The 994,551-nt window shown below is 42.0% G+C and overlaps 39 protein-coding genes, 2 long non-coding RNA genes and 2 other non-coding genes across 114 annotated transcripts; 16 read left to right on the plus strand and 27 right to left on the minus strand.

The window, feature by feature from the left end:
* Positions 1–1,698: 1,698 nt before the first annotated feature.
* On the minus strand, positions 1,699–6,699 carry LOC143207876 (uncharacterized). 5 transcript variants are annotated; one of them, XM_076421737.1, is made up of 6 exons: positions 5,774–6,428; positions 5,574–5,686; positions 5,348–5,465; positions 5,145–5,226; positions 4,865–5,051; positions 1,703–4,185 (listed from the first exon to the last, which is right to left on the minus strand). In XM_076421737.1, exons 3-6 carry the CDS (start codon positions 5,414–5,416, stop codon positions 3,972–3,974), a joined length of 552 nt encoding a protein of 183 aa, XP_076277852.1. In that variant the 5' UTR covers positions 5,417–5,465; positions 5,574–5,686; positions 5,774–6,428; the 3' UTR covers positions 1,703–3,971. The 5 variants fall into 5 exon arrangements, with proteins under 5 accessions (XP_076277856.1, XP_076277853.1, XP_076277855.1 ...); XM_076421741.1 differs by lacking the exons at positions 5,574–5,686; positions 5,774–6,428 and adding an exon at positions 6,625–6,699 and having other exon boundaries at positions 1,699–4,185; XM_076421738.1 differs by lacking the exons at positions 5,574–5,686; positions 5,774–6,428 and adding an exon at positions 6,483–6,579 and having other exon boundaries at positions 1,699–4,185.
* Positions 5,218–10,815, plus strand: LOC143207873 (dynein intermediate chain 2, ciliary). Of its 2 annotated transcripts, XM_076421733.1 has the most exons (15): positions 5,218–6,251; positions 6,479–6,547; positions 6,629–6,736; positions 6,832–7,033; positions 7,119–7,226; positions 7,285–7,436; positions 7,506–7,589; positions 7,667–7,853; positions 7,915–8,076; positions 8,145–8,288; positions 8,355–8,461; positions 8,537–8,714; positions 9,075–9,306; positions 9,382–9,615; positions 9,679–10,815. In XM_076421733.1, exons 2-15 carry the CDS (start codon positions 6,503–6,505, stop codon positions 9,854–9,856), a joined length of 2,121 nt encoding a protein of 706 aa, XP_076277848.1. In that variant the 5' UTR covers positions 5,218–6,251; positions 6,479–6,502; the 3' UTR covers positions 9,857–10,815. The 2 variants fall into 2 exon arrangements, with proteins under 2 accessions (XP_076277848.1, XP_076277849.1); XM_076421734.1 differs by having other exon boundaries at positions 5,218–6,547.
* LOC143207875 (ribitol 5-phosphate transferase FKRP) lies at positions 8,893–13,897 on the minus strand. Its single transcript, XM_076421735.1, has 3 exons — positions 13,276–13,897; positions 12,616–12,873; positions 8,893–12,549 (listed from the first exon to the last, which is right to left on the minus strand). Exons 1-3 carry the CDS (start codon positions 13,744–13,746, stop codon positions 11,782–11,784), a joined length of 1,497 nt encoding a protein of 498 aa, XP_076277850.1. The 5' UTR covers positions 13,747–13,897; the 3' UTR covers positions 8,893–11,781.
* Positions 13,898–16,913: 3,016 nt separating this feature from the next.
* LOC143207871 (uncharacterized) lies at positions 16,914–437,086 on the minus strand. Of its 4 annotated transcripts, none has more exons than XM_076421726.1 (13): positions 436,523–437,086; positions 435,452–435,903; positions 360,085–360,172; positions 131,081–131,194; positions 22,585–26,625; positions 21,864–22,178; positions 21,695–21,767; positions 21,054–21,466; positions 18,919–20,889; positions 18,710–18,832; positions 18,402–18,568; positions 18,105–18,319; positions 16,914–17,975 (listed from the first exon to the last, which is right to left on the minus strand). In XM_076421726.1, the coding sequence occupies exons 5-13, from the start codon at positions 26,605–26,607 to the stop codon at positions 17,554–17,556; spliced, it is 7,722 nt and encodes a 2,573-aa protein (XP_076277841.1). In that variant the 5' UTR covers positions 26,608–26,625; positions 131,081–131,194; positions 360,085–360,172; positions 435,452–435,903; positions 436,523–437,086; the 3' UTR covers positions 16,914–17,553. The 4 variants fall into 4 exon arrangements, with proteins under 4 accessions (XP_076277841.1, XP_076277843.1, XP_076277840.1 ...); XM_076421728.1 differs by having other exon boundaries at positions 436,519–437,086; XM_076421725.1 differs by adding an exon at positions 198,241–198,335 and having other exon boundaries at positions 435,452–437,086.
* A 28,046-nt stretch (positions 437,087–465,132) lies between these two features.
* LOC143207857 (DCN1-like protein 4) lies at positions 465,133–469,285 on the minus strand. Of its 3 annotated transcripts, XM_076421707.1 has the most exons (7): positions 469,128–469,284; positions 468,957–469,049; positions 468,524–468,730; positions 467,856–467,994; positions 466,900–467,266; positions 466,616–466,823; positions 465,133–466,537 (listed from the first exon to the last, which is right to left on the minus strand). In XM_076421707.1, exons 4-7 carry the CDS (start codon positions 467,981–467,983, stop codon positions 466,455–466,457), a joined length of 786 nt encoding a protein of 261 aa, XP_076277822.1. In that variant the 5' UTR covers positions 467,984–467,994; positions 468,524–468,730; positions 468,957–469,049; positions 469,128–469,284; the 3' UTR covers positions 465,133–466,454. The 3 variants fall into 3 exon arrangements, with proteins under 3 accessions (XP_076277822.1, XP_076277824.1, XP_076277823.1); XM_076421709.1 differs by lacking the exon at positions 468,524–468,730 and having other exon boundaries at positions 469,128–469,285; XM_076421708.1 differs by lacking the exons at positions 468,957–469,049; positions 469,128–469,284 and having other exon boundaries at positions 468,524–468,950.
* Positions 469,286–470,335: 1,050 nt separating this feature from the next.
* On the plus strand, positions 470,336–472,691 carry Rcd-1 (Required for cell differentiation 1). Its single transcript, XM_076422431.1, has 3 exons — positions 470,336–471,156; positions 471,243–471,637; positions 471,899–472,691. The coding sequence occupies exons 1-3, from the start codon at positions 470,830–470,832 to the stop codon at positions 472,101–472,103; spliced, it is 927 nt and encodes a 308-aa protein (XP_076278546.1). The 5' UTR covers positions 470,336–470,829; the 3' UTR covers positions 472,104–472,691.
* Positions 472,625–476,132, minus strand: LOC143208221 (sodium-coupled monocarboxylate transporter 2). 6 transcript variants are annotated; one of them, XM_076422421.1, is made up of 13 exons: positions 475,418–476,100; positions 475,141–475,300; positions 475,005–475,070; positions 474,825–474,944; positions 474,587–474,741; positions 474,374–474,514; positions 474,155–474,263; positions 473,976–474,085; positions 473,710–473,893; positions 473,553–473,639; positions 473,233–473,414; positions 472,941–473,139; positions 472,625–472,876 (listed from the first exon to the last, which is right to left on the minus strand). In XM_076422421.1, exons 1-13 carry the CDS (start codon positions 475,615–475,617, stop codon positions 472,808–472,810), a joined length of 1,782 nt encoding a protein of 593 aa, XP_076278536.1. In that variant the 5' UTR covers positions 475,618–476,100; the 3' UTR covers positions 472,625–472,807. The 6 variants fall into 6 exon arrangements, with proteins under 6 accessions (XP_076278536.1, XP_076278535.1, XP_076278534.1 ...); XM_076422420.1 differs by having other exon boundaries at positions 473,233–473,639; positions 475,418–476,112; XM_076422419.1 differs by having other exon boundaries at positions 473,233–473,639; positions 474,825–475,070; positions 475,418–476,119.
* Positions 475,167–491,389, plus strand: LOC143208217 (metabotropic glutamate receptor 6). Its single transcript, XM_076422405.1, has 11 exons — positions 475,167–476,686; positions 476,746–476,905; positions 476,972–477,108; positions 478,109–478,257; positions 478,348–478,544; positions 478,955–479,506; positions 479,580–479,702; positions 479,783–480,100; positions 480,816–481,098; positions 481,175–481,374; positions 481,442–491,389. The coding sequence occupies exons 1-11, from the start codon at positions 476,435–476,437 to the stop codon at positions 481,831–481,833; spliced, it is 2,763 nt and encodes a 920-aa protein (XP_076278520.1). The 5' UTR covers positions 475,167–476,434; the 3' UTR covers positions 481,834–491,389.
* Positions 482,089–486,569, minus strand: LOC143208230 (uncharacterized). The gene is made up of 4 exons (XM_076422437.1): positions 486,371–486,569; positions 485,685–485,729; positions 483,738–483,892; positions 482,089–483,667 (listed from the first exon to the last, which is right to left on the minus strand). The coding sequence occupies exons 1-4, from the start codon at positions 486,567–486,569 to the stop codon at positions 483,251–483,253; spliced, it is 816 nt and encodes a 271-aa protein (XP_076278552.1). The 3' UTR covers positions 482,089–483,250.
* On the minus strand, positions 488,435–516,985 carry LOC143208220 (growth factor receptor-bound protein 14). Of its 6 annotated transcripts, none has more exons than XM_076422410.1 (13): positions 516,595–516,985; positions 506,989–507,497; positions 506,400–506,629; positions 505,671–505,836; positions 503,785–503,915; positions 501,641–501,739; positions 501,453–501,584; positions 499,212–499,241; positions 492,660–492,887; positions 492,403–492,507; positions 490,899–491,167; positions 490,698–490,791; positions 488,435–489,742 (listed from the first exon to the last, which is right to left on the minus strand). In XM_076422410.1, the coding sequence occupies exons 2-13, from the start codon at positions 507,485–507,487 to the stop codon at positions 489,440–489,442; spliced, it is 2,286 nt and encodes a 761-aa protein (XP_076278525.1). In that variant the 5' UTR covers positions 507,488–507,497; positions 516,595–516,985; the 3' UTR covers positions 488,435–489,439. The 6 variants fall into 6 exon arrangements, with proteins under 6 accessions (XP_076278525.1, XP_076278526.1, XP_076278524.1 ...); XM_076422411.1 differs by lacking the exon at positions 516,595–516,985 and adding an exon at positions 511,520–511,655 and having other exon boundaries at positions 501,453–501,548; XM_076422409.1 differs by lacking the exon at positions 516,595–516,985 and adding an exon at positions 511,520–511,655.
* On the minus strand, positions 492,843–496,779 carry LOC143208231 (uncharacterized). The gene is made up of 2 exons (XM_076422438.1): positions 496,175–496,779; positions 492,843–494,635 (listed from the first exon to the last, which is right to left on the minus strand). Exons 1-2 carry the CDS (start codon positions 496,467–496,469, stop codon positions 494,514–494,516), a joined length of 417 nt encoding a protein of 138 aa, XP_076278553.1. The 5' UTR covers positions 496,470–496,779; the 3' UTR covers positions 492,843–494,513.
* On the plus strand, positions 507,695–518,739 carry LOC143208218 (protein-lysine N-methyltransferase SMYD4). 3 transcript variants are annotated; one of them, XM_076422408.1, is made up of 9 exons: positions 507,695–511,100; positions 513,349–513,623; positions 513,749–513,899; positions 513,947–514,306; positions 514,392–514,513; positions 514,594–515,055; positions 515,369–515,585; positions 515,669–515,884; positions 516,260–518,739. In XM_076422408.1, exons 1-9 carry the CDS (start codon positions 511,012–511,014, stop codon positions 516,555–516,557), a joined length of 2,190 nt encoding a protein of 729 aa, XP_076278523.1. In that variant the 5' UTR covers positions 507,695–511,011; the 3' UTR covers positions 516,558–518,739. The 3 variants fall into 3 exon arrangements, with proteins under 3 accessions (XP_076278523.1, XP_076278521.1, XP_076278522.1); XM_076422406.1 differs by lacking the exon at positions 507,695–511,100 and adding an exon at positions 512,382–512,668; XM_076422407.1 differs by lacking the exon at positions 507,695–511,100 and adding an exon at positions 512,382–512,668 and having other exon boundaries at positions 513,965–514,306.
* Positions 517,136–525,031, minus strand: Yps (Y-box binding protein ypsilon schachtel). Of its 2 annotated transcripts, XM_076422435.1 has the most exons (7): positions 524,871–525,031; positions 523,241–523,304; positions 522,278–522,311; positions 521,929–522,190; positions 521,515–521,834; positions 520,628–520,690; positions 517,136–520,274 (listed from the first exon to the last, which is right to left on the minus strand). In XM_076422435.1, the coding sequence occupies exons 1-7, from the start codon at positions 524,929–524,931 to the stop codon at positions 520,230–520,232; spliced, it is 849 nt and encodes a 282-aa protein (XP_076278550.1). In that variant the 5' UTR covers positions 524,932–525,031; the 3' UTR covers positions 517,136–520,229. The 2 variants fall into 2 exon arrangements, with proteins under 2 accessions (XP_076278550.1, XP_076278551.1); XM_076422436.1 differs by lacking the exon at positions 520,628–520,690.
* Positions 525,032–526,258: 1,227 nt separating this feature from the next.
* Positions 526,259–532,538, minus strand: LOC143208214 (uncharacterized). Its single transcript, XM_076422402.1, has 5 exons — positions 531,440–532,538; positions 530,775–531,355; positions 530,153–530,680; positions 527,502–530,078; positions 526,259–527,397 (listed from the first exon to the last, which is right to left on the minus strand). The coding sequence occupies exons 1-5, from the start codon at positions 532,171–532,173 to the stop codon at positions 527,234–527,236; spliced, it is 4,584 nt and encodes a 1,527-aa protein (XP_076278517.1). The 5' UTR covers positions 532,174–532,538; the 3' UTR covers positions 526,259–527,233.
* A 596-nt stretch (positions 532,539–533,134) lies between these two features.
* Mppe (Metallophosphoesterase) lies at positions 533,135–536,295 on the plus strand. Its single transcript, XM_076422429.1, has 7 exons — positions 533,135–533,538; positions 533,882–534,091; positions 534,316–534,478; positions 534,554–534,685; positions 534,759–534,893; positions 535,051–535,282; positions 535,363–536,295. The coding sequence occupies exons 1-7, from the start codon at positions 533,516–533,518 to the stop codon at positions 535,533–535,535; spliced, it is 1,068 nt and encodes a 355-aa protein (XP_076278544.1). The 5' UTR covers positions 533,135–533,515; the 3' UTR covers positions 535,536–536,295.
* A 181-nt stretch (positions 536,296–536,476) lies between these two features.
* LOC143208225 (DNA polymerase beta) lies at positions 536,477–538,497 on the plus strand. Its single transcript, XM_076422430.1, has 6 exons — positions 536,477–536,815; positions 536,968–537,167; positions 537,239–537,399; positions 537,515–537,809; positions 538,060–538,255; positions 538,358–538,497. Exons 1-6 carry the CDS (start codon positions 536,749–536,751, stop codon positions 538,450–538,452), a joined length of 1,014 nt encoding a protein of 337 aa, XP_076278545.1. The 5' UTR covers positions 536,477–536,748; the 3' UTR covers positions 538,453–538,497.
* Positions 538,498–538,531: 34 nt separating this feature from the next.
* On the minus strand, positions 538,532–542,582 carry LOC143208222 (heparan-alpha-glucosaminide N-acetyltransferase). Of its 5 annotated transcripts, none has more exons than XM_076422423.1 (12): positions 542,423–542,582; positions 541,375–541,621; positions 541,131–541,258; positions 540,952–541,058; positions 540,753–540,868; positions 540,593–540,690; positions 540,420–540,527; positions 540,088–540,340; positions 539,711–540,008; positions 539,364–539,488; positions 539,077–539,260; positions 538,532–538,999 (listed from the first exon to the last, which is right to left on the minus strand). In XM_076422423.1, the coding sequence occupies exons 2-12, from the start codon at positions 541,510–541,512 to the stop codon at positions 538,821–538,823; spliced, it is 1,734 nt and encodes a 577-aa protein (XP_076278538.1). In that variant the 5' UTR covers positions 541,513–541,621; positions 542,423–542,582; the 3' UTR covers positions 538,532–538,820. The 5 variants fall into 5 exon arrangements, with proteins under 5 accessions (XP_076278538.1, XP_076278540.1, XP_076278541.1 ...); XM_076422425.1 differs by lacking the exon at positions 542,423–542,582 and adding an exon at positions 542,146–542,319; XM_076422426.1 differs by lacking the exon at positions 542,423–542,582 and adding an exon at positions 542,121–542,319.
* Positions 542,583–542,599: 17 nt separating this feature from the next.
* Positions 542,600–545,758, plus strand: LOC143208223 (ubiquitin-like protein 7). 2 transcript variants are annotated; one of them, XM_076422428.1, is made up of 4 exons: positions 542,600–542,739; positions 543,846–544,051; positions 544,354–544,490; positions 544,561–545,758. In XM_076422428.1, the coding sequence occupies exons 1-4, from the start codon at positions 542,724–542,726 to the stop codon at positions 545,339–545,341; spliced, it is 1,140 nt and encodes a 379-aa protein (XP_076278543.1). In that variant the 5' UTR covers positions 542,600–542,723; the 3' UTR covers positions 545,342–545,758. The 2 variants fall into 2 exon arrangements, with proteins under 2 accessions (XP_076278543.1, XP_076278542.1); XM_076422427.1 differs by lacking the exon at positions 542,600–542,739 and adding an exon at positions 543,208–543,658.
* A 128-nt stretch (positions 545,759–545,886) lies between these two features.
* Ncc69 (sodium chloride cotransporter 69) lies at positions 545,887–563,916 on the plus strand. Of its 2 annotated transcripts, none has more exons than XM_076422403.1 (18): positions 545,887–546,937; positions 549,649–550,106; positions 556,153–556,312; positions 556,388–556,483; positions 557,095–557,286; positions 557,374–557,550; positions 557,629–557,768; positions 558,230–558,532; positions 558,610–558,835; positions 559,733–559,854; positions 559,942–560,077; positions 560,558–560,769; positions 560,845–561,086; positions 561,942–562,090; positions 562,165–562,492; positions 562,575–562,729; positions 562,810–562,918; positions 563,008–563,916. In XM_076422403.1, exons 2-18 carry the CDS (start codon positions 549,843–549,845, stop codon positions 563,141–563,143), a joined length of 3,147 nt encoding a protein of 1,048 aa, XP_076278518.1. In that variant the 5' UTR covers positions 545,887–546,937; positions 549,649–549,842; the 3' UTR covers positions 563,144–563,916. The 2 variants fall into 2 exon arrangements, with proteins under 2 accessions (XP_076278518.1, XP_076278519.1); XM_076422404.1 differs by lacking the exon at positions 545,887–546,937 and adding an exon at positions 546,952–547,671.
* Positions 563,917–564,005: 89 nt separating this feature from the next.
* On the minus strand, positions 564,006–569,323 carry LOC143208228 (N(G),N(G)-dimethylarginine dimethylaminohydrolase 1). 2 transcript variants are annotated; one of them, XM_076422432.1, is made up of 6 exons: positions 568,895–569,323; positions 568,622–568,724; positions 568,430–568,527; positions 567,667–567,723; positions 566,359–566,454; positions 564,006–565,707 (listed from the first exon to the last, which is right to left on the minus strand). In XM_076422432.1, the coding sequence occupies exons 1-6, from the start codon at positions 569,150–569,152 to the stop codon at positions 565,453–565,455; spliced, it is 867 nt and encodes a 288-aa protein (XP_076278547.1). In that variant the 5' UTR covers positions 569,153–569,323; the 3' UTR covers positions 564,006–565,452. The 2 variants fall into 2 exon arrangements, with proteins under 2 accessions (XP_076278547.1, XP_076278548.1); XM_076422433.1 differs by lacking the exon at positions 567,667–567,723 and having other exon boundaries at positions 568,895–569,322.
* Positions 569,324–570,491: 1,168 nt separating this feature from the next.
* LOC143207834 (putative helicase mov-10-B.1) lies at positions 570,492–574,906 on the plus strand. 2 transcript variants are annotated; one of them, XM_076421673.1, is made up of 11 exons: positions 570,492–570,651; positions 570,837–570,938; positions 571,080–571,511; positions 571,597–571,761; positions 571,872–572,028; positions 572,091–572,230; positions 572,292–572,414; positions 572,479–572,693; positions 573,918–574,038; positions 574,109–574,403; positions 574,485–574,906. In XM_076421673.1, the coding sequence occupies exons 2-11, from the start codon at positions 570,886–570,888 to the stop codon at positions 574,617–574,619; spliced, it is 1,836 nt and encodes a 611-aa protein (XP_076277788.1). In that variant the 5' UTR covers positions 570,492–570,651; positions 570,837–570,885; the 3' UTR covers positions 574,620–574,906. The 2 variants fall into 2 exon arrangements, with proteins under 2 accessions (XP_076277788.1, XP_076277786.1); XM_076421671.1 differs by having other exon boundaries at positions 573,762–574,038; positions 574,485–574,904.
* Positions 574,907–575,005: 99 nt separating this feature from the next.
* Pig-u (phosphatidylinositol glycan anchor biosynthesis class U) lies at positions 575,006–577,116 on the minus strand. Its single transcript, XM_076421687.1, has 4 exons — positions 576,531–577,116; positions 576,138–576,340; positions 575,349–576,054; positions 575,006–575,281 (listed from the first exon to the last, which is right to left on the minus strand). Exons 1-4 carry the CDS (start codon positions 576,658–576,660, stop codon positions 575,028–575,030), a joined length of 1,293 nt encoding a protein of 430 aa, XP_076277802.1. The 5' UTR covers positions 576,661–577,116; the 3' UTR covers positions 575,006–575,027.
* Positions 577,117–577,495: 379 nt separating this feature from the next.
* Positions 577,496–577,602, minus strand: LOC143208499 (U6 spliceosomal RNA). Its single transcript, XR_013008924.1, has one exon. It is a non-coding gene; the product is annotated as a U6 spliceosomal RNA (small nuclear RNA).
* Positions 577,603–578,427: 825 nt separating this feature from the next.
* LOC143208500 (U6 spliceosomal RNA) lies at positions 578,428–578,534 on the minus strand. The gene has a single exon (XR_013008925.1). It is a non-coding gene; the product is annotated as a U6 spliceosomal RNA (small nuclear RNA).
* Positions 578,535–579,540: 1,006 nt separating this feature from the next.
* On the minus strand, positions 579,541–582,344 carry LOC143207841 (WD repeat domain phosphoinositide-interacting protein 4). The gene is made up of 7 exons (XM_076421688.1): positions 581,905–582,344; positions 580,962–581,229; positions 580,636–580,876; positions 580,397–580,545; positions 579,967–580,068; positions 579,773–579,891; positions 579,541–579,680 (listed from the first exon to the last, which is right to left on the minus strand). Exons 1-7 carry the CDS (start codon positions 581,951–581,953, stop codon positions 579,571–579,573), a joined length of 1,038 nt encoding a protein of 345 aa, XP_076277803.1. The 5' UTR covers positions 581,954–582,344; the 3' UTR covers positions 579,541–579,570.
* A 233-nt stretch (positions 582,345–582,577) lies between these two features.
* LOC143207833 (vesicle-fusing ATPase 1) lies at positions 582,578–589,095 on the plus strand. Its single transcript, XM_076421670.1, has 10 exons — positions 582,578–582,715; positions 582,939–583,027; positions 584,413–584,637; positions 584,876–585,503; positions 585,589–585,813; positions 585,982–586,281; positions 586,362–586,652; positions 586,741–586,925; positions 587,023–587,181; positions 587,266–589,095. Exons 1-10 carry the CDS (start codon positions 582,704–582,706, stop codon positions 587,381–587,383), a joined length of 2,232 nt encoding a protein of 743 aa, XP_076277785.1. The 5' UTR covers positions 582,578–582,703; the 3' UTR covers positions 587,384–589,095.
* Positions 589,096–589,238: 143 nt separating this feature from the next.
* On the minus strand, positions 589,239–597,321 carry Lkb1 (Lkb1/serine/threonine kinase 11). 2 transcript variants are annotated; one of them, XM_076421686.1, is made up of 7 exons: positions 596,762–597,321; positions 595,788–595,908; positions 594,904–595,089; positions 594,680–594,816; positions 593,667–594,010; positions 592,946–593,071; positions 592,336–592,449 (listed from the first exon to the last, which is right to left on the minus strand). In XM_076421686.1, the coding sequence occupies exons 1-6, from the start codon at positions 597,103–597,105 to the stop codon at positions 592,995–592,997; spliced, it is 1,209 nt and encodes a 402-aa protein (XP_076277801.1). In that variant the 5' UTR covers positions 597,106–597,321; the 3' UTR covers positions 592,336–592,449; positions 592,946–592,994. The 2 variants fall into 2 exon arrangements, with proteins under 2 accessions (XP_076277800.1, XP_076277801.1); XM_076421685.1 differs by lacking the exon at positions 592,946–593,071 and having other exon boundaries at positions 589,239–592,449; positions 596,762–597,316.
* A 438-nt stretch (positions 597,322–597,759) lies between these two features.
* Positions 597,760–600,883, minus strand: Zip102b (Zinc/iron regulated transporter-related protein 102B). Its single transcript, XM_076421693.1, has 5 exons — positions 599,759–600,883; positions 599,480–599,606; positions 598,948–599,174; positions 598,708–598,842; positions 597,760–598,634 (listed from the first exon to the last, which is right to left on the minus strand). The coding sequence occupies exons 1-5, from the start codon at positions 599,852–599,854 to the stop codon at positions 598,386–598,388; spliced, it is 834 nt and encodes a 277-aa protein (XP_076277808.1). The 5' UTR covers positions 599,855–600,883; the 3' UTR covers positions 597,760–598,385.
* A 318-nt stretch (positions 600,884–601,201) lies between these two features.
* LOC143207832 (serine/threonine-protein kinase SIK3) lies at positions 601,202–611,681 on the plus strand. Of its 6 annotated transcripts, none has more exons than XM_076421666.1 (13): positions 601,202–601,426; positions 602,220–602,516; positions 602,623–602,793; positions 602,871–602,994; positions 603,075–603,195; positions 603,272–603,509; positions 603,788–604,112; positions 604,188–604,321; positions 605,209–605,368; positions 605,999–606,136; positions 606,977–607,150; positions 607,244–607,440; positions 608,193–611,681. In XM_076421666.1, exons 1-13 carry the CDS (start codon positions 601,274–601,276, stop codon positions 608,694–608,696), a joined length of 2,736 nt encoding a protein of 911 aa, XP_076277781.1. In that variant the 5' UTR covers positions 601,202–601,273; the 3' UTR covers positions 608,697–611,681. The 6 variants fall into 6 exon arrangements, with proteins under 6 accessions (XP_076277781.1, XP_076277780.1, XP_076277779.1 ...); XM_076421665.1 differs by having other exon boundaries at positions 606,932–607,150; positions 608,193–611,680; XM_076421664.1 differs by having other exon boundaries at positions 606,929–607,150; positions 608,193–611,678.
* A 455-nt stretch (positions 611,682–612,136) lies between these two features.
* Egg (SET domain bifurcated histone lysine methyltransferase eggless) lies at positions 612,137–620,839 on the plus strand. The gene is made up of 14 exons (XM_076421649.1): positions 612,137–612,360; positions 612,862–613,093; positions 613,166–613,295; positions 613,366–613,509; positions 613,605–613,966; positions 614,059–614,288; positions 614,362–614,770; positions 614,968–615,204; positions 615,285–615,629; positions 615,732–615,899; positions 617,087–617,395; positions 617,479–617,747; positions 617,830–618,148; positions 618,307–620,839. Exons 2-14 carry the CDS (start codon positions 612,863–612,865, stop codon positions 618,511–618,513), a joined length of 3,360 nt encoding a protein of 1,119 aa, XP_076277764.1. The 5' UTR covers positions 612,137–612,360; position 612,862; the 3' UTR covers positions 618,514–620,839.
* LOC143207847 (myotrophin) lies at positions 619,061–620,801 on the minus strand. Its single transcript, XM_076421697.1, has 3 exons — positions 620,659–620,801; positions 620,304–620,414; positions 619,061–619,942 (listed from the first exon to the last, which is right to left on the minus strand). The coding sequence occupies exons 1-3, from the start codon at positions 620,725–620,727 to the stop codon at positions 619,766–619,768; spliced, it is 357 nt and encodes a 118-aa protein (XP_076277812.1). The 5' UTR covers positions 620,728–620,801; the 3' UTR covers positions 619,061–619,765.
* A 902-nt stretch (positions 620,840–621,741) lies between the features above and the next one.
* LOC143207846 (uncharacterized) lies at positions 621,742–630,364 on the minus strand. Its single transcript, XM_076421696.1, has 2 exons — positions 629,982–630,364; positions 621,742–623,036 (listed from the first exon to the last, which is right to left on the minus strand). Exons 1-2 carry the CDS (start codon positions 630,097–630,099, stop codon positions 622,693–622,695), a joined length of 462 nt encoding a protein of 153 aa, XP_076277811.1. The 5' UTR covers positions 630,100–630,364; the 3' UTR covers positions 621,742–622,692.
* A 426-nt stretch (positions 630,365–630,790) lies between these two features.
* On the minus strand, positions 630,791–643,993 carry Ppp1r15 (Protein phosphatase 1 regulatory subunit 15). Of its 8 annotated transcripts, none has more exons than XR_013008769.1 (5): positions 643,852–643,993; positions 643,211–643,278; positions 641,677–643,129; positions 639,077–641,603; positions 630,791–638,992 (listed from the first exon to the last, which is right to left on the minus strand). XR_013008769.1 is itself a non-coding variant. In XM_076421679.1 (4 exons), exons 3-4 carry the CDS (start codon positions 643,117–643,119, stop codon positions 641,394–641,396), a joined length of 1,653 nt encoding a protein of 550 aa, XP_076277794.1. In that variant the 5' UTR covers positions 643,120–643,129; positions 643,211–643,278; positions 643,852–643,993; the 3' UTR covers positions 630,791–641,393. The 8 variants fall into 8 exon arrangements, 1 of the variants encoding a protein (XP_076277794.1); XR_013008774.1 differs by having other exon boundaries at positions 630,791–630,966; positions 638,864–641,603; XR_013008771.1 differs by having other exon boundaries at positions 630,791–638,194; positions 638,864–641,603.
* An 85-nt stretch (positions 643,994–644,078) lies between these two features.
* Positions 644,079–645,484, plus strand: LOC143207850 (uncharacterized). Its single transcript, XR_013008776.1, has 2 exons — positions 644,079–644,343; positions 644,412–645,484. It is a non-coding gene; the product is annotated as an uncharacterized LOC143207850 (long non-coding RNA).
* LOC143207838 (sorting and assembly machinery component 50 homolog B) lies at positions 644,537–647,839 on the minus strand. 4 transcript variants are annotated; one of them, XM_076421681.1, is made up of 8 exons: positions 647,756–647,839; positions 647,192–647,278; positions 647,003–647,083; positions 646,696–646,914; positions 646,343–646,557; positions 645,898–646,276; positions 645,518–645,800; positions 644,537–644,911 (listed from the first exon to the last, which is right to left on the minus strand). In XM_076421681.1, exons 1-8 carry the CDS (start codon positions 647,768–647,770, stop codon positions 644,706–644,708), a joined length of 1,485 nt encoding a protein of 494 aa, XP_076277796.1. In that variant the 5' UTR covers positions 647,771–647,839; the 3' UTR covers positions 644,537–644,705. The 4 variants fall into 4 exon arrangements, with proteins under 4 accessions (XP_076277796.1, XP_076277797.1, XP_076277795.1 ...); XM_076421682.1 differs by lacking the exon at positions 647,756–647,839 and adding an exon at positions 647,568–647,725; XM_076421680.1 differs by lacking the exon at positions 647,756–647,839 and adding an exon at positions 647,506–647,725.
* Positions 647,840–647,958: 119 nt separating this feature from the next.
* Positions 647,959–654,011, minus strand: LOC143207831 (anoctamin-1-like). 9 transcript variants are annotated; one of them, XM_076421655.1, is made up of 11 exons: positions 653,923–654,011; positions 653,114–653,853; positions 652,915–653,040; positions 652,373–652,852; positions 651,094–651,487; positions 650,771–651,003; positions 650,485–650,682; positions 649,976–650,405; positions 649,691–649,896; positions 649,325–649,612; positions 647,959–649,177 (listed from the first exon to the last, which is right to left on the minus strand). In XM_076421655.1, the coding sequence occupies exons 2-11, from the start codon at positions 653,300–653,302 to the stop codon at positions 648,893–648,895; spliced, it is 2,829 nt and encodes a 942-aa protein (XP_076277770.1). In that variant the 5' UTR covers positions 653,303–653,853; positions 653,923–654,011; the 3' UTR covers positions 647,959–648,892. The 9 variants fall into 9 exon arrangements, with proteins under 9 accessions (XP_076277770.1, XP_076277778.1, XP_076277774.1 ...); XM_076421663.1 differs by having other exon boundaries at positions 652,915–653,026; positions 653,114–653,295; positions 653,703–653,970; XM_076421659.1 differs by having other exon boundaries at positions 653,114–653,295; positions 653,703–653,970.
* Positions 654,012–654,335: 324 nt separating this feature from the next.
* Positions 654,336–655,969, minus strand: LOC143207845 (prenylated Rab acceptor protein 1-like). Its single transcript, XM_076421694.1, has 5 exons — positions 655,788–655,969; positions 655,618–655,699; positions 655,090–655,323; positions 654,816–655,015; positions 654,336–654,736 (listed from the first exon to the last, which is right to left on the minus strand). The coding sequence occupies exons 2-5, from the start codon at positions 655,686–655,688 to the stop codon at positions 654,630–654,632; spliced, it is 612 nt and encodes a 203-aa protein (XP_076277809.1). The 5' UTR covers positions 655,689–655,699; positions 655,788–655,969; the 3' UTR covers positions 654,336–654,629.
* Positions 655,414–662,436, plus strand: LOC143207835 (wee1-like protein kinase 1-A). 5 transcript variants are annotated; one of them, XM_076421676.1, is made up of 6 exons: positions 655,849–656,049; positions 656,540–656,897; positions 656,964–657,299; positions 659,207–659,525; positions 660,364–661,246; positions 662,103–662,436. In XM_076421676.1, exons 3-6 carry the CDS (start codon positions 657,044–657,046, stop codon positions 662,418–662,420), a joined length of 1,776 nt encoding a protein of 591 aa, XP_076277791.1. In that variant the 5' UTR covers positions 655,849–656,049; positions 656,540–656,897; positions 656,964–657,043; the 3' UTR covers positions 662,421–662,436. The 5 variants fall into 5 exon arrangements, with proteins under 5 accessions (XP_076277790.1, XP_076277791.1, XP_076277792.1 ...); XM_076421677.1 differs by having other exon boundaries at positions 656,976–657,299; XM_076421678.1 differs by having other exon boundaries at positions 656,981–657,299.
* A 2,822-nt stretch (positions 662,437–665,258) lies between these two features.
* Positions 665,259–672,099, plus strand: LOC143207842 (sodium/bile acid cotransporter 7). Of its 4 annotated transcripts, none has more exons than XM_076421691.1 (7): positions 665,259–665,390; positions 666,254–666,411; positions 666,476–666,702; positions 666,788–666,931; positions 667,019–667,268; positions 668,430–668,681; positions 668,867–672,099. In XM_076421691.1, the coding sequence occupies exons 2-6, from the start codon at positions 666,276–666,278 to the stop codon at positions 668,672–668,674; spliced, it is 1,002 nt and encodes a 333-aa protein (XP_076277806.1). In that variant the 5' UTR covers positions 665,259–665,390; positions 666,254–666,275; the 3' UTR covers positions 668,675–668,681; positions 668,867–672,099. The 4 variants fall into 4 exon arrangements, with proteins under 4 accessions (XP_076277806.1, XP_076277805.1, XP_076277804.1 ...); XM_076421690.1 differs by having other exon boundaries at positions 665,361–665,500; XM_076421689.1 differs by lacking the exon at positions 665,259–665,390 and adding an exon at positions 665,979–666,117.
* Positions 669,869–675,506, minus strand: Swm (Zinc finger protein swm). Of its 3 annotated transcripts, none has more exons than XM_076421653.1 (10): positions 675,298–675,506; positions 674,283–674,401; positions 673,904–674,201; positions 673,458–673,616; positions 672,914–673,272; positions 672,591–672,839; positions 671,848–672,363; positions 670,944–671,731; positions 670,559–670,813; positions 669,869–670,323 (listed from the first exon to the last, which is right to left on the minus strand). In XM_076421653.1, the coding sequence occupies exons 1-10, from the start codon at positions 675,354–675,356 to the stop codon at positions 670,246–670,248; spliced, it is 2,880 nt and encodes a 959-aa protein (XP_076277768.1). In that variant the 5' UTR covers positions 675,357–675,506; the 3' UTR covers positions 669,869–670,245. The 3 variants fall into 3 exon arrangements, with proteins under 3 accessions (XP_076277768.1, XP_076277765.1, XP_076277766.1); XM_076421650.1 differs by having other exon boundaries at positions 673,458–673,631; XM_076421651.1 differs by having other exon boundaries at positions 673,458–673,619; positions 675,298–675,505.
* A 268-nt stretch (positions 675,507–675,774) lies between these two features.
* LOC143207848 (excitatory amino acid transporter 3) lies at positions 675,775–678,680 on the minus strand. The gene is made up of 9 exons (XM_076421698.1): positions 678,201–678,680; positions 677,946–678,123; positions 677,831–677,873; positions 677,724–677,760; positions 677,441–677,624; positions 677,132–677,365; positions 676,873–677,064; positions 676,649–676,783; positions 675,775–676,571 (listed from the first exon to the last, which is right to left on the minus strand). The coding sequence occupies exons 1-9, from the start codon at positions 678,436–678,438 to the stop codon at positions 676,445–676,447; spliced, it is 1,368 nt and encodes a 455-aa protein (XP_076277813.1). The 5' UTR covers positions 678,439–678,680; the 3' UTR covers positions 675,775–676,444.
* Positions 678,681–678,988: 308 nt separating this feature from the next.
* On the minus strand, positions 678,989–907,508 carry LOC143207827 (uncharacterized). 8 transcript variants are annotated; one of them, XM_076421643.1, is made up of 19 exons: positions 906,924–907,508; positions 870,725–870,809; positions 815,109–815,153; positions 771,944–771,982; positions 687,491–688,333; positions 686,819–687,364; positions 685,689–686,463; positions 685,266–685,439; positions 684,968–685,138; positions 684,051–684,362; positions 683,539–683,860; positions 683,178–683,424; positions 682,403–682,586; positions 682,085–682,301; positions 681,812–682,003; positions 681,480–681,727; positions 680,575–681,116; positions 680,290–680,467; positions 679,385–679,527 (listed from the first exon to the last, which is right to left on the minus strand). In XM_076421643.1, exons 5-18 carry the CDS (start codon positions 687,814–687,816, stop codon positions 680,296–680,298), a joined length of 4,428 nt encoding a protein of 1,475 aa, XP_076277758.1. In that variant the 5' UTR covers positions 687,817–688,333; positions 771,944–771,982; positions 815,109–815,153; positions 870,725–870,809; positions 906,924–907,508; the 3' UTR covers positions 679,385–679,527; positions 680,290–680,295. The 8 variants fall into 8 exon arrangements, with proteins under 8 accessions (XP_076277763.1, XP_076277762.1, XP_076277758.1 ...); XM_076421644.1 differs by lacking the exon at positions 870,725–870,809; XM_076421642.1 differs by lacking the exons at positions 771,944–771,982; positions 870,725–870,809; positions 906,924–907,508 and adding exons at positions 696,702–699,070; positions 741,491–741,607 and having other exon boundaries at positions 815,109–815,123.
* Positions 855,410–856,950, plus strand: LOC143207849 (uncharacterized). The gene is made up of 2 exons (XR_013008775.1): positions 855,410–856,283; positions 856,368–856,950. It is a non-coding gene; the product is annotated as an uncharacterized LOC143207849 (long non-coding RNA).
* Positions 907,509–994,551: the final 87,043 nt, after the last annotated feature.

The following is a 994,551-nucleotide window of genomic DNA, read 5'->3' on the forward strand; positions in this document are numbered from 1 at the left end:
AATTTCACAGTATGTTTATATTACAAAATCATCGTTACTGAAGTTGATAGAGGTAGAAGAAGAAGAAGAGCATATGTAACCATTACTTTTCGTCTTCGTCCTTAACAAGGTAAAATCGCAGTTACGATCACGTAAGCGCAGCCCTCCACGAAGAGGATGCGGATGCCTTCGTCCATCGGTATTTAATTAAGCCTGGCCGGCCGAGAAAAAAGTCGTTGGTACGGGAAGCGATGGGTTTCGAGTAAGTAAGCAGCGGACCGTGGTTCAAGCCCCGTTATGGGACAAACTCATTGGCGTAGCCATAATTGAACAACACTTGGCCTTTTCTTGAACCCTTACAGAAACGAAATCGTAATGTGGCGCCATTGCTGAATGCCAGTCCGGATTCCCACTGGTCTTCTCGGAGACCGCTATGTCCCCTTAAAAATTGCGATCCCGCAAACGATCATGTGATTTTCAAGGAACACGGAAGTAAACGATGCTCGCTTGATCGTAAACGTGTCATTACACAATGCGTAATATCAATTACTATCACTCCTTACTATTAGATCCTTGGACGTAGGGGTCGTCTGTTTTGGTTCGCAAATTAAGTATCCTGAAAATCAGGACTCTCGGAGAATCGGATTCCTATACTGCTTAGCGCAATATTTTGATTTATCATAGTGCATTTTAGTATAATGCAGTTTTATTCTCCGTATTGTGTCGGTATAACGTCTAAATACTGTATTGCGTATTAACGAAATTCTCCTATGCTTCTTCGGTTTTATCGATCCTTTTTTCAAGCCTTGGGCGACATACAGGTAGGTATTCTCACGAAATCCGGTTCTACTGGTTTTGGGTTAGATTCAAAGGTGGTGTCCAGCTACGGAGACTCAAAAATTAGTACTTCTACTAATTAATAAACCACGTTACACGTGTTAGATCGGTTTCTTCAACAGGCTAGCGAATAGAACTCGCGTAGCGCGACCAGAGAGTTGCGGAGTAATAATTTTCTGAAAATGAAGAAATGCCAGAATTCGTCATTATCCAAAGCATCAACTGATGCGTGGACTGTTTCAAAAAATGAAAATAGTATTTCAGAAAACAAGTTTACTGTTAATGTGTGAACGAAAGGGGAATAAACTCGGTGTACATCTCTCTATACGCTCCTTCCCGTGGTATCTGACAGGAATTAGTGGTTGATCGGTCGTTGGAATCTCAGGACCTCCTTCTCTCTTCCTCATTTTTGCTTGGAGCGTGCGAATAAATGAAGGAATATTAGCGGCGCTCACATTACAGATTGTCACGGTCGCCGAGGGGGGGAAATTTATTACTTCAAATTGGTTACAAAATACGCCATAATTTTCATTCAATTTATGACCGTACCGGCGAGTGTTGACGATGGCGGCTCTAGCGAATACATCTCCTTCGACGATATTATGTTTATGTACGAGGGCAGTTAATCCCGATGCATTTAAATATTCATACAGTGAGTGTAAAAAGTATTCGTACACCCTTTTTTTATAATTGTACCGAACGATCTGATTTTTTATAATCAATTAGAAACATTGGTTTACGAAATGATAATTTAAAAAAAAATTTTCCAAAAATTATAATTTACAAGGTTACATGCAAAAATAAAAAAGGAATTTTTTAAAACTTTTTTATATGTTTTGTAGATCTATGTTAGTTATACACGTACTGAAAATTTCATCGAAATTGGTTGACGCAGGAGAAAACTACACGCATCGAAAGATGTACGATTTTTAGGATTCTAAGCTGATCAAAAGTCGTGTAAAACTACCATTTTCAACCGTTTGTAGCTCGTGTGTATGTTAATCGATTTCGATGAAATTTTCAGCACGTGTGTGACTATTACAGATCTACAAATCATATATTTTAAATTTTCATTAAGGACTCGAATAAAAAAGTTTTAAAAAAGGTTCCATTTTTATTTTTGCATGTAACCTTGCAAATTATAATTTTTGGAAAATTTTTTGCATATTATTTCGTAAACCATTGCTTCTTATATTCTTAATGGTATTAAGAAGTCGAACTTACATTAAGGAAAAGACACACTTGTATTATTTTCATATAATCGCTTTTACTATTTGAAGACAAAATTATTTTTAGATGCAGTATTTATTAAACTTTTCCTCCTTTATTCTTTTTGTTGCAGATTTTGACTATAACTATTTAATATTTTTCTACAAATTGAATAACTATAAAATTGTTGTGGTATTTAAAAGTTTCACCCTATATGTGAATATTACATGTAACAAACATTTTCTCCCTCCCAGCAGGTTGTTACTTTCTCTCCGCGCGCCCCTTTCCTGCAGGTTTAATTAAAAATCGAGCTTGTCGGAGTATCGGAGGGAAGAATAAATTTACCGCGTACGAACGATTAATTAGCATCCCATTCGCCGACATTCTTGTTGTACAACACGGGCGTTCACGTAAGGTTCGCTTCGACGAAAAAAAAGAGCAAAATGATTTTATAAGTGAGACAATTTGTTCGTACCTCGGTAGCTTGCATGGAGTACGAAAAATAACAAGAACAGTAGGCGAAATACGTTTAACATATTTTTATTTGAACCAAAGAACTTGATTATATGTCTCCGCAAAAATTTCCATTATTCATGTACGCGAAAAAAAAAATCTTCGAGATATACAACCCCGTATTCCATGAAATATAATATCCTCCATTTCATAGACACTTCAATTTTTTAATTTTTTTATTCAAATTGGTAAAGATAAAAAGACAAATTGCTTCCAATAAGTATATTTTCAAAATTACAGCAAACGCTTCAACTATGGGCAGAATAAGACTATAATATATAAGTTATATAAGGTTTACAAATATCTACAATAAAAAACATTATTTTCTAGAAATTTAAATATAATTGCTACAAATAAATGTTTATAGAATCAAGGAAATAAAATAATATATAACATGCAGAACACAATTATTCGTTCGAAAAATATTTGTAATTTGCTGGTATTCTATTGGTAGATTTCTAACTAATAGAAAAGTATAAAAAATCAACATCTCTTGAATCACATGATGTAAATACTTAATATATTTGGCTTGCGTCAAGAGCGAAATCGAAGACGACGTTGTCAGGGAGATTCACGATGATGATGATGATCAAGGCGTAGCTCCTGGATCGCATCAATGCGATTAACTCTCATAAAGCGGACAATGTTTGCCGATTGCACAGACAGTAATAATTACATCCATTTGGGCAGTTGTTTAACAATTTTGTTAAACATATTTTTAAAGGTGCTTTATCTGGATCTTCTTATCTGGATTTTCAAAATATTTGGTCAAAATGAACTCGAGCACCGCTATCCAAGAGTTAAATGATATAAATGATCCCAAGGAAGTAAGGAATCCTGTCATCTAAGTTATTGGTAATTATTGTTAATCTAACTGGTACATTCAGAGTCCTTCAACTTTTTCTAGTCGTCTCAGGCTTCTTAAAGATCTGCGAGGTCATATTTTCACATCCTGCAAATGACATTCGTCCTCGAATGTTCATCACAGTGTCTTTTCTTGCATTTATAACGCACCCATCTTCATGTATTTTTATCTTAACGCACGCGTCATACATCATACTTCATCAGCACATACATCATCATACTTCTTATCAGTGCTCTCCCATCCTCCATCCCAATTCTGACAACTTTGTAAATTGGTAACAAAAAGAGGAACCGGACAAACGGGACACAAATCTGTGTTCTCGAGATTAGGATTGACTAAGAGTCCTAATTTAAGACTGGTCAGTCAACACGCCTTAACAACCATTGCCTTGGTGCTGTACAACATTTCCTCCTTGTCTCACAGGTCTAGGGGTCCTCATTCCACATATATATAAAATTTTCGATCGTATAATTATATAAACTTTGAAAATAATAAATTAATATTCAACAACACATAAAAAATAATTAATCTTCCATATACTTAAAGCATATATGTATATAACAATAAATTACAATATGTGGCACTGACAACGAAGGCAATCCTCAGTACATCCATGATACTGCATAAACTTTAAATCTGGAGATGGTTGAGTTGGTCCTAAATTCAGAGAATCTTCACTTTCTTCGCTTAGTTCTTCGATACTAAAAGTATCAGTCAAATCTTGTTTGTGCTTAGACGAATCTTTCGACTTCGATGCTGGGAATAGGGTCATTTCACCTTCGCTACAAAATTGAAACATAAATTATGCAATACTTCACAATTATTACATTTCTATACATTCACAGTTATACCAAAGAGATATACATACGAGGGTAGTCCCAGAAGTACCCGACCTAACAAAGTAAACACAAAAAATTTGGGGAAAAAATAACTTTAATTCTCAACGTAGTCTCCTTTTAGCTCGATACACTTTTCCCAGCGATGTTCAATAGCTTCGATACCCTGTTTATAGTGAGATCCGTCGAGCTCCTCAAAATAGCCATCAACCACAAACTCTACCTCTTCATTGTTGGCAAATCTTTTACCAACGAGCCATTTTTTCAAGTTTGGAAAGAGAAAATAGTCTGAGGGGGCTAAATCTGGCGAATGGGGTGCGTGAGGAAGCAATTCGAACTTTAACTCATTGATTTTGGCCACTGCGATACCGGATATGTGAACTAGTGCATTGTCCTGATGGAACAACACTTTCTTTCTCGCTAAATGCTATTGGTGGCTGTCAAACAAATACTAAACAACGTAGCGTCTTCAGACTTCAAACTTAAGCTTCATAAAGATTGTACTTTTGGCTATAGTAAGTTTTCAAATAACAACCGCCAGCTATATGTCAAGGTCGGGTACTTCTGGGACTACCCTCGTAGTTGAATTCTCCAAAAATTCATATTTATCGAGATTTTTCTTTACCTTTCACTGTCGCTATGCCAATATTCAACAAGAGGAAGATGCTCTTTATTTTTAGTTGGTATGGGAAGTCTTTGAATCGAGATCAAACCAGCAGTACTGCTGCCACTATTACCTCCTTTATCGTATTTGGGTAGCTTTATGTAGTCTGAACTTCGCTGAATACGTTTTGCTTGTTCGATCCGTGCCTCTATGCGATATGCAAAATATAGAAATAAATGCTCAACACAGGATATTAATATTATTACACAAACATGATATAAGATAATAAATTAACAAGTACCTAGCTTCTTTTGTAACTGCTTAGTACTAGAGTTGTGTTGAGACGTTTGTGTCTGATTGCTGCTAGAGCTACTATCGCTTCCCTAAAAAGTATTCAATGTTATGTTATAGGCTGATATAGTACTTTCATTTAACGTTACATTCATTTAATGTTACATTTATTGAATATTGTGTAATGTAAAATATGGTATATTATATACTTACCACGAAAAGTCTTTCATCTTCTACGCGTCCAGTGTTTTTCGGGTCACTGTCAATTCCACTATCTTCCATGACAAAATAAAATGTTATACTACATCAAACATTTATATTCTTACCTCATCTGTAAGAAAACATAACAGTTTTTCAGTCTATAAACCAAACATCTTTCTTACCTAACCATACATACGCATATGTAAGAATTTCTCGTGAAATGACTAAGAAAATATACCTCTTTTTATTTAAACATCTAATAGTAATGCAGAAAATCCATTTATAATATGCACACAGTCATTGTTTGTATACAGGTACTTTGAACAGGTACTCGAAAAATAATGATGTATTCTTGAATGTAACATAATGCACAAATAATATATGTCGAGTTGCACGAAAATATGCTTAGAAGCGTACGATTTTTGAATATTTACTCACAAGTATTTTTGTATGAGTCTGACTTATCTATAAGTACCAAGCATGCTTGCATTATCATGGTATGTTCTGTTATTGATTTTCTTTCATGTATATAACCACAGGGATATTTTAACATTATTACCAGTTATTTGAATGAAATAGGCATAAACTCTTTTACACAAATATATATGCTGTACACTTTATGCATATACACATCATATGCATTCTACAATTTTAAATACAAATAAAATATATTAAACTATGTGTGTATTTATTATGCATGTATATATTTTTGATACCAGTATTGTAATATTGCAGACGTAATAAATTGATATCAAATATGGTATAACAATTCTTGAGGTGTACATGGAATATTATTTGAATTTGAATGCATTTGAATGATACTACATATATATATGTATACAACAATATAACATGTTTCCTAAGCAACTACGACTTTCTGATTTAATGAAGGCAGATTTCAGATCGTTTTTCTAATGTATGTCTATTACAATAAAATAGTGTCTCCAATTTATAGAATATATTCAGCAATTTAATTTATATAAAACGAACAAAAATTTTATACGTCGCTTATATAGACAAAGATTTTAACGTTCTTTGAAATGTTGTAACAATTTTGGTGAATACTTCTCCCGTGAATTTTGTAATTAGAGTGTAAAATAAATTAGAATACACAATTACTGTAATATATTTTTATATGCATAGTTACATAATTGGGAAGCTGACGCAATGGCAAGGAGATCAGTGTCGAAGCTGTCAGATCGAGATATAAGAGTTAGTACTTCATAATTAGAACATAATATTGAATTGTATAAATATTTTGTTTAGTGAAATTTATTATACGTACTTACATAGCACATGAGTATTGCACGGAGTCGTGTAGATTTTGCTGGAGGTGACATGGATTGGATGCGTGGAAAAACTCTTCTCAAACCAGACGATCAGCTGCAATTGACAGAAGAAGTACATGCCTTCTTTCATTGCTAAAAAAACATTGATACGCTACATATTTTAATTGTATATTTCTATTTGCATCACAATGTGTGTCAAATTTGTAGGAACTGCAAGAAGAGATCGCAAGAGTCCTCACTATTCACAATACAAGAGTTCCGGATTCTTTAGTGCAATGGTCATGGAAATTGAAAGAATTCATAAAATTGCCTCCTCCTCCACATTTAGTAACACTCTTAAATGTACAGGGAACTATATTACACAAGGATTCTGAAGAAGCGAAAGTACAACTAGCCGGTGGACTTATCGGTAAGACTCCATAAAGGCAAATTTATTTATCATGTTTATAATCATTGTAATATTTAAAGGAAATGATACAGCTCTCTTTTTATAGTGGAAAGTTTCCACGATATGCCTCAAATGTTAGCTGATGATGAAGAGGACGAAGAAGAAGATGAAGAAGAAGAAGAAGAAAAGGAAGACAAGGGGGAAGAAGAAGAAGGTATAATGACTAGTTGTAGTAATATTAAAAACTTGTATCACTATCCATATTTTTGTAGATCATGCAGAAGATGTTGAGGAGGAACAAAAAGAACCTGAGGTTGATGTTGAACCAGATGAAGAAGAAGCAGAAACAACAAAACATAAAAAGATTCCAAACCAATTTAATTTTTGTGAACGGGCTGCTCTAACATACACAAATCCTTTACGAGTAAGATAACATAACATTGAATTTGAATTTAACATGTTTTATTTATCTGATTTTATAATAATTTTCTAGGAAATGAGTACACAAACAGTACCGCCTCCAACAGGAATATTCAATACACACGTTTTTCAATGGACAATCTTTGACGAGTATCAAGTATATATACATATATTATTTTTTTATGAATTAATTGACTTAAAAGTAGATAAGTGATTCGTATACTTTCATTTTAGGAAGATTTCGCGCAACAACAACGTGAGAAAGAAAAAGAAAAGAGAGTTCCAATGTTACAACTAAAAAAGGAAGACATGAAAAAGAATGCACACACACAATCCATGGCATTGTCATGTCGAATGTTACAAGCAGCAAAAACGTTGGAACGAATGGTGAATCAAAATATTTTCGATGATATAGCACAAGGTGACTACTATTTAAAATAATAATAGTGTACTCGATGAAATATATAGATAAATACTTTTAGATTACAGATATTGGGATGATCCAAGTGATGAATTTAAGGATGGAGAAGGATCGTTACTACCTTTATGGAAATTCAGTTATGAAAAAACTAAAAAACACGATGTTACCCAGTTATGCTTTAATGGCAGATATTATGACTTATTTGCAGTAGCTTATGGAACAAGTTAATACAAAATGTTCAATTTTTTATATCTCGTGTTTATACATATACTTATATATGTATAATTGCAGTGTCATTTAATAGTCCAATAACAAATGGAATAGTCTGCTTATTTAGTTTAAAAAATCCATCGTATCCAGAATGGATCTGTCCGATAGAAACTCCAGTAATGTCTTTGGCCTTCAGTGAACAACATCCACATCTTTTAGTCATTGGTAAAAAAGTAAAAAATTATGTAACAGTATGAGACAATAATATCGATCTCTATCTTTATAATTAAGGTACTATGGATGGTTCTGTTGCTGTTTATAATGTCATGTTGCCACCGACAGCTCCGCAATATAAGAGTAACGATGTTGGTCAAAAGCATGGAGGAATAGTTTGGGAGGTTCGTTAAATTTTAAGATCATGCTAATCACACAAATCAGCAAGTTCATGAGTAATTCGAGGTTTATTTATTAAGGTATGTTGGGCACCAGATACAGAAGAAGGTAATTTGGCATTCTACAGTGTCAGTATTGATGGAAAAATAAATTACTGGATATTACTTCAAAATGATCTTGCACTGACAACTGTGATGACACTTGTCCTAGACCGACCTCCAATACCTGGACCAGATGGTACTATGATCACCCTTAAAGGTAATCAATCTTAATGCATAATAAATTTTTAAATGTTTTCGGCGCAACGGTTCGATCGTTTATTACGAATTATAAAGCAACTTTGCTAATTGTCAAACAAAATCAACGTTTCGATCCCAGTTTGGATCTTTTTCAAGATTTATTTGACAATTAGCAAAGTTGTTTTATAATTCGTAATAACCGATCGAACCGTTGCGCCGAAAACATTTAAAAATTGATTATCAGCAAATACGATCGATAGAAGAAACATATTTAATGCATAATATTTGGAATTGGTTCTCGAAAATTTCGGAAATCGCACACCTCTAATAGTATCGAACTCATTTTGCATATTAAAAAACAATGTTTCCACTTTCTTAGGATGTGGTACCTGTTTAGCATTTCATCCTGCAGATCCAAATGTATTCTTAGTAGGAACAGAAGAAGGAACAATTTACAAATGTAACACAGCATATAGTAGTGTTTACATGAAAACTTATAACGAAGCACACAATATGCCTGTGTACCGAATAGTATTCAATAAATTTAATTCTAGCATTTTTGCAAGTTGTTCAGGTGACTGGAGAATAAAAATATGGGAAGATAATAGAATGTAAGATTCATGTAACCAGTACCATATATAACTAGCTAATATTGCAACACTGGTTACATATTTAATTCTTTATAGGGAACCTTTGTTTATGTTCGATCTTGGTGTTCCAATTGGAGACGTTCAATGGGCACCATACAGTTCAACAGTATTGGCTTGTGTTTCAAACGATGGGAAAGTCACGGTGTTTGATTTAAATGTAAACAAATATAGACCAATATGTAGTCAAGCAGTTGTTAGTAAAAAGAAGAATAAATTAACTCGTCTAGCATTTAACAACGAACTGCCGTTTATTATTGTTGGTGATGATAAGTAAGTATTAAACAAACATGTGAGACTCCCATTTCATTAATCTGATCTTTGAATTTTCTATAGAGGTACAGTCACTACTTTAAAACTCTCGCCAAATCTTAGAATAAAAGTGAAACCAACGAAAAGACAAATGCATTTAACGCACAGAGACTTAGAAATTATGAAATTAGAGAAACTACTAAGCTTTGTACGTGAACCGTCCGTATTAACACCACCGGAGGATGTACGGGTAGTAACATAGTAAAATTATATTTTTATCAAATAAAAAGATCTCATTGCTTACAAACGCGTGTTCGTATTTTTCCCTTAACCCTTTGCTCTCGAATGGCGAGTCTGAGGTGCCATTAAAACTTGCCATGCCATTATTCAAAAGTTTTAACATTATTAAATTTGTCTGTATTCTATAAATTGTAAAAAGCTCAACTGTTATATATAAAAAAGCAGGTTCAATTTGATGTGCACAGTGTAAAATAGATTGCATAGAACAAAACTGATCTGGGTTGAAACATATATCTTTATATTGGAATTGAAATTGCTTTGAGTGCAAAGGGTTAATAAAACTTTTGTGTGTAAATACGATAAGGAATCGATTTTATAAATGACACTCTTTTTATGGAGTTCCTAAATATTTAATTATAAGCTCGTTCATGTATCTACATTAAGTTGTAGCAAAAAGGTATGACATTTTGTTTTATAAACAGTAACATTTTATTAGTACTTGCTATAACAGAAAATACATATTAATATTGTAGGGAGTAATAGATTCTTACATTGTGCGTGTTTAAAAATAAACGTTATTAAAAATCCTACAATATCTATGTCTTTATAAATGAATTGGCACTAAATTTAGAATACATTAAAAATATTATTATAACTTACAAAGATAATGTTGGTATACAGACTTGCTACAACATGTGTGTCCTAGACTACAAGCAAATATTAACGATTATGAAACTACTTTAATATACTGTTCTATAAATAGCATTATTTATGTTAAACTTTTTGCAATTCCATACACATAACAGCACTGATTTTTTTTGCAACATAAGATTATTCATAAAGTGCCTTAAAGAATAATGGAGTAATTTCATAAAATTGGTTTACACAAGTAAGTTTTACATGTAAAATGTTTTGTATATTGCAAAAGCAGAAAAAAGGAAACTGCAAAATTGGAATAATAACAGTAGACTTAATTAATTACTGGTATATCGAGTAACACAGTAAACACTGGTTATCACAGTGTCGTTTGTCTTCTTTTAATTTTTAAAATAAATAGTACTGAAGTAACCTACAATAGTTTATAATAAAATCTTAAATATTAAAGTATTTGATATACAATTTTTAGATATGTCTTTAAATCAAATGTTTTGTAAACACACATATAGAAAGATTACATATCACAGTAACATTAGTCAATGAGATTAATAAAAAATAATACTGACGAAATTGTAAATGATAATTTGTACTACAGGTTTAACCAAATGGTATAGAATGATACAGAAAGCAAAGAAAACGATTGAAACGGAAACTGCTTCAAATCTTTGGCACATCAATTCATCTTCGGAGTTAAATGAAAACTCATCATTTTTATCATCCGACTTAACAACGCTCGAAAATTCATTTTCAAAAATTGTAAATACACAAAATGTAACAAGTTTCAAAATATCAATTTTGAAATAATCTAAAATTTGTTTTAGGAACTTGCGAACATACATATATACGACAATTTATTAGTAATAAATTATAAATATGTCAAAGTACATAAAGCATAATTAAATTACGTTCATAACTTTTTATGAAACTAAGAAAATATTTAAGATCTACATTTTTAAGTATATTTTGTATAACGTTTCTTTTATTCTTATACTGATGAACTGTCGAAATCAGCAATCATTCTTATTTTACGACACCATTTATTTAACTTTTATAAATCGTCGGAAAATAATATATCTCAAGTGGAAATTCTACGATGCAAGACCTAACTTACATTCTTATTAGAAGATATTAGTTCCAATATTTAAGATGGTAATAAAAAATGTAAAATCTGATTAAGTATAGAAATAGTTATTGAATATGTAATTTAAATTATACCTTAACACAGAAATATTATCTGTTTCTAACTGCATGTAGCTTCTCCTAGAAAGTGAATTTATTTAAGTGTACAGTCTAAAAAGAAATTTTTCCAGGAAGTTCTGGATTTTCTATCACACCTTTAAAATATTTCAACTCTAAAAAATCCCTAATATTGTTGGGACATGGCACTTGCCTACCAGCGAATTCAATACTTGACATTGGATGAAGAAACTGTTCCGGAAAATTTCTTTGGTTTAAAAACCACGCTGCTTTGACCATAGAACCATTTTTCGCAAAAAATGGAAGAATGTTCACGTTCAAATGATTAATCTTTGAATACTGCACTTTAAAAAACTCCCCTTCTGTTGCTTTTTCCCAGACAAAACCGTCATTGTCAACAGTAGATTTACTCATGGCCTTGATTAACCATGGTGATCGTTCAAGGTCATCGCGATTTACACCTATTTGTACTTCATAATCCCATGGCAAGATATCACCATTTTTCATAGCACCGAGTAAAGACCCTCCCTCTAACCAAAATCTGACACCAACTTCTTCTAATTTATCAAACACATGGTGAGCAACTTTTCTTAATCCTGAGAGGCAACAAGGTGGTGTATATCGTTTTTGATAAAGATATGATGGTACACCGTTTATAATTGATCCAAAACATCTACTGCTTTCCCTTGAACAACCATACCATTCTATAGTATCAGACTCCCTTACAACTTTTTTAATCCCCAACTTCTCAAACATTATTCGCTCACGATTTAGATGTAACTGCTGTAACTTCCATTGCGACTGTTGATTTCTGTATAATATCTTTCCTTCGCTCAGCTGATAATTAGACAGTATATGAACCTAGTGACAAGAAATAATTTTCTTTGTCATCTCAGAAATTAGGGTTCTAAAACAAAAATTACATACCTTTGCACTAATCGCAGTTGTCTGAATGTATAATGCATCCGTGAAAGGTAACAGGAAAGGATCGGTTAATTTCCTCAGTAATCTTGTCTCAATAATAGTAGCATGTTTTCCAGTTACACTGTTGCAAACATTGCCGTCAATTCGTGAAAACTTGAGGCTCCATTCTCTTACTTTTAAATCTATACTAATGCAATTCAAAGTTGCTTTTCCTATTGGTACAATTACTATACCTAGTTTCGCTGCATGCGATACAGTCTCCTGTAACAAAATAATTATGTTCGAATGTAAATCAAGCTGATTAAAATTATGTGTCTTAACAACGGGTCCCATGGTAATCACCGACTCAGTTTTCTCCGACACAGTTTTCGCCGACAACATTTCTCCGACTCCAGATTTGTCCGACAATAGCTTTGGCCGACAACGCCTTTAATCGACAATGAATTTGATCGACAACGAATTTGATCCACAACAATTTAAGACGACCACAGTATGTATTATCATACAATATTGTCATACTGTGTCTCAAGTCATTGTGGATCAAATTCGTTGTCAGTCAAAATCGTTGTCGGACAAATCTGGAGTCGGAGAAATGTTGTCGGCAAAAACTGTGTCGGTGATTTCCATGGGACCCCTTAACAACATAGACACTAAGATCCTTACCTGCACGACTTGTTTATTAGTAAGTCGGCTTGCGTCAGGTAAAAATAATGCGTATTTCGTACGCACATAGAAAAGTGGATTTCTTTCATCGTAAGATGTATTGAAATCCGGTTGTAAATTTATTAGTTTCACATTTTGCATACTGTCATTGGCAAAATCCAATTCTAATGGAGGGTATGGTAATTCGTTAGACACTATTAAAATTGGAATAGTAGGAAAAAACTCTAAAACAGATTCCACTGTGGAGGCTACATCGTTCTCAAAGTTTTCGAACTGTCGTATAACCACGGTAACAAGACGAGCTAAACGGCGATGAAGTTTTTGCGGAGGATCAGATGTCACATTTGGTGTCAACAATCTCAATGTGTTTTGCGCTGCGAATAACCTCCATATTCTGTGCCATATAATAATATTACCTAATAGTGCAAGCACTAACAGTGTTTTGACAAACTTAAGACGCATCGTTATCATGTGTTCTGTAATATCATCGTATGTCTAATTTTCTATCACTCACTCATATCACAACACTTTCTAATATCGTTTTCAATATTACTTCACGGCACGATATTTCGTGCACTTCCATTTATTGTTCCCAAGTAATACCAACATCAGCGAGGGAATTTCCTCTTTGCCCGTCAACAGGGTCAACAAGGGTCAACAGCGCTCTGCGGTTCAAAAAACTCTATGAATATTGTGGCGGTTGATTCAAATCAATTAGGTGCTACATATATAGGGGCAGAATATATTTATTAGAATTCTTGAAACAAAAGATTTATCTTTTTATAAAAAAAAAATGGATGCATACAGGCAAGGAAATGAAACAAGGGCATATCGGTAAAAATACTTGTTTTTATTACATCGATAGGATAACTCGTTACTGTTATTAGCGAAAAGAAAAGATCACGAGTCAAGTTCATTACGAAAACTGTGTTTGTCGGTTCATTGTGGCTTGTTCGATATAACCTGACGGTACGGAGCAATGATAATGAGACGATGACAATAATAATACTTAATTAATTAATAATTGTAACTCTTCAATTGATTTCATTTTTTTTTCTATCATCTTTCCTCAGTTCCATTTTTCTTTTAGACGAATCACAGAGAGAGAGAATTTAATTTGTTATCTTCCTCGGGTTTTTTTTAACATTATATATCCATTAAACTAAACTTCTGAAATAAAATATATATATATGTACGTGTATATACATATATATTTATATTTATATATATATAATATATATATAATATATTTGTTCTTTTTCTCACATATAATTCTTCTTTCTTTCTCGTAAAGCAGCAGCAGTTTAACACATTTAGAAGTATCTTGAATATATATAAATTACAAGAGGGGATCGGGGGGAGAGGAGAATTGTCGTGGTGGTTGTGTTGGTGATGGAGGAGACGTTTTACAGCTAAGAAAATGTACATTAATAGTTCGCTATTATGTATATATCGTACAATAAAAAAAGCGGATACTCGGTGACAGTAGTGGCGATAGTTGTTGGTGGCGATAGTAATAGTCATCAGCGGTAGTTTGTAGTACTCGTAGTTATTGTGACGGTAGTGTTAAATAGTAATAATAATAATAATAATAATAATAGCAATAATAATAATAATAATAATAATATAATAATAATTATATAATTATAATAATAATCATCATAACAATAATAATAATTATAATAATAATAGTAATCAGTAGCGGTAATAATTGCGATAGCCCCTAGATTGCGAGAAGTATGTACATACTACATACGTATCTCCACGTGTCTATTGTTCAATCGGTTTCACTGAAAATTACAATGTCCTTCAAGTCCTTCTAAACGCGGTTTCCCTTCCGTACGCCATATATTATAATTACACAGGAGTGTGTACGTGTTCTTCATACGCTATTATGAACTAGTGTTGCAGTGCGTTCTTTCCGCTACTTACATCGTATATGCAATCTACTTTACATTTCGAGAAAGGTACAATTACGCACAGTACGCACAAGTTAGTCCCTTTCGCAAAGTCTCCGAATGATCTGGCCAATCCTCGCGCGAGAGAGAATTGCACAGAAGCGACGAGCTACAACGAGAACCGGGTTTGGGCGTAGAGTTACACACGTTCGCGGAATCGTTTCGTTCGAAAATAGGTATATGTACATGTAAACTGCACTGTCCACGTCAAGATTCCCTCGTATCGTCAGCTAAATAAAATTAAACAGTCAGAGTAAGCGGCCAGGCATCGATGTCTCCCTCCGAGCTCGAGTTGATTCGTTCTCCAGTTAGGGATGTTACAGTGGATGTTTTGTTTTCACTCTAGCCATATAACGTTGCATCGAGAATTGTATCGTTCATGTATTTTTCCATCAGCGAACGTTCATCGTCGCGTGACAAAAATTGATCGAGAGGATGAACGCGTCGTTGTTGATCGACGATGCCTGGTCGCGTCTCTGTCCAATTTCTACAACGCACAGAATATCGAAAATACGCATAGAGATAGTTCCCTGAGACTGATCATAACAATTGAAATCTGTATACAGAGTGAAATGAAACGCGCAAGCCTGCCTTTTCACCGAACAACAATCATAGAAGCTTGCGGCACTCGGAGCTGTCGTTCCCCCTCGATTTTGACGCGCCGTTCCGTCGAGACACGAACGTCTAAGTACGCTGATATAATTTGTTCATCCACATCGAGATGAAGTGTGTCACCGAAACAGGAAGTCAATGTTTTGCGAAAATTTCCTAAATCGTTCTTCCTGTCGATGATCCACTCAACGCGTTCACTGCTCGACGTGCTCGCCCCATTCCGCCACATTTAAACAACATATTCGCTATTATCCCGAAATTACGTTTAAAAAAGTAACCGATTAATAAAATTGAACTAGATAACGAAATTCGCTAACTCCTGTGAGAAATTTTCGAAGGAACAGAAACACGCTTGCTATTTCGCGAGCCATCGATTAACAACGCGGTGGTGCCAATTAGCAAACTCAAGCAACAGTGAACGCGTTCCGAACCGCATCTGTCAGTTCCAAAACGATTTCAACCGAACGGAAATTGCCGATTCGAGAGTCAATCGCGAGTTGAACGAAAGTTATTGCACACAATGGACACGTTGCCGTGACCAAATCGGTCCGATATTATAGATCTCCCTAATCCTTTCGCGTTCTCTATCCAGCCCGGGATTGACCATCGATCGCGTTCGTAGGATCGCCTAACAAGATTGCACATCCCAAAGATACAACAAGAAAAAAGTAGGATAAAGAAAGGTAAACGGAAAACAGGAAAATAAATGCTCCACTTTCGCGAACGACTAATCAACACTTACTTAAGCCTAGATCAACGTAAAGATTTCATTGATAACCGGATTTACTCGCTAATCAACTCGCTTGACTACCCAGTACAAAAAGGGACAGAGAAGGAGGAGAGGAAGAAACAAAAAATAAACCTAACAAAGTGGTAACACGTGAAAGCCGATGACAAGTCGACGTTTGCGTTCCGACGGTCGTCGTCCTTTTTCCTGCTGGCCTAACAACGAATCGCGCGATCCTCCATCGATCAGGTGGATCGTGCTTGGTAAAAGAAGCGTGTGGACATGTACACACACACGCACACACATACATACACACTGGATCCGTGTTGCGATAAAAAATATTTCTAGACGACGTCGTCTCTTTACTCGCGACCGGCCCCGGGTTACTTCCGGGTCTGACTCCTCGCGAGGACTGTTCACGGTCTCTTAACTCGAGATTAAACGCTTAAATATTCAATAGTATCGTACAATCTTCGGACAGGAACGATATATCGTGCTTCTATCTCTGTGGCGACAGCGAAAATCCTCAACTCTAGAAGCGTTACAATTACAGACCCGATCGCGCTTGGCTCTAGTTAATAAAATATCACTGTTCTTGCGAATAGACACGAATAGAATATTCTCCAATAAATACTGCTAATAATAGTGCGTCACAGTTCGCTGTTAGTCGATCGCATTGTTCGATCTCGGCTACGTATGTCCACCCCGTGCCCCTTCACACCGTGATACGTGTCCGTCGGCTGTCTCAAGTGTGTGTTCCGGTTGACCACGAGAGGGGAAACAATCGACGAAACTCGTTCGAATCTCTACGCCTGTACAGGTCCGTTCAACGATTGTTCAATCGGACGTCTTATTACCCTGACGCGTTCTACCTTGCTTCTTTGAGGAGCAGCTCGAGGTCTTCGCCTTCTTCGGGACATCCTTCGCAGCGGAGGTTGACGGTTTTGCCTGGGGTGACGACTGCCCCAGCGTGGTCTCCTGTCACCTAAGGCTAATCACCACCTTCTCGACGTTCAACAGGGACCTCACTTTGTCGTTGTACTTGATCAGCGTCACCTTCGAGGCTCGCACGTTGATCCTCTCGCCGCCGCTTAGCAGGTGACAGCACCTTGACTGCTCCAGAAAGTCTTGGAGCTTTAACTCCCTCATCACGTCACGGTGCGCGATCGTCGGCGGTCCCGCGTGAGCTTTAGGGTTCACCTGACGCAATAAAGCGTCCCTGCTCTTTATCTTTAGAGCCGTCATCAGATCCTGCAGCAGCACCCATTTGTCGGGATCGTTGATCAACGAGAACAGAACCGGCAAGTTCACGTCGCTCATTTCCATCTCGATCTCGTCTACTTCGGGTTCCGGACTGTCCATTGGAGGATTGTCGACGGGGTTGTAACCGGTTTCTTCGGGGTCTGAAATAAAATTATTCATATCGTATTTATTAGTGTTTATTCAAACTGATTCTTTCAAACTATTCGCGGTTCTAATTGAATACTTTCTGTGAGAGATAGTTATGAGGATATTCCAAGTCGGATAATTACCGAAAATAGAAGACGGTCCACCGAAGGACCATGGCGTGCTCGTTCGACCCTGAATGTCATCCAAATGTTGCTCCAGAATCGAATAAGCATCCGTCTCTGCAGCCAACATCAGAGGAGTCTGACCCGAATACGTAGCCAATAGGGGATCAGCGCCATATGAAAGTAATAGCCGTACTAATTCGGTAGCACCATTCTCCGCCGCCTCGTGAAGTGGCCTGTAACCAGATAAGACGTTATAATTTGGTTACAATCACGAAACTCGACAAATATCAATGGAAACATTAATCAATAATTTACCTTATTCCTCCATTTGCACTTTCGCTGGCGTTTGCTCCGTACGCGAGCAATAATTTCGCGATCTCAAGATGACCCTTCGAGCATGCTTCGTGAAGAGGCGTGTACCCTGCATTGTCCTTGGGACTCGGTGCATTATTGAGCTTCTCCAAGCAGTAGGCTGTGACATCCTACAAGCAAAATGAGTATTCAGTTTTTAGATGTACTTCCGTATTGTGTATAATTTTTTACAGAAAGTCTTCATTTTCACAGAGCATCCACGCTCTTATAAAACAATAATTAAGGGGACTAGACTCAAAAGGACGTCTTACCGTATAGCCGAGTCTGGCAGCTCTGTGTAACAGCGTTTCACCGACGCCCTTCTTGATCACCCAAGTTCTGATCTCCGACTGGATGTCTGCGACACATTCTGGATTGGGCCTCGTCAATACTTGCTGCAATACAAATATCTCATGAAACATCAGTACCTCGTACAGACGGAAAAGACTTACACTGAATCATCACAATGATAAATACGTACCCTTTTTCTTTCTTTAGGCAGTGTCTCATCCTTCTTCAACGGTTTCTTCTTCTTACGAACGTAGTCGAATCCGGAGCGGAACTTTCGTCGACTGGTCCGCAGTTTGTGCTTCTTTTTGTTAGAAACTTCCGATTCGTTGGTCTCGTCGTCCAACTCGTTGTTCTCCGTCTCTTTCGCGTCGTTGGTCTCCTCCTGCGCCGTTTCGTCTTCCGCTTCCGTCTTCAGACTCTGCAGCTTCTTCTCCGCCAACGACTTGAGCAGATCCTTCCTCCTCTTCGCGATCAACAGATGTCGCTTCGAGTTCAGGATCGCCTTGTGACTCCTCAGGATCCCGGCGCTCTTCAGCCGCGAGACCACCTTCTGCTTCAACGTCCTCGCCTTGCTCAACGTGTTATCCACCGTTTCTGTCTGCGAGTCATCATCTTGCGACGTATCGTCGTGGTTCTGCATTGGCGGTGCCGAGGCGGGTCTTTCTTCGCCGAACACTTCCCTGATGGTCGCCTGTTTCTTTAGCACCCGCGTCTCCGTCCTCGTTCTGCTCTTCAATACCAGCGTGGAGAACTCGTTCGGCAAGGCGTGGTTGTTCTTGAACGTGTCCCGGAAGTTGTTCACCGTTTCTTTGCGGAAGTAACCCAAGAGGAACGAGTCACTCACCTTGATGGGTGAAGATTTCAGAGATTTCAAGTCCTTCTTCGGAGACTTGCCTTTCGGCAACTTTGTCGACTCCAGCAACGGCGTCAGACTCGGAGTCGGAAGAAGTTCCGGTTCGTTGCTACCTTTCGGCAACAGCTTGTTGCTTCCTTTCTCCGCCTTCTCCTTCTGCTTCTTCTTCTGCTCTTTCCTACTGGTACCGACTTTCTGAGCGAGGACATCGACGATAGAGCTGGCCTCCGACTTGTTGCACTTTGTAGTCTTCGCAGGACACGAGATCGTCGTAGAAGAGGTAGCCTCCTCATCGTCGATCTTGCTTCCCGGGCCAAGCCCTGTGGTGCTGAAGCTGTAGTTTGATTCCAGGTCGCTGTCCACGATCTTCTTCCTGTCGAGACACACGTCGGTGCTGTCCATGGACACGGACAAAGCAGGGGAGTCGGGATCCAAGTCCGGTAACGAGGTGGATAACCTGTGAAACCTCGGCGGCTTTGATACTGTGATCAACCTAGGTGGCATCCTCAACGACTTTTTGTACACGTAAACCTCCTCTTCCCAGCCGGGCCTGAAGTCGCTGCCGTCTCCAAACAGAGGCTTCGGTTTGCTCTTCTTAGACCCGGAGCTGGTCTTCGAACTGGACGATTTTGATTCCTTTTCCCCCTTAGCCTTGTGCGGTGTCGTGTCCCTCGATCGCAGTTTCATTCCTTCGGACTCTGTACCGTTGATGGACGACCGCTTCCTCGCTCGCAGCCTGTCGGCAACCGAGGAACCATGACCAAACTCCGTGCTAGCGTCGCTCTCTTCGCTGGACGAATCGCTACCGCTGGACGATTGCAACTTTATCCTGCTGCCGCGACCGACTCTCCTCTTCCTGCATATTATCTCGTCCTCGCAATCGCTGTCCTCCTTCTTCATCTTCTTCGTCCTTCGAATCAGCGGCACTTCATCGGAGTCGTCGCTCAAGTTTTTATCGAAATCCTTGCTGACATCCGGCTCTTCTTCCTTCACCTCTACCTTGATGTCCTTCGATTCCAAGGTTTCATCTTCTTTACTGGTTTCCGGAAACTCTTCTTTGACGTCCGAGGACAACTCGATGTCCTGCAGCTCCTGTTTGATGTCCTCGGGCTTGATCTGCGAGGACGTGTTAGAGTCGGCCTCTTTGTCGTTGTCGGTCTCTGCCTCGTCCAGCTTCGAGGTCACCGTGCAGCTGGTCTTCTTCTTGCGACCACGTTTCTTCATGGCGTCACCGGTACGCAGCTGTTCCATAAACTTGTCGCAAGCACTGGACCACATGTTGTCCACCTCCGTGATCTTTTCGTTCTCCTGGGGGCAGGTTTTGGGGACATTAGTGCGCTGTAAGAACTGGGCGGCTTGAGTTGACAAAGTTCGAAAAAAGCACATTGCATACACACAATATGTGTCAATTTCAATTTCATTCTTCGACGTAGGACTCCAGTCTCTAGATTGAAAGCTAAACGTCCACTTACCCTCAACTCTATCTTCACTAGATCCGACGAGGACGTCATGCCCATGCACATAGCGTCGTTCAGAGGTACAGGTGGTTGTACTTTGGACAGCTGTTTCCTGTCCCTCCTCATCTCCTCGAGCGTTTGCCGCTCGAGGACCGGCATCTCGCCCTCGGAATCGCTCTCCCTGAAATCGAACACCGACGTCTCGGAGGAACTTCTGAAACCGCTGGCTCGTGCTGGCACCGTGGACGCAATCGCTGGTGCAGAAGCTTGCACAGGTACCGTCGGAGCCACCGGCGTATTCTCATCTTCGGTCCTCGAGAATAATCGTCTTCGAGGTGGTAAACAGGCTACTTTCTCGCGTGTCAACTTCGGAGGACTGCCCGCTGATGACTGGGGACCGGACGTTGAAGCGGAGCTATCTAATGTTTCTGCGAATGAAAACACAGAAAGTCTAAGAAACGTGTACATATAATTTTACACTACTACAAGAACTTCGCGTAAGAGTTCGTAGAACTCGAGCAAGAAGGATGTTCCAGTATAAAGTGAAGAAGAAAAAGAGGTAAATCGTAAACTAGAAAATACAAGGTATTGAGAACGCGCGAGAGAAGGTACTCTCGAGTTTAAAGAAAGTGAATTTACGATAAAGTGTTATGTACCTTTAGGTGTGGTCGACGGTTCCTGAGCTGCGGGTACAGCGGTCGGCTTGCTCGCGAATTGGCCGGTTCCCACCTGGAACAGACGAAAGCAGGTTGTCAGACGACGAAGAAGCGCCGGTGTGTGTCAAGTATTGAGTCACAGGTGGGAGAACGTGTCAGTCCTATTCACCTGCTTAAGTTCCGCTTTGGTTCTGATCTTCGCGGCTAATATGGCGGCAAGCCCGTCGTCTTTGTCACGGTGAATCTGATTCTCAGCTCCCCGAGGTCCCAGGAGTGCTTCCTTGCCAGGCAGCGTCGCGGATGAATTTACTCTCGAAGCGTATAAGCTGCGGGGCGCCTCCTGAGTGATCGAGTCTACGGCTCTCGGCACATGGAACTTGTAATGGGGCGGCGTATTGCTATTCCGTTCCAGCAGGCTCGCCGCCGTGAACGGTGACAGGTTGTGTCGTCCGATGTTTGTTTTCGGCTCGACCGGCGCGACCACCTTCGGGAATAGAGAACCCAACTGTTAGTCCGATAGCTATCGGTCTTTTCGACGTCTCTGATATCTTCCGCCGAAACACTGTCAAATTCGTTCATGGTGTACGTCGCGCGTATTCAACATTTGCAACAGGATGCACAGAAATTTGCAACAGATGCTAGACAACTTAATTTCTCTAACTCTTTTTTCCTAACTCCGTTTTCATATTTCTTGTTCCTCAATAAAACTAACTAAAATACTCTGCATAACTGTATATTTTCTAGGAGAAGACATCAGAGTTCAGTCTACTTCAGACACAAGGAGTCAAAATTAGCAAAATATGTTTTAATTAAGGTGTTCCACCATATTCTAAAAGTGATAAAAGTAGATCGTTGCTAGTAATAAATCGTAGACAATAGACGAAGCGTACCTTATTCTGAAAACTCTGTTGACTATGATTCGCCAGGATAGGCTGCTGACTATTCATCTGTTCCTCCCTTTGCTGTTTGTTCTCCAGACTGTTTCTCAGCAAGCTGAGCACCCGTTTGTCGGCTCCGGTGTTGCTCGGCGGCTCGGCGGGTTGTCCGGTGGAGGTTCCTCCCGGGGGCGGACCCATTTTCTGGGCCTGTCGGTAGCTGGAGTACGCGGATTGGCTGGCGTTCAGTTGTTGCGGCAAAGAATGCACGTTGACAGGTTTCGCGACGGAGGGATGACTGTACGATAGCGAACTATGGGTGACCTTAGGCTCGGCGTAGCTTCTCTTATCACAGTAGGCTTGCTGGTATCGCGAGGACTCGGACGACGAGTACCCGTTGTCCGACCTTTGCTCGTAGGTGTTAGGCGCGACCAGAGTTCCGTTGGGCAGGGGAACCGACAGGTTCATCTCTTGCCTCTTTTGTTGCTCGTGCATCGCCTTCGCGGTGGACAGTCTCTTGTGAAACCAATCGTCGAGTCTGGGTTGTTTGTGCGGCACCGCGGCTGCGTAGATCGCGTCCCCGGATCTCTTTGTCGGCGTCCGGTCCCTCTGAGGAGGCGGCAGTTGTCCGAATTTGTTCCTGCTGTCCATGTAGTACTTGGCCTCGGCTGGGTAGTCGTGGATCGGCAGGCCGGTGTGTCCCATCCTGGCCGGGTCCACCATCGGCGGAGGATACCTCGAGGACCTGGACTCGTTGGTCACCAGATATGAGGATGACGGTACCGGCGGTGGTGGTGCTGTCGCTGTCACGGCATCGTACACCTGCGCGGTGGGCAGTGAAGACTTCTTGAACGAGGACATGTGGGGCAGTGGAGCGGTATTATTAGGATGCTGCGAGGAGAGAGACTGCGGGGGCGGAGCGTACAGCTGTTGTGCCGAGCTCCTTCGCTGAAAAGTATTCTCGTGCGATTGCCCGTGGTGGTGACGCAGCGGCGCGGAATTGAAGTCCGGCAGGAAGTCGACCTTCGGCGCGCAAACCGTTTGCGGCGTGGACGCGCGGATCTGCCCGCTAGTCGTTTGAATACCCCTGCCGCTGTTGCTCGACAACCGATTGTCGAACGTGGGATACGAGGCCGGTTGCGGCGTGGTTTGGACAGGCGGCGGTAGCATGCTTCTGGATCCGTTACTCCTCGACGAGATCACCGTGGAGCTGCTCACGTGCTTCTCCGTGGCCGTCTCGATGTCGTCTTGAGCGGTAGAATCGGCGGACGTCTTCACGGTCTTCACGGACAAGTCCAACGGTGACTCCCTCTTCCGGACACCGTTCGTTTGCGGCGACGGAGTGACTATGTTCGAGGCTACGCTGGACTGGGCCGTCGACGTGGAGGAGTTCTGATAGGAATACTCCTTGTACCCGTAGTCGTCGGTAGCCCTGACGGGCTGGTGGTGGTAGGAGGATCCCGTGCGACTCGCGTCCGCCGTTTGATAGGCGTGCATCGTGCTGACCGGCGGAACGGAAGATCTCGCGGCGACCCCGATCGAGGTGACCGTGGTGCTCGAGGAATTGCTGCCCTGGTGACTGGGCGCCGTCGTGGTGGCGTAGGTCGGGTAGCCGTGTTGGCTCGCGTACCTGCTGTACGAGGAATTCGTGGCCGTGGTGGTTCGTCCGTTCACCGGGATCGCGTGATTCATGCTGGGCATCGTCGTCGGATATTCGGCGACTCGTTGAGGCGTGGCCATCGAGGAAGTGAGATTCGTGACCACCGCAACTTTGATCGGCCCGCCCGGTTGGTATCCACGTGGTCTTTGCATTGGTTGAGCTTTGCTCGCGGTCGGCTCCCTTCTGTTGGAATGATAGGACGAGACTGCGGCGATCGGAGGAAGATTATGCGTATTGGTCCTTTGAACGGACGGCAACGGGGATCGATACGAGGCATACGGCACCTCCATCGAGCTCCTCTTCGGATCGACGCCGTTGTACGTCACCGGTTTGCTCTGATGGTAGCCGGGGCCATTGGTGTTTCCGGTTCCGGAGCAGATCGATTGAGCCGGGCCGGGTATCGGCATCGGTTGTACGTACGGTTGTCCTTGAGATCGACTCGATTGCGGGTAATAGCTTGCCTGCGAGTGCGGCGGCGGCGGCGGTTGCGGTTGGGGATTCTTTTGGAAGGAATGATACGAAGACTGTGGCGGCAGCGCGTACAGGTTACCGGCGTAACTGGTGTTCGGTTGGTAGTGTTGCGACGTAATTGGAAGGCTGTACGAGTGAGGAGTGGACGTGGCTGGGGGTGGCGGCGGCGGTGGATACGTCGGCGAATGGGGCTGGAAGCTGCTGTGGGGAGATGGAGCGTGATGAGGAGAGGCGTGAGGATTGTGCAGGGTGGACACGTGAGGAGATTGTCTGTGCGGTGACGGAGCGGCGTGATGAGGAGCGTCATGGGGAGAAGCAACAGGATGATAACCGCTTAACGCTGGCGGCGGTGGCATTTGATTAGAGGACGAGGAGGCAGAGGAGGAGGACGAGGACGCTGGTGTCCCGTGAACGACCATACGGTATGCGCTGGCGCCGATCGAATGCGGGGACGCGTTTATTCGACTAGAAAGCTGTTGCTGTTGTTGGTGTTGCTGGAGCTGTTGTTGGTGTTGCATCTGGGTGGACGATTGCTGCGGTTGTTGCTGTTGAGTACGATGGGCCGCTGCGTTGCCAGCCGCGGACGGCAGATGCGACGATGGAATGTGCGCCGGAAGATTCTGCGACGACGACGACGCCGACGACGGCGAAGGAATGTGACTCAAGCTGCCGCCGTGCCGCGGGCTGCACGGGTTCACCGACGAGCAGGACGGAGACGAGGACACGCGGGACGAGTGCGATCTCTCCGCGTGCAACGGCCTGTCTGTCGGATTGCTCGACGAACTCGATCGATTCTGCGGTTGATGCTGCAACGGACGATAGCTCTGGGTCGAGGGCGATCCGTAGATCGAGGCTGCGCTCGTCGGAGCCGCGGGGTTGCCGTACGAGCTCGGCACCCTTTGCTCCAGACCGTGTCCTTGGCCGGTGACGCTGGAGACATGGGGTTGCTCCATCGGCGTTGGCCTCGTGGCTGGCTGGACGTTCCCCAAGGACGTCACCGCGGGCACGCTGGCCGACTGGTAGATCGAGTTCTGGCTGAACGGGACCGGCGCGCTCTTCGTGATGTCCGGATGATGGTAGCGGGGGTAGTACTGAGTTCTCTGCGCTACAACGGACGCATTCGGCGGCGGTTGTCGCTCGTTGGCAGTCTGGTAGCTCGTCTGATGCGACGAGGCGAGTATTTCCGCGGTGGAGAAGGACGTTCTAGAGACGGTGTTCAGCTGCTGGTACACCGGACCGGGGGACGTCGGTTGCTGTGGCGGTTGCATCTGGTGCAGGTGCGGCGAACTCGTGTCGGTACTCGTCGTCGTCGTCGGTTGCGGATGTTCCTTCGACAACGACGACGACGACGATAACGAGGACGACTGTTTCGGGGGGAAGTTCGACGCGGAGGCTCGGTTGCTTGACGGCTGCATCTCGGTTAACGTGATCGTGTTCGAGGACGACGAGCTGGCCTCCATGGACGATCCATCGTCGCCCGGCCTCGTGTCTGGGACTTCGACTCTCGTTGGTTGCGGGGGATACGGCTCCACCGATGGACTCCAAAAACTGTTGGAACTGGACGCGCCGCCGGTCTCCGCGGAGGACGGCCGGACATCGCTGTTGGGGTATCGACTCGTTTCCGGGTCGTTGGTAGCGTTGCTGCTACTGTTGCTATTGCTGTTGCTACTGCCCGAAGCCGATTGCGACGGTAACGATAGTGGCGGTGGTGCTGGCGGGGCTGGCGGTGCTGCTGGCGACGGAGAAGCGGTGCCATGGTCGTGCGACGCCGACGTGGACGAGGCGGTACTCGTTGATGTCGCGAGATTGTGATCCGCTGATGCGGCCGCACCACCTGTACTCGGTACGGGCAGTCCCTGGAAGAACTGGCGAGCCCCCTCTAATACGTTCGTGAAGCTCACATCCATGTCACGCCGACTGCTGATCTGCAATTAGAAACGTCCCTTGTCAACGAATGCGATCCACATATATTACCAACGCTTAAACATAAATATAAACCGCCAAAAGGTCTGGAATCCGGTCCCAAAGGTACACCGAAAACCAGACCTGCGGAAGTCCGTCACATTATATACTTTTTCTACGGGACAACGTAAGATTGTTTATAGAAAACGGAGACAAAGTCGATGAAACTGTTCAAACGCGAGAATCCCCGACGAAACCGCAGGAACATGGACAAGCGTCGGTGTAGAGTACCGAAAACCCGGTTCACACGGTGCTGTTGGCTACCACGTCGGCCATGGAACCGGGGCGAAACATTAATCTTCATTGTCTTGTATTTGTCTGGTGCTAGCCGTGCTTCCCTCGCTCTCTACCTCTCTATCTCTCTCCGTTTCTCCTCCCCGCTCGCCCCTCCACCCTCTTATTGCCCCTATTTTCTCGAGCGAGCGACTTGAACTGCGAGGCAGCGCGATCTCGCGTTATTAATCTCGTTGGGCCACGATGCACCGTGAAAGATAAGATCATCCCGAGAAGCGGCGGAGCAACCTGCCGAGAGGAACAAAGCGGAATTGTTCAGCGACTCCGATGACGTCCAGTTACGGCTCTAAATGGCCGAGATTGATAGAGAAACCCCCTCCTCGTAGCTCAATTAAACGCAACTTCCTGAGGACCTTCGGGGACCACCAGCGAAATATTACGAATTACGGTGATTGCGCCGATGTTTATGCGAATTCCGCTGACTAATTCGAAGAAGCACGGACTAAACGGTAGCAGTATTTCAGTAATGAATCAATCTATAGACCAGAAATGACATTCCCCGGATTAGCGCATGGTAGAGCCCCATCGCCGCGTTGCTAAACCTAGGAACGTCGGTAAAACCGACGTTGAACCGTATAAATCACTCAAGGATCGATCGTTAACAGAGTTCGAGACCGGAGCATCGCTTTATACGAATCCGGAGTAAGGTGGATCGTCAGTTATCGAGATTCACCGTTGTCACGGGGATCTCGACGTCGATTCCCTATCAAATGGTTTGCCGGTCGGTGTCCGGATATCGAAAGGCGCCGGAGATGCTTATCCTCGCGGCGAGCAGCCACTCGAGCGGCGATCGTTATCGGTTATCACGGGCGGATAAGGAAGAGGAGAGACAGCGGCGGTTCCTGAGCCGCGTCGCGATGGCTCGATCGTGTCGTGGCTCATTGAGACGTGCAACGAGCCACCGTCTGCGTGTGCACCGTGGTAAAACGACGCGCGGTAGACAACCAGGCTCCATGGTGGCACACAGGTAGATGGTAGACGACGACGACGATGGAGACGACGACGAGCGTCGTCGGTGTCGAGCGCCAGGCGAGAATCAATATCGCGCACCCTTGTAGACCGAGGCTAAGGGGTTGCTTCGGTCCCCTTCGTGAGCGAGTCAAAGGCCCTTCCTTCTCGAACCAGCCCCTCTTTCCTCCGTCCTTCTTCCACGATCCACCAGTCCTTCTTCTCTCCCGTTCGTTTCGTTCCCGAACTATTCCATTCCCTTTCACGCTCTCCACCCCCTTTCGCACGCACGTATTAGGAAGTTGCATTAATTCGCGCCGCCGGGAATAGGTGGCTCGAAATTTTGCTTTAATTCGTACCGTGGGTTTCGGAGAATGTATCGTATACCTAACTTTTACCAGATAGATGGCAAAGAGCAGTTGGAAGCAATGAGAAAACATAAACACCCCGCGCGCACACACCGACACAGAGACGGAGAGTCGACGGAATCATGGTGTGTCGTACGATCGAGTGAAACGGTTAACTGGAGTTCTCACGGTTTCGGGCATGGCCAGCCATTCGATAACGCTCCCGGTAATAAATATCCGGGCTAAAGCAGTGGCCGATGTGTTTCTGGATTAAAGGGACCCGGGATCCGATCGGATAGAAACGCGAGGAATCACGTTTTATGGCTGGATTCGGGACGGCGAAATGCGAAAGGGCACGCCGATAAGATTCGCGATAAATATTGCTATTTTAGTGGCCGCGACCGAGAGCGCCGGGGCTGATTCGACGGGCTGGGCTCGTGGATCGCGAGGTATTCGACCGTGGAAACTGTAATGCCTTTAAGGATGACCAGGCGACTTCCTCGTGGAATTGCTCCTGGAAAATGCTGTGTTCTCGTTCCTGATCTACGAGGACGAAGGATATAAAACAAAATATTGTTCTGGAAGAAATTGTGGCTTGTGATGTACCTTTGAAAGCGTAAATGTCGCTCTGAAGAGGCATTTGCTAGCAAAAGTGATTGATTTTTGCAATGCAAGGATCTAAGATCGGGACGAACGTGCTCCGCATGTTGATATTATTGCCAGGAAGATTCGGTTTGCTTCGGACGGTTCCGTGCTCGATGGAAGAAGGTATTGACCGGTAATTGGACAAGTCCACGACAATTAAAGGAGGGTGCTCAAAAGTGAGGGTATCAGACCCTCCCAATTCTCGGACGATCTCCTCGGTCAATCTGATCTCCTCTTTCCTCGGCTAGTCTCCGGAGAAATCAGATCTTTCGGGAATTCTCGCTTGTTGAATTCGATAAAGGGTCTCTGGAAATCCATCAGCCCTGCAATATACCTATTCATTCTTCGGCCTGGAATATCGAAAGATAGGAGATTCCATTATAACTCGATCTGCAAGTGTTTCGACCTAACCGAATACCCAATTAAGATAATTATACCGAAATTATGAAATTGAAGTTCTACAAGATTTATTTTTTATTTATGAATCGGGACAGGGCACCGCGAAGTCTCAACCTGTCTGGTTTCTCCTCGATTTTGGTACGACTTCTGCGGGAAAATAAATGAAAAAAGTTTGAAAGTTTATTTGCGTTCAGCACCCAAGTTATTTAATCATTCCGTAATGAATATTTTTCTAGTTTCCTTCGAGTCTTTTATCGCAAAGACACTTCCAAACAATTTTATTTATAATAAATTACTTTCATGAAGTATATGTTCAACATTTCGGTCACAGTATAATGCTCGCATTGTTCACAATGTGGCGCGACAATAAACTTGGCTGGTCGAAATTAGTTCGGAGATCGTCAAATTTGTTAATCGTGACCTCAAAAACAGCGAAATGCTTGGAGCACAGGCTGAATTCCCGGAGTTCCCAGGAACTTGGAGGATATCGCGAGTGCCGAAACTTCGTGGGAAGTTCAAAATCTTTGGAACCGGGAAGTCTGGGAAGCCAAATATTATGTCGAGTAAGTTAAACAGGAAATCTTCCAGCTAACCAAATCTTCGGAGCGCGTGTGGTTCCCCGGGAACCTCGGGCGGTTCGAATGCTCGTAGCCAAAGACGGTCCAGGATCTCGACAGTAATACGAAAAATTCTGAAAACGTCGGTTTCGATCCAGGAATGTTCGCGTTGAGCAAGTCCCGGTCATCAAATATTGCTCGAAGACATTTCCAATTTTTCCCAACACGCTAAACAAAGGAGAGGTGTTTCAAAAGTTCCTTATTGTCGCGGAAGACATTCAAGAAATAAACGGACCTAAAAGTACACACGTTGTTTGCACCTTCTATCCTGTCGTGTAATTTTGATGTTCCACAATCACACATGATTGTGTGCTGCGCGAGTGCGCTCTTTTACAACAAAGCTAATGAAACTTTCGCCGCAGACGCTCTCCTGTTTTCCATTTGAACGGGAGGCAGAAATATGTGTACAAACACTGTCTCGAATCGTGCTCGGGACTCGTTTAAACAAGCAGTGTTTCTCGCCATTAGTTCTAATTTGAGTGTAGATAGTGCGTAACTTTTTACGCGCGTTTAATTTCACTGCTTCTTCAGTGTGTTCGTCGCGTGGGTAATTATTCTAGTTCATCTTGCTTGAAAGGGAGCAGGTTTGCGGAACTTTCCACAGCTATTTTGCCTTCATCAACCACTTTTATGAGGCACGAAACAGGCTACAGTGAATTGTTATTACTGGGTTCTATTATTAGAACCCGTCGGTTACTTGTACAACTACGAATGTACGAAATTCCACAGTTTAAATATTTCTACAATTTTTGATAACTGAAATTCCTCGAGAACTGGAGGAACGTAATAAGTTTAGAGAACCGACGTGAGTCGCGAGTACAGTGTTCCTGCAGGATCACGGTGTTTCAAGGATCAGGAAAGAAGGGTCTCCCCGACGCGTATCGTTCGAACGCGGAATATAAATGTCGAGTGCTTTGGACGGTGATCCGAGGATCGCGAGTCGAGATAATCCGGTAGGGCTCGATTAAAAGCCGCGCTGCAACGGTCAGGCAACGGAACGTCGCGGAAGTATGAGACGAGGGCCCAGGCAACGCTTTAAGCCAGGTTAAGCCGCGGCTTAAATGGCTGCTGGGGAACTGGTTCAACCGGGGAGAGCCGGTAGACGCCTAGTCGCGCGACGAACATACGTCTTCGGGTAAACTTTTTGCCCAGGCTGCATGCCCCGAATCCAATGAACAGCCGCCGCCACCGCCAGTTCGAACCGAAATACATTTCCTTCACGTCGCCGCTCTCGTATTCTCCTCCGATACCGTCGTTCGGGAAACCGAGAAGAGGGAAATTTCTTTTTCCACTTTCTCGTCTGCCGCGGCTTTTGAAGCCCAAAGCTGATAATCGATGATGGCGCTTTTCTGGCGTTAGAGCGGAACGGGCTGGATCTAATGAACTTGTATTTTCAAGGAAATTTGAATTTGGATCTCCATATTGTGAGGGTTCTCTTGGGGATTTGGTACACTGAGAAAGAAATCCTGTCGAAACAAAAAAAATATATGTTGATTCAATAAGATGTACTATTGAATAGTGCCAATATCATATGAACTTATTTTAATATTTAATACTATTGAATTTCAATAGCAAAACTCATTTCCGCCAATCATATAAGCGAATAGCTTGACATCAATGTTTTCAAAAAAATAAGATATGGCCTCAAAGCAATTCCAGTATAAATCAATACATTTCTCAAATTTTTTTACCAACATATCTGATTGAAGGAAAAAGAGAAATATTACGAATAATAATGTACGGTATTGAATCGAATAATATTTTCAATCATTTCATGATAGACAATTCAAATACATCACGATTTGCTTCTAAATTTCATACTATTGAAAAGAATACATTGATATTCATCGAAGTAAAAAAATTACAATAACACGCGTGTTATTGAAGTAACTACTTTTTTTCTCAGTGTACTACTGGTGTTTGAGCGAAGTAGTCAGAGGTTTACATAAAGTTATAATAGTTTTAATCTATTTCATAACACGAACATTTTTGAATTCCATCTGTTTTGTAGAAAAGGCCCATTAGTGACTGTATCACAAGTTTCGACTAGATGGATCTCTATGCCGAAGATTTTACATACACATTCGATTCAGTTTCATCTGTCTCGATCCCCCCCGTGTATGGCAAACAAGGGATATCCGCGACGTCGCCAGAGCAAAGAGTTAATCCGATCTGCATTTCGTCGGAAAAGAGGAACGAGTCTTGCGAGAATTTCGCCGGGTATCTGGCGTCGAACACGCGCCGCGTCGCGTCGAGCCCTCGATAAAAATCGCAAATCCCCGGGAACCATCGACTGGGCTCTCTTCCCGGGCACACGAAGACAGTTCGAGGATTAACATTTCGCCGACGAGGGTTGTCGGCGGTTCCATAAAAGCGTGGGATCGAACCGGGCCCGGGGTGGTTAGGCGACAGGAAAGGGGGATGGTTGGGTTGTCAGTCGATGGAAGATGTGAGAGACAGAGAGTGCGGTGCGAACGACCGTGAAGTGGCGGAGAGGGTGTCGTCGTCGGCCATGGTGGCCGCTTGTTTGAGGTACGGATGCGTTTGTTGCGAGAACGGATGAGAGTGGATGCCAAGGTGGAGTGGGTCAGTCGTGCTCGTCCCTCTATCTTCTCGCCCCTCATCCTCCCACATCCTCTCTCGCCACCTCTTTGTCGCACTTCGTCCCCTTCCTTTCCTCTTTCCCCTCGAACAGGGTTCAGCCCTTTCTACACTTCGGTATACACATGCACACGCGAGCTACTGGTGCACGCTAGTCCTCGCCCGCATTAGTTTTATTGCTAGTGAGGGGGCGGGCAGAGGTTTGAACTACGAATAGTCTGAAAAAGCGTTGTTAGCATGATCAAAGATCCAAAGCTTCTTTAGAGTCTCCTTTGACGACGACGCGCGCCGCACCGCGCGAACTGCTTTGATTGCTGGACTGCCAAAACGGACTCGATTGGGCTAATGCTGATCTTGTATCAGGAAATTCCATCTGCTCCTGGTTTTACACACTAGACGCGTTCGAAGTGTTTTCACCCGGATCCGATTGAATTCCAGCGAAATGTGATTGGTACCGGAAACGTTACGGGTCACCAGTCGCCGCTGTAATTGTCACGCAGTTAGCGACAGTGTGTCGGTCTTCGATATGTCGTTTATAGCAGAAATGTAGTACCGCGGGGATCATCTCACGGGTGAACGAGTAGTTCGTGACTCTAATTTATCGTAAAATGAATTATCGGATTCGCTGGTACAGTGCCGGTACGGTTTTGTTCGACGGTCCCGCAGGGTCCACCTGGTTGCTACATTTATATTGCTTTTGTAGAACTACATCTCAAATGGAAAACAATTTTTATCACGCTTATATTAGCTTGCCGAGTTGTCGTTGTTGTTGTTGTATGCGTCAAACCTTGTGATCGAATTTTAAACCACTCGCCGATGAGCTAGAGACTTGAAACTTTAAACATAGCTCAGAACTGGATGACAACGCAATATTAAAAAACAAATTTTTTTACAAAACTGTGCGTTCAGGAGAAAAAAATTTTAATGTTAACCGTCACACCTCGTCGAGCGACTCTCGGTAGTACGTGATCGCGTTCAGCGATCCCCACTCCGCGCGCCAGCGCTCCCTACTCCGCTACGCGTTCCCACTCCGACTCATCCCCACTACTATTTCATACCAGTATTACTATATCTTGCGTTCCATTTAAAAAAGACTAAAAAGTAAAAAATAAAGAACTTTTTAAAAACCACGCTTATATTAAAATGCATTAAAAAGGAGAAAATAATTTTTCTAGACATTAGTGACTATAAATAAAAGCGTGGAGCGCCCACGAAGATTACGTCAACATAATTTAGCGCTCCACGCTTTTATTTATAGTCACTAATGTCTAAAAAAATTATTTTCTTCTTTATAGTGCATTTTAATATAAGCGTGGTTTTTAAAAAGTTTCTTTTTATATATTTCTTTTTCAATCTGGAGTTGTATGATTATATAACAGAAGGAACCTTATCTTAAGATCATCTTATTTGGCTTGATAAAAATGATAATTTGGCCTGCCTGGTAGAATCTAAGTTGTTCATAATGCTGATGAATCGACATCTGTTTCTTTAGTTTCCGGTTACGAGACTTTGTCGCGGTCTCGAAATGATGAAAAATAGAGCGAGAATGAACCCGCATTTAGTATCGCCGTCAAAGTTTGAAAGCAGTAAGTTAATAATGGGTTACCTTGTAAGGTACACGTGGCTGTAACAAAGGCCGAGGGGGTAAGAATCGATCGGAAAGCGCTCGCGGCAAAGCCATAATAGAGTTTGACCTACAGCGGCTAGAAGAACCGGAAGGCGCGCGGGTAGAAGATGCGGCGAAAAATGAAGAACGGATTCTCTTGGGCATTTAATTTGATAAATCTCGATCCTTGGAAGCTTAAGGAAGTACGAAGGAAAAAGCGCGCCGGTAGAGAATCTGGTCTGAACGCGGCAAACTCGTCAGATTTATGCCCATCGATCTCGCGCATTCGTGTCACTCGTAGTTTGTATGAGATTATATTTCTTGGTTATACGATCTTCGATCATAATTCTTCTCGTGTTTTCCTCGGATCCTTCGCGGGTGGGTTATTCGCCAAAATTTATCACGCACTGGCGGCATTCGCCGGTCGAGTTTTTAATCGTTCCTCGAAGTTGTTCATAGCGGAACATAACGGGACAAACGAAAAGAGGTTGGCTTATAGAAATAGAGCCTCGACAGTTGCCGAAGAAAGTTTCGAATCGCGACGAGTTCCAAAATCGAAATTCTAGAAAGTAGAACCTAAACTTGAAAAGAGATCAGCTTGCACGGTATTGCCTCGGTGGTTGTCGAAGAAAGTTTCTGCTCGACTTCGAGTCCATTGTAGTTTCAAATACGAGTAGTGAAAGTACTCGGAGCTCGGCGTGTCGGAGATTTTGAATTATTACGTACTAACAACCGTGTAACACACGCTAAGTATGACTTGGTTCGCGAGTAATGAACCGAAACCGCGACAGCCGGACGAACGTAACGCGCATTTTGGTTGCCGGGCAGACCACGAGGCGACGAAGATAAAAATGGCGGTCTGGCTCATGAAAGGTTAAGACAAATGAGTTTCGCCGTGTTCTAAGCGAGAGTGATCGCTCACCATCGACGACTAGTTAACTTGTCAATCCTATCGCGGAAGTCGCTTTCGAGACACTGGCGTGGAGAAGTTGAGGATCGATTGACTGGAATAAAAAATGAGTTTGCGATCGAGGAAACAACGTTGTTTCCAATTTGAGGAGAAAATTTGCTCGCGAGATAGACCGTGTTGCATGGGAAACGAGGTGAACATCTTCGATCGGTGCTCGAACCTCGGCTATGGAAAGCGGACAGACCGAAGTATCGCAATCATTATTCAAGATCACTCATTGTCCATTAAACCCGAGCCGGTAGTGTTTCGTAATGGGCTTTCGCAACGACTTTCCTAGCTCCACGACAACGGTAATATTTCATAATCCGGCCAGTTGTAAACAATTTTCCCGGGGGCGGTAAAAACGAGGTGCAAGCGAGCAGATAGATAGATATCGCCAGTCTGTTCAACCGGCAAGCCGGAATAAGGTCAGGGAAGCCAAACACGGGAAAAAAGCCGGTGATCAAAGCGAGCAAACCACTGGGAACTTCGCCGGTCGAGGAAGGGACCAATCGAATCATGGGAAATGGAATTTGAAGAACAGAAATGTCTTATGAACGCGACCGAGCTTCCCCGAGTGATACTCTCTGATGCGCAAGAACTTTAACCGTCTTCAACTTCCAAGACCTGTCTTCAATAAACTTCGAAACTCGTATTAGGTGAAAAAACTTCAATGCGTTTTGCACAACATTTTAAATGCATAAAATCTGGCAAAATGACAAAGTTGTAATGTATGTACGTACAATGCTGAAACTGCACAAACAGCTTTAAACGTGTTTATCTTCGAAACGGTATTTTTCGGATCGATCGCCTTGACATTTCCAAAGTATGTAAACCAAACGACCTTTGGCTCTTCGCTTTAAAATTACGCTAATAAGATAATTCTCGCTTTATCGCTTGGCGTTTTCTCAAAATATACTTCGCTGTGCGTCATTTTAGAATGAGCGATAACTGCAGTCGCATAAATTAAGACAGTCTGAATGGCGAATGTCCTTGGCGATACGATTCACAATTGAAGAAGAAATTTACTGAATATTTCTCGTCGCGAATTTTCGGAGAAATGACGGGGACGCGTCGGTTTTTGAGGAATGCGAGGGACTTGCGAAAATCATTGAATCCTTTCGCGCAAAGCCGCGAGCGCAGATGGTATCGGTAAAATATCTTCGCCGATAATTCTCCGCATATGTCACGGACGTTAAATGTCGACTCGGTTTCAGAGCCAGTCGATCGTGGCTAATCGAGCCCCAACTAATTTACGCGTACGCGCGTAGGAAGCTCTATCGGCCGCCGATATCATGGGAATCGATGCGTGGGCAGCAACCTGGAAACAGGAATCCGTTAAATGGATTATTTTGTTGCATGCTGGTCGTGAGAAAAACGATACATCCGACGCCATGTTTCCGTGGACAAATATACCGGCCGGCTCTGCCAGGGGAAAATCAGTTTTCCTCAGACGCTGCGTGGGCGGTGATATCGTTGTTCGAAAATATTATGGAAGGACCGAGGATGGAGAAAATGGGACAAAATCTGCAGACTATGGAACCAGAGTATGGATTGAACATGTCGATTCAGATGAACGACTGTTCACGGTTACATTTCGGTGCCGTCGACGCTGATTATTAAACTTTATCTTGTTCAGTTTGGTTTTCGTGTACATTTCGTCCCTTAATCTTTTACAATGCCTCAGAACAGTCAGTAAGTTAAACTTAATCTCAACGCTGATTATTAATAGACGACATTAAAAGAATTTAAGAATATTATAGTAATATATTAGGAGTAGCAAATCAATTTTTATGTAACTTCTGTTTGTTGTAGTCGATGCACAAGACTTTATTTTGCATAAAGATCTGTAGTCTGCTGATTAATATTCGACGAGCGATCAGGTCGCGAATCATAATCACGTCTTTTTAAAAAAACTCGTACGACAGGTCGAATCCGGAATGTTCGGGAAGTATCAAAGTATAATGCGGCTCTTAATACACGTCCAAACGAATAATGTAATCTCGATAATTTGATTTCCTACGCGAAAACCTGGTCGAAAGTATTTTACTTAATTTCAGCTTCCACTTCGGTGGTGGAGCGAAGTGTGAAACGTTCTTCTATTCATATAAATGTTATTTAATTTTATTCGAAAGATTGAAAGCATTCGTTAAAAACAGCGCGGTAATCGAATAATAAACGCACGAGGCTGACATTCTTCAGTTCCACTTTTCACGAATTGATTAATTTACAGTATTTTTATTCAACCTTTTCGTAACTGGTAAAACATACATGTGTCTACTCGAGTTTCCGAAAATATCCATGGCACTTCAGTGCTTTTAATATAATATATTACATCATGAATCATATATGAGCGTCCTCTGTGGGTGAAATATTAAACTGAAAAATCGGAGAACGTTTTTTCAAAAAACAGAATACCGCAAACATTGATTACATTGTTTAAATATTACGCGCATTATCGTTTAATGTTTTAAACGTGTGTAATCTACCATCTCATCAAAAATAAACGGCACACGAGGCATTCTGTCGATCGTATTGTTACGAATATTGTACGCGCTGCATAAATACGAGAGTGACAGAATAAATGATTTCAGTACATTTTTCGGGCAACACAAACATTTTCAATCGATAATGGAAAAGTTGAAGCGGCATGATTTTTCGATAAAGATGACAGTTTCACTAATGTGAATAGAAAATCGACGCTCTGTTGCAGAGTTGGGCATTAATCGATTAAAATTTTAATCATGATTGATTGATTGATTAATGTATACGATTAAAGAAAGAAATCGTCGAGAAATCGGCGATTGATTCAATCGATTGATGAAGTTAATCGTCAATCGTTGATTAAATGAAGAAATCGTCAAAAAATCGGCGATTGATTCAATCAATCGTCAATCGTTGATTAAAAAAAGGAATCATCGAAAAAAAACATAAGAGCACGTAAACAGAATTTGTATTATGGACCAAACGACAATACACCTAAACTCAGTTTACATTTTTTTCCGTATTCATACAGTTCTGATTACGTATTTCATTTCGAAATTTCAGCAGTTAATCATTAATCAATTATCAGATTGACGATTAATAATCGTTAATCGCAATTAACGATTGATAAGTATTTAATCGTTAACCACAATTTTAACGACTGAACGAGGAGATTAATTGTTAATTGCGATTAACGATTGAAGTAGAAATTTAGTCGTCAATCGTTGATTAAATTTTTGCCCAACTCTGTGCTGTTGGGACTGCGCGTTCGGCGGTATCGGTTCGGAAGAGAGAGAAAGAGGGAAATTGTAGCGATCGATGATCATTTTTCAATGGGTGGAGAGCGTGATCGTAACACATGTAAAAGCAGGACCGACAAAAATCGTACGGATCCAGTGGACAGCCGAAAAGGAATGGATGTATCAGGGAGGGCCGTGACGGCATTCGACAGCGTCGGCATTCTCGTTTCCATCGTCGCGCAATTGGCCTGGAAGGGTTTACATGCAATTTACCGGCATGGGAGCACCTGCAGAAACGGCTTTAAACTCCGAACAAATGCGAACCGCTCGCATAAAACTCCCTTTTATGGAGGTCACGTTTCTCCTCCCGCGTTTCTCTGTCCCGCAAACGGGCTCGCTCGCTCGCTCGCGCGCTACCACCGTATAAGGAGCATTTTCGAGTGCTTTGTGAGCGCCCGGAATCAAACAGCAACACGCTCGAAGCTTTTTCGACGCGTTCGCGGGGGACTTTTAATTACGTACGAGCCCCGACGGAGTTTTCGTTTTCGCGACTCTTCTTTTTTTATACACCGTCACCCGCTCCTCCCTCGCCCCTTCTCCTTTCTCCGCTGCCTCTTTTGTTTCTCACGCTATGTTCCTTCCTCTTTTTTACCCCCCATCCTCCCTCGGTAAAGCCATTTCGTCCGGATCAAGAACAAAAGCGGAGCTCGCGAGAGAGAACGCCCGGGAACATTTTCGGATCCGTTTTGCAGCTCGCGAGCGGGCTCTTCGTACACAGGAATCGCGCCTTGTTGAATGCTTGAACGTTATTCGATACGCCGCTCGATGCTTCCGTCGACGTCGAGGAATGCTTTCGAATCACTCCGGAATTTTTTCCCGATCTCATAATACTCTGCGGGACGCGCGCTCTTTAATTTTGACGGATGTGGAATAGCCGCCATCCGATTCGTTCTGCTTGCTCTTATGCGCACGAATTTATCGATGCCGTTTGTTCACGTCTCTATGCGCGAATTTCTCGTACTGGCTAATGACGTTTCTGTTCTAAATAATTAGTATTAACTACCCTTCAGGAAACTACTTCCACACTTATTTAACCAAAAGTGTGAGATATCTTCATGTTTGAAAAGAATCCTCCGAGCACCGTCCAACGTTTGCAAAAGTATTACACGGAAACACCGCCACCCGCGCAAAGACTGCTTAAGATAAACGCACCATTGGATTACTAAGAGTACATGAAATGCCTTACAAAGAAATATTACTGCTGGCTTCGTTGTTATTGTTGTCCCCATTGCGCATCGCGGAACGGAAGTCGCAATCGTAGGCAAACGTTTCCCGAGGAAGCGAGTTCCTTAAAGGCTGAAGTACGCTCGAAGCTTATGAACGCGGCCGTATTTCGCTTTCGTATAATACACGGCGAAACGATATCGGGGCTTGGCAAAAAGAGGACGGTGGGTAAATAACGCTAGAAAATCTACGCTTTAACTTCGGCGATCCCGATGAAAGAGGCTTTCAGAGGGAAAGATGGTCCGATCCATCTCGACTGAACCGGCGGGACAGAACTTTCGCGGCGACCTCAATATTCATCCCCGTAATTGCCGTTATTGCGGCCATTAATAATGCCTTTATTGTCGTCGCTTTTTATTCGACGATCGCGGGCAAACTGCGAGCAAGAGGATCGAGTTCTACCGCCCTCGCAACTGGAAACGGGACCTCGCACACCCGGAACCGTAAAAACACGAACGAAATTCGTATATTACTTTAAATTATACTTTATTCATTACAAACGGAATGGTTTTCGCGGTTTTTCTAGCTGATTTTAGTATTATTCTTTTAGCGGGATGAGAAACTACCCCTATATGAATATCTTTCCTGAAGCTTTTTTCATATTTTTACGGCATAAACGTCTCTATGCGTTGCGCGGCTAAATGCTGAAACGGTTTCACATATTTTAACGCACATCCCGGGGCGACTTCTTCATGTCTCGATTAAAAATGATTTAAATTAAAAGACTTGCGTGTGTAGCGCTTTTAAAGGAATCGAGTTTCTGTGTTTCGCTTAAAATGCTTCCAATCTATGACTACATTTTGACAAGACGTCATTTTAAGGCATGGTTTCGGACTCCGCAAAATTTTATGTATTGTCGAGGACGTCAAAAATTTGGATTCAGTTCAGGTTTTTACGGTTTCGAGCAACTACCCGACCGTTCTCTCGGCATTTCCTGTAACGGTACACTGCGCCCGATGATCGCAGCAAGAAACCAACCTCTTCTCTCAGCATCCTCATCCCTCTCGCCGGGAGGAACCGCCGATCCAGGAGAATTCCACGGCGAAAACATCGCGACCCAGTCATCGGGCCCGGGGACAGATTTAATTATTCATCCGCGTCGGGCCGCTACTTACGAGCGCGTTCGCCTCCTCTTGCCGACAAGATTAATTGGCTCGTTTCGCGTTCCTCGCGGCGGAGATTAACGACGCTCGTAATGAGAGCCGCGGGATTATTTCGGAGAGCGCCGTCGCGTCACTGACCTTCGCGAGCAGAATCGCTCCGAGCAACGGTTCCCGAATCGCTATGGGCAGTGCTGGAATTGCTGTGCTGCTCAAACTCGCTTTCCTCACTCTGCTTCACTCGCGTGTGTGCCACCATTCTTCCATTCACTCTGCTCGTTTCTCAATTCTTTTTAGAAAAATGCAAAACTTCGTAGCCAGGCTTGTCTACACTGAGCAACATCGAGTTTTTGTCGCGGTTGCCGATGGTTTTTGCCTGTCTGCTTGAGAAAATTTGTTCACTGGATCAAAGTCTAATGGGTTAAAAAGCAGATTTAAATAGCTGCTCGTTTACATCATCGACAGCTGGCTGCGTTCGCGATGTGCCGAAGACTCGGTTAGTTTGTGTAAAACCGTTTATTCCGCCGGTTTTTATCAGCCGCGTTCGTTACAAATGTAGAAATATACAGAATAATATTTTCACTTTCGCCGGTTGTTTCTTCTGCTCCGGAATAAATGAATGGAAATGGACAATGCAGCAATGAAAAATGGAGATACCTTTACATTATGAACCACCTGTTAACCGAGCGATGACGAATTAACTCGTTCTTTGAATTCGCCCTTCCCGATCTTCCTTCATTATTGTAATTTACCGGCTGCATGTAAAAACGAAGGCCCGTGAATCAACATTTTCCACCTCGGCCGTAATTCCATTCCGACGAGGAGCATTTAATTATATTTGCACGCGAAACAGAAAAATAATTTCAACGGAATATTTCCGCGTATTTTGTATCGTTCCACGAGTTTCGTTTTCTAGTATAGCAATTGAATTGGCATTGCGCGAATTAGAAGGTCCGCAGCCGGTATAGTGACGATTCAACGATCTAATTTAAGAGATTATTGATCGAGACCGTAAGGTAACAGGTTAATTTCAAGCTTTATCGAATTCATCGCCGTGATGAATTAATTCGGGCCACTGCTTGTCGTTAGTCGTCGTTCATCTCTCGCATAAACATCGCGAAATATGATTTATCTCGAGGAATTATTCTCGTTTGAACGAGAGGACGTTCGAGGCACGCACACACTTGTTAACGGAGTCGCCGATGCGGACTTTAATCATTTTTAATTTAATTTGTAGCGTAACAGGTTCATTGGAGATTATCTCGAGTCCGTCGTCGTGATAAATTGTTGCAGGCACGAGCTCACCGTAAATCGTTCCACCGTATCCGGAACATTTTTCGCGCGGCCCTAATTGCTTTCGTTTTCTTCTCCCGTTCCTCCTACTCCCGTTCTCTGCCGAAAAATGCATCACGGCAGTATCCTCCCACAATTTTTCACATGCGTAAGCATAAATCGTCTCGCGCGTTATTTTCACCGTAAATATACAACCTCCCGTTTCGCCGTTGAAAAGATCAATCAAGTTAATCAACCGGTCGAATTTATATTCGACGACAGAGTCCGAATCACGATGAATCAATTATGGCGGAAGGGATCGCGCGGTGCGCGACTTAAATCACCGACGCGATAGAAATTGAGAAAAGACTGGCTCGGTATCGAATCGATTTTCGGTTGGAATCGTAAAAATGCAAGCTACGAGGCTCCTGCAGGTAGTAAACTCGGAGATTCCGGGTTTAAATCGGATCCATGGGGAAGATAAGGTCCAACGGAGTTTGTTCTATGCCATGCTGTTAACGTACGGCGAAATCGATCGTGCCACATGTTTCGCGGAATAGTTCCGTTGGATTGTTCGACAAAAATAATTAGTAACACTGTTTGGACTTGTGGTGAACACACTGATAACTAGACTGCGAATCTTTATGTCAAATGAAACATTTTTTCGTCACTTATAAGATGCAGGAACCATATGAAAATTTCGTCCTATCTTTAACAATTGTAATAAATTGAAAATAACATATGAATGTCCTTAGATCGTCTTAGTGTTTTTACTGTATTAACACTTTACCTACCGAAAGCCTATTAATAGGATTTTCAATACTTTTGCTGTACCAAAAGAAAGCATAGAAATCTTAAATGAAACTATTAGATGAAAATTGCTGTTACTATTGAAGGTTCCATTAAAAAGTGTTTAGCCATGAACCATAGATTTTTCAAAATTAAGCAACAATCACCGGTCGGTAATGTGTTAAATTACATCCGCCCATTTTCGTCATAAATGCATAAAATCCGCAGTCTACTAATAACTGAATTTTTTAGAAGGTTCAGAGTTCTTGATAAAAATTAAGTCAGCTCCTTCGCAAAGAGAAATTGAACAATTCACCTCTGATGTTTCCCTACAGCGCGCATTTTCAAAGTGAAGATCCCATAAACTGGCCGTGTGCAATATTAATGTAGCCTTGATCGGATCAGAGGCCATTAGCGTAGACGTCGCGCAAGAACATCTTTGCATTGCGAGTGTCCCTAAATACAAAGAGACACGAATAAGTAAACACGGTCCCTTCGAAGAAGGCGCAACGAAAGCTCTCCCCTAAAACATCAGCGGGGCACTCTGCCATCACAGATCCGTTTACCAGCGTTTAGATCGTGGCAAAGGTTCGCTTCTCTGAGTACCTCGAACAATTTTTCTATCAGTTTGTCGTTCGACTGCCGCCAGGGGTGGAGAGAAAATGAATAAGTAGAGGAGAGAGAGGAAGGGTAAACAGAAGCTCGTTAATGTTCGTTCGATCCGCTTATAGAGCTAACAGACTCACGGGTCGAGGAGCAGTTGTTTTTTCGAGGATATCACCGGCGCGAGACCGGGACGTTTAAATTGATTCGATAGAAACGAAAAACAGGACCAAGGACATCGGAAGTGCCAGCCAGCTTCTTCTCGTTCTGTTTTCCCGATGTTTTCGTGCCGGGGAACTCGAGGAGAAATAAGAGGACACGAACGGTGTTTAGACCCGGAATTGAAAAATGGTTCTTCCTTCGGAAAATTCGGAATGTTAGTCCGTTGCAGAATATGGGATAATTATGGAGATTGTGGTGCGAACGTTTTTTAACCTTGAAAGAATTCGTTAAACTTGCACAACTTCAAGAAAATTGTGGTTTTTCCAATACCAGGAGCGGAAAAAATTTTTTTTGAACATGCTGGTACTTCATTTCATCGCTCTACCTCATTTCTATCGAAAGTTCTTTGATTTTAACACAGATTTCGTCGATTTGACCCACTGTGGCGGCGTACGGAACGATTGAAACAGTCACTTTGATGTTCGCAACATTTGTGTTCCCGTGCTTTCAAGTAATAAAGTGATGCGTAAACTCGTACAAAATCGCTTTGAAATTCCAGGTTCAATGCCGACGTAACTGCATTTTTCTTTGAAAGATAATTTCGTCTCCAAAGAATTTCTTTTATCATTTTAATGGTACGATAGAAATATTGAAACAATTGGTTGTTTGCGTCAATCTAATCGAAAACGGTAAATGAGGATGGGAAATGGGGGCTGAACGAGTATTAAACAAGTACTACCGCATTTTGTATTTTCCGACGCCGAAGCGAGTGTGCAAATACTCGCGACCGCGTGCTCGGAAGAGTGCTCGTGATTTCCGATAATCGGAGTGCGATCTCTGTTGTCCGAGCGATAAGAGCACTCCGCCGATTGTTCCGACGTTAGACACTCGCCCCGGCAATCTTATCGGTCCTCGATGGCGATCATTATATCGTTTTATTGGGGCGTTTCCGCGCAAGAAGCGGAGACGGTGTGTCTTGGGGAGGAAAGTGGAACGGGCGAGCGGCAAATGGACGGGTCGCGTAAACGGGCGAATGAAGTTTGAACGCACAGGTGGCCGTACAAGCGGGTTTGTCAAACTGGCAAATTTTCTGTGCACGGACGCCTCTCCGAGCGTCGCGTGAAAACGCGAGGGAGCCTGGAGGACGGATTCGAGATGGGACGAAAGGGGGTCGGCCAAATGGAATTAAAGCGGAACGCGGGAACATTGCCGTCCGCAAAACTTGGACACCCGGGCTGAATAGAAACGGTCGCGGCGAGGGAAAATTACGTCGCGCTTCCGACCGCACGCGGATGATATCGTAATGAAAACTCCCTAACTACGGTAACTTCTTGGTTTTAAAGTTGCTTGCCACGCCGAGCAAATCTTTCCTAAGGGTTACTTAGTGCGACGCGACGACGCGGACCGCTGGGGACTTAGGCGTCCGGGGAAAATGGGTTTTCGGGGTTCTGCAGGCTTTTGTTTCCTACACGAACCACTATGGTTTAGCATCAGACATTCGGCGTTTCAAGTTTGCTCCTTGGGATTCGTTGAAAAAATTAAATTGGGACAACGAGGAGCGGATGTGAACACTGAGAAATAATGTGATCACTTTCACGATGAGTAAATTGCAAAATGGGAGTCCGCGCTGTGCATGCAAAAAATTCGGCAGCTATGAATATGTACATAAATGTGACAAGCTGGAAGTGATAATAAATAAACACACGCGAAAATGGATAAATAAATTTATACGCAAACGAATGTGACGATAAAACCATTGACGAACGCGTGGCGTCAGCGGCCACTCAGCGCTGAAATTCATATTTCCCTGTCTACTACCCTGTCGCTTTATATTTCCCCCGTTTTTTTAAATTAACTCTGCCACAGATAACATTACAGTTTGGTGTTTTTTCTTTCTTTTCTACAAGTTCGGTAATTGTGAAATAATTATATGTGAACAGTAATTTTTACCCGGGAATGTACGTGAATCGTCATAATTAGACTGCGGATCTTTATGCAAAATAAAAAATGTTTGCATTGTTTGCAAGACACACGAGCCAAATAGAAATTTCTTTCTTCTTTTAATTGTCTTATTCGGCTGAAATTAATACACTGATGTCCTTAAATCTTCTTAATTCGTCCACTGCTTTAAATTGTACGTGTCCATTTTTGTCATAAATGCATAAAATCCGCAGTCTGGTTATAATTTATGTATTGGGGTCTCGTGACATCCTGCAGTATAATCTAGAACAACTAAATTAGAAGTGTATTCAGATCAACGATGAAACCTCCATACGGAATTAAAAAGGATACACGGTGAAAGTAGGCCACTGTTATAAAAGACTTGTTTATGGTCGCTGGCTACTTGGGAACCATAAGGCGCATAATAATAATCTGTCCATGAATCTTTATGTAAACTCCGAGTTTCTAAAGACGTATTTATAACGGCTGATGTTAAACTGAAATTCATTCACTGCATCGCGGATTTGGTAAACATAAAAGCAAAGAAGAAAAATGTGTTAAACTCTCTTGAAGATTTTGCTGCAGCGCGTTTTTCACTCGTGGTGCTGCAGCTGCATAAAATTTCCATAAGCTGCAGACTGCACTTGCTCCCCAACAAATGTTACAACATTGCATGCTCGACAAATTAAATTTCAATCACGTTCTAATCGACCGATCCTGCAGAGATTATACATCCCCTTGCTTCGTTAAAAATCAATCGCAATTTATGCAATTTATACGAATACTTTCACTCGTTCTAAGAATAAATTACTGGACTGCGGATTCTATGCAGGGGGCGCGATCGAAATAAATTTCTCTCATTGATAACTGTTACGAGTAGACTGCGGCTTTTATGCATTTATGACAAAAATGAGTAGGTGTAATTCAAAACAGGAAAAAGATTAAAACAGTGTAACAATGCCGATATACTATTTTTAACATATAAAAATCATTAATGAGGAAAACAAATTTTTATTTAGCTCCTATAGCTTGCATTTGATGTATAAAAATTCTATTTTGCATAAAGATCCGCAGTCCAGTTATGAGTGATCGAAATGAACTTCTCTTATCCATAACTGCTTTGACCAATCGAAACAGTTTTTCTCAACCGATAACAGTTATCGAGGAGAATCCAATTGTTTTTATAATAATAACTGTAACTGGTTACAACCAAAAAGTATGAAAATCGATATTTTTTAATCATTTCGTTCTTCGAATTTTGTTTCTTCATATTTAGTGTACATCATCTTAAATTTCAATTAATGATTTTTATCGGTATTTTTTATTTAAGCTGCAGAAGAAAGTTATACAAATAAGAATATGTTATTCCCTCGTGTCGTCGAAGTTCAATTTCCAGAAATTGACGGGGAGTTTTTATTTTGCATGCAGATCGGCAGTCCGATATATTATTATTCTATTCATCGTCGATACCAATCTCACTGTGTTCCGCCTAATAAACAATTCCCGGCGAGCAGTGGATTAATAACGCCGCGTGTCTATCGCAATATGAAATTCCCCAGCTCCCCGAAGAATCGCCTTTGTTCGATTCGCGGAATATTTCAAAATTTGCTGTCGGATGCTATCCGCGGTCGTGAATCTGCAGAATTTGAAGGCCAGGCGGGACGTAGCGGTAAAAGTATTGCGACTTTCTCGTCGTCGGTAAGTCGATAATAAATTCCGCCGGCTGACGTACTATTACTTAAGAGCTTGCATTTCGCATGCTCGATTCGCACGAGCGGCGTTCGTTGCTGACTGCGCAAACCCCGCGGAGAGCCCGGCCCCCGTTATGGAGATCCCGACCGCGCCGGCTTCTCCCAAGAATGAGGGAAAATTTACGGTTATTACGAGCGGACAAATAAACGTAATCGCGGGAAGAATTACGGGCCGCCGCGGCGCTTACAGATTTCGCAAAATTCGAAACCCACCGTGCCAAAAACGATGATCCCTCCAATCTAATCCTCCTCCACTCTCTTTCCCCGACCGCAATGTGAACTCCACAGTTTTTCATTAACCCTAGATTCGCTAGTTTAAATCTCGTTTGACCCTTCAGTCAATTCGACAGCATTTTCTTTTCTTATTTTACAAATAGCGTTCACACAGGGTGACAAGAAATAACGGAGTTAAGCATTTCTTATTATAATTCTGTCAAATCGACGAATTTTGAAAAACCAAATGATAACAACCATAACTTAGACCTTTAGTATTCATATATTTAAGAAGTTTCGAAGTGGCCACCCTTTGAGTCGATTCAGAGGCTCAAACGTGTTTTGAAATTTTCGGCTATGGGCCGCAGCTCTTCTGGCGTCATTCGGTCCCACACCCGGCGCAGAGATTTTTTCAGCGCCTCGAAACTTTTATGGGGCTGAGCACAGGCCCTGGCCTCCAAAATTGACCAAACGCTGGAGTTCATAGAGTTGAGATCCGGTGAATACGGCGGCCATTCCGCAGATGTGATGAAACCTGGAAAATGGGATTTGCTACGGTTTTCGAGGATCAAGGGGTCAAAATCAAGCAAGAAGTGTATCGACGGGACATTCTCGAAGTCGTCGTACTACTGTGGGCCCAACAGCACCTCGGCGATCCGGAATGGACGTTACAGCAGGATTCCACGCCGGCCCACAGTGCGAAAACGACTCGGGAGTGGTGCAAAGCCCATTTTCCAGGTTTCATCACATCTGTGGAATGGCCGTCGTACTCAGCGAATCTCAACCCGATGGACTACAGCGTGTGGTCGATTTTGGAGGCCAGGGCCTGTGCTCGACCCCATAAAAATTTGGAGTCATTGAAAAAATCTCTGTACCAGCAGTGGGACCGAATGACGCCAGAAGAGCTGCGGCCCATAGCCGAAAATTTCAAGACACGTTTGAGCCTCTGTATCGGCGCAAAGGGTGGCCATTTCGAAACTTCTTAAATATATGAATACTAAAGGTCCATGTTATGGTTGTTATTATTTGGTTTTTCAAAATTCAAAAAAGAAATGATTAACTCCGTTATCTCTTGTCACCCTGTAATATCATACCAAACATTGCAATTTCGTAGACGTCACACACGTGAAAACTTCGAGACCAATATGTCTCTTCTATCGAGAAATCGAGGAGATTTGAAAACCGGAAAAATGAAGGAGAACCTTATGAAAACTTTAAGTGCGACGCGAATTAAATTTAAGTAGCGTGATCCCGCGATTGTCGAGGTGTTAAAGAGAATACTCGTGAGAGCATTCCAGGCGAACGAAAGTGTTCTCAGAAGCACCGAAAGCGCCGGGAACAATAGAAACAAATACATTGGCGGTGTAACTTTCGCCCGGGCATTCGAGCGCTGGCGAAATTAATGCGGGCGGAGCGTTCCATTCATTTTATTCATTCGCGGACGAAATTCGCGATAAATAATGAGGTCTCCGGCGGGAGCGATTCTCGAAGCTCCCTTGATAAATGTCCCGTTTCTGAAAAGGGGGGAATCTCATTGTAGCAGCGGCGGCCTTCGAGGTCGTTTACTGCGGCCGGCTGTCGTAAAATGTGGATCGTGAAACACCGTGTAAATCTTACTGAGAACGACGAACGTCGTCAGCATCGGATGCGCCTCTTACGACTCGTTGTTAAGACTGTGTGTATCGGAAACTTTTCCGGCGGTAAACTCGCAATCAGATCATCGGAGGTAATAAAATAGTTATCATTGCGTCGTTAAAACGTTAACGAACAGCGCCTCCGTAATGAAAACTTAAGTCCAGCACTAAACACCACCTGATTCCTCGTCGAAATTCTCCGAAATATATTTCTAGTTTGCCCCGGAATTCTTTCTATTTAATATAAGTTTATATCTGTGAGGAAAGTATTCGCATTGACGCGACGTTGAGTCATCCGTCTTTAAAGCGTCAACATCGAAAGTTGCCCTCGTGAAAACGTGGTGGGAGTTATGAGAAAAGTTATTCGAGGTCTGAGCAAAGTTTTTAAACGAGTTTATAAAAAGTACGGGCAAAAAGTAGGAAGGTAACTATCGCAGATTTAACCACCATCTGGTAAGATGGGGCATCCCAGATTCTGTGCAACTTTCTAAACGAGAAATCATTTATTTTTATTTATCGCACACAAAGTTTCAGCGATCTTAATTGTTTCAATTCTGTAGCTGAACTTCGAGGCTTTGTTCGAACGTACCACAGCATTGGGATGACCAAAATAAATTGATACTATTCGAAAACGTTCTATGATTCTTGCAAATAATATTATCAGTAGAATGAAAAGAAGCAGCGCCAATCTACCATGATTGTCTGAAAATAGGAACAGATAAAATCCCGCTTTATGAACTAAAATTTCAAAGGAGTAAGTAAATTTATTCGGAAAATAAACGAGAATCCAAGAGATAAATTTCATTTGGAAAAAAGCTTCCACAGTGATGTTCAGAGCAATAAAAGATTCGCGAGAGACCGACTGAATTTTCTATCGTTCAAAGGAAGAATTTTTATTACATCCCCAAACGTTCTGATAAAACTCGCTGCCGTAGTTTAATCCTTTGAGAACGAATTATTTATTTAATCATGTAAATATAAAATTGACGAACAATTTTCATTTCTCCCAGTGCGTTATGTTTTACTCTATCGAGAGTGGCAGATATGACGTTCGAAGAACTATGACGTCAAACGATGGACGCCAGAGCGGAGCCGCGGGGTAATCCTGAAATTCTCATGACGCCGAGGTGGCGTCAGCGGTCGTGACAGCATTAACAAGAGGTAGGGTTTAGACGAACGATAATACGTCGGACATTGTTCCGCAGTTGGCTCGATCCGAAAGTCTCCGACCACCCCCGTGCGCTTTTGTGTACACGTTCGTTCAATTTCCTGCGAACGCGGCCGACAACTCGTACTCCCACGCAAACGCGCAGAGCCGACGCGACGCGAGAGTAACAGCAGATATCGCGAGAACCGTTTCCACCGGAATAATTAGATTCAAGGCCGCGCGGAACAATGCCTCGCCCACTTAACACCGCCGCGAGTTTTGCCCCGGTGCGTTGCAAGCGCGCGCTGTTTTACTTTATGCATCACCGACCTCGCGCCCAGATGCTACACACCCCGGCTCTCTGTCTTCCATTCTTTACGGAAAACGCGGAATAATCGGCGGAATCGTGTTACCTCTTCTGACCTTCTAATTCAGCACTGGCGAATTAGAAGCCCTCTCGACACCCTGCCATCCTCTCGCCCTTTTCGCAATTACGCGGCGACGTCTTTGTCATGTTTCTGTGCAATTTACACTGCAATTGCGTAACCAATTAATTTCGAAGCTCTGCAACGGGTAAGTGTTACGTCGGAAATATTGGTTTGCTATACAGCATTGAATGTGATTGATTCTTGGATGCAACGGCGCCTCAAAAAGAAAAATTCTTTAGGATCATTGTCTATTAACCCTTTGCACTCGGTTGTCCCCTCTGGGGCACCACTAAAAATTGCTGTACCATTATTGAAAATATTGTTTACACTATTAAATATATCGGTATCTAATCAATTATTAATCATTTAGTTATTGTATGAGGTACTATACCAATTTCATATCTACAAAATGTTAAAAATCACAAGGAATGGATATATTCTAGATCGTTATTTGAACGGTATTTGTAATCATAATGCAGTACATACATAATAGAAGAAGTAAGTCCCAACCGTAGGGCTATTGTAAAACGTAATTCTACGCATTTCGAAAAGTTTGAACAGGTTCGAAGGACCATCGAACTCGGGGAAGCTTGCGAGTTTGTGGAAAAGTTTGGACGCTTCAAGATGTTCACATTCCGCCGGGAGAGCAACACCTATAATACTAAATGCACTCTACCTACAACGTTTATAACCGTCTGACAACGGTGGCTGGATCCATTTTAATCCTGCTTTAGACATTTATGATGATCAAATTACAGTTTATCTTTGTCAAATTTAAAAACGAACTCACTTCTTTAGGAGCAGAATGACGATATAATATTGTGCGAGTGAAACGAATAATACAAGAGATTTCATAATTGATTGAGACTCCAATTCTCTGCCTTATTAATCAATGAAAACGAATTTATGTTACTATCCAGTACATTTTACATAAATTAGGGAGACAGGTATCGTGAAAGCCAGCTACGCTGCCACCGCGTTTTGCCTGTCAAATGTGCACCCTCGGTGTTCGGTATTTAAAAAAAAGATGAAGAGCGAACCCGGGGGAGGTACGAGCACGAAATCACTCGGTAACGCGAAATCTTTCCAGCTTAATTTGCCCGTCGCTATTTAAAACAGTCTCCGCCATCCCTCGTGTCTCGTTTCCCCTGACTCCGTCTATTCTTTTCCGGTGACGGTGCTGTGTACGCGAAATTCCGGCCGGCTGGCGAACACAATTGTAGCAAACAGCTCGGAACAGGGACGAGGAGAGGATGCGGGAGAGACACAGCCGGAGCAAAGGCAAGCAAGCATGGCAGAGAGAACAGAGGAGAATCCGATCGAATCACCGACAAATATGAGTGTGCCCCGAGCGCTCCGATGGGAGTCATCGACCGTCTAGGATTTCGCAAGTTTCGTCTCCGAGTCCTAGCTGGGTCCAACTGCGTAATACCTCCCAAGACAATTTTTAAGGGAATAATAGAAAAGCCCGGACACCCTGCTACACCCTGGCATCCGCGGAGCACAGCAGACAATTTATCGTCGTGATTCCTGGTGCTCGTAATTCCCAGCGAAATTGAGGCTCTCCGAGAACGTTTCTTGTTCTCTCTGCCACTCGCAGATTCATTCGACCGTAGTCTCTGTCGCTCACTTGCATTCATGCCTTCGCAAACACTTTCTTCCACGTTTACTGACCTGCTCAAACCTCGGAACCTCTCCATTCGATTGAAGCTCTAGCTTCGATCATGCAATTGCGACGCGAACAGAGATGCTATCAACGCTTCTTGCGTGTAAATGAGTCTTCAATTAGCAAGCACTAATACTTGCGACATTTTTCAAGTCTTTGTCAAACGAAGTCCAAGTGCTCGTGTTCTATGTACATTTTTCTTCATTTTCTACAATCCACAGAAATATGTAATTCATGATTATTATTTCTGTTTCCACGATATGGTTTTTTGAGCATCGTGTCGATTTCACGCCAAGCAATTAAATTAAAAATTGATCGTCGTAAAATCGTTAAATTAATTGCACACAGTCCGAAGAATAATACTCGAAAGAATCCAATGCACTTCGAAGTAATCGATTTCGGTGGAAACATCGTCGAGTTCCAGAAACGGAGGAGGTTTCACCACCGAGTGCAATTACGCACACGTCACAGTCGCCGGAGAGCGTTATCAGAACTACCGATAAATTTCTTCGCTGATAACAGCTCCGCCGCGTCACCGGCGAGTATGCGAGCGCGTCTGTTATCGTATCTTCGCGATTGCCGCGTTGATGTATCGACTTGTCCCGCTGACAGTCGTACAGTCACAGTACACTGCCGTGCGCCTACTGAATGCATTTCTGCTCGCGAGCTTCGGATACCTCAATGATAAACAAATCGTTAAAACATGCGTAAATAACGAGTTCGATTCTCTGTCGTATCAGCGGGCAAAAAGCTAAATAAAACGGACGAAAATCAGATTCAGATTACCAGTAATGCCTTGTAAGCCTGCTGGCACACCGGTATCAATCGTATAATGCGCTATTAACCTTCTGTCGGTCGTGAAATGTGTAAATATGTATCGGTACGCATCGCTCGATTTTGTTTCGCTTGCTGCGAGCGCTGTGTTTGATGTTGCTGCTCGTTAATTACACTTATTTTCCTGTTCTTGATGAAATACTGTTAAAAAATATTATATAAATGACCATTTAGTCGGCCTCCAAAATGTGCTTTAACAATGCAACGATTCAATTAAATTCTATTTAATATTCTAGCGAAATTTACAAATTGTTCTATTATTAATAGTGACACATTAAATAATGATTAACGTGAATTTCAGTGGGGCTGCATCGGCTACAACAGTTCGGTGAAGGGATAAAGAGGCTTGGATCATTTTCGCTACATTTTGATAGATTTCAATATTGCAATCGACGGAGGGTTAAATAAAAGAGGGTGAGTCCCTGAATTGGTCGGTAATGAGCACCGTAGTGCGACCATCTTCGACTTATCGGTATTCGAGGATTGAACGGTAACAAAGCGCGAGAAGGGTTGTAGAGGAGCGGTCGACTGGAACGAGGCTGTAACAAGGCAGATATATATTTCTCCGGGCACGATACACACCTCTCAAAAGGCAATTTGTGCCGGTTATCGAGGCATCTACGTGTTCCCCGGGCATTAGGAATATCGAGGTGTATCCGCGGCGCGAACGTGATGTACGATCGAACTCCAGTTTTCTCGTTGCGAGACAAACGAGTCGGCCCCCGGTGGAAGAAAGCCAGGAAGCTATGCAAATCGAGAAAACGACCGTGAGATAGATTAGCCAGACGTCGAGTGGACTAATGGATATTAGAATCCTACCAGGGATTACCGGAGAAACGTACCTGCCCTCGGTCTGTCGGAAGTCGATCGATGAGCTCGTGAAAGTATTATATTATTCGCCAGGGATATTGATTTCCCGTCGATCCATCTCGTTTCGGAGATTTATCGCGGTCGAACCGTGAATCTTAAATAACATTCGCCCGAACATTTCGGCCGGCGATGCTGACCTATTCTTAATTTTGTTATTCCCGATCGATTTGCGGCGATCGGTAACGAGACATTCTATTTTCGAAGAATATGGGGAATTGTTAATCGAAACACAGGAAAATATAGTAATGAAAACGTTTAAGCAACGTTTCAATAAAAATCCATCCACAGTGACACTGTTGAATAAATAATCGAACTACAGGATGGATCCACTGCTGATATTTTACCACGTTTTTATTAACACGCTTACTTGTCTGTCTGTTTGTTTGGCCGTTCGGTACAAATTTTGCAATTGATTTTAAACTGACTTTCCGATGAGCTAGAGTCTTGAAACTTTAAACATAGCTCAGAACTGGATGACAATGCAATATTTTATCGGTTCCTCGATCGAACGTTCTAGATCTATTTAGTTCGTCTGAATTTTCGTACGCTGAGGTAAACGGTCTCAACGCCGGCTGTTCGTTCTCGCAATCGCTCGCGTTTGTTTTCGATATGCCGCGGTCGGAATACCGTCGGCATTCACGCATACACATACGCTTGATCGCACGCAGGAGAGTTAAAAAGCCTCGAGCAGGTGTTTTTCTGCATTATTGAACTCTCCTTTTCTACGCCTGCCTCCTACATTTCTAATGTTTATTTACCAAAATCTAACAAGTTCTTCCCATCCCAATCCCATTCAAACTTGATGAAGTGGTTCTCGATGTGTCGCACTCACAGACGAACAGACACAAAATAAAAAGCAGAAAATAATTATTTAAATAGAAAGAAAGTTTTAATATACCACGTTCTTAAAACAGACTAGAAAGTAGAAAATAATTTTTCCCAGCCCCATACAGACAGTCCGGAAAATTTGTGATTGTGAATTTTTAATAGCTGTGAAAATACTTGTACGATTTAAAACGAAAAACGTGGGGCGCATGCAATACATAATTATAATTGATGCATGAACAGTTCACCTAGGTCACTAACAATTTTATTCCACTGCAAATGATATTTTAAAAACATGGTATATTAAATATTCTTTTTTGTTCAAATATTTTTAAATGGAGGTTTATGTGGATAATTGTTGAGTACGAATAGACTGTAACCTAGTCCACGAGTGTGCAGCATGAAGCATTCTCTCTCCAAGTTCAGGGTTGATCGAGTCATTACGTAAAATTCGTACGTGCTTCTATAATTATGTGTGGTTGAGCTCTCACGTTAAGGACAATTGCAGGAACAACGCGGGGTAATGCGGATTTTATGCATTCGGAGCGTAAAACAACCAAGCACGTATCCAACGGAGTTTAACGAGATTCTAGTAAATATTAGTATTAACGTATTCTCTTTGAGATATGCAAATTAATACGAGCATGAAGATCCTAACCGTCGTTCCCAGAATACCAGAGCATCAAAGTAATCATGTGTTTGACGAGAATCCGGCGACATAAACAGATTCTTGGAACGGTCTGAAAACGATCCGGGCACTTCCGGGGACGCAAGACAATACGTTCCCGACAGGAAAATATCTCTGTCATCTGTTGACGACCGTCAAACGGCGCTCCTTAAGCAATCTAACTTTCAAATTGCACGAGCCGCCGAACGTCCACGGGGCGGGCTGATTTAAAAGCGGCGATTTCACCCCCGGATGGCGGAAACTTCTCCGTGGCCGATGCTCGCCCGGAAAGTTCACCGGCACTTCGGCCATTCTGGTTACAGACAGAAGATTCGAGCGTGCTCTACTCGAATCGAGTAGATTCTACTCGTGTCTTTCACAGAGCCGCCTACTTTGAAGATCCGGCTGCGAGAGGAAATTTCTACGTGGCTGCGCGCCTGTGCCAGTTATAATCTCTCCTCCCACTATGTACCTCGCTTTATTCCGCAACGCGGTCGACCATAAAAGAAACAGGAATAATCACGGACAAAGACGTGACTCCGTCGGACGCTCTAAATATTGGATTTAAACTCTTGGCTCCTAGATTGTGCGCAGCGTCGCGTCGCAAAAATTTCTGCACACCGTAGAACCTCGATTATCCGATCCTCTGACGTCTGAATACTTTCCGCAAAGAAATAGTTCAATCTAAAACGATTTATTGTACAACTCAGAAAGAATTTACGCGGTGTCCATATTATTCGGATCACATTTTTCCATTTTCCGTCTGCGATTTCTATTTTCGTTTTTGTCCTAAAATATTCTGAAATGTCCAAAGTTTTTATCAATGTGTAACAGAAATTTTAATTCGACTGGCGAATGCATTGAAATTGCATACAACATAAAAAATTTTCTCTTTTAACGATGCTTCTGATTTTTTGACTGGTGTAATAATTCAAGGGGAACACGGCTGGAATAATCGGGGGGGTCGAGTAAGAATGGCCGCGGGGTTTCTTCTTACGCACTCTCGATTGCCACGAAAGCAGCCCGGGCGCGTACGCAGCGGCTGCACCGAGGCGCATCCACTTTCACCGCGAGTCTCGGGAAGAAATTGCAGCGACGCCGGCAAACTGCCACCGGCGGGCATGCGCGCTCGTCGGATTTAATTAAATATTTGCACTCGGTTTAATCTCGCTCCCATCGTTCCTTCTTCTTCACCGCCTTCCTGTTTTGCCTGCGCTCTCCTCCTCCCCCACGGAACTTCTCTTTCCGTGGGGGATAAGCAATTTCAGACAATTTGCATCGAAATCATTAGCGACACGTATTCTGTCAACTTCTACATTCATACGAAACAAGAAACCGGAAATCGAGTTCCCCGAACAAGTTGTGTGACCGACGAATAGAGTTCCGAGTAACGGCAAGATTTCCGAGGAACTGTCCTGTTGTTCCACCTGTTTGCGTTGCTCGTTCATCGAACAGCAGAATTAATTACATCGATGAATACGGGCGCGTCTTGATGTCTAACGCTGTTAATAGTATTAATTATACCAATCAATTGACTACATGCGCTGGATTTCTGGTATAATTCTATCAATCAGATTAATTGTATCAATCAGTGTGGCAAGCGTTTGGACTATTGACGCAACTAAACGCACGCGAACGTGTTTAATGCGCGAATATGGCGTTCGGGAATTTTGTAGCTCCGATGTGCTTGAATTATTTCTTAGTGTTCTATTTTTTATTGTTTAGTTCTATGGAGTTTATACTTTCGATGCTGTTTAGAGCAAGGAGCTTGTTTCTTTCTGTGCGATCCTCTTCTGGCGATTCTGATAAATAAGTCATTTGAACATTCGTACGTCAAACTAGATTATTTTTAACATTCCATCATAAATTAATAGTGATCTAAAATGACACACGGGATGTTCCAAAAATGTATTCCCTTGAACGAGATGATTCCTGAGGTAATTTGACTTTCAAGGAAGTAAAAAATTTTTCGGACACCTTGTATGTAATAAGTCTTAAAGCTTGAAATTAAATTGCACCTGAGGCAAGAGCCTTAAATAGTTTAAACAGCATAGAAAGTTTCAATCATCGTCTAACCTGCGTTTGTATCCCGTAAGGAACCGCTCATAATCCTGAATAAATTTACCTGAAACATAAAAAATGTTCTCCGTTAGAATACAGTTGTTTTTCAAGATGTAGTACGAGTATTTATTTTTCGACGAGATATATATCAACGACATCAAAATTAGTCGGATGAAATTGAACTGTTTAGCCGAAGGGAAAATTTTTGCAAACCCAGTAGACCGGGATAAAGTATCCCGTGAGAAAATAATTATACTCGAGGGTGAGGAAAAATTGTAGGAGGCGTTCTTTCGTCGGCTCGTTAAAAAGATTTTCCGGTACAGCTGTTCGATTTAGCAGAATCGATCGTGTCCCGGGAAAATGAAGAAAAGAAAGTTCGATTCGCTGCAAGGCAGGCGCATTTCCTTCGAACACGATTTCACCGACGGCAGCGAGAAAGGGAAACAGAGAGAAAGAGAAAGAGAGAGAGAGAGATAGATTTAAACTAATCCGCGCGGCGGGCTCTGGATATACAACTTCTCGCTAGATTAACCCGGATGCGGCGGCTTAATGTAATCTATTATGACGGAATAATAGCGCGCGAACCGCAGAGAAGTTCAATTACCAGATTGCCGATATTGTTTTACAACGGTCGACTCGCCTCGCCCGCGGAACGGCTTAAAAGAGCACGACCGTAGGGTAATTAGAAGCGATTCGGGCTCGATAATGCCGGTCAAGCGAACGGTGAAACGAATGCAACGAAATTTCGAGAGCCATTAATTAACTCGATTCAGTCTTCACCCTCCACCGTAAAGTGTTTTTAATAGAATACGGTATATCGCCGATATCGACCGGCGGCCGCAGAATTAACAAAGATATTAATTTGTTAATTAATTGATAGTCGTGCTTCGTGAACGAAAATTAACGGAATTACCGTGGCGATGGTCTCTGCAGAGACGTGTATGAATAGACACGGGGCCTTTTGTGCCCTCGAAATGTATGGCTGCGTGTAATTGGATTCAGAAACAGAAACTGCTACTCCGCAAAGCGAATTCGGACAGAAGGGGTTCGATATTTTCTTCCGCGACGCAAAGGGAGACCAATTAATTTTTTATCAGAGACAAAACGCTTTGCAGAATTATTTGATCGCTGCTGGTGACACGATCAACTGAGTTTCCTGTTTGACCAGTCTACTTTGGAACAGTTCGGAAACAAATCTCGTATTTTGTAAAATGAATTCGGACAAAGGGAACGTCCAGTTAATTCAATTTTCTGTTTGCGAAGTCTTTACAGTGGCAAATAAAGTTTAATTCATCTTTTTCGAAGACGAAACGATTTGTAGAATTTCTTGATGCCGTCACCGGCACAACAAACCGAATTTCCTGTCCCGTGGAGTCTGTCCTGGGACAGCACGTCAGCACGAAGGTGTGGAGAACATGAAATCCTGTTTTAGGATTCGATCCTGCATCTGCAACTAGTCCGCAATGACACAGCCTGGCCCGGATCCATAGACCACCCTGTACATGTCATTTATTCTCGTCAAGAAATCATAAATAATGAATGCAAAAGCGGAGCTGAAGACGCTGGCTTGTGAAGCTCTTTGCCAGGAATATCCCGGCCTTCGACCACAAAAGGTTAACACATTGCGGTCGGTGTACCGCATGCATAAGCTATCTACTTTTAGTTTGTGTAAGAATCGTAACGCGCGATTGATTCCTCTCTTCGGCGCATACGCGCCACTACTGCCTCCTTCACTACCCCTTTTTCACTAAATAATTTTCATACGAATGTAATTCAAGTTACTAGTCTCTTCTCACTTAAATCAGACACCAAATTTCCCATTCTCGGAAGATTATGGACGTTTAAACGACAATAATTTTGACTCGTTCTTGATTCCTCTGTTTTTTCAATGCATTATTCATTTTCAATAGAATTTCGCAGTTCCGTTCGAACATCTCGAACGAAGAGAAAGAGAATGTATAGCCGTTGTATTAATCAATTTAGACTTAATTTTGACTTTTATGTAGATGTCAGTGCGGAACAATGTGCAACAGAATTTCGCAGTCCCGTTCGAACATCTCGCACGAAGAGAAAGAGAACGCATAGCCATTGTATTAATTAATTTAGACTTAATTTTGACTTTTATATAGATGTCAGAGCGAAACAATGTGCAACAGAATTTCGCAGTTCCGTTCGAACATCTCGCACGAAGAGAAAGAGAACGCATAGCGATTGTATTAATTAATTTACACACTGCTCGTTTTTTAAGCAGACGATTTCCAACGAGGATAGCTATTAAGGTGATAATAGACGGTAATTGGTTGCAACGAATTCAATGGCGGCTGATGTAGAGAAGGTCTGGGGGCACTCTCGCGTCTCGCCGCGAATGAAAACGTTGAAACGTAATTTGGCACGAGGAAAGTTGTCGTAATGAGAAACGGTCGCGGGTGTTTCGCGTGCCGTCAGCGTGGTCCAAAAACCGGGGAAAGATAACGACGTTGATATGCATGCAACATTGGCCTCCAGCGCGAGCACCGTGAAAGAACGCTCGCCAAGTGACTGCGTTAGTGCCCGGAGTAATTAGGATTCCGGTCGTTGGAAATTTAGATTGTGCACGGCGAACGCGTACACGGGAAAAAAGAAAAGATGATCATAAAGTCGCCTCGCTCTGACGTTTTCAAAACGTTCCCGAAACCCATGAACTTTGTCCGACGCTCATAAAAAAATGTTCTGCAGCAAATGTGAACGTGACACGTTCCAGACGAGCAGTTCCACGATCCAGTCGATCTTAAAATATCCTCGAGCCGAAATCAAATTTGCCATGCCTGTTCTATTTTCGAACGAGTACGTAGAAATTTCGATCCCGTAAATAAATCGTCTATTTATGCGCTTAAATCACCTGACAAACAGCCGGACCGCCATTCGCGAAGAACAGACAGCTTTGACAACATGAAACCGGTTCGATGTCAATATTGATTTTAGCGAACTCCGCGAAGCCGTCTCAGCGCGAACACTCTTGCGCATTCGTGTAACGCTAATTTATTACCGAAGTGAGACGTAAGTACTTCTTCGCGGTGGGATTAAGATCGGTTCGCGTAGCGCTACGAACTCGATACATACAGTGTTATTGTAGTTGTGCTATCGCAAAAATCGATTTGCTCCACCTGTTCCAGCGTCTCCGCGTTCTGGATTGATCCGAACAATTTTTAATAACCTTTAATGAATGTATTATACTTCTTTGCGAGGAGTTTCAGAACACTTATTAACCTCAAGGGAATTTCGACGCTGATCGCCGAATAGAGTCAAGCTTAAGCGTCTCGCGAACGAGATCGCCAGATCCGCGATGATCGCAGAAAGTCGGCCGAACGCGTAACAGCGAGAAGGCGAACCCTAAGGAAATCATCCGGGGCGCGTCGTCGACTGTGAAACCGCTTCGCGCGTAGGAAATAAGGAACGATGCGCCCGTTACGGGCAACGCCTAAGATAAACTCTGCATAGCAATTTCGTTCGCGGAGATGTTTGGTATTCCGTTGGAACCGTTGAAACGTAGCGTCGCGACGCCGCATACGTTACCCGACGAGTTTACACGGACAGTTCCAGATAAGAAAGCCTGGGAACGTGTAACATTGTTACGAGGCTGCGCCAGCTCGAAAATAACCGCGCCACGCGACTATCACGCGTCAGCGGTTCTCAAACAAGTGTGGCGGCAATTAGTTCGTGGTTCGAAAGTGGTTGCTTGCCACTTTCATCGCTATTTTCTGCTCACTTATATTTCGCCTTTTTCTTTTTCCCATTCTGCAAAAGGGAACCTTCACTGCGATCGCTCTTGGGACCTTTTTTTCTTTCTCGCGTGACGCGGTGTAATGTGGGTCACTGGGGTTTAACCCCCGTCGCTTTTGTTTTTCAACGCGATAAGGGCTCGGCAAGGAATCTGGCCTCGCTGCCAGCGAATAGCCTATTTTGGAGGGAATGAGAGTTCTGATGGGTCTCCGGATGGCAGCGTGCAATTACTAGGGCGCCTCTACTTCTTTAATGTACGACCGCTTCTTGGGAAACCGGCGGATTTGTAAGATTGCCGGAGATTAGTGTCGCGGACTTTTTATACTCGAGCGATACCGGGGAACATTACTCGTGAACGTTCTCGACAAATTTTCATATCGCTGAAATTCTAATTTTCTACGTAGATGAAATTACGTTGATTTTCTGAGCGGAGACTCTGACGATATTATCACCGATCAATAGATCGTGGTTCATTTACATTTCTCATTACAATGAGAAAAATTTCTCTTGTCTACTGGAATATTTCTTCAGATCAAAGTGAAATAAAGAAGTGTTCTGTAAGAATGCACGACACGTTCCACGAGACAAGTGTCCACAAGGACAAGATTCGTGTAAAATCAAGGCTCGCTACAATGAACGTCTTTCAAATACATTTTCGTAAATGTTTCTACAAAATTAAACTTTGCCGTTGTTCGTAGTGAACAAAAACGTGGTCCTTAATCAAGACGTGAAATGAGACAAAGAAACTGACGCACCTCTCGCCGCCACTAATTTGAAGTCGGCCGCGTCTCAGGAAATTCCGGACACAATGCCGCGTCTTAAATCAAACTTCCCAGAAACTCCGAGGTTGGAAGGAGCCAAAGTTTCGAGCACCGAAAGCTACACAAACCGTGCGATTTAAAGTCACCGAGGCGCGAAAAAACGCGGCGGCAACTGTGCCGAATTTGCGAAACTGAAGTACGTATATTCCACCGCAGCGGGCCGCGCGCGACTTCATCAACAAAACGCTCGCGCATTCGAGCGAATCACGAGGTCAACAGTCCATTGATGTTTCAGCGAAGGCAGCGAGGTTGCCAAAATTCGGAGTGTCTTCGAGAACGGAAGACGGGTGCAGAGAGCGGAGGATCGTTTTCGAGGATAGGTCGCGGAATAAAATTCAAAGGGATTCACCGTTGAGAGACGGTGAAAGGAGGTGAAGTACGATTCCGTAGGACCAAGGAAGCGGCAGGAGAACCCGAAGCTGAAAACGGGCTAAGATAGAGACGACTGCGAAATTTTCTTCGAGCGTATCGCAGATTCCGTTCCACGGGAATCGTCGTAAAGCGGGTTACTCGTTTCGCGAGTGAACAAGACGGGGCAGAAAACGAGGCTGGAATGGGTTCGTCTCGTTCTTTTTTCTTCTTCCGACGGAACACCGGGTTTACACCCCCTCCAGACAAGACGACCCTTCCACCCCCCAACCAGGATCTACCGGTGGAGAATCGTCGACGAGAAGAGGGATCGTATTGACAGAGCTTTGGTCGATGTTCGGTCGGATTGTTTCGCTGGATCTCGAGTGCCGTCATGAATCCGGCGAGTTTTAATTACTTCTCGGATGAACATTGTTCCTCGAGGAACTTCCGCGGTTCTTCCGCGGGCGCATATAATTAATTGAAGCGCGCGGCTTCGATGGGCCCTTGATGCTTGCCAACCAGTTCATTGAAATCGCTGATTTATGACGGTAACACTGTCGCTTCTATTTCATTAGCACTCTCGTATTCTGACTTATACGTTGGTCCTCTCGGGAAAATATTGGCTGGCTTGAGGGAACCATTTTGTCTCTGGTGGAAGAGCGAAAACGAACATGGAAGAAATTTTTAAACGAAATATATACCAACACAAATGTTTAGATTGCATTTTAAATGAGTTTTCTTTCTAGAGGTAAATTTTGTAAAATGTTTGTAGGACTAATGATCAAGTTTTATTGGGGAAATGAACGTCCACCTGCCCAGCCTACTCGGCAGTCGTTCACGGGAATACATAGTGGGGGGTTCTTTGTTTACCGACGCCGCGCATCAATTTTCGTGGAAATTCATGGGCCGGAGGAGCGACGACAGCAATGAATATTCTGGACAGCATGCCGGCGAGCCGGAAAGACGGGTTGAAGATCGCAAGGTCGGTCAGTGCACTCTAGCCGTACGTAGAAACACAGACGAAAATGCAGCGCCTGTGCACGCGTGTGCATTTCCTACCATCGTGGTCGCCATTCCTACGCGACCGGTGAATACTTTTTGCGTCACAACTCGGTCGCTCTTTAATCGCCGGTGTTAACGGTACGGCTTTCTTTGTCCCGCTTTTGCTGTTCATCATTCGCCACTTTCAACTTCACACACTTTATTAGTCTCTCGTAAACTATTTTTATTGTGTTAATGCACACGGAATCAACAGAAGTCTTTCATTCTTGAAAAATCAACCCCTAAACGTCAACAAATTTCAAATCAACGTTTTCGTAATTAAATCTAACTGATCCGGATGAGCCGAAAAGATCGTTTCGCTCTCTGTATCCGAGAAGATCGTAAATCTGGAAATTCGAGAGCAACAGACGAAATCCGCGCAGTTCCGCAAATGGGAGAAGATACCGTCAGTAAAATCCGGGCTCGTTTATCGGAATCGCGGTGGTGGAGATGCGTGCACCGGTTGGAACGTGTGTGCGAGAGGGATGATAAACGATTTCGGGGTGTTGTTTAATCCCTGAGTCCCCCGATTTCCGGCTACAAGCGAGGCCGGTTCACAAAAGCCGTCGTTAGTAACTTCAACTCCTCCCGCCGCCCTCATCCACGGAACTTTTCTCCCCCGCCTTCGGTTTTTAACTCTGGCCGGCGACGATGGTAACGTATCGTTCCAATTAATTGTGCGAGGGGCAGGATTACCAAGTCTAGAAATTTACAACGTTAAAATTCATAAGCCTCGCCGCGGAGGATGATTAGCCGGCTGCAGCCTCGGGAGAAGATTAGCAGTCTATTACAATAATAGAAATTTCTCCGCGTACGATGTAGAAAATGCACAAAATGTTTACCTCCGCGGATGGTTGACGTGTAACACGAATTCTCGACAGTGGTGAACAGCAAAGAATGTTGCTGCTAATCTAATCAGATCAATTATTCCGAAGTCTTCGAAAACCCGTTCGATAATCTCGGACAGGAATGAAAAAAATGGGGCATTTCGAAACGGGATCATTAACCGGTTCGATATCAAATCGGAAGCGTGTATTCATTTCGATCGGACCGGACTCCGGCAATTTTCTCGCGCTTCCTCCGAATGGATCGATCGGAATTCCTGAATGGGCTTTCACGATCGAACGGGACGACTACTTCTGCTCTTAGCCCCGTCACGGGCGAACGGTGTTACACCGTAAAGAAGAACAGCCCCGGACGAGAAGAACGAGGGTACGATTAGTCGAGATCCGATTAAACGAGCAGCCACCATTGGAAAATAATTAAGCGCGATAGGGTTCTTCGGGTTCGGCTTCTTCTGCCGGGTCCTCGACGCTTCTGCGCGTCCACCGAATGGAGCATTAACGCTTCCCGAGAACCGGAGGCAATCTGTAGGTGCTGCGACGAGCACCCGTTGATCGCGGCGATCATTATAGACCCACTGACAACGATAAATTTCATTGCACCTCGACTCGGTTCCTCGCGCTCGAGAGCCGATCGTTTCTCCACCCGGTTCTCGTTTCTTCTTGTTCGTTTTCGCGACGAATTAAATACCGATGATTGAGCTGATGAATCTATCGGAAGCCGAACAGATTATTCCTGCTGCGGTGTTCGGCGAGCGAAACTCCTCGGCTGCCATCGAGAACGATATCAACTTGATTAGCGTGCTACCAATAAACTGTTATTTACTCTGAGAAGATTACTTCTCAAGATTTAAAGACTAATCCTTTGCGGACGTTTCTAAATATTTTAACTAATTGTAAGATATATAATTTAAATCTCACTGATGTCTTTGTTTATAAATTTATGTCTATTTCTTGACATTTATTCCTTATGTTATGAATATTTAGGATATGCTATCTGTCCTGCAAACAGATTTGTAAGTGCCACCCCGTTCGCGTTCGTGGCACCGTTCGTCGAAATGTTCGCCGAAATGTTCGTCGAAATGTCATAAAATCTCCAAAAATTCAAGTCATTTAATCTCGAATCTGATGCTTCGTACAGACCTGAACATTACAACTAAATAAAGTGCCAACATTTTCTGTATGTCTTTGTGTAGTATACGCCGCTGCAGCTCCCATAGTTGTTCGCTAGAAAATCTGGAAATAACACAAATCCGTTCCGATCGCCATTCGTCGAAACGTTCGTCGAAATGTTCGTCGAAATGCGCGGTTTGCAATGTTCTAGTCTGTACGAGGCATAAGGGAACGCGCACAGTGGACCCGTTTTCGTCCGATTTGGCCGATGTTCGACGCATCTGTCTCTTTTTTCAAGCGTGCGAGAAAGAGACACAACGTCGGACGTCGCGTCGGTCGAAACGGGTCCACTGTGCGCGTTCCCTAATAGGATGAAGCTGGTTTTATAATGATGATCGTCCACCTTGGTTGCTAGTGCTTGGGCGTTCGGCGAAGTGTATTGAGGTGCCTTTCATTAGCCGTAGAGTATCGGTAGCCGAAAATCGGATCGTGTGAGCTCGTGGGTGTAATTAGCTGCGAGTGAGTGAGAGAGAGAGAGAGAGACAGAGAGAGAGAGAGAGAGGCCGTTTCTTCGGTGGCACCTTCGGCAGCAGAGCGTCGTGCACGCGCGCGCCGCTCCGGTGCTTGTAAACGTATTTACATCGGGCCAGCATTTCCTGGCAAAGGACCGAGAACGATAAATCTCGGCAGGCCTGTTTATCGGCCTCGTTCCATTGTGCCTGGTGGCGAAGGCTGCGTTCGGAGCCACCGAACATCGGGGCGTGAAGTGTTTGCGTGCGTCCACGGACACGCCACCACCGTGGCAAATAAGCCTCGTGATACGTTCCGGCATTATCCGCCACACCCGTTATCCCGCATTATCGTCCGTTCGACCTAACGATCCACGTGCATGCGTTTATCGAGTCGGCTATTTTCGAGGGATAGCTCTCTGCCGTCAGCCTTCCGAAGCGACGACCACTTTCACCCTGCGATTTTTATTATCGGCTCGATATTACACCGCGCCATCGCGATACCGTTCGATTCTTTACGAGCGCAAATAGCCGGTGCGCGCCCGCGTTTCTGCAACGGGTGGTTCCGAGCGATTTCTCGAAACTCGACCTGTCCACTGATTCCGATCGATTTCCTCGAAGAAAACTAAACGCGCTGAAAGAACCGATCGGTTCCGGTGCGTCCAATTAACTGTCGAATCAATCGAGCAAGCTCAACCAGTTACTCGAGCTGCACGACCAATATACCAATCGGTTTTGAAATATTAAATTTCCTATTTCTCGTTTAATGATTCTTTACAGACTCCTATCTCCAGTAGAATATCAACTATGCTTCCTTTTGGAATTGTCGGTGGTTTTGGCGCAGACTTCCGCAGAATAAGAAGAACAGGAATTTAATTATCGGTTTATGACACCTGTTCGAAATATTTATTGAAAATGAATATTCAGAGACGAAGATAAGGCTACTAATTTATAAGTAGGAAAGTTGAATCTCCACAGGTGGGTCTATTCGTTAACACTGACGCGGGTTGATGCGAGCACTAAAGGATTGATGTTGAGACCCACAGTGATTTTGACGAAGTTCCACTCGACGGAGCATGACGCGAATAGTTCGGGGACACCTTGTACACGCACATAGATGGAAAGGTCGAAATAATCGGAGGATTTGCGGGCAATTGCGATTAAGGGATCGGCGACCGTATCCGGAGCTTTCCCTGCGAACGCGGCGGCAGGAACGGGGATAACTCTTGGGGAAGCAGTTGGAAGCACTTGAACCGACTACAATGCAGTTCGCAGGTAGTTAAAACTAACTAGAGATTCCCCTCTGCATCTGGCTCTCTTGCGCATAGTTTACGGTATTGGCCGACTTCCAGTTCTTCCGGCTCCGGATTCAATATCACCCCAAGAGCTGTTTGGGGGATGGGAGGGGGTGATGTTTATAGGGAGAGGATGTGCGTGGCATTGATTTCAGAACGTTATCTCGAGACTCGGCGTTCCCGAGCGAAAAAATGATTGCGCGGTCGCGACATCTGCTCTTGGCGTCCACGATTTATGAATCTTCGCGGGACGCGACCCCGTCGAGCAATCTCCTGCTTCATTTGCCGTTGCTCGATCGTTTCCCCGATTCATAGAACGCGTGTTCTTCCGGTTTGATCGGGACACTCGTTTGTAGCATACGAATATACTCGGGTAACATAAAATGTCGTACGTGGCGCGTGGTGGGGATCTGATCCGGCCACTCTCCTCATTTCATATAAAAGTTATGTGCGTTCCATTATAGATTATGGGTCTTCCGTGTACTCCCCTAAAAGACGAACTGTCTCCGACAAACTTGAAAAACTGCAATTCTCTGCTATAAGATTGGCTTTGCGATATCGTAGAAGCACCCCTACCAATATTATGTTCGCTGAATCTAAGCTCCCGCTGATGAAAGAACGGTCCATGTTTCTTTGTAACAATTTTCTTGCAAAACTTCACTCAAATGAAAGCTCACTTTGTCTCCAAGCTGTTAAAGGTTATTATAACAGAGTTAAAAACAGAGCAATTAGGTCTAATGACATATCGAGTTTCTGCATAATTTCTTTTTGTAAATTTTCTAACTTAATTGAATCTGAAAATAATTTCAATATTTTTTGTTATGATTTCAAAACGATTACTACTTCAATTCTCTTTGATTTTGAATTTGGATACAATCTCAAAAAATGTGATGTCCGCGATCAGAGAATCGAGAGGATCATTCTGCTTTCGCTATATTTACTGACGGTAGTAAAATTTTAAATGCAGAATTCGTTAAATTATCACACAACTAAGAGTGTCGACTCTTATTAATGTCTTATTAATGAGTGTCGACCTAATATTAATGCGTGCGTATATATGATAGCCTTTCTAAATACATGTAATCTACGTGCCTAAGGGTCTTCGTTTCTTTTTATATTGTTACTAACGTTCTCGTTATACCACACAAAATACTCTGTAATACTCTGTACTAAGCATTATTAGATTTCCTAGATTAAAAAAAAGAAAAAAAAACATAAAATGTCGGATGTCGAACGATTGGCAATCTCACCGCGCGAATCGTTCCTTGATGAAATGTTATGCAAGTTACGTCCATTCTATCTCACTATACAGTTCTAGAAAATATGCACGACTCCAACTCCGTTGGAGTAGGACAACTTTGAAGAACTACGTCGTGAGAGTTTCACATGACCGAACTTGTTCCTCGTTTCTATCCCATCAAACAATCGTGTATTAAGTTCTGTGGAGTCGTTGTAAAGGGGATAAACTTCGATATCTCGGACGTCCGTTAGAAAAATTCAATTTCGAGAACATCGCCGAGGGTTTAGGTATCGTTGCTCTGCACTCTAACGTTTCCGAAATAAAGATGCCGTCTTTCTTTATGCGTGGAGTTATCCGAAAAATGCGAGGGGATGGCGGAGCCGAGTCGGAAGTGGTCTGATTCAAAGTTATTTCGGTGCAGAAGGAATAAACTCGGTCCGTATCGGTCGGTATCCCATAATAGATAATGGCGACGGGTATCGGCGGGCTTATTTACCGTATCGCATTCACAGTATTCACAGGCACGCTGCGCAACCGGAGAGCGACGGGGTTGAAGGTTCGTTCGGACCGTGGGCTTCGCGTTCGAGAGAGGCCACGGGACACAATGGAACGGGACCCGATAAACCGGCCGCGGGATTTATCGGCGCCATATTTAGCCAGGAAATCGCACGCGGAAATATACGAGCGGGCGTCCAGCGGCTGTAGCAACCTCGGCCTGGTTCCGCACACGTGGATACCGTGTGGAACGCTCGTAGACGAGGAGGAGGCCACCCCCGGGACCGACTAACACGCTTTCCCGATAAATCACCGCCACTTTATTCAATCGACGTATTAAAACTGTCTGCCCAGTCGCGTTCTTCTTCCTGCGACAGCGAAACGCGCCCCCGCTCACCCGTGCGGTTCGTCCATGTTAATTCTGCGCCATTGTAACACTGCGTTTCAGGCTAATGATCAGTTGATTATGGTCGTCAACAGACATTATTCAATGAGATTTATTCAGATTTACTAGGTGGGTTCATATTTCTGTCGAGGTTGCAATTGTCGTCTTGCAATTGGAGACTTTATCGTTGAAATATCTGCGTTCGTTACGATTATGAAACCGCAGCAAATTCAGCTCGGGCTCGGGGCAGGTCGGAGGTGGGGCTGTCTCTTTTTCACCTGGCCCGATTAATTGCCACTTGGGGCTACCAGAGGCGAGTCCGCGTTTCTTCGAAGACGCGCGATTATTCTCCGGCAGCCTCCCGAGGCCGTTGAATAAACGGTCGCCATGAATCTTGAATTTTATTCAGATTCCACGAAGTCGATTATCGCCGATTCTGGTTTTCCTCGGTTCGCGACTCGCCCTCGACTCGATCGAAATTGATTAAGGAAAGCAATTAATTATACTTATCATTCTAATACGATTAGCTCCAGGTCTAACACGATCTCTAAACGTTATTCCTTAAATTTGAGGATACGCGAGACGACAGGTACGTGTCAAAACCAGTATAACGACAGCTTAATTCGTACTAGGCTCGCGTGGCGACCATTTGCCATTCTGGCGGGACACGGTCTCGCCAAGGACACGTTCGTGCCCTGGAGGGAAACTGATTTTTCCGACGTCACCGGCCCGTTCCGTCGTCGCGGGCCATTTGCCTTCTGTTACTCGCGACACCCAGTCTGAAATAACTAGCCACGACTGCCTCGGCATCGATCGGAGCATAATAATAGCCGCGGCATCGTTCCCGCCGACTATTTTTAGCGTCACCCAGTCATCGCGACCTACAGCAGCGCTAAAGCGACGAGCGATTTTCAATGGCAATCGCTCGAACGCCGAGGGACGCGGCGACGCCATCGTTTCTACGGCCGACTTCACGGTTATCGCGGAGCAATTTGTTTCACGATTAACCCAACTGGCTTATTGGCTCCTCCGTATGGATGAAAGATACAATTGTTGGACAACTCTTCCATTTTCCGGCCCGTTCTTAAAGGGTGGCGTTTGAACCTTTATTTTCAGCCACTTCTCCAGCATACACTTACAATTCTTCTTTTTTGAAAAAGGTATTTTGGCGGATGTTGCAATTACTCTAGCTATTGCAGATTGATTGGAATAATTCGGTTTAAATTTAACGTGGAGGATTAGCACTTCGCGATAGAGTCACTCGGGCTTAAAAAACTGTTACCATTGAATAAAAATTTGCCGGCTCGTTCGCGCGGTGGCCGAGGATTATTTTCGGGGCGAAATCGCGAGCGGCGAGGCAGGTATGGCCGATAAATAAAATCGAGGCTTGAATTATTTTTATATCGGGTTCTCGAGGCCACGAATTCCCGCCACGTTGAAACGTACGGGACGATCTTTTCGCAGGTGAGTGCATGCGACGCAACGGGGGCTCTAGCAAAACGAGCAAAAGTCGTGGCACCCCCGAAGCACGTCGCGTCGGAGTAACGTCGAACGGCGCGAGGTTGTCGAAGGAGATTGTGGTCGATAAAAATCGAAGGCCTGCGTCGTAACCGACCAGTCTCCCTGGAAGATCCGCGTTAATAAGCATTCCGTGGCGTGATCGTTAACCGCAACAAGCTCGCGTTTATCGTTTCCGGAAGTGTTCTCGAGTTTGCAGATTAATTTCCTCGCCAGTTTCATGTTTTACTACATTGTAAACGAAACTCTGCGCCACTAATAACACCGTGCACGTGAGACCGTCCCGTGCGGATTATTTTAAGTACACCGACTCTTTTTGGCGATGGATAGAAAGGGTTGGGGAGCCGAGGATGAGGACGGCGCTTAAAGTCGAGCTGCTGTTAGGAAGAAGTAAAGAACAGACGACGGGAACGTAAGCTAAATGGATCGATGTGGACGACACTTTAAATTTAATTCAATCAAGAACCAAGGAACTGCAGAACACGATCTACCAGATAAATGCATTTATGTACATTTATTAACAGCAAATACGATCGATAGAAGAAACATATTTATCAGTGATTGACTTACTTTGTAAAATTTGGGGAATATTAATAGCGTCGGAAAAAAATAAAGCAAAAGGTACAGTGACCTGTAGGTTTTATGCATTTGTAACAAAAATGGATAAATTGATTTTACAACAGTAGAAGGTTAAAAGAATTTAAGGATATCGAGGTATTATTTTCATCGTACTGAAATTATTAAAGAAAGAATGACAGTGTGATTTGGTTCCCGTTTCTTACAATTGATGCAGACAATTTTTATTTTGCATAAAGATCCGCTGTCTAGCAATCAGCCTATAATAAACGGATGCCAGTAACCGGAACCCAGTTAAATGGAACGAACTCCAGGCCAACTCGAATTTTGAAGACGAGGTCGCAGTAAAAACGAGCCCCGGCTGCGAACAATATTTCAAGTTCCCCCAACAAGTAGCCCAAATCGAAGTCACATCAACCCCTATAGAGGGCTCTCCCCTTCCAACGAGAGCAGTCAATGAACCTATCCGTCGCCGTGGCGTGGGTCGGCAACAGACGAAGAAGGGTCGCTCTCCTACAGAGAAACTTGAGCGTCCACGTGCGTCTCGCACAGGTCTCGACCGGGAAAGCATGAGGATCGTTGACCCTCGACCTTACCCCCGGCTGACCTTGAGATCGCTCGCAAAGATTCTGTCCCAGGTCTGAACTGCGGGACTGTATCGCTGCGTGTCCGCATGGAGGCACGATGCGGACGGATCGCAGAATCATCAAATTATTCTGCATCGATAGAACCTTTCAAGAAGAGTCACAATGGGGTCTGATAGGAAATATCAATAAAAAAATGGAACTTAGGTCTTAATTCCGAAATATTTATGCTTTTGGGTAGGTACTTTGCTTTAAAGTCCTTTAAATCACGGCCTTTCCTTGCTTTAAAGTACGTACTTTAAAGTCCTATCTTTAAAAGTAGTTCACAAATCACTAATTTGAGTCATAAATAATTTCCGCTTACATCAATTTTATTCGGCAATAAAATAAATAACAATTGTATGTTCGCCGTTACTTGCGATGATTTGATGTCGCTGATCAGGCAGCTCGAGCACGATGATAAATGTATTATTACAATTTATTCTCAGAAACGGATGCCCTTTATAACTCGACCCAATAAAACGCTTTCACTCTTCATCATCTTTAAGTTCATCACTTTTAACTCTCGTGCACTGCTCGGATCAATTACAGAGAAGCAAACCTTTCTTTGAAATTGTAATTTGTCTTGCCGAAATATATAAATTAATCTAACACGAACAGTGCAGAAGGCTTAATTAAACTAAATGTCTATAGTGCATTGGCATTAAGTTTAACCCTGCCTCTAAGCATTTAAGCCCTGAAGACCACGTTGAGAAACGCTAAATGCCTTCATCAGTTCTGAAAGTGTACACAGATCCTCAAGATCAATGATTCTCGGATCGCGATTGTTGATCTGAAAATCTCTGATTGCTCAGGTGCACGGCCATTAGCGTCCCGAGTAGCGCTTTCAACTCGACAGGTAGCACAAGGAGCAGGTAGCATAAGGAGCGAGCAGCATAATCTCGACGACCGACAATTGCCAGCCTTGCGGCCCGTTAAAGTAACGCGAGCTCTCGAGCACTGCTGCACGCGGTGCAACAGGCCGAATTGCACCATACGTTCCGCGAGTGCGTTCACCCCGTTGCACGCCGTATGCAGTTGCATCCCGTCGCTCTTCCACCGTTCGACCCGATCCCGGTCGGGATCGATATATAACGGCGACCCCAACGACCAGAGCTTTATCGAAAGTTCGTCCCGACGAGATTCCGCGATCATACGAACCGCCTGGAGAGTGGGATCGATCACGCGAATAATCGGAACACTTGAAACTTCGATCACGCGCACCCGAGGTGCATTAACACTTCCGGATTCTTAACTCGACGATCGGCACTTCGTCCGATCGTTGGTTTAATACCTGACCCCGATTTTGCTACTTCCCAGACGGTGATCCTTAACCTTCGTTTTACGATCCTGATCCTTTTATTGAAACCGAGCTCCGTTGGTGACAATTTGTGAAAGGAGACAAATACGGTTCGCCAGAGAATCACATTTAGTTCAATAAAATGGTAACAAGGTAAGGTAAGATGGGGTAAGTGCATATACATACTGGTTATTTTAATTATAATATGAGCGAAATTTCTTTTATACAGTAAGGAGCATAACTGATTCCAAACACTTTAAATCAGAATAACTTTTATATGAATGCACCAAACGACTTCAATTTCTCTGTAAGGCTAGAAGAATTAGTTTAGTAAATGACGTCTAATAAATAAGTTGAAAAAATGCATTTGGTCGGAATTGCGACAACAATACTAAAAATTGTTTTTTACAACTTTTTTACCTGGCTCAATAATGAAAATTTAAAAAATGTGCTTTGTCAACTGGTATAAATTATCTCCGACATTTTCATTGAAATTGGTTAATTGGTTTACGAATTATAAACGATCAAAAGTGGTAAAAAGACCGAAAATCTTGAAGAATTGCAATTTTTACCACTTTTGATCGTTTATAATTCGTAAACCAATTAACTAATTTCAATGAAATTTTCAGAGCGTATATATAACCAGTAATAATAACCATATACTGGTTATTTTTATTATAATATGAGCGAAATTTCTCTAGCTTGTATTTATTAATGTACTATAATTAATGTACTTAAATCAACCAGTGCTTAAAAATGGATAAATGGGTTTGTTTAAAAATGGATAACTATAAAACTAAACAATATAATTTAATGCAATAAAAAGCATTTTATAGAAGGCTTTTTAATAATTCTGCTCTTGCCCCGTTGCACATGAAACAAGCTTTGAAAGAGATTTAAAACTCTAAGTTACGCTCTTGCCCCATTTTCGGGGGAAAGTGCAGGGTAGTTGACATTTTGTACAACATCCTATCAAAATGAAAATTTTCAAGCAAAATTAAAATCCTACGTAATATTAATTCACCAGTGATAACTGTGCAAAGCGTTTGACACCGACAGCATTAAGTATTTACATAACAGACTGAAAAGACATAAGTTTAAAATCCAACTTTACAAAAACCAGTCTGCACTTACCCCACTTCACCTTACCTTCCTTAGCTGCGAACAGACTCGTGCTTACCGAACGTTAGCTTATCAAGATTATTAAGATTCATAACAAAGATGACATTTTGTAAATCGCTTAGTAAAAAATGGAGTTGTTCGATGCAAGTCCGCAGACAGACCGTGATAAATGATTTTCTAAAACAGTCTAGACCAGCGCTATATTTATGAAGCCCGAAGAACGTGTCCATTAATTTTTCTAGAGTAAGCCGTTTGGCAAGGTGCATAGAGCAGAAACTAGACAAACTTCCTGAACACTGCATAATTCTTAAACGTTCGCGGGAGTGTTTCGGAACGAGGCAACGTGAGAAACGGAGTACATACATAGCTCGACAGGCATAAATCATGTCGGTCTAATACGAGCTCTGAACTTCAGCGACGCGTTTCATCCGGTCGGCGTGGCGCGGCAGCATCAGAGAGGAATCAAGAGGAACGCTTTGAGAGTCTACAGGAGAGATGAAACGACACGGATGATCCGCGAAGGCGTCGGCGGGTAGAAAAGGGGTCGTGGTAAATGTTGCACCGTGTAATCGAGGGAGAAGAAAAGGGCGGCGACGACTCCGAGCCTCTCGGACATCGTCGAGACAAAAGAGCCGGGTAGATAAGACCGCAAGAAATCGTTGTTCTCCGCGGCAGATCTGTGTCACGGGTAGCTCGAACGTAACGCGGAGGCGGTTTGACGGGAAAGCCAAGGCGCGAGAAAAGTGGGGAACCGAGGCGTAATCGCTTTATCTATCCACTCGTTCCTGCGAACGGCTGTCGCCTGTTCTTTCTCTATCTCTGTCTCAGAAGCAGAGGGGCCACCGGCTACGTAAACCTCGTGTGCACAGCTCGCTGGAAAACGCCATCGGAAGCACGGTAACTGCGCTTCCGTGCAACACTTCACGAGCACACCCTCATTACCCGTGCCGCCTCCCAGCGAGCACGTAAACGGAAGAAAGACAGTAGGACGGAAAGAACACGAACAGCTTCCTGCCCGGGGAGATTGCTACTCGAATTCGAAGTTACCACCGTGAACGACTCGCATGGGAATTCACCGCGCGCGGCGCCTCCTCGCCGTCGATCCGAGTTTGTCTGGGGAACGCCCGGCGAAATTGATTCTCGCGCCGTGTAATTGCTTCTATGAAAATTCATTTGGAAATTGTACTATGTATCCTACCCGTCAAATTACCTGAAGTCGACGGGATTGATTCTCGAATGCTGATGGGTCTCGTTCTGTACATACGTAATGAACAATTTAAGATACGCCCGTCCTCTCGCAGAGAAACGCAAGCCCAAAATTCAAAGATTACAATCAGTGGTCTGGAAAAGCCTTTCCTAGTTTTGTTGATTTTCTACAAGGTTATGAAATAAAGTAATGCCAAAGATTCGTAGTACAGGAATATGAAAACTCGATATAGAGAGTTTATTCAGTAAATGAGAGTACAGAGAAGAAGCTTCTCGCTCAAGCGCGCTTCGGTTCAACTAACTTAGGTAGGTAAACGTGTTCAAAGTCTACCTTCGACAAGACCGTTTTTTTTATTGATGGTCTAAGGGTAGGAGGACCCAGGTATAAGGGATAGCGGCGCAGAGGGGACTTATGTTATTGTTAGCTAAATCCTAAATACCAAATTTAACAAGTTTATACTACAATTAATGTTATCGGCGCACTGGTTCGATCAATTGGAAAATTAGCAAATTTGCAAAAATATCACATGAAATTTAATTCAACGTTTCGGTCTCAATTTAGACCATTTTCAAGAATAGAAAGACCGAAACGTTGAATTAAATTTCATGTGATATTCTTGCAAATTTGCTTATTTTCCAATTGATCGAACCAGTGCGCCGATAACATTAATTGTAGTTTAAACAATTGCCGATCGAGATTCAGAGAACTGTTAACAAGTTTATCTTTCATTTAAGGTTCTCAACGAACTGTCGATTCAAGCTGCATGTTTCAATTCCGTTTGTACCAACAATAGCGAACCGTCGTACAAGCTCGCGCCGCGCCGTCGTAAAAGATGCCCAATCAGATCGGAACCCCATTACGCCGAGACTCGAAGATCCAAGGGGAACGATTGATGATCGATCAACGATGAAATTGCCTTGTATTCCCGGCGATTACGTTTGAACTCGCGCAAACCGATGACGGGGTAGGCGGCGGGAAGGAACGAGGAAGGGTAGGAAACACGAAGTTTTGATGGGCGACAGCGGTCGGGAACGCGTGTGCGTATGCTCGAAGAAACGATAGGATAGGCCAAAGGGGTTAGATGACGGCTCGCGTGGAACTGTATAATTAGATTAGGTACAAGTCGCATTAGCATGTCATGCATATTCTATGAAGAGCGGACTCGACGTCGAGGTGGGAATCATATTGCATTCGGTAGTCTCCCGATGCGGTTCCCTCGCTTTCTCTGCGTTCTCGTCTCCGCGAACCCCCTTCGCAACCCCCGTCGCGTTATGCGCCACGTTTCTGGTCTTATTCTTTTGTTTTTCGCGGTTCTCGTGCCCCATGCCAGGCCGCCTGTTATTCGTCCGTTGGCCCGCGACCCGAACACGAATTACCGAAAGAGAATGGACAAGCGGACGATAATCGATTCCACGCCCTGTCTGCTGGCCGACCGAGAACGGGATTCTATGTTTCTATTTCACAATTATGCGCCTTTACCGCCCACTGTCGTTTTGGATGGTCAACAACAGTGTAATAGACTTTTTGTACGTACGAAATAAATTATTGTCTTTTTCTGCTTCGAAACAATCCATAAACCTGAGGATTTGTATAAGTACACAGTATGTGGTAACAACGTATTCTGTTATCTAAAGCGAAACAGAACAAATTAATCCAGATACGTATATCGAAACTCTTAATCAAGGAAAACGGAACACATTCGGATAGAAATGCAAATACGCGGTCCTATAAAATTGAAAACGGAATGCAGCGCAGAGCGACTTGCTGCGAAATGTAGAGCAGACAGGTGAGTAACTAATCTGAGCACAGATAACGCTTTAAGGAAGCAGCAGAGACTGGCGGAGCGATGATATGGAAATGACCTGGAAAAGATACAGCGTTGAGCTGACGAATGAACAAGCTAGCCAAAGAAAGAGAAAAGGCAGCAGACACGAAGCTGCAGACAATGGGATAATGATTAAGAGTTTCGATTCGTCTCGGCGAAGTAGAAAGAGCTTCGCGAGCAACGAAACATTCCTCTGCCTCGATCGGGCTGTCCCGCGGAAAAATTCGCGTCGGGAACGATCGGAATCTGAAAGAATAGAAATGGACGAGAAATCGGAATCGACACGACGCGCTGTTGAAGCGTGAAATGAGAACGTGCTCGAGTGTCTGCAAAGGAGCGAGCTTTGAAAGCACGAGTTACAATCAGGGCAAGGTCGTAACCGGCGCGGCGTGCCGAAGGCGCCTCCGTCTCTTTCCGCGAATCATTCCGCCGTGCAATCGTTGCACCGAAACATAAACAGAATTCCCAATGGACTTGTCCCTTCGAATTCACGACGTAAGTTATGCCGCACGTGAAACGATTCCCCGAGGAAAATCGACAAATTAGACCCCGGGCTAACCTCTTATCGGGAGAAACATTACAGATTTCCTTCGAGCGAACGAAGAGGAGCGATTACTTTCGCAATTATTGACGATTTAGTCGAAATTGGTCTTGGCTGAACTTTACGAATTGAACTCTTCTAAACCTAAGAAGTGAGCAGTTTTAATCGCTTTAAATCAAGGAAGCTTCGCTCTTGGAATCCGAAGTTTCCAGAGCTGGGACCATCGGTGCAGAAAACTTTAGGCTCGGTCTTAGGTCTCGAGGTGTTTAAAGATAGTCCAACGATAAATATCGAAATACGTTTAACCGCTCGTTTAGCAAGAGAATGATCAGTGGATAGGAATTCTGGCCAATCTTCCGGATTTATAAGGCAGTTCTCCGGGAATGGAAGTCCTCCGGGGAGCGGAAGCGAATGTTTCTAGAAGATCGGAGATGAAAATATCAATAGTTTCAGGGGCTCGGCGGAACGGTATCGCTACGAGCGAAAAGGGATGAAATAAAGTCGTATACCGTCATCGCAGTATTTTTCTTCGGTGGTTCGCGAGCTTACACATCCGGCGTCTTGGCACCGGCAATATCTCGTCCAACCCCCCGTCTCTCTGCCATCCTCTCTCACCCTTATTCTCCACCCCTCCGTGTCTCCTTTGTCCACGGATCCCGGAGCACGGCGGAACGACTCGAGCAATACGACGTTTCGAAAAACGTATTACAGGCTTATCCCCTTCTAGCTCGTCGAAGAAGAAAACAACGTCTGTGACAGAGGATCTGTGTTTATGTGCTCGTTACTACTCGTCCGCCGGAGAGTATCTCTGCTTTTCAATTAGCTGGATGCTTCACGGTTCTTGCGCTTTTGCTCGCCGGAGGATCGCGTTTTCGTAGATCGTCCTCCTTACTCAATACGACCCACAAACTCCACCAACCGATGCGACGCGTCAAACAAACGAGAATCTCGGATTTTCAGCTCGAAACCACGTAAAGTGGTTATATTAATAATAAAGTTTTGATTTTTCATTGTTGTGACATGTAAAAAATCTGCAAAAATTCTGAGGTACTTATTATAGTGTCTAATTTGACGTCCAACTGTTGGTTTGGCTAGATATTTAAACCTGTTAGCGATAAAGATAATAATTCTAAGGAAAGTTATGAAGGTTTAAATACGATCGATGAGATTTTTTTACAGCGAAGATTTTGTTACTCGATTTTCGCTACACCGATCGGAAAGGATTGAAGAGACGCATCGGCGAGCACAGGGTTTTCCACGGAAATTTTCTTTTCAGCCCCGGTGCCGTTTTAATTGATTTCGCCGATTAAATTTCGTTCGCCGCCGCTTCCCGATCCAATCCGGGCTAAATTTAGGGGCGAGCTGAATAATCTCGATCCGGAACTGTCTGCCGTTCTTAATTAGACCCAGTCAGATAGTTTAATTGCTCCATGCTATCCGGGGGGAAACCGGCGTTAAAGGAATCTCTATTTACGATACTTTCGGGCCACCTGTTACCAAGAAACGAAACGTCCCTTGTTAACGCGACGGGAATTTCTACCGTTCACTGTGTCGCCGATTAAGAGCAATCGCTGGTTTAACGACACGAGACTGCCACCTCGGATTGGACCTCGTGAAGCCAAAAAATTTTACGACTGACCGTTTACGAGAATGATTTCCTCTCTCTCTCTCTCTCCTTCACGCAACTGTTTTGTTTGAAACTACGCTCGAGAAAACACGTACCTCAGGATAAAGCGTGTTTCATTCTTCGGTCTGTTACGTTCTGAATAGCAACAGATACGCCGTAAATCGTGGAACGTTGAAACGATCAGAATCACTCGGTCGTTTTCCACGATCATTCCCACTTTAAAGACAACAATCGAAGTCGGTCATGGCTCCGGATTCCAATCCCGCCTATCGATGAGTCAATGCGGATCGATCATGTCAACAGCTCCTAAGCTGAATCTTACTCGCATTTTCTCGGCGCGTTGGTTTGCGAGAATGTAATGGCAGGATTAGGTAGCAACGTTCCAACTGTTTTGGCTTTTATACAGGGTCATCCGTTTTTAAACGTCCAAACGTTAACCAGTTGTAGAGGACCCCAAATGGAACCACTTTTACCCCTATCACTTTTTTTGTTTCGGCCTTGATTTCCAGATAATTGCAAAAAACCATCATTTTTTTGAGTTTACATAAAATTAAATATCTCAGGACTCCAATGATGAATCTTGATGGTTTTTCCTTTGTTTAGTTTAAAATAAGTAGGGGCATCTTTTTTATTGAATAAACTTTTTTGTATGACCTTCGGATCATGGTTTTTTTTGGCGTGGGGCACACCGCCACTTCCCAACTTATTGCTTTCAGGCTCCACGGTGTGCCCCACGCCAAAAAAACCATGATCCGAAGGTCATACAAAAAAGTTTATTCAATAAAAAAGATGCCCCTACTTATTTTAAACTAAACAAAGGAAAAACCATCAAGATTCACCATTGGAGTCCTGAGATATTTAATTTTATGTAAACTCAAAAATGATGGTTTTTTGCAATTGTCTGGAAATCAAGGCCGAAACAAAAAAGTGATAGGGGTAAAACTTGTTCCATTTGGGGTCCCCTACAGCTGGTTAACGTTTGGCCGTTTAAAAACGGATGACCCTGTAGATTGGAGCTCGCTTTAGTTTCGGTGAGATAAGGAGAAAAATTGTTTGGCATCTTAATCGGTGTTTACAGCGAAGAATTTGCAAACGAGCGGGAGTTGTCGTGCACCGTGCTCATCAAATCGGAACGAGCCGAGGGCGAATGAAGACGGATCGGGCCATCGAAAGGCGATTAATCTCTGTTAGAAAACAAACTCGAGTTAGCTCGCTAGTGCCGCGGCAACTCGCGGAGCATGATCTATCGAGCTGATACACGCTCGTGATTAAATCTGGACACCGAGAGCGCGGCCAATATTTCACCGGAAGATGAACTCCCGGCCGACTGATACCAGAGAGGGGGTGGGCCGATCGTAAATGCAAGAAGTAATACGGGCGGCGCGCGCGAATGCAATTCTTGGGGCGGACGGGGAAGATGGTCTTATCTCGAAAACGGGGATGGCAAGGATCGATGCTCGAGCTTCCATCCAGCCGGCACTTTCCTCGCCGCTGGAACCAGACCATCCTTATTTTCTTGCCTCAGGGAAACAGCGGGACCTTTTGCTTTCAGCCGGATGCAGCGGCAGCACCGCTAGCCGCCCCCGCGTTACGCCCCCGGGAACTTCCAAACTACAGATCCGAGATACGGGGTCGCGCCACTTCGTGTAGCCGATAAATCACGACGCCTCACCTGAATTGCTTCTTTGAATTTCATTTCGAACCCTGGGACCTCGCTGCTGTCTGATTCATTCGAAATCGAGCACTGAGGATTCGGCTCTACGGAGACTCTGCTCCCATCGGAGTCGCTAAATGGGGATTTAGATTCGATAACATATTCTGAATTACTGCGATCTCGGGTGGAATTTTTCGACACACCAATGTTCCATTGTAAATACCATGGAATAAAGAATGACAACTTTCGAAATCGAGCACCGAGGATTCGGCTCTACAGAGACTCCGCTCCCATCGCAGTCGCTAAATGGGGATTTAGATTCGAGAACATATTCTGAATTACTGCGATCTCGGGTGGAATTTTTCGACGCACAAATGTTCCATTGTAAATACAATGGAATAAAGAATGACAAGTGAAAATATAATGTGAATTGATAATCTAAGTTCCAGGATGAATATCTACACTGCAGAATACGCTTCTTAACTTCACTTAATAGCGGCTTCCAACTTTCACCTCTTTCCAGATACAGTTATCCACTGTTAGACGTAGACGTTTTCACATCCCTTAACTGTAGAGTGACTTCAAACTGTCGCCCGGTGGTATATAATCTTCAGCAACTAGCTGCATTAAACGCAGTCATTACTTGGAGGATGCATTAGAAGTTCGAAGAGTAATTGACCTTGGCTGTCCGCGATAGCACGGGAGTTCCATATTGATCGTCGTCTATATGATCACAGCAATTTACCTCGATTATCATTCCGCTCTAAGGCTATTCACGTGTTTGAGCATACAAAGGATACAATGAAATAGCAAACCTAATGGAAGTTAACGAGTTTGTACAGATTGATCCGTGAAGGTGTAAATGGGTGCAAATTACCGTAATTTCTCGTACACGTATCGGCAATATTAGCTCCCTGTTTTGTAATAATAATTGACGTTTGTAGCAAGGATTTCGAATTGCGAAATTCCTTCAAAGTCGAAACGAAATAACGAAATAACGTTACTGATATTTATACTTTACAGTAAACTTGCGCATAAAATAAACATAGAATATCAGTTTCTTCTATCGATATTAATAATAGCAGTTAACCATTGTACGCTGATTAATCACTGCACTCAAATTTGAAAGGTTACATTGAATCAAGCTCGCTGTTCGTAGAAGAAAAATGCTTGTAACGTATACATAGGGTAAAGTACCCAAATATGGTATAGTCGCGTATTATGGCACTACCTTATATCTTGTAAAGGAGAAGTCGCAGTCTAGTGAGAAAATCCTCAAACATTAGTTTACCATGTGTACTCAACAATGTGCAGTGCAATCGCACCATTCTATAGATTTTAATATCAATCCTCGATTCGAGGTGTACCATATTAAGAACCCCCGAATCTTATAGGGAGGAAATGCATCTACATCTGGTAATTTTTTGGACGGAAAAGAGCATTCTAAAATAATCAAAAAATGACATCAACAAAAAGTGGTTCATTAGGGACTCGAGGTGTACCATATTAAGAGCCCCGTTCGCTGGAACCTGCAAATGACACACCACAAAAAGAAATATTTTTCCCAAGCTGTATTAATTTTTAACGAACTTGACCCCAGAATTTTGTAGGGAGGAAATGCATCTACAACTGGTAATTTTTTGGACGAAAAAGAGTACAATAATACAAAATTAAACAAATAATACAAAATTACTACAATAATAAAAAAATGATCAACAAAAAGTGGTTCATATTTGGGCACTTTACTCTATAAATTGTTGTTACTAAATTAACACTAAATCTAACGACAGAGTTGGGCATTAATCGATTAAAATTTTTTATCATGATTGATTGATTAATGTATACGATTAAAAAAAGAAATCGTCGAAAAATCGGCGATCGATTTCATTCGTTTGATGAAGTTAATCGTCAATCGTTGATTAAAAAAAGGAATCATCCGAAAAAAAACATAAAAGCACGTAAATAGAATTTGTATTATGGACCAAATGACAATACACCTAAACTCAGTTTACCTTTTTTTCAGTATTCGTACAGTTCTGATTACGTATTTCATTTCGAAATTTCAGCAGTTAATCATTAATCAACTATCCGATTGACGATTAATAATCGTTAATCGCAATTACCAGTAATAAGTATTTAATCGTTAACCACAATTTTTTAACGACTAAACGAGGAGATTAATTGTTAATTGCGATTAACGATTGAAGTAGAAATTTAGTCGTCAATCGTTGATTAAATTTTTGCCCAACCCTGCCTAACGAGTATTAAAATTGATTGACATACAGAGATTAACGACGTTTAAGTAGCTCGAACGAGCGCGTTATCCGAAGAAAAATCATAAAGAGTTAGGATTAATAATATATCTAATCCCGTGGTTCGATTGAGAAGGCTCGAGTCATCGATAGACATAACTACGATCGCCGATTAGATAGTCGCCGGTGGAGTCGCATGGTCGATGACAGTGAACGATCCCCCGATCGATGATCCTCAGGGATTACCGAAGACGCTTCCGGCGTGTCCTCTCGATCGTGCTGGATCGATAGTTGCGTCACTGTCCAGCACCTTCGAGCGGGCACTGATAACCGTTGCCTGACGGTTAATTAATTCGCCGGCTAACGTAATTACTTAGAGCTTCCAGCGTGTACGAGCGATACTGACGCGAGCGTGTGCATTTGCATGCATTTGTGTATATGTATGTGGATGTGTGCGTTTGCGTGCGGGTGCAGTGCACACGCGCGTCAGGACGCTGCGATCGGACACTCGCGCGCGACGGTTGTTCACGGATTTATGGCCGGGCGAGGATGATCTTGTTAATTTGAACGCGGTCTACGCGTCACGAGCCATGTATTAGTTCTTGAAAAGGATTATTAGTAACGCTATCCACGCGAACGGTTTAAGTGCCGGATAAATAGCGCCGGGTATCGATCGCCGGCAATTCGGCTACCGAGACTCTCAGATAAATAGCTTAGCAGCGCGTCAAAAGAAAACTATGTTTCCCCATTTTTTTTTTAAATTGCACCTACAAAATAATTATGTATTAATTACTAGACTGTGCATTTTGCGCATTTATGAGAAAAACAGGTTTTGTTAATTTATTTAAAAGCCTCATTGCAGGACGTTCTGAAAATGATCGATGTACTGAACAGAGAGCACGAGATCGATTTAAATCTGACACACGTAAGCAGAGAAACATTTATTTTTAACGTAGCTACATATAAAGTTACCGTGCGTAAATCATTGTACCGCAAAATGTATTTTTGATTGTTTACTAAAAAGCTTTCCAACAGAGGCTACGGAACATATCACCAGAGTAATTCGATATACAAATTGTTTGCAGTACAGATTTAAAATTACCGTGTACAATCGTGTCGGGGAATAAGTGTAAAATGCAAACATAATTTTTGATCATTTTTCGAAACGTTTCCCAGCGAGAGAAAAATCGTCGACGTTCGGGAATTCATGAAACCGATTTAAATGTTAAACACGCGGAAAGATAAATACTGTGGAGTAATTTGTTCGCAGTACAGGTTTAAAGTTGCCGCGTGTGTAAATTATTCAGCAGCGAGTGTAGAACGTACGTAGAGCGAGCGTAAAAAATTGATAAACAGCGACGTCGACGAGTAGCTCGATGAAAAAGGCGAAAGACGTTGCGCGCGCGTCCGTACGTCTGCGAAATGTGCTACATCCTGTCCGGGTTACAATTTCAGCGACCCTTTTACTTCTTTAGCATAACATTTACCGTACCGTGTAATATCCCCCCGCTGTACATCCAGGGAACGATGATTGCTGAACTTTATTTCGCCGGACGTGTAAAAATAAAACAATTACGGGCCAAGGCTTACTTGTATCCCCGTGAAACCGGTGATAATCGTTAAAAATACTTACCCGCGGCGAAATTAAATTTTGTGTATTTTTAGCATTGGCGGAATTAATTTAATGACTGTAATTTCGGGGTCGGGTGTACATTGTGTGGCGGTGTCGACGATTCACCGGGATACCATAAATTTACATTTAAACGTCCATAAACCCATTAACGCGCGGCATTACTTTCTGTACGACGTGAAATTACGCTTAATGCCGGGGCGTCCTTGATTTCACGCAATTTCGTGAAATTCAGACGTACCGAAAATATTTCAACGTTGCCACCGACGTTCTCGCCACTGCCGCGCCGGCCCCTGTCACGAGCAAAACCGTGCCGATAAAAAAAGCTGCCGCTCTTAATTAATAGCCCCGCGCGGAGTTTAAATTGCCCGCTGAAACCGGGATCTATTAAAATTATCTCGCTGCGCCATTGACCGCGGTAACGTTGCAATTTGTGGGACACGGAGCCACCTTCCGATGCGACTCCGTCGATTTTCTACAAAAATCCTGCGCCCTTGACGAACGACAACTTCTACATAATTGTTGTTATATTTAATCCCTACAAAAACATCCTGTAAACAGGAGCCAATTTTCTATGGCCGTAAAAAGTAGTGAGATCGAACAAAATACGGCCAAGTTCGTTAGCTTAGAAATACCTCTTGCAATACTGAAAAACGCGTTTGTAAAAATTAGTTTAGAAGAACGCTATTTAATTTTTAAAGAGTTACATGGAGGGCTAAATTATTCAAACTTGGCCGCTATCTAACACCTTTTATGGCTATTGGTTTAAAAAGTAACGGCCAAGTTTGAATAATTTAGCCCTCCATGTAACTCTTTGAAAATTAAGTAGCGTTCTTTTAAACTAACTTTTACAAACGCTTTTTTCAGTATTGCAAGAGGTATTTCTAAGCTAACGAACTTGGCCGTATTTTGTTTGATCTCATAACTTCTTATATAGTTATAAGCCTCTAAAAAACGGCTAACAATAAGTTCTTTCGTGTAAAAGGAGGCAGTGCGAGAACTTGGCTGGTGCACTAAGACTTTTGAGACAACCTAATAAGTTCGGAAAACAAATTCCATCATAAAGCGAGTACGGGGACTGTTCCGACCGAAGGTGCGTCCTCGTAGAAGAGGATCGCGTTGATTTAAAGAAAAGTATCTTTCAATCTCGGTCGGCTAATTAAGAAACACGGGCCGGCGCCGAATTATTTCGCGGCGGTGGTGGCAGGCGCCGGAAGTTTCGCGGAATTGCGGGCATATTCCTCTGTGGTTCGTTTCCACGAATGGAATCCGAGGGCGTCTCGGCGCTGCTGGGCCGGGCCGGCCGCGTCGTTTCGGGACAATGTAATCGTCCCTAATCTATGCACGATAATCTCCGCGGAATATACAAGCTCCTGAATTGCTGCGGCGCTTCTTCCCCCCTGGTTGCCTTAATCTTCCCCTCGTAGCATGCTCCCGGCATCGAATCTCGTGGTATCGCGACGCGATTCGAGCACCTGACCCCATCCAGTAACTTCTCCTTGTAATTTGCCATCGATTACGGTGCAGCGCGATCGTCCGGGACCGAGAGCCGCACTGGAACACGGCCGACGAACGCTCCGGCCAATCTCAGATCTCGCTGACCGGCGAATTTAAATCGCGATCACGATCCCCGGGGCTCGTTCTTGCTGACATAACAGTGCAAACAGCGCGGGAAGGAATTAATATTTCCGACTGTGTCTTCGGGCTGCGGAATTCCCGAAGTTGCATCTTGAACGGCTCATGACCAACGCGCGAACTTCTTATACGTGACCTAGATTATTATACAGTCTTGTACTTTTCTTTTGTGGTACGCTTTGATCTCCTTATTAAAAGGTAACAAAAGTTTGATGGCTGCTTAAGCTGGCTTACAGGGGCTCGGAGATTAGAGTCTTTGAGGAACCGAGCGAAAAGAGCTAACAAACTTGTTGATTTTTAGGCTGATACCGCACGTATTTCTGTGTATCCATTTGCGGATGGTCAAGGCGAATGGAGATCTAGGTCTTCTGTTAGGCTTGCTATTAAAACCGATGTGAAATAACAACCACGTTCAACTGTGTTAAACACGGTTAGGTATGGAGATGTAATCTCGCGTCATAGTTCGAAGGTGCGGCACGATATACAAGATTTCACGATGTAAACCACGATCTGGTGCCTTAACACTCGGTTGAGTGCGTTAGGTTAGGTTTAACCATCGCACAGTGGCCGCCTATGGACAAAAGTCGAAAATGCAACTATTCTCCGCTTTACTAGTCCCTTCAGAGGTACCTCCGGTGTATGGAAGAGGTGCTGGGAATATAATATTATCACAACAAAAGGCAGAAATCATGTTTGAAATTGAACAATTGGCAGACAGCCACGCGAGACCTGGTCCAATCAGTTACCGACTTTCTTTTAATCAAGAACGTTATTTTGTGTCCTTTCTTCAAATTTTGAATATGGAAGGTATCGAAGAAGCTAAGGAATATCCACTTTGCCTGTTTCATTAACCGTTCAATTAGTTTTGTAGAAATAATAGAACACTAAGTTAGAATCACGTTTTATAGACTATCTTCAGATAAACTTTTCTCAATTTCGACCTAAAACATTCAGGGGCTCTGATATATTTCGATTTCACAATGATTATACTTCACAAATATGTAAAAATTTCCTGCTTCAAACTGCTTTGAACGACTCTGTGTTCTTTTTTCTGTTTGGAGTAAAAATGTATTTTTTGTTATATTTTTTGTGATCAGACATAATTAGTGACTTAGATTTTATAAATATCTACTTCACAGGTATAGCACCTTTATAATTGTGAAGTTACCTAAATATTCCATCCATTATTATTGTTATATACATAGGTGATTCATTTAATATTTCGTTAAAACGTGATATTTCTTTTTCTGTGATCAAACGTTCAAACTCGTTTTATTGTGATCGGATTTGGTGATAAAACTTGAAAGCAATTTTTGTGATTAATGTTATAATGTTTATAAAATATTATATGAAATTCAATGTAATTTTTGTTCACGTTTCCTCATTTTTGTAGATGATGCATTGAATTTTTTTTTAAATGACCCCTGTTTCCATCACTTAGAATATACAGGGTGATCCCAAACGAAAGAAAGATACTTCGAGGTCTTATAGGAAATTTCACGCTGATCACGAATACCTATATAGTTTTTTCACGCAAAAATACACAAAAGACGTCGAAAAAAACGGTTTTTAGCGGGAAAAAACTATTACACTCTACTTAGGGACCCTTAATATGTATATGGAATATTCGTGATCAGCGTGAAAATTCCTATAAGAACCGGTCAGAATGACCAGTTCCAGATTTGTATTTTACAATTATTGCATAGGAAATGATTATTTAGGTACCAAAGTCTAAATAAAATTAATCTTGTCATTTTTATAAGATTAATGCACATACTTTTAAGGCTCGGTAGGTTTAGCATTAAAGTACATCAAGAAAAACTGAATGCAGCATTACCCTGGGGTCTTCCGCGCACCTGTTTCTACGAACCGTATGTGGACAGTTAAATGTAACCCTGTGTGACAGCTCGAAGGTGCCACGGAGCATCGTAATCGAATGAAAGTTTCCCGTGTAAAGTGCCGGGAGTATCGGGGCATCGTTGATTACGGTTTTTCCAGGGCCGGAGAGGTTATTCGGTATTCAAGACAGCATTTTACATCGGTCCTCGTCGAACAGAATCAAACGTAGTCCGCCCAGCGGCTCCGTAATGCTCTGCTTTACATAATTACCGGCTGATTCTGAAATATGTAAATGCAACGAGTCGTTATCGCGCTGCGTCGCGATGAATGCATCCCAGTGAGCAGGCGGTGCATCCGCGGACGGTTACAGGGCCGCTTGCACAACGTTACACGCCACGCTCGCAGTTGAATCCGAAACGCTATTTAATATTTAGCAGCCCATTATGAATCAATCCGTCGCCGGGTATCCCGCGCGTAATCCTGTATTCTATCCGGCGGATATACACCGTGATACGCAGCTTGATTAGGGGGCCGCCGATTACGACGTTCGCCCGTTCGCGATACTTCGGATTTCTATCGGCATTCCTACGCGGAATTGCTTTCGATCCTCAATTTCGAGCTGCGAAATCGCCTCGCGAATACCCAACCGTTCTCGGACACCGATGTTGTTCCTTGGATCGACGGGAATTACGATGCTCGATTTCTTCCGCGCCGTTATGTCATCGACTCGCGGCAGGCTCGTTCGAAATCCCTGCGACGCACAGTGGGCCAAACCGACGAAATCTGTGTCAAAATCAAAGAACTTTCGATACAACTGAGATAGAGCGATGAAATTTTTTTCAAATGAAAGCTGACACTTTCGGAAAAAATTTCTTTTTAACATGCGACATATCATTTCCCGTAGATTCTTTCACGCTGATTTCAAATCTGATTGCAAAATTTGTCTACGACCTGAGGATTTTGCAAGAAATCGATTTTTGTGAACACAACTTATGAAATTTTTCGTTGAAATGAATTGGTAACCCACTACAAGTTTGAAGGAATATTGTATTCTCATATATAAAACACATTAAAAATAATCATAATGAAGTATTTGAACGTTTACTTAAAATAAGCGTGAAAAAATCTACGGGAAATGATGTGTCGCATGTTAAAAAAAAATTTTTTCCGCGCGTGGTATTGAAAAAACCACAATTTTCTTGAAATCGTGCAAGTTTAACGAATTCTTTCAAGGTTAAAAAGCGTTCGTACCACAATGTCCATAATTATCCCATATTCCGCAAAGTTTCAGCTTTCATTTGAAAAAAATTTCATCGCTCTATCTCAGTTGTATCGAAAGTTCTTTGATTTTGACACAGATTTCGTCGGTTTGGCCCATAGTGCGATGCATCGTTTACAGCGATGCAAATATGTATTGACATGTCTCGAAACGACGGAATTCAACTTGAGGCTTGTCATTAGTAGACTGCGGATCTTTACGTGAAGTAAAAATTATTTGATCAATTGTAAGAAGCAGAAGACAGATTAAAATTTCTTTCTTGAATGATTTTAATGAATTGACAATAATACATCGACGTACTTACACTGTTTCAAATTGCACGTTATAGACCTTCTTGGCCCCCTGAAGATTAAAATAGTCGCGTAAAGAACTTCTGAAGGAGTCTTGGGGAGACAGGTTGTTCATCTCTGGTCGACAATGGGGTAGGAAAGGCGATCGGCAGGCGGGGTAGCTAGACAGCTCCCACGGGAGAGCGGTCCGGGTAACGGTTAAAGGGAAATCTGATCGATAGACGATGCATAAAGGATTACAGGACGATAAACGCTAATTAAGTCGTCGAGTCGACGGCGGAACATCTGGTCGCAGTCGATCGGTGCAACGATCAATCGTAAACGGCGTCGGCGTGGAGAGGCGGCCGGACGTGAGTCACGATCGATGTGGAAAGCTCGCTCGCTCGCTCGCTTTCGGCTCTCTCGAAGGTCTCGAGCGGGACGATAATAATTCCGCCGTCACGTTTCCTCGTGTCACGAGCGGGCGAGCGAGCGAGCAAGCAAGCGAACCAGCGAGTGAACAAGCCAGCGAGAACGGCGAGCCGCGAGCGAATTCTGCGTCTCGCATTCGGAATTCGCTTTCTCGGTCGACCTGGATTTTCCCACGGACAGGTTTACCAGGAATCTGGGTCTCCAGCCGATAAACTCGTTATTCGCGGTCGACGTGTCTCGTCCTCGGTGAATATCGATCGCATTACCGTGGAAGGGCCCACCCCGGTTATCGGTAATTCGGTGACCCGCTCGAAAACCACCCACTCTCGAACAACCGTAAACCCGCGCGGCGAAACGCGTCCTCCGCCGTCGCCGCTGCGCTGTCGCGCTCGCGTTTTGCCGCTACGACACGGTAATAAATAGACTCATCCTCACGTGGAATGAAAATTTTGCGCGTTTTTACACGATCTTTAAATAACACGCTCCGAAAAATAAAGATACGTAAAGCGACTCCCACTAATATTCGGACACTCTTAAAAACACCGTAACTTTTCAAATATTGGACTTATGCGATTTGAACTGTTTTGGAAAGCTAGGAAGAAAATTAGTTTACTACAGGATGTGAGAAGAAATTTTTTCAAAAATTGCATTTGACCGGAATTGTAGAGGAAATACTAAATGTTGCATTTTACAACTTTTTTATTCGGGCCTATATTCAAGTTTTGAAAAATATGTTTTGTAGATCTGTGTGGGTTATACGCATTGTGAAAGTTTCATCGAAATCGGTTGATGCGGGGAAAAATGGCAGTCATTGAAAGATGTAAGAATTCTTGGATTTACTGCTGTTATAGGCCGAAAATCGTGAAAATCTGCCATTTTTACCATCTTTAAATGCTTGCAGCTCATTGCAACGACGACCGATTTTGACGAAATTTTCAGGATATGTTTAATTGAAACAGATCTACAAAACGTATTTTTTAAATTTTCAACATAGGCCCACATAAAAAAGTTGTAAAATGGATCTTTTAGTATTTTCTCTACAATTCCGACCAATTGCAATTTTCGAAAAAATTTCTTTTCACATCCTGTAGTGAACTAAGTGCTCTAGCTTCCGAAAAAAGTTTGAATCGTATAGTCCAATATTAAAAAGATTATCGCGGTTTTTAGAGCGTCTGAATATTAATGGGAGTCGCTGTATATACAGTGGATCCAATAATATTCGGCCATTAAACTCTCCAGACTGGAGAAGTGTCTTGGATAACCCGCCATCAACACCTCTATCATTGTCCCCAATGAGGCAATTGTTCCCGAACACTAGGATCATTTTGCAATCGCGTTAGTTTGAAGTTGCAGTTCCGAGTCAAAAATCTTCCCAAGTGCCGATCTAGTCTGAAGGAAATCTGATGAATCGATACAAGAGCAGGTTCGCAAATGGGCCATCTGCTTTAGCAAGACGAAGTTCTTACGTGATTGGTTCCGCAAACTAAACCAATCGATCCTGCCTTCCTAACCCACTTCATTAGGAAACTAATGCTTGGCCTTGAGGCAGTTTATAAACCACAGGCACGATCCTTGATTCTACCTGCTACGGATGGAAAATATTTGTTGTCCCGGGTATAAACGGTCAACTTCTCCCACGGTATACATTTGATTAACCGATTCGTGGGGCCAATGTCAAGAAACCAATGCAAACTCGAGGCTCAGAGATGTCTAAAAGAATTTTAACGTCGGACACGGCTTAAACTTGTGCGCAATTGTTTGGGACATCCGCGGGATAGTGGAGAAGTAAACCGCAGCGTGGCATTTCGAGAGGAGAGGCTGAGACCGCAGATCTCAGACGCCGGAAATCCAGGAGCTCGAGTACGGGCGCCGAAAATCCCGGTGTCTCGGTCGGGCGGGCGGGCGCCTGGAGAATTCCAGGAACGCGGTGTAATCTGGCTAACGCAAAAGAACGATATTCATTATGTAGGGGTATGGTGGGATGAAAAAGCGCGGCGGTGGCGTTTCATAAAGGGCGGCTAAACGTGGATTCGGTGACTCGTGGCGCATGCAAATCGCGCTTGGACCGCGCGTCGTTGCTGAAGACACGGTCTCCGCGGGGCGACGGGATATTACAGGGAGAAGAAGAGCCCCGGCGCCTTCCGCAGACTCTAAACGGACAAAAGAGGAACCGGCGTTAAGGCGGGCAACCGGTGCGGCGTAAAAATAAACAGGCGTGACCGGGAGGCGGGGGTGTAGCGAGTGTAAAGACGGGAAAAGACGGAGGGACGGAGGAGTGGACACGCAAAAGCAGAGAGAAAAGAGAGAAAGAGAGTTCTCCTCTACCTGGCAATTTCATTACGAACCACAAACGGTACCGTGGCGGAGGGTCCCGGGACGGAGTGGAGCCAAGATGGAAGGAAGTGAACGAAGGAGGAACAAGAGGGAGAAGGAAAACGACGCTGAACGTAAAATGTCAGCTTGCTTCCTCGACAAGAAAGGGAGCCAGAAGTCTAAATATTTAGAAGGGCGTCCCACCATATTTAAATATTAAACATCGGCTCCAACGGTTTCCCTATTTTTCATCCCCGTTGAAACCCTAGTCGGGTAGAAATGGGGTGTCTCCACGTGATCTGCCGCGACGAATGAAGATATCGAGCGGAAGCACAAACTAATATTTTCAACGGGCGATGCGTACGCAATGACTTTCTGTCTCCTTGTTTAAGCCTCTGCTCGTTTCAGCGAAAGAGAATCGTCTGGGTTATACAGCGAGTCGAATCTCGTGACCCATTTTCGCGAAGACTGCTGAAGCGATTTCAATCAAATATCGTCTGAGAACTCTGCCAATAGCGTACTAAATAAATAGAATGTACATACCAGTTTTCGCAAACCCTTCGGCAGACAAGTTACGCAATCCTTACACAGTTTGAAAGCGATGGATTATGACTGTTGTTGCGGATCGCGCGAGCTCCGCGACGGCACGCGACTTACCTTGTATAGAACAGGGGAGAGAGAGGTGACGGGGTTGCCAAAACCATAACAATGATTCGCTATAGAGGTTCGCTCCTCCTCTCTTCACCTCACCGTTCTGACTCTTCGGGCACAGCTGATTACCCGAAGAGTCGGTTGCTCTTCTAACTCCCGCTTCGCTTGAGCGGTTAGCAATTTTCTATTAAAACTATAGCTTCGCTTGAGCTAGATACTTTATACTCCCGCTTTGCTTGAGCGGTTAATTGTTGCTTAACGCTATAGCTTTGCTCGAGCTAAAACGGCGTTCCTCACAAATCAAAGAAAGGGTCTTGCGCTTCTCGGCCTTCTTTTTGTGCTTTCTTAATCTAAATCTTTAATTCGATCTTGTTTCCTTTGCGTTCTTTCATAGTTAAGTGGTGTCGGGTTCTTTAGTTCAATAAGTTAGATTCTTAAGTTTCTAAATAAAGTGGACGTACTGACTTGTGCTTTAGACACTAAACTAACAGTGCTAGTGCCGTTAATTTTCACATCCTTCCTACTATTTCTTTACAACTGTATTTCTTAAATGTGGGTATTGTTTGGAAAATTGCATTATCAAAAGAATATATATAAGTGCTACAATAAGAAATCTGATGCGTCCTGGCTGAACGACTTCACGCGAGAGCAAATGTAGTAGCATAATCGTGTCGGAGCCCATTCCACCGATTCAATTTAAAGAACGTGCTCGTCGGGAAGAGGCTTGCGAAGAGTAGCGTTCGCGGCTTGTTCCGCGGCGGGGGTTAAAAGCGATTTAAATCACGGTCGACGTGCTTTCACGGCGACAGGGCGCGTCGGAAGCGGGAGATTCATGGGGAGAGCGAGAAATATGAAAGGAGGGAGGGAAAACAAACGGAACAACGGAGTTAGAGAAGGTCGAAGGGATGGCGGGGGCGCGAGAGCTGCGGGAATCCCGGTCGTTCCTGAATCGGAACTGTAACCCGTTAAAGAGCGTTTCCGCGATGCTGCGCCCGATCCTCGACTTCCGGGCTGGCGAGCTTGCAGTTTCGAAGTTCAATCAAAGCCGGCAAACATCGTTAGCCCAACGATCGGCTTACCGATACGTAATTAAGCCCTTAGGAAACTAAATCTGCAAGGAATTGCCGTGGTAATCGGCTCGATGCCAGACACCGCCTAGAAGAATCGCTGCTAACCCTCCCCGCTCTTCTGCGCCGCCTTCCGCACCCATCAGAAGCCTTGAAGAACTTTCAAACTCGATTATAATTATTGATAGAAAGAGTGAAAAGGAAACTCGAAGCGCGCCCGGCCCCCGGCTGTCGGCAGGACGGAGTCGGAGAATTAATTGGCCGATCCGGATTTAAATCGACCGATTGAAATTTTATAATCGCGTCCCGGAGAGTCCCGGGTCTTGACCCGTGATAACGGCGTCTTAAATAATAAGCCATTATGAATGAATAATAAAATGGGATCGCTGCGCCGAGGAACCAGCTGCCGGGCGGGCGCGCGCGCACTCTAGACTCGATAAAGAACAAATTACATTCGAGTATTAATGCGCGTTCGCTCTTTTCCTCCCTTCGCGCTTCCTTTTTTCCTTTATTCGACTCGCTGGATAGATTCGAGGGGATGAAGGACAGGAGAGCGTGGCGGTGGAAAGTTGCATCGGAACGAGCCCTTTTAAACGCGAGAACCAACTTGGAAGAATTCGTTGCTCGATTACCGCTTCGCCAGAAATGGAATCATAAAGAATCCAGAAACGGAAAGGCGGAACGAACAAAGAGTGGGGGAGCGAGTGAGAAATAAAAGGAGGAAGGAGAGATAAAGGGGGAAAGAGAGAGGGTGGTAACCATGGAAATTCGTTATCCAGAATGACCCCGGTTATAAAGTTCGCCGAGAAGTTCGTGCCGTTCGATAACAGGCTAGACGGAAGGTCGACAACGACAAAAGGGGGCCGGGCCGGGGGGGAAACGGAGACGAAAGTTTGTTCAAGATCGCGCATAAGAACCACGAAACGGAACAGAGGTGCCGGAAGCGTGAAAAATCGACCGGGAGTCTGGGCGCCCGCATTTAACTGTCTCAAACGAAACTGGAATTTTAATAAAACGTTTTATTTCAATCTCGGCCGGCCTCCTCGCGGCCAGCAAACTCTAATTTCTTTTTTACTGAACGCCACGTTCCATTACGTCCGACACAGTTTCTTACCAAACCAGAGTGTAGAAAGATTTGTCTGGGCTCTCTTGACTGTTAGATCAATTAGTATCGGGCAGACTCGTGATCTCCTTATAAAGAACCAGTGAAACTTTAAAAATACATTTTTTTTTTTACTATAAGCATTCTGAATTTCAAATAAAATCGATCTTTGCTGCACTAACAATAAGATCTAGTACATTATTTATATGTTCTTTTTCCTCTTTTCCACATCCTCTCATTTACCGGGAGGTTTTTGTAGAATTCCGTGCAATGTTTCACTGTTTCTAGAAAGGATTTGGACGGTATGAACGGACAAAGGTTCGTAGTCCAATAACGTTGGAGCGAGCCCCAAAATGGTTTAGTCGATCACCGTGTTCGTATCTCGGCCATCCGTTCCTCGCCGAATTCCCGTTCAATTCCGCGTCTACGTCGCGCACGACGAAGGAACAATGGCCGATCCCGGGGCACAAAGAACATATCGGGGGATAAAATCCGGCCGCTCAGAAATTCCCTCGAATTTCCTCGCGCTACGCTCCCTTCCAATTCTTCCCGGCTCTGCGCGGGCGTTATGCATCTTTAAAGGAGCGCCCCGACGTCGGCCGACGTCGCAGTCGGTTTAATAATTCGCAAGTCAAAGAAACTGGCGGCTTGCTGCGTCCTCCGCGACAGGGCCGTAGAAGAATGCGATCCTTCAAGAGAGCATGATTGAAATCGCCCTGGAATTAGGCTGACACGGAAACCGGGGATTCAAACTTTCCGTTTTCGCCGACCTGTCCCGTTATCCGTCTACCCTCGTCACGTTGTCGCTGACGGCGATGATATTCTCGACAATTTTTACCTCCGGATAATTTGTTATATCCCCCAACGATAATAGAATAAGCTTCGCTCGCTTTGTTAGTGTACAATCCATTTTTTATTCTTCATTTGTATCGATGTCTATCGATGGTTGTTTACGTCGATTTGTAATGGTAGTATTCGATCTTGATTACTATTATCACGAATACACAGGACTCGAAAACGATGTGTACGATTGCAACCCGGAAATATTTGTATATCAGAGATTGCATCTTCATGAAGTTTACGTCAGATGAATTGGCGTGTTTGAGTAGCGATAACGAGTTGATGCAAAGTGATGAGATGTTGAAATCGTTGCTCCCCCAATATTTCAGTCAAGAAGATCGAGCTGCCTGATCCTGGAGTTGTCGTATGCTTGGGTTGCTTGACATATCAGTTGTCTTAAGCTTGAACTGTTCGATGCACGAGCTGCCCTGCGTTTAAGCTGCTTTGTGTACGAGTTGCTTACATGTTTGACTTGCTTGACGTTTGGACAAGCCTTCAAGCTCGAGTTGTTTGATACTTGAGCTGTTTGACGCTTGAGCTGTCTTATGATTTAGCTACACTGTGCATGTGTTGCTTGATGCTTGAGTTGCTTCATGTTTGGACTACTTTAAGTTTGAGCTGATATTTGAACTGCTTAATGTTTGATCTGCCTTATACTTGAGTGGCTCGATGTTTGAGCTTTATCTACCTGGCGCATCTTTCAACCGAATCTGCTCGAGCGAACGCAAGTCTGGAGTGGTCGGGGCAGTTCGAAACAGACTGGAGCAGCTCGATTACCCATCGCTGGCCGATTCCACGCCGTGAATCGATCGCGGGAAACTGTTCCGCAAACAACGGGTCGACGGTTCTAGGACGGGAAACGTTGCTTTACGAGCCTTTTACGGCAACTTCGAAGGACGATAATATGCAAAAACAGGATGATTGATTTACCGTGGAGCATTACGTCGACCCCGTTCCGAGTTCGCGATTTGAGAGATGGCGAACACACGGCACGGCAAGAAATTAATGACGCAAGGGGCAAGAGGCGACCGTGTTTACCGCGACGCGACGCAGGGCGTTTCGTGTTTATTTAACAGGCACCGGGGAAACCTGCACTCTTGACCGAATTCCCGAAGAGATAGTTCGTAATGAGTTTTTCGTACAGAGAGCCGGCGGAACATCGTTGATCGGCATGTAGCGTCAACATTCTCCCGCGGAAGGAAAGAAGATCGTAGAAGATAAATTTAAATCGTAGATCGCGAGAGACGATCTCGGAGAAGCGGCTCGGATGTAATCCCGTTACTTTCTAGCCGCGCTGTACATTACCATCTTGAACGGGGATAACTTTCCCACGGAAATGGAATTTTATTGGAATCGGTGACTAAGAACCGCGCGCCGCGACCGGGAGGGATCGTGCATTTTGAGAACGAGGCAAATGTTTGCACGGCGAATCCCTGGACGAGCTTTAAATCTATATGAATAGAAGTTTAAGAGATCCAACTTCCGCAGCAATCTTTAATGAAGTTCGCATCGAGGACGGTTCGAGGAACTGGGTAAGCTACCCGCGGCTGCAGGACCGTTCGCCGTCTTATTTTACTTCGAGAGGGAAACCTTGCGAGTAATGGAGAGAGACAGAGAGAGAGAGAGAGAGAGAGAGAGAGAGAGAGAGAGAAGAGGGAGGAAGACAGTCGGTCGCATTTCCAAACTTCGCTATTCGTCGCGAGCCACTCGCCAGGAGAAACTTTCCGTAAACTTCCGGTCTTTCTCGCCGTGTTCTTAGGTTTTTAATGAATCGCCTCGCCGAAGAATACTCTGTTTACTCCGAAGTTGTCGACTCGCGCGACGACAGTCATTGATGATTCCATTCGCTTCCTATCAAAGCTGTTCACGGAGCTACGAACACGAGTTGCTATTTTCCTCTTAGACGTGATAGAAGCCGCTCGATCGATCTACAAACTTGGAGGATGCTTTAATTAATGGCTCCGGAACGTGGAGGAGCGTTGGAAGACGAGAAGACTCCCCAATTTTTCTGAAAATTCTATGCACCAGCGAGAAATATCGAAAAAATAATCGTCGCACATTGTTACTTCACTTTTTAAAATTCTATTGCTGACACTGGCACGTAATATTTAAAAGTTATACGGATCTCCAACTTTTATGCGTTTAAGTGAACAGAATCGTACAAAATATTTTATTTAGTGGTACTTTAAGTTTGGGAATATCTGTCGGTGTTTTATACGAGTTTACGAACGCGCGAACAGATTAAATCGGTGAACGCGGAAAATGCACCGCATCGGATTCTCGATATTGGAAATCGGTGACAGAAAGTTCGCGGGGAATCGAAAGAAATTATATTGTGCGCGATTATCTCCCGTTTGAACAGTAAATATATTTTAAGGATGCAATTCATGCATCGACGTGGCGGGGGTTAACGTTCCGATGGAATTCGATTACGCGTCATATTGGCCGAGCTCGCGTCGATATCCGCTCGATAATTCGAGCGCGAACACGGCCGCGCGTTGCCGCTTTTGTATTCGATTGAACGCGCGTCGCCGGCGAGTATTAATTTGTTTTACGTCACTCACAGGACTTATTGACAAATATTGCGTCTCGCGCAACGATTTCGCATGAAAACTCGCAAGGAGTGTGGGTACCGCATTCGCGCGAAAGCGATGCAGAGAGAGAGAGAGAGAGAAGCACCGTGCAACATTTGTACTTCATCAATTCGCGATTTTCATCGCTCGGCAAAGTGATCGACGATGGGCGATTGCGACAAACGTCGCGGTACCGCGACCATACGGGCCCGTTAATACCGTGACGCGAGCCTGTTTGCCAATTTTACGGAAGTACGAGCCGATTCCGGCGGAATTGTTGCAATTCCGACGTCCGCGGATTGCTTTCCCCGGGCAGCACGGTGTAATTTTACGTTCGACCGACGCGACGGCGCTCGGGAAACATTCGCCACTGGGAAACACGATCGGCCATCAATTTGCTACGATACCGGGCACGCGCGCGCCCGAGAACCACCGAAGTTTTGAGTGTTCGTTGTCAAAGCTATCCGGCTCCGCTGGCAGAACGTTGTAATCGAGATTTTAATCGCGAGCTTGGTGACGCGTCGTGTCGGTCAACAATCAGCCCCGTGGTTTCAACCCGCTGCTGAACAGAACCCACGCGTTGCACGTCGGCTTCGAAAACGGAACCTTTCAATTTCAAACCCTGTTCACATCCGTTTTGTTAGCAATTTTTAATTTAGAATTAGACTAGCACGCTCGACGCTATTTTAAAAAATAACACACAATTTTTACGTAATTTCACATAGAAACACTACAAAAGAATAAAACAACATCTGTTAGCGTGTACGTAAAAACTTTAACTGGATCTCTGATTGGATTCGCACACTGGTTGTCAAAAGACCATGGCAGCCGATTTGGAAAGTATCTCTGAATCTACAGAGCTTTAATGTAAAATGGACGGACCAGATTTTCCGAATGATTTGTTTAAGGAATTGAAATTTGGAAAAATTGAGCTTGCGATCTTCCTCGACGGGAACGGCCTCGTTACTCCGGAATCTCGACGAAACGGCGAACAGGAACGAAAAGGAGAATGAGAATTGTAGGAGGGACGGGGATCCCGACCGCTCGCGATGAAATTATTCGTCGCGCTCACGGTCGCGTGCGTATCGAATTTCTGGCGCTGGCCGCGTACATAATTAACCACGAATTTAGTGGGCGCCGAGGACCTCTGACGGTACACGCAAATAGAATCGCCGATCGTGGACGTTCGAATTCATGAAGACTGCGCGCACGCACGAGACCGTGGGACGGAACGATCAATTACGTCGCTGACGGCCAGACGGGCTGTCGGCCCTTTCCTTTTTTCTCTTCTTCTTTCCCTGCACGGAGATCCTATCTGGATGTTTTTATTTAAAAAACGATCTTTCTTCTCGCGTTACTTGCGCCAACTGCACTAAAATCCTCGGACTGTTTTCCGGAAACGGAGAAGCACGGTGGTCCAAAGTTCCTACTGTTTTCATTTTGCACCTAGTCATTTTTGTCGTGAACACATCAAATTGTACAGTCCAGTTATTATGTGATTGTCTTGCCTAAGTATTGTCTTGCCAAAGTATACTTCATATAAAAAGAAGAGAGACACAACGGAGCATGTACACGAATTGTTGTGCATGTACACGTTGACATTAATTCGACGAAAGCCAGGAATTGTTTGCAACAGTAATTAAAGTGGAAGACTCACAACTACAGTGCAGATTTTATACATTTATGATGCGCTGCTGAAATAAAGAATTTCAAAGTAGCAATTCATTATTTTCAGCTTGTGCAAATTATTCAAGAAACGAAGCAAATTTGGATGCAGTCAGTTTTCATTATGCATAAAAATCGACCTAACTATCAATTAAATAAAAATTACCGCCTAATCTTTTAACTGAATACTACTCTATTCCAGTCCAGTTCGTTTATTTTCCGACCTTCCAATCTTTGCAACGTTTAAGGTTCATCTTCTAATAATAGCAGCAGTACACCATTTACAAAGGACATCCGGACGGCGTCAAATGTCCAGGAAGCATACAGACGTCGTCAAGAGTTGAAAGGTTAAAGGGTATCGTTCGTGATCCTTTCGAAGGTATAAATACAACAACTCGTGCCTAACATCGCCATTCTATGGTCGACAGAGTTTCCTTTAGCGGAGTCCCTGGAGTCCCTTTGGCTGTTCTTGCTCCCTTGGCCGACTTCGACCATTGGACATATCCTTGGGAAGCATATCCGAGGCCTTTGCGGATACTTAAAGGGCTTTACAAGGACCTTGGGAATTCTTGTAAGTCTTCCGACCAAGGATGTTGCCAATCGTTGGATGTTTTTAAAGGACCTTCCGGCTGTGTAGGTGGGAGCGTCTACGTTGACACAGATGTTCCTTGGAGGACCTTCGCAAGAACTTCGAGGATCCTTTGAGGACCTTTGCGCGAACTTCAGCTAACATGTGGGGACCTTCATTTTGGACTTGCGAGGACTTTCACAACGGCGAGCTGATCGAGAGGTCTATGGAGAATGTCTCTGGGATTTCTAGACCCTTCTAGGATGTTTCAATCTTGGAAATTATTAAATAGTTTCAAAGGTCCTTTAATGGTGCCTACGAGGACTTTAGGCGACTTCTCTGAAATTCGTAGATTCCTCAAGGATTCCTCTAATAAATTTCTTAAAAATTTTCGCAAAGTACTGATTGACATGCAAGAAATGACTCGTGAAAAAGATCCCTTTTTCGAAAAGAGAGTGTTTATGAATGGCCAGAAATTTTGAGCGATGCGTCGCTTTCATTTCCATTTTTCTGGCGTCGCTATCGGCCGCAGATATGTCGGCTGCCATCGGCGGCAGGTCACGGGCCACGAATATAATGTGGCCTCCGTGCGAAATAATTTATCGAGTTTCGAGGGAGGGGGCGGGGCACACCGTGGAAACGAACTGGCCAGTGCCTCGACCCGTATGTATTTATGTCGGTCGATCGTGACGAAACGGCCGGCGAGCTCGTAAATCTATCGAATAAGTAATAACGAGAGGGCCGAACTGCACGTAAAACCGGTGATGGCCGCTCCACATCTGTCCGGGCCGACTGACCGAAACGCGTAATTGACTATGGGTTTTTTCCTGGCCTCGTTTACCGGTGCCGGACCTCTTTCGTTCCTGTTTTACCACGGCCCGCGGACGATAAAGAAGACGAATTGTTTTCCCCTCGTCGAATTTCGTTCTCCTCTCTCTTTCCCGCTCGCCGGTCGAACGCGATTTTAATGTTCATGATTCCCCGGGTTGAATTTTACTTTCGCGTAAAACAGATTCAATCGGCCGACAGATTTCTGCTGCTCGCTTCGCTCTCTTTCCGGTGATCTCTGGCCTGTCATTCGGCCATTAAATTTCGTTAAACACGCCCCCCCCGATCGTTGCGCGTTTTCACGGATTATCGCGACGTACCTCGCGAATTTCAAACGGATTCTTTAATGGGAACGGATATGTAATTATCGTTCGCGCTCACGGATTGAAATTAATCCGATAGCTTGCGCCGTCAGTGGTTAGGTAAGTATGTAACTATACGGACGAAATTACTGGTGAATATTCGTAACACGATAATAATTTACAATAATAAGTTAATTGTAAGCTCCGCCCGGAATGCGGATACCGATGCGCATACCGAGCATCGATTACGGTAAATCCCATAACGAGGGGATGAAAGCCGACCCAACTGTTCGTCGATCCTAACGATAACGGCCCCTTTCAACTAATTAAGCAACGCTCGAGGGTGGCTAATGCGGAAGGCAAACTCTCGCAAAAATCAGGGCTGAATCGCTGTTAGGGACCTCTTAATACAGCGACGATACAACAAGGATACCAATCCTGTCTTCTAAAACGTTCTAATCAGCACGTTTATACATGATTTCATCTAAACACTTTAACACAAGATATAAGGTGAGCTGGGGTAAGTGCAGACTGGTTTTTGTAAAGTTGGATTTTAAACTTATGTATTTTCAGTCTGCTATGTAAATACTTAACGCTGTCGGTGTCAAACGCTTTGATAATGAATTGATATTACGTAGGATCCTAATTTTTCTTGAAAATTTTCATTTTGATAGGATATTGCACAAAATGTCAACTACTCTGCACTTTCCCCCGAAAATGGGGCAATTGCGTAACTAAGGGTGGATTTATAGTGGAGCAGCGAGGTGAGCTGTGCGGTGAAAAAAAAGAAAAACAAAGAAAATACATATGTACTTTTTCATTGATATGTGTCGAAATATTGTCACGAATATTGGTTTCTTTTCACCGCGCCGGTATCATCGATACTCGCAGCTCCACTATAAATCCACCCATAGAGATTAAAATTTCTTTCAAACCTTGTTTCATGTGCTACGGGGCAAGAGCAGAATTATTAACAAGCCTTCTATAAAATGCTTTTTATTGCATTAAATTATATTGTTTAGTTTTATAGTTCTCCAATTTTTAACAAACCTCAAAGTTGTATATGTACTTCTCACGTGACTGTTTGGCACTGGTTGATTTAAGCGAGGAAAACACCATTATTCTTGGGCGACATCTATGTCGAATAGTTCATATCAACTTATAGTACATTAATAAATACAAGGCAGAGAAATTTCGCTCATATTATAATAAAAATAACCAGTATATGCACTTGCCCCGTTTACGAACTTTCCCCACCTTATCTTAATATCTTATTGGGATAAGAAAAGCACCTTCTCTAATTTACGAAATGAAAAAGAAACTCCAACACTACAATGAAAGATCACTTTATAATCGTTCTCCTACACAATTCTTTCTGTAACATCCGAGCAACCATTCACGGTTCGCTTTCGCAACGATCGTGCTCGAAGAAACAGCTGTTCATTCTCCGGCGTCGCAGGTTGCTCTAACGGAACTCATTCATCGCAGGCTTGTTTGAGATCAGGTTCATTTGACCGAGTAGCATTAGGATCGTCTCGCCGACACGTTTCGCAACCGGACCTTTTTCGAACGGGAGAGCGTTCAAAGCGTCGCGTCGCGTCGCGCTCACGCAGCTTAATGAATTTCCGGCGTAAAACCGATGATCGAATTAAACGTCGCTCGTAGTTCGTTAGCAACGAGAGGTTAATCGAGGGTATTAACAGGCGGGCAGCGGCGGCAACCGCACGAACGCGCTTCGCGCACTCGCGAGCGTAGAATCCCGGTAAATGGGACGCACGTGTTTGCGCCGGTCTCGTGCCAATTCTCAAGTAGGCGGCTACGCTCCCTTCTCTCCTCACCTCTCCATCGAATCGCGATCCTAACTCCCCCGCCACGAACTTTCATAGACTTCCGTTCGCGCGGCGAACACGCAAAGTGGTCTGCGTAGCGGGAAAACCGGTTTACTTCGTACCAACTATGTGCAAACTGCTCCATTCTGAAATGCGCGATGTGCGAATATGTTAGACACGATTTTCAGCCAGATCGGACTAATTTTATTATGTGCGAATAAAGTCTATATATTCTAATCGAATCGGTTTGCCAATCGTAACATTGAAAGTCATAAGTTTGCGTATTTTCACTTTTTCACAACTTGCGCATATAATCAGATATGCTGGATAATGTTATTCAAACTGTAACACATCACTCACAAAGTCTCCGGTCTAACTAAGAAAAACAAATTTTTTTTTAGAAATTCCACTTTATAACATACTCTCCTTCAAGAGTGATGCATTCATTCCAACGCTCCTCTAACTTTTCGATGCCCTTTATGTAAAACAATTTGTCTTTGCTCTCAAAATAAGCCTCTGTTTCGGCAATCACTTCTTCATTTGAGCCAAATTTCTTTCCCTGGAGCATCTTTTTCATGTCTGCAAAAAGCCAGTAGTCGCTGTGGGCCAAATCTGGAGAGTACGGTGGGTGGGGAAGCAATTCAAAGCGTAATTCGTCCAATTTAACCATTACTTTCGTGTGAGTAAACGCGGCACCCACTTCGAAAGCAACTTGCGCATGCCCAAATTTTCATGTAAAACTGTAAAGACACTGCCTTCTGATATCATCAAGGTGTCAGTTATCTCACGCAACTTCATTTTACGGTCTTTTAAAACTATTTTGTGGACATTTTTTATGTTTTCCGGAACAACTGCCGATTTTGGGCGACCAGAGCGTTCAGCATCATCGGTGCTTGTACGACCGCGTTTAAATTCAGCATACCAGTCGATAATAGTTGATTTCCCTGGTGCAGGGTCCCCGTAATGCTTATCAAGCCACTGTTTGGCTTGAACAGTATTTTTCCCCATCAGAAAACAGTGTTTCATCAACACACGAAATTCCTTTCTATCCATTGTCTTGAAAATTACAAAACTGGGGTCACTAAAACGACTGTAACCTCTAAACTAACGGTCAGAATGCTATACTATCCGGAAATCACGTGGGTCTGTGAACGATGTTGCCATATATGTGTCAGACCGGGGACTTATTGAGTGATGTGTTATCCTATAACACAATGTAAATTACGTACAGCTGTATAGACCCCACTTACAAGTCCGGGTAAGCTTAAATAAAAAAAGTGTTAACTTTTCCCAGATTTCTTGATCGTGCATCTACACCTGCTACAGAGAATGAGGGGAGAGCCGGATATTAGAGCCGCTTATTTGCCACTTTGAAAGCTGCAGACGGTGCGTTCGCCGGCAATAGGCGAATAAAACAGTCTCGTCGATTCAATTATAAAATCTCCTACGGCCGCCGGTGGATCAAAAAGCTCTACGGCAATTAGCGAGCTAAAAGGGGAAGGAAACGTATCGTTTTTGTTCGAGAAATTTTTCCAAGCGCGGCATACGGCCGGAGAGTGCTCTCCGGGTCGGCCAATTAAACCCGATCCCCGCGTATTAATTCCGCTGATCAATAACCGGGGGACCAGTAAGCTCGAGAACCGGACGATCATGGACGCGGTGTATTCGTTATTAAATTCCCCCGCCCCCTCCCCGTTTCGCGTGCCAGGTTACTCATCCTCCAATGCAGCAGCGAGCAGTGTTGATTTTCCTCGTTAGTTCGTCGGAGCTTTTCTCGAGGTCCGGAGCACACGTTCGCGTGCTCCTCTTCGCTCTCCCGGCAAGCCAAGGCGAAATGGAAGGAAATTTAATACGTATCTCGGCGGAAGCGGAAGCTGCTTGCGGTGGAAACAATGAAATTTTAACTCCGCGGGCTACTTCGGGCGAATTCCATCCGGTGCGGGAACGTTCGCGCGGCCGCATGCTCCCGCAAGCCCCGCGTGTTCGACCGATCCGCGCGCACACCCTCGAGACTTTTCGATGCACAAACAATATTTGCGAGGCCGGTTTCGAGGTCGTGTGCATTAGCGAACTCGCTCGCCGGAAAATTAATTATCAAACACGCCGCGAGACTCCGCGCCCCGCATATTTCTCGTGACAGCGTCAAACTACCGACGCTAATTTCGCTCCGTTTTGAACGGTGAAATCGAGCTTTTAACCTGCCCGCCTCCGCTCCTGCCCGAACACCGGCCTGTATTATGCCGCGCTCAATTATCCAGCCGTTTCAAAGGAATTCCACCGACAAGCCGCGCGCTACTGTCGCCAATTCCGCGAACTTTTGTCACGCTCGAGCCTCCGGACTAAGCAGAACGCGCTCGAATCCGGTCAATTTTTATCTGCATTAAATTCCCACATCGACCTGCTCGCCTGGCTTTGTTTTATTTGCACGGTCTCGTCGAGGACGCTTCAGAAATAAAAGGTCCACCGGTCGACAACTTTGCTCTATTTACCCGGAGAATGAAAACAGGCAAACATATGTATGCTCGGGATAACCTCCTTCCGTTTCGACGTTGTTTTCATTCGGCAGTGGGTGCGCAACGGGTCGCTAGTTTAATGGGAAATCGTACTTTCGGCTTTCTTCGGATTGTTCAGATACGTTCGATTAGATTCTACGTCTCGGTAACTGTCCAAATACTACGGTATAGTGCACAATAACGTACATATGTTATTGTATGTGGGTGTTAATGAATGCACACTGGTACTTTTGAAATACATAAAACGTTTCTTTATTTCACGACGCGGGAGGAAGCTCTTTACTAATCGAAATCTTATATATTGTTAGCTTCGACTGACGCTGAGAGGAAAACCGTTCGAAACCAGGGTCCCTCGTACATATCTTCAGACTGTTTAGGTTAGGCCCCACAGTCCGGCTCTTGAAACAAAGTATCAAATAGGATACTAAGAAATCTCTGTCTATAATACGAATCTAAGATAGTTGGTTCATAGTTCATTGTGCTGGTAACTTATTGATAATCCAACATATGTATTTTACTAATTTTTAAACCGCAATAAAATTCAATTTTGTTGTTGTCATTATATGTACATACATATATCCATTGTAGAATGCACAGGCGTGCAATAAATACTTCTTCTTCTTCTAAGAAATTATGAACGGCGAATCACTGTAACCGTACAATAAATTGCAGAGCAAGGGGATGACATGGACAACGTGATTCTTGTTCCACAGAATGTAGCAAACACAAAAGCAATGTTTTTTCATTTCCACAGTGATATACGTATTCATTTTTACTCGAGTTCGTTCGGTCGAATTTTGAACATTCAACTAGCGGCACAATTGTGAAGGATGGTGTCTAAAAAAAATTGTTTTTGACATCCCGCTGGAACAAATAAAGCGGACTGAATGGAGTATCGTTTAACATGAAGCGAACACGTCGTTCAAAAGTCATAAGAGATTCATCGAGTAATACGCCAGTTGAACGCAAACAGTTTGCACGCGGTAGAACGTATCCAATTTAAACTAAAATCAAACAGGCGTGCGCGCGCGCGAGCTCATGTACGGACTCCCGCGTGCGCGGGTCGACGGGAACACGATACACCGCGCACAATTAAACGCGGAGGGTTTCAATTCGAGCGATAAATATTGCCCACCTAATTCCGTGTAACATTAAATCCCAATTAAGGCGATTAACGTTTGAGCAGCGGCGCTCATAATTATTTATTGTAACCGGTGGCCGCCGGCTAATTTCAATGCCCGCCAATTAAATCCTTTTTCGGCGATCGGCCCGCCCCGCAAAGAGTTCGAAAGTCAAGATATGTATCTCTACAAGCGACAGAGTAAAGCCCGTGGACCCGGCGCGGCGCGGTTCCCTCGTTTTCTACGTGTGTCCCCCTCGAAGCGGAGAGAACGAGTGTGTCCGAAGGGCTGTGGGGAGGCCATGCCAAGGCCAATGAATATTCACGGCTCGCTTTACACCGCGACCAGTCATTTGAATTTATGCGCGGCCAGGATTACACGTACTTTTCCTAAACGGTTTGTTTCGAAATTCGGCCGGAATTTGGTTACGAACCCATCACGTCTACATCGACGATACGCCGGACGCGTACTTTCCCAAGCAGTTTCCACTGGGAAACGATTTCTGTTTAAAACTTTTCACTTTTCATCAACTTTAACATAGGGTAATGCACCAGTTTTTATTGTGGCAATACTGGCCTATTTTTAACTGTTTTTCGCGTGTCATTTACATCATATTTTAAGTGTTGTGCCAACGATGCACTTCAGTTACTATCATTTCTAAATTTCAATAATTAATGTAAAGAATTTTTTTTCACATAGCAAACGCAATTTCTCTTGAAAAGAGAATCCGGATCGAAACGTTGAGCATAATTTAAAAATTTGCAAAATTGTGCTTGTTGGTTAAAATTGGATGGAACCTATGCGCCGAAAACATTAACAATGTATATAAAAAAAGAATAGAAGTAGGGAGAAGAGGCTATAAATGAAGAAGTGCGTTTATCTCCAATTAGGAATGCATCTCACCCCAGGCCCTAGGGAGAGATGCACTTTTTCGACCTTTTTAATCAATCTATTAATATATTAATATAAAAGTTTTACTGTATTACTACTGTATTCCATATTATTGAATGTTATTTTATGTTTAGAATGCTTACAAATAAAAGAAAATAAAAGTTTTACTCATGTAACGTTATATTTTATTAAACAGACTTAAACAAAGAATTCAATTCTTTTTAATAAAATGTTTATGGTGCATCTCTCCCCAAATTACCCTCCTCCGATTTATGAAATACCGCAACAACTTGTGAACAACGCGGAACGATCGAACCGAGCTTCACGCGAATAGAAATTCTCCGCGTACGTTCCCATTGAATTATTAAAACCGACCGTGATCGCTGGCAGTCTTACGTCACGACCAGCGTCACCTTTCAAACGACGTTGTTCCGCGTCATCGTCCAGGGAAGTGCGAAGCCGACAACGTCTCTTAAACTAATCGCGTCAATTTATATGACGCGGAGTGCGCTCTCAGCCGGTGCCCGCGGAATCCGGTTTCGGAGCGCAACGCGAGACCGTGAATCCTCGGGAAGTTGATCCGGTCGAGCAGCTCCTATCATCGATCTGGGTCTGCATTCAGCCGGGAGGAGGGTTGTCTCTGGCCGTATGAATTTTTCACGGGGAAAAAATTCTGTTTGCCGTGGCGGTGGTGGACGCACGCGCGCATATAAATACGGAGAGAGCGCGGCCGACGGAATTCGTTTGTCATATCTGTTGTTTGCTGAGCGGCACACGCCGAGTTACCTGGCCCGGACGAGTCTCGCTTTAAACAACGCGCGCGGCGCCGCGTCGCAATTTCCGCGTATCGTCGAAATTCCGATTGCAAATTCGCGAGCCGCCGGCGTTATTGCGAGGGGCCGAGGGATAATAAATTTTCTAGGCAAGCCGGATCGGCCTCGGCCCGCTTCGACCCGCTTCGGCCCGCTAACGAGCCGTGCCGCGTCGCGAGCGCACGCGAACGGTTAATGGACATTCGCTGCTAATCCAGCGACGAATCGATGGACGCACGATAACTCCGGACACGTTCGGCGCACGAGAGCACAGGTGGTCTATCGCGGTTAGAACCGGCCCTGTCACGGTTATCGATGATGCATTTGCCACGGGCAAATACGGCTACGCGTCGTTGACACGCGGTAATTATTTACGCCGTCGAATCCCCTGTAAACGGCTCCCCCCTACCCCCGACTTCATAATTTCTCCGAACGGTTTTCATCGTAACTCGTCGTCCACCCCTCTATAGCCGTCCACCCCCGCCCCGTCTATCCTACAATTCGATCTAGCGATACGCTGCCGGGACACGTTCGTTGACGGTGACTGGGTCAGCCGGAACGCGCTCGACAGCGGATATTGATGTGTTTCGATGGATGATAATTGGATATTATTAGACCGCGGGTACACGTACAGTCAATCAGAGAAACATCCGTACCGCTCTTTAACCCGCGTCGGAGTTTCGTCTCAGTTTAACATAGTTTTTACCACGTTTTTATTTGCTCGCTTTCTTGTCTGTCTGTTTGTTTGTTTGTTTGTTCGGTACAAATTTTGAAATTGATTTTAAACTAACTTCTCGATGAGCTAGAGACTTGAAATTTTAAACATAGCTCAGAACTGGATGACAATGCAATATTTAAAAGAAAAAATTTTTAAAAGCCTATGCGTTTAGGAGAAATAAACTATTAAATTTAACCGTTACACCTCCTACGTATCGCGTTCAAGGCTCCCCACCCCGCGCGACAGCACTCCTTACTCCATTATGCGTTCCCACTCTGACTCATCCCCACTCCACTGACCCCACGTTTTTCGTTTTGAATCTTACAAATATTTTCATAGCTATTCAAAATTCACAATCACAAATTTTCAGGACTATCCGCACGGGGTTAGGAATCTGTACGGGGCTAGAAAAAATTATTTTATACTGTTTAGTCCATTTTTTAAACGTGGTGTTATTTAAAAATTTATTTTATACTTTTTAGTCCGTTTTAAAAACGTGGTGTTTCCTAAAAATTTATTTTTATTTACATAATTTCCGAATATTGATTAAATGGTATCCGATGCACATGATTTTATCCTGTTGAGAAAGACGTGAATAATATCGTTTTAATAAACGCATAAAACCCGCGCAGTGTCCGTAGCAATGACTGTTTTCGAGGCGACGGGGAAACTATAAAATGAATGTCCGTCGTAAAATTCATTGCTGGAGATTTATGTTCTTATTTGACTTCTCGTTCCATCGATTAACCTTCGAGAATGCAATTCTGCATGAGCTTCATAAAGAATTTACTTTGTAGTAAAAATATTCAAAAAGCCTAAAAATGAGTTTGCAATTTCGCTATTGTAACAGTTCAAAGTTCCCCGGTTACACGTTCCACAGTGATTCCCGCTGCTGTCCGAGTTCGCCGAGCGTGAATATAATTAATAAAAACGCGGTAAAAACAGATAGTGAGCGAGTTATATTACCAAGTTATGAGGCGTTCAACAACCAGCAAAAAAGTGCGTGTAACACGGTTGGCTGCGTAAAGCTGCACTTCCAACGAGACAATCATCGAATTTAAATAAACGTACACGAATTCTAATTAGCAGCGACCTCTATCCATTACCATTTCGAACGAAGAATAATTCTGCATCGTTTGATTATCTTTAAAACTCGAATCGTGTCCCTCTGATTTGTATTACTGACCCCGGTTGACGCGATTTCACGCTCGACAAAATCAAGCAGGAGCTCATTAGCGTGTCGCGCGGAGGATTGAACGGTCGCGGTGAAAAATTGAATATTGTATTACACATATCCAGGTGGCTGGAGCGCCGGAGATAATAGCGCGAGGCAAGCGCTTCATTGAATCCGCTGGAAAAGCGTATCTCTCTAATCTTTCCGGCGCGTAAATTTTCGCGATAACGACGGCTGCCGGAAGTCAAAGTGGAAAATACGCAGCCGTGGGCAACATCGTTCACCATTTTCCTCGCCGCGGCCGTTGTCCCGATAATTAAACATGTAACACGGGCGCGCAGACCTAGACTAGCGCGGGGTGGGGTTTTACATGCACGCCGGAAAGAGTAATTTAAATCACGCGCGCGTGCACCGGCTGCATTATTTCATTATTTCGTCGAAAACTGTTTCATTAGCGCGATACGCTCGCTGCATCGTTTAACGGCCGTTTATCGTCACCGTTATCGCCGACTGTTATTGTCAATATCGGGCACGCGCTCCGCGCCAAACACGGAACGGGCCCGTCCATTCCACCCGCCGGCAACCAAACCCACCCCGGCAGCGGCAACCTCTCGATCGACCACCCCCGCTTATAAATCGCATCCTCGCCGCGAGCGATTGGCACGTACCTTATTACCATGCAGTTTCCGGTAAAAAAAAAACAGCGCAGCTGCAGCTGACGCGGCCACGGACCCGCGCGAAGATGTGCAAAAAACTTCCCGGAGTTTCCGATGGGATTCAAATTTGCCAAACTGGCTTTCCGCGACCCATGAATAATTTTCGCCCTGCGCGCCGCCTCGCCGCCACTGGGAAACGAATGGCCTCCTCGATTTTTCGATATCATCGGCCCGAAGGAAACACACAGTCGATCGGAACTGGACGCCAGCAAATTCCGCGAAATACCGCCTGCAAATGGCCGGTAATTTCAGATTCTATTGTAATTAAAACTGGTAAGCTGTACCAAATTTGTTTAGGATCTTAAAAATACAAGAAGCTTACAAGAATTTTTCAGTGTGACGCATCTTAACTTTTCCTCCCAAGGAGTCGTTAGATTTTACTGCTCAAGGTACCCCTGAATGAGTTCTCCAGAACTCCTCGATTATTTATGAGCTTATTTATCATTATTTCAAAAGACTGTACAACAGCCGATAGGTGAAGTGTGAATCGAATAACCTACGCCGAACCAATTGGCCGCAAGCGCCGCGTCGAAGACCTTCTATCAAAGCCATAATAAAAACGGCATTAGCAACTCGATAAAACGTTCGGCGCGGCGGTCGCAGTGTATTGGTTACAGGGGAATAATAACTCTCGCTGGGGCACAATCTCGTAATTCGTGTTATCGGATACACAGACGGAGGCTGGAGGGGGGAGGCCAGCCGCGACGATATAAAAAGAAAACGAGGGAAAAAAAGGTACACGAGGCTGCAAGAAAATACGAACAGAAAAGCGGCATTTAGCGTGACGTTAAATACCATACGACACTCCGTGGGCGTGGTTAAACGATTACCGACTGGTTTTCTGTCGGGGAGGGACGTGTTTCCTATCGTTCGTGAAATTGCACGACGCACACGAAGCTCGTCGTTACCAGCCACGCCAGAAACTATTCTTTCGCAAATGGTTATCAACGATGTCGGGCTCGTTGAGAAAGTCCCAGCTACGAGTGGAACGGTCGCCGTTGCGAAATCAAACTGGAAGGCGATTGAATATTCATGCGGAGAGGAGTATTTCCTTCGCCTTTCCTCCGCCCCCTCTCCCACTACCTTCTCCACTGTTCGCCCCCTCTTTTCCCTCAGCCCCGTTTCCAACAGTCTGCTCGACACGGAGCTCGCTTGAATCCTGACGTTGGCACCTGATACGGGCTCCGCGTTGCGCCTCGTGGAACGCTTTATCAAGGATCTTTCTCTCTCTCTCTCTCTCTCCCTCTTCTAGAACGGGACGTGTCCCGACGTTCACCCACCCCGAGGGTGTCGATCATCCTGAACGCTGATCCTCTCAGCATTCTGTTTACAAAGTATAACAACATCTCCGAGCGATCTTCACCGCGATAGTCGAACGACTCCGGAAACTCATCTTCGCGGCTAACGCCACTTTTCTAACCAGCTTTCACCCGAGGGGTGTGACTATCGATTATCGGTAAATCATCGATATCTTATTGACACTTAAAGATACATCGACAATATCCTTCAGATGTCGTTAACGCTTTCCCCTCCGTGACACCGACACGCCCGGCCAGTTCAAGAACGGCAATTGCTCATGATACTATCAGGTTGTTGCAATTGAAATGACCGTTTTTCACATTTGAAACTTCCCGCCTTTGTAGTTTAGTTTTTCCACGACAGATGGGGTTGAAGTTGTACAATTTGAAAAGTACATATCTCGTACATGAATTTGCGTGTGTAAGATTATTAATATTGTATAGTATACATGATTCAAAATCGATTTTCGTTCATCATGGAAAAAGAGGAAATCCGTATAATTTACTTGTACGAGTTCAAACTTGGACATACTGCGTCTGAAGCAGCGAAAAACAGAAAGTGAAGGTATAGCAAGTGATCGGACCATAAGTATGGATTTATAGTGGAGCAGCGAGGTGAGCTGTGCGGTGAAAAAAAGAGAAAAACAAAGAAAATACATATATACTTATTCATTAGTTTGTGTCGAAATGTTGTCACGTATGTTGGTTTCTTTTCACCGCGCCGCTAACATCGATGCTCGCAGCTCCACTATAAATCCACCCTAAGGCGTTGGTTTGAAATGAGCCTCGTGGTCATAAGCCAGCAACTACTAAAGATTTACATTTAAAACAGATAGTTGAAAGGGATTCACGTGAAACCATAATCGCTAATAAATACTGTCAGGAAATTGATATAATGGAAGAAAAACACACACACTGTGTGATCAACAGTCGGCATTAGTCAATAGACGTGGTATAATATTGCTTCACGATAATGCTCGGCCACATGTTGCGAAAGAAACAGTAAAAAAATTAGCAGAGTTGAAGTGTGAAGTTCTTCCTCACCCTCATTATTCGCCTGACCTGTCACCCTACTGGTTACCATTTCTTCAAGCAGTAGATGGCTTTTTGAATGGAAAAATATTCAAAGAAGAACGTGCTGTAAAAACTGCATTTGATGAATTGATTGGAGTATTGAAGGCATTGAGGCACTTGTATCACGATGGAAGAAGTGCATTGATGTCGAATAAAAGTTTATGTTAAAGATTCAAAATGATCATTTCATTTGCAACAACCTAATAAATATTCTTCAATGTTACTACTTGAACACTTTTATATATTTTATTAAAGCTATTAAAGAGAGAAGTGGATTTCTATTCGGTCCAATACCTTGTTACTGATAAAGGAAACTCCACAGTTATATTTATCACAAACAATTTGCTGGTGTACTTTATTTGTACAGAGTAGTCCTGACACTACTGATCCTGAAAAGACGGTGCTTGTGGTTGCTCCAGCTAAAATTCGTAATTAAATACTATGCACCTGTCGGGCAGGATGCCCCGCGATTGGATTCTGCGCGGGAAAGCAGACAGCAGGGAAAAACATTCTGTTAAAAGTATAACACGTTGTTTGGACACGGCCTTCGTTTTCGAGAAAATTGATATTGGAAATTAATCCGATGCGGGCGGTTCGTATAATAAACGAAAACGACGTGTAACAGATGGATCTATTGGTCAACGTTGCGCACGCGGTCGCAAATTCAATTTGGTTGAAAACGAAACGAGCTACGAAAGCAATTCGATTCTACAATTTTTAGTTGGCTCTTCGTGGACAATTTACATGGTGTCGATGGTTTCGGTGGCTGGAGGGTACATGGCCCCGAACAGGAATCACTGTATTCGTACAACTGGTATGTCACGCTGACACAAGTCGCAATAACAAGAGCGTAGTGCGGGCTTCGGTTCAATGAAGAGAATTAGACCGGTGCTCCAAATCGTTTATCAACGAAAGACAGGTTTGTTGTTAATTAGCCTGCGGATCGTTGTAAGAAATTGTATATTAATTGCTAAAATTTCTTTCTTCTACTGACTTTATTAACTCGCGAAAGATACACTAGCTTCTGTCAATTCTTCTGAAGTATTATTTCCAACTCATTAAAATTATTCGGCAAAAGAAGACATGTCTATGTAGCTGTTATATCTGACGATTAATGCGGACAATTTTTGGCTTGCCGAGTTGTTGTTGTTCTATGCGTCAAATCTTGTAATCGAATTTTAAATCACTTCCCGATGAGCTAGAGACTTGAAACTTTAAACATAGCTCAGAACTGGATGACAATGCAATATTAAAAAACAAATTTAACAAAAAAACTATGCGTCCAGGAGAAAAAAAATGTTTATATTAACCGTCACACCTCGCCGCGCGACGCTCGGTAGTACGTGATCGCGTTCAGCGATCCCCACTCCGCACGCCTGCGCTCCCTACTCCACTACGCGTTCCCACTCCACTGGGAAACCGCGCTCATGCCCACTAAACTGGAGAAAATAATTTTTTTTAGACATTAGTCACTATAAATAAAAGCGTGGAGCGCCCGCGAAGATTACGTCAATATAGTTCAGCTCTCCACGCTTTTATTTATAGTGCCCAATGTCTAAAAAAATTATTTTCTCCTTTTTAGTGCATTTTAATCATAATTTTTGTGTAAAAAGCCGCAGTCCAGTTATAAGAATGGTCCGTGTCGCGGGAGGGTTAAGAATGGGAACAGCGAAAGGACAGTCACGTGGTAGCAAATTGAAGGAGCCCCGAGCACGTTGAATCTGGCCGGATTTCCATTTGAACGGGACATCGCGGCAGGAGGAGCAATGAATCCGAACCGATCGAGCAGCCGGGCGTTTTCACGCGATCTCCGACATTCATATTTCGATGGGAAGGAAGGGCTGGAAGGGGGTTGGAAGACGGCGCGACGGCGCCTCGCGGGACGTCCCATTAAAATATTTCTCGGCTCCTTCGAGTCCGCTTTAAATCCAGCCGTAAAACGCGCGCTCGCTCGGCCTCGTATTTTCGCGGGACCGTGCGAGAATTTCAGCCGGTGGCGGGGCTAGCTCTCCGCCGCTTTTCGTGCCACGAATTCGGAAGTGGGAGTGCGGGCTCGACCCCGGGGGATTCGCGTCGTCTTTCTGGATACGAGCGGGAGAGGACTCGTTTCGTCGTTTAAGCCCCGCCGGGAGACCCGGAATTCCGGCTTGAAAGGTCGCCAAGTTTCGTTCCACGGCCTCGCGCTCATGCCCGCGCGACCCGACCGCGCCGCTCTTCTTCGCCACTTCTCACATCCGAGGAACAACGGCTCTTCCGGCTCGACCTACGCACGGTGGATTGGAAACCCGGTTCTCCTGGCCAAAATTCAATTCTCTAAGTTTCGTATGTTCACACAATTTTTGTATACATCAATCGCTCACCCTTCGGACTCGGTCGATGTTGCTTCAGTGTGTACATAGCTTTATGTAGCCAACCAAAAAATGTATAGATTACACTGTCCAACACCAAATTTGTTCCACAACTACTGTTGCGTGGTTCTATAGAGTTTTTCGCGCTGCGAAAAGCAAAGTGTTTGAGAAACATGACTTTGAAAAAGTAACATATTTCACAACTTTAAACAAATATTGTGATGTTATTATAAAAGATATAAAGATTCTACAGACTTTCCCGAATCCAGTAATACCCGATACTAATACATTATGATTGTTTAAACATATTTAAACAAGCATTAAAGACGGAGAGACGCCACTTTCGCACCAATTTTTGGGGATATTTTAAGGGCAGATTCGGAATCAGCGCAAAAAACTATAAGATCCACGCAACAGTATATTGGAAACGTAAAAAAAGTTGAAATTTGTTGGAAACTGTTATTTAAAACCTCTAGTATTAAGACTGTAAATTAATATATCAGCGAGCAAAGAATGGTTGAGTGAACGAATTGTTGAATGAAATGCAGTAAATGAGTACCCGGTTGGCTACACAAGGGCTAAGAAGTAATCATGCGTTGTTTACGTACGCTACGAATAAAATAGTCCGGTATCAATGAACGTTCACACACGTTTATCATTATTTTGTTTAAACTTTGACTGGGATTGTCTGGCTCGTTTCTGGCCTGAGGTGACCGTGCAAATTTCAGTAACGAATCGCAGAATGCTTCATCGTGAAGACAAACTCGCGGCTAATATAGCAGTCCTGTTTAAACGGTTTTCGATTATCGTCTCTGACTCATGCTCGTTCCGTTTACTACGGAATCGAAAACTCCCCGAGGAGCTGACGACGCTTCCACGGAGTAATTCTTTCCAAGGGAGGCGTTGGAACGATTTCACGCTGGAAATTGTCCCGCCGCGTGAGCAAGGTACGAAAACGCGCGACAGTACGACGAGGGTGGCACACGAATGTGAACCGCCTTAATCCTTTGGCTCTGATGTGTTCTAGCTCGACAACATCTGTATTCCGGGCCCGCGATGTCGCGTGACAATCGTTAACGCTAAGATAATTCGTGATCGGATTGTGGGTGTGGCAGAAGCAATAATTGCATTGTCAAGTATAAACGGAGAGGCTCAATATTTACAATTAAACTCATTTAATATTAAAAGCGAATACGGATTACGTGATAAAAGTTACAAAATTATTAAATTCGCTTAAACAGGATTGCTACCGGCCATTTGATTGCTTTCTTTAAATTAATGTACCGCATTTATGACAGGTTGGATTTTACGTTTCGCTTTGTAGAAAAGTGTGTGCAGACTGTTGAATACAAGTTCCATGGTTTTACGGTAAATGATCCAAAGTTTACCTAAAATAAAGCGGCTGCAGTGAAGCGGCCAGATCACTGTAGCAGATTGCCCGGCAGTTTGTAGACACCGTAGGATTTTATAGACGCGAAATTAAGATTTTTAAATTAACGCTGAAACGACCAGTCGTTTAGCGCGCCGTTCACGGCCGCCGGCATTCCGCCGCGCTTAAATGCAAATACAAGGAAACGCTGGCGTTAAATTTTACACTTTCCGACTTTGTTACGGGAAATTGTAATGTACGCTATCTCTCGGCGTTATTTGATCACCCGGCTCAAAAATATGTTAAATAAAATTGATATGTATGTATTTAATAGATCTAGCTATGGCATTCATAAAGGCCAAGAACAGAAGTGGCACCAGCCCGAATTATAACATAGTTTAGAAGAAATGCAAAAAGCGGGGCCCTAAACTATGCTCTCTCGGGCACGAAAGGATAGAGAGGAAAGGGCAAAGGTCCTAGACGTGCGGTCTTTTCTCCCCCTCCTGGGGTAAACGTAAAAGTATTTTTTCCGCACGTTTTTAAAAAAAAAGCTATAACATTCATAAGTAATTAATAGACTGCGGATTTTATGCATTTACGACTTGTAATTTAAAGTACTGGACATTTAAAAAATTTTTAAAGACATCAATGTATTAGTTACAGCTTAATAGGATAATTAAAAGAAGAATACAATTTTTATTTGGCTCCTGTGTCCTGCAATCAACGCAAACATTGTTTATTTTGCATAAAGATCCGCAGTCTAGTAATCAAACACTAATTCTCTGTCGAAGGATTAAGGCTCTTTCCGCTCAGCCCTGATATAAAAAGAAGTGTATCAATTTAAGGATTCACGATATCGGACGAAGTTAGATTATAGAATATTTATCTCGCTCGCCAAAGTTTCCGTACCAACAAGCAGCGTTACGTTCGACGGTTCTTCGTAGAGTTTAACTCGGCCGTTTCATCGCGCAGTCTTTAATAAAAACGGACTCGGCAGCGCAGCTCGGACCGTCCCATAAACGCATTAGCATTTGAAGGCAACCGCGCCGGCGGACGTCAGGTATTCGCTAAGTAAATTCGCGCAGGCAGCAGGAAAACTGCGGACCGACCGTTCCGCGAGAGGTTTACGCAACACGCGGTACGAATGCGACGAATAAATTTCGCGCATCGCTGTATCGTCCGTCTGCTGTTCCGTCTGTCGGCTTTCATTAAGAAAGAATTCCCGAAATTCGCCGCGATCCTCGTAAACACGAACACCTGGTTCGCGGCGGTCTCGCGGCAGCAATATCGCCCCGCGATATCATAAACATCGCGTCTGGGAATGCGGTGTTACACGGTAACAGTCCTTATGTAATGTTGTAATGACATTAGTCCTTATGGCACCGGCCAACTTGAATTCGAAGTCTCCTTTACAGCCCCTGCCAGAAAATGTTCCATCAAAATTAATCCTCAGCAGTCGAGGGGTGCATCAGAGTCACCACTAAAAATTGCTGTGCCATTATTCACAATATTGTTTATGTTATTAACACTTTACCTACCGGAAGCCTATTAATAGGATTTCCAATAATTGTGCTGCACCAAAAGAAAGCATAGAAATTGTCTTATACATTGAAATCTTAAATGAAACTATTAGATGACGTTATTGAGGGTGACTTGTTAGTTCACAATTAAAATTGCTGTTGCTATTGAAGGATCCATTGATAAGTGTTTAGTCATGTACCATAGATCTTTCAAAATTATGCAATAATCACCGGTCGGTAAATTGTTAAATATGTTGACATCTAATCAATTACTACACATTTAAGTGTTGTATGTTTGATAGGATTAATCACCCTTCACACTGTTATCAACCCTCCAGGAAGAACTGACCCTTATAACAAGAAATCGCCTAAAATAATTGCTATCACCATACACATCTTAAAAATCCTGGCAGATAAAGAAACTGATTAGAACGAAATTAGTCTGTAGTTCATGATGAAAGTGTGCAATTAGATTTGAAAAATGGCAATATGTAGCGTACTTGTTGGAAACAGGGCTCAGGGAGATCCGCGGTGAGTAAATGGGAGGTCGGTGCAAGCACGAGAACAAAGTTTAACAAGGCGGATACGTGGTTTTATTAATTTCTGGCGCGATAAAGCGCGAAGGCGGCCGAGGTTGAGGGAATCTCAGTTTCGGGGTCTAATCCCCTGTGATCGTCGCTACGCTGACGAGAAGCAGCCAGCCGCGTGCTAGGCGAGAAAGAAGTCCGCCGGCTGCGCGATCTCGAAAAGGGGAGTAGCGCTTTCATCAAACAAGCCACCGCGAGTCAAAAGTCTGCGAGAGACAAGAGGGTGAAAAAGGGCAGAGATGAAACGGCGGATGGGCTACGCTGGCTTCGTTCTACCGGCTGTCCTCGCAGAAACTGCAGCCTTTGCTCGCCTAGCAAGACTCTGCTTTTCCCAAACTGTTTCGACCGATACTCCCCCGACTTCGTAATTTCACGTTCGACTTCCCCTCTGCTGCGAATATCGTTCCTTTGAAACGAACAAGTAACTTGAAAAATAATGGCACGACTGATACTCCGAAATTATTGCAATATTCCGTTTCAAGATCTTTCGCTAACTATACATAATTTAGAAATTTTTTGCATCTCTCCTGAAATTCAATTGAATATCATCAGTTGTAGAAATTCATTCAATTCTGTCAAAGCGGTAGAAAAATTATTTGGTCGACACAAGTTTAAAAAAAAAGAAAAAAAATAAGCCATCGAAATCAACGCTGAATGTTTTAAAGGTTTAAAGATGTTTAATTTTTGTGAATATTACATTTAGCTTGTCCTAAAGCAGAAAATTCAGTGCAGATTTTCTTCTGCGCCGGTTTAGAATTGTAGAAACTGTCGTTGCAGCGCGACATTCGTTCCGTTTTATCGCCACGAGATGCAAACAACCGTGTCCGCGAGTGTATTAGCGGGAAAGTAAGAGTTTGTTGTTTCAAAGTCAAATGGCACATAACACGTTTACGCGGTTCGTAGAGGGAACGCTGCGAAAGAGTTGGAAAGGCCGGAAAGAGGAGAAAAAGAAGCTTTAAAGAGAGCTGCCGCCACGCTCGGGACATCGTTTGGAACCGAGTTCTCGTTCGCGGAAGAAAACCGTGTTATCTTGTCAGATATTTACGTTCCTCGTAACCTTCAAACTCGCAAATAACAGCAAGTAGACCTGATAAATATAAAAAAAGAACCCTATCGAAGGCTGAACAGTTTTCGACACCGATCTCTCCGTAACTTCTTCCAGAAAATCTTGCACCTGCATTACTTTTCAATTATCCTATGTCAAAATCGAAGAAAAGAAGCGAAACTATTATATTATTTTTATTTTGCCCAAATTATGTGCAAATTATGTCATTATAATACATGAATGACACTAATCATTTAATCTGAATGAATCGAATTTTGTTAGAACTTTTAGAATGCAAATATAATAAATTATAAATTTTCTAGTTACACACTGTTTAATGAATTTAATTGCTTTGATTTTGTGACGAATTGTAGGGTTGACGTTTGGTACTTAACGTGTCAGAGGATTCGCACCAGTGACATATGAAGGGTTTCCGAGGATTCAACTTGAAGCGGCGACCACAATTAACAGCTTCGACGAAACTCGTTGTTCCCGCGGCCCATTCTTTTCCCCGAAAAGCGTGTGGCCGCAATAATAAACCCTGGCCGACGCCGCGCCGGTCGGGCCGTGACGCTTTTCATTAAGCTTGAACGTAGCGTAATTGCGTTAGCGTTCCGTGTGCCGCATTCGCTCAATGCCGCTGAACCAACACATCATCATGGTCCCTGGTAAACCGCCGCGAAACGGAAAGAACTCGCTCGCTTCGGTCTCGAAAAGCGCGCGCGACGTTTTCCTGTACGCTCAGCGAGTCGTATTCTTGATGGCACAAACATAATAACTTCCTTGTTTCGCCATAAAACGCTCCGGTGGGTGACAACTCTGTTACAAAACGAGAGGCGAACGTTCTCGTTGCAAACAGGCACGTTGCACCTCGTGATTAGCGAATTCCTTCTGTACGAACTTCTTTTTCTCGATAACGGGACGTTAACATTAAAACTGCCCGTCAAATAACCGGTCTTATATTTTTAATTTTATAATTATTGAAATTATGACGTTGCTTGCATGGAAAACGATTCGATAAATTTCTTTACCCATGCACGTATTGCAATAAAAATTGCACGAAATCTAAATAAATACAGCCTTGCCATTTTTATCAGCTAAAACATTTTAATCGCGAATAGAGAATTATTCTACTTGTAAAAATAGTTACAAAATGAAAGAATGAGCGTGCATTAGCGTAACATGAACTGCACGATTAAATGAAACAGCAATGACAATGTTGCGTGTGCCTGAACGCTGTTATTAAATCTAATCCAGGTGTAGTACAAATCATAGCGTGCAACGTTGATACTTGTAGATAAGTTTGATTAATTGTATTATGTCAAGCAACGGTGCAGTCGCTTGTTCAACTAGTGGAAGAAAGAAAGTGTCGAAGATAGAACAAGGAGATCTCGGTTTCAAAGGAGCTGCTGTGATGAAACTCTGGTAAAAAAGAGTATTTACACACTTGAGTGGTTATGTTGACAGCTCCGATCTATTTAATGCTACCTTTCGACGATCAAAGTTCTAACACTTTGCATTTTATATCATAGTATCTCAATTGCTGTAAAAACCAGGTAAAAATATTAAAAGGGTTGAGAACGCTAATCGCTGGCGTGCGTTTGACGCCATAATGGTGTCAGCGATCGTTACAGCGTTAAGATCCGAGAGGAATTCGGGTTCGCACGTCGATATTTTATTCTGATGCTCGAGGTTTCGAATTTTGATCGAGAAATACTGCTCCGGTCCACACAGGTAAGAGGATCACGGGATTGTCGTTGTTTTCGCGGACTTTCAAAGCCACCTATCCAACTGCTACACGGGTCATCCGCAGGTTACGCGTCCATCTTATTCAAAGTCGGAAGCGTGGCAAGGAAGGACCACCTCGAAGGGACTCGAGTGTCTTTTTACGATCCCGTTTTACCGGATCCGTGCGACCATCGCACCCTCAAATAGGGCGTACACATAAATTCAAGAGTGTCGCCATGTCGACTTTTATGCCGGTTTTCAAGACGAATTAAATATCACGTTAAATTTCGTTCAGGATCGTATTTATGAGGCTACAACAAAATAAAAAAGTTGTGCATCAATTTCAGACACACGTCTGATTCTTTCTTGAATAATTGAACACGTTGAAAATAGTGTCTTCGATTTGTCTTAATTGTTCTTCCTGTTTTAAAAAGCACCTACCAATTATGATGCATTTTATTACGATGCTTCCGTGCGATGTTATTCGATAAGAGCACGGAAACATCGGAGCGAAGTCGTATGAACACGGGTGAAGTCGTCACTAGCAATCTGTAAACTACTGACACAGAAAGCCACACAGCGAACCGTTGCCTCACGAGTCACCGCAGTATAAATACCAACGCGTCGCTAATAAAGACTCGACGCCGTTAGATAGCGTGCAACAATCCGCCACTCCCATGGAATAACGCGACATTTTCCATTCACGGATCGGGCTGATCGTTGTCGGTAGATGCGCATCGCCTATGTTAGTATATCTACGGGTGCAGTCCTGCTAATGGATTTTCTCATATCCTTGCAGCTAATAATAAGCAAACTTTGCAGTCGGACGAGTCTGTTTTTATAACACCTTAACAGGAAACCTCGGTTTCTCAGGTCAACTCGTTGCAATCTAGCATTCGCTTTACTATCGACGGTGTAATTTATCTGACTGATCTGCTTCTACTATCGTACAGTCTATTTCCAAGAATAAGGCAAAGGATTAAGGTGCCCCATGGACTATTATATCCTGAACCGATACTAAACGTATCGGCGTCCTGGCGCGCGTCGATATCGGAACTAAGAAAGCGTTGCGATGCTGCATCGAATCGATTTCTCGATCGGCGGAGAAGACTATGGTCGGTCTCGGAAATCGATGATCTACGCGAATAAATTTCTTGGTCCGAGCCGACGACGCGACGACCCGCCTTGTCGGGTAACGGTGTGAAAAATAGCACCGGCGGACGCTGTTACTCCACCCGCGACCGGTGAAACTTTATCGCTTATTGTCGCGACACAACGGAGGTCTCAAATGGAATCCCTTCGGCGATCCTCCGTTATGGAAGGGAGCGAGCATATTTCAGATTCAAATCGTCGGATCTACGGTTCGGAAATGGTATTAAGTACGTGGCACGGTCGAGATCGTAAAGACTGCTTAACGAAAGTGCGTCGCGAACGTTTCACTGCTTCAATAATTAATGGATCGTCGTAAATCGCGGTTAACGCGGACCGTAATTGGGACAAATTTCGTGGGAAAATTCGAATTACGCCTTTCTCTCGGCCAAAGAATAATATTATGATAACGTTGTTTAGTATATTCATCTATCTTGATTTCAGCGAGGACTCGAGCGAACGAAAATTGCATCAGACAGAGTACGGTGCACACATTCACCGCAAATACCAGTTTAGCTTCTTAAATGAATCAGATTAAGGACGAACGGCATCGAATACAGATTGCCGCGTGCGGAACGGTGAGGTTGCAAGTATGCATTGCGGCTAATTGTCCCCGCGAACGCAGGGCGCAGCGCGAGCCATTACTTTGACTGTCAATTAAGTTGTTCCTGGCAGCCGCGGCCGTTTATTACTTCAGAAACAATTACATGTCCCCCGACAGGCGTGCATTCAAAACGATCCGCCCGCGACGCTCGCGACAATGGCTTGGGAACACGAATCCGCGTGTATCCGACGCTCGCGTAAATACTTTCGCGCTGTTCGCTCGAGCCCTTTCCGAGAGCCGATTCGCCGAGAGAATGCGCTTTTCGCGGCCGTTCCCGCTTTTTTCCCCCTCCCCGGACGGTTCCCATCGTTGCCTTATAAACGAGGCATTCGCGTAATCCCAGTCTTTCTGTATTATTTAATTTTCCCCGGCGTCCTCTCCTCCTTCTCTCGCGCGAGGAGTTTACATTTTGCTCGACGCCACAGAGCGCCACGCTGCTCTCGGCCTCTCTCCACTCGGTTACCGCGTATTTGCGTTTCGAATAATCCGTTATGCGCCCAGGCTACCCGCGATGCTCTCTTCCCGGCCCCGGAATAAAGACTTTATTCTATTTCGCTTCATTTTATTCCGTTTACTATACCACGCCGGGAATCCGCATCGACGGACCGAAACGCACTCACCGGATTACACTTGTCCAACCAAGTCTCACAGTTTTCCGACGTGTTCCTCGTGTACACCAAAGGGAACCTGCTTAATTGGCCGACTTGCGATTTTAAAATTGTCTGCTTCGGTTGCGAGACACGTCGGTGTCTCTGCATCAGCTGAATGAACACAGTTATTTCGTCGCGAAACACTGGAATTAATAAGAGCTAAACGCGACTGGTGTATATTCTTCTATCGTAATAACTGGACTGCGGATTTTATGCATTTATGACAAAAATGTTTAGGTGAAACACAAAACAGTAAAAATCTCTGACGATTTGAAAAATACGATTATGTTGCCTGTGGCTCAATAAAATTATTAAGACTAGAAATAAATGTTTGTGCTGCTCCTATTTCTTGTAATCGACTTGGAAAACTTTTATTTTGCATACAGATCCGCAGCCTAATAATAACTAAATAGATTAATTTATTCAAATTTTTACCTAGTCCACAAGCTTATAAAAAGATACACCGTTTTCATGTGCAAAAGTTTCTAGAATCGTTCTCTCTAAGAAAACGTTTTTATAGATCGCACAGTAAACGCTCAAAAGATTTTACGAAACGCTCAATTTCACGAAAATAGAATGAGGAAAATGGATTCAAGATTCGTGGACAGCATGGCTGATCCAAGAGAATAGCGGATCAGTTGTTTGTACACAAAATATGTGTTGGCTGATCAGACCGGTCGCGGAACGCGTGCAGTTGAACGGACGGACGAGCCGGACCTCGATCGGAATTGCTAATTAGGCGCGTGTAAAATTACTGTAAATCGACGGGTCGACTATTATCGTAAACAGCCTATCCCGGCCGGGAATAATTCACCAGGCACGGCTCATTCGCGTTTATCTGTCGCGGCCGCGGGGCCAAATACGGAGCCCGCGATCCCAGACGATCCACCGTTTTCGGAATTAACGTGCGATCGGATCGAACGCGATCTCCAATGCAGTTTCTTCGTGAATGTTAAATATATTAAAACTTCGGCGAGGTTCACGATGCCTTCGTAATATTTTAATGGCTCCGAAAAGCCACGGTTAACCTAATTCCAGCCAATTAACCCCGTGATCGTCAACCAAAGTGCGCGTTCAGAGGATAGGATTGTGCAAAAACTTCTTTCACTCTGGAAATGTTGTTCTGTTGCGAAAATGTTCTAATTACACTCTTGTACACCGAGACTAATTATTAGGCTGTGGATTTTTAAGCGAATCACCATTTTCGTAGGTTGTTTAACAATTTTTAGTGATGTGTATGTGCGTAGACATACTAATGAATAGACTGTAGATGTACATAATGGATCGAAGAATCTTGAAGAATTATTTTCGACTCATTAAAAATATGAGAAATTGCAAGAAATGTCTACGTACCTGCTATGTCCCACAATTTATACTTTGCATAGAAATCCACGGTGTACAGATGAATTCTGTCGCAACAATTTTCACGTTTGCGTGATCATGGGTTAATGTAAAAAGTGTTTCCAAGTTCCCACGGGTTTCTCGAACGTACTGCTAACAAGATTTCGAACTTGGTCGGCGCTCGTAGATTCGACAGTCCCGTTCCACTTACAAATTCCATCTCGACAGAGTAATTATAATATTATTCCGTCGAGAGAGGGCGCATCGTTCGCGGCGTAGTCGAGGTGGAACGACGTTTAGCGCGTGTCTTCGATTTCTTTGCCGGCCGCGTAATTACGGGAACGTGATTCGACCGAGACGAGGTTCGTCTCGGGGCGGTCACATGAAATATTCGAAGCGCTCGGAATGTCGGGATTCATGAATATCGCACGGCGTGTATGAATTAGTCGGGAACGTCGGTGGAAGTTTAATCGGAACGGGACACGGGCTTCTATCCTCGGTATCGGTCGTCATTGGAACGCAGGCGCCGCCCGGATCGGAGAATTCGCCGACATTTTGCCAAAAAGTCGACTCCCCATTGACATCCAATACATTTCTAATCCCACTCGAATGCCCATCCCGCCACTGTGAACGAATTAATACTTTTACAAACACTGAATCAGATTGCATTAAATTCCGTCGGTGTAAGACTTGAATTACTTGAAAAAAATATTAAATAAACGAGACAAGTTTAACTTTTAAAACGCTTAAGAGGAGAGAATTAAAACACAAACATAACCTTACCGTCTTAATGACTGTATTCTCTCCTCAATAACAGAAGTTAAAGACTTAGGAATTCACTTCTCCTCTATCTTGGACTTTTTCAACCATCTTTATCACATTGTCAACTCCGCTTCAAGAATGCTCGGTTTCATACTTCGTTTTTCCACAGATTTTCATTCAATCCATACACTCAGGTTGCCATATATTACCCTTGTCCGTCCCCAGTTAGAATATGCTTCAACTATATGGTCTCCGAAAAGCGTTAAATAGGAAATCATGCTAGAGAGAGTGCAGCATAAATTCCTCAGGTTTTGTGCATATAAGACAAACAACCTAATGTCAATCTTTGATCATAATTACTCTATAAGATTAAACACAGTCTCAACCTTGAAACATTATGCGATCGAAGAACAGTTTCCGCGACCAGAGCTTTATCTTCAATTTGATTAATAATAATATACATAGATTGTCCCGCAATTGCCTCAGGAGGCAAATCAATTTCTACGTACCTGAACGTGTTTTGAGAACGAGAGCAGGATTCCAAACAATGAAATCCAAATCCTCATATGGGGTAATAAATCCATTGAATCGCATTATTGCTAGCTCTAATATATTTTATAACAATATTGATCTTTTTAATGGCACGTTACAGGCATTCAAAACAAAATTGCGCAATACTATTTGTAAATCGTACCTGTGTTTGGTTAGTTTCGCGCGGTCCATTATTATGTAAATTTTAGGTTAAGACTTTGTTTTTTTCGTTATGTCATCTTTTTGTTTTTATCAGTTATACTGTAAAAACTGTATACATTTGTATAAAAGGACCTCGGTCCGTATATAATAATAATAATATATTGCATTACGGATCTTTGGAAAATGACCATTTTTAATTATTTTTAAATTTTCAGGGAAAATCTGGCACCGAATCAGAAAGTCCAGCAACGTTTTCTAAAACACAAACATAAAATATATTGCATTATGCATCTTTGGGAAACGGACATTTTTAATTATTTTTAATTTCCCCTGAAAAATGGTCATTTTCCAAAGATGCGTAATGCAATGTATTTTATGTTTGTGTTTTAGAAGACGTTGCTGGACGTTCTGATTCGGTGCGAGACAGGATTGCACGTGCCGCTGCTCGAAATTATACTGCGGTTTTCGCCCCGTTCCCCGCGAGCCTACAAATTGTTCAAGGATCTAGATCTTCTCTAGAGCAGTCCTTGCTCCGTTTCTCCGGTACACGCGTTTCAATTACCGCAGATTCCCGACGTATCTTCTTCGTACCGTTTCCTCGTGGAAACGTTTTATCATACGAACGAAACCAGTAACTCGATAGCCGGCGCGCGCTTTCGCTCTTCCCGATTCGAACGCGGAGAGAAAACAGAGCCTTTTAAAGACTGCGAACGACTCTCGAACACGGTAATTCAGTTCCACGGGGGCTTCTGCTCCGATTTCTGTCCTCGAGGCTCCCCTTCAACCTCTATGCATAAATTGCCCGCTTTCAGAGGAGCCTTCAACCCTCCACACACATTGTACGGGTCAAACGTGTCTATTCTTTCATTGATATTCCGTGTGAAAACTCGTAGCTTTCCTCACATAATTTATTATTGCTATGTCACATAGTAGATAAACAATTTATCGAGGATTTCAAAGGTGATTTAAAGAAAATCGAAACAGTACTGTGGTTTGCAAGAGCAATTATTTTCAGCGGAAATCGTTCCATAAAATATTTGTTCTGGATATGTGATTACTGCATACAATTTGAAAAATTCACGACGAATATTCAATTCAGCTTTCAATGGAAACCGTAGAAGGTGTTTGTTATTTAAATCACCACTTTGTTGAAAGCACTAGAGTCGAAGAATTTTAATCATCTCCGTCGGTAAACACGTTTTAATGCGTGTGTCTATACCTGCACGCGAAGGTCTACAACAATGTCTCATAAAATATTGAACGATAGGAAATTTAAATTATTCACGAACAGTGTAAGTATAGACACAATGATAAAACGTTCCTACGATACAAAAATGTATAAAAAGAACTTTTTAAAAACAACGTTTATATTAAAATGCACTAAAAAGAAGAAGCCAGTTAAATGATTAATAATATTTCTCCCCAAAATTTCAAGCAATTAGTTCAACATTTCTTCCGTTATAAAATTAGTGTCGGGATAGATAGAAAAATTTAATATAAATTTAAATAAAATCACGACATTAGTGACTATAACTAAACTATATTGACGTAATCTTCGTGGGCGCGCTCCACGCTTTTATTTTTATAGTCACTAACGTCATGATTTTATTTAAATTTATATTGAATTATTCTATCTATTCCGCCACTAATTTTATAACAGAAAAAACATCGAACTAATTGCTTAAAATTTTGGGGAGAAATATTATTAATCATTGAACTGGATTCGATACTTTATGGAGAACCAGGGAAAAAAATGATTTTCTCCTTCTCAGTGCATGTTAATGTAAGCGTGGTTTTTAAAAAGATTTCTTTTATATATTTTATTTTCTACTTTTATCGTCGTCGGAAAATTCTATTACAAGATTTGACGCATACAACAACAACAACAACCCGGCAAGTTAATATAAGCGTGGTAAAAAGAAATGGCTTCCCTCTTCGCAGCAAACGTTCCATTTGACTGGGGGCAACTCAAATTGGAGGCCATACGAGTGTTTACTATTTAAATGGACAGTCTACGTATTTACAAATATCACAGGCGTACGTAGCTTCGACGACCTCATCAAGAGCACGAGAAACTCTCCGAGTCCTCGGTGGTAAACATGTTTTAGCATCCTCGAATAGTCTCCTGCATCCCCGAACGTTGCAGTCCGCGCCTCGGTTAATGAAACTTTGAAACGACGCCGCGAAGGATCGTAAAACACGCGATTCGCCCCGATTTCATCCTCCCGCGCACGCGATTGTGCACTACGGGTCACCGGTTCGGCCGTTTCGCGTCGAAATAGCCGAACTGCCGCGTCCCAAGATAGAGGAACACGTTGTCGAGCCCTTGGTCGGCCTGGCCAAAAAGTAGAGACGCGGAACAGAAATATAACGGGGCGATTTCGGCTTTGTCCGCGGTCAAAGGATCGGCCGTATAACATTCGTCGTAAAAACGGCGCGCGGGCGGCCGCGTAAAATGACGCATGGAACGGCGGATGCATAAAAGACAGACATAAAGAGGTGTATCCTACCTGGTGTGGCTGCAGGGTGTCGGGGATGGGCCGTGGTGCTATTAGCCAGCGGTGCTTACGGGGCGCATAAGCGCAACCTCCACCTCCGAGCTACTCCGGCTTTGTCTCTGCATCCTGAAAAACCGAGAAATAAGCGGAATGAGTTTTACGCCGTCGAGAGTGTCGCTTAAGTAAACGCGGCGTGGGGCAACGTGCACCCTTTCACCCCCTCCCCCGTCCTGTCCCTGTTAATACTCGGTAATAGCGGCGAAAATACGGTGTAATTTTCATTGAATTCAAAACACCGCCGGAAAAGAACCGATGATATTTACCGCGGGTAAATTCGATTCTTTTTCAATCCAGCGCTGGACCGCTGGCAAGTATGCAGTTTAATTTCATTAATATGGTCAAATTTGATTCGGCAACGAGAAAATTTTTGTTATACGAGTCATATTTGATACACGAGAGATCGTATAGTTAACAGTTGTTTCGAAATTGTCGGTGAACCTCATCGTTTGATTGAAACAACTTTTTTTTTTGACAGCGGGAACGTTATCGTTGAAATCAAAATAATATCTGTTTCGAGTGTCGATGTCGGAGTTGCCTGTCGGTTTGAAATTCGTAATAATATTGACTTTACATTGGTTTGTTAGTTACACACTTCAATCATTTTCCGCGAAAACAACGTCGAAATTGTACGAATTGGCACGCTCGAAAGAGGGTAACTTTTAAAACGGTTTTTAATTTACTTTTCATCCCATTTCGAAAGAAGCAGTTTTAAAACAGAACAAGTTTGAAGTTTGCAATTCTGTTACAAGCATTGCTGAAGTAAGTGATCGCTTCTTCACAACTTCGTTAATTTCCTCAATTTTTAAATCAAATTTTCAGGGAACGTAGTGTGGGTTATCCTCGGTTGATCGACAACTCATTTCGCCGACACTGTTTTCATCGACGATTTGACCGACAGAAACTTTCGTCGACACTATGTTTTTATCCACACGGTCAAGTCGTCGACAAATGTCTTCATCGACACGGTTTGGCCGACACTAACTCGGTCAAATCGTCGATGAAAGCCGTGTCGGCGAAATGAATTGTCGACCAACCGAGGGTAACCCACGTAGTGTAGGGGTGTGAGCGGTTAGAGTGCCCGTGGACGCGACATCGTGGTTCCAACGTGTTTGGGTCTTGTGACAAAGGAAGTCTGTCTGGGCCGAGGTGTGGAGTAAGAATGTTTGGGTCTTACAATAGTGACAAGTGTCAAGTACCTAAGGGTGCCAAACGCAGGGCGTACGTCAGCGACTGAATTTTCCGAATGAATGCGAGACTGATGGAGACAAAATGAGAATGCGAACGATGAATGAAAATAGATAAAAGGAACGAAAAAAGTGTGAAAGTCGAGAGCAAGTGAAGTTGCGAAGAGTTAATAAAGAGAAAATGTTAGAAGTATTAGAGCTAAATTATTTAACCCGATACGCCACATTCAAGGCGTAGGAGTTCCTTGAGAATATTCCTACATAGTTCGAGTGTCGACGCGAAACACTTTTAAAGCGCCGAGGTCGAATGAAACTCTTGAGGCAGCCATTTTACACAAGTTTCTGTACTAGGTGGTATGTAGCAGTTTAAAAAAGCGATGGAGTCTCTCAGAATTTTGATTCTTCAACCAGTTGAACTATTAGTCCACTTATTCGAATAGACTTGGATTGCTTGATTAACCGACGGGCGAACTCTTTAAGCGAAATCTTTAAAAGACTAATTCGGTCAGCGGATTAAAGGAGAATTACCTTCTTCCTCGAGATTTCCATTGTTTTGGGAACTGTTACGGTGCACGAGTGGTGGGTCTTTTCAGGCCTAATCGAAGCATTGTTCCGCACAGACGATAGGAACGGCCACGGTGTAGGTTGAACTACTTGGCCTCGGCTGGGATCTCTGTTGACTCGACCCTTTTCCGAGGCATTGGGGTCGCGGCGAAAATCGGGGCACACATATTGCATCTTGTAAAGCTTATTTCGTCCGCATTGTCGGTGAAATTCTCGCGAAATCTTGCTCCTCTAATTCTTCCGGAGACGTGTTCGGGAAAACCTGGGTGCGCGCACGGTTGTTTCAATAACCGTTAACAGCGATGAAAAATTTCGCGAGCAGCGCGGATCCTCGGTCGCTTCGCTTTGAAATTCTGTCGAACAGACTTCCCCTCTGTTACGATATCGCTTTTGGATACAAGGTGAAAGTTTGATATTAAAAAAATACCTAAAATGAACGCAGTTGACCGAGGATTGATGGAAACGTGGCAACCGGCGCAGCCTGCACCCATGGGGGTTCGGCGATGCTGCATCGATATTCGACCAGCGTGTACGATTGAACGTCGATGCACGCTTTACTCCCGTCTGCTACCCGTTACGTTGAAGAACCACGACCAGTATATGCAGTTATTGACGTAGGTTTCGGCAGCCACCGATGCGCCACCAACGGAAAAGTATTTTCTATAACGGCCCCGTTACCCTCTTTCAACGAAAACATTTACTTACCACCAAGTTCAGCGTACGCACGATCGATCAGATTAGCCGATACACCGATGCTCACATATCTTTGCCAGACTGCAAATTTGATGCGTTCATAGAAATTCTATGCGCTTCAGAATTTTAATACAGTTTCGATGGACTTTCTGTTTTACTCGAAGTGAAATTGCGTGGAATTAATCTTCATTCCTCCATTAACGCCATTCATCGAATATACAGGGTCTGTCCGGAAAGTAATGCGACCACATTTTTTTTTTTAAATCTATTGAATATATCAGCACAAACCTTTAAAATTCTTCAAAGTAGGATCCTTGGGCGTCGACACATTTTTTCCAGCGCGATTTCCATGCTTCGTATGCTCCCTGGAAGGCGTTATCTGGAGCCACTCGTAGCACCCTCGTCGAGCACTTCCAACCAAAACTTTTCCGTAGATTACGGGAAAACAGTTCTTAGTTGGATCACAACACTTCTTCAACCCCCGTACAGTCCTGACTTGTCTTCCGCCGACTTCTTCTTGTTTCCAAAAATTAAAAATGTGCTAGAAGGATGCAATTTTGAAAGCGTGGAACGCGTTAAAGAGGCTGTGACGAGGGTACTACGAGAGGTTCCAAAAAACGCCTTCCAGGGAGCATACGAAGCATGGAAATCGCGTTTGAAAAATGTGTCGACGCCCAAGGATTCTACTTTGAAGAAATTTAAAGGTTTGTACCCATATGTTTAATAGATTTTACAGACAGACCCTGTATACATCCAGGTTTATCTTCGTTTTTCACTATTACATTCCCAATGATCGATCTTACGGAAAAACAGTTCCGTAACTGTATAGTATACAAGCAAGAAGAAAATGAAATACCCCACGGTCTATAAAACCCACTGCATCAAAGCGAGGGTCCATTCAAAGTTCATATAAGCATCTTAATGAAATATTATCATACCTCACATCGCGCCGCGGTATATAGTATTCCGAACCCGTAATTAGCTAATGAATTGTAGATCGCTTTACAGTAGCTACGCGAGCTTTCATCACCGGTAACAAGCATCCGAACAATAAGAATGGTACAATCGCATAATTTTCTTCGCTGTGTAATAAACGAACACGGTATGTATTCACTCGGACGAGGAATTCTTTAAATTCTTTATGCGGCTGCAACACATTAGCTTTCCCCCGATAGCGAATAAAATGATTTCCCATTCGAAATACTTTGAAATATCGAGGGAAAACGGTAATATGAAACTGCGGGCGTTTAATTGTTTCGCGAACGAATTCTCTGGCGCTGAACAAATCAAACTGCTATGCCAGCGCCGCGAGGGACTCCCAGCGGCTGATAATATAAAATTATCACGATTAAACACATTTCTACCGAAACCATCAGCCGTTGTATCGGCGCGCGAAGATTGCGATTAATTGCTAACGACACTTGTGCCGGTAATTATGAAAGCGGCGCAAGTTTCACACTGGGTGGTTCCGAAATCGTGATACAACCGGTCGGGTGGTAAACCAATAACATTTTTTTGTTTAATGCCATTATACAATTTCTAGAATCAGAATTGGGCACTCAGAAATAACTCATTCATTTTCGTTAAATAAAAAAGAGAACACGATCTGCGATATATGTAAAGTACCAGTTAACATGAATCATCTAATAATAGAATGCAAAAAATATGAGAATGGAAGGTTAGGTTCTGAGGAGTATTGAGAAAATTGCGGATTATTGAGAAAACACGTTAAAAACGATTTACTTACCTCTATCTTATATGTGTATTTTAATAACTATAATTGTTATAATACTATAATTGTTGTAACTATAATAATTATAATTGATTATTAATGATCTTGAGCTGCGGTAATAAAATTTTCTGCTTCGGGCGCTCTGGAAGTTCTAAAATATTCACGGTGACTCGATAGAATGTAAACTAGTGGATCCATTATGTCGTTACACTGTGTAACCAGCGGCTCACTTGCATGTAATGGAGATAATCGAAAATTACATAATTTTGATCTCCCTTTCTCGATTAAGGTATGCAACACAAAATTTCGCTCCGGAATCCATGAACGTTTGATAAAGCATTTTTTGTAGATGTGTTACATTACATTGCATTACAATATAAAACCCTGGACTTTTTGGTTTTCCGATTTGTAGCATAACTAACGGTTTGTTCGTACGCGGAGCGTTTCACGCGCGTAAACTTCCGTGTAGGATCCGTGTAATGGGTTCAGGAAGGGCGGGAGCTGCTCTTCGCGCGGAACTTTATATTGGATTTCATATTTAATGCAACATACACCGTTGCCGCCGCGATGCCTGCCTTCTCTCGGATAAATTATTTATGTCGGGACCCTTTGTCTCTGTCTTCCGAACGCAGTCGAGAGGGAAAGGAAGAGAGAGAAGCGGGGAGAGAGAGAGAGAGATAAAGAAAAAAGGATGAGAGAAGAGAAAACCGGGGGATGACCGTTGAGAGGTTCTGATAAGCCCTGAAGCGAGCGAACGCGTCGATCCTCGGGGGCGTTTACGGTGAAATCTTGCTGACTCGATAGGACCCATGGAATGACGTTAAACGACACGGATCAAACCCGGTCCCTTTTACCGCCGCGACGGTCGCGTCCGATACCGTGTCCGCGAAAATTGTTTCACTCGCGAACTTCCAGGTGAAGCGATAGCGGAAGGAAACCTCGGGCGACAGTTCCGTTGAAAAAGACAACGTCATAACAGCTAACAGGTGCGATATGCTCGAAAGGTACGCTTGAACGAATTAATTAGTTTCAGAATCCCATTCGTAGCACGGCACCAGCTCGCTCTAGCATTCAACTGTTTGCCGTTAGAGGTTTCGAGCTTTGGTCTAGAGCGGAATCATCACACAAAGTTGATTCTCAGCCCACCCCCACTCCTCCACGATATTTGTCTTTGCGAGTACACCTTTGTGCGAATTTTGATTTTCACGGATTTGCTTGAAATTCTGAATGAAAGCAAATAGTTGTTTTGGTAACTGCGAGGTTGCTTGTAGCATTGGCGAAGGAGAAATATCGTCAATCATTGTTAACTCGGTTCGTTCCTCAAATACCAAATTAATTACTGTCTACTAAATTGATACAGCGCAGCGTGGCGAAGAAACAGTAGAGTACAATAAATTGCGCGACTGAATTTTATCACTGAGTTTAAAAGAAGTTTCATTTGAATCCCATCCCGCTCGGCGAAACGATTAGCAAGCTCCAATTACAATCGACTTGGAATTTCCGAAGAATTCATATTCATTTCGCCGCGCCCGGAGCTCTCCGATCGACCTTGAGTCCGTGAATCATAAAACGTTGGAGCATTTAAACGATCGTTCTTTCATCGGGAGATTCATCCGCGAAATTGATGGAACAAGTCCCTCCGTTTTCCGTGGTGAAAAACGTTTCATGGTAATTTAACGAGCCAGTCGCCCTCTTCTGGAGCGTAATAACGCATCGGCCATTCTGTCGGGCAGGCGTCTGACGTAATAGAACCCGCATCCCCTGACGCAGATGCCCGCTGACGCTGAATATACGATCCCCGATGACGCCAAGTGCTCCTCCGCGCGCTGTACCAAGTTTCTGGGATGTTAACTCGTCCGCGGCGCAGGATCTCCGATATCGTGCTGAACGGGAACTTTTAAGGGTCCATAATATGCAGAACCAGAGATCCGCGCCCGGTGAACGCTCGTAAAAACCGCGGTGCCGTTGGTAAATACTTCGAGCGCCGATAAAACTGCTTAACGCTAAATCCACCATCGTCGAATCAGCCAGTTCCTATTTTACAATTACCGTGATGCCTCGATAGTCGTCAGAAAAATTTCCACGCTGCTATTAGCAACATAAATAAACATGTACCACCCTGACAGTAATTGCAGCTTTGGCAAGTGAATCTCCTTTGTCCAAAGAATAAACTAAAACTTGGGGAAAAACGATGCGCGTCCAGAGGAAACAACTGCGATCCGGCTGAGAGGATTCGACACGACGTTAAACGTGTTTACGACTTCATCCTGGCGTCGTGGAAGAGGTGATCGATGTCTTCGTTCGTCCGTTGATAGTAATAGGAGGTTGATACTCTGTGTAAGCACTGGAAATTGACCAGCGCCGTATCATTAGTGGTTTCGTGAGCGCCATTCGTCGCGTAACAAGCAGCTAGACATTGGAATTCCTGACATTATCCCGTGTCCCGTTCGTCTCTCTAGGTTATACTTTTAATCGTGCCTCGAAATCACAGTACGGACAGACACGCTAATTGTTCGGTATGCTTAACGGCTCGAAGGATTCCTGGAGATGGACCATCCAATACAGAGCAATCCGGTCGTTCCGTGATGAAACCAGCTCGATCGTTCAAGTACTTACACGTCTGCGGACATTTATCGCGTTCTCAATCTGCAGTCTTCCCATCTGACGCAGTGATTGACTTGGATAAACGTGAGAATCGAAAGCCGGTCGTTAAATCGCTTCTGAATGAGTAACACGGGTGTTACTGCTCTTCGATGCGTTTTTTTCTTTTGCTGCAAGGCCTGGGAACGATTCTCACGAGCATTACGCGAAACTGTTAACAATCTGGTAACCGCTTACTTATTAATTCGTTATGAATCGGTCGGACAGGATCGTAGCAGTTTGCTGAGGTTAATAGAAGCTGAAGGAGCAATGTGGAGAGCTCGTCGAGGACTGTAGACGCATTCAGCCTTCGAACGAGTTCGATACTCCAGCTACCGATACAGTAGACGTGAACATTGAACTCCTGGGAGTTAATTCAACACTACCTGGCTCTTGAGATTAAATCTACGTACCTGGAGCTGCAGGATTTTACACAAACAGTGTCTCAGAGTGCTGTTCGTGTGAGAAGACTTGTGGGATAATCAATCCTTGATAGTCCTCAGCAGCTTTCACCACTGTTTCAAAAGGGCCTAGCAGACTAAGATTGGTTCAGCGACCCCACCCACAATTTTTATTGATATTATGTGGAAAACAATGGTTTTAGATTAGTTTTAGGTTGAAAGATAACCCCCTAAAATTTTAAGTCGCTAACCCTTCGTATAAGAATGATATGAGGGTAAATACCCTTAACTGTATCATTTTTTTTCTTGGTTGTTAATTAAGATATTCGGATAAAAAAAAAACGAAAATACTCGAACTTCTTACCTCCTTCATATCATACATTTTTTTCACCATCGTGATCAAATTATTAAGGGTAGATAAAAAACATTTAATTTTTTAGGGGTGGGAATTGCAAGCAACCCTTCGCAGCAGCCATTTGTTATATCCTCCTAGCATCGTCAAACTACTCGCGCCATTACGTCGTCCTCGATTTCCTCTGGTATCCTCGACTCTCGTGATACACTCGACTGTCCTCGATACCATCAGGTCTCCAAGACCTCACTGATGGCATTGGTAGCAATTCTTCAGAGCTGGCGCTATCAATATTCCTGATATTCCTGGATCAGCGAGTAGCAAAGTGCGTCCCCGACTCGATGAACACTCTCTCGCCCCTCGGACCTCGGGACTCCGATGACCCGGCGAACAACTTATTTGCGGGGGCCGAGGAAGAAAAAATCGCCGCCGGTGATTTATAGTTAAACGGCGGTGCAACTGTAAATCTTCATTTCCAATTCCGAGTTTGTCTCGCGGAAAGGAAGGAGCGCTCGAGCCGGCGAACTTCGCGCAATTTATCTTCGTCCGCGGGAACTTTTGTCATGCCGCTGAAAATATATTTCAATCCGCTATGGGGCGACGTAAACGATTCCAGGGAATCGGTTCTCGGGCGAGCGGCGAGCGGCCAGCAACGAGGACGCTTACAGGCGAGGAAACTCGTTTCCCTGGAAACTTTGATCGAGATCTAGATTCCACCGGTTAGCGGGAACCAGTCGCGTCGCGTTCGGCAAAGCGACGCGTGTTTGCTCGACGAGCGTGACGCTATGACGAGGTAATCAACCGTGCCAGTGACAGAGATAATGCTTGTTGTTTTCGGAAACGGGAACAAACGCCGCCGACTACGTTTAACCGTGCAGCCCCGCCGCCGGTTTAGTAGCCGAGCGCGTGTTCCCATCGAGAAATAGATGCTCCGTGCACGCGGATTAATGTACTGTTACCGCAACAGAATCGCTGCAATTACTTCTGTCGGATCGTTATGCGTTTTTTCGATTTTCCGAGAAACACCCGATCTGCCGTTTTGATGCATCGAAACGGTCGCGATGATTTAGGAACCGCGCGTTCTCGTTGCGGGATTTTTCCAATTACGAATGTGGTTGGATCACTGGATGCGTTGTAATTCATCTTTCTGCACGATCATTTTTACACGCTTCTCTCTACCGTTGTTCTTTTATCCGCCGTTGAATGCGAAACTGATGTTTGGTTTAACAACATATTTGAAGGGTTGAATCGTCGTTAAATAAAATAATTGTAAATCATTTCGAGAGCTGCGCGCGCGCTACGCTGAAACATTCTTCACGTTCCGAGTATGTTATTACTTAAAACAACCGCTTCTTTAATTAAATAGTCGGGGGTATCTCTTAATCACACTTTGTGGTAATGTTTTAACCATGCCGCATTCCTTGAATCTACTCGACCCATTTACATTTTTATTTCCTTAATACTGTTATGACTGCATAATACTGTTTGACCTCATCAAATCATACAACAATCGTAACAGGAAGATGCTATTAAATGTCTAAAACAGTGTATGTTATTTCAAAACAATGTCTACAATCTCTAATAATCGTAAGATTGAAAAATTTGGTGATGAAAGACATGATAACAGTGAAAATGCGTGATGATATGTGTGCAATGGCAAAGGGCATAGCATCGGGAGCAATGTAAATCCAGCTGCATGAACGATTCGGTCGGTAATCGCAGGCCATAAAATGTCACGCGATCCTTCGGCCAACAGTGCAAGCTAAATCAGGAGGAAACGCGGTGTGTATAGATCCGTCTCGAATAACGTCAGGATTATGGGCATATTTCACGGTAATTACTAATGACCGGTTTCCCATCGGTATTTCTGATTACTAACACCGGTTCGCCGAGCATTCCACGTCAAAGATTCCCGTAACAGAGTTCCTCTCTCGGCAACTGGTTGACCGAGGTCGATTATCAAGTAGTCCCGGGCATTCCGAGCGGTCCGAGGCCGGACAATAAACGACCGCAACTACTTTCTCCCCGAGAACCGACCCGGGGACGATGCTGATTACCGTCGGGGGCCAACGAGCGACCGAGGATTATTACGGCAGCGTAATCTCCATTGTCTTTACGCGAGGAATTATCTGAACAGGCCGCCGCAAAACGTACCGCTGCCACCACACTTCGCGGTCGGCGAAGGAAAAAATGAAAGTTCATCCTTATTTTACGGGGGAGTATCAGCTGGCTGCACCGTTAACGGTAACGCGCCGCCATTACATTCCATTTTGCGAGAGAAATTCGCCGACCGGAACGATCCGCTCTTAAATAAAAACTTTTATTATAAGGAAAATATGACAGTTCGCTGCGTCTAGAAAGAAATTGGTATTTACCCCGAAGAACGTACGAGAATTAATTAAAGCCATATAGAAACCTGGAACTGCAACGAAGTATTTACCAAAAAATGTATAAGAAAAAACTTTTTAAAAACCACGCTTATATTAAAATGCACTAAGAAGGAGAAAATAATTTTTTTAGACATTAGTCGCTATAAATAAAAACGTGGAGCGCTAAACTATATTGACTTCATCATTTTAATCTTCGTAATCTTTGTGGACTCTCCACGCTTTTATTTATAGTCACTAATGTCTAAAAAAATTATTTTCTCCTTCTAAGAGTTTTTTAAAATTATTTTCTCCTTCTTTTAGTCTTTTTTTAAATGGAATGCAAGATACAGTAATACTGGTATGAAATAGTAAGATATATATATATATATATATAGAAACGCAAGATAGGGAAATACGCGAGATAGAATAAGGGGATGACTCCGAGAGACGATATCTCTTGATGCATATTAAATTTGTAGATGCTTTAGGCGCTACCGTTTCGATCAATTACTAATATAGCAATTTTGCAAAATTATGTTTCAAACCAGCAACTGGCACACATCAATTCTCAATGTTAATTTTTACATTATAAAGTTATTATAGCAAAAGCAAATTACCACCTTTGATAAAGGTTCAAAACGGAGTCGAAACGTCAGGAAAGAAGTAAAATTTTTTGCAAAATTGCTATATTAGTAATTGATCGAAACGGTAGCGCCGAAAGCATCTATAAATTTGATGGTCAACATTTACGATTGATAATTGGAATTAGTTTCTCTTGATGGAGTCCGAAATGGAACTGAATGAACGGAACACCACACTGACAGAGCTCCTTCGGTGCGAAATGAGTCAGTGGAGTGGGGATGAGTCGGAGTGGGAACGCGTAGTGGAGTAGGGAACGCTGGCGCGCGGAGTGGGGATCGCTGAACGCGATCACGTTCTACCGAGCGTCGCGCGACGAGGTGTGACGGTTACTATTATAATTATTTTTTCTCCTGAACGCACAGTTTTTTAAAAGTTTGTTTTTGAATATTGCATTGTGTGTAATAGCACTTCTGAGCTATGTTTAAAGTTTCAAGTCTCCAGCTCATCGGGAAGTGGTTTGAAATTCGATTACATGAATTGACGCATACGACAACAACCACACGGCAAGCTAATATAAGCTTGGTAAAAATTAAAATCCCTCCTCTCGAATATTTTGATTATTCCCTACGTACACTATCTGTTCTCGTGACTTTCGATAACATCAGGTTCGAGGTAAACAGTTCCGGAGCATTCAACCTGCAAAAATAAGAGAACAAGGGTTCATGTAAACACATGTTCGATACGACCCTGTTTCCAAATAACAGGCATTTCTGTGCCGTACTCGTTCTACATTTTACAACAATAGCGTATTACACGTTCATATCTCGGAGCAGAATTCGACGAATGCGAAAGATCAAATGAAAATCCGACGTTTCCAGATTCGAGGAAAACATTTCAAAAAGCTGTGCTGTAAAATAGCAGACCTGTATGGTGGAAATGAAATTCGAAGACCGAAGTGGAACGATATCGGATGCGAGGAGGGCGGTATATCGAATGTATTCCTTATCAATGTTTCTAGTTTATATTCTTTCGACGCGATCCTTATTTAGTTTGCCTCCAGGGTGCCTAGCAAGGGTATACGACACGTTCTTCCAGGAACGTGGTCGCCAATCACGGTGTTCCTGTTTTTTAACCAGCGGCGAAAACAAAGTTCGTTGTCCTCGCGCGGAATCGCATTGACGTGATTCATCGAGCGAGCCCAGGATATTTAAAGAAGATAGGAGAAGGCTTGCTCCCGCGTGGAGAGAAAACTATATACTTTTTAAACCAATAAAAATTGGGTGTATTCACAATATTGTTTACATAATTAAATATGTTGGTGTCTAATCAATTACTACACATTTAAGTGTTGTATGAGGAATTATACAATCGAGTTATTCTACGTCGAAAACAGTTTATTTTTCGAATTAAACTAGCCCCGACTGCAAGGGGTTAAACTTTGATTCCTCGGGCGTTTCTTCGTGAAGTTGTGTAGGAATTTTTCGTCGCAACGGGGGAACAAAGGTGGTCAGTTTCTAGTGTTCTCCTTCAGGCTTGGGTCTGGTGACCACAGGCAAAACAACGAGAAATAAACAGACGCAGGCCACTCTTGTCCAGAGTTAATTCCTTAAACGAATCACCGGACGCGATCCAATACCCGAGACGGCGGGGTAGCGGTCGCTTTATCGTTGTCGAGCGGGATCGAGCCTGGATCCGTTGGATCGTAACCGGCGAAACTGCTCCGGTGAGTCTTCGTTCGGCCGGATCGCGTTTTCCGGTTCGCGGTTGCGGTCAAACGAGGGTTTACGAGCGACGGAAGGGCGAAGAATCGAATCGATTGGCGAGAAACAAGGAAACTAAAAGCGGGAAAAGAACGGGCGACAGACGGACCGATCCGGGTCCCGACCTGGCGAACGAATACAATTTGTCCCGAGCTTTTAACGCGACCGTCGGGGAAACAATTGGTTGCAGACGCGACGGGGAGAAGTCAACCGGTGACAAAGCGCGAGAAAAGAAAGCGAATCCGAGCGGAGATCACGCGATACCGAAGAGAGGAGAGTCTCGCGTCGTCGATAGGCGACTCCTCGGGATATTAAAGGGCGAGGGGAAGGGCAGGAAGACCGGGGAAATAGGTCAGGGGGCAGAGGTCAGGCGCAACGAAAGAAAACGGTCATGGCTGCCTTCGGACTGGCTCTCCTTTTCTAGGGTACGCGTTCCTCGTTTCGCGTACGATCGATCACCAGGCCGCGCGCGCGGTTCTCCCTTTCGTCTTGCCTTTCGCGCTCGATTTATCACCCGAGACTCTTACGCTGCCGGAGAACGCTCGCCGAAACGACGATCGTCGATCAAAATACGGATCACGTTGACTAATCGAAGCACACTATACGCTGAAACGCGAAATGAACTTTGTTGACGCGCCCAACGACCGATCAGCGGACAATTTGTTTCCTCAATGTTTCCCTGTAGAGAAAACAACATGTTTTTCCAGATCAAAGTGTCTCTTTAATAACGAACCATGTCGGACCTTGTACATTCCTATGCCGTAGTCAGCGTTAGACCAGTTGTTCTCGAGCCATACTAAGCGGCTGCTCTATATAGACAAAAAACGACAGAGCAGTTCTTCGCGTATGACGGAAAATCCTTAAATCATTCCTAACAGTTTCAATCTCGCCAGACCTTGGAAGTTTCACGCCATACCGAGTTGTACTTACCTCGAAAGTTCCCTCGAAGTTACAAATTAACTCTGAAGTAGTTGAGAATTTCGAGGACTTCTAGAAATCATGCGCGCGAACGAGAACGACATCTGAAAACGCTTTTTCTTCACGCAACGGAAGTTTAAATGAAATTGTTAACTAGAAAACTGTGCTGAACGTGAACGCATCGGGAAACTTATGATCGAGTACTTCGAATTGTAACGTTACTGTCGCCTTGATCGGGATCCAGAGAAGTTTCTTTGCGACATGGCATTTCCTAAATTATTTGATACTATATAGAGATCCTGGTAGAAAATCCTTTCCTTTTTCTTCCTTGAACTTGTTCGACAATATTCTCAGCTAAAAGATCGAGATATCTCTCGAAAAGTGTGCCGACCGCGGTTAACATTAGAAACAAATTCCGGCTCGACAATATCGAGTAATTTACGAATCTCGGAGTCCCCGTGTCACTGTTTATGCAACCGAAGTGGGACAACACCGGTTGCGGGTTAATTAGCGGGCGAAATAGATGAAAGGCACTATTCAAGATACCTAAGCAAACTTCACTAATTACGAGAGTACACGGCGAACGTACGGTATTGAAAGGGAAAAAAAGGAGAAAGAAGCACGCTTGACGGTTTCTATGAAACAAGAGTATCGCTTAGCAAGTCTCCGGGGAGGTCCTCAAGAAAGTCGCTATATTTGCTCCGCGGAGAATACAAAACCGCCTTGCCGGGGAGTTTACCGTGGCCAGCTCGTTTCAGCAAACCTTTTTAGATTCAAACTCGGCAACTTCCCGTTTGTTTCGAGTGGCCGGCCTCATCAGAAAGCAATACTTCCCCGTGTTTCCGGTAGCCGGGGCGTCGAAGTTCGTGGCTCGCGGGGAAACCGTTGTCGTCCGCCGGCTCGACCGAAACGAACGCGAAAAACTTTCCCGTAAATAGTCTCGGGGTTCGCAGTGCCACGCCGAGTTTTCATTAATTATCGAGCTGACGTTACGTTGTTTAACGTCTGGATCCTCTCGCTAATTGGCGTCGGCGCAGCTTTTCTTCGGCGCAGCACAGCCGCTGTCCACTTGCCGAGCCGTCATCTCGCTCTTTAGCTCGGAGGACTTTACGCGGACTTAACTCGACGATAACGAACTGCTCCGCTTAAGTTCGGCGTTAATTGGTTCTGCCGAAAGACCGGCTCGAGCGCCGTTTCGTCCTTGATTTACATTCATCGTCATCGCGACGAATTCGCGACTCGCGCGGAATTTTCGGAGATTTTCGGAGAAAGAGGGAGCAGCTGACCAGTAGACTGCGGATTTGAAGATGTTTTGTTACATCATTTCTAACTTCTTACGATGATTAAAAGAGAAACTATATTTTCATTTCACTTCAGTTTCCGAAAATCGACTCGGACAATTCAGATTATCCTTGAGCAAAATTCTAAACCCCCTGCGCTACAAAAATCAGCGCACACAAGCCTTGCAGCTCAAACAACGAAGACCAAACACAGCCGAGACGGTTAAACAAGGTTGTACATTAATGATCCGATGCTCATTAGCCAGCTCGTAGGAATCCATTGACATTTGGTAATGGTTCCGGCAAGACAGAGGAGACCGCACCGTCGAATCCCTAGAAATATGTACACGATGGCGCAGTGTTGACTGAAGGATGGCTCGCCATTAATTCATCGTCGAGCAGAACAACCATGCAGGGACACCGAACTCCGTCGCTCCGACGTGTAACGTCGACGAGAATTTATCTGCGACTCGCGCGGAAGGTGAAAACGTTTCTGTCATTGCGTGAGGTCCGCTATCGGGGACGATACCTCGAGCAACAACTTGTCCGTCGATCGGGACACTCGATAAATCTTCGCGGCAGCCTTGAAAATTCTTCTCCGCTGCGTTTCCTCCTCGTATGGAGCGGAGGCGTTCTACCCTCGATTTGCATAGCTCGTTTCCCCGTGCATAATCGCGCACCGTGATCCGGCACGTAATTCTAATTGAGAAATCGTCGGAATAAGGACGAACTAGCCCTACGAGTCTTTGAAACAGCCTCCGACGTTCGATCCTTCTAGATCTGGGAGGAGACATCGTGGCAAGAAAAATGTCCCGGTAATCTCAAGACGATCAAGCTATTACGAGGAGGTTAATAATACAATGTCTAATTAATCGTTTATACGACAGGTATCTAACAAGTGTCCAAACTGTAATAATATGCTGCGTGAATAATGCAAATTGAGTCGTCCTTCTCGCGTGTATAATATAGCAACTGACGTCCCTCATTATAAGGATCGGTGGACGAAGTATGAGGACATTTTATTTTATCTTCGGCAAAGTGGTAAAGCAGGTTCCCTTCGTACAGCAATTTAATTCCCTCGAAGATAGCAATCAACCGGTCATAAACTAATGTGATGTGTTTCTCGAGAGGTCCCATTATCAAAACGAATACAAAAGTTAGTGTTTAATAATCCCCGGGAGTGTCTCAACGTCTAGGCGACGTGATTACACAGCAAGGGGTTAACGTCGGGGTTAACGATAACTACTACCCTATAATGCAGCTGGTTAGCCCATACGGGAACTCCAATAGCCACTCGTCTGACCGTTTGCTGCGCCATTACCGAGTTTTACGGAAATCTGGAACGACCGTGCTCGCTATTCTTTCGACGGTCAAACGGGGTACCTTAAACGAACTACTATTAAATTTTACTCTGCGACTACTTTCGGTCGAATTATAAATAAAACTTTGCATCTTACTCCATCCGTCTGCATAAATCACAAACACCCTGCGATAATTTCGTAAAAATCATCATGTAAAAATTTCTTGGAGGAAAATGAATACTACTTTGTGAAAGTAGAGACCTCAAGCTTCAAAATTAGAGGTATACGGGACCGATCTTCGAGATCCGGACGGGATCTTGAACCTTCCGGGTATTCCCAAAAATTTTCGGGATTTCTTAAAATGCTGTGATTCGAAAACGTGTCTTGTTTTTCTGAATATGACCATAGTGTTCGATTTATCTAAATAAAACATCAAGTTTCATTTAACTTGATAATTTTCAACTAGACAGCGGATGTTGAAGAAAATGCATATTTTTATAGAAAGTAGGTAAAGTTATGGGACCTGGACGGAAATTCACGTTTTCTGTAGAGGATTTTGAAAGTATAGTTTGTAATAAATAACCATTAACATTATGTTCACTGTTTTTGCGATGGCAACTGTACGCGTGACTTCTCTTGCGCGATATTTCGAAAAACGAAATTATATAGAAGACTCTTGTAGCATAGATAAGGACTAAAAACAATATTGAAAGATTCGATGACCCCCGGGAATCTCGAATATTCTCGGTGATCCCGTCCTGACGTGATACGAGGGTTCCCATCCCGTTCCCGGCATTGGGATTCGGGAATTCCCGGGTTCCCGCACACCTCTATTTAAGGATGTTCTGGAGGTATATAAAAACGCAACAAAAGTCTTGAAAATTTGACAAGATATAATTCTTACTAAATTAATGCAATTACCATAGTTTGGGTTCGATTCACTGCACCGTTTAAGAATTATAGCAAGTTTGCACATTTTAACACGTCTTCTTACGGAGAATTCATAAAATTCCACTTCAAACCCTACCTAAACCTTGAAAAAAGGGCAAATAGAAACTCCAGTTTTTTTATACATATGTAGTAAAAATTATGTTCAAAATTTGTTAGGGTTCACTAAACAGTTATAGAGCAAAAAAATTGTAAACTGTTACAAAACGTCAAATTTATCGTGTTGTCATCTCACTAGCATGGAAACGCGACAACAGTGTAAAAAAAGTATACAAAAGTATGCAAAATATACTCGTGAATGGCTTTCATTGCCAATATATTGATGGATTTCGAATTTCTTGTACCTCCAGAACATCCTTAAAATACGTCCAGGCTTAATAATTTAAATATGGACAATTTACCGAGGATCGAAAATGTAAACTCCTTTTGGATCCAAAAATAATTGTAGAGCTTAGACTAATTTTAAACGGTGAATAAAAATTCGAACAAATTCGTCGCACTATTCTTTCCACGGGTGGCTGTATAAAAAGAGTAGGGTGTGCTCGTTTGATCCACCGCGGGAACAGGAGAGGGAACCGGTAAAAAAGGGAATTAAGCTGTTGGGGATAACCGACGGGCGAGCAAAACGACGTCGAGTCGAGTTCACCGGTGCGATCTATCGGCGAATCGACGGTCGGTCTAATTACGCGTAATGCGGAATTAACGGGACGCGGGCGTATATCCACGAGCGACGTCGTTCTCTCGTTGGGACGGACGATAGGCGCGCGGGCCTGGCCTGTGAAACGGTGTTCGACGTTAATGTTGAATACGATTTGGCCAGGTCATATATCAAAATGCCCGTCGATGGAACCGCGCCGGAGCCAATCCACGCCAGAAACCACGCGATCGGTGCTCAACGATGCTCCAAAATTATACTGGAAATTATCATCCGGCCGAGCGCGTTAGAAGACCCGCTAAGCTCGCTGTCTGCCGTCCACCCAACTAAAAATCATTTTATTAATGGTATGTTAACAGTTATTTATCGGCCGTGTTCCTGATCCCCGTGCCGCGAGTTCGACTACAACGCGGGTTTTATCACGCGATAACCTGAATACACTAATCATCCGATCTTTCCGGAAATTGGGGCAAAAGAAACTTCTGCTTCAACGTACAATCTGTCAATCTGACGTGAAACATTTTTATTTTTGAAAAGATCGCAATTGCTCGGAATAACTGTCTATTTGGTAAACAAGTCTGTCACCGAGTAGGATTTGTTTACGTTCCTATTGATGCGATTCAGTCGAACTGACTATACGAAGTTCGACGTGGAATGCGCGAATCCCCGATTCAATTGGTCCAATTGTCGCCATCGTGCCGTTCATACGAGAATTGTGCACAATTTCATTGGAATTCATAATTGAATTTTTCTATTGCCATGACTGTGTCATGGTCGAGGTCACTTCAAGGTCACAGACATTTTTCATAATCTATCTCGACATCTTGACAATATTTCTATGCATGAAAGAATGGAATCTAGGCTCCGGCGATCCGATATCATGTTTGTTCGGATTAAACGGCTCTTTACGACTCGACCGTAATTCGTTACCGCGACGGTGCAGCATTTCGTCGGATATTATCGATTGCGGAGGCGTTGAATAATTAGTACCGGTATTGTTATTATTATCTCGCGGTCTGAAACGTGGGGAGGGGGCGCAGGATTAAAAATCGACGTTTCCGACCGATTGAGTGCGGGCAATGTTCGATTCGCCGTTCCCGCAGCCGGTAAAACAAACGGAATTCAATTACAATGGTAAAAGTGACTTTACAAAAGCACTTACGCGTTTCTCGCCGCGGGCATCGCGTATCAAAGCCCGCGCGCGCGGTCGGCGATCGGCTTTTAATCGGTAATTTCCAACGCTTAATTAACGCTCGATGTATAACGTCTGGACTTCGTCGATAAATAAAGCGTGGCCGACGGCGTTGCACTCCCGTTGAGGGGATGAGAGGGAACGAGAAAGAGACAGAGAGAGAGAGAGAGAGAGAGAGAGAAGAAAATGGACGATGAGAGGGAGATCGAGGTCGCGGCGCATTTCAATAAATTTATATTCGTCTCGACCCGTCGAGTGCGCGACGATAACGTGATTTCCAGCGGAGCTCGTTAAATCATCGATAGAAAACAGGTTTTCATCGTGTCGACGAAATTTCTTTGGTTTATCGAGCCTCTCTACTGTACCCCCGAACCCATTGTGACACACGCTGCCGTCGCTACACTGCGGATTTTTATCCGTTTAGCGCCTTTGCCAATTTATAAAGCGCGGTCGAACGCCTGTGTATACGGAACAGTTAGTGGTACATACATATTTGTAGTTTATTTTCTGTGTGAGGATTTCTTTTTTTTCTTTTATTATTGAGAAAATCTCAGAAGAGATTTATTACAACGTTAGGTGTAAACATAAATGGATCAGCACATAGGGCTGTCAATGATGCCAATCCGTTCGAGAGAACCAGCAAGATGATAATGCTCTGCTTCTGTTTATTGAGACAATGAAATGACGGGATAAATTTATACCGTTGAACCAAGGAAGACGGTTATCCCTATAATAATGGAGAAAGTAAAATTTGCCTTTATATAACCCTTGGTTTTTAATTATCATTCTTCTATAATTATCTAATTATCGTTCGTACAGATCAGTATAAGGAATTCTTCAGATACCTAAGGAACAGAAAGTGGTAGCACTTTTAGCTAAGTCATCAGCAACTTCGTTGCCCCAGATCCCGGAATGAGACGGAACCCAGTAAAATTTTATGAAATATTTATTAAAATTGTTCCGAATAAGTTGATTATATTTCTTTTTGATGTCCAAAATATAAGAGTTAATTTCAGCGTTAACCTTAACCGATTCAAGACTTTGAAGAGCGCTAAGAGAATCCGAAAAGAGCTCTGCTTAAAGCAGCACATTCAGCCGTAAAAACTGACGCATTTTTCTCAATGCTCAGGTTTGTGTGAACATCGAGTTCCGAACAAAAGCAAGCACAGCCCACAAAATCACCGTTCGGAGTCTTACTGCCATCCGTGAATATAGAAAAAGCAGAAGAATACTTAAGTTCCAAACCAAACTTGCGGTTAAAAGGAATAGAGGTGAACACGGTTGCAAAGTCATGGCAGAAAATATTAAAGTGAACATTAGAATCTATCATGTTGAACCAATTCTTTAAAGGACAAACCACTTGCTAATAATATGCAGTTGGGACTGACATGTTTATTTTTAATTATGTCGCAGTAACTTTGAATAGCTTGAAGACAAAAAGAGCTGTTATTAGATGAGATATTTGCAAGAAAGCTGAGACATAGATACTTAGCTTGTTCCTTCAGGAAAATAAGCTTAGATTCGGCCATTAAGATGTTAGTGGGGGTACTTCTTCGATGTGTGAGGATTTGTTCTAACTTTTACGACACGATACATGAATCATTTTTTAGATCTTGGAAAGGTTTCTAGAAGATTGAAGTCTCAACTAGATTTTTATGCAAAATAAAAATGTTTTTACTGATCTTCATTTGATGCACACATTTTTGTCATAAACGCATAAACTTGTGCATCCACGTCGATCAAGTGGTTACTCGATCGCAGAATGAGTGTCGCGTCGTTTGTAAGCAATTCGGGAAGCAAGAGAAATGGCGTGAACGTGTTCCTTCCACTTTCTCTTTCCCCCGCGAATCGACGTCGTCACCCTTGCTACACGAAACGCTAATCGCTAGTTGCTATTACATATTACCTAACCGCGTGGGCGTGCAGTCGAGAATAGAGCGGTAGGTGCGAGGTCGAGTGACGTCACGCGTTTGATGTTCCATCAAGTTCGTGGGCACGCGGCTGTATTCTTTCCTCGAGACTTGTGCAACAAGAACATTCAGCCACGGAAATGCTAACGACACACCGGTGCTTAGCTGCGTTCGGTCTTATCGCTTGCGAATACATAATTGTTTCTCTCCGACGCATCCTAACGGAGTTCCTACCGCGTGGGCGTTCAATCTTGGAAAACCTACGCTCGCCACTTGTTGGAAATAAAGAAGCCTCGGTCGAAAGTTTCTCGTTTAGAATTCTTCGAGTTATCGTTGCGAATTTCACAGCTGGTTTCATTAACGCGCTGGATACTGACGTACATTATCTTGTTCTTTCGCAATAATTATCACACTTTGAATTTACAATGTTCATCATTGACCACGATACACGGGAATCGTATCTTCAATTTTGCGGATTTTAATTACTCGAAAAATGAGACACTTTATTTTATGGATCTCCTAATTGAGATAGCTCGAATCAATTACGGAGGCAAATGAATTGCATTTGTCTTCGTGTTCCCAGAGTTGACGGGCGCCGGTTAACAAGTGAACCATAAAACGTTCCCTAGCTCACGACTGCATTTGGTATTCCGCCCGCCTCTCGGCGTCGATAATAATCAGTTATATCAATTCCGAATGCGATGTGTGACGGACACACGGCAGTAAACGCGTTAAGAACCGTAGGGGATACACGATTCAGACTAGCAATCTTCGGAGCAGGGAAAAATTTCAATAACGATCAGGAACTTGTTCGAAACTTATGTAAACTCCCTCTGTCTCTCTTTGTGCTTTCACCCTTTAGCTATAATCGAGAAGGTTCGCAGAAGTTTCGAGTCCGGGTACGGCAACTTGAAGAAAACCGGAAGAGAGAGAGAGAGAGAGAAAGAGACACACACGCAAGTAATTACTTGGCTAACCGGAACGTAATAGGAGAGACGGAGCATTATCGATTTGTTGAAGACACTTATGTCGGCCGCGAGCGACCGCCATGAATTACAGAGCCAACGAAACAACCCTGTAGAACATGGCAATAGCCGTAAAGCCAAGGATTTCAGCAACTGTGCTCGTTAATCATGGTCCATTAGGGGTTCGTTGAACGGGTCCAGCATTCGAACAACGACGCAGTCGAAATAATCGTAGTTCGGCCATCAAAGTAAATGACACTGTTCCGCGTTCGTCATGATTTCGCGCTTATGCTTGGTTTACGTTTGACGTTTATCGCACGATATTTCTCCGCCCCGCCGGACTTTGTATTGCCCGGGCATTTTCGTGACGCTTTAATTTCCCCGGGAATTTTCACGGTCGGCTTTTCACTCGGTTCATGAAAAATCTGTATGATATTCTGTCCGACGGGGGCAACGTGCGCCGCGACGACGCTCGGAAAATTTGCTTCCGAGCCGGATCGTCCAGAATTCAGCGAGGTACGTTCCAGGGGGAGCAGTTTTTGACGTTAAAAATTGATAGATAGCACTGCAAACGGATACAGAATGCTGCAACTTCTAAACGCCTTTTGTAACCGTGTAACGCGCTTTTTACAACGTGCTTTTTTTTTGTCGGATCGAAACCAAAAACGAAATTCTATTCGCGAATACTTTATGTCGCGACGGAAGCGTTAGTTTGCGAACGGTAAACCATTTGGTCTATGCGTTTCGGATGGTTCGAGTAAATTCACTGTTGTGCACGCTACACAAATGTATTTCAGTCTTTTTATTTTCATTTTAACGAAATAGAAAAGTGATCTATCGAGGTGAGAGCAAACACGGTTCTACTTAACCCTTATAACCGGGGACTCTCATGACTCCAACAAAATTTCTATACACTAATATTCTTCTAACAGGTTTCTCCAATTTGTTTAGAAGATTTGGATTGGAAAAAATTTTCCTCTTACTCCGGCGTCCATTAAAATGCTAATTCGCGTAAAGATACAGTGGGAAGTAAAGCGGAAACGGTGTTCCATCAGCGAGCAATCAGCCCGGCGGCAATAACGGGGTCTAATCTGGCGGATTTCGCGTGTCCACGGTTGACACGGTAAAGCCATCGGAAGAATGAAACAACGAGGTGAAGCTGCGACGACGGTTCCCCGGTCGGGACGGTTGGAATTTCGGAAATCGTTTCTCCGGGTACGAGCTCGTAAAACAGTTTCATGGCGAAGTGGAACGTCTTGGGTCGGTCTGGCTGAAATACGAAAATAAATTCCGACAGGCGCGATAAGATAGACACCGGCTCACAGGCAGACGGAACTCCTATTCGAGGGAAGTCAAATATAATAAGCGTCAAACCGTCCTCTCCCGGGCGCTTTCCCGTTTTTCGCGAAGCAAAAGTCTCTTGCCCCCGGGCGAGGAATGTTCTTTCGGCGAGAGCTGTACTGTACAACACCTGGCACGTCGCGAAATCGATCGGCGGGCGCTTGCACCGCGTCGGCTTTAATGGCGGAACGCGGAAAATCACGACAGCAGCGAAGTATAAGCCGGAAAAAGTTCGCTGTGAAATTGTTTGACGTCAGACGTCCTCCCTTCTGAGCAACGGCGACCGAATCATTGCGCCCCCGCTGATGGTCGAAGTAATTTCGTCTCTTCGCGGAACGGCCATCGATCGGCTGTCCCGCTCCCTCGACCTGCAGAATCGCCTCCATTCAACTCGCTGGTTATTCGGGAGCTTCTGCAGTTTGCAATTTTGACGATTGTATTGTCTTCGACGTGGCTCGACGCCGATTCCATGCTGGTGGATCGCGTGGGAAACTCCTCGGCTTTGAGGAACTTTCTTCTGTGTTGATCTATGAGGTTATTCTCGTTGTCTCATTGATAGCATGGACTCTGTGTTATTGTATTATATGAAGTAACTCTCGGATGGCGGAGAACACATTCCACAATTTATGGAAGTCTGTGGCTGATGGCTGACGATTTTTTTGAGATTGTTGTACGAAAAACACATTTGGTACAACATAAAGTATATACTGCACGGACTGCAAGTACAACTAAATTTATCATAAGGGTGACGGAGAATTCCGATAACAAGCAGGTATTCCGAAAGTAAAGGTTGTAATGTGTTCGACTGCGCTTACGTCAGAGATGATGCCGCGCGTGTTCGCATTAATGTATTCGCTTGCGCTTACGTCAGAGATGGTGCTGCGCGCGTTCGTGTAACAGATTTTCGTACATTTTTGATGCAGCAATGATTAATATAATTGGATATTGAATTGTAGATTTTGAAATTCACGAGAATTTACATTTTAATGGCTATCAGTGCTAAAAGTGGAATTAAACGGCGATTTATATTGTTCAGTAACGGATTTGTAGGATAAACGGAGTGAGCGGGTTTTATTAAAACGTATTGACCTTTTCGTTTCGAGAGTTATATTTGCGTACATCAAAATTGTTTGTCCGGTTCGTTTAAGTTAAGAAGAACCAACAAAATCGACACCGAAGAACAGTTGGATCATAATTTCTGTTGGATCGAGGCAGGAAGTCTAATTTCCTAAACCAGGTTAACGATGCAGGCCGTTTAAGGGACCGTCTTACTCACCGGGTAGCGCGTAAATACGTTAATTGAGCAGTAAAAGTGAACTTGGAACTCTCCTCGGTGTTCATTCGTCGATGTCCTCTCCCAAAATCGCTCGGAGTCGAGACTTTAGTTTTATTACGGAATAAAACTCAGTCGAACGCCCGTATAATCAACCGAAATTCAATTTCCGAATAGTCAGCCAACGAACCACAAAGGTACGTGTGCGTTTCATTAAAATCTGCCCGGATCTACTAACTAACTCAAAATTTAGACTCGTAAATTCATTGTTAAGCTTACACAAATAACGAGTCGAAAAATAAATAGTGACATTGGTGACATCGAATTTCATTTGATTCGTAGAACAAGTAATTAAATGTTTTTAAGTTTTCAAATTAATTTAAAAGCTGTGCGTATGTTACAGATGGATATTTTTTCTTGGTGACAGTATCACAGAGAAGAAGATTTGACGATTTCGACAGTTGGGATGGTTTTAGGGAGCGAGACGAGTCGAGTGACGGGTCTTTCACCGAAAAAACAGGAATCGATGGAAGAAGCCTGGGGACGAAAGACAGAGAAGAATCCTGTCTAGTATGTGTCAGCCGGGGGATAATCCACGACTGGTTCCGCGAGTAAACGACCGCCGGTATAAAGAGCCGGGCCCCGAGCCACCCACGTCGACTCGTTGACTCTTGTTCCGCGTGGATTATGGTTTTTACCTTCGATCCCACGGACGACAATGCGTTTCTCGTTGAACAGTGTTGCTGGCCTGGAAATTCACGAGCGACGGTTCTTATATCGTCTCTCCCGCGGAGGGATTACGGCCGGGAAGAAATCACGAACGGCGCGCGCGGCGCGGCGCACGAATTCTCATGTAAACACCTTTAGAATCGTGGGACGGTTTTTGTTCGGCCACATCGATCACTCCGCACCCGGCACCGCGCGCTCCTTGATGAACCACTTCGTACCGACGAACATGCGAGGAAGAAATTCCACGGCTGAATATAATGATATTAACGGTTTTTTGGTGTTTAGGGCTGACGAATGTCCCGACGCCTGCTGCTACTTTAAATTGCTAATGCCCGAGGAAAAACTGCTCGACTAATTTTTACGCTGGATCCACCGGATCCCATAAATGACAGGCTTCTTGTCTTACAGGAAGGTGCAGAATGCTCGGAGCTATGTTTATTTGATTTTCAAGGTAGAAATAACGTCCGAACTACGGGATTTAATTTCGCAACGAAGAGAAAATAAACCCCGGTAACAAAAATTCGAACAAACGGATCTCCACCGTGCTAACTGTTCGCATTTCCCTCTTCCTCGTGAATTTTAGGTAGCCTTGAGAAGAAATATCTCGCAGTTCGAAATTAGAGCCGCAAAGCGGAAAAAAGATCTCGTGGTCCGAAGCAAATGTTAGTTCTCGGTCGCGCACGATAAAAAACATCAGAAGCGAAATGGCTCCGTCATATTTCAAACCGAGAACTATTTAGATTCAACAAAAAAAGGCAACGAAACAATTCGTACGCTTGTATAATATATATAAAATCAGAATAGAAATTGATTCGACTAAATAAAGCGACGCGACGTCTTTTTTTAACTTTCATGCGATTAATCTGTCTGATCAATTGCGCCCGGCCGAGAGTTAAATGTAAAAGAGGAAGCGATTCGTCAGCCGAGGTGAACGCGTTCAAATTTTCATGGAATACCGAATGAGTTTATAAGCAGGGTTAGCTACGCGAAGCTCGCGCTCGAAATACAACAACGTGATCACTTAGCGCTGCTCGCATCAACCGGACCACAATGAAAATCACGGAAAGCCGTGCAGGAGCAGATCACAAAAATTTCGAGAGCTTTTGTGTAACCGAGCAGATTTCCCTGTCGAATTCATTTTCGTGAAAATTTTCATTTTTGCAACGAGGATATGTTCTGCGACGCTCTTTAATAGACAGAGAGGATAACTGTTTCCTCCAATTCGAGTCAATTCTGCGCGATAAAGTCTGGAAAAATACATTTCGAATCCGACGCGCGTCTGAAACGAACGGTCGCGCGTTCCCCGTTCGACGAAGGTGTAAATATTGCGAGCTAAGCGCTAAAAACGAGAGGCAAACGAAGATGTAAATTACGTGGAAAGCTCCGGGACCCGCGTTGCATCGCGTTGCATCGCGCGGCGTTGCGTCGAGTTGCGTTGAGCGCTTAATAACCCACGGATCGATGCCGATCCCTCCTTTCAATCGAGCAAAAAGAACAGGTAATTAACGATCGGCCAGATAACGCCGAGCCGGTGGATTAAAGGTTAAAGAGATGGCGGACCGATTGCGAACGATCTCCTCGCCAATAGATCGGATACGATCCGGTTCTGCAAAAATGGTGCTCGTGACGGAGAAACAGGACGATCCACGATCGTCGATAAACTGGATCGTTTAACACGATCATGGGATAGGCTACAAGAACGACGGAATACGTTTTCCTGCTCGCGAACATAGTCGCGATGCTAACGGGAATTTTGTTTACCTACCTGCTGGCTACTTATTTTTCGATGAGGAGATTTGTATCCGAACTGATCTCTATCTGCTGTGTTCGGGTAATAACTTTTTGTATTTTTCTTTCTTGCTGTGATTAATAAATGGACTGAGCATCGGTGGAATCTGTATTGAGATTAAATTGTATTTCCTTTGCGTGTGGTTTGAGTAAATTGAATTTTATTTACTTAAATCATTCTATGGATTCTTGACAATTATGCTTGTGATCTCGAATTTTGAGAATCAAGGTTCGAGAAGGAGTACCGACGTAATATTTCGTCGGAGCGGTTCGATCTCCTGCGAAGGGAGAATGGGAATCCGCGAGGCAGCAATTGCGGGCGAGTATTTTGTCGTGTGTTGCGGGAACGGCGCAAAACGTGCGTGCCGACTCAAAGAGCGACGCCGATAGAAACTGTTTGCAATCGATGACCAGTGGCCGCGCGTCGTCGTGAAACTTCGTCGAGGACCGAGCGGGAGGGATGGTTGAGGGAAAAAAACATCGAACGCGTACAAAGCGGCACAAAAATTCCGCGCTTGCTCCGATAATAGAGCTACCGAGCGTACGCTTCGCTTTGCCGCTTTTACCGTACCCGCGTTGAAACCCCTTTTGCGCTCGTGGCTCGCGGAAGCGGGTCCCGTCGCGTTTTAACAACGAGCAGACTCGCTCGCGTTTGTTGCTTTCTTTTTTCTCCTTTCTCTTGCACAGGCTCTCTCTCTCTCTCTCTCTATCCCCATTTCTCTCCCTCTCGTTTTTTCGCCCCGGCGCCGATTTTATCAAACCTGTCCCGGGAAAGGGAAAAAATGACTTTCGACCATTTTAGTAATTGGGATCGGTCGCGAAAGGGCCGGCGCCGAGTCAAAATCAACTGCGCGGCGGAAGATAAATTGTGAAACGGTCGCGCTCGATGCACGTCAACCGGACAAAGGATCGGATCGATCGCCTCCGGTCTTATTTTTTTCCAGCCTCGCTCCGGTATTTTTTCGTATCACGCTGATTTTATTACCACTGGTATCATTCCTCTCTGCTTTATTTCCAAATGCTTCACAAATAGAAGTACAAACTTGCTTTTACTCCATTTACCATTTGTCTAACTCTTCTGTTGATCTTTTAGTTGTATTTTCACGAGTGAATGCAAGTTTCCTTTACGTACGACAAGGTTGATGCTGGAACGTTGTCCTTTGTCAATTGCCATTGCTGTTGGATAATTTTTTGAGAAATTCTCGGCGTTGCTTCATAATCGTTTGAAATCTGTTAAATAGCCGCAGGTAAGTTAATCATTACAATATCGCACGGATATCTTAGAAATACAGGGTTTGTCCAATAAGTGTCGGGACTGATTTTTTCCATTCAGCAGCAAAGGGTGAAGGCCGGTTTCAAGGGGCTAAATTGATGGGGGATGATGTCAGGTATGCTAGGATGACAAGTTCATTTGTTTCCGAGCCTTTGGAGTGTGAAGGTCGGAACAGAAATGGAAGCGTGGTTGGTCGAGCAGTGTTGTGCCATCAAATTTTGCGTTAAACTTAACAAATCTGCTACGGAGACTCTTGATATGATCCGTGCGGCTTATAAGGGCGAAGCCATGTCCAGAACGCGTGTTTTTGAGTGGCATAAAAAATTCAAAGACGGCCGGGAAGACGTCGAAGCGGGTTCGACCGAATGCCTGAACAGCCTTATAGTTACCGATTTCCAGGAAGCGTATAAACAATGGGAAAAGCGCTGGCAACGGTGTATCGATTCAGAAGGGTCTTATTATTAAATCCATGTACAGATATTTTCAATAAATTTTTTTTTACGACTTCAGTCCCGATACTTATCGGACAAACCCTGTGGAACGCAACAGTCTGCCGAGTTGGAATTGCGAAAACAAACAGTCACTTATTAGCGAATTGACTGTATCAGAACAGATAGCGGCGAAATAATGGGAAAAAGTTCACAATCTCGCATTCCGAGGCGTGTCCGCACTTTGGTCACCGAAGGAGATTAACATCGCCGCCGTTTCACCCTCGACATTCTTCCCTCCGAGCGAACTGGGTCAGATTACATTCCGGCCCGTTGGATTTAAACTGTCTTCCCGTTGTCCAACAATTTTAGCAACTCATCCATGCATCGAGCAACGGGTAGGTAACAGAATGGACGATTCAGTGTCAATCCCCCGTCCCGACAGCAATTGTATCGAACAGCGAGGAGGAAATCGGCCAGAAAACGACCTCGCGACCGACACGGCTGCGAGTTCTCCGCGAAATTGGAAAGTTGTTGCAACCAATTTGGCTGCTCGAGGCGCTCACACTCCGCCGCGATGCACAATATCGAATTTCAATTAAGGAATTAGCTTGCCCGATTCGTGTGAACGAGTCTTGCCGAGGGGATTGCCTGGTGCGACGTCATCGATGACGATCGTCGTTGAAAAAAGGTCGTCAAAATATTATTAACGAGCCGCGCGGCCGCGACGCTTGTTTCCCTCGCCGACCGCTGGAAGTTTCGCCCAAGAAAGTTGGTAACGGCATCGCGGTAGCAAGTTTAATGCCGCCATAAACGTATTATCGTCCCGTCGTTCATGCTCCGCACGGCTATTGCGGTAATAAAGGCAACTTGTTCACAGATAGATCGCTGCCGTGCATCTTGCCGGGGCGAAACTTGCGCGAATACTTGTTAAACTGCTTTTGATTCCTTCCCCCCCCCCCCCATCCGGCACCATCGCTTTACTCTGCTTTCGAAACTTGTCAACACGTACCGCGCGCCGCAATTCCTCAACGTTAGTCTTCGTCCGAGATTTTCTAATCCTTAATCCTCGGTCACTTTCGAAAAATTATTGATTAAATTCCATTCACCTCGTTCTCGAGATAATGGATGTAGTCCCCCTTATTTACACTCCGCTACATCACTCCCCTTTCAGTAACTCAGTTACGATACAAGTCACCTTTCAATTTAACAATATTTCTTTGACGTTTACAATTACTTGTTTCGTATAAACAAAAACCCCGGCCGCTCGCTGCATTTTCATTGCATACGGCCGTCGTTCCAGTTGTGTATATTGTTTTATATTGTATATATATAAATACATATACATACTTAAATCTATTGTAAAGTTTTAAAATTGCTCCAATATAAGAGGGTAGAGAATTATTTCGTATTATTGGGTAGGAGATAATCTCTTCGAACGAGGCTATTCATAATAATTACGATCGAACTTCACGTACAGGAAAGTTCGTTTGATCGTTTAATTATTCGAAATAATTCAATTGAAAAAGCGTCTTCAAAATATCTCCGCCAGTTTTACTTACTCTTGGACGCGTGGGATAAAGTCTCGCGAACATCAATGAAGAACGTACCTGAAACAGAAAAGAGGAGAAACATTACAAACGATGATTTCCCAAAACTTCTGCTTCGTAACAATTGTATATGCCACAGTAAAAATAAGCAGTTTATCGATGAACCAATGAAGCGACGCTCTTTTTCCTCCATTTTCGCCCGATCAATGGACATCTCGCTGTACAGTCGACCTTGCAGGGAAGAAGTATGAATTCCGAATGCCGTGGCTTTGCCGTTTCGTTTTCCCCTCGGTTCCGTGACTGCGAGCGTTATTCCGTCGCTCGCGACTGGATTCCGCGGGGGTTGGAAATTAATGAGCTCGGGCGGGCCGCGTGTTTCCCAATTTTCGAGCGAAGCAGAATATTCCCGTCTTCGGAATCCCTAGAATTCCCCCGCGTTTCTTACGGATATCGCGCTCCGTATCTCCGTTTCCGCGCAACCAATCCAATTTTCCCCCGACGGTACTCCGCCCTAGCGTCTTCCGGTTTATTTGCCTCGTTATCTGTTTGCGCAGTTTGCACCGATGCGCCGGTTATTAACCGCCGACCCTTTGTTCCGTCGCCGTGACGCCGACCGACCGAGAGAATCGACTCCGAAAGCGACCCGAAAAACGATCGCGATAAACGCGACACCAGAATTGCGCAAAAATGTCGGAGCTTTGATTCTCGGTCGAAAGCGACCGGCGTCGAAAACGATCGCTGACGCACGCCACCGTCTTAGTTAACTTCTTACAGAAATGAGGGCTCGAGGGCTGGCGCGCCGGAAGTGGGACGCTCGAACAATGAACCCATTTTTTCGTGATTCGGGAACGGATGTTCGACGGCGTCTACTGGAACGGGGTTCTTGCTCGCGGGTGGTTTGCCTTTGTTGAGTGGCCTCGTATACGGTGTCCAGCGGAGCGATTGATGTTCCGACCATTCTATTATGGCTCTCCGCTTTTTTGTTTTTCGGTGAACCCCTTGGAGGGACAGCTGCCTTTGTGATCGGCCGGGTTTAATACAAGTGTGAAATTAGTAGTCGAGACTTACTTTATTATTGCATAGACTGCGGGTTTCATGAGAAAAGTTGAGAAGAGGATATCGATATCTAGATGCATCTAGTTCTCGCACTGCCTCCTTTTACACGAAACAACTTAGCCGTTCTTTAGAGGCTTATAACTCGGCACTGGAGGCAGATGGAGAGATGTAATTTCGTACACTTGTTAAATACTAGCATGTCTCAATATTGACAAAACATTAATCTTCCAACAGTAGTAGGTTCCGAGATATAGGACCACAAAAATCGCTAAATTTGTCACTGACTGACTGACTGACAGATCATCAAAACCTTTTGGGTACTTCTCATTGACCTACAAGCTTGAAATTTGGTACATAGGAAATTTATTTCGGTCGCTCATAACAGTTATCAATGATCTTCTTTTCACTTATTCATAATAATGGAGCAAGCCTGTGAAATTCATTGAGAAGGTTTCGTACAACAAGACGAATCAACAGACCACAAGAACAGCACAAAATCTGTTTGTTTGTCACATTAAATTTTGATAGTAGCAATTAATTTTACGAATAAAAAGTCCCAACAAAAACATCCTGTAAACAGGAGCCAAGTTCCTATGGCCGTAAAAAGTTGTGAGATCAAACAAAATACGAATAATTTAGCCCTCCATGTAACTCTTTAAAAATTAAATAGCGTTCTTTTAAACTAATTTTTACAAACGCTTTTTTCAGTATAGCAAGAAGTATTTCTAAGCCAACGAACTTGGCCGTATTTCGTTTGATCTCACAACTTTTTACAGCCATAGGAACTTGGCTCCTATTTACAGGATGTTTTTGTTAGGATTAAATTTTCAGCTTCCTGAAGTTATTGAAGAAAGAATTACTGTTTAGTTACCATGACTTGCAATTGACGGAGACAATTTTATTTAACAAAGAGGAATGAAGTAGAGCGTCTATAAAACACAATAGTATCGAAAGAGTTTGTGTTTTGCGAGGCAATCGAATAGCGAGGCTCTTCCGTAATTTCCTAAATGGAGTCCCTAACAAATTGTATCAACGATGGTCGGAGGAGATCGAGAACTCGGTAGAATTTCGATCGATCGCGCCCCGGTAGAACAGTGCGGAAGGCTAATTTTCAGGAGCAGCAGCAGCTTTGTTGGAGCGGGCTTCGCCGGGTTTACTGGCTCAGCAACCCGGGTAGCAACGCCGCGCCGGGAAGGCGGATCACCAATACGATCGAGCAATATCCTGCCTCGATATTGGTGTCGCGAGAGTGGAGAGTATCCTTGTCGCTCTTGCAGCTGATAATTCGGAACCGCGGAACGTCCGCAACGACTCGGCTGCAAGCTGCGTCCCCGGAACTTGTGCGTTCCATCGATTCGGTACGGGGCCCGCGTACGTGCTTGTACTCGCGGCTGTGCCGATCTCGCGTGCAACTTCTCCGCATAAATCTTCCTGTTCGAACCAGCCTCGCAAGGGAACAGGAGAAGAGCCCGGAGACACAGAGAGGAACACACCGGGCATCCAGGCAGAGCGAGAGAAACGGACGGATACTTCGAGCGCCGCTGGAATACGAATTACACTTTGAGCGATATTTTCGCACTTGAATTTCCTGACAATATTTATGACGCGCCGAGATCTGCATCGGGATTTCACGGGAATAAGAGACACGGCCACGGGATGCCACCTGACGCGGATAACCTAATTCGACTTGTCGTAGATCATACTTCGCCGATCCATCGATCTTTTTATGCGAGCAACCCTCTGCATGCAGCTGCATCGGAAGTTATTCGAAACGAAATGTGCTTGAATGAATCGTCAAGTGATCCAGCAACAAATATACTCGTTGCTCCGAAGCAAATATAACTACATTTGCTGTCTGAGGAATAAAATTGTAGAACATTTAGAATTATCTTTACATACGTGTCTGTGTTTTCGAAAATACCTGTCGGCTAGAAAACGATTGCAAACAAAGAATGAGAAATAAAGTGTTTGAAGTTATCTTTTAGGAAGACATGAAGTTGTGAACATTGACTGAACTTTATACTTCCATATAAAACACTGACAAACTTGGATGTTAATTTCAACTTCGAAATATTGACTGTCAACTGAGCTCCTGATGAGGAGCCATCCCTTTTATAGATTAGCCAATCCATTGTTGTAGGCTTGATCTTCATGAGGTGGCTGCATCATCACCAATTCCTCTTAATCGCTTTCTTCTTAATCTTCTACATTTCATCTTTTATCATCCCCTTGGCTGGATCTTATTACTCTACACATCTCATAGATCGAGGAACCATCCATTGCTCATCGATTACTCTGAGAAATCTTCACATTCTTCAGTGACGAATAGGTTTCAACGAATATTCGCTCACGATTCATATTTGAAATTGTCTCAATTATTTAATGAAATAGATTTCGCTGTATTCTTAATTTGTTCAATGAAGATTTAAATTCAAAATGAGTTTTCTCAATCCTATCGCACGCAATGTGGTATAATATACGATAGTTCGATATTAATTATAATATTTGATATTTTATTTCTCGTACAACATTATTAGAGCAAGTATAAAAAGAAATTCAGAAAATGTATATCATGAATTATACATGATTGATTTTATCAATTGACACTTTATATACGTGTTTGTGTTTATAAGAATACCTGTCGGCTAGAAAACGATTGCAAACAGCGAGTAAGGAACAAAGTGTTTGAAGTTATCTTTCGGGAGAACATAACAATAGGAACAAGAGGATACAAATCTTGCTCGCACGTTTTCTTTCGCGAAGCGTTGTTCGAATAGAATCTGCCTCGAGCGATCTATCAAATGCTTGTAACGTAACAGACATACAATATTGTGTCTCGCTTTCTCCTAAAAAGAATCGTCACGTCGTGCGTGCCAAACCGGCACACGCAAGAGAGAACAGGCAAAAGCAGACGGGTTGGCAAAAGAACGCGCGCAGGTGTGCAAGAAAATCTGCTCGTCAAAGCGACACGGGGAGTTTGTAGACGCGCGAACCGTATCGGAGTACAAAATACTTGAGAACTCGGTGTCCGCGATATTGGGACCGGAGTTTCCCGGTTAAACTTCACAGGCGACAAAGAGGAAGACAGAGAGCGGAATGCTGAGAGGCTGAGGAAGTTACAGGTCGAGAGCAAGAGGAAAAGAGTCAGTGAGAAACTGCGAAAATTTGAAAGAATACACTGAGAAGAAGTAGGAGACTGGAAGTTTCCAAGAGGAAGAGAAAGAGAGCAAGAAATTAAGAGGACTAAAGGTGCCAGAGCGAGATAGAAGAAGAGGAAGAGAGTGAGCCAGTGGGAAAAGGTGAAATAATAGGAGACGCAGCAACAGATGGGCAGAAAGGGCAAGAAAAATGGGAAAATAATAGAGAAGAACACTAAAAAAGGGGAAGACAGTGCAACAGATTGAAGAGCAAAGAAATGAAAAATCAAAAGAAACTATGAGAGTGAGAGGACGGGAGAAAAACGGTAAGAAAAAGAGAATCCGCAAAAATGAGGATGAACAAAGAAAACCGTGAAAATACGAACGGAAAAAGGTAGGAGGAAAAAACGGGAAGGTTGAAGTTGTGTTTCCGCGAGCGCAGACTTCGCGGAAAACACGAAACTGATCGTCCACCGGGTGCTCCGACGTCATACACAGTTATTTGCGAACGGGCTCGTGGCAAAAATATTCATCCGCGCGCAGTATTTCCCTTGCCATGTAACGGGATTCCGGCCACGAAACCCAGCGCCGGAAAAAGTCGAGGATATTTAAGCTGCCGACCTCGTAAACACCGCGTGAACTTTAAAACCCTATCGTCGCGGCCGACCGCGAAAACTTTTACGCCGTCTTTTTCGCGGGCCGTGGCCGTTTGTTTTTCTCGCGGAAAAAAACATTTCCACGACCGCGGTCTGTCCGTTTCGCTTCGGAATAGCACCGCCGCGGGATCGTGAACCGTTTTATACCTCTTTCGCCGAAACGCGGGAATTCTTCGATCCCGCTGGATGCGCTAAACTCCGATACTTTTCGTCGGTGTGATTGCAAGTTCTTTCGAAAAACTTGTGGATAGTATACAGGGTGTGTCCGTTAAGTTATGTCACCATTTTTAGGCATTTCCAGTAGTGCAATTAAAAAATGTTTTAGACAAAGTTTCTCAGTAGTTGGTGAGCTACATGTTCGCATATTCTTAAATCTAGAAAAATGCTTTTTACGTAAAAAAGTAAAGGTCACCTTGACTTTTTTAAATGGCACCATGTTTTGGACGTCACAGGATTGTTGCTGACGTCGAGACGAATTTTTAACAGTGTATTAACTTAACGGACACACCCTGTATAGAAAGAATTCGAACAGGATGACGCGTTTCAATGCCGATTGTTTCTCCGAAGCCGCTTGACAACAAGCGTCGCCGATAAAGAAGTCACCGAAATGTCACGAGTTGGTGCGCGCAAAGTACCAATTAATTTGATAAGGCAATTCACCGGGCGATACAATACCGACGAGCATGGACATGTAATCCAGCCGCGTGACTTTTCGATTAATTTATCCGGGGCCGGGGCTATTTATCTTCGGCCGAAAACTCCCGGAGAACAAGCGGCCACGTAAGATTTCAGCGGAAAGTTCCTCCGAGAGTGTGGGACTCCGCTCGCAGAACTTCCAGCGGAAACTAAGTTCCTTCGAGGCCGCGTTCCGTGACGAGGCAATGAACCTGTCTGTCGTGCGACGGGATAATTTCCCGTCGGGTCTGACTAATACCAGACACTACCACTGATAACGCGAATATCAATGAACAAAGCTCTGTGGTTCCCAGCGTTTTTCTCGAGCGCTGGACAAATTGATTCCATATATTACTCCGCGTCAAACTAGTCTTTATCCACCTGTCTTCTTCGCATTTCCATTATTAACTGTTCTTCTGTCGTTGTAATAGTGTAACATTTTATTACCATCTCTGAAAGATAGATGCCACGTGTTATACCGTGTTACAATTACTCGGTTAATCGTTTACAAATATATTTCAATCTAAAATCATCGACTACATTATACTTGATATCATTATTTAAGATATAAGAAGCGCAGCTTCATTTTTCAGAGCATACCGAATAAATGGAAAGTTATTTCCTTTCTTAAAAAGAATGGATAATCTCTGCATACAAAGACAATTTCCACAAGAATTTCAATTATTAACTGTTCTTCAGTCGTTGTAATAGTGTAACATTTTATTGCCATTTCTGAAGGATAGATGCCACGTGTTACACCGTGTTACAATTACTCGGGTAATCGTTTACAAATATATTTCAATCTAAAATCATCGACTACATTATACTTGATATAATTATTTAAGATATAAGAAGGGCAGCTTCATTTTTCAGAGCATACCGAATAAATGGAAAGTTATTTCCTTTCTTAAAAAGAATGGACAATCTCTGCATACAAAGACAATTTCCACAAGAAGTTCCATTATTAACTGTCGTTGTAATAGTGTAACATTTTATTACCATTTCTGAAGGATAGATGCCACGTGTTATACCGTGTTACAATTACTCGGCTAATCGTTTACAAATATATTTCAATCTAAAATCATCGACTACATTATACTTGATATCATTATTTAAGATATAAGAAGGGCAGCTTCATTTTTCAGAGCATACCGAATAAATGGAAAGTTATTTCCATTCTTAAAAGGAATGGACAATCTCTGCATACAAAGACAATTTCCACAAGAAAGCTTGCCACTAAATCCAATCATAAACGCGATTAAAACAAGTTTCTCACGACACGCATGTACAGAATGCCACGTAGATGCAGTGGTAGTTTCTACAAACCCGAGAGTAAGGGAAGAAAACCGATACTACGTTCCGGGACAGCGTGCACTAACTTAAATGACGGCAAACCAGACGTGTAACACGGCACAGTTTTAAGACGAGAGAGGTACGGCGAACTATAAAACGACGGAGGGACTCGTAAAACCGAAGTTCCAGTATAACTGTTAAAAAGAAGAAACACTGGCCGGAGAGCGCGCGCTTCATATTCCCGGCTCAATTCTATCGCGGAACTCTTTCAGCAAGTTTGATCGACTCTTTTATTCAGCGCTCGCTCAATAATATCGAAAACGTATAAACATACTTTTGCTCTTCGTCCGTCTCCCTCGCTCTCTGTCGCCCTCTTTCTAACTACCGCGGGAAACTCTATACTGTATGAATAGGTATCTCTGGCACACCATGAATCTTTATAAACGAATGGCATTGCGGTTAGATTTATCGCGAATAAAATTCTGCCGTCGTTACTTGTTTCGCCGTACCTATTAAATCAGTTTGAACGTTTCGTTCCGACCGAAATAAAATGTTGTGCCGTGAAAAAAGAATTCCAGAACGAATTTCCTCTGAACTCTACCACATTGACTGTCACGTGAATTATACGTGTCGGCGTTCAGCATGCATTTGATTAGTGCATACCGGTAAGCTATAAGAGTGTTCGAAACTCAATTTTTGTTTCATTCCACAAGAAGCTTTGTTTTCCTGAAATTTTTATCGACTCAGTTATTTATTCAACACACTGAAAATTATTTATTCAACGCAACCGCAATGAAAAATTCATTCCGAGTATTACAAGAATCAAACAGTAGTATTCAACTTCGTGTACAGCTTTTAAAAGATTGCGTTTCTCGTCCAGCAGACGCGGGATAGAAACGGAACAAAGTGAAAAGAAAAATTTGCAAAATTGATTTCAAGTTCCAGGAGAGTGGACGCGGCGAGAAGCATTTAAAAATTTATTAAATACTATTGTTGATGATTAATATTGAACTGTCGTATATTATATCATATTGCGAGCGGCAGAATCAATACAATTAAGGAAAATCTATAAGATATATTTCGCAGCTGATTACATACATGGAATTGTTAACTGATGTGATTTATTTTAAACTCGACTTGAATTTGGAATATCATCGAATAAATTAAGAACACAGCGAAATGTATTTTATTAAATAAAAAGCGATGATTTGAAATATAAATTGCGAGTGAATATCCGTTGGAAACTGTTCATTGTGTTCATCGCTGAAGAATGTGAAGATAGATACTTCTAAATGAATAAAAGATTGATAAATAATGAGCTGGTGACTAATTACCTGGCAGGATGTGTAGGGCAACATGATCTAGCCAAGAGAACGATAAAAGGGAATCAAAGACTCTTCATCCGGTCAAGAGGTATTAGTTCATAGGAAAACTGATTTCGAAGAACGCTTGAAGATGCACTCGCCCCATGGAGATTAGGCTTGGAACAATGGATTGATGAATCTATAAAAGGATGGCTCCTCATCAGGACAGTCAGTCCTCAATGAGTTCAGTCAGTAACAGTTAATAGTACACAGTACACAGTCAGCAGTCATCAATAAGTCAATAGTTTGTCAAAATCAGAGTCAGAGTTCAAAAGTTCGTTCATTCGTTCAGTGGAGTTAAAAGTTCGAAAAGCGTGTTAACCCGCTGGATTTTGTTTATTTTTCAACATCATTTTCGACATCATCAACCCCAACCACATCAACTTCAAAAACATCATTTTCATCAACATCAATACCGACAATTAAATAAGATCATAATAACTCTATATATCCGGAATTTGGTGCTTACAATATACTTTTGTTAATTTTTTACTCAAATCAAAACTTCAAATCATTTTTAAAGAGTTTACCCAACTTCGATTTCAACTATCCAAATCCTCAAACAAGGTCACTAAATTTTACGAAAATCAGGTTTTACGAAAGCAGGTAGGTTAAAAACTGCGTTTTATCTCGAATTCAAATCATTCAATTAAACTATACAATCTCTAATACGTCCACCTCAGGACATAACAGTATCAAGGAGTGAACGAACTCGATCATTAACAGAAACACTGTGCACCGAGCGGGAACAAACATAGATCCACGAGGCTCGTAAGAAAGCGAAAAGAGAGAGCGGTACAGGAAGATCAGCTAGAGTAGAAGTTCTTAAATCGTTCTTAACGAGATCGTAACTCGCAAATAAGTCGATCGTCGTCCGGTCCATTATCCCGTTCATCCCGCGAAACCGTGAATATCGATCTCGCCACGGCGTTTAGCTCGAAGCTGCATTTATCGTAGGCGCGCGTTCGCCTGGCTCGACCTCCGCAAAGCGCGGTGGAGAGGGATAGGCAGAGAGAGAGAGAGAGAGAGAGAGAAAGCATGGGAGCGAGGGTGGAAGAGGGAGATAGAGAACACGGTCGGACACGATATCGATTGTGCTTCTCCGCGAGAGAGAGAGAGCGGCTACGCTATACGCAATAAACTCACGCAATCTGCAGATCCGCGGGCAAACATTTCCTACTCCTATCCGGCGCGTGACGCGTTGCAGTTTGAATTCGCTCGCCTGCCAGCCCCGTTTTCACCGTCCCGTGCACAGATCCGACACATTCCACTAATATATATGCATGTATACGTGACATGTATATCCGAGTGTGCGCGTTGTTTTCCCGTGTGCGGGTGCATGTGCGTGAGCGTACGACGACGCACGTGTAAACGGGGAAAACACGCGGCGGAACGTGCTGCGCGCGGAGTATGTATACGCGTTTGATCGACGCGTTTTCCGCTTCGATAAACACGCCTAACGACGCGCTGCGTTACGTCGTGTAAGCAGAATGTTCTTCCGTGGAATCTGTAATGTAGGCGGCAGCCATTCCCGTGTATTAGCCGGGGCCCGAGGAACACGGGGATCGCGCTCTTGAGAGCCAGGATCACCGGCCGAGAATTATGGATCGGCTATAGTTGTTAACGAGCTTTGCGAGTCGAGGCTTCTTCTGTCGATAATGCGAGCCGTTCGGACTCCCGAGGTAATTGCTTGGCGTTTCGACGAGGCCATAGATCACGGGCCCCCCAAACCAAGCGGATTTCGGAGCGAGGACGTCCGATGATGCGAAACGTCGTTCGGTTTGCTTCGAGTCCGTTGGCAATCCTTGTCGGGACCTAATGTCTTCGTCAAACGACCGTAAACTGGAGTTCTTGATTACCCAACTTTCGAGTTGTTATTATGTAGTTGGTGGACCTGTACCATTCGAAGTATTTAGCTCTCCTTTCGAGCAAGTTTCGACACGCTCCGCGAGAGTCTACGAGGCGGATACTGCGAAGATAAACTTTCTAATAATGCAATTCACGGTCTCTTGTAATAGAGACTCATCTGCCATTCTTTCCCGTTGACCTTTGCTCCAGAACCTTGACTTACATCTGCAAGTCGCCGGCACGAACTCAGGACTGACATTTAGAACATCGATTTTGCATTCACCGTGAATCTACTCTCAATGAACTTCAAGATTCTCGCGAATAAAGCTTTTCTCGAATGATTCAATCGATGCTGACCTGAAACGTGTGGGTCGTGATCGTGACGTTTGAATTCGATCCGTTGTTCGTGACAGGCAACCGATAGCTCAATATCGTGAGCTCAGCGAGTCGGTGTTACGAATGATTCAATTAATTTGACGAATTGAACAAACTGTGGCGCACGCGGATGAACAAGTAATCGGTGTGTTTATTCATTTGATGAACCTTGCGATTCTCTTCTGCCTTGATAACTTCCTGGTTAGATGGAGATTCGTAGAATGTGTCTGGGTTGGAACGAATCGGGAAGAACGAGGGATCGATATCGACGAGGCGAAGAACACTCGTGAAAACGGGCTGCACTCCGGGTGCAGAGTGGCTCCGATCGTCGCTCGACGACGATCGCCGAACGATTAAGCTTGGAATTCACGGAGCGGGCCGCTGTTAACCGCGTTAATTGCGATCCAGACGCGCTTTCCAGTCGGCGATTTCAATTTGTTCGACACGGCTAACCAGCGTACCGAACCGTCGGGAGGAAACGAGAGGCTGAACGGCCACGGGGGACAAGGACGCGACGGAACACGGACACGCGCCAATCTATACAAACGCGCGCTTGAAACTGCATCCTTGCTATTTATGCAGCGCGACGCGGCAGCCGTACCGTGAGCTGACCCAAGTGTTACAGCCGACGGTTTCATCGTTTTACGTGGATAGTCGTTTCGACGCTCCACTGCATTAGCGGATGAGTTCTATCAGCTTGAACCCCAACTATCCAGCCTACGGTCTATTAATCCCGGAAGGTTGGGTCTCTTTAATTGCCATTAATACTTTCATCGCTCACTTGTATCTTCGAACTGACGATCTTTTAAATTGGAAATGCCAGTTCTAAACGCAGAGTGGTAGAAAGAAACAAATGGACGATTTCCTACTGACCCAGTTACGCATTAATTAAATTACAGGTATCAAGAGTGTTACTTTCCCGAACGAATTTAGCAGGAGAAACGGGCAGTAGATTCTGGTTAACTATATTTTACGCGATTTAAATATGCACGGATTAAACTCGCGAGAGAAGGATAGAAACCCATTTATATGTCATTCAAGAGTTATCGACATCTTTAATCTAACTAAGAGCTGTGAAAATGAAGACTGTGTAAAAGAGGATTTTATAAATTTGTTTTATGAGGCTCAAAAATTAATTCTATTAAAAAGTGATGCTGTACAGATACATGACCGGTTTTAATGTGCCGAATTTATTGACGAGATAGAAATTAAACGTCTAAAGGTTGAGCAAGTTCTTCGGTGCCAGTATAGTTAATACAGCCTTTCTCTTTAATTAAGGCTGGCTCTGACATGACAGCGAACTAATGAATAGTACAATTTGTATTTATACCCTTCTGTGAAAGTTCTCGAACGGCAACGCCTCATTACAAGTTGCCCATTCGAGTGCACGACGTAACCCGGGTTCTTATAAAGGCGAGCGGGACGCGCTTTTGTTCCCGGAATCGATAGTTTTCTTTGACGCGGCTGTCGTTCGGGTGATTCGCTCAGAACGGAGAGTGAAAGGCGTTCCGATTAAACAGCGGTAACGTTTAACGAGAAATGGCCGGGTAAAAAGAATTGCTCGCCGGTATCGCGCTCGAGAAACTCTACAAAGTTACCGCGTCGATCTCGCGAGAAGTCGCGGGAAAGATAGACAATACTTTTGAAAAACAATTGGAAAAACATCGAGCGCAACGGTGTCCCTTGAAACGGCCTCGCGTCTCGAGTATCCCCGGCGAGCATTCGCGGAATCGTGTTTCGCTTCCGAGATAAAATATTTTTACTTGCGCCGTAGCAAATTAATTGCTACGAGTATCCGAGAAGAAAAGGGCTTTCAAACAACGTTAACGAAGAAGGGAAAAGCTGGCAGAAACGCCAGCAGGTACTGTCAATTAAACGCTCCTCCACTTTGGTCTGGCGTTCGCCCTATAAACTTCTATAACGGCACCGGCGCATTTTTCTCCGACTTTTCCCATGGGGAAACAATGGCAATTAATGAGCCCGCCGGTAAATGTCAGATGATTATCGGGCCGGGCGGTATATCGGGAGAGGCAGTGTTGAAAGCCCCCCGATCGGCCGGGAAGACGTCGAAACGCCGAATCAGCGATGTTTTATTCAGCTCGCGGAAGGAAAACCGGCCGTAATTGCCGGCAGGAGCCCGATGGAAACGCGACACAAAATAATGCCACGGTGTCCCGTATTTCACAGGTGGAAGCGTCGCGGCCGACACGCGATGTGTCAATAATGAGAGTCATTAACGTTCGCGCGTGACGTCGCACGCGATGCCTGGAACGATCGGGTCGACGATCGGCAGTGAGTAATGAACGAAAACTGCTCGGCCGTCATTGTCCACGCGAACGAATTCACCAGCACGTTCGAAAATTTCTATACCCCTAGTCCACAGTCTCAATCATTCTCTGGTCTCCCTTCGCCGATGCTAGCGAGGTGCACCATTGAATAAAGCAAATCCTTCTACTTTTAAAGTTCGCTTTAAACAAACAATACATAAATAAACTGTCCACAATCCATCCACAGCGTATTTCATCATTCAAAAATGATAAAAGCGACAGCCTAAACGAAATTCCCACAGGAACGAAATATTTCAAGAGTGTCGCGGTAATTAATCATCGACGAGGATTGGCTGCGCCATGCGCAACGCGTCATAAATTCAACGACTGCTCCATCAACTTCCTTCGATTCGGTCGATCGACCGATACGGAGTTCCGGAATGTATTCGTGCTCCGGAGATGCTTTATCGGCCCCCGACGGAACGCTATCCAGAATTTCCACGATGTAAACGCTCCATTCGAACGGGTTCCTTCGTCTCTTTCTCTCAGTCCCACTCTGTCTTACTCTGTCTTACTCCTCTCTTTTTTCCTCAGCTTTCCCGGGCTGTTTTCACCGCGGCGACGAGACCACCTCCGTGTCGAAGCGAAAGTGCAATCCTGCCCCCTCGCTCCTCTCCGTCCTGGTGCAGTTTTCGCGCGACGGAAACTGCGACTTACGAGTTTTCCACGTCCCCGGGAAAACGCGGCGCTTTAGTTACAAACACTTGTTCCGAGCGAGCGCGCGCAAACAGCTCGAGCGGTCGAAGATGAAATGGCCCCGACCGTTTCCGGATCAACGTAAACGGTCTCCGAGAAGTTGCGAGAGCACTGCAAGCAATTGTCAAAGCGAATCAGGCTTGGCCAACAAGCGATAGGCAGCGAGCGTTGCCGGAGGTATCTTGTGAATCGCGAGAAAAGTATTATCTTATCTTATCTGTTTGTTGCTTGCACACGTCTTGCCCGTGTCTCCTACAATCGGGCATTCGGAGCTCTCATTGATGCAGGGTCACCGAAAATGTCAGGGTTTTCCTCGGAAAGAAATATACCAAACTGCGGTTATAATTTTTTTATTATACATTGGGTTGGCAAGATAGTAATTTCGGTATTTTAAGGTGAAATAGAGAGCCCAATTTTCTTATTCAAACAATGAATTTTAATGAACAAGATGTTTTCCCTTTTGTTCAATGATCTTTTGCCAAAAAGAATAAATAAGAAAATATTTTATTGATTAAAGTTCATCGTTTGAATAAAGGCATTCGGTTTTATTTCACTTTAAAATACCGAAATTACTTTCTTGCCAACCCAATAATTATATGTACAATTATATAATTTATAATTTTAATGATTTTTTTAATGGCACGTTGCAGGAATTCAAAAGAAAATTACGCAAGACTATTTGTTAATATCGTGCCTGTATTTGTTTAGTTTCGCGCTTGTCCCTTTTTATGTAAATTTTAGGTTAAGACTTTCTTTTTCGTTATGTTTCTTTTTGTGTTTATCAGTTCTACTGTAAACAACTGTAAACATTTGTGTAAAAGGACCTCGGTCCGTATATAATAATATGTAATAGTAATTTTCCATCTTGGAAACTGTTTGTCGGATCGAGTTGACTATTTATAGCATAATCTAGAAGGTCTGACACATTCTAATAAATGTTTTCTCTGACTGCTACGATATGTCAACTGGAATTACATACTTTACCTGGAACAGATTACATACCAGCTACCCGGAACCAATGCGTTATTCATTAAGATCATTGCGTAAAGCGAAGTCATCCCCGAGCTCCATAAAAACTTTCTTCTCGATTCCAATTATTCAATTGACCGAAGGTTAATTGCCCGAGTATCCTTTAGCCGGAGGTTCGTCTTTGTGCGCGTAAGTTTTAATCGTTTCCCTTTTACTCGGATTTACTTGGTTCGACATATAAATTGGCGCTAAGGTATTACAAGCGCAAACACTTTCGAACACAGGCGCAAAAGGCGCTTTTATTACCAAGAATTTCTCATTAACTCTTTGCATGTTCTATTCATGCCTCAGTCTACTGATTCACTGTTAACCAGTTTCCCATCCGCGGACGTAAAATTAGAATTGGTAATGCGCCGGGCGCTTTTGTTCAACTCGCGTCCGTTTTCCGAGTGTAACCAGTCTGGCGCGAGTCCCACGTAAGAACGACCACAATGTTGCGAAGTTTATCGCAAAGGGACGATGCGACGCGACGCTAAGGGAAAAAGCGAAAACGATATGGGGGGAGGGAGGTGCGACCGGGAACTCTTGAACGCGATAAAATACCCTGTCGGAATGCGAGAAACCAGGACTTCGCGTTCGGTTCGCTCGGTTACCGGTAACGCTCGCCGCAAAACGACCACCACGGAATGAAAATCTCGCCCGTTATTTGATTGGTTGTCGCGTGTTCCGCGAGATTACAAGCCCGGCTCGTTCCCGGTTACGCGTGTTCGACGCAGATTCGTGATCGAAACTGTGCCGACGCGATATCTTCCTGGTTTGCTTTAATCGCCGATGAACCGTAAAACGAAACACTGGCGAAAGAAGCAGTGGTTTTTGCTCGGTGCAGTTAGTAGAGTAGAAACTGGAGTATCCGGTCTGCAAGCTGAGAGCTATTTTAATCATTTGCTAATCGCGCTTTTGACCCCATACTTTTTATTCTCTAATGAAATGTGAATAAGTGATACATTAATTATACACCCTGTATATTTTTGACAACGATATCATTAATACCGCAGAGTGAACACGCCGGTGGATTATTATTTTGCATCCCGTTGATTCCGGCCAATTTAAACAACTCGAGCTCGCGATCGTTGGAGGACTCTACAGAACGCTCTCCGAAGGATTCTCGAAACTTTACCGCACGGCGATGAAAAAATACTACACGGAGCGGCCATTTAAATTTCATTGTGGGAGATTTATTCAGGCGATCCGAACGAAAAATTCTCTTTTGAAGAATGCGTTGAACAGAAACGGAGGTAGCTATTTGCGGGCCATAAAGCAGACGTAACAAGGAGAGCAACAAGGAGAGGCCGATTGCTCGCCGCTCGGATCGCAGTTAATGTCGTTGCTGGCCATTGGAGGTACGCGGCTGGTAGCTAGCCGGTGCTACAAATCGACATTATTTCGAGAATTGGCCGGCGGCCAGCTGTGTTTCCGCGCGCGGATCGGTATTTTAATAAGCTCGTCACCGTCGTTACCCAGCGTTTCCGCGCGGTAAACCGTATTTCCTCTAAACGGTCATGTCTAGTTGACAATCTGACAAAAAAAACCTTCGGAGAATTTTTCTCTGAAGAAAATTAATTGGAAAAATGTTTAAACTCGTCCGAACAACAACGTCTCGTGCAGCGACATTAGGGAAACCACTTTTGGAAAGGAGATTTGTCACTCTTTAAGCATGTCTGCTTAATAAAGGTATGTATGTCTCACGACTACTTTATTAAGGGGTATAAATCACTCTCGAATGAAGTCGTGGAGAAGCGAAGTCGTTCGGGTTCTTCCTTGAGCGAGTTCTGATTGTAATTTGAGCGCGAACGATCGTGCCTCGGTAACCGGGCCCGTTCATTAGTCGGCCGTTTACGGCTCTGCAAACGTAATTCCGTTTACGGCTCTGCAAAGGTAACTATGGCGATTAAAGAAACAATAAGTGCGCACATATGTACGCGCAAGATTATATTGTGGAGGTGGGCCGCGTCGGTTAACGGGTTGCCCCGGACATTATTCTTAGCGATTGGATCCGTTTCCATGGGAAACGAAGCTGAAGGACTGTGGCATGTGCCGTCTACAAGGGGACCGAATTGTCGAACCACACGCGAGGAGGATTTATTTCCTATGGACTCTTACAGACAGCATGTGAAATAAAATCGAAGATTGTAGTCCGTACTCAAGCTACACTCGGTAAAATAAGACCTGATGTTTTGTAAGCATTTAGAAGCATTGGTTTACTGAATGACGTGCAAAAAATATTTTCTAGAAATTACAATTTACAAGGTTGCATGCAAAAATAAAACAGGCACTTCTTGAAACTTTTTTATTTGGGCCCTTAATAAAAATTTGAAATATATGTTGCTGATGAACTGTGTGTTCCGATGAAATTCATCGATTTTGATGAATTTTCAGCAGGTGTATAACTAACATAGATCTACAAAATATATATATTAAATTTTTATTAAGGGCCCAAATAAAAAAGTTTTAAAAAGTGCCTGTTTTATGTTTGCAGGCAAGATTGTAAATTGTAATTTTTAGAAAATATTTTTTGCACATCATTCAGTAAACCTTTTAATTGCTTACAAAATATCAGGTCATTTGGTATAATTTTAGAAAAGTTATTCTGCTGAGTGTATTTCTAGTTAGTTCTTACTGAGTGTATACGCGAATGTCTTTTCCTGATTGATTTTACCGTCACAAGTAAAAACTTCTTCTGTGGATCTGCCACTTTTACTCACAAAACTTGAAACTAAATGCAGGTTCTTCTATCGATAGAATTTTAGAAAGGTCCCAGCGTGATGCTTGGTATAATCCAAGTAAACAATGTACCTCTTAATGGTTAAGAAATAAAATGAAAACCTCGTACAACCATGTTGTTTCCGCTGCACCCTCGGCGAGCTTGCAAATATTATGATAAGTGGAAAGAGCCGTCAACGGTCAGACACAAAGGACCATAATTTGAAGCAGCGATTGTCAAATGGAACGACGCGGCGAGTCGAGTCGCCGACATGAAAATTGCACGCCTCGTTCGAGTTGACACGTTAAATTTCCCGAGAAATAATTAAGCGATAGTGCCACTAGAACATACGTAATTAATCGGGCCAATTAACGGTGGACGAAACGTGTTCACGGTGATGTGAAACGTTAAAAGGCTTCCACAGCCGTCGTATATCAGGTTTACAGTGCTTCGAGGTTCAGATGTCTCCGACGAAGCAGAAGTTGGAACTTTTCCCTTCTGTGTACGTTGCCCGTTTCTTTTCAGGAAGCACGGAAAATCAACCCCGGATTCCGGGGATGTCCTCTCTCCACCCTCCCGGCTCTTTTCGCTTGCTCGAACAGATCCGTGGGGGAACTCAGGGGTGAAAAATATAGATTCACGAGAGCTGGCACGCGGCTCGAATAGAGCCAATCTGTTTTATCGCGGACGTTAACAATTCTGCCACGGGTCCGCGCACGGTTCCCTCGAAGAATTTGTCTCGTTTGATGCGTTCATTAATCTGCCCGCTGCGTATCCTTATGCAGCTCCGACGCGGAAATGTTTGAAAAGAAAATGGTCGTATGTAAGATTTACTTTTAAGATATTTTTGTGTGCAAACAGGGATTTGTGTGGGCATCCTTTACGCATCTTTCGCATGGTGTATTGAAGAGTTTTCTCCAAAATCTAAGCGTTATTTGCAGTTCCAGCGTTCAGGGTGGTTTCCATCCCATGCCTATGAGAGTGATGGCTACTGGAATAATGTGGGCAATGAAAAATCGGTCTGTTGGATTTCGAGCGAACTCTAAACGCCGAATTCTGACCGTTCCGGGAATCTCGGCGAGTTTTCAAAGCCCCGTTTAAATTAGACGGAACCTCGGATAAGTCTGCAGTTAATTTTCTTGGGGCCACCGGGGCAGGACGAAAGCGCGGGAAAATCCGATATTTCGGTATGAGCCGTCGTAACGTTCGGGGTTTATACGCCGAGCGGAGGCGCTCGTAGAAAGCGGCGGCGCTTGCATCAGGCAGTTCCGCCGTTCTTGAAATTTATGGATAACCTCGATCGTCACGATCGCCGAGATGGATATTTTCCAATATTAATAAACGTTCGCCCCGGCGAAGTGCTCGACGTAATATAGCGCTCATTCGGTACATTATTAGCCGGGCCGCGTGTGTACGAACGGCACGGGGCCATCTGTGCGCACGCATACCCGAGCAACACGGCCGAAAGAGGCTTCCGGGTTGCCATTATGCATACTCACGACTCCTTCAGTAATTTTGCAACCAGCCACTTGCCCACGAAATCGACGAGCCATTCGGATCAAAGCTCGGCGGACGTCGAATTAGCCGACACGAATTGATGAACTGTAAAGCCGTCGCTCGTGCGTCGTTACAGAGCTTTCAATCATTCTTATTAGCAGATGAAGCATTTCGATGTTTACTGTCGACATTCATTTACGAGATCCGACGCGATGAAATCCCGAGTGATAAACGTGCCATCATTGTACTTTAATAAGACAGTGTATTGTCTGCTTGAAAGAGAACGTCGCTAATTGACAAGTCCCGAATCAAAGGATAGTGATTTTTCTGTCTGATACAATTTTTACAAACCTTAGTAGTCACACATTCTATGCTTCATTAAACTTATTGAAATACAAATGAATAATCCCAGCTGTATCAAAATGAGAATCGACAGAAAAGGCTTCGTTAAAACAACAAAATTACACTTGAATCGTTCTCATCACGAGTTCCCGTCAGTAAATCGCACAACGCCGATCTGTTTCGAGTGACCCTCGCCCTTTGCTCGAAATAACGCTCATAAAATGATTCCGCTAATATGGTGCAACGAGGCGGAAGGCGAACCGCGGAGGCCGCAACTCCCGGAGACGTTTGAAATAAAAAAGAATAAAAGAAGAGAATCCCGACCCCGTTGATTACGTTTCGATTAGCGGGGTTATTTATTGGCTATTCATAAAATTCACGAGACCGCGCGGACTGCAAGCGGACGGGAAGAGACGGCGCATCGAATTGACGAGCCGACGATAATGGAATTGCTGCAGCAATGTCACCGCGCGATTTTCCACGTGATTCCACTTCCCCGTGATTCGCATTCTCGCCCTATAATACTCTTCGCTCCCTGCCAGACGTACACGCTACCGCGCGCCGTCCCTGTGTCGAGCTTGCAAAAGGAAAAAGGATAAAAAAAAAGGGTATGAAATAGCCCGGTGAATTCGATCAGCGGTTTTGATCCTCGGAACTTTCCGCCGACATGGAAATTCCGGGAGAGGGACGGGTCGCGCGTTAATTGAAGTTTCAACGGGAGACTGTCGGATGAGTTATCGTCGAGTGCGACGGAATTCATGGGAGTTTATGTCCAGGTAAAGACAGTATAGACTGAAGTGTCTATAAAAGTTAATTGATACGCATGAAGCGAAGTTCGCGCGATCATCGACGAGAATGAAGGCTGTAATAGTCCGTAAACTGGTTATAGAGTTCTCTGCCTCGATAATTGTCTGTAGTCATCCCCACTGCTCTGCGAAGCTTGTAGAAAAGTAGTATACATCAGGCGCGACCTCGGATTGGTTAGGTTAGTTACGCTTGTTGAATTTTATCTGTTGTAATAACAGTATTACTTTTACTGGGTATGAGCAGAGTAGGAATATATGTATAGACTGGTTTTAATATAACACTTTAATCTGATACTTGTATATAAGACCTTCTGGTTGTGCGGTCGTACAGAGACTGTATTAGATACATTGTTCAGAGTATACACAACACGCAGTAGTACACAACAGGTGTCACTACAACTATCTGTTCAGATGATAATTGTTTGCACCTACTTTATCGACAGACTTGCCGTTATTACAATCAACACTTCCTCTTAACGGTAAGTTTGTCTAAGAGATTTATTAATTTTTTATTTCTATAATTACAACATAGATTGAATATTATTTCTTTTAGAAACCAAAAAATATTACTGAATTGCCTTGTCTATAGCTTTTAACATATGTAGTCACAAGAACAATAAACCAAACTGAGTAATACACATCATTGATTCATGAGCGCTGTTAATTAATGCTTGTTTCTACATAGTATATTGTAAACTATTCTTAAATTCTTTAAATTTTACATTGCTTAAGGGTTTAGTTAGTAGATCAGCTAACTGTTTTTCAGATGGACAGTATTCTATGTCAATAGTCCCTTCATTATATTTTTCGCTGATAAATTGAAATCGTACATCAATATGCTTGCTTCTTTTATGAATTATTCCGTTTTTAATTAGGCTCAAAGCGCTCTGATTGTCTATTAATAGTGTAGCCTTTACCTTTGAATTAGTTAAAGTTTCTAACACAGTTTTTAGGTATGTAAGTTCTCTACAACATTCTGCAGCAGCGATGTATTCGGATTCGGTGGTTGACAGTGCAACTATGGATTGTTTGTGGGAGCACCAGCTGATAGGTCCATTTCCATAAAATATGACAAAGCCAGTAGTACTCTTTCTTGTGGATACGTCACCAGCAAAGTCCGAATCGCTGTAGCCAATTAATTCATTTTCTCGTTGAGCGTTTTGTTTTGAAAACTGAATACCAATGTTTTTAGTTCCCTGTAAATATAGAATTTGTTTGTGTTTCCGAATCCTTCTGGTAACTTTATATAGACTTCCTCATCTAAGTGTCCATACAGGAACGCAGTTTTTATATCAAATTTCAGAATTTTGTAATTTCCTAAAACAGATAAGGCCATTAACAGTCTGAAAAGATTTGCATGTAGCACAGGACTATAGGTTTCGTTGAAGTCAACTCCTTTTTGTTGTTCACATCCTCTGACTACTAAACGTGCCCTGTGTCTTCCATCATCCTTTATTTTGAATATCCATCTTGCACTCAAAATCTTTTTGTCTGATATGTGATTAGGATCTACCTCAATCCATGTTTTATTTTTTTTTAAGGATGTCTTTTCCTCTTCGATTGCAGCTTTCCATTTTTCTGCATCTTCTCCATAGATTGCTTCCTTGTACGTTAGATGTACATAGTATTCTCCAAGTCTTTCTGGTAGATTTCTTTGTCTTTCACTTCTTCTTGGCATTTCTTGTCGATCTTGATCAGTATTTTGTATATCTTCATCCTCATTTGCAGATGTTTCGTTTTCTTCCGAGTTTTCTAATCTGCCTGTCTCTTTAGAGTTTTCTGATCTGTCTGTCTCTTCCGAGTTTTCTTCTTCTTGATTTTCTTCTGTATTTTCTGTTTGATGTTCGTCTGTTTTACTGTCTTCTATTCTAATCATTACCTTTGATATTTTACTTTCATTGTTTTCTTGTTCTTCTTTATTCTCATTGTTAAAGATTACATCTCGTGCTAGTGTTATTTTTCTATTTTGTTCATCCCATAAGCGATATCCGCAAGTGGAGTAGCCAACCATAACATATTTAGTACTCCTTTCATCTAATTTTTTTAGTCGTCCAAGCTTTTTTGCATAGGCGTTACATCCGAAGATTTGTAAATTATCCAGGTTAGGAATTGTTCCATGCCAATTTTCCGCTGGCGTTTTATCACTCGTGGTGGTAGGACTTCTGTTTAACAAATAAACTGCTGTTCTTACAGCTTCTCCCCACATCTCTTTGTTTAATCCGGAATCCAGCAAAAGAGCTCTTGCTTTTTCCATAATTGTCCGGTTCAACCTTTCGGCTTTGCCGTTTAGCTGTGGAGAATAAGGTATCGTAAAATCTAATACGGTTCCATTGTTTTTACACCATTGTTCTAGATCTTTATTTGCAAATTCTCTACCATTGTCACACCGCAGCTTTGTTACTTGTTTTCCCCATTTAGTTTTACATTGATTTAAATAGTATTTAATTGTTTCTGTTACCTCATATTTTCCTTTGATGGGAAATACAGCTGTGAAATGCGTGAAGTCATCGAGAATTGTTACAAAATATCTCATCCCGTCCCAGGTAGGTGGTTCTATCGGTCCACACACGTCGGAATGTATGATTTCCAATGGTTTTGAGGCTCTGTTTCTCTCCGTATTAAACGGTTTTCGCGTTTGTTTCGCTCTCATGCATATGTCACATGTTTCTAGGTTATTAGTAGATATAGACATTGAGTTCATACCTTTACTTAATTTTTCCAATTTCTTCATGTTTGCTCCGCTCAAATGCCCAAGTTTTCGGTGCCATAGTAAGGTCTCGTTTTGCAATGTTAGCAAACTTGTAGTTTTGTTTGTTTTATTGAAATCGATTGCATATAGTCCATTCTGTCCTCGAGATCCTTCAAGTACCGTTGTATTATTTTTTGAAATCTCTACTTTGTCCTTGGTGAACACAACCTTTCCATTGTTTTGAGTGATTGCATTTACAGACAATAAATTTTTCGTGAGTTCTGGAATCAGTATTACATTGTTTAGTGTGCAATTTTCAGTTATTACTTGCCCTGTTGCTTTGGCCTTCATAGTTACCGACTTTTTTGCAGTAGATATTTCGGACTCTACAGTTTTTACATCACTTAGAAGATTAATGTTGTTAATCATGTGGTTCGATGCACCTGAGTCAACTACCCATTTATTTTCACAGTCATTGTTTTTATTAACGTAGAAACATACCTTGTCTTGAGTACGTCTAGCAGTTGATACATTTTTATTCTTTCTAAAGTAACAGTCTCTCTCTAAGTGGTTAGATTTCTTACAGATTCCGCATCTTTGTGATGATTGGTCACTCGCCGATTCGAAAGATTTCTCCTTATATCCTCTTTCGTTGCGATTACGTTCTGTTGACCTGCAATACTTAGCCAAATGGTTAAAACCATTGCATTTGAAACACCTTCTAACAGAAGCTTTAAAGGCAACATTGTCGGGCGAATCGTCCTTTTGTTTGTTTCTGTTTTCTTCTAGCTGTAACCTTGTTATTAAATTCGTCAAGGTCCTTTCGGCCAATGGCGTCGAATCCCACGCGCTTGCGAAATGTTTGAACTGAACAGGAAGAGTAGCTAATATTTTTGTTATTAACATTGTATCGTCTATTGTTTGATCCAATGAATTTAATCGATGAGCTAAGTTTTCAAGAGTACTCACGTGAGTCGATATATCGCTTCCTTTTTCGAAAGTACAGTTAAAGAATTCTTGCAGCAATGTACATTTCATTTGTTCCGTATCTTTTCCGTATATGGCCGTTAATTTCTTGAACATTTCCATTGAGGTTTTACAATGCAGGAGATGCATTTGCGGTTTTTTCTCACTTGAAAGTATGATAACTTTTTGCGCTTTTGCATCCTTAAGTTCCCAGTCTAGCTTCTTTTGCTCGTTCCAATCGTTTGCTGGCACAATTTTCCCAGTCGCTACATCGAGTATGTTTTGCGACTTAAACAGAATCGTCACTTGGAATTTCCAGAACTGAAAGTTGGTTTCGTCCTTCAGTTTTTCTATATGATCTGCTTCATTATAACCGTTTCTGGCAGCCATTTTCACTTTTGTTTCACGACCACGTGTATTTGAATTTCGAACAGAACACTTATGGTTTAACTTGTTAGCCTTATTAATTTTTTCACTTTCCTACAGTTTTACTTATTACTGCTCTTTATTTTTTCTTACTTGATTTTAATTTTGCTTAGACTTTTCGACAGCTCTTAGTATTAGGTTAGTTTTTAGTTTTTACCTTTTTTACTTTTCTTTGGACCTGGGCCCATAACCTGTTGAGTTTTGTCTGTTGTAATAACAGTATTACTTTTACTGGGTATGAGCAGAGTAGGAATATATGTATAGACTGGTTTTAATATAACACTTTAATCTGATACTTGTATATAAGACCTTCTGGTTGTGCGGTCGTACAGAGACTGTATTAGATACATTGTTCAGAGTATACACAACACGCAGTAGTACACAACAGGTGTCACTACAACTATCTGTTCAGATGATAATTGTTTGCACCTACTTTATCGACAGACTTGCCGTTATTACAATCAACAACGCTCAGTGCTCGGCAAATTTTATTTTAAATAATAAATAAACGTGTGATTTTAATTGCAAATTATAACAAAACTTTCTATTTAAATAAAAGCAATTTAAATCATTCCAAAAGTGATCTATTTATTATTTCTTATTTGCAAATAGTTTTTGGTCTTCTGTTATTTCTTGTATTTTGTACATATAATGAACACGTGCGCGTTTTTTATCTACTATAGCAACCTTTTCAGGTATACCGCCACTGGTCGGGCTGGAGGGCCTAGCTGCCTATAAAAAATACAATTTAATTTATTATTTGTCAATACAAATAATAATCTAAACTGTATTTGTAAATAACAATTAACTTTATTATTTTAAATAATTCATTTAGAGACTTGCTCAAATAATAAATAATTATTTTTGCTTTTTATTTGAATATCCAAATAACAAATGACTTGTTATTTAAATAAATTTCTTTATTGCCCAACACTGGTTACCCTTGTTACGAAAATTAAACAGTTGTTTTAATAGGATGTACAGTCGAGTCGGAAAGTAATTTAACGATTGGTGACATATTCATACATGAATATGTATGATGAATGGAATCAAACTGTTGTTTTTATTTAGAAGGTGTAAGTAAATAAACAAATATCTATTACATGTGTTACATTCATTGGGCTGCATAGACCAATCGTTAACTAACAATAAGTTTCTGAATCGACTGTAGATACTTCGCTGATAATGATTTCAATCAGACTATATTTTCCGCAGTTAATTAATTTCCAGCTCGCGAATGAATTCTTTCTTTTTGCCGCGGCGGCACGTCGGAAACACGCGATCCGCTGGAAACGTAATTATTTGACGATAAATTATTGATCAGTGTCAGCAACGTATCCAATTTTAACAGTATTTATACGGCAACTTCTGCCTGCCGACCACGCCGCGTAATTATTTTCAACCGAATTTAATTCATCGACGCTCACGCGTCCCACGTAAAACACTGTTAACTATGTTTAATGAACGCCGCGCGGCGAACAACGTTGACGGCTTATTACTCGGTCACAGAGAGTCAGGTGTAATTTAACGTCGACGGAACGCTGTCAATACACCGCGCCGTGCTGGTGTAAAATTACTCTGTGCCGCGAATTATAATACGTAAATATTGTGTTTGCGATGTAATTGCAGTCGAACCGGCGGACAATTATACACGGGCGCACAGGTCCGTCTAAATAAGCAATCGAGGTAGCTGGAAAAATAGAAACCGCCCGCAAAACTGTTTACCGGGCCGGGGAAGAAGCGTTTCAAAATTTTTGCACAGTTACGACAATTTAACACTGATAAACGAAACATTTCTCCGATTGGACAAACATAAATAAATTCTTGATTTCTCGCAGTTCCTTCATGCAACACGGTATTCATGTTCTGAACAATTTTCTGCGTCACGAAGCAATATTTTTCTTTCTGTAATTATTTTGACAATATATAATCCTATCAATCCTCCTGTTTTAGGAGAGTTTTACAAAAGAGTTACCCTCACTACGAGGGTGGATCAATAAGTACCTGCGTTAGGAATGAAAACGCAAGTTTTTCAGAAATATTTTGTTATATTTCAACATGATCTTCTTTCAGGAGGATACACTTTTCCCAACGTCCGCGTCCTTGCCATTCTTTTAAACCCTCTGCTTCTGTTTCGAAGATGACCTCCTCATTTGAGCCGAATTTTTAACCCGCGAACCACGTTTTCATGTCGGGGAACAGGAAAAAGTCGCAGGGAGCCGGTCGGGCGAGTACGGTGAATGCGGCAGCAATTCGAAGCGCAATTCTTGCAACTTGCGATTCGGGATGAGTGAGATGGTGCTGATACGTAAGTATGGATTTATAGTGGAGCAGCGAGGTGAGCTGTGCGGTGAAAAAAAAAAGAAAAACAAAGAAAATACATATGTACTTTTTCATTAGTATGTGTCGAAATGTTGTCACGAATGTTGGTCCAGCAGCTCCACTATAAATCCACCCTAATTGTATCGAAAAACACGAAACACGTTTAATACAAATGGCTGTCAAATCAAACTAACCTATCAATCAGTCTAAAATTTTGTATGGCGTTGTTTAATCCATGACAGTATACTATAATAATGTCAACTTCCCTCAGCAACGCAACCTGTCTTCAAACTCGGGTAATTATCGATCTACCCTCGTACATACACACATGATGCACACGTACATATTATGTATACAGTATATATTATGCACTTGCTAAAGGGATGAATAGTTGGCAAAACTTTTAAAGCGATACAAATTAAGAAGACCACCATTTTCTCGTTATTCTCGAGTGACTCGGAGACGCCGGAAAGTAGAAGCAAACGGCTAAGTCGATCGCAGAAAGAAGTGAATTGCACGGATCTCTTAAAGATGAAGGCAAATGAAAAACTTATACTACAGCCTGGATAATCCTTCCCCGACGTTCCCATCGGTTCGCCGTGAAAGAGTCGATCGATTCGCCGTGGGAGATTAGCCAATAAGACGCCGAGCGCCAAATAAACAATTAAACGAAGTGCGAAGCGGAATCTTTGGCGGAGAAAACAGGGCTTAAGGGAGTGACTGAAGGCTGTCCGTCCGCGCGAGGGGAACGGAAAATTTATACAGAAATTTCATCGTCCGTATAATCCGCGGTCTCTCCGTCATCTCTCTTCCGAGAGGGGAGGTTGCGAGAAGAGAAGAGGCCCGTCCAGTTCGATAGAAGAGATTATCCGATAAAATCGCTGACTCGGCCGAGCAAATAGGAACACAGAGAGCAAGAGAGAGAGAGGAGGAAAGGAAGGGGAGAGCGCGAGAGAGGCCAGCAGACGGCTTCTATAAGCAGTTCGGCGTCGGGCACGCTCGTTCAGGCTTCGAGGAGGTGGTAAGAGGCTGTGTGTAAGATCGATGAAGCCACTTTGACGCCGACACGGATGACACGCTTCTACACGGGATATTGCAAATACCCGTGCACTCTCTCTCGCGCACTCTCAGCCGTCGACAAACTTTTACGAGCGTCACCGAGCCGAGCCGAGCCGAGAGGGTGTATCGAGTTAATCGGTACAGTCTACCGTCTACGCGCGTAAAATAAAGATCCCCGGTCGTACGATTTGTATTAAACTTGTAAGAGGATATAAATATGCCGCGAACGCGGGGATAAAATTGTTGACGGAAACGCTCCATCGATCGTACGACGACGACGGGATCTGTCCGGAACGTGAACCGAGCGATCAACCCCCGACGTTCCGCGCACCGATGTTTACGACTGCAAAGATTCCATCGGCTACGTGAAACGAATTCCTAATGGACGATTACACGGTCTACGTTACGTTATAAAATTTATAGATATTGCATCGCTGCGGAAGATCCTGATTTTTCAAAATTAAACAATTAAATATATTGATTCTAAATGTGGAATAAAAGATGTAATCATGCTCTCGGCGCACTGGTTCGATCCAATTTTTGCTTCAAAGCAATTTTGCAATTTGAATTAAATTTTCGACGTTCCGATCTATGTTTAGATAATTTTCAATATCCTCTGATTTAAATTAACTTCTTTATCAATGCTTGCGTAACGGCATGGGAACAGCACGTGTTCTGTTGTTCCAAATTAGTGAAAATAATTTCATTAAGCAAGTGAGCAACAAAGTGCATACACAATTTTGACATTCAATGTTTAATTTACTGATAGTAATAGTCGATACTAGTTTTTAGATCAAAACATAGATCGGAACGTCGAAAATTTAATTCATCTGAAAAAATTGCTTTGAAGTAAAATTGGATGGAACCAGTGCGCCGAGAGCATCATTACATCTCTTATCAACAATTATACGATCGATAAAAAGAGAAAGGAACATTTAAATGTGGAATGTTGAGCACAAATGAGGAAACATTTGGAACGATAGTTAATAATTGCACGGAGTAACACAGACGCGAGAATCGCGCTGGTTGTTTGCATGAAATATGCAGAAGATCGTAACGAAACGATGGGAAAATTTAATCTCTGCCGGGCACGATAGCGGAAGTCGAAGGTCTGGGTGCGTGCGCTATTAATTGCAGGCGAGCGCTTAATGATCCACGAACTGCAAACGTTTCCGCGCGTTCCGGAGCAAACGGTGGAAAGGCGAGGTCCCTCGACGTTGCCTCGATCTCGGTTTCGGGAAATTTCAGTCGGGGCAAACAGGAAGCGTTTGTATACGGCTGGTTCGTTTCGAGACGCCTGCGAAGGTCGGAGCTAATTGGTCCGCCAACCTTGCCGGTGTTTGCAGTTTGCTTGGTTTCTGGGACACCGACCATGATGGAAAACCGTACAGATCGAATTAAGCCCGAAATCGCACCCAACTATTACTCGGGACCGCGCGGGCGATACTCCAGTTAATTTAACTTATTTATAGGCGAGTCGCTCGCCCGGCCCGAAACCGGCGCGCCGATTTTCAACACGACCGAACGCCGAGTTTCACAAACTCGTGATTTAATCGTTCCCCATTATCTCGCTTGTTCGGAGAATCATTTTGCCGTGTCCGATCATCGAAGCTGTCTCTGCGCGAGCGCCGATCGAGCAGAACAGATTACGACCGAACGGAATAAACCGCGCACCAAGTTAACGCTAGGTGGATTTTTTGAAAGGCGATAAACATCATCGGAGATTCCGAGCTTTTACGGTCGGATTTTCAAATAACCTATTTAAATCTCCGGTCGGCGACCGCGACACGAATAGAGTAGTCTCTCACAGTGGAATGCCACGCGATAGTATCAATTCGCTGCTCGATATCGAAAATCTGTTATTTTTTGTCCGAGCGCGTGAACAGTACCACACTTTTTATCAGTTCGTATTATGTGAATATGCGTGGTGAGAATAGGGTTGCCAGATCTTCTATATTTTATGAGTCTTCTATATTTGAACTTGATCTCCTGTATCATATTAAAAATCTTTGTTTGAATAAAAAAGTTTAAAATGTGCTGTGTACCTCTTTTGCTTGAACTCCTATATTTTGAGCCTATCTCATATATGTATACATAATTGCAGTCTTCACTACTTCTTCTATATTTGGATAAAACATTTCTGGCAACCGCAGGTGAGAATGAGATAGAAACATAATGAGTGATTAGCAAAAATGTATGAAGTGAATTTCGGAGGGTTAAAATCGCTGATAAATTCAGCGAGGATTAGAGTGAAGAAAAACCGAGAGAAGGGTCTGGTGGAGGACCAAGTAATTGGCCGAGTGATATTTTGCCAGCGAGCATCGACGCCGGAAGGGAAACTTTGCGCGGCAGTTTCGCGGGCGAAGTTCCCGCGAATTCCGGCCGGGTATGTTCCGGGGCGTACGACTTTTTCGTCGCCGGGAAGGAGAAGGAAGGATGATCCTAAGGTTCATCCTTTCCACTTCGCGTAACCTGTCGGGGACCCCGTTTCGTGCCTCTCACCGACAGATTCACGTACAACTTTTATTGCCCCGCCGAATTTATGGAGTGTTTGGCTTGCCTCCGGAAACTCGCGGGAACTATAAATTCGTTCCGTGCACGGCCGAGATTTCTGTCTCGAGTTTTATTCGCGAAATTTATCTCGCCCGCGAACCATCACACCGGGAATTAGTTGCACCTTGCCGAAAACAGTAATTACACTTTCGGTTCTGAAACTTTCATTTGGCCAAGAGAGACATCTGTATCTAATCTTTCAGGGGCAGACGTTAGCATTACGAACGAAACTTTGAATTTCGCTGTAGACATTAATTTTGAACGCTAAAAATTAATTAAGCACGAAATATTTTCTTGCACAACTTGATGAAACTAACCCGGATTAACGTTAAACTACTACTGTAAAATTTCTGCGAGTTTCGAAGAATTTAAACGTGCACTTCGTATCAGATTAACGCAAACGGCAAATCTTTTTTACTCCGTTTAAAATTCCGTGATCGCGGAAGAAGTGAGACATATTTTCATTCAGCTCGGAAACCCTCTTTTGTGAAGCTTGACGCTCGCTCGAGCCGGAAAATGTTTCAACGTTGGCGGAAAGCAGTGACTAACGAGATTCGCGGGAAAACTGGTATCTGGTAAAAGGTCGGCGCGTAATTATTTTCTGCAAACGGCCGAGAACGTAAATCCGACGTAGAGGAAGGGAATAGGAGGGCGTGATCGAAACCCGAGTTGCTCCACAGGTGGCGAGACGCATGCGATCGTAAATTTGGGAAAATAAAAAATTCAACGTATCGCGTCGAGAGAGGCGAGACCGATGAAAATTCTTTTCACTATCTCTGTTCGAACGGTGCGCGCGCGCACGCTCACGATCGAATATATTCAGAAAATTGGTTCCGACTCGATAAAACTATCCTCCTATTGGTTTTATCGACAAACGCGAATTGCCGATTCAAATATTACGTTTTTTCCCGGCTGCGAAATGTGTGCTCTGCGGCCCGCGGACTAAGCATTGTGTTCTGGTCCGTAAACAGTCGTGTTTGTACTCTTCGCTCGAAACGTGGACGGTACACTCGGCTACAATCAGATCTATTCGATGCTCTAATGCATTTAAAATTTGAACGTAACATGCCCAAGCTGATTCGAGGAATATACGAGTCTATTATTTATATTTCGACTTTCTAATAATATATATTTTTTCTTTTTTATCAGAAATCTCATACGAGAGTTTCGAGTTTTAATACATTTGATGATGACTTATTCGTAGACTGCGGATTTTATGCATTTATGACAAAAATGAGTAGGTGCAATTTAAAATGGCAAAAATATTAGGGAAATTTAGATATTCTATTATATTATTTTCAACCTACTGAACACAATAGGAAAGAAAATAAAGTTCTATTTCATTCCAGTTTGTTGGAATTCAGGTAAAAAACTTTTATTTTGCATAAAGATCCGCAATCTACTTATTAGTCGATCGTTCTTCATTGTCACTCACATTTTTGGAAAATTCTTCGACCAATTCAAACCAGTTTTGTAGTTGTATACATTTTCTACTGACTTTCTTTTAACAATTTTTAGAAATGCGTACTTCTTGTCAATGTCAGAGACAATGAAGAGAAATTTTTTTTTTAAATTATTTATTTACAGGTCGCATCAACATCAAGATCATTAGCGATCACAGGAATTGTAACATGTAAATTACAAATTTAGGTCCTTATACTTAGAACTAATTGCAAGTACATTGTGGAAAGATCAATTAGCAGCTATTATATACAGGGTGTCCCAAAATTCCTTCAACAGCCGGAAATGTGAGCTTCCTGAGATCATTTGAAGCAATATTTTCCTTTGCAAAAATGTTATCCGCGGCTTTGTTTAGGAGTTATTAACGAAAAATACGGACCAATCGGGGGCATTCATTATCTAGGGGGTCTTGCCTTACCAAGGATAGATTAGAGGGAGGGGAAAACTAGTCCATCTTGCATTCCATTCAACTCTAATTTCTCTTTTGATTTGTTTTATCATATCTCTGTGCGAAAAAGAGCATTCTGTAGGAATTTCTTTAGAGGCCTCTTTGGCCGTGGCATCAGCTGTTTCGTTGCCTACATGAGAGTGTATCCAAGAAAAGATGATTTCTTTGTTGTTGATTTGAGCTTCGATTAAGGCATGGAAGATGTGAATGATAAGTGGGTCTTGCTTTTCTGAATAGGATATACTCAATAAAGAGAAATGTTATCTGGTAAACGATGAAATACGTCCGAGTGATGGTTCGGTTGTTGAGAATGAGTCGCGACACTTGTAAATATTACGGCTGCAAATATTAATGAGGGGACAGGAGGATGATAGGCCGACGAGGGTCGAGATCGAACATCGATAATCTCGGCTGGCATTGAAATAAATGGGACGACGCGTGGGAGCGTCAGCTTTTCAAAGTTTGCGGCTGGAATTGGCCGAGGCCGGTGGCACGAGTAGCGGCTTAATGGAGCGCGCGATGAATATGGAATTCCCAATGAATTGGCTCGTCTCCAGAAAGCAGTTTGCCCTTCGATCGCCCCCGGCCGGTTGTTAATTAAACCGCTTTTAATTATCAAAAGCGTCACGCGAGTATCATCGCGGTCCGCGCGCGTGCACTTACGAGTGTTGTAAACCACGACGAAAATCGCCTCGCCGAAGCTTTCACCCGGTTTTAAATCATCGCATCCGATAAACGCGCCTCGTTCAAACATTCGATCGACCGAAAAAAAGAAATGGAAAGAGGAGGAAACATTCGGGAAGGGGAGAGCGTAGGGGAAAAAAAGGAAAAGCGACGTGGGTATTCAATTAAACGTTCCCGATCCGATAACGCGTTTGCCTTTCGTTACACCGCGGCCAGCTTTGTGTACACGTCTTATCGCGGCCGGGCTTCAATGCTCATTGAAAACGTTGCTTTTCCAACGTGCTCGGTGTATCCGAGCGGATTCCCGCGAATAACCGTCGCACCCAGCCGGAAAATCGCGAAATCGGCGACGAGGATCGTGCAGGACGTTGCAGATCCAGCCGAGGTGACGTTCCGCCGCTAAAAAACTGATTTCAGGACGATCTACGTAGATTCTATGAATTGTAGAACGTTGATCGTGCAGTTTCAGAATTATATTTTCCTTAGAAGTTTTTCATTTGTTACATAAGCTACATGATTTAATATTAGTTCAAATCTTCTCAGAATTTTTCCATTAAATTTCACTGTTTCTCCTGTTTCCACCATCATTCTTTCCAAATCAACATGTTTCCAACGCGGTTAATGAAGCAAACATAGGAACTGTTAAAGAATGCCTGACAATTCGGTGTAAAATCGATGGACAGGTGGATGGATCACGCGATACAGCGAATTTCCAGGCGACTCGGTAACGCAACTGGTCCCAGATTCGCGAGAGGCTCGCCCGTTAATTGACTTTCGTCCGGAACCGAATTGCGGCGCCAGGGTTCGATGACTTGCAGCCTTACACCGATAATTTAATAAACTGTTCCCAGTTTTACCGCGACCGCCTCGTGGAAAACGCGGTCTCCGATCTAATAGCCGGGCTCAGGCGTATTCGAATTTCTGCTTCTCGTTCCTTGTTGCCCGATGCACACCCTTTCGAAGACTTTCGAAGCGGGCATTTAATTCTGATTCGGTGAATTACACGAACGCGATTCATTTTTAGAGCTCGCTCCGCGCCGAGGATAAACCGTGGATGAGGAAATTGATGGAATTAGAAAACAAATAACTGACCGTTGACTCGTGGAAGCGATTTGGAAAGGGTACGGTGGCAAGGGGATAATTGTCGTAGACGTTGATGTAGCCGGAGCTTGAGAAACCAGATCACACTTCGGAATTGAAAAGATTTTTTTATGCTAATTCAAGCAGTTCGACTCGAGTTAAAGATGATAGAGAAAGATTCGAGGAAAGGGTTTACATTTGTTGACCAGTGGGCAGATAATGTGTAAGCCTGAGGCTTGAAGTGAAAAAAAGAAAAAAGTGGGAATATAAATTTCCGAGTCGATAACCGAAAACGAAAGAGAAGAGGTTGCGCGAGATCAGTTCGAAAAAGGATTTTCTCCCGCACGAGTTTGAAGCGGGTGGCCCGAAGCGATCCGGTGGAAACAGTAATTTCTTAAAACCCTCGTTTTAGCTGGGCGCGCGTTCCTGGCTCCCTATAATTTCGCTCTATTCGCCTCCCTATAATTGTGCAACTAAGCAACGTGCGCGCGACCGCCCGTGCAAGACCGTATAAAACGCGGGGCCGACGTGATTCGGCCAAATCGCATGCAAATCGCACGGCATAAAGCTGATTTACGCGACGGCCGAGTCCGAGTCTCGGCGTGGATCGAACGTAAAACACATACGTAATAAAATCGCGAGGTTAACGGCGAAACGCACTCACGAATTAGCCGAACGAATAATCGGTTCCCGCGGATTCGGCTGCCATGCCGGTTCGTTTCGTTCCTGTCCTGGGTGTTCCGCCGCCGCTGTGAAATTCAATTAAAGAAAGGGCTTCCTTAAATGCTCTTAGATCAAAGTTGAGCTCGTTGGAACTTCGAAGAATTCTTTAATAGAGTCGCCGAGATCGTCGGGATTCATTACCTCGCTGGAAATGGCAAGTTTTTGCTAATACAAGAGTCTTTCCGTCTAATCCCCCTCGGCCATTTGTAAAGTGAATTAAGATGGTTAGTTGAAAAGCTTCTGTCTTAAGTTGTCGCGCTCGTAAAAATGCGAGAGCGGAATGTGGAAACTTCTGCAATGAAATTGTGTTTAATAGTCGGGATAAGAAAGACTGGGCACGCGTAACATCGAAAGATGATGCCTGAAGATCTCATTGTTTCAGAAAGCTCATGTAAATGGACAATGCTATTGTCATTGGATTTCAAGGGCCGAACAGCTGTTTCTGAAGGATCAACGGGTGTTGAACCCGGCGTCGAAACAAGAAAACCACGATAAACGCCGCCGCTTCAATATTCACGTGTAATCTTGCCGTGCAGAAATTGTCCATGGATAACCGCGATAAAGAGTATTCAATAATGCAGGTAAACCGGTAGAACCTCTCTGCGGGGCTCGAACGGTTGACTCCGTTTATAGCAGCTCCTCGAAGCCGGGGACCACGAGGTCGAGGGAACCGGAACGACCAAGGGTAACCTGCGATCGATGTCGCGTTAACTCCCGTTACCGTTCCCAGACAAACTTCGCCAATGTTCCGCGGTGGTGCCGTGGAAACATTTCGACAGGATCGACGATGCGATCCAAAGACGAGTTTTTCTTTTAATCACGTCGATAACAGAGCCAGCCTCACCGGCAAAGTTAAGGGACCTCGCGAAATTATGAAACTTTCCGCGCCGACAACTCCGATTGCGAACCTATTTTCTGTTCGTAGTACAGAGATCGTGTGCTTGATTCAATTTCATTCGGCACTTGATTCATAACCGAACGAAAATATAGAATACAACCGAACTTAGTAACGTTATGACTAGGGATGGGATCAAGTAACTCGCAAACAGGTTCGAACCTTGATTGATGAAATTCGAATCCTCTATAAGCAAAATAATTCCAATTATCGATCGTAAATGTTATCAAATTTGAAAATTTTTTCGGCGCTACCGTTTCGATCAATTAATATAATATAGCAATTTTGCAAAAGATTTACTCCTTTCCTGACGTTTCGGTTCTGTTTTGAACCTTTATCACAAAGGTGGAAATTTATATTTTTTGTTTAGAAGCAGTTCACAGACGCAGATGTCCGAAAATCGGCAGAATAACGAATTATCAATTTGGTCATCCTTTGACAATGAAATAGCAATTGCTAGACTGCGGATGTTTATGCAAAATAAAAAATGTCTGCATCGATTCCAAGACACAGAAGCTAAATAAAAATTTCTTTCTTCTTTTAATTATTTTATTAAACTGGAATTAATACGCTGATGTTCGTAAATGTTTAAAATATACGTCTACTGCTTTAAATTGTACATACTAATTTTTGTTCTAAATGCATAAAATCCGCAGTCCAGCAATTACAAATAATACGATACCTATCTCATCGTCTGCTGTGTTGGAAGTGGAAAATTATCTAAAATCACAATATTTAGAACTCAAAGAAGACCAGTTATTATTTTGGCGTGAAAATTCTACAAGTACCCCATTTTAACAAAAATTGCACGTGACTATCTTTGTATAATGGCAAAGGAAGGCAAGATAGTTCTTAAAACCTACTGTGCAGTTTTGATTTCCAAAATTCGAGTACTTGTGAAAGTTTCGATTACTTTCAACATCGAAGTACTTAGAAGTATCTTTTCGAAACTTGTAAGTACTCATTCCGAGGTTCGATATCAGTTTGTATAAAATGAATACTTGTCAAGTATAATCATTGAAACATTATTGCTTTTAAGTAGTAATAAAACCCATTGAAATGAAACTTGGTTATTGAACATGACTCGGATTCGTGAGTACATATTGAACTTGATCCCATCCCTAGTTATGACCTATAAAGTTCCAGACAGTTGGTATTTTAAAAATCCACTGTCTGGAATTTCATAGATGGTAACGTAAATAAGTTCGGTTGCATCCTGTGCTCAATACGCTCTTTCCATGTGTTCGAATGATTGATGTGTTGGTAGTTCCAGCAGATGGATAGACGGATTGTCCCGAATTGCACGTGATTTATCCACGTATTTAAAGTGATCGTGCACGGGACAGAAGACGAACGTCTCAATCGAATAGTTTGCCAACATCTCGACTACAAAATTCGCAGGCTTTATTCTCGAATGAACACGCGTTAGCTCGGTCGTGTTGAAATCCGAAAACCACAGGTCCCAGCACTCGTCCCCTTATTATCCGGAGCGCAGCACGTTCCCTTCGGCAGGGAGTTCTTGAAGAGAAGCTTGCCAAGGTCTCGTTAAATGCTCGTCGCCGTTAACAGCGAGCATTCAACGAGTCTGCTCCGTATTTTCATTCGTGATCAGCGCTGACGCTTCACGCCGTTATTCAGTCGTTCGCAGAATTCGGTTATTATCGCGAGCAGAATTCGTGCCAAATTCGCTTTTCCAATTTTCTGCGTCTCGGCGCTCGAATACAGAGTCTCGCGTAAGCTTCGCGGAAAAAGGATGAGCTTCGTTGTATGTAGCAGGAAAAGCAGCAACAGCGGAGAAGGTGTACGGTGCCGAGAAATCTGCGGGATATATTTATCCGGGACAGTGATGCACGGCGCGGTAAGTGGAAAAATAAAGTTGCGACGATGTCATCGATTCCGCGTTAACGACGCGCGCTTCCGATGTATTTTTTCGTTCTGAAAAATGGGATCGGCTGTTCCACTGTCGTCCCGCAGTTTATCATCGACGATGTCCCGAACAAAAAACACGCTCCACTTGTTCCGCGCGCGGGATCGAGACCGACAGGACCGACAAGAGTCGAATAATCTTTCACCGGTCGTTGGAAACACTCGTAACACCCACACGGCAAGCTGTAACTCCGCGCACATGAATCTTCCAACGAACCATCAACACCTATCTTTCGCAAATTGCGTTTACCTTGTTTTCCAAAGCACTCGTTTTCTCCGTTGGTATCTATTTGCTCTTGTTTCACTTTCTCGGAATTTCTTTAAGCTTGACCCATTTAGACCTACCTGTAACACAAAAGGTACAGTTCATTAGCAAAAATATTCATTAGACAAAGAGTTTTAAACGTCATTAGTGATATTTATAACGAGAATTGGCTGCATTAGTTTCAGGGCAACATGAAGTCTGGATTAAATGAAGTTTCCTTATTCGTCGTAGCTTAATACGATAAAGCGAAAGACTTTCTTCGTAATTGGATAACAGATGACAGCTTGAGTCCAAACGTGGAATCTAGAATGAAATATTACGAGAGGATGCTCGTATGTAGACTGATTCGATTATTTCCTGTTTGAAAATAAAGGGACGCTAAAAGTCTGAGAGATTAAACGCTACCCGATTATTTTGAGAACAAGAAAATCGAAGAAAATCCTGGCGCCTATCTCTGACAAATATAGTTCGTTCGAAGATACGAGAATCAGGTTCCAGGTCACTTGTAAATCACCAGACGGAAAAAGAAAAACTAGGTGTCCACGAAAAGACGTCAGAACGCACGAACCATCCCCGGCGGCGTCCCAGATCGACACGTTTCCCTACAAACCAAGCCGAACGTAAATTCCTCCCGCGTTTATAGTCCATTCGTGCGTCCGCGCGAGTTATTAGGAACGTCTCCGTGATATACAGGCTGCATCATAAACGATGCCCGTAAAGCCGTTGGAAGATATTTCCACGCCAACAGAATAAACAAAACACGTTTGACCCATTTGTCCCCGATCCTGTTACCCTATCCTGTATCGGGCCAACTTTAAAGCTGCGGCCAGGCCTATTCCCATCGGAAAATATTTCCGGTCAAGGTCAATATTTGTAGCCACTCCCCCATCGTGCCGCCCACTTGGCTCGCCTCTTCACTCCGGCTATTACGCTGAGAGATCCCGGGCCAAACTAGCGTAACGTGCTGGCGGAGGCGTGCCTCGAATGATTGGTAGAGGGAGGTCGACCTTGAACGGCCAATTTTCCCTGTATCGCGCAAAGTTCCCAAGCTACTTGTTCTTCGGAGATGAATGTCGTCTGGTTGAGCGAGCATTATGCCGGCTGTAGAGCATTTCGCGGGTTGTGGAAACTCGGGGATGAAGGTGGAAGATGAGAATATGTGAACTTGTGTGGCGATGTAATTGGATTCAGTTCCAAGCCAGGAAATTCAGCTATGCAAGAAATGGGTCCGTGGAAATCAACGACACGGTTTTCACCGACTCTAACAGAAAACGATTTCGACCGACAACGATTTTAATCGACAACGCATTTGATCCACAACGACTTGAGACGACCACAGTATGATAATACTGTATGATAATTGATAATACATATAATACATATGATAATACATACTGTGGTCGTCTCAAGTCGTTGTGGATCAAATGCGTTGTCGGTCAAAATCGTTGTCAATCAAATTCGTTCTCGGTCAAACTCGTTTTTGGTTAAAGGCGTTGTCGGCCAAAGTTATTGTCGCTCAAATCTGGAGTCATTAGTATTCGCTAGATCCGTCCGTACAACCATTTTCGAGGAGCACGTCGAAGTTAATCACGATACGAGTAACCGATGACAGTTCGCTCTTTACGGATCCCGTGGTCGAGCCAGAAGAGCGAGCCGTTTTCACAAGGTCTCGATTTTATGTCCGGAGACTCTACTCCAGAGACCAGCTCTCGAGGAGCACCGTGAACGGACGATCCGCTTCCAGATTTGCTCATCTCGCATCAAAGATTCAGCAGCAAGCGTCCGGTGCCCGTTCCGACCAATCGATTCTTTTCACGATGCCGATACCCTTGCAATCGGATAAACCACAGAGGGAAAGAGAGAGAGAGAGAGAGAGAGAGAGAGAGAGAGAGAGAGAGAGAGAGATAGCAAGAGTGGAGTCCCGTCTGAAATATCCGCACTGCGCAATGCGGAAACGGGCGGTCTCATTGCACGCGACAGCGATCCTCCTTCCGGGGCGTCGCGTTCTTAACCACAGCTCGGCAAGAGCTTGTTGTCGAAGCGGTTCAACAAGGCATGTGTCCTTCAGGACGATCGTCGCGAACGGGCCCGGCTATGATCGAAAGCCTTGTGATCCTCGGGATTGCTTCTTCTTGGTGGGCGGCACTCTCGGTCGGGCACGGGCCCAAGACATGGGCGAGCGTGTCGGGACGATTCCGCGTGCGAACAGACGCGTTCACGCTTCCGGGATGGCTCGGCGTGTAGCTGCGGTCTACCACGAGACGTCGCGCCCAGTTACATTGTAATTTGGTACCGGTTTGCGGGTCGATCAACGATTCGCTCCGTGCGCTTCGCGAGAATCCGCTCGGCGTCCACCGACTCTCGTTTCGGCAGACCTTAGAGACTTATATTAGGAAGTTATCGGAGCTAAAAGTTCTCTGATTTATAATGGAACATGACGTAGGTACTCCGGAACACTTGCCGAGACCGAAATAATTCAGTGAACTTTTAGCTTCGATGTTAGTACTTTTATGTAGAGCACAACAAACTACATCGATTGGTGCAGTCAAAAATGTAGGTTTCCATTTTTAAAAAAAGTGCAGTTGCAGGTGCATAAAATTAGTTGCGTAGTATGCACCGTCTGATGCCATTCAACTTTTTCTTATAACATTTTCCTCTATTTCCGACCGTTTAGGAGGTACAGCCTGTTCCGGTTGCGTGGGACACCCTGTATAAATTTCATATCCATAAAATGAAAACAATCGTATACAATGGAATTATTCTAGATCGGAAGAAATGTTTAATTTCCAAGTTGAAGCATTAGCAGGAGAAAGTAAATATTGGAAAGAAAGAAATTCAAGAATGAAATTTCGCTCCGAACATGAACACGACCCAGGATATCCCAGGAGGTTAAAACGTTGCCGATTCTGTGGCAAAAGTGTATAGAACGTAGTGGAATATGCATAGGCAAATAACGGATTCGTATTTTTGGAAACTGTCAGCAGCGATTCCATTAAGCGTGCAGCGGGACCGGCCCGCATCGAGCGGAACCGGTGTTTTAATGGGCAACTACTCCGTCTGTAAACGCGGTTCCACCGTCTGTTTGCGGATACGGTGTAATTGCGGGTAATAAGAGAACAGCCGGCCGATTTGGCCGCGCGCATCCTCCAGTAAATTTGCGAACGTGCATCGACTCCGAGATCAATCGTGCCCCCCGGACGCCCGATCGATTGGTTTACAAAGTTAGTCCGGTGTGATGTAACGTTGCTCGTCGGTATCCTAAACATCAGCATACTCTGGCAACGCCAGAAGTACCGAGTTGTGTATCTGCCTGGTTCGCAATGCCATGCAAATTACCTGACCGTGTTATTCGAGATTTCGCACCGTTTTAATTGCGACACGCGCGCGTACAAATTTCATTTCATGTTAAATGCAACCGTATAATTTTAAGTAGCCATCGGAAACAGGTTATTTTTACATAACGATGCTCTATCGTTAATTATATATCGCATAAATAATTGCGAACAAATAATTTAAATTTATGATTCAATGAAAGACACTGTATTAATTCCAACATCCGAAATATTATTTGGAGAAGAACGCTTTCTATTTTGTCTGCATATCCTTGTAAAATTGTCGAATGTATAGGGTTAAAGTACGAACGATGTATGTGTGTATTGTACGTATGTACGTGTGTGTATTAACAGACAACCCTATGTATAGGTAAATTTATAAAATAGAGAATCGCAAAGAACAGAAGAATTGTAAAATTACAATCGCCAACGAATTCTAAAAAGAATGGTCATCAGTGTGCCCTTACTACTTTAATAAATAAATACGGCGTGTGTCCTTTAATAAATTAATACGGCTGTTCCTTACAAATGTACGGATACTGTTTCTGAATCGTCCTGTAGGCTCCGAGCCGGCGAAACGAACCAGAACAGTTTCGTTTGGACGCGTGTTTGTTGCTCGTGCTCGAGAGCTAGTCGGTAAATAATCGACCTCGTAAAAGATACGATGAAATGTCGATAAATCGGGACAGGTATAATTCATTCGAGTAGCGAGACAGATCGTTCTTTCGGCGGGTGAGTGATAGTTGGCGAACTGCAGAATTTCATCACCGCGCTAACAGAGCCTCGAAGTTGCCTCAGATTTACTTAGAGGAATGTGGCAGAGAGAGAGAGAGAGATTTCATGACAATTTCATTTTGTAATGAACGAAACTTATGACAGTTTACGACTCTCTTAGTCACGGCGAAAACGATCTACGTGTATGGTGAGCGCGGCTGTCAGCCGGTGACAAGGCATATTTTTGCACACGAAAATTGATAGCCTCGTGCTTCAGAAACAGTTACACGACAAATTCTTTCGATCTTCGTTTACTCAATTTTTATTTCCACTTTAACCGAACAGTTATATTCACGTGACTCAATCATCTTATAATACCAATTGTAATTCTTGCGAACTAAATTTCGCAATCAACTTATAGTTCTCGAACATTTTGTTTCACAACGATAAATTTCCTTATGAAGCATTTTCTACCTAGCTGAAAACTCGTTTGGAAATTTCAACTTTCCGGAGCAGAAAAATCAGTATTTTATGTGCCGAAGTATCTCCGTTTTAAAAGATTACAAAAATCCCAGTCGGCGGTATATGGTCGGACCGTAAAAGATCGTTATAAAGTTTCGTACGATCGATCGCCGGAACCGTAAACCGAGGAACGGTGCACACGGTTTCCAGAGAAAGTGCATCCTCCCACTTGGCAAACGACGCTAGGTCACTGGGGCGAATTCAGCGTCTGAACAAGGTGAATATATCGATCGTAGACTGGCGACCCACTAAGGAGGCACGCTGGTCTAGTGCAGCACGCAGGTGCAACGCACGAAAGCCGATGCACCGGCGATTGCAACGTTGCAGCTGCGCCGCAACAATCGTGATTCGTTTTGATCGTAATTGAAGGTAATGACGGGACCTTGGCTTCCTTCTGCTGCTCCATTCATCGCGAAAGTAGAACGAATTCTACGATTCGATCCGTTGGACATCGCCGCGCAGTCGAACAACGCTGCGATCGCTTTTCCCAGATCATTACGATTTATGACGAAAAGGAGTAAGTGCAATGTAATGCAATGGGCAGATAAAAAGAATTTAGAAATATCAATATGCTTAAAATCGTTCAGGAAAGAATGAAATTTCTATTCGGCTGCTGTTCTGCACAATTTGTACAGGTATAAATCGATCTAATAAATGTTTTAATTGTTTCAATGATCTCTTTTCGTTCGAGTAACGAGATTTGAATGCCCAGGCTAACACAGCCCCAGAAACTTCATCATAAATATTTGATCGCTTTGAGCTACCGGGCGGTAGCTCGATATCAAGAAGCAACCCGTCAAACGACCTTTTCGCATTCATCGCGAAGAGCTCGCAGACGTCCATAATCCTCTCGAAAGTTCCGCGGACGACGCTTTTGAAAACAAGCTGGCCCTGGTGATAGGCGGTCCGGTCCGGACACGGGCGTAAAGGTCAGGGAACAAAGATCGGTAACTGGAAAGCTTTCATGCCGCGCCCAGCGAGATTCCTATCAAGGTGTTCCTGGTAGGAAGCGCATTCGACTGGCGAGTCTCGAGAGCAGAAACCAATTAAGCGCCGCTGCGTTTCCCGGAAAGCTAGGAGCCAGAGTTCCCGGTTATCCTCGAGTTCCCACAGATATCCTCTCTCCCCTCGCGCCTCTTCCACCATCTTTCTCCCGTTCCTCTTTCCTCCCCGGGCATTCTCCTGCTCTTCCCTCCTCTTCTATCCGCAGATCCTTGCTCGTTCCTCCTCCATACCATTCGCTTTCGCTCTCCCTTTCCGTCTGGCCGTGGTTGGAGCGGATCACTGGCCGCGCGTCGTAGCGAGGCGAGTTAACCAGCGGGAAGAGCTCGTTTGAATATAATGCTCGTCGTTACCGCGCCAAGGACGACTCTATGCTTCTACACCCCACCTTCCTTCGGCCGACACAGGCCCCTCAACAGTTTGCCACTTGCGACACATTCCCTCGATTCACCGTCTCTCATTAACGTCCGCCGTTTCAAGCTCGATTTCGCCGATCGACCGACATCCACCCGCCATCGATCCGCAACCTGCAACCTGCTCCCGACGGCCATGTCGAAGGTCAGGCTGACGTCTCACCTGCTGCCGGTCCTTGGGCGCTCGCGATGTACCGACAGGTGGACAGAAACGAGACGCTTGCGACATTTTCCTTACAGAACTTGCACACCTTTTAATCTTTAGGGCGCCTATTGAATATGGGTGTAAATGAATGAACACTGGTACTTTTAAAGTAAAAGTTAGCCTTTATTTCACGGCGCGGAAGGAAGCTCTTTACCATGAGATGTCTTAGCTTCAACTGACTTTTAAGAAGGAAAGAATCTTTGGGACCCCCAGAGTCCCTTCGTATCTCCAAACTGTTTAGGTTAGCCCCTCCTCCCCCACAGTTCGGCACTTGTAAGAAAGTATACTTCTGAGAACGTTCCATCGATACTTCGTAATCTCTATTTAATAATACGACTCTGAGATCGTTGATTCATTTTTGTAACTTGTTGATAATCCAACAGCGCCGCACAGTGTGACGAATGGCCTTTTCAGCTGGACAAAATTAACTTTCAAATAAACAGAAGCTAACTGTGCCAATGTAATCGAAAATAACCACGTATTAAAACTTAAAATTCTTTTGTTATATTGTTGTCGACAAACTTGAACAAGCTCAAAGAAAATGAGTTCTTCACAATTTCGGATCGAACACCCCTCCATCGGCTTGCCGCAGAACGAGAAAGTTTGGAAAGTCATTCAGGAGAAGTTTTTCAAGGGAACTTCATTCGATGGAATTTCTAAAGTCTACCCGAGCCTGACTTCCTTTCAAGATGCATCCGAAACACGATATTCTACCTAGAATGTGCGTCGGATGAATGACAACGTGCCGCTGAAGCGGTTCTTATTACGGACTACATAGTAGATGAAAGTTTACTTTTTAAGCGCCAGGCTGAACTCTGATTAACATTCAACGGTTTAGGTTTAGTCTAGGATTTAGTAGCCGCCCGAGTGATTGCTCTTTCGAGCTTCTACACAGCATGAAAGTCTAAACGGTTTGATGCACGCTTCCCCCGTGTGAATGGCTCCGTGTGTTTGTGTGTTCGGCGAAGTTTTATCTGTGTCTTTGAAACCGGTGAATTGACGTGAATATGTAACGTTGCTCTCTGTCTTACGTAGAGGAGAAATTCTATTAAGGAGCGTTTAAATATGATCTACTAATTAGCAGCCTGCTCACTGCAAACTACAAACTGGGGTGTTCACGAGAGATTGCAATTAGAATCAGTATAAAATATTGTTGATTTCTAATTTCTGAACTTTGTTACTCGCGATAATTTCCATTCTAGATTTCTCAAACATGATGAAACAGCTTCAAGCGAATAAAGAGCCACGCAATAAACATCTCGATCGTGAGAAGCACCGCGATATTACAATTTCCCGAAACAGGAGAACGAAAATGGGAACGGCAAGGGGAATTTACAGTGCAGCAAAGCTAAGACAAAAATCGTAAACCGTCTTCAAACGCGTTTACCACCTTCCAGTCCAGCAAACAGTACTTTTACGAGGGTTTTACGCGTTGCGCCGGAACGTCGCGTTCCCATAGCCGTACCCGGCCATTGCGGCGGAAGAATTAACGCGTTAAGTGCCACGTCGGTCGCACGTGAGTGACGTCAAGTTGCGACCTGATCCGAAAATTCATTTCCATTGCATGTTCGGATAAACCAAAATTAGGAGTTCTGGAATGGGAAAGTTTAGTTTGAATAATTTAATTTCGTGTCAACTGTCGGTCTAATCACTCCAGATGGCGGATCGCGAGTGTTTCTCGCGGACGATGACATCAGGAACTTCCCTTGGCGCTATCGATCACTCGCAGCGGCACTAAGGTTGAATTTTTATGGGCGAAAGAGTTGACGACGTGGCTCGAGGCAGCCGACACGATCGTGCTTCCCCTCGCGGTTTCACCTTCCACGTATTGTGCGGGAGGGAGTATCGACTATTCGAGCGGAAATATCTTCACGCGGAACGCGGCCCGAGAGCCTCCACGCGGCGGGAAAGGTTAAACGCATTGCGTTCCGTAACGTCGCGACGAAAAATCGCCCGGTGGATTTGCAAGGATTCGCGTTTACGAGCTCCGTTCCCATTTCCGTGTTGCGAGCCAACCAACACGCCGCGCCGTCGGGGAAGGTTTCGTCGGCCCGTTCAATTTCCGCGCGACGCACAGTGCGCCGAACCATTGACAAGAATCGAAAAGTCACTGCTTCATATCGATTTAAAACTATGTTCATACTGTGTCAAAATGTTCAAATAAATCATTTTTTGAACAAAAAATTGAAAAAATTCAGTAGGGAATTAGTTACTACCGAATTTTAAGAAGATCAAATAGTATATCAGTTCATAGCGTAACTTGTTTCCGTTGTGCTATGAACAAAAGACGTTTGTAAGAAATAATCTTTTTAGAAAATGATGGCTAAGGGTTGGCTAATTGTAATTTATCTTCAAAAATTTCGTAATACTTATATGCGATATAAGAAGAAATGAAACTATTCAGTTTTATTGGTTTCCCTAATCTTTAGAAGAGGATAAAAAGAAGTGACTCCAAGTAACTCTGGGATTTTGATTGCGTTGTTTTAGTAAGATAGTATATTTTGATATTATATAAGTTAGAATGGCTACTACTTGCAAACATCAGAGTTATTTAACAAAATATGTAGCAAGAACTGGTCAGCAAGCGAGTACGCGGATATCCACTTGTAGAAATATGAGATTTGACTGTGTTTATTGAATAGATAAAAGAATTTTGAAATTACATTAATTACAGATACGATTAAATAAATAAAAATTAATGTCGTAATAATCATTGATAATCATTGACAAGAAGGTAACACCCTTCGATCTCGCTGATTTTTTAATTTGTTGTTCAGGTCATCACTTCGAATAATGTTGTAAATAAATGACTATATTTATAATAATATCATATCGAGATTACTCTTTCAATATAAATAAAAAACCTCACTTTTTAAACAAAGTTATTGAATTTTGTCCAAGAAACAGGCATTTCGGCGCACTGTGCGCCGGTTCAATTTCTATCGTCCACAACGCGCCCCCGAAACACCTGCACGAACACTCTACACCTACGCGACCAACATTTTCGGGATCGAAGAACAGTTTGGTCGAGTCCCACTGTAAACAATGTGTTCGGACAACTTCGCCGGGCGCAAAACGTGTAAGACAAACAGTACCGGCGAATCTTCCCAATAAAAACGTCCAGTAAAAAGCAAACCTATTGCTCTAACTGCGCGTTGATGTAAATATCTGCTGTCTCCTCTCTTTCAGATTGGTCGAGCTCCCTTTCCATCTTATAACAGCTCCCACATTTGGATCTACTATAATTTAGTAAATGTATTTGCACTTTGAAAGCAAAAGATTGTCTGTGTACAGAAGAATTCGCAATAAATGAATGTGAACAAGTCATATAAAATGAGAATCACTTTGAAAATTCACTGTGTGCCGTACCGATCAGCTGATTGTCAGATAGAGAGAGAGCTAACCGTCGCTTGTCTCTCTTTTATTCTGGGAAGTTCGACACGCGCCGATGTTTCCAGTTAAGTTCCGCGCAAAGTTCGGCTACGCTGATTGATCAGCTGTTTTGGCGGGATCGCGGTGTGCCGGCGAGATAACATGGCGCGTGCGAGCTTGAACAACGGGTAACTTTGCAGAGCAGCGTCCAGCTCGTTAATTTGAACGATCTTGAAATATTTCGTAGACTACAATTTTATTCTCTGAACGGAATGGATTAAAATTGTGGACTTGCCAACGGAACAGACTCGCACGCGACTGACGGATTTTACAGTTTCGTGACAAATTCTGCAAGTTTGTGGAGAGCAGCTGTCAAATAAAGGTGCCGGGTGATAAACGGTGATAAAGTAGCGATCTCGTGGGTTATAAAATGAATCATCGAACGATTTTATGCAAGGAACCGAGTGCCAAGTGTGTGATATCGGCCGAAGACATCTGGGTTGATTCTGATGGCCAGAATCGAGACGTCTCGGGCCCGTCAGGGACAATGGGCTCGCAGATTGTCGTCGCGTTCGTAACGTCGCCACGATCCCGTTTGCGGTTCGTTAGCATAGATGCGCGCATAAATAGCTTCTACGCGCGGGCCGAGTGACGCGTGCACGTCGCGTCGGACAGATCTACATGTACGCGCCAAGTGCATCGCGCTCACCGTCGAATCCGAGGATGTGATTGTGTGCGCGCAGGTTGCTCGCGTCACTGGAGTACACGGGGAATTATACTATGCCCCGGAGGTACACGGAATCTCGTGTAGGAAGAGATTAGAACCGTGTAGGAAATGTTCCGGGGAAAATCTGAAGGCAACTGGCGCGATCCGATGATACCGGCCCCGACTGAATAATTCGCCCTTTGTTCGGCGAAAACGATAGTTCGCGACGCTATATTTAGAATACAATGAGACACTAAATATTCGACGATTTCGCCCGGGACTCTCTGAACCGCGTCATCCGGAATTCCATTAACGTTGAAACGGATCTATGAATTATCTTTCGGCGTCAAACAGCCGGCTCCGAGATTTCTTTTGAATGGGTTTACAGAACCTTCTTTATCTTGTAAACCTTCACTTCTAGCGAGTGTTCATGACGTGACTCCGATTTTCACTTTATCCCGGATAGTCTTCTGTAACATGTTTTCAGCGAGAAGCGGAAAATTGCTTGGCTAAACAAAGCTGCTTCAACGTTGTTCCGATTACCCGATAGGTAGAAGGTATTATAATTTTGCCCGGCTTGACTGTGACTTGTTTACTAATACAGAGATATTGTGATCGTATAGTTTGTAGTCGAATACTGTTTTATTTTTGTTTCCCGAGGATTATAGAACACGCTTTGTCTACTATCACATCCTCCGAGATCAACGAACAGCTAATTGGCGACCCTAACCCGGGATTCTGCTTAAGCCACAATCAAATCCTCCTAATCTTAACTCCGCTATCGCCCACGCCGCAGCTAGTTAGCGCAAGTATGTTTAACATAATGCTCGGGGACGAGAAATCAATATGTAAACGACAGCTCTGTTATAATCGCTCGCAATTTACACAAATCCTTGGAGAAACGAGGTCGCGCTACAGGAAGGAAAAGAACTGAAGATATCAGTTTGTTTAAATATCAGACACGATCAACAATTATCATTATCATATAAATGTACGTACTTAGTCATTACTACAAGTTGAATACTACAAAAATCAAAACGTCACTGTTGAAAGAGAATTTGAGATGTCGGCAGAGCTTGCGAACAATTCGTTTCGCCGGTTACTAAAAGACAAGTTCACACAAGTGCTGACAAAGACGCGACCGATACAACTGGCGATTGGCCTTCAACAAGGCAGCAAGTCGGGAGGACAACGTGTTAGCAGATCTCCGATGCACCGTTCCTTTCATCCACAATGGGCAAGTCGATACCGTTAAGTGAAGCAGCCGGTACGGTAGGCGGCGTGCAAACGCGGCGCGATGCACTTAAATAGAACGGGAAAATTGTACGCGTGTGTTCGGCGAGCAGGTCGGGTTACCGTCCGGCAAAAAAACACGCGGTAAAACTGGATCGAAGACGAGCAGCCATTCAGCCACGATGAAAATCCGCCGAGCGGCAGGCAAATAAACGACCAAGCCCGGACTATAATTGATCGGTTGCCGGCCGAGGCTTCTGGCTTCGCGTAAAAATGTGGTTTGTCTCGCCCCGCTCGAGTGCAACCTCTCGATCGTGTCGTCTGTGTGCGCGCAACCGTGCGAAACTGTCGATACATTCGTGTGGACGGTATCGCATAATGTGCACGATTTTCCCTGGCAGAATTTTCACTGGAACGTTCTGTTGAGACGTACCTAGTGTGTGGCAGACTCGAGTGTCGATTGGGGTCTACACTCTGTGTTCGATTTTGTATGATGCCATTCTTAAGAGTCCAATCCGTATCTCTTTGATGAGTTGATTGATTTGTGACGCGGCTACAGCTACAAGGTGTTGGTTGAAACCCTTGGGCCGCACCGCTCTCAATGGCACTTGATGCAGCAAACTCATTAACAAACCTCCTAGTCTGCTATTGGCTAAGGCCCCACTTTTCAATATTAAATGGAGGGAATTTTCACCCCCACGATGTTTCCTTGTTCACAGACCTTCGAAGGAAGGTCAGTCGCAACGTAGAGTCTGAGTCAATGAAGTCTAGATGCTACCTCCTTTTACACGAAACAACTTTTGTTAGCTGTTTTTTAGAGGCTTATAACTCGGCACTGGAGACAGATGGAGAGATGTAATTTCGTACACTTGTTAAATGCTATCGTGTCTCAATATTGACAAAACATTAATCTTCCAACATTAGTAGGTTCCGAGATATAGGACCTCAAAAATCGCTAAAGTCACTGACTGACTGACAGATCATAAAAAAACCCTTTGGGTACTTCCCATTGACCTACAAGCTTGAAATTTGGTACATAGGTCCACCATAACAAACACTCAAAGGAATAATTATCAAAGTTTGAAATTTTACACCTTAAAGGGGTTGTATTGAAAAAAGAAACATCACGAAATAGGTACGTAGGATTGAACATAGCAGCATAACATACATACAGTAGCGGACAAAAGTTTAAGACCGCTCTAAAGAAGACGATAACTTTTTTAATATTGTACTATACGATTTGAACTTTTTTTGGGAAGCTAGAGCAATTAGTTTACTAAAGGATGTGAAAAGAAATTTTTTCAGAAATTGCAATTGATCGGAATTGTTGAAAAAATACTAAAAGTTGAATTTTTAACTTTTTTATGGGGGCCAATATTGAAAATTTAAAAAATACGTTTTGTAGATCTGTGTTAATTAAACATATGTATTCTGAAAATTTCGTCAAAATCGGCCGACGTTGCAATGAGCTAAAAACGTTTAAAGATGGTAAAAATTGCAGATTTTCACGATTTTCGGCAATAAATCTTCGATAAATGTTCCGGGGACGATCGACTGGCCGAGCAGTTGCCGAAGTGCGTCTGCATTGAGGAATCCACGATTGCATCCCGAGTGGAAAACGGACAAGAAACGCAAATACGGTGGAGAGCCGCAGTTGTTGGTGATTTACATGGCTCCGGGCTCGCGAATAAAATATGCATCGAGCTCGCGACGGGAAATTATCCGTGGATGAGAGAAAGCGAACCGAGCCGAGGCATTCGACGGCCGAGTAACCGGAGCCAGGCTTCTCGAATTGTGCCTCGATAACGCGACGCTCGGATCGAATCGAATCGAACGAAACGAGGTCTGTAACCGGAAAGCTGGTGAAATAAGCGTCCGCGCGACAAGGGCGGAAATAATGCCAGGAGAACGGCAGGGGTGAAACGCAGATTTCTCTTTCTCTTTTTCTCCTCGAACGATCCTCGATAAGGGAATAACGACCGGTCGTAATGAGTAATAATTTGACACGCAAGAGGAAATCCACGAGCCAGCACTCGGCTATGAAAAAAAAGGAACGCTTTATGCAATATCTGTTTCCTTCGGACAGCGCCGTTAGACCGCTGCGACGGTCAAAGACCCGGTGTACCACATTTTTCCTCGGTGGCTTATTAAGCTCTAAATCACCAACGCGACACGTTCGCTCCCGTGAACTCGCGAAAAATTACACCGCCGGGTTAAGACGATTTTAATTGCGCGGATCGTTATCGCGCGACTTAAACTCCGCACCCCCTATATCAATCCGAGAAATTGCCGGCGTAAAGGAACACATCGGTTCTCAAGTACCGACTTAAACCTCGAATCAAGAACGAGACTTAACTGTTCGGGGAGATTGCAAGAAGCGAACGGCGAGTTTTAAGCTGATTTTAATTGTACGCATTGTTGTATTTCTGCTTTTCAAAGCCTGCGCTTTTTGCACCGATCTCTAGAAATCGTCGTCGGAAAAAAGAATACGCGAGCTTTCTTGCACGGTTCGAATCAGCAACGAGGCACATTCGTTCCGCGCGAGCCAGCGAAAACTGTACGAGCAAGTTAAGCCGATTTTAATTGCTCGAATTGTTACTGCTCTTAATCTCCACGCGAATCTATGCGATTAATATTTCATGATATTCTGGGTTTTCTTATTTAATCAGAAATTCTTGTATCACAATATCCGCACAGCGGTGTAAATTACGATCGAGTCGTTTCATCGGATAGTGGAGAATTTATGATTTTACGATAGCTTCCCCGCCTCTTAGAAGCTACTCCGCTTGAGGAGAATCGAAAGAACATACGCCCTCAATTTCTCTATTTCGGAATCAATCGAGCGCGGGAGAACCGTCGTTCTCGAAAGCATCGGAAAGATTCAAGATGCTGGAACCGGTGCGCAACGCGCAATAATGGCGGGGTACTGCACGGAAGACGTAACTTTCTCTTTTTTCCGTGATCGCTCGTTTACGTTCGAATGGAAATGATCGTGGCTCCGTTATCCGTGGCATCGGGCCGCGCGCGCGCGCGCGTGTACGATTTAACGTTGCCGCAAGACCGAATTGCTTCCCTCGCGTGAATGGTTTCATGCGCAATCGGCCATGTACTCCGCGCACATGGTGTACAGTATAGTGTACATACCGCGTGTAGGATACCGGCCGACGCAACACACCCACGCCGAAGATACGGCATCGTTACTTAACGGAGACGCGCACGGTAACGATCTACCCTGGATCGCGGTAACGCGATCCGTCCCGAGGTCAATTTCCGTCTCTCTCATCCTCTCTCGCTCTCCCTCTCTCCCTTTGCGAAAACTCTACGGCTACAACCGGAATCGCTGATCATTAAACCCCATCCGTCCCTCGTTTTCCCTGATTCAATCCGTTCCTCCCTATCAACGCCCTGTGATGACCAAAAATCTGTACAACACGTTCGCTGGAAATCAAAAATACTTTCACACTTGGAAATAATGTCATCTACAGTTCGTATAGGTACATTGACATAAAATAATGTCTGGAGTCTGGATACATTTAGGAACTATGTGTGTTTTCTTTAGAAACTTTTATCATCGCGATGACTACCCACAGCACAACTACAAACACAGCAGAATAAAATCCAAAATGTACAGCAAGAGAGGTCGCGATCGTTTCGAATGGATCAGTTTCATGTAAACGCTATAGTCCAATCAATGAATGCTAAATAAACATACTAAAAGTCCCTACTCTTAGAAGGTGAGCGAGGTGCAGGGGGGCACGTAGAAGGTCCCTTTTTCGGTTTTCCGGTTATATCTCGGAAACCATGCGTCCTAGCGATAAGACCATTCTATACAAAATTAAAGCTGACAAAATGTGCCACAAGATTGATTCGATTCAATTTTTCGCTATCTCGCATAGTTCCCGAGATATCCGCGCTGAAAGTTCACTAATTGTGCTGAAGAGTTAGCTAGTCAAATAAGGCAAAAATTCATTTTTCACAATTAGAGAACTTTGAGCGCGGATATCTCGGGAACTATGCGGGATAGCGAAAAACTGAATGGAATCAATCTTATGGCACATATAGTCAGCTTTAATTTTGGATAGAATGGTCTTATCGCTAGGACGTATAGTTTCCGAGATATCCGCGCTCAAAGTTCACTAATTGTGAAAAAGAACTCTTCAGCACAATTAGTGAACATTGAGCGCGGATATCTCGGTAACTATGCGTCCTAGCGAAAAACTGAATCGAATCAATCTTGTGGTACATTTTGTCAGCTTTAATTTTGTATAGAACGGTCTTATCGGTAGGACGCATAGTTTCCGAGATAGAAGCGAAAAACCGAAAAACTTTTGGATCGGGGACTTTTAGTATGTTTACCTCCTGACTAGTCCAAATAAAGTCCCAAAGTTAAAAATTGTATTCCTTCCATTTCCCTCTACAACTTTTCGTTGACTGGACTACTAGTTGAACAACAACGACACATTTTCATCGACCCAGAAAATCTTGAAATTATTATACGGTATGATACATAACATTTTACTGTAATGAACACGTTTCATTCTCGTATGAAGCTAATACATAATTTCAATTTGTAACGAGAAGCGACGAGGCGAAAGAAGAATTTCGTTCGGAGACAACTGTGCCGGTAATTGTTAAGAAATTAATTTATGCAAGGAGCGGGATTCGCGGGATTGCACCGCGCGAAATATCGTGGCAACGAGCTAACGGCGCCGTGTCTTTGACAACGCGTGCATAATGCGCGCAGGATCCCTCGCGTTCGTTGCCGTGCGTGCAACCGTACACGGCCGAGAAGCAATTACGTGCCACGGCAATGATAATCCCCGCTTGTAACTACGCAGGTAACTATATCGCGCTGCAGTATATACCGTGACAACTACACCGCTAAGTCTACGGGTGCAGTTTATATGGGAGTCGCTCGTATAACGTTTACGTCATACAAGAGGCGGCCGGCTGCACCTCGGAGCCCTATCAAAAGCGCTCGTAATTCGCCCCCCCCCCCTCTCGTGTTCGAGCTCGATTCTACCTCAACGCCGCGGTATTCTGTTTTCAACGGGAGAACACCATAAGAAAATCGTCGTTCGATCGATCCGCTTCGAAAATTATCTCGTGGCTCCTCATGGCAACCCAGGAGATCACGGTTTCCTATCTACAGTTTGCTTCGGATGGACAACCTCGATTACGATTGTTATGGTTTCCTTTGTGAATGTCGCGCGTGACTCTTCGAGATCGTGATTCTCTGTTTTCAGTTTGGCAAAGTGTAAGGGTGCAGTTATAGTGGAGCGGCGAGCATCGATGATAGCGGCGCGGTGAAAAGAAACCAACATTCGTGACAACATTTCGACACATATTAAAGAAAAAGTACATATGTCTTTTCTTTGTTTTTCTTTTTTTTCACCGCACAGCTCACCTCTCTGCTCCGCTATAACTTTACACTAAGATCGCGTCGGGAAATAATTTTATGGCTTCGCTAATTGCCACGCACGAAACATTGAAGATCGCGATCTGCAGGTAGTAATTACATTCTCGTAACAAGCGGACAATCCTGAAAAAAGCGATTGTTTATTTTCTGTTGGTGAAACAGTTCCATGGCAATTTCGATCGATTCGATCGACTTATTTTTCGACTTCCCGAAATTATTAAAAGAGGAAATTAATTTTTATTCAACTTCTGTTTCTTACTATCAACTTGAACTACAGGTGTCGCATGTAAGAACCGCAAATACAATTATTTAAAATGCTCGGAATCGACTTGCAGGTCTTGAGAAAACGGACAATAAGTTTTTGAACAGTACGCCAGAGTTGGGCATTAATCGATTAAAATTTTAATCATGATTGATTGATTAATGTGTACGATTAAAAAATGAAATCATCGAAGAATCGACGATTGATCCAATCGATTGATGAAATTAATCGTCAATCGTTGATTAAAAAAAGAACATAAACAGAGTTTGTATTATACATATTGGATCGTTCGGGAAGTCACTTCGTTTTTCGTGTAGAAATGACATTGCTTCCATTTGTTATTATTAACCTTATTTTAAATCGCAAAATCGTGGTGTATCTTGTGCTTTCTAATCTTACAAGTATGTTTTTATCATCGCATCAAATATGCAAGATCAAAAGTCAAAGTAGGCATTTCCATCACCTTTTGCTTTTTTATTACCGCAGGGATAAACATGCAGTGCACGAAAGAAAAATTTGTGCGCTGCTTAAGGAGAGGAAGTACCATCGATTACTATTTTTTTCGCTTCTTTTCAACATTTTTTTATCTTTAAGTTGTCCAAAAAATCGCAAGAGATCATAGAACAAAATGTCATAAAACTTATTCTAAATGGTAAAAAATTGGCTTTCATTTTCCCTTTAATGACTTTCCGAACGACCCAATATACAAGGTGTCCCAAAATTCCTGAAAATCCCAGAAATGGGAGGTTGCTGAGCCCATTTAAAGCGATATTTTCCTTTGCAAAAATGTTTAGCAGTTATTAACGAAAAAACACGGACCAATCAGAGCGCGACCTAGTCGCGCCAACTGTCGATTGGCCGACTGTGCCAACTCACGTCTAGGTCGCGCTCTGATTGGTCCGTGTTTTTCGTTAATAACTCCTTTTTGCAAAGGAAAATATCGCTTCAAATGGTCTCAGGAACCTCGCATTCCCGGGATTTTCAGGGATTTTGGGACACCCTGTATAGACCAAATGACAATATGTACACCTAAATTCAGTTTACATTTTTTTCAGTATTCCTACAGTTTCGACACGCAGATCCGCAGTCTTATTAAACACCTGGTCGATAATGTGCTGTATTCGCCGAGTCCGTTTCGCGTCTCGAATCAGTTCCCTCGTTAATCTCGTGTGTATCAGAATTCGCGAGTGCAATAAAGTCGGCGTGTCGCGGGGGCCGGGTAGGAGTTCCAGCAATATTTCTCTATTTTCCGTGCGACAGGTTGAATCGTGACTTTTATCGTCGGCGAAGTAAAAAATAACGCAGCCTGTGAAAAGGAGGTGTTTCACCTTGTCGTGGTGAAAGTTTCGAATACTGGAACTGAACACGCAACGCGACCAATTAGATTTTGCCCGGCCAGATTAAATATTATCAGTGCGCCGGGTTACCCGCGATAAGTCGACTCAGAAACGCGTGCGGTGTACGGGACGGGTTTTATCGCTGCGCGAAAAAAAAAAACACCGTCTCGTTTGGCGAACCGTACTTCGACCGTGGAGAACGCGGACTTCTTTTTTGTTCTGCGAAACGAGGCAAGAGATCGGCATCAGGAACTGCGAACTCACTGCCGATACCTCGTCGCGATACACTGCAGCGTACCGTAAATCTTGTCCGCTCCCTACTTAAATATCTTCCTGATTAACAACGGATAAAAAGTCTCGGCTTAAACATACATTTGCAGTACATCGTAGTTGCCCGACATTTTCTAAATCACATTCTGTTCAACGTTTTGTTCAGTAGACGTCCTCTGCGAGTGAACTCGGAGGTTGTTCAAAAAGTTTCTCTCGCAACGCGTACATTTTTGAATATTTGATTATTTTGCAACCTGAAAAGATTGAAATAATCACATTGTCAGGAGCTATGTATTTGATTAAAGTGCAATTACGATCGAATAGAACGTCTCTCCGCGCGTGGATGGAGTGACTGACTTCCCTCGCATGCGTCAAGTGCGACGGAATTAATTAAAATCTCGTCGGAAAGATCAAAGAAAACTGAGTGATTAAAACGCCTCTCAACTTGTTGTGTTCGCGTAAATTAATTGTACTCGGTGAAGTGTATAAATGAGGACAAACATCTTCTCTCGAAGAACACGCATGTTTTCTTTGAAGAAAATATTGCGGACATTACGATCTTATTCCAAGATGAAACTCGCCGGATCACCGAATTCCGAGCCAGCAAAACGATGACTTAACTTCCCCTTAATTTCACGTGTACGCGAACACACTCCTTGGCATCGACCTCGCAACGTGATCGATTCGGCGCGGAATGATTTATGACCTGAAAACTTTGAAAGTTGGCGTCGCCTTTCAAGAGTGCATACATAAAGTTGCATTCATTACGAGCAATTGTGGCTTTTCGACGGGACGATTTCTTTAAACCGGTTGCGATCGAACGGGACAATTTCGATTGAACCGTCAAGCCGAATTGACACGTCGACGAGTATTAGAATCGACATTGCTTCTCTCGCGAATTATTCTGGTCGACCGAGGCGATCCGCGGAACGATTGTCGAATTTTCGGTTTTTCTCTCTCGCGCGTTCGCGTATTTTCGGGGACGTTCGATCCGAATATCCGATAACGCAATTTCGACGGAGGCGCGCGGGCATTTTACGGCTGGGACACGGCTGTTTCAGGCTAGTTTTCATTACCGTCGGTTTTCGACGCGGGACAATCTTGTTGGTTCTCATCGGACAACCAGTCACGTTTTACATTTCTCCGCGGAAGCTTTCGAGAAGCCGTGCCCAGGCACCGGCACCGGTCCGAACGACTGTGACGCGAATGATGCAACGACATCGCTATACTCTGGTAAACGACAATGGTGGAGAGAGCCGCAACGCTGTTCCACGGTAATCGACGCTAGAATATTCATGAATCGCGGCGGAGCCACGAGGAAACGGTGAAAAACAGAGACGAGGAGGAGGGACCGCCGAAGAAAATCCGATAAAAGGTATCAAACGGTTCCATCGTTCGTACCATCGCGGTCGTCGCTCCACGAAACCGTGTACACGATGGCTTAAAAAAAAAAATAGTGAGAGAGAAGTTCCTTTGACCGAGCGGAAATGCACGGCCCATTAATATTCATAAGCATTGAGTTTCCGTGACAAATGTCGGCCGGAGATACAGTCGAAAATGAAATACCTCTTGCTACTGGCTCCATCGGGTCTAGAGAAAATTTCACTCGGGAGTATACTATTTTAAGATGGCAATCGCGGGTATTTCGTGGACTGATTGCTTCACGGTCGTGCATAAAGAACACTCGAATTTATAGGGGGACGTGTCTCGGCGCGACAATTAAGGCCGAATAAGTCCTAAGGTAGCAATTAAGTGTGCGCTCGTTATACAGAAAATATTTGTTCCTTGGATTCGTTGGACGCCGCAGAAGGAATTATACAAACATTTTATGTGCCAATTGAAAATATCTCTTACTCTATTACCATTTATTTGTGATGAAGAAGTGAAAATGCAGAAACAAGTGCTTTCCTACTCTAAATAATATAAATCCATGAATAAAAATACGAGCGAAGTTTCGACCAGTGTGAAAACTGTTTCTTTTTAATGGCGTAGCTTCGAGTCAAGAATCCAGCTGAACAAAAAATGAAAAAATGATGAACAAGGTCAACAGCGAACAAAACAGATCGTCGACCGGTTGGTTCCCTTTAAAATCGCGTCGTCGCGCTGCGTCGAGCCGGTCCGGAGCGCAGCGACACTAAAGAGGCAGCGGGTATAATTTATTCAGCGAAAGCAACGTGCGATGATAAATGCAAGCGCTCCTTCGAGCAGAGTTATGTCCTTGGTCCAACACGATTCCATTCGTATTCCATCCGATTCATTCGTATTCGCGGCTCCGCGCGAGTGCGCCATCCACCGCAGGAGCCCGCGGAATTCTGAAAAACGGGGCTAGGCCAGACGGAACAAGAATTACATGTTATTTCTCATGGTGGTAACGCGTGCTCCGCTCGCGGCGCGGAAAGTCGCGAGATCCCCGAAAGAAAATTGCAATAATCGAGTGGCTCGACGACGGAAAAGAAGCCGAGGAGGAAGAGAGAAGGGTCGCGGATCAAAGACGGTCTTCCCTGAAGAACCGGAGTCTCTCACGGAAATATAACGGTAAACTACGGCAGCCGGTGCTCGTTCCGTGCATACCACAGTCAACATTCGGCTTCTCTTCTGCTTCTTATGCCTGGATTCCGCTCGAGCCTGCGCGGCGACGACGCACGTCAACTACATTCGCGTCCCTACTAACGAGGATTTCCGGCCTCCATGGCCAAAAAAATTCATCTCTTTCTGCACCGTTTCGATCGTGATAGTCTCTGAAACGTCCCATAAAAATTCGGCTGGTGTACATTCATCAAGATTAAACGAGTTAAGAGAGTCAGAATGAGCAATTGCTCAGGAAGCTGAAGAAAAGGAATTCCTCGTATTACCTGCTTGAAGAACACGTGGAAACGACATTCGAAAGATTACAAATCAAGTTTAATTTTCAATTTCAAGATCAGCGTAGTTTGTCGATAGAAAATGTGCATGATCCCAGTCTAAAAGAAAGACTGTCAAATTAATATCGGATCCAGCGTCTAATTGGCCCAGTTAATTAGCGAATGGAAGTTTTCTGCCGATTAAATTGCCTCGGTGTTCCTTTTTGAGGAGCCGGTGTCCGATAACGTTCCCGCGCGGGGGACTCCGGGCGAAGTTTCTAGGTAAACATCGTTAGCAGCTGAAAATCTGAGAGTTTCCGGTGGAAGGCGCAAACAAGATTCGCGGGCGGAAGTGCAAAGCACAGATTCGGGGGTCCGACGCTTCACGGTTCATCGTCCCGGGGGACACTCGCTCCGTGAAATTAGAGCGAACGGTCTCTCTAGGAGACCGGAGCACCATCGGGCGGACATCTTCGAGCGCAGGGGTATGAATCCAATTACGTCGACTCTTATTTACAGGCGGGATACAATCAACGCTCGACCTCCGGCCAACTGTCCGCCTACCCTCGATCGACTTCTATCGTTTCCAGCCCCTTTGATATCTCCACGGAATCTTTTTGTTCAATTTCCTTCGCGACGCGACTGGAATTTCGTCTCCGGTTTCGAAACTCGCGCTGATTCTCCCGAGAAACTTTCCCGTCTACCGGATTTCAAGATTTTTTCCCCAGGCAACCGGAAACGTTGCCATAATGTTACTCTGTTACGTTGAAGTTCTCGACTCGCGTCTGCCCGTGTCGAATAATTGAACATATTCCCTCGATACGTTTCTATTTTCGAGATGTGTACTCTGTTATACAATTCCTATAATTTATCCCGCAGCGAGCGTACGTTTTATGGCGTCCTCATATTTCCTGCGGGCCGGGTCGGGCCGAAATTGGGCGCTCGATTCAGCCCAACGCAGCGGCGGCGCGCGCTGAATTATAAATAAAATTCTACAGACCATCCCGTTCCGGGCAGACACATTTTTCAAACAAACACGTCCGGCCCGCGAACGAGTGAAATTCGAACGGAAACCGTCGGGCCCCCCGTCCACCCACGCGACAGACCAGCCGTTTTCCCCCGTTCAACGACAAAAATGCCGGGACCCGTGCAATTTTAACGAACCACCTTTTTCTAGTAGAACGCTCGAGAGCAATACTCGTAGAAAGTCCGACCGCGAACCCGTCGACGAAGGCACGATTTCACGTGTATGTACGTGCACGCTCATCGACCCCATTCCATCGAGATATACCTCCAGGCTCGCTTCAGACCTTCTTTCGGAGCCGCTCCAAGGTTGCTGCATTCGATTAGGCGATTATAATACTCGCGCCGGCACAATGGCTCGGTAACTAGCCCGAACAGGAAACGGGAAGCTCTTTGTTCCTTCATTTTGCTTTCGAGATAGTTTTCCGACTACCCAGGCTGCTTGCAGATCAATTTATACCTAGGTACCGGGTTCATTTAACAAGTTAATAATTTCGTCCGAATTCCCACGTTTTGATTGATATTTAACTGTTTTGCGTCCTCAAAACGAATATCATAAATATTGAAGCTGCGGTGGACGATTTAAAAGATCCTTACACAGTTTTGAAATAATCATTTTTTAATGTTTCTAATTGATTATAAAAAATCAGGTCGTTTGGTACAATTATAAAAAAGTTTTTAGATTTTGAAAGGTGTACGAATACTTTGTACACCCACTGTAGTTTTGAAATAATAACTTTTTATCCACGTATCCGAAGTGGAAAATGTCTACCACGTACTTTCTTAAAATTTACATAATTGTGCACAGTTTTATCGGTGATTAAAGAACTGAGAATGGTACTAAAAGTTCTCTGTCAGCCGAACACAAGCTGATCATTCGATTCGCGTTTCCAATGACCGATTCGACTGAATGGATTGGATATCAAGCGTGAAATTCGACGCAAACACGATCGACTCCACCGCGAAAAATAGTCAAAACACTATGTCAGTAGTAGTTCGTTTCGTTTTAAATCGTGGCACCGCTTTGATAGTAAAATATTTTTCGTTTGCTGTAGAATGGGTTTAAAATAGCGTTTTATTTGAAGAATGCAGAAAATACTGTTTTATTTTAAGTATACTGAACATGCTATTTTGACTATACGACCTATTTTCAATCGCCGTTTCACGTATTTCCGGTTTCACGTGTCCGCGGAAGCGATAAAAAGTCAATAAACAATAAATTGTCTACGTAGGCCCCCGGGTTCAACTCCAGACGACTCACTATAACAACATGGCAGCCACTTCAAGGAATATTTATAGAGGCAATCGGCGAGCGGTGCTATCCACCCTCGCCAGTACACCGCGACGTCGAAAGTGAGGCGCGGGCAATCCATTAGGGGGCCATTTAAAAGTGGTTCCTTTGTCCTGGCAAATACTCGTTACCCTGTGTATTGCCCTTCATTATTCGTCAGGAATTAACGCTCGTTACGCGCTAGCTTGCCGTTCCCGCGGCTAGGGGAACGAGAAAAGGGTTCCGAATTCGTTTTCGACTGAATCCCGACTGGCTTCGGAATTATTCGGTCGCGTTGCTTTCTTGACGTTGATTGCGAACAATAAAACACGTTCTTTTTAGACCCGCAAAAAGAATGTAAGGGGGAATTGAAAAAAGCGATCGAGTCTAGGGTCTCCGTGTTAACCATAAATGTGGTTTGAGATGGGGTTTTGCTTGTGCCAATCATGCTCGTGTGCATATATCAATAACAAATAATAATATTAGCTAAAAGTTCATATCTTTATATCCCCAATGAATGCAATCTATAAGGAAAGTGTTATCAGCCGGAAAGTGCATTATGAACGATAATTGTGCTTTGTATTTGCATTATAATGTTGTCCACGAAGGTAAGAGACACCGAAGCAAACAGCACGTAAGATAAATACTATAATAGTTTGCTAAGTGGCGATGGCATAATGGTACTTTGTTAAATGGCATCGAGGAACGAATAAATCACCCACTGAGTAGAGAATAATTTATAGTAGCGATGACGTTCGCTGCTCTATGTAAGTGTCTCTGGCAACAGAATTCCTCGCACTGTCCTGTCGTCGGTTTTAGCTACTGTTAATGGATGATGCTTGCTAATTAAAATATGTTATATAGCAGAGAAACAATTTTGACATTAACTTTACATCCACCAACCATTCGCTTTTATTCAAACGACTCATTTAATAAAAATCCTACATGGTCTAGACTTTTTGTGTTTGTTGTTACTTAACTAGTTATTAAAATAACTAAACAATAATTAGTAAAAATTTAATTGTTCTTATTCAACTCCAAATACATAGTTACCAATATTTATTATAACGTAGTGCCTATGAGATTATTGAGCCAGAAATTAAGTCTCAAGAACGACGTAAAAAAATGTTGTTCAAGGGAGCCTCTCGGAGTACGTAAGTAAGAACCCCTGTTATATAAGGTTCAAAGACAGAAATGAAACGAAAGGGAAACTGCAAAACATTGTCACAGAATTGCGAAGACAAGCAGTGATCAAAAGGATTGTCCGATCGAATGTCTAATTGAGTTTCGTATTCTATTTACGTAGCCAGGTATCAACGTTGATACGAAGCGGTACAATTAACTTTAGTCAAAGTCAAAGACTCGCATTCTCTCGACAACGTATCCGGCCACGGAAACAGCACGGAGCTGATCGTCCCGAATGGGATACCTCTCGCGAGTTTCACGCATACCTAACCGATGTACCATCTAATTCGCGCTATAAACTGCACATCGCCAATCATCTGTGTGGGTTCACGTGGAGGCCGAGTGTATCTAGTGAGAGTCGACCACTAAAACCGGTTTCTCCCGGTATCAGGCTGAGTAATTTCGTTAGTTCTCGCGTCGTCCTCGTCTATCCCCAACGGAAAGACGAGAAAGCTATCGTATTCGCCTATGGCCTATGCAATAGCCTCAATCGCTCTCTCGGAGTCCTCGGAGAATTTTCGGAAGTGGTGCTCGCCAATCCACCTCATTGCCTCAAATTGATTGGAAGTATTAAAATACTCCATTTTCGAAAACAATTTTCTACATTTATAATCTTGATAGAAATGAGTAATTTTTATTAAGGGCTTTAATGAGCCGAAAGATAAACAGAAGTATAAACGAAGTAACAAAAAATACATAAAAAGAACTTTTTAAAAACCACGCTTATATTAAAATGCACTAACAAGGAGAAAATCATTTTTTTCCTGGTTGTCCATAAAATACCGAATCCAGTGAAATGATTAATAATATTTTTTCCCAAAATTTTAAGCAATTGGTTCCAAATTTTGGGAAAAAATATTATCAGCCATTTAACTGGATTCGGTATTTTATGGAAAACCAGGAAGAAAATTATATCTCTCCTTTTTAATGCATTTTAATATAATAATTTTATTTTCTACTTTTATCGTTATCGGAAGCAAGTGTGTATACAAAACTTCAGCAAGATTGGGCTATGGGAAGAGGTTTAAAATTCGATTACAAGATTTGACGCATACAATAACAACACGGCAAGTTAATATAAGCATGGTAAAATGGTAACGTATTTGCTTACCTAGAAAAAATGTCTGAAATCAGCTAAACAATCGAGCGATTTCAAGCTTTCAAATAGTATGAGAAGAATATTCTTTGGCAGCGATCAATTGCATCTCAGCAATCCGCTAGTCATCGAATTAACATGACTCGATCTCGGTAATTAGATCGTTGGGCGATTAGCAAATTTAATAAGGCAGCAGGGTTCAAATTTCCTGGCAGAATCGGCCACGAATCGATAGACCTGTCGCTATTGTTGCTGGGCCCGAAGAAGACGAGCAGGTTCCATTGACGGCCGTTTGAGCGTCGTCAAAATTTCAAAGTTTATCGGTCCGTGAACATCGGCTCGAGCGGAACGCGAAGACACGCTCCCGCTTTGTCATCGGCATCTAATTAATCTTGCTTCTCCGCTCGTGGCCCTCCAGGTTTCAGTTCTCTTTCCATCCAACGAGACGACACGACGCGACGTCGAGTTTCGAGCTACTTGCAAAGTACTCGAGGGCTTCCCGAGACGCGGACACCGCCATGTCGACGGTGACGAGAGGCCGGTTACGCGTCTATTCAACGATGCTCCCTCTCTTCAACGACCTCGGCTTCCCACGTCGTCGTGCGATCGATTATTACAGTTTTCTTTTCAACTGTAAGTAGCCTGCTTATCTTTACACAAATTGATCTTTTCGCAAACGACGGCACGAAAGTCTCATCCTTTGCCACACTGTTTAATAAACTTGCTTCCAGTAAAGCTGTTTTCAAGGACTCAAGCTTCCGACGTCGTTGTACGCCTTCACTCAATCGATTATTAGTTTTCAGCTGTAAGTAGCTTTCTCAGCGGCGACAGTTGCTATAAATAAATAATAAATATCATAGAAAAAAACTTCTCTGGCGATTGCACGCCTGTCTGTTTCTCGCTCGAATAGCGTTTCACCTCGGAGCGTGACGGATCAGACACGTTCACTGCCCAGCGGTGCGCCTAAGGAAATTTTCACTTCAAAAATCCCGTTACTTGTCACTAGACAGCGGACGTTTACGCAAAATAATAATTATCTACCTGAATTACACCACCCGGAATGCAATATAAATATATTTTATTTTCCAATATCTATAATACTGGGCGACGGTGGCTCGAAAAATACATGTTGCTACTACTCTGTGACTGTCTTACTTAGCAAGAGAAGGAGAGATTACCGAGCAAGAAAAGGAGAGAAGCAGCAACATGTGTTTTTCGAGCCAGCGTCGCCCAGGTCTGGGTTAATTCTTCTAATGTTTTTACCGTTTTAAATTACACCTATTCATTATCGCCGTAAATGCATAAAATCCGCTGTCTGCTTATCACAAACAAAATCTCGCGAGCTATCGACAAGCACATTTTTCATAAAACCGAGAAGACTAGTGGCTTTACAGCTCGGCGGTCTTGTCCCGAAGCTTAGACAGTGCTTCCCAATAATAAGCGATCGCGATCGGTTAATCGGCGCTGTGTCTTCCGAACGCGAGGCTAAGAAAAGCAATTTGTCGCCGCCCGGAGCACTTTCCGATAAATAAGTCACAGTCCCGGAACAGAGTAACTGCGTCTAATCCCGGCGCAGCAATTAAGACCGGTCCGATTGGTTCTTCTTCCCGCCCGCCGCGTCGCTTGGAAAAGTTACCAAGAAATCGTTTAATCGATCTATTCGCGGTATGCGGCCGGTCGTATACGGCCGTGTACGGGAATAAAGGGTAACGGCGTTCGCCGTAAATTCATTCGACGACCGACGGGTAGGAGCATTACATGTTCGAGCACGTGACAGAGACCTGTCGCGCATCCATCGCCGTCGGGACAAGTTTGCGGACGCACCGAGAAGAAGACGAAGAAACGACCCTCGGCGTGCAACGGGTACGAAGAAGGAGAGACAAACAAGGAAGAGAGAGAGAGAGAGAAGTGGGAAGGGAGCTCGAATGGTTCGTGGGGTGATTGAAACCCCATCGGACAACACAGTCACGAGGGGTTCACGCGACACAATAACGAGACACGAACGGGATATGCGTGCGCTCGAACACGATACGCGCGCCTCGAGGGCAGAGCTTCTCGCTTCGTTCACACCCTGCACACCTTTCTCTCACCTCTCTACCCCGTGCCAGCTTCTTCTTTTTTACACCCCGGCAGGCCGCACGCCGTAATTCGTATCGCGTTACCGGCGAAGCGGGCCAAGATCGTCCACCGATCTCTGTAAGAAGAGAATGGCCGACGCGGAAAGCATCGTGTAATTTGGTATATCACATGAGACTCTCCTACAGGAACCAGGAACTAAGAACCAAGCGCTATTGATAAGCGCACAGTCCAAGTTCTGGGTTCTGCACTATAATTAGTGCATTCATGACAAAACTGAGTAGTCGTAATTTAAGGATGTTGTGGAGGTACAATAGGAGACAAAAGTACAAGAAATTCGAAATCCATCAATACATGGCAATGAAAGCCATTCATGAATATATTTTGCTATATTCAGTGGTCTACACTTGTCGCGTTTCTATGCTAGTGGGGGACAACACGATAAATTTGACGTTCTGTAACAGTTTATAATTCTTTTGCTCTGTAACTGTTTAGTGAATCCTAATAAACTTTGAACATAATTAATTACATCATTTTTACTACATATACAAAAAAACTTTTATGAATTTTATGAATTCTCCATAAGAAGACGTGTTAAAATGTGCAAACTGTAAGTTGCTATAATTCTTAAACGGTGCAGTGAATCGAACCCACTCTTTGGTAATTGCATTAATATTTAGTAAGAATTATATCTCGCCAAATTTTCAAAAATTACGGTAGAACAATTCAAAGGCGAAACAATTGAAACAGTATTCGTGTTTGCACATGATGTAATCGTGACATTATAATCACTGGAACGACCGCTGACGCTGCTGTAGCGTCGTATGAATTTCAGCGGTCGCCAACCGCTGAAACCACAGCGGCGTCGACTACTTTGGCACCAGATTTATTTATTTGCTCGCGCCAAGGTGGCCGGTAATCGTAGACTTTGTACAACTTCGCGAATTGTAAAGATATCTGAAATCCGCGATGATCGAAGGACCAGCAAGATCGGGGGATCGGCAGCCATAGCAACAACGATCTAGGAGCAGCACCGTGTGCCTGGGCGAGTTTCACGTTGGCAGAGTGTTCGGCGGGAAGATTGAGCAATCGTTTCACGGTCTAGGAGAGAGAAAAGAATGAGAACCTCGGCCGGGCACGAAAGGGGGAGCTCCTCGTTGCTCCTCGCGCCGCGGCGAGGTTCAATGTCCTCGTCCTTAACGGTCGTCATCCTAGCAGTCCTGCTGGTTTCTCGTGTATCCGCGGTCGAGACCTCGCGATCCTTATCGTCCACGAAGGACGATCGTGGAACGGAGAGACGGCCAATGAATGAGAATACACACGTACACAGCTCGCAGGAGGGGAACACGACGATATATCCGTCGAACGGTACGATATCTCGGGCTAAACGTGATTTTCGACACGAACCCGCGAATGTATTCCGCTCACGTACCACGAGTTTTCGTTTGTTCTCTGCTTATCGGGACGTCACAGGGAATAAAGGGGAAAAAATTTCACGCGCGCGCTCGCGATCTATCCCGCCTGAAGGACACTCTCGACGAAAGAACCATGCTCCGGACGCGGTCTAATGGTTATCCGAAATCGAAGGCCGTTGACGATCGGTCACAAAAACGGGAGCACGTTCTAGAGAATCGAGGCGTAACCGCGGACGTTTCCAACGAGACACCTTCCACTCGGATTCTTTCAGAGTCGTTCGAAACCTCTTGACAGTTTACTTTACGTGCTGTTAACAGCTTCCACTCCATCTACATGATAGGGTAAACTTGTACAATGATTAGCACCTTAAGGCGGTAGTATACCCTCGGATTGTAACTAGAAAGGGACTAGAATCTTACTAGATTTTGCGCGCTTCGGTTGTTTGACCTTATTTGAGCAAATTTGGGCTGGGTGAGGGCTCATTCTAAAGCGGGAGGTTCATCACAGTGCGCTCTGGTCATCATATAAGTCAAAAAAGTCTTTTTGAGACAGAAAAATGTATTGAAATCTGCGGGTGTTTTTCTAGATTTTTTCTCTACTTTGAGCACTCATATTATTAGATATGAACATAATCTCGTTAAAATCATGACCAGAGCGCACTGTGATGAACCTTCCTCTTTAGAATGAGCCCTCACCCAGCCCAAAATCTGCTCAAATAAAGTCAAACAACCGAAGCGCGCAAACCCATATTTCGACATGGTTTCGACCCAAAATCTAGTAAGATTCTAGTCCCTTTCTAGTTACAATCCGAGGGTAATGATTGGCAGTGCCAAGAATTGATAATAAGACTTCTTTCAACGAATTAAAGTCATATTTCTAATTTGTCTCAATGATTCAAAGCATTAATCTTTCGAATATTAAACAAAAATCGAAAACTGTATATCTAGTAATTGGCATAGGTGCCAATTAATTAAACTGTTTTACAAATCAATGAACCATTCGTTGGCACCTGAAAATTTGAGGTTATGTCTGATAAACAGTAAGAAGTAAACGTTAAATAGGTTATTTAATCTAACAGTCATATGTGGAACTCTGTTATGAAAACTTACAACGTTGCTTTGAAATATAAATAAGAAGCAATATAAAATGATGTTCTATACCAGGAACTTTTAATATTTGCCGTTTAAATCAAAAGTGCCGATAACTAGTGCAGTGCCAGCAATAGTACAGTTTACCCTAATTAATTTCTTTGATTCGTGCGATCTTGCTAGTCTCCTTCATGATTTTACAGGTTTCTGAGCTGCGTCAACTCGGTGGACAAAAACAGGACGACTCAAAAAGACAGCAGTTACACGAAGATGATGTATTCGCCGTGTAAAAACGCTCGAATCGTCCTGCACGTCACTGTCAGCCGAGAAAGGCCCGGAACGATTGGTCGTATCGAGCCTGTCAGATTTCGTTTGACACAGTCCGCTTCTTCTCGACGGTGGTAAACCGTACAAGGGGGGAAGATAAACGATCCCATGGACAACAGATCCGCGGGAAGACGAACGGCGGGGAGAAAGCCAGGCGAAAGCGAACAGGGGCGTAAACGCAGCTCGTCAGGGAGACCTTTGTTAATCTCGCGATGCGGGGGCGTGTAACGTGTGCGTGCGAAATAATACTATGTGCCGCGAAACATCTCTATATTACCGGCTCTCGCGTGCTTCACTTACGAATGCTGCGCGCCTGACGTAATCGCAGACAACCGGTGACTTTCGTTCGCGTTCCCATCGCTTTCTCGCGCCGTTCGCGATCTTAATCGCGAGACTAACCTGATCTTTGGGAAAGTCGATCCTATCTGTTATCTGGGACAGACGTAGAAAACGCTTTAATTCCATTCACATTCTGCTGCTTGTCGATTGTTGATAATACTGAGCATCGTTTTTATAAGATAACCCACAAAAGTTGGAATTCGCATGAAGATCTGCTGTCTAGTCATGATAGAACACGTGACTAGATATTTTAAAGGTGAATTCTTCTCGATCGAAAATTAAATATATAATAAATTTTATGATTTCGGCGCAGGGTTCGATCATTTATAGAAAACCAGCAAATGTTTCTTTGAGAATGATCCACATAAGGATCGAAACGTCGAGAAGCGAAATCATTAAATTTATTTTATACTAGATATTTTACTTGTAATTTGACAAAATTATTTCCCACATTCTCTTTCTCCAAGGTCGCACGAAAGTCACGGGACTAAGATTAAGAAAAATATTTGGTAATCATGTGCGATGTCTCCTCGCATCAAGTCACGCTTGACATTTCACATTTACCAGTCGCAAGAAAGACATCCAAGATGTGCAAGTTAGGTGAGGCAATCTATAGAGTACTTTGCAGAACTAATTTACTACATAATAGTGTCTGCGTATTTGTATCGTGAAGGAATATCGAGTATAAAGATCAAGGATCTAGATAAGATACCGTCGGGTTGTAAATGGCTATGCTAATTCGCATTTTATTAGGTAATTTGAACGATTATAGCCTGTGGGATGAATTTTTACCAGCAGAAACGAGGCACAGACTCTCGTCACCTCGATAAACAAGTTTTATTAGCTAAGAGAGATAGCGTACTCGTAATTTCTGATCATCTGTCTCTCTGTATCGAACGCTGTCTCGTAAAACTGAAAGTGAACCAGCGCATTTTTAACCGCTAATTGTTTTAATGTCTTTCGGAAAGGTATATACCGGGGTTATGAGAGAATTTACAACGAAAGGACAAGAATCCCAGAGCGTACCAGTTCAGAGTCAATTAACCGAGACAACCTGGCCGGAATAGCTCAAACAAAGTCCAGACCATCGTCGAACTCACTGTTTCCCGATGGTTGAGACAGCCGTGGCAGAGAATGGTCGTCGAGGGGGCACTCACCTGAAACAAAAGGAAAGAAAGATTGTAGAACCGTTCGCAACGCTCGACCGGCCGAGGGACGTGGAATCGGTGACGTGCTCGAAAAAGAGAAAACAATTGGACACCGACAACGGCGGAGTATCGACAGCCGAACGGGTGTCGCCGGGGCCCAAAGCCGTGGCGGACGTCACCGCGGGGGTACGTCGGGTACGAGCGGAAAGGGCGGAAGGGTAGACGCTCGAAGACAGAAGGGTGCTTCCTAGCCTCGTGTTTCCGTGACCGCAATAATCCGACAGACGCGGACAAAGTGATCGCGCGCGAGAGCGGGGAGAAAACGAAAAGAGGAACCGAGAGGAAGCGTGGGAGGAAGCGTGCCAGCGTTTTCGAGAGGAGAGTTGCGGTCCTGTGTTGCGGGGACGGGTGCGGCGGGACAGGTTGAAAGAGAAAAGAGGGAAGATCGAAGGGTGTAAAGAGGAAGAAAATGACGGGAGGACGCGGCAAGCTACAATATCACAGCGTTCCAGCGCGCGGAACCGAGAATAGAAAGGGGTGGCAGAGGGGTGGGTTAGCCGGAGAGACCTCCTCTGCGGAGAACACTCTGCGCCGTCACACGACTATCACCACCATAGCTCCGACACCGATACCGCCGCTAACCTTACCCGTCACCACAATACCGTGGCGAAACTGCTGCCGCCGACGCTCGCGTTATTACCTTACGTGCCTGCATGCCGAGCGAAGTAACTTCGAATCCCACACCCCTCGGATTCCCGACCCCCTAAACCCTCCCACGAGAAGGCCCGTCGAACCCTCTGCCGCCCCTAATTCAATGGACGCGAACGCCGCGACGAAACTCTCGAAAAGTCGGGAACCCGATCGACTTTCGGTCTCTACCAAGATTGCCCTCTGGTAGAAAAGTTTCCAGGATCCTCGACGGAGGGTTAACTGTCCCGGATAGATAGCCCCTACCCCTCTCTCCCTCTCACGATCTCTTTCAACCACTCTTTCTCTGCCTCTCTCGTTTTCTGGGTATAGTCGCTCGACCGTGGAACTCGGTTGAATAAGATCCACGCGGCGGGAAATGATCCCCCGCATCGATTTCGATCCGCTGGAACAGCTTTCTCGCGTATTTACGTTCCGCTGGAACGAACCCGATTCGCTTGTCCGACCGAGTCGCCAATTTTAGGGACTTCTCCCGTGGAACCGGGGCTTCACAGCATCCCGAAGATCCTGCGAACGGCGAACTTTCAGTTGATTCGGTTCTACGTCTTCGGGCCGTGTGCCCCGCTCATCGTTATTCGAACGGAGATTTTATAGTTTGTCCCACTTTCGAATGGCGAGTGTCCCGCTTTATTGGCCGAGCAAATGGTTCTCGAATAATTAACGTTCTTTTTTCGGCACACAATGGGACGCGCCTAGCCGAGATAACATTGGCAGGTAATTAGCATTCATTAGCGGGCCGCGTGTCACGTCTTGCGCGTGTGTGTGTGTGTGTGTGAAGCAATTCTTTGTCCGGGTTGAAAAATTAACTTTTTCTCTCACATCGAAATGATTATGGATAGTTCCTCGTTAAGGTTTAAGTTACAAAGCTAGATTGCGAATAAATCAAATAAAATAACTTAAAACTGAAGTGTCAATATTTCCTTTTTCTTTTCTCGTAACCCCCGCTGAGAGACCACGGCACGATTTCCACGAATCCGGATTGAATCGAACGGCATATCGCCAATTACAGTGAAACACATCTTCGGAGTCGGTTTGGCACAGTACCCCAGAAGATCACTCTTCCCAAATGGTCGGTCGGTGCATATCGCGTCGGAATGATCGCGAAAACGCGATTGCACACACGCAGACAACGTGCTGTGCCACTGAAACCGTAATTATCTGCAGTCTGGAGGTATCAGACATTAACCGGATCGATGAAGAATATATTAGCGTGTGCGGTGCCGCGCGAAGAAGGAGCAGAATGTGGAGCGTTAATCCAATATCTTGGGGTGTCTATATTACAGGACCGGAGAAGCTCCAGAAACTTCATGCTTTCTGGGATTAATAATTACACATCGACCCGGTTCGGCCGAACATAAATTCAACCGGGGTAGTACACGCGGAACTTCGTGCAGGATTTATTACGGCCCCGGCAACGGCGAAAGAGGACTGGGAACGGAACGGTATACACTCGATATAATCGTCGGATCCTATTCCATTTGTTCGTTTTCAGTTGTTGAACATTCCGGAGGGCCGACGCGACGGTGGTTAGGAAGAAGACATTCTTTTCGCGCGTTCGGGATTTCTTCCGAGACGTTCCCGTTTTCCCTCTCCGGGAATTATGGCTATTCAATTATAAATCGTATTTACAATCCGGTCGATTCTCGTCCGGGACAATCTGCTAGAAGACTGCGTTTGAATAGGACCCAATTGCCTCGATTGTCATTCTTTACGTTGCGCGCGTCTGATACCTCGCTATTGTCCCTCGTAGTTTCCTTCGCCGTTAAGTGGCCCCTACACGATCAATAATATTGTCAAGATTCATGTTAATATTAACAGAGAACCATATTGATGGAAATATTGATCGTCTAGGAGCGTATTGAAGCGTCCTACAGAGGTGGGCATTAGTTGGTTAAACAAATATTTCAAATACTGTTTAATATTTTAGATTTTATTTTGCTGAAAGAAAATAGTATTTTAAATAAGATATACAACTTCGAAAATAAAATATTTCTATTTGAACGATCTGAACCTCAAAATAAAATATTTCTATTACAACAATTTGATCCCCAAAATAATCATTCTATTTTAACAATCAGAAACACGAAATAAAATATCTTACTTTTTGCATTGTTATAATACTCCGAGATAAACATAACCATGCCGTCTATCTTATCGTTAAGAAACGATTTACACCCATAAATGTATTGTATTCGAACCGTTATTTTCAGCAATAATACTTAAAATTGAAATTGAAAATAAAACAAAATACAAATATTTCCAATATTCCTCAAATAAAATACTATTTTCAAAAAAATTACTGCCTCAAATAAATTATTTTATTTTCAAAGATTACTGCAACAAATATTTTACTGTCAAAGTTGTACACATACTTCAAAAAATAAATAGGATTATTTACTATTTACTATTTAAAATACTATTTTCCCCAGCTCTGGCGTCCTCTCAATATTAACGGATATTGATAGAAAATGGTATTTTCTCCGCTCCGTAAATCCACAGCGTTATTAGACTCGGGTAGCCCTGTAAGTTTTGTTAAAGAAAATTTTGTACCGAAAGATATTCCTAGATATTCCAAATCCATTCCAGTCGCTAGGTATCTCAATGTTATGGAAAGTCTTTGGTTTGCAGGGATAGCTTCGCGCAATAACAGTGTCTTTTTTCTGGATGTTGGGCCTAGCTCTGATAAAGATTGAAAGCCTTCTTCGTCCATTCGAAGAAAATTTCTGTTGTCCTTTCACTGTTCACTTGTTCGCACAGTGAAAGAGTCAATGCTAGAAAACCCAAATTGAAACAGCCCTGACCATGCAGCACGAATATTTTTGCCAGAATGAGTATTGCTGAGAATATAGCGCTTCAATATTGACAATATTATTGATCGTGTAGGGTCCCTTTTACAATTATGCCTTTCAGTCCTATTTCCTTCGCTTTTCTCCTATCCAGCTATTGTTCCCCGGTTAAAAGATCCTAGAGCTAATAAATAGACAAGCTGCGCGCACGAACGAGGAGAAACGATCGAAGGCATCATTGTTCGCTGCGCTTTATCGCGATGCCAGGATTAGCCTCCGCTTCTGCGCGCAGAACAAGCTTCAGCGCGCAACAAAACCACCGTGAAACATTTCGCCGCCGGGGCCCGCGTCTTTTCAGCAAAACGAATTATAACCGCGCTGTTTATCTAAATTAAGGATCGTCTCGTGCAATCTGCCGCGGCCCGAACATTCAAACTCGAAAGTTTTATGTATCAACGATCTCGGAACGCTCGTAAGCCGGAAGAAAATGAAAAATGAGAGATCGGAAGCAGTCTAGCTTAAACCGATGCGATAACCGTTCGCTTTGCTTCTTGCGTCAAACGCGTAAAGTTAATGGGTTGTTTTCTGGATTAGCCGGCTGATGTCGAGATCCTTTTCTAGGCAGCGCGTTCCCTTAATTTCCGCTTCGCTGTTAATAAAAAGCTAAAATGTTTAAAACACTCGGCGTTGTGATGTTGAATGCATTGCTTAACTGCGGCTGATTAATAGATTTTCAACATGCGACACGACATGCGATCGATTTTAAAAAATAGAAGACCCGATGGGTCTAGCAGACTAAGATTGGTCTAGCGGCCCACCCACAATTTTTATTAATATTGTGTGGAAAATAATGGTTTTAGGTTGAAAGATAACCCCCTGAAATTTTAAGTCGCTAACCCTTCGTATAAGAATGATATGAGGGTAAATACCCTTAAGTGTATCATTTTTTTTCTCGGTTGTTAATGAAGATACTCAGATTAAAAAAAAACAAAAATACTCGAACTTACCTCCTTCATATCATACATTTTTTTCACCATTGTGATCAAATTATTAAGGGTAGAAAAACATAATTTAATATTTTAGAGGGTGGGAATTGCAAGCAACCCTTCGAATGACCACTTCCAAAAAATTCAAGAAAAATGTTCTGTTGCTTATCTAACGTATAAAAAAGTTCCAAAATGGTCGGATTGGTGGAACATAGTTAAATATTGAAAAACAAATGAAATTACGTCATTATAATGGTATAACGTACAGTGCAGTGTTTCTTACGATTCGAATTAATAATCCTTATCAGGATATTCAATATTTAAATGATATTCTTATGCAATATCATCCTTATACGAAAAGGGTAAAACTTAAAACCATTGTTTTCCACACAATATCAATAAAAATTGTGGGTGGGGCCGCTGGACCAATCTTAGTCTGCTAGAAATTCTGAAAACAGATTGAGAGCGTCGACACTTGTGTAACTCTTGCGTTAACTCCTGAGTTAAAAAATAATAGAAGACAACGCCGAAACTTATGCATTGTCCAGTACAATCAAAAAATGGCAGTATCGAACACATTTCGCTCGGGATCGCGTACGAAATCGTTCGAAGGAAACCAGTTCGAACAGGTGTGCGTCGGAAGTTGGTTGTTTGAGTAAAAAACGAACCGCGGATTCACGGTAGCGACTGCAGTGGTCGGGACGAGCGTCGGACATCGTCGTGGGTTAGATGGCCTTGGCCTTGACCCAATAACGCGAGAGAGCTGAACGAGAGAAGCAGCTCCGTAGTGCTCGACGGGACGGTTTCGGGTCGAGCGGGTCGCCGAAATGAGTCGTTCGACGTGTGGCCTAGCTATTAAGCGGGTCACGCGGCGACAGTGAGCGACGACTTAATACCGTTAACCCTATCGCAAGATCCGCTTCCGGCAAGTTCCTCTTCCCGCCCTTGTCCCGCCCACGCTTCTGCTTTCTCCGTCGCCCCCACCAAACGATCATCCCTCTCTCGGTTTCTTCTCCCTTCCGCTCATCGTCTGCTCGCCTCGCCTCGCCTCGCCTCGCCTGCTTGCCTCGCAACCGAGTTCATTACCCAGGACTGGGATCAACGGGGTCCGCCTTTAAGTCTACAGTTAGGTACCTGTCGGGAACGCTAATTAAGGCCTCCTAGCCAAACCGCTCTTTACCGAGACGCGGGACGCCCGGCGTCTTCCCGTGATTCCACCTCCGTGACGTAACCGGAAACGAGCGGATGGATCGGCTGACATTATCGATACCCGGCCCGAGAGCCCCGATGATGAATGGACAGAGATTTCACCGAGAACCGAGGTACACGCTGTTTACGGAACAGGGAATTGCGAGGGATCTGTTACGTCCCGCAACACCGCAATTCGTTCCTTCTAATTTCGCAGACTCGTAAATCCCGTTACGCTCGGTGCGTTTTGCATTCGTGGGTTTTCACTGGCGCTGCACGCTCTGTCCCATCGTGTACCGTGCAGTCGAAAAGCTAAATCAAATCGGGACACGTGCGCGCGCTAAATTTTATCATTCGCTGTTCAAGATGCAATTATTTACTATGTACGCGTACTTTCGAACGTTCGTCAACGAATTTTCGGAAGAATCACTCACTTTCTGGATTGTAACGCGAGTACTATAGCACTTTGTATATTTTATGATTTTAGCATTTTACAACGGCACTTGGGAAAACTAATCTCAAACTATTTCCTTCATAACGGGAATCTAGCATTATGAATAAACTACTTCCTGCTGAACGTTCCACCTAATAAACGAAGGTTTTAATACCTATCTGAATATAAACGCCAGGCAAGTTAGGGAAACTACTTAGGCGTAACTTCACATAAAGATTGTCACTAAAGAATCTTCATAAAATGTTTCCTGAAAATTGAAAACTGCTTTGAATTTTATTACTCATGAAATTACATTCACTACTGTTAGTAAATTCATAGAGCTTGAAAATAAAGAAAGTATATTCACTTTTCAAATAATATTCAACTCTCCATTCATGATTAATGTTCCTTCTTTTATCGATTGTATAATTGTTAATCAAAGATTTTTCCAAACAGCTTTAATATCCTGTGGCTTCACCACATGCAATAACACCTAAATGTAATCATTCGCAAACAGAAATGTTCACAAATTGCTCAAAATTGATGTCAATTTAATATTACCATGACACGTCTTGGTATGCAAGCAGTTAAAAGTGTGGTTATGAGTTTTAACGGTTTGAAATTACCGCCAAATATCGATTGGCTCATATGTCGATCGATGATCTGATTGATCCGTTTCAATTGGTTTCACGTTTGTCTCAGTAGCTTGTGTAACGGCATGGGAACAGCACGTGTTCTGTTGTTCCAAATTAGTTAAAATAATTTCATTAAGCAAGTGAGTAACAAAGTACACAATTTTTACATTCAATGTTTAATTTACTGATGGTAATAGTCGATACCAGTTTTTCTGTTTAATTATTCACAGACGCAGTTATTATTTTTCTTGAAAATAATCTAAACATAGATCGAAACGTCGAAAATTTCATTCAAATTGCAAAATTGCTTTGAGGTAAGATTAGATCGAACCAGTGCGCCGAGAGCATCATCTTTCATTAATATTCAACTCTATAATATATAGATTAAAACTCTTTTACGAATTATCGTTAGCAAACCAGCAAGAATAACAAGCTTTACCAGCTTCGTTCAACTCAGCTAGAAACATTTGTGAAACCGTTCGTCCTTTCTGAACGCCACTGATAAAATCAGTTCCCTTCAAACGAATTTTCCGGAGATTTCAACGAGCGTGTAGCGCACGCTTGAACGGGCCGCGTCTACTATGCACACTATTCTTTTGTCGAAATGAATAATCACTCGTCTGATGCAGACGACTAAAAACAATCTCTGCAGGTTCCCGGTATGTACTCGAAAATCCGCGCACAGCACACTCTCTCCATTGAATCGCAGGCAGCATGCACATTTTCGCCGGCCGATCAATATTATCGCGTCGATGCGACGAGCAATCGTCGGAACGGACCCATCATACTCCTGAAACAACCCTCCCGGGCCGGGTATTTCGCCTGCATTCATATTCTCGCACGCGTCTCGTTACTTTTAATTGTCCGCCCCGTTCGGGAGATCGCAATTCACAAAGTGCGCCGTTGCTCTCGCGCTCGCACGCGCGAAGAAAGGGATCCGTAAAACCGGCGTTCCCCGCTCGTAATTGCGCAATCATTTACGCGCTCCGGCCCGGAGCAACTGACCGTAATTACGGCAACACAATAACCGGAATGCAGTTGTATGATAATGAGGAAAACGAGCGTCTTATGGGAGGCGTCTGGTATCCCTTGCGGTCGGGCTCTCTCGTCGCGTAACTCGCCGCTGAACGAGACGTTTAAGCGGTATGTACTCGCGTTTGCAACACTGTGTTTCAGCCCCACCTTCGACATTTTTCAACCCAAAATCTTTTTAAATTATCGGAGATTTGTATACACAAGTATATCCGCGTTTCAAGGATGTCTACCAGTTCTTGCGCGAAGGAGAAATAGAATGAAAATTCAGCCTATCATAGAATGATTTATAAAAGTGTATATAGGATCATTTTTATAGTTTCACCTAAACAATTTTATATATTTGGCAGAATTCAATGGAATTATTCAATGAAAAAGTTCATTGTGATCGTTTAAGAAAAAATTGACTTCATCTCAATACAGTAAGTCCTCATTCTCTGTCCAGCGCCTACTCCAGTATATCGGTGTGAACACCACTACATTGACACCATGAATCCGATGTTCCAACTTCTTAATTTTCATTATTTTTTTGTGGGACTTTCACTAATTTATTTCTGGCATCTTTCTGATTAAAACAAGACAAAGCACGATATAAGTTCAATTGTATTTAGAGGGTCAATCGACGATGAAAGTTTCGAACGCAACGAAGAACAGCGTACATTCTTTGAACTGTGCCGGCGACGGCGACTGTCCGCGTCTCTTTCTTTCCTATATGCTGTCCTTCCTCGAGATCGAAACTTTCATCGTCGATTAAACCACTAAATACAGTTGACATTATGTATATCGTGTTTGGTCATATTTTAATCAGAAAAATAACAGAAATAAGATAGTGAAAGTCTCATAAGAAAATATGTAATGAAAAATAAAGCATTTTTAATTGGCATTACATTGTGAGAACACGCAGGCCTTTAAACTGCGACGGCGATCCGTATTTCATTCTGTCCTCCTCTTGATTCGGCTCTCTATTGAAGTCTCGCGTCATAAAAGAATAGTGTCCCTAAACGATCACCGTCCGTGCAGAACACGGCTGTTTGACAGTAAATGCGGATTTACTGTACCCAGTTCAATAAAATCAAAAACGTTACGAACACGTCAAATCCACAGTCTAATAATTTCTCTGCTGTGTAACCTCACTAACGAGTTCAATCAGCAAACCCATGATGGAACACTTTCTTTTCCTGTGGTACATGATTTAAAAAGGGAATTGCATCTCTGGTACAGTACAAATCCGGCTACAGCCGGTGCTACAATCGAATATACAATACTCTACACATTTAAACGTGTGCATATCGACAATATTTTGGAGACTGTGTGCCGATTTCTCACCTCGCTTAATATAATACAACTATAAAATTGGAACAAGAGTTACGATTCGATAATTACGATAATTGAGTATTTTCCAAAGCATTCCACGAACCTAATTATCGAGATTCAGCTTTCTAAGTCAATTTAAATGCGACAATCGGTTTTTCCAATTTCCGAAGTAGAATGCTCCCTTCAGGGACAGACTCCGTCCATCGCGCGATTCCCTTTCGTAAGACGAGAAGCTCGCATCTGCGGATAATCGCGGGCATTTCGATGCAAACGGGCCCAATGAAATTTTCACCGACTCACCCCGGAACAATCTATCGCCCGGAAGTTGCGGGACCCGGCTCGAGTGGATCGAAACGTCTGAGCAGATCTCTCCCGGCTGCTCGTTATTCCCGGGGAACTCGCGATCGGCCTCGTAACGCCGATCGCTTACGGCCGCGGATAAGAGAACCGGTTCGACGCCGGATAACGTTCAATTCCCGCGGTTAGAACCGGCCGAGGTTCGAACCGTAACGACGTGCTTCGACGACGGCGGCAGCTAGCTAACAAGAAGAGAACGGGCTCACACCCAACTCAGACGCTGCAAAACTGGAGCAAACTTTGCCGGGATGCCTCCCCGCGAAGCGTCTGGAATCCGTCGACAAAAACCACCTCTACCAACTGTGATTTTCACTGGAAAGAAAGTTTCGGTCCTTCAGGAGACGCGACAACATTGTTCATCCCGACAGATCTTGTCCAGAAAGGACAAAGAGTTTGCTAATCGGTGATCCCGTAAAACTTCGATCAGCTTCCCAGAAGTGGCTGAAAGTCTAGTCGCTGATAATTGGACTGCGGAGCTTTATGGAAAATAATAATTGTCTGGAATAATTCTATTCCTAACGAGTTGAAAGTAATACAACATTGTCTTTGAATTGTTCAGGTGTTTTCACTTGTGTTTTGACCTCTTGTCATAAATGCATGAAGATTCATAGATCGGCGATCCCTTGAAACTTTGATCAGCTTTCCAGAAGTGGCTGAAAGTCTAGTCGCTGATAATTGGACTGCGGATCTTTATGGAAAATAAAAATTGTCTGGAATAGTTCTGTTCCTTTCTTATTAACTCTAACGAGTTGAAAGCAATACAACATTGTCTTTGAATTGTTCAGATGTTTTCACTTGTGTCTAACATTTATTCTTGCAAATAACACCGTCAACAGATTGAAAAGAGAAGCACACAGACTTTGTAACCAACCAGAGCACGACGAATCACTTGATAAATGAATTTCACGAAGAAAGTAAAGAGAGAGAATGAAAGGAACATTGGCAGAAAAATGATCCGGTCCCGGTTGGGCAAAGGTGAAACGAATTTAAGACGGCCGATCGCGTGACCAGGTGTGTTCGCGAGCATCCGGTACAATTAAAAACGATTTCACTCGGGGAAAGACGGTTCGAGGAGGATCGAACGACTGTTATCGAGCCAGCTCTCACCCCGAGACTCGCTTGTTCCGAGACCACGGAAGGGCAGAGATCTCGGAGATACAAATCATCTCGAAGGTGAAATCGAGCTACGTCCTCTCTCGGCGGCGCTCTCGCAATTCCATTCCGAGGATTCCCCGAAACGAATCACGATCCCCGCCGGAAGTTATTTTCCGGGAACGGCGCGGCAGCCTTTTACATATCCATTCTGGTCGACGTGGACTCTGCACGAACAGCTTTCCGTTTCCACCGAAACGGCTGTGTTGCTTTCGAATTTTTTCCGACGGATTTTTGGCCCCGGAACTGCAACCGGGAATTTTCATTTTTCTTTCGGCGCTGCCGGGAAACAGCGAGGTACTAAAAAGGTAATTCAATTGCCCAACTGCTGCCGACCGTGATAATACAATGATTTTTAGTGGCTAGCAAAGCTTCAAAAATGTTTATAGAGTACACTTTAATTATTAGGAAATTGGTTTTTTATCTATTGTCATACTTTTTCGATTCTAAGGGCTCGGTATCGATCCTCGCGTATAAAAAAAATGCAACAAGAATGAAACGCGACATGGTTGAAAAGTGCTCGGGTATCGGACAGTTAATTAACAAAGCGTCAAGGAATATTCAGTGTACAGCAAACTCGTGCAGTTTCTTTTGTCCGTAAGGGATTGGATGGTCCCCAATTAATCTTCGTACGCAGCTCGTTTCGAGGCCGTTTTGCTAATTACATTTCACCCGGAAGAGCCGCTTAATTGGTCATCGAAGACGGCGCATCAATTCCTTAGCGAGCTCACGCGCGATTCAATTAAAACATAAAGATTGGCGAGCCGGGACGAACATCGCCGACGAGCCGGAGAGAAAGCAGCGAGGAACAATCAATCTTCCGCTACAACATTGTTACGGCTAATAAGATTTGTCAAATTGGCCGGCGCTCCTAATTACAGTAAACAGGCATGCACCCAACTAATTATCCTCGCTGCTTATCAGATACACGAGACGGCCGAGAGCTCGTTACGGCGGAATAAAACACGCGGGACGAACAAGCGCGATCAGATTTTTCTCTCGACGATACAATAGGCGAGAGCTACTGCTGCTGTTCTCTCGAGTCGATCCGGACGCGTAACCTTTCGGATTTAATCGTCGGATCGATATCGCGACGGTCCTCGCACCGGGAATCAATTAACCCTGTCGAACTGCGAAATTCTTGCCTCGGGGAACGCGTAACACGGAATTACTTGTAACTCGATCCACACGGCAAACGACCGCGATCGAGCCGCGTCGAAGATCTACAAACGCTTCTCGCGATCATGCTTTCTATCTCGCGAATCCGGGACGAACGCTGTCGCGCGCGACTACAACTCACCGTACCTAATCTAATGTCTTTTCCCTTTTGATTGCATAAAATGCATAAAATGTGGATTAGGTTTTAGGCGCGAAGCGTATTGAGTATTGGACATAATAACGTCGATGAGGATCATGCTGTATGAAAGTCGTTCTATTATATATGTCATGATATTTATGTTTGACTGCGGAGCGAGCAAGAGTCGAGAGAACGAGAGAGTGTGTCGCGAGATATGAAAGAGTATAGACGTGCGTTATTAAGAGTATCAACAGTGAGAGCGAGAGAGAGAAAAAGAGACAGTGCGTTGTGCGAGAACACATGTCGCGAGACAATATTATAATATACTTTACAGTATACATTCATTCAATATCTTTTTACTTATCAAATATACATTTAATTCTTTGTATACCCACGAGTTAATTTATTGTGATCACCCACATAAAATGCATGAAATCCGCGGTCTATTTATTTATCGAAGAAACCCAGTAGAAATGCACGTGCATCAGAAAACGTAGCAGAGTAATACACAAAGGGAAATGATGAACAATCGGATTATCAAACGCAGGAAAAACTAAAGGAAAATGCAAGATAAAGAAAAGTCAAAGTTGTCGATACCGCGAGACATTGAAATACTTGAAAGAAAATTCGAGGATCGATGCTCGGGGATCCGGCTATTGATGTTTAGAGAATATAAAACGCGCGGTACGCTGTGGATGTAAGTGTCGCCGTAAAACCCCAGATCCGCGACACTTAACCGGGTATTATTGCATACCGCCTGTCACGCAAATGGGAAAACGACAAGGAGGAAGGAGGGATTGGCAAGGAGACCACGACGAAAGGAGAAGAGAAGCCAGAAGACAGCGAATTAATCTTCCCATTAGCGGTCGCTCGTCTCAATTGCCTCCGTCCTCCCCGTTTTCTCCTCTCCTCGTTCTACCTTTCGACCTCGTTCTCTATACGCCGCGCCGCTCTGCCCCCTCCGCCATTCTTCTCGGCCATGTCGAACCGGAAATCGCGCAATTCATCCCGCTTCTTCTTGACCGGGCCTGACGAATCTGCGCGCTCGAAAAATCGTGTTAATTGGCGCTCGGCGTTCAGTTACCGTTGTCACTGGACTGCAGTTTCTATACACTCGCGACTACGATGACTGCGTGAAACTTGTAAATAATCTGGGACTGAGAACTTCGGTGGAAAAGTAAAATCGAAAGAAGACTCTTAATAGGGTTTTTAACACGTTGACTGCCGAGCAATCACAAGAATCTCATAATTCAGTCATTTTAATGAACACTGCAGAGTTTACCACTGGACTGCTTGTTTTATGCATTTATTTCAATTCGCATAGTGCAAATAAAAAGCTGTACTCGCAAACAGATGACCAATCGATACAACGTCGGTGATTACCGACCTAAAAACGCAGTTATTAAAAGGGGAAACGTGTAAAGCAGAATGAAATGGACAATGTTACCAGATTGAAAAATGATTTCCATATCGGTATCACAGTAATGATTCATAGAATGAAGGAAACAAATTTTTATTCGACTCTAGTTCATGGAAATGAATTCGCGCAGAACTGACTCTCTATAAAAACCCACGGTTCAGATTTCAATAATAATTGGACGCGAGCGAACATCAGCTCCGTTTTTCTATTTTCTCTGGCAGTACATTCGCGTTTCGATACGGTCGAGTGCGATATCACTGTTCGGTCTATTCAACGAATGGAGTCGGCACAGATAAACGAAACATCAGTGTGCTAAGCACGTGATAGATGCACCGGGACTAGCTATTGCCTCTAACCGACTAATCCGATCCTGTTCTACCTAAATGATCGCGCCTAAATTGTCCCACGGAAATGGCTATCGCGTGCATTTGTTTACAGCTATTGAGTCGACTGGCTGAAGGTATTGTTATCTGTTCTACGTCAAACTATCCTGCGTGGCGCGTGGGATCACTGGAAATCAATTCCTTTGATAATGAAATTCCTGTCTGGTATAATTATAACATATTCGAGTGGAATATATTGGATGTTTTCGATGTCTAAAATTACACCCGCTTTCTGTTACTCAACCAAACTAAAAGTATTTCTAAAAAGAAATGTGTAAAAAAACTTTTTAAAAACTACTCTTATATTCAAATGCACTGAAAAGGAGAAAATAATTTTTTTAGATATTAGTGACTACAAATAAAAGCGTGGAGCGATGGAAGTTTAGCGCTCTACGCTTTTATTTATAGTCACTAATGTGTAAAAAAATTATTTTCTCTTACGAATGAACAGGCAGTGGAGTGGGGATGAGTCCGAGTGGGAACACGTAGTGGAGTAGGGAGCGCTGGCGCGCGGAGTGGGGATCGCTGAACGCGATGACGTAGTACCAAGCGTCGCGCGGCGAGGTAAATTTTTTTATAAATTTTTTTTCTCTTAGACGCTCAGTTTTTTGTTAAATTTGTTTTTTAATATTGCGTTGTTATCCAGGTCTGAGTTATGTTTAAAATTTCAAGTCTCTAGCTCACCGAGAAGTGGTTTAAAATTCGATTACAAGATTTGACGCATACAACAACGACAACTCGACAAGCTGATATAAGAGTGGAAAAATTAGAAATCTCTAACGAAACGTTCTCGTATGGATCTCCTCGTGTTGCCGTTATTATTAAGCTAACAAATAAACGTTTGGTTGCGGATAGCAGGTAAATATTTAGAGCGGCAGTTTCGAATAGAGCAGTGGGTCAGACAGCTTTCTATAGAAGGTGCACGGCGTGCAACCGGCAGAAGGCATTCAGGATCGATAATGGTGGAAGCAGACGGGGCACATCGGTAACAATGTACGGGCCGAGGCTCTCGAATTATTTATTGAATTGTGACGGATTTTTAATGCACGCGGAATCCGTGCACCGCGGGTCTCTTTGTTTTATTTATCGGGACTCGGCTCGCTGGATATCGGTGAATAACGAACACCGCCTTTTTTCCCCTCGCCTCGCGTTCGTCCAACGCTTTGCTTTCCAACTCTCTTTCTCTGTCTCTCACAGACGTTATCGATAAACGTTTCTGCTGGAATTCCGCAGCCCCGCGCGACATTTTAATACGGACATCGCGGTTTATCGACGTTACGCTGTTCGTTCCGGAAGTTTGAGTTGTAGGCCGCCGAACCCTCGACTTCCCAGTTCTCGAGTTCACAATGGAGCACTGGCACGAGGCGAAGTTCGAGTTTCTTGCGAGAGAAAGTGCAGGGTACCGAGATTCTGCGACAATACACAGAATATTCAGCGAGTTACACGCTTCCCGGGATTATCTGTATTATTGAGTACATCTAGAATCGCTGGAACGACTATTTCGTACTGCGACGATCAAATGTATTCTCCTCGAAATTCTCAATGGCGAACCTGTGTTTTACCGGTGAAAGCCCGACTGCAAAAATTACTTCTTTGCTTAGAAGTATCGTTCTTTGATCCCTTCGAATATAGAACGCCCAGTTGTTAATCATTTTTAAAGATTGCTATTTTATCGTATTATATTAGATGTAGAGCAATTATGGAATGAAAATCCTTGTCAAACACAACAGAAACTTGCTGAGGAACTTGGTGTAACCCAACAAGCAATTTCAGTTCGTTTGAAGAAGCTTGGGAGCTTCGAAACGTAACGTGTATTCCTTTTTTTATAAATAAGGATCAAAAGTATGCGCAAAAGGCACCGAACTTATTTGTACACCTAATAAAATTTGAAGAAACCATTGCCATTCTTGAAATAGTGCAATTTCTATTCCCACTACCATACCATGAAATCGTAAATTGCAAGAGCATGCATATTGCTTTATTTTCTTTATAATCCTCAGAGATCCTTTTGTGTTCACTCACTGTTCTTGCACTCAGTGCACATATGTACCTCGAAGGAAAATTCCAGAAGAAATCGGAGAAACAATTTGTACAAACGAGTAGTTAAAGTCCCGATGGTAATCCTTAGCGGCGCGAAAATAACTCGACGAGCTCACCGAAACAATGGCGACCATATAGCGCCTAATCGCCGTCGGAATCCTCCCTTCTGACCCAGCAACCGTAGTCTTCATCGATTTTTCATTAATTTTACTTAAGACCCGGCCACGGTTCCGTTCAAGCGGCACTCGCTCGATCGTCAAGCACCGCAAACCGCGTTCCACGAATCGTTAATTAACTCTCGACTGTTCCGACAATAATTCTGCGACGACGTTTAATGCCACTGAAAATCGTTAGTGGCGCGACTACCGACGAAACATCATAGACGACGACGACGAATTACGACGCTTTCAAACAAAATTACCACCGCAATGGGTTGTGGTGTTAGAAAGGCATTTCGAATATCCTGCATGTAGTATTTAGAAAACGATCGTTCGAAAAATATTGCGCTCTTAATGAATATCTTACTTGCAAACCCTGGTAGCTACATCAAATTACACGTTAGAAGAAAATAACTCAATGCATTGCTGACAGGTTTGAACAGGAATTTCTCAGATAAAACCAGTAGAAAATCATGCTTGCGTAATCTTGCAGAAAATTTGTTATAAAACATTGCTCAACAAAAAAATACTCACTGTTAAATTGTAAAGAATGTCTACAACTTTTTGTATCTAAAACTAAATAGTTTTACTGGTTGGAATGTTCATTCTTTGCGCGCTAATATATTAATTTATCGTCTTGAAATGAGAATTTGTGCAAATATGTTCAATACAGACGGTTTTAACTGATGTATGCAATTTGGTTGGCTACATAAGGGTTAATACACAATTCCTGTGTCTGACAATGCATTTGGACAGAGTTGGGCATTAATCAATTAAAATTTTAATCAAGATCGATTGATTTATCATCGACATTGAAAAAATCGACGACTGATTAAATTTGATGAAGTTTGATGAAGTTAATCGTCAATCGTCGATTAAATTTTTGCCCATCTCTGCATTTGGACAATTCATATCAAAAAAATTTCCCAGTCTAATTAGGATTTCAAATTTATAAATGCTCTCGGCGCTACCGTTTCGATCAATTACCAATATAGCAATTTTGCAAAATTTTACTTCTTTCCTAACGTTTCGGTTCCGTTTTGAACCTTTATCAAAAGTGGAAATTTGCATCTAATTAGGATTATTGCATACGTTTTATGAACTCCTGCGCTTTCTAAGCAGCTGAACGCTAGCAGTAAAAACTTGTTGGGTGCCGATGGGGGAGAGTCGATTTTTGGCAGACCGCCACGAGATTCTCCGGATTGGTGCGCCGCGCCGTAAGCATCTCGATCGCGATCCACGCCGCATCGGCATTGTTTACGGCGATTTTCTTGCCTCGACAACGGCGTCTCGGTGTCGTGGCCTGACCCCGGTCGTCGCAGTCGGCCACGCTGACGTACAGTAAGTGAGTTTCTGACGGAAAATCGATGCTTAAGCGCCATCGTGCCCGCCGGCTGCTACGATAGATCGTGTAAGTCGGTTACAACACGGCGCACGTTATAACGCCGCTCGGACCGCATTTTTCTTCGCGAGTATATCATGAAGAATTGCTCGGGCCAGCACGGCAGTCTATCTGCGGGAGAAGTTCTCCTGCGAATCGGAAACGCGTACCATGCGACTCGAATCCCTGCCAATTAACGCCTCTCATTTAGCCTTTTTATCACGTGCAGGAATTATTTCTGACATTTCTTTCGTTTCGAAAGTCACCGACTCTGTTTCTCCAACGACTCCGGTTAGAAAGCGGTTAGAACACAGGACGCCCTGGTTACCGTGCACTGCTGGGATGTCGGCATTTTTAATTACGATGCAGAGCTCTATAAATTTCGGGGAAGAAACATTAGAATAAAAGTTTTGTTTCTCCTCAAGTTCCCTATTTATTGTTCGCTGCTGCACAAAAGGCATTCGATTACCGAACGATTTAAACTGCATCTTCAATGGGGAAATCAAAATAATACATCTGGGTTCTAATGCTTTGAAAACAACCAAAATGTACAAGCTTTCTGCTCTTAGAGAACGTAAGAACATCGAAAGGATAAGCGTTCAATATTTCGTGTTCTTTCAGAAGCGCATCAAGAGATGAGCCGACAGAAATCCAGAAATAGCTGGAAGATTGTCTGCACAGGGATTAAGGTGTAATATATCATAGCTGTATCGACGTTTAAAGTTAATCGTGACTGTTCGAAGGCGCCAGCTGTAAGTGGCGACGATGACCGAGGTTCGAGCGTAGCAAATCGAGCCTCGAGCGAGTTCGATTATTTTGATGAAACGTTGCGGGACATCGGGCGGTTTTTCATTCGCTCGTCGACAACAGCACGCGTGCACGGAACAAAGTGATATTGTAATACTCGACGCACTGTGCTTTACGCTTTAATTTCTGCAATTACAGTCACCGAACCAATTTCACCTTGGAGCGTTCGTAACGTTCTCACGATCCGTTGTACATCGCCGCTGCGGACTAATATGGAGAAGCACGTATATATATTTTTTTTATTTCGAGCGGCTTCAATCGCTAATGAAATCGCCAATTAACGGGGGTCGAGCGCCCTCGCGCGCGATCCCGATTGCGATCGCTCGCGATCAATAACTGAAGTCGATAAACGGACGCGCAACTCGGCCCGCATCGTCCCCCAAATTTAATTGTTCCGTTTGACCCGCATATTTTCGAGGCTGCCGCAAAATCGTGACATTTACAAGGAAACGTTGTTACCCAGTCCTGTGCCCCGCGGCTCGCAGCTTCGATGCTCACCGGCTCGGCTCTGCGACTTAATTAAATTCCGCTAATGAAGCGCCGCTCGGCCTGTAACCCGCTGCGATATTCGTCCCGGGGAAACTGAATTTTCCCAGGCCATTGTCATCGCTCACGCGACGATTACCGACGCATATTTCCGTTTAATCGGCGACGATTAGCGGGACGCGACGATTGCGACCGGAACGGAAACAGGGAACGCGAAAAACGTAGATACTGCAAATGTAGATACTGTAAACGTAGACGCAGAAGATACGAACGAAGAGCGTTTTAACGCTTTGGGTTTTGCTTGTTTTACCTGCAGCGCCGCAGTGAAATTGCCTGTGCGACGATTACATCGTATATTTATTAAATATTGATATTGTTACGATGAAGTTGCCTTTCCCCTGTGATATTCTGAAGTTATCACAGAGATCGAGTGAAGTCGCCTGTCAGATCGATATTGCGGTATCCGGACAACGAGTTTGTTGATAAGAAGAAGAGAGATGTTAGATCCTCTCGAGTGATTGAGACGAAAGCACACATTATCGATTGTTCTCCTTCTATTGTACATTTAATAAAGTTATAGTTTCGTTTATTATTATTATGTGTTCTCCGGCAAGACCACGCCGAAGCCTTCGCAACATTGGTGTCAGAAGTGGGATTACGGGAGATAGCACCGCAACAACATCCACTTCGGGAGTAGAAGCGATGATGTTGCAGACGCTTTTCGAAGCCCTCCAGAGGAACATTTCGGGGCAGTTTCAAGAGCAGCAGAAGATCTCAGAACAGAGATGGGAACAGGAGAGGACCCGGTTTGAAGAGACGGAAGCAGCAAACAGGGCCGCTCAAGCTGCGAGGGAAGCTGCCTTGGAAGGACGTTTCGGGATCCTGGAGGCTCAGTGTCAGGTGCTCTCGCAAAATCTACACACGCTTGTACAGCCGCGATTAATTAACTCTACCGAGAACCGTGAACCTCAAAATGAAAATATATCTGTTCTTAACGGGTCTACGTTTCCGGTTCTTCCGCTTTCGCAGCAGGATCCTCCGCGCGATACGGTGGGCGGGTTTCGTAGTGTTTCAGAGTTAGGATATACCGTGAAACCGCCTAAATTCGACGGTAAAGCTTCGTGGGAAGAATATCGGATTCAGTTTGACACGATAGCTCGCGCGAATAGATGGGATGAACCGAGGAAAGCTTTGGCCTTAGTTGCATCTTTGGAGGGCCCTGCTCGAGGAGTGTTGACTTCTCTTTCTGTGGATAAACAAAATGACTTCCAGACGATAGTTTCGGCATTAGAGTTCCGTTATGGGATAAAAAATTTTCGAAATTTAAGTTATGTGAAGTTTCAAAATTACAGGCAACGGAAAGGGGAGTCGATTTCTGAATTGGCGGCAGAAATTGAGAGGCTTGCTCAAGCTGCATTTGACGAATGCCCTTTCGAAAGTAGGGACAAACTCGCGGCCTCTCAATTTGTAGCAGCATTGGCCAACGAGGAGATCAAGCGAATATTGAGACTCGGTGGTTTTACATCTCTGAGGGCAACGGTTATTAGAGCCCTAGAGATTGAAGCTGTTGAGTCCATTACTGAAACCTCATATAAAAACCGAAACGATCGCTACAAACCTTATTATTTTCCGGAACGAATTATCCCTGGACGGAGTTGGAGAGAACGGGAGAGCGATCGAAGACCGGAGGAGGCGTTTCGTCCGAACAGGAGCTACCAGCAGAGGTCGAGTTTCGTGAATCGGAATACAACGAATATTAACAGTAATAGAGAAGATCGACCCAGGGAGTGTTGGAGTTGTCGGCAGCCTGGACACTTTCAGAAGGATTGTCCGAAGAGGCAAACGCAGAAGATGGGAAACGCAAAGAAGTCACAGTAGAGGGGGAGACTGTGACTTCTTCTTCTTCTACCCCCGTCGTGCTGAAGACTTACTTGAAGAAGAATTGTACGGCCATCGAGGGATTCATCGATGGAGAATTGACTTCGATAGTAATTGACACAGGATCGAGTGTGAATCTTTTAGGGACAAATAAGTTCAGTCCCAAAAGTAAGCTTGGCGCGGCGGAGGGACTTCCGGAAATGAAAATTGTGTCCATTTCTGGAGAGAATTTACCGATTCAAGACAGGTGCAGATGTCTGGTTAAAATTAACAGTTTTGAATCGGAGGAAGATTTCTTCGTAATTAATTTGGCGGAGGAGTGTATTTTGGGAAATGAATTTCTCCAGAGACACGCGTGTGGGCTCGATTATTTGGCAGGAAAATTACAAATAGCTGGGAAGGAGGAGGTCAGCTTTATTGGTCGAGGGATGAAAAATAAGGCAGAAGTAACTTTATTGGCGAAGTAATGTTACGATGAAGTTGCCTTTCCCCTGTGATATTCTGAAGTTATCACAGAGATCGAGTGAAGTCGCCTGTCAGATCGATATTGCGGTATCCGGACAACGAGTTTGTTGATAAGAAGAAGAGAGAAGTTACTCCGGAGGAGGAAAAGATGGTTTCACTTGTGCCGAAGCATTTAAAAGATCTTTTCCAGCGTTGCTCTACCGTCTTATCTCCGCCGCGGAAGATGGCGTTTGCAGAAATAGCACATGAATTTCAGGATGTGTTTGCAGAAAATCCTGAACATGTTGGAAGTTGTGACGTTGTCCAACATAGAATTGATACAGGAGATTGTGTACCAATCAAACAGGCACCACGTCGCCTTCCTTTCCACCGACGAGACGAGGTTGAAGAGTTACTCGCAAAGATGGAAAGGCAAGGAGTAATCGAAGAGTCGAAAAGTCCATGGTCCTCTCCTATCGTTCTTGTGAAGAAGAAGGATGGAAGCACTAGATTCTGTGTGGACTATCGCCGGCTTAATGATGTCACGAAAAAAGATTCTTACCCATTACCGCGAATTGAAGACACGCTAGATGCCCTAGCTGAATCGTCTTGGTTTTCAACGATAGATCTGCAAAGTGGTTATTGGCAGATTATGTTGCATGAAAGGGACCGTGAGAAGACCGCGTTCTGCGTGGGTAAAGGACTCTGGCAATTCAAAGTGATGCCCTTCGGACTTTGCAATGCCCCTGCCACGTTTGAACGACTTATGGATACGGTATTAAAAGGCCTTTGCGGAAAAATCTGCTTGGTGTATTTGGACGATATAATTGTTTACGGGCGAAGTTTCGATGAGAACATAGAAAATCTGAAGATTGTTTTCGTACGCCTGCGTCAAGCTAAACTGTTAGTGAACCCGAAGAAATGCAATTTCTTCTGTAAAGAGGTGCGTTACCTTGGACACATCGTTTCCGAATGCGGAATAAAAACGGATCCGGAGAAGATAAAGGCAATCCAGGAATGGCCGGTCCCGAAGAATAAAACGGAACTAAGAAGTTTTCTTGGGCTCTGTACGTACTATAGGAAGTTCGTCAGGGATTTTTCTGCCATCGCTAGGCCACTACATCGTCTGACGGAAGAGAAAGTTACCTTTGGATGGTCAGAAGAATGCCAGGAGGTGTTTGAGTGGTTGAAACAACGACTCTCTGAATCTCCGATACTGGCTTACCCTTTGGTAGATGCAGATTTCATTTTAGATACTGATGCGTCGAATTTTGCCATTGGAGCTGTTCTCTCGCAGGTTCAAGATCAAGAGGAGAAAGTTATTGCGTATTTCTCGAAAATGCTAGGAAAAGCTGAGAGGAATTACTGCGTGACTAGAAGAGAACTTTTGGCAATAATCAAGTCTATTGAACATTTTCACCACTATCTGTATGGTCGAAAATTTTTAGTGAGGACTGACCATGCTGCGCTCAGATGGTTACTGTCGTTTAGGAATCCAGAAGGACAAATGGCTCGTTGGATAGAAAGACTGCAACAGTACGATTTCGAAATTAAACATAGGGAAGGAAAGTTGCATATAAATGCAGACAGTCTGTCAAGAAGACCATGCGAGGTTTCGCAGTGCAAATATTGTCATCGCCTTGAAAAGAGAGAGTTGAGAGAAGAAATATGTAACAAGGAAGAACACGTTTACAGGTCGATCTGTGAAGATGCCGGTTCAGAAGAATGGAAGAGAGCACAAGAGGACGACGGAGAAATTAATTTCATATTACAAAGAGTAATTGAGCAAAATAAGCCAGATTGGCAGGAAGTTTCTTCATTTTCCCCAGTGACAAAGTTTTACTGGAAGATTTGGGATTCTCTTGAAGTAAGAAAAGGTTTGCTTTTCCGGAGGTGGGAATCCACAGACGGGAAAGAAGCAGTTCTGTTATTAATCGTCCCTAGATGCAAAATCGAAGAAGTGTTACGGGAGTGTCATAACGCCCCATGGGGAGGACATTTCGGAATTCGCAAAACACTTGCTAAGATTCGGCAAAGGTTTTTCTGGCCTGATCATCGTCGGGAAGTTGAGGAATGGTGCCGTCGTTGTGATAGCTGTGTGGCGAAGAAGGGCCCTAGAGAGAAAGGGAAGGGCGCTTTGAAGATTTACAATGTTGGAGCCCCTTTTGAACGAATTGCACTGGATATTGTAGGACCTCTACCAAAATCTACGACCGGAAACAAATATGCCCTTGTCGTCGTAGATTATTTCTCGAAGTGGCCGGAAGTGGTTCCGCTTCCGAATCAAAGAGCAACAACCATAGCGAAGACCCTTTTAACGGATATAATAAGCCGTCATGGTGTACCACTGGAACTGCATTCAGATCAGGGTCGGAATTTCGAATCTAATGTTTTCAAGGAATTGATGAGGATGCTTGGAATTAAAAAGACAAGGACGACGCCCCTACATCCCCAATCGGATGGACTCGTTGAAAGGATGATTCGAACTTTATTGCAATATCTAACACAGTTTGTTTCAGAACATCAAAAAGACTGGGATGAATGGATACCGACATTCCTTCTAGCATATCGGACGTCTCAACATGAGGTAACCAGAAATACTCCGGCAATGGTTCTCATGGGTCGAGAATTACGACTTCCTTTAGATCTCCTGAGAGGAAGTAACTACGCTTCTGAGAAGAAGGAAGAAGGAACTTACATCGAAGAAACGAGGGCTAAGATCTTGAAAATCCATGATTTTGTGCGTCAACGGATGAAGATTAGTAGTGACAAAATGAAGTCTTGGTACGATGTTCACGCGAATTCAGTTTCATTTAAAACGGGAGACAAGGTATGGTTATTCAATCCACGGCGTACAAGAGGCCGGTGTCCGAAACTCCAATCTGATTGGGAAGGACCGTATGTAATAAAGGATCGGTTAAATGAATTAATCTTTCGTATAATTCGCTCACCTAAAGCGAAGCCAAAGATTGTTCATGTAAATAGACTCGCACGTTACAATGCTTGAATTTATGAGGCAAAGGAAAGGAACTTCGACACTTTTCGCTTAAGAAGAGGACGTTTCATCAAAAGAAGACGGGGGTAACTTTGTTCTGGTACCCGAGAAGACATCAAGAAAGGAGTATTCAAGGTACAAGAGTCAAGAGGAGTGGCGAGGATTGGGCGGAGTAGCTTCATTAAAGAATTATTAATTCCTCCTATCAACGTCCTGCTCAGGGTTTTTGGGTGGTTTTTCCCCTGAGACAGAGGACAAATGTCGGGACGTTTACTGTCTGACTGAGGCCACCAGGGTAAATCACTTAAGTTTTCGGTTATTGACTTTTCAGACAGTGGTTGACATGTCAGGGAGCTGTCATTCTGACGTGAAAAGGTTAACGACTACGTATTGAAGATGCTGGTTAATTAGAAGCGTGAAGGTTGAAACATCTACAGAGGTGAACCTAGTCGCGGACGGGACGCCCGCTTTCTTCGAAGGGGGGAGTAATGTTACGATGAAGTTGCCTTTCCCCTGTGATATTCTGAAGTTATCACAGAGATCGAGTGAAGTCGCCTGTCAGATCGATATTGCGGTATCCGGACAACGAGTTTGTTGATAAGAAGAAGAGAGATGTTAGATCCTCTCGAGTGATTGAGACGAAAGCACACATTATCGATTGTTCTCCTTCTATTGTACATTTAATAAAGTTATAGTTTCGTTTATTATTATTATGTGTTCTCCGGCAAGACCACGCCGAAGCCTTCGCAACAATATTAAAAATGTTGGTGGGCAACGATTGCCACTTCTATAACCGTAGGTTTAATCAAAAATTAATAATTGATATGCTCTCGTGTAAACTTATGAAAGCACGAATGTAATTGTTTGCGAATGTTACGCATTGAATTGCTACACCGGATTGACACGTTCGCGAAGAAGATGAAAGGCCAAAGCTAAGCAGAAAAGTGGAATCTTACACGAGATGTTTCACTCTAAATTGATCATCGCGAATCTCGCGATCCCCAACCAATTGAAGCTTCGGAGCGAGTTCTCCCGTCGAACGAAGTGGAGATTGCCCGACGGATGGTTCCTCGGGCCGGGATTATTGCGTTAGAAAGTTGCAGAAAACGATCCGGAAGCGGCCACGCAGGAATTCCACGTTTGGGGGTTGGGTGTTTGCCCAGCTGAAAGAAAAAGGGGAGAAAACGGGATCCTCCGGCCGACGCTTTAATCCGTGAAACTTCCTGGAAGATTAAACCCTATTCCGGGGGGTGCAGCAAACTTGTCGTCCTTTTTAAATCGCTTTCAACCCCGGGAATTTTACGTAGTCGAAGAGCTACCGAGTCGGACGTAGATCGAAAAGAGTCGGAGTCGGAGATAGAGAGAGCGGAAGAGAGACAGACAGAGAAAAAGGAGAGTCTCCGATGGGAACGTTAATAATTTGCCGGTGAGTTTCAGCAGCTACGGGATACCGGAGGATGTAGCCCGGGGGTAGGTCGGTAGTCAGGGGGATGGGGACCTCGCCGCATTTCCGGCGAAAAATATGGTCCGGCCGAGTGGATCTTATGGTTCGCCCAGTTGCTCTCCCGTATACCATACACGTTACACACTGACACCTGGTTAAACTACGCCCGACTCTATATAAACGTACGGTTTACACGCGAATGGGAAAGAGGTTCCCGTAACAGAAACAAGAAGCACCAAGGAACGAACGAGAGAAGAAAGAGACCGTGGAAAGGAGAAACGGGGAAACGAGACGGCCGCGATGAAACGGCGAGGGAGCCGGGCAACCCGGCCGGCGGAATGGCAGGGACGAAAAATAAAACGCGAAAAATTCCCGAGCAGAAATATACCCCCGGGTTCCGGGGTAGGAGAAGAATGAAACGGAGAGTAACGAGGAAACGAACGGATACCGGCGGAAAAATCGTTGCCGGTGAACGCGCGCCGCCTCGAATAAAGAAGAACTCGGTTTCGGCCGTGGTAACGCCGGAATGAAAACCGACCGCGACGATTTTTCTTAACCGCGTTCGCGACTTCCGCAGGGACATTCCGATTTTTCAATTGGGCTCGCGATTTTTCTTCCGAGCGACGGGAAAAATTACGTTGTTAATAAAAGTCCTATAATAACAGAATTTAGAAAACTCCCGTTTGGATAGATTTATTTAAAAAAATATTCACTCGATTCTAACAGAGATGAAAGAAAAACAAGAGACACGAGCAATTTTGTTTCTTGTCGGACAACGCGTCCAATTTCGAAAATCGACGTGTTCTGCAGGCTGCGAACACCGGGAAAAGCTACGGGAAAAAATGAATTTGTTGCACGCCAGAAACTGGGATGCACCCGTAAACGATTCCCATTGCCCGGTTTTCCCTCTATCGGCAGGATCTACGATTCTCGAGCAAAACTAATTATCGAGCAGGTTGGGAGGGAAGCCAGCGCGCGCTTCCTTTCGCTGGCTACGCGTTCAGTTTTTCTGGGAACGGTTCCCGACTCCCGATGGAAATAATTTCCGGCAGTAATATCGTTTTAAAATTGAAGGGAAGCCACCCCGGATGTGCACGCCGGCTGGGAAAGGTTTGCCCGGAAAATTCGACAGCGGAACAATGGATAACCGTGCGCGAGACGTCGCCACCCGATACCAATTAATTGGATATTAAATACGATATTAATTTTAATAGAGTGGGGCCGGGGCCGAATGTGATTCGGGTACACACGAACGGACACGTTGATCCTAGATCTTCCGTGCCGTACAAATTGGATAACTGCTGCTTTATTGAGACTCGACCACTCATCAAGCATTATTCGGCCCCAAATACATATATGTATATTCATCTGGCCACGTTGCAGCCCGACAGCATTCATTATGAATATTCAGCTCTGTCATTATTTTGATAATGACTATCAATCGCGTCAAATATCAGCTTATCGTTGTTTAGACGCGACCACCATCCCATATCGGCTAGATACCGGCTATTAAGAGCCGCGAATCGTGCGGAAACCCGCAATGTACATCCTTCTCGTGTTAAACATTATTTTACTCTATGGCGAACAACAATTTAATTCCTAACACTCGAACGCCCGAAACTACAATTCCATCGGCGCGCGTTCTATTGAAACAAGTTCGATCATTTTCAGTTAAGAGAAACGATCGAGTATCCGAAATGTCAGCGAATCTCTGCAATCCGGAAAAAAGCCCTGTAATTACACGAGAAAAATCTATCGAATATATAGGGTGGAATTCTTTCTGAATGAAAGCGCGCCGATAAATCGATGCCGAGCATTTATCCGATACGCGCGTGTGAGTGCTAACAGCATGTAGAAACGGCAAATAATGAACAGACGCGTTGACCGAGCGCGGTTGAATAGCGCGCGTGCCTGACAGAAATTCAAATCCAATTTTTTCGAATCGAAGTGCCGCCGGGAAACAATTTTATCTCGCTTTTCGTCTCATTTTTCCTGGCGGGCTCGCTATTTTTCGCTTTGTACTATCCCCGCTCGCTGCCACTTTTATGCTTCTATTCAACAAACGTTAAATATGAACACTTCATTTTCCACTATATTTCCACCGCCGACCGCGTCACGTTTTTTATCCTTCTTTACATATTTATTAGCAACCGGAAAAACACGATGATGCTCGGCACATCCGCTTTTATTTGTATCCGAGCCACGCGGCTTAATTACAAAATGTTTAAACCAAAATGTTCACCGCGTGATATTGTTATTTCTGTTGATGTTGTGTATTACCTTTTCACGCGCGCGAGCTGCACAGGGTGTCTTCGCAATAGAATGTTCAAACTCGGTTTTCTCGACGACGCACAGTGGGCGAGAAACCGATCTTTTTGGACAAAAATCTGCCGACAACTCAGTTCTTTATCGATTCAATTGCAATATTTTTTTAAATATTCGTGAAGGACTATACTTTGATGACGTGCTGTGCGAAAATCGTTAACTGTCACAAGAACCCAATGACTCCGATACTTCATCCGCCCATACCATAAATTTGCATGTCCCAGCTGAGTTGCCGACACTTCTTAACCCTAAAGTTTAGCCTAAACCCTAAACCGCAAAATTTTAAACTTTAAAATTTATCCATGGTATAAACTACCTCCATCAGTTCATATGGTACTGCAACATAGAACTTGCTACATTTCAACTGCTAATTAGATTGTATTCAGAAAAGCCACAAGAGGCAATAATAAAGTTTTCAGGAAATCACGAGCTGAAGACTCCCGAATGTGTTGCCGCAAAAAGACAAATATAGATATTATACGGCATATGTTATTATCATCCGATCCGCTTATAAGCTCTCTAAGAATAAAGGATGGCAGGCACAAGGAAGTTCTTTCTCAAGAAGCGAAAACGTTGCTGTTGGATCAATAAATAAATGGTAAGTCTCATAAGTGCCGAATGTAATTCTATTCAATTGGTAATTCTCAGGGCAAGATTTACAGTTTAAAATTCTGCGGTTTAGGGTTTAGGGTTAAGAAGTGTCGGCAATTCAGCTGGGACATGCAAATTTATGGTATGGGCGGATGAAGTATCGGAGTGATTGGGTTTTGTAGATAAGGATTCTTGATTTCTTGTGACAGTTAACGATTTTCGCGCAGCACGTCATCAAAGTATAGTCTTTCACGAACATTTAAAAAAAAATTCCAATTGAATCGATGAAAAACTGAGTTGTCGGCAGATTTTTGTCCAAAAAGATCGGTTTCTCGCCCACTGTGCGACGCGACGATGTGTCAAACGAAAAAATAATCTTCTTTCTCGACTTACTTCCGCGAATCGTCCGGTACAGTGGCTTGTTAAATACCGACGAGCGCAGTTAGGACGCAGTGTACTTTTTACGCGCGCGACGGACTGCGAGATAAAAATGTTTAACGTTTTCATCCGAGTGACCCGCGCGAAAAAAGCTGATCGCAGCGCGTCGTCGACCGGCGAGCACTGTCCTCTCGAGATTTCCTCGAAATCCCCGATGAAACGTTGTCGATAACGCTCGGTCCCTTTTCTCTGTCGCAATTTCGCGCAACAGTGTCCGCACCGGCCATAATCCAACGATATAATAAGCTTTTTTCGGTCGAATGCTCGGCGCGCTGCACGCTAAAAGGCGTACCTGGAGGTACGGGCGACTTTATAGCGGCACGGAGGAAAGAAGAAAACGCGGAACGCCGCGCCGCCGAGTTCTGACACACTTTATTGCTACGGCTTCGCCTCTTCACCTCCGCCTTCTTCTCTTCGTTCCTTAACCTTCCTATCCCTACCCCCCTCGCACCGTTTCCGGCACTACTTTATGCAGCCGGCAGTTTCCTCGCGAAACTACTTCTTTTCTTCTGGCTAGCTACGACCCGGCTGCTATACAGGGTGTCCCCTGCCACCGGGATAAGCTGTTCCTTCATTAGAGGCAATTACACGGAAGATCTTCCAAGTACAGCGCTCCCTCGAACAACGCGGTTTTTCAGCAACGTGGTTTCGTTGGGTCCCGTGGAAATCACCGACACAAATTTGACAACATTTCACCGACTCCAGATTTGACCGACAATAGCTTTGGCCGACAACGAATTTGATCCACAACAACTTAACACATTACCGACCGGTGATTATTGCATAATTTTGAAAAATCTATGGTACATGGCTATGGTAAATACTTTTTAATGAACCTTCAATAGCAACAGCAATTTTCATCGTGGACTAACAAGTCACCCTCAATAACGTTATCTAATAGTTTCATTTAAGATTGCAATGTAAAGGAAAATTTCTATGCTTTCTGTTGATACAGCACAATTATGAAAAATCCTATTAGGCCTCCGGTAGGTAAAGTGTTAAGACGTCCACAGTATGTATTATCATACAATATTATAATACTGTGTCTCAAGTCGTTGTGGATCAAATTCGTTATCGGTCAAATTCGTTGTCGGTTAAAGGCGTTGTCGGTCAAATCTGGAGTCGGTGAAATGTTGTCAGTGAAAACCGTGTCGGGGAAATTTGTGTCGGTAATTTCTATGGGATCCGGTTTCGTTTACAAGGTAATTATTTTTTGTAACAGAAGATCCCTGTCCTGATAATTGAACCAGTTCGTGCAATTTCAATTCGTCATCGTCGTCCATAAAGTGAAAAGAAGAGTGAGACTGCAAAAAGAATCGCAGAGGAAGAATGGCAAACAAGTCTCTTATGCAAGAGGATGCAAAATACCACTTGAATGACTTCTTTATTTTTAGAGGTAGAAAAGAATGTTTCGGGGAGAAGCTGCTTCGTTCCGACGGGGTCGTGGCGTGGTGCCATTTTTTATTTTGAGTGGAAGCGTCAAAGGCGCTTCAAGGTCGCAAACTATTTAAGAAGAGATAGATATTTTTCACTTGTATTCTCGCGCCTAGATCCTCGATAACAATTATACCAATATCACTTCACTGAAATTACAAAACGCTGACCTACGAACAATGTGCACATCTGCTTAAAGTATTTTCAGCTAGCTAACCTACAGCAGAACGTTTGGGAAAGTCTAATACGATTAATTTTCGAGCGCTTATATTTGCGTAAAGATGGCGGGCCCGGATATCGGACACAATTCCGCGAGCGAATTGCGGACGATTAACCATCCGATCGTAGACTTTCATTACCTGGTTTAAATCGAGCCAACAGATGAAGGATCACAAGCCCCCACCGGAGTAGTGTCCGAGGTTCCCACGACCATGTTCTTCCTCGAGCGAAATCGGTAACGAATCAATGTGCACGCCGATGAAACTTACCTGTAACGAGCAAAAAGAAATGAAATTAACTTGGTTATTCGAGCGGCCCGATTACCGGATTCAATCGATCGTATCGATCGCGACGCGGTCAGCGGTGAACATTGAAGCTCGCCGAGTTACATTACCGATACGCTTGATCGACGACCTATCTGAGAATTGGGGAGCGTAACGTCCATATATCACCGGTCTCTTTTTTCCCTCGCCGCGAATGAAATCGTGACGAGTCGTATTTAATTCAACTTATCTACCTGAACGTAGACGAGTTGCAAGTTGCAAAACGGTTCCTGATTTCATTAGAGCATTTTCGAGGCGTGAACGCAGACGTTCAAGTTTGTTTTTCCGCGAGCAATGACGTTTATATTACTTTTTGGTACATACATATAAATACTGAATCGGCACTTTCCTTTTCTTTTGCAGCTTGTCGAAACTCTGGTTCGCTCAACGAAGGAAAGTTAAGCGTATTCTATTCTACAGGGTGTCCCTAACATGTTGCTGTTTCTAATCGGCCGATTCCTGCGGTTTGTTAAGGAGTTATTAGGTGTGCAAATGAGTTCAAATAACTTTTGACTGAATTCGAATTACTTCCCGATTTTGGTTCCATCTGAAAGACCGTTCTTTTTTTTAGTTTTATGAAGAGTCAAGAGCGCTCTAAAAGTTTCCAGTCCTATGCAACAATTTCAAGCAATATGGCATGCGAATTGAACCCCAAGGAGAATTGGGGGTCGCCAGACAAGATTTTGTTACATTTTATGTACGTGAAATGTAATAAAATCTTGAATTTGGAAAAAAAGGGGAAAGAACTTATTTGCACAGCTAATATTATCGAAAAACACGAACCGATAAGAGTAGAGCACGTGGTATAATCGCAATCTCCTGATATCGATCGTAGAAGCTAGTGTCCGTTCTCGATCAAGGTCTCGAGGATCGGCAAAGGTTACGGGTGCGCAATTCATGGTTTTCCCGACGGTAATGAACGCGGTATGTATCTCTCGTCGTTTCGTTTCGTCGTTTCTGGCAACGGAAAGAGATAAAAAATGTGCAAGCTCGTGGCGTAGCGCGGCCGATCTTCCCGGCAACACTAACGGGATTTAGCGAGAACTCGAAAGCTCGAGAGCTCGAATGGCTAATTAGTTACGGTAATTGGTTCGCGTTCAATAGTTCGCGGACTTTGCGAGCTCAAAGCTCAGGGAGTTCCGCGCGAGGCGAGGCAGTGATGGAGCTCGGGATTTAATTACCAGCAGAAACTCGAGCACCAGGAATCAAAAGAGTTAGTAGCTGGCTAGGGTGGGCACGAGAGAGAAGCGAGCGAGAAAGAGAGAGAGCGGGTAGAGGGAGGGATGAGGGTGGTGGTCGGTTTGGAACTCGGAACTTACGTGGCCGTTTCTCGATTCCATTCCCTTTAATCACGGGGCCGGTCGGGCGAGGAGCCGTTTACCCAGCGAGGCTGGACGCCACCGCACCGGGCTAGCTCTCTCCTCCCTTCTTCCTTTGTGTCCCGGTTGAGGAACGTTTGCGCCGCGGCCGAACGTGAAAACCGTTTTTATACGGGCCGACGCTACACCCCCGGAGATTTATCGTCCGCGAGATACCGCCGGAATAATAACAAGCGGCCCCAGAGCTGCGCCGAGCCGCGTCGTTAAAACATTCAACTGAAAACGCTTCCGTTTATTGCGAGCCGCGTACGGACGGCCCCCGACGCTCGAAATTCCCAGGTTTCCGACGCCTCGATGCCATGCTCAGACAACGACAAATTGTTACGCGCCAGAATGCGCCAGGCCTCGGATTAGAGAGACCTCCTCTGCCACGGATTAGCACTGTGGTTCCGCCTAACTGTCAATGTCTCTGATTTCTTCTAAATGAACCATTACTGTTCTGTGGACTTGTTGCATGTCAAAAGCTTATTTGCTTGAGCATGCAGGCTTAATTTTACAGCCTTCTTAACTGGCTCTGAATTGTAATATTTGTCATATTTAAGAAAAAACCTAGTTTGCGGGGAATTAGCGAGGCGATCCTTTCTCTCTGCCACGGTTTAGTGCCATAGGTTAATTTTTCACATGTATTACACATTCGCGCGAAACATCGTCATCGGTAAATGCTGCAACAAGCTCTTTGACCTCCGAATCATTTTATTCGATTTTCCTATCCTGCGGCAGCAACGCTATTCGATACACAGGAATGATTCGGATTAACAGGAATCATTTCGAGTACACGCGGTTATCGGCCATGTAATTTGAGTTATCGAACATTTAGGTAGACGATACTTTGTTCGGCAACATATCATTTTACCGTAAATGATCAACAATGCTACGGGAAATAATAACGAACAGCTTTGATCCCGTAAACGCGCGCCTGGCATATGAATTTGAGGTTTATCGCGAGCATTCGTAAACAGAAGTCCGCGATATCGATTGAATAACATCGAGAGTACATCGAAACGTTCCCCGACAGCATTTCCAAGTGAAAAATTCTGATTAAATGTGCGTTTGGAAGTGACGGTCTTTATGACTGGCCGAGAAGAGCTCGTAAACGTTCGACTGCGAAATAAAAAGTGTCCAAATCTCTCGAGTGTACGAAACTGCATACGAAATTGCATTTAGATAGCAGAATAATTTTTCGGACGCCACTGGAATAATATAGTCGTCATTTTTTATCTATTGTAGGACTTGATATCATGCTATCTCGTTGCACATTAAATTCACTGAAAGGATTTCCAAATTTAATTATACATCTTTGCATTGTGCTGAATTCTGTCGGCGTGTTTATTCAACGCCAAGGTTGAACAGATGTGCAATTAATTTCTGGAAACGATGGAGGTCGTTCGGGAGCAGTTCACAAATACATAGAAACGATTCGCGAAACTACTCCAATGTGCCTGGAATACGACGCATAGAATGCGAGATATACGATAAGCAATGGCGCTCGCGCGCGCCTCTACGACGCGCAGCCGAAAGTAAATATATTTCACTTTATTCATACCACCTATTCTAGCGTAACGCGAAGCTGCACGATAACTGCCACTTCATCGGGCAAATATTTACCGAGAAAAGCGCATGCCTCGGGGTTTGCTTTCGGTCGGCATGCAGTTGAACGTAATATTAACTTGAGAAAAACCAGCGAGTAAATCACCCGGGATCGGGACATCGATGTGGAAGGAGGACGGAAGGAAGATAATCCTGATTCGTCTACTTTATCGAATCGACATCGAGTTTCTCTGCGTCTGTCTAGAGAATTAAAACAAGTCACTTTGACTGCCACGCGTGTTTAGAATTATTTTCATTCGTACAACAAAAGGAGAAAAATGATTGGAAACCTATTAACAATGTTCTTAAGGGACCCAAAACGAAAGAGAAATAAAGGACCCAAGATACACCTGAGTGTCACAGTACCTGTTCACCCCTGCTACCTCACCCCACTACTATTACCCACATGTTATGAGCATGGAATGATTGTAGTGGGACAGACAGTTATTACGGCCAACGTTATACGTCAGGTTTCTCTTCTCGAAAGCCAGCTTTACGATGCACCGGTCAAAATACACTGGTGCTCGGTTAACCGTTGTGTTTTCGCTCAGTTAATAATCGTACGCTACCTCTGCCAACTCCCACAATTAGCTTTTGTTTCTCAAAACTGCCCGGGGTCGAGATTACAAATTTTGACTATCGAACCAGAAGTCCGTTACTGCCAGCCATACAGACTATAAACCATCAAATTAGGTTTATCTTTCGCTTGGAATCCAGCATTAAGTTGATCACGTTGCTTGTAATCGGTGTACCGGAACACTGATCGAACTAGACCAGAGTTCAGCTGATCATTCAATCGATTAGAGTGATTAGAGAGCTAGGTGATTAGAAGAAGATACAATGGTAAGGTTTCAGAAGACATTCCCAGGAATCTTCGAGTTCCTGCACAAAAGGCGGCTTGCGTCTCGGCGTAACGACGCAGTTGGACCTTAGCAGTGCGCGGAAAGGCGGGAATAAAACTAATAACGGTCCCTCGGGTCTTGTTTAAGGCGAAAGCGGGCCATGTGGCGCGTTACCGCATCAAACGGCCGGGCGACAGGGAACACGAAGTTTCCCCGAAACCGGCGGAACGCGGAGAGGATCGAGAAGTCGAAAGCCGAGGAGGGTGGAGAGTTGCCGAACGGCCATTTACCGTTTCGGCGCACGAGCGCAGCCGGATCGATGGCTGCACCTCACTTTCACGATCGCTGGCTCTCCCTCTGACTGTGCCTCTCTCCCTTTCCCTCCGTTTTGTCCCCGTGCACGTTCTCTTTCTCTCTCTCTCTCTCCCTTTCTCTCCGCTTCGCATCGGTGGCTTCTCTCTGGCTTCCTCTCTCGCTCCTCTCCGGCTCTCTTTCTCGCTTTGCTCGTCGCGCGCGGTGCACCGAGTGCGTTCACCCTTGGGGCTCCCTTCGCCTCCCCGTCGTCGACACGCACACGCACACGAGGGACAACCGTGCACCCCACTGACACGAGGCCTCTCTTCCTCTCTCCGTCTCTCTCGCGCGCTCCTCTCTCGAACGGGACACGCACACACCGTCACGCCGGTTATCCCGTATTTCGTCGACCCTCGCCGAGCAATCTTTTCCTACACGGATTGCAGGGCTGGCCAACCACCATAAGGGTGGCCCGCGACCTCCCGAGGGGAGAATTTTCGAAAACGCTTGACGCGGAACGAGGGCGAGCTCTCGTTTTTTGATTCTTGCTGGGCAAGGAGGTCCTCCGATCAACCTGCACTTCGTCCAACCAGTCGAGTCACTGAAGGCGAATCTACGCTCATCATCCATGATGAATGCAGAGATCAAAGCCGATATTGGATGAATCGTAGGGTGCACAGTGTTCCCGCGATTGTTGCGAGAACCTCGGGGTATCGAGTCTCAGAAAACGAAATGGTACTACGTTTTTTTACGTGTAATAACCTTTCCAAGTGTAAACGGCGATCTTGGCAAACAACGGTGCTGAGCAGGAAATTGTTGTATTGTACTAATGCTATTCCATACCTTAGTCCAGTCAACGAAAAGTTGTAGAGGGAAATGGAAGGAACACAATTTTTAACTTTGAGTCTTTGTTTGGACTAGTTACGAGGTAAACATACTAAAAGTCCCCACTTCTAGGAGTTTAGCGGAGTGCAGTGGGGCACATAGAAGGTCCACTTTTTCGGTTTTCCGCTTATATCTCGGAAACTATGCGTCCTAGCGATAAGACTATTTTATACAAAATTAAAGCTGACAAAATGTGCCACAAGATCGATTGCATTCAGTTTTCCGCTATCTCGCATAGTTACCGAGATATCCACACTCAAAGTTCACTAATTGTGCTAAAGAGTTAGCTAGTCAAATAAGGCAAAAATTTCTTTTTCACAATTAGAGAACTTTGAGCGCGGATATCTCGGGAACTATGCGAGATAGCGAAAAACTGAATGGAATCAATCTTATGGCACATATAGTCAGCTTTAATTTTGGATAGAATGGTCTTATCGCTAGGACGTATAGTTTCCGAGATATCCGCGCTCAAAGTTCACTAATTGTGAAAAAGAACTCTTCAGCACAATTAGTGAACATTGAGCGCGGATATCTCGGTAACTATGCGAGATAGCGGAAAACTGAATGCAATCGATCTTGTGGCACATTTTGACAGCTTTAATTTTGTATAAAATAGTCTTATCGCTAGGAACCATAGTTTCCGAGATATAAGCGGAAAACCGAAAAAGGGGACCTTCTACGTGGCCCCCTGCACACCGCTCACCTCCTAGGAGTAGGGACTTTTAGTATGTTTATCTCCTAACTAATCCAAATAAAGAGCCAAAGTTAAAAATTGTGTTCCTTCCATTTTCCTCTACACCCTTCTTGTGAGCATTCATTGACTGGACTACCTGAGAATGATTCATCAAGTCTCATAAAACCCCAATTTAAACACTCTAATACGTTAATTTCTTTGTAGCACCAAAGAAATTGGTTCCCCAAGAGGGAATCCTCTAGTAGTGGGAATAAAAAACTCACATCATCCGCATACCCGAAAGTCTCATCAATCGCGGGACACGCCAAACATGAAAACTCTGAAGTAAACAAATACATGTACATACTTAGTAGCCACTCGAGCATTTAGTTGGGCCGAGTGTAGAAGCCCTATTATCTTCGCGGAAAGCGCGGCAGCTTTTGTTCTCCGGTAATCGAGTAAATTTATCCGGGCCGCGTTTGTTTACAGCTTAGCTCTTCGGACCCTTGTCTCGACTATTATTGGCTGATTTCGCTTCTGTTATTTCTGCTGTAAATTGTAGCAGTGATGCGGTATAATTCTCCACGATAATTTGATATAAATTAATTGGTCGCCGGTGAACGGATCGATGGACGCCAGATAATAACCGTGTATTCATCAATATTTATTACAAGTATAAATTGCGAATAATGAACCGTTAGCGATGAATAATGGACGCTGGCGGATTCGAAAGCTCGCCGGCTCGAATAATTGTAAGACTATGAAATACCAGGTAGAGGTACCGAGAGACAAGTGATCTGTTGGTTTGCTTCCTAGATTGTTGATCCAGCTATTTTCGAGCACTAAATAATTGCACAATGGTTTCTATAACTTCATATCTGATAGTGAAAGTAACTCGTGGTCTTCGAAGGATTGATCGAAGGTTAAAAACCTGCACGCACGAATTTTACAAATGTTTCTACACCTAGGCAATGTTAAATTTTATTGTAGATCGATTGCATACTTACTTTCAGCTAGACCAGATTAAACGTTAACCAGATTAAACATTATTCCAGCCACGAGACTGGAATAAGTTAAATAAGTTAAAGATTTTCTATTTGCATTCGTGAAATCACCAACCGAATCGATTTATCGAAAGCATTACAGCAGCAAAGAAGCATAGATTGTCATTATTCAGACGTCCTGAGCAACTATTAATTGCATCTCTGCTGAATAGCTAATGCCAGCTCGAAATCAATTACCAACCGAAAGCTCCTCGTATATTCTTTACTCTCGTTATCGGAGACACATCAATTTCCCGCCGTGGGAAGATTCCTATTCAATTTCGGACTGCTGCAATTAGCGGCTACAAATTTGACGAGTTCGCGATTAAAATATTTGCTGTCCGATGATTGTAGAGAATGTATAATTCACGGGTGAATGCATACACGATTCGATACCGAGGGCCAATTTCGTGAATTCTTCGAGGAGGCGTAGCTCTCCCGGGAATTCGCCGGGCAAAGAAACGTCGCGTCGTTTCGTTCCGAGAGCTGGATCGTTTTCTCGCGGTGGTCTTCCGACGGATGCTGGCGGATGCTTCGAGGACGATGGAAATGCTGCCGAGCCCGAAGGGCGGAGTTAGAAGAACCGAAAGCACGTGATTCACGTAATTGGAATCGTTCTCGTGTTTCCATAAATACTGGCCTTACGGATAATAAATGTAACCGTGGAAACTGTACCAACCTGTTTCACAGTAAACGATACCGTGATTGAAGAAGCCTCGTTCGAACGGAAATGTGACACGCGTTCGCTGATTTTTTAACAACCACGCTCTGCAATCTTCATCGAAACACTTCGTAAAACGTAAATTACATACTTGAAGATGTCTGTGAAAATTTGTACATTGTAATACGCAATAAGATCCTAGTGTACCACTTGAGCTTTACATTTGTGTTGCGATCTTGTTGCTACGAAGTCTGTTAAAATCGCGATAAACGGAATTTAAATATCTCGTCCAAGTTGTTCTTCAGGAATTCCGTCGCGAGAAAGAGAGAGATAAGATGCCTGCCTCCGGGTTTACGGCCCGTAGAAAGTTTGATAAGTATGGAGTAAGTGGTGCAAGCGTTTTTTTCCTGACGAGCGAGTGGCTCGTGAAACCTGCTAGACGATATCCGGATCAGGTGCTGCCACGCAATTTACGGGACATAAAGGAACGATCAAGAGCGATCCCTCCTTTGATCGAGGCTCGAACGAAACGGGGGATCGCCCCTAACGAACGAAATAAAAGAAACAAGTGGGGGACGTCTTCGTGTATAATACGATCCACCCACGTATCCCGAGTCAGGCTATTCCTCCCGTGCGAAAATCGAGAGTGCGAGAGCTTTCACACTACCGGGCTAGTGCGCCGCAATTCTTTACCTGAAGATATAATTTAGCCTGCGTTAAAAAAATTAATATAACAATTTTAAAATTATTATCGATAGATCCTCAATGGTTCTACTATTTTGAAAAGGCTTTTAAGCAACAATATCTAAAGAAATTACGGGATCACGTTACCGAGAGAGAACCGTTGGTTTGCGATTAGTAAACTGCGGATGTTTATGCAATTTGCTATTTTTATAGACGAATTTGACGAACGTGGAATTTCAAGAAATGGAATGGAAAGTGGTAGTAGTCTTTACAGGTCTGAAATAAATAAAAATCGTATTAAGTTCTGTCAAATTTTAAATTCTAGCATTTTTTGAAATTTTTCAGCATAAAATGCATATAGATCCGCAGTCTAGCGATTGGAAATGGCGATCAAAATCCCTTAAGAAGTCCCTAGCGATAAGATTTATAATTTATAGAGTAAAATTTCAAAAGTGAAAATTTGTGCTCACTGCGTTTTATACGGAAGTACTATGGGAGATAATTAAACGAACTAATTCTTGTACTCGATGAATATAGTTATTAAACTGTTCTTTGGATAACATAGTATTGTTACAGGCTAATCCGAGACGTCGGAAGTTCATTCAGAAATTCATTTCGTCTTCGAGGGGGTGAGTTTGGAAGTAAAAGATAAACTTTGCCAAACTATGCTAAATTTTCTTTAAGCTTTACACGGTTGGCGAATGCTATGAACCAGGCAGTTCCAACCTATTCCCCTCCGACAACTGCGAGGTCCCCCACCATCGAACCTCTTTACAATGTATGTGTGTACATCGCATCGTGCGTCGTGCGTGGTGGGAGCTCCCTACTACTACAAATCATGACGATGAAGTCCAAGAGTGGGAGAAGAATCTAAGCGGGGAAGGTGCCTCGAAAAGCCCCGGGGCTTCTCGTTGGAACTGCCTGCTATAAGCGCATAAAATCCGCAGTACGATAATCAACGCGCTCCGCACTAAAACACCGAACTCCGACGTAGAAATTAGGTCGAGTCAGAAATAGTTATCCGGAGCAGACGGTGAAAATTTCGCGAATGAAGACGACAGTAATTAAATTTTACGGTGACTGTTAAATTTGATAATAGCCAAGTATGTAGCGCCGGAGAAAAATAATTCAATGCTGAACTTGACGCAATAAGCAATAATCGGCGTCACGAAGGAGCTAGGTAGACAGAACATTATGAAGGCTGCTTAATTAAACTAGATTATTAAGACTATGTTAAGAATTTTGTTATGCGTTGATTGATGTTTGCAGAACGGACAACGATATTTTCGTGCAAGTGTTATTTGTATTAACTCGCGGCGTCCCGTTTTGGAAGACTGCCAGGGCGCGAGTTATTACGAATTCATTTAATAAATCAATTCGCTTTGAACTTCGTAACTTCGTTTCCAGAAACACTTAATACATTCCCACTTGAAAACTTTGAAGACAAGGCAGTTTAATTCCCCCGCCCTGTTCCTCAATTCTCTTGTAATTGCATTTGTGCCGCGAAGAACGGTGTCGGACCGGGCACGTGCCGGTACAATGGAAAAACTAGTGCGCGGTGCAAGTTGACAAGGTCGCAGCCTTGACCGTGTGCAGCGGCGTGCGCGGATTGCAGCGGAAGCGGCGTCCTTGAACACGTGTATCGCATCATCGCCGTTGCTCCTGAACCGCACGACCATTGTCGTGACCCGAGCTCTAATGTCGTCGATCCCGCCGGGATTTCGCGATTCACCCGCGGCAACGTACCGGCCGAGGACGAGCATGCACCGCTCGGTTGCATACACGGGCTTTCTCGCATGAACGAATCGAGAGAGAGAGAGAGAGAGAGAGAGAGAGAGAGAGAGAGAGAGAGAGAGAGAGAGAGAACATGCGCGCAAGCGAAACGAGCCGATACGGAACGACGTCTGGCGAATCCGAGCTGGTAACGAGGTGTCTCTCGTTTGAGAACAGTCTTCCTTCCTGCGTCTCCCACGTCTCCCGTTCGATCCGCCTGCGTGTCTGCTTGTCCTTTCTGAAGCCGCTTCGGCAATTACTATCGCAACGAACGTAATGCGAGCCGTTCCCCGCGCGAAACCCCCGCCCGCCCGCCCGGCATTTGTGACTCGACACACTCGGCCGTTTGCTTCTGAAAAGGCGACACCCGGGACATCCGACGGGGGCTGTTAAAGCCCGCACAAAAGAGGGGAGAGACCCGATTCACCGGGCGGACGTTTCGCGCGATTTATCTGCCGCGATTAATTCAACCGCCCCTCGGTGTTGCTCTTAATTGGATTACCGCGTTTCTGGAGCGCGGCCTGGCACATTGTCCCGAAAGTGATCGACGAGCTGACGGGCCGACCAGCCCGAGAACGTGATTTTCGTTCAATTTTCCGTGGCTGGAGAGTCGGACCTCTGCGTTCACGCACAGACACTCTCCTTTGCTTTTTTAGCCGCGTGTCGAGGCTCGTCGCAATTAATCCCGGAACGTTTAGCGAAGGTTCCGCTTATATCTCCTTGATACGTCTCCATCGATCAAAAAATTAGTAACGTCAGATTAGGAGCGCCTCGATACTTGTGGAGCCAGCTCGCATAATAAACCGGACGGGAGAAATGCGAAAGGCGGGGGCCCCGTCTGGCCTTCCAGCAGTGTTGGGCAAATTTTATTTTAAATAATAAATAAACGTGCGATTTTAATTGCGAATAATAACTAAACTTTTTATTTAAATAAATTGTTACTTCATATTTGCAAATAAAAGATTATTTATTATTTGGATTGAGGTGGAATAATTGAAATTGTATTTGTAAATAACAATTAACCCTTTGCACTCGAATGGCTAGTCTGAGGCGCCACTAAAAATTGCCATACCATTATTCAAAACAGTTTTAACATTATTAAGTTTGGCTGTATTCTATAAATTGTAAAAAGCTCAACTGTTATATAAGAAAACAGGTCTAATTTGATGTGCACAATGTAAAAAAGATTACATAGAACAAAAATGATCCGAGTTGAAACAAATATCTCGATTCTGGAATTCATATTGCTTCGAGTGCAAAGGGTTCACTTTATTATTTTAAATAATTCATTTAGACTTGCTCAAATAATAAATAACTTGTTATTGCCTGATGCATTTTCTCCTATCTTTAAAAGCAAGCGATTTATTCAGGTGAGCTGTTTACAACGCCCCACCCTGTACATACGAAATGTTTAGAAAGGGACTTTGTATTCGAGCTAGTTCCAGACAAGAAATAAGGCGTGCGTGTTACGGAAGCTGTATTAGAAGATGATAAGCGAAGCGACGTGCCTCCAGATCATAACAGCGACCTCGTTACATCATTTCTTAGACGATTCGATCACTGCCAATGAGTCATCGACATCTCCGCAGATGCTCATGCAAATGAACGCATCAGTGAGCGAGTCTTTAAAAACAGAAATCAAACGCACGTTCTCCAAACAGATTTCCATAATGTTTAATACGAACATTAACGAACATGAACAACACTGTTCATTTTATTGACAAATGAATATTCGAAGTTTTCGTTAAATGTGCACAGTAATGTGATGCATAGTCGGGTTTTATCAATGAAAGGAAGGACCACAAGCTGACTAACCCGATTGGTATTCAATTCCTGGCGGAAGCAGGAAGAGAGGAACGCCGAGTCAGCTGGTGGGTGTCATTAGATGAACGGATACACGCAAATTATGGCGCGGCGCTCGTTTATACACCAGTCAGGCGAAGGAGCGGGCGCATAACTCCGCGCGATCACGCATCCATCTCGATCATCGACGATCTAGGTATGTATGTACGTTCCTCGAGGAGATATTATAGTCCGCGCAGTAATATTTTACCCTGACTTCTAGACCTTTCACCACAAAAATACAAGATCTCCTAGCATCCAACTGCTCCATGCAATTCTATTCATATGTCAAAAAGACCTAGAAATTTTGAAATCGAAATGACGGATTCTAATATTTTTGATTTACGATTATTAAGGCGATAGTATACCCTCGGATTGTAACTAGAAAGGGACTAGAATCTTACGAGATTTTGGGTCGAAACCATGTCGAAACATAGGTTTGCGTTCTTCGGTTGTTTAACCTTATTTGAGCAGATTTTGGGCTGGGTAAGGGCTCATTCAAAAAAGTCTTTTAGATACAGAAAAATGTATTGAAATCTGCGGGTTTTTTCCAGATTTTTTCTCTACTTTGGGCCCTGATACTATTAGATATAAATATAATCTTATTAAAATCATGACCAGAGCGCAGTGTGACGAACCTTCCTCTTTAGAATGAGCCCTTACCCAGCCCAAAATCTGCTCAAATAAGGTCAAACAACCGAAGCGCGCAAACCCATGTTTCGACCCAAAATCAAGTAAGATTCTAGTCTCTTTCTAGTTACAATTCGAGGGTATACTACCGCCTTAAGATTGTAAAGATGGACAGATTTATTTCTTTAGCTTCTCTTGTATTATAGCTTGGCAAAGGTTTCGCGAGCTTAGTGTTCCTTATATTATAAAAGAAAAGCAACTAAAAATTTGGTTACTTCTATAAAGTAATGTAAATTACTGCGTTAAGTAAGTACCGAACAGATTTACTTTTTCTGGACTAAAATATCGCCTCAAAATGGAACAATCTCGTGTCAGGGACGCAACGGCGATCGATCGGAAATTATGGGAAATTGCGAAGTCATGGAACATCGATCGTCGCGATAGAATCTGAATGCGCGCGGTGTGTAATTCACTAACGTTTGATCGTCTGGTTTCTGCGGCTCTATTTCTCGCACTTTCGGAGGCTGGTCGAAGGGAGCACAGCCGTCGCCGCATGGTTAAGTACCACCGCGCTGGCGAAGGAGGACTTGTTGCATTCGCTCGGAGACACAATGAACGATGACCTTTCTCGCGATGCATCGCTGCTCTCCTGATAAATTCGTATCGTAAATTATCGTAATATTAATTAAAGTGTCGCTCGCCAGTCTGGGGCAACCTGTGGACTTTAGACCGCGCGAGATCTTCCGCCAAACAGTCGGCTCTTCATTTGCGCGGCTCTTCGGAGATTAGTCGAGTCACGACCACGTTTTTGTCTCGTTTTATTCCTGATTAATGTACTCGCAATATGTACCTACCCATCGCGAGAAAAAAAAGCTACAGGCTTGCGTCTGAACGTGTAGAGCATAGTTCAACGCGACTTTATCCCCTTGCGTTATAACATTTATCAATTTTCTTGGCGTCGATATGTAATTGTATGAAAAATGTTAATTTTAATTATTTCAATGTTTAAAGGCCTTGGGGCATATTTTCTTTGCACTGATTTTGTTTATTATTTGGAACAACCCAGGGGGTTGTCGTAAAAGGCATTTTGACAAAAATGATTAACAAGAGTAAATAATAGCCACCCTAGTAGACACACAATAAGTAGAAACGTCCGTAAACTGGTATAGTTTTAACTCTCATTCGATTTCTGTTTGATTTGATAATTACGACCCCGAAGAAAGAAGACCTCATTAACGACCTAACCGTCTGAGTCGTCAAGCGAAGCGTCGTTAACACGGTTTAATCGAATGAACGGGCAGCCACCGGTTGCAGTAACAACAGGACTTTATTAAATTACACCGTAGCCGGACAGCATTGTAGATCTACACGCGATAGCAGGGCAGCTCGACGAAAGAAAACATCGACAAAGATCTCCTGCAACGTGAACCGTGTTAGAGACTATTTACCGCTTGAGAGGACTCGGATGCAACTCTGTTCGCAACCAGTAAAAAGAACCACCGAGAAGGCGACAACACGAGCGCTCTGTTCGAAAAGTATCCGGCCACTTAATATTACGGGGAAAAAAGTAAGAGTTACATGGGACAACGGCCTCAGAAACCTCATCGAACCATTCTCCCCGGGACCGCGCACTCTTGTTCGACCGTTCCCTCCACTTTTCAAAACACTCTTCGAAGTTTTTTTGCGATCGCTTTCAGCCGTCTTGTCCCATTCTCTCTAATTTCGTTCGGCTCTTCTCCCATTCAACGGCAATTTTAGCTTTGGAAGAAAACCAGAAGTCACCGGCAGCCGAATCTGGCCCGACAAAATGGCTGCAATTTTGGCTGCAAGTTTTGCACGACTCGTGAAGAATGACCAGCAGGATTCACTGTTCACAGAATTCTGTGAGATGCGTTCGTATGGCTCAATGCGACTGCACTTTCAAATCAAACTTTGTGGTTGTAGTATTTTACAAGGTACAGAATACACCATTTCTAAGAGAGATCGATTCGTTTTATTTGATCAAAGGAATGCTGTCCTTTGAAACGACTATGCAGCCAATTCGGTGGCAGAGAAGCGAGGAGCTTATCGCGTTCATCATCGGCGCGGCGTCGAAGGGCAGGCTGAGGAGGACAGGTTGCGCCGGCGTTGGCCGAAACAAACGCCGGGCAAAGTTATTAACAATAACGGTTGTGTTTACTGCGAGGGTCCCGCGATAAATTGGACCGCGAACAACCGTATTTTGCAACCCTGTTCCGCCGGCGGACAACGGCCGACCTCGGCTTCGCATTCCCGATTCCAGCGCGGCCGGCGAGTTTCCCCGACTGGTCGCTAAATAACACGCTCGGTCATATAGAGTTTCCTCGAACGAGGCGGACGGGACGCGCGGGGGCTGTGTAGCGTGCTCGGAAATAGCGATGCCTCGCGCGGATCGCGGCCGCGTGCGAGCGAGCGAGGCGTTTCGTTTGCACGAGCGAGCGAAACGGAGGATATCGCAGACGGTGCGGTGCCCGTCCCACGAGAAAATTACAAGACTGACACTGACAAGCGCCTGCCTCGTTTTCGTTTCCACGAATGTGATTTCACGTGGCGGCGCGGTGCGGCGCTGGTTCGTTCGTGTCGTGTGATTTTATCTCCTCTGGCGAGTCTGCCTCGTCCTCTGCTCGACGCATCGCCTCGCATTCACGCGTCGCCTTTTATCGTCCCCGCGAATCTTCGTGTCCCCGGAAAAATTACCGGCCACGGCGGCTACGACACGCTGCCAGCAGAAACAGAAACAGCTCCGGGAACGGGATCCACCGGCTTGAATACGGGTTTGGTTTCGCGGCTGACGAGTCACGACAAGCGACATGCAACCCGCTACGGTGTCAAAGGTTTCGCGACGGAATCCGCGCTTCTTTGTTGCACTCGTCGCGGATCGGCGGTAGGGTCTGTCATCCAGGTGACTGATGGTCTGGTTTACACAGCTGACGCGTGACGGTTCCTTCGCTGAAGGGTTCCCGCCGTAAGGAGGTGAGTTTTACAGTTTTCCTGTACAGGGCGTTTTCGATCCGGTGCACGGTGTTCCCTTTCAGCGATTTAGCTGGCCAAAAGTCGATTTCAAACATTTTACATAGTGTGAAATTTTTGGTGCTTGCTTAGTTTAATATATGGGGGACAATGTACTAATATTTCTTTTATCATTCAGGCACCCATGAAGTGCGGTACTTCATCGAAAGTTAAAGATTTTCGCAGTACGTGTCTTGCTGCTAAAATTCGATCAGACAGTTTTTATATGTTTCAAGTAAGTTGTACACGTTTCTTTCCAGTATGAAAGTTTTGCAAGTAAGTATGGACTATACTTTCAACAATTTTGTATCTTTTTATTGCATATCTTTTGGTAATTATTTACATTTCAACACGATTAGTATGTAAATAAGATTTGTTACGATTGTAACACTTTATGAGTAATTATGTTGTACATCAGGGTACGTCCGGGAATTTTTTTTAAGCGCGGTTGTAATTGTCAAAGGTTTGCGCTTACGGCGAAACAAAAATTAGTAGCCCGAGTCTACCCGCGTTCTTTTCACAGCATTTTCTTTATCGCGCCAAGCGGCCCTTGCGTTTCGGGCGCGCACGCTTTCCAGACGTAAACACTTGAGATGAAATGATGTTTTTAAAATACGTAAACAAATACAAAATGATACTATATGTGATTTGAAAACGTTGCGGGATCATTAGACATTATAAATAATTTTGGCCAGCTAAATTCAATGAAAAGGTTCGGTCCGGAAGCTTTTCGGTGGAAATGCCTAATTGTCACCACGATGTTTTGAACATTTCGGATAATCTGGTAAGAAAATGTTTCGAACAAAAGTTAATCGATACTCGGTCATCTATAAATTCCAATAAAAAAATTTCTCAAAATTGTTTCTTTAAATATAAAAAATATGATCATGTTAATTTTTTAAATGCTACTAAGTATTTTTTATTTCATATTGTTGTAGCTGATGTCAAGACAAATCCAATGACCTACTTAACTACGGCTTTAAGTCTTAAAATAATGCTGGAATAATTTTGTCCAGCTAAATGGCCCGTTTAGACCACTGTGCGGTGGTAGGAGCAGCGCTGCGCTATGTCGCCAGATTAAGACCTATCCATGTGCAGACCGTCTCACAAGATACAGTGACTTGTATTCTATAAATAAAAATAACCATGAACTACTTATCTAAAATGTGTAATAAAAATATGACGAGCACGATAATGCTTTTCTCTCTTGATAATCGTGAAGGCCCTCCAGAAGGTTTCTAGAACCTATTGATCTCCTCAAGAGGTTCTCAAAGCTCTTAATCACCTGCCGCACAATATCAAGTCAGCCTCATGATGAAGATCTCAAACAGGATCTACGAAATAATTAAATTACCCTCTTCGCTTACATCGAACGAAGTAAATTTTCTTCATCCTTGGGAAAGAGTTTTACCTATCGAAGCTCTGTGGAAGAAACTTTACAGTAGGTCGCGATAAGTAACCCAGATACTCTGTAGAGTCAAGGATTTTCAAAATGTTTCTCGAACAGCTTGTAATTAATAAGAGACCTTCTTGCGATGGTTGAAGGGTTCTTTCACGACTCAACGACGGAAGGAAAGAATCGATTGGCCCAAGAAACCCTGAAATAACCGGACAAGACGCCAGGGGTGTCCAGAAAACGCGGTTAAGCCGCTCGTGTAATCCCGAATGTATGTTGGGCCATTTAGAGGCTAACAGGATCTCGCTAACGACCAGAAGCGTATCGCGACAACCGTTTCCAGATGTGTGTGTGAGTGTGTGTGTGTGAGTGTTGTCGGAGGAAAGTTGCCCGGTGGTAGGCACAAACGCAAGAAGGGAATATTTTTGCGGCGGCCGGCAGTGGATTATCCGGGAGAGAGCGCGGCAGAAGTTCCGTCGCTGAAACTCTCATCGTTCATTTTCCCTCTCGCTCCCGGTCGCGAAACTTGCTTGACTCGATCCTCTAACAACCCTCGGGCGGCTGGTGAACTTTCAGCAAACATTACGATCAGACGTGGCGAGATCGTCACGGAGCCCCGAATAAACTGTTGATTCGTGCCACCCGCAGCTCCGGCTCCTACGAATTGCTCGAGGTTTCTTGCCATCGTCGTCTACCCTCCCGGCCCGTTTATCTTACTTATCCGCCTGCTCCTTGTAATTTCTCTGCCGGCATGCCGCCGCGCCGCGAAGTCGATCGTTTCCACGTAAAATTTCGCCTTGTAATTTTATTCGGGGCTCTGCGCCCCCGCTTGCGCGAGCACTCCAACACCACGAGCCGGAACAACCCGCTTGTTTCGTGCTTACGATAGCTCGTTAGCGTATTTTCGATTCGCCGGCGTATGGAGATGAGTCTGTGTTGCGTGGATAATCTGCTTCGTACGCGACTACGGGCGTTTGTTCAACTCAATGCTGTATAATAGTAACAATGCTGCGCACCGACTCGAAAAATCATGTTCGAGCCTCCTACAGTCGCGGTTTCACCTCGGAGCGTTTTCACACTTCAATAATCTTATTTCCAATTTATTACATCACGGAAAACAAGACTCTCTTTGCCACCGATTAGTCCCAGTCTGTCCGCGGAAATGTAAATCTGAAATTGCACATCTAGATAACGAATTCGCCCGGTTCTAGTACACACGTTCAACGCGCGAGCTGGTCAGAGACCCGTGCTTCGGCAGAAATGTTGTGCCGGTGCCAGATTTTCACTTCTATCTTCGACTTCCTTTGTAGCCATATAATCATAACACCTCGTAAATAAACTATAACGTCGGGCGACAACACACGTTGCCGTCACCGCGGCATGAATAATAAATCCTCGGTCTCGCGCGGCCTTAAAACTTTTGCCCGTTGATACGTTTCACGTGTCCGACACCTCGGCACACGATTTCGCTTTGTATTCGGGAAACACGTTCGATACAGCCAGAAGTATACTTGAAAAGTTTCTCGCGCGCTGGAGGTAATAGAGCATCGATCGTTTGGAAAGGAGAGAAGTACAGCGTCGAATCAATGTATAGTCGGACAGAGGTTGTACGCTACTCATCGATCATTCGGGATTAAGTAACGCGTAAGTTGCTCGCCGTCGGATGAACAGCGTGGCCGAGAGAGAGAGAGAGAGAGAGGGAGGAAAAGAGACAGAGCCACGTTTCAAAAGAGGAGAAGCGTCGGATATTATGAAGCGAGCCGGAATCAATTTCCCCGGCTCGAGGCTCCATTGCCAGAGACGATCGGCGAGCACAATGCGCCGCTCGTTAACACTGTAACGACTTCCGAGAGTCATTTCCACCGGGCGCTGGCAATCTCTGTCAAGAATTTACCAAACGCGATTTCAGCCAGTAAGAAAATCCAATGATTTCGGATCCGCGCGAATCGAGGAAATGAGAGTACTGAATTCTGTTAGATGTCAGCCAGATCTGAATAATAAACATGATGAGAAGCCAACGAAGTTCGCACGACGCCGCTGCGGCGTCATTTCCAGCGGGAGCTGGAGATTTCTGTCAAGAATTAATGTTTTTGAATGTAAAATTCGGTCAAGAATGGAGAAAGTGAAAGTACTGAATTCTGAGAGAGAGAAACTGCGCATGGTGAGAGAGTAATCGAAAAGTTACGACGTCAGTGGGCAGAAGCCAACGAAATTCGCATGACGCCACTGCGGCGTCATTTCCACCAGGAAATTTCTGTGAAGAATTTGCTAAAAGCGAGTTTTGCTGCATAAGCAAACGCAGCGGCTGCGAATCGATAAAAATTGAGAAAGTGAAAGTACCGATTTCCGGGAGAGAGGAACTGGCGAATAAACACGGTGATAGAATAATCGACATGTCACGGCGTCCGCGGGCAGAAGCCAACGAAATTGACGCCACGGTGGCGTCAGCGGTCGTTAGAGTGTACAAGAACGAGTTTACACCCGCGGGAAACGGGACAGTCACCAGCAGCCGCGATTCCTGTTCACCTTGCGCTTTATTGTCCGATAATTACTCGCGGCTGTAGGCGCGCGCGCGTCGAGTTACGTGGGCGAAGCCAGTTAAACCTTAACGACGTCCGATAACGTCCGACGATAGATAAAGCGCTCTCGCCACGGTGATTGCAGCTCGTTCCCACTTATCTCGCGATTATTTTCTCAACGAATAGAAAATAAAGGAGATACGCTGCCGTGGGAATACAGAAAAAATTATGACGCCATCAATAGGGGATGCTGCTACCCCAATTTAAGGTAGCAGGACTCTCTCTCGAGGACTCTCTTAATCTAGTGCGGTAAAACGATAAATTTGCTGAAAATATTTTAACAGGCTGTCTTTTAAACTAATCAACCTGAATAGTTAATTTGAAAATTTACAAAACATACTCCTCGTTTTTGTGTGTACAGAGAATCTGCTGGAATAAAAGTTTAATTACTTTTTGTGACCCAAAAAACTGTCCAAACAAATTGTTAAAAATTCAGTGTCCGGATGAAAAAGTGTCTGCTATTACATTTATTGAAAAAATATGTCACGAACCGTTCAAAATCGTTACAGTTTCATTCGCGTAATTCTACTGTAATTGTCAGCCCTATCTGATAGAAAATATTTATTTCGTTTGAAAAATGTTCGAAACGTTCGAAATGTTCGAATGATATTATTATTATTATTTATTTAATGCTTTAAAGCAAGTATGGTTTATGTAGCATGTACAATACATGAACACATTAACATATTACTTAATAGCACCTTTTAATCTAACTTTACTTACAACTAGTTTATATGTACAGCTTCTACATACTTGGTTACATTAATTTAATGAGATTAGTTTTCAATTGCTCATCGAATTAATAAAATCGAAGGTAATTGATAGGCCTTTAATATCTGGGCCACGTAGGAAGTATTTTATACAACGAGAGGCAATACTCGCAACGGAAAAGAGCTGATAGGAGTGTATCGCGTTCGTCTTCATATTTTCATATTATAATAAATTTCACTCTGGCTAACGAACTGTATAAATTATAATGGTTAGAACGGCATCTATTGACAAAAGTGATAAAGTTCATAGGTAGCTCATGAAACCATGATTTACCATCATCTTTATGGAAAAGTCGAACGTACTCTTTACGTTATGTGAAATAAAAGTTTTCTGCTTCACAACCCTTCTCTCGAATGGAAAAATGTGGCAGGGATAGTCTACCAGTCTTTAACGACTTTGATTGTCGAATGCAGAGGAAAGCGGTGCGTCGCGGCGGTTAAACAGTAACCAACAATTAGTGCGTTCAGAACCGTGTGTTATTCGTGTCATTCACCGACTTACCTGCATCCTCGTTAAAGCTAGACGGGCTAACGATTCAACAGGTGTTGCACAATGGATCGAGCTCGCGGAGCGTGCCTGCGTGTGCACCGCGATGCAGAAAGAGTTCATTTCGAACGGCGCGGCGCCGCTTTTTTTTTTTGCCACGCTGGAATTGAAAAGATAGGTCGACACGCGAGGGCGGCCCGATATCCGTCGATACCCGATCAAAAAGTATTCGTGACGTTCGATCAGTCCTTCGAGACCGGCGCCGCCGAGTGATGCTGAACGAGTTCAAGGTTAACCGGAGAGCCGGCTGGATTAGCCACCGCCCGATTAACTTTGCTCGACATGCTCGTTTCTTTTTCCATTTACACTCCGACTGCCAAACCAGCAACTTCAAATGTCCCGCGAAATCAAAGCGATTTACTTAATGAAAGAAAAATTCATTTTTGAAGCTGTACAAATGGAGGACATTGAAGTAGATCTCGATGACGTCACTACAATCGCTTGTATCCCGTTTTCAATTATTGCATACAGAGGTGCGATTTGGATTTTATCGCGGGTATCGGTGTTTCTTGAATAATTAAGGTGCAAATGTTTGATCGGCTGATTCCAGCGACCTTTGAACGCCGATGATAAGGAACGATTGACTCCAAAAAGCCGATGACGTTGCACAAACATTGGCTGCGCGTCGTGTAATGACGTTCAGAGTACATTCGGCTGTGTGTTCGACATTTTGAAGCAAATTCGCACGTTTTATGGACGCAATTGTCTAGCTAGATTGCAACAAATAGGCTTGAAATAGAAAACGATTCTCTTTCTTAATCATTTTAATCGGCTGAAAATAATACAACAAATATTTTATATTTCTTTTAATGTTGTAACCATTCTGTATTTTTCCTACTCATTTTGACCATAATTACAAAAGATCGATCGTGTTCACGGGGGCAAAAATGATTCCAAGCAAACAGGCGGCAGGTTTTCCGCGTTTCGGACGAGCGTGGATCGCCGGTACACCGAATATCGCGTTTAATGAAACGAGCAAAGCGTCAAACAATGCGACCCGGGCAGAATAAACGGGTATCGAGCGGGCCCACGGGCTCGATTGAAAACAAGCCGGTCCGGACGTGTCCTTATTCGCGCGTGGCAACGTAACGCGGCGTAAAAGCGGAATGGAGCGATAACGATCGCGAAAAAGCATCGCTTTAAATCACGAACACCGCTCGCCGGGCTTTGCCAGATATCCACGGTCGGCAAGCCTCGGGAAACTTTTAATTGGAATATAAGCCGGGCTCGCCGCGGATCGTTCGAACCAAAAATGTTAGTCTGGGCGCCGGCCAGCCGGGAAAATCGATAGAAAACACGGGAAGGAGCAGCAACTTTCGCGCTTCTAGGGGTTCGCGGATGTTCCCCCTTGCCACTTAACCCCTTAACCATTCGGCTGAATCCACGATCCCGGCTCCGTCGTCCGGTTTGAAACATTGTTTACTAAGTTTAATCTCCGATAGAGGTGTGCTCGTCTCGAAATAATCAAAAATAGCAAAGAATTGTTTCTTGAAATAGGGTGAAGCGCCCAAATATGAACCACTTTTTGTTGATGTCATTTTTTGATGATTTTAGAATGCTCTTTTTCGACCAAAAAATTACCAGTTGTATATGCATTTCCTCCCTAGATTTTCTCACTAGATTGCTACTTCTCCTTTACAAGATATAAGGTAGTGCCATAATAGGTGACTGTACCATATTTGGGCACTTTATTGTGAATTTGTTCATGTCTACATGTTTGTGAATTTGCGTGAAGTTGTGACATATTTGTTCACGTCTGCAAAGTTGCAACGAGATCATGAGCTACCCAACCAGGCCGAATGCGATAAAGTGGCAGCAGATTTTCGAAGCGTGTTGACCGTAGAACCACAAAATAGTGAAGTTCTGAATGCGTACCCTGAAATTGTAGACAAATTAATGAGAAATTATATTTAAAATACTATAAAAGAGGCATTGTGTATCTTGCATTACAAGTTTTAGCCAGATTTCATTTCATACTAACGAATTTCAAGATGGATTTTTAAAAAACGAACGACAGCTGTTTACAGCTCGGAATAATACTATCACTCCAGGTTGACATCGCTCGAAAAACATCGGAGACCAGTTTGAAACGGTCGAAAGAAATCCTGTAATCTCCGAGAGGACATTCGTACAAATTGCGATCTTATCTCTACCTTGTTCTCGATAATTATCCTTCACCTCGAACAACTCGCAAAGCAAACGACAGAAAATTGAAATTTCAACGTCCCGGCTCCGGGACCAAATCCTCCGAACTTAGGGGATTAATAACCGGCCCAGCCCGGCGTAGCTTGGAAAAAGCGTGCCGCTCCGTTTTCTGCATTCCGCGTTTCGTTTTGAGCGTTCCGGTTCTGCAGAACCAGTTTACGATCGGCGCGCGTGTAAATTACACGCGGGAAGAATGAGAGAGCATCGCGTCGGATAAAAACTAGCGAATGCGAGAAGTTTTAAATGAATTTGCTCGGGCCCGTGTAAACTTGCTTGTTTACGACACGGGGACGGGATAACCGCGGGGAAATATTTCTTCCCGACGGGACCACCTTGACGCGCGTCCTCCAGGATTTTCTGGCATTTTCCTGGCCGGCGAAAACCACTTTCATTTGGCCGATGCATGCAAAATGTGCTTCGAAATCTTACTAGAATCTGGTAGATCTACGTAGTAACTAGATCTTCGAGGTTTTGGAGGCCGCACGTCGATCTTGGTATCTCGGCTCGTGGTAGACAATCGCGTCTGAGATAATGGGTCAAACGACTGCCCCACGTTGGTGGGTATTAATGATCGATTAGTCGACACCCTGTGCTTATCAATCGGACCCCCAGATTGTGTTAAGACGTTAAGAGCTCCGCACTTGACACTTCGGATGCTTGATACATAGATATTTGGTGGTGCTCATATTTTGCGTGTAGATGTATCGTCCTCTATTCACTTTTATTGCAACGTGTCTATCAAAGATAAAAATATCTCGCGCACAGAAAACGATACGCGAATAATCAAAGATCTGTATAGGGTCATTCCATGCCGAATCGATTACTTTTTGCAGGCACCATCGTTGATTTTGTTCTAAATGAAATATGTTGTAGTTCATGAGAAATTAGGGGGGGTTTAAGTCATCATTCTGCCGGTTTCGAATTTTTTTAGAAATGGCAGGCCTTCAAAGTTTTCAATTTTTGCCCATTTCGGCGAAAACGGGCCTCGCTCACGAATTTTTATCTCGGGAACTGTTTGTCCGATTGAGCTACATTTTTCTTTTGTTTTATTCGGGAAGGATTGGCTGAGTTTAATTGGAAGACCAGCGGTATAGACAACGGACCATAATAGCCGTACATGGCGTCCTTTACCAGCTCATTGTGACGCCAATTTTAATGACTTTTTCAAGGGCTCATTTTAAAGGGGAAACTTCAAGGAATAGAACCATATCTTTTTCAAAATTGAAATCACTCCGGCCCCTCATCGAAAAAAACGTAAAAAAAGAATTTGTTTCCATTTTTCGACATTACAAAGTTGATTTTCGAGGTTGAAAAAATTATTTCGTTATAGCCCAATCCTTCCCGAATAAAACAAAAGAAAAATGTAGCTCAATCGGACAAACAGTTCCCGAGATAAAAATTCGTAAGCGAGGCCCGTTTTCGCGCCGAAATGGGCAAAAATTGAAAACTTCGAAGGCCTGCCATATCTAAAAAAATTCTAAACCGGCAAAATGATGGCTTAAACCCCCCCCTAATTTCTCATGAAGTACAACATATTTCATTTAGAACAAAATCGACGATGGTGCCTGCAAAAAGTGATCGAATCGGCATGGAATGACCCTATAGAAATAGCGAGAGTGGTGGATACAACAATCAGTGGGATCGATCGCTCCATACGCAACAATCTAATACACCGGGGAAGTCGAGGATGGTACGCATCTGGGTCAACGTGAACGTGCCTTGAACGCCCATAGGAAATAAAGCGAGAACAATCGTTCAGTCGTATGGATATTCAGGATGAGTACGGGTTTCCTGGTAATCCCATTAGCATACTAGCAGCGACGGAACCACCGGAAAGACTGACAGAGACGGATGTAAGGGAGACCGCGCAACGTCGATTAATATCCCTCGGATGCCGTCTCGTGAATTGTTCGTCAAGCTCTATTCGATTCCATTCACGTGCACGTTTCACCTGTCGTGATTGATCCGGCCCCGTAATTGAAATCTCTCTTGCACCAAACAAAAATGTCTTCCGACCCGTCGACCGTGTTATCCTAATCGCGCCATCGACATCGAACGCTCCCGAGCACGATAACACCGGCGTTCGGTAACCTTGACTAATCGGTGAAATCTTGGCTGATAACGATCGCGCTAATCGGCTTCTGTCAAACAGATTTCGGGACGTGTCGCGTAATTAACTTGTGTGCACTCCGTTCTGTTTGCGCAGCCAGTCGACGGCGTATGTTTAGCGGTTTTATTTAACTTTTTTATTTATAGATCTCAAATATTTTCCAACAGCTGATAGCACGCGTAAAAGAACTCAATCCTTTCGAGCGGCTATTTTAATTAAAAACTCACTTTCATGTGGTTCAGCTAAATCTGAATTTTTGTAACCTTCTATTTCTAGAAAATTCCCAAAAACACTTCCACCGTTCTCGATCGTTACACTGGCTGTACGCTTTCACTCCGTAGATAGGGTGAAATAGGTGAAACGAAAGAAACAAACAGTTTCCGAAAAATCTTTCTCGCCTAACGATGTCGCACACGTGTAACGGATCGTGGTTTACATGTTTTCAGGAGTTTCTGTTATAAAAAATAACTCCAGTTCTCTGGGGATTATTTCGAAAGAGTCGGATATGGTGAAAAATTCCATCTAAAGTTGAACCGGTGCTGTCTCTTGTAACGCTGGAATGTTTGCCGTGCTGTTAAAACTCATTGTTTTGTAACACTAATAAGTTTAACAGTAAATTACCCGTTAAAGATGAGGATATCTATACTATTTCTACGTTATTTTATATGTTTCTTCAAAATCGGAACGTGTAGCCGCGGTCTCCCCTATGGAAGAGTGCAAACATCCGAGACGCGAGTACGGAATAAGTGATATTTAACGATCGAAGGTATATTTAACGCGAGGCGTTCGACGGACAGTTCCGAGCAGGTTCTCCTTGCCAACATTAGCGCGTCTCCCAGTTGGCGCAGTGAAAACCTTCAAGTAATAAACGATCTCTTCCGCGTGTACGCGCAGTTATAGTCTCCTCCTTCTCCTCCCTCGTTTCATCAACGTGCTCGGAGCCGCGTCAGCGAGTCAATGGGACGAGCTGCAAGCGTGAATAGCGAATGAGATTATTTTCGCGTTCCCGTTCCCGGAGAAGGGTAACGTGCATAGTAAAAAGGGAGGGAGAGAGAGAGAGAGCGAGAAAGAGAGATAGTATGTGTTAGTTCACGGTTTCCGTCGGATACACAAACACCGACGCGTTTTTCTCTCGTCGAGATTGAAACGTCGAGGAAACTCTTGCTTATCGCGGAGATCCGTACGAACCTCGCGGATGCTGGTTTCTATTGAACTTCTATAATGAAAAAAGAATGGAGGCGTTGTTGTTGTTGAACGTGCAGAACCTCGCAATCTCTTAGCGAATTCGCTGACATCCTTGAGCGTGCTATTCTCTCTTCGTAATTGTGCCTTAGCCGACCCCATACTCGTTGCATCGTCATCTCAATGTCCTTGAACTGGAGAACAGCAGGACTTCGCTAACGAGTACACTGCGGATGTTCGTGCAAATATAGATCTTCCGCACTGGTCCACAAAAATTTTCATTCCGAGGAAATTGAACACCCCTTCTCGCGTACGTATTAACTCTCGAACAACGTACGATTTTTATAGCTGTAGAGTAAATGTTCTATAATAAAATTTACTGAAACAAATATCTCTAGTTCTAGAAAAAAATATCCCCCCCAACTTGGTAATCTGATCTCGGCTGTGAACCGCTACTAACGCGACGCGGAGAGTCGCAGTCGTCGGCACAGTTGAAACGCCCGTGCGTCATCACAATGTGACACCAATATTTAATCTTCTTTATTTTTCATTATTTTTTTATGGAACTTTCAGCAACATATTCCTGGCATTTTTCTAATGCAAAATGATACCAAACAGGATATAATTTCAACTGTATTTAGTGATTTAATCCAGACCTGGGCGACGCTGGCTCGAAAAACACATGTTACTGTTTCTCTCCTTCTCTCGCTCGGTAAGCTCTCCTTGTCTTGCTCGGTGAGGCAGTCCCAGAGTAGTAGCAACATGTGTTTTTTGAGCCAGCGTCGCCCAGGTCTGGTTTAATCAATGATGAGAGTTTCGAACGCAAGGAAGGACAACGCATCAGAAAGAAAGAGACGCGGACAGTTGCCGTGGTCTCTCTTTGCACGCGCTGTCCTTCTCTATGTTCGGCTCGGCCTTTGAAGCTCAAAAAATAGGTACCCATATGCGATAGATGCGAAGAAATCCCCCGAGGCCTTCGCGTCTATACAATAATAAAAGAAATTATGTGGGGAAAAAACCTGCTCTTTAGTCTTGATCCTAAAAATTCGTTTGGAACAACCAGCAGTAACAACCAATCGAACAAATTGTTATCGACAAGAGAATCCGAGAACAGGAGGCCGGGCGAGCGTCGATTAAACTGGGAAAGTGCATTCCGTTCCCGATCGATAAGAGCCCAGGACACTTTTAGATCCCACATTTGTTAAAGGCTCGACGGAAGCTCGGGGTGTCGAAAGTTATCTTTTCGTAATTGTTTCAGCCGGGAGTTCGCCAGCGTGGGCGCCTCGCGATGGCGAAACTTCGAGGAAGTCGATTGATCCGTATTAATCGGCCGTTACTTTCGAACGATTTCCAGCTCGAAGTTATCGTGACTTGCGAGCGGAGATTAACATCGAGCGGTTCCGCTCCCACGGCCGATAATTCCGCGGCGATAAGCACCGGTGCCGCGACCGTCTGACGCGCAAAAAGATCGAATCCTCTCTGGATCTGCATCTGGTTGTTCGACAAGCGCGCGCGCGACCGACTAGCCGGTGGCCCCGTGTGTCGCGAAAACGGGAACACGTTCAAGTTCAATCGCGCCAATAAAACCGACGACCCAGATCTAAGTTTAGAGGCGGCACGGTAGACTGTACGTCTCATTAACCGCGAATCGAACCGACAATACCCGTCAGCCCAGCCATGATTCCAGATGAAAACAAGACGAATTTTGTTCACAGTGGACGGGTCCGTTGGAAACGCGGGGGAAATGAATCGAGCTCGAGAAGCTTCACTGCTGATCCAGCATTATGCAACCCTCCTTCGTCGATATTAATGAAAGTTTACCTGTTCTTTTTTTGACGTTGACATATACAGGGTGAGTCACCTAACGTTGCCACCTCAAATATCATTGTTGTTTTTAAAGATACGTCAAATGTCCGAAGGACAAAGCAGAATGGTTCAGTGGGACTCATACGATACCAAAAAGATTTTTGTTTTTATGTAATTTTTTTTTAGAGATACATATCAAGATCACCTTCATTTTTTAAATGGAACGAGGTATTTTTTAATACATCAATCGATGCAGCTGGACGTTCGTTATAGAAAAGTATTATACTAACCTATGTATGTCGAAAAGTTGGTAGTTCAGGAGATAATTCAGTTGAAATAATTCTAAATAATTCTAAAAATTCTAAATTACACAAAATAAATAATTCTTAAATAATTATTACTGTCGTACTAAGACATGACCGTTTATTTACTAGTGTAACGTCTTAGTAGGACAGTAATGGTGTTTTAGAATTATTTAAATTGAAATATCGAATATTGGCAATAGGTGAATATTAATATTGAATATATTGAATAAGTGACTCACCCTGTATATAATGGCAAACCTATCCTCTCCGTATGAATCCTCTCCATACACAAAACGTACATCAAGATCGTGATAAATTTGAAAGTTCAAATGGAAATCTATCAAGTGACAATGAATTAATGTGGCTGTAATCAAACCTATTCTCATAATAGCAACCCAACAAACCATTTTACGAAATTCCCGCGGCAGTCGACACGTTAACTAAGAAATCTCCTAATCCCTTGTAATTCCTGTAAGAATGATCCCGAAAACCTCACACGAAAATGAACCGGATAAGTCCTTCGAATCGGCTTACTACAACATCCAGACTTTAAAAAATAGATCAGCAAGAAACGAGAAGTCTAGAATTCGCAGCGTGCATTCGTCGAGGGTTTTCCTATATTTCCGAGGAAATGAATTCGTGGGAGGAAAGCACGGCGGGGATTACATGACGACAAGATCGCGATCGCTCGTCATTTCGGAAATTTCTGTAGTCGCGTTCGGCCGCATTCCGAAGCGACGCGTCGGGACGCGCTGCGTCCAGCCACGCTAGTCCGCGCCGCGCCGGTGGAACGCGACTCGACGAATTCCCGAGACAAAAAGCTATCGATCGAGCCAGATGAGAGGAAACTCGCCGGTAATTGGTCGTCTCCCGGACAACAATCCATCGAGAGACTGCGTCGAGCGGCGGCGCGGCGCGCGGCGTAGGGGAAGAGAGAAGTCGTGAATCGTCGGGACTCGTTATGCAACTGCGATCGAATAGAAGCCGCAGTTTCGCGGGAAACAATGGCCCGGCACAATGGCGAAAATGCCGTCGTTATTAAGCACTGGGTAATAAGGTGAACGCCGCGCCGGATTCCCGCGGGAGCGAGAATTTTGAGGGTCCGCCGCGCGCCGGATCCGGATTCGTCCTGGCTGGAGATCCGCAGATAGGGTCTCGAGGACCAGAGACTCGTGGTCGTAAAACTCTCCGACGGTACAATGATCTGTAACCCTCATTCAGGGCTGAAGGGAATCGTTTCACGTCGCTCTAATCGCCGTGAGCACCGAACTTCGAACTCGCGTCGATAAGGGATTTCGGATAACGCCGAACAGATAGGGGAATAAAGGAACACGTTGTAACCTAGCTCGGCTCGGGAACGATAATCCGCGAGCACATCTCAGACAGTGCTTTCACTTTGTCATAAAAAATTGAATTTTAGCTCGACGCTCTCGGTAAATCGTTATTAACCTCTTGCACTACGACTCGCCAGGAAGACATCAAACACGATCGACTAAATGTGTACGTTATTGATGTGGGATGTCTAAATTCCCGCGAAAAAACAGACGAGTAACGTCGAGACAAAAGCCAATCGAACAACGTCGATAGAAAAGGCGAGGGAGAGACGATCTCGAGAAGTCTCGCGTCTCAATGTTCAATCATTAAACCATAGTATATATTCGTTACGAGTCGGCTGATTAATTGATCCCTACCCGCGTAGATCGATTACTTAACTCGATCGCAACATCGTGAAAATAGGGAAATCCTACATTGATGTCCTGTAACACTATGTGTATGGGAATCCATGTGAAATTGTTCAACAAATTTGTTTCTTTTCTTTCTAGGAAGTTGTGAAGAGGAAAAAGAAGTTCCTGAATGTAAAATTTCAAGAGAGAGAGAGAGAGAGAGAGAGAGAGAAGCCAACCACATGAAATGCAGTTAAACTCTAATTTACTGCTCTTTAAAAATGTTCAATGGCTATAGATACGCGAGGATCCACAGTCTAATGAAAGATACAGGGGTTTCAACGTGGTAAACTTTTCGCTGACTGGAAACTGCCTTGTACACGGTAACTTTTCACCAACAAATTACGAATTTGTAAAGGAGTTCCTAGCAAGCAGATTGTTTCTGAAAGAACAATTCTGTTCGAACACTCGGAAAAGAAATTCCTGTTCGGGAAGGTGAGCAACTCACGAGTGATTGGAAGTCATCAAGTGACATAGGTGACCAGTCTAAGTACAGACGAAACGAGGCGAAGCCGGAAGAGCGTACGCGACAGCGTCGAACTTCCTGATCCAGGTTTTACAATCGGATTCCGCAAACGGGTCGACGATTCTCACGATCGAGTTACAGGGGCGAATTGACCGCGAGACGCGGAGCCGGGGTCTCCAACATTGAATTACCGGAGGAGAGTCGTTATACGGGAGATCCTTGGGCAAATTTATTCTAGCGTTCGCCTGCCTAGCGTCCAGCAGGCCGTGGCGCGGGGCTCGGGACTCGCTTCGGTCGTTCGCTCGTTTCTTCGTTCTCGCCTTTTTGTTTCGAGAACGTCTCGGGATTCTTCACCTCGGCCGATCGCGGCCGCGCCGCGCGCGCGCGCTCTGGAACAAAGGAGCCCGAGGATGAGGACGAGGATGAATAAAAGAGAGAAATCGAGGGAGAGAGCCAAGCAGTCGAGTCAGCGGACAAAACTTTCATTACTCGCAGGAGGAGATCGGTTTCCGTTCGTTTCCGAGGCTGTTATTAATCGAAACAACAGCGTGAAAATACGCCGTGGTCGAGGGATCGATCGAAAGGTCGCCAAGCAAGAAGCGGAATTACGAGGACGGGATGCGACGCGAATTTCTGTGGGGGCTGCGTAATTCAATCGGTCGCGATATGCCGTCGATCCTGGCCACGGACTGTTAGCCCCAGCTATTTTTATGCTCGCGAAACAGCCGTTCGATAAAGCCGGGCTCTGCTCCTCGTGTCGGGATCGAAGTGCTCGCATAAAGCAACCGAGCGTCTCGTGTTTCACTGGCAACGTACGCTTTTATTTTGATACCGAATCGCGGGCTGGAGTAACAAAGGACGAATTTGAAACGGACACAATTCCTCTTGTTGCGACGCAATCCGTCTTTTTAACACGTCCACTTCGGCCATGGTGGTCGCCCGTTGATCGCAGTTTATTTATCCTCGATGGTGGTCGTCGGTCGCCTACGCGATTAAGTTTCTTTCGAATACAATAAAAGGTAATGTCTCTCACAAACATTCAGTACTGTAGAGAATTGTAGTGGACCGCTCTGAAAAGGCCTTTCATATTTATTCGCTTGTCTATTAACCACTTTATGATTCTCAGTGAATAGTTCATAGCAGGAAGAAGCTTACAAATAATCTTCTAAATAATGATCCTAAAAAAGATTTTTAAATTATGTTACTGAAGTCCGCTCAACAATCTCTGTTGTGAATCGTGGAGTTTTAAAAAGTATAAAATGGCTTTAGTGTTCTTCAATGATGATTGAATACATTAACGTAATGCATAGCTTGAAATTTGTAGAATCCGTGAATGATTCGCTAAGAACAATGTGTAATCGTTAGTAAAATATTGACGCGATGAAGGAAATTCATGTTAATTTCAGTTCTCGTGGAATTCAGTCCCCAATGTATCGATCCATAAGCATTCGGACGAAAATAAGAATGAAGGCAGTGAAACAAGTGCAGCCTTGACCCAGTCACCGCGCCGACGATCCGAACCCACAGAACGTCCACGAAAGGAACTTGAAACCTCGAAAGCTGGTCCCCGAACGATTACGTATCCGAACTGAGCCAAAATTAAGATCACCATTTCGTTCGTGCCAACCCTTTAAAGGTGAGATTCGATGGCAGCGCGATTACTCTAGAGAGTCCACTAATACTTTTCCTGGGAAATTTATTAACATCCTTAAGGCGGTAGTATACCTTTGGATTGTAACTAGAAAGGGACTAGAATCTTACTAGATGTTGGGTCGAAACATTTTGGGCTGGGTGAGGGCTCATTCGAAAGGGGAAGGTTCACCGCATGGTGCTCTGGTCATCCCATCAGTCAAAAAAGGCGTTTAGAGACAGAAAAATACATTGAAATCTGCGGGATTTTTCTCGATTTTTTCCCTACTTTGGACACTCATATTATTAGATATAACCATAATCTCTTTAACCATGCGGCGAACCTTCCTCTTTCGAATGAGCCCTCACCCAGCCCAAAATTTGCTCGTACAAGGACATTAAGCGAAAAATCGCAAACCCATGTTTCGACCCAAAATCTAGTAAGATTCTAGTAGCTTTCTAGTTACAATCTAAAGGTATACTACCGCCTTAACAACTTGTAACAATTTTCCTTCATCTATGGTAACACATCATGTTAAATTAAGTGCATACAAAAAATTATTCGCACATTGCGAGTTCGAGTTCGATGTTTCTTGGAGACAGTAGTTCAGACTAAATTCCGTCATTTGCAACGAACAACGAAGTTTAACAGAATCAATCATTGATTTCGAAAAGACCGTCAAACTAGCTCCGGTAGCTAAAACGATGAAGTTTGCCCGCGGCGACGCGACGCACCGATTATCGTAATAGTAAATATTTGCTGTTACCCGACGACAACGGCGAGTCGGGCCGGGCCGATATATCGGGCCCGTTTTCCCAGCATTCCGTCGCAGCACACAGCGTTTCTCGTCGTAATCTTCCGTTCCGCCGACCGACTTTGCCTCCCGTAGGGACGGGAGGAGATCGTCGACTAAAACGAATAAAAACGACGACGGAGGGTGGAAGCAAAAAGAAAGAAAGACCGACAGAGAGCGAAAAACTGAAGGAGAGAGAGAGAGAGGAAACACGAAGACGAGGGTATACGTACAACGAAGGTAGAGCTCGGAGGGGTGGAGAGAAGAAGAGGAGGAACGGAGAATGGACCGACAGAGGCTGGGCGGTTAGGTAGCGTCTCGAGACCGTCTCGTTTCCCTCTTGTCCCGCAACCCGATGGAAAACGGTGATACGAGCGTCCCGATGACGGTGTGCTGGGGCTATCGATACGGCGCCGTCGTCCCAGCGTCGTCTCGGCGACGACAATGGGATTTCAACGGGGTTTGGGCGGTGGAACGCGCGAAACGCTCGCAACGCTCGCACACAGCCCGCGTAAACGCGACAGCCGGCATATCGATTTTGCATGCGGACGCACGCACAAGGGCCGACACCAGCCCGGTCGGGTCGCTGAAAATCTGACGATTAATTGGCCATACAACGCGGCATAATTCGGACCCACGTATTTCTCTACCGGCTCCCTCGCCCCCGTGGGGAGGGTACGAATCGAACAGACCACACCGCCGCGGAATTGTCCAGACGTCCAGGACCGTCTGCTCCTTCGATTCGGGATTCGATCAACGTTTTTGCGACGCCTGATCGATCCTGATTTGCTGTTTCTTCGAGGCCGCTGGTCGAGGTCGCCGCGAAACCGGAGCCGTATCGATTTCGTCGCCAGGGGGTGAATCGGGAGATTGATTGCCGCTAAAGGGGCTCTCTGAATAGGAAAAATTTATTTCTAGTTCTGTCTGCGTTTCTGCTAATCTTTACCGTTACACGGTCATGCCTGCTAACGGATTTTTCTGTCCAATGTTTGTTAAACGATTTTTCTACGTCAAATAGGGCTTTGAACACATAAGGTCTTTGGTGCCTCGAGAGCATAGAATTTTTTGTGCCTTCAATGTTTGAAAGGTATACAACCGAAAATAGAATACACAAATGTGAACCGGTTAGAGCCAGGTCTGGCAGAGGAATGATGTGTATATCACTTTACGAAGTTTAAATACACTTAGGAAGAGGAAATTAAACTGAGTTAAGTACTCAAATATTTAGAGTGGATAGAGTAGTTAACTGACTCGGAAGATTCGAGTGGTTTTAAAACTTTACCTAGTTTCCGTCGTCGCCCGTGTAAGCGTGGACGTCCAATTCCCTCGATTGTTAGAAAAGGACCATGAACTTCCCAAATACAATTCCTAAGAACAACAATTTGTTTTACTCTCGAAACAATACAGATTCACTGAAATCCAATATGAAATTCTGCTGCACAAATTCATTCAATTTACGTGGATCCTCGTTTTAAAAATGACTTACGTTTAACCAGAAATTGAATTCGTTCCAGGATACAGCGAGCATTCGTCTGAAATGAAACTCGTCTGAAATTCAGATACTTCACGAACAAGAAAGACGCAAGGACCAATTTCCTTTCAACGAACATCCCTATGAATTTCCACAATGACGAGCTCGCGTTCGCAAAATGCTCGCTTTCCCGTGTTCCGCGCGTTGATGTACTTCCAACCAACAGGAGCGAGCCCGAAATCCGCTGCAGAGAGCAAGATCGTCCATAAATCTTCATCGACTGTTTACCTTTCTTGAAATCCGATCAAAATCTTAACAATGGAAAATTCTCTTCGGCTAACGGGTACCTTTCGCGACTCGCTCTATGAATCCTTATAATATTCACGAGTTCCGATTACGAGACGGAGTGTTCCGACCGAACAATAGTTCACGGGATATAATCTCAGCCGTCCTCGTTTTTTGCTCCGTGAACTTGAAAACATCACCTTCTTTGTCGAGTGTCCAGAAGTGATCGATAAACTGTACTGAAAACTTCTTTAGGAGAGAATCATTTGACACGGAATTCATCAATTTGGCCCAGCGTGCGCCGCGTACTCAATTGCTGGGCAGTGAATGAGTCTGATCCGTCACGCTCCGAGGTGAAACGCTGTTCGGGTAAACCCGGCTCCTCCGAGTTTAGCCGAGCGAGGGAGAAACAGACAGGTGTACCGAATATTTCACCTAACGATGCCATCTCAAATATCTTTGTTGTTTTTAAAGATACGTCAAATGTCCAAGGACAAAGTTGAATGGTAAAATGGGGCTCATACGATACAAAAAAATATTCCATTTAAAAAAATGGAGGTGACCTTCATATCCCTAAAAGAAATTATATAAAAACTTACCATTCCAAAAATTTTACCATTCAACTTAGTCCTTCAGACATTTGACGTATCTTTAAAAACGACAAAGATATTCAAGGTGGTCAAGTTAGCTGAAGTACCCTGTATACAATGACCATAGAAGTTTTCACTTCTATTCTATCACTGCTTTTTTTCATATCAAAGTAATGATGGAGCACAGTCGGAAAAGTCCATTCCCATCGGGATGGATGCGACCTGCTACTAATGAATAAAAAAATGTTATCGGAGTGAGCAGTAGGGACGGGAAGCCAACCTGCCCGAAATTTCCCGGTTCGAGAGATAGCCGTGGTTCTCTCGTGGACGAGATAGTCCACAGCTGGGAATCTCCGTCGCCGGCGGCATCTCCGCTCGGTTGCATAATGCATCGTGCCCGTGCACTCGACTTCGAGCGAACGCGTCGCGCCGACAACGGTCTAAGGACCTATTGCCCGACGTGCCTCCTCCACCCCCCTGCGCAACGCGATTTCAAGAAACTTGTAACGCGGCCGTTTTCAAATATTCACGAGCCATGCCGGCGCATCACCGCCCCCACAGCTGGAATCTATGAATTCTATTTGCCGGCCGGCTGTTGTTTCCGATGAATCGAGAACGGCGCCGATAGGGGATGAATAACGAACAGGGGACGGGGGAATCGTTTGTCTATGGGTTCTCCTATCGCTCCGATCGCCCGGGACCCGTCGAGTATTCTGATTCACCCTGTCGTTTTTTCAGGCGACTCGGTGATCTTTTGCCTGGTGGTGGGGAAAAAAAAAGTTACAATGCCGCGGCTTTGCATACACTTACATCCATCTTTCGGATATCTAAAATCGCTGATAAAAAGTTAAGGTATTTATAACTTTCAGAGCTACGGGAGCCTTCCGGACGCTCTCGCTAACTTGTTCCGAAGCTGGCGAAAGAATTTTGAACATTTTTTACGCTATAGTCGTCTTCGTGGCGTCTAGGCATCGACAAAATTAGGACCGGTAGTACATAATAGGGTTGCCAGATCTTCTATATTTGCAAATTATAATTTTTGGAAAATTTTTTTGGCACATCATTTAGTAAACCAAAGCTTCCAATTGCTTACAAAACATCAGGTCGGTCGGTACAATTATAAAAAAGTCATTCTGTTTTAAAGGGCGTACGAACACTTTTGTGGGCCTTTGTATATATGTATAGAAATTTCTTGTCGCGATCGAAAAAGATAACAATATGTATTGTGAATCGACTGAAAAAGCATAATAATCAACACGTCGCGCCGCAGTGACCCAGGGTATTTATATTTACATTTATTTCTGACCCGTTACATTCCCGTCACCACACGACGGGGTCGTTGGGAAATGTTTAAATATTTTTTCTATATCTACGCGAATTTGTACCCGCGACGTGATAACTGTTCAAACGCGTGGCAGATAATAAAAACGTTATTCCCGGTAGTCGATAAATTTCATGGAAAAAATAGCCGTGACAGATGTACGTGCATGTGTACGTGTGTCCGCAATATTTCACAGCGACACACATTTCCTGTGATTAATATGAAGTTATTGCATATTCCGGCCACAAATTAACTAAGCGGCTGTGCGGCGCGGTGGAAACAGTTAACGCAAAAATATATTCGAAAATTGCAACGCTATGAAGCAGTATCGCCGAATTTCGACCCAATTAGTACAATAGCTCTGTGTCATATCGGAGAGCTGCGCGCGCGATACTCGAAATACCTGTGCCGCGACAGCAATGCGTCCCGCATCGAAATTCACAATGGAGACGGACGATCGATCCAGGAACAGTTTCGGCTGTAGAACTTACCTGAAACAGAAGAGAAGAGACAAAGTTAGTTTGATCGCGTCAAATGAATTTCAATCGCGTTCTATCGTTATCGACTTTCCGAAACGAGTTCAATCTGTATAACGTCGCTCGAGTTTAACCGAGACGGTGATGCAGAAACTCAGACTACAAAGATCTAGAATACTTAAACTTCAATCGTCAGTTTCTACCATTTCTCTCTGGGAACTAGTAAATAAATTAACTCTTTCCAGTCGGAGCTATTTTAACTCGAAAATCAAACATTTCTGCCGACCTGGAAAAGTTCCATTGTACAATAAATCCTCTATCCTCACAATGTAATACCAATACAAAATCTGTTTTATTATTACTTATTTTCTATGAAACTTTCACCAATACATTTGTGGCATTTTTCTGATTAAAATAAGGCCAAACACGATATAATTTCAACTGTATTTAGTGGTTTAATCGACGATGAACGTTTCGGGCGCAAGGAAGGACAGCGTATGGGAAAGAAAGAGTCGCAATCTCTCTCTACGTTCGCCTCGGAAGCCTTTGAAGCTCAAAAAAGTAGTGTCCCGTCTACGATAAATGCAAACGAATCTCCCCGAGGCTTTTGCGTTTACTGTATATGATTTTTTTTGGTGTATGGCCACCAGTGGAAGGGGTGGGCGAACGGACAAAGATCGATCGCCTCCGTGGGACTTGGATCACGACTTTACTGTACGTAGCGTGTGCCGTCAGAGCCCAAAGTCAGAGGGTGACTTCTTTTCAGCTCGCAGTAATGGCCGGGCCGCCCTAAATCAGTTTATTGGCTGCCTCGGCACCGGGTACGGTAATGCGATCGCAAATCGGTCAACAAACCGCGATTATGGCGCGAGAATACCAGTATACCGTACTAACAATTACTCGATCGGCGTGTCTACATGCCTCGCAGCTGTCCCGGCGCGTCTTTACGATGCCGAGTGAATGGGAACGATCGATGGGACGATTCCGGCGTCGGTGAGCGGTGGCAACGATCTCGCTCGGATTACTCCCGAGTGAAATTAACGAGCGGATGTGGATCACGTTGTACGCGAAACCGCGCAACATTCATTTGTACGAAATAAACGCCGGGGATCGGGACGGTCCGTTAAACCGAACGTCATCGTTTAAACATCCGGCGTATATTCGACCGCGAATATTCGCGAAATTCGTCTGGATCGAAGGGATGCACAGCAGATGGAAAGGGACAGATGGGGGTACACCGTCGCGTCGACAAATATTTTTCAAGCGGCGGCACCACTACGAAAGAGAGAGGAACGACGGAGAGAGATAGAAAAAAAAAGAAACCTCTCGCTGGCGGAGCTGAATTTCACGCGCCGAGAGAAAATCGTCGTTCGCGGGCCCGTGTTTGCACGCGCATTTGCAGATACGCCGCGTCGAATATCATTTCGGAAATCGTTGGTCCCGTTTATTCCGCGATATCCCCGTGTGTATCAACGCGCCGCGAATTTTTCCACTTTTTCCGCACGCTGTTACTTGAAAGTTATTTACTCGATCGAGCTGCGCAGCCGAGCTTGAACGTAAATTGACCGTTATCTTTCGCGTAATAGGTGTGGAAAAAATGTGTCTGTGAAAATTGCGTAACACTTATTCCAGTAATTTATGAAATACGGCACTCTGTATTCTTCTGGTTAATAGAACAGTGTACACTTTGTTAGATAAAATATATGAATTGGAGTCGCGATCCATTAAGTTTTTGCCGGCCTCATAATCGCAGAAGAAGCGTCCGAATTTTTGTGCAGAAGGCTTAAAGCGAAACGGAAAGTTTCGCGCGTAAAAAGATTAAGTTGGAGTTTCTGGGTTTTTATGAACGCGGCTTTGTATGGCGAAATCATCAGAATTCGTAGCGAGTAGTCGGAATAGGAGGGTTGGGAGATTCCGGCGAGTTGTTTGTCTATGATAATTACCGGTTTTTACGGTACCCTAGATTTATCATACCGGAGGTGGAAGCGGAACGAAGGTCAGGCAAAGAGGAAGAGAAAAAACCCGGGGTACAGGGGATTGAGTGTTGGCTGGCTATTAAGCATCCCTCGCCGCAGCACTGGTCCGTGCCGCATATTAACACGGAACTTTTCACTTATGTCGCTCCTTTATCACCTTCTTAATCTCCACGGTAGCGTGAATTGATGTTCTCAAAGTCAAATCCACTTTTTCCTTGCGTTTGCGTAGAAATTTCAATCTTGACTTCATCATTTAATTGCATCATTTTGAAGAATCTATGGTACATGGCTAAACACTTTTTAATAGCAACAGCAATTTCCATTCTGAACTAACAAGTCGCCCTTAACAACATCATCTAATAGTTTCATTTAAGATTGCAATATAAAAGAAAATTTCTATGCTTTCTTTTGGTACAGCACAATTATTGAAAATAATTTTCTTCCGGTAGGTAAAGTGTTAAAATAGCAGAACTATCACAGTGTAAAGTGTCTTCTCGTTTCTTCCTGCTGGTGCAATTATTTAATATTGGCGTAATTAATTACAAATATAACAATTTGCCAAGGAAATTTTAGAGCATCGTGTACATTGCTTTCTAATCAGTTGTGCTGTTGGTACAGTGAAACGGTATTACAGCCAGCAATTTCTACAGTAGAAATTAGAGCAGCCAGTGTCCGAATGATTCATGCACACGATTCATTTGCTCTCCGCGTTTTCAATGTTCACTCTGACGAATGCCTTGGAGGAAATCTTAACTGTGCCGCGACTGTCCATTAGCGATTTTACGCGCGCCGCAATATCCCGTTGGTCCAGTCATAATGTTAATTAAATTTTCATCGGCAAACTTCCGGGATCGCAAACAACACTCGCAGACGAGCAACCGAAAATTTCCATTCCCCGAGCAAACCACACACCACGCCAAACTTCCGCGGAGCACACCATCAATCAAGTAAACATTAATAAAAAAAGTTGTATCTCGCCGGCAGTATGACTTGTAGAATATTAAAGGATGAACGAGTACGCTCGTTTAGAGACGCCGAGCAACAGAATATTCAGATAATACAATTATAAAATAGTATTTGAAAAATTTGAACGTAGTACAAACAGCGAATCATCGATCGAGGTACTAGGTTTAACGAGGTTTAGTTTGTACACAGAGATGGTACATACAGTGGGCGCAAAAAGTATTCGTACGCCTTTTAAAATATAACTTTTTTATAATTGTACCAAACGACCTGATCTTTTATAATCAATTAAAGGATTGGTTTACGAAATGATATGCAAAACAGATCTTACCAAAAATTATAATTTACAAGGTTACATGCAAAAATAAGAAAGGGTTTTTTTAAAACTTTTTTATTTGGGCCCTCAATCAAAATTTAAAATATATGTCTTGTAGATCTATGTGAAAATCGTAGTTTTACACGACTTTTCATCAATTTCTGCTTAAAATCCACAGAATCGTACATCTTTCGATGCGTGTCGTCTTCTCCTGCGTCAACCGATTTCGATGAAATTTTCAGCATGTATATAACTAACATGTAACCTTGTAAATTATAATTTCTGGAAAATCTTTTTTGGATAAAGAAAATAAAAAGTAAATCTTTAATTGATTATAAAGAAAGATCAGGTCGTTTGGTACAATTATAAAAAAAGTTATTAGTTTTTAAAAGGTGTACGAATACTTTGTACACCCACTGTATGTTCCACTAGCGGTCAACAATTCTGTTAGCCGTCTATACGTCAATTTTAAAAAATCTAGACAACGCGTACCTAACGTGAAAAATGGTTTGAAAAATGTATGAAATGGTTGAAGTTAAAAAACCACTGCAGAGCGCAATAAAAAAAATCCTCTCATTCGAAACTGCGTATGGCAATTTTGCAAATAAAAAACTAAACGACGAAAAATTGAATTTCTACTGTACGTTGACTACCTGTCGATTACAATAGTGCTTACTTTCATCAATAGGTTTTATTCCGGCAAAAGTGATATTATTACTATCGGACATTTCATATGCACCAACCCAATATGACAGCAAAGTCTTGCAAACGATTATTGTTCTCGTTATATCGCTCCGATGGTTGTAGTATTAACCAGAACTCTCGCTGGTGTATCGCGTTATTCTCAAAAACTGGTCAACAATCCCAGTAATTCACCGCAAAGCGCAGTTAATCGCAAACTTTGGGGTCGTGCGCCGCTGAAAATATTTCCAGCCACGGTCGCAACAGATTAACGTTATGCTGCCGATTGAAAATTTCCGGCGTAGATGAAAGAGGGGAAGAGAGAGAGAGAGAGGATGGACAGAGAGATAGAGAGACTGAATGAGTGAGAGGGAGGACAGAAGCATTAAAAACTTTCCTCGAACGGGAAGGTTTCCCCGTTTACTCGGTCCTCGAGTTCCGCGGTGGAAAAACAAACTCTCCCCCGGCCTCCCTCACGGGATCGCTCGTTCCGTAATTAGGTCTTCCAGCCTGGCGATATTTCGAGCGAGAAAAAGTTCGCTCTCTTTTGAAAGCGTGTCGCGTTAACTACGGATCCCCGTTAGCACGAGAATTATACGAATCTCCGGATACCGTGGAGCTTGCCAGCCCAGAAGCTCGCGGGGTGTCCTTCTTTTCCCGACTTGTTGCCGGAACCTCGTCCCAACTTTCCTCCGCGAGGTGACAGCGGACCAAGGATGAGAGAGAAAGCGAGGAGAGAGGAGACACAGCGTTGAGAAGAAAGTTATATTTCCTCTTCGACGATTACCAGAACGATTTTCCTCGTTAATGGAGGCCGCTCCCGCGGAAAGTCAGTCGTAACGATCTCCGAAACATTATTCTGCACTGTTTCTTGAGCACATTAACGTCTCGGCGTGCAAGGTGGTCCGTTCTCTGCGTCGAACTATTATTTACATGAAATTTATGCGTGCATTTTCTGGGAAGTTAGAAATCCGAAGATAAAGACCTCTTTGTAAAATCGAACGACACGCTAATGGACGTGGATTCCGCCTGGTAGCCGAGACACGTCTGCAACAGCGGTGGTGTATCAATAAGGCGTTCCAAACATAAATAGCGGGAACAGGCTGTTTTCGGATGCTCGGCGCGGCATTCGCCTTCAGGAATGTCGAGCGGAGTAAATCAGGTTCAGCGGAGCGCGAACCGTAGTTCGGTCTTGCACGGAAATTTCGAGCCGCCACCCACTATGCGCTCCGCAGTCTTCCCGGGGAATATCGTCCCTCGTCATATAAACCCTCTTCTGTCTCGACTACCCGCCCGATGTTGGAATACTCCGGCCTGGCAGCCTGGAGTATCTTTCGAATAAGGATTACGGCCGCAAGAGCGCCTTGAAAAGGACGCGAATACCGGATTCATACGGGGCCGCGTCTCCTTGTTCCGAATAAAAGATTATTAATGTCGTTACCAATTACCCGATCTTAGTTTTCCACGATCCGCCCCCCTTTCACCCTCTCTTACTCGCCTGTTCCATCGAGCGGAAGACGTTCCCGGTAGCTACTATGGGTATTTTCCTCGGAGTCGTCGAACCATAGATTATTAGAGTTCGTGACGAGGGTTTGGATCGAGTTCGTTCAAGGACGCTTAGGGGAGCGATCGCGGCTGATTCGAGGGCGCACATTTAAGTATTTGGTTCCAGCTGTTAGACTTTTGATCGCTAACATCTTGTCTACTTGGAAAAACATTTCTATTCCATCTCTTCGTAGGTATTCCTCTTTGAAGATTACAAGAAGAATAGGGTACATATAGGCTGGACAAGGTAATTAGAAGTGACAAGATCGATCTGATACAACCAAGTGATTTAACTAGTGATAATAGGTTTAGTATTGAAGATTTCTATCGGTGTAACCACGTCGTTAACGGAATACGACGGACAGGTTTATAAGTTAAAAAGGAGGCGCTTCGCAGGACACCTGCAAAGATAAACGAGGAAATGAAGCTCCATTGTTCCTTTAGCAGTCGTAGAGTATTATCCCGGCGGTCTTTGAGATCCGCTGTAGGATATAAAAAAATTACCGAGGTCAAGCAGGCACCTGATCTCGCGGCGACCGCGTTTCTCCAGTTTATGAAATTCCCGGCGACAAACCGGCTCTCTGCGCGCCGCGCCGGACGGTTTAATTCCGAGAACGACAGAATTTCTTTCCGGAGCGTTTCCCCGGTTTCGTCAAACGTCGGCGCAAACATTTGTTCCCGGAGAACGCGAAACGTTTCCGCGCGGTCGGGTCGGATACGCGGGGGCCGAAAACCGGGCCAACGAGATTCCCGGGCACCTGCGGCATTTTCGCGGCTGTCGTGACGCGAGACCGCCGCGCGAGACCGGCCGAAATGGAATTTTCATTTCAAAGCGGACGTTTTCCCTCCTCCCTTTGTTTCGTCGCCTTCGTCGGTTTCAGTTTTTGTACGCCGCCACCGTCGCCACCACCGCTCGAGAGCCCTTTTATTTCGACGGCCCTTGCGCTTGCACGCGCCCGTAACAACTGCAGTTGCATCTTTCTCCTGCACGAACACCGTGTCCGGCTAGCTAACGCGCGACGCGACGCGACCCGCCTCGCGCGCCCGGTTTTTCGAAAGTTTACACCAGGTTCTCAGCCGACCTGCTTAAACTCTTGCACGCTGAAACTGTGGCATCTGGTTAAAAATCGTTTCACTCGACGAGAAAACGCGGTACGATTTTGGGGAAACTGTTTCTCGAAATGCTTCCTGCTTTTGTTACACGCTTCGTTAAAAAGAATGTACTTTGTCTGGCTGTATTTAATTGCGCGGTGTACAATCGTATTGTATAATTAGACTGGATGCAGATATTTGGAATGGTGGAACAGATATTTGGAGGAGCTAAACCAAGTCACTTTCTTAGTCGTGAGGCTGAAGGAGGCCACCTAAATATCTCCTTTATTTGTAATGGCACAAAAAACATATTTTTGGCATAATTTAAATGGTATCGAAGGAGGAATACCATAGAAGAACAATTTTTATTGTTAATTTTTATCGGGAAAACTTTCTTTTCTTTTATTCCATCTTATCAATGACTTAACACATTACCGACCGGTGATTATTGCATAATTTTGAAAAATCTATGGTACATGGCTAAACACTTTTTAATGGAACCTTCAATAACAACAGCAATTTTCATTGTGAAGTTATATAACTCGCCCTCAATAACGTTATCTAATAGTTTCGTTGAAGATTGCAATGTGAAAGAAAATTTCTGTGCTTCTTTTGATACAGTGCAATCATTGAAAATCCTATTAATAGGCTTCCGATAGGTAAAGTATTAAGCATATTCAAAAGTATTTGAAAAAACTATGAAAAAATAACCGGACAAAAGAAATTGTTCTTCTATGATATTCCTCCTTCGATACCATTTAAATTATGCCATAAATATGTTTTGTGTCATTAAAAATAGAAGAGATGCATATTATTATCATTGTCGTATAATTAGACTGGATTGTGTATGCATTTATGATAAATCCTTTGGCAACCGAAGGAATCGTTCAGACGAAACTGGAATAACAGGATCGCTAATTTTCGGCACACGTTGTGCTCGCACAAAGAACCGAATTCTTAGAAATCAGGAACGGCCGGGTAATTCTGACGAACGTGGAGCTACCGTGTCACCCTCTGGAGTAGATCAAACAAGAATAAATTTTAATAAATCGCCGGTGATCATGGTTGTCGGAGCTCGTGCAATTTGCATGAGAATTCGCGTGACGCCACGGCTTATCGCTCGAATTCTTCGATTCCGTGTCCGTTCCTGAGCTTTCCGAGACTGCTCTCGCGGCTCCTCTGTCCTCGACGACAATAGCTCTCTCTCGGTCGAAACTGACGTCAAACGAAAAGGATGAACGCGACCGGCAAAGACCCGGAGCGGTTTTCTACGCTCCGCGTTTAATTGCCATGATCCTCTCGTAGAACAGCCGGCAAACAATACTCGACGTCACTGTTATTATTAAGCTTTTCCGCGGCGCGGCGCTCGTTTAAAAATACACGTATTTCTCCATGGATTTCGTCGCGCGTCTCGTGAAATATTCATCGCGCTCTGTGGCTTCCACGTGGAGCAGCGGCCGGAGCATTTTCGGTGGGTCCCGGTGAAACACAACCGCGGACGCAAATTGTTCACCGGGATCGTTACCATAATTTCTCTTTCGACTAGGTAAAGCACGAGCTTCCGACCTGTTCCACTATTAACGTCTTCCGTTCTTCTTTACCACGCGGTCATTCTAAATCGTTAATATACAAGTTGGGGAAACAAATTCAACGAGCTGCCGCCCGTGGAACAGTCTACGCATTATTTCGGTAATTATAACAGAACTATTGTGTAGCTGACAATGACATACAGGGTGCTCCAGTTATCTTGAGACAGTCAATTATTATGGAAACCACCAGGAATATGAAAAAATGTTTTATATAAAATATTCTTCATACGAAGGGGCACATTTAATGACGCTGTGCGCATTTTTCCATAATGGCCCTTTAAGGGTCAGATGAACGGCAACTTAAATTTTTCAAATGGACGAAATATTTTTCAATGTAGAATAAGTATATAAAATAAAAAATATGGGCCATTATGGAAAAATATTGATAGAGCCATTAAATGTGCCCCTTCATATGAAGAATATTTTATACAAAACATTTTTTCATATTCCTGCTGGTTTCCGTGATAATTGACTGTCTTGCATACTCGTATAACTTTTAATAGTACACTTTTTCTTATCCATACTTCTCGTCCGTTTATATAAATATTCATAGAGTCGATCTAAGTAGTAGTCGCAGTAAATGAAATTTAGATGGACCTTCATATCGTTTCTCGAATATTTATTATTCATGCAACACTTCAGATAGCTCACGTTTCATTATAATTTATGTTCTCATACTACGATTTACGGAGTTTATTTCGAGAAATCGTCTGTCTGCACTCTAACGCCGATATTTCGAACATATTGATTTACCGCTGCACTTATTACATCGGCGTGTTGATATCAAGAGCTCGGCAAATGTCGAGGAGCGTCTTATCTAATCCATAGATCACGGCGATCTATGCAGAGCTCGCGCGAGTGAACATGGCTCGCGAGTTTCACAATTAAAGAAGTCTGCGTAACAGGTAATTACTCGTTTACGTAATCCCCTGGAAAACCTGTTTCTCTCTCTCTCTCTGTCCTCGTCTTTCGTCTCCAATTTTCATCAAATTTCCATCCCGGGAGCCGGCGTTTCCCTTTTTCTCCTTTTCCCTCTATTGTTCGCGGCTGTCCCAGCGGAGGACCAGAAAAACTTCCAATTCTTCAGCTCCGCGAAGTTCACGTCGCCTCCGTTTTCACGAAATTCTCGGCTCACGCCGCGAGCAGAAAACAGTCGCTTCAGACTATAGCTAACCGGCATGGACCGAGCGTTCCCTCCACGAAATTTCGCCGATTCTCTTTTACGACAACACCCGGGATTCTGTCACGAACCGACGGACGAGTAATTAGTTTCGGAATGTAGGCGAGGGTGTTGATCGTTCAGTCGAGGACTCACGACGAAGTGATTTGAATTTACATACATATTGCTCGGAGCTCAGATGTACAATGTCAAAAAGAATGAAAAAGAATAAAATGTTTGTCAATCGAGGACAAATTGATTGATAATATTATTACCAAAGGTATTCGAGCCTTTTGACAGTGTCGTAATCGATATCGAAACCAGTTTATCGATCTAGTTCATTGTAACCTTCGAACGACCTTGACAAACAGCTGCGAACATGTAGGAATAACAGATTGTACGTACATGTAATCTCTTGATAATTGATCGATAAGATCTGGTGTCTTAAGATAACGGATTACACGATTACAGTTGCTTTTGTTGATTAAACCTGGGCTTCCCAGTCCAAAGTCATTTCAAGGTCACATTTTTCATTATCTACAATTCGAGTAGCACATAATTGTATGTTTGGAAAGCCTGAAGATACAGTAAAACGATTATACAATGCCAATTTACGGAATGACGCTACGAGAAGCTGGAATAGAGGAAGATGGGTACAAAAAGCGTTGTGTGGACGAAGCTTTTACAGTGAGAATGTTTCGAGATGCGCTGCGAGTTGTCGGGAGAAATAAATACCGAGGCAAGCGTCCCGTTTCATCGAGGATCGCAAAAACGACAATCCGAGATTCGCAAGTCGGGGTACGTCGGGGATGGCTGGACGGTCGTGTTACGCGGAAGCTGCTGGTAATTCTGCTCGGGGACGGGGCAACGAGAGACGTGGGTGCAGCAACCCCATGGAGACGGAGACCATGGAAACTAGGGAGCTCGCGATCGATATAGGCTCACCGTAGCCTACTGTCCTGGACCTGCTCAACATTCCGTAACGTAGGTTCCGTGTCCTCGGAGACCTGGGATTATAAATTTCGATCGACGGTGCACGGCATCCGGGCACCGTGTTCTCGGCAACCTGTTATCAGCGTGTGACGAATATCGGGGGCGCCGCTGAGTCCGTCGGGGACAATGGGGAACGTTGTCAAACAGTCGCGTTCGATTGCAGTTTTTTGATCCGCGCGACGGAAACCGGATTCAATTGGAGATTGATGAAACGAGAGGCACGCAGCTGTGTTTGGTTACAGTCGCTTTTCGAAAAATTTCGCCGCGGCAAATCGATTTCCTAGGACCGGCCTACCGACCGGAGAACACTGTCGCCACTGTTCCGCGTGTAAATAGGTCCATTGTTGCCGAAACGTAGTCCGATGGAATATAATCGTTCCTGAATAGACTGCGAACCTTTCGCGTTCCCGTCTTTCACGTGCAATGTGAAAAATATGGAAGGATCGTCTCCTTTACGTTCAGAAGTAGTCTGATAAGTAGACTGCGGATCTTTATGCAAAATAAAAATGTTCTTCATTGATTGTGGCGAAGCAGGAATAAAATGAAAATTAATTTCATCCCTTAAAGACTTCATCGCATTAAGAACAACATTGCGATGTTCTGAAAGTTTTCTAATTCTTTACTGTGTTACATTTCACTCAGCCAATTTCTTTATAAAATCCGCAGTCCACTGATAAGTGGAAGAGGTTCTTAATTTCGTTGTTGGGTACATCAGCAATTCAGCCAGGATTTGTTGCTCGAAACTCGAGGAAGTTGAATCAAGCAAGACTTTACAGAGCTATTTCTACAGCCATAACCACTTCATCACACCCTTACGATTCAGCCCTTATTACAGCATCCCGACCCTAACACCCAAATCCTGTCCCGGGCTCCTTCAACCCAATCTACGGAATACTTTCCCCCCTTATTTCCTTAGAACAATTTTCTTTAATAGCCTCTGTATCGCTAACAACTACCGCCCCTCTTGTCTACCCTCCCCCGTTTCCAGAGCGAACGATGCACCCACTGGATCTCCCAATCGACAACCAATACCGTTCGATAGGTACTAGCTCGATGCTCTTTGATGTACTGATAGTGGGTTATCAATTACAGGAAGATAAATATAACAAACTCTGAGAGGCATTATCAATTATTCAGTTTTCTATTGAATCGTAAAGGAACCAGCCACAAATCGCGCGATCGATTAACGCTCCGAGTACCGCGCGAATCCTGTGTGTTTCACTAGAGTCTCATTTATTTCGTTCATGGAAACGATCAGCGTTATTAAGGACAATTTATAGAGTGTTACTGGATAATGAAGTTCTCACCTTACGCTATAACGTAGTTCATCTCGGCAATAATAAATTAATGTTCAATGCCATTCATTTTACGACTATCATTGTCAACCAATAAAATGGTGCCAGTCTCCGGTGACCTTCAAGGGTTAAATAGAATTCAGTTCAACGTCTCTCCGCGATGTGCCGTAAAAAGTGAAGCCACAGTAAACAAAACACATATTTTTCAGACCGTTCATCGTCCTCGACGGGATAGTACGCTAATAAATAAACAAATTTCGCCGGTCCGATCGTTTCTCCTTGGTAGTTCTCCGGAGCATCAATACAGAGGGAACACACCGTGCTATGATTTCGCGAGGGGTTGGCTCTGGCATGTAGACACAGGGAGAGAGGGAGAGGGAGAGAGAGAGAGCCGGGCAATATGCAGACGATGCACTCACGCATCGCGCATCACCTCGTAAACGCGTGTGCATGCACGTGTTAACGCGAGTGTTTCTCTCTTTGTTTCCCTTTCGCCGGTTCCGGCCCCCCTCTGGCCCCTCCCCGATTCCCCTATGGTCCCCCTCTGGTTCTCCTCAGCCCCTCCCCCCCCGTGGCCCCGGTCTTTGTCTCTCCACGGCACGGTGGTCGGATAGCGGATCCCCCGTCGGGATCGTCGAGCGTCAGGGCTGCTGCATTGATCGGGAGGGTTCATCCACCCCCTTCCCGACCCCTGTCCGCCCCCGCAGCCCCACGCGCCACCGCTCGACTCCCTGTGCTCGAATCGTGGCCGGAATGGGAAGGGGGAGGCGCCGCCGGTGAACGCCGACGGGGATAGTTAGGTACCCTGCAGGCAGACACACGCGTCACCTTTAAGCTCGGTTTACGCGATACGATATCGGTCGCGGGCTGCTCCGAACACTCGACAGCCGATGGAGAGCCTGCCCACCCGCTGATGGGGATATCTCGATTCCGATGGTTTTCACCGTCACGCCAATTTTTATGGACCGTGACACCGCGCGTCGTCCACCGAACCTCCGTCTCGTTACCACGGCCTCCTTCATCCCAACTAGCTGCCAAAGGTGCGCTTATGCAGGCTGTCTTGACGTAGGGGTAGCGAGAATGGGATAATGACGGACACTTAGGCAAGAATTATTGCTGAAGTATACACCGAAATGCACGGAACACGCGGAGGAGGAAAGGTCTCTCTTGACCTGCGGTTTATTACACTTTAAGCGGCGCCATTTTAAAGGGCCTAAGAAGGAATGAGTCAGTCGGTCCGAGCTAGTCTACACCTTTTTTCTTTGCAACCGTCAATAGTTCTATTTCGATGTAATAGTTTTTAGTAGACTGCGCATCTTTATGCGAAAATAAAAATGTTTGCATTGATTGCAAGACACAGGAGGCAAATAAAAATTTCATTCTTCTTTTAATCATCTTATTAAGGTGAAACTAGTACACTGGTTGCCTGAAACATTCTTAATACCTCCACTGTTTTAAATTGTAATTACCCATTTTTGTCATAATTGCTTAAAATTCGCAGTCTAGTTATTAAGTACAATATTGTGTTATATGCGAACAGTACCAATTCGTAACTGGTAGACGTATATTTCATTGTATGGTGGAGTTTAAATAAACATTTAATTTATATTATATAAAGTTGTACATATTTGGTCTCCCAACCTCCGTTATCCCAACAATTTACAATAACATGAAAATAACAGTGGGGCTCCATTTCTCGATGGGCTTTCGATAACAAATCAGAGTATTGAATTTACTCGGATTTTGTACGCTATTTATTGCTATGGGAATTCGACGATGCTATAGATCCTAGGAATAAGGGATGGCATAAGGGTTCAGGTATAAAAGTAGGGTTGCCAGAAATGTTTTATCCAAATATAGAAGATGAGATAGGCTCAAAATATAGGAGTTCAAGTAAAAGAGGTACACAGCACATTTTAAACTTCTTTATTCAAACAAAGATTTTTGAAAATCCCTATAGGTACGTAAAGATCAAGTTCAAATATATATAGAAGATCCGGCAACCCTAGGTATGTATAAGGGACAGTGGGGCCCAGCCAGGGGCGTAAAGTCGAAACCGTAGTCAGTCCAGTTACCAAAATCTAGCCCGAGCGGATCGCGATAAAGTCTAGTCCCACGTTAAAGTCGTAGCGCACCGTAAAACATACTGTACGTTTACTGTTTATGCATTATACTATGAATCACGCGGATACACTGTATCGCCGAATAAGCAGCATTCTCATTTAAAATAAAGTATATGCGTAAAGGGTGTGTTTCTTATTTTAAACAACCTATAGAGAATAAAGGTTATATCCCAGTCGTTATCGTCCCTGGATCAAGTTTATTCCCAACAATTACATGTCCTCGAATAGTAAAATTGGTTAGGTTTAATGTTGAATAGAGCTATTACTGTATGTACACTATGTTTCTGGTCCGAAGTTCCACTTTAGATGTCGAAACGTCCATACAGCCGATCGGCGATTGTTTATCAAGCGGGACTGCCGAGCACGTTGGGATCCGCAGATCTCCACAGGCGATACGGTACACGTACCATAGCATCCGGCCACGGAATATAATTTAATTCCATTCAATTCCGCCGCTCAAAATGCACTCCGACTCTGATTAAGAGCGAAGCACGCAGCTAATCCTGCCGCTTTTCTCGCGGGGACGTGATGTAATTTACACCGACGCGCGTGCACGTTCGAGCATAAATTACTGCGTGTACTCGCGCCCGTTAGGTTGGGTACACGGGATAAGAGCTTGCGTAAGCTCAGACGCATTAAAGTAAGAACAGACGCGCGCGAAGCTACCGGGTACGCTCTACCAGGGGAAAGCGTTTGCTTCCGGTTTAACAAGGTGTTCTCCGGGCAACAAGCCCTAGGGCCCGGACCTGGCACAACCGCGACAAACCTCCTGCGGGTCAGTAATACGTCCGAGCGTCGACCTTTCTACGGTTAAACAACCGTGGAAGGACGCATCGTTGAGCAAGCGCTGATACTTCATAGCCGGCGAGCTCGGTTTTATACTCGGTTAACTTTTAATTCGGTTCTGCGGGCCGCGTTGCCCTACGAGCACGAGCATAATGGCACGCGTGCGTGCCTCTCCTCTGCTGTCCCCAATTCTGCATCCTTCGATTCGTGTCAGCCTACTGACATTAATCCTTCAGGGTCCTGTCGACTCGACATTTCATTTTATCGAGTCTACTGGAAACATCAAGCCGTCTCCTAATTGGGGGAAAAGTAAAAGGAACAGTTTTGTTTGGGACGAGATAGCTAAGTGATTGGATACAACAATTGGATACTGTATATAAAAAAAAACTTTTTAAAAACCACGCTTATATTAAAATGCACTATAAAGGAGAAAATAATTTTTTTAGACATTACTGAGTATAAATAAAAGCGTGGAGCGCTAAACTATATTGACGTAATCTTCCTGGGCGCCCCACGCTTGTATTTATAGTCACCAATGTCTAAAAAAATTATTTTCTCCTTTTTACTGCATTCTAATATAAGCGTTCTCTTTTATATATTTTTTTATTTTCTGCTTTTTAGTCTTCTTTAAATGTGGAACGCAAGATATAGTAATACTGGTATGAAATAAAAGATATGTAGAAACGCAAGATATGGAAATACGCGACATAAAAAGGGGGGATGTCGTCTCTTGGAATCCAAAATTGTCCGAAATACAACTGAATGAACGGAACACCACACTGACCGAGCTCCTTCGGTGCGAAATGAGTCAGTGGAGTAGGGATGAGTCGGAGTGGGAACGCGTAGTGGAGTAGGGAGCGCTGGCGCGCGGAGTGGGGACCGCTGAACGCGATCACGTACTACCGAGCGTATAAATTTGTTTTTTAATATTGTGTTGTCATCCAATTCTGAGCTTTGTTTAAAGTTTCAAGTCTCTAGTTCATCGGGAAGTGGTTTAAAATTCGATTACAAGATTTGACGCATACAATACTTATAAAATGGTATTTCATTTAGCAAATCTACATTCGGTAATCGAATCTCTCCTGTGCCTTCGATCTTTATTCCATTGAGACAATCAAAGTATGTTTTAGATCAACTAATCTGTGCACTGGATCTTTCTCCCATAAGTTTCAGACCACAGCGGGCTCTTGGGTTCAAAATTACGGCGTCTACTGGCGGAACATCTGCAACTTGTGTGCACTGAAACCACCAACAAGGGCTGCATATCAAAGGTACGTCATTATTAATTTAACTTTGACCAGAATGCATTATGAACCGTTACTCAAGATTTCCACTCGTTTAAAGAATCGTTTTAGTTCGGATTTCTAGCGTTGGAAAAGTCGTTTCCTTATGCCTTTATATTCATGTCATTTTATATTCATTTATACATTTAATGACGATAATATGTTTTTAATTAATATTCTTCTGTGTAGACTTTGATCTATCTACGGTACTTAAGCTACACGAAAGGGCAGGAGAAAGTCTGTTAGCAGGGGTAACACGGTGAAAATGACGGTTAACAAGGTGCACTTGCAGCACTGCATATTACACGAATTTCAGCATAAGCAAAGGAAAATGCACACCCTCTGTTTGCCGAAGATGCCAGCTAGGATAGAACATGTCAGCGACGGTTTGTGAAATTCTGAGATGGGGATTTGAATTTAGAAAGTGAGCCTCGTAGAACGCGGTCTTCCAAAATGAATGAACCTTGAGCTGAAGATCGGTACATAGAAGTGATTATGCTAAACAGCCATCTAATTTCCTACTGTGAAAATTCAAATTACCTACGTTCTTTTTGGTACCTTTTCCTGTTCAATATACAGTACGTGCTGATAATTTCAAATCGCATACGTTAATAATACCACACATGAGCTGCGCCTTTGTGGATCTCGAGGTTTACAACATCGTAGGTCGTTCTACGGGGATTTAGGGGATGCCAAGGGTATTGAGGTCTTTGAGCGCCCCGAATCGTGGTTTTCGGAGGTTTCAAAGGTTCCAAGTGCGTGGCTGGTCTCGACAGTGCCAGAGCTCCCGGAGATCTGGAGGACCTGTAGGTTTCGGATTTCAAGGTTGTAAAACCGAAACCTCGGCACTCTTCGGGACCCCTGACACCGTGAATTCCACGCTGGCAGAATTTCCCGAAGCCCTAGAACCCTGAAGACACCACTAATTTCCTTGGAGCTGTTTAAAAGCTGCGAAAATCTGTTTGAACGTTGCCTCGAGCAACAAAGCTTCTGTAATTCTAGATAATCTTGATGCTAGGCTGGTACCACGGATTTCTACACGCGTAAGACGCGCCGATCGAAACTCAAAGCACAAAGTACGTATCTCGGTGCATAAATTACTGTATGGGGATTTATTGAATCCGGGATGAAGCGGCTTACCGTTTCCACGTAACTGGAGATCGTGTTTCACGACTACACTAGGCATTTAACAGTCTCGATACCGAGTATCTCAGATATGGGGAACGCAGCTGTTTGTCCAGATTTAAAAATTGTGTACTGATGTGTTTACTGATTATTTCATCTACTCTTTTCTTGTCATAAATGCATAAACATCGCAGTCTAATACAGTGGCCGAAATTTCTATAAAGTCATCTTCTTTTTCATAGATATTTTAAAAATATCACCATTTTTGTTGATTTATCTTACCTGCTCTTGTGCCTTGTAGACACTCGGATAGGGGGACTGCGTACTCTAGACCACTATGTTTACTATTTACGTTTGTTTTGATTTTTTTCTGTGTGGTGCAGAGCACAAGTGCGAAGTTTCTATAAAGCCACTTAGTGTTTCTCTGTATTCTGAGCAGAGAACTACGAAAAACTGCGAATATTCTAAAAGTATTAGTTTTAGAAATCACAGAAATCCCGTTTGTTATAATTTGATTCACGTGTATGAGAATGCCGAGAGGAAAAGTACTAACAAGGGAAGAAAAAGCATCAATCGATGCTTATAAAGATATGGGCTGCTCTAAGCCCGCAATTGCTAAGAAAACTAATCGGTCATATACTGTGATTAATAATTATATCAATTTACGTGAAAATTACGGGAAAAATCATCTTAAAGGTAGTAATAAAAAATAGTCAAAGAGACAACATTCAATATTAATGAGGTGTGCAGCTAAGGAAAGGAAAAATGCAGCACAATTTCGAGCTGAATTGTAGCTCCCAGTAACAACAAGACGTATGCAACAACTTTTAAATTCTTCTGGACAAAAATACAACGTAAACCAGGCCTTAAAGAAGTACATAAACCGACCCGTATTTATTTCGCACGGGCACAAAACACAGTGACTTTATAGAAATTTTGGCCACTGTAGTTTATCCGAACCAAACCAGGTTATACTATATGTGGAATTTTTAAGGTCGCTGCCAATCAAATGGTCAGAACACCAGCAAGACGGTATTGTACTGTTTCTCGGGTGGTTAGTACATGCTCGAATGTATTAAACTCCGTGGCAGACAACCGCAGCGATTCCTGCGTTGCCAATAGTTTGTCAACTCTTACGTGGGTGCAGCGCCACGGTCCCGTGACTCACATAATTCCCGTTTCATGGAGTCCTCCCTGCTCCTATTCCGTGTCTAGCTATAATTTAGGAACGTTTCCGACATCCACCGGCATCGGGCGTGTTATTATGGCGTTTATGAAACGGAACGAGTTTCCGCGTCGCGCGGCGCAACAGCGACGGAGCTGATCCACGCTGGCCGATAAATCAATCGGCGACGACACTGTGCAAAATTGTATCGGCCGCCGACAGCTGAGAGCGAACGCGCGAAAACAAAACGGTGACGCTTGGAACAGCGCTCGATGCCTGTTGACGAGCACCCGAGATTATCGAATGTAGCGGCTCGAAAAAATCGATTTCTGTTTGCATTAATTGATAGCATAACCCTTCGCGAAAATAAAATCAAAATAAAATGGTACTGTACTGACGTTATATAACTCTGGTATGCACAGGTCTTTCAGGTTCAAAAAATATTTCTGGCTACATGATAGTGTAGCAAAACAGCTGAGAAATTTTAACACGATTGACTGAATCCATTAGCTCCAATGATTTCCTAAATATTCATTTATTTTCGTCGGTTTATATCCCTCATGGATCGACGCACAGTGGTCCGGATCGAAGAAGTTGGTGTCATTTAACTGAACTTTCTTATTTCGACTTCTTTTAAATTTGCATTGGTTCCTAAATGTCCATCAACCTCGAGAAGGAAAATATTAATACAGTTTACGAAGAATTGTAATTAGGACGAATACTTTTAAAAATTACTGTTTTTAAACATATTTTTTAGTGAAAACTTTATTACGATATCTCTAATAGTTCAAAAGTTATAACCAGACAGCGGATCTTTATGCAAAATAAAAATTTTCTAGCCGATTTTCAACAAACTGGAGTGAAATTTCTTATCTTTCTTAGTATGTTAAACAGGCTGAAAATAATAAAACAGCTTTTCTAAATTCATCGAATGTTTTTGCCGTCTTAAATTACACCTACTCACTTTTTTCATAAAATCCGCCGTCTAGTTATAACAAAACGACACCAAATTCGTCGAGCCGGACCACCGTACGACGTCGGCGTCGACGATGTTGCTCGCGCCGTCGCGACGCCGCTACTCGCCTCAACGACTCGTTTACTCGGTTCAAGGCTTATAATTACTCGGCCCGCAAAGTAGGTCGCTTTCTCCTCGCCACTTTGCGCCGCCGCGCAAAGACTCGTTCCTGCTCCGCTCCGCTCGACACAGCTCGGCTCGGCTCGCGTACGTTGTCTCCGCGAACTCTCGATTCAGCCGCGATGACTCGGTAGAAAGAAAATCTTGACGGAGAAGGAGCGGTTATTGTTTTATGTCATTCATCGCCACGACGACCGAGCCTTTTCTCCGAGGAATCGTCAAAGAGATTATAGAAACTGTTCACGAACGTCCTTTTCTGTAGATTTGGGACCGGGTGGAACATTAGTCGATGCTTTTCGCTTTAGAATAGCGATGTACTTTGTGAAATACTGTTGGTAACATTTTCGTTTCATAGCTTTATAGCTCACCTATCACAATCAAACAGCTACAACGAACCAAGGGTTGACCTCTTCTTTTCTAAACGTGTCAGCGATTCTAGCCTAGGGCATGACAATAAGTCTCGCACATTGTAAGTCGACAGAAAAATGTAAAATCACGTAACTTATTTATTTTCACGTGTTCATTTCTGTTTTTTTTCAAAAAACCCCAGACATTTTAAATTGATTGTAACATTGTAAACATGTTTCATTAGTTAAGTATTTTTGAATAATAAAAATTTAATTTCGTGGATCTGCGTTTCTACTCTGATAAATTGCAAGCCTCTCGAGCAATACCTAATCTTATAATTATGAAAAAGGTATTTATTTCTATAATACAATATATTATTTCGGTGGGTCTGTGAGACCCCACCTTACCAACGATTAATAAATAGAAACTATGAAGAAATATGCGTTTTCTTGAAGTACTATTACCTAAAAATTAATAGATGTCCCGTTTCGAGGAAAAAGATAAATGGTCACGTTAACAATACCGCATCTTTAATTACCTCTGCGTACATAAAAGATAGAATAAAATGTGATAGACAGATAGCAGCAATCTTTACTCGTATCGGGTTGCAAGAAGCTCGGATTCCTGATACACGCATATCTTCCACAGATAAAATCTCGTTATCTTGTCGCTCGAGTTTTCGAGCCACTGTCCCATTCGCGGTAAACTGCGTATCATTCGCCATAAATTCGATCTGTCCGATCGAAATCGATCGTTCCCGGCGCGGCGGCGTAGTGAGGATTCATTAAATAGACGCTCGTTAACCGAAAGCGTAAAATTACCATTGATTAATTTTAATGAACCGGCTCGGACGAGTAGATCGGGAAGGGAGGAGAGCGCGAGATGGAGAGACGAGAGTGCGACGAGTTCCAGAGCTGTTTTTTCTCCCGTAATCGGGTTCGGTGTAGCCGCGTAGACAACTCTGGATATCCTTTAGCACGCAATTCGAGGCGAAACGGAGGAAGAAGAAAGAAAGGGAAGGGAGAGAGAGCCGAGAACCGCTAATTGACCAGTAATTTTTGCCAACCGCGATTCCCTGGCTCGTCGAGGCTGCGGCTCGACGAGGATCCGGTAACGGTAGCGAACGGGTAATTACCTCGCTGATAATGCTAACCCGCAGGAAAATTGCCCACCGGAAGATCTCGACGCTCGCCGCTTTCCTGCCTGCTCGCACTGCGCCCTCTAACCCGCGAAACATTCGCGCACCGCTCGCCTCAAGATCTATCGCACAACGGTGAAATATTTAGCCGGTTTAACCGGATCCAACTCGATACGAAATCTCGACCCGCCAACTCCAAAGATAGCCGTTGTTTAACGGAGTCGGCCAGAAAAGTTCCACATTCTTCCCCGCGCAAACAGTTCGGGCTGCGTTTATGCGCGACAGAGATATACTTCTGTTTGTTAAGCGATACACCGTTGCTGGAGAATTTAAGGCACTCTTTGGTGATTTAGTAGACCGTATGTTCTGAACGGTATAACTGCTGGGATTCGTAACTCTTGTCTATGCATAGAGACTCCCTAAATGCGCTAAATCAAGAATTCGGAACGAAGACGTTTTCAAGATGCCACTATGTAAAATGGAAATGTTGGTGTGCAACGATTGCCACTTCCATAACTGTAGGTTTAAGGGGCGGTTTACAGTCCTTAGGTGTAAGCGACCCTTGCAATAAGAAAAAAGCGAGGACCGAAGTCAATCGCAAGGAAACCATCGAATCTAGCACGTCGTCACATTTTATAAAGAAACCATTTTGCTGTATTTTTATCATCAAGTTATATGTACACAACTATCTATTGGGTTGGCAAATGAGTTCGTTCGGTTTTTTACATTGGGATAAATCACAAAAACCGAACAAACTTAGTTGCCAACCCAATATATCTTTAACACTGTACTTGCACGCAGTATTGTAGGATTTCGCTACTTTAATAAAGTCTAACAAAGGAAACGATCACCTGCTAGCATAGAGAAGTCTATGACATATAAATTAGCGAAATACAGTAGATTTCTCGGCGGGCGTTCGCCTAAACGAGTGAAGCTCGGGGCGGTTAGCACCCGTGGAACAACCAATGAATCACCGAGTGTCGAGGGATCCACAATGACACGCGTGTCGTTTGCATTCCGGGTTGATAACGATCTAATCTATCAGGACTCCTTCAACGAAGAAGCGTCGGTGGCAGCGACGCCTGGGAGCGCGTTGACGGATTCCAGCATATGGAGATTCCCACTGGCCGCTGGTTACCGGATATACCTGTGTACAGGTGTGTTCGTGCACACGTACGAGCGAGAAGCGGGCTCGACGACTCTCGCCGGGAGGACGAGGCTCGCACCGGTTTGCGTTCACCGCACACCTCGGCTAACCCGTGTGCCAATACGACCGCACTCCGCAACTGTAATTACACGCTGCCGCTAACAGGTATTTCGGCCGGTATTTATGCGAGCTAAATCATTCACGATCGCAGCCTTTTCGTGGTACACGCGGAAAACGCGGATAAGAGAAAGGCCCCTTTGATACAATGATAACATTGATATCCCGTTACCGCGGTGAATGAAAACGGTGTGCGCGCCGCACCCGTTGCGAACCGTGCTCCAAGGTTTTAATGAATCGTCGAAATTCGAGCAGAGGAAACTCCGCTCTCCGTTTCGCTTCCGAATTACCGAACGCTCTCCGATTGATTGCCAGTTTCGATCGGACGCCGCAAAAGAGCGTCTTTCTCCTCGGCAACTTCCGCGATTTGATCTTTGGGCGTTTCTCTCTCGCCGACGTTCGCACAGTTCATTCGATACGCCGCGAGAACGAGGCGTGAATCGTCGTCCCCGGAGAGAATCGAATGCCTTGTCGATGCACTCGACTATTGAATCTACATGGACGTTAGGCGACACATTGTATTGTACGCGTTTTTTCAACGATCGACAGCGTGGGTTAGTTGAGCGATGGATAATGCCCGATACCGGGAGCGATCGCTGGCTAATTATATGCGCGTTCGGGTTGCCTGGGCGTTCCTGACACGGTGGAAAAGTGATTGGAATTTTTCAATGGAACGATCGATACGCAATCTATATCAACCATCCTGTCTCCGATATGACGCGCGACAGCACGTACAGAGCTTCAGAGGTTTATCAACTGAAACGTTAATGGGATTAATGCCTCTGCGCAATCTGAAATGAAATTGGGTATCTTAATTTCATATTTCTGTAGCAAGTGGGTCGCTATACCTCGAACTAAAATTTTCAGGAGTTCAAATCCAAAAATAAGAGGTAAAGGTACTAGTAGTTGACCAGTTAAGAGAAGTTTTCCACGCGAACAATAGTAACCACTTGCTCTGTCATCAAATAGCGAGAGTCGATGCCTGAAGACACTCTTTAAGTCTTCTAGATTATGTACCAAGGCCACTTTTTAAAAAAAGTTTACTTATACAAATTTAAGAAACATATTTAAACATTCAGTAATTGCTTCAGATGTTGACCACTCTTGAAAATGAAAAATCTAGTAATCGACCTTCAGTTCGTTAGTAGTTGACCACTTATACTAGAAAGAGGGTTAAAGCAATAATGTTGGGAATCATTTTACTATCGTTTAGTTTCAACAATTACCAGCACAAATTACAATTAAAGAATAAAATAAGAAATAAAACAAATCAATTCCATAAAAAGTTCAATTCAGGAACAGAATAGAGTTGCGAGTTCTGCTCGATTTCGTAGGCTCATTGATATGAGAAAGTACAGCCCTCCACTCGTAGTCCAGCACATCAGGCTTCTCTGACCACTTCCATAATCTCCCATACATTTCCATGGATGAAATAGCCGCTTTAGTTTTAGTTACACGAAGAATTTTCTCAGGGAAATGTTTTCCTTCATATAGAAATATTACGTGTTCGTTCAGAACTTTTTCAACAGGTAACCAGGCAGGCCATTTATTGTTATTCAACAGTTAGTTTTCTTCGTTTTCCTCTTGAAGCCGATTAATAGGCTATCGGTCGATAAAGTGTTAAAAAAGTGGACATTGGTCAATACTTGACCGTGAATGCAATCAATAGTTGACCATGTGGTTATCCTCTAAAACACAGCATGCTACAAAATTTGGAATTATATTTTGTACTCCTAACAATCGTGGATGTAAAATGGATACATTATAAATCGTAAACAAATTTAAACGAGTCACGTCTGTCAACTTCTGAAAATTGTTCAAAAACACTATTCAGTATTTGACCACCTAATATACTATTGTTTTTCAAATTAGAATAACAAAAACAATGCATCACTTATAAAACTCTGTGAGAATTTAAAAAGCAAATAATTGAGTCGCGAAAAGTTCACAACGTATGGATTTTTTTACCCGAACCGTACAGCTGTCCTTAATAGAAACGTTAAGGAAATAGAAATATATCGGCATATTACTAACGAATTCAAATAATGAAAATAATGAATTCAGACGTCCGTTATTACAATGTATACTTCACTTCGCATGCAATTGTTTTGAAAATTCAACCAACAGATTGTATGGCATCCGAGGTTCACTTTCATCAAGAGAGTGTACAGCTTATAAAAATCTTATTTTTTATGTTTTTCTTGTAAAATGGTCAACTAGTGGTACCTTTACCTTACTGAAGAGTAAAGTAAGGAGTACAGCAAGGCGAACGTGAGTCGAGGTTTCGGTATCAGATCACGAATCGGTTTCGTCGTCGATTAAAATGTAAATACATCCGTGGACCGGAAAATGATACTCGGCGACCTTTAATCCCCGAGATCGCGACAGCTGAAACGATCGCCGTTCGTTGTCTCATTATTAAGTGCTCCGACGTCGGTCTAATTGCTGCTAACGACGCTCAGCTGGTAAGCATTGCTCGAAGTTTCCCGATACGGCGAAACGAGGTTGGGGAGCCGAAGCGTAGGATGCAGACAGATCCCAATGGACGAAAGCGTGCTGCAACGTCGAGGTACAACGAGTTACAGTGTGCAAACAAACAGCGCAGACTGTCGAGGGTAGCTCCGTGCCGACTGTTAAAACGGAGTCCCACGGACGGGGGAATAAAGCCCGCCCCGCTATCGGGCTTCGTCAAACGTTCGGATCAGCTCCGATTTCAATATGCGGGAGAATTCTCGACGAATCGTGATCCTTTCGGAAAGTTCGAGAATTCATGCTCCGAAGATCGAAGTTCTAGCGAGATTGCTGCACACCGGCTCGATCGTGATCGACAAATTTCACTGAGACATTACTTCTGAACTGTTTCATCAGTGAAGCCAGAAATAATTCCAAAACTTGGATCAACCAGCCACCTAACTATCTTCGTTATACTACCGTGTTTCAAACATTTGTAAAAACCGTGTACTTGAGAAGACATAAATTAATTGCTGCGAAACAAGTGATTCTTTAAGTGCCGCAAACTTGCTTCATTATGAATGCAACGGATGTTCTTCGCGCTTGCATTTCCGTGAAACGCGAACACTCTGAAAGTATGTGCGGTACCGAGGTACAGTGACACGTAAAACTTTCCGGCCGCATAAATCTTTAGCGGCACAAAGACTGGAAATCTCTGTCGAGAGATTAAAAAATTGCAAGACAGGAAGGAGATGAAAGTATTAGATAAATTAAATATAAACTATAAACTGTTTCATTATATTGTCGATCGATAAGGGATCAGCCTCTACATATACCAGTTTCCACACAATGTACCATCCTCTTTACACGAAGTAAATATTTACGTGTTGGAAACGTGTTCGTTCAAAACTGCTCGCGAACGTCCTAGAGAAGTGCAGTTAATATTCCGTTGAATTCCTGTCTATTCCGGCAACGCGACACCTCCGTCGTCGAAAATCGATAGTTAATGTGCCTGGTTACCGTAAAAAGACAGCACGGCAGGAAAAAGTTTCGCGCTGTAACCAGCACAGAAATTTTCCAAAGCAGCCGACAAATTCGCAGAGGCCGGGGAATAATACGCCGGCGAGTATCGAAATCCAATAACCCGGCGAGCGCGGCCCCATCCCATCAGCATCCCCCTCGACGACCTAGCCCATATATCTGAGAAAGAACATTAATACTTCATCCGCCGTGTCGCCGGTCGATTTGCGTCGCGGAACTCGGCGAACTGATTTAAGTTTCAGCATCGATTACCGACGCACGCGTGCCGCTGCTCCTCGGCACGGAAAAATTCCTCGGTCCAGGAAGCCGTGGAGAAGAGGGTGGAGGCTTCTCGCGGATGTTGTCTTTGGCGAGAACTTCCGGAAGACCGAGTCGGAGGAACGAGGACGGAAAAAGGAACGCCGGGGACGGGAACGGAAGCGAGAAATCGCGGTGGCTCGCCCCGCTGGGCTAATTTACCGCAGAAAATTACCCACGGGAAACGGCGGGTAAGAAGTTTTTCTAACTACGCGTATCGCGCACGTACGGCGAAGAAACGTTGCTGTTTCTCGGGCCGAGCTCGGCCCGGACCCGACTTCCGCGCGGCAAACCGAGCGGACTCGTCCCCCGTTCAATTGAAATTGTTCCGAAATGTTTCCAGCTGCGCTTTAACTGTTGTTCCGCAGCCAGTTCTCTCTTCCGTTGCCGTTTGGCTCTCTAGTTTTATTTCTCGTACCCGCTCGTCTGACCTCGGGCACGCTTTTTTCTTGTCTTCCGTCGAGTTCGTCGACTATGTATGAATTAAACTGCGTCTCGCGTACTCCCCGATGGCGATACACGTTATTAGCGTCCTCGCTTTTTCGATTCAAATGCGAGACGAGTCGGATTGAATTGTAGATCGCGGTTATGTTATTAGTAGACTGAGCAGCTTTATGCGGAATAAAAATTGTCTATATGCGAGGAACTAGTATCCAGCAATTAATAACTTCGAAATGCGGAAAACGATACATTGATACTCTGAAATTGCTTTCAATCTTTGGTTATTAGCGGAAATAGGGTAAATTGTACTATTGCTGGCACTGCACTAGTTATTATTGGTACTTTTGATTTAAACGGCAAATATTAAGAATTCCTGGTATAGAAAATCATTTTATATTGCTTCTTATTTATATTTCAAAGCAACGTTGTAAGTTTTCATAACAGAGTTCCACATATGACTGTTAACAACGCTGAAGGACAATCAGTAAGACCGACGGATGAGCACAGTGCAGTGAAAATAGTGTTTCGTTAAATTTTTCGTTATGATTAAGTATACTTTATCGCTGTATAACTTAATTTCGGACTGTACTACAGACGTACTAAGTGCATATATGATTAATTATAAATCAAATAACCTATTCAACGTTTACTTCTTACTGTTTATCAGACGTAACCTCAAATTTTCAGGTGCCAACGAACGGTTCATTTATTTGTATGGAAGTTTAATTAGCACCTATTCAGTATTGAATTAAATTCCTATTCAGTTCTTCAGTGCCAATAACTGATACATGTTGTGCCAATAACTATACCAAATGTGCGAATGACTTACGATTGTTATTAAATGTAAAATATTTTATAATAAAAGATTTATGACTCTAAAAACTGTTTGATTTTGTACAAAATTGTCTATTAGCTTATAATAATAGCAAGCTAAGCTCGTTCAAACATTACAAAAAAAGATAAAAAGATTTTTACTAAGATTTTGGCTTAAGCTGCCAATCATTGTACAGTTTACCCTGCTTGGAACGTTCAATTACAAGGATTCGTCACGGGAATATTTGGCCAGTTCTAAAGGGATTAGTAAAATATGTAGTATTCTAAAAATTGACGTGTATTTAATTGCAGGGCAATTGAACGAGCCAGCTGAATGCTGGCGTGAATTAGATTCGAACAGACGGAGGAATTTCATTCCCGTATATTTTATATCCGAGCTTTGCCGGCCGAACTTCCACCGGCATTTTCATGTTGCGCATTTCCCGATTGAACATCACCGTGATGCGATTAATTTTCATTCTCGCGGGCTTCAGTCCCGATCGGAATATTTGTATTTACACAAAATCGCCGATCAGCATGGGGATTCAAGTAGCGTCGTGTTACGAGCTCGTCGTACATGTATCTCCGTGACGGATGAAGTGCGCAATACATCCCCCGCAAAAATTCATCGCGCATTCTATTCTACAACCGGGATTCGAGTATCGCGATATATCCGACATTCGTATCGTTCCATTCATAAAAACAACATTGATCGAAAAGAATCATTAACTCGTCGCATCATAAATTCCCTTTCGAATCGAGCGAACCCCAATATATTAAATTACCGGGAAATTAATGGCCGATTCAAAGATATCCATCTTCTTTCGTGCTACCGCTGCAACAGTTGTCATTTTCAGTAACTTTATTTTACCGCATTGCTCGCGTTAATTAAAATACGTCAATATCAATGTATAAATTAAAACATGAAGTTCTTGAGCTGCTCTTTCGTGAAACAAAAGTGAAATTGTTAATTAACATGAAATCGATACACAAAACGACGGACGTCTTTACATCGCGAAATCAGGACAACAACTGACTACAATAGCGAGGACACACTTCACGCGCTTCACGTCACGTACATCATACACGTCGTACCGATTATTTAAATACAATTTCTACGAGATACAAAAGCCAAGGTTGTACTCGCGAAGGCTTCGTGAATTCTGAAGCATAGGAATTTTCCTGGAAAAAAGACGCGTGCAACAATTGCAATAAATGGGAGCTAATATCTCCGTGCGTTGTAGCAGGCTTACTTGGGAAAGCAGAAGAACCACTCGGAATATTCTCTCGGGGAGTTAACCCAGGGAACGGAGAAGCCACGATGATCGCGAGTTATTAACCGAACGCAAATTTCGTTCGCGTGTAACGTCGCGAGAAGAAAAAAAAAAGGAGAGTTCCAGGAATTAATTTTGAGGCGCGTGATGTTCGCGCGGCTCCAGCTTCCATAGCCGAGACACGGGAGTGACTTAAATCCAGCAGATTGGTTTCACTTGCTTCGTCGAGTCTGGCAGCGATCCAGCGACCAGGGGAATTTGCTGGTGTACGTATGTGCGCGATGCCACGGGATGCCTTCGTGCCCGAGTTTCGGTTGCACGCGGTGCCGTGACCGAAACGGGCCACTGGCTTCACCACCAAAACACTGAATAACCCCTTAGGAGCTTGTCACTCATTCGAGAAAGCGTTTCCGTATTGCGTACGTCGTGCCAGTTCATAATTCACAGTCAATCTTCTGCGATTACGTCGTAATCGATGCAAAAGTGAAACATTAATTCGCGGCGGTTCTTTGGCCGAGATGAACGAATTGAATTCATTTAATGATAATGCTTCAATCTTTCGTGACTTTCGACTAACAAGTAACACTACCCAACTGATACTCACTGATTTGAACTTTAACGTACTTATTAAACACCGAAAAATATAAACCCTCAACCTCTGGAGATGGAAACGTTTGTGGCTAATTATTTCTTAAAGGATATACATACCGTGGCTCACGAAAGTATTCGAACGCCCTTCCAAACAGAATAACTTTTTTATAATTGTAACAAACGACCAGATTTTCTATAATCAATTAGAAGCACTGGTTTATGAAATGATATGCAAAAAAGATTTTCCAAAAAAATTATAATTTACAAAGTTACATGCAAAAATAAAAAAGGCATTTTTTAAAAACTTTTTTATTAGGGCCCCCTTAATGAAAATTTAAAATATATGTTTTGTAGATCTATGTTAGTTATACACATGCTGAAAATTCCATCGAAATCGGTTTAAATTTTTGGGTAACGTCCGTTGTTAGTCGACGGAGCATCGGAGTCGCGTGTTTGTCTGTTATCAATGGCATTTCTCCGCACAGTGTGCATGCCGCGTAAATGTGGGAGTGACGCAATAAATATTTCCAGCAGCGTATGCTTCATTAGAGATTTAAGGCTATCTCAGCCTGGCATCGTACAGTTATCACCGTTCAGGCTTTCTGACGCAAGACGTGTCCTTTTACAAAAATTCTACCAACATTTTATGCCAACATTAAAATTAGCTTCATCACGGGTCGATAGACACGCCGATACTAGTGGTGGGTCATATCGTGTTTCACCATTAAAGAGTACCCTGCTCACGTTTCGGTTCAGTGATCACAAATCGGAGGGATTTTCGTTGAAAATGAAAAATGCTCATCCAGAATAACTACACAAGGTTATCCATTCAATTACACAGAACCATCTGCAGTCCAAGATATTTAAAAGTTTCACCAATTTTTAACGATCTATTTCACTTGCAAATAACTGTAGAAAAGTGCACGCTCTTTGAGAGAGAAGCAGTGATCGCATTAATGAAACTCTCATTTCATTGAACCGATCATAAAACGCTGCGAGGAGTAAACAAAATCGATACGACTGAGGAAATTTGCGGGTCTGGCGTATCAGCACATTAATTTTAATTAGTTAAAATATAGAGCAGTGGGAACTGGCAGCTGCGAAGAACAATGGTCACGATTCCGCGGAGAGCTATTGTCGAGTATTGTAGCCGAGAATGTGACTGTAACAAACTTAACAAAAGATGTCCCGGCAAGGCGATATTGTGCAATGTATGCATTATAGATAAGGTGTTCTTAAGCTGCAACGACTGTGTACGAACGGGTTAAATTAATGTTAAAAAGGTTAAACTCGGACGCGCTTTAGGACCCTCCTAAAAGTGAGATATTAAAACGGGAGAGCTCTATCTAGGAGCCTCTTAGAAGGTCCTTTACGCAGGAACAGAATTAATTGGTCTCTCAAGGCCACTGGGCTATCCTTCCCTTCACCACATTACTCGGCTCCCCCTTCTACATTTATCCGACTCGCATAAATCGAGGGGCATTGTACATTGAATATTCAAGGTGTCCCTTGATTAGTCATACAAAGCGGGGAGGGGTCGACGCGCAAAAATAATTCACTTTATCCGGAGAAGGCTTCACCCTCCAGAAAATCGAATTTGCAAATTCTCGTTCTTGAGCATTTTTGTTGTTCTCGACAAACACCATTCGCCAAACAACATGTCTAACGACATCAAAAGAATTTTCAGAAAAGTAGGAATACACACGATTTTTAAAATACCATATTATTTGGAACATTGCTTTCTATCAATTAAAGACAAGTTACCACTTTTAAAAAGTTCTAGTATAGTATATTCGATACCTTGTAAGGGATGTAACCAAGTTTACATTGGACAAACGTCGAGACATTTAAATAAATACGAATCAGAGAACACAAACGTAACGTATTTCTACCTTCAACACAACACACTGCTTTGACAAGACATTCAATAGAATTTGATCATAGTTTTGATAAAGAGGTTAATTTAAATCAAAGGAAATTATTGGAAACGATTGATATGATTAAACACCGTAGCATGAAATACCTAAAATACATGAATACATACTACGCAACGTTACTGAACCCGTAATGTTTGATGATGAATTTTTTCCAATCAACTTTATTATCCTCTGGGCTTCACCACGTACAATAACATCTTTTGCAAACATAAATGTTTCACAAATTGGTCAATATTGATGTTAATTTAATTTTACCAGGGAATCTTGGTACATATACAAGCAGTTAGAAGTTGTGATTTGACTTTTCACGGTTTGAAACAACCGCCAAATGTCGATTGGTTATGTCGATCGATGATCTGATTGGTTCGTTTCACGTTTGCCTCAGTAGCTTGTGTAACGACATGAGAACGGCACGTGTCTCGTTCTTTCAAATTAGTTAAAATAATTTCATTAAGCAAGTGAGTAACAAAGTACACGATTTTGACATGTATTGTTTAGTTTAGTGATGGTAATAACACTAGTTTTTCTGTTTAATAATTCACAGACGCAGTTATTAGTTTTCTTGAAGATGATCTACACATAGATCGAAACGTCGAAAATTTAATTCAATTTGCAAAATTGCTTTGATGTCAAATTAGATGGAATTAGTGCGCCGAGAGCATTAGTACATCATTTATGAACACCATTCGCTTCGTAAAGGTAATAACGATGACTCAAATTGAAAGCCGCACCATCATTAAAAGAAAATGCATGAAAGGACAACGATCTATTAAACTCGCGGTGTTAAATGATAAACAACACTGTATCGCTATCTCGAGCGGCGCAGTTTACTGCCAGATACCACGGCATTTAGAATTCATCGGCGTTCGCAAAAATACCAGGCAAAAGTTTGCCATTTTCTGTGATCCCAGCAGCATACCCAAGTTTACAACTTGACGGTGGTGCGGCGTGCCGCACGGAAAATATTCCGCGCTGCCGCAGACGTTTCGTAACGAGCCCCGTTGGCCAATAACACGGCGAATAATAAAAGTGACAGAGTGAGTATCCCGGCGCTTTATAGCGTCGCGGTCTCCTGCTTAATATCGTTAATGAACTCCGTTACAGCGACCCCGGGGCCGCCCACAATGCCGCTCTACATCACCCCTGACCTTTTTCGCCCGCGTGCGCCGACCCACCCCCGTACGCCGACCGATAATAACCCGGGTAAAAGCAACCGCGGTAAAAAGATTACATCTGCGTCAGCCTTTTTGTCGCGAGCCTCCTCTCCTCTCTCTCTTTCTCTCTTCTCCTACGGTGATTACGGTCAAATAGACCGAACGACAGATTTGTCCGGAGTGGATCCTGGTTGCATCGTTATCGGCTAATTCAATAATCCGGTCGCGAATCGACGACTCCAATCGAGAATCGATTAAGACCGCTACCCTTTTTCCGAGACGCCTTCCTCCTAATAGCTCTACGACAATTTTGATGCATTGCTCCTTTCGAGATGTCCGACTCGGAGATCCCGTTTTTAACCCTCGGACGGCGGATAAAACATGATGTCGCTTGGGATTAAGAGTTTCTAGACGCTCAGTCGTTGCACGAGAAGTAAAAATTCAGCTATTCCCTCTCTCCGGTAAATGTAAAGCATTTTTTGTAATGTAAAATTTCTTTCTACAGTAAATTTTCGATAGACGCGAAAATCTTTTCACGATAGCTGCGAAAAAAATATCCCCTCCAACTTAATACACTGATCTCGGCTCGGTATACATATCGGTGTGAACTACTACTAACGCGACGCGGAGAGTTGCAGTCGTCGGCACAGTTCAAACGCCCGTGAGTCATCATAACGTTACACCAACAGTCTATCTTCTTCATTTTCCATGATTCTGTTATGGGACTTTCACTACCTTATTTTTCTGGCATTTCTCTTATTAAAATGATACCAAAAACGATATAATTCAAACAGAATTTAGTGGTTTAATTGACGATGAAAGTTTCGGGCGCAAGGAAGGACAGCGTATAGAAAAGAAAGAGACGCGGAGAGTCGCAGTCGCCGGCACAGTTCAAAGGTCCGCGCGTGCTCTCGCTTTACACGCGCTGTCCTTCTCTACGTTCGGCTCGGCCTTTGAAGCATTGAAGCTCGAAAAAAGTAGGACCACGATCGAAAGATGCGAAGAAATCCCCCCGATGCGTTCGCATTTCGCATCTATCGAGAATTTACTGTATTGTATTCTGTCGTCTATTGTTTGTGTTCTAAGACGTACTACACTTCGAATCAATAAATTTCGTTTACAATACCAAATTTGAGAATGTAAAGCAGGAAATGGTAAAGTCTTATCGTAGGATCTTCAGCGCTATTGTTTTGCGCACTATTTCCGAGGTGCCCGCGAGGAATAATGCAAAAACCGAGAAGCAAGTTGGCAAGTGTCCTCGGATGATTACGCAAGCGTTCGATAGCTCCTTTATCGTGATTCCAGGCGGCGGCGACGACGACGGCTGAGGCGACGGGAAGGTCAAAGGTGCGTGCGACGTCACGTCGCGTCGCAAACGAGGAACCTCAGCCGAAGGCAGCCGTCGCGTCGTCGTTAAAAAAGCACATGCTCTCGCCGTTACGGGTAATGAAACGTTAGCTCACCTTCACCGCTAAATACGCCACGAGCGTGTGCATCCCGATGCAATCTCGCGCATCCTTCGCGGGGGGAAGACCTTGACACACTGACGGACACCGAGCCGCGCGAGAACCAGATGGATTCAGGTCGGCCGCGCGTTGACAATGATCCTCGTTAACGGAGAAACGCGATTGCCCACGATTGTCACTGTATTCGGACCAATTATTCCCGAAGCTGGCTTGTTCGGCCGGTCTCTCGTTTTGTCACGGATCAAATTCGGCCTTGAGCCGATGCCTCGCTACGACCAAGCTAGGTACGTTCCGATTCGTTCGACCAGCAACGATGCTAAACAGCTAACTCATTGACTATGCCTTTGGCGGCTGCGTAAATACAATGGATCCGAAAACGTGCGTCATACGAGCTTCTCTCGGAATGTGCGCAGCTCGCCATGTCTCTCTCGGATTTTCCGAGTTCTGTCAAAGAAACAGCGCGTTCGTACAATCTTTATTTTCCGACGATGCACTCTTTTGATAATAATCTTCCACGGAGAATTTCTTCGAATTAAAGATGAAGAAGAGAGATTAGTAGAGACATTTTTTTATTTGGAGATCATTTATATTTTGAAAAATATTTTAATGTGCACTTTACACGTGAACGAGACAACGAAACGGAGTTGCCACAAACTCTCCCGAATTAATGGAAGCCATAAAACCGAAGGAATAACCAGTTTAATTATTTCCGGGTAAGACAGTCGAGATGTTCTTTTTTCACAGAAAAAGGAATTCGACAAGGGTTCTTTCTAGCGAGCTTATACATAACGGTTCCAGGCTATCGTAGATCGCCATAAGAAGCCAGTGGAGAGAGCTGCGTACCGTTTTAATCGAAAGAATAATCAACTGTTCCGCTCACGGACGATTTTTATCGGGTTATTCGCCCGCGGGCCACGGCCTCGGCAAATTGTCACGAGAAACGTGGCGCGTTGAAAATAACGGCAATCCGACGCACGGAAGCCTGGCCACGTTTCTCCGGATCGCTCCATCAGCTTCTCGTGTGGTCGCGGATATACCCGGGGTCTCGTCGAGCTCCTTTTATCGTTCCTGAAGAACGGCCGACCCGAACACGCCTCGACAACCCACCTCGTTCCACCCCGCATACAATTGTACCCGTACACGTGAAATCAATTCTGCGTCCTCTAAACGCGGCCTCTCCGCATACGCTGAAATCCACTTCGACTCGCGTCACCGCATTGTGACATATAAGGAAGCCCGTGTGAGAACTGATAAAAACCTAGCAAATACAAATCGGAACCTGTTGAAATAAAACAGTTCTGGGAGAAGCTCAAAATCGAAGAACTGTTGCGGTGTCGTGTCTGCTCTTAGTGACTATAAATAAAAGTCTGGAGCGTCCACGAAGATTACGTCAATATAGATTAACGCTCTACGCTTTTATTTATAGTCACTAATGTCTAAAAAAATTATTTTCTCCTTTTTAGTGCATTTTAATATAAGCGTGGTTTTTAAAATGTTTTTTTTTTATATATTTTTCGAAGTCAGGCAACACTTGATTATATGAAAAATTTGCGGAACACCAAAATTAATGATCCAATAAACAAACAAAAACATCCCGCGTAGAAATAAATATCTTAGAAAATATTGTATTTGCTGTATTTCAGCCTTACAGCTAAGAAATGTGACTTGGTTTACGTTAACTAACTTTACATATCTATCTTATTTTACACATTCGGTCCATACCTTCTTTGACTCTTTTTGCTTGTCTCACTCATTCCTACCCTAACCTTGTATCCTAATTATTAATAACCTAATTATTGCATTCCTTCCTATTCGCTAATATTTCTTTTAGAAAATATATTATTAAATATATTTAATATATTTCGCAGCTATAGCGTTAAGCACCAGTGATGTAAAGTATGCGTCACCAGTCGAAATGACGATTTCGACAGTTTTCTATTCGCCGTTTTTATAGACAATGACGTTTACTGTAAAGTTACCTATTTCACTAGGCTGTAAACTAAAGAGAACATAAATTGCAGTTTCCTGTTACATATCTGGATTATTTAGTATGCGGCAGGACTTATTTAGGGTCAGCAGAGATAAACCATTGATTAATAGCGGTAGAGTTAACTTGCAAAGTTCGAGTGTCCCCAAGTTCGAGAGTCAGAGAATTAACGTGTGGCTAAAAGAGAGGTAAATAATTCTATTTGAATTTGTATTTAGATTTGCGGAGGTTTTCAAGATAGAGTGTAAGGGAATGAACAAAATTGTGGTGGAACGGAGGTTCTCGAATTATAGAGGTCCGACTATATATTTTTGGAATCGATTAATGGAAAACACTCGCTCAGGATTAGTTTTGTTTCACGTCGGAGCATCGAAGCATATACGCGAACAATCGGGAATTAATACATTAGGAAGCATAGCTATGGCGGATGGAAATATTTGCGGAATAGATCGAACGATATTCCGATGAAAAACCGCAATTCGGGTCACCAAGGTTCCCGGCTGTCGATATTTAATTTTCTTATGAGCTAGCCATACTTGGAAAAGCCAACATGTTGGAGCTGTTTAATATAAAGTGACCTAGTCGAACGACCGAGCAGAAAATAATTCCACGAACGATGAAAATTGAGAAACGTCCAATAAAAACATTGTTCCTTCCGGAACATATTTTTCGAGAAGTGGTAGAAACTAGAATCACAAGTTATTTCTCTTCGAAACTGTACCGAGTCCGTTAACAAATATTTGCTGGCAATAGCGTATACATGTAGCTTCAGTTTACAGTCGCGCAGATTTATATTTCTTTCACACTGGTAGTTTGAAATCTGCAGGGGAAAGTTGCGTGGTTTTTGAAACTGGAACGTCGACAGTCAAAACAGCGAGCCGCAATATCGCTCCGGCAAACTAAAAGTCATAATCCCTGTGTAATTGCATTTGGGTGAACAACTATTTTGGCCGTTGGTGTACGTATGAACTTTGAAATACACTTCTGTGCACCTGCGACCGTTTCAAAGTCATTCCAGAGTCTACCATGAAGGGACTGAACTCGCAGTTTCGGACTTAAATTCTAGTTCATCTTGAGTTACTACGTTCCGACGGGATTTAATCCACTTTATCGTTGCTTTTGGTCCTAACGATGCTTGTTTATTTTGTTTACCTTCTCTTTTCCTTTTTCAATCGCTATCCGCCTTTACGGTTCAGCTCACTACAAAGCATCTCTACTAGAACTGTCGCTCGGCAGACGCACGACAGTTACGGAGGTATGTACTACTGTATCTCTGAACTGTATTTGGATTCGTGTAAGATGGATCGTCAAGTTTGCGGACAAGAACGAATCGAGCGAGCACGAAGTCGCGCGATCGGTTCGTACACCGTGTGTATTTCCATGTAAATGTATGCGGCCTTGACATCTCGGCCGACAGCCCAGCCAGCCACCCGACCGGTATATCATATGCTGACACGCCGCTGTTTCATCGTCGCAACCGCGCTCGTTTCGCAACCGACACTTCGCCGACTGCGTACTAACGTAACCCTGCCTCCGATCGCGTCTTCCAAGGAAATAGACTACTAAAAAATCCAAATTTACCGTAAGGCAGGGTAAAGTGACCAAATATGAACCACTTTTTGTCGATGTCATTTTTTTATTATTTTAGAATGCTCCGTTCCGTCCAAAAAATTACCAGTTGTAGGTGCATTTCCTCCCTGTAAGATTCTGGGGTCAAGTTTGTTCAAAAGTTAATACAGCTTGGGAGAAATATTTTTTTTTGTGGTGTACCATATTAAGATATGGTACTCCTCGAGTCCCTAATGAACCACTTTTTGACGATGTCATTTTTTTATTATTTTAGAATGCTTTGTTTCGTCCAAAAAATTACCAGTTGTATATGCATTTCCTCCCTGTAAGATTCTGGGGTCAAGTTTGTTAAAAAATTGATACAGCTTGGGAAAAATATTTTTTTGTGGTGTGTCATTTGCAGGTTCCAGCGAAAGAGAGACCTTGAGTCCTTAATGTGACACCTAGTGCCATATTCGACATCCACACTAAAAATGTCAATAGCTATACCCATATTAGGGAACCCTTGGTACATAGTGCCATATTGGGAACTCCACGAGCTACTAAATAAACTGAAACTACAGATATGTTCAAACATTTCAAAATCACTTACTTTCCTCGAAGAAGATACAATCGAAAATCTAACCACAAAAATATTCAACACGTGGAGGCACAACTGACGGAGGATCGATACTAAAATCTATAGAATGGTGCGTTTGCACTGCACACTGTTGAGTAAACATGGTAAACTATTGTTTGAGGATTTTCTGATTAGAGTGTGACTTCTCCTTTACAAGATATAAGGTAGTGCCATAATAGTTACTATATATTTGGGTACTTTACCCTACCTTAAATATTCGTGTGTCAAAAATAATCCCCTGGCCCGTCACCCTGAACTGCGGAGAGGTAAAACAAAACGCTTCAGGGGTCACAAACGAAGTCCTGTTCTGTATTGCGTGAAAGTTCAGAGGGTCAGCTGTGCAACTGTGGCAGAGAGTATCTTCACTAAATTGTAGACTGACGTTTAGAGATTTTCTTAGCATAGTAAAATAGTGTTTCAGCGTGAATCTTTAAATCATTGTAAATATTTGTAATTTTCGATCAGAGTTAATCTTCTTTAGAGAATTGTCCTATTAAGCGTTTCTTAGCCAAATGGATCATGAGATTCTGTTCATAGCTTGCTCGTTCTCCATACGTGTTATGAATTAATATGTACGTGGATCCGCAGTATATTTACTGACCTACCAACTAAAGAAGATAGCTGAAGTCGCAACAGCGACACAACAAAGTTTATTCCACCACCACGCTCGATGTTAAACGATGACTTGTTAAAATCGTTTTATCAGATGCTGATAAAAAGTACAGCATCGAAAACACAAACAAATCCTAAGAGACACAATCAGTGTTTCGCGATGGAGAGCATTCTGCTAGCTTGCACAAACACAATGCGGTATCGAATTTATGGAATAGCGAATTACGGACGCAGCAAACAATGAGCGCTATGTAATTAGTGCTGTTATTATAGACACATAGTCCGTTTTATAACTGGGGACTTAATTTACATTGCGATGACTGTTTACGCAATAGTAGCTTGAATTACAACACATTTACATATCGTAAGTAAACTAATCCTAACGAAATGATTTAACAGAGGTAGTAGTATCAGCTGTTTCATAAATGTTAATTAGAAAGACGAGCGTTCTTCAAACTTTGAGAATAATAATTACTCGGTAGAATCGTGAGAAATGAGAATAGACAATGAAATTTTCAGAAAAAATTCAAATAGGGAAGAACGGATAAAGATCGCCGACAACGAATTATTCCGAAGAGGCGTGTCTTTGGTTATCTTCGGAATATCAACGCAAATTCAAACGAAATAAATTGAAGAAAGAATTAAAAAGTTAATCCCGCGAGATCTCGGTTGTTTCATCAAAGTTTCCCGAGTCTCCGCGGCGCAATGGCTCCCCGGGGAATATTGTTCCCGACAAAATAGATCTGTACATGGCGACGGTCGCGGATCGAGTGCACTCCGGAGCTCTACGGCGCCCGCTAACCTTTGTAATCGCGGGCTGGATTATTTATAGCGTCGCTTCGATAATCGTGGGTCGAGCCAAGGCGATACACGGGAACGTAAACTCGCGTTTTTAACGAGCGCCCGCCGAGTTTACGCTTTTCATGCGCGTACCCAGCTGTATTTTTAATCGGGCCTGTTTTGATTGCTCGAAGCTCCCTGCGATCGTTACTGAATCCTATCTCGGCCACAAAAGTCGTAAGAAAATCCTTTCGCCGTCTACTTTTTATTCCCACCTTGTTATTGCCGGCATCGATCGTTTGTTGTTCCTCAACTTTAGTTCGCGAAACGCTTCCGTAGTCTGGTTGCTTTCCAACAAATTTATGTCACCGCCGCGCCGGCGTTACGTGTTGTTTAGAACCAGGCGAAAATTTCTTTAATTTCTTCGTAGAAATCATTCCGAAGAAAATTTCAAACGAGAAGTCTTGACAGAAACTTATCGATGCGAATTTCAGAGATAATCGACTTTGTTTATAGAGCGCACGTGCTTCGATTCAGCAGACTCTAAACTTTATCTAAACTCTACTCGTGCGTGCTTAGGGAAGCATTGAAACACCGTCTGATGCGTTTATAAACATTGAAAAAGATTTACTGACACGAAGGGGCTGATCTATTCCAATACGCCTCGAAGCGAAGTTCAAGTGCACGTGCACTCTACGAACTCGCAAAGTGGTTCTCAAAAATATTCGATACTTCTCATTCAATTAGACTTGACAAACAAGAGTACCATTAAACTTTCCGAGAACAAATGTCTTCATTCGCTTTCGAGGCTGTTATCGTTCAAAGAGCCGCAGAATTGCTCGCCGAAATCTCTTCACGTGCTACAACGAAACCCATAATCGTTCCCGCGTGATTTATTAGCCACGGCCAATCAGGCGAGTTCGTTAGTCGCGGTGTTTCTTAATCGAGGTTCCGGGTGCATTTGGAGCATCGTTGGACACGCGCCCGCTTATCGGCGCGACATCGCGGTGCATAGGATGGTTGCAGCGGTTTCGCGATCATCCTCTAACGACTCTGGTTCGGCACAATGTAACGAACCGGCGCGGGGCGGGGCGGGCGGGGCGGCTACGTCGATAACGAATCGGGCAGTGACGTAATTTCGCTGGTTGCTGCACGATACGTGGGCGCTGCTGGGAAGTCGTCTTAGGCTGAGTCCGGCCTGGCCCGGCCCGGTCCGGCGGGCGAGCACGACGAAAACGACGCCACCGACGAACGTCGCTGGGATTGCCAAGCGTAGATTTATGTTCTCTCCCGGAGGATTCTAATCTGATCCTTTTTTCGTGCCGCTATATCGAGCGGCGGTGGCCCGCGTGCTACGGCAACACCGACTGCGTTGCTTCGTCAGCCGAACAGAGAAAGACGGGGAAGACTCCGAGAAGATGGTACAAAAGTACGGGCGAGGCGATTCGAACAGATAGAGAGGAGAGTAGAACGGAGAGAGAAAAACCGGCGAGCGAGAGACGACGATGGCAAAGACGTTCTCTCGCGCTGGATCTACCTGCAGATTATGGCCGACTGTACTCATGGTCAACCAGAAACGCAGCTCTCTCCTCGCTCTCGTCGCAGCTCTTTCTCTTTTTCCCCTCCTGGCTCGTCTCGACTGTCTCTCTTCCTCTATTTCTCCCCTTCGAATCCCTCGATGAAGCTCCGAAAAAATAAAAACAAGAGGAATGGGACGTCGAAGCTGCGAGCGACTTGAAGACCACTCCGGCGAAGCAGGTTCGAGGAGAAAATCAGATTTCAAGCTTTCGTGGCTCGTTTGTACGCGTCGCGACGAGTTTACGCAATTTAGCTGGTATGCCTCCACGTTGTGGGAATAATAGGTTTGTTCCCTTCTTTTTTCGTTTGGGTCTTCGGGTTATTCTTTCTTTTGTAGAACGCGTAAGACTAGGTTTAGAACGGAGGAAAGAAATCCAACATGATTCATGGTTGCATGCATATTCAACAGATTTCGACAGTGTTTCCAACGGTATAGTTTCGTTCTCGAGGCTATACGAAGTTCATTACCAGCGAAAACGCTGGCGTTTCATTTTTCTTGCGTAAACTATGCGACGAGCAGCAGCGTTAGCGAAAGAGAAACAACAGACAGAGGCGGACAGACAGTACCGAAATATCAATGACCGCGAAACAACTCGTCGACCTCGCGAACACGTTCGAAACCGGACGACGACGTTCTCTCTCCAGCGGGCTCATGATTTATGCCGGTCGATTACGAAACGCGGCCATTGCTGCGCAATGCACGCCGATTTCTGTATCTTCGAAACTGTCTGCCAGTGGATCGAGGACCCAGGCGTCGCAGGACCAGTTTCCAATACTGATAAGACGCTCGTCGACAGGGGACGGGGGTATCCATGCACCGAGATATGTAGAGAGATAAGTTCGCGAATCCCGGTGATGGGCGAACCGAACGCGTCGCCGCTTGCACGAAGATATTACAGGCGAATTAATAAAACTGTAATCGCTAATGGAACGAGGATCGTCGAGCCTGCGAGTCCAATTCCAACTGGTACAGCGTCACACGGATGCCTGAATGTGATTCGTCGCGTTCCCCGGATTCAAATGACCGATCTCGCGCGGCTGAATCCCCTAACTTTGATCTCTCCGCTTTGATCCCGCTTGAAACGCTGAATGCGAACAACCGGGGACCGTGGTTTGGCGCGCACAGCTATGTTGATTGACCTGGGATATGCGACGATCGCCGGTGCACGGAAGTTGAAGATGCTGATGGGTATGTAATCCTCGTCGCGTTTACTGGATCTCGAGGATTTATCGGGTCAAATTTCGAATCAGCTTTGAGACACATGCCATTTCATCTAGTCGATGCATTCTTATTCGAAGTTGTTGGTGTGCAACGATTGCCACTTGCGAAACTGTAGGCTTGAGGTGGAAGGGTAGTCACAAAACTAGCAAGGAACTAGAATCTTATTACATTTTGGGTCGAAACATAGGTTTGCGGGCTGACGTTGTTTGTCCTTATTTGAGCAGATTTTGGGCTGGCTGAGGGCTCATTCTAAGGAGGAAGGTTAAATACAGCGCGCTCAACTCGTGATTTAACGAGATTATGTTTATATCTAATAATATGAGCGTCCAATGTATTTTCTGTGACTAAAAGACTTTTTTGACTCATATGATGAGTTGAGCATGCTGCATTTAACCTTCCTGTTTAATCATATAAATAAGGACGAACAACGGCAGCTCGCAAATCCATGTTTCGACCCAAAATCTAGTAAGATTCTATATCCTTGCTAGTTTTGTCACGTTCCTACCCTTCCACCTTGAGGAAGCGCGGCCCGAAGTCAGTCGCTAAGAAACATTCGAACTGAGCGCGTTGTGCCATTTAAGGAAAAACACGTCATTTTATCAGTGTTTGGGCATACAGTTATATGTACACCACTATTTTATATCTTCAACACTGTACACGCGGTACTGTATCATTCCACTGCAATAATAAACTCTAACAGAAGTTAAAGATAGCGCTGCGAGGGTACAAATTTCCCTTCATTTGACATCTAAATCAACACTAGGTTTACGGGACGCGTTCTAATATTTTGAGTGTTATTGAAAATGCAAACAGATCTGATATGGATAAGAGTTTGTCTCCTCTCTGTTCGGGTCCCATGGAAATCACCGACACAGGTTCGATCGACATAGTTTTCGCCGACTCCAGATTTGACCGACAATAACTTTGGCCGACCACAGTATTATGCGACTACGTCTAATTCTTCTTATAGTGTAATAATTATATTTTTATACAAAAGTAAAAGTGTGTGTCAGTGCAAAATAGTTAAAGAAAAAAATGTCAGCACCATCTTTAGAAACAATATTACTAGACTGCAGGTCTGTATGCATTTATAGAAAAATTGAGTAGACGAAATGAAAAATTGGGTCACAGGGTGCCCCACGTAACACTTTTCACGATTTTTCAAGTACTTGCGATAATCTGACGAAAAAATATTTTCAACGAAAGTTGATCAGTTTTCGATTGGCTATACATTGAAATAAAAAAGAGTTCGAAATTTATTTTATTTTTAGTACTGTCAAGGCCACCTTCATTTTTTTAAATGGTACTTGGTATTTTTGAGTTGACAGTATTATAGCCCGTATCAAGGCGAATTCAACGACCTAGTACACCATGATCTTCGGATGACCTTGAAGGACCTTTTAAAAAATGAAGGTGGTCTCGACAATAATTAAAAAGAAAATTTGCGAATTTTTTTATTGCAGTGTATCGAAAACTGATCGACTTTTGCTTAAATCATCTGCAGCAGTTAAAATATTTTTGTGTCAGATTAAAATCAAATTAGATTTGATTTGAGAGAGAGAAGTCAGATTAAAATAATATTAAAATAATTAAGGGAAGAACTAACATTCAATTTCGATGCTATCTTTCGCAATCGACGCAGACAATTTTTATTTTGCATAAAGATCCGCAGTCTAAGTATCACAATAAAATAATATCGTCGTCGACTAAAGTCATCGGTCAAAATCGTTGTCGGTTAATGACATTGTCGGCCAAAGTTATTGTCGGTCAAATCTGGAGTCGATGAAATATTGTCCGTAAAAACTGTGTCGACGATTTTCATAGGACCCTCTGTTCAACGCCCGATCACATTTTCGTTCAAGCCAGTTGGAAATATTTTTGGACTCGATCATACACGAAGGCAGCTTTCTACGTACTCAAGAATGATATAAGAGGATATTACCGATATTCATGTTCCTCCTTTTTCAACGTCACCTCAAGCATGCAGCTACACTCGGACCGCGAGTGTACGGCCACTTGACACAATCTCGCATTCCTTGTCTGCGATACTGGAAGAACTGGCTGTCCGCGGAAATGCTGATTAAGAGATTTATAGAATGTGAATATTGAGACGTGAGAATATCCTTGCCACCAAAGCGAGAAAGTGAAAGTCGCAGTTCGCCGACGATTTACGAGCTAAAAGTCTGGAAACTGTCACTTGTTTTAGGCACGGCAATTTCTCTGAGGAAGGAAAATGTCTGGTTGCCAAATGTGGCCACGCGAATTTCTACAGTCCCGCTAGGCGACGATCACTGATGTCTTTTTTACGTTGAGTGCATATACAGCCTGCGGTGGCGAGATTTTATACTGTAGATTCTCGACAAGCCTTTCCACAGTGCAAAGTATCTTTCAGTGGGAAAACGTGGGAAGATGCGGGCTCGACAATTGCCTAGCTACTGTAAAACAGAATCGTGACGCGGCTGATACAGTAGAGCCCCGAAAATGCGTGCAAAAAGCGAGGTTGTTCAACGAAGAGGAGGACCAATCACGCGGTTCCAGAAGTTTTAAGTATGCTAGTACGCGGAAATGAACGAGGTTCTATCGCGCAACCTGATCAATTGTAATCCATTTGGCAGCACCTCGAGCAATGGACGACCAGGTCGAAATCGCGTAGCAGATAGACTGCGGTGGGCAAAGAAACTTGACCGATAGGGGTTTCTGGGATGGCGGTGGCAGCGATGGCGACAGTCTACGTTGTCCATCATCGTCGCGCAGCCTCCGGGACGAAAATCCCCGGGTGTCCGAAGCAGTGGCGGAAAAGACGAGCACGTGCACAGCGGATAAAAGCATTATCTCCGTCCGTTACCACTTAAGTTTCATCGTCGTGTGAGTAGAGAGAGGGTGGACAATAGACGCGGAACGCGCGTGGAACCAGAGAGGGTGGAGGATCGCTGGGTGACAAGAGTTACGGGAACGTCGAAGCCATGGGGCACGGGAGCAAAGGGGGGGAGGCCTGTGTGCCGCGAGGTCCGTGACAAAGGGAAACGGAAGGTGGAACGAAGAAAGGTGCGGAGAGAGGGCCGGTCTACGGCCGTTCTGTGCAATCCCCGCGACCGGCGGCGCTGGACTCGGGCCAACGACAGCATCCGCTCCACAAATGCAGCTAAATATATACCTAAGCTAAACCGCATCTAAACGGGCCACGAAACTTGGCCGATAGCGCGATAGACGCGATCCAGACAGAGACGGACAGAGGAAAGGAACGCGGGGGAATGTAGAAAGTGGACGGGAACGGTGTGTGTTGCGGGCCACACACAGCCTACGGGGGTCGGGGAACTCGGATACGGGGGAACATCGGCGGAACGGACAAGGTGGAAACGCGGGGACGAGGAACAATGAATGACCCACATACACGAGGGCGAATAACAACCGTGGTAAAGTAACAAGAGATAATGTGCCTCCATTATCGTCGGCCGATAACTCGAGTCGACGACACCGACGCGATGCCGGCCGTGTATGTACACACGAGCACACGGATCCTCCTACCGCCATCCACACAAGGACACAGTGTTCCAGCGCCCCTGTCCCCGGACAGAATAGGATCACAGAATACCCTATTGATTCCAGTGCACGGAGACGACGCGATATTCCGATCTCGAAACCGTACCCTGTCATCGTGAGTCAATTTCACGCGAGCACCGCGAATGAGTTCCGAGGAGATGCGATCGAACCGGATTAATCCGACGGAAGGCTAATTGGGTGGGAACGCCGGTGACTCTCCGAGCGCCCGGCCGCCTCTCCCGTAGCCGCGATAACTGTGAAATTACTTTGTTACGCAACGACACGCGTTACGAGTTCTACCGATCCTTTTTATCGATTACGAACGCTTGTTCGATTTAAAATCGAGCTTTGGCTAATTAGCTTTCATATAAAAAGAAACGATTTATAAATTCTAAAACCTGTTAGTAATTGGCACTGCGTCAGGATTACATATGGTATAAAATGCTTGAGAGGGGAGCGAAGTTTGGGCGAAGCTGATCGGGAAATCTATTCGTGGACAAATAACGCGGCAATCCGTTTTCCCGGTCAGCGAGCAAATGGATGCGCAATCGAATAGTTCGGTGAACGATCGACCCGTGGAGTATTACCGTTCGCGCCGGCGAAGCTCCGAGTCCGGATCGCATCAAAGAATATCAGGGGGTCGTCGATCACGCGTAAAATGGAGACGGCCGAGGCGTCAATCTGAAAAACAATGTAACAGAGAGCAGCAGTGTCTAAGCGGCCGGATGTCGTCTCGTTCGGCGAGGAATTGGACGATCGCGTCGCGTCGAGTCTTGTCTAGGGTTCGGCCGTCAACGCGACGATCGATTTCCAATGTCGACCAGCAGCTCTCTCGGCTTAACGTCATTTCCGCCGGAAGCTACGATCCTGGCGTCGGGAAGTGGTACGTACGACCACTTGGCAATCCTCTCCCAAGACCTTGAACTCCTCGACTCGACGATTACGAAGTCGTCGGGCCGATAAGAGCGTTACCGACTACATTTCGACGCGTTCGCTTCAATTCCACCGATCCTCGCCGAGCAGAATTCCCACTTGAACGCCGACAGAACTCGTTACTCGTTTGAAAATCGGTAACGTCATCTTTGCGCAGTGTTTTCTCTCTTTCTCTCTCTCCTGTTCCATTGGCCCATGTGCCTCTTCCTTCCAATTTCTCTTTCTCTCTCTCTTTCACCGTCATCGCTTTTAAAACCGCGCGCGGAAATGCACAGCGCGGCGGCCGCTCAATTTGTCGCGAATAAGCATTACGATTCTCACGGGATTACGGCTGGAACTTTTCATTGCGCGAATGATCCACGAGCAATTCCGTAAAACCGCAGATGCAGTTTACCGGGTCTACGTTGTTCCCCGGCAATTTCGCCGCTCCGAACGGAAACCACCGGCGACTGCGTTGGGGCGAGCTGAACCTCTTCCTCCTCGTCCTTCTCCTACCTCCACCCGCAGATATTGCGGAATCACCGCGTTAACGTGGCCTGCGCACCGGCACAATTGCGCCCGTTCATTTTCGTAAGTGCTGAAGAAACGTGTGCGCGGGCTTCGGATCCGACGGGAACTGGGCGGAGCTCGCGTCGCACGCTGAAAGGCGTTTATCTTGGTATGTACATACTTGAACATCGTTCTTGCCTAAAACTTCGAAGAAATCGACCTTTACCTTTGTATCAGACTACATATTTATGGTAAGAACAAGAATAATTTTGATTTTTCACTTTTCTAAAGCAGAAACAGATATTGTCCGAGCATCTCCGAGGAGTTCGGTGTTTAACGCGCCGCCGCGGGAATTTAGCAAACAAATGAAGTTCCAGATTACGAAGGGGCGAAATAACGAAGCCGTCCGGAGTCGAAGTCGTTAACAGAATAAAAAGGAAGCGAGGTTAGAGCGCGGCGGATAGGGTAAGGACGTTGCGAAGCTCGAGCGTAGCGAAAGGCGTGCTCGATTTCACTTCGAATGCAACTTCGAAGGGTGAGAAACGCCGCTTTTGAGAGGGCGACGGTGGTCGTTAACGGTGAAGGGAGGAGGACCAAGCGTGCCGTGTAACACTGGTTAGTGCAGAGCAATGAAGTGCAATGCGATGCAGCTAGAAGGGGCTGGCGCGACGTAACGAAGGGCGAAGTAGCCGGCCGCTGAATAAATGCGAGCCGATGCGACCGGGTGTGCGTGCACCTGAAGGATCCGGGCGACGTGTGCTACACTTTCGAGAAAATAACGAGCAGCTCGAACATTCTAACAAGTTCGAACACGACTCGCGCAGTGTTTAAATTAAACGCGCGGAAAAATGACTGGGGCGCCGGACTCAAATGACGTCCGTCTGCTGGAAGACATCTCTAGATCTAGAGCGGAGTTCTAGAAAATTGTTCTGCAGACTTATTACTAGACTGCGGATCTTTATGCAAAAAAATAAAAAATGTTTGCATTGATTGCGAAACACAGGGGCCAAATGAAAATTTATAAATCTTCTTTCAATAATCCTATTAAGGTGAAACTAATACACCGGTGGCCTTAAATCTCTTTAATACCTCCATTGTTTTAAATTGTACGTACCCATTTTTGTCATAAATGCATAAAATCCGCAGTCTACTTATATTACAATTTGTTAAAATTGAACGTGCTGAAAAGTTCTGCGAAATGAGGAGGGAAGCAGCAGGTGCAAAGGAGCGATTTGCAGATGGCATCGCTAAACAATGAAGGGCAGCGTGGCCGGCGTGAAAAAGAGCGATGTAAACAAGTAAAGGATGACGCGAGCTGGCAGGGAGCAAACCAATTGGGGAGGACAACGAGCTAGAGCACACGGCCAAGCGCGATCCAACCGGCAGCAATGCTCGCTCCAATTCCCGCCTCGAATCAGCTATTAATATCGTGGGCTCATCGCAAATCAAGCCGGACGTAAAGTATGCCTGGAATGGTCGGCTGATTCTCTTCGCCTTCCCGTTCTCCAGCCACTGAGCGCGGATGCTCTCACACTCGGATCCCCGGCCAGTTAATCATCGACATTCTTCCAACTTTTCTCCCCCTCGCCAAATTTTCGAGCAATTTGCTTGCGTGCGGGAGCGCTAGGAGCATCTCGGAATTTTTCGAAACCCTGATAACCCATCCGGCGCGCCGCGCCGTCGGCGCTGAAAAATCTTGAAATCCTTGAGGCGGTGAAACGAGCCGCGATAACGATTCTTCGTGGAACACACGATCTTAGTTATCCTTGAAAACCATCTCCGTGACGAACTGGCCGTAATAGAAGAAGATGGACACTCTCGGTGAGACTAATGAATGTCAGTGAAAGTTGCATGTTGCAGAGCCGGTTGCTCGATAATTAAAATTGTTGCGATCCATCCATTGTGCGCCTTTGATCGAGCATTAGCGGATTAAACCGACGTTGTTAGGGTACTCTCGAGCTGTTATTAAACGATGAGCGAGGTAGACTTTCAAAATCTGAACCGATGTTTCCCGTAGAATCACCAGCTTGAGCTGCTATGTACCAGTAATTAGTCAATTTGCTAATCAGCGGATATAAATTACGTTGAGTGCAGGAGTTATTAAGACGTTGCAAAGAGCTTTGACCAAGTGACGCGGATCGAGATGAGATCACCGGTGGCTGGATTCGCCGCGAAGGGATCAGCCACGAGTTAGGTGTTAGAGTCTCTCTTTCTCCGGATGATCTAGGTGCCACCCACGAGTGCGGCGAACCGCGTTTACGCCGGCGGCTGTGTGCCACAGACCCGCTGGCTGACCAGTCCGAGGATAAGCACCGGCTCGGCTCTATGATTTGTCGTTACGACCGACTTCTGCCGAGTTCCGTTTCCCCTTCTACAAAAGCTTGACTGGCCAGCTAGCCGACTGGTCGAACTTCTCCACCGTTCCTCCGCCTGCCCCGCGACTTACCGTGAAATTACGCTCGCTCGCGTCGACGAACTCCGCCGCGATGGAATCTCGTCGTAACAGTACTCTGCCCCCCGCCCCTCCGCCTCCATAGATGCGCGACACGCTCTACCAGGGGGAAACGGATTTATCGGGACACCGGTCTCCGGGTACAAGCTTCCACGATGTTTAGAGGGAGATAACGAACAAGAATGCTCGATCTTCGATGCCAGGTGCGAAACGGAATTCCGAAAGCTGCGGCTTTCCAAATCTATTAACCCTTTGCGGACCGACGCGTTCGCCCCCTTTTACTTCAGAACTTGTTAGAAAGTAATTATATTTCCATAGGCAGCTGTACTAACCTATTTAGAACGTTTTATGTATATATACACGTACTTTGAAGAACCAGAAAGAAATCCGTGAAGTACCAGAGACACATCTGACTAATTAGAGGTTGAAGACGCCGCCACAATGAGTAATTTGGTTCTTCACTGAGCTGGCTCTTCTCGTAGAAAATAAAATAGATGTATCACTTATTGAAGATATTCGCGAGTCGGAGGGAAGTCGAACGAGCATTTGCTCGTTTTACTATTTTTAATAAATTGTCAGAAAAGGCCGAGAATTTTTCGCTCGCCAGCAATTCGAGGAATTTCCTATAAGCGGTTGCTAAATATTTCATTTCGCGCAGCTGCTACAAAAATAGACGGCATTTTTGCCATGCCGCATATTAGCCAGACATTTTATTTTCCGTAATGACAATAGAGGTTTTTGAACAACGGCCACAGGTCGGAATCTCATCGAGCCGTTCTCTATAATCGTGCCAGCAGCGGCGCCGAACGCGACAACTATAGAAAGGGAATGCAATAATTCGTTTCTGCTCTAGCCGTACGGGCGAACGATCGAGCATAAATGGGAAGAGAGTTTTGCGGAGGGAGAAGAGAGATCGAGGAAGCGTTCGGCGAGGCGTATCTCGCGTCGCGCGGTGTGGCGCGGCGCGTTTACCCGTAGCGAAGCAAATTACACGAATGAGACGAAATCAATGTTTGGCCCGGGAAGAGCGGAGTGTCTATCGATTTCCGTAGCACGCGACGGATTCGCTTCTAAAAGGGCCGACGCGGTGGATTGGCCGCGTTCCAACGATTTCCCGGCACGATTCCTACGGTGATTCGCCGTCCGTGATACACAGAACGCTTTTGATACGTGTCTCAACTAATGTTAGCATTACCGGGAACACGAGTATGTATCGCGAAAATAACGGGCACAATATGAATTCCGTGCACGCCGCCGGCGCCGGATGAAAGACTCGTATACTCTCTCTCCATCTCTCTTTCTCATTTTCTCTGTTTCTCTTTCGCTCACTCGCGGATACGAAAAACCGCCGCCGGCGGATCGAGTATTAAAATTTTATTCGCCAATTTTTCACGGGCACACGGATTGTGACCCGTCTCCGGAATCGTTAGCAGGTTTACGATCCGAATAAGGTTTCACGTCTTACGCGCGCGACTTGACATCGCGATAAGGGAACCGCCGCACACGGCTCGTACCCGCCGACGCCGACCGCCGCTGCTGTTTAGGATCGATTCGCGATAAAGTTAAACCTTCGTTCAGCATTATTACGCGAGAAACCGGTAGTTCGTAACGGTTACAGCACACCACGGGCTAACATTTACTCGACGCTGCCGAGTAAATTCGCCGGGTCGAAAACTTTCCAAACAACGCCGCCGCCGAAGACCTTGGTCTCTCGATAACTTTATACGCTCCTTCGCGATCCCACGTCGCTGCGCGATAATATCACGCTCTTTGTTCACGATACCGCGTTACGAAATTCGCTCGATAGACCGAGACCCTGGGAAAATCGAAAAATCATTCATCGAAGACACTCCCTAACACCTCGGCGTCGTTTCCGACGCCGGCTAGCGAATTCTTAATAATTCACAAAATTCTGTGAACCCTTTGCAGTCGGAGCTATTTTAGCTCGAAAATTGAACGTTCCTTTATCATTTTATGGTTATGAAATTGATATAATACCTCGTACAATTAGTAATTGATTAGATACCAACATATTTCATAATGTACACAATATTGTGCGACTCTGAATCACAGTATTTGTAATCGGAATATTTTACGAAACGCGTCGCACGCGCAAACAGCGTTGGCAGGAACGTCGGCGAAAAGTGTGTGATTTTTCAATGCGATAGCAATTTAAAAAAAAAACCTATCGGGAACAGAACCCGGGTGGTCGCAGTAATTCCCTGTTCGCAGCGAGGAACAAAAGTCCCGTTGATCGGCGACAAAACGGCCTTGCCGCGGTGCGCTGCGACCTTTCCGCGCGGCAAGAATACACAGAATTATTTGAATCGGGAACGCTGAAAGCCCCCGAAACCCATTACGAAACACTGGCACGGCTCGCGAGCTCGGGTAGAGGGACCGAGTCGAAAATCTACGAGGCGACGCGTCGGGACGGGTCGTCCGGGTAGAACTGATCTCTCCCCCCCCCCTTTCAGATCCGATATAACAGATTTATCAGCGCCGAAAGCGGATCCAAAGTTTTATCATCTCGGCCGGCCGTGCCAAGAATTCGAGCCGCGATGACGCCGCGCTAAGAATAAATCGCGCGGACTAATGACCCTGATCGAGCGAGCGAGCGAGCGAGTAGACCGAGCGAACGAGCCCTGGACGGCGATGGATCGCGAAATCGAGCGAATCGGTTAATTGCCGCGTAATCGCCGGGAGGATAGAGCGAGCTGGAGAAAAGCCTTCGAGTGCGCGAACGGGGAACCTTTTCAGGCAACGTCCCCGGCAATATTTGCATCCGGTAATTGGAAGGATACCACTATGCGGGGCGGGTAGGATACGAGAAGGACGAAGAGGGAGCATGAGACGAGAAGGAGAGAGAAAGAGAGGGCGCAGAGTGCACACCGGGCGCAGAAGACGGAGGAGGTAGGCGGCGCGGCGTGAGCCAGAGGCTCGTTCGAGCGGAGAATACGACGAGGCCGAAACACATGTACGAGATTCAACCTTCCGAGAAGCCCTTCCCGAGAGGCCTTTCCGGTGTAAACGCCGTGATAAAAGATCCCAAGAAAGTCCGTCCGTCGGCCTCTGGAAGCCCGACCAGCCCGACGGGACGCGCGAAAAAGCCTTCCTCGAATACGCGGGAAAATCAATCCGCCTCGGGTATCGAACGCTCGATCAACTTCCAGCCTTTTGTATCTTTATCCGGTTAACGCCGGGGCTGCGATCCTCTCGGAGTCGGAAGAATCAGAACTCCCAGCTAGGGGTCTTGCAATTGGTCGAAAATGTTTTACACGGTTATCGCAGCGCTGCGAGAAAGGTCCTGCGAAGTCAAGGTTATAGTTAACCCGGCGTTGGTAAGGTGGGAAAATGTCTCGTAAGTTGTAAGGTGGGGTCTCACAGACCCCAGGAAAAAATATATTGTATTAGAGAAATAAATATCTTTTTCATAAATATAAGATTAGGTATTGCTTAAGAGGCTTGCAATTTATCAGAGTAAAAATGCGGATCCACGAAATTAAATTTTTTTATTCAAAAATACTTAACTGTCGCGCGTTGTTACAATGTTACAATCAATCTAAAGTCTCTGGGGTCTGTGAGAGAACACAGAAGTATATAACACATTAAGTACATAACTTTAAATCTTTAAATTACATTGCTTGAAAAAATTGAAAAGAAGATAACATGCCTGAATATTCGGTTCATAAAGTAACGATCTGATATTTAAGGGTGGGAACAAATTGAGCTTCCTTAATTTGTTCATAAGATCAACTCTTTGCGATTCCAACAAGCTACATTGCCAAATGATCTGGTTAACATCTTGAACTTCATTGCCGCAGTTACATTTGGAATCATTTATTATATGTAGTCGTGAGATAAGTCAAGGATAAAAAACAAGATGTGTAAGTTTTGAAAAATTCGATTTGCGTTATTAACTCTGTGTGTAACCATATCAATCAAGGAAAAAAAAGATCGCTCAAAGTTTCACTTATAACGGAACTCGTCTGTCTTCAGGGTCACCTCAAGGTCACGATAAAGCAAGGTCGTTGAACTCATCTCCGTATCGACTTCAAGAACTATCAATGATCGAGAAATAATGAGGAAGATAACCGTTCGCTAACCTTCAAACAAAAAAATCGTTTATATCGTCATATTTGACGCGACTAACGATACCGCGTTTATCTTAGAGACACGCACAGTTCCTTATATCTTCGATTCGAATACACATACATAATTTTAGGCATTCTTTTTCCCACGACTTGTTCTGCATGATTGACATTTTTCTTATCAGAATAGAAATACGCTGTCGCGTTAAATAATACGTAATCACTGTTCGACAAACAATGACCATTTTCGTCCTACTTTTCACTATTATCTTTTTCTATTTCCATAGTCCACGTACGATTCAATATTTATGAGCAATTGCAATATACAGACCTATCGTAGCAGGTATAACATAATAATTTCCATAATTTATCCTGAGATTGTTCCAATTTCTATAGGTCTATAATGTGTTCCGGCGTGCGTGAAACCTGTTGTCTTCCGTTCCGTTCTCTATACGCCTCTATTTTTCCGTTAAAGACCACGTTCTCGACCTATTCTCTTTTCTTCTAAGAAGGAATTTATAATCCCGGAAGCCGGAGGTATATAAAATGATTGTCCGAGCATGTAATGGCCGATCGCTCGTCGCGCGTTCTCCAATTTTCGTCTCGGCACTATGTCACAGCCTTTCTAATCTCCGTCCGGCGAACAGATGGCGCGAACGGTTTTTTTCGAATCCTGTTTTCGAATTATTGACCAAACGCGCGCTTGCGCGCACGCGATACACCGGCAGCGCGGTTTGAATCAATGTTATTAATATTACATTGTGTTTCGGTGGACCATTAATAATCGCGGCTTTAAATTAGTTACGCGCGCGCACACGAAATGAATTGGTAAGTTCGAGCCGGGAAGGGAGTCGATAATTAATTTCGACCCCGCATAAGCGACTATAAATTACCAAGTGGTCAGGTATGGAGGACACGTATTTATCGGTCGATAAACGTGTTGTTTTCGCATGTTTTCCGTCCCGCGCTGCAGCCAGACATCCTTTTCCCTCCCCGGAGGGCACGGTTTATCGACGTTATTACAATTCATTGAAATTTTATGCTATCACCGAACGATTTCATACCCGTTCTTCATTTTTCATTCGGCGAATATCATATTAGAGAAAGTACAGTACATCCCCGTTCGATCCCTCCGCTGGTAAACCGATCCGTAGAAATTGTATTGTAGAACATTATTCAGCCTGTTTACCGTATTATTCTTGGATGTTCTGTGCATTATCGATCGAAGACAGCACACAGCACTCTCCGATGCTTCATCGAATAACATTCTCAGGAAATTTCTATAAGTAAAGAGATTTCTACCGAAATCTACAAAGACCTTTTAATGACGAGCAGAGGCTCGTTTTGTGCCTGCGTGTCTGTGCGCGTTGTATGAATGAACTGGAAGCGATCGAAGTGCGCAGCCGGAGTTTGAGAGTTGGAGAGTGAAGAGCAATTATTCAGACAGTTTTATAGGGGGCATTTGGAGGAGTTTTAGTTGAATAGTTTAACTTCAGGGACCATTATAATTATACTTTCTTCGCAATTACTGTTTTACATTTAATATTGTGGGATTCCCCGAACTCTTTCAAGAACGTTCAAAAATTGAGGAAAGTTGAAGAATACTTCATTAGATATATCCATAATATTATTCATTCGATTATATAATCGTACCGATCACATAAAATAACTTCCGTCCAATTTACGAGTCAGTCAAGGCTACTCGCGTAATCTCGATTGAGATTTTTCCACAGTAATAAACGCGATGATCTGCCATAGAATCTAATGCTAAACACTAGTTAGCGCATCGCTAGCTATTTATTGTTCAGCCGTTGCACAATACACTCCGGAATTAGCTTGACCCTTATTAAGCCGCTGCGCGAATAAATACAGCGATAAGACTGAACAGTGGACACGTGAAAGCGGACAATAATAACTAGACTGCGGATTTTATGCGTTTATGATAAAAATGGCTACGCACAATTTCAAGCAGTGGTCATATTGGAAAGATTTAAGGAGATCAGTGTATCAGTTTCAGTTTAATAAGATAATTAAATGATGAACAATGTTTTCATTTGGCCCTGTGTCTTGCAAACAACGCAAATATTTTTCTACTTTGCAAAAAGATCCGCAGTCTAATAGTAACAGAGGATTTACACGTACAATGATTTTATTTGGCCCTGTGTCTTGCAAACAACGTAAATATTTTTGTATTTTGCAAAAAGATCCGCAATTTAATAATAACAGAGGATTTTCACGTGCTAGAGGCGCAATGTTTTTCGAAGCATGATTTGCAATCCGCTGCCGATTCATAGGCAAAGATATGGATGTTCAATATTCAGATAATGCTGGAACAATTTGCACAAGTTACTAATAGTCAAGCAAAGCTATAAAGACCTCGTAACTGTAAACATAAAATATTGTTCGTAATATGAATACTTTCTTAACCTTTGTACGCACTTCGGATGAAAATTCGCCCATTTCCGTTTGATTCTTTGAAGATTGTAAAATATTAATGTAACACGGATAGAAATGGCGGTGGGATCCTTCGGATAACTGTATCCAAGGATCGTACAAGGAATAATACAGCAAATAAAAAGAGTTTACGACATCGAATAAGTTCGGACCACCTAGATCATAGGTTGACTTAGTTAACAGTTCAGACAGCTGTACATTAGAAAAATATTGCAACATGGGATACAAAGGGACAAGGGGCGGTCCGGTGCAGAGAAGCAGCGAAAAGAAGAGTCTTTAGAAGCGCCGTGGAAGGTTTTACGGATTCCTCTGGCCGCCAGGGGTTCGACTGCCAGAAAACCGGGCGCAACCTTGAAAACTTTCGTGATTAATGCCCGGGGCAGCGAGTTCGCTGGGAAAAAGGAGCAACACGGCTACACGATCCCGAAATCTATCCTACGGGCGCGCGGCCTGTCCGAGGAGGGAACATCCTGTACTCTGTCGCGGCGCTGCCCGGGCAATGTATCAATAATGAAAAATTGCAGCTCGCCCGAGGACGCGATAAATCTCCGCCCACCGTTGCAGAATCGTTACACCAGTTGAATTCGGGTTAATTGATTCGTCGACTGGACCCGAAAACGAGCGCGATTGTCCGGCAAATGATGGAAACCGGAGAGCGCGACGCGCTAACGTCGAGCGCCACGTGGCGCTCTACAAATGTCCTGTTATATTTCTGTTCGGAATGTTTAAGGAGGCTGCGTCGCCCTCCGAATGCGCAGGCTGTGCCGATTATTAACGAACACCGAAGCGGCGTCTGTTCGCGGAATTCGGACGAAATTGCTGCACTGGATTCCGCGATGTTCAGTGTTTTATAAAACAATCATGTTGAAATAAAACAGCTCTGAAATGGAAACTCAGGATCCAAGAATACTGTTACAATGTAACGAATAATATATGATTCACTAAATCATTTTAGTGAACTAAATGTTACAAGTTTAAAAGTATATTTTTGCAGACGATGGTTTTTCTAGAGCTGTTAGGTTGCGGCAATTCTATGTACACGTGTCTAGCTTGGTATCGTAGACGTAAATGATTCCCAGTTTGTAAGAATTCTTCGGTGTTGCTAGGAATTGATGAGTAAGAGGTTCGAAGGCATGATTCAGGATCGGCGAGCAAGAAGGTCGAGAGTATGGATCGGAGTAATTATACGCGAAAGATAGGAATCAATCAAAGGCGACGACAAATGGCTTGTTCAGCCGAGTCGAGCAGATTCGTTCGAAGGCAATTTATTGGTGAAACGACACGTGCGCAACAATAATCCGCGCGTTAAGCTAGCACTCTCGCGAAAACCAATGACCCGTGAGATCTCGCTCTTCTCTCTCTCTCGATTCTCTTTCGCCACTCTATCCCTTGTCGAGTCCTTCTGGCATTGCCTTGTCATCGGCTGGCAGGGACGAGCCCGAACGGATTACCGAGCAGAGTCATCCGTTATTCTGACGTACAAACGCCGCTCTTGTGTGTCCGAAACCCTTCGGGCGAACAAAGCGGACCCCGAACCCTCGGAGAAACCCTCGCGTCGTTAATGAATACTAAGAATGTTCCAGCAGCTAACGTTGCTCACCCCCGGTGCAATTCAGGGAAAACGTTCCAGGCTGCTGCGACGTTTCTCCACCACATGGCGACTACTGATTACATCTCTCTTTTCGCGAGAGGAACCTTTGTCTATTCGCACAAAAATCCGGTACGATCAAAGAAGGAAGCAAAGCAAGTACTGACGCAGTCTCGTTTGTACTAATTTCATTTATTGGAAGGTGACCCATTTCACATTGGAACTGAACACCTCATCAATCGAAACTCGCATGAAATCCAAATAGTTATGCTGACAGTCGTGAAATAATTTTACTGATCGAGGATATAAAAGACTTCTGCAATATATTGACGTGAGCAGTTTCCTACTTTCTACGAACGTTAAATAAACGTTTCGCAAGATTAGTAAATAGCAAGACGTGACTTTCATTTCGGTGTGCGATGCAATAAACGAGCGTGCTCATGAATTTCCCACAAACGCGTATCTACGATTTAATAACACAACATTCGAAGCAGGTCGTTAATTTTGAGAGAAATAAATGAAAAGTGGAGACAGGTTGAAGCAGCTGGAGGTGACAGAATATCACTAAATAGGAAAAAATGTAAGATGAAAAATAGTACAAGAAAGTACTCCGAAACTCTGGTAGATAATAATGGATTTAGCGAGTATCAATTTCATCTTGACATTCGAAGCTAATTTCCCTTCGCCGGTACAAATTACGCGGAAAGAATGCATTCCGGAGTCGTAAATCGGGGTTTCGAGAACGCGCGAGGACAGCGGCGGCGGCGTCGGCGTCGGCCTTTCATCGAATATTAATTACCGATTCTCCCCCGTACAGCTCTCCAACCTTTCTCTTCCGTCGTATTTTGATTTTTTTCGCGCAGCTTCCCAGCGATTCGAATCCAATCGTGCCGTGGAGAAACGCGGCCGTGGAAGAAGAAGCGGCCGTCGAGAATACCGAGAAGGGAATCCTGCATGAATAATTGATTTCCGGGCCGTGAATGAAAGCGAGGCGGGCTGGCTGGCTGTGTTTGCGCCGGTTATATAGCCGATCACTGGAAGCTCGACGGAATAAAGCTCGTAATAAATGCGAACGCCTTCGAGGGGCTAGCGAAGACTGTCTTCCAGCTGAAATATCACGCCGAGATCGATCCGAACTGATTTCTAGCCGAGCCATTCGACGATTAATACGTTATACCGTTGACGTCCATCGTTATAAATGGTCGGCAACATTGTAACCAGGCTTTCAATCTTGTTGGACATGCTAAACCAATCCCGCGAGGGGAATTATTAATTCTCCGGCAATTTACTTACGTTCAGCTGAAGAAACAACCTCACTGCAAGCTAATAGTGTGAATTGTTGCTCGATAAGTTTCGCGCGATGTTTACTATTTCACGATCGCCGTGTTGTTCAACGATTAATCCTACTTTTTTTCTTATCGAGAAGCTCGATCTATACCGCATTGCGATAGACTAATGAAAGCAAACAGAAAAATACACCGATGGCACAGCAATTACAAGTGCCCGGGCTTCCGAGAGGTAGATTAATGTTGAACCTAATAGATGACGTTTAATCGGGAATTACTCGAAACACCTCCATTTATTAGAGCCCGCGGACGACCTATCCGACAGCGGGAAAACGCATTAAACCTGTTGTTCGAATCGGCGTCCACTTTCGATTAAAATCACCGGGCCGTGGTGACTTCCGTTGGAGCCGGTAACCCGAGATGAAAAATGATTGCTTCAACGGGCGACTAGTTTTACCCGGAGATCGCGTTAACACCCACGAAAAAACGATTTCTCAATCCGGTGTGTTCGCGTTTAATCGCGATATCATCTCGGCCGAAGGCGTCGCGCATAAATCAGCCCGGTAAGCCTAATTCCACCCGGAAGGAAGTATCAAGCTGGAGGTGACGGGGCGCGTTGCCGTTTAAAAAATCTCCGGTATTCCGTGGGGTCGAAGATGAAGGGGATGCTGAATGGTGGATGAGGGGCAGAGCAGGGGGAGCGGCACCGGCAGAAGTAGCAAGAAGAAGAAGAAGACCGGGGGCAGAAGTAAAAGCGACGTGTATAAATGCAAGTAACGAAGGGTCGCGGAGGACCCTAAAGGATCGGCCTAAGGATTCTCCCCTCTCGGCATTCCAAATGAAATATCGCGCCGCCTAGACCCCGAACTGGTTCTCTCGGTGGGGATGGACATGGGGATACAACGAGCCTGTGGAAACGGCCGCGACCAATGGGCGAGCGAAGGGTGGCGCGGCGCGCCACTACGGGATGGGGGTGGAACGGAGACCGGAGAAAGGTTAATAGGAATTCCGAGCATAGTCTCGGGATAGTTTCAATCGGACAAATTGAGGCAATCGATTTCCTATCATTGTCGATTGTGTTACGAAAATCCAGTCGGACGATTTTCGGACCACCGGCCCCCCCGCTAATTACGATTTAATTTCCTTGATTATTCGAGAACCCGATGATCGCGGGCAATGTCACGCGGAACACCTTCATTATTCCGGATTCTTCCTGTCCGCCGCTGTTTCGAACGCGCGATCCCCGGGGCTCCACTCGCTTTAATCTCGCGTGGGTCAATTTCCACTAGGCCGAAAACTACCAAACCGACTGTAAGCGATCCCCCCCGTCTCGCGCGCTCTGCACTACATTCTGCTGATCATGCTGTACTCAATTTGCTACAATTCATCCTTGTCGAGCTCCCGCAGCGATTACTTGCTTGTGGAATTTTCTACACGAAGTCGTGCGGTACATAATCGAAAGAGTTCCTATGCCCCATCCCCGTTTTGTTGACAAAAACTCGTGGAAATTTAACCGAGCACTACTGTAACTAAAATAATTGGAGCCAGCAGAACCAGATGGGAATAATATTGGCTACTCCCACATTCGTTCACCGCGTGTAACGCTTTATCAAATATACAATATATTTATAGACGTGAACGCAAACACGGACTAACGCGAGAGCTTCGGTATCAGGACGACACCGTATCGAATGTGCCAATTATGGTACGCTAACGGCGATGAGAACGACTAGGTCAAGTTGGACTAGTCGTCAAGTAGCTGGTCAGAAAGGCAAGAGAGAGCGCCGCTAACTTCTAAGGGCTATTGTATAATTAAACGGACGCGGGAAAAGGTCCGTTTTCGCCAACAGAAACTACCGGACCCACGCGAATCTGGCTACCAGATGTGGGACTCTGCGAAAGCCAGATTCGCCCCGGCTTCGGTGAAAACCCAGGAAATTAGGGACCGACTAATTTGGAGGTGTACGCAGGGCAGCGGCCAGGCCGCTACAAGAGTATAAAACACTAGATGTGCAATGCTGATGAAATATTGGGCTGGCAAATAAGTTCGTTCGGTTTTTTAGAGTGGAATAAATCACAAAAACGAACGAACTTATTTGCCAACCCAATAGTACGCAAGCAACGTCAAAGAAGTCTAGAAGTCAGTTCTAGTACGAATTAGTTATTGTGCGAGGATTTACTAATTTTGCTTTCGTTATTGCAGTATACATATCAAACTATCATACAAGTATAAATTTTAACAGATTTACGTTCTTTTTAATTTATTCGCGCTAGAACTGACTTTTAGACCACATTGCGATAGTTCGAGAGCCACGTGTGGGACATTTTCCTCGGAGAGCTAATTTCCCGGTTTGTAGGGAGCGAACGATTATCGCTGTCACGTTGCTCGTATCCTTGACGGTGCGTGTTGAACTTAGCGGGTGTTCCGTCTCTATAATCGTATCGCTGGGGACCGGTAACGCGATTATAGAGCACAGCGGACACGATACTGCTATGGTTTCATCGGCTGCTGCCTTATTTCGGAACTAAAGACTGATGCAAGACTACCTGCTGTTGGCTAGCGCCATGATACGGTGGGGCTGCCGATTCAATTACGTGGAAATCGGCGAAACGCGATTATAGGGATGGAACACCCGCTATGTCCGGGAAATATTGTTATCCTTCACAGGGATTTCGAGTTCAGCTTTGATACACTGTTTCTATAGCACTCGGGGAATGTTTGTAGAAAATTTTTGATGATTTCTTTCCGCTCGATGAGTGCCAGACCGGGTTTTGAGTCGACGCACTTTCTCCACTTTCATTTGAGCAACAGGTACGATATTGTAAACTGCGTGTTCAAGTAAGCGAATGATGTGACGTTTCGTAACGACGCATCAGTCTTTTCGATAAGACGTTGCGAGAGGAATCTCGCGGCAGAGAGAAAGCATAATGCTGATAAGATTCGTTGCGCGAGGCGAGACACTTACCTCATTTAACGCTGCTTCGTTGTAGCACTGTTGCTAACGACTGGTAACACGGTAATATTCCAGAATGGGACAGGTCTCGACCTTTCATCTGCAACAGAAATTCACAAGCACAAGTTAGCGTGTGAGTAATAATATTCTATAGCAAATAATATATAACCTTATCACCTCCACGCCTGTATCTATCTCTGTTCTCGATCTTACACCAGTACTAAATATCTTCGAATGAATTTTGCACACGCAGAAGTACTATATTCATTTTAATTAAATGTCAGCAACTTGCTTATCAGTGTCGCGTAATATCAAAATCACTGTTGTTTATGCCGATCCAGTCCGTAACGGTTTATCTATCCAGTAAGCAACTGTACACTAACGTCTCTTGAATAAATCTTTTATCAATTTAACGTGTAGAACAGTCCGAGCTCTCGATTCGTGAAATCTTGTGCTTCTCGCGTTCTTTTACTTTGCACCATAAGCTCGTAATCAAGGAAACGGGTGTTTAAACACTTTCGGCGGCCATCGCGAACGCAAAGAAACCAAATCATCACATTTCTATTCGTTAACGTATAAATTGATTCCCGAGAAGTTCGACGGGCCGGAGGAAAAACTTTCGTTGTTCCTTTCCGTCGATACGACGGAGTTGGCGAGTTTTCGAGCGGAACAGTACAGGTAACGCGCGGCGAGGTAAGCTCGTGTTTGTAATCGACGGAACTTGGAATAGTCTCTGTCGAACTGATTATCGGCTCCGACGAGTTTCTATCTCTCGGAGATCGGCTCGAATAACGCAGGGGCGACAAGAGGAAGAGAAAGAGAGCGTGAGAGATAGAGAGAGAGAGAGAGAGAGAGAGAGAGGGGGGGTGAACAAGGGTGGTACGAATAACGGGATAAATCTTTAATGCGATTTGGATCGAGCTGCGTGTAATTTAACAAGAGAGATGCACACACAGAGTTATACACTGCCGAGGAATTAATTGGTACGGGCGGACCAGAGCGGGTAGACAAAACGCAACCGAATCGATCACCGAAGAAACGAATTCATTTTTTGCCCGGCACGCTGTTTCGCCCCGCTTTTGTTATTTCTCCCGGTTCAGTTATACAATACCACGGTTTATCAATTCGTCTGATCGTGGTAAACTGTTTTTCTAACCGATTCGTGAACAGATGTAAAGACTGGTGTATTTTATGAGAATAATTGTAAAAAGAAAATTATACACACACGGGTTTATTCAATTGCAATCGATACGGTATTTCTCCCGTAATATCGCGGGGTTCGGGAGGCACGAGACGCTCGAGAGTACCGGAAGCTATTCTATCCTCGTCGCTATTGGCTGCGCTGCCAGTGGAGGCAGAAATTCTACGCACAGGTCACTAAGACACGACGCTACCGAGGAAACTGTTTTTCTAACCGATTCGTAAACGGATGTAAAGACTGGTGTATTTTATGGGAATAATTGTAAAAATAAAATTATACACACACGGGTTTATTCATTTTCAATCGATACAGTATTTCTCCCGTAATATCGCGGGGTTCGGGAGGCACAAGACGCTCGAGAGTAGCGGAAGCTATTATATCCTCGTCGCTATTGGCTGCGCTGCCAGTGAGGGCAGAAATTCTACGCACAAGTCACTAAGGCACGGCGCTACCGAGGAAATGTTGTTCTCGAAGCGCAGCGATCTGCATAAATGACCCAGATACCTCGTAATTGATCTCAGCCTACTTACAGAATTAATTGCACGCGAAATAATCGATCGCGGGGATAGGAATCGCGTTTTCTCGTTGGAAGTGCGCAAGAAAACGATAGTGGGCATCATCGAGGTCTCGATCATGCCTCGAAGAAACCGGCGCGAAGCGAGTAGTGACCGCGAGGGTCTCGTCGACGCAACCACGCACTCGTTACCCAACTTTCGCAATCGACTTCCAGTTACCGGCTTCGTTATCCGTGCTTTTCCAGCAGCCGGTCGATCGAGCGGGCACGTCTCGCCGATCCCAATCGAACCATGAAGAGAGAAAGAGAAGCATGGCGTCGAGGTACGGCCCCGGAAATCCTGCTGAAAACTCTGTCCCGCGCGGGAATTGAAGTCGGAATAATTGGTCGCGATCTCGATATTGATTTCTCAGCTAAACGATATCACCGTTTTGCGTAAAATTATAAGCGAAGAGGATCGTGCAAGCACGAAATAAGGAAGACGGTTTCTCGCAGACTAGCTTCCAGCCGGGATAGAATAAAAGTATCATTAATGCACACGATTCCTCGTGTTTTATAAACTTGCACGTGCCATAAATGCACAACGATACACTGTTTAATCACGACTGAGCCGTGTATTCAGATCTTTATCAACTGGCCGACTATTTTTACGAGCTAGCTGCTCATTTATTTTTAAGCGAAAGCGTACAAGGTATATGTCTCTATCTCACGCGTACACAACGGCACACGTGTTTACCCGCACTGAAATTCGCATAACTTTTAGTACACGGAAACCCGTGTATTTAACGATCTGTATTTCGCGTTATGCTTATTAAATACACGTGTAGTAAACGTACCACGAATTGCGTACACGTGAAACGGGGGTCTTTAATTAAAATGAAGCGACATGTCGAATTGGCTGCATTTAGACGATTTTTCCATCGGAATCGGGTCGGAGGATTTCGTTCGAATGCAAATGCGCGGGGCGTCGAAACGATTCAGGATCAGGTTCGTGCTGATTCCGATCGGAATCGATCTAGGATCGGAGATCGGGCGTATAGTGACCGCGTGTCTCCTAGACGAACCTGTTGCTCCGGGCAATTAACAACGAAACGCGCGGCTCGGGGTAAAAAAAGAGGGAGGAGCGAAGGAAATAATGAAAGCGGTTCAGCTGGCGCGCAGCGTTCGGTGCGCGCCGAGGCTTTTATGAAATCCCGGTTCGTCGGCCGCGCGCCGAGTATAATAATCAAGATGAATAGGGACGAGCACGCGCGGCAAGAGAGAACGCGGGGGCGTGAAGGGGGGAAGGACAGACCCAGACGGACAGAGGAAGAGGCTGAAACGCGCCGCAGACAGAAGGAGAGGCAGATGGCGAGAGCGAGAGAGAAAAGAACAGGAGAGAGAGAGAATGCACGCGCGCGGACCAACGTCGAATTGCGGCACACTGGATGCACCACCTGAAATTACAGATCGTTACCCGGGGTTTATGGTGAAAATTAACATCCATTTCGGTAAACTGAACGGAACAGCCCGGGCGAGCCGTCCCCGCGACCCACTAATGCGAAACCGTCCGAGCTGGCAAATTTAAATATGCGATTACGAGCCCGCAGCCAAAAATTCTGTTATTCCCGGCGAGGAGACCGAGTTTCGCGTGGGATCACGATTCTACGGGCAGGGATTTCTGCTTTCACGCACACGGATGATGCACCGGTGTCCCGGATCGGTTTAAACTGCGCTCCACATGAAAACTGTAAAGCGCTCCTGAGAAATTAGCTAACTAACCCCTCGAGCGACTATCGGGCTCGTGCAACGCATGCCGGCAAATTTTTAATATCTAAAAAGGGTCGAAAAAAATATTATAAACGACGTTCTTACATTTTTCGATAATATCGACCTTTTGGATTTTTTTCTCGATTCTCGCGTAATGAGCGGGATAATGTTATGACCAGACTGTGCGGATGTTTATGCAAAATAAAAAATGTTTGCATTGATTGCAAGACACAGGAGTCAAATAACAAATTCATTCTTCTTTTAATTATCTTATTTAGGTGAAACTAATACACTGGTGGCCTCATAAATCTTTGTAATACCTCCACTGTTTTAAATTGTACGTACCCATTTTTGTTACAAATGCATAAAATCCGCAGTCTAGTTATGACAAATGAGTTTCTGAAACTGTATGCACGAGTATTTAGTGCACAGGTCATGGCAAGTGGTTAACGATACGAGGTCCGAACAGTCTCGAGTATTCTTCGAGTCGACTTCTTCAGAATCGGGCATAACTGAACTAGCTCAGCAAGTAGATCAATAAGAACTATGCTGTTCGCACATGTGTTTCACTAGACGCAAAACAGACGACCTCACGTGACCAGAGTGCACTTGAGGTTGCCTGCACAGCCGCATGCGCAATCTGTTCTCGCTATCTGACCGAGCCTCGTCTCCCGTGCATCGAAATTTTGTTTCTGTACAGGTGAACGTGGATCATCGCGCGACTATTACGAAAAAGAGTAGAAGCTATCGTTACTATTTGCATCGTAAATATGATCGTTCGATCGAGACACTGGAATCTACGAACAATGCCCGAACCCGAGCCGGAGATATGCGGGCAGCAATCAGCACGGAGGATCGATCGGAAAGTAAAAGTACATTTCCTCGCAAATTGGATGCATTAAACAGCAGCTGGGCTATCGATGAAAGGGATCTCGAGTGTCGGGATCGGTGGAAAGTCATTAAAATCGACCGATCTCGTTACTGGACGCTCTTTCGAGAACGCGCGCGCGCCGCCGCCGAGCCGCCAGCCTAATTACCGTTTTCGATATTAAAAGCGAGAACGGTCCGGGACGGTGCGTTAATCCCAGCTCATATAGTATTTCGAATAGTTGCCGGCGCGGCGCGTGACGATTAACTTTCAACGGCCTGGATCCCGCGGAACACGCGACGGATCATGTCGCGAAACACCCGGGGAACGAAGGAACGAGTCACGAACTACAAAAACAGGGAGGGAGGGAAATAGAGGAAGAGTGTGAAACCGATGCAACGAGCCTCGTACACTTTGTACCGGCTCCCTCCCTCTGTCTTCCTATCTCTCTTCCCCTGTTTCCCTCTCTTTCCCGCCGCTGTTCTCGGTTGTCTGCCTACGTAGCGACACGTACGCGATCCAATACACGAGCATGCACACGGGGACACACACACGTGGACCCGGTGCATCCGCGGCTACGTGCGTGTGCCGCACGCTGCTGGCTATTATCGATCCCCGGTATCGCAACGAACATGCCTCGGCGAACGCTATCGTCGTGCCCGCGACTATCCGCGACCGTCCGCTCGGCAATCTCCATTTCTCCAAAGTGTTTTCGAGAGAGAGAGATACCGGCTTACCCTTCAATATACGCTTAACGTGTGCGGCGATCTTCTTCTTCGTCCTCCCTTTCCAACGCTCGCGATCCGCTAACGTCAATTGTTTCGTCGCCACACTTCTTTCCGTACAGGTTTATTATTCATTTCGTAGTTTTATCTCTGCCTGCTTTTTACATATTTTACATATCTTATAGTATATGTATATTTGTCATATCTTATACGCTCTTGGGAATTATTTAAAGATAAACTAAACTGTGTGTATTTTTTGTAAAACTCTGTTTGGTTAACTGCACATGTTCAAGCTTCATTTTTTGAATTTTTATGTATATCCTTATCGTCAGAAGTGATTACTCGTCGCGAAACTAAACAGTGTGTCGCGATTTTGTACTGCAAGACACGGTAATCTTTGAATTAGATAGTTGCAACAATATTTCCACAACATTTCATCGAGCTACATACGCGTTAGCAGTACCATTTACCACGTACGTTTCCTCACGAACCAAAGCCAATTAACCGCGTAGTCCCCTGTGTACACACTTAGCGGAATAATCCACGCGTTACATCGAGTGTTTCCGGTGACCAGCGACTGCGTGTGCAGCTGACATCGATGGAAAACTCCCGCAAATACGCGAAGAAGGTAGGTAGGATCGTAGTTCCATACCATTTCCGTCATCGACAAGATTATCGATTCGGAGCACGACGAGGCGAGGAAACGCTGTCTGGTCTGTAATCAATAGACTGCGGATCTTTATGCAAAATAAAAACTGTCTGCATCGATTGCAAGATATAGAAACCAAATTGGATGTTAATTCTTTCCTTAATGATTTCTAATTTGTACCGAACAAACAGACAGACAAGAAAGCGAGCTAATAAGAACGTGGTAAAAAGGAAAAATTATATATTGACATCTTCAATTTTGAAAATTTTCCTACTATTTTGAGTTTCATCTTCTCAATTTTCCTATAAACGCGTAAAGATCTGGTAATCAAGCTGTTGAAATATAGTAAATACTCGACAATTTCCGAAATTGCAACAACCCTTCCCTCTATTTAATTTATTTAATGTTTCTCACGCTCGCCTGCACTTTATTTTACAATTAGTAGCCGCAGGACCAATCGAAAAAAGGGAATCAGGCGAATTGGGCTCAAACCTTCCGACCTTTCCTAATCTCCAATGTGCGTGGAGTCCAAATCCAACATTATTCAATTTTAACCTTCCTCTAACATCAGTAGCAGCGTGTCACGTCACGACTGTTCACTCATTCTGGATTCACGGACACTCACGGACTCTGTCACATTGATTTCTGTTCATAAATCATATTTCTTCGAGTTTCTTTGAATCTCCTTATTCTAATGCAAAAAATACTTTAAAAATGTTCGCATTTATTGGTTGTCCCAAAAGTTCCTTCCGGAATGTGATCCTTTAATATTGCTAAATAAATATTAGGTCGTCCTAAAAGCTGGTTTTCGATGCATGTACATAATGCAAATTCATATTAAGAAGTACTAAAATGTTAACATAAAGATTATCGTATTGTTTGTATTTATTTAGCGACATTAAAGGAACACATTCCGGAAGGAACTTTTGGGACAACCTAATATATTTCAAGGCTCATCTTATTATACCGAAACTAATATACTGATTTCCTTAAATTTTTTAATACGACCTCTGCTTCAAATTGTGCGTACCCATTTTTATCATAAATGCATCAAATCCTCTACTCATTAGCAGTAATGCTATATCCTTTGAACGTAAACAATTTCTCCGATTCTCTCTAGTACTCGTAAAATTAGTGGAATTAATATTTCCTCTACACGTACGCAGCAAATTGATATTAGTGTTTCAGCGGCTGGAACAGTGGAACAATTTTTCGGAGTACGTAAATCTCCTGCATACGTCCGCGTGAAGATAACGCGACGTGACCTGCATCGCCGAGGTCACTAGTACTGCATGTACCGTGTTTTGATATCAATACTACAGTAAAGTCGCGATAGTTGTCAACCAGCCTGTGTTCTGCACGGACAAGTATCGCGTACCGACATTATTTCTTGATGACTGCGTCTACCGCGGCGAACGTTCGAGAGTTCAATCGAAAGCCAAACGTAGGTTGGCAACTAAATTCGCGACGTTCTGTTTCGTAATTCTTTTAATGCATCATTATAACCTCATTCAATAACCATTCCATTTGAACTGTATGTATATCATTCAATCAAAGCTCTAATTTTGCGGTGAATTTTATATAAAATGCTCGATCTAAAAAACTATATATAAATGACTTCATTTGAGAAAATATGGAGGTCGCGAACTTAGTTGCCAACCTAATAATTGGACACTATTTATTCTTCCTGCCCAGTCGTGGCATCGACACGTTCGACTACGCTGTGTATTTTTTTTTTATTTATTTCGAAAATACAGAATTAGATTCAATCAATTGTATAATTCCTGACTGCAGGTGGCATCGCACAATCGTGCCTCACAATTCCATTTCCGATGTCGCAATTGAATCCGGACGTAATAAAATGTGTCGGACGATGATTATATGCAGGATTGTGTGGGTGGCTCGTAATTGTTCAAACAAAAAGCATCGACTCGCATCGTCGTCGTCGGGACAGAAGAGATTAGCGACGAGCGGAGATAAAATCCGTAGCAAAGCTGAAAACTGCAGCGCACTCGAAAAGGTCACCGGCGTGCCAGCCAACGTAGAAGTTTACGGTCTCGCTGCTGCTTCTTTTCCGCCCACGAGGACGCCTTACGGGGCTACGGCGAGCCGGCGAAAGCTGTAAAACGCGTCCGAGAACGATTCCGTCGCGAATCTTCTTCCCTTACCGGCGTCATCGTCTTTGACGACGAGGACACTTTCAAAGCGCCCTTTAATGGCTCTCTCCTGATCTCCGGTGTCTTCGCCATCCGCCCCCGGAGGAACGACCGCGGAAATTTTAAGCAAAATGGGTCACGACGGAGACCTACGTCTGCCCGGAGTTTGCTTTACAGATGTAAGTTTGATGGGGAGAGCAACCGGTTACTCCCCGGTGAACCGCGAGAAGACACGGGACCGAAGATATTCGATCGTTGACTTCGAATCGCTCGGAACTGCCGGAGTAAAAAGTCAAATCGTCCCGGCGATTGCGATCTCCATAGATTTTAATCTCTGGATGACTGTTGAGAAAATAATAATGAACGCGGTATGTGTGAGACGTATGAATGGGGCATGAATGACCACCGCTGGGTTGTGCGTTGCTAAGTTGAACTGCGTGCGAGAGAGCGTGCGTGCCACGTGCTGTATAAAACTATTACTACAATAAAATCGACCATTGTTACTGTTGGAGTATACACCGAAATGCACGGAACATGCGGAGGAGGAAAGGTCTCTTTTGACCTGCCGTTTATTACACCTCAAGCGTAGCCATCTTTTCCGTACTACAGGGCCTAAGAAGGAATGGTCAACTCAGTCCGAGCCAGCCTACCGAGCTAGTAACAGCTCTCACAGTATTAAAAGTTTTTCTAACCATCAATGGTTCCAGTGTCAATGTAAAAGTCAGAAAGCATTATATTATGTTATATGCGAGCAGTACATATATTGTAACTCACCACTGATAGACGATTATTTAATTGTGTCGTGGAGTTTCAATAAATACTAAATATACAGTAATATTTGATCTCCCAACCTCGTTATCCCAACAGTTACACTACCTCTCCTCCCATGCTGATTCTTAACAACGACCAAAGCGATATTGTATTTATTTCTCCAGCTTATTGTTCCAAATATCGCGGGGTTACGGAGCAAAATCGTGTGAAGCGATTCTCTTTGCGAAATTCCTAGCCAGTTTCGGCGAGTTCAGAAGCCGCACGGACAATCGACAGAATTGAACAAACACCGGCGAAGTTCCGTAGCGAATCAACCTCTGACATTTACCGGACGAATACAGGCGAACTCTGAACTTCGGTTTCCCACGTCTACCTACAGATACGAACGGATCCCATGTTCCCAGCCCCGTGTGTCCACCTACGATACGTTTCGCGGATCCTGCGACCACGGAGACACTACAAAGGACCACGGGATACTCGGATTCGATCGATCGCACAGCTTTTATTTGCATTCCCGCGTTCGCGACGCGTCACCGGCCTTGAATCGATGCCGAGCGGATTACGCAAGGCGACGTAACTCGACGGTGGGTCGAATCGTAAAATCGTAAGTAACTAACAAATCTATTGGGACGCTAATGGCTGACCTTGCAGCCGCCGTAGTAACACGTTCTCCAAACAGACGAATCTTTGAAACCAGCGACAAAACACCACTTCGCGCGCGGAACGAGAAAACGGAGCTAAGTTTATTTTCCAGTGGATCGAGAAAGATTCGAACAAGAGGTGTTATTCAACCCCCTGCCATTCGAACCTGAAGAAATATTTTGTTAGCATCTCGCATGGTTGTTTAAGGGATGAAAATAGCCACTGAAATTAGGGTTAATTGCAATCTATTTGTTAAACGAATTAACCTTCTACAGATCTGTGTATCAACTTAGCATCAATAGCATCGTATATCTGTAATTTTTCACGAAGGTTAACAGCCGCTAAGATAAACTACCAAATATGGTTACTAATCCCTCCTCAGGGGCTGCTTTCACCCCTTGGTTGTGAATAATGGGCGCTAAAAAGCCAGGGGCTACTTGGATAGCGCCCTTTGTCAGTCTTTTCGTAATATATTTATACAGGGAGTTCCAGCGTTGCAATTTATGAAAGGTAAATATTTCAGCCCTTATAATGGTCAACCTTTCTGAACACAATTTACCTAAAAATAAGAAATACATATCTACTAAGAAACTGTTATACATTTCAATGAGCACAATGGTTAGCGTGTTCCACATTCCCAATATGTAAGCTTCATGTCCCCAAATAAAACAGCAGTCACCTTGCTGACGCCAATAAGAGCTAAGAGGGCGTAGGAGGACGTCGTTTCGGGGTAGAGAAGAACGCGAACAGATATCGTAAAAAGTGGATCGACTGAAAAGCAACGCTCGTCGACCGCCGGAGGGTTTTAGGGCCGAGTGTATTTTCCTAGAGTTTTTCGGGGAGGGAAAATAAACGATAAAGCGACGGGACGGTGAATTCGAGAGAGAACCGAGTTGAGCCGAGCCGAGCCGAGCCGCCGCGACGCGCGTAAACGCTCGTCGGCCCCAGCGATCGCAATGCCGTGGTTTATTGATTCATTTCGTCCCGCCGACGATGTCCGTTTATCCCATCGGCGACGTATTCGCGGCCCCGGCCGTCTCGTGATTTGCGTTTCCCAGGCGTCCGTTCGGGCTCGCCTCGTACTCTCCGGAAACATCGACGGACACCGATCGATAGCTGAAAAACGATTCCAGCTCCGTGACTGCTGGATTGTCGATAGCAATCGAGATACCGAAATTTAGTAGTGTTCCATAAAAGGAAACGAGATATGAAAGAAATTGAGGCGTCGAAGCGGAAAAGTTTAGCACGCCTCGATAAATGCTCGACGATCTCACCCTCCTGCCCGCTATCAACATCAAGTGCAGTCACACGGACGCTGAGCTGCGTTCGTGCCGTTCGCAATCAGTAGATCGTGGATCGTTACGCAAATTCCCGTTTTTATTATGGCTTCTTTCATGGAGTCGAGGCGAGGAAAAATTTATTTCCTGGACGATATCTTGTTCATTACACTGTATGCATATGTTATACAAATTTTTAAGGCATTCAATTCTTCAAAGGAATAGTAGCATGCACTTGTAACGAGTTCTATTGAAGCTACTACTATTTTGAATTTCATCTTCTCAATTTTCCTATAAACGCGTAAAGATCCGCAGTCTGGTAATCAAGCTGTTGAAATATAGTAAATTCTCTCCATTTTATTTATTTAATGTTTCTCGCTGCACTTTATTTTAGAATTAGTAGCCGCTGGACCAATCGAAACAGGGAAACCAGGCGAATGGGGCTCAAACCCTCCGACCTTTCCTAATCTCCATTGTGCGTGGAGTCCAAATCCAACATTATTCAATTTTAACCTTCGTCTAACATCAGTAGCAGCGTGTCACGACTGTTCACTCATTATGGATTCACGGAGGATATCTTGTACATTACTGTATGCATGTTATACAAATTTTTAAGGCATTCAATTCTTAAAAGAATAGTAGCATGCACCTGTAACGAATTCTATTAAAGCGAGTAGCACAATTGTATTTATTTCTTTTTTACCAGAAATTCTCCTTTTTCTTTATTCTCCAACAATGGGAACAGGAAACGAAAGCTTCTTCGTCGAACGGAAGACGGATACGCAGAGGAGTATTGGAACATGATCATCGGAATACACTGATAACTAAGCGATATAGTCGGAACGAGCTGCGCTGATTGTGCCCGACACGTGAAGAGCGATTTATCGGAATGACGCATGATCCAACAGTGAAGTGTAAAATGATTGTGGGAATAGGAACGAAGCCTCCCTCGTTACATGTCTCTTGTCGGGCCCAATTAAGTAACACAAAGACGGTTGCATCCACATGGCCGCAATGTTACATGTGATATAATCGATTACCACACCTGGACGTGTTGCGTGCAACGTTCGACGAATGGCTCGTAACGATCCATTCCCGTTATATTTCTCGCGTGGGCGCATCTGATGGCATACCAATGATTCTAATGAATCGCAAATAATTTCGCGAAAAATTCATGGGAAACTCGCACCGGGTCCATTTCGTTCCGAAGATTGCAGCTTTCTGGTAACTCGCGTCGCTATTGATTCGGTAACAGACATTTTAACTGCAACTCGACGAATGGGCTGTGGATCTTCATGCATTTATAGTTTGTGACAGTGTTTGTAACAGACATTAACTCTTTGCAGTCGGAGCTATCCTAACTAGAAAATTAGACATTTCTTTCCACGTAAAATAATTCTATCGTCTTTTTTAGATATCAACATATTTAATCATGTAAACAATATTGTGAATAATGGTAAGGGTTAATAACATCTGCACCCTATGCTGAAAGGAATTTTCTAGTCGCGAGATTGAACTTGTGCCCGATCCTGATATTTATAAAATTAACCATTAAAGTTGGAATTCGCATAAAGATCCGCAGTCTATCGATAAATTTAATTGATCTCGAATTCGTCGAAGCGACCAGAAAGCATCTCGTGCATCGAGGTGGTTTAACTAGTTGCTCCGGTATTATTACCGTTCGCTGCTTCGAAATGGTGTACTATTACAGCTGAATGAAATCCGCTAATAGTATCAGTGGATTCCGATTCTGTGGATGGTCACGACGTCCAATCTCGAGAAAACTGCGGCACATAAAGAAAATGCAGACTTCGCGGCCGGGGGAGAATTGAACGGCGAAAGATCGCTCGCATATTTTATTCAAATTTCACCGAGATCTCCCGGTATCGGGGAAATCACTGGACAAGTCGGTAACGGTGGGGCGAAACCGATCGATACGCGTGCCGAGCATAACCCCAAGCAGGCAGGATAACATCCGTTGGAAACGAGTCAGAATCAGAGTTCGCGCGACGCAGAAACAGAGGTAACGCCGGACCAAATTTCACGAAACAGGAGGGAGAGGGGAAGAGAACGGAATTTGTAGAAAGCGTGCTAAAAACGTGGCAATTTCTCTGCGCTGTTGCACCGATGCGATCACGATGCTCCGCTTCTGAAGACGTTTATCGAATATTGTAGGAATCTAGCGCAAAATCGTAGCAGTGAACGCAACAATGAAATTACAATCAATTTCTCTAGAATTGTGGGAATTTTCTTGTAGCATGAGCATCGACATCAATGTGTTAATCTACTGTATTTTATTGAAGTTGATTAGTTCGTTCGTGCTGACCTCCTTAAAAGCTTTGCCATGCTGATTTCTAATTTACGAATACTAATGCACAGTCCTGTAGCTGTTGTATGACGATAATTCGCAAGACGAAGTGACGGAAAATTGATTGCGGGTTACTGAGGTACACATGTACACACGAAGTATCCCGTGTCGAGCACGGGCAATCGATACGCGGAATCAAGTGCGCTGTGGAACAATTAATCGAGCCGCTACTGGATCCGATTAACATATGACAATTCGAGCGGCGCGCGATCAATATGTAAATACGTCGCGTAAAACATGACGGAGCAACATCCACGTAACTCGATCGATTTTTCATGTGTTCCGCTCTAGTAACAACGCGATTCGTTGACCGACATCGTGCACGAAACCGAAATGATTCTCGTCGATCGCTCGCGGTGTGCAGCCACCGCGTCGCACGGTTGGAACGGCAAGAATTATTTCGACGATTATACCGACACCATTATTCGCAAAATCGTCCGGTTTACGGTGTTTTCGAGAACCGGGGCAACATCGGACGGCTACGTCGAGCTGCGACATTCCGCCGAGTCGAACAGCGATCCCGTCTAGGCGGTTCTCGCAGCGTTTAAAGCGAAGACTGGCAAGTGTCCAAGGATCGCTCGAACAAGAAGGCGCTTTAATTTGTTAATGTACGTCTTCATTGGGTATTTCCTGCCCCGAGGTATTTCGTGATTCAATTTAATTAGGGTACCGCGGAAGGATCGCTATCTCGCCGCTTCGTCGAAAGAGAGGAAGCGAGAGAAAGGGAAACAGAGAGAGAGAGGAACGCGATGCCGACGACTCTCTTCTCGCCGCTTTCAGCAATTTCTGCCAGAGATTCCGCTCAACCGATTATTTCCCTTCGCTGCTGGCTGACTCGGAACATCTGTGAAAACTCTCTCGTTTTCTCTCTCTTTCTCTCCTCCTCTCACTCTCCCTCGCCCGCTCCCTCCCGTTCTGTTTGCGGCCCCGACACGCGCTAACCAACCCTTTGTAGCGGTTGCAGTACGTCAGCATCTCTAATCGGTTTCCGTGAAAATATTGTGGGAATATGAAAAACGCGACGAAGCAGCGAGATATCGATGAATATCTGAACGCTCGGATACGCCCGGCATGTTATTCACTGAACAGTGTACACTTTTCGAACGAATCCAGTTCATGAAAATAATAAAAATGCTGCCGTGAGCAATGTGTAATCTTTATCTCCGCGCTCGATGTAGATGGTTATTACCTCGCGTCGACTGCTTTTTAAAACAGACTCTTGCTCGCAATTAATTCGCGGATTTTATGCGGAGAGTTATCCAATTGTAACGGATTTCTTCGTCTAAGACCACCACGCTGTTGTTACCATCATTACCTTTACTTAATGGAATTAACAACTGAGATTTAGATTGTAGTGCAATACAAAGAAATCGCTGTTTGGCGTTTTAGTTTAATCCAGTAGTCGAGAATTTAGCATCAGCGTCTAGCGATCGCAAAGGCTACCATAATATTATTTCGTATATTTAACAAAACATATTACAATCAACGACTGAAAAATTTTCCTAACAAAACGCTCCCTCATTTCTTCATTTCGTTCAACCAAATTCACTCCATACATTTTGCCTCTCGTTCATTATGTTTCTTACTCATTCTCACCGCACATATTCCATTAATGCTGTAGAGTCTCGTTCGACGGACTTTTAATAACCGATTAACCCGACGTTTTTGGATATGAAAATTCTTTCATGCCGTATGAAAATTTCGCTGGCATTGATTTCCACCGATAAATTAGCCCCGGAACGTACCTGCTTTGCCCGGTAATTCCGTTTTCGGTAATCACCCGCGCATCAATATTATACGATATCGATGCGAACGCAATTAACCAAACCGGCACCGAGCACGACTCACAGGCATATTCAATTCGAGATATTTATTTCGCGAGCGAACGTGACTAGTGTAGCAGCAACGGGGCACGATCGATTGTAATTTTGTCACTTCGGGACACCGTAACGAGCCGCTGAGCTTGTCGGGAGCGAAACGCGGATTCGACGATGCGATACACGAACTTGATGACCGTGCGTAAGATCTGCTGGATTTGCTGAATTCGCCGGACACGCTGTTCTTTTTGAGCAAGCGCAATCCACGGACATTCGTGCCGACGCAAAATGAAACCAAAGAGTTGCACCGCGCGAACGTACGATTCTTTAGCGTACAAATATTTATACAGCTACCTCTCTCTCTCTCTCTGCTCTGCTTATTTTTATCCCGTCTGGAGCGTTTTGCTCGGTTTCGAAAAACAATGTGTTCGACAGAATAAACGTGCATTACTTTATTATTTTACAATATGAGCATTCTTGTTATTTACCGATCTGTTTTCCCGTACACAATCCTCGTTCTTTTTTTTATAATTGTTTAACCTTTAAAACCTTTCACATTCGTTATATGAAATTTGCATAGAGAATTTACGCGAATCGAACGTAGCCCATTAGATCGCGATGTAATTTTACGCCATCGGCGCGTCATTAAATTTACAATGGAAAGAAGGATACATGATAAAGTATAGTCAGTAAACGTTTCGCTGACCCAATTAATAAAATAAACTCATTAACATTCAACGAACATGAGAGCGTATCTATGGACAACAGGTCGCATTAACTTTAGAATTATTCAACATAGAAGTCGATCAATAATTAGGAAATATTAGGCAAGAACAAATACACGCTGTCATCCGTAAATTCGAATCGAGTTACGATGCAAGCAGGAACGATCGAGCTGTTCTCGTGGAAAGAAGTTTACAAGGCAGTAACCGTTCTCATCATAACGGCGATAAACAAACGCAAAGAGGCGAGGCGTCGATAAAAATCGCGGAGATTCAACGATCACGAGTCTATTAAACCGAAAGGTCCACGGAACAAGGCTAACGACGAGGGCCCAGCTTCCGCCGCTACTTATTCTCAAGTATCCCGTGAGCTGGAACGAAATGGGCCAGCGCGATTATGCCAAAAACCAGTTAGGGACTCGCGAGGCGCTGCGTATGGGACCGGGTGAGTCGCGACAGTCGATAAATATCAAGGAGAAAGTGGTCGGGACGGTGGAAACGGTGCTTGTATGGAATTCTGCGGTAGAACGACGCACCGGTGTGACGGATTGACAATCTGGCTGGACAGAAGTCGAGATGAACAATTTTTTACTGCATCGCTGTATGTGGTGTCGTGTCGATTCCGGAATTTGGAGGTCGGATCGTTACAAATAATATTAAAGACATATTTTTGTAAATTGATTCTGTTGGAATTTATTTAAGAAACAAATTGACTAAAATAATCTACTATTACTTAATTGGCACATTCGATCTCTTCTTCTCGAGCGCCTATACAACGTGTCTCACAACGTGTCTTCAGATATACTGCTAAATAATAAATAATTATAGAATGAATTATAGAATAAATTCTATTTCATATTATAGAAAGAGTGTGGTTTATTGTATACCCATATTCCAACAGATTGAAATGTTCTCATTCAAATACGACAGAACTTTCCTTCCAACCTAATATATTAGGTTGTCCCAAAAGTTTCTTCCGGAATGTGTTCCTTTAATGTCGCTAAATAAATACAAACAATACGATAATGTTTATGTTAATATTTTAGTACTTCTTAATATGAATTTGCATTATGTGCATGCATCGAAAACCAATTTTTGGGACAACCTAATATTTATTTAGCAATATTAAAGGATCACAATCCGGAAGAAACTTTTGGGACAACCAATATAATACATCTCGGTACGCTAACGATTAATAAAATATATTAAATAGCTTTTTAAAAACCACGCTTATATTAAAATGCACTAAAAAGGAGAAAATAATTCTTTTCCTGGTTCTCCATAAAATACTGAATCCAGTTGAATGATTCATATTTTTCCCCAAAATTTTAAGCAAGTGACAAAATTTCTTCTGTTATAAAATTAGTGTCGGATTGATAGAAACATTTTAAATAAAATCATAACATTGGTGACTATGTATAAATAAAAGCATGGAGCGCCCACGAAGATTACGTCAATATAGTTTAGCGGTCCACGCTTTTATTTTTATAGTCACTAATGTCATGACTAGACTGCGGATCTTTATACAAAATAAAAAATGTTTGCAGTGATTGCAAGACACAGGAGCCAAATGAAAGTTTCATTCTTCTTTTAATTATCTTATTGAGGTGAAGCTAATATGTACACTGGTGGCCTTAAATTTTTTAATACCTCCTCTGTTTTAAATTGTACGTATGTACCAATTTTTGTCATAAATGCATAAAATCCGCAGTCTAGTCATGACTTTATTTAAATTTATATTAAATTTTTCTATCTACATATTCCGACGCTAATTTTATATCAGAAGAAACACGGTAAAAAAAGTTCAGCATGTGTTTGTTAGCTGCGTGTCCTTAGCGGTTGTCGAATATTCTAAATATGGTGGATCCGCTATTTTTTGGCCGAGCTTTTCATCCTTTATAGCGATCAAGGTCGTTATGCCGCTAGGAGGTAGTCTAGCCGAACTTCACTGTCGAACACTGTACATACAGTGACTCCCACTAATATTCGGACACTCTTAAAACCACCGTAACTTTTCAAATATTGGACTATGCGATTTGAACTTTTTTTGGAAAGCTAGAGCAATTAGTTTACTACAGGATGTGAAAGGAAATTTTTTCAAAAATTGCATTTGACCGGAATTGCAGAGGAAATACTAAATGTTGCATTTTACAACTTTTTTATGCGGGCCTATATTGAAATTTTGAAAAATATGTTTTGTAGATCTGTGTGGGTTATACGCATTGTGAAAGTTTCATCGAAATCGGTTGATGCGGGGAAAAATGATATTGAAAGTCATTGAAAGATGTAAGAATTCTTCGATTTACTGCTGTTAAGGCCGAAAATCGTAAAAATCTGCAATTTTTACCATGTTTAAATGCTTGTAGCTCATTGCAACGTCGATCGATTTTGACGAAATTTTCAGGATACGTTTAATTGAAACAGATCTACAAAACGTATTTTTTAAATTTTCAATATAGGCCCACATGAAAAAGTTGCAAAATGGATCTTTTAGTATTTTCTCTACAATTCCGACCAATTGCAATTTTCGAAAAAATTTCTTTTCACATCCTGCAGTGAGAACTAAGTGCTCTAGCTTCCGAAAAAACTTTGAATCGTATAGTCCAATATTAAAAAGATTATCGCGTTTTTTAGAGCGTCCGAATATTAATGGGAGTCACTGTATTTAAAAGATGTCAGTGAAATGATCAGGGAACAGTTCTTTGCGGGGTGTGTGCATACCATGTAGGTCGCGGCTGGAGCCTTTTGATGCAATCATCGTTTCGACTGCATTAACGATACCGTCGTCAAAGTTACGACTACGGACCATTACCGTGCTTGGCAAAGGCCGACGTCCGTGTACTTTTGATAGCATTAGCGGTACTGTTTACCGGTAAATGGTTCCCCTTGAATTCCAACGGGCGGGTCTCTCGTTAAACAGAGAGACCCGACGGAGAGATGTGTGCGGAAGCTGCCGGAAGAGAGGGGTACCAAGGGGACGCACCTCGGCCCGTCTACCACCGATCCGTCGTCGTTGGCGATGTTGGTGCGAAGCGTGTCCTTGCTTTCTAATTGTCGTGTAATTACGGTATGCGCGCAGCCAGGGAGTCTGTTCGCCGCCACTGTCGTCGTCATCGTCGTCGTCAACGTCGCCCATGAGGCAGTCCGCAATCGGTCTATATTTATCCACTGTTTGAACGTAGCCAGCCGTTCCTGCTCGCTAGGCCGACCAGCACCGTAGCGGAGACGAAGCTGCACGAGGAAACGGCCGCCGCAGAAAAACGAGGAAGAAGTTGATTGCGTAACAGCGAACATTAGCGACGCTGGCATTAACGCGCCGTTCCCAGTCGATTCTCGGACACTGACGAGGCTACGGGCCACGGCGACGTTCGTCGATTTTTATTTATTTGCTGGTTACGTAATTTTAATCTTGCTCGCGCTCGAAGGAAACGCTGCTGTCACCAGAAACGTCAATATGCAACTTTGCTAGAAAGTGGTTCTTGCTGTGCCAGTTAGACGTAAGCAGTTCCACAGGGTTCAGGGTTGCTTTGATTGAAAGACAAGAACAGCGTGGAAGTGGGCCTCGAGGGACGAAAAACTGAGGAGCAATACGAAAAGTGGAGGCCCTTAGTTCATCATAGGTCCGGGCATCAAATGCTTGGTAGAGGGACGGTCCATTGAACGTCCCGGGGGTGGGTGTTTACGGGGGTCTTCCCCCGGTTTTAGCCTCCTTCTTAACAAAAAATAGGGTTGCTTTGATTTGATTTTAGTTGATAAGAACAGGCGTGGTTTTACCGGAGCAAAAACAGAGTGGTGCAGGAGTAATGAAGATAGTAGGTCCTCCCTGTACACCTCTGTCGCCGGTCAGAAGGACGAAGGAATAGGGTGTGAAACCCTTGGGCGGTGGGGTTTTAGTGGGCACGGCTAGGGAAAGTCCCGTTCCCCCAACTTTCATCTAAGGGGAGTGCGTAATAGCATTTCCCCACCGCCCTTAAACAAAAAAAGGATTGCTTCGATTTGAAACTAAGAAGCTCGTGTTTAAAGAAGATGAAGGTTTATGTCTCGCGTTTCTCGATGCAACATCGTGCCCACGGAGAACGAATGGTCATCGGAACAAACGGGCAATCGAAAGTAGCTCAGGTGCACCGCGACGACGGTATCGCAGATAACAGCGATCGCAGTTGCCCAGCGATTATTTACATTGTATTCAAACGTTCCCCGAGTTTCGCTGTCAAAGACCCAACTGTTTATAATGTTAGCAGCGGCATAAGTCTGTGGCAATGGCCGATTGTTCAATTTCATTGTGCCGGTCCCTGATGGACAAAGACTCGATCGTCCGCGCCGCTTCGTTCGTAAAGCAGGAAACCGAGTGGAGCGTAAACTCGCGGCGAAGTCGAGGCAGATTTCCAAGTCAAGATCCAAGAAAAGTCGACGAAACGATGATGCGCCGGCAACGACGGAAGATAAATCAAGATTCCAAACGGATTGGGGAAACGTGAGAGACGTGACATTAACAATTCAAGAGGAGATAGAGGGACGGAGAGAGGCGAAGAAGGTTAATGGTGACAGATTTCGAGTGAACAGGAGAAAGAAAAGAGAACAGGAGAGAGAACGTTTGTGTCCCGTTGCGGGCTCCAACGGCACCGTTGCATGCCGGCTTTCCTCGTTATTTCGCCATCCGCCCGTGAAGAATCGTTAATATACTCTGCGCGCCGACCCAGCCCCGCCCCACCTCGACCGAATCAAACGGATTTCGATATTTGTCTCACACTCGCGGGAACGAGACTCGGCCTGTATCGGCGATGAAAGATTTTTAATCGTTTTATGAGCATGCTGACCAAACATCGCGCTGCACGATTAATCAACAGAATAAATATCTCTCGTAAATTGGTGGAATTTATTCCGGCGTACGAACATTAACCGAGCGCCGCGGTGATCATTAATTATTTGTGTAGCCATTTTCACATACTCAACTAATACGCACCGATAATAAACAAATATCACACAATATGCGTATAAACGCTAATTCTGATAATGCACTTTGACGTTAAACCTGAACCTGAAAAATCGAATCCGACGCATAGTCAAAATATAACTATGTATTCTCAAATGTGCATGATATGCGAGAGACACCTGGGGAAGCCGAAACATCTGGCAGAGGACTGTGAAGGTGTAGAGAGAATAAATACAAGTATTGAAAAGATAGTGCAAGATAAAAGAAAAGAAATAACCAAAAGGAGAGGAAGAGAGGCAATAGTTGATTAGGTCTATTGCGGATATTGCTATTGCGGATAAGGTGTAGGATTTCCCGACGATTTCCTAACTGCGAGGTCGAAATTAAATAAATGTAACTATTCTCAAGTACACGACTACTCATTTAGGTGCTCCAGTATATCTTCTAGAGTGGGATTCAAGGATTCGAACCCGATACACCGTGGATCCGAGAATAGTCCAGGAGCTGAATCCCAAGAACCTGGAAAGTAGGTTTAGCAGTCCTAGTTATAGTCCGCGCTGAATAAATGAATATGTATTGGCTGATTTGAATCCACTTTCTCCCGCTTGTTTGACTCGGAGTAAGACAGTAGTTACCCATATCCGACCAATTAAAGATTTCCTACAAATCATCCGGCGCTCCTCGATCTGTTTACACGGCTCAAACAGCTTAGCTTGAGCTCGCAACTTCCGTCAGCCGCTAAAACTACCCATTTGCATCACCGTTGAACAATTTACGGAGATAGAGGCAAGGGGATATCTCGGCGTTCAGTCTAACAACTGTACTTTCTAATTCCGAGCATAATTACTCATAATCACCTCTCCGAGCAATGTCATTGAACCGTAGCCCGAATCGAGAAGAAACTCCGGGAAAGATTTCACTCGTTCGTCGCGTCGAGCTTCCATCGAGTTGCCCTGACCCCTCGCCCCCGAGACTGTTCGATATCTCCGGTGGCATAATTTAATGAAGATGCTCGGAACGGAATCGCGCTTAATGGATTAAAAAGAAGGTATGCTTCGAGAGCCTCGTTCGATCCGGAACCTTCGAAAAACGACGCTCGTGGAATGCGAGCAGAGCGTAAATCGCGGAACGGTTCTCCGAAACGAAATAAACGCGAGCCGGAGAAACAAAACGAACGCGTCGCTGCTCGAAACCGTGGGGTCGCGGTAAATTTATCCGCAGGCTCGATTCCACCATGTGCAACGGCTGCAACACAGAAACACACTTCGCGAACGGTTACGTGTTGCCCGCGGTATTGTTGTCGCGAGAAAAAAGGCGGCCCGCGAACAAATCTCTGTTACGCGCCGAGCTGTAGATACCACTTCGGGGGATTAAGCGTTTATGAACGAATTTATAACGAATCCCCACGCGGCTTCACCTTATATACCCGACTATTCTCTCTCTCTCTCTCGAAAAGCCCGTGGCGGTTGTACTTCTGCTTTTAGCATTTAATAATTTGAGTTTTAAACCATTCGCTAAGGCGGCAAATAATTTTCTCCAAGGAGAAAGTTAATAGCCTGGAACATTTCGAGTTTATTGTATACATAGGAAAATTGAGAAAAACATTTGCCTCGCTTGGATAATCTTAATAGCAGTCAGGATGATAATGGACGTACCGAGTGACTATTTCTAATTCTCCGTTATTCGAACGAGTTTGCATCGATCTTCAGTTGCGGGATGGAAAGTTTCGAGGACATGGAACTATGTAGTTGAAAACATCGTCGAAAATGTTGGTGGTTTGCGTAAACGTTGTCGAAATCTACGGTCGTGTTCGGGATAACCGGGTGTTTCCGACGTTGGCCGGCCGAACACGCGCGAAGTTCGTGGGAGCGAGCGTTTCAATTGCGCGGATCCATTTTGACGACAGTGGCGGGAACGCATTTAAGCGTGGAAACTATGCTAGTTCCCGGAGACGGCGGAAAAAGGAGCGCCGAGCGCTCTCGTCGAACTTTCCCGTCGGCGGCGGCGGCGACGTCACGATGAACGAGGATAAGCGGGCGGCAGACGATAGTGAAGTATCGCGACGCGAGTTGCCGGTTAATTAAATGGAAGTTCCGCGTCAGAAGCTAAGGCTAAGGAGCCAACATCCAGTTAGTCGAGTCCTTGCCGCTGAAGAGAAAACTTTGAAGGGGTTGCGGGGGCGGGGCGGAAAAACCGTCTAGAGGAAGAGAGAAAGAGGGAAAGAGACGGAGAGAGAGCGAGAGGCAGAGCGTCGAAACGAGCAACGAGGCTCCGAGCGAAGGAAGAAAGCGCCGAGAGCGAAATCGTCGGGTGATTAAGCGACGGTACATCGCGTTCCGCTTCGGTAAATCGTTGATTAGAGACGCGGAAATGGAGTCGAAGGACGAAAAGCAGCGCGCCGATCCGGCCGACATGGAAAAAATGGAATGAGAACAATGCCAAGTGCGTCGCATGCTGCGACGGCGACTGTGATGACGGATAATGACGAGCATTGGACGAACCGATGGCGTTCCCATTGTACAGCTGGCAAAAGGCACTGCAAATACCTTAGACTAGTGCAGGAAATGAATTGTGTACAGATGAATGAGCCGTTTACTGCAAAAATGACGAGGAATTCAGTAAAAGTTCCAATTAAACACCGAAATCGTGCAAATATTATATCCTTGCTCTGCGTTTTCGCAGAAATTAGCAAACGTGGTTTTTGAAAAAACTTTAAGAGCTCTCCGAACGTTCCCAAAGGTACTCGCAAAGATTTCCCGATGAAATTTACGGGCAGTGGATTATAGATAAAATAGATTGCTCCGTTCTGTTGGAGAGGTAACGGTTCGAAGGCAGGAAAAATGAGATGGAACGAGGCAACGCTGAAAGATACGCCCCCGATTCATAGGAAGGCCTTGTAAGGGGAAATCCGCATCGCGAGAGGCAGCGATCACGAGATAAAACTAAATGACCACTTTAAATCGCTTTTATGCGCGTAGAATGAACGTCGGAACCACGTGCACTGTGGGTACACTCCGTTACGACAGAGGGTACGTACCAGTTTACAGATAACAATTCGACTTGCGGCGGCCGCTTTCGCACGACCCTATTGTCAGAACGATTCCGCGTAACGGTACGCAAATCTGGATTTTACCCGTGTTTCTTTGCGCTCCACAACACGCTGATGCATAGGTCGAACGCTGTTCACATCTGTTGAGCATTGTTGCGACACCTTTTATTAGAGCGGCGCGTGAAGATGATTGCGTCAGAATAATATGTCCGTCGATTCGCGCAAGTAATCAGACGTTTTCAATAAGAATACGCGCTCTCTGAACGATTGATTGGCTACATCCGTGTGCCATGCAAACTCAGGCCCACCCTGTATAAAGGATATTGTACATTAGTCATAAACTGACCGGAAACCTGTACTTTCCGCAAAAGAATCAAACGCTTCGACAGAAAAGTTTCACTTTGAGCTATGGAAACAGTCTGGAAACTTTCTCCACTGTAAGATTATGGAAGCCCCCGTCGCTGGCACGGAATTATTAAACATTTTACCGTGTTCCAACTGTAAGAAACTTCATTTCCTTAAGTTGAAAACGAGTCAGATTACGAACAAAAGTTACATTGTTACAGCTGACACTAACAATTACCAAACGGAGGAAATCGTGTCCGCGCTTTTCTCGTTGCTGAGATCGTGTTCATTCATAAATCGCTAAAAGCACCGCAACCGCGTTTACGCCAATAGGAGCTCCAGTTAATTAATACACTTCCAGATCCTGGGGGCGAGAGAAAAAAAGAGGCTTTAAATTTAATTCAGCCGACGAATGGCTCGAATGAGATTTCTCGCAGCTCTGTGCGAACGCAGCGTAGCGCCGCGCCGTTTCTACCGGAATTTATTGCAGCACGCAATAAAACAAACGGGACCGAGAAAAATAATCTTTTCGCTCGCGATTCTCCGTTTAAACGAATTTAATTTGATCTTTTCACGAGGTGTTACAGCAGAACGCCGGCTGCAAAACGGCGATGCCACGTCGTTAATGAGGGAACTGTTTCGACCCCTTCAATCCTGTTTAATGCAACAACCGTAAACACGATAATTGTTCCCATGTTTTTCGCGTCGATCGTTTCCTCCCAGGTGTCGGGAAACGAGAAAACCCATAAAACAATTTTCGATTTCACGCAATTTTTTATACATTGTTATTGGTAAATTACCTATGAGAGAATATTTCCACCTGGAAGCTTGCGCTTTCATTCAGTCAAATTGATAGTTTGTATTTTCTACAGTTAAAGAAGTTAATAATGTAGTTAATAATGTAAATTTGTTAGATCTGTGACAAACTGTTAGGAAATGGCCGGTCGCGGCGGTTTCATTGTCAGGTGTTAATGGCTGTTTGCTCCAGAAAGGCAGTTAAAAAAGGCGACTCGTTAACTAACGCGCAAGAAAGAACGGCCGGGTGTTAAACGCCGTCGATAAATCAGCAAGAGGTGGCCGAAAGTTCCGAAACATCCCCTTTTCCCTGGAATACGCTCAAGAATGCAGCCGAGAGTAAACCGACCCGCGCCATTCTCGACTTTCATTCTCAGGGGTTTAGATAACAGCACACGAGCAACCGGGCACAATACTCGATTTGACACACGTATTTATTCGACAACTATTTTAGAAAGTCGCTTCTACGAACAACACGTGCACCGGGATCTTGCGTCGGACAGCACTCTTTCGAAAATACGGCTGAGATACGCGAAAGAGTAGCTACTTCATTGCGGGTCGCAGCCCAGAGAGAACCGAACAAGAAGAAACAAGAATGTGTAACGCATTATCGCACTACTTTCAGCTTCATCCAAGCCGCAATAGAGGAAGTGCATTTCCGAGAATTGCGCAATGCCCCTGTAATATCAATTTTACACGTATGTCCGCAGTCGAAGTGAAAATCGTCGTCATCGATGATTAAGGGATCGCGCATCGATCCTATAGTACATAGCACTTTTCTATCATTCATCTTTTACGATCGACGCATTACAGGCACCGACCGCCGAGAAGTGCCTCCTCGGTGTCGCGTTTACGACACTATATCGCGCGATTAAGAGCCGCGCAACTATCGTCGCGGTCGCGAACGGTCATACCAGATGTTAAGCGGAGAGAAGTAATAAAGATCCTGCGCGTTACGTCGCATTGTGACCGTCGCATCGTTCATGCGCTACTTATGCGGTGGCCTCGATGCTCTTAATCCTTTCGCTGGCCAGATTCTCGCCGACGTTTGCCCCGATTTCAAGCTCGGCTCGATATGTCTTTGATGTCGCCCGCTGCTGCGCTACCAAGACAATTTTCTTCAACGATAAAGCAAGCGTCCTTTACTGAAAGACTTTGTTAACAGTCACTGTTCCTCAGAAATATTTAATAAGAAGATCCTTGTAATAATTTTTCACATTCTTCCGGAGTCACGTTCTCGAACTATAAAGTACAACATTGTGGAGTATCGTGGAAGATTTTGCGTAAATCTTCTATTTTGCGATTGGAGACCTTGGTAAGTTCATTTATCAGTGAAACTCCACTTGTTGAAGTTTTACAAATGTTTGTCCCGACTGTTTCGTGCCAGAATTACACAGTTTTCAAAATCTGAATTCACCCGGTTATGGGGTTTTTAATCGATGGAGGACATTTTCGCAGATAGAGATCCGCAGTGTATTGTAGTTAGCGAGCGGAACGTAACAGCTGTAAGGCATCGGAAAACGTGAATTCGCATGGAGAGGTCTGGAGTCGCGGGATTCGTGATTGTAGTGGAGACCGATTACTGAATGAAGAAGCGCACTTTTCTGGGATTTGAGGGTAGCCGGTCCCCCGGAACGGGCTTAATAATAGCGGTGAGTGCAGAACCGCAGCACGCTGGTGCGTTGTTGTATGCACAGAGGCGGCCAATCGAGGATAAGCCGGGTCGAGTGTACACGCAAGCGCTCTGCCATGCGCCAGAACGTGCCACATGGCCGCCACCTTGGCAATGCGTTGACCCTAAAGTAGCGCGTTCACCACTACCACGGTCTGTCCTCGGTGCAGCGCGTCTACTAGAGGCTGGTTCGAGCGTGGTCGGGTCGCTAGCGCGCCGGTTGTTTCGACGCATGCACTCGTGCGGAGCAGCCGTGACGGTGGGGAGAGAGAGAAGGGAGGAACCGTGCCATGCCGCGGCGATGCAGTTTCGATGCAACGCGCCCCAATGTTGCTCTTTTTGAAATACCGCTCTGCGCCGCATCTCGCGAGCTCCGCGCGTGTCCTCGCTTCTGTTCGCCGCTCAACGATTTTCTAAGATTAGGCCCGAACGCCACCGTTTATACCAACGAAAATATCGTTATTTCCCACGTGCCTCCGGGCGATCTGCGACCAACTGTCTTTGATGCTCGAGGAATAACAAATTGGATGGTTCGCCTGCGCGAATCGCGACTTTTATGCATCGCGGCCTCGATCCTCCAGCCATTTTCTTCACAGTAAAGCACAAGGCCGTTTACTTTAACGCATTGGAGAACGCAAGTTCCGTAATACAGTGGATTCCGCTGGTTTCAGCCACCGTTTATTTGGGGCAAGATGCTGAGAGAGAGAACAGCACTCCCAAATACATATCCAGAATCTACTGTAATGCTACGAGTTTGTGTCTCACTGCAAGAATTCTTAGAGGTTCCGAAGAAAATTCTGAAAAGATTTCCAGTAGAATTAAAATTCACCATCCGACACAGTTCCGCTTCAGTTGCTCGTAAATTCTGCTTCGAAGCTATCCGATCCGAGGATAGCAATCGACGTCGCTCAAAAAAAAGCTGCGCAGTTGCGCCGGCGTATCAAGTAGATCAATTTATGCGGACTGTTGAAACCAATGCACAAGCTTATCGTAAAATACGAGCGACGGTCTGGGGATTATCTTATCGCGAGTACCGCTCCCGTATCTACTCCCAGCAGTAAATCAATTATATTTGTTTATTACGCGGCGAATTCAATGCCTTTCGCACAGACTCAATTAGAAGCGCTTTATCTACGAAGACGTCTATCATGATGAGTTTTCATGCGAATCGCACAGCACGATTCTCGAGAAACAGTGATCGCCGACTGAAAAATCGTTCAAGCAAAGCAATCGTTTTTACCACATGGATATTTATGACAAAGTTTTATGCAAAACCGACGATACGGAAAGGAATTCGTGGTTATGCAGATTGAAGGCTTCGACGTCTCTTCTATTTTTTTATACGTAACTGCTTTACTTATTTATCACTGTGCAGTGGTCGGCGATTTCATCTATTTGTAAACATTCAATGCGAAAATGTCTGCGGCGTTTGTGCGAGAGGTAACGAAACAAACTTCGTTGGTAAACACAGGTTTCATTCGTGTATACATTTTGTTTACGATGAACGAATCTTGCGAACACAAAATCACAAATGATCCCAACAACGGTGGAAACACTCTGCGGGGAGAATTTTCTCCGTTGTCGGAGTTTCGAAGAAACGAGGCGACGCGGAACGGGCCGGGTCGGATCCGCGTGCGGTCAGAAACGATACTCCGTTGATGCGTTCGTTTCTCGACGCGTTATCTCGAACATGTAATCTTATCCCCGATCTGTAAACACCGGGAGATAAGTACCGGCGGATAAGCGGTTACAGGTGGTTCCCCTCTCCGTGTTCGTTCCCGCCCTCTGTTTCTCTTTCTGTCTTCGTCCCGCCTCTCGCACCTTCTACCCGCCGTCTTCATCCTCGAGACGCCACGCCGCCACTCTCTTCCCGACTTCCAGGTACACGAATAACAGGTACACCCGCGCGTATATCTTGTTCACGACCGAATAGACGAGCGCGACTCGATTCCCCGGCTCGATAGCACGTTTACCGTGTTCAATCGTATTGTTCCGATTCCGAGGACCGCCGTCCGAGATTCTGTACCCAGCGTTTCTCTCGGTAGACATTTCTCTCGGTAGATATTTGTGGAAATTTGCAACCTTGACGGAATTACTAACCGAGCTGCTTCTTCTTCCGAAACAAAATGTACTATTATATCCAATTCTGCGGAATAAATGCAGACTCGCGTAAAATTCAATTTCTTCGTAGCGAATTATTAGGAGAACATGGATTTGAAGAACATGTAAATCTTTATGCTATTTTATCAAATTCGAAACTTTCTGATAGCAATTCCATTTACGATTAGTCTGAGGATTTTACGCAGAACAGCAAAAACATTTCAAGTATGCAAAAATACGTCAAATTCGTTCAAAGAGGAGAAACTCTGCTGTAATTCTAAAACCTTATCGTTCCTTCATTCAGCTCGGTTGTTTGGTCGATCGAAAGAAAGAGCGCGTAAACTAACGCGTCTCAAATTCACCATACAGCAGCAGAACGGCTGAATTCGAGCAGGTTGGCGACAGCGTGCAAAGTTAACCTCCGCGAGGAAATTAAAACCCGTGTACAGGGCGCGTTCATTTTTCCGCTATTGTACGCTCCGATACAATTGGCGACCGGTTGCCCGAGTAGATTGAGCAGGCGGAGGTACACACAAAAGACCGGCGACAAAGCAACGAGCGCCGAGAGAGCCGTGATCTCGAAAGCTTTCGTCCTCTCCAGTCTGTCCGCCCGCGCCCGAGACCGGCCTCTGAAACCTCGATCAAGAGGAATTTCGGTCGTTTCACTTGTCGCCGTGTTCTCGCGACGGGTCCACGCTCCGCCACCTTGCTACCGATCGCTCTCCAGCTGCAAATATCTCAGCGTTCTTATCGACGCCGGGAATCTGGAGCCGTGCAACGCCGATAAAGGCTTTCCATTCGACCGGGAAACGTTTACAGTGGCTGTTGCGTGCGCGATCGCTCCACGGATTTTCTTTTAAATCCACTCCGGGGCCTCGTAAATCCCAGCTTCGACCTATCGTGCTACGAAACCCGCTTCACGAGTCACGATTGTTCCCAGCAAATTAATCCCCGACAATTGAATTAAAACGGTAGAGAGCGGTGATCGCGCGATAATTCGATTCGTGATTTACGCTTTCCGATAGATCGGCCGGGATTGCCGGATACGAGGCTGTCGACTTACGAGGCAGCTGCTCCACCCTGGGAGAACAGGATTCTTTTTGAAAATCGCTAGACAAGTTTATGTTGAGAACTGCTGGAACTTGTGGAAGTTTGTGGTCCGAATAATCTATCCGTGTGGACTAATAGGTAATGGGATTTAATAAGCATACTTTTTAATACACGCGTGAACTGTTGACGTACTCGCCAAGACTATAGTTGCAAATAATAAAGGTGTAACGACTACAGTAAACGTTACTTGCCACGTGGTGGACACATATTCGACAAATTCCACACTTATATAATACTTAACTAGCTTTTGCCCGCGGATTCGTTCGCATAGAAAACTGTTTAATGCCCTCGGAAATTGATATTGTTTCTCCATAAAACCTTTTAACCCCCCATTCATCCCTATAGGGTTTTAATTTTATGTCATGCCGCCATCTTAGATTTCAAACCCCCTTTTCACCGCCTTAGGGGATCAATTTCTTAAAATGCCGAAATAGGTGTTTGATTAATTGTATCAAAGAGCATTAAGACCAAGTATCAAGCAAATTCGACCACGAACAATATATTCCTCATACAAACGTTTTAACCTCTTTTCACCCCCTTAGGGATTGAATTTCGAAATATCCTTTCTTATCCCTTGTACAGATCACATGAAGAAAACCTCTGTACAAAATTTCAGCTTTCTAGGTCCAAGGGTTTAGCCTGGGCGTTGATAGGTGAGTGAGTCAGGATTGTCTTTTATATATATACAATAGACTACAAAGAACTTACAAGAAGCGATAAGAAATATGGCGACAAAAGGACTCGGATTTTTTGGGTTCGTAAATGGTAAGTGAAATAAATCATGTGGATCGGAGATTTCGTTTTAATTTTTCCGAAGCGGCCAATTTTCTTCGAATTGTTTGGTCACTCTAGATTGAACGTACCATTGATTTTGATGAAATCGGAGGGGACGGCGTTTATCGGCGCATTGTACGCAGAATTCGCATTGTTCTGGGACGGGACAGTGGCAACGCGAGAGCGGCTCTATCGACCGACCGACCGAAAAATCGAGTTTCGCGTTCCAGCAGCGTGGCAACCAGTTCCCCTTGAGATATCGGATAGCGGCTCTCGCAATACCGAAAATGGACGCCGCGGTGAGAAACGAGCGGTCTCGGATGTCCGCGAACCTTTTCTATGAAGCCGATAACGAACGAAGTCGTTGCTCCCGCCGTGTCGTCGTCCTTCGCGGCCCACGCGGGCTTTCGCGAACCTCGCGAGCGTTATTTCGCGCGAGCTCAGCGCGCGCACACGTTGCAGAATAACTTCACGTGTACGTACACACTGGGTGTACCCAACGATGACCGGTGTTGGATGTCCCGGATGAAATTCACCGGTGATTTGTATCGGCGGACTTTATTGTTTCAGCCTTGCGCCGACGGATACACGATTTCACGATCCGCGACGGTACCAACGGGTTGGCGTAATCGGAAATTATACCCCGTGTTCTTGGAAACGGAGATCGTTCACATCTCAACGAGAGAAGCGCGCAGTTACGTTTTCTGCCTCGACCGAGTGGCTGCGACTTTGGTTCGTGGGTGTAGGGCAAGGCGACGCGAGTTACGTAATAATAATAACGAGCTACTCGTGCGAGTGCATCAACGACGGAATATTCAAGCAGACAGCTCTCTTGCAAATGAAAATTAGCCGGGAAAGTTTGTAAGACGAAATAAAAAGTACAAAAACACGTATAACCCCCACGAATTAATGACATTCCCGGAGAAAGAACGAGAATAAAACGATACAGAATAAAGCTCCTGCGAGGAGGTTCAGCGGATGTCAAGAGATCTTTATTTCACGTGCAGAAAAAAGTACTCGTTCTGCTATTCATCTCATTTTCAGCGCACGGTTATTCGAGTATTTAAAGGTCTGCAGTCCTCGTGTTACGTACACAGGAAATGGAGATTTTTAATTAAAAACAGGGATTCTGTATTAAGAACACGTATGTTTAATTGCTAAATATGCGATATGTAGCTCGAGTCTATGTTAAGGAATAGGTTTAGGTAAGGTTAATAGTTAAGGTTAAGGTATAGGATTGAGTGGAATCAAACTCTTTAACACAGTCTAGTGAAATGGGTAACTATATAAATACTTTATTTAAAATGGCTATGTATAACTATACCAGGTATGTCCTGCCTATACCGACTCTCGTATCGAACTAACAAAGTCGCGTCTCGCGACAGTCGCGACTCGATCGTCGCTTCGGCTGCTGATCGTCTTTTCGACGCCGATCGTCACTTCGATGTGACACACACCACCATACATTGTAACGGCATTCTTGGATCCTGAGTTTTCATTTCTGTTTTATTTCAACACCAAAGAAGGTCGAACAATTTTACAGTGGTTAAAATAAACCTACAATTGCAAGACTAAAAAGGGAGAGTATAATTGGACATCGAGGAAAATTGTAGTTATCGACGGAAGGGTTAAAAAATGACTCACGTCGCTTTGTGTGGCGGCCCCAAAAATAGGGTTGAACGATGACTCAGCCGTGTTTTTCAGTGGACGGGTCTAGGAGACGGTCGGGAAGAAAGTTCGGTTGACCGAAAATCAGTATGGCGATGAGTAATGTGTTTTTCGAGCTAGATCTCTTATCGTTGGATGTTTTTATGATTCACGGTTGACGGAGGCTGGTTATCCAACACCGTCACGAACCAGCGTGCAAACCTCGACAGGCTACGAGCCGGCCTCTCGTGTAATTACCGTGCGCTTACGATAAAGCCCGGCGAAACAGACTTTATGTACACCATGGGCGAGCACGCTTGTTAATTTGTCGGGAAACTGGAATCCAATAACGACTCTCCGTGACGGAGGTTGCAGAGAGAGGGACAGAGAAAGAGGGAAAACAGAGAGGGAGAGAGAGGACGCGTGTAAGGGTGCTGCGAGCCTAACGCGCCGTTGAAGGATCTCGAATGCGTGTCCGGACGATCGTTCGGTATCTTTATCTGCAAACGCGGTGCATCGTTCGGCTCCGGTGCAGGAACCTCGGCAATGGTGGCCACCGTGATTTATGAAAAGATCCCGCGGGAGCCCGGTATAGCTGTTCTTCGTGGTATTGTCTGATCTGTTCGAAGGTTTTGTTGGTTCTTTGTGTCCTTTATTCGACATCTAGTTACATAGATGGATTTATATTAATTCGATACGGAGATATATATTTCACCGTTCTGGCATGTTGTCAATGGCTCCCGAGTAAAATTCTACGTCTATTGTGGGATCGTGAATGGAAAGGACAAATTCAATATGTAGATTGTATCCATGAATGATTTACTTTCGAAGGGAAGTGTGGTGAGAAATGGCCGGTCTAGTGTTTTATAAATGAACCCGTGGAAAGCGGAGGTGATAGAGGTTCGAGAATATTAATGTTACTCTAATATCTGATCGCACCCTTTTATTCATACCGCGAACCGTATAATTTAATCTTCAATTACCCGCGCGAGGGGTCATTACAAACTTTGTTGTAACCTTCGCGGCTACCTCCGAAAAGTTTAAAGCTAAACTCGAGAAAGTTAATCGATCACGAATTATACTCTGGCGAGGCGTCGTCTGAAGTCCATGGCACAATAGCTTATCAGCCTCTTCGAAGGAGTACAATAATAAACAAGCGACGACGAAGGTCTTTGTGCGCGAACGACATTGTCTGAAGAAACGCGTTGAACATCGTGCTGAAACGAATGGGCGGAGATACGGGGCACTCCGAACAGACAAATATTGGGACGCGTTTGTGTAGACAAGGTTGACATTAGATCAGAAGAACCATTTCATGTAGTGTAGAATCACGTTTGTTCAACCCGGAATGTTTGTTTTGTAGAACAAACGGTGCCCTTAGAATTCGACAAACAGCCGAGTCGAAGAATGTGGTTGACTAATTGCTGCTTCTCGAAGCAAAACAATTTCTTGTTTCGCAAACGAAATGAAATCGCGTGTATCGCCGGCTCTGTACGACGAGATACCATGGCCGATATGTATATTCTTTGCGATTAAGATTCCGAGGAATTCGAACCGTGCGCAATCGACGTAAATAATATTCTTTTCTTTAGGCCGACGTGAACCAACATCGTTCTGTCGTCGATATTTAAACCCGGCCATCAACGCGGGCTACACGCGAACACGGAATCCCTTTCTCCTCTAATTAAACGCAGCGAACACGCAAATCGATTCGCTTCGTTACGTCGACCGTATCGTCGTCTTTGCCCTTCGGTATTTCGATGGAATAAATAAATAATGGAGGCTCGCCGCGCGGCTACGTTCCCTCCGTTCGACATCTTTATCTCTGACATAGTAAACCGCGCACAGCTGATTCGAGTGCTTCGGCGATAAAGCCGCTCCGATCTCGATCGAGTTTCTGTATGCATGACTAGCGTAACCTTGAAACTAATTACCCAACGGCTCGTAAACAGCGAAACACACTCGTGACGGCGAGCGTGCAGGTTCTTATTCATGGACGCACGCGCGCGCTCGCTCGAGCACGCCTCGATACGATGCCGAGGAACGATATCCGCCGCTGCCGGAGAAAGAATAGACGGTTAGAAGTTATCGCGCGACCGCGAATGAGTTAGCAAAAGCTGGAACGACCGAGCGCTGCTGTTGCAGACTTTCCGCGGAGTTCCGTGCCGCCGCGCGCGATCTCTCTAAATGGTCACGAGTTGCCCTCGCAATTTATTCAGACGCGACGAACCAACTTTTCGGTACAGCTGAAATACGCGCGAAGAAAAAAAAAAACAATTTATACAGTCACTTTCTTCTCGAACTCCGCTTTACCGCTTCGGTAACGCATACGCGCGGAAAAGTTTATCAATTTCATTAGCCTAAGCTTTGGTATGTAAGAGTATATACCTAAATATACAGCATTGAAAAACAGGTCAAACAGAAGGAATACATAACATGTTTTTGTTCGACGCTTCGTTTTCAAAGAAACGATTCTACGTGCTCTAGGTAGCGCGCATTCGCTGAATTTTCGAACTCGATTTATTTCACGCTGTGAGCCCGCTTCGCGCCACGCGTTCAAATCACCGAAATATGTAACTCCCCAATCGTTAGAAAGTAGTACTGATTTCCGACGACACGTTTTCGATTCCTCATTCTGTTAAACCTTGCCTCATCAAGAACAGAAATCATGCACTTAAGAATTTAATGTCTAAACGGCGCACAGTGGGTTGAAACGCGAAAAACGTGGACAAAAGTCATTTTTCTGACTAAACGAAAAATGTAAAATTGTGTTATTAACTTGTTAGTAGATAAATGAATGAGGCATCATTTTCTGCATTTCATTTTCCAAAATTCCATATCTATATCCCACAATTAAATGCTGAAGTTCAATAAAAATTCATGAGCTTATCTTCTCCTGAATTTTTTAGAATATCGTTTCATTTAGTACGTTATAACTTAATAAACGTATGAGTAAGGATTTTTTGCATGTACTTAACTGAAAGCGTGTTTCGAGACGAAAATAATAAGCATGGATTTGATATGCTTTTGTTGTATATAGCACCTATAAACATTGATGAAACAAAGAGTAATTTTCGAGCTTTTTTTCTATTCAAATAGAGTTATAAACCGAACAACAACGATCGCCACATTAAAGTTTATACACGTTATTAGTAGACATGTGTACAATAAAACTATAAAAAGGTTTCACTAGCAGATAGCTGCAGATGTGTATACTGTCTCACAAAAACGATGACGCGCGAGGTGAATGCGCGGTTGCGCCGTACAGTGGGTAAAACCGATGAATTCTGTGTCAAAATCAAAGAACTTTTGATAGAAATGAGATAGAACTATGAATTTTCTTTTAAATGAAAGCTGAAACTTTGCAGAATATGGGATAATTGTGGAAATTGTGGTACGAACGTTTTTTAACATTGAGAAAATTCGTTAAACGGGCACAATTTCAAGAAAATTGTGGTTTTTCCAATACTACGCACGGAAAAAATTTTTTCTTAACATGCTATATATCATTTCCAGTAGATTTTTTCACGCTGATTTCAAATCTGGTATCACAATTTGTCTAGGACCTCAGAATTTTGCAACAAATTGAATTTTTTGTGAACACAACTTATGAAATCATTTTTTCGTTGAAATGACTTGGCAATCCACTAGTTTGAAGGCATATTGTATTCTCATATACATATAAAACACATTAAAAATAATCATAATGAAGTATTTGAACGTTTACTTAACGTATATCTATAACATACAGTAGCGGACAAAAGTTTAAGACCGCTCTAAAGAAGACGATAACTTTTTTAATATTGTACTATACGATTTGAACTTTTTTTGGGAAGCTAGAGCAATTAGTTTACTAAAGGATGTGAAAAGAAATTTTTTGTAAAATTGTAATTGGTCGGAATTGTTGAAAAAATACTAAAAGTTGATTGTTAACTTTTTTATGTGGGCCTATATTGAAAATTTAAAATATACGTTTTGTAGATCTGTGTCAATTAAACATATTCTGAAAATTTCGAAGAAGTGCTACAGCTATTGAAAGCAGAAGAGTATTTACACATCGGTGAAGAAGAGACAACAGTGAAGAGGATGACTATGGGATATGGTCCGGCGATTAACATCAAGTAAATTATACAGAATTTAGTATATAATAGCTTAAAAATATCGCGTTTCAACCTACTGTGCGGCGTTCCGATTGCGTACAACTTTCATGTTAAAAGTGAAGTCGAATGGAGAAATTGACTCGGACAAATGTACAACAACGTAAATAAATAATATACAGAATAAAAATGTGATGGGTACAGTGAATAATGTTCGGAGTAGAAGTTATTCCTCGATAATGTCGAAACAATTGTGTTGGGACGAGTTTCCGCACGCAGTCGCGTGAAGAATCGGCGACATTCACGTCGCGCGTCGCGTCGGTCGGAAGAGTGGATCGGCGGTAAATTTCTCGGTCGAGGTACGGCAACAAATTCACGGCGATTCGATTTGTCCGATCTAACTCCGGCGAATTTTCAAACAAAAACCAAGAGTCGCGCGGCTCGTATTTTTCGCCGGCCAAAAATACAGCGGCTATTAATACGTTCGATCCCGTTGCCAGCAGGCGGAGATTCCATTACCACGGCGCAACTATTTTTATTATTTCACGGTTGCCAAAAAAATCGGGCTCTCCCGCGGGAGTTTCTGTGCGTCGAACCCGGCGGCTTTGGTTTTGCCGGGAATCGACTATACACGTTCGTCACCGCGTAATCGGACGCCGCTTTATCAACGGATTATCGCGTTCCGTGCTGGAAACACGGTGATATCGCGAGACTTCAATACACAACCGGCTATCGTGCAGAACATACAAGTGGCACTGTTCGTTTCTTTGTAGCCTCGTTGACGACGGATCGCAACAGCGTTTCACGGAGTAACGATGACGTCAGGAGAGTGATAGTATCCCGGCGACGATAACAATGCTACTCGAAGAACCGCGCACTACCGTTTTCTCGCGAAGATTCCACGCCGGACAGATTTCGAACGAACCGTTTAAATCCACGGGACGGACTTCTGAAATGTTTTACTGCGGAACTTTATGCAAATTCGGAATCTCATTTTGTGTTTTACGAGTTTGCAACATTTACATACGCTGCAAACGCGTAAAGACCGCATCAAAATGTCGCAGCGTATGCCTAATTCAAATAGAAGTTGTAAATTTATCTTGAAATTTTTCGAGAAGATATTGAGAATAATCCAATTCCGCTTTACAGTAATAATTAATTGATCTACATACATCTAGGGAATGAGTAATGATCGCAACGTTTCGAAAAGGCAGCGACAAACGTGAAAACTTTCATACGTAAAAATTCGCGTAACTTCGCTTGTTATGTCGGGGCGGATTATTTTATCGCGAGAAATGAAATTGCGGTAGTATTCTTCTCGATCGGGCGTATTTCCCGTTCGCAACGAGCAGAGGGTGAACTGAACAGAGGCACTAAATTTGTTACGGGAACAGTTTAGGAACGCGTGGCTGTGATAAAACACAACGGTTATAACGTCGTTAAAGTGTTGAAACTTCGCTCGCGCCGTTGCGCGCGCTCAGATAGGGTTTAAAGGTCTAAGGTTAAACGCGACAATGAGCGAATCGGTGATGAAAACACGAAGATCGTTCCATGAATCGTCGAAAAACGTATTTCTGCTCCGTTTAGTTCGCACTGCTCGCAGCTACTGCCAAGAGAACCTCCTTATTCCGCTATTACCTATCGTTAATCGTAGCTTCTTAAAATTATATTGCGTTTCATATTAAATTTATTTCGCTTCCATTTGAATTGATTTTTCACCAGCTTAATACCAATGAGAAATATCGAGAAAGCATGACGAGTAATCGGAAAGTCTCACTATTGAATCGCGAATGAAATTAACCCGAACGAACGCATCCGAATAAAGAATTGCAGCTAAGAGAGAACAGTTTGAAAATCAGCGAAACGTTATCGTTTGCACGACTCGAACAGGAGAGAGAAAGACAGAGAGACAGATGGTAAAGGTTCTACTTCCCGAGACGAGGACTTGCTTCCTCATTACTAGTACGATTTTGCCGAAGAGCGACTCGCGAAGGGGACAATAGCGGGGGAACGGGAGGAAAGACGGCAGAGTCTTCTCCGTCTCTCCGTCTCCCTTTATTCTCCGTTTCTCTCCCGAGCTCGCCCGCCACCAGACGTAATTTTCTCTTTCCCATTTACTCCTGCCTCTCCCTCGGGATCTCCTCTCCTTCCTGTCTCTATTCCTGTCGCTATCCTAAGCAAATTGTTGTACGAGTCGCTGCGTTCCGACGATGCACCGACGGAACAAGTTTATCGTTCACCCTCGCAACATGTTTTATCCTCCTTATAGGACCACGCTCGACGACTTGGCGCGATTCGGCTTTCGACAAGGATGCTCTACAGCCTAAGAAACGTCTTATGCATCGTTATTCAACGTTCTCCTCTCATTAAACAAGACTTCGGTGACGATACCGAAACTTTCGAGAGCCCGAAAATCTTGGAAACTCTTCTCGCGATCGAACTCTTCTGGATTCACGAAAGCATTTCGCCACATAATACAGTAATTCTTCCATCGAAGTCCTGGGTCGCCTGTTCTATCGAAGTCCAGTGTCTACTCACTCCACTGCCGGCCAACGCTGCGCCGCGCCGTAGAGCGGCGATGATTGATCTCGGCTCGGGTTTATCGGTGTGAACACCACACATTGACTCGAGTGTATCGAGTTCTCAAACTTCTTAATTTTAATGATCGGTTTATGGAACTTTTACTAGCTTATTCCTGGCGTTCTTCTGGTTAAAATGATACCAAACACGATATAATTTCAACGTTATTTAGTGGTTTAATCGACGGTAAAAGTTTCGAAGGCAACGAAGACCAGCGACAACGCGGGCCTTTGAACTGTGCCGGCGACGTCGACTCTCCGCGTCTATTTCTTTCCTATACGCTCTTCTTCGTTGCGTTCGAAACTTTCATCGTCGATTAAACCACTAAATATTGGCCAAATTATATTGTGTTTGGTATCATTTTAATCAGAGAAATGCCACGAAAATGTTGGTGAAAGTTCCATAATGATATCATAGAAAATAAAGAAGCTGAGGTCCTGGTGTTTCAATGTGATGACGCACGGGCCTTTAAACTGTGCCGGCGACGGCGACACGCTTCGGCCACGCGATCCTATTTCATTCTGTCCTTCTCTATGTTCGGCTCGTCGTTTGAAGTCTCGGCGGTAGACGCAGTCATAAAAATTTAGCCACCCTATTCTATCGAAGTCCGTTCGAAACACGGGTGTTGGGACTTCGATAGAAGAATTACTGTACATACGTATCGGGAATTTCGTTTTATACGTAACATTTGTCAAGGTTGACACATACGTACGTTTCGTCTGGAAAAAGTCAACTAATCTTCTGCTCAGTTCAATTCATCTTCCGAATGAGAAACGTACGTGTAAAGAGCATCGTATCATTTTATTTGTACAGAATGAATTTCACGTTCGATTCTAATGCCACGTTTCGCAATGGTGTCGGTTCAATACCGCGAGGTTTCGACTAAAAGGAAAACGAAGGACCAAGTAAAGTAGTAAACATTGATCAGCGATAAAGACACTCGCATTAATAACGATATAATCTACGGGTAATCGACTTTCAAAGATCGGCTCCGGTCATCAATCATTTAATGAGAACCTGTTTAGCGGAGTAGACGTAAGCGAGAGCCTCGGAGCAAGAAGTATAACTCTCGATATCGTTCGTAACCGGGCAGGGAGGTTCGCGAAATCACGGGCGCGATCCGCGTTCACCGGGCGAAAAAGTGCGTTGATTTCTCGGCACGAATCGGGCTCGACGAATCGTCGACACGCGGCCTCGCTGGGAAACTTATCAATAATCCCGCGATATGTACTAGCAAGAAATAACAGCGCGCAGCCGGCCCCGGTAGAAGGCGCGGTTTGAGTTATGAAACGGAACGGTGGGCCGAAACGGCGCTGATATTTCAAAGCGGCGCTGGGGAAGGCTTCTGCGGATTTTACCGACTCCGACACGGGATAAAACGACGGCCGAAACGGCAGCCCGCTATTTCCACGGCGACACCGGAGCAGTAACTTCTCGTTATCCTTAGGCGGGAGAGTTCGCCGCGCGGCTCGAACCTAACGAAAATCGATCGAGCCGTTCCTGATCCCCTAAACTCTCGAATCCGGCCCGATGGCGATCGATGAATTTCCGCGGGAGCCGTTTTAACCGTACTAATGAAATGAAGAGGAAACGCCGGATCGGGACCGATTCCTCTGAGAAGATTTCACTGGATAATTCTATTAACCCCAGTCGGACAAACCTTTATTAGCAGCAGAACGGTCGGGGCTACTGCAATTTTCTACCGCTGTACGTTATCCGGCTGCCTCGGGTAACTGCTCCTCCGTGAACGCGTTCGTAAATCGTTTCATTTGATCGGTTCGGTACTGCGTGTACATTCTTTAATAGAATTTTATCAAATCTTCGAATTAATTACATGGCAGATTGATTAACTTGTACATTCGTAAGTATTACTTTATCATTCACATTCTAATCGCGACTTCGATTCAATAGTGGAGGGAGTTGCAGCTGTGAAATACTCATGCGATTGATTGAACACCTTTGTAAAATGGTTTCAGAATCGGCACAGTACGAGCCCACAATTTTATACAACCGTGTTCATTGCAAGTACCTGGGACCTTGCCTGAAATTTCGGTCCCAACGAGACAACGGGTAATTGATTCATCGAGCAATTCCGCGAAGAGATAAGAAGCTCCAAAGCTGCGGAGAAGTCGTCGCTGTCGGACAAGCGTGTGCCCGTGGTCTGGGTAGGGCAAACGTTAGAACAGATTCGATCAACAATCGAGCAACACGTAGCACGCGAGTCTGCAGCCGCGTACGACACGATAAACAACGTATCGATTTGCCCCGCGCGTAGCCAGCGAGAGAGGAGCATTCGCCGGGTACGCTAATCGCGTGGAACATCTTCCTCGGTGGTAGAGAAGAGGGCCCCCCCCCCCCCGATGCACCGGAAAAAAAGACGAGGAAGAGAGGGGGGCACAGGTGGAGAGAGGACCGTTCATGACTTTTTAATGAACCGAAAATGGTCTCGACAGACCCTAATTATTGTTCACCCTCCGGTCCGCTGGTTCATGCTCTTTACGAACGGCGGGCATTAAAAGCGAGCCGAGCTCGCGAAAGAAGCTGGGAACGCGTAACGGGTAAAGAACCGAGCAACGAGAAATAAATAACCAGATAAAACGAGGGAGTACCGGCGCGAGGATGGGACGGTGGAGGGGGAAAACGGTGGGGGGAACGATGAGTGGGAGGCGGTGGAGGTTGGAGAAGTACGGTGGAAGTTTATCTCGGTTACGGAGCACGTAGTATATACAAGAGGTAAGGAGGCAGAGGAGGCGAAGAAGAACCTTTGCTAAATCGATATTACCATCGCCCATCGCCATCGCCGCCGGCACACCGTTGTATGTATCCTTTCAGAAGGCCAGCCCTGAACCAGACCTTCGAAGGATACCGGCTCGCGCGTTCTCTTTCTCTCTGCCTCCGTCGATTATCATTAATTCCTTCCCCATCCCCCCACTCCCTCTCTCTCTCTCTCTTCCCTCCATCCCTGCGTCGATAAAATCTCACCCCTTCCGAGAACGGTCTGCCCCCGACACGTTTGACGAACGGGACAAATCCGCTGTCGCGTTATCAACGTGCTACCGGTTACGTGGCGCTATTAAACAGCTGATGTTTATGTAAACTCGCTTCCTTGAAGACTCATTTTACGATCGCCGCCGTCGAATGGAAACCGATTACCTCGATGAACTGGGTGAACAGGGAGATCGGGCTTCCGTTAGAATTTACTGCGGTTGCCCAGTTATTATTTCTCCTAGAGATGCCTAAGAGAGTACATACCTACCTGTCGCGAGGAGACTGTGCAGAGTTTATGCGCGTAAACTGAAGCCTATCAATTTCTATTAAATATTGTATATTAGAACTTTCCGAAAGTTTTACACAAATCTAGATGGGGAAAATGTCGAGGTTCAGCACGTGAATCTGTCATTTCCTTTGTTGCTCGATGACTAACGGACCGGCCGGGAAACGGGTATGATCGAATATACGGTAAATAAGCGAAGCAATCAGCCGGCTATCGATATTTCAAAGTACAGTGATCGTCATGGGACTAATGAGACGGTTTTAAAGGTTTAATGAATTTTTCCAGAGTCTCGACTTGCAACGGAAGTAGCAGCAGGACCGTTGCTCGGGGAGCCAGCCGATTCGAACGCGAATATCATTGATCGTTTAAGTGCATCGGATTACGAATGCAGGCTGCGGGATCATCGGTTATAAATAAAACATTCGGTTATAACGACGTGAATCTCGTTACGGGTCTGAGAATAGACATCATTTCCGACGTAGCCGGCTGGATCCCGAGGAACGGGAGAGAAAGAGAGAGAGAGAGAGAGAGAGAGAGAGAGAGAGAGAGAGAGAGAGAGAGCAACGCTGAAATTATCTTCGCGTATCCGTCCGCGTCTCTCTCGTCGTTTCCAGAGGAATCTCGTCCGATTCTTTATCTCCGATTAAAATCGAAATTGAATTTCTTATTTCATCCCGAGCGCATTACAAATTCAATGTTTCTCGTCGCTTTTTCTCCTCGGGACGATAACTACTATTACCGCGAGCGCGTTCGGGTTCCGAGGGAGAACCCGTCGGCCTCCGAAGGTCCGAAGCAATTTGCCGGCGGTCTAGTAACATTTATGCGGCCGTCGGATCGTGACGTGGACCGATAATCCGACCAACCGGCCAGGGGGGGGAGGGGGAATCAAATTAGAAAAATTGTGATCAGGATGATTTACGAGTCGCGGACGAACGGTCGCACTGCCCCGGACCGAGGGGAGAGAACGGGCTCAAGCGCGGGCGCGGGCGGGCGAGAGACGGAATGAAAGGTGGTGCTGCGAAAACGGGGGTGAAAATTTATGACCCCGCAACAGATGCGTCCCCGAAGGACGATATATTCCTTTCCCTAAGAATATAATACAGAAAGGTGGCGGATATACAACTGGCTGAGCCCGGGAAACACATTAACTTCTCATACTTCTAATTCGCTTATCGCGTCGCACTATTCTGCAAAAAAACTCCCACGCAAACTTTACCAAGCACCGATAACTCTTTCGCGTCTTCGAACTTCCATACGAATTCGGAAATAGTCCAATTTCTCTCAATTTAGCATTTCCAACGTCGTTAGTGCTTCCTCGAAATGTTTTCCCCACAAGTGTTTCGAATAATAACGTTTTTCACATTTCCAATCGATACTTAATCAGAGTATGTATTCAACGATAACCGCACAGATGCGTCGGAACTCGACACCGCAGCCAGCAGAAAATTACGTATCGGTTACGTAACCCGTCGGAGCAATCAGACGAACGCACGACAAGGATTCTTCATGGTACGCGACGATCCAGGCCTCGATCGGCGGCCGATGAGGAAATCGTCGTAACGAGGAAACTGTCTCTCCGAGCGTGTGCAAGGAGAGAACCCAGTGGTGCGAACCACTTGTACTCGGCGCGTGACAGAGACTAAAAGAGCGACGGAGAAAGAGAGAGAGGGAGGAACGGGAGGGGGGAGGCGAGATGGAGAAAGAGAATGAAAGAGTAAGAGAGCAGACTAGTTGGCGGAGAGTTTTACTTTCGATTCGTTGCGTTCACCCTCCGGGGCAACGACGAAACTCTAAATCCGAACTTCCACTGCCTCGGAGTTACGCTTTTCGAAAAAGAGAGAAAGGGAGCCCGGAGAGACGGGTGACACCGGGAAAGCGATCGATCGACGCGATTATTATTCCTCGAAAGGCAAACTTATGAAATCCTTCCTCACGGTCGAGCGATCGATCCCGCGCCGACGGGAGAAATTTCTCCGCGGACCCTTTGGTAACTCGATTCCACCCCCTGCTGAGAGGACGCCGATAAAAAAACGGGGGAAAAACAGGGTAAACAGCCTGACTGGCTGGCGCGGGGCAATTAAGCTTAGAGATTTTTGAAATATCGCTTGAGAAGAGACGACACGGTCAGGAAATTTCGAAGATCGCTTTTTCTCCCCGTTCGTCGAGACTCAGCCGAGCCGACCATATACGACCGCCCCTCGTCCCACAGCGTCGGGTCTACGGGCTGACCCAAAGTCGTAAACCTACCTCAGGATCCCTCTCATAAACGAGAGAAGCATTGTGCTCTCGACCTAAGTTCTGCGAACGACAACACACGCGTGCATCCGTCGGGAGACGAGTGTGGAGAAGACAAGGGATCGAAAAAGAACAGAAGAAAACACGAGAAAGGTCGAGGAAACCCTTGGCCCTCTGTCTTTCATCTCGTCCTCTCATCTTTGTTCCGATCAGCCCCCACAGCTCCCACATACATTCTTTCGCGTCGCTGTATTTCTTCCGGAGTAACAGCGCGCGCTCATGGAAATTCGAAGCCGGGCTCCGAGTGACTTTTATTGCCCGATACACCGCCGCTGGAAAACGATCGGATCAGTATGTTTCGTTATTATTTATTAAGCTCTTCAAACCCCCGCGTGACGTTTCTTCCAATCAGACCCGATTTTTAATCTGGTTCCATCTCGCAACACTTTCGTTTTTCTCGGACCAGTGGCGCACGCGAGTGTATGTGTGCCCCAGGCGAATAACAGGAGGTTGTGTCATTGTTTTCACGTAGGTTTTTCCGTGTGAGAAGCGTCTGCCAGGACAATCCGTAACACCGTGCCGTTTCCGATTGTTCTTGTCTCACACGGCGGACCGTAACTTTACCGTTAGTTCTCGATGCGCGTTTCAGAGAGCTCGGCTCCTTTCACGTCCTGCCTTCAAGGACATTCTGCTCTCTTCCTACGAGCGAACTACCTTAAAACCATGATGGGCACCCCAGTCGCTGCACACCTCTACCCACCGTACATGTTTTTCCAATTCGTTGGCTACCCATGTTGTTACGTTTATCCGTCCTCTCATCGACATTTTCATTGCAAATGGGAATTCACCGACAGAAAAAACGTTGCTAATGTAGATCAATCTTAGATCGTCTACCGCGATAGTTCCGAAAACTCAGCCTCGTGACTAACACTATTTTTCCGAGCAACTTTCGCCACATTACTCATCCGCGCTGTCAAAACAAACTCAATACTACCTTGGATAATCAACTGTACGAGGTTAACTGGTTCATCTGATTAGTTTCCCCGACTGGAGAGTGTACAGCTGCGACGGCGATGAAAATATAAAAATGTAAAAAAATGTCGAGAAACATCAGACTTACAGATTTGAGTGCATCGTGACCACATGTGGCCCACAAGCGTGCAACGAAACGAAGAGTATCTGTGACATAAAACAGACCATTTACCTCGACGCAGTGCCAAAGAGTAATTTATGGCACCCTTAAGTATCTACCGCTTTCCCTTGTCGAGTCCCACACGACGAAAGCTGAATTCTGTTCGGCATGTTCGAGTGTTTCAGTCCTCTTACAGCTCCTTAGGAATTGACAAAGGAACGTTTCTTCGGCTACTTCGCTTCTAGAAGTAGCATATGGTGTGAGCAACAAAATCAGTTCAGTTTTAAAAACGATTTATCGAATGCGCCGATTAGTATTCGGATAAAATGTTTGATTGTGTGGCGAGGGTTGGTGGCGCACACGCCGTTGATTCAGTACTCCGGCGAGGAGCTTCAGCGGAATGGGAAGCATGGGAAGCAGAACGCGGGGGTGGATGGAGCAGGAAGGGCGGGGCGCGCGTGTCTATGACAGTAATAACTGGTCCCCCGCGTCGCAGTTGCGCCGGCCACGAGGGCACTTGTCACCGGGGCTCGAGTTGCTTCGAGTTCAGTTGGCATGCGCTAATGCATACAGCGGTGCGGCGCGCCGCATACAATTATAAATGCGTTTATATCCGCGGACGTCTGGCCGACGAGCGTGCACGGCCATCGACTTTCTCTTTTGACTCCCATTTCAACAATGTTGACTAGTCCCTCCCCTTCGAGTCGCCCTGCTCTTCGCTCGAGAAATGCAAAAACGCATCGTCTGCATAACAATCGACGCTCGAACCCGCGTCGGCTTTCTACTGGATTGTTAATTCATAATCATTAGTATTACAAAATGTCGCGAGCCTATCTCAACAATGTTCACCAGCCCCGTCCGATCCTGCTCTTCGCTCGAGAAATGCAAAAATGCATCGTCTGCATAAAGATCGACGTTTGATCTCGCGAGATCTCGTTTCGCAACCGCTTTCTATCGAACTCGCCTTCTATAATCGCAAACCAGTCATCCATAATCATTGGTAAGCACACATACGATATGTAGAAAACTATTTTGCTACGAATGTATACTGGTTGAAACCTATGCAAATATAGAACTTACAAGCGGAAGCTAGAAGTGAATATTTAATGATTTATTCGCTGTTTTTCTGTTGGACTCAAAACAAACTAAACACCTCGTGTATTATACAACGCAAGAGAGCTATCCGAAAAGAAATTTTCCTTTGATTCAGTGGTTGCCTGATAAAAATAACATCGAAGACGCGATTGAATTCTTTCTCGATTTTCTAAAAAAAATGCGAAACGCGCAGAACGCTGCACGGTAGCAGCAAGAATATTTGTTAACGGAGCTTACCGGTTTGCTAACGGTCGATTAATCGTTTCGCGGGAATGGAAAAAAAAATGCGGGCACTCGATAAACACGAAACCCGTGCAGCGTGCGCGTACATACATCCATTGATTAAATAAGATTAACTGGGGCGAGACAAAACCTCGACGCACAAAATGATCCGACACATTCAGGTGGGAAGTTATGCGCGGGCCGAAACTCCGAATTAGTTTTCGAAACAAGAGCGCTTAATTCCCCGGATGCAGCGCACGTTTTGCACGATCGTTCCGCAAATTCGTATCGACGCGAATTCCGGAACGGAGGGAAGGGGCGGGAGCGAGGGCAGAGGCAGTGGGGGGACAGATTCTAAAGTGCATTAATCAAGCAAGTTGGTTCGGTCGAGCGGAGATTCCGTTCGCGTTAATTACGCGAAGAACGAGCCCGGTCGGGCAGAGGCCGCGATCGAATATAACGCGTAAACAGAGCGGAAGCGTTTTCCCCGTTTCCGAGGCGCGAACTCGCACGTGCTGGCGCACGCGTCGATCGTCACCGCGTTTTTCTAATTAAGGCGATTTTCCCGATGGCCGCGAGTCACGAGAACCGATGTGCATGCGACCTCGAGCATGCTATTTACGTCGCTGATTTACGAGCAACGAAAGAAACTCTCTTGCGCGGAACGCTGCCAGAGGAAAAACGGGATTTCGTAGAGTATTTTCCTCGCTGCATCTGGAAACCGTTCGTACAAGGAGCAAATATAAGGCGAAGGAGATTCTCGAGCGCATAGTGTGACTGTGACGTCTGAAAAATGAGGATAGCAGGAACCCACGTCCTTTATACTGGCTCCACAATGCCTGTACACGAACGCGTGCTTTAATACGTCATGGTAATTTAACGCCGTTATTTCGTGGTCTCAATTGAATTTTAAGAATAGCTGCGACAACACGTTCAATAACCAGAGATCGAGAGCCAAAATTGGAGGCTCTAACCGAGAGGATCCTCTAATTCATTATCCCAGGACAACAGAGACCCAAGGATCAAAGCCTAAGACGCTTCAGACTCAAGGATCCAATTTCGAGACTCCTCGGTCTAAGGATTCTAGCATTGACATTGATCAAGCCCTACTTAACTCAAAACGGCTCAAACCCGAGAACCTTAGTTTGACGTCTCGCAGGCTCAAAAATCCCAGCCTAAATCAGATTCGAGGAGATAAGCAGCACAGAATTCGTGACACGACTTTCGCCTAGAAATATCAATCACCCCGTCAGACTGTAAAGCGTTCGACAGACGGACAAAAGCTAGAGCTGTCCGACTGCTATCTTATCGTATTGTATCTCAGTCCTTCAAACTATATTTTCCAATGGGTCCCTTTGAAAAATTGTCCAATCGATAAACCAAATACATATATCCACGTGGGCAGTTTAAATTCCTCCAGCACGACAGCGCGCAATGAAAACCTAGGTACGCTTTCTCTTACTCTGGTTAGTTGGTTAACAAATGATTACAGCCTGCCCGACATACCGCACTACGCACATAATTACGAAAGCAACACGATCTGCGCGCGGATGTGGCGCTAGCCGGCGAGGTCCAACATTCAGAGTTCCACGTTCGCCCCCATTTGCGGCATAAAGTCGCGCAGGGCGAGATACCCGAACGTCCCTCAATTAAAGTTTCAGTCTCGAGTTGGTTTCGGAGGGGAAGAGCGGCGGGAAAACACCGGGAACACGAGCGAACGCAAAAACGAGGGAAATACACCGATGCAGCTCGACGCTGTAATTTTACGCACGAGGATACACAAGGGTTGTACGTGCATTTGCGCGTGTTTTACGAGGCGCGGTAAGGCGCGCGAGGAGCTATCGATCACACGATACTTCGATGGATATGGACGATGCTGTATGCGCATAGAAAATTCGGAACGATGTTATAAAACTCTGCCTCGAGCGCGCGTCGTTTCAGAGAAGATCTCTTCCTCAAATCTCGCGAACGTATCGACCGTATAAACTGGTTCATATCGGCGCTCTCGTAATGAATAATACGACTTCGAACTGGTGCGAGAAAACCGAATCGTTCGAACATTTAATTCGCTTCAAACAGATTTCATTTTAGTTCGAATTTGATGTTAGAAGACCATTATACGGAGGACTGTAACCTCGTTAACGCTGTAACGACCGTCGAGGCCATCGGGGCGTTATGGTTTAGCAGTTTAGGAGCAGTTATCCGCTCACAGACGTTGCCCCGCGCTTGATTTATCTGGCACCTCTTACAGATTCGCAATGACCAAGTTTTTAACGAAAGTTATCCGGTGGAAATTACTCTGTATTTTAATTACGAATTACACGACGTTCTCTTATTGAAAAACGTTCCCGCGATGCAGCGCCCGTGGTACTCGTTTAACGAGCATCACGTTACTCATCGTAAACACACACGGTCCTCGCAGACTGTGCGGCGATCCCGGTCACGTAAAACCAGGACGATACACGTCGTCGTGCGATAAAAAAATATATATCATCCCGCCCCTTGAAAATTCCTCCGTCGCGGCCGTATTTCAGGAAAGTGGCGGATCTTCGGAAACGGTCACGGAAATAATAAACATGCCCCGTATAAGACGCCGTAAACGCCACCTCTCTTTAACGTTTAGCCCGTTGCATCTTTCAGCATGACAGAATTCGCTCGAAAAATTCAGCAATGTATCTTCGGTTATACGCGGTTCGTAAAAACGCTAGCGATGAAACATACCAAATTCTTTATAATTATGATTAAGATTATCAATATTGACTCAATATTGAAAAATGCCATGTTATGCGGTTTTCCCGTCGCTCTGTACCATTCACATATCCTTACCGTCTCAATGATTGTATTCTCTCCTCAATAAATGAGGTAAAGGACTTATAGGTATTCTTTTCTCCTCAACCTTGAACTTTTCCAAACATATTCATAACATTGTTAATTCCGCATCAAGAACACTCGGGTTTATACAACGCTTTTCTACTGATTTTCACTCAATACGCACAATTAGATTGCTATATATTGCCCTTGTCCGTCCCCAGTTGGAATATGCTTCAGTTATATGGTCTCAGAATAGCTTAAATTATGAAATCATGCTGTAGAGAGTGCAGCATAAATTTCTCAGGTTTTGTTCTCGTAAGATTAATAATCCTATGTCAATCTTTGATCACGATTACTCCACAATATTAACCATAGTCAACACCTGGAAACATTGTCTGCACGCAGAAGAGTATCCGACCAGAGCTTTATTTTTAATTTAATTAATAACCATATAGATTGTACCTCTCTCCTTATGCAAATCAATTTTTACGCACCTGAACGTGCTTTGAGATCTCGAGCAGGTTTTCAAACACGTAAATGCAAATCCACATATGGATTAACAAATCCTATAAATCGAATTATTGCGAATTCCAACACTCTATATAATAGTATTGACTATTTTAATGGGTCGTTACAAACTTTCAAAAACAAATTACGCAGGATTAACTCATAATATCAGTACCTTTATACCAATAGTTTTTTTTTTATTTTATACATGTCCTTTCTTAGTAATTTATGTTAAGTCTTTATTCTATTGTAAATGGACCTCGGTCCGTGCATAATAAATAATAATAATAATAATAATAATAACAAAAAAAGATTAAAATCGTATCTAGGACGAACCTGCACCGAGCAGGGAAGAAAAAAGGGAAGGAGCGAGGGGGTCGACGTTATTTGCCGAGGAGTGACATCGTTTTTCTGTAACGCGAGCTGCGTCGACACGTGCCAGCACGGTCTTGTCCTCGAGTCCCGGAAGCGGAGAGAGCCGCGCGACAAAAACGGGCCACTCGGAATCGTCGAAATCCCAGGGAAACAGGCTTCGATGGAAGTGCCCGCGCGCGGCGCAGCATGGCGTGGAGGTGATCGTCGCGAGACACCGTTACGCCGTTACTCGTCCCACTTACGCGGCAAACTCGATTCGCGCTCGTCAACGGAATCAAGCCGCCGGTAAATTTCATTACCTCGAAACCGCGAAAATTGAAACGACTTTCTCTCTCTCTCGGCCAGACAATTTGCTTCCACGCTACCCGGCAAACTTTCAACCCCGCGAATTCCTCGTTTACGGTCTGCCCGGATCCCGGAACCTCGCGATCCTCTAGGATCGATCGCCGGCGGAAGACGCGATGTGTGTTCTTTCGATTTCTGACGCACGCGTCCTATTCCCTCGATCCACCTGCCGTTACATTCTCCTCGATCCCGAAGACATTCCGCAAGCCCGTCGATCTTCGGCAACTTGCATCCTTCCTTCCTCCCGAAGTTGTGTAATCCTTCGATCCTCCGGGCGTTCCATTTTCTTCGATCAAGCTCAAGCGAGAACACCCTGCGATCCTCATTTGATCTTCCATGCATGATCCGATCGAGACGGCGCAACTCTCTTCAATCCTCTACGACCCGCAACATTTCTCACCGAAAAACCGATACAATCCCTCGCGCGTTGCATCGGCCACGTTTCTAAAATGCTGCAATCCTTCGATCCGGGAAGCGATACAATCCTCTTCCACATGTTACATACCCTCAAATCCCGGGGGGACGACGCAACCCTTCAACAACCTGCACCCTTTCTCATCCAAAATAAACGACGTAATCCTTCGGTCCTCCTTGCGTCACATTTTTCCGAGCCAGAAAGACGAGGAGGCGTCTTTGATCCTCGGTATCGTACGCCCCCTTTCGATCCAGAAAACGACGCAGTGCCTAGCGATCCTCGGGCGTTGTGCACAGCCTCTTAGAGAGAGAGAGAGAGAGAGAGAGAGAGGGAGGGAACTTGCTTTTCCTCGAATCAGAAAGACGACGAAACCTTTGAATTCTCCTCGCGTTCCATCGTTCCTGGTTCACCGACGTTGCAACCCGTGGAGGATCGAAGGGTTGCTTTTCCTCTGTGATCGAGAGGACGAGGAAACACATCGATCCTCGACGCGGTTGCATCGCTCCCGGTTCGCCAAAGGATGCAACCTGCGTCTTTCCCGATTCAGCGGACGGCGTACAGGCCGATACGCAGGAATTCATGGAGGACCGCGTGGATACACCGCTGGGACAAGCCGGCCCACCCATCGAGATCGAAATATCCTCGCCTTCCCTCTAGATATATGACGTTTACATCGTCACTCTTGGCACGCGGTTCTCAATCCTCCGTCCTCATCCTTCTCTCTCTCTCTCCCTTTCTCTCGCGCACGGTCTGCTCTTCGGTATCCGATGGAACGGGTTTCGCTCCCGTCCGAGTTCCACCTTGAATCGTACCCGTGTCCACGTTCCTACGCGTTTTCTCTATCCTGTCCCCCCTCTCTCTCTCTCTCTCTCGCTTCCACCTTCCTTTCCCCAGGAATCCTCGAGGCTGCCACGCTCGGCCCGGGATGATTCAATGATAGCGAAAGATTGCCCGAGCCCCGTTTCCCTGAATAATTGCTGGACTCTTGTTGGAATGCGTGTGGGAGCCACCGTTCTCGGATAAATTCGGACGAAACGATTAACACGTGATCGAATGCAATTGCTTTGCCAGTCCAAACATTTTGTAGATAATTTCTTCGTGAAATATGATTTCTAGAATTACGGAGCTATTCTCCTGAATCATTGCTGGAAGCTGTGGAATTTGAACTTGGTCGAAACCTTGTGTAGATGATTCATTTCATAAATGTCATTGTCTTTTCAAAAATTGATTTCGTCCTTTTAATTATCCATCCATCCAAAACGTTCTTCGCGCAACCGAGTTTACAATTCCAAGACTGCTTAGTTGAATAATTGAGTGTGAAGATATCTATTTCTAACTGTTTGTGCAAAAACTCTGCTAGTTAATCGATCGCAGGTAGTTCACCATCAGAATGTACTATTTAATAGTTAGGCCATCGCGATCGTAGTAAGTAAGAGGATTACGATGGCAGTACAGGCAAGTTTCGTGAAAGAAGCGGCTCGAGTAGCTGGTTCTCGAGTTTTCCTTTGAAGCTGTGACTTCTCAGCCAACGGCAAAGGAACACGTTCCCATTTGTATGCAGTTTGCAGATAGTTTGCGGAGTCCGATGAATGCCGGGTTTCAAAAGCTACGTCCACGGTAATGGGCGATCGAAGCAACCCCGCTGTTACGATAATCGCTCGTACCTTCTCGCGTGTACGATCCCGCGTTCGCTCGTCGTTCAACGATCCCTCGGGTTGTTTCGACTCGATGAAAATTTCATGTGTATTAAAACTGGACGAAAACCACGCCTATCAATTACGAATTGACTCTATTTGACATAGACCGCAGAGTTTGTGCATTCACGACAGGATTCAGATGACGCGGAATATTTTTATTTTGCACAAATATTTTGTCAATCTTAATCTCACTGGATTTGAACAGAATTTTAAAGTGAACAATATCGCATTACGAGATAGACAAAATGCATTTCCTGGCTCGTTTTACCGAAATCGAAATAGTCGAGCATTAACGTCAATCCGAATATACCGCTCACCGTCATGTACGAATGGAATTACAAATCTTGTTAGCTGTCTAAATGTTTGGAATTCTACATATGTATAACGAGATCCTTGGTTCCCCGCGAGGGAAGTGTCTATTTTTGAAATGCATATTGCTTCTGGAATCGTTGAAACCGATCGAAGGCCATGAATAATCGACGAAGCAATAAAAATGATAACGCGGCGGCCGCCGACCACTTTCAATCGATAATGTATTATTAATCGATCGAAAAATATTCCGAGAGCGGGTCAATGATCCGTCGTGTAACGCTTGTTTTCGCGACGATGATAAAACACAAAAAATGCAGTTTAATAAAAAAAAAAAACATTCCGTAAATTCGGTGTTCGTGCCTCGAATTCTATCTCTGCAATCCGTTTCGCTTGGGCGCGCATCGTGGATTTTCCGCGCGCGATCTTCTCTTTTTTTTTCGTTCGATCGGTCGGTTTCTCTCTCCTTCGCTCCCTCGTCGAGTGATATCTATTTATTTCTTTTCGAACGGTGTCGTGGCTCGGATTACATTTTACAGCGGAGTTTTATTTATCGATGCGACACGCGTCTGTCGGGAAAATATCGATCGATTCAAGTGAAAAGAATAAGCGCGGCAGCTACCAGGATTTTCCCGGGGGTGTTGAAAAAAAAAATACTCTTCGGATGATTATACGAAAAAATGTTTGATCACTGCGGAATATTCTATGGAGAATTATATTACGAATCAAATTTTCCACGAGAGACGGAGTCCTCGAATACGAGAGCGCTTGGGTGCATGGGATACGGGAGGTATAAACGCGAGGAGGTTACTCTATGTGCAAAACCTGGTTTTCGAGGAAATCCAATTTGGAAATATGCGGAGCATACCTCCGGTTCGACTAAATAGCGGCGGAACACTTTCAGATTCAATTTTTTTTCAGAAACGATGCTCCAATTTTATCCGAATTTGGAAAAGAGGTTTACAATGGTATATTTGTTCACTATTTCTTCGCCATTATCGATATATTCAGTGTATGTCTTGGAAGGTAGACAAGAGAATATTTCACTGGGAATTTTCGGTTGAATTTTGCTGGAGGAAGGATTACACAGGAATCCGTTAGCTATGCCAGCAATCGTCGCACGGCGAAGCGGAAGAATACAGTACGGGAAAACGGAGACGTGACAGCGGATGAAATTATTGGCGCGATGAACGCGTTACCTTCGTTCCCAGTCAGCGACGTGTCAGCCGCGGTAATAATTCCCAAAGGGAGGCACGAAGCTGGAAGAAAAGGCAGACGGTCCTTCAGCACGGAGGAATTTAAAGAGGACCAACGGAGACGATGACGACGGGACGACGGGCTACAGAGAAGCCGTATTTGCATTTACATTGGCGCGCTCAAATCGTCGGGAAGGAGAGCGTGGAATAAAGGAAGCAACCAGGTACCTGGGAAAAGAACTTTATCGCGCCGTGAAATCGATTTCCCATCCACCCCTTCCTGTGCCGGCGCGCCCTCCAATCGAAAATATGTATAAATACGTTTACGAAATAATGAATCGGGAAACTGCTCGGCCGCCTGTCGATTCTTTCTAACAAGCTCTCGTACATTATTCGCCGGTTCTTTATTCGCCATTGCCGGTAAACTGCAGATCTCCGTAAATTCAATTTCGGAAATTCGAGACAAATTTCTCTCGCTCATTCCTGTTCAATTTATTCGCTTTATTTTATGGCATTCATTCATTCTCAGCCCGTGAGGTTCATATTGTTCTTTAAATATTATATATACATATCGACCATACAGAAGCAACCCAACAATCCATCACATTCAGATGGGGATAATTGAAGTACGCGTGTTTCAACTTCGCGTTCTAAACGAAGACCTCGACGACGCTAATAAAAATAGAAGCGACAAACACGAAGCCAAACGTGTATCAGAGAAATAACAACGGGGGAAACGTCGACGGTGTGGGGAGGGTAGGAAGAAACCCCGAGGAGATTCCACTTCAATTTCAACCACATTTCGCTAAAATCACTCTCGAGCAGAATATTCGCGGGAACGTAAGTAAAAGACTTCCGCGGCGGGTCCGGTAGAACAAGAAACGAAGCTTCTTGACAAAGAGAGCAACGGGCGGATATGAAGGGTGAAAAGAAACCAGGGAGTCTGTCTCGGTGGACGGAGCCGACCGACGAAGGAGGAAAGCGAGAGCCGGAGAGAGCGGAGAACGTATGCGTTTAGGAACCAACAACGAAGCCGCCAGCCCCGGCTGCTCCTGCCGCCATTATTGCGGGGAATCGTCGCACGGGACGAAGACGGGAAACGAGAAAACCCGGGAATGGAAAAAACGAAAAGAAGCGTTTACGGTTCCCTCGAAACGCGGGACAAATAAAGAGGGAAAAACAGAGAAAGAGAGAGAGAGAGAGATCCCGAGTTGAGGCTGCGAGAGGATGGAAGATGCCGGGACGGAGGTACACAGCCAGGCAGCCGTCGAGAGCCAGCCGGAAAACCGGGTAGTGAAATTAAAAGCGAAAGCGGAAATTGAAACACAGTCCCTCCCTCCCGCCCATTCATTTCTCTCTGCGGTGATCCTAGACGATCCTAGGCCGTCGACGTCCTAGCCCGTTCGCTGCTACCTAAATCGTTTATCTTTTCCCAGACACGGTTAAGCGGTTAATCGAGTAAATCGTTTAATTGTTTGTGCATGGCCGGTCACTCAACCCCGCGGGATAATTGCATCCGACCCGTGGACTTTTTACCGGAGTCACAGTTTTGTCCCGCTCGCCGACGCTTGCAAATATCTACGGATCGAAAATTTTTGTGCTCGATCTTTCGGGAATATCTGCCGTGGAAACTTCTCAAGTTTTACACTTCTCTGATCGTACAACGCTTACGAAATCGGAGAAACTCATTGGCAACGGTAACCGTGCCCCTTCGTGCCCGACGCGGCCTTAATCGTCGAATGACTTTATCCTTGAAGCAAGGATGGAGCAATCTGTGTTCCTGAAGAATTGTATTTAGTAGATACAACTTTGTGTGCTTGATACCAGGCGGAGATAGGCCGTGCCGTTTTTCAGGATATTGTAGATACGAGGTGCTTTCTAGGAACGACTTATTAACATTCGAGCTGGGACCGAGAATTTATTACCACACGTTTCGACTGACACGTGCTTTGAGTGTCTCGGTTCCACAGCGATTGACGTCTCACAAGCTAGAAAAGTGACGCAGCAATACATAAACCATGTCCTAGTGGGGACATAAATGAATTTCTGAAGAGGTAGCACGCTGTGAGAAATTAGATTTCTGGTCTGTTAGTCGCGTCGTAGTCTCGGTTGCTCATTTTCATACATTAAGAAGATCCAGCTGTTCCGAAAACATGTTAAATGTTCAAACATGTTAAAGAGGTGGTTTAGGAGATTAAAGTTCAACCAACCGAGCTACGTTTGTATCATGCATACGCAAATGAAACTGTTAAAATAAATGCGTTGTCAAACCCTCTTTCTCCAAAAAATAATCCGAACTGTATCCCGTGCTTTCGTCAATTTTCGCCGAGCATTTAGCGCCCGGCAGCGGTGCGGAATTCTGAAAACAAGCCTGTTGAACGGCGAACAACGGTTTCAAAGTTTTCGCAGGTGTTCCAGCCGTTTTGCATCGCGAGGCCCGAGAGTAAACGCTCGCCGCCGAGTGTCGCTTTCGCGGAGCATGAGCGCGATCGATCGGCCAGTCCGTTGATCCCATTATCGCGCGACAATACGATTTCAGGCGATATCTTATTAACCAGTGCGGCAACAGAACGATAATATTGGATGATAGTTGAGTAACCTTCGCCGGAACGTTTAAATAACCGAGCGGAATGTCGACCTCCCGGCATCGCGTGATCGTTTCTCGCTCGGTGAATCTGGGCGAACAGACAATGGCCGATATAATTATCGTGCCGGGCCGATACGAATCGCTGATAACCGAGTTATCAGTTCTTCTTCGCCTAATGGCCGCGCGCCGTTTCTGTTTCCCCTTCGGTGAGACCCGCGGAACGTTAACGACGCGAATTCACGGTCGATTATTGGACTCCGTTTCCGGCTTGCGCCGCGGATAAACAGCAACGCTGGAACTTCGACGAGACTAATTAGTATCATTCGAGGGAACGGAGAATATTCGGGAATTCGAATTATGCGCGCCTGATGGCCCGTCGAGCACAGGTCGGCTAAGGAACTTGTTACCTTCCGAAACTTCGATTCGAGTTTCATTAGTAGCGTAATTAGGTCCGCGCAAAATTAGTTGTGGTATTAATTTCTAATAATATAGACTGCGGATATTGTGCATTTATAACAGAAATGACTAGATCAACATTAAAACAGCAAAAGCATTGATAGAATTTATTTCCAGACAATACTTTTATCGTCGCGGGTATGGTTTGGTCGGGTAAAAATCCAATATTTTTTGAAACGAAGCAATTCGCGGAAGAATTTTGTAAACGAACCGAGGTCCCGCGACTGCGATATCGATCTGGCTATCGTCGAGCGCGCGCGATTCTCGCGAGCAGATAACGATTTAACTGGAATAATCGAAAACACGCTAATAGAGCGAGTAACAGATTCGTTAAGGCAATTGCATGGGAACAGAAAGGGACGAAAGGATCGATGAAAGAGCGGCGTGACGGGCAAAAGGGGCGTGAGAAGGGACCGAGGGAGAAGAGCGGGCGTGGCGGGGGGTGGAGAGACAGTGAAAAGCAGGAAAAAACGGTGAGTCAAAGGACCCGATCGTGTGGCAAGGACTGCTCGTTAAACCGGAAAACAAACTGTCGAGGACTGGCCAGGACGAGGTTCGAGCCTCACGGGTCTGGGTGGATAGAAAAACCGAAACGATACGCCCCGGCCCGGCGCGGCGTGCACACTGGCGCTTTTATCTGGTGCCTCGCGTGTCGGCGCAACAACGACTCGTCGATCGGACGTTGAAACGACCGAACAACTTGAATTTCGAGTACAATGAAGTTTTAAAAGAAATTTCTGAAGCTGTCGTTTGTTTGTCGAAAAAGGGGCAATAAAAGTACCGAAAGCTTTCACTGTAATACCAGCGCCGACAGAAGCGTAGCTTCGCTACAGTCGTTCCGGTTGCACCGCTCGGGGATATGCGGGAACAAAATTTCAGAGGACATGGGACACGATCTTTGGTTTATCGATTGGTCCTGTGTTTCAGCTCTGTTCGTGCTCTGGTCATTGATTCCTATTACCTATTGCTGTGGCACGTATTTTCCCAACTATTTATGTAGTATAAATTATTCCGAGCAACCGTGCAGACATTGGTCGCATTTCATTCGAACTGTCGACTGTCTCGTGTCCTATATGTGTCAGGATTTCAATTAAAAGGGAACGTGTCACTGGTAATTCGAGACAATAAGTATACTAAACATATATTCTACCTGGAACTCATTTTATTAAAGCGATGTAAACTAGAGATCCTACAAAGAAAACAAGTTGGCCACGCAGCGTTTCAACATTCTTTACAAGAGTTTCTATTGAACGGGAACACATTCGCTCCACGTGGAAGCAGAAAATCAGAGAGCACAGAATAAAACGACGAGATGGGTAAAATCCGTCGGGAGTAAATGAACATTTAGGATTCTTTTCCTCCGAAGTTTAATAACATCGATCTGGACCGGATTTTCTTAATAAAGACGCTCCGGGGCGACTCCCCTTAAAACTTCTCGTCGGCCAAATGGACCGAGCGATTATTAGAATTTAAGAAAGCCTCCTTGTCGGGAAGTCACGAGTGGTCACGGTCCGCTGAAATACCGCTTAATTCCAACAAATCGTTCCCGCTCGTGGCCGAGTGTGAATATGGACGAGAAAACGAGAAGGGACAGAGAGGGAGAGAGGGATAGAGAGAAAGAAAGAGAGCGCGGGAGAGCAGGGAGCCCGGGAAGATGGGTCGAGATAGTGGCGGAGCAGAATGGAATGGGTGCCGACTCGGCGGAGGAATAACCTTATTTACCAAAGGACCCGCGATTATCCTCTCTTCCCCTCCAGGTCCCTCGCCCTGGTTGCGCTCTTATCCCTTTTCACCCGTTCCTCTTGCTCTCCGTAATCGCGGTGATAAATTGCCGTAGTATCACGGGCGTACAAACAAATCTCTGTGCTTTCTCCCATCCGAGAGCGGTCGGGTTCGCTTTTATGCCCTCTTCGGCCACCCCCGAGCCGCGCTTTCTTTCCCGAATTCTATTCGTCGGTCACTTCTCGCGGGACGCAATCGATCAATCGCACGCGGAGCCCGTCTCTCCACCCCCTCTTTTCCCTCTACTCGTTAAGTCCCGTCGGGTCTTTCCCCGACTTTCGCCACCGTTCCGAATCGCCGCAGCGTACGGTCATGTATTATCGATCGATTTTCCCCGTGACAGGCCAGAGGGGAAAGTTTTTCTGCTAAGTGCATCGAGAGCGAGAGAGGGAGAACGCCGCGAGGCGGAGAGTTGCGGGATAGGTTGATCGATATCGTCAGATTCCGCTCGATTTTCATTAAATCCAGTCGGGAGTTTTTGACATGTTTAAAATTTTAATCGATCCTCGGCTCCCGGCCGATTGTTGCTTTCTTCGGCCAGATCGATCGCGGGACCCGAAAACGGAGCTCGACTTACAATCGAACAGTTATTTCCCTAATGAACTAATTTTATGCATCTTCTAATAGCGAAATAATCAAGGTGCTGTAACGATTGCAAATAAAACAGAGAAAAGGGATAATTCAAGATCTTCCCGTGTGTCACCAAATGTTTAGTAAATTAAGATTAAGACAGTTGCCTTATTTGATGGAAAAATTACTCGCGGAACCCCAGGCAAGCAACTGTGGAAAAGAAACGACGCGGCGTCGAGTAGCCGAAGGTTAAATATGTATGAAACACCGTGCTCGAGTGGTCGTGGTTAAGAATATTAGAGCGTTTGAAGCTTCCGATGAAACTTGTTTCGTGAACGGGGAGATTAAACGCGCTATTAAGGGAATCATACGATTGCGCGCGGCACCATTTTTTTCCGTGAAAGAAATGAACCGCTATACGGCGGGTTCGCGCACGCAGCACGCTTGGAAAACGCTTGAGGAATACAATATGCGAAGAGGTTACACAGAGAAACGCAGCCTCTAATTAGGTGAAACGGAGTAAAACCAACCGGGTCGCGGTTGTACGCTCGCGCGCCTTCCGCTGATAACGGAATCATAAATTGAAATTAGTTTCCACGAGAATTATTTTCCGCGGTGAGTGTCAGTCGCGAGGTGCTCTCGCTCACCCCCACCCCCTTCTCATCCCCCTGTCTCTCTTTCTCTCTCCTCCCCTGGTCGTTTCCTTTCCGAGCCTCCGCTTCTCGCTCCGTTGGGAAGGTTTTCCAGGGTCGACGAATCCTTTATTGCGATGGTTTGTCCCTGCCCAGACCGCACCGACCCTTCCCTCTACCACTCTCGGAATCGTCCGACAAGCAGGATTATACCGCCGGAAATATCAATGGCCTCTCTTTTATCCTATCCCGACAAGCACCTGTACGTTTTTTCTCCTTCTCGAGGGAGCTTAATGGAATTACGCTCGTTAAAAATTCTGCGAATCATAATGCGGTTTGTTACAGAGTACAATACGAGCTGCAACATCCATTGCCTCTCCGACGAATACAAATTCTTAATCCTAATAAACATTCTTTAATCCCTCGTGTACGAAATTTAACAGTACACATTATGCAAACGAAACTCTCTTATCTTTCAACGCTGAATAACTTTTCCGAACGATTATCCAAGTGATGGAATAAATTCTGGCGAAACATTACACCGCTCAAATTGCAAACGACTTGGTGAATTTAAATGATCCAGGGACGAGAAAGTGGATCCGAAAAAATATGCAAGACTGACGTCAACTCATTACGAAGCGGTAAACTTCGATTCTCATTCGATTGTTTATTGGCTACTTAACTTTCCTGCAGAAAGTTCGCCGGAAGATTGAAGTGCGCGCAAACTTCCGCGTTCGCGACGATGAACCGAACACAATGCTTCTGTGGTCATTAAACTCCCGTCGACCTTCGCTTTGCCAATCAGCTGGCGAACAATAACGATATTTCGACGGTGCTGAACGTAATTGCGCAATTACACACAAGAAAACCCGTGTGTCGTAACGCTGCAAAACAATTCTCAATGATTGCTTGTCCGTGCACGGTTCTAGCGAGGGAGTAACAACAGAGATTCAATTTGGAAAAATGAGTCAACCGTTTGGGTAATCTCGACGGACCTTCTTGAACAATGTCCTCAGCCAGACGATTTTTATAACCCAGCGGAGAGAGGACACCCAAAAGGACACAGTGAATCATTTCGACTCCGCCTCGAGCCGAGGGTTGAAGAAGCTTCGTCACTGTATCTGCCGCAAAAGGTTCTGCGCCATCCTATCACGGTCTCGATCGTGTCCAACCAAAAAGTCCCAAAGAAAACAACCGCGTGGACTTCATCTTTAGCGCGTTGACCGCAGAGTCGGCATCTTCAAAAATTTATATCGTATCCGTATCTGATTCTCCCTTTTCCAAACACCAATTTGGTCCGATAATTTAAACTGTACCACCAGCCATCATCATGTTCATTATCACCTGTCTACATTCCCCGACAAAGTATTCTGGAGAGAGAAACACCTGAGATCATAAAACAGTAAAACCACGGTAGCTTTTCAACAGCGAGCTCCCGCCTCCAGCCACAGAAGTGGATAGCTATCGAATCAGAACAGTGTTGCAAAGGGTAATCTATGATCATGCTTGCACCGGAACCATCAAGATAATTACAATAACCATCCTAATCAATGAAACATGCTCTCCCTTTCTTCCTCTGCAGAGTGTTCTAGATAGACGTAATTTCGTTGCAGCTGAATTTGGAGGAGTTAGGACAGTGCTCCAGAGGGCCATAATCATGCTAGCACTGGAACAGTCTGAATGATTAAGCAGCCGCCGTAATCAATGAAACATGCTTTTGTAATGGCGCAGTAGCAGAAAAGGTCGTCAAATATGAGTTGGAAACAACCAAAGGGCTGGCACACCAGTTTCTCGCCCTGAAAAGCCGAACGGGGACTATCAATTTCAAGTTGCTATCTAATCGTTTTGGCCGACGATCCTTTACGCAAACTCTTTTCAATTCGTTCGATAAACGGCTCGGTTCCCGGTAAATATGTATATTCGAGGGGGTGCGGGGGTGGTTGGCGTCACCGGTACACGGTCGAGAGACCTCGTTTCTCGTCCCGTCGACGTCTCTGTTGCTCGTCGCGTGAGGCGAAACGCTCACGGAACGATTTTTCACGGACATTCTCTCTCCGTCTCTCCTTCTCTTCCCCTCTCTCGCACCTCCGACGATAGACTACGAATATATCACGACGCGGATAGCGCGGCTGAGCAAGCATTGTTCAACGTCAAACATCCACCGACCCAACATCCTGCCATCCCGAGGGGAATACGAGGGACGTACACGGTGTCCCTTCCGCAACGACCCTTTCTTCCCGCTCGCAAGTGCGTGACAATGGTCTCGAGCCAGGCATTTTTTCTAGCACATTCGAACTGGAACACCCTATACACACAATAACACCGAGAAACACACTTCGGTAACTTCCCTTGAATTGCTACAATGTAATCTAATGCGAACCATCTCACTTGCTCGTCGCTTCTTGTAAAACGCTGCCTTTTTAGTTGGCGCCGAGCTCGGATCGTACAGGGACAACTGTGTGTATCAAGGTAAGCGAGTGTTTTGAATATACAGCCGGTCGCAAAAGTCTACGGCTCGCCTTTCGAATATACCGGGGACAGAAATATAGGGGAGAGTCGTGCAGTACCGACCAAAATTAGTTTATAACTTTCCAGGTCAAATGGCTACACTTGCTTGAAGAAAACAAATGAATATAACTGTTGTGAGCGTTGATATTTCGAGTGTTAAGAGTTATTTTCTAGATCTGATAATTTGTTTCTCAGGTAAGTAAACGACTTTGCTGAATTATGTATATTGTATCTAGTCTATTAAGTATAATTAACGGGCCCTGTTTTGGAATTTTCTTTGTATATTATGTATACCATAACCTAAAATGTTTCCCCATGTTTGTCGTCCAGTACCGACCAATCAACCGTCGCCAAATCAACCAATCAATCGACCAGTATAAGCCAAACTTTTCTTATCTGTAAGTTCAATGCGTTAGCATTTGAAATGAAGTTAGAAAATGTTTATTCAATCTTTCTTCTACCTTTTCCCACAGAAAAAAGTCCGAAATTCCAAAGCAGAAAAAACCATCATCACCGCTCACTTTAAATATTAACGATAATTTTTCATTAACTTCTTTACCTGGTGTAACTTCAAATTTCATGGAAATAGTGAAATCAATCTCTCCTAGAAACGACACATTAGAGTTGCAAACAAAATAGAGAAGACAACGACGGACGCAACAATCCGAAATCTTAACTTCGCCCGTTTTTATCAAGGAAGTTCAGAAAAAAAGGAACCTGGCTGAAGAAAAAAAGATAAATGCGGAGAAAAGAGAAGCTGCAAGAAACGAAAAAGCCAAAGAAGCAGAAAAAAGAAAAGCTGAAACTCAATTAAGGAAAGGAAATAAGGAAAGATGTTTCCTTCAAATTCCAATATCTTTATTCTTACAAATAACGAATACTAATTCTTAAATTTCACAAAATTAATTTCTGGCCTTTTATTAGGTTCCCTTTGTGTTACAAATCCCTTTTTTTTAATTTTAATTTTTACCGATTCTAGTCCACCTAATAACAAGAAAACTTAGAGCGATCGGTGCTGCACGACTCTCCCCAAATATTCGAACGTTTTGTGGCCATTGATTAATTTATCGGCTCGCCGGAAAACAGGAACACAGGAAAGTCTGTAAAAATATGTTCACGGATTTATTCGAGCAAATAAAATTTGTTCGCCTGACTCTGGATTTTCGATTTATTTGCGTGATCGGATACACAGATGGAGGAAAACTGCCGTTTTTCATGAATTCGTTGAACCAACAAATACCTCAACGTCCATAAAATGGATTTTTCCCTTTCTTTTCCGAATGCATATGTAAACTTCAACAGGTGTACGCAAACTCCTGCGACCGACTGTAGATCACTCTTGTTTCCGTCGTTGCCTGGCGAAACTAACGAGGCGAGAATTAAAGTACCGTTCCCAGACACGAGTTTTGTCTCTGGAGAATCCGAAACGGTTAAGTCTCGACGAGACTTACGAGACGTTTGATCCCATCGCTATCCATACGACACACGTTATATGTAGGCGCGCATATAAAGGAGAAAAGACGCGTGTACGCGTCCCCGTCCCGACGATAAATCTGGTAGTTCGATGTCTCCATTTCTGGCGGCGTTCTATTCGCTCGTGTTCATTTTATTTCACCATTATATGCTCTATCCTTCGGAACTGATAGCGAGACGCGCGAGCTTATGTCCTGGTAGCGTTCGCTTCGGGAGAAACGATTCACCGGAGGAACGTCTGTTACGGTGTTCCAGCGAATTTGCATGGAGAACGTTCTGCGTGGTAACGGCGAGATAGAGAGACAGAGAACGAAAGGGAACAGGAGCGGGAGAGAGGAAGAGCGAAAGAGACCGATGGAAACAGAGCGAGAGAAAGGTAGGTCGAAAGAGGAACGGAAATAGAACGGCAGAGAGAAACGGTTAATGGATTGACACGGTGGATTGCAATTAAGTTAACGGTCGAACGCTATTTCTGGATTATTTCTGCCGGCTGGAATGGTTTATAAATATCAGGATGCGAATTCTGTTAATGCGAACCGATGTGGTGGGCGCGCAGAGCCCACGGTATTCAACGCAAACAATTCGAATAAAGATTAAACGATGGAAATACATTGCCTAGAATAAGCTGCGCGTCCGAAATAACCATACATCGCGAGCCCCGCGCGCTCTGTGCTTTTTTCTCTGTTTGTACCGTGCCACTGGGAACCGTCCTTGGCTGTTCACTCGCAAAAACGAATGGTACTTCTTCGGCGAGTGTGTCGCTAGACGTTCGAAAGCACTCTGTGTAACAGATGTTTCGAGGAGGCCAGCAAAATTCACCGAACAATATGTTTACTGTGGGCACGTTCAATTGGCCATTTCCTGGACATAAATCTCCGTTCGTTCTTCTTCCCGTCGGATTTCCGTGCTCGTAGGCTCGTTTCGATCGTCAGGATTTTCCCGTATATGTATCCGCACAAGAAAATTCATCGTGTTCGATCGCAACAAGTACGTATTACTTGCAAGGCGAACCGAAACGCGGTCTCCGCGACTAAAATGGCAGCATCGTCCTCGCGAAGATCTCGGAAGTTCCGCAATAAAAACTTCCGAAGGCCAGAATGGGAACGGAATCCTTAATTTGGGAATACTTTCTATAGCGAGGGATAATTGGAATACTTGAAGAACGAAGAACCCACTGAGAGTGGAAATAGCGGTGTACCGGGATTTTTCACATTCCGAGTCCCTTTTTTAATTCCGCCCTTCGAGTCGCTTCGCCGCTAATAATAAATGCTTTACGTCCATTGTGGCCCTTCAATTTTTTATCTCGTGTATTCCTGACATTTTTATATTCTGTTCACAAACTCCGTGTTTGTTATGGACTATTCGACGAGGTCATTATTATAATTTAGTGCGAGGAGATTACGTTTTACGAAAATGGTCGTAATGAAGAAAGGGAACGAAGAGTTCCGTCGAACGCTTTCGAAGAAGGTGAACGCGGGCTCCGAGGCGGTATTTATCGCCGTCAAAGGATATCACACGATTAAACCGACGAATATCGTCGGAGGAAGCCCGTTGATTCGCGGGAATTCACCCTCGGTTTTCCTTTCCTCGATCGTTCAGGGGGGAAGCGTAGAGCACGGCGAACACGAAACGAATCTTCCCAGATTGGATCTGTTCACTGCAGTTCCTTCTTTTAAGAATCCCTCTCTCCCACACCCCGGCCATCGCACCACCTCTGGCCAACTACCGGCGCGTATCCTAGTTGGGCTTTTCTTGCCCGACTTTCGCGTAATAACCGGAAGCGAGAAGCGAGGGCAAAGTGGATCGCATCATAAATCTGCTCCACGCTCAACAATGGAGAGCCTTCGTCTCTCGTGAGTACGATCAAAAGAAGTTTCGCGGAACTGGCTACCATTATGATAATCCGCCTACTATCCCATAAAGGCTGTAAAAAATGAACGGCCAACTGTATTTTCAAATCTCGACGCTTCTACGCCCTTTGTCCGGTCGTCAGCCAGACGTCCCGTATTAATTCCAGAGCGAGTTGCCGCCGTGTAATACTTCACTGGTTGTCTGTCCGGAGTTTAATCATTGATCATCGATACCTTCGTGGTTTTGTCCGAGTGCAAAATTTTATTCGAACTAGGAATATTAGACTATGATCTATTAACGAGGCATTCTTTATCTTTACACTAATTCTAAAAGAATCTTTAACACTGGAACTACCGGATGAGTCAAAGTGACTTGCTTGGTCTTTTAGAAATATTACAATTATAAATATGTTTTTCTAAAACTAGTACGACATGTAAAAAGTGCAATTTTGTCGTTATTATAAGGCAATGTATGCCAATTGTGTTCAATGTATTTGTATTGTGATAGGTGCTTATTGTTCTACGAACTTCGCAAGCAATTTGGGTCGAATAAAAAGTTAGAGGTGTTCGTGCTATTCATGTGGATCCAGGACACTTGGAGTTTCAAGGTTCAAAAGGAGGATCCGGTACCTGCTGGGACGCACTTTTTCGGTACCTGGACGATGGAAGTCCGCGATTGAAGCAGTCTGCACTGGCTCGGGGCGGATTAGCTGGGTTCATTTACGCCGAACCGATCCGGTAACCTTCGAGAGCCCCGACAGTTACTCAAGGCTAGTGGATACGAGAAAGAAGAACCCCTCCTATTCTCCTCCTATCCTCCTCCTATCCTCCTCCTACCCTCCGCCTCGACACACAGATACACGTGTATTGTTCGAGCACCGGCCGGTACTTCGATTAAACTTCTGATTCTCGCAAGGACTCGTGAACACCGTTCTCGTAAGATTCCTTTCTCGATTTGCGCATAATCGAATGGTTCGAGACCTATGATTCACGCATCGCACTCTTCGATGATATAACCAGTATTAGTCACAGACGGAATGAAAGCTCTCCGCGGGCCAAAGTTCAAAGTTGACGATGGTATTAGAACGCAGATTGTACGAAAAAATTGAGTTGGTTTTCTAACAATGTATGGCTCAGACGTGAGCCCGAAGAAGAAGAGGTGTTCATCCGGGTCTCATTCTCGACACCTGCTCGCAGATCGCGATGACAGTTTTCTGGCGTTTGGAAAATTTTCCTGCTCGCCGCTTTCATTCACAAAGAGGGGTGGGGCAGGACCGGGTTTCACGAATGTTCGCTGACCTTTGTAATCTTTTATTATACGTACACGGTCGCACAATGGAACGGTTCCTCGCTCGCCGACGCGAGTATCCCCGTAAACTCGAACAAAGAAGAGAGAAAAAAGAGAGCACCGAGCTCTCCCCGGAACGGCGAACGTTAATGGCGTTTTCTATCGGGCTGAATTTTTATCGTAAAAGCCGTCTTTTCGCATTCCCAGAAAATGCCACGGCACGAACACCCTCCCGCCTTCTACGTCACGATGACGGGGAATTACGTGTATCAACCTCTCCCGCCCCATCCGTTTCCATACGAGGTCGCTTGTCTGACCTTTAAACCTGTTACCGTTCGACTCGGCTATTTTCTCAATCTGATTATTCCAATTATTTCCAGCCATCGTTATCAGCCGCGCGGAACTCCTCGGGAATCGTCAAAGAAAACGCCGCGATTCATCGTTCGAATTCATCGCGGCGCGGCGATGCAACACTTTTCAACCACGGGGATTCTCCCGGAAGAAATTACGGAAGTCTTTCCCCTGTAATTGGTCGTTAGCCGGATGATCCAGCAGACGCGGATCATTTTATCGTTTGTAAGACGATGCGAGATTCTCTTTCCGTCGAGGTCGAGGAGCAAATATGATTGCGTCACGGGTACAGGAAATTTTCTCCAAGGTCGTACTCTTGAGATTTCAAGTTCTTCTTCCTTTTTTAGCCTTCGTTATTGCTTCGTCGAGATCAACACCAACTCGACGATCTGTGGCATCACCTTCGCGCGATCTTAATTTTCAAAACATCCAAAACTTAACGACCGACGTAAACATCGTCGACCTTGAAATTTCGTGACGCCTCGAACCAGATGATGCTTCAAGCCAACGTTTTTTCGTCATCAACGGGAACAGGAGAAACGTTCAGGATGTTAGATGGGACACACGGTACAAGATGGATGATCGTAAAAGGGAGAAAACTGTGGCGTTAGGCCTATTTATTACACCGAAGAGATAAAACCCTCGAAAGGGAGCCGGGGGGATACGTAGCGGGACCGTCGTAAGGGCCTATATCGATTTCGAGGTGAGCAAGAGAGGAAGACGCGTCCTTATGACGAAGTCGCCTCGAAGCTTACCGCATAAATCTCGTCGGCTTAGGCGAAGCAATGCTGAACACGCGACCGTAGGATCCTTTTTCGAATGTGTGTAAGCGCACGCCGGAACGTATATCTTCATTCTCATACTTATTTCTCGGCGGTACATACGAGCCGCAACGCTCGGAGTGCACAAACCACGCTGGGATTCTTGGTAAATTTGCGAGTGAAGAAGGAAAGTTGACGACCTGTGCGCCTTTCGCGCGGCCGTCACAGAATTCAGGCGAAAGAGGAAAGTTTTCGTATTACTATAAAAGGGAACTGTGTTTCGGTCGTTGAACGAGGCACTGGGTTAACGCGTTTACCGTCCCCATCATTCTTACATGGGACCACCGTTCTACTTAAGAATCCATGAACCCATTTGTCGAGAGCATCGTGTCCTTGACTCGATGACCCTTCACCGTCCGACCTGAGTCAAGATAGCCATTGGAAGCTACGTGTACGTTTAAGATAGCGGCTCGCGTAAGTGACCCACGAGTGGGTCATTACGTCCGTGTTTATGTAAACACTAAGGGACTACTATTATTGTTTTCGTTCTGAAGCGAAAAGCAAATTTCTATTTGATTCTTAAAAAATGTGTACTTAAAGCGACCGAAGTTTTAAGAATCTCGATCGTAATTTAAGTAGCTGTTTCCTTTGATTAATACGTGGCCAATGGGGTTTAACCGGCGATGTCAGAGGTGAATATTAATAGAGAAGGATCGGGTCACGTAGATTAACGGCTTTCCGTATTCTTTTCACATGGTCTGGCCCGACTGAACATTTCTCACCACGCACTGGCCATCCTGAAGAACTCTCAACCCCCCGTACTCGCACACAAGCGTACACTCGAGCGGCCACTCAGCCACTCCGACGCCTGCATTCCTAGAAACCTTGTTCCCAACATCTCAGTCGAACTTCTCCTCCTCCTCCTTCTCGAAAAACCCCGTTCCCGGAATTCTATGCGCTCGAGAGAGTATTTTCCCGCCAAATATCTTGGAGCAGCGAAGTGTCAAATTACAGGCCGCGTAAATTGCAGCCAATTGTCGGTCACGTGAAAACGAATCGATAAATTACCACCTCGCCAAATCATTTTCCAGGAACCTACCTCCCGCGCGATGCGTGTATGCATTCCCGCAAAATACTACATTGTGCACGAACGATCTATGCTACCGCTGCCCGGCCGAGACGCGTACAGATCATCGTTCACCGTGAATCATTCAAGTTCCTAGTAAAATGAACTTGCACAAGTGTTACAGCTAGGTTAACAGTTACTTAAGATAGCCTAGAGATATGAAAGCACGAAATATTTCAATCTGTTTTGCCGAGCTCAAGTAGTTGTTGAAGTGAAAATTGTTGTTCTCGAGAGCTCGTTAAAAAGCACGGAAAGTTGAAGGCGGCAAAAACTAGGGCAAAAATACAGGACAGAGAGAGGTTAAGCGAATCATCATCGAACAAGTAATGCGTCTAAACCGGACGCGTCTAGTAATACATTAACATCGAATAGTGAGGTCAACATCGACCGGAAACGGTTTCAGATTAACTAGGTTAGTCGATGTTGAAAACCGTTTCGTACGGTAATTGAAACACTAATTATGTTCGATTAAGAAACGTTAAAAGAAACCCATAATCGCAAAGGCGATCGTACCTCCTCCGTTGTGAGAACGTTGATTGCCGAGCAGGCTAGATAAAGATACAAGGTTAACGTCACTCGTGTGCGAGAACAATAAGCACCGGACGCATCGCTGCCACGTCTCGTGCAATCGAACGCCGCGACTCTAGGGCCTATCTTTAATTATATTTAGAATTACTTAATCGTGCGTGACGTGGACACAACACTTTCCCGTGATCTTCTCTTTAATCGAATCATTTCGAGACTCGCGTCGCAGAGAACAGAGTTACATATGTACTACGCAATTTCACATACAATTATTCTTCTCGAACAAAAAGTAATAGCTATAAACAGATAATTTATGAACATCGATAACTATCCATAAAATTAGCGTTCGAGGACGCCGTGAATTAATCGAAGAATTTATCGAATCAATTTCCACGTAAGCAACTTCATAATTTCAATAACTGCGAAATGAAAAATATAAAACCGGTCATTTGACCGGCAGTGATGGGGGTGTAGTGTTGATTACCGTTCCGCAAGCTGTATTCTAGAATTTCCCGCGAAAGATTGTGAAGCCTCGTTACCAGCGAAATCGTGTTTTCGAGGGAATAAATGATTGGATCCTAAGTCATGGGTCGCGGAAGAGCGTTAAAGTGAAAAAGAGCAGCAGGCGAAACGACCCAATATTTCGAGCAATAAATTGCACACCATTCTGTCGGGACGAAGCATCGAAGGGCCAAAATTAGGCCATTCGATTCGCCGTAAAGTAATAAGCGTCGAAAGCACCAGCACCGCTACGAAGAAACGGTGTAGTTAATAATTCGATAATTTTGCAGGGACCGTGTAATAGGGCGTCGTTTTATGGCCGGTACGGTGCTCTCGATCCGTCCGCACGCGCGCGTATCCTCTCGACGCAGCGCGGAGCGTAGCAAACCGGAGTAGGGAGCGGAGGAGGAGGAGGAAGAAGAAGGCAGAGAACGCGGTGAACAAGTAACGAGGTTACCCGGACATCCCACAATTAATTTGCTTGCAAACGGTTACGCTTTGCGAATAATTATTCAAAGTTCTAGCTTCCGCCGCGCCGGTGCAAAGTGCAGCCACTCAGGGGGGTTGGGACGACGACGCATCGACGATATCTCATTAAATCGCGGCAACTTGCCATGAAAGAAACCCGCGACGGCGTTTTACTTCATCATAGCGACACCAGGAAGTCAACTGGACGGTTTCGTCGGAAAGACTCCGGTGTAAATTGATAAACGAGCAGTCGGAATGAAAAACGTTCTCAAAATTCATTGAAACGCGATAGACGATCCCTATTCACCTGTTAACTGACGAAACTTTTCGAACATCGAGGCTCGCGTACGAACAATTACCGCCTGTGTATTGTTCCGGTCTCCGATATGATTTCGAACGAGACGTAGGTACACTTTCTACGATGCTTTGTATCGAACAATGAACTGGTAAATTTGTTACGAATAATTAGTGCAGGTTACCAGCCGCGCACGAAACACAATGCGTTTGGATAATTGAAGTTTCATTTTCTTTCTCGTATCGGTAACCGATTTCCAATTCGCGCCTGAAATTATTTTTCGATCCCATATTTTTTGAGGCAATTTTAACGAGCGCTTCGAACTGTCTGCAGGAGTCGGAGAGAGAGTGTTAGCAGTAAATAAAACTGAGAAGCAGCGAAACACCGTTAATCAAAAGTCTATTAAATTTCCCGAGTGACTTTCCGCCGGAGATGCCGAGCAAATAAATGGAATTGGTTTAGTATACTTCTGAAAGAAACGCGATTCCGCGTAAACGTGCACAGTTTACTGACAATTATCCGAATGATAAAGAGTATTTTCTTTCGGACCGTATAACTCAACCGTCGGTGCTTTTTATAGTCGATGGTTCGATAAACTGGACAGTAGATAGATGTCAATTAAAGCGCGCGCAAGCATCATTAAAATACAATTAAAAAGGAGGCCCGGCGCCGCGTAATTGCAGCTATTCGAACGCGTCGTTAAAATTTTGTCCGATCACGCGAAAACGTTCCCCGTGACAGAGATATACGGGCACAGAGAGGGTGTAGAGGGGGGAGAGAGAGAGAGAGAAAAAGAAGAAACTCGAACGCGGATTCGCGAGAGATTCCCTGTGTGTAGGTGAAGCGGTTACGTATTAAAAGTTCCTTTCATATTTAATTACACTTTCTGGAATTTCGTCTCGTATCGTGGGGACCTTTCAATTTAATCTCATTTCCATGCAGGCTCTTCAAACATCCACGCAAGCACGACCCCATTCATCGGACTGCCTTGTATTTTTCATGCGCGTTCCCTCTCTTCTTTATTTTATCACAATCCCCCGCGTGTCGAAGGATACCACGAGTCTCTCGATCGTTTATTATTCAAACAACGTTTCTCCGCGTGTAAGCGGACTAATGAAAATTAATTAAACCTGTACGCGTGGTTCGATTGTGTTACTTAACGCGTTCCGTGCCTAGACGTTTTCGCGTGACTTTTTCCTCTACGCCATATAAATCGTTGGCTCGTACGTCCAAAGATGTTATGCTACTATAAACATTTCCAGTTGAAATCGCGTGACGCTCGCTAAAATGTACGTACACATTTAATTAGAAAGAAAGTACAACTTTCGACTTCAATAACAGTTAATTACGACGTGTTACACGTTTTAGTCCTAAAAATTCACGTGTATGCAGTGTGCTTCAAAATTTCGAACGGTGAAAGTGGATGGTTTCACTGGACAGTTGAAATTGATCAACACTGTGTTGCGCTCATATGAAAAATGCTTTTCTCATCTAAAGTGCAGCAGTAAATATATTGTTTAACCAACAGTAAAATATTCCGAGATCAAAGTACAATCAGCAGCAGAGCCAAATGAACTTTATTACTATTCCGTTTGACCATCATCGAAATTGATTCGGACGAGTTTCGGATCGCTTTTTTAATTCGATGCGAAGTGCGTGTTTCACGAGATATTTCGCCGAAGCGAGAGATTTAATTGGCCGACGCACGCGCGCGCCGAGCGATTTCGACACCAATGACATTGCACTTGTTCGCAATAATTCGCTTAGCAATGGCGGGATACGTAAACAATGGGAGAATAAAAGAGATCGAGACGCTGCGACGCGACTTTTCGAGGCGAGTTTCGTTCCCCGGGAACATTCTTTTCTCCGATAAGATAACATTTCCGTGCGAAGAATCTTAAATAGATCGTCGAGCGGCGATCGACGTTCCTCGAACTCGCTTTACGCGCGAAATGATTAAAACCACTCCTACAGTGTCGGAAGTAACCGATTACAAACTCTGTGAACAATTTAGAGGCACATTGTACTACAATGCTCCCTCGAAACTCACCCAACCCCCTTGTCTATAAAAATACGCACGTTTTTGTGTAGACTATGTTCAAATAACGAACTGCAAGGCGTGTTTGATCTTATCAAGAACAGACGATCGTTGGGTCGCCTTGTTGGGCAATTTTTTAGGAATTAATTCGCACGAACGACTTCGCATTTCATTTTCCTCGCCTCTCTTATTCGTAACAAAAAGAATGGTAAAACTATGCTAAATTAATTCGAAGTAATCTGGGAGCACCGTAAATGTAAACAAAATTTAATTTGTGTCGTCATCGTTGGCCTACGTTGTATCGGTAAAAACAAAAAAAGGTGTTTAGACTTTCCTCGATGGTTCTGTTGATGTGTACTTTCAGCGTTTGTAAACATGTACACATTGTAAACATGTCGCGCCCCAGCAAGAAAAGTGACAAGTCAAAAAATGGCAATTTTGAGGTTATGTCATTGAAAAATATGTACAAAGTTTTACGCGATATTCATTCATACATTCTTGTCGACATCGTACGAAAGAGAAATGATTCGCAGCGCGCGTGTTATAAATTTAATGAATTGAATGCGGATTAAATGAGGATAACAATACATTACATCGACGTGTCACCTGCACTCCGCTAATTTTCGTACCTGCATTTCCATTCTTTAAATAATTATCGTTTCTTCGAATACTCTGGGAAAACCATGTGCAACCTCTCTTTTAACAAACGATCCGTTAAAACGGTAACGATCTTTCGCGAATAAACTGCCGTATAAAATGATATTTTACGTATAACGATCTGATACGAGTTTCAATAGAAGGTTGTCGGAACCAACTTCATTCGGAACAAGCAGAAAAAAAAAATGAAGTCAGCGTAACGTGAAAAATATTTCGTGTCCGAAATTGCAGAAAAATTTGTTTACAAACACAATTTCTCTGGGCCCGCGAGGTTATAGTCGCCGGAACGGAGTTTATAGTGGTTGCGGATTATATTCGACTGCCATGATTGCTGCCAAGAGCAGTAACGAAGCCAATTCAATTTCTCTACTACCAGAAACTGGCCTCTAACCTAATCATTATTCCCAGGGCATTGATATCCCGTGAACGGTTAAAAACGATTTCGAACATTCCAAGAAATTAGGTTAATCAGAGAGTTCTGACGCATCGATTTTTTATAGTTCATTAGCAAAGGTCATAATACGATAAAAATAACTCCATGAGGTATGGGTACAGCAGTTGTTTCCCGGACACTTTTTTTTAGATAGCGAAAGAGAAAATGGAACTTTGCGAAACTGTCATGTACGCTGTAAATACGCGAATGTTCGAAGCAAATGCCAATTGTTATCGGCTAAAAAATTTCGTCACGCATTTTCAACAATCTCCGTTGCCGATTTTTCCGTCCGATCCTCATACAAAACGCAATAGGACTCGGTTTGCCGTTCTCATTCCCAATAGCAAACGATTGTTCTAACAAGATTATACCGCCATTTCGTAGTTTACGCATCGATGGCTGAAAGAAGCATTCGGCCCGCTACAATTTATGGAAATCCGGAAACATGGTTATGTACCTATCGAAGGAGACAAAACTTTCGAATCGACCCGACACAATGTAACGAGAACGATCGTATCGGTATACGTTTCGATCGTGTCACCCGAAGCGACAATGTTCGGAGGTTAGTAATGAATATTGCGCTCGAAATACGAACCTGTTCGCGACGTACGACTTTGTCGATGACGCAACCGCTCGAAGGTTCTTTTCATTGGTGGCTACGCGCTCGTTATCCTTGTCTTTCGACGATTCTTGCGATTCGATAGAAAAAGGTAAACAACGAGAGACGATGAAAACACAGGTTACGAAAACGCAAACACGGATTCACAGTTTCCCGGAAAACATCGGAAACGATAGCGCATGTAAAGCAAACATCACTCGCGACGGGAGGTGTAGTATGTACCGGTATCGATCGCAATCGCGAGACGTTTAAAATAATATATGAGTACATATTCCTGTTACTTACATAAATCGTGCAGCGGCGATACGTTGCGCTCCGTCGGCAGGTCGCTGGGACGAGAGCGTAAAGTATATCCAATAATCCACAGTGAACGACAAACGTAGTACTGCACACTTATACAATAAAACTCACTTTCTTTTTCTTTTACTTTCTTCTATATTTTTTTTTTTACTTTATTTTTATTTATTTCGATCGCCGAACAAATATCGGCTATTTCTCTCGAATCACTGATTCAGATCACGCACATAGAGAGAAACAGTCGCACCACCTTGCAGGTTTAAACGAAGCACACCTTTCACGGAGAAGCACCACAAAACAATACAAGGCTGGCATCAATGAAGAGTACTCGATGCGGCAGACGAGTCGTTGATTGAATAGCGCCGGGTTTCCAACGTCTCTGCGCGTGTGTACATATAAATCGTCTAGGCTATTGTATCCAGGCGAGGAATACTCCTTTACTGAAAAGCACGAACGTTACTCGCGACCGCACTCGACAGTTACTCGGCAGGAACTGACGCGTTCGCGGGACAGTCGACGCGCGCTCTGTTCCGTCAACGGCTACGCTTCGAGAGAATCGAAAGAAATCGAACGGTCTCGATTATATCGGACTAACGAACCCGGCGTGGGGAGAGACAGCGGGAAAATCGAAACGCACCCGGGGGGGAAATCGGAGAGCGGTTGTTAACGACCGCGATCTCGCGGCACCGAGAAACTTCACAAGAGACACTGGGGGCCTAACGAGACGAAAACGACCGATGATCGGCCGATCCGATGGAACACGAACTGGCACGAGGAACAACGCGATGTACACTAACGATGATCGAAGATTCTCGTTCGCAATGGAGAAACGAGAAGGACAGAAACCGAGACGGACTCCATATAGAGCGCACGCGCGCGTTCTAACGCGCTTTCGTTACGTAAAAGAAGTGCGCGTTGGTTGAACATCATCAGAGATCAGGACGGTATACACTCGCGCGGGACTGCCCCGGTAAAAGGCTTAGAGAAACGTTATATATGTACACCGGGGATAGATGTTTTACCGCGGACGCGAAAGCCGCCGCCGGTGTGCTAACCTACTTCTCTCCTTTCGTCGACTGGAAACACTTCTGACCAGCAACAACGATGACGACCACGTCGACGACAAACGTCGCCGGGTGACGAACACGACGACGACCACGACCAAGTGGCCGCACACGACGGTAACGTACACGCGGGCTCTTCTCGTTGTCCTCTCCTCCTCTCCTCGCGACGCGCGGCGGCACGGGACCCTTTCCTCGTTCGGCTTCGCTGTTTGTGTCAACCGCGACACCGCGAAACCAGAAAACAAACAACTGCCGTGTCGAGGACGCGTCTTGTTTGCAGGAAAGCTCCGCTCGACTCTTTTCTCACTGGGCGGAACTCGTTGTCGTCGCGGGGGACAGGGGGGGACACAGAGGGAGAACAGGGAACACACATATACACACTGTGAGACGCGCTCGCTCGCGCGCGCGTTCTGCCCGCGGGAGGGAATGAGAGAAAGAGAGAAGGAGAAAAGAGAGAAAGAGAAAGAGACAGCGCGGCAGTATGACACGATCCGACTACGACGGAGGTCCGACTCGAACTGAGCGCCGAGCGGCTGATCGAGGCCGACGTCGGCCGACTCGGCCGAACCGAGGCGCTCGCCGATAGCGCGCTCCTTCCCTCCTCCCCCCCCCCAACACCCCTCGGGGGGCCGCTCCTCCTCCGCACCATCCCGCACGCCATCACCAAGCCATTGCTTCGCAGCCGCCACCCTCTTGCCTCTTGCTCTTCCCTCTCACGAACACACGGCTCACCTTCCTCGCCCCCCGCGCTCTCCACGATAGTCCACCCGCTCTCTCGCAGTCTCGCGCGTTCCCGCTCTTTCCCCTCTGAAACAAGCCGTCGTGCTTCACCGCTCCACACCAGCCCACCACCCTCTTCTTCCTCGCCGCGTCCCACCAAAGTTTCCGACACACCGGTAACTTATCGGAATTTACTCGTTACTCCGAATTCGTGAGCGACCGCGTGTGCCGCGATAATGCCGCTGCTGTTGCTAATACGCGCGCGAGAATATCGGGACACGGGAAACCGCCCGCGCAACGATGGATCCAAGAAATCACCGAAGAAAGTATCGTTATCCGCTGATCCCGAACGGGATACGGTAATTGGGTGTTGCTTTCGGTTCCCGAGACGTTGTCGATCGTGCCGCGCGCTCGGTAATTAATTGCGGAGCGAACGGAGCCTCGCTCGCGCCGCGCGATTCGATCGCCCGAGCAGCCCCGCCGCATTGCCGCGCCGGACGCGGGAAATCCTTCCTTACTTCCCTCGCACATTTCAACGCCGACCTTATTACCAGTGAAATTGTTTGCACGATTGCAACGAATTTACCTTCTTTATTCGTGTTGTTTCAGTTGTGTTTCGTTCATTGTAAATTGCACGCTGCGGTTTTGGTCCGAAGGTTTTACAGAGGTGCTGCTCTTTATAACTTTTAATGTTGAAGCATTTGAACATTTACTGTAGACGCGTAAAAAACAAATTCGCGTTACCTGTAAAATGCGCTATCATGTATTGCATGTCAGTTTCAATGTTTCAGCAAACGCCTACAGGCTTTTCTTGTAATAAATCCTGAAAATCGAAGCGCGATGTAATTCATTTCGTATAAAGCTATCCGATTGTTCGAATATTCAGCGACCCTGCTGCCTGATTTCTTCTCTGTCGGCTTGAATAATCGAATACTCGACTCGGTTCATTGTAACGACTTTCGCCGGGCTCGGATTTCGAGTACACCGGTAAGCTCTATTCGATAATTGGCGTGGTATCGTTCTCGGTCGAGAGATTACCGTGAAAAGCTATCGTGTTGTTTGACGCTTGCTGAGGAAACTGTTGTCGGGAGAATAGGTAAGGAGGTTTAGCCACAAATACTAATGGCGCGTCGGTTATACACTCGTGCCTCTCGCTATCTCTCTCCTCTCTTGTTCTCTCTCTCTCTCTCACTCTCCGTGCGTCCCGTTTGCGCAGGAATGATACGATGAACGATACAAGGCGGAGATAGGTTATTACACGGGTCTGTTATGAGATACAATACGTAACAGCGAAGAGGAGAAGAAAAGTGACTAACGGGGCCGACAAAAGCCGAGCGAATGTGCGACTACATATAGCCGGCAGAACAAGTATACACGCGTGCTTATTAAATTATAAATATAACGCGACCTATACGTACGTGAACCGGCGCAATTTTGCCGAACGCTCGTGCACGGGAACGTGGCGATTCTACACGGCCGTCATAACGTATCGAATTACGTTAATTAATTAAAATGTAGAACCGCGAAAGGAAGTTGTACGCTCTTCCCTAAAAAGAATGTGCTAATATACGCGCTTAAAAATATCGGCTATCGAATTACCTGCACGCGAGTGAGCCAACATCCGATACGTAATTAAAACAGTAACGCCGAGAATCGAAGATGAAATGAACGCGATTTCACCAGGCGCCCTGGATATTAACTTTTTCCCAACGTGAATTTTTCTGGAATCAGCGCAGATCAGTAGCTACGCATGCTTTACACGTGTTAGATTTACATGGATTGGACAAAGTAAATCGAATCAAAGTAATTGCGAATATATTAATGGAAACACCATCAATCTCTCTCTGTGCACATTCTACCTCGAGATCAAAGTAGAATGGAATGTACATACATTTCGACGTTAAAATGTTTACAAAATTGCTACATCCTACATAGACTGTGGACTTTACGAATTTCTGACAAAAATGAGCTGATCAAATGTAAAACAATGCAAACTTTCAGAGTATTTGGAGATGCTGTTGTAGAATTTTCAGTTCATCACAATTATTAAGAAAAGATATACATCTTTATTTTCCATGAAAATCCGTAGAGAGAGAGAGAGAGAGAGTCTAATCATAAGATAAGAAATTTTAGCAGTAACTTTTAAGGGCGCCGACTATATTTTACGCTAAAACCCGAAGAGCGTATCATTACGAGAGCCCGAATCTACAGATGTATCGTGAAACAATACAAGCCGAAATTCCTCTGTACGTAAAATATCGCAAGTTCTGGGAAATGTAAGAACTATCGAATCGAGAAACATTGGAATGTGTCCAAAAAAAGAGATCATTACTTTGCTGTGGCTCCTGGCTGCCCCTGGAAACTCTCCAGAAGATATATAGCATTGACTCTTCGTGTAATACCGTCGAAGGTCTGTTTTTCAAAACGCCGAAATAAAACTCGAACATGTTCGTTCCGTTGGAGAAACCAACAATTCTCCTTCATGAAAAGCCCAAAGTTTGCCATCGCAAACTTTCGATTGGAATTAAGGGCTGAACTAGCAAGAAACAATCTTCGAATCTCAACGTGAATAAACTTTAAGCAAGTTTCTCCTAAACGACACAGCACTTTGTACAGGAGCGCGTGCATAAATAATAACCTTGGTGGTCATTTTCATTCATAAAGTTATATAATTAGAACCGCTATTCTATAAAATCTGTCAGCTCGTCCACGAGGATGTAATAATAAGGGGAATACGCGAGTGCATCCTTGTGCATACGGCTATAGATAGGTGTCCTTGCATTATTCAAAGTTAAAGTCACACACGGTCATTATGATACCATACAATCCCGTTTTGTTTCCGCGCGATAATCGCGTCGCGGATCGACAAATTGCAGGTTGCGCGCGTGTGCGACTTTTTCAGCCGGCATCGGAGAGGCGAGGCACAGCCGCGACCGGCTAACATAATACGGTCCCGCGAAACCTTGCCGACTTACCAGAGGTGTTGAGTAACTTTCGTACGTGTGTCTAGTCACGACTCGCGGCGATGTCCAACAAGTTGTAGACATCGCGCCGGTAAACACGGTAACTGATTCGAGAGACTTCACGACATTAATCACTCGGAACAGCCGTCATCCGCCTCATCTTCGATCCCGCGGAAGACGTCGCTGTCGATTCCGAGGAGATGGCTCGCTCCGGACACGCACGGATGAACTGGCGTCTCTCCAAAGCGCCAATTTCATGTGCGGATTTCCGGAAGCGAGAACAAGACGCTCTTATCCCTCGCAGCGTCGTTTAAATGTGACTCATTTCTTCCGAAGGAGACACTCGTAGGTCTTCCCCCTGACCGAAGATGGAGCAAGTGCAATGAAAAACGACGTGAACGGAATCTTACCTTCGGGATTCAGGTCGTATCGTTTGCTACAACCACGAATCTGAAACTTTTGAGTCATCGATTCAGAAGGTTCTCGCTTATGCACGCTTACAGTGGGTGTACAAAGTATTCGTACACCTTTTAAAAACTAATAACTCTTTTATAATTGTACCAAACGACCTGATCTTTTACAATCAATTAGAGGCATTAGTTTACGAACCGATATGCATAAAAGATTTTCCAAAGATTACAATTTACAAGGTTGCATGCAAAAATAAAAACGGCATTTTTTAAAACTTTTTTATTTGGGCCCTTAATGAAAATTTAAAATATATGTTTCATCAAAATCGATTGACGCAGGTAAAAACAACAGGCATCGGAAGATGTACGATTCTGTGGATTTCAAGCAGAAACTGATCAAAAGTCGTGTAAAACTACGATTTTCACAATTTTTAACCGCTTGTAGCTCGTGTGTATGTTAATCGATTTCAATGAAACTTTCAGCATGTGTATAACTAACATAGATCTACAAAACATATATTTTAAATTTTCATTAAGGACCCAAATAAAAAAGTTTTGAAAACTGCATTTTTTATTTTTGCATTTAACCTTGTAGATTATGATTTTTGAAAAATCTTTTTAGCATATCATTTCGTAAACCAATGCTTCTAATTGATTATAAAAAATCAGGTCGTTTGGTACAATTATAAAAATGTTATTAGTTTTGAAAAAGTGTACGAATACTTTGTACACCCACTGTATGTATGTATATCTTTTACGTTATTTTAAGTAAGCTACGTCAAGCTTTAATCTTATCTTAGCATTATGGTTATATAAATGTAAAAGAAACTGAGCGAAACATTATATGTAACTGGTTGCAAAAAATATTTTCCGAACATTGACAACGGTCCAAATTTGGCTACTTTTCCCTACTATGTATTACGATAATAATACTCAAATATTGTTATTCGACGCGTTACTGCGATTTTTCCGTTGCCAATATTTCAGCAGTACGATGCCAAAGTCAAGGCTGAATTAACTCGTGAACTTATCTACCCTATCATAGCTGCAGGAAACCGCCAGACTTTCCAATTAGTAGAATGTACTGATCATACCTACATATATACGTGTTTCACTAATCAGAAGTTGGAAGGAGCCCTGGAGCTTTTCGAGTAAGTAGTGATTCGTTGATTTAAAGGGAACCCCGGATTAGCGCAACGATTTTACCCTCGGATAAATGTTAGCGTAGCCTTTCGCAACACTTCCATCGTTTAGTTCTCCACCTCGTTTGCTTCAGCTCTTGATGTGCCTAGTTCACTCTTTCCGTCTGACGGATATCGAAGTAATTTACATCGATCCTCGTTTAAACCGTTTCCCGGTCCGTTTTTGCCCTTCGTGTCGAGCTAGCGTCGAAATATTTTATGAAACGAGTGAATAAATGTTTTAACCAAGAACGTGTGATGAAGACACGAAGAATGTGGAGCTGTTAAGTAGTCCGAATTCGATGGCAAGGGTCTGTGCAATTGTACATAGGAACGTTCCACTGTTACCGGTAAATGGTACACACCAATGAACTATTAGGGGGGAACTCTACCTCCCATCGAATTGGACAGCGTCGCGTTAATAGGATATTTGGCCCCGTTTACTACGAAAATTAATTGCGCCACGCCGCGCCGGTTCCGTGTATGATGCATCCGTTAGAGCGTTTCGACAGTTTGCGTTCGACTTCGGGACGCTGCTAGATCGTCGGCAATCCCTGTGCGAGAGACGGCCGATCAACCGGGGCCAATTACGGCGTTCGACGATGTAGCAATGCGCGGCGAGCGAGCTCGGGAGTGAGCGAGAAGCACGGCGGCGCGAACGAAGACGGTGCAAAAACGTCGGGAAAGAGCGAGAAAGAGCGCGAAACAGAATGGCAAATCTGGGTCACGACCCAAATCATTCTTCTCCGGCCTCCGTTTGAATCTTTCGCAATGCACGAAAGTGCCCAAAGCGTTTCGAAAGCCCCTCACCCGGCCAAATACACTGTTTTGCTTTCCGTGAGCTTCCCTCATTTCCTCCAATTGAATTCCGAGTTGGTCTCGAATAAAACCAACACCCGCGGCAGACATGCGTTACCTACCTATCTATATACCTTGTCAGGGATTTAAGCATAGATATTTCTCGCACACATATCCTCGCAGTAAGCGCGGAGCTGCTTAGACGAGCGGTTTCTTACGTGTGCTGACTTGTTCGAGTCGCACCGGATTCGAGGAACGACTTGCATTCGAGTCGGAAAATCATTCACCGCTACGACTGCGAGACTGTTTCTGTGGTTGTAAGGAGAAGCGCTGCATGTCACAATTTCAAAAAATTTGACTTTATGCATCGATTGAACTTTAGGATATAGGATTTACGTATTTATTTAGCTATGAAGAATTAGTGATCAAAACATTAAACGGCAATATCTCGAAAGTGAAAGTATGTGACGTGCGGCGTTCTTCCTTACAAGTTGTAAGTTACAACCACAGGTTTATTGGGGAAGCTGCGCGACGCGATACGATGGCGCACGATCCTGCGGTTTGCGAATACGAATCGAGAGAGTTCGTTCGCGCGTCTTTTCGATGACACGAAATGGTAACAACATTGTTGCGCGTACTGTAAAAGTTCGATGGAAAGTATTAATTAGAGTGGCGGGCTTTGGTCGGTGTGCACGCACTGAAAACTATTCCCGTACGGACCGATTCAAGCGGAAACACGTGTCTCTGGGAGTTTTTCAAACGAGGCCAGAGGAAATTTCTGCCGGCAGCCTTGAGAGTGCACTTGATTCGCGCGAGCGCGTGCCCCGTAAGCGCAAGGCAACACGCGAGAACGCTCTCGTCGTCGATGCGTTCAGAAACGTTCCGTCAGTCGTTCAGCTCGGTTGGTCGCTCTTTCGATCTCTCGTCGGCTGCGGGCCGCGTTTGCGTTCACATTCACGCACACGCATGCGACGCACGCACGCGGCAACGATCCACGTGTACACGCTGGCCGTGCATCGGACGACTGCAACGTTGCCTCCCGTGGCGAGCGGGTGCACCGTTGCACCGACCGCGTTGTTGCCAAGCCATCGGATCGCCGGCATTCTCACACAACCGCGAGACACCACGCGTATTTATTTAGCCTTCGAACTTCGCGTCAACGAGGCCCGACAAATCGTGCACTGCGTTTTCCTTCCTGTTACACTGTACACTTGCCTCGTAAGGTGAAGTGCCCTAAGTCTGGACAGTCCAAAAGTGATACCTAAATCTGGACAATTGAATTTTCATAGTAAAAGCAGTAATTAAGAGACTAAATAATTATATTATATATTCTGAGGCCTCTCTCTCTCTCTCTCTCTCTCTTAGCTACAAGTAGGTGTGAATATTATTTCATTATGACATCAATTGAAATTTAAAAATAAATTAAAAGTTCATCTGAAAACAGTATACAAAATAGTCTATTTACATGCGAATCATGTACATTTATAGTTCGAACGTTTGTTAGAAAAAAGATATAATTTAAGCCCTCAGACAAAAAGTAATTATCACGCATAATAATATTGATATTTTAAAATAAATTGGCAATCAAACTTAACGTAAATAATAATTATTAATCCAAATATTAGATGTCCAAGATTAGGATTGTTTTCAAATATAAGTACTCCATACTGGGACGCGATGACAGTAGCTATCCCACTCTAAGCTTATACGCAATGTGCTTACGCCTGAAGCCGGACACGCGCCTGTGAATAAAATCAACGCATTGTTTGCAAATTATTTAACTAAATGTACGTATAAGTAGTCTTCTATTAGCTTGTACATATATGTAAATTCAATTTGTCCCGGTGTAGGGTTTACTTCTGTCCAGGTACTAGCTTAGATTGGATTTAATATGTCCAACTATAGGTTTGAATTATTCTTGTTAATACAATTAAGATATTAACCTAAACAATGATTTTTTAATTTTAAATTACTTTACAAACTCTGAACTGTATGTTAAAACTCTTAAAAAATTATTTTTGTTTATTTAAAGTGATAAAATTAAAAATAGAAAAACATGCTGTCCAGGCACTTCACCTTAGCCACTGAAATTTCTTTAGCCAGATTCACAGCGATTTTGAGCGCGCCGCGTTCAGCTTAACGAGTAGACCGGATAGAAAAATATATTTTTCGAAATCGAAAACACCCTACACGGGAAAAATTGTGGTTCGACGTCCTAACGACAAGATCGAAATCTCAAAGTTGTACAGAATTGCAGAGAACTACTTACGGCTACTTTCGGAAACCTGTTAAAAGCGGGCAAATGGACGACACTAGCAAAATAAATTATGCGTATGGCACGATACATTGGATAATGCGGTTTCACGATGTGACGGCACGTGGGAACAGTGGCTGAATGCCAGTTTGAGTCCACTGTCGAGGGCCACGGTTGCGGCAGTCAACCGTGCTAAATATACCTGTAACTGTAATAACTTTCGTAACGGTGTATTCCGATTTGTTTCCTCCGCTTGACTATTCTTCCGTCTACCGTGCCTCGAGCCATGATTCACGGTAAAAGTAGATCAAACTACTGTAAGCGTTTCGCAAAGCCACAACATTTACGATTTCGTACAATTTTCGGGAAGAAGTTTCTCGAAGTAACATTGCGCGCCTCGTAAACGTAGCTGAAATTAAATCGAGGAACAATCTGTACTTAAAACTGAGGAAAGGCTGGTTTGAACGAGAGCCGTCGGACGATTCTGCGTTCAATAAATTTAGCAACGTGATTTTACGACTGTAGACGGACAAGTTTTAAAGACGGAGATTGCTTTGATGAAAATTGTTTAAATCTGCCAAAAGAGAAAGAATCCACAAAATTGCCTCAGTGATTAACCAAGGGTAGGTCAGTGTATACCGAGCAAGTGGTAAACGCACACGCTTATCCGCCCCTCTGAACGCGTCACACGTTCCTGCTTAATTATATAGCCCGGCTTAAGAATGGTACACACTCCCGTTTGCAAAAATTAGAACACCTGCTATGTACGCGACGTTTGCATAAAGTCTGCTATTATACGTTGTACAGGGTGCAGAGGTTAAGTTGCACGCAGAGTAGCACAAACTATTTACAAAGACCCTATATTATCTTAACACTTTGACCGTGAAATAGTAGAAACAAGTGCTTCGCCTTCCTCGCAACGTACCGCTGAATAATTGAACGGGGAGATTTATTATTCACGCCACGTCCTGTTTTCAGTGTCAACGTAATCATTTATATTTAACATTTACAACGAATTAACGCATTCTCTTTACAACGATCCAGATTTTCCATCGAAAATTACCTCGAGTCAAATCTAGGCTAGCACAACATCGGAAACGTCCTCCTCTTCTTTAAATCCATCGATATACAGTCGAATACAGAAAGTATTCGAACGCCCTTTAAAACAAAATAAATTTTTTAGAATTGTACTTTATAATTGTACATATAATTATGTATAAACAATTAGAAGTTTTACGCGGTAAAATTAGAACTTTAGAAGTCAATTAGAAGTTTACGAAATGATATGCAAAAAAGACTTTCCAAAAATTATAATTTACAAGGTGACATGCAGAAATAAGAAAGGCATTTTTTATTTTTGCATGTAACCTTGTAAATTATAATTTTTGGGAAATCTTTCTTGCACATCATTTCATAAACCAATATTTTATAATTGATTATAAAAAATCAGGTCGCGTTTGGTACAATTATAAAAAAGTTATTCTGTTTTAAAGGGCGTTCAAATACTTTCGTTATATACCCCCACTGTATATAAACTGCTTTAAACTTGTTCTTGCTGTCTCCTATGACAATGTGAACATTAACCGTAACCCCCTCCACAAGTAACATGTAAGATATGACATATTCGATTGTAAACCATGTGGTCACTAATGACCTCGCTGTTAATGCGACCCCATTAAAATAAACCAAAAATAAATAAATAATAAACTAACGATTTTAGAATGTTACAGATTCTTAATTTCTTGCTTCGAAGAGTAATTGCACGATATTCTAGAAAGATGAATGACTACTTGAGAATTTCATCGGGAACTCTGTACCTAGAATGCAGACGGCCTCGGTAAAAATAGGGTTGCAGGCGGAGTGCTAAGTGCTATTTATCCAGGAAGGGGTGAAACGTGTTTATAGTTAGCGAAGATGATGGGTTCTCATTCAGGTATGGCACACTTAACGGGAAACGTATCTCCGTTGAGTCCGTGTCTGCTGAAATGGTAGGGGAAAGAGGAAAGCTGTGTCGTGGCGTAGCGTCGCGCGTCGACGCGAGTCAAGTAAGACTTGGTCAAGGCAGGTCAAGTCACGTCTAAACCCGACACTTTGATCGCGACTGCAATCCAAGGAGGAGATCGTCTCGAGTCGTGGAGGCCGTAGGAGAACACGTGGCCTTGAACCAGCCGGCACGGCCGTGACTTTATCGAAACAGGGGATATGGATTTATATCCCGGTGTGTTTCCACCGGTGAGGCGTTTCCGGGAGCTTGTGCTCGCGATTCCACGTGCCACTTCTCCGCTTTCCACGGCGCGCGGCGGTGGTTCCCGTTTCCTCGATCGGCTTCGTTTCCGCGAAAAGAAACGCAACCGTGCATCCGGCGCTCTCACGAACACGGGGTCCGCATGTTAGCCGTGCGTCTGACGTGGAAATGGAATTGAATCGGCGCAAGAAAATGGCGTCCGAGCTGCGGATGCAATTTCGGGGGGCAATCTTTTAGAGAACCAAGTCTCCCACGGAACCGTAAGAAAAATACAAGCCTCGAATATGTTTTCCCCCCTTCTATTTCTCTCTTCCTCCCTCTCTTACTTTAGTTCGGTCGTCCTGGATGAAAAATGGTCAAGGTCCCAGCCGCCGCGAACGCCGCTTGAATATCGAAAGTTGAAAGGAGTCGAGACTTTGAAACGTTCCCTCGACAAACTCGAGCCGCCCGTGTATTGTGAGAAGTTTCTCGGTAGAAGAAAACGTTTCCCCGCCGCGTTCCCTATTATATCCCGATAGCCGTCACGTGTGCACGAACGTCGACATTATATTTAAGCCGCGGATGAAAGCAGGAGACGCGCTATTCCCTCCGACGATCGGTTGGCTGGTTTACTTGGCCGTGGTGCGATTCATCGGCTGCTGTTACGATACGTGAAAGTGAAACCGCGTGCCGCGGCCAGTAAGACGTCTGACAACAAGATCCTCGAGCTGTTTCACGAGACCACCTCCACTTCTCCGCGAGCCTCTTGATTGTTTGCTTTCCGTTTCGTTTCCTGGACGAGCCGAACAGGAGTCGCTTCTATACATAGAAAATCTAACTGCACCGAGAGAATATGGTCGCTTTGAGCAACCGCGGTTATTTGAAACGTTTAACAGTTTTCCTGTGGATGCAGCTACTTCGAAAAATCCACGAAATGAACGTAATTTATTTAATGGATTTAAAATCAATCGTCTTGCATTTTAAACCAGGGAAATAATACCGAAATGGATGAAAATCGAAATCGTTAAAATACCGGTTTCGGTATATTACCGATATTCTACCGAAACCGAAATAAATACCGGTATTTTTCGGTTTTTCCAATGTGCGAAGGACGACCCAAATAAAATGGAACTGCGTGCTACTCACCCTAGAGCCGTCAAGAAGCACAGTCACCTAAATTAGTTTAGTATGTCTACACAATATAAATACGATCCGTCGTAAAAACCTCTTTGCGAAGGAACAAACGCGAGCCCGAATTCAGGTAAACTATCCACCGGCGACGACGTATCTACAATGACTGTCATAAAACATTAAGCAAAAGACCTTCCAGATATACGTCCCAATATTATTAAACACATTGAATAATTACATTTGATAGATATATTTTACTAGATAAAATATACTTTACCTGGCGGTATACCGGAAAAGGTTGTTATAGCACACAAAAAACGCACACCGATCGGCTCCGAACCGGCCGATTATTTACAACCACCGTTCTCCGACAATTTCAACCCCGACAGATGGACAACACGTGCGACAGACCCACCGAATCAGATCGATGGGATTATACATACAGTGGGTGTAAAAGAAATAGTATTCGTACGCACTTTAAAACAGAATAACTTTTTTATAAATGTACCAAACAAGCATTGGTTTACGAAATGATATGCAAAAAAGCTTTTCCAAAAATTATAATTTACAAGGTTACATGCAAAAGTAAAAAAGGCATTTTTTCAAACTTTTTTAATTGGGCCCATAATGTGAAAATTTAAAATATATGTTTTGTAGATCTATGTTAGTTACACACATGCTGAAAATTTCATCGAAATCGGTTGACGCAGGAAAAAAACGACACGCATCGTAAGATATACGATTCTGTAGATTTTTTAAGCAGAATCTGATCAAAAGTCGTGTAAAACTACGATTTTAACCATTTTTAACCGCTCGTAGCTCGTGTGTATGTTAATCGGTTTCGATGAAATTTTCAGCATGTGTGTAACTACTATAAATCTACAAAATATATTTGTGAAATTTTCTTTAAGGCCCAAATAAAAAAATTTTTTAAAATACCTTTTTTATTTTTGCATATAAATTATAATTTTTGGAAAGTCTTTTTTGCATATCATTTCGTAAACCAATGCTTGTAATTGATTATAAAAAATCAGGTCGTTTAGAATAATTACAAAAATGTTATTCTGTTTTAAAGAGCGTTTGAATACTTTCGTGGCTCACTGTATAATTGTACATTTAACTGGGAGCGAGCTCAGGTGACGAGCAAACATAACATATGAAGAATATAGTTCGAAATACAAAATACTGTCGGTTCTGTGTTCGCGCTAAAACTGTGGCGGCTACCTCCTACGCTCGCCACGAGATGGACAAAGGGTCGAGACCTTTCTCGCTAGTACCTGATCCGTCACCGATTTCTATATATACCGTCTTCAACGGTCCTCCAATATCCCAGCGTCTGTGGCAGGTCCCGCTATTGTAAGTAACCTTACCGATGAGTTCTTCTAGCGGTCCTGGGACGAAATCCCCCTTAGGATAAAAAAAGGGTGGAGGATCCTTGCAACTGCCCGACGGGCAGCATCCCGTCGAGCTGCACAAGATTGTGTGAATCATTTGTGCAGAGAATCCGTTAGACTCTTCTAGTTTAACGATTAATTAGCAGTTGCAAAGTGTCCGACGTCGAGCTGCACAATAATTATTAAAACATTTGTGCAGAAAATCGTTAGACTCTCTTCTAGTTTAACGATTTGTCTTAATGAGCGCCACAGTTGCAAGAGTGTTCGAAAAAGTATACGAAACAAGAATGAAAAAGAAAGAGAAAGAAAAGAGGTATCCTTGCAACTGTCCCGACGTCGAGAATCGTTGAAGTAAAAAAACCTCTCTAAAACATCTCAACGATTACTGGGAAATTAATTTTTTTAATAAACTCCTCTATTGAAAATTTGAAATACGTACTGAAACAAGACTTGTACGGAATTTAAATAAATATTTTTGTCATGCTCGGTAGATTTCTAGTGTCAACCCTCTATTGCAGTGGTCCCCAACCCCCGGTTCGCGGATCAAATGGTACCGGGCCGCCCAAGGAACATTAAATACAATTACTTAAATGCAATTAAATTAAAATTATTCGTCGCGGTAAAATTATCAAACGTTGACCGGTCCGCGGCGATAAAAAGGTTGGAGAGCACTGCTGTATTGCATGAATTTTGATGACGAGTTGAAAAAAATATATATGGCTGTTCGTCTAATTAAAAATGAGTGTGGTCATGAAATAAATAATAAAATTTTATTAGAAAATGTTATTTATTGCATTTTATGTTTGTTCCTGTATGGGAATTTTATACATATATATGCAGGTACAAAATCGCAATGTTCCCACATAGAACCAACATGCTCAGAGTCTTCAATATCGTCTACTTAACTTACTATCGAACATTTGATATGTAAATCCCTAATTGGGAACGAAAAATTATGCACATACTGAAAATTTCATCGAAATCGGTTGACGCAGGAAAAAAACGACATGCATCGAAAGATGTTCGTAAACCAATGCTTCTAATTGATTATAAAAAATCAGCACGTTCGACACAATTATAACAAAGTTATCCTATTTTAAAGGGAGTACGAATACTTTTTACATCCACTGTACACATACACACACACATACTTTTCTATTTTAATATATATAGATTATTATTACTGTAATAAAATTTACTAAAATTTGTATCAACATTAATTATCAATAAGACATGTGAGTTACGGAATATGTACCACGTTTATGATCGTGAAGCAGTTAGTGTATCCTGTACATTGGAAAAACCGAAATTGTTACCGGTAAATATATGCAAATATACCGGTATGACGTCATACCGATGGATCGTTTAACTAACCATTTCACTAAAACAGACGTCACTCGATCGAGGAGCTAGATAGCTTTGAAAATTTCGTTGCTCCAGAACTACACAACTTACTATAATACCAGCGTTCCCATTTCTATTCGCAACATTTATTCGAAGCCGAGATACGCCGCTAAAGGTTGACGGTTTAGAATTTAAAACCGCACTTATTTCAGCGCAAACCGAATACAATCTGATGAAATTACGAATGCGCCGCCGTAGATCGAAACCGATCGTTGTTGGATACCGGCGTAGTTTTATCGTTAACATTTCACGTGGCAAACAAATGAGCCGTGTTATTTATGTAAAGTGGCCAGAAGCTTCCCCGTGTGCACGAGCTGCTAAAGGAAAAAGGTATACGAAAGGGTGGAGAGAAAAGACAGAGCGACGCGACGGTGCGAGAAGGGAGAAGAGAAAAGAGGTAGATAGAGACGGAGATCGAGGGACAAGGAAAGTAAAGGCGGCTGTTGGAGAGAGAAAGAGAGAGGGTGAGCTGAAAACAGGCCGTAGGTATTCAGGTCAAATGCCTGGCAAAGTGAGCAAGTATTTCTTTCACGTGTACTTATCAATGCACCGATAGCCAGTGTCTAATGAATTCAGGCTCGTACAAAATGTTATGAACGGTGAATAACAATTTCCGAACCTTCCCCAAAGCGGTGGGAAGCTATTCAAATTTTACACTTTCGAACTATCGATCAATCCTCATAAACGAACGATAAAATTCATTTATGTGGTCGTCAATAATTTAATGCTGCACTCGATGTATGCATAGAACATTCTCCCACTATTTAATTACTAAAACATGAGAAGTAGTTAACGCGTGTAAAATTAAACTGCGCGCGAACCTTTCTAACGATCAGATTCCATTCTTTTATAAGTTCGTAAAGATTCAACTGTTCCGAAATGGATGAAACGTTTAAATGATTACCTTTCTTTGAATTCTAAAAAGATTTGCTCATATTTTCTGCCGATTAATTTGTCGAAGAATATTCGTAGCAAAAATGGCGGGATGTATGGTGTCCGTTGACACGTGTCGAATGGCAGAGGCGTGATAAAGTAACGATCGCGGTTACTCGATAGGAAACAAATAAATCGTTTTACCGGTTTATAGATTTTCAGTGCGCAACATCGACGCGGCGCGTATCGGTTTTCATTATTTGCCCCGCATGATTTTACGAGCGTTTCCTTCGTTGCGGCACGCTGTTACAATTCTCCAGCTTATCGTAATCACTTCGCCCATTCATAACGGGCATATTTATGCTGCAATTAACTCTCGTTAGCGGAAAGCCCATCAAGTACATGACTACACCGGTATATCAGCCACACAGAGCACCGCACTGCCGGCTGATTTCGTTATGCCAGCGCGCAACGTGCTGCCGCAATCCTCCGCGTGGAATTAACAATACGACCCGCGCCCCGAGAAACCGCCTCAATGACCCATACTTAGGCGTCTTATTGTTATTACTCGCGAGTAATTATCCAATAAAGCGAGTCGATGGACTAGGCGAAACTGTGTCGCGAACCAAATACCTGTCGCCAGCAAAAATTCCTCGAGGCTTTCACAGCCGATTTATGCAACCCCGGAAGCGGACGCTCGCTTAAAGAACCTTGTCTCAAACCATAATCGTTTTACCAACTTCGGAATTCAAGATCAAATATTTCCCACTTTCTAAACGTTCTCAACGAAATAAAACAGTGTGTACTATGATTTACAACTGAAAGTGTATTCTATCCGATTAGTAATCGTCTTCTCGATAACAAAAGCGATCATTAGCTTGCGAACTTTTATGCAAATTACCAGTTTTACAGATTATTGTATGGAAAATAAAACAAGAGAAATTTCATATCACCGGCCAAAAGACTCTTCACTGTGAAAGGAAAGTAGAAATGTTCTTAACCTTCGTTAATGCAGTTGATTATATTATTAACATCTTAACGACGGATGACACGGCATCAAATTGGTACATAATAGGTAAATTGATTAGCGATACGGTCCCGTAACGAAGGCGTTGACGCGGCGCGAGTCACCCGTCGTTAAGGTGTCAAGTGGTCAATTCTCCAAATTTTAATTTCCTTTTCTCTATAGCAATATCAATATAAACTGCTCGTGTTTGTTCTTGTTTACGGTCTCGGTGACATGCAGCGCACTAGTGTGAGCAACGAGACGACAAGAGGACGGCGAGATAAGATCAACACGCCATTGTCACCGAGAATCACACCGTAAAAAATGATTGCAATGTACCCGCTGTCACTCGACACTCCGAAGACAAAGCCCCATTAAAGTAATCACAGGAAATTGTGTATTTGCTCCGGAACGAATTGAAGAGAAACGACACGGAGTGAAACGCGTCGATCGCCGGGACTCCCGGAAAAATAAACAGACCGTCATATTTTTGCATTTATATGGTTTTCCCTGGGTACGCGGGATCGTCAAGGGACTCCGGATAGAGCCCATTTGCGTCGGCCCCTCAAAGGGCTCTTTACGATGTCGTGTTGGGAATTAATCAACAAGTTTCAGTCTGACAATCTTGACTTTATCGCGGCAAAGTCAACGGTTATCGGCACGAGCCACAAACGCGCCATCTTTCGCGAGAAATTTGAGATAGCGACGCTTTGGTATTCGCTGTTGCGATAAATTATGGATTTCTACACGCGTGATCGGCTTTCATCGGCGTACTGCACACGTTTTTGATTCCTCTTTGGACGTCCATAAGTTTTTAACGAGATCGCGTCGTGATAAAATCAATTTTCATGTAAATTATGTTCTACAAATTTAATGAATACACAGCGAAACGTTGATTAATCGAACCTCCGTTATCATCTCTTTATGTTTGGAGCGGTATAATGACATTCTATTAATACATTCTTATTTTACAAGGAGCTGACAAACATCAAGGTCTGTTTTCTATTAGCTTCGAACTTCTTTGAACGCTTTAAACGTACAAAAATACGCAGTTTAGTGGCGACATAGATAATAAAAGGCTTTCAATCAACACGAACAAAGGGCTCTTCAATGCAAATTCAACCCTTTCACGCTTAGAACGATAAAACCATATGTCGGACAATGTATTAAATTCACTTTCTAAACATATTTCATTCTTTCTATTTGCTTTTTTTTTTAAAAGAGACATTTGTCCCGCCGAGTAAGAAAGTACGCGTAGTTTATAGGACTTCCTGTTACCCGGAGACTCTACTATATCAAAAAAGGATCTGGAGAAGAGGAACTTATGTTGATCGCATTCCCGTTTCGGGACACTGTGACGTCGGTCTCGAACTGCGTTTGCATTATCAAAACTAGTAGAGATATTTATGTGTTCTGTTTCGCGTGATTTATCTAGCGCGCGAGGAGACGGAAAGCAAAGAGACCGGCGGAGGAGGAATAAGGAATAAGGAAGAGAACGGAAAGAGGGAAAAGAGAGAGAACAGGCGTCTGCTTAGCACTGACTAACCCCATTTGGTAGCGAAGCGAGAGAAATCCATTCCAAGGCGCGGAACATTACCCAAACCATCGGCCGGGGCCCTGAAACCCAGCCATGGTTGCCATGGTGACCGCGTCCATACCCCTCTTCCTACTTGCCTCGTGCAACCCTCCGTAGCCCATTTTCCACCCCTTGCTCTGCCGACGCCCACACTACCGCCATCAGCATCGCCACCGCGCCACCACCACTACCACCACCACTGCCGCCGATGTCCATCCCCTACTATCGCGTATTCCTCCCCACACCCCTTTTAACCATCTTTTTCATTTTTCATCCCTCCTCGGGCTCGCGGTATCGCTCGACGATCGGCCTGTATCAATTTACGGTATCGATTGCTTCACGATCAATTATTCCTTTCTATCTGATTGATGATGACTTCCACGCTCGAAACGCAGTTACTCCGTAATACATGGTGTCCCATCTAAGCATCCCCGCGAACTTGAAAGTTCGCTGCAGCGAGCTTCGTATCACCTCGCGGAAATTGCGCCGGATGAATTTTAGATTTTATCCTATACCGTTTCGAAAGTTTTCACGCGCGCTGTTGCGACACACTCCTTTTGTGTCTCGCCCGTCCCTTTACAATCTTCACAATGAAATTCATAGACGGTTTTCAAATAATCTGACACGTGGCACAGATCTTCGAAAAATAAAATCGTTCTAGCTCTGCTGTTTGCATTTTTGCGACCAGTGTGTAGTTCGCGAGTTCATTTTGCGTCGTGCTTGCTCTATGGCAGAGTTGGGCAATAATCAACTTATATTTAAAAATGACTAATGGTCTTTTTGAATGTTAGTCATAGCAAAGTAGTCATTAGTCAAAACTTTTTGATTTGTTAGTGATAACTAAATGGCAAATACGGTGGGTGTACAAAGTATTCGTACACCTTTTAAAAACTAATAACTTTTTTATAATCGTGCCAAACGACCTGATTTTTTATAATCAATTAGAAGCATTGGTTTGCGAAATGATATGCAAGAAAAATTTTCCAAAAATTATAATTTACAAGGTTACATGCAGAAATGAAAAAGGCAATTTTTAAAACTCTTTTATTTGAGCCCTTAATGAAAATTTAAAATATATGTTTTGTAGATCTATGTTAGTTATACACATGCGTTTTTGTACAGAATTTTAAACAGATCCCAGTACCACTTAAGGGTTAGAAGATGGGAAATTGAATCGGATGTTCGCACCAGCTGATTTATTGGAATGTCAAACGAATGTGTTGGACAACGTAGCGGTAATGATTCGATGGAACACCCTGCAGGATCGTTCGAGTAATTCGGGTTTGCGGAGCTAGTGTGTAAGCAAGGTACGCTTAATTGGAAAGAGGTGAGGAAACTTGAACGTTTTCCCGCCAATTAGCAACAACGCTTAAAGGTTACGGTTTTCTGGCTCGGACACGTATCCCGCGTCTGTAACGATTTCCGTTGCGCCATTGTGCCAAGTTTTACGCGCGACGAATAAAATGCGGCGCGTGTGTGCGCGCTGAATCTGTTGATCGACGCGAGAACCGAGATCGTTCCCGCTGAATGAAATGCAACACGAATCGGAATTCTAATCCAAGCGCGATAGCCGATGCGCTCTGCGTTTCGTTAATAAACCGAAATTGGAAGTTCGCACGGGAAAAAATCCTAGATCACAGAATAAAATGTCCCCGCGCGGATCCACAGTTTCCGTCAGATTAGAATTTTCAAGAGATTTCCTCGTTAGACTCCGCGAACTTCGTATCTGCCGCAACTGAGGCCGAACTAACCAGGTCAGTTAATAAGAAGTTGACTAGGGGAAACAAAAAGGGAGAGGGAAGCAGAGAGAAAGGACGAAGAGGAAGAGAGAGAGAGAGCGAGATGCGAGGAAGAAAGTTTACGCAAAACTTCCGACGCATAATTACGAACGAAACGGCTATGTACAAGCAAAATTTAGTTCCAGAATCCCGAAGCGAATTTGTTATTGAGGCACTGTAGCACATACTTCTTTCGAGTGTAGTTCGCCAGGCCGTCGCATTACGAACTGTGCAAAGCGATTCTTTGCATTAGATTGGTACATGTGAAACAGAATTGGGCACCAATCGATTAAAAATTTAATCATGATCGATTGATTAATGTGTACGATTAAAAAAAGAAATCAACGAAAGGTCGACGATTGATTCAATCGACTGATGAAGTTAATCGTTAAACGTTGATTAAAAGAAGAGATCATTGAAAAATCGAAGATTGCATCAATTGACTGACGAAGTTAATCGTCAATCGTTGATTAAAAGAAGAAATCATCGAGAGAAAACATAACAGCACGTAAACAGAGTTTATATTATAGACCAAATGACAATACACCTAAACTCATTTTACATTTTCATCAGTATTCATATATAGTTTTGCTTCCGTATTTCATTTCGAAATTTCAGCAGTTAATCAATAATTAATTATCCGATTGACGATTACAATTGAAAGGAATGGTAATCGTTAATCCCAATTAACGACTAAACTAGAAATCTAATCGTCAACCGCAATTAACGACTAAACTAGGAGATTAATTGTTAATCGCGGTCAACGATTGAAGTAGCAATTTAGTCGTCCATCGTTGATTTAATTTTTGCCCATCTCTGATATGAAATGTGGTGAATCCTATATCCGATATTCGAACGGAAGCAGTTTAACACTAAACCTTCCAAACCCGTAAAAATGGCTGACACGTGTTGTCTTATAAAACTGACATCATAGAATTTATATAGATTTGAGATGCAAAAATGTATGTAACCATTTCCAGTGAAATCATCATTATAATTACAATGATTGTAGAATAGAAAAGCAGAGACGGGTCATTTGACCGGCGGTGGTAGGTTTAGTGTTAAAAGCGTAAAAATTGCAAGAAGACAAAGCTATACGGCAGAATCTGGTGTCGGTTGCAGCATGATTTAGCTACACCGTGTATGTCGGAAACGCAGCTCGTGGAACGGCTACTTTCGTTGCCATAGTTTCAAGGTTGTCCGGCGTGTAGCAGCATAGATGCCTAAAGCTCATCGTCTGGCTCGGATTCGATGGGTTCGGAGTCGTTAGGAACGATCCCGACGACGAGCAGTCGGTTCGGCCGTAGTCGACGAATTGGTTTCCAGGTAGACTGGGACAAGATTCTAACGGTACCCGCTCGATCGCGGCAGGATGGGATGGAATGGCACGGAGTTACAAGGCGGCGCGGGCGGTTCAGTGACCGACCGACCGACCGATCGACTGCTCGCTACGTCGGGAGAAAGAGCAAAGCGGAAAAAGAAGGAACGAGGCACACACCACACACACGCACACGTACGCGCGGGCACGCACGCGCGCACGGATCCACATACAGGGATCCCGAGTATATACTTGGTATCAGAAGTGGTACTCGTCTCGCTACTTTGCGGTCTCGTAACTCGATTCTTAAGCGGATATCGTTTGCACCGAGACGACGACGCGTCGATAACAATGAACCGGTCGAACTATCGTAGATTAACAACCACGACAATCTCTCGTGTATCGGCCAAACTATGGGTAAACCCCGAGACGAGGAGACTTTACGCTTCTTTTATGAAGGATCGATTTTCCCCCGAGACTATCCTTGTTTAAAGGATCACCATCTAAATATAGTTCGAAGGTACCGCCGATTACGCGATCGTAGCCTTATATTGAACGTTGGCTTGACCGAGTCATCCGTCGATAGAAAGTGGAACCGTTCGCACAGTGCGCTGATTTATGCGATTGCGATGGTCACTTTGCTGCTCCGGATATATATCACGCTTTAACAACTGGGCTGGTTATCGATGTAACTTCAGCGAAGTGTTCCGTCTTACGTGTCCATATATATGAAGTCATCCTTCGTTCTCGCCAGATATCCAGAAATTAGAATAGCCTGATGCTTTGGATTATTTCGGACACGAAATGAATTGAAAAAATGACCGATAGAAGCGACAACGGCAACGAACTTCTTCTCATTGAATAATGCAGAAAATTGTGGTTATTGTAAGTTTTCCGACCTACATTCGCCAGCCATCGATCCCCGAAACGTGACAGCGAGACGGAGTAAACGAAGATAACTTTTTCGGTCTGGAATAATCAAGTCTCCGATCCGCGAGAATAATTCAGAGCGATTCAATCCTGTAAGTGGATCGGAAAATGTATGGGCCGCGTAAAAATTGAAAAGCCCGAATCTGACGATTCCCTCTCGTACGCCGTAAAGCGTCGGGATTGCGAGCCGGTGCGCGCGGCGCGGCGCGGCGATTGCGTTCGGTTTTGTTGTTTCGCCGGTTGCCGCAATTTTCGAAAGCACGCGAAGTTTTATTCACGGTATAAACGTTGGCGCCACCCTTCTCTTACATCATCCGATTCACCTACGCGTGCACACCGAACTGCGCTGGCCCCTTGCTCGGCTGAATAAATTACACAATTTCCCTTCTTGTTCCCACTACTACGCCCCCGCCGCCCCCTTCTAGTCCTTGCACTGACTTCCTCCTTTTGTGGTGTTGCGTTTCGCTCTCGAAGGACATACGTACCGAATGTGTGTGTGTGAAATCGACGAACGTGTGCGGCGGGTCCGTTCACGCGACGAATTTTCTTCGCTAAATGCAAATACGTGCCATCAACCGAGCTCGCGGTGTTTTATCCTTTGAGTAACAAAGCGGTGGAACAGTGGATCGATGGAAACCGTGGTCACAAATTTGGGGAAATGCGGTAACCCGAAAATTTCGATCTCTGCTCTAACCTTGCCGAATGCGATTGTTTGCAGCTCTTAGCTGGATTCAACAGTAAACACGCTTATACATTCTCTTATTTAAAACTAGAACGTATTCGACTACATGCAACGCTGTTTCTAAATTCTTATATTGGGAGATAGATCCTGAAATGTAACGAAGCACGTTTTAAATCCACGTTGCTGTGAAAGTAGGAGAAATTCTAAATAAATAGGTTAAAGAGATGGAACAAGAACTTCTTGAAGGGGTAGATAGAGAAAAGAAATAGCCGAGGAACCATAGAAAGAAGAAGAGGTAGATGAAGCAAAAATAGATGTCAAGCTGGGAGAAATGGGGATAAGTCACATAATTGAAAGAATCACGAAAAGACGATCGACGAGACGAAGGCAGAAAAGGGTGAGCAACCGGATGCTGTTTAATTCTGTTAGGGGAATAAAATTCCTACTACTTTCGTCAACGTTGTCTACAAGATCAGAACATAGTAATGTTCCTGTGTGATTTTGAAAATTACTTACGGTTTCGTGCCCCGGCGTCGTTTATTGTCAATCTAGGGTCAGAGTGGTCCCTGCTTTTTCGCCGTGGACACTGGCAAGTATTCCCCGGTAATCCGGATAGCTGTGCCTTAAATGAACGAGCGCAATATTCCATTATGTAAGACAATGATAGAGTTCTCGATGGTCGAGAGCCCGATGATCCCATGTTGCTCTATTAATAGACTGACCTTCCTTGTGTGCTGCTAGCCGAAGTGTTAGTAGGATAGCGTGCATTGCGTCGACGATGAGATACGTTTCCCTTTGGGAGAGGAAACACTTCGGTCACGAGGAAGGAAGGAACGACGGGGGGGATTGTTCGCCAAAGCCGAAAGTAACGCCGTACAGCTTTTAGGACGATTCATAATTTTATTCGTCACATCTATTTCTATACGAAAAAAACCAGTTTTATGTGTTAGACTCTGCAAGAATTTGTTACTTCGAATTCTCATTGAAATTTGACGAAAATAATTCCATAGAAACACCAGTTGAATTGAAGCGTGGACGAAAATATGGAGAAAATTCTTTGGATTGTCTTGCTACGTCTAATACCTTTCCACCCCACGCACAAGACGCTCCACAGCTTCCATTTTTGATAGCTGCGTGACAATGTGGATAAGCATTTGTATTGGCAGAACTCGCGAGCTAGTGAACAGGAATTTAGGAATGCGAGCAAATTTCCGGAACGAATAAATGAGAAACGACGGTTTGATGGTTTTTGATAAGATCTCAGATAATTATGGACGATACAGTTCGAGATTCGAACTTGGAAAAACTCAAACTTTCTTTACAACCCTTGTACGAGAACTCGTCATCATCAGGGAGGGAAAGAGAGAGAGAGAGAATACAGCGGATAGAGCGGGAATCGAACAACGAGAGAGGATAACGGAGAATGCTGCAAGCACGCCGCTAACTTCGGTTGCTCGTGAAAGTGCCGTAAGTCACGTTTTAACGAGCGCTCGATTTATATTGTCGGCGTTCCACTGACCTCGCAGCGACGACACCCGTCGTGCACACCGATAGCAAAGACAGTTGCGCGAAAAGCTGCGAAACTGATGCGTACGGCGCGGCGTACAGAAATAGACCCCCGTCGCTAATCCAGAACCGATCACGGTGCGTTAAGTCGTTTACAACAACGCGTATTTACCGCGTCCGTTGTAAACACTCCTCGCATCCTGCTCACCGCTTTATGAGCAATAGTGCATGCGGTTTAACATTGCTTGAAAGAAGTCCTGGATCAAAGGGGACCTGTTTCTTGAATGAGAAAACCGAACATTCTAGCGTCCAGGCTCAATCGTTTGTCCAATAGCAAGTGTTTTTAACAACAGATTTAGTTTTTTCATTTACACTTGGACCCTACGCCAGCGGTTTCCAACCTATATACTACTACGACTCCCCGAAAATAAAATTTTTTCCGCGGCTCCCTACCTTTTATATTTTTGATAGATATAATAATATAGACGCGCTTTAATAACTGTTAAATTTGATTTATTTGTAGATATTATGGTATGAAAATTAATTTTTTATTAAAAAATTTTGGAAACCGCTGCAATAAGATCGATAAAATTCCTAGCCACTCAAAATTTCATCGTGATTGTCAACATATTTACTTAATACTGTACTTGCATTCAACAGCAAAGGGTTCATATAGTCAGCACTGCTATAGTTTTATTTTTAACAGCTAGAGGCGAATGAACTTTGGTGTCGGAACTTCCATGGGCCACTCTGTGACCACATCTTGCTTGTTTTTGCACGTGTGCTTTTCTTTGAACTTGAATAAAAATAAATAACTTGTTTAACCTTCTACTCGAACAGGTCGTCCTTTTTCTCCAATGCCATGCTTCACCTGTGCTCTGGGAGAACCATGCATGTACCCGGTTCCCACATCGGCATGTGCACGTGCTCGCGTAGAGATATGCAAATCGATATTACCCGTGTCGGTGCGTAGCGTCTAATTGTCTGTCATAGGCACATAATCGTGTTCGCCATACAGGTTCCGTCTGTTCGTGTTTTAACGCAGCAGTGTGCACGTTGTGCCATTACCCTTATGTGTACCGATCGCGTTTGTGCCCATTCCTCTGCAGAACTATCGAGATTCCGGATTGTACAAGCAGTTCACGCCTACGCTTAATTAAAAACTTCAAGGCCCTTATCAGACGGTTATACAGTAGTTACTGAATCCTAGAAATCAATGTTCCGCACTGTCGATCTTTGTTGAATGATCGTAATGTAATATCACTCGCGCATGTGTCTATACCAATTTATATATTCATAGCAAATTTAGACGCTACTAAAGAAAGCATGTAACATTAAACTGTTTGTTTCCTATTCAAGATCTAGATTTTACGAATTTCAGTTCACTGTTGCTCCACTAACTTAAAAAGAAGAAGTTTAGTTTAGTCTAAAGGAGGTATTTTTCGCGATCGCACTATTTTGAAAGAATGGTAATTATTTTTCTCGGCGCACAGGTTCGAACTCGGACTATAACGTTTCATGCCCCTCAAGCTATATTCATTTAGTGTAGAAAATTGATCGAACCTGTGCGCCGAGAAAAATAATTACCATTCTTTAGTTTAGTCATTTGGTAGTACGATAAACCTATTCGTCATTGATATTGCAACGAAGTCTATTCTCATTGAGAACATCACTAATGGTTATCCCAATTTATATATTCATAGCTTAGACGTTAATAAAGAAATCATGTAACATTAAACTGTTCCCTATTCAAGATCTAGATTTTACGTATTTCAGTTCACCGTTGCCCCACTAACTTAAAAACAAGAAGTTTAGTCACTTGGTAGTACGACAAACCTATTTTCGAAGTCTATTCTCATCGAGAACGTCGCTAATAGTTACTCGAAAGCGAGTTGTATGAATAAAATCGAGGTGCGAATTCGAAAAGAACTACTTTTCCGGTAGGTTAGTAACTAATCCAACGAAAATGACCGCCTACCCTCCGAAGTGATGAAGCTCGGAGGCACAGATAGAGATCAGTGTCTGTGTAAACGTGCTCGAACGTATTTACGTAAGTCCACGTGTGTAACTCTCCAGGCAGCGAAACTCGTTTCACGTGTACGGAGTGGCAGCCTTCTCCGCAATAACAAGGTAACAAACTTTTAATGAACGTATTCTACGCAACATTCGTAACCACGCGAAGCATTTTCACGTAAACGCCAGCAAAGAGGTATCCGAGTAACATAAAACAGCATTCGGACGAACGATCGATGAACATGTTCATAGCGGACGAACAAGCCTCTATGAGGTTTCATCGACTAAGCTTCGAACAACTTTTCGCACGACAAAACAAAATTCTATGAATTTTTCAAGCTGATCCGTGTGATTTGGTAAATAGAATTACATAAACGTGGAATAGAGAGCTCATCGAGCTACAACGATGAATCATTTTTAACTTTGCGAGAACGAATCGATGGGACGCGAAATGGCAATCTCGATTCGCAATCATACTGATAACTAGGTTATTGGGGCAAGGGAGTTGCAGTGCGACGTGAATCGAAGGGAGAAGGAAAAACGATCGTCCCGCGCAAGGATACGAGATTCAAGGTTCTATATGGGATAAGCTGGTATCCATGGTAACCTGCAATTTCGAAATTTCTGCCGTCAAGCGTCTGTATATCCATTCCTGCATACATGAAGGAAACCAAGTTTATATGATTATTAATTACTCCACCACTTTTCTAAACGATACGACTTCACCAGGAAAAGTTTTGCCGTAAATACAAACATCTTTTATCATTAATGATCGAAAATAATAGTAATAATAGTACAAAATTTTAGTAATCAATATTATACATGAACTTTTAGATAACGATTATAATTTTCAAAAAGTAATATATACAAATAAATATTGAATGCTTAAAGCGATTAATGAAATTGAGTATTAAGTTATTCCCAAAGAGAATGAAACTAATATTCGTATTTGGAGAGAATTAGTTATTTTAAATAACTTCTTGTGTGATAAACTATGTGTGAGGGGGAGGGGGATTGGTTCTCGCAAGGATTCTAGTGCGGCTGCGTCAACCGTCTGACTCGATCGATAACTCAGTGTTGCAGCAGGAATCTCCCGTGCCTTCAGCTGATAACTGAGTTACCTTTCACCGAAGCTGATAATGTAGGTCACGATAGCGAAAGGGGAATGAACGATTACAGACTTAAGACATACGAGGCATAGGAGGTGTTAATATCACAGATAAGGTATACGATACAGTACTGACTCAGTGATTGGCAATCACCATATAGGGTTTCAAAGATGGAGGGTTTCAAAGAGGAGAATCTCCTCAGTGATCTTCTGCACCGACGAGATAGCGTTGCTGGCCTTTTGTCTCCTATTCCAGCCACGATATATCATAGAGGGCGTAAGAGAACAGCAAAATTTTTGGCTTCACATAACATGCCGTGTTCCAAGATTACTTCATCTACTAGATGACGGATGCGGGCAAAGTGCTATAGTCTGTTGAGAAGTCGCTGTGTTTGATTCTGTATAAATATTTAGAGAAACTGTAACTGTAATATATATTTTATTACTCGTTCATTTTTACCTTACTCTTATTATTTTAAATAGTGCCCACTCATTTCCTTAAGTATAATTTGGAAAAAGTTAAATTTGACACAACAATATAAAATATAAAATACTTACTTGTGCAAAGATACATTTGTATCACGGTTCTATCGTTCCTTACAATTCTTTGTGCAACAAGTTTGCACCATTTTTCAAAATGTTTACGAAATAATACATAAATATACTTGTATACCTCGCTTTTATATCGCTATCCACCATTTTGAATTAACTTGTGGGCACCAACAGGCACCACTGGCACCAGATACTCCGTTATCTTGGAACACTGCGTCCTATACATATTCTATTATTCTATAATTCTATACCGATGCCGGATCTATAAGTATATATAGTCTAAGGTCTATGCTGACAAAATTGATGGCGGAAAAAAACCCTGGGCGCGAGGACTTTGCCCGCATGAAACATGCAACCAAAGAGAATTCCTATTTTGCTGCAAGACTACATATTCCCTCATTTTTGATTTCGGCACAACGAAAGAGATACAAAATATATTTATTAAAAGATTACTATATTCGCAAAGTTACATTTTTATAAACTGAATGTTTATTTACATAATTATAGATCTGTTTTAAAATTACAACACACGATCTCCTATTTTTATATCGCAGATATATTCTAAAGATAAAGCCTCAAATCCTAAACACAATGTTGTTATATACGTATATGTGCATACCAATAAATGGCGCGATTATCAAATGTAGCAAGCTCGAGATAGAAGAAATATATTTAGGTATAGTCCAACATGAAAAAAGTAATTACCACTTGCATAAAGTACTAAAATACGGTAACGTAAGTACTATGCGAGAAACCTTCATTGGATAAATAAACGAAATGAAGATATTGAAAAAAGTATTTTATTTATTTCACGTTCTTTATTACATTACATTCTCCACATGGCAGATATATTGCAGCGGCATACAATGATTTTAAATTCTGGTTTCTAATTCCTTCGTTATGTATGAGTGTATAATTTTCCATTAGATACTTTTCATCCATCAGTTTAAGATTACTATTAATTTAGAAGTTATGAGCGAAATTTGAAATTTAATTTTATATTATATCGCTAATAACATTATTTGTAATAGAAGTACACATGCAGGAAAAATATACATGTACATAAAATAAAACAAATTTGTCAATTAAACTAAGTCGAAACAATAATAGAAGTAATTGCCTATATTATTATAATTTGACGGAAATTCGTTTATACTTTGAATCACATGTACGTCCAAAAATTCTGCTAAATGATACAAGTAACCACAGTCGATTGAATTAAAATATATTACAAGATTAGTTAAACAATCGCCATACATTAATCCATTAAAATTGTCGCAAAAATTGTTATGATAAACAGATTTTATACCGATGTTAGTCGCGAGTTTCTTTGATTAGAAAACAGCTAAATAAATTTTCGCATACAATTTCATATTATCAAATTATAATTTCTAAATTTATAAAGGCTGTGTTAAACGAGACATCAGATTCGTAATATACATCAATATTCTTGATATCTGTAAGTATCAAAAGTTCTGTAAAAAAGTATGTGCCAATGTGTTCTATTGCATTTCATATGTAAAAGGTTGCAGTAACGTTTAAGAATTACTTAGTAGTTTATAAAGCTCACATAATTATTCCGCAATAATAAGAGATATTCAAATTGGAGAAATTTTTTATTGAATGTATTTATAAATAATTCTATATATACATTTCTACTTAATACTTGGAATGTAACTTGTTTAATCGCTTGTAGATTTATAAAATGGAATAATCAATAGAGAGAAAGGATTTCGACATATCAAAAATATTGACAATTTAGAGATATTATGGGAGATACATTGCGAGAATCGTACAAGTAAATTTTTTACATTCAAGCTTACTTTTAATCATAAGAGTCTCTGCGACAAATCTTGGATCAACTATGAAGGTGACAAATAATTATGACTGAAGTAGTCTTTAAAGCAGAATCTATTTAGAACATACTGCAAATCATATTAAGATAAGCTACTTACATTATTACTGATTAATAAAAAATATAGTACGAATGGTGATAACTGAAATGTTGCGAGGTTATGACATAAACAGAAATTTTGTTATTAACAAAATATGATGAAAGAAGAGATGAGTTTGTTTTATTTTAGTGGACTATTTTCATTGAACGTTTCAGCTGCCTCTAACTTCTGTTGATGATTCCTTACCTCGCTGCATTTTTAACCATTCAACAAATTCATCAAGCATCACTGGCCCTGTAATAGTTACATGTGCAGTGAATGTACATTGCTTAAGAAATATTTCTAACCGTCACGTATAATAAAAGTACATACATGCTCCGTCTAAATCATAATTAGATAAATCATGATTGATTGTACGAGAAAATTCTAAAATGTTGCACCATTGATCTTTATTAATCACTTTGTACTTTGATTGATCTAGGAACTGAGCAAATTGTGTGAACAGTGGCCAATGTTTTCCCAAAAGTAACTGCAACATAACTCTGGCAGTTTCCATATCCATGCTCCTTTGATCTTTGTCCTAAAATGTAATGGTATTATACACATTTATATGTACCTAAAGCATTTGAAAACATATGAATTATTTGAATACTTACTCTAGCAAAATCATAAGCATATCTGTAAATTCCTTTGAACGTATGTGGATCAGTTAACTGAACCCTTAGGTACTCAAGTTTTTGTTGTATTTTACTAATAGAATCACATTGTAATTCCGAAAGGCCTTTCAACCATTCACTTAGTGTGAAAAAACCCATCTGACGGGCATTCATTTTATATGCGAGAACAAGCATCACTACATTTTCAGGTTCTACACCAATGTCTTCGCAAAATTTTTCCATTCCTTCGGGACCAAGAGTGTCTGAATCATCAGGTGTTGTGTATTCCCTAAACCAAGTAATACAACGCTTTTGGGAAAAAGATGAAGTACTTGAAACATCTTCTGTTTTCGTGTAACGTCTTGCACTGAAAGAAACAAAAGTCATATTGACTGTCTTCATTAATACTAACAAATATTACCTTACCAGTTTTACTTTCCACATTGTTTTACAGAATTAAATAGTATCTTTATCAACAGCTTGTCAAATCTAGCTGTGCGGTTGACCAAAACTTAGGAATGCGCAGAAAAATACAAAGACTACACTCGACGAGAGAAGGATGCAACTGTCCATTATTTCTTACAGCAGTGAACATACAAGACAACTGTTTATATGTTTGTGTGAATACACTTGTGTCACTTTACTTGTTAACTGAACTGTTGCCACGTGCATCGTTTGACAGGTGACGATCAGTTCTCTATCGTTGTGAAGTTCCGCCTATTTACCACTGCGCAGCGGGCTCATTTCCCCTTACGGGGGACATTCAGCCGCACAGCTAGATTTGACAAGCTGTAAATCATATTATTTTCAACATACATATTATAATTTTTATTCACATAAAAGAAATACTATAGAACCCAACGGAATGCTTAAAAGTATTGAGAATTATAGTTGCAGAGTTCAAGTTTATAATGTACTTAATGCGAGTAACGGTAATACGGGTAATATAGGTTTACCTAGATGTGTGTCTGAGTCGTTTTGATGGATGCCTCGGTATACCCTCGTCTTGGGCACTAGGTGACATTTCAATAGAAGAATGATGATGATTTGTGCTAGAGGGCGCTCTACGCTTGCTGCGTGGCATCCCTCTTTTAACTAAAATCAAAATCGAATGACTTTATAAATAAATACAATATGGTACATATCAAGTAACGCTTAAAATATAGACATATCTGCATTTGTAGCTATTATAAGTGTGCAAAGCATAGCAACTATCGCAAAGTTAAAAAGAGAGGGCCCGTTAAGGTGTTTTAGAGATTTTTTATATAATTATAACTGTGAAAACTCATTGATACGTAAACTGAATATATCTGTAAATTTGATGTCTGAAAATTAGTTTACATAAACCAATATTTGTACAAACAACTTTAACAATAATTAATATTTCTATATTATTCGAATAAAAACAATAATTTTCTATTCATTTTATTCCTCCACAAGATTAGAGACATTATAACTGTAAGAGATTTCTCAATTTCATTTAATGAAGAAAACAAACGAATATAAATTGACAAAACATAAATCTTAGGGATCAATGCAAAAAAAAAATGATATAAAACGCACAAAGAGAAATTTGCGTATATCTTAAATGCAGTTCAAAAGAAAAGAAAAACATTTTACTTACCACGCAGCAAAGACGCAAGTAATCAGAAAAACTAAGGAGATTCAAAAGATCCGTAATGCGCCTGGTTTGAACTGGCTAAACTGACATCTCCTCTCCGTGTTACGAATACGAGGTTAGGTTCAACAATTAATTGAAGTCTCACGTAATTTTCAACTTTCCTTACACTATTTTTGACCGCTTTATACATGTGATATTGCAAATGAATACCTAAGAGTCATTAATACATTGCATAAGGAAAACTAATTTGAAACTATGCTTGTAATGTGGAAATAGGAGTAGGTTACTACATAAAAGAGCTTATGTATGCAAATTATTTAACTACGACACAAGTCGCATTTTAATGTTAGACATTCGTAGGAAAGTGGATCGATGATTACCACGTAATTATAATGAAATATATAAATGTATAATGAATCGAAGTGACCCTCCCTACCTTGTTCAACGAACCACTAGAGTAATTGCACCAGAAATGTATTTCTCACAGTCAAAAGTCAACATCAATATAAATCTTGCTTTGTAGTTCGGTCTATAAAAATAACAGTAAGCATAGTGTCAGCGTCATCAAATATTTAACGTATTTACTAGTTTGGATATCTTGTACTACCTATATAAACGCTGCACGGTTAAATAAAACTTATTCACAGATCCGCTTTATTTCATTTTATTGCCGTTTCGAGTCAGCATGCCTTTTTCGCAGGGATGCCAAGCACAGAATCTATTTCTCACTAGTAAGCACAACGATTGCAAACGATTGTAAAAAGTAAAAAGAGCAAATATTGATGAGTTGTTGTTCAGTTGTTGTTATTTCGATACTATCGATATATGTATTTTAAAAGAACGCAAGAAATATGATATGCAGAATGTAAGATATTTTTACATATTCAAAATAGTGTTATTCATGAATGAATCCTTCGTGATATTTTCATGAATCGCATGCAAACTATAATTATTCAGTAATAATATCTGATAATATATTAAACTTTAAAAGTTATTTACGAATATCATGAACAAAAATAATATGACAAATATTTTCTATATGGAAGAGTAAATGCGATTTATATACCTTCTTCTAAGAAATATTGAACTTATATTTATGTAATATCTGGAATATCAATGGAGATAGTATTTACGATAGGTAAATTAGGCAATTTATGTTTGATATATAGATGTCGCTAATATTTACTAAAATCTGCAGAGATACCTATCATAGATAAGTAGACTGCGGATTTTATGCATTTAGAACAAAAATTTGTACGTACAATTGAAAGCAGTGGACATATTTAAAAAATTTATAAGCACATCCACGTATTAGTTTCAGTTTAATAAAATAATTAAAACCAGAAAGAAATTTTTATTTTGCCTCTCTGTCTTCGAATCGTTGCAAACATTTTTTATTTTGTATAAAGATCCGCAGTCAAATTGGATTGAACTGTTTTACATAAAAAATATGTTTCCCAAAGGGTTATTTTGTATCTCTTACCCGGATGACGTTTAATAAAAAGTAAACAATCATATCCAAATCTAATCCATATCTGTATAATCTCATCAAATCATGGCCTACGCGCACAGCATTGAACCTTCCTTTTTCGAATGAGCCCTTGTCCAGCGAAAAAAATATGCTCGTATGCGGACGAAAACTTTCTTCCCGGGAAATCATATTTTTAATTCTATAGGTAATTTTGTAACTCTATCTTATCTGTAGAGGCCATCGCATTCGATTACAGTTGATTTCACCCTCCTACTGGGGCCGCCACAATGCAGAATCGTTTGTGGCGTGACCCCGCTAGCCCCCTGCCGGCAGAGTTCGGTGAATACATTCAAAGTTGAACGTTTCGTCCTGTAACATAACCTGTAACCTGTAACCTATTCCGTATCGCTGCGTGAAAGTGAAACTGCGGCGTCGAGAAGCGTCGAGGAAGCCCGATATTCCTGCAAATATCTGTCGAAACAGAGCGGAACAGTTTCAGGACCGGGCTAGTGTTGTTTCGTTGTTCTGTGCGAAAGAAAACGCGTTGTGCGGTCGTGTCGTGAATTGCGAGTCGCGGTGGATCGGCGCTGGTTTCCTAACCTCAAAGATTGTTTTCGAATTGATTCTCGAACGATTACGCGATAAGTGTAGCCAAAGAAAAAACTCGAATCAGGTCTGATTTCGTCGATCAGACTCGAGAATACGGCGAGAGGGGGAGCGTAACGGATCGCGGGATCACTATCGCTGTCGCTACGAAGGTTTCCTATTTAAAAACTCTGAAACCGACCAAGAATTCTAAGGAGGACGGTGGAGAAAGAGAGAGGAAGAGACCAGCAGGATGAGTTCGCAGCAAAGTCCCGCTGCGCTTCAGTCTTCGGTGGACCGCGAGAAGGTTTATACGTGGATCACCGAATTGTCGAATCCCGAGACCAGAGAGAACGCGTTAATGGAGCTGAGCAAGAAGCGCGAGGTTGTTCCCGACCTGGCTCCTATGCTGTGGCATTCGTTCGGCACATCGGCCTCGTTGCTTCAGGAAATTATAAGCATCTATCCTGCCATCTATCCGGCTACGCTGACAGCATATCAGAGCAACCGTGTGTGCAACGCTTTGGCATTGTTACAGTGCGTCGCTAGTCATCCTGAAACTAGATCGGCCTTCCTCCAGGTAAAAAGAGAAACCCATCGATAATTTGACCTGTTTCTTTTTCCTCTCTGTTTCTGCGTTCTATCGTTTGCTGTTGTTTACTTCAGGCCCACATTCCGTTGTTCCTGTACCCATTCCTGCACACAATAAGCAAAACACGGCCGTTCGAGTATCTCCGACTGACCAGCCTGGGTGTGATAGGAGCTTTGGTCAAGACTGACGAGCAAGAGGTGATCACGTTCTTGCTCACCACCGAAATCATCCCACTCTGTTTGCGGATCATGGAGAGCGGTTCAGAGCTTAGCAAAACAGTGGCCACGTTCATACTACAAAAGATACTGCTGGATGACAGTGGTCTCTCGTACATCTGTCAAACCTACGACAGATTTAGCCACGTCGCGATGATTTTAGGGAAAATGGTGTTGTCCTTAGCCAAGGACCCTTCCGCGAGGCTGCTCAAGCACGTGGTCAGATGTTATTTGAGGCTGTCGGACAACGCGAGGTTCGTTGCGCTCGGATTACACGTTATCGTATTGATACTAGAGATCCCTATTTCACGTGTGCACAGATCTGCGAATTCGGATCCGTTCGACACGTTCGAGTCCGACAACGAGTACACGGATTCGTATTCGCAGATCCATGTACACGGATCCTTAAATTCGTACTACACGGTTCACGTACCACGTGTACACTCTAATTGATACACGGTACGATAGGTACCGCTCCGTTTCCGTTCAGCTGACATCTTTCACGGTTGTTACAGGGCGTTGCTAGCGCTCAGGCAATGTCTACCGGATCAGCTGAGGGACAACAACACGTTCGCGACGTGCCTCCAAGAGGACGCGTCGACGAAGCACTGGCTGAATCAACTGTTGAGGAACTTGGAGAACGGGCCTCAACTCGTGCCCCCCGCGCAACCGGGTCAGCAAGATCCCAGAACGATGGGCATGTCGCCGCTCGCGTCTTAACGTTACCCCGTTCTCCTCAGATTTTAGATCTTTTCGATCTTGGATCTTGGATCTTAGACGGTGATGTCCCGTCTCGTTTTCAACGACGAATTTCCTCGACGACTTCTTGGCGCCGAACAGTTCCCATCTTCGTCTTCTAGTCGCGAGCGCAGCCAACCGCAGGGAACCGGAGCTGAGGAAAGACGGATAGACGGTTGAGGTCTGGGTGTTCTCTCGGAAACCACGGAAACGCCGATCTTTGTTGGGGAGCGACGATTACGCGGATCTACGAGAATTCTCCGAGAAGGGGAGCGAAGGAACGAACGTAAACGCAACGAAGAGCGTCCGGTCAAAGTATTCTGGTTATTCCATTTCTTAGTTTCTTAGTTTCCTTGTATCTCTTCTGTTTCTTTGTTAATCCGGTCAATTCGAAATATTTTTCGCGGTTCGATCTAGGACGTTTGCAATCGTTTAGCGTTCAACAGTGTTGCACAGCGTTATACGATAATGAGATACATGTATGCATCGTGTAAGCGTGAATCTATGGTAAATATGTATATATTTATATTATATTATATTAAATTACAATATATGTATTTATAGCACGTATACGCGTATTGGTTGTGAGTTTATTAGCGCATATAGAAATGAGAACTCGCAAGACCGCGGGTCCTTTCTCTCTCTATCGATCCGATTCGCGAACCAAACTCGAAGCGTTCGACCAACTACGGAGGATTCCGCGTTACTCGGTTCCCCGTCGCATTCATTTCGAGCTTCTCCAGTTTCGTGACATCCTGCAAACGAACGAAAGGTTCGGTTAGGTTCGTATTCAACCACACTTTTCTCAAAACAGCGAACCTGTTGATTTTCGGCGCCCGCGATGACTGTGGACCGCAGAAAACGGCGTATCATCGGCGTGTACAATTTCTCGTCTCCAGGTTTGCGTCGGTTCGATCCGGTGATCCACGAGACGAGCAAGCCGACCAGAATCGCGGTCAGAAATCCGACCCACGTGTACCAGAGGTACGACATTCTGTAGAGGAGAAACGGGTGTTCCCTGAAACGGTGAACAGCAAAATAGAAAAACAAGGATACGTTTAGGCCGCTGAAATTGTTCTCGATCGGGTCGAGACTGTCGAGACACGCTTACTGGATCGTGGGATCAATGATCAACGTGGAATTGCCGGCGCGATTCTTCAGCGATTCCGAGCATCCTTCGATCGACACCGGCTTCTGGGGAAACACGATCTCTCCGGTGGAAATGGCTGCTTGAGTACCGAACGAGATCCAGGCGACCAGATTCAAACCCAGAAGACCACCGACTATTGCTCCCTGTCGCGGAACAACCGGAAACACAGATACAAAGAGAGAGAGAGAACGCGAGATAGACGGATACAGGAGAGACAGAGAATCGATAACGCACAGATGCAAACTACGTCTATGAGGGAATTGGGCGATCGATTGGCTTACCGCGGAGTTGGCGCTCGGGAAGAACATGCCCAGGGTGAACATTCCGAGCAATGGTCCCGCCGTGATGCCCGACAAACTCTTGCCAGCCTGAGCGAAACATAGTAGGTGCGGTAGATGCGACAGATGAATAAAAAGGAAAGACGAAACGAGATTTCACCTGAATCAGACCCCCGAGTTTCTCGACGAGGAAGACCAAACCAACGCAAATGGCGCCGATCACGACCACCGTGGCTTTCATCGTTCGGCTGGCAGCAACGTCCGAGACGGGACCACGCAGGTAAGGCCTTATCATGTCTTCGAATATCACTCCGGCCATGGAGTTTAAGCCGGTAGACATGGTGCTGCAACGAAACGGCTGGTGATTGTCCTTGTCATTCGATCACAGGCGCGAGACGGGACAAGACGGACGACCCGCGAGCTCACCTGAGGGCGGCGCTGAACACGCAAGCGACGAACAGGCCCGGCAAACCAGGAATAGAGGCGGCCAATTCCATTACGAAGAAAGGCAACAGCTGATCCGATTTACCTATTTGCTGGAACAAGAGGAATACAATGGCGCTAGGGTATCGAGGGAAAGGAGAGGAGCGCGTGGTGCTCTTTACCTTGGTTTTGACGGGGTCGCAATCGTGAAACGCAGCAAACAGGACCAGACCGGTGTAGCAATTCAACGAGACGATGGTTATTATGCCGATCGCCATAATCACGATTGTTCTGAAGAACATGGAAGGGATACGGAATTAGATGGGCGAGCGCGTCGAACGGCTGCGACGCACGACGTCCACTTCCGACACCGATAATAATTCCGAGACGTTCTCGCTTACGCGTTTGCCATTTTCAGGTTCGGCATCGACAAGCATCGCTGGACCATCGCCTGGTTTACCGAACAGGTCGCCAACCAGTTCAAGTAGTTGCCAATAACCACCGACCAGAAGGTGTGTCTCGTCGTCGGATCCATATCGAAGCTGGAGATCGAAGCAATCGGTCAATTGAGGAACTAGTACGGTGGGGCAAAGAGAGAGGGGAGTTTTTCTTACTTGAAAAACTCGATTCTGTTGGTTTCGCGATTTTTCTCCCAGACGAAATCGATCCCGCCTACTCGAATCGTTCCGTAAACCGCAACGAGGACCACACCTCCGAACATCACGATAGTCTGAACAGCGTCCGTCCAGACGACAGCTTTGAGGCCGCCCTGCAACACGCGGTTTCGCGACAGAGCGTTACAGCGATACAGCGACTGTTCGATTGATCGACTTTGTCTCGCGCACTTCTTACCAGGGTCGTGTAAAATATGCAAACCATGCTGACCAACAGGGCGATCGCGTGCAGATTGATGCCAGTCACTTGATTGAAAGCCAGCGCCGGAACGTATATCACCAGTGGGATGTATAATAGCTGTGGCAACAAACTTTCCTTGAATTCGGATCTGCGGAGCCGCGCTCGGACTATACTCACCATTTTGATCAGAAATATCGCGGAGCCCATCAGACGAACGCCGCCGTTGAATCTCAGCTTCAAGTACTGAAAGCCGAAGTACGGTTTTCGAGTTTTCGCGCGGTGAAACGGGACTGGATAATCCTAGTGCAAGTACCTCGTACGAAGAAGTGATCCCGAGGCCGTAGAACACGGGCAGATAGACAAAGGCCATCGTCAAGGAGACGAACGAGTCGGCGATCACCACGCACCAAAATTGCGTGCCGTATACGTACATCTCGGCGGGTAGACCGAGGATCGATATTCCCGATATGTAACTGGAAATCGAAGCGTTCGCGCTTAAATTTCGAATTCGAACGAAATGGAATGGAATAATGGACGGTTACGAAATGCTAGTCTCTCCTCCATCCTCTCATGGAACGCGTGCTTCCTACCTGGCGATCAGAGACATGCTTATGGGGAAGATGGACATGTTTTGTCCACCCACCAGGTACTCGCGGACAGCGTCGGTACTTTTTCTCGATTTGTACGCGTGATAGACTCCGATGATCGCGGAGATTCCCAGCATTCCCGCGAACACCGCGCAATCGATCAAGTCCAACGTCTTGTGCGTCGGATCGTTGGCGTCGGCCATGTTCCGGCGACAATGTTTCCTTCCGGTTGCCTCGACGTTCGAAGATCTCGCAACCGACCCGATGCACTGAAATCGGATCGACTCGCGATATCCGGTACTGCGCGGTACTACGATGAAGGAGTCTACGCGACTAGCTCCGACACAATACAATAGGATTCCGAGTCGCGAAACCGTATACGACCCGGACGTTTGAACGGACCTCGCTTGGGGAGACGATTGAATAATTGGAGATTCCGGAGTTATCGTTCCCACTCTGCTTCCTGCGTAAGCTCCGTATAACGTCTCTCTTCTCGATCTCGCACGAGTCGCGGCAGTCGCGTGTCCTTCGCGTTTAAGAGCTTCGACGGGGACGCGATCTCTCTATCCCAATCTCGATCTCTTTATTACTCCGATCGAAGGTATATAATGTCCGAGGTGAACGTTATCGCGTTAGCCGTATTATAAGCACTTCACGACGACGCCAATTCTTTGCATCCACGACAAGTATACTCGCGAGTATAGGACGCGAAAGCATACGATGTCGTGGTATGTGCAGATGGAGGGTGACAGCACAGAGACGATCGAGCGTTTAACGAGATTGCTCTTTCCGGACCCCTGTTTGCACGCGACCGATTCGTTTACCTTCTCTTGCGTATCACGAGTGCGTTTCCGCCCACGGCATGCTACTTTCCCTGATCGATTTCCTTACTTCGATTCGGGATAAAAGACGGAAACGACCACTCCTGCTTGCGCCTGTGTAATCGCGCGACGCGGGCGAAAAACGTTTGTTGCATCCTTGCTTCGAGGAGGTTGTCGTCTAGTGTCTGGTGCCTGTTCGATGAGGGACCGCTTCGCGTTTCTTACCGATCGGCGGTCGTCGCGTCGCATAAATAGAAAGGAAGAACGTAAAATGATCGTCGACGTCCTAAGAATCGCGCTACTTTCTTCGGTATTGTGTACGGTGTTCGAGCCTCGTTCGAACGTCGGAGGTCGAGTCATCTTCGCGAACGTGACAGGAAACGTCGTTTTGGGAGGGCTGTTTCCTGTGCACCGAAAAGGCAGCGGAGGCGAGAGCTGCGGCGAGATTCAGGTAAGAAAGCGATCAAACGCGGGCTCGGTCCCGTTCTGTCTGGTTTCGTTCGAATTTAGATCGAGGATGGCATTCAACCTCTGGAAGCTATGCTGTACACCGTTGAACGCATTAACAACGATCCTACGATGCTTCCGGGCATACAACTGGGTGCTTTGGCCTTCGATACGTGCGACAATCCCGGCTACGCGCTGGAGCAGGCCTTCTACTTCGTGAAGGGTACGCGCGCGCTCGTTTCACCGAAACAGATTCGGATTCTGATTTCGATCGATTGTCCTCTGTTAGGTTTGATCGCGCGCGGCAATCAATACGGCGAGCAAGAGTACCGATGCGAGGATCGGAGCGCGCCGAAATTCATGAACGGAGGATTCGACGACGTGATCGCGATGCTCGGCGCGCAGTCGAGTTCGGTCACGATTCAGGTAAGCTTTTGGTTCTCGCGAACGGCGATAGCGACTCGTTCGGATCTCGATTAGAGATCGCGGGAACCGGATCGGTGTACACGGATCACGGATCTGCGAATACGAATCCGTTCGGCACGTTCGATCGAAAAACAATAACGCATCAGCTGTCGGACTCGAACGTGCCTTAAATTCTTATTATATACATACATATGTACATAGTTCACGTACCACGTGTATTTATACGTGGTCTGTCCGGAAAGTATCCGACCTTTGCTTATGTCTTCGTTCCTAAGGCGGATAGCGCATGTTTATATTAGAGGCGACCTTGTAATAAGTGTCCTGCCCATGCAACAAATCTCTGCATGCCGTCATTTGAAAACGATACGCAGTTTTGTAAGCACCGAGTCAAGTGAGCGTCGCGTATTTTAAAATGACTAGACTGCGAATCTTTATGCAAAATAAAAAATGTTTGCATTGATTGCAAGACACAGGAGCCAAATAACAATTTCATTCTTCTTTTAATTATCTTATTAAAGTGAAACTAATACACTGGTGGCCTTAAATCTTTTTAATACCTCCATCGTTTTAAATCGTACGTACCCATTTTTGTCATAAATGCATAAAATCCGCAGTCTAATGATGGCCGAATGTGTGGAACAACGAATATGCATTCAATTTTGCCAGAAATTTGGGCATTCTTGTTCGGAAACCATTGGTATGATCCTCCGTACAGGCCTGATCTAGCTCCTTGTGACTTCTGGTTGTTTCCCAAAATGAAAAAACCTCTCAAAGGACAAAGATTTGTGAACGTAGAAGCAATAAAACAGAATACGACGAGAGAAGTGGGAGGATCGCTGGAAGAAAGTTGTGGCTTCTAACGGCAATACTTTGAAGGGGACCCATTGATATCGACCAGGAATGATACTTGCACAAGGTCGGAAACTTTCCGGACAGACCACGTATGTACGTGAAATAGGGATCTCTAATCTCGATCGTGAACATCGGACGACTCGCGTAGGTCGCGTCGGTGCTGGCGCTGTTCTCGATCCCGCAAATCTCCTACATGGCCACATCGCCGTTCTTGAGCAGCAAAGAGAAGTTCCCGCAGTTTTTCCGTACGGTACCGAGCGATGTGAACCAAGCGCGCGCCATGCTCGAGATACTTCGGTGAGTACGAGTGAACCCTCGAAATAGGATCACCGATCCGCTCACGAATCTTCTTCTGCTCCTTTCCTTTTTCTTTTTCTGCTGCTCTAGGCGGTTCGAGTGGTCGTACGCGTCGATCGTTTATTCCGACTCGGAGTACGGCGATCACGGATACGAGACGTTGGTGTCCCTTGCGACCGAGTATTCGATTTGCTTCACCGCTCCGCACAGAATCCAGGAGGATCGGTTCACGGACGAAGATTACGACAACGTGGTCCGCACGATCGCCGACAAGACCGGTGTTCGAGGTAAATCTATTCGTACAGATTAGAGATCGCGGTTTTGATCGTGTACTAAAATACATGTCAACACGTGGTACGCGAACCGTGTAGTACTTTAAAGTGAGCCCTACATGATCAATGATATTCTCAATATTCGCGTCAATATTAACGGAGGACCATATTGATGGAAATATTGATCGTCTAGGAGCGTAATGAAGCGTCCTATCAATATTGGCGGATATTCATAGAAAATTATATTTTCTGTCAATATTGAAGAACCGTTTGAACGTCTAGGAGGTTTATTGTCAATATTTCCTTCAATATCGGTTGCTTGTGAATACGTGACGGCGCGGATGCACGTGAAATAGGGGTCTCCAGTACAGATAAAAGTAAAGGCCGCCGCGCGACGGATTATGCATCCTGTTTTCCGTTTTCAGTGGTGGTGCTGTTCGCGGAGAAGTCGGCGACTCTGCGGGTGTTGGCGTCGGCGCGAAGAATGGGCTTGGACTCGCGGTTCGTTTGGTTGGGCAGCGATTCGTGGCCCGACCGAAAGGACGAGGAACGCCGAGGAAACGTGTCCGAACTGGAGGGCGCGCTCGCCGTGCAGCCGCTCTACGCCCCGCTTTCCGGTTTCGACCGATATTTCACGAACTTGACGCTCGAACACGAGAAACGGAATCCCTGGTTCCGCGAATTTTGGTACAAGTATCACGGCTGCGAGTATCCGACCGAGCGATCCGCCGCCGCGAAGATCACCGGAGAGGAGATGGATCGATGCGCGGATCCCAGCCTCCGAATCGATCGAACCAACGGTTACAAGCAACGCAGATTTCTGCATTTCGTTCGAGACGCGGTTTACGCGGTGGCGTACGCTCTGCGCGACGCACAAATCGACATGTGCGGACGACGTTACTTTGGCATTTGCGAGCGGATGCGATCCATGGACGGGGAAACGTTCTCGCGATACCTGACCAAGGTGTCGTTCAAAGGTGAGTCAAGACATCCGGATTCCCGGCCGACCGAAACGATCTCTCGAGCGACATCGAAACGCGATCCTTCCAGACGAAGCGGGCAACGGATTCGGATTCGTGGACGAGGTCGACGGGCCGCCGAGATATTCCATCCTGAACTTTCGGCGGACTTCGAACGGCACGCATCAATGGATGATCGTTGGAAATTATACGCGTAAGTTGATAATCTGTAATCGGTGTTCCGGCGTTTCGATGTTTTCGTTACGTCGGTGTTTTCGGTGTATTCGACCACAGTGAATGAGCATGGACGAGCCGAACTTCGGCTGGACCGCGAGAAGATGGGATTCCGCGGTGAAATCGACTTTCCCGATTCCTCGTGCTCAAAGCCGTGTGATTCGGATCGAATCATGGTGCGAGTGAAAGAGGACCCGTGCTGTTGGAGGTGTCAGAGCTGCGGCCTCTATCGATTCCGGGTCGACGAGCACAGATGCGAGGATTGCAAATGGGGTACTCGACCGACCGAGAACGGAACCAGTTGCGAGCCGATTCCCGAGGAGTTTGTCGACCATTCGAATCCATGGGCGATCGCTGCGATGACGGTAGCCGTACTCGGTGAGCCGCCCGTTCCCTTCGATTTCGCTTTCCTATTTCCGGTGTACAGGGTCTGTCCGAAAAGTAATGCGACCGCATTTTTAAAAAAAAATCTAGTAAACATATGGGTACAAACCTTTAAATTTCTTCAAAGTAGAATCCTTCGGCGTCGACACATTTTTTTCAGCGCGATTTCCATGCTCCGTGTGCTCCCTGGAAGGCGTTTTTTGGAACCTCTTGTAGTACCCTCGTCACAGCCTCTTTGACGCGTTCCACGCTTTCAAAATGGCATCCTTTTTTAGCACATTTTTAATTTTTGGACACAAGAAGAAGTTGGCGGGAGACAAGTCAGGACTGACAGGATTGTACGGGGGTTGAGGAAGGGTTGTGATCCAATTAAGAAGTATCGTTTACTGTTTTCCCCATAATCTACGGAAAAGTTTCGGTTAGAAGTGCTCGACGAGGCTGCGACGAGGGTGCTACGAGCGGCTCCAGATAACACCTTCCAGGGAGCATACGAAGCATGGAAATCGCGTTGGAAAAAATGTGTCGACACCCAAGGATTCTACTTTGAAGAATTTTAAAGGTTTGTACTCGTATCTTCAATAGATTAAAAAAAAATGTGGTCGCATTAGTTTCCGGACAGACCCTGTATACCGGTCGCGCGAAAACGACCGCGAGCGCATTCTATTCGTTCCATCGCATCGGTTGCATCCGTCGTATTTTCGTATCGCAGGCATATCGTTGACCGGTTTCGTTTCGTCGGTGTTCTGGCGGTATGGCGAGACACCGATGATCAAAGCCTCCGGACGGGAGTTGTCGTTCCTGCTGCTGGTCGGCGCGTTCGCCTGCTTCTCGATGACATTCGCGATCGTGGCGAAACCGAGCGCCGGCAGTTGCGCCGTCGTCCGCTTCGGCATCGGATTCTGCTACACTCTGTGCTACGCCGCACTCGCGACCAAAATCAACAGGATACACCGGATATTCAACGATCCTGGGCCGAGTCCGCGTAAGCGACGGTATGCTATCGTTGTTCGTCCGACCGCATACGTCACACGACATACGACCGTTGCGCGTTCGTCTTCTGGATCGTAGATACACCAGCCCGAGGTCGCAGCTGACGATAGCGGGCATTCTAACGCTCGCGGAGGTTGCTTTCGACGCGGCTTGGCTTTTGAAGGAACCACCGGCGGTGACGAACTCTTATCCTACCAGGGAGGCGAACGTCAGGATTTGTCGCGGATCGGAGGACGCATCTTACGTGATCGGTTTGGCGTATCCGTTCCTGTTGACGGGTAAGTCGCTCTTTGATTATGGCACCCCGGCCCCCTTCATCTGGTTGCCGCGTTCCACCGTTTTCAGTGGCGTCCACGTTCTACGCGATCAAGACCAGAAAGTGCCCCGAGGGATTCAACGAGACTCGCCGCATCGCGTTCGCCAATTATGCGACGATCGTTCTGTGGCTCGCGTTCGTGCCCCTCTATCTGGCTTCGATCAGCAACGTGATTAGGGCGATCACATTGGCGCTCTCGCTGTCGCTGAACGGCCTGGTTCAGCTGCTCTGCCTGTTCCTACCGAAAGTCTACGTGGTGCTGACCAAACCGGAGAAGAACACGAGGGAGCTGGTCATGTCGAGGCCACTTCACGTCGGCGGCGGTTCGTCTAATCCGACGGCAATGTCACCGGCCGAGGCATCCCCTCGGCAAGCCTTGCCGTCTCCTTCGCGCTCGCGTGCGCCTTCACCTTCGGTCTGATCCGGTCTCCATCTATAAACAGGCTTTATCGCTCGCTCGCGAGTTTCTCGTCTCTCGACGAACGAAATTAAGGGAAATATGTTTCTTCTATCGATCGTATTTGCTGATAATAAATTTCTAAATGTTTTCGGCGCAACAGTTCGATCGTTTATTACGTTTATTGCTTTATAATTCGTAATAAACGATCGAACCGTTGCGCCGAAAACATTTAGAGATTAAGGGAGAACGGAAAGGAGGGGTTGACAAAATTCGATGTAATAGAGACGTAAGCTGTATTTCTAGATTTCTAACAGAGCTGTTTCTACGCAACCGACAACAGAGAACGAACGGGAATGAGAAATACGCGCGATAAAAAGTCAACGTCAACGATAGAAAGAAAACGTTTTACGAAACGCGTGAACCGTTTGGCGAACTCGACGATCCGCAGCGCGTCGACGACCTCTCGAGATTGGCGGATCGAGGAGTTCGCGCTTGGAAGACATCGATCCCCGAAAAAACTGCGCGACATCGCGTGTCGCCTAGAACCGGTGCAAACTCGGGTGCACGTTACTTATGCGAGACACGGAAAAACGAAACTTATGCTAAGGACGACGAGGTTCGCGCGAGCTCCGGTCCGAACGCGCAAAGCTGCGGAATACACGAGAAACCTAACAAGAGTCGATTGAGCATTGAGCAGTCGAGTTGAGCGATCCGTGCGTTCCGCATACAAACGAACGGAGAACGATCGATATTTGGTCTGGAGTCGCGCGTAGCCTACGCCGTCCTATGCGAAGCACGCCCTCCTCGCCAGAGGTTCGCGTTAACTTCGCTATAAAGGCCTTTCATGGACGGAACGATTGATAAGGGAACGCGGCAATTCTCGCCGCGATTCGCCGCGCTCTCGATTCTTGTATATGTATACTTACTCTATACCGTATATACGCTATACATTATGTGTATGTACAATTTGATATTGCTTTCGATCTCGGAGATCGACGGAAACACTGCTTGAGGCGGCAGACTCGTTTCCAAGATTGCATGGGTGCGGGATGCGCCTTCGCATTTCTTGATAATGCAAAGATGAGGGTTTTTCAGTAGTCAACAGCGCTAGGTAAAAGATCAGGCCGCGGTCGCCCTCAAAAGACCTTCTTTTACGTTTGCGAGGCGTAATTTTCGCAGCTATATGCTTCCGAATAATGCAAGTTACGGCTTGTAAACGTAAATCCCAACAAAAACAACATCCTGTAAACAGGAACCAAGTTCCTATGGTCGTAAAACTACCGTGCACCTGGAAACAGGACTTTTTAGAGCGATCGCGGCCTAGATTGATCTTTTATTTAGCGCTTTTGACTATTGAAGAACCCCGTCTTTGAATTATCGAGGAATGAGAAGACGCATCCCGCAATCCTGCAGTCCTGGCAAAAATGAGTCCACCCCTTTAAAACGAACTCTCGCGATCTCTTCGAATTTGAACGGACTCGGGGCTGGGAGTCATAGCGGGATTGTCGTAGGCGTAATCCAGGGTAGTATCCTCGCACGGATGTCTTCCCGACAGGGACAATGTGGTGGTGGTCGTGTTCGGTGTGCTGTTGTCGGCCCCGGCACAGTTCTCCGCGGTTTCGTTCCCGCGTCCTTGTCCTTGACTTTGCACCTGCACTTGTATCTGCCCGCTCCCATTTCCGTTTCCACTTCCGACCGTCTTCTGTCTTACGATCCCTGGATCGCGGGACGGTGCGACAGTGGCGCTAATCGTTGGCATCGCAAGCTTCGGTCCGTTTCGCCTGTGCGCGCCCGTCTCTACGTCCTCCGGCTTGTTGTTGTTCTCGTGATTATTGTTTTTGTTAACCGAAGTTGTCTGAAACGGCGAGAGGTCGAAGAGAGAGTCCGATACACGCCAAAAATCTCGAATCTTCGATGGGACTCACCTTCGTCCACGTTCCGAAGAACGTCCGGTGGAAAGCGCCACCGATTGTTTTCCATTTGACGAACCTGTTTGCGAGCAGGCACGCGGCCACCATCAAAGAGAGGAAGGCCACAGCGATAGCTGCAGTCGCGAAACTCCACAATTTGCTCACTTCACCTGCAAATTGGAGCGAACTTTTCTTATAGTTTGTCGTCGAGAGGTCGCCGCGATCTGCTAAAGGTCGGTTTATCTTAGCCAATCCGGCAGCACCTTACTACTCTGGTTTTGTGTCTAGTATTTTCTACATTTCTTCAATTTCCCAATATTTCTTTTCGAAACTGTCGGTCCATCTGGCTAGAGCGTGTCGACGGTTCCCTGCCGTGCGTGGCACAAAAGAAAGGTGCTGCGCCAGACGACTGGCTGGCTAAGATAAACCATAGACTCTCGTTTCCTGGATTGCAAGTAGTGTTCCTGATTTCTCAACATTTTTCATTTCTCGAGAAATGAGAGATAAGACTATATTTCTCGAGAATTCTCTAGAATTTTTAATAAAATGAAAAAATATTGGAAAACTTATGATATTTAGAATATCGTTGATAATATTTATCGGAAGCGCAAAAAACATTAACTCAATGTTTATTCCTGTCCAGTATGTACATTAGGGTGGACCTAAGCTATACTTGGAGAGAAATTTTTATCGAGACACAATGCACGCATCTATCCAGTATTGTTCCTTTAGGTGAGAAAAAAATTTGTACAAAGTTTGAGATCGATCGGATAAAAGAATGACGTGGCGCGCTTAAATTGAAAATTTGGAAAATTGTAAAATTCACCTTAACTATGGATTTGTCTCTTTTCTTTTTTAATAGGAATATAGAATAATTATTTTAAATAAAAATAACGATGACCTTGAAATTTCGAAATGATTTCCAAAAAATTTTTTCATTTTGCCATTATATTTACCTTATTGAACAGTGCAAATTTCTCCTCTGACATTTTTTCGTATAACCACAAGTAACAGAGATATTTAAATACCTACATTAAAATGTTGCATATTTTGACTGATGGTAGGACATACGTATTTGTTCTTGTTCATTTCCGAAAATATGTTATAAAATAAATGAGATTCATAAGAATTTTCCTAGATTTAAGTTTGTCGAGAAATACTGTAATTTCTCGAGAAATGAGAAATAACCAATTATAAAATTTCTCGAGAAGGAACACTAATTGCAAGGCTGTGGGATGCGCCTTCTCATTTCTCGATAAAGCAAAGATGGAGTTATTCAGTATTCAAAAGCGCTAGATAAAAGATCAATCTAGAACGCCCTCAAACGTCCTGTTTCTACGTTTACGAGGCGTAATTTAATTAAAAAGCTGTGCATGTACAGCTTGTCAAATCTAGCTGTGCGGCTGAAATGTCCCCCGCAAGGGGAGATCTCCCCGCTGCGCAATGGTAGGTAGGCGGAATGTCGGAACTGATCGTCACCTGTTAAACGATCCACGTGGCGACAGTTCAGTTAAAAAGTAAAGTGACACAAGTGTATTCACACAAACATATATGTAAACAGTTGTTTTTTCTTTTGTATGTTTACTGTTGTAAGAAATAATGGACAGTACGCACTTTTGACGAGGTGTGTACCTTACCGTTCATACGTTGCATCCTTCTCCCGTCAAGTGCGTTCTTTGTTTTTGTCTGCGCATTCTTTTAGTTTTAGTCAACCGCACAGCAAGATTTGACAAGCTGTACATGCTGCCGAATAATGCAAATTACGCCTCGCAAACGTAAAAATAGGACTTTTGAGGGCGATCACAGCCTAGATCGATCTTCTACCTAGCGCTTTTGACAACTGAAAAATCCCATCTTCTCATTATCGAGAAAGGAGAAAAGGCACATCGCGCACCCTTGCAATCCTAGAAACGAGTCTACCCCCTTAACATTCGAGTGCGGGAATACTCGCCATCTACTTACTTCGCAGATCTTCGTACTGATGCTCCATACGTGTCACCAGGTACGCTGCAAACGAAATGGTCGAACATTTGTCGATATCGTCGTCACATGGGAAGAAATTTTCGATAGCTGGCGAGTGTTTGACGATTCTACCGCGACCTTCTCGTCCCCGTGGTACTCGATTGGGAGAGAAAGAGAGAAAAAAAGACGGAAGGCACGTGCCTACGACCTACAACTTACAACGACACTTACAACGAAGATGACTACTTACATGTGCATATAGAATATGCATGGGATGTAGGGAACATTGGGAGAAAAGAGAGGTCGAGGAGAGGAAAGGAAAGGTAGGAGAACGAGCTGGCGAGTAGGGGAATGTTCGGGCGGAAGGGGTGGTAGGCAGGTAGACAAGCAGGTAAGTTACCAGGTAGGCAAGCAGGCGCAGGAATGAGTCATCGAACGCGTTCGCGTGTGGGAAGTCGACGGAGGGACGTTGGTCAGGTGTAAAGTCAACGGACTCGAGCCTACCTTCTGCGCGGATGTACGGCACTTGGCTTGGGAAGCGTGCTTGGGCTACTACAACCTGCGCTTTCTTTCTCTCGATCGATTTCGAAACGCGGTTACCACGTTCGTGTCCTTAACGACTCGGAGGCGACGCGTTCGCGGCGTATTCCCGCCAGCTTCGAAATTCAAAATCCCCGAGCTCTTACCTCGACAATAAGCGTTGCATTCCTTCTCGAGATAGTTGCCCTCGTCGCAAATGTTGGAGCACGGCGTGCACAGGCTGTTGTGCTTGTTGCAATAATGGGTGACGGCGCATTCGTCGCCACAGTTGTCTCTCCTCGCATTCATTCCTTCGGCCATCGGTCCCGCGATCAACAGCCCTACGGCGAGAACGATGATTCTCATGTTGGCTCGAGAGAGCCGAGAGCAGAGACTCGAACACTCTTCTCGATCGCGGTCGCTTTCGCTCTCGGTCTCCGCCGGCGGTTCTCCTTTACTCAACGTCGATCGACCGAAACGTCTTCGACGAGAACCATGTTTGTGTCCTGAAACTATCGCGCGACAGACTTACATTAGAATAGAATCGCGCTCAACTTTCGAAAGGAAAAACGGACGGCCGCGCGCTAGAAACGACGGGTGCGAACGCGACAGAGCATCCAGTTGGAAAGTCGGACAAAGAGAGATGCACCCCGTGGCATGAGTCACCCGGCGCGTCGCGTCGGTATCGCGCGTCGAACCAGGTTCGAACGATCCTTGTTTCTCGCCACACTGCACCGCGTTGTATTACGTTGCGTCGGGTCACGTCGCCTCGCGTTTCGATCGTTCGCGTCCTATCTTCGATCCGTTTTACTCTCGGAAATACCGATGCGTCGCTACGTGGCGCAACATCGCCGTCCGTTTGCCAGTTCCGGCTCGTTCCCTACTGCTCCGTCCCCGAGCTGGCATTCCGGTTCTCTCTCGATTTTGGCGGGTGTCGGCGACGCGATCGTCCACGCCGTGTTCCGCGAGACGTTACCGTGAAAAAGATGCGGAGAAAAACGGAATAGAACGAAGGTGAACGAGAGAGCGAGCGAGACGGAAACTGTGGTCGTACCTGGCACCTTACGGTACCGAATCGACGACGCATGGATCGCTGCAAGGACACCGTGTCGCGTCGCGTTCGAGCGTCCATGAAAAAAGATGTACACGCCGTTTGAAACGCGAGCACGAAACTAGGAAATCCGGGAAACTGTTTTTCTCGCGGAGAGATCGAATCGTAGCTGATCAGTCGGTCGATCGACGACAGGAATGTCGTCCGACCGGTTTTGACTTTGCGAGCGCGTACCCGCCACGCCGCGAGCCTCGAGAAGTTGCGAGAACCGAGCGAAACTTCGATGCCTGGACAGAGCGATTCCTTCGAAATGGCGGAATCTGGTCGGCGCGTCCTCTCGTCTTCGATCGCCGACTGCTCGCGATCTCTGTTCGGCTCGGGATTATACGAGCGTGGATCGATGCGCCTTTGTGTCTTTACGTTACGTTGCGTCACCTGGATCGGAAATTCGATCGCGCGAATCCTCTTACTTGGTTATCCTAGCGATGACGGGCGGTCGCGACTCGGTGGATCCTTGATCGGCAAACTCGATAAGGTCGTCGAGTGAAACCTTCGAGCTCGCACATCGTCGACGATCCGAAAGCGCGTCGCCTCCTCGAGCGGTCGCGGTCAACTGCCGATCGCTATCCCTGCCAGCGCGAGCCAGCAGCAGCAGGCTACCACCTTTCCTCCTGCCACTACCGCCTGCAGCGCACCTGAATCCCACCTCGCCGCCTTTCCGACCGAGTCGAGTCGAGTCCACGGATTGCCGTGCCCCTTGCTCTCCGCTTCGTTCCTCTCTACCTGCGTGACGATGTTACCTGTTCGATGGCCCCTACTCCGCTCGTCCCCGAAGACAACGCGACTTACCTGTTGCGAGTGCTCGATAACGCTGCTGCGTTCCCGCGGTTTCTTGAATTATCGTGAACCAAACCGCCATCTCTGCAACACGCGTGTCCCGAACAGTGGCGCAGAGGGGGGCTAGGGGGCCAAGAAAAAATGTTTAGCTTCCAAAAATAAAATCGCGGAATAGCTCTCGACAGATATGTTCGCTAAAAAAAAAGGTCATCACGCAAAACCGAGGGCTGGGTTCAACTCGGCCCCCACCCAAGATTGCATCCTGGGTGCGCCACTGGTCCCGAATAACTATGTCGACGTTTCAAACCTACGTTTCGGGGTTGGACAGAGTGAGACACAATGCTACGAGTTCAATTGCGCGTTCGCGCTTTATTGTTTCTTTGTCGAACGTCGAATCGAGTGGCGTCTCGAACACCGACTCGAACTCGGCCTTCGTACCGCACAAGGTTCGTGGGACAACTTCTCCGTTACTGTTCGTACAAAATATATATCATTGTAACGATTTGTATCTACGATAATCGATTTGTAATAATAGTGGTAATAATAATAATAGTAATAATAATCATAATCGTCATCGTCATCGTCATCGTTATCGTCATCATCATCATCATAATACTATACAACGTTAATAATAATAACCATCAGAATGACAATGACTCCTAAGAACGACGGGACAAGAAACAGAGAGGGCTGAGAAGGAGGAGGAGAAGACAGAAGGAAAAAATTGCAAACGATTCGTCAGTCTGTATCGCGTTAGCGAATTCGTTTTAGGCGCTCGTGCTACTTCTCCGTTTCCCGTTGGCAAAATACGATTTCTCGGCGATGGCATTTTGGACACGGACGTCTGGCACCCAACGTAAAAAATCGAGATTGATTAACCGCTATCAAAGTCGATTCTTTGAACCGTAGAGTTTGCGGGAACATCGCGTCCTCGAGAGAGAGATAGAAAGACAGAAGGAGGGAGAGAAAAGGAAGGTGTGATTTGGAAAACGGGTGAAAGAGAAGTGGCAATCGCGACTAGACGAGTCGCGAGATCTTGCGGATTTCACAGATTATATCGATGCGCCGGCTTCTGATCAAACGGCGCGACGTTGCAACGGCGCTAAGTTGGATCGCTTTCGTGTTTTCCGACTGGTCGAAAGCGTGCGGCGTGCGTGGTCTGGCGTCTGGCGTTTGGCGTCGGTTGGTCGATTCGCCGAGAGCGACGAGGAGGGCGCGACACGCTCCTCCGGTCGCGTTACAGTTACAGGCTCCACTTGCTGTAACTGCAGAGACACAAGCTCCAGCAACCCGATCGCGTCGAGGCGTTCTCGGAAGGCCGTTCGAGGCTATCGGGCCGCCGAAAATCCTATCCTCGTAGAGAACCGTCGCCGGCGAATCTCTCGGAATGATCGTTCGCGTTGACGGCGAATCGTCGGTTGGTCTCAGCCGGGGAGGACGGCGAGGACGGGGAAGGCGGAGAGGGTGACGCTCCGTCGTCCTCCGTCATCGGTAGAGACGCCGGAACCACATTTTGCACGTAATGCGTCAATCTTGTGGGCAACGAGCCCGCGTTCAGCTGGTAGAACGCGATCAACTGTAGCAAATCGTAAAACTTGGTCACTCCCTTGTCGAGCGTGTACAACCAGCAGTTGCATCGCTCGTCGAAAACCTGAAACATCGTCGTTATCTGCTTAGAATTCGTCGGTCTCGCTTGGATGGAAACGGATCGAGACGTATCGCAACGAAGTACAGTAATCGCGCGATTTTTGTCGGGGCTCGTCTACGCGATTCAAGTCGAGTGGGGAAAAGTGATCCAACTCGATTCAAAAAGAAATAACTTTCGATAGAAATGAGGTAGAGCGATGAATTTTTTTTTAAATTAAAGCTGAAACTTTGCAGAATATGGGAAAAATAGGGAGATTACGGTACAAACGGTTTTTAACCTTGAGAAAATTGAATTGGGCGGCGATGATTGATCTCGGCTCGGGTATATCGGCGTGAACACCGCAATATTGACTCGAGTGAATCGAATTTTCATTATTTCTTTATGGAACTTTCACTAGCTTATTTCTGACATTTCTCTGATTAAAATGACACCAAACACGATATAATTTCAACTGTATTTAGTGGTCTAATCGACCATGAAAGTTTCGAACGCAACGAAGGAGAGCGACAATGCGGGCCTTTGAATTGTGCCGGCGACGGCGCTTGCTCGCGTCTCTTTCTTTCCAATACGCTGATCTTCGTTGCGTTCGAAACTTTCATCGTCGATTAAACCACTAAATACAGTTGAAATTATATCGTGTTTGGTATCATTTTGCATTAGAAAAATGCCACGAATATGTTGGTGAAAGTTCCATAAAAGAATAATGAAAAATAAAGAAGAGTAAATTTCGGTGTTACATTGTGATGACGCGCCTTTTTCATCCTATTTCCTTCTGTCCTTCTCTATGTTCGGCTCGTCGATTGAAGTCTCGGCGCGGTCGACGCAGTAATAAAACAATAATTTCCCTGCGCAATATTTGACGGTGCAGCGCACAGGCTGTTTGACAAAAATCGCGCGATTACTGTACATAGAATCAAGTGGAGACAAAAGCAGAGAAAAAGACAGGAGAGACGCTTACCGGCTGGATTTGCGCGTGAAACACTTTGTCGCTGTATTTGTAGGTCAACACGTACGCGCCCAAGTTGCTCTTGCTTTCACGGACCAGGAACACTCTGAAACCACCGAAACGATAGAGATAGACGATCGTTGAGGTCGAAACGGGTTTTGGTAGGGCGGCAGGCGGGTCGGCCAATTTTTACGGCGCGCTGCGGTATCTTACCCATCCACGGAACCGTGATCCCTGACGATGGCCGCCGCGATGTCTCTCTTGAGTCCTCTGTGGAACCACGGCTGCAAAACGTGGATTCCGTCGTCGAGTCCGTGCAGTCTGACCACCGCGCAGCCCGGCGGCGGTCTCGAGAACGGCCTCCAGGTCCGCCTCCAATCGATCCCCTCGCTCTCCGCGATACCCTTTGCTTCCTTCGGATCGTCCACGATCCTGCCGACGCTTCCCGTAAAGTCCATGGCCACGAGCGACCGCACCGATTCCTATTGAACAAGCCGATTCGTCGATTCATGAAAACTGAACGATGAAAAACATCCAAGATGTTTCGGAACTAGAGGGTAGAAACGCGGCTTCTCGAAACAAGGCTACCGAAAGATTCAAAGTAAAAAATTGATCGACGCCGGTCGACGCCTGTTGCCAGGCCGACAATACCGAGCCGCAGCCGGAGCTGATGGTCGACGAGGTGCATGGACCTCTAAAAATTTGTACTCCAGGGCACGCGATGATATTTCTATGAATCAATAAACGCAAAATTCCGAAAAACCGCGCGCCGACGAATACGATACCGCTCTGTTTGGCGAAAGCATCGAAAAGATCGCTCTGTTTCGCGAGGAGGCGGCGCAAGAGAGGGGAAGACTGTCCAGGGGTGCAGGACGGACCGCTTCCATGCTCGGTCGGAACGGATCAACGTTCCGGGAAGCAGTACTCGCGAATCCAGGGGACGGCTTCGAGCTCTGTCGGCGGTGCGAGAGAAACCCGCGCTCGGAGCAGAGAGAAGCGAAGGGAGTGAGAGAGAGAGAGATCGTTCAATGTCAAGGTTGTAGAAGCGCAGGCGCGCAAAATCGACCGACTCCGTCCGAGCGACCGAGATCGCTGTCGACGAGATACGCGGACGCCGTGATCGCGCCGTGCAACTAGAAACTAGAAAGAGCGAACGCGACTGCAGACCGAATTGAAACCAGGGGAAAAATAAGGAACGGAGGAATCGGATCGTTTTCGTCAGAGCGACACGATCGACTCGATCGATTCGGTTAGAGACACAGATCGCACCGTGCAACTAGAAACTAGAAAGAGCGAACGCGACTGTAGACCGAATTGAAACCAATTAAAACTAGGGGAAAAATAAGGAACAGAGGAATCGAATCGTTTTCGAGCGACACGATCGATTTGATTAGAGACACAGACCTAGCTCTATTGGTCGTAACATTGAAATGACATAGCGAACCGGAGAACTACGCGGAGTCTATCGCGCGTAGCCTCGATTTCGGTTTCCGTTTCCGTTCCGAAACGGGAACGGTACGAAACGGAGAGAATCGTGCGGTGCAGTGCAGTGCAAAGCGACTCGACACGGAACGAGCACTCGCGTAGCCCCCAGATGATCGATAGCCGACTGCGCGTAGCAACGGCCGACAGCTTCGGGTGCTTCGGTGTTTGTATTCGTCGTAGCCTTCTACCTTCCTCGCGAGATTCTACCGAAAACTGACGCTCGAACACTCACGTTGGACACATTGTAGGTGGGGTATTCCTTGGCGCTATCCCCGCTGGTTTGCTCGCACTGTTTGTTCTTGTAAGCTCTGTAGTTGTCCCTGAGCTGCTTGCCGTACTGCGAAAACAGAAACTCTGAGCGTGTCGCGGACGTCGAATCAGGGGAAAACGCTGAGAAACGATCGAAAGCAAAAGGGTGGAAGGGCCGTGAAGCGACCCGTAAGAAAAGTATCGGGATTCCTTATTATATGTTATATATATATATGTTACCTTGGCGAGTCTCATGGCCGTGAGCCAGCAAACGCGGGACCTTTCGGTTTGGAAAGCGACAACCTTGAGTCCGGATTCTCCGGCCAGGGTACTTTTGGTTTCTCCGGTATTGGACGGTTTGAGGCACAGGCCCCACTCGAAGGGTGCGTGGAAACGCCACTTTGCGTTCGCGATCTTGTACACCACGAAATCCGACAAGTGGGCGAAAGTAGTCAGTTGCTCGGTCTCCTGAAAGCATTCGATCGAAGGAACATTAGTCGTGGGAACGAGAGTGCTCGCGAAACACGATCGATTGCGTTCGTTTCCCGGTCGACGGTCAACGGTCAACGGTCAACACCGTTGATTATCGTCTTCGTCTTCTTCGCCTTCTTCACCGTCGTCGTCGTCGCCGTCGTCGTCGTCGCCGTCGCGTCGTCGCCACAACCGTTTCGCCTCCTCTCCGATCTCCGCCAAGGCCGTCGAGGGAATCTCGGCCCTCGGACATCCGAAAAACGTTCGATTTCTGATCGCTCGATCGATTAACCGCGCGTACGCGTTTGCTGTTACAGCGATTGCCGATCGCGAATCGTCGACTCGGCCGAAAGTATCGCGAGCACGGCAATGACGGCAACTGCGATGTCGGCAGAGAGCAGCAGGGCAGATCAGACCGAAGTAAGATAAGGTAAGGTCGGATAAGTCGGACCGTGAACAGAGGAAGAGAGGTGTGGCGATGGTCGCGAGCGGAACCGGTTTTCGAGTAGTTTCAGAAGCGCGATCTGTCATACGCGCGGAAACGCGACGAGCGAGCGATCATGCGAACCCATACACTTTCGTGCGAATTAGAAAACGCGGATCGTGAATCGAAGATCGGGATGGATCGCGCGTTACAAATTCCAACGTGGAGCGGCAACCGATCAAACGGTTGAACGAGCAAGGCCAAGCTTACGAGACGCGAGAACAGCATCCACTCGTAAACCGATTGTAAATCGAAGGTAAGTGGGCCAACCAGGTTGTGCGAGGGCAATTACGGTAATAATACGAGGAGATATAACGGGAGGCGTTTGCGAAACGAGTGGCAACCGAGTGGGAAAAAAAGCGAGTCGCGCGTATGCGAAAAGGAGCGCTCGAAGAACCGAACGAGTGGGTGGCGCGAAACAAGAAAGAAGAAGAAAAAAAGGACGCGACATCCAATGTCACGTATGCGCGTTCTGACGCGTTTCTTGTTTCCATCCATCTCGAGTTCCGTGTCCTTGCGTTATCGCGTCGCGCGGTTCATCGAGTGTGCCTACCGCCAGATCGGACGGATAGCCTGCCTGCGTTTCGAATCAGCGTGAATCGACGAATCGACGAGTCGAAGGAGCTAGCGGTAGCCGACGCGGCGGGGTAATAGGGAGAGCGTGCGGCACGCGATACACCACGGATTTCCTACGAAAAGGAAACCTTGTGTGCGCGCAAAAGCGCGCGACGCTTTGTCATTATTGGATTCACCGTAATGGAATTTCCGCGTCCTTGCACGATGTGAAATTTTTCGCGCGTCCTCCGCTCTCGAGACAACGGAACGTTGTCGCGGCTGACGCGCGACGCGATCCGACGCGATCCGACGCGATCCGAAGCGACCCGAACACCCGTTTCTCGTTTCGCTCGGTTACGCAGCAATTCGCGATCCTCCATTCTCTATTCGCCATCCGCTATCCACCATCCGCTGCTCAACGCGACGGATGCACCGTCGGTGTGAGAGGGAGGCCGGTATATCGCGGCGAGCGAGTCGTCGCGTCGCGTCGATCGGATGTCGTAGACCCAAAACCCTAGAAAAGCACTGTGGCGCGAGGTAACGTCAGCGATTCAAAAGGTACGATATCCTTCCGGCCTAACAAATTAGCGGTTTAGCGGAGGGATCGTCGATCGTCCGATGGCTTCAACCGACGACAGCGACGGCCAAGCCGACAGAAGGCGATGCCGATTGCCGAAGCCGATCAGCATCGAGGAGCGCAGCCAAGCTAGAGAGGAAGAAAAACAGAGAAAATATAGAGAGAAACAGAGAGGAAAGGTAGACAAGAGGCGAGATAGATGCACGCGGAAATGGTTAGGCGGATACATAAGTGGGTAAACGGCTGGGTCTAGGCACGATGCATCGGAGAAAGACGGGGAGAGCGTGAACGTGTCGGGTCGAGAGTTTATAGTTGAGAGAAACAGAGAAACAAACGGACAGAGAGACCGAGAGGGAAAACGGAAGCGAGAGGTACGGAAGTTCAGCTTGCTTTCGCGTGCGCGCGCGACTCCGCGACCGCTGTGTATCCAGAGAAAACTGCATCGTCGATTCGTCGATTGCGCCAAATTCGTCGTTCTCTGTGCGAGCTCGGCATCCGTTGCGAGCACTCGCTGAATCTCGTTTCGACGAGAGCCAAGCTTGTGGCACTTCCTCTGCGGATCCAACGACTTTCTCGCGCTGCGCAACGATCGCAGATGACACCGTTGCTGTACGTATATCGTGGCCGAAACGATAGGAACCGCGCGGCAATTCTTGTCCCGTTCTCTCGCATTTCTGTTCTTTCTTCGACGAGCGAACAACGTGAAAACCGGTGGCAGCGACGAAGTTCCGCTGGAGGAGTCAACGAGATTCAACTTACCCCGTTACCCCTAATTACGAGCGACGACAAGTCGATTTCGTCGTTCGCCGCGCATCTAAACCTCCAGGTTTGACTTTCGGCCACTGTTTCAGCGAGTTGGCAACTTCCCGCTGCGCGAATCGACACCGCGATAAATTCACGATCACAACGACGAGCTCGAACAATGTCTGATCCCGCGACGCGTCGCATCGCATCGTCTCCGTCCAAAAAGAAATCGAAGAGGGATGCGTATATCCTCGGTGCTGGATGACAAACCGTTCTCGCGACGAATTCGTCCTTCCGTCTTTCTCGATGCTCCGTTTCTCGTGGTCGCCGACTCCTCGACGCCTCTACGACGTTCCTTCGACAATCTTTTCGACCCGTCCGTTTCCATCTCTGGTAGCGGCGTATTGACGACTACGCGCAACGACGATGAGCCCCACCGAGGGTATCGGGCTAAGGTGGTGGCAACGGTGTCGGCGACGGTGCCGGCGCCCGGACTTCGGTGCACGAAGCCCGTTGCACGGTGGCGATGCCGATGCTCGCCAGTTGCGACAGCTGCGACGACGGCGACGATGACGGTGTCGGTGTCGGTGTCGGTGGCGGTGAAGATGGAGATGGCGATGGCGACGGCGATGACGATGACGATGACGATGACGGTGACGGTGCGCGAGGATGCCGAAGGCAAGGGGGGGATGGACGAGTGCAATGGCGAGGGAGGAACGAAGGAAGGGGTTACTTGTCGAGGCTGCGGGAGTTTGGAGTAGGGAGCGAGCGAGCGAGCGTACCAACGAGCTACAGTAAAACAGAGAAGCAGAGAGACAGAGAGAGGAGAGAGAGAGAGAGAGACAAAGTAAGAGAGAGAGAGAGAGAAGAGAGAGTGTGAGTGAGTGAGTGAGTGAGAGAGGGAGAGACAAATAGACGATCTACCGGCAACGGCAGACTGCGCGACGACGCCGATCTTCTTCTTGCTCGATTCACAGCTGTTTTCCCGTTGGTCGGAAAGGAGACGTCGATATCGGCGTTGGCGATGGCGTCGCGACGTCGCGACCGATCGGTCCCGCGACACGGCGCGGCGTCGATGCGGCCGGTCGCGATTCAAAGGAGGGCGACGTCGGCGACGACGAAAGAGGCGTAGGAGGCGCACGCGCGCATCGCCTCCCAACGACGTCGGGTCGACAACTGACGGCGGAACGGCCTGCTGCTCGCCGGTACCCTCGTGCATCGCGTATCGCGTCGGACAAAGATCCGAAGGTTGCCGAATCGCGCCGCGGAAACAACCGAGGTTCGCAGTCAGCTGGTTACCCGGCGGCGACGCAGGCCGCAGCTGCGCCTCGCTCTTCGCTTCCTCGATTCCTCGCTACATATCTCGCTACATCGTTACCTCGCCAACTTTCCCGAATCAGCTGGCCGCTCGCTCGACCCCTTCCCACATTCTTCCCGTTTACCCATTTTTCCTTTTCTCCCTTTTTCCCCTCTTTTCCTCTTTTTCCCCTTCGAGGCGAAATCGACCGTGCCTTCGGCTTCTCCCGTTCAACATACCGCGGTCCTCGTCCTTATCCGCGAACTTCTTATTCACGCGGGCTTCCATTTCCTCCCGTCGCCGAATTTCGCTTTCCTCCCGAGACACCGAGACGCCGGGATGCCGAGACGCGACGCTCCGACGCGACGTCGAGCGTCCCGCGAGATCGAACAAACACCCGGTTCTCGAAAATCAGCAGGATCGACGAAGGAGAATTCCGTTGCCGTTCTGGATTTCCGATTTTGGCTGCTGCGTTTAGGCTTCGGGTTTCCTGTTTTGGCAAAAACCGGCGACAGCTGGAGACGCGATCGTTACCGTTTCCGAAAGTAATTCGAGGGTCGATCGATGCGGGTTGTTCAGTGGCAGGGTGACGGCAGGCTGACAAAAACCATAACACGAGGGGCGAGCAACGTGCGAGCCCAATCGAAAGAAAGAGGAGAACGAAAGGGAATAAGCGGTTTCGCAAATTCGTTGGCAGAGGCGTTTGCGACGCGGAGCGATGTGTCGCAACGGCTACGCGGTGACGAGAGCTGTCGAATAGCCGTGCCCGTGGCGAGAGCTGGAGAAAAGACGCGTTTCGAAATTTCGCTACGACGAGTGTTTGCTCGCAACGCACGATTCGCGATGCTTGCGAATTCGCTCCGGCTAAGCTGGCGCTCGGTCTCTCCGATCTCTCGGCGTTCGAACGCGACCCACGGTTTCTTTCCGCGCACCGTTCACGATTAAAATATAACGATCTACAGTTATCGATTTACTTGCGGTTCTCGGTGTCGAGCCCTACGGCTGTGAATCGTGTCTCCTTTTCGAAAAACGAGCACAATGTTTCGCTGACGATGCAGCTGGCTCTCGCTCGGCGGCCGCAACCACGCACTCGCGATCGGTACCGCTGCGCCGGCTCGCGATAACTTTGAATTTCTGTTCACGATTTACCCAGGTCTCGCATCGTTTCGACTCGCCGAGGCCATTCCGATTGCGGGTTCGCTCCTAGCTTTGTTGCGACCGCGTCCAAAGCGGCGACGACGACGACAATGGGTTCCAGGCTCCGATTTGCTGTTCGGTCCTGATAAAGAACACGCAAACCGCAACCAAATCGAACCGAACCGACCAACAAGTCAAAACGATCAACTTATCGCGCGGAATGGTCGCGTATTTCTACCGATAGTACTAAAAACGATGGTTACACGGTTGGGAAATACGCGAAATTTGGCTGACCGCCAAAAGTCAGCCGCGCGCATTCTACTCCAAATACCCTAACCCACTAAACTCGTGCGAAGTCTAAAACGGTCCTGCCCAATGCGGCGCATTGCTGCGCAGCGCTTCACGGTGGCGGGAAAGCTGAACAGACGTCGCACAGTGGTCTGGTAGCTCGCTTTTTGTGGCCAAAACTATTGTAGCGTTATTTCAAGGTTTAATGTTATATTATTATAGGTGGTTGGATTCGTCTTGATACCAGTTAGAATATTATGAAGTAAAAAATATATGTTGATATTTAAAACATTGAGGTGACCTTCATTTTTTTATAAAAAAAAGAGATTTTTCTTAAACTTTTTGTATTGAAGTTTGTAGAAAAGGGAATACTGATTAACTTTCGTTGGAAACATTTTTTTGTCAGATCATCGGGAATATTTGAAAAATCTTGTTAACAATTCTTACAATGCATACTATCGTCTAGAAATCGCGGAAAAGTAGCTAAGATTGAATTCTTCATAGGAATTATACGAAATCTAGTAATGAGAGGTTTTCGGGGTCTCTGACTGGCGCAGAGAAAACATTATACATTATAATCCCAAGATGCTATGCAATATTCAAGTGGAACTGCGTATCCAGGCGTCGAATAACCGCAGGCCCGTATTTGTTAAAAAAACCGTTTATAGTTCAAGATTGCGGGAGATTGCAGTTAAAATTTACATGATCTTCTTAGTATATGTTCAAGCTTTCATATAAAACAAGTCCGATGCTTAGCAGTCTTAAGCGTTTTCGTATAATTCTTTTCAAAGTTTGAAATGCTATTAATTTACGCTATTCGTGTATGGACTAAACAATGCTTAAGAATGGATTAAATATTTGAAATGCGCTTACTAACATATATAAAACCATCATTAAAATCTATTTTCTGATATTCGGTGATTGAAATCTAAAACGTTTTATTTTACTTTGAATTTTCTGACTTTGTCTTTAGAACGCTGTGTATCTCGCAGCTTTGAAGGGTTGTTACTTTACAGGAAAAAAAATTTTTTCAATGTATTAAAGTTGAAAAATTGAATTTTGGCCACGAAAACAAGGTCTCCAGACCACTGTGCGTCGCGTGGTCTCTTCTTTCTTTATTCCGATACCGATTCAGGTTCGGGTTCTTGTCGTTCGATTCGCAATGAACGCGTCGACATCGACGTCGCGCATTTTCGTTTGTTTCTCGCGAATACGGGATGCTCTGTCCAATTTACTTACCTGTAATCGCCTCGAAGATAGAACGTTCATCTGAAACCAAAATACATATGCTGAACTTAATGCTTTTCGTTCGACCATTGCGCGAACGCTACGCGGGTTCGGCGACATCGACTGTCCGGAAAAAGAAATCGGTTCACTACATTCACTACACGAAAGGTGTAGCGAGTATCAAGTAGCGAGGGCGATCTCGCCAGTACGGAATGGCCGAATCTTCCGGGAGCTGTCGGTAGCTGGCCGCGAACGGAACCCCGGACAAGAACGAGAACGAGAACGAAAACGCAAATCGTTCACGGTTCGTCACGCGTCACGAACGCGAACAATGAAGTGGATGCAACGGAGGTCGTGTAATATTATGCATTGCGAAAACGTATTGTGCTTGCCCGACACCCTGAACGGAGTAAAACGAGTACAGGGGGAGAGACGGAATTGCGGAAGTTTGAAGGGTTCCGATGGGAGAAGGTTGGCCAAAAGTGGCAGCCGGCTAGCTGGGCTGCAGAGTAGGCGGGCACCATTGTCATTGCCATTGGCATTGCCAACGGCAACGGCAACGGTAAACGGTAGCAGTAGCGACAGGAGCAACCGCGGGAATCAGGAGTATCGAATCAAAGTTCCTCCGTTTTCGGAACGTCCGCAGGAACCGCGTATCCGGTTGTCAACCAAAATCACCGTTCCGGAACCGAGCAGAGTTTCGCGTGCGCGTTACCTCGATGCCGGGATCGGAGAACCAGGCAATTCGAGATTCAGAAAGAAGGCGAATACAGAGAAGAGGTTTGTGGTTTGCGAGCAACGCTCTCCTCTCCGAGTCGGCGATTCGACGGCTCGGCGCAGGTGCGGCGCGCCCGACGAATAGGAGCTTGTTACCAAGTCCAAATTTTTCGTCTTCTACGATCGATTCCCTCGATTTTCTCGTTGGTGCCAAACTTGCTACATAATCGGGTGCGTTTATCGTACATAATCGTGTTGCGAACGAAGGACGATGAAAAGATTGTATGGAAGAAATAGGAAGAAGAAGACCACGCGACACGCTGGCAGCGAAGAGAGTTGTGTGATCGAACCAGAGGACCAAAGTAAAACGGAAAGGTAATCCGTGAGTAGGGCGGTGTATTGGCTAGAGTAGCCAGAGACCGAAGAAGAAAAGAAACGCGAACGTACGCGACAACAAGACAACAAGCTGATTACCGAATGGGAGAAAAGAAGATAAGAGAAACGAAACCGAGGGCAGCGGGGACGAGGATGAGCCAAGGAGGAGACGAGGAGGAGGAGGAGGAGGAGGAGGAGAAGGGGCAAGAGGGAGAAAAACAGAAGAGAAGGAGAAGGAAGAGTGGAAAAGCCGAGCGAGCGGTGGAAAGGGAGCAAAAGAGGAAGACGGGTGTATGAGAACTGGTGGGGGAGCAAGAGGAGAAGTCGGTGGGAGTTGCTAGGTCGACGACCCAGAGAGCAGTGTTCCTAGCAGAATAACTCTATCGCCGGCACGAATGTGTGTCACGCGCAGCTCGTTTCGCACCTTCGTTTTACCTGATTGTGAGAGCTAGTTCGCGTAGATGCGACGGGAGTCAACAATTCTCTAACTAAACTCTAAAGTCTAAAGTCTCCTGGACGCCCGTCGATCACCGTAGCGGTAGCGTTCGCGCGGATGCGTTACCACTTGCTACATATTCCAGTCGAAACTAGACTACTGCTGTACATATCCCTCTCGGACATTGTTTCGGGGTTCGCGTTTCGAATTTCGGGACGGATCGTTCGCTGAAACAAACGCGAACGCGAGCGATCGCTTCGCGAGGACCACCCACGCGATCTTCTCGATCGTCTTTCGATTCTGTCGACTCTATCGAAGCTGGAGACCCGGAGTTTGAAGCGGGCAATGTCGCGCACAGCGAACGTCGTCGTATTTTTTTCACAGGCTGCGAGATAAAGTGAAAAGAAAGCGTCGGCAGGAACGGAGGCGACGTTGCGCGTCGCTGCGAGGGTATCGAGACTCAACGATAGCTGCAAAAACGCATCGCGGTCGGTGAAAGCGGCTAGGAGAAATATCTTACAATTAGAAACGACCAATGTGTACGAGCGACCTGCGCTACGTCGACGAATCCTTGTACTTGTACTTGCTCGACGCGATCGAGACTAATAACGAGAACACTTATCCCCTGCCCTTCCAGATCGCGATATCATACCCCGTTCATATCTGATCCGATGAATTACGCTCGTACGTAGTTCGATGCGCTACACGTATGTACTTTTCCTTACCTTCTTAATCACATAGAGCTTTTGGTTTCGCAGCAACAAGTACATTTTCCTCCAGGCGTCGAAGTATCCGTTCCGCACCCACGCCAGGCTCAACACCTGCGGACACGGCGCGTTATCTTGCAGCAGATAGTTCTGAAATCGAAGGACCGACAAAAACTAAATTCTCTTCGATCTACGCTCGTACTCACTCTCAACGCGCTTTCCTCGTCGATCAACATCGCTCCGTTGTTTGCGCCGTTGGTCCCGTCAACCATAGGAAACAGGACCATGTCGGAGGGGAAGAATTGCTGGAACAAACGAAAATTCACTTGATTTAGGTCTTTAGATTTCCGCGCTACTCAAAGCGGAAAAGGAACCGTGGAATTTACAAGTTCTAAGCTACTCGTTTTCGCGAAGAGCGACGCGCTCACGAGGAAGGTTCTTCTTCGGCCCTATTTTTCTGCTAAATCGAACGCGTTCTCTTTTACGAGATACCAGATAGGAGGGAAAGATTCTCAACGACTCGAGAGCGATCGTTTGCGAAATAATAGTCGTCTGCCTTACCGACTTTGAAAACGGAGACTGGTTAGAGCGTCCTCTTCTCGGGGACGACAGTCGCTTGAAACTATTCGTTTGAAAACTGTGAATTCGCGCGAATGAAAATGCTCGTCCCCGAGAGCCAGTTTTCGCAACGGGTAAGGGCAATCACGAAACACCCGATTATCACAGGCATTTGCAGGTAGTCTGGATGCTATCCAGGCCCAACTATCGCGATCTTGAACCACAGTGGTCGAAACGGCCGATTTAGGAGTGCAAAAGTGTAAACGCGTCTAATAATCGATAATTCTATGTTACAGGTATTCTACACACATTAGGTAAGTATAAAGAAGGCTAATAGAGTTCCGTAAGTTTATTGAAATATTTGTTTTTCTTAAAATATAGCAGAGGAAGCAACGTATTTCAATTTATAATGCCAGTTTTAATTTACAGTGACGGAAAAGAGAAACTTGTACACAATTCTTCTATTTTTACAAAAGTATAATTTACAGAAATGAAATAAGAATGGGAAATATTCGTATGGGTGGCTCATAACAATAGAAAATCAATCTCTTTTTGTTTACGCTCTCTACGACTCGCGAAAATAACTGCCAATCGGCGCTCCAACAACAATGCCACAACACCAGGCATTCTTTGCCCATTATTGCCTAATACGTCTATTAATCGTCTATACATATATATGTAATAATACGTCTATTATATGTATATGTACGACCCACGCGTACTCGTCATCGAACTGTACCAAAAAAAAAATAAAATAACTTTCTAATCTGCATTTTTCTGCAAATAAATTTGATGGAACCGTAAACTACATATTTCATTCCTAATATTCATGAAAAAATTAACGCGAATACGGGCGAGTATCGTTAGTATTTCCTACAACAAACTTAAAAAATAAATTCCTTAATACTTCCTCGAGAAACATTATTTAAACATCTCCGAAAAATTGTTTCATTTTTTTTCATATCTTCCTAATGCTTCTGAACACGGCTATTATAATTAGAATCAATATTAACGTTCTAAACAATAAATAATACGTGAAAAGGATGTACTTTTCATACTGCTACTTTCAATCTATTCCACACTTAACAATAATTGATTTGAGAAGTAAAATTGTCGATTTTAGCTTCTACAGACATGCGTGTTGATGTAAGAAACAGTATTAAATGCCTACTTCATGTTTGGTTTTTTGACTTTTGCACTCCTAAATCGACCGTTCGGACCACTGTGCCACGGTCGATGTATGTTGCGAGCGAGCCAAAGTATGCGCGTAGAATATAGGAAATAGAGTGTAGAATGCAGAGTAATCGCGGTCAAGTAACGCTGCGCTGAGCACTCGCAGCACTCTTTAGAGGCTCAGAGAGCTCTGTTTGCAACAACGTTGGCATCTACGATCTATGATCTATGATTTACGACCCGACGATTAATCCTCGTAGGTAAAGACGCGCGCGCGCAATGGTCGGACAATTACCGATCGAGATTGCTGCGGTAAATGCAGCCGCGTCTAGCAGCGAAATGTAGAAGCCTTGTACAGCATAATTGTAATTGTATGTACGCGGAAAATATTGCAACGGTGAACCGGCAATCCTATTTTTTGACATATTGAAAACGGCTTTGCAGAAACGGCAAACGAAGGGGGAACGCGTCGAACCGACGTTGAAGTCGAAACTGAAACTGAAACCGAAACCGAAACCGAGACCGAAACCGAAACCGAAACCAAACTCGAACTGGAAACCGAAACCGAAACAGACGGCGATAAAGCGTTTGTAACGTTTCTGCATATTCGTTTACTCACCTTAGGATCCACAAAGAATTCATACTTGAGGTAATCCAATCGGAAGAGAAATTTGCTGCGGAACCGAGACGCGAACATTCTCGCGTCTCTGTGCACTGCGACGACGTCCTCGTGATCTTCCAGAGTACGCTCTGTGAAACCGATTCGACACACACAGAATACCAGATAACGCCGATTCCACCAACATGATCGATCGTTCAAGAACGTGAACACCCGAGCTCGATATAGCGTCCCTCTCTCTCTCCCTTTTTCCTGTTGGCTAAAGTGATCGACTCGTTTCGCAGGATTGCAAGGGTGCGGGATATGCGCCTTCTTATTTCTCGATAATGCAAACGCGGGATTTTTCAGTAGTCAAAAGCGCTAGATAAAACGTCAATCTAGGCCGCAACCGGCCCCAAAAGTCCTATTTTTACGTTTACGAGGCGCAATTTGCATAAAGGTCGCTTTATCTTAGCCAGTCCGGGCCAGTCGGACAGAACCTTACTATGTATCCTGGTTTTGTACCCAGTATTTATATTTCCGTCGGAAAATACTGGATAGAAAACCAGGATAGGCCCAGGATTGGCCCGGACTGGCTAAGATAAACTTTATCTAGATAGACCTTTATTCGGCAGCATGTAGCTGTCGCTAGGGATGGGATCAAGTACCTCGCAAACAGGTTCGAACCTTGATTGATGGAATTCGAACTCTCTATAAGTATGTACTTCGACAAAAAATAGTACTCCCAAGTATACTGGAACCTTGCCAGACAGTTTCGAACCCTTTACAAGTACTGTGGTAAACGTAAATAATACTTGCAAGTATACTCGAATCTTGGTCGAATAGTTTCGAAACTTTCGAAATTTTTATGAATATCGTTACGTTGTAAATGAAATATTATTCTTAAATAGTTACGAATTTAATAAAGAAAATGTTTCAAACCTACTATGCAGTTCTAATTTCCAAGATTCGAGTGCTACTTGTGAAAGTTTCGATTAATTTCAACATCGAAGTACTTATAAGAATCTTTTCGAAACTTGTAAGTACTCATTCCGAGGTTCGATAACTACTTGTATACAATGAATACTTTTCATGAAACCCATGAAATGAAACTTGGTTATTGAACTTGACTCGGATTCGTGAGTACATATTGAACTTGATCCCATCCCTAGCTGTCGCAGCTTTATGCTTCCGAATAATGCAAATTAATTATAGTCAGTGGCGCCCCCAGAGCGGGAACCAGGGAGCCAAGTCCCCCCCAACAAAAAAATGTTCAGCTTCCAAAATGAAAATCGCGGAATAGCCCTGGGTACCGTTGACAGATATTTTGGCAAAAAAGAAAGGTCATCACGCAAAACCTAGGGCTGGGTTCAAATCGCCCCCCCCCCCCAGATTACGTCCTGGACATAATAAATAGGACATTTAGGGGCGATTGCGGCCTAGATTGACCTTGTAGCTAGCGCTTTTGACTGCTGAAAAATCGAGAAATGAGAAGGCGCATCGGCACCCTTGGAATCCTGGATACGAGAGTCTACCCCCTTAACTCCCCGCAGATCCAAGGAATTCGAAAATGTTTCGTGTCGGAAATCGACAACCAGATGACAGTTCGGGAACAGATGGGGAAGAAGAGGAAGAGGGAGAGAGAGAGAGAGAGAGAGAGAGAGAGAGAGAGAGAGAGAGAGAGAGAGAGAGAGAGAGAGAGAGAGAGAGAGAGAGAGAAAGAGAGAAGGGGAAAAGGAAGGAAAATTGAAGGAACAGGAAGAAGGCGAGAAGAGGCTAGACGACGCGGCTTCGAGCTCGCGTTTCGCGCGAGCCATCGGGTCGGACGATTGCGAAACGGAATCGTAAGAACCGGATGACAGACGGACTATGCGTGTATCGCGTGCACCGCGCTACGAGGTTCTCACCGATTCCCAACTCCGGCCACTCTTCGACGATCGACCAAGCGTTTCCGGACACGTTCCTCTTGACTCTGAGCAACCGACACGCGTCGTCTGCGCGAAGATTCTGCTCGACGAGCAAGGTGTTCCAAGGTTCACCTTCGTCGTCGTTGTGAAAACGCAACTCCACCACCTGAACGAGGAAATCGATCGAAACAACCAGATACACCGTTAGTTGGATGCCTTGTTTCCTGTCCGCGATGCGACGAGTCGTAAAAAATCGACTTCGACAAGCGGACCGAACAGATAAAGGTCGATTTATACTATCGGCACAGACACGGACCATGTCCGTATCGGCACCGTTCCGACACAGACAGTAGTAATTCATACTATACGTTCGTCGAACGGTCCCAATCGATCAGTCAGGTAAGACGTGCGACGAGAGTAAAATATTTAGTGAAATTGGACCTGGTTTTTTCGCTTCAGCTCCCTCTTCGTTTAAAAGTTCGATCACACTGTCCGATCCGTTTATTTCGAATGTTTTACGTAAATCGACGGTTTGTCGCCGAGGCAGGTATACATTATCGTGCCGGTGCCAGTTTTGCCGTTGTCGGTACTCGATGGTCCGTGCAGTATAGTGTAGACGAAGCTTGAAAACTGTCGTGCCGGTCTGTGCCGTATAGTGTAGATCGACCTTTAAACGGATAGATCGATCACGGCTCGCTGCACGCGTAAAATCAAAAAAGAGTAGCTCACTTGATCATCGTCGTAATTATCGCCGCAACGATGTTGGTCAGCACCGTGATCGTCGGCGTGTCCGTCGCTCGTCGCCGATAGATTCGCCGTGGTAGTCTGGCCAAATTCGAAAACGTCGCTGCCCCTGGATCCGAACCTCTCGTAACTTCCGACTCGCCTCATGGGCCGACCGGAGAACCAAGGGATCACGACACCGTTCTCCGTGCAAGAGCACACCTTCGGCAACCAATCTGCAACAGGAAAAGAACGCGCAGTAACACGGCGATCGGTCCATGTGCACCGGAACGAGCTTCGAAACAAACTGATTGCGAGAATCACGTGAACGGAGAATACCCTCGTGAACGCTCGCGATACGTGTCCCCGAACGGAGAGGAGCCAACGACGACGACGAAAGATCGACGCGTTCTTCGCACGAAGAGAACACGGTTGGCTCCTTTTTTTACTTTTGACTTTCTCCTGCTTCCTTTTTCCTTTGTCCCGCGACGTTGCGTCGCGCGCCGTGTAACGCCGCGAGTCGCACAAAGGAATTCGACGAACGCGACGAAAGAAAGTCGCGGAGATCACCCCAAGGTCCAATTTTCGAACTTACTGCAAATGTTTGAACAACGCCGACGAACCTGAAAGAACCAGGTTGTCGCTGTGCTGGTTCCTCTGTTGCGCGTCGAATCGCTGCAACTCGCGAGTTCCGCGCAGCTCGCGAGGAACCAATCGCTGTAGACTCTTCGCTCGTCCGTCGTTGTCGCAACGGGTTCGCGTTCGCGCGTCATCGATGTCGTCGTCAGCGATGCTGCGATTACCGTTGCGGTTGCAGTTGGAATTGCAGTTGTAGTTGCGCTCGCCGTTGTGCTTGTAGTTGTAGACGCGGTTGTCGTCGTCGTTGCCGTTGCCATCGACGGTGCGATACACGCCGGTATCGTTGAGCTTCTCGAGGCGTCGTCGCTTTCCCTTCGTTCCTCCATTCGTGTAGGCGGTTTATCTTCTCGGCGATCGCAATATCCGGATGACAGACGATCCGAAATGTTCTTCGCCCGATCTCGAGAATCATCCTCGAACCTGGTCGCAGTGACGAACGTCAAACTCCCCACCATGCCGGCAATTCTGAAAGAAACGTGTACCGCTTTCGTTAGCTTCGAACGAACGCGGTATTCTTCAGTCCTTCCTTTGGTATTCGAATTGCCAGGTGCCGACGCGACGAAACAGAACGGGTTGAGCAACAACCGGTACCCAAGGGACAGAAAGTACGCGCGAGCAAGCTAGGCCAAGTGGAGGCTTTCTGTATCTTCGGTAAATACTAATCGCGACGTTCGAACTCGAACGAGAGAACGATTCGATCTCGTTGCAAGGTCGTTGCACGATCGTTACGCAACGATCGCTCGAACACGCTGGTCACGCATACGCCGCGTTCATTCCGCTCCTCGTTCGTTTTTACGGCGCATCCGATACCCAAGCGCCGGTACCAAAAACGATCGGAGCATACGAGTCGATCGTTCGAATTTCCGCGGGAACTGTGCCCTCTCGAACCGATGATCCGAGTAAAAAGCGAAATCGAACGGTAACCGACGCGATCACGTGACACCGTAAGCCGTAAGGCAATCTGTAAACCCGCGGGATCGAACAAATTAGCGCACAGTAGTTCGAACGAGGAAGAAAATCAATTTTTTAAATGTTTGGTACATAGATTTTTCATTGCAATTTCATTTACTAGATAGTTGGAGCATTTAAACGAGTAATGATTTTTTAACCGACTTCGAAAAAGGAGGAGGTTACTCAATTCAATCTGTATGTGCCTTTTTTTTTATTCGCTTTTTTTTCTATGCATGTTCACCGATTACGCCGAGATGGATGGACCAATCGGAACGAAACCTTTTGCATCTTGTAGAGTATGTTCCCGTGCAAAAAAATTTTACATTTTTTTATTAATTACGATTTTATTTGCGAAAATGTAGGATGATGATGCCGTTGTGAACGCCGCTGAATATTAGATATTAGGAATAGTAACGACGCGACGTCGTTACCGTTATCGATTGCTGCGGCTTTCAGATATTTATAAATTACGATTTGGAATGAAATTACGATGAAATAAAGAAAATTTTATAAAAGAAATTAAACCGACTTCGAAAAAACGCACTAAAATGTATAAAATAATTTCCATTTAATTTATGTGAATACACACGAACTTAAATACAATACAATCTTTTCGGAGGCGGCGCAAAAATTAAAAATTTTCCAAATGACAGATGTTGCTGATTATGATTTCATTGGAATATGGTGGGCTTGGAAATCAGTAGGTGGGAAGAGAAGATACATTAATATGTGAAAGCATGCAGAAGAATTTAAGGATTTTCGTAATTTCCAGTGTCGAAAATTTTCAATTTCGCGCCGCCTCCGAAAAGATTGTATTGTAGTTAAGTTCGTGTGTATTCACATAAATTAAATGGAAATTATTTTATACTTTCTAGTGCGTTTTTTCGAAGTCGGTTTAATTTTTTTTTAATGAATATTAGTTATTCCTTTGAATAATATGACACGAAAGTTAGGAAACAGGAAAACTGCGATTTTGGCTTATCAATTCGTCTACATACAAAGTGAGTCACCTAATGTTATCATCTCAAATATCTTTGTTGTTTTTAAAGATACGTCAAATGTCGGCAGGACAAAGTTGAATGGTTCAATGGGGGGCTCACATGATACCAAAAATATTTTTGTTTCTATGTGATTTTATTAGAGATATCAAGATCACCTTCATTTTTTTTAAATGGAAGCACCCTATTTTAAACACCTACACTGATAATACCTTTCGTTAGGAATTCAGTGACTATAATTATTCATGCACGTATAAACTTTCTAAGTAGCTCGTAGTCCATATAACAGACACAGAACATTATTATTTTGCATCAACCATTAAAAATTCGCAGTCTACTTGTTAATCGCTCACTAATTTGCGAAGCCCCTTATTTGTAGACTTCATACTTAGGCTTCAAAAACAACAAAGATATTTGAGGTGGCAACGTTAGGTGACTCACCCTGTATAAACAAAGCCACAAGAATCTAAAACATTAAAACACGCGAACAATATTACAATTTGATTCGAACACAAATTGAAGAAAGAGGTATTTTGAATAGTAGAATTAAAGTTTAATTTGGCATAACTGTTTTACGTCAAAAAACGTCAGGATAAAACTTGTTGCAAATTATGCAACACACTTTAAAGTAGATATCCAACCAGGTTTTGGCTACAAACTTCTGCGAACCTGGCACTGAGACTATTTTTTTCTAACTATGTTCGGTCGCATGAATCCGAACGCTCTTTAAAACAGAATTACTTTTCTAAACTTTTACCAAACGACCTGATATTTTGTGATCAATTAGAAGCATTTGTTCACTAAATAACGTGCAATTTGTCCTCGTAAAGAAAATTTAATAACGTGCATTTGTCCCCGTAAACAAAATTTAAAATATACGTTTAGTAGATCTAATTCATCGAAATCTTGGTATGCACAGCTCCTGATCAGTTCCTGCTCAAAATCCACAGATTCGTACATCTTTCGATGCGTGTCGTTTTTTTCCACCGTCAATCGATTTCGATAAAATATTCAGCACATGCAGTAGTTATTGGTACTTTTGATTTAAACGACAAATATTAAGAATTCCTGACATAGAAAATCATTTTATATTGCTTCTTATTTATATTTCAAAGCAACGTTGTAAGTTTTCATAGCAGAGTTCCAAATACGACTGTTAGCAACGCTGGTACATCCAGTAAGACCGACAAATGACCACAATGCAGTGTGAATAGTGTTTTATTAAAATTTTCGTTACGACTATGTGTACTTTTATTATATTAATAAGTGCGTATATGTTTAATTATGAAACAAATTGCCTATTTAACGCTTACCTTTTACGGTGCCAATATTTGTCTTACGATCGATATTCACAGAATATATTTTATAATAAAAGATTTATGACTCGTAAACCTGTTTGAGTTTGCTGAAAAATCTCTATTAGCTTATAATAATAACAAGTTAAGCTCGCATAAACATTTGAGAAAAGATAAAAAGATTTTTACTACGATTTTGACTTAGGGTGCCAATTTAGGGTACCCTCTATTTAACTAACATAGATCTACAAAACGCATATTTTGAATTTTCATTACGCGCCCAAATAAATAAATAAATTTTTTGCCACATAACCGTTGTACCTCTGGCATGCTTTCCTCAAATTTTCAAACAGATTTGTTGGATAGTTCGGTTTTCATAGATTTTTTCCCGCTTTTTGGCCAAATGGGACCACTGTGCAGTGCGGCGGCGAGCTATTGCGAGACGGTTCAGAGATACCATAGCAGTTTACGCGGATGAACGTCCGAAATATTTGGTATCGAATACAATGAAATGTACGATTTCTTCGAGCAGGATCGAATCTTTCCGACGATTGTCCGATCGATCGTTGTCGACGAAACGAGGCGAGATGAGGCAAGTTCGAGCGATACGGAGACAGGGTTACGCGCGACGGATCAAATGTCGCGAGCAAGGTTGCGGACGGAAAAGCTGTCGACTCGAAAGGGACGGATACTAGCCAAAGGCTATTGAAAAATCGACCCCGAACGCGGGAAGGGATGATGCTGCGGTACCAAGATGAGAGGGCCGTTTCCGTGTTCGGTTATTTCTTCCGAGTATCTGTTCCTGTAATCGTAGTCTATTCGAGGTACACATATATTAGTATTAGACCGGAAAGAAAGTTCTTACGGTTTTGCATTTGCATTTAACAGTTAAAAACCTCAAGAACTTTCTTCCCAACCCAATATATCGCTCGGCTACACCGAGTATCGAAAGAAAACTAGATTTTTTTCACATAGTTGCCGAGCCGTGACGAGGCTAACGAAGGTTAACTCGCCTCTAAATTGATGGCGCGTGTCTAAATTGGTCACGCAAAGGTACGTAGCGGTCGAGCGCGCGCACGCGAGCACATACAACTGTAAGCGTGCATCGTCCTCCACCCTTCGAAGTAGCCCATAAGAGATGAAATACACGAAACTACACTTGCTTCCCGTTTTTCGACACTGTTCGTTACCTGACAAGCCTGAAACCGAAACGATGTCTGAGAATCGTGAAATTTCTCGTTACCTTTCCACGTTCGAAAATGAAATCGATCCAACGGTTCTTCGGCGAACGGTCGTGATCGCTCTCGGTGACTCTTCCTCGCCGGTGCTGCTTGGCTCTGATGCAATGTGACGCGACGCGATGGGACGCGATGCACCGTGCGAACAACGTGCAGAGCACCGTGAGGTGCGAGGCGCGAGTGAGATGCACCCACCGTGTTTTGCTGTATCGTCCGAGAGGCAAGAACCGATCAACGTAGGCGGCGAAAGTCAATTGTTTCGGATTAAATAGGAGTCGCCGAGGTCGGGAGGCTCCCAACGGTCCAAAGGATCAACCGTGTCACGCACGTTTCTTAGCTATCGATGACAACACCCCACCGCCGTTATTTGAGTCCAGCGGAGAAGAAAGCAGCGCGATCGCACACTCTGGCATAGCGATGCTGAATCTCGTATCCATCTTTCGCGTTTGAAAAGTTTCCGATGAAACGAACGTTCAGCGAGGAGAGCAAAGCTGGTTGTCCACCGTGGTCTCGGTCTCGGTCTCGGTCGCAACTCGAATGCAGCTCGCTTCAATTCCCGCGCCCGCCACAAACCGAGAATACCATTGGCCGGTGTAGAAGCGACTCGTTTGCAACTCGGGCTCGACTTACGTCACTCGAAGATACTCGAATCCAGCCGCGCTTTGACGAGCTCGCCTTTTTTCTTTGCCGTTATCGTCGTTCCCACGATTTATCGCGGTCGAAGTGCTAATATCGCGAATACTATTTCTCCGCCAACGACCCAACGACACCGGTGTATCGCGAATTCTCTCTCTTTGCCGGTTCCACTCCCGTTCGAATGATCCGGTGGACGATCGCGGGCGGTCAGGACGTTGGAACGTAGTCGGTATGGTCGGTGCCGTCGAGACGGACACGGTCGCGGACGCTCATCGGCGAACCGATAATAATTCGTCGGTCGAACTACACGCGACGGCCGCGATCTCCGTTGCAAAACTGAAAGCACCGCGGTCGCGGTCGAAACACACGGGACAAACTACATCATCGTCTCACCGCGCCGTACCGCTTCTTGCCGCCTCGCCTCACCTCGCTTTGCCTAGCCTCCCCTCCGATCGCGCATCGTGTTATCCAAGTGATTCCGCCGCAACCACGCAACCACGGAACCACGTGTTTTGCCCGTACGTCGTCGCCGATCGCGAGACTCCTGGTCGCCATCGGAACCCCCACTCGAAACGTCCCGCTCCGTATTCTTTCGTCATACTTCCCGGGAGATCGCGCGTCTATCTCTACGAGCTATACTTCTCTCCCGGGGCGATAAACGCACCTCGTTCTCGCGAATAGGAAGGATCGAAGGAATCGGAAGAGAATCTGCGACGCGAAACGAACCGAATCAATGCGGGTACCACCGTGACTTCTCGTCCGGTGATCGATCGAAATCGGCATCGCCATGTGCGCGCGGTGCGCTCGTCGACGCACTCGCGCAACGGGAGCTAGTCCCGCGGAGGTGCAGCCGCGCGAAAATACGTTGCCGAAAATAGCGTCGCGGGCTTCGTCTAAATTTATTCGACCGGTAGCGAGTGATCGCGTGCCGGCGATGTTCCGCGAATTCATCGTCCAAGATCGACCCGGGGTTCCATAGTCGTGTTCGCAGATCGGAGCGACGTCGATCGTGTTTCCGCGATATACTCTAGCACGCTCGCCCGCGGCAACAACTTCGAGGCATCCGAGAACACGTTCGCGCTCGTGGCCGCGTTCACGGTCGGCGCGCGACGATGGAGACCTCCGAACAGTTTTACAGGAATCTGTGCTCGATGGAGACAGTACGATCAGGGAAGAAAGGATTTTTCTGTGACTTTAGCGAACGCGTGGCTGACGTCGCTGGCGAGGCCTGGATCTCGAAGGTGTTCGGCCGGCTCCGGGACGACGAGGCTCGAGCGCGAGCCATCTTCACGGACGAGAAAATAAAAGACACCGTGACCGACACGCTGAGCAGAACGAAGATTCTGTACAGAGCGAAGGACGGGGACGCTTCCAGGGCGAGGAGACTCGAGGCGTACGAAACCGCGGCCAAGGGGGAATGGGAGAAAGCTCTGTTGCTCTTCAGCCAAGCCGTTCTCCGCGCACCACCTCCAGGTCTCGATTCTCGTCGATCTCGTTTTTTTATTATCGTTTTACCATCTTGTCAAATTTTCCGATTGCCAATGTCAGAACTCCGAACCGTTCACTGGAACGTCGCGTCGCGGTTTCGATGGTTTCAGGGAAATGCGAAGCGGTGGACAGGGGCTTGACGCTGCCGTTGGCGTTGCTCGGGAGAGCGGAAGTGTTTGCCGCGTTGAACGAGTACGCGCTCGCCCTCGAAGACTTGAGGTTGGCCGAAGAAGAGGAGGTCAAGCTTTCGGAATGTTTCCGGTGAGTCGATAGTCATTGAGAAATGACAAAACGTGTTCCCGTTTTAGTCCGGAAACCCGTTTCAGAGGAGAACTGTCGAGGAGAAGAGCCAAGTGCGAGGAGCGTATACGGTCCAACGAAAGGAGAGCGATCTGCCCGCGGCAGTGTGAAGGGGCAGGGTCGACGAAAATCGCACATGACGAAAAGTGCGACGCTGGATTATCATTGCTGAGATTGAGCGGCGGCTCGCATCCTCGGCTTCCGGCTGTCTCGGCTCTGCTGGACGTGCGAGAAACGCCGCACGCAGGCAAACAGGCGATCGCGGTCGAGGAAATCGGCCCCGGGGACACGTTGGTGGTCGAGCCACCCCTCGCGGCTTGTCTGCTGCCAGAATTTTTCGGTACTCGTTGCCATCACTGTTTCTCCGGGTGAGTGTCCGAATCCTGTCACGAACCCAACCGCGCCAGTGCTCCCAAGCAAACGCTTTTCAGAGAAACCTCTTTGACCTTTCAGACTCAGAGGCCCGGTAGGATGTCCGGATTGCAGCAGCGTCGCGTTTTGCGGCAGAATGTGCCGGGACCAGGCAACGGCGAGCTATCACAAGTACGAGTGTCCAATTCTGGCGCTGCTCATAGGTAAACTTGTAGTAGAGTGATCATCTTTTCTTCGATCTCGTTTCGCCGAGAACGTTCCGGGATTTTTCATTTGTCGTCAGGCTCGGGAATGAGCGCTCTCAGCATGCTGGCGCTGCGAATGATCACGCAGGCCGGGCCCATCGAGTGCGAAAACATTTGGCGAGCGTTGCGCGCTCGCGACGCTGATGGGGTGGACGAGGATGCATCGGCGAAGCAGTGGTTCGATGGTTACGTGGAGACGCAGAAAACGGAAACGGAATCGAATTCGTGTGCGAAGCTAAGCAAATCCGCGAAACGGCGGAACAGAAGGAAGATGCTGCGCGATTCGAAATATCAAAAGGAGAAAGCGAACACGGAAACCGAGGAGGCAGATAATGACCGGCAACGATGCGTCGATCTCCGAGCTTATGAGCTGGTGATGCACGAGAGCAAGAGAACGGCCAGAGACTTTTTCGAGAGATCGTTGATGGCAGCGTTTCTTCTGAAATGTCTGCAGACGGCCGGCTTCTTTGGAATCTCCTCCGAGCCAGACCGCGAAACGGGTATGAAGTATTAACCCTTTGCACTCGAATGGCGAGTCTGAGGCGCCACTAGAAATTGCCATACCATTATTCAAAACAGTTTTAACATTATTAAATTTGTCTGTATTCTATAAATTGTATAAAAGCTCAACTGTGATATAAGAAAACATGTTCAATTTAATGTGAACAATGTAAAAAAGATTACATAGAACAAAATTGATCTGGGTTGAAACAAATATCATGATATTAGAATTCAAATTGCTTCGAGTGCAAAGGGTTAATGATGACTTGTCCTTGGTTGATTTGAGAACGTACCGAAATATCCGAATTTCAGAACGCAATCGATCGACGGTACCAACGGGGCCCGAGATCGCGGTGGCTGCTCTGCTGCTGAAGCATCTTCAGCTGTTGCAGTTCAATGCTCACGAGGTGTTCGAAACTCGACCAGGCAAGGAGCATCAATTTCGCGGCAGCAAGCCCGTTTACATCGGAGTGGCGATTTATCCAACCGTGGCCCGATTCAATCACGACTGTTATCCCGCGGTGACCAGGTGAGAAGACGAGCGAGCGAACGCGAAACCACGTATATAGCCACGTACATACCACGTGTATAGTTACGTGTTCGTTTGCGCAGATACTTTGCCGGCAGGAGCATCGTGATTCGAGCGACTCGCAGTTTGCGAGTCGGAGACACGGTCGCCGAGAATTACGGGCCGATCTTCACCAAGAGAAGCCTGGAGCAACGGCGGAGAACTTTGGCCGGAAGATACTGGTTCGCGTGCGAGTGCACGGCTTGTCGCGAAAATTGGCCGGGCTTCGAAACCTTGACGAACGACAACGCGAGGCTTAGGTAAGCTGACGTTATCGCGTCTCGAGACAACCAACGAATCGAGCGTGTTCCCGACGGTCCGAACCCCGTTGCATTCGATTTTGGTTGGTCTTCGAAGATGGGAGGGTGGCTAGGCGCGTCGCATCGCGTCGCTGCGCGGTTACGAACAATCGTGGAACGCTAAACGCGATAACCGCGGGCTACGAGGGGTTATCGATGACTTTTTAAAAATCGACCGACTCGTGATTGCGTCGGCGGCGGCAAGAACGCGCGCAACTCCGTCCACGGTTTTCCACGAAATTCTGCGTAGACCGTGCAGATGTTACAGAGACGTACGGCAAGACGCTGTCGAAGCTAGCTTGGGCACAGTTTGACCGGCCGCGTTTCCTGTCGTAGATGCCCGACGGAAGGATGCGAGAAGCTTCATCGACAACCTCGAGGACCGGGCAACCCGATCGATTGCTCGGCCTGTCGACGGAAGGTCGATCTGCGGGAACCGCTCGCGGCTCTGCGACAGTGCGAGCTTGGCTACGAGCAAGGATTCGCAGCGATGGAGGAAGAGCAACCCGACAAGGCGTTGGACGCGTTCCTCGCAGCAGCGAGAACGTTTCATCGAATCGCGGTACCGCCTCACAGGGACACGCACTTGGCCGAAATCGCGGCGAGCGCGTGCATGAGGCACGCTCGAATCTAGCATACATAGAATGTAGAATGTGTGAAATGTACTATACCTCTTTTAGCCTACGATCCTCTTGTTTCTATCACGAACGCGTCACTGGGCACGGCCGATCTCACTTTTCTCCAAACCGACCGATGCGTTTGTCGAAAATCGGTCGACAGCATCTCGATCGTTCGCGCGAGGGATATATGTACGTGTAGATGCTCTCTCGCATATTACTCTCGCCGTTTCGAACACGTCGAATTCGATCCACCGGCCGATTACACCGACTACACTGACGCAAACGTTCGCGCGATCGTCGCAATCTTTCTGGAAAGCGTTTCCGAAGAAAGCCGCCGGAACCAAGAGTGAGACGACGCACACTCCATCGCGATGCAAGACGCGTTGTTCCGCGCGAAATGCAGATAATGCGGAAAACGCGAAAAAAAAACTTCCTAGGCAACGAACGCCACAGCGGTGTTACACAATTCCATCGCCTTGTCGGAATCCTTTGTAAGCTTCGACGAATCCTCCAGCACGGCGATTCGAACGCAAGGGACCGCACGAGGAACGAGAGGAAACGGCAGTTCGAGGAAACTGAAACGCAGTCGATCTTCGGTTCTTCGATTTTGCGATTTTTTTGGCATTTATTTTTTATAATGCACATGTTTCGTGAAAAAATTAAATTCCATATATGAAATTAGCTTTTCGAAGTTTCGCATTTTGGTACAAAATTCACTGGGTTGGAAGGATCGGGAGGTTGGACGTCTCGGAGAAAGGATAATGGAGACGGGACTAGGGTAAAGGGAGCAGGGAGCAGGGAGAAGGGAACAACGGGAAAGAGAAGGGCGAGAATAGGGGTGAGGGCTATTTACCGAACGATGGCACGAACGCGTGTACACGCCACACTGCGTCCGAGACGCGTTCGTTATGCGGCCGCCAAGCCATCTCTTTCAAAGAGACGAGCGCTTTCTCGATCGTTTTCGAGGATTCGGTCGCGTTCGTTATCCGGTTCGGCTCGATTCGATTCGCAACGAGGCGCGGATCTGATCCAATTACGACGTTATCGCGAAGACGTGATTTTGAATTAATTGACTGCCGCGGAAAACGGGGCGCGGCTTCGCGTCGCGATGTCGTTTCGCGACTGATTTCCGTAGAAGCGTGACACGCGTGATTGCGCAGAGATTCGCCGAAACGAACGAACGTGCGAACCTTCCGACAAAGGCATTCTCCGGAAATCGTTCGCGGCTAACAAACAACGCGACGCGACGCAAACGCACTCGCTTCTTTAACCTCGGGGAACCCGATCTCGATCGGTTGCGACGATCGACCGTAATCGGTTCCCTCGCCCGCGCTGCGACCAATCCGAAAGAAACAACGTGCAACGATTGATGACCGAAACCAACGAGATCGAGACGTTTTGTCGGACCGCCAACGGTCGAGCGAACCGGACGAGCGGATCGCGACCGCCTCGAATACCGCGCGTGTTACATGTATTTCTCTCGGGCGTACCTTGATTCGCCCGATTCTTCTCGATCATGCAATTTCTTTGCTTGTTGTTGTTCCTTATTTTCTTATTCTTTTTTTTTGTCTCATTTTGTGATTTCTTTTTTTTACTTCGATATTCACTTTCAACACATGCATTGTTCTTTTTTCGCATTCAATTACAATGTTTGCGTTCTAAGCGTTACTTTCTTTCTCGGCTCTTTTCTTTCATTCTTTCCCTCGTCGCCTAACTTCGCTTTCAATCTACTTTGTACTTCGTGGGAGTGGCAGCGCGATCGCGACAACTGAATAATTCGATGCATACTTGAACCTGTGTTTTACGAAACTTTTGTCCATCTATTATTCTATGTATTACCGAATAACCGATCGATCGCAAAGAAACGCGATCGTGCCTAGTTTTCTCCCACTCGGCACTGCACTCGCGCGCACACACTCTCCTCGCAGCGTTCGCTTCTCTTTCCTCCTGTATCCCCAAAAACTTGTTGCCGGAAAATTATACCGCTGCGCCGGGGACACGAATAGAGCGAGAGAACGGATGCCGTTGCTGACAACTGCATAGAAAACGATCAGGGAACGAACGGGATATTACAACTAACGACGAAAACGACAAATGGAAACAAACAAACTGATATATCCAACGATCGTGGAAACAAAACACAAAACTAATTTACAATAACGAACTGCGGTAGTTTCGAAACGTTCTTGAAAGAAAATTGTATACTTTATTTTCCGACGATAGGACTACAAACTAAAATTTAAAAAAGTAGCTTCGTTTTCATGCAAAATCATATAAATCTCTCTCTCCCTCTCTCTCTCGCACACATTCGCTCCCTTTCGCTCTTCCTCTCACTCATTCAGTTTGGTTCTCTTTTTTGTTTGTGTACTCGTTTCGCTCTCTCACTCGATCGACGAATCACGGGATTCGCGTCGTAGATCGAGTCGTAGCAAAATGACTACGACTTCCTAATATATCGTACGCAATCGTCGCGCGCGAGTTCTCCGAATAATCGCGCATTCGTAAAAGAACAGCGACGATCCGGAAACCGCGGACAGATCGACCCTCGGGCCCGCCAGGGGCACACCGGCCGAGTATACCGTCGCTGAAACGATCGGACGAGACACGCTTGTCTCGTACACGCTTGTCTCGTACACGCTTTCGCATCGCCGCGATCGAAACAGTCGAACGAGCGAGGATCGAGGAAGATGAAAACGACGCATCGGACGACCTCCGTTCGTCGAAACGCAACGAAACCAATCGAATCGAGCGTTCCGAGAAACGGAACAATTTCGAGAAAATTTGCGCGCGCGCGCGCACACACAATGTTGCACGTTCACCTTGAGACCGGATACGTCGAAACAACCCAACGTATATGTGTATGTATACATATACATATATAGTGTTAAACTCAAAGACGTCTACGTAAAACGATCGAATGCGTTTCGTTGAAGAAAAATGAAAACATATGAAACAATGAATACGCAAAAACAAGAACAAAAATAGCAGTTTCGTCCATACGAGTTGGTATCGTGCCCCCCCCCCCCCCATCACCGTGCATTTTCCTTTTATTCGCGATTTCGTTTTTTCCCCTTCGATCAAAATTTCCCTATCGTGTACACCGAATTGGTCGCAGTCGCGATTTTTGTCCGTCGCGTTACGTCTGTCGTTGGTCATCGGTCGTACGTCGTCCGTTGTCAAATTTCGGCGCATCCGTGGCTGCCTCCGTTTTTCTTTTTCGTCCGTTTTCTCAACAGAGGCGAGACTACACGGCTGCACCCTCCCGCGAAACATTCGGCACGATAGCATCGTTGAATGTGCGCGAGTTTCGTCGCGCATCGTCCTCGACGCGATTGCTGGCCTCGTGGTCGCTGTCCGTCATCCCGTCACCTTCTTCTCTTTCTCCGCGGTAAGATTCTCCGACAAAAGTATAACGTAGTTCTCTCAGAGGCATCGCGGTTCCAAGGTGATCCCCGCGATCGAGAGCGCGAGGTGTCTTTTTCTCAGGAGAGTGTGGTGTGCTGTTGATTCGTTGGTTTCTTTGCCTTTCTTCTTTTTTTTTTTTTAGATTTTTTGTTCGATTCTTTTGTTACGTTGTTGTTGTTGCCGTTGTTGCTGTTGCTGCTGCTGCTGTTTCGGTGTATAACGGGTGTTGGTGTTACTTGTTAAAAGGAGTGGTTATGTCGTGGTGGTACCATTGCTGTTGATTAAGCGGTGCTTTCGGTAGTGGTGTTCTGAACCGGCTGGCTTTCCTGTAAAACGCGACGCACCAATCAGAAGGGGTTCGATCGAATCGACTATCGCGAAAGATACTCGTTCGTACGAGGGTCACGGGCAAAAGAGTAGCCGCGTCTTTTTTTTCTAGGTTATTGGCTAGGCCAACGATTACGCGCGTTATATCGGGCGAAATGAAACGAGTTACGGGGGATATACAGAGTGTACGTGAATTGATCGGAAAGTGGAAAAATGGAAGAGTGGAAGAGCGAAAAGTAAACGAAGAGCATGCCGCGAGATGAAGGGAGCGATCGTGTCAGAGGAAGACAGTAGAGAACGGTATGAATCGGGGGAGGAGGTGGGAGAAGAAAGAAAAATAAAGCCACGTTACCTGTGGAGCAGGGGCAGCGGCAGGTGCATCCTTATCTATAGGTGCATCCGACTTCTGCTCCGACTGAAAATAGCACAAAAAGAGACGTGCAATAGTGTGTGTGCCAAGCGCTACGCCAATTTACGATGAGCATTCGTCGGCGGATCGCCGACGTCGGTCGATCCGCCAACAAACAAACGAATGAATAAATGAACAAACGGCTGTTTATCGGGTGTGTTTCGTGTTCAAGAGAAAGCTAAGGACGATACGAGAACGTTATAGGAACGACGTCCGACAGCGATCGTAGGCATCTAGCGACTCGATCCAAACGTATCGTTGCTCTTCGCAATTCGCGCGAGAATCGATTCCGAGAAAGGAGGAAAACGACCGCCGTCGATGGTTGCTACCTGGACAAACGGACGACAGGCTTCGGGACGCGGATAGATAGGACTCGTGACAGGGTTGGGTTTGTTGGCGGTGGTGTGTCGTTGACGAACTCTGTTGATCGTTTGCTGGCTACTAGTTGGCCTCGGCTGCCTGACAACTCTTCGCTTGTACCGCGGTCGAAGCGGTCTCTGGAGACCGTCGGCCGGTGTCGAGCCACCACCTTCTTCGTCATCGTCAGATACCTGGGTCGAAACGTTTCATGGTGGGAGAGGGAGGACCAGAAAGGAAGAACCGCGAGGACGGGAGAAGAAAAGCAGAAACCGTGCGATAGAACCGAAAGAAACCGAAGTAACCGAGGAAACGGAGAACGAAAATGGAATCGGAAACGGAACCGGCATAGCGGAAGTATAGGACTGGGTAAAGCGAGAGAGAAAAAAAGTTAAAGTGTGGACAGAGAAAAAGAGAAAGAGAAAAAGAGAAAAAAAGAGAGAGAATGAGAGCATCGAGAAAACTATACAGACTTTTGTTTGCCCATCCTGGCTGCGAGGACGACGAGGAGGACCACCGCCTCTTCCTCCGCGGAAATTACGGCGGTAGTAGCGGCGAGAAGCTCCACCTCGGCCGCGAGCACCGCCTCCGCGGGGCACACCCTCGCCACCGGTTCCCTCGCCTTCCTGTTCCTCGGCTTCTCCGGAGTTATCGGTTTGCTGTTGCCCCGATGGTCTGGATCGCCTCGGTGGTCCGCGGTAGTAGCATTCGTAATGCCCTCGGACTCTGTAACGCCGCACTATTTGTCCACCACTCTCGCCTACGTTGGCTTCGTCCGCGGATTTGCCTTCGCCTGAAATACGTCGAGAACGTGCGTTAACATATCGATCGGAAAACATCTCGGATCAAGAAAATGTGAATGTTAAATTCGAATTGCTCGCACGAACCGGCTTCGTAGCCCTCCTGGCCCTCGCGTGGTCTGCGTTGAGTTCGGGTGTTGCCACGTTTTGGACCGATGTACCAGTGAACTCCGCGGAATCCACGTCGCTTGTCGGCAGCGTAAGGCGAACCCTTTACCGCTTCCCCGGAAGGACCGGTAACGTTGGCCGCTTCGTGACCCTTCTCGCCAATCACCACGTCGAATTCGACTACTTCTCCGTCGCCGACACTACGGACGATCTTCCTTGGGTTGTTCTTTACGATAGCCGACTGCAAACAACACAGAGGTTAGTCTCTCGGATACATCTTTTGGGTCCAGGAACACGGACCCACATTTCCAAAGAAAAGTCTACTTACTTGATGGACGAACACATCCTCCTTGGTGTCGTTCCTGAAACAATTCGGAAAATCGATTAGGCACGATCATTCTTCGAGCAGTTCGCGAAGAGGAAACGGTCGACGACCGGTGATCGCGAAACTCCATTCGCCACTCCGTCAATCCGTAGCCTGTAATCCGCAATCCGCCGCCCACCACCCGACGAGCCGGCTGCCGGCCGGTCGCGCGTTTCGTCGCATCGCGCAATCTCACGTTCACAAGCGCCAGCCTGTTTCTCGGCCGGCGGGAACGCGAAGAGATATTCTGTGCGTCTCGGAACATGGATCGTTCGAACAAGGTCTCGAGACGATCCAATGGGTATCCGGATGCGATATTTTGCTCTGCCACTCGCTGAAAGATTCCGTTCGATCCGCAAAAGCTACGCGTTCGACGGTGCGAATAAGCGGTGGCGTTCAAAATCTTAGCTTCTGCTACGAGAACCGGACCCGGACCGAATAAGACTCGCTCGCGGTAGGAGTAATCTCTACGCGTAACCTCCAAAGACTCGACACCGCTTCATGGTTCGCCTCGCCTCGCTGACTTTCGTCGTGTTCTGCCTGTTCGAGAGCACGGTAGGATTTCTAGATTGTACAGTCTTTTTAAACGTTGCGTTGATCGCGTTATACGGGGCTTACCGTCGACGATGTTTGCGAGGCGGACGAGGCTGTCGAGTCAGGAAACGAAAGCTTGGCGAACAGCCAGACTTTAGCATAGATCGAGAAGCGTCTAGAAATAGCGGAGAATCGAGATTCAAGGTACGAGGAACCGGTGGAGTCTCCTGTTAATCGTTGCTGCGCGTGGACCAAACGTGTAGACGAACAAACCCGGACGGTCTGCCTTTAACAACAGGAAGTCGACGCGAAGAGGAAACTACACCGAATCTACGTCGACAAAAGAAATCGATCGGAAAGGATACCGGCACGCGGACGACGGTAGTTACTTACCTGTTGATGAATCCGTATCCACTCTTCACGTTGAACCATTTCACAGTCCCGGTCACTTTGTTAGCTGAAACCCAACAAAAACGAAACGCTCTAATTAGGTATTTGCTGTGTAACGGAACACCGCGCTGCTGCACGGTCACCGCGACTAAGCCTTCTTTACGAGAACACGTCCCTAATTGCCCCCCTCCTCTCCGCTATACACTCCTTTACCGCTGCGCCCTACCATACGCGTTCGCGTTCCCTCGACCCGCCAACTTTTCGAGTACGATTTGTCAAACGTTCGACAAATTTTTTTTCGATACGGATAGCTGACACCAGCGGAGTGTCCAACGATAAAAAACTTGAAAAGGCTGGAAAAACTATGCCCAACGAAACGTTCCGTACTTTCGAATCAGATGTTTTCCCCTCGATCTGTCTGCACGCTCGAAGGAAGTGTTTTTATTGTATTTGCGAATCGATGGAGCCTCGATCACAGATAGCGACGATCCGTACCGTAAATGTTTACGTGTTTACATCGCGGACAGACGAAACGACATTCCGGGGACGAACGATACCCTGGAATAACAAGGGTTGGGTTCATTGACAAAAACGATTTTATGACTCCTGTGTTTGGAAAAGGTCGTTGACGACGATCGAATTGATCGCGGCAACCGATATCTATCTCCGTTCGCGCGCACCAGAAAAAGGATTTGCGATTGTATATGTATTACGTTTCCCCGACGTTTACTCGACCGAGTCGCGCCAACAATTTCTACACGCTTCGAAACGCGCACAATGTTTTCCAATGCGTTCGATGCGCGCGATATTTTCTATTACGCCTTCCCATTACAGCTTTGTTTCGCGCCAACGAGAAAAACAACAGGGAGTACAATATCAACGAATTCTAGTTTGAGAAACGACTATGCCCCACCGCGTTTTCACGAATTTTCGATAGATTCGAGGATTTCGATGAATTTCGGACTGCGAAATGTTACGAGCAGGATGGGAGCGAGAGAAAGAGAGATAGAGCGTGCGAGTGAGATAGCAAAGGACGGGGAGGGGTGGAAGCTAGGCAAAGATAAAGATAGATAAAGATATAGATGGAAACTGAAACAGCGACAAAGACAGAGATGGAGATGGAAATAGAAATAGAAGTAGAATTAAAAGCGCTGATCGATGTATACACGAGCATGGACACAGGTACATACGTAGGACACCGATAGATCCGGGGAGAGGAGGAACAAAAAGGAAGAGAGAATGAGAGTGAGCGAGTTAGAAGGAGAGTGAGAGCGAGGGAAAGAGAGAGAGAGAGAGAGAGAATCGGAGCAAAGAAGCGTACGGAGGAAAGAAATATTGAAAGTTTAGGTGCGAGAGAGATTCGAGAAAGGAGCACGGAGAACTGGCGGTATTGAGCAAAACGAAATTAAACTAAATGAAAAGAACGAAAAGAAGATTAGCCGGTCTAATTAAGCTCCAAGACCGCACACGCCGGTCACATGCCACATGGTTGAACGTCTGCTGCTCGCGGACGCCATTACCGCACGCGGACGATACGGTAGACGACGAGTTCGCCGCTCTCCCTTTCGGCCCGATTTTTTCACCGGAAAGATGCGCGGCTGCGATATCTATCAGTAACAGAGTGCTCACTCACCGATGACCAGCTTCGGCTGGACAGCCTTTGGTTGTTCGGGCTGTTTTTCCGGGTCAGCCATGGTGGTGGTGTTCAGGTGTTAAGACACGCCGCTGCCGAACCTAGATGTTCCCGTCTTTCTGGTCGTGGTGTTGGTTCCCTTCTAATGTTCCCAACATGGCTGCGCCTCCAGGCGACCGTGCAAACATCCTTCCCGTCTAACGAGCGATCCGATAGGTCGCCGTGCCTACCAGTTTCACCGCTCGACCAATCCCGCGCAGAGTTTCACGGAACGCGCGTGACGTACTCGCGCGCTACTTCCTCGTTTTCTCGCTCGCTCGCGCTCGCGCTCAAGCTCGGATTCGGTTCGGGCTCGAGTTCGCGTCCGTATTCGCCCTCCCGCCCTCGCCATCTCCATCACCCCCGTCCCCGTCATCGTCCTCGTCCTTAGCCTTACCCTAGCTCTCGCACTATGCCCCCAAAGTCCTTCGCACTGACGATGGGACTCGATCCAAACTAATTAAAAGATCTCGTTAATTCGATGGACCGGAAAAATTGTTTTCTTACGATTTGACATTTTAACAACATATTCTTACAGCTTTACGGCTAAACTGAAAACTTTGGTAACGCTGAAAAGTACTCTGCATGACTCGAATGAAGTCCAGCGGGACGCCACATCTACTTTTCCATAATTTTATTCGCAGCATTGTCACCTCAACCAATAGCAAAATGATGTGTATGCTAATAACCAATCGGACTCCTCTTTTCCCTGTGTCGTCCCAGAAGTCTTTTTTCGAACAAAGCATAATACGTGGAGTAACGAGGCGCGCGTACCTACAAATCGAAGTGCTCGGCACTGGTCAGCGTTCGTGGTAAAGGCCAACTATTGCACCGGAGCACCGTGCGATTGCCCATCTCGTACCCCTATGTTATGAAGACCTATCTTAGATGCATTACACGATAAACGAACATTTTCTATCGAAACGATGCCACTTTTATTTTTCAATATCTTTTTATTCCTTCTAGTTAATACGATACCTACACTCGATCCAAATCGTGGTCCACAACGATAAATTTTCTCTTTTTTAAACGCTCTTACTGCTACCGCTGTAAACTTTGAAAAAAAATCTATTATGATCGTTTAGAAAAATTTTAGTAGATTCTTCGAATGTTTTAGTCGTGCTAAACGTCCCAAGTTTGGAATTATCACTCTGGATACCTCTGTTTTTAGAAATACCGGAGAACTGTCTTATACGTTATAGTTTTGCAGCTTTCTCGTCCTCTTTTTTTTCCTTCTGTTCCAAGTCCGTAACTCGATTTTTTCACTCGTCACCGATCGACGTTCATTTTTCAGAAATATCGAAATTCGATTCCGCTGGCAGGAGGGAAGGTCGGGAAAAAATACTGTAAACGTAAAACGAAACTTTACTCGAAAAGCGTCAACGTTCGTATTTCCGACGTTCTTAAACTGTACAATAACTCGAAAATACATCTGCCTCGTTGAAGCGTAGAAAAAAATAACTGCGTATTCTTTTACAATAATCATCGATCGACCGGGAAATCTCGTTAATTCACTGTTATTATCGCGTTGCTTCGATTTCCAGGTAACGCCGTTGAAGAGAAACGCGAAGCAGCTTCTCTGCTTTCTGTTATTACCTCGGGAACAACGGTAATACATTATGTCCGTTGGACCGTTCTCGGAGAAACTGCACCAGTACCGGATACGAACACGAACACGAAGCAGTCGCGATACCGAATAATAAATTTATCATATAAAAGAATTTCGTCGACGTTAAAACTACGCTTGTTGAAAATCGATTGGTCATTACGAATCGCGTCAAACATCGCAAACAAAAATCTACCATGATTCGTCCATTTGTGAAAAGTTAACGGGTAAAGCGAGCATTGCTTTCCGCCGTCCACGAATCGATCGACGAACTGTGAACGATGAACGGTGAACAGTGAACTATCGGCAGTGAACGGTAAACGTTCTACGTTCAACGAACAAATTACCCAAACTACCAGATAAATTCGCGTGCATAAACGGCTACGTGATTTCCCGTTGTTTTTTCCTTTCTCGTTTCTCTTCGTTTTCACTGGTCGGTCGCGCGAGTTGTGCGAAACAGACTTTAAAACGGTGCGAATAAAAAGAATCGTTTGAACGTGTTCGTATGTACAATCTGAATACGTTTGAACAATGACGAGAGATGTATTTTGAAATGACAACCAGTCGTTGAACGAGTAAATGGTTCTCTTTGAAACTGCGTAGCACGTTGCGCGTTGTCCCTGATAATTCTTTGATGTCGGTGAAAATACGGGTATAGCGAAGCGGAGCCGAATTGGGTCAGGTCGAATCGAGTCGACGAAGAGATTCATGTTCTTCATCATCTCGGCTTTCTAGTCCGGACGCTTCTGGATCTTGGGGCGGTGGAACCGCTTCCGATGCTGAACATGCCAGGCATTGATGCGTTGAATGTCGGTGCGTTTGTTGTACCAAAATTGATTGCCGGCGTCGTCGAGGGAGCAGAAAAGTTGAATCCTGTAGTCCCTGCGAACGAAACACAACATTTCATTCGAACAGTCCCGCAATGGAGTTACTACAATATTATACAATAGACGAAATTGCGCGAACATCGAATCATGAATAATCACCTGGTTTCGAAGCGGTCGGGGCGGCATTGTTATTCGAATTGTTACCGCTGCCGTTGAATGAAAAACTGGCGGCTGGCTGCTGCGGCGGTTTCTGGTTCGCTCCAAAGGTAAACCCGCCGGCGGCATTGTTGTTCGCGTTACTTGTACTTCCGGATCCGAACACGGTCGTGGACACATTCGGCGTGGCAAACGGCGAAGCTTGACCGAACGTCGGAGTCTTGTTCTGGCCGAATGCAACGGTAGAACCGAGAGCTGGTCCGGAAGCGTTAGCGGGCGTGGCAAACGTTGAACTAGCCGCGCTTTGACCCGCAAATGTATTAGGTGTGCTGTTGCAAATTACTGTGGAACGCGGAGCGGAAGAAGAGGTAGCTGCGGGAACGGAGGTCGACAAAGCGGCAGGGGATCCAAATATGGGAGGGGCTGCGGACGCGGATAAAGATGCGGATGCTGGTGTAGATGCTGATGCGGATGGGGCTGCGCCGAATATGTTGGCTGTGCCAACGAAAGCATGTAGCATAGGATTTTGCCCATCTGAGGCGGTGTTGCTGTGAGATCCAAAGACGGGAGATGTGACGTTCGTAGCAGCGAACGCGGGTGCCGTTGTGTTCTTGGAAACAATTGTGGCGCCGAAAATCGATGTAGTTGGGTTGCTCGAAATGCTCGTGGTACTACTGAGAGTGGCCGCAGTAGTCGATGGTATTCCGAAGATGGGCGTCGTGGTACTAGCGAACGTTCCTGTTGTACTCTTCAAGTTCTCCGACAGAGGTTTCGTTTGGCCAAAGATATTACCCGGTGTTCCAAAAGCGGACGTTGGATTCGTATTAGAGAACACGTTGTTGCCGATCGATCCGGTCTCTCCGGAAGAGGGTGGTTTCGCGACAGAGCCAAAAATCGAAGTGGAACTCGTGTTCGCTATTCCCGAGGAAGCCCCAGACACCGTCGTGTTCGAGAAGATCGTCGTAGAATTGGCGGACGTTGCGGCGGGGTGCGAACCGAACAAAGACGGTGGTGCGGTGGTGCTCGAGCTACTCGCTACGGTCGTGCTCGCGGTCGAAGAAGCACCGAATATCGATTGTCCGGGCGTTGTTCCGAACACTGATCCAGCCGACGTCGTAGCGGCATTCCGGAATATCGAGACGGCGTTCGTATTAAATTGCGAACTATTGCCGACGTTGCTGCTGTTTGTCGCTGCTGTCCCAAACGTTGGTTTATTCAAATTATTATTGCCGCTACCGAATACCATCGTGTTCGATGTACCCGTCGGTACGTTAGTCGCGGCAGTGGTCGACGTTATATTGCCGAAAGAAAATCCCGGTTTGTTGCTGTTGCCGTTACCGGATGCTCCCGAAGAAACAGTGCCGAAGGAAAAGTTCGGAAGCCCGGTCGATTGGAACAGAGGCGTCGTGGTTTTTGCTTTCATCGACGAATCGAAAGCAGAAGTTGTTGCCGACATGGTCGCAATAGGATTGGATAACGATGGTGCTTGATTCGTACTGGATGCGGTAGAAGCTGCTGCAGGCTTTATTGCATCGCTAACGCCTTGATTATTCTGCGAAGGTGAAGCGAAGGCGGGGACAGAGGCAGACGTGTTCCCACCAAAACTCGAGCCAAACGCAAAACTCGCTTCAGACTTCAAAGGTAGCGGGGAAGTGCTACTCTTATTTTCAAAACCAAACATTGGAGTCAGTACCGCGGTAGCCGGTGTGACCGAGGATGTTGTAGCGGGAATGCCACGTGTCAGCACGTTGGGTCCTTTGTTTTCTAACGCGTTGGAACCTATAGATGTCGCCGCAGACCAACCACTCGGAAGCGACAACGGAAACGCAGGTTTGCTTGTTCCCGACGTCGTGTTCGACATCGACGGGATTTTCTGTGGCGCTAGCAACTCGTTCGTTTTGGTTTTTACGTCGAGAGATGATGAGCTCGCTAGAATACTTGCTGGAATACTCGCTGGAATACTTGTTGGAATACTCGCTGGGATACTCGCTGGAATACTCGTTGGAATAGAGGAGAACATAGTGCCGCTGGTCGTGTCTCCGATCGAATGCGACGCCGAGGGTGTTGTCCGGGGAACCGTCAACGGAGCAGAAATGGTGGAAGCGCGATGATTCGAAAGATCGCCACCGGCCAATGTGAACGTTCCTGACGACGGAACCAAGTTGTTTGTTGTCGTAGTCGAGCCCACGTTGAAACCGTGAACCTTGGAATTTCCCATGGTCGAGTTCAAACTCGTTGCGGTCGACGGAAGAATCGCGTTTCCAGGTGCGTTCGTAAACGCGACTTCGGATGATCCAGTTAGTACCGGACTAGAAGTTGGGTTCAAAACTGGAATGTTGCCATTCGAAGTATTCGAATCCAACAACGTCTCTTTTTTCGGAAGGTCGAAGGCCACGTGTTTCGGCGATTTGGTTCCGGGACCCAGAGCGATCGCCGACGTAGAGATTGGCGTGGTATTCGCGTTCGTTGTAGTTGTTGAAGATTTCAATGTGGCACAACTCGCTGAAGAAGACGGAGCAGATTTCGCGGTGTTTACCTCTTCCGCTTGAATCACTACGTCCGGATTGATTTTACTAGTTGCTGAAAGGAGACATGAATCGTCTAAATTAAGAATGGAACTGCTCGTCGAACGGTTCTACATAAACCTTACTCACCTTTACCGGATATCGCGTCGAACATACTTTGAAGTCTCGCCTTCATGCTGGTCTGCCGCATATCCGCTATATCCTCCTTCTTGATCTCTTCTACGTCGTCCGTAGTGAATTTCGCTCGAATATTGCCCTGCTCTTCGACCAGCATTCTCAATTTCTCGTTCCTCTCCGGTTCCGCTCTCATGAACAATTTGTTGGTCAGTTTAGATTCTGCGATTCGAGATTCTCCATTGTACCGCTTCCCTTGGTTCGCATCGATTCTCCCTGTATCGCGCGAATCTGTCTCCACGGTTTTCGAGCTAGGCTTCAAAATTCCCTTCAAAGGTGATAGCTTCCCTTCTATCCGATCGAAACTGTTTCGCGCATTCGGGTGAAGCTTTTCGGAAGCCTTTGCCTCGTTGTGATCACGGTACTTGCCGTTCGTGATCTCGGTGCCTGGATTAGGTGACGTTTGGGCACTGGAATTTGCCACAGATTCCAACGACTTGAAATGCTTTTCAAAGTCTGGTGTCCCGCTTCGTGAAAAATCTCCTGTGAAACGAATCCGGTGTGTAAGATTCAAATGACAGATCAAACAGAATGAAATAACAAATAACAAGGGGAACGATATCGACTTTATACTTACTAGCTTTTCTTTTAATGCCGGAAACTAAGTTCCTGCTGGAACTCAAAGAATGCAAAATATCGTAACAAGAGGGTGTCTTGGTTCGTTTCGCGGGTCTAACAGTTTTGTTTTGAGGCGAGATGTCTTCCTCTGATCTCGAGGACTCGTCTCTGCTTCTCTTCTGTTTAGTTTCGTCCAGAGTCTCGATTTCGTTTGCAGGAATACCACCTGTACGCTGCTTTTTAGCCAAGTCGAAAGCAATCTCCTCTCTCTCGGCGTGTCTCTTCAACGGCATCTCTCTGAATCCATAGGGAACGCTTTCCAAGTCAAGACTGTCATCCAAACCACACATATTTGACAATATTTTTTGCTTCCCAGATGGAGAGTAACGGACAGCATCCGGTGGTGCTACTCTGACGATCACCGGTGTTTTCGTCTTTATGCATTTCGCATTTATCAATGGAACCGGACTACCCTGAAGATTTACTTTTGGAAACTGTCCCACTTGATACTGAGACTGATGAGTTAACCTATTGCTAGCTTCCGCTGCATATTTTGTTAATCTGCCAGCAAGACCTGGAGAAGTTACGTCTTGATATACTCTGTAACATAAGGGAAAAAATGTATAGTAGCAATGCTGTGATACAAACTAAACATCTACATCGCAGAAAGAAAACTATACTTACTTTGCATCGATATTATACCTGGCCGAGGATAAAGGTCTACCCGGCGACAGGGATGGCTTGTCCGTTGTCACGCGAGCTTTTGGACTAATCGTAGTACCCCATGGAGACCCTTCTTCTCCGTGTGATAAATCACGGTACCGAGAATACATGGGGGATATCCCACTATGGGATGGAGTCTCGTCTGACGATTGATTCTCAAATTCCTCGTTGTTTTGTGAAAATATCGGTGTACTTGTGAGTTTGGTTAGGGAATTACGGGCGTACGACTTAGGTCGAACCAGCTCGTTCGCGTTCGATTCTCGCAGATTTCTTGAAATTGGGCTGAGCTGCGTTATTGGATCGAACTTGGACGAATTCCTCCTGGTGGGGTACGGATCGGCGCTGAGCTGATAATGCGTTCCACGACGTCTGTCCATCCTGAACTTGGTTAGGTAGATTTCGAAAAAACGGCGACTCGCGGTTTCCCAAAATGTACGTAACCACCGATAAATTTGTCCGGCGATACTCTCGAAATGTGTGCGAACTTCAAGAAAGACGCGCACGCAATAATCGAAAAGAAAAGACGCGTGCGGCGCCAATGAACTGTCGTTGATGATCAAAGAATAGCACGCGTAAATAGTGAGGAAAAGCAAAATCGTTAGAAGGAGAATCGGCCCCCAAACGTTGTACAGAAACACACAGCCACTCGACACACTTGCTAAGGCGGCGATACTCCGATATCCTAAATCCCACATATTATTTCAAACAAATAACCTCTCCATGTTTGAAAAGAGCACACTCACCGAATCACCGGAACTTTGCTGCGTAAAGTCCAACGACATTATCGACGTAGCAACTACTACGCAATTCGAAATATCTTCTTTCGAGTTACGAAAGGTTCTTTTCATTTGTGCTCGAAACGTTTTGATGAAAAACTAGCGCTTGCTCAACGGACAAACGATATCATATCAGAGGTATTCCTGCGAAATTGTTTATACGCACCGTTACCGTTTCCGTGTATCTATTTAGATCAGACTTGGGTGGAATATTAACTGCTCGATCCGAACCAATCCGAGCTGATCCGAGCACAGTTCATATATGTAGTACAGGGTACAGACTAAATACAGATTACTGTATACAGATTGCGCATTGTACCTGATTGTACCGCATAGCCTTTGAAAATGCCTGGTTTACTTCTATAGCTCATTTGTGGGTGTAGGTTCTGTTTGGTTCTGTTCCATGCTAAAAGTGAATACGATTTATCTTTGTCTATAGTCTATAGAAAAATCCCGGACATGAGCATTCTCATATTTCGTACATAACACTTTAATATAAACAATTGTATTGCAAATATTTATGCTATGTATGTACATATGTAAAAAAACTGTTAATTATAATATTTGACGAAAATTGTATAACATATTATGTTTATTGAATATACTATATGTATCCTCCCAATTTATTCCTTTCATTTATTTGCGACATGAAATATTGGAATCGCCGATTATCAAATATTTGATAAATATACGTATCTGAATATATATATATATATATATATATATATATTCTTTGTGATATTTATGAATATTTCACATATAACTATATCATTTATATTTAAACTATATTAATCGTTATAAAGGCTATTTGGAACAATATTTTTCTCGCTTACATGCAGCTATATATTTAAAAAACTAAATTGTCGGCGTACATAATGCATTTCCATCTATAGTAAATTATGCAGCGCTTCACGAACGCAGATTTCTTTTCGAACTGTTTCGAACCGACCATGGTTCAAACAAAATCTTTGCGTAACTCCTTAATTTTTTGATAAGATATCAAACCTCGGTTTTATACATCACACCCTACTTGAAGCGTAATTCCTTCGAGACGTGCGAAAGTTTTACGAATATGGAATTTTAAGGGAGTGCACTTCTCTTAATCACGTAACCTCTGTATAGTTAATTAGATTATCATGTACCATAGGAAAATGAGTTCATGTCAAAGGTTTCTTACGCTTCGAACAATATAAATAGTGAATGATGCATTGATCTACTGAAATATTAACATTACTAATGATATCAGACGAGACTAAATGTCATGACTATGTTACGGCGAAACAGGTAAAGTTTATTTATTATGTAATGAGCATGATATATTCAACTATGTACATATAGTCTTTATAGTGTTTAGTTTCTACTAATGCTGAAAGGAAGTAATAGAAATGACAGACTCGTTTCCATTTCATTATTACATATTGACACTCTATTGTTATGTCAGTAAGAAATTGGTATAAAACAATTAAGAATTTCATTTCTTTATATTCTTTTTAGTGGTTTAATTTTAACCTCTTGGCTACACACAGTATGTAAATAAACATACCCATAGCAAAATGATTGTTCACAACAAACAAAATAATTTCCAACAGTTATTGTGCTTTTATTATCAATAAGTTTTGTTACATAGATTGAAGAACAGAGCGATCGCTGTTGGTCTTGTTGTATTGGTTACTGTTCTTTATAATGAGTTTCTAGTCTATGATATACAAAAGTTCAAGTGGTCCGTGCAAGAATGTTCGGAATGTGTGAAAGTGTTACTTGTTGCGGATCCCCAGATACTGGGCAGAAAAACAGAGGTTTATTTTGGTGCCTGGGTGGCACAATGGGATAGCGATAGGTATGAATAACAATTAATCTGTTAATTAGAGTGTTTCATGAGTCTTTGAAGATTGTTTCGTTACGCATCAATGAATCAATGTCGAAAATAGATTGAATTAATTTATATGGAATGTTGCAAAGACACGTGAAATGACTTGATAAATTTGTTGATAAAAGTCTTCACTCTTGACAACAAAATTTAGAAATTGACCTCGGTTTTGTTCCACAGTGTCTTATTTCCAGGTACTTAAAGAAGACGTTTTCAAAAGCATTGGATCATTCTCAACCGCATGTAGTTGTCTTTCTGGGAGATTTGATGGACGAAGGACACATTGCTAATGCAGAAGAATTTAGAGATTACAAGAGAAGATTAGATTCTATATTTGACATACCTGATCATATAATGGTAGAACGATAATCGTCATGTGTGTTTATTAACTGTTCCTGTTTCTATCATACTTAGGTGAATTTTACCTTTTAGAAAATCTACTTGCCTGGTGATAACGATATCGGAGGTGAAGAAGACTCGGTCTCATTTAATATGAACAACAGATTTAATTTTGCGTATACACAGTCTGACACCTTAGTTTACAAGTCGGTAACATTTTTCAAGGTAATGTCAAAAGCATTATTATGAAATGTTTTAGTTTGTATCAAGAAATTGTAATGTTTATCATCTCCACTAGGTAAATAGATTGACGCATACAATGCCGGAAGCTCCGAAAGATGCCTTTCTTAATGATTACGCTGAAAGAAATACAACAAATATCGTGCTCAGTCATATGCCTTTACTGTTTATGCCTGGTGCTTTCGTGCAAAATGTATGTATTACGTATCCACAAAATTTTTATTTCATTTATTTCATTTTGCCCGAAAATGTCGATTCGGAATGGATCAAAAACTTTATTCGGAATTCTCGAATATATGGGGATTTTTGCACACTTCTAATTTTTATTAACAGTTACGTTTGGTTAATAGGTGCTGAAAGAATTGTCTCCTCAAATTATATTTACCGCACACGAGCATAAAGCCATGCATATCAGTTTAGATACAGCCACAGACCAATTGAGTGAGATTTGGATTTTACCTCCTAACGAATCACCCTTGTATCAATTAAGAATGGATGTAGGGGACATTCACGAAGTGGAAATGCCTACCTGTTCGTACAGAATGGGTACACCTCATATAGGATATGGCTTAGCCTATATTGGTAAAGAAAAATAATGATTTTATGTCAAAGTATTGGATTTACATATTTTCGAAAAGCTAATCCTGTCCCTTTATTTTTAGATACTCAAGAGAAGACTGTAGAATTTACTATTTTATGGCTACCAGGAAGATTTCCACAATTGTGGATTTATATTTACGTTGGAGTATTCGTTCTAATATTCAGTATTTTCTTTTATATATCCAGTTGCTGCTTAAAGAATCATGCCGGTTATACTCGCATGTCGTCGATTTAATCTACCACATAATTATATACAATTCAAGCCCGTTACTTAATATCAATGATAACTTGACATTAGAACTGAGGTACAAAGATCCGTCCAATAAATGTGATTCTGCTACCATCTGTGTCAAGTTTCAAAATCAACATTGCGATGATCACTTTAAGATCCAATGTTTGAAGAGGAAGAGAATTACTAGCTAATGTGGCTGAACATACTTAGAAAATGTTCCTAAATCAACATTGCGATGATCACTTTAAGATCCAATGTTTGAAAAGGAAGAAAATTACTAGCTAATGTGGCTGAACATACTTAGAAAATGTTCCTAAATTATCATGGTTAACATTTGAACATTAATGCTCGTTTATAATGAGCCCATTCACGTTTTACATTAAACATCGAGTCTGATGTATTCTTACTCTTATTAGAAATTCATTGACACGAAAAACGATGCCAAAACTTATTTATTCGTAGTATGTGCAAGTATTAAATATGAAACTTATAAAGATCAAATAGGATTTCCATAAGGGACATCGTGTTTTTGTTTTTGTGAATTGTATTTTGTGGAATAGTGTATGACAGTAGATATAAAACTAACATGACAAAGAAACAACTATGTTTCACTCTATTTACTTAAATGGAACGAGACTATAATGACTTTAAAGTATAGTGACAAATTGTTGAGCAAGGATTCCTTTTAGAAGAGAGAATTTATATTTGTGTGTAAGACTGTATATATCTGTTTCTTCGAAATAAATATAAAGCGTTGAAGTTTGGTTTCACTTCATTATTATCCTCGAATTTCTACGGATTCTACGAATAAAACAGATTCTACGAATAAAATAGGTATTTATTTCTTTTATTCATAACTGCTATGCAGGTGGAACTGTACTAATCAATATGCAGCAATACGTATTTAAGAATGACACCATCATTCACTTTGAATTAGGAGGTTAGGACAGGTTAGGAGCACAGTGAATGCAGTGAATCGACCATCGACCAACTGGCGCCCACTATAATTCGTTGAATTTTTGCTTGTATTTATATGTATCAGAGAGTAAATATATGTATACATGCATGATCGTGGTGTCAAATTTAAGAAACAATCCAGCAGGCTAGAAACAACTCATGAGAAAAATTAACTGGTGAAGATCAATACTGATCAATACCTATTCGGAATTACGAAGCCACTGCACAATTGTATCACGTACACGCACGTACACGTGCGATGGGAAAACGAAAGGCAACTGACAATGCAGGAAACCCAAATCAGGATCTATGTGATTTTTTAATGGGTAATTTATCGTCGCATTATTTATTATCACCATTACGGATTTTAGAATTACCTTTACGAAACGTAACGGGTTTTAATATTATTTTGGAGTCGTCGGAACGATCGTAACCGTGATCGTCACGCATGATACAATTATTTTTACTGAAATTACAGAGTTGGCAAATTACGAGCGGAATGTCAGCAAAAATATTTACAAATACAATGCTTATCGAAAAGCGGCGGGCACTTTGAGTGGTTTGCCTGAAAGAGTAGCTAGCGGAGATGCAGCAAAGAAATTGCCGGGAATTGGTGAAAAAATTGCGAAAAAGATAGACGAGTTTCTTAGTACAGGAAAGTTACGGAAATTAGAAGATGTACATATATTAATTCATTTGTTCAATAATGCACTGCTGTATATGAATTCCTAAGCTTCATGTTTCCTTAGATTAATAAAGATGAAAACAATGTTGCGATTAATTTGTTGACAAGAGTGTCTGGTATTGGGCCTGCAAAAGCAAAGGAATTGGTTGACGATGGGATAAAAAACATAGATGATTTAAAGAAGCACCTGAGTAAACTCAATCATCATCAAAAAATTGGACTGAAGTAAGGCAATAGAAAATAAAGCAATTATAAACCATTATTTGCAAGATTAAATTCTTAGACCATATATATGGTCCAAGATTAAATTTATCATTTTGATAGTCGTTTCTTTTTTCAGATTTTTTGAAGACTTTGAGAAAAGAATTCCTAGAGAAGAGATAGAGCAGAGTGAACAGATCATGAAAGATGCTATCAGAAAGTTGAATGATGAGTATATTGTAACAGTTTGTGGCAGTTACAGACGTGGTAGAGAGGAAAGTGGAGACATTGATGTTCTGATAACACATCCAACATACTCTTCCACAGAGAAAGATTCTAAGAAAAAAGTTTCACTCCTAAAAGATGTTGTTGAATGCCTTGAGAAAAATAAATTTATCACTGATACAATATCTCTTGGAGCAACAAAATTTATGGTGTGTTAATCATCTCCAGGACATTGATATTTCTCTTTTAAATATATCAAGTCTTTTCTTATTTAATTCAATTTTTGTTATCGTACTATGGTTTGTTTTGCCAAAGAAGAGACCCAAGAGTCACAGATGTTTATAACAGTGTTAACTTCAGTTGATTACATGTTATGAAACTAAAGTGGAGCACATTTTACGTCTCTTTTTACAAAAGAGAATAATATTATAACAACTAATCATAAGCTTTACTGTGTAGGGCGTCTGTAAAATTCCAGACGATCGCAGAAAACCTTATAGAAGACTTGACATCAGGCTGGCACCTTATGATCAATATTATTGTGCTGTCCTTTATTTCACTGGAAGCGATCTTTTTAATAAAAATATGAGAGCTCATGCTTTAGGAAAGAAGTATACTTTAAATGAATATACATTAAGACGTCTCACTACCGAAGGTGAGCAAAAAAAGAGAGAGTAGTATAACAATTTTTTAAATCTAGTACCGACAATATTTTCAGCGATTTAAATATAGCATTAACAGATTTAACTCACCATAGGATTGCCAGGAGAAGCAGAGAAAATAACATCGGAGAAAGATGTTTTCCGTATTCTGGGATTGCCATACAAAGAACCAAAAGATAGAGATGCTTAAATGAAAAGATCTGACCCGTTCGTCTACATTTTTCTACTAGTAGATTGTCTTTCGTTATGGAAATGTATTAATCAATGAATACATTTACGTTGTCTTTATTTATAAAAATAAAATACATCATTTTAAATAATCATCAAAGGTAAAATGATTATCCGCATATTTATTTTTGGTTAACCAATATGTTAACAGTTGTTCAACGCACCGGTTTCGTTCTGTTCGCAACACTGTTCCGTGCTTGTGATTACAAAACTCAGTACTTGTTTCTTACTCAAATGTTAATTATGTAAAAGTAACAAAAGTATCGTGTTTCCGTCGCGATACGTGGGCAGTCGTAAATCTATAATACCATCCTGATGGGAGTATGCTTTTTATACAGTTATAATAATGTCCTTCCGATATAGTAAGTAAGAGATTATCGTCCACAATATTGTTGTCCATAAATTCATAGCCAAAAATGGCCCGTGCGAGTGTGAAGACAAGTGCCACCACCACGGGAACAACTTTCTCGTTAACAGGTGACCCACGTAAAGGAAAATGGGATTCGCACCTGAAATAAGTATACCGCGTTGATATTTAATCGTGTCTATTCATCTACTTTTCGGTAGCATCATTTCGAACACTTACCAGCGTAGGTAAACGGAGCTCCGGTCCAGAATTGTCTGTAATCGATAAGAAAATACAAAAACGCGAATAACAAGAAAGCGAAACTGGAAGTAGACAAAACGAAGGACAAGCTCATCATCTTTTTGCTAATTGGAATAACACCTCCCTGCCTCTCAAAATTACAGAGAATTCCAGCGATGATGCCCTGAAAAGAATTATTTATACCACAGTGTCTGAAATTCATTCGAAGCCAACAGTTTGGAAACTGATTTCTGATTCCGTTCCCAAGTTATTTGAGATTTGCTTACCGTGACCACTGCCCATAACAACCATCTAACAATTCGGAAATTGTATTGGTAGAAGAATAGTAGAATCTTGCCAGCATGAACGCCCAAATAGACAATCAATATAGCTGATACAGTATTCATTAATCCTGCAATTAATAAATCGTAACTATTAACATTCAACCGTTTTTCTTTTACGTTTAACACGTTGAACACCATAGAGGTCTTTGTTATTATTTGCACCAATAATTGCATATTTTACTGATATACAGTGCATTCATTAATAATTCCACAACTTCATGGTACACAACAAGTGATTTAATAATCACTTGCGGCATTCAACGTGTTACAATACTATTTGACTATCATACCTTCGGGATCGTAAGGTAAAATAGTGCCATAGACAGGATCTGATGTCTTAGAGTACATATGACTTCCAAAGATTGATCTGTCTATGTGACCAGCTGCGCCTGCGGTACAGTTCATATACTGTCCACGATGATCCAATTCACCACCAGGTCCAAAATAACCCTTTGGACAGTTTGGTACAGGCAGTAAGAAAGTGATGAGAGTGTGAGTGACAACGATGACTCCCATAAATAGCCACTGAGGCCAACTGTCTAATATGTCGTGAAACGACGCAAATCGACCAAACTGGAGCAAGGTATCCTAACAAGTAATTTATATAGATATTCATTGTTCAGGCAGAAAGATTCTACAGTTCGAGAATAATAAATGATATGCTAACCTGAGAATATGGTTTCATAAAGATTATTTCTAGGGTGGCGCACACGAAATACGAAATAGCCAGTAATTGAAGGACTCCGGGAAAACGAAGCTCGCTCAAGGATTTACTATATATGGAGTTTATCATTAACCCAAGAAGTATTAATATCACTGCCCGTAGAAGACAACGTAAAGTTATTTTTACACGCGAAGTTGTAATACGAAGTTCTGCACGCTTCGATATCGCTATCGTTAAACCCATGGTCCACGCGAACCTGTGTATTTATTGTCGAGTTCATCACACAGAACCAGTTGGATAATATAATTTGAAGTTAACAGCTGACTGTAACTTACCAAGGAAGTACCAAGTCTGCTATGGTCAATCCAAACCATGCACTGTGATTAAACCAGACATACTGACCTCCACCATTGTTGACGAATATCATCAATAGTACAGCAATTCTACAACAAAACAGTTGACATTATAAATGAAAGAAAGGATCAGGTAGGATTTATGCAAGAATTACCCTCTAAACGTATCCACGGACTGTATTCTAGTACTGGATCTTGTGGTTCTGACTGCTGGAATTGTTGCACTTTCTGTCTCTTGAAGTCTATCCAAATCCTGAAATACGATCGAATAGACGATAAACGAATATGTTAACAACAATTTATCCAGTTACTTACACTTATGCTACGTGCATTATCAGACGACAATTTAACTTTTATCACTCGTATAATGACCTTAGACATTGACCAAGCAATCATAACTAGAATATATATCATAAATGCTGCAATGATAGCTGAAAAAAAAACAATTAATCGCGAGTTAATGAATACTCGTTAGTTTATTATGTTTATTACATTATTATCAAACATAACTTACGAAGATAATTCTTTGTTGGTTCACGTATGACATAAATGTCGGAACATGAGTGCTCGGCTGATATATTCCATCCATAACTACCATGCTCTTCAAAGTTATATGTTGTACTGAAATGACGTTATTAATGAATGTGTTGTACAAGATTGTTGTCAAAGGATTAAACAATTACAGATACTAACTGGCAATACTCTAAGTATCTGGATCCTGATCCTTGAACTCTATAATATATATGTAAAGGGTGCTTTGTGCTTACTATTAAACTCGTATTTCTTTCCGGTGGTAATGAAGCTTGTAGTTTACCAACACCCTAGAAACAATTTTTAATCTATGAGTCTGCAATTGGCATATTTTAATTAGAGAGTGCCAGCAATGCGCATTGCACTCCCAATGCAAGGTGGGGAATGTAGCTTAGTAGATGCTTACCCAATAAGCTTCCCATGCCACTGAATAAAAAGAAACTGTAGCATTGTACAAATTTAAAATGCTAAAGCATGCTTCGTCTACGTCGAGTGGCTTACTGGAACCAGGGCATTCGTATGAATTTCCACTTATCACATCCATCTTGCGGACCTCTTGGGCATGCGAAACTTCTGCTTATATCCAACTGTCAAGCAGTATTTTCACAGACATTAGCTTCATTCGACCCATGAGACACGGGATGGTAACATCTCTGAAATCAAATGAGCATGTGAAATCCTAGTGAATGGACAGAAATCGTAGTCGTCACTTTTCTTATCATTGATGTTGTTGACACAATATTTCCATGAAACGATAGGACAGCGTAATTTTATCTGTCATTGACATTCACCTGATTACCGGGCACGAATTACGAATGTATGTAAATACTTAACAACGAGATGGATCGATTGATACGCGTGTAATCGTGAAAAACAAAACGAGAGGCAGACAGTTGTAAACGCAATGATCTCGGCGAGCGTGGTTGTCACTAATTACGAGAAAATCGACGTTAGTATGCGTCACTCGGTGAATTGCGTAATTGAAATGCACTGCAAACAAAAGGCTACCCTTATCAAACATTACACTGCTGTCCAATATGTCTCTCGTAAAAAGGAAAAACGTTGTACATAGCGGTACTTCTCCTGCTTTCGATACTATAAATAGATAGAACAATACAGGAACGCGAAATACTGAATGCGTAGTTGACATACGAATCCATCGACAACCAAACATTACCGGACACTTCTGATTCACCGACAAGTTCGAACAAAACAACTTCGGTCCTGTTATCCGTGTAACTTCCTATTTATACAATGTTGCACGAAGAGCAATGTCTTGCGTTTCACGATAAAATAGCGACATGCAACAGGACGCAGGCTCTGTAACTGTAACGAAGAACAGTGCGAACTGGTGCGAACGAAACTGTGAAAATGTCTTGTGACGTCATCGAAATCTTTGTTTGTGACCTTGGAGGTTCTTGGAGATTCAAGATTCAACACTTCTAGATTTTTACCTTATTTTTTCTATATAGAGGGGATAGAAGAACAAGGTAAAATGAAATACACTAACGCAGAAAAGTTGGCAAAAGAGAAGAGGATAATTAGGGCTGGGATTATTAGAGACTAAGAGGGCTAGCAACTAGCAAGGATTACTAAGGACTGCTGCAGACATGGCTGGACATGGCTGCAGATGCAGATCACCAAAGACTATGTACCAGGAACTAAAAGGATCAAGGATCGCCAGGAACAGCAAAGGAGCCAATAGAAATCCTTCTTATATAAATTCCCGGGAATTCAATTGAACTCGGCGCTTCGATGCTTCGTGTTCGAGGTGGACTGATAATTTTTAGATACTCAGCTCCACTTATACGCGTATATATATTTACTAGTACGCATGATCATGGATCAATAGCGCATCAATCTTGATAAGAGCTACAAACAAAACACACTTCTCTATACATATATATATATACTCTACACTCATACATTTTCTTTCTGTTCCAACACTACCTTTATAAAGAAAACGGACTATGAAAATATCACTGATTTATAGAACAGTGGAAAATATATTTTAAAGATCTCAATGTCTATTTACATCATCTTTATTCCACTTCATTGCTGTGACATCGATCAGAACTGGCAATCGAATCGAAGGCTGTCGAGATATCATTAATCGATTAAAAACACTTTTAGACTGCTTTTGAAATTGTTTATTTTCTTTTTATTTAAAAGAAATCAAGATGTATACATATATATATATATATATATACATGAGTCAGGATTCATAACAGCATTTCCATTTAGAGAACTGTAGTTTTACGCTACGACTATAATTCTATTCAAATTATATTTTTGAAAAATATATTAATTATAAAAATAATAAAGTAATGTTATCTAATAATTTACATTTTTTACCACGGTCAGTTATACAAATAGTAATGCATAATTAAATACGCGAATAAAAAGTAGAAAACGATGGAAGGCAGGAAGTGGAAGTGCAACAAGTTTAGTTGCATAGCCTGTATCTGCTTTGTAGTGAAATTGATTGTATCGATTGACAAGTTCGTTTGATAATATTTCAAAATATTATCATTTATTGACAATAATGTCCTCGGAAATAATTTTGGGATTACGTTTAGACCCACATGCCTTAACCACAATTAAGTTAAACAATATTAATTTCAAAAGTAAAGTCAAATTCTTGAAATCGGAGACAGCTAGGAGAGTTAACCTAACAAAAGATTTGTTTGGTAAGATGACAGTTGAGTTTTGGCTCTTTGTGATTTATTAAAGTTTTTCAGATATTTGAATATAACCGTTACTATATAATAATATAAAATTGCTGCATTCTTTGAATATAATATTAAATGCAGTTTAAGGAAAACAATCTTTAAAAAGTATGGTTCTAAATAAATTTTCTGTTTCTTTGTTTCTTAGAATTGACTTACTGTGGGAGCATTCTTGAAGACGAGGTCACACTAGAATCATATGGATTAAAAAATGGTTCTATGGTGCATGTGCTAAAAAAAGAAGAACCAGAAACCCCGGCAGTACCTAGATATATTTCCGAAGATAGCATTTTAGACCTTGCATCTGCATTCAAGTCATTTAGAGAGGACCCTGCTCTTAGAAGTGCTTTACATGTAATTATTATATTGGGTTGGAACGAAAGTTTGTAGCATTTGTAAATTAAAATTGAAAGCTAAAATTCAGATATTTATTCATAGATTTATTCAATAACATATCTTTCATTCTGTTCTATTACTTTTTGCCATTTTCGAGGTAACTTCTCGTGTTATTGAATAAACATACGAATAAATACCTTAATTTTATCTTCGATCCTTAATTTGAAAACGCTAAGAACTTTCTTTCCAACCCATTGCATTGTAATACCATAGTCTTACAATATACAAAATATAACATTATATGTATTTATTAATTGTAGCGATTAGGTCAAAGACAAGATGTAATAGCTAACATTATTTCATCTTCTCCTGGTTTACACGAGGATGCTGCAGCAATAGCCATTTTCCAAGATCCTGATTTAATGGCACAGTTTACAGATGTAGATACAGTCCGAAGGCAGGTTCTACTTTATTTTCTTACATATATTATAATAAATTTGAAATTAATATATTGTTTGTATATGTAGATTTGCAAAAGCACATCCAGTGTTAGTGGAAGCAGCACAAAATATAGCTGCAGCTATTCATGAAGAGGCACGCAATAATGCAACTGCAGCTATACAAGAAGAGGCACGCAACAATGCAACTGCAGCTACTCATGAACAGGCTCACAATAATGCAACTTCAGCTATCCATGAAGTGACACACAACAATGCAACTGCACTTATTCATGCAGCAGCACACAACAATACAACTGCAATTATTCGTGAAGCAATGCATAACAATGCAACTGCTGCATCTAACAATTCTGTGTCCAACACACAACCAACTGCATACTCTTATAACTTGGACAATTTGAGTGACGATGAAGAAATGGCAGGTGATTCTTCTCAGTCTTCAGATTCTACGCAACCATCAAATCTGTCCAACAATCCATCAAATACTACAATAACTGCTGCACAACTCGCAGCTGCAGTTTCCAGAGCAAGAACTAGAAGTTTTCCTCTCTCCAACACACCTTCTTCAACCTCAGGTGGAAGTACAAATTCCGGTGTGATAACCACTGAAATGTTCAATCAGGCTATGCAACAGGCTTCCGTAGCAACCACAGGTTTAATTACTGACCCTATACTGCCACCAATTTTACCACCTGTGCTGCCACAGTTCACAGACTTGCAACGACAATTAGCACAGATGCATGAAATAGGATTGCAAGACGATACAATAAATATTCAGGCATTGCAATTTACAAACGGTGATGTTCAGGCTGCTATCGAGTTGGTGTTCAGTGGTTTCAGTAATAATTAGGTTCATTGCAGTACCGTTTCTATATGATGAAACGATTATGATTGTGCAGTTTAATGATTCACTTTTACAAATTAAGATAAGTTGTGTGACTTCATTATTAATACATTATCTATCGGAGATTATATAATACTTTTTAGAAATCTATGTTACATAGTTAATAAATTTCGTTCGTCTGTTATCAATAGTTAAACATTGAAGTAAATGTAGACAAAAAACTGATTGAGAGAAAAAATTTCTAAACAATTGTAGCTGCAAAGAAAATAATGTATCAAGGGGTTAACAGGCTTCCGGTAGGTAATGTGTTAATTCTACAGTAATTCATATATTTCTTTAAATTGAAAGGGTCATTGAAAGCTGCCGATATACGTTTCATAATATTACAGATTACATGTATTTAATAAAAATTGTTGATGTACATATTGTAGTTTGTCTACATTAAAATAAATTAATGATTAACAAAGAATCTTTGCATGTCCCTTTTTAGTAGCACACAGATAATTTAATACTTATGATGTTGATCGCCGCGAGAATTCCGAGTGTTTCATATAGGTCTTGCTTATTTCTAGACTGCGCGTATCTTCATACAAAATAAAAATTGTCCGTAATTATTTTAATAGAGGTGAAATTATATATATATTGACAATGTGTTCGATTTTAAAAATTTTTCAACAATTTTGAATTTCACATACTCAATTTTGCTATAAATGCATAAAGATCAGAGCTATTACCAATTACTATTAATTACTTGATAAATAAATTTGCACCTTACACTACATGCAGTTTAGTTCATTTGTATTTCGATCATGTATACAACAAACATCTTACGCAAAATTCCCAGCTGTAAAGCTTAATTTCTTCGATCTAATACTTTTCGCCAGGGGTGTATTTAAAAAAAAATGTTTGTGCACAAAGGGATAAAACATTGGTTTGTAGCAGTTTGTAGATAGCGGGGCGCGCGTGTCGGTGAGCCGCCACTTCGAGAAAGTGCGTGTGCGCGATAACGCGCGACGCTCGGTGCATCTGTGTAACCGATGCAGTCGCGTGTCGCATCGTCGCGTGGCGGCGGGTGCAACAGTGTGCGAGAGCGCGCCTCAGTATACATAGAATAGTAAAGGGGAACTGTGCGGCGACGCGACGTTCCGTTCCGTAAGTTCCGTTAGTAGGAGTCGTGGTTTGGCGAGGGTCGGACGTGTCGAGGAGTGTAGAGTCTCTGTTATCGCACGAGCGCGTATGACAGAAGTCGCACGTGCTTGCGAACGCATAAGCAGTGCGCATCGTGTCTGAGCGAATTCTCAGTCGGTGCATGCACAGTGCGTGAAGAATAATCAACGTGTTTTTTAATCGCGTCGACCGCGTGGAAACGACTCAGGAGTGAGACAATACCGGCTTCGGTTCGCATCAACTGACATGCTGTTTTCCATAACGTTTTCGAAAAGCTTCGCCTGTTAGATCTACTGGTCGCGCACCGCGGACAGATGTGAACAACTTAAAGAGGCGTGAATATTCATGGCGTGAAGGTTATGGGGAAAACGGATACATGACAGAGAGCCTGTTCCACCAGAGAGGACCCTTTAACGTCGTCGTTGGGAGAGGAAGGTAATTCATCCCCGGATACTTGTTTGCCTTTCTGTGATTCGAAATGATGCGATTCCTTATTGAGAAAGATGCGTGTAACCGTGTCAACGTACCGGTCTTCCCCTTCGCACAAGAATAATACAACGAAACGTTGTAGACCGTATTTGGTGCGGCGTCTGGGGTGAGCCGGCTGCGTTATTAAGCACACCATTATTTTTCACAAAGCTGCGCTTTCCTGCAACGCCAGAGTGGACGTCGTCGCATAGCTTCCGAGCTTCTTGAACAGATGACAGTTTATTCGAACGCGTTCGCCGCCGAATTCATCTGTAGATTCGTTCTACTTGATACTTACGGGCTCGTGTTTTTAACTTCATGTTTAACCAGTCGATCCGGTAGGGTGGTTCGTTGTCCTTCAATTTTTGCAACAATGAATATACAATTTTATTTACATATGCATGACTGGTATATTGCGATATACATATTCTAGGTAAATAAATAGAAAACTAGCAGCCAACTTGGCACAGTCGGTTAACAGGTTAATGCATAGTTCGCATGCAGAGCCATATAATTTGCGGAGATATTAATTTTCAAAAAATATTTTGTTTATCTGGATTGAGACAGACATCGAAGTAACACGAGTATTTCTGGAAAATAATGAAATATTATTTGTTTTATCAATTGACGTTGAAAATAATTTAGTGCTGCAACAGCGTTAGTGCACTAAGGAGGGTGGGAAACAATGGTGCGTGCAAAAGGTAGCTAAATTATAAAATATATAGGAATTAATAATGAAATGCAAAAATGCTTTAAAGAGTGACAATAAAAAGAATGAACTCTTTTGAATATTTCAAAAACGGTTTATTTTGCAGTAAGCTTGTTTCGAATTCTAGTCTATTTGTTATTCTAATACTCGTTGCAATGTAATTCCAATCACACTCGATGATGTAAGAAAAAGAAAAACTTTGAGATAATAGATTTCACTTTTAGGAGATTATTTATAAGTGTAAGGAAGTAGAAATCGCAATATTTCAAAACGGAGGGGTTGCGCACCCCTTTATACACATAGATGTGCTTCGATCTATCGCTTGCGTTGTAAATCCCCTTAACAGCGGCTCCAATATGAAACAGTGTAATTGAGGGTGCAAACGATGGAAAACGCTATTACCACAGAATTATCGCGTAATTCTGCTACAACACACACAATGCGGCTTCACCGGTTTCCGGAGGCATGCAATAAAACAGTTAGAAATGATATAACACGAACGGCAGAATAGTATTTGTGATTCGTCGTCGTTAGGATTGTGCATTTATCGAAGTAAAGATAACAAGGAAGCTACCTCTACGGTGAAATCATTGTGCATATTCGCCATTTGACGAGTCTTTGTAAAATTTGTTTACACGGGATGCGAAATAAAAACAAGGAGAGGCGCGTCAGATAAAATTATATAACAACTAGCATTTGAAATTAAAAATTTCTTCGTACAATGTTATCCGCAATCGAAGGAAATAATAACGAGATATCGGTGTACCACGAAATATCATTTTGCGCGATAGCATCTATAAAAAGAGTGAAATCTATTCCGCGAATGCAGCTTTCAAAATCCGAAGAAAGCTTATCGCATGCGTTTGTACAGATTTCTTTATTGAAGACTTGTTGATTGAAATACTTAGCTTGTCGAAGTTCTACGTATTTGTATACATCGCGGATTGGTGGAAGAATTGAAAAATTTTCAAAATCAGGAACAAAAAAGGAAGGCCGAAGATCGCGCAGAACGAGGCACAGTCACCGTTCCGCCGAAGGAACGCCATTTTTCCGGCGTTACAAGAAACGATTAATTTAATAACTAGATCATCCATGCATTAACCCGTCGAGAAACAGTAATTATGTGTAGAGTGTTGTAAACAAGGGTAATTTCATAATTGACAAGCCTACGCGGCAGTTGTTAACTAATTGTAACTCGAGAACCAAGGGCATCGGGCGCTGATCTTCGCCGACCCGAACCGGTTATGTATAGGGCAATAGGGGATGTAACGACGCAGGCCTCCTTCGAAGATCTCGATCGTCAATTTTTGTAAACACATGCCAATGGAAAAAAACGATCGTTGTTAACGCGCAACATTTATGCATATTGTTACGTCTACAGATTACGGTGGAGTCATTGTAGTCGTCAATAGCCACGTGTAGTCGTGCACTACTACGCATGGCACATTGCCGCTAAAAAATTCGGAGATAGTAGTCCGACAGCCGTTTATCATTATTTACATAAAATTACACTTTTAACGCAGCTGTTCAATAGTCGCTGCTCAGTATCTCGTGGATATCGTTCAAAATGTGTAGCATTGTGCGAATATATTTGTCCTTGGAATCAGTAAACAGAATGCCAATATAAATATTTTCAAAAAGATCTCGGATGTATCTGACAGATCAGCCGCGTCCTCCTCAGAGTTAATATCTCGCGAGCGTAAGTAACGGCTTCACTTTATCAATTCATGTTTGTTCGGTGTTGTAATTGCATTCCATTAGCATTTGAGCATTAGTCACATGTAATCACTGTTAGTCATTTACAGACACATCTAGTCACGGTTAGTTAGGAACAGCTATTCCTGCAGATATGAAAAGTTATGCCCATTCGTCGGTATCTTCTCATACAGGGACATCTTTACCACCGGTTTCCCAGAAATAGACACTCGACCAGCAGTTCCTGATGTTTAATCTCTGACTATTGTTTCAGGAAGCTCTGGATATTAGAATCAATAAATCCATGAGATCTCAGAAGAGCCAGATCCATCGAGCTACTTTGTGGAAGTTTTCAATCGTCTAGAGATAGATTCGTCGACTCGAGATCGCCGTTAGTCTCACGAGCTAACAGCCAAACGGAGGGCAGCTTTCGTAAGAGTATTAAAGTGAGAACGAGACAATATAAAAATGGAGAACGGTATAAACGGGGACAACACCGACTCCGAAACGGTGGAGTTGAACCCCTTGAGGAGGACCAGGTTCCACGTGAATCGTGTCGATAGTCTCGAAGGTCGTGCCAGTCTCCTCGGCGAGCAAGAGACCAAGAAGTCCCTCAGGCACATGACCAGAGAAGCTCTGCCTAGGTTAGACAATTACAGGAACATCATGAGCATCCAGGCTGCTCATAGACCATCCTTGGACGAGCTCCACAATCCCACTCTGCTTAACAAGGTAAGGATGATGATGATACTTGACCATTAATAGGACCACGGGTTCTTTGTTTTACAACGTGCCAGTAGTTGGACTCATTACGAGCCACGATGGTAACCGTATGTGCTTAGCATTCTTTCCAGCTGTGCTGCTCTTCGAGGTACGTGATCGCGCGCGCGCCTATTTTTCTGCAGTTTTAGGGTCATTTTAATCATCCTCCCGATAACATTGAAATCAATTTCAGAATTCTATTTTTAACGCTGGAACTGCGAACGCGCGCCGTTCATTAGCGTTATTTATTTTGTAATCATTCTATCGCGGCTTAGGATGGCTCCCGTTTTATAACGTGTTTACATTTTAATCTAACTTCTCATTAGCGGACTGCAGATTTTACGCATTCATGGTAAGACCGCGTAGGTGCAATTTATAACAGAACTTAGATTAGAAGAATTTAACAGCTTCGACGCATTAGTCCCAGCTTATCGAAATCGTTAAGAAACAATTTTTATTTTGCATAAAAATCCCCAGTTTACTGATTGAGAGAGAGATTTTTTCAGCAGATAGGTGTATGCATTGGAACCAAAGGTGGATATTCAAAATCTATTTGCACGATCGATTAAGTACCTCTTTGTTCCCCGAATCAGTGTTAGAAAATGATAACTAATAGCTGCAGGGGGCGTTTAATTCTGTTATACATGTGTATTGCACCGCGCAAGTGGTCTTCCGAAATTGTTCCCTGGTCACAGTGCTTCTGTTTAGCAATTGTTAATCCGCGCCAATTGAAGAAGCCTGCGACACAACCCTCTTTATCTTGACCCGGCCGCAACGAGCAATGTTCGCGCGACGTTTTAATCGAACAGGATTTTTCGAAAGTCCCATAGTGTGTGTCCAGCTAAATATAAACCCCGATGAACCGATTGATAGACCGAAATACGATATGTCCGGCGAAACGTAGCACCGTAATGACTTAAATCTATCATCTGGATTATCCTCAACATATTGAGTCAATAGCAATTCAACTCTAATGAAGTTTGCTGGTAATACAGATTCTTTAATTATTACAGTGTACAGACGATGCAATTCTTTGTCGAAATAGAGTTACACCCCATTGAGTTTAATATCGTGGGTCCATACTTCCTATTAGCTTTACAAAGACTATGGAGGGGTGGTTTAAAAATCACACACACATCACACACACATTTAAGAAGGATATTTAAAAATTATTTACCGCGCAAGGGCCACTTTTAGTTTAACAAACATTTGTCAGAAATAGATAATATTTGCAATAAACGATTGGAGTGAGCTGCTCGGTTTCTTATTCGTCTCTTAACCTTCCTAGTTAATAAGTGTACTGACTTAATGAATCTTGCAGCTGTTTTATATTAAAATTTTCAAGTACCTTACCTGGGAAGGAATTACACAGAGTGTTCCGTATAAAGTGCAATGACAATGATTTTATTCTGCTGAGTAGCGGTAATAGAGTACAATGGACGACTTCTGGTTCTCACAGTTGAGGTATTGGATTTCTGAGCATAATTGATAACTTCGAGATCGGTTTTTGCTTGTTATGACTCAGTGCAGTCTTTAATGTTTAATTACAAGTAGGATCAAATAAAAACAGTAGATGTACAGTATTCATTTTACGTACATTGTGAAAAGTCTACTGATTTCATGATTATGCGTAGCATAAATTATCTCCCGAGCTACCAAGATTCCTGTCAGATTATTGTCCACTAAAGTGCGTGATATCCCCTACTGTAAATAGGACACATAGGCCCAGGAGCACGATCTGATACACCGGGTTAAACTGGAAACCCCCACGTCCCGTCGTACGTACAATTAAACCATTACTTGAAGTGGTTATAAATGCCACAAGACTGTCTCATCCACCGAGAATATTTATTCATGAATTTCAGATCTTTGTGTGCGTAGTACGGTTGTATTCTGAGCGAGCTGTAAATTATGAATTACGTCGGTAATTCCGATTCCTCGAATAGCTCGGTATTCCATTTGGCCTGTTATTAGTTCGTGAATCTTTCGGCAGTGCCTCCTACAATAATCATTTTACATCAACGAACGTATGAATAACCCGAGTAAATTGTGAAATATAAAATATCGAGAGGAAATTATAATTCGTACGAGTTCTTTCCAAGAATCTTCATGGTCACCATCGTCGTGTAACTTTATTGGTATCATCATTTTGCAGTCGTGGCCACATTGTTGACCTCTGGTCTTGGTCAAGGTTCCATCACTACACTGATGACGAAAATTTCTAACGCAGTAGCATGATGGTAACACTGTGCTACGAAGTCAACAAATTATGCGACAAATAATGAATAATGTATCTGTCATACAATCAGTAATTAAAATGTAGTTAGCGACGTTAATAACGATATTACTGAATATGGCAATTATGATATTTTAAAATAATTTGATTGAATTCGTGACGACTTGTTTAGAGATAAATGTTACAGAATAATTAGTTCAGTGCTCAGCCATTTTTCTAAATATTTCATATGGAGAGATTAAACTGGCCATTGGAGGTGGGGAATGGGCTGACCATTGTGCTCATTCGAATATATGAGAGTTTCTTGATAGATAATAATTATTTTTAAGCAATTTATTTTCGGGAAGATGGCCAGTGGGCAGGAGTTGACGTAAGGCACGTTTGCCCTACTGTATTATGGTTTAACTTTCGGTTTCGACCTGTAGATTGAAATATCAGTCGCGAATCCGAATTGTGCGGCATGTACGGCTTAACGAGAGTGCCAATGGGACCAGTAAAACGCGTGCTCCGAATACATTACGGGCCGGGGGATAAGCGTTTGTTATTATTTGACTATTATACCACGTTATTCTCTGAACGTGTTAGTACCTACATGATCACATGTAACACTGCGTGAGAAGCGCTCCTTCTCGCATCGTTCTTTTCTTCGATGCAATGCGCCTGTAATTCACTTACCCGCATCACATACAGGGTGTGAAAAAATCAACGACCGTGCCTTTACATCGTGAATTTACGCTCCGAGTCGTTGGACAATTATAAAAAAAAACGTTATCATTTTTATTGATACAGAATAACGAAGATTTTTAACGTGGACTCGATCAGAGATGCTCGAAGAAAATGGAGTAAAATTTTGTTTATTTGTGGTAGCTGCTGAAAGGATTAAAAAATGGATTCGAAAATCAGTCCTTCCGTTGAAAAACACGAAAGTTCGTTCTCACATTAGGGAACTACGCTAGACGCGTCTTCCTTCCTTATTCCAGTGCAAAATTGTACAAGCAATTGTCGTTGACGTTCGCGGTAATCATCTGTCGCATGCAATCTTAAATTAATGTACATCCCAACCGAGTCGTCTGTTTACATACAATATATTTCGGTGAGACTCATTCGCGATAACTAACCTATGAAAGATTAATTTCTACTCTGGAGGGAGCGGTTTTCGAATTAATACTGTTCAAGCATTTTTGTTTGAGTATCACAGACGCGCCAAATTTTGGATCGTTTTATTTGACCACCTTGTACATTTGGGGAAATAGCCAAGCACCGCTATTCTATTCAATAGAATTTCTACGGCGTTTAAAGGGGCAGTGCCAGGTGCATCCCTGGAAAATATACCTGAACCATGTAACTTTATAAAGCTCTTTCTTCATCGAGGGTTTCCAGTGTAAGCCGTGTTCTTTTGAAAAGGCTGTTCCATCGCTTCGAGGGTCGATCGACACGCCGATTCGAAACCAGTTTTTCCTAGTTTAACTCCTGCGAAATAATCTACGAACGACAGAATTTTACATTCTTCCATACACAAAGTACAATATTATTTCTACAACTTGGACGAATCTGAAACACTCCTGCAACGCTAGAAATGATTAATTTTGTAGATTATCGAATCGATAACTGGACTGCGGATCTTTATGCAAAATAAACATTTTCTTCGTTAATTCTTTCTTGAATTAATTTCAGTGAGTTGAAAATAACGTGGGCATATTCTTAAATATTCTCAATGTTTCTAGTTTATATTGTCTTCAATTTCATCTACTCATTTTTGTCATAAATGCATAAAATCCGCAGTTTATCGATGACCATGCTATCGAAGCTTTTTCGATCCACATAATTAGCTTCAATTTGGCGAAAGATGTCGCGTTTTATGTTCCCTCGGGGTATAAGGAATATCACGGTGTCAATTATTTCGTGTAACACAATACGGAACGCGATACTGCTTCGTGATTTTCGAGACTCGAGTTTCCTGTTTGCGAGCAGATGTGTAAACGTCGAGTTTACGATGAAAAGATCCACGGAAGTCGAAATACATAAATACTTTGGAGAGACGTTCGACGGACACGGTTTTCTTTTGCGGAAGGTAAGCCGTCGCCGCCGCCACGAGAATCCGCACCGCGCGCAGCCGTGTAAGAATAATTTTGCAATTATGCTAGAGACCAAGGCACGATATTCGAGGATAGAGCGGGAAATAATGGGATGAAATAATCGTCTCTCTAAGAGCTATAAAAGCCGAGAGCCACGCGTCGAGGAGCCTCGGTTACCCTTGAACCACCTTAATCATTTCGTCGGGCTTTTCTTTTTTCGTTCTATTCACAGAATTATCTAATTAACTTCCGCGGCTGTTGATCACGGAGGGGTCAACCTTGGGAATATCTGAATTTCGTGTGAACGATTCTCGCACCCCTAATCGTGACTTCACCATGACATCCTGCTGTGATCCAATTATACTTTGCTTCGTTTCTACGGCTTCCGGAAACGTTTGTTTGGCGAAGATATATATTTGGGAAGGCTGAAGAGCTAACTCGTTGTGCATCGCGTAAATCCGAAGTTGCGAATGTTACCCTTTGGAATTACAATAATAATTTTGGTATTATTACAATAATCATTTTTGCGGCACCAAAGCCTCCTTTTCGTTCGCGAGATCAGGATTTGAATAAGGATAATGGTCGCGCGCGTCTTTCCAAAAATATTAACCTCACATATCTTTTAAGACGCACGATTTTTCGTATCATAAACTACGAAATGGTAACATATTTTTGTTTTCCACGATTGTTCTCCGCGATAACCAGGTATAGTTGCGAGGAACCGGATTGGAGGACAATTGCAAGATATCAGAGCAAATTATTTTTCTCTTGATCGTCCACCTTTTACATTTTAATACTGTGTTTATTATCCGTGGTTTTATCTCACTTTTTACCGTGTGTAGAGTTCGTGTCCAAGGCATGATTAATAGAGCTACGGGTTCAACTTTTGGTTTTTATTCGGTCGGAGGAACGATTTTTCGCAGGAACTTGTAGCGAAGGGTTAGAAGGTCGTGACACAAGGTCTTCGTAGTGTCGAAGTCGAATTTCTAAAAAGTGTCTCAACATTGGGCGACGTGTAATGTGCGGCATGTGAGGCATTGTTACGTAAATCGTTAGTCTTCATTGGTCGACTGGCGACCCTTCCTCTAGACGAATCACCTTCAATGCCGATAACCACCTCTAAATCTCAATTTACGCGTAACGCTCGCGTACAGAGATCCGTGGATCTCTCGACAACTTCTACAATTTATATCTATAAATACTTGTACGTCTGTAGTAACACACACGGGCAACCACGGAGCCCATTCATAATCGTACGAAGTCAGCTGGTCGTTGCGAGTACATATGTGGAACAATCACGAGGTTCGCGTTCGAATGATCTAGATTAGTAGGACCATTAACCCTTCGTGGTTCAAATTGTTCTTTGGTTCCTCTGGATCTTCGATCAAAGTGCTCCCCAATTCTGGGACCAAATACGATAATCAGACTGTGGATCCTTATGCATTCAGAGCTCATAGATTAGACTGCGGATCTTTATGCGAAATAAAAATGGCCTTTATTAATTGCAGCATATTAGGACCAAATCAAAAAATCTTTCCATCTTTAATCATTTCAGAGAGTTGGTAACAATACGTCCACATCCCTAAATTCTTCTAATCTTGATGCAAAATAAAAATGTTTCCCAGGGATTGCGGAAAGAACCAGTTAAATCATGATCCTTTGAATAAATTCACTAAATCGGAACTTTCTTGTTAAATTATGTTAGGGTCCAGGCTCTCATACTTTACCGATCGCGCACTTGAAACTACCGACTTCCGGTTTCAAATTTGGATGGATCCAAGGAGTCCTGCTGAGATGTCTCCTCAATATCTGGGGTGTGATGCTGTTTCTACGACTCTCATGGGTCGTAGCTCAAGCTGGCACAGGTTATTATCGATAAACAACCTGATTACATCGAGTCGATCGTCGAAATGCAAAATTATTGTTTCATATGCTTTTAGGACAAGCCATCTTGTTAATCTTCACGACGACAGCCGTGACCACGATAACGTCGCTGTCGATGTCGGCGATTAGTACAAATGGGCTCATTAAAGGAGGTAAATAATACTCCCGCGTAAATGAGTGAATCAGCGGTGTGAGGTCTAATGAGTTAATATGATCCATAACGATGTGTGGCGATGCCATAATCTGATTAACTCGTTTGGCAGTTGTTAATAATCCCGCAATAATCAACGAAAAATAAAATAGTACGAAAGAACACGTGCCAAACAAGGTGTTTTCATGAATGAAAATTGTTTCATGCTTCTTAAACAATATCTCTATTCGATTAAGTCAATAATATTACAATTTTGAAATACTTAGAAACTCAAGTCTGAACATTAAGAAATAAATATGCCTTCTACATAATTATAATACATAGTAATGGTTAACGATCAGTATTTTTCATTCGCGCAGACTTCGGTGTAATAGGTCAGCTCTTTGAAACAGCCTTATTAATTCTAAGGTCGTGTGTACAACTTAACAGAGCACTTGAACTTCCTTCTTTACTCACGTGTTATTAGCAGTTTTTCTTATGCTTGTAGCATAAATTAAAAAATGACGCACTTGTGACAAAATTAAGGAACTGTCGTCCGAGCGATCTAATTGATTTACGCGTTCCACATTTCGAATTGAACGTCAGATGAGTTTGACCAATTGTTTTCCGTAGGTGGCACATATTACATGATTTCGAGATCACTGGGACCAGAATTCGGGGGAGCCATAGGGCTCATATTTTCGTTGGCAAACGCGGTCGCGTGTGCTATGTATGTCGTTGGGTTCTGCGAGAGTATGGTTGATTGCCTCAAAGCGAATGGGATCTGCATCGTCGATTGCGATAACACAGATATCAGAATTATAGGTTCGTATATAAAAATATAAACAAGGATACACGATTTCTCTCTTACGGTTTCGAAAACACAACGTTTTAATCGTGCGTTTTTAATAGGTTGCATTACAATAGTACTGCTTCTGCTGATTGTGATGATCGGTTTGGAATGGGAGGCGAAAGCGCAGATCGGTTTGCTCGTCATCCTGCTCGTAGCTATAGCTGATTTTTTAATTGGTACTTTTGTTGGTCCGAAAGACGACGCAGAGAAGGCTAAAGGGTTCATAGGATACAATGGTAATGTCTACTGAATAATAATATTACTTTTTGCTTGTACTCCAATCGTATAACTGACGTTTAAATGATTTTTTACAGGAGATCTGTTCAAGGAGAACTTTTATTCGGACTATAGATATTACGAAGGAGTGGAACATAATTTTTTTTCAGTTTTGGCTATATTTTTCCCGGCGGCAACAGGTATCCTGGCAGGTGCGAATATATCCGGTGATTTGAAGGTGATTTAGTCCTTTCGTCTATAGGGAATAGTTTGTTAATACTACATTTATTAAGACTTCGTGTTGTTAACATGTATCGAAATACGAGTAGCACTTGCAGGATGTTCAACAACAAGTGGCGGAAGATTTCTAGTATACAATAATGTATATTGTGACAGTATAAAATGAAAATTTTGCACGGCAGTGAATGTATGTATAAAGAATTGTTTAAACAGACTGGACAATTTACTACCACGCAAGGTACACATATTTACACAACATTTATTAAACAATTGTCGATGTCTTCATCAACGAAACTGACACTACAATTGTTTACTCTGGACTTTTGTTTCACATTGTGATGGAGAAAAACAACTTTCCCCCCTACTTGTTGTTGAACACACTGTAACACATATGTGTAGTATTTAAGTAATAGTGAAAGATCATTTTACTCATGCAGTTAACGTTTGTATTGTCAATAGGATCCGCAAACGGCAATACCCAAGGGTACATTGTTGGCTATACTTTTAACAACAATTTCTTACTTTCTCATGGCACTGATGGTAGGAGGTACAGTAATAAGAGATGCGTCTGGTGACGTAAACGATCTATGGAACGTGTTCAACAGTTCATATACGGCCATAGCAGCTTTCAACTCAAGCAATGAAACTACAGAGTCGACGACAACTGTTGCTCCGGATTCGGATAAAATAGTTTGGAGTATATACGGTACAAAGTTTAATTGTACAGGCAACTGTTCTTATGGTAGCCACAATAGCTTTCAGGTATTATCAGATATCGCAAAAGTAGTGTAAATGCTTCAAATCATACACATTTACCAAAGTCACATCGAATTGTTTAGGTGATTGAATTGGTCTCCGTGTTTGGTCCAATCATTTATGCTGGATGTTTCGCTGCTACGTTATCAAGTGCCTTAGCATCGTTGGTTTCTGCACCAAAAGTGTTTCAAGCTCTTTGCCTTGATAAACTGTATCCCGGAATAGCATGGTTTAGCGGTGAGAAGGATAAGGAACCGATTCGCGGCTATTTCCTTACTTTTATAATTGCCGTCGGTTTCATCTTAATTGGTAAATATTACGGTTTTGACTGTGTTAACCGTTTAGCAATGTAGTAATTACACTGTCCAACAAATTTCAACTTTTTTTATGTTCCCTAATTACTGTTGGGTCCTTCTTATAGAGTGCTTTGCGCTGTTTCCGAATCTGTTTTTGAGGAACATGGCTTTGAAAAAAAAACATATTTCTTAACTTTAAACAAATATTGAGATATTATTATAAAAGATATTGAATTGTTCTTTGCAGCAAAAGATTCTGTAGATTTTCCCGAATACAGTGATATCCAATATTAATACATTATGATTGTTTAAACAATGATTAAAGACGGAGAGACACCACTTTTGCACCAATTTTTGAGGATATTTTTCAATTTATCTCAAAAAATAAGGGTCCAGCGGAAAATCGAACTATACCACTCGATAGGTTGGATCGTCGACGTTTCAAACTTCAAAGGGGGGTTTCTCAAGATAAAAGTCTGCTCTATCGCGTGGTATAGTTCGATTTTCCATTGGACCCTTATTTTTTGAGATAAATTGAAAAATATCCTAAAAAATTGGTGTAAAAGTGGTGTCTCTCCGCCTTTAGTGATTGTTTAAACACTGTTTAAACAATCATAATGTATTAATATTTGATATCGCTGTATTCGGGAAAGTCTACAGAATCTTTTGCTGCAAAGAACAATTCAATATCTTTTATAATAACACCACAATATTTGTTCAAAGTTGAAAAATATGTTGTTTTTTCAAAGTCATGTTTCTCAAAAACTGTGCGTATAGGGAAAAAATTAAAAACAGATTCGGAATCAGCGCGAAAAACTCTATAAGAACCAGCCAACAGTAGTTGTGGAACAAATTTGGTGCTGGACAGTGTTATCAATTGTCTTTGTAAAACATGGTTCTCGTTTTTCAGGCGAATTAAATGCCATAGCTCCGTTGATCTCAAACTTCTTTTTGGCTGCCTATACCCTAATCAACTTTAGTACATTTCACGCTTCGCTGGCTAAACCAATTGGTTGGCGCCCGACATTTAAGGTATGTATCATTTTTTATTATGTCATTTTGTAAACATAGAAAACACAGATTTAAGAAAATAGTCATTGAAATATTTATCTGTTTTAGTATTACAATATGTGGCTGAGTCTTGCCGGTTCTATTCTTTGTGTCTCTGTAATGTTCCTGATCTCATGGTGGACAGCTCTAATTACTTTGTGTGTGGTTCTAGCTCTATATCTAGTGGTCTCCTACAGAAAACCAGGTATAACTTCGTATACCTAATATTTTGTTCTTTTACAAGGAATATAAAACTAATAGAGGCGTGCGAGAACCCGAAAATATCGGATTGTCGAATTTTATTATGAATTTTCGAATATTCAGGGGAATAAATTTTTAAATGTTTTCGGCGCAACGGTTCGATCGTTTATTACGAATTATAAAACAACTTTGCTAATTACAGACGCGATTCAAATAAATCTTGAAAAAGATCCAAACTGGGATCGAAACGTTGATTTTGTTTGACAATTAGCAAAGTTGCTTTATAATTCGTAATAAACGATCGAACCGTTGCACCGAAAACATTTAAAAATTTATTATCAGCAAATACGATCGATAGAAGAAACATATTTATTCTGGGGAATCCCGAAATTTTCGAGAACCCGACCCGTCCCGACCGTTGCGCATTGGGTGCCCGACATTTTCCGATTCTCGCACCTCTCTAAAAACTAACGTTGTTCTGCAGATGTAAATTGGGGATCAACTACACAAGCCCAAACGTATAATAACGCGTTAACCGCTGTTCAACAATTAGACAGAGTCGAAGAACACGTTAAAAATTACAGACCTCAGCTTTTGGTACTCACCGGCCTGCCAAGCGCGAGATCATCGCTCGTTGACTTTGCGCATCACATTACCAAGAACAATAGTTTATTCATTTGTGGTCACATATTAGAGGTAAATGGTTAAATCCGTTACATTGTGCCGACACAATGTTGTACGTTTAAAGAAAATTGTTCTATCGCATTTCAGACACCAATTTCATATAAAACTCGCAATTCCATGATCACAAAATGTACTTCTTGGTTCAGAGGAAATAAGATTAAAGCATTTTATTCATTGGTGGACGGTGCAAACTTTCAAGATGGTACTACTTCCCTTTTGCAAGCGGCTGGATTAGGAAAAATGAAACCTAACATTTTATTGATGGGTTATAAACAGGACTGGGCCAAGTGCCCACGAGAAAATTTGAATATGTACTTCAACGTAATGCAGTTAGTATTTTGTGAAGATGAAATCATAATAATCGATGTCTCTCGATGAATCACACTACAAAAAGTAATAAGACCGATTGATATAGAAAATGAACCATTGAGGGACATTTACAGTGACTCCCACTAATATTCGGACACTCTTTAAAACACCATAACTTTTTAAATATTGGAATATACGACTTGATATTTTTGGAGAAGTTAAAACAATTAATTTGCTACACAGCGTGACAAAAATTTTTGTTAAAAACTGCAAGTTGTCGGAATTCCAGAGAAAATACTAAAAGTTGTATTTTTCAACTTTTTTATGTGGACTTTTTTGTATGGAAAATCTAGAAAAATCAAGAAAACATATTCTGAAAATTTCATCAAAATCGGTCAACGTTGTAATGAGCTACAAACGTTTAAAGATAGTAAAAATTGCAGTTTTTCACGATTTTCGGCCTCCAACTGCAGTAATTCTAAGGATTCTTACATCTTTCAATGCCTGTCGTTTTTTCCCGCACCAACCGATTTCTATGAAACTTTCACAGTACATATAATTGACACAGATCTACAAAACGTATTTTTTAAAATTTCAATATAGGCCCGCATAAAAAACTTGTAAAATGCAACTTTTAGTATTTTCTCTACAATTCTAACCAAATGCAATTTTTGAAAAAATTTCTTTTCACATCCTGTAGTAGACTAATTGCTCCAGATTCCCAAAAAAGTTCAAATCGCATAGTCCCATATTTAAAAAGTCATGGTGTTTTTAAGAGTGTCCGAATATTAGTGGGAGTCACTGTATATATTATAAATCTTAATATTAATTACTGGCCTATTGCTTATAATTATCTTTGTGTGTTATGTACCTAGTAAAGCGTTGGATATGCATATAGCAGTCGCGCTCCTCCGTATAAGCGAAGGTTTAGATTATGGTACAGTCGTAGGCGACATTGAGGAACAGAAAAAAAATGCGACATCTTCGATACCGGCAAATCAAAGTTTCTCACAACTTAGCCAAGGTTAGCAACATATTTGTAACCTGAATTAATCAACGTTTGAGTAATCGTTAAACAATTAATATTTCTTTTGACAGCCAGTAGCACGTCAGATATTTCAATACCCGGCAGTCCGGCACCGAGGCGAGCTAAAATGATCAACGAATACCCTAATCCAACAGCAGAAGATCAACGGGAAACTCGGCCGAATATTATACCTGTGGCGAAAGACATACTTAACGCTGTGACAAAATTCCAGCGTAAACAAAAAAAGGGCACCATAGATGTATGGTGGTTATACGATGATGGTGGTTTAACGCTTTTGCTGCCGTACATTATTAGCACAAGGCGAAATTGGTCTAACAGTAAATTGAGGGTATTTGCACTTGCCAATAAACATTCTGAACTCGAATATGAGCAAAGAAAGTAAGTTATGATCTCCGTACGTTGTATAGATAACGATAAACAATTGTGAAATGATTAATATTGCCTTTATACGTAATTTTAGCATGGCAAGTCTTTTATCAAAATTCCGGATAGACTACTCTGCTTTGAAAGTTATACCAGACATTTCGAAACCAGCACAAGATAGTACGAAAAATTTCTTCAATTCGTTGATAGTCAGTTTTCAGCAAACGGACGATCCGAAAGCAACAGATGACGGTTTGTTTTTTAAACATTAAAAAATTACATTGATATTCTGCGATTAAAAGAGGTTTAAATGATTGATTAATTACTTTTAGATGTTATTAAAGATTCTGAGCTACTCGCCATGAGAGAAAAAACAAATAGGCATTTGCGTTTAAGAGAATTGTTACTTGAAAATTCAATGGAAGCTAATTTAGTTGTTATGTAAGTGGAGAAGTTCGAGAAGACTTTTATAGTTTACTTACAAACAATACGCGTGGGTGTATTTTCTATTTGATTGAATCTATTTTTAGGACATTACCAATGCCACGCAAGGGTGCTGTATCAGCACCTCTATATATGGCTTGGCTGGAGACTTTAACGCGTGATATGCCACCGTTTTTACTGGTTCGAGGGAACCATACGTCTGTTTTAACATTTTATTCTTAATGACGCCAAAGAAAGAATACATAAGCAGATTTGTGTACGAAGAACTTTTTAAGCGGAAGTTGATTACCGAAATTAGTTAGTACTCTTTTAATAATGACTTAAACATTACACATGCGTAAAAAAAGTGGTTTAATAAAAGGAGAAAAGTAACCTGATGATGTATAAAAATAACGGTGCCTTTATGAATCAAAGGCACGTATTTGAATGAGTTAGTATTTAAGAGTGTGAGTTTACCAAGGGACTAATATCTAAATCTGTTCAATCATAATAAATGCACCAAGACTGTTATTTTTTTAAACGCATATTTGCCAGAATAATTGTTCCTAAATTTTCTAAACAGTGTTCTCCATCCATCAGTTATAAAAATAAAATTAAATATGTCTCTCCATAAATACTTAAAATAAATGAAATGCGATATATGTAATAAACTACGATCAACAATATTATAGTCTACATGTTTGCTTAGAATTATTCAAAACTTAGATAATGCATTTCAGTATTCAAATGCCGACAATCATTTCACTTTGTAAAGAAAACTTTTCCAAGATATTTTGAATAAATATAAGCAAATGTGAATGTATTTGTGACCAAATTTGAAAGGAATACTAGTCTTAGGTTTAATAGGGGAATTAAAAGTGGTGTATATCTTTATTTCATCATGAAATTCTGTACGAAAGTTCAAATTTTAATAACATTCCAGATTTTATATTAAGTCACTCATTTGTTGAGCTGTTGCGTGTGTTTTGTGAGAACATTTTTAAATAAGTCACCCACTGTAATAATTAAGCTGACATTAAATATTAGTACGAGTGTTCTTCCATTTATAAGGGTAGTAATAATTAGTAAAAACTGGACTATAACGTCTAGCACATATCTTTTATTTTGTTTACAACTTTGTAGTCTTATACACTTTGGAATACTCGCAAAAAAATTACACAGGATGGTACTAAATCTAATAGTACAAAGTGTGAAATATTTACCGTAAAATGCATTCTTAAAATACTTTCATATTAGAAAATGCTTCAAAAAGAAAATGACAGAAATAAAATGAAAGCTGAGAAAATGATTGCAAAAATATGCATATCAAATTGTACAAAAGTGTAATAAAATTACTTAAATATTGTCATGACTTTAAAAACACCAAGAAACCATTGTAGAGTATTATTTTAAACTGTATATTACCGACATCGTAAATTTGCCAAAACACATCAAGCTTGCCATACTATATGTATAATGTGTATACGTATCAGGTTTACTAAATCTATATAGATTTCTTGCTTTCTTTCTGTTCAGTAAACTCTTAATTGTGTAACTTTGCTTTAATGTGAATCAGCTCATTAACTCTTAATTATTAGCGCTTTTATATATTATTAACTTTATAATATATTATTGAATAATAGAAGAGCTCTATTTGAATAGTTTGGTGAACACGATTTATAGACTAGTAGCAAATGCATTTGAAGGTGTGAGAATACTGATGATTAATTTCTAATAATTGATTTCTAATTGTATAACATAATATATCAAAAGTAGAAGACGTTAACTAGTTTCCGAGATTGTATAATATCATTCAGTTTACGATTTTGTTTCTTTTTTTTTTGTGCTATAATAGAAAATCGTTTTTGTTCGTTTGTATAATCTTACGAATCAACTTTTTAAATGTCACAAGTTCTTGTAAAGGAGAAATTTTGTGCAGTATCAATGACTCTTATATTTTGATATCGAATTTATTCTATATATTGGAAGTTAAACATATGTTACCATCGTGAAGCATAAAATATAAAATCAAAAATAAAAACAATGATAGAATATGTTTGTAAGTGCGAAAAAAGAAATAAAAAAATATTATTAACAATAAAATAATATACTTTGTCGTATATACATAAATGCTGCCACAATAAAACGGAAAAATATCGGAACGAAATATTGTTTTTACACGAATGGCAAGATAAAGATCATGACTGTATGTAAGTCTAAAAAAATTAGGTAAACTATTATTGTTTCAATATATTATTCTCTATTGTAAATACATTAAAAATCAAATATATTAATCTTTCTAATTATAAAATCTTTTCTATATAATTATATAGAATTATAATCTTTTTATAAAATAATTATAAAATAAGTTTTTTTGTTCATTAAAGTAGTTTTAGGGTGACGTAATTGTTACGTCAATATTATAGTTTCTTTTTTTGCACAGCATTTTGGTAATATTTCTCGTTAGAAATATTTAAACTTGATTTTTATCAACGTTGAATAACTAGCAATTGAACACGTTTGCTAGTCTCGATTAAATTCACATTTTTAGTTTAGATACTGCGAATGTGTCTAGGTCTACGTACCAATAAGCAACAAGATGTTAAACCAGAACTGACCTTTGCTAATTCGGACATATGCAATGATCTGGTAGGAAAGTCAATTTTCTCTGCGAACACTTTACTTGATTGTGGAATCTCATCTTCTGATCGGTGAATTAACGTTCCGTTTACGTAAAGTACATTGGCGGCAACATCTTCAGGCACAGTGAAAGTTTGATAGTTGTATGTTGCCTCCCTTTCGATTCTCTGTATAACAAATAGTACGTGGTATTACAATTCAAATAAGGATAGTCTCTACAGGGAGGTCCGTTTAAATACGAACACCTAAATATCTCTTCAGGTTATTGTGATGCAAAAAATATTTGTTACGTAATGTGCATGGTGTCAATGGACCAAATATCTAGCAAGAATATTTTTTTCCGAAGGTCATTTTTTCGGAGTTATCAAGGTCATCGATGTTTTTTTTATACATAACTACATTTTTATTTTATTGCATCGCGTAACTGATCGAAAAATACATTCAGATATTTATAAAAACATGACCTTGACCTTGATCTGAAGGTAAAACTTTAATTTTCGAAGATCAAGGTCATTTCAAGGTCATGTTATTACACATATCTGAATGTATTTTTCGATCAGTTACACGATGCAATAAAATAAAAATGTAGTTATGTATAAAAAAAACATCGATGACCTTGATAACTCCGAAAAAATGACCTTCGGAGAAAAATATTCTTGCCACATATTTGGTCCATTGATACCATGCACATTACGTAACAAATATTTTTTACATCACAATAACCTGAAGAGATATTTAGGTGTTCGTATTTAAACGGACCTCCCTGTATACAAGTACAAAATTTAAGACAGCAAATAAGATTGAAATTACACAATTACCTTTAAGACTTCTTGCGATTCTTTTCCTGCACCAACACAAATAATATCTGGGCCAGCCATTGTAACTAAAGCTTTGAGTCGTTTGGATTCAGCAACCTGTAAGAAATCATTTGGTGAGAACAATACGCATTCATTCTCAAATAATTAGATACTTAGTGTATCGAACGTGTACAGAATTAAGTTTTATTTTCATATTTGTTACTAATATCTTCCTTATCTCAAGTATGTACATCCTACAAAAAGACCATACTTTTTATATTACAATAAAATAATTATATTTATGATATGTAAGCATAAGATTTTTCATAAGCCACTTCCTGTAATAGTTGAACATGATGCGTGTATTAACAAATGAAAATTATTCAATATATCCAAATAATCTTGTAGCATTGCATTAACTAAAATATTGAAGCAAAGTTTCATTATTTGTGAATGAAACAAATATAATAATTTTCTAATATGTTATTTTCGGTTTTGTACTCAAATATAACACTACAAACAATCTAACAGATAAATATGTTTCTTCTATCGATCGTATTTGCTGTTAATAAATTTTTAAATGCTTTCGGCGCAACGGTTCGATCGTTTATTACGAATTATAAAGCAATTTTGCTAATTGTCAAACAAAATCAACGTTTCGATCCTAGTTTGGATCTTTTTCAAGATTTATTTGAATCGCGTCTGTAAAATTAGCAAAATTGCTTTATAATTCGTAATAAACGATCGAACCGTTGCGCCGAAAGCATTTAAAAATTTATTAATCTAACAGATTGCGTTATACATTTTGTAAAAGAGTCATTATATTTGTTCCAGCAGTATGTGCATACTAATATTAACTTATGTGTCTTGACTGTGACAATAATAAAAAAGATAATGCAACCTTGATCGGTCACTGAGATTTTCGTTAGTATACATAGAAATTGTATAATGCAAAGTATAGATGAAATTTTATCAAAAATTATAACATTTCTTTGACAATAATCGATTCAAGCTACATTAAAGTCAACAGCATCACATACTTATGCAAATAGATTCAAATCTGAAGTGTGTGCAAATGTAAAAGTGACACGTATATTTCTGTACATAAGTGTATGTGTTCCAAATGTATGTGCCAACCTGCACCAAGCCATAAATTCGCATACATATATTGATATTCTCCATATGAAAGCATTTCTTTAAATCTGTAATATAAAAATATCTAATCATAAATAATAAACTTGACGAAATCGTGCTAAATGGTGTTTCTAAATTGTGAAGTCTTTTTTGCAATGGAGTATGCAAAAGAAAGTCAGTCTAGTACACCCAAACCTGAAGTGGGGCTGAGGTAAGACTTTCCACAATCACCTCTTCGCCACCATCACCCACCTTAAATGAACATTGAAAAAGTAAGTTGTATAATTTTAATATTCGTAGTTTCTTAATCATATTGTCAACCCAATGTATAAATTATTCGCTACACCTATAAAATATGCTGTAAATGTACTTCATTAATATTAAACAGGATTATCGAAATACAATACAACCGTAGAAGGTTGGTGGGTTATAATAAAATCGAGAATTTTATCTCTACAGTTACTAAGTAATAATAAGTCTCACATTTATAAGATTACTCAACACAAATAGCTTTATATTGGTGTTTGTAAATGATTACATTCTGCTTTACATATATTACACTAGCCACATTTACTCTGTTGACCTAATTTATTTTCTATGCTATATATAAACACTAAACACATTTAAGAACCAAATATTTTTCCAAGGCAAAGCGATTACACAACATAGACACATTTTAGATTCTTGACACTATATCTTAATTTATTACAGACAAAGAATATAAGTATGCCACTAAATACTTTGAATGAGTTCAAACAAATTTTAATACAGCAATAAAATGATGTTATTGTTTTAAGAAATAGATTTTGCTAAACTGTTCATGCTTCTTTTGTATGTTTTCGAAAACATTCAATAGTTATACCTATTTTTGTACAGATAGAGTATTAAAAAAAATAATTTAATAAAATACATTTTCAATAAATTAAACATTTAATGTAATAATTAATAATTAACCAACCTTAATAGGTACACAAGGATACTCTGGAAATGCTGCTGCAACTGCCCTTGCACCTGCTTCATTTGTATAATGGGACAGTCCAACAAAGAATTCTCTGCCTACAATAAAAGATAAATATAATAATAATAGTATTACTAATATTGAATAGAGTAATTTGTTATATTATTAACTTAATAATGAAGATTGATTTACCAGTAAATAACACATCACCCCCATCTAGACGAGCATTTTTATCAGCAATTTCTATAAGTGGAATCTCCAATTCCTTCTTTAAAACAGCTCTAATTGTCTCAATCTGAAAATTAGATCATCACCTTTTCAGCTACCAACGCGCTGACAGCACTATTCACTGTGACGTACAACAATTTAATCTAATCAATGCCGGTTATTCAGTGCTTCAATCTATGTATATACATATAAAAACAACCGAAGAGGTGAAAATTGTTGGCGAGAAGGAAAACATACCTCTTTCATTCGAGACGACTCGTTCGGCCGTGCTATGAGCGCAATACCGTTGCAAACGACAGCGATATCTTCGACGAAAACGCAGAGCGGCGAATTTTCATCCGGCGGCATTTCAACGACATCGATATCGAGTTCTCGCAGAAGTTGAGCCAACGCCAAATGCTGTGTTCTAGCCTCATCTAACGTGACCTCGCCTCTCGTACGAAGCGAAAGAGGAATACGGCAGAGAACCGCATGAGTATAACGATGAAAAGGCATGGCTTGTGAATCGAACAACTTTCTTGAACGAATGTTATGTGAGCTTCGACCTGTTCCTTTTTTTAATTGACGCGAGACGATCGCAAACAGGTCACAACTTTCGCTCAACTTTAGCAAAACGCCGAGTGGTACTAACGTAGATTTTGACGTTTATATAAAAACAACAATGGCACAGTGTTGTCAACATTCGATTTTAAAAGTCACTAGATGGGAAGACAGATGATTGCAGATGACTGCAGATTGCTGCAGATGACCACCAAGCACCACCAAGTGACCGCGGTAACATGGATCACAACTTTTTGTTAGACTTACAAGTAGACCATATATAAACCTCTCTGTATAAACCTATAACGGCACAGATCATTTTCTTTGAAGAAAAGATGAACTGAATTTGTGACGTCACATTTTCCAAAGATACCCAGACAGCACACCGGCTCGATTTTAGCCGGGCACCTGTGCACAAAATGGCGCGAATTTCACCTGCAGGGGGCTCGAGCCCAGGGCCTGCCGGTCGGGCCGGTGTTCGGCCGATTTGCAAGATTGCAAGGGTGCGGGATTCGCGTTCTCATTTTGTGATAATACAAACACGGGTTTTTTCAGTAGTCAAAAACGTCAGATAAAGGTCAATCTAGGCAGCAATCGCCCTCAAAGGTCTTATTTATTAACTTATTATACTTTTGTCGGTAAAAAGGGAGACTGCTACGCATTTGCACAGTACTGCCACATTGATGCGACCCGCCCTGTGTCGCGCATGCGCGAGAAAAGTTGGGCTCAATCGATGCACTGATTGGCCACATTAGTGTGATACCGTGCTGCCCTCTCAAAAACAGACTGAATCCCAGCCCGGCCGGCAGGCCATGGGCTCGAGCCCCCTGCAGGTGATATTCGCGCCATTTTGTGCACAGGTGCCCGGCTGAATCGGCCTGTCTGGGTCTCGACGCAGCTCCAAGCGTTGTGTTTGCCCGTAACCTGTAGGCACCTGTAGGTCAGGGGCTCTGCTGGCTGGGTCCGGTGGTAGGCTCTGTCAGACTGTGCTGTCTGGGTATATAAGCTATATGTATACGTGGTATACATATAACAAAATTGAATAAGCTTTTCTTCACTGGATTCACGCCTTTCCTCACCTCAGCCTCAGATTTCCTATATACACATACTCTCTCTATATATATACCCATATGTATTAGAAAAACTTATTTTCTACATATAACGATAACCACTCGAAATAGCAGAATTATTACATGCGTCACTGGTAATTTTTATACTGTACTCCTGTAGTTAAAAGCACAAGATAAGATAATTTTTTAAATAATTTATATCTGTGCGATATATTTTTCATTCTCCGCAATTCTCCGGTAACATCCGGTAACACCGGTAACTATAGATGGGTTGGCAACACTGCTGACGACTCTGTTCTTCAGTCGTCATAACATAAACACTAACCAGTTTACAGGAAAACCCCTTCTTCATGCATTAGTTTGTAGCTGGTTTGTAGTTTGTAGGTGTGTATATATATTGGAATGTTTTCTTATTTTAGAGCAGTACTGTTTCTATATTGATTGTAATTACATTCTATAAGTTTCTCTATATACATATAAAATAGTATTTGATACAAAATATTGTACTACGTATTATATAATATATGTACATGTATATATTTAAATATTCTGTATGTTTGTCTATATAGATATAAATGCAATTATAATAATATAGATAAATAGACTAAGATTTCAAAAATGGCCAATATTATCAAAAAGAAGAATTGTAGGCCAACGGTTGGAAAAAGCACGTAGGTATTATGAAGCATTGAAGAACATTATACATTAGTGCTCATATGCATCATAATTATATAATTACAAAAGCACAATTTTGATTAAACAATAGACATAACGCTTATTTGAATTCACATTAATGTTTCATTTGATTTTAGGCATTGCACTAGCTACGGTGTATTACAATTATTACCCTTACAAGATTTTAAACCACCTAAAGAATTAAAAGCAGCTTTCAAAAATTATAAATTAGGAAATTTAAAACAAAATTCATTATCCGAAGATTATGTAAAACTTATTAATAGTTTTCCACGTGTAAAGAAAGTAGAACCTAAAAATTACTTGATAATATTTAAAATTTGTTTATATTTGGAAACATTTGAATACCAATTAAGAGCTGCAAAACATGACTTAAAGAATCAAAAACTCATTGGAGATCTTGATACTTTTGTTGTTACTGTGCCTACACTAGAGGAAGACGACCCATTTATATCTATTGGTGATTCTGTAGAACTTCAAAATGAAAAGTTTACTATGTATGGAAGAATTGTAGACATAAAAGAAAAGCAAATATATATACAATTAAATGCGTGAGTATTTGTATTATTATAATATATATTACAGATTATATTTTCTACATGTGTGATAATGATTATTTTTTTATAAATAATCTAGGAACGACAAAAGCAAAGTTCAAGACAGACTATTTAACGTAAAGTTTTCTCCGTCTGACTGGTCGATGAAGTGTTGTCATTATGCTTTGAATACTATACATAAAAATAATTTAATTCATGCACTGTATCCTAAACCAAGTAGAAATTATAGAGCTGAATTGAAAGAGTAAGTTTTGTATAATATTATGTGAATTTTTCTTAATATGTGTTTATGGTTCTCTCTATTTATGCATTTGTATTTACACTACAATTTTATGCATTTAAATTACAATACAGTGAGTTTGATTGGGTAAATAAGAATATAAAAAACAATCCAGAACAGAAACAGGCAATTATTAATATAGTAAATAATACATCATATCCTGCACCGTACATATTATTTGGTCCACCTGGTACTGGAAAAACAATGACATTAGTTGAAGCCATTTGTCAGGTATAATCTATGACACTGGTATAATATAGTTAGAGATATTGAAACTTATTTTTTTATTGTAGATAAGGATAAAACACCTATCCAAAAATATTTTGATTTGTACATCTTCTAACACAGCAGCAGATGAAATTCTGAAAAGATTGTTGTCAAAATCCATTCCATGTAAAGATATCTACCGAATGTATTCACCAAGAAAAAATTGGTAAGACATTTGTTTCTATAAACAATTATTTCCCTACTAACTTTTTTTCTTTCATATATAGGGAGGATATAGACAAAAATGTTGGTCTCTGCACAAATTTTGTTGATAATACATGCATTTTCCTGCCAAAAGACATTTTTATATTGAAGAAAATAGTTATTACAACACTGATAACATGCACAAGGTATATTGAAAGTTTATTTATCATATATACAAATGATTTAATAGTACCTACAATTTATTCACAGACTTGCAAGGCTTAATTTAAAAAGTGATCACTTCTCATATGTATTCATCGATGAAGCAGGTCAAAACACAGAAGTAGAATCTTTGATTCCTATTAGTTTAGTAAGTTCGCTAAATAATAATGGTCAAGGATCATTACGTGCTCAAGTTGTTCTTTCTGGTGATCCTCATCAGTTAGGACCAACAATTTGGTGCAAAGAAATCGAACACTTACTAGGTGAATATGATTTTCATTATTAGCACATTGACTGCACAATTCGAATTATTTTGTAATAGGCAATTTAGTCATTGGCATCAATTATGAGTTAATTTGAAGACAACAATTTTACATATAAAATCATATACGAAAATATTTGCAACAGTAAAATGAAAGTTATTTATGGTCTATTGGTATTCTAGACATGCGTATATTAAAGTATAAAGGCTTGCGTAGATAAAAGTTTTATTTAAATAAATAAAATAGATTATATAACATTATAAATAGAGATACAGTAACTCCCACTAATATTCGGACACTCTTAAAAAGACTATAACTTTTTTAATATTCAAATATACGATTTGACATTTTTTGAGAAGTTAGAACAATTGGTTTGCTACACAACATGGCAATAATTTTTGAAAAATACTGCGAGTTGTCGGAATTGCAGAGAAAATACTGAAAGTTGTATTTCCAAATTTTTTTATGTGGGCCTATATGGAAAATTTAGAAAACACGATTCATAGATCTGTATCAATTAAACATATTCTGAAAATTTCATCAAAATCGGTTGACGTTGTAATGTGTTACAAACGTTTAAAGACGGTAAAAATTGCAGTTTTTCACGATTTTCGGCCTCCAACTGCAGTAATTCTAAGGATTCTTACATCTTTCAATGCCTGTCGTTTTTTCCCGCACCAACCGATTTCTATGAAACTTTCACAGTACATATAATTGACACAGATCTACAAAACGTATTTTTTAAAATTTCAATATAGGCCCGCATAAAAAATTTGTGAAATGCAACATTCAGTATTTTCTCTACAAATTCTGACCAAATGCAATTTTTGAAAAGATTTCTTTTCACATCCTGTAGAAAACTAATTGCTCTAGCTTCCCAAAAAAGTTCAAATCGCATAGTCCAATATTAACGAAGTTATCGTTTTTTTGAGAGCGTACGAATATTAATGGGAGACACTGTATATGTATTTACTAAATGCTTTATTTAGTTGTGCAAAAGTAATTAACGTGTTAAAAAGTGTAAGTGTATAAATTTTACTATTAATATGCAATTCGATTACATATCAGGACATTCAATGTTAGAAAGATTAATGGAAAGCAAAGTCTATCAAAAGGATGAGAAAAATCAATACAATCCACGTTATATTACAAAATTGCTTCTCAATTTCCGCAGTCAAGAACCTATTATGCACGTATCTAATGATTTATTTTACAATAAGGAAGTGATATGCACTCAAAATTCAAATAAAAAATTCGTCATTTCGAATTCAAGAATATTCAACAAGATCTTCCCCATATCATTTATTCGATGTAAGGGTACGGAGATGTACACTGAACTTCGAAGGTAATTGCAATGCATTAAGTATTTTTTTTTTTTCGTTTAACATAATCATTTATAACATATATGTTTTTAGTGTTTACAATGAACAAGAAGTTCATATGGTATCTTATTTTGTACGGAAGTTTATGACTGCCACTCTTGGTACACGTAAAATTGGAGAGAATGATATTGGAATTATAACACCCTTTAAACAACAAAAGATTATGATTCAGAAGGAGTTATATAAAAAAAACTTAAGGAACATAACTGTTGGAACAGTTGAAACTTTTCAAGGACAAGAGAAAGAAATTATAATTATAAGCACTGTAAGATCAAGAGTGTTTAAACACGATGGTAAAACGCATATTGGTTTCTTATCTAACCCAAAGGTATCAATTTTATAGTGATTATGAAAAGTTAATATGAATATTTTACATAAACAAAACTCATAAAATTGAACATTTTTCCAGAGGTTCAATGTGGCTGTGACTAGAGCTAAAAATTATTTATTGATAATAGGGAATCCCGAGATCTTATGTGAAGATTCATATTGGAAAGCGCTCTGGGATTACTGTCACGAGCACAATGCATGTGTCACTATTTAGCGTTAATCTTATACAATAAGTACTTCAATTTATTTTTACGTCATGAACAATACTATCTTTCTACGACAAGATAGTAAGAGGAATTAAGACAATTTGATAGCAATCAATTCCTATAACTGTCTATAATATACTGTCTAACAATATGTTATAAGAAACACATTGTTTTGTAAAAACGTTTGCATATTATTGAAAAGTTTATATGTAAATAAATTATAAATTACAAATAAAATATATATTATGTAAATAAAGTACAATTTTTTAAAAATGTTGTCAATATTAAAATTCGATGTTACTTCATTTGATGGTATCCTACTTTTAAAATCAGTACAAACGGAATTTCTATTTGACATAGAGTATAGTGGGGTATTAATAAAACAGTCTTGGTATTAAATATTGTACAATACAACTTTATTCTAAGAGTAGTTTCGTTTTACTTCCGCTAACATCTTTATTAATACCGTGACGTATTGCAAATTCATGCTTTACACTTGCGAATAAAATATCTGTTAATAAAAAGATTTGTGCTATGGCAAATGCGAGCGTTACTCCAAAATAGAAGTTTGCGTTCGCGGATCTGGAATAAATCCACTGGTACCACACAGTGGGTGCGAATACTGTGCAAAACAACATGAAACAACCAACTATAAATCCTTGTTGGGTATCTGAAAATAAAATAAAAATATCATTTGTTCTGTCTGTAACAGATAATCTGTAACAAATGTAGCTTACATTGAAATAAATGCTTCCAAAGTGGCAACAAAGATATATAAAATCCAACATCTCCAATGCAAGGGTAGGATTTAAATATGGCAGCAATTGCTAAGTAAGAAAATGCTAATAACATTGGATCATGTCGTAGTCTCAATGCTAATGGTACTATATACAGTAAACTGACATTTATTTGAAATGAAGCAATAAAGAGCCATCTAAAGTGCTCAAACATTTCTGTAAAGAAGTACCAATAGAGTCCTATATTAGGACGTAAATCGGGAACTGTTAAAATGAAGCCTGTTGTGCTCCAAATAAATGACCAACTTCCCATAATGTAATAGGAAATGCAAAATAAACTTGCTAATATACTGGTAAACACTATAACCATAGAAATTATAGTACTCTTTTTCTGCTTTGCATTCTTAGAATGGGCTATATAAATAGTTGCTGGTACCATAAGCGAAATAGGATATAATCCTTGCAAAGTAAGTAAAGAAATTGATAAACAGCTCCAGAATATAGAACATTTTGTCATCGAGATCAATGCTATGGAATACAATAAATTTGTAAATACTGTTGTTGTATGTCCAACACAATTTAGTATTATATATGGGTTAAATAAGTATGCCGCTGAGACATACATCGTGGAAGTAGAAACTATAGAAGTATCATCTTGATCTTCTACATTTTCATCTGATAGCTTTTCTTTCTCGTTTCTGGAGGCCTGTAAACAATGTTGTTTGAATGCTATGACTACTTTCTAATATTATAAAATTATAATATCAAATATTAAGAGATTAAACTGACCAATTCGATTGCATATTGTTTGGCTGTAAGAGCGAGTAGTAATGCAGTTAATAAATCGGTAAAAATGAACAAGACAAATAAACTCCATTGAGGTAGATATTTCTGAATAAGATCAAAAATGTATAAACCTATAGGAGTTTCATGAAATAAATCTCCCACATATGGATCTACACCAAAGTTATAAAGGTGGACACCTTCTGTCACTGAAATAAAATAAACATATTTATATAATAGTTCAATTGCTTGGTTATTTAATGTATTAATGCAATAATAATGAAATATTGTGTGCTACATAAATATTTTTGTAGTGTTTATGCCGTGATTGTGCAGGATTACTTGTATTGTACAGGATTCTACATAAATATTAAGGAAATAGATGTTCAGTATCCTAACCTCTTTTCCAAGAATTTAACGCTGTTGATACTTCCACACGATCACTAATAACTTTTTGGTATCCAGAGTTCATTAATAAATATCTGATAGTACCAGCTAATATAAAATTTGATGCCCATTGTTTCGACATTTTTCTAATAAATTACAAATCATTCGTGTATTTGTTACACGGGATATGTACAGCCGGTAACCAAAGGAACATGTCGTACGAGTGCTTCGTTTATTTAAATAGTAATTCTATCTCTCCAATTTTACAGAATAAATTGTTCTTGTAAAAGTTAAATTAATCACACGCTTTATTATTGAAAGTGTAAACCATAATTGACCATAATATGTGACCACAAAAACAGCCCAGCTAAATATATATTTCGTGCTATACGAGATACGAGTGCAATTTGTTGATTACTGTTGATTACTATAACGTGCTAAATAAATATAAAGTACTTTCAATTAAAAAAAGCGTTACTTGGTACAATTTTCTTCCTATTTATTAATTCATGGCTGGATTCTAGGCAAACCAATTTGAATTATGATCTTTACGTAATTCTGATTACATACATTTACAGATCACACTGATCTAAATAAATATGTAAATATTTATTAGGTCTGTCTAAATTACTCTAAATAGATCAGTGATAGATCGGTTATGTATATGCAAATATATCATTACATATGATAGAAACGGGAAGCAATCTTATTTTCAATAGGATCAAATTATATTATGTATTATCTGGTATTATAAAATAAATATATGGATGCAATTAAAATATTTCAGATATATTTTGATCTATTTATATATATATAAGTATTTATACATTGGTATTTATCTTTATGTCTACAAAAATTGATTAAAACGGACTTCCTTTAAATGTACTTATAAATAACTTTACATATTAATTAAACTTATATCACTGGTTATTACCAGAATGTAAAATAAAATTTTGTGATAATCTATAAATGTGACAAAAAATGTGGAACGCTTCACGATTTTGCGTGTCATCCTTGCGCAGGGGCCATGCTAATCTTCTCTGTATCGTTCCAATTTTAGTATATGTACTGCCGAAGCAAGTACGTTCGATGATCTTTGCGAGGTGTTTATATACTTACAAAACATAATACGAGCACTAATGAGAAAATGAATATGGTGTAAGCCATCTAGCGATATAGTCGAGAAGTTCCATCGAACGCGGGAACGACCCCTGAGTAACGCGACCATTCTCACACGAGAGTCATGGACAGCCCACAACATATCATAAGGCGCCGCGGCAAATAAAATCGAATCATAAGAAACAAACCTAGGAAAGAATAATACCACAGAAAAGGGAGCCACCCATAACACGGAATTTTTGTTCAAACGCACTATATTCTGCCAAAATATGTACTCATTCGTATTGTCCAACTTCCATATAAATTCCCGTATCTAGATTACGTATCGATTTGAATGAAACATTGTGCCTTATGCACGTATATAACTTGCTATAATTATTTCGATCTACAAAAGACATATATTAATTTTTCATTATATACACAGATCAAAAATAAGTGAAAAATCATGTCCTTCGGCGTTGTTCTTCGAAATCTAGTAAGACATTCCTTCTAACATTTCAAAAAACCTCAAGTCGCTTGGTCCAATTTTAAAAAAGTTATTGGTTTTTAAAGAGTGTCCACTTGTCCTCGAATATACGTATGTAAATAGTATATTTTTTTTATCAGCGTTTTTGTTCGCATTTCAATCAGTTTTCATTCTCTGGCATTATAGAAGAGATGAGAGTCTTCGTGTACATATACTAGAATTGAAAATAAAAGAAGCGAAAATAATCGCAAAAAATAATCCTTTAGTTTCGCAGCATATTTTGAGTCATATGGTGTTTTAGATTTGTAAAGAAATGAAGTAGCAAAAAATGTGGAACGCTTCACGATTTTGCGTGTCATCCTTGCGCAGGGGCCATGCTAATCTTCTCTGTATCGTTCCAATTTTAGTATATGTACTGCCGAAGCAAGTACGTCTGAATCTCTTCGTGAGTTGTATATATACTTACAAATCCCAAAGTGAGTACTAACGAGAAAATCTATATGCTCTGAGCCATCTAGCGGCATATCAAGAAAATATAATCCAAAAGATTTACAAACCAAGTAAGTTTTATTTGAAAATGAATTCTGAATTGAGATTTACTCTGAAAATTTTAAGTTATACGTATTCTACGTGCAGCATTACCAATATATATACAATAATATTGATTTCCTTTGAAAATATGAAAGTAAATATTGTGTAATCGTATGTAACGTGATTCTACTTAACCTAAAAATAAATTTCAAATGAATTACTTTTCTCTCTCTCTCTCGTAACAGAAAAATTGTAAAACCCTACTGTATGTTAATAAAAGAGAAATCTTAAACTCTTATATCTTCGTAGTTATGCGAGTGACACCTCGACGATATGCTATATTTATTGCAACGTTTGTGGGACTTATTGGAACACATGTTTATATTAATATGATAAGCCCTATGATGAATCCAGAACCATACAGTATGTATAATTTTGTCTTTATTAGCACAATCTTCTCAGCTATTATTTAAATAATTAAGTTATCTTAATGAATGTATAAATTACAATAAAAATGTTGTTAATTAGAACGAATGCGGGAACAAATACAAGAGCAGTATCAAAATAGAAAGAATTGAATGTGATAAAACGAACATTTAGGAATAGAAACAATGCTGTTAACAGTACTGTTGGAGGAACATAGATAAAGAAAAGCACCGATTGTATAAAACTAGTTTTTATTACAGTATGCTACAATTGGACCGCTATTTTCAAAAAGTATGTATATCACTAAAAATTTGTGCATATAAAACAGACTAAAGAATACTTAGAATATTATGGTAAAAAAATCAATAGATATAATGACTCACACACTTTTTACAATAATTAATGTAATTACATTACTGTACAGATATTTTTGCTGCAAGAAGTTTCTTATTTATGACTAGAAACTTTCCTACAAGCATCAAATTTTATGAACATAATATACAGTTCACGTTAAAATTCGTCATGATCACAAACATCTAGAAAGACATCGAATGCCTCACGATTGCAGTTTCCATCAGCATTGAAAACATATTTATGAAATGTTCCATCCACGCAAACAGCTGTAATTTAATGTAAAATATAAATGTATAATAAAGAACATTATTTAAGCATTTTATGTTAATTTAATAATACATTTGCTAGTTTTCCATACCTATGACAGAACTCTTTGTACCAAATGCACATACACAAGCACATTCTGGTGGTATTGTGAAAGTAGCCAGTGCCCACTGACTTTCAATGTAATTTCCTAAAAATCCCATTTTTGAGAAGCTATAACAAAATTAATCGTTAATTTTATTAGCTTGATCCTTATAATTACGTGAAATCTGAGTTCTGATTACATACGTGGATCTGCGATTCAATTGAGTGTCTTTTAATGCAAATATATGCACAGTTCCTTTGTCGCTGGAAGCGCATAGAAACTCTGAGTCCCTGCTAAATGTGATACTGTAACATATATTGCACGTTTTTGTGTTGAGAAATTAAATATAATGTTCATGTAAAATAAAATTGGGTTGGCAAGAAAGTAATTTCGGTATTTTAAGGTGAAATAAAAAACCGAATTTCTTTATTCAAACGATGAACTTTAATCAATAAAGTATTTTCTTGTTTATTCTTTTTTGCAAAAGAACATCGAACAGAAGGGAAAATATCTTATTCATTAAAGTTCATCGCTTGAATAAAAAAATTGGGGTCTATTTTACTTTAAAATACCGAAATTACTTTCTTGTCAACCCAATATCTCTATTGCTTAGGATATAAATGTAATACTCACCAGTAGAGTGTAGCAGAATCAGCACCTCTCCTCAATTCTACTAATAAATGTCTACGTATACTATCCCACACTCTAACTAATGTACCCTGTGTAGAAGCAGTTGCGATCATTGTTCCACTGCTATTAACTGCGAGACAAGCCAATGCACCCTAACAGTATTATTTGTAAATATAAGATACTAAAAGAAGACAGTAATAATACCAATTTTATTCAACTTTATTTATGTGAGATGCACATACCTGATGTGCTGCAAGAGTCGAAGGAGCACTGGAACTACCAGCTTCTGTAGCACCAAGATCAACCATTTGTACACTACCTTGCTTATGGCCAGGAAAAGCAAGAAGCTGCTTCTGTGCAGTAGCCAATGTAGCAACTTCGATCAATCCCTTTGGATTGTCTCTTGTCTCCAATGTTAATAATCTTCTTGTTGGCATAGGAAATGAAAAAACATGTATCTCACGTTGAAGTGCCACCACCATTCTGTTTTGTAAAATTATTCCTAAGTGAGTAAACGCATAATTTTTATAGACTACAATTCAAGACTTTACTTTATTAACGAACTTACTTGTCTCTGCGTAATCGAACAGCTTTAATAGGGCTGGTGAATGTAACTTCCATTACAAATTTTTTAGACAAATCATCGTAAATAAGCACTGTATTCTCTGCGAACTTTGGTCTTGTGCCGCCTCCTACTATAGCGATGATGTTTGTTCTCCATAACATCTCTGCGATCGCTATACTCCCCATAACATCGTTCTCCAAATGTGCTTTTTCAACTAATGGTTCTACATTGTATACTCTGAGACCAGATTCCATACAACACGTAAAACATCCTAACAAAATAAAAGTATTCCTTCAAATCAAATCGACGTTCACAAGAACGAAGAAAAGGACACTTCGTATAAGTTTGGTATATGTTAAATGCAAGGTAGGCATGTTACAAATTATAATTAAAATATTGTCAACATTCGCAATAATATTATTGTTTCAAAACATAGTATCAGTAGTTGAAAAAGATATATGAGATTTATAATAATTATACAGTGTATCTTGATGCAAAATAAACATTTTCTGCCTAAATTGCAACAAACTAGAGCGGAATAGAAATTTATTTTCTTTCTTAATATTTTTAATAGATCGAAGATAATATAGCAGTATTTTTAAATTCTTGTAATGTTTTTACTGTTTTAAATTATGTCTACGCGTTTTTGTCATAAATGCATAAAATCCGCTGTCCAATAATAATCACTACGACAGCTAGAACAGAATGAACAAAGAATATTTTTCTCTATAATGTATTAGTACCACATGCTTCATAATTTTGTTTTAAATAGTTTCTTTTTAAGTATACAAAACAAAATTATTCATCGTGAAATATTTTTCTCATCAACTTTGGCCTTATTACAAAGACGAAATAATATTAAAGAAACTATTGCATTCTAAAATAGTAAAAGCATGTACGTCGTAATAGATAACTCGTAGTAATTAAAAGTGTAACTAATAGTCACCTTGATCCTGATTAAATTGTAAACTAAGAATATTTCTTTCTGCAGCCATTTGATTTCACATTAAGTTGACCAAATAGATATCTTCTTTCTGAGGCCTTTTTCAGTTCTTCCCTCTAATAACTGCAACACTTGTTTGTGTTTACATTCTTATTTCACAGTCATCTGTGAGAAAATGTTTGGGTATAGTAGTATTTCATTCTGTTTCATTCTTTATGAAGTGTGCACGATAACAAGGAACAAGGCTGATTTTCATTATCGAAATGTAAATCGATCTTATGCGTACGAAAATTATGTTAGTGAAATTTTTTAAAACAACTTTTTATCAGATAAATTGTACAAAACCATGATCAACCATGATACAAATGTAAATGTACGAACAGAGAGTATGTACGAAGTACAAAAATTCAAATGAAATTTATGGTTTCAGATATTCGTTACTGGTGTTACAGCAGAAACTGTGATATTACCAGAGAGGAAACGAGAGTGCTACCAACTGATGCATTTTAATAGAAATAATTACTAAACCATATAAATGAATTAGATCATTGGATCATGTTTATTGTGTATTTTTCATATATAATATAAAATTTTAACAATAATCAATGCTAGTAATCAAAAGAAAATTTGTAAGTTGACGAAACAATTTTCTATCAATTGTGAAGAAAGTCTCTAACTCGACAACATTCCGAATTAGATTCTCGTTATTGGTCACATTGATTGTCCTAATATCCTGCATTGCAGGAGTTCCATGTTCTATACTACTGTGTAGACGCCTGTGTTCAGAAAATTCTGTCAAAAAATGTCAGCAATGGTAAGTCTGAATGTAAAAACGGCTGCTAATCTCATTTCATCGTTTGTTGGATTTCGATGTTCCAATTAATACATGTGAATCTTCATTCAGAAAACATTTATTCACAATTAATTTGTAACTACCCCCTCCTTGCTTCAAGTCACATCAATACTTTTGACTATGGATATTGCATGCTTGCATGAAAGCCATTTAACATTTAAAACAACAATACGAAATTTTTCAGAGAATGAAAGCTGTGAAGTGTCCTACTGATGAGCTCAGTATCAGTAACTGTGCTATAATTAATCCAGATGACTATCCTGATGATGTCAGGTACAGATTCATATTCTGATTAATTCATTGATCTGGTATCTATAATAGGATCTTAAGATTATAGGTCTATGTATATCACATAGAGGCGTGGGAGCTTTCAATTGAATTATGATGTTATTTATTTAATACTTTTGTGGTAACATCTACTATGTAACTATAGGTATATGTAACAACATTGTGCCTGTTCATACATGTTTCACCTTTAAATGATTACATGTTATTTGTGCTATACTTATACAAAAGTTATCTAAATTCTTATAGTACAGATTAGATATTATGACAGAACAAATTTTATAAATCAAAAATTTTGCATATGAAAATTATACTTCTTTATATCTTTACTTCAGTTTCATTTATAAATAGCTATAAATTGAACAGCAAGAATCTGTCAGAACAGTAGCGAGAGTGTTAATGATTAAGACCAAGATAATACAATCATGATTTATTGTCTACAACTATATTGATACAAATATTATAGAATTTTCTGTGATTTCAGTTAGGATAACATATGAGACACTTAGGATGGTGACATATACATAAAGGGTGAGTCACCTAACGTTGTCACCTCAAATAACTTTGTTGTTTTCAAAGATATATTAAATGTCTTGAGGACAAAGTTGAATGGTAAAATGGGGCTTGTACAATACCAAAAAAATGTTCGTTTTTATATAATTTTTTTTAGAGATATATTTTTTTAAATGGAACCATCCCTTTTTGAACATATACAATGACAGTCCCTTTCATTACGAATTCAGTGATTATAATTACTCAAGGTCATTCAAGGTCACGGACAGAAAAAACATATAAAACTAAAATATGGAAGCAGAATACGTTTATCACTAGCGAGGCTTGCCGACTACTGATAGCTGTCAATCCACACGTGAGTACAAGAGAAATTGACCGAGAAGCAAGCACGAGTCAAAGTTGCATAATGCGAGTTCTGGTCCGAAATAAATTTCTTATCGAGAGGCAAGATTAGCGGGGGGACAGTTAGATAGTTCAACATAGACTGACAATAAGACATTTGATGTGGCACGGGATAGGAATGGATGGGTGGAGGAACGGATGGATAGATGAATGGAGGGATCAATGACTTAGAGATCTGTAATCCAAGTCCAATTTCTTGGCCGCGAGGTTGAAATAAATAAATACTACTACTACCTTGATATCTCTAAAAAAAATGACAAAAACAAAAATTTTTGGTGTCATATGAGCCCTATTTTACCATTCAACTTTGTCCTCAAGACATTTAACGTATCTTTGAAAACAACAAAGAGATTTGAGATGATTACGTTAGGTGACTCACCCGGTATACATAATTATAAAATATAAGAAAGTCTGCCATTTTTCATCAGTCCTGATATTCATCTAATCATATTTTTTAGGCACATTGAAGTCACCACCGCACCAAATCATCACTTTGTATTCACTGTGAAAAGACACCATGAAGTACCCAGAGGAACAGTGGGCTTTAGTTTACCTCAAAGAAAATGGGCCACTCTCTCCCTCAATCAGGACATTGAAGTGCGGCCTTATCACTTTAATCCTACCTCGAGCACAGAGTGTCTATGCTGTGTCGTATTGGAAGCTGATTTCTTGCAAAAGAAATCGTATGTATATTCTACGTATTTACTTAGTTAGACTACGGATTTTTATCCAAGATAAATACTGTCTGCATGAACTACAAGATACAGTAGCTGTATAGACACTTATTCTTTTTTTAATTATTTTAATAGACCAAAAATAATACAACAGTATTTTTAAACTTGCGCTATTTTGCGTTTGAACTACTTATTGTTGTCATAATTGCATAAAATCTGCAGTAAAAACAGTATTTATTGCTTTTAGAACCACTCTGGAACCATACAATACCGATGAAATGGCCAGAGATTTCCTACTGCAATTTTCGGGACAGGCATTCACCGTGGGTCAGCAGTTGGTGTTTCAGTTCAAGGACAAAAAAATGCTTGGCCTTGTAGTGAAAAGTTTGGAAGCTGCTGATCTTTCTGCTATAAGTTCTGGACAAAACACTGCACCCAAGAAAACCCAACTGGGACGTTGTCTGGGTGACACTGTGATACAATTTGAGAAAGCAGACAATTCAAGCTTAAACCTTGTTGGTAAAGCTAAAGGAAAAGTTGTTCGCCAATCAATTATCAATCCGGATTGGGACTTTCAAAAGATGGGAATTGGTGGACTGGATAAAGAATTCAGTGCAATCTTTCGAAGAGCATTCGCATCTCGTGTTTTCCCACCAGAAATTGTTACTCAGCTAGGTTGCAAACACGTGAAGGGAATTTTACTGTATGGTCCGCCGGGTACTGGTAAAACACTAATGGCGCGTCAGATAGGAACTATGTTAAACGCCAGAGAACCGAAAATTGTCAATGGCCCTCAGATATTGGATAAATATGTTGGCGAAAGTGAAGCGAATATTAGGAGATTGTTTGCTGATGCTGAAGATGAGGAAAAAAGGGTATGAATATACTTTCGAGTTTCGTATTAGTCTTTACTAAGATGTATTAGTATCTGTAAGATAAGAAATAAAACATAATTTTCAGCTTGGGCCAAACAGTGGATTGCACATAATCATTTTCGACGAAATAGATGCTATTTGTAAGTCTAGAGGAAGTGTTGCTGGTAATACAGGAGTACATGACACTGTTGTAAATCAGTTACTTGCAAAGATTGATGGTGTAGAGCAATTAAATAATATTCTCGTTATTGGTATGACCAACAGAAGAGATATGATCGATGAAGCTTTATTGCGACCTGGTAGATTAGAAGTATGTTTCAATAACCATTAACTAATTGTAAGTATTAGAGGTTTGCGAGAACCCGAGAATGTCGAGTCAGGACGTGACGAGAATTTTATTCGGGATCGGGAATTTTTTCGGGTTCTCGCACACCTCTACAAGAAGAAATCGTCTTAATAAAATTTTTATGTACTCAAGGTACAAATGGAAATTAGTTTACCAGATGAGCACGGACGATTACAAATCCTCAACATTCACACGAGCAGAATGAGGGATTACAAGAAAATATCTCCTGACGTCGATCTGAATGAATTAGCTACGAAGACGAAAAACTTTAGTGGCGCAGAATTAGAAGGTCTAGTCAGGGCAGCACAAAGTACTGCTATGAACAGATTGATCAAAGCCTCTAGCAAGGTAGAGGTCGACCCTGCAGCAATGGAGAAGCTTATGGTTTCCAGAACTGATTTCCTCCATGCTTTAGACAATGATGTTAAACCTGTAAGCAATTAATGAAGGAGTATTAAAAGATTTATAATTATTGCAGCATTAAAAACATTTTATGCATTTTATACTTCTAGGCATTTGGTACCAGCGCAGAACTTTTGGATCACCTCCTTATACGTGGAATTATTAACTGGGGTAAACCAGTTGGAGAAATTTTATCCGATGGTGGTCTGTACGTTCAAGAAGCTCGATCTACCGAGGGCTCTGGTCTTGTATCAGTTCTCCTGGAAGGACCACCTAATAGCGGAAAAACAGCTCTTGCCGCACAAATTGCAAAGAATTCCGATTTTCCATTTGTCAAAGTATGCACACCAGAGGACATGGTTGGTTTTACCGAATCTGCGAAATGTCTTTCAATTCGGAAGGTAATATCATTGTGTTCTGGTCAATTAAATTAAATAACAGAGGCAGTAAAAATATCATTGGAAAATGATTTTACATTTATCATTTTAGGTATTCGACGATGCATATCGCTCGCAACTTAGCTGTATTCTAGTCGACAATATCGAACGCTTGTTGGATTATGGACCTATCGGGCCTCGGTATTCGAATTTGACTTTGCAAGCGCTTCTAGTTTTATTGAAGAAACAACCACCACGTGGTCGCAAATTATTAATCCTGTGTACGACGAGCCGCAGGTACAATATCTTATTTTCGTAATTGAAATTCTGAAGAGAACATGTAACAATTTTATCGTAACTGTTAACATAACATTAATGATTAATGTACCTCCAGACAAGTATTGGATGACATGGAAATGTTATCGGCATTCAGCACAACTCTACATGTACCCAATTTGTCGTCTCCCGATCATATTTTGAGCGTTCTAGAGGAAGTGGACCTTTTCACTAAAAAGGAAATACACTCTTTGCATTCTAAATTGAAAGGAAAACGGTAAATTTACAATTACACATTGAAAAAAAGTTTTTTTATAAAACTATGAACATGGTAATTTAAACATTGTGCATTTTGTTACAGGGTATTTCTTGGTATAAAGAAATTGCTGTCTCTAATAGATATGACACGTCAAGTAGAACCGGACTATAGAGTCCCTAAATTCCTCTCGAGATTAGAAGAGGAAGGTGGATTAGAGTAATGAGTACTGAATTCAGAAATTATTTATGTAGAAATGAATTAGATGTCGTTTACTGAAAAACAATATATATTGAGCAATCGATCGATTTGCATACAAATGCACGTTAAACGTAAATGAGTTTTAAACAAAAAGACAGATATTGTTACAAGCTATATACGTGTTATATTAGAGGAAAGTAAGAAAAGCATTTAAGTTATTTGTAAAGTTTATAAAAATATTTTTTTATGCTTTCCAAAAGTCATTTGCATTTCTTGACATTTTTTAGAAAATAATGTTAGTATATGTTGAATGCAATGCAATCGAAAAAATTCAGTATTTATAACGTACTTTAATTTTTCCGGTATTTTGTTGTGAACTTTCAATCTCTCTCTCTCTCGAGGATGATTTATTACAGTAACTCTTCAAAAGGTTCGCAAGTAACGATTTCAAAAATTTTAAACACGACATTATTTGGATAACACACTTAGTTATTCTTATAGTAAAATATCTTATTATTGCATCGATTCAGTAATAAGTTTAAGCATTAGTAGTAAAGTATTAGTAGTTATCACCTAGGTAATTATACCTATTAGTGCTATACTATTATGAAATTTTGGTTATCAAGCATTGCAATCTAGCAGTGTATAAAAATGGAAAGATTTTACATTCAAATTTTATGAAGGTAAAATATACGAATCTTCTGAAGCGTTACTGTACATGAGTAGCTTCCAATGAAACTAGCTAGCAATTTCCAATGAAACTTCACAGTTTCAAGAGAATTGTATGACAGATGTACAGTTGAAATGTAAAAAGGAGAAAATATAATAACCGAAGGGCATAATTTCTTTTCGCAGTATATAACTGCACAACTATCATAAAATAAATTAAAAATTTTCCTTATGTCGTGATCACTTTAAAAAAATTTTTTCAATTAGATTTAGATGATACTATGTAAATGTGAAGTAGTAGCGATACATTTTTGTCTGTGGTATACAGACATGAAATCTATTTCTGCAAGTTGCAGGAATATGTTTTCTTTAATTTATTATTTTTACTTTAGAATGATATAGATCTGTTTCGTTACCAATAAAAATAACTTTTGTAATAATTACCACAACTATTTATTTATCAAAAAATTTAGATTATTATACATATTGTAAACATATATTTTTATGCCTCCATTTGTATGTATTGTACATCCGTATAACTATTTGCTGTGTGGACTATTACTATCTCAGAAGTTTATTGTAATTCTTGTTGTAAATGTATGTATGTATTTGGTTGACTGGTGTTAGTAGGCTCATAATTAGTACCTCTTAGGTCTTACAATTAGAAGTATCTTCGATGAGAATTATTATGAAATCATTCCAAACGTATTATGTATACTAATATTTATTTTATTGTTAAAGAAAGATATTCTTCACACTATATCTGGAAGAATATGATATAATGTTCCAATTTCAGTTTAAAAGTTTGAATCTGTAATTGGCTATATCATGTTAGTAATGTCAAATTACAGTTTCATGACAGTACATTTATGCTTCGTGTAATAATGAGAAAATTATTCAATTTGATGTTTGTATATAACATTAAATTGCTTATAAGGGAAGTTCTACACTATGTTAAACTTCCTCTTATGTTCGATAAATAATGTAATGTGGATCATATCTCTGTACTTGAAAATAATATCTATATGTATTAACAGAATGCAATAATAAACTTATATCTTTCAATTGTGTTATTATAAATTAACCATATCATACATAATGTTGTTTTTATGTGAAAGATATCCTCTGTGTCCTATATATGGTTAATAATTTAAATTATTCGTTTGGGTTTTGAAAAATTCAGTAATAAGGCTTAATGAAAACATAACTTATTTGAAATTATTATTCTGTATTATTTTCGTTTTCATATTTTAAAATGAATATGGCTGTATTTAACTTACATTTAACTTACAATTCACACCTATTTACACTTTTATAAGCAAAACAATCTTTGTATATATATATATATATATATATATGTATAATGTGATTTCATCTAATTGTTAGTATATAAAGTATATGTATAATTCCAAACAGCACATTTTTAATGTATCTATTCTAAAAAGAAAACGTGAAAGAAATGAGAAAAACAAAACATTTACATGTAGTACAGATCACAATCTACGAGTACATATATGTTCTACAGCAAACATTTTTACAAACATTTGTAATCCTATACAGTAATATACAACTTTTATACAGATAGTCTTTTCAATTTATAGTGCCTTGCGGTAATATATCTCAAGTTTGCAAATGTTTCAAATGATCTTCGTTTACTATATGTGCGTTTAAAACTTTGTAATTATTGTGATCAGAATTTTATTAGGATGTATGCAACTGATTTGAGTTAATTGAACTAATCGGAATTATGGCTGCAATAAACAATTTGTTAACGAAATTGGCAACCTTTCAATGGGACAAATTCCTAACATAGTAGAATCTAATAATTTACATTGTAAGAATTTAAAAACTTGGGAAATTAACCTGTTGGGATCACTTTTATGATATTTATATAAGGGATAAATTTAAACTAATCATGTAGGCACATGTTCACGTATGTGCATAAATACATATATGTATATATTATATTTATACAAACGTATTCAAAGATACTGGGGAACGTAATTTACTATGAATATATATAAAAATAATGCGCATATATTTTTGTGTATAAGTCCTCTTTTTTAGATTTCTCATTCGTTTCTTTAATGTTATATTGTAGATCCTCTAATTTGAAAAATATAGTAAGTAAAAAAATTAACAGTGTAGTATACAAATTTCGTTATGATGTACCATCAATTCATATTAATATACATGTGTTTTACTTCATCATTAAATTATTCGTATCTTATTTAACGTTCCATACGCTGCTGCTCTGTAACTTTTGCGATCAACAGTAAAAAGACTTTACAAAAGAAAAACAAGATTTCGATTATCACATAAATCTGATATAAACATCTACCTCTTCCCTATTACGTTATTTTTCTTTATTCTTGTTCGTGCCAGTGATCGCAATTATAATTCCTTTCCTTCTACTTTAATTTACACAAAGATAAAGATAGTTAATATATATGTGTGTGTTTATATACATATATATTATATTATATAACATATATATAAACATACATACGTAGTATATTGTATATATGTATACCTTATATTATATTATATATAATATATTATTATATATAATATGTACAATCAGAAAATGTATGACTATTTTCCATGTGCTTCGAGTACTTGGCAGTATTTAGGCACCTTACTTCCTCCAAGGAAAGAACAATTTATATATTTCACACATGCTATAGTTAAAATTTCGCGTGATACGTAATTTTATAACATGTTTTTAGGATCTTCTTTCTATGTAAATTGTGTCAACAAAATGAGGATATTTAAAATAATATCGATTCCGATAGCATAGTCGATCTTCACTTATCCTAAACAGAATAGTTTGCTTATCCTTTATATATTGTAACGTCTATTATTCGTTAGTCATTAATAATATTCTTTTTATGAAATAAATAATCCTGGTGTGGAAGCATGACAAGTATACAATGCATTTTCGTTTCAAATGAATTGGCTGAACGCGCGTTACCTTGTTGTTCGGTTTAAAAATTCTTAAATTCTTAACTTTACAATTCGTATTTGAAGTAAATGTGTATAACATGTCTGCATAGAAAGATAATGCATGCCAGGTTTATCACACCACACTGATAATATTTTATAGAAGTTTAAAGCATAAATTTGGAACACTTAGTACGAAGTTTAGAACGTAGATACATCAACAATATCATGTTTATCCTTAATAATACTCAAGTACGCCTGAATAATATCTATTGTAAGTATGCGTGTAAACAATCCTTATATTCTTGTATCATATGCGAATCAATACCTGTTTCGTGTTAAGTCATGTTACAAGCACTGTGTTAAGTGTTCGCAAATTGTCTCGTAAAGATAATACTATTTTACATATGCAAAGTGTATAAACACAGATCATGTTTTTTTTCCCCCGTTTCTAAATAACAATTATATATAGAAAATATTCTTAACATGTACATACACTGGAGAAAAGTTTTCAATATCGGTTAAAAACAACATTTGTGACTTGTATTTTATATCAACCAGCACCAAGCAAACTTACACGCTCGAATAATTTGAATCTTTGTCCTTCGTCTTACATTCGATTACACAATTTTCTTATTTTACAAATACTTTGTTAATACATAAACGAGTCTGACTTACAAGCACTGAGAAGGGCAAAGGCTTTCCTTTAATGAACAATAGTCCTTATTCTTGCTTTAAGATTAAAAAGACTATAAATATTTTTGTTAATAATGTCGAAATTAATAAAATACCCATTTCTTCGAGAGCGATATATTTGAAACTCACTAATGGTGTGCATTTAATTAAAACTCATACACGAACATAAAGACTTAATATTAAAAACAAGTTTAATAAATTTCTGTGCTGCGTTTTTAATTGGTTTCTTTTCATCATTTAAGTTAACAAAATGCGGAAAAATAGAAGGTTGTACAAAAAATTTTTAACAGATCCCTTAATAAACTTCATATCGTATCTTCATTATGGCACACGAAGGAAAATCACTTTATTTGGACTTTGAGTGATTAACCTCATAATTAGTAGGACATGACGAATTATCTACTACGACTATTTAATATTAATATCACAAATGTTTACATTTAATGCTTTTGAATTATATAGTTCAAATTTTATACTCAATTAGAGCTGCGTCTAGGTAAACTGTCCTAGCGTTTCAGCGCATTATTAGACTCTCAGTCATCTCCACTGCAGAGAAATATTGTATGCTGACATAGTCAGGAAAATATATAATAAAAAATAAGCGTGGCAACAAGACAAATCACGATGGTTTGCAAGATGGAAATTTTTTAACGCTAATGCATGAAATTGGTTTACGCCATCTTCGTTTACTCTGATGCGAATTCGTTTTGCTGTTGTGACTATTCCATGTAGTTTTTTGGTCTTCACTGGTTCTGTCCATTTCTTGATGCCTTTTTTCCTCTGTATAAAGAAAAAGGAAAACGAATTCAGTTAATAACTGTTACATACTTTCGTTTTAAGGGTTAATATCATTCAAACTTTTTAAAAATCTAAACTTAAGTATGTAAGTAAAATTGACAGCTATGCTTGATCATGCAATGCTAGAATATAACAAGTAATAATATTTTTTAAATACAAATTAATTTATAATCAGAGTTGGGCAAAAATTTAATCAACGATTGACGACTAAATCAATCGATTGAATCAATCGCCGATTTTTCGACGATTTCTTTTTCTAATCGTATACATTAATCAATCAATCATGATTAAAATTTTAATCGATTAATGCCCAACTCTGCTTATGATTACTGTGTGCATAATGCATTGCAAAAGCTAAGCCACAAAATTAATAGAAGCAAACATTGTTCGGTTGAAGATATCAATACAATAATTGCTGTATGTGAAGTTTTAAATGTTATAAAGGGGCAAAACAGGGTGTACACTATATAGAGAGTACCCGTTTTTGTCAGCTCGCAACATCATAGGTAGATATAAGTGTGACATTGTTACAGAATGGTGCATGTCTTTGATAAGAATACAAGTAGTCGATTTGAAAAAGATTGTTCGTTATTCCGTTTAGAATCTGAAAAGCAAAAGCTATATTTTATTGAATTGTCTATATGCTTTTCTGTTGTTATGATTACAATTTACAATTGATTGAAGTTTTCAAGTAATAGTTTTTCGGCATAATAAGAAACTGGATTCAATCGAATGTTCTTTTAGTAAAAATAATTATTATTTCTTATCTGTTCAGAATCTGTTTCTTTCTGCAATAATAAAGTATATTCTAGAAATTTTTATTTACACAAATTTCCATGCAAATACTCTTCGTTGTTAAAACATAATTGACAAATACAAATTAAATAAATCACGTGTAACCACTAAATAATATTATTTTTCTAATTGTAACAATATGTAAGTAACAATCTATCACGCAAATGCTATTTTTCAGCAATAATATATTAAGCGTCAAATGTGTATCAATATCAAAGATTCTTACACTTTTTTTTACATAGTTCCACACATGCAAGTTTTAATGCATTTATCTTACCTTTGTATTAGTTAAAAATATACATACAATATGAAGTACAATGATAACATGAAAGTTTAAGCTTTGATACGTAATTTTAATACCATACTGCATGATGCAAAATGAGAACTGTTAGAAGATTGCATACCATTTAGTTGATGTTCAGTGTAATACGTAGGATTGTCGTCACCTCCGTAATGATATTCCATCAGGTACGGTAGTACGGTCATACTGTGCCATTTATGTCCTTTAAGAGGAGGTATAGGCACTTCTTCGTGTGTTCTGGGATGCCTGCACATAGTCCATGGATGCTTTCTAACTTGTTGTAAATTAAATCTTTTATCTGCATCCTTTTGTAACATTCCGTGTATGAGTGATCTCAAAGGCTCTTCTACTTCTTCAGGTATTGTATATTCACCTTTTCCTATATTCTCATATAATTTATAAATATTATCGCCTTGGAAAGGGTATTGACCTGTTGTTATATTGTACCTAGAAAATGCAAGAATTTATATTATCTTTAAAGCAAAAAGTTCAGTTATTATGTTTACTAGAGGTGTGCGAAAATTTCGAGAAACCAACTTGGTTCAACCGAATGCTTTCCTGACTCGTTCTCAGCATCGGATAACTTTCGAGTGCTCGCACATCTCCAGTTGTTATATTTGCACATACAGTAGCGGACGAAAGTTTAAGACCGCTCTAAAGAAGACGATAACTTTTTTAATATTGTACTATACGATTTGAACTTTTTTGGGAAGCTAGAGCAATTAGTTTACTAAAGGATGAGAAAAGAAATTTTTTCGAAAATTGCAATTAGTCGGAATTGTAGAGAAAATACTAAAAGATCCATTTTACAATTTTTTTTATGTGGGCCTATATTGAAAATTTAAAAAATACGTTTTGTAGATCTGTGTCAATTAAACATATTCTGATAATTTCGTCAAAATCGGTCGATGTTGCAATGAGCTACAAACGTTTAAAGATGGTAAAAATTGCAGATTTTCACGATTTATTGCCGAAAATTTTCATATCCTTCAGTAAACTAATTGCTCTAGCTTCCCAAAAAAGTTCAAATCGTATAGTACAATATTAAATAAGTCATCCTTTTCTTTAGAGCGGTCTTAAACTTTCGTCCGCTACTGTAAATAGAAACAAACTTACAGTGTAACTCCGCTGCTCCATATGTCTACCTTAAAACCAGAAAACGTTTCACAGCCATTTGCAATTTCAGGAGGCTGAAATGCTGGTGACCCTTGTCCCATCTTACAAATATCGTCTTCGGAAAACATGTCTAACGCCTGACAATAAAACACAAAAACATAAAACAATAGTAAATAAAATATAAGATATTACTTTAGAAGGTAGAAAATAAGTTGGCTATATACCTCGGCAACTCCAAAATCACTAATCTTTAAAGTGCCATCTAAAGCCAGCAACAAATTTCCTGGTTTTATATCTTTGTGTACTATTCCTTTACTGTAAAGATATTCTAAACCATCCAACAATTGACAGAAATAGTCATGTGCTTGCCAAAGAGGAAGCTTTTTAAGAGGTGTGCTTCCTAACATATCCTGTAAAAGATCTAATAAATAGAGATCGAATTGATGTCGATTCCATGCAGACTTATGTTTCACAGAACAATTGCATGAAATAATATGTCCTTCCCAAATATATAGGTCTATAGAATGAAGAATTATTATTGCAGTTATTATTCCAGTAAAGCTTCTTACAAAAACAAACAATAGTAGATAACCTTCATCTTTCGAATTAATTACATAGAATTTTGCACTTAAGTAGGAACACCTAAATATCTCTGTTACTTTGTAGTTATACAAAAATCTTATCACAACTCATTCATTTACAACAAATCTTACCATTCCTCATAAAAAAGACATTAGACTATCTCTGTGAAAAATCACTGGTTTACCTTACTAAAATTGATATTCGAATTACGATATCTTTTAAACTAATGGATTATTGGCTTGAATACTTTCCTATAGGGAATGACAAGTACCCCCCCCCCCCCTCTGGTGAAAAGTTGTTCTCTTGCTACATGTTTCCTATTAAAAAAGGATAATGTTATCCCAAGAAGTATTTTTATACAACCATAAATAACAGAAATGTGGGTGTTTCTTTTTGGATGCTCTTCCCTTTGTAATATCATGATTAAAATATTAACTGCTTGGAAAAAATAGAATTATCAATTTGTGCGAATGTATATATGCGTGACGCATTCTAAAATAAACCGTATAAGGCTTTGAAAATTTACCTGTAATCCACATACACAAAATTCCATAACTAGGTACATCTTCTCCTTTTCATCATTATATAAAACATCTACAAGGTTAATTACATTCTTATGTTTTAATATCCTTAATAGTTTTATCTCCCTGTTAACGAATGTGAACAAATAGTATTTAGAATTACAGAAACTAATTATGTTTATATATTGTATATATATATATAATTTTAAAACAAAAGCGTGTGTTTTTTTCAAACACTAATATTGTCTTTAGAAAAAAATATGTAGATTAAGAGTTTTACTATGTAACATTTATGTTTTTTGTTATAAAATCATGTTCAATAATATTTTTGTAGTATATATGTATGAGAGATATACTATAGTTTTCTATTTACAATATTTAATTTACAAAATTCGTTAGATATTTTCATTGCATATATTATTATAATATCTTGTACATTTGTCTTTGTTATAATACAGTACTCGTGAAACCAACTTTTAACGACTTTTAAATAATACAATATGCTTGGTGTGTTAAATTGGTGTGTATGATTTGTCATTTTCTTGATTATTAACTTTGCTAGATTGACGCATCATTGAATAATTTATGCGTTATATCTCTCAACTGATTTGCCATACACGCATATGAGAGAAACATAATCTTAGAAACATATCAAATATATACTTTCCATGTTTTTGCGTTAGTTTTCATGAAATAATTTCATGAAAAGTTTTTTTTCTGTCTTGAATACTTCTGATATTTACGAAAACGGTAATAACGATGATACTTGATCATTATTTGAAAAAAGTAACATGGAAAATATCTCTATGAAATGTATGATAGTCGAAAAGTGTTACATCAGTTTGACATTTCATTGAAAAAGGCATTTCATGCACACCGATCTAGTACATAGTGTAAATGGTTGAAAGTGTTTTATAATGAATTTTGTAATCGAAATAGAAAGCTGTTCTGGAAGAATATGAAAATTGATTAGTCGTACCGTTGAACGTTAAGCTCTCCATTCGGGATTCTACGAAGTTTCTTCCTTTTTAAAATTTTCACGGCTCTACGACAAAGTGTCTCTGAGTCCATCACTTCTTTCACCTTTCCGTAACTACCTTCACCAAGAACATCACCCATAACATATTTACCAATAAATTTACATTTTTTCTTTTTCTCTTCGTATATAATCTGATCAGAATCCACCCTATGGAAGAACATGTTGACTTCATCCAAATCGTAGTTCGGATCATCGTTAATCCACGTGACTGGCTCGATATCTTGAAATATTCCATCGTCGATTTCTTCATCGTCCGGGTCACATATTGTGATCCTATTGTCCATTTTTCACAACTCTAAATTGGACTAAACTGTTACTCGAAGCCACGCAACTTTAACCTAAAACACGACCGGCACCACCATTGTTGTGAATTACAGCTGTATGCGGCCACGGATTGTGATAACAAAGGATTCGGATCGTCAGCTCAGTTTCGGAATACATACATACACTGCCGCTCAAAAGTTTGCGGACAATTTTTTAATTGCAATTATATATATACTTACAATTTTATTCATTCAATTCAATTCAACATATACCGATAATAATAAAAATAATAATTATTATTATTGCTATAGAATATTATATTTCTATATTCAGAGATAAAACAAAAAACGTAGATTATCTTCAGTTTTTAATTATTTGAACGTAATTAAATTATTAAATATAATACTAATGGGCACATACGTTAAATTTAGTAGTAAACATCGTTCAACATTATTAATTTATATTATATAGATTCACAAAAATTACAGCCAAATTCGAAAGTATGTTGACTTGTTTTTAAAAAAATGATAGTCCAATCGATCAATCTCGTGTTTCCAAAAAATATTGCACATTTTCAGTATTTTACTACAACATATCAGTATTCATATATTTTCTTCGAATTGATTATTCAAAAATGATTTGTACTTAAAAAAGGATAATATATGTAGACGTAATTTTTATTGAAACCTTTGTTATATATTTCCATAAAAATGAATATAACATATCATAATTAATATAATCAGTTTTATGTATGTATGTATATAGGTTTGTTCATGTGCGAAATTTCTTCATATATGTATTCTTTTTTGAACAAGTGAAATTACATAACATTTTTATGATTTCATATATTTCATGTAAATACACATTAAGAAAGGTAATTAATTAGTAACAGCACGGAGACTAATATAAGAATAAAAATGTTTGCGTTCACTTTTTGTATAAAAAATGTGTCTACTAGTAAATAATACTTATGATGTGTTACTGAAAATTAGAAACTCATTTGAATGTTTTTATATTATTGTACACAATATTTGTTTATCCTGTATGTCTATTTCTCAAATTTATACAAATGTATAATCGTTATATGATATGCCCTTTCTACAATTATATACAATACATAGAATGTATCACTTAATTATTACTAAAAAAGATGTCCAAACAGACAAATTTTCTAGATATCTCCTCCATGATGTTAAATAAAAATCATAAAGTTTATTAAAAAATTATACCCTTGGATAAGGGAGATACTTTATATCGTACACAATGAAAACGTAAATGTATCTTTTGTGTGGTGGTTTTGTCAATGGTGATGCCCAGTTGTAATCAATGAAGGCAACAACGAGCCGATCACTAAAACTATTATTTCTTTAACTTTGAGCCCTGAAGGAGACACTGCCATGTTGTCACCAGTTGGCAAATGGGTATAATTGTTATTTCTCGTCATTAATTCTGGCAGAACATGCACAGTTGCAACATATAGGAATGTGCCTGCACTAAATAACATTGCTAAACCAGTTGCATTAACATTACTAAGAGTTTCTTTTCCTTCCTACAAGAAGTAATTACAATACGTTAACATTTAAATAAATTCAAAGTTGGTTCTTTTATAACTAAATAATTACCTTCCCAATACCAAAATAAGTTAGAAGAGCAAGGCAAGGCGCAGCAAGAGAAAATACCAAGAGATGCCTAGTTATTTTTTTTCTATCTACTCCTTCATGAAGTAAAAATGATACAAGTCCAAATGCAGCTGGAGCCTGTAGAAGATTATTAATTCAATTTTTAAAATTCACTGCAACTTTGTGTCGCATCTTCTATACCCTAAATGAAAATAATATAGTACAGCTTGTTATTCTTTTTACCTTGTGCAGCATTATTGCTAAAAATACTATTATTTCTACATCAGCTTGTGATGTAGTTGCAGCAGCTCCTAATGCAACTCCATCAGCTGCTGCATGAACTACAAGACCCAATGTAGTGGTAACGCTTCTTTCTCTTCCTCCGCTTCTTCTAGCTGAGCACTGATCAACCAGAAGCATAAATACAAAACCAAGTATTAAACTAATGCCTATTAAGGAGTGAGGATCATCTAAAAAGATAAAGATAAGAAACAATAAATTAATTCAAATCAAAGAACGTTGACCTTTCCAAATAATTTAATTGACTTTAAAACCTAAGAATGCATTTTTCTTAATAAAACGGAAATACTTTAAACATTTTTAATACGTTTGCTACCATATTCAAAACAAAATTTAATTTGTGTAATTTGTTGTTCTATAGCTGAATGTATAATACAACAGTTGGCGAAACTGTTTGGTTGCACAAACTTTCGAGATTCTAGAACAAAATAATTAAACTCTACAGCTGTAATTCTAATCTATTGTTAATACTAACTGTGAAAATCTTGATGGCTGTTGCCTTCACCAGTAAACAATGCTCTTATACCTTCAGGTATTATCACAGCTAACGCAGTGCCAACAAGAAGTCCAGCACCAAGTATCGAAGTCAGTTGTAATTTGTCCTAGAAAGATTAAAGGTTCATGATGTTCATGATCATGGAGAGTTCTTTGTAGCATCTGTAACCAGTAGTTCAAGTGCATGATAATTACAGAAAATAATCGATAAAAAAGATCTTTTATTCTTCTGTCCATCATGCAGTGACAAACAAATTACCTCAGACAAATTCATGACTAAAGGCAACGATCCAGAAATACAGGAACCAATTAGCATCACTAAGGAAAGCATCCATAATACCGAACTTTCTTCCATTTTTTTCACATGTATTTTCTCAGTAAATGGAAAGTGTTTATTTTATGTAATTGATACTTTCATATTTTCGTGGCAACTGAACAACCGCATATGTCATATTTATCGAAACAATCCCATTTTTATCTATTTTGTTCCTTTTAAAACATGCTTCCTGACAATCCAGCACAATCTGTTTTCGTCTACGTAGCAATTTTCGCGGTGAATACTGTGAGTATAACAGAGACACGAAAGCAACCCACTTTCACAACCATAGAAGAGGCAGCATAACATAAGATGTAATAAAATACAATTTTTCATTGATCTCCCCTGTCCGAGATCTGATTCAATCTGATTACAACTTATATATAAATTGATATAAATGTATCTCAAAATATGGAAATCAGTGCGGAACTAAACTGTTGCTTAATAAAAACAGTACTATATAATTGCACTTTCTACATTTACTACGCGTTTCTTCTGAATGAAAACTATACTACAGGGATAATGCATCCAATGTCCCTGAACTTCGACAAAAAAAAGATCAATGAACTCAAGCCTACGTAAATAGACTATAGGTAGTTTCACGGAAAATACTTGCTTGTGTGCTTGTTAGACTTTAGATCATTCATCAAATGCTTTTTAGTCTCGATTTGAAGTGTACTTTATAATCTATATTTACTCTAAACTCTATAATCGTTTCAGTGTCACACCCGACGTTACCGATAATTCAACATTTTCGGGCATGTTCTGTTAGCAAGTTTAAAGTATTTGTACACCTCGTTCGTCTTACGAGTATAATATGATTTGGCAGAAAAAGAATTCATACAACAATGACTTTCAGATACAATCTAGCATTTCATTATAGTTCACTTTGCACGTTCTACACATTATACCAATTGTAGATATAACCACTTTGTTGCAAAGTGTATTTGTTCTAATTCTAACACGAATCTTCGACCAATAGCGACAATGTGTGTGACGGTAGGGGATCGCTATTGGCCAAAGAATCGCATTAGAGTTAGAATGAATACACTTTGCTAGTCATTATCTGACGCGCGCACGATACAATTGGAAAATTTGCGAGAATTGGTTATTATTTACAGTCCTCTAGCGGTGAATTATAGAGGTATCTGGAGGTATCGCCCTCAACAATGCTGTGACATATACAGTGTAAACAAACAATATTTATTAAGTTCGTAACGAAGCCTAACCTACAATTAGTATAATTGTTTTCATAAAGTATCATCGCAATTATTTCTGACATAATTAATAATAGTCATTTCGATTTCCTCTGTGCGTTAGCATAATCATTTTTAAAAAATTTGAACTATCTCGTTAGATGGCAGGATGATCAGCGATTGACAGCGCCTCTGTCGGAAATGTCGATGTACTAAACAGTAAGTGATTTGTAACGAGTTGAGCGAGACAAGTGATTAAAAAATGGCATCCGCGACGACGTCGCACAATGAGGTTTCGCAGGAATTTTCTGTCAACAAACTTATTCGTGTCGGTTATTATGACCTGGAGAAAACTATTGGCAAGGGGAATTTCGCCGTCGTTAAAATGGCTACCCACGTCGTGACGAAATCAAAGGTGAGTCCGTTGTTAATCCATTTTTCTCGCAAACAGAGTATCCGTCATTTTGTCGTTATATCTTCGGATAACGCTGTGGACACGCAAATTTTGTCTTATTTTACGGCTCCCGATAGCTTTTTATGTAACAACAAGTTGTCACAGCACAAGGGGAACTAACAAGTTCAAAAAATATATCGCGAAACGATATTACCAACAGACACTGCTACATCGATTGAAATATGTTTCCTCGATGTTTTTCAAATTATTACCAGTTATTATCTGGCTGAATCGGCTGTAGAAATAAAAAAAAAATCTTCTACGTTAGTTTATAGAAAAATTTATCGATGCGATTCATGTCTACGTACGCAATGTATGTTTTTTTTAACTTACGTTCGTTATGTGTCGCTTTTTTTCCTTTGTATATTCTTCACTGCTTTATACCAGAATCAATTCAAATACTCCTGTTTAGCAATCTATTGATAACACGGATTAATTTTTAGAATGAAGTACACGCTGGGATATGTAAAATTCATTTTTCTTGAATAAAAAGGTGTTTGAATATAATGTTTGCAAGTAATAAAGATATTATCGGTAAATATATCATAGCTCGCGAAAATGTATTATTATTTTCAGTCTTGTTAAGCATGTTTTTAAACATTAGAAAATTTATAAACAATAACGTACCATATACATATGTCACTGTACGTTATTCTATATAATTCTTCCTAAATTTTTGTGTGATTATTGAGATTTATATTTAATAACTATTATAGTCAGTCCTGAATACTTTATAATTCTAGTTTTATTACAGGTGGCTATTAAAATAATAGACAAGACAAAATTGAACGAGGAAAATTTGGCTAAAATTTTTCGAGAAGTACACATAATGAAACGATTAAGGCATCCACATATTATAAGGTTGTATCAAGTAATGGAGACAGAAAAAATGATATATTTAGTTACCGAATATGCACCTGGAGGAGAAATATTCGATCATCTTGTGCGAAATGGAAGAATGCCAGAACCAGAGGCAAGAAGAATTTTTCGTCAGATTGTTCTTGCTGTTCGTTATCTTCATCAACAAAGAGTTGTTCATCGAGATTTAAAGGTCAAGATTCATATTTGTACCCTAAATACTTTTACGTATTGAAGATATTAAAGAGCGAAACAAGTTTATATGTGATTTCATGCAATGTTATGCTTCGCTATTGTAGGCTGAGAATTTACTACTTGATGCAGACAATAATATAAAACTTGCGGACTTTGGATTTAGTAATGAATATACTCCAGGTGTCCCGCTTAGTACTTGGTGTGGATCACCACCATATGCTGCACCTGAAATTTTTGAAGGGAAGCAATATGATGGTCCAAGAGCTGATGTATGGGTATGTCATGGTTTCTGGAAGTGTTAGCTGTTTAAGTATTCTAATTATATCATTCTTTATCAAATGTTCAATTTCAGAGCCTTGGGGTTGTTTTGTATGTATTAGTTTGTGGTGCGTTACCTTTTGATGGGCCCACAATGCAATTATTACGCTCTGTAGTTATCTCAGGAAAATTCAGAATACCATTTTTTATGTCTGCGGGTATATCTTGTTCCGTATAATTCTGTTGTTTAACATACACGACTTTGTTACTGTTGTAATAATCGCATTTATTTTTGTAGAATGTGAAAAGTTGATTAGACATATGTTGGTAGTAGAACCTGAAAGGCGTTTAAGTATTTCACAAATTTTAGCACACTCCTGGATGGGTGGAGATGGTGTCACAGAACCAGAACCAGGAGGGTAAATATAAATATATTGTGTTATATATGAAGAATGAATGATCGTATTGTATAATTCATTAATCTTGTATTCGTAGGTGTAATTCGGAAAATGTGCCACTACAGTTAAATCAGTTAGTAATAGAAAATATGTTAAGATTACCAGGACTCAGTGCAGACACATTATTGAAAGCAGTTCAAGGGAATGCTTTTGATCATGTATCAGCGATATATAATCTTCTCGTTGATCGGTTAGAACCAACAATGCCTAGTTTACCTAGTATTCAAAGTTTACCAGGAGATTATGCTCCGGATGGTGCTCATCAATTAGAAAAGGTAAGAATTATAAATATTCCGCTTAAAGATGTATTATTTCTACGAAAACCCGAAAATGTCGGGTACCTGATGGTCGGGACAGGTCGGAAAAACATCGGATTATTTCCGAGAATATTAGAGAATCCTGATATATTCGAGAACCTGAATATGCTTGAAAGTTCCTAATATTCTTGGGAATCAGTCCTGATCCCTAATAAAATTCTCGACCCGACATTTTTGGGCTTTTTGCAAACCTCGAATTATTTCTGTAATTTCCCGATGTTTCCCTTTTTATAAAGTTTGGTGACGCTGAAGCAGAAACAGAAGAGAGAAGTGGGATGCAACTTACGGCTGGCACACCTTATCATACCACAAGAAGACATACAGTTGGACCTGGTGACACAGCTCATCAGCCGTCAACACCTTATCCATATAATTATAATCACAACACAGGCGATCCAACATTGCGACTCCTTCCTATACTACAGTGTAACAACACTGATCCTCAAGTGTTACCTCATACAAATTTGCCATTAAACCTTCCTCTAGTTCAACATCAGCCTCCTCAAAACTTTCAAATCAAGGATCAACATTTGTTAAAACCACCTCCCGTTATGGGAGCAAGTGAGTAGCATAACATGAACTATATTTAATGCCATCAATTATGTCCACTTTTAATAAGTATTTCAACGATTGCAGCGGGAGGCTTTGGAAGAAGAGCTTCGGATGGTGGAGCTAATCTTCATGTTTTCTATCAACAACACGGTAGTAACTCTGGTAGTGGTGATGATGGGGGATGGAGTCAACCTGGCAGTAGGGAACACTTACAACCTGTAAGAGAAAAAGTAAATGTTGAATATTATTAGGTTATTGCATATGAAATGTCCGATTTTGGGATGCATATTTTATAAAACATTTCGATCAAGAAATGCGGAATTCGTAGTACAACCAGACAGGGTGATTCTACAGTGACTCCCATTAATATTCGGACGCTCTAAAAAACGCGATAATCTTTTTAATATTGGACTATACGATTCAAACTTTTTCCGGAAGCTAGAGCACTTAGTTCACTTGCAATTAGTCGGAATTGTAGAGAAAATACTAAAAGATCCATTTTACAATTTTTTTTATGTGGGCCTATATTGAAAATTTAAAAAATACGTTTTGTAGATATGTTTCAATTAAACATATCCTGAAAATTTCGTCAAAATCGGTCGACGTTGCAATGAGCTACAAGCGTTTAAAGATGGTAAAAATGGCAGATTGTCACGATTTTCGGCCTATAACAGCAGTAAATCTAAGAATTCTTACATCTTTCAAACACTGTCATTTTTCCCCGCATCAACCGATTTCGATGAAACTTTCACAATGCATATAACCCACACAGATCTACAAAACATATTTCTCAAAATTTCAATATAGACCTGCATAAAAAAGTTGTAAAATGCAACATTTAGTATTTCCTCTACAATTTCGGTCAAATGTAATTTTTGAAAAAAATTTTCTTCACATCCTGTAGTAAACTAATTGCTCTAGCTTTCCAAAAAAGTTCAAATCGTATAGTCCAATATTTGAATAGTTACGGTGTTTTTAAGAGTGTCCGAATATTAGTGGGAGTCACTGTACATGTAAAAATAAATCGAGAAAAAGAAATAACATCGTATGCAACAACCTAATACTATCAGTTTGTATATCGTAACGAATTTTATATTACTTTCAGATTCCGACTGGAAGTCCAACGCTTGTACCATGTGCTCAATCGTTAAATGTAGGAGTCAATAATGGTAGCGGAGATACAAATGGCAATAACAGTGGCAGTGGTAGTGGAGGCAGTGATAGAAGACGGCGAAGCGGTCTTACTGCCGTCATGCAAAGACCAGGTATTGTGGGTTATATCTTTCAGGTATTTGCGTGCACAAATATCGGTGCACTTTATTATACCATACTTCATATCACCACGATGAGATTTTATTATTACGATTTGCTGTATCAGTTAATTTAAACGCTTGCTATATTTCTTCGTTTTTGAAGCTGTAAGTATGATCATTATGCCTTGTTCTTTTTGTTATTTCAGCATTTGTATATTGATATGTTTTTTTTATTATAGTGTTACTATGCATGTTTCCTTTTTTTTAAAGAGTCAGTAAAAAAACTGTATTTTTAGTTAGTATGTTGCATATCAAAAATATACATTTATTCTAGTGTTTCATGTATATACTTCCTATATGCAATATACATTTACGCGTTTACAATAAGTGAAATAATTATCATACTATTTTAATTTATTGCGCGCTATATACATTATATTCTTGAGTTTCAAATTCTTATAGATAGAATCACATTTTTTGCCCTAGATAACGTATATAAATAATCTATTTGTCACATCTTTTTTAATATCTTTTGATTTTAGCCTTCACTTAGTGTTTTATTTGATTTTATTTTTGGTTTTTGCATGGTTTTTTTGTGTCTACTGCACTGCCATGCCTCGTTGGTTGGTAATATGCATGTAGTTATAAACCCGGAAATGGTTATGGAGGTGGAAGCTAGGATGAATAGAGCTTACCTCCCATCACGGCTCTTACCGTCTCACCTTAGAGGATCGACACTTCCACATCACAGGAAGACTTCCTTGTACCATGCTAGCACTGGTAATTTTTGTGTGGTTTTTCGCATACTGTATAGATAGAAAACATTTGCTCTTAAGTGTTATTTGTTCACTATTAACATTGTTAAACGTATTGTTAATCGTAACTATGAGATTTGAGTGCATGATTAATGAAAGGAAATAATGAGACAAATTATTTGTGTCCCACTTTAATTTATAAAGGATATCAAACCTTGCAGAATAATATTTCTCTTCGTTAATAAGGATACTTGATCTCATACTTTTGGTCGATAGTGTGTATGTATGTATACAGGGTAGACCAAAATTCGTGGTACAAATAAGATAGTGTGACACAAAATCGAATGAAAATGAAAAACGACAAAATCGCGTTTCGATTTTGAGGAAAATGATTTACTATGATTGTTTTTGTATACAATAACGTGCCTCCTGTTTCCACGAGACATCTTCTACTGGTTACAAATCTTCCAAGCTAGAGTGACCGTGGAAGACGAAAATGTTATAGGTCAGTGAATTCGTTTCGGAATAGGCTACACACTCACCTGAATAAAAACATACAGTTCCATATAAAAAAAACAGAGCTGACCGTGAAATCTCGGAAGCACGTCACCTAGAGAAGATTTGTGACCACCGTAAGATGTCTCCTCCGAAACAGAGTAAGTTTTATTGAAATATTTTTTGCAATGAGTTATAGTTTCGAAAAAAATTGCGTGCAAAACTGGTACACCCTGTGTATGCATTGTATGCTATGTATAAAAGTGTGATTCGTGCAATTTTTATAATTAAATCATTCAAAACTCTATTTGATTGATTTCAGTAGGTAACAGAGATTCGTATAAGGAACCAAGTGCTCATGTTGCTGCAGAACGATACTCGCCAGTTCGAAGAGCATCAGAAGGTTCCGGCCCATCTGGACCAGGAATTCAAGCACTTCAACAAGAATATCAGCAATTGCAGAGGTTAGCATCTCCGTCGCATAGTCCTGCAAGTATACCTGGATCTCCTGTACATGAGAGAGGTGTAGCAGCAATTACACAAGGTATACTTTATTTCAAGTATATTTATATTGCAACTTCTGTACTACAATTAATGTTTCATGGCAATTCATTTCCATACCTTGTTTTCTTGACAGGTTTAAGTGGTTTGACCACGACAACAGTGCAAGGCAGCATTGTGCATGGCACTCCGACGCAACCACCAGCAACACCATTAGATTTAAGCCCGTTACGGCATCATAGATCACCTGCTACAACACCTGTTAGTTATTCGCCTAGTAATAGCCCAGCTTTGGATATGATTCAAGAAGAACATCCTGTGGAAATACCAAGAGTAAGTTACTTTTAAACTATTTGAACATTCAGATTATTTTTTAAACGAAATAGGAATATTCCAGTTGTATACTTTTAATTTATCTTTTTTATATGTCATAAATCTATTATCATTTATTTATTATGTGTAGTTGTAAGTAAAGAAGATACATTTAGAAAATATTATTCAATTGTTATAATTACTGTTGGGTTGACACACGTGAAATGTTACTTTTGTTAATTTTGCATAGCCGAAATTTTTCAATCTAATAACACGAGCAAAGTAACACTTATTTAGCGCCACTAATGAATTAAAAATTATTTAACCCTTTGCACTCGAATGGCGAGTCTAAGGCGCCACTAAAAATTGCCATTTCATTATTCAAAACAGTTTTAACATTATTAAGTTTGTCTGTATTCTATAAATTGTAAAAAGCTCAACTTTTATATAAGAAAACAGGTTTAATTTAATGTGCACAATGTAAAAAGATTACATAGAACAAAAATTATCTGAGTTGCAACAAATATCTCGATTTTGGAATTCAAGTTGCTTCGAGTGCAAAGGGTTAAATCGTAATATCGTTACACCTAATACTGTAACTTACTTGTAAATTGACTTTTAAAATGTTCAAACCATGTAATAGTCGAACAGCCTGTATAGAAAATGAAACATTTCACATGCATTCAATTGAATGCAATAAACGATACAATCTATAATATTCGAGAAATATTTTCATAAAATCGATTCTAATATAATGAAAATGTTTGTTGTAGGTGCCACCTCAGATATCTGTAACAGATCTCGGGGGACAAGTAACAGTTATCAGTTGTTCACCTTCGCCATCTCCATCACCCGATTCACTCGAAGATGCGTTACCTCATTACAATCCTCTTCCCAGTTTCATCATTTCCGAACCGTGTGACCCATTAAGACCGAGTATCACGCGTGGTATCGGTAGGCCATTAAATACACCAATACCGACGGAAGTCGAAGTCACTTTATCAGACGAGTCAAGTAGATTAAACAGTGAGGCTATATTAGGTCGTGTCAAACAGATTATAGACGCAAGAGCCCCACCAAAGGGATTTATCTTTAATAGAGAAGAAGTGAAGGGTAGCGGGCTTAGTTTAGAATACCCAGGCGGTGTTCAAATAGAACTCAGAGTATGTGAGTCGGAAGAGAAGGAAGTCAAAGGCATTAAAATGCGAAGAATTAGTGGGGACCAATTGCAGTATAGTCAACTTTGTCAGCAGCTGATCTCGTGCATTACCGTTTGACGACAGCCAGCTTATAATATAATGTTTTTCTTATACATTACATTCCTGGTGCCACACACACCACTCATTACAGTATTGCACATGCATGCTGCATACATACGAGCGGTACTTTAAGTATACCATTCTTTGTATCGGTACATTCATACATGTAACATTCAGTGTGCTTGACTTTCGAATGTTCTACTCCTATTTTCCTTTTTTTCTTTTTCATTCTAACTGTGTAAATCGTGGAAGAGGAAGATTTACGTTATCTCTTGTGCATAATGTGAAGTTAGAAACGGACATGTTACTACTGAAACACTTATAAAGTCTTAGAACTAGGGCTTTAAAAGGCATATTATAAATATATACATACCCATGTGCAGGCAAGACAATGTTCTGCTATTTTTTAAAACAATTTGAGTATTAACGGAACAGGACGATTTTCATGAAAGTTTAATCGTAATGTACATCACATACACACACACACATACACATACACATTCTCACACACACACACACCATTCCTTTTTGTAGAATGTTTGTCTTCATGTTAGAAGTTGTTAGATAGTGAATTCATAATTTACTGTTTAAATCGTCATCAGGTGCCCTTTTTAGCTTAGGTAAGGAAAGAGTCTTTTGTACCGGATTAGATGGCAAAGCATTTTCATGATATATACATATATCTTTCTGACGTAGCCAGGGATCTTTTATATGGGATTTATTATATTTATTCAATTGTCATTGCAACCATTTTAATTTCATGATGCATATACACATATTCCATGTTTGTAAATACTATTTTACAAAGATCATACAATCTTTCTGTTTTCCTTTTATGTTAATTGGGACTGGAAGAATTGCCTTCTTTTTATCTGGTACAAATACCACTTTGTTGAATAATTTAATTTTTAATAGCTAGAAATGTATACATAATCTTTCATACGTAGCGCAAACACATTATTGTGATTTGTAGTTCAAAAACTACACAGACTGAGTTACGATTGTAAATCTTTCTCTTTTAAAAATGTCGGTATATTTCGTTTGTGCAGTTTATCAGTGAATACGAATAGAAATTGTCTAATACGTGCTTTTTTAAAACGTGCTTTTCAACTATTGCGCTGTACAAACCATTTAATTGTCACTATTTAAAAAGGAAAGTATGCAATCTAGCTCTTCTCGTGTAACCAAAGAGTTCAGTTGGTTTTATTAAAGAAAAAAAAAACAAAAAGATGATAACGTGCATCCAATAGAAATCGCTAGTTAACGCAGAATGAAATTGTAACTAGGCTGGCACATATTCTTATTATTATGTTACAATGGTTAGAGATAAAAGACATTATATTAGTGTCGTGTATGGAAGAAATAGAAGATTTAATTCACATATGTAAACAAGGTATTTTTCTAAATTTACTTGTTTATAAAGTAAGCAGAAAGAAGTATGTAAACAACATTTTTCGTCTAAGGTGCAAGTGACAATGTATACTTTGCAGAATACAACTTATACATAGCTTTTTCCAGTAGATGTAACTATTGTTTTTGTTTTAGGATATTATACTTCAAGAATTTATCCGTATTACGTTTCTGAAAAGTTAGAAACTGATCTTTTTCTTTTCAATGCATATGATTACATAATTAAAAGAATAGTATACATATTAAATATAAAGTTCCATTCTGCAAACAAAATAACAGGACATTGTACTTGCACTAATACATTTTCTGTTAGAGTATTCCAACTTTAATCATGGGTTAAATTGAGTTCGTTGGAAGTGACGGTACACTTCTACACTTATGTAAATAACGAAATTCAATGTAAATACATGATACGTACTATTTAAAGATCTCTGAAATGAACATTATGTAGGCTATTCTATTTGAGCTAACTATTTTTAATACACCGATTCATTGGATCTTTGTTAACATGTGAATGTCTTTAACAGTATATTTTACTATACATTTTCCTATAGTAATTGTGTATATACTGGCTATGCATCTAAATATCGTGACTCGGTTTTAAAAAAGAACCAAAGGTGCGTTTACATTATTTAAATCAAAACGTAAATGAATTTACCTGTTTCCTAATTACACGAACAAATTATTTCATTAGTTAGCTAAGTGAGAGTAGCCTTTTTAAATCATGTAATGTCCAATTTCCATCATTTATAGAACAAATGATTGTTTATTAATTTGTTCATAATTTTAATTGTTAATTTTGAAAGTTTATATCATTGAATAATTTTCACGAAAATTATTATGCTCGGACACGTGCATTGTTTGTTAGTATCATAGTGGGAATATACCATAGAATATTGTATTGTATTCTATAGCTATATCCACGAATGTTATGCAAATTACTATACAAAAACGTTTTGTATTTGATATAAATAGTATATTTGATTATAAATCTCTGTAACATATATTTTATTTTAAACAGTTTATAATATGTTGAGAACATATCTATTAGTCATATATTAACTGCGTATTAGATTACAAAAAGAACAAAATTCTTCGTGAAAACATATGCTAAAGCAATAATTTATGTCTATGCGAGACTTTTTCTATAAAATTATATTTTAAACGTTTTTGTATATTTCTTATCGATACCAAATTTTATAGAAAGTTTCACACATAGAAATATCTTATTTATGAACCAAAAAATATTCTGTACTGATGGAAATTGGGTAAGTAATGTTATCAATTACGCACAATAGTGCATACCATTGGAAAGTGTAGACCAACATAATCCAAGTTATTGTACATAACACAGTATACATAATTCTTTATTTAGGATACATACAGTGTGTATGTATGCAAAACAAACTATGTACATTATAAACATCTGCTATATGGATAGGATACAGATAGTATTTTCTGCTGTCAATTCTTCAACTAAGACTGTGATTTTTAAATATACTAATGGCTAGGTAGATACAATACATATTGATTGAATATGATAAAATAAAAATAAAAGAAATATTCAAGACATAGGCATTTTTAATGTTTCTATCTAGTATGTAATATTTCAGAGGTATATAACTATGTCTCTTGTTATCATTTAAATAATGTGCTATAGAATGTCCCTTACAATAAGAAATTGCTATCACCTATTAGTATAATCACTAATAGTAAATTTTACAAAACATCAATTTTGACTCATATATTATAATTATGGTAAACAAAATAGAGAAATTGAGAATTTCATTGTGAAAATTAAAATAAACTATTGTATAAGCCTCAAAACAATAGTTATTATTTATGATTATCAATGTTCAGTAACAGAATTACTTTTTACTTCAGCTGGTAATTATTATAAATAATTTATGTAACCTAAGAATTGTTTCATAAAATTGTTTAATATCATTATAATGTTTAATATCATTAGTAACACACAAGGTGATGTGCACACTTTATATATATCCTTTAAAATTTATGAAACGGTTACTTTTTCGCATTAAAAATATTTCGCCAGAAAGCATCGACTTTAGCGGTTAACTATTTACATATATCGTTCCGACGTATTTAAATGAAGCAGAGAAGAAAGTGTTTTTTAATATACTTAGAATCATTCAACATTACATGCTGTGAATAAGTATAGGGAAGACAAATTTTTAGAGTTGACGCAACATGGGATGTTGAAACATATTTACATACACTAAAATCGAATAATTTTCAAAACTACTGCCAGGTAGGAACATATCCACTTATATAGAGCAACACATTAAACAATTTATAAAAAGCATTTGGTCTAACTGATCGTTAATAAATTAAAGATTTAATAAATATCATTATTTTGCATTTGAAACGTTCCAACTTTATCCCGATCTATTAACATAACCTATTCTTTCAGTGTTATTGTTTACATAAATACTTTTAAATAGATAGACCATGGACGTTTATAAGTACAAGTTTACGTCTTTATGGATTATTATTTATAATTGATAAAAGCAGAAATTACATAGAAACCTACTATCGCAATTAGTTGTGTGATATATTAGGAAAGAATATTCAGTATACGTTCAATTTAATGTTTAACTTTATTGAAATTGTCTTTTACTAAACTGTATTGAGGAGTGCATTTGACATATATGTATAAGGGTCTACCGTTTATTTACGATAAACAGTAAAAATTTACTTTCTTAATTTTTTAAGTAACTACAGAAGAACTGTCATTATTAATTCTATATAGAATGGAGGTAATCGAACTTGTCTCGGATGAAGAAACTATAGAAGACAATACAAAAGGAAACAAGAGTTCTAAACTTTACAACAGTAATTGTATAAATTTCCAATGTTCGTCCGGGGTAGACATGAGATCAGCTCCTTCGTTTGCATGCTCTTACTACGGTGTGAATACAGAGAAGAAGAAAAAACGTATGATATGTAAAAAATGTTTTAACTCTGCATTAGACCATCAAAAGGTATGGTTACGAAATAATATGATGAACAGAACATTTCATTTCACGTTTATATTGATACATTGATTTTCGTAGCAATTAGTCGCAGCTTTTGTGGATCGTAAGCCACTGCTAAAATGTGAATTTCCGGATCATACGATGGAAGTCGAAATATCTGATAGTGATGAATCGGACGATGAAAAAAAGAAAGACACAAGTGATGAAGGTGAGATGAAGAGAAACAGAATTTAAACTGAATTGAAAAAAATGTTGATTAACATTCCATTCTATTGCAGAGAAATATCTGCCAGAGGAGCTGCTCGAGGGTATCGAGGAAATGTTCGAAAGTACTTTAAGAAAGGTTTACATCAAATATGATGTTGATTATCAAATCAATGAATCTCATGATATACTAAAAGAGCAGTGGAATAAAATAAATGGTACACCATTATTTTGTAGAGAATTTATAGTTACATACATATATTTATTATACATGTATAATATCATGATCACACGATATCATTTTTTAAAACAGAAGAGACAGAAGCTTTGGACAAAACAGTTAAAGATTTAATGCATACTATGGACACGTTGCGTAACAATTTATACAATGACTTCAGACCACAAATTCAAATGTTACAAGAGCTTCAAATAGAAGATGCAATTTCGGATAATACTTTGTATCCATTGGTGGCAACAAAGAAAGTTACGCAAGTACGAGTGTCGCCTGCAATGCTACAAGATAGTCAACCAGAGATATTACCTATTGATCAAGACAATAGACAAGTTTTAGCTTTGGATTTACCTCCACCTGGTCCGCTTGTGAAACCACAAGTTGACGTGGATAGTGTTGTGTATATCATGAAGCATCCACTTATGCCATGGATTAAAGCAAAGGTTGATAAATCAACTGTTCTAATATTTTGTTAAAATACGAGTTTTTTTAAAATACATTGACATTCAATCGCTGTTCTATTCCAATTTATTAGGTGCAAACTATCGTTTCAAAAAGTCCATTGCATTGTCGTGTGAAGTTATTGCAAAAGAAGTACAATTCAATCGTGAAATCTGTTTTTGGCAAACAAGTTGCACCCGCCGTAACTAGTCAAGTAATAATTCCCGTCGGTACAAGAGTAGTTGCAGTTTTTCGGGATGTTACGTCTAGTAACTTTTACAGTGGTGTGATAGCCGAAACACCAAAAGCTACAAACAAATACAGGTATGCCTGTTGATTAAATATAGGATTATACAAGTTAAATCTTTCCTTAATACAATCTTCTTTCAATGATTAGGTATTTGATATTTTTTGATGATGGGTACGCTCAGTATGTTGAGCACAGACATATTTATTTAGTTGGTGAATCCTCTGTCAAGGTGTGGGAAGATATACCTCACGAGTCTCGAGATTTTGTGAAAAAATACATTGAGACGTATCCTGAAAGGCCAATGGTAAAATTACAAACAGGACAAGTAGTGAAAACAGAATGGAACGGCAAATGGTGGATTGCCAGGGTAGTACAAGTTGATGCAAGTTTAGTGCAAATGCATTTTGATGCTGATGGAAGAACTGAGTGGATTTACAGAGGATCTGCTAGATTAGGGCCGTTGTATCTTGAACTTTTGAAAGCTAATGCCAGGCAACAAGGGCATCATGCTTCCGTTAACACCCCAACTCGGCATAGACTTCCTGTTATTAATAATGTATGTTTACTAGAGGTGTGCGAGAACCTGAAAATGCCGGGTATTCGATGGAAAATTCGGAAAATTTTCGAGAACCTGTTCTGACCTGACATTTTCAAGTTCCCGCAAACCTCTAATGTTTACTAGTTGATGAAACCATCCGTTTTTTATTCCTCTTTGATCAAAAACTCTAATTGCCAAATTTATTAATATTTCAGAAAAACAATTTACCTTACGTAGAATATACATCTAACATAGAACCTGAAGAAGATAGAGTTACTCAAACAGAAAAAGCACAAAGTCCTGTAGTCAGTGAAAGTACAACTGTGATTGTTCCTACTGCACCGCAACAGGCGCGCGCTGTCGCCAGGAAGAGTACCACTAAAAAACAAACTGTTGTTGATACAAATACCTATACTCCTAGCACAGAAACGAAACCTTCGCATAGCATAGTTGTAAGTATATCGTACCAAACAGTCTTCGTAGATTAACCAAATAAGATAGAAATATCAAGAGTTTTTGTTCTCCGTTTCAGTATTATCAAACACAAAATAAGATTCAAACAAAGAAATTTGTTCCACACAAGTGTGGTCCCCAATGCGTTCAGGGTATATCCTTCACACCTGACGATTTGAGAGGCTATTCGCCTCTTTCAATACCGCTGCTCTGCGGTTGGAATCGACAACTTTGTAAATATCCTAAAGGCAAAAAGATCACGTTATATCAAGCTCCCTGTGGCGTTAGATTACGGAATATGGAAGAGTTACATCAGTACCTCCGCAAAACGGGTAGTCCAATGTCTGTTGACCTATTCGATTTTGACTATTGGGTACATTGTCTAGCCGAGTTTGTGTTAGATAAATGTTTCATTAATATAAAAGTAAGTGCATGGTATAATTGATGTCATCTGCGTGTAAATATTATTCGATTTAGTTCATTTAGTTAATATGTGATGTAACTAAATTCTGCATTCTGTTTCAAGGATCTCAGTTATGGAGTAGAAAACGTACCAATACCGTGTGTTAATGAGCTGGACCACACCCAACCAGATACTATTCGTTATAGTACTCTAAGGGAACCCACGGAAGGCGTCAATCTTAACTTAGATCCGAATTTCTTATGCAGTTGTGATTGCGAAGATGATTGTCAAGTATGTGAACTACACTGAGATAGTATTCCATTGGTGTTAGTTACATTTAACGTCTCTACTAGAAGTCTGCGAGCACCCGAAAATGTCGGCACCCGAGAATTTTATTCGGGATCGGGGCGGGCTCTCGAAAATTTCGGATTCCCGGGAATATTAGGGAGTATCCTCATATACAGGGTGACAAGAAATAACGGAGTTAAACATTTCTTATTATAATTCTGTCAAATCGACGAATTTTGAAAAACCAAATAATAACAACGATCACATAGACCGTTAGTATTCATATATTTAAGAGGTTTCGAAGTGGCCACCCTTTGAGCCGATGCAGAGGCTCAAACGTGCTTTGAAATTTTCGGCAATGGGCCGCAGCTCTTCTGACGTCATTCGGTCCCACACCCGGCGCAGAGATTTTTTCAGCGACTCGAAACTTTTATGAGGCCGAGCACAAGCCCTGGCCTTCAAAATCGACCAAACGCTGGAGTTCATAGGTTTGAGATCCGGCGAGTACGGCGGCCATTCCGCAGATGTGATGAAACCTGGAAAACGGGATTTGCTACGGTTTTCGTGGATCAAGGGGTCAAAATCAATCAAGTAGTATATCGACGGGACATTCTCGCAGCCGTCGTACTTCCGTGGGCCCAACAGCACTTCGGCTATCCGGAATGGACGTGACAGCAGGATTCCGCGCCGGCCCACAGGGCGAAAACGACTCAGGACTCCTGGTGCAAAGCCCATTTTCCAGATTTCATCACATCTGTGGAATGGCCGCCGCACGCACCGAATCTCAACCCGATGGACTACAGCGTGTGGTCGATTTTGGAGGTCAGGGCCTGTGCTCGGCCCCATAAAAATTTGGAGTCATTGCAAAAATCTCTGCACCGGGAGTGGGACCGAATGACGCCAGAAGAGTTGCGGCCCATTGCCGAAAATTTCAAAACACGTTTGAGCCTCTGCATCGGCGCAAAGAGTGGCCATTTCGAAACTTCTTAAATATATGAATACTAAAGGTCCATGTTATGGTTGTTATTACTTGGTTTTTCAAATTCGTCGATTTGACAGAATAATTTGACAATTATAATAAGAAATGATTAACCCCGTTATTTCTTGTCACTGTAAAGACATATTTGCGGGTTCTCGCACACCTCTAGTACCTATATTTAGATTTTCGATGTTATTTTTGTATCGAATAGGATAAGACGAAGTGCCAGTGCTGGCAGCTAACAATACAAGGCGCAACTCTTGGAGGAAGAGTGCCGAACACATCTGTTGGTTATGTGTATAAACGTCTACCAGAACCGGTGACTACTGGAATCTACGAATGTAATTCAGGATGTAAATGCGCTGTAAAGACTTGTTTGAATAGGGTAGTGCAGCATCCTCTGACATTGAAATTACAAGTGTTCAAAACAGCTCCCCGAGGTTGGGGCATTAGATGCCTAAATGATATCCCTCTGGGATCTTTTATTTGTATTTATGCTGGCAGATTGCTTACGGAACAGGTGACTTGAAATGAGTACTGGTTCAAATTATTGCGAATATGAAATAAAAGAGATGCTGCTGTAATGTTAGTTATACATTGCAGGGAGCCAATGAAGGTGGAAAAAATTACGGTGACGAATATTTAGCTGAATTGGATTACGTTGAAGTAGTGGAAGGAATTAAGGAAGGCTATGAGAGTGACGTTCTTGAGCCAGAGATGCCATTATCTACGCCAGATGAGAAAAAGAAGTCTGTGACAAGCGACGATGAAGAGTATAGACCAAATACGAATACGCTCGATTCGGATGAGGACTTCGACATTAGCAAATATGCAAACTTCAATGTAGATTCAGCAGATCCTACATCTATCAGGTAAATAAAGAATAATAATTTCTAACTTTGATATAATAATTTGTATATGAGGTGCTAATAGTGCCACTGTGTATCAATTTAGAAAACGACTTAGAAAACGAAAGCGAGAAGAGATCAATACTCAGGATGGGTCTGAAGAGAATAGTGAAGATGGAATTAGTACTAAAAATTCCGAGATTCTATCGAAATCGTCAACGAGCGAAAATCAAGAAGCAATCACGATAAGCGATGAAGAAGAAAATAGAAGCGGTAGACGTGAACCAAGTAGATTTGATCCTACAGTTGAGCCAGCGCAATTAGAAAGGCCTACATTTAAATCAGTAAGAGATTTCTTTGGAGAGGAAGAGGCTGTTTATATAATGGATGCCAAAACCACGGGAAATATAGGGCGTTATTTAAATGTAAGTAAACTATATATTATTCTGAGTTAATTCTTGTTTGATATTCACCGTCGCTATATCCTTTAATAAGAATTATTGTCAGACAATGTAAATACTTCGTCATTATACTTGTACATACTGCTCCTATGATTATTATTATATTTTCTTAATGATTTCAGCACTCTTGCGATCCAAACGTTTTCGTTCAGAACGTATTTGTTGATACACACGATGTAAGATTTCCGTGGGTGGCATTTTTCGCTTTAAATTACATAAGGGCGGGTCAAGAATTAACGTGGAATTATAGCTACGATGTTGGAAGTATACCGGGTAAAGTTATCATATGTAAGTGTGGAGCATCTAATTGTAGAGGTCGACTTTTATAATGTATGTCACACTTGATAATAAGAAGAATAAATTTTTTTTTTCTTCATCCTTTTTTGGTATGTATTCTACAGTATTGAATTGCGCATAATCATATAAACGATACAAATCGTGAGTAGAAATTTGTTCAAAAATTCTGTTCATAGTTTTTCTCTTTGTTATATTTATTATTCATTAAAATATAACTTAGCTTACAAAATAAAGTAGACCTGTCGCATAGAACAAATTGTATGCATTTTACAAATTGTAAATGTTTCTTCCTGAGTTAATTTTAATATGCTATTACAATACAGTTTCTTTTTATAATTCTAATGAACGTAACGTTTCTGGAAAGATATATCTATAATATATTTTATGACTATCAAAAATAATACAGTCTTCGCATTTTTAATAATTGACATCGGATAATGAAATTTTGATATATGTAAGACTTCTAACAGTAACTTCTGAAAGTTCCATTAATATATATGTATATATATATATTAATTATAATAATATCGAATAATAAATAAACGATAAATATGGGTTTAATAATAAAATACAACTGTATACATAACAATGATGCATTGGCTTATTATTTTTGATTATTGTACACCTTTTAAAACCTTTTCAGACATGTCAAGTAATTAGTACCATAAAGATAGCTCTTTAATCTCATTCTATAATTTATACATGCCTTTCCTCGAACTTAGTTAAATTATGTATGTATATATCTCAAATAGAGCATTTATAGTATTTTATATGTATTCTTTCTCGCAAAGGTATTAATCTAAGCTGGAATCATTATTTTGATAGTAGATTACAAAAAAATGTATAAAAAGAAATTCATATAACGTTTATAAATTAATAACAAATATTTAAAATACGATGCTGCATCTTATGAATGTATCAAAATATCTTCTGCTATATGTGATTAGATGTTTTAAAAAATAAATTTGTTCTCGTGTTAGTTTTACAAAAAAGAGAAGAACAAAATAGTATAATATACTACTTTAAAGCTGAAAATTATACGTACATTGAAATTCCTAAGAATAACCGTGTAAGACTATGAGTTCATGATTATACACTCCAAATGTGCGATATATTATTATAAAACTACATTTGTGTACCTATATCTTTTAATTTAAAGTGCATAAATACGATAGTCTAGTCATATGCAAGAAAATTAAGAGAAAGCAATGGTGATACTCCTATGAGGAACATTAAAATACTAAAATAACAAAATTATCGCTTTGTGTTTTGGTCAGCTTTGTGCTAGTGAAGCTTTAGCAGTTGTTTAATCTCATCTTTCTCGGCAGCATCCAAATAACTGGTTCCATCTGGTGTTAGACCATCTGGATTAGCTCCTTTTTCTAATAACAGTTTTACGCAATTTGTGTGTCCTTCCCAAATTGCTGCTAATAATGTTGTTATACCATGCTTGTCTGTAGCCTATAAACAAATGTACATTATTGGAACGCATACGTTGTTTTTACCTATGCAAATTTATTGGTATCATGTTTTTTAACACTTTATAAGTTAATTCTATTTTCTCATAGATGCAATTTAAAAATTAAATGATTACATAAGGTTATTTCCTTATTATTCGTGGAATGAAATTATTATATAAACTTTAGGAAAAGTTCCTTATTTCTACCCTATGTGTAATTTTATAGATTAAATGTATATACATATAAACGAGTTGGACCTCTGTATGTGTAGTTATATTCACAGTCCACTCAAAATATTTCATATAGAACCACTCTTACTCTTCTATCCCATATATCAAGCTTAACTTTTAAAATATATTTACATTTGCATTTGCACCCTTCTCCAAAAGGTATCTGACGACTTCATTCTGACCATAATCAGCTGCATAATGCAGTGGTGTCCTTCCATCAATTATTTGATTAACGTCAATATTCTATGAACAGAAATATATACTTGTAAGACCTACATTCATGGAAAAACATATACGATACGTAAAAAGGAAATATAACTAATTTTTACAGCGATTCTTTTGTCACGATCAATTTTTTACGCAAAGTAAATTATAAAGATCTTGGGCGAATTTAATTAGAAGTTCTGAGAAACGTATCATTATGACATTTCTGATTAGCCGACAGTTGGAAAGCAAAGAAAAAGGAAATTAAACGTCTTGTATTTGCCTTATTCTCAACGATATCCCGCACTTGCTCCAAATCACCATTCTTTATACCCCAAACGAGCTCACTCATTTTCGTTACGGGTTATTGGAAGATTCGCCGATTAGAACACACGGTCTCTCGAACGTCCACGTTTATTCTAATCAGTTCACGCTCGCTCTCACGTCCATTAAATTTGGTTAAATAGCGAATTGTAGCGAATTTCGCTGAAACAATTTTTCGGCGCTGCCAACATATGCGGCGAGAAAACGAAACTCGTAATGCGTCGAATGCGTCCATGATCACGGTACCAACATCAGACACTGCCAAAAAGAATTTCGCAAATTTTTAGAAATATATAAACTGAATGTAACATTTATACATAAATAGATTTGTTTACTAATCAAAACTGAAAAATTCTCTCTTATTCTACCTTTATCCTTTGCAAAATTATTTTCAGACTATAAACAAGACTGCTCTTCCGACAAGCAAAAATTTCACTATCATAAATTTATTACGAATTCTTTCAGAATTGTACATTTTCAAAAATCTTTCGTAGTTAATTAAATGAAATTTACTCTACCAACTAACTTTATAAGTTTTGTAAAAAATTGCAATACAATTTTTATATTTTATACTTTGATTCAGCATTTTACCCAATTTTACCTTAGCGCGAGTGGAAGGGATTTTCAAAAGAAGCGGGAAACAAAGGAATTGAAGATTACCGTTTATGTATAAGTATAAAAATATGTATAATGTATCTTTCAACGGGTTGAATGATTGAAATCAATATTTAATAGTTGCCAAGTGAACGTAAGTATATATACATTTTATCAAAATAAATAATAATTTTTCAAGTTGCAGACAACTCTACTTTAATTATTGCGATAACAAAAGATTAGTATATTTATATTTTTCCACAGAACAGAGAAAACTTTGATTTCCCAAGGAAAATATTAAAATAACGAACTCAAATTTGGTCCTGATAATATGTAGAATTAAAATTTTTCCATTTATAAATTAAGAGATTCTCACGATCTCGTTTCATGTAATTTCGAATCGTTTTTAAATGATTGGCGAGGAAATGAAAGGCTGGAGAACGTTGAATTAAATAGATATTAATTTAATCACATATAGTTACAATCACACATGTTTTTACATTATGTACGCAGAGCTTTCTACTTCCAGAAAAAAGACGGGATAATTGCTACTCTACGGGACGATGGTTACTGCTGGAATTAAGAATGGGCGGTGTGCATCTGAATCTCATTTCCGGGACTAGGAGACTGAACAGACACGGTAACTGTGAAAACGACGCTATTCACCCTACAATCAACGATAATCCTGCCGTTGAATTTTTCTTTTTTGTATATAACGATCCGGACATTTTCCACGGATTTTCGATATCGATCAATAAAACAAAGAAACATGGAAGTGCATAAAGAATAATAATAATTATATACAATGTAATAATAGCCTTGCGTGAAGTTGAATCGCGTCGAAGGGTAACAGGAAGTTGCGATGTGGCCTCCTCGTGACGAAACAAGCGCGCATCGAGGCGCGACGACGAAAGTAACGTTCCTCCTCGTATACGGCTATGAGTTCCTGTCCTAATGCCTTTTTTCCTTCAACAATCTCTTGCAATCTAATGTCTAATACCGATTTCATTCTTACGAGTTCTTCTTAGAATGAACGTTATATTCAGCCTGCCCAACGTTTCAATCTTTCAATTGTTTTCTTTTATTATACCAAGCAATATGAAATGATTTATGCATCAATTTCTTTCTACATATTTTCGAACCTCTTTAAGATCAACGGTGATCTATTTATTGGACCTAATACATATAGCTAATACGAATTTAAATGGAACGTATCCGGGCAAAATGGACCCGCGTCTCCCGAATGAAATATTATGGATGTGCTGTCCCGGTAACCGGAAGTGGATGGCAAAGAGACGAAGCCGGAAGGTAGACAAAGCGTTTTCAGAGATAGTGATGGATACGTTTGTTGTTCGTTTGATGTTTCTTGTTCACGGGGGCCACATGTTTGCGCTCGAGATTAGGCTTTCGCGGGTGCAGCTTCTGATGGTTTCTCGTCATCGACGATCTGCGTGGGCGGCGGCAGAGTCGGGATCTCTGGGTATTCCAGTTTCGCTCCCTCCTCGCAATCGAAGGTCGGACAGCAATCGGGGAAGGGCGCGGTTTTGTTCGTCTTTTCGGACAGCTTGCATTTGGGATTCGCCTTCGGCAATGGTCCGCAGTCCTCGACCAGCTCGAATAGACGGCCAGAGTTGTCATCGGCCGGCACACAGGTCGAACGGCCACAGAATGGTGTCAGGTCCCATGATTTTGTTGGCTCAATGGTGGCGCATTTTGTCGAGGCGAAGCACATGCCCGGGAAATCTATAACAATAGATATTTATACGTGACTACTCGAGCAGGTTGCGGTAGGGTCGGTACCTAAGGTCAATTAGGTTCGGCGGCGAATCACCTAATGGAATCTCTTATTTCGAGGTCTCGACGTAATAACACTTTTGTAAATTAATGTATAAACACTTGTGCATCTATCCCTTTATTGGACATAACATGGTTCATACTAGGTATACAAATTAATTCGTGATCATTTCTTCATTTAATGTCTGTCCACAAACAACCAGCACAGATTCAAGTCTTCGTTGACAGACGCAGTCAAAAATTGAATTTAACAGAAAGTTAATGGTGACTGATGGAGGGAGACACGAATCAATTTGTACACCTAACAGTTTAAGCTTAACCAAGACCGAATGGTTAAACAAAATCGAGTATCGTGTAGTGTGCGCGCTACATCGAATCAATTTCGAAAACGCTTGGCATTCCGGGTGAGTCACCGGTCGGGTTTTCACCGGTAAAAGTAAAATCTCATCGTATATGAGCAACGGCTCGCGAAGATTGCATTTCTTTGGGAATGTCGTCATCGGAGTGTGCAAGATGCATAGACACGGGCATTATCCGCGGGGCTAGGACCTAACTGTGAAAGGTATCGTTACTTTCTAATTCTAATGCATACGTGTGTGCAAGACAAATCGTTCTAACGAGCTTCTCGTCGCGTCTTTTGACATTAAACTGTGCGCACTTGTTATCAGAAGAAGCTCATACAGTGGAACTCGGAAGCTGTACACCGAAACGGTGTTACGCATCCTTTCGCAGACATTGCAGCTATCGGATTATCTTGAAAGTTAGTTTCACTTAATAATACGTAACCCCATTGAAGCGGAATATTTACGGCTGAAATGATTAGAGCTTCTTTATCCTCAATAATTCCAGAGAATGGAAAAGAAACTTGATATTTATTGGCCCGATTAAAGCTCAACCAATTGTGTTCGACTCGTAATCTGATATTTCAAACGGACACGCGTAACAGCTTGATAATAGGAAACTAAACAATTCTGCAGCAGCTGAAATACAAAATCAGTGAATTTTCATCCGAGGGCTCGTTGCTTTTTCAAGATGAACGGTTTAGCGTTGCAGGAACTGTTCGATTCACTCAATTCAATTGCATTCCGCCTACTGACAGAGCCTGAGGGGGCGTTCGTTTACTTTGCCCCTACATCCGGTGTCGCGTGTCTATCGCGGTAATTTTTTTGCTCAACTTATGCTACAGGTACTATGGCGTCATAGCTCGCGACAGAGACTCTGGTCTTACCGTGACCGCGTGCTGATGTATCGCCGACAGGATGATAGAGTTTCGCCGGCGCGGTAATTCACCCGTTGGAAATTTCAAGGAGAAACACTTTCACTGTCACCGTGGACACCGAGTTGTGTAATTTTCGCGAGCTCTAAATGAATTACTGCACGATCGCGAAATTAAATCCTCAATGCTCGTCGGAGCTACTCAGTGAACACCTTTCCATCCTGTCGCAAACATAGTTCCTTTTTTTCCTAGGAGGATTGTCTCAATAAATGACGAAGACGAGTCGATATTGATACACCGAGCTGCTTCCGGCGTTGCTCTTTTTGACTTCTTTCTACGATTTGCTGGCTGGTTGTAAAAAAGGAGCGGTAGCGAGAAAATGGCGAGAAGTTGAAAACAAGGCGAGAAACGCATGCGACCACACAACGCCCGCCTACTTCGGCGGACGTGATTTATTTAAATAATGACGTGTCTGTTACCGTTTTCTCAATGCCACCGTTACATCGAAGGTTTCACGTGACGGGCACCCACACCATCGACGATGGTGTCGTGGTTGTAACGCCGATTCTCGCGGGACACCTGAATCGCGAGAAAGTAGATCGGCAGGTCTCGTGTCGCGAGATCGGCTTTCTGTCTGTCGAACACATGTTCGATTATGCCGACGAGTTCTCGAAATTTCTCGGCGGTCTCTGTCTTTTTTATGTAACCCTGTAGCTACACCTGTAGCCAGAGTGTTCATGCAAATCGGGATCGAAGTACAATGTACTTTGCATCGATTCGTTTGTATTTTTGTAGGTAGAAGATGGTAATGCAGGAATTGAAAGTGAAGCGAACATGGCCGTCGCGTCGCTAGACGAGTCATAATTCTTACGGATCATTATTCGAAACGGAAGCGGCGAAACATGATTCTCGATCGCCTAACCAACCACTTTCACCGACATTAAGGTTTAAGACTCGTCTGCTACCGAGGGTCAGCTTTCGTGTCAGCGGGTGTAACGTTACATCCGTAGAACGTACTAAAAAAAAAAGTGTACCAAAAATTTCTTGTTCATCGACGAAAGTGTTTCAACGTAAAGTTTCGAACAAGCTGCAGAATAAAATTGCAGCAGCGATTACCGTTTTGTAACCTTTCTGCAGTGTTGCGCATTAATCGATTAAAATTTTAATCATGTTTGATTGATTAATGTATACGATTAAAAAAAGAAATCGTCGAATAATCGGCGATTGATTCAATCGATTGATTTATTCGTCAATTTGTATTATGGACCAAATGACAATACACCTAAACTAAGTTTACATTTTTTTTCAGTATTCATACAGTTCTGATTACGTATTTAATTTCGAAATTTCAGCAATAATCATTAATCAATTATCCGATTGACGATTAATAAGTATTTAATCGTTAACCGCGATTAATGACTAAACTAGGAGATTAATTGTTAGTTGCGATTAACGATTGAAGTAGAAATTTAGTCGTCAATCGTTGATTAATTTTTTGCCCAACACTGCCTTCCTGTTATGTTCATTGGTATCTTTGTTTTCTCCGCGAACGTCTTCGAAATATGAAGTGATTTTTGCATTTTCGCGTTGCCCGAATTTAGAAATCTTATCCCGAGCTGCATCCGGTTACCCGTTAATTAAGCAGGCGATAAATCGAATAATCGCGGTAATTGCGCCTCTCGCCGTGTATTTATTCGATTAATGAATCCGCAGGCTATCGTCTCGATAAATGCGTGATATTCCCTCGTAATTGTGTGTTATTTTGTTACGGCCCGACAGCGCGTGTCGTCTTGCGAAAGTTCCTTAGACGGCGACGAGTCGTTCGTGTAATCACTGGTTGCACGACGGCAGATAATATGATCGAAGAGCAAACGATTGTTCCCGGCGTTTCCTTAATTGAGGACGCGAAATCGCGAATTCTCATTCGGGTCCCGCTGTTGTCGCGACCCAACCCACGAGCCTACTTTTACGATTCCCGATCGAAACGAGTACACGCATAGTTCGTGATCGAAAAACTTAAACTTAACCGCTGAGGATTTTACCATTCGGGTTGTAAGGTTGCACGACAGGCTCGTTTTCGATCAGCTATCGAAGAAATCTGCAAAAATACAGAGTTCGTATCTCGTCGCGTATCATTCGGTAGCTGCATCTTTTGTAAACGTGAAGGTGCGCAGGTTGTTGATTACAAAAGGATACACGGTCTCGTGTGCACCTTACGGTAAAAGTTTCGTAACGTGGTCTAATCTCATTATCCTTATTCCGCGTGCGTATAAATAGCGTGTCCTCAGCGTGTCCGAGACACGCGACACCATACGTACATAAACGTACGTGATGCCGTGTTCGGGCCCGGAGCAACTAGGCTGATTCGATCATTCATCGGAATCCAGGCCTGGAGCGAGAAATACGGAGTATCTGGGCCAGGGTGCTCCGGGACCGATCTTCGATATCGTCTAACCGGAATCGGCAAGGACACTCCTAAGAGCCCATTGTCCGCGTCATAGATTCGTGGAATTTCTCTGTATTAGGGTGCTCATCATCGTGTATCATCAATAAACTGCGGATTTTTATGCAAAATAAAAAATGTTTGCATTGATTGCAAGACACAGGAGCCAAATAGAAATTCCTTTCTTCTTTTAATTGTCTTATTATGCTGAAATTAGTACGCTGATGTCCTTAAATCTTCTTAATTCGTCCACTGCTTTAAATTGTACGTGTCCATTTTCATCATAAATGCATAAAATCCGCAGTCTAATCATCAAATATCCCTTTTTCTCACGATTTTGATTTTGCATATAGATCTGCAGTCTATTCGCAAGATGTTTCTAATGATTAAGGATTCGTAAAAGGTAATTCACCTTGACCCGTCAGACGACTCACCTGTCCGCGAGGGTGCCGTATAAAGAAGAATCAAGAAAAAACGACGAAACAAGCTCGATCCCGGGATATGGTCAAGAGGAACGCGTGTCAGTCGACGGAACTTTCACGGTTGTCGATCTTGAAGCGTTTCCTATTTTTCTGTTCGCGTGTCGCGACCGAAATCGTGTCTTTGCGTAACGGTGAATGAGGGATTTGGAGGCCGAGACAAGCCTAGAAACTCTTTGTGGACAATCGTCATTCTTTTCTGCGGAGAAGGAAGGTTTGTCTTCGCTCGTAGCAGTTACGGTTCGGCGAGTAACGTGATGAACGACGCTTAAACACAATGGCGAGTCGACGAGAGTCTTGTCTTCAAGGACCGCGATTAATTGTGAATGGAAAGCTGGGGAGACGGGCGTGGTTAACTGAATCGATGAAACTGCGTTTCGTCAGCGTTTTTCTGCAGTCTCAACCCTTGCACGCCGTTCAAGCCGATTCCATCCGAAAATAACCCTTCTGCATTTTAAAGAAAACTTAAAATTTTTATTAGCTGCTCTATGTAATGGACTTTCGAACTTTCATCAAAATGATTTTGTAACTACCTTCCGCGCGGATATTTTAAAGCAAATTGATGGAAACGTTACTTCCACGACCAAGTAATTTAATACTGTATAAAGTCTAGACGTTTATATAGATTCTACATTCGATCTTTATATTGGAACTTACACCTATCGATAACGTGTTGTTCGAAGAAGGTCTATTATCTTCGCGCTTGGTAAACATGGTTTTAACCTTGGGACAAGCATACAGACTTCTCGCAACGCAATCTATCCCGGTGGTTTTTACAGAAGAAAGGAAATTTCTATCGATTACGCTCCTAACAACAAATTGTTCGAAGTGCAAACACGGAAGAAGAAAGTGGGAAACAGGAAGTCGATTTAATCTGAAACGTGGAATGGATTAACCTGTTGATCGAACAAGGCTACGTCTAACCGGTTCGATGATTCCGGTCTATCCTTGGAATGCGACAAAATACGTGAATTAATTTTCCACATTAGACCGCTGATTTTCTAAAGTACTTTATCTAGGTCTCGATACACCCTAATCGTCACATTTGCATTGACATTTTCATTGAGGGTATGAATGATTTTCGATAGCATTATAGGTAGCAGGTACTTTTAATTTGTTTAATTATTTTATTACAACGTCAACTATATCGGGAAGGATTGCTTCATCCCCTAATTTGTAAATCGCGAAGGTCAGCAGAAATGAAATATAAAATCTAATCCAAACAGCGTAGCCAGCTTTGGAGGTCAATGATCAGAAATTAGTCATAACATTGGTAAACCATTGGAGTAGTTCTTGCAAAAGTACAATTTTTCCCCGAGAGAATAAATATTGAGAACTATATGTCGCAAAACCGCGAAATCTTCGGCAGAATGGGAACATTTATTATGAACCCTTAACTGTCGAAGAGGATTCCCGTAAAATTTAACTTTCTTTTCGAAATCTAGTACTTGTAAATTTAATTTAGCAACATTTAAATTAATTGCCGTGTAGTAAATATGGGGCTAAAACTCTCTAAGGGGCTAAAAAACTCTACCTTAGTATGTAGTTGAGGATTGACACGTTCACAGTTAGAACATCTAAGCCCGAATATGAAAGTCAATGACAAAACCTGCATTGAACTTAAAATCATTGCGACTGGAGCTGTGAATCTTATCTACAGGTTATTCCAAATAGCAGCGAATTTATTAAGCCTTCGCACTCTCAATTATTTTTCAATTTCGTTGCCAACAACTCCCTACTATTCTAAAATGTTGAGTGTGACTCGATATAGGAGTTCCTGTGATAAAAACCGATATCGAGTCACACTCAACAAAGGAGTGGAAAGGGCTAAGCTAAGTAGACTAAAGCCTGCGGTGGAAAATAGAACAAAAACCTCGAATAGGGGCTACATTATACATACATACAGTGACTCGGATTAATATTCGGACTCTCTCTAAAAAAACGATTACTTTTTAAATATCGTACTATACGATTTGAACTTTTTTGGGAAGCTAGAGCAATTAGTTTACTACAGGATGTGAAAAGAAGTTTTCTCAGAAATTGCAATTAGTCGGAATTGTATAGAAAATACAAAAAGTTGCATTTTACAACATTTTTATATGCACCTATAAAAAATCTCAATTAAACATATTCTGAAAATTTCATCAAAATCGGTCGACGTTGCAATGTTTAAACAAACGTTTAAAGTTGGTAAAAATTGCAGATTTTCACGATTATGGGTCTATGTATATCTAAGAATCCTTACATCTTGCAATGTCTGTTGTTTTCTCCCGCATCAACCGATTTCGATGAAACTTTCATAGTGCATATAATTGACACAGACCTGCAAAACGTACTTTTTAAATGTTCAATATAAGCCCACATAAAAAATTGTAAAATGCAACTTTTAGTATTTTTTCTACAAATTCCGTTCAATTGCTATTTTTGAAAGAAGAATTTTGTTCACATCCCGTAATAAACTAATTGCTTTAGCTTCCCAAAAAAGTTCAAATCGTATAGTAGAATATTAAAAAGGTTACCGTCTTTTTTACAGCGTCCGAATATTAATTCGAGAAACTGTATGTCTAATACAGCCAACCCTCCTATACAACGTCCCCAGTGAATTGTTGCGAAGGCATGACTGAATCGTTTTGAAAAGTGTGTTCTATCTATCGAGATACGGCAAGGGAAGGAGAATCTGTTCGAATTTGGAAAATCCGCCAGTGGTCCCAGGGGATATCGCAGTCTGAGAAGGAAGTTAAGTTAGGAAGACTCACCGCGAAGAACGTCAGCAGGGATGAGCCTCCTGTACGTTTTGGGTCGTTCTTCCTCCTTCTCCTCAGCGGCGAAGACGACGACCGCGACGACGAGCAACAAGACCGGCAACAGCTTCATGGCGACAGTTGGTTGCAAGCGAAGGAGGATCGACACCGAAGAAGGAGGAAGAGGTGAAGAAAAAAATCTATAGAGTCCTCGTGTACCGATTAAGAACTGGTTGGGCGCGATTCTCCTGCTGGCATTTTATAGCTGCCCACGGGGCGGGGTCCTGTGGTCCCCACCAGACATTATGGTCTCTCACCTCTTGAACCACCAGTCACCAAAGAATCATTCCCGTCCGAAGCTGGATCGTCGTCGTCTACCACACGCGCGCACCATGATTCGTGCCGGACTGTCCCCTGATCCGTCATGGTGTTCTCGGCACGAATCATTCGAGCTCTATGCACGCCTATCCCTCCCTCCATATACGTATTGTAGTCGTCGCGGGGTATACACACACGGATGAAATATGGAAATCGAATCGAATCCACGACCAATGCATTCCGCTTGTCCGCGATACACATGACAAAGTGGGTTAGCATTCGGTGTATGGGTTTTCTTCGTTCTCTTTTTTTGGTCCTGCCCAGGTCTGGCCTCCTCATGGGCACCATTCCTTTCATTCGGTCAATTAAATCGTTCGGCTCGTAGGAAAGTTTCGGTCACCTTAGGTATTCTTTACTTTTTTTCCTACGGGTGTTGTAATGGACTATTATCATTTTAATAGTTGGGTTCGAGATAACTTTTTTTCAGTGAGCTAATTATTGAATCACCGTGCGGTAGTTTAGCGGACTTAATGTAGTTGTCGTGTAAAATGGTAGTGTAGTTATTGAGAATGTATATACGTGCGATGCAAACTTAGCTCAAACTTGATCTCTTCAGGGCCACCTTTTTCTTTGAATTATTCCATAGGAAAGTTTTGGTCCCACTATGTATTCGCTGTTTCGCCTGTAAACGATAATATCGCGGTTTACTAAAATAATACAACGAAAATTGTGTTCTCGCGATTGTTGTGACAACCTCGGGGATATCGAGTCTTAGGAAACGAAATGGTACTACGTTTTTATGCGTGTGCTGAACATAGGTTTCTTGGATAACTTTTCCAAGTGTAAACGACGATCCTGAGCAAACAACGGTGCTATTTGGAAATTGTTGTATTGTACTAATGCTATTCCATTCCTGAGAGTGATACAACGAGTATCATAAAACCCCAATTTAAACACTCTAATACCTTAATTTCTTTGTAGCGCGATCGACCACCCAAGGGGGAACCCCCTAGCAATGGGGATAAAAAAGTCACATCATCCGCATACCCGAAAGTCACATCAATCGCGGGAACACTGTAACTGTATTACTTTGTACAAATAGTAAAAGATTCGAAAAATCTGAGAATGTTAATACGTTGTTTGCAAAGTATATTAGGGGATGAAATAAATTTTTATTCCCTTCATCTTTATAACCCTCTCTCTTCTATGTATCCATTTTTTTCGTGTACTGTATAAGAACGTATACGAACTGCATCTTAACCAAGGAATTGAACAATTCCAAAAAATGACTTTCTCAATGTTATTCAAAGTATGAAGCAATCTACGTCAAATGTACACCACCGCCCATAAGTCACCGGACACCTGGTCGCTCTAAAGAAAATGCAAATTCTGATGTGGATACCAGCTGATGAAGCAATCTTACTAGATTGTTTTATTTTTATGTAAGACAGTGGCTCCGAATACATATAGAACAACTCTCCACCTTTCACCAGAATTGCTTTAAAAATTAGGAAAAGATAACGAGCTCGAAGTTACACAATACTCGCGCGCGCCGCAGTGCACCCACTAAAATACAATTAAATCGTAATGACGCTAACTAGATAAACGACCGAAGAACGTGTACCGAGATTCGGCGAGGAATTTCTGGGAAAGATTACAAAAACTGTGAAGTATAATTAGCTCGAGAATATAGGTATTAAAAAGTTCACCACATTAGATCATCCAGATTGACTCGAACGATTTCTATATGTTGCAATCACACTAATGAAGAAGATGTTCTATATTGTTCGCCGTGTTCAATAATGCTTGAATTCTCACCAAACACTAAGAGATGTTTGCGAATTCAGAAAAGCATTATTGGCATTTCTACTTTCCCGAAGAAAGTTATGCGCGTTGTCATTTAAAATGGTCCCCATAATTTGCATAAGAGGCTATGAGGTGATCGAAGCAAACGGAGGCAGCAGATATCTACGAGATGGTAGGTGTAGTTCAAAAATAATTATTAAATAATTATTAATAACCTTACCTACACGAACTGGGTGGTTTCAAACTAATAAATTCAAAACTAAAAAATAAAATATGAAGCTGTCCATTGGAAGCAAGAAATAGAAATAAAATGAGACTAATAAACATTTGTTATGTTTAAGCAATTTATTTTAAGAAAGGTCTATGGGGTACGGGCCGAAATAAGGCGCCGTGACCCTACCTAATAAATTTTGCCCTAATCCTAGCTCTCGCAAGGCAATTAACCCTTCCTCCGTAAGCATTGTTCCGAGAACCATAAACCATGGTTGTGCCTGGCCCATTTGCAATCTACTATGAATACAAGTCTTCAAAAAATCTGAAAAAATTCAAGTAACATCTTCAAACCTTCTGAATGGAGATTAGAACAAGATATTTAAGCAATAATTTTCTTTAAACATATGAATAAGAAACATCGTACACGAGAGAGATACTCTTTTCAAATTCGCTCGGACACGATCCTGATTTACGAAGCAAGGATTGAATTTGTCCTTGATGTCGAGTTTGTAAAATGATTCATCTCGAAATGAAAATTTGCATAAAGATTCGCAGTTTAGATAGAAGCAGTCGAATGACTTTTTTTTTTAGTGGTCTCGAGCAGTCTGGTTCGATAAAGATCTCTTGTTCGTCCTCGTACCCGTAAGGATAACGGAGGTTCTCTTATGGCGGGCAAACAAAGGCGACTGGCGACATTCGTGGCAGCGTCACGCGACTCGAAACAAGTAAGTATTGCACAAGGAAGAGAGCCTGGGCGAACTCGTTTCCCTTTCGTTCTCGTCCCGTCGTGTTTACCCATGACGCGTTCACCGTAGAATATAACTGAATCTTTCCGTGACCGTCGCATCGCCTCTCGTGAAATCTTGATTACCAACGGCTGTAAAAGCGTATCGTCCGCGAGCCTAATTAGACTCTATTAGGATACCCACGTTTGCGATGCTCTAATGATTCGCGCCGCTCCGGACCGGGGGCTGGCGTTAACGAAAATGGCAATAATCATTTGGACTGTGACAAGACAGTTCTTCTTTTTATTACTTTTATTAATTTCCCTGTATGCGAAATGTTACAATGAGATGGTACTTTGTTACATGAAACTACTGTAGACTATTCAGTTCGTTTCCAAGAAGATTGGGAATCATCTTAATTGATTAACGGCTAATAAATTCGCTAATGATCCTACAAAATAAAATATTACGGTCTCGAAGAAATGAAACAACGGGGGCCGGAAGTGATTTACGTTTCAGCGCAATAGTATCGAAGTTTCAACAACGTTTGGACCGTGATGGCAAACTTTCGCTATTTCGTTGAGAAGCATCTCGGCGAACAGCTTCGCATGCGTCTATTATACCTAAACACATGTGTCTCGCAAGAAAAACTATCGTTCGACGTATAACTAGACAAGCAATGGCTTCGAGAGTTTCTTCCTGACCATTCGAAGCAACAAGTAGGAAGGAATCATGTTAGTGTTGCTGTATGGTTAATAACCGTTGCGCAACAAGTTCATCTAATTTACGAGGAACTTTAGCGGTAGCATTGAGCGGTGCGCTTATAACGCGATTAAAAAGTAACGGAAATATTTCACCAGTGTCGGAACAAAGGGAAGCGAAACTTCATTCTAAAAAAATAACGGGCAAAAACATAGATCCGGCAGAAGTAAAGATATTCTTCGGTTCGCACGGTGAAAGTGAAAACTCGGATCTCCGACTTGTTAAAGAACCTATCGGAAGTATATGATACGGAAAAATAAGATGCTATGCTTATCCTTGTTCACCGATGCTCCCCACCATTTTGTAAAAGTGAGCATTATAAGTGCATAATGATCCGCAGTCTGCTTACTTATGACAATATTCCACTTTGAACTTTCCATTCGCTGTTTGCGAGTACAATCAACTGTTTCTCGGATAGAATGTTCTCTTCGTACGGCAATAAAAGACAAAAGAAAGAAGGAGGAATACATTTTCTGCTCGCTCCGAAATTAATTATCGAAATGAAACGGAGAAGCGTGGTCGAGGCATAAAATCGCGAGATAGGAAAGCGAAGGAGAAAGGGAAAGTTGCCCATTGGCGTCCTTATCCCAGGTGAAGAGACTGTAACCTTCTGAATCACCGGTTCTGAGCAAGTTCGAGGAACTTCAAGCGGTACAGCTTGACATCTTTCCGGACACCTCTCGCGCAGATGGTGTACAAAATCATGTGCTCTTCCTAGATGGAGAATTTTGTTGTCAGCTGCAAAACATCGTTTTTCCACCTACGTAATTTGTAGTCACCTTGTGCTTCTCGTCCGTTTCATCAGTTTACTGTTCTTCTGCATCTGACGACCTCGAAATGTCTCGACTGTCTGTACCCGAGCGACTTCACGGGTAACAAATTAACAAAGCTTCTTTCAGAGCTCCTTCCGCTTTCTCTTCAGACGACTCTCCCTCGACCGCCAGTTTCTCGTCTCCCGATGATGAAAATGAAAGGGTCGCGTGTTTCGACCTTATCCGCGTTGCGGAAGACAGCGTCGCGGATGGCACCGCACGCGGAGCAAACGGGACCACATTCTCCGAGCCCTTGCCACTTTCCAACAAGAAACTGTGTACCAGAGCCTGTAACACGAGGACATCGCTTACGATATTGTCCTCCAGGTTTGCTAAAACACAGGTCATCGACTAACGTTGGAGGATCTCCGCTTTGACCACTAATTGTTGGATATCTCCAAGACCTCCCTCCTTCTAGAAATCTAGGAAGTTTTAATGTCGAGTCGACCCTGCTTTCTGCTGAACGAATTACATTTAAGATCTTTCCATTAGGCGTTTAATGCTGATGTTCTCATTTCTTCTTCCACCGTGAAAGCCTCGAATCTCTGCTAAGATTTAGTCTCTTCGGGAGCCTAATCGCAAAATATGCAAAATTTGTTGCTCTTCTCGCCCGGAGAACTTTCTCAAACAGAGTAGAGAAATTGCTTATTCTCGATGTTTACTCTTCCCACGATTAGAAAGCCCAATTAACACGTTGATTAGACAGGCCTCTTCAACGCCCCCAATTCTGGACGCAAAGTACCATAATTTTCAGAATTTAATGGACACTTTTATCTGCATTTAAATGGATTCCGTGATGAAAGTATGCGACAATTCGCGCAATCATAAATTTTGTGAGACAAAGTGCTCATAATTGGCCTGGCTTCTTATGAAGGTGAATCGTACTGTCATACATTGTAGCAGATCCGGAATGTCAGGTTCGATCCAAGTTGCAACCGGTTGCAGGTTAATAGCGTCGAAAGAAATCCCTGCACACCAGAAAAGGTAGCTGGTGTGAAAAGCGTGGGACCAGAGCTGAATAAAGCTGTCACGATTTATTACACTAATTTAGCTAGTATCGAGGCACGCCTAAAGCGAAGATTATGTGCAAAACCGATGTAATTACTAATTATAGGTGGTAACAAATAATTACGCTTCTGTATTTGCTGATAATTTGCGACCGGTGACGAACGAAGAAAGAAGAAGGACACACATGACTTTTTACACCTCGGTAAGGCCTGTGAACGAACGCGTGAGTCATTGAATGCATCATATCTTAGCACACTATCCGCTGAACGCCATTAGACACTGTCTCGAGACCCAACAATTATTCCTTTTAATCCGTTAATTAAGTTATTATTAAATTCTTTGTCAATTATCTCTCCGACGACGGATATTCATGACAACAACACAGCTTTTTATACTTTTCTACACTTCTTCTGAACACGTTACTCTTTGTACTAGTAGGAATGATGAGAACTGAATTGTTTCATGACCATACCGCCGTCCGAGGGTTAATGAAAAATGAATGAGACCCCTTCTCGATAGGCCTTGACACTGAAAATTTTCCTAAACAGCTAGCCGAGTAGAAAAGCCTCAACAAAAGAGGCCCTTCACATTTTCCGCCCTTTATTCAACATTGAAACACTAACAGCTCTTGGAACAATCTCGAACGGGTCAGCAAGTGGAACAGAATAGTTATGCTTCTTTTAATGTGGGCTTTGACTCGCCTCCGTTCAATGCTCGCAAGTAAAATATTGCGAAACGTACAGATACCCCTAACCGCATTACAGTCGCTCGTGCGAGCGAAACAAATACGAATTCGTGCCGGATATTCGGATGACGCAATTTTTAAAAGCTGCGATAACCGGATATTCGTCGCTGTGCGCGCGAATCCGTACAAAACGTGGTCAGCTTCGGTGAAAGGAGACCTCGTTCAAGATCTATAACATAACGTGCGACATCTTGAATTTATACAAACTTGTTGCCGGTTTCTACGGTTTACCATGATTGTTCGCCGGTTTGTTATTGCGCAAATATTCGCTCGATATCTTTCGTATCTATATATTTCGAAAAAGATTCGATAAGACGTCAACACGCTCAGGAATAATATTTTCCTGAATCCGTGTCACTACTATCCTGTGGTCATGTACAGCAGTAATTTACGTATTAATATGAATTTAATGTTGTGCGCCTAATGCAGTTTAGATAAATCCTAGATATGTGACGCAATTCTGCTTCCAAACGCACGCAGACAACGGTGATATTTCAAAAGGACGAGTGCCCATGTGACATTTATCTGAAAAGCAGTTTAACAATTGCGAGCGTATGTAAGATCGAGCGAGGGATCCTTAGTAAAAGTAAAAGCAGTCTTTTCCAGAACATTCGGATCGTTCCGAAGTAGTCGAGCAACTGCCAAGGCTTAAAAGTCACCACAACCGATTCCTCCAGCGGAAAGTGCTTTGAAAAATTTTCTACGATGTTCATCCAGAACTCAAAGCAGGTTCTAGACATTTTGATTTGTCGTGGTAACTTCTCTTTTTGTAAATTCTGTTGGTCCTACAATGCACTGCGGCTAAAATAGACTACATTGTCGAATACCAGGTCCTTATCTTGTACGCAAACTCCGAAATTGGAACAACGCCATACTTTGTCTAGTTGGACCTTCGAAACTGTTATCTTCCATACAGAATTTCATGCGATGCGTCATATACATTGAATCATGGTTTCTTCTTCGCTCCTCCTGCGCGATTGGGACCATCGTGAAAAGGTGAAAGCAGATCGCTTGCTATAATCCTTGAATAGACATTGCGATTTTTTTCTCTTTCTCTTTGGCCCCCTTACAATCATTGGGCATAAAGATGCCGCGTGAAATCACGACCAAGAAAACGATTTTGCAACCGCCTTCGAGATTATTTGAGTTATAGGTTCATCATACGCGAGTTCACGAAACAACATATGGAATACATTCAGTGTGAATACATATAGAATAATCTCACCTAGCTCGAGCACCAAATACCTTACATATTATTGATAACGACAAAGTGCCAGGGAAAGAGACACGATTAAGTTTATAGGGGCAAACACCGTGATAAGCAAACAATTTTTCTAAAGATAATATTTTTCGAAATGTCGATGCAATCGAGATATTTTTTTATTGCCGTGATGTAATAGCCAATGTGAAGGTGAACCCAACATACTATAATATTATGATCTTCATGTGGCACCGAATACTATAAAAAGATGGAAATAGATATATTTTAAATAATTTTTATAGTGCTAAAGTTAGGTGGAACAGCATGTAGAAAGAAGGATCGTACATGAAGAAGCAAGACAGGAACATATTATCGAAATCGAAAGTGTCATTACGGACAGGTGCAAATTTACTCAAATCATAAAGACTTAACAAATAGTTGTGTACATCTCCATTATCAGCAATTGAGAAAGTACTCATTCGGGCTTAATTACTCACCAAGACAAAAGCATTGTGATCCGACAATAAATCCCATGCATTTACACGCAATTATCAGTAATGTGATCCGCGGGAAGATTAATTAAGTGCATTATGATCCACAGTTTCTCGAAATTGCGATAATTCGATTGTAAACATCGCCTAGAAGATAGCAATCAGTATCAATCCATCATTCTCGCATCAACGAAGACTTTTTGATTTATCAACAACCTGTCAACAACGCTATCGAGTTAAGCACGCTTTTATTTTGCAAAATTATTGATTTCGAATCAACGCGAATGCAATTATCATTTAAGTGACTAAAATGAATAATTATGCGTATCGCGCGGTATTTTTTGAACGCGCGCTTCAATGTGATCGCAATAAGTCGATCAATAATAACGTGCATTCAAGCACGGTCCAGTGATTTCTCATAGAATTATCTGAACGTCGATAAAATTTTCCCACGAGATGTTTTTCTGAGCTCCAATGTCAGGAACGCATAATAATCGTAAAATAAACTGTTCCATTGCACATTTTTTCCTATGACGAGGCCACGCTATTGGCACGAATAAATTATAAGAAGGCTCTGTGGATGTGTGTGTTATACAAACTCGCAATTAAACAACCCACTTAAAAGAACAGATTTCAAATGCATATTACATATACATGATAAAAAATAGAATACAAAATTTTATTGCTTTTCATATGTTTCTTGTTCTTAACCATTTTTCTCTGACTCTCGCTGCAGCTGTAATCTAATCGTGAATTATTTTAGCTAACTAAAACAGAGTTGTTATGTAAATAAATACATAAGAAGTACTTTCTTACCAACTTAGAAACGTTTTACCGACAGAACCAGAGCGCGGACTCTTGCAATCAGGAGACAACGCTGTGTCGAAAGAATATTGTTCTTCAAAACGAAGCCGCAGGTGCGCAATTAAGAAGCAGGAACCGTAACTGCAAACGTTAGTTTTCTGAACACCAATCAAGCACTTACAATCATGTAACTTGCCCTTGGCATAATTCGAATTGTATTATTACTTCATTGTTATGTTCTGAGAAACTTCTCAAGTTACTCATGACAGGCAAATTAATAGTTAGAACCATGGTAGGCCTGCGATTCATCTTTCATATATGTATGTAATTAACGATCTGATACAATATTTTATTAGCGTTACGTACTTCGCAGTTATTTAGAGGTATAGTTAATTAACGTGAGTTGGCGCCTCTGCAGTGGTGCACTGCTTTGCTCATTGAAGCGCGCGGAAATTTAAACTAGTTGAATGAAAAGTTGACGTTAGAAAAGTTATTTTGTGTTTTCATATTATTCTTTACCATATTATTTTTACCCTGGCCTGTAGGAATAGGTAGTATTTAAATAAAGTTTAAGACGCTTTATAGTCAATTACAAAACAGATTAACTTGTTTATTTAATTGATTATATACATATATCGCGTACTTTTATATTTTAAATACAGTGGGTGTACGAATACTTTGTACACCCACTGTACATGCATATATTATTCTACTATCTAAAATCTAAAGTAGACCCTAACGAAACATAAAACAGATATGAGATATGAGAGTTACCTAATATTTTTACATGTTGCAAATTAAAGCAAATCTAAACTGTAAATGGAAAAATTATCGTTAAATAGTTCTAGAGAATTTAAATTATGATAATGCATTTCTGATTTATTGTATTACCTTCTATAATATGTACATATATTTTAATTATTCATTTTTAAATACATATAATACATAAATGGATTCGAATGAACTGTATAACTTTTACACTCTTATTTTTTTATACAAAATTAATGCTAAAACAAAAGGCAATTGGTTATTAAATTATTGGAAAATAAAATATATAAGTTTAAAATATATAAGTTTATATAAGTTTTGAACTAAAAGTTTTGTTAATTGCTTTTTCTGCTTATTATTTATTGTATTATAACTGAACGGATTAACAGTCTCCAGACTCCGCTTTAATTGTATTAGACTCACTTCTTGTTTAAAAATTGCGTTTGTTGTTGGAGCAATAGCAATCTTTACGTCAATTTTTATAGCCATAAATCTTTCAAGTAACACATGAAACAACCTGTACATCTTTATACAATGTATACATTGTGTGCTTTGTTAAAGATTTGTTCCACAGCATATTAATGTTTTTATCAGAAATTTAATAAATAATTGAAATTGCAATTTATAATAGAACAATCATAGGCGAAAGAAATAAATGGACATTTATGTACTACTAATATTGCTGAAATATTTAATGAAGCAATTAAATAATTTTATTAAACAGAATTTTATAATTTCGCAAACATTAGCAACATCAATGTCCATTTGCTTTTATTCCCAACTGTACAGTAGTAATGCAAAAATCCTAAGTTGTATCGTTCCATATAAAATCTAACATACATTTCACGTGCAGAGATGTTGTAATCACGTGAAATTTGAATCACATAATATGATCTTGACTCGCAGGCTTGAAAAATATTTTGTTACTAAAAGTGTCTGATAAAATAGATTGTTTCCGTACAAAAATGCTTGCACAGTCGAAGAGATGATGAGATACATTGAAAAAAGGAAATATGGATAATTAACATCTTCCAATAAATTTGTTTCGAATATATTGAAAAAGATTGATCATTTTTACATTGTTAGTGACTAGTGCATTAATAACAATGACTATATACCCTTGAGCCTTATTCAAATAAAATGAGATAATTGAACTAATATGTACTATGTATATCCTTCTTATAATACAGGAATATTTAAATAGATTTTGTATGTGTATACACATGTCTCTTTCAAAGAGAAAAAGTTTTTAAATATATTAACAGACACCGTACTCCCTCTTACTTATAACTTATGTTCTTTTTATATTAATATTTCCTTATGTGCATATCAATATTTCTTCCTGAAATCATATTAGGTGATATAATAAGAATCTCTTATCTTCCATTTATAAAATGTTATCAAATTAGTTATTGTTTATATTAATTATGATTATAAAACACACTTCATCATTTTACAATTATGTCTATCACCCAACATAATTCGTGCTGTACATAAAATAAGTTCTAGTGGTATTTAATATGCCTACAAATATTAGACTAGCCACAGGCAAGAATTTAAACCATATAGTTTTTTAACTGTTTAATGTAATTTTCAGAAAAGAATCTCTTTTAAAACAGATGTTCTACACTATTTATTCACAGCCTATTTTGTTATTTTGGAAGACTTATTATACATATCCCTTTCTCCTGTAATACATCATCTCTTCTACCGCGTTATACAGCATTTAGCCCTTAATCAAGAAATTACCTTACAAGGACGGCGAATAGAAATTTTACTCAATAGGTGCAAATCTTTCCTGCCAAATGTGAAGTCGATGTTGAGTACTTAATATTGGATTAAGAACGTGTCCTATACAATTAATACGGCTTTTAAACCGATCTCTGTCTCTACCCATTTGTTCCCACGGGCCTCTACGAGCAGCACGGTACGCATAATCCCATTTTACCATGACATGAACAGTCGGATTCAAATTAAATTTTACCTAGAATTAAGATTTCATTTTTTAGTACACAGGAATTCAAATAAGTAATTCCAACCATCAAGTGACTATTTACTTTTGGAACTGGAGAAACACGTTCATTGAGATTGCATGTCCCATTTTTGTCTTCGTCGTCATCACTAGTTTCATCTGTATCGCTTTCATCTGTGTATTCATCATCGCTTCTAAAGGTTACTTCAGATTCTGTTTCGAAAACTATACATGAACTATCTTCCGAATCGATAGAACTCTCTGATGCCAAGCGTGGCCGGAATGACTTTCTCAGCGAATTGTATTTACTGTCAGCAAAATTTTCATTAAAATTATTTATACATTCAGGTATGCATCTCATTCTCATAGACAATTTTGACATTCCTTGACTACAAGTCTTATGTGATTTCGGTTTCTGTAGTGTTGGTTCAACATCGGCAAACGTGAACGCTTCGGGACAGTTATCTATTCCTGAAGTATCTAATCCGTCTACTACATCTACGTCTAAGCTACAACAGTCTTCTTCTTGCCAATTTTTTAGATCATTTTGTATGTCTGCAGCAAGATCGTGCTTGGTGCGTTCCTTTCTATGTCTAGTTTGGCTTACACCAGAACGCCTAAGCTGCGACTTTGCACGACCTCGACCTCTGCCCTTCGTTATAGTGTTATATTTCCTCCGTTGCTTTGGTGAAGAGTGTGATCGTTTCATTACTGTTTCTGTTTCAGTTGAGTCAGTTTTATAGAATCGATCTGTCATGTTCCCATAAACCTTTTGCCACATATTTGTCAATATATTACACGCAGAAGTTTCTTTAACCATTTGTTTACTCTCTATGTCTGTATTGGTTGTGGACAAAAGTGGTTCTCTGTTTATGATTACTTTGTCGTTAGCTCTATTCTCTGTGCAATCAGAAGACTGCTCCTTTTCGCAGGTACTAGTATCATTAGTATATTTGTAGTTGTATGTATTGGTCACGTTTTCTGTGCTGTCTATATAAGCGTGTTCAAACGATCCTTCGATATTTTTCTTATTTGATACTTCAGTTGGTGACGAATGATTTGAACTTTCCTTAATAACTGGCTCTTTTTCATCAGACCACTCTCCAACTTTGTTATTAATATCAATGTAGTTGTAATTGAATTTTAAGTTCTCTATTGACGTTTTTTCATTAAAAACTCCACCCACATACAATTTCTGTTCTTCTAATATATTATGATGTATATTCTCAATCATATTTAAAGATTCTTTCATCGAAGTGTTACGAATATACACATTATCAGTGTTCAACGTGTCCCTTTTAATTGTCAAATCTTTAAAAAAGTCATGAGAAATTATACCTTCATTATGTACTACTGTTACCGATAGCGGGTAATTAATGCCTGTCATAAATGATACAGGACCTTTGGTAACTCGATTCCACATCACGTTCAAAGCATTGAACATGCTATATAGCATGTTTTCTCGCTTTGGACTTGACATTTTGCTTCCCCTCTTTAATGTATCGTTCATCGAATACATTTTCTCCATTATCGGTCGACTACACACAACATATCATCAAATGTAATAACAAAATCACATTTCCAAATGCAAATAAATTGTTTATCTTTAATTTACTCACATATTTTATTCAACAGACTGGTACTTCTTTACGACCTCTCCCAGTTCTCATATATCTTCTTTGTTGCACTACAAACGAAATGTTGAGAATTAGACACAAAAATCTATGATACTTATAATCAGGACAAGCACAAAACTTTTGGAATGATCATTCCAATTATATGTGTAAAAGTTTTTCTGAATTGTCTTTAGCTACAAATGCATATGTAAATAAGAATAATTGTAATTATAGATTGCAAATAAACTCTTATGATTGTACTTGAGATAGAATTTTGTAAATATTAAGATTCGTACTTCTTTCCTGGTGAGAATTCTTTCATTTTCTACATATGTTATTCGACTAGATTATAACCCTGAAATTTAAACATTTCGAAACGATATAAATGTCTAAATTTTATAATCTTGAAAACATTCGCGAATCAATATTCAGTTTATAATTACAATGCCGTCCCGTCGCAGATTTATCACGCACATTCCAAAGAATAAGATTGGTTGATACGAGCAAATCACGAAGCGACGGGATAACCAAACCATTACCGTTCCTTTCGTTTTCGCATATCGTTAAATTTGTTATTATGACCTACTGTTACACATGGGAATTGCAATGATCCAATGATAATAAGTTATTTTACGCATACATACAGCAAAGATAGCCTCCACAGCCGTGACAACCACAATCACGTAGACAATCCTGATCGCAGTTTAACAACAGATTCTTCGATTTAGTGCAGTTGTTGTCTTCGATCAAAGAATTTTCGATAAACCTCGTTACGTCGGACACAATGCTTCGCTTAGATTTCTCAATAATTTCAAAGGATTCCATTGTAATATGACAAAATATTGTAGCACACATTTCAAGAACAAGTTTCAAGCGGCCATTTTCAACTGGTTGATGCACAGAATACGCGTGATTCACGCGGCTTGGGGCGCTGTTGTCGCCAATATTTCGCATTTATGCTATCGTCGTATTTACGATTTACGATAAAGTGTGAAACGATAGTAATATATATATATATAGTCGTGTAAATTATATTTCGTGAAAACAACACATCAATGTGTGATCTCATTTTTCTGAAAATGTATACATATAGAAAATTGATGGACAAATTTAAATAATCGAGTGGACGGGAAAAGGTATTTCCTAATTGGTCAACATGTTGAAACTGATTCATCAACTGATGAAATCTTTTGTTATTTCCTAGAAATTATGGGTGTTGCATGCTGATGTAAACAAAACAGTTACATACTAATCCCATTTATAGTTTTTCTTATTGTTAGACTTGCAATGTGGTCAGAGAAACGGATGCTCATACAATTTGTACTAGCTTTTATTGGAAACTTTGTTTGAACATAAAATGCTAATCACATTGGAATAATTAAAATATATCTTTGTAACAATAATAACATTATAATTATAATTATAATTTATTGTACAGTTTCATTACTGACATAAAAAATAATACAAGATATACAATTTACTACTCCCAAATAAAAGCTTATAAGTATTGCAATCCAATACCAAATTGTACCGATCGCAATACGTCGTATTTCATATATCTCAGGGGCGAAATTATATTCAATTCGATCCTTGCAACGTTTCCAAGTTTCATTACAATGCCGCCACCGACTGTAGCACGCACATTCTTCGAAAAGATATCCATATTCAAATCCATAAGATTCATATTCTTACTCAAATTATTAGCTGAAAATAAAATGTATATGTTATTCTCACGAATCTAAAATAATTTGTTTGCGCTAATAAACGTTCTTCCAATTTAACACGATTTTGTATGAATATTAGATAAAAACAGTTTTCAATTAAAATATAAGTACTCTGTGTGCCTCACAAGGAGACCCGTGGAACGAATTCGAGCCGATTGGTCAGAATGAAAGGACGCTATGGGTAAAGGGTGAATCGCGCCTTCAAGTATTGGTTGAAGCGGACACTACCATGTAGAGTCTATTGTAAAAGCCATTGGGACTACGGTAGTGTCAACGTCGGGGATAGGAGAAGGTCCAATCCCTCGAAACTTCTTGTGAGGCATGGGCAATACCGTCCACATCTCACGAAATGAGACTCGGAAGGTCTGCAGTATCGTGTCGCGAAAAACTAGTACTGCAAAATAAGTGTGTGCTACTCTTGTCACTGTGCCATCCCGAGTCTCTTTTTGTGAGCGACATTCAAGAATACTATACTTTTTATTATATTAAAGACTCCCTCTGTACACATTAATGGAGATCAAAATATATCACATACTAAAATTATGGATATAAAGGTATTGCATTATAATTTTATAAAAATCCATACCCAATGTTGCGACATTTCCACCGTTGACAAAACCATGTAACCTGAACAAATCTCCAATACCGTTACGACCGGGTCTGAATGGCAGTGGTGTATACAAATGAAGCGCCGCTGCCCAATACGCATCGCCGCCTAATGAATCGTTTTCCTCGCGAGGTCCACAACCCCTCATCTCGAATCCTCTAAGATTCATTGGCCCACCCAAAAAGAAACGATCGGCTATGCTTATGTTCTTGTCATCGTTAATCGCACGAAGTAATCCAGATTGAAGACCCAATTGGAAAGTCTATTTAAAAGTTCATAATAATATTTATAATAAATCGGAGAAAAATAAGTAATATATGTATGTGCATTCTCTAATAATTCAATTAAATAACACTTGCACAATATTCATGCGGCGTCCAGTTAGCTTGCATAATAAGTTCATTTTTTACAAAACCAATGTTCCCTCCAAGTCCAGCTACCTCTGTCGAAAATTGTATGAGACTTCCCATAGTAGGAAATATTGTAGAATCCCGTTTATCGATAGAACAAATGTGTCGTAACGCAGATTTCAAACTAGGCCCACTTTCTTTACGAACGGAAAACGACGCTTTCTTTGAACAAACAATTTGTCTGCATATGGCTTCGTACTGTAAATTGTGTTTCAGTATCCCTGCTCCATCCGGGTTTAAACCAATATCTAATAAAAGGCCTTTCTCGGACTGGTTAAAGCCAGACCATGGAAAATCATTAGTAGTGTTGAATACGCTAGCAGTTAGCCTAAAAACGAAATGAAATGATTATAATGAAAATGTGAATCATTGAAAGAGAAATATCCTTACTTACACTGTATGAAGCCAACTATTCAAAAGCGGTTTAACAGCTGACACATTTATATTTGTAGAACTTTTTGTACCGTGAGAATATTCCATTTGAAGTCGTTCTCCTCTGCCAAATAAATTGGGTGCTTTTGCTCCAATAGTTGCAGAACATTCATTGTTTCCAACCATAGTGTTAATTCCACCTATTAATCGTCTCATTTCACGTACCGTAAAGGTGACCTGAAAGACCACGGGACTTGAAATTTCTCACAGAAATATCTAGTCTTTAAGATCACATTTTGTCAATGAACTGAAAAGAATTAAATCTGAGAAATTACTTATTTGTTGTTGAATTAGTGTGTAATTATATAGACCCACTTCAACGCCTTCTGGGGTGGCATGAGGACCTTCACTCGTATCAATGTAAACTCCGACGCTCCTAAAACATCCTAATGATTCTAGCTTTCCCTTGACTTTATGGACACGTATAATAACCTCTTGAAAATCTTTAGCTTTAAAGAGGTCTATTACTTGGTTCTTTATTATATCGTCTTTCGTTCGCTTAAGTCCATCTATGTGTACTCTGTCAACTCTTGTCTATATCATAAAAAGGCTTCAAGTTAATACATTTGTTGACAATTCGAACAAGATGAGGTTTCATATTAGGATGTAAAGTCAAACATACCTTAATAGTTTGTAAGTTAATAGTCTTCTCTCCTGCTTTGTCTTTTTCAAATATGTTTTTCCTCTTATTAACATTTGCAAACTGCAAGCAAACATTGGTAAATGACAAATTATTAACGTGATAAGAATGTACGTTACTTTTTACAAGATGTAAATGCTGTTTTCAACATAAACATATAATATTACTTACAGAATCTTCTTTGTCCTTGGAGTTGTGTTTTTCACTGGGAACAGCATGATTTAAATCTTGATTTAGTTTTTTCGGCATTGTTGTTTCCTGGAAACGAGAAGGTAACGTTAATTTGTAAATAATAAGATGTAAACCATGAATGAAAAATATAAAAAACGTGGAAGGACATACTGTGAAATAGATGAAAATAAGGAAAGCTAATACAAGTTCTAAGTAAAAGATTACATAGAAACGAATTATTATTAGAAATTACTCATGCTGTAAATTAATGTGCTCGATTTTAGGTTATAGCCCTTCTAATAATATGCACTTACCTTTGCGTAGACAGTTCCCATTTTTACTAAAATTAATCGTATACAATTTAATGAGAACTTACATTAAAATGTTATGCTGAATTTTGTCAAGTTCTCTTTAATATTTGACAATAATAAAAAGGGATAAATTTTTCAAATTAAATATTCAGAATGATTGAAGCTCAGCGGTGTGGCATTGCTATTGCTATTGCTATTACCGACATTTACCGATAGTGAAAGTGAAACATCGCCCCCTGCAATGCTGCATTACCATAAAAGCTGCCATTGACAATCCACTGCCATCAATAACTGTCAATAAATAATGTACTCAAACCATTGCTAAATAGAAAGTAAATATCTAGAGTGTAAACTGAAAATAATATCTTCCTTAAAGAACCATTACAATATCTTTATTAAGATGCGAATTAGTTCAAATAACTTTTTATTATGGACAATTTAAATGTATGTAAACACATCATAATGTAAATCAGGATTTTATTTTGTATTTAGAGAAGTTACATTATAAAACATATTCTATATGTATATAGAATTAATTTGTGTATTTTACATTACATAAAAATAGTGTTATCAATATCAGATATGGCAATTATAAATATATGTATATATTTAAATAATGTCTCTTGTAATGGAAAGACAGTTATGTAAATACATGAAAGAATCGCATATCTTCAGAGTCATCACAGTATGAAGATTGCCATAATTATCGTATCTTTGCCATAATTATCATATCTTTGGTAGAGGTAGATCATGTTATCGTATCGATAAAAATATGCCTCATTCAAAACAAAAAGAATATCATGTTTTAGTGAATGTTGAACAGTGCATCAAATCTGAATATAATACAAATTTACTCATCGATGTTAGTCCTTATTAATCTGGCCATGTACAGGAACTTTAATAAGAGGAAGACTTATAAATCTATTTACAAACTTAAATTCCAGAGTATAACAGATCATGTATTGAACAATAATATACTATAATGCTGTTGTTTACACAATTTAACAAAACTTGTGCAGATCATGACAGCAGTTGGTATTATATATATTTTGATATATATGTATAGATATTCATTCCAGTAAAATACATATTAAATTGGACGTAATATACTTTCTTTATAACATTCCTTCAACAGTTATATAACTTATTTCTTGCTCGTAGTGCTCATAGGAAGAAATAATATATTATTATATAATTTAATATTTAAATATAATATCATTTTAAAGCTTCCCTTACGAGAATTCTTCCTCCATTTTAAAATCGTTGATACAATTAATCATTTAGTAAAAAGACATAATTGTTAGAGAATTAGTTTCTTATTAGGCATTATTTCTTTCTCTAATTTTGTCTTTACTATCCATATAATTATCGGCAATACTTCCTGTCATTATCATAATGCAGCTGGACCAACTCTTGAATTTGTATTCGCAGAAGGTATAGGACTTCCATGAATTTCCAAATCAAATTCGGAATTTGACAAACTATTTCTCATAACTCGGTTCAAGTGATTGCCGTTCGCGGTTACTTCAGTGGATCTTCCGCACGCGCGTTGTGCTTCTTGACGAATAATTGTCTCATTAGTTATATATGCTTCGCGTCGAATTCTATCGCGTAATTTTGGATTCATATCAGGAATGCACCATCGTATAAGTATCATTACGAGAGCGACGACGTTCTGAAATCATGAATTTAATTAATTCTATGTAATAAATCATCTAATATTCGCTTTCAAAAGCTGAGTTACGGGTGACAAGTTACGATTTCATATTCAAAAATAAGTAATGAGTATTAAATAGATAAATATGTAAGAAAATCTATATACCTCGAAAACAACAATGAACGCTAATCTAGCAGCTAATACATGCCAGAACATAATTGTAAATTGATATTTATTTGGAGAATTTGGTGGTTCTCTGTAGTCTGGATATCTGCATATGTCAACTTGTTCATGGGCGGATAGAACAAATGGCTGGGTTCCATTTTTTAAATCACTTGTGTTGAACTTCGACAGAGAATGGTCCAGAAAACCTTCTAGCGAATAATTGTCGGAAACAATGATTCGGTACACTAATCTTGGTATAAAATTCGATGTAAAAGCAATGATGAATGCCTAAAAAAACATGATTATATACACATATGTACACACTGTAGTATGCAAAATATATTACTCATAAGTATTTCAACTCACATTAGTTATAACTGAGAGTTTGGATATGGAATCAAGAATACGATACCATATACCTATATCTATGACACGTTGTCCAACTGGTCTTCGATACATTATTAATAGTTTTTTTGCATCGAGTCGCATCTCAAAAACGTTATTCAGTAATGCAAAAAATGGCGCTAACGGAAATGCAGCAACGAAAATGGTAACAAAGCCATATTGTAATACTAGCGTGAACAAAAGTTATAAAAAATCAGTAATACTTCTACGGAGGATAAAAAACTGACATAAATCTCGTGTAGTTACCCATTTCTAAATATTCCGGAAATAAACTTCTTGGACCCCATTCTACTAGTTTATAGTCTTTGATCCACTGGAGATATTTTCTGGTATTAGTTTTTCTTTCTCCACTCGTCATAGTCATTCCAACATGTACTTTCACAGTATTTAACCATTTGTAAAACAATGGAAATAACATTTCTAATATTGTATTCATTGCCTGTTTGCCAATCATAATGATGCTTAATTGTATACATAATTCCATAAGGCAGCCACCAGGCCCACATTCTTCTTGTCGATAATCGAAAAAACGATTGTAATTTCCTGGATATCCGACAAACTTTCCTTTGAAAAATGCTATATAAAATATGGAGGCGTAATAATTTACAAACTCAAGTAGATATATTTTTAACGTTAAACTATCATCGAATTCAGTTTGTGTTCGAAGCAATTCGATCTGTAACATTGAAAAACGTATTACAAGAGTAAATGAAAAATAAACATGTACATTGTAAATCAATCGTTATCTGAAATACCTCTGTTAAATATTCAGCCAACCAGACGTAGATCCAATTGAAGACAATAATGCAACACAAATTGATACTAGCTGCAGTAGCTGTTGTAAAGAGTATTGCATAACTAGTTACCACAGGATGACCATAAACACTTAACGCAGTTAACACAGACATTCTATACAGAACAACTCCCAACACAGCGGCCATGGCTATTGCTATCTATATTGTGAAATAAACTTTTTTATTTTGGATTATCGTACAATATAACAACTATTTAATTCTTTAGTATTATGTAGAGCAAGCGTACCAATAATAAAACGACGGAAAAACTAAGGATCGTTGCTGGTAGTCTCATTTTCCAAAACGGTACCTGCGGTTCTTCAGTATTTGTAATAATGTTAAGGGACCTCTTTTTGATATGAGCTAAACGCGCTAAGTACTGTGGTCGAGGATGTTCCTCTTGAGCATCTAAACCAGTCAGGTCCCATCGATGAGTTATTTCAGCCGAGTATCTTTTCCACGATTCCAAGAATAACGTAGCTAATAAAAAATAATAAAATAAATAATTAAGTAATTGAAGATATCGATACGTTAACATTAATGTCATTGATACTCTAAATTAATACATACCCCATAACGACATGAATATTGAAAAAAATACGGTAGACGGATTGTCAAACAAATATGTGATTCTTGAATGCAGACAAGTCTCCTTTAAGTCCCAATATCCGCAAATGCGGTCACACAGGGGACACATTGAAATAGTACCATTACCGTTGCAAACATCTTCACTTGGTTCATTGTAAAACAGAGTTAAACAACTATACATGAAACAGAGAAGGCCGACGATACTGGCTGGTATCAGCATATGTGTGTAAAACCCAAGCCAAGCAAAGTAAAGTCCAATTTTTACTCCAAAATATTCTTTGATGTAATCTAGAGGTTGATAATGAAGGCATTTTTTCAAACAGGCCCATTCGGTGTATAAGAGATATCTCATAGACTCTGGTGATTGCAGGTCTCCCTAAAAACATTAGTATTGTACTGTAGAAAAATTTAAACAAGCTCAATAAAAACTAAACCGTTATCTGAGACAAGTACTGTGTGGTACCTCGCACGGACCCTAATCCGCGCAGGTAAAAAGGACAAGGGTGACAAAGGTAAAGGCAAATACAGGGCCATTTTTTTGGTCGGACAGGACCAAATAGGACAATTAAGTCAAAGAATAAATGGTCAACTATAGTTTTATGAGCGTCGATGGCCCAATAAGAAGAACAATAAGATCCGAAAGGTAAGGATACAACGAGAGTCCAGGTGGTAGTATTAAACACTAATACCTGAATGGCCCGTCTGATAACTGAACACCCTATCTATCTGAATACACGCACGCAAGCCGATTAGGGCAAGATAAGGAAATCCTACATATATATGCCGTTATGTGTCCAGTTCAAAGTTAAGCATTCGAACGAAAATCTCACAATGCTTTGAATGTTTAGATGGTGCGGACAAAGGTATACAATGGATATGTATGAAACAATATCACCTTTACATTTAAATAAGGTAAGTTAATCCGTTGTAATAACCATAAAAAGGAATAACCATACCAAAGACCATTCCTTAACTGTTTTATTAGTACCACGCTTCAATTGGTAGTTTGAAAACTGCGAAAACGGTTAAACAGAAAGAGCGATCGTACTAAAACCGTTAATGGCCATGGCCATTTAAACCAAGGTCTCCAACCTTTATGCTACCACGCCTCCCCGAAAAAAGATTTTTGTCCGCGCCTCCCTATCTCTTATTTCTTTATTATGGTACAAAAATTATTGTTTGCTCCCAGGTTAGAAACCGCTGATTTAAACCATGAACTTGAGCGATATTTTCTCTGCAAAAACAAAAAGATTCAGCTTACGTCGTGTAGTGGATAAGCGGCCACGTATGCTTTGTCTGAAATCAGCCTTTCTATTCCAAACGCAAAATCATCGTTCATGGTCTCCGTAAATCTGGTTCTATCCAAAATAAATTGCACTATTCTAGCACGTGTTGCGGCAGTAAAAAATTCAGGCATATCTATGTCGAATAAATATTCTTTATCACGACTGTAAACTGCAGTAAAGTTGTGTTTCATTTTTGGGAAGATCGTTTGATCGACATAATATCTGCTTATAATTCGTTTAAATAGAGAATTGACTTCGTTGATCAACGTGTTGCTACGGTTTTCAGGAATTTTTAAACTGTGTAATTCCTTCATTGGCAATCTAAGTTTTAATATTTCAGCATACCGTCTTAGCACTTCTCTCGGTGCATGTATCTTTATGAAATGGAGACCATTTGGTTCTGCATTCTCATATTCCATTTCCAAACCTTCTTTTTCCAAGCTCTTTTCAAACACCTAGAAATCAATGTTGAGTACCATATGGTTGTATATATATTTAACTAAAACATATAACTTACTCGTCTATATTCCGCACTGCGATGTGTTTGGGCTTCGGCATTGTATTCGTCCCAAACAAGAACAAAATCAATTGTTCGAATTTCATCTTGGAAATATAAACTAAACCCTGTTCTAGAATTTGAGACCTATGAATACGTCAGATTAATTGTTTCTAATCATTGATATAGAGCTTTAATGTTCTGATATATAATAACTTACAATTTCATTGTCATTGTCGGACTGTCGAATTTCTTCCATTGATATTGCACTATGCATAGTGTTTGTACTACCTAGACTTTCAACATCGTGTAACGCACTGCGAACACTTTGATACAAAGTTTGTACAGATCCGACGTTCAAATTATTTGGTATCCAGGGCACAGTAACATCTTCATCGTCCTCTTCCATTTTAATTGAATAGATCAGTGGTCAAATAATCCTACTTATTCGAATCAAACAACTTATACTACATGCATACCAAATAAGCAGGATTTGTGCAATTAAGAACAATAAATATAACTTGCAAACCTGTTTTCACAAACTTTGAACTAAACATATTCATAGCAAATTATATGAACATTGCTAGAAAATATATGTAACCAAAAACTACAGATAAATTATTATTGAGCAAAGGAACTAAATATATACAGTAGCAATAATGACCACTACATACAGTTAATTTCTACAAAAAAGAAATAAAAAATAATACAGTCTCAGTCTAATATGCATAGCGCAAACATAAAAAAAGCAAATTAAATACATACGAAATTTACTTTTCAACTAAACGTCAAATGCACGTTATTCTTACAGCATTCTCATTCGATGGCCATCGAAAAATCTTTGCTTCCGGATGTTGTTAAGATACGGAGCAGGAAATTATTCTAAATACATCTGTCCTCGCATTGTGGGTCCATCGCAGTCCATCGTGCATACACATTTAACCTTTCTTCTTGTAGGTACTGCAAGTTGCAACACGTGTTTTAATTGAATCGTTTTATTGCATTTCTGCATTCATAACATTCACTAACTGTACGAATATATGGTTTAGAGACGAGAAAATAAAGCATGATGTGTCGGATTCGTCATGTATACGCTAAATGATCACGTGGGCAATATATATATATACATAAATAGAAATTTTATTTAACCATAATAGAAATATTTATTGTAGAATATAGAGTAGGATGAAATCGAAATAAAGTACGATTTAGGTTTTTTAGTAAATTAGAAACAATATTTATAGAAACACTAAATTATAATCAAGTAAAAATATTTGTGTGAAAGCCATAGACATATATGTCTATGGTGAAAGCACAATTTAGTACGGTTGTAAAATTTATTTATAATGAGAATATTATTACAATTCTTCAATGAATTATAAACTTATTATGACTTATGAACGCAAATACTTTATTTGGTATAAAAAATTGGTAATACAAAATTATTCTTTGGTTTTATTATAAAGTTTTTTCCAGCTTCAACATGTATAAGTAGATAAATACTACTCTAATAATGTAAATAATGAAATACATGAATGGTAACACAAATTATAGTTTATAATTATACGAATAATGTATGAATTTATATAATATGTCATAATAATATATTTTACATGTCCTATACATTTAACATATAAATGTTAAATTATCATTCCTTTTTAATTCAGTTGGAATTAGTGCATCTCCTATTATGTACAATATTGTACAATAATTATAATATAATAACTTATAATAAATCATACTTCTTGCATAACTAAGGAATTGAGCTCGTCTTCTCCTGGACACAAGACTGAGTCAATATTATAAAAAGCGGCATGTAAAGTTATCAGAAACCAGGATACACCTAAAACATATTTTAAAAGTGTATTGTGTATATTCACACACAACAAGGATTTCTACTTAAATATATTTGTTTTATTTACCGAGGACCCAAAAAAGTGCTGCACCAGCTCCCACCAGATAGAATATTGGCAATGAACATATTCCAACTAAACTGTATACCTGAGCCAATGTGAGTTTATGATTCAATACCATAAGTTCTTGTTTAGCATGGCGCTGTGAAACTTTGTAACATGTTCCAAGAGATGCCGCAACAGCGAGCAGCAAAAGCGGTGACGTTATCCTAACATTTAAACAATATTATACTCACAATTACATAATTCCATAATGAAATAGAAAAATAAAACCATATCTTACAAGCAATATATAACTAATCCAATGAACACGAATAAATAATTACTCTGGAAGTATTCAATATTTCTCACAACTCTTTTGCTTAATCTTGGTAAACTCGGTGGAGGCCTAAAGTTGCTTGTATTCAGAAATAAAGACCATGGTCTAACATTGGCTTTCCGATGTTCGATCCATTCATGAGCTTGTGGATATCCGATATTGCTTAGCGGTAGCTGTGGTATTTGTAGGAATTCGAGCCTATATAGACATTAAAATGCATCGCTTTACAAAATGTCAACAATATGTTTAAATACTTTAATCCTAATATATACAATCAATCGTGTATTTGATACAGAGAATTTCATTTATAGGGAATCCGTATTTTTCTTCAAGTACATGATTTACAGATAAAAAACGGTGAATACGTAAAAATTTTAGTTTCGAATGTGGATTGATGTGCCATATCGCTAAAGCAGTGACAAGGAGGTGATTCATTTCCTTATAGGTTAGTAAACATCTGAAAGTTCATAAAATCAGTGTACGTTTTATTACCCGCTGCCAGATTTTTGTTTCTGTTGGGGCATTTGCATGTCACCCGCGATCTCGATTTCTACGTCTGCCATTCTTCCTTTTACTGTTCAAATTTGACAAAATTGATCACCGCGTGACAAGGAAGCGACTATCTTCTGTTTTGCTTGTATTTGTTTTTTACGTGTAAATACCTAGCCTCGCATCCCCACCACGAGGCGTCTGCAGCTTCGTTTTAGAAGAAACTCGTCGTAGGGCCCTACGACGTAAGCAGTAAAATTCCCATCATATCGCACATCGAACCACTATGTTATCCCCACCATCAAGAGCTGCTACACTAACACATCTACACGTTTACGCGTACAAACGCTACAGGTTGCAGCTGCTCGATAAAAATTCTTTCACTGCCTCCTTCGTAAAACTTCTTTCACGAAAAGGGCTCTTTGTCCGGTTAAGGTAAAAGACCTATAAAAGATTTTTCCTGCTTCGCATGCTCGCTCGGATACTTTCATTTGGACAACCGTAAAGAAGAAAACTTTTTCTTGCCTCTTTTCGGGTGTGTTACAGCATATATGTATTGCATGCTATTTTTTTTCTATATACTGAATAGACGCTTCTTTTGAACTTATATATCACTACCGTGTCTTCTCTCACAAACACAGGAAATCAGAATACGCAATTCTCTTGTTTAGATTTCCTGAGTTTGACTACTTTCCAAATATGTAAATACATAATAATATTTGGTACCTGAATTCGTCATATAAAATCTTTGTATTAATTTAAACTAATTGTACGAATAAGGCTTCGACCGATACATCTAAATACTAATTTCGTAAACTTTCATGTCCATGTGATTTTACAATAAGTTTTTGAATGACTGTATCTTTTATTTCAATTAGTGAAAGTGAAAATTATACATTACAACACATGGTTCTACATATTACAGGAATATAAATGTTTTAAATGGTGAATGAGGTCATCCCTGTGTGGACAGGATTTGTTTGCATCGATTCTTCGTCAGAAGATCATCATCGCTTATTTTAAAGTGTCCTTCGATCTCAGGTCGAAACTTTCAAAGAAGTAAACCGTGACACAAAGTTTTTAGAATTTCTCTGCGAATGGCCCTCACCCTCGGGAAGCATGTGCAGATGACGCTACTATGTACGACCATTGTGAGTAATTGGAGCCAATAGGAGAGCACGTTATATCGAATTCCATAGTCTCTTGCTTCAAACACGGTCTGCGATTGGTCATCACAATTTCCCAAGTAACACCGGGCCACCCGCCATAACGAACGTAGCGTGGTACGAGAAATTATTTGAATGGACGTGTTTCAAAGCAATCGTGATTGACAAAATATTCTTGATTAGTACTAATTTCAGTTTAGCGTACGCACTACACACGAGAAAGTCGGAACTACCAGAAAACTTGATGGTGACATTTTGAAGACATGGAAGTCGCGCAGAAGTTCCATTTCGAAGCGTGCGACATACAGGACGAAGAGCTGAATATCAGCTGTCGTACGAACAGCTCCGGTTGTGATGTTGATGATATTTTAGATTCTTCCGCTGAAGATCTTGGATGTTCACCACTTCATCCAAGGAAATTATCGTTTAGCAATACTATGGACTGCAGTGATAGTGAAAGTATCAACAATCAGTCTGTGCTAACCAACAACAACAAGACCCCAGTCAGCAACGTGACAGGTTAGTAGCATTTTTCAAAGTTTTTACACTTCCCAGTCTGTTTCTGCTAGTTATCTCAATTGAAATTTATTCGTAGAAGTACTATTTCGTATTGGTTCTACGTTGTTTACAAATACTTCTCTGCTAGAACCTATAACTTAGTTCTAAAGTTTCTGCCATTTCAAAACACTTTGTGGTGCATGCTATTCTTTTTTATAATTCTTTATACTTTTTATTACCTTGAATCATATTTCGTATGATGTTTGATGTTGTTAATATACAATGGTGATTTGTTTGTTTTGGTAATGGTCGATCACAGTATACATTCTACCTTGGCCACTTTAAGTTTGGATCTTTTACTTTATATTGTTAATTGATAAGTAAATGTATCTATTTTTAAATAGTGATTGTGTGTTAAGCATGGTGTGGCAAAATTGATAGTATCATTTGACAATTGTTTTACATCATGCGTTGTGTATATCTGCTTGGACTGTTTGAGAAGTAGTCAGTAAACATGATTAGACAGTGTACTGATCTTATCTCAGATTTTCAAATCTTCTCCTTTTCTATTAAATAATTAGATATTTACAATTTCAACAAAGTATGTAGGCGCAGAAATAGTAATCATATCTTTCAAAGCTTGCATATATGTATTATTTTATTTATGCTTATATTATATTAGTAGTTTGTTTTATCCTACCTTATTCATTTACATATCAATAATTAATCCTTCGTCAATTACATTTTTCACACATCAATAATTAATTCTTCATCAATTACATTTTTAACACGTCAATCCTTAATTCTTCATCAATTACATTTCTCACATATCAATATTTAATTCTTCGACAATTACATGGTTCGTTGAAGGTTTTATTATATTCCCATCTGTATGTATAATAATCTAATTAAATTTCCAGATAAGTTTCAAAAGTAATTAACACTTTCTGTACTGTCAGTTTCTATTTTATTAATTTCTATAGATGTTATAGATAATTTTACCTGGGCTACTATATTTGTGGTGTAAGCAAATATTTTGGAAATAGCCTTACCTACCTTACCGACACAGTGTGCTATAATGGACAAATTCTATGAAACAAATAATCACTGTGCTCAGATATTCTTCAGACCGCATAGAAAGCTGTCTATTGTATTGGGTGAGGGCTGGCAGCCTTGCCTCCAAACCACCTTCCGCCAACTGAACTATCACAAACTTACTCCGATCTCTCTTTCTTGGCATCCAAATACCAAAACTTGCAGAACCAAAACAAATATTCTGCCCCAGGAAGAAGTTGCAGACTCGGATTAGGTTCTTAGAGAGATTCTATTAATCTGCAGAATACACACAATCTTCTGTAAACTGCAAAAATGGAGCCCCCAAACCACCTTCCGCCAACTGAACTATCACAAACTTACTCCGATCTCTCTTTCTTGGTATCCAAATACCAAAATTTGCAGAACCAAAACAAATATTCTGCCCCAGGAAGAAGTTGCAGACTCGGATTAGGTTCTTAGAGAGATTCTATTAATCTGCAGAATACACACAATCTTCTGTAAACTGCAAAAATGGATCTGGTCCACTTTCACCTCGTAACGCCATAAAAAGTTACGCATGTGATCAACAAGGGTATCTTCTCTGATCAGTGTGTTTTACAATTTTAGATCCACCTCCAAATCTGCCTAGAGCATTCCCACGATTACGAATGCGTTGGTAACATAGGGAGTGACACTGAGACATTAAAAAAACATTATTCAAGTCACCAAAAATCCATCTTGCAATTATCATTTTAATCGAAAAAGAACCCATTTCCAAAATTTCATTCAATTTGAAGCATGAACGTTTTTTGGAATGTGTAGTACAAATTTTACATCAATTTAATGTAATAATTAGAAATGTGCCACATTATTGACAAATTTTATAATTATAGGTACGTCGAGAATTAGGATTCCCGCACGTGAAAATGCGAATTCACAGAAGATGTCGATGGCATGTAGTCCACCTTATAAGCGTGTTAGAGCCTTGCGTCTATTTGATTCTCCAGCTACTCCTAAAACATTAATGGAGAAAAGCGCCATGCATACTCCATTTCCTTCCAAATGTACTAGATTATTTTCATTAGACAAGCCACGGCCTTGTAGCTACCAAACCAAAACTGACAAACCCGCAGCCAATGTAAATCCTTTTACACCAAATGGAATGCTGTTAACAGCAAGAAAGCGGACAAGATCTAAACGTAGTCTTAATGGGTTAGTAACGAATATAAAAATATAATTAATTGTTGGTTTTTTTAACCCTTTCCTTACCGAGTACGCATCCGTAAGTAAGCGTTCTCTGTATCGGGGACCCATCTATAGTTCATTATGCGGATTCCAATATAGTCGGCACTGGTATTCACTAGTACCGACTAAAGTCGGAGTTGGTATTGAAAGGGTTAATTACATCAGTGTATGCATTTATAGTACCGGACAAAAGTTTAAGACTGTTCTAAAGAAGACGATAACTTTTTTAATATTGTACTATACGATTTGAACTTATTTGGGAAGCTAGAGCAATTAGTTTACTAAAGGATGTAAAAAGAAATTTTTTCAAAAATTGCAATTGATCGGAATTGTTGAAAAAATACTAAATGTTGAATTTTTAACTTTTTTATGCGGGCCTATATTGAAAATTTAAAAAATACGTTTTGTGGATCTTTGTCGATTAGATGCACTGTGAAAGTTTCATCGAAATCGGTCGACGTTGCAATGAGCTACAAACGTAGACCAATTTTGACGAAATTTTCAGAATATGTTTAATTGACACAGATCTACAAAACGTATTTTTTAAATTTTCAATATAGGCCCACATGAAAACGTTAAAAATTCAACTTTTAGTATTTTTTCAACAATTCCGATCAATTGCAATTTTTGAAAAAATTGCTTTTTACATCCTTTAGTAAACTAATTACTCTAGCTTCCCAAAAAAAGTTCAAATCGTATAATACAATATTAAAAAAGTTATCGTCTTCTTTAGAGCAGTCTTAAACTTTTGTCCGCTACTGTATATCAGGTTTTCTTTACTTCAATAATTTATAATTTTTTCCAGTTCTCCGGATATTGAAGTCACGAAGTTTGATCTCGCCGATTCTGACGACTCAGATAACGAGATAGAGCAAGCAACGAAACGCGTAGCGTTACAAGATTCTAATATTCCTAGATACCATCAGGAGTTCCACGAACTTGGTTTGATTGGTACTGGGGAGTTCGGGTCAGTTTACAAATGTATTAACCGTCTAGATGGCTGCACATACGCCATCAAGAAAAGTATTAAGCCTGTTGCTGGGAGTATTAATGAGAAAAATGCTTTAAACGAAGTTTACGCCCATGCTGTACTCGGAAAACACCAGCATGTTGTACGGTATTATTCAGCATGGGCAGAGGATAATCATATGATTATTCAAAATGAGTATTGTAACGGTGGTAGTCTAGCGGATGCTGTTGCCAACTTACAGAAAGAAAACAAACATTTCACTGAAGCAGAGATGCGACAACTTTTATTACATGTTGTCGAAGGTTTACGATACATTCATAGCATGCAATTAGTACACATGGACATTAAACCTGGAAACATATTTATCTCGAAAGAGAAAAGGCTACTAGCGGTTAATTACGATTCCGCAGACGATGGATTTGACGAAGAAGAGACCGTTGAAGAAGAAATTACATATAAAATAGGAGATTTAGGTCATGTTACATCTGTTAATAACCCTCAAGTCGAAGAGGGAGACTGTAGATATTTACCGACCGAAATATTACAGGATGATGTTAGTCATTTGTCGAAAGCTGATATATTTGCTTTAGGACTAACTGTTTATGAAGCGGGTGGTGGCGGTCCGTTGCCTAAAAATGGGCCAGAATGGCACGATATTAGGAATGGAAACTTAAAAGAATTACCGCATTATAGTCGTGACCTCAATGAATTGCTTAAGGTACGTAGAAATATAGTTGAATAATAGTTGAACCTAGTGATGGGATTTCAGACGCTTCGAATCTGATTCAAAACTTTAAACACCAGAAGTTTCTGCAAATCTTGGAAATCTTGATCGTATTGGTGGTTTTGAAAGGCTTGATCCTATAGAGACACCGACGCACGAGATGCGACAATCGACACTCTGCGGCAACACTCACTAACGCACTAAGAGCAGTTACGCACTGTCGATCAGTCGCCAGCAGGCAGGTAGCCAACGCCCAGGTCGCCGGCGACCACTAGGTAGCAGAATACATACTATCTTGTACGCGCTTGGTCACAGCGACTAACGAAAACATGAGCGACGCAAGGGAGACTCGTTGGTCCCGGCGACAGTTGAAATGCATTGAATTCGTTTGACGCTTCCATGCAATAAAAGTCTTTCTTGGCAACCAGACGACTACGTGCATTAAATGAGTTTTGATAGACAAAAATTTTTTATTTTAGAAATTGAATGACTAGCTTATTCCCATCACTAATTTAACCCTAGGGCAGCGGAGAATTTTGTGTATGGCAGCAACAGAACTGAGCATATATTGCCCGAACTGACTACTCGTAAGGACACGGCACATGGGTAGCTCAGACCAACGACCGCTCACGCGTTCGTTTATATCAGTGTATGCTAGCCACACGTATACACAAAGAATTGCCTACTGCTGAATTCACGCATACTGCTACAGCTCTCTTACATAAAGAAATATTGCCATACTCCGCTGGCCCAGGGTTAAAAAGATTTACATGTTTTATTTTTGCAACATCAACATATCTAAAAAAAAATTACAACTAATATTATTTTTATTCTTATTCTCTAAATTTAGTTAATGATTCATCCGAATCCTGAAATGAGACCTTCAGCAGGATGCCTTATTCAACACAGAGTACTATGTCCATTTGGAAATAAAACAAAAGCTCAACTTCGACATGAGTTGAACGCGGAGAAGCTGAAAAATGAAATTTTATCGAAACAGCTCCAAGAAGCGGCGAAATGTTTAAAAACCATAGCCCCAAATGTAGCCGTCATTAATAATTCACTGAATGCTGGCGGTGGCTACAAGTTGAGACCGACGCCAACAAGGACATCGACTCGGGTTGTTGGTAAAAAGGTTAATCGAAGTAATAGCACTACAAATTTTTGAAAATTATGTGTTATATTTTTGCTGGACTAAACGAGGGAAAAGGGGAGAGGGAGGGGGGTAAAGGTGCTTAAGGAATATATGATTTTTTTAAGTGCCTTGATATTGTGATATGAATTAACTATAGTATGTACGTGAAAATATTGATCGATATTTGATAATATGGAAACGAAATATACAGAGTGAAATTGCGTAATAGTCATGGGTAAATTTTCTTGCCACGATGAAGGTATTGCATCTATTGCTAATAATTTATGGATGGGTAATACAGTAATACTGTTACTCGGTAACAGTAAGTATTTTGTGTTCCATGTTTTTTTATGTCAGACAAGAAGTAGGTATTAAAACGCGTAAAAACATCTATTTTTTACACAAAGCAAGACTAATTTTACCTGCATAGTTCACTATGTGCCTTCAATGTTCTTGTTACAATGTTTACTTCCTTACTTTGCACGATTTCTATACATACATTCATTTTACAGTAGTTCTTTTTTGTCATCCAGTCAACAGTATTATGAAATGAGAAATGTTAAAAAAAGAAAGTGCAGACACTTTTCGTATCAGTTATTAGTTAATGTATTGACATATCATTGTGTGATATTTGTTCTTTCCATTCTTGTTTGAAAATTAGTGTAGTGAATAATTGGAAATACTAACGAGAGTAGACTGCAACAAATTATTTGCTACAAGTACATTGTATTTTTATAGATAGATATTTACATATAGTAATAGTTCAGTGTTGTATATCGTCTAATTAGTAATTGGTTAATTCTCTGCTACGTCTGTATTATCCATCTTTCGTTATTATTAAGTTCTTGTCAAAATGTTTAGTTCATTAGCTTTTTTCTTTTTGTTTATAATCAGACCCTCCATGACTAAATACAAAACCGCTCTTTTAGATGTATCAATCAGCTTTTATACATTTTCGCTGCATGAATTTTATAAGTTTAAAAATCGTAGATGTTTGAATGCAACAATTTAAAATTAATATTATATACTGCCTGCTTGTACAATATAAATTGTTAGTCACATGGATAAATACTCACTTCTTTATTTACTAATATTGATAGTCATCATCTCTAGAACTTCATCTGAGCATACTTCCTAGCCCTAAGAATACAATTTCACTCTGTGTGTGCTTGATAACAAAAACTAACTTACACTTAAAATCTTAACTGACTAAAGAGTGACCCATTAAACGTAAAATGTTTTAAGTTTAAATTATTTTTATAATATTTTTTTTATAGTCCTATATCGTCTTTAGCATGCTCTGGAATTCGTATTATACAATTTTCTCTCGTTTTTTTAATATATATATATATATTAAATAAGTACTGATGTATAGTAATCCGCCTTTCTATAGAGTATAGATGGTACTGCTACAATTAGCTGTTCTTTATTTTATTTACTAACATAAAATTCTAAAAAAATGGATTCGTTTCAGTTATTAAATATGTAATCAATTTCGAAAGTGTTGCATACGGGAGAAATTATCGATGAAATTTTCTACTTCGAGTTTTCCTTGTAACAAAATTCTGTTTTTCTTTTTTAATCAGGAATGTCAAAGTGGTTTATTAGAATGTTACGAAGATCTGTATCATATAATCGCATTTTTTGAATACCCTTGTTCCTTAGTTTGCCATCAGATAGATGTCTCACATGTAAAATCACTTGCTTTATATAGCTAATAAAAAGGAATCAAAGTCTTCGTACCTTAATTTAACATTCTCGTGTCACTGAGCATGCTAATATGTGATCTTTTTATATTTGCATTACTGAAGCATTTTGATATTTATATTTAAAAAAAAAAAGGAGAAACGAATATAGCATGTGTAATGCATTGCATTACTGTTTACGAAGTGAATAACAATCAAACAGAAGATCTGGACAGCATACTTTTAGTATCATTAGTATTTTGTTGTAGTTTGCGTTGCAAACTACGTATTTATTTCTCATACGAGTTTGTTGTTTTTTGAATTAGGTCCATTGAAAATTTTCCTATAACATTATCAAAGTGTTAGAGGTAATGCGATCATAATGTTAGTTCCCTGAGTCTCGTAATTTATGTGTATCCTCGTTTACAAACCAATGTTATTGTATTTAGTGATATACCGCGCTATGTATAAAAGTTAAAGAAGTTTTTTTAAGAAACACGTCTTTTTGTTAAGCTTCTATTCATGTGTGTGTGTGTGCGTGCGTGCGCGCGTGTGTGTGTGCCAGAAAGGGTGGATCCCGACTTTTGGCAGTAAAATATGTGCTAATGTGCCACAGTTACATACACTGTGAACTGTTGTTTCATTAATCTTATTATTATTATTAATATTATTATTATATTATTATAATAAATGATAATTAACACCCACTCTTTAAAATTCCTCATTTCCAGTGTTCTTAGGAGAATAGTACATTAACTTGAGCAATAAATTCATTCATCTTTTAGTGTTAATAACAGGTATGATTTAAAAATGTTACACATGTGAGTCTGTATTGATGTGATAAAAAGAGAGTGAATCGTTCAAGAGTACTATATTTGAATTTTAGAATCTAAGTATATTGTTTATGTTTAGCGATATTTATTTATAAATTAAGTATAAAATAATATCGGCTTACTATTTATTCATACTAAAGTATGTATTAGGATAAGCATTTTTATTAAGTCTCATACTTAAATTATTAAAATTTTGTATTTAATACATTATTGTTTTACTTTAACAATGGTAAAAAGAAATTAACTAGTATTATTGAAAGTTCTTTTGAATCTTCTGAGAAGGGACCACGCATGCGTGATAGAACGAAAATTGACAGTACAATACTGCCTCCTTGTCGGCTTGTGTAACCCGTCTACCCGTCTGATTGTGATGCAGTGACGACCGACGCATTGCTTGTATCTATAAACAGTCAAATAAAATACAGCTACAATCAGAAAATTAACTGTTGTGCATAATTTTGTGCATTTTCAAAAAATATTAATGAGTATTAATGAAAATACATTTTACATTTATTTCTCGTAACAATTAAAATAACATTTCTCTTGTGTTTCATACAGTTTTCGTATTTAAACATCTGTCAGTGCAAAACAACGTGTAAATACATGTAACATTTATATTTTATCGATTATAAATAAACTTCAACTGGCACAGAAAGCACTTTTATTTTTACAGTTTCTTGCAATTTCATAAAATTATGAGAGAAATGCGACATGAATCTCGATTTCGTTTGTGAATATTTATAGGTCACAATTATATTTCAGCACATGCTGTTCTTTCACGTTTTCCTGCATTAGAAGTTTTATAAATAATGCTTTTAACTTAAGTGCATCTATTTTGTAATTTGTACTTATATATTCTCTACTAGGACTATTAAATAAAGTATTTTCGCTAATATTGTAGTGGTATATATTTTATTAAAGATTTGTTTGTAAGAGAATGATATAGATACTATTTATATATACTACATATAATAGTTATCATAAGATTGACATAGGACATAGACAATAAGATATGTCTGCTTCATTTAATTATACGATTTTAAGCATGTTATAATAGGATTATGTAGAAACATAGTATGTCATCCAAGCCTGCACGCACAGAATTTTGCCATGCAGAAGCTGCATGAAATATTCTTAAAGAAGATCGAGAAAAAAATGCTGCGTTTGGCTGAACTTCTTTATAGGCCTGACAGTATAATTTTTATGCAAATGGTTCGAATCTTTTTTATATCAATATTAACATTATTCATTATAGAAATCATATTTCATTTCTATTTATACCTATATACCTTGTTAGTTAAATATTAATAGCATTACCATGGTAATAAAAGTTCTTTATGTATTGCAGGTATGTTTTAAATTAAGCAATAATGTATTTAAAACTTCCACAAGAAGGCCAACAAAAAAAAAGGCAAAATGAACTTTTATATCGATATGGGTATTTTTTATCCATGATTTTATGTATGATACTTGCGTCTATTAGACCACACTTGGGTAAAACAAATGGTACTTTCAATCAGACACCTGTATTTCTATGTATAATGCAGCTTTGTAATTATGTGTATTACAGGTGTTTTTAACGGGAATATCATAATTCGATATTTCGCTGTGCCTTTAACGTACCTAGAAGCAGGGTTGATATGTGACCCCAAATCGCTGTACTTAACATTAAGCAATGCTCCTCTTTTGATATTTACCATGACCTTCATATATATTTTAATGCCCTTTTTAATGAGATTGGGAGTATGCATGTTAACTTACGCAAATGTCAATGTTTGGCTATTAAAGGGAATGGAAGTAAAGAAACAAAAATATTGTTTTAGCAATGTTACATTAAATGTAATTTCAAACACATAGATTATTATGAGCTTTTATATTTTAGGTGCTTTACTGTATGCCGCCTCCGTTTAATACAAGCCTTGTTTTATGCCGATTAGCACAAGCAGACTTATCGACAAGCATTGTAATAACTTTAGTTTCTCATTTCGGTGGATTATTTATCTCTCCTGTACTATTGTACTTTGTGGTAAACTATTGTTAGACTTTTTATAATCAGATTAAAAATTTTAGTTAGCACTGATTAATTTAATGAAAAATGTTATTTCTGTTACAGTTAGGGGCATCTACACCTCCTCTAGTCGGTGTAAACATTAAAGAAACTATTTATAGTACAATTGTACCACTAGCTGTTGGTATCGCAATCCAAGTATATATTTTGAAATATGATTTCTGTTTCAAAATTAAATCGCCATGGTTTTCCCAAGGATTGTTATTGGCTACAGCGTACCATTGGTTCTGTGATGCTGTTTCAGTGGATGCATCATCTCTACAAGCCAGTGATGTGTTATTATGCATATTAATTGGTGAGTTTGTTGTTGTTACCTTTTGTAACGTGTCTATCTATGTAAACAGAAAATTATTCAATGTAAAATGTTGTGAAAATTGCTGTACAATTCTGTCATATATTTTCAATATTGTTCAAAGGGTATGTCAATCTATAGAGTGACATTTTAATAAGTTAACTTTAGAGCTTTTCTGCTATAAAACTAAAAAATGTTTATTATCGGATTTTTTTATACTATTTTATTTACATGTCAACAATCAAATATGTTAGTGAAAAAAGACATTCATCAATTCTTAGTTACAATATGTACCATAATGAAAAGAGTTACAAAAGTAAAAGAATTGAAACATTTCAATTCAATTCTTGAATAGTGATTCTTGTAATTTTGTGCACATTATAAAATTGGAATACATATATAGTAATTGTTTTGACAATTGTGGTACCAAATATAGAGGCAGGTGTACCAAAAGTATTTTCATCAGTTTGAAATCAGTTTGAAATTGTAGCGTGACCCGTTGATCACGCGAACATAGTTACGAAAGCGCTACCGCTCTATAGGTTCGATTAATGGCGCTGAGAGGGAAATTTGAATATAAAACGTAATGTTTAGATCAAAGCCTTGTATATATTTCATATACATATAATTTATTCGGGCACGATAGCTTAGGTTTAGGTTTAGAATAAGTATATGTATAGGGAAACAACGGGAGGATTTCGCAGAGATCCTTGACGAAAATCTCGAGGGGCAAGACTAATCGAGGAATTTAGGTAAAGTCATGTAACCTCTCGGAGGAGCTTCTCCAATTTCGCATAACGCTATCGTAACTGTAACTATGTTCAACTATGTTCGCGTGATCAATGGGTCACGCTACAAAATCGATCGGTTTATCATGATAGCCAATTTCGAAAACAGTTTATTTAGTTTGAAAGGAACACGTTTCAAGTTTTCAGTACTGTACTCGTATCTAGAGTACGCTATTTTAAATTTCAAATAACTGTAAATACGTAAATTTTAGGAATTCACGACTGTAATTCTAGAAGTACAAACTTTTTAATTTTGTAATGAAGACATTGCAAAAAAAGAGTACTCCTTTGAGTATATGTGTCTAAGCAGCTAACAGTGTACTAAATACATGTATCCCTCAGTCTATTATTAGTATCAGCATTTTTTATGTTCAAGCTTGCGTGGGACAACTATTTGTTAGCTGCTTGTGTTGGGTATTGGGCTCTCGATGGTTACCTCGGGACATTTTGCTAGCTGCACTTTTTACGAGTACTCACAAGTCGGTTGGTCTTGGTAGCTGGGTCTTACGTGGTGCTTACCATGGTTCGGCACATGGTCCAGCAGTAAACTTACCATTGTCTATTCTACCAGTTGCACAATTATTATTAGGTAGTTTGCTAGCTAGTTGGTTGTCCCCATAATATGTAGGTATGTATGTTATGTAGGTATAATATAAATAACCTCATGTTTAGTTCTTGTATTAGTTATTTTCAGTTATAACGGAGCGCATATCTTTCTATTCAGTTTCCAATGTTTCGACTAATTTTTTAGTTGGTGTGTAATTACTGCTCCTAGTAACTACTTCTACTAAAAACTAATATTATTTTTTATAGCAATTTCAAATTGGAGAACTATCTGTTAGTAGACCATGGAAGCAACATATAGAAAATTGATTAATATTGACCAAAAAATTTACAGAAGAGAGAGAGAGAGAAAATTGTATTAAATATTTTCTATTTATTTCTGTTTAAATAAATATTTCGAATTTCATTCAACTGAAAATTGTGCGTGTATATATATATAAATTCTTTTAAAAATTTTACAGCATCCGATATTATAAAAAACGGTATTCTCGAAACTTCATTTATTACACTGTACAGTTGCTTTATAAGCTAGTACGTAAATTTGAAATTGAAAGAGGCAAAACAATGGATAGGTGTTTACTCCAAATTATTTTCAAAATGTATCAAATAAGTTTATTCATATGTATAACGAAATGCCGAAGGCGTTAAAACATAGTCTGTGATTTTCTTTCATCTACGATTCACGTAAAATGCATTCGTGCCGCGGTTATTGCAAAATTCAATACTTACCTTGGAAACTAATCTTAAGAGTTTTTATATAACAATTATATGTATATCATTTAGCTCAGTGTATATTAAAACAACTATCGTAAAATTATGCACGAATAAGCTTTGTTTTTTTTTCAATTCTAATCAACTTAGTGTTCATTGACATTTGATAAAAAGAAATCATGACAATTATACATTACACTGTACATCATTACAGGAACAATCTTTAAATAGTACATCAAGTGAAAGTAGAAAAAAAGGAGAAAGAAAACAAAAAAATTACACTACTTCGAAGCGTTGTACGCTATTATCTTATGTAGTAATTATTATAATAAATTGTATTTGTATCTTACAAGTTATAAATATAGTTTCCTCACTTTCGATTGTAAAATTTCTGAAAATTATAAGTATTCTACTTATCCCTAAAAGTCTGGCTACTGTTTATCGTAGATTTATATCTTTGAACAAAATAACAAGAGACAATTTGTCATAGTTCTACTATGAAAGAAAGAGGACTTTGAATTCAGAATAAGATGTTTCCCATACAAAACATAGCGATTTTATTCTACAAATAATGGGATAAATTTGGTTAATTTTTTGTTTTGTTGTTGTTGGAAACTTGCATATCATTTTTGTCTATTTTGTGACGCGCAATTCGGCACGGTATATACTTTCTTTTTTCTTTATACCGTTATAATGCGCACACGCATATATTTAATAATATTAACAAATAGTGTAACACTCATGATAACGTGTATGAGCTTGTAACCTGACTCTTTCGTGAAAATCATGGCATTTAACGAATCAAACGATGGTGCAGCAGTGGCGCAGGCGCTGAGCATCATGTATTGATTTGCCCGTATCATCACACAGTCATTGTAGCTGGTATCGAGTTTTTGTCACGAATAACGCTGACGCTGCTATCGCCGCCAGCTACGCGATTCGCCATCTTCATCCTCCTCTTCCTCGTTTTCCTCGAGAAGTAATGCTTCGTTACCCTATCACAAGTGAACATTTATTATTTAGAAGCATCGTTTGTTTTACCCAGACCGATTAAGGACAAGTAAAGAACTTGAGATTTGATTCTTATAAATACACAACTGCATTCTGGGTACCTTTGTTTCAACTAATTATTTCAGAAATGCTATCGAACTATAAAGTAAAAAGAGAATATTGTATCAGGTGATATGCCTACAATGTTTCTCTCTGTCTGAAAAACTTCTAAAAACTTACTTCTAAATCAATTTCTTCGTCAGTGGTAGGTGGCGCTTGTTCAGAACGCGAAGAAAGTTGTACAGATGAGTTTGTATTGCTACCACCGCCACCACGATGCAGATGCTGTCCAGAGACCCATGTAATAGAAAGTAATCTATCCTGAAATGTGCGTCCCTTTACTAAAGCTACCTCAGCTTCTTTTCTTGACTTGAAATTGATCACAATTGAAGGCGTTGCGTCGTCTACTATTTGATTCACTATTTCTCCAAATTGCTGAAACAAATGCAAATATAGCAATTAATTACTAATAACATCTGGTGCGCACGAGCACAATTTGAAATGATTCTAAATATGAAAAAGGATTCGTTCTCCAAGCGCGTAGTAAACGTAAATGAATTCTTACTTGAAAATGTGTTAAAACTTCAGCCTTTTCTTCGGTTTCATAACCAGAGACTAGAAGACTTGTCGGTCTATGATCTACTGAAACATGAGTAAAACTCCCTCTGCCACGACCCCTATATGATAACGCGTGGGCACCTCGTGTAACTCTACTTGACCGTGTACCTCTACCAACGGTTGGACCTGCGTTTAAACCCAACGCAGCAGCTTGCGCTCGCAGCTCGTTTAGTCTTTTTTGCAACTCCCCGGCATCTTGCCCTTCTTGTTGTGCAGTCATTAAGTCTAATTCGGCATCCAAAATCTCTTTCTGAGTTTGTTCTCTAGATTTTGCTTGTGACTTATTCCCACCAATCTGACCGTTCGCCGCCAGATCTTTGCGTAAATTGTCAATTGATTGCTGCATGTTCTTTATCGTTGCCATAATTGCATCCTTTTGTTCTGGATTCTTTTCCGCTTTATCAATCAATGCTCGTATCTCTATCAAATGCTTGTCTAACAATTCCTGTTTCCTTTTACGTAAATCGGCGGTTAATTTTAAAGCCTCTTTACGCTTCTCCTCTTGTTTCTTTTTTAAGGTTTCCTTAGCGGCTAAAATTTCTTGTGTTTTTTTTATTGCGAGAACCTTTTCTTCCCTAGTGGGAGCGGTGGTAGTTTTTGGCGATGTCGGGACCAAACTTTGCGTAACTTGCTGCTCTTCGGTTGAACGACGAGTGGGAATATATTCATTCTCTTCGGTTTTCGCTGGTGTAGTCACAGCAGCGCCTAACCGTTCTTTTACAGAAGGACGGCATCCTGAATAAAAGGAAATGTTATATAAAATATTATGACTTCTTTAGAAGAGAAGCGTGAAGCGTATGAACCTAACGTTATACATATGCTTTGCTGTTTTGAGAAAGGTGTTAACTTACCTGGCGGTACATTCTCAATGGCTCCACCAGCTGTGTTATTGTTAACATTGTTATGCCAAAACACTTTGATAAATCTATTATTCAACACAGCCTCGGTACTTCTGTACGCAGCTTTTGCTTCAGCAGGCAGCTGGAAGGTAACCAACGCACCCTCAGGATCTCCGCCGAAATTAACTTGGATATTTACAATTTTACCGAATTTCGAGAAATGATTATTTAATTGGGTTATATTGTTCAGAATACGGGGAACTTTTTTCAATTCTAGGGAACAGTTGGCTGGATTATGCACCACTCGTTGTTTTGGTCCAAGACGATTGAAATCGAATGCTTGTTTACGCTTTAAAGGGTTCGTTTGAGTATGCGTGATTTCAGACGAGTTAGTATGTGGAATTACTGGGACACTAATTAGTTCTCTTTGTCCCCTCCCATAAATACCAGGTCCCGGTTGGGGATGTCTACCCCATGGCATTCGAGGTTCCATGCTTGGTGCATCCGGATTATATTCGGCAAATGCATCTGTAAAAAGTTTTAAAGATTAGCCATCGCTACAGATACGAATTTACTTGGTAGTAATATGAATTATATGAAAGTGCTGTTCGCATATTTTCTGATCCCTCATAGTGTTTTCTATATTTTTACACCTATTCTGTAATACTTAAAAATTACGCTTGAATACATTCCGTACTGGACCAATTTTTTATTATTTTCCGTTCAAGCCACGCTACTCTTTAAGAAACTCTTACCCATATTGGAGTGATGTTGATTCCTTAAATGAGGTGGAGGTAAACTAGCAAGAGGGAGGTGTTGTGGTGGAGCATTTCCATTAGGACCTTGAGGTGGTTCTGGTACTGCTGTTACAGGTACAGTTCCTGGTGCTTGCGCACTATGGGGACCGAAAGTCAAAACACGACTTAAAGCTACGTCTTCTAATACGACTGGATCTGTACCATGGTCATAAGGACACAAATCACCTCTCATGCAGTATCCTTTTTCTGCAAATATAAGTCAAAGAATTTATAGCAATGTATCTTCTCCGCTAGTCTTTATAGAATAATTAAACACAAACCATCAAAATCTCTGCACCGCCTCTTTGTCTGGAATCCTGGTTGGCTATTTGGTACATTAGAAGCGACCGCGACGACGCTTTGAATTGACTGACTAGTAGTAGATAATCGCATGTCTACGTCTCCATGATTACTATCCTGTGTTGGAGTACCTCCGCCAGGACTACCCTCGATCCTATCCGTTCTGTCCACATCCATCCTGTCGGAACGGTCTATCTTTTTGCGATCTAACGATCTTGACCGAGATCGAGATCGAAGAGGTGTTGGAGACCTATTCCTAAATCGCGCTCGATGATCACGATTATCAGGACCATCTCGTATTCTCGGTCGTATAGGTGACGTGCTACGACTTCTACTCCGTCTGTAGCAAGCAGTAGACATTGTAAGTAACGATAGTTAATTACATTCAGTATATCACTATTGAATAGAGTTATGCGAGAACCAGAAAATGTCCGATCCGGGCGGATCGAGTATTTTATTCGGGAGTAGTCTCGACCATCAGGTTCTTGCACACCTCTACTATTTAAATAAAAAGGATTTACAAACCTTCTGTCATGTCGTCTTGTATTTGGTGGTGATTCGTTCCTCCATGGTCGACTCCTATCGCGTTCTCTATCACGACGAATGTGTTCTCTACTTCGAGACCTACGTCTATCTCTCTCCCACGAACGTGAACGTGATCTTGTCCTGGATCTCATTCGACCACTTCTGGAGTACAAACTTTACGTTATGTTGTTGTGAGCTTTTCTGTTACTGTGTCACATATTGGAAAATGATTTTTTTTCTTTTAATGAAACTACAGACTATCTACGGACAATCACAATCAAGTTACTTTTCCATAATCATCTCTTTTGTACAGTAAGTTTTTTCTTTTATAAATGGAGTTATATGGAAAAGAAAGTCAATATTATTACTTCCTGTTGTCTGTAATTTGACAAAAAAAAAGAATTTTCCTTGAAACGATTTAATATCTCTTTGCTAATGAAACTTACCGACTTCGAGAACGTTTCTCCTTCTCTTTGTCAACTTTTTCAGAATCTGATTTCCTAGTCTCACGTTTGCCTATTGGCATAGGTGCAGATCCGTTTATTTGGAGAGGAGCAGGAGGATTTGTATTGATAGACGTAACAGGAATTGTACTTTCAGTGATTTTCTCAATTGCTAGCACAGGTGGTGGTGGATTTACACCGGGTGGTGTCCCACCGCCATCTGGATCATTTTTTGCAGGGGGAAGTATATACTCTTGAGTTTCCAATGTTTTAAACAATAGCTCTACAAAGTTTTTGGTTTCTGCGAAGATGATACAATGTTAATCGGTACGTTTAGTCTGCATAGATACTACTATTTTGTCTATAGTAGATGTGAATATACCTTGCTGCAGAAAAACATCAAGTTGTTCAACCATTCCACCTCGCAATTCCTCCAATGTTTTATCTTTTTTAACAAGAGCATATACGTATTTTGCTAATGCAGCAGGATCGGCATCGCAACTGTGAACATAAGTAAGTAATATTGAAACTTGATAGTTCTTTTAAAACACATATTTTGTAATATATTACTTTACTACTTATCCAGCATGTACTAACAGATAACATTTATGTAACACATCATTAATGAGTAATAGAATGTAATAATTATCGACATTCACTTAGTTCTGGCATAAAATGATAACATTTCTCATAAAGTTTTTAAGTTACCTGATAATGTTAAATGAATAAGTCACAAATTAAGCGTTACGGTTATTTGTAATTCATTCATGATAAGCCAACAATCAAGTCATTAGTGGCTATATAAAAAATGTGGTTAGTTGTAACTTATTCATTATTCTGATTAAATGTTCATTGAACAAACCATCGATAATTAAACGTATTTGTAAGAGCAAGTCTTATATCGTGTAAACCAATACGATTAATATGTATGTAATTAAACTAAAAGAAAACATGTTAATTAACTATTACTGTCAACAAATCATTATGGATTAAGTCATTAAGTTATTTATGTTGAGAAATTACGAAATAAAGGAAATTTAGCTTTTACAGTATTGGAGCAAATACATTTGAAGCCGATGGTTTGTACAGAAATGCAACAAAATCAAATATGCTGTTTATAATTACACGAAATAAGTTCGGATACAAAATACACGAGAAATATATTGTGGACGGGCATATTGTTGTTCGCATAGTTGTTAGCGATGAGCATGATGTAAATCTAGTGTGGTATCGTTGTTTGCTGAGATCTATCAACGATCATTTAGAAACAGACGAGTTTACCACACGTAAATATAAATCTGCATGGGGTATAAAGCATAGCACATGTACGGCCATTTACAACATCAAATGCATACACATACACCTAAAACTGTACTCGGGCAAGCTGGCCTACTTACAGCGGCTCCAAGACGGCGGTCAGCCACGCCTTGAATTGATCCGGATTCTCTATTATCATTTTCAGTGAATTCGCGACAAAAAACTCATGGAACTGTTCAAAGACACACGTTAATTACACAATATCTGGGCGGGAATAAGTACTCTCCTAAGTAAAGACAGTCGCCATTCTGAAATCTCACTCCTATACACACACCGTTCACATAGATAGAACGTAAAGTTTCTAGAAAATATTACAGGAGTCGCTGGCAGCCGTTAGGTAGGTTAGGTACGCTTGTTGGTTTATCGGCATTGATACAGAGCATTCTTACAGAGGCGAAACTCCGACGTTTTTCGAGAATTAATTTCTAGTGCGCATGCCTCATAGGTTCATACACCATGAACATAGCTACAAAATCACGTGAATTTGCCAAAGTCAGCCAAAGTGTAGGGATATCAACGTAGGTAGGTCGACCAATATCGTCAACTTCCGGTGCGGTCATCTTTGGTATTTTCGAAAAGAAAAGAATATGGAGAAAAAAACAATCTATTTAGAGAGTACGGACGCGTTTGTGGTAAAGCAGTGGTAAAGTCAAAAGTTGATGTATAAATAATAAATCAAAGGCTACAGTACATTAGGAGGTGATTAGGAGTTTCATATCTAGTGTTCCTTCATGTCATTGAATACGTTGATAACAGATACGTAATGGTTATGCTGAAGACGGTGTTTGGAAACGGTGTTTTCAAAATAATTTTTGGTAAGTTGGATAGCCTGCATAATATAAAATGGACCAATAAGAAGTCTTTCTCTTGATCAATCCTAGGCATAACTCTAACCAATATTGGTAATTGCATTGTATAATAATTATTGTATACATTGATTACATTTTTGTTGTTTGAATCACTGAGAATACCAAAGTAATGGCGCGATAACGGAGAATATTAATAAATATACTTCCTTTAGTACACTGAAGATACGACATAATTTGTAAACATGTTTCGATTGGTTTTATGAAAATGTTCGCCCCATTTATAATTAATAATTACATTACACAACAGAACAACAAACAACGGAAGTATCGACAACAACAAAAACTATTTAATGTAAATTTTTCAAAGCTTTATTAGCATAAATAATGTCATATTTCATTAAGACAATCTTGTAGAATTTTAAATTGAGTTGCATAATTCAAGTTCTTCTGGTACAGAGGTTCCGTTACTTAAATTGTAATAATGATTTATTATACCAGCTCCTAGAGCATCAGCTATAATATTAATGGTGGTTCTTATACGATCTCTGGAATGTAATATTTTAATTGAATATATACTATATAACTACATTTTTTGCTTTTGTAGATATTGATGGATGCTTACACAAACCAATCTATTGCAATAATTAATGAAACATCTTCTACTGGAACCCCTACAGAGTTAAGTACCATTATTAACATTACATAGCCACCACTAGGCAGACCAGCAGCACCAATACACGATACAGTGCATGTAATACTAAAATCGTTATTCGATTAGAATCATATAAGTACATTTATGTATATTATATCTATAGATTTTTTGTCAATATTTGTAATACAACGTACCTAATTATTATGATTCTAAATAACGAGTATTCTAGTCCATGCAACTGAATTATAAAAATTGCTCCAATATTTTCATATAATGCTATGCCATCCATGTTTATTGTGGCACCAATTGGAACAATAAATTTAGTTATTTTGGAAGGTATTCCAATGCTTTCCAAGCATTGAATTGTTATAGGAACTGTAGCTGTACTAAATTTTAATTTTATGAGTTCACAATTTCTCTAAATGAAAGTTATTGAATATATAATTTAATTACCTTGATGATGTTCCAAATGCAGTAGCAAAAGCTGGTCCAAGTTTGGATATAATTTTGTATGGAGATTGTCGTACACATATAAAATACACGAAAGGGAGTAATATAAAACCCTGTATAATTAAACCGATAAATACAGTTAACATATAAACACCCAATCGTTTTATTATACTTCCAAAATCGTCTACTTCCAGAATTTTTGCAGAGATGAAAAACAATACGCTTACTGGTACTATCCTAAATAACATAAATATTGCTTTTTACTGTAATTATATATTCTCTCCATGTTTGGTCAATTGTAATTGTATTTACATTATTGCCCAACTCATGATCTTCATCATTGCTTCTGATAAAGAGTAGAACATTTTTTTTAAAGGTTCACCTTTTTCATCTATTTTCCCAATAGCTAGACCCAACATTATACTAAAAAAAACCAAGCCTAAGACATTTGTTCCTGGTGCATTCCTATGACTTATTTGCCATTCAGCTAATGGTACTACAAGAACAAAAATAAACTTTGAAATAATCAAATTTTGTAAAAATATCACTCCACTATATTTAGAATGAAGTTTCCTCTATTATTGTTCGAACATACCGGAGTTATTTTCTGGTATTTCTAACACAGTTTGATACTAAAACAGGATACATACTTATATCAGTCAATCAATAACAATGATTATTTAGAATAAAAAATTCTGGTACCTGACTCAAACATGCATTCACCAAGTTTTCTGGTATCAAATTTCTATGATACAAAAAAGCAAGATTAAATAAAAAATGAAAATTTATCGGTATCAAATATATATAAATGAAGTACCGAAACAGATCTAAAATTGTATCAATTGTCATGTAATATCGAGTTGAATGTTGTGAAACAACATTTTGATTTTTGAGAATTTCTCCCGGTCTTATTGTTTGAACAAGTATTACACTCAATGTTATCCCAACTACCGTTGTCATCGTGTAATAGCACAATACCATTAGTCCAATTTTACCTATAAAATCGAGCTATACTAATTATAATATCAACTTTCAAAAAAGTTATCAGACATTTTATTTATTCTGTATTTACCTGACTTGTTCAAGTTACAAGTAGCACTCACAATGGTAGATATTACAAGAGGCAATATTAAACAATTCACCAACCTCATGAATAATTCTCCAGGGAGCTTGAGATACATAATGCTTCGCTCTGTCCATGGTTGAGGTGTACAACTTTTAAGAATGTTACCTAATATAATTCCAGCACACACACCGAAGATTGTTCTTAATATTATTTTTTGCTTCAGCAGAACCTTCGTCAGCTTCATATTTATTATTACGTCACAAGAATTAAAATTTAATTGTATACTTATATGTGTATCACAGATTTTCGGTTTGAACTAAGCAAATCAAATTCTAATGCTTCTTTTCACAGGATCATTAGTTACGCAAGATCTTATAGTATTTTAAATCTACAGACGATAAGAACTCTTATCTTTTGTTTGTTTTGAAATGATAATTTATTGTTCTAAGGTGCATTCGTCGAAATATAATATATTCATTCAAATATCCTATTTCCTTCGTAATATGGAGAATGTAGCCTTCAGCAAGGTATCTTATTACAGTGGACATACTTACGCTCTTATATAATGTTGTAAATGTAGTAATTCCTTCAATTATAGAAGTAGTAGTAATAAACAAATGAACAAACGATAAGTGTTGATATTTTGCCTTTTATTTATTTTGCACCTATTACAATATAATAAATATGATCGTGCACAATACATGAAGGATGTGTATTTACACACGTTTTTGTTCTTTAAATTTTCAGGCCATAATTTTACGTATTTGTAACTGAGTTCGCATTACCATGCTATATATCTTTAATCATTTAATATAATTTATACATATCTTTACAATTCTGTATCGTCTTTCAAGTTAATCGTTAAAACATCACATTATGCATTTCGTCTGCATCCAGTCTTCTGAAGAAAAAGAATCTCAAATAATCTATATTATCGTTTCTCCAATAAAATGATTACTATTAATCCTTAGAGTTCCAATAATTAGTTCACTGTCGTTTATATGAAGTTTATTAGTGAGATCAGTAAAGAAATTTATTAACGTTACATTTATACAAAGTATGTTTCGTAAGTTTACATATCTAAATCTACATATTTTCCTATGTTGTTTAATATTTGGTTTTTTTATTCCGTATATTACTCAATTTCCTCTGTAATCATGATTCTTTATAGACCTTTCTCTCTTGTGCTTCACTTTTTCAGGTGAGGTAATTTGATTTTGCTCAAATAAAAAGAGAAAAATTTGTTTATTGACTTTCGCTTTTTGGTAATCACGATTCGCCAGCCACAGTAACGGATTCCGGTGTTCTGCCGAGGTGTTTCTGTTAATACAACCTATATCACAGAAATTAAGACTGCGATTAGACATTCGCCCCAGTGAAATCAACCGCAGTTAAATATTCTTACATTTAACGATTAATTATTGATTTACATAAACTTGACACAACACAGGCACACTTAAACATAGATTAGTGAGACCAGTTATAATTCTGAAAAGATTAGAAAATTAAAACTTTTAAAACTCACTGTTGCTAAGCGTAGAACTGTATCGCAAAATCTAATGTTATACATAGTTATTCTTGACCATGCAAAAATGTATAAGTCATGATTTAGTAAAAAGGAATACAAATAATCTACTGATACCACTTCCAAAATTGGACACTGCAATTACAGTGCATAAGGATTATCTACATCTATTTTTTATAAATTGTGTAATCATTCGGATATTGTAATACCATTTCACGAGACTACAACTAAACTTTCAGAACAAAAAAACCTAAGAAAACTCATACCACAATCTTCAAATGAAAATTGACAAACAAAATCGAACGAAACTCAAGGAATAAAAATATTTAGAATCTAATTCTAAGTGTACAATTCGATGGAAACTGTATAGATTCATGAAGCATAATGAAATTGGTGCATTGTAAGAGATACAACAAATATATTGTTCTATTTGTTTATACAATGAAAGTTTCTTAAGGCTTCTATGATTTATTCTTTCTTTTTTTTTACATATGTTTAAGGTATAGACACATTGTTTTCATGATCAAAAGATGTTTCCTGCGATCCTTAAAAATAAAACTGATTCAATACCTTTCCCTACAAAGGCGTTTCCTTTCGTGCCTCTGCTTTCCACTGAAATCCATTTACTCGCGTCGTAATGGGTTTATTCCTATTAGTTGCATTCTCAATTCCATTTCTAACGCCTGCTACTAGTCTCATGGCTGGGTTGGACACCAAGCCATTGCGCTTTGGTTTTGCATTACTCGCACTGAAATAGACAGTTGTAAAAGGCTTCATGTAATTTTCAACTACATTAATAAAATTAATTCAATTGTGTGCTCATGAAAGATAATTATAAATAATATAAAAGATTACCTGGCAGGTGTATGGTCAGAAGTGTGTTTCACACTCCTGCCTACACCGGCGCCACTGTTCCCCAGAATTATCCTCATATGCGTATCTCTGGTGAAATGAGTATCGGCTGAGTTTCTCTTTTCGTCCAGCCCGTTCTTCTTCTCTTTGCCAACATTTAAGCCTAGCATTTCGTTCGTCAACTCGAATGGTTTGCTAACGTCATTCTTATCGATGATCTCGGTCTTTATGTTGATCGGCTCGTAGATAGCTGGTGTGTGACTGTAGCTGGTCAGCTGCGCTTTGTATGGTATGTTCTGGTTTCCGGTAATCAGGGGAACCCCTAACTGACTTTGTATCACGTTCGCTGCAGTTTGGGCACTCGGTGGACTGGTGGTGTTCGTAGGTGAATAGGGTATCAGGCTGTCGCTTAATGGCGAATGAGGTGGCGAAGCATAGATTGGACTTTGCGGTTCACTTTTCAATGGCGACAACAGTTTGCTGAGTGGTCTGCTTTTTGCTCCTCTCGAGCATTGTTGTAGTTGTTGCGTGAAAGATAATGGTGTCTAAAATTATAGGAGTCAGATAACGGTCTGGTCTTTCGTGTGATCTTGTGATCATAGCGTGTATAGATCAAGTTGATTTCTACGAAGCATATGTGAACAAGGTTTTCGTTTATCGAGTGACTTAAAAGTGTGTATGAGGTGCGAGCGAGTGTGTTTGTCGTTGCCAAAGTGAAACAAATCTTTTCATGGTTAGGATAAGAAACGATCTGTACACGAGTGCATGGAACAGAATGAACAAAGCATGCAGCGGTTAATGAAACGTGTGATGGATGAGCTGATTGGAAGTGGTATCGGAAATTGAAAATTCTTCGAGTGCAGTTATATGAGTTAATGGTAAAGGTTTAGAAACTTTTTGTTACCTACTTTTATTACCTGATTCACCATTGAATTCTGATTGAATTTCCCTTGATCGCTTTTTGTGCTGCCCGTCAAATTGCTGCTAGATTTACTGTTGCTCGAGTTATTGCCCAGGGAGACGCAGCTTCTTCTTTTCGTTGAATCTGGCGATTCTGCAGGACTGTACTGCGTAGAGAGAGGATTTAAAATGGCAGACGATGGTTTTGTCTCTGCTGTTGAATTCGAGGTAACCGAAGTAGCACTACTACTTCCACCTACATCATAAAGAATTAAAAAAGTATGCAGATTTCAACGTAATACCTCGTAATGTTCAGCATTTTCAGGTAAATTAAACCAACCTCCATTAATACCAGGTCGGAGAATTCGTTGATTAGCAGAGTGTTCTTCAAGAAGCCTCACTACTGTGTCATGCCCACTCTTAGCAGCTACCTTAATTGCATTTCGGCCACAATGATCAGAATGACTGGGATCAGCACCATGATTTAGAAGTGCACGTACACAGTGTTCGTGGCCTTCTTGTGCAGCTATACCTAATTTAAATTAATAAATATGGACAAAAACGTTGTTAACTTAGTAGGTGATGCTTGTCTATGAAGGCGCATGCATCTTACCTAAAGCTGTTGCACCTTGATTGCAAGTATGATCAGGAGTAGCTCCATGCTCTAGAAGTAGTCTGACAATGGCAGCATGTCCTTGCCAGGCTGCAGAATGAAGAGGAGTTCGATTCTCGTTGTCGCAGGCGTTTACATTGGCAGCACCTTCTGTCAACAGTAGGGCTACCATCTCAACGTGTCCTTGCCAAGCACTCACATGCAGAGGTGTTCTTCCCTACAAAGTTGCAACGCATTTATCGATTTGGATCTTCGATACATGAATAGAAATCGACGAGGAAAACTAATATTAGAATGGAAATACACATGGTCACTCACTTCTGAATCTCTACTTTCTACATCAGCGCGCGCATGTTCCAGTAAAAATCGTGCCATTGCTAGCCTGTTTTCCAAGGCAAGAATGTAGAGAGTACTTCTGCCGTCCGCGTCTTTTGCGTTGACATCAGCATTGTGGGCTAATACTACTCTGACAGTGTCATAATGCCCTTCCAGAGCTGCAAGTCTGTATTCAGTTTTATTGATAAAAGAATAGTTTATAAAATGAACGGTAAGAGAACATTTTAACCTTCCGTCGGGCGCAACCGATCTGAGAGGCACAGCGCGATCATTTAGGTACACCCCCCCCCGGCGACCTTGGCACTTGGCGCTCCCAGTAGCTGCCTGTTTTGACGTGCTCTAAGGATCCTTCCCACTTTTTTGTTCAGATAAGCTATACATACATTTCTTTGCATCGACCCATTGCCATTTCTTTAATAGACCGGTCTGCAGCCAACGTGTGGCACATTTTAGCACAATTAGAAGGTTTCTCAACCCCATTCAACTTAGCCTCCCAGGTTCAACAGAAAGTATCGTAAAGTCGCAGTGCCGAAGGTTCAGGTAGCAAGTAAGTAGCAAGTAAGTACCCCCCACCCTTGGGGTGGGCCCAAAAGAGCGGCCCTACGAGTATAGACGGCACCAAGAGCACTATTTCCCTAACAGCAGTGGTATAAATGAACTTAATTAGGTGTTTATCAGGTTTTTTGAATGTGTTCCCGTCAAGCACATTGCGCCCGACGGAAGGTTAATTCTCTGGAGGCCAAGACTAGAGGAGCACCTTAGAGCAGTCTTCCCATCGTGAGCGTGTTGATCAATCGGCGCGCTATGCTGATCTAATAGTCTTTCAACGAGTGTATAGTGTCCCTCTTGTGCTGCAAGCATCAAGGCTCCCTTGCCATCATTGTCCGTTTCATCAATTTTGGCACCAGCCTCCAGCAATGCTTCGCAAACATCGATGTGACCTTCGAAGGCCGCGTAGTGCAGGGGAGTCCAGCCTGAATTGTCTCTGTGTTGTTCATCTAAGCCTAGAATATCGTAATCCATATTTTCTCTTTATTCTTCAATTATAAGACTCGATTCGCGTAATTGTCCTGCCAAGAGTAAAATAGAATATACAATCTCGGAGCAGGGATCTGTACCTCTGTCCAGCAATTGCTTCACCACATCAGTGCCACCCTGGGCAGCAGCCACACTGAGGACGGTCCTGCCCTCGTTATCAATGCTGTCAACGTAACATCCCCAGAATAACAGAAGGGCAACAACCGATCCATGACCCATACTGGCTGCTGCCCACAAAGGTGTACGTCCAGTAGCGTCGCAATGATCCACGTCCGCTTCGTATTCCAAGAGCAGTTCACAGACATCTCTGTGGCCTTCGAATGCTGCTACCAGCAACGGGGTCATACCGTCTTTGTCTTGATGATCAACTGCAGCTCCCCTCTCCAGTAATATTGTGACCACCTGTGACGCAGAGTAACATTCATTCATTTAGATGTAAAAACCAATTGTGTGATTTACATATGTATTCTGGTATTGTATATCTAATAAGCCAGACTGTGTTCCGATGCCTTTATACACAAAAGGAAACAGTAAAAGTTAACGTTTGTTGTTCTTCTTAGATGTACTTTTAACAGAGTAGTATCAGACGAACCTTTGCATAGCCATGATTGGAAGGGACACACAAAGCAGCGACACTGAGGGCTGTTCTACCGTCGCTATCGGCATGATCGATCTCCGCGCCGAAGTCTAGAAGGTGTTCGACTATCTCGCTATGACCCATGTAGGCAGCAGCAATTAAAGCGGTTCTGCCTTCGTCATCCGTTCTGTTGACGTCGGCGCCGTGCTGCAGAAGCGCTTTAACGATGTCTTCGTGGCCACCCCACGCAGCTGCTCTCAGAGCCGTTCGTTGATCCCAGTCAGCGCAATCCACTATCGCACCGTGCTCCAACAGCATTTCGACCACCTACGTGATTACGCGCGTTCTTTGTTACCTTTTTATTTATGATACAGTATTTAGAAAATCAGGATTGTTAGAAACCTGGGTAGATCAGAGAAAGTGGGAAACAATAAAGAAAGAGCTGCCAGTATTTAGAAAATGCGTGTCAGTGGGAGAATCAGGATAAGTATTACAAGGTACCTCACCTGGCTTGAGCACTTTAAACATATCCCAGTCACGTGTTCCTCTGAACTTCTTTTCCATCATCAATAGTAAGCGAGACATTTGAATTGCTCAAGTTAGGTGGGGCGCTCTGTATATTAGCTAGTAAACGCTAGTAACTTGAAGCAGTGGCGCACCCAAGGGGGGGGGGGGGCAGGGGGCCAAGTCCCCCCACAAGAAAAAATGTTTAGCTTCCAAAATTAAAATCGCGGAATAGCCCTTGACAGATATGTTGGCTAAAAAAAAGGTCATCACGCAAAACCTAGGGCTGGGTTCAACTCGCACCCCCCCCCCCCAAGGTTGCATCCAAAGAATAAATATTAGACAAGAGAGAATGTAAGAGGAAAATGTAATACTGTTTTTTTTTCGAAATCAACTGTACGCATTATTGATTTTCTAACGTGAATCACCTGAGTATGTCCTCCCCAGGCTGCAGCCCTGAGGGCGGTCCAACCATCGCAATCCGCATGATCCGCACAAGCACCAGCAGCCAGAAGCACACGTACCACATCTGCGTAGCCGTGCCTGGCGGCTAAATTCAAGGGTGTCTGACCATGGCGATCTGTAGCTTCCAGTTTCGCCTGAAACGGTGAGAAATTCTTAATATATCACGCGGCGACCGCAGCTACACTCGATAGTTGTTCTAGTTTAATTTCATTTCAATGTTCTCGGCGGATGAGCTTATTACGTTGGTAAATGGAAATTCACCTGAGGGCAGGTTGTTAAAGCCAACTCCAACAAAGATGCATTGCCATCTGCAGCAAGTGTGTGCAGCACTGTTCGTCCGCAAGAGTCTGTTTGATTGATGTCTCCGCTCTCACCGAGTAGTTCTGTTAACGGCTCGCTGGGAGACTCATCCATTGGGCTAACATCTTGCGAGACCTTTCGCAACAAGGTACGGTAATTATTATTCAATTTTATGATTCAATCTTCAATTATTATCATGCATTTATACAAAGCGCTAAATGAAGACAGATTGACGAAGGACAAAACGATACACGTCTGCAAGAAAGAGCGATTATAGTAGAGGTGTGCGTGAATCCGAAAATCTCGGGTACCCTATGTCGAGCTCTCCAGATTTTCGGGTTCTCGCACATCTCTGTTAAATAGTAAGACTGGCGATTGTATTACCTGACTAGAAGAAACAGCATCCTTGTTGGCTTCGTCTTCCACAACCTTCTCAGACGGTTTAGCTCCAGCGTCGATAAGTAATCTTAATAGCTTGACTTCTTGTCTGGGCCAAAGGATACACTCGGAGCTGTCTAGGTAGCAATCTTCGATCGGTGCTCCGCTACCAACCATCCAGAGTACCTGAAGGCTATGAACATCCAAATTGCAGTTCGTGGTCGCTACATTGGTAATAGATCGTTGGAGGTGCTGTCCCAATACGCAGATCTCATCAGGATTTAGGTCTGGCCCGCGAAGGGTGTAGTAAGCAGCCAGCATGGCGTGGCCCTCGATGGCGGAACAGAGATACTTTTGGGTACAGTGTTTGACGTCGAGCAGCCATTCGGCGAAGCTGTGGTGGAACAGCATCAGCGCGCCAGCACGGGACACCGAGATGACTCTTCGTAAGAGGTGGAGGCGCCGGTTGAAGTCTTCGATGGTGATGCCTGTGCAGGCGGTCTTCACGCATTTGTAGAGGATCTCTTGAGTGATAGGCAATTTGGCAGCGAGAATCACGTTCAGCAGCGGTTGGACTTTGGCGAATTGCTTCCTGCTGAAGAGTCTTTGGCACAGCCAAAGGTAGAGACCGTTCAGGGTGCCTGGTATTTCGCGGACCTCCCGCAGAACGATGAAGTTCTCGGCCACGCCGTCGAGAACCTTCTCCAGGTACAGAAAACAGCCGTTGCTCTTGATGTGTAGCTGGTTCAGCATCTCGGCCGTGTCGCACGAGATGTGCTGCCTGAATAAACGAAAGACAAACATTGGTTCGTTGGCTATAATAAACTAAAGCAGTTCAGACCAGACCATTGAATACGACCCCCGCTATACTCTCTTCCGTATGCGATTCACTTTTATTCATACCTCCATTGCACTCACACTTCGCACGCACACGTCAATCTCACTCGCTCATATTTTTGATGGTGGGGGAATAGGCGAAGGGGAAATTATGTGGTTCACGCGGCGGAACAGTTCGTCACCCTTGAACTAAGGGATTGTAAGGAGTATAAGAGGATTAAGTCTTTGAGATATTTGGATTGTACATTATATCCTACAATCCGTTTCTATGAAAGCGCAACAGTGAAATCTTCATTTACCTGAGCGCATCTTCTTGATCCAACCGGGCAAGAATGTACTGCTGAACGTCTCGGACCACATGTGACTTCCTCAGATCGTCCAACGAGATCTTACGGAATCCAGTGAACATCCTCGAGATCGTTTTACTCTGACGTCGAGCAGTACAAACCAGCAGCAGCCACTGCGGGAAGAGGTGGTGGTGATTGGCCAACAGTTCGGCAATTGTCCTACTAACGTTCTCATTCTCCCTTCTCGAGTCTCTGGTACCGGTCTGCGGAGGATTCAGGGTCTGACCCTCGTCGATAGAGTCGACCAACAAGAACAAGCAGCTCTTCGGCGGTTCGACTTCCAACAGAGGGAACAGCAGTGCCTTCTTCAATGCGTCATCAGGATCTCTGTCGAGGACGTCCGGTTGCAATGCGGCCTGTATCTCGGGATCTGTTCGGAGTTTCTCGGCATAGGCTTCCGCCACCGCTTCTCTGGAAGTTAACGGGACTGTGGAGGCGTTGTTGGTGGTGGTGGTTGTCGTTGCGGTGCTACCGGGTGTCGGTGAGTTTGGCGACGCCCTGCGAAAAAAAGAGATCAAACTGAACAGTGTTCTTCCATGCTTTACGGACTCTGACGAATCAGTGTGAAGCCAGAAGCAAGGTAAAGAATCCCCCTTCCCTATTTTTCCATGGACTATAACCAACCTGTGAATCCCATCCGAGCTAGCCTGTAGAAGCTGAGCGACCAGTGATCTGACGAACTGCGCCGGCGACAAGGAAGCCTCGCTTCTGGCTTGGCAGAAGTGCCTGGCGAGCAGTCTCCTGTTCAAGGACCTCTGGTGCCTAGCGTTCGCGCTGGTGGATGGCCAGGCTAGCTCGGCGCAGAGCGCGGTCTTTCCGCTTCCTGGTCCACCGACGATCAGCGCGCCGCAGGTCTTCGAGGCTGGCCTCTGCTCCAGGCAATGGGACAGCTTGACGAACGCCCATTCGCGACAGAAGAATCGCTTCTTCTCGATCACCGGCGCCGCCATTCTCGGGCTCTTGGACTCCCTCGTTTTGTAACACTTAACCGATAAACTGGATAATAGTAAACTTGGTGATATTACTCTTCGTTGCTCGTCAGGATTCTGTACATGTCGATCTCCGGGGAGATCTCCGCTGTCATATCAAAGTTCTCTCGATATTTCAAGTTCGAAGTAGGTCGTGCGCGTCAGGAGGAAAGAAGAGATCTATCAGGCCGTTGGTAGGATGATTCTGTACGTCGTCGATTGGTATTCTAGGCGTCTGTGGCTCTCTCTCTCTCTCTCTCTCTCTCTCTCTCTCCGCATCAACACCCAGTATTCGAAGCCCAACGAATCGGTGGAGAATAGCGACCCAGCCGAGTCTAGATTAGCCGCGACGTGCCGCAACTATGCTCGATGTCCGTGTACTCTGACGAGGAGTCGTTGGTCGGAGCCCCAGGGGGCTCTGAGGCTTCCTCGGCCTCCATTCAGCCTTCTCATCGCCTCGTCGCGGACCAGCACCGCGTTTCGTATCGTTGCATTCTACCTGAAACACCGGGAACAACAACGTTTTTATTAGACCCTGCGGAATATGTCGCGAGACTTCTTAATTTACTACAGGGAGGACACCTTGATTGGTACACCGTCTTCGAGGGGATATAACGAACGCGAAATTAAGAGAGCACCTGTCTACCCAAAGTAATTAAAGGGATCTCCGTTATTTCCCTCGGTAATGATTTGCATCGGAAGCACACTAGTCTAACTCGTCTTAACGAGTTTAAGGAAGAGCAGAGAATTTTTGTATGGACGAGAAACAATATTGTTAAAAAGTTCGAAATTCGATAGGCTTTCCCATGGTTCTTCGTCGTATTCACGATTCAACGGGGTTCGGTATCCTCATCCGAAAGCGAAGCGTTTAATTCGAATTCTTCGCGGGACGAAAGTGAAATTCTGTCGCGTCTGATGGAAAGCTCGAATTCCGCAGCCGAGTTCCTCGCGACGTAGCGGGCGATCTAAAATTCGCATTAAATGGCCGTAATAATTGTCTGTCCGCAGGAGGAAGCGAGGAGATGGAATTACTAGAAGGACTCTAGACGAGCGAGAAGCGAGGATGGGTTAATGACAAACTAGTTCCCCTAATGAGAAGGAGATCCGCACGGATGTTGGTGGCGGACTTTTCTAATTATTAACGTTGTTTACGCCTGGTGTGTCTCTCCTCCGTGTAAATCTTGACTGCTCGTAATTGCGCGAGAAAGTGGAAATCCGCCTCCACGTTCGTCATTACAAAGCACGGAACAATTTCTCGCATTTGTTGTTCTCTCCTTTACATCGCCGATCGTTCCCTGTTTCGCCACCAACCACTCGAAAGATATACGGTCATTTTGCTTTGTTAATTGCTTAGCTAAAGTCATTATGAACATGAATATGCATACTGCCATATTACTATTATCGAATGAAACACAGAACGTGGTCAATAAATACCCCGTTAAATCAGTAACAATAATCCGAGCAAGTATTGTATAGAAAAATACACGTTTATTGTATGAAAATGATACAAAATATTTTATTCGAAGTATTTCCCATCGGTAGTTATACATTTTTCCCATCTCTCTGACAGTTTGTGGATGCCACGCCAAAAAAACTGTTCCTCTTTTGAGGCAAACCAGTAATCGCGCCATTTTCGTACATTTTCGTAAGATGTGAAGCGCTGCTTAGCGAGTGCGTCTCCCATCGATGCAAATAAGTAATAATCGGATGGAATCAAGTCTGGTGAGTAAGCCGCATGCGAAAGAATCCCCAACTAAACGCCTCAATTGTTTCCTTGAGCGGTTTCGCTGTGTATGATAGTGCATTATCATGAAGAAAAGTCACTTTGTGATTCACGTGGAACCCATTTTCCCTTTCAAACGTATGGAGACGGCTTCTCGTGTCACATTTAATTGATCCACGAGTTGTTGTTGCGTTTGAGCGCCATCCTCATCTAACAAGCTTGCAATTCGCTATCTTCAAACTTTTTCGGTGGTCTTCCATGTTCTACGTTTCTCACGTGAAAATCGCCATTTTTTAATATTTAAACCACTCAAAGCACTGCGATTTACCAAGAGCATGCTCACCGTAAGCTTCGACAAGCATTCGATGCAATTCTGCAGCAGTTTTCTTCGAATGGTAACAGAAAATCAATGCTGTCCGCAAAAATCGACATGTTCAACGCTATTAAAAACTATGCTGTTGTATGAAAGTTGTATGATATGAGTTGAAAATCTTTGTCAAATGTCAAAACAAGAAAATGGCGTCAATGACGTGGTTTGACGGTAACTACATTGACAGCTAGCGCTGTGTATGGGCAAATTCCGGTTTCATATTTACAGACCTGGTATATCGAGTCCGCGCAAGGGATAGACGGCGAACAATGCGTCCCCCGTATCATACATCGAACCTTTCCGTTCCTCCTCCACGAGGCCGAGTAATTAGGTGATCCGACTCTTGGACAACGGCGTGATTATGCGGTGGAATCGGTGAAAGGGAGGAGAGGTTCGCGCTCTCATACGCGATTCATAATTATCGCGGCGCCCGTTCTTTTCCGCGGCGAAGCGAGTCCATCCGGCCGGGAAGGGGGGAGGAAATTAACTAGACGCGCACGTAATTAAAGCAATTTGTCAGGGGACACCCCCGATGATGCAAATTACGAGTGACGTTTCCGAGATGATTGTCGCGGCGCGCTTGTTACGACCGCGCGCTGAGAGCAGGACTGTTACGTTGTTTTCATGGAATTGTTGATGGTTACTTCGCGCGATAGAGTTGCGGGTTTAATAATCGAATACATGATCATCGGAGAGCAAATACGTAACACACAGAATATTCATGATATTCCGTGATTTACATTACGTTAGAGCGAACGGAGAACTTCCACGCTGTTGTCGTTGATGTTGTAAAGCGAATGAAAATAAAATCGTGACTCAAATCAGATTGAAAACGAACTGTTTAGTATATTAATAAGAATGACGAACGTGTACTGCATTTTATAATAGAAGTAACGGCGGTCTCACATAGTTCAGCAACAAATTTTCTTGTAATTCTGTAAGTTCGATTCAGATTTTCAAAGTTAACACATTACCGACCGGTGATTATTGCATAATTTTGAAAAATCTATGGCACATGCCTGAACACTTTTTACTGGAACGTTCAATAGCAACAGCAATTTTCATTTTGAACTAACAAGTCACCCTCGATAAAGTCATCTAATAGTTTCATTCAAGATCGCAATGTAGAAGAAAATTTCTATGCTTTCCTTCGGTACAGCACAATTATTGAAAATCCTATTAATAGGCTTCCGGTAGGTAAAGTGTTAAAAGACATTCGTACCATAATCTCATCCATGTCCAAACTTCACCACTTTGTCGCATTGGCTGGAGATAAATTTTGCAGTAAAATGTACGGCAGTGAAGGTGTTAATAGAGGACATAAATTTCAATTTAATCCTCGTATGTACGAGTAAAGCGCGAAAGATCAAAACGCGAGTATGTATTATATTTGCAGTCGACCTCGAGAGCGATACTATTTGAGGAGTTCCGGGAGCGTTCGGATTCGATCGACAGGAAATCGCTTCGGGACTTCTGTGTTTAGATATGCAGAGTTGACGGAGGAAGTATAACGCATGTTATTCCAGTTGCATGAATCATCGGCAATAGCACGAAAGTAATCGTTTTGCTCCGCAATGAATAAATGCTTTTGGTACATTGAAGTACATTTGCACAAAAGACCTAGTTCATTCGTGGAGTTTCAAAGAAATAAGTCAGCACAGTATCTTGTATCGAGAAGAAAGGGTGAAGTGGAATGTAAAATATTTTAAATCACTGGCACAATGTAAAATTAACATATCACTCATAAAGTCTCCAGTCTAACTAAGAAAAACAAATTTCTTTTTAGAAATTCCACTTTATTCATCATCATACTCTCCTTCAAGAGTGATGCATTCATTCCAACGCTCCTCTAACTTTTCGATGCCCTTTATGTAAAACGATTTGTCTTTGCTCTCAAAATAAGCCTCAGTTTCGGCAATCACTTCTCCATTTCAGCCAAATTTCTTTCCCTGGAGCATCTTTTTCATGTCTGCGAAAAACCAGTAGTCGCTTGGGGGCCAAATCTGGAGAGTACGGTGTGTGGGGAAGCAATTCACAAGCGTAATTCGTCGCGTTCTGAATCGTCGACGCGTGGTTGTTTCTGGTCCGGTGTGAGCAAACGCGGCACCCACTTCGAAAGCAACCAGCGCATGCCCAAATTTTCATGTAAAATTGTACAGACACTGCCTTCTGATATCTTCAAGGTGTCAGCTATCTCACGCAACTTCATTTTACGGTCTTTTAAAACTATTTTGTGGACATTTTTTATGTTTTCCGGAACAACTGTCGATTTTGGGCGACCAGAGCGTTCAGCATCATCGGTGCTTGTACGACCGCGTTTAAATTCAGCATACCAGTCGATAATAGTTGATTTCCCTGGTGCAGAGTCCCTATAATGCTTATCAAGCCACTGTTTGGCTTCAACAGTATTTTTCCCCATCAAAAAACAGTGTTTAATCAACACACGAAATTCTTTTCTAACCATTGTCTTGAAAATTACAAAACTGGGGTCACTAAAACGACTGTAACCTCTAAACTAACGGTTAGAATGCCATGCAGTTTTGACACGTACTGTTTGAAGGATAGTACTACCCGGAAATCACGTGGGTCTGTCAACAATGTTGCCATATATGTGTCGGACCGGGGACTTATTGAGTGATGTGTTAGAACAGAAAATGTCTTCGTCCGCAAGGGATGAAGATATGGGTCGAAAGTGACCCGGTATTGGCACGCTATGTCGCAGTTTTCTCAGTCGACGGTGTTGCAGGGTTAATAGACAGTATTCCGCGGGAATGAGGATTTAGTAGGAAGTTAGCGGACTGTGTTCGTTCCCGCTATTTTGTCACTTAGAATCGTCAAGGGAGGCGTCCGGACGCGAGCACGTTCTTGAATCCCGGCGCGATTTTAACGAACCCCGTTTCAATCCGGCGCCGGAGGATCGCAGGCGGCGCGTAAACGGGTTTCCTCGGGTTCCGCGCGTTTTAATTGCTGTAAATCTGTCCCACGTCGGGCGTGAGAGAGCTCCGCCAAAACGCGGGGGTGCGTTTGTCCTCCCTTAAGGTCGATTCACATTAGAGACACGGTCGTCACTCCTGCGAATACACAGAGCGTGCGACTGCGTATGACAATTTAAAAGTTCGAGAAGTTGAGCTAACAACGTGGGCTGCGTAGCCCGGAAATGAAGAATTCGTTTTACGGGGTGTTATCATCCCTGAGGAAATTTAAATTTTTTATTTCCATAGAAGTAGAAAGAAAATTTATATTTGTTTACTTTAATGATAAACACTGTCAAATCACAACCAAATTAGACACACTCTTTTCAAGATTGATGCACGCAGCAACACGATTTTATTACTTAGAGAGTGATTTCGAAAAAATAAATATTTTGTAAAGCAGTAAGTAGTGATGGGCATTATCGACTAAATTCAACTATCGACTAATTACTATTTAGTTACTACATACTATCGAATATTTAGTCGATAGTTTTTAGTCGACTGAAATTTCGTTTTAGTGGTTATACGTCTAGATTGCGGGCTATAGTCTATGCCTACGTATAGATCTCATTTCTCACTCACTCTTACAGCATTGTACTGCAGTGCTCACTTAGTATTATAGGCACAGTAAGAATAAATTGGGGTAAATATACCAGACAATAATTAAATAATTAATAATAATAAAAATAATTTTTTTATAATTTTTAATAATTCGATATCGCTAATGAGTGAATGTATTTGATAGTAAATCTTATAAAATTTATTCAAAACATCCGCCGTTAAAATTCAACCAATAGCTCGATAGTTTAAGCGACTGATTCAGTAACTGAATTTAGTCGATAGTTTTCAGTCGTTTACAGGTTATTCTCGTATTTACTCTTATTCTCGATGTTCGCTAGTTAAATGAATAGTAGGACAGTATGGGACAGTACAGAGATATTAAATTTCGTGATTGAATGATTTTGTCTTTATTTAATAATAAATTCATACACTACGTTATAAATATAAATGTACACAATTTATTTATATCACATATATAGTTTATATTGCATAAATAGCAATAAGATTTTAACATCCAATATGAATTAAAGTATTGAAATATCTATTACATATTTCATTACTTGCATATTTGCACGTCCTGTCATAATTATGTATTTCTAACCTTTTCGTTTCATCGTCTGACACTGACATTTGAAATTTCAAGATGGCGACGTGTAAACAGTCGACTGAAAATAGTAACCCCACCACTACTAAATTCAGTCGATAGTTTAAAAAATCAGTCGACTGAAAATAGTAGTTGAATACTATCGATTTAGTCGATAGTTTTTAGTCGATGGTGCCCATCACTAGCAGTAAGCTATACTTCTCATGTGAATCAACCTTTAGGTACTCGAGTTGTCTCTCTCTTCGCTTCCATCGTGCGGCGATCAATTGTTCGAGACCCTCGCGGACGACTCTCAGAGATATCCGAAAAACGCAATTAAAACAGATCGTCTGGATCTCCGTGCAATAAAAGTCGCGACGAGGTTGTGTGTGTGTGCGATTCGGCGGATTGCTATTACTCAAATACTATCAACTAATGCGGCCCCTAACTCCTTTATTTTTCAGAGAGTAACGCAGCGGTAGATCTAGAATGGTGACTATCAGACGGATGTTTGACATCCGCTGCCATCATTCTAGTCAAGATTTATTGGTCGAAATGGGGACCGTGGCAGGTCTAGAATTCGCGGGGATCACGAGGATTTGGTATCAGTTGTGACATTTCAAACACGATAAGGCGAAACCGCCACCACGGACAGCACGGTCGGCGATAAATTTTGAATGCTGCACGTACGAGCGCGACAATGAAGAGATGATTCACGGGTGTCGTGTAATTTGAGCAAAACGGCATGATCGTGGGAGGTCTCGCGTTGTCCTCTTTAACGACTGGTTTAATAACGAGCCGGCGACGCGTGTGTGCGAACGTGCGTCCGAGGACAAGGAACTTTTTAGCATACGAAGATTTATTGGACTAGATGGAAGTAGAATGCACGTTAAGAACCATATAAATGTACACGATACAGTGGAATATAATTCACGGCGCAAAAGAAATATATTACTACTAGGTGCGTAAAAACACTTTAAACTCCGTTTCCTCAGGAACGAAAGCCAATCCTGAAGAACGCTAAAATCTATATATGGAGTCATAACTTTTTAGTGGACACTTAAAAATTAACGTTTACGACGGTATGCTGAGCAAGTCAAATTTTATGGAAAAACTGGAATGGTGGTCAATCGATTTGGCTTGTGAACGGATTATTGATCGACGCTGTAATGAGAGACAGAAAGAGAAGGAGAGATCGATCCGCGGAGACTCGAATTCCTGGAGACAAGAGAATAGGAAGTTGCAGGTTCCTGGGCGAGATCGAAGGCTATTCAATCTCGATGGATGAAGACGTATCCCAGGACCGAATCTGCAACATCTGTACAAGCTTATTCGTGTCAGATGATAAGCCGGGATACCGGTGGCAACGGAACGACACTGACAAGATTGGGGTTGCCCTGTAGTCCCCGAGGTCGTCTATCCGTCGTGAATTTAATGAACGGAGTGCATCGTCGCGGGCTAGACATGCCTCTGTCCAAATACGGGGGCCACCACTGTTCTGCCTGGCAGCCTCAAGTGGGTCAAGTCTGCCTTGACTTCGCTTTGTATGAATTTTAAACAGCCGCCGCAGCTGGAGCGGGGCTTTTGCAACATTTATGCCCGGTCGCGAGCTGCTCCGACATCCCCATGGACGGATGTTTTAATACCTTCGCTATCGGGCGCCCGAGTGCCAAGAAAATGTTACCGAGCTACCTAGCTCCATACTAATTAGAAGACGAAACCCGCTCGGCGAATGTCCGATCGGAAAAACTGGAAATGGAATATATTGCAGAGGACAGACACACGGCAGCTCCGAGAATTCTATAGAGGATCCTAGAAATAGATTCGAATTCGATCGGAAGATGAAACGGCACACCCTCGAATTTTTTACATTTTCGGAACACAGAATTTCATCAAATCTGTTATAAGATACATCGTAAAATAGCTTCGGGTGCAAAAGGTCAATAGTCGGAAGATACTATATCGATACAGTGCCGTAACGACGGTATGAAGCGCCTGTGGCAAGTGTCTAACTTGCGCCTCCTCGTAACCCAAAAATGACAAAAAAATTTTAAATTATAATGTGACAAGTTAAATTTTACTAAATGCAATATATTAAATACTATTAACCTCGTCAAAATGAGTTGGCTGTATATACAATAATGTATTTGTCAAGGTATTTGTATGAATAAATAATCTGTAACCTAAATAAGAACAAATTTTTATTCATATTCAATGACGACAAAATAAAAGAAATATAAAACACAGGTATATGTTAAAATAATATAATAAAACAGTTCAAAATATGTTTTAAAGTAATTTTTCTCGTTTTTTCATTTGCAAACACATCTATTATATCGTCATTATTTAATGTTTCGGCAACATCTTTTTTAATTGATATTATAGACATGTTTATTAATCGCTCTTGTCCGAACGAAGATACGATTTTACAATTTTCAATTTGCTAAACGAACGTTTGCAGGAAGCTGTTGTTCCAGGCATTGTTATGAAAATCCTTAATTCTATGTCTAGATTTGGATACGTGTTTTGCAATGAGAGTTCGTTTTTTCTTGCAAGATTTGTTTTTGCGCCCCAAACCCAGTTGCGGCTCTTTCGCCACGCCCTCGTTGCGGTACTGTATCGATATCACTAAATTATTTAATAATTCAATCTACTCACTTTTCCCAGAAATGCATAAAATTCCCCGTCTATACTTAAGACAGGACTGTTAAAAGTCACGATGCTCAGCGTCTGAAGCGAAATCGATACTAGCCAGCTGGAGACGTCGATGGAAAAAGTGCAGCTCTTTTAGACGATTGCTAAACAAGCACGGTCGCGAAATCGGAGGACAATCCGCTCGTGAAATCGAGTCCTCGTTGGTGTCTTGCAAAATTGAGCTACCCCTTGTCGTTTCACTGTCGACGATAATGGCCTCGAAAACTTCTCTCCCCCGCAGCCTCCCCTGACCTGGTCCCGCAGTTCCCATTCAGGTGAGACATCTCAATTTGCGTGCTTCGTCGGCCACCATCTCCGACAGGTGAGCCTGCCGCTTTATTAAGTAGTGAAATTCGCGCGGCAAGTGGAACGAGCACTGTCATTCCGGCGAAACTAACTTCGGCTCGATTCCCTTTCTCCGCAGAGGTTTGATCCTCATTGTGTTCGGAACGCAACCCCCCGTCGACGGTCCCATTAACCATTCTCTTCTCTCTTTTCTCATTTCTCGCGTCCGCTCTCTCTCTCTCTTTTTCCGTCTCTCACTCCCTTCATTCTCGGCTCTCATCTCTCCCTTTCGAATCAGCCTAGCCCCGCTGTTATCGTCGCAGGCAATAGCAGCTGCTGAAGCGACGTCGTCGACGGTTATCCACTCTTTTCCTTACGCGCACTAATCGGTCCGGCGCACAGTGGGACCTTTCGTCCAAATCGGAGACAAAATCAAAGAACTTTCTGTAGAAATGAGGTGGAGCGATGAAATTTTAAAAAAAATTAAAGCTGAAACTTTGCAGAATATGGGAAAAGTAGGGAGATTATAGTACGAACGTTTCTTAACCTTGAGAAAATTCGTTAAACATGTAGAATTTCAAGAAATCGATTTTGTAATATCCTAAGGTCGTAGACAAATTTTGAGACCAGATTTGAAATCAGCGTGAAAAAATCTACGGGAAATGAAGTACAGCATGTTCAGAAAAAATTTTTTCCGCGCGTGGTATTGGAAAAACCACAATTATCTCGAAATTGTGCAAGTTCAACGAATTTTTTCAACGTTAAAAAACGTTCTTACCATAATCTCCCTATTTTTCCCATATTTTGCAATGTTTCAGCTTTAATTAAAAAAAAATTTCATCGCTCTACCTCATTTCTATCGAAAGTTCTTTGATTTTGTCTCCGATTTGGACGAAAGGTCCTACTATGCGGCGCTGACGCTGGAATCGTTTCCAAATCCGTTCTTTGACGGACGGAGCCGGTAAATACCCGTGAACTGGACATGCGACATTTTTCGATCATTTTTCAATTGTCTGAGGCCCAAGCTCCAAGTTTCCCGATTATGAATATTTTAGGGTTGACTGTTTATTTTCAGAACATACATATTTGTAAGTGATGGAGTCGGGACTCTGTCTTAAGGATGTTCTGGAGATATATAAAAACGCAACAAAATTTTTGAAAATTTGATAAGATATAATTCTTACTAAATTAATGCAATTACCAAAGTTTGTGTTCGATTCACTGCACCGTTTAAGAATTACAGCAACTTAAAGTTTGCACATTTTAACACGTCTTCTTATGGAGAATTCATAAAATTCCACTTCAAACCCTATTTAAACCTTGAAAAAACGCAACTGGAAACTCCAGTTTTTTTTATATGCAGTAAAAATTATGTAATTAATTATGTTCAAAATTTATTAGGATTCACTAAACAGTTACAGAGCAAAAATATTATAAACTGTTACAAAACGTCAAATTTATCGTGTTGTCTCTCACTAGCATGGAAACGCGACAAGTGTAGACCACTGAATATAGCTACAGCGAGTACAGTATTCGCAAAAGTTTAATGCAAAATATACTGATGAATGGTTTTCATTGTCAATATATTGATGGATTTCGAATTTATTGTACTTTTGTCTCCCATTGTACCTCCAGAACATCCTTAAAATGCTTACAAATAAAAAACAAACACACAAACACTGATTTCTCGAGGAAACAGTTTCATTGGTTCAATTTCGTTCCTCGCCGAATATGGTCGCCGACATTAATCTGGAGTTGACTTTCCGACTGTTAATCATGAACAAGACACGGCCTGATACCATTAGCAGTGCACCTCGGTTTAGCATCGAGCGTTCTATCCAGCCGGTCCATTATGTCGCGAATACGAAAGGACTGAAGAAATTGTACGAGATGAAATGTCCAATTAGGGGGGCAATTACCGGCTAACACTTGACTCGCGCACGTTCGCGAACGGCTCATCGTAGTCACTTAATGACAACAACAAAGGGAAGGCGCGCGATGGGTGGCAGCAGGAGCGGCGGACGACGAAACGAGCGGTCTCAAAATTCCTGTAAACAAGGAGAAACCGTCGGTTATCTTGTTAGATCGGGGATGTGACAGGATCGTTAAATGCGATCGCGGCTGATCGTGCCGGCTGCCATATTTGGCTGATTGAGCAACGGCCTCGTTTCAGACAGGTCGGGACATCAGTCTTGGGTCAGTCTGCTTGTATACATACTCGATCCCGGCTTGTACCGATGCACTGCCTTAATCGGATAACAAGCTCGGTATCGGCCAATTTAATTAGTATTGGAAATTGAAACGTTTTAACGGAACGGCGCTAAGATTTCGATCGGAAACGTTCAACAGGCGGGAAACGCGTTCCCGATGAACTGGGCTCTGCTGAATTCTTGAACGATGAGGGCTATCGAGCATTCTTGAATTCATCGGGGATGAGAAATGCGAATTCTTCGACTGCGGAATCTCTAGCGAATTCCCGTGAACTCTTCGGTGGAGTTTATTCGGGACACATTGTTATCTAATCCTTCTATTAGATCTACCGATTGAGCTTCTAGTCACAGAGCTCTCCTGGAGAACGAAACCGTAGAATCCTGCGAGGGAACTTTCTTGAACCTGCGATATTTGCTGAGTCACTGATCGAGTTCGGTATAGTCCTATCGAATCCGAAATTTCCCCGAGCAAGACCTCCTGTAGAACTTGAGAATTTCTTCTCCCCCGAATTCGCAAAGTAATTCTCCTAAACTGATGAACTCTGTTATTTGAACTTCTAAAACACAGGCAACACGAAATCTTTCCTGAACAAGTAATTTTTGACTTTCCTGCATTGTTTTGTATTCTGGCTTTGATGCTAAACGTGCTTCAATAATTCTCTAAGTGTAAATATTGACGAAGATTTTTCATTTGCACATGTTTAAATTAAATTTACACGAAGAATGGCAGGTATTGGCAGCCAAATTGTTCAATTCTTTAAACCTTAATATTAAAGGTTGAAGACAGTGTAAATTAGACCTTGGGCGGTTTTAAGCGATTTTCGTTATCAAAGGTTGAAGAATATTTGAAATGTTGGTCTCCGTTTAGACGTTTATTTCATCCGATCGAAATGCCACCTGTGTGAAACTGTAGCTCATAGTCCACTAATTAAAGTGTAAAAGTTTGGAAATTAAACAAAATTGCAATGCATAAAAAACTGCAATGCAAAATTCACCTTAAGGTCACAAAGTTTAGTGCGGGTTTTCAAAGAATATTTCGACGTCTTCCTGTACTCCAAAACTAGATGAAAGATTTGCTGGTGTTAGAAATGTCAATTTCGAAGTTTTATATTCAGGCCTATGTCGAGAAAATATGTCGTTTCGTCCCACTGTGCGACGGTGTCTGTTATCGTATCGTTAAAATGGTGTCGTTAATATATAAAAACCAATAATATTCGAGGCACGTCTCGATAATCTGATCAATCGGGACAGCTCTCGCGGCTGAAATTCAATATCCCAAAAAGCGCAACGCGAAACGAGTCTCGTTTCCTCGTCACAAACCACCTAATAATCGGCGCGTTATTGTTATTACCGGCACGGGTAATCAAATTCATGGTTGGGAACGCATAATAGCGGTGTTTGTTCCGCACAGCCTCTGGGCGAATACGATCGTTTCTCGGCTGACTGATTGTATCTCCGCGCGCCACGATAAGTGCAACGTGTATTTCCCTCGCGTGAACACCGTCCCCGCCGATAGAGACATAAGACTCGCCAGGCATTACCGTTTGAACCGTTAATTTGAAATTATAATTAATGCCCGGATGATTTACTTCGGCCGGATCAACGGGCCCGCACGATAATTAATGGAGGATGAGAAACGGGGGCGTTCGCTTGTCATTTATACGCGGGGTATTAATTAACAAATTAATTCAACGATGCTACGCGATTTTCTGCGTAGAGCCGGCGCGGCGGATCACTGGAAGCAACCGGTGAATTAATTGCTTGGATTATCGCTGCGGAAATTTATTTATCTGCACCCTTTCTTTTTACACACCGCATAAATATACAGTACGCTCCTGTACAACGCGATCAAAAAATTTTTTACAGAGATTTTATGTGTATGTATCTTCTGAGACGGAGCAAGTATACAGTCTTTTTAAACAATTTTCTTTATCGCGTGGAAGATCGTTTCGAAGGAGTACTTTGAGAGAATTATGTTTTAAATAATCTAAATAACGCATCGTTATGAAACTTTGCAGACGTACAAAGTATTTGTACACATCTTAAAAACGAATAACTTTTTCAAAAGACGTTAGAAGGATTAGCTAATGTATAAATAATTTTTTTATAATTGTTATATTGGGGGGTCGCAATTGCGGAGGAAATAGAAAAGGTCACGATTTTTAAATTTTTTATCTGTGTCTGTAATGAAAATTTAAAACATGTATATTGTAAATCTAATTGTAAGTTAGTTCTATACATGTACAAAGTTTCATTGAAATCGGTTGACGCATAAAAAAGCTATGGGCATTGTAAGATGTAGAAATCATTGAATTTAAGGTTTGCAATTCATTTAATTCGCAGATTCTTACAATTTTTGCTATTTTCAATCAATTATATTTCATAAGAACCTTGATCGAATTCGATGAAACTTTGTACATGTATAGAACTGACTTAGCTTTGCAAAATAGATGTTTTAAACTTTTATTACAGTCACAGATAAAAAATTTAAAAATTGTGACCTTTACTTTTTCCTCCGCAATTGCGACCAATAACAATTTTTTTATGTGCACATGTGTAGATCTAGACTTCATACATACAAATTCTTGCATTTTCGGGTTGTTCAACGCGGATCATTGAATTCGGAAGCTCTTCGCGCAGGTCTACACGCAGATCCAAGATAAATTGATCGCAAAGAAACAACAGAGGTGTCGTATAATGGGCCCAAGATCCAGAAAATCTTCCGAGGGAACTGCTTTCCATACGCAACAACCTTGATATTTGACGATGCACTATCTCGCGACGTTGATTGACGGCTCATTATACCGTACGCGGTTGGAGCATCCACGGTTGGCCGTGCTGAAATTCAGCGGATTCAAGGCCGGCGGAATTCATCATCCAGCGGCGTCTGTTATGAAAGCGGTCCAACAGTTATTAAAAAATTTCCATAATGTGCATCGCGGGCCGGGATTTACGATTTCAGCCCTATTAAATCCCGCCTCGTCTATTCGGCGGTTTCGAGCTGTGGGTAAACGAGAGGACGACGAGACGTGAAGAGCTGAGAGAGACAGAGAGAGCCGAGCGAGTGAGGGATGAGAGAAACGCGAAAGAGAGTGGTTAATTAACGAGTTTCGAGATATTAGAGCGATCAGGGTCGAACGGAAGTCCCCGGTAATTGCGTACAATGGCTCCCGCGCATGAGATCGAGTCCACGGATTGGTTGCTTTCTAGCCGAACGAGACAGAAGAGGCGCCCGGAGCTCGCGACACCGGAATAATTTTTCAACGAAGCTTAATTGCACCGGACGGCCGACGCGGATCAGCTCGGATTAAACGCGGAGCCAATCAATCCGGCTTGTACTCGTCAAAATCGAATCGAACTTCGTACGAGCGCCGCTCTCAACTTTTACTTTGTCTCCAATTTGGTCAGATCGAATAGTGAATGGAGTCTTTCGACGTTAAGTGTCCCGTTTCAGTAATACGCTGCTCTTTGTTGACGCCGCGCGTGATCAAGATAATCTCCATCGCTACGTGTTTCGGGTTTTATGGAATTGTATTAGGCTGGCTCGAAAGTTCGTTTCGTTCTCGATGAACAACGCGATCGGAATAGTTTTTGTAAATTTATTTAGCAACACAGCGGTTCCAGCAATTTCGGAGGCTCCACTCTGAACTCGATTGCCATGGAAATTCGTTCTACGACATAATTCTCCATTTATTCCGATGTAATTCTACGTACTGGGAATACATTCTCTTAACCAGATGAGTAGTTATCCTCGAGCAGTTCGTATTCTAGCAATCTAAAGTTCGGATACAACATCTGCATGTCTACCGAGGTGAATATCGGGGAGCTTCTACGTTCTACCCTCGATCAGTCCTAGTGTCCCGGCAGATTGGATTGAACCGAAATTTTCGGTATGCCACATCGAGATTGAGATTGTTTCTGGCGTAAGTCCATCTTCGAGTTAATAACGCTCTCTTGAATGCCAATGTCTCTCCCTTAATTAAAATTTCGATGCTTACGGAATTATAGCTCGTCGCAGGGAAAATTAAGTTTTAGATGGCGGGAATTAATCGAAAAGTTGTAACGTAGAAATTAATTTGCTGGTTTTGGTGCACGTTTTAAACTGGAAACAAGTGAAGTTAGAGAATTACGAGTATGAATAAAACTAAATTACGACTGCATTATCTTGTCGAGCCTTTTAAAATTGTTTTCATGACTTTGTTCTGCTAAATACGTAAATCCTGTACTCTACGGCTCAATTAATGCCTAAACTCGAACTGTTTGAAATAGTGACATGCGGCGTTTTTCCTTACAACAGCAGATGTATGCTTCGAAAAAGCAGTTAAACGTGAAGTCGGAGAGAACTCGATTTGCATAAATGGCCGCGGTCTGGTAATGGGGCGTTAGTGGCCTAGAAAATAGAGCCACGAAAATACATTTGATGCCGGGTCTATTTTTATACATCGGCGATTTCTAGGCTTTATTCTCACCATTGTTCTTAGCCGGCGCGGCTCGCCCCGTTGGAAATTTAATACAAATAGTTACTTTTCCCACGGATAATTGCCGCGCGGCAACGGGAATTCCATTTATCGGCGGGGCCACGCATGCATTTGCATAGGAAGTTTACGAGTTTCCATTAATCCCTCCTTCCATCCGAAGCTACCCCTACTAAAAGGGTAGTTAATCGAGTATTAATATTAATCCCGTAAACGGGTCCTGTTCCACGGCGATTATGCGAGCAAAAATTGCGGGCGACGTCGTAATGGACTTCTGCTGTTCCAAAAATTAATAAAATTCCATGGCCAGTGTTTTGTAAGGGACAGTTCGATTAACCATTCGAAACAGGGTAGTTTAACCCCTTTCGACTGCAAAGGTCACACATAATTTCAAGCTAAACATGTATTTTAGCATTCTCGGTCTTTACAATCAGAATTTTCAACCAAAAAATTGGAAACAATCCTGTAGATCATTTCTACAATTTTTGTATGCGTTTAAACACACCATTTCAACCCTTAACCACCTCCTTATATATTTTGCTGACATTTTAGTTATTTATTTACTCTGCGGAAACTTCCTGAAGTTCTGATCACTTTAAACTAGACTAGACCGCATACTTAATTCATTTATATACAAAAATGAGTAGTTCAAAGGCAAAATGGTAAAACATTTCAAGATTTTCAATTTATTAAAATGACTAGAAAACGAAAAAAACAGATTGCAGATGAAATAAAATAACAAACAAACGAAGTGTGAAATTTGAACAAGTCGGTGTCGAAATAAAACATTCAGATTACAGTTGGATGGTGAGGTGGCGAGAGAAAAAGGCGTGATCGGGGCTAATAGAGTTAGTGGATCAACTTGTACAGAGTTCATTTCCCAACAGGCCACATGGTTTAAGGACCAACCACCACGATGGAAAATATTTGGGTGCATTACAGTGCATCCAACGACTGGAACAGCCAGCTTAATTGCCAGCGTGCAATTGCTCTGGTTTCGGAGGTGCAATCGGTATGCTAATTAGATTACTATTAGGTTCCTTTCGCTTCTCCGCACACCTCGGTGTCCTTCGTTTCTCTTCTCACTTTTTTCTCGCGCTTTTCCATCGCAGACGTCCACCCTCCTCGCCATAAATTTATTTATCGCGTCGGAGAGCCACCCTCTTTGTTTTTATTCCAGGGACGATTAACGCCGGTTATTATCGCGACGATTATGCGTGGATCCGTTCGGGAGGGAAGAAGCTCGTCGAGCTCGCCGGCGTTTCCGTGAATTTTTGCTTAATCTTTCCTTCAGGAAATTAACAGCGCGCAAATATGGCACCGGGGATGCTCCGGCGAAAGTGTGCGAGGAGACGAGCGGCGTTTAATTTAGTCAAATAGCACTTGGGATTTAAAATGGTTCCCCATTTCGTTGAAGCTACGATCGAGAAATGATTTTTTTTTTGTTAAAATTCTGGGGACAATTTAATAAAGAAGATTTCAGCGGGATAATTTCATCAAAACAATGATGAAACAGAGAAAACTTGGACGAAACTTTTTCGGAGGAGAAATCATGAAATATATGATTAAATCTGAATGTTTTTGTACGGAAAGCTAAAAAACATTCAAAAAGGTCAGAGAAGTTAGTGGGTCACTCTTTCGCGAGAATATTTAGAGGAAGGTTAACAAAGTGGCGGCGAAGTGGCACGACGGAAGGGACTAATGAAATTGGGGGAAATTGACCGCGGAAAAGGTAGCTGCGACGTGGTCGGAAGTTTTTAAGTTTCGTTCATTCAACTTTTTCAATTTTCGAGGAGAGTGCAGAGCCGTGTCCGATGCATCGTTCCTCAGCTTGTCGAAGCAGGTATGCCTCGAACTTTTATCGTGTAGGTTGGAACGTTTGGTCTTTGAGAGCGTTCGCAGCTATGCAAAACAGAAACTTCGTTACATTGTCGTAAATTCTTCTTTCCAAATTTCAATCTCCTGCTGCTTTCTCAGCGGAAAAGAGAAGGCGACGCGAGAGAGAAGAAAATTGTACAATGAAATGTAAACGACGCGGAATTGAGCGTGTAATAAAGTGTGCGCGTCGAAACTCTACTATAAATCCGAAACGAAATCGGTACTCATTAAATTATTCTGTTCCTCTAGATTGAAAATAATATTAAATTTCACTTGCTCAATGCATAAAATCCGCAGCCTAGCAATAATTTATTTTCAAACAGTATTCTTAGAAGTTTCTACGTCTTGTTTCTCGTCTCCAGTCTAATGCCATCGTGCAAATGCTAATTTCCTTTCGATCGTAGGTGTTCAGTATTTAAATATTGGTTTGAAGGAGGATCTGTCTTTCTCTTCCGTTGTTTAACTAGTAAATCGTTCCAGTTTTCTCCCGATCATACGATTTCACTAATATTTCCACGACTGCGGATTGCATTAATATTCCCGCGATCGAGACTTTCACTAATATTTCTGTAACCGCAAATCTCTAACCTGTCTTGGCTTTTCAATTGCTGTCACTATTGAACAATTTATATTGAGAAATTCTATTGGATCTTCGACTTCGAAGACAATTAAAAAATTGCCTGTGAGCAATTAATTTGTACTAACAAACTACAATACATTCCTAGTCTGAACGGATTATTAGTCGTCCGCCAGGTGATTGAATATTCACAAAACTGCCATCTGGTTTTCCTCGGTCGTTTAGTAAACGAGGGGATCAACTTACGGAAGCGAACGGACGGATTCCTGACAATTTCCCTTGCATCGGACGGTTTGTTTGCAAGCCAGCTGTTTTCCTTGGCGCGTATTTCAGGGTGTACCGACAACTCGGCTAGACGGTACACGCGTTACTGACTCACTTCGCCGTGAAACAGCGCTGACGTTTCGTCGAGAACAGCCGTCGTAACTTATGCGAGCCCGCGATTCACCTGCCCCGTGACTCACGCTTCCAGAAAACAGCTTCCGCGCTGCTGAATCGCCGATCCTCCAGCCCAGATTTCGCGAATTAATCCCCGCTGCAAACACCAGCCCGTACTTGCCGACGATGCTTCGCGAGAATTCGTTTCCAGCACCTCCGCGGCCGGAAGTGGCCCCATTTTTTCGCATAAGCTCCGGCCCCGGATTTAGACTACTCGAGGAGATCGCGCGAGAAGAAATCCCCAAGGTAAACGCGAGATAACGTTCGCCGAAAATGCTCGAAGGGGCTCCGCGCGAGTTTGCTTTTCTATTCTGTGCACACCTCAATTAATTAATGTCCTAGAAATGCATCTTTAAGAATGCTCTACAAAATAGACAGTTCAGTATTCAATAGAGATCTTCTCCATTTTCGTTTTCAATTTACAGGAAGAGAAACTACTTGCAGAGAGTCTAATACAGCTAGTCACCAGATGGTATGGAACTTTCTGTTAGTGAAAAATGACGTACGCTGCTGACTCATCAAGATCAAGGTTTCAAGTGTCGCTTTCTCTGCCATCTTCGAAATGGGTATTGAAAAACACTTCAGATTAGGATCCGTTCCCACGCGAATTTCTAATTAATATCAAATTAGAGACAAATATTGCAAAGTGAAAAGAATCGGTGAACTCTTTCTCAACAACTTTCTTCTACCATTGTTACTCGCTCTGGTGAGCAAGTTTCTTCTTCAAACATACTTTAAATTCCTTTTTAAATACGATTTAAGCAATGCGTTTATTTACGCGAGAATAATTGTAATTAAAATAGAGAATGAGTTTAAGGAACATTTGATTTCGAACAGCGTTGCAATGGAAAAGGTGGCATAAACTGGCATCAGGGCGAGGGTTGAAGGAAACGGGAACCGTAATCGGTAGTGTAAAATTGAGATAATGGCAGAGGAAAAGCCGAGGGAGGCTTGTGCAAAGATTTTTCCAACGAAATGAGCGTCTTCTGATGGACGCGCGACCAGAATCCGCCTTGCGGATAGCTGAGACATAAGAGGGCTCTGCCACGAACGAATTCCTCGGCCGACCTCTTAATTTGCAATTGCACAAGCCTTTCATTGACTGAGTCAAGTGAATGACTCACCGGCTTTGAGATATTAATTAATCGTGCTACTTCTCGCCTTCGTACTACTATCTTCTTACTTTCTAGCTGGTCGACTCGGCTCGGGGAGATGTGGTACATTGTGCTCGCGAGTAGATTCACGTCAATATGCGTTTGGAGTTCGCCATTATTCGAAGGGAATTATTCGTTCTTTCTTCGCTTTCTTGTTCGCGTGCTAGCTATTATTACATGTAGCTGTGCTGAACCAATCTTGGTAGTATGTATTAGGTGTGCAAATAAGTTCCTTCCCGTTTTTTTCTACGATCATAACTTCTGACTGAATTCGAATTACTTCCCGATTTTGGTGTCATCTGAAAGAGCGTTCTTTTAGTTTTAAGAAGAGTCGTGACGAGCGCTCTAAGAGTTTCCAGTCCTATGCAACAATTTCAAGCAATATGTCGTGCCAGAAGCATCATTTGCGCCACTCTTTGCATTCCAGCTTAGGAACTCAGATGTCGAAGCTACTGAAATGGTTTGTGCGGCACTGGAAAAGAACACTGTATCTTACAGAACTTGCAAAAAGTGGTACCAAAGATTTACAGGCAGAAATTTTAATTTGGAAGTCGACGATCGTTCAGGTGCACCGAGAAAGTTCGATGGCGGTGAGTTAGAGGAATTGCTCAACGAAAATCTGTCCCAGACGCGAGAAGTACTGGCAGAAAGATTGGGAGTTACCAGACAAGATTTTATTACACAAAAAGTAATATATTATAAGTAATAAAATCTTGAATTTGGAAAATATAATAATACTACTTATCTCTTGTGCACATTCGTTCTTCGTTTCTTACAATAACATTCTTTTGTTTTAGAAAATCCGTAGTGTGTGTCCCTTATATTGTAATTTGATTTTTACCTTATTAGCTTTTCCTCTACGAAAGATGTTAAATATTTAAAGTGAAGAGATTCTTATAGAATAAAATAAAATAGTCCCCTTTAGTCCTCTGTAGTGTTCAAATCAATATCTTTCCAAGTTCTTTGATGTTCGATGAACGAATAAATGAAATGTGGGTCGGAGCTGACCCTGCTCCGATTTTCGCATCCACCCCTTTTGTGCGACTATTAAAGGAAACCGTTAAGAAAGATATATACAATCGGGCTCGGAGGCAATTCTCTCAATCGCCTCGGTCCGCTACGAAATAGGAAAAATCCATCGTGAGCCGGGATAGAAATCGCGGCAATTAGAGAAATAATTGGCAATTAATCAGGGGGGTGCCCAGCCAAAGAAAAAGAATTCAAGAACGAAACGGAGTACGAGGGGAGGGGAACGAAGTCGCTCGCGCTCTAAATTCCTTGTGATTTCGTTCAGTCGTTATCACGCAACTTCTCCAATTACACGAATGACGGCTCATTAAGTCACGTTACGCTCGACGACCCGATAATTAACTGACGCAATCGTTCTGATCGCGTTTTGAACCGCGTTGTTGACGTTACGGCCGCGGCTCCGCATAGAGAAAGATGAGAATCGAATCGGGGGAACGGCTCTCGTTCGGGGAACAATGGTAGAAAATTAGTGATTTCAGATTGGATAACGTAAAAACGTCACTGGACGATTGTATACAACCTGTAATTTCGGTTCGTTAACCTATTTTGACGGTAAAATGTGTTACCTGGTCTCGTCGGTGTTACACAATATCTACGCGTATATTTTGCGTACGTTCCTGTCTACTTTTTTCTTTATTTAAAGAGTTATCCGCAACAAAGATAAATTGATAGAGTAAATTGTATGCTCAGTTTAAAATGATTTGTCATGGATATTAGAAGTTCCACGAGAATATCGAATTCCCTCTTCGACTCTATCATTTTATACGAGCCATACTTACTCTGACCGACAGTCTCCGTTTCCTATATCGCCCCGAGAAAAAACAGTCGGCGGTCCATCAAAAGGGGTTCGGTAGAGCATCAACGGGTGCGAACTCCGCGAAACTAATAATTCACGGCCGGCAGTGGAACGACGAAATAGATTTATCACGTTCGCGAGCGGATCGGATTCACCCTGGCGCTTTATCATTTATTATTGGAAATTCTGTCGCCCCTGTCGGCCGAAGGAGCGAAGCGAACACTTTATTCGGGAAGCTGATTCGCGTTAAAGCCGAGAGACCGTTCTGGATCTCTCCTTTAAAGCTGTCTCTTCTAAATAGACTATCCGAACATAATTGCTAGATAGACAGTAGGACTAGACAACTAGGAAAATAAAAATTGTCTGCATCAATTGTAAGAATCGTAAATCAACAACTCACCAACAATAACGCTAATATTAAACAATATGTGAGCACAGTGTGTGGCACGAGAAACACATGACGTATCCTTTGTACGTCAAGAGGTTAATTTTGTACATTCTTCTTTCGAAAATGAGGAAATAAGGTAAGCAGCAATAAGGTCAAAGATGATAATACTATTCGGACAGGATCAAATTGACACAAAGTACTAACGAGGGTTAAAGTAATCACTAGACTGCGGATCTTTATGCAAAATAAAAAATATCTGCATCGATTCCAAGACACAGAAGCTGAATACAAATTTCTTTCTTCTTTTAATTATTTTACTAAACTGGAATTAATATGTTGATGTTCTTAAATTTTTTAGATATGTTCACTGCTTTAAATTGTACATAACGATTTTTGTTATAAATGCATAAAATCCGCAGTCCAGTAATCATCGATCGAAATAAATTTAATTAACCAGCGTGTGACGTATAGCCGGGTTTCGCGTACAATCCCCAAAAATCTATACAACGAAAGTGAAAAATATTGCCGTATAATATCATGCGTGTAACCACCTGTTGTTCGAGACTGGACGAGATTCGCGCGACACATACCCAGACAGAGAAAGTTGAAAATTTATGAATTAGGAAATGTCGAAGTCAATGTAGTATAATCATTGTTAGATAATTTCTGCGGCCAGAAATGTGAGTCACGCCGCTACAAGCCCATCTATAAATACAAAATGATGCGAAATCACGTCAGCTCGGTTATAGATTTTTACAGACACAGTTACGTCATCTGTCGCGAATGTATTACATACCAGTTTGTGACTTGATAGTAATCTCGCGATGGGTCACGCTCGCATAAATAATAAATATTGGAGACGATTCCCGGGAAAGCTTGATACATAAAACGATATCTGTGTTTGTCCAGATAAGGCTGCCAAGAATAACGAGATTTTATTGCATCCCTTCCGACGATCGGAAGTGTTACCAACGTAGGAACATCAATTTCTCCTCATTGCGGCTCGGGAATACCACTCGACCAATTTCCTTCGCTATCCTGGGACTCGACCGATAATTACCTTTTTTCTCTCTCTCTCACTCACTCACTCTTTCTCTCACTCTCTCTCTCTCGTGAGATAGAGATGAACAGGGGATTAGAGAGGAGAATAAGTGGCGAGAGGGAGGCAGAAGGTAACGTTTGGTCAGATGGGGTTCGACTCTTGCCAAGCTCGAGGCCGCATTGCAGATGCACGTGCAGCCTCTATACGGATTTTCGATTTCATTTACTTTGTTTTCGCGGAACCCCTGCGGTCTGGGCCTCCCCGAGGAAGAGCGAATGGAAACCGGGGGATGATCCTCCACCCCGCGATATGAGAATAGCCCATTGAAACCGTCTGACGTAATTCCACCATAACAATGCGGTAACCTAGCTCTCGCTTCCGTCGTTTTTCGAACTGTATCACAGATGTACATTAGAAGATTAATGAGTTTATCATTGAACTAGGCTGACCTATCTATGTAGTGAACACTCGAGCTGCAGGTCTGTTGAAATTGGCAAATATTTTTAATTTTCTGGCTGCGCTATTTCCACAAGAAGGCTGTGTCAAAATCATTATTATTGCTTAACATGAAATAACAGGTTCATCGATACAGATGTTTGAATATGATAATTATTTCATCATCATAAATTAATACACAAGACTATCAATATGGTGATTCATTTAATATAAGTGTCTTCTCAACTGATTTGTTTCTAACTAGGCTGACCTATCCAGCGAACACTCGAGCTGCAGGTCTGTTGAAATTGGCAAATATTTTTAATTTTCTGGCTGCGCGCTATTTCCACAAGAAGGCTGTGTCAAAATCATTATTATTGCTTAACATGAAATAACAGGTTCATCGATACAGAGAGGTTTGAATATGATAATTATTTCATCATCATAAATCAACACACAAGACTATCAATATGGTGGTTCATTTAATACACGTGTCTTCCCAAGTGATTTGTTTCTATGATTTTTTGTGAGACTTTTGCCAACATTTTTGGATCATATTTACTTTTTCTACGAATTCTGATACGGTGTTGGGATCTTAATGGAGTATACCTAGCGAGGATAAATTCGTCGCAAACATCGTGCACATCTCTTTCACCTACAGTGACTCCCACGAATATATTCGGACACTCTTAAAAAGAACATAACTTTTTTAATACTGGAATATACGATTTGAAATTTTTGGAGAAGTTAGAACAATTGGTTTGCTACACAACGTGAGAAAAATTTTTGGAAAAAACTGCGAGTTGTCGGAATTGCAGAGAAAATACTGAAAGTTGAATTTTCCAACTTCTTTATGTGGGCTTATATGGAAAATTTAGAAAACACGTTTCGTAGATCTGTATCAATTAAATATATTCTGAATATAATGAGCTACAAACGTTTAAAGATGGTAAAAATTGCAGTTTTTCACGATTTTCGGCCTCCAACTTAAGTAATTCCAAGGATTCTTACATCTTTCAATGCCTGTCGTTTCTACAAAATGTATTTTTTAAAATTTCAATATAGGCCCGCATAAAAAAGTTCTAAAATGCAACTTTTAGTATTTTTTTCTTCAATTCCGATCAAATGCAATTTTTGAAAAAATTTCTTTTCACCTCCTGTAGTAAACTAATTGCTCTAGCTTCCCAAAAAAAAGTTCAAATAGTATAGAACAATATTTAAAAAGTTATCGTCTTTTTCAGAGCGTCCGAATATTAATCCGAGTCACTAGCGAGGATCTCTTTCATCTATGTCAAGACATTACTGCAATTCATTGCCGTCGGATGGTAGCTAAACTGAGGGTCGAAGGGGTTGGGTTGATCGACCATTAGAATGCCCAGTCTGTATCCCCTGTCTTCGCCACGGGTCAGGTCTCCACACCCATTTTCTGGTTGCATCCTAGGACGCACCCTCGAACACCACTATTTCCGATACAGGAGCAGGCCACGCGTGTCACCGTAGATTAACGATTCGGCCCGGCGACACGTGCATGACCTATCGGTTTCCGGCGACGACGGCCCACGGACGTGTTGTTAATTAATTTTCGCAAGGACGTCTCGAAATTTAGAGCCGTCGACCCACGTACTCGAAGACTCTGTCACAGGTTGGGGATTTAAAAATGGGCTCGTTCGGATCGCTCTAACAATAGATTGTCACGGACCGTGCGAGATTCGTCGTGTGTACGATAGGAGATGAAGTTCATCCATAGTCAGATCATCTTCTTAGTAAACTGTATTACTGTGCTATTGTAAAATCGTCTAGTAGATTCTATAAAAGAGTAGTAGATCTAGCAGATGAGTGCACGAGAATGTTCGATTTTTATACAGGTTGAATCACGAATCGTGATCAGTAGAGATTACTCTGTTATTAGTAGTCCAATCGAAAAGATTTTTATCAGGTATAACATGGTTTCAAGAGAGCTTTCACGTGATTATAGCAAAAATTTTTCGTGAACTCTTTTTTTTATAATTTTTCAAGGTCACCTTCATTTTTTTGCAAATACACCTATAATTTCTTTACGCCTATTTGTTAGAGGATTTCAAGGCGAATTCGGAAACGTATCATAACATTTAAAAAAATTGCAGAACAATTGCAAAAAATTGCTTTTCTAATTTTTTTTACACAAAATTTGCTGTAAACATGTGAAAGTTCTTTTGAAACCATGTATACGTGATAAAAACATTTTAAAACAGCTAATAACAGAGTAATCTCTACTGATCACGATTCGTGATTCATCCTGTATAGTATTTAAGATTTACGCAGTTGTATTAATACGAAAAGAATTTCATTGTACTATATCGGACCTGTTACTGTGCATGTACTATATTCTGGATAGTTCTGTTCATTAAAGGTGCTTATAATTTCCAATGCAATAATAACTGTTTGTACAGTGGAAAATTACCACATCCAAGACAAATAAGGTTCCCGATGGAGGTCATTTCCCGGCAATATGAATTCTATGGAAGTAATAGTATTTGTTAATGACATTTGAGAGCAATGTGCTCGGTAATTAATGCTCTGAATTGATTCATGGTGGTCAATATTTACAATCCCCCTTGGAATACACAGCAAACATTGCCACGCACAATGTTGCCAATTATGGTCGAAAAAGGCCGTGTTACAGAAATCCCAATGTTCGCATACCTTTAATGCGTTGCACGGTGAAAATTATTTCAACAAACAATTGCCATAGTTCGTTCAACGAAGTGTACCCTACATTTTTTTATTACTTTTCTCCTGTTCGTAACTTCGTATAGTACAATATCAACAAAGTTATCGTTTCTTTTAAAGCGTCCGAATATTAATTCGAGTAACTTTATGTCTGGTGCGATGGCAGATGCTACGATATAAATATAAAGATAGATTTAAAAATCTATAACAAAATCTCATTTTTTATTTATGTGTTTAAACAGTGTTTAAATTATTTTACAACCCCATTAATGTAGGTCTAATATCAATAGGAGATTTTCTACATGAGAACGGATTAATCATGTTTACATGACTTCTTATGGGAAAGGTTGGTTTGGTATACGTCCTATTCGGTACAAGTCCAAACATCAGGAACGGATTAAGGTCGACGTACCACTCTATGTCTGTAAAAAGATCAGTCTGGGAAGGTTTTACGAATATACCGTGTATTCGTGACGGGTCAGCAAGGTGCTAATGGTTTCGTCGTCTATTTTGAGCATTGAAGGAGTTCTGGAACTATAGATGGCGCCGAACTAATTTCCACGGCTAATAACCAAAAAACACCAGCAAAACCATCGAATGCCGAACGGCAATTTCTTGCCGGCAGCAAGCTGTCAGCCTTGTAACTCACGGAAGTTCTGCGACGTAATAACAATCGCGTAGACGAAGTTTCCCAACCGAGGACCGGCGGCCACGTATGGCACGCCCGGACGATGATGAGAGGAATAACTCATTAGCTTTGTAACATTGCGGCTGCGATACCATCTGAATTATACAGAGAATTACATTAATACCGGAAGACAGGGAGAGTCCCCCAACGACGCGGTGGCGAGGTGATCGCTTACAACGCGAATACATCACCGGAAACGGGGGTAGGGCAGAGGCGGAAGAAGTTCTCGCATAATTTTCGAATAAACTCGAATATTTCTGGTGGCGCCCTTCGTGTAGGGCGACATCGCGGCCAAGTGGGGGGGGGGGGGTGGTGGTTAACGCCACTGTGAGAAGCTCGGCCGCGAGAGTTGTAAATCTTTGAAGCGGCTTTCGCGGGAGTAAAGATTTCCGCGGAGTTCTGCTGCTGCCTCGGCTCCTTATTTCACCTCGGGGCGGCCATCGCGGAAGAAGATAAAAGGGCCAAGTTTAATATTAAGGCAATAAACCCACGCGCAGCCTTGAATTCTTCCTTGAGCAATATATTTTCGGCTATGACATCGTGTTTCACGATAAACGCGCGATTCCCGACCTTGTCTGTCTTTTCCTCGAGATGTTCCGCGGCTGTTTCGAAACCGCTCGCGGAATTCTCGAAACTGGAAGTTCCCGGCTGCGCTGGGATTCGCCCGTAACGCGTTCACGTGTTTACGAGCTTCTCGTGGACTTGTAGTGTGCAGTCGCGTGCAGGATAACTCTTCGAGGCGCGACGAGTCGCTGGTTCTAGACAAATGCGCGCGACGAACACTTAACAGATGCAGATTCGGATGGGTAAATCTTGAAATTCAAGAGGTTTCGACTATTGTGTCGAAGCTTGAAGAGTATTAGCTTATAATCCACAGTTTTATTTATTTATTCGTGTCGTTTTCCATTGAATTTACTGTGGAAGTGTTGGCAAAGCTATGCTTTCGGGGGATTCAGCTTTTAATGAAATTGTACCGACCTTTGCGGTTTGATAGTCGTGGTGTCGTGTCGATCCCGGAATTGAAGGTCGTATCACAACTAGGTTAACGGCGAATGAGTGTAGAATCACACTCCGGAGAACACGTTTCTATATTTGCTATTTTACAAGACTTGGCTTGCTGTCTCCAAGTCAGACTCGGCTGTACTTGGTGTTGTTGATGGTTCGGTAGTAAAAACAGTTCTGCTGATCTTGTTCTGATCACGTAGAAGTTAAGAAAAGCTTGAAGGTAGGAGTGGTCTTGGGAAATTGGATATGATTGGCTGGAGGGTGTGTTTTCAACGGTGGTGGAAGTAGTGGAGAATTAAGAAGAGTAGGAGGTATATTCGGTTACGGGCGGCTACTGTTACGTTAATTTCTTCAGGAGGAAATTATTTTTATCTGCAACCGTCTCATTGAGCGGGCTTTAGGATGTCGATAAATAGCGTCGATCTGACGAGAGACTCCTATGAGGTTCCCTCGCGAGAGTGGAGTAGGCTAGTAGGTTATTGGTAAGTTACTCTCTGGTCTACGTCTACCAGAGCTACTTTTGTTCAGGGGACTCGAAGCAGCTTAATTTTACATCTTATGAGAGCAATACCCTAGAACACTTCTCACGATTGGGTTTATTCATCACCTTAACGACCGATTACTTGATATCGCGTCAAATCAAACACTGGCTGCTTTTAAGAGATAATGTTTATTTTATGGTCATCGGATTTAATGAATTTTCTTTCATCTTTCTCCACTAGATTTCTATAAACAGCCTGGAACATTTATTCCAGAACTAGTCCTAGTTGAGAGTGTTTAATTACTCGAGATGACAAGTCACATTTTGCAGGAACTACGCTGAATTAATAGAAGCCGAGTTTTGCGGACATTTCGAGTAGCACCGCGCGACACAGCAGGCAATTCAAATTCCTTAGAACACCGCTGTCAAACATGTTACGTCATTGCGTGTAAGAGGGTTGGGGGCGGTGGAGGTGACGGTGAATGCAAACCGAAAATCAACGTGAATTGTTTGCGGATATCAACAGAGACTACATACTTGCCGCGCCGGTGCGAGACTCGTGATCGATGCGCCGTATTGACTATTGGCGCAACTGGTAACTAGCCAATTTGCTGCGTTGGTCAGACATCTGATTACCAACAGTAATTAGTGGTGGATTGGTATGCCTGCGTTGACTGTTAGCGGACGTGCAAACTTCGTGTCCCGCGACGCGTAAATACGTGTCGCGGACGGACTTTCGTATGAGCACGAATTTTGCATTCGATCTCTGGTCGCCATTACTGTCGGCTGACAAATATTAATGTCTATCGGTGGCGCGTACAGGCTGCGCAGGAAATTCACAGTCAACTTTCATAGATTCCCTCGAAATAGACAAAAATTTACTTCGAAACTTCTACTTTAAGACAGGATTGTTCCGACTCTGCACCAGCTGATGAAATTTAACTCCGCCCTCGTAGTTCGCTCTTCAAACTCGCATTCATTAAAATTTTACAGAGGAAGATTAACTTTTTCTTTTAGAGAGGAGGTTAGAGAAGCTTGTATTGATATGAATAATTTTACCAAATAAACACGACTGCATTAAAACATATTTCTGTTCATTTGACATTAGTGAAACAGAGAGTAAACATGACTTCAAGGTTCAAAATAAAAAATGGCACGACTGACACAGTTTTATCGAAGCGTCTATTGGGTTGGCAAATAAGTTCGTTCGGTTTTTTTACATTGGAATAAATCACAAAAACCGAACGAACTTAGTTACCAACCCAATATTTGCTCTATTTGATCATGACAAGCATAACGTTACACGGTGTAACCAAGAAAATTTCATCCGTGTCCTAGGACATCGGCGGATTCAGGTATTTCACTGTTCTAACCCATAATCGGAGTCATTTCTCTTAATTAGGGGTTAACCGGCCTTGGCGCGGTTGAAGTTGCCATGTGCCCCCCGCAAATTATACTTCCTCTGATACTTTTTCCGCGTTACCAACCGGAACGAATTGCCTTTTTACGATCCGGGTTGCCGGGCCGTTTACGTTCGGCCGACTATCGGATCCGACTTCGATTTACGTTTTCGCCTTCGCTGCGGGCTTATCCGGGCTGGATCTCAGATTTGCTCTAGGGAATGACTCTGACTGCACTCCTCCGAGGCAAATATCTGTTCATGGTACGAAAATACCTACCTTATTAAAACCGAGTACGCCAAGACCCTTCTGGGAATAGTTCCTTGAACTTTCATCAATTCCCTGGGTAGAGTGTACAGGGTGTACAAAAAGTAATGGTCATAAAATATATAAAAAAACTTTTTAAACACCACGCTTACATGAAAATGCACTAAAAAGGAGAAAATAATTTTTTTCTGGTTCTCCATAAAATACCGAATCCAGTTAAATGATTAATAATATTTTCCCCCAAAATTTTAAGCAACTAGTTCAAAATTTCTTTTGTTATAAAATTAGTGACGGAATAGATAGAAAAATTTAATATAAATTTAAATAAAATCATGACATTAGTGACTATAAAAATAAAAGCGTGGAGCGCTAAACTATATTGAGCGGAGCGCCCACGAAGATTATACATCAATACATATACATAGTTCAGCGCTCCAGGCATTTATCTATAGTCACTAATGTTATGATTTTATTAATTTTATATTAAATTTGTCTATCTATTCCGACATTAATTTTATAACAGAAGAAATTTCAAACTAATTGCTTAAAATTTTTGGGAAAAATGTTATTAATCATTTAACTGGATCCGGTATTTTATGGAGAACCATAAGAAAAATTATTTTCTCCTTTTTAGTGCATTTTCATATAAGTATGGTTTTTAAAAAGTTGTTTTTTTCTGCATTTTCTATATTATTGAAGAAAGGTATTCTACATTAGAGCCGTCCGAAAATTTCAATTGCAGACAGATCAGTACTGCATTCGAGGAGATGAAAGGGAGACGAAGGTCACGACTCGTGGTTCAGAATTTCGCTTTTATCATTTGGCTCGAGCGGGTCGAAAGTTTTCGGGGATCTGCGGCACGTAGGCAGCACGCGTTTCAATTAAATAGCACGGGGGATTTTGCAGATCCCGCCGGTAGATTACATCGCCGGCCACCCTTATCGACGCCCGTTTTACTGGAGCACGATAATCTATAAGCATTTATCGATTAAACGTTCCCTTGGACCAGCACACGCCACTATCGGTCCCCGCGTCGCGCTAAAATAGAGTGTCGCGACACTCGTTGCACGCGGAATGCAGCCCGGCGGCGATGCAAATAAAGGGAACGCGGGATGCAATATGCAACAGCCCACGGTTATTTTCATTCGGCGTCATTTACCGATAATTCGCAGTGCCCTTTTAATTTATTGCGTTGATTTTAATTGGATCACCCGCGACCGCCGCGGAATACTTTTCTGATCGATGAAACAAATTCTTTCCTCTAGTCCGCGTTCTCGCGGAATTACAGAAATATGCAAAGAGATTCGCGCGGGTCGATTAAAAGGAACGGAGGTAATGGTAAACAAAACAGGCGAGAATAGAACGCGCAGCATTATTACCATTTTAACGCTGTTAGTTGTTCATAGCTCGTTAATTATGGTATCAACCTATTAATAAATGCACTTTTTATCTTCTTTCTAAATTTACACGCCGTTGCACGAGTAAATACTAGCTGCTTCACGGTTCACTGGTGCTTTTAAAATGATGCACAGCTGCTTCAAGTTTTGTTTAATGGAATGTAGATACGATTAATAAGCGAACCATAATATGGTCGTATAAATTTACGTTGCAATAGTAATTTGAATCTCCGGAGGCTATGTTTAATATTCTGGGATGAGGATTAAAATGAAGGAAATTGTTGTTGTATGTAGTCTAGTTAATATTTACTTTTTATAGACCCGGCCTAATGAGCAAATCATACGCTGTACAGTTATATTTTACGTGGCAATAGTATCTTGGATTTCTGGATATTATATTTAATATTTAAAGGTGAAGAATTGGAATGGAGGAAGCTGTGCTGCAGTCTAATATACATTTTTTGTAAACACGGTTAATCAGCAGATCAAACGCTGTACAATCGTGTTTTACGTGGCAATAGTACCTTGGATTTCTGGGTATTATATTTAGTATTCGAAGGTGAAGTATTGAAATGGAGGAAATTGTACTGCAGTCTAATATTTACTTTTTATTACAACTGAGAATTCGCGATATCGGAAAGGGAAGTTCCAAAGCATATAACAGAGTTTCATCCGGCCGTTACTAAACATTGTTACTCGGCGAAATAAAAGATATTGCAATTGCTGTATTCACAAAAGTTTATCTCTATGCGTCTATTTACCTGGAGATCGGCTGGTAGCCGAAGCGGTAGAACGAAAAGAAAGAGGTCGTTAATTCCTGTTCGACAAGAACGTCCGCTCCATAATTCAGTCGCGTGGATCGTGAGCCCGATATTACGGAATTAATGCGCCTGTGCGATACACCATATGAAATAACGCGTATTAAATAACCCCGGAGGAATTAAACACCGACGACAGATCGTTAATACAGCCGCGGCCGTGTCTCGAATAATTCTCGCGACACTTGTAATTATCTGACCGCCTTCGGTCGCTTCAAGTGTGCTTTAAATACTTAATCGTTACGAAACGACGGCGCTAGGAGGTTCTATCCTACTTCCCGGTCTCTTCAGTTCGATAATTTAATGAGTATCGTTCGATCATTAGCTTCGTATCGGCGGCGCATGAAATCTGATGTAATCTGTATTCGAGCACGGAGTACCTCGGTCACCAGCGTTTGCCATAAATGCATTAAGACTCACAGTCTACCATCTGAAATAAAGTGAATCCCAACAAAAACATCCTGTAAACAGGAGCCAAATTCCTATGGCCGTAAAAAGTTGCGAGATCAAACAAAATACGGCCAAGTTCGTTAGCTTAGAAATACCTCTCACAATACTGAAAAAAGCGTTTGTAAAAATTAGTTTAAAAGAACGCTATTTAATTTTTAAAGAGTCACATGGAAGCTAAATTATTCAAAGAGTTATAAGCCTCTAAAAAACGGCTAAGTCTTTTCGTGTAAAAGGAGTGTAGTGCGAGAACTTGGCTGATTATTTATCGTCCACGACAAATAAAAACTAACAAGTGTTGCGGATACAATTGATTTCGAAGACGTTCCAAATGTGATTCAATGAATAGACTGCGAATTTATGAATTTAAAAATTTCTAAAGCTTCAAGTTACTCGATAAGTATGTAAATTTAATTTCATAGTTTCAGAAGGTGAAATGTAGGGTGCGTGTTACATTTCATGAACTTTACAGATGGACGTAAACCAATTTGTTGCTTTTTAGTATTTAATATTACTCCTGTACGCTTTTCCTCATTTTCCAGAACCTATAAAATAATATACAGAGGCTGCGATCAATAATTGCTCGACCTCGAGCAATTAATTTTGAAATACCCATCAGAGTCGCGCCACATTTCACAGACGTCAAAACGAATAATCTCTGGAAGGTAATAGCCTCGAGACGGGACTCGTCTAAAGGTTGGCGAACGCGTTCTTAGAAGCCTAAAATTTCAGTTCACTCGGCGGAACGTCCACTTCAGGACTTCTCGTTGGCCGTGCTTTCTGTATTTCACAGTTACGAATCACTTGCAAGTTCTCCGGGTTTAAAGCGAAACGGAGCGATCGTGTTTTATCCCCGTCGTCTGTTCCCGCGTTCTGCCAGTGCCTTCAAAAACATTCTCCGCCACGTTTCGAAGCCGTGGTTAAAAGTCCGACGGCCGTACGTGCCCCGAAATAATCGTGTAACCGAGCGCCGGCTAGGTCCATCCACGGAATTCCCGATCCGGTCACGTGCAACTTCGCTCGAATGCCTAACGATTGTCGTCGCCGGTGCTGCACAGCACGCGAGGCATCGCATTCGTAATGCACGTCGGTCCAGCTCTTTTCGCGTCCACCCCCGACTGCCATTATCCGAAGCTAATGCCAGCCGCGTCTCTCTTTCTTGTTTTCCCGATTATTTCTCGTCCGGCTCCGGGCTGTTTTCGCGTACCCTTCTTGTCACGCCCGCGACAGCCGTTGGTTTCAACTATCGAATCAACCGATGGAATACGGTAGTGCTCGCTGAAATTTCGCTAAATCTGAGACACTCGGAGACCTCCTGTTGGAACGCGTAGACGTATGCACGTGGGACTTTTACTCCACGAATCTCTCGTTCCCGGGCCTGAAGTTTTAATGTTCTAATCTTCTGAGACACTTATCGGAGTCTCTAATTTCATATAAAAGTGCTAGTTGAACGAAACTTTAAATCAATTTCACAATAAAAATATGAAAGAGGACATTAATCCGAAAATTAAACATTTCTTCCAACCTAGAATAATTCTTTGGAGCTTTCTCGAGAAGCTCCCGACTAGTCCGATGAAGGTCGCGCAGCATTTACGATTGCGGGCCGATCATATTCATTATTACGTTCAATTTCGGGATTCCACGAACGCGTTTCACTGCGAGTCTCAAAGAAAAATCAATAGAGAGCGGGCCGCAGGCCAATTCTCTCGTTCGTCGAACCGTGGACGGAATTTCTTTGTCTGTTCCACGGCCAGGTGGGCTAATATTGAAATTCCCTTGTTTGCGAGGCCGTTTGTAGCGACGCGCGACACGAGCATCTTTTCTCCGGCGAGCGCTTTCCCTTTCGCCGTACCGTCGGCGATTTTTCCAAGGTTTCCCGCGACAAGGTTCCGTGGGTGGCAATTAGCCGGCCAGCCGGCCCCGACTAATTGATTCGTCGGCCGCTAATCTTCGCGGAGACGTCTCGGCTCCTTCTGAAAGCTGGCCACGAGACTTTAATCATTCCTTGCCCCTGCCAGCGAACTTCCAACAATTTCCAACCGCCCCTGGCCTACGCCAACTACCCCTCTACTCTCTCTCTCTCTACCTCTCACCCCATTCCTTGCGATATTAACTTAAGACGGGGAGACTTCCGCTTAACGCGGCGGGATTAGTACGCCGGCCACAATTTCGGTAATTAATATTCACGCGACGGGGTGAATTTACCTCTCGACTCGACCTCCCACCCCTGGCGATGTAGACGCGTTTATTGGTCGGCCGTGGGGACGACTCCTTCTTAATTTATTCTTTTTATGGATCCTCGCCGGGAATTGGTGGCGAGAGGAATGCTGATTTTACGCGATCGTCGTCTACCGGGTGCTCCAGATGATCGCGATCCTCTAAAGCAGGGATGAGCAACCCGCGGCCCGCCACACTTTCTCGTGCGGCCCTTCAAAGATTTTACATTTTCACTTTTAAAAATTCCTACAGTGTCCCGCTGTTCTACAAAAGACTGCGAGCTCTTCGTACGGCGCACTATGGGCCAAACCGACGAAATCTGTGTCAAAATCAAAGAACTTTCGATAGAAATGAGATAGGGCGATGAAATTTATTTTGAATGAAAGCTGAAACTTTGCAGAATATGGGATAATTATGGAGATTGTGGTACGAACGTTTTTTAATCTTGAAAGAATTCGTTAAACTTGCACAATTTCTAGAAAATTGTGGTTTTCCCAATACCACGCGCGGAAAAAATTTTTTTTTAACATGCGGCACATCATTTCCCGTCGATTTTTTCACGCTGATTTCAAATCTGGTTTCAAAATTTGTCTACGACCTCAGGATTTTGCTAGGAATCGATTTTTGTGAACACAACTTGTGAAATCATTTTTTCGCTGAAATGATTTGGTAACCCACTACATAGATTGAAGGAATATTGTATTCTCATATATAAAACACATTAGAAATAATCATGATGAAGTATTTGAACGTTTACTTAAAATCAGCGTGAATAAAATCTACGGGAAACGATGTGTCGCATGTTAAAAAAAAATTTTTTCCGCGCGTGGTGTTGGAAAAACCACAATTTTCTAGACATTGTGCAAGTTTAATGAATTCTTCCAAGGTTAACAAACGTTTGTACCACAATCTCCATAATTATCCCATATTCTGCAAAGTGTCAGCTTTTATTTAAAAAAAATTTCATCGCTCTATCTCATTTCTATCGAAAGTTCTTTGATTTTGACACAGATTTCGTCGGTTTGGCCCATAGTGCGGCGTTACTTACGAAGCCTCGGCCGATCGTCTTTTTACAAACCCACTTGGAGGCGCCATGCTAAAAAGAATATATAACTTAAAAGAAAGAAAGTCTATTTCTTTCTTACATCATATTTTTCTGTCTTTGAACTCGTAGCTTCCCTGTGGAAATATCCAAGAGGATGCATCGCGCATTGAATAAAATACTTTTGGAGGCTGTTGCTGAAATAAATACTGGTCTCGACCATATCGATATTGTGCTACGCAAACCCGTTCCGAACGCGAAAAATTTTAATTAACGACAGAACTGTCAATGCTGCTTTTCGGGGACTCGAGTGACGCAATATACCCAGGTGTTTTAATTGCACGTCACCGGCCGACATGAGCGACGAGCAAGCAATTAATCGAATCGCCGGGCAGTTAGGCGTGGAAGAAATCCCGGTCGTTCTCTACACGGCGATCATTCTTGATCCGGTGACCCTCCGCGCCGAGGACTTCGAGCGTCCCTTAAACGGCTCCGATTGAAAATAATTAATTACGATTGGCATGCGACGCCTTGATTGAGCAGCGCGTATCACATGCGACGGCCACCGGGTGTCTTGCCCGGCATTCCGTGTCCTTGAATGGCGCGATAATTTATGCGGTGCCATTAGCTTCTTCGCTGCTTGGTGCCCGACGTTCGTAAATGAGCTTTTACATTAAAACGGCTTCTCCTGCAGTCTTTTATCCCCTCCCCACACCGTTTCGCGGGGTCCAAAACAGCAAATTCGTTCTCTTTATTTCGAGTTTATGCATTTCACCGGGGCGGCATCAATTTTTACGGTCTCCGTGCTATTCGCACGAGAGATTGTTCTGAGGAATACATTTGGAACGTATTTCACTCGCTAATGATCCATATGCCGAAGGAATGAGAACAACCCATTTTGACATATCAAGTGTTTAGTATGTTACTTGAACAAATCATTTGCGCTGTCTGGAATTCTATCTAGAATCTAGAACAATGCAATTCTCAGCGTAAAGTCTACAATCTCCAATTTATATTTATAAAACTATCATGTCTTCCAAGGAAAATGTTAGTATTAACCCTTATACGATCCTCAGGGTAGAGATTCACCCATTTACTATTTTCACATACTGTATAATCATTGATACCTTTATGTCGATGTTGCGAGATGTATTTCTTTAAAATGTAACGTTACAGATGGAACATAATTTGTTGATTTCACGTGTAGAGCAAACACGGGTGAATTATTATCCTAGTCTCTTTTATGCAACTATTCTTGAGGAGTATTTTTCAGTGATTACGTTCGATACCATTTTTAATTATGAATAAAGTACAGAATTATATTTAATGAATTGTATAATTCCCAGTTGCAAGTTTCTTTCCAGTCCGGAAGAGGGTTCCTAAGAGGAAAAGAAAATAGATCTTCTGTACAGTTAGACACATCGCCAAAATTCAAGTAAGATTAAGCTCCCCCGGTGTACAGACCGAAGGGAACTGGGGGAATGAGCTAAGAACTCGATCTCCCCAAGCAACGAATATATTTCATCCCCTAACCGCGTCATGTAAGAAGACCCGGTTACATCATCGATCACAATTCGGTCCATTTTCACGCACATAATTTTCTAAACACCATATCTTCGTATTCCCCAGGCTGCATGATTTATTAGCAGCTATCCGAACTTCCGAGGGAGCCGACCCTCCCGAGTTCATTCGAACGGCGCAAGGTCATTCGAGAATTCGACGGTTCGAATTCTCGCTATCTCGATCGTGTTCGACCTGGAATGCTCCTCGTCAGAATGCCATCAGAATCCGTATCGTGCTCGTTGCACCGGTAAACGTATCCGACTATTACAGCTGCAACGCGCTAGGTGACTGCTGCTATCGCCTAACGTTTTCGAGCGACGGAATCGCGCTACTTTCGCCGACGATTCCATTAAGGAGGAACTAAGTTACGTGCATCCGCGCGACACTCTTGCACGCAGACTAATTACTAATTATTCCGCGAGTCAACGAACGGACAGGATGCGATGGGAGCTTGGTGGAAGGGGCAAGGTGAATCTAGGGAGCCGAGGTAGACGTCGAAGGTGCTTCGACGACCACCTTCGTGCCGTGCTCGCCAAGCTCGCCGTTAATGTACGAATCCACTTAGCCGCGTCCCGCCCTGTCTGATTAGATTAATTTTAAGGAGGCCCGACCTGCCGGTTTGCACTTGTTCCTGTCAACGACTACTGTGTTTATGGCTGCAACCCTGCACTCGAACGATTCTTATGCGCGAGACGCATCCACGAGCTTTCGGCTCGTTCTTCGCATCAAAATCCACCGATCAAAATCCACAAATATTGTCACTCTTGTTATTGTTACACTGTCGTTTATAATGTCTATCAGGCAAACCAGATTTTCCCCTTTTTCACAGGGATGTGAAGGGATCATCATCCCTTCTTCAGACTTCGATTATCGATTTTGAAGAAATAAATAAGAACTACATGACCCATAAAAATGACAGGTTGTAAATTTGTTTATTTATGATGACTAGACTGCGGATCTTTACGCAAAATAAGAATGTTTTGCATTGATTTTGGGAAGCAGGACTAAAATAAGCATTGATTTCGTCCTTTAATGACTTTACTGCATTAAAACAACATTGATAATATTCTTAAATTGTGTTCTAATTTTTTACAGCTTTATTAACAATTTTTTACTAGATTTATTCACCCAGCTAATTTCTTGATAAATGCATAAAAATCCGCAGTCTAATGATGACTGAAGGTTCTCTGCACACATATCAAGATAAAAATCGTTAATAATCTTTTCTAAACCAGCCTGAATTCTGGCGTTCTCGAATGGAACGATTAATCGCGAAGTGGAGCTAAAAGAAACCGATTTTTTCGACAACAGCACCGACAAGACCAAGAAGTACCTGCGAGCCTGCAGGTTCGGTGCACCGTCGAACGGCATTAGGGGCACAGTTTTAATCCGAACCGGGCGTCGTGGGCGTCGAGATCCTGTCGTTACGTGGCACGTTCGTGTTCCACGAGTCAGCCCACGTGTCCGCCATTTACCATTTACCGTGCAAGCACCGAACGAACGGCCAGCTTCCTTAGGAAAATTGGCGCCGGCTATAAAGACTCCGCCATCCGGGAATCGCTATTGTAATTCGCGCCAGAGCCCAGCTGCCGCGTTTCTATTTCACGGCGAAATCAATTTTTGAAACGTGACACACACCCCTTCTGCCGCCCGGCATATTGTTTCTTATCGCGAGACGTGTCTGCTGCCCACGGAATTTCGTAGCCGAGCTACCGATCGGCCGAAATGTCGAGTTTCCATCGACTTCACGGAATAATAGTTACGTTCAAATTGTTCAGAGTTGTTTAATAATCTAACCGTGGTCTGCGTCCATTAAATGTAGCTTTATAGAAATTGTTTAGAATTGTGTAATTCATTTCAAACGATGTTCGCATTCCTCCTTCAATAATTTCTATTGGCTGATATAATGATATTTTTCAATTTCTTTTAATCTGTCCACTGGTCCACTCGTTAATAGGGTTTTCGATCATTGTGCTGTACCAAAAGAAAGCATAGAAATTTTCTTTTACATTTCAATCTTAAATGAAACTATTAGATGACGCTATTGAGGGTGACTTGTTAGTTCACAATGGAAATTGCTGTTGCTGTTGAAAGTTCCATTAAAAAGTGTTTAGCCATGTACCATAGATTTTTCAAAATTATGCAATAATCACCGGTCGGTAATGTGTCAAGTTGCACTCCCTGATTTTTGGCATAGATCACGAATTTTTATACAAAATATCAATTGCAAGTATCATTTGTATTTTCTTCCTTCAATGATTTCTTAGGTCAAAAAATTTTTATCATAACTGTATGATCATCTGCAGTCTAATGATTATTTAAAAATGTTCTAATGTCTTTACAGTTCGATACTCCACGTGCATCTTTCGTACAGATGCGTAAAATCTTAATGATAAGAAATGAGAAAAGATTTTGGCGAAGTTAGTACCGACTGTCACTATTAAGTCCCATGAACGTACTAATTTGCTCAGCTGTTGTGTCTAATGTAACTGTAATGGCCTTAATGTTCCTTGGTTCGACGGCCACGTAGGACGGCCCGTATCGATCTAGCCGATCTAGTCGAGACGGACCGGTAACTTTCCGTCTGGCCGGTAATAATCGCCGGTAGTATATCTATTTCCATGGTAATTCTCGGCTGGCGCGATAACACCGGACACACTTGGCCTGGGAGAGTACAGCGAATATTACGCGTACGAATTGCAATTTCAGATATATCTCCGCGCTCCATTGCACGCGCCGCCGCGCCGTCAGGTGAACGGGCCACCGGAGTCTCTGAATTAATTGGTCCGTGAACGCCGACGCAATCCGATTCAGTACTTTTGAAAAACCGGGACGTGTGCTCGTCTGTTTCGCGGATTAAATACTCAAGTGTGCTCTAGTCTATTCTATACGTTATAATAATGAACTTCTAAAGGAGCTACTTTTGTGCCAGAGTAGAAGTAAATAGAGATGTATCGTTCATTCAGAAGAAAAGTCACATTAGTAGAAGAAAAGGAAATTTTTTACAGGAGAGCCACTCAAAAATTACCTAAACTTGCCAATTTTTTAATTGTATACGACCAACTTAGAAATGGGAAATAATTTGTTGTTATTTAGATACTGGGTTAATTATATAATGTACCTTAGTTATAAATAGACTGCGGATCTTTATGCAAAATAAACATTTTCCAATTGTATTACCACAAACCAGAGTGACATAGAAATTAATTTTCTCTCTTGATATGTTTAATAGGTTGAAAATCATTTAAAGGTATTTTTAAATTCATCTAATGTTTTTGATATTTTAAATTACACCTATCCAACTTTGTCATAAATGCATAAAATTCCCTGTCTAGTTATGAAAAAAAGCACACCACAATTTATATATTTATTATTATTAGACTGCGGATCTTTATGCAAAATAAAAATGTTCTTCATTGATTGTGGGAAGCAGGAATAATATAAAAATTGATTTCATCCCTTAATCGCTCCATTGCATTAAAAACAACATTGCAATGTTCTTAATGTTTTCTAATCCTTTACTGTTTTATATTTCATTCTGCCAATTTCTTCATAAATGCATAAAAATCCGCAGTCTAATTATTATACTTGTTTTAGAAATATATTCCGAGTTTTGTCGCTTTTCTTATGAACGAACGATATCTGGCGATAGCGTGTGAAAGCATGGCACCAATCAATGGCGAACTGCACCAATCAAGGCACAAAACAATTGAGAAATAAAAATTCAATGAAGCACTACAAAATATTGAATATTCAGTCCTATCATTTTGTCCCACTAATTCTCTTGAAAAATTAACATTTTCCTAGATAGATTCATGCGGAATATTTTAGTTTTACCAACCGAGCCAAATAAACGAGGCCGCTGCGGTGTAAACCGACGTATATGCTAGAAAATTAATTGATCTACTAAATAAAAATTAGCAAATTGATAGGGTGTCCTATCGTTTTATCCACGACTTCAGTAAAGCGCTGGAATATTCCGAGTTCTCTCGAAATGGTTTTCCGGTCTCAGGTCGCTCGAGCCTCCCCCGGCTACCACTTAACGAGCAGCGATTTTCGCGACAAAGGAACGGTCTGGAAATCAACGACGTTGTTCCGGGGAACGAGTGCAAACGAATCGTCGCGACCGTAACATGCCAACGCTTCGATTTTCCGTCACGCTCTGCTCCCAGAGGCCCAGTCGGTCCCCTAGTGCTTTTCCCCGACCGTAATTAGTAACCATTTTAGCCGGCCTCCGCGCCGAACACGACCAGGCGATGAATCGCCGTGTAATTCGGAAGGCATGCGACGCCAAACGTTCGCGATTCACGACGTACCGTGTTCTTGCATTCGGTTCATAAAGTACACCGCGCGTGTGCACGCCCACTGTTTATTCGCCGACACGACCGTCGAGCAGTTTCTCTCTCGCTGTTCGAACCCGCGCAGAATAGGACACTAATTTCACCTCGCCGGTATGCTGAGATGGCTTCGAAACGGCCAACTGTCTACGGGCATTTCCCTGTCCGAGAACGGAGGTCGGGTACGCTTTGACCCGGCCAGAAGCTTCGTTGAATCGAACTCGAGTGCTCGGTAAATGTGCCATTTGCAAAAATTATTTTTCACTCCAGTACTGTTTATAATTCAAATTGAGTAGTATATAATTCGGCCCTTCATAGAATTCAATTAATCACTCAACAGGTTAGGCCCTAAACCTAAACTGTTGAGTGTCAAGTGTCCGACTTTGATTTTGATAATTTTTTGAGATGATGGTATATGGATCCCTAATTATGTATGAAAAATATTAGGTGTAGTTACTCAATAGTTTTGAAGACATAAACAATTAAAGTTTCATACCTTGTTAATAAATTTTTTAATGTTTTCGGCGCAACGGTTCGATCGTTTATTACGAATTATAAAGCAACCTTGCTAATTGTCAAACAAAAATCAACGTTTCGATCCCAGTTTGGATCTTTTTCCAGATTTATTTGAATCGCGTCTGTAAATTAAATATGTTGTTGTAATTTTGGAAATATTTGAATATTTCATAGCTTGTTGTTGTGTAAGCAGGTTGCGTGAAACTTTAATTGTTTATACCTTTAAAACTATTGAGTAATCACACCTAATATTTTGCAGACATAATTAGGGATATCATCATCTCACAAAAAATTATCAAAATCGAAGTCGGACACTTGGAGTCCTTTCCTTGTAAGTTATATTGTAACCCTTCCCGACGAGGATTCTTTGAAATACGAAGAATCTGTTCCTCATAAAGTTGATTTAACCCTTATGTAGCCAACCAAAATGCGTAGATTATTTAAAACCTTTCATATTTAACATATTTGCACAAATTCTCATCTCAAGACTATAAATTAATATATTAGCGAGCAAAGAATAGACATTCAGAGATAGTTTGTAATATTTGTAGAGAAACATCAACAAGTTGTTGAAAGAAATACAGCAAATGGGTACCCGGTTGGCTACACAAGGATTAAAGCGTAAAACAAAAATGAGCGAAACATATCTCAGGTTCTTTTATGCAACTATTTCCGAAGAGCGTACGACGGTTAAGCAGGAAATAAATTTTACCACGATGCTGCAAACCATTTGAAAATATCGTGGTGTTGAATTTATGTACGGCACTGCGGTATTTCCGGGTACAGAATTAATCCTAGGAGTGCCGTGAGTAGGGGCAATGGGACAAAGAGGGTTGCTCGAGCTCACAAATCAGAAAACTTTAAATTACAGCTACTCCGGTTGCAATAAAAAATGTGGACAAAGTTATTTATTGTCCGAGCGACCCTTATGTCTACAATGTAGTCCGACAACTCATGGTCGAAGGATTAAACGAACCTAAGCATTGTTAACTGCAGAGCCGTGGGGATTAAAAGAGGTGCGGAAATACTTCCTGCCACTTATTAGAAGATAAATCAAATCAATTAGTAGTTGTGAAAACTCTTTGCAATTTTTAGTAAAATGTAACAAAGTTAGCTTCCAGGTTAAAAATTCGTGCTGCTACCCCTTTGCACTCGGCCGTTCTAGAGGGAATTTTTATTTGGTCCCAGTACTAATACAAAAATTTTCTGCAAGGTTTCTCCGACGAGTGATACATTCACGAGATCCCTGCAAACATTCTCTGTTGCGCAGGTTCCATAAAAATCATTCACCCTTGAAAAACGACTGGCGGCTAGGAAAAAAGAGGAAGAACTGATTGCGGTACGCAACTTTACCTTTGCAGAAGGCACACCCCGTGCCATTCTCGCCTGCAGCATGAATTTCGTGGCGGTCCGTATTATGCTCGGGCAATAGGTAGCCCAGACGTTCGCGGCCAGTAATATTTAAAAAGGCGAAAAGATAAAATGGCCCCGGTGGTAGAAAGAATTCAATTACAGCTGGCGGATCAAAGGGAAATGTGGCCAGGCTCGCGCGCGCTCGCGCACGGGGTTGCCATATGCGAGAGAGAGAGAGGATCCTTTCCGCGTCTGTAGCGCCTTAATTAACGGCGATGAGCAAGGAATCATAGAAAGAGAGAGGACAAGCCGAGCAAAAGAGAAGGAATGACCTCGCCGGTATTCATTAGTCCGTTAGTCTCGCGGGAAGCACTTTTGTATCGGGGCAAACAAAATATTTGCCGCGTGCGCGTGCCTTTATCGAGTCTAAGTGTTCCGTTCCGCCGCGAAATAGATTTCTTTTCTTCGTTTCGCCGTCTTTCTTTTTCCGTTCCATTCGGTTCCGCCCAACGGTTACGTGGGAGTAACGGGAATTCCATATTTGTGTCAAGAGGCGATCAATACCTTCGGGTCATGTTGTTTCCGTGCTCGCCGGAGAATAACAAGAATACTGGATGCACTACGGGCCTGTTAATATTCAGCGTTCGGTGGATACATAAAGAGAGCGGGGGGGCAGACTCGAGTCGATGGAATTTCACGGCGAGTAGCTGCTGCTTCAGCTGTTACACTCTTGTTCCACTGTAGACTTCCGACTGATCGATTGCGCGGAATCGAATCAAGCGCAACTGAACAGCGTTCTTGGATATTGTTTTTCGAAATTTCCTGTTCGAATTGTATGAACGAAGCCGTGCATCGCCCGTTCAATCGAACCTCTTCGCCTTGATCGCTTCGACGCCGATGCCACTCCATTCGGACATGTTTATGACTCCACGATGACGCTTAAGAGACAACGATATCGTAAACGCTCAATGAAAGCTGACGCAACAGATGCTTGCGCAGAGTGCTCGTCGTGTCTCTCTTTTCACAATGCAATAGGTGACCTTGGTTTTTTTAACGTTGCAGAATTGCATACACTTGTTTTGTGTGAATGATTCATTCACCCATGGAGATACATACTTGAAAACTTGATATTAAGTGTGCAAATAAGTTCTTTCCCCTTCTTTTTTCCAAATTCAACATTTTATTACATTTTATATACGTGTCTGACGACTCCCAATCTTTCTGCCAATTCTTCTTACGTCTGGGTCGGATTTTCGTCGAGCAATTTCTCTAACTCACCGTCATCGAACTTTCTCGGTGCACCTGAACGATCGTCGTCTTCCAAATTAAAATTTCCGACTTTCAATCTTTGGTGACACCTTTTGCACGTTCTGTAAGATACAGCGTTCTCTTCCAGTGTCGCACAAACTATTTCAGTAGCTTCAACAGCTTATTTCCTAAGCTGGAATGCAAAGAGTAAGCAGTGACGCAAATGATGTTTCTCGCACGCCATATTGCTTGACATTGTTGCATAGGACCGGAAACTCTTAGAGCGTCCATCACGACTCTTCTTAAAACTAGAAGAACGCTCTATCAGATGTCACTAAAATCGGGAAGTAATTCGAATTCAGCCAGAAGTTATGATCGTAGAAAATATTTCTCCGAAACGGATAGACTTTTAAAAAAATTTTTTTTTTAATAATGCATTGTCATCCAGTTCTGAGCCATGTAACCGATTTCATGTCTCTAGCTCATCAGGAAGTTAGTTTAAAATCAATTGCAAAATTTGCCACCGAACAGACAAACAGAAAAACAGACAAACAAGAAAGCGAGCTGATAAAAACGTGGTAAAAAGGGGAAGGAACTTATTTGCACACCTAATATGTACATACTTAAACACTCGTCGAAGGTATGAAAGATCTTGTATGGCAAGAGGTCAAGAAATTTTTTGTTCAGCTAGAAAGCTAGAAACCACTCTACTGTAGGAGGGTTGATCAAGGTCAGCCGGATTCAAAGCCGCCGCACGTCGAATGGCCAATAGTCCACGCGACACCCTGTCGTGATCTAATTCACGGTTGCATAAATTCTGACCGGAAAAGAAACTGCGTTTGTTCGCGGATCCCCCGTTCAGGTGCCACGTCAGCTTCAAACGGGATTAATATCACCCTTAACACAGTAGGTATTGTATTCCCCGTGAGAGGAGCAGCAGTTCTTCAACGCTACTCTTCACAGTTACTTCCTGTCTTTTGAAATCTGCTTTATGAATAAACGGACCGGTCGCCCGGTCTGTCTCTCTCTCTCTCTCTCTCTGTCCTTCTCTTGCTCCTTTCTCTGGAGCAACCACCCTCCCTCTGGATCTCTGTTGCTCTTGGACACTGGCCTGGCCCGTGTCCCTCGTAACTCTTGGTCGCTCGGAGGTTGGCCGAGAGTATGTACCTCGGGCCAATATGTATCACAAGGCGGCTTCTATGCGGGACAACGTTGTAATTCACCGGGACTCGTGTTTCATCGCTGCGCGGTAGGGTGTACTCGCGTATAAAGTGGCCGCAGGATACCAAGGTGGATGCTGGATGGATGGATAGAGGACGGACTACCTATTCGACCCTTACCAACCCGTAAAATACAGTGGGCTGCATAACTTCGACGCCACCCACATTCCCGAATGTTTCGGACCTGCGAGACTACGTATACAGCCCCTGATAAAAAAAAATTGGACCACTGACAATCTTGGTCGTTTTTTTATATTAAATCTTTTCAGCAGCATCTTTAGCTGTGAACGAGATTTGATTGAAAATTCGACGGATAAAATTATCAGACTACGAATTTTTCTGTGAAATGAAAAGTGTCCAAGTGGGTTGTAACGAACAGACAATTTATAATAAAGACAATTTTCTTCCCATATTAGGCAACATTCCTCTACAGGTTTTCATCCTCAATCTCAGCCTCCAAACGGCATTTTCCTAAAGCGGGCACTAAACGATCAATATTATCGTCAATATATGAGCCGTTATTTTGAAAGTGGAATAAGTCCATATTTTCATATTGGCAAAGGTTAATCAATTCGGGTGATGTTTTTAACACTATAATTCTGTTAAACTTTAAAATGCAATAATGATTATTAAAATTGTAAAAAAAAAACGATTATTTGATTTTTATTGTACAATCTCGTAAACATTGCTTCGTCTGTGGGTAATATTGCGCAATATTGGCTCAGTTCTATCTTCACAGTCGCAAAGTGAACATTGAATTTTCAAGTATGACTACAAAGAGGAAAAAGAGGAAGAAAGAACATTCATTTTAAAATGTATCGTTGTGTATCAGAGCTTTACGGAATATCAAGAGTAAAGTGTATAGGTCAGGAAGAACCAAGTCATCAAATAATGTACCATCTAGTCGCAGAAATTTTCGAAAATCAGTTGGTTCACTTATACTTAGATCACTTGACAAATTTCCATGAGTGTACTCATTTCTTTTTTTAAACCATTCCTTCACCCATCTGCGCTACATTTTCTCCTTCTTTTTTAAAGCTATAACTAATGCAATGGCCACACAACTTGCATTCTTTTTATTCCACATATTAACTGCAGTGTCATCAGTCGTGCACTAACTTACGGGGTATATAATATTGTCTCGTGTGGGTGAGCCAGCAATATTGTCGTGCGATATATTGTGCCATATATTGACGATAATATTGACCGCTTAATAAATGTTGATCGAAGTCGGAGGACGTCTCATTAGTTTGAATTTGCAGCGGTTCCCAGAGCGTGCCGACAAGTGTTCGTAGACTTGACGGGCGGCGAACAACAGAGGCAGAAGGGAACGAAGGGTTAATTCGGAGTACGAAAAATAGAGAACGCGTGAAAATGTCTCGAAAACCAGTCTGTGGACCGAGTGTGCCGCACCGGGAGCGTTATTAGCGGTTCAAAGTCACACGAAGCGAAGGTCTCTTGGGGGTGGGGGGCGCAGACAAATGTTTACAACCCTGACAACGGGGGAATGACGAAAACAGGGGTAGAAGGAAAGAAGACGAGAGAGACTCGCGAGAGACGGTCCCTAAAGGTGCGTCGTTAACCGCGCGAAGAGCAGCTTAATCTGACCACAGTCTGTTTCATTAGCGGTCGCGTCGTTGTTAATCCCGAACCGGGATGTGGAAGAGAGAAACAGAGAGAGAGAGAGAGAGAGGGGAGGTCGGCAAGTTGATGCTGCAGAGAAACACAACAGTTTTAGGGGGTCCTCAGAGTGTGAGGAGAGGCGAGAGGGACTCGTGGCAAAAGGACAGACGGTATCGCGGCTCAACGGGGAAACAAAGCTCCCTCTATATCAGTTTGTGTTACCTGAGATGAAATTGCTTCAGTCGTTCGGGGCGCGGCTAACCGAACCGGCTGGATAAAACGAGAAAATAAATTTCACCTGTTCAAGTTCGGCGAAGTGCGACCTTATACCACGCTCTCTGCTCTCTTCCTGCAGACTATTTACAACAGATACACCCCTGACCGTCTGAGACGCGGCTTATTACCCCCGGTAATAAGCTGATCATCTTGAGTGAAAACCTCCATTATCGTTTAACGATGACAATTTTATTACGGACGCGTTATCCGCAATTTTCAGCGCAATCTGCAATCTCTCCACTCGCGGATCCGTTAATCGAGTCTCGAAGATCGAAAATCGGTTGGCTAACTTTTTAGCCCGGCGTTGGTAAGGGGGGTGGGGTGGGGTCTCACAGACCCCAGGAAAAAATATATTGTATTATAAAAATAAATACCTTTTTCATAAATATAAGATTTGGCATTGCTTAAATTTTTATTATTCAAAAAATACTTAACAACTGTCACGCATTGTTACAATCAATCTAAAATCCCTGGAGTCTGTGATACCTCACCTAACTAACGCCGGGTTAACAACACCGTGGTTCGCCAAGCGTGACCAGTGGAACACACTGTAGTGATTTTTCGTTTAATTTACATCTCTGGGAGATGATGACGCACCGTTCTTTCAGTTCTTAGCTCGGACGACAGTCCAGAGGATTTTCTATAGTCAAACATTTTCCCCGGCAGACTTTCCCAAAGTGTACAAGCTGCGGCCGGACAAGTAAAACGGTGTTTGTATATCGAGTAAACAGGTTTTGGCTGGACTTCCGAGTAGCAGTATCAGGGCTGACACCGGTTTCACTTCGAAACTTACTAAAAAGCAATTCTCCTGCCGTCGGGATTCGCGCGTTCAGGAGATGGTGGCGAGAGAAGGAGAGAGAGAGACAGGGAGACGGTAAGAGAGGGGTGGTTTTCTGACCAACTGTGTAGTCGCGTAACTTATGCAGTGACGAACGAGGCCAGAGTCCGCGGGACTGGGCACAGTTTCAAATTCTTGCCACCGTTCCTTAGACGAAATTTAAGCCAAGGGAACGACCGGAGAGTTTGTAACAGATGTGCCGCTTAGTTTGCGCCCGCCTCAAGACCCGCCCGCTCCCCTGCCTTAGGTGCGGTTTGCAAGAATCGCGACGATTCTTCCCAACGACTCTTTTCCCCGCTCGTAAAATAAATCCCAAGGAGAAAGCGCGGGACGAACATGGGCAAATTTATATTGTGCACGCGCCCGGTAAGCGTTCGCGGATTTAATTTTCCTTTAATAAGCACCGGACGTTCCGCGAACTGTGCCACTTACGGAACATTGGTTCAACATGCAGGATACTGAGATCTACTCGATTATCGTTTCTTCAATAAGAATACACAAATCGCTTTAGTACCGGTACTCATTCCTAATTACTATACTGCGGATTTTATGCATTTATAACAAAAATGGGCACGTACAATTTAAAACAGTGGAGGTATTAAGAAGATTTAACGACATCAGTGTATTCGTTTCACTTTAATAAGATAATTAAAAGAAGATTGAAATTTTTATTTGACTCCTGTGTCTTCCAATCAATGCCAACATTTTTTATTTTGCATAAAGATCCGCAGTCTACTAATTACGCTCCGTCTATTAAAAGCAAGATCATTTGTAAACCAATCATAGCAAAAATCTCGAGGAGAAATCATATCTTAGTTACGACGCTTTCCTATTAGGGTGGTCCGTCACGATTAATGTTTATAATCGGTCCACTTCTGCGAGGTATATTTCCAGTTTACAATATTCTTTAGTTGAAAATCATATAGAACAATATTTTTAAATTATTCTTCATTACTGCAACTCATTTTTCTTCCACCAAGTTTGCACTTCGTGCAATCGTAAACAGCATTGCAATTTATGGTGGAAACTTGAAAACAATGAAAATTTAGTGGCAGAAATTCATAACGCGTAAAATAGCTTGCTGCCAGCCGGTTGTGTTTATCTGTTGTGTTAATGTGATTTCTCAAAAAGGACGTCCAAGCAGGGGAATAAAAAATGTCTCGCGAACACTTTGCTCTGTCTATCTCGTCGCAATGCGTCTTCCAGAAAGAAAAGGAACGTAGCCGAGATATTTCCGTGGAAAAAAAAGCGGAGGATAAGGTATTATCGCGAGACATTCGTTTCGTAGGACGGTCGAGGTCGGTGTGGTCATCCTTTCACCTCGCGTAATTGAGAATACAGAAGTTATTAAACTGTCTGAAAGGCGAAAGAGGCTCGCGCGGTCCTATTTCACCGAGAGCAGCGCGACTGATTGTCCCTTATACGACAGATAAACGTAAATTTATCGTGCCAGTTTCGGCCGGGAGTTGGATTTGCGGTTCTTCGCACCTATATTATCAGAGCAGCCGGTCGATCTTTAGCTGCGTCCCTCACGGAAATTTATCGTGTCGGGCCCATGCGACAGTTGGATTTGTGGGTTTCAGCGAAACGGTTAGCTTCGCCTCGTTTTCTCATCCGGAGACGGTTAACGGGGAAGATTCGCTACGGATCTTCCTGCATAATGCGTTTATATAATTCTCTTTATAAATTGATCAGCGATTATTGAGCGGGTAGTCTCCTGACCTTTTACCTCGAAACGACGTCTTTTTAACCCTTACCACTTGAATAGAGACACAATAGAGAATTGAGGCACCACTAAAAATTGCTGTACCATTATTTAACCCTTGTGTAGTCAACCAAAATGTGTAGATTATTTAAAACTTTTCTGTATTATAAATTAATATGTTAGCGAGTAAAGAAGAAAGTCATTCAGAGAAATTTTGTAATATTTTTTAGAGGAATATTAATAAATTGTTGAAAGAAATACCCGGAAAGAGTAACCGGTTGATTATACAAGGGTTAGAACATTGCTCCCATTATACAATTTATACATCAATCGTGTAAAAGACTATCGTTGAATCTTTCTCCGTTTCACGATCGGGCTTCGAGATCAAAAAATTCAACAAATCGCTCTCTACATCAACGATTCTACTTTTTCGAATGTAGCTCGACGTCGGACAGCGTGCGACAACAGCTGTTTAATGATTCATATATTATGATACATAAAATGCCACATGTCTCGAGCTTCTCAATGAACGTTCAACCTCTGGCCAAGCCTTTAAATAGTTATTAGTCCCTTGCACTCACAGCTGTCCTAACTGCAGAACCTATAAAGAACAAAAAGTAAAATTTTGCAGGCTCTAAACACGTCGAGATTGTGTCAACAGCAAGAGGTGCCACCAAGGGGAACGAATCTGATGTGATCAATACGATGACATTCGACCCCGAAGAGTTAATAAAAATATTCTTTCTCTATAAACGTGATCGATCTCCGAAACATCTCCGTGTCACGTGCTTCGGAAGTTGCATCGGCATTCAGCGCGGGTATGAAAGCATAAATTCGTGCTCGCCGAAAATCGACCGCTTCGGCGCATTCGTCGCAGCCCTCTAAATATGTCGAAGTTGTCTGAGCGTGTTGGCAAAAGGAGGGTGGGACGGAGCGAGATACGGCCGAGCACATCCGTGAAAGGAACACAACAGGGAGCCGTCTTCGAGACCGCGAAGTTCGAAACTGTGTCGATTCCCGTAATGCATTCATTCGGTCCGCCACGTGTCACGCGTGTCGGACAGCTGTGCGAGGTGTTCGGTGCAGAACGGGGGTTGGAGGGGTGTCTTGTTATGCAAGACCGTCCTGCATCGGGGGTGTTGGCTTGCACACGTAGAGGTTCGATGCGTCGGTAGATACCGCGGCGTCCGACCCATTTTCCAACAATGCCCGACCCGTTTATTATTAGATGCGCAGACTGAGATACAAGCCTGTCGGCCGAGCCGCCTCGGAATAAAGAGGACACGCGAGCCATTCGTATCGCGTTCAACGTTTGCTGTTTGCTAGCTACCTAGCTCTCTCTTTCTTGCTTCCCTGCTCTGCAAAACAGAGAGCCGCAGATGCAACGGATCGTGTTCTACCCGGCTGACTGCGTGATTTCAATGATTCAGGAACAAGCTGGCGCGGAGCAATGCGCGGGACCAGTAGCTATTCATTTTCCGATTCGATTCGCGATTAGAACGTGCCTCGAGTCTCCACGCCACGCGGACCAGACCGGTTGAAGGGATCTCTCAAGCAACCAACCGCCATTGTCGCTCGCGAATCTTTGGAACGCTCGAGACTGTGACTTCCTTCCTTCCTTCCTGCCTTCCTTCCTACCTCGCACCCTTCGTTCGGGTTTTCGCCGCGCGAGAGATCCTTTGATAACCACGCTATTCACAGTGGACTAGTTACGAAAGTTGGTTATCGGTCTCCGGTCTTCATGGGTCACCGGTTCGAAAGCCAGGAATCGATACGAGAATTTTGAACTGCGTAGACTTTCACGTCGGCCGGACGGGTGGGTGTTGCCGTTTGATAGGGGCTCTGCTTGTCAGCGCCAGTGTGCCAGAGATTGAGTGCTTCGGGAAGAATTGCGACCTTATAGTCCTGTTACTGGCCCCTGAACGAACGAGGGTCAGCTCGAAAGGTTGACTTGACCCGTCTGCGGAATAGAGGGTTGGATCTTTCCTTTCGATCTATCGTTTCACTGAACGCACCAGCGCTTTACTGGATAATCCACCATCGAAGTGAAAAGGAAATCTTCGAAGACGATCTTCACTAAATGTTTTGACTGTGTTTCACGTTTAATTTGCATCGAATCCGCATTCCAATTTCCCCCCGTTTACTATTTCACGCCGACCACAACTGCCGCAAAAATGACGCAGAGCAATCGATCGTCGATGGAATATAAACGAAATCTGATCACGTCCAGGATTCCAGTGTGCAAGAAATTACGCAACCCGAATTGAAACGTTACTTGGCCGAGATTCCAATAAGACAGAAACGGAATCCCAGCTAAACAACAACGGAATACCAGCGGAATTCCGACGCGATGAATTACAGTGGACCAATGGGGGATTCATATTCCGGCGAAAGTTCAATCAGCCAGAAGCGGAATTCCGAGTGAACGTCAAAGGAATCTTAACCGAAATTCCCTGCAGTAAATTACTCGATTCCGATGGGAGCTGATAGCCGGGCAGAAGACTTCCGTCTTGGTTCGTGAGACTTTTTAAACGCTCCGCGGATCCGGAACAACCGAGCGAAGAAAGATAATGGCGGAAGTCGCGGCAGCAGTGGAACCGGTTGAAAATTCCTCGGCAAAATCGCGTGAGCGCACTTGCGTGCATTATGCATCCGGGAGAGGGTGCAGAAGCACAACTTCGCAGCTGCGCATTGGCGGATTCGCGAGGACGTGTTTACCGAGGATGGATTCGGAGGACTAGGGGGTGGAGACGGGGTAAGTCGTCGGCAAACACGTTCGTTCAACGGAAAAGTATGTCATAAGCGAAATTCCGTTTGAGTTTGTTAGGCGTCCTCCTGCTGGCAGATGCCTCCTTACGGGCGGAAATTCTTAAAATGCTCGGTACGTTCTACTCACCCCACGACAAACCCGTGTACACCTGTGCTCTACAGCTCTCTCTCTCCCTTCTCACTCCTCTATTGCTCTACGTCTTTGGATTCCGCCTCTCGCCGAGATTCCACCGACGCCCGCTACCTGAAACAAACGGGAACGCGGTTAACCAACGGTTGAAATATCGCCTTTTGATACTTTCGCGGATCCCGGATGAAAACGGGGATGAAACTCGCCCCCGGGTTTTCAAGCGGGAGCTCTGGTTATCCGGCCTGTTTCAGATTCCTGAGGTTCCGCGGGTTCGAAGTTTTACGGCCGCGTCTAAGACTTTGAGAACATTCCCTCTTTTCAGCGTCGTTACTCGTGGTTACTCGTTTCTCAGGAATTACCAGGTGCACGAATTAGTCTCTCACCCTTACGATTATCTCCTCGACACTGGAACGAGATATAACTCCTTTCTTCATTCGATTTCGCCCCATCCAATGCAAATGTTTCATTAAAGTTAAAACATCCGGGACGGAGAGTTCTTCCCCGTAAAAAATAAATTTATTTGTGTGTAACGTTCGACTTCTTATTAAACTTCAAGGGCAGATATTACCGCTAGCCAGCAAATGTTTCATTAAAGTCGGAATAGTCCGGTTGCGACGGTTCTCTTGGAAGGAAGAAATTTGCTTGCGTCTTTAAAATCTGACTTCTTATTAAACTTAGGAGCTGATCTCTCCCTCTCCAAGCAAATGTTACTGGAATTAGAATTCCCTTCTCGGAAGTTTTCCCTTCGAAGAAGAAACGAGAATGCCTTGGAACCCGCGCGAAAGTGAATTGTGCACTTACAATTTTTAAGCGGAACTTTTATTTACCACTGTTCGTAAAAATACGGTCACAGTTTATGAAGATTTCCCGGCATGGACTTCGCACAAGGTGTAAAACGCAATTTCAACAGCCCTGCCGGTTGGTATCCTCACGATCTCGACCAGCAAATCACCTAAAGTCCGAGGAAGCAGTGTCGGAGCTCGATGGAGAGGGAGAGCAGGAAGGGAGAAAGAGAGAAGGCTCTCCGAGCCGAATCTCGAGGTTCGAAGAACCCGGGAACGAGAGCAACCCCCCGCAGTCCACTCGACGAAACAATTGCCTCCAATTTCGCCATCGAACGAATCCACGTCGTCATAGATCACGGCCAGACAAATGCAATATAGAGTGTCGAGCGGACGGCCGGGAGGGTCCGAAGAGGAGATGAAGAAGGATCCTCCCGGTGCTGGAATCCTCGCGGGGCCTCTTGCACCACGCCGAAGATCGGCGTCGCTCGTCGAGCCACGTGTTCAACGAGCTGGCTAATCGAAACCGCTTCCCGAGCTAACCACTTAACTCGAGAGAAAGAGAGACGCAAACAGAACGAAAGAGAGAGAGAGAGAGAAAGACCTAGGCGAGAGAGGATGCCCATCATCTGCCCTCGTTTTCTCAGTTCCCGCTCATCCACGCCTACCTTCGGCTATTATTCTTCCGCAAGGATCGACCATCGAGTGTCCCATCGACGACGTGGTTGCATTCTGATCGTCCATGTTGCCTCCACGCGGACAAAAGACACAAATTTTCGGGACACTCTTTTCGACTACTCCGCTCTGTTCAACTCTCACCCGTTTTTCATTTTTATTGTAGTACTTTTATACTGTAGTATTTTTATACTGTATCAGGTGTACAAATAAATTTTGTCCGCCAAACTGAAGATTCCATAATTATTTATAGTACGGTGTAAATCAGGCCTGGCCAACCCAAATGATTTCACGAGCCACTTTGATGACGCGTAACGTTACAGCGGACTGCACTTTAGTTGACATGCTCTTAAAAAATGTAATACAAATACGAAATGAATAAAACTTGATTGTTATACTATGATTCAATATAATTAACTCTCGAGTCTTAATTAATAAGACATTCGTTTATCCTTTTTTTTCATTTAATTTTTGTAAATCTATATTTATGTTCGATGTTGCACATCTTTTGTTAGCTGTTTTTTTTAACTCATTGTCAATTTCATCTCCGAAAAAAATGTTTCACAAACATACGTTGTGTTCCAAAAGCACTTGCGACTCGTTGTGCAAAATATCTTTACACTTTACCTACCGGAAGCCTATTAATAGGATTTTCAGTAATTGTGCTGCACCGAAAGAAAGCATTGAAATTTTCTTCTACATTGCAATCTTGAATGAAACTATTAGATGACTTTATTGAGGGTGACTTGTTAGTTCAAAATGAAAATTGCTGTTGCTATTGAACGTTCCAGTAAAAAGTGTTCAGGCATGTACCATGGATTTTTCAAAATTATGCAATAATCACCGGTCGGTAATGTGTTAAGTTGTGTGTGGAATATCTCTCGGATGTAATATAAGTATTGTAAAAATTAAGTTTTTATGTGGACGCAAAAATTTTTGTTTCATTTCATTGTTGCACTGTAACTCAATTATATCAAAGATATCAAAGATAGAACTGGAGTTCGTAGTCGCACTTGCGCATTACAACAATGACACATACAAATTTTCATTTATTTAATACATTTTGTACACATGCAACGAGAAACAAAAGTTCCAATAGAAATGTGAAATCGCCTGGCGGGCCGCTTGTTGGCCAGGCCTGGTGTAAATGCATAGAAACTCGTGGAGATTATAGCTTATTTTAACACTAGAACTACCGAACCAGTCAAAATGACTGGTTCCAGATGTTTTCTTTTAGAAATATGTATTAATATTATAAATATGTTTTTCTGAGAAATTTTTTTAGTGAACTCTTTTACTGAAGCACATATTTAAACAAATCTCAAACGAAATCTAAACAACTGCAATTTTGTCATTAATATAAGGCAATATATGCCAATTGCGTTTAGTGCTCGGTAATTCTAGTGTCAATGGAATGCGTCGGTTTCGTAAAAACAGCGAAGTTATGTTCGACTCGCAAAGAGTCAGTGTAGCTACGAACGGCGAGCAATCGGTGCAAGATAAATTCTCGCCGCGGAAAAAACCGCTGAAAAAGGAACAATGGGAAAGGTTTTCGTAGAATTTGAACGGGAGAATATCGAATGGTTCGTCCATTCGTTTCCATTCGGTGGGAATAAATTTCGGTCGACGAGCGGCAACGGGCTGCGCGCCGAGTCACGCGAATATTTCCAAACGCTCGTCACGCGTTCCCGCGAGTGATTAATTAAAGGAACGCCGGAGGAAGTCCGATTCGGCAGAAAAAACGGGTCACCACACCCTGTCTTCCCGGGGCTGGAACTTGAAAATTCATCGGGCCGTGACTGCGACCGGTTGCACGCTTCGATGAGAATTGTATCGGGGGAGACAAGGGGCCTCCTTTTCTTTTTTTATCAAGCCGGCGTGGCAGAGGTAGGAGGGATGAATTTAATGGAGGCGTTGCCCACCTCCGCGACCCGTCCCTTTTCCTGCGTTCCTTCAATTTCCGACATTTTCAAGAATCCGAGAGGGTCGGAGGCATAATTGCAGCAGCGTAACGAGGTCGAGCGACACTTGTGCCTGTTTTCCTGTTTAATGATTACGCCCTCGCCGATAGATCGCGCGATCCCGCGAGCACCTCCTGCATTATGCGTTCGGCCACGTCGTTACGCGGATTGTAATGATTGTATCTTAATGCGGAATCCGGAAAATGGAACGGAAGAATTATTATTTTCGAGAACTTCCTCCGTGCAATGGACAATTTATTTCAGTGTACTTGGATAGTCGAAGACTGTCGACGCACCTGGCTTTGTTTGAGTATAATGTTCCGAAGCAATTTTTAAGCATCGTTCAGGCAAAACTGTCGGGACTGAGAGTCGCGTGACAATGTAACACCCTCTTGCATCGTTTTTTTTTTTCACCCGGTTGATGGATTATTACGTAAAGTGATGTATTGCGAACAGCAAAATGATAAATTGCAAAGAAAGGATAACACTCTGCTCGAGCTCCGCTCGCGAGCACCAACAAACATTAGTTTCTAAAAAAAAGGCGAACGCTTTTTTCTTCTCTCTTTTGCACTAGATTTGTGTAGTGATTGCGTGAGCGATCAAGCGTACCGATAGCCATTTAGCGAGTTCAAATTCACGCTATATAATTCTTCTCCTCGAAATAGCACAATGAAACGAGCACAAGTCACGTAGACGGTATTTTTAGTCGAAATATTAGATTCTCTGTAAATTAATGATTAAAACTTGGTTTACCACTGAAAGTTACTATTTTACATCACTTTACAAAAATAGGAATGTGTATTCGTACACCATTTAACAACTAATAACTTTTTTATAATTGTACCAAACGACCTGATTTTTTAGAATCAATTAGAAGCATTGGTTTACGAAATGATGTGCAAAAAAGATTTTCCAAAAATTATAATTTGCAAGCTTATACATGCAAAAATAAAAGAGGCATATTTCAAAACTTTTTTATTTGGGTGCTTAATGAAAATTTAAAATATGTATATGTTTTGTAGATACATATGTTAGTTATACGCATGCTGAAAATTTCATCGAAATCGATTAACATACACACGAGGTACAAGCAGTTAAAAGTGGTGAAAATCGTGCTTCACACGACTTTTGATCAGTTTCTGCTTAAAATCCACAGAATCGTACATCTTTCGATGCGTGTCGCTTTTTCCTGCGTCGACCATTTTCGATGAAATTTTCAGTACGTGTATAACCAACACAGATCTACAAAACATGTATTTTAAATTTTCTTTGAGGGGCCAAATAAAAAAGTTTTTTAGAAATGCCTTTTTTAATTTTCGCCAAATTCTTTTCTGCGTATCATTTCGTAAACCAACGCTTCTAATTGATTATAAAAAAAATCAGGTCGTTCAGTACAATTATAAAAAGGTTATTCTGTTTTAAAGGGCGTACGAATACTTTCTACACCCACTGTATACCCAAACAAATAACAACTTCGTGAGACGACGTATCTCAGAATTTGCACAATTAATTTTCCATTACCTTCTTCGCATGGTTTTTAGGTGTAAAGAAATGGTTTAGGTCAATTTTAGAGCTCCTCAGATGTAGCGTCAGGGTAGACAAGTGATCTTTGCTAGAGAAATGCGAGATATTACCGGCATGAGTTCAGATGTTCAGCCTTTAGTCATCGACTACCGTCCGCGAGGTAGCTGTGCGCCGCCGTGTGGCTCGTCTTATCGTGCCGATCCAAGTTTTCGATCAATGCCACTCAGCCGGACTCCTGGGCTCGTTCGCGTCCGTAACGTGTTAATTCAAAACGTGTTCGCGTGTCACGCTCTCGTGACACGTAATCTGATAGGACACATCTATTTACTCGGTTGCTTATCCGGCCGGTTAAACGGCACCGCCGAGTGGTGAAAGCCAAACACCGCTAATTTTCCCGGCGACCGAGGATTATTGTGCGAGCACGTGTCCAAGTTACTTACACGGAAGGTAGGGATGGGGTCGAGTTCGATACGTGTGTCCGCGAATCCAAGTCAATTCTCTAATACGAAAGTACTGTTCCACTTTTCTGATATACGATCGCTACTCGTCGACTTTGATCAAACTTTGCGAGATTTCACGAATGTGATCCTCATCCGTTTTTCCTGTCTGAAGATGTAGTACGTCTTGTATGTAGCGATGAGATCAAGTACCTCGCAACCAGGTTCGAACTTTGATCGATTGAATTCGAACTGAGCACATTTACTAATACTTTGGTAAATGTAATACTGGCAAGCATACTCGAATCTTGTTCGAACAGATTCGAAACTTTGATGAATATCGTACCAGAAATTCTCTGATTTTTCTAATCATTTAATGTATAATTTAATTCAACATGTATAATTATAATTTGATAATCTATCGGATGTATAGATAAGATTGGAATAAATTAGTAATTTTATTATGGAATTTAAAAGGAAGATTTATCGGAAAAAATTTAGGGAAAATTTTAAATTATAATATAAATTAGTAATTTTATTGTGGAATTTAAAAGGAAGATTTAAAATTAGCCATCCATCTACGCAGATGTCCATAAATCGGTAAAATAGGAAATTATGAATTTGGTTATCCCTTGACAATGAAATAACAATTACAAATAATACGATACCCAGCTCACCGACTGCTGTGGTAGAAGTGGAAAATTATCTAAACTCACAATATTTAAATCGCAAAGAAGACCCGTTATTATTCTATCAAAAATTGCACGTGAATATGTTTGTATAATGGCCACTTGTGTACCTTCAGAAAGAGTGTTTTCAAAAACAGGAAATATCACGTATATAAAGAAAGAGATAGGCTAAAACCAAGTATTGTAAATGAAATACTATTCAGAAATAGTTACGAATTTAATAAATAAAGTGCTTAAAACCCAGTATGCAGTTTTGATTTGAAAAATTCGATTACTATTTGCGAAAGATTCGATTCTTTTCAACATCGAAATACTTACAACTATCTTTTCGAAACTTGTAAGTACTTCCTTCCTTTTGAAAGTTACTTTCAAATATAATCATTGAAACATTATTGCTTTTAAATAAGTAGTAATCAAAACACCCATGAAATCAGACTTGTTTATTAAAATTGACTCGGATTCGTGAGTATACAATTGAACTTGTTCCCATCCCTACTTCAATGACCATTTATTACAACGAGCAAATCTTTAGTCATCGTCATCAGGTTGAAACAAGCATTGTTCCCCAAATTGCGTTGCTTCAACTCGAACAAATTGTTCCTGCAAGTTTGTACGAAACGTATAGGAACAACAACAAGAGACAAAATGATCTTCATCGTTGTTACATCGTGAACATATTTTAACGAGATCTAGCGTACCTTAAGCCCCATTCAGACGAACAGGATCTCTCCGCGTTCATAAAAGTTGCAAGTCTACTTGAAACCATGAGCTAGTCTGATGCACATGCACCACCCTGCCAGGAACTGTTCTCTATTAATTATTCTAAGCTGTAGACGGACGAGTTTGCCCAAGTATGCGGCAAGTTGTACGGTTGTATCGGGCCTAGGCAACCTCCTTCCGGCGATTTCTGCTAACTCGGATAATTCAACGACCAGAGTGCAGCCTGTGCTTTACAGGCCTTAGGTACCAGGCTGTGTCTCCTTCACGTTACGTCCACCCACTCGCGCTGTCTGTCGGGATAAATCGTCGTATCTGCAGCTTTTACACTTCACAATACGGCACGACGGTATGCAGACCCATAAAAATCCAGATTCCAGTGGAACCTCTTACGCCTTAACATTCAAACTGCTCTTCGCGAACAGTTTTTCGAACATACTCCTACCACTTATTCAATCCAATACAAGCTTTCCATTACAAGAACAATGATGTAGCGTAACAATGATGTTCAAAGAATAAGAAAAAGTTGAATGCAACACAATACACAATAACAAAAAACCGTGATAAAATCGTGAAAAAATGATCTCCTCGGTTGAAAATATCGTCGTAGGAAGTTTCTATATCCCTGATAAGAATAATAACACGTGCAAAGATTTTTGAAGATGAAAGACTAATTTCTAAATTTGCTTGTCGCCAAAAGATGAAGTTACCGTCCGCCGTGGTTTTAGCGGAAACAACTTGAAGGAATTTGTTCGGCTCACTGCGTTATACTGTTCTCGCGAGACATGTACGCGTATGCATAGAGCATCGCGAAACCATGGAACATTTTATCTCGGTATCGTTATATTTCGCGGGATAGTTTTCAGTGGTTCCAGTCACCGTGTCGCGACGAAGCGTTCTCTTAGCGGCTGACGGAAGATATGCAAATGAATTCCGAGGCGTGGTGGAACGTTGTGCAACGAATTTGCATCTGTTGCCTTTCTTCGGGATTATGTAAAGCGATGAGAACTCGTACTCCTTTGCTGCCGCGCGAAACGTCGTGCGTGTAGTATTTGGGAAAACCACGATATGCAATCGTACCCGCGCGCTACCTGTAATTTAGAGTTGCAGGCAGGCTCGAACAGGGTCGTCGCGAAATCATAGTTGAACATTTTGGTCGCGGCTGCGATGAAACTTTAAAGACGCTGATATCTGAGAGAATCCGTTTAATTGGATTCAGGTATTGATAAATCATTTTTATTGAAACCGTAAATCCAAAATCAGATGATCATACGGACCAAGAATATTCCCCCGACTTAGTAATCTAATCGCGGCTCGGTACATCGGTGTGAACCACTACTAACGCGACGCGAAGAATCACAATGTAACACCAATATTTAATCTTCTTTATTTTTCATTATTTTTTTATGGAACTTCCACCAACATATTCGTGGCATTTTTCTAATGCAAAATGATATCAAACACGATATAATTTCAACTGTATTCAGTGGTTTAATCGACGATGAAAGTTTCGAACGCAAGGAAGGACAGCGTATCGGAAAGAAAGAGACGCGGACAGTCGCAGTCGCCGGCACAGTTCAAAATTTAAATGACGATGAATGTTTCGGGCGCAAGGAAAGGCCCGCGCGTGGTCTCTCTTTATACGCGTTGTCCTTCTCTACGTTTGGCTCGGCCTTTGGAGATAAAAAAATAGCTACCCTATACGATAGATGCGACCAAATCGCCCCGAGGATGTCGCGTCTATCTAGGTGCACGGTTGTGCACCAGCCAAGTTCTCGCACTGCCTCCTTTTACACGAAACAACTTAGCAATCTAAGAGGCTTATAACTCGGCACCGGAGGCAGATAGAGAGATGTAATTTCATACACTCGTTAAATGCTATCACGTCTCAATATTGACAAAACATTAATCTTCCAACATTAGTAGGTTCCGAGTTATAGGACTTCAAACTTGGCCGTTACTTTTTAAACCAATGGCCATAAAAGGTGTTAGGTAGCGGCCAAGTTTGAATAATTTAGCCCTCCATGTAACTCTTTAAAAATCAAATAGCGTTATTTTAAACTAATTTTTATAAACTCTTTTTTCAGTATAGCAAGAGGTATTTCTAAGCTAACGAACTTGGCCGTATTTTGTTTGATCTCACAACTTTTCACGGCCATAGGAACTTGGCACCTGTTTACAGGATGTTTTTGTTGATTTACTGTATTATTAAACGTGCAGATTGCTCGTCCCAAAAGAAACTTTCGAGACAACCCAACGTGTATAACAACAAGCATTTTATTCATTCGATCGAGCAACGTTCATCAGGGGTGTGCTATTTCGCGCGAACTTCCCCCAAATTTGATCCGCTGCTGATCGCAAAAGGGCCAGAAGAAGAGAGATTTTCTGAAACGTAGGTATTGCATCGCGTGATCGCAGGAAATTCGAGATTGTCGATTGCGAAGTGGTTGATGCGCGGGCCACGAATCAAGAATTCCGTCGAGCCTGATGGAGCTCTCCCGATGGATTCCGTTTTCCCTTTCGCGAATCCACTCGATCGATTTTTCGCATCCACCCTCTCGCCACATGGTTCCTGGCCTGGTTGAACGGTGGCCCAGCGCGGGAATGCAAAATTTATGGGCATCGATCGAGGCGCTCCACGGAATTCAATCAACTGATATCGCTGTCATAAGGGCGGGTGAAAAAATTTCGAGGCGAAACGCGGGAGCGGCGGCAGCCAATTCGTGCTTCTCGCGTATGAATTTCGTGCTATCGGGCGGCGATGTTCGCCACGGAATTCACCGGAAATGAAGAGTATCTGCCCGCATCCGGTCGTATTTCTTCGCGAAAGGGAGTAACATATTTTCAGCGATTTATCCGACGACGCGACGAGAGACGCGACACGATCCTCGATTTTCTATCGAACCTCGCTCGTTTTCTCGAGCGGTGCCATTTTTGCGGGCAGTACCTTATTCAGCACCGACTCAACGATCCGATTGTGCGCCATTAATTTTGATGAGCATCCATCCAACGATACGGCCAGGCACTGTCGAAGAATGGGGTTGGATTTCTGAGCGGATTGCGGGATCGTCGAGAACGCGTTGATCGATGATCCGACGTGACCGATGAACAAAGTACAGAATGCCGGTGGATTGAAATTGTTATGGAGTCTGGATGGAGCTGTTGCGTTGCCGTTTCCGACGTATTTCTTCCGGTTAGTTCTCTTTTTATTCTTAGTATTCAAACGGTGGAAATTGAGAGAATTGTGACAGAGATTGCGCGACAACTTGGTAGTCGATGTCTGATCTTTTTATTAGTATATACTTGTAACTTCCTTCAAATAATATTGGCGATTAATGGTCAAAAACTTTTTTAAAAATGATAATTTTCTTGACAACGAAGAAGTTGTTCCATTACATTAATTCTAAAAATTTTCTGAATTATTTGAATGAAATATTTGAAAACAAATTGCAAATATTTCTGTTCAAGTAAAATAGTCTAAAAAGGGAGAAGAGATTAAGGAAGGAATTCGCGAGACTGCTTGATTATTTAATACAGTTTACCATAAATTCTCCCGATGCTTCTCCAATGCGAGGAGCATATTCAAGCGAGTGGGGGAATGCACATCCTGAACCGGAGACTCGTTTGAATATTTTTTAAAATGGAGCACGCTTTCGTTTTAAGTAGAGACGATTCCATGGAAAACGATAACGATATTTACCGGTAGTCCCGCGACCACCGCGAAGAAAGCCATGCAACAATACCATTCCCATGTAAAATAATCGTATTCCGATATACACGGAGACTGTGCATAATGTTCGCTCGAAATGAAAAGACTTTCTATATCCGTTCTCTCATCCGCGGAACCGTGGAACTCGTTTTCACTTCCCTCGCTAAATATTGCCGTCTTGGAAAGCATCCGTAGCTTCTGCAACACTGTCACGTTATCATTTATCATCTGCGAGAGAAACTGTGATAAAACGTTCCTCATTATCTGATCTTCGAAACCGCCTTTATTGTGGGCGAGATAAAATGAAGAAAATATTATAACTGTATGAGAAATCCTATGGATATTGAAAAACAATGTTGTTCGAAATACATTGAGATCTAAACGAATCCGACGACCTATAATACAATGACCTTCGCCTGACCTTGAGTGTAAAAAATTCAGATTTTTCCATTTCAACTTTCATTTCAACTCCCATTTTAACTCTCCCATTTCAACTTCAATTTTAATTCTCCCATTTCAACTTAAATTTCAACTCTTCCATTTCAACTTCAATTTCATTTCGTTAATTTCAACTTTTCAATTTCAACGTCAATTTTTCAATTTCAACTTCAATTTCAATATCAACCCTTCAGCTTCAATTTCAACTTCAATTTGTCAAGTTCAATTCGTTAATTTCGAATCTTCAATTTCAATTTCAACGTCAATTTTTCAATTTCAATTTCAACTCTTCAATTTACACTAGCAAGTAAACGCCTAACGTTTTAGTACGGCAGTAATGGTGTTTTAGAGTTATTTAAATTGAAATATCTCCTGAACTCCTAACTTTTCGAATTTCCAGCTGCATCGATTGATGTATTAAAAAATACCTCATTCCATTTAAAAAAATATCATTGACCTTGAAATCTTGTGTAAAAAATGACTTTAAAAATTTTGTCCCTTACACCGTTACATGTGGCCCTTCAAACAGTGTAACTTTGTCCTAAGAAGTTTTTTCGTACAACGAAAAGTAACGGAGATATTTAGGTGTTCTGTTTCTTCGGACTCACCCCGTATGTTCGTGTTCGTAAATTTTTTTTTACTTTACAAAAAAGGGGCCCCAAATGGTTTCTTGCACGCAGGCCCCTTTATAGAGAAGGCCGGTCCTGCACAAATCCACACAGAATCGATACAAAAATTGTAACAGAAATTACTTGAGAATTTGTGAATCGTCGGTAGAGGTGTTAATTGAGGACATAAAGGGTTGGTAGACTGCTTCGAATTTCTAAAAGGAAAAAGTGGTTCGCATTACCGCTTCCAGCTCTAATTGTTGACTCAGCCCCGCATTATCGACGTGTCTCCGCACGGCAGGGGTTGGCAAGCGAGGCTGCTCGTCGGCGTCTTAGCATCCTGGCGATGGCTTCTCACAAATTACCCCTAAGCGGAGCTTAGCAATCTTTCCCTATAGAAAAAGGCGAGCGCGAGCGAATGCGCGCGCGCACGGCACCGTTTGCTGGCTGCTTTTCTGGCCGCTCCGCGATTCAGTCTAGACGAACTTTTGTAATATCGAGATACAGTCGCCTCAACCCTTGCGCATTCAGACGGCCGGGAGAAACGGAGATCATCTTCTTCGAGGGTGGGGGAACACACGCTTTCATCTCGGCTCCATCGTGTGATGAAAAATAAAGTAGGGACGATCCGTTTCTCGCAATCATTTACGAATCGACGCGATATATTATAGACCGCATGCGAGCCGAATACGCTCCTTCAAGTAATTCGGCGAAACAGCCCGGCGTGCGAACGGACGCTTCCGGTTGCTTCCGGTGGAATTGAAAAATTGCGAAATTGCGATCGGAACGCGTGCTGCGCCTCGCATCTATTCCCCGGTGATCTTTTCGAGAGTTTCCTGAGAAAGATTGGTTCTGTGAAATACATAACGTCGTTCGTCTTGATCAATGCGAATAAATTGAGAGGAATACGGTGAAAATGAAACGATAGAGAAGAAGGCTTCGAAGGATGCAAGAACTTCATTCTTCGAAGATATTTTTCTTTACTTCTTCTTTCTCCTCGAGTTATCGTAATTTGGAGAATTCTGGTTTCGCCTCCGGAAGGAAAAAGATTTGACGGTAGAAAACGGACTGGAGTTTTCGCAGAAGTCATTACGAAATTGAAAGAACACTACGAAGATATAAAACAGATGAAGAATACAACAGCTACGAACTGCATACTCCGCGGACGACCGACAACGTTGTAAAACGCAGGAGAACAACGGGAATACACAAGAGAAACACGACGGGCAATGTAATTACCAAACTTTCGGGCTGCGTCTGGGTTAGCTTTTGCCTAGAGAGGGTTTTCTTTCCTTATTCTCGCCAAAGGAAAATGCAATTTTTGAAGTCTAAGGAAGAAGTCTTTCTTCTTCTGAATTATAATACCGTAGGAAACGTTACGTAAAGATTCGGTAGGAAAACGGACACGAGAGAGGAGAATTTTTCGGAGAGAACCGACTGAAGTTCTTCGAGAGGTAATTACGAAATTGAAGGAGCAAAGAGCTGCGTCCGAGGACACAGCGCGGCGTACGAGTTAAATGGTGATGAACTTAGAACCTTAAAGAAGACTTAGAAAATAGTAAGAGCCGGAAGACAAGAGAACACATACAGGGGAAACTGGGCAAAACCAACGGAATTACTGAATTTCGGAGCGGAAACCCCGAGAGAACTTTCTCGAAATCTTCAAAACATGGCGCGGAAGGTCCGCCTAAGTTTTCCCGGACTTTCCCCTGAAGAAGTTAATGATTCTGTCAAAATTTCGTTCCCCGTCCAAATGGAAGTTTCCGGTTGGCAACCCGGCTCGCGACGGATATTGATTCAAGGGGTCTCGCGAAGTGACTCGCGCACAGGTTTCATCGTGTTTCAGGGACGGCCGTGCCGAAAGTGTCGTAAATAACGTTTCCCACATTCTGAACATTCAGCGAGTTAATGCAGGTTCCAGCGCAAACCTCCGAACTAACTAACTTAATTAGCCCGGCACCGTCCGGCCACTTAACTTCATCAGGCTGCGCCGTTGATCCACGCGTAACCCCGGGGCTGGTCTGACCCATTGTTAGCGGACGCTTGGCCCCGTTGCGCTCTCAAGGTTCAAAGGATTAGGAGCCGGAAAGAACAGCCAAGTTCATCGGCTTATCAGATTTCAGTCGACGACTCGAAAGAGACGTTCGAGAAGTCTTCGTTCTTCGGTAAACGTTGCCTTAAGCGGAGATTCCGGGTCTAGACTTTTTAACAAATTCTTTCACTTATTACAGGGTGACAAGAAGTAACGGAGTTAATCATTTCTTATTATTGTTCAAGATTGGCGCGCCCGAGCGCCATATTGCCACACTCTTGCATTCTGTCTCTCATTCCAATCACTCTGCTATCCTGTCTCACTCTTCTCTGTCATTCCATTCTTTCAGTTAGACGTTCCTTTCTGGTCGAGCTAGACCGCATCCTTCACATTATAATTCGGTCAAATTGACGAATTTTGAAAAACCAAATAACAAAAACCATAACATGGACCTTTAGTATTCATATATTTAAGAAGTTTCGAAAATGGCCACCTTGTGCGCCGATACAGAGGCTCAAACGTGTCTTGAAATTTTCGGCAATGGGCCGCAGCTCTTCTGACGTCATTCGGTCCCACTCCTGGTACAGAGATTTTTTCAATGACTCCAAATTTTTATGGGGCCCAGCACAGGCCCTGCCCCCCCAAAATCGACCACACGCTGTAGTCCATCGGGTTGAAATTCGGTGAGTACGGCGGCCATTCCACAGATGTTATGGTTCCACAGATGAATGACGTCAGAAGAGCTGCGGCCCATAGCCGAAAATTTCAAAACACGTTTGAGCCTCTGAATCGGCTCAAAGGGTGGCCACTTCGAAACTTCTTAAATATATGATTACTAAAGGTCTATGTTATGGTTGTTATCATTTGGTTTTTCAAAATTCGTCGATTTGACAGAATTATAATAAGAAATGTTTAACTCCGTTATTTCTTGTCACCCTGTATAATCATTGCTCAAGCAACCGCCCTTGTCCCATTCTCCCTTGCGACTTCGTTTCCCCACCTTGAAACAGCTATCGAAATTCGTTTTCTATTCGATAAACGTTCCACTCCAGCAGCAGTCTGCTCGAAGTAGTTGAGGTACCAATGGAGAAGAGCCCCCGACAAAATCTAAACCAATAGAACTACACAGCTAGAACACAGCGAGCGCAGGTTGCGCCACGAAACTCTTAACTCGATTTGGCCGGTGTTAAAATACAGCCGGCTGGAAATTACAAATTAAAATCCGGCCCCGACAATGCAAGAGACTCTCCCAGACAGTGCGACTTGGGAACGCTACATCTCTTTCATCCGTCGGATCCTCCGCGACTACTGTCTGCTGGTAGCGACTGCTTTCATCACCTTTGACACCTTAAAGTCCATTCACAGTTGCGCGTAGGCTGTATGATTTGTTGAAAAAAGTCGCCGAAAAAAAAAAGAGAAGGGAGTTCTTCTCTGTGAAAGAGCCTAGGTCCCTTAAGAGCCACTTGATGCCTTTCACCGGCGTCTCCCAAACGGTTCTTTATTCGGAACATCGGGAACGGGGATTGTTCGACGTCGCGCACGGTGTAATGAGGAGTTACGGTTACAAGGGAACACGGGGGGAGAGGAGGGGACACGCGCGTTACATGCTCGAGGTTTCGTTTAACGCGCGTACGTGGCCTCGTATGAAAGCCGCAGACGACGAGATATATCCGTGATCCAGCACGAGCGAGGGTCCATGCTCGCCTACGGGGATGAGCTCTTGCGCACCCCCACAGAGCCTCGACGAACCTGTCCTCCGTCTTTTTCATTTGTCTCGGCGCTGCTGCACTCGAATGCATCCCGGTGCAGCGGCGCAGAACGCCGAAGCGACGAGGGAGGCGACCACGGGACTCCTCACCATGGGAATGTAAGTCGCCGTGCAAATGGCAAGAACTCGCCGAGAACAAACGTGTTTAAGGGTGGCTCTCGCCTCTCGCCAGCCTGGCTGTCAGCTGGAACATCACTGTGGATCGCAGTAATTTGCGAAAGAGAAAAAGTAGTCGTGGTTCGACGCGAACCGCTTTCATGCTCGTCTTGACGACGGAGCCTTTGGAATTGAACAGACTAAAAATAATGCCAGCAAGAACTAGAACTGACGTGTCTAGCAAACGTGAGACTATTCAGTGATAATTGCAGACTAATTCAACTGATAATAATCCAACGGGTATGTCTGAAGTTTTTTAAACTGTGTACACGACACAACCCCTTTATTATCACGTTGACTACGGTGGTCGCTACTGACCAGCAGAGAACTTTCCAACTGAAACTGATCATAGCTGACTAACGCGCAACAGTACTAATCTTCTAATTGCAACAAGAGAGAATTACGAGGGCTCGCCTCCACCTCTTCCTGTTCATGTTCGACGGCAGACACCGGCGTTGAGAACTCTTGTTTGCTAGTCCACGGCCGATCTACTCCTCCCTGTGTGCGCTGAGCGACTGGGCTGCACCCAGCGAACAAAGGTAGGCGTTGCATGTGCTCGTCAGTTTATAGACGGTCTGCTCCTCCCTGTATTTGAAGAACAACTGGTCTCCAACCGGCCAGACAAAGCCGCTGCGTGCTCAATTTTTGCCGAGCTACAAACGGTCTCCGCGTCTACTTGCATAAATAAAAGAGAACTTTCTCGTATTATCTGTTCTCTCTCCCGACGCGATAGATCCGCCGACGCTTCACGTACACGATGCACCGTAAGTAAATCTGCTTGGATGCAACGCGTTAACCCTTTGACAGTTTATCTCGAAAGAGATTCGAACACGTCGCAACTGTGTTTCGTAGATAGGATTTCGTTTCTGTTTTGTTCTCTGCATTTTGGCGCGAGTCTGGAGCATGGTTGCCATATTCCCCGGGAACCAGGTTCCTTACCGCTGCGCCCCTCGCCCATCTGACGCGTACCGCGCGGAGCAAGCTGTTAGCGTTAAAAAAATTTTTTCCGCGCGTGGTATTGGAAAAACCACAATTTTCTTGAAATTGTGCAAGTTTAACGAATTCTTTCAAGGTTAAAAAACGTTCGTACCACAATCTCCATAATTATCCCATGTTCTGCAAAGTTTCAGCTTTCATTTTAAAAAAATTTCATCGCTCTATCTCATTTCTATCGAAAGTTCTTTGATTTTTACACAGAAGTCGTCGGTTTGGCCCATGCTGCGACGTCTCTTGATAGAGTCCGAAATTGTCCGAAATGGAACTGAATGAACGGAACACCACACTGACTGAGCTCCTTCGGTGCGGAATGGGTCAGTGGAGTGGGGATGAGTCGGAGTGGGAACGCGTAGTGGAGTAGGGAGCGCTGGCGCGCGGAGTGGGGATCGTTGAACGCGATGACGTACGACCGAGTCACAGTTTTTTTAAAATTTGTTTTTTAATATTGCATTGTTATCCAGTTCTGAGCTACGTTTAAAGTTTCAAGTCTCTAGCTCGTCGGGAAGTGGTTTAAAATTCGATTACGAGATTTGACGCATACAACAACAACTCGGCAAGCTAATATAAGCGTGGTAAAAAAGTGTTTGCCAAGTAATATTTTCTTAGTCCGGCAAGTTAGTTGATTAAATTAATTCCGGTTTCGTCTGACCGATCTATAGCGCAGGGATCTTTCGCGAGGAAGAACAATGGGCGATCCTAGCGAAGAAAATTGGCTTTCCTTCGGAACGGAGTCGAAGAATACGCGAGACGATTCCGCGGGGGCAATGGGTTGCCCTCGATAACGACGGAAGAAAATGATATTTCAGTAAATTGGAAAGCCACGGGAGGGTTTTCCAAGAGGTGGGCGGCACCTGGCAATTTAATGAAAGGATAAGGCGAGCACGGTGGTTACCGTTGTTCGAGCATAGGTTGAATGTGACGCAAATGAGTCCGGCAAGTAGGAAACAGCGAAAGGGTCAAATTGAAATTGTAGCGGATGTGTGTGCGTGTATCCGTGTGGAGGTTCGGAGGGGGTCGAACCCGCCGAGATAATTTCCATCGCCTTTTCCTTCCGTAATCAAACCGTCCCGCGGCTTCTGTGCAATTACGGTGAAATTGATTTAAAATCGGATGCACACCGCGACTTGGGGGCGACGGGGTCCTATTACGATTTTCCAGGAAACGTTCCGGAGAAGCTTAAACGAGCCCCGGACACACAATCATTCGATAATCTTCTTTCTCCATGGAATATTCCCCTTTTCCAACATTTTACCCCTCGCTCTCTCTACTGTTCACAAAATTTACATTTGTGCTGACAGATTCAAAGGAGCTGAAGAGGAATGAGATCTTTCGTTAACTCGACAAAGGGCTCCAGTCATGTACAAAATTAACCCCTTGTCCTACAATATCGTGTCAGACTCGTGATGTAGACTCTGTACAGAGTCCAATAAATATGTGCTTGTGTCACTAATCTCCTTTAAACTGAAAAAAGTACTAATCACTAAAAATTAGTGGGGGATAAACACAAACGTGTTAACCCTCATCCGTCCCTCGTGTCAATTTCACACAGTTTTCGCGAATTAAGGTGTACTGTTCTATTATTTGTCGGTAAATTTGCCCGAAACTTTGTGACTTTTATTTTTTTAATGCGAAACACATTAGTGTGAGAAAAAACCGAATGCTAATATATACATAGTACCCGATGTGATTTGTGTAAACAAGCAGTATGTCCCATACATCGCTTTATTTTATGCGAAAATTGTGCAGAAACTAAGATGCAGATGTTAACGCATTCATTTTAACACAAAAACATCGGAAAATAACTTTTTATCTTGTTATTTCGTCGATATTTTACCACTGTGTCAATTTGACATCGAGGGACAGATTCAGTTCGCGAAGTGAGGGACGGATGAGGGTTAAATTAGGTATGTATTTAGGATTTATCTCCCTCTGCGCCGCTATCTCTTATATCTGGGTTCTCCTACCCTTCGATCATCAATAAAAAAAACGGTCTTCTCGAAGGTCTTGTTGAACACGTTCTCTAGGACTAGTCAGTTGAACTGAAGCGCTTAAGCGAGAAGCTTCTCTTGTACTCTCATCTACTGAATACACTCTATATTCAGTTTTCATATTCCTGTACTACGAATTCTTGGCATTGCTTTATTTCATAACCTCGTAGGATTCCAAGAAAACTAAAGTGTATGCAAAAATAATGGTCAGTTGTGTAGTTTGAGAATGTAAATGCCGGAAGCAATGCAATATAGCACTGCAGACTAGAATATCTTCGTGAAAATGGGTACACTTTTATTCACTTTTCCCTCGCTTCATGGTGCTGGCTTTGAAATACGAACGCGGAGGTTCACGGGGTCACCGATCCTCCCCTCGACGCCGGTGGACGTTCAGCGTCGGCCGAAATAGGGGACGTTTAACGCGGCCACGCAACGACGAATTTATCCGCGGGGGCATGCGAAAATGCATTTTCAGCGGTGCCAATAAATCTCGCTGTGTTACGGGCCGCTGGCAGAGAGCCGCGTACACGCGTGGACGTACGGTTGACAGAGCCGACGTCTGTGTCGTTCACGTGGGCCCGCCTCGATCAGACGATGGATACGCGGTCGGTGCCTCGTCGTTGGTTCGCAGCCAGTGGCGTGGTCATTTTGATAAAACTCGTCGTTCTATTCCCTGTTCCCCCGTACACTTTATTTCCACAAAATTTAATAAGGTGGAGTGGAGTAAGTCCGTCTATGGTCTCATGGAAATCACCGACACAGATTTCTCCGACACGGTTTTCGCCGACCACATTTCATTAATTTTTTATTTATTAATTAAGTAATGTAGGATCCTTGACTCGTGGGTTCTATCTTGCGTTTCTACACTGAGAAAAAAAAGTAGTTACTTCAATAACACGCGTGTTATTGTAATTTTTTTACTTCGATGAATATCAATGTATTCTTTTCAATAGTATGAAATTTCGAAGCAAATCGTGATGTATTTGAATTGTCTATCATGAAATGATTGAAAATATTATTCGATTCAATACCGTACATTATTATTCGTAATATTTCTGTTTTTCCTTCAATCAGATATGTTGTTAAAAAAATTTGAGAAATGTATTGATTTATACTGGAATTGGTTTGAGGCCATATCTTATTTTTTTGAAAACATTGATGTCAAGCTATTCGCTTATATGATTGGCGGAAATGAGTTTTGCTATTGAAATTCAATAGTATTAAATATTAAAGTAAGTTCATATGATATTGGCACTATTCAATAGTACATCTTATTGAATCAACATATATTTTTTTTGTTTCGACAGGATTTTTTTCTCAGTGTATATATATCTTACTACTTCATACCAGTATTACTATATCTTACGTTGCATTTAAAAAGAGACTAAAAAGTAGAAAATAAAAAAACTTTTTGAAAACCATGCTTATATTAAAATGCACTAAAAAGGAGAAAATAATTTTTTTAGATATCAGTCACCATATAAATCAAAGCGTGCAGCGCCCACGAAGATTACGTCAATATAGATTAGCACTCCACGCTTTTATTTATAGCGACTAATGTCTAAAAAAATTATTTTCTCGTTTTTAGTGCATTTTAACATAAGCGTGGGTTTTAAAAAGTTTTTTTATAAATCTTTTTATTCACTTTCCTTTTTTCTCGACCTTCTTCTCATTAACATATCTCAGTCGTTTCAATTTATCGTTGATTAAAAAATCAATACGCACACTCGTCGTGAGAAGTATGTTGACATATCTCTTCAAGCGGAATGACTTTTTACAAATTGGTCCAAGTGACTTGAATTTCTTTGAGACTTTAGACCGACTAGTTTGCTAGAGAACGAGTAAATACAAAGTTTTTTAGATTACAATTGGTTGGAATGACAAAAACATAAAAGAATGGTTTTCCTGGTAACTTAAACAATTTCCTAGTAGATTTTAAAAAATCATGGCGAAGCTGCAGAACAGTAGACCGTGCTGAGGAACAAGTTATAAGGTTCCCCAAGAAATTAGTCGTTCAGGCAGTTCGGAGGCGTAACAGCGTAAATTGCGATAAACCAGGAGACTGGATCACCTGTTCGGTTGAACATGGATCGCGCGACGCTTGTGTCGGATGTACAGGTAAAAATGAAACCGCGACAAGTCTTGCGGGCAGCGTTATCGGCTGGGTCGAATATCGTCGCGTTCCATGGGGCCAGGAACACGGAAAAAAGGTCGGCGTCGCACGTGTAACACGCGCCGCGGGCGAATTTATTTACGATCGGCTGGGCGAGAGCGCGCGACTTTATTGTCTACAACGCTACCGGGCCATTAATCGCTGCCTTTGGCTCGATTATTTCCTTGCCATCGGACCAACCGAGAGAGAAACACGAGAGGGGGACAGAGGGAGGGAAAGACAGAAAGAAACTCGATAAACGACCTGTTAATTTGTTGTAACTTAGCCGGCCGATCTGACCGTATGCAGGTACCGTCGAGGGTTGCCACTAAATGCCACTGAAAACCGGTTCCACCGCGTGTACATGTTAGGACGTACAGTACAGCGTTGTTCGATTTATGTACGGCGCACCGTCGACACGCTGACACAAAGGTGACTCGCATTAATCGCGTTAATCCTTGCACGAGAAGCCTCGAAATCTTTTTCGCCTCGTAGAACCCTGGGCGGGTTCTGTTGCGATCAGTTAACTCCTTCTCTTTTAGTAATCCCTGGTTCCTCAGGTGTGAACAACCCTTAAGACCGTGGCGTTTCCGTGGACTTTTTTGAACCTTAAAATTGCTCATGTAAATATTGTATCGTTGTTAGATTCAATGATTCTTCTATGTTGTGCTTTCAAGACATCCTTACACATTTCCTGAACTCTTTTCCAGCATCTAAATTTTGTAGCCTCTAAGAGAGATTCCGGTGTGACATTTACAGACCGAGGAAGAAAGATAATTGCAGGGTTAAATGTCATTACATCACTCTTAAACATTTTACGGGCTGCAAGAGACATAACGAGGACCTTAAAGTAAGAATTAAATTGCGCTGCCGTATTCCACAAAACTGTAAAAAATGTCTCTGTCATCGTACGAGCTCGCAGACAGATAAGTGGTCATTTTCTACCATGTAAAGAAGAAATTTCGACGAGTTTGATCAATTTCACAACGCGATAAACCGAGAACTACCTGTCGATACGCTATCGAATTAAAGAAGGCTATCGGAGGAGCAATGTTTCGTCCATTCAACGGAGTTATCGGTCCCGTTATTATTTTTTTAATAATATTGTTTGTCTTCTGGTGACGTCTGCAGGTCCAATCTTTCGCTGTTTAATCCCTCTCGACGACGATTGCTTGTGTCGGTTCGAAAAATTGCTTTCTCGAACCCCGACTTGTCCCCGACAAGGTATCGTGCTTTCAACTTTCCAGCTCGATCTTCTCAATTTGTATCAAGAGGCCGATACTTCTTATCGGTGAACACGGTTGTGCTTTCATTGAATAGCGCTATAGACACGGTCCATCGGTGAGCTATCAATAAACCGAGTAATGAGATTCAAGGTATACGCGGTCGATCGAGGAGGACCGTAGTCATTGCGTAATGCGTCCCTTCGTTTGAATACGAAGACCACAGAGCAACGGTCTCGAAGAGAAACTGGGTACGTAACCGAGGATCGATATTCTTAACAAGAGAGAGGTATATCACGAATTCAGTACACTAAAGTTCCGCAAGAAGACTATCGAAAAGCTTCGATTTCCATTTTATTGCCGGAGATGGCTTCGACTACATTTTACCATTGCAGAACTGGCGGAAGACGAACTGCGATACTTCAAGCGGAACCGTGCAGTATTTCACCCGGAAATTTTCTTCTCGCTTTTCGCTACGGTTTTGGGAATTATAATTAACACTTTAACTACCAGGAAGCTTATTAATAGGATTTTCAATAATTGTGCTGTACCCAAAGGAAGCATAGTGATTTTCTTTTACATCGCAATCTTAAATCAAACTATTAGATGACGTTATTCAGGGTGACTTGTTAGTTTACAATGAAAATTGCTGTTGCCATTGAAGGTTCCATTAGAAAGTGTTTAATAAGAAAGTGTTTAGCCATGTACCACAGATTTTTCTAAATTATGCAATAATCACCGGTCGGTAATGTGTTAACAAACAATATTTTCACTCGATAACTAATCTCAATAGCGATGACTAATTTTTAACTCGAATGACACCGAACTTAACCTTCCAACATCGTTATTTTTCACTGATTCTACAAGAGCGTATTCTTAACTATAATATTAGGTTGTCACAACGTCAACCAACGCGACTGTCGTGTATTCCTTTTATATGACTGGAAAAATAACTTTTATGTGTTTTTTTTTGGTTAAAATGTGGTGATTAATTAACTTACTAGTCGTTGATGGTAAAAAAGAACTACAAAATCAAGATAACAATCTTGTAAATGAAAAACTGGAATGATTATAATATCTTATTTTTACCGTAATACAATCAAGAAACTTGAAATTTGTAGATAAAATATAATACATTGGGTACAAAATTGCGTTTGCTTAATTCCATTGCTAAAATTCGAACATTTCATATGCAACAACTAGGGATGGGATCAAGTTCAATATGTACTCACGAATCCGAGTCAATTTCAATAACCAAGTTTCATTTAATAATGTTTCAATGATTATATTTGACAAGTATTCATTTTATACAAACACTGATATCGAACCTCGGAATGAGTACTTACAAGTTTCGAAAAGAGATACTTGTAAGTACTTCGATGTTGAAAGGAATCGAATCTTTCACAAGTACTTAGTACTCGAATCTTGGAAATCAGAACTGCATAGCAGGCTTCAAGCACTTTCTTTATTAAATTCGTAACTATTTAAGGATAATATTTCCGATAGATTATGAAATTGTAGTTATACATGCTGAATTAAATTAGGCATTAGAGGACAACATAATTGATTTTAAAGGTAAAAAACATAATGATTAGCAAAAACCAGGGAATTTCCGTTACGATATTCATAAAAGTTTCGAATCCGTTCGACCAAGATTCGAATATACTTGAAAAGTATTATTTCCGTTTACCAAAGTACTTGAAAAAGGTTCGAAACTGTCTGGCATAGGTTCGAGTATACTTAGGAGTACTATTTCTGTTTTTCGAAGTACTTATAGAGAGAATGGTAATTATTTTCACGGCGCTCAGGTTCGATCAATTTCTACGCTAAATGAATATCTCTCTTAGCTATATTCATTTAGTGTAGAAATTGATCGAACCTGAGCGCCGTGAAAATAATTACCATTCTTTCAAATAGTACGATCGTGAAAATACCTCCTTTACTTATAGAGAGTTCGAATTCAATCAATCGAAGTTCGAAACTGTTTGCAAGGTACTAGATCCTATCCCTAGCAACAACCTAATATAGTGTACTGATGGATAGGCATGAGTTCATATTAATAGTTTCTGCCAGGTTTTCGGGGCCGCGACCCCACTGTGCGTCGTTGAAAAGAATAAAGGAAAGGTATCCCGTAGAATCGCTGCCGCGAAGAAAGGAAGCAGCCGGTAAAAAATGGAATTCCCCAGATTCACGGATTTCTCGAAGCGAATGCACACAGGACAAAGAGCCGCGCGATCGTGAATCCCCGAGTATCACCGAAACCGATCTTCGTTGTGCGTTGCGCTCGGTGCGCGACTATGAATCTCTGACGGGATCGCAAGAAACCCATACGTCCGGGAACTTCCTGGTTTGCACCTGACCGTGCCGGGGCTAATTAAGAAAATCGTTTGGGGCCCGTCGCGGAACGTCTGTTCCCTGTCGCGGGCTGAGTAAGGTCCGGGGCGCAGGCTCGCGGAATCCGATCGGGATTCGCCGATAACGGCTCGGATTAATCGCGCCCCCGAGTATCCGAGAACGCGGGAACATCGGCTGTTCGATTAACGGTAGAAAGTGGGAAAGGCTTAATTGCGCTCGGGATCATTGTATCCGGGTACACGGTGTCGATTTAAGAGTCGCCTCCGGTGATTAATTCAAACCGTACGCGCACGGAAACCTGAGCACCGCCGGCCGCTCACGTTTTAGCGTTCGTCTGCAACCTGCTTCCGAGTGTTCCTGCGATCTCGCTCCGAGTGTTATATTGCTTTTCCTCCCACCTTTTTTACACCGCTAATCGCACTATTTTATCATTCCGCGGAGAAAGGTTAATGGTCATTAAGGGAAAATTAGCTCCCCGGTTATGGACGCTATTCGGCCGCCGGTTAATGTGTCACGTTACTTTTCTACCTTAGGTATATCTTACGTCTTACTTTGTTTTTGACGCGTATCTTTTTTTATTATACTTTTATACTGTATTCTATTCTATTCGAGTTGGGTCCATTTTGGCCTAGAGTTACTGCCCTACTGAATACGTGAGTTTTGTCAAGCGCCAAGCCTGTCTTGCCTTTCTTTTCATTTAGTCCGCGATATCCGATTTCACCGAATTTAATCAAACTCATTAAAATTTTGTTTGCAAAGTATTATTTTTTAAGTACATTCGTGATATGATCCCGAAATTTATTAATAGAATGCAATCTTTTAAATTTAATTTAATTACGGAAAGTTCAGTGTCACCGGTGACTGAAAGTTAATATTTTTATTTATCAAAAATCGCGTGACATGGTATGAAACTCGGAAGGTACAACTTCATACGTTTCGAAGATTTTGAAATTTCGAGCACTTGGACGACTTCGAAGTTCCCTTCGTTCCTTCGAAGCTTCGAAATCTTCGAACATATTTTGCAGAAAAGTTTGGTGATTAATAAAGGTATATTCCTTAAAACTTAACCATTGAATTTTATTTTCAAGTCGGGCATGAATTTGTGCAATCATCTGATACATCTTTAATTAACACGTTGACAAAATCAACGGCGCCATCAACTTATTCGTTCCGAGATGAACTAAATTATAATGTAAAGTGCAGACATCGTCGAATAACTAATAATAATTATTAACTCTGATCGTTTATATGAATACAATAAGTACTACTCGTGTGAAACTCGCAAAGTTCACGTGCATGAACATCCGCGGTTTGTTGATAATGTTGTTGTTGAGTATTAAGGTACATTTACATTTAAATAATAATACCCTAAGTAAGACAACGCAACCTAGTGGCTGTATGGAACGTGTGTGCCTCGTGCGAGAATTTTGTTACATCGTTTTGTTCCGTTAAAATAAAAGTATCTTAGTAAAACGTCTTCGCCACTCATCCTTTTATTTAACAGTTGCGAATGACGAAACTGTTCGAAGCAGACAGTGTTATTGCCCGATCCAGTACACCGTAGCCATAACTCTCCCGCGAAAAGAAACACGGAGACCTCCCATCCGGTTTCGCTATCCGTTATTTCGAAAAGCGAGTGCCACAACTTTCCTCCGATTGAGTCATCGATCGTCGACCGTTTATCTGGTCGCGGGAGAAATACATAACTCGTAAACGAACAAGTTCCCGAAGAATTCGAGTCTCCCGGGTGGCATGGCGAACTGAATTTTCCGGACACCGCTCGATCATAATTTCCCGTTCACATCTAAATCCGCGAATGTGACTGGTCTTGTTGGCGCGCCGAGCGTATTACGGAACCACGCGACCAGGCAATGCTAATTTATTAGCGATTCTCGTTCGGCCGGCGTTCACCGAGCCACGTGGGAGCAAAATCCACGCGAGCGGGAGCAGGTGTGTCACTTTCACGCCTTCTTTGGCGAGAGGTGCATCCAGTTCGCGCGTGTATACTAAGATACGGAGGACAGTGACGCGGATCGCGTTACGGAGGAACGATCATCGTCGAAACCTAACCGCAGCCTCTGTTCCAGCCTAGGATTTTACCCTGGGAAATGAGGATGAAGCTCCAGTGCAAAGGGAGCGATTGTAATACTGATTTCTCATTACAAATTCACCCTTACACAGATCAAATTCATCTTTTTGTAAATCATGTTCGCCCTTATCCCTTTGAGTATTTTCTGATCCTACAAACCTCGAGCATTTTCTGTGTTTATGATTAAAATTTCCACGCATAATTTAAAACAGTGATCATATTCGTAAGATTTAAGGACATCAGTGTATTAGTTTCAGTTTAATAAGACAGTTGAATGATGTGAAAATTTTTTATTTGGCAACTTTAGTTGGCCTGTGTCTTGCAAACGACGCAAACATTTTTCATTTTGCATAAAGATCCGCAGTCTAGACTATATATAATCACTAGTGATCATATAAATAAGGTGAAGTGGGGTAAGTTCGTAAACGAGGCAAGTACCGGTTATGTTTATTATAACACGAGTGAAATTTCTCTAGCTTGTATTTACTAATCTACTATAAGTTAATATGAACTATTTGACATAGACGTCGCCCAAGAATAGAGGTATTTTCCTCGCTTCAATCAATCAGTGCTAAACACTCACGTGAGAAGTACATATAAAACTTTGAGGTTTGTTTAAAAATGGATAACTATAAAAAGCACTTTATAGCAGGCTTGTTAATAATTCTGCTCTTGCCCCGTGGCACATGAAACAAGGTTTGAAAGAAATTTTAAACTCTAAGTTAAGCTCTTGCCCCATTTTCGAAGGAAAGTGTAGAGTGGTTGACATTTTGTACAATATCCTATCAAAATGAAAATTTTCAAGAAAGATTAGAATCCTGCGTAACATTAATTCACCAGTAATAACTGTGCAAAGCGTTTGATACCGACAGCGTTAAGTATTTACATACCACTTCACCTTACTTGATTTAAGGATGCTGATGTAGTATTTCCAACTTGTTAGAATCATTTAAAAAAAGAGAAATCTTGTAAATGACTACTGCGTATTGCAATTGTTTTAGACAATTTTTATTTTCTACAGGATCATGCGTTTTTAAACGGCCAAACGTTAACCAGCTGTAGAGGACCCCAAATGGAACAACTTTTACCCCTATCACTTTATTTTTGTTTTTTATCCGAAGGTCATACAAAAAAGTTTATTCAATAAAAAAGATGCCGCTACTTATTTTAAACTAAACAAAGGAAAAACCATCAAGATTCATCATTGGAGTCCTGAGATATTTAATTTTATGTAAACTCAAAAAATAATGGTTTTTTGCAATTGTCTGGAAATCAAGGCCGAAACAAAAAAAGTGATAGGGGTAAAAGTTGTTGCATTTGGGGTCCTCTACAGCTGGTTAACGTTTGGCCGTTTAAAAACGGATGACCCTGTATAGAGAACGGTAGTCTAGTTGTGTTTTCATTTTATAAATTTCATCTTATACTCGGGTTCCCGAACATCTTGGAAAGAGCATCTTAAAATGGAAATCTCTCGGAATCGTCCTCGCGACATGAAGAGGAACGGGGATGTTTGGCGTATCAGTGTTAGGCGACTAACCCTGCACGGACGCGGATAAAAGAGCCCAGTCTCGTCGCCGAGTTAGTTCGTTTATTGTGGTTGAATTATAATCGCGTTTACCTTTTTCCGTTCGGGTTCTCGTTGCACACGCGTCTCGTCGCGTGCACGGAAAGCGGTTTTTGTGCAGGGGCGCGCCGGAGCGAGCAGGTTAACGTTGTTCAGGGAAGTTATTCAGAAGAAGCTCGAGAGCGAGCAACGTCGGCCGCTTATTCAACGTTTCTCGCGCGTACGAAAGAAACGTTTTCAAGCGAACGATAACGCGTCCCGCCGCGCGCCGCGAGTAAACGAGTCGCCGGAAAGTCTTGGCTTCTCCGCGTTCTTCGGCGCCGGTTTTCATTTCATGCGACCGGAATGGCGGGGCGTATACGTCTCGATACATGTTGAAGAGAAGCTCGATTGCCGGGAAGTGTAACGCGATACGAGATTGGATAAATACCAACCCAAGAACAATACTTTCTTGTTCTTAACCGTCTGCAATTTGATCATTCTGTGGTAAATTATAAACGCTGAGAAAATATCTAACAAATTTTTATTCAAAATTGATTTTTTAACTCTTATATAGTGGTACCTCGGTGTACGTCTGCTTTGGAGTACGTCCAATTCGAAATTCGTCCAGTTTGGACAGACATAAATTTTTTGTGTGAATTTTGCGTCATTTTTACCACGTTTTTATCAGCTCGCTTTCTTGCCTGTCTGTCTGTTCGGTACAAATTTTGAAATTTATTTTAAACTAACTTCCCGATGAGCTAGAGACTTGAAATTTTAAACATAGCTCAGAACTGAACGACAATGCAATATTTAAAAAAAAAATTTTAAATAATTATTGCATCTCAGAGGAAGAATTACATTAATAATCAATTATATTCGGAGTTGATGTATCATTAACTGACTGATCATACAAGTAAGGACAGTCAAATCAGCTGAGCCTAGTGAAAAGCGACAGAAGACGGAAAAAGAAAAAACACCAGAATGTCAGGTTTTATTGTAAGGTTTTCTTCCACAGAATAGAATATCGTTTGTTTCTTCTTGTATCTTAGCATCAAGCAGAGTTTAAATTTAAAAATCTATCACAAAATCTCATTTTTTATCGATGTGTTTAAACAGTGTTTAAACTATTTTACAACCCCATTAATGTAGGTATAATTTACATCTTGTAACATTGTAATACCAACCTGTAAAATTGTAACACCAAATTGGAAAGCGAAATGTAACATTTAAGGGTCTAAAGAGCTTCAATAAAAAAATGTAGGCGTCATAAGAACAGGAGTTTTTTTACATGAGAACGGATTAGTCATTTTTACATTAATTCTTATGGGAAATATTGTTTTGGTATACGTCCTATTCGGATAAGTCCAAACAACAGCTCGTATACCGAAGTACCACTGTACTCAGCTCATCAATACAATTCATTAATTCTTTCTTCATGGAATTTTGACCAAGGTATTTTTCACATTGTGAGACTGGACGGATAACGTCCGGAATATTTGGCTCGCACGAGATCTCCGAGCTTCAACTTCACAATTTCGAAGCGCACGCGAGTTCCGCTGGTCTATACTTTCGGGAACGGTTCTGTGTACCGAGCCGTCAAAATATCGAACCGGTGAAAACTGCTAGCCACCATATTCTCAATCTGTTCATCCGTTTCCCATTCTGGTCGAACGGGCGCGGATTTCTCCGGTCCGCGGCTGGCGCATTTGTTTACACGGGACGCTCGCAGCTCGAAAAGCCGGAAGCTTTCAATGCATCGGAATAAGAGGATTGGGAACAGGCACGCATATGATCCGAGTGCGCGCACGTACGTCATTTTGCACCGAGCATCGGTGTGTATTACACGTGTACACCGCGATGGGCTGTTACAGTATTTTCCGTAGAATAGCGGGCCGTCCCCCCGATCCTACCCCTCGGTTTCCCACGTTTTCGTCAAGACACGATGTAATTCTCCGGCTCCCATCCAGCTTTTCCCGATTTCTTGCCACTGTGTACACAGAATTCTCGACGTTTGCGCCTGAATCTCCTGTAAACGGGACCACCCGCGAGCTAAACTCCCATTTAAACTCATCCAACGAATGGAATATGCAAATTCCGTCCCGTTTTCTTTGCGCGCCGCCGATTTTCTACGACACTGTTTTGCTCTACTTTTGATTACATCCTCCCGGAAATTTCCGCTGTTACGAGTATTAGGCAAATCTTTCCGCCAAATGTTCTTTGAATATGCAACTCTTATGGTAAAACTCCGTCCAATTGTCTACTATATTGTTATTTTTGTTCTGCGTATGAATTTTAAATTGCACAGAATATCGGGTAGATTTTTCTGCCAAGAGTTTCTTACATGTGCAGCTCTTATGGTAAAACTGGGTTCTCTACGTGAATTGTGTACTATACATATTGTCCCTTTAGTTCTATACATATATGAATTTCGTAGACAATATTATACTGGAAGAATATGTTCCACAATGTTGCTCTTCGAATAATCGTTTTCAGTTGAAATGTTCTATTGTTTAGAGAATTAAATCTCGATTTTTACAACAAACGATTATTTATTCAGTCACGATATTGAATTCAAGTACATCATTGCTTAGAAAGTTAGACTTACGATTTGATCCTCAATACTCTTCTTGGTGGCCACCAGGTTCTGAAACAGACAAAGAATGCAATGCTGTAAAAATAATGTGGGAGCACGATGAGAAATTCCTAAGCTGGTACAAATCATCGCGACACCCTGTCTATGTTAACAAAAGATGAAATCGTAATTTATAAGTAGACTGCGAATTTTATGAATTTATGGCAAAAATGAGTATGTACAATTTAAATCAGTGGACAGGTTAAAAAGGATTTAAAAATATCAATGTACTCGTTTCAGCTACTTAATATCATTAGAGAAGAAATTATATTTTTATTTGGCTCCTATGTTGTACAATTCACGAAGACAATTTTCATTTTGCATAAAGATCCGCAGTCTATTTATAAAACAGGAAGATGAATAGGGAAAAAACTCCGGTGGGATGCAACGCGTTAATGAGATATTTGGGATGCTTCGCCGGAACACTTTGCATAGCGATTCGACTAAGCTCGTTGTACGACCGATGTAGATCACGAGGCCAAAGAAAACAGTCACGGAACGCAACAATACGTTACAGTGGCCGAGGTGTTTCTCACGTGCCGCGAGAGCAACGCGAACAAATGTAATTCCACGGTTTCCCTTGATTTTCCATTCCGGCCTCCCTAAATAGGATTCCCGTCGTTTAGATTCGAGGCCGCGATCCTCGAGTGTCCCTTTCGAAATTCTGTTTGCCTCGTGTGCCTCCGGGGCCGCTGACGAAAAAAAAAAAACGAAAGAAAAAGGAATTATACCAGTTTCCTCGCGGAATTACTTCCACGATATAATTCCTCCGGCGCCGGAGAGAACGTAGGAGAGACTTATTCCGACGCGACGCGCGACGGTGGGATCGCTGCCGGAACGGAGAATCGGGAAAAGGGACAAAGGGTCGCCCGGACAAATGAACAAAAATTCTCGCTTCTCTCTGCCTTACACTCGCGACAGAACTTTTTTATCGTGCAAGAATCACACGAGACATTTAAGGTCTCGCGGTACACCGAACGCTTTCCCTAAGCCCTTCCGCAGTGAATTTTCCCGAAAAAAAATGGGCGACCATAATCTTCAGGGGCTGAGAACAGCCCTTGAATTGGGGTCCCAAACGGTGTGGAAGAATCGCATTTTTTGACAAAGCTTTTCTGTTACGTATTCAAACAAAAAAAAAAAAACAGCTTTTAGTATTTTCTCTGCAATTCTCCGACCAAGTGCAATTTTCTCAACATTTCTTTTTCGTCTCGTGCAGTGAACTAATTGTTCTAGCTTCTTGAAAAAATCCGACACGTATGTTCTAATATCAAAAAATTATATATTTATTCTTGAAACGTAAACGATACGCGGTTAAGAAGAATAAGAGGGCCATGTGTTATAATTTAATTTAAGCATTCGGATTGACTAAAAACGTAAAAGGATTGTCAAACAGTACGGCGCACAGTGGGTAAAACCGATGAATTCTGTGTCAAAATCAAAGAACTTTCGATAGAAATGAGATAGAGCGATGAAATTTTTTTAAAATGAAAGCTGAAACTTTGCAGAATATGAAATAATTATGGAGATTGTGGTACGAACGTTTTTTAACCAGGAGAAAATTCGTTAAACTTGCACAATTTCAAGAAAATTGTGGTTTTTCCAATACCACACGCGGAAGAAATTTTTTTTAAACATGCGAGACATCATTTCTCGTAGATTTTTTCACGCTGATTTCAAATCTGGTCTCAAAATTTGTCTACGACCTCAGGATTTTGCAAGAAATGGATTTTTGTGAACACAACTTAGGAAATAATTTTTTCGTTGAAGCTGAAATGACTTCGTAACTCAGTAATTTGAAGGAATATTGTATTCTCATATATAAAACACATTAAAAATAATCGTAATGAATCAATCGATTGTCGCTGACACTCCTTCTAGGCTATGTGTGACTGTAATCTAATTTAAATTAGATATCTATTTTCCATAATTATATTTTCATTTACACAGGAAGTAAGGTAAGTATTTCATCATTATAAATTATATTTTTTAACTATACTGGTGATACCTTATTGTTACCTTATTTGGCGACAACAATAGTTAAAAAATTCGTTCATGAGAAGTAATTTATAATGATGTAATACTTACCTTACTTCCTGAGTAAATGAAAATATAATTATGGGAAATAGAAATTTAAAAAATTTCATCGCTCTATCTCATTTCTATCGAAAGTTCTTTGATTTTGACACAGAATTCATCGGTTTTACCCACTGTGCGGCGTCCACCAGTTTGTCGTGCTCGTAGTGCACGGTATAATTGCAGAATATTCACAGTCTAGTAATCAGAATGTTTCTTCGTTAAGACGTGCTCGAGAGGAAAAAGAGGCGACAACGGATTTATAGGGGGTCCGGGTGCGAATCACCGTGCTACACCTTGTACCAAGGATGCTTTACAGGTACGCAAGAAACTGACGGTGACGCCACGGCTTCGAAGTCGCAACAAGAAACCCGTGTCTACCCCTCGTCGGTCCGAGCGTGTTCAACAAAGCCGGGAACGAGCGAGGAACAGCCGGGAAATGGAGATTTATCTCGCGACCGATTTTCTGCCTCCTCTACAACGCGTGCCACTAATTTCATGGGAATACCCGTGGGGAGAACTGTTCGGGGGAAAAATGTTGTAACGATGAATCCCATCCTGGAAATATAAAGTACATTGTATTAGGTTGGCAACTAAGTTCGCGACCATATGTTCTCAAACAAAGTCATTTATGTACAGGGTGTTCATTTGAAAACTTTCCAGCCGAATATCTCGAAAAGTATGAAAGATATTAAAAAAGTGCAAAACACGTGTCCAATGATTTCGAGGGGAAAGAGGGGGGCAGTATCAGTTTTTTATTTGGATGGGCGTTTTCAAGGTCATTTGAAGGTCAAATTTGTTTTTCCAAATGGAAACCTGCGAATAAAAAAAAGTATCCTACGAAAATTGCTGGTCTTTTCACGTACAATAAGATCCCATAATAAAACATGTAGGTTTCCATTTGAAATACAAAGTTGACCTTCAAATGATCTTGAAAACGCCACCAAAATAAAACATTGATACATACTGCCCTTCTCTTTCCCCCTTGAAATCCTTGGACACGTGTTTTACACTTTTTTAATTATCTTTCATACGTTCCGAGATATTCGACTGGAAAGTTTTCAGATGAACACCTTGTATACTTTTTAAGCACGAGTATTTTATATCAATTTCATCGAAAAATGGTCACTGAGTGAGATTATAATGATTTAATAAAAGAATTACGAAAGAAAAGGTCGCAAATTTAGTTGCCAAATTAATACAACCTTCCTCTGTTATATTTATTCGTGATTTCACGAATAAGTTTATAGTTTCTGATATTATTACGATGTTATTTCTATTGGAACGAGAACGTCACAAAAATAGTCGGTGAAAGAGAGAACTGGTACCAATTGAACGACGACGAATGCTCTTTGAGCTCTCTCAATCGATCACCTCGCCATTCTCTACGAGCGTGACCGCTGAACTGTAGATTTTTATGGAACCTCGGAAGTTTCGACAGATTTTGATCGTAAACATTTCCCGTCCGCCTCTCCCGGCGATTCGATACAACAGAAATAACGCGTGAACATTGTTAAGAATCGTTGAAATGATTGGTCGATTGGATTTTCCGTGTCGGCGGCGGTGACAATCGCATGAAACGCGCAGCGATCGGAAAGTTCTTTAAAAGCGCAACAACGTTAGGAAATCCGCGGGAAATTCGGCGGAAAATTTTCCGTCGGGAACAAATGATTCCGTGCCGCGCGACAGGGGGAGAGGGTAATCCGCACAATAACCGGCGCGGAAAAAGAACAAAGGACGAAAACGGACTTTTTCACGCGTCCCCGCGTTTTCATAAAGAGTCCCTCTCCCGAAAAATATTACGCGGCCGCGTGTCCGTCAGGTCCGGGTTATGCGGCGTTGAATTAAAACGTAATTTCGCGAGCAAAGACGGACAAAGACCGCGAGAGAAAGAGAAAAAAAAGGACCGAGAGAGAGAGAGAGAGAGAGAGAGAGGCAGAAAGAACAAAATAAATGAAGAGGAGCACACTCGACGGAAGAAAAAGGGCAACGCGGCGCGGCGCGGCGCCTCGGTGGAAAAGTAGAAAATCCGGGAAATGGAAAGCGTCGTGAAACGGAACATTATACATACAAATAGCGGCCGTTAATAGGGGCGGCCGCGGGGAATTCCGCCGCGTCGCCAAAATGTCACTATGGGCCGGTTATCCAAATGTTTGCCCTTTTTTCCGAGGAAACGCGCCTTAATGGGGTCGGAGCAGTTTTATTTCTGCCGCGACCCTTTCAACCCTTTATCGGCCTGCAAACAATCTCCTACCACGGAACTGTCTGTATCAAGTTCTCGGCTAATTAGCGATCATTCAGGCCTTACTAACGCGTCGCGAAACGAATCGCAACAGAACGGAACAATCGCCATAGCAATTCTGACTGAGAATTTTTGCAGATTTCAGGCATTCAATTGATAGAATTTTGTGATATTCGTATGTCAGTCGGTGTGGACAGGTAAAACAATTCGCAATTAAATGATTAAAGTTCTCTAATAACGGAGACATGAAACGGCAGAAGAGAAAAGGAAGGAGAACGACAGACTGGGAAGGAGCTACAGTTAAAGATATCTTTACACGACAGAAAGCTTGCTGAGCTCTTTCCGATAGAGTGCAGGTATCGAGAAAACTGTCGGCAGCTTTCCAGATAAAAGACTGCTAACAAAATATTTTGGTTCACGATCCGGAATCAATTAGATCGTCGAGTACTATCGCTGGAAGGCTTCCGGCGCAGAGAGCCCGCAATAATTCGTCGCCGTGAGAGATAACGGCGGAAAATCGTTCTTTCTCTCAGGAGAAGAGTCCTCCTATCTCCCGGCAAGGAAAGCTCGCGGATTGATTAACTACCATTTCCGAAGGCGGCACGGCCTCCTTCCAGAACAGAGATTTATCGTTCCTCTTATACATTGTAAAGCGAAACGCGTCCGGGCACAATTACACAGCGGGCTTAGTCTCTCTCTGGTAATAAACCATACTTTGTATTACCTAAGCTCAAGAATCCGGCGCGGGATCGCGACGATAAGCCTGATTTACGAGCGTTACGCGGCCGTCGAAGGAGGCGGCGCGAGTTTTGCGACGGTTTTCACTCGGCGGGGAACGCGCCACGCTCGAATTCGCGAAGTCGCGCTCGATCGTTCGCAAATCGACCGCGAGACCTGCACGAATCACGAATGTCTCCGGAGAAGTTTCATCTCGGCAAGTCAGAATCAGAAGACGTAAAGGAAAATCACATTTCTGTTTGATTGTTGCAGTCGTTAATTACTGTACTGCGAATCTTTATGCAAAATAAAAATGATACGTTAAACTCTACTACGTTCAGACTCGTGATGAGGATTCTTGCATAAACTCTGCTAAATCTGTGTGTTATTAGTTTCCTTTAAACCGAAATAAAATTCTATGCTGTTCTAGTCGATATTATAATATATAGCCTTTGACGAAGAATTTTTAATCACCATCGTCAAGAAATAAATCGTAGTACAAGAGGTTAAAATGTGCTTCTTCTCTTAATCATTTATCAAGGAATGTATCCATACCCTTAAGGATGTTCTGGAGGTATATAAAAATGCAACAAAATTTTTGAAAATTTGACAAGATATAATTCTTATTAAATTAATGCAATTACCAAAGTTTGGGTTCGATTCACTGCACCGTTGAAGAATTATAGCAACTTAAACTTTGCACTTTTTAACACGTCTTCTTATGGAGAATTCATAAAATTCCACTTCAAACCCTATTTAAACCTTGAAAAAACACACCTAGAATCTCCCCCAAAAAATACATTCAAAAACAAAAATATACTCGTGAATGGCTTTCATTGCCAATATGTATATTGATGTATTTCGAATTTCTTGTACTTTTGTCTCCCATTGTACCTCCAGAACATCCTTAATTTCTTCTAATGTTGTTCAATTTCAAGCAGACCATAAAATATGGAATAGTAAATACACGAGTGCAATAATATTCATATTTTTCGAGTATAAAACAACTCCCAATGGAGTAAAGAAATCCGATCAGTGTACGTCGAGAAATGTTCCGCATAAAGATGCGTAATCCAGGCTATCGCTTTCTAATTATAACGAAATACCGTAGAGATTGGATTATCGATTACCGTGTCCGTGTATTCTCGTGTCCTACAGTGTGTCAAGGCGACCCGACTGCCAGTGTACATTAGGGGCCACGGGAGGAAAAGCTTGATTTCCTCGTTTTTGCGCGCGTGTGGCTAGGAAAATAAAGGAGGAGGCGAGATAATAGTGGCAACGGAGACCGAGGCAACGTTTTGGGATCAGGGGATTTCCCCTGGTAAATTAAGACCTCCTAGCCTGCTGCGGTCCGTCTGGAGATCGAACCCTTGAGCAAACACCGGGACTCTTGGTTACGATGTTGGCACGCCTGACGTGGTTTCGATAGCCCGGTTACGCTTCCCCTTTACGGTTGATCGGCTGACTTTGCACGGTATTTGATTTTTCCGCGTTCCTCTGTTTCTCTTCTCAGGATTTGTTCGTCTCTATAGTCCAGTATAATCAATGAACGGAAGTAAGGTGTAGCACAATATACATATGTATAGTAACTTACAATATCGGCATATTTAGTTTACTTCTACTTTGTTACCTTGTTAGTTAATAGATGTACCGTTCATCCGAATCTAATTTGATCTAGACCTATCCAAGGTTGAAGCTAATGCATCGGCAGGGGTTCAATTCATTCAAGGTATAGTTCATTCGAGATTCAAAATTCACTCAAGGTATAATTTATTCGAGATTCAGTTCATTCGAGGTTCGATTTATTCGATGTTCAATTCATACAAGGTTCAATTCCTTCGAGGTTCAATTCATTCAACGTATAGTTCATTCGAGGTTTAAAATTCATTCAAGGTATAATTTATTCGAGGTTAATGCATACAAGGTTCAATTCCTTCGAGGTTCAATTCATTCAACGTATAGTTCATTCGAGGTTTAAAAAATTCACTCAAGGTATAATTTATTCGAGGTTCAATTTATTCAAGGTTCAATTCATTCAAGGTATAATTCACTCAAGGTATAATATTTATTTGAGGTTCAATTTATTCGAGGTTTAATTCATTTAAGCTATAATTCACTCAAGGTATAATTTATTCGAGGTTCAATGCATTCAAGGTTCAATTCATTCAAGGTATAATTCATTCGAGGATTAATTCACTCAAGGTATAATTTATTCGGGGTTCAATTCATTCAAGGTAAATTCATTCGAGGTTTAATTCGCTCAAGGTATGATTTATTGGAAGTTCAATTTATTCGAGGTTCATTTCATTCGAGGTTCAATTCATTCGACGTATAATTCATTGGAGGTTCAATTCATTCGGGACTCATCTCACTCAAGAATTGTGGTTCAGCTCATTGGTCACATTTAATCACGGCAAAAAATAAACTCGTTCTAACTATCTTTGGCTTTCTCTATAGATTGGAGCCCACGAAGTATCCAATACACGAATCCCAAGCTCCTCGGGATCACCGTACCAGCGGACGTACGAAATAGGGGCCATTAGAATGGAACGGCTGTGTGCTCGAGCTTATTAAAGAAAAATATCAATCCGCTGTCGTCTGCAGTCCCGGTCGACTATTCCGCCCGCAGGCGGCAGTCCAACGCGGATGCGAGCGGTATACTAATAGCTGCCGCGTCAGTAACCGCTACCGGCAAGCGGACCGACGATCGCAAAATTTTCCAGTGAAAATGGCGCGGTCCATTAGCCACGGAACGTATCGGGAAAGTCGTTGAGCGTGTTCGAAGCGCCGTAAAAGAGTAAAATTTTTGGAGTCGCGCTCCGCAACACCAAACTGTATCTGCACGAGCCACGCTTATAGGGAAACTTTTGGTGGCGCTGCTATCGAACGGTAGAAACGCCGGCTAACCGGAATGACTTTCGTTAAAAAAGCCTCACCGTGGCCGAAATTCGTCGGAAGTTATTAGATTTAATTAAATCGGCGTCGATTATCCTGCCGCCAGCCACGTTTCGTCGATGTTGTTAAAGGTAACTGCGGAAGTACGAGTCTTCGGACTTTTCAAATAGCAGAACCTGAGATTGAATTCTGAAGAGTTGAACACCGCTGTTCGTTGTACATATTTGCAAATTCTATGGACAACTGTGGAATAATTTCTCCTGCGAACCAGGAATCAATAAAAAAAAACCAGGAATCATTTGATTCTCCAAAGATCGGAAAAAGGTGCCATAAGAATGTTCCTCGTTTACTCCTTTTTCCCTTATTATTTCAACCACACAGAAAATCATTGCTAGAAGAAATATAAACACTAACAAACAAATAAAAATTTCATTCGTCACAGAGGGTAACATTTCTTCCCGTGAAAGTTTCACATGGTTAGATATCTTAAAAATATATAAAAATTCATTGCGACAAGAAATCGGGGGGAGAAAAAGGTATCTTTTTTTTTTATTACTCAAGGTATAATTTATTCGAGGTTCAATTCATTCAATGTATAATTCACACTCAAGATATAATTTATTCGAGGTTCAGTTCATTCGAGGTTCAATTCATTCAAGGTATAATTTATTCGAAGTTCAATTCATTCGAGGTTCAATTCATTCAAGGTATAATTCACTCAAGGTATAATTTATTCGAGGTTCAATTTATTCGAGGTTCAATTCATTCGAGGTTCAATTCATTCAAGGTATAATTCACTCAAGGTATAATTTATTCGAGGTCCAATTCCTTCACGGTTCAAAATTCATTCAAGGTATAATTCATTCGAGGTTTAATTCACTCAAGGTATAATAAGAAAGAGAATAGGGCAAATTGTTCGAAGAAATGCCAATGCCGATAAACAAATAAAAATGTCATCCATCGGAGAAGGGTATGGGGGTGTTACGGAGGGGAAGAAGATCGGCGTTCCAATGGAATGTACGTTGTAACAAGATTCCCGGAAAATTCGCCGATCCGAATATCTCAAAGTCCCGTCCAATTCAGCCCTGTCCGAGGACACGAGTGCTACAAAAGGCGATCGGTTCACAATAGGGGAGGACATCGGTGACCTACATACCTGTCAGGAACACGTTTCTCTTGCAGCGACGTCGCCGACAAAAGGACCCGCGCCGTTTCGATCCCGATATCATCGAATCGACGTCGAGACGCAGCTCTCGCTACACGGACGTCTAAGGATACTAATGGATGCTACCAACGGGTGTGCCGTCGACAAAAGGGGTGCGGGCACATCAGAATTCTGTTAGTAACGTTGGAAACATATTGCCATTATAGAAAAATGAGCGAGAAAACTTTGTTATTGCTTTTTATCTCGTCACGAACCGTTTACTGGCATATTCGTGACGTTTTTCTTAATAAAATGAGACCAAACACGATGCAATTCCAGATGTATTGACGAGATGTGTTTAATACACGATACAGTAGAATCTCTATTATCCGAATCGATGATGTGGAAGTACGACAAATAATTTTCTAGATAAAAATTCAAGAAGAATTCAAGGAGATCCATATTTTGTAAATAAATTCGACACCGTTCAAACGATGACTTAAATCTCCTCCAATCTCGCGCCCTCTGTATCACGTTTCGTGTTCAGCAAAATCCCTAGAAGTCGACATAAAAAAATGATCGATTCAGCGAGAAATGCATTAGTTTTACTCGCAGAGCATACTGACATTGTTCGAGAGAAAAAGCTTCGGACACCCTGTGTATACAGGAAGGTTGATTGCCTGCGTGTGTGTGTGTATGTGCCATTCGCTGTCTCGCAGACCGGAAATACGAAACCGGGACGGGAAACGTATCGGGTGGCGAGTGGAGAACGCTGCCCTCTCAGTTTGATAGTGTCACCTGTCTTTTGTAAGAGAAATTACAGATTCCTCGGGGACGCTTTTCTTCGGTTTCTCGAGGTAGAAGGCACGAGAAAGAGCTTTTGTTTTCCGAAAGTCCGCGACAATAAAAAGTCGAGGGTGGAGGAACGACAGGAAATAGGGCGAAGGGGTGAAATGTTTGCTCTTGAAGTCTCAAGGACTGGTTAAAGATTAGCGATACGAAAAATGACGTTTCTCTTCGTCTCGGTTTATGAAAATTTGGGCCAAAATGGAAATTCGTCTGTCTGAAATTGCAAGAAACAGTAATGACAAGTTTAAATGAATCGATTGGGGTTTCTAAATTGTTTTAATGTGTCTGCTTTCGGAAATATATCGCCGCCTGAATGTAAGAACTAGGTAACTTACAATTCCTTATTTTAGAGAAATTGATGAAACAGTATTTTAAGGTTTTGAGATCATGGTAGGGAGACCGTTATTTTAAACGTAATGCCAATATCTGCTTGTACTTCTTTATTTTAAGTGGAACAATATATGAAAAAACATCATTTCGGATTTTAAAAAATTTGTAAAAAGTCGAGTTGCCCATTTATAACATAAATAGAAGTCTGTATTTATTTTTTTATCTACTTTGAACACTGCTCACTAGATGTCGTAGATTACTTTGATATGGTTACTCAGTTTTTACATTAAATTCTACTTGATTTCTTCTTTAATACGAAGTAGATAACTAGACTGCGGATCTTTATGCAAAATAAAAAACGTTTGCATTGATTGCAAGACACAGGAGCCAAATAAAAATTTCATTCTTCTTTTGATTATCTTGTTAAGGTGCAACTAAAATACACTGGTGGCCTTAAATATTTTTCATACCTCTACTCTTTTAAATTGTACATACCCATTTTTGTCATAAATGCATAAAATCCGCAGTCTATAGATAACTCAAAATTTCCAAATTTCAAGTTACCTGGTTCTTACATTCAGGCGGCGATGTGCTCCTAAATTGAATTAGTGTTTTATCAAGGGAGCAGAACGTTTGTGCAACGAAGTGTAGCGTGCGTAAAAGTGAGACGCCATCGCGGAAGTGTACGTATGAATGACGAATCAATGGCCATTTCACCGTGACTCTACGAAGCGATCCTCTCTGCCGCGATGATTACACGAGCATCGTTTTTTGCCAAAGCCATTGTTGCGATTCAATGACGACACAATGACCGCAATCGCGGCGTCGTGGTTCCGCGTGGCATTCTGTTATGCAATATCGCATTGTCGAGCTTTTATCGAACCTTCGCCGTGGCTACTGCTTCCCTTCGGTAAAAGAATTTATCACAGTATTCATCTCGACCAGAAAAATTCAAACGTTTCATTCGACATTTTCATGATAATTAAAATAATTGAAAGTTTGCCATTTTCATACGAGAGGACGAGTAATTTTATTTTCTTATTTCTGGCGCGCAATCTGTTTCAGCGAATTACGTTCTATCAAATTTTTCAGAGCGCAGCGACTGAATATTTTGTAATTCGGAAAGAGAGCGAGTGAAGTTATCCGGGATATTTAAAATCCGTTTAATTAAATGGCGGTCCGATAATGAAACTGTTGCCGCGCGTATCAGATTTCAATAGAATTCGGTAAAAAGGGTAAAATAAGTCGACCGTATTTTCGATATGAGCCAGCAATTTTCCATAATTACACGTAAAACTCTCGTAAATCCGTGAATGTTACAATCTAGATATGTATCCCGATTCCTCGCATAATGGCCACGGTGGCCAATTAACCGGCGGCCATCGTCCGACGCGAAATCGTCATTGTAAAAAACGAAATTGCATTAATTAAGACTTGTTCTGCGGGGAGCGATGCATATAAATTCGCGGACCTGTTGTAACAGTTCACCTTGGCGTTGTGCAATGTTCCACGGCTTATTTATTCGGCAGCCCTGTTTATTATGCAATTCCGGTAATGCGTTTAAATAATAGCAGTTTACCTTTTAGAAAGCGCCTGGTGCCGCGTTTATGCAACGCGATTCCGAGGAATGCCGCTCGCGTCCTCCCGTTTTTATAATCCGCGACGAAAAGGACATCGTCGCGTCCCTGTCCTTTAAAACCGGCGCCCGGATCGCCTCGTTGAAAGTGAAACTGGCCGGTCTGGCTGAAAAATGGTCGACATAACGGCTAGCGATGCGCCTCGATGCAATCCGTTGCAAAGTTCAGGAATACTCTTTTCTTTTTCATCGAAAACCGACGAAATGAATAAACCTTATGTGCACGAGGGGTTGCAAACGACACTACTGGTTTTATGAAAACCAGACTGCACATACTATGATAATTTTTTACAGAAATATACGCACAAATTTTGTATTCATTTATCCGACGAGAATCAAAGAAGAAAAGTCCTCAATCAAGGTACCATTGTCATTTCTACGACTCACGCAAAACGCGCAAGTGACCAGCTGTGTTCTAAAAAAAAAAAAAAAGAACTCTGCGTGGAAGACTCGTATTCTGTGTTGCAATCAACCTCTTTGTAATCTTCAGGAGAATCGTGCATCAGCAGGACTATACCTGCACCGAAATCACAATTAAATTGTTAATCAGTACTCGTTACAATCTCCCGAACGAAAAATGATTTTCAAAAGCCCAAATTTAAAATTCATCCTCGCGACGAGAGACGCGAGAAATGGAGGAAGACTGGAAAAAATGAACCGCGGTCCTAATCAAGGCGCCATTGTCGTGCCCGCTATCAGGCTCGAAAGCGGAAGTGACCGCGGGGGTGTCGGTCACGATTTCACAAGAGAAAAAAGGGCGGGAGAAAAGGCAAAATGAATGCGGCGGCGGGGTCGAATTTGGCCGTCCCGGTCGGAATACATTACCGATACCGCAGATATATGGGCCGATTTCGAATCAACCGTTGCTCGAACGATCCGATAAGTTTCGCAGTTGAATCCGCGAAGTTAAGCGGATTGGAGGGCCGGGAAAGGATTGCTGCGCGGCGCGCCGCGCCGCCCCTAACTTTCGGGCCCGTCGAGCTCAATCTGTAATCCGATATCGATTGAATTCCCCTTCGATTCTGTTTTTTTTCCCTCCCTTCTCCCCCCCCTCCTCCCCTCACTCTCTCTCTCTCTCTCGCTTGCTCTCTCGTGTTTTTTTTTCACCTCCTCGTTCCCCTTTTTTTCCGCTCTCGGTTGAACGACCCCGGCTTCCGTCGCGCTTACACGACACGGAACATCGGCCCGACTGCGACAGGTGCTTCTCGCGCTGAAATCGAATTGTCCGACCGACGGAGCACGGCTCCCGAGTCGCGGATTAATTAACACGGGGACAGCTGATCAAGGCAGGCGCCGGTATCCAGGCCTCCGATCCCTGTTTGCCGATTTTTCCGCGACTGCTAATGGTCGATCCACCATGATTGGTATTTCTTTTCCTTTTTCCCCCGTTTCTCCTCGATTTTGTCGTGGAAAGTTGTAATGCCGAGGTTACCGAGAGCTTTCCCCACGATTTTTATTGACCAAATGAATCGGGAACAGGGACGCGCGATGTCTTGATGCCCGCGGAAACCTCTGGACGTTTCACGAATGACGGGCGAACAAACCATCGACTCCATCGTAGCGGTGAAACGATATTAGCGATAAACCTACCGAGCCTTAAAAGTAACTGGTACATGTTCCCTTATATGAAAATGGCAAGATTGATTCTATTTACTAAATAAGTGCTGTGTCTACTAAAGATATTTATACCATCATTTCTCATGAAATCATTTTTATTATTTCAATTATTTGCCATTTCTTTGGCAATGTCCAAAATATGAAGATCAACGCAAGTACTGCCTCCCGACTTGTATAAAATGCTTCCTATGTGGCTCATATATTAACACATTACCGACCGGTGATTATTGCATAATTTTGAAACATCTATGGTACATGGCTAAACAATTTTTAATGGAACCTTCAATAGCAACAGCAATTTTCATGGTGAACTAGCAAGTCACCCTCAATAACGTCATCTAAGAGTTTCATTTAAGATTTCAATGTAAAAGAAAATTTCTATGCTTTCTTTCGGTACAGCACAATTATTGAAAATCCTATTACATAATAGGAGTCCGGTAGGTAAAGTGTTAAAGGCCTGTCAATTATGCAATATCAATTGCGATGTGCAATTAAAATTTAATCTCATTAAATTAATGTAACCAAGTTGAAGCTATATAAACTATCAGGTTGTAAAGAAAGAAATGCAGGATTTAAACCTATGTTTTTAAAGTGGTATAACTCACGTAAAAAGCAATTTTATTAAAATTGTTTTAACAAAAACAGTAATATGCAAATTAATTTGACAGAAAATTTAATACTGTTTAATAGTAACATTAAATTATTATGAGAATTATTATGAGAATTATGAAAAGTAATTTTACAGAGAATTTAATATTTAAAAAAATATGAAGCTGTGCATTCGTTGACACTTCCTTCGCTCCATATGTACTTCGTTGATATTCCGAGCCGCTTGAGCGGCACTTCGGCCTAATTTGAACTCAAAGAAAAAAATAATGCGAAAATCGCGTTTTGACATCCTGAAATAAAAGCCAAACAATTTACTAAAAATGTTAACAAAATGAAATATCAAAAGCATAATTAAATAGAGCGTAAAACAAGATTTAAAATGACATATAACTCATTAAATTAAGGTAACTATTTATTCGTATAAAATTGCAATTAAAACAAAGGAACAAAAATTTCATTCACTGAAAGAAATTCGCTGTAAAGAAAAAGAACATTTCTTTCTTTACAGCCTAATACATAGTTGTAAGTTAAGTGAAGTTAAGAAGTTAAGCTATTATGTAATATGTTAACATGTTCATGTATTGTCTATGCTATATGAACCATACTTGGTTTAAAGCCTTAAATAAATAATAATTGGTCATTTTGACCGGTGGCGGTAGGTTTTGTGTTAAATTCAGTGATGGATATTCTTTCTCATCGACATATATTAATCCCGTATTTTTATCCCTCCTAAATAAGAAACAAGCACACATTGTTCTTGCAGAAACGAGAACACCTCTCTAATTAACATTTTCGGATATCGAGATTTAAATTACTTATCAGCTTTCACAACAAGCATTGCTGACGAATCATCGTTCAACTCCAAACATTTTTGGTTCGATCGATTTTGTTTGGCCAACCGTACACGTTTATACGTAGGGTATCTTCCAACTGCGACTGTGCAAGTTAATAACCGGGCCGTGCCAGTAGAGTGCACCGGTTAATTTAATTTTCACGTAGATGCGATTATATTTTTTCAACAAAGGCTTCGTTATAGGGTATACAACATTTATTGTGTTTTTCTGCACGGTGGATGCAGGAAACGTTATCGTTCAGCACGGGGTTGCTGCACGAAATATGTTGTTTTTTCTGCGCACAAAATAGGTATGGAAAATTCATTTTACTTTTACTGTACAACGTTACAAAAAAATCACTTCACTTTTACTACACGTATTCGATATTCCATTAAGAGTTAGGAACAAAGAAAACGTATTCTGCTTTATAACACAGGATGGTCCTGAAATTTGTTTTATTTCCTTTGCGAGTGTCAAAGGATATATAATAACATTTCTCTGAAAGGTTGTTACAGAAAAATGGAAGTTTCTGTACAGCATGGTGACCAGAAATGTATTTGATCTTTCTACAACGAAATTGATATTCCATGTTTCAATGCGGGAAATATACAGAAAATTTAGAAAATATATTATATTACTTCTTTATGATAGTTACAGAAAATGTGTTTGATCTTTTTATGAAGAGGCGACACTTTCAACAAGGAAAGAAAATTGATTTTTCAATACAGAAAATGTGTTTGATCTTTCTACGAAGAATTGATGTCGCCTATGATCAAACTGCAGATTTTATGATCAAAATGAGTGGACGAAACACGAAACAGTGAAGTCGTTAAAAGAGAATAAAAGAGCAGTGTTATATTTTATTCCTAGCTTATTAAAATGATTGACAGGTAAGATCCTGTTTCATGTTAGAAAATTTTATTTCGCGTGAAGATCCTGCCTATGATAGATGGCTTCGAATCAGATGAACGGCAGCGACGAGCAACAGCTGCAGCAAGATTCAAAACAGTATTTCCAGTTTCTGTTCTCGAGCGGATGCCATTACCGGGGCAAGTATCGCTTGAAATTGTTGTGTAATAGTGTCCCTTTCTCGGAGAAGTCTCTGACTGCTGTAATGATTATCGAGCGGCTGTCGTAATCACAGGGATTCTACGGCGTACATTGTAATCGTGTTATTTCCATAAACGACTCTTGTTTTCTACTGTCCTAGCGTTGGCCAGCAAACGGATGTACGCCGTATTGTCGGGAGAAAGAAGAAACAGTTATTACCGGTCGTATTGTACTCTTTTCTAAACAAATATCGTAATAATATGTATTTTTTCTTGCAAGAATGCACCACGCGAAGGTACACTCTCGCGTACTAGCATCGCATTCTTGAACGGAAGTTACGGTCGTGTGTTTCCGCGAGACAAAATTAAAGAATGAGCAGTGTTACATTCTGAGAAAATAATACCACCGTTGTACTACGTCATTTTAACAAATAAACCCTTCAGCACTGTTATATTTTCCGCTCGGCGTAACCAGGTCGCATGATGACGTAGAACCACATTCATTCTGAGAAAAATGATGTAGAGTGCGGTACCGCGTTTCCCTCTGAAAGTACTTCCTTCGAAAAATGTTTCTCCTTCTCAAAATAGCACGATCTTTTAAAATTCAAATTTTTGAACATGCTGCTGCACATTCCCTTCAAAATGAAACGAGAAAATGGTGATGTGCTCTGAAATGAAATAATTAAAAACGTTCTGGTGTATGTGGTTTCTTGCGAGCTTCAATCCTGGAGTTAATATCCGCGTTTCATTATGAACTGCATCGATTGTATGCATTCTATAGGAGATATTGCATCGATAATATACGCGCAAAATTAACCGCACAATGCGTTATTAAAGAAGACAGAATTAACCAATGTGTAGTCAACCCGGATACTCAATTACTGCGTTTCATTCAATAATTTGTTAATGTTCCTCTGAAAATGAGAATTTGTAGAAATACAGCGACTCGGATTAATATTCGGACGCTCTAAAAGAGACGATAACTTTTTTAATATTGTACTATACGATTTGAACGTTTTTGGGAAGCTGGACCAATTAGTTTACTACAGGATGTGAAAATTTTTCTCTGCGTTAATTATATGCACTGTGAAGGTTTCATCTAAATCGGTTGAGGCGGGGAAAAAACGACAAGATGTACGAATTCATAGATACAGGCTGAAAATCGTAAAAATCTGCAATTTTTACCATCTTTAAACGTTTGTACCTCATTGGAACGTCGACCGATTTTGACAAAAATTCCAAAATATATTTAATTCGCAAGACACAGATCTGCAAAACATATACAAAACGATTTTTAAAATTTTCAATATGGGCCCACATAAAAAAAGTTGTAATATGCAACTTTTAGTATTTTTTCTACAAATCCGATCAATTGCAATTTTTGAAAAAATTTCTTTTCACATCCTATAGTAAACCGATTGCTCTAGCTTTCCAAACAAGATCAAATCGTATAGCACAAATATTAAGAAAGTTCTCGTCTTTTAACATATATGTTTAACACAAATGGATTTAAATAATCTATACATTTTGATTAGCTACACGAGGCTTAAAAATATTTTCTATAATATAATTTATAAATCAGGTTTATCAAGGGAGGAAAAAATGAAAGTACATTATTCGTTAGCATCATTAAATTATTAAAAAGAAATTAGCCACGTTATTAACGTTATAAACTCAACCGTGTATTAATTATTCGTCGATTCTCAACGGAAATATTTAGCAGAGTAAATTACGCGAGTTCGTCGGCGACGTATTACTACGTTCTCCAGCAGACTGCCGAGTATATCAGCTTGCGAGTATGCACATTAAAGCGTTCTCGTCTTCGTAGCCAACGGAAGCGACGTTTTCACGAGAAACGTTACGGATTAGCCGGATTTCTCGGACAAAAGCCTCTGACGCTTTAACGTCCTTATCGTTGCACGGTCAGACCAGGTGGAAGCTCAGCGCGCAGCGTGCAGATTTGCATCTCGGGCGCAGACAATCGTTTCAAGACGCCTGGCAAAGCCCCTTTACCAATTACATAAACCCCTTCCCCCCCTTTACATATAATCCACGCTATTGCCATACCGGGCCCTGTATACAGACATTCATATCCCAACACACAATTATGATTTACTTTACACCCTGCGTACACATACGCGCACTGTAGAAACGATTCGTGACGGCATTCAAACAGATTGTATAGCTCTGGTAACCAACACTTGGCACGCTTTCTTTTCCACGCCGGAAATGCCCGTTGGAAAAACTACTAAAACTATCGGAGTAATTATTATTTTTGTTGTTGCAAATGAAATGGCCGTTTTGAATCTTTAACGTAAACTTTTATTTTGCAAGCTTTATTCATATTCCGTTAATTGAAATAATTTCCATCGACATCAATGCACTTCTTCTATCATGATGCAAGTGCCTCAATGCCTTTCTGCTAGAAATCTAATAAACGTGAGGCAATCAATTCATCAAATGCAGTTTTTACAGCACGTTCTTCTTTGAATATTTTTCCATTCAAAAAGCCATCTAAGTGCTTGAAAAAATGGTAATTAGTAGGTGACAGGTCAGGCGGATAATGAGGGTGAGGAAGAACTTCACACTTCAACTCTGCTAATTTTTTTACTGTTTCTTTCGCGATATGTGGCCGAGCATTATCGTGAAGCAATGTTACACCACGTCCATTGACTAATGCCGACTGTTGAACACGCAGTTTTTCGTCCATTATATCAATTTTGACAGTATTTATCAGCAGTTATGGTTTCACGTGAATCCCTTTTAACAATCTGTTTTAAATCTAAATCTTTAATAGCTGCTGCCTTATGACCACGAGGCTCATTTTCCAGATTTGTATCTCCGGAACGAAATTTTTCGAACCAACCCCTTACCTTCACCGAACGCGGCATTTATGTTTCTCGCTGCTTCAGACGCAGTATGTCCAAGTTTGAACTCGTACAAGTAAATTATACGAATTTCCTTTTTCTCTCCATGATGAACGAAAATCGATTTTGAATCATGTATACTATTCAATATTAATAATCTTATACACGGAAGTTCATGTACGAGATATGTACTTTTCAAATTGTACAACTTCAACCCCATCTGTCGTGGAAAAACTGAACTACAAAGGCGGGAAGTTTCAAATGTGAAAAAAAAGAAGAATGTGTAGCGTGATAAAAAAATCATTACGGTTCTCTCTTTTTGAACAACATACCTCCTCTGCACTCGGAGCTCTATTTTAACTAGAAAATGAAACATTTCATCGGCAAGCACTGAATAAAATAACGAGCCGAATATCTCCGGTCTGATCGGATCGACACGTCCGCGGCCGAGAGTCGTCGCCGTTCCATTTTCTTCGTTTTCGAGGCACGTGCCCTCACGATGTTTAATGCAATTGCCGGGGACTTTATCTCTTAGAGTTTTGTCGAGACGCGCAGACAGGGGCGGCGGCGCAGCGTTTTCCCGCGGGGGAAAGTCTCGGCCGTCGGCCGCCCGGGGCAATAAATTGGCGCTACTCGAATCAACTTTTGCATTACGGCTCCGGAGAGCTCGTTATGTCGCCCCGACGAAATCCTGTTAGCCGCGTTGCAACCGTAATGAACTCGTCCGGCACGAAAGGAACCGCGGACGGAAGCTCTCGGGGCTCGGGGAACCATTTAATGGGACGCCGGTCCTGTTTTCTTCGCTGAAACGTCGCGGATTCGTAATTAGCGACGCTCCGTATCACCGGGCCCGGATTAACCCTTCGAGGACGATGGCCGATAATCGATTTCCATATGTATTCAGTCGCGAGTTAACCCCATGCCTTATGATTTAAGTCACGGGCCACAATCAACAACAACTGCAGTTCAACTACGAACCCTGACTCGCGTTGTTTCCCTTTGTTCCAATCGAAGTACTCTCCGTGCCTCGCAAGCTGTTCCTCTTGGTGTGCACTTGGCGTGCAAGTGGTCAGCACGTTTCATGACAAACAGGCCACTACAGGTGTTTTGTGAAAGTCGCTTCAACGATGTCTTTTCTAATTGCTTCTTAGACAAAGGTCTACGGCCCTATCTACGGTCCCTGGTTAGTGGGCTTTGGGCCCACGGTCGCGATTTCACCCGCTGAAATCCAGTTGTTGCCAATTCAACAGCATGCCTACTCCCAGAGTCGGGCAGAAATTTCATCCAAATAAAAATCCCAACAAAAACATCCTGTAAACAGGAGCCAAGTTCCTATGGCCGTAAAAAGTTCAAGGCCAAGTACGTTAGCTTAGAAATACCTCTTGCAATACTGAAAAAAGCGTTTGTAAAAATTAGTTTAAAAGAACGCTATTTAATTTTTAAAGAGTTACATGGAGGGCTAAATTACTCAAACTTGGCCGCTACGTAACACATTTTATGGCCATTGGTTTAAAAAGTAACGCCAGATTAGGGCAATTGACATTTTTAGAAAAGAACAGGAGTGGATTTGAATCCGGGAAAAGAGGCAGTCAGGAGAAATGCAAAAAGCGGGGCCCTGACTGTCCTCAAGGACATTAGAGAGCGAGAAAAGGGCTCTCAGTCCTAGACGTGTGGTTTTTTTAGTGGGTATTGTGTCCCGCGAGTCCCACACTACCCCTTCTGTGTGTACTTACGTAAATGTATATTTTCCCAGATCTTTAAAGAAGAAAAAAAGGGCAATTTTGTGAAGGGGAAGGGTGGAATAGGAGGCAGATCTTAATATGAAGATAAATGAACGATAATGTTAGTATGACATCATATGCAATACGTAAGTGACAAACAGCGAATATGTAAATATATTCTTCACTATTTTTAATTAGTTTTTGCGAGTATACTTGATTTTTAAAGAACCACTGCGAAACACTGTACAGAAGCGCAAGTAGAGGTAACAAGTAGTGATCAGCCACTAACAAACTGGCACTCGGCTTCAAGCGTTAAGTTGACTTTTATTATTGGCAATTTCGGATTTTTATTCGCCGCTCCGCGCAATAAATTTCAAAGTACGCGTCAAAAGGAGCGACTATGCAAATTATACTGTGGGTAAATGTCCACCGTTCGGCCCCGGGTATTACAGCCCGCAGTCTGGCATAATGAAACCGTAACGTCCTTAACATAATTCTTCGGGAAGTTTTTAAATTTTCGCAGACCTTTCGACTGAAATATTCAGATCCAATTTATCGAGGAACATTAATATTGCAACCGCCGGGAGGACCTGAACTTCAACCGCTATCCGTGACGTCTCCTGGTAGACTCGGAGTCGCGGGAGATAATATTTCTCACGGAATATTAATAAACGATGTTATAACTTTTTCAACGAACTTGAACTTTCGTTTTATCGTCGTCGCGCTCACCTCCCGACGGTCATTTCTCAAAGAACACCGAATCAAGAAGAAGCATCATAATTTCCTTTGAACAAGTTTGTACACCGAAGATTGATTAATCTTTAATTCAACACTTTTATGTACGTTGCTATTGTAATCGTCGCTTATTCCTTCGTACGGGACGAACTCGATTTATGCATAGAACAAGATGATTGCAAAAGTTTATGTCCAATTTTCAAATGTCTCGGAACGTGACAATAAAATTATAGGAATGAAATTGTTATTTTAATTGTAGCTGTTTATATTAGGTGTACAAGTAAGTTCTTTCCCCTATTCTTCCAAATTTAAGATTGTATCACATCAATCAGGCACAAGATTACGTCTCAAGGTAATCACCCTCATTCTCTGTAACCTTTTCCCAGCTGGTGGGTAAATTATAATTTCCATCCTTGAAGAATGACGGCTGCTTGCTGGTTTTGAAATCATCAATACATTTTCGGATATCTTCTTCTGAGCTGAAGTGCTCCCCAGCAAGTGGTGTTGCAGACTCCGAAAAAGATGATAGTCTGGCGGAGCCAGGTCGGGAGAGTATGCTGCATGTGGCAGGACTTCCCATCCCAACTTTTTTCTTCGTTCCGACTTCCTTTCGCAACGTATGGCCGAGCATTGTCGTGCTGCAAAATCACGTGTCTAGTTTCTTGTCCAGTAAATAGCCGTTTCTGTTCTAACTGGTCGTATAAATTCATTAATTGATTTTGATAATATTCGGTACTTATTCTCCTTCCAGGTGGAAGCAGTTTATAATGGATAATTCCTCGGAAATCCCACTAAATAGACAGCAAAACATTTTTGCAATGCAAGTTCAGTTTTGCCACTGAAGCCGAGGGTTCCCCAGGATTAATCCATGATTTCCATCGTGTAGGATTGTCCTGCAAGACCCACTTTTCATCGCCAGTAACAATTTTGTGCAGAAAACTTTTCCTTTTATGCCGTGAAAGCAAGGCAGCAGAAATCTCCAGTCTGTTTTTCTTATTCATTTCACTTAACCCTTTGCACTCGGACCTATTTTAACTGGAAAATTAAACATTTCTTTCGACCTAGACTAATTCCATTCTGTATTAATTCTTTTCTTTGTATGAACATGCAATTGATACAATACCTCACATAGTACTTGAGTGTTTAGTAATTGATTAGATACTAGCATATTTAGTAATGTAAGTGATATTTTGAATAATGGTGCAGCAATTTTTAATGGCTGCCTCAGAGTCGCCGCTCGAGTGCTAAGGGTTAATTCAAGTGGGACCCATTGCCCTAACTTCTGTATCTTACCCAATTGTTTCAGTCGGACAGATACTGTTTGTCCGGTGACTCGCAATCTTTCTGCCAATTCTCCTTGCGTCTTGTTCGGATTTTCGTTGAGCAATTCCTCTAACTCACCGTCATCGAACTTTCTCGGTGCACCTGGACGATCGTCGTGTTCCAAATTGAAATCTCCGGCTTTATTTCTTTGCTACCACTTTCTGCACGTTCTGTAAGATGCAGCGTTCTCTCCCAGTGCCGCACAAACCATTTCAGTAGCTTCAACAACTGATTTCTTAAGCTGGAATTCAAAGAGTGACGCAAATGATGCTTCTCGCACGCCATATTCTTTGAAATTGTTGCACAGGACTGGAAACTCTTAGAGCGCTCATTACGACTGTTCTCGAAGCTAAAAGAACGCTCTTTCAGATGGTGTCACAATCGGGAAGTAATTCGAATTCAGTCAGAAGTTACGATCGTAGAAAACAGAGGGGAAGGAACTTATTTTCACACGAACTTCTGCAATCTTCTAATAATAAAACTTGTAAAATTATTTCTTAAGCAGCCTGTATAAACATTAAAGTATGCAATGGCTATTTAAGTATCGATTCAGGACGACGTTGCTTCGTCGAATCATCGCATAATCGAGCAAAATGTACACCGGGAAGATAATACAGTCTAACAACGACCGAGCACGAACGAAAGGGAAACGGGACGACCGATTTCACTGCCTCCGCGACATCGTTCACGGTTTCGATTATTCAGCGTCGACGATACTCAAACGGCGAATTCGAGCTATTAATGGCGCCACGTCGTCGTCGTCGTAAATGAAACCCCCTCGACTAGAGGAGAATCAATCGGAAGGAAATAGCCGTCGGCGAAAGTGAACGTAAAACAATCTTCTGCGTCGTAAAGCCGGGGAACCTGCGACTTCTCCGTAATTATCATTAAACAAAGTTTCCCTTCTCGCGCGTCTCTGCAATGATTGGTAAACCGAAACCTCTTTCTCACGATACCAGTCATCACTGAAACTTTTTGTTTCTCCCACAAGAGACAATACTACAGTTAGGAGCAAAACTGATCACTAGACTGCGGATTTTATGCATTTATGACAATAATGAGCAAGCACTATTTAAAGCAGTAAACATATTAAAAAGATTTGAAGACATCAGCGTATTGGTTTCAGCTTAATCAGATAATTAAAAGAAGAAAGACATTTTTATTCCACTCCGGTGTCTTGCAATCAATGCAAACATTTTTTATTTTGCATAAAGATCAGCAGTCTACTGATCACACACACTTCAAATCAGAATAACATTTTTATGAATGGACCAAACTACTTCAATTTCTCTGTAAAGCTACATGAATTAGCTTAGTAAATGACGTCTAAACGATATGTTGAAAGAATGCATTTGATCGGAATTGTGACTACGACTTACGAATTTCTTAATTGGGCCCCGATAACGAAAATTTAAAAATCGTGTTTGATCAACTTGTATAAATTATATACGGTCCGAAAATTTCATTGGAATTGGTTAATTGATTTACAAGTTATAATCGATCGAAAGTGGTAAAAAATTGCAATTTTTCCCACTTTTGATCGATTATAACTTGTAAACCAATTAACCAATTCCAATGAAACTTTCGGAGCGTAGGTACATAATTCATACAAGTTGACCAAACACATGTCTCATAACAAACGCTCTTGTAGTTTCCTAATAAAAAATCGGTAACGTCCAGAATACAGAGGAGTTGTATTAGAAGCGCACTAGACTGTGATAGGGTGTTTAAACCGCAAAATTGAGACTAACGCTCCGTTCGGGATCAATTACGGATATTTCGCAGGTTGTTGTGCTGATCTGGACGTAGGCGGGCATAACGCTCGCAAGGAGTTTAACTGCGCGTTTCATTATTGCCGTTTAATTTCATTGGTACGGTCCGCGTGCCGCGCAATCCACTCGCCGCGCGATAACTCAATTTCCTCGGGGCCACTCTTTCCGTGTGTGTACGCGATTCACTGCTTCGCCATCGTATCGCAACGGCGGCGATTGTCCGCTTTTAATTTTAACCGTCGACCCAACGCCCACACGGTTCCGCCCGAAGCACCGGAAGTTACGTCTGCTCGCCGGGGCACTGTTAATTTTTAGATCTCTGACCGGGCTCTTCTGTTTCCTGGGAAATCAACGAGACCGGGGGAAATGAACACGATAAGACGATAAAAAGAACGATCCCGTCGAGAATTTGTGAACATGGACTTGGACGTTGAATTGCGAAAGCGATTGAATAGTGACAGTCGCTCGAATTAATTATTATGCGATGATTAGCTTCACTGTGGATTTTTCTACAAACTCATGCCAATATGTTCTGTTTTTATTCTCAATGGATCAGGAAGGTTCGTGTGTATAAATTTTTAAATGTTTTCGGCGCAACAGTTCGATCGTTTATTACGAATTATAAAGCAATTTTGCTAATTGTCAATCGAAATCAACGTTTCGATCCTAGTTTGGATCGATTTGACCTATGTTCGTGTGTATATTCTAAAAAAAGATTTCTATATATTGTTTGTGTCGCATGTAACTTCCCATAATTTAAAAACTTTGAATTTATGTGCAACGTTTGCAAGCCATCTAATTGGAAACAAATTTCGCCATTTCAGAGAGTTGCTAAAACAATTTAAAATTACTTACAGTAATTTAGGGTAAACTTTACTTTAGCGGACTCAAAATTAGTACCTTTCTCCTACGAATTATGATGTGCAAGGTATGTAATCCAGTAGATTTGTACCCGGCGCGATCCTCTAGGATCAATGGTGCAGGAGTTATGCTTGTTTAAAATTGAGCAGTCTTCAGTGTTTTTGACAGGTGAGAGCGCCGCCATATTGGTTTGTAGTGAGGACGACGAGCCGCTTACCTTGCTGCCCCCCCCCCCCGTCGACCTAATCATAAACCAAATATGGCTGCGCCCTTACCTGTCAAAAACACTGCAGATTGCTCAATTTTAAACAAGCATAACTCCTGCACCATTGATCCTAGAGGATCGAAACTTTGATCAGCATACCAAATACATCATAATTCGTAGGAGAAAGGTACTAATCTTGAGTCCGGCAGAGCAAAGAGCAGCCGTAATTTATTGTATTATTGACACAAGACACCAGCAGAGTTTAAATATTCCTTTCGAGCACTATCGAGCGACGCAGACTCCGATCGACAGAGTCGCAAGTTTTAATTGGGACCAGAGAGCCGAACAGTGTGCAAAGGACAACCGGCTCCAATTCCAGGGACTAAAGAAAACGATAATATCCGTGAAGGAAGACCAAAGGGATGGTAGGGGCTGGGAACGAAATAAAGGTAGCTATGGGGGATCGAAATGAGGGTGTAAGAAAATAGAAGTCGGGGTCGCGGCTAGGGTAGAGAACGCGGCGAGAAGGGGTTAAGGCTGGAGGGGTCGAGGAAAATGGAAGAACGAGGGAGAGCAAAATGGGGGCGTAAGAGTAGGAAGAATGCGAATAGAGGGGAGTGGGGCAGAGGGGGTGTGGGAGATGGCGGCGAAACTTGTTCGAACTGCCGATGGGGGTGACATTTAACCGGGCACGCGGTGCGTGAACCGTGTGGAGTGCACCTAACAGGGTTTTACGAGTTCGAGGACGGGGTTGTGCGGGGGGTGTTCGTCGCTAAAGTAAGAAAGGAGGGTACACGTCGGAGGCAGCAGTCGCCGCGTCTCGAAATAAAGCGCGTTCTCCAGCTTTCTGTTTTCCTCTCCTAAGCTATGCCTCCCTCTTCCTCGCTTTTTGCTGTCGCTAAAAACTTTGATACCTTTTTAGGGGGGCCAGGGCGAGAGGGGGAGGTATTGTTTCCAGGGCGCGAAGAGGAGGGAGGGGGAGCGAAACGAGAGAATCGTTGGCTAAAGAGGGTTTCGCACCGGCGAGATAAGCCAAAGGGGTGGAAAACGACCGGCACACCGGCACTCGACTGCCGATAAGAGCAATCCTGAGGGTGCGTTCACACCAAACTTAGGCTTAGCCGCGAAGACAACGGGGACCGGTAAATTTCGCCGTGATACCGATCCACGCGGATACGAATAAGAATTCCTGGTTATCTTCGCTGGCATCCGGCTAACGTACGGATCCCGCTCTCGTGTCCCCCTGCAACCGTAAGAAACGAGCGACCGAAGATGGCTCCGGACTTCCGATCGATTCCATCTAATCCTCTAATTCCTCCGGTGATCGACGAGGTCCGAGAGTGAGCGGAAAATCGCGCGCGTCCTCGGAGTCGGCTGGTGAAACGGGAGTGGATGGTTTTTCTTAGAAGTTCGAGAAACTTGATGTTTTTGCAATTATTATACAGCAATTTTCGAGATACATAATAACAATTTTCGAGTGCCTCTGTAACCACGGAATATAACCTCGGTAACCACGTACGAGAGTCTAACTGCGCAAGAAGATAATAGGGTGACTTGCAACACCGGCCTCTTTGTGGAAAAGCAAGGGAGAACGGAACGTTTCAGCGTTCCGCGCAAAGAAAAGGATAAAATGTGCACGGCAGGAGATTTAATGATTCAGTGATAGAGATCTGAAGAGGGTTGCGCGCGTCCGCCATCCGGAGCCGACGATTGGGGAAACGATAGAATGAGCAAATGCGCACTCGATAAACATCAACGCGGTCGAGGAGACAAATATGGCGCGTTATCTTCTCCCCGATCACCGCGAAATGGGATTCAGGGTTGTCGTGGATTGTTAACAGGCCTCGTTGTAATTTCTTTATGGCAAAAACTCTGGAGAAAATGTTCCACAAGCTCTGCTACTTCATGTTTTAACGCTTCGCATCTTGAACAATGCTTAGTTGATATATCGACCATAAGCTAAAAGCTGATTAGTGTTGACACCTTGAGCCTAATACATCAGCGATAGAGTTCAGACTTTAGTGTGTAGATGTGCCCCGGTTTTCACTACTTGACACTTTATCATTAGTAGTTCTAATAGCCGGATATCTGAAGACTTTTTCTTGGAAGGACCTTGAACTAGGACTCACCGGTGCCAAGTTGCTATGACTTCTAAGTCCTCTGCGTCTCTCAACCTCAATCCTTCATTACCCGATGAGATTACCGGGTAATCAGGAGACCACTTTTAAGGTGTGGCTTCACTAGTGCGTGACTCTTGACACTTGGCTAGATGAAAATAGCTCATAGCAGCAGCAATTTGTGTAGACGTTGATCATAACTTCAAGACACAGTGCTGACCTGACTCACGCACCATTTTATGATGGATTATTGCCTGTTCAAATAATGACTCGATATTTGTAATGTCTCTATGAGCAGCGATGTAACTTGACAATCTGATAAAACTTTATCGATAGAATAAGCGTAGAATGTAGTATCTATAGCTATTTATATGTAGACTAAAAGTTTTCCTGTAGAAGATAGTAGAGGGATATAAAAAGAGATCGATAAGACGTGCGGAATCTACGTTTTCAAGATAAATTCGAGCGTTCTGGGAAGTCCTATATGTAGATAATCGTGGCAATTACTCAGTCGAATGGCCGATGATCCTCCATTTATCGGGGAAGTCACAGTGTATAAATTTCGAAGTAACGATCGGCCGATTCGACTGTGTTTGCAGTAGAAACTATGGAAACTGTCATTTTGCGCCAGCAGCCTGGTTATGGAAGATTGTACGAGAGTTGGTCCATCAAGACGTGCCAGATGGAAACCATTTCACAAACATATCGTGTTCCAGGAGGGTTGGCTGTATTCAGAGTTGGGTAAAAATGTTATTTGAATAAAATGTTTGCCCAACTCTGGCTGTATTTAGTCACCACTGTCCTCCACAATTGTCTCCCGCCGTTTTACAAGCAGGTGAATTCTCGTAAAACAAAGTCTGGGAACTTTCGCAGGACAATACGAAATAAGAAAAAACGATTTCTACAAACGGTTAAGCTCGGGCGACCCTTAAGTGATTCCCGTATCAGCGAATCAGTGGCGCGCAAACCGAGCGTCCCTTATCTCGTGCAATAGTAGAGGGGACGTTCCGCCTGGATCGCGGGGGCCATTATTAACGAGAGGTTCAGCTGGCCGAAAGATAAAAGCGCCGAGGCCCATTAGCTCCGGCCTTGGCCAATTACGCAAAGGAGAATAGCTTCGGGTTCGGCGTAGTCGTGTTCATCGTCTCGAAGAACCGCGAGCAGAGAAAACGATCGACCGCATCAATCGCGCGCGGCACACTGGTGCACGGTTAAATTTACATCGCCGCGCGCCGGCATTACTCGAGAACTCGACCCGTAACGATCATCAGATGCCCGACATTTTCGGGTTCTCGCATACATCTCTTATCACTCCAGTGTGTCTTTCAAGCATCGCACAGTGGGGTGTTCGCCCGATTTCAGCGGCCACAGCTAGTTCAAAATTCGCTGAATATTGAAACTGCTGTAACTTTGCTAAAATTTATCCAAATTTGATGAAAAAACAACCATTTTTAAAGCTTGAGATTTCTACTTCAATTTCAATTTCAACATATCAATTTTAACTTCACTTTCCATTTCGCCTTCAATTTCAACACTCCAATTTCAACTTGAATTTCAACTTCATTTTTTCAGTTTCCACTCCCATTTTTCAGTTTCAACATCAATTTTTCAAATTCCACTTCAATTTTTCAATTTCAACTTTGATTTTTCATTGTCAATATCAATTTCTCAATTTCAACATCAATTTTCCAATTTCAACCTTAATTTTTCAATTTTATCTTCAATTTCAAAACTTTAATTAGAATTTCATCTTTAATTTTTCAATTTCAACTTTGATTTTTCATTGTCAATACCAATTTTTCAATTTCCACTTCAATTTTTGAGTTTTTACATCAATTTCTCAATTTCAACATCAACTTTTCAATTACAACTTCAATTTTTCAATTTCAACTTTAAATGCACGTAGAAGGTCCCCCTTTTCGGTTTTCCGCTTATATCTCGGAAATGATGCGTCCTAGCGATAAGACCATTCTATACAAAATTAAAGCTGACAAAATGTGCCACAAGATTGATTCGATTCAGTTTTCCGCTATCTCGCATATCTCGTATTATTTGTTCGAGTTAGTGTTTTTCTTCAATTTCAATTTCAACATATCAATTTTAACATTTTTAACTTCACTTACAATTTCGACTCGTATCAAATTTTGAGTATAAAAGTGTTGACCTTCGTATGTCCTAAACCTACTAGTTTACGAGATATGTTATCCAAAGAAGAAAGAAAATTGTTTCGATAATATCTCGTTAACTAATTAGATTTAAGACATATGGAGGTCAATGCATTTTTACTCAGAATTCGATAGTGTATCGATTCATGATACAAAAAGTAGGTATTTCCGTTAAAACAAATCAAGGTGACCTTGAAATTTCCTCAATGCCTCCACCCACGCAGAAAATGTTTATGTCACAATATGTTTCCCTCTATACCGTGCAAATTTTGTTGATAGCATATTTTCATATTATTACAAATAACGGCAATATTCAAAGTGGACATAGTTATTGCCCCACCCTGTATATTATTTCAATTTCATGTGTATAATGTTTCCTTATTTTAGTGTATATTGTGTGTTTATTATTATTATTATTTAGTATTTACTTAAGTTAATACGCAGATATAGCGAATGGGAACATGAGGATGTGAGAGATTTTTTCGTAAATCAACTATAAAACACGGAGTCAGTCGTAGTCAGAGCCAATATTTCTTGCATCTTAATCAGAAAACTTCAAAGAATACAATGGCATAGAAATGAACACCGGGACTCACCCGGAAGTATAACAATTTCATTACCAAAGTCTTAGAATGATAAAAAAGGTGACTGAATCGTTGGTTATCTTTAAATATTATTAACTACAAAACTGTATATAGTACAAAAGTGAATTTCTCTTAAAAGTATACCCTATACTTAGCTAAGAAAAACTTCTATAAAACAAAAATCTGTATGTGTATGTAAATAAGGTAAAAATTACTGATAGGTGAATTCGTTGAGAAATGAAAGCGGATTAACAGAAATTCAAACTTCCGACAAATTTCAGAGCTTAATGGATACATGAATGGGGAAAACGAACGATGGGAGATTGTTCCTCAGATATTCAACTAACTGGAGCCACAAAAATTTTACAATTTACGACAATTTTTTAATATTGAATTTCGATCGCTGAAATCGGGCAAATACCCCACTGTGCATCGCTGAAATTGATAATCTAGAGCGGCGCGAGTCCCTTTGTGCCATCTTCTCATGGACGAGTAATGCCTCTAATTTTAGTGAAATTTAACCGTGCACTACTGTATCGTGCGTCTCGGTGGTCGGACAAAGTGTCGCCGGGGCCGAGATTGAATAGAAGAGCCGTGGAGGCAGAAAGCGCGGCGGAAAACGATTGCGGGGCGAGGAACGGGGAGAAGGGAAGTGGGGGCGACGTAGAAACACAGAGAGCGAACACGACACAGGTTGAGAAAGAGAGAGAAAGAGAGCAGAGAGAGAAAGTACACGGGGGGGGGGTGGACAGAGGAAACAAGAAAGGGAAGCTGGGCTGTGTCGTATCGTCGCGACGACGGATGTAGAAAGTGAGAGGGGTTGAACATGCACAGATAGCTAGAGCAAGGGGGGAACCCGCGACAGACGGATAAAGATGGGCGTTGGAATAGGGACAAAGGGAGGGAACAGCGGTAGGGGCCACGGAGAAAGAACGAAACAGCAAGAGAAAGAGCCTTGTGTCGAGAGGGAGAGGAGGGATAGAATCCCGGATAAAGAAATGAAAACGAGCAGAGAGTCGCGGATGGATGGTCGGATAGAAGTCGCGTTGGAAACTTGCGAGGAACGGGGTACAGAGCCAACGGATAGAAAGTTTCGAGTGGGGTGAGGGGAGGGAGAGGGACAGAGATAGATAGATAGATAGATGGATAGAGAAGGCCGGAGGAGAGGGGGTATGGCAGAATGAAAATGCAGATAGAAGCACGCGGAGGGAGAGAAAGAGAAGGATCGTAGATGATATCGAAGCAGGGTTCGCGCAGCAGAAATACAAACAGGGTTGTATTGTAGTCCAACGGCATTGTCTGCGGGCGTGCGGAGACCTACGCAGCCTCTCTGCCCCCTCCCCCACCGTCATCTCTGCCGCCCCCCCCCTCCTTAAAACAAAGCCTCTCCAACAGGGCTGCCAACAGGGGAATGCACAATTACATACACGGCCGCCTACTCCAGACTGTCCTAAGAAGCTTTAATTAACGAAGGCTTGCGGCCTGCCCCCCTCTCCCGCCCCCCTACTACCACGACAACCAAGAGCCGCGCATCGCACGAAAGTGAACACGAGAAGCGTGCAAGGGGGCCCCGAAGGGGGAGAGGGGCCTTTAGGCACCATTCGCGCGCTCGCACCGGGAAGTGCGTAACGACTTTACGATCGACTTCCGCGTGAACGGCCTCGCCAGCCCTTTTTCGACCGAATCGAGAATCGCCTGCAATTATTTCGAGCGACGGGGTGTCGGGGGATACGGGGGGGGGAGGGGCAGAGAGGGTTGTAGGATCGAGGTATTGATTGTACGCGTAATGCGTGCGGCGTTCGAATGCGGGCGAGGTGAAGAATGCGGTGAGTTTGGGGGCGCGACGATGAGGTCGACTCTCATTCGACTTTGCGGAGGTCGTGGTCGCGATAATGCAAATGATTTGTCCTCGTCTTTCCTCGCTCTTCAAAATGTTTCTCGTGTCAAAATGACATCGTCGCACACACGTAGCGAGCGTCAGTGAGAATGAAATTATCGAGTCGAATGACCCTCAATGTTAACCATCTTCGAGTCAGACCGAAGCGCGATGGTAATCGCAGTGCAACTGCAAAGTACAGTGTCATTCGTAGGGTCACCAGTGCTTAAACCGCTCGACGCGCACGGCCACAAACGGAACCGTTCTTCCGTGCAACCGCAATAAGAATTCCCGCAAGCTGAGAGCCACTTATTAAGATGCTCAGCATAACCTAGCATTAGCATTGTCAGCCTGACATTACGTGGATCCGTAAAAAAACGGGCTACTTAGGGTTTACGGGGACTTAAACTTCCTTCTTGTAGGACCGTCTTACAATTAGAGCTGGTTGACCATGATATCTCGGAACTCTCCAAGTCTCCTAGGAAGTTTTCGATGCAGACTAACTGTGTATTCGCGAAAAAGTGGCAAAAATTCAATTTCTGCCGACACGGGATTACACATTGAGAGTAAAGAATAAACTGAGCATTAAGTGTACAGGGTCATCCAAAATAGACTATAGGAAGTTTTAATTTTATTGGTTTTTTTATTGAATTATCAGGTATCATCTATGACAAGTATGTGTGAAAGACGATATCTGTCAAATGACCGCCATGACCATGTCTGCAGACATCAATTCGAAGAAATGTTCAATTCTTGAGAACGACGTGGAATTGATGTTGATGAGTCAGTAGCAACACTTTCACGAACAGCAGCAATGTTTTCACTCGAACGAGCTGTTTTTGGTCTATCAGACTTTGGTTTATCATGAACAGATCCAGTTTCAACAAATTCTAACCAAGTTTCGAATTGTTTGCTCTGATAGACGATTATGTATTCCGAAAAAGTCACGTAATTTTTTATTGAACACTGATTTGCAAAATAACTTTAACACGCTCTTCAATCGTATACGACTTCATTGTTAAAATTGTCTATCATTGTAGGTTAGAAATACAAGAAAGTCACAAGGAACAAACACGGCGTTTGACAGATATTCTCAATCAACATGCTAAAGGTACTTTTCAATAACCCATTACAATCATATTTATTCCCAAGCGATTTGTTATCAGGAAAACTGACTATGCACAACGTCTGAAATAAGGCACATTTACCGTAATTGGTTCAACGAAAGTGCGAATGCGTGTTGGGCGCATAAAATAAATATGTAGCAGCGATGTGTATCTCAGCCGCGCCTTTTTCGTCGCCCGGTGTGCACGTGCCGAGCACGGAACAGGTAATAGAAATTTCGCGTGATAACTGAGAAATTTGCAAGAGACCGTGCGAAAATTGTGGATATCTTAATTTCCAGTTCGTGTCCACGGCGCTGATCGCGACGGAGACGAGGCGACACGCGAGCAGAACTGCTGGTCGCGTGTTCTCTGCGACCCGTGGATGCAACGTCATCGTCGACACCTGTTTCCGGGTATGCCTTACCGATCCACCGTGCTCGATCACGTACACGAGGTCGCATGATTCATACTCGAGCCTTGTCACCGACAGACTGGAGATCCCCCATCCGTCCGAACATGTTCCGTGGCCGAATCATTGCCGGTGACACTGTTACACTGTGCACAACAGTGATTGGTTAAATACGACTAACACTGTCAAATTTAAAGTTGCACGACGCATCCCCACTCTTCCCCTACCACTTTTAGTGTCTCTCCTTCCGGAATCGCCAGATTAAGACTTGTCTCCCACTCTACTCTTCCCTCTTCGTTTTTCTTCTCTTCGTTTGGTCTCTGTCGTGCTTTTGTCACAATTTTTCCCCTGAATTCGAGTCAATTCCTCTGATCTGGCGACACACTGTCTCTTTTCTTCGATTAAAGTCACCTCCCCACTTAACCCTTGTGTAGTCAACCAAAATGTATATATAGATTATTTAAAACCATCCTGTATTTAACATGTTTGCACAAATTCTCATTATAAGACTGAAATTTATACATATATCTGCGAGTAAAGAACGGATATTCAGAAAAATTGTTTAATATTTTTTAGAGGAAGATGAACAAATTGTTGAAAGAAACACAGTATGTAAATGGGTACCCAGGTACCAGAGTTGGGCATTAATCGATTAAAATTTTAATCATGATTGATTAATTAATGTATACGATTAAAAAAAGGAATCATCGAAAAAAAAACATAAAAGCACGTAAACAGAATTTGTATTATGGACCAAATGACAATACACCTAAACTCAGTTTACATTTTTTTCAGTATTCATACAGTTCTGATTACGTATTTCATTTCGAAATTTCAGCAGTTAATCATTAATCAATTATCCGATTGACGATTAATAATCGTTAATCGCAATTAACGATTAATAAGTATTTAATCGTTAACCACAATTTTAACGACTAAACAAGGAGATCAATTGTTAATTGCGTTTAACGATTAAAGTAGAAATTTAGTCGTCAATCGTTGATTAAATTTTTGCCCAACTCTGCCAGGTACCCGGTTGACTACACAAGGCGTAAGGCGTTACACTCGTTCCCAGGATTGCAATTCCTCATTTCTCGATAATACAACACACAGGGGTTGTCAGCAGTAAAAACGCTAGATGAAAGATCTATCTAGGGCGCTATCTCCCTCAAAAGTCTTATTTTTTCGTTTACGAGGCGTAATTTGCATTATTCGGCAGCATGTAGCTACGAAAATATGAGATTGTTGCATATGAAATGTCCGATTTTAGAATGCGACTCTTATAAAACGTTTCGATCAAGAAATGCTGTTACAGTCTAGTACTCTAGTTTATTATGTATAAAACTTTGAGGTAGGAGAAGCTAAACCATAACACTCTAAATGACCGCTTCTAGATTTTTTATTTCACAATTAATGAAATTATAAAGATGCTTCCATAAGAAATATCTTTATTAGAGCACATATTATAATAAGAACCGCGCGAAGTCTAAATAAATTAATTCTTGTCATTTTTATAAGGCAACCACGTGCTTGTTGCTTTTATAGCTCGGTACGTTTAGTGTTAATATCCTATGTTCAATTTTAATTTAGATGTATAATTTCACTTTTAAATCAAGTTTATGTCAACGTTAACCAATACGACTGTCGTGTATTCCCAATAATGCAAATTACGGCTCGTAAACGAAGAAATAGGACTTTTGACGGAGACAGTGCCCTAAATCGATCTTTTATCTAGCGTTTTTGACTTTGCATTATTGATAAATGAGAAGGCGACTCCGAAAAAGGTGTCTATTCCCATAAACACCCGCAGTCGGGCTCGAATCTGGTTACCTGTGCAGATTGAGACTCGCCCGATGCTATCTGTCGCGGATAAATCATCATCGACGATCAAAAATCGCGGCTCGGTAAGAGGGCGCGCCCGCTCAGAATTACGATTCCCACTGAACGATCAATTTCTGGCGCGATGGCCGCAATCACGTGGGTGTAACTTACGATTATAGCGAATTGTGCTGGCCACGTCGTTGCAGTGTTGCATGAAATTGTTTAACTTGATTTAAACGCGCTAGATCCCGTGTTAGGGAACCGTTTGAAAGTTTCGAAGTAACAAGAGAAATGGAGTGTGTGCTTTTTTCAGTCTATCCCAATCAAATGTTACCTTACGCAAAGACCTAGTTTTAACGAATTTCGTGATATAAAATTTGTTTAATTAACTCCACCATTTTCATGGACACGGCTGACTCGTCACTATAAATGGTAAAATGATGGCGTCGGAACACGCTCCGCGATAATGCGATACATCACAGGGGGAAAGGCGAAATTGAACGTGCAAACGGCGTTATCAGGTCATCCGAGGATCGCGGGGGTTCACGATCTAACGATGACGAATAATTCCCGTGCAGTATCGTTTCCTCTAATTCCAGATAAACAAGCAGATTGCCTTGTTCCCGGCGGAGCGGCTCGGTGAAACGTGAATTCCCGGTAGGAAACACGTCGACTTATGCAGGATGTACCATTGACGGTGCAATTTCCAGACGAGCCGCGATAGAATCGCGGACGATTTGGCAGCGTTTGACATTTCGTTGGGCTCGAAACGTGTATACGAGACACGGTAGACGGCTCTCGGATTGGGGTGTTGCGGGGAGAGGACGAAAGGAACAGGGAGACAGAGAGACGGCGAGAGGGGTGGGGACGGGGAGGGGAAAAGAAACCAGCCAGTCATTATGCAGAAGAGTGTACATTATTAACGTACGTCGTGCCGACTGACAGACGTAAGGGGTTTTAACGAGTTCCGGCGATTGTTCACGACGATAGAAGGAACGACGAAAATACAAGCCCGGCCAACGAGTGCCTGGACCAACGATTACAGCACCGCGCCTAGACGTTTTATTGCCTCGTTTATTGTGACCCTTGATTCACCGTTACCGCCGGCCTCAATTACAATTCTTACACACTTTATGCTCGAAATAAATGACGCGATTTTGACCGGCCTTTTTATTGCGCCCGTAATTCCGTCGCGATTACCAGAGACCGAGGGTCGAATCGAAGGCGGGACGAGAATCGAAAGAGGCTCAGTCTGCGATTTGAGGAGCATTGATTCAGGCTTTTTCCGCGTTCAAAATTACATAGTAATTGAAGGGGTGGATGGATAAAGGTGTCAAGTTTGTTTTCTATAAAAGAGTTTTTAACAAAATATGTTGTCCTCTTTTGATGAATGAAGATAATAACACAAATCAATTACAAATATATATATATAAAGATAATAATTACCTTCATTCATCAAAGAAGGACAACATACCTCGCTAAAAACTATTTTACAGAAAACAAACAATTTGTTACTTGACAGCTTTATCCATTCACCCCTTCAATTGTATTGTAAGCTCATAGATGTCTCAATAAAGAGCCATTACGTTATTCAGCAGTTCGACATCGTGTTTGTAATTAACACTTTACCTACCGGAAGCATATTAATAGGGTTTTCAATAATTTTGCTGTACCAAAAGAAAGCATAGAAATTTTCTTTCACATTGCAATCTTAAATGAAACTATTAGATGACGCTATTGAGGGTGTCTGTGTAGTTCATAATGAAAATTGCTGTTACTATTGAAGGTTCCATTAGAAAGTGTTTAGCCATGAACCATAGATTTTTCAAAATTAAGCAACAATCACCGGGTCGGTAACGTGTGAATAATGCATAATTAACAGGAACACGAATTTCGGCCAGTTTTCGCGATTCTGGTCCTCCGTGCGGCGGCAGCAAAGTGGCCACTCGAGAAGCCTGTAACCTCTCTTCAGCAAACGGTAATCTCCCTCGAGTGATTCGTTCGGTCTGTTCGGAACAGAAGCTCCGCGGAAAGGTGTCGGGGCCGCCCTCCTCTCCGCCTCGTTTTCCCGGCTTGGTATTCCGTAAACGGCGTCGCGTGTGAATTCGTCGATGGTGCCGAGTGTCAAGTGCGCGTCTTCGGGCGATCGTACGTGAATCTACTGCGGAAGACTGTGTAGCCTCGTGTTTCACGGGGTTCAGGAGTCGATTGTGAACGTTTGTTTCGTCACGTTCGACCTTTCCTGGACACCGGCAGCCAGCCAGAGTCACGAGAGACAGAGAGACTAGGGAACGATGCGACGGGTCCCGTTCCAGCTTTTATACGAGAGGCCTCTTCTAATGCAGAACGCATTGCGTGCGACCGTTTTACCACCGCAAAATCGCTACGTGGCAATCAGGGGACGCGAGCGTGCTGCGATATCGAATCGGAACGACCGAACCAGGAATCCCCAGGATCCAGCCTCGGGGAATAATCGAACGATTTATCTGCCGCCGATGCCTTCTGTTTCCGATTTCTTCGGCATCCGCAGATCCCCGATATCCTATGCGCGCGGAATCCTCACGGTCGCCAGAGGAACGTAGGAATATCTCTGTTAACACTCGCACGGTTGTCGACTGGTCTTTCTATACCAGATTAGACGTATAGTCTTCGTCATTGTCAATACAATAAACGCTGTTTTAATAGCTCTGCAGTTTCAATTTTGAGTGATAAAGTATCTACTCCAAAGCGGTAGGAACAATCCCAACAAAAACATCCTGGAAACAGGAGCCAAGTTCCCATGGCCGTAAAAAGTTGCGAGATCAAACAAAATACGGCCAAGTTCGTTAGCTCAGAAATAACTCTTGCAATACTGAAAAAAGCGTTTGTAAAAATTAGTTTAAAAGCACGCTATTTAATTTTTAATGAATTACATGGAGGGCTAAATTATTCAAACACATCGAAAAAGTACAAATCCCTGACCTTGAAATTCCTAAACCAAGAATACAAAGAAAAAGAAAACCTCCTGCAATTAGAAAAAATAATCAACTAACAAAGAAAAAAAAACAACATAAGCCTCAAACGGGACAACTCTTGCAATACTGAAAAAAGCGTTTGTAAAAATTAGTTTAGAAGAGCGCTATGTAATCTTTAAAGAGTTACGTGGCGATAAATTGACGATGAACTTTTCGGGCGCAAGGAAGGACAGCGTATGGGAAAGAAAGAGACGCGGAGAGTCGCAGTCGCTTTGACTGCGCGCGGTCTCTCTTTACACGCACTATCTATCTCTAGGTTCGGTTCGGCTTTCGAAGCTCAAAAAAAAGAAATAGCTACTCGTCTACGATAATCGCAAACGAATCTCCCCGAGGCTTTTGCGTTTATAGGGGATTTGCTGTATATACTAGATCATTTTGACCCGGTTCCGTCATTTTCGAGAAGCCCGAGGGCTAATTGAGAAGCTGAAGAATGAGCTGAAACTCGTTCAAGATGGATACCGTCCACTTTTATCGTTGCAATAAGCGTGTTGTCCCGAATAGGGCATTGCTACGTGTTCCCCGGGTAGGTAGAGTGGGCCAATTACTTTGAAATATCTGCACCCTTTTCAACAAGCCGGAAAAATGGCGGTCCCCGAGACGTACACGGCGCCGGTAGACGGGATTCAGCTTAAGTGGAACGTATGACCGACTTTCGAGCGTGGAAAAGCGATATATCGCAGTGTACGATGTATTTCCCGCTTAGTCTTGAGTTATGATAGGGTACACGCTCTGCATCCGACAGCGATACTTATTGAGCGTCAGATTCGATGAAAATCAAACTAGAATCGTGGCCAGGTTACGTACAATCTGTCCCTTTCGATCCCGTTTCTCAATATTACGAAGCAGACGTCTTTCCTTATCGGCAAACAATAAGTCATGTTACGATTGATGAAGACAATTTTCATTTTTGCATAATGCTCTGCAATCTACTTGTATAACAACAGTTTCCGAGGCTCAGATGTCGAGGACGCAGTGTTGAAAGCTGGATCCAGTAAGTGGATCACTTAAATGGAAAATGCTCCAACGTTATCGTCTTCCTCATATCCGCAACAAATGGATCCCTCAAGATGCCAAACTAGACAAACCCGCCCCGTTCGTGGAGATCTCAAGGGTGCAGAGCTCGCCGAAACACGAACAGCATTTGTCATCGTCCCATGTTGCGTAGCTAGCAAACTGCTATACTGGGTGAGTCACCTAATGCAAGTCATTTGAATAATTCGTACAGTTCTGGGGAGAAGAAGGAATGTGTTAGGTTTCAAGAGAGTCGTTGTTGAACAAACTTTTCCGAGAAAATCGTTCTCGCTCCTGAAAATATTCTACACGAACGAGAAATCTACCTCCTGCAACCATATTATGGTACCGGCAAAAAGAGGTTCGTGTTACGTATCACTTACTGTACTCGCTCACGAAGTTTCATAATTATCGGAAGTCTCGGGTTCCCAACTTACTTATTAGATGACTCATCAGAAAACCGTACTCATTTTTGGAACAACTACCGATGTTCTCTTGCGCAAATGTGTATATGGTGTCGACGAAGTAATGATCGGTGCTAGAAAATTGTTGTCAATTTTGAAGTGTTTTTTTATATTCATGTTCTCAGTGGGTCACTGATCACAATCAAGGTTACTGACCACATGTAGCATTGTTGGTCACAACCAGAGATGGGCAAACATTTTATTTAAATAAAAATTTCGAATAAAGTGGGTTTGTTCGTGGAAAGTCTTCGAATAAATCTTTCGAATAATTTTCGGCCAGGTCGACGAAGGCGTCGGTAACCGTGGCCAAGTGGTGCAATAAACACGGCCGAGCAACCCTACGCCCAGTCAGGTATATCGGTACATAATTCAATTGCAAAACTTGTTTATTTTTCATAATTTTTTCATGGAAGTGGCGCCAGTTGGTTCGTGGCGTTCCTCCGATTAAAATGACACTAAACTCGATGGAATTTGGATTGTGTCTAGTGGTTTTATTCGTAAAATTACTCGAATACTTCGAAGACCACTGGACCATTAAAACCAACTAGACAAAGTCTAAATCCTATCGAGTTTAGTGTCATTTTAATCGGAAGAACGCTACGAACTAGCTGGCGCCACTTCCATGAAAAAATTATTAAAAATAAACAAGTTTTACAATTGAATTACACACCAATGTATACTTGACTAGACGTCAAGTTGCTCGGCCATGTTTATTGCACCCCTTTGCCACGGCTAGCGACGCCTTCGTCGGCCTGGCAGAAAATTATGCGAAGGATTTATTCGAAGACTTTCCACGCGAATAATTTTACGAATAAACCCACTTTGTTCGAAATTTTTATTTGCATAAAATTTTTGCCGCCTGCTCTTTACTTTACCGGACTCAAAGTTTGTACCTTTCTCCTACGAATTATGATATATTTGGTATGTAATCCAGTAGATTTGTACCCGGCGCGGATGCAGATCGAAGTTTCGAACCTTTAGGATGAATAGTTGAGAAGCTATGGTCGCTTAAAGTTGAGCATATTTCCAATTTCTTGACAGGTAAGGGCGCCGCCATATTGGTTTGTAGTGACACTCGTACGCCGGTTACCGAGTTGGTTAGGAGTTGGGATTAAATCGAGGGGCGGGGGCGACAAGGTACGCGGCTCGCGGTCGTCACTACAAACCAATATGGCGGCCCCTTACCTGTCAAAAACACTGCAGACTGCTCAACTTTAAGCAAGCATAACTCCTGAACCATTGATCCTACAGGATCGAAACTTCGATCTGCATCCGCGCCGGGTACGAATCTACTGGATTACATCCCCATACATCATAATTCGTAGGAGAAAGGTACTAATTTTGAGTCCGGTACAGTAAAGTTTACCCTTTTTGCCCATCTCTGGTCACAACTAAGATCATAAATAAGCACATTGAATAAATAGAGTTGCCAATATGTTGCTAAAAAATGCTCCAAGTATGAAGGACCATAACTTATTCGACGCTGTATACGTCGACGAGAAGCAGGGGCCGACGGTGGATAGGAGGATACGAAATTTCCTCGTCGCGAGACGTTCCTGGCAAAACGTACGAGGCTCGTTCGACGTTCCTTTCGAGCCCTCCGACCCGTCGATCGCGTGTCCCCGAAACTCGTATGAATACGTGGAAAAATAGGTGGAAGTAACCTCTTCGGGGTAAACTACCGTCGAGGGAGGAGCGCGCAGGGTTTCGAACGGCGTGTTACGAATTCCAGATACGGCTCGCGTTCCAAACTCGTACCCCGCCGCCAACCCTTCTTCCGAGGGTTGCTCGGAACCCCTGGCACCCGGAGAGACAGAGTTGTCTCTGAAAAGCTATCTGAAGAGCCATCTAATATTTGCAGCGATGCCCACGGTGTAAGAGAGACAGAGAAAAAGATAGCGAGAGAGAGAGAGAGAGAGAGAGAGAGAGAGAGAGAGCTGGCATATCCACCACCACGCATAAAGAGGAATTCTGTTTGCCGGTGCCCCGGGGACCCGCGGCCGATTCCTAAGAAAGGGAAAACTTATAAGTGGATTACAAGCCGGAGGGACCTGAATGGAAGTTCGTGCCGTTTTTTCCCGCACGGAATTCGCGGGCGAAACGCAAAGAGGGGCGGACTTTAGCAACCGGCATAAATTCCGGCGCTCGGATATTGAACGTTTCTAAGGCGAAGGGCTTCAAACCGGGTCCGCCGGTACTTTTGATAAGGGTTTCGCCGGGGACCAGTCTCTCGCTACATTTTTCCAGATCGTGAAACATACACATGTTAATATCCTCGGGCAAACATGCCGGAAAATATGAAGACCCCGGGGTGGGGGACGTTCACAACGAAAGTTATAGGATACCCGGGGGGACAGATCAGAACCAATTTGATCCTGCAATCATTTCGGGGACGAAAGACAAATTTTCAAATGAGGGTCCGAAATTCTTTTTTACGAGATAAGGGATGTTTCACTTGACACATGGGCGGAGAGATTCTTCTCCCTTTTTTTTATAAAAGGAACCGATTTATGATTTTAACCAGAAAAGTGTTCCGAGTACGATTCTAATCGTAAACAAAAAAAAGTCATCACTAGACTGCGGATCTTCATGCAAAATAAACATTGTCTTCATCGATTACAAGCCACAGGAAGCAAATAAAAAATTCTTTCTTCTTTTAATTATCTTATTAAGCTGAAACTAATACACCGATGTCCTTAGATCGTTTTAATATGTCCACTGCTTTAAATCGTACGTGTCTATTTTTCTCATAAATGCATAAAATCCGCAGTCTAGTCATCGCATAAGAAATCAAAGAACAGCGTTAGTGTCGTGACTGACATTTAATTGAATGAAAATCGTGTTCGGCAAATAATTCTCGTGATAGCCCCCGAGGTCTGCCACAGGCGACCAAGAAACGTGTGCACGGCCTCGCATCGAATTTTTTTGCCCCCCTGCGGGAAAGTTAATTACTGCGCGAGGTATCGACGGATTACAGTTACGTTTTCCTGTGGCGCCGCACGCAACTCGGACCAGGAAAAAGGCCGATGCACGCCGTTGGTTGGAGTTTTCCCTGCAAGTTATAGCTGCGGTAATATTCAGAAAATTACTTACCAACTAGTCCCCGGGCGAGCACCAATTCCCTAGGATTTCCGTGACCTGCAGAGAAAAATGCGACGTGTAAGTACCAATTTTTATTTCTGTAAATAGATCAAGGTGGAGTGGGGTAAGTCCGTCTACGGGGCAAGTCCGTTAATTGGTTATTTTTATTATAATATGAACGAAATTTCTCCAGCTTGTATTTATTAATGTAGTATAAGTTAGTGTGAACTATTCGACATAGATTAAAGGTATTTTCACGTGCGAGATACACGTACAACTTTGAGGTTACCCTGAACGTGCAATAGTTCACAAGTTATTAATATATTCTGTGTTGTTATTTTACGTAAGGACAACAAATATTGATGTAGGTTTACATTAAATAAACCGTTTTTATTGTGTTTTATTAAATTTATTGAGAAAAACACTAAGATGATCTTGCCCCGTAAATATTACCACACGGGGCAAGTCCGTACTATCACGGTGGGGTAAGTTCGTACTGTATGAGTAACTATAAAACTTGACAATGTATTTAATTCAATAAGAAGCATTTTGTAGCAGGCTAACAATTCTTTTCTTGCCCCGTAGCACTTGAAACAAGGTTCGAAAGCACATTTTTAACTCTCAGAGATGGACTTGCCCCATTTTTCGTCTCAGTTGACACTTTGTACAATATCCTATCAAAATGATAATTCTCAAGCAAAATTAGAATCCTACATAATACTAATTCATCAGTAATAACTGTGGCAAGAGTTTGATACCAAGAACATTAAGTTTTTACAAACCAGACTGAAAATACATCAGTTTAAAGTCCAACTGGGGCGGACTTACCCCACTCTACCTTACTTCGAAATGGAATTTTTCAGATGCGCAGTAAAAGTGTTGTTACAAGAATGAATTTGTCGCAATTATACCTAGAGGAAAATTCAATGAAAAACCGCATAATTTCTCAGGAATCGTGGTTAGTCAATTAAACTGGGCTGTCCAGTGTTCGAAGTCGAAACACGAAACGAATGTTCCTGCCGAGTAGCTCGGAGAGATCGAGTTCCGCAGGAACAAATCTTCCAGTTGAACGGTGAAAGCTCCACGACCAAATAAACCGCGAAAACATCGAAGAAGGAGGCGCCCAGGGGCGGGGGAGGAAGTACTACACGCGAGAATACGCGAACCTTGGTAATTAACACCGGTCGCCCGTTCCTGTTTCGCGACGGGTACGGAGTTCATCAATCATCGAGACCTTGGCTTCACGCTAATCTTTTTCCCAGATGTTTCTCTTTATTTTTATTCATTTCTAAACCTAAGAGACTGCCGTGGTTCGTTGACCATATGCTAATTCGCTTATGCGATCCTATCCCAGATGCTTTTTGCGGCGGCATTGGATATTAATGATCGACAAGCCATGCTCGGTCATCTCGTTAGCATCGGAAGCGTCCAACTTTGCAACTTGACTTTGCGAAATGGAGGAATCTGCGCTGGTCGTGGATATGCAAATCTCTGATACACGGAGTTTCGTGGTTTGCTTAGAGAAGTGTTAGCTTGTAAGATAAATTTTAACGAAAGTAAATAATCTAATGAATATACGCGTTCAACTATTTTATTTCTCAAAGCGTTCAGGGAGTTTGAAGCCGTTAGGTTCCCATATCGTTTGCTGGGTACTGTTCAATTGATAATTAAGGGCCGTGTCCCTTATCTCTTGCATCTCTTCCATCAGCATCATCGTGAGAGCACCGTCAACCAAGAATAGATCAAACAACTTGATCGTGACTCGGCGTAACAGAGACTTCTCTTCGAAGTATCGCGAGTCATGATTTTCCATCTTTCCAGCGTTTCCAAGTCCTACTCTGCTCCCATCGTCCTTTCCATGAGAGAAATTAATACCACACGCGATGGGTCACACAGAGCAACACATGGCGAGCGTGATTTGTGATCGAGGGGGAGCTATTATCTCGATCAGCTGGAGCCGACGGCAGGCTCTACATCGAAAGCTACTTTCCGTGGGGTACGGTCCACCCGGTAGACCAATGTCACGGATGATTCATCAAAATAATAATATCAGGAACGTCGTATTTGTCATACGCCACGGAACAGTGGTCGTGGTAACATACTGTTAGAAAGTAGTGGAAAAACGAGATCAAAGATTAACACTAAACCTGCCACGCATGTGAACACATTTTTATTCCAGTAACAGTATTAATAACTGTTTTACATCTTCAACGGTGTGAGAAATAGTCCAGCATTTCCATCACGGCTTGCGAATCAACGGAAATTCGCGCTAACAGAAGGAATGAGGAGGAGTTTGCTGCGAGTCACGGCTGAGATTAGGAAGAGATATTGGTCGAGGACACCGGAGCCGACGGATCATCTGTAAATTGTCAACGGTGGACGAAATTAGTGGAAGACAGGGGCGGACAGTTAGCGACGGCGTCTCGTTGGATGATCTGAGGACGGGTAAAATTGACGCCGCTCGCTGCCAAAACCGACGGGGTTCTATGTAGGGCGGTTGTTTCCGCCGCCGGAAAATTAATACCAACTGGCGTCGCGAATGAAATTAGCACCAATTGCGGCCGCGGGGCAAAAATACTGGCATTTGCGGTCGAAGCTGGCGCCGCCGCTCGCAGTCGTAAGTGACATCAGTGCCCGCTAATTATGCGAGCTCTCGTATTCCGGTGCTTCATGATGCCAGACGATGTCTACCGAAAAATTGGAATCGCTACATTTGCTAATTAGAATCGTCTGCAGGCTGACCTGAACGTATACATTGTGTAACAAAAAGACACAGTGGCAACACAGTGTAAATTATCCATTATGGCCATAGTTTAATTAAACTGCACATTTCATTTCTCCCTAGATACGCTAACGAGCATAACTGATTCAACACACTTTAAATCAGAATAACTTTTTTATGAATGGACGAAACGACTTCAATTTTCTGTGTAAGGCTAGATGAATTAGTTCAGTAAATGACGTCTAAAACATATGTAGAAAAAATGCATTTGATCGGAATTGTGAAAAACAATAGTAAAAATTGATTTATACGACTTTTTTTAGCTGGGCCTATAACGAAAATTTAAAAGATGTGTTTAGTCAACTCGTATAAATTATATACGCTCCGAAAATTTCATTGAAATTGGTTAATTGGTTTACAAGTTATAATCGATCAAAAATGGTAAACAGACCAAAAGTTTTGAAAAATTGCAATTTTTACCACTTTCGATCCGTTTATAACTCGTGAACCAATTAACGAATTTCAATGAAATCTTCACAGCGCATATCATTTATACGAGTTGATCAAACACATCTTTTAAATTTTCGTTATTGGCCCAGCTGAAAAAGTAGTAAAATGCATTTTCTCAAAATATTTTGTAGTCGTCATTTACTAAACTAATTCTTCTAGCCCTACAGAGAAATTGAAGTCGTTTGGTCCATTCATAAAAAAGTTATTCTGATTTAAAGTGTGTTGAATCAGTTATGCTCGTTGTACACATCGTATACAACCAAAATTGAGGAGCGACAGTGTGGACAAAGCTTAAGATTGTCACTGAAATACATGACGGTGCCAAGTGTGTTCAATCATTGAGTAATTTCGACGAGAGAACGAGGTGGACTGTTCGCTGGAGTATGTAATTAAACTAATTATTTGTGATGGGAATAGGTTTTACGTGAATATATGGATTCCGTTGATCGTTTTCGAGAATAGATCAGCAGCTCGTGACAAATTCAGCGTGACGGTCGGTTGGATACCATCAGGGCCATTTTTCGCAGCGCGACGCTCGATGAAATTCAAGCGTTAATTGCAACCGGCCGCGCGGAGTGCGAGAATGAAGTGGCAATTACCGGACATCGGCCGGCGAAACGTTCCGCGCGCCACTTTCCTACACATATTTCCTTTTCATTTTCGGTTAGCAGCTTTTTGTTTCCACTTTGCTGGCGTTTTGCTCCTGCTTTTATTCGATGAGCAGCTGGAGCTTTACGCTGGGGGCTATAATGATAGAAATAAATAGAAGTATCACTTATCCTTCACCGTTAATTCGAGGAAATTCTGACGCGGAGAATCGAATGATTTTTACCGAATTGGAGTTGAGTATTTCAATATAGCACTAAAGAGAGAAATTACCGAAAGAGGGAGTGTTTGATGCCTCACCTTGTATGTACTGATCTTTTTTCATTTTATGGATATGAAATTGATATAATACTCCATACAATACTTAAATATTTAGTGATTGGTTAGACACCAACAGACTTAATCGATTAAAATTTTAATCAAGATTGATTGAGTAATGTGTACGATTAAAACAGTAATCATTGAAAAATCGGCCATTGATTCAATCGATTGATGAAGTTAATCGTTAATCGTAAATCGTTGATTAAAAGAAGAAATAATTGAAAAATCGGAGACTGATTCAATCGATTGACGAAGTTAATCGTCAATCGTTGATTAAAAGAAGAAATCATCGAAAAATCGACGATTGATTCGATCGATTGATGATGTTAATCGCCATACGGTCTATCCATAAATTGTAATAAGGAGGGAGATAGAGACAGAGAGCGGAGATGGAGAATTGACAGAAATATATCTCAACAAAATCTTTCAGTCTACATTTTTTTCAATATATTATCCGTATTTCATTTAAAAGTTTCGGCAGTTAATCATTAATCAATTATCCGATTGACGATTACAATTGAAAGGAATATAATCGTTAATCGCAATTAACGACTAAAGTAGGAGATTAATTTGTTAACTGCGATTAACGATTGAAGTAGAAAATTCGTCAATCGTTGATTAAATTTTTGCCCAACTCTGGATACCAACATATTTAATAATTAGACTGCGTATTTTATGCATTTATGACGAAAATGGACACGTACAATTTAAAGCAGTGGACAAATTAAGAAGATTTAAAGACATTAGTGTATTAATTTCAGCTAAATAAGACAATTAAAAGAAGAAAGGAATTTCTATTTGGCTCCTGTGTCTTGCAATCAATGCAAACCTTTTTTTATTTTGCATAAAGATCCGCAGTCTATTAATAATATAAACAATATTTTGAATAATGATAGAGCAATTTTTAATGGTGCCTCAGAGTCACCACTCGAGTGCTAAGGATTAATCCTCTGCATGCGATTAATTAGGAAAAATAGCACGAGACCCGATAATCCGGATTTCCTCGATAATTACGGTTCGTCTGGAGATAGAGGGTTGAAAGTAGGCTTCAAGCTTCTTGATAAGGTATCGAACAATTTAATTTGTACGGTTGACACACGAACAAGCGTGAGTACCACACGTAAGTTGCTCGAATGAAATGGTCACACCTCGTAGAATCCCCTTTCCCCAGAAACTCACCGACCCGCCATAAAATCGATCATTTCCAAGTAACAACTCCGAGGGTCACCGCGAGTATTCTCGATGCATCGAAACGCACTCACTCTCCCTCTTTCTCCCTGTCTCCCTGCATTTCTCCCTTTCTATAGCGGGACCGTGAAGCAATTAGGCAGCGGCGAACACGCGTGTAATACTCGGGATAATGCGTCCACGGAGGGAGATCCGTCCGGGTCTCTAAAAACCATTCGGAAACTTTACGATACACCGGCAGCATATAACGGCGGATTAAGTCACGGGACCAGGGAGCGTCCCCGTTTTCGTCCTGTTTTGCACCGTGTCGGAACACCGTACTGCGCCTTGGGGACTTTCCCTCTAGCCAGGGGGCAGAGGGGCGAATCGCTCGTATAAAAATACCATTATCAAACGTCTAGACACGGACAACCAATACGCTGTCGCGGCGGAGACAGCCGCCCCTTGGTTTCAATGCAGCCTTGCCTTCAGGCTCGATAGCTCCAACACATTTATAACACTCGACAATTTCCACTCGCTGTGTCTCTTTGCCACTTCCGCATAATGTAGTTTAAAACGTTGACCAACGTTCATCCCCTAAGAAATTCCACAGCTTCAAAGTACATGTTCGGATGTAGACATAAATTCGATCGTTTTTAAGAGTGTTCGTATATTATTGCGAGTAGGTTCGCCAGCCGACCGAGTTTCCCCGGATTTGTCCTACTTTTTAATGCATAAGTATGGGTTTAAAAAAAAAGAAAAAAAAAGAAAGTACATGTACTTTTTCTTTAGTATGTGTCGAAATGTTGTCACGAATGTTGGTTTCTTTTCACCGCGCCGCTATCATCGATCCTCGCCGCTCCACTATAAAATGCACCCTTACTGTTTGGAGTACTGATCGGATTTTGTTCAAATTTGAATATGTTGTGGTCTTTAGTGACCTATGAATTATAAGAGATACCGGAATGAAATTTGCACTATAATTAATATATGAGCCGTTTATTTTGAAAGTGACCTAAGTCCATTTGTCAGTTGTTTGATGTTAAGGTAGTAGCTCTGTTTTTAAAAGAGGGAAACAATTCTAACGGAGAAACAATAAATTGGTTAAAAATATACTGGAAGCGTGTTTTGAGAAATGAATCATATAAAATTTTCTATAAGATATCAATGGATGAGAATGCAGAGTTTTATTTATTTAAATTCGAAAATATTGTATTGACTTTATGAACCACTTTATATAGATATAAGACAAATTACAACAGCGAAATACAAGGATACACAAAATGTAAATTAGGAGTAAATTGTTATGTAATTTATATATGTAGTTCGAAGATTTCCTGAATTGCATAGATGGTGTTTTTCAAGTTTCGTAATAAAATATCAAATAAATTGAATATTGTTTTTAAAATTCGAAGCATTTTACATTATATCGAATGGACTTGGGCTGTTCGAAATTTTATGACAAATCTAGTTGTTAACTTTGAAAGTGGCTCAAGAGTCCATTCTTGGTAAGATCACACATATTATTCACTTAATAATTGCTATTATTTTAATAGGAATTGTGAATTTAATTCTCTTAAATACACTGGTATCCTAGAGTGTGATACATTGGTATCCTGTACATATATTTTTAATTTCATTGAAACGCGAGATCTTGAATATCTCAATTTAAACTGATATGGACTTAGGCCACTTTCAAAAAAAAAGCGGCACATATGTACATATATTGTCCGGAACCCTAATTGCGAGTGACTGTAAGTGTAAAGTTAATGTCGAGTCCGGCTCTTCATGTAGAATCACAAAGGTTGAACGTGTAAATTCGTTGGTAGGATGGGAATTTGTTTGGAGTACGTCTGCAAAAATGAGTATTCGCGTGAGTAACAACCGTAGTCTGGTGCTAATTGAATTGTTTTCATTCCGAGATGGAGAATAGCCGACGGACAGCGTGGATTCTACGTGCGTCGGACCGTGAACTACGCAAGCGTTCGTTCCGTGCGAGGCGAGGCGAGGCGAGGGTGTGTATCGATTAGAACGTTCGAACTCGTTCCGCGTTACTTCCGAATCGCCGGCACGTCGGCCCGCGAATAATCAGATCGCCAATTAAACGGTCCAATTAAAATAATAAATCAGCGCCAATTGGCCGCGGATCCACGGCTGTATTTTATTCTACGTGGCAGCTCGACGCGCCGCGCCACCGCTGCTTCGTGTTCCCTTTTTTCGGTTACCATTCTTGTCCCTTTGCACCCGCTGCTCCAACCAGAAACCCGATCGCCTGTTCGCTTATTGTGAGCAACATTAAACACGCAAGAAATACGTTCGATCCTTGTTTAACATAATAGGCGACACATATTTAAATGGGAGATACATATGCTTCACATATAGGGTTGCCAGATCTTCTGTATTTGAACTTGATCTTTAGGTACCTATAGAAATTTTCAAAAATCTTTGAATAAGAATGTTTAAAATGTGCTGTGTACCTCTCTTACTTGAACTCCTATATTTTGAGCGTATCTTATATAATTGCAGTTTTCACTACTTCTTCTATATTTGGATAAAACATTTCTGGCAACCCTATTCACATATGATTGCGAGCCATTTACTTCTTTAACACTAAACCTACCACGAGAGGTCAAATGACCCATTTCAGATCTTTTATTTGACAGTTATCGAGATTGTAAAGGTGTTTTCATACGGAATTGATTGAATACATTTTTCAACTCCAGTATATGTATATTATAGTAAAAATCGCGCAAAACGTGATTGATATTTCTAGATGTAATGTTTATACTGTAGAAATATTAATTAAGTTGATTTCATTTCCTAAATACTTCTGTACAATGCTCAAGGTTTATCAGAGCCTGATAGACTTACAGAATAAGTAGAACGTAACAATTTTAAGGTTAGCTCAGTTCTTCGCGGAAAAAACGTCGAAAAAATCGGTTTTTATATTTTTCAACACCGGCGCACCAAACCAAAAAATCTGAAAAAATTCATGAACAATACTTATAACAATATACCGCTACTGTAAAAATATAAATGTTGTCACTCTAGAACTTCCATGTGAAATCTGCATTTTTTCGATTTTCTTGAGGTTTTTGATTTTTTACAAGCAGGATTTTCGCTTTAAACATCTGAAACCGATTGCAAAGTATGTATTTGAGTTCTTGACATGTGTCAGATTTTTCTCAGAATTTCTAAACGTCATTAACTAGGGAAAATAGGCCAAAAACTGAAAAAAAATAAATGGTCACGTTGATCATACTGTTAATCTCCATCCTCGGAATTCAAGGTCAGGTGAAGGTCATGTCACAGTAGATATTTAAATACACTTTTTTATGAGCTACGCGATGAGCAACACGAAAATACATATACGAGTTATGTGAAAAAACAATATTTAAAAGAAACAACCCTGCGGGATGCTGACACACAAAAAAATTGTTTACTTTGTCAGAATTAAAGAAGATATTCCGGGGTCACGGTTAAGCGGGACACCCTGTATAAATAAATTTTACGAAAAAAGGACGACAAGATTCGCGTGTCAATGGTTTAATAACAGGATCTGGCTTGCTAGAATGACTCTGTGCTAGGCGTATACTGCGAAGCAACATGCTGCGTGCACAGGATACACGTAACGAGGTATCGATCGGTCGGAAGAGGATCGATAATAAGTGATATTAAAGCGGGCAGACGGATCGGCAGATGGGTACACGCATCAAAGTTCTCCATCGGACCAATTCCCAGATCAATGGACCGAAAGTTCATTTCGGTCCATCAGACGCCGACTGAAATCTGGATTAAACGTCCGGGGTTATCGAATTGAATCGTCGTCGGCCAAGTGCGCCGCCTATATTCCTCCTGTATTAATCCTTTAGTCTCTCGAACAGCCGCCGTGGCGCGAATTAGCTTATTGTTGAAAAATGACCGAGCCTCGCCGGGTCCAATTAATTCGTCGTCGCTCGAAAGTATCGCGTGAAATAATTCGATAACTGCTCCTTACTCGCGATTCATGTTTCGGCACGTTTCCACAATCAATATTTGTAATTACTGTAAACAGCGTGTTAATTGTTGTACTAATATTTTATAAATTGGAGTGGAGCGTGATCAACGTGCAAGGGTCACTTGCAATTTGTCGACTCGTACTTGACAATTTTAGTTTCAGTTTGAATTTTTATTCTTTCTATCAAAAGATGCAACTTTTTACACCATTTTAGGCTCACGCTACTACAATTGTCAGTTTTAATTTTTATTCTTCCTATCAAAGGATGCAATTTTTTTACATCATTTTAGGTTCACACTACTACAATTGTCAGTTTTAATTTTTATTCTTCCTATCAAAATATGCAACTTTTTACACCATTTTAGGCTCACGCTACTACAATTGCCAAATAAATTAAATAAAATGATAGCGATTTGAACTTTTTGGGGAAGCTGGAGCAATTAGTTTACTATAGGATGTGAAAAGAAATTTATTCAAAAATTGCATTTGATCGGGATTGTAGAGAAAATACTAAAAGTTGCAGTTTACAACTTTTTTATGCGGGCCTATATTGAGATTTTAAAAACTACGTTTTGTAGATCTGTGTCAATTATATGTACTCTGAAAGTTTCATAGAAAACGGTTGATGCGGGAAAAAACGACAAGCATTGAAAGATGTAAGAATCGTTAGAATTACTGCAGTTGGAGGCCGAAAATCGTGAAAAATTGCAGTTTTTACCATCTACAAACGTTTGTAGCTCATTACAACGTCCACTGATTTTGATGAAACTTTCAAAATATGTTTAATTGATACAAATCTGCGAAACGTGTTTTCTAAATTTTCCATATAAGCCCACATAAAAAAGTTGAAAAATACAACTTTTAGTATTTTCTCTGCAATTCCGACAATTGCAGTTTTCTTAAAAAATTTTTGTCACGTTCTGTAGCTAAACCAATTGTTCCAACTTCTCCAAATATTTCAAGTCGTATACTCCAATATTAAAAAAAGTTATGGTGTTGTTAAGAGTGTCCGAATATTAGTGGGAGTCACTGTAAGTATGTATGAGAGGTGTTATAACGAGGTCCACTGTCCACCTCGAGAGAAGAGCCATTTCTTTCGTGTTCATCATAATTTTAGTGTCACAAGAATTTGTTCACTCGTCATAATGTTAAATAAAGTACCTTTGAAGTTCTAGCAAATGCCTAAAAATTGATAAAAAAATATAAGCGGTTTATAGGAAGTTTTCCCGTGAAATTATTACTCCCGATCCCGGACTTCCCTACGGAGGGAATAAACTCGAAGAGGACACCGTGGCCACCACGAAGAGAGCATCGTGGTCGATTCTCTCTCTCTTGGTAGGTGGATAAAACCGAGTGTCCGACAGAATCGGCGCGATACGGAGAGCGTCGGACGCTTAGAGATCGGCAATATAACGCGCATATAATAACAACCGAGTACGCGTCCCGTATAATACGCGCGGCAGGCTTGAACCTTGCCGGTGCACGTTACTCTGTGTCGGGTTAGGGTTCTACGCGGTGTATAATGCAGCGTTCGAACAATGCGAGGAACTAGCGGCCCATTATAACCGGAGGGTATTGTACCGGATGTCTCGAGCTGCGCCACGATGTCCCCGACGAAAGCGGCGTGCAACTGTCGTATACGTTTGCCTACGTCTATCTACAGGGTGTTTCAACCAACCTGATTATCTCCAACACGCAATCCCAACAAAAATTCCAAAACAGAATTTTAATGGCTTTCAAGGGCACTTTTTGCACGTGTTTCATTCCGGGAGAAGACGCTTCAGAGATTTCAAGGTCACCTTGATTTCCTTAAATGGAACAACCTACTTGCATCGTGAATGGAGTTGAGTATCAAGTTGGGCGTAGAAATGTACTGACCTTAGTATGGGCCTTCAACTACCTCTTAATGTAGACACACTCGTAGCGAAGCCAAATATTGAAGCTTGTCTTTAGTATTCATTCTTTTTTCAAAGATTGTGATCTGCATATTTAGTGTTAACGGACATTATTGCTGTATTCACTTGTATTATTATTGTATTCTTATTGCATTATTATTCCTTCTTACATTATTCCTATAAAGCGAAATAAACCCAGAAGGGTTTAAAATGCTTACAAATTTTTAAAAAATGTTCTGACCTTCGTATGTCCTAAACCTAATGGTCCACGAGATATAACACTATGTTTCTACGCTGAATACATATACAGTGGTTTGGACTTATACCGAATAGGACGTATACCAAACCAACCTTTCCCGTAATGTAAAAATGATTAATCTGTTCTCAGGTAAACAGAAACTCCTATTGATATTATACCTACATTAATGGGGTTGTAAAATAATTTAAACACATAAATAAAAAATGAGATTTTGTGATAGATTTTTAGATAAACTCTGTTTACTGCTAAAATACAAAAGGGAACAATGATATTCTATTCTGTGGAAGAAGAGTCCTCTCGCGCAATAAAACCTGACACATTCTGGTGTTTTTCCTTTTTCCATCTTCTATCGTTTTTTAGTAGGCTCAGCTGATTTGACTGTCCTTACTTCTAGGACCAGTCAGATAATAATGCATCAACTCCGAATATAATTGATTATTAATTTCATTAGTTTAAAATGACGCAAAATTTACACCAAAAATGTATGTCGTATACCGAGCAAGAATTGTCACGTCCAAACAGAACGTATGTATTCCGAATTGGACGTACTCCAAAGTGGACGTACTCCAAAGTGGACGTACTCCAAAGTAGACGTATAGCGAGGTACTACTGTAATGCTTTATCGATATACAAACAGTCGGCCATTTGAAAAAAAGTCACCCAGTACCGTATGAAAGGTGCCGTTCAAAGCCATTTGAATTTCACGTTTGGAAATGTCCGTAAAGTGTACGGTTCGGTAGTTCCGGTATGGAGTTAGCTGAAACACCCTGTACAAGTGCGCGTGTCCTCCTCATGCATGGTGCGTTTCGCACCCACGCGCAAATGCTGACACGACGCGGGATGATTTTGTGCGTGTGTGCGTCATTACTGGGTTGCTCCTTGTCTCTACATGGTCCGCCCAAGGAGCGCCATGTGCACGCAACATGCTCTCGAGCTTCGCCGTCAACGACGTGGCCGATCCTCCAACGTTAACCGGCTTATGCTCATGCTTCCTCCATGGTGCCGCGCTTAACGGCCCGCTGTTACGGGACTGGAACCCCCCTCCCCCCTTACGGGGGGTATTCTGCATAGTCTGCGACGCGATATTTTAGGCCAGCGAGACCATTTTATCGCGAAATCGTTTCGGCTAGTCTTCGTTATGGAGTCGGCGCACAGTGTGGCCGATCGCCAATCTACCTGTTTAAAAGTCCCAATATGAAAATTGGACTTTGTCTCCCGCTCCCCAGCGCTTGTGTGGCGCTTAATTATATGTTTGAGAGCTCGAAACATAACAAATATTTGGCTAAAGGGACCCTGAACTGGTTTTATGTGAACAATGAAGCACCTGCTAAATCCTCCCGGAAGATAAAGGGTCAGTATCAGAAATCTTTATTTGTAGTATGTTCTCTTAAACGTTGAGTAAGAAAACCTTTCTCACCAGCTATGGAGTGCATAAAGGAACGTAAGTATTATATTATTTTATATTACCATCCATTATTTTATTCAGTGGAGTAATTTCTTTGATAATTACAGTCCTTTCTAAACTTTAGAAACGTGTAACTTTCTGGGTACCTATCATAACCTCAAAGGCATAGTTGCTCATTGTTTGTGGATTATTTCCTTATTAGATTTTACCAGTTCCATGTCATATCCATATACATCTTTGACAATGAGGAATTATTCCATTTCTATGTCAAAGAACATGTAATGACCGTAATATGTCTAGTTTTTCTCTTTCTATAATTATATTTTCTTTTATGATAATAAGGTTATTAAGTTTTTGTTCTTAAATAAAGTTACTGGAGGGGGTGAAAAACTGTATTTACAAAAAAAAGTTAATCGACTGATTGTAACATGTTTTGTAATAAAGAGCAAATACAGATAAACCGAAAATGGTATCGAGACTGTTGGAAAGACGAGAGAGATAATACGGTCGTGAAAAGCGAACAGGCGAACACGACACTATTGGGGTGGTTAAGTAGCTTTGACCGGTGAAAACCTTTCGCCCCGATTACAGTCACCGCCTCGTTTATTCCGAGATCCAACGAATGCCCCTGGCCACGAACTTACGTGCGAACTCGAGGGTGGGAAACTGTCCCCGGGTTTACCGGGGTCATCGTAATCTTCTGCCGCGGGAAATTGTAATCTTCTCTTATGGGGGCTTGTAATCTCCCGTTATGAGAATATTATGCGCGACTAAGAGGGATCGGGTCCGCTCGAGCTTGAAAACTGACTCGCCCACCATGCTGCGAGTCATTCGAGGACCAAGTATTGGAAAAGTCGTTTGCCCCAAAAGTGTTCGCCCGCATGCGTAGCATAGCGCCTGGTTGACTAATCTTCAACGTGGCCAATTTCCATTAATGAACCATCAATGCTTTACCGACTTGTTGCGCCCTAAAAGTTTGCACATTTCGGAATAGATCAATATGTTCGCATGTAATTATCGAACAAAATTGTACATTAAAGACTCGTCTATGAATAGACAGCGGATCTTTATGCAAAATCAAAATTTCACTACCCGAATTGCAACAAACTGGAGTGAAATAGAAAATGATTTTCAAAATAATAAGAATAATATAGGAATATGTTCAAATTATTCTAATGTTTTTACTAATTTGAAATTCCTTAACACTAAACCTACCATCACCGGTCAAAATGACCGGTTCCAGATTTTTTATTTTAAAATTATTGATGTAATACATATAATTTCTTAAGAAATGATTGTATAGATACCTTTAGTGGAGCACATATTACTAAACTGCGGAGTTTATGCATTTATGACAACAATGAGTAGGTGTAACTTAAAACAGCAACGACATTAGAACAATTTAAAAATACTGTTTCATTATTCTCAGCTTGGTCAACATATTCGAAAAGAAAATACTTTCTACTTCACTCCAATGTGTTGCAATTTGGGTAGAAAATGTATATTTTGCATAAAGATCAGTCTACATATTACAATAAGAGCTGCATAAAGTCTAAATAAAATCAATCTTGTCATTTTTATAAGGGAACATGTACCAGTTACTTTTAAGACTCGGTAGGTCTAGTGTTAAACATTTTATAGAAATTTTTGCAACGCTTTAATCTCGTAAACGTGCCAGTATAATTTCAAAGTTTACATAGAAAGATCTAGCCAATGAAGGCCCTCCCGTCCCAAGAGTAAGGGACGATTAATTTTTGAAAGAAACGGAATGGCAAGAAGAACACGCTAAATGTTTCGTTAAACGCAAGCAGCGATAATAGCAAACTAATTTGAATACGCAACAATGGTCATTAGAAGGGTGGCTCGAGATTCATCGGATTATTGTTTAATTATAACAAGTTTTTACAGTTTTGTCAGGGCGTGAGCGGCAGCATCCTCTATTCACCTGTATTACGAGGACGCGAATTACTCGAGGGATTACATTGAATGGCCGCGCAACGAGGAGCTGCTATTGAATAAGCAATTGCCCCCGGCCGGCTTGAGCAGTCGATCGATTTTGAAAACTCGTTATCTCTGTAATGGAATCCCAAAATTGCCGTAGTATAGTGTTCCTGCGTGGAACACGCTTTGTCTTCGTACCTCGTCGACCAAATAGCTTGCTATTGGGCTGCCGATAACAATGGCCAAGTACGATTTTATACACACCGAAACACAAATATATATTTACCTCGCGACCATTAACTAAATGGCACCTGTTTGGGAAGAACACGATTTGAAATGAGACATTAGGCGACCGCACAATCGTACGGTACGTGTATCACGTTGACTACCCCCCAAAAAACATGAAGATAAATTAATTTGATTGATATCACTAGATTTACGGGGCACTAAAAGTGACTATTACATACTTCGGTCGCCCGAATACAGGTGACAGGACAGTCTACGCGTGAAAATTGTTTTCTTCCTTAACAGTTGTCGGTAAATGTACTGTTTAAATAAATTAACCGTAGCTCGGCGGATCGTTCTTACGACTTCGTAATTGATGATGTTTGGGATTATTCACAGCTTCGTTTATAAATTTTACAAAACATATTTTTGAAGGTGTTCCTAGCAGCCACTGTTCCCGTGGCTTTCGCCATATTTTTACTCGGAGAATCGGGTATTTTATTAACCCTAGGTCGGCGGATCGTTCTTACGACTTCGTAATTGATGTTTGCGATTATTCACACACACAGCTTCGTTTATAAATGTTACAAAACATATTTTTGAAGGTGTTCCTAGCATCCACTGTTCCCGTGGCTTTCGCCATATTTTTACTCGGAGAATCGGGTATTTTATTAACCCTAGGTCGGCGGATCGTTCTTACGACTTCGTAATTGATGTTTGCGATTATTCACACACACAGCTTCGTTTATAAATGTTACAAAACATATTTTTGAAGGTATTCCTAGCATCCACTGTTCCCGTGGCTTTCGCCATATTTTTACTCGGAGAATCGGGTATTTTATTAAAATCGCAATCTCGCCTCGAAATAAAAGAAACAAGACGTGTTGCGTCGGGGCCCACCCAAGAGCCACGCCAAAAGCGGCGGCAAGAACCACCAGACCGAATCACGAACAAAGAACTCGAGAGCGAGGCAAGAGGAAGAGAAGAAGCTCGTCGCAGAAGCGTCTATCCGCGAAAGAAACCTACGCGACGCCGACCGACGCTAATTTTACATCGCGCCGCGAGTGACATCGACTCTTAGTGTCCTCATCCTCTGCTCTTACCATTACGTGCCCAGACCCATGAAGTCCGATGGTAGCAAAGTACGACGCCCACGCGAGGATCGTTAACAAAGAAAGAATCGCGGGTCTCTCTCACGCTGCACAGGACATGTTCCGACTTCGCAAGAAAAAGACCATCGCGTACTTCGATTTTTCAGTTTCGAAACTTCTGCAACAATCGAACACATTTGTTTCTTTCTCTTACGAACGATGCAGTCTGTTACATGAATTCAATATTACACAGGGTGGATCACGACGCGCGATTACCTTAGATTATTCTGCTGTTAGTGGTTTTCAGCTAAAATAATATAGTTCAAGAGCTTTAAAATTATTGTACCGTTGTCGAGATCCTTCTTTTCCACAGTTATCGAGGTCGCCTTCTGTTTTTTATAGGCAAACCTAAAAATTTTTACACTAATCTTTTAGGCTTTAAGACAGGCATGTCAAACACGCGGCCCGTCGAAAAACTATCTATCTCTACACTCTCTCTACACTATTCTACACACAGTTTTGGCACATTACAAAGTTAATGAATTGGTAATTACACTTAAATAAGTGTTTCATGTACATCTTTGTAATAAACAAAATTTTGAATTTCTTAACAATTAATTTTCATTTGATCTGATTTTTTCTTACGAAAACTTACTTAAAAATGCTTTATTTGTAAAATGTTGAATTTCATTTGCAAACGGGTGAAATTAATTTGCAGTAGGATGAAATTGATTTGCAGAAGGGTGAAATTGATTTGCAGAAGGGTGAAATCGACTTGCAAAAGGGTGAATTTGTGTGCAAAACCTGTACTACTGGAATTAATCGAAATGCAGAAAGATCAAGAAAGTCGTTTCTTAATTTTCTACGCGAGTGTATTGCTGCTAGTGGAAACTATTTTGAGCATCGATTCAATTAAAGTGAATAATATTTCTTTAATGTTTCTTTGCTTTTTATGATGCTTGCCAAATTCGTCTCGGTAACTCCGATCAGCTGGGTGCAGAAAAATGGTAGGTTTACCTGTAAAAATCTGAAGGTGACCTCGATCGTCCTGGAAAAGGAGGGTAGGACAAAAAATTTTGTATAATTACTAATTACCTTAAAGCTCTCCTTGAACCTTGTTATTTTAGCTAAAAGAAATTCAGATCAAACCACAAGCACAGAATAATCTGAGCTGATCACGCTTCGTGGTCCACCCTGTACACGTTAAAACGTTTTCCACATTCTTATCGTAACTCTAAGAAACCCGGCCACCGGCTGGGGCACCGTGTGTCAGCCGAGGTGTCACGGTCGAATGTACTACACCGCGCGAACATCGCGTGACAACGAGCGGGGACCAACTCAAACTTTCCATCTGATGCAAAGAGAAGGCTGCTCTCTTCACACGGGCGTTGATTAATGATCCTCGCAGAATGCTCGAACCGATCTCTGGCGACGTTCCGTCGTGGACAGGTCTTGGAACCCTGACTCCGTTGATTAATTGTGGGAGTTGGAGCAAACCTCGGTTTGATCTCTTTCCAGATTTTTCAGCTCGCCCGGGGTTACGTAAAATTGTTTAACCCTTGGACGCATTTTACAAATATTATAGAAATGACCGTGCTGAACGCTATTTGTATCAAAGTTTTCAAAAGACATCTTCGAACATTTAAATCAAAATTGATCGAGACTGCAAAGATGCATTGAAGGGAAATTATTGGAAAAGTTCTATCCTGGTGGGAAAAAACAAGTCAAAATAGTGTTAGGAGCATGCACAACTTCGTTTATCAAGGTTTTTAAACGCTGCAAAGATGCATTGAAGGGAAATTATTCGAAAATTCCTATCCTGGTGGAACAACCAAAACAGAGGTGATTCTACATTGAAAAAATAAGTCGAAATAGTGTTAAGAGCATGTACAACTTCATTTACCAAGTTTTTTAAACACTGCAAAGATGCATTGAAGGGAAATTATTCGAAAAATCCCATCCTGGTGGAACAACCAAAACAGAGATGTTTCTACATTGAGAAAAAAGTCGAAATAGTGTTAGGAGCATGCACAACTTCGTTTATCAAGGTTTTTAAACGCTGCAAAGATGCATTGAAGGGAAATTATTCGAAAATTCCTATCCTGGTGGAACAACCAAAACAGAGGTGATTCTACATTGAAAAAATAAGTCGAAATAGTGTTAAGAGCATGTACAACTTCATTTACCAAGTTTTTTAAACACTGCAAAGATGCATTGAAGGGAAATTATTCGAAAAATCCCATCCTGGTGGAACAACCAAAACAGAGATGTTTCTACATTGAGAAAAAAGTCGAAATAGTGTTAGGAGCATGCACAACTTTATTCTTCAAGTTTTTTAAACACTGCAAAGATGCATTGAAGGGAAATTATTCGAAAAATCCCATCCTGGTGGAACAACCAAAACAGAGGTGACACTACATTGAAAAAAAAACAAGTAAAAATAGTGTTAGGAGCATGCACAACTTTATTTATGAAGTTTTTTAAACACTGCAAAGATGCATTGAAGGGAAATTATTCGAAAAATCCCATCCTGGTGGAACAACCAAAACAGAGATGATTCTACATTGAGAAAAAAGTCGAAATAGTGTTAGGAGCATGCACAACTTCATTCTTCAAGTTTTTCAAACACTGCAAAGATGCATTCAAGGGAAATTATTCGAAAAATCTTATCCTGGTGGTACGACCAAAGCAGAGGTGACACTACATTGAAAAAACAAGTTGAAATAGTGTTAAGACAACTTTATTTATCAAGTTTTCTAAACATGTTTTCGAGGGTACAGTGGATAAACTGAAGACTCCTCTAATCGAGCTTAAACATTATACAAAAGCAGCACGAGAAGATGGAGTCTTTCGGTCGTTCGAAACAAACATTACACGAAATCTTAATCTGTTTAGTTAATGGTTTACAGAGTACTATAAAACGCCGTTGACTCGTAATCTTCAGCAACGGCACGCACACGCAAGCGACAAAGGATAAACGAAAACTTGGATGGCATAGTAGTGCTTGCGCCGAAGTTAGCGAAGTGTGTAGCTACAGGGAAGTTCTGCTTGACACTTTGGACACACGAGGAATAGATACACATTAACCATATATTCCGTAATAATGTTGCATAACAAGTTCCGAACACGCTAGAACAATTATTAGTTTCTCTGCAGGGTCGTAGTCGCGAGCGAATGTAAAGGAAAGCAAAGTACACTGTAATTGTTAGCAATTTGGCTGGCGGAATAGCCTCCGGCATGAAGTTGGCTTCCAGGTTAACAGCATTATGCATTCATAATCAGGATATTATAGTAATAAAGAAGAGGTGTCTGTGCAATTCAACCCGAAAAAGTAACATTTTTCATCTGGTCAGGTTTCGCTCCGGTCAGACATCCTTCCGAAGGAATCTTGAGCGGGCCGAGAACGGGGCGTTACCGATTATTAAAAATATGTATTATAATTTATAAATGACTGAGTGAGTAAACCGATAGTGTGTACCGAGCCGAAGGAAGTGACACGCGGCCACGCGAGCACCGTTAAATAAGGAAGTTCATTGGCGGGAGTTAACGACGGTATTATGACGGTAATGGCGGCTCGGGTACTCCGACGCTGACACAACGAACCAACCATCCCAACGAACGAGCGAGCGACCGAGCGAACGAAAAGTCAAAGACCATGACGCGCCATGGGAAAAAGACGTAGCCGGCACCGGCGGGAGAGGAGAGACTTTCACGTCGTTTCCGGCGAAGAGTGAGCCGTCTTTCTTCCAAGATTAACAAGGTCACGTACGCCAGGGCGAGATTAATTATCGAGCTCGCGAACTGCACGATGTAAGACGAGCCCCGAGCCACGCCGGGAATACTGATCGCATACGCGAGCCTCTTTCACTTTAATTGGAGAAACCAATTTACTTCGCGGACCGGAACAGAGGAGACTGTTTCCGAGTGATTTAACTCGGACGATGCGTAATAGTTTCCGCCGCTACTCCGCCCGGTGTCGAGGTGGGCGATCAGTCTCCTTGAGACTTTTAAGCAATTCTAGTCTTACGAAGCGTCGGGTCGGGATCCCGAAAGTTTGCAATGTTTGGGTACCTAAGGGTGCAGTTATAGTGGAGCGGCGAAAACAAACCAACATTCGTGACAACATTTCGACACACACTAAAGAAAAAGTACATATGTATTTTCTTTGTTCCTCGTTACTATATCCGTTTTTGTTTACCGCACAGCTCACCTCGCTGCTCCACTATAATCGCATACTAAAGCTACAGGCGGGTGGAGTCAGGTATACTCACGTGATAATAGTCGAGAACATGAGTGGAGTGGTCGAAAAGCGGGTCGGCGAGTTGCAGAAGCCTCCGAACAAAAACGCTGAGCAGTGCTCCCCATAAGGGTACCTGTGCGGTGGGGTTTTTACAAGGGAAGGAACCCAAGTGTCCGACTTCGATTCTGATAATCTTTTGTGAGACGATGGTATATGGATCCCTAATGATGTCTGCAAAATATTAGGTGTAGTTGCTCAATAGTTTTAAAGATATAAACAATTGAACTTGCCTGCAACCTGCTTACACGGCTAATGGAACTTCGAAAACTTGAGCTGCATGGAAGTTCAAGTGTTTATATCTTTAAAACTATTGAGCAACTAAACCTAATATTTTGCAGACATCATTAGGGATCCATACACCATCGTCTAAAATTACAAAAATCGAAGTTGGACACTTGTGGTCCTTCCCTTGTTAGTGGGTAGTGCGCAAGCCCCCATCATTAGGGGGAGCTAGTGCGTAAATGCATTTTCCCCAGCGCCCAAGAAAAGAAAAAGGTATACCACGTAATTATGAGCCAAGACGGTCAAGAGAAATACGGATAGTGGGGCCTTGACTGCTCTGAAGGGCATAGGATTCCACACTACTACCCTCTGGGGAGTACGTACACGTATATTTTCCGCACGTTTTTAAAAGAAAGGTACTCTCACGTGATTACACACTTTACGAATCCTCTAGTCTGACCTCATATCGATTAGTTTCGAGTCTAGATGTCAGTGCAACGATTTTGGACAGTGCAGAAGGGTTAAAAAGAGCGACGGGAGTCCGCACAGTGGGCGAGAAACCGATCTTCTTGGACAAAAATCTGCCGACAACTCAGTTTTCCATCGATTCAATTGGAATATTTTTTAAAATGTTCGTGAAGGACTATACTGTGATGACGTGCTGCGCTAAAATCGTTAACTGTCACAAGAAATCAAGAATCCTTATTCTTCATCCGCCCATACCATGAATTTGCTTGTCCCAGCTGAGTTGCCGACACTTCTTAACCCTAAACCTATTCAATTGGTAATTCTCAGGGCCAGATTTACAGTTTAAAATTTTGCGGTTTAGGGTTAAGCAGTGTCGGCAACTCAGCTGGGACATGCAAATTTATGGTATGGGCGGATGAAGTATCGAAGTTATTGGGTTTTGTGGATAAGGATTCTTGATTTCTTGTGACAGTTAACGATTTTCGCGCAGCACGTCATCAAACTATAGTCCTTCACGAACATTTTAAAAGAAATTCCAATTGAATCGATGGAAAACTGAGTTGTCGGCAGATTTTTGTCCAAAAAGATCGGTTTCTCGCTCACTGTGCGCCGTCGCAATTGGGCGTTCGGATGACAGCAACTTCCGAAACTGAAACTCTGAGAGCGACCCTTCGTCGAAGGGTTGCTGTCGGGTCTAGGGTCCCGCACTGCCGCGGGAAATATTCTCGAGTCGATAGGTAGCGTAACGCTAGTAATGAAACGTGCCAGCTGGTGCTGCGCGCGTATTGCCGAACTCTCCGGAAGACCGAGGGCCCGCTCTGGCCACGATCGAAAATCGTAAAGCTTGAAATTCTTCCAATCAGCGGGGGCGTGGAGGAACGGTCGAGCAGAGGACGAAGAGAGACGGTTCGGAACGACGAACGCAGATAAAACGCGGGCAAGAGGAAATGGATAGCGATTCTCCGCGGGGCGTAATGCCCGGAATATTCATTAGACGATTTGTCTTCCGGTGTAACGAAAAATCGCGCGGCCCTCTCTCCGCGCCGCTAAATTATTCCCCAGGATTATTTATGATTTTTACGAGCGGACAGCGATTAAATTGCCGGGTCTTAAGCAGCCGCGGCACTGAACCGCGTACCGAAACGGAAACGGCTCCCGGAATTGACCAATTAAATCCGAGATTTTATTGAGCCCGCGTTAGACCAGGCTTTTTCGAAATACCGGAAGACCGGACGCATTGAAAGTGAACGGGACCAATCCGGCACGGGCCACGGTATTTGCCGACGATCGGACTTCAATGTTAGGCTATCAGGTGGCTTTTAGCGGCACTTCAAGCTATAGTGGAGTTTTAACCGCTTCAATGCCAGGGGTCATTTCAAAAACCACATCGAATAGCGCCAAGCAGCGCGGTCGAACTGGTTTCTGAACCGCTTCCGCGCTAACAATTGAGCATCGCGAACAAACGCCGCACAGTGGTCGGAAATCCCTAAATTCGGGAAAAAATAAAGCAGTTCATAAATGCATAAACTCAAATCTGATTAAGAATTGGTATCCCGGGGGTTTTAAAGTCGCTGATTACAGCAAAATGGCTTATCCAAAATAAAGCTACAGGATGGTATTTTTGCAACTATGTATCTGGACAGGCTCGTTCATCCTCGGAACGAAATTAAACAAAACCACGAGTCGAAATCGATTGAGAAGCGGCCGGACTGCAACTTGTTCAGCAGCGTTGCAGATAACCGCGTTGTTTTCGGAAACGCGAGAGCGACGCGCTGGCGCGCGGCGTCGCGATGCTTAACGCCGCGCTAATCTTTGACCACGTAAATATTCGGGGGTGAGTAGGAGGTGGTATTTATGAGCCCCAATGAACCGGGCCGCGTGCTTGTTATCGTGCTGCCAGCAATTACTATCGAACGATATTTATTGAGCATGGCTGACCGAATGCAAACTCCACTGACGTGCCGATCCGTTTTTATCTGCGCGCACGCTGCAACCACCGACCACCCCCAACCCCGTCCATGATTCGTTGATTTGTTGCTTCAGATAGAAGTAATGTATCGGCGAACATGATGCATCGATCGTTTTTTTCCGGACCCTGGAACCCGGAACACGATCGATTGCACATTCGGGGGGGGCGCCTTTTGTTCCGAATCGAATGAATTTTTGGTCGCGACGCAAATAACCGGTGCACGTGGTTAAGCTTTAATTGCGAACACGTGATGCGCTCGAGATAAAAACGCGGTAATACCGTTTTGCCTGCGACTGTGTTGTTGTTGTTGTTTTAATTAAAGTATCGCGGGATTACAATTCTTCTCGCGCTCGCATTAATTGCACTATTTTATTTTGCGGCCGGGCGTTAACGCGTTCGTTATCGACATTTGTTTTGATCGTTATTCTCGCAGTTACACCGTTTTATTTAGTGCTGCGTATTCGTTACGTGCGATGGTAAAAGCTGTATAAATTTCTACAAATTTCCATGCTTAGAAGTAGATCTTGAACAGGAGGAACTTCGATCCTTTTAACCCTTTGCAGTACGAATAATTTTTCAATTTTGTTGTCAACAAAACTCCCTACCATTTTAAGTGATTTATTTGAAATTTACTTCAAAGGACAGTTCCTTGACTGCTACTTATTTTATATTAGATGTAGCTCTCAAATTTTATTGTGATTTATATTTGTTTTTAACTAAAAGATAAATAAAGGAAGAACCAAACACATATAAAAACCCGTTTTTATTATATTTTTCGTTCTCTGATGTCGAGTCACACTCGACAAAGGAGTGCAACGGGTTAATAATAGTCTGGGTGGTTCGTGAATTCGTTACAACCCACCTAAAAAGAATTTTTCCTTCTCTCGTTAAATTGGTGATTATATTTGCTTGTTTACTTTAGGGACGTTACTTTTTACAACCCAAACAGTTTTCTATCATGATCAATTTTGCCTCGTATTCCCAGGTAATTACCCCAGCAAATAATTTTCAAAGCAGCAAAAGATGAAAATTAATTGAGAAATGGGTCTGTCAGCAATTATAAAATTGCTCCTGTAAATAATAATTATTTTGCCAGTCGGCTCGCAGAGAGTTTACGTCAGGTCGTGCAGATTGCGTGCTTTCGATTAGATCACCGTAAAAGGCTGACGTAACTAGAGGCAGCTCGATGACCATCCAGGGACGAGAGTTCCTGGTTTAAAGTTTCCCACGCGAACTTCCCTAATCAATGTCCCCCGCCAGTCTTCGCTCAGCTCAAAGAAGGATAAACTGTTCCCGACCTAATTTACTCGATATCACAAGAGACGACGATATCCTTCTCTCAAAGACGGGAAGGATATCCTCGCAAGCATATCGACACTTGGACGGAAAGCGTCCAAGTTTCGATTGGCCGATATGAAACGCTAGTGACGCTGGCTGATGTCATCGATGATCGATAGAGCTCGAACTAATTCAATCGATACTTCCAAGCTTTTAACCGATACCGTTTCGATGATCCAACTACGGCCGCGTCAAGAGACACTCTGTTTCACGATAATTACATTTCAAAGCGTCATTGGACACATCGATTAGCAGCCGAACATCTTTATCACACAACCACGCTCGGCCTTCAAACAACCTCCGACATTTCGGAAATGGCGAGGCGGACAGGAAATTCCACCAAAAACGCGTGGGAGCTTGCACTCTGAAATTTGCACGCTCTAGTTCGAGTCGCGCAGTTATATTTTAAAAGCGATTATTTTACATTGGTTTATAAAAAAAAAAACCAAGAATTGGACCGTGTTCAAACTTTCAATGTCGCCTTCTTCCTCCAGATAGAAACGCTCGCAGATATACACTGCTGCGCGAAAGAAAGAAGCAGCCGGCCGTGTTTAATAGAAAAGCGTAAAAAATCAAATCGGTACACGGTAAGTTTTGAAAAAGGATTCCGCAGTTTAATTGAACAGTTCTGAGAATATGTGTTATTGCGGATTATCTAATACTTTAAATGCAATAAGTCAATCATTGTACAATACAATTTCTACATAAAGATACTGTTTCTCATTCTATCTTATAGTTATACTGGGTGCTTCTTTCTTTTGCACAGTAGTGTATATAGAGGGTTTTTCAATAAGGACATAACAACTTTAAGTTTAAATAGAACACAGAAAAATTGAAATATCGGGCTGAAATTGATTAGAGTTGTAGTACACATGTTACAATTATGTGTGGAATTCGATGTCGTTCATATGACCTCCACGGGCACGACGGCAGCAATCGATTCTTTGAATGCAATTTTCAACTACTCTCCCACACATATCAGCCGGAATATTGATAATTTCGTGTTCAATATTGTACCTGAGATCGTCTGACGTCGTTGGATGGTTGGTGTAAACTTTCGACTTAAGGTAACCCCACAAGAAAAAATCCAACGGCGTTAGACGATCTCAGGAACAATATTGAACACGAAATTACCAACATTCCGGCTGATATGTGTGGGAGAGTGGTTGAAAATTGGATCCAAAGAATCGATTGCTGCCGTCGCGTCGTGCCCGTGGAGGTCATATGAACGACATCGAATTCAACCCGATATTTCAATTTTTCTGCGTTTTATTTAAACTTAAAGTTGTTATGTCCGTATTGAAAAACCTGTTACAAGAATGTGTCAAGCGTTCTAACAACTATGTCAAATGCAAATGTAACTAAAACTGGCGCGTTACGCGTCAGTCGTGTTCCTCGTCGGGGTAAAGCAAGAGGAAAAAAGAAACCCGTGATCCACTTAATCATTGACAGACGATCCCGACTAGACTTCCCTTAGAGATCAAAATAGACGCACACATCGGGGGCCGGTGTACAATTAATACCAATCAATGTCAATATAAAACGTTAGCCGACGGTTTCCGTGACGTCGGGCAATACCGATGGCCCAGTTCGAAATGTCAAGCCGGAAACGTCCCGAGATATCTCGGGTCGACATTTGCCGGGCGAGGTGAACTGTGCGAACACACCGTTACAATTTTTAATCCATTTCGCGTCTCGACAGCTCGACGAATCGTTTCAGCCGTTCGGCGGAGTTAGGGCCGATCTCGGGGCCGACCCGGGCCCGCGATTCCTACACGCGAAGCGTAACTGTTGCGCGAGAAGGAGACGTTTCTGTAATTCACACGCGGGCCGAAGCAGTTTTTCATCGGCCTCTCCCGGGAGCAATAAAACCTGAAGGCGAGGGACCCCAGCCTGATACTAAATATATCCCGGGATACGTTGCCTCGCTGCGAGCTCGTTGACTCCTCGAAACGCGATGTTACAGCGTTCAGGAATCGGGTTGCCCGATGCTCGTCCGTCTCGCCAGCGGTTCACTTCTTTCGAATTTGTAATGGCTAGACTGCGGATCTTTGTGCATTTATAGCAAATAATCCAGTCAATAAATTATAAATGCTCGTAAGGGGGGTGTAGAGGGAAATGGAAGGAACACAATTTTTAACTTTGGGACTTTGTTTGGACTAGTTAGGAAGTAAACATACTAAAAGTCTACTCCTAGGAGGTGAGCGGTGTACATGGGGCACGTAGAAGGTCCCTTTTTTCGGTTTTCCACTTATATCTCGGAAACTATGTGTCCTAGCGATGAGACCATTCTATACAAAATGAAAGGTGACAAAATGTGCCATAAGATTGATTCTAGTCAGTTTTTCGCTATCTCGCATAGTTTCCGAGATATCCGCGCTCAAAGTTTACTAATTATGAAAAGGAAATTTTTGCCTCACGTTTTTTGCCTTGTTTGACTAGCTAACTCTTCAGCACAATTAGTGAACTTTGAGCGCGGATATCTCGGAAACTATGCGAGATAGCAAAAAACTGAAAGCTGTCAATCTTATAGAACATTTTGTCACCTTTAATTTTGTATAGAATGGTCTTATCGCTAGGACGCATAATTTCCGAGATATAAGCGGAAAACTGGAAACGTGCATTTGAAGTTGAAATTGAAAAATTGAAGTTGAATTTGAGAAATTGATGTTGAAACTGAAAAATTGATGTTGAAATTGAGAAATTGATGTCGAAACAGAAAAATTGAAGTTGAAATTGAAAAATTGATGTTGGAATTGAAGTTGAAATTGATGTCGAAACAGAAAAATTGAAGTTGAAATTGAAAAATTGATGTTGGAATTGAAGTTGAAATTGAGAAATTGATGTTGAAACAGAAAAATTGAAGTTGACATTGAAAAATTGATGTTTTGAACTTAGAAAGCTCTGAATTTTTTGATTTATTTGATATAAAATACTCGTGCTTAAAAAATACGTATAAATGGCTTTGTTTGAGAAAATTTGGAGGTCGCGAACTAAGTTGCCAACCTAATACATTGTGAGGCTTGGCGAAAATCAACAACCTTTATGCAAAATATCAATTTTTGCATCGGTCATGAGTAGACTGCAGATCTTTATGCAAAATAAAAAATGTTTGCAAATGCATAAAATCCACAGTCTAATTATGAGAGAGAAATAATGGGACGGTGATCTACATTTTTCTTATAAATGCGAAAAATCATGCATCAAAAACATATCCAAAGTTTACTTGTCTCTCTTTGCGTCTCCGTATGTATTCGGAATCGGAAAGTCAGCCAATTAAAAGGTTAAAGTAAAGCGATCGGTAATATAACATGATTATAAAGAAACAGAGAGAATGGCAGGGATATCATTGTGCATTTCGTGTCTAAAACGAGCATGAGTTTGGTGTCAGTGATTGATTGAGTCGATCAGAAATTTCTATTGTTCGAGATCAACGGAACAATGCCTCGTTCAGTATAGAATTGCTAAGCATTTCGGTTTATTAGTTGCGCAAACCGCGATCCCATTCTATAATATCTACATTCGCACTGACCGTAGCCAGACGTCAGCGCAGCTACTCGAGGCTCGATTATATTCGCTCAATTAGACTAGTTTCCTTCCCTCGGTTGATGCGCCATAGGCAACAATAGGGACCCGTGTAGCCGCGTGAAATATCATGGCTTTCAAATTGGCTAACTGTTCCACCTAGTTGTGCCATAAACGTGAATAACGTTGCGGCGTTAGTTAACGTTTATCACCCATTCCGCTAGCTGTTCTAAAATAATAATAACACATTTTTATTGCACCCGTGGCAAATCACGGAACAACGCCGACGGAATTTTACTGCCAGACCACGGGGGTTTTACACGTTTACAACGCGCATTCGTTCGCGGAATACAATCGAATGAATATTATTTAATGCCATTCCATGGTAACTTTGTTTTACTTCGAGCACGCTGCAAATTTCAATGCGGGTTGAATGTTCGTTAATATTTATATTTAAAGAGCGTTCATTTCAATAGTCATTTCGACAGCTGTCTTCACTTTCGTGTAAAATCTCCATCAACGATGCAACGAAGCTCGCTTAATGGAAATGCATCCTAGCTTGTTAGAGCGAATTAGAAGCGTTCATTCCTCGAAGTTCGCGAATTGCTCGAAGCACTAAGTCATTCTCGAGATGGAGCTTCGGCAATGAATTGTCGAAGAGGATATTACTATTAAAAATAAATCTTGAACAACAGTAATACTGCATGTGGCAAATATTAGCGTTCTAAGGCAGCATTGTATATTAATATAAAATAATGCAATACTTAGACAGTGGATCTTGATGCAAATTAAAAATTGTCTGCATCGATTTCAAGAGGTAGAAACCAAACAGAATGTTATTTCTTCCTTTAATGATTTTAATTGAGGAGAAATTATATATTGTCATCTTCAATGTTTTAACTTGTTCAACTATTTTCAATTTCATCTACTCAATCTTACTACAAATGCATAAAGATCCGCTGTCTAGTAATACATCGGTAGTAGACACACCAATTTCAAAGGTTACACACCGGACGTGAAAAGAATATTCGAATCGGTGTGCTCGACTTCAATATTTTATTTACGCGTGGGAATTGTTATCGACACAAAAGCGCTCCGAACTCGATGAAAAATATTTTCCAATATGTACAACTATTACAACTAACGTTTGGTCGTCGATTCGACCGATTATTTTCCGCCCCATTGTCTCATCGTTCACAAAGAGCAACGTAACAATATTTGAACTGCGACAGTGGATAAAGTTCTGCTGAAACAAATTCGCAGCTGTGATACATAGGAATGGTAATTGAGCGTCGTCGTTCGGAAACGCCATAAATTCGACGAGAATTTATTTCGCGGTCAGGTCAATGAGAATCGATGGCTCCCATGAAACGAGCACCTGAATCGTTCCGTTGTTCCCGCGTTTCCGTGAAACTATTGTAAAGGTTAATAGTTAGTTGTCTATGCGGTCGAGTTCCGGCAGATTTTCGTTGAACTCGTGCGCGATATCGTGTTCTCCGTGTTCGAGGAAGAAAGAGAGAGAGAGAGTCTGATACGCACGCGTCCGTATGTTTAATTCATGGCGATACATTACTCATTCATTCATGCGATCATGCAGAAGGCACTTCCGAGAAGAATGCCGTAACAAGTTTCTGGAAGAGGCCTCGGCTCTCCTCTTTCGTACGCTGGTTTCGCTATGCACGAAGCCTCGAAACGGCGCTAAGAGGATAAAAATCGCCGGTAAATCTCTCCGGAGACAAAATGGAAGCACCGGCGTACTCTCCGCGAATCTATGGATACGCGGACGAGATCTTCTCGGCTCGATGTACAATACGAACAATACGAACAATATGTACAATACGAATTCCCAAAATATCAGGAAATAAAGTTCTGCTTGCTTTTGTAATAAATCTCATAGCAGAAAGTTGCAGTGTTTGACCGTGAAGTCCAAATTGAATAAATACAGTGGGTGTACAAAGTATTCGTACACCTTTTAAAAACTAATAACATTTTTATAATTGTATCCAAACGACCTGAGTTTTCGTAATCAATTAGAAGCATTGGTTTACGAAATGATATGCAAAAAAGATTTTCCAAAAATTACAATTTACAAGGTTACATGCAAAAATGAAAGGGATTTTTAAAACTTTTTTATTTGGGCCCTCAATGAAAATGTAAAATATGTACTTGTATGTTTTGTTGTACACATGCTGAAAATTTCATCGAAATCGATCAACTTTTGATTGACTTTTGATCTGTTTCTGCTTAAAATCCACAGAATCGTACATCTTTCGAGGCGTATCGTTTTTTCCTGCGTCAATCAATTTCGATGAAATTTTCAGCATGTGTATAACTAACATAGATCTACGAAACATATATTTTAAATTTTCATTAAGAGCACAAATACAAAAGTTTTAGAAAATGCCTTTTTTTAATTTTTGCATGCAACCTTTGTAAATTGTAATTTTTGGAAAATCTTTCTGCAGATCATTTAGTAAACCAACGCTTCTAATTGCTTACAAACCATCAGGTCGCGTTTGGTACAATCATAAAAAAATTATTAGTTTTTAAAAGGTGTACGAATACTTTGTACACCCACTGTATATACTTTTCCTCGGGACCTACATCGTAATAAAATTTGCAAAAGATTGCATTCAATGCATCCCTGTCATTTTTATGAACTATTAGGTTGTCCCAAAAGTTTCTTTCGGATGTGTTCCTTCAATATTGCTAAATAAATACAAACAAAGCGATAATTTTTATGTTAATGTCTTAGTACTCCCTAATGTAAATTTGTATTATGTGCATCAATCGACAACCAACTTTTGGGACAAGATAATATTCATTTAGCAACATTAAAGGAACACATTCCGAAAGCAACTTTTGGGACAACCTAATATTTATAAAACAGTGACGTTTAGTGGCCGGTAAATTTAGTGTTAACGATCGAGAATCGGAATAACATTTGCACAGAGCCATTGTGCAGTCATCGAGGCACGCGCGGCTACCGAAACAGTTCACAGGATGGGAACGATCGGCGAACTTGCGTCGTATTTCTAATGAAATTACCGAAACCCAGTCCGGGATCGGTGAAACTTACTTCTCAGCGGCGCATCGAGGGATTGCAGGGAAACGAACGGCCGCGTCAATTTCCACGGGCAGGTCGTTGGATCCCAGACTCTCGGCTCGGCTCAGCTCGGCGTGACTTTCGAGCGTCCAAGCCGTGCACCAAGATTAGGTGCACGTTCTGGAAACGTTGCCAGCAATGACGGCCCTCGAGAAACGGGCGGATATTTCAGCAGCCGGGCGAGCGCAACGTTGCTTATTATCGCGAGATCCCCCGGCCGCGATTGTTAAACGGGCCAATCTCGTGTCTCACATAGAAAAATGCCTGATATTTCGGAATCCCTTTTCGTTTTCCATTTTTCTGCCTCCTCTTCGAACGAGCGTACGTTTTCACGTAACTTGGGCAAATGCCCGAGTAAATACCGTAAATGATTGAACTGCTTTCAACTTATCAGAACCGTAAATAAATAAAATACGCTGGAATCTCGGCTGCGCGAATTAATCAGAGGAACGTGGACGATCGGGTAATGGAATAATTACAAAAAGAATTTCATCGATTTTCAGTACCTTCTATGTTGAGATTTCGAATTATTTTTACCACGCTTGAAAGTTAATTATTTTAATAACGGGTACCCCAGTTTGTGCAGGTACTCCTAACAGTAAAGAACAACGAGTGACGGTATCTATAAGCTTCGAGCTTCTTCCCATAATTAATCATGCACGAAAGAAAAAGGAAACCACGCGATTCAATCCATGCTAATTAAAAGATATCGGTGAACCGTGAATGTTTCGTATAAAATATGTTGTACGATGATCTAGAACAATGATTTAGGAAATAATTGTGTGCGAAATTTTGTAAGGGTGTACGAATACCTTGTATAGCCACTGTGTAAAAGCATTTTCCCTCGGATTAATTCCGTTCAATTTGTTTCGGTGTAGAAACGAAACTCTTGAACTGCGAAAACGATGCCGCGTTGCGAAACGAATTTTCTCCCACGAGCAGAATTTTCTAAAGATCGATCGGCGCCCGAGCATTTCGAGCGTCGATACTTTCACCTAATCGATCGACGGACCTCGTGATTTATAGAGATATTAAAATTGCTGGTTCGATGGTGCACTCGGCCGGCTCGGCGCGGCGCACCCGTAATATACCTCGCCAGCGTTTCTTAGCGTTTTATCGTGCTTATTTATGAAACCAGAGGAAACGACACTTCCGGCCAGAAACCGCTGGGCTATCTCCCGTCCCGACATATCGACCGTTCCAAGCCTAACCCTTCCCTGTGACCGAAATTTCCTCGTTTTTTCTTCTACCTCTCTGAACGCGCTCAATAAGAGAGTTCTCGCGAGCAAGGGGATGGTAAAACGTCGAATGAAGATAACGCTAGTGAAAAAAAAACACAAAAAGAAGTGGAGAGGCTTTAGATGACACCGATATCTTTCACTGGCGCTGTACCGTTCGTACAGGGCGATTAATATTAGACCTACCGGAAGAGAAATGCACGCCTTTCTCTCCGGCTTCGATAGAGAGACGGATTTTTTCGGACGAATAACTTCAATTTATTTATGCGCCGCGATAAGCTGCGTGTGGAATGCGAAACACTGCGTTCGTACACTTTTATGAGAGATTGCTAACTCGTTATTATGGCTACTTGCGGTAGGAAACATTCCTACCCGATAATATACGTCTTGTGCAGAGTTATTAGAATTAATAGCCTGTTCGGCTGACAAGAATTAATTCCTCTTCTTTCGAAGACATTTACAGGAACTCATCCAGGGCAAATGTACCTATTACTGCGGTATTTTTTCCCGATGTGATTAAAATACACAGTAATTAGTGCATGGGTCTTTTTCGTCCGCAATAATATGTACAAAATTTATTTTGTAACACTAAACCTACCACTGCTGATCAAATGATCGGTTTTATATTTTTCATCTTAGAATTATTGAAATTATGAAGTTGTTTCACGGAAATTGATTCGGTAAACTTCTTTGTCCAAGCACGTATAGTAATAAAAATTGCACATTATCTAAATAAATAGAACCTTGCCATTTTTGTAAGGTAGAACATCTTAATCGCTTTTAGTACTCGGTAGGTTTAGTGTTGATATCTTCCTATGTTGTATTAGATTTTGAGTAATTAGCAGACATCAGAAAATGGAAAATTTTATACAAAGTTTCTATTCTGAGGAGACCTCGACAGCATATCCAAAAATCATCGAAATCGGTGAGTGTTCCGCAGTTTGGCTACGATATTGGCGACTTTCCCTGAGCATCTTATCCGCTCGTCGGCTTTCATTTATTTAGACGATGTTCGAACGGCTGGCTGCGAGAAATCGTCACGAACGCTCCCGGACAGCCCAATATAATAGTTCACCGTTCCCCGTGAAATCCTGACTGAATCGGGTCGTATCTTATCGAGCGGCAGCGACAGGCCGGTCTTTGAGCACGAACCCACGCCAAAGCAGAAAGAGAGTATCGATCTGCAACATCTGCGACATCCTCGTTCGGCTGCTCAAGAATTATTCAGTTCACGAGTCTCCGCGTCGCTACAGGCCGCCTCTTTATTTCGTCGAGGTCTCTCCACCCTCCCCTCGGGCCTCTCCGCCCCCGCAACGTTTCCGCTGCCGGTGCCAGAGATCACTGCAATGAATACGCTATCGCTTGTTACTCGAAACTGCGGACGAATGTGTAACATCCATCTTAAACATTCAACGAACCTACTTCCTCTCCCTCTCTTTATCCCTTTCCTCTCGCCATTTCCTCAGAATTTCGAATCCGAGTAGCAAAATTTTCAGCTTAACTCGGACCTCGGAGTGCTGCACCGATGAAACGTGCCATTCTGCTTTTCGAGTTTATAAAAATAACTTTGTTGGGTGAATGCACCGGTTCTATCGATTGCCACTTGTCAAGGGTGATGAACCGACCCCTACTTTCCTGTCGCAACGAGTACGAGGAGAACGTGCCCTCACTTTAATATGTATAGTCATCGTTTGCTTCATCGTATAGCAGTCTTCATATGTAGTTGCAATGTTTTATTAATGCTCGAGCGGAGTGGAGTCCACGGAGCGAATATATCCAACACTAAAGTGATTAACTCGAACGTCTTACGATTTTCGATGGATTTACGAGAAATATAAAATTTATAATTGTTATAAACTAAATTTAGTTTCTTTAAAAAACAATGAGAAAAGAAAAACCAATGCTGGTCGCATTGGCTCCTCAGAGAAGTTCTCTTAAAGAACTTCCTTAAAGAAGTTCTCACATCAACAATCATTAACACTAGAACTACCACACCAGTCAAAATGATAAAGGTGAATTCTTCTCGATCGAAAATTAAATATATAATAAATTTTATGATTTCGGCGCAGGGTTCGATCATTTATATAATAGAAAACCAGCAAATGTGCAATTAATTAAACATGCTTCTCGACGTTTCGATCCTTATGTGGATCATTCTCAAAGAGACATTTTCTGCGTCTGAAAAATAATATATGTATAATATAATTTGAACAAATATTGTAACACAGCCGTGTCAAAATGACTGGTTTTGCAATTTCATTTTAAAATTCTTACTTCATGTTACATTTTCTTCCCGCAATGACGTGATGACTTTTGCAGCGATAACTAAAGGTGTGATAGAATGAGTTTTATTTTTGTTTGATTTATTCAGAATCAAAATAATGTTGTATGAAATGGGAGGTTCCTGACATCATTTGAAGCAACATTTTCACAAAGGAAAATCTTGCTTCAAATGACCTAAGGAACCTCCCATTTCCGGCTGTTGAAGGAATTTTGGGACACCCTGCATAACGATATTTTACTAGTCCCAGAAATGGGGAAACGATTGGAAATCTCTGAATTATTGCAGATATTGAACAATATACATATGTACCAATGAAATGCTCTGATATCGATGATGGAAGAAAATAAAACTGAACTTTATAGTGATAATACTAATAATGAGATTATAGAGACAAAGAAATTGTTCACGAGTCCACGGAAAGTGAATTAAAAAATATTTTGAATATACGCAAAAGAAGACGTCCCTTCAAGTTTTGAAGATGAAAATGAAAGTGACAAGATCATCAAAATGAAAATGCCGCTGACGGAACCAGTTGGGAAAAATTAAAAGAACGGTCTACTGCTATTTCTGATATTGAATATTCGGCTCCATATTCCTTCTGTAAGATAGTAATATATAAATCAATAAATATAAAAATATTCTATTATTAGAAATAGCTTCGTCTGAACTGTTGGCAGTTCTAGTGTTAAACACGCAAGTGAAGCAAAGTTTGCAATATTTCTCACGAGAAAACTCTAGTGGACGAGTTACTAATGGTTATACAGTTGTTTTTCTTCCGCTACCAGTCTCTCAGCCTTCAATGAATGCTCGGACTCGAGAACTCGAAAAACGGAGTTTCTAGATGTATAATCTTCTCGGATGAGCCTTGAATCCGCGTGTTTCTGAATACCTGGAAGCTGGAGCTCGTTATTTCGGGTCACTTCGACCGTGAAGTCTCTTTTAATAGACTTATAAATTCCAGTCCGTCCTGATATTGCGTAACGACGTCATTTGCCTCGTAAACGCGAGCCATTAAGAGGCGACGCGGTGCAATTTCTTTGGCAGAGGACAAAAAAAGACATGGATAGGGGAGGTGGAGGGGCGAGGAAAATGTCACGGCGCAGGATGCCCACGATTCCTTGGAATCCTCCCCGAAAGTGGGACACGCGTTCCGAAAATTAACCTGTCTTACGATCCTGCGCACGCGGCGACTGGGAATCATTGAAAATTCGAGACACGGCGCGGCGTCTCTTCGACACGATCGGATCCGTGTGCACTCGGCTAAATCACAGCATCGAGTTTTACTTAATTAACGGACTCCCGGGGACCGGATCGTCCACCTTGCGCCGGGGATTCCAATTATTACAACAGCTTCTTGGCCGTGAAGTTGAAAGTTTCGCGCAGTTTGTGTGATGCAATTAGTCGAGGAATCGATGCAAGTTGCCCGAAGAACTGGGGATTACGCGTTTAATCGCGGGAGAGAAAGGAAGAGGGAGAGATACAAATTGGAAGCTATGGGCGAATTTTCCGAACGATTTAACGGCGAAGAGAAGAAAAGTTCTCGCGAGTTTATGTGCTGTTGCCTTTACCAATCACGGGGATTGATAAATTTTCCAATCACCGTTTGAGCGAGTGTAGCGACCGAGGAAGAACACGAGCAACGGGAAACAAATTGCAGCAGAATTTCCGGCAGATGTAAAGTGCTAAGCGGCGTGTTTGCTGCGGGGTTACGTTTTCCACGCGAAGGATCCTTTCGGATACGCTGAAATTGTTACCCGCGCCTCTCGAAAGGAAAAACACGAAGGGCCGGATGCGGTGAATAGGACGCCTGTACAACCAGTCGACGAATTCGTGTACCCTGGGTCGAAGTACACGCGATTCAAGAGTTACAGGGAAGCTATAGGTAGCAGATTGTCGGGTTTTATTGCCCAGGGCGAGAGCCGTGCCGGTTCGTCCCGTGACAGGAGCAAAGGCAACGCGTTCTATGTGTGTGTATCCACCGGAGGACCGAAAACTGGCACGCGCTGTGTAACCCGCGTCAAAGGACGCCAGATCGCGGCACGGCGGCGTTGCGCTTCACTTTGTACGGTTTTTCTCTTTGTGCCGGGGGTGGGCAACACCGACGAGCCCTTTTTCGCCGATCGAATCGCACAGGATAGAATTCGGTTGCCGTTACCGATTCGGGCATGATTGGCACGCGTTCCGTACCCGTGGATAAGGCTTGATTGCATTCTAACGGCGGAGCGCGATTGCCGCACAACGAATTTTTGGCATGCACTCCCTGCAAAAGGAAACACACGGGCTTCCTGGCCGATGCGGCTGGACTCTTCTCCTTTCACTTGTATGTACAGGCTGCACAAAAAGTATGTGTATATAGCTGGTCGTACAAGTGTGATTCTACACCTATTGTAAAAGATAGTGCAAGAATGTCCTTAACCTTAACTTTGAGGATCAGACTGATTGTTTCTTTCCATCGCATGTACTCGTGACGGGAAACGAAAGTCTCACGGGAGCCATGGGTCTCGAGACAACCGTTCCCTTAAACGACTTCGAAGTTTAAGCCATTTGATTCTGTCTAGAGGGTGTCCCGAAATTGTATAAACGTAGAGGGGTGATTCTACACCCCTGGATCGATGGGGATTGGTAAAATTCCGTGCGAAAATATCCACGACCTTCAATTTCGAGGTCAGACTTATTTTTTCTTAGCATCGTGTAGTATGCGTGACGGGGTAAAATAATTTTTGAGACAGAATAAAATGATTTTAAGAAGGAGTAAAATCAATTTTCAGATAGAATAAAATTATTTGAAGAAGGAGTACAATCAATTTTCAGACAGAATACAATGATTTTGAGGAGTAAAACCCTCCCAAAAAAAGAATTCCCAACAAGGATAATTTAGTTTCACATCATTTTTAGCTTCAAACGAGACACCCTGCCCTTCACAGTATATTAGGATTGACCTAAGCTATACTTGGAGAAAAATTTTGTAACGTTATTCTGTAACGTTACGCGTTATCAAAGTGCCCCGAGAAAGAACTCTCACTCTCGTACAATGGTTTCTTTGTTTTAATAATTCATAACACATGATTTATTTAAAATGCTTTATTGCAATTTATTAGTTCCAATATTAGTTTCATTTTCTGTCGTTTCCCACGTATTAATTCGTGATAGAAACACAGTTTCGTAACAATGAAAAGTACAACATTTTTAATAGTAGAACTGTTTTTATCAGACGTTCATGATGGGCACAAACCGGTACATTGCCAATTGCCGTTATTACAAAAGCAGTCGTTGCATCCTTCGGAACGAGTTTCCCCATGAGTGCATGCTGGACGAAAAAATTATCATATAGGAACGAATCACTCCAACAATCCATCAACAACCCCCTAACAATTTTTAAAAGAGACCTTACCTATAATTGGATTATACGCAACAATAGCGAGCAGCAAGAACAAAGCGACAAGTTTCGTCCACATGTTGTCTTCTATGTTTTTCTCCAGTCAACAGAAGAGAATAACTGATTTCGCATAAGATCTCAACCGTATTATATAGTCTCCCACACACTGATTCAACCGTTTTATCTAATATAGTCGTTTATTTATTAAGTCGCAAGCAAAAACTATGTAGCATCAGCGATTTGCTATAAAATTTTATTTTTCAAGTGCGGCACTTGTGCGCACGATGATGTCAAGTATGCACTTGCGTATGTCAAGACGTTTTTTCCTCATTCACTCCTTGACCTACGTCAGTGTTGTTTTTATCTCGCTATAACTTTGTAAAAAAGCAAGATAGCAGCTATTTTAAACAGAGCATCTGAAACTAGAGGTTTCACGCTTTCAAAACACTGTGTAACGATATCGATACTGATACAGCAATTTTGGCCGGAGTTATGATCATGTAAACTGGTAGCAATTTTTCGGGCTCGCAGAGGTGAACACTTAATTCTTTTGAGGAGTTTATTAAAGTTTCAATTGTACATGTGACAAACACATTTTAATGTGAGAATGTTTTTCTTTTCATGCTATCGGAGGCTACAGGACGGCGCGGCGGCGAGGACCAACGAAGAAAACAACAGAAGGAAACCCAAGGAAAATCTAACCCCACTGACACTCTGTTGCTAAGAAGAGGACGTTTCGTCGTACTAGACAAAGAAGAATTGCAACAGCAACAGTGATCAAATCTAATTGATATAATTAATTGCAATTAATAAAATTGTATTACTGCGTTGTTTTTTTATAGTGTAATGAAACAAAAAGGTGGTATCGTCGCGTTAAAGTATGTATGTATGTATGACTAAAATATGTATCGTTATGTTCGTTGGTTTCGCTGTTTATTACGTGTCACGTCCAAAATTGAATAAATATATTATATATATATATATATATATATATATATATATATATATATATATATATATATATCCTTGATCTCATCAATATTTTCCTCTTAAATTTTTCTATCAATCCTAACCACACTGTCGTACATAAAATTTGAATCCAAATCGTTAGAAGAAATGTTTGATTGGAATCGTACAATTAGTAGCATAACTGATCACTAGACTGCGGATTTTACAAAATAAACAAGTTTAGCGATTCACTTGTTAGCGGTTTCATGCCGAGCTACCTGGCTGGCCGGGGGATTGTCCGGCCGTGTTTATTGCACCACTTCCAGTCCACTTGGCCAAGGCGTTCCAAGCCCTCGTCGCTTCGTTGCCCTAGCGCAGGTGATGGGCAGAAAATGTATTCAATTAAAAATTTCGAGGATACGTTCATGAATAAAACCACTAGAAACAGTCCTAATTCTATCGAGTTTAGGCTTTTCTTAATCGGCAGAACGCCACGAATTGGCTCATGTCACTTTCGTGAGGGCAGCACGGAAAATAAACAAGTTCAGCATTCACTCCATAGCGGTTTCATGCAGAGCTACCTGGCTGGCCGGGGGATTGCCCGGTCGTGTTTATTGCACTACTATTGTGTCCTGGGCTCAGATTTTAAGGAGTAAAATCATTTCTCAGACAGGATAAAATTATTTGATGAAGGAGTAAAATCAATTTTCATACAGAGTAAAATGATTTTAAGATGGAGTAAAACAAAACTGGAAAAGATGTTGTATAAAACAAGATGAAACAAAAGTTAAGTGAAAACCGCTGTCTTCAAAAATGACTTTCAAAGTTTTCATGAAATATTTTATTCTGTCTGCAGGGTGTCCCAAAAAGGTATAAATTTGTTTTATTCGAAGCCTCTAAGAGAGGAAAGTCGCCTGCGACACCTTGAGTACGAAAATGGTGTCGACGTTCATCGGAAATCGTTGGGGACGTGTTTATTCATTATTATTGTTTGCCGGGTTGTGTGTGAGCCAACGTTTCTAAAAGCAAGCCGAAGAACGCACACACACACACACACATATATGTATATACACAGAAAGAGACCATCGTAGTCAGAATTCGACCTCGGTGGTTTCCGGGCCATCGGGATGCACGGTGGAAATGATGAACGGGACCCGGTCAATTACGTCGTTACTCGCCGAGAGACATTGCTGCTGCCCACTGAATCGCCTATTCAATTAGGAAGCCGTCGCGTATCGGTAAACGAATAAATGAATGCATGCTAATCGGCTCCCTTGATCTTGGCGGCGATAACGGTGGGTAATCGTGCCGCGCGCATACATGTTCAACGCGTTGCCGATGACACGCGATACGCGATAGAGTTTATCAGATATCCAGGATCGAGTGGATCGAGCTGGGGCCAGTGGTGGATTTGATAGAGGATCACTTGAGAATTCAATTGGGAGATCAAGTTTCACGATAGATGGTAAATTAATAAATAAGTATGTATAATATACGCGTTCGTGTTCTGTTTATTACGGGATTTTTATCAACGCGACGAGCTGCGCGAGCAACGATTTTGTGTCACGGAAAATTGCATAGCGAGCACAGTGAAATGTGTGAAGAAAGAGTAAGAGATGTATGGGCATTAATTTTTAACTTGTACGAGAGTGAGAGCGAACATCTCAGTCTACACTCACTATGCAGAAGGTTATCGTTGTCAATAAACCAAGCAGAAAAGTGCTTTCTTGTGTTGGGAAACATGAATCGTCAAGGTCAAGTTCTCGGTTTATCTGTTTTCGTTATTTCTTATCAATCACGTTGACTGTAAGTAATAACATTTCTATTTACATACACTTGCATGAGAATGTCTAACCTAATAGGAATGCGTTGCGACATTTCGTAGGAAGGGTAGCAAGCAGATAAACTTACGCAATGTTTCGAGATATTTCCAGAGAACACGTAGATCAAAGAGTGAATGAGGAAAAAACGTCTTGACATACGCAAGTGCATACTTGACATCGTACGCACAAGTGCCGCACTTGAAAAATAAAATTTTATAGCAAATCGCTGATGCTACATAGTTTTTGCTTGCGACTTAATAAATAAACGACTATATTAGATAAAACGGTTGAATCAGTGTGTGGGGGGCTATACATATAATACGGTTGAGGTCTTATGCGAAATCAGTTATTCTCTTCTGTTGACTGGAGAAAAACATAGAAGACAACATGTGGACGAAACTTGTCGCTTTGTTCTTGCTGCTCGCCATTGTTGCGTATAATCCAGTTATAGGTGAGGTCTCTTTTAACAATTGTTAGTAGGTTGTTGATGGATTGTTGGAGTGATTCGTTCCTATATGATAATTTTTTCGTACAGCATGCATGAATGGGCACACTTCTTACGACGGATGCAACTGGTGCCATTGTGATAATGGCATACTTGTATGTACCAGCAGGTCTTGCGGCTAATTGGTTTGTGCGCACCATGAACGTCTGATAAAAACAGTTGTATAAAATTGTGGGCTTGATTGTTTCGCCCTCACGTATGAATTTCGTCGGTAGTGTCGACGATTCCACGTGTCGTAGACTAAATGAAATCCACTATTTAATATAAAACAATTCATTCAACACTTGGTTCACACCAGGCTTATGCACGTGCTTCCACGTTGAGAGCCAGAACAAGAAGAAAGACGAATCGCTCGTCGTGCGGATGCACGGCTAAAAATATTTGAAAATCGCGGCGGCGGTGACCGACCACCAACGAAGGTGTCCGAAGCGATCACCGGTTCGCGATCGACGAGCTATGATTCCATGATCATTGTACAACAGTTCTACTATTAAAAATGTTGTACTTTTCATTGTTACGAAACTGTGTTTCTATCACGAATTAATACGTGGGAAACGACAGAAAATTAAGCTAATATTCGAACTAATAAATTGCAACAAAGCATTTTAAATAAGTCATGTGTTACGAATTATTAAAACAAAGAAACCATTGTACGGGAGTGAGAGTTCTTTCTCGGGGCACTTTGATAACGTGTAACGTTACAGAATAACCTTACAAAATTTTTCTCCAAGTATAGCTTAGCTCAACCCTAATATATATGCAGGGCAGGGTGTCTCGTTTGAAGCTAAAAATGATTTGAAACTAAATTATCCTTGTTGGGAATAATTTTTGTTTGAATTGGTATGAATGGTAACCTATGCGTAATGTGAGGAAGAATTGGTAGGAGTGAGTGTGAAAAAGATCGGTACCAAATAATTGTAGTAAAATAAAAGTAAAACTTCATTAAAACTAAAATCTTAACAATCCTAGATTTTCGTGTTCTCGGATGATCGTAAAAATACACACTAAAACTACAAAGTGCATCGGTGAATATCGTCGAAAAATTTGATGATTGACAAAAGGGTTAAAAGACAACATTGCGTCATGTGTTTCAACAAAGATTTGCCCCTGTGCCAGATGGGTTGACGACACCGTTCCGCGAATGGAGTGCACGACCGTAAAAGAACGAGTAAGAAGGAAGCACGCGTACAAATAAATCGGATTATTATTCTTATCAATTTCTCCATCTGAGCCATTCAACCGCGACAATAGTTTCTCCCCAGGTCCCGTTCCTTCGATACGGTGAACACGATTCCGCGCTAGGATCGAGTTGTTCATGCCATCAGATACGAATCCGCGATATCGTCGAATCAATGCAGAACGATTATAAAGGAGGGACAAACTCGATTCCACAGGCCGCGAGGCAGGATTGTTCCATCTATGCAGACGGTTCTCCATGGGTATCTGGAGCACGAGGAGTGCACCGACTCGCGAGAGTATTCATCCGTAAAGTGGGCCAGCCACTGTTTTTGTAATTCGCTCGCTGGAACAGCCGAACTTTTAGATAAAAAGTTTGTTAGCCTCGCTGACGTTCGCGCGAATTCAGCGCAACGGCTCCGTGGCCGCGATGCTGCTCAATTCGCTCCTGAAAACGTTTCCTTCTTTTGTCCTGCCCCTTGCGACCTCTTCTAAGAGGATAAATATAGTGGAGCGAAGATCGCGGATAGCAACGAAGCGAACATCGCGGCAAAACCAAACCAATGCGCAGTGGGGTATTCGGCCCGAAAAGTCGGGAAAAAGTCGATTTCAGAAATTTGCATAAATAGAACAATTTTTACCAACGTAGTTAAAGGTCTGAAGAATGTGATTTCAGTATTGTTTTTTTTTATTTGTACACCGTGAAGTACTTTACTTCATCGAAAGTCAAGATAGTTTATAACACGGTTTGCGTTCTTAACCCCTTGCCGCATTTTAACGAGTCACACTCGTCATGAAGATTTTAAACAAAGTCTAACAAATGTGAATGTTACGCCGTTCTTTTTAATTGAAATAAAATTTGATTCTACCGAGTCACATTCGTCATGAAAATTTTAAACAAAGTCTAACAAATGTGAATGTTACGCCTTTCTTCTTCATTGAAATAAAATTTGATTCATTTTTAATCAATATTTAAGCATTAAAATAAATGTAGCCATACAAAACATATAAATTTTCTTTTCTCTTCTACGACATTTTTGGGGACAACGACGTTTTAATCGCTGTAACTGTAAAGAAAATGATACGGCAAGGGGTTGAACAGTCTCTGAAACAGGATTCGTTCGTTAGCGATTTTCAAGTGTTCAATCATCCAAATTAGTATAGTTATTAATATTTGAACATAATCAATAATTCTGTTTTAGTAAAGAAAAGTTAGATATCTACCTTCGTACCTAAAAATGGTAAAATAATAGATCTTTAGCAGTTATAATATTATTTTCAGATCTTAAGTCCACCATGCGTGTTTTATTTGTTTGGAGTTCCCATAGCGAGCGTTCTCGAACATTCTGCACGTGTTCTCGGTCTTGTCCGCCAATGTTTTCTTGAAAACGAATCTTGAAGGTCTAATTGTGGTTCTTGTCGAGTGCCGGCCGTGTTCCCAATTTTCCCCGGGTTCGAGTTTAAGCTCTTCTTCCGTAAACTCGGAACTTCCGATTTGTTTTTCTATCGAATAACCTATAAACTCCGAATTCTTCGGGTAAACCGTAACTTTCCCCGCGGAGAAGTTGCCTTCGAACTCCCAATTAAATATCTTCCTATTCAAACTCGAAGCCCTCGATTTATCTTCTTCGGTAATCCTTCAAGAGTCCTATGTATCTTTGCTCGAACTGAATCACGAAGTTTATCGGAGAACCGTCGGCGTCGTCGAACTAGCGATACGATTTCACAGAAATTCGAAAATCAATTTTCAGACAGAATAAAATTATTTGAAGAAGGAGTAAAATCAATTTTCAGACAGAATAAAATTATTTGAAGGAGTAAAATCAATTTTCAGACAGAATAAAATGATTTGAAGAAGGAGTAAAATCAATTCTCAGACAGAATAAAATTATTTGAAGAAGGAGTAAAATCAATTTTCAGACAAAATAAAATGATTTTAAGGAATAAAATCAATTTCCAGACAGAATAAAATGATTTTAAGCAGTAAAATCATTTTTCAGACAGAATAAAATTATTTGAAGAAGGAGTAAGATCATTTTTCAGACGGAATAAAATTTTAATAAAACGTTCGTTGCACTCGTACTTCATTTTTCTGAGTGGAACGATTGCATATTTTCGACATTTCACGCGAAATGTCGGTGTGGCCAGGTGGCTTAAAAATGTATTGTTGCTGGGAAACGATTTGTCCGTTGAACATCGGCAAAGAGGAAATGTTGAACGACGTACTTTTTGGTATTAAAAGTCGGGCGAGATGGAATGAAAACGTTGAGTAAGATTGAAATGAAAAACACTACGTTCTCTCGTACGAACAGCTCCAATTTGATTTGGAACATCCTGGTTGTAGAAAGATTCGCCTCGTCGAAAATGTACATCAAATATTTATCGAAATTCGTAATCCTCGAATATTCGACGTACACTTTCGATTTACAATCGTTGTATACATATATCAAACCCATTAATATTTCTAAAGCAGCACGTTCTAGCCAGAACCATTCAAACTTCAACAAAACCACGTTATCGGAAATACCGGGACTGTAAAAGGCTGCAAGCACAGTACTCATTAAAATTCCTACTCGCATTCTTGTAAACACTAACGCATTAAAATTTCAATATGGAAACATCGTGGCAAACGTCATGACCATTAAAATTCCCACAAAACCACGTTAATGAAAACAACACGCATTCGCGCGTTGCGACAAACACAGGATGATTAAAATTTCAGCAAAGTTTCAAGCCGTTCCGAGTTTTTAAACTGGAAACTGCAGAAATTCTACGGCGACGTGGCAACGGGACTATTAAAGGTTTCAAGTAAAACTGCCGATTAAGTTTAACTGAAAAAGGTTCGAGAACTTCTGCAACAATCATACACCGAACGCTTCAAAGTTTCAACGCGTTCACATTGCTGGGCCGCGAAAATTCCGATGAAACCGCATTGATGGAAACACCGAAGCCTCGGACCGTTTGGAGAGCTTACATTGTGGCAAACACACCAGGCCTATTAAATTTTCAAGGAAATCACATGGCTGCAGTCGGGTTGCAAGCGAGTCCAATCCGAACTGCCGTTAAAGAGGCTTCCAGTGATCAATCACTAGCAGAGTCGCCAGATTAAAGCTCCCACTCTTTAGGCTATTCCCCCACGCTTTGGCCACGGTCCGATCACGTGACACGTTTCATCTGTTATGCACGTGTCACAATGACGCGTGATTAATCCGGTACTGGCGGAGAAGGGGTCACTTTTACCCCTCGATTCGAGTCTGTTCCCGTGACCTGGCGACGCTTCACTTTTGGTCGCTAGAGGTGTGCGAGATTCCGAAAATTTCGGGTGGGGGCTATCGAAACTTAACCCTTTGCACTCGGAGCCATTTTAACACTATTTTTACCACGATTTAGTGTATACCTATTTCGACCAAAAGGTGTCTTTTGACACCTCTTGGTAGAAATAGTGTTAATTCCTTTCGACCTAAAATAATTCCATTCGTTATGATTTTTCTTATTTCATGGATATGAAATAAGCATAAGCATAAGTTCGTGCCCGATTTGAAAATAACATTCATTGGTTAAATTTTAAAGAACACAGCATTATTAATCAATTATATTTCTAATTGTAGAAAAGAATGGTGATATTTTTTTTTTGACATCTATGAAAATCAAACAGGAACTTATGCAATCATCAAATATTTGATCGTGTAAACAGTATTTTGAATATCGCACAGCAATTTTTAATGGTGACTCTCCGAGTCATCACTTCTATACTAAAGGTTAAATACTTTCAATTCAGGGTCGTATCCGACGAATTCAGTCTCGAAATTTCGGGTGCCCGGCTCGACCGACCTGACCCTTATATTTTCGGGTTCTCGTACATCGCCATCAATCACCCGTCCGTGATTCAGTAAATCGATCGGAACCGTGGTGTCGCGGTGTCCGCCATTCATCCGTCGAGACGTCTTCGTCGACTTTGCCCGTGTACAGGAGCAAAAACGAGACGCTCGAAAAACGCGACACGGATGCGTAGCGAAGGCTCGTTAATCCTGGTTGGGTTCCGTGGCTCGCCTTAACAGTCCCACACCGTGTACACAAGGTAACAGAGAACCCGACGAAAGCAGACGAAAGAAGAAGTAAAAAGAAAGAGGGGAAGAAAACGGAGGTTAGAACGAGACCGAAAGAAACTGTTGGCTGGAGAGAGGCGAGCGAACGGAAGCTTGATATCTCTCATCCGACGATGGACAGTAGTTTAATTAGTTCGTTAGCCTTTCCAGTTAACTTGCCCTTTCCCCTCCCACGCTCTTCGTTCCCTTTCACCTGAGACCCGAGGATCGACCCGCGCGATCCACGGATTCACGAAACCGTTCACGTATCTGGGAGCCTTGCCAAAAGTCGCGCTAGCGGGGACGGACGCAGTGTGTACACACCCCGGTATGTTGATAAATATTGCGGACGTTTTATGGGGGATCGATCGCAGACCGTGGTACGTGCGGTATTTTTGTGTACCGTGTGGCCGGTAAATTACACCGGAATGACGAGGGGATCGCGAGGAAACGGGAGACGGAGAAAGAGAGACAGCCCAGTGACCGCGTCTTTTATCGCAGAAAAATTGGTTAGACCGGTGTGATGTGTCCACACAGAGCTGGGGAAAATAGTATTTTAAATAGTAAATAGTAAATAATCCCATTTATTTTTTACAGTATCTGTACAACTCTAAAAATAAAATATTTTATTTGATGCAGTAATTTTTTGTAAATAGTATTTGATTTTAAGAATATTGAAAATATTTGGACTTTGTCTTTATTTTCAATTTCAATTTTAGATGTTATTGCTTAAAATAATGGTTCGCATTCATTAGATATTGCGAACCTTTGAAACTTCATTTACTATCGAGTTTAAAATATCGATTTCGTGATTTATTCGATTTTTCTGAACACGCAAGCGACTATATAATTGCTACTATTAGCCATCCAAAATGGAAATTACGATGGATTCCGGAAGACTTAAATCAAGAAAAACGTACTTTTATCAAAGAAACCGTATTAAATGCTTTGAAACAGATAGCAAATCCAGATTCAGAGTCACGACCTCAATTACTTTCACAAAACAAAGAAGCAGATGACTTCTTTCCTTTAGGGAAAAAGAAACAAATGATATCAGTCGTACAAACATTGCAGAATTAGAATTATTTCAATATTTCAGCGATAGTAATACACGAATTGAAAGTATTGCAAAGTACAAATACATGAAAACATTATTTCTAAAATACAACACACACAGCTATTCCATCCTCTGCCCCAGTTGAGAGACTTTTTAGCTTTCCTGGACTGATTCTGTGTCCCCTCGAAGGAGCAGCCTAACAGATTCCAATTTGGAACGCTGCACCTTGTTGTATGCGAATAGCAGCAGTCAAACAAAGAAATAAAACGAAAATGTGGCAAATGATATCGTTTCTTATATTAAGTACCATTTCTTCCTTAAATTATAGCTAAAATAAGAAATATTAGTAAGTAATGCGATTTCTGAAAGTATTAGGTATAACGACGCAAAAAATAAAATATTCTATTTTGTGTTTCAGATTATTAACATAGAAATATTTCACTTTGTGTTTCATATTATTAGAATAGAAATATTTTATTTTGTGGATGAAATTGTTAAAATAGAAATAGTTTACTTTGTGTTTCAGATTATTAGAATAGAAATATTTTATTTCGAGGTTCAGATTGTTCAAATAAAATACTATTTTCTTTAAGCAAAATAAACTCTAAAATATATAAATAGTATTTCAGATATTTTTTTCGCCAAATAATGCCCAGCTCTGGATGTGTCTTGTGCCTGAAGCAGTTCCGAAAATAATCGTTTAATCGCTCGCCGCGTGGTCGGCGACCACAAAAATTAAACAATTCTTTTTTCAGTATGAACAAATAATTTATTGCTGTTTTTAGACTTGCTCCAGTGGCTATTATCCCCTGATTTTTATGCAATTCGCGCGACCACTAAAACAGTCGATCGATGCGGCGTGAATAAATTTTACTCGCCGTGGAAAATATCGATGTAGACACAATAAATATTGTTGTGTAAAATCTGATGATATACGACGTTCTCAGGGCACACACGAGCACCGGCATAATTACGGATAAGAGTCGCAATAAATAAGGAACGGTAGCAGCGTGTATAAAGTCACCGAGACGGGAATAATTCCTGCATAATTCACTCGTTCGTGATACGGGGCGGAATAGCATTCTCGCGGTTCCCAAATCGACGCGGCACTTTGGAAGGAAATCGCGGATACCATCGAGCTCCGGGTATCTCTTTACATATTACACCCCGTAGAATCGGAATAACCGTTCGGAGAAGGGATGTTTGCCCCGAAAATACTCTGCCTCGCCTTGAGTTACGAGCCATTTTATCGTTGCCTTCGGCGCGCGCGCGCGCACCATGCGACTTTTTTATCCGGAGAATTCCTCTATTTTCCTGCAACGCGAAAAATCCCAGCATCATGCTGAAATTTAACACACTCATCAAGCTCGTATTGCACGCATATTCTACGTTTTTATTTGTTGCTTTACAACGGCGTTACTTGCCCGGTTCACACTGAACCTACCACTGTACGTTCTCTCATTGTACAGTTGTTGAAATTGTAAAGATCCGTTCATAGGAAATGATTACAAAAATTTTATTATGCGGACTAATATTATACTCCCTCTGTCCCATAATAATAGTAGCAAGTGAATACAATATATTTAAACGGGAATTATTGGCGAATGCAGCTGTAAGTTATGTTCAATCAAAATTATAATGTTTCATTACATCTGTCATTTGTTTCGACACATCTTTCAATGTTTAGGTTAACCTAATTATTACGAGTTATAACTATTTTTCGAATTTCATCCGCTGATCGAAATCAATTGTTTTATTTCGGTTGGATATCAATCCATTGTAAAAGTAAGATGAGAAAAAGCAAGTTATGCTGGAAGCAATGAAGAACGATGGCTCCAATAATTTTAAGCTCACGCATATAGGGAAAGCAAATTAAAATGCAGTAACGAAATTATTGAAAAATCCAGAAACTGTCTGAACACTCAAAATAAAAATTAGGAGTAATATTTTTTAATTTATTGTTTAATATAATCTAACTTTTTGATAACAAATGTTGCGTTCTACATTTACTTTCTTATGCTACTACCATTATGGGGCAAATTAAATTCATCAAGTGCTACTATTATTATGAGATAGAGGTAGTACTAAAAATGCTGTCAATGGGGAATAAATTAATAACTTTTAAACGTGTGTATCACTTCAACTGTTCAAATATTTAGATAATCTTCTATTCTCCTAATATCTTTCTGCAAAGTAGAATTAATTTCCATCCACCAATCCAATAAAAAGCAACGTTAAGTAAATCGTTGAAATAAAATGATGGTGTAACAGACTATCAATATTTTAGAGTTAATCCACCGTTTTACAAGTTGCGAGAATTAGATTAACAGGTTAACTACCAGACCAGCACAAAGTCAGCATGATTTATTCAGGGAAAGCAGCGCAAACATAAAATCGAAGTGATTTACTTAGTGAAACAGAAATTAAGTAAAGATTTATTACACAGCCATTACTCTCTCAGCTCAATATATAAACTAGACAAATAACTCCGTCATTCCCACGCGAATAATAGCATACTCAACATCGTAAAAAGAAATTAGCTCAGCCTACTGTTCCGTCGAGAAAACTGTAAGTAGCGAGCAGTATCTATTGAATGCTAATACAGGGTGGTTCACCCGATTTCGAGATCTTGATTTTTATTATTATTATCTTGTTATTCGTGTGGGGCATATTCTGAAGATGAACTTTGTTTTTTTTTTTAACGGAACGAAGTATTTTTTAATACATAAATTGTTGCAGCTGGACATAATCACAACTGGTCATCGAAATCGGTTGATGCGGGAAAAACGACAGGCATTGAAATTGGAAGGTGTAAGAATTCTTAGATATAGGCCGAAAATCGTGAAAATCTGCAATTTTTACCATCTTCAAACGTTTGTAGCTCATTGCAACGTCGACCGATCTACAAAACGTATTTTTTAAATTTTCAATATCGGCCCACATGAAAAAGTTGTAAAATGCAACTTTTAGTATTTCTACCACGTTTTTATTAGCTCGCTTTCTTGTCTATCTGTCTGTCCGTTTGTCTGTCTGTAGGTTCGGTACAAATTTTGCAATTGATTTTAAACTAACTTCCCGTATTTTTTAAATTTTCAATATCGGCCCACATGAAAAAGTTGTAAAATGCAACTTTTAGTATTTTTACCACGTTTTTATTAGCTCGCTTTCTTGTCTATCTGTCTGTCCGTTTGTCTGTCTGTTGGTTCGGTACAAATTTTGCAATTGATTTTAAACTAACTTCCCGATAAGCTAGAGACTTGTTTCGCATCCTGTAGTAAACTAATTGCTCTAGCTTCCTGAAAAAGTTCAAATCGTATAGAACAATATTAAAAACGTTATCGTCTTTTTTAAAGCGTCCGAATTTTAATTTGAGTAACTGTAGCTATGAAAATAGTGCAAATTACGCCTCGTAAACGAAAAATAGGTCTTTCGAGGGCGACAGCGCCCTACACCGATCTTTTATCTAGCGTGTTTGACGACTGAAGAATCCCATTTTTCTATTATGGAGGAATGAGAACGCGAATGCCGCACCCTCGCAATCCCGGAAAAAGGAGTCTCCACCCTTAATAGATCGATCAATATTGCAGCAGCATTACTACACAGTAACAAGCAAGAAAATCGAACGACATGTGCCGAATAAAAATATTCCCATTCCAGGCATAACTGGTGTTCAATCTGTGCAGCATTTACGACGTCGTAACACTAAAACCTACCGAATAGAATTGTCCACGGCGTTGACACTGAACGGCATAAAGTATTCACCAGTTTCGGGACCACGAGTACGTTAAATGCCGCTCGGTGGCCATTTCGCAAAGAAACTTCCGATATAAATATTTTTCAAGCGGGATTTCCGGTCGGACATTCATGGTCAGTCGGGACGTCCGTCTCGCAGCACCAATCTGTACGTGTCCGAGCGATACTTCGACAGGCCGTAGTCTCAAAAATAAAAGCAACATCCGTTACAAACTGAAATATTAAAAGGCAACTGTCCGATACGGCCACACTAATAATTCCGTGAGTGGCACTTTCGAGCCGGCAGCCCGGTATTAGCACATTTATTACAGTCATTCGGTTGCGAAATACGTTTGTCGTGAACCGGGACAAATCGTAAGACCGCTGTACAAGCGTTCATATCGACAGTAACACCGATGCTCGAAAACTCGAGGCACTTCTGGGCGATTTGCATGTTTATCGTCGTATCATTTTTCGAAAATAAGTACCGTATCATTCGCTTCTCTACTTCGAATCACGAACAAGCCTTTCTGCTCCGAGGAAATTACAATAGACTCGCGCAGACACTTGTGCATTTCATTGTAATAGCACCATATGCCTCAACATCGCAGACTAATCAATTCTGCGTATATTCAATAACCGCGGCCTGTCCCCGCGAACGTTTCATTAAAATGACTAATATTAATTAATCGATGACCCCGTTCGGGCGATTAACATAGAAATCCGCAGGCTGGTAATTAGTTCGGTGGATAAATAATAACAAGATAGGGTATCGGCCGGTCCCCGGTATAATTAGTTTCGTAGATAAATAACAAGATAGGGATTCGCGGTCTAGTAATTAGTTTGGCGGGGGATCGGGTGGAAATGAACGGTCGGGGCGAACCGACGGCGATCGGCAAAGAGAACGACGACGTCCGGGGCACGCGTGAAATATCGTCGGCGCGACGTCGGACGTGTACGTCGCACCCGGATAATACACGCTTGCAGCATGCCTCTTAAGTACTTTGCACTAGATACCGGTGAAAGCATTGCAAACCAGTTGCCGCCGGTCATAATATCGTTTTATTTATTGGCACTGCCGCGCCGCGGCGAGGCAGAGGCGTGCAATTGTATATACGAACTGCACCGACGCGACGTGACGGGCCGCACAGTACGCCTTAAGCCGTGTTCACGCTAATTGCGGGGAAACACCTGTCGCCACGCTTGTCCATCATTTTCCTTCAATTTGACGGCCGGGCCGGGGGCTGCGTTTCTTATTATCGGCTCGTCGCGTGTGAAATGCACCATTTTAGAACGCAAACCTCGCGAAGCGTATGAAGTACCCGCACCTCGCGGTGTATTTGCAGAAAGAAATATTATTGTTCGAGCCAAAACTTTTTTAGGCGCACCGCGTATACAATTGTTGGGCGGCGAATTAGTCTGATCCGTCACGCTCCGAGGCGAAACGCCGCTCATTTTCATATCGACAATTTATCGTGGATAAATATTATCCACGGTAGACCACTAACAAGGGAAGGACCCCAAGTGTCCGACTTCGATTTTGATAATTTTTGAAAATAATATATTTTATTTGATGCAGTAATTTTTGAAAATAGTATTTTATTTTGAGAATATTGAAAATATTTGGACTTTGTATTTACTTTCAATTTCCATTTTAAATATTATTGCTTACAATAATGGTTCGCATTCAATAGATATTGCGAGCCTTCGAAACTTCATTTACTATCGAGTTTAAAATCTCGATTTCGTGATTTATTCGATTGTTCTGAACACGCAAGCGACTATATAATTGCTACTGTTAGCCATCCAAAATGGAAATTATGATGGATTCCGGAAGACTCCACGCTTGTCCATCATTTTCCTTCAATTTGACGGTCGAGCCGGGGGCTGCGTTTCTTATTATCGGCTCGTCGCGTGTGAAATGCATCATTTTAGAACGCAAACCTCGCGAAGCGTATGAAGTACCCTCACCTCGCGGTGTATTTGCAGAAAAAAAATATTATTTTTCAAGTAAGAACCTCGTTAGGCGCACCGCGTACACAATTGTTGGTCGGCGAGTCTGATCCGTCACGCTCCGAGGCGAAACGCCGCTCATTTTCATATTGACAATTTATCGTGGATAAACATTATCCACGGCAGACCACTAACAAGGGAAGGACCCCAAGTGTCAGACTTCGATTTTGATAATTTTTTGTGAGATCATGCTATATGGATCCCCAATTATGTATGCAAAATATTAGGTGTAGTTACTCGATAGTTCTAAAGATATAAACAATTAAGTTTCATACCTGTGAATCACGCAACCTGCTTACACGGCTAATGGAACTTCTAAACTTTAATTGTTTATATCTTTAAAACTATTGAGTAACTACACCTAATATTTTGCATACATAATTAAGGATCCATGTACCATCATCTCACAAAAAATTATCAAAATCGAAGTCGCATACTAGGGGTCCTTCCCTTGTAAGACGTGAATATATGTATGAAGAAGCACTAGGCACTCTCCGGGCAGACCTCGTAGATCGCAGCAAAATGGAACAAGGCGACGAACAAGATGGTCTACTGGAGCCGGCCGGAAGTCGTTGTTTTCCGGGATGTTCCGTTTATTAAGCACGGCAGGATTACACGGTTGTTTCGCCGTCTTTGCTGCTTTTTATCGAGGTCGAAGGAGTTGGCGATACTAAAGGTTGATTTACGGTAGCAGGCCGGTAACGGTACGCTGCCGTCGTCTCTACGGTCATGGTTCTGTCGCAGCCGGCAGGGGATCCGCGATATACTGCCAGTCACAGGCCCCGGCCATTCCTCTCGGCACTCGCGAGCCTAATTTCCCTAAGCGTATTCAAGCTTCAGATCCGGTGTACGGTGGCCACCGGTCCTCATTAAATATTATTCATCGCCGCTCCGTGCGCGACGGCTGTTCTACAGCATTCAATGTCACTTTGAAGTACCATCATTGTACCATGATTGGACTCTGCTGGCGATGATTAAGTACACCGAGCTCCCTTTAATCCCCCGTTGGATATAAGAGGGTGTAATGTGGTATATCATCTCAGCGAAATACGTGAACCCAGACTCGTTTTCTATCTCGGTGCAATCGATCGCGCGCGCACTGATTCAAACAATGCACGAGAATAAAACATACGATGTGAGGAATGATCGAGTTCTCATCGTGTTACAATCGTAACAAATTTTGTCCGAAAAATTTCATCTCGCGAGGAGCAATGTCGCAGCCGCGCGTGCACCTGCTGTCTCGAACGTAAACTTTCATTGCGATCTCTCTCATTTCCTTTTAGCGAGGAGGAACGGCGTGCAGAAAAGCGACGATAATAGACAACAGAGACGGACGACCTCGGAGAACTGTCACAGCCGGATGTTAACGATAATATTTATGAATTTTTCAAGTCCACCCTGCCCAGATGATTGTACATACACGAGACAACGTCGCGCGTCGCGCCGGGAGCGCACGTTTCGCTCGCCGAATTCGAGAGAACAGCTACACACACTGCAAACTTTCTACGTGGACTTGTTAGATGAATCTTTTACGCTTGCAGAAATTATTCTTCCAGATTTTCTCGGGAAGTAGCGAAGTTCTTGATTTCTCACCTCGCGGGAATTGTGTGATGCCTCAAGCGAATTGTCGCGAGTATTTTACGAAACTAATTTCGGTACTCTCGGTTACAAATGAACATCGCAGCCTGTTTGGTTAAAAACATCAGTGTTTACGAGAGCTCGTTCCGTTGGTAATTTCTCGAGCGCGGCTGTTAACAGGATCCGATACAAGTCGAATCGAAATTCCGGGTGAATCAAATCCGGGAGCACGGGGAAACGTAATTATCCTGGCTACTCATCCCTCTTCGAGGTAACTCGCCAGCGAGCCAACAAAAACTATTCCGAGCAACTAAGTTCGCCGGCAACCATGTATCTTCTTAGCGAGCACAAAGGCCTCAACTTCACCACAATTATTCTCCTTCAACGTTGGAAAGAAACCACGGGGGCGATTCCGCGGGAGGAACGAGCAATCTTCATCGAGGGTAGTTTCGCGAAGTCTCACAAATCAGCTGGACGCGTGTAACTCAACGTAGCGCTGTGTACTTTACCGAAATAAACGGAATTTACAACCCGGCGCGGCGTATCGTAGTTTATAATGTCCCGGCCAACGGAAAAACTTTCCGAGGGGGTTCGGAGCTAGGTTAGGTGAAGTGCTAAAACAGTTCTAAACCTGCCGATGGAAAATAGAGGAAGGAACAGAACAATCCAACGAATGTTAGTATTGTATTTATTCTATAGAATAGTAAGATTCTACTATTATTTGCTGGTTATCGTGTTGCACTTGCCTTGGTGAGTGGAAAGTTTTTCTTCAGGAGAATTCAACTTTCTACGGTGTATTCCACATGATATCCTTCGTCGATTATTGACTCCCTGCAAAAAGAAAATTGTATTAGATTTGGAAAAACTGGAAATACTTTGCGTAAAGGTACAGATATAGTGGAGCGGTGAAGATCGAAGATAGCGACGGGATCATCGCGGCAAAATCAAACCAATGTACCGTAACGAATAAACTGCGGATCTTTATGCAAAATAAACAATTTCTACTTGAATTGCAACAAGCTGGGGTGAAATAAATATTTAATTTCTTGTTGAATATGTTTGATAAATTAAAACTAATATAGTATACTTAAATTCTTCAAATTATCATAATGAATAGTACTAAGAAGCTCAACCGCAAAATAAAACACACCTCACAATATTCGTTACATTCCTAACGACACAACAAAATTTATCTTGTAAATCGTAGAATAAGATTCTCATTCTATAAATCGTAGAATAAAATTTGTTCTATAAATCGTATCACGGTCAATAAATTGGCAAACATCGATGCGTGGCACTCGCTTACCAAATTATTGTCGGAGATGCAATTTACAGGCTGACTTTCGCAATCACAACAACTTCAACTGCACAACAAACAAACCGCGCAGAAAAAAATTCGCTCTCGAACCGCGCGAATAAACCGCAGAGGAAAGAAAGAAATGAAGTGCGAAGTTGCGCCGGGTTTCTCGCGTCATCCAATTAACGAGTGACCCCCGGAACATCAATTAGCAAATTATTTTCACGGTTTATTTCGCGGCGTTGACGAGCCGTGAAACGTGGTCGCGCGCCGTGGTGCCATGGGTCGAAAGGAATACGGTTCGGCGGCCACGTTTCAACAAGGACGTACAAATTACTGCGGCAGGCATTGAATAAATTGGTGGGTTTATTGGTCGCGGCGCGCGGCTCAATTATATCACGCGCAGCCATTCTAGCCGCGATAATTCATAAGTCGTCGCGTCAGGCTCGCGAACGTGCCGTTCAAGTATTTTAATGGCTCCATCGGACGTCCTTTCGGAATCCGATATCGCGGCGATTAAGTCGAAACCAGCGGAATCATATCGAACTGACTGGCTGCAATTTTTCCCGACCGACAAAACGCGGACGCCGTTCATTCTCTCCGTTCACTGTTCAATGCTCAACCTGACGACTTCTTTCCAATCGCAATTGTTCTACGGCGTCCGCACCTTTCACATGTTTTGGCAGAAACTCAAAATATAGAAATTCAATCCTATTAAGCAGTTTGTTACTATGTACTACAAAAAGAAAACAATGATAGTGGCCGATGAGTAAAACAATCGACGTTAAACACAAAAGAACGCACTAATAATACACACGAACTTAAATACAATACAATCTTTTCGGAGGCGGCGCAAAATTGAAATTTCTCGACACTGGAAATTACGAAATTCCTTAAATTCTTCTACATGCTTTCACATATTAATGTATCTTCTCTTCCCACCTACTGATTTCCAAGTCCATCATATTCCAATGAAATCATAATCAGCAACATATGTCATTTGGAAAATTTTAAGTTCGTGTGTATTCACATAAATTAAATGGAAATTGTTTCATACTTTTTAATGCGTTTTATCAAAGTCGGTTTAATTTTTGTATAAAATTTTTTAATTTCGCACTTTTTAATGGAACGAGCAGAATTTGTAGAACACTGTAGGATGGTTTTTCGGTCTCATTGGTTATTTAGAACAAAAACCGCAAAAAAAGCGTTTTTAAAGGACCAATCGGGAGACATACCCTACAAACTGCAGAAATAATTCATTTTTCGCAAATAAAATCGTAAGAAATAAAAAAATGCAACATTTTGTTTTCACGGGACCACCCAGGGAGCAAACTCTACAGTATGCAAAAGGTTTCGTTCCGATTGGTTCATCCATCTCGGCGTAATCGGTGAACATACATAGAAAAATGCGAAAAAATACAGATCGGATTGAGTAAGCTCCTTCTTTCTCGACGTCAGTGAAAAAAATACTTTCGTCTTGAAAATTTAATCATACAAGGTATCAAGAATATCTAGATTATGTTAGCAAGTTCCTCTATCATAGTGGAACAGAGTCGACAGACACTCTTATCACTATCTTATCATTATCGGAAGTATGTATAACATCTTATAAAACTCTCAACACATCTCGGCGTACGCAGGCAAACAAGATGCACTTCTACTGGCGTTCGAAAGTTTTAAAATCGTTTTCTACTCGTGAGTGCCACGATTCTCGAAGAGGCGAATAAATTCCGGTTAAAATGAAACGTGCGGAATGGAATCGCGCGGGTTGGCCGATAATCGCGGTTTCTTGCCGAGGTGAGCGAGAGCCGCGGCAAATCGATAATAATATCGCGTGGCCGCGATAAAACAGCGACAAGGAAACACAGATTTCTTTCTTTCCGCGGCTGGCAACGCGTCGGCGGGTCCGTTCCGTGTGCCCCGCGAGAGGTGTTAATTAGTGCTAATTAATTCGAGCGTATGCTAATCGCTACTAATTGATTCTATGCTAATTAAGCCTTTTCGAGGTGATTGGTCTCTCTTTTCCTCTGTCCCACTCCATCCGTCCAACAGCAGCAGCAGCAGCCGACACCGCATCGAATGCCGGGACACATCGGCCCTGATCGATAAATGATTAAGTATTCAACACGCGATAGAGAAGGGAAAAAATAGCGGACGTCAGCGGAAAATAGAGCCGACCTGTAGATTCTGTCGGCGCGGAGCGTTGTTGAACTCTAATCGGAACGAGCGGTCGACCAGGGCAGGTCTTTTGGATGTTTAATGCGCACGCTGCGCTGCAACGAACGTGATCCGAAATCACTTTGAAATGCATATTGTACACGATACGCAACGCCGGGGATGAAAATACACGGATAATACGGTTTCCCTTGCGGTTCAATGAAATCAGTTCCTTTTTTCATTATTCCAATTTCATCACTCCCTTTTGTCGCTCATGATGCAATCTCTCTTCGAATTTGTTCGCGTGATCCCTACAAAAAAAGTCTTAAAGTGCTACATTATATTAAGTCCATTTAATATTCGCTTAATGACCATAGCAGTTGAAGAAGCGACGTAAAACAATCAAACAAAAAAAAAGAAAAAGGTCCATCTAACAGGTGAGTGTTTGTAATAGTTAGACAGCGGATCTTTATGCAAAATAAAAATTGTCCACCTGAATTGCAACAAACCGGAGTGACATAGAAATTGATTTTCTCTCTTAATATGTTCGATAGGATGAAAATGACATTGTAAAAGCATTTCAGAATTCGTCGAATGTTTTCAATGTTTTAAATAACACCTACTGATCGTTGTCATAAATGCATAAAACCTGCGGTCTAGTAATAGTACATACGATTGAATGTACAAGAAGGATGTAAATAAACATATGCTGGTTACAAAAATTCAACATTAAAAAAGTTGTAGGTTATTAAAACTTAAAACATTGGTGGGGATCGTTCTCCCTAAGTTTTTGTTAGTAAAAACATACACGTCCCACTCTCCGCTTCATTAAACGTAGAATATACAACGTGGAAAGGGCTCGAGTGACGCCCTCATCGCGCGCGCCCTTAATTAGAAAATGTACTTGATCCAAAAACTTAACAAATTTTCCGCGCCACACAAGTCGTTCGCGTGTGGGATGATGATTTTTTTATCTCGGCCCGGAAGGTTCTCCAGCCAGCGACAGGAGAGGTAACGGCCCCATTTTCGGGGTCACCGTTATTACAGCGCGCAAAATTCTAGCAAATTAAGAGCGAAGGGCCTGGGAGCAAGAAGCCGCGTCGCGGAACTGGGGTAACGTTAATCATCCCGATCTGTCGCAAAAATTAATACGCGCTCCGGGAGACCCCTTATCAGCCCGGAAGCTATTAACCCGGTAAAACTTACTTCTCCTAAAACTGGGTTAATCATCTGTTCCGCGATGCCAGCCGAATCGCACGATTCTCGCGTCCTAAATCCGCGAATCCTTGGGACACGAGTGGTGCAGAGGGTCGCGCGAGCCTGTAATTAGACGTTAATTGGCCCGCTGAACGGATTTTCCGATCCCAATCGATCGGCTATGCTATTCTGGCCCACCGGGTTCTCAGCGATCCGTAAAACCGAACGAACTTCATCGCCGGCGAACGTTTTATTTCCCACGCGGGTATAGCTAGCTGTTCCGCATAAATATTACCAGAAGCATCTACAATTAACTCTGTAATATAATTATTTAACGTATCGATGAAAAAATTCATTCATCTTTAAAAATTGAACATTTTGTTCATTTATAAGTAGATTCCGGGTTTTAACTCCTTCAAGGAAAGCTTGAAAGTTTACCGCAACTAATGATCTGCTTTTAACTATCAGAAGATGGCTGTTAAAACTGTTGAGATGAATAACGTATCCGCAAATCATCGAAACAAGAGGACAGACGTCTGTCCAGCAATTTTAGCAATTAATCTGACTGGAGTACCGCGGTCATAGCCATTTTTCTCGCGATAAGAGGGTTGTAGAGGGTGTTTATTTTTGACAGCCCCTTCAATTCGAGTCTGATCGCATACAGAAAGCGGAGAAACACGTCTGTGCGAGCGCCCCTTGTCTGGGGAACGGCGGAACAGTCACGTCCGTATCGTAAATATGGCTGAGCTCGAGCACTTTTGACAACAGTGACCCATTTAGTGTCAACACCGACTACCGAAATCTCGTCCTCTCCGACCTTCGGGTCGGCAACCCTAGCCCGTGTGTCGTATCGACGAGCAACGCCCGTGACATCGTGCCGACCCGAACCCCTCGAACTTTTCCGACCGTGAAAACTCGGGAAAATCCCGAGGACCGGACTTCCGGTATACGGGAAATTTTCACAAGTGAGACCAGACCGACAGAGGCCAGACACCGACAGAGAGTTCCGCTCACAGGGCCGCGACTAACCCACTTTTCAACTTTCACCCGGATCCTCGGGAACTTAATTAGTTCGACCGGCGCGTACCCGAATGGTCCGAACGATTTTCCAAGCAGCCGGCCTTCGGTCGTCCCTCGTTCCCTCCACAAATATTTGTATCCCGGCGACCTGGTCAGTTCATTAATTCGCGAGAGCGGACGACCGGAAGGATAATTGAATTGTTGCTACTCGCCGTGAATGCCGCGCCGTTTGCTCTTCCGTGCGGCTGGGACAGCAGCCGCGCGAGTGGAAACGCGTTCTTCCTCATCGCGATCACTCGTTGCTCAAATTACAGGACCCGACCGGTTGATTAAAGGCCGACGAACGTCCCGGATGGCTAATAAACTACCGCGTTCATTGAAACCTGTCCCGAACCAACGGAAACTGTTTATGTCCCTCCCCGTGGACTGTCCGTCAGAAGAAAAGTGTCGGTCTTGGAGAAAAATAAATATGGTAGCGACGAAAGACAGGAAGTTTTGGGAAATGAGGACTGGGGGAACTGTTTCCCTCATAAGCTAACATATGTAACCGCGACTCAACAGTTTTACATTGATTTTAAAGCAATAGAAATGATTTTACTTGTCAGCCATTGCACATATGTATCAGGCAAAATTAAATAGTACATTCGGAACCTCAAAATTAAATCGTAAAGGAATTGATTTATACGTTGGTATATCGAGAAATAAAACGCGCAGCAGTGGGAATAGAGAATTGAGTGGAAATTCCGCTTTCCTATCGCGAATTCATCATCTGCGAAGAAAATTGAAACGTAGCAATGAAGTATTAACTGGGGCAGAAGAGTATCTGTCGGATATTTCCAATATATCCACCTTTCCGGTATTTAAAAGCCCGGTAATATTGATAAAGAGGATAACAAAAAATTCGAAGCAGAATTCCTCGATATCGGCAATGAAATCCCGTTGGGTTGTAATACCAACGATTCCGATCGAGAATTCCGCGGCGCGAACCGAGCGATATCGTAACCAATTTATTAACCACGATTTACATGACCGGTGTAAAATTCTGCGTGCACGCGGAGCGCCGAGTGTTCGGTGTAACTCTGCAAACAGTTCGCGACGATACGCGAATAAAAATTGCCCGAGCACGCGGGCGACGAACAATTTCTATAAAATTCCGCGGCGACGTTGGCCCGACACGCGTTCGTAAAACCGCAATTCCCCGGCAAATAAACTTCGCCGGGCGGCGCGCGACAATAATTTTTATAGCGCGGCTGGAAAAACAAGACAAACAAAAACGGTGCCGCGGCCCTCGGGAGCGTAATAATAATTTACAAGCTCGTCCGAATCCAATCGAGCGATTCGTTGATACGCGGGGACAAGCCAACAGCGAGCCACGACCGGTATAAAATTTTCAATTCGTCTCCCCCGCGCGAACACCGGAGTTTCATGACGGCAACCGATCGACAATTTCTATCGATAGTAAAAATAAAATGAGCGGAGAGACACCGAGGAACGGAGGAGAGGAGTTGCGTCTGCCAACGAAGGAACCAGTCGATATTTACATAATTCAGTTCGAAGCATTTCAACCGATTTATTGTACGGAATCTCTATTACCCTAACTTTTGGTATAGGAAGTCTCCATTACTCCGACACGCTTCAAAACAGAAACATAAATTATCGCACCGCTCTCCTCTAAGGAGACGTACCAAGGCGATATGATATACACTACAGTAAAGTCGCGATAGTTGTTTTCGATTGAACTCTCGGCCGGTCGGCGCGGTAAACGCAGTCCTGAAGAAATAATGGCGGTATGCGATAGTTGACCGTGCAGAATACAGGCTGGTTGACAACTATCGCGACTTTACTGTATTTGTTCTACAAATCACTAAAGAGTCGATCTAGCATTGTAACAAAGTATTGTAACTTCTACTATTCGAACACTTTATTCTCCTTACTTTAAATTCATGTTACGTTACCCTCGAAATAGCTTCGCTCTGGTCGGCGCTCACTTTCAGCAAGTATCCCGTTCTCTCTTTCGAAATCGTTAATGTCATGTTAGAAGATTAACAAGATTCGTGGGCAGTTAATTTACATATGTCTAGAGGTTAATGTGTCCGAGTCACATAAATTTCGTTGTGCCCAAAAATCACGTCCAGATTATATCGAGAGTTAATGCGAAATTAATAGTCCCTAGTTACAGTGGTCCCGCCTGAGACCAATAACGAGTCTATCGAGAATAATAGATTGTATCTTCGTTGTAAATCAAAATGGACCGTTCTCGCGCAGTTTCATCGGCAGTATGGCAGATTTTCGATGATTCGCGGCCGCGTTAAGTGTGATCCAAGAGAGACGTAAACCTCTACGATTGGTGTACGTGCGAAAATTTTACGAGCCGACCGATCGACAATTTCCGCGAACGGTAAAAATGAAAAAACAAAAGGACAGCTATAGACGAGTGAAGTACGAGGGAGGAAAATTCGATGTCGAAGCGATTTCGAATGGTATCGGACGCGACATTATTTGCGCGATCGTTTGTGCTTCGTCGTTCGTGTCTTTCGATTTTCTTTCTTTTTCTGTTCGCCTCCCCTGCGGACATCGGCACAGACAAGCGATTCATCGGGGAATGAATTTGCGGGCGCAAATTGGCGACGCGCTCCTGCCTCGGAGCTTTCGCTTTCGGGTGTAAAACGAATCCATACCGGTGATTAATAATCCGTAGCTATGCAAATATGTATGAAAGCTCCATAGGCCAATATAGGAAAATATTGTTTTATTCACGCAGCCCGCAAATTTTAAAAGTATTTAACACCTCGGTAACTTTCTCTCTAATCTTTTTCCAATCGAGGTATAATCATTTCTTATCGGTTTTGCACCATCGCAATTACGGTAGATAATACAACAGGGTCCGTCGAGATTCCCGGCGAAGAAAGCTAAATTACAAGAATTAATTAACGTTTCTCGAGACGGTGCCAGCGGTTGGCACAGATAACAAGGGGACGTAAATTGTTATAAAAATTCATTAACGAGCGGCATTTCTCAAGACGCCGGCCGCGCCGCGTTCGTTCGGCGAACGATGAAAATTTCACGCAATCCGCGTTTCCCGCCGTTGTGTATCGCCTCCTGTTTCGCATCGATTCTGTCCGTGCTTTCCTCGAACTTCCGCGGACGATCGTTAACGACCGTTACCAAATTTAATTACCGTAGAATTCCTTGTGATTAGACATGGAATTTCATTACGTTCTGAAGTTGAAGTTTCTCGACGCATAACCTTCTCGATTAAACGAACAACGGACTGTCCGTGGTTGTTCGAGACTGCGGACGTGATTTTAGGGAACAGTGGACACGATTATGCGATCCTTTATCTGACCGATGAAAAATTTATTGTCGCCTTTCATACGGTGCTGCTTTTACACGCGTCAGTTTATGATTAAGATTTGTCGCCAGATGAACCCTTTGCACTCGAAGCAATTTCAATTCGAAGGTCAAAACATTTCTTTGTTGAAATAAAACAGTCCTGAAATGAAAACTCAGGATCCACGAATGCTGTTACAATGTAACGAATAATGTATGGTGGTGTGCGTCACCTCGAAATGACGATCAGCAGCCGAAGCGACGATCGAGTCGCGAGACAAGTGCATTGTCGCCAGATGAGGGGAATCACGGTGAGATGATGTACCCCCTCGAGTGCTGGTTTCGGCACTTTCTGGCGACACTGGACAAGAGTTCAGTTCGACACAAGAATCGGTATATGCAGGACATACCTGGTACAGTTTTATCAGTCGTTTTATAATAAAGTTTTTCAATTACCTATTTCGCTAGACTGCGTTTGATTCCACTTAATCATATCCCTTAACATTCTTTCAATCCAGATCATTTTTATTCTATGTATGTAATCATTTTTACATTGTGCGCATCAAACTTAACCAATTTTCTCATATAACAGATGAGCTTTTCACTATTTATAGAATACAGACGAATTTGATAATACTAGAACTGTTTTGAATAATGGTGCAAGGGATTAAGACTTGTCTTCCACTCTACCTTCCCTTCTACGACGACTATTCCGGTACTAGCAGAGAGAGGGTAACTTTTCCCCACAATTCGAGTCAATTCCCCAGATCTGGCGACTTTGATCCGAGTCAATCCCGCTGATCGGGCGACACTGCCACAAAACCCAACTCTGAAACGTCATCTTAAGGGGGTAGACTTGTAAGGGTGCGGAATGCGCGTTATCATTTCTCGATAATACAAAGATGGGGTTCTTCAGTCGTAAAAAAGGCTAGATAAAAGATCGATCTAGGCCGCGATCGCCCTCGAAAGTCCTATTTTTCCGTTTACGAGGCGTAATTCTCATTATTCGGAAGCATTAAGCTGCGCATGCAGCTATTTTCATAAAGCTGTGACAGCTACATGCTTCCGACTAATGCAAGTTACGCTTCGTAAATGTAAAAATAGGACTTTTGAGGGCGATCGCGGCCTAGATTAATCTTTTATCTAGCAGTTTTGATTATTTGATCATTGCTATCCTGGAAACGAGTCTACCCCCTTAACACTAAACCTACCACTGCCGGTCAAATAACCGGTCTTAGATTTTTAATTCTATAATTATTGAAACGATGACGTTGCTTACATGGAAATTGATTCGATAAATTTGTTTATCCAAGCACGTATTGCAATAAAAATTGCATAAAATCTAGATAAACAGAGCCTTGTCATTTTCATCAGATGAAACATTTTAATCGCTTTCAGTGCTCGGTAGTTTTAGTGTTAAGGCAAGGGATAAGTAACTGGGATAAGTAAAGGGACAAAAAAGCTCCAATTGAACAAAAATTACTTTGTAGGTCGTTCGAATACTATCGTGCGCCAAGAGACGTTCTTCCGCTAGGATTTCATCGAAGAAGAAGATCACTCTTCTAGATCTCGAAACCAAATCCCGTTTTTCTGCGATGAGACTCGGCCACGCTCGATTGGCCGCGCTACAGCACTAGTCTCCGGTAAATGAGCGAACGTCGGGACGGGATTCTTCGCGGGGCAACGTAATTTCAGTAATTACGATGACGTCACGGACGGGTTGAGCGAACGACAACCGCGAAGGATAAGCCCGGTCTTTGTGCGGGTATCCGAGTACCGCCGCTGATACTCGCGCTGAGAGAGAGATGACCTCCGGAGAAAGTCTCCGTGTGTCTGCGTATCAAGCAAGAACAACGATCCGCGAGACCTCCGTTGAATACGAACGCGCCAAGATTAATCTCTTTCTCCTTGCTTCGTCTCCCTCTCTCTCTCTCTTTGTTTCCGCTCTCGTTTGTTTTCCCGCAGCCCCAGCTTGCTCTCACTCTGGAACGTTATCTGGCGAGTTTTATCGCTTCAATGGCATCGATTGTCGCCGCCGAGACGAGCTTTTTTAATCGCTGCTTTACGACCCGATTGTCCATTCGCGAGCATTGCTTCGAGAGGATTTTCTGGTCTCGACAACTCAAAACATTAGTATCTTGCTTTACCGTGGACCCTGTGCAGGCGACTCTTGAATCGTGCGGTTAATTGGTTCCGAGAATAATACAGAATTCAGTCGTATTCAAGAAGTCTAGTTGAATGCGAAAGATTCTTCTTCTTGGAATTGTTGGAATGGCGACTTCGCAAACCGCGCGATCGAAGTGCCGCATTATTCAAGGGTCGCTCGTAGCATTACGAATGTCCTACAAATTGTTGGTCTCGGAAAAACAGAGTTATGGATCGTACAGTCTGCAGATAGGTTTCAAGCCCAATTAACTCTAAACCTACCGGGCTTTACAAGTGGCCGGTAAATGTTGCCTTATAAGAATAACAAGATTAAAGTTGTTTGAACTTTGTGCAGTTTATATTATACATAATATCTGCTCTAATAAATATTCGATGATTGCACAAGTTCGCGCGCGATATGAAAATAAAATTCAATGGTTAAATTTGAAAGAATACAACTTTATTAATCAATTATACATATACTTTTCTGATTGTAGAAGATTTAACCATTTCTTAATTCTAATTTGACCAATCTTTAACCAAATCTTTAAAATTTAACCATTGAATTTCATTTTAACTTGTGCAATCATCTGATATTTATTTAACCATTTACCACGTAACATCGGTCTGCTTTCAATAATTCAATAATTTCAATAAACTGAGAATTGTAAATACACTACAGAGCACACTTCATGATTCATATAAGTACTTAAATGAAGAAATATACTCGATCGTGTTTCGTGAAAGCAGCTTTGCAATTTCAACGATTGCAGAATCAAAAATCCGGGATCATGTGACCGGGAGTGGTAGGTTTAGTGTTAACGTTTCAGGATTTTGATAATGTTCCTCGTTATTCAACGAGATCTGTTTAATTGGACGGTATACGAATAATCGTTGGCGTACACGTTTGTTTCAAAAGATATATGCGACTGAATTTGAGGAGCGACAACACTCTTTCTCGCGACTTTTCAAGCAGAGAGTTCTATGCGACAGGAGAGCACAATGGTTTGCGGAGGAACCCGCGGAGGAACCCGCGGTGAACCGGAGCACAAACGCCGGGGACGTGGAAAAGGGAATCAATAATAAACTGGCGTGGTGCCACAGCCTGTAATGCGGATGTATCTTTACTGATACGTTCAATCGAAGGAAATTCATCCTACTTTCCGACGCTCCATATTCACCCGCTCGATACCGACGGCAAATTAAAAAAGTTCCCGACGTTTACGGGATGATCAATCATTCGTAAACGAACCGATAATGCCGGTACATTCCGGGACGAGTATTCAATATCTCGTACGATGATCGCGAATACTTAAGCAGATCGAAAATTTTCTTTCGAACGGAACGGGGAAAAGTGAAATGAAAGTCGTCGCACATTATTGTGAGTGGAAATGTTACCCTCGTTACACGCAAAGGAGTAAATAAAATGGCAATTAGACTGCGGATCTTCGTGCTAAATAAAAATGATCTGCATTAATTGCAAGAGGCAGTAAACGTAGATTTTTTCTTTTCTTGATAATATTAATGAGGTGAAAGTAATATATTGGTACATATTCTTAAATTCTTAATATAGAATACTCCCATTCCTATTTTATTTTATTTTTAAATAGCGAATAATAAACGAACGCGATTAAGAATTGATTTTTATCACGCTTATATTAGCTTGCCGAGTTGTCGTTGTTGTATGCGTCAAATCGTGTAATCGAATTTAAAAACCACTTCCCGAGACTTCAAATTTTAAACATAGCTCAGAACTGGATGGCAATTCATTTTAATATAAGCGTGGTTTTTAAAAAGTTTTTTTATTCAATAAATTGTGTCAGTGAAGAAGCAAGTTTCTAGGTATGGTCAGGGGTTTTTAAAGCAGTATATAAATTTTGAACGTGCATGAAGTTCCACCGTCCGGTTGTAATGAAAACATACAAGGCCGTTTTTCTCGGTTTAAACAATATGACCGCGCCAGTGATTAAAGCGGACCGGTGGTCTCTAACAACATTGTTTGTCATATAAACACGTTAATTAAGGTTTACGGGTTACACTTTTCACTTGATTAAGACCGTCCGGTGTTTTATTCATTACCATTCCACGACGAACCGTATCAACACAATTTCATTTTCATCGGATTTATTTCAGAGATTCGAGAGTATTTTAAATATATTTATTGCACGACCCCATCCGACATTTATCATATTATTCAGAAATACGCGAGACGGCGTCGACTTGGTGCAATATCGTTCGAAAACGTATTCAATCGCGAATATAATTAAACGTTGAAAATTGATTTTTATCGGAAAATGTTAACAATGTAACAACGAACATTTACCGTTGTGCTCCGATGAACCGATTCATTTAATTTGTCAATATTGCCCATTACAAGTAAATGACAAGGATTTTTTTAAATTGGAAGTACATACACCAGAGAACATTCCCTAAATATATATTGAATGGACATACTTCATGTTTCGTATACTTGAATGAAGAAATATACTCACAATGGTACATACTTCATAAAAGTATATTCCTAATTTCAATAATCGCAGAATAAAAAATCAGAAACTAACCGATGGTGGCAGTGTCGCCAGAATCGACCAAAACCGGTCGATTTTTCCTCTCCTCCTTTTCCCCTTCCAACACCATGAGCATACTTCAACATCCCCCACTAAAACCGTAGACTGGTCATCTGGTTATCAGAGAGGTGGGGTAAACTGTATTCCCCTCGATTTCCTCGATTTGGCGACACTGGAATTGAATGGTGGCAGGTTCAGTGTTAAAGATCCGCAGTCTACTGATCGAAAAGTGAATGTTTGTTTGTGTTGAAATAAAACAGTTCTGAAATAAAAAAACTCAGGATCCAAGAATGCTGTTGCAATGTAACAAATAGTGTATGGTGGTGTGCGTCACCTCGAAGCGACGATCGACAGGAGACGTGAAGTCAGTTCGACGGAAGAGTCGATATAAAGTATATCCCACGAGAGAGTAACCCCGCGGAAAGACCAGTTTTCGTTCATATTTGCGCATCTTCGCCCTAATTGGTTCAAGAAAGTGGGGACTAGGTAGTGGAGTGAGAGATGATAGGCTCGCTGCGCCCCCACCATCTTCTAAGCTGCGCGAAACGAGGTAACTCTCTCGTGGGATATACTTTAGGCAGGACATACCTGGTACAGTGTTCTATTAGCCGTTTTACAATAAAGTTTTTTAGTTACCTATTTCACTAGGCTGTGTTTCGATTCCACTGCAACCATACCCCTTAACAGTTTGTTTATTGATGCGCGTAGCATTAAAATACGTATGCGCTCCCTTTCCTCGACGAAATAGACAGGCATCCTCTGAACTTCCGGTATTGGAAGCTAAGCTATAACGCCAGCGATCTCCATAAACATCCACAATCAGCGATAAGGACATTTATTAGCGTGATAAAAGCAGCTATTTCGGATCTTGGTAAGGAAGGTATCGACAGAATCCTCGTACGGGGTGTACAGGTCGTTCCCGAACGAAAAGGATCTCGTCCAGAGGATCATCGATCCCATCCGCGATGGGTCCGTCATCGAGCGAGCCGCGCGCAGGTTATTGACATTGAAGGAAGCGAATCGATACACGCGAGGTGACTGAATGTCTAGTCACGGAAGTAGAATACTGATTGCCAGCGTAAAGCCTATTGTGTCAGCGGGGCTCGTTTAAATATAGAGTGTCGAAGAAGCCCGAGAGTTCGGCTCTCAGCTCGTTCCTTGGGAACACGTATTAATGCGGCCGGAGCGAAGGTGCCTAAAGGCGTCGAAAGGCTTTGAGACTCGGCGCGACGACACTAGACGCCTAGCGTCTCTCCGCCTCGTTATCGACAGCCTACTATGTACTACTCTATTCGCCCTCTAGCACGGCGAGAGCCGGGAGTTGATAGTGGCTGCGGGCTTCTGCAGCCTGCAATCGCCTCTTCTCAAACGAAGTTTCGCTTGTTTCGTTCTAGGCCCGCAGATGCTGGTGAAGCCGAGCGCGGATAGAGCGTGATCCAGCTGGAATCGATCACCCGCCAACTTTCATTCGCCTAGTCGACCAAAAACCTCTTCAGTCGGCGAAAATGCCAATTCGATAATGGCAGACTGCAAATTCGAATAGAAAGGATTTGAACGTGTGTTCAAACAGTTATGCCTAACCATCTGATGGCGGAACATCCTTGTAATTATATAATTGATGATGTTTAGGACGATTCACTGCATTGTCTGTCTTGAGCGTTTTAACATATGCACAGAGAGAAGTACCAATTTCATGGAACTTTTAAAGACGACTTAAAATTCATAGATGCTGTATCAATCTGAATGAAATCAAGGTCCCGGAGTAAATCACGAATTATGGATTTATGCATAATTGCTGCGCAGGTGGGGAACGGTGATTGCCGACGGATTGTTCAACCATAAACTGACACGGTAACTCCGTAAACTTTCTTGAAGGAAACACAAGGAAGTGGGCTGATAAGGTTCAGCTGCGGTTCGAATCGATTAACATGTAAAGAATGTTTAATGAAGGCGAGTCTCGATCGGGGCTACGTTGAGATTGAAATTTTGTTCATTTCAGCGACAGCCGCCGCCGCACTGGCCGCGGTCGGCCAGGATTTTTCAATCAGTCCGGCAAAATATTGACGATCGAGATCAAGCGATCGTTCGGTCCCCACTGTGCCTTGCCTCTCGCCCAGGTGCCCGGCCACCACAACGGCTAATGGATAATAAAGGTAAACCCGCGGGGCCGCGTGTGTACATACTGTGTTCCGGGTATATGTGTAAATTGTACACAGAGGCGTGTGTAGGATGATGCGCCTAGCTTGATTTCTGCGTGGCACCGCTAACGATAACGGGACTTGCGTCAACATCGCTCGCACGGGGCTCTAATAATGACTTTCAGTTTTCAAAATGGCCGCTCTACACGCTTCTTTTATACCATTGTGACCGTGCAACAGGCAAGCCACTATTTTTACTCTTGCTTTTATAATTAACACACCCTGGTCGCCGGTGTGAAATTACGACTGCGTGTGAGCTGTAATAACTCATTCCCGCGTGACGTAATATTACGTCCTCTCGCGAACTATCGCTGGCCAAGTGACGCGGGAAGAGATATCATTCCGTAAAGGAACGGCGCGCAGTGGTCCATTTGGCCAGAAAATGGTGGAAAAAACTATTTCAGCGTTATTTATAGGATCAAGGTTATTGGATTCGTTTTATGATCAGTAGATTGCGGATTTTATGCATTTATGACAAAAATGGGTACGTACAATTGAAAGCAGTGGAAATATTAAAAAGATTTAAGGACATCAGTGTATTACTTTTAGTTTAACCCTTTGCACTCGGTTGTCCCCTCTGAGGCACCACTAAAGATTGCTGTACCATTATTCAAAATATTGTTTACACTATTAAATATATCGGTATCTAATCAATTATTAAACATTTAGTTATTGTATGAGGTACCATACCAATTTCATATCTACAAAATGTTAAAAAAATCACAAGGAATGGAAATATTCTAGATCGGAAAGAAAGTTTAATTTTGCAGTTAAAATAGCTCCGAGTGCAAAGGGTTAATATAAAAATTAACATTGATAAAAAATGTTTATTTGGCTGCTGTGTCTTGCAATCAATGCAAACATTTTTTATTTCGCATAAAGATCCGCAGTCTGATGATCAGCTACAACATTATGAAATCCAAAATACATTTCAGCATTTAAAAAATCAAATTCACCTCAATTTTTTGTAGAAACAATTTTCTTCCAACTTTCATATATCAAAATTTGTAGGCATCGGAAACATTTTTCCCTCAGATTATCGAGAATCTCATGAAAAGCGTGGCGATAGTGGAATATTTTAACTGTCACTTTCAAGCCTTATAACTTGAAAATGTTTAAGGAAGAAATATTCTGTTATAGTGTTTTGGAAAGATCCCAAAACAAGCTACAAGAACATGCAATAAAAAAGAGGGAGTTCTATTTAAAGAATTGAAGAAGCTTTCACGTGATTTTCAAACGACTATCCAAGGTATCTCCCAGGGTTATGTATTGAATGTTCAAATATTAATAACTACACTAATTTAGATGACAGCGAAATTAAATCTGTGCGAAACTGCTCTGTACACCTACCTGAAAAACTTTTGTGATAGAAGAATTTACACAATTTTCCTTAGAACACTTGAAAATCGCCTTTCAATCTCTTGACTTTCGATGAAGTTTACTACTTAACGGGTGCACGAATAGAAAAAACCAACATTGAAGCCTTATTCTTCAGACCTTTAACTACGACGGACAACAAAAATTTAGAAATCGACTTTTTTCCACTTTTTCAGGCCAAATAGACCACTGTGCGGCGGTCAAAATTCTGATAATTACGCTTCTACCAGCCGGTTGCAACGATAAAGTAACATTTTGCCTTGGTGTAAACCTGAACTACATAGATGGCACGTCTTTCTATTTCTACCTGCTTCAACTGGATGCAGTTGACGTAATATTACGTCCTTTAGTAAACTATCACTAGCTAAGCGACGTACAGCTGGGCAACGATAAATCTTCAGCTCTGTATTACGTCTTTATCATATGTACTAGAACCTGGATGCAACTGATGTAATATTACGGCTTGATGCAAGCTGCAGCTGGATATCAATAACATTGTATTACGTTGCTAGATAACGAAACGGTACGTAACTGCAATATAGCACATGGCTCAGCACTCGGAAGTGGCATTATTTTCTCTCTCTTTCGTTATTAGAAATAATGAGTAGCTTCACGCTACCATTTTCAGGCAGATTTTGCAAATTATATATTCCCGTTAACAACAGAAGCCCGCGGTAAACAGCTCCGATTCGCTCGGCTCGAAGCGGCTTTCCGTACCAGAGGAGAAATTACCGAGCGCGCAAGTGTTAAGAACTTTTCGCACGTAATTAGACCGGACAGCTTACCGGTTTTTTGCAAAATCAATTAAGCTCCGACGAGTATTGGATCGTCGGCGAAGTAATATCGGTTTCTAACCGAACCGAGATGAATTGGTTCCAGTTTGATTCCGTTAAGAAGCTTACAGAGCGGTGTAATGGAATCATAGAAACCACTGGCCGGCTGTATAATTCATTATATGGAATAACAACACCGCGGGGCTTATTAATGTTCCGATGCATCCGCGAAACCAACGTTATTCTCTCGCCCGTCCAGCATTTACAATTACGTAGAACAATATTTGCAAGCTGTAAAGCGTATTAACCTTTCGCAAATTTTCTTTGTCGGTATCACAGTTTCGCGCAAGCTCCCACGGGGGCTAAAAGTGAAAGTAAAATGACGGAGTATCGTACCGCAAACTCGCGGCGCCATAAGAATTTGTAACGACACCCTACTACGCTGGTTACACGCGTTAAGATGGACGCTGAGACCAGGATTACAAAAAAGTTCCGGCGTAATTCCTAAAAGTTCGCCGGGGAACGTATCCGTTAATTGTGCCGTAAACCGTGACGAGGAGTTTCCTCGGTATTGCAACAAACTCCTCCATTAACATAATACCGGAAGTCATCTTTCACCGGCTTACGGCCTCGATGCAGACGGCTTAAAGTCCCTCCCCCGAAGGGTTCGATTTAATAAGGGCGAACGAGGAACGATTTTAACGAAGCCGTTTCGATACTGCGTGGAAATTTTCCATTAACTCCCGCGCTCGTCAATACACCGTTCATTCAATTCCTCTTTTTTCGTCTGTTCCGTGTCATCATACGCACTCATCTGTTCCGAAGCATTTCCTACCCTGTAATGATAATTTCACACTTTCGGTGACTCGAATCGCTGCAATCTTTCAAACATTTTGATTTATATCTACCAGGAGAAACGTTTCATCCTCCAGTTATGACTAGTGGATCTTTATGTAAAATAAAAATTGTCCTCCTCATTTGTACGAAACAGAAGTCAAATAAAATTGTCATTCTTCTTTTGATAGTTTCAATACCTACCCATAATAATGATAATTTCACTTTCGGCGGCTCGACTCACTGCAATCTTTCAAACATATTGATTTATATCTATGCACATACTAGGAGAAACGTTCCATCCTCCACTTATAATTCTTCTTTTGATAGTTTGAACAAGATGAAAAGAATACATCGACATTTTTATGTATGTTTCAAGTACGTGACATGCGGCGTTTTCCTTACAACCATAAATATCTCGTCTGCTCGGTTTTATTATGATTGCATAAAATCCGATAAGTTCAGCGATAACCTTCCACATTTTTCTCCAATTGTTTGTTCACGATCGATCTGTCTAAGCAACTTCATTATCGACTGGCAAGACGCCTCGCATGACGTGTACAAATAAAACAAAATTTATAAAAATACTGAAACTATTAGTGCATACAGTTAATGCACATACTCTGGAAAATATTTGAACACTGAATTCCCAGTTCTCGAAAAATTATCGATAACTGTTATCATTTCGTAAAAAACACTTCCAAGCTCGAATTTCAATGCCCCTATTTTCCCAATCCATTATTCATGTTGCTTCAAGGTGTTTTTACGTGATAAAGCGAGTGGGGAAACGGGGACATGTTTTTTCTCGGAAGTGCTGCGAATTAAAAAGCTTCTAAAAGCATTGGAAATTCTTTTCGTGATCACGATTCAATTTTACCTCTCGAAACTTGATGTTGATGTCCGATTTTTTCTGTTCGTTGTAGTTTAACACTAAACCTACCATCACCGGTCAAAATGACCGGTTCCAGATTTTTTGTTTCACGTTTTATTAGAAATAAATTCTACATTTTAAATTCACCGCGACCACAAAACAGTCTGCGCGCCCTCTTTCTATTCTTTTGTACACACTCTATTACTTTTCACTCTCTTCTCTGTCTTGAATCACGACACGTGTGTACGTATAATAAAGCTGTGCAATATTATTTAACAAGTCTATGTTTGTTTAAAGTAAGACTGATTCTGATCCCGGCTGAATATCCTGAACCACAAACTCTAGCACGTTTATTGATACGATAAAAATAATTTCATAAGAAATGATTGTTTTAGATATCTTTAGTGGAGCACATATTACAATAGGAACTGCACAAAGTCTAAATAAAATCAATCTTGTCATTTTTATAAGGGAACATGTAACAGTTACTTTTAAGGCTCGGTAGGTTTAATGTTAAATGAAATTTTCGCGTGTGTTTTCCATTGTAGATTATCCGATGAGACTGGCGACTTACTCGAGCCGGTTTCAGGTTGGGGCCAGACATGTCTTTGTTCGCGTGATAAACGCGAGCCGGCGCGGCGCGATGACCGCGTCTCAATGCTTCACGGCTCGTGGCGACGACGACGCGACGCACAGTGGTCTGTTTAACTAATCATATGTGGGGGAAACAAGTCTTAAATCATCACCCGTTCAAAATGGATAAATCTATTGGGTTGGCGTGAAAGTAATTTCGGTATTTTAACGTGAAATAGAGCCCAACTTTTCCCTTTTGTTCGCTGATCTTTTCCCAAAAAGAATAAATAAGAAAATATTTTATTGATTAAAGTTCACTGCTTGAATAAAGAATTTCAGTTTCATTTCGCCTTAATATACCAAAATTATGTTCTTGCCAACCCAATATGTCAGGGCACAAGCTACTAAGTGGGAGATATAGCAATACTTTTGTTTTTCTCCATGTTTATTTGCAATAAATCTTTCCATTTTAAATAGAATTGTTTCAAACAAATTTTCTGCTCAAACATTTTTATATTCGTTAGCCACAGACCAAGAAATCGAAAAATATTTGCAACTAACTGCTGATTTCCGTCCGGCCGGCCATCTTCTCCCTGCTAGATTTTCGAACAACCCGTTGTGCGACGGTTCCCTTTCGCAGAGGCAATAATTTCGCGACGTCTCGTCGGTAAAAACGATGCACGAAAGTTCGTCATTGATACGGCGCCCGTAACTCGAAAAATTAATATCTGATCGCCGATAGAGACGCCGATCGTTCGCCCTTTTCCCGTTCTCTGTCTCTCCTACGCGCGATAAATATCGCGACGATTCGATAGACCGATTAAACCGCGTTGCAGTTTGCTACGCGGTTTTCTCGCGTGTGATGCAACGTTCCAACAAGTGTAAAATATTATCTCGGCTTATACAGCTTATATTAAATTATTGATTGGAGATTAAAATCATTTCGAGTGTAAATATTACGTTCGTTTATCGATTACGGTTAACTATCGTTAGTCGTGGTTAAGCGACCAATCGTATTTGATCATTTGATTTGCTCATACATTGATTTTTCACAATTTTGAAGGTATGAAATTCCGAAGTGTTACGTGCAGTCGTGCTGCAATAATTCAATTATTTGATCGCTTCCCAATAAACAATCCGCTTGAATGTTCTAGTGGAAAAATGTAACTGAATACTCGAGCGTTATTGTTCAAATGTAACTGAAGAACAAAAGTGCTAATCGAATCACGAAATAATAAAACGACGATGTAAAAAATATTTTACGAGTCTGTAAACGATCAAATATTTTCCCGATGGTAAATAAACATCCAGCTGCAATAGAAATGAACATTTTCCGATCAAAAAAATTAATCCAGAACCACGAAAATCGCTGAACGTGTCCATCGGGAAGCGGTTTTTCCGATCGGGTGTCCCATAGACGTTGAAGATCGTCACGCAAATTTTGTTCCTCTTTTCTCTCGATCTTCGCGCCGTGGCGTTGGGACACGCGAACGAGTCCTAGTCCAGCAATAAACACGCGAAAAGGGGGAAAAAAGAAATATGTACAAACAAAAGCATTCAAAGTCCTCGTCATTGTCGACGTTTCCCATTCTCCAAGTAGAGAAAATCCCCGCGTGCTAGATGGTTCAGTGGATAATGGTTTTTCCCATTTGCCGGACGGAATCAATCGCGCCGGATCGCTCGATCGTTTCCGGAAGTGTTCGTGACGTTCGTCAACCGCTGTTGACGGACGCACAAAGCGGATTCGCGAGCTTGCAGGCAAAAATCGATCTCGCCGCTGACTAGGAGAAGAAAAATCGCGCGAGGTCATTGAACTCTGCACAGCATCGAAACTTCTATCCCTTCGAGCCATCCACCTGTTTTTCTTCTTCTTCCTCTTCTTCTTTTTTCATACGTACATATAAAAGACAGTTCGTTTTGTCCCGTTTTTTTTTTAATCCGCGAGCCATCAAACCGCGCAAGATCTATCGACGCATTGGTTGCGTGACATGCACCGATGCATTGCTGCGTTCGATTTAGACTGCAGATTTTTGCGCATTTACCGCCCCGAATTTCCGGCTGTCTGCAGCTATTGGCGAGACTAAATACGGTTCTCGAGTATTCGTAACACCGAATAAAGATTTAATAATGATAGCCTTCGGATTTTATACGTTTATGTTCCAAGGAAGAGCACGTGAAACGCAACATAGGAAAACTGTAAACATGTTTCTTCTATCGATCGTATTTGCTGATGAAACCTAGATCGGTTTCAAATACGTGCGTACATCAGTATCTTGACAACAAGCATGTACGACGCACGCAACACACGTGTTGCACATTTATCATAAATTTATTTTCCCCAAAGCAAGTGAGTGTGTCTTTATGAACAATTTTTCTTACAGTCAATCATTCAACATTTCTGTTTTTCCAAAATTACTATAACATATTTAATTTACAGACGCGATTCAAATAAATCTTGAAAAAGATCCAGACTAGGATCGAAACGTTGATTTTGTTTGACAATTAGCAAAGTTGCTGTATAATTCGTAATAAACGAACGAACCGTTGCGCCGAAAACATGTAAAAATTTATTATAGGGAAACTGTGTGTGATTGAGAACTATATTCTTATGTAAAACCTGTTGCAATTGAGCTAAATGTTTCAGTATTATAAGATCACTCATAAGTAAACTGTGTGGATTTTATACATCTATACCAACAGTGTGTGGGTATAATACAAAGGTAAAAATACATTAGAAAGATGCAAAGATATTGTTATATTATTTTCGACTTTATAAAATGATCAAAGGACAAAAAATTAATGTATGTATCATTTAACTTCTGTTTCCTGCAATTGAAAACGTACGTCGTGCGTCTAAACGCAGTCTGAAAACGTTCAGATTTGTACTTTGAGACCGTGATTTTCAATAAAAAAAAATTATATCCTCTGGAACGTTACGCGGTCCACGTAATATCGCAGAAAAATAATCTATAGCCTCCGGGTGGTGTGTAACTTGACTAAAAATTTTTATTACACCATTGTTGTAGCGGTAATGTAATTTTCTCTTCCACCGGTGTAATTGCATTTGCAACATTAATCGCGGCAGATTCCGCGTTCCTTTGCAAATGAAATTTTGCATGAATTAATTAAGCTCTTCCGGTTGGAAAGTGGTTCTCTTCGAGTAAAAAGATCTATCGACCATGGAAGCTGGAAGCATCCGCAAAGGCTGGAGATCCTGATAGCCGCTCCCGTATTTGAGTGGACAACGCTGATAAAGAAAATTCGAGAACCATCCGAGATTGCTACGTATCCACTATCCACATCTAAAGCCGTGGATGCGCCAAATGGAAGGATCTATCACGCGTTGCTTAATATCACTAACGTTCGACTACACTGATTAAAATTGAAGCTGTGGAACGCGCACAGACTGCACCCGGGATTCATGGCGCAACGCCATAAAGCATATTCGTCGAGCGGAGGCAGGAGAATCAATTAAACCGTGCCCGAACACACGGCTCGGATGCACCAGAGCGGCGTCGTACATCGATATAGCGAATCCGTCGGGAAATGCATCCTACTCTCAAGAGAGGGAGAGAGTAGATGCAGACGGAGCCAGACGCGGAGAGCGGAAGGGAGAAAGCCGCGAAGAAAATCGAGATAGAAAACCAGAAGAAGAAAGACGTTCCGAAAGATCGGAAAACAAAATAATTTGTTCATTAATAATTGAAAAATAGTTTGTGCATCTTGCCCAATTGTTTCAATCGGTTACAAATAATAACTTATCCTGTCTCCTGAGCCAGCAAAATGCAACGCCGGTCATGTCCCTCACCAGATTGCAGTTTGGACCACAGAAGAATACCGCTTATTTATTTCGGATTATCTAAGGTTTAAAAAACAAAAGGTAGCCACGGAACATGGCCGCAGCTTTCCACAAGCAGAATTTTCGAAACGACCTAATAGGAGAACAAATATCGAGGCAGAAACGGAGACATAAAAATCGACACTGGAAAAGTAACGCGGAGAAACGATGCAGTTCGGTGAAGGAAAGAGACGATTGAAACACAGAAAAATAGAACGAATATCGGGGCAGAAAGAGCGGAAAAATTGACGCTCGAAAAGAAACGCCAAGTGAAATGGTGCAGCGAAAAAGAGAGATAGAAACAGAAAAATAGGAAGACAAAAGTAACATCGAGACCTAAAAGGGAGGGGGGGGGGGACACGTCGAGACGGAGAGAGGAAAAAATCGACGGTGAAAAAGAAAGGCAGAAAAGATGATATAGAGACGGGAGCGAAGAAGAGAGGGAATCCGAAAAAGCAAAAAGAGAAAATCGATGCTAGGGAGAAAGGCAGAAAGATGATACAGGCGGGGGAAGAAAGGGAGAAGATAAAGAGAGAAGATCGCGACGGAGGAAGAAAGAGGAAAAATCGAAGCCGAAAAGCGGAGGGAGGAGAAGATGGAGAAGAAGATCGAGGCGAGAGGAAGGATAGGAGGAACAGAGGAACGCACAGCATACATATATGCCCGGTCAAACGGCTGGCACTCTTTCATTGGTAGCGATTGCAGCTGCAACGATCGCATATATTCGCAGAGACGAGGCTCGCCGCGCGTTCACGCGTGTCAATATTAAATTCGAGCGGACCGTATGCGAAATTCGTGGAATCCATGGAAAAACATTCCACGTGGACCGAGCGAGAAAGGGCTCGTTGTTCCCAGTTTTCGGTTCGCGTCAGGAATTCCTGATGGGGACCGGTCCTCCGTCCCTTTTTCCTCGGATCGTCGCGGCCACAGAAATTATACGAACCATTCAGTGACATACGCGTCGATGGCATTTATTATACCGCGCGACCAAACAAAGAAAAGTATTGTTTTATTACATTCCTGCGACGCGTAATCTCGTTCGCCTGGCCACCTTGGATAATCGCGCGGGCGACGAAAAAGTCAATATTTTAATTAGAATTTCTTTTTGAAATCATCATCTTATATACCGGGTTGGTGACTGTTTCTAGCAGGGCTTCGGAGTCGGAGTCGGAGTTTGGGAGTAATTGCTGATGACTGGAGTCGGAGTCGGATTAAGAAAAAGCTATATATCGACCCCCGGAGTCGGAGTCAGAGTCGGAAAAAATATGTCGACTCTGACTCCAACTTTGACTCTTTTGTTTATAAATCATTAATAGATTTTTATGTATACAATTGCTAATATTCGATCTACAGTACAGACGTATTGTATATGTATATACCTCGGTGCTATGTAGAGAAGAAACAGTTAAAGTTATGGTTAGTTCACTGCCAAAAAGAGGAAAGACAGCCCTAAAAGCAGCAACAAGTGTCTCGTGTCTCTATGAAATATTAGAGATTATATTGATTTTCGAAAATGGAAACTAGTATTTCTCAAACTGATACGTATCTTCTAACTATTTCCTGAAAATGAGAAAGTAACAGTCGTGTTATGTTGTATCAGAGTTATCTGTTCCACATTCTTGGACTTTAATACTTTAATACAAATATTTAAACTATTTATGCAGTTTTATTACAACTCTTAATTATTTTCAGTACATATTTTTTCAAGTTGGAGAGTCGGAATCGGAGTCGGAGTCGGAGTCGGAGTCGGAGTCGAAATCGGCGCCGGAGTCGGAGTCGGATTCGGAGTCGGAGATAAAAAAAGAGATGGATTGGAGTCGGAGTTATGAATTTTGTCTACCGACTCCGAAGCCCTGGTTTCTAGAGCAATACAGTGACGCGGATTAATTTATAGCTCACAGACACGTTTTTAAGGAAACGACCCAGTCCCGCCGTACATCCTACTTTCAAACAACCCATTTACTCCACGGTGAATAAACGTTCCAAACATTGACAGTAACGTCTCGGTGTAACAACGGAGTCACTGAAATTTCGTCAGCGTAACGGTAGCAGCGGCGTCGTCCAAGAAAAGACAGGTCTTTCGCGTCGTTGACCCTGCTCTACCCGCAAAAGTGTTCTCCGTGAATGCGAGACCGCTATACTTGGCGACTGCACGATATGCAAACTACTGCTCGCTTACATGAAGTTATTACCGGCGTACGCGAGAGACTGTGATGGTAGACTTCACTCGCGGCCAAGTACTTTCCTCTCGTTTTGCACAGCGAGAGAGAAAGAGAGAGAGAGGACAAAAAGAGTACATTACTACGGTGACTGTTGTCTTCAGACATTACGCTCGGTTTTGCGGAACAAGAAACTTGAGGTGCGCCGACCCTCGCAATAGTTGTTCACTTCAGCTGGGCCGCGTAATTGTAACGAGCAGACCACGTTTTTATGCAAATATTAAGCTTTGTCGTTCAGCTTACGCAGGCGGATCGAAGAGAAATTTATTCATTAGTTTAACACTAGACCTACCACCAACGGTCGAGATGACCGGTTCCATATTTTTTATTTTATAATTATTGAGATAGTACAAATGATTTCACAAGAAATTATTGTATGGACGTTTTTAGTAGAGCACGTGCTACGATAGGAGCCGCACAAAGTCTAAATAATATCAATCTTGTCATTTTTATAAGGGAACATGTGCCAGTTTGTACTTTTAAGGCTCGGTAGGTTTAGTGTCAACCAGATGTCGACGTCGAAATGAAGTAAAAATTTATCGGTGATCGTGGATTTTTTAAATATGCACATAAAAATTTGACAAGCGGTACTTTTAACACTTTACCTACCGGAAGTCTATTAATAGGATTTTTAATAATTGTGCTGTACCAAATTAAAGCATAGAAATTTTCTTTTACATTGCAATCTTAAATGAAACTATTGTATGACGTTATTGAAGATGTCTTGTTAGTTGACAATGAAAATTGCTGTTGCTATCGAAGGTTTCATTAAAAAGTGTTTAGCCGTGTACCATAGATTTTTCAAAACTATGCAATAATCACCGGTTGGTAATGTATTAATTGGTGGTGTATATATGTATTACGCTGCATTGTATACTGAACATTTTCCATGCACGCGTCTGGTTTCTCGTCACACTTACTCTTTTTCGCTTATTATTCTATGTTTTGTCACATGTTCCTTTTTTACACCGGAGGGATCAACTTACGCGGTGGAAAACCGCGTAAAACAAAACAACGCGAAGCGTATACATACATCGCGTAGATCGAGGAACTGGTGTGCTCATTTCACTGTAACAATAAGTTAGCACATTGACTACCGAACGATTTTCCTGTACAATGGTGTGAAAAGGTGTCCAACTGAAGAAGCTTTATGCAAAAATTTTTACCAAGTTTTAGCAAGTACGCAGTAGTTGAATCAATACACCGTTTTAATGGAAAACTTTTGCACTGTGCTTTATCAAGAAACAAATGTTTACCATTCAACGTGTTAAATATACCATTGCAATTTTGTATTAGGAAGTTTATTCCGCCGTTAACAGTTCCAAGGCCTTCCATCGGGAGTCAACGTATTGAAAATTGTTTTTACTAAGGTATACCTCGAGCAGCCGGCTTCTAATAAAGGTACAAACCGATGCAAATAATTGATGACCCAATCTGCGTTTTAAAAATTTCATCGTCTATTCGTGCTATAATGTACCGGCAAATATACTTTTCTCTTTGACTGTGTATAACGACTGCGTGCGAGTTTCCACCTAGACGAGTACCGTGCTCTGATTCGATCACGTTTTCTCTAAAATATTCACTGTCTCACAGAATCTATTTTTCAGTGGCTCGAGCTGCTCTCTGACTTTACACTTGCTCTTCTTTTTCATTGGTCGGTGAATTATTCGTCACCGTCTTGCGAGTGTACAAAAGGATTTATCATGGAGCGACGACAGATGAAAAGAGGATCTTAGGATTACGAAGCGTTTGCACGAAGCATTGTCATCCATTTATTTCCGAAAGTGTTTTTTATTCGTTGAACGCATTAGATTTAGAAAAGTCACGCAGCATTTACATTTTAGCATTATGTATAACGCTTATTGTTCGATTACAAACATTAGTGTTAGCAAAAATAGAAGATAATGTAAGAGAATAAGGAAGAGATAATAATAATAATATAATCGATTCAATGGATTTTCTAAACTTTATGGTTTCTCGAATGGATTCATGAAATAAAAGTATGCACCTCTTAATAGCACACTCAAAAGTTAACAGACGATCACACTTTAGTTTAGAAATACTTCGAAGCCAAGCTTTTATCCATAATGTATGTATATTAATTTCTTCTTTCACCTTCAACAACGATCCTATTTCACCGATTTTAATATCGCCCCTCGAGTGTAAGCTTTGTGCTCTCTGGGAAAGTGTACCAGGGATTCCTAAGTAAATCCCACCTTTATGCTTCACATTTCATCATAAAAAGATTCCAAACTCTCTATGGAGGACCATTAAAAGGATCTTAATGTCAGTCTAGCTCGGTATTTTCTAGTGCCTTATAACTAAGGATTATAATACTATAGGAATTCCTTGGAAATGTCCGTGGAAAAACTCTACAAACATGAGATTGGAATTTGCATACTTATTATAAGCATGAAAGTCAATGTGGATCTCAGTGCCGACAGCCTCTTCCCTTTTTTAAGTGAATAAAATAAGAGCATACCGGGTGTGGATAGGATTCCTCTTATACTGTATACATTGTGGAATTAGTTTTGGAAATAACCGATGCAATGTAACGAATGTAGTACATATATGTATGTACCTCATCGGTCGAAGTAACGATCGGCACGAGGCAAGAATTGCACGTCGCCCTGGTTTTATGTATTCGCCGATTTCGATCTCTAATATTAAAGTAAATCTTTCTCACTAAACTGTATCTTGTTTAATTAAAAAGAACTCCACTCCTGTCGTATCCTCAACATACATAATTCCCGAAAGATTACATTGATATAATAAATATATTGTAACTAGAATGCGGATCTTTATGCTTTTATAGCAAAATTGAGAAGATGAAAATCAAAATTGAGAAGATGAAAATCAAAATTGTTGAAAGATTTTAAAAATTAAAGATGTCAATATATTAGATAATACATATATCGTGCCCGATTTGAAAATAAAATTGAATGGTTAAATTTTAACAGTTTTAAGTAGAAAGAGTTATAAGTAGAAAACTTAACCATTTCTTAATTTAAATTTAACCGAATCTTTAAAATTTAACCATTGAATTTTATTTTCAAATCGGGCACGAACTTATGCAATCATCTGATATATGTCCTCCATTAAAATCATTAAGGGAAGAAATAACGATTCAATTTACTTTCCATTTCTTGCAATTGATGCAGACAATTTTTATTTCGCATGAAGATCCGCAGTCTATTTACACCCTACAAAACATTATTATAAATTTCAACATGCAGAAGGCATCGTCAATATTATTTCCTCGTTTAACACGGACCACGTTCGGTCACAGATAGGTGTCCATTCACTGGACAGGTGACCGTACCGAATGATGACAAAATAACACAGCATGTTTGGACATAGCACAACAAATGAAGGAGAATAATGTCGGAGTCTAGCCATCCGTGCACGAAACCCTCTCAGCATCAAGCCGCACAAATAATCCTTGCGGGTGTAGCTCGCCTGTGTACAAGAGCACAGCGGCAAGAATTACATGCGCCGTTTGCGAGAAACACTGTGCGCAGAAGGACGAGCAGCTGAGTCAATGACGTCAAACATGCTCCACAGAGATCCCGGCGGACCTCGAGGTCGTCCATCCGTCAGGGAATTCGTCGAGGACACCGTCGCGCGACCATCTTTCCATTTACAGCGGTCGTAAGGACGAATTCGGCGTGACGTCCCGTCGTGAACGAACTGAACCTGATAAATAGACGACGTACGCGGTCACCGCCGCAGAACCGGGGACACAACAGGGATGCATTTGCATCGCCGAATTAGAACGACCTGAATACGCGTGTTCCGACGAGAGGAATTGCACGGAACGTCCTTGCTCGTTTCCACAGGCGCCGGCTAATTCGCGGCAAGTGGCTGGCTAATCTACCGTGCGATTTCCGGGAACGAGTTCGACGCACGGCAGCTTCCGCAAGGAAAAGAAATAACCCTCGTTATTATAATATCCCTCATTATACTTCTGCGCGAAGAACGGGGGAAATTCCCGCAAGGCCTGCGAAACGAAATTCTTTTTTATGAAACGGTCCTACGCCGGCGAAAAATTTCAACCGTCGTAACGATTCACCGGATTGTTAACCCCCCCGGGGACGAATTGCCAATTTCTTTCTGGGTGATCGACGCTGGAACGCGTGTTGGCATGATATCTGTGATTTATAGTCTCCGATACCTTTCGGACAGGGCTTGGAAACAGTTATGATATCGGTTTCGGTCCTTGAAACAGTTATGAAGGACCGATATTCTAAATACAGTAAGGAGCATAACTGATTCCACACACTTTAAATCAGAACAACTTTTTTATGAATGGACCAGACGACTTCAATTTCTCGGTAAGGCTAGAATTAGTTTAGTAAATATTTCTATAATATTTACATCTATAATATTTTATGACATACTGGATCGATGTGGAGATAAATTGAATTTTACTGCGGAAAATAATCTTTCCACACTAACCTGAGTAATATAACCTTATAATACCAGAAATCATTCTGATTGGTATCCCCGCAAACGCGTCACCAATGACGTTGAGTCAACGGTCGCGTCGGCAATCCACAATAAGATGCCGGTCTCTTTACCACCGATTTCAAAGCATCGGCTGACCCTTAGAAGCCGCCGTGCCTAAAGCACCGGCCGAGCGACAAAGTATTAGAACTAGGGTTGCCAGAAACGTTTTATGTATCCAAATATAGAAGAAGTAGTAAACTGCAATTATGTATATGGATAGGCCCAAAATATAGGAGTTCGAGTAAAAGAGGTACACAGCACATTTTAAGCTTTTTTATTCAAACAAAGATTTTTGAAAGTTCCTTTAGGTACATACATAAAGATCAAGTTCAAATATAGAAGACTCGTATCAAATATAGAAGATCTAGCAACCCTAATTACAACCGATATGAGAGCGTGTACGAAGGACCGTAATCGAAACCGATATCAACCAAAATTTCGGTCCTTCATAACAGTTACATATTTAGAATATCGGTCCTTCAAAACTGTTTCAATCAAGCCCGGAATGAAGCAGTTTCAAACAATTATTTCCGGGCCCGTTTCAAGCCCTGCTTTCAAAGCCAGAAACGGATAAAATCCATAGTTTAGCGAGAAGTTTTAACTCTGAAGTTTTCCTGTTAATAAATTTCGAGATATTCGTCAGAGTGGGAAATCCTTTTTTCAAGACCTTTATTCGGAACGTTTCTCAATGGATGATCTTCTGCCATCTCGCGGCTGGCGCCATTATTCCGCCGGCTTCCGGTTGATGACCTCGGAGAGGTCTCTAACTTTCGCGACAATGCAACAGCATTTCAAGTGGTTGGAACGTGGGCAACGTCTAGAGACCAGAAAATATGTAACACGGTTAGAGGCAGAGCGAAAAACTGCGAGTATAGAGGAAGAGGAAAAGGCAACGTTGCTCGCGGACATAAACGATAGGGACAAAAGCGAAGCAGCTGGCTCGATGACGTCACTACCTGTCTTGCAGCTCTCTGCCAACACCTCGGGGTATGGGTCAGTCTTGACCGGAATATGTGAGGTTCGACCAAGTATTCCGAGAGCGGCGGTAGTTCATTTGCAAACGCGGTGCACTTCACGCGAACGCGATATGCAAGCCTCCGCGAGAGTCTGCAAGTTTCTGCAAGTATTTAACGGGGGCGAGGACCGTGCAACGGGAAACGTCTTAATACCTTCCTGCCGGTGGTATTGCGCAGAAATGCGAGGAGACGGCAGAACCATTTTCGTTCGCCAATTTGTTAAGTTTAATTGTCAGGACCCTCGTCCCCCGCTTTCCGAAAAGTCTCAACTTTGATTAAATAAAACGACGACGCGATCGCGCGACGCACTGTGTATTCGAGAAACGAACGTGTTGCTAATACTTTTATTATTTCTGTTATTATACTGTAACACCAAACATTGTTAAAGGAATTACGGCAAATCGGTTGCCAACTCAACAATTAAAATAGAATAACTTTTTAAAATTAACCTCGACAATTGTGAGATTCTTTTTTTAAATCTGCAGAAATTAGTTTTAAAAATGTCACCTTTTTTTACCTGGGCTTGCAATTAAAATTTAAAAAACACGCTTCACAGGTTCGTGTCAGTTCGAACACACTGAAACTATCACCGAAATCGGTTAGCACTGCTGCGAGCTACAAACGGTTAAAAATCGTGTAAAATCGCAGTTACAGGATGAAAACGGTAAAAAACCGTTTTAATCGTTTGTACACAGAAACGTGAAATGAATCCGGTGAAATTTCTGGAATGTGTAACTGACCTTTAGATTCGATAGGGCTAATTGTTTCCAGCAACAATATATCGGTACATGTATGGGAAATCGATATGTCATATATCGGAATACATACGTGGAATTGATATTAAACTGAACCTGATAAGTGTTACCAGCAACAATGTATCGTCGATTGAAAAATCGATGAGCGATAGAACAAAGCACAGGAAGTACAGTTGGCCACGAAAGTATTCTAACGCCCTTTAAAACAGAACAACCTTTTTATAATTGTACTAAACGACCTGATTTTCTATAATCGATTAGAAGCATTGCTTTACGAAATGATATGCCAGAAAGATTTTCCCACAATTATAATTTACAAGGTTACGTGCAAAAATGAAAAAGGCATTTTTTTAAATTTTTGATTTGGGCCCTTAATGAAAATTTAAAATGTGTATATGTTTTGTAGATCTATGTTAATTATACACATGCTGAAAATTTCGTCGAAATTGATTGACGCAGGAAAAAACGATACGCATCGAAAGATGTACGATTCTGTGGATTTTAAGCAGAAACACATAAAAAGTCAATCAAAAGTTGATCGATTTCGATGAAATTTTCAGCATGTGTATAACTAACATAGATCTACAAAACATATATATTTTAAATTTTCATTCAAATTTATATATATATATAAGGGCCCAAATAAAAAGGTGTTCAAAATGCCATTTTTATTTTTGCATGTAACCTTGTAAACTATAATTTTTGGAAAATATTTTTTGCATATCATTTCATAAACCAATGCTTCTACATAGTTGATTATAAAAAATCAGATCGTTTGGTATAATTATAAAAAAGTTATTCTGTTTTAAAAGGCGTTTGAAGACTTTCGTGGCTCAATGTACATATTGAAGAACCCTGTACCATATTATTTATTATCAACAATCAACGTCGATGTAGGAAAAAAGACTGTAACTGTAAATTCTCTAGAATTGCAAGTAATATTCGTACATACTCAAGTATGCATAATCACTGCATCAAATCGACGTACTGGATCATGACTAATTGAATATCGCCATAAATCCAGTGGTGTACGTGCACCATGACAATTGTCATGTGTACATCAAAGCATGTATGTACCATGGATACCTGTCTATGGACACTTAAGTATGCAAAATCAATACTCCAAATCAATACGTCAAACTATGTGTAATTGACAATTGAACATGACTATACATACGGTATGCACTAACTATGGGTAATGTGGACTATCGCTGAATTTATAGTTCATCTTCGACCATAAATTTCGCGCATGATAACTAGAATTTATAAATACTATTGTCTCATTTCCAACTTCTGGAACAAAACAACTACAAAACGTTTATGTAGCTGTGATATTTTGCAAGCAGTGCAGATAATTTTTATTATGCATAAAAATCCGCTGCCCAACGATAACAGACCGATTATTAATGAAATTCTTCTAATTAATGAACCAATAATTTGCCAAGTCTCTCAAATATTCTCGAATAACAACCACAAGCAGCTATATATCAAGGACTGCATAAATTGATGCAACACTGTTAGGACAACAACGACTACAAAAACTATGATTTCACGTTGGAAGAGTGTGCCACTTGATTATCGGAGGTCAGTGTCAGAGTTCGGTCAAAGCAATATTGTTTGAGGAGCATGTTAACGCGTTTTCAATTCCGTATCGACAATGCGATAGAAGCAGAGTTGTGCAACGAACGCATCGTTACCGTGAACGACTGAAAAACATCGGAGGCACGGAGAATGTTAATTAAAACGTTTTACGATTCAGTCGTTTGATTGACACTCGACAAAGGTCAACGGTTCTTCCATGGCCGATGCACTTCGGACGTTTTTATTTGCAACGAATATCCGCCGGTAATTCGAGCTCTCCGCGTTCAAGAATAATTCGGGACGTGTTCCATTGAAACGAGAAATGCGTTTCATTATACGGCCAACGGTTAATTAGTTGACAATAAATTCGCGTTACATCCGTGTTGCGTTGGCGTCGACTCGCTGCACCAATTGTATACAACAGCCGCTCCAAGCAACACTTGGCGAATCCTTTTTTTCTCAAACACTCGACTCGCTTAAATATTGATGCTGACCTCCTCCAGGAATGCAGTGAGCAGCAAAAGTGAATCCATTCTTCCAGAAAATAAATATTTATTGAATTCTCTGATGTTGTTCAGAAATTCTATTGGATCATGCAGATTTATTAATTTTAAGATTCAGAGTTGACCTTGAAGATCCTATCCTCAGTTCTTATGTAGACATGTATCCAAGTTTACTTTTATAAATAACAATATTAGAAATAGAAATAATAATTTTAAAAAAATAGAAATAACAATGATTTTCCGGAAAATGGTTTGATTGAAAATCATAGAATACCATAAGAAAATTGTGATTCTCGTCAAAGGATTAACCAACGTCCAACAAGAATGATAACTAGACTGTGGATCTTTAAGCATTTACATAGTAAAATTGAGTAGATGAAATTCAAAATTGTTGAAATATTTCAAAAGTTGAAAATGTCAATGTATGATTTCTCCTCTATTAAAATCATTAAGGGAAGAAATAACATTTAATTTAATTTCTATTCCTTGCAATCGATGCAGACAATTTTAATTTTGCATAAAGATCCGCAGTCTAGATAAAGAAAAGCGACACAAGTCAAAAAATGGCAATTTTGAGGTTATGCCATTGAAAAAGTGCCCTAACATGCACGAAAAGCGTCAGATCTCTATCTCGCAATTTATCATAGTTACCTGAAATTTAAAAGAAGCTTAAACTATTTCAACATGAATTTTTTTAGTATTCTTTAAGTAGATTTTTCTCAAATGCTGCATTTTTGAGTTGTGTCACTTTTCTCGCTGTGCAATTTGTTAACCAGGTATAACCAAAAACAGGTTCACGATTACGAAAATCTCGACGGAAAATGGCACCGGCGGCCACGGGGTTATTAAAGTTTCCATCAAGTTTCCCGAAGTTCTAAGATATTTTCGAAAGTTTAATGGAAGAACTCTGTGGGAACATGGAGGCCGTTTGTGACGGGCGTTGAATAGAGTGTTATGTGAACAGCGCATCTGGTTGTAGGAGTGTAAAACGCGGTGGTTTCTACACCCTCGTTTCGAAAGCAACGGTTTTAATTCGTTTCCCAGAAATATTTCGCAGCGCGTCGCGAGAGTCGTGGGCCCTCATCCGGCGTTGGATGCAATCGACGTCACAAGAAACATATGTAGAAAACGTTCGGGACATGGAACCTGGTCGCAGGATATCGCATGCAATCCATCAGGCGACGTCACGCGAGAAAACAGCCAGGGGAGACGTTGAGCGCAGGAAACGCGTGAAAAAGTTGCGTGTACAGGTTCGGTACGAGATAATCGCGATGTATCGACCCGATCGAGCAATCCACCGCCGAGACGGTGCACGTAACCTCGATGACAGAATCAGAAGAGGAAGGCAGTGAACTTCTGTCGGACTATTTCGAGCCCGAAGGCGCCGCGCTGCGCTGCTGCCAGGAAAACGAGGGAAAGAAGAAGCGAAGCAAAAGCGAACCAGTTCACCGCATCTACGTGACCTACGTGAGACGATCCCGATATGCTACGTTGCTGGAGACTCGAGTTTACGATTTTGAACGTGTACTAGAGGGACACGTGTAAACGGAATCCGTGCATTTGTAAATAAAGTGTCTGTGTCCTTAAGACACGCGTGAAGGTCGATTTATGAGACGAACATTCTTCAATGCATTTGTTGTGTTTACACTATGTACCTGATCGCGTGTCGGAACGATACAGAAAAAATTAGTATTATACCGTAGTTGATCGTTTTTCGACTGTTGATGTTACAAGTGAGACGCAAGCGAGACAGCAATAAATTCACGCTAACTGTCCGGCGTGATATCACCGCATACAATATTGAAATACACAAATATTCGTGAAAGTAAAATACACCCATGTATTTAACACTAAAAGTACATACCGAGCTGTAAAAGTAGAGGGCACATGTTGCCTTATAAAAATGATAAAATTTAATTTACTTAGACTTTGCGCGGTTCAGATTGCATCTTTACAATTTCAATAATTGTACATAAAATGAAAAATGTAGAGCCGGTCATTTTACCGGTCGTGGTACGTTTACTGTTAACATTATGTACAAGGATTAAGAGCCTGATCCGTTTATTACACGTGAAATAGGGTGCTCTGGTCGAGACAAATTCAGACACGTTCGCGGATGCGTCCGCAAGAGAGCGCGTACCGCCTCGATCATTACTCGCGTTAAGGACAAAATTCATCGACTTACGTCAACGGCGAGCTGAGCTCTCGATCGATACACGCCGATATCTCTCTCCGTTGCTCCCGTGCACTGTCGTCCGTTGGTCCCTTTGTTCCTCCTCTGCTCGCTCGCTTATCGTCCAGGCGAATTCACCATAAGCACCAAACAGAACTGAACAACGGAGAATACCGAACCACGGGGAACGTAAAAACTGTCCTCGTTTTGTCACGGAATACGTATGTCACGAAAAACAAGGAAAAACGTCGAACACAAACACACGCGGACGATTCCGGCACAGCTGGTTGGTACGTCGTGCGCGGTACGCGCTCCTCTCCTCTTCTCTTCGACCACTCGAAACCCGCTGGCTGCTTCAAGGGCAAGGCTAGCCCTCGTCGTCGATCGAACGCGGCATGCCTGTTCGTGTTCCGAAAACAAACGCACCCGGGGTCTTCGAAAACGCGTACAAACCCGGCTCGATTACACGAGAGTAGTTTCCCGAGAGAAATAAATGAACCCAGAGAATCGGTGGCTTTTGTTCCGCGACGACGGGGGAACACCGAGATCGTCACAAACCGACTCCCTCGATGGACGCGACGATACTGAGGCGCCGGCGTGTTTATTCCCCCCACCACCGGTCACCCCACCGCGGTACTCCCACCACCGACGCTCCCTCCTGCCGTCTCTGCTAACCATGCTGGATTCTACCCCCACCGAAGACTCTCACCCTCCCTCGCTCGCGTTCCCTGCTACCCGACCCTTTCCTGCTTCATCCAGGGCCTCGGAAACACTACCAGCTGGATTCTCTCTCGTTCTCTCTCTGTTGGATTTCGATGAAAATTTGACGGATCTGGGGCTTTTACTTTACAGGAGGATTTTGCTTTTTGAGGTCGGGACGAGTCGAGTCGGTTCTTTTACTTTACGAAGACTTTCGGGGAAAGAAACTACTGCGCGGGTCACCGCTTTTATTAACACTAAACCTACCACGGCTCCATTCCATTTTTAGCAGAAACTAGTCGATGCAATTTGGAACTATAACAAGATTAAATAATCCGAGATTATTAAGTATATTTTTAGTTGTCGATTTTAATGGTCTTCCAAGTGCCAGGGGACTGTGAAGGATCAATATGAACCGTGACGAGTTCAGCGGGAGATGCAGGCGACAATGAAATTGACAAACAAATATTTTACAAATAAATTAATTAACCTTGACCCCGGGAAGTTTCAACGAATGTATAAATTTTATTTTTATTAACCCTTTGCACTCGGAGCTATTTTAACTCGAAAATTGAACATCTCTACCGACCTAGAATATTTCCGTCCCCTATGATCTTTGAAATTTTTAGTAATTGGTTAGATACCAACATAATTATAGTAATGTAAACAATATTGCGAATAATGGTACAGCAATTTTAAGTGGTGCCTCAGAGAAGCCACTCGAGTGCTAAGGGTTAACACAGCTAGCGTAACTTATACGAAACAATTCCCCCCAGAAAATAAATAGTGTTGTTTGACGATTTGCAAACGTCCTTAATTATAATTACGCCGAGAATTCCGTAAAACTCTGGCTGAATTAGTTTAGAAAGTACACTATACGTCAGCCGGATTCAAAGGGTTAAGAAATCCACAGAAACTCTTAAAAAATGTGACAGCCCCAGGCCGTGTTCCTTTCAAATAACACACACATGGAGTTTATCTCAAGACTCCATCAAAATTGGCTACATAACCCCGCTACAAACAATGTACACACAAAATTATACACCACTCTCAAAAATGAATTCTGTGTACCAGCTGTAGGATTCGCGCAAAAAACGCGGAATGTCAATTTCAGGAACATGATTTGTCGGAGCGAAAAATTAAAATGTCCAAATATTTGACTCGCAGCGGCCGGTGTGTTAATAAATGGCAGGCAAACAACCAAATTCGGCCGAAAAACTTCACGAAGATTGAAGGCGGGCAGGTTCTCGCCGTCAGCTGTCGTACGTGTGTTCCGCTTCAAAACTCTCCCCTCTTGGTCTCCCCTCTCTTACTCCCTCTCTCTCTCTCCTCTCTCGGTTTCTCTCCATTCCGCACATCCCTGCCTCACCGGCATCGTCCTTGTCCCCAAGACTCCCCTTTCTCTCCGTCCTGCGCCGTTTCACGTCGGACCGTTCCATTCTTCCTCGGTTGAATTGGAAGCGTAAACTAGGTCGTTACGTCCGCGAACGTCACCTCGTGTTTTGGTTACTGGTCGAGCCTTTGGCGAGCACTTTTCGCATTTTCCCCCGGGGCTGTTGGATCGACGTTGGACGTCTCCGACGATCGTCATCTATCGCGATGGGATCTCTCGTCGAACACCGTTGAACCCGGGTCGTGGAAGCTGCCGGAAACTTGGCCGGACAATGGGGGATTCGTCGGTCAACGAAAACCTGACTAAGGATTAGCCGGTGAAATCCCCCCAAAGTTGAATGGTAAAGTCCGCGACAAAGATTCGCCACCCTTGCGAGAACTGTGGCTGCGACCCGAGCGGAGATCGATGCAAATGTGGGCTACGGAAAAAGAGCTGCAAGGCTGCGATGTGTGTTGCTGGAGCGGCGACGGTCGCCGGACCACGGATTATTTTCTTTTTCCGGCTGTTCTGGTGGCTGCTGGACGTATATGTGTACATAGAACATTGTGCCGCGGCTTTATCGATTCTTTAAACCATGCCTCGTTCTTCGTTACAGACCGCTTCCACCGTCCAAATACACTCGGAAGGACGAACCTTCCGGATCCTTCCATCAGCCCGCTGTGAACGCTCAGCCAATTTCACCCTATATGTTTCCTATTCTATTTTTCATAACTGGACTGCGGATCTTTATGCAAAATAAAAAATGTTTGCATTGATTGCAAGACACGGAAGTGAAATCAAAATTTCTTTCTTCCTTTAATTATCCGATTAAGCTGAAACCGATACGCCGATGTCTTTAAATCTTTTTGCAGATATTTTTAGAAAGGTACTTTAGCTACAATATTTGATCTTTTTATTCATCATTAAATGAATGGTCAAGAGCTGAGTAGATAGACGATGCCTTCGAACTGCTAAGTTAAAATGGACCCGACCACTTCTATCCAAAGGTTGATCTCTTCCTGGTTCCCTGTTACTTGACTGTGAATGTCGGCAGTTACCGATAAGAGACTTGACGAGCCCCCTTTAAATAAAAATGAACGTGAAAGATTGATCCGAGGATTAAAAATTTTAATTTCGTTCTAATATTCTCATAACACGCAACCACGTTACACTCTTCAAGTTCAGAAAAAGACTACCACTGCACTAAGTGTTAAAACGCTCTAAAGGAACGAAGTATGTAACAGGAAAAATGTAGAGGCTGGCGCAGTACTATTTTATGACCATGTGAAAAACTAGTGTGATATCAGGATTAATCATTTCCACGCGCCACAACCGCATTCCGGCCACGCTCTAACGGCGTAGAGGAAAAAAGGCCGAATGTTCGCGTGTCGGAAAATACAGGGATCGTTTAACAGTAAATCGTCCCCGACCACATAAAGCGAGCGGGTTAATCCAGGCGGGCAGCGAGTGGACAGCTCGGGCCGAACACGGTTTCAAAAATAATATCGTGCAATTATCGGGACGCGATTTTCTCCCTTTCTCAGTAACCGTGCAAGACCTGACCTTTCCTTCTTGCCACCGACAGAGTCGTTTATTATGGTATTCATTTATTAAGACCACCTGGGATGCGTGCTGTAATTATGCGGCTCGGCCGAGTGAAACCAGTTCGACAGTGTACATACCTGGCGATAACTAAAATCAGCTTTACGAGACGCGACGCATTTTTCCGCGATTCGATCGCGGAATATCTCCTGTCCGAGATATACCAGTCCGTCATGGGACCACCTAGCGAATCTGCATGCAACTTGCTAAGTCCTGCTGATGGGATAATCCGTTTACCGAAGATGCGTCTCGGAGATAAAATCCTTGTGGCACGCTCGCGTTGCTATTTAAGTTGACGCGCTTCCATTTCGCAACCTGACACACACACACACAATGCTATTCCGTAGTTCTTATATTGTCACTCGAGCTTATGTGTAGTCTGACACTGTTTGCATTTGCATTACGAGCTTCGGTATACTCTGGCGCATCAAAGCGAAAGCAATACAGTCAGTTTAAGAGATCGTCCTTCACAGTTAGCTAGCCGGAAAGTAAGTTGACGATCGTTTATCTACCTCATAATTTGTTTAGTCGTTTATAGAATGTTTCCTACATACTGTTAACCGCTCCTTACGCGTAGCAGGCCGTGCACACGAGAATTGCACGCGACAGAAAGATTACTATTTTAAAAATAAGATTAAAAGGAAGAATTTTACAACAAATAGATGTAAACTTGATTGTATCGAAATTCAATCTTTCTTATTTTGAATTCTTCTATTGAGATTGATTTGAGAACCATCAATTCATTTAGCAAAATAAAGGCAGTAGGTACCGATTATAATTTTTGTGATAATGTTTTATGTTTCGCACAGTCCTGTCAGTTTACGGAAACAGAGAACTTTCACGTTTAGTTCTCTACCTCTTAACCCCTCCCTTGGAAGTGTTATAATTTTTAATTGTAAATCAATATTGATGGAAGGTCTAAGTGAATCAGACAATAACAATTTGCAAAATTAAAGGGTTCAGACTATCGTTGCTGCAGCGAGTGCAGTATATCTATAATGTTAGGTCGTGGGAGTCTCGAATCCCAAACTAAAGAGAGATTCGAAACTACACGGTACTCTTTACGGAGCATAATCTTCCGTAAAAGCAGTTCGTAAAGCGCTTGAAACGGCTCTGGTTACGTGGGCCATGCTTTGTAGTGTTCACTGAACGTTCACGGCTCGGTCACGCCTAGAAGCATTGAATAATGTCCGAACGAACCATGACTATGCCGTGACTGAATCGTTAATGTAATTCAAGCCTCGGGCGACCACTGTACTTTCGATTTTCGTCGTAGATAGCTTTATCCGGTATCTATGACCATCATAAGCTCGAGTGAACCGTGAAAGCTCTAATCACGATGACTCTATAATCGCCGGTTCGGCTAATTCTACAGCAGACAACAATGCCTCGCGAGAACTCGTTTAGAAAAATATCGGACAACCTTCCCGTTCGCGATTTGCCGAAATAAAAATTGTCCATGTGTATCGTACGAAACAGAAATTAAATGATAATTCATTTTCTCATTTCTTAACAGTTTAGTACATATACGGCCAATCTATTGTCGTTATGAATGCATAAAATCCGAATTTTCCAGAAATTGTTTAATGTAACTTTAAAGTTTGTGAACAGTTTGCGATCACTCGTAAAGAGAATCCAAGACTTTCGGTTTTCTGTGCAAGTCAAGTAACTGGTGTCTATCATAAAATAAGGATCGGGCGTGACCGCGGAGCCTCGGCTGCGGCCGCGAAGTCCCAATCATGGTTGGGAGGAATCGGCCTCGGTCGTAAAGGTTTTCCCGTAATAAACACGAATTTTTGGGGAAAATGGCTATATTTCCCTGTCCAGAAAACGTCAGTATCTCTCCTATAGTGTAAGTATGTATTCCATGCATGGATGTGTGTACAAAACTGAAACGATGTATGTATAACTAGAAGTGTAAATAAGTCTCTAATCAAGTGTGTATGTTTGTAAATATATGAGGTTTTTATTTTAGTGTCGGTTTCAGTTCATTTTGTGACTAAAAACGCTAGTCACTTTAATTTCCGCGAAAATGCTCCTTCTCTCTAAAATTACATTAATGTAAATGACTATAAAAAGTTAAAAAAAAAATTTTTTTGTGGTCCAAATTACCATAAATTTAAAGATTGAAGTTTCCCAGTTACAACGACTCCATACAAGTTGCAATAGGAAGCTGCGTTTGATCACTATGATTTTTTATCAGCTAGATTGGCGTTTGGGCCCACTGTGCGACGTCCGGCGTTGTGTCTCTTTTTCGCACGCTTGAAAAAGGAGACAGATGCGTCGAACGTCGGCCAAACCGGACGAAAACGGGTGCACTGTAAGCGCACCCTACAGTTGAGTTTAAACCCTGTGGCGGCTACCTCCTACGCTGGCCACGAGATGGACAAAGGGTCGAGACCTTTCGAGACCTTTCTCGCTAGTACCTGATCCGTCACCGATTTCTATATATACCGTCTTCAACTGTCCTCCAATATCCCAGCGTCTGTGGCAGGGCCCGCTATTGTAAGAGTAACCTTACCGATGAGTTCTCTTCTAGCGGCCCTGGGACGAAACCCCCTTAGAATGAAAAAAGGGTGAGGGAAGAGAGGTCCTTGCAACTGTGAAATCTCGGTGTTTAGACTCTGGCTAGTAGTTTAGTTAGTAGTACTAGTAGTAGTAGTAGTAGTAGTAGTTTACCGATTGATTTAGAAGTTGCAAGGTGTCCGACGTCGAAGTAGCACAAATAATAAAAATATTTGTGCAGCTCCGTTAGACTTAGCAGTCGCAAAGTGTCCGACGTCGAGCTTGCACAATAATATAAAATATATTTGTGCAGCTCCGTTACACAGTTGCAAAAAGTGTCCGACGTCGAGCTTGCACAATAATATAAAATATATTTGTGCAGCTCCGTTACACAGTTGAAAAAAGTGTCCGACGTTGAAGTTGCACAATAATGCAGCTCCGTTAGAGACTCTTCTAGTTTAACGATTTGTCGTACTGTCCGACATCTCGAGCTAATAAAAAACTGCGCATACAAACAAAAGTAAAAAATCCTCTCTAAAATAATCATCAATGATTACTGGGAAATTTATTTTTTAGTGTAGTTCAGGGTAGATTTCTAGTGTGAACCCTCTACTGCATGAATTGTTATGACGAGTTGAAAAAAATGTATGTGGCTGTCAGTCTACTTAAACATAAATGTGGTCATGAAATAAATAATAAAATTTTATTAGGAAATGTTATTTATTTGAAGTTATGACTGTTTCTGTTTGGGAACTTTATACATATGCAAGTACAAAATCGCAATATTCCCACTTGGAACCAACATGCTCAGAGCCTTCAGTATTGTCTACTTAATTTACTATATGTAACTGTATGTATTTGGAATTCAAGTGCCCAATTGGGAATGGAATGCAATAGAGGATTAATGAACCTGAGTACCCATTTACTGTATTTCTTTCAAGAATTCGTTAATGTTCCTCTAAAAAATATAACAAAATTTCTCAGAATGTCCATTCTTCACATTGTCGTTAAGAATGCATAAAATCCGCAGTCTACCGATACCATTTACTTGTGTACAAGTACTTAAATCGTGTTCGCGAACAGTTTTATCTAGACTTTTGTGGCCGGTTACGGCTTTCCGTTCACTTTGCTTTTTATTACTGTCATTCCGTATTATCATCGAAACCTGCTCTTACTCGCTACGAAGACTTTTATCGCCGCTCGACAATGGTAGCAATGATAATACCTGGTTCAACCTTAACAAACGATCATTAGTCACTCGGGTTTATTTTACACCGTTGGTTGCTATCATCGAACGGATGACTGCACAGAGTAAAATCGAGTCGATGACAGCATCCAGCAGCGGTTCCCTTATTCGCGTCGTCGAAAGAATAATACCGCGATGGATTATTTAAAATTCGTGCGCTTTAAACCCAGAACCTGTTCGTGACTCATCGCGACGAGAGAGGCGAGAGCAATCGAGTTCTCTGTCGGGGCTATATCCGCGACGATCAATTAAAATGCGTTGCGCACCGCCGACGCTAGCGCGTTGGCAATTGTTTCCGGAACAACTTATAATTTATCGACCGTTGCGTGGATTTTCTAATCCGAGCGCATTAGCGCCGCTGCGCCTCGACTTACGATGCTGGATGCGCGCTCGGCCAACTTGTGTCCGATCGTACGATAGAAACGTAATGTGTACCGAAGTCCTTGGTGCCTGTTACAACGGCGTACACGTGTACGATGTTCCGATGATTCGTGCCGCGCGCGCCGTAAGCCACAACCACGGAACCGGTAACAATCATTCGAGCAGAACGTGCACCATTCTTTTTTTTTTATCATCATGAATTATTACCTGTTTTTACGGTGGAAGCGTTCGCCGTTGAATAGACATTAAATCTCTCGCGGACTGTGTCTAATCGCGAAAATGATTAATATTTTACAGTTACTTTACGACTGCAATACATTACCCGGCTGGATACAGCACTCGAATAACTGGTTAATTAGTGCATTTTCGTGTAAGCTCGTAATTGATCACTTAATTTATCGCCGTTAATTACGCGGGATTTAATCCTCAGCCGATTAAAAATTTAAACCGAACAGTTTCAGTAATGAACGCTTCCGCGATCGATGTGTATTGTACAGATAATTAGACTGAGGATTTTATGCATTTATGGCGAGAGTGAGTAACTGCAATATGTACTCTAAAGTCCGTCGCGGAAGGTGAAAATAGTTTGTTTCTGTTTTATAATGCTTGGAATCTGTTACGATCATTAATAAAGAAACAGAGACTCTGTTTCGTTAGGCTGTGCTTTGCATTTGCCTAAACATGTTGCTCCGCTTTATTGTCGCGAGTGCTTTGAGAATCCTTTCGTAGCAGACAGCGTCCAACTTGAGAAGTTGACAGCGCCGCTCGAAGTGTGCTGCAGCCGCGACAATTGCTATCATCGACAATACTGTTTACGTTATTTGCAAGGGAACGGCGTAGCGACGAGTCACTCCTTTCAATTGCGATGTTTTATTGAATACCCTTTGAGGAATACGGCGGGAGTTTCGTCGTAGTTGAGCGCGTCTAGCGTGCCTGCGACATGCGCTTTGGATTACAATCCAGCTCGAGGGTAGCAGCGAAAGGGTTAATTTACTTTGAGGACGGTCTACGAAGAGACAACAAGGGCGAGTTGACGCTATTGTCGTGGTTAAAACTTACGGAAGATTTCGTTCTACCGTGGGTGAACGCGCGAGTGGCGCACGACGCGCGGCGAGAGTAGAATTTTAAGCGTAAACCAGGTCGAGAGAGGAAGTTATGAATTTTTCAAGTCGGTAATTGACTTGTGCGACAGCCGCTATCTGGATACTGGCAGCGTCGAAAAATTCCAAGCCATAGCTGGGCGACGTTCTGTCGGCTTTGCTAGTCGACGCGTGTGCACTTGGCCAACAAACGGGGCCGGCGCATGCGAACCTCGAGTGAATCATTCCGTGGAAACGCCGCGAACATTCACTGACCACAGTCACGGTTTCTGGCAATAAGCGTTAAATGCACGGGGCCGCCGATGCGCCTCGCGGACCTGTTGTGGCCGTAATAAAGCGCGCGCCAGACAATTCAAACGCGGGCCGCGCGACATTTTCGTTTAGATCGGCTATTAAATGGTGGCCGAAGAGACAATGTTCAATCTCGATGGCCGCCGCCGCGCCGCTAGAAGCTACTTGGCGAGCTTTCTACAGGTCGATTCACAGGCCTCGTTGTCCCATAAACTTAACCCTCCGTCGGCATTATGAGTCCTTTATGGCAGCGGAGCTGGGTGAAATTTGAGAGAAAAAATATTTCAAATATCATTTCAAATAATCGTTCTTGTACAGTATACGCAAATAAAACATTTTTATTTTGGAAACTTACAACGTGCTTTGAACTTTGCGTTAAGGGAGGCTTCTCGGTAACGGCCGTGAAAACAAGTGATTTTTAATTTGAATTTTAAAGCCACAGAAGCGTGTAGTGTCTCAACATTACCAATTCCATTTATCGACTTGTATAAGGAGTTCAAGAGAAATGCGCATATACAAACCAAAAAGATTATAATAGAGCAAGGCTTGATGAAAGGGAAAATATTTTTCAACCATTATTATACTGGAAGGTCTAAGCCATGGTTTAAACACGAACGTCTGTCACGAGAACTTATAGTAACTATTAATCGGTGCAGAGCTGATCATTATAGTCTTAATGCGACTCTATTTTGTGTAGGAATTATTAGTGACCCGAAATGCGACTGCGGACACAGTAGTCAGGATATTAATCATATTTTTAGCCTCTTCGATTTACAGCGATCTAAGCTAATTCAACAATTGCGTAAATTAAACTTCAATTACCCTTAAGCTTAGAAATATTAGTTGCCCGACCCAATATTAAAAAAAGCTTGTTGTCTCATTTTTAATTTCTTAAAAAAACTGTAAACTACGAATTTAATTTGATTTAATATAAACTATGCATGTATGAATATGCACGACTTCAACGACTTCAATTTCTCTGTAAGGCTAGAAGAATTAGTTTAGTAACTAATATTTTGAAAAAATGCATTTGGTCGGAATTGCGGAAAAAAATAGTAAAAATTGATTTTTACTACTATTTTAGCTGAGCCAATAACGAAAATTTAAAAGATGTGTTTGGCAAACTCGTATAAATTACATACGCTCTGAAAAATTCACTGAAATTGATTAATTGGTTTACGAGCTATAAACGATCAAAAGTGGTAAAAAGGCTGAAAATGTTGAAAAATTGCAATTTTTACCACTTTTGATCGTTTATAGCTCGTAAACCAATTAACCAATTTTAATGAAATTTTCAGAGCGTCTATCATTTATACGAGTTGACCAAACACATCTTTTAAATTTTCGTTATTGGCCCAGCTAAAAAAGTAGTAAAATGCATTTCCTCAAAATAGTTTTTAGACGCCATTTACTAAACTAGCCTTCTAGCCTTACAGAGAAATTGAAGCCGTTTGGTCCATTCATAAAAAAGTTATTCTGATTTAAAGTGTGTTGAATCAGTTATGCTCGTTAGTGTATATGTATACTGTAATTTACTTCAGTGCAGCACAGAAATAGATCTCAGTTGAGATCTGAAATGCTTAAAATAAAAAAAGTAAAAAAGCCTTGTGTACAACAAAGAAAATTGTTGATGAAGTTGTTTTTTACGTCAACACCTTCCCTCATCTAGAAGAAAAGAAGTTTGAAAGAAGCCACATGTCGCAAACAAATAGTTATTCAGGTATAAGCTGTTAAAGTTTGTTGATTGTGTGGAGTTATACGTATAGACAAAAGTCTATTACTACAGTCCACCCCGTGTCGATGAAACAGAAAATCGGTGCGTGCCTCGAGGCAAACGTCGTGTGTATCGACACGGTTGTGTGGACTGTAGCAGTATTCTTTAGTCTATACGTATAATTCTACACAATCAAATTTTGCAAGAACTTCAACAGCTTATATCTCAATAACTATTTGTTTGCGACATGTGGCTCCTTCCAAACTTCTTCTATTCTCGATGAGTAGAAGGTATTGATGTAAAAACAAACGTTAACGACAATTTTCTTTGTCATTTCTTTGTTATTCTTTGAGCCAGAGGTATAGATTCACCCCTAGGACGGACGACCATTACTTTTCAAACACCCTGTACAAAGCGCGGCGTGTCCACCGTCCGCCCAACCTCGAACAATTTGTTTTACGAACTGCCGCGATATGTAATTTAATCGAATTTATCACGTCGGTCGACGGGAGTTACAGACGCGATACACCGGCGAATAATGCTCCCTGTAACGCACGCGATCTTGCTTGTCCCATACGTACCGGAAACTGGTACCGGGAACCAGTACCGTAGTCGCCGATCCCCCTCCATAAATTCTCCATCCTCGAGCGAGCCCGTAACTCGCGTCCGCGTTTTTCTAATCCCGACAACGGGCGAACGAGGGGGGATGTTTTCGCGCGTGCAATCGGAATTATAGAGCCGTTAGGCGAACTGCGAAACGCGCGAGCCCCGTTTACCGGTATACCGGTCCCCCACCACGTATTATTGAATATCTATCGCGTAAGTGAAATCCGAGTGAATTACAGTGTTCCCTTTCTACGGCCGCGTTGCTCGCGATCGAACGCTGACGCGCGAACGGAGCAACTGTATTTTGTGTTTTTTTGAAATGCCACTTCGATAGCTGTGACAGGAACCTAGGCAGAAGGGATTAGCAGGATCGCCGGTTGTTTGTCAGTGAAATTCGGAATTTTCGGGATAACGTTGGCTAATCTGGGTGACTCTTTTTACTGCCTCTGGCCGAAACGTTGTGACTGCCGCGATCTTCAAAATTGTGCCAAGTAATTCAAAGTAATATACAATTACTCGAATTAATATTCGGACGCTCTAAAGGATCTACAAAACATAACTTTTAAATTTTCGATCCACAACTTTTAGTAGTTTTTCGATAATTCCTTTCTCAATTGGAATTTTTGAAAAAATTTCTTTTCACATCCTGTAGTAAACTAATTGCTCTAGCTTCCCAAAAAAGTGCAAATAAAAAGTCCGAATATTAATTCGAGTAACTGTACATTTAGTAATCGAGGTCAATACCAGCGTTAATCATTTTTGGAAATACTATTTCTACGATTGTTCTGCCTTATCGAGTTTATCGAGCTGGCAAACGAGCGGCCCGATTACAGTTTCAATTTTACGAAAGCCTAGGAAAGGCGTTATCTCGGCAGCGAGGCTCCCAAATAAAATAGTCGGGTCGGATGCCTTTTGTGCTATCTCTGTTAAATCAAGGGCGGCTTTTTATTCGGGGAACCGTAACACGGTAGCGTATCTGCTTATCTGCGTCAAGTCCCGGAGATTTTATTGGTCCCAGCTGTCCTCCGTTGAATCTCTGAAGAGTCGCGTCCCCGTTTCGTATGCAGGAGATATTAACACGCGAGAGAGAGAGAGAGAGAGAGAGAGAGAGAGAATAACGCTCGGCCGTGTTCCCGTTGAACTTGCCGAATGATTTAAACGAGACGCGCGAAAGGCGGGAGAGAAAAGGAAGGGAGGTGGCAGAGAACGAGTCCTGTTTGCAGTCTTCCAACGTGTCATTAAACGGAGCGATTTATCATAATTTATATCGCGCTCACCGGGCTTAACGCGACGGTCATCCGATTATGTTATTACAACCGTGGGTGTCGTTTTGATGTACGTCCTCCCCGCGGTCTTCCAACTCCTAAAATATGCACACGGCAAGCCCGACGCCCTTGACGTTCCCTCGCGCGTCGAACCCACCCTTGCGACATCGAAATTTATGTAATAAACGCGCGCTCATAACCCGACCGATACTCATTAATCGCCTGATCGAGTAATTACCCTTCGATGAGACTGAAACGATCGATCGGCGCTCGTCCTTCTTCGTTGTTGCAATCTTTTACATTCTTTGTTCGGAGATTAATGAACGCAACCTCGAAATTATTCAAGTAAAATTGTTCGAAATAATTCGAATACAAAATCAGAATTCCGCGGCTGACGCAAAAGCGTCCCGTTTCGGTACACCGAAATAGTAATAACGAACTACTTCAAATCGCACTAAACCGGCAGAGGAATTCGATCGAGTCCAAATTGATCCGGGTCTAATCGAATTTATTCCGACTGCACCAATCCATTTCGTACCAGTTCGTTCGGCCCAATAATTTCTATTTAACCGAACTTCAAATCCTGCAACCATCCCGAAACTAAATCTCGCAAGAGTACTAGGAAACGTCCGATAATAAGATCAAGCTGGAAAACCATTCGGAAAACCTAGTCCGTTCGGAAGTTATAATGGTCGAGGCTCGCGGCGTGAAATTTTTATCGGGAACAAACGAGATTAACATAATTGATGCACACGGTTAAACCGTGAAGAATACACGTTCCGGATGGGATCACTCGCGGCATCCATTTTGTCGGTGATAACGCGCGAAAAATCGTATTTGCGCGGGTTATTCGCGCGACGGCGTAATCTTTTTCGGCTGTGCGACCACCATTTCACGTAATTTCGCCAAGTGCGGCTAAACACTTTCGCGGCTCGCCTACCAAATTGTCGCACTCGCTGGCGTAATGGCAGCGAGTATCAATTGTCGGAATTGTTTCGATTATGCTAGTTCCCGAGTGAAATTTTAATACACCACGTAGGCGTGGCAAGGGGAATACTGTTCCACCATATTTCAGTGTTTTAACTTCGAATTAAATTTTTACAGTGTTATTAGGCGCCGTTGCTACAGACAAACTGTTGGAATGTGTTTTGAGAAACGAAATTAATCTATTCCACACAAGGAACGGTCGATTCAATATCACTTTGTTAATGAAATCGTTGGTTGTTTGTTCATATGTAGTATCGTTCAATTTTCTAGCCACGAATGATCTTTGCTTGACGTGTTACATTCAAATCGTAAAGACGTGGTTTGCTTGTGCTTTCCTCGTTATTGAATTAACTCCGTTGAGTCAATTTATACAAAGTGTGCGGTTTATTTAATTACATAATCTAATAGGTTATGTGCTCAGACAGAGCACAAGGAAGGCATTTCCTTATTTAATTTTGAGGGGGTGTGTTGAAATATATTTTGAGAAACCAAGTTAATCTATTATTCCACACAAGGAACAATCGATTCAACATCAGTTTATTTCAGTTTGTTTATGAAACCGTTGGTTGTTTGTTCATATTATCGTTCAATTTTCTAGCCCGAATGATCTTCGCTTGACGTGCTACATTCAAATCGTAAAGACATGGTTTGCATGTGCTTTTCTCGTTATTGAATAAACTCCGTTGAGTCAATTTATACAAAGTGTGCGGATTATTTAATTACATAATCTAATACAAACTTTATGAACGACTGTGTCTATTCTTTTCCACTAGATTTAACAGAGTTTCGTTAAACGCAACCTATTTTCATTGTGATCACAGCGAAGTATAAATAACCAACGGAAAAATGAAAAAACTGACAGAGGTATGAAGAAATCCTTTTATAAAATGAAGTTTCTAGTTGTGAAACTTTCAACCGTCTTTTCGAACATATATCCACGACGTGGAGCGTATGTAGACACATGCACGATTTAGCTGGCTAAAATGAAAAAATAATAAGGTTTGATTGTCTTACGTTAACGCGGTTTCGCGAATTATTCGTAGAGCTGCGAGTGTTGATACAGCGTTAAAGAAATAGAACACTAATTTGGTCGCGAGGAGTAAGAGAATGAAACTCAAACATTAAGTAGAATTGCAACATTAAATAATAGAACTAAAATACAAGAAAATGCTCGTTTTCAACCTTTTAAATTTTCAAATTCGATTCGAGATACGTTTGATTTCCGAATTTCGATCGGTTGCGAAAAGGGGTTGCTGATGCCGCGCGAGCTGCAATTGACTTTTCAATAGAATCAGTTTATAAATGGATCGGGACCGAGAGCCTGATGTTTATTCGAATCAGTATAAACTTTCCATAGTTAAGCCGGAGCAATTTTCATCCCCTTGTTTACGCACCGGCCGGATCTAAACGCGAACGAGCCTTAAGCCGCAATCAAACGAACAGCTTTTAAACGCGTTACGTAATCTCATTCCAGAAAGTGGTTCAATGTAGTATTCACGTGTGTTTATACGCTACGAATTTCAGCTCGCGGCTTAATCGATTTTAACATAACCGTGGCCGCCCACGCGGGGCTAAAATGGCACGTACCGCGAGACACCCACGCTTCTGTAATTGTCGGAAGTTTAATGCTGACGCACGGAATTCGTTCTATCAACCGAAATCCCGCTGATCGTCCGGCGGCACGTTTATGTATACACATACATCCGATAACAAAGATCGAACTCAATGGTATCGCAGTGACTAAGCCACTCGCGTCGAAACGCTGACGGGAAGATCTGTCTCATTGGGAACAGTCGACTGTCATCTCCATTTTACAGGGTCTGTCCAGAAAGTCATGCGACCACATTCTTTTTTTAAAATCTATTAAACATATGGGTACAAACCTTTAAATTTCTTCAAAGTAGGATCCTTGGGCGTCGACACATTTTTTCCAGCGCGATTTCCATGCTTTCGTATGCTCCCTGGAAGGCGTTTTTTGGAACCTCTCGTAGTACCCTCGTCACAGCCTCGTCGAGCACTTCCAACCAAAACTTTTCCGTAGATTACGGGGAAAACAGTAAAAACGGTACTTCTTAGTTGGATCACGACATTTCCTCGACCCCTGTACAGTCCTGACTTGTCTCCCGCCGACTTCTTCTTGTTCTCAAAAATTAAAAATGTGCTAAAAGGATGTCATTTTGAAAGCGTGGAACGCGTCAAAGAAGCTGTGACGAGGGTACTACGAGGGGTTCCAAAAAACGCCTTCCAGGGAGCATACGAAGCATGGAAATCGCGCTGGAAAAAATGTGTCGATGCCCAAGGATCCTACTTTGAAGAAATTTAAAGGATTGTACCCACACATATGTTTAATAGATTTAAAAAAAAAAAATGTGGTCGCATTACTTTCCGGACAGACCCTGTATATCAACCCTCTAGCTAACCTTTCCTATACATTTCTCCTTCGCTTCGCGAGGTTTGCATTTGTTGCTACGTAGAAGAATTAATAAACTCGCCAGTAAATTCTCGAGGCTAGAGACGAATCACGGACGAAAAGGTTGGAAACAAAAAGGCGTAACTCGGCGGCGAAAAGAGTCATACATCTCGCGGCACGACTCGTAACAAGATTTTCCACCTATCAGTGAGCGTGTCGCGTTCGTCACGCTTTTTTTTACTTCGCGACGCAACAAACGCTTGAAAGCATTCATGCTACGCGCTCTCGAGAGCAATCCGCGATCCCTGGCCTGTCGAACTCTTTTGCATTCATGGCGCCGTGCTAGTGAAAGCGTTTACAGGCTGTTGAAAAAGAAAAGTTAGTCCCTTTGAGTCTTTCCAGAGAAATACTTAGGGGATAGATCTAACGATCGGAACAATGATGTAATAATGTTTTATTTCTCTGCAAATCGGACTAGGCACCTTTGTCAGGACAAGTTTGGAAGCCTAGAACATTTAACAAGAGAATACATGTTATGGGAGAAAAATATTTTTAAAAAACCTCTTAAAAACCGCGCATTATATTAAAATGCACTAGGAAGGAGAAAATAATTTTTTTCCTGGTTCTTCATAGAATACCGAATCCAGTTAAATGATTAATAATATTTTTTCCCAAAGCTTTAAGCAATTAGTTCAACATTTTTCTTCTGTTATAAATTAGTGTCGGAATAGATAGAAAAATTTATAATAATATAAATTTAAAAGAAATCATGAAAAAGAAATCATCACGTTAATATAGTTTAGCGCTCCACGCTTTTATTTTTATATAGTTACTAATATAATGATTTTATATATTAAAATTTATATTAAAGTTTTCTATCTATTCCGACACTAATAACAGAAGAAATTCTGAACTAATTGCTTAAAATTTTGGGGAAAAATATTATTAATCATTTAACTGGATCCGGTATTTTATGGAGAACCAGGGAAAAAATTATTTTCTCCTTTCTAGTGCATTTTAATATAAGCGTGGTTTTTAAAAAGTTCTTTTTACATATTTTATTTTCTACTTTTATTGTCATCGGAAGCAAGTGTGTATAATACAAAATTTCAGCAAGAGTGGACTATGAGAAGAGGTTTAAAATTGGATTACAAGATTTATTGCGTCGTAAAAAGATCAGGATTGAGGATGTAGTGAGCGGGAAAAAAGATAGAAACGTTGAAAAGTGGTTGGAGAAGTTGAGGAGAAAGAGAGAAAAGAGAGCATAAATACACCAAACTAAAAACAAATGTTAGAGAATAGGAGAGAATGCAATAATTAGGTTAGTAATAATTAGGATACAAGCAGGTCAGGGTAGGAATGAGTGAGACAAAGAAAAAGAGTGAGAAAAGCTATGGACCGAATGAGTGAAATAAGATAGATCTGTAAGGTTAGGTTAATGTAAACCAAGTCACATTTCTCAGCTGCAAGACTGAAATAAAGCAAACACATACATACAAATCGAGTTAGACAGCTAAGAAGATACGTAAGAAAAATTAATATCACAAATTATAACGCATATTTTGGAGTAACAATAATCGCAAGAGTTCAAAGGGTAAAACACAGCACGTACGACTACATTCATCCTTAGATTCCCATAAAGTTACATTGTGCGATGTTCAGCTTCAGAGCACAGTAACAGAGATTCCATTTAAATCTGCGAGCCACCCCATAGAACGTTTTGTCCCGAATCCATTTAGGTGCAGCCCCGTTGTCTCTGCTTGGCATCTACGCTTCTCACGTTGATCCGGAGCGTAGATTACAGGGATTACCCAGCCTCCTGGACAACGAATTATATCCGGCATTCTATATATTCTACGGAATAATATAATACAATCATTTGTTCGATTATACGGCCGTGAGACTGTGTGCTCGTCGGGACTTGCTCGCTGGACACGGCAAGGGCGCCATTAGTAGTTCACCCCCTTAGATGGTTAGCCATGATTCAGAAGATCGGGACGCGTTGCCCACTACGGCAACACGTTCCCCGTAACATTATCACCGGACCGTGTGTACAGTCTGGACCGTAAGCGATACCGCCCGCGGGTCCCAGCACAATAACGCGTTTGTTCGGCCCGAAAAACGCCACGTGGGTGTTGTTGCTTCTTTCCCTCCTCTATTCTTCTTCCACTGAAATGTTCTCGGTGAAATTGCTGTTTCAAATTTAATGCGTTCCGAAGACACACAGCCTCTATTCAAATTTCGCGAAATTCAATTCGTAATTCGATGGCGAACACCGTCGCGTCCTTTAAGGGATGCGGAATCAACTGGGACCTCTCTATGTTCCACTCCAGTTAGCAGTCAATTCCTTTTTTCATTTCATTGAACTCTTCCATTTTTCTATTCAAATTCTTTGGAATTTAATTTTTAACACTGAACCTACCATCTCCGATGAAAATGACCGGTTTTAGATTTTTTATTTTACAATTATTGAAATTTTCGGTTGTGTAATAAATTCCTGCGTTTTTTTTGTATTTTACTTGTATCCCGCGATTTTGTGTTTTGTTAGGTGAAGTATATATTATATATTATATATGCATTCGCAAGTCTTTTTCTTGCTCTACAAACCCATCTGCTTCAATTTTTCGAATTAATTAATTCTAATCAGTTTTCAGGCTTTTTCAATGGAAGTTCCAGGAGGCAGAAAAATTAATTTTCGACATCTGCTCGACATCTCACTCATGTTGTGTGGCAAGATGGTTAGCGATGGTAAGTGAAAATTTAGTTTGTAGAGCATACATACATCCTCTGTCCCAAAAATAACCGGAATGACTCTAGTTTAGCGAAAGTAGTGGTGCCATCTGTTAGTCGGAAATTGATTTATGAATCGTGAGCGTTTTTTACTAACCTGTAAAAATTTCATAACATTTCGTTCAGTAGAAGCCAAGATACGACGCATTTAATGATAGTAGTTTGTGTACATCGGTCGAAAAATGAATAAGGAACAAAGAATCTCCATTAAGTTCTGTGTTTTTTGACCAAACATCACATTTTTTTGCTTCAACATCCACCGTATTCACCCGATTTGGCTCCCTGCGACTATTTTCTATTCCCGAAGCTGCATTTGGCAATGAAAGGAAATCGTTATGCATCGATTGAAGACATTCAACGGTCAACGACGAGTAATCTCAACACCATTCCGATCAGCGATATGAAAAAGTCGTTTGATGCACTTCTTGAACGTGCGAATCGCTGTATTTCTGCTAACGGAGAATATTTCGAAAAACTAAAATGATTTTTGTCAATATTTTTTAACTACTTTTGATTCTGTATAGCCATTCCGGTTATTTTTGGGACAGAGGGTGTATGTATATACTTTACCTAACGAAACACAAAATTGCGGGAGAAAATAAAATACAATAAACGCGGGAATTCATTACACAGCTCAATAATTAAAATGATTTCATAAGGAATGGTTGTATAGATACCTTTAGTCGTTACAATATAATATACGTATTACAATAGGAGCTGCACAAAGTCTAAATAAAATCAGTTTTGTCATTTCTATCAGGGAATGTATACATACCAGTTACTTTTAAGGCTCGGTGAGTTTAGCGTTAATTTACATCGTTTACTACATCGTTTAAGGATGCAGAATTACCTGGGATCTCTGCACGTCAACGAGGTGTCGGTTTCAGTATAATTTCGCGAATGTTCAACAGCGTGTTAAACAGCTTACTGTTGTCATAAACGAGGCAAACGCACTCAGATCACGTCCAACCAAAACATTTGCCAACTCAAGCATTCTCGTTTAACGAACGGCTGAGTCTCCGAAGCGAATAGCAGCGTCCATTTCGTGAGATCGGTTGAAACGATCTAACGTTTCGCTGCGCTACGACTAATTCCGGCAAAGAGCATCTTTAACGAAGCACCGCTGCCAGAAGAATTCGGCGGTCGAAGCACTGTTAGCCATGTCGACTCCGAAACTCGGTACGAAACTTCACCCATTCGCTTCGCAAGCGGTTCAATATGTGCACTATTTTTGCAATGATCGACAAAAATTCCGAGAGGTTTATTTTGCCCACAGACTGTACGCCAGCAGAATTTAATTCTGGAACATGCTCGCAGTGAAATTACACGGTGAACTTCCAGAGATTCCCCTTTAAGTTTGTTGCAAGAATGTTTAAGAAAATAATTTTCACTCGCGCGCGCCTGAGTTTCACTTATGTTTCATGGGGATTTATAGTTCCACTTGTGTAACGTAATACATATTAGGGTAATCTGTGTTTTAGGGTTTGGTTTAATAACACTGCTCCTTCCTGTGTAACTCGCCTCGGCTAGCCACATGAATTATTCATAATATATTTCATTTTATTTTAACTTATTTCATCTCCTTTGCTCTATTTACCTCATATTTTTCCCGTCTCGTATTCCGCAGTTTTTTCATTCGTTTTATTTATGAAATATGTAACGTTACTTCCATCTCGTATTATTTTCACTTTGCTCTCGCCTTACCACTTGTCTGCTCGTTTTATTGTATGCGTTACTGGTGGTGTGCGATAAATACAACAGTGCGTGTAGTACAACTCGCTTTGTGCATTTATGGTATATGCAGATTTGTAAAATGCAAGAAAATAATGGTAAAAGAACTAATAATATTGTTATTTTTACAATGAGGAATTTTTTAGTTGACGAAGAAAAATTCCTAATTCTGATTTTGATTACATCACGTATGAAAATGATTCTATTTCTTATTCGCTGAAACTACCATTGTAAGAAGAAACTTCACTTTTCATTCATTCAGTGCGAGAACGGTGGTTAATGTCTACGACTGCTAGTTCTCCCCGTTCAATCCTCCATTTCCTCTAATCAGTTCATCGGATCGACAAGAGCCTCGCTAAAAGTATTTTTAAGTGTCCCATTACTGGAAGTTGGCAATCTGGGTTCAAAAGAATGGTCGGGGACGATTATAACATCTGCAGTCGAGTTCAAAAGTGACATAATTTTCATGGTTTGGGGATGCGGAATACATTGGGATACATTGCCTCAAGAGACTTGAACTTAACTATTAGTTATTCAAAAAATGTAAAACAATCTATTTCATGACATTCTTTAATTATGGGAGTGCACTCTTTTTTCCAGGATTGCAAGGGAGCGGAAAGCGCGTTCTCATTTCTCGATAATATGGGGTGACAAAGATGGGGTATTCCAGTAGCCAAAAATTATTCGGCAGCGTGATTTGCATTATTCGGAAGCATACAGCTGCACATGTATAGTGCAAATTACGCCTCGAATAATGCTAATTACGACTCGTAAACGTAAAAATAGGACTTTTGAGGGCGATCGCGGCCTAGATTGATCTTTTACCTAGCGATTTTGACTATCGGAAAACCCCATCTGTGCATTATCGAGAAACGGGAAGGCGCATCCTATTGTAATTCAATTACGCAATTGAAGTACATTGTATTTCAATTATATAGTAATTCAACTACGTCGTAACACTGAATTACATAATCCAAACCTTACAATTAATTCAATTCCTAAGTATTTTAGTCAGATGTGTAATTGAGATACAATATAATTAGATACAATATAATTGAAATACAATATAATTAAAATACATCTCTCTAAATTATTGCCCAGAACTTTAAAGAAGTTCCAAAATCAAGCAACCTTAATGACAAGAGGTTTGAAAGAAGAGTATTCATAAAAACTGATTTAAAGCTGACTGATAATTAAAATGAACGTATAATCAGTCAAAGTGATCCTATTATTGGTTAGTGGTAAGCTAAAAACGTTCCTTTTTTGTCCAGGTTTTTGTTATTAGATAATGTATATCATTTTACTTACATATGTATAATGTTAATGTTTGTTTAACGAGTCTCATTAGATGATTCTCGTTATTTTTTCCTTTAATATATACCTATCGTAACCTAGGTAAAGTAGGGACATGTTTCCTTTTTCTGCTTTTCACGTTTATGTATAAAAATTTAAAAAATGTGTAACGCAAAAATGATTTCTGTTCAGATATTATAAATCTATAAATAATAAATTTCTTCTGTTCTATAATTTTTCATTTTAATTTAATTACATCGTAATTCGTTATCAATGTAATTTAATTACAAAGTATTTTATAATCGTACTCCAATTGCAATTATGAATTACATTGTAATTTAATTGAATGAAGATCTGAATTATAAATTACAATATGACTGAATTACATTGTAATTTGATTACAATGTATTTTATAATTGTACTCCAATTGCAATTACGAATTACATTGTAATTTAATTGAATGAAGATCTGAATTATAAATTACAATATGACTGAATTACATTGTAATTTGATTACAATGTATTTTATAATTGTACTCCAATTGCAATTACGAATTACATTGTAATTTAATTGAATGAAGATCTGAATTATAAATTACAATATGACTGAACCACAATATAATTCAATTACGTTGTAATTATAATTCCTCGAGTAATTCAATTGTAATTCTGCACAATTCTGTTCCATAGAAGCGGCCCACTGCGGGTCGCTTCCGACACAGCCACCCCCGCAAGCGTAGACCGCGAATGCGCCGAAAATAGAGCTGGAAGCAACTGAAAACTGCGTCTGGGCTACAAGAGGAACAGTAGCACGCGGCTAATTTCATTTCGCTTTGGCCATAAAACGAGCGAGGAGCAGGCCGGGGACCGCGAAGCGACGAAACGAGGGAAATCGTTGACAGGTAGGTCACGCTCCGTGGCACGTCAGTTCCCGTAATACCGGCGGGCAGGTGCGGATGCGGGGGAGGACGGGTCAGGGGTTCGCCTCGAAAACGCTTCAAGCCGGAAGCGCGGAAGAAAAGAGCGCAAAAAGAACGGGACGGGGAGGACAAGGGTGGAAAGATGCACGGACGGAGGGTAGGGACGAGAAAGAGGAAGGCCGCGGCGACGGGGGACAGTTCTTGGCCGTTCGAACAAAGAAGCCAATCTAGCGGGCTTGAACCCGCAAACCTTTTCTGCGGGCGGACAACCACCTCAGCACCACTTGGGTCGGTTTCGCGAACGTGGCCGAGACAGGTGCCAACGCGACCTCCGCCACCAACGACGACCGTCCACCGTGGATTCAAACGACGCTACGTGGCGGTGTGTATGTGGGAGGAACGCTCTTTACGAGGCTCCCCTATCTATCTAGGATCTACCGCGCGGCAAAATTTGCAGTCGGTTCGTGTCCCCGTTTTATGAACTCGGACGGTTTCTTGTTTGATCACATTGTTGGCTCCGGGCTGGCATCGGGGAGCCGGGGAAGACAGCCACCTAACAGCGAGACCCGACTGTATGGAAAATACGCGTCGGTGTAGGTTAATTGCGGAATTGCACTCTGAAACGTGTCCCCAAGGAAAAACTATCCACATTTCCACTCGGACTGCTTCAATGTCGAATGAAACGTATCGGCTCTTTTTCCAGTAATATGTGTTTGGTCGATCGATAAGATCGACCAAGTTTACTAAGCGATCAATTAGTTCAGGCCTGCATGTGGCCCGCCATGTTAAATTGTGCGGCCCGCCAGGCAATTTCATATTTCCATTGAAACTTTTGTTTCTTGTTGTATGTATACAAAAAATATTAAATAAACGAAGTGTCATTGTTATAATGCGCAAGTGCGACTATGAACTCCAGTTCTATATTTGATATCTTTGATGTAATTGAGTTACAGCGCAACAACGAAACGAAACAAATTTTTGCGTCCACATCAAAATTTAATTTTTACAATACTTATATTACATCCGAGAGATGTTCCACAACTTAAGATATTTTGCTCAACGAGTTGTAAGTTGCAACTGCTTTTGGATCCACATATGTTTGCGAACCATTCTTTTCGAAGATGAAATTTACAAAGAGTTCATCACGTGCTTCATGAACTGATGCCAGTTTAGAGAACCAGCTAACAAAAGATGTGCAACGTCAAACATAAATATAGATTTACCAAAATTAAGTGAAAGAAAGGATAAACAAATATCTCTCATTCATGAAGACTCGATAGTTAATTATATTGAATCATATTATAACAATAAAGTTTTATTAATTTTGTATTTGTATTACATTTTTTAAAAGCATGTTTACATTTACGGGATCAATATTATTTGAGAGGAGTAATGCTACATATAAAGTTTGATTAAATTTATATAGAATTAATATTAGTGCGGCCCGCTGTAACGTTACGCGTCATCAAAGTGGCCCGTGAATTAGTTATTGCAGCGGATCTTTATGCGTTCACGGCTAAAACGAGTGAAGATGTGTTGGAATGACTTCTCTTGCTCCCTGTGAGCACCGTAAATCTCGAAACACTCGCTTCTAACAACGCGCAACGCTTCGGACTCGTCTGGAACGACAAACATTTACTCGTGTATCGATGCGACGAAGAAGAAGAATCTTCCGTCCCGATCCGACATGAGGATTCTTCGCTGGAGAAGTTCAAAGCTAACAATTTGTCCTCCGCCTAGCAACTTTCAAAAGTCACGGTCGAATCACGGTAAATGAAGGCGAGCGATCGATGCACACCACCGGAGGACAGTAGCCCCGAGTCGCAGATAGTTAGGCGAAACTTGTTCCGGTGTCTCGATTGAATCGAGAATCGGTGTCGTGATTCCGTATGCCGGGAAGGGAAAAAAGTTTCTCGGATTCCGGCTCTCTGATTCGAGTGCAAGCTAGACCCATCCTACCCCGACGAACTAATTGCCGACTGTCCTCGTCCTTTTAAAAGGCCGGCCGAGAAACTTCGTCCCTTCGATCCGTCCCTTTACTTTCACTCTCTCTTCCCCATTTTACTTGGATTTCTGGCCAGCGCGTGGGTACTTTAATATTCGAACGACAGCACGGCTTCGCGTTTCGACTAAATGCGAACAGAATATTTCAATGCTTTAGGATACTGTTTCTATTTATGCATATTCCTCAAACCTACTAAAAACTATTTTATAGGACTTATTTTCTGATAGATTTGTTCAAGTAATAGCTAGACTGTAATGTAGAAGATTGTTTCATTGTCTTTGATAATCTTAATATGTTGAAGTCAATGTATTGATATTACTAAATTCTTTTTATTCTGTTTTAGATCGAGCCAGCTCGTTTTTGTTATGAATGCATGAAATTCTTGGAATATTGGAAACGTAATCGTCGATGAATAGCTTCTATGAGTTATTCTAGTCGAGTATTTGACAGATGCTAAATAAAATAAATATCTTGCATAAATGTTGCTAGAGTTACACGAATACTCGGAGTCAGATAATTACATAAAGCTGTTTGATTAACTAAAGAGAACGCGAGGAACGATTCATCTCGATGCTACAGAAATATTCAGAGAGCATGCAAATCAAATATACCGGCTGCGGTGGTAACAATGACGCAATCACGTACGAGTTAATTCATCCGGCAAAAATAACTCGAAAATGTAGAATAATATTTTCATACCGAGTACTGCGGTCCTGGGAAAATCAACATTGAAAGTTTATTTGACGCGCGCACGTTCGTGCCCGCAATAAGTAGAAACGGTAGGTAATGACCAGACGTAACCGCGTGGTCCCATTCAACAACATGCATGCGCGGTTCAAATGTAAAGTCAATTTTCTTGAAAAAGGAAACTTCGTGGAAAATTGGAAGGTTCCCAAGAAATTTTCTAAGCGAATGATTTTACAGTAAAAAAATTTCAGAAAATTTCCTCTTACTTTAAGGGGTCTTCCTAATTAGACGCCCTGCTAAGGCACTTCGCAGAAATTTTTCAAAAGGTACTGTAATTCCGAACTTGGTACGTTCATTAACTGAAATTCAGAGAATTCACTGCAATTTTTGCAAATGACAATTTGTAAGGACAAGCGAGTTTATTAACAAATGTTAACGACAGACGCGCCTGCCTTCTTTTTACAATTCGTTGGCGATTGTAATTTTACAATTCTTCTGTTCTTTCCGATTCTCTATTTTTATAAATTTACCTATATATAGGGTTGTCTGTTAATACACACACATACATAAATACGCCATCCGTACTTCAAATTATAATTAGACTGCGGATTTTTATGCAAAATAAAAATTGTCTGCATCGATTGCAAGAAATAGAAACTAAATTGAATGTTATTTCTTCTCTTAATGATTTCAACAGAGGATAAATCATATATTGACATATTCAATTTTTAAAATTCTCTAACAATTTTGAATTTCATCTACTCAATTTTGCTATAAATACATAAAGATCCGCAGTCTATAGACTGCAAGAAAGCTTCTCGACACTCTGTTTTATTCTTGCACGCCTAAAGAATTGCAAAAGAGAAGCAAGCTATTTTATAAACAGTCAAACCAGGAAGTTAAAAGTATTTTTTAGGGAATGGCGTCACTACAAAACAGTAATTTTAAAAGTGAGGGTTATCTTGGGAGCCTTTCCAGGGTACCGAAAGGATAGAAAGAGCAAAGAACCGACCCAATCTTCATTTCGAAGGTTTTACAGTCGGTTTGCCAGACGAATTTCCAATAGTTTTTACTTTCTCGGTAAAACCTTTCGCCTCGACGTCTCTAATTGTCCAATAAGGAACGCGGGCGGGGGTCCTCGAGGGCCGAGGTCAGGACCGACGTGAAAGGTCCTGCGCATTTGTCAGATTAAACGAGAAGTCGTGAAGGGTTCGCGAAGCTAATCGCGTAACTCGCTCAAATGAGCTGCACTGTATTCGGAATGGCGCCAGTCGGGAGAAGCAGTCGCGGGGCTTTCTGAAGCCAAGCAATCGAGCCGTCCAATCGGACCGGTCTCTGACGCGAGCAGGGCTGAAATTGTTCGTTTAACCTGCTCGCTTAAATGTACCTTGCTTCTCTAAATGTTTTTCTACTGTGTTCATGTTTATTATTTCGAAAATTCGTCGCAACATCAACAACGAAAAATATTAGGTCGCCCTAAAAAATGTTTGTTTTACGTAAAAAGTGGGAGTTTCGGCCGCAGTGCATTCTCCACAACAGGAGGTTATCGTTGCAGAGCTATAGTGCCGCCGAAGTCTATACAGTAAATCCTCTATACTCGCAAAAAGGCCGTACACGATAAACGCAAAAAATATCCCCTGTAATAATCTGATCTCGGCTCGGGTATATCGGTGTGAACGTTGTTGTATATATTGTATTTGAACTAATACGACGCGGAGAATCGCAGTTGTTGGATTGTTATTAACAATGCGTCAGCTAGAAAGCAAAAATGAATTTAGTTATGTGTGAGAACCACTGGCTTTGACAATAAACCAGATATCAGCGGACCCATGGGCCTGTGAGTGTTGCGTATACCGAACTGCCAGGGTAAGAAACAGAACGCACAGCCCTGGTCCTTTATCTCAAGTGGACCACGGACTTTTCCACGTTGCCCTTTTCGTCTCCAAGTCTTTCTAGTTCAAATAAACTAGAGTTTATAAAAGAATATACTGTTTGCAGTTTATTTAACCACCCATTTCCAATAGCAGTCGCCGGCACAGTTCAAAGGCCCGTGCGTCCTCACAATGTAACACCAATATTTAATCTTTTTTACTATTACTCATTTTTTAATGAAACTTTCACCAATATATTTGTGGCATTCTTCTGATTAAAATAATACCAAACACGATATAATTTCAACTGTATTTAGTGGTTTAATTGACGATGAACGTTTCGGGCGCAAGGAAGGACAGCGTATGGGAAAGAAAGAGACGCGGAGAGTCGCGGTTTCTCTTTACACGCGCTGTCCTTCTCTACGATCGGCTCGATCATCGAAGCTCAAAAAAATAGTGTCCGTCTACGAACTTTGCAAACGAACGATGATTTACTGTATAATAAAATTCTCAAAATTAGACTTGTTTTTCGTGTCCTAGAGTGAAAGAAGATTGAAAATGCTCTGGAGTGAAAGAATAAAAGACGGAGATGAAAATTGAACTTTTTCTGCGATTGTTTACAATAGATTAAAAATAAAACGTTGTATCATCCTTTTCGGGAAGGAAGATGGCGGGAGAGTGCGTTGACCGCGACGAATAGCTGACGTCGCTCTGATTTCTGCCGGATAGAAGGACAGGAGGATAATAGATAATGGTAAGAGAGATAATAAGGAAGGATCGTCGTAGGTAGACCACGTTCGCGCGAGATAATATCAGGCGTGTCTGCGTTACTGAACGATTACTATTGCGGAATGGATGGTCCGCGGAGCGAGTACGCGCGATTACGAAGTACGAGGTACGCGGGAATGCGGATACTGCGGTCACGTTTCGGATGAAACTTGGAAGAGGGGTCGCGTAAAATCCGTGGCCTTAGCATGAAGTCTTAATGAACCTGGTAATTAGCATTTTTACGAATGTCTTAAATTTCTGGGCTGAATCCTTTCAACGTTTCAGATTTGAACAAATGGTGGCCGGTGGATCTCAATGTTTTTATAATTTGTAAAGATTATATTAGGTCATCCCATAAGTTCGTGCCGACTTTTGTGTACACACTTCACGCGTCGATTTATAAATTTTACGGCGATAAAGGACCAATGCACTTAAGCGTAGCTGTTCGGGAATAGTCTAGAGAAGGTTTTCGTTGGTATAAGATCGAGAAATAGCAAACACAGTGATTCCTAGCAGTGAAAAATCATGAGCGAAATGCTTACCCATTTCCGACATCTCATATTATATGAATTTCGGGAAGGAAGTTCAGTAACAATCCCACGAACAACGTATGTGCTGTTTACGGAGGAAGTGCGCTTTCATCTAGTACCTGTGGGAAGTGGTTTCAACGTTTTAAAGGTGGGAATTTTCGTTTAGAAGAGGAGGAACGTTCCTGGCGTCCACTTCGGATAGACGATGATGAAATTCGAGACCTTGTACAGAAATCACGAAATTTATCAGTTGAGGAGATGTCAGATGTTCTGAAAAGAACTAAAACAAACTTAAAGGTATGTTTACCAAATTAAACATGTGCAATCGCTCGAAAAACGGCACGAATGTTTGTAGTTCTTAGCTATGGCTCATAGAATTTAACTGTGAACCACCATCGATCGAGTTGACCGGTTCCACAGTTTCGATTTTACAGTTATTCAAATTATAAAGATATCTTCGTAAGAAAAATATATATAAAAAGAATTTTTTAAAACCCACGCTTATATTAAAATGCACTAAAAAGGAGACAATAATTTTCTCATAAATAAAATAAATCGTGAATAAAATCATGACATTAGTGACTATAAAAATAAAAGCATGGAGCGTTAAACTATATTGACGTAATCTTCGTGGGCGCTCCACGCTTTTAGTTATAGTCACTAATGTCATGATTTTATTTAAATTTATATTAAATTTTTCCATGTATTCCTACACTAATTTTATAACAGAAGAAATTTTGAATTAATTGCTTAAAAATTTGGATCATTTAACTGGATTCGGTATTTTATGGAGACTCAGGAAAAAAATTGTTTTCTCCTTTTTAGTGCATTTTAATATAAGCGTGGTTTTTAGAAAGTTTTTTTTTATATATTTTATTTCCTACTTTTATTGTCATCGGAAGCAAGTGTGTGTACTAAATTTCAGCAAGATTGGACTAGGGGAAGAGGTTTAAAATTCGATTACAAGATTTGACGTATACAACAACACGACAAGTTAATATACATAAGCGTGGTAATAAAAAGATTGAACAGTACTCGACAATTTCAGGAAGTAGAAATTTGTCAGGATTTGCAGGATGTTGAGGACGATTTTTGGCCAGCGTGTCGGGCCAAATGCTTCTCCAGCGTTTGTCGCGAAGACGTTGGGAAGGTTCGGCGGCGCGTGGTCGCGCGGAGGTTGCATTTTTATTCGCCACGGGGAGAAATGTCTCGACGCCGGCCGGCTATTCATATCCCCTCGCACGCGACAATCTCGGTTCAAGGAGACCGCTGGACAGGATATTGCTGACGTGTTCCCCGACTTTAAAGTCCAACGTCCGCGGTCGATAGCTGCCGCATTGTCGGGGACGGCTACGCTAGAAGAATGGAAGATGGGGCGAAAAGAAGAAGGGGGGGAGCCGTTGCCTCCACGATGCCATACCGCTCTCTCTGCGCTGCTGCGGGGCTTCAATCGGCAATGGCAACGACAGCGACGACGACGACAGAAACGACAGCAACGGTAGCAAACGCGACGAGGGCTGTTAAGCGAGCAACTTGCTGGCGACCGCAGGGGCCAGACACGCCGATTCCACGACGGAATCGATCAGATTAGGGTAAACGCGTTCGATCGGTTCTCCGATCCTCTTTCGCCGCTTCTTCGCCGACTCGGCCGACTTCTCAGGGAACTTCCCTCGTTTGCTCCCATGCCATAGCGTCGAGTCGCCATGCTCCAGCCAGCGACCACCCTGCAGAACATCCCCGGGCTCGACGAGGCCACTTTGCGAACTGTCGGCGAACAGTTCTCCTTCCCAGGGACTCGAGAAACTCGAGACCGTCCTCGATTTTGTCCGAGAATACTCGACGACAACCATGCAAGAACGATCCTAGCCAGTTTGGGCCTGGAACTTCCTAGCTGGCCTACTGCTGAGGGTGAAGTTAGACTTTCGGACCTCTTCACGGTATAGGGGACAGCGGTGGCAATGTGTGTTTGCAAAACACTGGAACCGAACAGGAGTTTACCTCCCTCTTTTGTAGTTTTATCAAGTTGAAAGAAATGTGTTGCGCGTGTGACGTCCATAAATTCTTTTCATCCTTCTTGTACAATTATTAGACTGCGGATTTTATGCATTTATAACAAAAATTGTTATGTACAATTTAAAGCAGTGGACATGTCTAAAAGATTGAAGAACATCAACATATTAATTCCAGTTTAATAAAATAATTAAAAGAAGAAAGAAATTTGTATTCAGCTTCTGTGTCTTGGAGTCGATGCAGATATTTTTTATTTTGCATAGACGTTTCTTTGTTGACCTGGACAGGCACTGCGAATGAGAAGGGTATTAGACAGTGATTTCCCGAAGAAGGTTCGGCTTGAATAAGATCGCTTGATCTTCCTTTCGCAGCTCGCACATTCTCTCGAGCTAAGGCGGAATAATTCGCGATTTAGCTGAGAACCGTCGCGGAATTCCGCGTGCGGATGAATCGAACGTTGCGTCACGGGGTGCATACGGGATGGCTGCACGCGATGCGAGAGACCCGGCATGGCAGTCTGCTTGGGGGACGGATATTCCCATGGACTGAAAGCAGAGATTGCTTTCGCGTGGTGGTTCTCTTTCCTCCTCGCGAAGCAGACGCGTTATCGCGTATGTTTTTTTTTCTTTTTCTCTCTGTCGCTCTCTCCCTCCTTCTCCCTTCCTCTCTCCTCCCGTCTCTCTCGTGCTCTCTCTCTTTCTATGCGAGCCGATCGAATCTCGACGGGAGATTCACTTAACGCGTTTCGATAACACGACACGCTTCCGGAGAACCCTTTGCCAACGGGCCGCGATCAATGAAGGCGGAACGTGGCGGATTTCACGAATATGATGCTTCGAATGGATATATACGGGGTGTCAGCGAATTTGCTGGTTAAATCCTAGCTATCGTAATCTGCTCGTCCTGCTGGATGAAAAAGCCTCGCATTCTGGAACTCTCTTCCTTCCTGGGATAATCTGTCGCCTTAAAGTTTACCGTCATTCGCGATTAAACTTTATGCATTCGCGGAGCGCTCGAATGTTTCGAGCACAATAAACTGCGAAGTTTCAGCTGCGACGAGCTTGCAACGGAAGAAAAATGTTTCGACATCTTTCTTTATAAATTGGCTCTTGGGAACTCGAATCTCCTTTTAACCTCTTAGCTGTGCGTGGCGAGTATCTTGTCGCGGAATCAAAGTAGTTACTCGCCGTTCGGCGGTACAATTTTTCGAAGAATTGCGTCCTCGAATATTTTAGGTCCAGTACGAAATGCAGAAGACAAAGAAAATTGAAGGTGGCCAGTGTGAGTAATAAAATATTTCCAAATGTGTAGGGCCCGCTTTAAAAATCGATCTTTTTAACTTCCCGATTTTATAGGGAAGCAGATCTTCACGTTTTAAGGTCTCATTGTAGTCATTTTAGACTATTTTCAGCAAAATGTTTGTATGCGTGTGTGTGTGTGTGTGCGCGTATGTATGTCCGTTAGTATGTTATCAAATTTTTCATTAACGTTTTCTGAAAAAGTAACAACGCGATCAGAATGATGAATGATGCCCCGCTGTAACTTGGAGCTGATTAGATCTTTCTCTTTTTGGTTTTACGTCGCTTCTTCAACTGCTACGGTTGTTAAGCGACGAGACCTACAGTTTTTATTAAGGTGGGTTCCGAACCACCTTGGACACCACAGTTTCAAAATGGCACATGGAATATTTCCAGAGGTGCGAGCGCGGCGGCGGGATTCGATTTAAAAATCGATCTGCACGGCTAAGAGGTTAGGAAATCCTGCGGTAGGGTGAAAATCAGGTTTGCGTTTTTACAGCGTGTACAATTGTATACGCACGAGGGGTCGTAAAATATGAAAACCACGGACGCTTTCAATTTAGTAGATTGTAAGAACGGGAATTTTTGCTGCCGTCCGAGTGCGCTAATTGCATTCAACGGTATCGGGGCGAAAGAACAGAATTTTTCATTCCATTATAGCGCGGAAGCCCCGGTGTCCGCCATCAACCTTTCATTCCCGTAACAAGCCGCGATACCGAGTGAGTTTTTTCTGTTTGTTGATAATACGCGATCCCGCGGCGGAAACTTTCACGATGGAATATCCGCGGAGACTGTAGCCATGCGGCCGCGGCTAACTTTCCTCCTGATTATCCGGCGAATGCAAAGGGTTAATTGCGATCCGCAGCTATCCCCGGTTAAGCGTAAAATAAAAATTCATAATTGCGTTCTCGTTTCCGCTCCCATTAGGCCGCGTTTCATTTCTTTGCAACCAGACGCGGCGACGCCTGTCAGCGTTGCGCAAGAGAATCTCGGACTCTCGCACAGGCTTTGCGAATATTACTTTCGTCGTTTCCACCGGTAATAAAGTCTGTTGTTTTTGCAGTGTCTTTTAACATACTCTCTGACATATACACAAGTGAATGGACAGATTGAGCTACACGTTCCAGTGGCCATGCTTCAATGATTCTTATCATTCTGGAGCTAAGTGGATTATTTATGGTCAGAAAGGGTACGAACTGCTTGCGCGTTGAGCGCGCGTGATTGAAATGATTCTTTTCATTTCAGGGGTCATTCAAACATGACAAGAGTTATTAGTACGCTATGCGTATGTTGTCGTGAAAGCGTGAATGTGATCAGAATTATTCGAACGTTGTACGAGGTTTGATAAAAAAAATGCGCGCGGAATTTGTAAATTTCCTGGGCTGTACAAGCCCAATTGCTCCAATGTTTCTTTTTAACGTATGTTGAGATTCGTGGCTATATTGGATGCTTTCTCTGTTGTTGGTTGTCGAAAAGATTACACGTGTTTAGGTGTGCTCAACGATTTTTGCAATTGCACCATGACAATGCACCTGCGCACACTTCACTGCTTGTTCGTGACTTTTCGGCCACAAACAATACCGTTATGATGCCTCAGCCTGCTTATTCACCGGACATGGCTCCCTGTGACTTCTTCTTATTCCCGAAACTGAAAAGAACAACGAAAGGACGACGTTTTGCCAATATTGCAGAGATAAAGCCAGATCATTCAATATATTTCTGTTTTTCCAAAATTACTATAACATATTTAATTTACAGACGCGATTCAAATAAATCTTGAAAGAGATCCAAACTGGGATCGAAACGTTGATTTTGTTGGACAATTAGCAAAGTTAAAAATTTATAAAGACAGAATCGCTAAATGAGCTATACACCATACCGAAAATGTGTTCGAGAAGTGCTTGGAAGATTGGAAAAGGCGCTGGAATAAGTGTATTAGGGGAGTACTTTGAAAGGGACAAAATTAATCTCGATGAATAAGCTAAGATTTATTGAAAGAAACTAAAATTCTGCGTATTTTATTATCAAGTCTCGTATACACTAAAGATGATTGATCGTGAATGATAGTATTTGACTAATTGCACAACCTGTTGTGTAAAATCAGAATCTCCTGATATTTTCTGCACAACAAACTATTACGTTTGTGCTGTGTTGTACTGTGAATGGCAGTGTTGCACAAATATTGTCAGACGAGTCTCATCACTACAGAGTGAAAAACAGAACGATTGTTCAAATTATGTGTCAACGTGAATACAATTTGGATTTGCGTAACATCATGGTGCACAATAATTGTTGCGCAGCATGCTTGATCGTGAATAGACACCTTAAGTGTTTCTTAAATCGTGGTACAACCGATCAAGGGGTAAATCATCGTTGAAAAACTAGTATTGGCATGTGCCCCATTCAAGAGTATGCGAACGATTGCGTGAGTCATCGAATGGGTTAGGTCAGCGCGTGTATGCACCGGCGAGGAAGGAACAGAAAATCGAGCGAAATGAATGTTGCCGCGGAGTGCATAAGCTGTCGGCGCGCAAACGGCAGGAATCATAGTGACGTCGGGTGCACGAGCACCGGAGAGAGTGGTATCGATTATCAGATGAAAATAGGACAACCGGCACGATTTACAGATAGTCGCTAGTTAAGAAGAAGCACACAGTACGTATACGGACAGGTACCGTTTGATTGGGCGTATCGGGCGAGCATAGGTGGTAACGATAACAGTTACCGTTATGGTCTATTCAGTGCCCTTCTCTACGAAGTGTTGCAGTATTCCGAGCGCCTCCACACACCGTCGAGGATCGTTATTGCACCGGGAGGAATTTCCTTCCCGACGTATAGTTACACGCGTTACGATTCACGAGGCCCGAGACACACCCGGGAAACACCTCGAACCCAACCGTTTCCAACCCGCGTACACCGACGGATATACTTTATTTACGATCGCAGTTCCCGCCAAACGTATCGGACCCTATATCCTTTCGCTAACCCCCACCCCCGTTGTTTTTTTATGTTTCATCCTCGACGAACGGCCGCCATCATTGTCGAGTAGAAAGACTTTTACGCGGACCTTACGACGGTCCGCTGAATGTGGAATTCGAGATGATGGTACCGGCTGTAATTCGTAGAATCCCGGGTTACAGAGACATACAGCCTCGATGGAGAAACTTAAGGCGCTCCTTAGATCGTCCCCTACCTCGGGACGCTAATCCGAGGTCTACTAGACTCGTGAATCGCTAGAATCGTAGTGAAAACTTCTATGGCGATTGCATACATGTCTCTTTCTCGCTCGCTCGGCTAAACTCGGCTCCTCCGAATTTACCCGAATAGCGTTTCACCTCGGAGCGTGACGGAGCAAACTTATTCACAGTACAGCTTTCTCTACCAGCACTGTCTACCACTGTGCGGTACTAATTTTTTTTTTTATTGAAGCTCTTTAGACCCTTAAATGGGTCCATTTCACTTTACAATATGATATTACAATTTTACAGGTTGGTAAATACTACAATGTTACAAGATGTAATTATGATTTAAATAAATAATGTACAATCTTTGAAATACGACTGGATAGAACTGCAAGCCTTAATATTAGGTTCCGCTATGAACATGTCGATATTTAGGGGTAATCGGTAGCCCATTGTACCTAAAGATTCCAAAAGTTGCGGTACTGATTTAGCACAGAGAGAATAGGTTACACTAATTCGAAGAGAGGTTCTATTATTAAAGTTACATTAATTGATCCGTGAGACTTTCCGAACGTAGGATATCCCGTGATTAATCTATCTACATTAAAATGTGCAGACAAGAAATTGTGGCTTCATTTAGGAATGTGAGTGTAAGCAATTCGAGGAACAGTTTAGTACGGATCCATATTAATCTGAGGGTTAGTCCTTATTTATCCGAGTGTCGAAATGGACTATATTATTCCGATATATTACGGACTATTCCTTGTCGAAAAAACTGTTCTATCAAAATGGATTTCGAGTAATGAAGAATTTCATCGAGATAGAAACGATAAGATCCGTTTTCCCTTTTACACAATTCTCACTCTCCAATACGGGCGAAGAAAACGAGATTCGGGGCGATCGATGAGGATGGTTTACTCTGTACAGGATGTTTCATAGAACGTGGGAATGGCTTCATGAACGACTACCGCATGTACGTACTCAAATGACAAGCTTCGGTGCTTCATTACCACGCTTATATTAGCTTGCCGAGTTGTCGTTGCTGTTGTTGTATGCGTCAAATCTTGTAATTGAATTTTAAACCACTTCCCGATGAGCTAGAGACTTGAAATTTTAAACATAGCTCAGAACTGGGTGACAATGCAATATTATAAAACAAATTTAAAAAAGAATCTCTGCGTCTAGGAGAAATAAACAATTTTTATATTAACGCTTGGTAGTACGTCATCGCGTTCAGCGATCCCCACTCCGCGCGCCAGCGCTCCCTACTCCGCTACGCGTTCCCACTCCGACTCATCCCCAGTCCACTGGCCCACTTCGCACCGAAGGAGCTCAGTGTGGTTGTGGTGTTCCGTTCATTCAGTTCCATTTCGTATAATTTCGGACTCCATCAAGAGACATCCCCTCATTCTATGTCGCGTATTTCAACATCTTGCGTTTCTATATAAAAAAGACTAAAAAGTAGAAAATAAAAAATATGTAAAAAAACTTTTTAAATACCGCGCTTATATCAAAATGCACTAAAAAGGAGAAACTAATTTTTTTAAACATTAGTGACTATAAATAAAAGCGTGGAGCGCCCACCTAATGTCTAAAAAAATTAGTTTCTCCTTTTTAGTGCATTTTATATTTATATTCAAACTTACTATTATGTAAAACTTATTATTGTTACAAATCGCATCGGTACCCGCAGATAAGGAAATACGTGGATACAGAAGTATATCATGCGTATGTGTTTGCATAGAAATCAAAACTTGTGCCTGTCTAACTAATGTTTCTAAAATTCGCGCTACCTTTCAGGAAATATTCCCTGCTCTTTACTTTACCGGACTCAAAATTTGTGCGTTTCTCCTATAAATTATGATGTATTTGGTACGTAATCCAGCAGATTTGTACCCGGGGCGGCTGCAGATCGAAGTTTCGATCCTGTAGGATCAATGGTGCAGGAGTTATGCTTTCCTAAAGTTGAGCAATCTGCAGCGTTTTTGACAGGTGAGGGCGCCGCCATATTGGTTTGTAGTGACGGTCGCGCGCCGCTTACTGAGTTGGTTGGTGATTAGGTCGGGGGGTGGGGCGGCAATACCAATATGGCGGCGCCTTTATCTGTCAAAAACACTGCAGATTGCTCAACTTTCAACAAGCATAACTCCTGAACCATTGATCCTAGAGGATCGAAACTTCGATCTGCAGCCGCCCCGGGTAGAAATCTACTGGATAACGTACCAAATACATCATAATTTATAGGAAAAAAGCACAAATTTTGAGCCCGGTAAAGTAAAGTTAACCCACTTCCTGCATTGATTGTCACAAATAATGATTCAGGTGCATCCAATCCTAAATGATCCAATCCTAAATCTTAGTCCGCACGTTATGAAGCAGCCTGTAGATACGCTGGTCTATACTATAACCGTGTGTACGTGTGTTGCAAGTTTCCGAGGTTTCCATGAGGAGGATCTACTGGACCCTTCGGTACCTTCCTGGCGAATCACAATTTTACCTATAACCTCACGTGCCATTTGAAGCGTATCCATGGGACCATGCTAACAAAGATAAGAATGCATCTGCTCCGCGAGGCATCGAAATGCCCGAAGGGTGAGAAGGAGGAAAGGAAGGGAGGAAAAAAAAATCGTACCCCTCCTGTAATTTATTACGCCTGGCCGATGCTTGATTTAATTTCCCGTGCGGCTACCGACCAGTTAAAAGCCGCGGCCACTTGGTTCGGATCGCGGAACGGTAATTATCCGGCTTGTCTTGTTGTAGCGCTCGGCCAGTGACTCATTTCATAACCTTGAGGCTGGTGATAAGATTCACCAATGATAAGATACGCCGGCTATGAATCGCTAAAGGGATTCGCTCATGTTATAGCTGGCGGCCTCTCGCGTACTACCATTTTATCGTTACACATTTCGGAGCCGAAGTGCTTGTTAATCTGCCAATCCGGACAGTGTCAAATGTCAATAAACGAAACGCGATAACATTCCTATAATGCTTATTTCATAAACACTCCGGAGTTACGTTCACTTCAAGTTAAAAACTCCAAGAATTTTCTCAAAATTTTGACAGCACGCTGGACGTTCGTTAGGCTGTTAATTGGCTGACATACAAAATCTTTATATTGATCGTAAGAAGTGGGGGGGATGGATTAAAATGTATTTCGTTTTTCAATAATTTTAATAAGGCGAAGATAATACGAGTTTTGCATTTGATTAATTTTTAATAGCAAGATGGTTGGTTCATAAGAAAAGTGACACAATTCAATATATGTATATTCAATTTTTAATCAATATATAAATTCTGGTGTACTTTATAACTAGAATGCAGATCTTTATGCAAAATAAAAATGTTCTGAATTGATTGTGGAAAGCAGGAATAAAATAAACATTGATTTCATCCCTTAATGACTTTGTTACATTAAAAACAACATTACGATGTTCTTGAATATTTTAATCCTTTACTGTTTTATATTTCACCAAACTAATTTCATTTATAACTAATGTACATGACAATTAACCCAGTATCTAAATAACGACAAATTATTTTATATTTCTAAGTCGGCAATTGTCGGTAATTTTCAAATGGCTCTCCTGTAAAATCTCCTATTTTTCACACATGTCAGTTTTCTTATGAATGGGCATGTGCAAGGTGCTCGAGTTGGGTCACGCGATATATCCTCAATGTGTAATTGATTCCTATCGGTAGTATGAAATGCGATAATAAGAGCAATTATAGAATAAATAGGTGAGACAAAAGGGGAACGGCAAGTCACTACCTGTCACGGATTAGTGACATGCTGTTGGCCGTCTCTCTAAGCCATCCTTTTATTATGTCATACAACAATGGTTTATATTCCACGAGTGTAATGTCCGGTTTCATTTTCACGCTTCTTACGTTACGACGTAACGCGATACGCCAGGGTGTACCTGGTTGCTTACGGCACGACATCCGCGTACATACAGGTATGCGCACCGTGAAACACGAGAGTGCGTGGTGTCCATTAAAAGTGTTGAAACGCGTGCGGATGAATCGTACGGCTCATTGTACCCCGTCAATCGACACTTTCACCGAAAAATTTATAGAGAATATAGTCGACAAAAACAGTTTCGTTCATACACTGTAATACAATCATTTGTGAGAATTTTTATAGTAATCTACGGCGATCAACAATTTGCAAGAAGAGGTACTGTTGCTCGTTTGAGGTTCATTGTACCCCGTCAATCGACACTTTCACCGAAAAATTTATAGAGAATATAGTCGACAAAAACAGTTTCGTTCATAAACTATAATAACACAATTTGTGAGAATTTTTATAGTAATCTACTGCGATCAACAATTTGCCAGAAGAGGTACTGTTGCTCGTTTGAGGTTCATTGTACCCCGTCAATCGACACTTTCACAAAAAAATTTATAAAGGATATAGTTGACAAAAACAGTTTCGTTCATCCACTGTAATCAAGTAGTTTATGAGAATTTTTATAGTAATCTATGGCAGAGTTGGGCATTAATCAATTAAAACTTTAATCAAGATTGATTGACTGATGTGTACGATTAAAAAAGGTAATCATTGGAAAATGATTGATTCAATCGGTTGATGAAGTTAATCGTAAATCGTTGATTAAAAAAAGAAATCGTCGAAAAATCGGAGACTGATTTAATCAATTGTTGAAGTTGATAACGAGGGAGAGAGAGACAGAGAGCGAAGATGGAGAATTGACAGAAATATATCTCCACAAAAACTCAGTTTACATTGGTTTCAGTATGCATACAGTTTTGATTCCGTATTTCATTTCGAAATTTCAGCAGTTAATTAATCAATTATCCGGTTGACGATTACAATTGAAAAGAATGTAATGGATACCCGCAATTAACGACTAAAGTAGGAGTTCAATCGTTAATTGCGATTAACGATAGAAATAGAAATTCAATCGTTGATTAAATTTTTGCCCAACTCTGATCTATGGCGATCAACAATTTGCAAGAAGAGATATTGTTGCTCGTTCGAGGTTCATGCTGGCCTAACAAACAGAGACGTACGGCGAAGCCGGGAAGATTTCTTGTCCGAACAAGTGACCAGAGGGATCCATTCGAGCGGCAGTAAATATCACGAGGGCGGTGGATTCTGATAAAAATAAATCGTGCGAAATGCGTATTGATTAGAAAAAGAAGAAAAAAAAAGATACATACGGGGGAACGAGAGGAGGCGGCCGTTTGTCCATTTAACGGCGAAGATCCTGACAAAAGGTCTACAAGCCTGATAGAACGAGGTGGAGGCGGAGGCGGAGGCGACGGAGGATAAGAGGATCGGAAAGTAATGGAAGCCCGGCCACTAAATCTGCGGGTAAACAGGTATCGGAGCCGGTGCTTCTCGCGGGAATTTCGAATGTTTATAGTGACGCGGGTCCCGTAACGCTATAACCATGAGAGCAGAAGTATGTTACCCACGATGCTCCGACTCCGACTGATCGACTTCAACCTCGTGCCATGGTCAAGGTCTTGGGAATCTTTTTCTGACATTGCCATCGACTATCGATACCGAATCGAACGCTTCCCCCGACGGTCGTGCATATCTTTCTGCAGAGTTTATTCTCGCCCCGGCGCGGCACTCGTGCGGGCTGCAAATAAACTTTCTTTTTTGGTACATACTGCTCTGCGTGCTGACCTTGACTCAACTTTGAGCTTGCACTCGCTCTATCTCACTGCTGCAACGTGCACCTCGTGGAATTCTGCTCCTGGGAACTAAACGCGTTGTCGTAGAGGCAGTGTACCTTTTATTCCAGTAAACTGCGTGTCTATTAACACTTTTTCAACTGGTTTTTTATTTCTCTGATGTTTTATACTCTCTCTGTCCCATAATGATAGTAGCAAGTGAATATTTAAACGGGAATTATTGGCGAATGCAGCTGTACGTTATGTTGTACCGCAAAATTGCGAAGCCTTCAATCAAAATCAATGATTCACATCTGTCATTTGTTTTGACGCATTTTTGTTGACACAGTTTTGACTATTTTTCTAATTTTATCCGCTGATCTAAATCAATTATTTTATTGCAGTTGAATATCAACCCATTGTAAAAGTAAGATGAAAAAAAAAACAAGTTATGCTGGAAGCAATGAAGAACGATGGCTCCAATAATTTTAAGCTCACGCATATAGGGATTTAAAATGCAGCAACGAAATTATGGAAAAATCCAGAAACTATCTGAGCACTCGAAATAAAAATTAGTAGTCATATTTTTAATTTATTGTTTGATGTAATCTAGTTTTTTCTATAATAAATGTTACGTTCTATATTTATTTTCTTTTGCTACTATTATTATGGGACAAATTAAATTCATCCACTGCTACTATTATTATGGGACAAAGGGAGTACTTTCTAAGAAATGATGATTTCGTCTTATGTTTTAGCTGTACGTCATTTTCACGCAATGCATTTTTATTTAAGAAGTACGAAAAGGATCCAGCTGCTTCCAACCACAGGAGAAATGTTGCTACCATAAAATTATAAATTATGAAGGATTAAACCGCCATCCTTCTAGATTATCGAATGCCAGAGATACAATATGCGAAACTCAAAATTAGGAATTTGAAGGACTTGTAGCTCATTAAAACGATGATTGCGTCTTAAGGTAACCAGCGAACGTGCTTCAACGTAGACAGACCGAGAGGCTTCACATTAAGATTCCAGATAAAGGGTAGATGCCATGTTAACTGTAGAAAGTGAAACGTGCAGTATGCAAATTGATCATACCGATCGGCGTAAACTTAATCTGTTAAACTCCTCTGCACGATGCACCTTTCCCGCGCGTGTTAATTGAAAATCCATGTGATCCAACATACTTACGCGGTTTACCGAGATAAAATTGTTTCAGCAACAAATACGGGCTCTTAAGAAATCCGCGAAGCTCGAAGTAAGTAAAAACGTCTACTCCTTTCTGAATTGTTAAGATGCTTTTACGTAGGAAGGTACATAGAGCGGATGCATGAAGTATTTACACGCTTGATTCGCTATACGTATAAAATATATGCGACACGTCCTTCAGGAAGATGATGCTCTTAGAGAGCACGATAGAGAGGGAAAAACCTAGACTGCGGATTTATATGGGAAATAATAAGAAATAGGATCTAAATAACAATGTATTTCTTCCTTTACTCATAACTAGACTGCGGATCCTTATGCATTTATAGGAAAATTGAGCAGGCGAAATTCAAAATTGTTGGAAAATTTAAAAAATTGAAGATGTCAATATATGATTTCTCCTCTATTAAGATCATTAAGGGAAGAAACAACATTCAATTTAGTTTCTATTTCCTGCAATCGATGCAGACAATTTCTATTTTACATAAAGATCCGCAGTCTACTCATAACTTTTGTAACGAAATTTTAAAAATTACTGTGTTGCCCAGCTAAGGGCTTTAACCCTTTGCACTCGCAGATATTTTAACTCGAAAATTAAACATTTCTTCCAACCAAGAATATTTCCATAATAATATTTCCATTCTCCATGATTTTTTAAATTTGATGAATATGAAATTGGTGAATACCCCATACAATACCTCTCTGGATGTTTAATAATTATTAATATTTAATAACGTAAACAATATTTTGAATAATGGTACCGGAACTTTTAGTGGCGCCTCAGAGTCGCCATTCGAGTGCTAAGGGTTAATTTGTTCAGCAATGGATGCGAACGTCGAGCTAGGAGAACGAATAGCGAAGCAGTGAGACTGCCTACACCGGGGCACAGGCCGTTCATTAATTCGAGGCGCGCACAGCGAGATCGCGAATCTAGCTGGACAAAATTATTCCAGCATTATTTTAAGACTTAAAGCCGTAGTTAAGTAGGTCATTGAGTTCGTCTTGAGATCAGCTACAACAGTATGTAATAAAAAATACTTACAAGGGAAGTTACCCAACCGTAACACGCCGATTTTAATGAAATTTTGGTATGATATAAAATTTAAAAAAATATTTGACACGTATTTCTTTAAAATAATGTGAAGATAGCTCTCAAAGTTGGGGTGAAAAATCGATTTTCTTGAATATCTCCGAGAGTATTAGGCCTGGACAAACATTTCAAAATCCAATTTGTGCGTCTTTGAAGGACGAATCTGTTCGTGTATCTTTTCTCGGAGATATTCAAGAAAATCGATTTTTCAACCCAACTTTGCGAGCTATTTTCACCCCCTTAACATGAATATCGGCCGCTATAAAAAAATACGTGTCAAATATTTTTTTGAGTTTTATATAATACCAAAAGTAAATGATCATTGACCCTTACCAACCGTTTCATTAGAAAGAAGTCCCAACATGTTTCGCGCTCATCTGCGAAAATGTGATTTTCGATGTTTGTCTAGCTAGAGATTCGCGTTCGGCACCACTGTGCCGCGTCGCGACAAACAACGGAAACGTGTGATCAAATCGTATTTCAAGCGGGGAACGGCATTCAATAATTTCGCACGTCGTCGAGCGATGTTATCTCGTTACGGAACTCCACTTTTCTCGCAACAAATATAATTCATCCCGGCCGGCAGGAAGCCGATCGAATTAAAAAGGGACTACGTTGAACGATGATTGGCTCAGTTTCAACTCGAGACGGCCGAGGATCGTAAACGTTGTCAGTTCCCCGGCTCCCGATTTGTTTACGGTCGGATGAAGTAATTTCGCGAGCAACGTTCTCCCCTGAAATTGTTGCCCGCCGAACGATTTCGGAATCTCGGAACGCGCGTCGAGGTTATGGTTCTCTCTCTCTCTCTTTTCGAGGCGCCGTCAAGGCGGACTCTCCGCGTAGATGAAAAAGAGGGTGGCAGGCCTCCACCTCTTCCTTTTCCCCTCTTCTTATTCTTCTTCCCGTCGTTCTCTTCCTCGTGTTCGCGCGAAGAAAATAATCGGTGTGCAGCCACGTAACCGACGGCATAATTACATGGACGTAAACGTATGCAAAGATATTTCACAGGGCGAGCGTGCCGCGATACTCGTGCACGCGCGTTCACTCTTCAAAAGCAACGGAAAGAGAGGAGCTGAGAGAAAGAGGGAGGCCAAGAGAAAGAGAGAGAGAGAGAGAGGAGAGGGAGAGTCGTTCGACCTTTCTCCGCTTGACAAAAAACGTAAAATTAAAGGTCGAAAATTGCGGTGCACCGAACGACCGACGCGGACCGCCCCTCGCTGCCACTTAACCACCTCGTAAGGATCCAAGGATATCGTGGCCGGTGAAAAGCGCACTGGCGCCATCTTGTCTTCTTTGTTACTCTTCCTTTTTTTTGCGGCTTCTTTTCTTTTTCGTACTGCACTCTTTCTGTACTGTATTTTCCTCGCCTGCTTATTGGAGTATTCTTTAATCCTTGAAGGGCTTGTGTACCGTCGCGAAAATCTTTGGCTCGAGTGGATCTCAAAGGAACTTCGATAACCGGAAAATTCTGTTCTCTTTTTAACTTTGCTGGCTCGCGGACGAGACTCACGTCTTCCAGTCTTCATCGACGTACAATATATGAACATTTTATGAATTCGTAGCGGCTGTAATTGTGTCTAAAATTTTGTAACATACGTAATATTCGTGACGGAGGTTTTGGATGTTTTTCTTTTATTTTACTTATTATAGATTTTTATCCCTTGATTGGATACATTAATTTTTATTGATTTCCAGTTTCTGTTAATTAAACTACATTCATTACGACATTGTAATTAGACATTATTAATCTTTTATGTATGAATATGTATAAATACAGCTTTTCTGTATGAAAATCCTCTGAGAACAATAAAAATCGCTGTTGTACTAGAATATCCTCTCGAAGGTTATTTTTAGCACAAACAATAAAAAGTAATTAAAAAAAATAGCCTGAAATAGTCGGAAGAGCTGTTTCCGGCTGGAATCAAATTAAGATAAAAAGTATGTTGCGGAGTTTCAGAAAAATTGAGAATTCCGGGACGCCGAAGAGCCCTGGTAAGTAATTCGTTTCGCGTAAAAAAATATTTTCCCCAGGTTCGCTCGCCGTGACGCGACGCATCTTTATATGTGTGAATGGACGCTGGCTCGGTCCCATCGCCGCTCGCTGGTAAAAGAAAACGCTCGCGCATTCATTTCGTCGTAATTATTTTTCGTCTGAATCGCAACCTCGAGGAACAGCCGGTCGCGACAGTCCTCTACACCGTATCGGAAGTAATATTGTGCGAAACGTTTTCTTTCGGTTACGCTCGTTTCACCGGCGAGGGTTCCAACCCTTAAAGCGACATTATATAAGAATCTCGACCCCCGTCTCACCCCTGCCCAGAAGATCCACCCACTCGTTCGACGACGGTGATAAAGATAGCATTGAAAGAAATTTCTTGAATCATTGTCCTCCAGTAGAAAAGGTCGTAATAAGTCCGTCCTTAAGAGACACTCTTGAATACGACGGATCCGCCCGCGCCCCGCGCGAGCTTGCAGATCACGACGTTCCAGTTTTCGAGCAGGTACTAATACGTCCCATTCATCTCGAAGGACATCGCGAATTTAATTTGATTCCGAGCGATTACGTTGTTTGCCTTCCACCCGTGGTCCCTCGAACCGAGACCACGTTAATTGTCGGTGTTGACGAGGTTCTTCGATTAAGTATTGTCGAGCAGTCGCACTTTCGTCTCTTGATTGTTTCTTCGCTGTTCTTCGTACTCCATCTTTTTTTACCACGCTTATATTAACTTGCCGTATTGTTGTTGTATGCGTGAAATCTTGTAATCGAATTTTAAACCTCTTCCAATCGGGTCCCATGGAAATCATCGAGTCCCATGGAGATTTCTCCGACAAGGTTTTCACCGACAACATTTCATTAATTTTTTATTAATTAATTAATTAATTCAAGAACGCTCGGTTTCATATTTCGTTTTTCCACTGATTTTCATTCAATTCGCATTAATTAATTAATTAATAAAAAAATTAATGAAATGTTGTCGGTGAAAACCGTGTCGGAGAAATCTGTGTCGGTGATTTCCATGGGACCCCGGCCAATCTTGCTGAAATTATGCATACACACTTGCTTCCGATGACAATAAAAGTAGAAAATAAAATATGTAAAAAGACTTTTTAAAGGCCACGCCTATATTAAAATGCACTAAAAAGGAGAAAATAATTTTTCTCCTGGTTCTCCATAAAATACCGAATCCAGTTAAATGATTAATAATATTTTTCTCCAAAATTTTAAGCAATTAGTTCAAAATTTCTTCTGTTACGAAAATTTGTCGGAATGGATAGAAAAATTTAATGTACATATATTTAGATAAAATCATTACATTAGTGACTATAAAAATAAAAGCGTGGAGAGCCCACGAAGATTACGTCAATATAGTTTAGCGCTCCACGCTTTTATTTTTTAATCACTAATGTCATGATTTTATTTAAATTTATATTAAATTTTTCTACCTATTTCGTCACTAATTTTATAACAAAAGAAATTTTGGGGAAAACATTATTAATCATTTCACTGGATTCGGTATTTTACGGAGAAACAGGAAAAAAATTTTCTCCTTTTCAGTGCATTTTAATATAAGCGTGGTTTCTAAAAGTTTTTCTTATACATTTTATTAATCTTTTCTATCTGTGCAAAGTTTGCTATGGTAAGCAGGTTATACATTGTCATCATGTAACGTGTCGTATTGTAGGTTCATATTTTCAGTAACCTGAGAAGATTAATGATCAGATTTCCTGGAAGCCCGAGAACTAGTGTCCCGTTAACGAACGAAAAATTCTCTTTACTAGATTTTTCCCTATCAGCATCTTAAATGAAGTTTCATGAAGATCGCCCACAAGCTTGACTTTTTTCCCGCGGTAAATGCGTGCTGGGATTTTGTCCGAATTACATTTTGCCGGAGAAGCGAACGAACAGGACAAGAGCGGTTTTTCTAAAATGAACATCATAGCGTAAAATTCACAGACGAGCGTCTGCAAAAAGTACGCCAGAAAATTAGTCGCTAACGTTCCATAGTGGCTACGAAAATATTTAAAATTAAAAACGCTACCCACCGAGCGCAGCATTTAAGAGATCTCTTATGGAGATCGCCATGAGCGTTATCAACATTCGTTCTAGGCTGTGTTTACACGCAGCAGCTTTGTACATATTACAGGATAACTAGTCTCTGATCTAACGCTCCACTTTCTCCATTCGTCGCAATCTTCCCTTAATTTCTGGCACGATTGTTCGCTGGAAAATACAAAGATGGCAAACGGAAAGTCTGCGAGAAAAGCCCGTGAGCAACAAAATTCACGAAGCACAAACAAAGGAAGATGGGGGCGGGCAGGGTGGGGACGCGCTTCAGATTTCATTTTACGCCTTTAATCTAAACTTCGCAGACGGTTCCCTTTGGTCTTAAATCAGCCATACCTTGGAATAATTCAAATTACCGGCTCGTTTAGAGGCCAGAGAGCTGCTCTACCATATCAGACAGAACTTCGGAAAATAATTGGGCGAGCGTATAGTTCGCGCAGGAGATACGCTGCGGTCGTAAATTCACCGAGGCGCGAACAACTACGCGCACAAGTGGACAGAACGGGCAACAAAGGATGAATACGAAACGAAACGAGTAGCTGGAGCCGCGTATTAGGCGCCCGCATAAATTCCACCACTTTTCTTTCTCGTTTCGTACACACGAAATTATCTGAATCCTATTTTCAACGAACTCGGGCTCACGTTTTTCCCTCGAGAGGAAAAGAACCATCGGATTCACGCACAGATTGCGCCATTTGCAAACGTGACAATTCTGTAAACGTACCGACACATGTGAAAACTTGGCGAGGAAACGAAACATCGACATCAGGGTATCAGTGAGACGACGTTAATCTAGTGGCGAAATTTTGTTGTTTCTAATTATGCTTTTATGAAAGGCTTAACAACATGTTCGTGATGGTTTCCTGATTAAAATGATACCAAACACGGTGCTATTTGGATCACACTTGCTTGTTTAATACACGATATAGCAGAACCTCGATTATCCGAACCAAGCAGTGAAAGGTGTGCGCGTAATAGGAACACTATTGTACTTTTCCGTGACTGTTTAAGACAAACTAATCTATATAAATAAAAATCAAATGCTGTTCGTTGGTAAGCGCATCCCTTGAGAACGGCTGGACCGATTTGGCTAATTCTCTTTTTAAAATGTTCGTATTAGTCCGAACTAGGTTATAGGATAAGAAAAATTGGAAAAACTAAAAGTGCTTTTAGAATCATATTTCAATACAACAGAAAAACGAATGTCGCAGCTTTTAATCAATATTTCAATAGAACGTCGCAGCTTTTAATCAATATTTCAATAGAACGTCGCAGCTTTTAATCAATATTTCAATAGAAATTTACATTATCGACGTCTGTTAAAATAAAATGCGTACCACTAACCCTCTCGCGAGCTCACAAAGCGAGCGAGCTACAACAACCCTACTCGCGAAGCTCGCGAAGCTCGCGAGGCGAGCGAGCAACAACTCCCCTCTAGTATTCTTAAATATATTTGACGCTTTTTACTAAAATAAAGAAATGTGTATGGACGGATATTATTAGAATGACTTGTGTACGCCCACAATGAAGGATACGATTCAAATTTTCGTTCGAAATAAGGACACTAGTGTACTTTTGTGTGACTGTTTAAGACAAACTAATATTCTTAAAATCATTCTTAAATATACTTGATGCTTTTTACTAAAATAAAGAAATGTGTATGGACAAATATTATTAGAATGACTTGTGTACGCCCACAATGAAGGATACGATTCAAATTTTCGTTCGAAATGTATATCTGTGATTGGAAGCTCCTCAATAGGCAACTTCGTTCACATATCGCCGACTTCCTCGTCCAGCACGTACTTCATTCAATCATGGAACTCTCGCGAATGACGAAGTTACAGCGGACAGAAACGGCGAGCCAAGAACTGATACCAACGGCTGGAATTTATATACATATAGTGAAGTCACGGGGCGGAAGGAGTGGTAATAGGATGCCCGGGAACAGATGTCACGGTTTCTGAAGTTCGAGGATGGTTTAAGCAACTCGAATACGGAGCTCGAGTTGAAGTACAATTGAACACACCGGAAAAAGTTTCGGCGATGCAACAGCAGCAAGGCGCTGTGCCACTTTAATGGATGAATATTACTTTCGCTTGAAAACAATCTCTGCTTTATAGAGAGAACTTATGGACCTAACAAACAGCTAGCTCTGGAACGATCGTAAAAGAGCCATTCAACCTCCGAAGAGTTAGTGAGATTTCATTTTCCGAGTGTATCAATAGAATTTACAGCTAGGAATCTTCTAATTGACACATTCTATGTATAAGATATTGGCTCGTGGATCTCATTGACAATGAACGACCCAATTTAAACATATATAAGACGCTAAATAAATTTCTTAACGCTGTTCTAGGCTTTGGAAAAATCTAAAAAAATTCTGGATGGAACGTCAAATGTTCGAAGTATGTAATAATGGCAAAATCTTGGAAAGGAATTGAAGAATCAAATTTCACTATAAACATAAATATTCTAATTGTCACATTCTATAAGATATTGGCTCGTGGATCTCATTGAAAATAAACGACCCAATCTAAACACGTATAAGACGCCAAATAAATTTTTTAACTCTGTTCTAAGCTTTGCAAAAATGTTAAATTAATTCTGGATGGAACGTCAATTGTTCGAAGTACTAATGCAAAAATCTTGAAAAGGAATTCAAGAGTGAAATTTCGCTATAAACATAAATGTCCTAATTGTCACATTCTATAAGATATTGGCTCGTGGATCTCATTGAAAATGAACGACCCAATCTAAACATGTATAAGACGCTAAATAAATTGTTTAACTCTGTTCTAGGCTTTGCAAAAATCTAAAAAAATTCTGGATGGAACGTCAAATGTTCGACGTACTAATGGAAAAATCTTGGAAAGGAATTCACGAGTGAAATTTCCCTATAGACATAAACGATTTTGCCCACGTTGCGGGCAAAACGGCCGAAAAAAATTTGCCCGAGGATTTGCAGTCTGGTAATTGCTGAATTTCCTCGTAAAATAATTCGTTTGCGGATTTCGATTTGAGAGCCTCGATCGTAACGAGGATCGCGCGTGCTCGCGTCGTGTACGAGCCGCTTGTAATTATCTTGATCTTAATCCTAAGAGGTCGCATCCGGTGCAATTTCCACGCATTCTTTGGGCGTTACATTAAACGGTTTCCGGGTTTGAATGACGGCCGGGGGGCAGGCCGATCCTTTTCACTGGGAAAAATTTCTATTTATCCGTGCAGACTGTGAACGCGCTCGACACGGAAACACGCCGTGGAAAATAAAGAGCTTCGGATCCGGGGAGTGTGTCTCCGCGCTATTCAGCCCGGCGAAACAGGAGAGGAGACGAAAAGGACCCTGTTTACCGGGTTTATCATTTATTCAATGGGGGTGGGCCTCGTCGAGATCGCGCACAACCCCGACACAGACGCGTTCCGCTGTTCGAAATCTATACCAGGCCGCTGCGGAAACTTCTGTGACAATTATTGACACAGTTATAATAAGATTCTTTGTCGAATGGAACACGCCGACTTGAAAGCGGTCTGCTGGGATATTTGATCATTAGTCAGCAGGAATTTCTGTGGGAATTGATCGTTGAATGAGGTTCTTTGTTGGCCGGTGAATGCAGAACAGGTCGGTCTCGCAGATTGTTTTAGTACCGCGTACCTGAATACGAATCGGGAACGTGTTGGTGAATTTTTATGGGGCGATTGCATTGTCTTACTTTCTTCCAATATGACGTACCTAAATCAAAATGTACTATTGTGATCTTGTACTGCGAAGTACCTGAATTGACTCGATATACTTGTTGATTTTTGTGTGGGGTGCAAAGTAGAGCTCGAGTAGGGGAACATGGAATATAATTGGATACACAGGCAGAGCTAAGGAAAATAGTATTTTAAATAGTAAATAATATAAATAACTCTATTTATTTTAAAGTATTTGTACAACTTTGAAAATAAAATATTTTATTCGATACAGTAATTTTTGAAAATAAGATCATTTATTTGAGGCAGTAATCTTCTTTGAAAATAGTATTTTATTTGAAGAATATTGGAAATATTTTGTCTTTATTTTCCATTTCAATTTTAAATATCATTGCTGAAAATAATGGTTCGAATTTAATACATTTATGAGAAGATAGACTGTATGTTTATATGGTTCATCTGAGTGTTATAACAATTGAAAATGTAAAATATTTTATTTCGTGTGTCAGATTGTCAAAATAGGAATATTTTATTTTGTGGACCAAATTGTTGAAATAGGAATATTTTATTTTGAGGTTCAGAGAGAGATTGTTCAAATAGAAATATTTTATTTTAGAAATTGTATATCTTATTTAAAATACTATTTTCTTTAAGCAAAATGAAATCTAAGATATTAAATAGTATTTGAAATATTTGTTTCGCCAAATAATGCCCACCTCTGTACACAGGTCATACTGGGTATTATTATTTTAATAAAATAAGACCTGTGATATTTGGATGGAAATCATGAGAGTTTCCATACAAACGAAGAATACATTTATTCATTCACGCAACACCGTTGAAATAGCCCCACAGCGGTCTATAATTTCCTGCAAAATATTTTCTCGATTAAAAAATGTTTCGAGCTGCTCGCGTACTAATGCATATTTTAATTGAAATAATCACGAGGAGCGTAGCACACAACGGCGCCGGCTTTGACTCGAAAGCCACGAGAACCAGACACGCAGCAATACTATTTACATTAATACCGAAAAGTTGAAAGCGAACTACACATTGCTTGTCCCATTCCGCGCGGAACAGCAAAACTTTTCTGTACATTAAACTGTCCGCAATATTCGCCGATTGAATATCGTCGAATTACAAGCGGTGGTATATTAAACGCGTCCCATTCGGAACGTATCTTGTTTGACCGAAAGCGTCGCGTAAGCTAATGCGCACGAACGCAACCAGTTCATCAAATAACGCGGAATCGGAGCGCGCGGCGTATCGGACAAATAAAATATTCGATCATGCGGACGCGTCGAATTTTTCACATACCGGAATTATTTTTCGATAAAGCGGCCTGTGCCACACCGCCGCGACTTGTCTACCCGTCGAGAACCCGTTCCCATAGAGGATGGAAAAAAAGCTGTTCCCGCACCCTTCTACGCTAAACATTTTCCGAATTCAACGCACGGGAGCACACGCCGTCCCTCTTGTTCCTATGGGAAATTGCGAACGAAATCGGAATTTGCAATATATTCCGTCGACTAAGAATCGAACGGGAAATCTCCAAGAGCCTCTTCCTCTTATCGCGTGAAAATCAAACTACCTCGAAATGTCGGGCTGTACTAAATTTCGGATTTGAACATTTCTTTAGGCGCGCCGCGTACGAAATTGCTGGACAGTGAACGAGTCTGATCCGTCACGCTCCGAGGTGAAACGCTATTCGGGTAAACTCGGGGGAGCCGAGAAACACACAGGTGTGCAATCGCCATAGAAGTTTTCACTTCGGTCGTGTGGTATTATGCGCACACTAGTGGTCTGTCTTTTTGACACTGAATTTATGTAATCGACACTTGAGAAGATGTAAAATAAAATTGATACGTGAGAATATCAACGAATCTGTGGCTGCCATGAAGCTGTAGCTGTCATGAAGCTGTCAAAAGCATCCGCCATCCAACAGATAACAAATATGTAATCTCGATGATAAATAAAAATTAACCTCTGACCAATTGACTTCTCTAAACGACCGCATCAAGATGAACACTTTTCTGACACTGAATTTATGTAATCGACACTGTAATCGTAAAACAGTAGCGCAAGCTTAAATAGATTTAAAATAAAATTGATGCGTGAGACAAGCAATGAAGCTGTCAAGCGCATCCGTCATCCAAGAGATAACAAATATGTGATCTCGACGATAAATAAAAATTAACCTCTGACCAATTGATTTCTCTGACCGGCCGCACGAAGATGGACACTTCCATAAATCCGCAGTCTCCAGATAGTTTAATGCCCTCCGAGGGGATCGCAATCGAACCGTGTAACATAAAGCGACGAATCGTTCTAGGGATAGCGTTTCCAGGATATTTGAAACACGCAGACACAGGTTTCGGTGTCGGTTCCGTTGCTATCTGCGCGGATCGGTTGCGGAGTGTTGAGCTTGTGTCGCGTCCGCTCGGAATACGCGGTACATACATATAGCCAAACTCTAGAATAGGGGGCAGGGAACGCTGCGCGTCGCGTCGCCAGCTTAATGATGTACCGACCAGAGTGACGAGAAGGGGGCGAGCAGAGGGGAACCAGCCGGGAAATGAGAGCCCGGCAGCCGTTGATATGCATTATGGAACGCTGTATCGTTATTGTTTCCCATTCGTTTTACCGCCCTACCCGGCATTCTCGGCCTGCCGCCGTGTCGCAGTGCTTCCATCAAAAGAACTGTCCTCTCCGTGATTATGAGCGTCAGGCGAGAGCGTGGTTTTAGGCGACCCGCGGTCGAAAAACCTCCTTCGCACCTGCGTTTATCTTACGACCACCTGGCAAATCAATATATTTCAACCGGGATTTGAAACATTTTTTTTCGAAAAAATTGTTCAGACTCGTACAGAATGTACTGAGATATTCCCGAATATACCAAAGTACACCAGAATATACCAAAATATACCAGAATATACTAGAATATATTAGAATATACTGGAATATATTAGAATATATTAGAATATACTAGAATATACCAGAATATACTAAAATACACCAGAATATAACAGAATATACCACAATATACTATAATATACCAGAATAAGGTGGAGTGGGGTAAGTCCGTTAATTGGTTATTTTTATTATAATATGAACGAAATTTCTCAAACTTGTACTTATTAATGTAAGATAAGTTAGTATGAACTATTCTACACAGATTTCGCCCAAGAATAAAGGTGTTTTTCTCGCTTAAATAAACCAATGCCAAAAAGTCACGTGCAAGGTACACGTACAACTTTGAGGTTGTACAATAGTTTACAAGTTATTAATATGTATATTCTGTGTTGTTATTTTAGGTAAATACAACAAATATTGATGTAGGTTTATATTAAATAAACCGTTTTTATTGTATTTTTTAAAATGTATTGAGAAAAACACTAAGATGAACTTGCCCCGTAAATATTACTACACGGGGCAAGTCCGTACTATCACGGTGGGGCAAGTCCGTACTGTATGGGTAACTATAAAACTAAACAATATATTCAATGCAATAAAAAGCATTTCGTAGCAGGCTTGATAATAATTATTTTCTTGCCCCGTAGCACTTGAAACAAGGTTCGGAAGCATTTTTAAACTTTGTTTTAATATCACTGTATCCCCTTTCATATTTCAGCATAAAAATACATGTTTGTTTAAAAATGGATAACTATAAAACTAAACAGTATAATGTAATGCAATAAGAAGCATTTTATAGCAGACTTGTTAATCATTCTTTTCTTCTCTTGCCCCGTAGCACTTGAAACAAGGATCGAAAGCACATTTTTAACTCTCACAGACGGACTTGCCCCATTTTCGGGGCAGTATCCTATCAAAATGATAATTTTCAAGCAAAATTAGAATGTTACATAATACTAATTCATCAGTAATAAGTGTGGCAAGAGTTTGATACCAAGAACGTTAAGTTTTTAGATACCAGACTGAAAAAAACATCAGTTTAAAATCCAACTTTGCAAAAACTAGGGCGGACTTACCCCACTCCACCTTATATAAGAATAAACTCGAATATATTGTATTGGAATATACCAGAAAATACCAGAATATACCAAAATATACCAGAATACAACAAAATACGAAGGGCCACTTAAATACGGCTTATTGAAGTGGTCCTTCGAAATATGTCTGAAAATTTGAATGATTCTAATTATGATACATTTAACATTATATTTACGATGAGATTCAAGTACCGTTTTATCTTTCGAATTGTAAGAAGAGAATATATAACGGGGTTGTTCGAAGAAGAATATGAATGCGTGCCGCGAGTGTGCCGATGCGCACGCGAGATAATTATGTCATAGAGTTATAGCGGTCGCTGTCGGTACACATTTTATTACCTAACTACGAGTCGGTTGGCTGGGTCGCCACGTCGGCCACACCGTCGTATTTCTTCCTTGTCGAAAATACGGGGTTGCATGCGATTCTGCGCTGCGGACCAAAGGGAATACACCGCGGAAGGTGTGTGTACCCGACATACCCGACGTGCCGGTAGTATCGTTGTCGGAGGTCCGCGAACTACCGAGAAGCCGTTTCGCTCTTGTATTCCCCGAACCATATCATTATAGCCCACGTCGTAGACACCGTTTGTTTGTATGGCAAGAGATTCGGGGCAAGTTATGCGCGATTTTATACGATCCACGGGCGCCCGATGGGAGCCGTTCTCGTTCGAGAAACGGCCACGCGACAGCTCGTTCAAAGATTGAATAGAGAGCTTCGGTTTGTTCGCTTCTTTTCAGTGTAACGCCGTTACGTAACCGTGCAAAACCAGATGAATACCACTTTTGTATGCTCGCCAGGCTGGGTATAATTTTTGGAGCGCTTTCACGTTCGCCGGTGAGAAAACCGCCATGAGAGAGCAGCGTTCACGTCGGATAGAAATTCGAAATCCTCGTACGGATAATAATTGGTACAATAAAGAAAATAACCTTATCCTAGCCCGAGAACCTTTTCTATCAAAATGTACTAACCCTTCCTAATCTATCCTCCATTGTTTCAATCCATATTGACCAGCATCTTTCGGAAATCAATCATCAGTCCATTTAGATTCTTCTTGCTCGATCTTGCTCACCTGGATGTGTAAGATCGATCACGCCATTAATAAGTTAACGAAGGACGAACTTCTCCGATTCGTCTTCGTCAAGTCGGAAACGAGCTGAAGATATCATTCCGCAAAGCTCAGAGAGGAGAGGGGGTCACTTCGAGATCAATTCCCGCTGAAATCCAATCGAAACTCGTCTCGCAGAAAGGAACAATGGGGAAAAGATAACGATCCGGGACAGTTTGGACGGCATGTAATCGCCGGAAGGAGGAGGTCAAAGGTCCACCAATCATTAATTCCCCCTTTTTCCGCGAGATCGCGGCCAACAATGTCGATTTATGATTAAACGGTTCGCGATCAAAGTGGAAGGACCTCGGTTGCGATGTCGGACATGTCTGTCGCGCGCAGACTGCCTCCGCCAAGGGACTCGGTTGTTCTCGGGTCTTGTCTGGTTTTATCGAGTGTCGCCGCCGGAAGTCTCGAATAGTTCAACATTGTTGGACGTTAATTAGAGCGAGATTGTAAATTCCTCGAATACCTGCTATATTGCTCCCTGATGGCGACTACCACTCCTCTACGTAAAAAGCCTTGAATACCCTTAGACGCAACACTGCTAAGTCGTCTACCCGCGTTCATTCCGGCGCCTCGTGTTATTTATAGAGAAATTTACGAAACCAGCTATGAAATACATGTCCATTACTCCGCATTCTTCGCTTGGTAGCAACCGAGCACTATCGCGACTAGTTTGCATTGCCTTTTAACACTAAACCTACCGAGCCTTCAAAGTAACTGGTACATGTTTCCTAAAAATCACAAGATTGATTTTATTTGGACTTTGTGCGGATTCTATTGTAATACGTGCTTTACTACACAGGGTGTCCAAAAATTCGTGAAAATCCCGAAAGGGGGTGGTTCCCGAGACCATTTCAAGCGACATTTTCCTTTGCAAAAATGTTATCCGCGGCTTTGTTTAGGAGTTATTAACGAAAAACACGGACCAATCAGAGCGCGACCTAGATGCGAGTTGCCACAGTCGGCCCGGCGCGCCAAATGTCTATTGGCCGACTGTGCCAACTCGCGTCTAGGTCGCGCTCTGATTGGTCAGTGTTTTTCGTTAATAACTCCTCAACAAAGCCGCGAATAACATTTTTTCAAAGGAAAATGTTGCTTCAAATGATCTCAGGAACCTCCCATTTCGGGATTTTCACGAATTTTGGGACACCCTGTATACAATCATTTCTTATGAAATCCTTTTTATTATTTCAATGACTGTAAAATAAACAATCGGGAACCTATAACATCATATCCGTCGAGACATTGCTCGATTCTTTTTACACATATGTACGTCTGAATAAATAATTGTGCCTACAAAGCCGTCGTTACTAAACACACGAACATAAAAATATTGCCGCTATTAAAAACTTTGATTTTTCACGTCGGGCAACATTATTCGAAGAACGTGTTTCGCCAGCGTTTTTCCTCTAGCCGTGTGTTTCCAACGCGCAGAAGGGGGATGAAAAAGCACAGGGATGGAAGAAAAGTGAAACTGCAGTTGGCAACGACATTTAATCTTCGATCACATGGAGCCAACGAACTTGGACCAGAGGACGGATCGATACTCTCGCAGGTCGCGAGAGCAAAGCGGATCCACGCGAATCAGCTTGTATCTCTTCTTTTTTTCGCTGATAGTTAGTTACCTGAACAGGTATCACGGTTAATGTTTCGTTAAGGGGGAAACGTCCGATCGATTGTTGAGGGCTCTAATTGTGTTTCCAGTTAAAAGCATTCGTTGCGTCCCCGACGAAAAAAGTTTCCCTGATGGAACCTGCGGTTATAAGGGAAATCGATGTAAATCAGATTTAAAAAACAATTCGGTTCGACCGCCTGATTGAAATTCTGAAAATGGAGTTGAAGGTAGCTCCGGTATAGCTTGAGGAATTTAATGGAGAAATGTTTTTATGTGGTCGTTACGAACGATGAAAGCTCGACTCCTTATTGTTCTTTCAACCACTGTAGAATTAATTTTTTATGCTTACATTTTTTAAGGGATTGTTTGATAGGTTCTCGTATTGTTAGAACAGGTATATCTGTTTTATTCGCCAATGTTAAAATAGTTAAATCGTTACTGTTCAGGGAGGAAGATATCAGTTCCAGGAAGATTAGATTTTAGAATGAAAGGATTTTATAGTCGATCAACGGAGCAGCCGAGGTATCGAATTTTGTATTAAGAATGCGCGCGGGAAATAGGAAGGCGGTAACAAAGGATGTAAATGGAAATTAGGTGCGATGTAAGAATGGCGGGGGTTTAGTGGTAACTGTGAAGCAGAAACAACTGCGGGGGATTCTACGTAACTGTTTCTCGCGTCCGTGTAACCTGGAATGGGAGAACACGGGTCGAAGCTCTCCGAAGAAATCGAATTTTGTTGCGGGCGAGCAGATATTGCTTCCGAAATGAAGTTCCGCGCGAAGCACCTGATTGTTACTTCACCGCAGAAACGATTTCCTAATTACTTTCAAGTAATACGAATTGGTACACGCGGCTTTTCTCTGTTTCGTTCTATTTTGCTAAAAGACACAACGAAATTGTAACGCGAATGCGTATGATCTTCCTGTTGTTTCTACTTGCAATAAAATGCAATCACAATACCATTACCATTCGTTTTATATATCATTATTACTAGACTGCGGAGCTTTATGCATTTATAAAAGAATTGGTTGGGTGAAACATAGAACAGCAGAAGATTAGATAAGTTTAAGAATATTATGTTGTTGTTTTTAATATAACAAAGTCATTTGGGGACGAATTCAATTTTTATTTTAATTCTGCTTCCCACAATCAATGCAGAACATTTTTATTTATTACCACGCTTATATTAACCTGGCGTGTTGTTGTTGTATGCGTCAAATCTTGTAATCGAATTTTAAACCTCTTCCCATAGTCCAATCGTGCTGAAATTTTGTATACACACTTGCTTCCGATGACAATAAAAGTAGAAAATAAAAATATATAAAAAAGCCTTTTAAAGAGGAGAAAATAATTTTTTCCTGGTTCTCCATAAAATACCGAATCCAGAGAAATGATTAATAATATTTTTCCCCAAAATTTTAAGCACTTAGTTCAAAATTTCTTCTGTTATAAAATTAGTGTCGGAATGGATAGAAAATTTTAATATAAATTTAAATAAAATCATGACATTAGTGACTATAAAAATAAAAGCGTGGAGCGTCCACGAAGATTACGTCAATATAGTTTAGCGCTCTACGCTTTTATTTTTATAGTCACTAATATCATGATTTTATTTAAATTTATATTAAATTTGTCTATCTATTCCGACACTAATTTTATAATAGAAGAATTCTTGAACTAATTGCTTAAAATTTTGGGGAAAAATATTATTACGTAATCATTTAACTGGATTAGGTATTTTATGGAGAACCAGGAAAAAAAATAATTTCTCCTTTCTAGTGCATTTTAATACAAGTGTGGTTTTCAATAAGTTTTTTTTTGCATGAAGATCTGCAGTCTAATTATTACACTGCCTTTTTGTATAAAAAATTCTATATTAAAAAATGATTTTTGTGGGTGTTGGTATATCGGCATAAAATTTTTTGTGATATTGTCCACAATCTTGATATATTATTCCTATATCCTGTTAATATCACAGCAACAGACAATAGCAACAGAGCGTTAGCACGAGGTTGGCTCACGAAAACACATTGGATGCGAGGTCTATTCTTATGCCTCGTCTGTGATAATATTCCCCGATATGAGGTCACCGACCGGTGTTTATTAAAACTTTCTCGGTCCATTCACTGAGTTTTATTCAACGGTGAAGTTGTTACCTATAGTTCAGGAACATTCTGCGGTATATTAAACGCTATTAAAAACAGAGGACGCACACGACGCGGAACGCGCTCGTCTACGGTTGTTCAAACAAACGATTAAAGTCATTTCCATTACCGCCTCGTGTTCGTTTCATCTTGTTTTATTACTGTGTCCTCGTCCACGGGGAAACTCTGCTTTCCAGGGGAAAAATGCTTGGAACAGTCCGACTTCAATCAAGAGTACTACCGTTCCATTATGCAGAGAATTATATTCTACCGTATACATAGTTGCTACGAGCAATTCGCGTCGCAAAACAAGAATTCGATTTCGAAGAAACTATTTGTACATACTAGATGTGCAAATAAGTGTTTTCCCCTTTTTTATCCAAATTGTCTGGTGACTCCGAATCATTCTGCCAATTCTTCTAACGTACGTGAACGATCGTCGTCTTCCAAATGAAAATTTCCGGCTTTAAATCTTTGGTACCACTTTCTGCATGTTTTGTAAGATACAGCGTTCTCTCCCAGTACCGCACATACCATTTCAGTAGCTTCAACAGCGGATTTCTTAAGCTGGAATGCAAAGAGTAAGCAGTGAGGCAAATGATGCTTCTCGCACGCCATATTACTTGAAATTGTTGCATAGGACTGGAAACTCTTAGAGCGCTCATCACGACTCTTCTTGAAACTAAAAGATCGCTCTTTCAGATGGCACCAAAATCGGGAAGTAATTCGAATTTTGTCAGAAGTTATGATCATAGAAAAAAAGGGGAAGGAACTTGTTTGCACACCTAATATCTGTGGTTGCCAGGAAAAACGCCGTATGTCACAATTTCAAAAGATTTCAGTTTATGCATTAATTGAGATTTATAGTATAAGATTTACGTCTTCATCAGAAAAAACGTTATGAAAATAAATTCGAGAGGCTTAAAAACATAATGCAATTGAACCGACATCCTATGGCAAAGCATTGATGACTAAAACTTTAAACGGCAATATCTCGAAAGTGAAATTATGTGACATGCGACGTTCTTCCTGACAAACACAGATATTATACAGATATTACGCAATTCTTAAAAATTTTCTTGAGAACGATCTAAGATAAGATCGAAACGTTGAAATAAAGATATTGTGAAAATTTTCAAATAACAATTGATCGAACCAGTGCGCTGAAATCATTAAAAAAATCTTGTTAACAGATATTACCGTTTCAATGAAAAGTCGTATTAATTATCAAACTATTACCCCTTTGCCGCGCGATTTTCTATGACGATTAGGACATACAACATAATTGATGTCCTAGTGATACGGTTTGCTAAAGATGCCATAACTACCGAGTATTGTTTATAGAAGATCGAGGTTATGGAAGCGCGAGTGCTCGAAGGACATTGAAGTAACGAGACACATAGTGATGCAGGGGTTTAGGTAAACGAAAGGAGTTTAGGTGAATCTGCGAAAAGAGCGAGGACCGTTGCTCAGAAGCCGTTCGCGGGGATTCCGATGAGGCGATCGCAATTGTTATGACCGGTAATGCACGCGTAGCCGCCTATTCTTGCGGGGTACACCGTACATATCTTTGGTACCCGGAATTCCGGCCGGTGAACCCATCTTTCGAAAATTCGGCATCCGTTCGGGCGAGAACGCGATGCGGCGTGCATTTCGCGGTGGAGCGGAATGCAAGCGGCGCGGTGCCGAGGCATCGAAAGCACTTCGTTACGCTCCCGTCGGGCTCCCAGCTGTCGAAACCAGGTCAGATTTTCGAGTTATTACTCGAACTCGTCTACAAACGGGATGACGATAAAAATTCTGAATTAACAGGAAATCAGCGATTCCATCGGACGAATGATCGGCGTGTATTGGACGGCCGATTGTTTGGACGGGCGACGACTCCGTTTTCTCGTCTACAATAAAATAGAATGAATAGGGGGAATAACCGACTGCTGATCCTCCGTTCGAGCGAGATAAAACACAGCACGATGAATTTTTCATTGTTACGGCGGACGACAATGCACATTATTCCTTTCCACGCTTTTGTCCCGGATCCGGTTATCCTCGTTATACTTCTCTTAATTAAGACTCGGCTGAAAAGAGGTCCTGAAAAATCCCGATTCATTTTTCGAGTTCTCCCGAAATGTTATCGCTTCAGCTGTCTATTTATTTCATTGTAAATAGGGAAATCCCCTTCTGTGTGCGTGCAGAGACAATTCGCGACTGAGGGCCACTTCGTTTCAGAGTGAACGTTTCGAGAGCTTTTGTCCAGTGATGGTTGAACGGACGAGAGCTGACTCTAACCGAGAAGTTCAGTTACCGGTCAATGGAAACTCGGCTGTAATTGGGCTTAATTCAAATGGGAAAGAAATTTGGCTGAAATGAAGAAGTGATTGCCGAAACTGATGCTTATTTTGAGAGCAAAGACAAATCGTTTTGCATAAAGGGCATCGAAAAGTTAGAGGAGCGTTGGAATGAATGGCATCACTCTTGAACCAGAGTATGTTGACGAATAAAGTGGAATTTCTAAGAAAAAATTTGTTTTTCTTAGTTAGACCGGAGACTTTATGAGTGATGTGTTATAATACGGACGAGTTACAGATGACAAACGTCATCGAGGACACGTTGTCACGTGGCAAAAATGTCGCGACGAGTCTATCTCAGATAAATATGGGAAGTTATCGGGGCGGGGGAGGGTCCCTTAAAGTTTAATCGGCGCGCCGCCGGTTCGAGTGGCGGAAAAATCTGACGGGCATGTCGGCATTTAAAAACCTGGAAGAATGACCTAAGCTGCCTAGGGCAGCTTACGCGTGCAGACGATGTGTACGGGACGGTCATAAATGTGGTGGAAAGGAACTGCGGCGCGTACGCGTCCCTGGATACCAGCTATGTACACATAGGAGACACCCTCCTGGCTCCCTGAGGACATGTTAGCCTCGCACGTGATATTCCCAGCCTACCGTCTTTACGATGAGAGCTCTCAGCCCGCCTTCGGTTCCATGAACCGCGCGGCGACCTCTTCAAATACGCGGCTGACAGTGTGTACGGCATCCCTATCCATGTCCCTGTACGCGAGGATTGGCTCACCTGTGTGCTCGTGTCTGGATACTTCATTGTATTGGTACCCGAGTATCCACACAACCAGCTCGGCGCGTCCGTGTGCGTTCTCCCCTTTGCTCTTCTTCCGTTTCCCCTTTCTTCCGCCATCCAGGATACTCAAATCACGAAATCTCCGACCCCCTCCTGGGAATTTCGGATTCGAGGGACTCTGCACGGGTGCAAATTCGAAGACCAGATTGGAAATTCAATGAAGCTTTTCAGATCATGCTGTAGTTAGACTGCGGCAACGCCAGCGGTGTCGCGAATCGCTAATCCGACTGGACCGAAGTCATTTGGCTGAACTACGTACATAATCTTAATGGGGACGAGTTTCTAGCTTACGATTAACACGGTGACTGCCACGTCGGTCGTGTGTGGGTGTCGCTAGTCCTCATGGGAAGTCTCGTGGGACGCCACAGGGACGCAAAGGGAATCCTCGCTCGCATCCAAAGGTTAGGCTCACGTCACACACTTTAGCCAATAATTCAGCTAGTAAGAAAAGTGCGAGGGCAATGATCGAATCGGATGGCGTGTTATCGCATTTCATTCGAATTGCTGCCAGGAGACTTCTTACGAAGCACGGAAGTTAGGTACGGTGTCTTCAAACAACTTTTTGATCGCGTCATACGGGAGTCTACTTATTTTTGAATACTACAAAGAGAATAAAATCTCCTCGTTCAGGGTCTGCACCCTCGGAGATAAATCGGGCCAGCCAGTCTCGACTCGTATCTTTTAAATAGCGAGTGCCAGCAGCCTATCTTATTCGCGGACAAATTGCTGAAATTTCTTATCCCCGAGAAGCCAATTACGGGGACCAGTTAAGTTCGTTCCAGTTTTCCAATCCTCGTTTCCACACACACACATCTTCTTCGTCAACTAAAGTCTCATTAATCCAAGTCTCGTTATTCTTTCGTTTAATCGTCACGATCCTCCAATTACTTCAGATTAACGATCCTCTCGTCGTATTTAATCATTATCGCGAGGCCTATCGACCGCGTGTCTACCGGCACGACGTACTCCGGTTTGTCCACCGCCTCAAAGGCCACGTGGAAATTTTGAAAGAAGGTGACGGGTGCAATCAGAGGCTTCCTCGTATCTAATTATCGGCTTGGTAACGAGGCTCGATGCCCTCGTTAAGCCCGCGCCGCGCGACCCGCCATGATATTACCGCTTGAACTAGGAATCCGTTTCAAGCCTCACAGAAACTAAGCTGTTCCGCTATCGGCATATCGGCTGTTTACCGGCAAGGCGTAAACTGGGATGAATTAACGAACGCAATCCTCGCATAATTAATAAACAGCCTGCCGTCGGTTCGCGCACTCTTCGACCCGGATCAACGCTTGATACCGGGTCGACCGATAAACGACGCGAGCATTCCAGCGAAATATTTTCATTTTCGAGGATAATAAATGCGAAAAGAAGTTGTTTTTACTTTAGCCTCCGGAGGACCGCCATTTTACTGGCTTCAGGTAATACTAGAAAATACATTTGTCAAAAACGTCGCAAATAAAAAATACAAATCTTACAGGAGAGCTCTTCAAAGTTTTCTGACAGTTTAACTAAATAGCTGTGGCTGCAAGTAAAAACAAATAAAAATTAATAATCATACAAAAATATGAGGAAAGAAACAGAAGTTGTAACGTTCCTCTTGTGTATGAGTGATATATTAATTCTTGGAACAAATCTACTCAACAACTACTAAAAGTAACTATTATTAAAGGTAACTACTAAAAGAGGTAAATTTTATAATTGGGTCGTAACATAAAGACGCGATGTTTAATCTCCTTTCATGTAACTCTTTATGATACCTTCGTATGTGTTAATAAAGCGCAGAATCGTATTCAATCAGTCGTACAATTTCGAGCTGCAAATATCCCCTCTTCAAACACAGTTATCTACGTCTGCAATGAGTTATAACCGAATCCTTGGAAGTGGGACGCTTTTACGGCCTCAGCTAAACTTATTTATATCACAACCTAATAAATTAAAAGGACTTCGAGTGCAATGGATTAAAAGATACACACTTTCAGAATTGAGAGTAAAGAAGGATTAGATGGAACGCGAACGGAAGATAATGAGGGAAAAACGGGGAGAAAATAGGGGAGAGGAAGAGTTTAAAACCGGAAAAAAAGCTAGGGAAGGGGATCTCCGAAGGGAAAGCAGAGAAGAATTATATTATGAAAAATGATAAAAAGAACGTTGGGGAACGGAGCTCGAGAGTAACAGAGAGGGATTCTTATTAACTGTGGGAACCAGGTAATGGTACGTGAGACGATGTCCACTGTTGCGCGACTGATATTGGAATCTCTTCATCTTTATTAACAGGAGGGACGTTACCTAAAGCGTCCAGCAGCTACCATAAAACAGGGACGAGCGTTTAAAATCGCTTGGGAATTGGAGTTTAAGACCCACACAAACTCACTATTGCATTCTTAATAGCAGTGGACCACTTTCCGAGCTTACCGAACTGTTATAAAGCTCGAAAAGAACGATCTTGGACACCATTGCAGAATCATTGTGTCACTGAACCAATTCGACCGGAATAACAGTTTTATGGGTAAATAATTAAACACCTGATCGTTAATAGCACTATATCCTCCACGTCTCTCACAATTTCCAATTCAGTTATTTTCAGTCTCCAGGTTCAGATTTGAAATCTCATTTAAGATTAATCTCCCATTTATAATTTAAAAGGTGAGGTTTTATTTCAAGAATTCGGGAAGTCGTTTTTAGAGAATTCCAATAAAAGAAATTGTCCGATTCTTAAATTCAAGAGGACCTCATCTCTGCGCTTCAGGCTCGTAAATCGGGATTAGAATGCATTAAAGTCTCGTGCATTCACGCCAGCATTATTCTCATTCATTTACACGGTAGTTTATAGGCACGAATATCATTCTCTCCGTATCTTTTCGTTCGTTAAAACCACTGGAACAACGCTATCCGGGAGTTAACGGAATCTCCATTCAAAGTCTCCGATAGTAGCAACAGCGAACGACACGAGGAAACCGTTCACGGTGCGGAAAACGCGTGCGGCCGAAGTTAAAGTGAAACTACAAGGACGAGGATCGTATCGCGTACTTGGCGAGGTAACGTCCATGTAAACAGCGCGGCGATAGTGCCGCGTCGAATAATGAGCCGCATTACCGTCGGTGGCCATAACGGCCGAGTTTTCGAAGTTTTGCAGCCCGAAGTGACGCTTGCTACTAGAGATCCCTATTTAACGTGTATACAGGGTGTACCTGTTAAGTTATGTCACCATTTTTTACATATTTCCGGTAGTGAAATTAAAAAATGTTTTTAGACAAAAGTTTGTCAGTACTTGGTGAGCTACACGTTCGCATTAAACCAGTAAATACAATTGAAATTACATTGTGTTTGGTATATTTTTGCATTAGAAAAATGCCACGAATATGTTGGTGAAAGTTCCATTAAAAAATAATGAAAAATAAAGAAGATTAAATATTGGTGTTACTTTAAACTGTGCCGGCGACGGCGACACGCTTCGGCCACGCGATCTTATTTCATTCTGTCCTTCTCTATGTTCGGCTCGTCGATTGAAGTCTCGGCAAAGTCGGCGCGGTACACGCAGTCATAAAAAGATAGCGTCTACTGCACCACTGACGTCCGTTTAGAACACGACTGTTGGACATCGATTGAAGAATTACTGTAATACCAATATAAATATGTTTTTTAGTATTACTTACTTTTTTATGAAACTTTCACCAATATATTTGTGGCAGTTTTCTGATCAAGGTAATACCAAACACGATATAATTTCAACTGTATTTAGTGGTTTAATCAACGATGAACGTTTCGGGCGCAAGAAAGGACAGCGTATGGGAAAGAAAGAGACGCGGAGAGTCGGCCGCGCGCGGTCTCTCTTTACACGCGTTGTCCTTTGAACCTCAAAAAAGAAATAGTGTCCGTCTACGAACTTTGCAAACGAAAAGTTTCACTGTTCTTGGTGTTCACGGTGTGCGGAATATTCCGCGTCCGGTGATAAATGAAAGTCGCGACTCGCGGAATAATCCGCGCAGAAGGGTTAATTTTCCAGTTAATATAGCACCGAGTGCAAAGGGTTAAATTCGTGCTACACGTTTCACGTACCACGTGTACGCGTGTATCTTAGTACACGTTCAAAACCGCGATCTCTACTTGCCACCTCTGGCTAGCCCTAGCTCGTGCTTGCTCGCGGGCACTATCGTAATTCTAGGCTGGCGTGTGCGCGCGCGTGCTTCTCGCGGCCCGGTCCCCGTCGGGAAAGCTGTATTTTCTGGAATTTCTTTTCACGGCGATGGGAAACATAGTGGAGAGCCGTGTTGTACTCGCCCGGTTTTATACCGGGCCGCGGCGGCTGTAGAATAGGAAAGGAAGAAGGGAGGTATAGAGAAAGGTATGAAGAGGAACGGGGAGAAAGAAGAAGTTAAAAGCACGTAGAGTTTAATGACTTGATCCGGACCAGATGGGATACTTCGGCCGATCCGTGGTCACTAAATCCGTGATACCATCGACCGGGAATAAAAGGGATCCAGGGTGTTTTACGACACACTCACGCGGTACGCAGCGGGATTCGAGGGAATTGCGAGAGAGCGACTGCTTGCGAGGGAACCGTTCGACGCGGGGACGATTGAATCTCTACTGTCGTTTTTGGTTGGAAAATGAAGGGAAAGTCGGAGGAAATTAGTTTTATCCTCGTGGTTCCTGGCCGCGGATTCTTTGTTCGGGTCGAATTGGCTAAATTGGAGTTGTAAGTTGAGTGCGTTGCGTGGCGGGTCCCGCTGCCGCTCGTGACTTCGACCAGGTTAGGGTATATCGGGACGAAACACTGTTTCCGAGGGAACTATTGGCTTGATGGAGAAATTCCGTTCATTTCTCAGCTGATGGGAACGAGTCTTGCTCCCTTCTGAATCCCATATTATGTTTATAGCTATTGTTTACTGAGCGCAATCTTCCGAAAGCAAGTTGCCGGAGAGAAGGAACCTCGGAACAAGTGTAATCCCGCTGTTGACACGTTCACTGCTGCGTTAGTGCCCATAAAAGTCACACAACGTCAGAACAACTTATTTAATAATATAGAGATAGAGCAGACAGGATTTATTATAGCAATTACTTTCGTAACTCTATTGTATCCTTGGAGATTCTAGGAAAGTCTGGTTTAATATAAGTTGATTTTTCGACAAGAATCTCCTTCGAGATTGTCGAGATATAAAGAGATTTTCTGTGCGCTCGTGACGTTTCAATTTGTTTAGCATATCTATGTATAAGAATTGACGCTGCGTGCCATGTAGTGTTCTCTTTCTGCGTTTCCTCGTGTTTACGTTTCTTTCAGAATCACCCGGTACGTGACAATTAGTCCATCCAATCCTTTTTTGCTTTTAATGAGGGACACTTTAATCAGAGTATACGCAGGGCGTATCGTTTTTCGCAATTCACGTCCGCTGCCAGGGCTCTCCGCGTTGTACGTTGCGACACCGCGTTTAGTCTCGTTGAAATAATGTTATGGTGGCGGTGTGAAAAACAACGCTCTCCTAAACAGAAATAAAAGAAGTAGGTTGGGCGACAAGAATTTTTCACAGAAACAAAGAAGTTTAATTATGCTCTTTGGCATAACGTAGTGCTAGCCAAGCATTCGAGAATACCAAGACTCTAAACAGGATTCTTTCTAAACGCTAAACTCTTGAATAAGTATAAAAAATTCTACTAAAATGTGAAATTGCGAAAGGGAAGGACATTTTCCTGCAGAGCGTGAAATCTGTAGGGGAGCGCAACGTCATCTCCTAAATCAACTTCTGCAGCGAAAAAACAGGGTAATTTATATTCTGCAGTAATACCTGCAACTCTAAAAAGGAATTACCAAAGAGAAGCTATCCAGAAGGAAGAACAACATTTTTCAAGGAGTGGTGGAGTCCGTGAAACCCGGCGCCTCGGCAACCCTTAAATCTATTCAACGGCCATTATCATGGCTGCAAGGTGCCAAGGATTCCGTTGCGAGTGTTAGGTGCACGGTAAATAGACAGTACAAGGCAGGAAAAAGTTGCGGTAATTCGGGTTGCCCGCTGGAAAGGTTCTGCGACGATTTGCGAAGGTGAGACGAGCTTCTTCCAGCCGTGGGAGAAGGTAAACTCGCGCGGGGATGACGGGAAAAAAGAGAAGCGAGACCAGGAACGAGTTTATTACGCTTTCGCGAAGTTTTATGCCCCTTAATCCGCGCGACACACCCCCAGGGAATTGTTTTTACCCTCGATAGCCGCGGCCGCAGGATTTTACGGGCCACTTTGGATGGGTTCGAGCGAACCCTTGCCAAAAGTTCAGGACTGACCGACGCATGGATTAACGCCAGGCCGGAATTCGTCTGACAAGCCATGCAGCATGGCGCAGCGGCGGGATTGCTTCCGAAAGTAATCTTCGTTCGCCTGAATTTTCTCAGCAGCTCCGACAGGGGGTTGGAGGTAGCCGATCTACACCCCCGAGCCCCTGTCTACGGGAAATTGAGTTCAAACGAGGGTCGAGTTATCGGTAGATACAGAGTGTTTACGCAGATTCGCAGTTTTTCGAGATTCCATCAGCCGATACGCTAAATGTATCTTTTGCTGCTGCCCAATCTGACTCCGGCATCAAATATCCTCTGTGAGGTGGCGTCACAAGTGAAGGAAAATTTAGTTTTTATTTTTGTCTTTTTTACCACGCTTATATTAACTTGCCATGTTGTTGTATGCGTAAAATCTTGTAATCGAATTTTAAACTTCTTCCCATAGTCCAATCTTGCTGATATTTTCTATACACACCTGCTTCCGATGACAATAAAAGTAGAAAAGGAGAAATTAATTTTTTTTCTGGTTCTCCATAAAATACCGAATCCAGTTAAATGATTAATAATATTTTTCAAAATATTTTAAATGAAATCATGTCATTAGTGACTATAAAAATAAAAGCACCCACAAAGAGTACGTCAATATAGCTTAACGCTCTACGCTTTTATTTTTATAGTCACTAATGTCATGACTTTATTTAAATTTATATTAAATTTTTCTATCTATTCCGACACTAATTTTATAACGGAAGAAATTTTGAACTAAATGCTTAAAATTCTGCGGAAAAATATTATTAATCATTTAACAGGATTCGGTATTTTATGGAGAACCAGGAAAAAAATTATTTTCTCCTTTTTAGCCCATTTTAATATAAGCGTGGATTTTAAACGGTTTTTTTAATATACATATTTTTATTATTGGAAATCGCAACCACTCATTTTGGTCATGAATATAAAGGATCTTCACAGCCGCCATGTTCGTTATTCAATTGTTAGTGTCACATGTTATTTGTACTGAGTAATGCTCGGCAAGTCATCGTGGATAGATACTCAGTTGCTCAACGCGTTGAAATGATTAAAATTTATAGCTTTATTGAAATCGAAATTCAACGATAGGATTGTATCGAGAAATGCGGCTGTCAATTAGCCTCCAAGATCTTGTGACTTGGCGCCATTAGACTTTTTCTTGTGGAGCCATGTTAAGTCTCTTGTTTATTCTAATAAACCACAAACTGTTAGTGATGTTAAGGTAACCTTAATTCGTGTTATCGGTGAGATACGACCTGATTTACCTGCCATAGTCAAACGCAATCGTGGTGGTCATTTATATGATATTGTATTTCATGTATAATGCCATTTCTCGAATGTACCTTAATGTATTTTTCGTTTTATTTCAATTCAAAGTTCTATTGCTCTTATTGAAAGACTCTGTATAAAATCTACAACCTAGTGATTATACTAGAAATGAATACAAGTTCTTTTCTATTTCGAAGGACAATTGATTCGAGTTCTACTCGTTTTACCCTCAATAGTACTCTAAATTCCATTCGCCACTTACGAAATATTCTAACCAACGTTTCTAAGCATAGAAACGACTAATAACGAAGAGCGAACGTATTCTTGTCGTCGAAAATTCAGCCATTACTGGAGAAATTCAATTTAGATAAATTGCTGCGAATCACGCGGAGTCACGGATTCCTCTGTCGTTTTCCCCGGCCACGCTCGCGAGAATAATCGAAATGCAACGAAAAAAGAGATTGTATTCCAACTGAACGGGCATAGACACACTTATCAGATACATCGACAACAGCTCTACCAAGCACAAACGACCCCGGAATATCTGCCAGAAACTTGATTCCCGAGTTTTCCTCCCTTGGTTTCCTCCCGTCGTTGTCGACAATATCATACCCGGCCTCTCGCGACGACCACGACGACACGAGCGTGAAATAAAATTTACCGTTCATCGGGCAGACCTTGTACAGGGTGTATAAAAAGTAATGGTCATCTATGAGTAATGGAATCTACACCTCTGGATCGGTGGACAGTTGACGTTGTCGACATTCATCTTTAATGCAACATCATACATATATGCAAAACGTAATATAATAGTTATGCAAAAGAAAAATTTGCGTGCATCAAGTTGCATAAAACAGGAGTTGAATAAAATGTATTTCTGGTCTTAATACATAGTTTCGATAAACTGAGAGCAACATAACAATGATTTGCATATTCTTCTAATGTCCCCACTGCTCTCTACTTCCCTTACCCATTTTCGCCATAGATCGTTATTGATGTAAAAACGAACTTTAACGACAATCTTCTTTATTATAAACAATTTTGCGGAAAGTTTCTCTTACAAATGTCCATCGATCCAGAGTTGTAGATTCACCCCTGGAAGGATGGCCATTACTTTTTATACACCCTGTACAGTCTGGTGCAGTTATCGGATTAAAGTGCAAAATTTATTGCTGACTTAGTAATTATTTACTAGATTGCGACGTCAATTCTAAAAAAAATTAATTCGTTTAATTTTGCGGCGTTCACGTGAAACGTTCCCCTTAGTTAGCGAAGTTATTGTCCTTTGAAGAATATCCAAATGTCACTGTACAAAATATCGAGGCAGTATCGAGAGGGATCGAATTTCGAATGAATCCTGCAGGTCAAATTCCGAGCATGTCCACGAAGGACATTATTGCACTTGACTGTACTCTCAGCGGGGTGTCCTTGTGTGGGCGCTTTTACGCACGATAGATATCCCGGTCAGCGTCGATTGCCTTCAAAAGGCGGAACGAAATTTTCCGTGGATCGCATGTTAGACCGATAAGGGTGTCTGGTCCTTCGACAAGAGCGCGATATGGTGGTCCTTTGTCGGTGACCCTTCGAGCTCGTTGTCGTTCCCGTCTGGGTTAATCTCGTCGTCGAAATCGGTTCCAATTTCCGCGACGAAAGGGAGAAGGCGGCCAGAAAAAAATATAACAGAGAGAGAGAGAGAGAGAGAGAGAGAGAGAGAGAGAGAGAGAAGAAAAATCCCGAAGAAGGAGAACGAAGAAGAGGAGAGAGGGGTGGCACGCACACGCCTGCGTTACGCCCCTGTCGCCGGGGAGCGTATTTTAATCAGTCGATGGCTCATGCGAATTAGAATGGGCTAAGGGCGGATCGATTTTTAATCTCTGTAAGAGACTCGAGGGAAAACGAGCGCCGAGAGCAACCCGTTGCACGGTTTAACCCTCGAACGCCGGATGAGAGGGTCAATTTCACTTGACCGTGGTCATCGTTCTACGGTACGTTCCTTTTGTAAACGCGGTTTCGTCGGCGCCATTCCGAACAAACAGAATCGCGTAACACAGCCGAAGAACCCGCGGCTATTCACCGTCGAATTCATTATTGATAATTCGCTGAAGAATCCGAAATTCGCGCGAACTTCTCCTCGAAACTGATATCACCGAACTTTGCTCATTACCATGTTTATGGGTTCCATGAGATACAGTGTAGTTTAATTAATAAGGAGAGAATCTTGGGAAATCTATCAAGGGTTGCAGCTTTTGATGGAACGAGGAATGTTAAAGCTCTCCCATGGACGACTTCAGGAGTTCCCCTACTTGATCCTTGAAGGAAACCTCTCTCGCAATCAGCCAAGATAATTTCTTTTGATTGAAGACGGTAGGAAGAGTACAGACTACTCTTGGCAGAAAATATTCCATCGGAATTGTGCACATGATTGTTGAACTATTTGTTTGAGCGTATATTAAAGTATAGTGAATATAGAATTGTACACAAGGCGTCTCAGAAATGGAGGGTGTCTTTACAGTTTTGTATTCGACCGAGCCATTGTTGTCATTAGACTGCGGATGTTTATGCAGTTTGCAATTTTTGCAATTTTTGTTGGCGAACTTTCAGAGAGGGAAAGAGAGAGAGAGAGAGAGAGAGAGAAACTCGAATCAAATAAAAACTTATTTTCTGTGGTAGTAGCCTTTGTAGATCTTTTTACATTTATGGTACACCCCCGGAGGGGGTAGTGCGAAACTCGAGGAAACAGGTCCTCGGTTTCCCCAATACCCACTAAAAAAATCGCACGTCTAGGACCTTGGCTCTTTCCTCTCTATCCTTTAATGTGCCCGAGAGAGCATAGTTTAGGGCCCCGCTTTTTGCACATCTCCTAAACTATGTTATAATCCGGGCTAGTGCCACTGTTCTTGACCTTCCAGCCTTTGTAGATCTGAAATGAATGAAAATCGTAATAAATTCTGTCGTATTTTATATCTTAGCATATTTTAAAAATCTTCAAAAGCCATAATTGCATAAAGATCCGCAGTATAATTGTCATAAAGGCAGTCTAGCGATCGTCAAATGATAAAGTGATGCAGAGATTGGGAGTCTAGCCGAAAAATGCGAGGTTTTATTTCTGTGAGAATCGAGAAAAGGCAAAGAGTGAAATAGAAAGTTCCGAGGAGAATTACGAGAAAAATATTGCCGAGAAAGACACGGCGAGCAATGATATAGCCAGCTTAGCTACCCATCGTCGACGGCCGCGTTCGTAGAGAAGAGGTTCCCACCGAACGGTCTAAAACGCCGCGGTGCGGCGCGGCGTCGCTAAACAAGTGGAGACGCAGCGGGCACCGTCCCCGTCATTGAAATAAACTAGTTTATCTCGTTGACCGCACGCTCGGACGTTCGATTCCCTTTCGCCCGGTGATCACCGTTTCAGGAGGACTTTCCTCCGGTGGCGGCCGGAAGGCGGTAATGCAATAACGACTTTATTAGGGTTATCGACGCACGCACGTGGCTCACCCTCTGACATTTTAACTCTTAGCTCGTGCTCGCTGCGGCCGAAACCCTCGCCCCCGAAGGGCGACTGCCTCCTGTCTAGCTGGCTAATAGCTAATTATCCGCATTATCTTGCAATCTTAATCGATCATCGTCAGTGCGCGTTTTGGACGTGCCAAATGTCCCTTATTCCACTAAATCAATCATTCAGTTTCTCGAAAAATCATGTGGCTGTCCCAAAACGAAGTTTTGCGTTATTGTATGTATATACATTAGAAGAGGACGAGGTGTAGGAACATTTTTTATATCATTCGATAAACACTCTTGGGTTCAGCCCGTTCCTACGGCTGGGTAATCCATTATTGGGTAACCAGCCCTCTGCATCATTCATTAATAGAATTAGCAAAATCGCTTTTGCTGTACCGTCACTCTGCGAACCATTACTCACCAGGCGAAACCTCGTGCGCCGAGGGTTCAAATGCGTACCCTGTGCATACTGAATCACTAGCTCTCAGGGTTGTTACCCTATCAAAATATCGGGATCGGCAAAATCGGATAACCCAGAAACGAATGAATTTATATGATTTACACCAGTGCTCCCCAACCTTTTTATCGAGGAACGTTGATTGTTTATATTTCAGATTGTTCTGATTTAATAATTTTAATTCAATTGTATTTCAATAATTGTATTTAATGTTCCTTGGGCGGCCCGGTACCGGGGACCACTGATTTACACGAAAAAAAAACAGTTTCGTAAAAACCGGTGAATTATTTCTCGTTGAAGAATATCCACGGTATTTCTTTTCATTTGCGTTTAGAGACTGTGAGTGGTTTTATCGGGGTTATCATCGCCCTGTGTGAACAATGGGTCGATTTAGCCTCCGTTATCAAGATATGCACCGGAATACTGATAGGTGTGGTTGCCACGTTAGGAGATTATATTCCTGTTCTGGTTCACTGGTAAACTGTTCGCATTAGTTGCCAGTCGGGTCATTCTGCTGGGGATGTTTGGAGATTGTATTGCCTCTCCGCAGGTGTTCCGTGTTCTGTGTGACTTTTTCAGCATGATCGCTCAATCTCTCACTCTCATTATCGCGAGTAATTTCAGCTGCTTAACCGGTGTTTAGCGTTCTTGGTATCGGACAATAAATTGGCTGGATAAACGGGGTAATACCGTGGAATCCGGACGGTGATAATGGCCGATGCTGGTCCCGGTGCATCCGATAAGTTCAGAAACAGGTCGCGCATGTTCAAAGGCACCCGTCCGGTCAATATTCATCCGCCGCGCGCTATCGTTCATGCTCCCTGTTAAACTGGCTCGACAGCGACAATGTAAACCCACTAATTATTTCCTTGACAACCTGCGAATGCAAGATTTAACCCCCTGCCTCGCAATTTTGACTCAAGGTTTCAAGGCAAAACATGGAAGAACGAGTGGTAATGCGATCCCGTTTTCAAACTCTCGCAACAAGCTCAAATAATAAACTAATTCAAACTATCGATCGTAAATGTTGACTATCAAATTTATAGATGCATTCGGCGCTACCGTTTCGATCAATTACTAACATAGCAGTTTTGTAAAAAATTTACTTCTTTCCTGACGTTTCGCGGTTCCGTTTTGAACCTTTAGAACCTTAGAAGCAAATTTCCACCTTTGATAAAGGTTCAAAACGGAACCGAAACGTCAGGAAAGAAGTAAATTGTTCGCAAAATTGCTATATTAGTAATTGATCGAAACGGTAGCGCCGAAAGCATCTATAAATTTGATAGCCAAATAATAAAGTTATGAAAAGCCACATTTACTATTTTTTTCCAAAAATTTTCATTCAATGTCGTCTAGCTCTACAAGACGTATTCTTTAAGGGACCCCTAGACGATCAATATTATCGTCATATATTGCACAATAATTGCTATTGTACAAAGATTGCGCAAGATATTGAGTCAATCAAAAAGAGTTTGATTTTTATTGTACAATCTCGTAAATTTTGCTTCGTCTGTGGCTAATATTGCGCAATATTGGCTCGGTTCCATCTTCACAGTCGCAAAGTGAACATTGAATTTTCAAGTATGGCTACGAAGGAAAAAGAAGAAGAAAGGAAATTCATTTTAGAATGTATCGAGGTGTATCAGAGCTTTATGGAATATCAAGAGTAGAGTATAGCAACATGATTAACAAAATGAACAATACGAACATCTGCTTCGGAAATAAAGAAAAATATCCAGATGCTGATAAGTCGCAGTTAGTTAAAAAATGTAATTCATTGCGCACTAACTTCAAAAAGGAATTGAAGCGGATCAAGGATTCTGAAAAAAGCGGTGTTGGAACAGGTGACTTAATAGAACCAACATTATGGTATTTTGAAGAAATGAAGTTTCTTATAGGTCAGGAAGAACCAAGTCGTCAAATAATGTACCATCTGGTCGCAGAAAGTTTCGAAAATCAGTTGGTTCACTTATTCTTAGGTCACTTATACTTATTTCTGTTTTTAAACCATCCACTTCTTCTTTTTCCTTCATCCACCTGCGCTTCTTTTTCTCCTTCTTTTTTAAAGCTATAACTAATGCAATGGCCACATAACTTGCTTTCTTTTTATTCCACATGTTAACTGCAGCGTCATCACTCGAGCACTAACTTATTGGACAATACAGTTAGGAGCAAAACTGATCACACACTTCAAATCAGAATAACTTTTTTATGAACGGACCAAACGACCAAGTTCTTTGTAAAACTAGATGAATTAATTTAGTAAATGACGTCTAAAAGATGTATTTGGCCAACTTGAGAAAATTTCATTGAAATTGGTTAATTGGTTTACGAGTTATAAACGATCGAAAGTGGTAAAAATTGCAATTTTTCAAAATTTTTGGCCTGTTTACCACTTTTGATCGATTATAACTCGTAAACCAATTAACCAATTTCAATGAAATTTTCGGAGCGTATATAATTTATACAAGTTGACCAAACACATCTTTTAAATCTTCGTTATTGACCCAGCTAAAAAAGTCGTAAGTCGTCAGAATTCCGATCAAATGCATTTTTTCAACATATTTTTTAGACGTCATTTACTAAACTAATTCATCTAGCTTTACAGAGAAATTAAAGGCGTTTGGTCCATTCATAAAGAAGTTACTCTAATTTAAAGTGTGTGTGAACAGTTTTGCTCCTAATTATTATATATATTGTGCCATATATTGACGATAATATTGATCGTCTGGGGACCGCTTTAGATTCTCAATATAGATCCTCATAAAAACAGTCCCAAAATACACCTTTCAGTATATTCTCTGTAATTCCGATCAATTGCTACTTAAAAAGAAAATCCAAATCGTACGGCAGAATATCAAAAAAAAGATATCGTTCTTTGAAAAGTGTCCGAATATTACTGTGATCCACAGTACTGTACGCGCATACTTCATTCGCCGCGTGCGTGGCCTGCGAATACGCGTCGCAGCCGCGATTACGCGAAAATTAATTTCAGATATTCGCTCGTCGACGACCTACTCGAGCAAAGGGGGAAAAAAAGGAAGGTTGACTCGTTACCAGCGCGCCGGCCATTGAATATCTGAATCTAGCCGAAGCTTTATTTTCCCCCGGCGTAGGCGGGCACCGAGGGGGTGGAACAACGGGGGCGGTTTTCCCGCCGGCGTCTAGACGCCGCGGCGCCTGTTCTCAGGCATCAGCTGCTTGCGGAAGTACGGTCGATGCTTGAAATTTGTTTTTCCCTTTTTTCCAACCTCCTCTGTTTCTCTCTTTCGCTTATCGTCCTTCCGTCCCCGCAGCCGCGCGCCGTCCCTTTCGCTCGCCCAGTTGCTTCTTCGTTAACAATTTCGATCGAGTCTTTCGGTTATTAAAGAAACGATGGAGTTCAGGGCGCGGCGGCGAGTTAGGACGACGATAAGCCGGCACGAGAGGTTTCGTGGAATGATAAAGGGCGTCGGAGTTTACTCGGCGCAAAGGTTTATTAAAATCGCACACCTTCTCCGAGTGTACTCTCGAGGAATTATGAAATTCGAGTGTACACAGAGGGGTGAGCCACCCTAATAGAATGTTTTCCCCATGCACGTTTTACCTATTTGTATAGTGCTTGGGAAACCATATTTATTGGGCAACCTGGATCGTTTCTGTCCGGAGCGAAATTTCACTCGTGAATTTCTTCCTTTCTTTCCGATATTAACGATTACACATATTCTGAAATGGGGAGTTCAATATGTATTCCAGAATTTTTGAAAGTTTTTTGTAAGTCTAGAATAGTAACGAAATTAGTCGTGGACACAAATGACCCGGGTTACCGACGGAAGGTGCACAAAACATGCTTTCCCACGGAGGGTTAATGATTTTCGCTGTTACATCTAATCTAATGACTTGCTGCCAGAACACTAAAGATAAATTTTGACTGCTTTATAATAGGACTGAATGAGTGTGCGACCGTTACTGGCCATTTCTACTGACAACAGACTGAATGAAATGAACACGGTACTATCGAATTACGACGAATATTTAGAACGAAGCGGATGGTTGGTTAAATTACGAAATGATACGATCTATTTTCATTCAATTTATGTGGAAAATTAAATTTCCTACGAAGAAATTAAATTCTTCATTCTCATAGCTGGTGCAGTTAATTGCAGCGCATGTTATTACTCCTTTGTGGTATAAACCTGCCCACCGCTGACCACTTTCAATCGAATTCCAGAACGCGCGGTGAAGAGGTATTGTTATTATTGCTGTCGTTGTTAATTAAATATGCGTCGGCTGTCGTCATTACTAATTTCTAAAGGTAATAGCGTGCGCAAATACGTCATTAATGGGCTTCAATTAAAAAAAAAAATTTCCGATAGAATTTTAAAACCTCCGTTTGAAGTACAATTCCTATTAAATATCTGAGCGACTTCCGACTACATATTAAAAGCGATAAAAGAATTATTTCCTTTCAAATCACTGGGACGTGTTGTTGAATTTTATCTTCGACTCTCTCGATATGAAAATTGAATTTTTATAACGATGATCGTCAGTATAAAATTAGCTTCGTTATAATGACAGTAAAACGAATCGATTAGGTTACAACACGCATATTAATCGAAGAGGATGGTAGCACATTCGCTGCCATAAAACCAAGCCCGCATATCGGATTTTAATTAATAGAAACGGAAATCGTTACCCTCCAAAGTGGAACATCGATTAATAATGTTCTCCCACACCCCCTTTCCACTCCACTCCGCCCATCTACAGTAGATTTTCTTCCTTTCCACTCCAGGTTGCAATAAATTATGAGCGGTTTGGCACACGGTATTCGCGAAATTCTTTCATCATCGGCCATTCCTTCTCTGCGCGTTCTAAGGCTAAATTGGACCAATATATTTCATTGTCGCGTTGAAATACGATGCTCTATCTTTCTTGCCAGTCGCAATATTCTCGCTGATACCCTCATATTCGTAGCAATTAAAAAAGATGTCGAAATATTCGACTAAAGTGGGAATTTTGTAGTAAATAGCCACGGTAAAGGGTAGTTTAACGAAAGCTAACTTTCAAACGGATGGGACGCGTAACAAGCGAAATCATTTTCTACTTAACACTAACCGTACCGGGTACAAAATGTGTCGGATATAAATTGTTTCATAAAAACTACATGACTGAATTTATTTAGATCTTTCACAAATTTTATAATAATACGTGCTCGAATAAGGAAATTTATTAAAAAATAAAGAATGTGAAAGCAGTCATTTGACCGTTCGTGGTGCGGTTAGTGTTAATTGATATTTCCAAACGTTTCTGTTCTGTTCTGTTCTGTTCTGTTCTCTCATAGACTGCTGATCTTTATGCAAAATAAGAATTGACTTATTAAAGTCGTTCATAAGAAACAGAAATGAATATACAATTAATAATTAGGTTTGATAATAGTTTAAGGAGAAAGTTGTTGATGTTTGTCGACCACGCGAAGAAAGTTCGTCTCACGAACAGAGCTCAGACGACGGATAGGTTCCTCGTTTATTGCACGGTGAGAGCTCGAGAATTTCTCCGGGAAGATCGATTTGATCGTCGACACACGGAAATTCCAGGTATTTATACGCGGCGACATATTCGCTTCGCGTCCAGAGTGTTGATCGGGAAAATTAATTGCAGCACTGCGAGGGAATTCTGCCGTCGTCGATGCACGCCACGGTAACTACAATTAAATATCGCGAACTGCTGTGTCCGATTTAGCGGGCGAATGCGGGCTAGGCGAATGCAATTTTCCCCGTGCCGGCGTGCACGAGCAAATCTGCGCGAGCACTGCTTTCGATTTCGGCGTTTGCCAGTTACCTGACCGCCGAAACGCCGTCTGAAAACAGCCAAAACGCTTCTTAATCGATAATAATTACGACCACTCACTGCTGTATTTATTAATAGACTGCGGATCTATATGCATTTATGGCCTATAAAAATTTTCAAAAGATACTGGAGTATTAAATTGGACGGAATTTAGTCAGATTTTTATTTATTTTTAATCTACAAATGCCATTACCAATTAAAACAGCATTTTAATTGGCCCCGCTTTTTTAAATTTGTCTACAAAATTTGAGAATTACGTAAACATCCGCAGTCTATTTATTAATTTTTGAAGTGAAAACTTCTTTAGCCGAACCTGGGTAGTGAATGAGTCTGATCCGTCACGCTCCGAGGTGAAACGCTATTCGGAAAAACTGGGGGATGCCGAGTGAGAAACAGACAGGTGTGCAATCGCCATAGAAGTGTGTTTTTTTATAATCGAATTAATTAGATACCAACAGACAAATTAAGTCATAAAAACAGTTAGTACAACAATAACTTCGAGGAAGGAGATCATAGTCGAGGAATACTGAATAGAAGAAGAGAGAAAACCTGAAACTGCGGATACGTCCGTTTTTTACTGGGTGCGTGGGAAATGTGTAATTTTCTTGTAGGAATATGTTTACCATCGAATGGTATCCAGGAAAATTTGCGCAACGTGTTAGAGTCGGCGCTGAAAGTTAATTCGCCGAGAGCGCCGCAAACTTGGACGAAACACCCTGTTAAAATCCGCGGCAGCGTTTCACGGCCGAGCGCGCTCTCGGCATTTTTAATTGAAAAAATTTATACCAGACGCCATCGTCGGCTGCCGAGTCTAGCGAGCACTGAATTTTTCTGCAAAAAAGTAACGTTTCTTTGAAAACGATGTTGCATTAAACGACGCGACCGAGCTAACGTTAACAGCGATGGCGTCGAAACCGCGAAAAATATTGAAGCGCTTCAGAGATGTACCCGCAAGTACGATTTATTTCCAGAAACCATTGCCACAAAGAATGATTTTAATCGATAAAATGCCTTTTATTTTCTTTCACTCTGTCCTGTAGTTATGTTTATAATTTAGTAATTAATTTGGGAGTTTAATATCTTTTTTAATATTTTTTGAACATCTTCCTCTAGACAAGAGAGAATTAATCGCATTATTCTTTTCACGCGCTTGCGTCAAATGGCACGTCACATTTTAAAGTAGTTATTATTATTTCACACATGATTCGCCCGGCATGGGTTCATTTTCACCCGGTTCTCTAAATATTTCATTTAACCTCTCAGTTTCAAGCAATTCATTTAAATCATAATTTAATTCCACTAAGTTTAATAACGAAACGAATACCGACTGTTCCAGAAGAAGTATGATGAATAAATCTAGAAAATGTATAAATGAGATTTCGAATGGATCTAGACTCCGTCGTTAAGCTTTTCAAAATGTCCGTTCTCCGAGGGTCAAACAACTTTACTATTACAAAAATACTGCAAAAGACGTCGCGTCCACAGATTTCTCAAGTAATAACAGACACGCCACGGTTTATGAGTAACGATACGCTAAAGAGATCATCACGACCGTAAAAGAGAGAACTGCAAGCTACACAAATATTCAAATAGACTGCTGCAGTGCCCTTAGCTACTTGAAGAATCCTTGAATACGCGCAGACTTAAACATTTCAAGCCCTCAGACGACGAAAAAGGATTTCAACGGCGGCGTGGCATCAGCATATATTATTCATCCGAGAGAACATGAGCGATGAGTCAGCTTAATCTAAATTGTTAAAAAGCGTAAACTTTCTCCCTTTGAGATCTCCTTCTATGAAAAATCAAGTCCCAAAACTCGCCGAGTAATAAGCGGGTAAGTAGAAACGGTAAGTCGGGATCAGACATGTGAAAAATGTATGAAACAAAATCTACAGTTTCCGACCCGTATCTTTAACACTAAACCTACCACCACTGGTCAAAATGACCGGTTCCAGATTTTATATTTCACAATTATTGAAATAATAAAAATGATTTCATAAGAAACAATTGCACAGATATCTTTAGTAGAGCGCAATCATTTTTACAAGTGGACTGCGGATCTTTATGCGAAATAAAAATTTCATTCTTCTTTTAATTATCTTATTACGGCGAAATTAATACACTGGAGGCCTTAAATCTTTTCAATACCTCCACTGTTTTAAATGGTACGTATCCATTTTTGTCATAAATGCATAAAATCCGCAGTCTATTTATAAGGGAACATGTACCAGTTACTTTTAAGGCTCGGTAGGTTTCGTGTGAAGGGGTTGTTTTCACCCGTTCACCATGGACGATGATCGATAAAATAAATACGTGTCAAACATTCTTCTCAGTACTATGTCTGACACAGGTTCCATGAAAATCGGCCTATGTAATGTGAATATAGTTTAGCGAGTTCAAAGACAAGGGTCGTGATTGAAACAAGAGTTGTGTGTCGTCGGTGTCTGTGTCTGGCATCGATTGGGTATTGAAACTTAATTCCATGGTCGACGACGACGGTCCACCCGAGCCGTCGTAACGGACAAAAGATAGCGTGGTGGTCTCGCCAGGTGAAATATTTACGAGAAATTAATGTTCCATGGCCATTTCATCGTGGACAGTTCTCGCGCGGCGCGACGCGAATGTGCAAGGGCCTACGTAAGGGTTGGCTCACGACTGGCGTCGAGTGTAAGAGTCTCTTTGCACCCCGTCGATCAATATTCCGTCCAGTGGCGTAGCACGGAAAACTATTTCTTTTTCCCCCCTGCCTTCGAACTACTTCGGAACTCCGGCTTCTCGCCATCAAGACGAGCCTGGCGAACCGACCATAACCGCCCCGACGGCCGTCTCTGCGTAATTCCGGAAGTTACCGTCGCGAAACGCGTGGAGAAGCAACGATTGGTCGCGATCGTTACCCTCCCGCTACCCCCGTCGTATCTCAAACACCCTAAAAGCCTAATTATTGTCTTATAAAATCAAACGGAAGAATTTCATGAAACTGACCGTCTTAACTCTCGACGACCAACACAGCCGATTATTTTTATTCTAACATCGTTGTCGTCGTGCTTCTCCGCTAACAAGGATGCACACACGCCACGCTCAAGTTTCTTAATTATTTCTGAGTTACTCGCTACAGTTACCGCTAGCTGCTTTCGCCTTGGAGACATTGGAATACCGCTATGTTACTCGCAGTGCTCTGAATCGGGTGCAAGCAGTAGACAGATTACTTATGTAGTCAACCAAAATGTGTAGATCGTTTAAAACCTTTCTGTATTATAAATTAATATGTTAGCGAGTAAAGAATGGACATTCAGAGGAATTTTGTAATATTTTTTAGAGGAGCATTAACAAATTGTTTGAAAGAAATACAGTAAATGGGTACCTAGGTACCCGGTTGATTACAGAAGGGTTAAAACATTCCTCCCATTGTACAATTTTTTCGTATGTAATAAATTAGACTCTGAACATGTTGGTTCCAAGTGGGAACATTGCGATTTTGTACCTGCATATGTATAAAGTTCCCATACAGAAACAGTCATAAAATGCAATAAATAACATTTCCTAATCAAATTTTATTATTTATTTCATGACACTCTCATTTTTAAGTAGACTGACAGCCATATACATTTTCTCAACTCGTCATAACAATTCATGCAATAAAGGGTTGACACTAGAAATCTACCGAACATGACAAAAATATTTATTTAAATTTCGTACAAGTCTTGTTTCAGTATGTATTTCAATAGAGGAGTTTACTAAAAAAATTAATTCCCCAGTAATCGTTGAGATGTTTTAGAGAGGTTTTTTTACTTCAACGATTCTCGACGTCGGGACAGTTGCAAGGATACCTCTCTTTCTTTTTCATTCTTATTTCGTATACTTTTTCGAACACTCTTGTAACTGTGGCGCTCATTAAGACAAATCGTTAAACTAGAAGAGCCTAACGATTTTCTGCACAAATGTTTTATAATTATTGTGCAGCTCGACGTCGGACACTATGCAACTGCTAATTAATCGTTAAACTAGAAGAGTCTACAACGATTCTCTGCACAAATGATTCAATTTAGTGCAAGCTCGACGGGATACTGCCCGTCGGGCAGTTACAAGGATCCTCCCCCTCCCTTTTTCATCCTAAGGGGGATTTCTCGTCCCAGGGCCGCTAGAAGAACTCATCGGTAAGGTTACTTACAATAGCGGGACCTGCCACAGACGCTGGGATATTGGAAGGCAGTTGAAGACGGTATATATACAAATCGGTGACGGATCAGGTACTAGCGAGGAAGGTCTCGACTATTTGTCCATCTAGTGGCGAGCGTAGAAGATAGCCGCTACTCAACTGTTAGCGCGAACGCGGAACCAACTGAATGTATACTTTGTATTTTGCGCTATACTCTTCATATGTTATGTTGGCTCGTCACCTGAGCTCGCTCTAGTTAAATGTATATAGATATATGTCGATCTATCTCTTGAATATTATCTTTCTCTCTCTCTGTATTGTCCTCAGTCGAGTCAGTATACTTCTCGCCGGCAAAGTACAAATAAGACTATCCTCAAGTAATCGGTGCGTTTTTTCTGTTCACCTCGTGTAAAAGACTATCGTTGAATCTATCTCCTTTTCACGATCGGGCTTCGAGATTAAAAAATTCAACCAATCGCTCTCTACATCAACGATTCTACTTTTTTTCGTATGCAGCTCGACGTCGGACAGCGTGCGACAACAGCTGTTTAATGATTCATATGTGTATTATGATGAATAAAATGCCACATGTCTCGAGCTTCTCAATGAACGTTCAACCTCTGGCCAAGCCTTCAAATAGTTATTAGTCCCTTGCACTCACAGCTGTTTTAACTGCAGAACTTGCAAAGAACAGAAAGTCAAATTTTGCAGGCTCTAAACACGTCGAGGTTGTGTCAACAGCAATGGGTGGTACCGAGGGGAACGAACCTGATGTGATCAATACGATGACTTTCGATCGCGCAGAGTTAATAAAAATATTCTTTCTCTATAAACGTGATTGATCTCCGAACATCTCCGTGTCACGTGCTTTGGAAATTGAAGAGTTAAAAGTATTTAAAAATAAGCCTATTGATGGTAGTAGCGAAAATACTATCTACAATTATTTTCTAATGAAGTTTTTACCCAAAGAATGTATTTCTACGCGTAATGGTTCCGCGAGTAATCACTGCGGCTCTCTGGAAATCAATAGAGGGGTTGCATTTCCTGCGATTCGATCACGTCCCCATGTGATAAATAAATGCTCACGTCTGATGGGAGGGTTGTAAGCAGTCGACTATATCGTTTTACGATAAGCACAACGGTAAACAATAACGGACCGGTTTCGATTGTAAGATGACGAGGGTGCGGTTTCGATCCCCGATGACCGATTCGTTGGTCGGAGTCGAGGTCTCCGTCATGAAATGACGTTCGAAAAGGAGGGGAAAAATAAAAACGAAGAGAACGAGGACGGAGGTGACTCAATATTTTATAAGGGTTCGCGTGCAACACGAGCCAGAGACGGGGACAACGTAACAAGACGCGAGGGCCGAGCTGCGACGCACGGGAAGGTAAACCGAGTTCATTTCAATTGTACATATTTGAGGCGGAACAACACTCGATGTTGGTTCACGTCCAATGTTCATACGCCCGGCACGAATATTATGCGCCGCGCGTAGATATTCTATTCGAAATGGCTGGCATGAATATGGAGGAATCCAACCCCCGTGCCCGCGGACCCTGTCCCGATCGTGCCAAAAGTCTGTCGCGATGTTGCGGTTATTGAAACAGCTTTAGTTCGCAACTGTCGAATTTACCATGGCTACCCGCGGAACTGGCCAGATAAGAAAGGACAACAGGCTGCGCTACCCCATCGATGCGACACAGAGATCCCGTAATGAAAAGTTCCCTCGCATACGAATTTTCCACTCCCATTCGCTCGTCCCGCGATTTACAATTTCTTGTTCGCCGCGCGCCGCGCCGAAATGTTCTCTCCCTTCCATCGGAAAATTTGCATATCTCAATATTACACTCTACCAATTTATTTGAGATACACGCAGAATACTAGAAATATTTCGGCAAACACGGTGGGTCGGAGGAGTCGCGAAATTTTGCGCTTCTATGTCGAGTGTCAATCGAGATTTCGAAATTGCGTTTCGCAGTTTAAAGAATTTGTCAAGTAGGGAAATGCTTAAAGATTAAATATTTAGAACCCATTAAAAAATTCTACAATTTTTTCGATCCCTCGTAACGTGTCTCTAGTCGCTGCTTCCCTGTAAACTCTCCCATCGGCAAACAGTAGAATATCTTTGTACGCTGTCCTCGTCGCTCCGATTGTTAATCGCAACTCCAACAAAAACGCAGGTGCGCAACGTGTTAAAACGCAGACAGAGAACACCATAGAAACAAGCGAAAGGGTCGATGGTGGAAGAGCGATTCAATCGAGGACGCGACCCCCTATCGCGTCGATGAGGAGACTTTTTCGAGGAAATTAATTCATATCCGTCAGCGGAATGGAATCCCATGGTGTCCCCCACCGTCGAGCCTACGGCTAGACATCATCCGTTCCGCTTTTGAGGATCGTTACCGCTTCCAGGTACCGTCGGTTTCCCCTTCGACAACGACGAGGTGCGGAGGGTTTACAAGCCCCACCGTCACCCATGCTTCACGTTCGCGGTGCACCGCGATAATTGGATCACCGAGCCTCCTATGAGTCGCGACCGAAATTAAGTAACCTCCGGCGCACCGGTAGCTAACCCCCCAAGTCCTACACCCCGGTATCACGATGATGCTTGGGCACGAACAACGGGGAAGAGACTTCCCCGCGTCAACGCCGGAAACGTGAATGATGAAGATTCTAATACACCGGATTATTTCTTCTCATTTTTTTCCGTAGACCAGTGACGGACGAATTTAATAGAGTGTGTCGAGACGTGCTTATCGCGTAATGCTAGAAATTGCTTATTAGGTTGTTGCATATGAAATGTCCGATTTTTAGCAGTGACATTAAACAAACGAAATTTTGTACCCAATGTATTCTATCTACAAACTTTAAGTTTCTTGATTGCAGTGCCGTAACGAGGGCGTGGCGAAAGAGGCGCCCGCCACGGGCGCAACTGGGTTTGGGGCGCAAAACAAAGAACACCGACCCGGTTGAGGGTCGCTTGGACGCTTTTCAATCCCTGCAAAAAAGTTACGAACTCTCATTACAAAACACGTATCCAAATCTAGACATAGAATTAAGGATTTTCATAACAATGCCTGTAGCAACAGCTTCCTGCAAACGTTCGTTTAGCAAATTAAAAATTGTAAAATCGTACAAACATGTCTATAATATCAATTGAAAAAGATGTTGCCA

Source organism: Lasioglossum baleicum, chromosome 4 (assembly GCF_051020765.1).
Source record: "Lasioglossum baleicum chromosome 4, iyLasBale1, whole genome shotgun sequence".
Taxonomy (NCBI): domain Eukaryota; kingdom Metazoa; phylum Arthropoda; class Insecta; order Hymenoptera; family Halictidae; genus Lasioglossum; species Lasioglossum baleicum.

Coding starts and splice junctions, on each gene's coding strand:
- LOC143207833 (XM_076421670.1), top strand. Junction 584,638..584,875: donor GATTTCTTGCAAAAGAAATC/GTATGTATATTC, acceptor TATTGCTTTTAG/AACCACTCTGGAACCATACA. Junction 585,504..585,588: donor CTGAAGATGAGGAAAAAAGG/GTATGAATATAC, acceptor CATAATTTTCAG/CTTGGGCCAAACAGTGGATT.
- LOC143207846 (XM_076421696.1), bottom strand. CDS start 630,099: ATGAAGCTGTTGCCGGTCTTGTTGCTCGTCGTCGCGGTCGTCGTCTTC. Junction 623,037..629,981: donor CCCTGCTGACGTTCTTCGCG/GTGAGTCTTCCT, acceptor CTATTGTTATAG/ATTTCCCGGGCATGTGCTTC.
- Zip102b (XM_076421693.1), bottom strand. CDS start 599,854: ATGGAAGAAAGTTCGGTATTATGGATGCTTTCCTTAGTGATGCTAATT. Junction 599,607..599,758: donor TAGTCATGAATTTGTCTGAG/GTAATTTGTTTG, acceptor TAATCTTTCTAG/GACAAATTACAACTGACTTC. Junction 599,175..599,479: donor CAGCCATCAAGATTTTCACA/GTTAGTATTAAC, acceptor TTATCTTTTTAG/ATGATCCTCACTCCTTAATA.
- LOC143208222 (XM_076422423.1), bottom strand. CDS start 541,512: ATGGATGTGATAAGTGGAAATTCATACGAATGCCCTGGTTCCAGTAAG. Junction 540,528..540,592: donor TCCGTGGATACGTTTAGAGG/GTAATTCTTGCA, acceptor GTTTTGTTGTAG/AATTGCTGTACTATTGATGA. Junction 539,489..539,710: donor TTTACCTTACGATCCCGAAG/GTATGATAGTCA, acceptor TATTAATTGCAG/GATTAATGAATACTGTATCA.
- LOC143207875 (XM_076421735.1), bottom strand. CDS start 13,746: ATGATAACGATGCGTCTTAAGTTTGTCAAAACACTGTTAGTGCTTGCA. Junction 12,874..13,275: donor CTAATAAACAAGTCGTGCAG/GTAAGGATCTTA, acceptor ATTTTGTTACAG/GAGACTGTATCGCATGCAGC. Junction 12,550..12,615: donor CAACTGCGATTAGTGCAAAG/GTATGTAATTTT, acceptor TCTTGTCACTAG/GTTCATATACTGTCTAATTA.
- LOC143207831 (XM_076421655.1), bottom strand. CDS start 653,302: ATGGAAGAGGACGATGAAGATGTTACTGTGCCCTGGATACCAAATAAT. Junction 651,004..651,093: donor AATATTCATGTCGTTATGGG/GTATGTATTAAT, acceptor ATTTTTTATTAG/CTACGTTATTCTTGGAATCG. Junction 649,897..649,975: donor TCCGGAATATTTAGAAATGG/GTAACTACACGA, acceptor TGTTCACGCTAG/TATTACAATATGGCTTTGTT.
- LOC143208223 (XM_076422427.1), top strand. CDS start 543,514: ATGTCCTCGGAAATAATTTTGGGATTACGTTTAGACCCACATGCCTTA. Junction 544,052..544,353: donor CTCTTAGAAGTGCTTTACAT/GTAATTATTATA, acceptor TATTAATTGTAG/CGATTAGGTCAAAGACAAGA. Junction 544,491..544,560: donor GATGTAGATACAGTCCGAAG/GCAGGTTCTACT, acceptor TTGTATATGTAG/ATTTGCAAAAGCACATCCAG.
- LOC143207841 (XM_076421688.1), bottom strand. CDS start 581,953: ATGGCTGCAGAAAGAAATATTCTTAGTTTACAATTTAATCAGGATCAA. Junction 580,877..580,961: donor GTTCGATTACGCAGAGACAA/GTAAGTTCGTTA, acceptor TTTACAAAACAG/AATGGTGGTGGCACTTCAAC. Junction 579,681..579,772: donor TACAAAGAGTTCTGTCATAG/GTATGGAAAACT, acceptor ATTAAATTACAG/CTGTTTGCGTGGATGGAACA.
- Pig-u (XM_076421687.1), bottom strand. CDS start 576,660: ATGTCGAAACAATGGGCATCAAATTTTATATTAGCTGGTACTATCAGA. Junction 576,055..576,137: donor AACAATATGCAATCGAATTG/GTCAGTTTAATC, acceptor CATTGTTTACAG/GCCTCCAGAAACGAGAAAGA. Junction 575,282..575,348: donor TTGGAAGCATTTATTTCAAT/GTAAGCTACATT, acceptor TTTTATTTTCAG/ATACCCAACAAGGATTTATA.
- Rcd-1 (XM_076422431.1), top strand. CDS start 470,830: ATGAGTTCGCAGCAAAGTCCCGCTGCGCTTCAGTCTTCGGTGGACCGC. Junction 471,157..471,242: donor CTAGATCGGCCTTCCTCCAG/GTAAAAAGAGAA, acceptor TGTTTACTTCAG/GCCCACATTCCGTTGTTCCT. Junction 471,638..471,898: donor AGGCTGTCGGACAACGCGAG/GTTCGTTGCGCT, acceptor CGGTTGTTACAG/GGCGTTGCTAGCGCTCAGGC.
- LOC143207842 (XM_076421691.1), top strand. CDS start 666,276: ATGTATTTAAAACTTCCACAAGAAGGCCAACAAAAAAAAAGGCAAAAT. Junction 666,412..666,475: donor ACACTTGGGTAAAACAAATG/GTACTTTCAATC, acceptor TGTGTATTACAG/GTGTTTTTAACGGGAATATC. Junction 666,932..667,018: donor CTGTACTATTGTACTTTGTG/GTAAACTATTGT, acceptor TTTCTGTTACAG/TTAGGGGCATCTACACCTCC.
- LOC143208218 (XM_076422406.1), top strand. CDS start 512,382: ATGGTCGGTGCCGTCGAGACGGACACGGTCGCGGACGCTCATCGGCGA. Junction 513,900..513,946: donor AAGCTTTCGGAATGTTTCCG/GTGAGTCGATAG, acceptor TTCCCGTTTTAG/TCCGGAAACCCGTTTCAGAG. Junction 515,885..516,259: donor AACGACAACGCGAGGCTTAG/GTAAGCTGACGT, acceptor TTCCTGTCGTAG/ATGCCCGACGGAAGGATGCG.
- LOC143207834 (XM_076421671.1), top strand. CDS start 570,886: ATGGCCAATATTATCAAAAAGAAGAATTGTAGGCCAACGGTTGGAAAA. Junction 571,762..571,871: donor TATAGAGCTGAATTGAAAGA/GTAAGTTTTGTA, acceptor ATTACAATACAG/TGAGTTTGATTGGGTAAATA. Junction 572,029..572,090: donor TAGTTGAAGCCATTTGTCAG/GTATAATCTATG, acceptor TTTTTATTGTAG/ATAAGGATAAAACACCTATC.
- Ncc69 (XM_076422403.1), top strand. CDS start 549,843: ATGGAGAACGGTATAAACGGGGACAACACCGACTCCGAAACGGTGGAG. Junction 557,769..558,229: donor ATATATCCGGTGATTTGAAG/GTGATTTAGTCC, acceptor TATTGTCAATAG/GATCCGCAAACGGCAATACC. Junction 561,087..561,941: donor ATGTACTTCAACGTAATGCA/GTTAGTATTTTG, acceptor TTATGTACCTAG/TAAAGCGTTGGATATGCATA.
- Yps (XM_076422435.1), bottom strand. CDS start 524,931: ATGGCTGACCCGGAAAAACAGCCCGAACAACCAAAGGCTGTCCAGCCG. Junction 523,305..524,870: donor CCAGCCGAAGCTGGTCATCG/GTGAGTGAGCAC, acceptor GTTGGGTTTCAG/CTAACAAAGTGACCGGGACT. Junction 520,691..521,514: donor GCCAGGATGGGCAAACAAAA/GTCTGTATAGTT, acceptor TGCTATTTTCAG/TCGGAGCAGAAGTCGGATGC.
- Egg (XM_076421649.1), top strand. CDS start 612,863: ATGGAGGTAATCGAACTTGTCTCGGATGAAGAAACTATAGAAGACAAT. Junction 613,094..613,165: donor CTGCATTAGACCATCAAAAG/GTATGGTTACGA, acceptor TGATTTTCGTAG/CAATTAGTCGCAGCTTTTGT. Junction 615,630..615,731: donor AATGTTTCATTAATATAAAA/GTAAGTGCATGG, acceptor TTCTGTTTCAAG/GATCTCAGTTATGGAGTAGA.
- LOC143208217 (XM_076422405.1), top strand. CDS start 476,435: ATGAGGGACCGCTTCGCGTTTCTTACCGATCGGCGGTCGTCGCGTCGC. Junction 476,687..476,745: donor AGAGCTGCGGCGAGATTCAG/GTAAGAAAGCGA, acceptor GTTCGAATTTAG/ATCGAGGATGGCATTCAACC. Junction 479,507..479,579: donor GACCAAGGTGTCGTTCAAAG/GTGAGTCAAGAC, acceptor CGATCCTTCCAG/ACGAAGCGGGCAACGGATTC.
- LOC143207871 (XM_076421726.1), bottom strand. CDS start 26,607: ATGGATGTGAGCTTCACGAACGTATTAGAGGGGGCTCGCCAGTTCTTC. Junction 21,768..21,863: donor CCAAAGCGGAACTTAAGCAG/GTGAATAGGACT, acceptor CGTCTGTTCCAG/GTGGGAACCGGCCAATTCGC. Junction 21,467..21,694: donor ACCGTCGACCACACCTAAAG/GTACATAACACT, acceptor TTTCATTCGCAG/AAACATTAGATAGCTCCGCT.
- LOC143208214 (XM_076422402.1), bottom strand. CDS start 532,173: ATGTGGGATTTAGGATATCGGAGTATCGCCGCCTTAGCAAGTGTGTCG. Junction 530,681..530,774: donor CGGCATTAAAAGAAAAGCTA/GTAAGTATAAAG, acceptor TTCGTTTCACAG/GAGATTTTTCACGAAGCGGG. Junction 527,398..527,501: donor CCCGACCGCTTCGAAACCAG/GTGATTATTCAT, acceptor TTTCGTTCGCAG/GGACTACAGGATTCAACTTT.
- Lkb1 (XM_076421685.1), bottom strand. CDS start 597,105: ATGGACAATAGGATCACAATATGTGACCCGGACGATGAAGAAATCGAC. Junction 594,011..594,679: donor TGGAGCAGCGGAGTTACACT/GTAAGTTTGTTT, acceptor TGCATTTTCTAG/GTACAATATAACAACAGGTC. Junction 592,450..593,666: donor CACTGAACATCAACTAAATG/GTATGCAATCTT, acceptor TTCTTTATACAG/AGGAAAAAAGGCATCAAGAA.
- LOC143207835 (XM_076421675.1), top strand. CDS start 657,044: ATGGAAGTCGCGCAGAAGTTCCATTTCGAAGCGTGCGACATACAGGAC. Junction 657,300..659,206: donor CCCAGTCAGCAACGTGACAG/GTTAGTAGCATT, acceptor TTATAATTATAG/GTACGTCGAGAATTAGGATT. Junction 661,247..662,102: donor ACCTCAATGAATTGCTTAAG/GTACGTAGAAAT, acceptor CTCTAAATTTAG/TTAATGATTCATCCGAATCC.
- LOC143207832 (XM_076421664.1), top strand. CDS start 601,274: ATGGCATCCGCGACGACGTCGCACAATGAGGTTTCGCAGGAATTTTCT. Junction 604,113..604,187: donor ACCTCCCGTTATGGGAGCAA/GTGAGTAGCATA, acceptor CAACGATTGCAG/CGGGAGGCTTTGGAAGAAGA. Junction 605,369..605,998: donor TGCCGTCATGCAAAGACCAG/GTATTGTGGGTT, acceptor ATATGCATGTAG/TTATAAACCCGGAAATGGTT.
- Ppp1r15 (XM_076421679.1), bottom strand. CDS start 643,119: ATGGAGAAAATGTATTCGATGAACGATACATTAAAGAGGGGAAGCAAA. Junction 641,604..641,676: donor GTGTTTCTCCAGTTCCAAAA/GTAAATAGTCAC, acceptor TCTTAATTCTAG/GTAAAATTTAATTTGAATCC.
- LOC143207857 (XM_076421709.1), bottom strand. CDS start 467,983: ATGCCACGCAGCAAGCGTAGAGCGCCCTCTAGCACAAATCATCATCAT. Junction 466,824..466,899: donor ATGCTTATGATTTTGCTAGA/GTAAGTATTCAA, acceptor ATTACATTTTAG/GACAAAGATCAAAGGAGCAT. Junction 466,538..466,615: donor TTATGATTTAGACGGAGCAT/GTATGTACTTTT, acceptor TAACTATTACAG/GGCCAGTGATGCTTGATGAA.
- LOC143208231 (XM_076422438.1), bottom strand. CDS start 496,469: ATGCACGAGGGTACCGGCGAGCAGCAGGCCGTTCCGCCGTCAGTTGTC. Junction 494,636..496,174: donor CGCGCAGTCTGCCGTTGCCG/GTAGATCGTCTA, acceptor CTTCCTCTCTAG/CTTGGCTGCGCTCCTCGATG.
- Mppe (XM_076422429.1), top strand. CDS start 533,516: ATGACTATGTTACGGCGAAACAG. Junction 533,539..533,881: donor ACTATGTTACGGCGAAACAG/GTAAAGTTTATT, acceptor TTTGTTACATAG/ATTGAAGAACAGAGCGATCG. Junction 534,479..534,553: donor ACATACCTGATCATATAATG/GTAGAACGATAA, acceptor TTTACCTTTTAG/AAAATCTACTTGCCTGGTGA.
- LOC143208221 (XM_076422416.1), bottom strand. CDS start 475,617: ATGGCCGACGCCAACGATCCGACGCACAAGACGTTGGACTTGATCGAT. Junction 474,086..474,154: donor GCGACCCCGTCAAAACCAAG/GTAAAGAGCACC, acceptor CTCTTGTTCCAG/CAAATAGGTAAATCGGATCA. Junction 473,140..473,232: donor ATCATTGATCCCACGATCCA/GTAAGCGTGTCT, acceptor TCACCGTTTCAG/GGAACACCCGTTTCTCCTCT.
- LOC143208220 (XM_076422410.1), bottom strand. CDS start 507,487: ATGGTGGGGAGTTTGACGTTCGTCACTGCGACCAGGTTCGAGGATGAT. Junction 503,916..505,670: donor GTGGCCGGAGTTGGGAATCG/GTGAGAACCTCG, acceptor TCGGTTTCACAG/AGCGTACTCTGGAAGATCAC. Junction 491,168..492,402: donor CCACCTACAATGTGTCCAAC/GTGAGTGTTCGA, acceptor CTTGTTCAATAG/GAATCGGTGCGGTCGCTCGT.
- LOC143207827 (XM_076421644.1), bottom strand. CDS start 687,816: ATGGCGGCGCCGGTGATCGAGAAGAAGCGATTCTTCTGTCGCGAATGG. Junction 682,587..683,177: donor GATGGGAAGACTGCTCTAAG/GTGCTCCTCTAG, acceptor AACTGAATACAG/ACTTGCAGCTCTGGAAGGGC. Junction 681,728..681,811: donor CCGACCTGGTATTAATGGAG/GTTGGTTTAATT, acceptor TTTATGATGTAG/GTGGAAGTAGTAGTGCTACT.
- LOC143207838 (XM_076421680.1), bottom strand. CDS start 647,526: ATGGGAACTGTCTACGCAAAG. Junction 647,084..647,191: donor CCAAGGACAAAGAAGATTCT/GTAAGTAATATT, acceptor GTTTGCTTGCAG/TTTGCAAATGTTAATAAGAG. Junction 646,915..647,002: donor TTAACTTACAAACTATTAAG/GTATGTTTGACT, acceptor TTTATGATATAG/ACAAGAGTTGACAGAGTACA.
- Swm (XM_076421650.1), bottom strand. CDS start 675,356: ATGATAATAGAGAATCCGGATCAATTCAAGGCGTGGCTGACCGCCGTC. Junction 674,402..675,297: donor ACCGCCGTCTTGGAGCCGCT/GTAAGTAGGCCA, acceptor TTATGTTCACAG/TTGCGATGCCGATCCTGCTG. Junction 672,840..672,913: donor GCGGTGCAGAGATTTTGATG/GTTTGTGTTTAA, acceptor TTATATTTGCAG/AAAAAGGATACTGCATGAGA.
- LOC143208225 (XM_076422430.1), top strand. CDS start 536,749: ATGGGAAAACGAAAGGCAACTGACAATGCAGGAAACCCAAATCAGGAT. Junction 536,816..536,967: donor TCTATGTGATTTTTTAATGG/GTAATTTATCGT, acceptor CTGAAATTACAG/AGTTGGCAAATTACGAGCGG. Junction 537,810..538,059: donor TTGGAGCAACAAAATTTATG/GTGTGTTAATCA, acceptor TTTACTGTGTAG/GGCGTCTGTAAAATTCCAGA.
- LOC143207845 (XM_076421694.1), bottom strand. CDS start 655,688: ATGGCAGACGTAGAAATCGAGATCGCGGGTGACATGCAAATGCCCCAA. Junction 655,016..655,089: donor GGATTAGTTATATATTGCTT/GTAAGATATGGT, acceptor TTTAAATGTTAG/GATAACGTCACCGCTTTTGC. Junction 654,737..654,815: donor AGCACTTTTTTGGGTCCTCG/GTAAATAAAACA, acceptor AATATGTTTTAG/GTGTATCCTGGTTTCTGATA.
- LOC143207847 (XM_076421697.1), bottom strand. CDS start 620,727: ATGAGTGAGCTCGTTTGGGGTATAAAGAATGGTGATTTGGAGCAAGTG. Junction 620,415..620,658: donor GGGATATCGTTGAGAATAAG/GCAAATACAAGA, acceptor TTCTGTTCATAG/AATATTGACGTTAATCAAAT. Junction 619,943..620,303: donor AGAAGGGTGCAAATGCAAAT/GTAAATATATTT, acceptor ATTTGTTTATAG/GCTACAGACAAGCATGGTAT.
- LOC143207873 (XM_076421734.1), top strand. CDS start 6,503: ATGGCAAGGAGATCAGTGTCGAAGCTGTCAGATCGAGATATAAGA. Junction 8,462..8,536: donor ATGGAGGAATAGTTTGGGAG/GTTCGTTAAATT, acceptor TTATTTATTAAG/GTATGTTGGGCACCAGATAC. Junction 9,616..9,678: donor ATTATTGTTGGTGATGATAA/GTAAGTATTAAA, acceptor AATTTTCTATAG/AGGTACAGTCACTACTTTAA.
- LOC143207876 (XM_076421741.1), bottom strand. CDS start 5,416: ATGGAAGATAGTGGAATTGACAGTGACCCGAAAAACACTGGACGCGTA. Junction 5,052..5,144: donor GCAGTTACAAAAGAAGCTAG/GTACTTGTTAAT, acceptor CATATCGCATAG/AGGCACGGATCGAACAAGCA. Junction 4,186..4,864: donor TGGCATAGCGACAGTGAAAG/GTAAAGAAAAAT, acceptor TCAATTTTGTAG/CGAAGGTGAAATGACCCTAT.
- LOC143208230 (XM_076422437.1), bottom strand. CDS start 486,569: ATGAGAATCATCGTTCTCGCCGTAGGGCTGTTGATCGCGGGACCGATG. Junction 485,730..486,370: donor ATGCAACGCTTATTGTCGAG/GTAAGAGCTCGG, acceptor TTTCGTTTGCAG/CGTACCTGGTGACACGTATG. Junction 483,893..485,684: donor TCAGTACGAAGATCTGCGAA/GTAAGTAGATGG, acceptor TCCAATTTGCAG/GTGAAGTGAGCAAATTGTGG.
- LOC143208228 (XM_076422432.1), bottom strand. CDS start 569,152: ATGCCTTTTCATCGTTATACTCATGCGGTTCTCTGCCGTATTCCTCTT. Junction 568,528..568,621: donor GGGTGATGTGTTATTTACTG/GTAAATCAATCT, acceptor CTTTTATTGTAG/GCAGAGAATTCTTTGTTGGA. Junction 566,455..567,666: donor TTACCTCAGCCCCACTTCAG/GTTTGGGTGTAC, acceptor GATTTCTTACAG/GTTGCTGAATCCAAACGACT.
- LOC143207848 (XM_076421698.1), bottom strand. CDS start 678,438: ATGAAGCTGACGAAGGTTCTGCTGAAGCAAAAAATAATATTAAGAACA. Junction 677,366..677,440: donor ATCATGAGTTGGGCAATAAT/GTAAATACAATT, acceptor TATGTTATTTAG/GATAGTACCAGTAAGCGTAT. Junction 676,784..676,872: donor TTTAGAATCATAATAATTAG/GTACGTTGTATT, acceptor TAACGATTTTAG/TATTACATGCACTGTATCGT.